At 45.1% G+C, this 1,153,433-nt stretch overlaps 1 protein-coding gene and 1 pseudogene across 1 annotated transcript; one reads left to right on the forward strand and one right to left on the reverse strand.

The window, feature by feature from the left end:
- Window positions 1-304,348: 304,348 nt before the first annotated feature.
- LOC147748830 (carbonyl reductase [NADPH] 1 pseudogene) lies at window positions 304,349-305,137 on the reverse strand (annotated as a pseudogene).
- A 45,194-nt stretch (window positions 305,138-350,331) lies between these two features.
- On the forward strand, window positions 350,332-970,251 carry LOC147748831 (growth/differentiation factor 11-like). Its single transcript, XM_086964000.1, has 3 exons — window positions 350,332-351,067; window positions 924,474-924,847; window positions 964,591-970,251. The coding sequence occupies exons 1-3, from the start codon at window positions 350,668-350,670 to the stop codon at window positions 964,969-964,971; spliced, it is 1,155 nt and encodes a 384-aa protein (XP_086820126.1). The 5' UTR covers window positions 350,332-350,667; the 3' UTR covers window positions 964,972-970,251.
- Window positions 970,252-1,153,433: the final 183,182 nt, after the last annotated feature.

A 1,153,433-nucleotide genomic window follows, 5' to 3' on the forward strand; every position in this document is an offset into this window, starting at 1 on the left:
CATTCTCATTAGTTTCAATTGATGCATGATTCTAACTCTGGAAACAGATTTAACGTGTTGAAATTGTAAATTTGTTAATCCCCACACAACTTCAGATACAACATATGTTTCACTACCTATCCCTGGTTTGGATCCCCTAGAGATCGCAGTCTCTTTATTTAAAATACATGAAAAGGGAATCCTCATATTTGCTTTAGAGTACCTAACCCCTCCCTTTTCATACAAGGGTTTCTCCTTCAAACTTTTTATTCGCCTCCCCCTTCCAGCCTTGCTCCATTAGGTCGGTTTACTTGTGGCTTTTTCTATTGGATTTTTGTCTATCTGCAATTAAGCCATTTTGTATCGAAGTTACTGGGGTCCATGACCTGGGTCTTCCATCTTGGCGGCTTCTATGGATTTTCTGGTCGATGCGTGCCCCTGGACTGTGACTTGTGCCCCCTGACTGACCTTGGTCTTGGAGTTGACCCCCAATTGGGACAGCTACACCCCTCTCATCTTGTATGGTCACTGAGAGGCAACCTTTTCGCCCCCTCCCTCGGACCCGCTCCATGTCCAAGGTGATCCGACGCAGTGAATTAGTTCGACACTAGATGTTGTGATTGCTGATCTCCAGCCGGTTTGTTGACTTTCACTCTGGCGTCTTGGTATTGATCTAGCGCTGCTCTAAACCAAACCTCCAAACCATCACTATATATCCTAGGACCTATCACACTTTACTCGTCGGTGGGGCCCAAAACACCGCAAGTCACTCATTCACACAAATCACCCTGCTCCCAAGATCAGTGAAAACCAGAGGATGGGTCGCTGGAATAGTGGAGTGTCTTACTTCATCTATTTAATCTAAATTCTGTACATTATATACATCTGCAGTTTATTAGATTTTTACCATGGTTTAATTCTCAAGAAAGCATCAAGACACCCCACTGTTGGGTCAACGGATCAGCTAGTAAAATTTAACTAATGGACAACAAGACCAGCTTAATTCTCCATTTATTTAATTTTATTTAAAGATTTAATCTCCTAGCATGACCTTATTTTATTTAACCTTTTAATTTGAATACCATTAAACATTTTATAAATTCACCTAAAGAAAAAGAAGATTACATTTAAACAGTTTACATTTATTAGCAGAATAGTTCAGAAAAATAAGTCAAAGACATATTACTAATCTTCTCGGCAATGAGAATCAGGGTTAAAGCAGAATAGTTCCCAAAAACAGCCTCTCTATTCTTTCTCGATGTGCACCTCCCATCAGGACTCCATCCCCATCAAAAGTTAAAGTCAGGAAAATGTTAAAGTCTTTGCACCAAAGAAAAATCAATCAGTCCGACAGCATGTCGTGGTGCGAAAAATAATTCAAAAGCACTCTTTTTTCTCTCTTCCAAACGACCTCTTTTATACCCCTTTTTCCTAACTATCTATCTAAAATATGAAACTTTTATGGTCCACATTCAGTTCTCATTGGTCCGTTCAAGGGGTGGATGAGGATAACCTCATCCCCTCATTGTCCATATTTCTGCCAAGCCATTGCTCCATACACAATAAGGTTCCGGTTGTTCATTATTACAATCCTTCACCCTTTTCCTTCAGCTTGTCACTTTCATATAATTTCCTAGACTCATGACACGGACATCTTTAACTTGGCACCATTCTGCTTTTCAGACCACTCTGACCTTGACACGAGCTGCACAGGCACAGGCTGCTTGCACATCTCTCAAGCACAGTCGCACCTGCGTGGAAGGACACTCATTTGGAGTCTCACAAACCCACCATGTTTTACTAGGCCGCATGGGCCATAACGGGAACTATTATAGAAACAAACACAATTAAACGTTACCCTTTCATTAAATTATAGCATTTCCGCACTATATTAGTAAGACGATTTCACATAATTAATGGATTATGGTTTGCAACATAAGCATATTTGTTTCAAACGTGTATTGGTGTGTGTGCTTTTTATTCTACGTTTGTTAATTTTAAAACCACACGATTAATACATATTACAGTTATGGGAAGGCAACTTCACGAGGGGTATACAAAAAAAAATTGTTTTCACCCTCGCTCCATCAACTCCCCCCTTTGGTGATTTATCACCAAATAACACAAAAAATGTTCATAAAATTTTCAAAACATGTTTCAAATTCTTTCAATTAGTATGGGTTATACTCTAGTATCTTCTATTTTCTTTCTGTCTTGAAAAGGTTTCTCTTTGAATTCTTCCTTTTCTATGTCCCCCTTTTCACGTTCTCTTTCTTGCCTTTCTTCAAATTCTTTTTTCATAGACCTTTTAAGGTTTCTTCTTTTTCTAAGTTTACAACCTTATTTTAAGACTAAGAATATCACTATTATCAGGATTACTGGAATGAATACTTTTAAAACCACTTCTTAACAGCTGAAAAACCTCTACCAAGTTTCTCAAGAACACCATCAACCTCCAGTAGAATAATTTCTTTATGCAATTCTGTAAAGTTTGTAATATATCTTTCAATGTTTTGACTTTTATCAGGAATATAGGTACAACAGTGCTGTACCTTCAAAATTCCACAGACTCCTCCCTCCTTTGCCAAAATTATATCAAGAGCAAGTCGATTTTGCATCACCATAGCTCTCATAGCCACCATTTCTGTGTTTACCATTAAAAATCCCCCTGCAGTATTTGTTGATAAACGATCTACTATCGTTGATAACTTCCAAATTCTGTTTGCATTAAAAGATATACCCACTGCTGGTATCAATGCTGCAAAAAATTCACCTATTATTTCTATCACACTTTCCCTTCTTCTACGACTTAAATGTTTACCTATTTCATGAATTCCATTAGTTCCTTTATCTACATGGAAAGTTTTAGGAAAGACCAGGCCTACAAAATACAGCACCCATACCAGTGATCAGGCAATCTATTATAAGCTTTGTTCCTGCACAAAAAGTATATCCCAGGGAAAACTGGATCATTACCACCTTTAAATCCCTAACCCCATTTTATAATATATGTATCTTCACATTGACTCGCTCCCACAAAATAATTATCATACACAGTGTTGTCTCTTCGAATACATAGTTTTCCTAATAGTGGTGTATCTATATTTATAACCACATTCACATTATGTCCCTCTATATTATCATCCTCAAATGTCCACATTGTAGATTTATATTTCCTTGCTTTTTCTTTTCTGTTATATTGTTTTCTGCTTTCCTCTACCATGTCCAAAAAGGCTTTCTCCTCATTTCTCATTTTACAAGTCAAATTATGTTTAAATGCATAGTCATGGGTCAGTTCTTGTGTTTCCCAAAAATATTCTCCAAAAACTTTTGCAGGTTTGATTTGATTCAATTCAGCAACAACTTTCAATTTTGCAAAAACATCATCAGAATTTGAATAATAATACTCTAATTTACCTGTTTTATAAAACAAACTAGCTAACACACTACATGTAACCCCACATGTTAATGGAAGGTGGTGGTATGTTACACCCTCTGATACAGATGCTGGTAATTTCACACAGACATAACAGTCACTGGCGTCCATAGCTCTCACATATTCAGATAATAACTTTGAAAATGTATTCTTGGAATAATCGCTTTGACTCATAGGCCTTTTCTCTCATACTCTCATTTGCCTTTGCTTTTTCAAAATCAGGCCTAAAAGGAATCACAATAGCTAATATCAACAATACCAACATTAATAACCCTGTACATATTAACCACATTCTACACCATTTTCTAAGAATAGTACATTTCGATCTTGTTATATCATTAGTAGCTATTTTTTTTTCACACCACATTTTTCACAATCTATTCTGTCCTTATATTGTCTCTTTCAAATCTTTTTGCACTTAAAAGTTTCCTTATCATCAATATAAATCAACAATCTTGTTCCTTCACCCCCCTCTCTTTGGTTTCCCAGTTTAGGTACTCCTTTTACTCTCTTTTGAGTTGCAGTTCACTCACTTTCTTTTTCTCCACTTTGATAATTCAAATTTTCTTGACTGCTATTTACTTCCCTTATTGGAGGCAAAGCTATGTATGATCATTCAGGTGACTTTTATTTTTGATTTGGTGTTCTTACTCTTTTTGGGCTTTGCACAATCTCTATCTTTTCTCTCAACAATTCCTTTTGACTGGTTATTTCATTTACTTGATCTTCTTGGATGTTAGCTTTGTTAACCAATTTGAATCTCAGTCCATCATTTCCCTTAGGCCAATTATCTCCTTTACATGGTCTTTTGTTTTCAGGTTCGACAGTGCTATGTTCCACTCTCCAAGCTCTCTTTCTTGAGCTTCTCCTCAATTGAGTTTCATCCTCACTGTCATCGGACTCAGTTTCAGATTTCTCATCAGCTTCCTTTATGGTGAACTTTATAATGTCTGTCTTTTTCACTGAATCTGTTTTCTCTTTGGTCAGTTCTTTCACTCTGTTAGGAACCTCTCCATAGCTGGTACTTGGAAGCTCATTCTTATCGTGAGTTATTTCCTTTTCACCAGTTTCAAGATTTCTGTTCCTGCTTTCAGAGCTTTCAGACTGTCCTTCAGTACTTATCTGACTACCAGTTTTGTCTTCACTTTGATCAGTGTCCACACTGGTATCGGACCTTACCAAATCTCGACTTTCAGGTCGATCTTCAGAATTTGGTATTTTGATGACTTCCCTTTCTCCTTCAGATGCAGAGCTTGCATCTGATATTTCCAGATGTCGACGAACAGGTCGAGCTTGAGTATCTGGATTTTTATCTGGTTCACCTTCGGAATCTGAGTCAGTTGTGCTTTCTGCTTCGTCCTGTGGATTTTGTTGCTCAGGCACACGGATGGTGTGGCTGGCATGCACCCATCTCTTTACACCAGCACACTTCACTGCAGTTGTGCTTACCAGAATGACTTGTCTTGGCTTCTGCTACTGAGGAACTAGGCAGTTTCTTCTCCTGTGTACCTTTATCCGAACCCAATCGCCAGGGACTAGATCATGAGCTGGATGTTTCTCTTTCAAGTTTGCCTCAGTTCCCACCTGATGGAACACAGAAGTTATCACGTCAGACAGGTTTTTGCAGTAATCCAGTATGATATCATCATTAATAGTCAATAGTTTATCAACTGGTACAAATGCTTGTCTCACCACTCTTCCCATTAGAATCTCATGTGGACTCAATCCTGTCTTTTTATAAGGTATGCTCCTTAGGGTCATCAGAACAAGTGGCAAAGCATCAGGCCATTTCAGTCCAGTGGCCAAACACATTTTTGCAATTCTGTTCTTTATGGTTTACTTGCTCAACTACCCCAGAAGCCTCTGGTCTGTAAGCACAATGTAATTTCTGACGAATGTCCAGTGCTCCACAAATCATCTGCATTAACTCATTATGAAAATGAGTTCCACGGTCAGTCTCAATTGTTACTGGGAAACCAAAGCGTGGAATGATTTCTCTTAACAATAGTTTTGCAACAGTCACTCCATCATTCCATCTGGTAAGGAAGGCCTCCACCGACCGGGAAAATAGACAAATGTTCACAAGTACATATCGAAGCCGATTACAGGGTGGCAACTCGACAAAGTCTAATTGCATTCGTGTAAATGGACCTCCCTCCCGTCCTATGGTTCCCAAACTCACAACTGTTTTTCTTCTTGGGTTTATCTGCTGGCAAACAAGACATCGCTGACAAAGGCTCTCAGCGATCATCCTGTACTTGGGATTGTACCATGTCTGTCTAAACATCCTGATTATTGCATCCCTCCCAAAATAAGCTTGACCATGGTACATTTGGGCCATATTAGAGATCATGCTATCAGGCATTACTGGTCTTTCATATTTGTAAACCCAAATTTCATCCTCTTCTCTTTGTCTACATCCTGATTTTAACCAAATGTCCTTTTCTTCCTCACTTGCTTCCTTCTGCATCTGTTTTACCTCCTGCCAAGTCTCAACTACTGTGGTTAGCATTAAAGGACTTGAAACATGTTCAGCTTTTCTGTCCCAATTTATAGATGCAAGATTTTTAGGACAGTACTTAGCAAAAGAGTCAACAAAGCAGTTGCCTCTGGTGACATAATCATCTCCTTTCTTGTGAGCTGCACATTTTACAACAGCAATTTTCTCAGGTAACTAGATTGCATCAATCAACATTTTCAAAAGCTCAGCATTTCTGATGAGGGATCCTGCAGAAGTTAAATAACCTCTTTGGAACCACAGTTGACGATAATCATGGACAACCCCAAAACCATACTGACTATCAGTCACTATGGTGACTTCTATTTCTTTTCCCAGGTCACATGCTTGAATCAAAGCAATCAGCTCCGCTATTTGAGCAGAACGAATTCCTTTCAGACAAGATGCTTCCAGGACATCTGCCACTGTACATACAGCATATGCAACACTCTCCTCTGTTCTCAGGCATGAACCATCTACAAACATTACATAATCAGATTCAGGCAATGGCTCATCCTTAATGTCAGGTCTTGGTTTGGTACAATACTCAAGAACATCCAGACACTTATGATCAACTTCATTTCTCACCTCCACATCCATGGCATCAGGTAACAAAGTAGATGGATTTACATTTACACATCGCGCTATTGTCACATTATCTGCACCCAGAATTACTTTTTCATAGTTTGTCATCCTGTTATTGGTAAGGAACTGTGTTTTGGTCCTAGTGAGGAGAATTTCCACTGAATGAGGAACATATACCTTCAACAGCTATCCCATCACTATACCTTCACTCTGTTCCAAACTCACACTTGTAGCAGCTACTGCTTTCAAACATCCTGGCAATGCTTTAGCAACTGGATCCAATACAGCTGAGAAATATGCAATGGGCTCTCTCAATTTCCCATGTCTCTGAATTAGAACTGATAATGCGCATCCCTCTCGTTCACTGCAATACAGTTCAAACTCTTTCTCATAATCAGCATACCCAATGCTGGTGCTTCACACAGACTGGTTTTTAGTTGTTCAAAGGCCTCCATTTCTGCCTTGTTTAGCACTATGGGGTCTCTTCATCTGCTCTTGTCAATCTCTGCAATGGCTTTGCTATCAGAGAAAATCCACTGATCCATTGTTGACAGTAACCTACCATTCCTAGGAACATTCTCACCTGTTTCTGAGTTTTAGGAGATTTTACTCCCGGTATCATTCTGATTCTTTCTATGGTAATTTGTCTGATTCCTTGGGCAATCTTGTGACCTAGATACTGTACTTCATTCTGACAAAACTGTAACTTTGATGGTGACACCTTATGTCCTCCTTCTGCCAAACGATTCAGTAATGCAGTGGTATCTGAAACACATGCATCCTTGGTTCTTGATGCTACCAACAGGTCATCAATATATTGAACCAATACTGAATTTCCAGGCATGTTCAAACTCTCCAATGACTTCTTTAACAGCTGATTAAAGATGGAGGGACTCTCAGTATACCCCTGAGGAATTCGGCACCATGCCAAAATACAGTCTCCAAACCGGAAAGCAAATATTGGCTAGCTCTCAGGGTGCAATGGAACTGCAAAGAACGCATTACATAGGTCAATGACTGTATACCATTCTGCATCATGTAGAATTTGGTACAGGATCACTTCTGGATTTGGCACAACAGGACAGCATGGGACAACAATTTTCTTAACTCTTCGTAAATCCTGCACTATCCTAAATGTTCCATTCGGCTTTTTCAATCCCATTATAGGTGAATTACATGGACTGCTTATTATTTCTCTCAAAATTCCCTGTTCAATCATTTTGTTTATCACCGGAGTTATTCCTTCAATTATTTCTGCTGTCAATTTATATTGAGGAATATTTGGGTAGCTCACTCCTTCTTTTACAGAAACTTTCACAGGATCCACACCTTTCATTAATCCAATATCCTCTCCTGTGAAATCCCACACCTTTTCCTTGACTGTCTCTTTTAACTCACCAGGTATGTTTTCTTTGTCAAATACAGGAAACATGCTGTTTTGTTCTGAATCTATCAGTGACATGGTTATTTTATACAATCTGTCTTCATCTGGAGTTTTGAGTTCAATGCCATCTGGTGAACAGTAAATGGCACAGTTCATTTTGCACAGTATGTCCCTTCCAAGAAGGTTAACAGGACGACTGTCACACACTGCAAATCGATGCATATCTTTGAAATTTCCAATTTCCACTTCAACTGGTTCTGTCAGGGATGTTTTAATCTGTCTATTCGCTACGCCTACTACTTGGATGCTGTCTCCTGAGAGAGGAAGATTTTGAACTTCTACTGATCTAACAGTAGAACGGGTAGCGCCAGTGTCCACTAAGAAAGTCACATTTGTATCATTCACCTTTCCATTCACAAAAGGACCAGATTGATCTACCTCTAGAGTAGCGCCAGGTACACACTCTTCTCCCTCTCTTAGGCACTGTCAGTAGCTTTCATCGGACTCATTCCCATCTTCCTTCGGCCAATACTGTGGACTCACAATTACTCTAGGTGATCTTGTTACCTGTTCTCCTCCGAAGAATCCTGTCTCTTTACTGAATTTCTGTAGGTTTACACTGTGTGGAAGTGGTGTTTGTGGCACCTGACTCTGTAGGGTAACTACCTGTTGTGTGGCGATGACTGCTGAATTACCTCATTCTGCACCTGTGGAGTCAATGATGTATTTACAGGATTAACTCTTGGTGGCAACTCACACTCGTTCTTCCAATGCCCTAACATGCAGCAATTGTGACATGGAAACTTTTTCTTTGCCTGTTCCAAATTACCCATTCCTTTTCCTTTATTTAGGTTTCCTTTCATTTTCACCTGACCTCCTTCATGATTTTTGTTCTCAAATTGAGCTACTTGATGATCAGCCACTTTCACTTGTGCCCACATAGCTTTCGCTTTAAGCTTTCTCTGCTTAACCTCAATCTCATCACTGCAATATTTTGCATGACTCAACACTTCGTCGATAGAACATGACTGCCAACCCACCAAGTTATGTTTGAGCATATCCCCTATCTCTGGTCTTAATCCAAAGCCAAAACGATACACAAAATGAATCATGTCCTTTTCACTCAATTCCTCATTTACACTGTACTGCTTAAACACTAACAACAATCTTTCATAAAATGAATGTACTGATTCTTTAGGTTCTTGCAATGTCCTGCCAATCTTTACCCAATCTGTTTCTTTCAGAGGGATTTTATTCTTCCAGGATATTATTACCTGTTCATATTTCCGCTTTACCTCGGGTCCAGGAGCACCTGTTTTAGTATCTCTTGGATACTCTGCTTTTGGCCAGTCTACAGTAATCTTACATTCAGACCTTAAGTCTGCTGGTACTACTATGTCAAACAACCCATCCAAATCTTCCCATAGCACTTTTGAGACTTTTACAAATCGATCCACTTGTCGGTACCATTCCACTGGTTTCTCTCGCAACCTGGGGAAATCATTTGTAAATGACAATATTTCTTGTCTAGTCCAAGGAACATGCACATACCCTCCTCCTGGTATTTCTCTCATAGGAAATTAATTTGCTACAGGCTCTTTTTCTCTAACTGGAAACGCTAATGATGTTTTATCATTGCTTTCATCCCTTTTCTTTGTCCATTTACTCTTCCACCGTTCCACATATCCCTACTAACACAATTAATTATTTTATCTCGGTTAATCTTCCGGCAGTATTCATATTGTCAATATCCTTTCCAGTAAAATCTACTCTGTAAGACTTTTGTAATATTTTAGTCTTTGCAAAGTCTATATTGAGTTCATTTGCCAATCCTTCTAGTCGATCATGCATATTTTTAGCTCTCCATGTAATGCTTTTACACATGAACATTAATTCATCATCTTGGTATGCTTTTAACCTATCTGTTCCAATTGTTCCAATTATTAGAATCATATCTCAATTTCTCCCTCTCAGTACTGTCTTTAATTTTAGAAAATCGTCTTGGTGTACCAGTAAATCTGGTCTCCATTGTCGGAGTATTTGGAGTCACTATCACAGGACTCGGTTGATATGGAGGGGGTCTTCTATTTAATATCTCCTCCAACACTTCATCCTCTGTCTCACAATCCCCATAACTCTTTCTTTCTGGTTCCACACTATTTCTCTTTTCCGTACACTTCGGTCCTATCATTTCATCAACTGTTCTTACCGGATACATTCCATCACACAAATCAGCATTTCTTCATCTCCGCATTCTACTCTCATGCGTCATTCCCCATAAACCTTGCACACTACTCGTAGGTCCTCTGAACTCCTCAAACCTTTCTCGCTCCAATTCATGCATCTCATCTTTACACTCGGTCAATGCCTCAAATTGAGTTGGTCTAGGTCTTGGTTCAAGCTTACTAGTTTTTTTCTCTCAAATTTCGTAGTACAGCAGTACTAAAAGAACCTACTTCTGGAAATGCTAATACTCCATCCTTCTTAGTGTATCTAGCCCAATTTTCTAACCATATACAGGCATGATAGCCATATTTTGTCATCATGTACGATGCAGGCGTTTGAGGTGGAGGAAGCAATTTTCCCTCTCTTGTCACTATTTCCTTGTCCTTTTTAAACACATTCTTTCTTTCTTCTCCATAATAAAACTCCATATTTTCGATTGTTTCCTGACTTTCTAACAATTGCGCACTCTTTCACAAACTGCTTCGCTACACCAACCTACCACAGTGCAGTTCACACTAACTCACCAATCATAATAGAATATGCTCCAAACCCTCTCAACCAATGCTTACACAGCTTTTGCTAGTGTACCAATCAGTGCTCACTCCGTTCTAGTCACGTGGACCAATCCCAGCGCCGCACCTCTTACGTCAGCCCTGCTCCGGCTTCCGCAGCTTCAGCTAACCCCTCCTTTACAAAATGTATCGGCACACTGTATTTACACCTTTATACAACTAAAACCAGTTAGTAACCACATAAAACATTTCCATTTGTCTGTTTCACTAAAACCAAAGTGATAGTTTCTCAAACTCACAAGTATTCTGTTTTTCCAGTAGACAGCGCTTACCTCTTCATCACCACAGAATTTTAGTTTTGCTGATAAAGTAGCACTTCCCTCTACCTTACCCTTCTCCTAAGCTCTGGTAACAACTCTGTTACTCTTTTAGGGCTAAGTTTTATTCGGAGTACATTTGACTCCTGTGCTTAGAGCCAAGATTTTACAGGTGCCCTTCCCTATGCATTCACCACTTTTACACGTAAAATGTCCCTAACTTGTAACACACGACGATGTTACCACTTTGAAACAGACTATGTAATGTGCAACTAATTTGCCACACTTTACTCTTCCTAGGCAGAGTAACCAGCTTCCTACTTCCCAGAAGCCTCACAATTCAAAATACACATAACGTAATACAGACTCAACATATAATGTTAGTCATAATTTCTGTACATCAAAGCTCTTTATACATTACCGTACTAAGTCTATACATTACCTGTCCAAGTTAACCTATAGCAACCAGACTCCTACTACCAAGAAAAACCGATCCAGCACTGCTCTAAACCAAACCTCCAAACCATCACTTTATATCCTAGGAGCTATCACACTTTACTCGTCGGTGGGGCCATAACACTGCGAGTCACTCATTCACACAAATCACCCTGCTCCCAAGATCAGTGAAAACCAGAGGATGGGTTGCTGGAATAGCGGAGTGTCCCACGTCATCTATTTAATCTAAATTCTGTACATTATATACATCTGCAGTTTATTAGATTTTTACCATGGTTTAATTCTCAAGAAAGCATCAAGACACCCCACTGTTTGGTCAACGGATCAGCTAGTAAAAGTTAACTAATGGACAACAAGACCAGCTTAATTCTCAATTTCTTTAATTTTATTTAAAAATGTAATCTCCTAGCATGACCTTATTTTATTTAACCTTTTAATATGAATACCAAATTCAAATTTCAAAAGGTTTATTCGACAGAAAGTCATAAAAGCAACACACATTACATCACAACACAAGACACTATAAATAGTACATGACAATACACATGTTAAAAAGTTATTAAATTCCTTAGCTACTGTCGTTTACAAAGCACATTTTAAAAATCATTTAAGATCAGATAACAATTACTACCTAAAATAAAACCAACTTTGGGGACAATATAATTTGCTAGCTAGCATCAAGTAACTGGAAAATGTGAGTGTGTATGATTCAAGCCCACCTTAAAAATGTGGCTACAGCAACCGCTATACAAGGTGTACAGTCTGACTCTAATATCCTTAGGGCTTCAATATGCCTCCGGGTACCCAAGTTAAGGCAAATGGGTTTTGGGAATACCAATAAACATTTTATAAATTCAACTAAAGAAAAAGAAGATAACATTTAAACAGTTAAATTTATCAGCAGAATAGTTCAGAAAAATAAGTCAAAGACATATTACCAATCTTCTCGGCAATGAGGATCAGGGTTAAAGCAGAATAGTTCCCAAAACAGCCTCTCTATTCTTTCTTGATGTTCACTTCCCATCAGGACTCCGTCCCCATCAAAAGTTAAAGTCAGGAAAATGTCAACGTCTTTGCACCAAAGAAAAATCAATCAGTCCGACAGCATGTCGTGGTGTGAAAAATAATTCAAAGCACGCTTTTTTGTCTCTTCCAAACGACCTCTTTTATACCCCTTTTCCCTAACTATCTAAAATTTGAAACTTTTAGGGTCCACATTCAATTCTCATTGGTCCGTTCAAGGGGTGGATGAGGATAACCTCATCCCCTCATTGTCCATATTTCCGCCTAGTCATTGCTCCATACACAATAAGGTTCCAATTGTTCATAATTACACTCCTTCACCCTTGTCCTTTAACTTGTCACTTTCATATAATTTCTCAGGCTCATGACATGGACATCTTTAACTTGGCACCATTCTGTTCTTCAGGCCACGCTGACCTTGACACCAGCCGCATAGACACAGGCTGCTTGCACATCTCTGGAGGACAGTCGCGCATGCGTGGAAGGACACTCATTTGGAGTCTCGCCAACCCTTCATGTTTTACTTGGCCGCATGGGCCATATGGGGAACTATTATAGAAACAAACACAATTAAACGTTAGATTTTTGAAGTGAAACCCTTCTGTTTACCTCCCCTCATTCTATGTTCACCCTGTTAGTGGTTACCTAGCAGTCAAGCCACAATTATGCATTGTTTTCTTACCATTCTCCATCATTTCTGCCACAATTATACATTTAGAAAGGATTCATGCATAGCCTTTCATTAAATTATAGCATTTCCGCACTATATTAGTAAGACAATTTCACATAATTAATGGATTATGGTTTGCAACATAAGCATTTTAGTTTCCCACATGTATTGATGTGTGTGCTTTTTATTCTACGTTAATTTTAAAACCACACGATTAATACATATTACAGTTATGGGAAGGCAACTTCACGAGGGGTATACAAACATTTTTGTTTTCACCCTCGATCCATCAGTATCCCCTGAAGTACTTTACCCCATGCCATTCTGCTTAACCCGATCTGCATTCCAACCCCTTTACTTTCCCCCCCTCTACCTTCTATGTTATGCTATGCTCTAGTAACTCATGTAATTGTGTAACACTGTTTTTTTCTCCTATGTTATGCTATGCTTCAGTAACTGATGTAATTATGTAACAAGCTAACCTCGTGTAAAGCGCTCTGATACCTCCGGGTCTAACCAGCGCTATCTAAAACTCTTCAAATAAATAAATAAATAAAATGAATTCTAGTGGTAAGCATCTAGGCAATGTATGCAAGAGGCTTGGACAATCACCTGATTTTCTATTTCTCTTTCCAATTGGATCAGACTGACCAACTTCTGTCATCTGACATGAGTGTACTAATTGTTTTTCTGCCCCAAGATAGCCAAGCCCTTAAACATTTTCTTTCTATACCATTCACTGTGACAGAACATCCCGGGCAATACTTACCAAACCTTACTTGGTTTGCATGGTAATAGACACGGCTGCATCCCTTGGCACCTTTCGCTTAAAGAGTCTCACTTTTTGCCCCAGTATTGGAACTTTCATAGATTCCCCGTCGTTGGAATGGGAACCTCTGTAAATAGAAAATACCTTAGTAGTAAGCACAAAGTGAAAAAATAGGCCTAGGCCTCATCTCATTTTGTAGCTTATCCACCTCTTTTTGTAAAAGAGACCAAATTCTTGCAGTAGCCAATCAGAGCAGCCTCACGCCATAGAACGTTCCTGAGAGAGCCTCAGAGCCTCAGATTTTCTACCGCACGTTGTGCAAGGGAGTCTCCATTGAGCTCTGCTCAATTTTCTTCACTTCTTAGTATTTTTCTGCAACTTGTGCCTATTTTTTTAGTCATTCTGACAAATAGAAGAAAGCACTTTTCAGAGCCTGTGCTACTTGCTCAAAAAAGAGGTTGTTTGTTGAGGACAAACATGAAGACTGCATATACTGCTTATATCCGGATCATAAGGCCACGGACTGTTAGATTTGCAGAACCTTCTCCACCAAGACCTTGAGGGACAGAGAGGGACGTCTCCTCACTTGGCTACAGAAAATGAAAGACCGCAAGGAACTTATGTCTTCTGACAGTGAGGGCTCCTCTTCGATGGTGTCATCAAGAAGGTCTAAAAAGAGGGGTAGGTCTCCCCCCTACTACATCTGATGAGCCCCATGTCAAGGCCTTGCCTGGGACCTCTGATAGGTCTGATAGGCCTGCTTCCCAAAAATCTCCTCACCACGGTGAAAAGGAGAGGCAGGGAAAGCTTGGGGAGTCACAACCTTCAAAAAAGGCTAAGAAGATCGTCCCTGTGACTTCACCACCCTCTGATAAGGATAGAGGGGTGAAAAAGCCTTCTACTGCGACTCAGGAGGTCGTTTCAGACAAGAAACAGCGTTCGTCGACGGTGAAAACCACAGGTACGCCGACGATTTCTATCAAAAAAGACTTGTCTGTAAAATTAGCCTCGGCTACGACAACGGCACTTGCGCCATCGACGATGTTTAAGACGCCTGATGCCTGTTCGTCGTCGACGAAAATGACTTTCTCCACGTTGACGACGATGACGACGAGGGTCGCTTCGACGGCGACGACGAGGACAACGTCGACGACGACCATGTCGACGACACATGTCACCTTGCTGCTGACGACGAGTTCGTCGACGGTCTCGTCGACGATGACCATCTCCCCGTCGACGACTCAATCCTCGACGACGAGCGCAGTTTCTTCGTCGGTGCCTCCGTCGACGAAACAGTCTCTGAAGATACAACCGTCGACGACGATTCCATCGACGACGTCGTCGCCGACTGGAAAAAAAAAATTTTCACACAGAAAGAGACAAATAACACCAGAAATGACATCTCCACGGCAAGTCCAACGGTTTCCTCCTACCCTATTGCTGGATGAGGATTCTGAAGAAGAGGCTTATAGCGATTTTGGCCAGGCTTATAGCCCTTCTGACTTACAAGTAAAAATACAAGACATCAGTTCTGAGGAAGGGGAAATGGAGTAACAACAATATGTTCCACAGGATTATTATGAACAACAGGAAATGCCAAGCATGCAGGTTCCTTTGCAGAAACCTCCACGTCAATCTCAGCAGGAGATGGTGGCAATGCCATCCACTCTCATCTCGGATCTACAACTAATGTTGCAGGACTATCGGAGGCGATTTCCTACTCCTCAGGAGGTTCAACAGGTACGCCCTCCTACACCTCCACCTCAGTTATCACAGCCTGTGGCAGGACACTCTTTGCCTTCAAGAGGGCGTGACACAGAGCCCGTAGAACATCCACAAGAGGTGGTGCCCATTCGGGATGATACAGATGATGGTAATGCCTCATCGGATGAAGATCAGCAAGTGGATCCTGACCAAGACCAGAATGTAGACTGGAATCAGGATGACCTTCGAGATCCAGACGTCACAGGGCCTGATACCGCAATCTCTCCTCCAGCAGATATCGGAGGCTTTCACAACTTGATGGAACGAGCTTCCAAGAGATTTGGTCTTCCGGTTACCACGGTTCAGTCCGAATGTTTTTTGTACGATTTCAAAGAACCATTCCGGAAATCCATACGTTCAAACCCCATCATTGAACATGTTGGGTCTGAAGGCCTAAAAGCTATGCAGAATCCGGCCACGGTCCTCCCGGTGCTCCCCAGACTGGAGAAAAAATATAAGGCGCCAGAGGGCAGCCCGGCATGTCTACTAGGTCAACCAAAACCGGACTCTGTCATTTCCCAGGCCGCACAGAGTAAATCTAAAAACCCATCCACGCCGCTAACGACGCCACCGGATAAAGGGGGCAGGCGTTTGGACAACGTTAGAAAAAGATTCTCCACAATGGCCAGCCTCCTCGTTAGGGCGGCTAATGCTTTGGCGATTCTGTGGAGATACGATCGCCAGATGTGGTGTGACCTCTCCCCGTTCGTGGAAGAACTTCAGGATGCATCTAAGGACGAGGTCAAAAAGATCTTACTGGAAGGAGAGCGAGCCTCTTCTAAGGTAATCGACTGCGCTATGGATATAGCAACTACGGCCTTCCAAGCGCTAGCCGGCTCAGCAGTTCTGAGACGCCAGGGTTGGTTGAGAGCCACGTGGTTCAGACAGGAGGTGCAAAATAAAATTCTAGATCTGCCATACGATGGGAGATGTTATTTGGCAAACACGTGGATGACGCCCTACACGGCATAAAGAAAGATACGAATACGGCCAAGTCCTTTAGGAACTTTACAATACCGCAAAGTGCCATTCAAAGGAGCAAGAGGAAGAGGATTCTCCTCCTATAAGGCGGCAATCAGCACCGCTACTCTTCCAACTCCCAACCTGGCCAAACCTACAAACCCCAGTATTCACAGAGGGGTTCTTTCTCTCACCCGCTGCCGAGAGGACGACAAGGGCAGCAGAGGAGAGATAATACCAAGAGACAATAGCGGCCAGGTGGCTCTTTCTACTGTTCCTGTGCCCTCATTAACACCAGTGGGTGGCAGGATTGCCCATTGCCTCAACAACTGGATGGTCATAACAACAGACCAGTGGGTCCTAAACATCATCAAGAAAGGACACACGTTGGAGTTCCAAGATCTTCCTCCAACGAGAGCTCCATACGCCTTTACACCCAAACATCTGAAACTCCTTCATCTCGATGCCCACCAACTCTTCACCAAGGGGGCAATAGAACCTGTACCTCTCTCCCAAAAGGGGAAAGGGTTCTATTCCAGGCTCTTCCTGGTTCGGAAGACGAAGGACAAGTGGCGTCTGATCTTAGATCTACGGCAGCTCAACACTTATCTCATCAAGTTGTCCTTCAGGATGGTCACTCTTCAGGACATCCTCCGCCTTCTCAATCCAAGGGACTACATGGCGACCCTAGATTTGGAAGACGCTTACTTCCATGTACCCATTCATCCATCTCACAGGCCATACCTTCGATTTACAGTAGGCAAGAGCCATTTTCAATTCAAAGTACTGCCTTTTGGTCTCCGGTCCGCTCCGCGGATCTTTACAAAAGTACTGGCTCCGGTGGCAGCCTTTCTCAGAAAGCAGTCTTTCGAAGTCTTACCATATCTGGACGATTGGCTGGCTGCTAAAGGCTCCTTCGTTCCAAGATGCGTCCAGGGCAGTCACGAGCTGCAGACAGCTGTTCGAGCAACTGGGCCTTCGGCTCAACAGAGAAAAATCGATTTTGCGCCCCTCCAAAGCAGCGAAATTTTTGGGTGCGATCCTAGACACGGAGTGCTGCCTGGCTTTTCCTTCGTAAGAGCGCCAAACCAAGCTAATTCTTTCAGCTCGCCTTCTACAGACACGGAAGTTTCTGTCAGTTCGCAAATACAAATCGCTTCTTGGATCGATATCATCCTGCATACCATTGGTACCACACTGCAGGCTGCGAATGCGTCCACTGCAGGAACAGTTGGACAAACAATGGCGTCAGGTGACAGGCTCCTTCGACGACAGGATTATCATCACTCCGGAAATGCGGAAAGCAAGCAGCTGGTGGTTGCTAAAAGACAATCTTTCAGTAGGTTTACCATTCCAACTTCCACCATCTCCCATGGTATTGACAACAGATGCTTCCATGGAGGGATGGGGAGCGGTCCTCCAAGACCTAAAGGTCAGTGGTCATTGTAGCACAGTCCAAGTCAAGTTCCACATTAATCTACTGGAACTTATGGCCATTCGTCTAGCCTTACAGGCTTTCCTTCCAAGGATCCGCAACCGTTCAGTGCTGGTTCGTACAGACAACACCACAGCCATGCACTACATAAACAAGCAAGGCGGAACGAGATCTTGCACCCTTTGAGTCGCCAAAAGACTATCAGCCACGAATGGGAACTGGACCAGACCATTCTAGAGGAACTGTTAGCACGTTGGGGGACCCCAACCATCGATCTGTTTGCAACTCCCCGAAACGCCAAATGCCAGTCCTGCGCAAGCAGGGTTCACCATCGGGGATCCTTGGGGAATGCGCTTTTGATTGCCTGGTACGGCGCATTTGTTTACGCCTTTCCTCCTATTCCGCTGATCCTGAGACTGATCCGCAAGCTCAAGGCGGAACCGTGCAGAATGATTCTGATCGCACCAGCATGGCCCAGGCAGTTTTGGTACACAGAGCTTCTTCTCCTCTCCCAAGATCAACCAATTCTCCTGCGTCCTGTTCCATCACTGTTGACAATGGCTCACGGACAGGTTCTGCATCCAGACCTGAAGTCGCTACGATTGACAGCGTGGGTCCTGAGTTCAGAGAGTTCCAGGGTTTAAATCTTTCAGGAGAATGTAAAGACATTTTGGCCCAGGCCCGAGCGCCTAGTACGAATCGGCTAAGTGGAAGAGATTCTGCCTTTGGTGTCGGAGAGAAGGTCTACATCCATATACTTCTGCACCGCACCAACTCTTGCCTTACATCCTTTCTCTTGTGAAATCTGGATTGGCTCCTTCTTCTGTAAAGGTACATCTGGCGGCCCTTTCTAGATTTAGACGATCATCATCAGGTCCTTCCCTTTGGTCTGCAAGGATCATTAAACAATTCCTGAAGGGTTTATTCAGGGTTTTTCCACTAGTCCGGCCTCCACCACCAGCCTGGCATCTTAATTTGGTCCTGTCACATCTAATGAAGGCCCCATTTGAACCTATTCATAGGGCCGACCTGGAGTTTCTCTCATGGAAACTGTCTCTTCTCTTGGCCCTGACATCGGCTAGAAGAGTTAGTGAGCTCCAGGCTTTCACAATTGAGGAACCTTTTCTACAATTCAAAAATGATGTTCTCATCCTAAGGACAAATCCTAAATTTATTCCGAAGGTACCCTCAGAATTTTATCTGAATGAGCCGGTGGTCTTAAAATCCTTTTTCCCGCGGCCCTCCACGCCAGCTGAAAGGGCTTTGCACTCTTTGGACATTCACAGATGTCTCTCAAGTTCTACTTGGAGCGAACAAGACTATTCAGAAAATCTTCCCAGCTTTTTGTTTCATTCAGTGCTCCACGGAAGGGGTGTCCAGTTTCTAAACCCTGCATTTCCCGCTGGATATCCAGTGCAATACACTTTTGCCATCAAGCAGCGGGGAAAGGACTTCAACGAGCAGTTTGTTCTCATTCTACGAGATCAATGGCTTCATCTGTGGCTCTATTCTCAGGTGTCCCGATCAAGGACATATGTAGAGCGGCGACATGGAGCAGTGTCCACACCTTCACTCGCCACTACTGCTTGGATTCTTCTGTGAAAGAGGATGCGGCAGTGGGCCAGGCGGTTTTGAGGAACCTTTTCCAATAAGTTGGTGAGCTTTCCTTACTATCCCGCCTTCCTGTTTGCATATTTTGTATTACTTGTTATTATTCTGCTTTGTGATGCAAATGTGTATCTGTTTTTCTTATCAGGATTATGTATGACATTTACAGGTACACATATTACAAAATATGCTTTTCTCTTTACTGCTAGCTATTCTGATACAAAGCATGGGAATCTATGAAAGTTCCAATACTGGGGCAAGAAAACAAGTTACTTACCTGTAACTTTGGTTCCCCAGTATTGGTAACTTTCATAGATTCCCATGCGCCCACCCTCCTCCCCTGGGAAAGCTCAGCCTTATTGTCCTATGATGTTGCTGTTCACAACGGCTACGAAAATCTGAGGCTCTGAGTCTCTCTCAGGAAGGTTCTATGGGGTGAGGCCACTCTGATTGGCTACTGCAAGAATTTGGTCTCTTTTACAAAAAGAGGTGGATAAGCTACAAAATGAGACGAGTCCTAGGCATATTTTTTCACTTTGTGCTTACTATTAAGGTATTTTCTATTTACCGAGGCTCCCATTCCGACGACGGGGAATGATACAAAGCATGGGAATCTATGAAAGTTACCAATACTGGGGAACCAAAGTTACAGGTAAGTAACTTGTTTTCTTCACAGACGCAAACATCACTCTTTCTCTTCAATCAGGAGAGAGTAACACTGATACCAATCTTTTATATCCTTCCAGTCACAAAGGAAACCCTTTTACCACCGAATAATATATCAGCAGCTGCCTGGGAATACTGTACAGACCAGCCCAAACCTGCTACTCTCATTTCCCTGGGATGAATAAAACGAAAACATCTTTTACTTTAGATGCCCACTGTCGTGAGGCAGGTCTAAGCTACAGTCCTTATTCTGATATCGCCTATCCCCCTATCCCTGCTCCTTCCATTGATGTAAATGTTTCTAGCTAGTTTCCATACCGAGAAAAGATAACTTCACTCAAAAGGGTGCCATGTTGGTCACTTAGGCCATACTCTGGAGTTTCACTAGTGACCAGCATCCCAAGGGGACATCTTTTTCTTCTTTTCCTCTTATTCCCGTTTTTAAAAAAAAGCTTTAAAAATGGACAATGGAGGAATCCATCTTAGGCCTCATGGATGGTTCCTATCTCACACATCCATTGTCGTCTAAATAGCACAGGGTGTACAGTATAGCTGGATTTACAGGACTCCCATTCCCACATCCCCTAGCACTGCAACAGTCTCCAGTTTACTGTATTTGCACCTTTTACCAGTTCCCTATCTTCCCTTTCGGCTTCACACACATTTTTCATTTGCATGATATCAGTCCCACCTATGACCTCGCTTTACGGGCATCCCTTGCTCTCCAACCATGGATGGCATGTTGACAAAGATACAATACAGTTCAAACCATTTGAGATCGCAAACCTTATCCTACCTTATTCCACAAGCAGATCTTGCCTTTCGATGTTCAGCTCTGTCACTGTTCCACACTATGGAACATCACTTCCTATCTCTCAGTACAGCTACTGTACATGGAAAGTTTTTTTGGAGTCCTTTTTTTCCTTAAAACTGTTCCAGGTCAATTCTTCAGCATAGTCGTTGCTAGTGTTTATATCCTTCACAATCAATCTACTCTTTATTTCACATCTCAGAATAATACTGTGCCCAAAAACAAAAAACGATGACACACACAAATACAAACACACAGATAATTTAAGAATGTTATAAACCTCACCCTTGAAGGATAGAAATGCTAGACTAGTGGTCTCAAAACTCTTACTTCTCAGATGCCTTCTCGGACTTCCCCAGTACCTGACTTGAGTATAAATGTGCATGTTTCTCTAGGGAACGGGGCGTACATCTTCGAGTCTTGCAATTTTCGGTAGAGATGTCCTACAATCCAGAAATGTATATACATTTGCACCTGGAAGTTCAAACAAACCTTCCTCACCTAGCAAGTTTTTCTTTTACATCAACAAATAAAATACTTGATCACTCACGCTTTCCCAGGCCCAAGCTAACCTACAACCCAGAGATATCTCCATACCTGAACAGATATCCGACTCAACCAATTCTTCAACACCCACTTTTGGCACTACCAAGAGCAGCTACCTAAAGTGGATACTGGATCCATCAGAACTATACGCATTTGATTTTGCTTGGGTTCCATAACAGCATCCCCACGGCATCCGAAAATATTTAAGCCGCTTCTCTCACAATACATATCTGCTTCCAAAGTCGTAGGTAAAAATGTGCTCAGATAATTCGGGATCTACACATACTTTTGGCTCCCCCTTCTCGCTCATTTAGAAGGCTCCCACCAGAAAAGAGCACAAACCACTGAGGACGTGCCCAGCAGCACAAACTTTCATATCTACTCTTGTTCTCACACTGAAATTTCAGTCAATCCCAGCGATGCCAATCCTTTAACCATGAACAAATGCCATGTCCTACGCGGGAAGCATTCTCCATATCTTCACTTCATCACATAGTTTCAGAGGTCTACCAGTCCAGGATTATACACATTCATTAGAATCGTCCGATTTTGCTTTTGGCTTGCTGCCATTTTGTTGTTTGTTGTTGTGCCTCCCAGCCCAGCTCTCCACCCCGCTCCCGCCTCCCAGCTGCTCCTCCCTCACCCCCGCCCCCTCCGCCATCCACATATGACAGATGCTTTTGCGCGCAGCGTTCACGCGCAGCGGTCGCGCCCCAGGCGCGCAGAAGGTGCGCCAAAGGTAAGCCTGTCTACGCCCGTCCGCGCCTGGACCGCGCCCAGCGCCAGACCCCCTGGCCCCCGCAAAACCCACTCCGCCCGCATAACGTACGACGCCGCATCCCTCTCAGCACTTAACCCCGGCCGACTCCCAAACAGCTACCAAGCCGCCCCAGGACACACCCATGGACCCTTCACCTGCCACTCCTGCAAGTTCGACTGCATCAGGACCCACACCAAATCCACAGACTCCAATAAGAGCTCCGACACTAACCACCTAAAGTGCATCCTGCTCAACACCCGCTCGGTCCACAGACACGCCATTGAACTCTGGAACCTACTCGATACTACATCACCGGATGTCGCCTTTCTTACAGAAACATGGTTGAACGCCTCATCAGCACCCGACATCGCCATAGCCATCCCGGACGGCTACAAGATTATCCGAAAGGACCGCACCAACCAAACAGGAGGAGGCATCGCCATCGTCCATAAAAACACCATCCGCATCACGACCAGTTCCGACGACAACCTCACATCCGCCGAACACCTTCACTTCCAGATCCACACCGACCCCAAGACCACACTCAGAGGCACCCTTATCTACAGACCACCAGGACCCCGCACACAATTCAGCGATGACATCACTGACTTCATCAGCCCACACGCCCTCCCCTCCGAGGACTACATTCTACTGGGAGACCTCAACTACCACCTGGAAAAGAAAAACGACTCCAACACCACCACCCTTCTGGACAACCTGGCCAACCTCGGACTCGAACAACTTGTCAATACCCCCACCCACTATGCCAAACACACGCTCGACCCAATCTTCACCTCCAGCAAGCACATCTCCTTCAATCACACCACAGCTCTCCACTGGACGGACCACAGCTGCGTTCACTTCAACTACAAAAAGATCACGACCCACAACCCCCCACAACCTATTCCCCGAAGAAACTGGAACAAAATTACTACCGACCAGCTCTTCACATCGCTTCACCAAAACCCTCCTGCCAAATCATCGGACCCAAACCAAGCAGCCACCAACCTCACACAATGGATCACCCACAGCGCAGACGAACTAGCACCCTTGAAAAACCATCAAATCCAGCAAGGTAACAAAAAATCCCCCTGGTTCAACGACGAGCTTAAGAAATCCAAGAAGTTATGTCGCACCCTCGAGAAAGCCTGGAGAAAAAACCCAACCACTGACAACCTAACCACCTTCAAGAACGCAACCCGCAAACACCACCAACTGATCCGATCCACCAAGAAATCAGCATTCAAGGATCGACTTGACAACAACGCCCACAACAGCAAGGAACTATTCAACATCGTCAAAGAATTTACCAACCCCACCGCTGGCACCAACGACATCACTCCCTCCCAAGACCTCTGCGACTTCCTAGCCTCTTTCTTCTGCAACAAAATCGCCGACATACATAACAGCTTTGAAAACCAGCCCCGGGACCAGTCCACTCCACCCACCTCCGAACCAACACCCCCCTCTAACAACCTTTTCACCTGGAACCCAATCACCACTGAAGACACCATCCGCCTGATGAACTCCATCCACTAAGGATCGCCAACCGACCCATGTCCCCACCACATCTTCAACAAAGCAGACTCCATCATGGCACCCCATCTCCGAGACGTCATCAACTGCTCCCTCAACTCTGCTACCTTCCCGGAAAGCTGGAAACATGCGGAACTCAGTGCCCTTCTGAAGAAACCCACAGCAGACCCCACTGAACTTAAGAACTACCGCCCCATATCGCTCCTCCCATTCCCTGCCAAAGTGATTGAGAAAGCCGTCAACAGTCAGCTCGCCGCCTTCCTCGAAACCAACAAATCCCTCGACCCCTCACAGTCCGGCTTCTGAGCCAAACACAGCACCGAAACCGCACTCATCGCAGCAACAGACGACATCCGAACTCTACTGGACAACGGAGAAACAGCTGCCCTCATCCTACTTGACCTCTCCGCAGCCTTCGTCACAGTCTGTCATAGCATCCTAATACAACGCCTCAGCAACATCGAATACAAGGAAAAGCATTGGACTGGATCATCTCGTTCCTCGCCGGAAGAACCCAGAGAGTCCGTCTCCCCCCTTTTAGATCAGAGGCCACCGAAGTCATCTGCGGCGTACCACAAGGATCATCACTCAGTCCCACCCTCTTCAACGTATACATGAGTCCCCTCGCATCCATCGCACGCCAACACAACCTCAACATCATCTCCTACGCTGATGACACCCAGCTGATCCTCTCCCTCACCAAAGACCCTAACACCGCCAAAACTAACTTACACGAAGGAATGAAAGAAGTAGCCGAGTGGATGAAGAACATCCGTTTAAAACTGAACTCGGACAAAACGGAAGTCCTCATCTTAGGATCATCCCCCTCCGCCTGGGACGACTCATGGTGGCCACCAGCCCTGGGAACCGCACCCATACCTACGGACCACGCACGTAACCTGGGCTTCATCCTGGACTCCTCCCTCTCGATGACCAAACAAGTCAACGCCGTCTCATCCTCATGCTTCAACATCCTACGCATGCTCAAAAAAAATCTTCAGCTGGATCCCCACCGAAACAAGAAAGACAGTCACCCACGCACTGGTCACAAGCCGACTGGACTACGGAAACACCCTCTACGCCGGAACCACAGCCAAACTACAGAAAAAACTCCAACGTATCCAAAATGCCTCAGCCAAACTCATACTGGACATCCCCCGTCAAGCTCACATTTCCGGTCACCTGAAAGACCTCCACTGGCTCCCCGTCAACAAGAGAATAACGTTCCGTCTCCTCACCCACTCACACAAAGCCCTCTACGACCTAGGACCCAAATGCCTCAACACACGACTGTCCTTCTACACCCCCACCCGCCAACTACGATCATCCAATCAAGCCCTCGCCGCAATTCCGCACATCCATAGATCCACCATGGGGGGAAGAACCTTCTCCTATTTAGCGGCCAAAATCTGGAATTCTCTCCCCACCCACCTCCGCCTTGTACAGAACCACCTCTCCTTCAGAAAGCAACTTAAAACTTGGATATTCGATAAGTAAAGTACCCCCCCCCCCCCAAGCGCCTTGAGGCCCTCTGGGTGAGTAGTGCGCTATACAAATTTCCGAAAATGAACTTGAACTTGAACTTGCCGCATATAGCCTATACAAGGAAAGAGCAGAACTAACAAGAAAAGTGTCCAATTTAATTGGAACCAGTTCTTATAACATCAACAGTGTTACCCTACACCCATTGCAAGTATCTCCACAGAGTACTCTGCTTTATCTTCTGTCTCTCACTAGCTGAGTATCAGGGCACTGGTCTGCCAACGTTTATCTCACAACAATTTCTAGATACAGATATTCATAAATCTCTCTCTGTTCCACAAAATTACATAGCACTCCTGCTGGAGTTATTTGACCTTTAGCTCTATTTCACCTTCTACTGCAGAGGTATATTACTCTTACCCACAATCCTCTAAGGGTACATAAGTTTCATCCAACACTGCTTGCTATTCTGATTCAAGCATGTGAATCTATGAAAGATCCAATACTGGATAAGAAAATAATTTGGTATCTTTCATAGATTCACATGCGACTCACCCTCCTCCCCTAAGAGGCTCCCCTTACAGCTCAGGATTATTTATTTACACTTGTGCTTAAAAAAGCACCAGCCACTGTTGGAAGTGTTCTAAGAGGGTGCTGTCGCCTGATTGGTTATAGTTCAGGTTTGGTCCTTTTTAGGTCTCGTCTACGCAGCGTGCAAGTGCTGCTTTGGAGTGAGCATTTGGAATCACTCAGTACTTTCTTTGAAACTTGTGCATGTACTGCACTGTTTCCACTGAGTACTAATGCATGGACAGTGTTTACCTTGCGGTAGCAAGCAGCGGCGCCATCTATTTGCAATTATCGAGCTCGCACTTTCGAAACAGATGGCGCCCCTGCTGGCTCCTGCAAGGTAAACACTGTGCGAAAGCCATGCCCCATTCCCTACTGTGGCATTTCTGGCCGCAGAGTGAGCGTTGCTTTAACTTTTGCGGCTGCGGGGCCGCGCTTGTCCTTCATCACTTTTTTTCCATTAAGATTATTACAGAGTACATGAAGTGAAGTCCTTCGGGGTGAGCTGCGTCGCCTGCTTCCTCTGATCACAAAGGTTTTGTGGTGCAGGAACCAGGAGTCGTTAGAGCTCACTGTTTAGCAGATAATATCTAATGAACCAGAACTGTTACGGGTGCCAATAAATTACACTGTGGATTTTTCTAATTAGGAATTCCTACCTAATTCTTCAATGACAAGTTAACTGTGGCCGCGGCTCTATGTACTTTGCCTTCATGGTTATGCTAATGTGCTATTATATTTCTTAGGGCACCATTTCACCTCTTCATTATCGGATGCTCCGTTATCTTATCAGTATTACTGATTATGAGAAATAATTAACTTCGCTATCCTTTTCAGTTCACGGTCAAGGAGGCTAAAGGCACATATTCTGTTGCATAAGAGGATTTTTTGTGTGCTTGTTTTCGAATGCTGCAGTAAATGCGCAGCTTTGGGAAGAACATGGTTAATATGTATGCCAAAGTTATTTAGCTCACTAGGAGTTGTCCATCAAAACATTGAAGCGTCAGAGACCCCTGGGAAGCCTTTGTCATTTAAAACCCGTTTTGTGTCCTGGGTTCGCCATAACAGATTATTGGGAAAGGTCCCTTACTAAAACAGAGTGTTAATTGTAAACGCACATCAACACATAAACGGGTGTCCATGTTTAATTTTCGGGATTAAGAACGTTTTTTTTTTTAAGGAGCGAAAATACCATGGTTGCTATACACCAAGGCCTTTTCTTGATTCTATCACATACTTCTTTCTTCCACCCCCTACACTTCGATTTCTGTGTTCTCACTGTTTTCCTTTTCTTCTCTTCCTTCTACTTTCTTCACTATCGGCCTTTCTCTTGTGCAGGGTCAAGCCAGAGGATGAAAAATAATTTGTGTGCCTCAAAACGAGTGCCTTTGCTCAGCACCTGCAATTGCATGCACAAGTTAACCACCGAACTGTGTGGAGTTTGTGTTCCTTTTTACAGTGTTCCTTTTATTGAAGTTGTGTGGTTCTTCCAGTTTACAACTGAGATTGTGATCTATTCCTAAACTGTAGCTACAATCTATTCGAGAACAGTCTGTCAGGTCTACACAATCGGCCAATTCATAAAGCCATTCGCGGTTGTGAGTTCAACCTAATAGGGAGAGGATGTGGCCTAAATGCTATGGCGGTCGACCTCAAATCTGGGGAACCCGGTTAGAGTCTCAACATCCTGTGATTCTGGGCAAATCACTTAATCTCCCTGTGCCTAACAAAACAAGCATTGGCATAGCTAATAGGTCTCGCCTTTGGGACATTATAAGTGTTTAGCCATGCAACAGTTGATGTTGCACCAAGGATATTGTGCTGCATAATTAAATACTTATAAGGTCCCAACGGCGAGACCAATTGGCTATGCTAATGCTTGTTTTAAAAGGAAATAGATAGGCTATTAAAAAGTCTTTGCATTGCCATTATAGCCTCTTATATTATTAGATACTGCTTTACTATAGCACCGTGGGACTCCCACATCGACAACAGAGAATGATTCAAGCAAGTGAAAGATACCAATACTGGATAACTGTAATTATAGGCAAGTAACTTATTTTCTATCTTGCCATAGCTTGTGTTCAAATTTTTGTCGTGAAAAATCTTGGGATTACTATCAAAACTGTGATCTACATCAACCAGCATGTGTAGGAAGCTGGCTCTGTATATACTATACCAAAGTAAAGTATAGTGTGTTCCGAGTCCAGTGGATCTCCAGAGGCTAAAGTAAATACTATTGAATGCTCTCTTTTGTGGTACTATGGTTGAGCCATTAGGCTTATCAGAGGGCTGTGTTAAGCATTTGTTGTACACACTAAGGCAAGGAATGATTACACACACTCAATCACTAAATCCAAGACCAATTCTTTGCAAAATTATTACTTTTTGTATGTTTATTCATCATCATAAAATCTTTATTTCGGTACAGAAAATACCATAAAAGCACAGGTTTAAAAGACATGGAACATCATGTAGTAAAAAGTTATTATGAAAGCACACAATTAATTGTTACAATCACAATAAAATCACATTACATTTTTCTTTTAAAATAGGGGCACATTATGCACTATTCTAGGGGACTAGGGAACTAGGGAAAGCCTCCGTGACAGAATACATTATTTATCCGATAGGGTGCACTTAGCCCTAAATACTTGAGGATCTCCTTATGCGCCACATGGCTGCTAAAAAATGCGAAACTACAAAAAAAATAGGTCCTGAGGTTTCTTTTTGCATAACTCTAAGTGCTTGCGTGCACTGCCGGAAACCAAGATTTTTACAAAGTTGGACAAGTCAATATTTCCATGGTTTGAGGTATGCAGGGCAAAAGAAGAAGACATGTTGCTCTGTTTCACTGTCACATTGACATAAGGGGCACTTTTTCGGTTCAGACATGCTCCAGTTGCATGTGAAGGCCCGTATAGGTAATACACTGTGCCGCCATTGCACATTGTATGTTTATTACTTAGAACCAAAGAAACGATGTTGCAGTAAAATATGTTTGCAATATCACAGTTTTTAGGTTTAGAAAGTTGGCACTGCATTTTTCGAACAAGTCAGTGTTAGCCTATGAGAGGAACACAATCACAAAATATCACAGGTAAGTAATCAACTTACAAATCCAAACTTCAGGGGTTTGGACCAACACTGGGCAAGGGTCAGGTGAGTGTAGAGACTGCACCACCTGTGACAATGGGACGGAGGGTGCAGAGGTCAAATTCGGTCACTGGGCCCAATGTTAGTCAATAGAGACTGGGTCACACAAAGAAGTGCGGCTTGCAGGTAGCTACCCGGGGTTTCAGGACACAGTCCCTAGGGGTTCAAGCAAGCACGAGGGCACAAGGCAGCACCAATCATACACCACCAGCGGCACAGGGGCGGCTGGGTGCAGGTTGCATAGACAGAGATGGGCGCCCAAAGCAAGCTGATGAGGGAACTCAGGTTCACAAAGAGGCTGCAGGCTCAGACCAGAAGGCTGGACGAAGGTGACCAATGACTTGTCAGGTAAGTTGGAATGTCAGTGGATGCCACAGCACCAATATCTGGGCTCCCCACAATCTGGGGCTGAGGATGCAGGGGTGCCTTTAGACAGGGGAACATTTTTACCGGAGCCAGTCGCAGTCAGGGGGACCCTTCATGCTGAGGCTGCAGGCATCTTCGTGGGGTCCAGGAGAGATCAGCCACCAATGGTTTCAAGGTCAGGATCGCTGGGGAGACTTTGCTGTACCAGAGGGCCACTGAGACTTGGGCCATGGGCATCGAGTGCAGAGTGAGCTGTACTTGTGGATCCAAAAGGCAAGGGAGTCCTTGGTTTCTTTGAGGACAGGCCCACTGATCTTGGGAGTTCTTGGTTTTTAGAGAAGGCAGGCAGTCCTGCCAGGGTCTAGAGGTCATTGGCCTGCAGGACAAGTTGCTTCTTTGGGCAGGTTTCTTTGAGCGCTGCAGACAGGCCGATAGGGCTGGGGCCAAGTGAGTTGTTGTCTGGAGTCTTCACTGCTGCACGGCTCTTCTGTCCTTCTTTCTCTTTAGATCACCAGAAATCTGAGGCTCAAGGTTCAGGGGTGCACCTAAATACTAAATTTAGGTGTGCTACAGGTACTGACAGGTAGTAGCCAATGGGCTAATTAACTTTTAGGGCGACTACACCCTTTATATGTCTCCTCCTTTTGGGGAGGGATCATCTCCTAATCCTTTTGGCTAAAATCCTTCCATCTAACATTGAGTATTTTCTAAGGATTATCCTTAGGGATGGTCCTGGCTGAGAAGGGACACTCCTCAAATGCTCACACCTCAAATGCTGGAGAGGCCCTGGCTTGCATAACAAAGGGCAGGAAGCCTTTGAGGCTCACCTCACTGAATGTTGTTTCTGCTTGGGGGTAGGTGAGAAGCAACCGCACTCCAAGCAGGCTTTGTTTATGATCCACGAGAGCACAGAGCTCCCACCTCAGGCGTTCAGAAACATGTCTGAAAGCAGCAGGCTGGTGCAGACCAGGCAGCTGCACACCACAAAATGTGTTGTTTTTCAGGGGGCATCTCTAATATGCCCTCTGAGCGCATTGCACAATAAATCCAACACTGGCATCAGTGTTGGTTTATTATGCTGAATAGTTTGATTTCAAACGTTCTACCATTCAGTAAAGCCATCCTGGAGCTGTGAAGTCACTATTGACAAACTCCCAACCCATGTAATCAATATGGCTTCACTGCACTTATAATGTCAAAGAATGGACTTAGACACTGTAGGGTAATATTGCTCATGCAGCTATTCTCTCACCCCTGGTATAGTGCACCCTGCCTTACGGCTGTAAGGCTTGCTAGAGGTGTGACTTACCTGTGCCACATTCAATGGTATGTAGGCATTTCCACTTTTCAGTTTCAGCTGCACCAAAACACACAGTCTGCATTGGCAATGGGTATGTGTTTGGTAAGGGATCTCTGAAGGTGGCACAATACATGCTACAGTTCCTAGAGACTCTCTGGTCACAAGGCCCTTGGTACCAGTGGTAACTTTTTCAAGGGACTTATATGTGCCAATTGTGAAAACAAAGGTACAGTTTTGGGTAGGAACACATGTACTTGGAATCTAATTAGCAGGGATCAAGTGCACATTCAGTCAAAGTGCATCAGAAATCAAACAAAAAATGGGAGGTAACCATGCAAAAAGAAACACTTTCCTAAAAGCATGTGTGTTGTATTGCCTGCTGCAATTCTGGCATTGTTAACAGCACACTGTGCTACTTTTCCCAAATGTCAACACCTACCGTCATCAACCTTCATTGAGTTTTTAAGGACTTTTTGAGGTTCATAGTATGTACTAACCCCTTAAGAAATCGTTGCAGGCTTCTAAATTCTAACCATTGGCCTATTTTAATTTCACAAGGCCTGGCCCCATGTTTTAACCATAGTATCCCTTGTACTAATCATGCTTTTTTCTGAAGATTGCTGTGCACCTCATCCATTGACCAGTCGACTTTACTAACCAACCTTGGTTACACTTTGATGTAGATTTCCTGCCTCTCATAACTCAAATGTGGAGTAACCAATAGCAGCAACTTTAGTAGTTCTATAAGACCTTAAAGTTTTCATAACCTTTTTGTTCCCAGCTCGATTGTATTTATGTGCAATTTGAATGGCCCCTTTTAAAGCTCTTTTGAAGCACTCCATGATTCCATTTCCTCTTGGATTATATAAAGAAGTGTTCCTATGAGAAATGCCATATTCTATCATGTAATTCTTTGCTTTGATGGACGTTAATTAGATGCCATTGTCATAAAGAATGTATGTTGATAAAACTTGAATTTGAAATTACTCATCCACAAACATTAAAACACAGTGTGTATCCAATTTGTCTCCTAATTTAACATTAGACCACCTTGAAAAAAATCCATTACCACTCCAATCCACTACCACTACCAACATCTAGCGATATCGCTAGATGTTGGAAATCTATTGATATATCTGAATTCACGAACTTCTTGGCTGGATCTACACCCAGCCCGGCCCAGAATGTGGATCTCTCTGATAAACAGATTTCTGATTGGTTAAAAACAGCAAGCGATCACTTTGCCCCCCCCAAAAAAATCAAAATAAACCGGAAAGCGGAAGCTCATAAATGGTTCTCTCCCGAATTAAAGGAGATGAAACTATTACTCCGTCAGAAGGAGAGGAAATGGATAGCCCGCTATGACCCTGGAGACAAGCTCCTTTATAGACAAGAACAGGTAAAATACAACAAAGCTATTAAGGTAGCCAAGATAGAATATTTCTCCTCTAAGATCTTAACGTCCACCAATAAATCGAGAGAGATCTTTTCGATCGTGGATGAACTTTCCAATCCTGACAGAGTATCATCTAAACCAACTCCCACACAGGAACTATGTGACAAACTGAACACATTCGTCCTAGAAAAAATTACAGCAATTAAAGTTAGCATTACATGCTCCCCATCAGCTGTGATCCCGCCTGACTCCTTCAGGAATACCTGCACTATGGATAGTTTCCCTACAATCGATGCAGAAGCGTTCACCTCCTTGATGTCCAAAGTTAAATCTGGATCCCCCCGTGACTGCTGCCCCCCACATATAATGAGGGAAGTTTTCTCCATTATTCCTCAACCCGCCCTATCCCTTTTTAAATTCATCACTCATTCAAGGCTGCATCCCAAAATCATTTAAGGACGCCACTGTGGTCCCTCTGATAAAAAAGGTTGGCGCCGACTTATCAGAACCATCTAATTATCGCCCCATCTCCTTGCTCCCATACTTAGCCAAGGTTTTGAAGGCACATGTTGCAAAATCTATGTCTGCCTTTATAGAACAGTCCGAACATCTGGATCCTCATCAAGCCGGCTTTCGTCCAGGGCATTCGACTGAGATGATTATCTTGGCAGTCCTGGACGAGCTTCGTAGGGAGGCTGACATCGGAACCCCCAGGCTCTGGTTCTCTTGGATTTGTCTGCCGTGTTCGACACAGTGGACCATAAGATCTTGGTGGACCGTGTCGGATGCGCAGGCTTCCAGGGCAGAGCCTTGAGTTGGATCACCTCCTTTCTGGAAGACCGAACACAGGCTGTTCGCCTGGCAAATTTTTGAAAGCCAGGGCTGAATACCACATGTGGGGTTCCCCAGGGTTCCTAGGAAAGTTACAACATTTAACTACGCAGACGATCTGCAGCTTTCCTTCACCATAGACAATTCCACTGAATCTATTACCAACTTTCAGGACACTATGGTGTTCATCCGCAATTGGATGGATCATAACCATCTGAAACTGAACCCTGGAAAGACGGAGGTACTGCTAATAGGAGATAGTTGTATCTCCTGGGGCCCTCACTATTGGCCAGCAGAACTAGGGTCTTTCCCTAAACCCTCCTCTTTCGTAAAAAGTCTGGGGGTGACTATTGATAAAGATCTGTCTCTAAACACTCAAGTAGCTACAGTAGTTTCTAAATGTTTTTTCCAACTGCGAAAGATCCAAAAGATACATCACTTGCTCACCCAGGCAGCACTGATACAAGTTGTGATCGGCCTAGTCTTATCCCATCTAGATTATGCGAATTCAATCTATCTAGGCCTCCCCTCTTATCAGATCAAGAGGCTCCAGCTTGTACAGAACCAGGCAGCAAGACTGATCTATCAGCAGCCTAAGTGGCAATTGGCCGGATCTTTGATAAAAAAGCTGCACTGGCTCCCACTGCTCCAGCGGGCCACCTTCAAAACCGCCTGCCTCACATTTAAATCCCTAAATTGTTATAGCCCAATCTTTATTAACAAATTGATCCTGAGGTATGTTCCAACCTGTGATCTCCGTTCTAAACATCAAAACCTGTTGGTGAGCACAAAATTCAAACGCAAGCGACATGGTGGGTGTCGCTTTGGATATTTGGCACCACAACTATGGAACTCACTCCCATGGGAGATCCGTTCTTGCCCCGATCTGCTTCAATTTAGAAAGCATCTTAAGACATGGCTGTTCATACAGGCACATGAGTAAACCGTCCCTACTGAAGTCATGTCAGAACAGTCAACTCATAACTGCTCAAAATAGCGCCATGAAACCTTGGTCAAAGTGCGCTTTACAAATAGGTTATAACATAACATAACATGATGTGTTTATTCAGATTTATAATGGGTCTCATGAAATTCACTGCAGCACTCTAATAGGAAACCTCAGGTTGAAAGTACTGTGCCATGGGTGGTCTCAATGTTTTCAGAGTTTTATCTTGTTATACTCAAGTGTTGCATTCGCTAAGTACTTTTCAACATCATTATCAATACCAGGCCACCAATAGACATATCTTACAACACCTTTGGTTTTTCAATGCCTAGATGACCTTTCCTTAATGAACTTGGTGGAACAAGTTTACCTTCCCTTGTTAAGGATAAATCATCACTGGACAAATCACTATGAACTTTCCAGTAAGGTCCCACCTGTCCCAATGCCCTCTTATTTGGCAATCCTACTTCCACACAGGTAAGAGTGTCCTGTAAGAGGCAATCTCTCTCACATTCTACTAACCATAATTTCTAATCAAAATCCTGTATACCACTGTCTCAAACTAATGCAACTTTTACATCCTCCTGAAGTACATCTTGATTTCTGATTAATGTTGTTGGCATTCTGGATAAAAAGCCATCCAAGCATTTTTAGGTCTGGCCTAAGTACAGCTTTAGCTGTCTTGCCAGCCTCATGTTCTCCAAAACATATCATTAAAAAAATATTCAAGTATGTAGAGGTTCCCAATCAACACTCTTTCAACATTGATCTGTTGAGATGCCCCTCAAACCATGCTCACTTCCACTACAGCACAAAGTATAACTCAATGGACTAGATCACTTCAGCCATGGGATGCGTTCACTTTGAGTGACTGCAGTTTTCTCTTGCACAAGTAGTCCCCAATGAAAGGAGCGTTTTAGATACTAGTACTTCCGGATGACTGCTAGTCCCTGTGTATGGTAGGGTTTCATCAATTATTTAGGTAACTCTGATTTTTTTTTTTGTAATTTGCAATGTTGATTCCTTTCTAGATACCAGCTTTGGTATATTTATTTATCCTACAGACAATGAACACAGGTTATTATAATAGGTAGAGTATACATATGTAAATTGTCTTTCTAGCCTCATGTTCTCCAAAATATATCTTACAAAAATATTTAAGTATGTAGAGGCTCCCAATCAACACTCTTTCACCGTTGTTGTGTTGGGGTGCCACTCAAACTATGCTCACTCCCACCACAGCACAAAATAGAACTCAATTGACTAAATCACTCCAGCTATAGGATGCTTTCACTGTGAGTGACTGCAGTTTTCCCTTGCATTTGTATACCTATATCTAAAAAAAAAAAATTAGTGCCCAAAGCAAAGAGGCACCTAATGTGGATGTTGGTCGGAAAGCCTCCGACACAAGGTCGAGGCTTTCAGACCGACATCCAAGGTTTCAAATCTGAATGGAGTATTACACTGACGGAGTTTGAATTTGAAACCGGACGGTCATTCCGACTGGCTTCCGATGGGCTGAAGGAGCCCATCTGCCAGTCGGAACTGCAACATAATCCCCCACGGATGGCATTTCTGTAGTCAGGATTTTGATGTCGGTTTCTGACAGACTTTTCATATTGGGCTTTCTGACATAGAAAGTCTGTCGGAAAGTGACTTTGGGGGCCCGTAGCAGGCCCCCCCCTCTCTGCGGCCTCTGATTGGGAGCCGTGTACAGGGTTTTACAGAGACTCCGATTTCTCTATGGGATCTTGTGCTGCAGCCAGGTTTAGACCACCGCACAAAGCTCCCATAGGTAAAGAGGAGTCTGGGAAAGCACCATGTGCGGTCACATCCTAATTGTGGTTTCGGACCACCGATTCCAGGACGATCGGTTCTGAAACTGCAAGGATGTTGGTCGGACGCAACTCGGACCGACATCCAAATTTGGGCCAGAGTGTTTTAGATATTTGTACTTCCCCTGGGACTGCTAATCCCTATGTATGGTAGGGTTTCATCAACTATTTAGATAACTCTGAAAACATTTATTGTAGTTTGCAATGTTGATTCCTCACTACATACCAGCTTTGGTATATTTATTTATCCTACAGACAATCAACAGAAGTTATTATAGTAGCTAGAGTATATATATGCAAATGTATAGGCTGAAGCCACTCCTCCTCAGGTCTGTGATTAATATTTCAAGCACTTGTATCTAACTGTAAAGGGGCGTATAGTAACTACTTGTGGAACTGCAACTTCAGAAAACCATTTCTGCTTTTATTGGTCATCTATACTCAGGCATGTCGGCCTACTGTCTCCTCCTCTTATTAACTTGTGTAGGCAGAGGGAGGCGCTAGGGGGCGCACAGTGGAATGGCTGTGTAAGATCGCAGCTCCGCCGGACGTCCATAATTTGCTAAAATAATCCTTAACTAATCTCGTCCAATCCGTCCCGAACTAACATCGACGAGTGTCGGAGGGCAGTGTGCATCTACTGTGCTGGCATTTGGCTGGATAACGTCGCAGGATATTAGAGATATCGACAACTCTGGCCGCGGATGCGAGCGCTGGTCAAGATGGCGACCACGCTGTGACTCCTAGAGCGTACATCGGAGGCTCCGCTGTAGCACTGGTGAATCCCGCTACTGCCAGGAATTAATCAACGTTGGGGACTCCGGACTGCATATCGTGGAGCTGATTACCATCTGGGCCGCTTTTCCCGTCGCGGCTGGAACTCGCCATCACACCCCCGCATCTCGGACCCTAGAGGCGACAAGATGGCGGCGCATGACTGAGGGGGACTCGGCTAGACCCAGAACTGTACCATAACAAAGTGAGTGGCCAAGCAGTTGTGGGGTAATTGGGGTTGCCGTCGCTGGTTGCTCACCTTCTGCTCGGACGGGGATAGTGATATCAGGCGCTGCCAGAGGTGGGTGATTGCCGCGGCACCAGCGTAAGGGCGCCCTTTTCTTTTTAAATTCAAGAAAGTGCGCGAAACTGACCCCGCTGCTTGGCAGGCCTACTTTACGAAGCCAGAACTGCACGATTCTGCGGCGATACCGTGACGACTGCACACAGTGCCGACAGCGTGGAGCGAGGGGGACACACTGAGAGCACAGCGCTTTATTGCTGTTGCGCCCCGGAACACCGGTACGCTGCAGTACCAATTGTGGACATATCCTGTTCTGGCCCCTCTTTGTGTGTCGCATGGTCTGTTTGGTCTACTCCTGCCCAGCCTTGGTCCGAGTTCGCTAACCGGGTTCCCCGCTGGGCTCCCGCTCTCCCGCTACGCAACTACACATGCGAAACTCGCCATTCACGACCTCAGACGGTGACTGCAGGGGCAGCGAAGGTGCGTTTCTGCATTGCAATATCCCGTACACATTAGTTGGGGCTTCCGGTCCATACCTCTCCCAGCCACGACGGGGTCAATAGCTAGATCAACAAGATCTGCCCGGCAACCTTCTACGAATCGTATCCAGCTCCAAGGTATAATGGTCAGACCTGATAGACAACAGCCGAAATTGAGCTTTGAAAACAAGAAGGCCGCAAAAAACATTGAAGCTATGGCAGAGGGCGGTGGTTCGCCCGAGATATCCTCGAACAATAGCATGGAGAAGATCCTTCTGGCCATCCAATCCAATCTGCAGGATATCAACGGTAAGCTCGATCACCTGACCTGTAGAATGGACGGCATGTCAGATAAAATTGAAAAACACGGCGAGAGGCTTGATGCAGCCGAGGCAAGGATATCGGAGGTGGAGGACGAGTCTCGATCCACTACGACAAAGTGTAATGGCATGGATCGAGTGCTGGAGGTCATTCGCGCAAAGGAGGAGGACTTGGAAGCGCGCTCCAGGCGCAATAATGTGCGTATCACGGGCGTTCCAGAATCGACGAACACGGGGCACATGGAACTCTACGTTGAACAATTATGCAAGGACTTGTTTGGCACGGAGTCCCTATCATCGGTCTTCATAGTTGAGAGAGCCCACAGGTCGCTAGCTCCTCGACCTCCCCCGGGCGCGACACCCAGGCCTATTGTCGCGCGCATTTTGAACTATCGTGGCAGAGACACCATCCTCCACCTGGTGCGTGAAAAGGGGCAAATAACACACCAGGGAAACAAGCTGGAATTCTATCCGGATCACACGATTGCTGTTCAACAAGCGCGTAAAGAATTTGCTACAGCGAAAGCAAAGTTACGCGAATTGAAAATTGATTACTCCATGTTATATCCGGCCAGACTACGGGTGTCATGGGAAGGAAAGGCGATCATTTTATCGAACCCTAAGGCCGCAATGGAGTTTATCAAAAACGTAAAGAAACAGGAGAAGTCGAAAGCCCGAGAGGATCGAAATGAGGACTCAGATTGAGATGGTAATGTACCCTGTCGTTTGAGCCTTGCTAAGCTCACCCAGACTCATTTTACCTATATTGCACCTGCAGCAGGTATGTGTTCATCGACAACATTGATTGACTATTGACTTTTACTCAGTTGAAACGCCGTTGCACCCACGTGCGACGGACATTGTTGCAGAGTTGGTCCTTAGAAGTAACTTTATCCCGAGCTCTGCTTATTCTGATGTACTTTGACAAATGTTCTTGTAGACAGTGTGCCTATAGTTCCACCTGCTCCTCCTTGTGCCTTGTTCTATGCCGACAGGTATACTAATTATGCAAAGTTTCACATGTATGTATAGTGGCAATCAAGCCCTCCACGCTCTCAATGTATTGCTTTCCTCCAGCCACACAGGTGGCGTCTAAGTGCTTGCCAATGTTCTGTTTCCTAATCTCACTGTCTCCCGGCCACCCTTTCATTGATGTGATGCGATGCATGGGCCCAGTCATGCTTTGGTTGCTTTGCTGACTACTACCTGTCTCTACTGCTCCACCCAGCCTCGGCCTAGTCATGCATGAGTTGCTTGGTGTCGGCTGTGTTTATGGCATAGCTGCCCCTTTTGTGTCCTACTGCTGTCTAATACTCATGTGTTTCACCGGGCTATGCGTAAAATACCTATTCGGTGATGTATGACATGGTGGGTGGAGCCCCCCCTACCTGTGACATGGTCTGGTCTGAGCCCCTCTCTACTCTCAGGTGGTTGTGATCCGCTACGTAGCTTCCGGGTTTTCTGACCCCGTGCAGGCGTAATTGTTTAGCTTCAGATCACATGTTTTACCTCTATCTCGATGCATTTGCCTCTATTAACAAGGGGATTATTTAGTACTTGGACTGTGTCGGGAGACGTAAAGTTGGCTTGTAACTTGATTGCCTGCCATGTCGCTTTGTGACTCTGCCCTGATCGCACTTCATAACGGGGTCACTGAGGGGGAGGTGGGTGAGTTTGTGAGTCTACTTTTGGTTGCCGCTCACTGGGATTGGAGGTCGAGCCACATGTGAATTGGTACATACAATATTATTTGTACAAATTTGGATGCCTTAGTGACGTCCACGCCCGTGTCTTCGGGTGTTGAGTTGTGCCCCCTGCGGTCCTCCAAAAGGGTGTTCCCCACAAAGTTACTTGGGATGGGGAGCTCCTTCTGTCCTCGTTGTTAGTGGGGTGATTGTTCCTGGGGTCAATGGCTTCGGCAGGTTTGGGGTGCTGGAGTGGGTGGGGGTGGGTGGGGGGGTGTTTTGTTACTGTTTTGAGACCGATTGCTCTGCAACACACCTATGATGTTATTTTGTCACTTAAGTGCTCCTTGTGCATACACCGACACGTCCCTGGTCTATTGTGCTACACACAATTACGCTGTATGTTCGTGGCAATGTCTGCTATACTGCTAAAGAGTTATGGCTACTGTGAACACTAACAGATACAGAACACAGCTGCGCCTCCTCACTTGGAACGTTAGGGGGTTCACACAACCTAAAAAGATTAGACAGATATTCTCTTACTTGACCAGGTGGGAGGTCGATATCGCTTTACTACAGGAAACCCACATCGCTCCTAACTCACAACGTACCTTAGGCGCTCGCTGGGCCTAATACTCTTACGCTTCACACTACTCATCCTACTCTAGAGGGGTGATTACCCTGATACGGAAAGGCACGAACTTTGAACATTTGGGGACGACTGCTGATCCCGAGGGTAGATTCATCATTGTCAAAGGCATACTGCGTGGCCAAAAAGTTGCGCTATTAAATGTGTATGGTCCTAACGTGGACCAACCCGAATTCATTCGGGATCTGTGGGGTCGACTTCAAGATTTTCGGGGTGCACATATCATCTGTGGGGGGGGACTGGAATATAGCTTTGGATGATGAGCTGGATAGGTCACCAAACTCTCACGAACCACACAAACACGCTAAACTACAGCTACACCACTTAATGCGCGATCTAACTCTTACGGATGTCTGGAGGCATAAGTTCCCGGTCACCGCTGGTGCCACACACATATCAGCGGTACACAACAGTTGGTCACGCCTGGATTACTGGTTCGCCTCGACAGACGTCGCACTTTGGGCCACAGATATACGGGTCCTACCCAGAACACTTTCCAATCACAACCCTGTCCTGCTATCAATAACTATCCCGAACTACTCTCCGCCTCCCTTCCAATGGAGATTTAACTCGAGCTTTGACTGACTCAAAGTATGATCACACTATACACACGGCCATCGTGGACTACTTTCAGCTGAATGAGCCGTCGTCAGACGACCCTTGCCTGCTTTGGGAGGCTTTTAAAGCCACGTTTCGTGGGGTCTGTATCAGCACTACGGTAGGCATATTACGAGATATACGACACCAGATCAGCAGTCGAGAAAAGCGAATGAGGGAACTAGAAAAAGCTTTTGAAGCCTCGCAAGACATCTCCTTATTGAGCGAACTTTGTTTGTTGCACACAGAACATAGCGCTTACGTTGAAGATGAAATTAAGTACTTAGACAAGCGTAACTCTGCTAGAACTTTTGGGGAGGGCGGAAGACCAGGGGGGGTCCTGGCGTCTAAAATTTGCGAGGGTAGGAAGTGAAACACTGTCCTGCGGGTACGGTCCACTGAGGGGGACTGTAAGACACAAGCCGCTGACATACTGACCTGTTTCGTTGACGCATATGGTGCACTCTACACTTCCCGTCCTATAGCATCCCCTGATGAAATCTTCAGCTACCTGGAGGATGTGGCCATCGCCTGGCTATCCGACTCTCAGAGGGAGTATCTGGCTGCCCCCATTACAGTCGAGGAGGTCACAGAAATAATTAAATCTCTACCCAACAATAAATTACCTGGGCCAGACGGCTACACAAATGGGTTTTATAAACGTTATGTGGACATTCTAGTCCCACACTTGGTAGAGATGTTCGGTGCGGCATTCGATCAGGGAGAGCTGCCGCCCACACTTAGGGAAGCGGTGATCATCACGTTGTTGAAACCCCACAAAGACCCCGAACTGTGTGATTCCTACAGGCCGCTATTGCTTATAAATGCCGACTCTAAAATACTAGCCAAAATCCTAGCTGTTAGACTCACTCCCCTAATGACTAATTTAGTGCTTCCTGACCAGTCAGGGTTTATCCCCACACTCGCTCCACAAACCACAATACTAGGACTTTGTTCGCATTATCCCACTACCTACAGCCTTCCACAAGGGCAGTAGCTATCATGCTGGACGCTGCAAAGGCGTTCGATTCAGTTGAATGGAGCTACCTGATAACCATACTCAACAGAATGGGCTTTCCTAAAAGATTTGTGCAATGGGTGCGACTATTCTACACCATCCCTTGCGCTAGAGTGCGAGTGAATGGATAAAAAAACTTACGCTTCAGCTCATATGGGCGGGTAAACAGGCGCGTATCGATCTACAGACATTGACGCTCCCATATATCAAGGGGGGCTTTGGTGTGCCAGATTTTATATTGTATTACCTTTGCGCGCAAGCTCAATTTGCTGCATACTGGTTTCACGAGGTTCCCTACCTCACACATCAGCAGTGCATTGCGGGCGCGTGAGTTATAGTTAGCTGAACTAACTATAAAGGGGGAATTTCAATGGTTTTGTATGAGTGAAATGTCCAGCTAACTATAACATGTGTGAAACCTATAGTGTTTTAGTGAATTTCTAAGGTTTATAAAATTCTAATTCCTAACTATAACGTGCGTGAAACCTATGTTTTTTTCAATATATATACATACATATTTAATTCAATTGCAGATTAGCCCCTTGAAGGCAAGGCACAAGAAATTTTTTCACTCGCATTTATTCTTTTCATCACTTGCCAGCAGACGAACTGGAAGGTACAGATCACATCAAGTCTTGATAATTGCCAGACGCGTTTCAGGATACCAACATCCTTTGTTCAGTGGCTAAGGCAAGGGAAATAAATGCACTCTCGTATTTTGCACTTTTAACTTGTTACCTCAGTGGGTGTGGCTTCTGTGCAAAGCTCTCTGGTCGTTGTAGTGCTTTTAATAATTGTTCCTCTTCTGGGGGAGGCTTTCTGTCCCAATTTCTGCCTATTAAAGTATTTTCCAAGTGGAAAAGTGAAAATGTCTCTCCTGTCATCTGCCCCGCTTTACAGTGATGAAAAAACGAGTTCCAAGCAGCGTCGTTCTGCAGCGCGCGGCTCACCTTCTTTCGAAGCTGCAGGCTGTATTCTAGAGCCTGCATGGACCCGCCTTCAGGCAATGGGCTTGTCCTCGTGGCTGGGCAAAGGCCATAAACATAATTCAATTGCAGATTAGCCCCTTGAAGACAAGCCACAAGAAATTATTTCACTCGCATTTATTCTTTTCATCACTTGCTAGCAGACGAACTGGAAGGTACAGATCACATCAAGTCTTGATAATTGCCAGACGCGTTTCAGGATACCAACAGCCTTTCTTCAGTGGCTCAGGCAAGGGAAATGAATGCACTCTCGTATTTTGCACTTTTAACTTGTTACCTCAGTGGGTGTGGCTTCTGTGCAAAGCTCTCTGGTCGTTGTAGTGATTTTAATAATTGTTCCTCTTGTGGGGGAGGCTTTCTGTCCCAATTTCCGCCTATTACCGTATTTTCCAAGTGGAAAAGTGAAAATGTCTCTCCTGTCATCTGCCCCGCTTTACAGTGATGAAAAAACGAGTTCCAAGCAGCGTCGTTCTGCAGCGCGCGGCTCACCTTCTTTCGAAGCTGCAGGCTGTATTCTAGAGCCTGCATGGACCCGCCTTCAGGCGATGGGCTTGTCCTCGTGGCTGGGCAAACGCCATAAACATAATTCAATTGCAGATTAGCCCCTTGAAGACAAGCCACAAGAAATTATTTCACTCGCATTTATTCTGTTCATCACTTGCCAGCAGACGAACTGGAAGGTACGGATCACATCAAGTCTTGATAATTGCCAGAAGCGTTTCAGGATACCAACATCCTTTCTTCAGTGGCTCAGGCAAGGGAAATGAATGCACTCTCGTATTTTGCACTTTTAACTTGTTACCTCAGTGGGTGTGGCTTCTGTGCAAAGCTCTTTGGTCGTTGTAGTGCTTTTAATAATTGTTCCTCTTGTGGGGGAGGCTTTCTGTCCCATTTTCCGCCTATTAAAGTATTTTCCAAGTGGAAAAGTGAAAATGTCTCTCCTGTCATCTGCCCCGCTTTACAGTGATGAAAAAAACGAGTTCCAAGCAGCGTCGTTCTGCAGCGCGCTGCTCACCTTCTTTCCAAGCTGCAGGCTGTATTCTAGAGCCTGCATGGACCCGCCTTCAGGCGATGGGCTTGTCCTCGTGGCTGGGCAAACGCCATAAACATAATTCAATTGCAGATTAGCCCCTTGAAGACAAGCCACAAGAAATTATGTCACTCACATTTATTCTTTTCATTACTTGCCAGCAGACGAACTGAAAGGTACAGATCACATCAAGTCTTGATAATTGCCAGACACGTTTCAGGATACCTGCAAAAACCACAGTTGATGGACAGAATGCAGAACAATGTCATACATTCACCCCAGTACAGAGATCTGGGCCTAAATCCATCGTTTTTTTGCACTCCACACCACCCCAGTTCAGACATGGGCATATGCAAATCAGGCTGACCCTGTGCCTCATGGGAACAATCCTGCCCGAACTGCCAAGCCATGCCTTCCCTGGACCGGAAACAAGCTTCCGAGGACTGATTTCTGGCATTCCAGCCGTCTTCAGCCCGGCTTGCTTGAATCCAGTGGTGTGGAGTGCATGGGACTCACGTCTGAGCATACCCATCCCACTCGGGGTGACAAATGCAAAAACCACAGTTGATGGACAGAATGCAGAACAATGTCAAGCATTCACCCCAGTACAGAGATCTGGGCCTAAATCCATAGTTTTTTTGCACTCCACACCACCCCAGTTCAGACATGGCCATATGCATATCAGGCTGACCATGTGCCTCATGGGAACAGTCCAGCCCGAACTGCCAAGCCATGCCTTCCCTGGACCGGAAACGAACTTCCGAGGACCGGTTTCTGGCATTCCAGCCGTCTTCAGCCCGGCTTGCTTGAATCCAGTGGTGTGGAGTGCATGGGACTCGCGTCTGAGCATACCCATCCCACTCGGGGTGACAAATGCAAAAACCACAGTTGATGGACAGAATGCAGAACAATGTCATACATTCACCCCAGTACAGAGATCTGGGCCTAAATCCATCGTTTTTTTGCACTCCACACCACCCCAGTTCAGACATAGCCATATGCAAATCAGGCTGACCATGTGCCTCATGGGAACAGTCCAGCCCGAACTGCCAAGCCATGCCTTCCCTGGACCGGAAACAAGCTTCCGGGGACCGGTTTCTGGCATTCCAGCCGTCTTCAGCCCGGCGTGCTTGAATCCAGTGGTGTGGAGTGCATGGGACTCACGTCTGAGCATACCCATCCTACTCGGGGTGACAAATGAAAAAACCACAGTTGATGGACAGAATGCAGAACAATGTCATACATTCACCCCAGTACAGAGATCTGGGTCTAAATCCATAGTTTTTTTGCACTCCACACCACCCCAGTTCAGACATGGCCATATGGAAATCAGGCTGACCCTGTGCCTCATGGGAACAGTCCAGCCCGAACTGCCAAGCCATGCCTTCCCTGGACCGGAAACAAGCTTCCGAGGACCAGTTTCTGGCATTCCAGCCGTCTTCAGCCCGGCTTGCTTGAATCCAGTGGTGTGGAGTGCATGGGACTCACGTCTGAGCATACCCATCCCACTCGGGGTGACAAATGCAAAAACCACAGTTGATGGACAGAATGCAGAACAATGTCATACATTCACCCCAGTACAGAGATCTGGGCCTAAATCCATCGTTTTTTGCACTCCACACCACCCCAGTTCAGAAATGGCCATATGCAAATCAGGCTGACCCTGTGCCTCATGGGAACAGTCCAGCCCGAACTGCCAAGCCATGCCTTCCCTGGACCGGAAACAAGCTTCCGAGGACTGGTTTCTGGCATTCCAGCCAACTTCAGCTCGGCTTGCTTGAATCCAGTGGTGTGGAGTGCATGGGACTCACGCCTGAGCATACCCATCCCACTCGGGGTGACAAATGCAAAAACCACAGTTGATGGACAGAATGCAGAACAATGTCATACATTCACCCCAGTACAGAGATCTGGGCCTAAATCCATCGTTTTTTGCACTCCACACCACCCCAGTTCAGACATGGCCATATGCAAATCAGGCTGACCCTGTGCCTCATGGGAACAGTCCAGCCCGAACTGCCAAGCCATGCCTTCCCTGGACCGGAAACAAGCTTCCGGGGACCGGTTTCTGGCATTCCAGCCGTCTTCAGCCCGGCTTGCTTGAATCCAGTGGTGTGGAGTGCATGGGACTCACGTTTGAGCATACCCATCCCCCTCGGGGTGACAAATGCAAAAACCACAGTTGATGGACAGAATGCAGAACAATGTCATACATTCACCCCAGTACAGAGATCTGGGCCTAAATCCATCGTTTTTTGCACTCCACACCACCCCAGTTCAGACATGGCCATATGCAAATCAGGCTGACCCTGTGCCTCATGGGAACAGTCCAGCCCGAACTGCCAAGCCATGCCTTCCCTGGACCGGAAAAAAGCTTCCGAGGACCGGTTTCTGGCATTCCAGCCGTCTTCAGCCCGGCTTGCTTGAATCCAGTGGTGTGGAGTGCATGGGACTCACGTCTGAGCATACCCATCCCACTCGGGGTGACAAATGCAAAAACCACAGTTGATGGACAGAATGCAGAACAATGTCATACATTCACCCCAGTACAGAGATCTGGGCCTAAATCCATCTTTTTTTTGCACTCCAGACCACCCCAGTTCAGACATAGCCATATGCAAATCAGGCTGACCCTGTGCCTCATGGGAACAGTCCAGCCCGAACTGCCAAGCCATGCCTTCCCTGGACCGGAAACAAGCTTCCGGGGACCGGTTTCTGGCATTCCAGCCGTCTTCAGCCCAGCTTGCTTGAATCCAGTGGTGTGGAGTGCATGGGACTCACGTCTGAGCATACCCATCCCACTCGGGGTGACAAATGCAAAAACCACAGTTGATGGACAGAATGCAGAACAATGTCATACATTCACCCCAGTACAGAGATCTGGGCCTAAATCCATAGTTTTTTTGCACTCCACACCACCCCAGTTCAGACATGGCCATATGCAAATCAGGCTCACCCTGTGCCTCATGGGAACAGTCCAGCCCGAACTGCCAAGCCATGCCTTCCCTGGACCGGAAACAAGCTTCCGAGGACCAGTTTCTGGCATTCCAGCCGTCTTCAGCCCGGCTTGCTTGAATCCAGTGGTGTGTAGTGCATGGGACTCACGTCTGAGCATACCCATCCCACTCGGGGTGACAAATGCAAAAACCACAGTTGATGGACAGAATGCAGAACAATGTCATACATTCACCCCAGTACAGAGATCTGGGCCTAAATCCATCGTTTTTTGCACTCCACACCACCCCAGTTCAGACATGGCCATATGCAAATCAGGCTGACCCTATGCCTCATGGGAACAGTCCAGCCCGAACTGCCAAGCCATGCCTTCCCTGGACCGGAAACAAGCTTCCAAGGACTGGTTTCTGGCATTCCAGCCAACTTCAGCCCGGCTTGCTTGAATCCAGTGGTGTGGAGTGCATGGGACTCACGTCTGAGCATACCCATCCCACTCGGGGTGACAAATGCAAAAACCACAGTTGATGGACAGAATGCAGAACAATGTCATACATTCACCCCAGTACAGAGATCTGGGCCTAAATCCATCGTTTTTTTGCACTCCACACCACCCCTGTTCAGACATGGCCATGCAAATCAGGCTGACCCTGTGCCTCATGGGAACAGTCCAGGCCGAACTGCCAAGCCATGCCTTCCCTGGACCGGAAACAAGCTTCCGGGGACCGGTTTCTGGCATTCCAGTCGTCTTCAGCCCGGCTTGCTTGAATCCAGTGGTGTGGAGTGCATGGGACTCACGTTGGAGCATACCCATCCCACTCGGGGTGACAAATGCAAAAACCACAGTTGATGGACAGAATGCAGAACAATGTCATACATTCACCCCAGTACAGAGATCTGGGCCTAAATCCATTGTTTTTTTTGCACTCCACACCACCCCAGTTCAGACATGGCCATATGCAAATCAGACTGACCCTGTGCCTCATGGGAACAGTCCAGCCCGAACTGCCAAGCCATGCCTTCCCTGGACCGGAAAAAAGCTTCCGAGGACCGGTTTCTGGCATTCCAGCCGTCTTCAGCCCGGCTTGCTTGAATCCAGTGGTGTGGAGTGCATGGGACTCACGTCTGAGCATACCCATCCCACTCAGGGTGACAAATGCAAAAACCACAGTTGATGGACAGAATGCAGAACAATGCCATACATTCACCCCAGTACAGAGATCTGGGCCTAAATCCATCGTTTTTTTGCACTCCACACCACCCCAGTTCAGACATGGCCATATGCAAATCAGGCTGACCCTGTGCCTCATGGGAACAGTCCAGCCCGAACTGCCAAGCCATGCCTTCCCTGGACCGGAAACAAGCTTCCGAGGACCGGTTTCTGGCATTCCAGCCGTCTTCAGCCCAGCTTGCTTGAATCCAGTGGTGTGGAGTGCATGGGACTCACGTCTGAGCATACCCATCCCACTCGGGGCGATGGGCTTGTCCTTGTGGCTGGGCAAACGCCATAAACATAATTCAATTGCAGATTACCCCCTTGAAGACAAGCCACAAGAAATGATTTCACTCACATTTATTCTTTTTATCACTTGCCAGCAGACGAACTGGAAGGTACAGATCACATCAAGTTTGCCCAGCCACGAGGACAAGCCCATCGCCTGAAGACGGGTCCATGCAGGCTCTAGATTACAGCCTGCAGCTTGGAAAGAAGGTGAGCAGCGAGCTGCAGAACGACGCTGCTTGGAACTCGTTTTTTCATCTCTGTAAAGTTGGGCAGATGACAGGAGAGACATTTTCACTTTTCCACTTGGAAAATACTTTAATAGGCGGAAATTGGGACAGAAATCCTCCCCCACAAGAGGAACAATTATTGAAAGCACTACAATGACCAGAGAGCTTTGCACAGAAGCCACACCCACTGAGGTAACAAGTTAAAAGTGCAATATACAAGATTGTATTCATTTCCCTTGCCTGAGCCAGTGAAGAAAGGATGTTGGTATCCTGAAACGCGTCTGGCAATTATCAAGACTTGATTTGATCTGTACCTTCCAGCTCGTCTGCTGGCAAGTGATGAAAAGAATAAATGCAAGTGAAATAATTTCTTGTGGCTTGTCTTCAAGGGGCTAATCTGCAATTGACATAACAACAGATTGAAGGATTTGCAATACACGCTTCTAGGGTCTGTCCCAAACCCCGGACGGGGAGGAGACAGGGAGAAACTCCTAAGACAAAAGGAAACTTATTTTATCCTGTTATTCGATTCTAAGGCACCAAATGGTTTAAATGCCACTGATGAATTACATAATTTCCTGTAATATTGATCTGAATCTTAATCGTTGAGTTTCTGTTTAGGTTACTCATAAGTAAATAAGTAACTCATGAACAAAAGAATAACGAATTTAACTGTTATCTATTATGAATTGTGATGATTTTCTATTACTGTGCTTCAGCTTTAACCGTTAGAAATAATTTATTGTTTTTGATTTTTAAGTTTTTCACTCAAATCATTATGAGCACGTCTTTTATTCGGTTGACATTCTGTGAATCATGTTTGATATTGTTTGGAATATATTTTTCTGAGTTAGACACAATTTTATTGCAACTTGGTTGAAACTTGTTTATTATCTGTTTTTTGGTCAATCCTGAAAATGAATTTATACATTTGTGTAAAATTGATTTGTTTTGATTATATTGGATCGACTGTGATCTATGGGAGATTCCAACGTATGTACTCATAATATTACGTTTGTTTGAATATTCATGCACTATGCATGAATTTGTCGAGTTGTTTCTTTCTGTGTCTTTTAGTTGGTGGGGTCTGATTTAATTTTGGCCCATACAAAGTGAATAACTACTCAGCATCTATTAACTTAAGCACTATGCTTTAATTGTTTAGTTTCCATCAAATGCTCACAATATCTCTATATACAAATGTTTGTTGAAACTTGTTATTTATATTATGCCAATCGATGTCATTATGCACTTTATCTGATTTTTATGGGTGATTGAGCTTGCTCCATACTATTTGCTGTGGGCGCGTCATGTGACCAAGCTCCTTTGTAGGAGCGAAACGCGTCAGGGAAGAGCATCAGCTCTATACTTTTTTGTTTAATAAATATACCACTTTGATAAGACGGTGTGATGGCGTTTTAGCTTTGCGCTAAATTGACTGGTCAGAGAAGAGGTCCACGCCTGCTGTATTGCCGCTTCGCAAGCGGTCAGGAGTGCTCTTGATATATATATGTATATATATGTCTCCACCCAAGTTGGTTCACTTTCGTCCAGCATTTGTGGCGCTCAATCCAGGTGCAGAACCTCCGCGGTTGAACCAAACTGCTCTATACAACTTCAAATCCTTCGCCACAAATGAAACAACGGGTCACACTTTCGCAGAACTTTTGCAGTTTTTTTTCATTTTCTTCAATTGCTTAATCAGGATACAGGCGAACACGTGAGACCTGTTATTTCTTTCGATGACAAAGGATTTGAAGTTTTATATATATATATATTCACTGAGAAAACCATAGGTTATAGACCATATATACTTAGGAATTCGCATTTACAAAACCTTATTTTACTCACACAAAACCATTGAAATTCCATATATAGTTAGTTGCACTAACTATATATCGCGCACCCGCAATCCACTGCTGATGATGTCACATATTACATCATTCATGACATGGTCAGTGACATCACTGATGACATCACTGATGACATCTCAAATGACATCACTGATGACATCTCAAATGATATCACTGATGACATCACTGATGACATCTCATTTGACATTACTGATCACATCACTGATGATATCATTCATGTGATAATACGATGAACCTCTTCAGACTCTAATATAACCTTAGATACAATCAGTGTAAACAGACACTCACAGACTGTCACTCATCCATGGAGTTACTTACACACCTAGTCAGTCATGCAAAGAATTAATCACACCTCCATTTCCTCAACTATACAGTTATACAAACTTTACTTATTCAAACATATACTAACACATATTTACTCTCTTATACAATCCCTGATACAAGTTCACAATGATCCATACAGCCACTCACACATTCACTGGCTCTTATGCACAGTTATTTATATATGTCAACTCTCACATGTACTGTGTTTTACATATGTACTTACTTTGACATGTAGCACTGAGATATCCATTCACTCACCAATACACTCATGCACACAGTCAACCGCCCATACAGCTGTTTCCACATGCACTTTTGAAACCATACATCTAGTGAATCAACTGCTCACACATCTATGCACAGAGTCATACACTTCCCAGCCACCCACACACACACTCAGTCTCCCATACAAATACTTGGGCAACCAATCAATAACCCATATAGTTACTCATATAGCTACTTATCAACACATGCAACAGTTTACAGAACAACAGACATAATGATGCACAAATTAAGACAGTTTAGTCACTAACCCATGCACTCAGTGAGACACATTTAATCACTCACTCATACAGTCAGTCATGCACCTACTAAATCCTTCATCCAGACACTTATACATCCACTCATTCTTCAATATGTAAGACATATTTTAACTTTACAGAAACATACAGTCACTGGATGTTGTCATCAGTGATGTCATTTGAGATGTCATCAGTGATGTCATCAGTGATGTCACTGACCATGTCATGAATGATGTAATATGTGACATCATCAGCAGTGGATTGCGGGTGCGCGATATATAGTTAGTGCAACTAACTATATATGGAATTTCAATGGTTTTGTGTGAGTAAAATAAGGTTTTGTAAATGCGAATTCCTAAGTATATATGGTCTATAACCTATGGTTTTTTCAGTGAATTTTCAAGGTTTTGTAAATGCTAATTCCTAACTATATATGGTCTATAACCTATGGTTTTTTCAGTGAATTTTCAAGGTTTTGTAAATGCTAATTCCTAACTATATATGGTCTATAACCTATGGTTTTTTCAGTGAATATATATATATACATACATATATAAACATATATCATCTGTATATCTATATAAATACCTACATAAATGCATGCATACATATACTTATATGCATACAGATGCATGTTATTTACATGAAAGTTGAAAAAACACTAATAAAAGCAAAGCTAAAAAGCCACCTCATTATAAACAGAATGGCTTTAACTTAAACGAGGGCGAGATCTATTGCATTTTCAATGCTTGTTTACTTTGGTTCCATCAAGAAGGCATTCAGATGTGTCACACATTTGCCATAAATTCTGAATGTTAGCACTCTAGTTGCACATTAGATCACTGTAGTAAAGCTACTGCTCACCAGGGACGTCTGCTGCTGGTATTCAAAGTGCATGTTTCAGTCTGCATGTCAGAATTTTTTTAATGAAATAGAAGAGGATTTGAGAAGTCACTCAAAATGATCCCTAATTTTTCTTTCTGAAGCACTAATCATACTTTCTATGGCAAAATCAACCCCCTCATGTTGTTCCTTTTTAAATTGAGTGTTTTCAGACTTACCACTTCATTCCAATCAAAATGGCTTCTGGTGTGCCATACTTTTGTCATAAGTAAGACTGTTAGCACTCTAGTTGTTATTTAGAACACTCTGGGACATTCTGTCATTGGGCTATACTTGGGGTACATCTGGGTGATATTTGGGCTACATTTAGGCTCTTTTGTCTCTGGTGGCCATCTTGGGAGACTGTATGTCAGAATTTTTTAATGAAATTGAAGAGGGTTTGAGAAGTCACTCAAAATGTGCCCTAATTTTTCTTTCTGCAGCACTAATCATAATTCATATGGCAAAATATACCCCCTCATTTTGTTCCTTTTTAAATTAAATGTTTTAAGAGTTACCACTTTATTCCAATCAAGATGGCTTCAGGTGTGCCATACCTTTGTAATAAGTAGGACTGTTAGCGCTCTAGTTGTTCTTTAGAACACTCTGGGACATTCTGTCATTGGGCTATACTTGGGCTACATCTGGGTGATATTTGGGCTACATTTGGGCTCTTTTGTCTCTGGTGGCCATTTTGGGAGACTGCATGTCAGAATGTTTTAATGAAATAGAAGAGGATTTGAAAAGTCACTCAAAATGTGCCCTAATTTTTCTTTCTGCAGCACTAATAATACCTTCTATTGCATAATATACCCCCTCATTTTGTTCCTTTTTAAATTAAATGTTTTAAGAGTTACCACTTTATTCCCATCACGATGGCTCCAGGTGTGCTATACCTTTGTAATAAGTAGGACTGTTAGCGCTCTAGTTGTTCTTTAGAACACTCTGGGACATTCTGTCATTGGGCTATACTTGGGCTACATCTGGGTGATATTTGGGCTACATTTGGGCTCTTTTGTCTCTGGTGGCCATTTTGGGAGACTGCATGTCAGAATGTTTTAATGAAATAGAAAAGGATTTGAGAAGTCACTCAAAATGTGCCCTAATTTTTCATTCTGCAGCACTAATCATACTTTCTATGGCAAAATATACCCCCTCATGTTGTTTCTTTTTAAATTAAATGTTTTAAGAGTTACCACTTTATTCCAATCAAGATGGCTTCAGGTGTGCCATACCTTTGTAATAAGTAGGACTGTTAGCGCTCTAGTTGTTCTTTAGAACACTCTAGGAGGCTGCAGTAGAACACAAAGGAATCAACTGACAGTCTCTGTCCTTGTTGGATGTACATGTTTTACTGAGAATGTCAGACTTCATTTTCACATGACTGAGAAAGATAATGTGAATTTACAGAAAATATGCTTTCAGTTTAGCTTATAGATCCCCTTCCAAACCACTATGGGAAAATCATGAGATATTAGTTTTCTTTCAAACAATATTCATGATATCACAGCAGAAGGTTTTTTCACATGGTAAAATCACCTTAGAACCCACCACAATTCCTAAAACGATTATGGTACCATCAACAAATGATTTATAATGTAACTAAAGTCCTAAAACCCTCTATTAACTACAATGCTTTTTAATGAGGTGCTATCATGTATATTGGTCCCAAGATGGCTGCCAACACTTCTTGGATGAAGTGCTGACAGCCAATCAGATCAGATGTGTGGTTAGGCTCCGCCCAGATATATATCTGTTTTTTGAACCTAAATTACTCAAAATCCACTGGAGCACATATATTGAGACCTAGCAAAGGCACATCGGGCTAACAGTCCCTACAATTTTGCCAAGTTTCGTGCAAATCCATTCAGCCGTTCGAGCTAAAAGTGAGGCCAACCGCCCTATGGAAATTAACATGGGAAAACGCGTTTTGGGACCCCCCTTTTTTCTCGGCCCCCCCTTGATGAAACCCCCCAAATTGTCAGGGGCTGCTCAGAAACAAAATGTTCCATTTTCCTGAAAATTTCATCCAATTCCGTCCACAAACGCCAAAGTTATTAGACATAGAATTTTCAAAAATCCCATAGAGAAAAAATCCTAACTATATATACCTACTGGCGACCGCCAGTAGGTAATATATATATATATATATCACATGGCTCACTATGAAAGCAGGAAAAGTCAATAAATCAAATGGGGTACTCATCTTGTCTTGACAGGGTGGCAGCAACCCCCAGAGGGGGTAACCGTGAGAAGCAATTGAGAGACCTGGAATCGAAGTATATCATACTCCTTGATACAAGAGCCTGTTTGGGCTGAATGAAGATGAGGAACTGTTTTTCCACAATGGATGAGTACCCCATTTGATTTATTGACTTTTCCTGCTTTCATGGTGATCCATGGTTTCTCTGTATATACTGTCTCTTGGTGAGGGCTCTCTACCTTGACGCACTATCAGCAGGTTGGAAAACTTCACAGGAAGCATAGCCTGCTATAACTCCTATATTAGTGTGGATTCACACTGTTTATTATTTCCTAGTTGTGTAGGTTTTTTGCCTCTGGTCTTTGTAAATTTTCATAAATAGTGACTGATACTTACCCACAGAGACATTGGATATTTTAGGTCACCGCAAATGCTGAGGCCCACTCAACCTGCTCCCCTTTGGCTTTTTTTTGTCTTTGTATGTAATTACCCCAATGTTAAGGGGCTGTAGTGAATTCTTACCTCAAGAACTTGCACAGGAGCAGAAGTCGATATTTCCCAACTCCCTTTTAAATGATCCCTCTGAGCCCGTTATAAACTTGACTCTCCGAGACCTTCCAGGGGCAAGGGGGAGTGGATACAATAAGAAAATAACGGAAGAGACTGCTCTGGAACTCTTCCTCTGCTTCTCTTGCTAAGTCTGTCCCGCAGACTTAAACTTCTGAGAAACCTTAAATTATAGCAAGAAAGAGGTTATCTTACTTCTTACACTACTCTAACTACTTATCTCTACTCTATTCTTGTACTCTATACCTAGCCTTCCAGAGATCTTGCTTCTCTTCTTCTTTTCACCTTTTCTTTTGTTTCTTACTTTTAATTGCAGAGATGAAGACCTGTTTGACAAATTACACTTTTACTTATATAGCTTATCTCAAACTCCTAGTAATTATTTAATTATAACTATTTCTTACCATCTCTATTATCTTGCTCGACTGTAACTCTTTTCAATCTTTTCTTCTTGTGAATTTCCTGAATTTTTTCTAATAACCAAGAACTAATTGTATATATTCCTATACGTAATTCTACACTATTTAAGTTTACTAAATGTTACCTACTCTTTTAGTCTATACCTAACTTACAATGTCTATACTACACTCTAACTGTGTACTATTCACTAATGCATGTATTCTTATTTCTATTTTACAGGACTTTTCAATAGACTCTTGTACAGGCAAGTAATTTCCTTTCAGGTATGACCTTGCTTTCATCAGTATTCAGTTTCTTCAAATAATTGCCACAAGAATATACAACTATCAATTAACTTATCTTCGATTTCTCTTTCTTTCTTTTCCTTCTTGTCGTCTTCTTAGGATTCTCTTCAAACGGTGGAAAGTCGGGTCTCCAGAACAAGTAAGACAAGTACAATAAATTACTAATACTCATGCTTAAGGGAAACTTGCCGGTATCCTTGTATTTTCTCTGACAGCTCGAACTAAATTATACAAGCGGTAACGGCAGGGAAGAGGAAGCAGTATTTCTAGAGCTTGAAAACGCACAACTAGCTCCGGCAATTACTCTGGTGAAGTGTGCAGCAGTTTGGGCTCGCGCGCTTCACCTGAACTCAAACTCCGGTAATCTGTGAAACGACGAGACCGCAAAGCTGCATTTAAAGTCGGTGGCCATATTGAAGTTCCGCTCGCGGTTCACCTGCCTCCAACAGTTGTGTACAGGATTTTTATCTTCGCGGCTCCAGCGTAATTTCCATTTCAAGGCAGAGACTACATGACTGGTGTAATTTGGAGTTCTGACACCCAACCACCACCGTTTTTGTTGTTATCCACCCCTGAAAGGATCCCCCTTCACTTTTGAGTTTTTTATTTTTTATTTTAGGGCAGTTACTTTGGGATGCACCGTGGTCACTTTATTGTTCAGTAAGAATGACCTCTCTTACCACTTTATATAGGACCAAAACTGGTGTTTCTTTTATATTGATTTTCATCTTTAGGAACATGAAAGAGGTTCACTCAACTTGATTAGGCCACTTGGCCCTCACTGATCTGGCATGCTTAATAAATTGGATATATATTGGAACAGTTATTGACTAATGGGACCCTTTTGAGCGTATAGGTAAGCTACTTGGCTTTAACATGGTGACTTAATGTTTGTAAATGTGAAACGTGGAATCAACACGGATCATACGATACTGTGATCTATTTATGAACAGTACTCTCCCGTTTGTACTCTGGTAATTATTTAATTTTTATTTATTGTGACTTCACTGTAAAAATTATTCTGTTTAGATGACAAATGAATTTTTAATCAAATGAAATTAATTTGATAACAGGACGTAAAAATATTTATTTTGGTGCTCAAATACTACATCAGCATTGTAAGCACACGCCAAAAGGAAGCTTTTCATTTATATGCAAACGTGTGTAAACTTCGAATAACAATGTATGAGTCTGTTTTCAGTGTCCATACGGCTAACCCTTAATTTTGTGTAAATACACTTTAAATGGTGGTTTCAAATGGTGAAAGTTTGGCTTTTGAAAAAGAACGTTCCAGTCAAAACGCGTCGCCAATAATACAATTTTGTTGACCCTAGTGTGCGAGTCCTTGGTGTGGAAATAGCTCACAGGATTTCGTGGATTTGTAGCCGGGCTCCAACACCCGGATCTCGCACAGAGAAAACCTTTAATAAAAATTATCGCTATCTATTGTGTTTCTCCACAAACATTGACATTTTGCTTCTTTCTAATACAGCATAGGGCAGTAGCCTATAACATAAGTGACTGGGTATAGCGCGTCACAAAAACCAGTGTGCTAAGAATAAGTTTGAAGCTATTTAAATTCAGTAGTGACTTCTAGTAGTTTATGCTTAAAGCTGACAGCCTGATGTTTTACAAAACAGTAATAAAAATTATTAAGAACTGATGTCAAACATTTGTATCAACCAAATTGCTCAGTTGTTACTCAAATAGTATCCACTCCCGACACTCTACCATAAAATGCATTACCTTTTAAACACTTGATTACACATCCTTTTACACCCACCTAAACCTATAGGGCCATTATTAGTTATTTAAAGGCACGTATATTTACCAGTGAATGATAGTTTCTACATATAGAAGGATGTCATCATTTACTTTGCTAAAAATAAAGAAGTTATTGACAACTGTAATTTTTTGTTTAAAATATTTTATTGAACAAAAGCAGAGAATTTGACAATCAGGAATTGCAGAATTGACATAGAATGCATACATCACAGCGGTGCATCACAAGTACGAGCTCGGGGAGGACCAGTTCTGGTCATCGCCATTTCAGTTGTAGGGGAAGTACATAGTTCACCTCTATAAACATTCTAATGTCCCCATTTCCTATCCCAAGCTCCAGAACACCCCCTGACCTTTCTAGACCGTTTTTTCAGACAACATACATACATCCGTTGCAGTGACCCACTTGATCAAGAGCGGTTTAGTTGGTGAACCCCATTGCATTGCTATCTCTCGCTTTAGTAAGAGGAAGCCCAGAGCCGCCCATTGTCGTTCCATTGCAGTGAGATCTGTGGGATCCCACACATTGAGGGGTTCACTTTTGGGAGTCAAAGGGACGAGTTTTCCTAGTGCATCAGACATCTTGCGAACAGTAATCTCCCACAGGTCTTGAATCACCGGGCATTCCCAGATAATGTGGTAGAAGGTACCAATCTGTCCGCAATTACGGAGACAGAGGTCGGATGCGCGCCTACCAATTTTGGCCAGGAGGGGAGCAGACATGTATGTTCTGTGCAATATCTTCAATTGTATAAGCCTAAATCTGTGGTTGATAGCTGACTCGCGCGGGGACATCAATGCTGCCTGCCATTTGTCATCTTGCATGGCACCAATGTCTCCCTCCCATTTGTCTCTCAGAAGTTGGAAGGTGTTGTGCATGTTATTGCATAGTTTACGGTAGGTATAGGATATCGCCCTGGCCTGAAGGGGTTCTGATGAGAGTCTGTCCTCAAGAGGAAGAGAGATCAGGGACGCTGGCGAGTATGCATGTTTGATTTGGAGGTACCGGAAGGCTTCAGATTGGGCTAAGTCGTATGTCTTCTGGAGCTCTTTGAATGTCAATAGTTTGCCCTTGTGAATCATGTCTCCCAGGGCAGAGATGCCGATCGTGTCCCATTTGTCAAAGCCCTGATAGTGGCAAAGGGAGCCCAACTTATGCGAGGTCCAGAGTGGAGTGGATAAAGTGAGAGTGTCAGCCCAGCCGAGTCGCTTGTTCGCACAATGCCAGATTGTTAGTGTGTGGGACATCGGGCCTATATATCGGGTGCAGGAATGTTTACCGTATAAAGCTTCAAGGTAGCCCCCGCGGCCTGTCGGATATCTCTCAAGGTGGAAAGCAGGGTTTGTTGGTGGACCATACAACCAAGAGTTAGTGGCGGTCAGTTGAGAAGCCCAATAATAGAGTCGAATATTGGGCAAGGCAATACCACCATCGTACCACCCCTGTGTAAGCGAGGGAAGAGCAATGCGGGGAGAGCCGCCGTCCCCAAGAAGGAGGCGGAGGTCTCCTTCAAGCGTGTTAAAATAGGAGTCGGCAATGGGAAATGGGCAATTCTGCAAGGCATACAAAAACGCGGGAGTGCAAGCATTTTAAAGAGGGCTGCTCTGCCCGGGAGAGGCAGAGGGAGTGATCTCCAGTAAGATATGTCCTTATGGAGTCTTTGAAGTGGGCCCTTTAGGTAACGGTCATAGAATATTTTAGGGTCTGGGGTGACAAAGATGCCGAGGTATTTGAATCCGTCTAGGGCCACCTCGATCGAGTATCCCCTCAGGAGAGGAGGGAGTGGGCCATGTAGTCCGTATAGTACCGATTTGGACCAATTGATGGAGAAGCCTGAATTTTTGCCAAAATTAGTGATGACGTGTAGTAGACTGTTGAGAGAGGATTTAGGGGAAGAGACGTAGGCGAGAATGTCGTCTGCGTAAAGTGAGATCTTGTCAATCGTGTCGTCAGTCCACCGGAGGCCACGGATAGAATTGTCAGTTCTAACCAAATGGGCCAGAGGTTCTAGGGTGAGTGCAAACAATAATGGGGACAAAGGACACCCCTGAGAATAGAACAAGGAGAGCAACCCTGCCTTATGATATAGTGGTCCCAAAAATGGGATCCAAACAATATAAACGGGGTGATTTATCTAGGAGCCAGCATTGCACATAACAAGAAACAGGTCAATCCAAATATACTCAAAGAACATTTTTTAGAATATATATATATTTTTTTTATTTTTTTGTCTTCTTTGATTTAATGTAGCAAAAGGTACAAAAATTGATTGCATTGTTTAAATCCACATTATATTTAGAACATCAAAACACACATGATAAAGGGAGAGATAAAAAAGAGGAAAATTCATCCTATGGCATAGCCTACCCAGTAACATACCACACTGCATTCATACTCTCAAGCTTACTTATTCCAATTCACTCAACCTAGTATTCTTTCATTCAACTTTCATTCATTCATATAGTCCTGGTATTTGCAACACAAAGATGGTCAATTTGTTGCATAAATCAGAATGTTATTCCAGGAGGCAGATGACATATAAAGGAGTCCTGATGAATATAGGTCAGTATGCCGTATTCCTGGAAACGCAAGCCGACGCGCGTTTCGGTGACTGGCCAGTGGGGCCACACCTTCGTCAGGGCTAGGGGTTGTTTACTGGGAGGGGAACAGGTATAAAATCTGGAAATAAAAACAGTATCTTAGATTTTTGTTCAATGTACACAATACAAGTTTAGATTATACAAACATGCATTTTCTATTTGTTTAATACATTTTACATTTTTAGTCAAACATTGGTTCTTAGTATGATAACTGTGTGGTTGACTTCTTGTGGCTGTGCAATGCCAAACTACCTAGTGACACTCCCTAAGACAGACTCCCCGTCGGGTGAGGTCTGTTAGAGGCAACTTGATAACCTTAGCTAAGTGAACCATTGAGTACATTTCATGACATCTCTCATATTCAGACTGTTTAAGCTTCCCTCATACATATACACATTCATTCTAGCGCGCATTGACCGAGTTTCCGCAATTGGAACTATGATCCATTAAGTTAGATTTAACTGTTGTTATAGCGATCAGTTATAACAGTCAGGAGTTTATTTTAGGAGACCCAACATCTATTTGGAGAATATTGTTTGCAATCTAGTATTGTACTTACATGATGTGTGTCAGAGCAAGGGGATTACTGGCATAATTCGTTTGGAGGGTAGAGATTTTCAAACTTAACAAGAATAGGCTACACGGAAAAAGAGAACACGATGTATTTAAGCATAACATACTATTCCTCAATCTTAAGAGATGTAACTGGTAAGACGAAAAAGATTGTGTGATATATTACCTATATAGGAATCCTAGTGTTTAGGGAACAGATACTCGTGGCCGGGAGACCTAAGGACAAGGAGGATAACACTCTCTGATTCCATTCATACTGGGTACTGGGTACTGTAGTCCTGTAATCAAGATAAGGTTTAATTCAATTAGAGCCTGATGGATTTGATGTTAATTAGGGCACTGTTTCAAATAAGGAAATCACAAGACGACATGGGGGTTTTTTGTTTTCTTTTTTTTAAAATAAAAAAAATAAATTGTAGTTCAACCTTCCATTTTTACTTTCAGACGCAGTATTTAGATATGGGCTCCAATGTTTAGTTTTGAATACGATCGAAAACGGCCTGAGGTCCTATGATCCTGTGTTGCAGGAAGAAATAACAGTGCAATTAACAAATTACCTCAAGGGTTTTGAGTCTACTCTCCAATGAGAGTGTATGGCTGGTAAGATTCCAAGGGACAAGTATGTGGCTTTCGGTAAGGATTCCTGACAAAAACGAGGAGGGCTGGTTATGGCCATGATCATACTAGTAACACTATCTATCCTGAAACCTGAGAGGCTAAAAACCAAAGGTTCCGTTGCCTAAATGGTAGAACCGCTTACCGGAGAGCAGTTAAGATCGTTCTCCCGGGGCGCTGTGCAGTAGGTACAGCTCCGTAAGCGGCGGGCGAGTGGTTGTGGGTGGGGCGTTGTGCCGTAGTTACAGCTCCGTGAGCGGCGAGCGAGTGGCTGTTGGTGGAAGTTCCTAACGGGGGATAGAAGACTAATTATGTACATATGATTTGACTCGCCATCTACAGGAATTGCGCGTAAGCAGCGGGATATCGGGGTATACATATACCTTTAAGTGGTAGTGGATCGTCCTTCAATGGGATTCCCTCGGCTCCACCTGTCGGCCAACTTGTGCGTGTTTAAATGAGGCACGCACAACCACTCGCCCGCCGCTTACGGAGCTGTACCTACTGCACAGCGCCCCGGGAGAACGATCTTAACTGCTCTCCGGTAAGCGGTTCTACCATTTAGGCAAGAGAACCTTTGGTTTTTAGCCTCTCAGGTTTCAGGATAGATAGTGTTACTAGTATGATCATGGCCATAACCAGCCCTCCTCGTTTTTGTCAGGAATCCTTACCGAAAGCCACATACTTGTCCCTTGGAATCTTACCAGCCATACACTCTCATTGGAGAGTAGACTCAAAACCCTTGAGGTAATTTGTTAATTGCACTGTTATTTCTTCCTGCAACACAGGATCATAGGACCTCAGGCCGTTTTCGATCGTATTCAAAACTAAACATTGGAGCCCATATCTAAATACTGCGTCTGAAAGTAAAAATGGAAGGTTGAACTACAATTTATTTTTTTTATTTTTAAAAAAAGAAAACAAAAAACCCCCATGTCGTCTTGTGATTTCCTTATTTGAAACAGTACCCTAACTAACATCAAATCCATCAGGCTCTAATTGAATTAAACCTTATCTTGATTACAGGACTACAGTACCCAGTACCCAGTATGAATGGAATCAGAGAGCGTTATCCTCCTTGTCCTTAGGTCTTCCGGCCACGAGTATCTGTTCCCTAAACACTAGGATTCCTATATAGGTAATATATCACACAATCTTTTTCGTCTTACCAGTTACATCTCTTAAGATTGAGGAATAGTATGTTATGCTTAAATACATCGTGTTCTCTTTTTCCGTGTAGCCTATTCTTGTTAAGTTTGAAAATCTCTACCCTCCAAACGAATTATGCCAGTAATCCCCTTGCTCTGACACACATCATGTAAGTACAATACTAGATTGTAAACAATATTCTCCAAATAGATGTTGGGTTTCCTAAAATAAACTCCTGACTGTTATAACTGATCGCTATAACAACAGTTAAATCTAACTTAATGGATCATAGTTCCAATTGCGGAAACTCAGTCAATGCGCGCTAGAATGAATGTGTATATGTATGAGGGAAGCTTAAACAGTCTGAATATGAGAGATGTCATGAAATGTACTCAATGGTTCACTTAGCTAAGGTTATCAAGTTGCCTCTAACAGACCTCACCCGACAGGGAGTCTGTCTTAGGGAGTGTCACTAGGTAGTTTGGCATTGCACAGCCACAAGAAGTCAACCACACAGTTAACATACTAAGAACCAATGTTTGACTAAAAATGTAAAATGTATTAAACAAATAGAAAATGCATGTTTGTATAATCTAAACTTGTATTGTGTACATTGAACAAAAATCTAAGATACTGTTTTTATTTCCAGATTTTATACCTGTTCCCCTCCCAGTAAACAACCCCTAGCCCTGACGAAGGTGTGGCCCCACTGGCCAGTCACCGAAACGCGCGTTGGCTTGCGTTTCCAGGAATACGGCATACTGACCTATATTCATCAGGACTCCTTTATATGTCATCTGCCTCCTGGAATAACATTCTGATTTATGCAACAAATTGACCATCTTTGTGTTGCAAATACCAGGACTATATGAATGAATTAAAGTTGAATGAAAGAATACTAGGTTGAGTGAATTGGAATAAGTAAGCTTGAGAGTATGAATGCAGTGTGGTATGTTACTGGGTAGGCTATGCCATAGGATGAATTTTCCTCTTTTGTATCTCTCCCTTTATCATGTGTGTTTTGATGTTCTAAATATAATGTGGATTTAGACAATGCAATCAATTTTTGTACCTTTTGCTACATTAAATCAAAGAAGACAAAAAAATAAAAAATATATATATATTCTAAAAAATCTTCTTTGAGTATATTTGGATTGACCTGTTTCTTGTTATGTGCAATGCTGGCTCCTAGATAAATCACCCCGTTTATATTGTTTGGATCCCATTTTTGGGACCACTATATCATAAGGCAGGGTTGCTCTCCTTGTTCTATTCTCAGTTTCTTCCCCCCTACAGCCTGCCCACATCCTTAAAACACATTGGGGAACCCCCTTCTTTCACAAAGGACACCCCTGTCTAGTACCTTGGTGTAGGGGAAATCGTCTGGATGTATGTCCATTGATATAAACCTGACCCCAGAGATCAGTATAGAGCAGTCGGATCCACTGAATGAATTTGGGACCAAAACCATAGCGGAGTAGGACCTCGAAAAGGTACGACCATTCTATAGAATCAAAGGCAAGCGTAGCGTCAAGGGAGAGGATAGCTGCATCCTCTCGGAGATATGGTATTCTACTCATAACATTGTGGACCCTTCGGAGGTTAAGCGCTGTGTTGCGGCCAGGTAGGAATCATGACTGATCCTCATGGATCAAGGTGGGGAGGACTGTCATGAGTCTGGTAGCGAGGAGTTTTGCCAAGATTTTCACCTCAGAGTTAATGAGGGATATCGGCCTATAGGAGTCGCATTCACTAGCTGGTTTATTTGGTTTATGAATGACAACTATTGATGCCAACCGTTGGTGCAGTGGCAGGTACCCGGTATCCCGGCTCTCCTCGAACTTTGCTTTGAGGTGCGGGAGGATCTCACCCGCCATGCCCTTCAGGAACTCGATAGGGACACCGTTGGGGCCCATAGCTTTTCCTGAGTGTATGGCAAACAAGGCATTGCCAATTTCTTCTGTTATGAGGTCTGCCTCTAATTCCTGCACGTCAGCCTCGGAGAGAGTGGGTAGTCTCATCTCAGCCAGGAGTAATTTAGACTCCTCTGCACTATAGTGTGCTCTGGCTGTATATACTCCCTCTAGTTGGGCAGCGAAGACATCCGCTATTTCCCAAGAGTCTGTGATAGGAGAATGGTGTGGCCTGGCCAATTCTGGGATCCAACGAGAGCCTTGCTCGCGTTTTTCGAGCCAAGCCAGCAGTTTACCTGCTCTGTCCCCCAGTTCATACACTCAGTGGCGAGTCTTCAAGAGTTTGGCCTGTGCTTTCTCCAAGGCTAGCGCTTTATATTCCAGTTGCTTCGTGCAGGAGCGAGTTGCCGTCTCGTCTGAGGGGTTCGCGTTGTGGGTTGATTCCAGGTGGATTAGTTCCATCTCGGTCTGGATTAGGTATTCGCTCTGTTTGTGTATATAGCCAGTTTTAAGAGCTAATGCCTTCCCTTTGAGAACTGCCTTATAGGCCTCCCAGATAGTTATAGCCGATTTCACGGATCCGACATTTTCCGCGAAGTAATATTCCGTGTGTTCTAGTAGGCTGTCTTTTATGTCGGGGATTTTTAGGAGCCAAGGGGTTATAATTATGGGGCCGCGGGATCTCTGGCGGTGGTGTGTAAATTCTACAATGAGTGATGAGTGATCTGAGATTGCCCTAGGGAGCCCCCTAGGGTGGCGGAAAAGCTCTATATCAGTTGTAGGGGAGAACAGATAGTCTATGCGAGAGCTACTATTGTGTGCATTTGAATAGTGTGTGAAGTAAGAAGTGGTCGGGTGAGACGAACACCATAAATCTTCAAGCCCCATCGCCTGTGTGAAATCTAGTAGATCATAGCCCTGTCTATGCGATGTACGTTGGGGGTGTCGATCTTGGGCATCGTTCATTGTCATATTGAAGTCACCCCCAATAAGTAGGGGTCCCTGTGGGAGATCCAGTATTATGCTCTGCAGGGCCTGCAATGCATCCATACCTAAGGTTGGGGGAATGTAGACTGAGATAACATTTAACGGTTTTCCCTCCCAGATGGCCTCTAGTACAGCGAAACGACCAAGTGGGTCAGCCCATGTCTTCATACATGTTAGTGCAACGTTTTTAGGAACAAGGATTCCGGTCCCCCTGGACCCGGAGGTTAAGCCTGCGTGTACGAGCAGTTTGTAACCTCCCCGGTGTAGTGCTTGACATGTGTTACCTATCAAGTGTGTTTTCTGGAGGAGAACCAGGTCCGGAGCGTGATGTTTGAGATATTGCATGACAATCCTTCTTTTTATTCTACTACCTAGGCCATTGACATTCCATGTCATAAAGGAGAGAGACATAGTCAGTGGGGGTGTCATGGTGGTTCAAAGAATCAAATGCGTGTACGGATTATAGGTTTTTGGGGCACAGAGTGTGTATTGTTGGTAATATCGGACCTGATGTGGTCTGTGGCGGAATTTAGGAGAGACCTGGTGTACCCTAACGTTGTGCACGGGATGCCTTGTGAGGGCACGTAGCGCTGCATAGCAAGTTCCATGTCTGAAAGACCTCTGCAACGTGGAAACAGAAAAAAAACCAATATCAACATCATAGTAAACTCCCCAACTATCCACATCCCTCCCATACCCTCCCCCTGCCCTGCCCCCCTACCCCCATTCCCCCCCTACCCCCCTGCCCGCGGACTCAAAACTATCCACTCCCCAACTAGGCAGAGTGCCTGTCGCACTCCCGAACATTAATGGTGTGTGTGGAGAGCCGTGGGTGCCCTCGCTTTAAGTTGACAGGAGTGTATTGCCTAGTGCGGCTAAGAACAACTTGCATCAGTAATATCATTCACATAGTACAGAATTCAATAAATCAGTCTGGATAGTCCATAGTGGTCTGATCTGGAAAGGATATGTGGAGTCAAGGGTCACGGTACCCCCTGGTGAACCCCAGGACGGCATAAAGCAGGAGATCCAGTCAGTACCAGATCTGGCACTGGATAGCGCCCTGCAGTAACAACGAATATAAGTATATGTTAAAGTATACATCCGGACCAGGGTAAAGGAGCTGTCTACTTTTGCACCCTCCAGCCAGGCAGAGTGCTTGTCGCCCTCCCAAGCAGCAGCGGGCCGCTCGGAGAGCCGAAAGTCGCCACTGTAGCGGGTGTCAAAGGTGGACTAGTCTAGTGTATCATAGAGCAATTTGTAACATTCACGTTATACAGAGAAGCATCGAGGTGAGCAGGACATTCAATATTGTTTGGACCAGGAAAAGGATATACGGAGGCCAGGGTACGCATCAGTCAATAATTGGGTCCAATCAGGAGTGAAGGGTCCCAACAGTTCAGGGTTGGGTCTCGGGCAGCGACCTGGAGCAGCGGCTGGAAGGCATAAGGTATTGAAGAGGTCACGTCCAGGGAATCAAGACGAGGCCGCTGCGTGCAGCTTCAGTCCCCATGGACCGTCGCAGTTACACCACAGTGTCATATTAGAACAGTGATTGAGCTGGTCCCTACACAGAGATCAGCAGAGAAATCACATAAGGAGCAGGAATGAATAACAGGCATTCCAGACGTAGATGGTCTGAGGCAAGAATGTTTCAGGTGAAGTGGCAGGTCTGAAGCATGTAAGGCTTTTCATGGGACGATCCATGGGATGAGTACAAAAGAACAAAGGCGTTACTGACCATCTTGGGTATTGTCCGTGAACAGGTCCTGGCTTTCAGATAGCACCTCTGGGCCGGAGTGATCCGCTGACTCTGTGCGACGATTCTGAGTGGGTGCAGATTGACGCCACCCCTCAAGCCAATCTCACACATCAGCAGGGGATTCGAAAAGCCAAGTTTTGCCCTCCGATTCAATGCGACGTTTTGCAGGGAATAGCACAGAATATTTGATGGACTGAGCCCGGAGCGCTTTCTTCAGTTCCAGGAAACTGCGCCGACGAGCCTGCACCTTCACTGTTAAATCAGGGAAGATCGTGATCTGAGCGTTGTCGATGCGCAGTGGTGGCCCCGCTCGAGCCGTCTGGAGGATGACATCCCGGTCACGGAAGTTGAACACACGGGCAACGATGGGCCGAGGGGGAGCGCCCGGTTTTGGTCTGCCCCCGGGAACCCTGTGCGCTCTTTCTATGGAGAAGCAATTGGACAGCTGTTTCGGCTGGAGATGTTGTAAGACCAGTTTCTCTACAAATAGATCAGCTGCTGGCTCCTTAAGGCGTTCCGGAACACCCAGGATGTGGAGGTTGTTGCGTCGCGCGCGCCCCTCATAGTCATCAAGGAGCACCTCCATTTGCTGCTGCTGTTTCTGGAGTTGGGACACCTGTTGCTGAAGAGTGGAGGTATCATCAACAAGTGCTAGGGTCTTGACCTCGATATCTTTTATTTAGTGTCCACTTTACGCAGGTCTGCGCGCAGTAGTGTCACTTCAATGTTCACTGAGTCTATACGGGTCTCCAGTGAAGACCGGACCCCAGCAATCGCCTCCATTACGTCTTACAAGGTGGGGGGCTTCGTCGGTGGAGGAGGAGTAGTCGTTTTAGATAAGGCATCAGGGACAGCGTCCTTAGGTTCTCCCTTTGAGCCCCATGATAATTTGTTGATCTGTCTCTGGTTGGCGGGCCTATTTCCTTTGCCGGAGGCCATCATAAAGCCCAGATTGCGCAGTATGCTCCACTGTCCCAGGATCAAGGGGAGCGCAAGCAGGGAGGGATCCTCCACTAGTCGCAGGAAGGAGCGCAGTCCCCTCACCCTCTGGAAGAGTCGCCCCAGGGGGACCAGAGATCTTGCGGGGTCCGGGGAGGCGAGGACAAGCAAGAGTTTGCGAGAAGGAAGGGGGAGCAGGCGTTCTATTCACAGTTGTGTAGGCCTGAACTCCGGGCTCTCAGCCCATCCGTGGGGGGGGGGGGAGCTCAGTCTCCCTAGTGAGGTCGGATGCGGGGGTGGGAGTCTCTCATGCGGAGCTCTCGGGAACCACAGAAGAACTCGTAGAGGCAAGTCCCCAGCCAGTCTGAAGGTAAGTCGCAACCACCGTCAACCCCAGTGTTCAGCACAGAGTGGCGCGCAGCCTGCACCAGGATGTCTCCCCAGGCCGGAATCACCAACCCAAGGAGGGCCGAACCCCCCTCAGTGGGAGCCCTCCAAGCTCCAGCAACTCACAGAAGGCAAGATGGGCTCAGAGCGCAGTTATCTCGTCCCGGCGGAGGAAGGGCCCAGAGCGATGCGGGGTCATTCACTGAGCGTGTCCCATGTGAGGTGTGAGATTCTTCTCGTTAGCCCCAACCTCGCAATCAGGCAGTAGACGGTAGGATGGTAGGTGGGGCACTGCGTCCATATGGTGCGTGATGAAGCAGGGGACGATCCGGTGCTGATGGCAGTTCTAGGGCGGTCCCCGGCAGTAGGCCCAAAGCCGGGGACTCGCATGATCGTAGTCGCGGGCGGCAGGGAGGGTCCACTGCTGGGCACACTGTGTGTTTCGTGAGGGAGCCAACAATGGGCGATCTGGTGGAATCAACAGGGGATCACCTCCACAAGCTCGACTGGACTGCCCAGGGGGATCAATAGCCACTAGGCGGGCAGGACGGCTCTGGTGCCCACAGCAAATTGTCCAGCGATCGCGGCCGCCATCTTGGGCCAAGAGGGAGCCGAACGTCTGGGCTCAAGCAGCGGTGTCCAGAGGGCTCAGAGATCAGCAGGAGTCAAGCAGGGGAGCCCAAGTGGGTAGCGATGAACTATTTCTTCAAATTCGGGGCAGAATAGAGGCACTAGTACAGGATAGACGCTGAAGTAGCAGCCAGGGCAGAGGAGCCGCCTCAAGGTGCGACCATTCCCGTCGGCTGAAAGCCACGCCTCCCGACAACTGTAATTTTGACTCACTATTACAAACCAGCTTTAGGAAATAAATGTATCCTAGGGGATGCAAGCAGGATCATTTAAATAGCAAAAGTGTGTATGCAACTGTATATGTTAAAGCCACACACCCCTTGGCTTGGTGAATGTCACTTCATGCAGTTGCATGTAACTTCAGGTGGACCTCTACCAATGCCTTGTGGAATTGCAGTTTCATGAAAGCATTTCAGTTCTTTTACATCAGACTCGAGAGGGACGACTTGTAGAACTGCCGGTTCATCAAAGAATTCCAGTGCTTTTGCATCTGACTAGCTCTAGTAATGCTTTGAAGAGCTGCAGTTCTTTTAAACAATTTTGAAGACTTTGTATCTGACTGGGGAGGGACTTCTAGTAACTCCTTGAGGAACTACAGCTCTGGGAATTTTTTTTGAAGAGTTTGCACCTGACTCAAGAGGGGCCTTTAGTAACAACTTGATGGATTGGAGGTTTGTGGATTTATGTATATGAAGGACATTTGAAGCAGTTGCATCTGATTCGAGAGGGACATTTAGAAACACTTGAAGTATTGTAGCTTTCAGACAGACTTATCTGATAGAGGCTTGTAGCTGCAGATTACTTACCTTAGAATATTCCCTAGGGGTGAGACGGGAACCCTCAAATTTTTTAGCAATCTCCTTCTGCACCGGTAGGCAGGATTGTTTTACTCCAGGTGGCTTTGTTGACATTGTCCACGCCAAAAGTGATTTGCACTGTGCCTGTGTAGGTGCCGCCCTCTAATTGTTTTGACTGGCTTGCCTTTTTTCTGTAGCTGTGTGTTCAAGCCTTGTGGTGCCTGTCATACTGTAATGAACCCCCACGTGGTGTGTCTGTGGTGCCTAGAGCGGGCCCATGAGTCCACGGCCAGTGGAGTGCAAAACCATGAACGCCAAGGCCATCTGCCATTGGTCCTCTCCTTGCACGATTCCCTGCCGCTCCAGGTCCAGTTCGCGAGGGAGGTCTTGGGACTCCTCTCGGAGTTGCTGACGTCAATCCTCATTGTGATCCCGAACTTCTTCAGGTAAATCTCACAAGAAAAAGTCCAAGAAGTTGAAGCACTCTTTGACTTCTCTGTGCCACTCACATTCTTCGGATGACACAAGGGAACAATGCCACAGTTGCAGGCCCTGCTAACAAGTTCTTCATGTGGATCCAGCATCTGACACTGGGTTTGCCGGAGCGACCCCTGCGGAACTAAATACATTTTTTGAGCCTCTTTTTTGGGCAACCGAACCCCTCTGGAGCACGGGCCCCAAGGGTCTCCAACTGTGGCTCTGTCAGCAGGTCTGACCTCAGCGCCAGTCAGGCCCTCAGGATTCTTTGGTGAATACAGATCACCCCTGCCGTGACTTTGCAACCTCCTCTGGGGACCATTTCAGTGGTTCTGTTGACGTCCATCGGTGGTGCCAAACCCCTTTTGATTCCCGATTTTTATTCGGAGCTGGACAAGTGACACACAACACTCCCACTGGCGCGAACAATGTCCACATGGCCTGAATTACAGATAGAGGCTATTTTCCTGGTGGGCTCTCTGAGGAACACGAATGGAGGGGATCTGAGGATCCCAATGGCTACTCCGGCCCCCTAGCAGAGTCCATGGCTGATGATACCTGGTACTTGGTCTTAGCTTATGCCAGTGGTCTAAACACCTTACCGGACTCTCTCCTCCCACAGTTGCAATGGAGTTAAGGGGCTTCTTTTGTGATGGTGGCCTGGAGGACAACTGAGATACTGAACCTACAGCTGCCCACGGTTGAGGTCAAGACTTGACAGGTACTTCAGCCCAAGGTATCCTCATCAGAACCCCTACTCCCTTTTAATGATGCCCTCGCAGATGTCCTGCTTGGAACCTGAGCCAGCCCTGAAATGGCACTCCTCGCCACCATTGCCCCTCTTACAGCACCCCACCCCTGAGAGCCTGGTGGACCAGGCCTGAATGTCTATGATTCATCCTGGTTCGCTCCCTACCACACCACCAGACAGGGAATACCAGAGGCCGGATATCTTTGGCAAGAGAATTCTCTTTCACCAGCCTGGCACTGTAATCTGTGAACACTGCATGCTTATTGGGCCTTCATTCTTACATGGTGTGTGTAGGAAAGGGACCTTTTTTATGGTCACCCCAACCCACTTTTTCCCCCAGTGCTGATGGTTATGACTCTGAAAATGCATTGGAGCTGGCTGCCCAGGCCCCAGTGCCAGTTCTTTCCCCCTAAAACTAATATGTGTGAATTGGTAACACCAAAGGGCAAAGGACTTTAACCCCTTATAAGCCCCTAGTATATAGGGCATGGGTGCCCAGGGCATGGGTGTTTGAGGGGTCGCCAGGGCCTGAAGCACCAAGGACAGCCAGGACAACTCTGCACCTGGACATCTCAAGCCAGGTAAAATCAAACCAAGGGCCAGTTATGACTTTGGCACTGTGGTAGCGGGTCACTACACCAGCACCCTGCTGCCACACAGCCAAAGTCGACCTCCAACCACCTGCCAGGTTACAAGTTTTCTTGTGGTCCGGGGGTAGTGCTTTGGCAGTCCCACAGCAGCGCTGGGCTAAGCAGTGCGGTGGGATCACCAAAGCCTGTTCCTGCACGCCGTGGACTGCACCATATCATGCAGTCAATACCATGCAGGAACTGGCGGTGCATTCAGACCAGATGACACAACATGTGCCCCCCTGAATGCTTCCCCAAGCCCTGAGGCAACAGGAGTCCCTGTAGGGCCCCCTAAGTTTCCTCACCACCAGTATTTTCATGGCATGATTAGCGTCATGAGACCGCTGGCGATAAAGAAACTCGTAATATGCTTGGTGGTGCCACAGTGGCACTGCCAACATATTGCACCCTCAGACCTCCGCGCCACTACCAGGGATTGTGGATCTCCAGCGGTTGTGGTGGTTCTATAGTGGTCCGACCGTACTCATAATAAGGCAGCCGGACCACCGGTGCAGCGGTCCCCAACAGCCACTACACCTCCACCATGGGTTTGTCAGCCCATCGACCCTAACTGTTGTGGCTTGGTCCTGGGACCCGCTTCACCTTTACCCTCCTTGGGTTCCATGCAGTTTTGACCTGCAAGTGAACAATTGTCACTAGTGCTTTTAATGTCACTTCTAAAATCCATAACTCTGGTTATATTTACCTGATTCAGTTTGTTTTGGTATCTAAATTTATATACAAAATCTGCTTTATTTTGATAAATCTATATCCAATTACTGTCATTACATGTCAATTACTTATCCATATTGATACTCTGAAATGTGTAACATATGTTCCTCTAGTTACGCCTAACTGCTCTTTGCCACTCTACCAGAACAGAGCTAAGGATTTATCATTGCAAATCCAAGGACCGTCTTTGGGGTTTGTGACAGTATTGCATGGTGAAGCCTAACCAACATCACTGCATAATACTCTACCTTCCTACAGTATGAGATAGAATTGGACAAGTGCAGCCCATGGTTCTGAAGGAACGGGCCATGCTTTCCCAAACTGCTTCTGACAGGAGAGATAAAGCAAAGTTTACTACTGTATGCAGATTGGATACGACTGACTCGCTGGGCAGAGCCATTGTTTTGCTGCGGGGTAACTTTAAACTAAGGAAAAAAAGACAAAACTCCTCTTGACAAGGCAAACACAGCTTTATGCTGTTGTGACAGGGAGAGAAGCCATCCCCATGCTGGCAAAGAGCTGGTCTCAGTTTGCTGCTTTACAGGCAGCCACTTTTATCAGACAATGCTTATTACAAAATATCAAATAATAAGTTACTTAATAGTTACATGTTGGTCACTCCTTTACCTATTACCTATACATTCTTCATTGTTATTTCAACAGTGCTTAACAACCCTTTCATTTCCTTACTTTGAATGCATGCCTATTTGCGTATGTGCTTGATCATTGTGCTCCCAGGCCCTCTTATCAGTTTCTGTGTGCTTTTGACTAATTCAGTCTCTTGCTCCTATTCATCAATCTTGTTTTTAGTTTTACTGAGACAATAGAGTATGTGCTTGTGCTGAAACCATAAATTAATTAAAGCTTACAAAAACTGGTTTTCCTTTAACTGGGGCCTTGCAGGTCATGCACTCTATTTTCAAGTGAATTCTTCACCTCTATGGCATCAGCACGAGATTTTAAGCCTGCATTGCTCTTTCACCATATATAAGTTTATATTGTTTTCAACTGCTGTCTGCAGTAGCATCATTTCTTCATGTTTCGTTTCCTCTATAACGTTCCCCTGCCTAGTAGATATTTCAATGACTGGTTCTAAACGTTGGTCTGCACTTGGTACTTATTGATATGTATTGCCCTGAGAATCCTCTACTCGTGTAGGTATCCTAACTGGAAACATCCCTCCTGCCTTTGTACTGATACTCCTACAACATGCTAAAATTAATTGAATACCACATATATCAAAAATAGGGCCACCAGAGCTGGCAGCCAGGTGCCAAGAGTCCTAACATCCAGGATGGAAGTAAAGAAAACCACCTGTTAAGCCAATTATCTGGGGCACCTCCTTTATCTACCATTTTCTTCTGTAGATTATTCAAAGATTGTACAGGCTCTGACAAAGTTCAGTTGTCCGCATCATTTCCTGGAATATAAGTACAGCACAAAGTTCCTATCTTTGCGCATACCTCTCCTTCCATGGTGGTCATAAGGTAAAGTACATACCGGTGCTGCATTATCATTCTCATGGCACGCAGCTCTTCTCTTATGGCATTAAATCTATCTTTTGTAGTATTATTAGTATTGAGGAGCTCTCATCTAGTTATCTGTAGCCTTCGAGCAGTTGCCTTTGCCTGAACAAATGGCAGAATACTTCCAAAAAACAACTGTGCATCATTAAACAACGCCCTCATGGGTTGTTCATGAAGTATTGATAATTTAACTCCAGGAATTCCCAAAACAGGGACTTGCAATGTGACCATGGTACATAGACCATGCCAGTTCGGTGGTAGCTGAACATACACTAGTTCTCCACACTGCCAATAATAGTCAATGAGACTGGAGGTGCCCCCCCTCCCCTACATGTCAGCATTATTGATTGTGACCGTAAGTTGATGTTACCGCCTTCTTTAACAGTGCAGTTTCCTCTTAATCTTAAAGAAGCAGACGTTGATTTTATGACAATCTGAGTATTTACTGTGCTATCAATCCAAGTGTAACACTCAATATTATCATCTCATATATGAACACATTTTCTTACGGCATTTGGACTAATGTCAGTACCATTCCATAAAGACATAACCCTACAGAAAAATTAAATGTCGGAATGCCATTCATCATGATCATAAACTGATCCAGTAACTCTAAATCCTGGCCTATGAACACAATCTGGGGTTAAAGGATTTACTAAAGAGTCATTACACTCAGTGGGGGGCATATTACTCTTAAGAACCATAGCCCTAAGACCCTTTGTATCCATTCCATAGTGTTAAGATGACCTGTTTCCTTCATTCATGCTATCTCATCCTTAATTGTCCTGTCTATCTATAAGGATGTATTAAAAGTTCTGCTAAGGAGTCATTAACTAAAAACTGTACTACCCTTAACGTGTTGGCTGCATTCCGTCCTTAATTCTAAACAGAGAAAGATGCAAAAGACATAGAGCAGTGCTTGGGGTACTTCTTTAGATGAATGCAGCTTATCTGATCCTGAGGTATGCAGAACTAAAGAATAAATGAAACATGATTCATTGGTGCTTTTTGAACTTTTTTCTGACCTAGGCTGATACCACATATTATTTGATAATCTGGTATGAACACTTTGGGACACATTAACATCAATAGAGAGTTCTCTTTCAGGTGTGTGATGTTGGAGTAAGAAGATACATTATTATAGAAAAGCAACAATAGAAAAGACACAAAAAATAAAATAAAAATACATAACTTTCGTTCCGTTGGTTAAAAAATTGTCCTGAACAGAAAATTGTCCAAAGGCAGAGGTGCAGGGGGGTTATTTTTACAGTTACAATCTTCTTCCCCCCTCTTGTTCCATTATATCGCTGGTGCTTTATGCCGTGATGCTGGGTTTAATTGAACGTCCATCTTATTAAATCAAGGTTTCCTGCCATCTACATGGAAGGCAGAGGGGGTTACCATCATCACGATGAAAGGCCCATCGAACTTGGCCTTTCTCCATCTCCAGACAAAATTTTGTTCAAAAACCTCTTCGCCTATGTACACATTTGGAAGGTCGAACTCAGCGGTAGTGATCTTCTCCTTTGCTTTGGTTACCTATTTAAAAATGAACGTTTGCAGCTTTGGTTAATTCAGAGAGATAAACATGCATATTATCATTTAACCCCTCCCCTGCTGGTGACGGAACCACTCCGTCATCAGCCGCGGTCGCGCTGTGCTGATGACGGAGCGGTTCCGTCACGGCCCGCTCGGAACGCCTGCGCGGTGCGGATTCCGCGCCTGCACTGAACGTTCTATTGAGCGGGCGGGGCCGTGACGGAACCGCTCCGTCATGAGCACAGCGCAACCGTGGCTGGTGACGGAGCGGTTCTGTCACCAGCATGCACCCGCCGCACGGCCGCCCCACCCCCTTAGCATTGCGGCGGAATAGCCGCCACAGTGAAGGGGTTAAGATATCAGCTGTGCTTTCTCCCTGTACATTACTTCTATTGACAGGTATTTGTATGTTCATGGGCCTCCCTGTCACTATTTGTTTGGGTGTCAAATGATGATCAGAATTAGGTGTACTTCTAAGGGAAAAGAGTGTGAATCGTATGCAATACAACCACTTTTATACAACGTGGCACATAGCTTGCTGATCTTACTCTTCAGCAGGCCATTAAGGTGTTCAACAATGCCATTGCTTTGGGGTTGATAAACAGAAGATAGTTTATGTTTTATCCCTAACATTGTCATGAGATGTATGAAGATTACATTAACAAAGTGTGCACTTTTGCCAGATCTTATCCCTTCTGGAATTCCCCAGCAAGGGATCACCTCATGAATCAGAAAAGTAGCAGCTGAGGTAGCCTCACAGTGGACGCAGGGTCTTGCTTCATTCCATTGATAAAAAGAACAAACTACAACTATGAGTTATCGATTTTTGTTGCACCTATCTAATATGGCCACAAAGTCAATATGGAGAACTTTTACACCTTCAGCGCGGCGCAGATTCCTCCGCTGTGCTGAAAGTTCTAATGAGCCAACGGGCTCATGACGGAACGGTTCCGTCAATAGCATCGAAGGGGTTAAAAAGACCTTGTGGAATGGTATAATTTATCACCCTCGGTGTGGGATTGGGAGAGAATTGTTGACAGACAGTACAGTTATGAAGGTACATGGGAAGTATATCATGCAAATTGCGAACAAACCAGTCTTGTTGTATTTGCATAGACAAATCATCTTTTGAATTGTGGGCTGGTAAGCGCAATTGATCAAGTGCTATCATAATTAAAACCCGAGGCATCACTGGTTTACCTGTAGATAGTTGTCTATAAACTGACTCATCCCTTTGACGGGGAGCATCCTCTAGCCTTCCTAAACAGTTTCTCATATGGTAGAGCAACTTTCTGCAACTTTCAAAGATGTAAATGCGCTGTTTCAGCATAATGAGGCATGACATTATCTGTGGTAGAGTTAGATTCAGACTCAGACAGCAAAGCGGTCTGGGCCACCAAAACAGGGACATGTTGTGAGCCTGACGACACAGGCGGGGCGTGCTAGCTGCATCTTTAGCTGTCCGATCTGCTAGTACATTTCCCTGTTACACAAAAGCCTGTCCATTTGTATGTGGTGCACATTTCACAACTGCCATTGCCTATGGCTTCACACATGCCTCTATTAATGCCTCTAACCGATTCCTATGCATAACAAGACTTCCGTCTGATTTAAGGAAACCTCTCCTGCTCCATCTCATAAAGCTAGAATGGACAGTGGTAGTCACATAAGCCGAATATGAATAGATCGTGATGACTTTTCCTATTCCTTGCTTAAAAGCTGCTATGAAGGCTATTAACTCTACTTGTAGTGTAGAATAATGTTCTGGTAGTGTTAACTGCTCTACGTTCCTGAGTGTGAATAGAGAATCCTGCTGTTGTGCTCTGACTACTGCTGCACTTTAATGTTTCACTACACATATCCTGGTCAATAGTAGAAGGATCATCAACAAAATAGACAATGCTACCTTTTTCTCTAAGTGGGATGGGTATGCCCAGACGTGGATCCCTTGCTCACTGTGCCACTGGTTTCAAGCTAGGCTGGTGACATACCCTGAAACCGGTCCCAGGATGCTTGTTTCCGACCAGGGAAGACCTGGCCTGGCAGTTCGGTCTGGACTGTTCCCATGGGGCACAGGGTCAAGACTGATTTGCATATGGCTGGGTCCAAACTGGGGTGGCGTAGTGGGCAAAAGAATGATGGATTTAACCCAGATCTTTTGACTGGGGGAGAATGTTTGCATTGTCAGCATTCCGTCGATCATTTTTTTGCTGCAACACTTTTCGCCCTAAGTGGGATGGGTATGTCCAGACGTGGGTCCCTTGCTCACTGCGCCACTGGATTCAAGCTAACCTTGCTGAAGAATGGTGACATACCCTGAAACCAGTCCCAGGATGCTTGTTTCTCATCCAGGGAGGACCTGGCCTAAAGTTCGGTCTGGACTGTTCCCATGGGGCACAGGGTCAAGACTGGATTGCATATGGCTGGGTCCAAACTGGGGTGGCGTAGTGGGCCAAAGAATGATAGATTTAACCCAGATCTTTTGACTGGGAAAGAATGTTTGCCTTGTCAGCATTCCGTCCATCATGTGTTTGCTGTAACAATAATCAAAGACTCCGTGTCTCACATAATCACAGAGACCAAGAAACGTCTGCATTCCAGTAACAGTTTCCGGCTCAGTTATTTAACGTATAGATGCTGCGCTTTCAGGAGTCACTTGTCGACCAGAAGCTGACAGTAATTGTCCTAGGTAGTGGACCTCCTCCTGACAATACTGAACTTTATCTTTCTCCGTTTTGTATCCTCTCTGTGCAAGAGTAACCATAAGAGATACTGTATCCTTCCTGTACTGCTGTACTGTAGGACTGCAAACCAGTTTGTCGTCAACATGTACTGTCACACTGAAAGTTTGACTGATCATTTATCACTACTCTGTTAAAAATGCTAAGGGACTCACATTACCCTTGAAGTAACTGTGAATACAAATACTGAGTCCCGCGATAGGAGAACCCTGTCAAATAGAGGCTATCAGGGTGTAGAGGGATGTTAAAATCGTAATTTTTGAGATCTATAACAGAAATATTTAACCTCCTGAGGAATATGTGTCAAAATGATGGAAGGGGCGGGAACAATTTGAAATTCTGGTACTACTACATCATTCAGGGGGCACAGGTATTGAACCGTACGCCAAGTATTACCCTTCGATTTCTTAACTGGGTAAATAGGGGTATTACAAGGACACACTCCAGGATAAATCACTTCTTGCTCTAGAAACAACTGTTTAGTAGGGGCGAGGCCCTCATCTGTTTCTTTAGAAAGAGGGTACTGTTTCACCCTAGGTATAACAGCACTTTCCTTCAGTGTAATTCTGAATGGTTTAGCTGTATAAATAAGGCTAACATCATGGTGATCCCAAATTCACAAGGTGCCTGGTACTTAGGGAGGATCTGCATCCCTAACAGAATAAAAGAATCAAAATCTCTACCTGGTGTAGATGTCCTTACTTCCAGTACTGTCCTCAATGGTATGTCATTCTGAAAACCTACAACTGTTTTCTTAGAATCATCAAACAACTGATCATTCAATATTTCACTAACCATGTTACCTGGCTTAATGAATCTAACACATACCCATAAGACACTGGGGATCAGAGCGATATAGGTTGGTGTTTTGTCTAGGGCCTCTATTTACAGAATTAACTCACAGTCAGGTATCAAAGAATCTTGTACTTCTCATTGTAAAATAAACTCTAGGTAACTAGATTTCTGGTCCCAATAACTGTGGTGTTACTGCTATTATTGTATACTCTAATGCAGTGAATGCTTCTATGTCTATGAGTAAAGGTCTGATTTGATCTCCAATTGAAGAATCTACTGTTACAGCCATGATCCTGGAAGGTGGAACTCCAAGGGTAGATCAAATCATAGTTCCATCAGGTTTAAAATGAATAATCATATTTAATTTGGTCATAATATTTCTCTCCAATAGATTAGCGGGGCAGCTGGAGAGAACAGTAAACAGCCATCAGTGTACTTCCCTCCAATATCCATCCCCACTGCATTAGTAAATGGAACCCTCATTACTGCCCCAGGGACTCCTGGTGTGTCCATTAATCTATAAGAAATTGGAAGGTCTCCGTCTCTAATACAAGATCAGGTTGCTCCCGTATCTGAGGAATGCATACCTCTTGTAATTGATAGCTACTGCCACAGTGGGTTCCTCATCTGGAGTGCGTATCATTGACACAACTGGACACATGGAACTGCTCTGTTGGCACTTTCATTGCATATATCCTCCCACATAATTTGGGAAGGATGTCCTCCTCTCACAATCACACCTCCCTGTCAAATTTTAGGTGGAATCTCCATTGGGGGTGCTTGGTAACTTTGCTGTGGCGCCATTTATTGCACCTGAGGCATTGCTGGTTGCTGCACATTTTGTGGTGATGTCTGGGCTACATAAATTATATGCGGTTTGACTGTGGCTACACTACTGTATTTCTTGGCTGATTGTAAACTACTATCCTTCCATTTTGTTCATCCCTTCTTAAAGTCTTGAAATCTCGAAGGAAATGGACATATCTGTTACAGTAATGACAAGTTTGATCCATTATTTGATGACCTGTCCTGCCTCTTCCTATTCCTCCTTGTCCTCCTCTGCTGCTTCCGTGTGCCCTTGCATTATCCTGCTGTTGTGAGTACTGTTGTTGGGTGGTCCCTGGGACCAATCCTACAGACATTGCAGTCATCTGAGTGGCGGCTGCTACCACAGCTCCTCACCTATAATTGTGAGATTGATGGTATGTCCGGTAGCATGATCAAGGTTGTGGTAAAGGAGCCTCCATTGGTGGTGGAATTTGTGCCGGAGGTAGCGGCGGAGGAGCTGATGTAGTTGGTGGTTGTGCCGTAGGTGGACGAGGTGCAGATGAAGATGGTAGTACAATAGGAGAAGGAGAAAATATTATTGAATATTGAGAATCTGAAGATGAGTAAATGTGTCTCCTCTTCTTCTGTCTCTCCTGATGTCTACTCGACATCCTACTATGATGCTTAAATGACGATCTGCTCCTCGACGTCGACCTCCATCGCCATTCATACACTCTTTCCTGACGTCGAAACACTCCTTGATGTCGATCGCGGTCTGCACGTCGATGTTGTATGGGCCTTCGATGTCGACTGTTGGTGTGTCGACGACTGACATCCCTTCCTCAATGTCGATCCAGCCCTTGATAGTGAACAGGTAGGCTCTGTACCTTGCCTCTACTTAGACCGTCTGAAGCCATTTTTGAGCTGGAATCCTCTTTTTGGACCTCTAACGTCCTTCTGCGGTAGATGGCAGAGCCTTGGTGGAAGATTGACCTTCCTATTGCTCTGAAGTCCCACCTTCAGCCTGTGCTTGCTGTCTTCGTCTCTCCTCAGTCCCATAGATGCGAATCTTCTCCCTTTCTTGCAATGTACGTCACAAAAAATTCCTGCAGTGATGACAAGAGTCAGGAACATGAGATGGTGAAATGCAGAAAATGCAGACTTTGTGAGGGTTTTATTTGGCCGTCTTCCTCCCACAAGCAGGGCACTTGTCAAATAAAGAAGGCATTTTATTTGACAAAATACTGTACTTTTCTGTCAGAAAAAAAGTGAAAATGTAAGGGAGAGATAGAAATTGTTGAATAAAAGTGTTGTCCCCAAATTTTACTGGTGCGAAAGAGCCTAAAAAGGCCCAGCTCAATGCTTCAAGATCCTGCCAACAGGAGCCGGAAAAAGAATTGAAGCTACTGTCATATGCAGAGCATGATGAGATACTGGTGGTCTCTGGGTTCTTAAAGGCACGCTCTCTATTTTAACTCATATAAAGACAGCCTATGGGACAACACTGTCCTGTTTCCCTTCTTCTATATACTCTATCAAAAAAAAAAGGTTTGTGAAAGATATGTATGCTGTTTTTCAAAAACATTGTGAAAATATATACATATTTGATTCTACTGGCCTTTTTTAAAGTACAAGATGAAGAATTGAGCCATTGTACCCAGCTCTTATAGGCTACATAATATTTTTCTGTCTTAAGTGGCTCTGCAAGCCTTCCTGAAGAAAGGCGAACATCCACACATAAGAAGATATATTGTGAAAAAGTGCTCCAGGATCCTCCCATTGTGGGTGGGACTATTCGGTGAATATGACTTCAATGGAGATTCCCCTACTAGAGAACTGGAGTTACAGGTAAGAAACTATTCCTTTTCCTTCTACCAAGGTGGTAGATTACCATCAGTCCTTCTAAAATCCTGTGCTCTTCCGTGGGATGCTGGCTATTGCGCCATTCTAACAGCCATCTACATAGTAATTTCATCTAGTGTCATTTGCATCTCTTTGCTATGGGGTAGACATTTGCTTACCCTTCCTGCTGCATCTCTCTTCTGTGATAGATGCAATGTTGCTGATGAAACATGCGACTGATTGACACTGTCTCCTAGACTCCTGGGAGATGCTGGATCTAAATGCAGTGTAAACTGTGCTTCTAATTGCCTGAAAAGGGAGAATCACCCACTCTCACTTGCTGTCAGGGAGTGCTCATGTGTCATGGCTTTGACCTCTGTGGGGCAATAATATGGGATCCCTTTGAGGATTGTGAAGGGGCCTCAAATCAGGATTATCATATCCCACTGCAGCCTCCTGTAACTGTGTTGTTGGGTAAATGCTAGATACACTGGGAGAAGTACTCATAGGGAGGTGGGAGACCGGTCAGGGAGCTAGGAGTATCAATATTTGAGAAGTTCCTACACTTCCCACAATAAACTCACCATAAAGAGAAGGTGGCTTCTCACTTGTGCAATTTAGCTCCTGTATATTTACTCTTAAGGTGTGTAACAATGTTCTCTAATATTTGGTCATCAAATGTCTCTTCCTTTGGCCAGGAATACTTGTGCTTCTGAGTAGCCCTACACCACTCCTGATAATTCTTATACAACCTCTTCTGATCACCTGGAAAGGTCTTTAGCATATGCTCTAAGGGATTCTCCAAAATTCCTCCAGATTTCTAGCAACTTTTGCAATTTTTACTTTTATCTGTCTTCTCAATATTTCTCTGTTGAACTTTATATGTCATAATAACATTATGCAACAACATTATACAACAACATCACTCTGTGGCCACATTTCCATTCACATGCACTCACACACATATTCACCATCAACATATTAAAATATGAACTCTTCAACTACTTCTAAATATGTATCATCATTGTTTTGATTCCAAACAGAAAATCTTTTCATCAGAAGTTAGCGATTTCCCTCTGCACTCAAAAGAGGATAACCCTCAAACCATGCATCTCATAAACCATGGAATGACTTCTGGACATTAGGTCTAGGATTGTAATTCAAGTGTTCAGATCGTACTTGCAGGTACAGGTAAGGTTAAGTGACATCAGCCTTTCAGCTATCCCTCAATGTCAAATATTGGAACACATGTTAGAAACCCAACTTCGAATCACCCACATTGACCAGCTTCATACTGGGAAAAAACTGTCCTGACCTTGCAGCGCCTTAACTTAATATTGTACAACACATCTACACAATCTTGAATGTGATACTCTTATATCCTTATATTTATATTACACCTGCATTTAACATTGCCTGAGGGACAAGTCATACAATGTTAGACCTGACATCATTGGTGTGAGTCTCCCTTCCATTTTTGATGGATTGTCTCCTCTGTTTTGATATGTTTTTGCTGGATTTATGCTTTGGGCACGGTGCCACTGCTAATCAGTGCCACAGTGCAAGTGCTCCCCATGTTAAATTTATATACTGATTGAATTCCATGATTGGGTTATTTGATTTATATGTCAGCCCCTAGTACAGTGCACCATGTGTGCCCAGGGCTTCTATATCAAATGCTGCTGGTGGGCTTGCAGCACTGGTTGTGCCACCCACAGAAGCAGCTTGTAAAGCGTGTCTCAGGCCTGCTATTGCAAGGCCTATGTGCAGTCTAGCACTGCCATGTCGACTTGGCCAAGTGCACCCACTTGCCAGTCCCTAAACCTTCCCTTTGCTACATATTAGACACCCCTATGGTAGGCCCAAGGGCAGGGTGCATTGTAAGTATAAGGTAGGACATGCTCTGATGTGTGTAGCATGTTCTAATAGTGAATTACAGCCATTTTTGTTTTTCACTATTGAAGCCTACCTGTTCTCCATAGGTTAGAATGGGCAGTTAGATTATTACATTCTTATAATCCTAACTTACTCACGGAACACAGTGGAAATTTGAATTTAGTATGCCTGAACTCAGAATAATAAAATACATCTTTTAGTAAAGTTTATTTTAATATTCTGTGTTTGCAAATACCACTTTTATAAAGTAGATATTTGCTTCCTAACCATTTGAGCCTGCCTCTGCTGGGTTGTGTATTCATTGTCTGGGGTTGTGTGTGACAGGGCTGCGGCATTCCAGGAGACAGGCTGGGGCAGCCCAGTGGTGAATAGAGAGATCTGCATCTAGATGGGAGGGAGGAGTTGCACCTGAGACCTGGATAGGGCTGGTTCTTCCCTCTACAATGCTGGCTCCACCTCCTGTGGCTTGTCTGATGTCTCTACCCTGCAATGTGAAAGGAGAGGTGGGATCATGTCAACAGAGTGCTCCAGAGCTGTATCTTCCCTCCCCTGTGCTGGCTCCACCCCCTGTGGGGCGGCTGATGTCTCTGCCCTGCACAGTGAAAGGAAGAGGAGAGTCAGGTAAACAAAGTGCTCAGGAACTGGTTTGGACTAGGCAGAGGCCTCTCTGCCTTCAGAGAGCAAAGGATTTTGGGGTATAAATATTGGGACCCTGATCCCATGAAATTAGATTACTTCTGGAACAAGAAATCTTTCTGCCAAGGAGAAGAACCAAGGAAGCTGCAGGAGTATCGACTGCCCCTCTGCCAGTGTGCTGTTTGCTGGGTTGGCCTGCAGTGGTTGCTTCATTGCCAAGGGAAAGAAGAAGGAACTTTTTAAGGACTTTCATCATCTACAGAATATTCTCCAAGGGCTTGAACTGTGCTTGCCTCCTGCTGAAGTCTCAGGGACAAAAGACTTCACCTCCAGCTCCCTCCTGAATTTCCTTGCTGGGAATTCTGACTCCAGACACTTGCGTGCTGCTGGAAGTGCGACGCATCGAGAAGAAGCGTGTTGCCACCGCAGCTGAAATCATCGCAACGCCGGAGAAGCAAGCCTTCGTCGCATCTCCCTGGAAGCGTGTGTTCATCGAAGCTGTCTGCTGTCGCATCACCGGAAAAGCGTGACGCCATTGTGAGAGTCGCCATCGCATCACCGGAGAAGCGTGTCGCAGGGCCTGTCGCGGCTCCAAAGTACAGAGTCGTTGCAAGGCTGCCAGGGCGTCATCGTATCGTCATTGCATCGCTGCCTCAAGGGCGCCATCTTCTCGCATCGCAACCGGATCATCGCATAGCATCAAGGCGCCATCTTGCGCACCACAACGGGCCCGTAGGCCGAGAATCTACGCATCACCTCCGCACCGGTAAGGCTCACGACGAGTCCCCTACTCTGCACAAGCATTGAGGAAGGACTCAACCGTTCCCCCGGGTCACGGAACCGACGCATCTCCCTTTTGCGAGCCTTTTGTTCACTTTGCGTTACGCATCCAGGTACTTTGTTGAGAACTTTGTCGCATTTACCAACAACTTGAACTAAGAGACTTTAATCATCTTTTAAGTAATCTTACGTGTAGTACGTGTAGTATTGTGGATTTTTGTCGTTTGTGGTCTTGTGTTTAAGTCTATATAAAGAATACTTATTTTTATAAAAATCTGTGTTGTGTCCATCTGTAGTGTTATCACTGTATTACTGTGTATATTCACAAATGCTTAACACACTGCCTCTGAGATAAGCCTGTCTGCTCGTGCCAAGCTACCAAGGGGGTGAGCAGGGGTTATTAAGGAGTGTAATCCCCTTATCCTGACTTAGAAGTAAGGGTCCCAATTTGGTCAAAGGTGATAACCATTGCCAACTAGCGACCCCCAGATCTAACATTGGTGGTCAGCGGTGAGGATTTGGACTTTGCATTTGTGTTTCATATACAGTGATTGGTGTACACTACTAGTGAGTGCAGACCAAACGTGACCACATACTTTTTTTAGAATCCTTTTTTCCTTGGACTGTTAGTTTTTCCTGAAAACTCCCAATTTTTACTACCATGAGTAAACCAGCATCTGTTGCATTTATAGATCTTGATTTTGAGGAAGAGAGGTTGGAAACCTACAATGTGAAACAGCTCCAGTATCTCTGCAGGAAACTGCTACACCAGGCATTTCTAAAAAGGAAGACTACCAAAAGGCGCTGAGGGCCTGGGTAGAAGCCAGAAATGTCCCTGACCTTGTGGTGGAGCCTGTTGGGGATGCAAATGGGCAAATTGATATGCCAGAATTTGCAGCCAGGGGAGGGGTGCCGTCCCCACCTGGCAGCAGCATCTCTTCCAAAGACCTGTCCCCCAGAGAGTTGGAAGACAGGGAGAGAAGTAGGGCACACAAGCTGGAGATGGCTAAGCTTAAGATGGAGAGTCAGAGGGAAACAGAGAATAACAGGTTGTCCTTGGAAAGGGAGAGAATGAGAATGGAGCATGAGAGAATGTTGAGGGAGTTAGAAATCAAGGCCAAGGGCTTAGAAAGCAATCCCTTTGGTGGCAGCGCACCATCTGTGCCTTTAGAAGGTAGGGTACATATTCCCAAGGATGTCATCAAAGATTTTCACAAAGGTGAAGATATTGGTCAGTGGTTTGCAGCCTATGAGATAGCAATGTTGGCCCACCGGGTCCCTGAGAAGGATTGGGGAGCGGGGTTGTGAGGCCGCTTTCTGACTGAGGGGAGGGATACTTTGTTAGACCTACCCAGTGAGCATAGGATGTCTTATCACCACATAAAGGAAGCATTGATGACAAGGTATGGGTTAACTCCAGAGTTCTATAGACAGAGGTTCAGGAATTGTAAGAAACTGGAGGGAACCACTTGGGTAGAATATGTGTCTTTCTTTTGCAGAGCTATGGATGGTTGGGTGAGGGCTAGCAATGTTGATAATTTTCAAGCGCTCTATGATTTGATTGCTAGGGAGCACTTGTCTGCTAATTGTTTTCCAGAGCTATGCCAGCACCTTATTGATAGCAAGTTGACTAATCCTAGAAAGCTTGCAAAGAGGCGGACTGCTTGGTCATTACCAGGGTCCACAAGGGTCTTTTGGGAGACTCCGCCAAGGGTGGGCAGGGTCCCCAGCAGAAGAGTGGGGGGGGGAACAAGTGTAAACAGAGGGAGTTCCAAAAAGGTCCCCAAAGTAATTCCCAAGGGAAACAAGGTAAGGGTTCCCAGCCTCCCCCTGAAAAGAAGTCAGGACCTCCGACAGGCAAACCTGTTCATAGGGGGCCTGTTACCTGCTTTCAGTGTAAGTAGGTGGGACACAGTTGGTATGATCCCCAGTGTCCTCAGAAAGGACAGTATGTGCCACCCTGTGCACCACCCCGTCAGATGGCCAGTGTAGCCCTGGGTGGGGAGGAGATGGGTGCCCAAGGTGGGTGGGGTCCCGTAGAAATGTCCCTTGTCTCATTAGGAGACTTTGAGATGGTCCCTAAAACTCAGCTGCCTGAGAACACTAAAAAATACAGGCAGTGGGTGACCATCAATGGCCATAGAGTGGAGACTCTCAGAGACACAGGAGCAAGTGTGACAGCTGTCAAGTGTCACTTGGTCTGTCAAGAGCAGGTAGTCCCCAATGCATTCTTCCCAGTTGTTTGCGCTGACAACACAGAGAGCCATTACAAAGTGGCTCAAGTTCCTGAGTGTGGGGGGGTCTCTGGTACTCTTCAAGTAGCTGTGAGGCCATCCATGCCTGTTAATTGTCTGTTAGGCAATGATTTAGAAAGCTCCCCTTGGGCTAAGGTGGAGAGGAAGGCGCATTTGGAGATGGAGACTCAGGTCTGCCCGAGTGGGCATGTGTGACCACTCGGTCTATAGCAGCTAAGGGTGTTCAAGAGACCCTGGAGCCTGAAAGTATGGCCCAGGGACCTGCTTTAAAGAGAAGAGGTTATGGGCGCGGGAAACCAGCCCTCATTGGTCCCAACATCCAGGAGGAGGCAGACCTTGAGGGGGATGCCCTGAAACCTACAGGGGAGCAAGTTTCTGAACTGGGGAACCTACCTGAGCTGACCCCTTGGCAGCAAGAAGGGGTCCCTCCAGGGAGGAATTTTGTGAAGAGCAGAAGAAGTGCCCTCTCTTGTGGGTTTGAGGCAACAGGCCACAAACCAGGCAGCAGGTGATCAGTCTGGATCACATTGGATCTACTGGGAGAATGGTCTCTTGTATAGCGAGCCTAAGGTTGCTGAACCTGGGTCAGCCCGTGTGCTGGTGGTACCCCGCCCTTCAGAGCCTTCCTACTGGGTTAGGCTCATGATGTTCCTTTAGATGGTCATCTGGGGCAGAACAAGACCTTTGAAAGGCTTGTCTCCCACTTTTATTGGCCCCAGATGTGAAAGAGTTCAGATAATCACTGTAGGACCTGTCAAACTTGCCAGGCTAGTGGGAAAAGTGGACGGAGGTACAAGGCCCCTCTCCAACCTTCCCATTTAGTCAGTAACCCCTTTGAACAGGTGGAGATTGACATTGTGGGGCCACTGGACCCCAAGACAGTCATGGGCAATAGGTTTATCCTGGTCTTGGTGGACCATGCTACCCGGTACCCGGAAGTCATTCCGCTCAGGACAGTGACGGCTCCCGTGCTGGGACGTGCACTGATGGGGATCTTCTCCCGTGTGGGGTTCTCCAGAGAGGTTGTGAGGTTGTGTCTGACCGAGGTACAAACTTCATTTCCAATTACATGAAGTCTCTGAGGAAGGAGTGTGGTATTATCTACAAGTTCACCACTCCTTACCGCCCACAAGGAAATGGGCTGGTTGAAAGATTCAACTGGACCCTTAAAGGCATGATCATGGGTCTTGAAGAACCAATGAGGCATAAGTGGGACGTCCTCTTGCCATGCCTTCTGTTTGCCTACCATGAAGTGCCACAAAAGTCTCTAGGGTTCAGTCCCTTTGAGCTTTTGTATGGCCACCCGGTAAGAGGACCTTTGAGTCTGGTCAAGGAAGGCTGGGAGGAATCTCCCAGGAAACCTCCCCAGGATGTGTATAGTTACATGCTGGCCTTCAGGAACCAGACTCGGCGTTTCAGGGATCTCGCTCAGGCGAATCTGGAAGCCAGCCAGGAGGAAATGAAGCGGTGGTACGATCAGAATGCCACTCTGATTGAGCTTCAGCCTGGACAGAAAGTTTGGGTCATGGCCCCTGTGGAGCCTTGTGCGCTCCAGGACAGGTGGACCGGTCCATATGAGGTGGTGGAGCGCAAGAGTGATGTCACTTATCTGGTGAACTTGCGGTCTCCCAGGAACCCCTTGCGGGTCCTGCATGTTAACCGCCTAAAGCCCCACTTAGAAAGGTCCGAAGTGGGCATGCTCCTAGCGACAAATGATGGCATGGAGGAGGAGACCGAGCCTCTTCCTTACCTCCTGTCTGCAACAGAGCAAGATGGGTCAGTGGATGGTGTCAGCCTCTCTGCCACACTGACCCCTGATCAGCAGCAAGATTGTCGCCAACTGTTGGGGCAATTCTCTGATCTATTTTCCTTGGTTCCTGGTGTCACATAGTGGTGCATCCATGATGTGGATACTGGCAACAGTCCTCCTGTGAAGCACAAGGAGTACAGAGTGACTGTCAAGGTTAGGGCTTACATTAAGGAGGAAATCTCCAAGATGTTTGCTTTAGGGGTCATTGAGTCCTCAAACAGTCCTTTGGCCAGCCCAGTGGTCTTGGTCCCAAAGGCTGCCTCGCCGGGTGCCACCCCCGAACTCCGGTTCTGTGTGGACTAGAGAGGGCTCAATTCAGTCACCAGGACTGACGCACACCCCATCCCCAGAGCTGATGAGCTCATTGATCGGTTGGGGGCTGCACGGTACCTTAGTACGTTTGATTTGACGTCTGGGTACTGGCAGATCGCCTTGACTGATGGGGCTAAGGAGAGGTCAGCATCATCCACACCAGATCGGCACTACCAATTCCGGGTTATGCCCCTTGGGATGAAGAATGCACTTGCCACCTTTCAGAGGTTGGTCAACCAGGTGTTGGCTGAACTGGAGGATTTCAGTGCCGCCTACCTGGCTAACATTGCAGTGTTCAGCGGCAGTTGGGAAGAACACTTGCAGCACCTCTGGGAAGTGTTGATGGCACTGCGCAAGGCAGGCCTCAAGATCAAGGCAAGTAAGTGTCAGATCGGGCAGGGCTCCGTTGTGTACTTGGGTCACCAGGTAGGAAGCAGCAAGGTTGCACCCCTACAACCCAAGATTGATACCATCCTGGCATGGGAACTCCCAAAGACTCAGACACAGGTGATAGCCTTTTTAGGACTCACGGGGTACTACAGGAGGTTTGTCAAGGGGTATGGCAACATTGTTTCACCCTTGACTGAGCTGACTTCCAGGAAGCAGCCCAAGAAAGTGAACTGGACTGACACCTGTCAGAAGGCTTTTGATGCCCTGAAGACTGCCATGTGCAAAGCACCCGTGCTTCAGGCACCCAACTTCTCAAAAGAGTTAATTGTACAGACAGACGCTTCAGAGCATGGTGTGGGGGATGTTCTATCACAGATTAATGAAGAGGGCCTAGACCAACCTGTAGCCTTCATCAGTAGGAGGTTACTTCCACGGGAACAGAGGTGGAGTGCAATTGAGCGTGAGGCATTTGCTGTAGTCTGGGCACCGAAGAAGTGGAGCCCATACTTGTTTGGGACTCACTTCTGGGTTCAGACTGACCACAGGCCCCTTAGATAGCTGATGCAGATGCTGATGAGGGGTGAGAACCCAAAGTTGTTGAGGTGGTCCATTTCCCTACAGGGTATGGACTTTACAGTGGAACACCGCCCTGGTACAGAACGCGCCAACCCTGATGATCTGTCCAGATTTTTCCGCCTTAGTGAAGAGAACTCCCAAGGGGAAGGGTAGTTCTCCCAACATTTCAGCTGGAGGGGACACGTGTTCGACCTGTCATCATTGGCGTGATTCTCCCTTCCATTTTTGACGGATTGTCTCTTCTGTTTTGATATGTTTTTGCTGGATTTATGCTTTGGGCACTGTGCGACTGCTAATCAGTGCCACGGTGCAAGTGCTCCCCATGTTAAATTGATATACTGATTGGATTCCATGATTGGGTTATTTGATTTATCTGTCAGCCCCTAGTACATTGCACCATGTGTGCCCAGGGCTTGTAAATCAACCTCTGCTGGTGGGCTTACAGCACTGGCTGTGCCACCCACAGAATCAGCTTGTAAAGTGTGTCTCAGGCCTGCCATTGCAAGGCCTGTGTGCAGTCTAGCACTGCCATGTCGACTTGGCCAAGTGCACCCACTTGCCAGTCCCTAAACCTTCCCTTTGCTTCATATTAGACACCCCTATGGTAGGCCCATGGGCAGGGTGCATTGTAAGTATAAGATAGGACATGCTCTGATGTGTGTAGCATGTTCTAATAGTGAATTACAGCCATTTTCGTGTTTCACTATTGAAGGCTACCTGTTCTCTATAGGTTAGAATGGGCAGTTAGATTATTACATTCTTATCATCCTAACTGACTCAGGGAACACAGTAGAAATTTGAATTTAGTATGCCTGAACTCAGAATAATAAAATACATCTTTTCATAAAGTTTATTTTAATATTCTTTGTTTGCAAATACCACATTTAGAAAGTAGGTATTTGCTTGCCTAACCATTTGAACCTGCCTCGGCTGGGTTGTGGATTCCTTGTCTGGGTTTGTGTGTGAAAGGGCTGGGGGATTCCAGGAGACAGACTGGGGCAGCCCAGTGGTGATTAGAGAGATCTGCATCTAGATGGGAGGGAGGAGTTGCACCTGAGACCTGAATAGGGCTAGGCCTTCCCTCTACAATGCTGGCTCAACCTCCTGTGGCGTGTCTGATGTCTCTGCCCTGCACTGTGAAAGGAGAGGAGGAATCATGTCAACAGAGTGCTCCAGAGCTGTATCTTCCCTCCTCTGTGCTGGCTCCACCCCCTGTGGGGCGGCTGATGTCTCTGCCATGCACAGTGAAAGGAAGAGAAGAGTCATGAAAACAAAGTGCTCAGGAACTGGTTTGGACTAGGCAGAGGCCTCTCTGCCTTCAGAGAACAAAGGATTTTGGGGTATAAATATTGGGACCCTGATCCCAAGAAATTAGATCACTTCTGGAACAAGAAACCTTTCTGCCAAGGAGAAGAACCAAGGAAGCTGCAGGAGTTTGGACTGCCCCTCTGCCAGTGTGCTGTTTGCTGGGTTGGCCTGCAGTGGTTGCTTCATTGCCAAGGGAAAGGAGAAGGAACTTTTTAAGGACTTTTATAATCTACAGAATAATCTCCAAGGGCTTGAACTGTGCTTGCCTCCTGTTGAAGTCTCAGGAATAAAAGACTTCACCTCCAGCTCTCTCCTGAATTTCCTTGCTGGTAATTCTGACTCCAGACACTTGCGTGCCGCTGGGAGCTGGAAGCGCGATGCATCGAGAAGCGTGACGCCGCCGCAGCTGAAACCATCGCAATACCGGAGAAGCGAGCCTTCATCACATCTCCCTGGAAGCGTGTGTTCATCGAAGCTGTTTGCTGTCGCATCACGTGAGAAGCGTAATGCCATTGTGAGAGTCGCCATTACATCACCGGAGAAGCGTGTCGCAAGGCCTGCCGCAGCTCCAAAGTACAGAGTCGTCGCGAGGCTGCCAGGGCGTCATCGCATCGTCATCGTATCGCCGCATCAACAGCGCCATCTTCTCGCACAGCAAGCGGATCATCGCTCTCGAGAAGTTAGCCTGGCATATGATGTCCATTAGTTCTAGTGGGCACCTTGCACCAGTCTAATCGACCCTTATTGATGGTGGTTGTAAAGTCAACCTTATATAAAGCTAACCTAGTGGTAGCATGAACCAGCAGTCTTCAGGCTAAGACTTCAGTAGGCGAGTTAAGCAAGTTGTTTTACCATATATAATCCATTGAGTACCAAATGAAAGGACATCACACAAGGTATATATCAAATATATATGTATTTAATCTTAATACAGGTCAAAATACAATACAAGTCACACAGTTAATATATGATAAGTTGCACAGTAGAAATTATGCCCTAGGGGCCTCACAAACCATATACTAAGAAAGTGGTATGAGTACCACGTGAGAGTTAGAAAGCAGGCCTGGGGCCTGTGGAATCGCTGGGGCTACACTAAACAACCAAAGGTTAGGAAGTAGGAGGCCCACGGGAGACGCGTGCAGTGTCTTAACACAGACGCGGGTTACCATTGACTTTCTATGGGAAACGAAGAAGTTACAAATATGCAATTTAAGGACACTTCCGGATGGACTAGGATGGAACCCTTTTAAACTAGGACACTTTGAGAGTCAAGACCCACGGGAGCACCGGAGTACTCGTGTTACCTCACCCAGGGAAGCCGGGCGCATAGGTGTCTTTTTGTGTCGGGTTTCATCGTTGTTCTCTATGAAGAGCTGCAAGGAAGTGCAAAAACAACAATTAATGGACAGAATGCAGAACAATGTCATACATTCACCCCAGTACAGAGATCTGTGCCTAAATCCATCTGTTTTTTGCACTCCACACCACCCCAGCTCAGACATGGCCATATGCAAATCAGCCTTGACCCTGTGCCTCATGGGAACAGTCCAGCCCGAACTGCCAAGCCATGTCTTTCCTGGACCGTAATCAAGCATCCTAGGACCGGTTTCCGGCTATCAGCCGTCTTCAGCCAGGATAGCTTGACTCCTGTGGTGTGGAGAGCATGGGACTCACGTCTGAGCATACCCATCCCACTCGGGGTGACAATGCAAAAACAACAATTGATGGACAGAATGCAGAACAATGTCATACATTCACCCCAGTACAGAGATCTGGGCCTAAATCCATAGTTTTTTTGCACTCTACACCACCCCAGTTCAGACATGGCCTTATGCAAATCAGCTGCAAGGAAGTGCTGCAGGCGACCAGAGGATAAGTGTCCGGGTGGATCCAAGGATGGATCAGAGATGTGAAGAACCTGAAAGCAGAGGAGACAGAGTCTGGGTCACTAGTCAGTGACCAGGAAGGTACCAGGAAGGAACCAGGTGATGTTGGGTGCTTAAAGGTGAAGAAGGTGAGTTTGTCTCTTCAGCCACGAGGTCCAGGAGGCATTGGCGATGACCAGGCGCTGGATTTGAGCTGTCCCACAATTGATCTAGATGAGTGCAGTGTTGATATCCGGATTGGACCCAACAAGCCTTGGCAACTGCAACCCACGCAGGTTGTCGAGGTTGGATCTGTTGCAGACCAGCAAGGTTTGTGGCGCTTCTCCTTTTCAGGGAAGCTGGAGCAAGCCTGGAGCAACCAGAAAAGTAAGTTAAATTGAAGATGGCATCTTCAGGGGAGCTCACTAGCCAACGAGCACGGAACCGGGAAGATGCATCAAGCTCAATGCAAAGGTGGGGCCCACGGGACATTCTCGGAGTGAGGGGGCCTGAGCTTCGGTGCAAATGGTGCTCGGGCTTGGGCTTCCCCTACCCCAATGCACAACTTACTGAGGCTTCAGGAAAGGAGCGCAGGTAGCAAAATGCAGGATGTCCAAGATGTCCGGTCCCACGTCTCATGTCCGCCACGGGTCTCAGCTTTGCTGTGGATGTGGGTCGGGGTCAGCAAAGTCTGGAAGTCTAGTTCTTGTGTCACAGAGTCTTTGGATTCCGAAGGGATCCTTGAAACTGTAGACCAGCAAAGTTGCTGTTGGTGCCTGTTTGCACAGGGTGGTCACTCCTTGACCACAAGGGAGATGTCTTCCGTCTTCCAGTCAGAATGGAATGTTGAAGGTCCAAGATATGTCTTTCAAAGATTCATCCAGGATAATCTAAAGTCCTAGGGACACAGCTCCTATACTTATACTATGAATGGGGGCTGGATTACCTGACTAGGTCCCTCCTATGGGTGGACCTGAGAAGGGGGTCGTTACACCCCTTTCCCTTTGTCCAGTTTTGCACCATAGCTGGTGCTGAGTGCCCCAGCAACTGGTTTGAACCGGGCTATGCATGGAGCACCTTGTGTGCCCCAGGCAGTGTCTAGAAAAGCATCTGCTGATGCAGCCCTCCCTGTCCCAATACACAATACCCTGTCTGGGGAGGTGCTGGCACCTCCCTGGACAGGAAACCTATTGTCCAGGCCTCCCCTGCTGGAGTTTCGTCCAGCAGCAAGAGGGCAGACTCGTGTCTGTGGCAGCAGCATCCATTTTGTGATGCTGAGGCTCTGTTTAACTTTAACAGGGTAAAGCAGTAACTACATGTCTTCTCCCTCTAGAAGGGTGGAATGCTACCCCCGCCGCCAGAACTGGGGGGGAGGTAGTATTCCAAAGTGTTTGACACCTTAAAAAACACGTTTTGATGAAGCCAAACCATAGTTAGCATTAACCGTGAGGATTATAATGCACTTAAGAGTATATGGTATGGCTATATCGTAGAACAGCTATAAGGAGATGGTTCCGAAAGCTGCAGAGGGGCTCAGCTCATGCTAGGGCACCCTCTCACATAAAACCAAGCACTCTGCCTCCAGGATTGTCGAGGCTTACCATAGGAGTGGCTTATAGGTGTCTATATATAAAGGTAGATATAGGGATACTATATCTAATTAAGGGGTGATTACGCCACCTTACCCAGGCAGTGTGAACAGACCTGTGGTGTCAGTTTGGAAGGCAAACCAGGGGTGGCACAATACATGCTGCAGCTCATGGTAGGCCTAAGGTGCACCTATGCCCTGGGTACCTATGGTACACTATACAGGGGCTTACAAGGGTGACCCAGTAACCAATCTGGTATGTACATGGTTTCAATTTATAGAGAGAACAGCTGGGCTGTGGGTCTGATTAGCAGGCCCACAGCCACACTAAAGTCGAAAAACCAGAGAATCACAGCAAAAAGTGGGGGTGACCATAGGAAGCAGACCCTACTCTCCTACAATCGCATTGCATCAAGGCGCCATCTTGCGCACCGCAACGGGCCCGCAGGCTGAGAATCTACGCATCACCTCTGCACCCGTAAGGCTCACGACGAGCCCCCTACTCTGCGCAAGCATTGAGGAAGGACGCAACTGTTCCCTCAGGTCATGGAACCGATGCATCTCCCCTTTTGCAAGCCTTTTGTTCACTTTGCGTTACGCATCCAGGTACTTTGTTGAAAACTTTGTCGCATTTGCCAACAACTTGAACTAAGAGACTTTAATCATCTTTTAAGTAATTTTAAGTGTAGTATTGTGGATTTTTGTCATTTGTGGTCTTGTGTTTAAGTCTATATAAAGAATACTTAATTTTATAAAACCTGTGTTGTGTCCATCTGTAGTGTTATCACTGTATTACTGTGTATATTCACAAATGCTTAACACACTGCCTCTGAGATAAGCCTGTCTGCTCGTGTAAAGCTACCAAGGGGGTGAGCAGGGATTATTAAGGGGTGTAATTCCCTTATCCTGACTTAGAAGTAAGGGTCCCTATTTGGACAAAGGTGATAAACATTGCCAACTAGAGACCCCCAGATCTAGCATACAATATATACAGAACCTGGAACAAAGTCTGCATTGTCCTCCCCTTAACCCCTTGTATGCTCATGACGAGCTGAGCTCGTCATGACACACAGTCGCTGTGTGCTTATGACGAGCTCAGCTCGTCATGAGACCCACCCACGGGGGAAGCTCTGGCGCTCCCCCCGTGGGCGGTCGATCTTAAAATTTGTTACGGGGAAGGCAGGGGAAGACCTACCCCTGCCTCCCGCCGCCCCACCTCCGCATCATCAATGACGTCAGCGCGCGAGGCGCGCTGATGTCATTGGAGGATTCCCTTTTGTTTACCAACGCGCAGGGAGCCATTTGTTTCCTGTGCGTCGGTGATTGCAGAGGTGAGTGGGGGAGGGGGGATTTGAACGAAAGAGGCATTGGGGGAAAGGAAAGGGTTTTCCTTTCCCTCTATGCCTCTTTTGTGCATTCCTGCTGCACGATCGTGCGATCATGCAGCAGGAATGCCCACTAGCGCCAGGGATTTTTTTGTTGTTGTAATTTGGCAGTGTTTGTTGGTTGGAGGAGCGGCCCCTTGAGCAAGGGGGCATTATTAATGGCTTTGGCTGCCCCCCCTGGGGAGGGCAGAATTACATTTTTAAATAAAAAATCGGTCCACTGGGCCAATGTGCTGGGGATTGGCCCCTTGGGCAAGGGTCACTCCCCTTGGGCGCCATTCTAGGAAAGCCACAATGTTTTTTTGCTTTGGGGAGCGATCCCTTAGACAAGGGTCGCTCCCCTTTTGGGGGCCAACATTTTAGCTTCAGATTTAAATTTAAAAAAATGAATTCGGCCCACTGGGTCAATTGAATAATTGTAGTGGGGAGTGGCCCCCTGGGCAAGGGTCACTCCCCTTTTTGGGTCATACATTTTGGCTTTGTCTGCCCCCTGGGGGTGGCAGTTTTAATTTTATTTTAAAAAATCAGCCCACTGGGCTAATCTAATAAATGTACTGGGGAGTGGCCCCTTGGGCAATGGTCACTCCCCTTTGGGTGCCATTTTAGTATGCCCATGATGTTAGGTTTTGGTTGGGGGAGCGGCCCCTTAGGCAAAGGTCGCTCCCCATTTGGGGGCCTACACTTTAATTAAAAGTTCAGACATGGCCATATGCAAATTAGTCTGACCCTGTGCCTCATGGGGACAGTCCTGCCAAGCCATGTCTTCCCTGGCCCGGAAACAACCCTCCTGGGACCGGTTTCTGGCTAATCAGAAGGCATCCGCCAGGCTAGCTTGAGTCCAGTGGCAAAGTGAGCAAGGGACCCACGTCTGGGCATACCCTGCCATCTTAGGGCAATCAAAGCGCACAGGGTCAGACTGATTTGCCTGAACTGGGGTGGTGGAGTGAGCTAAAGAATAATGATGGATTAAACCCAGATCAGTTGACGGGGGTGAGTGTTAGATTTGCTCAAGCGCTCTGTCCATCATCCCCTTTGGTATCACCCGGGGGGCAGGTTGGCTGATTTATTTTTTTGTAGGGCCACTAGGCCACCAGGGTTTTTTTTTAATGTTGGGGAGCCCTCCCTTGGACATGGGTTGCTCCCCTTTATTGGAGGATGATTGTGGCCATTTCTGCTCTCTTTGGGTGGCAGAGTAGCAGTATATTTTTAGGCCCATCTTCCCCCAAGGGGGTAGAAGACACTAGCCACCAGAGTTTTTTTAATTTTTGTTTTGGGGTGGTGGCCTCAAGGTCAAGGGTTTCTCCCCTTTTACGGGGGTGAATATTTAATTTATACTCTTAGGCCCACCTAACCCTTAGCTTGGCAGGTGGACTGGTGCATTATTTGCATATGTGATTGTAATGTTTTTTCTCCTTTTTATTCTAGTGTAAAGCTTTTGATTCCTGTTTGCAATTTCGACAGTGGTTGTTCTGCAGTTTTGCGTACTTGCAGTTTTTTGGTAAGAAAAACATTTTTGTTGCATTTCCTCTAAATGAGTAATATTGTACTGTAGGAATTAATTTCTTGTAAGTGGTGTCAGAGTGGCAGCATATTTAGTGTTTTGAGCATGAAAATCATTGTGATGTGTCTTGCATTGTCTTTTGTGTAATTTTCTTTTCTCTTTCTTTTTTAGTGGGATATTGTTGATCCATACTGTGTCTGTGCAGAGTACGTGGTGGTGAGTTTAGCTGCTTCTGGCAAGTGAGTTGTATTGCTTTGGAGTGTATAGGTATTTTTGATAAAGGTGAATTTTGTTTGTTGTTGTTGACTTGTTTGACAAGTTACCTTTATTATTAATCATTATGGCTAGCCGTAGAATAACTGCTCTGCAGGTGTTTGGTATGCTTCTTGAATCTTCCTCTGAGCCTGATTATGAGACTGACAGTGCGTCTGAGGGAGAGGAGGGAGGGGAAGATTCTGGCAGTGAGTTTTCTCTCCACATGGAATCATCGGATGATGAAGGTTCTCTCAGTGCAGATGAAGTGCCTGTTTTAGAGGAGGATACTGCTATGCCGATGGTGCGAGAGGCATCTGCATTGCAGCCTGAGGCTGCTTGGCTTCCTATTGGAAGTGCTGGACTCTGGGTTGATCCAAACATGGTGCAGCCGGCGTTACCTGCCTTTAGCGGTGATGCAGGGTGTAGAGTGGATTGTGATTTTTTTGGCCTATACAGTATTTTCAGTTATTTATGGATGCTGTATTTTTGGGTGAGATTGTGGGGCAGACTAATTTGTATGCTGAACAGTTTTTGAGGGACAACAGTGACAAACTGCAGTTATGACTCGTGATCGGTATTTACTTTTGCTACGTATGCTGCATTTTGTTGATAATTCTTTGGCGTTGCCACATATTCAACCTGACTGTGACCGTCTTTTTAAGATTCGGCCTGTTCTTGATCACTTTGTAGATTGATTTTCAGAGATCTGTATTCCAGGGAAAGAAATATCTATTGATGAGTCTTTGGTTTTGTTCAATGGTTGTTTGGTTTTTAGGCATTACATCCCTAGCAAGAGGGCACGATATGGAATTAAGTTGTATATGTTGTCTGAGAGTAAGACAGGATATGTTTTTAATTTTCGTGTGTACACTGGTGGAGATTCCACTATTGACCCCCCAGGTTGTCCGTCCACTTTTGGAGTTTCAGAGAAAATTGTGTGGGATCTTGCTAGAAGGCTGTTTAACAGTGTTTTTGTGTGGGAAAGTGTGGCATCACCGTGCTCACACAAATTTCCTACCACCCAGCATTTCCCCAGGTCTCCCGATAAAAATGGTGCCTTACTCTTGTGGGAGACCTAAGTACCCGCGACAGGCAAGGGCCCAAACTGCAGTGAGGCGACATCAAAATTGCCTATCTCAAAACCACGTGGTTTTGCAAGGGGGGTCACTTGGGCTTTTGGCTCTGTGCTCGGCGGCCCTCTAGGGAAACCTACCAAGCCCACACATTTCTGAAAACTAGACACCCGGGGGCTTCCAAGAAGGTATGGCTTGCGTGGACCCCCCAACGTTTCCTTACCCAGAATCCTTTGCAAACCTCAATTTTTGCTGAAAAAATCAGTTCTTTCACACATTTTTGTGTGGAAAAGTGTGGTATCACCGGGGTCACACAAATTTCCTACATATATACCTATAAGTCACTCCTATTGCAGGCCTTGACAATCCTGAAGGCAGAGTGTTTGGTTTTATGTGAGAGGGTGCTCTAGCATGAGCTGAGCCGTTCTGCAGCTTTTGGAACAGTGTCCTTATAGCTGTTCTATGATATAGCCACACCATATACTCTTAAGTGCATTATAATCCTTGCGGTTAAAGCTAACTTTGGTTTGGCTTCATCAAAACATGTTGTGTAAGGTGTCAAACACTTTGGAATACTACCCCCCCCCCCGCCAGTCCTGGCGGCGGGGGTAGCATTCCACCCTTCCAGAGGGAGAAGACATGTTGTTCCTACTATTCCCGGTTAAAGTTAACCAGAGCCTCCGCATCACAAAATGGATGCTGCTGCCACAGACACAAGTCTGACCTCCTGCTGCTGGGAGTCCTTCCAGCGAGGGAGGCTTGGACAATAGGTTTCCTGCCTTGGGAGGTGCTAGCACCACCCCAGACAGGGATTTTGTGTATTGGGACAGGGAGGGCTGAAAGGAATGAGACACTGCCTGGGGCACACAAGGTGTCCCATGCATAGTCCAGTTCAACCGGTGCTGGGGCACTCCAGCCCCAGCTCTGGCACGAAACTGGACTAAGGGAAAGGGGTGTAACCACCCCCTTCCCTGGTCCCACCCATAGGAGGGACCTAGCAGGTAATCCAGCCCCTAAATGTGGTATATAGGTAGGAGCTGAGTCCCAAGACTTTAGATTAATCCTGATTGAAACTCTGAAACGAAACTCTGGACCTTCGACAATCTACTTGAAGAAGACGACTGAAGAATCTCCCTTGTGGTCAAGGAGTGACCACCCTGCACAAGAAGGCACCATCCAGCGATTAACGGCTTGCTTTGTGGCCGCCTCCTGCCGAAGCCCGAGCACAGAGCCTGACATGAACCAGATTTCCAGACATCCAAAAGCCCGATCCACAGTCCCTACAAAGCTGAGACCCGTGGAGGCGACGAGAGACGTGGGACCGGCCATCTTGAAAAGTCTGCGACCTGCTAACTGTGCAGCCCCCGAGGCCTCCTCGAAGCTGTGCATTAGGGATTGAGAAGCCCTAGCCCTGAGCAGTGTCTGCGCCAAAGAACAGCCCTATACCCTCCACGAGTTCTGTGTGGGGCCCTTTTGCATTTTCCTGCTCGACGCGTCTGCCCGGTCACTTGCCCGTTGGCTAGTGGCCATCTTGGCGACGATCCTTTGAATTTACACTGCTGGTCTGGTTGCTCCAGACTGGCCCTTGCTTCCCTCAAAAGAAGCAGCCCCTCAGACCTTGCTGATCTGAGTAAGAAGCCTACTTCATATCCTGCGTGGGTTGCCTTTGCCAAGGCTTGTTGACTCCAATCCTGAAGCCAACACCGCCGACAGCGAGAGTCTTCGTGGGACAGTCCGTGCTTGACTCCTGGTTGTCGTCGGAACCTCCTGGTCCACGTGGCTGCAGAGACAAGCTTCCCATCAGCACCTGATTGCTTCGCGACATCGCCTGGTTCCTTCCTGGTCACCGGCTTGTGACCCTGACTCTGTCCCCTCTGCTTTCAGGTCCTCTTCAACTTCGATCCACCCTTGGATCCACCCAGACACTTCTGTCCTGGCCGCCTGCAGCATCTTTTCTCCAAGGCTCCATAGAACTCCACAACAAAACCCGACACACTTTGGGACCTGTGCACCCTCTTCCTGTGGGTGAGGTAACGCGAGTACTGCGGTGCTCCTGTGACGAGTAACTCTCCTAATGTCCTAGTTTCAAGTGGTTAGGTTCTAGCATATGGTAAAACAGCTGGCTTCACATGCCCTCTTGAGTTTAGCCTAAGACTGCTTTGTCCATGCTACCCCTAGGATAGCTGGTCTATAAGGTTGACTTTACAACCATCACCATAAGGGTTGTTAGGACTGGTGCAAGGTACTCACTAGAATAGTGAACATCATATACCAGGCCAACTTCTCACACATTTGTTGTAAAAATAAGTATGCTGGCCGGCATTGTCACCAGGAACCCTGCTTTGGATACTGTCTAATCCACCTTCCACGTTCGCTCTCATAATATTTACAAAATAAAACCACGTGAAATGTGGATTGCAGTGATAAATTATCACATGGGCAAAGCCCCAAATTTCTTGACCAGTTATTTTTAGCTGGAAATGTTACCAGGCGAAGGAATATTTCAAATCTAAACCTGGTCGAAATAAATCGATAAAATCCCTTTATGCATTGTAGGAGGTAAGGTTGGATCGTGTAACAGACCAAGGTCATCTGATGTTGAATTACTGATATTTTGGTTGTTTTGCCCGATAATCTAAGCAGTTCAAAATGGTTCATACATAACATTTTGAGTTCCTTTCTTGATATTGTTCAGATTAATTCAGGGTTATCATAGAGTTCAGGTCTATGCAGATCAATCAGCGTTTTTCTAACATACTCTAGCCATGGAATATATTTTGAGTTGTCCAAAGCCATAACGTCCTTGATGATTTCCCGATGAAGGCCTAACGCTTCTTCAGACCATACTCTCTGCCAGAGTTAGATTGGTTGCAATTTTATGAGGTCTGAGATAAACTCCATACCTAATTCCGCATGGCAATTAAAAACTGACGTGCCCTGAGGAAGTGCTAAAATATATCTTAAAAAGCAATTTTCTGCAATTTGAATAGACGCTACATTTTGAAAACCCCAGATGCCCCATAAAGTGCTATGCTTCTACATTTAGCTGTATATATTTTTAGAAGAATCTCAGGAGGTCTTTTTCCTAATTTTTGGGCAAAGTTCATTAATGCCATGATTGAGCATTTAAACAATAGGGTCCTGCTCTTAACCACCGGCCTCCATGACCCCGAGCCGTCAAGGAACACCCATAAGTAGGAGAAAGTTTTGGTGTGTTCAATAGAAACACCACCCACCTGGATATTTTTACCTTTAGCCCGACCTTTCCCACACGTCATCACAAATGACTTCTTGGCATTTAATTTAAGGCCCCTTTTATCCATGAACTCGATATATTTGGAAAGTGCCTTCTGGGCACCTATCTTAGTTCTGGCCATTAACACCGCATCGTCCGCGTAGAGAAGGGAGACAACCTGCTTATTTCGAAATCTTGGAGAGTCTACTACATCGGCCTCCAATTCCTCCTCCAATGCGTTTGTATAAATGGAGAAGAGGAATGGGGCCAGGACGCAGCCCTGTCTGACTCCCTTCTCTATTGGTACACTCTCCCTTTATGCCGTTGCTCCTGTATATAAGTGTCAAACAAATTGCACAATTGCAGGTTCCGCCCCTAAGTCTTCCAAAACTCCCCAAAGTTTATTATGGTCTACACAGTCGAAAGCGGCCGTGAGATCGACAAATATGGCATATAAACATCCTGTCTTTGCCTGGGTGTATTTCCCCTGTAACATCACAAAATTTAGGACCTGCTCTACTGTGCCCATCCCCTCCCTGAACCCATACTGTACAGGGCTCAGAATATTATTATTATCTGCCCAGGTTTGTAGTTTATTTAAAACCACCCTTCCTGCATCTTCATGAGTGAATCCAGGAGTGATATAGGTCTATAATTTGCTTGATTCTCTCTGTCCCCTTTTTTATAGATCGGTATTATTAGAGATTCGGACCAGGTCTTTATGAATCCTTTGGCACAACAGGCCGTTAGGACACGTCTCAGGAGTGGGGCCCAAAGTTTGGTGGTCATTTTAAAAATATCATTAGGAATCCCATCGGGACCCGGGGCTTTCTTTCCTTACTGTTATTTATTGCCAGTAGAACTTCCTCATGTAAGAACTCTATAGGTATCGGGGAATGTTCCTGAACTTGGCCATCCAGCTCGTTTTTCTCTGACGGCCAAACAGAATTTCCGTCCTCTTTTTTATATACCTTTGAGAAGAAATCAATCCAGGTACTTTCATCTATGGCGACTTCTATTCTGGGGGTATCTTTTTTAGAAAAATAGGGGGCATTCACTGCCTGCCAAAACAATTTGGAATCTCTAAGTTGGGCAGCCTCACACAAATTTTGCCAAGCCTGTTCTTTTATTTCTTTTTTCCGTTGGTTCCGAGCTGAGTTATATGCCTTTCTACAAGCTCTGATTAGTTTGTAATCCCTTATTTGTGTACTAAGTGCAGCCTTAAGGAGAGAATATGTTTTTGTGCACTTGGAATCAAACCATCCATTACTCTTGTTTTGTTTCTTTTTATTTGGCCTAGAGAGGAAATTCTGGATAGCTATAGAGACCTGCCCAAAGGCATCCAGAGTCTCAACATAAGTGGACTCTTCATCTAGACATACCAGGATAGGTGTTAGTGCCTTTGCTATAATATCAGCATTCATTTTATTGGGTCTTTTTTACCCCACTTTAGTGCAAAACCATTTTGGCGAGCCAACACGATTTCTTGTGACCATGCCAAACACTCAATAGTAGAGGAAACAGTACAGTTTGGTAATTTTAGGTGCAGACTAAGGGGCAGATGGTCACTGAGGCCATTTGGGAGAATCTTAAATTTTTCCACCCAGTTAGAATATCGACTAGGTAGGATAATGAAATCGATCACTGATTTGAAACCTCGGCCTATGAAAGTTGGGCTAAAGTTTACCTTTGAGGAGGACATCATGTTAACAAAGCCAAGATCGAAAGTGGCCATAATATCATTAATTTTTTCCCTTCTTTCTGTATGAACAAAGTGATTCTGTCCACCATTTTCTTCCCGTTCATCTTCCCCGAAGCCGCACGCATTTGATTTACATACACTTGTATTGAAGTCCCCTACCCATAACAAAATTGCATCTCTTCCTTTTGCAGTCGTTAGGAAATCTAAATTTTCTAGGCAAGCTTTCATCACAGCCGTGAAATTTGCATTTTCAATATTATTATAAAAGTTTACCACTAGCAACTCTATGGATGAGTGTAGGTAAATGGATACCATTTGATAATAAGGGGTACTCTTTAGCATTTTTATACCCTGCACCCTCAGCATGCTTGATACATATACACAGATTCCCCCTTTGTTTCTTCTGTGTATCGACCGCACCGCAGGAATGTGGAATGTTTTATAACCATCCAAATGTTTTCCATTTATGAGCCAGGTTTCTTGGAGGCACAGTATGTCAAAATTCGAGATAAAATCTCCCCAAACATTGTTATTGATTTTACTTTGAAGGCCACAGACATTCCAAGAGGCCATCCTTACCAGCCCATGGGTTATGGGAGAACTAGCTATTAAAATACAATCATCATCAGCATTGTGGGGCTTTGATGCTCCCACCTTCACAGCAACATCCACTTGTTCTCCCTCCTTCGGAACCACTTGGCTCTCTACTTCAGGGCTAGCTTGTACATTACCTAGAATTGTTAGACTTAAACATTGATCTATATTACTATCAAAATCCGTGGCCTCATTTAGAGACACAGTTCTGTCATGCAGAGAGGCTACATCCAGAACCAAGTTAGACTCGCTCCTGGCCTCTGGTGGGATCTTATTTAAATAATGTACTGACTGTATATTCTCTATCTGGGCTGAACTACACCTTTTATGGATACCATCATGAAGTCAGTCAGCTGTCTTAATGGTTCGAATTTATTATATGTCGGGACTTTATAGGTCGGATTATCGTCGTTTAAACCCTAGCTCAACTTAAAATGTCCCTCCTTAATGGTGGAGGGTGCTAGAAGAAGCCCAGTGGGAGGACTTTTATTCCTTCAGTTCATAAGTCAGCTTGCCCCACTCGTTTTAGGATTTCGTAGCCGGAGAACTCAGGGTCAAAACCACACAATCGCCTAACCAAATCTTTCTCTCCTGTCCCACCCAGGAAACACGTCTCACCATTTTAAAAGCCTCAAACATATCCTTAGCTAGACCTGTCTTTAGCCCCAGGTGATGAATGGACCTATTCCGCAGTGTAGCCCAGGATTCATTGACACAATCGTTTATCCGTGGAACATTTGCCAGTACCAGGATATACGGGGCTGTTGCTGGAGGAAGGTTGAGGGTAATGGGTTCTTGACACAATGGTTGGCTAGATGGTATATGTGGCTTTTCCTGTGGATGAGTGTCAGTGTGTGGTATCCTCCCATTGTTTCCATTTTCTATACCACCTGCCCCCTTTTTGCCGTCCTGCTTGGTTTTGTTATGCCTATGTATAACACTTTCTCTAGCAGTTATTTCCAAGTTAGTCGGAGTATGGGCTCCCTGTCTTAAAGTAAAGGAGGGCTGCTTACGTGAGCATTCATCCTCCCCATTTGATGACTTAGGCGTGCATTCCGTTAATTTATTTAGTTTACTCAGGATAGTGGCTTGCCCTGCTTCTAGGTGGGCTAATCTTTCCTCTAGCGGGTCAATGCGTTTTTGGATAGCAGATAACAGATCTGCAAAGAGGGACTTAGGATCAGATATGTGGCTGTTGATTAGCGATCTAGTGTTACTCTTTACCTGAGTAGCCCGTTTTTTCCTCTATTTGTCCCTGTATTAGGCTTAGTTTTTGTCATGATTGTACCTGTGGACTTATTAGTTTGTGTCTCAGTTCGTGTCTCAGTAATGTGTATCACAGGAGGTAGACTAACCGGGGGTGCTTTCTTTTCCTTTATACAGGTTCTCTTTGGTGGGGGCAGTGTGAGAGCATCCTGAAGAATTTTGTTCCCTCCACTAAAAATGCAGCCATTTACTAACTCATCTACAATGTTACTGCTATTTTGAGTACCCTGGGTCTTTGTTCCTTGATTACTAACATTGTTACACAGCACCTCTGTAATCAGGCCTTCTTTCTCTTTAGGCAACACCGGGATCTGTGGTGGTGGTCAAAGGGCCAAAAAGCGCTTCCCGCGCTGCGTGGGGCCTTGCGAGATTTTATGCGCCTCCTGCCGCTGAATAGTGACTCGTAATCCCCACGCCGCCGGGGATTCTTGGGTTTGTAGTTCCCTCCGTTCTTCCAGCCGGTGCAGAGACCTTGGGCAGGTAGTTGGGTGCCTGTGGCTGCAAGCAGGCAGCGACGGACCCCGCAGGGCAGCAGGAGACCCAGAAGACAAAGCAGGCAACACCGGGATCTGTGGTGGTGGGTCAAAGGGCCAAAAAGCACGTCCCATTGTGAAAATATGGTGTGTTCACGTTGGGTTTTGAGCCCTTTCCGGTCGTGGACACTATGCCTACCCACACAAGTGAGGTACCATTTTTATCGGGAGACTTAGGGTAATTCAGATGTCTAAAGCAACTGTTATTACCTATTGATTTTTTATGCATTTCTACCTTCCAAATGAAAGACATTGTGTACAAAGACCTCCGTCTCGCCAGCATGCATCTGTCTAGTTCTTTTGCCCACAAGGGCGTGGAGGGTGGACTGACCACCTCCCAACCCTTCACCAATTCCCTCATAACCAGTGTGTAGCCCAGTGTTACCATCTATCGTTCTGTATCAGTAAGATCAGTTGCGGCCCAAATTTTCAGTAACCCCAGTTGTGGTGTCAGGGTCAATTCCTTCCCTAATGCTAGCTGCATGTGATTCGTGGCTTCTTCCCAGAGGTGGCGTATGGCAGGGCAACTCCAGACAGTATGAAATAAGGTGGCTTGTTGTTGGCAGCCCCTCAGGCAGAGGTCGTCAGGTCTGACTCCTAGTTTTGCCATTAGTTTCCCGGTTATATACAATATATGGAGAATCCTAAGCTGTATCAGCCTATACATTTGTGTGATGGCCGCTTTCCTTGGGGACATAAGAGCCATTTGCCAGTCCTCGTCATCAATCTTACCCAGGTCTACTGCCACTGCTCCCTAAGTTTACTAAACGCATCTGGGAGGCTGTTACATCGTTTTTTTTATGTCAAAGATATATCTTTGGAGAGTAGTAACCTGTCCAGCAGGCGGTCATCCAGAGGTGATGAGTCCGGTATGTCTTCTTAGTTTAAAAGGGCCGATTGCAATGCATGTCGTATTTGCAGGTACCTGAAGACCTCTCCCTGATTCAGTTGGTAGCATTTCTGGATTTCCCCAAATGTGAGAATTGAGCACTTATTAACAAGATCGTCGACCACTGAAATACCAATCATGTCCCACTTGTCGAATCCAGGTTGGAAACACAGCATGTCAAGTTTCTGGGCGAACCACAAGGGCGTCACTTTGGTGAGATTAGCCGCCCAGCCCAGGCGACAGTTAGCCTTGTGCCAGATTTCTAGTGTGTTAGAGGTGGGCCCAAAATATTTATTTTTCCTGACTCTTGTATATAGGGCCCCCAAATACCCCAGGCGGTCCATTTGGTACCTGTCTAGAGCAGATGCCGGTTCAGTTTGGGGGGGGGGGGGGTGATTCACCCAGTGATTTATGGCCACCAGCTTTCCTGCCCAATAGTAGAGCTGCAGGTCCAGCAGTGCTATATCTTTATCGTACCAGCCTTTTGTTAGTTCCCTAAGTGTCACCGTAGGGGCCTTACCATCCCGTAGCAATGATCGTACCACACTTTCCACTTCTTTAAAGTAGGAATCTGGGACTCTCTGCGGACTATTCTGGAGAATATAAAAAAACCTTGGGAGAGCCAACATTTTGAAAAGAGCAGCACGTCCAACTAGGGATAGCACCAAAGACCTCCAGTGTTTCACATCCCTTCGTAGCCTGATAAGCGGGGGAGCCAGGTTAGAATTATGAAAAAGAACCTGGTCCAAGGTGACAAAGACACCCAAATACTTGAAGCCTTCCTACGCTACTGATAACTTACAGTTTACTGGGAGTCGCGGTACCTGGCCCGGCAGTACAAATAATACTGACTTACTCCAGTTTATCGCATATCCAGAGTATTTCCCAAAGTTAGTAAATATGTTGAGCACTGCGTGTATTGACTTGTATGGGGAGGCCAGGTATAATAGTATGTCATCAGCATACAAGGATATGCGATCCTCCAAGTCCTCTGCCCATTGCAGCCTCCTCACCATCACATCCTGACGCACCCACGCCACCCCACCAGAGGCTCCAGTATGAGGAAAAATATTAGTGGAGATAGAGGACAACCCTGTCTGGTACCCCTTTTCAGCCTGAACGCCCGGGACGTATAGTTATTCACTCTCCCTTGTCCCTGTACGTTGGTATATAATAATTGAACCCATCCTATAAATGTGGGCCCCAATCCCACCCTTTCAAGGACTGCAAATAAGTATGGCCATTCTATTGAGTCAAATGCCATAGAGGCATCCAAGGATAATACCACTGCGTCCTCCTCCAGAAATTCCCTACGCGCCATCACATTGTGTATACGGCGTATATTAAGGGTCGTATTTCTCCCTGGCATAAAGCCAGATTGGTCAGGGTGGACCAGGGAAGAAATAACTGCCACCAGTCGATTGGCAAGGACTTTCGCCAGGACTTTAGCTTCCGAGTTGATCAGCAAAAGAGGCCTATACGAGCAACAGCTATCTGCCGGTTCCCAGACTTATGGATCACCACAATTGTGGCCAGGCATTGATCTGCCGGCAGCCGTCCCCTCTCGTAATTTTCTTCATACATTGCCCGTAGATGTGGCACTATCTAAGAGGCCATGACCTTAAGAAAGTCAATGGGGGTTCCATTTGACCCCATCGCTTTCCCTGAGTTTACCTGACCTATGGCATTACTAATTTCCTCGTCAGAGAGGTCTCCCTCCAGGGTGTCCCTATTGGAATCAGAGAGGATCGGCATATTACTATTGATTAGGAGCTAGTGCGAATTTTCCTCTGTGTAGTTGGTAGAAGGGGTGTATATCATTTCAAAATGATCCGCAAAGGCCTCTGCTATGTCCCTAGGATGGATAAGTATCTCACCTCCTGGTACTGTCAGACTGGGTACCCATCTCGACCCCATCTCTTGTCTTCCTGCCACGCCAGGTTTCTGCCCGCCCTGTCTCCCAATTCATATAGTCTATGTTGAGTACTTCGATATTTGGCCAGCAAATGTTCCCTAGTCTTGATTCGGTATTCGTCCTGTTTTAGTGTAAGTCTATATTGGGTGTCTTCTGAAGGAGCATCTGCGTGTTTCTGTTCCAGCCCTTGGAGTTCCTCTTCTGCCTCGACCAGAAGCCTGTGCTTATTTTTAATGTACCCGGTTTTGAGGGACAGAGCTTGCCCTTTCAAAACCACTTTGTATGCCTCCCATATGGTGTGTGCGGAGTCAACCGAGCCCAGGTTTTCTCAAAAGTAGTTCCCAGTTTGTGAGCAGAGTTCTTTCTTTCTTTCAGGTATTGTTAGGAGCCACTGGGTAAGGACGATGGTGGTGCGTGGCTGTCTCTCCCAATGTGTGAATTCAACCCGAACTGGGGAGTGATCAGATATGCCTTTAGGCAGGACCTTGGGATGCCTAAAATTCCCTATTGAGGCCGTGTGTGTCCGAAAATAGTTGATACGAGATAGGTTTTTATGCACATTGGAGAAATATGTATGTGATATGTCCGTTGGTTGAAGCGCTCGTCCCACGTCAGTCCCATTGCCGTAGTGAATTCTGACATAAGCCCATTTAGCTTCCACCTGGCCGCACCGGGTGTCGATCGGTTGTATCGTTCATCGTCATGTTATAATCTCCCCCCATGATTAAAGAACCTACTGGGAGTCCTGTCAATATGTTACCTAGGTCTGGCAGTGATATCCTGCCCAGTGCTGGTGGTAGGTAAACTGAAACAACGTTAAGTGTACTTCCCTTCCACTGGGCCTCCACCACTGCGAATCGCCCCCGGGTCAGCCCACATCCTGTGCAATATAAGGGGAGAACTCTCTCTTACCAGGATACCAGTCTCCCTCGATCCCATGGTGTAGTCTGCGTGTACAAGACGTTTATACCCCCATCTAGTGAGGGCCTTACTTTTCTGACCAACCAAATGCGTTTCTTGTAGTAGTACAAGGTCTGGGGACTGTCTCTTCAGGAAATAGTGCACTATCCCCCTCATGAGTGTGTCTCCAATTCCGTTAACATTCCAGTTCATGACAGAAAGTGTTCAATCTCTTTCACCCCCATCACATTCCCTGTCAAAATTCGCAACCCTGCAGATCATTGTAAACGGATATCTGTAGTAGAACATCTGACTCATCTGAGTTCTACTTCTCATCAAGTGGACCCTAGTACATGTCAGCATCAAACTGCCACCCTTCACAGCAACAAAACTGTTGAAAATTGAACAGCCCTCATCCCACCACCCTATCCCCCCTCCCTGCCCCCCTGCCTGTGGATACAAAACTACCCACTTCTCAACTAGCCAAAGTGCCTCTCTCCCCCCAAAATGCTGAAAAAGCTTGGGCGTATGTAGTACCCATCCCTGCTATTGTCTTGTTACATTTGCCTATTGCTGTCCATCCTGAATTTGTTTCTGCTACTGTCCCAATTAGACCAACCTCATAAGGGCACGCATTTAGTTAGCAGGCCACCTCCAACAATCGGCCCCATACATGTTATAGTCTAAGGAGCTGTATCTCATCCCCCCTTACTTGCACTTCCAGTGGTCTGCTGGCTGTCTGATGCTCATCAAAGTCCATTCCGGTTCCATCCTCACGTCTCCTCAATCTGCCGATCCACCACCGGAGGCTTCTGCCAACGTACCCCTCTGCTGCCTGGGCCTGCCTCGGCGATCCCTTCTTTGGCTCCCCACTCTGCTCCCCACTCTGCGCCACCCCTCCATCCAGTCCCAAGCTTCCTCCGGTGACGTAAAGAACCCAACTTTCCCATCTGATTCCACTATTAGCTTTGCCGGGAATAACATTGCATATTTTATTTCCTGATCTCGGAGCTCCTTTTTCACTGCTTGAAAACTACGACGCTGTGCCTGAACTTTAGCCTTGAAGTCCTGGAAGAATGTAATTTCACTATTATCGATCTTTAACGGGGCTTGGACCTTGCCGTCTGGAGTATGATGGCTCTATCATGAGCTATGAGGGGTCTCGGGGGGGCCCCAGGTTTCGGCCTACCTCCCGGTAGTCTATGGGTCTCCTCGATCGTTAAGTATCTGTACAAGGTCATGGGCTGGAGATGTGTAGTAAGACGTTTATTAGTAGCATAGAGCAGTACACAATGCGGAGCCTACAACCCTGGGGGCCGGCTGCAACACTTCAATGCATAGAAGAAAATTAGAATGAGGTACTGAAAAAAGGAAAAAAGGAACAAAGCAGTGAGTGCACATATCCCATCTGATCATATCGCCTGGTTGATTGTCAGTTATAGCATTGTGTGTTTCTTGCTTGCTCACAGTCCAATTACACATTCAAATGACGTCTCATTTTGTCTTTTTTATAACTAAAGAAGTTAACTCTGTATACTCAACAGTTCTTATCCGTGTGTCCCTGAAAGTTTGCTATATCATCAGGGTGACGTACTGGTATCTGCTGTACGGATATTCATAGTTGTCGTGGACAGACCCTGTGAGTGTGTCATGTGGATAGAATTTGTTAATGTATGAGTTCTCTCTATCCGTTCAGTGATGCATATCGCCTACATGGAACGGTGGGCGTCTACTGATTATCAACGCGGTGGGTAAATTGTAGCTTTTTATAAATATTATAGCCTAAGTGCACACTGAGGAGATTTGACTTACATCAGGATTTATAGCATTTAGGCTTGAGCAGTTGTGTTCCGCGGTGATGTAGTATTGTGTTGGTCTTTTGAATCCCCGTTCGTAGGTTTACATGTTCTCAGGAGATTGTGTTTTGGCGTCCTATGGGAGGTGGCATGTAAGCGTGTCTCTTACGTGTGTCCACCTTGTGTCTAACTGACATAGCGTGGTATCATTCAGCATGTCGCTTTGTCCAGGGTTTCGGGCAGGGTATACGTCACAAAATTCTACCCTGATTAGGGACACTACCACCGTGACCGAGTCCAGCGAGGTGCGCACCCCATTGATAGCTGCCATTACGTCGTGCAGCGTTGGCTCCGATCCCTGCTTGGGGGTAGCACTGTCTTCTCCTGCTTTATTCCAAGCAAATTTGGCCAGTTTATTCTGGGTGTTAGCCTTGGGTCCTCTGCCAATTGCCATGTGTGTAATATTTCCTTTCGTGGACCCCTGAAAAAGTCTGGGACTGTCTCAGGTAATTCCTGCCGCCTGCCCAGCGAGTGTAGTTGTCTCACCGTCGGTCTGTCGGGTTTTCCCCGGGACTGCCTCTCAGACCCCCTGTGGCATCCGATCACTCCTCTGTCTTTTCTCGCCCTCATTGCAGTCCGTGTGCAGTCTATTCCGCTCTATGCTCTATGCTCAGCAGGCCTTCCAGACAGGGGGCCGGATTACCACGAGCCACCGCAGCACGCCCTCGGTCCTATTTCCACTTTGCGACTGCCGAGCGCTACACGGGGCCAACCGCCACAGTGTGTTCCACTTTCACTCAGCCCCGGGCGGATTCCGGTGTCTTCGGGCCAGTCTGTTCTCCCCCTTCTTATGTTATGCACTCTGCACTGCCCGAGTCCAATCTGGCCTCGTTTGGGCCTAGCAAATTTGCCAAGCCGGGGCCTTAATTTGGGGTTGTGGCTGCAGGACTCTCACCTCTCCAGCCCCCGGCCTCTGCCGCTGCGCTGCCCACCTTTCTCACTGTGTTGTAGAGGCCTGATATATTGTCCCTTCGTCCCGGCGGACCCGCTCACTGCACTGCAGCTGGTCGCTGCAGACATTTCAGGACTTCCTCTCTCACGGGGCTCCGGGCTCCGGACCGCAGAATGCCGCCATTACAGTTCCGCCTTCCCCCCTGCCGGGCTCAAAGACTCCTTGCCAGGGCTCCATTCTCCCCCTAAGCCACACCGCAGGTAAGAGATGTCTTTAAACACAGTTGTAGCCGGTTTGCTGATTTTGATGGCTCAGGATAGTGCAGGATTTTAAGCGGGGATGGAGGAGCACACTCAGGTTGCGGCCATACACTTCGGCTGCTAGCCAAGCCCCTGATACTGAGGTTTTTTTTTAAGGAACTCTTTCAAATGCTGGTCTTCTGTCTCTGTTACGGCATATATTCTGCTTCAGGGGAAATTTGAACTGGGTTCCAATTCAATTTTACAATCGAATTCTCGATGTGATGGAAGCTTCTCTACCTCGGTCTCACTAAAAAGTCTTGGAACTCAGCGTATTCTGGAGTCAGTTCTGTGGCTTGGATCCCGCAAATTGTGGCTCCCCTTTCTACACAGATGAAACGCAGGTGTTTCAATTCGCATCTTCTTGTCATGGTTATAACAATTCTCTTTACAAAACTCAGAGTCCAACACAATTGACAGGGCACTCCAGTCGATTGTTGGATTATGCTCTTTAAGCCATGGCAGTCCCAAGATTAGTTGAAATTGAGGAGCATCTACTAAATTAAATTGCAGCATTTCACAATGTTCCTCCTCGGACTCCATTTCAACTATTTTGGTGTGGCTCACAATGGGTCCCGTTGAGAGATTTGTCCCATCCACTGCGTGTACCGGTTCACTTTTTTCTTTTCTTATTGCCTTTAACCGAATCCTTTCAGCAAACTTTAGATCACAAAAGTTGCCTGTGGCTCCTAAATCCACCATTACAGTGATTTTCTTCAAGGTGATTTCTCGGAACCGAAGGGTCATGAACATGATGAGGTGTGGTGAAGATGACTGTAAAGTATTAGCCAGTGAATGACCTCTTGGAGTTGTTTCTAATTCGGCAACCACCAGTCTAACTCCCTTTCCTGATGGTGCTGACCATTTTCTGGCGGTGTCTGTTTTGGTTTTCTCTGACAATTTTAAACAAAATGACCACTGCCTCCACAATACAGGCACTGTTTATTCACTTGCTGTCTTTCCTTCTCTTCCTTAGATAGAGGCCCACATATCGTTCCTATCTGCAGGGGTTGACATCATGTGATTCATTTCCCTTTGCATTCTCTGCTCTTGCTCGATCCAATCTAGGTGCACTTGAGCATACATCTCTTCTCTTCTCTCCTCTTCTTTCATTCTGTCGTAACTCGATTTCCAGAACTAAATCAATTAGAGCTGAGATATCTCTGGGTCTGTTGGGAACTTGGGCTAAGGCATCCTTTAATTTATCCTTAAACCCATGATAGAACACCACTGCTCGTTTATTCTCTGGCCATTCAGTTTCCACTATTGATATGTTGAACTGAGCCAAGTATGCGATTAGATCCCGATTGCCCTATTTAATCTCCAACAGTTCGTTATCTGTGGCTTGCGAAGCGTTTCGCTTATCAAAGAGCCTGAGAAATTCTTTTTTGAATTCATATATATCATATAGAATTGGATCATTTCTGATCACTAATGGCATAGACCAGGATGCCGCATCGCCACTAAGATAAGATAGTATCAATGCCACTTGCGACTGTGCGTCAGGAAAAAACGCAGGATGGCACATGAAATGTAAGGTGTATTGAGTCAAAAACACTTGTGCCTTTTGAGGATCTCCATGAAACCGCTCTGAGAGGCCAAAGGAATAACTGAGGACAAGGAATGAATAACCTGGATTGTAACCTTAGGCGTAGGGGCGGTTGCGTCACTAGAATATTCCTCATGTGAAGATGAAATCTTGAAACTTGTCTCGGATACCAAACTAATCACTTTAATTGTTAAGTCAGTAGTCTCTCTCCGAGATGTTATCCTGTCTAAGTTCTCTATTTTCTTCCCTAACTGCTATTAATTCCTTTTGTATCCCTTCCAAAACTTCTTCTACCTTCAGTGAAGTAGTGTGGCTCACTGGTTAGAGGCGGCAGACCTGAGAGCAGAGGACGGCCTGGGACCAGGGTTCGATTCCCGGCGCGGCAGGTTTCTGGACCAGGGTCAGCGGACTCGATAATTCTCTCGCCTCGGTGCCCACTCTGATCAGCGATCACACTCGGCAACTCTGGGCATTAGCTTGCCTCATCTTCACTAACGGCCCCACCAGACCGCCGGGGATGCCTGGTCTCACCCTGGAGATACCCATTAAGGGACCATCTCTCAGGGAAGCCAGGAAGGGTTTCGCAGCGGTCGAAGCGCCTTGGGACCCTAAGGGTAAGTTGTGCGCTATATAAATGCCTATACATACATTGGATCTATACCTTCGGCCGCTCTGCTCAGGTGCAAATACAGCATGGGCACTTCACTCTGTCAGGAAGGCTATTGCCCTAGATGCACAGAAGCAGAACAGGGTCAGTTCCCAATGCCCCCACTACAGTTTCCCAGCCTACCACGTGAATAACTGAGGAACGCACAAGGGAGGAAGGGGAATGGGGCAGAGAAGAGACAGCCACACTACTTCACTCTGGTTCCTCTTCTGGATTTCCGCTATCTTCTTTTCTTGCAAGATTTCGTTATCAACATTGGAACTGCAACAAAATGTTTTATTACAACTAAACTTTATTCACTTAACTTATATCATACTTCAAACTTATTTTACTTTATTAAACTAGCCTAATTGCACCTACCCGAGTTTCTGGGGACCAATGCCTCTCTTCTTTCTTCTTTTATTATTTTTAGTACCTTTTTCTGTAACTGTAATTGCAACACGTATTTTAATTAGTATTTGTACTGTGTTCTATGTTTTAATTATACCTTTTTTTCTTTCAGACTCTCACCCCTTCCTGTTCAGATGGTACCTTAAAATGAAGTTCTTATGTTATCTCTAGGAAGTATCTCTTCTTTCTTTCTTTTCTTTTAATAATGTTAGAAGTCTTAATGGATACACCTTTTAATTGTTGTGAATTTTATCACTTAATACATCTTTTTCTCAGTAAATATGTGGTAAGAACCATTCAGGAACTATCTTAACTAACCTTTAAATTGAAGATTATTTTGAGAAGAAATAAGAAACTCTCTGCAAATTCTTTTTTTATTACCCGACTAGGTAATCTGCTATTCTTGTGCTGACGCTGCCCAGTACTTAATCAAATGCTTCGTGAAATAATTCAACAAACTCTGCTGTGTATGCGAGCCTGTGGTCTCTGACGGCAACCTCAAACGTAAATCCTCCTAAAGCACTCTCAATTCAAATTATACTTTTGCAAACACTTGTTCTGACTCTGCTTACAGCAAAACACTATTCTCCCCAAGTTTCTGTAAAAATAACACTTGGGAGAGCATGCGCAATGCCGTATTACCCGACTAACTCCTCTCAAACTCATAAGCCTTCTAAAGGAGTGAACACCAAAACCAAGGGCTTACTGTTTTGCGCATACCGCCAACGCTACTCCTCATGACAGAAACTCGGGAACACGACGGGAGAAACGTGTAGAGTAGACGCAACGAGTTTTCCCTGACTAACTCTTGCGCCGCAATCTTCTGGAGCTTCTTCCTACTCAAACTCCTGAGGTGAAGTGTGCACTTCAGTGGGAGCTTCACCTGGACATTCCAAATTGCCACCAGGTGCTGGAACACTAGCCTGCTGACCCAATGGTTGCTCCTTGACGGCCATCTTGGGATTCCCTCTGTACTCTAATTTTATGTACGTAGTATCCACAGCTGTATTATGTGGGACCTCTTAACTTTTTTTTAAACATATTTTATTGGTTTTTAAGTACCGTATACAGTTATGCATAGTGATCATATAAGGTGGATAGCATTTCTTTCACATAATCATTGGTGCATTTTCCACAGACAGGACACATATCTATCATCTTATTACGGATAATCTTACAAATCTCCCTTATAACTCCCCACTCCCCGCCTGATACATGTACACCCCCAACAACCTCTTTATCCAACATGGTAAGGCATAATACAACTTTGCAGTACATTATCTAACAAGGTATGGACAATTGATGGTAGTAGTGTCCACCCAGACCTGGATACTTTTAAATTGACATATCAACCTCTGTGGCCTTAAGTTCCTCCAACATAGCCTCCCATTCCAGCGCTATTGGCGTTTTTCGTAGTCCTCGCGCCTCTTCTCTTCGTAGCGCTGCGACCTCTGCACTACCCCACTTTAACATTTCCGTATGTCATCTGTGTACTTCAAGAGACCTACTAGACTTACAACGCATCGGGATATTCCTAAGAGCTAGGAGCAGTGCCAGGTCTATGAATCAGTATTGTACCTTGTGCTTGGACCTGTGTTTGTGTAGTCCTAGCAGGCATTCCTTCACCGTATCTCGCACCGCAAGATGAGCTGCCATTCCTGTGGCCTCTCTGATCCTGACCCAATAATCCAGCAGTTTAGGGCATGTCCATAATATATGCAGGAGTCCCACCCTCGCTGTGTGGCATCTAGAGCAGGAGTGTTGTGTCTGTGGGAACATTTTATCCAGCTTTTCTGGAGTCAGATATGCATGGTGTAGTATCATGGTTTGAATAAATTTGAATCTCGAGTTCCGGGACACCTTCCTGGGGTGTTCCAGGATCACTACCCATTCTTTATCCGACAGTTCCCGGCCTATCTCCTCCACCCATATCTCACGCAGGGGATCTGAGGGTAGCCTAGTATGTGTGCTGATCCCATGGTATATCCAGTGGATTAGGTGTCTCTCCCCCCCCTCCATATAGTGTACCATCTTTACCACCTCATGTTGGTCGGGTTCCTGTCCATGGGGCGCCCAATGTTTCTTAATGTATTGCAGCAGTGCAGCATGTGTCATGAATAAGTGTTGGGGGGCACCCATCTCATGTATAAACGTGTCATGGTCCAATAGGATCTTATGGCTAAAGAGGTCCGCCACTGTGGTGACACCAGCCTCAGCCCAGGGTGTTATCCTGCGTTTATTGAGTATACCAGCTGTGAGCGGGATGCTCAGCAATGGTCCGTTGCTCGCATACGTGGAGGTCGCCTTGGCATATTTGAGCGCTGCCTTCCAGCACGTAAGCGCGGTATCTAACAGTGTAGGCAAATCTCTTGGTGCTTTGTGTCCTGGCAGTAAGAGAGCGTGCAGAGCCCCGTTGTTCATGTCCGTATCCGTGTATCCTATTTCGTGTAGGTTACGCCCTGCCACCCAGTATGATAACCATTGTAGCTGGCAGGCGTAGTAATACGCCCGGAAGTCTGGGACTCCCAGCCCCCCCTTGTTAGTTCCTATTTGAAGTTTTTCAGGCTAATGTGTCTTCGTCCCGTACCCCATATTAGATCCACAATCATCGTGTTCAGTGTTCTAAAAGTGGATAGCGGCACTGCTATGGGCAAGTTCGTAAAATAATAAAGCAGTCGTGGTAGAATTACCATCTTTGTTATTGCAACCCTTCCCATAATGGATAAGGGCAGTGAGGTCCAGAAAACAACGCTGGATCGCAGTGATCGTATCGTTCTATCGAGGTTGTCCTCCAGCATGTCGACTTGGGTTCTATATACTTGAATACCTACGTTTTTAAATGTGGTTGGAGCGACCTGTAGGGTAGTATCCCCAAACTCTACTTCCGTGTCATTATCGCCATCCACAAAGAAGAATGCATGTGATTTGGTAATATTAACAGCTAGGCCGGACATGGTCTCAAATCACCTAAACAAATCATAAATTGGGGCTAAGGGTTGGCGCAAATCACGAAGATAGACAATAATATCGTCTGCGTATGCCGAAAAAAGCTGAGTGGTGCGTCTGAGTGTTATTCCCATATGTGGGAGGGTCTGCCTCATTGCTTTCGCCAGGGGTTCTAGTGTCAGTATAAAAATCATGGGCGATAATGGGCAGCCCTGTCGCGTCCCTCTGTGTATCATGTATTTGCTCGAGATGTGTCTGCCCGTCCTTGCCCTGGCTGTCGGAGCCGTGTATAGTAGTCTCAGCCATTTCATAAACCCCTCAGGTATCCCAAAGTGTAGTAATGCCCTGAGCATATATTCCCAGTGGAGCGAATCGAATGCCTGCTTGAAGTCTAGGGAGAGACATCCCGCGTGAGGGAATTGCTTTGGCGCTTCTGACATCAGATGATGTAGTTTCCTAATATTCAGGTAGGTACTACATGCTGGCAGGAACCCTGTTCGGTCCACGTGTATCAAGTGCGAGAAGAATGGTTGTAGCCTGTTGGCTAGCACCTTGCTTAGTATTTTATACTCGGTGGGTAGCAATGATAGCGGGCGATAGTTGGCCATGTCCGTGTGGTCTCTACCTGGCTTAGGCAGTGATATGACTAGTGCCTGTGTGGTAGTGAGAGGCAGTGCGTCCGTATCCCAAATTGTCTTATATAAATCGATTAATTTGGCGACCAGTGTTTCCGCATAAGTGGCATAAAATTTGATGGGGAGGCCGTCCATACCAGGGGTCTTATTACGAGGAAGTCACTTCATAGCAGTCCTGATTTCTTGTGGGGTGATGGGCCCTGTTAGGTCTTTTTGAGCTGGAGGCGGCAGCATGGGAAAGGTCAGTTTGGATAGGAAAGCATCCGTTTGTGCAGTGGGTACCCTCTCAGGTGCACTGTATAGAGAAGCATAGTATGCCTCGAAGGCCTCATTGATCTCTCCCTGCGCGCAAACTCTCGTGCCATCTTCCTTCCTGATTTCATTAATTATGATTGTGGGAGGAGCATCTTGAAGCAATCTAGCTAGCAAAGTGCCTGCTTTATCTGCTTCTACATGTGTCTTACGAGTGTATGCCTGGTAATCGGTAATTCTAAGGGATTCTAAGGGATTCCAACAGTTCGGCGTGTTTAATCCTCATTTCCTGGAGCTCTCCTGAGTGTGTGTCATCAGTCGCCGCCATCTGTTCTAACCTACCCATTTGCGCTTCAGTGTCTACCAGCGATCTGTTAAGCTCCTGCCGTGCACCGACCGTTGCCCTAATCGCCCTGCCTCGCAATACCACCTTAAATGCGTCCCACTCTATTAATCTACTCGATGCTGTGTTGCTATTTTCCGTAAAATATCGGTCTATTGTGTGCCGAATATCTCTTCCAATAGTTGCGGCCAGAGGCGCCACGTGGGAACCGGTGAGGGGATCCTACCCCACGTAATATTAATCTCCTGTGGATTATGGTCGGAGAATGTCTTGGGTAAGTATGTAGAGTGGAGTACCTGTACTGCGATGTCATCAGAGCATAGAATCCTATCTATTCTAGTATGTAAGGCATGTACTGCCGAATAAAATGAATATTCCCGGTGGGTTTGGTGTTGCATCCTCCATACATCACAGAGTCTCCACCCCGTCATCCAGCGGTACAGAGCCACAGCTTGTTTAAATACCTCCGTACCACGTATTGGCAGGTGCGATCTATCTAAGGATACATCTAACACAGCATTATAGTCCCCTCCCAGTATCCATGGGCATGTATCCCACCCTGCAAGCGCTCCACTAAACAAATCCCAGTACTTGTCTTGATCGAAATTAGGGGCGTATACTGAGCCCAATTCCACTAGTTTTCCGTCCAGCGACCCCCTCACAAAAACATATCTGCCTTCTTTGTCGATTTTTTGATTATGTGCTACAAAGGGCACTCCATGTCGTACCCATATCGTGGATCCCCTGGCATAACCTGAGTAAGAGATGGAAAAAACTTGTCCCCTCCATTTCTTTCTAAGTTTTACTACTTCACTGTCCACCATATGTGATTCCTGCAGGCAGGCTATCTGTACCTTGCGGCGTCGCAAGTATGCGTGTATTCTATGTCTTTTATGGGTGGTGCCCATACCCCGTACATTCCAGGTAATTATGGTATAGTTACCCAACCCATGCATTGCGAAAATCTGGACATCCTGTGGGGTGTAAACATGTTGCATGAAAGATCAACTATAGTGGCAGCTACTTTACGAAGGTGACCAAACCCCCCCCCAACATACCCAATACACGGTCTGGGACCGGAACCATACCAGACCACAACATAATATTGCAACAAGCAAATTAAAACTTTCAAACCAAGGGCCTTCGCCATATGGGGGGCGGCGCCTGCACCTCGCATGAGTTTGTGTAGTACCAATACTTAGCATTCTAGAGCTACAACGGTACCCGGGCCCACCCATATCTATCAGCAATTAACAATGTACAGCAAGGATCTAGTATCAACAGTGTACACCAGTTACACGTTGGAAACAAAGGCACAATATATACTTGCGTGGGTGCATCAACCAAATAAGTCCGTAATTAGTTGCGGTGTAGCCGAGGGGAACAGGGCCACACTGCCCTCAAAGTCCGATCCGTGTGACGTCTCTCCTTCTGTAGAGGATTTCGTTTCAATTCCATTACGTGGTGCATTGGTGAAAGTTGCTGTCGCTATGATCGCTTGTTGTTTAGATTGTTGCAGCTGCTGTCTTGTGATACGTTTAGTCATGTAGGTTCTTCGGGAGCGACCACTCCTACGACTCAGGGGGGCAGTCTGCGGAGGTCCTCTCTCAGAGTCTCTGTGATTGGAGGTGTCCACGGCGCCAGTCAGTTCCATCACCTCAATCCAGTCCTCAACGTCACCAGGACTCTCGGGTTTTTTGTTCACGTAGGATCTTTAGGCGTGCCGGAAATAGCAGGGCGTACTTGACATTAAAATCCCGCAATCGACGCTTCACCGCCATAAAGGAGGAGCGTTGCCGTTGCACCGTCACCGTAAAGTCCGGATACAGGGAGACCCTTGTGTTCTCAAAGGTAATCCGAGCCATCTCTCTAGCCTTCTGCAATAGTGTATCCCTGTCTCTGAAATTTAGGAATTAAGAGGCCTCGAATGGGCACCAGGCTTCGGCCTCCCAGCAGGTCTTCGGTGTGCCCGTTCGATGCAATATTGCGAAGAGAGACCCTCTAACGTGACGTGGTCTCTAAACCACTGCTCCATGGAGCTAGTTGCGTCAGTCCCCTCACTTTTCTCCGGCAGGCCAATCACCCGGACGTTATTGCGCCTCGCTCTCCCTTCCGCATCTTCCACTCGATCCATTAAGGCAGCTACTTGCGTTTGCAGGAGCTTCACCTCGGTGTCCGTCTGTTTCTGTTGTGGGAGCACCTCCGCTAGTGTCGCTGCGTGCTCTTTCACTTTTCTGCTACTTTCGCATGATCTGCCCTCAGCAGGTTCAGTCCCGTAGTCAGAGAACCTATCTGAGATTCGATGACCTTCCTGGAGTCCCGCACCTCATGTAGAATGAGGTCCAACTTATCCATCTGCGCACGCACCATCGTGGGGGGGACACAATCGGACCCTGGCGTACTATCCACACTGTCCATTGTGTCTTGTGATGGGTCGTCGCCAGGTATAATCAGAGGCACAGCTATGGGTCGGGCAGGTGTCGTGTCTGTGAGGCGGAAGGAGGGGGCTGCACAGCCTGTTTGAACCCCTCCCGTCGCGTGGGACACCGTAGTGTGTTGTAGTTCTCCTGCTGTGTATACGAGTGGGGGATGTGGGAGGGGAGATCACCAAGTATCCACACAGCGGGGGGGGGGCTCTTTCACTCGACTCTCAGGTGTGCCTTCCTGTGTGTCTGGGCAATATTCAAGTGAGTGTTGGTAGGCCTGACAAAGCTCAACCCCAGGCAGGTCCACACCTCTCGGCCCTGGTCTTTATTTTGCACATCATAAGGGCACCAACATACTTGTGAGGTTAGGGCCATCAACTGCCGGGGCTTGTATAGGTCACTTCCAGCTCCAGCCGCATCACAGCTCCGCCTCCTCCCTTGTAGGCCGCACAGCCCCAGGCTCGCGTAGGAGCGTCTCCCGTCTTCAGCGATCCCAGTATTCTCCACACTACGATGTGCTCCGCTCCGCAGCTCCCGTCGCCCCCACCGGTGTCCGCCGCTATCGCGCTGAGCTACAGTTAGTAACGGACACGCTCCATGTTCATTCTGTGTTGGTTAGGGCAGCCTTTCCCAGCCGATAGGCCCACGCAGTTGATTTTCCAGCCGGACGGCTGATAGCATTCACGGCGGGGAGCCCCTCAATCCGCGGATCGGTGCTCTTCACAGGCAGTGCCGAGCGTTCGTGGGCCCCTCGTCCACCAAAGACTACGTTCTGGGGCACCCCCACAGCACAGCAATTGGGTAAGGTCAGGATTTTGCGGGCCCGGGTCCGGAGCTCCCTTAACACACGACCCCCATGTTCAGCGGCTGGCCACGCCTCCGGAACCTCTTAACTTAATGACACTAATAGAGTAACCTATTGGTTTAGAGGGCAGGGTGGTTCTGACACGGTGCCCGACCTGGAAGGCATCTTTCCACGTAGAAATGACCTTGCAAGGCCAGTGAGATACAGGCCTTGAGTAGGAACCTTGTATGTTATGCCACAAGAACAAAGTAGTTATGAGGATGCATCCCAGTTTTCTCCCCAAAGTAGTCGCAAATTTTCATGAGGCATTCAAAATATCTATTTGTCAATTGTAGGGCTATGTCAACAGGTCAATTTGCTGATGATTGAATAGCTTCTTTTATGTGTGTGCAGAAGTGAGCCTGTGTCCTTGCCCAATTAGTCCTGGCAACATTTCAGTTTCCTTTCAATCTTAAGCAGAGAAGGAAGGATATGAAATTTCGATTGGCTAAAACAGTCTGACAAACTTTCTCACAATAGGGTGTCTGAGACAGTTCACCTAGACGGTCACATGAGATGGCTTTTTGAGAGACGTGGTGCTCTAACTTTACAACATTCTATTTGCTCTCGACTTTATTTCACACGGTTAACCATATCATTCCGGCTGCCAGGCTCCTCAAGTTGGGAACCAAGGATTATGTCCTGTAATAAGTTCATATTTCATAACCTGTTGTACTCCAGCTGTGGTCGTGCCACCTTTTTAATCCGCCTTTATGAACATGGCATGTGGTTTATTGTCTCTCAATCCCATCCAGTTGATTAAATGTGACTCAGCTGGTGGCCTTTATACACTCATATTTGGCTACTCAGTTTTTTTCTCTGCTATTGATTTGGAGATTATTCTCTAGCTCAATGGACCTAGACAACATTTGTCACTTGTTTTCATGCCCATAGGCCTTTCATTTCCACTGGGATAAAGAACTGACGTAAAGCCCCTGAGGTCTGACTCCATGTTATGTAGTCCCCGACTCTGTCTTGGCTAATGAAAGTCGCCATCTTCTCACTCTTAAACAATGGAAGTTGCCATCTTTCCCTATTTATGCAATAGTGAATGCTACGGGGCAGTAGTGTGCGGCGGGTGGGGGCTCGGGGGGTGTAAAATGTTTATATTGAAAAAAATAAAAGGAAAAAAAATAAACGTACCTGCCGGCCGCCGCTTCTCCTCCGTCCTCTTCCGTCCAGTAAAAAAAAGAAGCACCTAGGTTTCCAGACTCCCCTAGCCAATCACAACACTGCTGATTGCAGCATCATGAATTGTCTGAATGCTGGGGTTCGACTCTCATATGGGGACAAGGAGCTTGGCAATGTTCTCCATCCAGGCTGATGAAGAACATGCCAAGTGCGCATGAGGGTTTGGCCAACCAAAGATGGCTGGCCAAACAGTCATGTGCACTTAGAGTGTCAACCACTCCTCCCTCTGCTATGTGGGCAGCCCGTCCGCCCCTACAGAGGGGTACTGAAAAATGGAATGATAATAACATGCTGTTATTATCTTTTTATTTTTCCTATGCGCAATGCTCCTCTGCAGTGGAGGCGCCCCAGGATTTATGCAGAACTATTGTATTGTTTTCTATTTCATGCAGATGACATCTGGCCTTATCTTTCCAAGAGCTGTGATAGCGTCAAGTCATTAGACTAATGAAATAGATGCAACACTTGATGCCACATTCGTCTGATTCAAATGTCTACTGTTCACCATATCTGAAAGAAACACATAGTGATAGATTCCTTACCTTAGAATTACCCCCAGGTGTCAGACTGGATCCGGAAAGTTTTTATCAGCAGTATCATCAGCAGTACCCCTGCACGCCGGAAGGTGGCGTTGTGCGACTCTGCGTCCGTTGTTGGCGTTGTGGTCGCCGAGATGACATAATGGCAGCTACTTAGATGCTGCCCTTGCGCGCTGATGTCAGTTCTTTCTTTTTCCGCGCCAGCAAGAGCAGGTCCGGAGAGAGTAATACCCCAAGTCATTTTTTTACTGTGTTTTTGTGACTTTTTGTCCCTCGACCTCCCACAGGATCGGGACCTTGAACGCCGCAAAGCCGAATGCCGGACCTGCAGCAACTTTCAGAACCACTCCCGCAAAGTCTTCGGCGCCATGGCCTGGCAGTCGACGCCGATTCCGATGCCCATGGGGCCTTTCTACCCCTTTGATCAGCCTCCTTACTATTATGGCCGGTACATCAGCCTGAGGAGGAAGGGGAGGACTTGGAGGGGTCTGAGGACCCTCTCACAGCTCAGTGTTAGTATGACCCGGACTGGGCAGAGGAACTGGGGGATGCCAGTGGTCTTGACACCTCACCTGACCTTGGCATGCTCACTCCTCCCACCGTTGCTACGGAGGAGGGTGCTAGTTATGTAGTGGTGTTGTGTAGGGTGGCGGAGGCCCTCAACCTCCAACTCCCTACCGTGGCTGTCAGGACTAACATCCTGACAGAAGTGCTTCAGCCGGCGGCTACCTCTGCAGAGCCACTACTGCCCTTTAATGAGGCACTTTCTGACGTTCTTTTGGACACGTGGTCCAGGCCCAAGTTTGGGGTCCTGTGGATAGGAAAGTGGCCCAACGCCATCGCCCAGCCCCGGCAACCCCATTTTCCTCTCCCAACATCCTACCCCTGAGAGCTTGGTTGTCCAAGCCTCAACGTACCAGAGCACATTCCCTACCGCACCCCCGGATAGGGAATCCAAGAGACTTGAACAATTGTAATAGATTTTTTCTTCCGCCAGTTCAGGGCTGCGGTCTGTGAACACTGCATGCCTTTTGGGCCGTTATTCCCACTCTGTGTGGGATACGGTAGCACAAGTGCTGCCTCAGTGTCTGGAGGAGGCGCGGACAGTGCTCTTGAAGGCTATCGCTGAAGGGAGAGATGCAGCCAAGTTCACAATACGATGTGGCCTTGACACCACCGACTCGCTGGGCAGAGCGATTTCCATGATAGTGGCGGTCTGCCGCCACACCTGGCTGAGGACTACTGACTTCTCCAGGGATGTTCAGAACACCCTGATGGACATGCCCTTTGATGGCATTCACCTTTTTGACATCAAGGCAGATAGTGCGTTGGAGCGTTTTAAGGACTCACAGGCTATGGTCAAGTACTTGGCCTGTCGGCCCCTCGCCCTCCTCCACCTTCTGCTTTTCTCTCCTTTTGAGGCAACGGGACGGGCGCCCCAGCACGTTCGCTTCAGAGCCACAGGCCGCAGCAGCAACAGTCTCAGCGTGGCCACAGACGTGGGAACCGCAGAGGCGGTTCAGGGGTCCAGCGGGCGGGTCAGTCCACTTACACCCCGCCCACTACTGCCCCATAACCTTCCTAGTCCAGTCTTTCAGGCCCATCAAATGCCAGTGGGCTGCAGGATTCGCCATCACCTCACTCCCTGGCGCACCATCACTTTGGACAGGTGGGTTTTACAAATAGTGCGAGGGGCTACTCCCTCCCCTTCAAGACTACCCCTCCAGCCATGCCACCCCAGTACCATCACAGGTCGGGGATCACTTGGCACTTTTTCAACAGGAAGTCGCTGCCCTCTTGGCCAAGGGGGCCATCCAGCATGTTCCTGAGCCAGAAGTAGGACGTGGTTGTTATTTCCACTACTTTCTGGTGCCCAAGAAAGACAAGGGCCTGCGTCCTATCTTGGACCTTAGGGACGTCAATCGCTTCCTCCGGAAGGAGAAGTTCAAGATGCTAACTCTGGCTCAGGTCTTGTCTGCTCTCGACCCTGGAGACTGGATGGTAGTTTTGGACTTGCATAACGCATATTTCCACATTCCCGTCCTGCCGGCCCACCGGTGTTACCTGCGGTTCACAGTAGGCCACAAGCATTTCCAGTTTACTGTGCTCCTCTTTGGCCTTACCAGTGCCAGAGTCGGGTGTTCAGGAAGGTGATGGCGGTGGTCGCAGCTCATCTGCGCAGATCAGGGGTTCCAGTCTTCCCCTATCTCGACAATTGGCTGGTAAAGGCGGGCTCGCCCCAGACAATTGCCTCCCACCTCCAGACTACGGCCGACCTCCTGTATTTGCTGGGGTTCTATATCAATGTGCCGAATTCGCACCTGAGTGCCTCTCAGAAGCTCCTCTTCATTGGAGCGGTTCTGGATACAATGCAGTTTCGGGCCCATCCTCCCGAACGGCGAGTCCAGAATATTCAGGCTATGATTCCGATCTTTTAGATTCTATTCTGGGTTTCGGCCAGGATGACCCTGAGGCTGCTGGGCCTCATGGCCTCCTGCATCCTGCTGGTCACTCATGCCAGATGGCATATGCAGGCTCTGCAGTGGGACCTGAAGTTCCAGTGGCACAGCGTCTAGGGAACCTGTCCGATTACGTCCAGATCTCAGAGAGCACTGCACAGCAGCTGCAGTGGTGGCTCATGAACTGACATTGGGTCCAGGGCAGATCCCTCTCCCTTCCCCAACCAGAGCACTCAGTGGTGATGGGCGTGTCCCTCCTGGGATGGGGGGGCACATGGGAGAGGCGGAGATCAGAGGCCTCTGGTCTCCGGCGCAGTCCAAGCTCCATATCAACCTTCTGGAGCTTCGGGCGATCCGACTTACACTGAAGGCATTCCTTCCCTATGTTAAAGGGAAAGTGGTGCAGGTGTTCACAGACAACACCACTGCCATGTGGTAGTGCAACAAACAGGGGGGGGGGGTCGTGGAACCTATGTCAGGAGGCTCTGCACCTCTGGACATGGCTGGAACAGCAGGGCAGTTCCCTGGTGGTTCAACACCTGACAGGTTCACTGAACGTCGGGTGGACAAACTCAGCCGCAGGGGCCTGATGGATCACGAATGGCGTCTTCAATCAGATGTGACGCAAGGTCTCTTTGAACAGTGGAGAGAGCCTCGGTTAGATCTATTCACCACCGAAGAGAACACGCAATGTCAGTAGTTCTGCGCAATGGAATTTCCAAGGCAGAACTCGCTCGGCGATGCTTTTCGTTGCGAGTGGAGTTGCAGTCTGTTGTACCTTTTCTGCCTATACCACTTCTGCCCAGAGTGCTGAAGAAGATCAGGCACGACCCAGCACAAGTCAATCTTGTGGCACCAGACTGGGCTTGAAAGAGTTTGGTATCCCGAGCTATTCAGTATGACAATCGATGCCCCGATCCGACTGCCTCTTCAGGAGGATCTTCTGTCGCAGTAGCAGGGGACGGTCCTCCACCCGAACCTGTCCAGCTCCACCTCTTTGCGTGGAGATTGAGCGGCTGCAGTTGATTCCCTTTGACTTGCCTCCTGAAGTCTGTAATGTCATTCTGGCAGCCAGGCGTCCCTCCACTAAGTTGGTATATGCCTGCAGGTGGAACAAATTTGTGGCATGGTGCACAGCAAAGGCTATGGATCCCCTTTCTGCCCCTCTTTCAGAAGTTCTTCTGTTTCTTCTTTCCTTGGCCCAGCAGGGCTCTGCTCTGGGCACTATCAAGGGCTACATTTCTGCTATTTTGGCCTTTTTCAGGCTCCCTGCTCAGCCCTCTCTTTTCAAGTCCCCTGTTGTAAATAGATTTCTCAAAAGCATTACTCATCTTTTCCCTCCTATTCCACAGTGTTACTTGAATCTGCTTCTTACATATCTAATGTGCGCTCCCTGTGAGCCTCTGCACAATTGAATTTTTCATCTGCTCACCTTGAAGACTGCTTTCCTGGTTGCCATCACCTCTGCTAGGAGAGTGAGTGAGCTCTAGGCTCTTTCTTGTAAATCTCCTTTTTCATCTGTCCATCCGGACAAGGTTGTGCTCAGGACACGTCCATCCTTTCTGCAAAAGGTTCTCACTGCCTTTCACATTGGGCAGACCATCACTTTGACCACCTTCTTTCCGCCTCCTTCTAGAGAGGAAGAGAGGCTCCACCCACTGGACCCAAAATGTGTGCTCTCGTTTTATTTGAACCGCACACAACAGTTCCGGGTGGATGACCAGCTCTTTGTTGGCTACGTTGGCACCAAAAAAGGTCCGGCAGTACACAAGTGGACTGTCTCCCGATGGGTTGTCTTGTGTATTAAAGCCTGCTATTCTCCGGCTAAGATGGAAGCTCCGTTACGGCTGCGCACCCATTCCACCAGGGCGACTGCAGCCACTACAGCATTGGGACGTGGTGTCCCCCTGCAAGAAATCTGTCAGGCAGCTATGTGGGCCTCGCTGCACACTTTTACTAAGCACTACTGCCTGGACAGCCAAGTCCGGAGAGACGGCTTTGGCCGTTCTGTTCTCCCAGACTTCCTGGTGTGATCTTGGTTCGCAGACCCGCCAGATGAACAAGCTTCTTACCTTCGGTAACGATATATCTGTAAGAAACATTAATAGTGATAGATTCTTTCCCGCCTCACCCATCCTCCCCGTTCTGCGAACTGATTTCCAGGGTTAAGGTCATCCCTTCAAGGGCCCGAGTTTAAAGGCACCAGTGGTCAGTATCTTGCATGTCTCTGCCTTTTCTGGCGCGGAAAGTCATGTACAGAACTGACGTCAGCGCGCAAGGGCGGTGTCTAATTAGCTGCCGCAACGTCATCTCAGCGACCACCATGCCAACAACGGACACGGTGCCGCACAACGCCACCTTCCGATGCGCAGGGGTACTGCTGATGAAAACTTTCCGAATCCAGACTGACGCCTGGGGGTAATTCTAAGGTAAGGATTCTATCACTACTAAGCTTTCTTACAGATATATCGTTACCAAAGGTAAGTAACTTGTTTGTCAAGGTTAACTAAAAACACATACAGACATTTAGTCTAAATAATGTAGACTGAATTGATGTCCTTTTACCCTATGTGTTCATAAGGAAATGTCTGGGATGCACACCTTCATGCACATAATCTATGTCAGACATTCCTAACTTAAGTCAGAAACTCCAATTTTGATAAGATTTTGTATATGAGAACTACCATTTGTCAGGAGTGGTCGTCTGTCCAGATTATCACATGAGATTCTGCTATAGACTGGCTCGCCTATTGCCAGCACAATTCCCACTTCGCAGATGCTACATCTCACCTGAAGCCAATAAAGCTGGGTCCCTAGAGGAAGACTGCAGCATGTAATTGCCCTTTGCGGGACCACTGTCTTCATACCTCCTCTGATAAAGACGGCCGCTCCTGTCAATAAGATATACAATGTGTCTCTTCTCCCTACAAAACTATAGACTGAGTTGCTTTGCCTTCCATGTGCTCCTAATACAGTGAATATAAGTCGGTGTTAAGGTATTAGTTTCTAGATTATATTTTAACCATGGTAGAAATGTTTGCTTTATTCTTGTTATTTATAACATGTCTGATTGCTATTTTTATAATATTCTGTGTAGTTGTTTTAGACCAGCTGAGAAATAGATTATCCATGTAGTAAAAAATACTTTTTGCTTAAAAGTGTTCATTCTACTTAGTACAGTGTGTGTGATACTGTAAATAACCAAATAAGGTATGTTACTGTTACCCCGGTGCCCCTAATTCCTTCATAGGGATTGTTAGTAAGCCAAAAGAAATACTTCTAAGTCAATTTCATATTGAATAGTGCTTTGGCTAGACTATAGTGGCCTGTTTTTCACATTGGCCACTGATGCATTGAGTAAAGTTCACCTGTGTCACCCGTGGGTGTGAAAGAACACCTTATAGAACTACTCCATATTTGCTGCCCAACATGGGGCACCATATCTTACGGTTACGCTATGGGTAGTTATTTCTCATTTCATACAAATCTGAACCATTATTATAACATTACTGAGACGTCAGTAGAAGTCATGGTTACCGCCTACTTGGGATAAGGATTTTAAAAAGACAGTGGTTTCTGTGGAACGATACTTATTATTTATTGATGATGCAAATAGCGAAAATCGCATATATAAGCAGGGATGGAGTGGGATGTCAGATAGAAAGAGACTCAAATGCACTTGTTTGGGTTGTACAATGAATATATTAAAAAAAAAATCAGAAAAAAATGTCAAGAACTATTTACAGTCGTGGATTGTGTCCCAAGTGAAATTATGAACCAAAGCATATGAAAACATTTGTGAAACAATTTGTGCAACGTTTCAGATAAACTTTTTTACATACAAAAAGCGACACATTTCTTTTTCCAAATACATAACATCTATAGAATGTTTGAATTCCAGTTCTATTGGTTTGCTTTTCTCAATTGTCGACGGCGTTTCGACCCTAACATGGATATCGGGTCTCTTCAGGATGGGGGACATCTGGGAAAATAGAAATGTGTATCTAGAATCTAAGACCAAACTGTAGTTTAAGACGTTGTCTTAGAGAATTGTGGGCTGGAATTTACCTGGTGTTCGAGTTGCTCAATGTTGGTGAAGTGCGTGGGAACCATGTGCAAGTGAAAATAAAATGAAAGATACTCACTAAGAAACCCTGCCAGGTTCTATAAGAAACAAAGTTTTAACAAAAGAGAGAAGACCCCACTTGTTCCAGGGAACAGGGTACTACAGACAATCAAAGTCAACGGGAATTTCCCTGGACTAACTTTATGGAGAATAATTTTATATCCTAAATATCATTTAGCTATGACACAAACACATTATTCGAAAAGAATTTTTAGCCACCAACTAAAATGTAACGTATATACGTTTTCTTTATTAAAAAATCTTATCCTGTTGTTGTTGATGACCCCAATTATTTGTTGTCCTGAGGAAGGTGTAACCATATTCAAGGCTAAACAGCGAAACGCGTCGACGCACTATGTTTTTAGAATCCAAGTAAAGCCAAGTGGTTTCCATAAATACGCCAATCTTGGACATTGGAAGGCTCACACGTATGATAATAAGGCTATTGGATCTGAGTATCTGGGACTAACATCTGTTGTTCCGCTTAAAAGAAGGGGTTCTTGTCTGTTGTTGTAATCAAGTTATATGTATTTATTTGTGATATTTGTTTTTTAAGTATACTGTAATAGCTTTTCTTTATTGATGTATGTTTTATGAAATTTTTTATTGTGTTAAGAAATGTGCATATGAATTGTTTTTCAGAAAAAATTGGTTTCTCTGAAATTTTAATTTGTCTGTGGGTTCCTTATGTTAAGGAGAATACCCTGTCAAGTGAGGATAAGATTTTTTTAATAAAGAAAACGTATATATGTTACATTTTAGTGGGTGACTAAGAATTATTTTCGAATAATGTGTTTGTGTCATAGCTAAATGATATTTAGGATATAAAATTATTCTCCATAAAGTTAGTCCAGGGAAATTCCTGTTGACTTTGATTTTCTATAAGAAACAAAAACTGTTGGAAAAATTGGATAAAACAATTGAGAGCTTCAATTGTTTCGAATTAAAAAAGAAGGCAGATAAGGTAACAAAGGACATAAAAAGTTTTTCAAAAGAAAAAGCATACCCTTACCTTAGAGAAGATTATTATAGTACATTGGGCAACCAAAATAGACAAAACACCTGGGGCAGGTACAGAAATAATAAACCAATAACCTTCTCAGAATCCTCTGGAGGCTCTAGTGTTTCAGACGCACAACCTGGGCCAAGTCGCATAGAAAATCATCCGACAGCCTTTTTTAGACAGGGATGGAAAGGCAAAAAGGAAAACATGGTACCAATACCCGGGGGAGAAGCAAACAAGGAACAAATATTACCAGTGGGGTCCACAACCTTACTAACACAAAATGAATCACTGACGCAATTTCGACCTCCAAAATATCGACCTACAGGAATATCGAGTCAAAAATATCGAGGGCAAGAATATCGACATCCTATCTACAACATGGTAAGTACAAAAATATCGAAAAAATAATATAGATGTTAAAAATATCGATGTTAAAAATATCGTTTTTTTTTACATATAAATGTAAAATAAAGTAACACTAATAAATAAATTCTACATAGTTAAAAGTATCTAATAATGTTTAAAATTAATAAATAATACATATATAATAATAATAAAACATTATTTAAATATATACAGTAAATATATAATATATATGTACTGAACAATAAGTTGTAATAATTATTTTACTAATTTATAAATTAATAAAATATATTCTAAATTACAAATACATTTACAAACATAAAACAATAACATAAATAAAATGTAAAAAACGTACAAAATTAAATATACTTTTAATATTTTTACAATTAATTATATAAAACGTTGGATTACGTAAGGGTAAAAATTACTATTCCCATTCCAGAGAGTGCAACAGTAGGGAAAGCGTTGGATAGCGTAGGGGTAAAAATTACTATTCCCACTCCAGAGAGTGCAACAGTAGGGAAAGCTTTGGATAGCGTAGGGGTTAAAATTACTATTCCCACTCCAGAGAGTGCAACAGTAGGGAAAGCGTTGGATAGCGTATGAGTAAAAATTACTATTCCCACTCCAGAGAGTGCAACAGTAGGGAAAGCGTTGGATAGCGTAGGAGTAAAAATTACTATTCCCACTCCAGAGAGTGCAACAGTAGGGAAAGCGTTGGATAGCATAGGAGTATAAATTACTATTCCCACTCCACAGAGTGCAACAGTAGGGAAAGCGTTGGATAGCGTAGGAGTATAAATTACTATTCCCACTCCACAGAGTGCAACAGTAGGGAAAGCGTTGGACAGCGTTGGAGTATAAATTACTATTCCCACTCCAGAGAGTGCAACAGTAGGTAAAGCGTTGGATAGCATAGGGGTACAATTTACTATTCCCACTCCAGAGAGTGCAACAGTAGGGAAAGCGTTGGAAAGCGTAGGGGTAACAATTACTATTCCAACTCCAGAGAGTGCAACAGTAGGGAAAGCGTTGGATAGCGTAGGAGTAAAAATTACTATTCCCACTCCAGAGAGTGCAACAGTAGGGAAAGCGTTGGATAGCGTATTTAATGACCAATTAATAATTAATTATCAATTATATTATTAACAAAACAATTAATTTAAATACATTATTACTTATTTACATTTAAATTACTTCCCACCATATTCCCCTATTAACCCACTACCCGCAACAGAAAACATTTATCTATTTATGAATAAATGAAAATTATTTACCAATTAATTAAAATTATTAACCACTTAATTAAAATTAATTAACAATTATTTCAAATTAATTTATAATTCCAACTAATTAATAAATAATTAAACATAATTAAATTACTTCCCACTCTATTCCCCTATAAACCCACAACCCGCTACAAAACATATTTATCAATTTATGAATTGATTATATTTTATTTCCAATTAATAAAAATTATGTAGCTATTAATGAAAATTAATGTATAACTCCAACTAATTAATAATTAATTAAACATAATTAAATTACTTCCCACCCTATTCCCCTATAAACCCACAACCCGCTACAGAACATATTTATCAATTAATTAAAAATAATTTCCAAATAATTAAAATTAATTAGCAATTAATTAAAATTAATTTATAACTCCTAATAATTAATAATTAATTAAAAATAATTAAATTGCTTCCCACCCTATTCCCCTATAAACCCACAACCCGCTACAAAACATATTTATCAATTAATCAATTAATTAAAATTAATTTCCAATTAATTAAAATTAATTACCAATTAATGAAAATTAACTTATAACTCCTACTAATTAATAATTATTTAAACATAATTAAATTACTTCCCACCCTATTCCCCTATAAACCCACAACCCGCTACAGAACATATTTATCAATTAAATAAAATTAATTTCCAAATAATTAAAATTAATTATCAATTATTTAAAATTATTTTATAACTCCTACTAATTAATAATTCATTAAACATAATTAAATTACTTTCCACCCTATTCCCCTATAAACCCACTACCCGCTCCGGTACTAAAAAATATAATTTGCTTATAAATACATTTATTAAAATATAAAATTAATACACATATATTATTTATTTTAAATACTTAAGTAACACATATAACACATACATAATAAAAAACAAAAAAATCATACAAATATCGATATTAGTGTCATCGAAATTAGTGACATCGATATATATGCTATCGATATTTTAACCTGTCCCAACATATACTATCGTCTCCTGAGACATCACTTTTGACTAAAGGCCTATCCTATGTCATATCGGAGAAAACAGACTTATTTTCCCTAAAGGCAGAATTATTCCAATTTTTTAGAAGAATGTGCTTGAAAAATTTTTTTCAAAGACAAAGAGAACCTCGCACAGGGCTCTGTGACAGGTCTCAGAACACCCTCCACATTCTATCCCACGAATGGTATGATGCCCCATGTATTGCTAACTTTTGAAAAATTGATTCTGACAGGTGTGGACAAGCTTAAGAACACCCAAAGGTTTATACCATATAACCTCACACTACAGGAAAGATATGATTTGAACTCCCCAAAAAATTACAAAGGCATAATACTGAAACCCGCAGATAAGAGAGGGGGGGTTGTCATTCAAGATTGCAAAGACTATGACAATGAATTAAATAAACAGATCAGAGAGGTGAAACACTACAAGAAACTACAGAGAAATCCTCTATTAGAAATCAAAAAAGAGATATTAGGAACAACCATGAAAGGTTTAAGTGAAGGTTATATTATTGACAAAAAGGAGTTTGATTTTCTTAATAATAAAAAGGACACTGGTATTGTACACATTACCAAAGATCCACAAGGACCCCACCAATCCCCCAAGCAGACCATTTTGTCAGGATGTGGTTCTATATTAGAACCTATTGGACAGTATATTGATTTTTGTATAAAGGACTTTGTGCCCACTCAAGAAAGTCATGTAAAGGATACCATGCACATGATAAACCTGGTCGAAGGGAAACACTTTGATGACTCCACAGACTGGTTAGCAACAGTTGACATCCCATCACTGTACACAAACATCCACATGAGGACAGTATTATTGCTATAGAGAGACTTCTGAACTCGAGACCCAGACCCTAACAAGTCCCCACCTCTTATCATTTCACTGGTATGCATCGCTTTACAGTGCAACTATTTTGTTTTGTATCAGGAGGAGAGTATTATCAACAATGCTCGGGCACGGGGGAGGAGCTACGACACCAACCAAGATGGCCGCATGGTCTCCCGGCTCCGCTGACCTCCGTCCTTTGCTCTATCATCCTGTTGCTTATACTGATTAACTGCACCGGATCTGTGTGTGTGATCCGACTCGCACTCCAGTGGTGCAATCCCGGAGTTTCACCGCCGTTGTGGAGCGGAGCTACGTCGATGGTCGCATTGAGGCCTAACCCAGCAGAGAAGCCGGGGTCTTGAGTGCTGGCTCTGCCGGGTCCGAGTTGAATAACAACGGACTGCTGAAGGTGGTTGGGTCCGGTCTCTGGAACACTCTGACTCTTTTGCTTGTTTTGTTACCATCAGCTGCCTGGTGCCCTACAGAAGGTGAGGTGACGAGTGACGCACGGTGCTCACATCCCCGTTCCCCCGGGTCGGTGCCTCGCTGCGTACTACTGCTCGCTAACCGTCAGTTCCTCATGGCTTACTCCTGCTCCGCCTAATTTTGCCCCGGAGAAGGCGCCTCTCCGTGGGGTCCGCCATGTTGGAGGATGGAACGAGTCTAGCGGAACAGGCTCGAAATGGCCTCGTCACTGCGTACGGGGCTGGAGGCACTCATGGCACTTAAGGGAACTATTGAAGTCCAGACTTGCAGTTTGTTGTCTGCGACGGATGGATTCACAGGCATGAGACCGGATCCTGACTCGACGCCCGCGACCCGGCAGCCAGCCCGCTTTTCAATAGATGTCTCGGAGGTGTATTTTGACCCGGCGCTGGAAGCAGTGTTTGCCCCTATTGAAGTGGCTCCACCTGACTGTACTGTGCCTGGTCACCCCACGGAACCGTTGGAACCCCCGATTGTGTATCCCCCGGAACATTTACATGTCATCCCCATTTTGGAACCTTCTACTTTCTATCCTTTTGTGTTTCGGACCGTGTCGACTCCCCTCCCCTGTCGGTCTTTCAAGATGGCGATGGGGTAAAGTTTGGCTTCGGAGGCAGGGAGGGTCGACATTGGTACCAGCCATCTACATCGGGACCTGATGTTCTTTTCTCATCTGTGTACTCCTGTTCGGTAAACTTTGGCAGTACTTTGTGGGAAGTGCTTTCCTTAATTGATGACTTCAGCGCATTTGATCGACGGGGCCAGGGTTGAGATTTTTCTCCGAGTCTCTCATTGTGACACTATGTTTAACGGGATTGTTTTTTATTGACCTAACGGAGTCCGGGGCGGGGCTGGCTATGACGGGGAAGGAGAACGGGAGCCCGTAGAACTATGCCCTCCTCCGATTTCCCTCATTATGTGGGGTTCTTTGCCTTTTCCTTTCTTTCCCTTTCTACTATATTTCGGGTTCTGGTTACTGGGCGACAGGCACGCTGCGAGGGGGGTGGCCGTAGTCATCAGCAGGGGTGCAGGGTGGGGGGGGTGCGGGGGTGGGTGTTTCGTTTTTATTTTTGTTCTATGGCCTCTTTTCTTCCTTCTCTTTCCTCGCCTTTTCTTCCTTTTCCTTTTCCGGGTTAGTGTAGTGGGTTTGGCTTTCCTTACATCCTTGTTTCAACATCTATACCTTGACTTTTCTGAGGTTTTGGTGCTGTGGGGCGGACAATAATGATGGCGTAGACGAATAATAATGTGCTACTTATCCTGATGTCGTATGTCTTAGCGCCGCTGACCTACATGATAGCGAACTTATTTGGGGCACGTTGTTCTTTTGCTCGCCCCCTTTTGTGATCCGAGACACTGTAGGACACCTGATCCTTTCAACTTATTATATACAAAATGAAAACCTCTTATCCTGTCTCCGAATTGAACTGCCTTTGCAACTGATGTGCTTTGTGGATGGAGTTCCTATGCTCCCCAGGGAGGCTGGGTCTGAAGTTGGATTGTAATAACGTACTGAAATGCTTAGCGGCCAGCCCTGGGGGTTGTAGGCCCGTGTCTGTATTTGATTGCAAATGTTAAATAAAGGTTTTCGAAAAAAAAAAAAAAAAAAACAATGCTCGGGCACGAGTATGGGAGCTATTTTTCCACCGAATTTGGCAAATATATATATGGACTACATAGAGCAGACGTTTGTCCTAAATGCTACCAACCCCCAACATGGAAATATTAAATGCTGGCATAGGTATTTGGATGACATTTTCCTGATCTGGAGGGGCGGTGAGACTGACTTTCATAATGTTGTACTATACCTCAACACAGTACAACGACACCTGACCTTTACATCCACTCTTCATAGATCTAGTATAGCTTTCCTGGACTTGAACATTAGACACAGTGAAAACCAAATCTATACCACCTTACATAGGAAACTCACGGAGCGTAACACGTTGTTATCCTATAGAAGTCATCATCCCAGAGCTCTCAGAGATGGATTACCCTTCGGGCAATTTCTGCGCATTCGTAGAAACTGTTCACTTAAGGAGGACTACATGCATGAAGCTGAAATCCTGAAAACCAAGGTACTGTGAATGAATGAATAAATGAAAATACACTTGGTATAGCGCATGGCTACCCTAGGGCATCCCAGCGCTTTGACCCAGGTAACATCATCATCACTCATCGGAATAGAAAGGTTTTTAGTTGTTTCCGGAACATGAGATGGTTCGGTAGGAGTCGAATGCTCTCAGGAAGGTTATTCCAGAATTTGGCCGCTTGCAAGGAAAACCGCCGACCCCCCGTACGGGATCTCTTGATCCTAGGGACTGTCAGAAGATTGAGTTCACTGGACCTAAGGGTTCAGGAGGGTCGGTAAGGGCAGAAGAGAGGGCAAAGAATATCTGGACCGTTGTTTGTGATGGATTTATGGACCATACACATGGCCTTAAAACCTATCCTCTCTTGAATCGGAAGCCAGTGAAGAGCACGCAGAGCAGGCTTAACCGAGCTGTGTCTGGGGACTTTGACCAGAAGTCGAGCAGCACAGTTCTGGACTGACTGCAGAATTTTGATAGTGCCCAACGGTGCGCCAAGATAAAGTGCATTGGAGTAATCCAATCTAGAGATGATCAAGGACTGCACCAGGAGCCGTCTGGAATCAGAAGGAAGGAGGTTGAGAACCTTCCTTAATGTCCTAATCAAGCCAAAGCATGTTGCAGCTACCTTCTTTGCCTGCACTTGAAAGCCGAGAGAGGGATCAAGCCAGACTCCCAAACTCTTGATTTGTTTCTTTGGGGTCGGAGGGGGACCCAGGCAGCTAGGCCACCATGGATTAAGGTTCAGAGGAGCCTTGTAACCCAAGATCATGATCTCGGTTTTAGTCCCATTTAGTTTAAAAAATGATGCTTCCATCCATTCACAGACCTTAGTGAGACAGGGGGACAGATTGTTTGGTCCAGAGGTCCCGTCTTCAGAGCTAGTGAGTGAGACCACCAACTGGGTGTCATCGGCATATGTAACCACTTTTATTCCCCAGGGAAGCACCACCTCAGCCAAGGGCCTCATATAGATATTAAATAATGTGGGGCTTAATGAGCATCCCTGGGGAACGCCGTAGTGAAGGGGGAACTGTCTTGAGGTATACTCCCCTTCAAAGACAGAGAATGATCTTTCTGCTAGGAAGGATTGAAGCCATTTAAGGGCAACCCCGGAAACGCCAGCCTCGCCGAGGCGGCTGATCAACAGGGAGTGGTTGACCGTATCGAAGGCTGCGCTGAGGTCCAAAAGGACCACCGCAGCGCAGCCTCCGGCATCTACAATCTTCCTCGCTTCCTTCACTACCACCACCAGGGCGGTCTCAGTGCCCTGTTTTGTTCTAAAGCCAGTTTGAGTAGGGTGAAGTACAGCCTTGTTCTCGATAAAGGCGGATAAAGCAAGATTGACATGCTTTTCTGTGATTTTACTAATCCCTGGCAACAGGGAGATAGGGCGGTAGTTTGACCAGTCATCAGGGTCGAGATTGGCTTTTTTTAAAAGAGCTTTAACTCTGGCCTGTTTCCACAGTGGGGGAACCACTCCAGTGGAAAGGGAGGAGTTGATTACATCCTTTATAATAGGTACTACCACCTCAGAAACTTGTTTTAGGGCAGAGGGCGGGGCAATGTCCGCAGGAGAGCCTGATTTCAGATTCTGCAGAAGTTTTTCTACTGTGGAATGATCTATCAAGGGCAGAACATCCAGAGTAGGTGAGGAGATCAATCGAGTGGTGAGCTCAATGGAGTGTCCAAGATCATTTGTAGCTTCCTTCGCACAGAAGGAGGAGTAGATGGTAGCAACCTTTGAGCTAAAAAAATTGGCTAACTCCTCGCACCGTTTTAGGGGATCGGCCGCTTCATTCAAGGGACAAGGCGGAGTTACCAGAGACTTGAAGATTTTGTACATTTCCCTAGGGGAGTTAGCGCTTTTAGATATCTCAAGCTGGTAATAAGAGGCTTGGGCTAATTTTAGTTGGGTCTTATAGTTCCTAAGAGTAGCTCTGTATTCCGCTTTATCCTCTGGGGTGAAGTTCTTTCTCCACTTCCTCTCTAGCCTCTTACAGTTCCGTTTGAGACATTTCAGTTCTGCAGTATACCAGTGCATTTTGTTGGAACCTCCACGGTGCACTATTTTGTGTTTAGGGAGAGTGAGGTCAAGAGAGGACTCTAGCCACTTATTAAAGGAACTGTAAGCTTCAATCGGATTATCCTTCTTAATTAACGGAATGGAGTCTTTTAAAACAGTTGTTAACTTTGACACAGGCAGTTTTGACCAAGTCCGACCAGTCTTGGCTGTAGTTGTAAAAGGATGGACAGCATCCATGGGCGTCCATGCAAATGATAGAAGTGCGTGGTCTGACCACTGTGTAAAGGATATCCAAATAGAGTAGTCAAGAAATCATTGAAATGAGCATGGTACTGCCTCAGGGAGGAACTTTTGAAACCCAAACAAAAGAAACAACAAGAGAAACTTGTATGTGTGACCACTTTTGGCGTGCACACAAATGAAGTAAGGAAACTAATCACAAAGAACTGGGGCATAATTGAGAGCTACGCCCCAGAAATGACAACTCCACTTTTTGGATACAAAAGAGGCAAAAATGTAAAAGACCACCTGATCAGATCTTCTACTGAGATAACTAGACCAAAGGTAAAATCATTGGAATCAACATGGGCCCAACCAGAGGTTAAAGGCCATCACAAATGTGGGAACTGTGTGGTATGTTCCTTTACCACCAATACACAGACTTTCGAACTTGGGTCATGGAAGCATACTTTGAATTTCTTTTCAAATTGCAATACCTTGAATGTGATCTACTGTAGATGGTGTCCGTGTGATTTACCATATATCGGATAAACTCAGCAGCCCATTAAAGCCCGCATTGGACAACACCGGAGTCGCATACGACGTTCGGTGGAAAATGCCCCCCTAGTGGCCCACTACAAAGACAAAAAACATTCAGCGGAGGACATCAGGTGGCAGGTTATTGACATTGGCTTGGTACCGGAAAGAGGGTGTGATATCGCACAAATCCTACAGAGACATGAATGCCATTGGATAGACCGTATTCATTCTATTAATCAGGGTCTAAATACTGCTGAAGAATGGCAGTGTTTTGTGGCAACGCTGGTCGGACTCACTTTACATGTAACAGGGTATCGCTTATATATAAGTCCTAATTGATCCATAATACCATGTATAATGCAGTAGAATTTCTTCAAATGTCACACAATCACTTGTGTAGAAGTTCCATTGCATTCATAACACTATATATATCCCACAGTTGGACTCCTATTATATAACCTTGTACTGTATAATAATTGTGTGACCCGACTAATTGCATTAATCTAGATAAGATAAGTTCTATACACTGTGTATGTATAAGGCGTTTAGAACTTAAAATATGCAGCCATTAGGTCACTCTTTCCTTTTTTCAGGATTAATAATTCAACTACTGTACCTCTACCACACCCTTTTGACGTAGAGCAGAGATTACAACCATGTAGATTGGATACCCACACATTGAACAGGTATCGAACCAACTACGCCACCCTACCTAATGATATAGACATACCGCAAACCAGAATCGATTACACATAGACTCACACTCCATATACTAGATACCTTGCCCTGAATTTGAACTTATAAACATGCACAAACATGTTCCACCAGTCGGGTAACCGTGTTGCCCCACCTTACAGGCCTACAGACATACCATCAAATATTATAATTAGAGGGGAGCGTGGCTAGCAGCCGAAGAGCATGGCCGCAGCCTAGAGAGGCTCCGGACTCCCAATATAGGACCCAGTCAATCCGTTTATTTATCCTCGACCTCCTTAGCCCCAAAACTCACAGGAAACAGCGGAAGGTGAGCGGTACCGTCCAAGGCCGATAACAGTGGCCCACAATCTTCCCAGTGGCCGAGGCGGAGAGCGGAGATCTGTGGCCTAAGGGCGAGCAGCAGCCGGGGCCCACAGTGGTGAAAGTACCCAGTTACGGAAGCCTGAGTGCCGGATCGGAGGAGTGCGGAAGTGCCGGTGGTCAGGGAGCTCCCCCCTAACTATCCTCGTGGGAGTGGTGAGTGAGGCAACATACAACGGGCCCAGAGCCCAGCGCAGATCCCGGTAAAGTGCCCCTGGTGGGGTTAACAGGTGAATAGTTTAGCGGTCGAGGCAAGGACTGAGAAGGACCCCCTCCCGCCATTATGAGATCGAGAGCGATATAGACCGCGCGCTTTCCACTGCTGCATTGCAGCTGGCTTTGAGGTGGTGGGAGACGCGCCGAGGATCAGACCTGGCAGGAACGGCGGTGCCAGAGGGCAGAGTGCTCCCCCCCCCCTCTTCGTCTTAGAGGTGGCGGTGGGAGGTAAACTATTGAGGAGCGACCTGGCTGGCAAGGATAAGCACTGGTGACATTTTGACAACGGGGTCAGAGCAGGAACTGTAATTGACTGGAGTGACGACCTGATGGACTCCCCCGACCACCATTTTGTGACAGTGAGCGATCGCCCCCAGGCCTGAACAGGACGCTTGCTTTGGTGGGGGTGCCCAAGGAAGGTTAGGTAGAGCCGTTAAAGCCTCCCACACGCTCTCGCAGCGCGAACTAACAGCGCAAAGTGCAATCATCGCGGAGCTGCCATTTTGCTCCCTTGGGGCGCTACTTCATTCTGAAGGTTCATTCATCATACCTACCTGACCCAGGGACACGTACTGCTTTAAATGACCTGCCCTCTCGACCGGACACCCACCTGACCCACTGCGGGGTCGCAACTTTGCGGACCCCCCGACTCCCTAAGACATTTACAATCTCCCCCTCCACTGGATTAGGGCATACTCGTGTTTACTGATTTGAAGGAATACAGTGAACTATCCTGTGGTCACCAGTTGTTGGGGTCCTGCTCAACGTGTAATCCTCCCTTCTGCCGCCACCGTGAGCGGCAGGAACTCAAAGGGGGGCCAAGCAGGTAAAGCTGGACAAATTTGCATTCACCAAGTTGCGCTGAGAAGCCACTCTAAGGTATTTTTTTTCTTTTTGCTAAGTTTTGTGGGGATGTCCTGCCGAGCTGCTGTCTAAAGACATTTAAAAGACTATTCCTTTTAAGTTCTCTCTAGTGACATTCGACAAGGGCTTTGGGTCACTGACAATGTTGGAGTAAAGGGCTTTGTGGTGGCAGGAGCAGTTTTCTCTCTCCCCCATCATTGAAGAGTGGGAATGGGTACTAAGCACTCTGCTTTGTTGGGGTGGGGGGGTCATTGTAATTCCGTCAAGCAGGGATGCAGGGTGGGTGGTGGGTGGGGTAGGGTGTTTTCTGCGAATTGTTCAAACGTTTAATGTTTTATGTTCCGGGCAAAGATTGAAGGACAATGTGCATGGCATTATTGGAAGAGTGTGCTGCATTGGGGTTGGTTTTGAAACAATATACTACTCATGGCGGTAGATACAGTGTCGGCATGCTCTAGAATTGGTACTGAAGTCCCCACTTCGACCCCGGTGTCTCCCTTGACGTTGCTTACCTGGAATGTGCATGGTCTGGGGAATGATCAAAAGAGCTGCAATACCTGAGGCATAGCGTGCCGGCGATAGCATTATTACAGGAAACACACCTGCTGGGTTCAACATGTAAAGCTATGGATCTTTGGGGATACAAAATGGTAGCGAATTCTGAGCGCTCTCGGGCTCTACAGGGCTGGGCATTCTGGTTCATAGGCAATTTCCACTGATCATACATCACACTTGGACGGATACTCAGGGGCGGTTTGCGGCCATATCATGCCAATGGGAAGGGAAGCGGTTTAATATTGTGTCGATATACATCCCCCCTGCCCTCCACTCTGTGGCCTTTCCGGCGCCTAGCACATTCCTACTGGGCCTACGGGAGGGAGAACTACTTATGGGGGGTGACTTTAATACTGGTATAGATGGCACCAGGGACCGCTGCCCATGTCGGACAATAGGTGTGGTGGTTCCCGTATGACTGGGTTCCTTGACGCTTTGGGTCTCGTAGATGCTTGGAGATATAGACACCCCATGGAGCAACCCTACACTTTTCAATCAGGAGTACATAATAGCCTCTCCCGTATAGACTACTTTCTCCTCTCTGTAGACAGCCTGCCCCACTTGACTGATGTTGAGATACGTCCTTGCGGCATATCTGACCACTCGCCCGTTTCCCTGACCTATACAATGCACATTAAGGCGAGAAAGCAAATTTTCCCTATCACTCCAGCTTACCTGCAGGTCCCAAAGATCTGCAAGGATATAGTTACGGCTACAAAGCACTATTTTCTGGAGAATGTGAATTCTGTACAGTCCCCTGGTGTCTTGTGGGAAGCAAACAAGGCTGTGGTTAGAGGACAGGCAATCGCCTCAATAAGGGGCCATAGGCGAGCGGCAAGAGGCGAGTTGGATATACTTGAGGCTGAACTGGCCGAGCTTCAGGCACAACATGAACAGAACCCCTCTCAGGAGACGGCGCAACGCCTACGTCTTAAACAGTGCACACTTAGAGAATACCAAGGTGAACAGGTTAAATTGCGGCTCCAGGCTACCCAGCATACTGTATATGAGGTAGGAGACAAGGCGGGCAGGCTCTTGGGGTGGTTAGACAGGAGGGAAAGAGCTCAGAGAACAATAGCACAACTCCTCACCTCGACTTCCACAATCGTTACCGCCCCTGAAGAGATAGTAGACACTTTGGCTGAATATTTTGAACAGGTTTACACTTCTAACTCTCACATGACAACGGAGGAGGCGTATCCAAATGCCGGCTCTGTCAGATGGTGCGGCCCTATCTCTAGAGGCTGACTTCACGACAGATGAAATCCTGTCTGCCATCCACGCTCTGCAGTCTGGAAAAGCTGTGGGGCCCAATGTTATCCCCATTGAACTTTATAAACGCGCATCTGACTTAACAGCCCCACATCTCCTGATAATGTTTCTAAATAGCTTGGAGGCCGGGGAACTGCAGCGTGACTAACGAATGGCTACTATAGTTGCAGTTCCCAAACCGGGCAAACCCCCAGATGAGTGTTCGTCATACCGTCCAATATCCTTGCTCAACGCCGAACCTAAGAGTTCGAGGCATGTGGGTTGCTGAATTCATATCTGTGCATAGATCGCCGCCTAGTGTTGGGTCCGGATGATTGCATATTGTTGTCCTGGAAGAGTCTTCGAAGTTTCACGAGATAGGTGGCTCCCCCCTCGGACTACAGTGCGCATGGGCATCCTCTCCATCCTCAGATTGTTTTTTCCGCCATTGGGTTCGGATGTACTTTCCTTTACTCGAAGTTCAGAATCGAAAAAAGTTATTCTAAAAGGCCAAAAGGCCTTAGAGTTCGTCGGTATTGTTTCGATCGGTCTAGAGAAACTTTGTTTAGAGTTATCCAGCTCCGGACGTTGAATCGGGCCGCAGGGCCTTCTCGACGTTACGTGGACCGGTCGTCGATGGAACGGACTCCTTTTAAAAGATGCCCTCAATGTAACGCTAAATTCCCACATACAGAAAAACACCCTGTATGTAACACATGTCTATCCCCAGATCATAACGAAGACGACTGCCTAGCCTGTGCCCAGTTTCGATCCGAAAAGACGATCCGGAATCGAAGGGCCGCTAGGTTAATAATGCAGCAATCAGTGCCGGAGCCAGAAAATATGTTCGACAAGAACTTGTCGAAGCCGAAGAATCGGAGGGACAGTCCGATCAAGACTCCGAGCATGAATCCAATTACTACGGCGACGACGAAGAAGACATCGTCGAGGTAGGAGACGACGATCAAGGGATTGGAGCTGTCGAGGACGACTCCAGTGACGAAGCGGGGCGAATCGTGAGTACACCGCACCACAAAAACATTACCTCGGTTCCAATGGCTCAGGTCGCAGCATCGCTGGAAGGCCTTAGCCAAGATCTCGATACCGATTCTATAGCCCCGCACTCCAGCTCGGCTAAGAATAGTCAAAAAGAGCCATCTCATAAACATCCTCAAAAATTGGTATCGAAACCAAAAACAGTGGAACCAAAACCAAAACCAAAACTGATAGACAATACAGTCTTCGGACCGAACTACGAGACCCATCGGAGTTGAACAGAAAGGTCGAAGGCCAACGTGCCTATACAAACTCCGAAACCGAAGGCCGTCGACCCGTTAAAATCGGCTCCAACTGCAAATAAAACAAAAGGGGTTCTTCGAGAAGGCCTCGATCCCAAAACGGTCGTCGAACCGAAACAGAAAGTCGACAAGCCAAAAGTAGTTCCATCTAAAACTATTGAGCCAAAGCGAATCAATCCAAAGAGGGGCATCGAGCCGAAAACTCAAGGCATCGTTCCGAAACAACAGCTTTCGAAGACGCCTCAAGTTCAAAAGGAGTCGATCGAGCAGACTAGAAACGTCGAACCGATCAAAACATCAGCTCCAAAGAAACCAGCACAACCAAAAAACACGGTTGGACTGCCGAAGCCTTTGGGACCAATTAAATTTGGACTTCCAACTCTCCTTGACAAAACGCAAAAAAACTCTTGTAACGTCAAGACTGGTCGACCCAAAGAGCAGTGTCGGACCGAAACAATTAAAGACAAAAACTGCTGAAGAGGAGATCTTATACCCAGACCCCTCAGCAGAAGAACAGTCAAAACTCTGTATTGACCCTAATACAGGCAAAGTTACTCTCTACAAAAGGAAAGCCAGGCCAGTATCCAGTAAAGACTCCTATACTATCCCACTAAAGAAGAAAAGGGACTGTGCTACTTCCCCTATTCTATTTGAGCCTACCCATCCAGCTACGCCTAACCCATACACAGATTCACCCACACACTCAGAGGAAGAGGTGATTGATGAGGATAATGAGGATTACATTTACCCAGTAGACCCTGACCCAGACACCCAGCCACAACCATGGGCGGACTCAGTGGACCCTTATAGCTCTACACCCATTCCAGATACACCTGCATACCCTACTAAGCCTTCCCCTACAGAGGATACGGCTGCATTTAATGCACTAATAGACAGAGCAGCCCTCCATCACAATGTAGAGATGCATGCAGACCCCATTGAGGAGGATTTCCTTTTTGACACTTTTGCTACATCAGAAAGGTCTGTAAAAACATTACCTATGTTGAAAGGGGTACTTAAACATGCAGGAGACATATTTAAGGAAACAACTAGGGCAAGGGTAATTAACCCTAGGATCGTGAAAAACTACAGGCCAGCACCATTAGACCCCACATATATTAAGGGGCAACTGTGTCTAGATTCATTGGTTGTATCCAATGCCCGTAAACGTGCAAACTCTCAAACAACAGGAGAAGCTCCTCCTCCAGACAAAGAGTCGAAAATTCTTGAGGCTTCAGGCAAAAGGGTTGCTGCCCAAGCAGCAAACACATGGCGTATTGCAAATACGCAAGCCCTGCTAGCTAGGTACGACAGGGCACACTATGACACCTTAGAGACACTACTCCAGCATTTACCTGAACCTTACAAGGAACAAGCTGAGGAACTAGTACAGGAGGGAAAGTTAATAACTAATGCCTCCATTAAATGTGCCTTAGAAGTTGCAGACACAGCTGCCAGGTCAATTAACACCAGTGTCATGCTCAGAAGACATGCGTGGCTTCGCATCTCAGGTTTTTAAAAATGAAGTTCAGTCCACTATATTAAATCAGCCAGTAAATCCAGATTTCTTGTTTGGTCCAGCTGTAGATAACATTCTGGACAAAATGAAGAAAGACACTGAGACTGCTAAGTCGATGGGAGCCTTGCAATCCCAACAACATAGGGGCTCTTTTCGTCGCTCCAATTACAGAGGAGCTGCAAGAGGTACCTTGTCACAGCACAGCTAAAACTACAAGGGGAACACGCAAACCACCTACAACAGAAACAATAATAGAGGTGGTTACCGAGGCAATAGCAACAAGGGCAGAGGGAGAGGAGGTAATACCACCAGATCCTCTACCAACACCAAGCAGTGACTTCTTGTCGCTACCCCCAGACCATACAACACCGGTCGGGGGACGACTACAGCAGTTCCTACCTGCCTGGCAAAGCATCACCACGGACAGGTGGGTAATACAAATGATCCAAAATGGCTATTGCCTAGAGCTTATCTCCACACCGCCCAACATACCACCCGTACACCATTCTATGTCCACAGAACATCTCAACCTATTGCAGCAAGAGGTTATCAGTATGCTGCAAAAAGGAGCCATAGAACCAGTACCTATACAACATCAGGGTACAGGGGTATACTCTCTATACTTCCTAATCCCCCAAAAAGACGGGTCTCTCAGACCAATATTGGACCTCAGGCCCCTAAATCAATACATTCTATCAGAGCATTTCCATATGCTCACTCTACAACATGTCTTACCACTGCTGCAGCAAGGAGACTTTGTTGCAACTTTAGACCTCAAAGATGCATACTTCCATATACCTATACACCCGGCTCACAGGAAGTTTCTCAGATTCACAATACAAGGTCAACACTACCAATTCAAATTCCTTCCTTTTGGTGTGACAACAGCCCCTTGGGTTCACAAAATGCCTAGCGACAGTAGCTGCACATCTAAGAAGACAGCATATTCATGTCTACCCGTACCTGGACGACTGGCTAATACAAGCAAAGTCGGCCCAGCAATGTGCCAGCCACATGTCTCGCACCATACATCTCCTACACAGTCTAGGCTTCTCGCTGAACTACCCAAAATCTCACCTACAACATCCCATGTACAACAGTACCTGGGAGCAACAGTAGATACTCTAGCAGCAAAAGCATACCCAAGCACAGCAAGGATCAACAGTATGCAACTGCTCATCCAAAAGTTCAAGCCACAACACTCGCTCTCTGCACGAGTGTTTATGCAGCTCATAGGCATGATGGCTTCGTGCATATCCATAGTCCCTCACACACGACTACACATGCGTCCGCTACAACAGTGCCTAGCACAACAATGGAACCGGGCTCAAGGACAATTGAAAGACCTAGTGTTGGTGTTATGCTTTGTGTCCTCGGGTCGGTTTGCACACAGTGTACCTGTAACAATAGCAAGCCTATTCCATCATGAAGTAACCACATACACGTTATGGTGAATGTAGCAGTGCTAGTTTATTTTGTCACTAGTGCACACGAAAAGATACAATAAAGAATAGATAAGGAAAATGTCAACGATACCCTTGCCTTCCAGCAATCCAACACGGAACCCCCTCGGCCGACAATGCCGAGCGAACCACGGGACCAACCGTCCTCCGCAAGAACCACCTTCCTGGTGACCCGCCAACGGAGGGCACTGTGCTAAACAGCGGCCGACAATGCCGCTCGAGTTCCGTTTTGCCGAGGCAGGGCTAGCTACTGGCCGCAGAAGGCACAAGTGTTACAGACGCAGCTCCGTTGTCTTGGGGGTTGCCTAGCAAGACACTGTTCAAACTTCCCCTACAACGAGCTGGTTTCCGAAGTCAAAATCACGAAAGAGGACAGGCTTGCTTCCCCTACGATGCACGGCTCAATAGTCAAAAGGTAATCCTCAGCGAGACAACACGCCGGCTGCTCGCTACTCCCATCCGGTACTATTGCTGCTAGGGTTCAGCAATATCTGACGCCGTTTCTGGTTCCCGGTAGCCATTTAAACTCTCTGTGTTTGCGCATGTCAGCACAAAGCCTGCTGGTGCTTGTAGTCCCTTGCGTCATGTGACGCGTCTTTCTGGCTATACACCGCTGGCTGAGGCAGTCACATACTGCGGCTGCCTTGGCTCTGGCGGCGATATTGCATTGCCTCTCGCTCTGGACAAAGTACTTGAACCCGTTGTCTGTTCGTGGAGCGTTTCTTGCGGGCGTGCGGGTGTATGTCACCGCGATCCTGACAGTACATCCCCCTCCCAATACGGGCCCACCACTGGACCGGCCTTCGCCGGATGTTTCCTGTGGAATGAACTCACAAGCCTTGGAGCGTGCACTCCTGACGCTAGATCCCACGACTGCTCCTCAGGGCCGAAGCCTTTCCACGCCACCAGATACCACAACTTGCCTCTGCACCACTTGGAGTCCCTTATCCCTTCCACCTCGTACTCCACTTCCGAATTCACCAGCACCGGACACTGTTTCGGCCTTCTGATGTTTGCTGCCGGTTTGAGGAGTGAGATGTGGAACACTGGATGTATGCGCATGTGTGAAGGCAGGCTCAGTCGTACATTCACCGGACTGATTATCTTATTGACCCGGTAGGGTCCAACGTACCGTGGGTGGAAGATGATGTGTTTGCGGAAGTGTAGATTCCTTGTTGATACCCACACTTCGTCTCCAACTTGATACACCGGTCCCTTCCTCCGATGTTTATCCGCCGACCTTTTGTACGCCTCTTTGGCACGGTAGAGGTTTCTCTTCAACTGTATTAGCGTTCCTTTAATGAGCGCCGTCCTCCGTGTAGTTTCCGTTGGCCCTGGAGTTTGTGCCGGGTGTATGAAGGGGAGGAACCTGGGATGATGTCCGTAGTTGCCGTAGAACAGGGATACCTGCGTAGAGCAGTGTGTGGCATTGTTATATGCGACCTCAGCAAGCCACAATTGTTCCACCCACTTCTCCTTACCTTGTTCAATGTAACCCCTCAAGTATTGTTTGAGTGACTGGTTGAGCAGCTCTGGTTGACCGTCCGTCTGAGGATGGTAGCTCTTGGACAGGGCTGAACGAACATGAAGGGCAGAACACCATGCCTTCCAGAACTGGGCAGTGAACTGCGAACCCCTGTCCGATACGATCACCGTTGGCAAGCCGTGTAATCTCACAAATGTTTCAATAGAAGGACGGCCAGTTGACCTGCCGATGGCACCTGTTTACAGGCCACAAAATGCCCCATCTTGGTGAGATAGTCCACTACGACTAGGATTGCGGAGCATCCTTGATCTCGCGGTAGCCCTACTATGAAGTCCAGCGATATTCTCTCCCATGGTCTCGAGGGCGTGGGAAGGGGTTGCAGCATTCCCTGTGGGCTGCGATGGTCTGATTTCATGGTAGCACAAGTGTCGCATTCCCCGACCCACTTCTTGACATCCGGTTGTATGGACGGCCACCAGAATTGACGGGAAAGATATTCTCTTGTTTTCTCATTTCCCGAATGACCAGCACTAGTCGAATGGTGGCACCACCTAAAAGCTTGTTTCCGTAACCCCAGGGTGGGGACCAACATCTGTTTCCCTCTTACGGGAATTCCATCTCTCACCTGCCACTCCCTGTGGCTACGCAGCCAGGTCTTCCACTCAAAGGACTGAACACCCCGCCGTATTCCTCGAAGAAAAGCTTCTGGTTGGACCGCTCCAATTATCGTGGTCAGGGGGATAATGGGTCCGATCGTCGAGGATGTCTGTGGAGCCACCTCGATTTGACGAGAAAGAGCGTCCGCCTTCCGATTCTCCGCACCAGGCCTGTACTTAATCTTGAAATGAAACTCAGAGAAGAAGAGCATCCATCTCAATTGGCGGGGAGAGAGGTGTCTGGCTTCTGTCATGTACTGGAGGTTCCGATGGTCTGTGAACACCGTCACCACATGTCTGGCCCCCATCAACAGATGTCTCCAATCAGTGAACGCCTCCTTTATGGCAAGTAGCTCCTTTTCAGCGATATGATAGTTTCTCTCCGCATCGTTCAGTTTCCGCGACATGAAAGCGACTGGATGGAGTATTCCTGATCCGGCCTGTCTCTGCGATAACACTGCCCCTATAGCCACCGACGAAGCGTCCGCTTCAACGATGTACTCCTGGTTCAGGTCTGGATGTGCTAGGACCGGAGCAGTGATGAAGGCTTGCTTCATCTTTAGGAACGCCTCCTGGGCTTCGTCCGACCAAAAAAACGGATGTGATTTCCTTAACAGCTGTGTGATCGGTGCGACAAGACCAGAGAGGCCATCTATGAATCTCCTGTAGAAATTTGCAAAGCCAATGAAGCAGTGTACATCCCTGACGCTTTGCGGAGCAGGCCAGTCTTCCACTGCCTTTACCTTTCTTTCTGCCATTTCTTGTCCTTCCCGGCTTAGCATCACTCCCAGGAATTAAACGGTATGCACGTGGAAGTCACATTTGCTGAGTTTGCAAAACAATTTGTTGCTTCTGGGGATTTCCAGGACATGTGACACGTGTTCGACGTGGGCTTCTTCAGTGTCGGAGTATATCAAAATGTCGTCTATGTAGACCACCACATAGACATCCAATATCTCTCTGAGTACATCGTTTACGAAGTACTGGAACGCAGCAGGGGCGTTGCAGAGCCCGAATGGCATCACTGAATACTCAAAGAGGCCAAATCTTGTCTTGAACGCTGTTTTCCACTCGTCCCCACTCCTCATGCGAACTAGGTGATACGCTCCCTTTAGATCGAGTTTGGTGTATATTCTGGCTGATTTCACCTGTTCGAGCAGTACGTTGATGAGTGGCAAGGGGAAACGGTTCTTGACGGTAATGGCATTGAGCTCTCGAAAGTCTACACAGGCCCGTTTCTCCCCGTTGGCCTTCGGTATGAAGAAGAGAGGAGACGCCGCCGGTGACGTGGAAGGCCTTATGAAACCTAAGCTCAACATATTGTCAAGGTATGAGCGCAGGTGTAGATTCTCTGGTTCCGTTAACGCGTACAAACGCCCACTTGGCACACAAGCCCCTGGCGCCAGGTCTATCTGGCAATCGTATTGCCGATGGGGAGGTAGAACTTCCGCTTGGACCTCATCGAATACATCCCCGTACTTGTGGTACACCTCCGGTAGTCTCACATCCTTTTCCGCTGCCATGGCTATCACTCGCGACCTTGCTGTCAATGGTCTTTCATCGTTCCGCTTCTGAATACACCGCAGCAGACAATACGGTGAATCCATGGTAACCGTCTTGGTATCCCAACTGATCGACGGGTTGTGTTTTCTGGAGCCAGGGCAACCCCAGTATGATTCCGTACTGCGGAGCCTTGATGATGTTGAAATCTATTGATTCCTGGTGGTTTTCCTTGTACCGGGCCTGCACCTCTCCTGTGTGTTGTGCTATGGTCCCAGAGATGAGTAGACGCCCGTCCAAGGCGTACACGTCCTCTGGTTGTTCCTTGTGTAACAGCTGCAGGCCCATCCTGTGGGCTTCACCCGCATCCATAAATAATCCAATGGCCCCTGAGTCGACCATGGCTCTTGCGGTAATCCAAACTCCCTGAACGTATATCTTCAAGGCAATAAACAGATGTCCCTGTTGCAACTGTGCAATGTTCTGCAGTGAAGGGATGAAACTGTGACTCCGAGAAACCCCTTCTGTAATCCTGGAGTCCTTCAGTTTTCCGCCCCTGGGTCTGCGACTGCTGCAGTGACCATCCTATTGGAACAAAAACGACTGGTCTTTGGCTCAGCTGGACACTCACGCACGTAGTGCCCCTTTTTCCCGCAATACAGGCACAGTCCCTGTTTGCGTCGAGCCTCTTTTTCGTTTGTGGTAAGGCTGGCTCTAATGGCTCCGATTTCCATTTGTTCCGGCCCCAGAGACGGAGCTGTGTCAGACGTACCCAACTGGCTTCCCACCAGTGGTGACTTGTCTATCTTTTTGTGGTCGCCTCGCCGCTCTCCCATCCTATGTTCCAGCGGCAGGGCCAGGCCAATCAGACCTTCACATGTGTCTGGCTGTGGATCTATCTGAGCGATGACGTCTTTCAATTCATCGCTCAGTCGTTGATGAAAGATCGCTGATTTCTTGGATTCAGGCCACTTAGTTTCAGACACCAGGCGTCGGAACGCGTTTAGGTAATATAGCAGACCTTTGCTCCCCTGACGCAGTTCCAAGAGTTCTCTGTCCGCGGTGTAGCAGTCCGCTCTGTGATCGAACACCTTCATGAATTCCTCTCTGAAGGCTTCCCAATCGTGTAGTAGGGCGTCATCTCTGCTCACGAAAGGCACCGCCCATTGTGCTGAGTCTCCTGCCAAGTACGAGATCATGAACGCCACCGTGGCTTGATTGGTGGGGAATGACCGGGGTTTGCACGCGAAATGCAAAGATACCTGCGCCAGGAAGACCTGAACTTTATTTGCCTCCCCATTGTATCTCTCCGGTGTTACTAGGGGTATTGAAACCGGCAGATCTACTACAACAGAGGACTGCGGGGGGGGGGGGTGCCGCCCCTGCACCAAACGGGTTCCTTTGACCCCCGTCTAGTCGTGCCTTGAGGTCCAGGGTTTCCTGCCTGGAAACGTCCAGTTACGCCTTAAGCACAGCAAAGGCCTCCAGAATATCTTCCATGGTAGCCATCTTTCCTTACACCGACCAGGAAGACTTTTAGTTGTAGGGGGTCAGATATTTTGTTATGCTTTGTGTCCTCGGGGTCGGGTTGCACACAGTGTACCTGTAACAATAGCAAGTCTATTCCATCATGAAGTAACCACATACACGTTATGGTGAATGTAGCAGTGCTAGTTTATTTCGTCACTAGTGCACACGAAAATATACAATAAAGAATTGATAAGGAAAATGTCAACGATACCCTTGCCTTCCAGCAATCCAACACGGAACCCCCTCGGCCGACAATGCCGAGCGAACCACGGGACCAACCGTCCACCGCAAGAACCACCTTCCTGGTGACCCGCCAACGGAGGGCACTGTGCTAAACAGTGGCCGACAATGCCGCTCGAGTTCCGTTTTGCTGAGGCAGGGCTAGCTACTGGCCGCAGAAGGCACAAGTGTTACAGACGCAGCTCCGTTGTCTTGGGGGTTGCCTAGCAAGACACTGCTCAAACTCCTCCTACAATGAGCCGGTTTCCGAAGTCAAACTCACGAAAGAGGACAGGCTTGCTTCCCCTACGATGCGCGGCTCAATAGTCAAAAGGTAATCCTCAGCGAGACAACATGCCAGCTGCTCGCTACTCCCATCCGGTACTAGCGCTGCTAGGGTTCGGCAATATCTGACACCTTTCTGGTTCCCGGCAGCCATTTAAACTCTCTGTGTCTGCGCGTGTCAGCGCAAAGCCTGCTGGTGCTTGTAGTCCCTTGCGTCATGTGATGCGTCTTTCTGGCTATACACCGCTGGCTGAGGCAGTCACATACTGCGGCTGCCTTGGCTCTGGCTGCGATATTGCGTTGCCTCTCGCTCTGGACAAAGTACTTGAACCCGTTGTCTGTTTGCGGAGCGTTTCTTGCGGGCGTGCGGATGTATGTCACCGCGATCCTGACAGTTGGTAACCAGTCATGCATACAACTCTCTGCATTGGTGGAATCCACAAAACCTTTGCAAAGGTCGACTGTTCCAAGAGCCTGTACCTCAGATAGTCATGACGGCGGACGCATCCCTGTTAGGATGGGGAGCCCATGTCCTTCAGTACACAGTGCAAAGCCTATGGACAACACAACAAAAGAAAATGCACATCAACTTACTAGAACTGATGGCAGTTTTTCTGGCACTGAAAGCATTCAAAATACATTTGTGCAACAAGACTGTGTTGATCTGGACGGACAACATGACAGCAATGTATTACATATAGAAGCAGGGAGGAACACACTCTCCACAACTATCACACCTAGCTCAAAGCATGTGGAAGTGGGCCATTCAAAGAAACATTTTTCTCATGGCGGAACACCTCCCAGGCAAGGACAATCAAATAGCGGATCTGCTCAGCAGACACAGCCAACAGATGCACGAGTGGGAGATTCATCCCAAAGTGCTACAACCATACTTCCAACAGTGGGGACAACCAGACATAGACCTGTTCGCCACAAAGGAAAACGCAAAATGCCAGTACTTTGCCGCCAGGGTACCAAATCCGCAGTCGCAGGGGAATGCGATATGGATGAACTGGTCAGGCAAATTTGCGTACGCTTTTCCCCCAGCACCACTAATACCGCTGGTGGCACGCAAACTACGCCAGCATCCAATGACACTAATCCTAGTTGCTCCAACAAAGGCTAGGCAAACGTTGTACACAACATTTCTAGAACTCTCTGTGGTGCCTCATCAAAGACTGCATCTAACACCTGTTCTTCTAACGCAGAGCCATGGAGACATACAGCACCCAGATCCGCAACAGCTGAAGCTTGCAATCTGGCTCCTGAAGTCCTAGAGTTTGGGTACCTAAACATACCTCCAGACTGCATGAATATTATCAAAGAGGCAAGAAAACCTGCTACCAGAGCATGTTACGCTTCAAAGTGGAAGCGTTTTATCATTTATTGTAATAATAATGACATAAACCCATAGATGCTTCAACACAAAACATAATTTGCTATCTTTTGCACTTACATCGTTGCAATTTAGCTTATTCATCTATACGAATACACTTAGCTGCCATAGCAGCTTATCTTCAAAACAGACAGCATCTTTCGCTGTTTCTAGTGCCAGCGATTAAAGCATTCATGGAGGGACTCAAACGAATCATTCCTCCAAAACACCCACCTTCACCAGTCTGGAACCTAAACATTGTTTTAACCAGACTGATGGGACCACCATTTGAGCCGTTACATTCATGTGAATTACAATTTCTAACATGGAAGGTGGCTTTTCTGGTAGCGATTACTTTGCTTAGAAGAGTTAGCGAGATGCAAGCCCTAACTATTCAAGAGCCATTTATCCAAATACATGCAAATAGGGTGGTGCTTAGAACAAACCCTAAATTCATGCCAAAGGTGGTATCCCACTTTCATATCAATCAGACAATAGAACTGCCAGTGTTCTTTCCAAATCCACAACCAGTACCTGAAAGAGCACTACATACACTAGATGTCAAAAGAGCTCTTCTTTACTACATTGACAGAATTAAGGATTTTAGGAAAACTAAATAATTGTTTGTTGCCTTTTCACCACAACACAAAGGCAACCCAATTTCAAAATCCGGGTTAGCCAGATGTATCGTTAAGTGCATTGAAATATGTTATCAAAAAGCAAAACGCACCTTAACAGTTCCCCCAAGAGCGCATTCTACACGCAAACTAGGGGCATCTATGGCTTTCCTGGGAAACATTCCTCTAGAGGAAATATGTAGAGCAGGTGGACCATACATACCTGCATGGTCTACCATACATAACTTCACAAAACACTACTGTGTAGATGTACATTCCAAACAGCAAGCTGCTGTAGGACAGGCTGTTCTAAAAACTCTTTTTCAAACTGCTGCAGCTGGCACAGGTAGCCACCGCTAAGGGTGAGACTGCTATACATTCTATGCACAGATATGAATTCAGAAGCCCACATGCCTCGAACGGAATATGCTACTTACCAGTATGCATCTGTTCTTGGCATGTGGGACTGCTGACATTCATATCACCCACCCTTTTCCCCGGTGCCTGTCGCACCTGTAGCATTCATTCTTTCTTGCATGGACATCTCCTACTTTACTATACTCCATCTCTGCCACAATGGCGAAAAACAATCTGAGGATGGAGAGGATGCCCATGCGCACTGAAGTCCGAGGGAGGAGCCACCTATCTCGTGATACTTCGAAGACTCTTTCAGGACAACAATATGCAATCATCCGGACCCAACACTAGGCGGCGATCTATGCACAGATATGAATGTCAGCAGCCCTACATGCCAAGAACAGATGCATACTGGTAAGTAGCATGTAAATGTAAATGTAAAGGACATTTCTACCACGCAGCTTACACTCCAAGGAGTATCTTGGCGCTCACACAACTCAGGTGGAGGAGTTGGAAGGGAAAGGGGTGTCCTAAATTCTACACAAACATTACACCAAGGTCCTACAAGTAGCGTCAGGCAAAGAGAAAATCCACGTTTTTAATGCCTTCCTGAAGGGGGCTTCTTGAGAAAAAGATCGCAAAAAAAGAGGAAGCTTGTTCCAGGCCTTAGTGCCCAGTACAAAAAGGGATTTGCCACCCTTTGAGGCCAGCTTGAAAGGAGGGAGGGTAAGTAGGTTCTGGCTTGCAGATCTCAGACAACGCGTTGGATGATATCTTTTAAACCCGTTGCGTAGATAGGTTGGGCCTCGTTGGTGAAATGCCCTAAAAGTGATTAGAAGAAGTTTAAACAAGATTCTTTTACCTATTGGCAGCCAATGGAGAGTGTTTAGTGCCGCTGAGGCTGATGATTTATGAGGCAGACGCAGTACAAGGCGGGCTGCCGCATTTTGGACCATTTGTAATTTGTGGAGAACAGTTTTATTAGCTCCAACGTATAGTCCATTACAATAGTCCAGCCTAGAACTTATTAAGGCCACTGCGACTGTTTTCCTCGCCGATAGTGGAAGTAGATCGAAAAACTTCCTTAGTGCTTTTATGATCTGAAAGCACATGCCTGCTACTGCTACAGCCTGGGGTTTGAAAGAGAGTTGGTTGTCGAATTTGATGAGCAGATTACGGGCGGATGCAATTGTATTGGGGGGCGCTTCGGCTTCCGCTGGCCAGCACATTGTTGGGGAGAAAAGATTGCGATTCCCTATGGGTAGAATTTCGTTTTTTCCGGCGTTGCACTTTAAATGGTTGTTCGTCATCCATTTAAAAGTTGCTGCAAGACAGTCCTTAAGATTTTCCTCGGCACCTGGCCGCTCCCTATCCAACACCAATATAAGTTGGGTGTTGTCAGCGTATGAAATGGAACTGATCTTGAATGACGCGATCAGTTTCATCAGGGGTACCATATATAGGTTAAAAAGAACAGGGCTCAAGCTAGAGCCCTGAGGAACCCCTGAGTTGACGTCTTTGGCCTCAGACTGATATGGGCCTAGCACTGTTACTTGGCGTCTGTTGGTAAGGAAGTTCCTACACCATGCCAGAACCTGTCCTCCTACCCCTGCGGCAGCCAACCGGTCCACTAAGATGTTATGTGAAACCGTATCGAAGGCTGCCGACAGGTCAAGTAGGATAAGGACAGCCTTCTTTCCTTGATCCATTGCTGCCTTTAATGCTTCTGTGGTGAAGAGTAATGCTGATTCGGTAGAATGTTCTGACCGGAATCCTGACTGATTAGGATGGACAACGTTATTCTTCTCCAAAAAGTTAGTCGGTTGACTATTGACAAACTTTTCAGTCAGTTTGAATAGAATGGGTAACAAGGAAATTGGGCGCAGGTGGGAGAGGGTGGTAGGATCGGCAAGGGCCTTTTTTTGGAGAGGCTTAACAGCTGCAAGTTTCCAGTCATTAGGGATGCTTGCCGTAGTTAGAGAGGAATTAATAATCCTGTTGATCACTGGATTAACCATCTCTATTAACAGATGCAACACCGGAGGGGGACAGGGATCGAAAGGAGATCCCGATTTGCTGGCCAAAATCGCTTTAGCAGTTTCCTCCAAGGATACTGGGGCGAAATCATCAAAGCAGGGGGAAGATATCGTCTCCACTATCTCTTCAGCATCCATCGTCGCAGTTGCTCCTGATGGAAAGGTCTTCGTGATAGCCAGGATCTTATTATCAAAGTAGTCAGATATCGCGTTACAGAGATCCTGCGATGGAGGAATCTCTTGCGATAGAGCTGAAGGATTCATAAAATCCTTGACAATCTTAAAAATGGCTTTTTGTTCCTGGCCTGCCATAGATATGGCCTGTAGAGAGTGTGTTTTTTTTGCGGATTTTATTCCTGCATGATACTTCCGTCTTGCTGCTATATAGATGTTACGTGCAGCGGTGTCGTAATTTCGACGCCACCTCCGTTCCAGTGTTTTAACTTCACCTAGTTCAAGCTTTAAGGTTGTTGAAAACCAAGGGGCGCTCTTTTTAGTCTTCCTGGCTTTAGAGTTCTCATTTCTGGATGGTTTTAGCAGAGTTCCCGCTCCAGCAATCCAGTCACAAAAAGTCTGATTGTCTGTCGAGGTAAGATCGACTAGGACTGGCATACTGTCTTTAAGTTTCTCAATAACGTCAGGTCTGCTGGCTAGTGATTTCCAATCTGGGATAGTTTTAATTTTGGGTTTGTTGTTATCCTTCGATGGATTTATAGTGGGTTTCAAAATCCCAGCTATGTTAAAAGGGATAAAAAAAATGGTCTGTCCATACCTGAGGGCAAGGGGATTTAGCTGTCAGGTTAGGGTAATTGGAACAGATGCAGTCTAATAGATGCCCCGCCTGGTGGGTGGGTTCCCGGTTCACAAGGGTAAGGCCTAGCACTTCGATTGTATCCATAAAGCAACTAACCCCAGAATCATTTGGGGACTCCAGGTGCAGGTTAAGGTCACCCAGTACAGAAAAATTGGAGAATCTGAGTGCTAAGTCACTCAGCGCATCGCCTACTGTGTCCAAGAACTTCGAGGGAGGGCCCGGGGGACGATAGATAAGGACCCCAGAGAAAACAAAAGTATCATGGATTTCCAAGGAGAATGCTAGTGCTTCTGCCTCTTTTATATCCGTCAGTTCTTGAGTGGAACATTTATAGGTGTTTCGATAAATAATTGCAAGACCTCCTCCCCGTTGTCCATGTCTATCCAAACGCTGGATGAGGAAGTTATGAGGAAGGGCTATGGCTAGGGCAGGATTACACCACGGCTTTAGCCACGTTTCTGTGACCAAAAGCCAGTCCAAACGTGATTCAGTGATGAGATCATAAATGTTCTGAGCATTTTTCGCTAAGGAGCGTGCGTTGATTAAACCACCCCGCACTAAAATAGAGTCAGAAGGTGTCTCTATTGGGGGTTCAGGAATTATTGACGTGTGACAATGGGCACAGCAGACAGGGCCATGCCAACTTTGAGGGAGTATAGCACAATTACAAGGGGCATGGGGCCCTTGAAAAGATAACAAAAAGTCACGTGACATACCTGAATCTAAGAGTTACGAGTAGGCAGTAAAAAATTGCTCAGAATCTCCCACCTCTCACGCCTCCTCAGCGCTGACGGGCGCAGACGGGCAGACTCTGGCTTGACTCAGGCGTGAGTCAGGCGCTTCCGCTGCGCTTCAACGCAGCGCGGGAGGGGTGAGCATTAAGTAGAGGCTCACCTGATCTCCTGGCTGAGCACTAGAGCGCTCAGGCAAGTGGCACGCTGAAGGTCCCAAACACCCCCAAGATGGCGGCAAGGCGCCACGAGTAGGTAATGAAAAAACGATTTACTCCGCTCTACAAAGCTGTGGGGGCACAATTATAATGCAGGTATGTGGGCGCGATGATGGTTTTTAAAATCAGGGGCTAATAACATAAAATACAACAAAGATGAAAAAAGCGGTATTTTTTAAAAATAGAAATCGCGCTGCACGCTTTGTTAAACGCTAGCAATAACACGCATTAAGAATAAGAGGTACACCTTTCCCAAAGGTCGAGCTCCTCAGGGTGTTCGCCTTAAGTAGAGGCTCACCTGATCTCCTGGCTGAGCACTAGAGCGCTCAGGCAAGTGGCACGCTGAAGGTCCCAAACACCCCCAAGATGGCGGCAAGGCGCCACGAGTAGATAATGAAAAAACGATTTACTCCGCTCTACAAAGCGGTGGGGGCACAATTATAATGCAGGTATGTGGGCGCGATGATGGTTTTTAAAATCAGGGGCTAAGAACATAAAATACAACAAAGATGAAAAAAGCGGTATTTTTTAAAAATAGAAATCGCGCTGCACGCTTTGTTAAACGCTAGCAATAACACGCATTAAGAATAAGAGGTACACCTTTCCCAAAGGTCGAGCTGCTCAGGGTGCTCGCCTTAAGTAGAGGCTCACCTGATCTCCTGGCTGAGCACTAGAGCGCTCAGGCAAGTGGCACGCTGAAGGTCCCAAACACCCCCAAGATGGTGGCAAGGCGCCACGAGTAGGTAATGAAAAAACGATTTACTCCGCTCTACAAAGCGGTGGGGGCACAATTATAATGCAGGTATGTGGGCGCGATGATGGCTTTTAAAATCAGGGGCTAAGAACATAAAATACAACAAAGATGAAAAAAGCGGTATTTTTTAAAAATAGAAATCGCGCTGCACGCTTTGTTAAACGCTAGCAATAACACGCATTAAGAATAAGAGGTACACCTTTCTCAAAGGTCGAGCTGCTCAGGGTGCTCGCCTTAAGTAGAGGCTCACCTGATCTCCTGGCTGAGCACTAGAGCGCTCAGGCAAGTGGCACGCTGAAGGTCCCAAACACCCCCAAGATGGCGGCAAGGCGCCACGAGTAGGTAATGAAAAAACGATTTACTCCGCGTTACAAAGCGGTGGGGGCATATTCCTTCTGGCTAAAATGATTACCGTCCGACTAACCCAACATCTCGAGACTCTTATCCACCCGGACCAGTCCGGGTTTATTCCCAATAGGAACACCACACTTAATCTGCGGAGGGTACATGTAGTAATGGCGCGCATGCCGTGTCTTCAGGATCCCGCAGTCATCCTTTCTTTAGATGCTCGAATGGCATTTGTTATGGTGGAATGGCCCTATTTGTTCGCGGTCCTCAGGCAACTAGGCTATAGTCCCAAATTTTGTGCATGGGTGAAATTGCTCTACTCACATCCCCTGGCACATGTAGTAGCCAATGGCCATATTTCTAGGGACTTCTCGTTGAGTCGTGGCACGTGCCAGGGCTGCCCGCTGTCTCCTTTGCTCTTTGCAATGGCATTGGAGCCATTGGCGACCTGGATTCGATGGGACCCCATGTTCTGACCGACTTTTTCGGCCCATCCTTGAGGGAAGGTGATTGGAGGTGACTTCAGTCTACTATCATTCTAGTGGAAGGATTAGAACCGTAAATAGAGCCTATTCACAAGGCATGCCGATTAATTCCGTACCCTTTTCCTTAGATCAGGGCTTATAAACTTATATTAGGGGATTCATTAGTACTAGTGATAATCCGTCCTTTTGTAAGAGTGTTAGTATACCTTCGTTGGAGTTATGCTTATTTCGGGCCTTGTAGGCCTCAAACGGGAGAGACTCCATCTTTCTTTCTGCCCCGGCAGCTTGAGATGCTTCTAGGTCAAATGTAATGTTTTAGTTATGAGGTGTTGTTCGCCTGGAGAGAACCGGCTCAGGCTGGCCCTTATCGAAAGACTGTATTTTTCTCCATTCCGAAGACACAACATCAGGCCGGCCGGCTGGGAACGTGTCCTTGGTACGGGGAGGTACAAGAATTTGATGGACGGCAGGTTACTGGCCGTAACTTTCCATGAAGGGACAAGCTTCCATATTAGTGAAAGCATGAGGCAGTGAATTAGTCAGTCTGTAGGCGGCAGCCAGCCGTTAGCATCAATGCCATTAATTATTTCAGGGCAGACAGTCGCCATTTTAAAGTCCGAGACAGATCGAGAAGCTGATACTCTCTTAGAAAGATTGAAGTTATTTTAGCTGGAGCAGCTGGCGAGCTTTGACCTTTAAGATCAGAGCATTCAGAGTGAAGCAGTTAGTTAAGAGAACGAATACCAGAGTGGTTGAAACTAAGTTATAAGATTGAAACTGAGAAGTGAAGATGGTCCGTGATTGAGAGGAGAGAGGAGTAGTGCAGAACAGCTAGAGAGAAAGCTGTCAGGTTTACTCCGCGGGATCCAGCCGATGCAAAGATGGTTCCACCTCCAAATGTCACCAACACCCTGAAGTATAAACACAGGGTGTTCGAGTCATTAGGTGAGGGAGAAAAATAACAAACTAAAATAAAAAATTTGTGGGGTGGGTAAAGGTAGGGTCAGCAGGGAAAGGACGCCTGAAACAGAAGACAAGACAGATTTCAGTCAAGTGCTTATTAGCATGAGCTACTACTCTCATATGGTCTCACTAAGAAAACATGCACATGAATAAGTACCTGGGCTGAAAGAAAACCCGACCTTGGTTAGAAAACATCTACAATCCTTCTGCCATAATCTGTGAGGAAGGCCTAAGGAACACATAGATATAAGGTAAATGAACACAGTCCTATGTTAACATACACATACACACCTTACTGAGACACTAACCCAACACTCACAACATACCACAGAATATGTCAGCGGACTCAATGTACAAGGGGGGTCCAAAGCATCCACTAGAAGTAAAGATCTCCACCAAAAGTAAATCAGGATACGGTAGTGTGTAGGAAGCAAGAACTACAACACTCCGCTCTCAATAGAACAACTCAAAAAAGAAGTACATGGAAAATGCAAACAGTAACACGTAGTTGCGACCACCACAGTATTCTGTCACACAATAACCCCACTGGAAGCCAGTACACAAGACCAGGGAACATTTGTAGTTTCCTCACTACACACCCTGATCCTTGTTTCCACAGAGATTTGCAGTATAAAACGGAACGCGTGGTTTCCTCACCAAAGCGCCCCGCTAGTGCAGTTTCAGTAATAATGCCGAGTGGACGGTAACACGTGGTTTCGACCGCCACTGTGTTCCGCCACTTCTAAATGCCCATATCAGTTTACAGAGCCAAGAAAGACCCAACGGTACAGTACCCAGGCTCCGAGCCCCAGGAGACAGGCTACCGAACAGCTGACCGCAGGAGCGGTCGGTGCAAAGGACAACAGTACCTGCTGGCGGGCGCGGACTCCGTCTCAAGCCAGGACAGGATACTGGCGGAGTCCCTACGGGCCCACGGGAAACAAGGAGCCCACAGGAATCAGGAAGTAGCTGGAGAGGCACGGGAAGGATGGCGTGCAGAGCGTCCGCTCTCACGCCGAAGGCAGCAAACGATCAGAATAACGCGCAACAGGAAGCGCATCAGGACCGGTGATATGCTTCCTGTGAAACCCCACCTGCTCATGGGAAATGTAGTTCTCCCATTGTGGTAGGCGCGCTGCGCTCGCGGAACCTGACAGTACATCCCCCCTCCCCTAGCGCCTCCTAGGACCAGGTCGCAGGGGGAATCGACGATGAAATGTACGCACAGCCGCCGGTGCATGAATGTTCCCCTCAGGCTCCCAGGAATCGTCCTCTACAGAGTAGCCCTTCCAAGACACCAGATACCAGAGGATGCCTCTGCACAGTTTGGAGTCCTTGATACTCCTCACCTCGTATTCCGCCCCAGCATCTCCAACCACCGGAGGCGTAGCCCTCCGTCTTGCCGAATGAGCCGGTTTTAACAAGTGACAATGGAACACAGGATGAATACGCAGAGTACCCGGCAGTTTCAACTTGAAGGCAACAGGGTTGATACGTTTCACAATGGTATAAGGCCCAATGTATCGTGGATGAAACACACTACGCAGTTTGAACCGAATGTTGCGAGTCGATAACCAGACCTTATCCCCAACCTGGAACGAGGGGCCCTCCTTACGGTGTGTGTCCTCCCATTTCTTGTACCCTGCTTTAGCCCTCTCCAGATGCTCTCTGACCTTCTTGTGCAGTACATGAAGCTTCCGTACTTGCCCTAAGACCGTAGGCTGTTGAGACACTTCCTCTGGGATGTGCACAGGAAGGATGCGTGCATCAAATCCATAGGTAGCATGGAAAGGCGAGATCCCCACAGAACAGTGCCAAGCGTTATTATAGGCTATTTCAGCCATCCATAATAGGGAAACCCAGGACTCCTGAGCCTCTTCAGCAAAACACCGCAGATATTTTTTCAGGGTTTGGTTCAACCGTTCTGTTTGCCCATCCGTCTGAGGATGGAAACTGGTCGAGAGGGAAGACTGTATGTGCAATGCCTGACACCACGCCTTCCAGAACCTTGCAATGAACTGGGGGCCCCTGTCAGATACTATGACCTCTGGAACTCCGTGCAAGCGTATGACATTGGTTAGCAACAATTGAGCCGTCTGCCCTGCTGTTGGCAAATTGCCACATGGTATGAAGTGGCCTAACTTAGTGAGGCTGTCCACAACTACCAACACCGCTGATTTGCCCTGATCAGGAGGGAGTCCTGTGACGAAATCCAAACTAATGGTCTGCCAAGGTTTCCTAGGGGAAGGTAAAGGCATCAACAACCCCTTTTTCTGTCCGGTTGTGTTTTTAGCCCTGGCACAGGTCTCACATTGCCCTATCCATACAGAGACATCTGTGTTAATTGAGTCCCACCAGAAATGCCGTTTCATGAGCCGCCTGGTTTTTTGCACTCCCTGATGTCCTGCTAACGGGGACTCATGACACCACATGAAAGCCTTTTTGCGCAATGCTACAGAAGGAAGAAACAATCTATTGTCTTGAAAAGGCAACCCCTTTACCAGCGTGCGATTCCCCCCACATGTGACCCAACTGACCCAGGCGTCATGAGTCTTGGCTTGTCGAACGAGGTCCAAAAAGGTATTGGCCTGTATCACACAAATCACCTTCTCGGGACTGACTATTGACGCTTTAGCGTCTCCTTTATCCTTCTCCTCTGACTGATCTCGCCGGGATAGGGAATCGGCTTTCAGGTTGTCTGTCCCTGGTCTGAAGGTAATGGTGAAATCGTATTCCGCAAAGAAGAGCATCCACCTCATCTGTCTCTGTGTGAGGTGCTTTGCGGTCTTCATGTACTGGAGGTTGCGATGGTCGGTGTATACAGTGACAGGGAATCTGGCCCCCCAAAGGTACTGTCTCCATTCCTGAAACGCTCGCTTAATGGCGAGCAGTTCCTTCTCGGAGATGGTATAATTCTGTTCAGGAGGGCTTAGTTTTTTGGACAGATATGCCACAGGGTGGAGCTGACCGGTGTCCTTGTCCCTTTGAGACAGCACTGCTCCTATCGCTTCGTCGGAGGCATCAGCTTCAACAACGTACGGATGTTCTGGTCTAGGATGTGCCAGGATGGGAGCCGTTGTGAAAGCCTCTTTCAGATACTGGAATGCTGCTGTGGCTTCGGGTGACCATTCGAATTGCACGCCTTTACGCAACAGTCTCGTCAAGGGAACTGCCACTTGGGAGAACCCCGCTATAAATCGGCGGTAATAATTGGCGAAGCCTAAGAATCTTTGCACGTCCTTCACACAGGTAGGGGTAGACCACTCCTGTACCGCCTTTACCTTTCTATCGGACATTTGCAGTCCCTCGTGGCTTAGCATGACTCCCAGGAATTCAACCTTGTCCACACTGAACTCGCACTTGCTCAGCTTGCAGTACAAATGGTTTTCTCTCAGTCTATGGAGTACCTCAGTTACATGTTGCGTATGGTCCTTGACGTTTTCCGAGTAAATCAGGATGTCGTCAATGTAAACCACAGCACTGATATCCACCACCTCCTTCAACACATCATTCAAAAAGTATTGAAATGCCGCTGGGGCGTTACACAGCCCGAACGGCATCACGGTGTATTCATACAATCCGTATCTCGTTTTGAAGGCGGTTTTCCATTCGTCCCCCTCGCGGACCCGGACCAAGTGATACGCCCCCCTTAGGTCCAATCGGGTAAAAACCTTGGCATACCGTACTTGGTCTAACAAAACAGAGATAAGTGGCAGTGGGTATCGATTTCGGATGGTGTTTTTATTAAGCATACGATAATCCACACAGGCCCTTAAATCTCCGTTGGCCTTTTTGATGAAAAAGAGGGGCGAGGCTGCAGGGGACCGGGATGGGCGTATAAAGCCGATATCCACATAATGGTCTAAGTACTCCTTCAGATGAGCGGTCTCAGGGTCCGACAAGGCATAAACCCTACAGGATGGTATGGTGGCTCCCTCCACTAGATCAATCCTACAATCATATGGCCTATGAGGAGGGAGGTTCTCAGCCTGACTTTCACTAAAGACATCCCTGTAAGCCCTATATTCCAGGGGTAGACACACGTCTTTCTCAGCAGCTGTTGCGACCACCAAAGGAAGAACAGACGGAGAGAACCCAACACCCTCTTCCATATGCTTTTTACATTCCTCAGACAAGAAACTTATCGACTTCTCCTTCCAGTCGATTGAGGGATTATGGTGACTAAACCAAGGCATACCGAGAATAATCTCGTATTGAGGGGCTTCGATGATGTTAAGCACCAGTTCTTCCCTATGCCTGCCGTCATTTACATCAACTGAAAGAGTTACCCTCTCTGTCTGTTCCGTTATGAGACCGGAAATTAATGGTTTCCCATCAACTGCCAATACTTCCTCCGGGGTGTCCCTAGGTACCCTGTCTATGGACAAGGAGGTCACAAGCCCGCTATTAATGAAATTCCCTGTGGCCCCCGAGTCTATCATAACCATGACATTGTAAACCTGCAACTGACACTCCAGCCTCATGGGCAGCAGTATGTGAGATTCGGATTCACGTAGGGTGACCACAGTTAACGATGGCACCTTCCAGGGCTGCGGTTCCTTCCGATCTCTTTCCCCCTGAGCACCAGCTTCTTCTGGAGCGTTGCCAGCTGCTATGGCTACACTTTTATTGCGAGACCATGAACCAGTGTTTCTGGATTTGGAAGGGCAGTTCCTTACGTAATGTCCCTTTTTGCCGCAGTACAAGCAAAGACCTGCAACGCGACGGCTCTCTTTTTCTTCCCTGGTTAGTGGGGACCGGACTGCACCGATTTCCATCGGTTCAGATTGAGCATCTGCAGAAGGCAAAGACCTACGTGGACTCCATTCGGACCGGAGGGGCCCCCTGTCCCATCGTCTCCTATCCCCTCCTCTGTCTGCCATTCTACCCTCTAATCTTAGAGTCAAGTTTACCATGTCTACACAAGTGGTTGGTTGGGGATCTATCTGAGCAATGACGTCTTTAAGACCGTCCCTCAATCCCTGGTAGAATAAGGACATCCTCTTTTCCTCTGGCCATGAAGTTTCAGCCACCAGTCGGTTAAATTTGGTGAGATACGTAATTATATCCGACCTCCCTTGCCTTAGTTCCAGGAGTTCCCTATCTGCACTAAGGGTGGTTGCCCTTCTATCGAACACCTTCTCGAATTCAGTCCGAAAAGTGGCCCAATCTGAGAGCATGGGGTCGTCATTCCGAACCAAGGGTACAGCCCAATTGGCTGCATCCCCTGTCAGAAATGAAAGCGCAAAAGCCACCCTAGAATGGTTGTTAGGGAACGAGGCTGGCTTACACGAAAAGTGCAACATGACTTGCGTTATAAACGCCTGAGTCTTGGAAGGATCCCCGGAGTACCTCTCTGGACTAGCTAGAGGAATAGGGGGGGGTACCGTTACTTGTACCTGAGGTACAGACGTAGAAAAGGGGTTCCTAGATAGCTTATCTACTTTTTCTCTGAGTGCGGCTGCCTCTGCTTTAGAGGAGGCCAGCTCCTGCTGCACTACTAGCAGAGCCTGCAGTACATCATCCATGGTGGCCATTTTGCAACAACTGGACCGGGCAGAGCAACGTTCGTGGGCGCGTTATTCTGTCAGGTTTACTCCGCGGGATCCAGCCGATGCAAAGATGGTTCCACCTCCAAATGTCACCAACACCCTGAAGTATAAACACAGGGTGTTCGAGTCATTAGGTGAGGGAGAAAAATAACAAACTAAAATAAAAAATTTGTGGGGTGGGTAAAGGTAGGGTCAGCAGGGAAAGGACGCCTGAAACAGAAGACAAGACAGATTTCAGTCAAGTGCTTATTAGCATGAGCTACTACTCTCATATGGTCTCACTAAGAAAACATGCACATGAATAAGTACCTGGGCTGAAAGAAAACCCGACCTTGGTTAGAAAACATCTACAATCCTTCTGCCATAATCTGTGAGGAAGGCCTAAGGAACACATAGATATAAGGTAAATGAACACAGTCCTATGTTAACATACACATACACACCTTACTGAGACACTAACCCAACACTCACAACATACCACAGAATATGTCAGCGGACTCAATGTACAAGGGGGGTCCAAAGCATCCACTAGAAGTAAAGATCTCCACCAAAAGTAAATCAGGATACGGTAGTGTGTAGGAAGCAAGAACTACAACACTCCGCTCTCAATAGAACAACTCAAAAAAGAAGTACATGGAAAATGCAAACAGTAACACGTAGTTGCGACCACCACAGTATTCTGTCACACAATAACCCCACTGGAAGCCAGTACACAAGACCAGGGAACATTTGTAGTTTCCTCACTACACACCCTGATCCTTGTTTCCACAGAGATTTGCAGTATAAAACGGAACGCGTGGTTTCCTCACCAAAGCGCCCCGCTAGTGCAGTTTCAGTAATAATGCCGAGTGGACGGTAACACGTGGTTTCGACCGCCACTGTGTTCCGCCACTTCTAAATGCCCATATCAGTTTACAGAGCCAAGAAAGACCCAACGGTACAGTACCCAGGCTCCGAGCCCCAGGAGACAGGCTACCGAACAGCTGACCGCAGGAGCGGTCGGTGCAAAGGACAACAGTACCTGCTGGCGGGCGCGGACTCCGTCTCAAGCCAGGACAGGATACTGGCGGAGTCCCTACGGGCCCACGGGAAACAAGGAGCCCACAGGAATCAGGAAGTAGCTGGAGAGGCACGGGAAGGATGGCGTGCAGAGCGTCCGCTCTCACGCCGAAGGCAGCAAACGATCAGAATAACGCGCAACAGGAAGCGCATCAGGACCGGTGATATGCTTCCTGTGAAACCCCACCTGCTCATGGGAAATGTAGTTCTCCCATTGTGGTAGGCGCGCTGCGCTCGCGGAACCTGACAAAAGCAGCTGATGAGAGGAAGGTTCCAGTGACTTGGAGGGAGGCGAAGGAGACAGAGCATAGCGGTGCAGACGTGTATCCGTGACTGCAGAGGTGTGACCCTAAAGACGAGCCAAGACACAGACGAGAAGGGAACCCAGATGACTGCTGAGTCCAGACTTCATATTACTAAGGTGACGTCGACCCTTTCTTTGTAACGTGCACATTCTAACCTTTCATTTTCCTTTGCAGGCTATATGTTATAGTATATTGTTATATTGATATTGTTGTTATGCTAAATAAAGTACCCCATTTCTTAGTGAACCGTCATGTGTCCCTTTTCTTATATGAAAAGGTAACCTGTTCTTCTAGTCAGTTACTATTACGCGAATGGACTCAACTCCCGATCAGGTAAGCAGTGACCGAATAATGAGGGAGAGAGGAGCCCTTGAAGTAGAGGATAAGTCACATATCATCTAATTTGGTTATCGTTGTGACTCATAATATCGTAGTATTCTACCCTTAGTAAATAGCAAGAAATTCCCCAATATGGAGAGCTAATGGTATTCATAGGAAAGTGATCGTCGTTGGGATGCGGCGTTATACCCACAGGATTGTGGCTTGTTTAGCGAGCACCAGGGAGGGTACAGGTGTTTATACCCACAGGATTGTGGCTTGTTAAGCGAGTACCAGGAAGGATACTGGTATATATGCCTACCGGATTGTGGCTTGAGAGAGCACTGGTTGTGGCCAGTGTGCAATGGTATATAATCAGGACTGCCCCAGGGTTGAATGGTCTGGGCCTGAGTTGCCGCGAGACTAATTGGTATGAGTGTGATATCGTAGAAAACTTAGGCATGTGCATTGCTAATTCCCCATCCTTGGGTAGGAGACATAGATACCTGTTGTAAATAGGTCCTAAGGAGGGAGGTGATTACGTTCCGGCTGGGTTGGTGGTGCTCTGATGAGCTGATTCTATCTGGTCCGAGAATCCAGTCGTTACATCTGGCGTCACAAACTGTTTACGAAGCATGTGTGCGCTGTATTGTTTTTATCTTGTTGGTTTGCGCTCGGCTCGTACGTGATTTCTTTTGTATATTATTTGTTATTAGTTGTATATATCTTTTTGGTTTGTTAAAATGTTTTTACGGAGATCGAAATCTACTTTCAAATTGCCTGTTGAAATTCCCGGCTGGGAATCAATGCCTTACGAGGCCTTGGCCCGTGAGTGGGCCGATTCTACTGGTTTGAGTGAGAATTGGAGTTCTTGTTTGGAGCTGGCGGAGCCGGCTACTGTGATTTCTTGTTTGCAGAAAGCGCCAGTAGTGAAGGGTGAGGAGCTTCCTATTTTAGGACGCAGAGGTTGGATTGTTTTAACTGCGTACAGGATTGTACATGAGAAGCTTTTGAAATTGCAGAAGCAATATGTGGATATGGAAGAAAAGTTTGTTGAAGTGCAGAATGCTCATACTCTTTTGCGATGTCAAAATAAATTGCTTGCCGACAAACTTGAAACTTATCAGACGATAGCTGAAAGGGCTGCGGTTCGAATTGCGAAATACAAATATAAGAATCGTCGTGGTCGTGTTTCTAAACGGAAGGTGCGTCTAGGCGTGGCGAAAGCCGGACTGGACTGGAACCCTGATGAATGGGATGGCAATAACTGGGACTCGAATGATTCTGGTTCCTCGGCTGAGGAATCTGATAGGCGCGAGTCTTCTCGCTCCGGACGTGACTGTAAGTCTACTTCTTGTGCTAAACATGATGATCCCGGCGACCATGGTCGCTCTTCCCGTTCTGATGACGTTTTACATTCTGATTCTTCTTTTAAATCTATGGATCGGGCTTCTTCGGATGCTCGTCCGGAGGTTTCTGCGCATCCGGTCTTTCGACGTAAATTACAACAGACTTCTGCTAATCCAAATGGTATTGCTATGGATAGCTTGGAGGATTTTACACAACAGGAAGTGAGTGACATTTTGCAACGATTTTGACAACGGCCTGGTGAGGCCTTGCTTACGTGGATGGTGCGCCTTTATGAGCTGGGCGCTGCAGGTATCATGTTAGATGCAGGAGATGCTTTGAAATTTTGCTCTTTGAGTTCCGATTCTACTGTACAGGATCATTTTCGGAATTATAATGTTGGTGGCCAAATTAGTCTGCTCCAGTTAGCGACTGATGGCTGTAATCACAAGTACCCTACTGAATCTGATTGGCCTGTGAATGACAAGCCGTGGTACACCTTGCGCGATGCGGCGCAGCGGCTGAAAGAGGAGGTGATGAAAACTGCGATTTTTCTAAGTACAGCTGATAGGCTGTTGGATGGTTTGTTAACTTCTTCTGTGCGTAATCGCATCATCCGTTCTTCCCCTGTTGCTTATAAACAGGTTATGATGACTTTGTTGATCAATCAAACTGGCAATGCTTTGTCTATGGTGCTTGAATCTGTTCGTCAGCTTGGTGAGTTGGGTGACTGGTTTAAACCTGAGGCAGTCTAGACCCGAGGTTCGTACTCCTGGTGAGCATAAATTCTCTAGACTTGATATGTTTCTTGCACTGTTGGCTGATGGTGTGAAACAGGAAGACATTGATGGTGAGCCTAATAATCGCTTGTGGGACTTGTTTCGCAAGCGTGGTTTGGATCGGAAGGAGGGCGCCCGACGTGTGCGTAAGAATGATTGTGATCGTGGATATTCTGATGACAGTGGGGATGAAAGACATTGTGATGATTCTGATCGTCGTGGTGACCGACGACGTGAGCGTGATGTGTCCCCTCGCCGTGAAAAAGACCGAGGGGGAAAGAGAAAGGGGGAGAGATGATCGTGTTAACAGCAGATATAGAGAGGAAAAGGATCAGTCCCCTGAGTTGAGGAGAAGGGAGGATCGACGCAGACTTTCCGCTCGAAATTTACAATATCATACAGATGACAGGAATCCATTTCGTAATGGAGATGGATATGAACATGATGTTTTGACACCCAAGAAATATGAGAGTATTTATCCTGATTTGTCCTGGTTGACAGAACGCGGTAAAAATGACTAGGAAATAGGTCAAGCTCCAGTACGCAGGTGGGCTCACAAAGACAATGGACCCTATGTAGATATTGAAATTTTTCTGGAAATATCATAATATCCAAAGGGCCCGAGCATTGGTAGATACGGGAGCGGAGGCCACTCTTATTCATGGAAAATCAAAGAAATTTAAAGGCCAATTTTTCACAATTACTGGTTTAGGTGGAAAGGAAACCCCCGCAGTGCAAACTGCACTTGAAAAGAGAATAGGCAGAATTCCCCGAAAAGAATATTCTGTATTAGTTGTGCCACTTTTGGAATACATAATTGGAATTGACATTTTAAAAGGAATGACTTTGCATTTAGATGACGGCTGTTATCAATTTGGAACTAAACATTATATATCGTCCAGACCTGTACGGGTTGGTCCTTTAAGAATGCCCCCCATAAAAATTCCCCAGGCTACAAAAATTGTTTCTCAGAAACAGTACCGTATTCCAGGTGGTCATGAAGAAATTAGTGCTACAATTCAAGATTTGGTGGATGCAGGAGTTATAACTCCGGTCACTTCTGCTTGGAATAATCCTGTTTGGCCCGTACGCAAGAGTGATAATTCTTGGCCCATGACTGTTGATTACCGCGAATTGAACAAACATACACCCCCTCTGACTGTTGCAGTACCAGACATCATTACTTTAATTGAACGAATTCAAAAACATTCAGGTACATGGTATGCGTCCATTGATATTGCCAATGCTTTCTTTTCAATTCCGATTGCCCCTGAGTGTCAGGAACAATTCAGTTTTACATGGAATGGACGTCAAATGACGTTTAGAAGTCTTCCCCAAGGCTATGCACACAGTCCTACGATCTGTCACCGGCTGGTGGCGGAACATTTGTCCGAAGTGCCTGTACACCCACAAATTCAGATATGTCATTATATTGATGACATTTTAATCCAAGGTGAGACACAAGATCAAGTTCAGACCCAGTTAGATCAAATTATTGATTGTTTGCGTGAAAAAGGTTGGGAAATCAATCCCGACAAATTGCAAGGTCCATCTCAAAATGTGAAATTTTTAGGCATTAACTGGCATGAGGGTCACAGAGAAGTGATTCCAGAAGTGAAACAGAAAATTCTTGATTTTGCAGTCCCAAGAAACAGGAAAGAAGCCCAAAGTTTCATTGGCTTATTTGGCTTTTGGCGTCAGCATATTCCACATTTGAGTCAGATATTGGCCCCTTTATATCGAGTCACTCGCAAAAAGAATGTATTTGAATGGGGTAAACTACAACAAGATGCATTTAATTTGGCAAAAGAAGCGATCCAGTATGCTTTGGATTTATGGCCTGTGTGCGAGGGTATTGTGGATTTGAATGTGTCCATGCAAGGTCCTTATGCGAATTGGAGTTTGCGGCAAAAACAGGGCAAATGTAAAGTACCATTAGGTTTCTGGACTAAAAAGTTACCCGATGCTGGTGAGCGTTATACACCTTTTGAGAAACAGTTGCTTGCATGTTATTGGGCTCTGGTGGATACGGAGCAATTGACTTTGTGACATGATGTGATTTTGAGACCTGAAATTCCTATTATGCAATGGGTTTTGAGTTCGCCGAAAACTCATCGAATTGGACTTGCTCTAGAGGCGAGTGTGATTAAGTGGAAGTGGTACATACAAGACAGGGCACGTGTGGGACCGAAAGGTGTAGCATCCTTACATGAGCAAGTGGCGCGGGCGCCATCGACTGAGACTGGGAGTGATTGCTCCGTACTTGTAGTACAGGAATCTCCTGTTAAATGGGGTAAGCCATTTGATGATTTGTCCGCGGAGGACAGAAACCATGTGTGGTTTACGGATGGTTCAGCGAGGTACATAGGAGAGAAACGGCATTGGAAGGCAGTGTCCTATAATCCCATCACACAAAAATTGCTGAGTACAACTGGTGAGGGAAAGAGTAGTCAATTTGCTGAATTATATGCTGTTTATCAAGTTCTGAAACAAGAGTTACCTGGCACATGTCATATTTTTACTGATTCCTGGTCCACTGCTAATGGACTGGCGGTCTGGTTACCGACTTGGCATTCTCATAATTGGGAATTGCATTCAAAAGAACTGTGGGGAAAAGAATTATGGCAAGAAATTTGGGAAATGCTCCCACAAAGTACTGTCACAATCTTTCATGTGGATGCTCATACCCCGATAGACTCCCTTGGCAAATTCTTTCATAACATTGCAGATGAGAAATCTAAAATTGCTGAGGCAGTGGTGGACATGCAAGATTCTGATTTGGCAGGATTGGCGAAGTGGGCCCACCAGAAAGCAGGACATTTTGGAGAGAGAGCCACTAGTAGGTGGGCCGCCGATCGAGGAATTTATATTCCTTTAAATTTGTTCAAAGATACCATTTTGCATTGTCCTATTTGTCAACATTCCAGGCAACGAAAAGTGCCTCAAATTGTTAAAGGTCATTTACATCGAGGAAAATTGCCCGCTCAAATTTGGCAGATTGATTATATTGGTCCACTCCCAATGAGTAAAAACTGCCAATACGTTTGTACAATTGTCGATACATACAGTGGCCTTTTAGTGGCCTTTCCCTGTAAACGAGCCACCCAAGTGAATACCATTAAAACATTAGAATTGATTATGCTCTATTATGGTGCTCCATTTCAAATTCAATCTGATAATGCATCCCACTTTCGTGGAAGATTGGTGCAGGAATTTTGTGTGGAAAATAACATCGAATGGGTGTTTCATATACCATATTATCCACAGGCATCAGGCCTGATTGAAAGAATGAATGGTTTGCTGAAAGATCAATTGTGAAAATTAACTGACAATAAATATAAGAATTGGAGAGATTATTTGTTTCAGGCACTATTAATTTTAAATAATCGTCCCTTTTTAAATGCTGAATCTCCTTTAATGCGTTTATTTCCTCCAGCTGTTGATGCGAAACCTAATACTGTTGGCAATACTGTAATGTACTGGGAAATTTCCCCCGGAGCACTGGCTCCATGTAGAGCAACCCCAGGTTCCGCAGGCTTGGACCTGCATGCCATGCATGACACCACCATCAAAAGCAGAGATCGAGTTATCATTGAAACTGGTGTTGGTGTCTGTATACCAACTGGAAATTTTGGACTGATTGCCCCTAGATCGGGCCTGGCCTTAAAAGGCATTCAAGTACTCGGAGGAGTCATTGACAGTGATTATCAGGGAGAGATTAAGGTGCTCCTGCTGAATAGCAGTGAGGCTGACTTATCGATTCACAAAACAGACCGAATTGCTCAGTTGCTAATTATGCCTGTTTTCAGTGGTGAGATTCAGAAAGGCACTGCCCCAACGTTGCTAACTGTACGAGGACAAAAAGGTTTTGGCTCTTCGGATAACCCGGGAGCTAGAGTATGGGTGCAATCGCCTAAAAATCCCCCTGAACAAGCTGAAATTATTGCAACCGGTCATGATAACACACTTCTTGTAATGAGACCAGGGAAAGATAGCTGGGAAGTTGTCCCGGCTGACAAATGTTACTTACGAGAATGAATAATGCCTGTATTTGATTTTCTTTCAGATCACTCTCTGGGACTGTTGCTGCAGGATGTCGGCGCTGGACTCCTTTTGGCCTGCTACGTCAGGAAAGGAGGGAACCCACAGACTTTGGTTGATTCGATAACCCGAGTACCGCGTTTCTTTGCTGCGTGGGATTCATCATCTAATTTTTGGACTACTTTAGCTAAACGAGTTACCAATTCTCCACATTTTTGCTTGACACCGATGCGTTCGGTGACTGACATTCTAGCGACCTGTTTGGTTGCTGTCCCTGCTTCGTTGGAGACTTTAATCCATATCTTTAATGTATCAAATGCCCGTCCCAACATTATCCTTGGTGACTTTGCGACCCACGAATATTGTCCTTTATGTACCGTACTTTTAGATCCAATTCCACTGATTTATTCCCAAATAACCACCTATAATATTACTGAAGGTGATTTATGTTTCTTTCTTACATGCGATCCTAATGCAATTACTGAATGTCTGCATTTGAAACTCAAAGCAGCCACTTCTTTTTCAACTCATGAATGAACTTTGTGCTCCCGAAGACCTCCGAAATCATGTACTTCTGTTAAAAATAATATGACCTGTAAAAGTTTAGTAGTTGCCCCTAGCCATTATCGTACAATGTTGTTACCTTCTGGATGGCTTTTCTCTTGTGGTAATACCTCCTGGCCCTACATTCCTGCAAACATTTCCGGAGGCCCGTGTGCCATCACTAGACTAAGCTTATTGATGTTTTCTTCACATCCTAATACATATTCCCGTGTTGTTCGTGATGCTATGATGTTACATGAGGACTGTGATTCTTCCCTACATCTATACTCCAAATTTGAATACCTTAGTTTAGCTATTTCAATCATTGGTGTCCCAGCCTTGGCTGTCTACAATGCTAAGTCCATCGGAAAGATGACCTGTTGGATGGTTAAGTCCATTAATCATACTTCTACAATTTTATCTGACATGTTACTAGATGCCCAGGGTGAACGCAGAGCTATTTTGCAAAACCGGGCTGCCATTGATTATCTTTTACTCAAACATGGACATGACTGTTCTGACTTTGAGGGCCTTTGCTGTTTTAATTTATCGGACCATACTAGATCCATTCAGGCTCATATTGACAAACTTCATGACTTGACTGAAGAGGTTAGAAAACACATTGACCAGGGCTGGTTTGACTGGCTCTTCAATTGGTTACCTGACTTACATTCTCTACAACAGATATTAGGGGGTATTATGATTACTATTAGCGTTTTAGTAGCTATTTGTTGCTTTATTCAGTGCATTCCTTCCTTATTCCAGTACTGTCGATTTGTTACGAGACATAGATCAGTTAGTTTTGTTACAAATTATTCCTCTACAGATGTTAGTTCCATTTAGCGAATGATTACTAGCCTAAAGTCAAGGGTGAAATGTTCTGACCGACTTTTTCGGCCCTTCCTTGAGGGAAGGTGATTGGAGGTGACTTCAGTCTACTATCATTCTAGTGGAAGGATTAGAACCGTAAATAGAGCCTATTCACAAGGCATGCCGATTAATTCTGTACCCTTTTCCTTAGATCAGGGCTTATAAACTTATATTAGGGGATAGATTCATTACTACTAGTGATAATCCGTCCTTTTGTAAGAGTGTTAGTATACCTTCGATGGAGTTATGCTTATTTCGGGCCTTGTAGGCCTCAAACGGGAGAGACTCCATCTTTCTTTCTGCCCCGGCAGCTTGAGATGCTTCTAGGTCAAATGTAATGTTTTAGTTATGAGGTGTTGTTCGCTTGAAGAGAACCGGCTCAGGCTGGCCCTTATCGAAAGACTGTATTTTTCTCCATTCTGAAGACACAACATCAGGCCGGCCGGCTGGGAACGTGTCCTTGGTCCGGGGAGGTACAAGAATTTGGTGGGCAGCAGGTTACTGGCTGTAACTTTCCATGAAGGGACAAGCTTCCATATTAGTGAAAGCATAAGGCAGTGAATTAGTCAGTCTGTAGGCGGCAGCCAGCCGTTAGCATCAATGCCATTAATTATTTCAGGGCAGACAGTCGCCATTTTAAAGTCCGAGACAGATCGAGAAGCTGATACTCTCTTAGAAAGATTGAAGTTATTTTAGCTGGAGCAGCTGGCGAGCTTTAACCTTTAAGATCAGAGCATTCAGAGTGAAGCAGTTAGTTAAGAGAACGAATACCAGAGTGGTTGAAACTGAGTTATAAGATTGAAGCTGAGAAGTGAAGATCGTCCGTGATTGAGAGGAGAGAGGAGTAGTGCAGAACAGCTAGATAGAAAGCAGCTGATGAGAGGAAGGTTCCAGTGACTTGGAGGGAGGCGAAGGAGACAGAGCATAGCGGTGCAGACGTGTATCCGTGACTGCAGAGGTGTGACCCTAAAGACGAGCCAAGACACAGACGAGAAGGGAACCCAGATGACTGCTGAGTCCAGACTTCATATTACTAAGGTGACGTCGACCCTTTCTTTGTAACGTGCACATTCTAACCTTTCATTTTCCTTTGCAGGCTGTATGTTATAGTATAGTGTTATATTGATATTGTTGTTATGCTAAATAAAGTACCCCAGTTCTTAGTGAACCGGCATGTGTCTCTTATTCTTATATGAAAAGGTGACCTGTTCTTCTAGTCAGTTACTATTACGCGAACTGACGCAACTCCCGATCAGGTAAGCAGTGACCGAATAATGAGGGAGAGAGGAGCCCTTGAAGTAGAGGATAAGTCGCATATCATCTAATTTGGTTATCGTTGTGACTCATAATATTGTAGTATTCTACCCTTAGTAAATAGCAAGAAATTCCCCAATATGGAGAGCTAATGGTATTCATAGGAAAGTGATCGTCGTTGGGATGCGGCGTTATACCCACAGGATTGTGGCTTGTTTAGCGAGCACCAGGGAGGATACTGGTGTTTATACCCACAGGATTGTGGCTTGTTAAGCGAGTACCAGGGAGGATACTGGTATATATACCCACCAGATTGTGGCTTGAGAGAGCACTGGTTGTGGCCAGTGTGTAATGGTATATAATCAGGACTGCCCCAGGGTTGAATGGTCTGGGCCTGAGTTGCCGCGAGACTAATTGGTATGAGTGTGATATCGTAGAAAACTTAGGCTTGTACATTGCTAATTCCCCATCCTTGGGTAGGAGACATAGATACCTGTTGTAAATAGGTCCTAAGGAGGGAGGTGATTACGTTCCGGCTGGGTTGGGGGTGCTCTGATGAGCTGATTCTATCTGGTCCGAGAATCCAGTCGTTACACCCCATGATTAGGGGACTAAACTGGACTGCAACATGGAGGACCGCATCTCTCTATATGCGGACGATGTACTTTTATATTTGACCTCCCCCAGACGGTCTATCATAGTGCTTTTGAATATTTGCGAAATTTTTGGACGGGCATCCGGCTATAACATCAATTGGTCCAAATCTGTCTTATTCGTTCTTAAAGGCCTGCCCCTGCTGCTCCCAGCAGATTGCCCCCTAAAGGTTACGGAAGAGTCCTTTAAATATCTGGGTGTGTGGCTGATGCCCAATCCGAGTGCCTTCCTCCTTAAAAATTTAGAGCCCCCCCTTGAGCGGTTGCAGAAGGATGTGAAACACTGGCATAACCTGCCCCTGACCCTTCTGGGCAAGACGGCCGTTTATAAAATGATGACACTTCCTCAACTGTTGTATGCATTGAAAAATACTCAATTTCCGGTCCCTATAAAGTATTTTAAAATTATAGATGTGTTAGTCTCGGGCCTACTCCGGTGTAATAAGCCAGTGTGTATATCGCATGGCAAGTTAATTAGGGGCTGGTATGACAGGGTGTTGCTCTTCCGGATATCCAGTTATATTATTGGGCCGCCCACTTAAAAATAATAAATCAATGGTTACACACGCCCCAAACAGAACCAGCATTCCAAGCGGACAAGTATGAGTTGGGGGAGGCAGGAATTCTATCCACACTGTATGATTAAAGGGGCTCTTCATCCCTCCTGGGCCCAACAGCACACACAGTGGGCATTTGGTATGAAGCGCAGACCCGTCTTCAATGCAAGGACACTATTACCCAAATGACTCCACTTTGGTCCACACGACGGCTGGGCAGACTTCGCAATAGCAAGGGTTTCAGAGCATGGGACCTGATCGGTTTCTCCACTGTGGGTGACCTATGGAAGGGAGGTGCTGTAATATCATTTGACCAGCTTCAGATCCAGTATGATTTAGCGCCCACCGAGAAATTCAGGTATTTGCAGATTAGTCATGCCCTGGGGTCGGTTATCCCACCAGGCACTGATGTGCCAGAAGCCACCCAATTGGAGGACAGTTTACTTACTGAACACATGCCCAAAAAAGCGACTTCCCTCACATATCGCAAACTAGTCAATAACTTGCCGGACCCAACACTGAAACTGAAACACAGTTGGTCTACTGATTTGGGGGAATTTGATGAGGCGGACTGGCAAACAGCACTGTCTTCCCCGCGGGAGGTGGCCCTCTAGACTCCGTCTGGTACAGCTGAAGATACTTCATCAAGTGTATTACACTGGGGTCACCTTGCACACCATAGGGAGGGCCACGCACCGCTTTTGCCTGAGAGGTTGCGGGGAGGAGGGAACATTCTTTCACACCATATGGCAATGCTCCCAGATAACAGAGTATTGGGCTAAGATTATGAGAACAATGTCACAGGTGGTGGGGGAATCTGTGGTCCCGGAGCCGAGGCGCTGTCTGTTGAACATATGGGAGCCAAACGATCTTACCCACCCTGCTCAGGATTGGGTAACACTAGGTGTAATGTACGCCAAACGAAATATAGGTAAATATTGGGGATCCGGGGAGGTACCTGTACCTGTTGACTGGTGTACAGATCTTGATGCAGCAATGTTGGCGGAGAGAGTGGTGTACCTTCACCGGGGGTGCCCGCGGAAATGGGATAAAATTTGGGGTGCCTGGAATGAATATAGAGGTTATCTGTGCGATCCACCAATGCCAGATGGAGAGAGTGACTCTGATTAGAGGACGGGAGGGAGTAGGGCAATGTGGAGATGTACCAATGGAGATGGAATTATGTCATTTTAATATCTTGAAGAATGAACCGACACTGTTATTTATAATGCCCTGCCATATCCAATGTATGTACCTTTTATCTGGCATATGCCCTGCTAATGTTATCAATAAAAATATTCACAAAAAAATATATATATCATAGTTAGAGACCTATGGGTCCCACATACGATTATGCCTTATAACCACAACTTGCCTTGCACGCAACGATATTGACCATATGACACACACAGGAACACACATGTGAAAAAATCAGACACACACTCAACCGACATAATGACCACATTGGTACAGTTCTGTTTTTAATATTAGTTTTTTTTTAGTTTTCACCTTCTTAAAACTTTATCGTTAGTTATTACTATATATTTTTTTTATTATTATTTCTCTTCCGCTCCGTGGGCATACACATGGGCAACTATAACGAGATAGAGGGTTTTCCCCTTCTCTTCCCTAAGACCGGGATGCGTGACACGTCATAAGTGCCACTCTGTGTACGGCGATGCGCGGCCGCCGCCGTGCACGCCTTGGAGAAACCGGAAAATTCTGGTAATTTAATACGGCTTAAATAGTTTCCGAGTACACTCGGTCGCCGTTATCACAACCACGGAGGACTGACAGATGCGGATCCTCTGCGCAGACCCTTGACTATACAAAACAGGTACGTTCGCGTTACGACCCTGTTCTTTAAAACACGCAGACATTAGATAGCGCTGGCACAAACAGAAAGACTGCAAATGATATAACCCTCTTTAACACTTGAAATTACTACTCTGATAGGACCTTAACAAGCAACACGATAGGACGACAGAATGTATACAATGGGTTAGGGAAAACGGCATACAACTACTTGACTTGAAAGGATGGTATATTGCAGTGATGATACGATCACTCAAAAGCAGCCCATTATGTATTATAAAGCGGTTTAAAAGGGTTACAGTCATAATAACTTGGCACCTGATTGGAACCACTAATGGAATAAACCCTGGGCTTTCACTCATTTCTTTTCAACTTGAAAATCGTAGCACTTTAGACACAACTGAATCTAGACACTGTAGTAGTTGTGGCGCTATATAGGGACACAGCGAGCAATCATGAAGGGGTCAGTACTCCTAATGCATCCTTACCTAATTCATCATCAAAACATCTTTATTCGATTCATAGAATCATAAAAGAACAAACAATACTGTACTATAATTACATCCTTTCAGTCCAGTGCAATAATCCCTGGAAAAGTAGGTTGCAAATTTTAAAAATCATTACATTTGTGCAAATACACGGTTCCAGAATAAAGTACAATCAGAATAACAGTGCAAAAAAGCATGACCATTACATTCTCAGTGCAATAGCCAGTTAGAGTTATAAAGTGCAGTGCATATGTATCATAATGGTATTCCCCGGGGATGCTTATGCCCCTTGTTGCAAGGTCAATTAATTTAAAAAAGTTGCTAAAAGCAGAATTCATTATAAAATATTAAATAATATATACAATAAAAAGAAATCGACAACTTGGTCCTACAATACACAATTAATGAGCTTTTGTCCACTATTGTAGGATCCTAATTAACATTTCAAACCCTTCTTTATTCTTATATATTTAACAGCCAATAGAAATCTGGAAACTCCAAAAACAATAAGCTGGGTGTTATCTGTTTTTAAAATGCGTAGCATATCATTATATCTCCTCACACCCAGTTTCCTACCCAATGGTACAATCCATTTCCGTCTGGCTCTCATATAAATGGGGCAAAATAACAGAACATGTGCTATATTTTCCTGCATGGCCAGCTGGCACATTTTGCACTCACTGTCTTCCACCCAGTTACAGGACTTTTCCCATTTGGTTGTAAAGGACTTAACACGGAGGGTCCCGTACCTGAATTTCAAATACAATATTTTGGCAAGTTGAGGTTAGATTTGATCTAAAATACCTCAGAACGGGGTGTGGGTTTTACCATCAAAAATTAATTTGTGAGTGAGCCAGCTCCACTGTTTTGTAGAACTTTGTGCACAATTGAATTCCAATAAACCCTTTTGAGTTCCCTTTTTGAATCTGGAGTCAACCTTTCTGGGTGGTGCCAGAACTCACTAAGTCCCAAGTCCAGGAGCCATCTACGTATGTTGATCAACCATGGGAAAGTGACATGGGTGTCAAGTGCAATAAGTTCACTTAGTGCCTGCCTATAAATGTGGAGTTCATAAGTAACCCATAACCTAATCCAATATGACAAGGTCATCAATGCGTTTTAACCCCAAGTCATACATGTAGGGGATCACCGGTGTATTTTGGGGGAGGGGGACCATAGCTCTTAAAACCCTATTTTCTTCTACAGTTAAGGTGGATGTTTGCTCCCCGCCCCACAACTCGGAGCCATAAAGAGCAGCAGTTTGGGCCCTGGATTTGTATACCTCCAAAGCTGGAGTGATAGACTTAGTATAGGTAGCATGGAGTTTTTTCAGGATGGGCACAGAATTTTGCATTAAGTTCGTCCCAGATTTTCTGATATGCGTGCACCATGAGAGCTTAGAATCTAGGGTCACCCCTAGATAAACAAAAGTGTGGACCCTCTCAATTACTGCACCATTCAGTATTATGTTCTTCTTAAAGCTTTTATGTGGCCTAATGGACATGTATTTTGTTTTTGATGGGTTTATTTCCAATCGTTTTTCTTTTCAGTACACAACAATCTTATTCAGGAGATTTTGAAATCCCCTTGGGGTCTGTGAAAGCAGGATGGTGTCATCCCCAAATGTCACAGCACATACATGAGAGCCACCTAGCTTTGGAGAATCATGGTTTGTATCCAGTAAGATGTCCACCATATCGTTAACGTAGAGGAGAAACAGGGTAGGCGCCAGGGTGCAGCCCTGGCGCACCTCTCTCCTCGCTGGTATCTCCTCTGTTAATTCCCCAACCAAGCCCCAGCGCACTTTCGCAACGTTATCTTCGTGTAATTTTATGAGTTGTACCAGTATATTTTTTGGGACCCCTTGTTTTAGCAAATTTACCCACAGCAGATCTCTTGGAATTGAATAAAAAGCGGCCTTTAAGTCAATAAAGGCCACATACAAATTGCCGGATCTTAGTTTGGTGTATTTCCAGGCAATGGTTAACAGCCTAAAAACCTGATCTATGGTGCTGGTTCTTTTTCTGAACCCTGCCTGGTACGGGGACAGTATATCATTATCAATTAGCCAGTCGTTTAACTTGTCCAGTATCTGCTTTGAGTAGACCTTTTGGGTGATATCTACTAAAGCTGATAGGTCTATAATTGGCGGGATTGTCCCTACTACCCTTCTTATATATAGGGACGATCTCCGCACACTTCCATGATGCAGGGATGGGCTGCCCACTGCTTACTGCATTACACAGTAAGTTAATATACGGTGCCCATACCTCTGGATCATCTCTAAAGAGGTCCCCCGGAATATTATCTGGGCCAGGCGCTTTGAACAACTTAATGGCGGCTATAGCCTGCTTGGTGTCTAAGATGCTAACGTGTAGTGGATCGATCTCATTAGACATTGTCAACTCATTGATTATACGTAGATTCTCACTTGATGGGGAACCCAGACATTCATATAAATGTGCGAAGTGGTTGAACCATGTTTTAGGATCTAAGTAGTAATCCTGGGCTGGCTTGCTAGACTTGTTGCCATTTGCGATAATCCGCCAAAAAAGTGAATGATCTCTGCAGCTAACAAATCTTCCCAGCCTGCATCGCCCCAATTTTTGCATGCTAGTTTTAATATCTGATTATAGTTTTTCCTCTCTTGCCTGATTTTAATTGGTTCTTTCAGCCGCAAGGCCTTGATTAGATTCTTCTTAGCTTCTCTGCAAATTTCATTAAACCAGGGATTGGCTGAAATCAACTTATCCTTAGAAGAGGTTTTGCCCATCACTGCTCTAGTGAGATGGGGTTCGATTCTTTCCACTAGTTTTACATGGATTTGAGTAATCGGTGTATGGTTCAAATCCTCGTTGGAAAGAAAAGAAGATAAAAGGTTGCTAAAAATATTATAAATGGAAGTAAGGTGTTCAGGTTTCCCTAGGATAATTGGCCATCTAACTGCCTGTCTATTGTTACACAGCATAGGCTGTGGTACCTGCTGACCTGGTCTAGATTGATACTGGAAATATTTGGCTTCTAATTCTAGGCATAGGGGGAGGTGGTCGCTTTCCCTCCTAGCCTCTACTCTAAAATCAGTCACGTAAGCCCAATGTACGGCACTTATCATAATGTAGTCTATAACTGAGGACGACTAACCCCTTGAAAAAGTGTTTGTCCGCTCAGTGTCAGAGGGGCACCTCCCATTGCAAGCCTGTAGCCCTATTTCTACAGTGAGATTAAAAATCTGCAGGGCTGAGACGGTACACCTCATAGGTCTTTCAGTGCTTAATAATGGGATGCCCAATGCTAGATCCTCTTCCTCCAATATGGTTTCCAAGCCCCTTAGTGGTTCATAACAACAGGTGAAATCACCACCAATTACAATGGGGCCAATATTTGTGATTGAATCAATCATCCCTCCTATTTGAGTAATTAGTGGGGATTCCTTGGAGTGGTCTTGTGGTCTTATGTATGTATTAAGGAATGAGATCATAGATTTGTTGGGGAACTTTAAATGTACTCCCTGGATATCATCTGAGTTGGTCGGTATGATGTCTATTTCAGCATTTACTTGATTCTTAACCAATATTAAAAGCCAACCAGAGGGTCTGCCTTTTTTTGATTGAATTGCCTCAATACTGAATGTTCTATTCCCCACCTTGTATAGGGGTTCCAGCGCCCAGGTCTCTTGGAAAAGGCATATGTGTTATTTATCTATATAGTCTTGCCAATCAGGTTCCAGAAGTTTTTTTGTAAGACCAGCTATGTTCCAGGACAATAGTTTAATGGCACTTGTTTTAGAGACTGTATTCTTTGCTATAGTTGGCCCACTGTCCCTAGGTGTATTAGGTTTAAGGTTAAGATTAGGAATAGGTTCACTCTCAGGATCATCATAAGCGGTTTGCTCAGCCGAGCTTGCTTCCCCTCGAGTCCCCCAGAGGAGGTACTGTGTCCCTAACCTTATCGGTATCGGGTCAGTAGATGAACTTAGTCAATCTACTGCTCGAAGACCACTTTGGGGCATCGGAGTAATACCAGGGGCACCAGGATTAATTTTGGTCATAGTAGAGTTTGAAGAAGACCCACAGTTCAATATAACTGTTTTATTTTGCCTGATGGAAATGTTTGAATCAAATAATGTGTGAGTCCTTAAGTTCAGAGTTAATAAATTGTCAGCTAATACTTTTGAATACAAGGTTACCCTGATATCATCTAGGCCCCCTCCTTTTTGCTGCAACCGTTCAGCCCTCTTTATGTCAGATTTGATTACAGAAAGGCAGTGGCGTTTCCTATCCTGGATATCCTAGGTCTGGTCGTAAGCTACTGGTATGGCCTGTGCTATGCCACCCATAAGGGTTTTACATTTGTACATTTTCTGCTCCTTCATTTTGATTCTTGGACCTGTCCGTTCCAGTACTAATATTTTCCAACCTAATCTGTACAGATTTGATCGTATCAGATGTAGGAGATGGACCCTTCTCACTTGTACACAAACTGCTGGTAAGAGTTTCTATCATTTTTTTAATTACTCTGACCTCTTCCTCAACTATACTCAGTTTATTGGTCAACGCTATCACCAAACTGTGTGTGTCAGCAACGTGTGTTTGCACCTGGGCATGTGATGAGGATGGTTTGGATAGACTCCTGCTAGGTGGTTGATCCCACCCCCCAAATGAGGACCTATAGTTGTTTCTGGGTTTTCTGCTAACACTGGATATCTGTTAGAACATTCGATTGTTATAATTTCATCATGGGGATCAACATCAGTATCTAAGTTGACTACTGTTTCATTACTTGTAATATTAGTGTTACTTATGTTAGTCCCTTCTTATTGGGGGTTAGGAGCTAATGTTACAAGAGGGCAATCATTACCTATTCCCTGGTGGACTGTAACTATATGGCTGCTGGCGTTTCCACTTGATGTTTTATCCTTTTTTCTGTAGTATGATGACATTTTATTACTGCCTTAAGAATTAGACTCCTTACCATTAGCCAACATGTTCTCCACCTCTTCAATAAGAGTATCGATGGCGGCTAGCGTGCAGTTCTCAGCTGCAGATTTTGGCACCTTCTGTGTCCTTGGGATTTTTTCCCTGCCTGTGGTTGCTTCCACCGCTTTCCTTTTCCCCATTATTATTATACACCTAGCACTGTAAGCCGATCTGCGCAATGAATGAGGGGGTGCTAGACATACGCAGTAAGCTCTCAAAAGCTAATATTAACTATCCTATACAATACGAAATTCCTAAACACCGAGTGTAAATCTAGCAATGAATGAATCAGTCAATCCGAGCACTTGTAAAGTGTGCTTCTTGCCTGTGAGGGTCTCAAGGTGCTGGGGGGGAGGAGCTGCTACTGTTCGAAGAGCCAGGTCTTGAGTCTTCTGAATGAGAGTAGGTCTTGGGTCTGTCGTATGTGGGTAGGGAGGGCGTTCCAGGCCTTTGCGGCGAGGTAGGAGAAGGATCCGCCTCCGGAGGTAGTACGATGGATGCAGGGGACAGCAGCGATGGCGAGGCTGGAGGATAGGAGCTGGCGGGTGGGGGTGTGGAAGCTGAGTCTGCTGTTCAAGTAGGCTGGTCTGGCATTGTGGAGTTCTTTGTGTGCGTGCGAGTGGAGCTTGAAGGTGATCCTCTTGTCGACGGGGAGCCAGTGTAGGTTTCTCAGCTAGGGGTTGATGTGGTTGCAGCGGGGGACGTTGACGATCAGTCGGGCGGAGGCGTTTTGGATGCGTTGTAGTCGGCGTAGATGCTTGGATGGGATTCCTGCGTAGAGTGTGTTGCCTTAGTCCAGTCTGCTGCTGACGAGGGCATGTGTAACTGTTCTTCTTGTTTCGGTTGGGATCCACTTGTAGATCATGCGGAGGGTGTTGTAGCAGGAGGAGGAGACGGCGTTGACTTGTTTCGACATGGAGAGGGAGGAGTTGAGGATGAAGCCTAGGTTGCATGCATGGTCGGTGGGTGTTGGTGCTGTTCCCATTGTGGTCGGCCACCAGGAGTCGTCCCAGGCTGAGGGGGTGGGTCCGAGGATGAGGACCTCCGTCTTGTCTGAGTTCAGCTTCAGCCGGCTGTTCCTCATCCAGTCGGCGACGGCCTTCATTCCGTTGTGGAGGTTGGTTTTGGCAGTGAGTGGGTCCTTGGTGAGGGAGAGGATGAGTTGGGTGTCGTCGGCATAGGAGATGATGTTGAGGTTGTGATGGCGGGCCACTTGTGCGAGAGGGGCCATGTACATGTTGAACAGCGTCGGGCTGATGGATGAACCCTGGGGGACGCCCCAGATGATGTTGGTGGCTTCGGAACGGAAGGGTGGGAGGCGGACTCTCTGGGTTCTGCCAGAGAGGAAGGACGTGGTCCATTCCAGGGCATCCTCTTGGATTCCGGCTTCTAGGAGGCGTGTTTTTAGAGTGCGATGGCAGACCATGTCGAAGGCGGCCGACAGGTCCAGGAGGATGAGGGCTGATGTTTCGCCGTTGTCTAGTTGGCATCTGATGTCGTCTGTGGCGGCGATGAGGGCTGTCTCGGTGCTGTGGATGCATCTGAATCCGGATTGGGATGGGTCTAAGATGTTGTCATCTTCCAGGTGGCGGGTCAGTTGCATGTTGACGATTTTCTCTATGACCTTTGCCGGGAATGGGAGCAGGGAGATGGGCAGGAGTTCTTGAGGTCCTTGGGGTCCGCTCTGGGCTTCTTGAGGAGGGAATTGATTTCGACGTGCTTCCAGCTTTCCGGGAATGTCGCTGTTTTGAAGGAGATGTTGATGATCTTCCTTAGTTGGGGTGTGATGGCTGTGTCTGCTTTGTTGAACACGTGGTGTGGGCAAGGGTCTGACGGGGATCCTCAGTGGATGGAGTTCATGACCTTGCATGTCTCGTCGTCATTGACTTTGGCCCAGGAGGTCAGGCGGTTGGCGCTGGTGGTGTTCGCAGGGGAGGTGGCGGCTGGCATGGTGGGTCAGTCGTGGTGTTGAAGCTTTCGTGGATGTCAGCGATCTTGCGGTGGAAGAAGATGGCTAGTGAGTCGCACAGTTCTTGTGAGGGATGGATGTCGTTGGCCCTGGGGTTGGAGAGTTCCTTTACAATGCTGAAGAGCTCTTTGCTGTTGTGTACGTTGTTGTCTAGGTGGTTTTTGAAGGAGGAACTCTTTGCTAGTCTGATGAGGTGGTGATGTCTGCGGTGGCGTCCTTGTGGGCTGCTTAGTTGTCCGGTGTGCGATTTTGTAGCCATGTATTCTCCAGTTTCCGGCATGTGCGTTTGGAGGTCTGGAGCTCGTCGGTGAACCAGGTGGCTTTTTTGCGTGTGTGGTTTCTTGAGCGGGCGAGGGTGTTTGCGCAGTCTTCGATCCACTGTCTGAGGTGGCAGGCTGCGGTGTCTGCGTTGGTAGGGTCGGTGGGGGGGTTCTGGACGAGGGTGGTGTTCAGCTGGTCATCGGTGACTTTGCTCCAGCAGCGGCGAGGTGGCTTTTGGGTGCGGTGATGTGTGGTTGGTTTCTTGAAAGTAAAGTGAATGCAGCCGTGGACGGTCCAGTGGAGTTCGGTGGGGTGGTCGAAGGTGACGTGGGAGCCTGTTGAGAAGACGGGGTCCAGCATGTGGCCGGCGGCGTGGGTGGGTGCAGTGACGAGTTGTCTGAGGCCGAGGTTGACTAGGTTGTCGATGAGGGTTGGAGTTTGCATCGTTGTTGTTCTCGAGGTGGAAGTTGAGGTCCCTGAGGAGGATGTAGTCCATTAAGTCGAGTGTGTGGGTGCTGGCGAGGTCGGCGATGGAGTCGCTGAACTGGGCCCGGGGTCCAGGGGGTCTGTAGATGAGTATTCCTATGAGGGTGGTGTTGGGGTCGGTGTGGATCCAGAAGTGCAGGTGTTCGGTGGCGTTGAGGGTGTCATTTGTGTGGGTGGGGACCTTGAGGGCAGATTTGTGGGCGATGGCTATTCCTCCTCTGATTCCATTGGCGCGGGACCTGTTGGTGATCTTGTAGCCGTCCGGGATGGCTATGGTGATGTCGGGTGCTGAGGAGTCGTTCCACCAGGTCTCGGTCAAGAAGGGCACGTCTGGGGCAGAGGTGTCGAGCAGATCCCAGAGCTCGATGGTGGGTTTGCGTGTGGAGCGGGTGTTGAGGAGTATGCAGCGGTGGTGGTTGGGTCCAGTCCTGGGGAGTATGGAGGTTCTGTCGCAGGTGAAGCTGCAGATGCGGCAGGTAAAGGGTCCGTGGGTCCGTTTCGGGACTGCCTGGAAGCAGTTGGGGTTTCGGTCGGCATTGAGTGCTTGGAGGCTGCTGGCGTCGTAGTGCGTTCTGGTGTTGTGGCGTTCACAGGATCCAGGGGTTCTGGCGTTGTGCGCGGTCCAGGCACGGACGGGCGCAGACGGGCTTGCGTTTGGCGCGCCTTTGGCACGCCAGCGGCGCACCCGCTGCGCACGGTCACGCAGCGGCCGCCATTTAAAGCGGGGAGGGAGGGCTAAGCAGCTGGGAGGCGGGGGCGCGAGGGGGCAGGCCGCAGGGAGCAGTGGCGGGAAAACATGGGAAGCAAGAGCACGAGGAGGGGTGGGGGGACAATAGAAGGGCTGGGGCCGAGAAGGGAGAACAAAAAACCCCCCAAAAAACAGGGAGTAGGACACCAAGGAAGGACGCAAGGGGCAGCGGAGGTCAGGGCAGTCCGGGCACAGAAGGCTCGAACTCACGCTCCGAGCGGTGTGGAGCAGTAGCAGTCAGACAAGTGGAGCTGTTGGCAGTAGGGTGGGGCGACCTGGCCTGCATGCAGAGTCAGGGGTCACTCCTAGTGACCAGCAGCGTCCCCCATTTAAGGCGGGGAGGGAGGGCGGAGCAGCTGGGAGGCGGGAGCAGGGTGGCGAGGAGGTGGGGCCGCAGAGGGTAGCGGCGGGAAAACGGGGGAAGAAAGAGCACGAGGGGGGGTGTGGGGGGGACAATAGAAGGGCTGGGGCCGAGAAGGGAGAACAACAAAACCCAAACAAAACAGGGAGGAGGACACCAAGGAAGGACGCAAGGCGCAGCAGCAGTCAGGGCAGTCCGGGCACAGAAGGCTCGAACTTGCGCTCTGAGCGGCGTGGAGCAGTAGCAGTCAGACAGATGGAGCTGTTGGCAGTAGGGGGCGACCTGGCCTGAACGCAGGGTCAGGGGTCGCTCCTACTGACCAGCAGCAGCCGCCATTTAAAGCGGGGAGGGAGGGCGGAGCAGCTGGGTGGCGGTAGCAGGGCGGCAAGGGGGCGGGCCGCAGGGGGCAGAGGCGGGAAAACGGTGGAAGCAAGAGCACGAGGGAGGGTGGGGGTGACAATAGAAGGGCTCGGGCCGAGAATGGAGAAAAAAAAAAGGGAGGAGGACACCAAGGAAGGACACAAGGCGCAGCGGCGGTCAGGGCATTCCAGGCACAGAAGGCTCGTACTCGCGCTCCGAACGGCGTGGAGCAGTAGCAGTCAGACAGGTGGAGCTGTTGGCAGTTGGGGGGCGACCTGGCCTGCACGCTGCAGGAGGGCTGCGGCGGTTTTAAGCGCCTCCTGGCGCTTGGGCAGTGACGCTGATGACTTGCGCCCCCGGGGACTCTAGGAAATGGAGTCCCGGCACGTATTTCCGGCGTTGCAGTCCCCCACAGATTTGTTGATAGCAGCAGGGCAGAGCGGCAGGCTTGCAGCAAGCAGCAGGCAAGATTGGGGGCCCGCGCTACGGAAGGGCTGCTGCGGTTTTAAGCGCCTCCTGGCGCTTGGGCAGTGACGCTGATGACTGCGCCCCCGGAGACTCTGGGAAATGGTGTCCCGGCGCGTAGTTCTGGCGTTGTAGTCCCCACGGACTGGTTGATGGCAGCAGGGCAGAGCGGCAGGCTTGCGGCAAGCAGCAGGCAAGATTGGGGACCCGTGCTGCTGCGGTTTTAAGTGCCTCCTGACGCTTGGGCAGAGACGCTGATTACTTGTGCCCCCGGGGACTCTGGGAAATGGAGTCCCGCAACGTAGTTTCGGCGTTGCAGTCCCCCACGGACTGGTTGATGGCAGCAGGGCAGAGCGGCAGGCTTGCGGCAAGCAGCAGGCAAGATTGGGGACCCGTGCTGCTGCGGTTTTAAGTGCCTCCTGGCGCTTGGGCAGAGACGCTGATTACTTGTGCCCCCGGGGACTCTGGGAAATGGAGTCCCGGCACGTAGTTTTGTCATTGCAGTCCCCCACGGACTGGTTGATGGCAGCAGGGCAGAGCGGCAGGCTTGCAGCAAGCAGCAGGCAAGACTGGGGACCCTTACCCAATTAGTTTAATTAACATCCTGGAATTGTAAAGTTGGACACAGCCAATTTCTGATAACTAATTTAATTCTTGAATACAGAATCTCCTCCAGACTGCGGTGACTGCTACGCAGCGCCCGCAGAAACAAGGACAGTGACTTTAAACCTTGAAGCAGAAAGGACAGCCATTGATCTTGACAATTGGAATTGCGTAAGCCACATATTCACTAGGGGTAAGTTACTATAAACCACCTGCCCACAGAGACTACCAGTGTATGCCTCTTTATATTTTCCCTATGTATCCTCTCTTTTCTTTAATATGGACTATTTGATTTTGTTTCTTATAGAACCCGGCTGGGTTTCTTAGTGAGTATTTTTTACACTTGCACATGGTTCCCACGCACTTCACCAACATTGAGCAACTCCAACACCAGGTAAATTCCAGCCCACAATTCACTAAGACAACATCTTAAACTACAGTTTGGTGTTAGATTCTGAATACACATTTCTATTTTCCCAGATGTCCCCCACATCATAGATCCTGATCAGGAGCGACCCTTGACCCTGCTTGCTGACAGGTCGCCCCCACACCGTCACTCGCCACCTGCTGCTGTATTTACTACTGCTTGCACCCCGTTCTGCCGCCGTCATCGCCCCCACCTCCCCCTACCCGGCTTTTCCCGCCGCTGCCTCCCTGCGGCCCGCCCCCCAGCACACCCATTGGCCTCCCCGCTCCCACCTCCCAGTTGCTCCTTCCTTCCAGGCATCCTCTAAAAGTGGCTGAGTGACGGTGATCAGGAGCGACCTCGGACCCTGCTTGCAGGCAGGTCGCCCCCACACCGCCACTCGCCACCTGCTGCTGCATTTACCGCTGCATGCGCCCCGTTCTGCCTCCGTCTTCCCCCCGCCCCCCACCGCTCCCTACCCGGCTTTCCTCGCCTCTGCCTCCCTGTGGCCCCGCCCACCAGCACACCCATTGGCCTCCCCGCTCCGGCCTTCCATCTGCTCCTCCCTCCCAAACCTCCTCATATGTCGACCGAGAAGCGGATGCGCGCAGCGGACACCCCGCTGGCGCGCCGAAGGCACGCCCAAGGCAAGCCCGTCTGCGCCCGTCCACGCCTGGACCGCGCCCAGAGCCAGAACCCTTGGATCCCACGACACCAGACTCCACTACGATGTCAGCAGCCTCCACGCACTCTACACCGGCCGAAACCACACCTGGTTTTTGGCCGCCCCGAAACTGACCCACGGACCCTTCTCCTGCCGCACCTGCAGCTTCACCTGCGACAGAAACACCAAACCTCCAAGGACTGGACCCTACCACCTCCGCTGCATACTCCTCAACACCCGCTCCGCACGAAAACACGCCATCGAGCTCTGGGATCTGCTCGAAACCTCCGCCCCAGATGTGGCCTTCCTGACCGAGACCTGGTGGAACGACTCCTCGGCGCCCGACATCGCCATAGCCATCCCAGACGGCTACAAGATCACCCGCAAGGATCGTGCCAACGGAATCGGAGGAGGAATAGCCATCATTCACAAGTCAACCCTCAAAGTCGCCAACCACTCAGATGAAACATTTAACACCGCCGAGCACCTGCACTTCCGGATACACACCGACCCCAACATCACCCTCAGAGGAACACTCATCTACAGACCACCCAGACCCCGGGCTCAGTTCAGCGACTCCATCACCAACCTCGCCAGCACCCACGCACTCGCCTCCATGGACTACATTCTCCTCGGGTCCCGAACTTCCACCTCGAGAACAACAAAGACGCCCACTCCACCACCCTGATCGACAACCTCGCCAACCTCGGCCTCAGACAACATGTCACCACACCCACCCACGCCGCAGGCCACACGCTTGACCCCATCTTCTCCACAGGCTCCAACATCGCCTTCAATCACACCACCGAACTCCACTGGACCGACCACCACTGCATCCACTTCACATTCAAGAAACCAACCATGCACCATCGCCCACAACAGCTGCCTGGCCTCTGCTGGAGCAAAGTCACCGAAAACCAGCTACTCACCTCTCTCGCCAACAACCTACCCAACGACCCCACCAACTCTGACACCGCAGCCCTCAACCTCAGACAGTGGATCGACAACTGCGCCAACACCCTCACCCGGCTCAAGAAACCCTCCAACAGCCACACCAGCAAGAGAGCCACATGGTTCACCAACGAGCTCCAGGCCTCCAAACGCGCATGCTGAAAACTGGAGAAGACATGGCTCCACGAACGCACACCAGACAACCATGCAGCCCACAAGGACGCTACCCGCAGACAACACCACCTCATCAGATTAGCCAAGAGATCCTCCTTCAAAGCTCGCTTGGATAACAACGCACACGACAGCAAAGAGCTCTTCAGCATCGTAAAGGAACTCTCCAACCCCAGCGCCAATGCCAACGACATCCCGCCCTCACAAGAACTGTGCGACTCACTGGCCATTTTCTTCCACCGCAAGATTGCTGACATTCACAACCGCTTCAACACCACGACTGCTCCGAATACGCCAGACTCCACCTCCCCTGTGAACACCACAAGCGCCAACCGCCTGACCTCCTGGTCCAACGACGACGAGACACGGAAGGTCATGAACTCCATCCACTCAGGATCTCCGTGTGACCCGTGCCCACTCCACGTATTCAACAAAGCAGACGCAGCCATCGCACCCCAACTACGGAAGGTCATCAACATCTCCTTCGAAACAGCAACATTCCCGGAAAGCTGAAAACACGTCAAAATCAACGCCCTCCTCAAGAAGCCCAAAGCAGACCCTAAGGAACTCAAGAACTTCCGGCACATCTCTCTGCTCCCATGCCCGGCCAGGGTCATCGAGAAAATCGTCAACATGCAACTAACCTGCCACTCGAAGACAACAACATCCTGGACCCATCCCAGTCTGGATTCAGACAAAACCACAGCACCAAGACAGCCCTCATCGCCGCCACAGACGACATCAAACGCCAACTAGACAACGGCGAAACATCAGCCCTCATCCTCCTGGACCTGTCAGCCACCTTCGACACGGTCTGCCATCGCACTCTAAAATTGCACCTCCTAGAAGCCGGAATCCAAGAGAAGGCCCTTGATTGGACCTCGTCCTTCCTCACCGGCAGAACCCAGAGCGTCCACCCCCCACCCATCCGATCTGAAGCCACCGACATCATCTGCTGCGTCCCCCAGGGCTCATCCCTCAGATCGATGCTGTTCAACGTCTATATCACGACCTTAACATCATCTCCTACGCCGACGACACCTGGCTCATCCTCTCCCTCACCAAGGACCCACACACTGCCAAAACCAACCTCCACGAAGGAATGAAGGTAGTCGCCGACTGGATGAGGAGCAGCCGTCTGAAGCTGATCTCGGACAAGACGGAGGTCCTCATCCTCGGATCCACCACCTCAGCCTGGGATGGCTCCTGGTGGCCGACCACACCGCAAACAGCACCAACACCCACCGACCACACACGCAATCTAGGATTCATGCTCGACTCCTCCCTCTCCATGTCTAAGCAGGTCAACGCTGTCTCCTCCTCCTGCTACAACAGCCTCCACATCCTCCGTGGATCCTGACCGAAACAAGAAGAACGGTGACACGGGCCCTCGTCAGCAGCAAACTGGACTACGGAAACGCACTCTACGCAGGAATCCCAGCCAAACACCTACGACGACTACAACGCATCCAAAACACCTCCGCCCGACTGATCGTCAACATCCCCTGCCGCAGCCATATCACCCCCCACCTGAGAAACCTACACTGGCTCCCCGCCGACAAGAGGATCACATTCAAGCTCCTCACCCACGCACACAAAGCACTTCACAACACCGGACCAGCCTACCTGAACAGCAGACTTAGCTTCCACATCCCAACCCGCCAGCTCTGCTCCGCCAGCCTCACCCTCGCCACTGTCCCCCGCATCCAACGAACAACCTCCGGCGGCAGATCCTTCTCCTACCTCGCCGCCAAGACCTGGAACACCCTCCCCACCCACATACGGCAGACCCAAGACCTATTCACCTTCAGAAGACTCCTCAAGACCTGGCTCTTCGAGCTGTAGCAACACACTCCCCCCTCCCTTCAGCGCCTTGGGACCCTCACGGGTAAGTAGCGTGCTTTACAAGTACATTGATTGATTGATTGATTGATTGATTGAAGAGACTCGATATCCATGTTAGGGTCGAAACGCCGTTGACAATTGAGTATCGCGAACCAATAGAACTGACATTCTATCATTCTATAGATGTTATGTATTTGGAAAAAGAAATTGGTCGCTTTTTGTATATAACAAAGTTTATCTGAAACTTTGCACAAATTATTTCACAAATGTTTTCCTATGCTTTGGTTCATAATTTAACTTGGGACACAATCCAAGACTGTAAATAATTATTGGAAAAAAAAATTGGAATTAATTTTCGTCTTATTTAACATAATGATTGTACAACTCAAACCAGTGCATTTGAGTCTCTTTCTATCTGACATCCCACTTAATCCCTGCTTATATATGCGATTTTCGCTATTTGCATTATCAATAAATAATAAGTATCGTTCCACAGGAACCACTGTCTTTTTAAAATACTTAAATCCCCCTGGTTCCGTTGTGAGTAGAGTTTCCTTGTTTTTCCTTTTCGACTACTTGGGATAAGGAAGCACCTATTTCCATAGGTTTGTCAATCTTGACACATAAAAGGTTATTTCCTATTCTGTGTTTTTTTTAATTCTTTGATTCAAATTTTCAATTGACTCCATTGATTATGGCTGCACATATTGTGATAAGGGGCCAGTTAAAGGTAAGCAATCATTCAACATCTCCAATGGGGAGGGGGGTAGTTACTTATGTAATAGCTGCTATTCCAGCATATATATGCCTTTGAGACATTTTACTCATGGGTGGAATTCAGGACTATTGACGCTGCTTCAGGGCAGTTTACAAAGATTTGGAAATCCCTTTAACTTACTAGGAACACCCAAATTGATTTGCTGGTCAATTGCCACATATGCTGAAAAATGTCTGCTTGGGATATCTGAGCAATGAAGGGGCTACATGACCAGTTTTGGTAAGCTACACTTCTCTGTAACTTCCCTGACAACTTAACAGAAGCTGGGGTGTTAGGATTGTTAAACTACACTGTCACCTTATACAGGAGACTTTTACAGTTCGTACAACTTACTTTGAGCTCCAGTCCTGCTTGCAGCAGAACCTGTCACTCCTGTACAGGTATAAACCATTAGTCCACAGACTATTAACGCTATCATGGGAAAAACACTCACGAAGCGTGATGAAATGACTTTCTTGATTGCTTGCATTACCAACCAATTGGAAGCAGTGTATCCATACACTACCCGCAAGGACAAACAGAGAATAGTTAGCACATTATCCATGACTCTTACATTGGCTATGTACTCTGCTTGAATGGTAAAAGGCAGGTTCAATGTGAGCAGACAGTTCTCAGGAAAGTTCATGTTAAGTTCAAGAAGTATCAACAAATTTAGAGTCACAAAAACAGCACAATAAAATTACCAAATCCATTAAAAAAATAGAGAGAACTTTAATGATCAAAGGGACACTGTGACTGTTAAAATGGATTATATAGGTACAATTTGCATTGCCCTTATATAGGCATGGAAATCCAGTCCTTATTTCGGCATAGCCCATGCTATCCAAATACAGGCATGGCTACTTACATCCGTTCATCTACGCCACAACGATTTCTTGGAAAACCAGACTTTTAAGCCGTTAGGGACTTCCCCTTGCCTGGATATTGATTTCTCCAAGAAACTCATTATTATGCATGAACGTCTATTCCTTAGAGGTTCATTCATAATGTTCATATGCCCAACTCTTACGTCAATACTGGCATTCCTAAAAACCTTTAAGGTATAAATATACCTTCACTTGCTATGGCAAAGCACGGTGTGGTTCGTGCAGTTTGACCACCTACTTGCACGACGCAGCTCGCCACAGCAAGTACCGAAGGAAGCCAACTCCCCAGCTGACGCACTGACCAGAAGCTGTCATCCTCCTGCCAAGAATCCAGCTCCAGTGTTTCTGACTCCCCTTGCGGGGTGTTGGGAAATCGAGTCCCGAGAAAGACATACCAACCTCTCTCATTCTAAGGTATGGAGCTGATTAGAACCTAGAGAAACCTTTGGCAATTCTTGGCAAAACTAAAGCCTATGCTAAACCAGCACCTACTTCTTCCCTCGTACCAGACCTAGGTTAGGTACACTGGGGTAGGTGTATTTTAGAAGCACCAGTTGAGTATTTTAGCCTGTGTTATTTATGTATGTATTTGTATATATGTCATAGCAACAGACCATGCTATTACAGAATTATTTTATATTACTGTTTACGCTGTACGCATTATACTTCGCATTCTGTCTTACGATTTCAGCAGTTCATATCTCTTACATGAGAAATAAGACTGTTCAATAAACCCTTTTTATTGAAACGCACGTCTCTCTATTTTAGTGCAACTCTGTAGAAACGAAGCATGCACGATTGACTGAGTGAAATAGTTATCTATTGTTTCCACGAGTCTGAAGATATTGTTCCGACTCTAAAGGAAACAAAGTTTTCATGTTTATGCGGTTGTCATAGACTAATCCCTTCTTGTTCATTCAAGAAAGTTTATAGTGACCTCTGAGTTAGCTGGCACACATAATTAAGTTTATTGTACTCGATAGAGACATACTGACCTCAGTCTTATGTCAAATCTATAGTGTATATTATTCCAATGCAGAGAGCCTATTAGGGATATAGGAACTGCACTACATGGCCCCCAACGTTTGGTAAGGCACTAATTTAACGCTAGATAGTGAAGTAATTCAGACGTGCTTTTCTCAGAGACCCCCTACTCATAATACTCCAATAGACGCCTTGAGTGGGTAAGGGATAATATCCGCCATAGCTGAGTAGAACGAAAAATCCTATGTATTAGCTTTTTGGTTTGTTAAACGTTAAAGGATGCAGTGTCCCAAAATATTGTGCACCATATTTTTTTTTCCTTGAAACTTGCTTCAACTTTCATTAAAATGGCTGATGAGGATAACTCCTCGACTGCAGCTACAGGTGACAAAGCCGAAAGAGTTTTAAACCTTACAGGTTTTACTGAAACCGACGTGAATGCTGTAATAATTCCACCAAATTTAAGGAAAGCCATCACTATAAAACTAATAATGCATGGCCTAACATCAAGAGGTGGAGGGACGTTTTTGTGATAGAGGCACATGAATATCACCAGACAGAGGTATTCTATTCATGGATAGTCTTTCCTGAAGCAAATCCAGTAACACATGTGTTTCACTTCTACAAATAAGATGATCCACCAGAGGAATATATCCCTTTCAAGGCTATTGAAATTCCACTCACATACCAGGAGCATGAGCTCTGGTTTAATGGTGCCCTAAAGCATTTAAATCACATTACCAGGCTTGGTCCACTAGGTAGACCAGGAGCAACATGATCAGCCTTAGCCGGCTACACACCTGACCCTGACATTGAAGCAATGTTGGATGATGAAATACTTAGATATATACAAAGATTAGTAGAATTATACAGTGAAACCACAACTGTCCGAAAGTCCTGAAAAGGTCTTTTCTAAAAACACTCCTACTTCTTTTAAAAAGAAGGGGGAAAATAGCAAACAAACTTCAAAAGAGAAGCATTCTCATTCCCGTGGTAGGTCTCCTCAAAAGAAGCCCTCAGGAATAGGGATAATTTGAGAAAACCTGATAGATATCAAGATACTGATACACGATCCTCTCGTAACTTTCAGACTTTGTCACAGAAATCCAAAAGAAGAGGACGGTCAGAAAACAAGAAAGAACACGTGAAGTCCAAAGACGATCAACACGTTCAGAAAAACAAGAAACCTAAATTCACCAAAAAGAACGTAGCAGGTCTAAAAATCAGACATGCCGAGGATCTTGAGGACACAACTCAAGATCGGAGAATGGGCTCAGACCATGTTGGACAGCACAGCCGAAGTAACAATAGCTCGCCAGAACCTGAAGGGACTTCTGGAGACAGTGGACTTGGATGAGGATATTGAAGTTGTAACTGCAGATACCAGGGTTAGTTCTCCACATAGGTTATATGAAATAACACTCCGGATGGAGGGAGACATACCAAGAAAAGTGAAAGTACTCTTTTGGGAGCGACTTTCTAAAGGCTATGATTTACTTCTAGCTGGGCAAGACTGGCCACCAGAATTTGTCAGGGAGTGCCCACATGGAGAAGACATCATTATGCCAGCCTTCTCTAAACATATTCCAGTACATTTAAAATATACTTATGCCAGGAAATGAGCAGTTGCCCAAGCCCCAGCATTATACAAAAATCATGTAGGATGGGATGAGGATTCTCCTCACCATATAATCCAGTTGAAAAATCAACCAACTGCGCAAAGGCATTGCCCAGTTAAGCAAGAAGCTAAAAAACAGGTCAGGGAGATCTTAGATCAACTTGATTATCAAGGGGTGATTGAAACTTGCACCTCATCAATGAACAATCGTTTGTTTCCTGTCTCCAAACCAGACAATACGTATTGTCTAGTATTGGATTACAGACATCTAAACTCTTGTTGCAAAACATTTGCAGGGCAAAATGCACACAGTACAGCATTAATGAATAACATTGTGCGTAAAAAATATAAAACCAAATTAGACATATCAAATGGTTAAAACCTTGCAGAAGAAAGTAGGTATTTGACCACTTTCTCAATAATGGGGACACAGCATCACTTCTGTTGTCTCCCTCAATGATTCAAGAATAGTCCTGAGTTATTTTCAGCAAGGGTAACAGAGTTAGTACAAACTTATGATGATGAGGCATTGTCATATGTCGATGATATATATCTGACAGACAATGACCTGGATAGGCACTTAAACAGGGTGAAAACCATTATACTTGGCATCGCCTCTGAAGGGTATAAATTCAATTTTAAAAAAATCTGAGAATTGCCCATCTCAACATCCTCTTTCTAGGATATGAATTATCAAGTGAAGGCAAAAGCCTGGCAGGCAACTTTTTAGAAAGGTGTGCGCTGCTCCAACCTTCAAAAACGCAGAAAAACTTAAAGTTGATTCTAGGTTTCCTGAATTTTGGAAGATGTTACATTCTGAACTACGGAGAAAGGGTTAAACCTCTCTACGAATTATTCAAACCTGATTTCAAAACCATTCATTGGAAAAAGGAACACACAGAAATTTTGCGTTCACTCCAAACAGACATGTTAGCAACCAAACATTTAAAAGCACTCGTAAATGTACGCAGTCTAGTGATCCGAACCATTCTGGGTCAATGCGGATTCACCTACTTAACTTTTAATGAAGGTGAAAAAGTACCAATAGCATACAAATCCCATTTCTACACACAAGCGGAAATAAAATTCACTTCTACAGAAAAAATTCTGACAGCTGTTCAAACCGCTGTAGCAAAAGAAAGAGCTCTAGCACAAGGGAAACGCATTATAGTCGTAACTCCCATACCTGCCTTAGAGGCAGTGACAAAAGCAAGCATTCCAAATGTTAAAGCTTTACATCCGAAATGGATACAATGGGTTAATTCTCTTACTGCAACTGATGTTGAATACGCTTTTGATCCATATTTGAAAACACAAGCATTTCTACAATACGAACAAGAATGTCATCTGCCTACTGAAATTCTGCCTCTAGACCAGTATGAATGTATAATTTATATTGACGGATCAGCACAACTCGCTCAAGGGGGGAAACAAGCTTATAGTGCTGCATGCGTGATCGTTAAAGGTTGTATGGGCGATGGCAAATTCAGACCTATGGTCACAAAAACGCAATCTCTAGAAGATTGTACAGCTCAGCGAGCTGAACTACAAGCACTCAAAATGGCACTTGAAAATACGGATCGCCAATTTCCCACTGAGGAAACAGAAATTTTTAGGTAGTCAGTGTGTCCCCCCCTCGCACCCTATCCATGTACCTATGCCCCATGTATGTCCCTGTTATCATGTAATTCCCTTCCCGTGCCTGTTTTATTAATGCCCCTGCATTTCCGTCTAATGTTAGCATGCCAGGTATTAGGCCTTCCATGTATGTAATGTTAATTCCGCACTGAGGCCTACGTTTCCAATGCATTTACATGGTGCACTTATAAATATCGCGAAGCACACGTTTTTGTGGCTCAGCCGAGCCAGGCCCTGAATTCAGGTTCCGAGCCTCTTCTGTCTCTGTAAGCTGCAGTTTAGGTATGCATCCCTGACCTCTACCTTACTCCCTGCCCAGCCGAGCGGTGCCCGGCCTGGCCTGCCTGCCAAGACGGTATTTTGCCTACAGTTATCTGTTCAGCCTCCGCAAAAACACATTCCAGTCTAGTGAAATAGGTAAACATATTTCCGCCTGCAGAGCATAGGGCCCAGCCTTCCTGTCTCCATGCAAGTGATTTACTGAACCCGTTACCATAGTATGCCCATGGCCCCGCGCATTGCACGAAGAAATATATGCACCCACTAGCATTCAGTGATGAGCGGCCTCTGCTCGAGAGACCTTTACTTCAGACAATACATCCTCCAAACATAAGATATCAGATATGCCAAAGGCGCAGGTCGTTCTGACATCCCAGATTCCAGACTTCTCTACTAGTGCTAAAGTCAAACCCCCAGCTCTCCCCAGTTACACATCAATCTCACGTCATGTTCAGTTGCGCGCACATGTAGGGTAAAGGTTTCTGCTGACCCTGCAGATTTTCTCTATGCATCCACCCACCTATGACACTTCTATGACTCATCAAGTGCACACCTACGTGTACGCCCCCTTACACGCCTTTTTTTACGCCCATATGTTCTTATCTCTCTCTCTCTGTACTTGTTACGCCTACTGAATTCATTTCAATTGTACGGTTTTACTATATATAATGTGTGATGTTAATAAAACGTTAGATATCCCTTCCTGAACCTGAGTGGTGATGGAACCCGATTCTCAGTGACTCGAGTCATCTTAATTAAAGCCCGTATGACTCAGATACCACGGACTCTGCCTCTCATTTTATGAGCTATTCTTATTGTTATTAATGTATTGAAAAATAGTCCCGGTAATTTTATTTACCACATAATCTGGCGCCTGAATGGGGACGAGTCCCCTTCCCCACGCGCCGGCAATGTAACGCAGCCCCCTGACCCCTTCTACAGCCGTGACGGACCCCTTTCTGTGCACATTCGCGGGTTTTCCTGCTAACTCCCTCAGGCCCACGGAGGAGACGGAGACTGCGACCAGGCATCCACACGAGGCGGTGAGGAATGCGGACTGTCCCGACCAGAGCCCAAGCCGAGAGAGCAAGGTCCGAGGTATCCGGAGGCGCACCTGTTTCGAGGCGCATGCGTAGCAGCCAGAAGCCGTAGCAGTCCAGTCCAGTGTCGAGTTTCCGAGGCCTTCAGTTCTGCTTCCCGGTGAGTACCGTTGTTGGGAACGCATATAGACGGGTTCATTTATTTGAGCCCGGTCAAGACGGGTCTGGGTACACAGACCCGGTATAGACGTGTCCATTTAGGTGGATGCGGTATGACGTGTCTCTTTAGGAGACCGGTATGACTGTACTGTTCTAGCAGTGCATCCAGTATTATAGTGTTGCATTTCGAGATTTTCAGGATTGTGTTATTTTATGTACCAGGTAGTATCTGTTCGCAATGTTTTAATGTCGTGGTATGCATGATTGTTTGCAGTTTATTATTGTGCTTAATGTGTTTTCGTTCAAGTCAGTTCAAACATGCCGCTGTTTTTGAAATTACGTCAGATAGGAACCAGGAAAGGGATACTCGAAGAGGCAGTTCCCGTCCCGCCTAGGGACACTCCCGGACATTTTATGTACCACAAGCATGGCTTAGATGCCATACTGTACTTAGATTTATGGGTGGATTATACTAAAGACCTGGAAGAGAAATATAGATGGCCTGTCTCAGGGACATGGGATGCTGATTGCATCATGAGAGTAGAAGAAGCACTGTGGAAAAAGAAAGCCAGACAATCCCAGAAAGATGCCATTAAATTGTGGCGTAAAGAAGCGCATAGAAGAACAGAGAAAGAAATTAAGAAAGCAGAGAGAAGTAGAGAAGCATCAGAAAAAGCCTAAGAAAAAGAATTGTTAGAAGAAGGTGAACGAGTTAGAGCAGAACAATTAGACCGACAAAGAAATGCCCTTATTAAAGGCATGTATCCCCTTCTCGCCGAGGGCCTACCTAAAGTGACCCCGGAAGTACCCAGTAACTTGCCGCAACCACTGATCCCGACTAAACTCCGTAGCCATAAACAGACCGCAGCGGACATTTTTCTTTCTTCCTATTTAGATGACGCTGCTCCAGAGTATGTAAACGTACGTGTAACTCCTACTAATCCTCCCAACCCTGTTAATAACACGACTCCCCCCACTGTTCCTCCTGCCACCGGTCCTACCAATCCTTTTCATACAACACCCGTAACCCAAGATCAACCTGCATTACCAGCGACAGCACAGCCAGTAAAAGCCGATGCAAGCCTAGGCGATCCCAGTTTGGGAGCAACGGGAAGGGGCCCCTCCACCCCACCTCAGTTAAAACGATCATCACTACGAGAACTAGCATTACAGCGCACGCCAAAAGCAGCTACATACGCATCCCTTAAACCGTACCTTACTGATTGTATTTATGATCCAGTACCTGGGGAGGGTTCAATGATTATATATTCAGTACGATTAAGACGCGTTACAAATTACTTGCTTATTCTACCAGACATAAAGGAACATTTAGACAAAATATACCACTTCGTTAGAACGGGTGAGGGACCAGAAAGTATTCACGAGGCCATGGCACATAGAAAAGTGGAGCTTCAACGTATGATCTTACAGTTTTTGATTAATTGTTTGATAAGGGAACAAGACCAGCCAAGTAAAAATAAAGAAGTAACTAAAGTCCTGACAAACTGAAGTGACAACATAGCTGCTGGTAAACATGATAAACAGAGTTGTGTAGAAGCCATGTACCGGAAAATTCGTAAAGAAATTGTTGAAATACACGAGAGAGAAAAGGCGGAAAAGGAAGCCGAGAAAGAGGATGACGAAGTCTCAGAGGATGATGACTTAGCAATCGAGGACACTAGTAGAATAAATTACGTAGGTAGGGCGAGACCTTTTGATAGACCCATACGACTAGAATACAAGAAACGTTCTCTTTCTCCCATACAGAACAGTATTCCCTTGAACACATATTCCAAACCACTGACCAAGCATTGAAAAGACGAGTAGGGAGTAGCGAACTTAGTACCATGCATGAACAGGAACTAGCCCGGTCAGCAGTACAATGGGCCGGCAATTCTAACATATATAAGGATGACATAGTAGCACAAACATTTTTGAGTCTTCCTCCGGAAGAACAGCGATTAGCTGGTATGTACATGATTCAACATCTCATCACATTGTACGAGAATCAGCATTCTGATCCAGGTCCTCTATATAATTTATTGGACGATTTACTCCTAGCAAGATGGAGAGGTCTAGGTACCGAATTAATTAATGTCATTCTAGAACAACGACATAAATACAGGACTTTTCTGACTCCACATTTTGTTCCTGTTCCACACCAAGAAAGGAAGACCTTTTACATAGACAGACAGAATCCCTTACGTGAGGTTCATCCCGGCAGAACTAACGCGGGTGTGCTTCAACGAGTATTTGTTTACACACCCTTGACGAAAATGGAATTATTGGAAATGAAAAAATTACTGCCCTGTCATGACAAAGATCCAGCAGGGTTCCACCGTGAATTAAAAGCCATGCTCCGCATGGGAGAGTATACATATGCTGATACAATTAAAATGTTGAAAGTTCTGTTACCTGCAGGCATTTACGAAAAACTCAAAGAAAAAGAGTGGGAGGTGGGAGTGAAAAAGATTAACTGGACAGAATTAGAAGACGAAGATAAAGCAAGAGCCCCTGGTACTTGTCTCGGGGATAGAGCTAAAGAATTACCCGAGCTATTGATACAGGTTTTGCCGAGATTATTGATTACCAAAAAGGAAGATTGGGGTGCTATTTCAGCCTGCAAACAGAAACAAGATGAAGACACTAGTGACTTCTATTCTAGATTTGAAAAATGTTTCATTATTAATAGCGGCCTAAAGACAAGTAGTGAATCGTATCCACATCTTTTTGGGACCAAATTAGTAGAGAATTCCTTACCCCAGATTAAAAATAGAGTTCTGAAGGTTGAAAGTACCTGGCAAGCTAATAGCCCTTCCCAAATGTTACAAATGTTACAGTACCACCAGAACCGAATTAGAGAAGAACAGGAACACGAAAAGAGACGTATGAATGACACTAAAATGAAAGTACTAGTTGCACAATCAGTTCCAGCCGCCGATGGTCAAAGAAAGAGCGCGGCACCTGTAAAAGGGAACTGCAACTACTGCAAGCAGCCAGGTCACTATATAAATGAATGTACTGTCCTGAAACACAATATAGCTACAGGCAAGACGAAAGAAAGACCGCGTCCTCCTAGACAGGAACACATCCCGCAGAACACGCAACCTCCACAGAACGCACAACAGACAGTAGCTGTACCCCAACCCATAGCTGCCACTCAACATGTCACGCAACAAATGTACCAGTATGCACAGTCTGAATACCCAGATTATCAACAGTATTCATGAAACAGCCTAGAGAGGGAGGTCGGCTTGCCCCTTATCGAGGTTCCTGTAGATCAAGAGGGTCCCTATGTGCATAGTCATGTATTAGGGAAAGACAGAAAATTTTTGATTGACACAGGGGCGAGCAGAACTACCATCAGTCATGACGAGGTTCCAGGGGCACCCCTCTCAGGCACACAAAATATTTCCCTGGGATTTTCAGGAAAGCCTATTGTTAACGAAGTGTCAAAGCCAGTTTCCCTAGAAGTTGGTCCATTGTCCCGCACTACAGACTTGTTGCTTACGAAATCATGTCCAGAGAACTTGCTTGGTATAAAAACGTTGAAAGAACTAGGAGCAGTGATTTGTTGTTCTCCGGAAGGAGTGAGATTGTTTTTACGTGATTTTAAAGGACATTATGTATTGAGAGATTTTGATCCAAGACTTCAGAATGTACCACAGCATTTATGGGTGCAAGGCCAGACTGAAGTAGGTTACATGCACATTACACCATACCGTGTCACTCTCAAACAAGGAGTTGTACTGCCACGAATCCGACAATACAAATTACCACCTGAGGCTCTAGTGGCCTTACTAAAAATTGTTGACGAACTCATTGCACAAGGAGTGGTTGTAGAAACTGACTCCAATGTATGTAATTCTCCTATCATTCCGATTCTTAAACGTACTGACCCGAATGCACCACCGGTCTACAGACTGGTGATTGACCTCCGAGAATAAAACAAATGCATAATACCCCAGTACCCAGTGGTCCCAGACATTTCTTCATTACTGACTGCAATTGATTCCGAAGCAGCGTTCTTTACTGTAATTGATCTCAAGAACGCCTTCTTTAGTGTCCCGATCCATCCGGAAAGCCAGTATCTTTTCGGATTCTGTTTAAATGGCCGAAGCTTCAAATTTGCAAGGGCTCCTCAAGGGTTCACAGAGCCCTAGTATTTACAGTCAAGCTCTGAAACGACAACTAGACAGTATTCACATGCCTACTGACACTGCCCTGCTCCAATACGTTGATGATCTTTTGATCACAGCGCGGACAGAACGAGACTGCGAACGTGCATCACTGACAGTCTTATATTACATAGCAGAAAAGGGGCATAAAGTGTCCCCTTCAAAGTTACAATTCTGTGCCCAGCAAGTGGTATACCTTGGACACTTGCTGTCCAAGAGGGGTAGACAGTTAACACCTGACCGCATTCAGTTAATTGCACATCTTCCACAGCCCAAGACACAAAAGGAAGTACGGGCCTTCATTGGCCTCACTTCTTACTGCAGACAATGGATTCCTCAGTATGCATATCTAGCCAAACCACTTATACAGTTGACAAAACAGGAGGCAGCGACTTCTACTGTCCTCCCTTGGACTCAGGAACATACACTTGCTTTTGATGAACTGAAGAAAGCCCTATGTCAAGCACCTGTTTTAGCGACACCATGTTACAGCAAACCTTTTACACTTTTTGTCACTGAACGCGATGGCACAGCATTATCTGTTCTTACACAAGATCAAGCAGGAAAACACAAGCCTTGTGCTTACTTTTCTAGTACATTGGATCCAGTGGCCCAGGCTCTGCCTGCGTGCCTAAAATCAGTTGCAGCAACAGCTCTAGCAATCAGACAAAGCGACTCCATAGTATTAGGACATCCCCTGACAGTACAGGTTCCACACTCCGTGGAAGTTCTCTTAAACAGGACACAGACACAACACCTGACCATAGCAAGATTGACAGGATATGAATTGACACTGTTCCAGCCACACATAGAGATCAGGCGTTGTAACATATTAAACCCTGCTACACTTTTACCCTCAATCACAGCAGACCCTACACCACATGACTGTGTGGAAGTCATTAACACAGTGACGAAGCCAAGACAAGACTTGACAGACATCGCATTACCCGACCCAGACCTGACACTTTATGTGGATGGTTCATGTATGAGAACAAGCACAGGAGAATTGGTGGCCGCATATGCAGTGACCACCGATACTGAAGTTATGGAAACACATCGTATTGACACCCTGTCTGCCCAAGCGGCAGAGCTCATCGCTCTGACCCAAGCCTGTATACGAGCCAAGAACCTGAAAGTAAACATATACACAGATTCACAGTACTCATTCGGAGTCGTTCACGACTTTGGTGTTCTCTGGCAGGAGAGAGGTTTTTTGACCTCTCATGGAACCAAGATACAGCATGGTCCCCTCATTCAGGCTCTGTTAGATGCAATACACTTGCCTACAGCCATAGCCATCATGAAGTGCAAAGCACATACGAAACTCACTGACACTATTTCCCAGGGTAACGACCTGGCAGATCGAACAGCCAAACTTACAGCACAGACTCATACAGACATTCCAACTGACACGACAAAGACTGAAGTACTATCACTGACGAATTGTATGACAGTCAGGGATCCCTCACAAGATGTACTCGACATACAGACACATGCCACTCCAGACGAAATCAAGAAATGGACTGAACAAGGAGGGGTCCAAACCGATCAGGGATGGATGACAAAGGGAAAAGCCACATGGTTTCTCCCCGACTCTATGGTTCAAGCTATCATAAATACAGCACATAGTCCAGCACACTTAGGAGAAAAGGCCATGTTAGACAGTATACAGAAGATCTGGTTCAACAAGCATTTACGTGCAGCAGCGAAACAGAAAGTGCGTACCTGCATGATCTGTTGTCAGTTCAATCCAGGCAAAGGCATTCCCGTGGAACAAGGTGGATTTCATCCTCCTGATCACCCTTTTGAAGTCCTCCAGATGGATTATATCCAGATGGACAGATGTCGAGGATTCAAGTATGTCCTCGTAGTTGTATGTGCCCTATCCAGATGGACAGAAGCGTACCCAGTCCCAGATTACACTGCCGTGACCACTGCCAAACAGTTGGTCCGTGAATTTTTTCCGCGATACGGCTTGCCCCGTGTCGTGTACTCAGATAATGGACAGCCATTCTCTTCTGAATTAATGAAACAAGTATCTCTTCTGTTAGGGTACCAGTGGAAGTTCCATTGCGTACGACATCCTGAGGCAGCTGGTCTCGTCGAGAGACACAATCAGACTCTAAAAACACGACTAGCAAAGGTCTGTGCAGAAAAAGGCGTGGATTGGATGGTAGCCCTGCCGGTTGCCCTCTTTTACATGCGTATGGTAGCTCATTCCAGAACCGGACTATCTCCTTATGAGGTAGTTTTCGGTAGACCGCCAAATATGTGGGGTACGCCTATACCTAGAAAAATCACAGATGTTGACAGTAATATGCTGACAGATTACCTGGCTTCCTTGATGTCTGCACTACTCTCTTGTCGTTCACAGGTTGCCGCCGCTTTCCCAGACAACACCCAGGTTAAGGATCACGTCATCGTCCCTGGTGATCTCGTCCTCGTGAGAAATTTTGACCGGTCAAGCCCCTTGGAGCCGCGTTGGAAGTCACCGAAGCTTGTGCTACTGACGACGAGGACGGCTATTAAAGTGGAAGGACGAAAGGGCTGGATCCATGCCCACCACGTGAAGCGATTTCATGAACTTGGCTCGGGAAAGGATTCCAAAGACTGTTTCGCGAAGGTTTCTGATGACACTAAACTCCCTTTGCTAGAAAAAACTCCGCAACAGGGGTATCGTTCTAAGCTACGGTCTAGTAAGTCAGACAGCGTTTAATTGTTTAAGTCCCTCTCGGGTGAAGCGGTTAGACAGGTTCCTGACATGTATAAGACTGTAGACCCAAATAGTGAGATAGATAGACAGAGACAAATGAGAGATAAATATTGCAAAAATCTACGCAGTCGATGCATAGTTACTTTAACTATCATGTTTTTCTTAAGTATTTCGATTATATGTGTAAGCTTGACGCTACATGTTTTCTTTCCTCCTTCACATGTACATTCTTCTTTCAATGACACTGTAGAGCACACATTCAGTGGCCTGCCACCTCACGAACTATCTTATCGACTAGCACTGCGCAACAACACTTTTATCCGTATGTTACACCATTCTCACCAGACCAGCAATGTCACGAATTGCTGGGTATGTGGCCGACTCCCACCCTACCAGAAAATGAAGGGAGCTCTGCCTCTCTTTCCTTATCCGTTTTCGCACAATGGTTCGTGCGGAGCATGGTTTGCTTTAATGTCCTCATTAGACAGTAAGTCCACAGTTTCCCAGGGCGATTGGATATGGGGAGACCTGAATACAGTTATGAATAAAGCATGTTTCCCAGACAAGGACGGTCTTCCCCGAAGGACAGGAACCGATCTAGGAAATGAAGTGTACGAATTAGGAAATTTTTCCCTTAACCTCATGATTCTGAACGTCCAGTCTGAGACCAATTCAGATTTGCCGTTTATAACCGTCTTACCCGTGAAAGGTGAATTATGCGTAAGAAAAAATGGCTCAGTACACTTAGGACACAGTGATTGTAATACTGTGGTCGAATTCAGTGATAAAGGAAAGTCTACTTTCCTATTTTATTTGTCGTCAGACAGCTTATGTACGTCTGCCCTTAGATTGGGGTGGAACATGTTATATTGCATTCTTACTGCCACCAGTTTTTCTAGCCCCATCCGATTATCATCGAGATTCCCGACTCGTACATGTAAGACACAAGAGGGAGATCGAGTCCCCAATTGTCGATCAGACTGAGACAACATTGGAGCAATATACAGATTTCAATAAAGGATTCTTTTTCTTCATAGGTCCCATTCAAAATAGTAAATTAATACGTAGATTAACCAGAACTTTGGAAGCAGTAGTGAATGAGACTACTTCTAAGTATGGGCGAATTTTGCGAATCTCGCGTTCGCGAATTTTGCAGATTTGCGAATTCACAATCCGCGAATTCTCGCGAATTTGCGGATTTTTTTTTTTTGTGTTCGCAAGTGTTTCTACCAGTTCGCGAGGATTTGGTACTAGTTCGCAATTGCGAACTTACTTGTCGGCTCGCAACGGTCGCGACTATGTTGTTTCTACGTCTGGTTCATCATCACAGCCTCCCAGCACCCTCTGTTTCACCACTGGCACCCTCTCTTTGACCCATGCCACTCTCTGTTACATCAATGCCACCCTCTGGTTCATCATCACTGTAGAAGATGGGGGGGAAAAGCAAGCCCACCTGCCCTGCTTGAACTGACATGAATTAATTTGGGGTTAGTTTATTAACAACACCTGCCCTGCCCCAACTGACAATAATGAATTAGGGGCTAATTAATGTGTCACTGAAAGAATTTCAAGTTCCAGCCTGGCACCTGCTTGTCTGCTCCTTTAGCTGTAAATCAGGACCTTTGTGGCATACAGTTAAGGTCAGAGCAGGGTCACACAATAGTTGCAAGCAGGCAACCGAATTCTGGAGGGCCCCCTCAGGAAGCACTACAGAGAATCTTTACAAATCATGAGGTTGACCTTTTGCACCTGCTCATTGCTTTTGCTAAAATCGTTTTTCGGTTTTTTCGCGCTATTCGCGGGGCGCGGCGTCGTGCGAAACCGACCGCGGAAGCCGCCAATTCGTGCGAATGAGCATTTTATTTTTTTGCGGCTTGTTGTTTCGCGAGTTTTTTTGCAGTATTCGCGAGCCGCTTGCAGCGCAACACGCAAATTTACCCCAAGGTCGAGTACGGGCGTGGCCATTTTGTTTGCGTGACGTATTTCCGTTTCCGCCCGCTATGTATAATCTCACGCAGTAAGCGCATTGCGAGTAGAGGTTCGCACGAGATCGCGCGGGAAATCTAGAGGTTCGCACGAGATCGCGAGGAAAATCTCGCGCGAACTTACTTTCGCGCTCGTGAACGGGCGCCGGCCATCTTGTTTTTCATTCATTTCCTGTGTCTGGGCATGGTGTTTAATCCTCTTGGTATCTTTGCCATCCTTTGCTTGTTTTCAGTTTTTTTTTTACGATTTTGCTTCTTATCTATCCCTCTCTTTTCCTAGCTGTATATTTTTGTCTTTTCTGCTATTTTTCTTTACTTTTAAACTACTTTTTTAAACTCTTTTCTTTTCTTCTTCCCTATCCTATTCTTTCTTAATTTTCTACTTCTTCCTACCTTACCTGCCCAGACCATGGTCAAGCCAGGCGCCGTGAAGCTGCCCAGGCACTTGAGGGCCGCAGCGGCGGCGGGGAGTAGTGCTGGACCCAGTGCCAGGACAGCATGCGGGAGATTGAGGGGGGAGCAGGTGACGCGACGGAAGATATTCCGCCCGGAGGAAGTGGGCGCGCTGGTCTACTTCGTCCAGCGCCTCCTGCCCAGGACCATCGCGGGAGGCGGCAGGATCGCGGCCGGCGGCTACAACATGCGGGAGCGCCGGAAGCGGTGGGAGAAGGTGTGCTGGGCCATATCCCACCTCTACGGGGTCCAGCGCACCTACAGCCAGGTCACCCATCGCTGGACGGACCTCCTGGACCGCGAGCGCGACCTGCTGGACCAGCTCGGCTTGGAGATCCCCGGGCTTGGTGAGTAGTAGTAGCCATTTAATCACTCACTACTATGATGTTTTCTCCTGCTCTGTGTTGTTGTATTGCAAATATTTGTTTTTTACATGGAGCAAGCCAATAATGCCGCTGATGACGATTACATTGTAGTTAAATTATATTTCAAAATCTTCTGTGCATTTCAGGTGCACTGCTCTCCTTCTCAGTGGCGTTGCTACTATGCTTATTTGTTTTCTATTTCGTGGTCTCATTGGCCTGAGTAACTATTATGTATGAGTGTACTTTACAGAACTGCGTAATGCTAGACACTAGGGGGCAGATTACATTTACAAGCCCCTTGCGCCACGTTTACGTTGCCTTGCGTGACGCAACAGCGGCGTAAACGTGCCGCATCCCTGCGAGTCATTTACAGCATGAGGCATCTAGGGAGATGCGTCACGTTATAAAGCCATGGGCCTGCACCACAATGGGTGCGTTCCTAGTACGCAGGGTGGGCGGTCCGGCGGCTGTGCGCCTCGCAAAATTGCCTGCGTGAAATCTACAAGATTTAACGCAGGCACTTCTGCGACGCTGCTACGTCAATTCAATTCCTTATGTCTGCTCGAAGCAGGCGAAAGGACTGACACAGCATGTTAAGTATTGGGTGGCCCTGAGCATTACTGGAGTTGCATTGCGTTGGCGACGTGACTCCAGCGATGCGCCGCTCTTACGTGACGAGATGCGTCACGCAAGTGCCTACCCTTGCGCCAGGGCGTGCCGCATTGTAAATGAGGCGCATCTACCGTGTCGCAAGGGTAGTTTTGCGTGACGCATTTGATCTGGCGCATCTCTGGAGATGCGCCAGAACGCGTAAGTAAGTATGCCCCTAAGGGGCAGAATTGCAATTACCGTCGCATCCCTGCAAAGTAGCAGGGATGCGCCATTAATTGTGCAGCCCGCTACCTCCACCAAACATGGTGCGCCGTATTTGCAATGCGGCGCACCATGGGCCCAAAACGTCACCGAAGCTTTACTGCTGGAGTTGCGTCGCAACGATGGCGCAGCTCCAGCAATGCTCTGGGGTACCCTATCTCCCCAATGCTGGGTCAAGCCGTACGTCTGCTTCAAGCAGGTGCAGGGTTTGTGTGACGCATCATTGTCCTAAAGGTGACTGATTGAAATTTTGTAGATTTCCCTCAGCCACTTTTAGGATGTGTTCCAGCGCAGGAATGCCCTCCCTTGCGCCGGAACGCCCCCTGATGGCGCAGGGCTTTATAACGGGATGCATCTCCCAAATGCGTCACGTTGTTATAATATTATACGCCGCACCATGGCGCCCTTTTTTGTTTAGCTGCTGCGTCACAAAAGTCACGCAAGAACGGCGCAAAAGAGCCGCAAGGGGCTTAAATCTGCCCCTTCCTTTGTACCCCTGACAATAAGAAAAATAGTGGCGGTGGATTGATAGTTTGACTATTTAAATGACTGGTAATGTAGCAGGCAACTGTTAGTGTTGTCACTGATCTGACTGAAATCACAATGGAGTTTGTCTGTCACTTTGCGTCTTGCCTGCGGACTGCTGCCTGCCAGTCCTAGGTGAACGTTTCAGTACTTTGTTTAGTGAGTTACGTGACTTTCGAAGTCACAGGTCCGCAAATAAATGAAAACTAACCCTAATCAATATAATTTCGTGGAAATATTTTGTTATTGTTCTTTTGAAATGTTTGATTTGGTTGACATTGACAAGCAACAATCATCCATGTTTTCTGTTCTTTCTTTCATGTTGTACGTCAGCTCCCCCCAGGGGCGAGAGGAGGACACAGGAGCAGCAGGCGGCGAATGCTGTTCAACAGGGCCAGGATCGGGCAGGCGAGGGCTCCTCTGCTGGCCCCAGTAAGTTTTCATTTTAGACTAGTACCTATTTTTCCTAGCGTTCCTCATTTGACTTTTTTCAAAATTGTCTTTGCTCTTCTTGTAGACTGTATCTAAATTCTTATCCAGCCTCTACTATGACTCCCTGTGGTATTACTAGATTATTCTTATTAGTCTGTCTGTGTAGCTAACTAAGATTGCACGGTTGGCGAAACTCCCATGATTCTAGTCAGCAATAGCTCTATCAACTTAGTGCAGTCCATCGGATTGTCCATAATGTCTTTTGAAGTGTTCTATCTGGACTCATGCTTGCAAAAATTGCAAAACCTTTCGCTCAGTCACTCTAGTCTGGACCAAAAAACACAGATTGTATTTAAGTTTAAAAGCTTTATTAAAAGTAAACACATTTATTAAAATGAAGTCATAATAAAACTAAACGTTTAACTGATAATGGAAAAGTGGTTAGTGCTGACGATTAATTGAAGACATTTCTTGTGGTCGAGCCGAGCTCTCACCTGGTTTCAACTTGATCTTGTTGTTAGAAGTCCATCTTCTGTCTGTGTGGAGAAAAATGGTGCGTGTTAAAAAAACAGCCTTCATCAGTTGTGCCAAAAAGTGCAGCAAGACAACCTTCCCTGGAAAAAGGGACATTTTTTTTTAACTATAACGTAGACAGTCACAAATTACATTGTTTTCACATGTCTTCATTCCTAGACCAAAGACTAGTGAGTGCTTTATTCTAACATTCTTAAATGTACTTTGTAGGTGGAACATCTGGTGGCGGGGCCAGTGTGGAGGTGGTGGTGCTCGACACGGAGGCGGAGGGCGATTCTTCAGGGGAGGAGGCGGCGGCTGTGAGAGTTGAGACGGTGGTGGTGGCGGCCAGAGGTAAGCTCTTATATATTCCTTACTTATTGAGATTGAAGACTAGCTGGGAAGGCAAGAATATGAGATGCATGGCTGGGTGAATGATGAAGCAATGATGGGTGGAAGGACAACAGCCTGGGTGGGTGACACAGAAACTGTATGTGTCCATATACCTGGATCATGCTACTATCTGACTCTTAGATAGCATATGTGTATCTAGAGCAGGGGTACTCATAGTACGGCCCGCGGGCCGGTGGTGGCCCGGCAAGCCTTCCTTGGCGGTGCGCAGACCTTGCAGACAATCACTGCTCCCCCGGCCCCCACAGAGCAGAGGCTTTTTTGTATTTCACCTGTTAGCGCCCCTGCATCTCCACTCTGACAATCACTGCTCCCCCGGCGCCCACAGAGCAGAGTGGAGATGCAAGGGCACAAAGAGGTGAAATAGAACAAAGCCTCTGCTCTGTGGGGCCGGGCAAGCAGTGATTGTCAGGGTGGAGAAGCAGGGGCGCTACAACAAACAAAGCCTCAATAATATGTTAATGGTCTTTTAAAGACCTGTTAAGTACTTTGGTGTTGTTGTCTGTGTGTGCGCGTTGAGGAAGCGGTCTCAACCCGGGCTGAAGGCTGACACAGATAGACACACACACAGTGAGATGACAGAGGGGGAGGTAGAGGGAGGGCAGGAGGGAGAGAGAGATGGAGAGGGAGGGCAGGAGGGAGAGCAGGAGGGAGAGAGATGTATGTAAATGCTGGGTCTGGTGGCTCAGTGGATGAGGGCATCTGCGGCAGGGACCTGTGTGCAACCTCATGGTCACAAGTTATCGTTTTGCTTTAGCCCCGCCCCCTCTGACTCCGCCCCCACCAGTGCGGCCCTCGGCCCCAAACTACACTGTAAATGTAGCCCCTGAGAGAAAGTTTGTGAGTACCCATGATCTAGAGAGAGTAGACGGTCAGTGGATGAACTAAGTGTAACTTTGAAGAGCATGTAACACTGCACCCGCACGTCCGTTCCAGTGTAGGAAAGGCAAGGAAAAGAAGTTTTAATTTTGTCCAAATACTACCATCAATAGTAGCAGTAGTTTGTATTGCAAGCACTGCATAGATCCGGTTATTACGGTGGCCACTCCCTACCTCTCTTAATAAGTTTAGTAGTACTCAGTCATTCATGTGTGGATGTATCACTGGTCACTCAATAAAAAGCAAAGCACCTAAAGTCATCCCATATATAAGCAAAAACATCCCATGTGAAGTGATAGATAATCAGATTATTTATCTTCTTCAATTTTCCATTTCTAGTACTCATTTCCACTGTAGGGTGAAAGTTAAATTAATTAAGCAGTAGCCCTTGAGTTGTAACAGAGTATTCTCAGTGCCACCCGTAATAGAAAAGTAAGAGCTTCACCACCTGCATGTACTGGACGGGTACAGTAACGCAACGCAAGTCTAGGTCACTCCTCATGGCGTGCGTCTCTTTTTCTCGGGTGCAAGTTTACTGCGCTGGCATTATGCCGGCTTGCAGAAGATAACGTACCAATTTTCCAAAACAAGAGACAAGAAGAAGAATAAGACTGGTGTACTTTCATAGTCGACTCCAATGGAAGTCCATAGTGCTCGTAGAATTTGTTCCTTAAACTCCCACTAATGTTAGAGCAAGGATGAAGAAGTGTGAGGTTAGATAGATACTGGCCTCAATAGTTATGTAATGCGTTTGCAAGTTGCTAGTTGTAGTGCAACACAAATTTCTGCTGAATGATTGAGTTAATCTTAAAGCGCATTGGTTACAGACTATGTCTTTCTTTCTTCATATAGGTTCTCCTTCCAAACGAACAAGGAGGAAGGAGCTGGCTAGAGTGGCCCGGCAACGGAGGATCGATGCCACTGTGGCCGAATATCGGCGGCTGGTGGCCCTGGAGGACGAAGAAAGTGTGCAGTCGACCACAACAACTACGTCGTCTGCATCGGCCTCCGTTCCCCCACGGGCTGCCAGTGCCACCCAGCACAGTGGTCCACCCAGACTGAGCCGGGCTGCCAAAGCCAAACGCCACCGCCGAGTAGCAAGGACAACAGCTACAGCTTCCTCTCACAGCCGTTGCACCTACAAGGCATTGAAGGCACGCCTGCGCCGCAGTACCCTGATGGTGTCCCGCCTCCAGCAGGAGCTCCACCACTTTTCAAAGGAGTTGGAGGGGCTCCGCGTAGAGCACGCCTTGCTCCACCAGGAGCATGATGCCCTGGCCCAAAAAGTTGACAGCATCCACCCATAGTGTCCCTTGCCCCTTTTTTAGAGACTTTTGGGGGGTGGGAATTGGGAGTTGGGTTTTTGGGGACTTTTGAAGGACAATCGTTGGGGTTAGGGAGGGTCTTGCGGGAGATTATTTTGTTAGGGATATAAATATACTTTTTCAAACTTTATCTGAGCATACCCGTTTCTTACTGCTTGCCTGGTGGGTGGGGGTTTAACAGTGACTTTGTTTTCCTGAAAGTTTAGTTCCATTTTCTTCCTTTAAGTGTAAATGCCCAAATGTTTTCAACACTAAGTGCCTCTCACAGACTAATTGAAGTGAATCCAAGAGTCCTAGGACTTTAGTAGTACTACCTTCAGTCTCTCGTCTCTCCTACTAATACTCCATTATACCCCCAAACCACCAAACGCTTATCTTACCTGTAATTTGTGTTTGAAAGTAGGGCTAGACCCAGGGCTGGCTCCACGGGAAACAGCGAATAAGGTTGGCAATCTTGGTCCGATAAAATTTCCTCATAGCGGTGGTACTAGTGGTGTGACACAGTGGCAGTTGCATGCCTATGAAAAAAAAGAAAATGAAATCTGGTTTGTCCTCCTGACCAATTCAACGGTACAACTGAGAATATAGCAGGTGACAGAAGTACAGTAGAACAGTGCCACATTGTAGCCTAACAAATGGTAAAGTATAACTACTAATTCGGTTGAAGTTCTTTCACATTAGCAATGGTTCTTTGTCAAGCAGAGTAAGAATATATCCTGGGATTTCTTCACCAGCCTGTTGCTATCACCTTATCCTCCCCAGCAAGTGTGTGGATTTATTGCTGTAATTTAGTCACACATCAATCAAAACCACACAGCCCGGGGGAAGAGGGTTAGGGTTTGAAAAATGGATGGGTACGGGGGTTTTTGGGAAAGGTTTTGGGAGACAAGAAAAAATAGCACAGCATAGACAAACAATTGTGAACATAAACAAATCTTTGGGTACAAACCTATCCATCAATCTTTGAAAGTGCATGCACTACTGCATGCATGTCAGTGAAAAGTAAGTAGTACTTTCGACAACTGTGGAAGAAAGAATGCGACAGTACAGGGCCTGTGTGGAATTATTGATAACGATATTCAACATAAGGTCTCTGTAGCCAAATACCCGAGAGCCTTGCTGGTCACTATAAATCCATTCACAACAACACTCAGTGGGGTTGGTCTGGAAGGTATAGTAGATAGAAAAGGAGAAATTGCTTTTTTTCTAGGTGTCCCCTCACTCACCAGGGTTGCCCCTTGGTGACATGCTTCATCATTGGGGCCATCCCAGTCCTCTACGGCCTGGGGCGTGCTGCGACTTGCGAATTACGTAGGAGCACTTACAAATGACTATGTGTGGTGCAGATGTGATAGTGGAGTGGACTAAGTGATGTGTTAAGGGATCAATTTAGAAGCAGAGAGAGATCCAAGAAATGCAGTCACAGTCAGAGAAAAAGGCAAGGGATACTGTATCTATGTGGTTGTAGTGGTCCTGTTGGAAGTGGTAAGTAAGTTGCCTGCAGAAAAAAAATCCTCCTATTAGCGCCACTCCTCCATTGCAGCCGACGCTTCGTCCATCGATGTTGGTCACCAGAAGACACCCTGTAAAAAAAAGCACAGCATAGACAAACAATTGAACATAAACAATTCTTTGGGTACAAACCTATCCATCAATCTTTGAAAGTGCATGCACTACTGCATGCATGTCAGTGAAAAGTAAGTAGTACTTTCGACAACTGTGGAAGAAAGAATGCGACAGTACAGGGCCTGTGTGGAATTATTGATAACGATATTCAACATAAGGTCTCTGTAGCCAGATACCCGAGAGCCTTGCTGGTCACTATAAATCCATTCACAACAACACTCAGTGGGGTTGGTCTGGAAGGTATAGTAGATAGAAAAGGAGAAATTGCTTTTTTTCTAGGTGTCCCCTCACTCACCAGGGTTGCCCCTTGGTGACATGCTTCATCATTGGGGCCATCCCAGTCCTCTACGGCCTGGGGCGTGCTGCGACTTGCGAATTACGTAGGAGCACTTACAAATGACTGTGTGGTGCAGATGTGATAGTGGAGTGGACTAAGTGATGTGTTAAGGGATCAATTTAGAAGCAGAGAGAGATCCAAGAAATGCAGTCACAGTCAGAGAAAAAGGCAAGGGATACTGTATCTATGTGGTTGTAGTGGTCCTGTTGGAAGTGGTAAGTAAGTTGCCTGCAGAAAAAAAATCCTCCTATTAGCGCCACTCCTCCATTGCAGCCGACGCTTCGTCCATCGATGTTGGTCACCAGAAGACACCCTGTAAAAAAAAGCACAGCATAGACAAACAATTGAACATAAACAATTCTTTGGGTACAAACCTATCCATCAATCTTTGAAAGTGCATGCACTACTGCATGCATGTCAGTGAAAAGTAAGTAGTACTTTCGACAACTGTGGAAGAAAGAATGCGACAGTACAGGGCCTGTGTGGAATTATTGATAACGATATTCAACATAAGGTCTCTGTAGCCAGATACCCGAGAGCCTTGCTGGTCACTATAAATCCATTCACAACAACACTCAATGGGGTTGGTCTGGAAGGTATAGTAGATAGAAAAGGAGAAATTGCTTTTTTTCTAGGTGTCCCCTCACTCACCAGGGTTGCCCCTTGGTGACATGCTTCATCATTGGGGCCATCCCAGCCCTCTACGGCCTGGGGCGTGCTGCGACTTGCGAATTACGTAGGAGCACTTACAAATGACTATGTGTGGTGCAGATGTGATAGTGGAGTGGACTAAGTGATGTGTTAAGGGATCAATTTAGAAGCAGAGAGAGATCCAAGAAATGCAGTCACAGTCAGAGAAAAAGGCAAGGGATACTGTATCTATGTGGTTGTAGTGGTCCTGTTGGAAGTGGTAAGTAAGTTGCCTGCAGAAAAAAAATCCTCTTATTAGCGGCACTCCTCCATTGCAGCCGACGCTTCGTCCATCGCTGTTGGTCACCAGAAGACACCCTGTCCACTGCCTGCCTGATGCTGAATTGTGGCTCGCTACTGTGAAGCCTGACTCCATCCTTTTTTCCCCATTGCAGAGACTGAAACCCGGCCTGTAATTATTCAACGAAAAACAGGAAGTGATATAATATTACAACACCACTGATAAATAAATATAAGGTATGTAGGCTGTGGAGTGCAAAAAGTCACAATTTGATTTTCCTAGTAGACAGTACAATATTTTTGAAAGTGCGTACTCTGTCTGAGTCACCTTTTGAAGGATAAATAAGTATGGGCAAATTAATGTAGCGGATCTTTCCCCTCAAGCTAGGTGTACTGTAAACTGTGTTTTAGAACAAAATTAGATCTTCCTAGCAGTGCTCCCACCCAGACCCTTACTAAAGCCAGTCACAAAAATGTAGAAGACCCCCAATCAAATCTCAAAAAACGAGGCCTAGCAGAAAACTGGTGACAAAACTTACTTTGAAAGTAAAAGTAGGCCGAAGTACCCCCTTCCTAATTACCCCTTACCCACCGTGGATTGCATTCAAACCACTTGCAAGCAACCAAGCAAAATTAGCCATAGCCAGCATCGCTCCAAGACTCGAAATCCCCCCCACTCAAACACATGCAATAGAAATACTGCTAACCCTAACGAACCCTAAGTTAAGAATAGTGGCAAAGGCTTTCTTTAACTATGCCAAATCCCCCCTTTCCCACCATGGATTTTCTTCAAATGACTTGCAACCAAAATTACACATTCTCACGAGTGCTCTAAGAGAGAACACCCCGAAACACATGCAATCCTGCTGCTAGGGCTAACCCTAACGAACCCTAAGTTACAAAAAGTGCCAAAAGGCTTTTCCGCGAGGATTTTGTCCCAACCACTTCTACCCGGTATTAGACCTTCCCAGGAATGCCCCAAGACCCGCCAACCCAACCCACCCGCCAAGAAGCATAACACCCCCAAACAGGCCAAAAGCAAAATCTCATACTTGCAATATTTCTCGGCCTTCGGTCCAAACGCGCTGCGTAGCTAGGCCATAAGTCGGGGTTGCCACGACGGATTTCCTGAAAAGCAAATGCAATCAAGATTAGAGTGTCCCAGCAGTGCTCCCAGACCACGAAACTCACCCACAAACAGACGGAACCCCCCCTAAGAGCACCTCAAAGGCAAGCAAGTCATCAAAAACACAAAAAAAATTCCGCCTGGGATTTGGTCCAAAACACTTTTATCCGGTATTAGAGCTTCCCAGCAATGGCCCCAGAGCCGTCAACCCAGGAGAAAACGAGTAGAAGACCCCCAAACAGCCAAAGAGCAAAAGTACAAAAATGGGGACTTAGTCAATTTTTCACAAATTTCCCAAATCACTCCGCGCGCGCTCTGCAGCTAGGCCCTAACTCCCCTCTGCCACCATGGATTTGCTTCAAACCTCTTGCAAAGTAAAGTATATATAGCCAGCAGTGCGCCCAGACCCCGAAACCCACCCACAAACACCAGGAAGCCCCCCAAACAGGCCCCCGAAAACGCTACATTGAGCAAAATGTCAGAAATAGCCCAAAAAAAATCGGCCTGGATTTTGTCCCAACCACTTCTACCCGGTATTAGACCTTCCCAGGAATGCCCCAAGACACGCCAACCCACCCGCCAAGAAGCATAACACCCCCAAACAGGCCAAAAGCAAAATCTCATACTTGCAATATTTCTCGGCCTTCGGTCCAAACGCGCTGCGTAGCTAGGCCATAAGTCGGGGTTGCCACGACGGATTTCCTGAAAAGCAAATGCAATCAAGATAAGAGGGTCCCAGCAGTGCTCCCAGACCACGAAACTCACCCACAAACACCAGGAAGCCCCCCAAACAGGCCCCTGAAAACGCTACATTGAGCAAAATGTCAGAAATAGCCCAAAAAAAATCGGCCTGGATTTTGTCCCAACCACTTCTACCCGGTATTAGACCTTCCCAGGAATGCCCCAAGACACGCCAACCCACCCGCCAAGAAGCATAACACCCCCAAACAGGCCAAAAGCAAAATCTCATACTTGCAATATTTCTCGGCCTTCGGTCCAAACGCGCTGCGTAGCTAGGCCATAAGTCGGGGTTGCCACGACGGATTTCCTGAAAAGCAAATGCAATCAAGATTAGAGTGTCCCAGCAGTGCTCCCAGACCACGAAACTCACCCACAAACAGACGGAACCCCCCCTAAGAGCACCTCAAAGGCAAGCAAGTCATCAAAAACACAAAAAAAATTCCGCCTGGGATTTGGTCCAAAACACTTTTATCCGGTATTAGAGCTTCCCAGCAATGGCCCCAGAGCCGTCAACCCAGGAGAAAACGAGTAGAAGACCCCCAAACAGCCAAAGAGCAAAAGTACAAAAATGGGGACTTAGTCAATTTTTCACAAATTTCCCAAATCACTCCGCGCGCGCTCTGCAGCTAGGCCCTAACTCCCCTCTGCCACCATGGATTTGCTTCAAACCTCTTGCAAAGTAAAGTATATATAGCCAGCAGTGCGCCCAGACCCCGAAACCCACCCACAAACACCAGGAAGCCCCCCAAACAGGCCCCCGAAAACGCTACATTGAACAAAATGTCAGAAATAGCCCCAAAAAAATCGGCCTGGATTTTGTCCCAACTACTTCTACCCGGTATTAGACCTTCCCAGGAATGCCCCAAGACACGCCAACCCACCCGCCAAGAAGCATAACACCCCCAAACAGGCCAAAAGCAAAATCTCATACTTGCAATATTTCTCGGCCTTCGGTCCAAACGCGCTGCGTAGCTAGGCCATAAGTCGGGGTTGCCACGACGGATTTCCTGAAAAGCAAATGCAATCAAGATTAGAGTGTCCCAGCAGTGCTCCCAGACCACGAAACTCACCCACAAACACCAGGAAGCCCCCCAAACAGGCCCTCCCAACCACTTCTACCCGGTATTAGACCTTCCCAGGAATGCCCCAAGACACGCCAACCCACCCGCCAAGAAGCATAACACCCCCAAACAGGCCAAAAGCAAAATCTCATACTTGCAATATTTCTCGGCCTTCGGTCCAAACGCGCTGCGTAGCTAGGCCATAAGTCGGGGTTGCCACGACGGATTTCCTGAAAAGCAAATGCAATCAAGATTAGAGTGTCCCAGCAGTGCTCCCAGACCACGAAACTCACCCACAAACACCAGGAAGCCCCCCGAACAGGCCCCCGAAAACGCTACATTGAGCAAAATGTCAGAAATAGCCAAAAAAAAATCGGCCTGGATTTTGTCCCAACCACTTCTACCCGGTATTAGACCTTCCCAGGAATGCCCCAAGACACGCCAACCCACCCGCCAAGAAGCATAACACCCCCAAACAGGCCAAAAGCAAAATCTCATACTTGCAATATTTCTCGGCCTTCGGTCCAAACGCGCTGCGTAGCTAGGCCATAAGTCGGGGTTGCCACGACGGATTTCCTGAAAAGCAAATGCAATCAAGATTAGAGTGTCCCAGCAGTGCTCCCAGACCACGAAACTCACCCACAAACAGACGGAACCCCCCCTAAGAGCACCTCAAAGGCAAGCAAGTCATCAAAAACACAAAAAATGTTCCGCCTGGGATTTGGTCCAAAACACTTTTATCAGGTATTAGAGCTTCCCCGCAATGGCCCCAGAGCCGTCAACCCAGGAGAAAACGAGTAGAAGACCCCCAAACAGCCAAAGAGCAAAAGTACAAAAATGGGGACTTAGTCAATTTTTCACAAATTTCCCAAATCACTCCGCGCGCGCTCTGCAGCTAGGCCCTAACTCCCCTCTGCCACCATGGATTTGCTTCAAACCTCTTGCAAAGTAAAGTATATATAGCCAGCAGTGCGCCCAGACCCCGAAACCCACCCACAAACACCAGGAAGCCCCCCAAACAGGCCCCCGAAAACGCTACATTGAGCAAAATGTCAGAAATAGCAAAAAAAAAATCGGCCTGGATTTTGTCCCAACCACTTCTACCCGGTATTAGACCTTCCCAGGAATGCCCCAAGACCCGCCAACCCACCCGCCAAGAAGCATAACACCCCCAAACAGGCCAAAAGCAAAATCTCATACTTGCAATATTTCTCGGCCTTCGGTCCAAACGCGCTGCGTAGCTAGGCCATAAGTTGGGGTTGCCACCACGGATTTCCTGAAAAGCAAATGCAATCAAGATTAGAGTGTCCCAGCAATGCTCTCAGACCACGAAACTCACCCACAAACAGACGGAACCTTCCCTAAGAGCACCTAAAAGGCAAGCAAGTCATCAAAAACACAAAAAAATTTCTTCCTGGGATTTGGTCCAAACCACTTTTATCCGGTATTAGAGCTTCCCAACAATGGTCCCAGAGCCGTCAACTCACCTGCAAAGAGGTACAACAACACCCCCACAAGTGCTGAGTCTTTCTTCATTGGGCGTAAACCAGCCCTCTGGTTTGATGGAAATAAGAGTCTGGAGGAGGAGGATAGAGGAGCATGTTCTTCTGAACTTGTGAACCTGAGGAATGCAGACTGCGGCAACTTCAAATCAATTAGCAAACCAGTGAAGACAGTTCTGCTGATGGGCTTGATTTTGTGATTATCTGATTAAAGTTTGAAATATATTAACTGTGCACAACAAAGAAAGACAGACACACAGGAATAAAAGTGAATAGGGACGAAAAAGAAAGTTATTGATTCGTTGTCTCATTTTCAGGGCTCGGTATCACGGTCCAGGAATAAGAATAAGGCTTCGTCATCATACTCTGCGAATTCAGGCAGGGTGAGCTCAGTGTCACCTGACAGAGTAGAAATTCCCTCATCTATGTTGCTGGCCACCTCCTCTTCATCCGGCACGCTCTCTCGTACTCTGAAATCTGGTGGTATGAGGTGCTGGTTCATCTTGATCATTGTTAACCTCTCCACATTTTTGGGCGAGAGGCGGCTCCGTTTGGGAGTTACAATGCCACCAGCAGCACTGAAAACCCGTTCAGAAGACACGCTTGCGAGTGGGCAAGACAAGTAGTTTAAAGCCAGGTTGGTGAGCTGTGGCCACAATTCTTTTTTCCCATGCCAATACGCCAATGGGTCAGAATTAACATAGACCTCTGTTGAGTCATTCAGATAGTCCTTCACCATCGACTCAAGGTCCTCATCCAAGGTTCCTCCACTTTGCTTAGCTCTTGCTGTGCCTCTGACCTTTTGGGAACCAAACCCACGCAGAGCTAGCCAATCTTCTTCAGCCTCCAATGTTTCTGTTGTGTTTCGTGCAGATGATCCGGTTGCCGGTGTCTTTAACGGCTGAGAGGTCACTTGTGCCACAGCCACAGGTGCAGAAGTGGATTGTTGTGACTGGGGATGGCCTGCTGATGTACTGCCATTTCCTTCAATTTCCAGCCGTTCTCTTTCAAACCTCTTGGCTGACAAGGCTAGCCAACGTTTGTACTTTGGAACATGTTCATCATCAAAAGGAAAGAATGCTTGGCCTGCCAGTGCCTTTTTGTAGCGTGGATCCAGAATAGTAGCACAAATGTAATGCTCTTCTGAGTGGATCTTTTTAAGACGTTCATCACCTTGTAGGAGCTCTAATAATTTCTCAGCCAGAAGCAAAGAGTCTTGGTTTTTGTCATCGTCTGCAAACACAGAACACACCTCCTTCAGTTGGTCCTCCAGCATGTACAACAATGGGATAGCTTTTCCCAAATTAGAGTCCTCCTTGCTGACTGCACGCGTGAAGAACTCAAAAGGACGAAGCATGCGTGTCAGGCTTTGAACTATGTTCCATTGCGCCGCTCCCATCCTCAGCTCCTCTGTACCCTCTGTAAGGAAATATTGATCGAGTTCCTTATACTGCTCATACAGACGCTCAAGCATGTAGAAGGTTGAGTTCCAACGTGTTACCACCTCCTGGATGAGTGCTTTCACTGGCATTTGATGTTGATATAGCAGGCTCCTCAGCTGCTTCCGGGCCTTAAAAGAATGGCTGAAATGCTTGCACATTTTTCGGCAGGTGTCCAATACACTGTACGCTGCACTGCCTTTATTACCCAAGAATTTTTGGACAACCAGGTTTATACAGTGCGCCAAACACGGCACTCTGAAATAGTCACCCAGCCTCATGGCCTTAACTATATTGGCGCCATTGTCCGTGGAAACATAACCAACCTGGCGTTTTAGTGGGGACAGCCACTTAAGGACCTTTGTCTTAAAGACATCCAAAATGTTTTCTGCTGTGTGACGTTTCTCCAAACCAAACATGGCTAGTGTTGCATGTTTCCGAGCAGCTTTAAAAACAATGTCCGTGTCAACACCTGTGTTTAGCTTTGCTTTAGCCCCTGAAAAAGAGACCCAGTGTGCAGTGATGCACATGTAATCAGCGCCTGCGCCACTGGTCCACATGTCTGTTGTCAGATGTATAGTGTGAACAGCACTCTTCTGCAAAGCTGCCCCAATCACCTTCAGAACATCTTCATGTAGTGCTGGAACCGCAACTCGGGCAAAATAGAACCGGCTAGGAACCTTCCATTTAGGGCAGAGCGCTGCCACTAATTCTAGAAAACCAACCCCTTCTACAAAAGAAAAAGGGAGAAGGTCCAGAGCAAGCATTTTAGCCAGCTTAGTGTTATACAGACGCGTCAGTGGGTGGTTGCGTTCATATTGCGCTTCTGTAAACAACATCTTTTTAATGTTGCCCTGGACCAAGGATTTACGGGATGATGATGATATCTTCGACCCAGTTACGCTCGCTGATGAACTTTTCCGCATTGATGTCTCACTCTCTCCCACACTCTTAGTGTGCCTCACATGGGGTGTGCTGCTGACAGGGGTACTGGTTGTAAGTGAAGTGTTTGAATCGTCTTCTTCATCCTCGTCATCATCAGATGAAAAATCAACGTTTTCATTACGTGCAATTCTGGCTTGCTTAGACGCCTCTAGGTGCGGATACCATTGGACAGCGTGCGCTCTCTCATGATGACCTCTCTGGCCTCCGGTACCATAGTTAGAACCAAGCTTACCACAACCAACTCGAACCTTACAAATGCTACAAATGGCTACGTTTTCCATTTTTGGGCAAACACTAAAGAAGTCCCAAACTGGAGACTTGAAATGTTTTTGGGGGCCGGAGGAGGCGGCGATACTGGTGGTGGTGGTCCTGCTGCTAATGCCAGATGAAGTGGAGGATGTGGATTGCCGAACTTCAGTATGTTTTGCACTTTCACCACCACGAATTGAGGTCGAGGACGAGGTGGGTACCTTCTTGCGAGGAAGAAATATGGAAGCGGTAGGTTTTGGTGTACTACTTAACTCCAAATCTAATGATTCCATTTCCATTGCCTCCTCGCCGACATCATCATCACGCTCAGCAGCTTCTCGGGATAGGGTCAAAATGTCTCTTTGCTGCATGCCCGGTGGGGCTGCAGTGACCTTTGTGATGACTGGCTCGTCGTCATCGTGAGAGGCTTCATCACCAGCAGTATCTGTCACTTCTTGTTGAGCCTCATCACACTCCATAGGTATGAGTTTTTCGGCGACCTTCCTTTTACGCTTAGGTACCTGTGTCAGATCATGGTGTGCCTCACTGTCAGACCGCAGTTGTGGTTCCCAAGACAGATCACTTGCATCAGAACGAGGTGGGCTTGAAGAAGATGTAGACACCCCCCTTGATCTTTTCCTTGCTAGGGATGTGGAAGACAATGAATGATCATCAGGAGGAGTGGCTTCCAATGATACCTCGGCTTCATTGTCGATTTCCTGATGTGCCCCTACTTCGGGAGGAACAACTATTGTGGGCACTTGTGAACCTCCATGCACCTTTGCTTGCGCATCTCCTTTTGCTGCCTCTCCTTCCACATGTACTTGGGCGTGTACTTGCACATGGTGTTGTTGTTGCGGCTGTGGTTGTTCAACACTTGTCAGATGAGTTACAACAACCTGTGTTGATTCAGGGACATTGCTGCTACTTTCTTGCGATGAGCCAACATCACTGGTCGATGGTGATTGGAGAAGTACACTGACTGCCTCTGAAGCACTCAAGGGCTTTGACTTAAGTTGGCGTGGTGGTGGAGGCACTGAACCCAATGGAGCAGGGGTGCTGCTCCCAGCTTGGTCCGCAGCAGATCCTGCTGCTGCAGGCGTACTTTTTTTTTTTCTCCCAAAAAACGTGGCGGGTGGCACATCAGCCTCCTTGGTAACTTGCTTCTTCTGCTCCTTACTAGCAACTTTCTTGCTAGAGGAGCTACGGAGACCTTTTTTTGGGGCCATCTTCTTCAGAGCAGGTCAGACAGCAGGCCGCAGTTGCACGAATTGTAGAGTTGTCTGAGGCCAGACGTGACGTCGCGTGACGTTATGCTGCACACACACACCGCTGCAGGACTTCTTCCTGGCACTGGTGGTTCTCTTGAGTCTTGTGCACCTAAAAACAATGGAAGACAGAGGAACATCAGTTCAGTTATACAGCACAAAAAAATCGAAAAACACTGCAAAATCAGCACAATCCCAATCCATCCATGCCCTCCATAATGTTTAAATTCAAGACAACCCACAGAAAGACTAGGCCCATGCAAGACTCACTACCCCTGGGCATAAATAAAGGTTGAAAAGTAGGCAAAATGGTTGCAGGCCTAACAACAAAGCCTGCATTCAAAATGGCCACTTGCCTGCCAGCACATGGCCAGTGCCTGTAGCTGCACTCAAAATGGCCACCAGCCACATGGCCTGTCCCTCCCCATGAATGAACACCCCCAAAAATCGAAAAACACTGCAAAATCAGCACAATCCCATTCCATCCATGCCCTCCATGATGTTTAAGTTCAAGACAGCCCACAGAAAGACTAGGCCCATGCTAGACTCAAATACCCCTGGTGAAAAGGCCACAAGTACAGGCCCAAAAAACGAAAATCACTGAAAAATCAGCACAATCCCATTCCATCCATGGCCTCCATGATGTTTAAATTCAAGACAACCCACAGAAAGACTAGGCCCATGCAAGACTCACTACCCCTGGGCATAAATAAAGGTTGAAAAGTAGGCAAAATGGTTGCAGGCCTAACAACAAAGCCTGCATTCAAAATGGCCACTTGCCTGCCAGCACATGGCCAGTGCCTGTAGCTGCACTCAAAATGGCCACCAGCCACATGGCCTGTCCCTCCCCATGAATGAACACCCCCAAAAATCGAAAAACACTGCAAAATCAGCACAATCCCATTCCATCCATGCCCTCCATGATGTTTAAGTTCAAGACAGCCCACAGAAAGACTAGGCCCATGCTAGACTCAAATACCCCTGGTGAAAAGGCCACAAGTACAGGCCCAAAAAACGAAAATCACTGAAAAATCAGCACAATCCCATTCCATCCATGGCCTCCATGATGTTTAAATTCAAGACAACCCACAGAAAGACTAGGCCCATGCAAGACTCACTACCCCTGGGCATAAATAAAGGTTGAAAAGTAGGCAAAATGGTTGCAGGCCTAACAACAAAGCCTGCATTCAAAATGGCCACTTGCCTGCCAGCACATGGCCAGTGCCTGTAGCTGCACTCAAAATGGCCACCAGCCACATGGCCTGTCCCTCCCCATGAATGAACACCCCCAAAAATCGAAAAACACTGCAAAATCAGCACAATCCCATTCCATCCATGCCCTCCATGATGTTTAAGTTCAAGACAGCCCACAGAAAGACTAGGCCCATGCTAGACTCAAATACCCCTGGTGAAAAGGCCACAAGTACAGGCCCAAAAAACGAAAATCACTGAAAAATCAGCACAATCCCATTCCATCCATGGCCTCCATGATGTTTAAATTCAAGACAACCCACAGAAAGACTAGGCCCATGCAAGACTCACTACCCCTGGGCATAAATAAAGGTTGAAAAGTAGGCAAAATGGTTGCAGGCCTAACAACAAAGCCTGCATTCAAAATGGCCACTTGCCTGCCAGCACATGGCCAGTGCCTGTAGCTGCACTCAAAATGGCCACCAGCCACATGGCCTGTCCCTCCCCATGAATGAACACCCCCAAAAATCGAAAAACACTGCAAAATCAGCACAATCCCATTCCATCCATGCCCTCCATGATGTTTAAGTTCAAGACAGCCCACAGAAAGACTAGGCCCATGCTAGACTCAAATACCCCTGGTGAAAAGGCCATAAGTACAGGCCAAAAAACGAAAATCACTGAAAAATCAGCACAATCCCATTCCATCCATGGCCTCCATGATGTTTAAATTCAAGACAACCCACAGAAAGACTAGGCCCATGCAAGACTCACTACCCCTGGGCATAAATAAAGGTTGAAAAGTAGGCAAAATGGTTGCAGGCCTAACAACAAAGCCTGCATTCAAAATGGCCACTTGCCTGCCAGCACATGGCCAGTGCCTGTAGCTGCACTCAAAATGGCCACCAGCCACATGGCCTGTCCCTCCCCATGAACACCCCCAAAAATCGAAAAACACTGCAAAATCAGCACAATCCCATTCCATCCATGCCCTCCATGATGTTTAAGTTCAAGACAGCCCACAGAAAGACTAGGCCCATGCTAGACTCAAATACCCCTGGTGAAAAGGCCACAAGTACAGGCCCAAAAAACGAAAATCACTGAAAAATCAGCACAATCCCATTCCATCCATGGCCTCCATGATGTTTAAATTCAAGACAACCCACAGAAAGACTAGGCCCATGCAAGACTCACTACCCCTGGGCATAAATAAAGGTTGAAAAGTAGGCAAAATGGTTGCAGGCCTAACAACAAAGCCTGCATTCAAAATGGCCACTTGCCTGCCAGCACATGGCCAGTGCCTGTAGCTGCACTCAAAATGGCCACCAGCCACATGGCCTGTCCCTCCCCATGAACACCCCCAAAAATCGAAAAACACTGCAAAATCAGCACAATCCCATTCCATCCATGCCCTCCATGATGTTTAAGTTCAAGACAGCCCACAGAAAGACTAGGCCCATGCTAGACTCAAATACCCCTGGTGAAAAGGCCACAAGTACAGGCCCAAAAAACGAAAATCACTGAAAAATCAGCACAATCCCATTCCATCCATGGCCTCCATGATGTTTAAGTTCAAGACAGCCCACAGAAAGACTAGGCCCATGCTAGACTCAAATACCCCTGGTGAAAAGGCCACAAGTACAGCCCCAAAAAACGAAAATCACTGAAAAATCAGCACAATCCCATTCCATCCATGGCCTCCATGATGTTTAAATTCAAGACAACCCACAGAAAGACTAGGCCCATGCAAGACTCACTACCCCTGGGCATAAATAAAGGTTGAAAAGTAGGCAAAATGGTTGCAGGCCTAACAACAAAGCCTGCATTCAAAATGGCCACTTGCCTGCCAGCACATGGCCAGTGCCTGTAGCTGCACTCAAAATGGCCACCAGCCACATGGCCTGTCCCTCCCCATGAACACCCCCAAAAATCGAAAAACACTGCAAAATCAGCACAATCCCATTCCATCCATGCCCTCCATGATGTTTAAGTTCAAGACAGCCCACAGAAAGACTAGGCCCATGCTAGACTCAAATACCCCTGGTGAAAAGGCCACAAGTACAGCCCCAAAAAACGAAAATCACTGAAAAATCAGCACAATCCCAATCCATCCATGCCCTCCATGATGTTTAAGTTCAAGACAACCCACAGAAAGACTCAGTCTACCCACCACTGAGTACCCCTGGGCAAAAGGCCCCAAAACAGCCCAAAAATCGAAAATTCCAAAATTTTAGTTGCAGCAACTGTAATGCCCCAAACAAACTTACTTGTAAAATTTCTAATCCAACAGTGATCCAAAGAAAGTCAAAAAGGCCTCAAATCCAAAGATCCAGCAGCATCACCAAAAAGTAATCCTTCCAGCTCCAGATCCAAATGAAAAGTGACCAGGAGATGGACAAAGCACTGGGAGGAGCCTGCTGAACAGGAACAGGAAGTTGAAGACTGTGGGGCACTTCCTTCCTCCCACCCCCCTCCCCCCCTCCCCAAAATGGACTCCTCGCTAAAAAAGTGCAGGCAAATGTCAACCTAAGGAGTTATTCAGATGAAAATCATCATTTCAAGAAGGTTTATGCTGCTTGCTGGTGGATTTCTTGTGCAGAATTGCAAATTTTATATTTTCGCTTGTGCGAGATTCTTGCTGCTCGCCGCATCTCAAATCTCGCAATTGCGAAGTACCGCGAGACGTGATCTCGCCGTACTCGCGTTGACAAACTATCGCTGGCAAGCCGCGATGACGTAATCGCGCTCGCCAATTCCCGAGGGATCACACAGCAAGATCCAAAATGGCGCAGCACTCGCAAACTATCGAGAAAAACAACTCGGCAAACGATGATAAACGCCGCGCGCCGCAAAAATTGTATCACCAATGCCGCGCGCCGCAAAAAAAATCCGCTGCATGCGAATTTGCGGATTTTGCGGGAAATTCGCAAATCTCGCGGATTGCGAATTTCCCAAAAATCCGCAAAATCCGCGAGCGAAACGGATTTTCCGCCCATGCTTACCTACTTCTGCCTTAGGAAACTTAACGGAAGAGCAGTCTTCTCTGAGACTTGTTGTTCTTCAGAACCGCCTTGTTCTTGACGTCATTCTGGCCGATAGGGGCGGAGCTTGTAGAGTGATCAGCTCCAGTTGTTGTGTGTTTATTCCTAATAACGCACCATCAGCATATGCAGCAATAACAAGGCTCCATAAAATAGCTCACCAGATACACCAGAATCCTGGCACCTGGACTTGGTCCGGTTGGCTCTGGAGCGTGATCTCAGCTTGGGGATGGAAAGTATTGTCATTCCTGGGTATGATATTGCTCATACTATTCAGTTGCTGTCTCTGTCTGCAATGTGGCCCAGCGATTTGCGGCTTGTGTGCCACTGCTTGTATTCCCCGTCCACGTTCACGTTCCCGTGCTCGAATAAAAAAAGACGAGCAAATGATGTTATATGAACAAATAGATGGTCTCATGAAAATAGATATATCCTAAAGGGCGTAGTAGGGGACAAGGAGGGAATGAGGAAACAGAAATTTTTAGGTAGTCAGTGTGTCCCCCCCTCGCACCCTATCCATGTACCTATGCCCCATGTATGTCCCTGTTATCATGTAATTCCCTTCCTGTGCCTGTTTTAATAATGCCCCTCCATTTCCGTCTAATGTTAGCATGCCAGGTATTAGGCCTTCCATGTATGTAATGTTAATTCCGCACTGAGGCCTACGTTTCCAATGCATTTACATGGTGCACTTTTAAATATCGCGAAGCACACGTTTTTGTGGCTCAGCCGAGCCAGGCCCTGAATTCAGGCTCCGAGCCTCTTCTGTCTCTGTAAGCTGCAGTTTAGGTATGCATCCCTGACCTCTACCTTACTCCCTGCCCAGCCGAGCGGTGCCCGGCCTGGCCTGCCTGCCAAGACGGTATTTTGCCTACAGTTATCTGTTCAGCCTCCGCAAAAACACATTCCAGTCTAGTGAAATAGGTAAACATATTTCCGCCTGCAGAGCATAGGGCCCAGCCTTCCTGTCTCCATGCAAGTGATTTACTGAACCCGTTACCATAGTATGCCCATGGCCCCGCGCATTGCACGAAGAAATATATGCACCCACTAGCATTCAGTGATGAGCGGCCTCTGCTCGAGAGACCTTTACTTCAGACAATACATCCTCCAAACATAAGATATCAGATATGCCAAAGGCGCAGGTCGTTCTGACATCCCAGATTCCAGACTTCTCTACTAGTGCTAAAGTCAAACCCCCAGCTCTCCCCAGTTACACGTCAATCTCACGTCATGTTCAGTTGCGCGCACATGTAGGGTAAGTGTTTCTGCTGACCCTGCAGATTTTCTCTATGCATCCACCCACCTATGACACTTCTATGACTCATCAAGTGCACACCTACGTGTACGCCCCCTTACACGCCTTTTTTTACGCCCATATGTTCTTATCTCTCTCTCTGTACTTGTTACGCCTACTGTATTCATTGCAATTGTACGGTTTTACTATATATAATGTGTGATGTTAATAAAACGTTAGATATCCCTTCCTGAACCTTAGTGGTGATGGAACCCGATTCTCAGTGACTCGAGTCATCTTAATTAAAGCCCGTATGACTCAGATACCACGGACTCTGCCTCTCATTTTATGAGCTATTCTTATTGTTATTAATGTATTGAAAAATAGTCCCGGTAATTTAATTTACCACACCACACTCATAGTGTGCGATTCTTTCTATTGTGTCCAATCTTACAATGAATATTTACAGAATTGGCTTCAACGCGATTTCAAAGATGCAAAAGGTGGCACAATCAAGCATAAAACGCTTTGGGAACAAGTAGTTCAGTTACGAGAAGGACTACAAAACACTCATGTGATGCACATGCTGAGTCGTCAAAGTGATGGCGTTCATGCTGAAGGGAATTCATTGACTGATGAAGCCGCAAAGGCAGCTGTGCAAACGGCTTTCGTAGCTGCAATCACTTGTTCAAAAACAAAAATAGACAGTGAAATAATGCTGGCTGTCAATGCTACAAGCAAAGGAAGCGGTGCAGCGTTACCTAAAGGGGTGCCACTCAAATACTCATATATAACTGATATAAACAATGTTATGTTTGCTCGAATCCCTGGAGTGGGGGATAGGGTAACTCCAAACATGGAACATAGATTAGGACTAATCCTTGCAGCACATGAAGGGCTTGCCTCTGCTCATGCAGGTGTTTCCGCCACAGTATCATTATTAAAACAAAGGTACTGGTGGCCAGGCATTAGGAAACAAACACAGAACTATGTTTTGGATTGTGAAATATGTCAAAAGATGAAAGTCTCTTCTGTGAAACGTCCTGCGCAGACGCCCCTGTTAATCTCAGACAAACCATTAGCGTGTGTTTACCTGGAGCACTGCGGTCCCTTACAAAGGGATGGTAACTATAAATATATCATGGTCGCAGTGGATTCGTGTTCAAGGTTCCTTTGGATTTGGCCTCAGTGCTCGGCTGACGCACAAACTGTTATAAAAGATTTGCGAATCTTTATCGGCACATACGCATCAGCACGCTACATTCTGACCAAGGTCCTGCGTTTAGCTCTTGAGCTTACAAAGAGGCCATGGCCAGTTTGGGCGTTGCATTGCGGTATTCTGGCCCATTCCATCCTGAGGGAAATTTGGTTGTGGAGAGAAAAACCGGGACATAAAGCAATCTATAATAGCTAGGGTATTAGTAGTAGTAGTAGTAAAGCTTTTTATTCGACAATTTGTCATTAAGCCATCACATAAAAAATACATTCATAGTCATATATTAAAAATCTGAACAAGACATTCACAATACAGATAGGAGCAAAAAAAAAAGTGCAATGTGTGCAGGACCCAGAGCATCATCACAAATCAATTACAGTTTTTGGGGCAGTACATCACTTATTCAAATGCAATCAACCTTTCTTCCATATAATACAAGACCAATTGTTAAAAACAAGTTAATATAGTTATAAATAATCAAGAATTAAAAAAAGCCAGTTTATAAAAACACTAAAATTCTAAGTTTTTATTCCTAATTTCTTTCTAATCAAGCAGACGCTAAGAAGGTACCTGCTCACTCCGAATATTATAAGCCTAGTGGTTGAGGATCTAAGTATCCTTTCTGCCTCTTTATACGAGCGTGAACCCAAATTATTGCATAGGGGTCTAATCCATTTCATACGCTGTAATTTATACAACGGGCAGAAAAAAAGGATGTGGGCCTCGTCTTCTTTTTGATTTAAGTCACACAATTTACAGAGAGGGTCGGTACTTCTAGAGTTTCCCCATCGACAAGTATTTGCGTTTATCTGTAAAACCCCATATCGGTAGTGTAGGTATGCGGTTTTAGCCAAGGGTGGTTCGACATCATCCATAAATTGTTCAAATAGAGGGGTATCCTTAAATTGCAAAAACTTGTGGGTTAAGGACCCAGTAGCACGTTTGTATACATTAATATTCACATAATTCCAATAGGCAGATTTTACTAATTCTTTGCAGGTAACTAACGAGGTAATTGACATAGTCGGGGTGTTCCAGAAGTTTGATAGGCCTATTTTTGTGAACCAAGTAGATATATGCTTTAACCACTTGATTGAATTAAAAGTGTCCAGTTCCCTGATTTCCAGCAGGCCTGCTCTATAGTCAACGAGTTCAGGGGTAGACCATATTCTTACCCAATAGATCAATGGCCTCAACCAACACAAGTAGTCTGTGCGTTTTAAATTAATGTCTATATAGACAGGGACAAGAGGCGTTCTTACTGATAGTTTTAATAGGCGTCTAAAGAACGCGTTCTCCTCAGTGGAAAATTTTTGATTTGAATAGGGCCCCCAAATCTCTGCCCCGTATAGGCCACTTTATTGCTTTCCTATTATTAGAGACGGCAACATCGGCCACATCCCTGTTAGGTTCGGGCTCATCACTTGGTATAGAATATAGTTCTGGTGACATCCCCAGTTGTAAGGGAAAATGATCACTCTCTGGTCTGATCCCAACCTTAAAGTCTGACAACAGATACCATAGGTTGATTGTAATCAACATGAAATCAATCAATGATTTAGATGACCCCTTGCTGTATGTAAAATTTGCTGGCTTGTCAGAAGCTAATCGCCCATTACATGCCCTTAGGTTATTAGATACAGTTAGTTCGTAGATCTGCATGGCTGCTACTGTACTTTTGACAGATTTTACGCTGTCTAAGGGAGGGATGTCATTAGCCCTGTCTTCGTTTTCTAACAGTTTTTCCAGCCCACATACGGGCTCGAATTGACAGTTGAAGTCCCCACCTATGATTATTTTAGAATCAGGCTCTAAATTACACAGGTATGAACTAAGCTGCTCTACAACCATTGACTCCTTATTTCGAGGATTTGGTCTATTATAAATATTTATCAAGTAAACATCTCCCATGTCTTTCGTGGTTATCTTTACCCCAAGCAAATCATTAGAAGCAAAATACAAAGGAGAAACCACAACGTTCAGGGATATCTTTATCCAAATTAGTAGACCACCTGACGGTCGACCCCTTACTGATGCTATTGCCCCACAGTGAAACACCTTATAACCAAGCCTATGTACCATATTGATTGCCCAAGTTTCTTGAAGGAGGATGATGTCATGCTCCTCCAAGAAAGAACTCCAATTCCTGTCACAGAGATTCCTTGACAACCCCGCAACGTTCCATGACAGGATTTTAGTATCTCGTTTAGGGTTACATTGTACTCGGTTACCAGGGTCATTGATGCATAAATTTGGGGTTACCCCTTCATTAGAAGCTTCCAAGGGCTCATTCCCACTTGCCAAATCTAGGGCCTCATTATTTGATGTTAACAACATATCTTGATCCTGAATGGTACAAGGAACAACTGGGTCCCTCCCTTGGTAATCGACCAAGATGTTGTTTGGTGATTTCTCAACCCGTGTCAATTCTGATGTCTTAGTTGCCAAGGGCGTTACACAGGTCCATGCGTTCAATGTTGCATATAATTCCAGTGAATGCACTCTGGAAATAGGGGAAAGTGTTCCACTTAGTCCATAGTCGTTTTTTTGTCAATGGCCCCACCATGACCAGTTTTTATCCATGTCCATGTTATGTGGAATTGTTAAGTCAACAGGAGTTGGGGGATCAAAGAATGAGAATCTATTATCATTCATGAACCCTAGCCTTGATGGTACTCTGTTGTCTTGAATCCGTTGCATTGGATAGAAATAACTTAGATCGCAAGTTCCGATTCTTAGATTACCTCTTCTTGGTTGTTGGCTGTATACAAGCTGTGCAATTGAGGGGTCTTTGAAATTCACTAGAATGCAATCCCCTTCAATGTCTTTCGGCCTAGTACCCAACCAACTGACTCTTCGCACTTGGATGACCTGACAGTTGACAGTATATGGTAAGGGTCTGTTTTCTCTCAACCAGTATAAGGTCTTATTTTTTAGTTCATCATACGATTCTCTTCTATTAGGTTTTAGAGGGGGAACGCCGGTGAGCACTACCACATATGGTTGGCACCCTGGTGGAAGATGAGCATTGGGGGCCTTCTTCGGCACAGGATTGGCTATGATGTGGTCAGATGATTGGATGATGTTATTATTGCCACTGGTAGAAGTAAGAGCTAAAGTGCTTGTTCCATCCGTGGGTTTTGGGGGTGCTGCGTTTTGGGGGGTGATCATATTGGTTACCTGGTTAATTTTTCGAGGTGCAGGCTTAGGAGGAGCAACCAGTTGATTTCCTCCACTGTTTAAATGCGCTTCAATGAGTTCCACCCGTGGTCCTCCCAATATAGCATTGGGCCTACTTTGATCTATTGTTTTATCTTTCCTAGGTGGACGAGTTTGTTGCACTGGTTTAGAGGTCGTATTGCTTGATTCCGTTATTACAGTGTCTGTTCCAATCTTGGAGTGGAGTTTGACCAGTGATTTGAGAGCAAAAAAGTTATCTAAAGAAGTTTGCTCAAATTTGTCCAGGCGCTTCATGAGCACTTCCAGTTTTTCGACTACCGGTTGTAATAAGGTAGTCATAAGATGTTGGATCTGGTCAGTCAATGGATTAACTGCTGGTGGATCTTTGTAACTGTTTACTAGATCAATGACTGGGGCAGAGCTATCCAGAGTTGGAAGTAATAGGTCACCCTCTCGTTGCACTCTTGGTTCAGTCCCAGTATTCACGGGATCGGTAACTTGGGATTTATAATGCATTCCTCCATTCATGTAATTTTTTCGGATTCTCTTTAAGGCCTTTAATCTATAGGCTTTTCGTGGGGTAACAATCCTTTTCCTTTTTACAGCAACCCTACTAGATTTCGGAGGTGGGGATTGTATGGCATCTGCTGATGGAGTATCATGTATCATTATTAAAGGCAAAGCCAGTGGAGCGGGCACTATGGTTGGAAGGCAATGTCTGCTGTTAGTGTCACCTGCGGTTTTATTTATGGGTACTGGGTCAGGGATGATCTCAAGGCTGTCACTATGTAATCTCTGGTCAACGACACAAGGTTGCAGATTAAGGGGGATTAAATTAGTTTGGTTTCCCAGTGGAATAATGTTCGTTGGGGATTTAGCCTGCGCCAGTGACCCCAAGGAAGAACGCTTATGAGCCAGATATTCTCGTGATAGCCTGCGTTCTACCAGGATGATTTCCTTCTCTACAACAGAGACGGCGCGTGTTATAAAATTATCCATAGTCCCTAGCGTACTATTTCCCCCTTTCCTTGAACATCTACCTGAACGGGTAGCCATTGGGGAATATCCAGGCATGGAAATATTTATCACAAAAAAAGTTCTAATGATATGGCCCAAATACACAGTCCTCGGTTGTACCTGTAGTGTTAGAGGGGTGGCCCGTCCCGGCCCCTGCTGGCCCCGGACAGCCACAGACGGCCCGCCCTTTGCCCGGGCTTCGCTCGGCGTCCCGCTTGCGTCCCGCAAGACGGGCTCTCTCTTGATGTTATAGGCAAGGCGGTACTGGGCGGGGCACTCAGGGGGGCGCTGACCAGATGACACGTGGTCAAGCAGGGACTCCTGGGAGAGTGAGTCCCTGCCGCGCTACCCCTGCAGCCTCCTCAGATGTTCCTCCCAATCGGCAGTCACGGCAATCAGGCGGGGGCAGTCAGCGTTCTTTAGTTGGTGGGACCACCCACGAGGCGAAGCGACTCCCGCGCAGCGGGAGCGGCGAGCTGCTGGATTCGTAATCTGAGGAACGGCAATCTCCCACAGCGTTTCTGGGCACAGCAGAAGGGACGGCAATCTCCCACAGCGTTTCCTGGGCTCAGCAAAGGGGACACACAAGGCAAGTGTTTCTGCTTCCTTTTACCGGTCTGCCGGCGCTGGGCGGGGCACTCAGGGGGGCGCTGACCAGATGACACGTGGTCAAGCAGGGACTCCTGGGAGAGTGAGTCCCTGCCGCGCTACCCCTGCAGCCTCCTCAGGTGTTCCTCCCAATCGGCAGTCACGGCAATCAGGCGGGGGCAGTCAGCGTTCTTTAGTTGGTGGGACCACCCACGAGGCGAAGCGGCTCCTGCGCAGCGGGAGCGGCGAGCTGCTGGATTCGTAATCTGAGGGACGGCAATCTCCCACAGCGTTTCTGGGCACAGCAGAAGGGACGGCAATCTCCCACAGTGTTTCCTGGGCTCAGCAAAGGGTATTAGGTTCTGGTGACGGGTGGGTCAAACATCGAATAAGTGTCCAACGTAGTCTTTACAACTTGACAGGAAGTTCTCTAGGGGGTATCACTCCGTATGAGGTCCTTTTGGGACAAGAATGTTGGTCTCGGACCTTGATTGTCACACATCAGTGGTGGAACAAAAGAAATTTGATATCAAAGATCGTTTGGCTGTTTTACAGGACTTAAATGAACTGAAGCAAAGCAACGTGTTCCTGAAGCCAACCACCACTGGGGAAAAAACAACCGTCCCAGCAAGGCCTGTCTGGATCCCAAAGCTTGGTGATCTAGTCAGAGAAAAGATTGCGGACAAGAAGGAATTTGGTCCTTCTTACAGACAACCAGTACCTGTCCTAGCAATCCACGGATCAAGAACAGTTTTGCTGCCACCCCTTGCTGGTAAAAAGGAGAACAGGTTTGTGTCTATCGACCTAATCAAACCACACTATGTGGCCAATACTAAGCAGTAGGCCATGTGGACTCCAACCAAGTAGCTGACGCACTCCTCTAGCTACAATCCAAGAGGTTCAAACTGAGAGACTCATCACCATTGAAGAATATGCAGTGAGAAAAGAAGGACTAAGCAATAAAGCTATGGAACTCGTTCCTCTTGAGACCCAAATAGTAGTTCATCATGAAACACCTGTCTACAACGAAGTAACAAGTGATCAAGTGGTTCCAGTGATTTCAACAAATCCGGATGCTATCCCAACTATTGACAGAACTGCCTTTGGCTATTTCATTAACTTTGATATGTTTTCTGAGGATCCCAGCGAACCTGAAACTACGCCAGCGAGAAGAACTTTCAAAGAACAAGCAACAGAACTTTTTCATCACCTGGAAAAGACATATTTGGTTTCACCATGGATTGAACTTTGGATTGTGTTGGGAACATTTTTCTTCTACTTTGGTTGACTCTAGTAATAACTCTGGGTATGTTAATAAATGGAAGATATGTCAAAATGGACACCGCAAGTAAGAACGTCAACTTACTCCTCAAGCCACACAAATCATCCCATTGTGAACAAAGAGACTTGTCAGCAGTTAACATCACAGCCGTTCCTATACCTGATAGTATAGCCTGGGACGAAACAGAATATGACATTTTTGGCCCGTTGGAGCCGTTGAAGATTCCACACTTATTCAGGATTTCATTGAGTGACTTTGTTTCATATAGTACCTTTTCTGATGATTGGGACTTCGAGACTGTTAATAATATGATGTCAGATTTAGAAATGTCTGCAGTATTCACAAATCATGAATATTTAGAAGGTTCTTCAGACTATGAACAAATGTATTGTTATAACCATTATGGTCATAATTTCTTGCACAAATCTGCACGTCCTAGAAATGTATTAATGTATACCCAATGGGAACATTGTCCTATGCCACAAAAGGGTAGCTCAAAAAACATTTGCTATGAAATTTCCATACTTTTCAGGGTTCAATGTATCCAATCCAGAAACATTTTACTTTAGAAATGTGGACAAAACAGGAAGGAAAACTATGTTGACAAACACCAAACAGATTTATTCTGCAGCCTTTTTTGCCCAACTGTCTAGACTAGGTTTCGACTTTTGGAAAGACAACAACAACATTGAGACAAAAACTGTCTGGGGTACAAAAGATTGGCAGTTACAGGGTGTTGAAGTTATGTTTAGAGCCTGCATCATCCCTGAGCAAATTATGTTTTTGAATGACACTGTCCAACAGATGTCCTGCCTTGGGTTATCAAAGATCAAAGACATGAACAATCCATCCATACCTACACCTGAGAGTGATAACACTTCAGAGGGGAAGGTCGACGTACATACTATTTTGCATCACAACAGAACATATCCAGATTGGAATAAATGGTTGATTTGGCCCACAGACACAAACAATTGTCAAGATAGATTCCTGAACAAAACACAAGGGTTTAAAATCAATAGGCCAGACCCAAGATATGTCCAAAGACAGCATCCTGGAATAGTAACAACATATAGTGTAGGGAAGCTCTGCCTTGATTGGCTACAAAGATCCACACTTAAGGATGTAAAGCAACACTTATCTTTACTTAAAGAATGCGCAGACCTTAGAGAATTCTTGCTAGGACCAAGAAAACTGCATCAGAAACGTTTCATATATGCTGGTATATATGTTGCATATAACGAAGATTATGCAAGCAGAGACTAAAGAACGAATACGAGAAATTGATTGAATTAATTTAGAAAAATCTCTCTCTGTAGTTGACAATGCGTTACCAACTCTGTCGTCCAGGATATATTTATTGGACAGCATAGTGTCTTCTGCCATAGACATCATGGAACAGGACTTGGTCATGTTGCAACATGGTCAGTCGCTACTACGTTCTATCATGCTATTAGGCTGGACGTTACAACCCCTTTGTTCAAGCTATGTGCCTTGGCGTTTAATCAATACTACGTCACTGCTTTCAGAATTCAGTCTCACTGATAAACAGATCAAATTGGCACAAAGGGGAGCAGACTATACGGTGCTGAGCATTGAAAAACTGGAAGGATTACCATTTACAGTGGCAGAAAAAACAGCTACTGAATGGATTATATATGGAACAACCACTCTGCTTGTTACAATTTTCCATTTTCAGTATTGCCTAAAACACATACCAGCAGGCAGATATGAAAAGTTGGGTAAAGAATACATCAAGACATCCTGGGATTTACCATACACACAGATGTTGGAGTGGGGGGCGTGAGGTGTTTCTTAGCGGTTTCGAACTGTGAAAATGCACTAAGCTAGTCTCTCCTTTGTCAGGGTATTAATTTACACGGGCCTGTGATGGTTCCTCCAACAACTTATCCTGTCACCTGCAAGGTTTACCAGCTGCAGTGATTGATCCAATTTTTGGACAACTTTTGAATGGGAGTTACCTCATGTTGAAAGATCACAGCTGCTGTGGCAGGTTGCCAGGTATACCATATCTAGTAACTATGTCATCTAGGGTCACTTGCTGTATGCAAGTATTGTTTCCAAAAACCAAGACAGTCAGGGAGTCGCCTCTATGGCCTTCACTGAACATCTCTTCTATCCGAATTGATATTCTAAGTAGAATGAAATCCATTCTTTTGCAAAAAACTGTGCCACTGACCTTGGCCAAAGAAACCTATGATCTACAAGTCGCAAGGACTTCTGCTGAGATACATGCCCTTTTGAATACAAGCTGCCCTATACATTTCTCAGAAATGTTAAGTCGTATCTTGAACATGTCTGATACAAGCCTTATTGTACATCTATTTAAGAACGTATTTTACGGACTGTTAGCACCTTTTCAAGCAGTCCTCAGAATATTTCCAAACTTCGTGCACTCTGTGTTTGGTGGACAGTCCCTCCTTTTGGGACTCGCTGCAGGGATACTATTTTTGTTCCTACTGCTGCGATATGGCAAGCCAAATCACCAGCGACATCCAGTTCTCCATGGAGACAACTCTATTGGCGATGAAGTGTTGTGAGCGCATCGTTCAAATTCTGGGTTTACCTCGTATACGAGAATTACATACCACATGGTTTCTGTCATTCGGACCAATCTGGCAAGATTGCATCTTACCTGTTCTACGCTGCCTGCTATGCGGAGAAGAATGTGTGCTAGACACCTGTCTGACACTCCCATCAGTCATGCCTACGGATATCGATACTCTGCTTGAACCGGTAACGGCCCATACTCTGTGTTATCCCCAGCGGCTACCAATTCTGATGACGGCATTCATTGAGATCTCACAGACGCAAAATGCTGATGCACGAGAGGAAAAAATAGGCACGCAGGTACCATCCAATTTGAATATTGCTGATGCAACCAATGCTGAAGGCGATGCTTCACATCTATGTGCGGTTAATCTTCTAAACGAGGTAATCCAACTTTCGCCTACAATGGTAGATTACTTTTTGTCTAAATACATAGAAGATTTCATGTTTTCTCCAGGCCCTAACACTAACTTTTGATTTTGGCACACAGTGTTCGGAGAGACTTTGAATTTGACCTTCATTTTTTACAAAACAAAGAACTTTTTCCTATGATTAATTTTATTTCTTCAAATTTGTATTTCTCTTTTTTGGCACAAAGTAATCTGCTTATAGTAGAACTATTCATAGAGAACAAGAATTCTTTGAATACTTCCAGAGACAATATATGACCTTGTCCACAAACAAACAGTTTTATGTAAGATGACATGAAATGGTTTCAGCCCTTTTTCTTCTGTATTTATGAGCCATTTCATAAATGTATATTTTTATGATTCATTTATGTTTGCATTTCAAAATGTCGAAAATATGCTATGAATGAATACTCGCTTTAATGTGTACAGCACCAATGCAATAGTTTTAATACATTATTTACAATGTGTTTGTAACATGCTTTACGCACTTCATTTGTAGATACATTTTTAGATATGTTATTATGTTTAGAATTTAGTAACTTAGTACATACGAAAGTGGAGTGGGTGTTGTGTATGGATTTAGATTCCGTATGAATTTCCTGATTCATGCCCTTATATATAGGTACAATTCACATTGCCCATATATAAGCATAGAAATCCAGTCCTTATTTAGGCATAGCCCATGCTACCCAAATACAGGCATGGCTACTTACATCCGTTCATCTACGTCATAACGATTTCTTGGAAAACCAGACTTTTAAGCCGTTAGGGGCTTCCCGTTGCCTGGATATTGATTTCTCCAAGAAACTCATTATTATGCATGAACATCTATTCCTTAAAGGTTCATTAATGACATTCATATGCCCGACTCTTACGTCAATACTGGCATTCCTAAACGCCTTCAAGGTATAAATATACCTTCACTTGCTATGGCAAAGCACGGTGTGGTTCGGTGCAGTTCGACTACCTACTTGCACGATATACTTCGCATTCTGTCTTACGATTGTAGTAGTTCCTATCGCTTGCATGAGAAATAAGACTGTTCAATAAACCTTTTTATTGAAACGCCCGTCTCTCTATTTCTATGCAACTCTGTAGAAACGAAGCATGCACGATTGACTGAGTGAAATAGTTATCTATTGTTTCCACGACTCTGAAGATATTGTTCTGACTCTAAGGGTAACAAAGGTGTCATATTTATGCGGATGTCAGAGACTAATCCCTTCTTGTTCATTCAAGAAAGTTTCTAGTAACCTCTGAGTTAGCTGGCACACACAATTAAGTTTAATTTACTAGATAGAGACATACTGACCTCAGTCCTATGTCAAATCTATAGTGTATATTATTCCAATATGCAGAGCCTATTAGGGATATAGGAACTACACTTCAGACCCATAAGTATGAAGGAAAAAGTAAAGCACCACTGAAATAACATTTTGCAGAGGACCAAGACCAAGGTGCTATTTCAGGCCGACCATGATGAGGTGGAGATCTGGTACACAAAGCGGTCGCTCCATTGGAAGGTTTTACCTCAGGGCACTAAGTCTCTCCAGCCAGATCTCCAGCAGAGTCCAGCCCTCTTGGAGTCAGGAGCCCATCTGCTTTTTGTGTCCCAGAAGCATGTTAGACAGGAGTCCCTTGTGAGGAGACGCGGAATCCCAACATGGCTGACAGCCTATACTGCGTCTCAACCACAGAGAACGCTCCTGCCTTCTCTAAGTTGGGCTTGGGAGAGCCTCCACACCCTTGGGTGAGACAAAACAAAGGGCACGAGAATGGGAATGGAGGAGGAAAGAACCAGGAAGTGAGGATGGACGAACCGAGCGTGGAAGACGGTGAGAAGGCGGACAACGGAAAACCGGAAAAGAAGACCGTGGTTTTCGAGGAAGGTTTACCTGCTACAGTCCACGGAGCTGAGGACCGAGCTCAGGGAGTACCCGTGAGTCCTAGAGACGCCGGAGCAGAGGGGACTAAAGACAGACAGCTGTGTTGCACAGTAGAGGGCCCCAGCACCTTGAGACACGAGACGAACATCCTTGCTGTCCACATCACAGCCCAGGAGATGGGTCATGGTTCAAGGCAAGTGATAAAAAACTCCTGGGGCTTCTGGTGGAGCTGGTGGGGTGCTGGGCTGCAGCTGGCACTTGGGGGATAGAGAACTGTGCATGAGGGACTGCATGTGAGCGGAAAAAGGGGGGTAGAGAGAGAGAGAGAATCTCCTCATGACAAGCGTTATGGCACAGCTTCCCTCGCTGCACACTTTTTTGCCTGGTGAAGGTGGCTCTCTGTTGAAATTCTTAGAAAGAGTGACCCGTTTTTCTAATCCCCTGTTTCTTTGGGTTCTTTTTTTTTTGTTTACTCAACTTGGGAGTCCTGGACGACCTGAAGGAAGTGAAGCTTCCTGAAGGAAAAAGAAGTCCAATCACCAACAGCTAAACCCACTGAGAGACTGAATGGAACGTACTCCCTTTGTACCACGTTTCTTTCCTTTCTATTGAGTCCAATAAATTATGTGAAACAAACCAGTACAGTGTGTCCTGTTGATTCCTCCACTACTACACCCTCCACGTGACTCTTGTAGAGCAGGTCAAGTTCAGGAGTTCTTGAGTAACTCCTCCTCTTCTAATAAGATTCAGGTGTCTTCTTCAAGCATGGCATCCTTCTTCAGGTGGCGTCTTCTCAAGTCTAGGATTGTTCTGAGGGAGTGGTGGCTTTGGTGCCATGTTTATGCTGTGCAATAGCTAGTGAATGAAGAAAGTCTACATTTCACTTTTGTGTTTTGCAGCCTCTTCATCTCCTTTTGTATCATTTCTTCTTTGCCCTACTATACATTTACTCAGCAGACCCTGTTTCAAGATGGCAGAACCCAGATGCCTACCATAATCAAGGAGAGAGGAAAGAAAGATCATCAAACAGCCTCCCTACTGTGATCACCTAACACAAAAAGGTTGATGAATGTATTACTAGGTTTTCCATCATTAAACAGGATCCCTACTTTATTTTTTTTAAAAAGGCCTCACCCGGGGGCGTGGCCAAGATGGCGGGGTGAGCGGACGCTTCTTCCCGCAGCTCCTCCAGCCCGGCTAGGCTCGAGCCCTTTTTCTTCAGCTTTTCTCCCCCCGCTGATGTTCAGCGGCTGAGAGGAGTGTGGCGGAGAACCTGGTGCACGCATTGATGCCGCTTTGGCCCTGATCGCTCCGGTGGAAGCATTTCAAAAGACCGATTGAAGATCGAGAAACGACGGAGCGCCCGGGAGGCGGAGCGTATCGGAGTGCTGTCCATGCGCCTCGGCTGGGCCTAGTGCTGAAAGTTGGCGATCTGGGTGGAGACCGTCCCGGCGCTCGACGGAGGTCGAAGGAGGGCTACCGGCTGGGGGCACGCTACGCGGGGGACTCTGAGTGCGTGCCCTGGTGCTTGGACTTGAGGCGGTGGCCTCCTGCATGGCAAGGGCCCCGGTCCCGGGGTTGGAGGACGATCGACTTGAGACCGGGGCCAGATCTGCCAACTCTTCTAAGTAACCGAGCGGCCCCGGTTGCGGAACTTTCCGGATTGCCTGGTTTCTGGAGTGGCCCGATGGTGTCGCCGGGCTCGGGCGATCTGCTTGGCCCCACCCAGTCGCCATTTTGTCCTCGAGGGGTCGGTGTCGTTGGCCTCCTCCGGAGTCCCTTGAAGGCAGTTTCCTGCACCCTCCGCCTCTGCACAGCTATCTCCCTGTGGCGGAGCGTACTGGCCGGGGTCCCCCCAGTGTAGGTTCCGGCAGCCATCTCGACTGGGCGCCCATGACTTGTTGTGCCTGGACCGACCCGCCATTTTGTCGTCTGTGGCGCAGGTCCCCGGTCTTGCCGGGAGCTCCCCATAGCGAGTACTTGCTGGTGGTTGGACATTCCCCGGAGCGGTCGGGCCTGTGACCGCTCTTCACTTGAGGCGCTTGGAATGTCTGGAAGAGGTGGTTCGAGGAAGGGGGACCGCACCCTGCGGGATATGCTTGGCAGGGCCCAACAGCAACGGGACAGAGCACAGCCGTCGCCGGGGTCTTCCCGGGCCTCGGCGGACGCGCCCGGGGGAGAACCCCCTGTCACGAGATCTTTCATGGAAGAGCTGTTCAGTTCCCTTAAGGAGGACTTCCAGACGCTGAAGCGGGAAGTGGCTAGTGAGGTCCGTGAGGTCCGCAAAGAGGTGGAGGGCCTCGGTGAACGGGTTGAGACGGTGGAGACGGCGGCCCAACGCCGGGACGACGAGATTGTCCACTTACAACAGGACGTTCTCCGTCTCCGGGAGCAATGCGTTGAGCTCCAGGCCCACTCCGAGGACCTTGAGAACAGGTCAAGGAGAAATAACATCCGAGTGCGTGGTGTGCAGTCTGCGGACGAAGGGACTGACCTGGTGGGCTATTTGCAGGACTTGTTCCGGGAGATCCTGGGGGAGGCCGCGGACTTTCCTATCCGCATTGATAGAGCTCACAGAGTTGGACGACAGCGCCAGTCATCGGCGCCCCCGCCGGACATCTTAGCTTTCCTGCCCGACTTCCCGTTGAAGGAGCGCATCATGTCTGAAGCCCGTAGGAAACAGCCACTGACTTTCCGGGAGCGGCCTGTGGCGCTCTATCAGGACCTGTCCGCCATCACGCTGCAGAAGCGCAGGTCCTTCAGGATTGCCACCGACTTCTTGCGCGAACATGAGACGCCGTACTCCTGGGGGCACCCCTTTCGCTTGATCTTTCGCTGGAACGGAGTGCTACATCAGCTACGCTCCTTGCAAGACGTTTGCGGTGTCCTGGGGCTCACGGCTACAGAGGAGGATGGAGCCACGCCGTCCTGGAGGCGATCAGAGAGAGGGGGCCGACGGAGGTCAGCGAGGAGACGATCGACGGCGAGCGCTGGGCGTCCTGATTCCCCTACCATCAGGGCGGACATGGCCAGTGCCTTGAGGGCGGCGGCCAGGGACTCGGCCGACTCCAACGGCGTGGCCTTGATGGCCTAGACTCACTCCGGGGGAAGATGAACATAGCTTCTTCGTTGCCAGGTTTGGGGCTGGGGGGGGGTCGGGGGGGAGCGGGTGGAGGTGAGTGGCCGGACGTCCACTTTTCTATTTTCTACGGACTTGCCCATTTTGGGGCTTGACTGAGTCAATGGGTTGTTTGCGTTGGCATTTGGCTAGTTGCCATGGGTGTGTTTGGGGTGGGGTTAGGTATTGTTCTAGAGTTGGGGAAGTCCCATCCGATGTTGTCCATGCCCACGCTTGGCCTGCTCTGGCCTGTCCCGCGCGGTTGCCCCGCGCCCCCCCCCCCTCTGGTTCCTTGCCCACAGCATAGCGTTCCTGGTCCCTGGGAGACATGTCGTCCCTGAAGGTGGTGACCCTTAATGTTAAGGGACTGAATAATCCTGTTAAGCACAGGGCGATTTTGTCTCTGCTTGAGGGGACGCAGGCTGACATCTGCCTTTTGCAGGAGACCCACTTATTGTCCCGTGACTGCCATAGATTGCGCTCTGCTAAGTTCCCCACCCAGTTTTTCTCCTCTGCAGCGACCAAAACCGCGGGGGTGGCCATTCTCATAGCGAGCTCCTTCAGGGGGGAGGTGCTATATAAATATGCTGAGCAGAAGGGGAGGCTTCTGGCATATCGCCTCCGCCTGGGAGGTATAGCGTTTACAGTTGGCTCTGTCTATAGCCCGAATGACCACCAGGAACGCTTCTTGGACTCGGTACTGGTGGATGTCACTGCCTCTCTTGACCGACATGTTATTCTAGGGGGGGACCTTAATATCGTCTTTGATTCAATATTGGATAGATCAGCGCAGCGGTTTCCACAGACTGGAGAACTTTCCCAGGCTGTGAAGGCCCGGATTGCGGACATGGATTTACACGACCTTTGGCGCTCCATGCACCCCACGGATAGGGACTACTCCTATTTTTCACATGCGCGCCGAACCTACGCACGGTTGGACTATCTTTTGGTTAGTGGGCCGATGCGCGCCGCTGCTACGGCGGCGGACGTTGGGGTCCTGACCCTGTCTGACCATGCGCCGGTTACTGGCGCGTTTGCGTGGCCGGCGGCCTCCCCCTCTCGGGGGGGTGTGGCGCCTTAGGGACACCCTTTTGCACAAGAAGACGGTGGTGAAACGTATTGAAGAGGTCATACAGGACTATCAGACACACAATAGTAATACAGACACTTCACTAGCGACACAGTGGGCTGCATTGAAGGCGGTTCTTGGGGGGGAGTTCATCTCCATCTCCTTGGCGGAAAATAGGGAGCGGCAACGGAAGAGGGATGAACTGACTACTCAGGTTCGGGAGCTTGAGCAGGTCCACCGCCGTACGGGTGCTCCGAGGGTTTGGAGGCAGCTGAAGGCGGCAAGGAAGCTCCTGTCGGCGCTGGACCTGGATAGAGCGGAATACGCTGCCTTGCGCTTGAAACATGCCTACTACACAGGGGGGGACAGGTGCGGCAAGCTCCTGGCGCATCGGCTTCGGGTCGCGCAACAGCGTAACGTGGTGAAGGAACTCTTGAGTACAGACGGAGTGGCCGTTTCCGGAGACGCGGAGGTGGCGGAAACCTTCTGCAGTTTCTATGAGGCGCTGTACGCTGGGGAGCCCTCCTCGCCGCGGGACACCGAGGATTATCTAGAGTCGGTGCCCCTTCCGGCGCTGGATCCCGTTCAGGCGGAATATCTGGAGCGGGATATTCACGTTGAGGAGGTGATTTCCGCTATAGCTAGGTTGAAGCACGGGAAGGCCCCGGGCCCGGACGGTTACACGTCCCTGTTTTATAAGACCTTTTGCCCGGTTGTGGCCCCTGTCTTAACTCGGCTATTTAACTCCTTCTCCGACCCGGGAGCCATCCCACCGGATCTCCTGAGTGCGACGGTCTCGGTGATTCCGAAACCCGGGAAGGACCGGGCTTTATGCGGCTTGTATAGGCCCATCTCGCTCCTAAATGTCGACCTCAAGCTGTACACGGGGATTCTGGCGTCCAGGCTGGCCCTGCACCTCCCCGGTTTGGTTGAGGCGGACCAAGCTGGCTTTGTGCCCGGCAGGCAGACGGTCGACAATACCAAGCGGGTGACACACGTTTTAGAGAAGGCTTCGCGGATCCGGGGGGAGCGGATGTTGCTGGCAGTGGACGCTGAGAAGGCCTTTGATAGAGTTCATTGGCCGTATCTCGAGCTGGTCCTCAGGAAACTGGGAATTGGTGATAAATTCCGCACAATGGTCTTCAACTGCTATAAGTATCCTTCAGCGTCGGTGCGAGTCAACGGGTGCAGCTCCCGTGGTTTTGCAATCGAGCGCGGGACGAGGCAGGGCTGCCCCCTCTCTCCACTCCTCTTTGCTCTCTACATGGAGCCATTCGCCCAGAGGATCCGCCACAATCCGGATGCTATTGGGATCAGGATGGGCCAGTATGTCCACACGGTCAGCCTCTATGCGGACGATGTCCTGCTGACCCTGGACGACCCTAGGAGGTCCTTACCCGCCTGCATCCACGAGTTGGATGCCTTTTCACGTGTGGCCGGCTTTAAAATGAACATGAGCAGGTCGGTGGCTTTAGATGTGTCTTTGGCTGCGGACACTAGGAGGGACCTTCAGCGACTCTTCCCTATGCAGTGGTCATCGTCCCTTGTACCATACTTAGGGATCCTACTGGCACCCACGTTGCCAGTGATGGTGACGGCCAATTACACTTCTCTCAGTAAAAAGATCAGGGAGGAGCTCGGCCGCTGGAGTAAGGGCCTACTATCCTGGCTGGGAAGGATCGCGGCGGTTAAGATGACGGTATTGCCCCAGATACTATATCTTTTCCGAGCCCTACCTCTCCAGCCTCCAGTGGGCTGGATTAGACAAACGCAGGCCGACATCTCCCGCTTTGTCTGGCAAGGCCACAAGCCGCGGATGAAGAGGGTTCTCTCCACGCTTGCCCCGGAAGCGGGGGGCCTTGGTATTCCGGACCTCCGTAAGTACTTTCAGGCGGCGCAGCTACGATACCTTGTGGAGTGGAGCAGGTGGGAGTCCGATAACCATTGGCTTTTTCAGGACCAGGCGGTGGCGGGCCGCACCCTACAGGAGGTTCCATTCTTGCGCCGTGCTCACCGCCCCCCCAACCTTTACGCTTCTTTCATTACGCGGGTTCCCTTGAGGGTGTGGGACGCAGTCTGCGAGGCCCGGGACCTTACCACTTTCCCTTCACCATTTACACGCATAGTGGATAATCCTGACTTCTCCCCGGGGATGGAGCCGGGCGCTTTCTCCCATTGGAGGACTGCGGGCTGCCGGGCGCTCTTTCAGGTCTATGGGCCGGAAGGCGTGGTTCCCTTTCAGCAGCTTCAGCAGGAGTTCGGCCTGACGGAGCTGGATAGACTACGTTACATGCAGGTCCGACATTGGGCCCTCCAGCCCCAGGTGCGGGACACCGCTGATCGTCAAATTACACCGTATGAGCCGTGGCTGGTGACCCGAACCTCTGATGCTAAATTGATTACTGATCTTTATAAGCATCTACAGCCCCCACCGTTCCACTATTATAACCCGGGGAGGGAACGATGGCACAGGGAACTGGGCAGGGCACTCAGCCACAAGGAATGGGACCAGATCGCACACCGGGCAAGACACTCTGCGTACCATACCGGCCTTACGGAGACATTTACCAAGGTGTCCACGTACTGGTACTACACCCCAGAGAGACTGTATGAGATGAATAGGCACATTGATAAGGGGTGCTGGAGAGGTTGCGGGCAGGTGGGGACCCTCTCACATATTCTTTGGGATTGTCCCTTGCTGGCCGCCTACTGGAAGGAGGTTCTGGATGAGGTAGATAAGCACTTTGAAATTGAGCTCCCGCGCTTTCCGGCGTATGTATTGCTGGGCCTCCCTAATGGCCTAATGTATCCGCTGAAGTCCCGCAGGGGCAGGCAGATCGCAATCGCGCTGGGGTCTGCGGTCCAGAATATCCTCATCCATTGGCGCACTACCACTGTCCCCTCCATCACGGGTTGGTTACATAGACTCTGGCACGTGTTGGGAATGGAGAAACTGTCGCTCACGGTGGCGGGGGAGATAGATCAATTTGATGAGCTGTGGCAACCCTTCCTTGCGCTGTTAACCACCGAATTCAGGGAGCTCACCTGCCCGAGGTACCTCAGGCTTCTGAGGCTGACGCCGCCGGCGACTCCGGCAGACTAGAATGAGTGGGGGGCGGGTTCTTAGTGAGGCGGGGTGTGGCTCTGGGGCGGGTAGTACTGGTAATGGGCCATTGGACGGGGGTTGGGGGGAGTTGGGGAGTTGGTTTTTTTCTTTGGGGCGGGGGTTCTAGAGGGGGATGGGCTGTGCTTTTTTGTGTCAATTTCATTGCCTTCTTTGATCAGATTTGGGGTGCTGGATATGCGCAGAGTGGAGATATAAATTGCATTTCATTTTTTCATCTGCTATTGCTTCTCCTCTGGCCTAACGAACTGTTCCACGAGCACGCTCCTGATACTACGATTTTTCTCTTATTGTACTGTATGTAACCCTAACCTCCTGTTCCCTCTCCCCGTGTTCTTTTGTCTTAATAAAATGCTTTAAACCTAAAAAGGCCTCACCCAATTTATAGTGGCATGCTTCATTATTGAGCAGCAGCAACACCTCTGTACCCCATGTATACATGGTGAAACTATTTTTATGGATCAGGCGAAAGAGATTTACAACTGCCTAAAAATTGTATCTAATCAAGTTGATTTATTCTAAGGTTACTTTTGGCAGGATTAAAAGCACATAGAGATAGTCAATAGGTCATTATTACCCATAGTGTTTATTCAACATGAGCACAACAGTTGCATTTTGAATAATTTGTACATTCAAAAAAAAACATTTTCTGATGAAAATCAATGACCATGGACCTTAAGAACTTTCTCACAAGGGTCAATAATCGTGATTTTTCGAATGTTTAATCTTTTGACTTTTTGATGTGAATCATCATTTGTGGATCAAAAATAAGTGTTTTTATAGCCAATTTCATGAAATGAAATGAAATGAAATGAAAGGAGTCTTGTCGTGTGCAAACTTAGCCCAGTGGGCGTCAAGGCGCCTATTCATGCTCGAAATTGGGTGAAATACAAGCTTCTGAGTAGGAAGAATAGTCTATACAAATGGCGTAGTGCTTACATAGTGGGTGCATGATATTTTGTGGGTATGGGGATATTGGGCTCTGAATTCTGACAGCCTTGCTCTTGTGTGCAATTCATGTCATTCCTATGGCATGAGGGAAGGCATTATGTCAAGCGGATTCCGTGTTTTCCCTTTGCAGATGGAGATAGTTGGTAGTGGCTTGCGACTTTACAGCCCCATTTAATTTCCGTTGTTCCCCTGTTTGTGTGAGGGCATGAAGCATGGCACTATACCACAAAGGCCCTCCACTGTGTGCTGGGCTTGGGGTTAGCATGTCCATGCCCTGCATGCAGACCTCTGTCCCCTTTGCTGGTAGATCAATGAGTGCCCCCAAACCTTTTTCCTGTTGTGTAAACTTATCTTGGGCTTCCCCATTTGCTCCTTGCAGGGGTCAGTGCTTGTAGGATGTGTCCCATGCATTCCTGTCCCATGGTTGTTAATCCTGTCTCTCTGCAGGGCTATGTGTAACTGTATGGTACTGGTTCTGATGTTTGGTTTGCCTTTTGCTGGCTCCCCACTGGCCTTGAGACTGGGAGCTTTGCGATGCCATGTGTCTGTCTCTGTCCACTGCAAGATCTGCTTCCCTGGTGTTTCAGGCTGGGCTGTTCTCTTTTTTCCCCGCCTATTTCTGTTTTATTTCTTGGTCTACAAACCATTTACAGTACAAAAAATGGTGTGATTTTTGCGTAAACTATAAACAAAATTTGATTTCAATCCTGTTGCAACTAGCACATTTTGGAAGCACAGCGCATCAATCGATCTAATAAGGTAATACACAGACAGATAAGGCATAACATTTTTGAGATCATGTCAATAGTTAGAAGAAATTCACATTTTATTTGCAGCTTAATAAGCCACAGGCACACATCACTTGCATAGTTTCATAAAATCCACAAAACGTTAAATGCACTTGTGGTCAGGAACTTGGGTTTGAGGGACATGACAATGAGACACAAATGTAAAATGTTGGTTATATATTTCTTCACAATATAAAACAAAGAACAATTTAGGATTATGAGGTCACCGTATGTGACTAGCTACAAATGGTGTTTAAAAGTCATGAATAGCATTTTGTGGTCTCTTTGTCATAGTGATAATAATAGGTACTATGGAAAATGTATTCAGGGAACACCAAAGGTAGTTCCACCACTTTCCCACTTTTTTTGACTAACAAATTGACCAAGAGGCCCCTCAGCATCACTGGGTAAGAGCTAGATAAACCGGCGTTTCAGCTTCCTGGTCTGGAGTTTTTGGGGCCTTGTCCACTGCCTTATCTGTGATGGAGCAAGGCTGTGACAACAATTTGTGTATACCCCTCGTGAAGTTAGTTTCTCATAACTATTTTATGTATTAATCGATTGGATTTTAGAACTAACCAACAGAAAAAAAGAAAACACGCACAGAAAAGTACACGTGGGATACTAATTTGCTTGTGTTGCAAATCGTAATACATTAATCATATGAATTTGTCATGCTAGTATAGTGCAATAACGCTTCTAATTTAACAAAGCTATGCATGAATGCTTATTATAAGTATTTATTGTGGCAAGGAGAATGGTAAGAAAACAACACCTCTTTGTGGCTTAAGGCTAGGTAACCACTAACAGGGTAAACTTAGAATGGTGGAAGGTAAACAGAAGGGCTTTACTTCAAAATCTAATGTTTAATTGTGTTTGTTTCTATAATAGTGCACACAGAAGAATACAAAGTTCCCCGGGGAGGGTATTAATGTGTGGAGAAGAGAGTGATTAGAAGTCAAGAAGTTGGAAGGGTTCCCTTATCGGAACTAGAGAGCCTCACACACCCAGAGCGTTAGGTGTGAAACACACCCTGACTGAAGGATGTCCAGTGTCATCATCGGCTCACTGCCCCTCGTCAGACCGGCGCTGCAATGTCTGACGGAGTGCCCAAAGGCACTCTTTTGGCGGAGTTCTTTTGTTCCTTGCCGATGGTGAGTGTGAGTGAGGATGAAAGAGAGTGTAGTCGGTGCGAAAGTGAGTGAGGATTAAAAAGAGTAGTCAGTCCACACTGAGTTTTATTAACGTGGCTGATTCCCTGGTTAAAAGGGGTGGGAGGGGAGCTAGAAGCTGTGAGGGTGTACAGCAAACTAACTCAACCCCCTGAAAAAAAAAATGTTTCTATAATAGTTCCTGTTATGGCCCATGCGGCCTAACAAATCATGGAGGGTTTGCTAGACTCAGAGAAAGTGTAATTCTACGCATGCGCGACTGTGCTCGAGAGATGTACGAGCATCCTGTACCTGGGCTACTGATGTCAAGGCCAGCGTGGCCTGAACAGCAGAATGGTGCTAAAAGGGAATGCTCGAGTTGTGAGCCTGGGAAAATTTACCGAAGTGTCGATGTAAGGACAGAATGAAAATGTTGCAAACATGAACAATTATGACCGTATGAGAATTATGAAAGTGACTTTGCAAAATTCGGACAATGAGGAGATGAGGTGATCTTCACCACCCCTCAAATGGACCAATGAGGAATGAGTGTAGACCGTAAAGTTTTACATTTTAATTAGATAGTTAGGGGAAAAGGGTATAAAAGAGGCCATTTGGAAGAGAGAAAAAAGCTTGCTTTTGAATTATTTTCGCACCACAGCACTCTGTCGGGCTGATCCATTTCTGGGTGCAAAGTCTTTGAAATTTTTCCTGACTTTAACTTTTGATGGGGTCGGAGTCTTGATGGGAGGTGAACATGTTTTTTTATATCCAAAGATATGGTTGTTTTATTTTTAGAACCAACAGACATAAAAATATACTTTGCTAGATATGAAAACTCTCATGTAATTACTTTGCAAGGAAGCAATAAAGTTGGTGAACACAATAGGTACAGGAGTTGCTGAAGGCAACTCAAGTCTAGACACACTTTAGCACTGAGCTCAATGAATTGTTACCTTAAAAGTACAGTTGATTACAGTACAGATTACTTTAGTAGTTCCAGGACTAGATCCTAGATTCAGTCCTCGGGTCTAAGCTGAAACCAGATTAGCAAAAACGTTTTAGTTACTGTGGTGAATTTTCATGAATATAAAGCTGTTTTAAAAGTCCACACTTCAAAACTTTTCAATGACAATATGCAATGTTATTTAATGGGAGAAAATTCAGGTTGCAGGTAAGGTATGATCGCGTTACTTTTGTAATCCAGTACTGGGCTTCTAGGGCCTGCACTGGGGTCTGAACTTAAAACAGGTAGGTAATTGCGTTTCAGTATTTCGTATGATTTTTTTTTTTTTTGGAAACCTTTTTATTGATTTTCATCAACAACAATCAAACACAAACTTTGGCAATTATGACAGTGTTTACATCATGATATCGTGGGAAGTATATGTTCGTACAAGTTCTTAGACATACTGACTGTACCAGAGGCAGCAAAACACTTCTTTAGCCTGAACCGTGGCTCATGTTCGGCACCCTCAGTTATATTTTCTACTTGATCCGACTCATTCATCCTCACCCTCTTCATCCGAACTGGTGTTGTCGTCTTCAGGTAGTGGGTCATACAAATCTCCCCTATACACATTCCAAGGCATCCAAATCTTATTCCATTTACATGGACTAGTCCTAATCGTATATACTGCCCTCTCTGTCATCATCAGCATATCCATATTCCTACACCAGTGCGCCAGTGTAGGTGTATCTGCCGCCCCCCATTTCTGTGCAATATCCCTCTTAGCAACCGTAATGCCTAACGTGCACCAGGTTTGCACGTGCCGTGAGAGATCATTAGGATCCCATATATTCAGAAGACATTTACGAGGTTCTGGTGGAATAGAGACCTCTAGGGTTTGTGAAATAGTATGCATTACCTGTCTCCAGTAATCTGTTGTACTCGGGCATTCCCATACGGTGTGTAGAAATGTACCTTCCTCCCCACACCTGCGGAGACAGTAGGGATGCTGTGCCCTGTGGATCTTGTGTAAGGTGGCTCTAGTGTAGTAAATCCGGTGCAGAATTTTGAGCTGCACTAGACGAAACCTAGCCGCAATTCCTATCTCCTTCTGGGACGCCAGTGCCTCATTCAATTCTGAATCGTCCATGTCTCCCACTTCGTCTACCCATCTCTCCCGCAGTCTGGACGTGGGGTCAGGTAAATTGTTGATAATTTACGATATATGAGTGATGTGTCACTGTGTTGCATATAGTCTGTAAGTAGCCGATCCTCCAGCGGGGAGGCTTCAGGTATCTCGGTGCCTGCCGGTATGGCAGCCAACAATGCGTGTTTAATTTGTACATATCTGTAGGTTTCGTTTGGGCCTAGGTCATACTGTTGCTGGAGTTGGGGGAATGGAATCACTGCACCATTGTTCTACAAGTCTCCCACTGTCGATATACCGATGTTGTCCCATTGAGTAAAGCCCTTGCTACGTCTTAGATGACCCAGTGCTTTAGCGTCCCACAACGGGGTGAGTTTAGTGATCACTCCTTTCCATTTGAGCTTCGCCTGCGCTGCGTACCATATTGTTAATGAGTGCTGCGTGGGTCCCATGAGATTTGCTGCTAACCCCTTGTGGTACAGCACCACCAATAAACTGTGAGTACCTAACTGCGCCCTATTGGCCCTGTACGCAGGATCATCCTGGGGCGCATGTATCCATTGGTTGATGGTCTTAAGTTGAGTCGCCCAGTAGTATATTTGCAAATTCGGCAGGGCAATTCCCCCCTCATACCAGCTTCTATTCAGTTTGTTATGTGCTATGCGTGCGGGGCGGCCACCCCACAACAGGTTGGCGACCATGGCCATCACTTGTTGAAAATAGCGCGGCGCCACCCGATATGGTGTGTTCTCAAGCGCATATAGGAATCTCGGCAGTGCCATCATTTTATACAGTGCTGCCCTCCCCAGCAGTGTCAGGGGTAGAGTTGCTCAATGTTTCACATCGCGCCTCAAGCGGTCCAATGGTGGCTTCAGATTTCTGTCAAAGAACTCTGACGAGTTCCTAGTGATATGAACGCCAAGATATTTAAAGGGATCCACTGCTACCACCAACTGGCATTCGGAGGCAAGAACCGGTCTCGGCCCCTGTAGCACGTAAATCACCGACTTCGCCCAGTTGATTGTGTAGCCTGATGCTTGCCCATGGGTGTCGCATAGAGCAAGAAGCTCTGGTATGCCACGCTCTGGTTCCATGAGGTAGACTAACATGTCATCAGCGTACAGGGAGACACGATCTTCCCATCCCTCCCGCCAGCTGATTCCTTTCAATAACGGGGTTGCTCTAATCAAGGTCGCTAGTGGTTCCAATACCAGTGAGAACAACAAAGGGGACAGGGGGCACCCGTGTCGTGTCCCTCTCGCCAGTTGAATCGCGTGAGAGATGTGGCCGTTTGCTGCGACATGCGCCACTGGGTGAGTATATAAGAGTTGTACCCATGCTATAAATTTAGGGCCAAACCCCATACGCGCCAGCATAGCGAAGAGATATTGCCACTCCACCATATCGAACGCCATTTTAGCGTCCAATGACAGTATCACCGCCGGCGTTGATAGCTGTGATGCCCGCGCCAGTACACCATGGACTGCCCTAAGGTTCATAGCGGTGTTTCTGTTAGGCATAAAACCCGACTGACCTGGGTGGATCAGCTGCGGGAGATGGACATTAATCTATTTGCCAGAAGTATCGCTAGGATATTTGCTTCCACATTCAGGGGCGAAATCTGGCGGTGCGAAGTACAGGCAGTCGGTGGTTTTCCGGGTTTCGGAATTGCCACAATTGTCGCAGTACGTTGGTCTAGGGCAGTGGTCTTCCAACTTTTTGATGTCGAGACCCCCTTGTCAAACCTTTTTAGACGTAAGGACCCCCTCTGACAACATTTTCTAGAAACTGGTTCTCCTCATCATAAGCATCTATTGACAACCATAAATGCTCCTGTTAGACCTGACATCCTTTGGCACGTTTCCCGTGTTTTTTTCCTTTCTGACCTTCTTATGAAATATGGTGATTCCGGTCTTTTTCCCTTCACAAGTTGCAGCCGAGCACCAGCGTAGCAATGGGAAGAGGCACCTTCCTTCACCAAAACAATCCTGAGGGGCGTTTCCCTCTTTCTATGTGTGCTGCAGAATGCAGCACACATGGAAAGAGGAAAAACGAGGAGAAATGAAAACATTTCTCCTCGTTACGCCTCCACTGGAGAGGTTTTTTGAGAGTAAACAAGGGGAACCCAGTTAATGGCTCGGGACCATGGGTATCAAGTATTTTGAGGGGAACAAGTGGTCCTTAGCATATAGGGATACAAATAGGCAAAAGATAATATATAAACCACAATGGGCTAATATATAGTTCTCATTCCCTTGTCCAGCCGGACAGGGAATATTTATTTCTTGAATAAGTTAGTACAGTGTAGGAATAGAACAAGTAACCAAAAACAGTAGAGGTTAACAAGAGGCACAGTCCTGTGCCGTACGTGAGAAAAGAGTGAGGAAGACAGTAAGTGCAAGAGATATCAGGCAAACATAGAGAGCTTACAGATCACTGACATGAATTTAAATAAACAGTGTATCCTAGAGTGAGTCAGCCATACAGTACTATATTGAGTTAATAAGTATGGGTCACTCTTAGTGGAGTGGACGTTTCGATCCCAAGCTCGGTTTAGGGGATCATCTTCAGGACTATCAAAATTTACTTTTGCCTGAATAAACCCTTTATCATGCAAATGCCTGTTTTAGAAAAGCAAAAAAAGGGGGGAAAAGAGGATACAATTACAGTCAATATTTAAATAGTTAAAGCAATGTACAGCACTAGCTAGTCAATTACAGCATTCGGAATCGCGGTGATAGGTGCAGCCACAGAGGCGTGGGCATTCCATGCAATTCTGTGAAAAACATTTGTGAGCATTTTCCTTTACTTACAGGTGTTTCTAAAGTTTTGTGCGCTGCAAGTGGCCAGGGACTATAGTGTTATTGGCGTGAATACATGTGAAGGGGCGATGTTCTTAGAATGGTTTCTGAGGGATAGGTATAGGTGGTGAGTGATAGTTAGCATTAGGAAGTGCATTAAATGGGCAGCGTATTTGTTTTGGTGGGACCTACCGAGACGTGGTCTGTAATAGAGGTTTAATCTTAGTGGAATCTCTCACTGTCTGGAATGCCTCCCGTTGCCCTCTTAGAAAAGGTGAATCAGTATTTTAACATGGAGTTGGGGTATTGCCCATAACAAATTAGGGAATGAAATTCTTTTCAAATTTACCATTTTAAGGTTTGTCTTAGATATGGAGGCTTGTATCCTACGTAACAGGGATCAGGCTCGCGTCAAGTTTGGCACAATGTTAATTGCAGTCGTGACTTTTCTGCAGAAACAAGAGTAAATTAAATGAAACGGGCGTCTTTAATTCATTTGATTGTAAAAAGATGCCAGGTATCAGAGGGTTTTTTTTACCATTCAGTTTGCACGTGTCATATGGAAAGATATCCTTAGTTGGCACGTTTTCAATGGAGCTTGCGCTGGGAACTTCAATGGGATTAGGTTTATCGGGCATCTGGTTCATACACAGCTACAAGGAGGGAAAGAATAGTGATAAGCTGGGTTGGCTTTGGGCGGAATGTCTGCCGGTATTATAAGTCACGGGCTGTATTCCCGTTCGATCTCTTGTTACCGTTAAGTCTCGAAATCCGAGTCTATGTTTAAGTACGTTGGCCGTCTCGGTCGCAGACAGGATAAAGGAGTTTAATGCTAAGGGGGTGAAAGAGAAACTTCATTAGGGTGATGCTACAACCACAGTTTTAGGGGATACGCGAGAGTCAGAAATACTTAACCACCAATTTGGAGGGATTCGATTGCAGTGTTGGCAATTGTTCGGATAATCTTTATAAGCGCCAGAGGATGACTGGTCCGCTAGAGTGAAAAATCACAAGGGTATTAGGATAGATCTATTTGGGCAAGTACTTGGCATTCTAAGGGCAAAAGTTGGCCGCGGGCTTACCTCGAGGTTGCCGGCTGTTGATAAGCCGATGTCGCGTCGCAGTATGATGGATCGCTTCCGTGTTAAGAAACAGGAGGCTGCTTATTGGGCATTGAGTAGTCACGTGTCTAGGGGTTAACGCTGCCCATGATGGCTTCAGGTTCATATATGGCCGCCATTTTGAAGTGGTTAAAGCGTGCCACGTAAGGAAATTGTTTTGTATAGTGGAATGGTTAGAGACCTGTTTAGTATAATGTCTATTTATACAAATTTGAATGGCCGCTATTTTGGAGTGGTTAAAGCGTGCCACGGTGGTGAAAAGATTAAGAACTTGCTTTGTATAATATCTGCTTATACAAATTTAGATGAGCTAGAACCATGTAGGCATGGGCAGTTATTGGGCTTAGTGTTGTCACTTGGGCACCAAATTACAGCGGTCATCGTGTGCAGAGTTTAAAGGGGTGTTGGTGAATTGTTTAAGTGCAAGAAAAAACAGTGACATTTGGGTTTTGGAACCCCAATTCACAAATAAATATCAGCAGCTTGCACAACATATAAAAAACATCGCTATCACGTTACGAATTTTCAGGTTATAGCAGTTATGTTTGGGTCACAGTGTTGTTTCGTGACTTCACAGTAGGAATTAATTCAATTCATTGTTTGTTCTTTCTGAGGGCTAAAGGAGGGCCGTCCAGTCCTCACTCCTGTTCAAACCTGTGTGGATAGTGTCAAATTGAATAATAGTCTTAAGTTCCTCGCGGTTGAGAAGTTGAGCCAAATTGCCGCCCCTTTGTGGGAGTTTGATTGTCTTAAGGATTGTCCATTTGATATCATCCGCGGAGTGTTTCAGTTCAGCAAAATGGTCGACGAGGGGCGCATTCAGGGTTCCACATCGGATACGACTGCGATGTTGGCATATGCGGGTCTTCGCCTTCTGGGTGGGCTGTCCAACGTACATTTTTGGGCAAGGACAGAGAATCGCATAGATGACATTGTGGCTATTGCAATTGGTGAAGCTTTTCATTGATACTGTCACTCCATTATGACTGAAAGTCCTTGACTCAATCGTGAACTCGCATACTGTGCAGCATCCACACTTAACGTGCCCTAGAATTGGTGGAAGACCCCAGTTAGCTTCAATTGTAGTGGAGGTCGCAGTGGAAGGGAGGGCAGCTCTGACCAGATGGTCTCTTAGGTTCTTGCTTTTCTTAAATGCAAAAATTGGCCTTTCTACATGTATTGGGCCTGCGTTTAGTGTGGACCAGTGTCTGAGAATGGATTTGCGGATTTTATTGGATATGGGCGAAAAGGTAGTCACACATGCTATTCTTTCAGTTTTGTCCCTTGTCTTTGGTGTTAAGAGGGCTTCTCGAGGGCAATACCAAGCCCTTTTGGATGCCGTTTTAATTAGTCTTCTAGGATAACCTCGTGCTTGGAGTTTATTAGCAAGGGTACCAGCTTCCCTGAAGTAATCTGCTTTTGTTGAGCAATTCCATCTAATTCTCAAGAATTGGGAGTATGGTAATGAATCTTTTAGGGCTTTGGGATGATTACTGTCATAACTCAGGAGGGTGTTACGTTCCGTCGGTTTCCTATAGAGACGGGTTAATAGTTCATTATCATGATGGAAAATTGTCAAATCTAGGAAGGCTATTTGCTGTTTGTCAAAGACAAGAGTGAAGTTAAGATCAGCACAATTATTGTTTAGCCAGTGATTGAATGAGTGCAGTTCTGGGATGCCAAGATTCCAAATGAGAAAAATGTTGTCAATGTAACGACGCCATAGAACAATGCCTGCGTGGAAGGGGTTGGTCTCTGCTAGGATGACCCCAGTTTCAAGGGCATCCATGAACAGTACTGCCAGGTTGGGGGCAAAAATGGCCCCCATGGATGTGCCCTTTATTTGTTGGTAATAAATGTTATCAAACAAAAAGTAATTGCGAGTGAGGCACAGTTCCAAGAGCTGGAGGATGAAAATAGTAGGGACCCTGTGTGGACGTGGCCGTGAGTCTAAAATTTTTTGGATGACCAGAAGAGCCGCTGTTTGGGGGATGTTAGTATAAAGCGACTCTACGTCCATAGTGCATAGGGTGTGAGATGACGGGTCAAATGGGAAATGTTCTACTAAGTTGATCATTTCCATACTGTCCCTCACGTAGCAGGATGTAGATGGTACGAATTCCTTTATAAAGATATCTACATATGCTCCCAAAGGTTCGAGAATGGACCCACAGGCAGAGACTATTGGTCTGCCTGGGGGGGGTGTCAATGTTTTTGTGGACCTTAGGGAGGGTATAGATTACTGGCTGGCGTGGGCTTTTAACATTGAGGAATAAATGTTCCTTTTTGCTCAGAAAGCCTTCTGAGACAGCATTTGTTGTAATTTTAAATATAGTCTCTTGGATGCTTTTGGTAGGGTTACCAGGTAATCTTTGGTAGTGATTAGTATTTCCCAGTTGTCGTTTAAGTTCTGTTTTGTACGACTCAACATCCTGGAGAACAATTCCTCCGCCTTTGTCGGCACTTTTTATAACCAGTCCTGGATTGTTTTTAAGGGAATTTATGGCGTCTTTCTCAACTCTCGAGATGTTATAGGGAACATAAAGTTTTTTCTTTTCTAGAGCACAGAGGTCTTTGTGTACTAGTTTTTCAAAAGTTCTTACTTCTGAAGGGACCATGTTGGCCGATGGAAGGAATGTTGATGGGGGTCGGAAGGGGGTGTTGGCCAAGGAAATGGTGGAAGGATGGAGTTGAAACAAGGCTTTGAGACGAATTAGTCTGAAGAACCTGAGTAATTCTGTTTGTAACTCCATAAAATTTGGGCGAATGGTAGGTACAAAAGAGAGGCCTTTCTTTAAAAGGGCTATCTCTGGGTCCTGTAATAGATGTCGGGATAGATTGAAGATGGGTATCAACTCAGAGGAACTATTTGAGGGAGAGGGGTCAGGCAAAGGTGCAGTTATATCAGGGTGATCTACCACTGGAGAGGTGTCAGTTTTTGGAGCTGCCCCAGGTTTACGTGATTTTGTAAATGGGGGCAGCATCAGAATCCATGGGCTTTTTGTGGGAACGCCACGCAAAGCCCATGGAACACCTCCTTGATCAGACCCCCCAGGATATTACAGCATAGATTTGAAAAATGTGCGGCACAAAAATACAAATTTTGCGGCAGGATAATTGAAATTTTGCGGCATTCTTGTGCCACTTTATTTTACTTGCAATCATTCCTTTCCAGCCTTAAATCATTGAAACTGTTTTAGCAGAGCATTCCAATTTGAAATAGACATGTTTAAAGTGTGTGAGAGTGTTTGTTTGCCTTGTTCTCCTTTGTGGTAACATTCTGGATCATAGGTTAAGCCAAGCACAATAGCCCAGGGTTGCTAGTCCTCCTGTTTTCTGACTTGGGGCTAGCGGTTCCAAGCCCCAAAGTGAAAGAGGTGGCCTGTGGTCGCTTGGTCGTGTAGAGCATGTCTGCAGACTCCTCGGGGGGAAGCCTGGCTTCGGACCTATGTGACTGAGGGTGTAAGTGGTGCAGATGGAAGGGACCCTTGTCTTGGGAATGAAGGGCCGGCCTATGGACGACTGGAACATGCAGAGCACTTCTAAATTCCCCTCAGAGGGCAGCCTGGCATCGGGTGAGTGATTGAAGGTGGAAGTGGGACAGATGGAAGGGATCTTTGACTTGTGAATGAAGGGCCTATCAATGTCTGGTGCCCGCAGAGCATCTCTACAGACTCCTCAGAGCATGTCTAGAGACTCCTTGGAGGGCAGCCTGGCAAAGGGCATGGGCTGTTGATGGTGAGTGTAGGGGGTAGGTGGTACTGTCACTGGAAAGGAAGGGCCCTTGACTTATAATTGCATTGATATAGTGCTTACTACCCTGACAAGGCGTCAAGGCGCTTTTCGGTGAGCACACGCTATTCTGGAACCCAAAAAGGATTAGTGGTGAATTAGAATAGGGAAATACTAAATGAATATGAGCTGTGGACGCGTGAGTCTGTTAATTGGATTGAAAAGGATAGTGGAGGAATAGAAGAGGGAAGGGTCTAAAAAGTGTGTCTTTGGAGATCATAACATTCGGAGGTTTGGGATGAGTAAAGAAGAGATGGAGGAGCAAGAGTCTAGAAGTGGATTAGGGAGAAAGAGGAGGTATTGCATGAGTCTAGGGGGGATACATGAGGGAAGGGTGTAGAAAGGCTTGTATTTATGGAATTATGTGTATAGCAGGGTTTAAAAATAAGCTCAGCACAACACAGTACCAGGAGAGTTTGAAATACATTTGTTTTATTTTGGTGAAAGACACAGGCACGCTCCTAACAACTTTTACCCATGTAACTCATCTTGCAAATGTGCCATCCTTAACTGGTCATATTTTGCCTTTACAAACTCCTGCAACAAGAGCGAATTTGCGGCAAATAAGCATCATTCCCCTGAATATCACATGGCATCCTGCAAGGACGCGCAAGATCCACAGCTCTCATTTAAAAACGGGACGCCCAAAAACAAACACAATAGAACGTCCAAAAAAGATTGGCAGCCACCTTTGGAAAAGGTCTAATAACCCCATTGAACAGGATTAATATTACAATTTGAGCAAATGTTACCCTTCTAACAGCTACTTACAAACTGCTAATTTATCTCACACAAACCAGCACATCAACAGAATAAATAGAACTATGGCAAGCAAAAGAATGGAACCACCGTAGGCAACCTTAAATTGTAGCAAAATTACAATTACTGTGCTGGTCTGTACACAATTGAAGTGGCCATGCACTCGCACAAATGAGAAACGCAAATATTGTCCTGGGAAACGCAAACTTTTAACATTCCAAAATAGAAAGATGGATTTCCAGGCCGATAAGTCCTACGCAGGAAAGAAATAAACCACTTTCACTGGCAAAAATGTTATTTTGACTAAAGCCTTGCTGGCTCCTTACTAAAATCATGGAACACAACTCTCCCTCTTCTGCCCGAAAATCTCCCACCTAAATGCGTACCCATCCATCCTTCAGTCCCACAGCTTCTTCTCTAGTTGACCTACAGGTCTCAGCTAAAATGACTCGTAAAGTTACTAACGAATTTTAGTGCTAGCTTTAGGTCTGCCCATATCAACCAATTGAAACTGAATTGTATTATCGACCTTGAAAGGATGAAAGAGTGAGTTGTAACAGCTCACAGTAGAATCTTGCCACATACAGACCTGTTTTTCCTGTACTGGCTGATCCTGCGACCTACTCAGCCCCAATATAGACATCAGATGTCAAGAGCAAGGTCAGGCTGCCTCGATCTTAGAGGACGCAGTTTCAACTATACTCTGTTTTACACATTTGTAGGGATGTTTGTGCCGCCTTTGAATACATGTTGTGCGTGCAGAAGAGAATCTTTCTTGGATGCGTGGTTTGGATTGTTGGTGTGATGCATTTGTTTTAGCTATGCTGGCTGTGCGGTATTTTTAACAGCTATTATGGCATGTCAGGAGAGAGATGGACGCCCCAAAGTGTAGAAATACTGACAGATTACTGGAGCACGAGGATCTCATTGAAAGCAGAGTGAGTGGAGTCACAAGCGATTCTCGCTTTGCACAGAAGAGAGATCTGTCTGCCTTTCATTCAGGCGAGCAGCTGATAACGATCTCAATTAGTTAGGCCAGCTGTCTTTTTGCAGGGACAAGTAAAGCTGGGGATCTGCGACCCCCTTCCTAGAACTCCACGACCCCCCAGGGGGTCGCGCCCCACAGTTTGAAGACGTCTGGTCTAGGGGGAGTTCAGCAATCTCCAAACTTTCTGTGTACTTTGCCAGAAGTGGTGCACTGAGCGTATCCGACCTTAACTTATACCATTCAATGGGGATCCCGTTGGGGCCTAACGCCTTCCCGGATTGCACCGCACTAATGGCCAATTGTATTTCGTCAGCCGTGAGGTCTGCCTCCAGCTCCTCGGCCGCCTCCGGTGTTAACGTCCGGGTGACTATATGACTGAGGGAGTCCACCGCTACCTCCTGTGTCACCGTTCTGTCTGGGGTATTTACCTTCCCGAAATAATCTGCTAGAGTGTTGACTATATCTTCCGGGCGCGACCGCAGTGTCCCATCTGATGCACGGAGCTGTAGTATACCCCTGGCGCCTACCCCCTTTTTGTCTAGCCAGGCTTACATTTTCCCTGCCTTATCTCCCACATCGTATATTCTATGGGCGGTGTATGTGATATTGTCGACGGTCCACCGTTTCAGATGAGCCTCATAGCGCTGCTGACATCACTGCAATGTGTGTAGTGATTCCGTCGTGAGATCTGCCATGTGTGCCGCGTTAGCTGTACGCAGCTCCAGTTCTAAATTTGACAATTCTTGCTGTCTCGCTCGTTTGTGTCCCGTGATGGATGTTATGGCTTGTCCTCGCAATACCGTCTTGTATGCTTCCCAGAGGATCGTGGGAGAGGCCACTGACGCTGCGTTTTCTTGAAAGTAATACTGTGTCGCCTTCATCAGTTCTTTCCGAATTTTGGGGATCTTGAGATACCCGGGGTATATTGGGTATATCCTTTTTCGTGTCTTTTCCTGACAGGAGAGAGTGAGGAGCACAGGGGGTGGTCAGAGATCCCCCTGGGTTGAATATCTACACTGTCAATGGTGAGTGACCCATTTCTGAGCATCATGAAATAGTCGATCCACGAAAGACTATTGTGTGTCGAGGAGTAGTAAGTGTATTGCTGCATGGTGGTGTGCGTACATCTCCACACGCCTGTCAGTCCCAAAGCCTCTAGGAATCCGTGGAACCGAGAGGGCCCAGGTGCGTGGGGCTGGGCAGGGAATCTGTCTACTGATCCTTCTGCTGCTGTGTTGAAGTCCCCCCCTATGATAAGGTTCCCTGCTGGCAGATCTAAAAGGAACTTTCCTAGTGCAGGTATAGCTACTGACTGGAGTGCTGGCGGTATGTAGACTGACACTATAGTTAACGGCTTGCCTTCCCACTGCCCCTGGACAGCTGCGAAACGACCCTGATCATCTATTTTCGTGTGTAGAGCTATGAAGAGGAATGTCTTCCGCACTAAAATGCCCGTCCCCCTGGAGCCCAATGTGAATTCGGAGTGCACTGTCATCTTGTATTCCCGCCTATCTAATGCCTGATGCGCTCTACCTGTGAGATGAGTTTCCTGTAATAGGACCAATGCAGGGCTTAATCTCTTTATGGCCTGTAATACCAGTCCCCTTTTGATTTTGTCCCCTAGTCCTCGCACATTCCACGTAAGGATCCGCAGGGGTACTACTGGTATTACCCGTGTCTCCCCTCCAGGAGTGTCAGGTGGTGAGTTGTGTGCCATGCATAAATCGGTGAGTGTCGTTAAATAGTATCCAGAATATTAGTGTACAGTGCCTGCCCCTTAGTGGCGTTGCCAGTGAGTTTTTCCCTTCGCATCCTGCCTCAATGCTTAATGCCAAAGTAACAAAAACCGGTGCCCCCGCCCCTCCCCCCTCTCTGCTTAACGGACATTAATCCGCCTGCCTCCCCAACTTAGCAGAGTGCTCGCCCCCGTTTAAACCCATAGCACTTGCTTGCCGGGGTAAAGTTCTCGTGGAGGCATCAGCCCTTCATGCCCTCCTTGGCTTGCCCAAGCCAGTGTCCAATAACAGCCTGACCTGCATTGTTCGTTGCGGTTGGTGGTCCCTTGGCAATTGATTTTCCATGCGCCCCAGTCAGTGTTCATTGTCCATCGATCCCGCTCCCGGCGATCGTTTCATCGTTGTACGTCTTGATGCTTGAGATCCAGTGAGCTCCCCCTGCAGATGGTTCCGATTGTTCCTATTTGTGCGGCGGGGTGCTTCTGCCTGTCTCCAACCCTCCGGCCAATCATGCCCCATTTCCGGTATGTCGAAAAACCAAGTCTTGTTGTCCGCCACCACTCTCAATCTCGCCGGGAATAACATAGAATATGGTATCTCCCTCGCTCTCAGTGTCTTTTTGACTTCCAAGAAGCATTTCCGTCTGCGGGCGACCTCTGCAGTGTAGTCCGGAAAAAAGGCAAGCGTGGAGTTATGCACACGGATTGGTGGTGCGATTCTTGCAGCTTGGAGGATCGCGTCCCTGTCTCTAAAGTTAAATAACCTGGCCAGGACTGGCCTGGGGGCCGCCCCCGGTTTCGGTTTGCCGCCAGGAACTCTGTGTGCCCTTTCTACTGAGAAGAAGTGGGACAAACCTTTGGGCTGCAGCCTGGTCGTAATCAGTTCCTCCACATAGAGATCCATCGTTGGCGAGGCTTCAGACTCCGGAATCCTTAAAATTCTCACATTATTCCTTCTGGAGCGCTCTTCCTGATTGTCCAGCTTCTCCTTAATCAGTGTGTTTTCCGTCTCGAGGCGAGCTATCGCCGGTTGCAATTCTGAGGTGTCCTCCACAAGAGATTTCGTGACTATCTCGACCCCCTTCATCCGCTCCGTCATTTTGTGAAAGTCCGCCCGCAGCAGGGTGATATCAGTAGAAATCGTTCCAACTGTGGTCTGCACTTGCGTTAGGGCCTTCATCACATCTTCAAGTGTTATTTTCTTGGCCCCGTCTCCCTCCTGTGGTTTCCCCGTGGGCGTACGCCCCTCCGTCGCTGGTGGGTTGCTTTTCTCATAGGCGTATTTATCCAATTTTAGCTGCGCCGATTGAGGTTTTGGCCCTCTGCCTGCCATTGTGTCGCTTCATAGAGTTCCTTATAGCTGGAATTAGCCACCCACGCCGATAAGCTGCTCCCGGGACCCTGTAGGTGTGGGTATGATCCTGCAGTACCGTTCTGATCTGTGCGTGAAGTCCAGTGTGGGGACTACCCCTGCCCCAATTGTATGAAGAGCACCCACCTCGGTTTCAGGTAGTATTACGCCGCTACTACTGCGCCAATATATCTTGCTCACTGTGAGGATCCCTTTTAGTTGTAAAGATGAGCTATGATGGGGTCCTGTGCTGGTTCTGGGTATCTCCAGTCTGTGGTTTCTTAGGCTCCCTTGTGGATCCTGGGCCAGACGCGTGTGTGGAGGTCTGTGTTATCACCCGGTTTCTCCTGACGCTCTCCCTCCGGTGTGCACCCCTCGTGGTCACTTTCTACCACTGCTGCCAGCCAGACACCGCCTCTCTTGTCCTCCCCGGTGCCCAAGTGGTATGCACCGCTATAACTGCAGGAGTCCGGCGTGCTTGAACCCTATAATTGCCGCTGAGGTTCACGTGCAGTCTCACACACTCCTGGGTGCCCACGTCGTGTGGCCTGCCAATAGCCAATGGGGGGGGGGGTGCTGTATCGGGCCCCCTCTGCTCCACCTCTGCCGCAGGATCGCGTGGGGGGAGTCCTCACAATGGGGCACTGCCGTACCTGCGCCGTTATCGACTACCAATATCTCCGCACACCGGTGAGTTCTGTGCTCTCGGCGGGGGGCTGATGTAATGCCCCGATCGTCCGCACCTCCGTTAGTTACTGTGAGTCTGCTGTGGTGCCCAGAATCTTCGGAGTTCCGGACCCGGGGACGGCAGGGCGAACTTCCTGTTTGTCCCTACCGTCCTGCTCCTACTTCCGGTCGGGCTCCCGCACCACTACAGGCCGGTGTCAGGGTCCTGTTGTAGGCCGCTGGATGCTGGCATCGATTACCTCCGGTTCCCATTCGGGTATCGGTACCGGATCTTCACAGGGCAAAGCTGTATGGTCCTGCACTCCGGTCACAGCCTCTGGAGTCTGCAGTCGTCGCGGATCGGTTGAAGGGCCGCTTTATCCACGGAGCCTTCTCACTACGCAGCCATCGTAGTCGGCTGCTAGCCACGCCCCCCCTGACTTTACCTTTTGATGGGGTCGGAGTCTTGATGGGAGGTGAACATCGAGGAAGATAGAGAGGCTGTTTTTGGGAACTTTGTCGTTTAATCCTGTTCTTTCCTCTATGACCAAGAAGATGGGTAATATGTCTTTGAATTTTCTCATTTCTGAACTATTCTGCTAATAAATGTAAACTAATTGAACTTATTTTATCCTTTACTGGAAGTGATAAGAGAAATGTTTAAACTAATTTTTCTGAAAAAAGATTAAAATTTTAAGCAAAAGGTCATGCTAGAAGACTTAAAGAGAAAATAAAAATTAAATAAATGGAGAATTAGGCGGGTCTTGTTGTCCATAAACTAACTTCTACTAGCTGATCCATTGACCAAAACAGTGGGGTGCCCTAAATGCTGTTTATGAGACTTAAATACCATGGCAGTGGCGGCGCGTCCATTAAGGGCGCTGGGGCGTTGCCCACCAGCCGTTCGTGCCCGCAGCTCCCTCAGCTTTTGTGAACTTAAGTAAACTGAACTCTCAGTCAGTTTACTTAAGTTCAGTCTGAGATGCCTATGGAGAAGAACTGAACTGACAATGCCTGTCAGTTAGCATGATGCTGGGCCGCCCACCCCCTTCAGAGTCTGAAGGGGGTGGGCGGCCCGACGTCATGCTAACTGACAGGCATTCACATTGTTAGACCAGGGGCAGCAGCACAAGTGCGCATGAGTAGGGATGGAGGTCGAATTTTTCCTCCGTACCCACTCATGCGCACTAGTGCCTGCTGTGGCTGGCGCATGCCCATTAGAAGAGCGAGTGTTGAGCAAAGGCTCAAGCCTCTGTCTTCTAATGGGCTTGGCGGGCAGAGAGTAACTGTGCCCTAAGGCGCCAGGATTGGCTGTGAGGGATCGGCGGATGTTCCTGTAGGCGGCTAGGCGGCAACAGCAATGGGACCTGGACCCCATGGCACAGACGGCGAGGACCTGGTAAGTTTAAAAAAATATATTTTAACCCCCGAGCCTGCACGACATGACCCATGACCCCCACGGCACGACTGCGAGTATTGCAAGAGCTGGGGAAGACGGTTCCCAGATGTTCACTTTCACCCTTACAGAAATGAAATCAAAATGAAGCGTGCCTACCACACAAACGGACTTAGAGTGGGTCAATATTTGCTGTAGGTGAAAAGCATTTGCGTGTGTAAGATGCGAATTAACCTCTCTTTACACATCTGCAAAGGGCTTCTAGTAACACAGCACACCCAGAGAGGAGAGAGAAAGTTGGAGGGGGGAGAGGGCGAGTCAGGGGAATACCAGATGAAAATAAAGCATATTTAGATTTTAGCCCATTACTACCTTTAGGAGACAAGTTTATGGGGAGCCAGGAAACTTATTTGCGTATACAAGATATGAGTAGGCCTGCCTGCATCGAGGCCGGCACGTGCTCTTTCACAAGAACGTGTGCGTTTCAGCAAGGGAGAAGCCTTGACCATTGTGTTCATGAATCATAATTATAAATATGTTTTTTGTAAATCACTAAAAAACGTCTGATGACTTCATGTGTACGAAGGAGAAAAGCGAGCTTCCTTCGTGCTGCTAATCTTACGGCCAATGAGTGAAAGTTGAGTTGCTTTTTTGCATTTCCTATTGAATAACAATAACAAAGCTGTAGTGCCTCCAGGCACTACCTGTCAGACTCGAGCGCTTTTGACGTGCCTGCTGCTGTCTGCGTGCTAGTCAGGGGGCATTTAAACCGCTGCACAACATTAGGCGAGCAGCATGTTGCATGCAGCAAGAGGTGTGTGCAAGCAGTGGCACAGAAGTATAGAGGGCATCATTCTGTTATAATTGCGCGTTGTTGATTGGTTTAACGAGTCTGCGGTGCATGTATAATAATCATTGGTGTGTCTGAGGGGCACAGAAGACAGTGAGCCCTGAAATCTAATCAGAATTGAATATAAACTCTGAGAGAAACTGGGAACATCAGGGAACAAATATTAATCGTTTGCCACTTTAATGTAGGTTATCATTTTTAATTATTAAGGAATATGCCGATGGAGCATAGATTGTTGGAAGGGGTGGGATATGCGCAGTTTAGAAACACGTCATTTAAACTGCATGTCGTTTTGAGCGTTCCCCTGGGTAATTTATATAGATGAATATTGATCTTCTTGAAGCAAATCTAATTTTAGCTGATCGCTTTTCAATTTAAAAAATGTCATTCTGTCGATGTTTGTTTTGGTTTTCCTGGCTCTAACTGATGGTGGTTGAATGATGTCAGTCCTCGGGGCGCACACACGGCTGGGGGCAATTGCTGAACGTCTTCGCATGCAGTGACTAACAGCCTACAATAACGCCAGTGTCTGTAGGGAGGTTGCTTGCATTCTCGGGTCTGTGCTAAGCACCCCCACCTGCTCAGAGGCCCCAGCAGACGTGGTGTTATCTACTGTAGTCTTTCACCAAGCAATGTCAGACCTAGACAGGCTGTAATAAAGGAAACCTATTGAGTGCAGTGCAGTGAAGGGTGAGTGATGTCTGTGTGGGTGCAGGTTGAGCAGTGTGCCTGTGTGAGTGCAGGTTGAGCAGTGTGCCTGTGTGAGTGCAGGTTGAGCAGTGTGCCTGTGTGAGTCCAGGGTGAGTGATGCCTGTGTGAGTGCAGGGTGAGTGATGTCTGTGTGAGACTGTGAGTGCAGGGTGAGCAGTGTGCCTGTGTGAGTCCAGGGTGAGTGATGCCTGTGTGAGTACAGGGTGAGTGATGTCTTTGTGAGTGCAGGTTGAGCAGTGTGCCTGTGTGAGTCCAAGGTGAGTGATGTCTGTGTGAGTGCAGGGTGAGCAGTGTGCCTGTGTGAGTCCAGAGTGAGTGATGTCTGTGTGAGTGCAGGGTGAGCAGTGTGCCTGTGTGAGTCCAGGGTGAGTGATGTCTGTGTGAGTGCAGGTTGAGCAGTGTACCTGTGTGAGTCCAGAGTGAGTGATGTGGATGGGTGAATGCTGGCTTAGTAAGTGTCAGGGAGGGTTGAGTAATGGGTCTATGACTATGAGTGCAGGGTGACTGTGCCTATGTGAATGCAGGGAGAGAGATGTATCTGTGCAAGTGCAAAGAGACTTGTCTGGCTACTCCCAGAGATGTATTCGCCAAGCCACCTCTTTCTCAAATGTGCTTGCGAATGCACCATTTGCCCACTCTTTTTTCAAAATGTTCTCGTGTGAGAACCCCCCGAACCCCCCATAGGTGGTTCGGCCTTGCTTGCTGCACTCGCTCGCCACAGTGCAGTATTTACGCCCACCACTTTCAAATGTCACCAGCCGCCACTGTACCATGGTGATATCAATAAAATGCATATGTATATAATGTAAAGAATTTACCTTTTAGATGAAGTAGGGTACTCCGCTATCCAGCCGCTCGTCCAAGCACTTCACTGATCTTGGGAGCAGTGTGGTTTGTGGGAATGAGTGACTTGCAGTGCTATGGGCCCCACCGGCGAGTGAAGTGTGATCGCTCCTGGGGATTTTGATGATGGTTTTGAGGGTTGTTTGATAGCAGCGCTGGATCCGTTTTTTTTGGTAGCAGGAGTCTGGTTGCTATAGGTTAGTTTGGATAAGCAATGTATAGATTTGATAAGGTTAATGTATATAGAGTTTTGATGTACAGAAAATTATGACTAACATTATATGTTGAGTTTGTATTACGTTATGTGTAGTCGGAATTTTGAGGCTTCTGGGAAGTAGGAAGCTGGTTACTCTATCTGCAGGCAGAGAGGAACATGTGGCAAGTGAAGTCGCACATTACATAGTCTGTTTCAAAGTAGTAACATCGGTGTGTATTACAAGTTAGGGACATTTTACATGTGAAAGTGGTGAATGTATAGCGAAGGCAACCTATAAAATCTTGGGCTTAAGCACAGGAATCGATTGAGTATTCTGATTAAAACTTATCCCTGAGAAAGTAATAGAGTTTTCCCCTAAGCTTGAGAGAAGGGTAAGGTAGAGGGAAGTGCTACTTTATCGGCAAAACTAAAATTTTGTGGTAGAGAAGAGGTAAGCTCTGTCTACTGGAAATACAGAATTCTTGTGAGTTTGAGTAAACTATCACTTTTGTTTTAGCGAAACAGACAAATGGAAATGTTTCATGTGGTTACTAACTGGGTTTAGTTGAATAAAAGTGTAAATACAGTGTGCCGATAAATTTTGTAAAGGAGGGGTCAGCAGAAGCTGCAGAAGCCGGAGTAGAGCTGACGTCAAAAGTGTCGCGCTGGGATAGGTCCACGTGACTAAAACTTTTTGAACCCTGATTGGTGCATTTGCAAGAGCTGTACAAGCATAGGTCGACGCAATAGTGACGTGTTCTGATTGGTGCGTTAGTGTGAATCGCGCTGTGATAGGTTGGTGCAGCGAAGCAATCCAAGAAAGAGCGTACGATTATTTGAAATAAGAAATAGGCAGGAGAATGGAGTTTTATTACGGAAAAGAAAGAGAGAAACCTACATGGTTTACCAAACTTAAGAACATGTTTAAATAGGACAAGGAAATAGTTACCAGAGAGGAAAAATTGCTTCCTCCGCCTAAAACGCCTGCATCATACATGATGACAAAATATGGCTATCACAGCTGTTTTTGGTTAGAGAAATGGGCAAGATATATTAAGAATGATGGAGTATTGGCATTTCCAGAAGTAGGTTCATTTAGTACTGCGATGTTGCAAAATTTGAGAGAGAAGATGACAAAGCTTGAACCAAAACCTAGACCGACTCAATTTGAGGCATTGCTTGAATGGGAAGACGAGATGCATGAATTGGAGCGGGAAAGATTTGAAGAGTTCAGAGAACCAAGGTGTAGGCTGAGAGGTTTATGGGGATTGACGCATGAGAGTAGAATGAGAAGGTGGAGAAATGCTGATATGTGGGATGGAATGTATCCGGTGAGAACAATTGATGACATGGTGAGACGGAAATGTACGGAAAAGAGGAATAATGTGGAGCAGGAGAGAAAGAGTTATGGGATCAGTGATACAGAGGTCTAGGTGTTGGAGGAGATTTTAAATAGAAGACCCCCTCCATATCAACTGAGTTCTGTAATAGTGACCCCAAATGCACCACCAATGGAGACTAGATTTACTGGTACTCCAAGACGATTTTCTGAAATTAGGAGTAGTTCTAATAAAGAAGAGCAGAAACCTGAAGAAAATCCAAGTACCTCTGAAATTATGCGATCTACAAATGAATTGACTGAAAAGATACTGGAACTCACTAAAAACATAGCAGCTGTAACTTTGCCTGTAACAATAGGCCCTGTAATTCCTGTGTTTGAAAATCAAAGGATAAAAGAACCATCGTTAACAATCCCTTTGAACCAAAATTTACAAAAAGTAAGGGAAAAGGTCTACCCAGATTTGTTTGAAGTTAGGAATACTAGTTGTATGACACCACTCGAATTAACCATAAATCAAAGTCTTCCGTACAAGTCTCCAATGGGTGCGGAATCGGAATCAGTAACATCCGGAAGGAGTATAGATAAAAGTGATTTAATAAAAACACAGTAGGACCAACTGTTGAAGAGTAAAGTGATTGGGTTAAAACATTGCAATCAGGAACCTAAAATGTTAATTGGGTCAGATTAAAAATAGACATGGAAGAATTAATCATTGGAACTGAAAGGCTAAAAACCTACCAAGATGATGAACTAATGTTTATGTGCAAAAGTATTACATGGAGGGCTAAAAATCTGCATGACCATTAGAAGAAACAGCAAATGAACTTGGAATAGAATTTACAAAAATTAAAATGCTGCAAAAGCCTTATAGAGTGGATTTTACTGAAAAGGATATAGACAATTTGAATACTGCAGGAAGGTTAACTCAGATAAAATAATTGATTGTATTGCTGAGAAAGTGGGGAGATGTGGAACGATGGAGAAGCAAATGGGTAAAGAAAAGGGAAGAAAGCAGTGATAAGACATCATTAGCATTTCCAGTTAAAGAAAAAGAACCTGTAGTGAATTAATTCCCTATGAGAGAAATACCAGGAGGATGTTATGTGCCATGGACTATGCAGGATATATTGTCATTTAGAAATGATTTCCCCAGATTACAAGAAAAACCAGTAGAATGGTACAGACAAGTAGATCAATTTGTGAAAGTCTCAAAAGTATTGTGGGAAGGTTTGGATGGATTGTTTGACATAGTGGTACCAGCGGATTTGTGGTCTGAATGTAAAATAACAGTGGCCTGGCCAAAAACAGAGTATCCGAGGGATACTAAAACAGGTGCTTCAGTACCTGAGGTAATGCGCAAATATGATCAAGTAATAACGTTTTTGAAGAATAAAATGCCTCCAAGAGAAAAAGATTGGGTAAAGATTGACAGGACATTGCAGAAATCTAAAGAATCAGTGCATTCATATTATGAGAGACTGCTCTTAAACAGTATAGTGGGTATGAAGAACTGAGCGAAAAAGATATGAGCCATTTTGTATATCGAATTGTCTTCGGTTTAAGACCGGAGATAGGTGATATGATAAAGCACAACCTGATGTGCTGGCAGTTCTGCTCAGTGGACGAAGTTTTGAGGTATGCAAAATATTGTAGTGATGAGCTTGAGGCTAAACAAAGAAAGCTTAAAGAAAAAGCTATGTGGGCACAAGTGAAAGTGGCAGAACAACAAGTCACTCGGTTACGGAACCAAAGTAATGATGGAAGTCAGGCCACAATGAAAAGTACCTCAAATAAAGGAAAGGGACTGGGGGGCGTGACTAGATGGCGGCCTGAACAGACGTGGCGGTGCGAGGCTCCTCCGGCCCGAACCCTGATACAGCGTCCACAGCCGCATGTGAGCCCCGACAAGCACAGGCATCCACAGCTGCTGATCAGTGGAGACATCGGGCTGCTTTCTGTGGAGATCCGACGACCCTGAGTGCCCCGCAGAGCGACGTTTAGCCCGGGGCTTGGGCTCCCACCTCAAGCCAGCGGCATTTCGCCGGCGGCGCGACGGGGGGGCTGTGCTGAGGCTCCGGTACCGAGCTGAAAGTGGCACAGCGGGTGAGTGGAACTCTAGGCAGACGAGGAGAACCCTGTAACTGACTGGAGGCTGTGCGCACGCCAGTTGCTACATCGAGGAGAGCGGCAGCCCGCATGCATCTCGCGGGCGCCGCGAAAGTCGAGGCCCCGGTCTGGGGCCCACTGGAGGTGATCCTGAGCGCCTCGCAGAGTGGCGTCCCACCCAGGGCCTGTGCTCCGACTTCAGGTCGTGGCGTTCCACCGGCAGCGTGACAGAGGGGCCGCGCTGAGACCCCGGAGCAGACCAGGAGTGCGACAGCGGGCGAGCGGAGGCCAGGACAGGCGAGGAGGACCCCGCAATCGCCTAGGAGGGGTGTCGGCGGGAGGACCCCCACTACCCAGAACGCTACAGTAAGGAGAGCGGCGGCCCACGCGCATCTCGCGGGCGCCGCGAAAATCGAGGCCCCGGTCTGAGGCCTACGGGCATCACCGAGTCGTGCCCCCCTAAGACGTTGGAGAGCGAAGAGAGACTCCTGAGAAGGGCACAGGCCGCCGGTTTAACAGTCAAGCGCCGACATAAACCCAGCAGTTAGAGAGCCCCGTGGGGGACTGCCGGTGGAGGCCTGGTCGAGCGAGGAAATAGGGACTCAGCATTGGGGCTCACAGCCTAAACAGACACCTGGAGAGCCGGGGCACGCCCGGATACCCGGGGCCCACACGATCAGGAGCTGCCGGGGCCTAGACCAGCCCTCAGGAGGCGACGGCACACAGGAGGTGAGGAGGGGCACAGCAGTGGCTGGAGGTGCCCATTGCATCGTGGGGGGCGGCAGGATCAGCCAGTCGTCAAGGCCTCACCCAAGGGTTCCCCCTGTGCAGCAGTACACCCGCTGTGTAGCGCTGAATCCGAAGGAGCATGAACGGGTTGCGCGGTCCCGAGCACTGCAGGACTCGCCTTGATATTCCAGACGCCCGCGGCCTCGATGATCAGAAGGTGGGGGCGACATGGCTAACGCTGGGCGCAGAGGAGGCCTCACGATCATGGACATGCTCTCCAAAAGAGCCCCCAAAGGAGACAAAAGCCCACCCTCGCCGGCGGCGACTGGTTCCTCCGGGCAAGATGTCGGAGGGGCCCCAATCACCAAGGCCTTTCTAGAGTCCCTCCTGGCTTTTCTCCCGTACTTCCCTCTAAAGGAACGGATACTGAAAGAGGCCCGGTCAAAGCAACCCTTCCACTTTCGGGGCTACCCGGTGGCCTTGTTTCAGGACCTTTCTGCCATAACCCTGCAAAAACAGAAGGCATTCCGGGTGGCCACCACGTTCCTCCGGGACAACGGGGTCAACTACACCTGGGGACATCCCTTTCGTCTCATCTTTAAATGGAAAGGTTCACGACACCAATTTCGCTCCCTCAAGGACACATGCTCCCTGCTGGAAATAGACAATAAGCAAGATGGCAGCACCTCTCCACGACAACAGCAGGAGGAAATCAAGCACCACTACCAGGGCGAATGGCAACGCGTGGGGCGCCAGCGCTCCCATAGATTAAACCTTAAACCGGACGCAACCACCATGGTCCAGGAGCAAGCAGCGGCCATACATGAAGTAGCCAAGGACACTGCAACGGTTCACTGATCAAGCATGACTGCGGGATTTGCATCCTTTGCCTCATGCCTGTGAGGGTATGGGGACGAGCCCAGGGGCCGACTAGGTCACCACTGCCACATCACCCTCCTCAAGACTTCCCACAGACCTGAACTGGTTACTGGACCTGGGACTATGGTTTGCTCTCTTTGGTTATTGGTTGGGGCTGGGGAGGGAAGGGAGGGGGGAGCAGAGGGGGGGTGTTGGGGGTGGGGGTTCAGGGGCTGGGGGTTTGGAGTTTTGGGAGTTGGGGCTGGGGGGGGCCAGGGGGGTCCTCCTTGTCCACGTATCTTTGAGTTCCTTTTTTCCTCCACGCGCTGGGTTTGGAGCTACGCAGTTCCTGCTAACCATTTATGATGTCTTCCCCATTGAATATTCTCTCTCTTATTTGTGAGGGGACTTAACAACCCGATAAAACGCCGGGCGGTACTCTCCCTCCTGGAGCATTCCACAGCGGATATTTGCCTCCTACAGGAGACACATTTGCTGCCGAAGGATCATCATCGCCTTAAGTCCCGGGCCTTCCCCTTGCAATACTTCTCGTCCGCTTCTAAGAAGGTGGCGGGAGAAGCAATTCTGGTGTCTAGGTCCTTTAGTGGGCAGGTTCTACAGAGGGAGGCGGAGATCAAGGGCAGGTTGTTGATACACCGCTTTCCTATAGCGGGTCAGACAATTTTAGTGGGCACCATATATGTGCCTAATGAGGGTCAGGAAAAATTCCTGCACACAGCTCTGGGGGCGGCCACAGCTAACACACAACCACACTTGCTACTGGGGGGCGACCTTAATGTAGTGTTTCATAACACGGTGGACCGTTCCGGCCAACATTTTGGGCAGGTGGAATCACTCTCCAAGGCGGGTCACGTACATCTCTCAGACCTTGGCATCGTTGATCTGTGGAGGCATATTCACCCACACTCCACGGCCGACATCCATTACTCGGCAGCCCACAAATCCTACGCTAGACTTGACTATTTCCTGTGCTCCTCACAGTTGGTGCTCCGAGCAACAGATGTTGACATCCTCCCGGCCTCCCTGTCCGACCACTCCCCGGTAATGGCCTCTTTCCTCTTTCCTAACGCACCTGGCCCGCCTCTGTACTGGCGCCTTCGGGATGCCTTGCTCCAGGGCTCTACAATAGTAGAGCGGATTAAAGCCGCCATCACCCAGTTTCTAACTCACAATGCCAACACTGATACCACTAAGGCCACACAATGGGCTGCGCTCAAGGCGGTCCTGCGAGGGGAGTTCATCTCGATAGCCGCAGCCAACAACAGAGAGCGCGTTCAGAAGAGAGCGGAGATAGCCCAACGGGTAGCGGAGTTGGAGCAGATGCACCAACGCATGGGGGCGGCCCGGGCGTGGCGTCAACTACGCACAGAGAGAAAGATGTTGGCTGCCCTGGACCAGGATGTGGCAGAGTATGCTGCCCTCCGGCATGCGTATTATAGTGGGGGTGATCGTTGCTGGAAGCTACTGGAGAATAAGCTGAGAGAGCAACACCAAAGACCGGGCATACGAACCATCCAGACCGGTCGGGGAGAGCTCACCGCCGACAATGCTGACATTGCCGCAGCTTTTGGGGACTTTTACGAAACTTTATACAAGGCTGACTCGCTTGACCTACAGGCAGGACGTACATACTTGGGAGGCGCGCTCCTCCCGTCCCTGAACGAGGCGCAAGCGAAGTTCCTCGATCGGCCCATTGGTCTGGAGGAATTGATTTCGGCGATATCGCGCCTCAAATTGGGGAAATCACCTGGCCCGGATGGCTACTCGGCGGCCTTTTATAAAACGTTTTGTCAGCAAGTGACCCCACTGTTACAAGACCTCTTTAATACCTTCGACCAGCCCGGCGGACCTGTTGGAAGCAGCGATAACGGTTATACCTAAACCCGGCCGGGACCCCAGACGGTGTAGTTCTTACAGGCCGATATCTCTTATAAACGTAGATCTCAAGCTCTACACGGGCGTCCTTGTGAGCAGACTTGCACCGTATATGCAGCAGCTGGTGGAGCCGGATCAAGCAGGTTTCATTCCGCAACGGCAGACCAGCGATAATACTAAACGATTCCTCCATCTCATTGAGGCAGGGTCACGGACGAGGCCAGATTGTATGCTCCTTACCATCGACGCCGAAAAGGCATTCGATAGGGTGCACTGGCCTTATCTGGAACTGGTGTTGCAGCGCTTCAGGGCGGGAGAGATTCTCCGCAATCGTGGCCTAACGCCACGATCTGGGTCAATGGGCACACCTCCCCGTGCATTCCAATTGGCAGGGGCACCAGACAGGGGTGCCCGCTCTCCCCTATCCTTTTTGCTCTATATATGGAGCCATTAGCTCAGCGGGTCCGACAACACACCCTTATTAAGGGCATCCCCTTCGGTGGCGACGTACATAAGATCAGTCTCTATGCTGACGATGTCCTACTCTCCCTTACAGAGCCGATGCAATCTCTCCAAGCGCTTTTTATCGAACTCCATACCTTCGCGCTGGCGTCGGGGTTCAAGATCAGTGTGGAGAAATCAGAGGCCCTGAACATCTCCCTTTCGCCAGAGACCCTCTCGGAGGCACAAAGCGAATTTGATGTGCAATGGTCAGATACCACAATCCCCTATTTAGGAGTTCAGCTGGCCCCAACCGTCCGGGCCACTGCTGAAGCGAACTACGCCAGGCTCTGCTCGCGCCTTAGCAAGGAACTCCGGAGATGGAAGCATCACTCGCTCTCCTTGCTCGGGCGAATTGCAGACACTAAGATGACCCTGCTACCGCAGATCCTCTATGTGTTCCAGACCCTTCCTCTACGCCCTCCAGGGGGTTGGCTTCATCGGATACAGTCCGACCTGGCATGCTTTATCTGGAATGGTCGCTGTCCGCGCTTCAAACATGCGATTGCCATACTTCCTCCCGCTCACGGCGGGGTTGGGGTGTGGGACCTCCTTTTATACTACCAGGCGACACAACTCCGCACCCTGGTGGAGGGGCACCAGCTGGAGTCAGGCAAGAAATGGCTCTTTCAGGACCAGGCTGTTGCGGGCAGGCCCCTACAGGGGGTTCCCTTCCTTCCAAGGTGCCACCGCCCCCCAACCTCTATGCATCACAGATCACGAGCACCGTTCTAGATGTGTGGGACCGAGTGGCGGTCCGACACAAACTCACTTCATTTCCCTACCCGATGACTCCACTATTCGATAACCCCGACTATTCCCCGGGATTGGACCTCAGGGCGTTTGCGACCTGGAGACGTTCACCCTGCAGAGTGCTGGGACGTCTGTTCGACCTAAATGGTATCCTTCCCTTTCAGAAGGTGAAAGAGGACTATGGTATACCAGAGTCCGACCGTCTACCCTATCTGCAAGTCCGACACTGGGCTTTGCATCTGGAGATCAGGCCCGGCGCGCAGCGCCTCCTCACCCCATATGAAAAGTGGTTGGTTACGCGCTCCTCTGATAAGAAACTGATTTTCGACCTGTACCAACACCTCCTCCTCACAAACATATACACATACAACGCGGGTAGGACCAGGTGGGAGCGTGACCCGGGAAGGCAAATCACGCACAAGGAATGGAGCGGCATATACCATAGGGCCAGACACTTGGCTTATTACATGGGCCTCACTGAAACCTTGACCAAAGTGGCTACCTATTGGTACCATACACCGGAACGCCTACATCACTGGGATCCCCGCACTAGTACCGTTGCTGGAGGGGGTGTGGGGAACTTAGGACACTTGAGCACTTACTCTGGAGCTGCGACTGTCTGCAACCCTGCTAGAGTTCGATTTTAGATGAAATAGACTCACATTTGGATACCCAGCTTCCCAGATTCCCCGCTTACAATCCGTTAGGACTCCCTAATGCTCTGATGTATCCCTTGAAGTCTAGGAGAGGAAGGCTCATAGCGATTGTACTGGAGGCGGCCATTCAGAACATCCTGGCACATTGGAGGACCGTGCAGCCCCCCCGCACACTGGTTGGCTTCACAGGTTGTGGATGATACTGGGTATGAAGAAGCTGTCATTGGCAAGGGCAGGGAGGGGAGAGGAGTTTGCAGCACTCTGGAGGCCATTTTTAACTCTGCTCACAGGGGAGTTTAGGGAACTGAGCTGCCCTCGCTACTTACGCTTGCTGCGACTAGCAGATACCCCAATCGAGGAACCAAAGGCCCGAGGTGCAGGCGCAGGATGCGGGACTAAGGACCAGCTTCTGGCCTTCCTTTGGTGGCGTGATGATTCCCCTTTCCCCTTTTCTTTTGCTTTGTGTACGGGGAGGGGGCGTGGGGGGTATCGGACTATGTTTCCCCTTTGCAGAGACTCTACATATTTGGCATCGTCAGTATCTTTACAACCGCACTCTTATGTTTGGGTCACACGAGCAGAGCTGGGCATTGTTCCATCTGATGGGGATATGTGGTCTGTCTGTTCTATCCTGTTTTGAAAACTCAATAAAAGATTTAAACAATAAAGGAAAGGGACTAGCAAATTTAGAAGAGGCATAGAAAAAGTGGCCATGTCACAACTGCGGCAAGTTAGGGCATTGGAAGAATGAGTGTAAGTTACCTCCAAAGGTTAACCACAAAAATACATCATTGAATCCACAGGTGCAGCATGAGATAAATCAACAATTATCGCCACAGCATCAGGTAGTTAATCAGCAGAGTCAGGTGTCACAACCACCACTCCCACACAGTGTAAATCTGCAGAAATACAGTGCAGAGAAAGGATTCTACGGCGGAGAACAGGTAACAAGGCCACCTCGTGTGAATGCGATTCCACAGTATTGGCTGAGGTCAGATGGAAATGAATCAGATGAAAGTTGTTGACAGTGCCTAGGAGAGGAAGAGGAGTGCGTGCTTGGTGCAACTCTAGAGGTAGATCAATCTGGTCCTTTTGTGAATGGAAAGGTGAATGGTGTAAATGTTACCTTCCTAGTGGACACGGGTGCTACCTGTTCTACCGTTAGATCAGTAGAAGTTCAGAACCTTCCTCTCTCTGGTGAGTTTATCCAGGTAGTAGGAGTAGTGAATAGGCAGATTAAAACAACCCTTACTGAACCAGTTGAAGTTGAAATTGGCAATTTTAGGGATATGCATAGATTTGTGGTCTGTGACAGTAGTCCTGTTAACCTACTTGGAAGGGACATACTGTGCAAGATGAACTGTGCCATTTATTGTTCACCAGATGGCATTGGATTCCAAACTTGCAGATGAAGATAGATTTATAAAATGACCATGTTGATGATAGATTCAGAGCAAAATGGAGTGTTTCCTATGTTTGACAAAGAAAAGATACCTGGTGAACTGAAGGAAACAGTCAGAGAAGAGGTGTGGGACTTTACAGGAGATGAGATTGGATTAATGAGAGGTGTGAGTCCTGTGAAGATTTCTGTAAAAGAAGGAGTAAATTATCCAAATACAACCCAGTATAAATTGACAACAGAAATAATTGAAGGAATAACCCGTTATTGATAAAATGCGTGAGCAAGGACTTTTGAGAGAAAAAATGAGTAGTCCATGTATTTCACCTATAATGGGACTGAAAAAGCCAAACAGAACTTTCAGAATAGTACAGGATTTGCGAAAGGTAAACAAAATTGCTGTCCCATGTTGTCCCATTGTTCCAAACTCAGCAGTAATCTTATACCAAACTCCACATGATGCAGAATGGTATACAGTCATTGACTTATGTAATGCGTTCTTTACAGTTCCTTTACACCCTGACAGCCAACCGATATTTGCATTCCGGTTTGGAGATCGAATTTTGGCATGGTGCTGAATTCCTCAGGGGTATACTGAGAGTCTGTGACGGGGCGGGTCGTTCCTGTGAGGGACAAGACGATACACGAGACTGGTGGTCAGCTGTCCCCTTGACACCCATTTGTTTCCCCTCTCAACAGCATGACCCTCCTTATCTACATGAAGAATGGCAACCAAAGGACGGACAACTTTGAGAATACGAGGACGGAAAGGAACAGGGCGCCTTTAATTCCGCGCTCCTACCCGACGAGACTCCTCCCCTCTGGAACGTCATTGAGTCAGCTGAGACAAAAGGAGGAGGAACCCGGAAAGGGACGGACGGCGTTTCCCTGGAGGACGAAAGGTGTTGCTGAGAGGAGAAGGAGTGTGCTGTCGAGGTACCTTAAGCAAGTAGCGGTGTCCGACCAGTGACCCGGTGGCAGTGGGTTGATTGGTCGGTTGCTTGGCGAGTTGCTGCTTCCCTAATCTTTCACCCCGCTGATTGCGAGCGGAGGCGATACCTTGGCTAAAATTGTATTTTAATTGTTATTAACTCACCTTAAACTTATGCAGGTACCGACATCTTTGGGCTCTCAGGGGTGAGCTGCCGGCTGGGGCTGATCGTGTCTTTCGCGGGCTCCCAGCGGCAGCGGGCGCCATCTTGGCTTGGGCTTAGCTTTCCACCACAGCCCTGCCACTCCCCCGCCGCTCCGCCCCTATTTAAACACGCAATATGAGGCAGCGCAGCGGACGAGCGCAGCGGGCGCGACGAAGGCGCGCCGGAGTTGCGCCTGAGTTAAGCCCGTCTGCGCCCGTCCGCGGCCGACTGGGGCTAGGGGCACGAGATGCTGCTAGTTTTATCTCCTATTCTCCGTCTCAGCTATGCATTTATTGGGCCCCCGGCAGTATTAACCCCTCTACTTCTACCTTTCTACAACACCTTGGCCTATATAGCTCCCCTCCACACTCCCCCCCTGGGTTAGTATTTTATCTAGCCTCATCAGCCCCCACGCCCCCACCTGTCCACCCTTCATCCCCAGCTCCCTCTGCCCAGTTGTTTACTACCTCGGCTACCCTCCTAAACACTAGGTCTGCTGTAAACCATCAATACGAGCTATTTGATTATATCGATTCAAACGAACCAGATCTCCTTTTTTTAACCGAGACCTGGTTCAAGACCGACTCCCTGCCCAATGTGCTTGCCGCCTTACCATCGACATATTCCGCCATTCGTGCGGACCGTCCCGAGGGCAAGCGGGGTGGTGGAGTGGCTTTAATAGCTCGTACTGATTTCATTTTTCAAATCCTTCCCTCCCCTCCTATCACCGATGTCGATCTCCTTGTAGCTCGTTCTACTTCCCACCAAACTCCCCTCACTTTTGTTCTTATTTATCGCCCTCCACAGCCTACCCCTTCGTTTCTCTCCGATATCCAGACCCTCTTGGCCACTCTGGTAGTTAACAATTCTTCTGTATTAGTTTTAGGGGATCTCAATTACTGGCCCAATGACCCTGCCGAAAGCCCCCAATCTAAGGAATTCACCTGCCTTATGAAAAGTTTGAATTTTGTACCGCTCATCCACAGTCCCACCCACCTACATGGCCACATGCTAGATCAAATCTGGACACTGAATGTTCCATCCACACCTCCTACTATATCCCCTTGCCCATGGTCAGATCACTCCACCATCACGCTCTCCCTTGCCCTAGCACCCCCGGTCAAACCCCCCCTTCCCAAAAATACCTGGGTTCGGAAATGGGGTAAGGTAGACATGCCCTCCTTCTGCTCAGCCCTGGCCAAGACCTGTCCTGATTTAAAGGGCCTGACAGCCGCCCCACAGTTGGCCGCAATTAACAACTGGCTCACGGCGGCAGGTGATGAATTTGCCGCCCTCAAGCGGCTTTCAGTTAAACGGGCCCACGCAGCCAATCGTTGGTTTACTTCCGACCTTAAAGAAAAAAAACTAGCTGCAAGAAGGGCCGAACGAGTCTGGAGAAGAACTTACGACCCTGCCCTAAAAACCATCTACTTGGCCGTTCTGCAAACCTATAAAAAGAGCATCCTGGAAGCAAAAGCCGAATATTACACCAACAGGATAATGGTTGCAGAGTCACAATCGAAGGAAATCTTCTCCACTGTCCATGAACTTGCCTCATCCACCAGAGCCACGGCAACCATCCCCCCGTCCCAATCCCTCTGTGACTCGCTCAACGAGTTTTTTATAGACAAAGTTGTTAAAATTAAACACAACATCCCCCCGCCCTCCTCCACCTTTGTTGATCCTTCCCCTCCCCCCACCACCGTTAAACTGACTAACTTTCCACTTCTAACTGCTGACACCCTTTTCCCTTTGCTCCAACGGGTCAAATCAGGCTCTCCCCTGGATTTTGCTCCTGCTTGTACTCTCAGGGAAGTCTACTCAGCCTGCCCTACCCCCCCTTTAACCCTTCTTAACGACTCACTCATTCACGGTCACGTTCCCAGTTCACACAAATCGGCAGTTGTCATCCCAATCTTAAAAAAATTGGACGCCGATCCCTCCACTCCCTCCAATTACCGCCCCATCTCACTCCTCCCTTACCTTGTAAAAGTCCTGGAAACTCACATCACTTCTACTCTGAGCACTCACATTGAGGCGAATCATTGCTTCTCCCCCCGCCAAGCTGGTTTCCGTCCCCTGCATTCTACAGAAAAATTGGTCATCTCAGTCATGGACAAGCTGAGTGAAGGTATCGACATCAACCTTCCGCAAGCCCTGATTCTCCTAGATTTATCCGCCGCTTTTGACACGGTGGACCATACCATCCTCCTTAACCGTGTCAGGGCGGCGGGCATAGAAGGCTTAGCCTTTTCTTGGCTGGAGTCTTTCCTTGCTGGGAGAACACAGGGAGTCCGCTTGACTGGCTTTGCGGCGGCCTCTCGCAAGGTAGAATGCGGGGTCCCTCAGGGTTCATCACTTTCCCCTCTTTTGTTCAACCTTTACATTTTTCCCCTCATTTTTATGTTACAGCAACTGGAGGTCACCGTGTTTAATTACGCGGATGACCTCCAGTTAATCTTCAATCTGCCCCATTCCTCTTCATCTGCTCTGAACGTCCAAACAACCATGACTCTCATTCAAGATTGGATGAACTGCAGCCACCTCAAACTCAACCCGGACAAGACCGAGCTGGTCTTGACCGGAGGTGGCTGCAGTCCCTGGTCCCCTTCCTTTTGGCCCCCCTCCCTTGGTGCCCCACCACTTCCTGTGTCCAAAGTGAAAACCTTGGGAATCCTTCTTAATCCCCAGCTCACTGTTCACCCGCAAGTCAGCTCCGTAGTTTCTTCATGTTTCTTTTCCCTTAGAGTAATCAGGAAAGTCTCTCGTTTCTTTTCCCCCTCAGCTTTGAAAATTATCATGTTGGCCATGGTACTCTCCCGTATAGACTATGGAAACATAGTCTATAATGGAGCCCCTGCATACATGATCCATCGACTACAACTGGTGCAGAACCAGGCGGCCCGCCTGATCCATGGCCTACCCAGATATCATCGGGTCACTCCATTACTCAAAACTCTGCATTGGCTCCCTGTGAGAGAACGCGCCCAGTTTAAACTCGGCTGCCTCACGTATCAGGCCAGATCGGGCACTGCTCCCGAGTTCATCCGTTCTCTCATTAAGCCATACTGCCCAGGCAGAGAACTTCGCTCGGCCCATTTGGCCCTCCTCACCATCCCCCGCTTCAAAAAGCAGAGGGCGGGCGGAGCGAGATTCGCTGTCCTGGCTCCAACATTTTGGAACTCCCTCCCGGTTACCCTACGCATCTCACCTTCTTATCTTTTGTTCCGGAAAAATCTTAAAACCTTTCTGTTTACACAAGCTTACCCTTAATCTCCCTGTTGCTGCCACCCACTGATCACCACTAGCGCCATGAAACCGCTGGGTATGCGAGCGCTGTACAAATGTTTTAAATTCAAATTCAAATTCAAGAAGAGGACGAAACGAGCCCAGGTGTTTTCATCAAGCCAGGAGGCCAACGTCCCCACGAGCCGCCCGCCACGCTCCCGTGGGAGAAGTGTGGCTATCACAGGTACGGGGCAAAGTAGCGGGTTGGGTGGGACGGCGAGTTCAGCCTGCCGAGTAGAAACCTGCCTGTAAACGTGTATATAAGTGTACAGTCTTCCGATTCCCTTCCCCCGCACGAGCACTCGAGCACTATAGTTCTACTGTACAAAACACCCGTGCACTTGGTTTCCCTCACTCCTGGCCCCGCTTAAACATATCCCGGACATCCCAGTAACTCCCCTTTCTTTCTCCTTTGTTTCTTGGTTTTGGATCACCGGTCTACATGGAGAAGCAGACTTGTCCGGCGTATACATACTGGAGCCCCTCAAGAACGTAAAAACGGACGCTGCCGAGTTTGCAAGAGAAAGACTGACAAGCAGGAGGAGGAAAGCTTATATAAAAATAAAGCCTTCTTTGAAATCGTTAATCAAGGTCTCCGACTCTGTCACTCCCTCCCCACCTGCCCCATTACAGAGTCCTTCTATTTTTAATCAGTTGCTAAAAAGGTCACTAGAGAGTCTAGACATGCCAGGAAAATCTGTACTGGTTCAATACATTGATGACCTACTGGTTGCATCAAGACCCAAAGATGCATGTGCTTCAGATACAATCGCTTTGATGAATCATTGGCAGAAGGAGGACATAAGGTATCTCCATCAAAATGACAATTCTGTCAGAAGGAGGTGCAGTACTTAGGTCACAAGATTTCAAAGGAAATAAGACAAGTTACCATAGAAAGAATCAGATTAATTCAAGGAATGAAGCCCCCCAAAACGCAGAAACAAGTGAGGATGTTCCTAGGGATCGTAGGGTACTGTTGACAATGGATCAGTGGATTTCCACTGATTGCAAAGCCTTTACAAAGACTGACTATAGCAGATGTGAGAGACCCTATAGTGCTGAACAAAACGGAAATGGAAGCCTTTGAACAATAAGAGACCAGTTTATGTGAAGCACCAGCACTAGGTATGCCTGATTATGAGAAAGAATTTGAACTGTATTGCAAGGAACGAGCGGGATGTGCATTGTCAGTTTTGATTCAGATACATGGAAAAATGAGAAAGACCATTGCATATTTTTCAGCAGTGTTGGATCCAGTTGCTAAGGCATTGACAGGATGTCTGAAAGCAGCAGCTGCTACGAGTGTGAGTTTGGAGCAGAGTGAAGATATAGTGATGGGATATCCAGTGAAGGTATATGTACCACACTCGGTGGAAATTCTCCTTACTAGGACACACTTGTACATTGAAGAATCTTACTGGAGCCGCTGGTGTAGAAATGACCTGTTAAACAACAGGATGACTAAATATGAGAAGGTAATCCTGGGTGCAGATAAAGTGACCGTGATAAGATGTGTAATTGTGAATCCTTCTACATTGTTACCTGACACTTTGGATTAGAAGTGAAAGATGAAGTTGATCACAAGTGTCTGGATGTACTTGAGTATTGTACCAAGCCGAGACCTGACATTAAGGATGAACCACTACCTGCATCTGACTATGTGATGTTTGTGGATGGTTCATGTTTGAGAACTGATGAAGGTGTTCTGAGTGCTGCATATGCTGTATGTACAGTGGCAGATGTCTTAGAAGCATCTTGTATGAAAGGAATTTGTCCTGCTCAGGTGGCGGAGCTGATTGCTTTAATTTGAGCATGTGAACTGGGAAAGGAAATTCGAGTAACCATAGTGACTGACAGTCAATTTGGCTTTGGGATTGTCCATGACTATGGCCAACTGTGGTCCCAAAGATGTTATTTAACTTCCACAGGATCTCCCATTAGAAATGCTGAATTTGTGAAAATGCTGATTCATGCAATTCAGTTGCCCGAGAAAATTGCTGTTGTAAAGTGTGCAGCTCACAAGAAAGGAGATGACTACATTACTGGAGGCAATCGTTTTGTTGACTCCATTGCTAAATATTGTGCTAAAGATTTTGCATCTATAAATCGTGACAGGGAAAAAGAACATGTTTCAAGTCCTATCATGCTAACAACAGTGGTTGAAACTTGGCAGGAAGTAAAACAAATGCAGGAAAAATCGATTGAGGAAGAAAAAGACATCTGTTTGAAGGCAGGTTGTAGACAAAGAGAGGAGGATGACATTTGGGTTTACAAAGATGAAAGACCAGTAATGCCTGATAGCATGATCTCTAACATGGCTCAAATGTATCATGGTCAAGCACACATAGGTAGGGATGCCATGATTAGAATGTTTAGACAAACCTGGTACAACCCCAAGTTTAGGATGATTGCTGAAAGCCTTTGTCAGTGATGTTTGGTGTGCCAACAGCTAAACCCAAGAAGAAAAACGGTTTTGAGTTTGGGAACCATAGGACGGGAGGGAGGTCCTTTTACAAGAATGTAATTAGACCTCATAGAGTTGCCACCCTGCAACCGACTTCGATATGTACTTGTAATCATGTGTTTGTTCTCAAGGTGGGTGGAGGCCTTCCCTACCAGGCAGAATGATGGAGCGACTGTTGCAAAACTCTTGTCAAGAGAAATCATTCCACATTTCGGTTTCCCAGTACCATTGAGTCATATCGTGGTACACATTTCCAGAATTAACTTGTTCAAATGATTTGTGAAGCACTGGACATTCGTCAGAGATTATATTGTGCTTACAGACGAGAGGCTTCTGGGGTAGTTGAACAAGTAAGTGGAACAATAAAGAACCAAATTGCAAAAATGTGTCTGGCCACTGGATTGAAATGGCCTGATGCTTTGCAACTTGTTTTGATGACCCTGAGGAGTACACCTGATAGAAAGACAGGATTAAGTCCTCATGAAATACTAATCGGAAGAGTAATGAGACAAGCATTTATTCCAGTTGATAAACTGTTGGCTACAAATGATGATATCATACTGGATTACTGCAAGAACCTGTCTGATGTGGTGACTTCTGTATTCCATCAGGTGGGAATTGATGCTAACACTAAAGAAAAATATCTAGCTCATGATCTAGTCCCTGGAGATTGGGTTCGGATAAAAGTGCACAGGAGAAGAAACTGTCTAGTTCCTCGCTGGGAGAAGCTGAGGCAGGTTATTCTGGTTAGCACCACTGCAGTCAAGTGTGCTGGTGTAAAGAGTTGGGTGCACGTCAGCCACACGATTCGCGTGCCTGAACCCGAAAATCCACAAACAGAAGAAGCTGAAACCACTACTGACTCTGATTCTAAAGGTGAACCAGATCAAAACCCAGAGACTGAAGCGCAACCTGTTCGTCACCATCTGGAAATATCAGATACTAGTTCAGCATCTGAAGGAGAGAGTGAAGTACCAGATTCTGTAGATCGACCTGAAAGTCGGGATGTGGTATGGCATAGTACCAGTTTGGACACTGATCAAAGCAAAGAAGAAACTGGTAGCCAAATAAGTTCTGAAGGACAGTTTGAAAACTCTGGAAGCAGGAACGGAAATTTTGAAACTGGTGAGAAGGAAAAGACTCACGATGAGGATGAGCTTCCAAGTACCAGCTATGGAGGAGTTCCTAACAGAGTAACTGAATTGACAAAAGAAAACACAGATTCAGTGAATGAAACAGACAATATAAAGTTCAAAATAAGAGGAAGTGACGAGAAATCTGAAACTGAGTCTGATGACAGTGATGATGAGACACAATTAAGGAGGAGCTCAAGAAAAAGAGCTTGAAGATTGGTACGTGGTATTGTTGAACCTGAAAGTAAGAGACCACATAAAGGAGACAATTGGCTGAAAGGAAATGATGGTCTAAAAATTAAACTGATTAACAAAGCCAAAAGTCGAGAAGAACAAGTAAATGAGATAACAAGTCAAAAGGAGTTGTTTGAAGAAAGGAAAGAGGTTTTGCAAAGGCCAAAAAGAGTAAGGAGACCAAATCAAAAGTACAAGTCACCTGAATGGACCAATGTTGCACTGCCTCCAGTAGAGGAAATCAATAGCAGCCAAGAAAATCTGAATTGCCAAAGTGAGTAAAAAAGAAATAAAGAGACAAAGGATTACATAAACTGGGAAACAAAAGAGAAAGATAAAAGAAAAGAGACAAGATTAAACTGGAATTTGACTTTAGAGACACTACCGCAAGTGTAAAAGGAGTTGAAAGGACACTATAAAGGTGAAAAAGACTGTGAATAAATTGGTGTGGTAAAAAAAAATGGTTACTAATGATGTACAAAAATCGAAGTGTGCTATTTTTAGAAAATGGTGTAGAATGTGGTTAATATGTACAGGATTATTAATGGTATGGTTAATATTAGCAATTGTGATTCCTTTTAAACCTGAATTTAATAATACAAAGGTAAATGAAAGTGCAAAAGAGAAGGCTTACGAGTCGAAGAGTGATGTGAAACATGTATATAATCCTGATTTGCATAAGTATAATTCTATAAGTGATTTTTCGAAAAATACTTTTTCCAAACTATTGTCTGAATATATGAAAACGATGGAGGCAAGCGACTGCTACGTATGTATGAAGTTTCCTGCATCTATGTCAGAGGGCGTGACTTATCAGCACCTCCCTTTGACATATGGAGTTACTTGTAGTGTGTTATCTAGTTTGTTTTACAAAACAGGTAAATTGGAGTATTATTATTCTAATTCTGATGACACCTTTGCAACTTTGAAAGTCGTACCTGAATTGAACAAAATGAAACCTAGCAAAGTATTTAGTGAATATTTTTTAGAAACGCAAGAACTGACTTTTGTTTATGCGTTCAAACATAATTTCACTTGTAAAATGCGCAATGAAGAGAAAGCCTTTTTGGATATGATAGAGGAAAGGAGAGTCCAATACAAAAGAAAAACAACTGCAAAGAAAGCCAAATCAACAATGTGGACCTTTGAGGATGAAAATATTGAGGGAAATAATGTGAATGTGGCAACAAGTATATATACACCACAATTAGGGAAATGATGTATTCGGAGAGATAACACATTGTATGATAATTATTTTGTGGGTCCAAGTCAATGTGAAGATACCTATGACTTCGTTAGAAGTGGTCGCTCCCTGCTGCCCTTGCTGACTCCTGCCTAATTGGGACTGGTATCGTTTGCATTGCGCTGTGGATCTCATTAACGCGCTGCTGACCCTTTTAGCGCTTGAAAGTGCCTGTAGCATTACCCTATTGTGTCCATTAACTGTATTTTCATTATTTTCGGCGTGCCTACCTGCTAGCTCGATTGTGCCTGCATCTGCTCATTTAATCAGTGTGCCTGTGCTGCCTAGCCCGCATTGCTGCTTCGTTGGTCTAATAACTGAAATTGACAGAATCACTCTCTGCCAACCCGGTCTGCACTCGCGTTTTCAGCCGCCATTATCCGTGTTGTTGTTGTTTTGCCTATAGCCCGCCCCCTCCACCACGCACCCGCCTCCCTGCTGCTCCTCCCTCCCACTAAGAGACTAGGTTTCTCCCGACCACCTAAGCGCTGTGACCGCCCTGACTTCGTTAGAAGTGGTCGCTCCCTGCTGCCCTTGCTGACTCCTGCCTAATTGGGACTGGTATCGTTTGCATTGCGCTGTGGATCTCATTAACGCGCTGCTGACCCTTTTAGCGCTTGAAAGTGCCTTTAGCATTACCCTATTGTGTCCATTAACTGTATTTTCATTATTTTCGGCGTGCCTACCTGCTAGCTCGATTGTGCCTGCATCTGCTCATTTAATCGGTGTGCCTGTGCTGCCTAGCCCGCATTGCTGCTTCGTTGGTCTAATAACTGAAATTGACAGAATCACTCTCTGCCAACCCGGTCTGCACTCGCGTTTTTAGCCGCCATTATCCGTGTTGTTGTTGTTTTGCCTATAGCCCGCCCCCTCCACCACGCACCCGCCTCCCTGCTGCTCCTCCCTCGCCCCTCCCCTCCACTATCCGCATATGATAGATGTACTCTAGCGCAGCGGTCTCGCGCAGCGGTCTCGCCGAAGGTGCGCCAAAGGTAAGCCCGTCTACGCCCGTCCGCGCCTGGACCGCGCCCAGCGCCATACCCCCTGGCCCTCGCATTGCCCAGCCCTCCCGCATTACCTACGATCCCGCCACCCTCCTAGCCCTTAACCCCGGTCGCGCCCCCAACTGCGTCCAAGCCGCCCCTGGACAAACCCATGGACCTTTCTCCTGCTACTCCTGCAAATTCAGCGGCACCGACAACATCTCCGCTACGACCACACCACAGATTCCCGACCCCAACCACCTACAATGCATCCTTCTCAACACCCGATCAGTCCACAGGCACGCCATTGACCTATGGAATCTACTAGACACCATTTCTCCAGACATCGCCTTCCTAACGGAAACATGGATGAATGCTTCCTCCGCACCAGACATCACCATTGCCATCCCTGAAGACTATAAGATCACTCGCAAAGACCGTACCAGCCACACAGGAGGAGGAATCGCTATCGTCCATAAGAAATCAATCCGCATCTCAACCAGCTCTGACGCCAACCTCGCCAACTCCGAACACCTTCACTTCCAGATCCACATTGACCCCAAAACCACACTCAGAGGCACCCTCCTCTACAGACCACCAGGACCCCGCGCAAAATTCAGTGAATACATCACGGACTTCATCACTCCACACGCGCTCCCCTCCAAAGAATACATCCTTCTGGGAGACCTCAACTTTCACCTTGAAAAGATCAACGACCACAACACCACCACCCTCCTGGACAACCTCGCCAACCTCGGACTTAAACAACTGGTCACTTCCCCCACCCACATCGCAGGTCACACACTCGACCCCATCTTCACCTCCAGCAATCATGTCTCCTTCAGCCACACTACGGATCTCCTCTGGACTGACCACAGCTGCGTTCACTTCACCTACAACAAGCCCAAACCCACCAACCACCTCCAACCAACTCTGCAAAGAAACTGGAACAAAATCACCACCGACCAGATCTCCTCATCGCTCCTTCTAAACACCCCAGTCCACTCCTCGGACCCAAACCTAACCGCCGCCAACTTCACCCTATGGTTATCCAACACCGCCGACACCTTAGCACCACTGAAAAAACGTCAAAGCAAACCTGGCAACAAGAAGGCCTCATGGTTCAACGATGATCTTAAGAAGTCCAAGAAACTCTGCCGCACCCTTGAAAAAGCGTGGAAAAAAGACCCAACCACCAGCACCAAGGACGCCTTCAAAAACGCCACCCGCACTCACCACCAACTAATCCGAAAGGCCAAGAAAACAGCATTCAAGGATCGACTTGACAACAACGCCCACAACAGCAAGGAACTTTTCAACATCGTCAAGGAGTTTTCCAATCCCTCGGCCAACTCCAACGACATCACCCCCTCTCAAGCCCTCTGCGACTCCCTAGCCTCATTCTTCCACAACAAGATTGCAGACATCCACAACAGCTTCGACAACCAACCCGGAGCCCAACCCACCCAACCACTTGCTGAACACTCTCCCCCCGCGAACACCCTTAACGACTGGAACCCAATCTCCACTGAGGACACCATCCGCCTGATGAACTCCATCCACTCAGGATCCCCCACAGACCCATGCCCTCATCACATCTTCAACAAAGCAGACTCCGTCATAGCACCGCATCTCCGAGACGTCATCAACTGCTCCTTCAACTCCGCCACCTTCCCGGAAAGCTGGAAACACGCTGAACTCACCGCCCTTCTGAAAAAACCCACAGCGGACCCCACCGAACTCAAAAATTACCGCCCCATCTCGCTCCTTCCATTCCCGGCCAAAGTAATCGAGAAAGCTGTCAACAACCAGCTCGCCGCTTTCCTCGAAGCCAACAAATCCCTCGACTCCTCACAATCTGGCTTCCGAGCAAAACACAGCACTGAGACCGCCCTCATCGCAGCAACAGACGACATTCGAACTCTACTGGACAATGGAGACACAGTCGCCCTCATCCTGCTCGACCTCTCTGCAGCATTCGACACAGTCTGCCACAGCACCCTTTTACAACGCCTCAGCAACATCGGAATACATGGAAAAGCACTTGAATGGATCACCTCGTTCCTCACCGGAAGAACCCAGAGAGTCCGCCTTCCACCATTCAAGTCCGAGGCCACCGAAGTCATCTGTGGCGTACCACAAGGATCCTCTCTCAGCCCCACCCTCTTCAACGTATACATGAGCCCCCTCGCGGCCATCGCCCGCCAACACAACCTCAACATCATCTCTTACGCGGATGACACTCAACTGATCCTTTCTCTCACCAAGGACCCCAGCACCGCCAAAACTAACCTACACGAAGGAATGAAAGAAGTTGCTGAATGGATGAAACACAGCCGTCTGAAACTGAACTCAGATAAAACAGAAGTCCTCATCCTAGGTACATCCCCCTCTGCATGGGACGACTCTTGGTGGCCGGAAGCCCTTGGAAAAGCACCCATCCCGACAGACCACGCACGGAACCTAGGCGTTATCCTGGATTCTTCACTTTCAATGAACAGACAAGTCAGCGCCGTATCCTCATCCTGCTTCAACATTCTTCGCATGCTCAAAAAAACATTTCGCTGGATCCCCACCGAAACCAGGAAAACAGTCACCCATGCTCTGGTCACGAGCCGACTGGACTACGGAAACACCCTCTACGCAGGCACTACCGCTAAACTCCAAAAGAAACTCCAACGAATCCAAAACGCCTCAGCCAGAATCATATTAGACATCCCACGCAACGAACACATCTCTGGTCACCTGAAAGACCTCCACTGGCTACCCGTCAATAAGAGAATCACTTTCCGATTGCTAACCCACGCACACAAATCACTCTACGACATCGGACCAGAATGCCTCAACTCAAGACTGTCCTTCTACACCCCCTCCCGCCAACTACGCTCCTCCAGCCAAGCCCTCGCCACTGTACCTCGCATCAACAAGACCACCATGGGAGGCAGATCCTTCTCTTACCTGGCTGCTAAAACATGGAACTCACTCCCCACTCACCTTCGCCTTACCCAGAACCACCTAGCTTTCAGAAAGCAACTTAAAACGTGGATATTTGACAAGTAATCCTCCTCCCCCTCCTTAGCGCCTTGAGACCCTCTGGGTATGTAGTGCGCTATATAAATTCTCTGACTTGACTTGACTATAAAAGGGAATGGGATTTAAAGGTGGTGATACTGTTTTTCCTGGAATTTATTTTTTGTGCGGTAACAAGGCGTACTATAGATTACCGGACCATTGGTATGGATCCTGTTATGTAGGTTTTGTCTTTCCTAAAATATTTCATGTAGATAGAGGAACTAATGGAATTCATGAAATTGGTAAACCATTAACCCATAGGAGAAGGGACAGTGTATTAGAAATAATAGGTGATGTTTTTGGAGCATTGATACCAGCAGTGGCCATATCTTTTAATGCAAACAAAATTCGAAAGTTGTCAACAATAGTAGATCGTTTATCAACAGATACTGCAGGAGGATTTTTAATGGTAAATACTGAAATGGTTGCTATGAGAGCTATGGTGATGCAAAATCGACTTGCTCTTGGTATAAGATTGGCAAAAAAAGGAGGAGTCTGTGGAATTTTGAAGGTACAACACTGTTGTACCTATATTCCGGACAAAAGTCAAAATATTCAAAGGTATATTACAAATATTACAGAATTGCATAAAGAAGTTGCTCCACTAGAGGTTGATGGTGTTCTTGAGAAACTTGGTAACAGTTTTTCAGCTGTAAAGAAATGCTTTTTTGAAATAGGTAGGTCAATAATAGGGAAAGTATTAATTCCACTGACTGTAAAGATAGTAATGATATTAATCCTAAGATTCGCTTGTAAACTTAGAAAAAGGAGAAACATTAAAAAGTCCATAAAAAGGACAGTTGAGGAAAGTAAAGAAAGAGAACATGAGAAAGGGGAAATAGAGTTGGAAGAGTTTAGAGAAAGACTTTACCATAATAGAAAGAAAATGGAAGATACAAGAGTTAAAGTCATACTAACTGAAAAGAACCTGAAACATATTTTTGAAAAATTCTACAAACATTTTTGGTGTTATTTGGTGATAAGATCACCAAGGGGGGGAATTGATGGAGCGAGGCTGTGATAAAAAATGTTGTATACCCCTCGTGAAGTTAGTTTTTCGTAACTATAATATGTATTAATCGAGTGGATTTTAGAACTAACCAACAGAAAAAAAGAAAACACACACAGAAAAGTACACGTGAGATACTAATTTGCTTGTGTTGCAAATTGTAATACAAATAATCATGTGAATTTGTCATGCTAATATAGTGCAATAACGCTTCTAATTTAACAAAGCTATGCATGTATGCTTATTATAAGTATTTATTGTGGCAAAAACGAAGAAGAATGGTAAGAAAACAACGCCTCTTTGTGGCTTAAGGCTAGGTAATCACTAACAGGGTAAACTTAGAATGGTGGGAGGTGAACAGAAGGGTTTTACTTCAAAATCTAACGTTTAATTGTGTTTGTTTCTATAATAGTTCCCGTTATGGCCCATGCAGCCTAACAAAACATGGAGGGTTTGCAAGACTCAGAGAAAATGTAATTCTACGCATGCGCGACTGTGCTCGAGAGATGTACGAGCAGCCTGTGCCTGGGCTACTGATGTCAAGGTCAGCGTGGCCTGAACAGCAGAATGGTGCTAAAAGAGAATGCTCAAGTTGTGAGCCTGGGAAAATTTACCGAAGTGTCGAAGTAAGGACATGATGAAAATGTTGCAAACATGAACAATTATGACCGTATGAGAATTATGGAAGTGACTTTGCAAAATTCGGACAATGAGGAGATGAGGTGATCTTCACCAACCCTTGAATGGACCAATGAGGAATGAGTGTGGATTCTAAAGTTTCAAATTTTAGTTAGATAGGTAAAAAAGGGTATAAAAGAGGCCGTTTGGAAGAGAGAAAAAAGCTTGCTTTTGAATTATTTTCACACCACGACACTCTGTCGGACTGATCCATTTTTGGGTGCAAAGACTTTGAAATTTTTTCCTGACTTTAACTTTTGATGGGGTCGGAGTCTTGATGGGAGGTGAACATCGAGGAAGATAGAGCGGCTGTTTTTGGGAACTTTGTCGTTTAATCCTGTTCTTTCCTCTATGACCAAGAAGATGGGTAATATGTCTTTGATTTTTCTCACTTCTGAACTATTCTGATAATAAATGTAAACTAATTGAACTTATTTTATCCTTTACTTGAAGTAATCAGAGAAATGTTTAAACTAATTTTTCTGAATTAAGATTAACATTTTAAGCAAAATGTCATGCTAGAAGACTTAAGGAGAAAATAAAAATTAAATAAATGGAGAATTAAGCAGGTCTTTTTTGTCCATAAACCAACTTCTACTAGCTGATCCATTGACCAAAACAGTGGGGTGCCTTAAATGCTGTTTATGAGATTTAAATACCATGGTGATATCAATAAAATGCATATGTATATAATGTATAGAATTTAACTTTTAGATGAAGTAGGGTACTTCGCTATCCAGCCGCTCCCTCTCTGGCCTCACTGATCTTGGGAGCAGTGTGATCTGTGTGAATGAGTGACTCGCGGTGCTATGGGCCCCACCCACAAGTGAAGTGTGATAGCTCCTGGGGATTTTGGTGATGGTTTTGAGGGTTGTTTGAGAGCAGCGCTGGATCATTTGTCTTTACCCACCCAGGACAGCATGCATTAAGAAGTATTCCATCTGCTCCACTTTCTTTAGTCAGCGTCCTAGCTTGAATCAAGGATAGGACAGTTACTCCAATTTTCGACACCCCATAGGCTGTGTTGGGCCAGCCCTCCTGGCTGTAATTTTCATTCTTGGTGTCTTCAACAAACTTTTCCATGAGTGCTACCAGCTCATCTTCTGTGATGGACTCACTGCAAAACTTCTCTTTGAGATCTTTGCTGCATTTGGCTAAAGCATGCTGACTAGACATGCTGGACACCTTTACAACTCTTCTGTGTGGCTTTATGATTGGTAACAACTCTGTGCAGACTTCCCTGGTAGCAAAGAAAGTTGGTTTTCAAAGTAACTTCCCCTTGAATATGAAATGGTGTAGTATCAGCGACTTTGAAAGCAATTCCTGCATTATTGATCAGAACATCTATTCAACCATATTATTTCTTCATGAAGTCCTTCAGTGTTCGGATGCTCTGCATGTCTGTGATGTCCAGCTGGAGGAGAAGAGATGTCAAACCCTCCTCCTCTTGCAGCTTTTTCACAGATGCTTCCCCCAGTTAGGGGTCTCGGGCAGTCAGGTACACGTCTCCTTGTACTGCTTGCAGAGAGCCCGCACAATTGCCAATCCGAAGCCTTTATTACCTCCGGTCACCACTACCACTCTGGTGCTAGGCATATTGGGCAACAAAGCACTGTTAGCAGAGGCGCACGCGTCTGAATTATGCAGAAGTAAACAGAATGCGAGCGGTTACAAGGGAGGGTTGAGTTTTTGCCTCTAGTCCTTCAGGCTGGACTGTTGTCATGGGTATACAGTAGGGTCCATATTTATGAAGCCTTATCATTGTTCTTGTGTCAAGCAAGATGACGCGAGTACAACGCAAAAGCTTCAGTAACATTTATAAAGCCTCATTTGAGTGCCCTTGTGTGACTTTGTAAGTAAATGTCATGCAAAGCAGCCACTTGTGCTGCGTTACATTACATTTCAACTAGGGAGACATTCCATGGGTGCAATTTCGGCGTTCCCATCCACCCACCCATTGATTTTGGAACATTCCCAGATTTACAAAGACTTGTAAACCTGGGAATGCATCAAAATGCTAAGCCTTCCTAAGTGAGGCGTAACAAGGAGAAAACTCTTTATTTCTTCTATGTATTTCCTCTTTCCACATTTGCTGCAGAATGCAGCACACACAGAAAGAGGGAAAGGTTTGTTTTTGTGCAGTAAGGTGTCACTTCCTGCAAACACCCATGCACTATGGTGCAAAGGTGCCTACGTTGGAGCTAGGCTGCACACAGTACGCCTGCACAAGGAGACAGCAGAAATATTAAATACAGAACATTTCTGTCTTCTTCCTCACACACAACGCAACACACCAACTTTGCCTGCTGCCATACGTTGCGTGAAAGTTTAGTAAATGTGCACCCGGTCTTTTCTGTTCTTAGGTTCTATTATTGCTGCCCATGTGCTCTTACAGGCTATTCCTGAATGCTTCATTATAGCGCCTCTGTGTCAGGCTTCATTGTTGGAGAGATTGCAGCTGCTGCCTTCTGGCTGAGTGATCTCATGCACTGCATGGTACAGCAGTGTCCTTCCGATCAGGGTTTGCATTCCTCGGTTGAAGTTATCCCCGCCACTCTCTCTGCCTAGCCCTTATCCAGGTCCTATACAGGTTGGTTTAGCAGACCTCTTGGGTTGGTGACGATAGATAAGAAAGGGGAGGAGGAGATAATCAGATTACTTAAGTAATCAAAAGCTGCTATTGGCTGGCCAAGAAGCTTCCTCCAGAAGGCTTATGCACTCACTCTACGAGAGCAGAGGCTGCTACTACTGCTCTGGTACATCATGTGCAAGTTCTGGACATTTGCAGGCTGGTATGTGGGTGTCCCTACGCATCTTCACAAAGCATTATTACCTGGACAGCTAGGCCAGCGGGGCGGGCACTTTGTTCAGTGGCATAGCAAGGGGGTGTGGCTTCCCCCCTACATGCGAGTAGTCGACAGCACCCTCGCTCTGTTTGCTACCCCACTGCAAACTCAGAATTTCCAGTAAAGGTCTGACCCAATCCACAGCTCCACCACCAGGGGAGGTACTGTTTGGCATCTATTCACAGGATGAGCAATCTGTGGTTAGCCTTTTCTGTGAGAGATTCCATCTTACCACAAATTCCACTGCAAGCCACCTATTTCCCCGTTGTGCAGAATGGACTCATTTAGTTTACTAATAAGATCCCAGTTTTGAAGTCTGCAAATTACTATATTCCTTTCTAAACTTCAGATTGTTTATTTGGAAACAAGTCCCATAAACCGCATTAAAGTCAAATCGATACGGTACAGTATGAAACAGTAAAATAAGGGTACAAAAAGGTTACATAAGTTAAAACAATGTGGTTTGTCTCAATCCCTTACAGCCTAAGGATAGTCCATTGTAGAGCAAAGAATCAATAAGAATTCATAGGATTTCATTACATTGGACTTTTAAGCATTACTGTGCATGTGCTGTGAACATTATGAACTACTAATGCTCCTGAGGCTTCTAAGTCAGATGACTATTGCTTAGTTATGACATTTAGGAATTAGATGTTCAGACACATATATGTCACAAGGTTACATTTATATCATCCATATGTCTCTTATATACATATATGCTAGGCCTAGATTCATGGTTTAATCTCCCAAAACATTCCAAGATTTTCCTACTGTCTTTCTTCATCAGGGCTTACTTTACTTCACCCCAAAGTTTATTTTGTGTTACCTTCTTTTTGACTTTTATAAGTGCTTTATTTTCCATTGTACTGTTTTGTAGGGCTTCATCTCCTCACACGCACTCATGACTCTGCCTTAGCAGCCCAACCAGCTCATTTTTTATGCTTCAGATTATTATGACTATGCCTTTTTCAGGTTTTCTGTGATGGATCTGCTTGTTTGCTATTTCAAAATGTAAGGAAATGATTCCCATAGTTCTTTCAAAGACTTTAATGGTTTCAGAACCCTGTTCAGAAGTCCACAAGGCAAGTAGGAGCCTCTGGGCCTAACTGTGGGGGTTGAGGCCTTTTACTCCTAATATCTCAGGACCCGGCCTACTATGGATCCTTAGTAACTGGCCCAAGTACCACTTCAGCACTTGACTCTCAATGGTAGAGCAGGTAGAAAAAAACAAGGTTTCCTGTGAAGGGGGAGGTAGACACAGGGAGGTGAATACAGGCGCACAGCTCAAAATATGTTCAATGGCAGCAATAAATGATTGTCCGGTCAAATACATTCTTTTAGGGCAACAAGAGTATTTATATAAGACCTCAAAGTAAAATACGCCATACATAGACAATACACACAGCCCACAAAAGTTAGGGCTCTTGTGTTTAATGCAGTAGCTGCTCCTTCGCTATGGCGGAGGAGCGTCGCCCACTGCTTTTGGGCAGTGTAAAGGAAAGGAAATTTAAAATGCTAATAACTTTTAGTTGTTATAATTTCATGTTTCCTTTGCAGGCGGGGCTGCTCTGCTCACGGAGCAGGGCAGGGGAGGAGTGGTTTGCCCACTCCTAAGTGCGCAAGGACTGTTTGGTTGGCCTCCTCGGGCCGCCCATATCAGACATGCGCACTTTACCCATTTTACATGCAGGCTGCATTACAGCCTGCGTGGAGAACAAGCCCAGGCCCCCATTCCTTGGTTGAGCGTCAAACCAGGACGCTCAAAACCAATCACAACGCTGCATTGCAGAGTTGTGATTGGTCAGGGGAGCCTGACTGTTCTTCCTGGCTTCCTGGCCCACGAGCAGAGCAGGAGCAAGAAGCAGAGACACGGGACCCGGCGGCTAGGTAAGTACATAAATATGTTTTCCCATTGAGTAACCCCTCGCCCTCCTCGTGCCACCCCTCACTCTGTTTGATAAGTCAAATAATTCCCAGCACTGAAGCGTTACCTTCGCTCAGTCTTAACCACACCAACCACGCCAGCAGTAATTGTCCAACTGGAGTCTCGGAGACTCTACAACAGTGGCTGCCTCTGGTGAGTAGCACACATTTGCCGCTGCAGGGGGATTTTGACGGCTTCTGGTTCTGATCCTGAATCAAGATTCTGGCCCACATGGGTCACCTTGCCGACATCTTAGCCAGCATCCACTAGGCTACAATTCTTGTCTTCCTCCGATGGCTGGCCTAAGCCTCTAGGTCCCGTCACCTGCCAAGGCAGAGGTCTTGCCTTAGTTTCCTCTCATCGCACAGCCTATCTAGCTGCTTGACAGTTTAAAGTTTTGGGGGCCTTGAGCTCCTCTTATAGTCCATTTCCAGACATCAAGTATGATATAGGGTCTGAGTCTTTGAAGTTAGCTTTGGGGGTCTGCTACCTTTGAAGTACCCTCTCCTCTGCCCTGTCCTTCCTCCAGAAAGTCTGTCACAGCAGCAATGACTCCAAATTTGGCTGAACCGCAAATCAGGCCATGGGAATGACTAGAGGTTCACACCTGGTTGTCAGCCATAGTGATATGTCTATCAAAAGGTTGCCCCAGGGCCCATGCTTTGTGATTCTCTTATCAGCCCCATCACCTTCCTGAGATGTGCCCAGGGACCTTCTCAGCGACCCCTCTTTAAATTAAAAGAGCACCCTTTGAAGTATGCTGTAGATCCTGGTTCTTCTTATCCACACAGCTCTCTGCACAGCCCTGGGTCTCCCAGAATGGAATAAAAATATTCCATGTATTGTACCATTCAGAGGCACACATACATCAAGCACATGCATACAACACACACACTGCACATCACTATATACTACCTTGATGTATGCCCAAGGTGAATTAAGCACACAACAGTGGAACTTTACACGAGTGAGCCTCACTCCAGTGACACATATAAAAAGGGGCTGTTCACTTCTACTGATCACTGCACGGTATGCTGCCACCACCATGCTCATGCTGCTTAACGCTTGACAAAGGCAGGAGCGTTTCATCACTGTGAAGGTAGTGCTTTGGGCCAACAAGACTGCAATCCGTGAGACAGGCCTATGTCATGGAGCACAGGCATGATCCGTGTTGGCCCATGACAACAAAAGTCAGCAACAGTAATCCAGACATCTTTGCAGCTGAGGCACTCAGAGCAGGGGTGCACGTCCGTCACCACGCAGGGGACTTTTCAGATGGTTTCATGGCATGCCTGGGTCTCTAACCTAAGAATTTCCTTAAAGTGATGTATTTGTAGCTGGCTGGCTGATATGCAGTGCAATGGTATCTTGCATTTCTGGTCACCATCACAGAGTCTTCTATATGAATTTTAGGGTCAGATTCGCATTAGCTAACCAGTATTTAAATTCTGGAGCTAGTTTCCTTATGTCATCTTGTAATGAATGTGCTTTTCGCTAAAAGAACGCACCCTAACCCAACGCCCCCAACAGGCAAGGCAAGACTCAGCACTTCCTTAAGGTGGGGTAAGAAAACACACCCAAATGTAGGTAAAACAACATATACACCTTTATTAATGCAATTGAAATAGAATGCAATATGTACACAGCTAGCAAAGAATAGAAAATATATATATATATATATATATATATATATATATATATATATATATAAGAGAGAGTGAAAGAGAGAGTGTGGTTAGGAACACCTCACCAATTGAATTTGCATCATCCTTGCCAGCTCAAGCTGTAGGAAGTCCGTCAACAGCCCAGGAAGGAGTTTCAATCAGGACTCAAGTTCCATCAACAAGCCACAGCAATACGTCTATTCTGTGGTGTACTTCCACCTGAGCCACTAAAGCTTCCAGCTTTAATACCATTATTCAACGTGGGACGAAGCTTCTAGAAAACCCAGCTCCTTTCTCATTGGAAAAAATCGAGCTGGCTGGTACCAGTCTGTGTCAAGGCCCAGACAGTGGCTGGCCAAGCCTCTATATTTTGACTTCGAGGATGAGTTGCCCATTCTACAGATAATATTCAGTTCACTCTGGTCGGTGAGGAGCGAAAAACAAGTGAGGAGTAGAAAAACATGCCCTCCCCACTTTGCAGCTACGTGCGAGCTCAGAACAAGGCATCAGTTATGAAAATTCGGTCAGTTATGCAAACGCTGCCATGCACACAGAGAAGCTTAAAGCAAGGTAGAATCTAATAGAGACTACTAGCCGCAGATTCCTTAACGTACAATTATCCCCAGGCGCGACACTAGATCCGGAAAAAATTTTGCCACAGCATCCCTGCGCGCTGGGGGGATGGCATCACGTGTCTCCGGCCAGGCGTTGTCCGCGTATTTAACATCAGCGAGGTCACATAAGTCCCATCCCGGCGCACCGACGTCAGTTTTTTCCTTTTCGTGCCTGTTTAGGCCTTTCACGTGCTCGTCTTGTGAGCACCAGATGTCGACGACGGACTCACCCCATCTGCATGTGGTGTTTGGGGGAACACCACGACTCCACTGATTGTGAGGCGTGCCAGCAGATGAAACTGAAGTCCCGGCGGGAGTGCCAGATGAAACTTCTCTCAGCTCGCATGTCCAGGTCGGCATCGTCACCACGCCTGGCCCCTGCGGAGGGTTTTTGAAACCGTCGCCACCGTCTTAGACATCGTCCCTCTCCCAAGCAGCAAAAGCGTCGCTAACCTGTCGGTAAGTGTCGCAATTTGTCCCTCAGGGCTGGTTCTCGGCCTGTTGGGGGCGCGCGCTCTCTGCGGGTGGTGCGGCCCCGCGTGTCATCCCCCCACTGTGGGGGTGACTAGAGCCCAGATGGTATGCAGCGGCTTTGCAGGCCTTGCTGGCTTCTACTCCTCTTTCTTCCCCTACTGGGACGTCAGCGGATCCCTTGCAGTGTGCGGGGCCCTCCGCTGCATTGCCGGCGGCTCCGGCCCGGCGCCGGAAGGCCGGATCCAGCTTCGGAGGATGTGGTGCCTTTGGGGTGAGGCCCTTCGGGGGTCCCCCCTTCGGCCCACAGCGCCTCTGCTTCGCCGCAAACTCCAGCTGGAGTCCCTGTGGTGTCGCCGGAGGTCGCCGGGACTCGGGTCACACCCAGAGCCCCACTCGGTCCTAGGGGTAGGCGGTGGCCTCGTCCAAGGCCGAGGTGATGCCGCTTCGCCTCCGGCGGCTGCTGGCCCTGGCGGCGCCACAGGGGCTGGCGGAGGGCCCTTCTCATCCAGTAACGGGCCGAGGTTGGCGGGGGACCCCTCGTTCTTCCCCAGGTCCCTCATGCCCCTCCACGCAGGCGGCTGCCTCGTCTGAGGTCGTGTCAATGCCTTTCCGGCGCCGCTCCCTCGCTGCCCTGGTGCCGGAGACGGCCGACGTGTTGTGGCTTTTTCCACGACGTCGTCTAAGGACTGCTCCTCACCGTCGCTGCGGCCGTGGTCTTCTCCGGAGACACCGCAGATCCCCCACTCTTCGGTCCCTTTTCCTCCTTTCCGGACCTGGCCCTTCCTTCCTCTGGTGGACTTGGGGGACGGCTACCTTAGCTTGCAGCCGTCACCTACTGAGGAACTGCTTCCCCCACCGAGGTGGGTGGTGCAGCCTTCGCTCGCACTGTTTCCACGTCTGTGGGAATTTTGCACATGGGTGATCCAGCTGCCCATTTCCCTGCGGATCATCTTCTGTAGGTTCTCCATCAGGGCTCTGGTGGTAGGGAGCTGCTGCTTCTCTTCAAAGCTTCGCTCCATTCTTCTTTTTTGGGGACTTGGGGCCGTCCCGCCACGGTGGACCCAGTGCCCCAAAACCTACTTCACCGCCACCATCCGGCGCTGCGTGATCCGGTGTGTCTTTCCCTCCACTCCTCTACCAGAGGCCCTCTTTTGCAGAATGCCTTTCCCTCTCTGCCGCTGCTGTTGTCTCCCCCGTCACGGGAGGCCCGCTGGCTGGACTCCTGGGGGCGCAATATATTTGCCTCAACCAGTGCGGCTCTGCGGGCTTTTAACACGCTGTGTGTTTTGGCTAGGGCCACTTCTTGCTTATGGGACTTGGTGGAGTCCATTATGTCTGCAGCTTCTCAGGAGAGTGCCTGTGTTGATTTGAGGCACCATGTGTTGGATGGCCGGGAGCTGGTGGCGCTTATTCTTCGCTCTGCTCTGGACATCTTGGAGGTGCTTGGTCGTGCCATGGCTTCTTCGGCTGCACTTCATCGCCATGCCTGGCTTTGGGACAGTGTGTTGCTGGAGAACATTCGGGAACGGCTGGTGGACCTTCCTTTGGATGGCGCTCTTTTGTTCCAGGACCCTGTGGACTCAGCCATTCAGAGGTTCTTGGCGGGGCTTAGTCCTGCTCCTCCTCCTCCTCCTCCCCCTCCTTCTCCCCCTCAGTGACCTGTGAGTTGATCTGGTTTTTGGGAGGTGTTCTTCCGTTGGGGCGGGTCGCCCCAGTTGTGTGGTCTGTGTGCTTCATGTGCATTCGAGTCCTCCTTGTCGGGACTGTGGTTCTGTTGGCAGCTAGCCGGCCCTTCTTGACTGTGTGTTTTTGTTTTCGGGTTTCTACTCCATGATGGCCCTGAGACTAGGCCTTCTGTTTTTTCTCTTTGGCTCCTTGACAAGCCTTCTGCAGATTTTTCCGCAGGTATTTCTGTTGTCCTCTGCAGCGGACGTTTTTCCTAAAAGGTTCTCATGTCTTGGGACGTAACATGCCCTATGTGGGGCTGTGGTAGCTGTTATATAGCTCTGTCATGCTTCCCTTGTCTTGGGACGTAACATGCCCTATGTGGGGCAGGGGTAGCTGTTATATAGCTCTGTCATGCTCTAGGGAGCTGTGGTCGCCTTTGGGCCTCTGCTTTCCGTGGTGTTACAGTATGTTGCGGATGCAATCCTCTTGTTGGAATGGCTTGAGTTGCGCCTCAGGGTGTCCTTCTCCGGAGTCACTGCGCTGTTCGCCTAGTGTGGCCTACTGTCTGTGGCCTGGCGTTTTGGCTCTGTCTGGTTCCACTTCTTTTTGGGCTGTGTGTGCGGACTCCTCCCTGGAGCGTGTCCGGACTCTTCTTCACCTTCTTGCTCTCTGTTTCCGGCTGACGTCTGGCTTGCCCTGAGTGCATCCTTCCATGGTGCTCTCGGCGTCTGGCTGTGCTTGCCGGTTCCGACAAACTGTCTTTCTGCACCATTGTGCCTTTTTGGCCTTTTAGTGGGACAGTCATCCTTGCTTTGTCCGCTTCTTCCAGTGGCCCCTGCATTCAGGTCTACCTCTCCTCCCTGGGGATGAGATGGCTCTTGTGTTCTTGTCCCCCTTTCGGGCACAGTCTGTCCCTGCGGAGCATTGGATGATTCTTCCTGGGTGACCTTGGGCTCCCTGTCTGCTTCCGCCTGCTTATTGCTGGCGGCGCCTTCTGTCTGGTCTATTGCCTTCTGGCTGTGATAGGCTCGGCTGCCTTCTTCACTGGGTGTGTTCCCGGTGGGGGGGCTTGCCTTTGCTCTTCCTCTTCTCCTTGGAGTCTCTAGGTTACTCTTCACCCTCGGTGTTCCTCTTATAGTCTTGGCCTTGGGTGGAGGTTCTGTTGCCTCGTATGGGGTTGGGTACTTTGGCCTTCTTTCACATTGCCCTCTTTTCTTCTGCTGAGTGAGGACGGGCTGCCTCTTTTCTTGTCTTCTCGCATCCCCTCTGGGGTCGGTGGTCCTCTAAGTGTAGGGGTTCCCCTTGCCTGGGGGGGCGGGGCTTTTCGGCCTGTACGCTTGAACCATCCCCTGTGGGACTCTCTGTTATGTCCAGGCGGGTGGGTTCCTCTTGCATACCCTCCGCCCCTCTGGGCATGGCTAGGGTATCTATTCTACGTTAAGGAATCTGCGGCTAGTAGTCTCTATCAGATGTACAAGTTACTTACCTTCAGTAACGATGTATCTGGTAGAGATGATTCTAGCCGCAGAATCCTTCAGGCCCCGCCCTTCATCCCTGTTCTCCAACGGCTTTTGGCTTGGTCTTCTGCACTCGCCTCCCTGTGGGCGGCTGTGACTTCTAAGAGTCCATTCTTTCCCTCTTTCTGACAGGATTTTCGTCCTGTTTATTTGTTCCCTTTCCTCCCCTTTTGGCATATTGGAGGATAGGTTTATAGGTACTGCGGTGCCCTTATGCTCTGGTAGCTCCAGGTTGGGGCCTACTTTCCGCCGCCCCCCCCCCTCTCCTTCCCCCTCCTTCCCCTTTATTACTAGGGCTCTGGGCCCTCTGCTATCCTCTAGGTTGGGGTCTTTTGGCTGTGCCTCTGCCCTTTGTTCCTTCTGAGGATTGTCACACTCTGTGATGGGGCTGCCTTGGAGTTTTGCCGTTCCTGGTTTGTCCCAGGACTGGTTCTTCTTCATTGTTTTTGGTTGGGGTTGTAGTCCTGCTACATGTTCTCATGACATTTTTACATATGCTCTTGTCTCCAAGGGGGGCTATCTCCGTACTGGCAGGGTTGCTGCTCAGGGCTGGGCTCTGTTCTTTATTCTGTTCCCTGCCTTTGGGTACTGCAGTGCTTGGCACTGCTGTTTATGGTGTTGTTCCTCACCCTCCTTTTTCCACTTTTTCTGCTCTTTCGCACACTGTTCCTACACTCTCACAGTTTTGCCTGCTGGCTCCGTGTTGTGGCGCGTAAAAGTTCTCCGAAGAAAACTGACGTAGGCACGCCGGGTGGAACTTATGTAACCTTGCTGACATCACATACACGGACAACGCCTGGGCGGAGGCCCCGTGATGCCGTCCCCCCGGCGCGCAGGGATGCTGTGGAAAAAGTTTTCCAGATCCAGTCTCACGCCTGGGGATAATTCTACGTTCAGGAATCTGCGGCTAGAATCGTCTCTACCAGATACATCGTTACCGAAGGTAAGTAACTCGTACGTTAGGAAGCAAGATGACATAAGGCCATGTCAAAGCAAATAGTAAGCACTGCCGTAAAGCGAAATAGTCAAAGAGCAATATGACATGTTGGGCGTGGCTAAGGAAGCCATCATGGCGGACGCAGCTTAGCAGAGCTCCGTCCCGCCGCTGAGATATCCGCCTAATTATCCTTCCTCCCCCGCACCCGACGAAATCCCGGTGTGGTGGAGTGTAGCGGAAGGTGCCCAGCAGACGTGGCGCAAGTTTGAGCCGTGTTGCAACATCGGAAGACGCTACACGACACTCGAGACCAGCGCGGCCTCCTGCGGCGAGCGGCGCCGGGGACCTCGAATTTGGGGACGCCCGGCAGAGAAGACGGCTGACGGTGGCTGTGCGGGCGTTGGGCCGGCGGTCCTGACGGATACTTTGGCGCCGTAGTAGTAAATCTGGATGAGTCCAGGGCTACTGTAGGCACAGGGCATTAGCGGACCATTACCTGGCGGTGGAGACAGACAGCTGGAGGGGCCTCCGGACCCCCGGTGCCCGCGGTCTGCCGATAACAAACCCAGGGAGACACTGCGACGATCGAGTGCGGGACCCGGGGCGGACGAGCTGCCACTGCTTTCTTGGCGACTGCGACGGCCCATAGATAGCGAACACCACACTGGCAAATCCGTGTCATCTGGTAGCGGAGACGGCGAGCCCCTGGGACGGCCATCTTGAGGCTGCAGAGGCCGCAAGGGACACCCACCTTGTGGCACAATCAGTCTGCCTTCCCTCACAGTCACGGGTGAACGTATCCGAGTCCTGCTTGCCTGAAACTGGAGGGCCCCTCGGCGAATCAACGTGTACAGCGAACTGTGGTGAATTTGAAGGGAAGACGCCGGAGACGGACATTGTAAGTCGTGGCTGGCGGCCGAGACCTGGGCTGCCGGCTACCTACTGTCTGGGCCCGTGGCGCCGGAGGTGCGAGGCCACCGGGTCTTGGAGGAAGCCTCCTTGGAGAAGTGCGAGCGAGGGGGGGGGGCCCCGGTGGCGTGGAGCAAGGCACACGAGAGGCGCAGGAAAGATCTGGACGGCTGTCCTAACCAACACTGACCATGACCAGAGGCGGGAGCGGCGTCGGAACCTCGAAACAGGGGCTCATAGATAAATTTACTGGCCCCAGTGGACACTCTGGAGCTTCGGGGGGCACCCAGGCTCAGGGGCCAGACAATGCAGCGCTCCTAGCAGCGATCACCCAACCTAGGGACACATTGGACGCCAAGATAGGGGCCGTTGGGGCGGTTGTTACTTTGCTACGCCAAGACTTGCGAAATGCGGTGGCCCGCATTACCGAAGCAGAAACCCGGATCACCGGGGTGGAGGATGATGTGGTGATCTTAAAGAGGAAAGTGACCCACATGGAAGGCATACAGAAGGGCCTGGCGCTCCGGGCTGAGGACGCTGAAGGAAGGGCTCCGCGCAATAATCTACACTTTGTCGGCTTTCCAGAAGACTGCGAAAAGGGCAACATGGAGGCCTTCCTCACCGAATGGCTAGAGAGCTGGCTCCCGCCGGAGTCTCTCTCCCGCTGCTTCGTTACTGAACGGGCCCACAGAGCGCTAACTCAAAAGCCGCCGGCTGGCGAACGCCCACGGCCAGTCATTGCCAAGCTGCTCAATTATCATGATCGGGACACCATCCTGAAAGAAGCTCGATTGAAAGAACCTCTCCAGTGGAATAATCAGAGGATCTTGATATTCCCGGACTATACAAGGCTGGTGCAGCAGCAGCGACAGTCCTTCACGGCAGCTAAAGCTCGTCTGCGGGGCCTTAAAATTCAATATGCCCTGCTTTATCCAGCACCTCTACGGTGGTCTATCAGTCCTGCACGCTGTTTTTCAATTCGCCTGAGGAGGTGTTCACCTGGACAGATGAGACAGTACGGGTTAGACCACATACTCCACCGGCTAGAGACTCGGATTCATCCTCCTCAGCAATGCCACCTCGAACGCCCCGACGTTCACGAAGCAGAAGTAACTGGAGATCTCGCTCATCGAAACGCTCCCCTGTTAAAAGAGGGAGCACAGAAGAAACGAACCCTCCAGACTCTCCAAAAGTAGATCCATGAGGAACGATGGGACACAGGTTATTCGTCGCATGGTGGTGCCATGTTATGGATAGAGTGGTGGTTGCTGAAGGCCTATCTGGAGAAGATATTAGCGTACAATAACACTGGTGCTAGCAGACAAGTATAAACTTATTGAAACGGGATGTGGGTTGGGTGGGGAGGGACGGACTTAAAAGGCGGACACATGCCTCAGTTTGGGGAGGTTAGCGCCTCTAACGAGGCAGTTGGGACGTTCTGGGGCTGTTGGTGGGGATCCATTGGCATAGAGGGTCTCGAGTCTCCTGTTGGGGGCTGGAGATGTCTTATACCGCGACAGGTACTTCGACGTTGCTGAGGTATGGGGAGGGGGGAGTTGGGGAAGGTTTGCGGGGATGCCAGTTGAACGGGGATATGGAGGGAGGGAGGGAAGGGGACTGGGGGGGGGAGATTCGGGGAGGAGGGATGCGGGAAGGGAGTTGTTTTGCACACGATTGTCTCAAAAGATACTGTTGGGGTGTTTCGGCCAGATGTACCCATTGCTACAGACACAATTGCAACTACGCTTAGATGGGGGCTGATAACGTTGAGCCAAAACGTACCAGAGCTCAAATGAAAGTGCTGAGTTTGAATGTACGGTACATGCTTGACAAGATTAAGAGGGGTGCGGTGTTGAGACTGGGGAAGAGAGAAAAAGTGGATGTCCTACTGTTACAGGAAACACACTTACTGGGTAACACAATGTTGAGCCTACAGAGATACGGCTATGACCAGGTCTGCCATGCCGGTTTCGTAAGGGGGTCTCGGGGGTGGCGGTCCTGGTGCATCGCAGACTGGCCTACACTCACTCGAAACAGTGGATAGATCCACAAGGCCGTTATGTTTTTATACAAGGGATGGTAGGTACCGAGCCAATAATAATCGGGAGTGTATACGCCCCGCCCCCACTACAGTGGGCACTGATTGAAAAATTATTCACCATATGGGCTGATCGGGGGAGACTGGAACGATGTCATGCAATGTCAGCTCGACCGTCTTAGACCCGGGGGCGACCCTATAGCAGATACCCCCACTAAACTACATGATATGGTGCGAGGCATGGACTGGGTAGACACTTGGCGTTATCTCCACACACATGAACGTAAATACACCTATGTCTCGGCGGTTCACCACTCGTTTTCGAGGTTAGACTATATATTTGTCCCAACCGCGGTAGTGAACAGGGTTGTTTCGGCGTCCATTCTGCCGCGCGGATTGTCAGATCACTCCCCAGTAGAGATAGAAATCACCCTAGACAAGGGGAGACAACCATTTCGGTGGCGCCTCTCCACCTGGAACCTGCAGCAAGAAGCCTACCAACAGCATATGGAGGTAGCCATTGCTCGATACTGGGAAGAGAACTTGGGTACAGTGTCAGATGTACGGACGGCCTGGGAGGCCCTGAAGCCCACACTTTGTGGAGTAGATATAGCTTGGTGTACGGCGGCGCGCCGTAAACGGAAGGAAGAGCTAGTGCAGGCGGCGGCGACACTAGAACGACTGGAGACTCAATGCGAGGTCGCGGGCCACCACGAGGGAGTAGGGCAGCTGTTATTAGCGCAACAAACATACGCGTCCCTGCTGTTAGACGAAGCTCGGCAAGTCTGGCTGGCGACGAGAAGCAGAATATATCAATGGGGCGACAAATCTAGCACAATGCTCCACAGACTATGTCAGAGGGTATTTCGGGCACAGGAGTTGCCGGGTCTCAAAGATGATACTGGAACCTCCATTTCAGCCCCTAAAGAGCTAGCGAATAACTTCGCTGGCTACCTTGCGGCCCAATATGCCCCACAAGATGTCCTTCCGGCGCTAGACGTCGATAAATCTATAGCTGACCTTCCACCCCATGCACTCCCAGACGATGTACGAGAACGCCTCGAGGCCCCGCTATCGGCTGAGGAATTGGGTACGGCTCTGGGGGAGCCTAATACCGACAAGGCTCCAGGGCCCAATGGCTTTCCAAGTGAGTTTTTCAAACGTTATCATCTTCAGTTGGGGCCTCATTACAAAGCAGGCCTGGAGGCAGCGAGAAAAGAGGGCCTTCTACCAGCTGACTGGAGACATGCAGAAATAGTAGTGTTCTGCAAACCGGGTCGACCTCCGGACAGACATGAGTCCTATCGACCGATTTCCCTTTTAAACATTGAAGCCAAAATACTAGCCAAGGCGCTTGCAAACCGACTACTTCCACATATCACAGAACTCATTATCCCGGACCAGGCCGGGTTTATGCCCCACAGGGCGACAAGGCACAACATTAGACGCGCGCACGTTGCAATAGAGGCGATGAGTAAGACTGGAGACCAAGCAGCACTTCTACTGGCAGATATTGACCGGGCCTTTGACTCCCTGAGCTGGACCTATCTGTTCGCACTCCTTCCACGTCTCAACATAGGGCCGTAATTTATGTCCTATATTCGGCTATTGTACACCGACCTAACGGCCTCGGTGAGGGTGGCCGGGGAGTCTTCGGCGACCTTTCCAATAGGGCGAGGTACCAGCCAGGGGTGCCCCCTCTCGCCGTACCTATTTGCCCTAGCAATGGAACCGTTAGCGGCTTGGGTCCGGATGGGGTTTTGAATGGGTGGCAGGACCCTCGGACAGAATCGCACTTTACGCGGATGATGTCCTTTTCTTTCTTACAAATGTGAATCGGTCCGGCCCACGGGTCCTAGAGATAATGAGAATCGTTGGAGAAGTTTCAGGACTGTACCTTAACCCGCGGAAGTCCACACTTTGGACTCTGGGAGACCACTTTGAGATTGGGCCATGGGCCACGATGCTGCAGAGGGCGGCGGGGGGCCTTAAGTACTTGGGGGTGTTTTTGACGACCTCGCCGGCTATTGCTTGGGAGCGTAACATGGTTCCGGTGTGGGATAAGGTGCAACAAGAGATGAAATGCTGGTCCCGTATGCCCCTTAATATATATGGTAGATCTGCAATATTTAAGATGGTTGCTCTTCCCCGCATGCTGTCCCAACTGCAGAATCACATGTACCCAATCCCATTGCAGTGGTTTCGACAAATTAACTCTGCTCTGAGTCAGTTTCTATGGGCCGGAGGTGCGTCGCGAGTAGCCCTACAAACCTGCTTCCTGTCCACATATTGTGGGGCACTAGCGACATCCGATATGCTATCATATTACCAAGCCTCACATCTGGTGGTCCTCAATGACTGGTGGTACGGCGATAGAGGGGACCCGGCGTACGCCCTTGAAAGGTACTTCATAGAACCAGATACCCTTCACACTGTCCTTTACTCGGCACGACTGCGAAAAAGACTACCGAACGCAACACAGGTTGTTTTTCTGATCTGGCAACAGTCGCTACGCCGTATGGGATGGTGGGGGAAACTAACAAGGGAGACCCCACTCTGGCACAATGGGCAGCTGCCGTCACTAATGTCGGGGACTCAATAGGCATTTCAGCACTAGGCCACGTTATGAAGGGCACCACACTTAAATCCTTTCAATACCTTAGTACCGAATTTGACATGCCCCGCACACAGTTCTTCCGATATCTGCAGTTGCCCTTACACCCACACTTACAGGCTTAGACACCTTACCTGAATTCAGCCCAATAGAGGAAAAGGTATTCATGGGGGACCTAGAAGAAAAGAAAATATCCCGTATATACCAGACACTAGTTACACATTGCTCTTCAGACCTGCAGCCACTCAGAGACCGTTGGGTGAGAGACGTAGGAGAGCTTGTTGAGGAGGATTGGCGGGAGGCTCTCGAATACCCTAGGGGGGCGGCTATAGCTGTACGCCTACGCCAATACAATTCAAATACTTACTCCGTGCTTATTATACAAGGGAGAGGCTATGGAAGGCAGGTCTAATTGAGTCCCCGGCGTGCCTGCGTTGTGGTCATGAAATAGGTGACCTCCTACACAGGGTGTGGGACTGTGGTGGTCTGGTGAGATTTTAGACTGGTGTGTGGGATTGTTTATCAGAGGTGCTGGGATGGGACCTCCCCCATACCTCGAAATTGGGATTATTGCATGTGTTGGAAGGGGTGGGGGGCAACATCTATAAAAGGCATCTGCTCCTACTAGGCCTTACACTAGCAAAAAGAGATGTTGCACAGGCCTGGAAGGATCTCAGGGCTCCCAAAGTGATTGTGTAGAAAAAGACCTTGACTTTTGCATGGGACTGGAGAGACCGGTGTTCGTGGCCAGACGCTGTCCCAAAAAACATTATAAAATATGGAAACGGTGGACGGATTACAGGGGCCTGTGGCTGGAGCCTCCACCACCAACGAGAGATATAGAGGAACAGGTGTGATGGGTATGTTAGTGGCATAATGTATACTTTAATGCATTCACGCTTAACCTGTACAGTATTGATGAGACGTTGTGCAAAGGGAGGGAGGGGGAGGGAAGGGTTAGGGAAGTTGGGGAACGGGGCAGGGGTTGAAGGGGGGGAATTTTCTAAATAACTGAATGAATCTCTACTTATATTGTACTGCAATGGTTAGAGCTCCTCCGGAGTACGGAGTGCTGTGTTTTCTATGCGATTTCTCAATAAAAACAGTTTTGAAAAAAAAAAGAGCAATATGACATGAGGCCATGTCAAAGCCAATAGTAAGAACTCATAATATAATGTACTGTTCTACTCCGTGACGGCTCCCACTGATACAAGGCCATCCTATATTAAGTCTAGGGTAAAATAACACACTAAAGTCAGTCTAAGATGGCGGTAGTCGAGGGTCATCATGGGGTGCTCAACCACAAGAGTGGCTCTTTTACTACACATCTATAAACAGTTGGACTAGAAGAGGATTGTGATAGTTTTCGATCTTTTGCACTACACACCAGTTATGCACTGCATGCCAGCCTTCTACATGTTTTAAAGCATGGTCAATTAAACTCATTTAAGTTCCTGAATGATATGCATTTTTTTTTAGGGTGTTTGATTTAGTTCACCATTAAACATACGATGGGCTAGATTGCCACTAAAGTAACTAGTAGGTCTGACTTCCCTTCTGGTGTGTTTGCTCATTTGCACATGCAATGCCAGTGTACCCTATGAGTTTACTTCCTCTTTGTGTTCATTTTTGAATCCATTCTTCCATCTGGGCTCTTTAGATCACCACAAACAAATATAGCCTGATTAGACTTGGATTTTTGTTTGTCACTTATATTAGCCAGTAATGCCTCCCTTTTTTACATGACTATGCAGCTGATTTAATATTTGGAGGACGGATTGTACTCTGTCTGGGCAATAGAGTAAACTACCCCTTCACCCAGATGAAGTACCTGCCTACCAAATTTAGAAATATCTGTCAGACTGGTGGTCCCGATCCCGAAACAATGGCGGTCGGACACTGGTACGACTGCCATCGTAAACAGCCCCAATGTTCTGAACGTGTCTTCCCAGCTCCTGGCTTCTTTCTGCATAAGCAGCTAAGGAAACTGAAATCCAAGTGAGTTGACACCATTAGGCCTGCCTTTCTTTGACTGTTCTGCTGGTACTTGGAATGTTAGAAAGCCATTCATAGGAATCTCTTCGATGTTCAGACAGAAATATTAAGTCTAAAATATCATCACACAGAAATATTGGATACCAGAATGGCGTTGTAAAGAATATCGATTTTAAGTTAAGTAATATCGATTTTAACAATATCTAAATCTTGAATATAGTTTACAAAAATATTGAAATCATTACTGTAGTTTACTAAAATATTGTTGTAGGAATATCGTTCTTTAAATATTTTCATGTATTTTAGTATGTATTTTAATTTATAAAATGTTTGTTTAATTGTTGTTAATGTTTTTTATTATCGTTTTTTAATTGTTAGAAGTTTTGAAATGTAATGTTATACATTTTTTCATTTTTAGCACCATAGCGGGTTATGAGGTTCATAGGGGTACAGCATGGGAAACAAATTAATAATAATAATGAATTAATAATTATTTATATTAATATTTTTTAATTAATTGATCATTCTTTATATTGTCTTTATTTTTTATAAGTTTGAGGTGCGGGGTGCAGATTTTGTTGAGATATGGGATGGGAAGTAAACTAATTGTATTTAATTCATAAATAATTTTTTATTAATATTAATTATTTAAATGATAAGTGTGTTAATTGTATGAAAATAATTATGTTTCCAGTGCGGGTAGTGTGTTTTGTAGGGGTATGGGGTGGGAAGTAAATTTATTATAATTAATTGATAATTAATTGTTAATTATTTAATTGATAATTAAGTAAGAATATTGTGTAATACAATACATCTTTTTTATGTGTTTTTGTATGGGTAAAAGGTGTGTATGAAATTATTTACAATAATTAATTAATGTTAATTTAGAATAATTATTGAAATGATAAATAATTATGTAAAATGTGTAAGTGAGATATTCCCCTTGTTATATATTAAGCGTGAGTTGTGGCATTTGTAGGAGTAAAGGGTGGGAAGTTAATTAAATATTATTACATTTGTTATAGTTATTTATTTTTTTTAAATGTCACTGAGAGTTAATTATGGAAATTATACAAATAATATATTTTTATATATATATTAGGTGTGGGTCATTTGTCTTGTTTGGATAAATGTTGAGGAGGTATTTTTGTAATAGTTAATTATTGATATTTTAGTTAATATTTAGTTATGTAATATCAATTAAATAATTAATTTTAGATATGCGATGAGTACTTTATAGAAATATAGGGTAGACAGTTATTTAAGTAATAATACATTTAAAAATATTTAATGTTTTATAAGTATCTTATTTATTATTGTACGTGTTAATTGTGTGGTGCTTCTTAAATGTAAAAAACATTGTATTTATTGATTAATAATATTCTGGGAATATAGTTTTATATTTTAATTATAATAATATTGTAGTAGTTTATGATATTTATTGAACATTGCAATACATATTTAATGTGTTTAATTTTATTAAAACTATTTATAAAGATTTATAATATTTTTATATTTATATTAATGTCATACTGACAGGAGTGGGAACAGTAAATTTAACCCCTACACTATCCAACACTGTTCCTACTGTTGCACTGACTGGAGTGAGAATAGTAAATGTTACCCCTTCACTATCCAACTTTCCCTACTGTTGCACTGACGTGAGTGGAAATAGTAAATTTTACCCCTCTGCATCCAACACTTACTCTACTGTTGCACTGACTGAAGCGGGAATAGTTAATTTTATCCCTACACAATCCAACACATTCCCTACTGTTGCACTGACTGGAGTGGGAATAGTAAATGTTAACCCTCCGCTCTCCAACTTTCCTTGCTGTTGCACTGACTGAAGTGGGAATAGCTCATTTTATCCCTACACAATCCAACATTTTCCCTAATGTACACAATCCATCATTTTCCCTAATGTTGCACTGACTTGAGTGGGAATAGTAAATATTACCCCTTTGCAATCCAACACTTACCCTACTGTTGCACTGAGTGAAGTGGGAATAGTACATTTTATCCCTACACAATCCAACACTTTCCCTACTGTTGCACTGACAGGAGTGGGAATAGTAAATGTTACCTCTCTGCAATCAAACAATTTCCCTACTGTTGCACTGTGTGGAGTGGGGCTGGTAAATTTGACCCTTTCTGAGTCCAACACTTGGGGCCTTATTATGGCTTTGGCAGTGCATGGAGCGCCATAATTAGACCGCCCACTGGATTCCGATTGTAATCCAGGTTGGACCGTCCTGCGGCAGCTGGCCATGGCGGTGCCTGTTTAAAAGCTCATAGGAGAGCCGTAACAAGCACCGCCATGGGAATGCCATTGCAGATTCCTGTAGGGCCTGGACTGTCAAGTCCGTACCCTGCAGGAGTGCATGCAGACAGAGGGGCATACCATGTGTCCCCCTGCATGCATCCCCTGGCGCAGAGGGAACAGGGGTCTTGTTTCCTTTCTGCCACACTTTTCATCGCTCATCGCCATGAAAACCCGCAGCTGAGAGGAAAATCGTAATATGCTTGACTGGCACTGCCAAGCAAATTGCATCCTCAAGACCGCCACAACGCTTCCAGGGATCTATGATCGCTGGCGGTTGCAGTGGTGCCAATGCAGTCCGACTGCCCAATCAGTAATGAACGGTCTGAGTGCTGGTGCGGCAGTACCCGCGCCGCCACAGTGGCTACGGCGGTCTGATGAACCGCCATAGTCATAATAAGGCCCTATGCCTATCCCTGTATAAGTTGTAGTGAGTATAGTATATGTATTAATTATCAAATGTATAGTTTACTTTATATTGTTAAAATTTATAGTATCATGTTTTTATTTAAAATTATATTTATCATTATTAATGTTTTGAATATGTAATATATTTCTAATAAATGTAATATTTTTTGTAATTAAATTGGTTTGTTTAAAAAAAATATTGGCTACATATGTGTGTGTGTATATATATATCTGATATAATTACATTTAAAAAATGAATTATAATATAAATTACAATTATTAGTTTAATATTTGTAAATAGATATATGTAATATATATAGTAATATATATATGTGTTACTTTACAGAAATAATTATATTTGTTATATTTTTTTACTATTTAAATGTATATATATATTACACAAAAGGATATTTCAGACAACGATATTAGTGACAATATGTTTTTAGATACTTTTGTAATTTACATAAGTATAGCATGACGATATTTAAGTCACAATATTTTTGTATGCTGATATTTTGAGTGTCGATATTTTATCAGTGACCAATCTCTGAATCTGCCCGGGTTTTTTATGGCAACAAATATCATGTTGTAATAAAGGGGGGCCTCTAGCTGTCTTTTTAAGCCTGCTATGTACCAGGAAACAATTGTACATAGCGTACTTATATTTGATGCAGTGTCATTCCCCTTTTCATCTGGATTGTTGCTTGTAGGACATGCATATCTCATAATTTTCTATGCTTGCTTAGAGTGCCGACTAGCGAACGTTTCTGATACCCAAGACCAGTCCTCCCTTTCAGGGCTTATCGCTTTATTATCTTGCAATATTACCTCGTTTGTACCTCTTTTTATTAGATGCTTTACTTTAAGAGTCACCATTTCTTCTGTTGCACTCTCTTGCACATTTGAGTCGTACAGGAATCTGATAGCTACTTTATTTGGTTTAACATTTAATTACGGTGTCTTTTCTGGAGTTATAAAAATTGTTGGCTCTGGTATATTTTTATATTCAGATTAAGGAAGGTTGATTCGTAAGCTAGCATTATGTCTACCAGGCCCCCTCAGGAATATAACGTTTCAAATGGTTTTACTTGATCCTGCCACTCTTAGCTAATGTTCTAACTGAAAGTATATCTTGGGAGGTTATTGATCTAGGCCTAGTATTGCTTTGACTAATTTTAAAATGATTCCTCTAATGAGGATGTTATGTGTCCCACGTGGTTCAAACACAGGAGAAAAGACTAGTATTTGACTGTGGTCCATTCTATGGAAAGTGGTTCTATCAATATTGTTGTCCGAGTACTCCTTACTAATGGGTGTTGCCATACAACAGGCTTCTGAATGGAGTTTAATATTTATTCCCATTGATGAGCTGATTGCTTTTCTCTATCATGGCAAATTTTGGATAAAAGGCTTGGGCTTCTGGCCCTAGGCTATAGTTGTGAATTTCTTCTCCAATTTTATAGGAGGGGCGCTTGTTAGTTCCATAGCCCGTTTTGTAGCCCGTCTTATCTGTGTTTGGTCACTGTTGGACCAGTCAGATCCAGTTCTCGCGGATCCAGTTCTTGCGAATAGCGATCCGATCCAGTTCTTGCGGATCCAGTTCTTGCCTAAAGCCGCGAACAACCGTTAACTGCCTGTGAGAGGTACAGCTCCCGAGAAACGCTGCCGCCGCTGTCGCTCCGAGAGAAACGCTGCTGAGCAGCTTGTGTTTTCCTCTTCGCTCCCTCCGCAGGCCCGCAGGGCAAGTAGCAACGGAGGTTGAGCGAATACGAGTGGAACTCGGTGCGCAGAGCTGCTGCAGTGCGGCGGCTCTGCGAGGAGGACCCGCGAGGGGAGAGTGGCTCGCGGTGAGCCTGGCCAGAACTACCATGCCAGCTACCGCACCGCCACCCCCCTGAGCAGCAGGAGGAGCTCTGCTGTCTGCCTTTGCTGCCAGGAGCAGGAACTAAGGAACCTCTGAAGAACCAGAAGAACAATAAAGGTAGGAGCGAGAGAGCACCTATTAACAAACAGCAAAGAGCGGGTGAAGAGCGACTGCTGATAGCCTGACAGCTTGCAGCCTGGGCTTTGAGGTCAGCGGTGAGTGGCACTGGAAGTTACCCCACCCCCCTAATAAAATAAGGGAAGGTCACGGTGGACGTGAATGGGGGGTGGCCGCGAACTGACTGAGAACTGACTGATGCCAATGCCACGCCTGGTTCAGAGAGCAGAGACCACTGGACCGCTGGTCTGTGGTTGGTCTATTAAAAACAGCCAGAACAGCCCTCAACCACGACAGCAGGCACCCCTCCCTCTCCCCTTCTGGTTTCCTTACTTTGAAGCTCTTGGTAAGAACTGCGCATAGAGCTTCCAGCCCCGATCAAACTCTGGTTAAGAAGGGCCACACTGGCCCATAGGAGGACACAAGTGAGGACACAAGTGAGCGCCCGCCACCCCCAGCCGTGAGCGCCGCCACACCCCAAGCCGCCGCTGGCTTGTCTGTCCACCTGCCTGTCCACCCGTCTGCTCGCTGCCGGATCACCTGCCGGACCACCTCCAATCCCCCCTTCAACTTAATGAAATCAGCCAACACGCTGCAACAGCAGGGAAGCCATTGAGAGCGGCTTTGGAAGAGGAACCACACAGAGCTGGAAACTGATCTACAAATTAAAGTACAAATTCCCTTACAAACTAGGGGTCAGGGCAGCGAAAGGCAAATACAACCCCAGGCATAATCATCCTCACTCACAGCAAGAGAGGCACAGGAGAAAGAACAAACCAAACACGAACATGAGCAAACTCACCAAAGGTACCAGCTCAGGTAATAGAACAAAACTGGCAACAAGGAAGCAAACACTCAACCAATCTAAGCCCCAAAATTAATACCAAGTCAATCTGCAAATATTTCATCCCAATAACGCCTCGACAGGACAGACTGGAAAAAAAATAAGTTATACAGCAACGCACTAATACACAATGTTACAAGCCAAAAGGCGCAAGTCAGAGTCAGAGTCATGGCCAGGAAATGACCCAGGAAACGACTCAGGAAATAAGAAGCCAGGGCAGCGAGAGACCTACAGATGCAACCCTACACCCCGCCGAGAACACCAACACAGACTCGAACTCACACTGGGAGAAGGTGGAAAAAGGGCTTGGGCACGGAGACATGGAAATGTTTGAAACCTCAACTCCACCCTCGTACCCAGCACCCCAGGAGGAGATGCAAGTCGTATCAGGCCAGACTCAGCGCAATGAAAAAACCCAAGACTCACAATTGCAAGGAGTCCTAGAAGTCCTTGAAATCTCCTCAGCATTAGAGCACTCGGAAACCCAGGGAAAGAGGCTCAAAGTATCAGGCCTGAGAACCTTGGAAATCTTAGAAATATCTTCCACGCAAGAGTCAATAAACAAAGGTAAAGATTACCATCATACGTTCGGGGATCTCACGACGGACCCACAGGCAGAAAGCAGAAACATCCTGCATGTTCTGTCTCCGTCCCCTCCCCACGTACGGAGCCTATCAGCAATCAAAATCTTCACCTTCAACCAAAGCCTACCCCCGATGGAAGAAGAACGGAGAGAAAACAGCTTCTCAGGAGAACAGAACCTTCTCCACTCCACTGCCGAAACCAAGTGCACACCCCAGATGGGATGTTACAATCAAAACTCTCTACTGTCTTCAATCATCTCCACTTTAACAACGGCTATCAACGCGCTCACCTGGCAAAATCAAAAATTGGAAATACAATTGGATACCATGCAGGCAATTGCGATGGCCATGATCAACATAGAAGCTAAAATCGACACTCCTAACTGGAAAACTAGACCTGTTGAGAACACTACCCCCCACCAGGTGTACGTGTCTACCTATAGTGGAGAAGCTTAGCTCACTTTCAGAGGTCTTAACATCTATTATTACAGAACTTAAGCAAAGACATCGGACCACTACAGCCCAGTCCCAACAAAGAACTCCCAAAAGAACATTGAAGGATGCAAATGGAATTAATGACCCAGCGAGTGTAGCAAGCGTCGCTAATGTTCCAAAACAAACAGCAATGAGTAATATGAACCTCTGCATGGGCAATATATGCCCAGTAGAAAAGCTCACCGAGCAGAACAAAAATCAAGTTGGCACACCCACCCCGTGCAGGGACACTCCTCCGTCATCTTCACAACTAGCAGCAGTGATGCATCAAAGCACACCTAAACATGAGAAATCCGGCACAGGTGATACTTTACACAGTAACGTCAGTGGGACAACCAACCTGGAACTCACCATAGAACCCTGCAAAACACTATCACGGAGAGCAAAGAAATGCTTGAAAAAACAAGCTAAAACCAACAAACAACAGAGCTGAATAAAGGAAACACAGCTGGGTCTGAGAGAACCAGCTAGCCCAATAGCCAAAAAACACATGTAAAAAAGGCTTTTGTAACAAAGAACGTGGAGCCACAGAAACTCTACCCGATTTTCCAAAAGGAAAACTGTGGCTGTTAACCTGGCGGCCATTCCAGGCTTTACAGAATTTCAACAGCCAGCAAAAAAGCATAACATATTCGGAAGACCGTCGGGGGGGACTATCTATATACACACGAACCAGCTGTAACATAAAAGCTACACCCCCTACTTAACACAGGCATGGCCCAAGCTATTTTTTTGCAAGGCTTCCAATTGAATGGCTGCCCATTAAAGATTTTACTTGTGAACATCTACTTTAACAGTAAGGTATCATCAAGACCCAGTGCCATGAGGGCCCTATTGGATGCACTGGAAGAGCTACTAAGCAGCCAGCCAAATTGCGGGATTATAATCGTCGGTGATTTTAATACTCGCAACCTAGGGACTGCATCCAACAATGCCCTGCCAATGGACTCAGCAGGAAAGCTAATGAATACATTTTTAAATGTATATAGATTAAAAGCAACACAAATCCTCAACCACCCCAAGACGGCTTCAAACACAGAACTACTGTGAAAAATCAAAACCACAATCGACCATATCTTCGTGTGTAAATGCTTGTATGGACATGTGTCAGAAACTCACAAACCCGTGCTCCAGACGAGCGATCATCTCCCACTGGCCATAATCTTTGCATTACAAATGGCCATGCAACTGCTCGTTGCCATAGTGGGTTCCACTAAGGGGGAGGAAATTCACACCTTACTGAGGAGAATAAAATGGAACACAATAGATATAACAGCATTATGCAGGTGGAAAACGATGTGGCCCAGTCTTGCTCACAAATTTACAGCAGGCAACGTGTGAGAAAATTGGATCAAACTGGCGACAGAGGTGTATGAGCTTTTGCAATTCAGACAAATAAACCACAGACGAACATCTGGAAAAGGAATCTGTTGCCAACAACAACCCTGGTGCGCAAAAGTGCGGCAAAGCTAGCGGGCCTTGAGATCAGCCATTCGCATCCATAAACGAGAGGGAAAGGCCAAAACATTCCAAAATCAACTCCTAGCTAGGAAAATACACAGGAAAAACATATGGGACAGCATAAGAAAACAGCAAGAGTCCCAATGGTTGCAAATCCACAGCCTGCTGACCCCAAATAAACAGGCAGTATTGTTGTAACACATCAATAGGCTCTCTGCGCACGGCCACGATAGGCGCAACATGGTTTCCAGCTATTCATGGATTGCCCACGTGGCTGCATTGTATTATTGTGTGCCAAGTCAGGCTCAGCCTCATCAGCCTCATTAGCTACATCTACATATCATCAATGATTTGCGAAATAACCTCGCTCCAATCATCGAAGATTCAGCAGTACAGCCAGTAACGGGGAAACCCACGAATTGCAAAGAAACATCAGCTCACCATGTTGAAGCGAACTGTATCACACTAAACCTAAAGAACATCAGAAGGGATGGAGCACGGGGTCTCAATGGTTTACCAGGACATCTCTTCAAAGAAGACTGCAATTTCTGGGGTATCATACTTACACCACTCTACCATTATTGACTGCCCAATTCAACATTCCCAGAGACCTGGAAAGGTTCCCTGCTGCAACCCATTCATAAAAAAGGAGTCACTGGGGACCCAATCAACTATAGGCTGATTGCTCTCCTGGACATCAAGGCAAAGGGATATGCAAGCCTCCCCCTGCAAGATTTACAGGAATGGGCCGACATCAATGAAATCCTTCCAGCCTACCAATCCGGTTATAGGCCTGGAGCATGAATGATGGATAATATTTTAGCTCTCGCTTACCTAGCAGAACAGTACACTCAGAAAAAGCACCTGCCACTTTTTGCATGTTTCGTGGACTGCTCTGCTGCATTTTATGGTGTTAACCGGAGCCTGTTGTGGCTGAAATTGCAAAACTGGGGGTTACCTCTGATACTGCTAAAAGCAATAATCAGCCTTTACACCGGAACATGGATACAGGTGAAACTCATGACAAATGCAGCCAGTCAGTCAAAATACTTTATTCGATTTCATTAAAATCATAAAAAGATATAAAACATTTATGTACATATAAAAATATATATTACACTTACATCAGTACATTGGGTTATAATCAATACATTGGGTCAAAAGTTAAGCTACATGAGGTGTGCAATTAATGATAACTTCTTACAATACACTCAGTGGTGCTTTACGTGATCTAATTCTAGATGCCGCCACTAGATAATTTGCAATGTAAAATATGATACAAGTGTTGCACAATGACTGGAGGTAAAGTAATGCTGGCCTCACTTGAAGGAAGCCGGCTTCCCTTAAAATTGGCAACAAATATTTTTTCTGTATCTCTAAAAACAAGCCGCAAAACATAACAAAATGCATGGTGTCTTGGTTTGAAAAATTATCACAGGTGCAAGGTGAGGCTATTTCTGGTTTGACCCATGACTGATAACTACCCAGGTAAAAATGAATCAAATTAAATCTGAACTTGATCAGTAAAAACCTGTGAAAAGGCCTGGTAACAATACTGAGGTAAGGCTCAAGCGAGGTGGAATTAAGTAAAAGGTAATGCAATTCCCTTTCCTCGCGGCCTAGTCTTGCCCTCATCATGAAGTGCTTTTTAGTCAAGTCTACATCCTCCTTCCTAATGCACGATGGACATGTGAAAAGTTCAGGATGGCCCAATTGTTCAAAAGACTTCCTCAAATAATCCAGCCATGGAACTTTTTTAGAATGATCTGGGGACATGACATCATTCATTATTGCATGGTTAAGAGTTAATTCCTTGGTGAGCCATGTCTTTAGCCAGAATATTAAGGGTGCCAGATTGAGCTTATCCGTAACATGAACCAGACCCACCTCCTCATGGATTGAAAAAGTTGGGGTGGACTGGGGGACGGACAATAGGGAGCGTAGAAACCTGTTTTCCGCCCTCAGGATTGGTTCGAGATGTACATAGCCCCATAGGGGTGAACCATACATTGCTAGTGGAATGCATTTGGTGTTAAAAACTTTCAGCAGGGCCTCCATCGGTCTAGCCCTCAACCTTTTTGAGAAACCCAAGAGGGCCGCAGAAGACCTGGCCTCAGATAGACTTTTTGCCCTAACCTGGGGACCCCACGAGCCCCTCTCGTCGAAGAGCGCCCCCAGGTAGGGAAAGACTGCCACTCTAGAACCCACTTCGCCCTTACACTTGAAGGTTTTTAGTTTGCCCTTGCTTCTATGGTATCCGACCACCATCGTGTGTGATTTGTTCACGTTTACCTTTAAATCCAGTTGGTCCATGAAAGCTCTGAACGCATCCAACAGACGCTGGAGACCGATACCAGTACGGGCTATGAGGACTGAGTTGTCCGCGTATAGGAGAGCAGGGATCTTTAAGTCTCCTACATGCGGTACGTCCCCTTCCACCTCTTCCAGGTGCCTGCCCAGTCCGTTAATATAGATAGTGAAGAGGAGGGGGGCCAGAATACAGCCCTGCCGCACCCCATGCATAGATTTAAAACGATTCGTGCACCTTCCCTTGTTAGTAACTCTAACTGCAGCGAACAGCTCCTGGTGGAGAGACACCATGAACTTGACCAGTGCCCCATCTATCCCGATCTTTAAAAGGATGGCCCACAGTTTAGCCCTGTTCACCAAGTCGAAAGCTGAGGAGAGGTCCATGAATGCCAAAAATAATGACCGTTCCTTAGCTATCGTGTATTTAGAGATCAGCAGGTGTAAGTTGGAGCACTGCTCCAAAGTGCCTCTCTTCTCTCTAAATCCATACTGGATATTGGATAACCCACCACAGCTCTCAATACTATCCCTCAATTTATCCAAGAGGACTCTGCCTAAGATCTTAATTGCAGAGTCCAGAAGGGATATGGGCCTGTAGCACCCTGGGTCATCACGCTGGCCCTTCTTAAAGATTGGAACTATGATAGAAGTGGGCCAAGTGGTAGGCCGTGAGTTACCATTTGCAGCGTTGAAAACATTAGCTAGAACCCTAGCCCAGTGCTTGGGCGAATGTTTATAAAAATCTGCAGGGACCCCATCTGGGCCTGGGGCTTTGTTCTTCGTTGTGGCTAAGATGGCTTTCTCCACCTCACTCTGGTTAAAGTATATAGGACCAGCCTCAGGGGCTAACATTGGATTCACATAGCTATCTGTAGCCGTGTCTCCATACACTGCTCTAAAGTGGCCCAGCCATCTGTTATCCGAGATGACACAATCCATATCAGTGTTGGCCGAGTCAGAAAAAAAAGGCTGATTAATTATGGCCCAAAATTGTCTTCTTTCCCGCAGGACGTCCGAGCAAAGTAGTTTCTCCCAAGTGGCTTTCTTGATGTCATCTTTCCTTTGAGTGCTTGCTTATACTCCTTCCTTAAGACGGTAATGACGCCTTGTCCCTCGGTGTATGTTTTAGGGCTAATATCAGTGCTCTATGCGCCTTGGAGCAGTTCGAGTCGAACCAGCGACAATGGTTTTTGGTTCCCTGCCTTATTCTCGTCGTCAAGTTGTGCGAGATTTGACTACAAATTGCTTCAAAGGCCCCTAGTATGTCGTAATCTGGGGCCATGGTGTCCTGACAGATCGAAATATGGCCTGCTATTTTTGGGAGGAGCTCATCATAAAAATTTTCGGGTACCACATTTGCCCACTTTAGCTTTCTCCCCTGATCCGCCAAGCGTAAAACAGGCCTTGACTTAGCCTGGCAAGGCATAGGTCCCATGAAGTCCCCCCAGGGCACCTCAAGTGCAACAGGGTTATGGTCACTGTATGAAGAGGCAATTGTTCTGTAGGAGGTAACCCTGCTTAAAATGCCTGGGGACAAGAGTATATAGTCAATGATGGTACCGGGTTCCGAGCCCTTGTAAGTAATTGTTCTAGTCCCCCCTTCCGAAGAAGTTGGCTCAAATAGATTACAATTGGCCAACAAATCTTCTAGCTCCTCTCCAGCTTTAGTGTGCTCAAAGTGGGGAGCCTCTGACCCAGCCGACCCCTCATATTTACTAATGCCACACAGGTCACTACAGGCATGAATATTAAAATCGCCCAAAAGGACGAGCTCAGAATTGGTATGATTATTTTGACTAACAGTAAATAAAAAGGATTCCAGGGTAGCAATATTATTGTTGCCATTCTCCCTGTTCCATGAGTTATAAAAATTTATGAAAATGGTTCTCCGGGTAGGAGTGATTTCCCTTTCCACTATTAAAATGTTTGGTGAGGCAGTTTTAACCATTCTTAAAGTCCCTTTAAGTTTTAATGAAAAGAGAAATATGAGGCCTCCCCTAGGTCTGCCAGCAAGACTGGGGGCTGCAGGGACATCAAAGCTTGTGAAACCATCTAACCAAAAACTAGGTGTGGTATCCCATGTTTCCTGGAGTGCAATGACTTTGTGGCGGGTAACAAAGCCAACCCATTCTTCATCTTCTCTTTTGGCTCTGATACCAGCCACGTTCCAGCTAAGGATTTTCCAAGCTGCGTCCTCTTCAGGGTCAAGAGTCCCGTCCGTAGGGGGCAGCATCGGGTCTAGTGGTCAATCGATTTCCTCAAGTCCTGACAGGGGGGCGAAACGATTACTCAGAATCGGTCCACGGCCTTCTGTCAATCTCTGAGCTACCCGGGGGTATAGTGCCTGGGGAGCAATCTCAGGCCTCGGAGGGTGTGGGAATGTAAACCCACGAGAGCTACCACCTCCCTGAGCTGGGCTCAAAGCCCGGTCTCACACTGGATATCGATGTTTCCCATGGCTCCACACTTTGGGAAGATAAAAGTACCCCAGGGGAACCGGTCTCAGCTGATCTCTCGGTGATATGGCAGAACCATCCCAGAATAGTCTAACTGCCAGGTCTGCCCTATCAAAATTAATTACTACACAATCCCCCTGGGTGTGCTTTGGCTGCTTCCCGATCCAACCCACCCTCCTAGCAAAAATGATCTTATTTGAGATGTTCTCCCCACAGCAGGCTTCAGCACACCAGGTCTTAGCTTTAACCATAAGGTCAGCAGCAGATTCCCGCTCTCCCTCTTTGAGTGGGGGGACCCCAATGAAAACTGCGACGAGTGGGGCAGCCTCCGGGGGTAGGTCTAAATGAGATTTACTGGCCACCGCCCTCCTGTGGGTAGGTGTACTATGCTGGTTCCCGGCACATACCAAGTCTATAGGGTTAGGAGCGAATGCCTCCCGACTCAGGAGAGGGGCTCTAGGGACCCGCTGTCCATCTTCAACAAGCACCGCCTCACTTGATGATGGATCCGCTCCCCTGGGACTAACCACCTCCCTGCAACCATCTCCCTGTGTTGCTCTGCCTATGTTAGGGACCTCTGGGGGCGGGATATGGACATTTGCGAGTCTATCTATCAAAGAACATTTCTTTAAGAGACCTTCCAAGCAAGTGTTCAATGTGTCCACAATGTCTTTAGCGATGCCCAAAAGCAGAGGCTCGATCCTGGCAACTAAGAGAGCCTCCAGCTTTTCTCCGAGTGCATCCGATGGTAAGATGGATGTGCCTGATGCATTATTATTTTTCCCCCATTTCCGCTTCGGTGGAGGTGGACCATTAAACTGGGTACTCGTGGTGTATGCGGTATTGGAATATTGTCTTGTGTTGAACCAAAACCTGTTGTGGTAGTGGGGGTAGGATTAGAAATAATAACCACTGGGTCCAAGGGAATAGGGGGGACATCAGCGGCAACGGTTAACAGAATCTCCTGGGGATTCGTTACATTGGAAAGAGAAGGGGATATCAGTCCCAGTTCGTGTTCTGCGTTTGCACTCTCTTTGGTTAGTGTCCCCACAGCAGATGAAAGATACGACATGATGGTGTTTGAATGTCTTGGCACCTTAGCTTTACTCCCCCTCTCTTCAGCATTAGCAAATTTCTTGCACTTACCCATTCGTAGGTGTAAAGGGTCTGGCCCTGCCCTGCCTCCTCCTTCCCCGGACGGCCACAGACAACCCGCCCTTTGCCCGGGCTTAGCCCGCCGCCGCCCGCGCGCGTCCCGCGATGCGGGGGCTCTTGCTGTTCTTGAGTACACCTCCGGGGGCGGGACAAGGCGTGCACGCCTTCCTGGCACAAGGGCTGCTGGAGAGTGTAGTCCCCGGTCCGACGCCACGCCGCGGTGTTCAGGGACAGCAGGCAGCAGTAAAACAGAAAGGCCAGTGTCAACAGCAGGAGCAGCGCAGAGGCTGCGGTGATCCTCGGCACCCCCAACAGCAAACTCCCAGGTCGGTGTCACAATGTCCCCCCCTCCCCCGGGGCTCGCGCTGTTCTTGAGGGCACCTCCGGGGGCGGGACAGGACGTGCACGCCTTCCTGACGCAAGGGCCGCTGGGGAGTGTAGTCCCCGGTCCGCCGCCGCGCCGCGGTGTTCAGGGGCAGCAGGCAGCAGGAAAACAGAAAGGCCGGTGTCAACAGCAGGAGCAGCGCAATCAATCAATCAATCAATGACATTTATAGAGCACGCTACATACCCGTAGGGTCTCAAGGCGCTGGGGGTGGGGGGGTGCCGCTACTGCTCGAACAGCCAGGTCTTCAGCTTCTTCCTGAAGGAGAGGTGGTCTTGGGTCAAGCGCAGGTCGGTTGGGAGGGAGTTCCAGAGGCTGTGGTGATCCTCGACACCCCCAACAGCAACGCCCAGGTCGGTGTCACAATGTCCCCCCTAAAAAGATCCCAACAGATCGAGGGTTGAAACAAGGCTGCATACTGGCACCCCTCCTTTTTAGCTTATATACGGCAGACCTTGGCAATGCATTATTCAAGGCTAACCTTTTGTCTCCTAAAATTGGCTCGACTAGATTATTATTAATGCAGTATGCCGACGATATGGTGTTATTGGACCACACCAAATCAGGCATGCAACTACTATTGGAAGCTCTAACCAAGTACAACAACAAGTCAAGTCAAGCCAAAATTTGTATAGCGCACTACTCACCCAGAGGGTCTCAAGGCGCCTGAGGGAAGGGGTGTACGTTATTTATCGAATATCCAAGTTTTTAGTTGTTTTCTGAAGGAGAGGTGGTTCTGTGTGAGGCGGAGGTGGGTGGGGAGAGAATTCCAGGTTTTGGCCGCTAAGTAGGAGAAGGATCTTCCCCCCATGGTGGATCTTTGGATGCGAGGAATCGCGGTGAGGGCTTGATTGTACGATCGTAGTTGGCGGGAGGGGGTGTAAAAGTTCAGGCGCGTGTTGAGGTATTCGGCTCCTAGGTCGTAAAGGGATTTGTGTGCATGGGTGAGGAGACGGAACGTTATTCTCTTGTTGACGGGGAGCCAGTGGAGGTCTTTCAGGTGGCCGGAAATGTGAGCTTGGCGGTGGGTCTCTAGGATGAGTCTGGCTGAGGCGTTCTGAATGCGTTGGAGTTTTTTCTGTAGTTTGGCTGTGGTTCCGGCGTAAAGGGTGTTTCTGTAGTCCAGTCGGCTAGTGACCAGTGCATGGGTGACCGTCTTTCTTGTTTCGGTGGGGATCCAGCGGAAGATTTTTTTGAGCATACGTAGGATGTTGAAGCATGATGATGAGACGGCGTTGACTTGTTTGGTCATCGAGAGGGAGGAGTCCAGGATGAAGCCCAGGTTACGTGCGTGGTCCATTGGTTTCGGTGTGTTTCCTAGGGCCGGTGGCCACCATGAGTCGTCCCAAGCGGACGGGGATGATCCTAAGATGAGGACTTCCGTTTTGTCCGAGTTCAGTTTTAAACGGCTGTTCTTCATCCACTCGGCCACTCCTTTCATCCCATCGTGTAGGTTGGTTTTGGCGGAGTTTGGGTCTTTGGTGAGGGAGAGGATCAGCTGGGTGTCATCTGCGTAGGAGATGATGTTGAGGTTGTGTTGGCGCGCGATGGATGCGAGGGGACTAATGTATACGTTGAAGAGGGTGGGACTGAGTGATGATCCTTGTGGAACGCCGCAGATGACTTCAGTGGCTTCCGATTTGAAAGGGGGGAGGTGGACTCTCTGGGTTCTTCCGGCGAGGAACGAAAGGATCCAGTTCAATGCTTTTCCTTGTATTCGACGTTGCTGAGGCGTTGTATAAGGGTGCTATGACAGACTGTGTCAAAGGCTGCGGAGAGGTCAAGTAGGATGAGGGCAGCTGTTTCTCCTTTGTCCAGTAGAGTTCAAATGTCATCTGTTGCTGCGATGAGGGCTCTCTCGGTGCTGTGTTTGCCTCGGAAGCCGGACTGTGATGGATCGAGGGAGCCGTTGGATTCGAGGAAGGCGGCGAGCTGACTGTTGACGGTTTTCTCAATGACTTTGGCAGGGAATGGGAGAAGCGAAATGGGGCAGTAGCTCTTAAGTTCAGTGGGGTCTGCTGTGGGTTTCTTCTGGAGGGCGCTGAGTTCGGCATGTTTCCAGCTTTCCGGGAAGGTAGAGGAATTGAGGGAGCAGTTGATGACATCTCGGAGATGGGGTGCGATAATGGAGTCTGCTTTGTTGAACATGTGGTGGGGACATGGGTCGGTTGGCGATCCTGAGTGGATGGAGTTCATCTAGCGGATGGTGTCTTCAGTGGTGATTGGGTTCCAGGCGCAAAGGTTGTTGGAGGGGGTGTTTGGTTCGGAGGCGGGTGGGGTGGACTGGTCGCCAAAGCTGTTATGTATGTCAGCAATTTTGTTGTGGAAGAACGAGGCTAGAGAGTCGCAGAGGTCTTGAGAGGGAGTGATGTCGTTGGTGCCGGCGGAGGGGTTGGTAAACTCTTTGACGATCTTGAATAGTTCCTTGCTGTTGTGGGCGTTGTTGTCGAGTCGATCCTTGAATGCTGATTTCTTGGTGGATCGGATTAGTTGGTGGTGTTTGCGGGTGGCGTTCTTGAAGGTGGCCAAGTTGTCAGTGGTTGGGTTTTTTCGCCAGGCTTTCTCGAGGGTGCGACCGATCTTCTTGGATTTCTTAAGGTCATCATTGAACCAGGGGGCTTTTTTGCTACCTTGCTTGATTTGATGGTTTTTCAAGGGTGCTAATTCGTCGGCGCTGTGGGTGATCCATTGTGTGAGGTTAATGGCTGCTTGGTTTGGGTCCAATGATTTGGCAGGAGGGTTTTGGTGAAGCGATGTGAAGAGCTGGTCGGTGGTAATTTTGTTCCAGTTTCTGTGGGGAATTGGTTGTGGGTGGTTGTGGGTGGTGGTCTTTTTGTAGTTGAAGTGAACGCAGCTGTGGTCCGTCCAATGGAGTCCTGTGGCGTGGTTGAAGGAGATGTGCTTGCTGGAGGAGAAGATTGGGTCGAGCGTGTGCCCGGCATAGTGGGTGGGGGTGTCTACAAGTTGTTTGAGTCCAAGATTGGCGAGGTTGTCCAGTAGAGTGGTGGTGTTGCTGTCGTTGTTTTTTTCCAGGTGGAAGTTGAGGTCTCCCAGTAGAATGTAGTCCTCGGAGGGGAGGGCGTGTGGGCTGATGAAGTCAGTGATGTCTTTGCTGAATTATGTGCGGGGTCCTGGTGGCCTGTAGATGAGGGTGCCTCTGAGTGTGGTCTTGGGGTCGGTATGTATCTGGAAGTGAAGGTGTTCGGCGGCTGCGAGGGTATCGTCGGAACTGGTCGTGATGTGGATGGTTTTCTTATAGACGATAGCGATGCCTCCTCCTGTTTGGTTGATGCGGTCCTTTCGGATGATCTTGTAGCCGTCCGGGATGGCTATGGCGATGTCGGGCGCTGATGAGGCGTTCATCCAGGTTTCTGTAAAAAAGGCGACGTCCGGCGATGTGGTGTCTAGTAGGTTCCATAGTTCAGTTGCGTGTTTGTGAACCGAGCGGGTGTTGAGCAGGATACACTTCAGGTGGTTAGTTACGTAGCTCTGTTTGGAGTTTGTGGGTTTGGTGTGGTTCCTGATGCAGTCGAACTTGCAGGAGTGGCAGGTGAAGGGTCCATGGGTATGTCCTGGGGCGGCTAGGTAGCAGTCTGGGAGACGTCCGGGGTTGAGTGCTGAGAGGGTTGCGGCGTCATATGTTATGCGGGTGGAGTGGATTTTGCAGGGACCAAGGGGTTTGGCGCTGGGCGCGGTCCAGGCGCGAACGGGCGTAGACGAGCGGGTGTTGAGCAGGATACACTTCAGGTGGTTAGTTACGTAGCTCTGTTTGGAGTTTGTGGGTTTGGTGTGGTTCCTGATGCAGTCGAACTTGCAGGAGTGGCAGGTGAAGGGTCCATGGGTATGTCCTGGGGCGGCTAGGTAGCAGTCTGGGAGACGTCCGGGGTTGAGTGCTGAGAGGGTTGCGGCGTCATATGTTATGCGGGTGGAGTGGATTTTGCAGGGGCCAAGGGGTTTGGCGCTGGGCGCGGTCCAGGCGCGGACGGGCGTAGACGAGCTTACCTTTGGCGCCCCTTCAGCGCGTATGGGGCACGTCCGCTGCGTGCAAATGTCTTCGTCATATGTGGATAGTGGAGGGGGGCGGAGCGAGGGAGGAGCAGCTGGGAGGCGGGAGCGGGGTGGAGAGACAGGCTATGAGGCACAACAACAACAAAATGGCAGCAAAAACAAAAGCGAAACAGGGCGAGACCGGGGCACAGTCTGTGGTGTCTCCAAGATATGGGCAGTGCAATACAATGTAGCTCCACGATACCAGGCAGCTCCAAATGACAATGCAGGCAATGAGAGCAAATGCAAAAGCAATACAGCGCTACGATATCACAAACAATCACAAAAAATATCACAAATATTAACCCCTTAAGTGCTGCTGACGGCCAACGGTCGTCAGCAGCACTACCTTCCCAGTGCTGCGCACGACCATTGGACGTCCATTCAGCACTAATTCCAATGGACAGCGCAGCACTGGGAAGGGATGTTTTCACGCATCTAAGGGGTTAATGCCAGCAATGCGAGCGATGCGCAAATCAACTATCAGCAGCAGTGATCAGAATGAGCGTAATATCGCTACGATACCAAGAGCCAGGGAGCGTGGGGAGCGACCGCTTCTGAGCGAGTCAGGAGGGTCACAGCGCAGGAACAGACGGGACGATCTAAAGCTATCTGTGGGAGGGAGGAGCTGCTGGGGGGCGGGAGCGGGGTGGAGAGACGGGCTATGAGGCACAGCAACAACAAGATGGCAGAAAAACAAAAGCGAAACAGGGCGAGACTGGGGCACAGTCTGTGGTGTCTCCAAGATATGGGCAGAGGCACAATCGGGCACAAATGACTTAAAAAGCAATGCGAGCAGTGCAATACAATGTAGCTCCACGATACCAGGCAGCTCCAAATGACAATGCAGGCAATGAGAGCAAATGCAAAAGCAATACAGCGCTACGATATCACAAACAATCACAAAAAATATCACAAATATTAATGCCAGCAATGCGAGCGATGCGCAAATCAACTCTCAGCAGCAGTGATCAGAATGAGCGTAATAGCGCTACGATACCAAGAGCCAGGGAGCGTGGGGAGCGACCGCTTCTGAGCGAGTCAGGAGGGTCACAACAACGACCTATGGGCAAATGCAGGGAAGACGAAGGTGGTAATATTTGGGAAGTATGCCAATAAACTTAGACAACACTGGAGACTAGGCATCTTGAATATTGCAACAACGACCAAATATAACTACCTGGGGGTCTGGCTCATGAGCAATGCGGAACCCACGGCACACACCGCTTCCATGGAAACAAAAGCTAAGATGGTGTTGTATGCCCTATGCATGCTGAATTCTAAATTAAGTGGTCCAGCCACCAAATCTATCAGAAAGGTCACAAAGGCTAAGTTGTTACCCTCTCTTACATATGGCCAACTAGCATTCCCAGCAGCTTATAGTAACATCTTGGAACAAGCCAATTGTCGAGCTTTTAAGCAAATCTTTCAAATACCAACATATGCCCGGAATGCTCTTCTCTGATTGGAATTCGGGCTGAACAAACAGAGCTACGAGCATTGGCCTCCATTGTGCGGTTCTATCTAGGGGTATGTGCGGCTCCCCCGCACTCAATGAACGCAATCTTAAAAACTATTTTTGAGGAAGAAAATAACTCGTGGTCGAACAGCCTGCAAACCGCCTATACTGAATTGCATCATGACATGTCCAACTGGCAGATTTTTTATCCATCAGCCCGGTATCCTAAAATCGATTTTAAGAAAACAAGTTAGATTACTCTCTAAGGAAGAGGATATGAAGGAACTGAGGCACTCCAGTAGTAACATTAGGATTCTTGCCACCTCCTATGAGGACCGCCTTAAGCAGCCTTACCTTGATGCCGCCTTAAATAAGTCAATCTTAAAGTGAATCTTAGCAGTGAGACTTATGGTGCTGCCGATAAAAGACATTAACATGCGCTGGAAATCATTAGAGGTGGTCAGTAGTTGCCGACTGTGCCAACAGTATGAGGAAACCATAGCTCACTTGGTTTGCATATGCCACTGTTTAGCACAGGCACGCCGCACTTTACTAAAACCATTGTTTCTAAAATATGGAACACGTACATGTCAAGATGCGATGGAAGTTCTCTCTAGATTGGACATTCAAACGGAACTGGCAAGATTTGCAAAATTTGCACACAAGGTGAAAGAACTGTTAGGTAATGCCTCGCACATTGCACTTTAATTGAATTCCTCTCGGCTAAAGCACCGAATACGTACCGGCACAGTCGCAATGGAAACTTTTCTAGGTCCCACAAAAATGAGCGAAAGTTTGCACTACAATGAAAAAACTCTAAATCATCGCCTAATCAGGGATTGTAACTAATTCAAGGCATTGACATCGACTATTTGCACTGTTTTACTTATTTTAGTGTCATATGTAACATTTTAAATCTATTTTATTCATGTGGTATTTATTATTTGTTGAATAGATACAGACCATAACTGAATTAATTAAGCGCTGGAACATCTCCGCTGGTTCTCCATTGTAACAATTTTCATTATTTGAAACGATAAAATGTATATCATATCAGTCAGTTGTCAAATGTTTATTTTCTTCTTCTTTGGCGACATTTCATTTTTATTTTGTGTTTTGCCCAGTAATTTAGATGCTCTGAATAAATGAACGTTACATTTCTTCTTTTGCCATGAGTTTAATACTGCTCTCTGCCTGGTTCGTTCAATATTCTTTCGTAATTGTTTTGATATGTGTGTGGTGTTTGTAATATGTGATACATAGCAAATCAGTGCTGTTGCAAAAAGTGAAGATAGAATTAGTATCTCCTTTTTAGTGGTAAGGTCAGGTTTAGAAATGGCATCTCTAATTTTCTTTCTTTTATCGTTCCGTACAATGTATTTTGTAATCTATTAAATGAAGGCTTTTCTGTATTTTCTACAGTGATATAGGAGATTACATTTTTCCTAAAGCTGGGGCCTTATCCTTTTTTGTATTTTCATCTTTCTTGTGAGTTTTGGCCAGTTTGTTCCCATCTTTATCGGACTGGGTTTCTTTTTCAGCCACAACAAAGGGACTACCACCAAAGCATTCTGCCCCTTTAGGCCTTACGGTTTGCCATAGTTGTTTGCAACTAATCTAATGTGTGGAAAACGGCACAGGCCTGTCCTTGACATGAATGGGGTCCTGGACCAGCCTTGTGAGCTGCAGAGGCATGCTGTTACTGAACCAACAATGGACTCCTGTCCATGTCATGGTTTTAGCACATAGGTGGTGGTGACATCTTACCATGTTTTGTGAATCCATAGTTTTGACTAGACCTTTTTATACGTTGTTCTTCAGTGGAGACCAACAGACCCATTGGTGTAAAGTCCCTCTCCTGTGCACTTCCATAGATCCTAGCACTAACTTCTCAAGTGTATTCGTTTAGTGTATTTGATCTGCCTGGTACATGATTTTTGTTTGTAAGTGAGCCAGAATAATGGTGGAGTGAGGAATCTTTTTTGGATGATCCAAGCCTTATTTGTTGCACAGAATAGAGGTGAGGTTGTTTTTCAAGACAGTGAACGTGTATTTCTGACATTCCTGAAGCTACCGGGAAGAGACCAGACACTCAAGTAAGCGAACAGAGACAAGGCTCCTTCAAATATTCAATTAGATCTTTTACTGAGCAAAGAGCTGCTTGTTAGCCATCCTGCAGTACTGCCATTTGATAAATGGTGGGTATGAATGGTGGGACTGCACTTTGTCAGCAAGGGGAAGGGGACCCCTTAGGTGAGGACCAGCTTTTTATCTTTCTCATGATCATATTCTTGTTTCGATAATGGCAGCAAGATGCAGAAACCTCACACCTGTTTGTGTTTCTGTTGTGGTTGCTCATGGCTTAAAATAACCCTGCTGTGAAAAGTGTCACACAATGGCTGAGTATAGAGCAGCCTAGCAAGGACTCTTGAAAGGAGAACCACCTCAATCAGTTCTGAAAGTGCTGACAGTGAATTCACATCTCCTATATATTTTTATTGTATAACATGGGGACCCACAGACCCACTTGTTTTTCCAGTTTCAACTTCTCCATAACCAAATAATGGAGTGCTCCACAGAGGACAGAGCTGCAGTCTAACTGATAGCCAGCTTCCCAAGTGTGAGGGTTCAACACCAGAGACTGCCCTTTGCTCTAAATGCTGCTCACCTGTCTTGGAGTTCCTAGAAGCCACCCTGACTTCTGAGAGAGAAAAGGAACCCTCCAACCCGGCTGGAGGAGTGAGGTGCAGCATGACCCTGATGTAGTGGGAGTCTACCAAAAGAGGAAAAGAGAAAGACTCTGGAGTGATCGATGTGCTTTTGGTGTCAACAAGTAGCAGTCTCTCCGCCCGCAGTTCCTGGTGGGAACAGTGTGGCGCGGCTGAGGATCACTGTATCCAGTCGGGGCTGGGACCCTTGGCAGATGACCTGAGCCGCTGCCCCAATTGACAAAATGGCAGTATGACCTGAGCTGTATTCACCAGAGAATGAGACCTGTGTTAATCCCGGCTTAAAGCTATGGTGATCATTAGGATAGGTTTACAAATGTTGTTCTTTTTTTCATTCACTTGTGTTGCTATTGCTTGTTTTTGATGGATAACCATTGTGATTCTTCACTGGGGAGGAAGGGGTGGGCAGTTGGGATCTGTTTATATTGTTGTTGCTAGGATAGGTCAAAAGGGGGGCTTGAGATTATTGATAGCAATTAATAGACGGTTACTGTATATGATATGGAAGCATAAGCCTGACGAATACTATGCTTGTATGCCATGACATCACATGACAATGCTAACACCATTTGACCTATTGGAAAATATTAATAAAAACTGTTTTAAAAAAGCAAGTAACCTGACCATTTAATCGCCGATGACAATATTTACCCTGTCACATGGAAATAGGTCTAATGGCCTTAGACTTTACTCCCTACCCAGTTCTTAAACCTCACTTGCAGCACAACTCTGTGCAATCTACACCCACCTCATCATTTGTTTGATGATCCTCGAGGTTATAGCGGTATGGGTTCAACCAAATATTTATCCATTAAGAAAACCTAGCTCTCAGAATTACATCTGTGCTGTATTTAAAGCCAAATTCTCTCATGTGATCTTCCTGGGATACTTCAGCCTTCACTGAGGCACCCCAGAAGACTCTACAGTTAACCAATTCGCCTCTGCTCTCCTCAACAATGACTTGATCCAACATAACCTTAAGCCAACACACACTAAAGGCTCCATACTAGACCTAATAATCTCCACAGATGACACTCTCTTTGACGGATCCAATCCCAGTAGACTGTTCCAATCACTCCCCCATTCCATTCACCCTATGACTCTCTCACACTGTGGTAATGGGACAACCGAAACAAGTAACTACCTGGTTTTGAGACACCAGAAACAGACATCACTACTCTTAGCAACACTGTTCAGAAGATACATCCCACAATTGGCCCTACCACAAATGTGAATGACGCTACCTCTCACAGCTGTGCATGCCTCTCTAATGTACTTGACGTTGTAGGTAGCTCCAATCTAACACAAAAAGATACGTCCTAAACCATCAGCGCCATGGTTCAATAAGGCCCTTTACAAGGAAAGGAAAGCATAAATAATCTCCCTCCACCACCAACCTTACTGCCTCAGAAATGCCAGGTCCTAATACAAAACACATTCTGGGAGAAATCCGTCCACTTTAGGTCCCTGTTGTCTCAGTCAAGAACGGACCGAAGCAACTCTTCGACCTGCTCAAAACCGCCAAGCACTCATCCACGTTCAGCAAATTTGAAGATCCACAATCAGGAGCAGAAGAGTATCTACAGTTCTTTGACTTCAAAGTTCAGCGGCTACTATAGCATGATGTCCACCCTACCTCTCTGCAATGCATGCATATCCAGAGAGACTTGTAACTATTCAATTCCATTACAGAGGAAGACTTACCTATGATAATCATAAAAGAAAAACCTTTGAACCACTTTGTAGACCAAATCCCTGGTCACATTGCAAAAGACCTTTATGCTCATGCTTCCCCTCTAGGCAAAACTGGTGAATCTCTCTCAGCCAAGGAACATTTCCTGACTGCTTCAAAACTGTACAATGTAGCATGCAACATATCAACAGATATTATTTAGTTGACAGTTTTACTTATAAAGCAACGTGCAAGGGAGGGGGGAAAGAGACAGAAAAACAAAAAGCTAAGATCAATAAATGCAAAAATTATTTTCATGTATTTGGTCAAAAGACAAGACTACAGCACTCTGTTACATTAAATGTCATGTAACCTGTACAAAACTGTGCACAACTGCTCGTGAAAAGGGTAAACGGCGCAAGTGACAAGTGAAGGATTATATAGAGTAGGAAACGGGGCAAAAAAAAGAACCATGAGGATGCCGCCATAGTTCGCACAAAATTAATTGTACTCATTAATATATGGGAGACAATAAGAGTTCACTGTATATATTGTTGTTCTTTTTTTGCTCCGTTTCCCACTGTATATAATCCTTCATTTGTCACTTGAGCCATTTACCTTTTTCACGAGCACTTGTGCACAGTTTTGTACAGGTTACATGACATTTAATGTAACAGAGTGCTGATGTCTTGTCTTTTGACCAAATACATGAAAACAATTTTTGCATTTATTGACCTTTAGTTTTTTGTCTCCCTGTCTCTTTATTCCCCATCCGATGCAACTTGATATGTGCAGGCTTCTTTATAAGTAAAACTGTCAACTAAATAATACCTGTTGAGACATTGTTGCACGCTACATACTATTCGCCCAGGTCTCAACTGGGTTTATGGGTATCCTCCTGTGGTTTGTTACTCAAAACTGTACAAGTCACCCCTATCTAACAAAAAAACCTCTTCTTACACCAATGACCTCAATAACTATTGTCCGATCTCCAACCTGCCTTTCCTCTCAAAAATCATTGAAAGATGTGTAGCAAAGCAACTTATCCAGCATTTCAAAAACTATGACTTCCTTGAAGAATTCCAATCTGGATTGAATCGGGGCTTCAGCACAGAAACCGCTCTATTACAGGTGGTTGACGATGCTCTTCTTATTCTAGACACAGACAGCCCTTGCCTCCTGATACTGCTTGACCTATCAACAGCCTTCGACATGGTCAAACACCACACGCTCCTAAACACACTCAAAAATTGAATGGGCATTAATAGTATGGTCCTGAAATGGTTTGCTTCATTCCTCCTGGGCAGGTCGCAGTAAGTAAAAATTGATAACTCTCTCTCCTCACTGATTGCGGTGGCCAGTATGTACCCCAGGGGTCCATCTTTGCCCCAGTCCTATTCAACCTATACATCAAGCCACTGGGAGTCCTTAAGAAGTCATGGATCATCACACACAGCTGTATTTATAGTTCTCCTCACAAATCGATATCTCGCTCGCCACCACCATAAACTGCTCATGACTGGATGACCTCTCATACCTTGCAGCTAAACCCTTCTAAAACTGAATTCCTTTCATCTTTCCTCCAAAATTAACACCTCTGTGCATTCCTAGTTGAACACACACAACATCCTAACTGAAGCCAACAGACCCTTCAACATTAAATGCATTAAAGTGGTTGGTGCGCTACTCCCCTGACTAGGTTTGATGGCTCCACAGGGAACCACAGTACACGGTTTGGGAACCACTGTCCTAAACATTAAATCCTGCATGGTTGACTGTGCCAAGTCTCTAGGAGTCATCCTAAACAAAAGACTCAACCTACATTATCTGATAAGCACCAGGGCCAAAATCGCTTGCTATCAACTATGTCTTCAGTGGGCAATCTAACATATCCTAGAAGAAGATCATAAATCTCTTGCTCATACACTGGTGCTCTCCAGAATAGACTATTGTAACTCTCTCCTGACTGGTCTCCCCAAAATCTATCTCCCCTTCCTGAAAACGATTCTACACTCGAAACAATGGTTCGTCTACAGGGCCAAAAGAAATTACCACATTACTCCTATACTGATCACTCTCTAATGGCTGCCATTGAAGCAAGGGCTATCTGCTAGTCTGCCTGCATCACCCATAAAGCCCTGCACAGATCCACCTATTACCTGACTGACAAGCTCAAGCTATCAGGCGGCTCCAGACCATCGCAAAACGGCAAAGCAATGCTTCTTGACACCCTCCTTTGAAAGGGGCAGACTGATGGCACAATCCTTTTCAGGTAGGGCAACTACAATCTGGAACTCACTACCTCCAAATCTGCACACAACTACTTTTCTGATGACTTTCAAAACGGACCTGCAAGCCTTTCTCTTCCAAGGGTATTTTAGCTGAAACATTGTAATCAACTCTTGACACAGACCTCTATACTACCTCAACCTTTATACAGCCATGTATACCTTTTGTACACTCTGTATACTACCTCGACCTTTTTGACTTTTCTGCATTCTGTTTTACGTAATGATCTACCTTGTTGTAGTACTTTCAACCTTTGTAATTATTTATAGCTGTAATGTCTATCTTAAACAATCTGCAACTTCCATGTAATTAAATTTTCTCATGTAAAGCGCCCTAACACCTTTGGTTAATAACAGCGCTATATAAATATGCATAAATAGATAGATTATGCATGTATCGCATACTTGTTGTATGCCCTTAACATAAACCTTACTGAAGAATGTACTGCAAAATAGAATTCTAAGTACCACAAGACAACTTGCAGCGTTCTTACAAAACTCTTTAATAAATAAATGTGTGACTCTTTTTTGCCCAGTGTTTTATCTGGGGAAAATGTGAGTTCAATTGGGTCTGTCTATTTGTGACACACGCTCTGAACTAAGACAATTCACTTTTTCAGGTATTCACGTCAGCCGTCGTCAGCGCCGTGCCTCAGTGGCACTAAGGTGAGAGGTAAACTATTCGCATATTTTTGTAATGAATTTGATTGTGTCTGAAAATATGGAAAATGTTTGCAAATGAGACAGGTTAAACACGTTTACTACAATAAGACGTGCATTTATCCGCGTGTTTTCTTGATAAGCGTGTGCTGCAGATAGCAGATGCATAATTAAAGAAAGGACATTTCAGCTACAAAAAGAGAAGGGGTGTGCGCACTGGCCAGTCCGGCTGGGGAAAAGGGACTTTGTGTCTTTAAGAGCTGCGAGATACCCCCACCCCTCCCCTCCGCCCCCGAGCTCCTTGTTCAAAAGTAAGTGCCCACATTTAAAACTGACACAGAGAAACTGAAGCTGGAATGTGATACACGAAACTCTCGGCGTGCTCCCCTTTCCCTCTCTCGCTCCCTCTTTTTTTTTTTTAACTTGGTGACAGGGCCTTCCAGGACTCTTTTGTTACCTTCTCCACCAATCAAGGCTTTTTACAACAGAGATCACTTGGGATATAAAAAGGGGGAGAGTCCATTTGCTTGTACATCCCCCATAGTATTCTTCCAACTTCACCCCTGAGCCCCGCATGCCCAGAGCGCATTGGATGCTCGTCACTCGCACCGGCACACGTTTGGATCTGTAACGCAGGCAGTGAGGTGCGGGTGGCGCCGCAGCTGGGCAATGTTGGTGCAACGGTCCCCCTTCTTCCTCTGCGCCTTGGTGCTGTCTATGGAGTTCTCCAGGGGAGGGGACGAACCCATACTGGACAAAGGGGCCCCTCTGGAAGAGAAGTCCCAAGCCGAAAGAGAGGACCAGGGCTGCCCGGTGTGCAAGTGGAGGAAGCACAGCAAAGAGATGCGGCTTGAGAGCATCAAGTCGCAGATCCTGAGCAAGCTCAGGATGAAGGAAGCTCCAAACATCAGCCGGGAGGTGGTGAACCAGCTGCTGCCCAAGGCGCCCCCCCTTCAGCAGATCCTGGACCTGCACGACTTCCAGGGGGACTCCTTCCCACAGGACGACTTCCTGGAGGAGGACGAGTACCATGCCACCACGGAGACAGTCATCAGCATGTCTCAAGAAAGTAAGTTCCTCCGCAGGTCATCCATAGCTCTCATGCAGCTCGTGTGATTACTGGCGGGGTTTACAGTGACTTTCTCAGCGCTGTCATTAGATATAACTTTTGCTGTATGATATAGGCGGATGAAAGGCTGAGCGAAGGCATAACATGCTCAGGTGACACCCTGATTAGTGGGGCGGTTCAACAAAGGCAGTGCGCTGTTTCTCTGAGCTGCTGTGCATGTTGTGATGTATACCAGCACGTCGGTTTGGCTGTTACACGAGTGTCCACTAACGTGGTGTGAAAACTAGCCTTGGCGCAGTAGAGAATGCTATGCTCTTGTTGTAGAGTACCGAAACGGATGCAGACGTGGTTAGTGAGTTCGCAGGGAGTTCTTCTGTTGCCTGCACAGAGTCAGAGAACATGCTAAGTTAAAATGTCAATAAATTGTGTATTCTCACTGAAATCGATGATCCTGTGGGTGAAGCTCGGAGGCAATGCAACTCTCATTGTCTGTTGTCCGTATTAGAGGATGAGCTATTGTTTCGTACAATATAACTGCAATGCCTTCGAGAATGCAACTATAGAAAGGGTTTTGATTGGCACGGAGAGAGCCCGTGCAGGCTGTCAATGTGTTCTGAGAGTGTGTTTAAATGTTCGTCCGTGCTCCTGCTTTGGACCTTTCTGTGCCATCTCGTGAGTTCCCTCTGCTTTTGGACTGGTCACTCCTTTCATCCTCAATATTTCGGCATCGGGTTGACTTTTCTGGAGGTCACATCTGTTACTGTGGCGAATGTTTCGCCGGGCGTCTCACCGCAACAAGGGTTTAAGATGAAACTGCGGTCAGCCCCACTGGAGGGGGCGTTGACGTTCAATGAAGACAGATGGATGGCGTAGCCCGGGGCCTGTCCCTCAACAGTGTTAGCCAGGCAGAGTCCTAGTCGGGCTTCTTGGGTGTTGTACATGGACAGCACCCCTTCACATTTTGTTACCAGATCCTTTTGGTGATCTTGCCGTTTGATGTGATTGGTAGAGAGCAGTGAAAGTGCAGTCGAGATAAGGCGCTTTAAATGTTTGTTTCTCCGTTGGATGGCTTTTTTGGGGGGTTGGGGGCGGCGGGGGGGGGGGGGGGGGGTCTCGCGCTGGATATACCTGTCAAACAAAAGAGCGCCTAAATGGTGCTAGGCGTCAGAACGCTTAAAAAAGCCCCAGTACCTGCTCGCTCAAGCTTGGTAAAGAAATCTCGCGTTTTGCAGACGCTTTGTAGTTAAGTCGGGGGGGGGGGGGGGGGGGGGGGGGGGGGGGGGATTGCACTCCCACGGTCACCCAGAGTTCAGAACAGCACGCCGATTGACTGGGCAGAGATGGCAGATGCGCTTCCGCTTCCATAAAGTTTACTTTGCAGAATACGAGCCATAAACACACCCTAACACTGGCATTCTTGGGCTGTCAAATGTGGTAGCTGCGGGCACGTGGTGCGAGTCAGAGGGCATTGCTGTCACAGAAAACATGTATGGTAATACGGTTATGGGCTTGACTTGTGACTCAGCCAGTCAGGCTCTAAATCTGAACTTCCAAGCACACCCATGTATCCACGCCCCTTTCCACTTTATCATGCGGATCAGCTGTCTTCAATATTGACACTCACTTCAGAATTCAGTCATACACACTCATTTGTGTGCCATTTCCCCCTTGTCTTCATCTCAAATTTCTCTTTTTTTCGCCTTTTTTTTCTCTGCCCGCTAGCCCCAAGTCAGAAGCAGCAGCGCTCTCCTTTACATGGTGACCGGCTCCCGGCTACTGTGCGATTTGGCAGCGCTTGCCCCTTCTTCCGCACGATTGGTAGTCCGGTCCTGCCTTTCATGCTCTCAGGAGCCTCTTTAGTGACTGCTTGCTGCAGACTATTTCCCTTCTTTCTTTGTTGATGGGCAGAGGCGCATTCTGCCTGGTGAAGGGTCGCGACATGTATTTGACGGTTAAAGACAGTTCGCTTGACGTTCCTCTGCTGGCTGCTATGCAGGCTCTGCGGACAGGCGCCGAGCACCCCACCCCTTCCTTCCGTTCAATGGTGCCCGCTGCACCTCCTGCGCGCTTACAGGCTCCGCTGACAGCTGAGGGAAGAGAGCCCTCCCGCAATGCCTTTCCCTGCATCTCTGCTCTGTAGGTGCAGGCTGCAGGTTTTACCCAATGCTTTGCTGAAAGGTAAAAAAGCCTTCAGTGTGTGGTTGCAGGCTGAAAATATACTCTCACACCACCCGCTGGCCGCTGCATGCTGTAGAGTTCATTGTACGATGTGGTGGCAGGTGACCATGACCTTGCATGGATGTAATGCTACACCCTTGCTCTTTTGACAGGCCAGGAGAGGAGTCTCATGTCATCCTTCACTAGCAGTGTCTGTTTGTGCTGCATGCTCGACCCCAGTCACTGCTGACAAAATGGGTACAGTGGCATTGCTTCGGTACTCTACCTGCTTGGTGAAATGCATGGTAATACATGCTTTCAGTCCTCTCTGTGTAGCGGAAGGAGCAGCCTCAGTTCCTTGTTTGGATACATGCCCTAAACTCCTCTGCATATTGTGCGACTCATGCCACCACTGTTCCCAATGTTGATGCATGCCTTGAACCTTCTCTGCATTTTCTGATAGGAGCCAGGCCCCAAACTTTTTATTATGGTGCATTCCCTACACCCAAGCGACATATTCTGATGACAGAAGCTATCGTTATCACTACGAAGACGTTTGTTATAAACCACTTGTGTGAGTTTGTGGACAGTAGTCAGCCTTCATCGCTATGAAGATGAATGGATTGGACCACCTCTGTATGTTCTGATGATAGGAACCGTTCCTCTTCCCTATGAAAATGCATTGACTTTTCTGTCATATTGTTTGTCGTTGATCCGATAATAACAGGCATAGAGGGTAGAGGGGATTGGGAGGATAGAATCTCCCTGTATGCGGACGATGGTCTCCTATATTTGGTGAACCCATATAGATCAGTCCATTGGGTTCTGCATAATTTCCAGTTGTTTGGCAGTTACTCGGGATATATGATAAATTAGGAGAAATCCCTGATTTTCCCCTTGAAAGGAGATATCCCGCAGAGGCTGAGGGACACGATGCCGCTAGTGCTCAAACAGAATTTTACCTACCTGGGTATTAATATATCCACAATACAAGAGGGTTTCCTGGCTGATAATCTATATCCTCAAATATAGCGCCTGAGGAGTGATGTAGAATGCTGGAGAAGGCTGCCGCTATCATTGATGGGAAGGGCGGTTCTTTTCAAGATGATGTCCCTACCCAGACTGGTCTACATCATGCAAAATACCGCATATAAAATACCCCAAAAAGTGTTCCAGAATATTGACAGCGAACTACGCAAACTCCTATGGGATGGAGGCTGTGCTAGGATAGCGTTATGTAAGCTACAAACGTGGGGTGGCTGGCAATCCCAGATATCCGGAAATATTACTAGGCTTCACAATTAATAGTGGTAAACGACTGGGCATTCGCGGATCGCAATGACCCGGCATTCCATGGAGACCACTAGGTGATGGGGGAGAGGGATTATCCTGTGCCACTGTACTGTAGAAGCAAGGAAAGAGTACTCCCACCGCATATGCAGACGGTGGTGTGGGCTTGGCGAGAGGCCGCCAAACACTTAGGATGGGAGGGCAAGTTGACAGAGAAGACTCCGTTGTGGGACAGGGACCAGCTGCGGGAGGTGGGAGGGCTAACAGGATTTCAAAAATGGAAATTACTTGGGATTGAGAGCTTGGGAGATATTTGGAGAGGGCAGGCCCTGAAGACATTTGAAAACCTACAAACCGAATACGACTGGCTGACACAGAGCGATATAGATATTTGAAGTTGAGTCACGCATTGCGTAAACATATTAAAGAAGGGGAGCCATTAGCTGAATATGCCCCACTGGAAGACAGATTGTTAGTAGACCATATGGTAACTAAAGCCACCTCGTTAACATATAGGAAACTTGTATATAACTCACCAAATCCGATTCAATCGCTGAGACAGGTCTGGGAATTAGATTTGGGACTGTTGGAGGATGACGACTGGGAGGAGGCATTGCAGAGTTTGCGAGAAGTGGCAGTGAGAGCCAGGTTCCGTCTTATTCAGCTGCAAATCCTCCACAGGTCCTATGTTGCCAGGACATTAGTACACAGGTGGGGCCAGGGTGCCTCTCCATACTGCGCAAGAGGGTGTGGGAAAATGGGCTCCTTCTTTCACATTCTGTGGGAGTGCAGGTAAATTTATAATTACTGGAAGGAAGTAACACAAATTATAGCAGAGGTCTCTGAAGAGGGGATCCCACTGGAACCTCAGTGGCTAATACTGTGTCTGACAGGTGAAATAAGGTGGCCCAAATATATAGTGATATGCTTAAAATCACAGCAATAGTGGCGAAAAGGAATATAGCCAGCGGGTGGGGAGAAACCAGACCGCCAGACTTCCGGGAATGGGAGGAAGATTTAGACGGCTGCTCAGGGGCAGAAAAGGTAAATACGAGGCCAGAGGTTGCCTGCGGAAGTGCGAAGAGATATAGGGACGATGGAATTTATACAGAGGAATATTAATGAAGAGATAATTGTATGGAGGAAGTACCCTGGTGGTTGAATGTATAAATAAAGGGAAGATGGTTATTCGGTAAGTGGGTAACAACATCATAAGATATTGAGAGTGCATATACGAACATAATGGTATGTTAGGCGTTCTTTTTCCATTTATTTTAATTTTTCCGCAAAATGTGTTGAATCCATTGTAATTTGGATATGTGAACAATGTACTGAGCGGATTTAATAAAATTGAAAGATGTTTAAAAAAAAATATATATATATATATATATATATATATATATATTGTTTGTCTGGCGTGTTCCAATGTAAAATTTACAAAGAAATGTATGCTATCTACTATTATTGTTTTTGCATGATCAAGACTTCATCAATTTAAAAGCAAGTACCTTACCCGACAGAACCATCTGTAACTCTTTTCATGATTATTCATGCTCTGAACTCCTGCTGCAGGTTCTGATGACGAAGGCTACATCTCTTTTCATGAGTATGCATGGTCCGAACTCCCTTGCATGTTCTGATAACAAGAGCTACGCCTCTTTTCATGAGTATGCATGGTCTGAACTCTAGCTTCTGAACTCTCTCTGCAGTCTGGTGACAGAGGCCACCGGTCTTCTATGAGGATGCATTCCCTGAACCTTCTCTTAATTCTCTGATGACAAGAGCAACCACTATTCCGTATGCAGTGGCGTGCCCAGAGCTCTCTCCATGCTCTGATGACTAGTTTTGCGCCCCCACCATGTGACTGCAGTCTGCTTTATGTTGAGTCATCGTGCCTCACAGGTTCCAAGTTTCCCTTTCAGTCAGTTTGCAAAAAACCTTCATTTCATTTCACATATTTTGTTTCTCTCACTCTCCAGTCTTATTTGCCTGTCACTTTTCACATTTCGTTTCACGGTTTTTGCTAAGGATTTATGAGGTGGAGATTCCTAGATGACAGACCATTAAATTGCGTACTGGCTTTGATGTTGTAGGTCCATTTGGTTCAGTACTAGACTGGCCTATAGGGCAATCAGGCAGTGCCTGAAGGGCTGGTCTGATAGGTCAGTATAAGGGCCGTTTTTTGGCTGTTTTATGGCCAGGTTGGCCAGTGTTTACTGCTGATTTCACTGATATTACCACAAGAGGCATTACCTATGTAGTCTCCCATACCTTGTGAAACACCTAGAAGTGTCTTTTTACAAGCTAAAACCTGCCCCGATTTGTAAATGTGGGCCAATCTTTTAGTTATCTAGTTCGCTACTGGGGACCTCTTTTATTTTCTTGTTCTGGCCTCTTTTTTTGTCCCAGGCCAGCCCTGATTTGGTTGGTGGGGTAGTGCATGTAGGCTGGGCATGACCACTGACAGGGACTAAATACTAGACCACTAGTGACAATGAAGTGGGATGTTAAAGGGGAAGTTTGTTGTATAATGTCTGGATGGGTGCATGGCCAACTACATGGGTGGGAAGGGAAGAGCAGTGGTCAATTACAGCTACATAAAAAGGTTCAGTTGAAGTTATGCTTGCAGAATGATTGTGGCCCTCCAACCAGGGATGAACATTACTAAAGATTACCAGGTTCAAGCTGTCACAGACAATGAGGAGCAGAAGTCAAGTACGGGTTGCTTGAAGGAAGAGGCCTGGCACAGGGCTAGTAAAACAAGACACATAATTGTGGCAGTTGTAGACCAGGAGTAGGGCACAAGAAGGTGTTTGAACCAATGGTTATATAACATGGCTAACAGAGGTAAGAGGATACAATTATGGCTAAATTTGGCTGCTCTGTGTTGTGCTTACTGTTGATATTAATGCAGGATTCCTGTGAAAAGATGTAGTCGATTTTCAGGGCAAGAGCACTGGGGACCCAGATTTCATTGACACAGAAAGAATAGCGAGTTTCTGCCAGGAGAACCCTAAGCTCATAGATTGCTGTTTATGTGTTTTGTGTAGTGCTAGCTTGCGACAAGAAAGAACTTTACAGCACTATTGTGTTTATAGAAACTCAGTTCACCTAGTGGGCTCCTTCCCGGTGTGTTGTTCGGCTGGAGAAATACCTGAGAGACGACTAACTATGTCTCCTCACCAGACTTCGATGCTGCTTGTGAACAGTGTTCAATAAGGACTCTGTTATGGCGCCACTGAGCTCCAGATGGGGAGGAGGTCTGTCAGGGCCATGGCAGGGTGGTTGGTTGCGAGGTTAGTGCTAGTTCTCATTTGACGGGTTTCATGTTGTTGTTGGCAATGATGCAGGGGCATTGCCTAAATCTGGGATTCAGACTGCATTTTAGCCTCATACAGGACTGCAGTTACCAAACCAATACTGAACAGGGGGCCGTCGGCTCTTTTGCAAAGGCTTTTCAAAAGCAATACCAAACATACCCTTCCTACAGATGTATAATTATTCTAGCAACTATCATAACAACTTTCACAACCAGTGAGGCTGGACTTGCCTTTAAAATATAACAACAAAACAGATGCAGAGATATCTTCCTTCAGCATCCCTTGAGAATCAAAACCTAGAGAAAGCCCCATGCCTGCATGCACTTCTGCATGGCGAATGTCTGTCTGGTCAACTACAAGATTGTCTTCATCATGAAGAAAGACAAATCAAAGGCACTCCCGTTAAAATGTTTCCTATATAACAATGTATACCGGGGTGTAGCTACCATTGGTGCAACAGGTAGAGTGGCACTGTGGCCAGAGACCTGAAGGGTCCACTGAACCCTGATTATTGCTGTATTTTATAATTCCTATAGCGAAGGGGGGCATTTTTCTTCCTTGCACTAGGACCCATGACACATTGGCTACACTACTGAATGTGTAATGTATTTATATGTGTAAAACATGATTGGGGCTTTGAAAAATTTTGTAGGATATGAAAATCAATATTGAACTTTAGGTGAGATCATTCTGCCTTTTCGCTTTAGCTGAGTCTTGTTTGGTGTTGAACTGCCGCTGTTGTGCCCATGCATACTAAAGAGAGAGCTGAGGAATGTTTATAGAGGCTTTTCGAGGTCTGGTGGTACTCTGCTAGGCTTTATGCAAGGTGCTAGTGTTGAGTAGGAATAGGGACAATGTGTGGATGAATAGTTTTCTAGAGAGCATCAGTTCCAGCAATGGTTTGCATATATGCTGCGGTTACAATTTGATCCTCTTAAGTTTTTTGATGAGTGTATTTATTGATTATTGTATGTTTAATTGATTAACAATGTAACACATCCCATTCTCTTCCTTTTTTAATCCCTGCTCAGCCTCAATGAACAGTCTCCTCTTTGCTTCCTTTCCCCTCACTTCTGTGGCATCACTTAGGTGTCATATCCTTAAAAATGACACCTCCACAAATCTCTTCTCTTCCCACATATGTCAGTGCCCCTTTCAAACTTCTCCAATCCCCACGGCATCTTTCACTGCCTCTTCAAATAACTCATTTGTTTCTCCTTCACCCACCATTACACGTTCACTTTTTATTTGTAAGTGGAAAATCATTTTTTTATAGTGTGCAATACATATATTAGCTCTTTTTCTTCGCTGCTCCCTTTTCTGCTACAATACCCCGTTTTGCCTGTGTTTTGTTTTCATCGGCATCTTCTCCCGATTAGCGATACCCCCAGAGCTCCAGGGCAAACGAAAGGCACCCTAATTAAAACAAAAACATCGTCTGCTTCCTTTCCTCTCTGCGCTTTATTTTATTGAGACAGGAGCACGGAGAAAAAGGGTTTGGGTCACCTCACGTCTATTGCTCCACCTTCCTCCATTCTGGGTATTTTTGTTTCATTCGGAGCCTTTATTGGTGTTTTGTTTTATTGCATTTTTTAAATGTTTCCCATGTTCTGAAACAGCACACCAAGCCCCCTATGGATAGCCCTCCAAAGGCTTCTGAGCTCTGCACTTAGTAATAGCCTCATGAGGAGACGGGCCGGATCCATTTGGCAGGGCAGAAGAATGCATCTGAAAGCATTTCTAATCGGATAACCCCTGTGTCGATTCTGGCACCTTCCATGCACGGAATGAAAGGAAGTCATGCCAGAATCCCCCTCCGCAGCTTGGGCCCTTCACCTTTTTGATCCTCTTCTGGTTTACCTTCTGTTAGGGGTATGCATGGTGGCTCTAAGCGGCGGGGGCGGGTGACCTAAATATGAAGATTTCAACAAAGCAGTTCAAGGTATAGCGCACGTTCAGACATGATTTTCCTTAATATATTTTACTCTGCAGTTTTATACCACTTGCATTTTCTTTTTCATGCTTTTAAAGATGCTTCACTTAAAATATCTTAATTCATTCCCTATATACAGGAACATTAAGCCATCCCTGTACTTATAATTGATATTTTTATTTTATTTGCGCATAACCCCTAATTTATCGGCAGGTAGTCATAGCATGCTAATGTTTCTCTGTCTTGATATGCATTGATTGCAGACAGCTGTGATGGCTGAGAGAGGGATCTTTTACAACTTCACTGCGAGCCAATATGTTATGGAAGCTGCGCTCTTTTAGTGCCGCCCCTCAGTCACATTGCTCGGTTGTGATGGAGTAGAGTTTCAGATCTTGTACTCATTTTAATTATGCGAGTCGTGTTTTCTGTGTACTTTTCACTATCCTAATTTAATTCTGGGAGAGCGGTGAAATGTGTTCGCCAAGGCATATTTTTATGCATTTCTGTGGTTAATGTGTTATATAATACAAAGTGGACATGTTCATGATGATACGTTGATACGTGATGCCACTTTCTTGTGCTAGTTTGATTTTGAGTGGTGCTAATTTGTGATGTTTTCTTTCCCACTACACTGTTTTCAGCTGTACCCAGGTGATGTCATTTTTTCCTTGCCCTAGCAGTCTTGTGTGTGGCAGGTGATCTGTAGTCATCACGGAGGGTCTAAGTATTCTGGAAAGGACTCGTAGTAACCTACAGTGCTTGCCTAGTCGGATCAAATATGGCAAGTTATCTGATCACTTCTCTAGATTGGTGGGTTCTTTTTAGGTGTCACTAGCCAGTGATGTTCTTCTTAGCACATTTTGTTGCGCAGGGATGTGGTTGGATTATCTGTATAATTCAGATGTGCAGTGCTTTGAGGTGGGAGGCACAGGGGTATAAGATAATTGCACTAGTAATTCTGAAGTATACTGTTTTGGAGACTATTTCGCCATTGGACGTAAATGTATCTCTGTGATTCATTAACCATTGTTAAAATTGTGAACGCTTAGAAATGCTTTTTATCTGTAGTAAGTTCTATATAAAAACTGGACATTTACCTAATGATAATTGATTACAGTTATTACCCCAGGTACCTGTCCCATTCCTTACTTATGGAGATAACCATCTCTCTGACAGAAAAAAGAAGTGAGGAGTGCTGGGACCCCTACCCCACCCCTCTCCCACTTGGAGTACTTAACCAGTACTTACCCAGCATTCCGCCTGCCCCCGAGTGTGCTGGGTGCTGCTCCTGATGCAGGTCTTCTGTTGGGTTTCTTCACACACTGAAGTGGCTCGATCTAAATAAGAGTGTGGAACTTGAAATTTCAGCGATGACTCATATGGTATTTTCGAAGACAGTATTAGGAATTTACAAATTAAACAATTCCAATATATCACAGGAAGGGAGGGCCCACATTCTTCTACTAGACATACATTAGGAAGCCCCCCTACGAGCAATCAGAGTTTTGGAGGGAGGATTTTCACTGTTAAAGGCACAGTGTTATGAAAGGCTCTCCCTTGACCCTTAACTGGCATAAATATGTTACTGGTATTTAGGAGAGAGACGTTCCAATACACCTTTTCAATTTTGTGTACCTGGTTTATTAGTTATTTTTGGTTTCCCTTCTTGTTTTGCAGCTTGTTCAGCTGAGTTCCCAAGTCAACCTCATGCTGTGTGTGGCACTTTACAGCTCCATATTAACAGAATAGAGCTGAGTATATATACTGTTCGTGATCAGTGAGCTTGTGTGTTCTATAATCATTAGAATGCCCCCAGAACCCTTACTTGCTATCCTTTCTGCTTATCTCATAATGGATTCGAGCGAAACTAGCAATGTCAGGTATGGGAACACAAGGATAATAGGGCAATGCTAGTAAACTCTTAATACGCCCTACCACTAAAGATTAATTCAAAAGCTCAATGGATCATTTATCCACGCATCAAAACACGCAGGGCTGCTCTGACTCAGTTGTTCAAGCGTCTGATAATAGGTTCCTATGGAATAATATCAGTTTGATTGAAGTAGAGCAAAGCTGCCCTAGATGTAGGTTCTGATCCAAAGTGTGCACTATCTCAGCAAAGTTGGGAGTACTGGCGATACTTTTGGTCCCGACATAGCTCCAGGGAACAGACCTTCTAGGAGAATATGCATCAAAGAAGGCCAGTTCTTGCAAAAGCAAAACAAAAAACACAAGACTTCCTGGAACACTTTTGTAGTTTCCTGTGCGAAAGCATTTGGATTCAGCTGTGTGAATTCTGCACAAGCCTCGTCTACCAGGATTGTTTCCAGCGTAGATAAACGGAACTGTTCAGAGGTACACTCAAATAAGAGGCCGACTAAAGAGGAGATAACGAAAAGGACTCCAGCGTTGAACAGTTTGCCATTTATTAAAATGAGAAAAAACGGTTTCCTTTCTAGTCCTTTCTTTGTGTTCATATCCCCAGATCTGTACTGGAGCTAACATCACACTGTCCTTCCCAAACACCTTCACTTCATCAATCCCAACACCAACTACTTCATGTATATGAGAAAACATGCTCCCCTAACGGTCCACTTCCTTCCTCAGTGGAGTCCACATTATTTTATTGTCTGAAATTTTTTGGTATTACTTTTTTGTCGGTCATGGAAGGCTGTCATGTACCCTTACGATTTGTTTGTTGAGTATATTTTAATTGTATTTATATAGCTCTTACTACCCCTGAGAAGGTGTCGAAATGCTTTTTGGTGAGTAGCACACTACTCCGGAACCCAAAAAGGATTAGTGGTGGATTAGTATAGGAAAATATGTTTTAATTCGAGTGGGGACATGCAAGTCTGTTAGTTGGATTGAATAGGATAATGGAGGGATAGAAGAGAGAAGAGTCTAGCAAGTGTTTTTGGGAAGATCATAGTAGTAAGATGAGGCTTGGGATGAGTAAATGGAGAAATGGAGGCGGGAAGAGTCTCTAGAAAGGGTTTAGGGAAATCAGAGTAGGTTTGGGATGAGACAAAGGTGGTTAATATGAGGGAAGAATTTAGAAAGGTTTGCTTGGGAGACCATAGTAGGTTTTGTGTGAGCCTAGGAGCGATGGAAGGGAAGAGTCTCGGAAGGTTTATTTTGGAGACCATAGTAGTAGAATGAGGTTTGGCATGAGTCAGAGAGTGAAAGTAGACGATATATTGAGAGAGGTATCGCGTGAAACAAAGTAGTGTATTGGAGAGAGTTCTTTTTTTTCCAATTGTTCAGTAGGAATAAAGTAGTAAAGTAATAAGCATACAGATACATAGCTACATAAAAGGGTATACATGTATATATATATATATTTCTTTTACAGTAGGAGTAAAGTAATAAACATATAAACACATAATTACATAGAAAGGGTATACATGTATAAGGAAGATAATATATCTAGATTTAAAGTTGTATTATACAAGCTCAGACTTTCAAGTTTTGCTGTACTTTAAGCCAATTTTCTTTTTTATAACCATTTTTTGTAAATTGCATCTTTTCCTCAATACTTCAGTAGCGAAGCACTTGCAGATAAAATAGTTATGATAATATTTACATATTGTGATAGATGAATAAAACAGGGACCCGTAAGCATCTAATCCAAACTATGCAGTGATCTTTAAACATGTAATGCTTAGATTAATATATATAATTAACTATAAGTTATATATACATTTCTTAGCAGACCTAAAGAATATATATTTAAAAACCATAGTTATTATACATGTTTATACAAAAAAATACACATAGCTGGATTCATACATATAATCAAATTATAAATGTTTACATGCACAGGGATATGCTATACATTAAGTTGAGTATAGTGGTTATGTAGGAAAGAGCCAACTCTTGTGTAGTCTACTGAAGGTAAGATAGTTATCTGTGAATCTTATGTTTAGGGGTAATGAATTCCATAGTGTGGCTGCTTGAACAGAGAAAGATATACCACCTATGTTTTTTTTCTTGGTCCTGGTGCATGTACTGGTTAGTGGGTGATACAAACAGACCCCCCTCCCCCAGGATTTTGCGGCTCTGGGTGGCAAATTTCACTGCCAAGAAAAGCAGCATTTGCAGCCCAAAATCTCATAATTCATGGTATTTTTGCGTTGGGCAAAAAAATGTTGCCTGCCACAAAAATACAGAAGGCCTGTGCTCTGTCACTGCTGGAGACTGTGGTATGTCATAGTCTGTAACATCTCCAGCAGCACTGTGCCTGGAATCGGAGGGTGTCTGATGCCAAAGAGCGCAGATTACAATATGAAACCTGGTTTATTTGACATCGGATAACTTATGCAGCAGCGGCGGAGGGGGGTTGACGTCGTAGAAGGTTTAGGTTGGTAAACAACAATTAGGAGACATGGGGAGGTTAGGGGTTAACGAGAGACAATGGGGAGCCCAGGGATAGAAGTGCCTTGAAGGGTGGGGAACAGGACAGCCTTTCAGTGGCCTGCAGGGTACACACGAGGCACACAAATGTATGAGGCAGCCTGCAGGCTAATTGTTCAGGAGGGAACTAGCTGCATTTCAAATTCAGGCAGCACAGGAATTTAACACATCTGCTGCCTGTAGACCTGTTGCCACCCTCTCTTTACTAGCTCAGTGGCAGCACAGAGCCAGTACAGAGAGGGTAAACTGCAGTTTTTTTCAGTCATATTTTGTGGGCACTTCTGTAAAGATAGCCGCATTTTTACAAAAGTGCCGATATCACACATTTTTCCCAAATCGTGAAATCTTGGGGGGGTCTGTACAAAGTAGCTTGAAGGTGGAACTTCTGGCAACAGGCAACCAATGTAGGTCCCTTGAGGCAGGGGAGATGGGGGCTTGTGGCTTTACTTGCAGGAGTAGTCTGGCAGTAGAGTTTTGACTCTAATGCTGTCTTTTCATGGTTGATAATGATTAAGGCTCCCTGTTTTCTGTTGTTGCTGATTTTTACAGATAAATACAGACAGAAAACCATTTATTTTCTGGTCTGTATTCCTTTTTAAATGTGGATAAAAACAGAAATTCAGTGCCTTTTGAGCGATTCTAAATACACTTTGCCATCACTGCCAGGCCAATAACTGTGTGGAGTGATAGGTAAAGGGGTTAAAAAAGAAAGTAATTTTAGTAAAGAGGCTTAAACAGCAGTAGCTATGCACAAGGCTGATACTGAAATGTGCATATTTTCATAAAAGTGCATTGATTTATCTTCTGCTAGTGTTCATATCACTGAAACCTGGCAGGCATTCAAGCATTACTATTTATTGGTTAAATAAATGTGGAAATATACCAGTTTCAGCTTTACTTTTTTCACAAAACCCATAATCAGTATGGATAAATACAGATATAGTTGACAAAAAAGAAATATGGATAAATACAGAAATGACAAAAAAATAAATACCATAAAACAGGAGCCCTAATAATGATAACTATGGTAGAGGCCATTGGCATACTCAAGTTTAGACAGTACAAGAGAAATAGTAGCCTGGAACTTGTGTGGAAATCCCAGGTGGGGGAAGTTGCATCACATAGTTTTCATGATAATGAAGCTTCATCTTGCTTATTTGTCCACTTGGGCATTCACAGATACATTGAAGCCCATAGTAATTACAAGGTTTCTTACTTCTCTAGATACTTTAGGAAGTGGCCCCAGGTCGTCAGGCCAGGCACAGAGTGGGTCATAATGTTCCCAATTGTCACATGTGAGTATTAACGTTTTGGAAGCATTTAATTTCAGGTGTCTCCATATTGTCCACTGATTAACGGCTCTGAGACAACTGAAGATTTGTGAGTTTCCAATGTAATTGGGGCTCTTCAGTTTAAGGAGCATTTGTGTCATCTGCATAGTTGGGGAGGAATGTTGCCTTAATGCTAGAGCGGTCAACCTCAATGCTGGCGAAACGGGTTTGAGTCTTGGAAGGGACGCTCAACAGCTTGTGATTCTGGGTAAATCACGTAATCTCCCCATGCCTAACGAAAAAAAAATGAATGCGTCTGTCTGAAACACAACAGGTGCTCATGTAAAGCGCTCTGATACTTTTGGTTCAAGTTTGCGCTCTATAAAACTCCGTAAACAAAAATTGTTATAACATGTGAGGTGAAACTGGTTGATCATTGCTGGGAATGACGTCATGTAGATTTTGAAAACAATGGGTGAGATGATAGAGCCTTGAGGGACACCTGCTTATGTGAACTAATACAGCTTTCTGACTTTTTTGTTTGATGGGATGTTTAATATGTGAAGACTTCTTTCTATTTAAGTACAACTTATTCTGACACTAGAAAATCTCTGATGTCTTCGCAGTGCTTAAATCTGCCATCTTCAGTTTAGAAGGAAATACTTTTTCATGTCTTCCAGAGAAGCTTACTCACATTTCTTCCCTCACACCAACTGGGAGTATATACATCCTGCACTTGTCAAGCTGACAAAACAATGTAGGAGGTGGATCTTAATAATCAAATCCTAATTACCACGAGGATTTAGGAGTGAATGATGGACTAATTTTGGGGATGAAATGCTTAAACCTCCATAAGAAATATAATTCTCCTTTTTAGGGCTTTTGCAGCAAGCCGTAAAAGAGTTAAAAGTCAATATCTGGGATACACCCGTCCATGATACATTTTTCTCAAGGATGTGTGGAATTCCTCTTCTAGGAAGGCCGCTAGTTGTAGTGGTAGCTATCGTAGAGACTGCAATAGCTGTACTTTTTTAGCCCAGCCTTTGTCAATTGCGGCTTTATTTTGTTGGTGAAGTAGAAGCCATTAAATTGCATTCTAGTGATTGTGTTTACTGCCCGACATTAGACTCACTCCCTTGGATTTAATTCTGCGCTCTTCATTTTTGTAGAATATGTTTCTTGACCTTGTGTAGCAGAAGTAGGTGTTTATCGTACACTGAAGTTAAGGGCTATACTACTGGGAGAATATATCTTGTTGGCCAAAACATTAGCAAGCTTCAGAAGATTCGTTCTGATAAGCAAATGTATCAGGGGTCACCAACAAGAAAGGACTTAAAACTGATCTCTCAAACAGAATTCATTTGCTGACTGCTGTTGCTGATTAGGCCACTAGGCCTAAATCCCTTGGTATCTCTTTTAAAAGGAAGCTTTCTAAGCTTGGGAAAAAAAATGCTGTAGAGTATGATGGATCAATTATTTTTACATTTGTCACTGTTTAAAGCCAAAGTTCTACATTGGAAGTAGATTTTAGAAACAAATAATGACACCATTCGCAACATTGCTTTGGAATGGAATCCTGCCAATAGGGGTTATTTTACTTAGAAGCCTCGTTTGTAGAAAGATCGCCCCTTGTGATTGTAACACCTAGCATCCACATTAGAAGTAATGGCTCAAAGAAAGTATTCTGTTCTGCGAGTGACTGCTTTGTCTGGCAGCCGCAGAAATACATCCTTTTTTAAAGTCAGATATATTTTTTTGAGTAGTTTTAGAGTAAACGCCTGCAGTAAGGACAGTGGTACTCTGGAGAAGACTATGGTTGTAGTGATTCAATTAAATTAAAATGCATAATTTAGAAACAATAAGGCTCTTAGGAACTTGGACTGTACAAAGTTCAATAACACAATGTGGCTCTGGTGACCTATGCAGATGAAAGGAGGAACACAAGGGAATTAAAGGGTCCTTATTTATCCTTTGTTTTTAGAAATACATTTTGAACTTTGCAGAGTGGGAAGAAGGGATTATAGAGATTTCCAACTGGATGAGAGCAGTAGAGGCTCAAAAAACAAAATACGGGTTAACAACATTGAAAAGTGAATTTACTTCCCTACTGAATGAGGATGTCGTTTGTGAAAATGTGAAGACATTTTACGGGTCCTGTGAGTACCATAAATATATCAGTTTGAAAATAGCATTGCAATTTCTTGTCACATCACAAACATTATGAGTCAAGTCATATTTTCACCTTTGCCCATTAACATGGGTAATACATATTGGGTTGACAAGTGACTTGAGAACAATGACACCACCCCATTCTAACATCAATTCCTCGCAAAATGAAGAAAATGTTCAGAAAAGCAAACGTATTTTTTTTTTGTTGTAAAAATTATATTTGGAAAAAAGAAATGGGACAAAGAAGATGAGATGAAAGCAAATGTGGAAGAATAACATCACCTCAAATAGAGATAAAGATGAGACACCCTGGGCCTGGTGTTTACGAACATGCCATCCTTGAGTACGACGAACCCTTGCCAGGTGGTATGGTCAGACCACTACTTGATCCTTTTTTCAATCTGCCTGTACAAAGAAAGGCAGCAGGCTGGCTCACACATGGTCCTAAAAAGGAACTGGAAAAAGCTTGCATCAGAAAATTTAGGACCGACATTACAGGAGAGCCAACCTATATTCACACTTGACCCCAATGCAGATTGCTCTGGCATTTCACAACTGTATCTGTACGGCAGTAGATACTGCGGCTCCGCCCAGATTCACTAAATCACGGAGGCAACTGCCATTGGCCCCGTGGTTCTCTGAAGCCCTTAAACTGGACAAAAGTAGATGTAAACGCCTAGAACACCAGTGGCGTGCTAACTACGGCAAGACAGCTAAATCTACATTTAAGAAGCCCTTAAAGAGCTACACAAAAGTATAAAAATGGCCAGAAGAGACTACATAGCAAAGAGTAATAAGACAGCAGAGAACTCAAGCAGGGAATTATTTAAGGTTGTGAATGTCTTCCTTAAGCCTCAAGAAATATAAACTGAAGCCCAATCCTCTACCTCACTATGTGAGAATATCGCCAATTTCTTTGACAATAAAATTCGGACCATCCACAACTCCTTCACGGATTTTGCTCCAACGACTAAAACTGATACTATTGAGAGTAACCATCCACAAGCCTTGCTTAGCAAATTCTCCCCGATTACGTTGCAATATGGAATGGCGCTGATTCTTAACTGTAAATCTGGACCAGAGGACCCCTGTCCACCGAAACTCTGGAAGGTCGTGGCACATTCCACAATAAAGATGTTGATCCATATTTGGAACACTTCCTTAACAACGGGCTCTTTACCTGAGTCATGGAAACAGGACATTGATACTGCTGATAGACTCAAGGATATCGGCGTGGGGGGCTGGTTTTAAGATGGATGTAATCGTTTCTCTCCAACCGGACACAACAGATTGCCCAGCAAGCACTCAAATCCAAACACAAGCAGATCTGGTGTGGAGTCCCTTAGGAGTCAGCCCTCAGCCCCCTCCTTTTTAATATTTATCTGGCCCGCTGTTTTCTCTCATAGCCAATTGGGGTGTGAAGGCAATATCTTCCGCCGACGACACCCAGCTGATGTTTTTTTTTAAAGGACAAGCGGACTATGCCTTTGAGAATTTTAAGGGCTGCCTGACAGATATCTCCCTATGGATGAACAATAACAAATTGAAGCTTAATGCCGTGAAAACAAGAGGTACTATTTTTTGGAAATACCCTCCTGCCACCCGCGGACCACTGGTGGCCGCAAGGAAATGGGCCCTTCTCCCATCCTGGCAAACTCTGCTAAAAACCTGGGGGTAAAATGGGAGACAGATCTCTCGCTCTCAGCTCAGATCATGCAGGTGCCTTCCACCTGTTTTGGCAAACTGAAAAGTTTACGAAAATTCATCCATCTACTGCCTGAGGACTGTCGCCGAGCCGTAATACATGCCACGGTGATATCTAGATTGGACTACGCGAACAGTCTTTATGTAGGTTTACCTCCATATATGATTAAAAGACTACAAATGGTCTGAAATGCGGCTGCGAGAATGATTAGGCGAGTACCTTACCACCATCATATCTCTCCGCACATTAAGAAGCTCCACTGGTTGCCCATGGTCAGGAGAATTGAATTTAAAGCTCTGACATTTGCTTTCCGCCCCTTACATGGTAAATGCCCGAGCTATTTGAAACTGCTCTTATGCAGCTATAAACAGAATAGGCTCCCGAGATCGAACTCCCGAACCGACTGTGTGTTCCGAGATTCAAGAAAGCACAAATTGGAAGCAGATCCTTCACGGTTAAGGCTGCTAAGCTTTGGAATACCTTGCCAAACTTCCCGCGACAGATAGAATCTGAGCCACTTTTCAGGAAAGCACTGAAAACTTGTTTTTTTAGCCTAGAACTGAAGGACTACTAGCCTATCGGTAAGAGTTATTGCTGCACGCACTTCTGTCTCACTTTAGCGCCGGGATACCTCTGTTTGAGGTAGCTGTTTGTGCTTTACAAATGTTGTTATTATTATTATTAATTAATTAAAAAAGAGAGACAGCTTTAAATCTAGTAGTGCTATTTCTAACACAAAAGAGCATACCCTGATCCACGCCTTCTCAAGTTTTGCATCAAGAGTCTCATACTTGCTTTCCTTTATCTGTGCATGACTGCTTTTCAGTTATTTCCATATTTGATTCCCCCACTGGATCAACATTTGGTTAAAAGTAATAATGTGGACTCAATATCACAATATTAATATATCCATAATTAATGTATTCTTAGTTTTACAACCCTAGAACACTTACCTAAGACACAGAATTTCCTGTAAAGGAAGACCAAGTCAACCCATTTTAGCATTTAGTTTAATCATGTGAAAATGATGATGCCATCTTTGCTGTCACCTCTTTGTAAAAGCATTAACCTCCTTAGTCCATCAAACTAAGGATGTGCCTAACATTAAAAACATGATTTGCTTTGGCTTCCATACTACATCCTGGTGAAGCTTGATGGATTGAAATGTATACCATTGCAGTTCACCTAGAAGGTTAGGTGCTTTAGTAGATGACTTGGCCTCCTCTCTTTACCCAAAATGCATAGCAGAATAACACATTTTGTTCTAGAGAATAATTTGTTTGTATTGAATGGAGAATTAGATCTACAGATCCATGAAATAACTGTGGGCTCTTCTGTTATCCCATCCTATGCTATCTTGTGCTGAGGCACCGAGAAAAAACAGAAATGTTTGAAGAAACCATGGAAAAATATATTGGTGTGTGGTACTTTGATAGTCATGTCGTTATTTGGAATGAGAGATCCTAATTATTGAAACAATAGATTTTAATCCTGAATGGCAAAACTTGTATTTAACCTATTGATGTAACACAAGGACTCATAAAACTGTTGCCTGCCTTTTTGAAATTTGATGAAAATTGACCCACATAAGAGTTATTTACACACATAAGATTAATTATAATACATAAATCCATTAATGAATATAAAGCTTTGCACAGAATAAATCAGTGACCTTGTATAACTTCGACAATTTTAAATTCTGCTAGAAACAAAGAATACAAGAAAGTGAGGGAACAATCCAAGAGAAAAAGAACGTCATGATAACCTTCGTGTGAATTGATTGATTCATTTTATCACTGCATACTGCAATACACTCCAAAGCAAACAGATATGCAATACACATTGGCACATCCTTATGGCTGTCAGAGATTTGGGAGAGTGTGTAAGAGAGAGACTTACCCTTGTGTTTTAAAGACCACTGACTGAAAAATAGGATCGTAATGTCTCTGTTCAACCTCTCTAAAACAAACTGTGCGCTGAAAACAGTTAAGTACAAAGGGATGCATGTATGTGATTTTTGATATATATGTAGTTAGTTTGCATTTGCTCTATCAAGCACAGTATGTGCGATTTGTACACTTGCTAATTTACTGTACCCTAATGGACCTGTCTGTTTTAAAATGGCTTTGCAAAACAATGGCAAGAAGGTGATGGATGTAATGCTTGAATTAATCTCCTCAGTTTGGACCCAGCCATATGCAAATCATTCTTGACCCTGCTCCAATGGTAACAGTCCAGCCCGAACTGACAAGCCTAGGTTGCTTGTATTCCAGTCCATCACCTTATTGTTGTTTGAGTCCTGTGCTCACTTTGCCACTGGAATCGAGCTATGCTTGGCTGAAGAGACCAGAATAAGGGAGTACCTAGTCATAGGTTGTGTGTATTTTGGTTCAAGGAGGACCTGGCTTGGCCAGGGTCAGACTGAGAACAAAAACCGGCCCTGGCAAAGTGCTCGGCCACCCCTCCTCCCCCCGCGGGCGGTTGGGGGTGCCACCGAGCTCTTTGTCAGGGCCGGTTTTCTGCCGATTTTGTTACAGGGACGATTTTGTAGCTATGCTGCAAAAACGGCCCTGTAACAAAAACGGCCCCCAGGGGCCCAAAACCGCCCTCACCCATGCAGCGCACCGGGGGATTGCCTGGTGCCCACTACGGCCAGTCTGGCCCTGGGCTTGGCAGTTCGGGCAGCACTGTTCCCATTGGAGCGGGATCTAGACTGATTTGCTTATGGCTGGGTCCAAACTGAGGTGTCATGATGGGTACAAAAGGATGGTTTGGGATGTGGCCTGAGCAATTATCAGTGGTTGAGATTAATTTAGATATTCCATCCATCACCTTGTTGTTATTGCACTTGCTAAATAATAGGCACAATCAAGAATGATTATCCAGGTTTAACTGGTTGCCGTGTATTTTCAACGTGATTTGTTGGAGTATTTTGGCTTTGGTAAATCATCAAGAAATACCAACCAAGGTAACAGAAAACTGGGCCTTAGTAGAGCTGAATTAAGAATTTGTGAAATCTTCAAAGACGAAGGGCAACACTTGTTTAATTATATATTCCAGTGTCAGTCTTTCAGTAATATACTCTTGCCTGTCATACCATTCAGCAACAATATTTGGACATTGCATATTCAGTCCTCTAATACCTCCTTTTGCCAATTCTAAGTGAGTTATCGGTTAACTGAAGTAATCACATTGATTGGAATATATATATTTTTACCGGTGGTTGCTTTGGAAAGATGCTAAATCTGACCATTGGGTCCTTTACATAATTAGCCTGATGGATGTTTTCTTAGTGAATAGCGCATTTCGACCATGTCATCTGTTGCTTTATTGACATTCATTGTAACAAAAGTTAAGAAAAATAGTTTGGACAATGGCCAGCGTTTTAATGCGAGTTTTAGTAAGATTACACATCTAATTAGATTCTGAGTGTGATCTCTAGGCCCAAATTAATTAATTGCCAGGCCAAACCTACTCCGTCCACCGAATTGATAAATAATCGCCTAGCAGGCGTTCATATATAAATGCATTGTCATGGAACGTCGCCGCCCTGTAACAAACAGTAATCCTTTTTTTCTCACAAAGTAATGCTCCCCTCGCCATGAGAGACTTCTCCCATGGTGAGGTGGGGAGGGAGCTTTAATGTTCCTTACCGCTAGGTTTTGCTTGGCGGTGAGAAACAGTAAAAAAATGACTACATGTCCACCCATCCAAATTAAGGGGTCGATTAGGATGGCGGACGGACTTCCTGTCGTAGCATGGGACCGTCCGCCATAATGGCAGAGGTCCCATGCACCGAATTAGGATGCACCCGCCACAGTGGCGGGTGCATCCCGCATTTTTAACATTGCGGCGGGCGGTGCTGAAAGCACCGACCGCTGCAATGCTAAAAATGAATGTTGTGCGTTTCAAAGCACAACATGACAGGCACCGCGCGGTGCCTGCCATGTTGTACTTTGAAACGCAGGGGGGTACCATAGTTACCCCCCATGTGCACCCCCCACCCCCCTTCACCCTTGGGGCCCGCAACGGGCCCCCAAAGCAAAGACTGTATGCCTTTCCGTGGCGGCATTGCCGCCTCGGAAATGCATTCCCCAAAGCCCATCCTAATATGGCTGGCGGTGTCTGATAGACACCCCCACCATATTAGACCTTTCCCGCCACGGTCGGAAGGCGACTGCGGCGGAAAAGCGGCGGACGGTCTTCCCGTCCGCCGCTGACCCCCCCACCATCCTAAAGTGGCAGGGGGTCTTTTCAGGGAGGATGGCGGAAGGATTGCCCCCGCCGGGCCGGCGGGGGCAATCCGTCCGCCATCATAATCGACCCCTTACTGGGGTGGGTGGAAATGTCGTCAATTCTCTGACGGCCCTTGCTCTCCTAGGCTGTCGGAGGAGGGTTCATCATGGCGGTAACAGAGTAGTAGTGTCTGCCATAATTAACCGGAAGGGGGGGGCGGAGCACATTCTAAGCAGGGATGATACTCTGTCGCTGCTGCGGTGGAGTATCCTTGTCGCCAAGAATTCCTGACCATTTCATATCAAATTAAAGACAGAGACAGACAAATATTTTTTTTAGATGTGTTACAGAAATAATTATTAGGTTTAATTATGATGCTGTCTTCTGTATACTTTTCTGTTGTTTTTTATGGCTACTCTTGCAGATTGATTTTGGAGTATACTATTTACCATTTCACTACTGTATTGATTCGTACTAACATTGAATGATATGGTGACATAGGATGAAACGTATGGACGATTTACTACATTCATGATTGTCGTATTCACCCACACGAATAAATACACCAAGTCGGAGGCTATGGATTAACGTGTTGCTTTATTCCCTGCCAGCCTCGCACTGGCTTACAGGCTAATTCCCTTTCCTGTTTCCCACTTCCTGTTCCTTCTTCCTGCTCGCCTGTCCTGTCCTAAAGTGGAGTCAGGCGAGACGACGTGGCATCTCCCCTGTTTCACAGAGTCTTGCTTCTACTACATTTCTTCCACCAGTCGTCGAGGTTTCCTGATGAGACGTTGGGGACGTTTCTCTCGCTTTGACGTTTGACTCTGGTGGCTTGTGACTTCCGTTGTCCTTGCCGGACTGCAAGGGCCTTGGTCACTGCTGTCACTTTGGTTGTGAGATTCACTTGAGGTTTGACTCGACGATGTTTCTCGCCGGGTGTTCCGATTGCATTTTTTGAAGTGTGAGATATTCCTCGTTATCTGTTTGTGGTCTGCTTTGGCCGTGATCATGGTTCCTTTCTTTTTGATGACTTGGAAAGGAATGTCGAGATATCGGCTGTCTGCCTTGGCACGCCGATCACTTCGGACAATCACCCAGTCTCCTTCTTGGATGTTAGTGTCTTTGGCATGCCTACGCTGATCCGCGTATGTCTTCATTCTGTGTTTATTTCTGTGGTCTATCTCAACTAGTGTGTTGTGATCAACGGTGACGTGCCGTTGTTGAGGTGTGGAGTCCACCATAGGTATTCGGGTTCGAGGTGTCCTTCCTAGCATCACAGTGGCTGGGCACTGGTTGGTGGTGCTGTGTGGTGTGTTTCGATATGCTCTTAGCACTTCGTTTAGTGTCTGTTGAACATCTCTGTGAGTCAGTTCGGTCTGTTGGATCGCCTTTTTGAGTGTTCCCATAAATCGTTCCACCATGCCATTTGCCTGTGGCCATAATGGGGTGATTTTCTTATGTTTGAAGTTGAGATGGGTTGCGAAATTTGCAAATTCATGTCCTTTGAATGGCGGTCCATTGTCTGTTTTTACGCGCAACGGAATGCCCCATGCTGCGAAGGTTTCATCCAACACCGGGATTACTGTCGTTGCTCGAGTGGATGGTATTAGATGTGCAAAGGGGAATCATGAGTATTCATCCATGATGACAATGATGTATTGTCCCGATTGCAGTGGTCCGAAGAAATCAACTGCTACTTGCTGCCATACTCCTTCCGGGAGGTCTGACATTTGTAATGGTGCTGGGAGCTCTTCCCGACTGACCACCTGGCAAGTCATACAGTCTTTCAGGGTTGTTTCTACCATGTGATCAAGTGTGGGGAACCACACGCGTTCTCTCAAGGCTTTCTTGGTTGCGTTGATGCCTCTGTGGCCCTCATGTGCCAAGTTGATGACTCCTTGACGCAGGTTGAGTGGAATCACGATCCTCCCCCCTCGCAAGAGAAGACCGTTGTCGCTGATGGAAAGTTTGTCACGCACTCGTTGGAACGCGGCAAGATCTTGGCGCAAGTGGTCAGAGTCTTGCGGCGAGTGTTTCGCATCCCTCCAGGAGTTCGTGCGGATGCGAGCCATGACAGCTTGTATGAGTGGGTCAAGCGTGGATGCTTCTTGGATTGCAGCAATGGGGACTGTGGGTGGACAGGCCGCGTCAACGACGAAGTGAAGTTATTCGTCGGCCACAGATGGTGCAGTCCGAGCCCCGGCCAGGGGATGGCGCGACATGAAATCAGCTGGGTTTTCAGCTTTTCCGGGTTTGTGTATGATTGTGAAAATGTAGTCTTGCAGGCGCAGGCCCCACCGTTCGATGCGCGGTGGCATCTTTGCGTTAGGATTTCCGAAGACGGTGATGAGGGCCTGATGGTCCGTGATGATCGTGAAGTGCTTGCCATAGACGAACAGGTGGAAGTGTTCGCACGCCCACACCACAGCCAGGCTTTCTTTCTCCGGTTGGGAGTAGGCTTTTTCAGTGTCCGTGAGGCTGCGGCTTGCGTACGCAATGATGTGGCGTTGATCCGAGTCTTCACGGTATTGGGCCAGGATGGCGCCCAGGCCCACTGGGCTGGCGTCGACTGTGATTTCTGTCTTTTTCTTAGTGTCAAAGTATGCCAGATTTGTGGCGGACCCAACAGCTTGTTTGATGGTGGTAAACGCTTGTTGGCACGAGTCAGTCCAATCAAATGGTTGACCCTGGCGAGTGAGTTCACGTAGGGGATAGCTGATCGTGGCGTAGTCGCGAATGTAGCGCGCGCAGTAGCTTGCCATACCGAGGAAAGAGCGAAGGTCGCTCACATCTCGAGGTGTTGGGGTGTCTGCAAGTGCCACTACCTTCTCGGGATCCGGTCGCATCCCCTCTTTGGAAAAGATGTGTCCATAGAACTTCAGGGTGTCTCTGTGGAATTCACATTTGCTGGCGTTGAGGGTCAGGTTTGCGGTCAACAGCGCGTGGCAGACCATGTCCAGCGCAGTGTCATGTTCAGTTTGGTCTTTGCCGAACACTAGCAGGTCGTCACTATAATTGAAGGCGTTGGGGATGCCTTGTATGACCCGTCTGATGGCCTCCTGGAAGATCTCGGCGGCCGAGGAGATGCCGAAGTTCAGGCGTTTATAACGGAACAGGCCTTGGTGCGTAGTGAACGTTGTGATGTATCTCGATTTGTCATGGAGCTCCAATTGGTGGTAACCTTTATTGAGGTCGAGTTTGGAGAATACAGTGGCGCCATTCAATTTCGTGATCATGTCACTGATGTGCGGCCCAGGATGGCGCTCCCGCTCAATGGCAGTGTTGGGCGCGCGCATGTCGACACACAGGCGGACTTTGTTGTCTTGTCCTCTCTTGGGGACCACCACGACTGGTGACACCCATGGCGTGGGTCCTGACGTACGTTCAATGATGTCAGTCTGGAGTAGGTCTTGCAACTCATCATCAACGGCCTGTTGGAGGTGGAACGGCACCTTTCTGTGGTGTTGGGCGATAGGTGTCACCTTCTCGTTGATATGAAGTTTTACTTTGAAGTGGTTCAGTTTCCCGAGGCCCTTGAAGAGGTTCGGGAATTTTGCTACGATGTCAGGAGCATCTTCCGTCATGTAGAGGAGTTCTACCAGCTTGAGTCTTTCTGCCGTGGGTAGGCTGAGGAGGCAGTCTGCTACATCTGGTCCCTCTACCACATGGATGTACGCATCGACCGTCCGGTCTTTGAAGGTAAGGGTAGTGTGAAATCGGCCTAGGCATGGTAGGGGTTTGCGTGACATCCACGTGAAGATGCGGACGGCGGCAGGTGTTAGTTTGGGTCTCTGTTTCATGTTGTAATATTCAAGGGCGCAGATGTAATTTAGCAAAGCCCCTGAGTCCAGGACGAATTTTGCAGGATGTTCTCCTATCAGGATGTCCAGCTTCGGGTATCGTTTTAGGCGGTCAGGATCTGATACCATGCAGATGTATTCATCGCTATCTTGAGATGTTGGGGTGCGTGATGAAGAAGACTCACTGGATGTGTCCCTGCGTGACCGGTATGAGTCGGTTGTACGGTGCCTGGTCCGATGAATGCTCTCAGAGCGACTTCTTGACTGACTAGAGTAGGCTGACTGGACGCTGGAGTTTGATGAGCTGGAGGAGTGACTTTCCCTCCCTTTAATGGCTCTCGCATGGTGGCGAGTGTCACGATGGCGAGTGTCACGGCCTCTGGTCGATGATGTGTGAGTTGACTGCTTGGCTTGACATGCTACCTCAAAGTGATTGTCTCTCCCGCAGCGATGGCACCGCTGGCCAATTGCTGGACACTGTCCTGAGTGTGGGTAATCTTGACCACATCTGTAGCAGGTGGGCGCTGACTTGGCGGACCTGGAGTGTCGTGAGCTTCCTTTGGACGGCGTTTTCCGGGAGGTATGAGATTTGTGGGAGCTTGACGTCGGTCTGGATGGCTTAGATGATCTGTGTGTCTGGACACGTAGTGCGTGGTCCTTCTGGTCAGATTTGTGCGTACCCATTCGTTTAGCATAATCTTCTGCTTGATCGTTTATCCGGGTTAGCTCCTCGATTTCCTCCAAGGAATATGGTTTCTTTAGAAGTCGTCGACGGAGGGTCTCAGAATGACATCCACCAATGATGCGGAGTCTCAAGGCATCTTCTGTCTTGAAGTTGTCAAAATCACAATATTGTGCTAGTCTTCTGATGCGCATGATGAAGTCACTCATGCACTCATCTTTTTCTTGAGTGGCTAGATGAAAGGTGTGTCTTTCGTAATCCACATTGCGTTTGTGGAGGAATCGTCTGTCAAGAGCGAGTTTTACTTCATCATAGGTAGCGGTCGCTACGTTAGGTAATTCTTTGATGATCTGCGCAATGTCTGGACCTATCAGGTTCCTCAGCGCCACTATCTTTTGCTTGGAGTCCTCCACCCGGGAGCCTATCATATAGTCCTCAAAAATGTAGGCTCCTGAGAAAGTTTCCAGGCTTTCCTGCGTCTCTGTGCGTGTTCCCTGTTGCGACTGGCAGGTTTGTTCTGTTGTACCTTGACTGCAGGCTTCTGAGGAGGTTTCCAGGCCTTTCTGCGTCTTTGCGCGACTTTCGCGCTATTTTACCCTGGCTGAGAATTCTGCTTAATGCATGGCGCCTGACTTTAAAATGGCCGTCATCGTGAGTTCGTGGTTTTGGTATGCGCCGGCGCCTGACTTTAAAATGGCCGCCGCGCGGGACGTCTTGTTCCTTACTTGATGTTGTTGCCGTGTATATTTGGACCTTTGCCGGGTCTCGCGTCACAGGGAAGGCTGCCGGGTGTGACTCACCCTTACTCCTTCGTCGCGGATGCGGGCAGTTCCTTCCTCGCGCTGCACGGGCGCCTCGTACCTTTCTGGCTGCTCGTGGCTGGGACCGCTTGGGGGCAGCGCTCTGGCATATGCGCTCCTGCTCCTAGCTGGCGGTGTCGGGGTCCATGTATCGCTGGGTTTCTTTGGTGAGTGCGTAAGAGGACAGCTCCGGCAGCTCCGGCGCTGAGTTGATTTTGGCAGCTCCGGCTCTAATTTGATTTTTGCGCTCTTCCGCGCTGGCTTGGTTTTCGCGCTCTTCCGCGCCGCCGGTGAGACAGGCTGCTGGACTTGGTGATCGGCCACTCTGGTTGGCTGGGTGATGTTGCTGTTGGTGGGTTTTAATGACATCCCACCCTCGTCGCCATTGTCGTATTCACCCACACGAATAAATACACCAAGTCGGAGGCTATGGATTAACGTGTTGCTTTATTCCCTGCCAGCCTCGCACTGGCTTACAGGCTAATTCCCTTTCCTGTTTCCCACTTCCTGTTCCTTCTTCCTGCTCGCCTGTCCTGTCCTAAAGTGGAGTCAGGCGAGACGACGTGACATCGATGAGGATACTATACTTATTATTTTCTTCGTAAATGAGATGAAATACTGATTATAGTTACCAGAAATAATAGTCATGTAAAGGAACATAAGCAATTGCTTCAGCTGCTTAGATGATTACTTAATTAGTAGTGTATGGCATGTATTCACTTGTGCAATAGGAAACGGATGATGAATGTGTTTTTCTTTTTGAAACCAAGATGCTTCTGGTTCAACCTGTATGGGTCAGGTTTGGTCAATTGTTACCAAGGTAGTTGTTTCTATGTATTGACTTATTTATTTGGATTTTGTTTATAAAGAGCTGTATGCCGCCAGACTACAGCATCGAAGCATTTGCGCTTGAAATGAGTCACCCTGTGGCATGCCAGTCCACCTTGGTCAAATCTTCCTGCAGTGGTCGAGGATTTGCTGGCCCTGTTTCCAGTTGAGCTTTGTTGTGTACTTAGGGACGCAACAGTAGTTACCCATTGTTCATGGGAAAGGTGTGTACCCTCTACTTGCGCACACGATTTGAATGCAAATAGCTAGAACTACTCTCAAGCGTTAGACTGGTCAATATGTAGGGGAGAGACACTGTAGTATGTTGTAAAGATGAGTCATGGAGTGTTACTAAGTGAAGATTTTGAAAGCAGTGCGTAACAAAAAGTGGGTATTTAAACTTCTTCAGAAATGCAGGAAGTGTTTTTTTCAAGTCTCTGAGCGTGCGATAGGGATCTCAAGAAGGAACAGTTTTCTACTTGTTGCAAACAGTATCTGATCCTTTTGTGCCTGATGCAGTAGAAATACAGGAGGGACGAATCGAAAGCACCTGGTTAGTGTGCATGGCCTGAATATCTCAGTTGTTGGTTACACTGCAAGTGGTTCTCTTAATAGGACAGGTGCCATGGAGATAATTTTCCGGTAGAATGTTTGTTTTTAATGTGCAGTAGGAACTTGCAAGTACAGATAAACGTTTTAGAAGGCACATTTTACACCTCTCTTCTATCTTATTCCTGAGATTACGAAAAGAAACTAATTTCTCAGAACAGAGACAGCGAAGACGATAACTTTTCACATTTTAAAGTTAGTGCATTTTTCCAAGGAAACTTATGCACGATGTACCATCGAGAATTTACTTTTTAGCAGTATGCACTAAGTTAATGTAACGGTTCCTTGCTCAGTTTGTAGTCAGGGCAATGCATTGATTTCGATTCTGCATAATTTTTTAGACGTCCTACCGAGCTCCATTTCCACAAATAATTTTTTGATATCATCTGACAGATTTTAACCATTAATTTAAGGGATTCACATTTTGACTACGAGCAAGAAATGTTTTGTGTCAGCATGTTTACATGTGGAATTTGACGTTGATGAAATCCATGTGTAAAATGCTATGCTAGTCGTCTTTTCTCCATCTGATAGCCTCCTGTATATGTTCAGTCCAAAATGCATGTTTCCAAAGGTATCATTTTCATGAATGTCTATGTGATCAAAAGCTCAAAGGCTCTGAAATTTGTATTAACTTCACCGTAAAGTACAGCGCTCTTATTCTTGTAGACTCAGAGAAAATGTTTTTCAGAGAGACATATTGATGGCACAGGCTTCTTTGTATTGGGATGCCCAACATGAATACCAATTGCATGAACACAATGCACTGTGTAGTATTTAGTACAACTGTGTGATTGAAAGTACTTTCATTGAAAAGATGAGCACTGGGCTGAACATTAGAGAAATTGTGTCTGTTAGTTGATTCATGAGTGCTAAGTTCGAGCACCCCACGGTTCCCTTGTGAGGAACCTGTGACTGCATGACCTCACAACACTCATATTCAGGTGCCTAGGGGTTTGTATTTGGCCCAGTTTACAGAGTCATATTAGTAAAGGCCTCATGACACCAGTAGCACACAACCCAAACCCCATGGTTGAGGTCCAGTACTCCCTGTCGCCGCTCGACCAAGGTCTAACATCCTGCCTTGTGTGTACCCCAAAATGTCTGCCTCAATCCATTTGTATGCAGTGACACTTGCCTGGGGGCCTTGGATATTTTTCGGTATGAAATCGGTTGCTGAGCCCATTTTGGTATCCACTCATATGAGAAGAGACAGGGGTTGTTTCGATACATATGACTTTTCTAACAGGAACCATGGTATGGAACCTTCCCAGTGTGCAAGGTCAGTTTTCTTGGTTGCCTTTATGAGAACATGTGTCCATGCAGGACATGTTTTTGAGCAGTGGTCATGTAAATACGTTGTTTAATAAATAAGTTAGTCAGTAAGATTGCATGTCAGTGCAGATGGCCTTCTGTAAAAGGATTTTTTGAAGTCAACAGCAAGGGGAATTTAACTAGAGGGTGTTTGACGATATTAAACTTGCTAAACTTCTCTATGCTTACAACAACTAAACGGATAGAAAATCTTTGCTAAACTGGTTTTACAGTAGAACACATGTTAAAAAACATTTATTTGAAAAAGCATCTTGCAAAAAAATATTGCAAGAAAATCTCTCACCACAACATTTGACTGCATCCCACAGTCAAAGCTCGGCAACTCCGCAAACTTCCCAAAGTTGGCCAGTTTCTCAGTTCTTGACTCTTACTCTGTTTTGTGCAACGTCAATAACATAGATAGCTTCAGGTGGTTTGAAGTGAACCTATTAATCCACTGAAGATTAAAGAATTTCAGTTTCTGGCTTCCCTCTCTCAGAAGCCTGTGGTGGCTTCTTGTACACAAGGATTGCGTTCACGGTATTATGCTCGACTTTTAAGTGCTTGGTTTTCATATCTCATTGCACGATTTTAAATAAGATACTTCACAGGCGTACATCGTGTTTCTCTCAAATGCAATCAGCTCTCTCAAAACATGCATATTGAATTTAACATTAACAAACTGATCTGCATTCATTAGTGCGGTGTTACCGAGCCGTCTTGCTCAACAGAATTGAGAATACTTAAAAGCAAAGTATTCTCCTGCGGTCTAAACATACTTTGAGGCTTAAACGACACCTACAATGCGATTGTGGATAACAATCATTCTTTGGAAAGCGACTAGGATATGTGGTCGTTTTTTTCTGTACAGAAGTATTTTCTCAGGAATATATTGGTCAAGCGGTCTGATATTGCGTCTTTTGTGTCAGCGTGTTGTGCTCTGAGGCATTGCAGTTCGAGGTCATATTGCTTCGTTGACGTCATGTTGTATCAGCATTCATTGCACGTCTGTTGTGATGGGTACTACGGAAAGGTCAGGGGGAGTTTGTCGATGCATATTTTTTTAACTTGTACACGTTTCTAAATGATGGATTCCCCTAGACATGGCTAGGTGGTTATAAAAGTACCATGAATAAATCAGTTTACAGAAATACGCCATGCGCATTGCAGCTCTACCAAGTACCAACATACGAAATGATCAACATTCGTATGCGATTTCCACGAAGAACAGCCCCTGCTCTACATTCCATCTGGCGTACGTAGTACGTAACTCTAGACCATAAGCCTTAGCCTCCCTGTTCCTCTTTGTAACCTGTTGCTTCTGTACAACCACCTGTCCGTCAAGTCGTATTTTAGCAGAACTACCTATTCGTACCAGCAGGTGTCGTAAGAAGAGCGTTGCTTGACTTTTCATCACCGTTTCATCCAAAAGACTAGCATGCGTAGAATATTACGCGAATTATGTTTTTCATTAATATAGTACCAGGGTTGTCGTGATTACGTTCTTTTGCCTTACATTGTGTTATATTCCCGTCTCCTTTTACATGATTTCCGAGTGACAGCCGACATTGTACTGATGCATGCACAAAAAAACACATCAGCTTTGAAAACAACACAGAATCCCTTTTCAGATGTGAACGTTTTCTAACAAAAGCAGGAGTTTTAATTAACTTAAATGCGCATTCTGTGGTCAGAAGGTTGATTTACATTTTAAAAGCGCCGCGTTCAGAATTCTGAGCTAACAGAAGGCCTCAAAATCACTGCAGAGCAGTGTGGGATAACACGAGGGAGCGCAACTTGCAGAAAATGCTACAGTGCTCCGCGCCGGCTGCCTGATCAGACTGTGGCCATCCTGTTTTCTACAAACTAATATTCCAATGAAATTATCTCAATACTTCTCCTCCATAGTAGATACAAATACCTCTGAATTCCTATGGAATATAAATGGGCTAGAATGTTTTTTGAAAAATTAAGATTAGATTTTAAATTTCGGAACCAGTTGTACCATTTTGCAATTGGTACAACGACCTAACCACCTTCCTGGCGAGACAAAGCTCACATTGGGACATGGACAACCAAGACCGAGTTTTTCGGCTAATAAACTAATTTTGTTGCTAAATGGCATATATAAAGAGAATCGACCACCTATGTTCACAGAATTCCAAACCACGTGCTTTTTTCTCTGACATAGACTTTTACTGTTTTCTTAATGTTAAAACCAAATCTCGAAATAAGCCCCCCCCCCCCCCAAGCCCACTGATTTCCCTATCTTGCTCCACAGCCTGAATACATCAGGCCATGTAGCATACAAGATCGCTAAAACCATTAACACATATAATATTAAAATTCCCTTACCACTTAAATGGATATGGGAATAAACCATGCAGGGATCCTTTCTCACAGAGAACTCAGGACACTCACTATATGTGAAAATAGTACATGTATACATTGATCTCAGCCCTGAGCCAATGCAGATTGTACTCACTTCTCCATGTCTTCTGGAGCCCGGACGGACTTGCCAAATTGTGTCGAATGGAATCTAGGATTAGGTTGGAATTGTAGAGACTCTGGAAGTGCTCCACCCAATCATACACTGAGTGCGCGCACCATGAGGGCAGCCCTCTTAAGGGGAGAAAGGGTGTGCTACGGGCCCAAGAGATATCCCCCGCAGGTGGGTGCAGTCACTCACTGCACCTAACTGCAGGGAATCTCTGTTCCCTCTTTAAAGTGTAGGTGGGAGCCTCCTGGACAGAGAAAGACGGAGCAGCTGCTACAGTCAGCTGCTCCGTATTTCATTAAATGTGCTGCCCCCAGGGTAGACAACGTTTACCACAAAACTTTTTCCCCGCAGGGAATCACAACGCAGTCATTACAACAACTGCGTTGTGATTCCGCATACCATTACTCCGCAAGTCGGAACAAAGTCTTGCGGAGGGGGGTGGGGGGGGGGGGGGTAGGTTGGGTTTAAAATCCAACACCTTCCCTAGTGTCTGCACAGACTGGAGTTGGAATAGTAAATAATACAATTCCAACATCCAGCGCCCCCCTCTGCAAGTCGTTGTTCCGACTTGTGGAGTAATGGTATGCGGAATCACAACGTTGTGATTCCCTGCGGGGAAAACAAATGCGGGATAACGTCATACATTCTGCCCCCAGGGTACCTGGAATTGGCAGCAGCCCTGAGAGCAGCTTGTAATTTGTAATAGGGTGCACTATCACTGTTCGCCCCCGGTGCACTTATTTAATGGTTGTTGCCTTCCTTTTCCTTCTTTTTCTTCCCCAGTTATACTCCATAGTTTCTTCTAGATACTTCTGCTCTCAACTGGACTGCAACAAATTACCAAGTTAATCTACAATTGCAACAAGAATTGGTTTGACCAACCTTGCGTCTTCAGTACTTGTCCCTAATATTGTGAAACACAACTATGTAATGATATTCCCCACCAAGAAACACAAATTCATATAATCTTGTCTTCCAACCCCTTACAACATTATGGTAGACCATTTATTTAAATATATATGTATGTTCTCCTTGAAATATGTATACATCAGCACTTCACCTGTTTGATTTGAACTGTATATTCTTTAATACATTTCTTTTTGCTCAGTAGTTTTTGTCTCTTAAATAGCTTATTAAAATGTTTTGAAATAAAAAAAGAGCCTTACATTTTTCGTTTTGGAAATGTACATTTATAACACCTGTATACGTTTATGTTTATGTTTTGGGTATTTGTAAAGCGCATGGCTGCCCGAGGGATTCCCGGCGCTGCAGAGAGGAGGCAATGTGATACGCACGTGGGAGCAAATGTATGATTGATTATCTTTATGGATTGGGCTTGTTGAGTTTGATATTTTTCAAACTTGTCAAGACTCATCAAATATTCTGATAATATAATGGAAGGCCATTCCTCCTTAAATATTTTCCAATTTCTCTGATGACAGCACTTAATCTAGTTTTTGTGAAATTTGCATCCAAAGCTAATTTTACTTCATAATTAATTTTATGGTCGTCCCTACCCCTGCTCTGGTAGACTCCAGAACCATCATTTGAAATTCCTTGCAAACAATCAGAGGCTGAAGGCTCATGGTCATGGAAGAGGATGAATAACTTGTGAGTCCCAAGTAGAAACCTCTCCCAAAATGACTACTGTCCGAGTGTGCTTTCTTGATACATCATCATCTTGTTTCGACATGAAGCATCCATTTACTAATTTTAAGTCATAAAACCATGTTAACAGCACAGATCATTTGATAAGATTATGAAAGAGAATAAGCTTCATTTTAAGGGAGTTTCATCAAACTAACTGCTTTGTCTCTTTAGAATCAAGTTCACTGGCAATCACTAGTGAATTTAAACCCTTGATCTGTATCCCGAAGATATAAAGGGCCCTTTTAGTTTTTCGTAAAAAGTCCTTTGGTTCTCAAATGAACACACCAAGAAACTCCCAATATGAATGCAGTCGGCAGTATAGAATCATCATAGCAGAAGTGGCCTTCTTCAGACCCTTTCCATTTTACAGGGCTCAAGTTAGGATCTCAGGTATCCTAGTAATTCTCTGAAAATCACATGAACCCCACGTTTTGCAAAGGCCCCTTAGTCGCTGCTCTACTTTGCATGTGCAATGGGAAAGAAAACAAACTTCATGCTATCTTCAAAAAATGTAGCCTTTTCATAAAGTGTTCCACAAAGTCTAACCGGTACAGTGCTTCACAGTTCTTCATCGCAGTTCAGATTCGATGGCTGCTATCTTTTCTATGTTAGCTCTACTCATTGTGGTGTACTAAACACCAGCCATGCATCACACTAGCCACCATTTTGGCACTTCCTGTGTCCTCAGCATCCCAGTGTCTTCCAGAAGGGGGCACCAGTGGAGCATTTCCCATATGCTGTAGACAGCGCCTCCACGCCTCTGATAATACCTCGGGAACAAACATCATCTCTATTGGCAGAAGTGCCATATCACATACCCCTCTCCACGGACCCATATCCACTCCACTGTCTCAGATTTTTAGTCCTTGGTAAAGGGGACTGCCTAGTGGTATAAATAACTTGTCTGCCTATTAGGTCTTGGTCCCCCAAACAATGCTAAACTCTAATCACCTACATTTTTCAAGCAGTTCATTGTTTCTTAGAACCTCATATTTTTTCAAAAATCAAGCGCTAATGCACTACATCTCCACCTGCTATACTTTTCCTGTGTCACCATCACTAAGTACATATTGACAACTAGAGATTTAGAGAAGACAAAGGACTGACGAGCGCGAAGCAGATACGTATTAACATTTTTAAAAATAAAAAAATGGTACCACCCTCTGACCAGCCTGCCTTCCCCTGAATGTTTCCCATGCCTATAAAGGGCAGCTTTATCCTGCATGGTTGCTACGAACATCTTTTTCAACCTCTTGTCTCCCGGAGGTATGGAAACAGGCAATAGTGCTACCCATTAAGAAAAAGCCCAACATCAGTCTGGACGTAATGGATAATTTAAGACCTATATCCCTGCTACCGTATGTGGCCAAGTTGGCAGAGAAAATCGCTAACACCCAACTGATGGAACATCTTGAGACCCACAATGTTCTCCATAAATCCCAGTCAGGTTTTAGATCAGGTTTCTCTACGGAGACAGCTCTCCTGAGAGCCACAGAAACCCTACGTGAGGGAGCAGATGAGGGAAAGACAATGGCCCTCATCATGCTTGATCTCAGTGCCGCTTTCGACACTGTAGCACACTCCATCTTGCTACAGTGTCTAAACAAAGCGGGAGTCACCAATAAGGCACTGGGATGGCTGAAAGCTTTTCTGCTTAACAGAAGCTTTCAAGTCCAAAGGGGGAGCTCTCTCTCCGATAGGGTGAGGCTTGAGCAGGGGGTGCCTCAGGGCTCTGCCCTGAGTCCCACCCTGTTCAATCTATATATGGCCCCACTGGCAGAGGTAGTGCAGTCGTTCGGCGTGGAGCTTGTCTCCTACGCCGACGACACGCAACTCCTCATATCTTTGACCCAAGCCCCTTCCAAGGAAGCCGATAATTTTAATGCCTGCATGACTAAACTGGCCACATGGATGAATGACCACTGTCTGAAACTTAACGGAACTAAGACAGAGGTCCTCATCATAGGAGGCAATGAAGCTAAATGGACGACTGAGTGGTGGCCCAGTTGCCTTGGTCCTTTGCCCTCCCCCTCTCGAGAGGCGAAGAATCTGGGTGTGTGGGTGGACAATAAATTGTCCTTTGATAGCCACATTAGGAAAACTGTGGGTAAATGTTTTGGGGTGATGAAAACTTTGAACCGCACCCTTGACCTGTTACCCATCAATTCCAGGCGCACCATGACGCAAGCACTGATAACGTCCCGTATTGATTACGGAAACGTGCTGCTCATGGGTACATCTGAGAAAAATATTAAAAAGCTGCAGGTGCTACAGAATTCGGCAGCTCGCCTGGTCCTAAGGCTCCCTCGCCGAGCACCATCACGCCCTTCTCTCGTAGCCCTCCACTGGCTTCCTATCAGGAGGAGGATTGATTTTAAAGCTATGCTTTGGTGCCATAAAATAATTCATCTTAGAGCACCGGCCTACATGTCGGATTTGGCTTCTGTTTACGAACCTAGCAGGTCGCTTAGATCTAAAGGTATGGGCCTGCTTAGAACTTCATGCCCCAAAAAAGCGAGAATGGGAGGCAGATCTTTCCGGACTTTAGCGGCCAGGAAATGGAACCTTCTTCCTTTGGATATCAGGATGGAGAATAATGAAATCCTGTTTAGGAAGAAATTGAAAACGTGCCTTTTTACTGGGTGATGGGTTTCTCCTCCACACCTCTTCACACTCTCTCCACAGCGCGGGGACACGCCGGGAGGCGTCACCAGGCGCTCTACAAGCTCCTTTAAATTAAATTAAATTAAATTAAATTAAATGGTTACAAAATCAAAAAGATTACGTTCTCACTCAATCCCACCTTGAGCAGTCTGCCCCACCAGGCATCCTGGGTCAAGCAGCATCAATTGTTGCAATGGATGTCAAAACTTAATTCCAGAACTACTAATACAACATATATATGTGAGCGATCCTTTGCAGGGTTTAAAGTACCACATTTTGCATCCTTCACCAAATGAGGACTTTTTATTCGTAACAGTGCCCAAAAGCGTCTGCCTGATATATGATAGCTTAATAAGGCTGCAGACACATTGTTGGAAAACCAGTAGGAGAACCCCTAAACTTTCAACCAATTTACCATAAAAGCAATTATAGTCAAATCTTTGTTTCAAAGATTGTATTAATTATGGCGAGATTAGGCCTTGGTTTACAAAAAGGTTGAAAAATGTTGAGGCCAGAAAACTCCTATAAGCATCAGTACAAGATGTCGTATTTAATCTCAATATCAGGTAACGTTTGGAAGTTCATTTTTAATTGTGTTTCCTTTTAATGGCAAGGATAACCCTTTTGTCATGAAAGATTTAATCCTTAAACACCAGGACCCTAATGATAGTAATTAGGCCATGCCTCAAGTCAGGAAGAGGGAGACAGTTGAGTTTAATTTATACACTATTAAATCTGTAGATAAACAAAGATACTGTTTGTTTTACATTGTAAGTAATATGAAGGTGCTAGTTTCAGGCTACTGATTATCAAGTGTGTATGTTCTCCTGTTTGGAAGAGTAAATGACGCAAAATGAGCACAGAATTACTTTATGACAGAGGATGACGCTTTTATAAGTGATTCTTCAGTGTGAAGGTAAGATTGCAGTGTGTTGACTTCCGTTGTGGAGCTGTGATGGCAATGTCTTGGGAGACTACATAGCTCCTTTACAAAATAAGCATTGGTAAAGCCAATAGGTCTAGCCTAAGCAAGAGCTATTGCCAATATGTTTTAGCCATATTGTACACCAGCGTGGCTGCAGTTCAGCATGGCTAAATGTTAAGGGGGTAAAGGGAAGTGGAGTGTTATGGAGTGGTTTAGAAACTAGTGAAGTAGCAAGGAGTGGCGTAGAGTGTGTGTGGAGTAGAGTTCAGTGGTGTGGAATGACATAGAGTGAAGTGGTGTAGAGTGTTGTGGAATGTCATGGAGGGAACAGAGTGTCATAGAGTTGAAGTGCATAGAGTGGAGTAGAGCTGAGTGGCGTAGAGTGAAGGAGAGTGTTGTAGTGTGGCGGGGCATAGAGTGTTGTGAAGTGGTGTGACGGGTGTCATGTCAAGTGGAGTGGAGTGACATGGAGCAGAGTAGATTGTTGTAGAGTGGAGTGGCATAGAGTGGAGTAGTGTAGGAGAGTGGAATGGCATAGAGTGGAGTAGAATATTGAAGAGTAGAGTGGAGTGGCATAGAGTGTCAGAGTGAAGTGACTTTGAGTGGAACAGTGTAGTAGGGTGTTGTAGAATAGAGTGGAGTATAGTGGTGTAGAGCAAGTTGCGTAGAGCGTAGTAGAGTGGAGTAGTGTCATAGAGTGGCATAAAGTGTTAAGAGCGGAGTAAAGTGTCATAGAATAGAGTGGAGCTTGATGGAGTAGAACGTCTTAGAGTGGAGTATTGTGGGGTGTAGTGTCGTAGAGTGGACGAGAGTGAAATGACTTAAGTACAGTGGTGCAGAGTATATAGGCGTAGAGTGCATTGACTTTGAGTAAAGTGGTGTAGAGTCCATTGGCGTACAGTGCAGTGGCATAGAGTGGAATGGTGCAGGAGAGAGGGAAGAGGTGCAGAGTGCAGCGCTGTAGCGTAGAGTGGTGTAGAATGGAGTGGTGCAAGGTAGATTACAGTGGTATAGAATGGAGTGGCATAGAGTGGCTTAGAGTAAAATGTTTCAGAGTTAAGTGAAGTGACTTAGAGTGCAGTGGACAAGAGTAGAGTGTTATAGAGTGAAGTGCCGTAAATTGCATTGGTGAAGTAGATTACAGTGAATTGGCGTAGAGTGCAGTGGTGAAGAATGCAGTTATGCATAGTTGAGTAGTATGGAGTAGAGTGCATTGGCATAGAGTAGAGGGGTGTAGAGTACAGAAGTGTCGAGTGAAGTGGCGTAGAGGTGCAGAGTAGAGTGCAGTGACGCAGTCTAGAGTGGACCAGCATAGTGTGGAGTGGTGTAGAGTATAGTGCAGTGACACAGAGTGGCGTAGTGTGAAGTGGTACAGAGTAGAGTGCATTGTTGTGGAGTGGTGCAGAGTAGAGTCGGGTAAAGTGGACTATGCATGGTGTGTTAGCACACTGCCATTAATGATAACATATCTTCATTTGAAATTACCATTACAGTTGAACAGACATACAGTTTTACTGATAAAAGTATACAGCACATAAATGTATGGAAATGTAATCACCTAGTGTATTGATTTGTTTGGATTGTGTTAAAATATTTTTTTCACCACACTTCAAAATTACCCAAAAATGTACATCATTTGTGATTTCCATTTTCTGAAATATGTGCACAGTTCATTTACAGGCATGTAACTTTTGTTTTGTGATAGAAAACAAAATCACATCGTACAGCACTCCCTGAGTAGCCAGCATGATTGTCATATAAATACTCTCACTTTGAAGTCAGAGAAAAAAAAGTAAACACCAAACTCCCTGGAAGACAGAGACTGACATTTGACCTCTGTCTTTGATTGCACAGCAAATGGGACAAGGTAAGAACAAGATTTAAAGGCCTGTTTGCAGAAATCGAGCACTGGTGGAAGAATACAGTAAATAGGGTTTGGGCAACGGAAGGGACAAACTCAAGCTGGACAACCTAAAACAAATAGAGTCAGCAAATAGAAAGTAAGCAAATGTGATTTACAAACCACAAAGCCAATGGTGACCAATGGGTGGAATGGATTTCCAGAGAAACTTTCCGAATGTCCCCAACATTTCTTTAGCAAACCAGACAGCTGCGCTGTCTGATGGGCTTCAACTTAAAAAGACCTGTTTAACTGAAAACAAAAAAGTCGCAGTAAAATTCATCTATTAGGGTCAGTGTATTAGTGATTCCTCAGTTGGCTATGGCCATACTATAAAGAGCTCACTGAGCATGTGAGCTCCTGAAACTCTAAGCATTATGATGCACCTCTTTTCTAAGGAAAATAAAAGGAAATAGTAAATCGGTCTATCAATCAATCAGGGTTTATAAAGCATGGCTACTCACCCGTGAGGGTCTCCACTCGCTTGGAGGGGGTGGAAAAGGTTCCTGCTGATCCATCTTAGCACTGGGGTTCAGTCAAATAACCAGGCCTTGAGGTCCTTCTGGAATTGGGTCAGTGACGGCGAATGTCTGAGGTGCAGAAGCAGGGTGTTCCAGTAGTTGGCGGTGAGGTGGGAGAAGGATTTTCCTCCGGATGTAGTCTTGTGGATCCGAGGGACAGTGGCTAGAGTCAGCTGTGCGGAGCGGAGGCGTCTGGTGAGTACGTGGAATGAGAGGCGTTGTGTCAGGTATGCTGGTCCTGTGTCATGAAGGGCTTTGAAGATATTCGTGAGGAGCTTGAAAGTGATTCTTGTGTTGACTGGGAGCCAGTGGAATTCTTGGAGGTGTTCGGTGATATGGCTGCAGCGGGGGATGTCGAGAACCAGTCTGGCTGTGGTATTTTGAATGTTCTGTAGTTTCCTAAGGAGTTTCCGGGTGACACCAGCTTAGAGTGTGTTGCCATAGTCGAGTCTGCTGCTGATGAGTGCCTGGGTGACTGTTTTTCTGGATTCAATGGTGATCCATCTGAATGCCTTTCGAAGTAGGCGGAGCGTGTTGAAGCATGATGAGGAGACGGCGTTGATCTGACGGTTCATTGTGAGTTAGGAGTCCAGTATGATGCAGAGGTTTTGTGCCTGGTCCTTGGTGGTGGGCGGGGTTCCCAGTGCGTAGGGCCACCAGGAGTCGTCCCAAGCTGAGGGGGTGGGTTCCAGGATGAGGACTTTGTTCTTGTCCAAGTTCAGTTTGAGTCAACTGATTTTCATCCAGGTGGCGGCGGCCTTTATCCCGCTGTGGAAGTTGTTGCTGGCAGTCATGAGTTCGTTGGAGAGGGAGAGGATCAGTTGGGTGTCACCATGCAAAATGTTTGCAACTCAGAATGTACCTTCTTCTGAGTTGGTCCTATAATTGGAGTCCTGTTGGAGTTTTGTGGGATAATTTTCTGTGAAGACTGGAAATCTTTTGCTGAAGACATATAAAGTTATCGTTACTCGTTAGGGCCAGCTCAATGGGCTTTGATTGGCTGGAGAAGACAAGGCATTTAAGTTTAATATAACTACTTGAAACAATGAAAGTTATTCCATTTCTTGACCATAGAAAGTGAATTGTCCTGCAAGTGTAGTGTTGTGATTCAAACTTGGTAGTTGAGTGTTTTTCGTATATCATTGCACTGTTGCAGGGGAAGGCTTTACAAGCAAGTATTGGGACCCCTAACTCACTAGGGAAGTACCTCTAGCCGGTAGTTTGCTTGGCCGAGGGAACTACTTAGGATTGTTGGGTGCTCCATTATCTTCCATGTTCGTCCAGCATCTAACACCAGGTAAAATCATATAACTTTTCTAGGTCTTGTTCACAAATTACTAACCTTCAATTTACAATCTATGTTGATAAAACAGATGAGATTTGGTCCTTTTCGAATTTTTAACCTGTACAATTGCAGAATTTCACAAGTTTCTTCCATTCCTGAAATTGGAAGGTAAAGGCAAAATTGTTGTGTTATAGCACATGGGTCTGGAGCCCTACCATATGAATTTATCTTTTCCTTAGGGGAGAATCTATTCATCAGTAGCAGTGTCTAAGAGAATAAGCAATATGCATCTCGGAAGTAAGTAAGAAGCTTGGAGCAAAGAACAAAATCGGCATTCACTACGATAGTTACAAAAAGAGATGGGTTTCAGATTTTTTTCTAAGCAATGAATAAGAGCAAATGTTTTTTTAATAACAGTAGGTTACAACAGTGATGAGCCAGCATTGAGAAAGGTTTCCCATCATACAAAATGTATTCTAGCAGTGCAGTATAAGAAGTTTGGTAGAAGTTGATCACAAGGTAGATTTGGGAAAATATCTAGAGATCTTAGTTTTTAGAAATTCTGTGGCATTTCCATGCCCACACTTGTGAATCAAGGTTGTATTTTACTGTGTATTATGCTATGAACTGCCAAATTATACAGGTTCACCCAAATGGCTTTAGTTGAAGTAAAATGTGGCGCTGAGGCAGCTAGCCTTGCTGCTGGTTTTTTAATGAAGTCAGTGCAAGAGTTAGTTAGATATACTGAGATCTAAAGATTTAAAATAGTTTTGCCTGGAAGCAATTATTTTAGTTATAGCGGATTATCAGCCGTTCTGAGAAAGAAAGGATAGGGTAGATCTAATCTTGTGCTTGTTCATGGTGCTGGAGGATACCACAGCCGAGACCTGGGAGTTCATTTTCTGAAAATCCTGACTTAAGATGGAGATGTTTCTTTTGATGTGCCATATACAAAATGTATTGGATTTTTGCTTACAATCTAGACAACTTTGGCTCATAACTGGATGTATGTAATGGCTTTGAAATGTAATTTTTTTTATTGCCTGTAGTATAACCTGCATGTTAATTTAGTATGATGTTATATTGTTGTCTAGTCATTGGTGTTGAAAGACAGTTATTTGTCATTCAAGGACACATGACATTTTTTAAAATTCTTTTGTGTTATTCTCAAAGCTATTCACCTAAGCCTTAAAGGACACCCAAGACATAGTCTGTGAAGTGATTTATGGGTGATTTTAGTTCCTGGGGATAAGAAGAAAACTGTTATTAGAGTGAGATTGATTTGGGAAGGGAGAATGTGAAATATTACACTGTACAAAACCTCAAGCTATATGAATATTGCAGCTTGTTATTTTGAGAAAAGTCTTACAGTGCTATGAAAGTATTGAAGTACCTATGTCTAGCGTGGGACCATCTGTTCAATAGTAAATCTAGAATGTGGTTAAAGATCACAAAAGATTAGGACATAATTGGTAATAATGCCCTATCTCACTACACCCGGCAATAGTGGTTTGTTGTACTTAGTTGATAAACACATGTTAACAAAGTTATATTTCTCAACAAATATGAAACTTGTGTAAACATCATTTCAGTCAATCTTGTGGGACGGAATAGTGACATTAAAGGCCTTCTTCCTGAGAATAACGTCAATAATCTTTGCTAGGAACAAATGACTAAAGCCACTCATATCTTAAGAGTGTGTATGTGCGTGTGTCCTTTAGTTGAGGTGATCCTTGAATGAGAACTCTCAGTATCTGTTGTATTCTGTTTTTAAACAATCTTTATTGGCATTTTCATTATGTGGGATAAAAAAACATCAACAACGAAAAGGTCAAAAACAATGTTCTGTGTGACTTTAATCATATGTCTAATATCTAATTAACCGCATCGCTGCTAGAGAGTTTCCCCTGCTGTGCTGGACAGCAATAAAAACGGGTGTGGTCATGACGAGCTCAGCTCATCATGAGCACACGATCACTGTGTTGCATGATGAGCTGAGCTCGTCATGAGCATGGAAGGGGTTAACACTTAGTGCTTTATTACAAGTCTGTCCACAGACCGCCAGACTCGCGGAGGCGTGGTGGGCGCTCGGTGTTCCTACTGCCCCATTAGAACCAGGGTGGTCGGGCTGCCCTGGGACAACTCCAAGGGATCAAAGATACCTGGCTGTGGTGCAGTGGTATTGAGGCTGCAATATGCTTTGGTGGGGTCTCTGTGGCCCCCGCCAAGCACGTTACGAATTTCCTCACCGCCACACTTTTCAAGGCCGTGCGACCACCTTTAAAATTTCATGTCGATGAGGGAAAAAAGTGGCCCCTACAGGGCCTCCTTGTGCCTCAAGCAATGCGGATGCACACAGAGAGGCACAACATGTATTTTGCAGTATTTACTCGCCAGGCTTCACATTACACGTTTTCAATACATTTGTAGGAAATTTAGAGGGTCTTTGTTAGTTGAAGGTTGAATGTTGATTGGTACACAACGAGTGGACTTTAATTTCTTAAGATGAGGGTAATAACTTGCCAATCTGCTACACAGTTAGTACCAGTGAAGCAGGGCGCCATGTCAGAATCAGTATGACATTGGTCTCTAAAGATGAAGTTAAGGTATGCTGCCCCAGCCAACTTAACACGTAATGAAAGACGAATCATCGGGACCAGGTTGTCTGGTAGATTTATGTACTATGTTCATCTCTGAAAACTCTAATTTAGGTCGAGTGGCATGGGCAGTTTTTTCCCATTTAAATGCTCAGAAATGCTATAGAATAACATGCAGTTTGCATTAAACAACGTTTTTTGCACATATGAAAAATATTTCTGAAGAAAAATGATCGACCCTAGGTAATCTAGGTGCATTATTTCTTTACGGATGCCCATCATGTTTTTGCAAATAATAAGAGAACGTGACTCCAAATGAAACGCTGACTTGATTTAACCGAGGGTATTACCTGGTTAAAATGTATTATTGTACCTGTCAAGCAATGTCGTCTTAGCTTTACCCTCTGAGAACATAACATAACATGTTCTGCTAGGGGAAAATACAAGAACTCAAGACTAGTCGAAATGCTTTGAAATATTAAAATTGCAACGACACAGTGATGTTACACTGAAGTTCATTCAATTGTATTCTGTTAAGCTTGTAAGACATTTAAAATAATCATGATTGTTCTTTGAGTTTGACCGCTTAGTATATTTTTATTTTTCATGCCCATTAACTGTTTCTTCCTCAATCTCTTTACAGTTACCCTCCTCCCCCTCCCCTTCTCTGATATTTTAATGCACTGCAAGCATTTTATTTGAGACAAGAGGGGACAGTTACATCTAATGAAATATAAGCCCTTATGTGGGCAGCACCCCCTGTTATAGCAGTCATTTGTAGGCCTCCATATTATAATGAGAGGGCCACTGCCTTACAATAGTGTCACCCCTGTTTATTTGTATCTTTGTACATTTAAAAACGATCTTTCTGTTTTTACCTATCATGTATACCTGTGCAAAGACGCTTATGAAACGGGGGCATGTGTCGTTTTATGTTGTTTTATGCTGAATCAAAGAAGTTGATGTTGATCACATGGTGGTAAGTTCCACCCTTTTACGATTGTAACAAATCAAATAAAAGTATTTCTGCAGTGTTTCATCGAATCCACTGCAAACACGCTGAACAGCTGTGTTCTTCTACTCCTGACACCTGCTCAGCTAGAATACTACTCTGACAAACCCTTCATTTCCCTTCCCAAGCAGAACAGACAAAGGCATTAGACTAGTGTCTCCCATGACATGGGGATGCTGTAAGACAAATAGTGGGGTAAAACAGATCAGATCGTCTACTCACAAGGCTGGAAACAAACTGTGGTAGAATTTCCAGCTCTCCTAGTAGGATAAAGTGTCTTCACCATGTGACATTGGCAATTCCGTGTAGCACACAGTCGATCATGTGAATTGGTTGGTGTGAATAAAGACTTCGACCCTCCAAATGAGTTTAATTTGTGAACTATGACTACCTAGTAGTATGGGCGTAATAGGAAGATCTTGGATCTGTCTATGCAGTAGGGCCTAGCACTAAGAACGTATTGTACATTGCACAGCTGGTATACTCATTGACTCTTGCCTGAGTGTAGGAAGCTTCTTCATCGGGTAGGTGGAACAATACATCCAATGTGGAAAGTACAGCTGGAACATTGGAACGGAATAAATGCATGTAGGCTCATATTTTGGTGGATGCCTCTCCTTTGTATTTTCTTGAATGAGCAAGTAATACAGGTGATGTGTTGGTAGTTGTAATTGCAGTTAGCGTGTTTTATTTTCATTCACGCCTACTCACCAAAAGGCCAAAGGATTTGAAACTTAGACCTGCACCTGAAAGTACTCGTGCAGAATGCTAGATAGCATAAAAGCGTAACGTAGCATGAAGTGTAAATGCATCATGAGGGGAATTTTTTTTTCTCCCTATGGAGATAGTTATCCCACCTACTCCTCAAGCAAAGCTGGAAGTGATCCATTCTCATCACTATGCTTCAATTTCTGACAGGCTTAAAAAAAAGTGAGTTCGGACTTAAACATATGTTTTCTGCTTAAAATACCATTGTTCATAGGGCCCACAGTTCCATCTGTTCCGTAAGGAAAAGACTAAGATTCAGACTAAACTAGCTGGATATCCAGAAGAAACAATATCGAAATCTAATTTCTAGTTGTGATCTAACTTTTCTTTGGCTAATCTAAAAATGATAACTCATGTATTTTCCAACTCACCATCCTAGCGTCCAAAGGACTGATGGTGTACGCCCTATTCTGTGATAACAGCAATATAACTGGCCATGAGATACTACCTTTTGCATGGGACCCAGCAACAGAGGTCAGTGGAGAGAAGGGTTAGACCCCAGGAACCTCCACGGCTGTAGTCAAGGCTGATGAATTTTAAGATGATCATAGCATTGATGGCAGCACCAACAACCACAGTGCACACTTGCAGGCAGAAATCTCCACACTGCTTTACTAAGGGATCCCAGATTTTGTCGGCAGATCACCTTGCCACCAGACCTGTAGCCTCTTCCCACCCTGTAGACTGAATCATCCGAATGCCAGGAACAACTTGGAACATGGAACATCAAGTTGGCATCTGTAGTTTGACGTGTGAGCCCTGGGGCTTTTTGTTGCCTCCTGCCCATAATAGGGAGGTAAGAGCTATGAAATAGTTAGAGTAAAATACGTGAGTAATAGTCATGGTGGGCCATGGTTTTAGCACTTCACAAAGCATAAACACCAAGGTAGGGTGCAAACGGGTGCATTTTAGCACTCCTGTTGTTCAGCTGCCTTAAAAAACAATATTGGTGCAGCATTAGCTCTGCTCAGGGCCAGATCATTTCCATCAACAATTTTGGATCAATGGCTACAAATCCTTCAATATGCTGATGATATTGTTATACTACATCAGACTTGCATTGGACTGCAGAAATACATACATATAACCTAGGTAACAAGTTGGAAGAAAATCAGAATAATTCAGAGGTCATGATTTTTGGTAAATATACACACACATCTAAGAAATGAAAGAGCTTGGGTCCCACCTACCTATGCTATGTCTCTGCATGCAATTGTCTGGGAACCTGGTTAACAGATAGATGCACACCAAAGTACCACCTTTCAGCCATAAAGCAGAGACGCCACTCTAGCATTTGCGCTGTGCAGACTCAAAGTTAAATTCCAGAGCCTAGCAGGTAGTGTGATTTTATAAGTGTCAAGAGCATCCTTATCAGCGACCTGATTTATAACCATCAAGCGTTTCCTGAGTACTTACCTCCAACGTTGAAGCAGATACAGTGCAATACTTTCAGGAAACATGTTCATTTACCTCAGAGTTTGTTCAGATCCCAGAAATTACTGGAATTGTTTGTAATGACAAGACCAAGCAAGTAAAGCATATTTCCTGAAATACTAGGAGCTTATAATAAATGCAAAGCAGGACTCTCTGAGTCATGTTTTAAGGCCAATTTAAAGGATAGTGGCTACAATGACACCCCATGGTCTAAGTATGTATTTTCTTCCATCAAGCAACTTGGAGTAGGCACCATCTAGAAGAACAAGCATTGGCATAGCCAATAGGTCTCGCCTTTGGGACCTTATAAGTGTTTAGTTATCCAGCACAATATCCTTGGTGCAACAACATCAAGGGGTCGATTCCGATTCGGGAAAAACCGCTCTGAATAGCCGTATGGAGCATTTTTTCCATACGAATCGTACCCTGCTGCGTCCCCCGTACGTACGGCGAAGTATGATTCGTACCAGGAGCTGGACTCCGTACGAATCGTACAGAGACCGTACAAATCAAATCCCCATACAAATCTCCCTCGGAACCCGCTGTACGCGACATCCGTACGGTTCGCAGCTGCTTTTTCCGACCCGGCAAGTACGATTTGTGTGGGGTACGCACCGTACACCGCTTTTTCTACGGGAGCCGAAAACATCTGGAGAAGCAGAGTTCGCCTCGAAACAGGTACGGAACGCCCCCCCCCCCGGGTACGGTGCATACACCCCATGGTCGCAGGGGTACGCACCATACCCCTGCGATCATGGGGTGTACGCACCGTACCCCGCGATCATGGGGTGTACGCACCGTACCCCATGTTCGCTGGGTGTACAGTTCGTACACCCTGCAATCGCGGGGTACGGTGTGTACACCCCATGGTCGCTGGGGTATGCACCGTACCCCTGCGATCATGGGGTGTACGCACCGTACGGTGTGTATGTGATTGTGTGCTTTTCCGTACGAATCGCCCTTACCTGACGTGGACTGTACGAATCGCGTCCTCATACCCCAGTCCGATTCGTACTCGTCGGGTCATACGGCATGTGTACGAATCGTACGGTTCACGGTTTCGGCCTTGCAATACGTACGGATCGCGACGATTCGGACGGATTGACGAAATACGGATCATACTACGCGACTCGGACGGACGGGTACGATTCGTACGGAGAGGGCTCCGGATACAAATCGTACAGACGTTTTTTTTCCAGGATCGGAATCGGCCCCCAAGTGTTGTATTGCTAAACACTTATAAGGTCCCAAAGGCGAGACCTTTTGGCTACGCCAATGCTTGTTTTATATGTTATTTGCAGGCTGTTGGACTTGCAGGGGTATAGGGGGGGAATGAATTAATGAATAAATAACAAATAATTAAAAATTATTTAATTGATTTTGAATTATTTAATGTATGGAATACTTATTAATTTAACTTAGATTTTAGGTGCAGGCTGCTATGAGTGTAGGGGTGTAAGGTGTGAAGTTAAGTGATAATGAATAATTTATTATTAATCGTTAATTATGTGATTGATTTTTAATTATGTAAACTATAAATTACTGATTTATTTTACTTATATTTTATTTTGCACGATGCTAGGATTGAAGAGGTATAGGGTGGGGAGTTAATAATTAAATAACTATTAAATATATTTATACATTAATTATTTAATTGCATTTTAAATATGTAAATTGTGGCATACTTATTATTTTCATTTATTTTAGTTGCAGGATGCTAAGTTTGTTGGGGTCTAGGATGGGAAGTTAAGTAATAATTAACAATTAATTATTAATTGTTAATTATTTAGTTTATTTTAATGTAAGTTTTGGAAGAGTTATTTTTTTAGTTATAATTTAGGTGCGGGCTGCTTGGTTTGTAGGGGTACTGGGTGGGATGCTACTTAATAACTGAATAACATTTATTAGTTGATACTGATTTTTTTAATTATAATATTAACCTTTTCAGAGTTCGGCACTTTCCCTACTGTTGCTCTGTTTAGAGTGGGAATAGTAAATTTCACCCCTCCAAAATCCAATGCTTTACCTAGTGTTACACCGATTGGAGTGGGAATAGTAAATTTTACCCCTCCAAAGTCCAAAAACATTTTCTTCTGTTGCACTGAGTGGAGTGGGAATAGTACATTTTACCTCTCCAAAGTCCAATTTTTTCCCTACTGCTGCATAAACTTGAGTGGGGATAGTATATTTAATATTTTATACCTAATAGTTTTCATAATATTGGTTAAATAGATTTTGTAGCATTAATTATGTTGTATTTGTCTCAAGTCAAAGCCTACAAAGCTAATGCACATCCACATTTGAGTTTTACTAGCACTGACTACATGAAGGTCCATACTACTTTGCCAAAACATTTTCTGGGTCCAGTGCTGTAGCAGCCGTGGGGCTATCTATATGTACTTAGCTTTTTTAAAAATGTTGCAAAGCATACAGGTGTTATAACCAAGAGACCTTTCCTCTACATAATCCCAGTCTAAGATGGGTTTATCAATTGAGATTAATTGGGGATATTGGTCTACAGTCCTTTGGGTGTTTGTTTTTTAGCTTTGTTGTGTATTATGGCTGTAGTGATGTCTGTAACAGAACCCTTGACTGTTCCCAAAGTTGTGAAATGTTAGAATAGGTTCGAGAAGGCGGAATCAGTGCGTCTGCATGTCTTATAGAAAGTAACAGGGCAACCTATCGGCCAGCACATGTTGGGCATGGCCAAAATCTACTTAGTAATTTCCCGGATTCCTGTAGGCTTATAATCTTGTTGTCTAACGTCTTCTAATAATGATTAAAAAACTAGTGTTATCCACATATTTAGTACAGAGATCTACATTGATATTACATTCTGGTGAATACAAAGTGCATAGTAGTTTCTGGAAAATTGTTGCTGTTTTGCCATTTTTCATGTGCAATGTACCATTTTTAGATGTAATGGGAGGGATACATGTTTTTGTCTTTTTATATTTAAGAAAGTTTTCCAGAATTTGACCCAGTGTTCTTAGTTCTCAAGTGATTTTTAGGTCGAGAGACCGTAGGCCAAGCCGGAAGTCCAGAGAATTACTGTTACTTAGCGTGGCTGCTTTATCCCGCCTCTCTTTTCGTCTCTCCTCCATTGGCTGGCTTCCTAAGCGGAGGCCAGCCATTGGAGGAGAGAGCCGTCCCTCCAAAGAAGCTCCGTCTTTTTCGTATTCGGGGGCATACATTTTGCTGTTCTTTCGCCAGTGACGTCATCCGCCACTCAAAACAACAAATACACGGCCCCGAATCCGAAAATGGTCGGAAGCTTGTGGCCGCCATTTTGCTGGTCGAGCAGCGTCTACCAGGACATGAGGTAAGCCTCTGCTCCCCTGTTTGTGCCGTTATCAGCATTGTTGAAACTGATTAGAATCGGAACCTGGAGCTTTTTTAAATGCGTCCCGCTGCTTTGTTTACCTTCTTTTATTGAATTGATGTCTGAATTGCAGAGTTCGGCGAGTTAAAAGGCGGAGCGGCTCTCAGATCTCCAGGAGCACGGGGACACCCAGTGCTCTGGTCTGGCAGTGGCAGAGAGAGGGGGTGGGGGCGAGCAGTGAGGACAATAATGGCAATCTGTTAGCGGCTGCGGAGGGCACAGCAGCTCGGCCGGCCCATTGTCATGGCGGGTTTGTTCTCTCCGTGGTCCGGAGGTATTTGTAATCCTGCGCATCACAATGCTTGCGCGTGCCCCCAGGGGCCGACAGATGTTCCCTGGCAGACATCGGCACACGACTGACCTCCACACTAGCAGGAATAATAAATGGGCCTTCAGCCAGACACACTCACAATGTATATCTATGCATATACACAGACACGTAAGCCACTCGTGCTGCCCGACGCTGTTTTGGGCTCGTCTGGTCTCGCGTCGGGTTTTCTTCGACGGGTCACACGGTGAGTGATGGTTTGTTTACCGAGGCCATCTGCATGCGTCTTTGCTGTGTGTGCAGCCTTGGTGGACGGTGTTGGGGAAACTCGTGGTGGGGAGGGAGGAGGGAGGGGGGGGGGGCTGAGGCATCTGGTTTTGCTGGGAGCAGAGCCTGGTATATTCTGGGACCCTCCCTCGAGGTCAGGCGGGTAGCGGGCTGCCCCAGCTTCGGTCCGGTTGGTGGTGGAGGAGGAAAGTTCGCGGGTGTTCTATTTGAGTCTGTCGACGTGCTTGGAGGAATTCAGGGACAAATACCTCCTAAATGGGGTTTTCAGATGCAGCTCTCCACCCTCCACTTTCGGCACCTCCCCCCGGGACGGGACTTTGCTGCTGAGACCCGAGCGGCTCGCTGTGCCCGATTCCTCCTGGCCGCGTGATGTGTCACGATTGGTTCATTCCCCACAGTATTTATTTTATTTATTCATAGTGTCATTGAACATGTTGTCCATGGGCCCGGGTGGTTTGAGTCATTGGGGCTCTGGATCGGGATCGAGTCCACATTTCCGTGCCTATTGGACTTAGCCACATGTGTTTGTAATGTTATACGTGCAAGGTTTAGTTAGCCTTTTCACTGCTGAGATGGGGGTCGTTGCCATCAGCAGCAGTGGATCCTCTTGACTGCCGTCTGCCCTGTGTCAGCGGGTCGATGCTTGGAGGTGACCCGGTTCTCCATCGCGGTCGGAGCCAGGTCATTGTTTGCACAGGTCATGGGCTGCCGCCGGGACCTCTCTGCACACTTGCATACACTCATGCCTCAGTTGTATGCTCCGTCACTGGAGGTTGAGAGGTCTGCACAATTGGTATGGGCGACATATATAAGACCTTATCTGAACTCCGGGCAGATGAACATACTGGGGGCACTGGTGCTGGGGCATTGAGAAGAGACTTTTAGGGTGCTGGGGAAGAGAAAGGGGGCGAGCAAGTTATGTTTCTGTGTGGCATGTTGTGTCAGTAAGAGAAGATCGGTCAAAAGCGCGATGGTGCTGCTTGTTGACAGTGACAAGTCAGGTAAAATGCAGCTGAAGCGGAGTTATCGACAGTGCAGCTGGTGTAGTAGCACAGGGCCCTGTTGGGCTTTCTACGGATCCATTGAACTCCATTTTTGACTGTATTTTCAGTTCAGCCAAAATAAAGGCGATGGGGCATTTCCTGTACCAGGGCCCATAGCACCCTTGAGAAAAGGTACAGTGAACTCTGGGCTATTAAGAAGAAGGCAGATAATAAAATGGTTAGCGGGCTCTGGGAGTGCTGAGAATGAGATCTGACAAGGTCATGATAACTGGGGTCAAGGGGAAGGGACTGGGGGTGAGCAAAGAAAACCGATGCACGTGACGAGGGACCCGAATCACAAGGCGAATAGGCGAGTAAGAATGGGCCAGGAAGCTATGAGGGAAGATGTGAGTGATCAGGGGCTGAGGTACAGCGAGAAGGGATTGGCCAATTTGGGCTGGGTTAACTTATCTGCCAGCTCACACGGTGCCACTGTGTGATATGTGCTCCCATCACAGGGTCTCCAGACGAGGAGGCAATATCACATGGTGGCAGGAAAACCGAGATGATCGCCACTGCAAATAGTGGTCAAGTCAAGTATTGTGTGTGCCTCTGTGTGTGTGTGTAGCTCTGTCTATGTGTGTGGCTCTGTCTGTGTGTGTGACTGTATGTGTGAATGTGTGCCTCTGTGTAGGTATGTAACTCTGTGTAAATAGCTTTTTTGTAGGTGACACTATGTGTAAGTGCCAATGTCTGTGTGAGGGTGGCTCTGTGTAAGTGGCTCTATGTGTGTGTAGGTGACTGTGAACAACTCTATCTGGGTGGCTCTGTATGTGTGTGTGGCTATGTATGTGTACATTCAATAGGTTATGCATATGCAAAAGATTAAGCTATTAGCATTGTAAATGACAATGCCATTTATTTAACGATTAAGCTATTGCAAATTAAAAAGACAATGCTATTTATTTATGATTTAGAAAAAAACTTAAAAAACAATAAACAATACCATTAGCTCTACCTTTAATAATGCAGAGACCATTGCATTGTAAATGCTTGTTGTTTCTTTAATGTGAAGCTAAATTCCAGCTTCCGTGCCTAATGTGAGGTTGTACTTAGGAAATTTAAAAACTGGTTCAGCAGCACTTTTTGGTTTGAATGTTGCTGTTGAATGTATTTTTTCCAAGGTTTTGTTTATTTTATTATGTGCCTTCATTTTGATCATTACGCCTTGCAGTGTGGTTTTCAGGTAGTGTATCAAATTATAAGCAGGTGAGCAAATACTTCTATTTTTCATTAAAAGTGATCCTATTGATTGTAGGAATGCTACGTCATTCAGAAGGTTCTCATTAGCCACCAGATTGTTCCCTTAGACTGAGAATCACCAAAGGTATAAAATTGTAAAACAAAGGTTTGATCTAAAACCTTCTTAGGTTATAACATTGCTTCTTCTGTTAAAGATAAATGGCTCCGTCCGCTATCATGAAATCTACTCTGGTATGGAAAGAATAAAAGTGAGCTCTTGACCTGAATAGTTGTATATGCTCCTGGTCTTACAATTGCAGGTAAGAACATATTGCCTGATTATGATGGTGGTAGGGCCGCCACTATCAGCCCGTCGGTGGCGGTCCTTCCGCCATCGGACCGTGGAGGTCCGCTCGCCACATTACAATGGCGTGCGGTGTTTGGCGGTCGGAGAGACCGACCGCCAAAGATCCGACGGGCTCAAGGAGCCCGTTGGACGGAGTGTAATGCCTACAATGGTGGCGGTGCCCGCTCAGACACCGACGTAGGCATTACAATGTCAGTTTCCGCCAGACGTTTCATGGTGGTTTACCCACCATGAAAAGGCAGACAGAAAGGGACACTGGGGGGCTGTAACGGGTCCCCCTAACCCCCGTCCCTCCGATATGGGCCCTTGACATATCCTTGCACTATGTGGCAGGCACCGCATGGTACCTGCCACATAGTGCAGGGATATGCAAAATGTGTATTTTTTGTACTGCGGCATTGTCTTGTAGCCCCCAGCAATCGCCACAATACAAAACATACACAAGGCGGTCGCATCGTAATCCCTCTGGCTGGACCACCAACAGCTAGTTGGGCTGTCCCATTCCCGATAGGATGCTCCATCATAATCAGGCCCTTAGTTCCTAATTGTTTGTCAAGGAGCACATCCATAGGGTCTACCACAACAACACTTCCTGCAAAATATCATGCTCCAATACAATTGCAGGCATTATATAGAAGGCACTAAAACATTGGAAATCATAACATCATATGCATTTATATTGTGAGGGAAGTATTAAGGTACATATTAGGTGACGTTTTTAGTGTACAGAAGTATGAAAACCTCTGAGAATCCGATGCATTGGCACATGCAGGTAAGCAACCATAATCCTACAGAGAAGCAGGGAAACCTAATGACATGACTAGAGGTAAGCAACCATCTGCCCTTAAAATTGATGACACTTTACTCCATTCTACCCATGGGCATGTCAGTAGGTTTCCTTGCTTCCCTGTAAGATTATGGTTGTTTGCCTCCAGTCATGTGAGTCAAGGACCATGGGTTTCTTCTCAGTCTGCTAATTCACATGTGGTTTCCTTCTTAGGATCTTCAATTAATTGGTGCAGTGTTCAATATGGACGGGGTTCAGGTGATCCTCCATTCTAAAAAAAAAGCATGGTTTCCCATCAGTTTTCCCTTTTTGAATGAACCAAAGCAATAGCTCAAGACTGGTTGAGTATGGAGGGTATCATTGCTCCTTATCTTCTGGTTATCCCTTGGGCTCACCTCCAACTTTGACCACATGTCCAACAACGTCTGTGTCTTTGGAGTCCCATCTCAGAAAACTACTAAGCACTGGGTCCTACAGAACCACTTATCCACCAGTCCTTACTATGGTAGTTTGTACCAAGAGATCTGGTGATCATGATGACGGTTGCCAGTGGAATAGGCTGGGGAGCAAGCCTGTGAGAAGATTATGATCAGGGCTTCTAGGATCTAGTGGATAGAACAACTCTTCCAATTGGAGGGAACTAGCAGCTGTCCAAAATGTTTAGTTGCATTTTTCTCCTTTCATGCATAATTCAATCTGTTTGTATCTGGGCGGACAACCAGATTGTACGAGTATTATTCAACTGATTAGTGATAGATAATCGGATTCCGAAATTTACGGTCCTGATTCATACCATTTGTCTTTGGAAGAAGCAAATGTCCATATCTTGACAGTTGTTCATGTTCCTGGGAGGGAGATTGCACCTGCGGCGGATCACATGAAAAAGATCTTTTATTCCTCAGTAGTCCTTCATCTGAATCCTGGTTTGTTTCAGGGGATATTGGACTGGTTAGGCCGCTGCTGGTTAGACCTTTTTGCCTCAGCAGCGAATGTAGCACTCTTTTTTGTTTTGCTCACTTCTTCCCGCCCTAACCTCATGCGGTTCAATGCATTGTCTGTCCCTTGGCCTCAAAGTCTACTAAATGCATTTCCCCCATTTCAATTGATATACAGAATCATCTGAATGGTTTTGGATGATCATGCAGAGTTTATTTTAGTGGCTGAATATTGGCCTCATCGAAGCTGTTACCATTTACACCTTCAGCAATTTGGATGTTTACAACATTTCATCCCCTCTCTGGTTTCTCCCTCTTTTTTGCACCACCTGGGGTTCTGGAGCTTTAAACAATAAATTTGCAGGCTGAAGTTGTTCTAGTGATGTGGCTCTTTCTAACTAGTCTGCACATAATTCTGAAGGGTGGTGTTCCTGTACAGGATTTAAAGCTGCTGCTGTGATCATGTGAAGGTATTAGATTCCTCCAGACAGATTTCTTGTCTACCTTGAGAACTCAACAGGCTGCTATTCAGGCTTTTAAGGGTTCAGAACTTCTGACAGCATCTGAATTGGTTTACCATCATCTTCTGAATTTTGTCCTACACCATACTGTGATACATTGCTCAGCACTGCCTTGGGATCTTTCTCTGGTTGCTCAAAATCTTTTCAGGTGTCTCTTTTTGAGCCACTTGATTCTGTGGATTTACAACTCCTTGTGTTGAAGGGCTTTTTTTTAACAACAATCTGTTCAGAACGTTACACTGGAGAACTTGATGCCTGATTTTGAATCACCTCCTTCTTGACAGATTTTATTTATTTCATAACATTTCTTCTAATTTTTACTGCCAACAGAAATGTGTCTTGCCTGTCTTTTTCCCCTCTCCTGCTTTGGCCGAGGAAATAGGACCTAATTCCTTAGATATTCAAAGGGTTCTTCCCATGTACTTTACTCCCACTACTTCTTTCTGCAACTTTGATTCCCTGTTAGTCACTAATAGTGTAACAGGACAAGAATATCACGTTCCTACTCCAACAATCAATTGTTGTATTTGTCTAGCTGTTTTAGTTTATTATATGACTGGAGTTAATATGCCGGGCCCTCTACAGGGTCGAACCACAAAGATGGTGGCCATCTCTTTTTTTTTAAAGTTTTGATTTGCCATTAGGTACATTTCCAAGCAACCTAGCAATTTATACAACAGATTCCAAAAACAGATCATAAATATAGACATTAGTACTAATCATACATACATTTTAGAAAGAGCAGAAGTATAGGGCACAGATATGCTGAAGAGATTATACAAGCCAAAATACATCCTTACAGCATTGCGTCCCCAAAATCATACTATTCTTTATGTTAACCTATATCTCAATTAATCATAGGGGGAAGGATCACTTGTCCTGCACAACCAGGGTATGCAGGAGGTATGTGGGGTGTCTCAGGTAAAAAACCCTCATGCACGTGATGGGAAGATCTTGGTAGCGGTATATGTTGATTCTCCTCTCTTCATTCACGTGTGTGCATAATCATCGGGTCAGTATGGTTATGCAGCCTCCACCTGGAGGTTCTTACCCATGGTTAAAACAGTAGTGATCAAGGGATGTGGACAGTGCTCAAATTCGTTAAAATACCCGGACAGCCAGATGTTTCGCTTTATTGGGTCTGGATTCGGGTAGCCCGTCAAAGGGTATTGAAAATCGTGCGTTCCGCGAATGTATTAGGGATTCTAACGCACTCAAAGTTAGTGATTAAAAATGGCTGCCATGTTTCAGCCCAAGTTGCCTAGATAGGTCTTATGGGCTTTCTTCAGGACCGAGAGTGAAAGGTGAAAACGTGGATGTTTATAACAGAAAAATGCCTTATTATAAACAGTGTAAGAAAAGGAAAATTTTAACCTGTTTCTTTGCAATACGGGAGGTCACAGTGTACCGGCAAAATATAAAGACAATATGTATACAGATGGGGGTAAGGGTGGAGGGATGGGGGTAGGAGACACACAAGGTACATACATTACAAAATCAAGGTTGATTTTGTCGCAACTAGAAAATGGCAAAACTTTACAGACCCCACAGTCCTTGGCAATGTCAACTCTCTCATTGTCTGACTATAGTGGCATGCACTTGATCTTCAGTTTATTTGTGATTTTCCAATATCGTCTATGTCTTTAGAGAGCATGCAGTGGAATTGCTATACTTAGCATGCTGGCACAATTACTGGTGGTGGGCGTGTGGGTATACACCTGTTACAATGGTCGCGTTGTAACAGTAGGTAGTTGTAACGGTATGCGTTGTAACATGGTACATCCGGGCGTGTGTAAGGGTGACTACTGTGCACCGTTGGCCGTTTATGAGTTACTGTGAGGGTTGCCTAAATTGGCGCTATGGTACGCATCCATTCAGTGAGCATGTATCGGGTGAACAGAGACCGATGTCTCTTCTTTTTGGGTGCTTTTAAGACGTACCTCAAGTGTGACTGCGATATACTTTATCCATTAGCGTTATTACCCGTAGATTTTCCTGTTTCCTGACTAGGTTTTTTATACATCCCCTCATTTGGATATATTTAAAATATGTTCTAATACCAATCTCAAATTTCTGAGCCAGTTCTGTAAATGACTGCATATCAAAATTTTCGTTAAATAGATCCCCAACAGTCTGTATACCCTCCTGCGCCCACTCTCTAGCCATGCTATCCAAAAATTCAGCTGGAAAGATCGATGTTCCCCATACTGGGGTATATCGGTTACATTTTGGAATTCCCATAATGTTACATACTTTTCTCCAAACCGATCTAGCTGCTTCCAGACATTTAGAATGGGATTTTTTTTATAGTAGCTAGGTTCTAACTGTCTGAGGAGGAGCCCTGATACTTCTCTCCCTACAGCTAATTGGCAGATTGATGGCACACTATTCTCACTCACATATTCATCTTCTCCCAATAGATCTCCCATTTCTAACCCAAAATTTGCCAAGTAATAATAGTTTAGATTTGGAGCAGCCCAACCCCCTCTCTCTCTTGGCAAAGTTAATGTCCTCAAGGCTTGCCTAGTTTTTTGATAGCTCCAAATACAGTTAGAGAAAATTTAATTTATTTTCTGAAATGAGCAGGGCGGCAGTTCTTGGGGGATCGCTTGAAATTTTTGGGAAAATCTTCATTTTTAAGACATTGATCCTGCCCACTAACGTTAAATGTAAATTATCCAACCATTGTAGCTCGGTGGATATCTCCTGTAGCACTGGGTCAAAAAATATTTGCCCATAATGTGTCCATATCCGCCCCATCTTTACTCCCAAATAGGATGCACTATCTGTCTGACGCTGATCTTGAAAATGTCCCCGTCCGGTGCAGACTATCTGTGTCTTTCCTTTATTCAGACAGTAGCCTGACCTACTGTCGAATTCCTCTGCCATTCTCTCAACTTCTACTATTGTTGTTTCTGGGTTTGATGTAATTACCGCAATATCGTCCGTGTAGGCAAGTATTTTTGTCTCATATCCATTGATCACATAAGGTTCAATCGCTAAGTTCTCAGTTATCTGTCTAATAAATGGATCCAGATATATGGCGAACAAGATAGGGGAGAAAGGGCAAACCTGCCGAGTGCCCCTTGCTACCTCTATCGGATCTGATGCAACTAACATCATTTGTAGTCTAGCAGATGGTTTGTGATACATTGCCTTAATTGCTGTTATCATTTTTGGACCCATCCCTCGCTCCGCTAACACCTCCCACAGATACTGCCACTGCACTCTATCAAAGGCCTTCTCGGCATCCAAGAGAATCACAGCCAGCCCACCCCCCCTTGCTCCAGCTAGATCTAGCAGAGATATTACTCGCCAAGTGTGATCCGTTGCTCCCCTTCCTGGCACAAATCCATGCTGCCAGGGTGAGACCAAGCTGGCTATGATTCTCTGGATCCGAGTCGCTAAATTTTTTTAATATACCTTTGTATCTGAATTTATCAGGGAGATGGGTCGGTATGACCCAGGTGCTGACGGACGTTTCCCCTTTTTATAAAATACAATTATATCTGTTTCCTTCCAGGAATTAGGCGGAATCCCCCGGTATTGAACATCCAAGGAAAGATCCTGAAGGAGTATAGCCAAATCACCTTGAAGTAATTTATATAGCTCCACTGGGATTTTATCTGGGCCGGCGGCCTTCCCTGAGGAGAATGAATTTAATGCTGAAACCGTTTCCTCCAATGTAATCTTGCCTTCTAATTCTGCGCGTATATCCGGATCTAATCTACTAAGCAGAGAGCCTTCCTTTTCTATTACTGGTGAATTATCACAGGGATCCTGCTGGTATAGATTACTGTAATACTGCTTAAAAACCTATAATATCTTAACAGTAGATGTTTCCATTTGTCCCTCTGAGTTTTTAATTTCAGTTATATTATTTCTGCAAGTCTTTTGTCTGCTCCTGAGGGCCAAAAGTCTACCCGTCTTTTCTCCATATTCGTACATCACTTTTCGGTACGCTTGGTATGCCTGGGCTACTTGTGTTTGAAACAAGTTGTTAATCTCTGCTTTGACAATTATTATCTGGTTCCCAACTGTCATTGATCTATTGCCCTCCCCCTGGGATACTTCTTTGGTGTGTTCTGTTTCTAACTGTGCTATCCTGGTCATTAAGGAGGTGACCTGCCTTTTCTGCATTTTACACTGCTGACCCACATAGCTTATTATTTCCCCCTTAGGCGCCCCTTAAATGTATCCCACACAGTTAAACGCGAGGCACTGTACCGATTTATTTCAAAGAATCCTCTAGTCCATTCTTTAATGTGTTTAATAAATGTCTCGTCCGCCTATAATTTTCTATCAAATGACCAAAGCCGGGGTTCTTTTTTCAGATCCTGGTCTGCTAACTTAAGTATAAGGGGATTATGATCCGAAAAGATTAATGGCAATTTTTTAAGCTCTGCTCCCCCCCAATAAATTAGCAGAGACCAAAAAATAATCGAATCGAAAATATTTTTGGTGCGGGTATGAGAAATAATTATATCCGGGATCTAGATTCATCTTATCTGCCCACACATCTACCAGGCCATGGCTGGACTTAAAATTATTAATAGCCTGATTGACCCTTGGTTTTCTTCCCTTATATTTCTGCCCTGCTACTATACAGCTTTCCAAATGCATATTAAAATCGCCACATACTATTACTGGGGTCGGCCATGTAGCAAGCTCTAGCTCTAACTCTTCCCATAGCTCTGGATCATCTTGATTTGATGCATACACAATCACTATAGTTACCCCGATACTTAGTGATGCAATGGCCCACCTACCCCATTTATCAGCCTTGGTCTGTTTACAGCTGCCTGCTTGACGTTTGACAAATATTGCTACCCCTCTAATCATCGAGGTCTGTAAAGAGAAGATGGTGGCCATCTCTTTGTCAGCTTTCAAGAGGGCTTCACTGAAGGGCGTATACAAACCCGCCAACTGGACATCTCCTCACACCATCCTAACTCATTTCTGTTGCAAATGTGTGGGGGAGAGGTTTAAGAACTTGTTTGACATTCATACATCTGTAAGTTCTGTACATCCTTGATGTTTTTTGTTTCTTATTAAACTATGTAGGGTGTTGCAGTATTCATTTCTTCTAAGTATATTTTTCCTACTTTCCTACTTTTTTGCTCCAGTACATCCTCATTATGCTACGACCAGGACAAGGAGTTAATTGGCTGGTCACTGACCTGAAGTCTTCATTACTCCAAGTCCTCATCCTCTTTGTCAGAATGTTGTATTGAAGCACCACCCCATGGGGAATGATGTGTCTATTAAAACTTAGTATACTAAAGATTAACGTTAATTAACTTGGCAGTGAGCCTTCTCAACAAGGATTCTATGAGACTCAGTAAATTTGCGCACTTTCATTGAAACAATGGCATACTACCATCAAAACGAAGAAAGCAATAACCATGCATCAATAAGACACAGCCAGTACAGCCATGTAGAAAATATTGCCAAACTATCACCTAGACTGAAATGCCTAGGCTTACTGTTAGGTACAAGCTAAACAAATTGAAAATATAAGACTAATACAATATATGTCTCTAAAAAAGAAACTCATTCTGACATAAAACCCATTAAATAAAATACCCAGTGCCCTCATCATCAAGAAAACGCCAACAAATATGAATATGTTCTGTTTGGTATTAGGATGTCACAATTGCATTATTGGTCACTTTTTTCTTTTGTGCTCTACATTTCACTAATGGTGAAGGTTCAGTGTTTCCACAATGTTTTAAATATAAACACGTATAACATTGAATTTAATTAATGAGTAATGTATTTGCCTAAAATGTTTTTGGTTGTTGATTTACTCATAAAAACACACTCTCTATGCCTTCAGCTTAAAAAGGACCTATGGTTTATCATGTGGATGCCACAACTAACTTCACAGTCATCTAATTAAATCTTTAAATTGTTGGGGAATCTAGCACATATTACTCAAATATATCCCGTAAAAGATGAGAACTGTTTTTTATTTAAGGCAATGTGAAATCTGAAGGATACATTGAGAATGTTGCTGTTAAACATTGGCTCTAAATTCACTTATCCCTAAGGAGCTAACTGGCAGCATGGACTTCCTCCTCCAGCCCTTGGTCCAATTGGGTGCAACCTCAGCCTGACCTGGTGCTGGAAGTAAGAACAGTAACCAATAGCTAAAGACAGTGTAGCATGATTGCCGTAGTTTTTGTCTCATGCATACCCCATCTTGAAAGTTGGACAACAGTGTCCAGCTCCATGGTTACTAGTGGCTCAGTGTATTGTGGTTTGACATCTGGATCTAGTGGCTTTTGTTAATACTACTTTCCTCGTCGTAGAGAACGAATCTTTCAATGAAACAAAGCTGGATTCATTTGAAGGCTCCACAGTGCTTACTGACGGTATGCCCGATGCCAGTAGCTGTTTATAGCAGCTAATGTCGTCCTAGGTAATCATACAGAATTGCCAAAAAACGGCATGGACACATGCTCAAACTGACTCTGTAAAAGTCGCAAATACGCATTGGCAAAGGTACAACTGAACTTTTTGCATTTTTCAGCAGGTTGCATTTGCTGTCATCTGTTTTACTTTTCATAAAATAGGAGGAGATGCTTTGATTTACCATTCGCCACAGCATTATATTTAATGACTTGTAATTCAAAACGCTCTTTTAAAATGCTAGCTGTTTGGATTAGCCTGTCATTTACTCTGTCAAGATTAAAAGAGATGTCATCGGCTAAACCGTTTTTTTCTGGGGTTGATTTTGCTACAGCAGGTACTCTGCGTCCGAGTTAATTGATCTTGTTGCTGGTATTCAAATGAATATTTAGGTAATAGGGAACTGTTCATGATGCCAATGGAGTTTTTATTCAAAACAATAACACCCGCACTGCGCCCATTCCGGGAACCGTACCATACTTGTGTATCTGCATATGAACACAGCCAACAGTCATTGTATTTTGTGGTGGTTGTTGGCCGCAGTTTTATTACTCACTACATACGTCATATTTATACCCTCCCCTGGACACCTTCTGGTGGCGGGGTTATAAATCAATTATCATACATGATCACAAGTTGGTTATCACTCGCTGTCATTGTACATCATAAATCATGGGTCATAAATCACCGGGTGTCATAAATCATTCTGCCACAACTGGCTATTATTTTGTTGTCATAAATCAGTCTGCCTGGTCAACATAAATCAGAAGCCATAAATCATGGTCATAAATCATCGGGCTGTCATAAATCATTCTGTCGCAAATCTGTCATCATTCTGTTGTCATAAATCATTCTGCATGGGCATCATAAATCATCGTCTGGCCATAAATCACTGGTTTGTCTCTTGCTCATTTGCATCTCGCATGGTCGTAAATCACCCTGACAGCTCGTAGATTGTTCTTTGTTGTTTTCCACACCCCTTTGCGTGTGGGGGTAGCGTTTCCCCGGAGTTAGCCCTAACTCGCTACATTACTAGTCTCTTTTGTGCCCTGCCATCTGGCGGGGGCTGGGCTGCGAGTGCCGTCTCCGTTTGCTTCCCTATTTTTGTCAGGCATACTCACCCAGCCGTGAGGCATCCCAAAGTGAGTGGCCCTCCTTCTACACCCCCCCCCTGTCGGTGGGTTTCCGTAACCAAACAAATACACCTTTGTTTCCGCCACGCCGCCAGTGAGGCGTCCGTCTTCCTGCGGCTGCCCCATCCCTATGTCGTCCTATGCACCTGCTGCTACTCTCTGTGCAGCCTGCCCTTGCCGTTGCCCCATTCAAGCTCTAGGCTACCGACCTCTAGCTGTGTTTCGGGGAGGCAGACGTTCGGTAGGCTCTGACGGCAATCTTCCCACAAAATGACATGTAATTCAAAACGCTCTTTTAAAATGCTAGCTGTTTGAATTAGCCTGTCATTTACTCTGTCAAGATTAAAAGTGATGTCATTGGCTAAACCGTTTTTTTCTGGGGTTGGTTTTGCGTCCGAGTTAATTGATCTTGTTGCTGGTATTCAAATGAATATTTAAGTAATAGGGAACTGTTCATGATGCCAATAGAGTTTTTATTCAAAACAATACTCGATTCAATGTTTAAGCTTAAGAAAGCAGGCCCATTTTTTAAATGATGTGACAAACGCTAGGTGTGTACATCTTCTCTGCTACTGCTTACTTTTTGTTCTATTAGCTTTACTTATATATGATTGAATGACCTTGATGTTTTTGTGCCAAGCGAATTTAGAAGCCACCAGGGCAGCCCTAATAAATGGCTCAGTGGATTATGACAATATCTTTGAAGTTGACTCTATCATGAAAAGGCTGCAAGTGGAGTTGCCTTAAGATATGCGACGTATGATCTGACCTAAATATGCCGCAAATTAAGTGAGTTGCTGCGTTTTATATCAACTCTAACCTTTTCATTTTTTTGCAAAGCAGCCAGATAGATAGCATAACCATAGACAGTTCAAGATTGGACTAAGGCATTCATCACAGGAACGTCAATTGTTTTTTTTTTATTTTTTTAAGTAAAAGTGAAAATAGAGTCAAGAAAGTGCAATTGGAAGAAACATGAACAAGCAACCTTTGCTACCTGGGTGTTCACTGCCAGATTAGAGTCAACATTCATACGTACCTAGATTTCAAGGAACAGTAGGTGGAATAGGAGGGATGTAGTGGACTTCTAGTGTTGGCTTTCTGGGGCAATGGAATCCCTATGGGTAACGAAAAGCTCAGTTTTGGTGTGGGTTCAGTTTCGTAAAATGTTCTCACATCCACCATCGAGCCTCAGATAGACTTTCTGCCTAGTGCAAAGAAATTCTGAAAAATGCGGTACAATTCAAAGATCAATTGGTTGTTATCAACATACATGTAAACTGGCTCCAAAATAATTGAGCAGATGAGGCAGAGGACGCATATAGATGTTGAACAAATGGAGGTTAGTGTCGACCCCTGGCGACACCTGAATTGAGAGCTTTGGGTTTAGTCTCGAAATAAGGATTGGAATTGCATACTATGCCATTAATTGTAATATAAGTGACTGGCCTGTTTAGAATAGTAGCCCGGTTGTGATGCAGATTGCGGTATAAAAAGCTTTGCTAATAAGTCAAGCGTGGAAGCATCTGGTGTTTTGGTCATGTTGGCACAAAGTAATAATTGAGCAGCTGTATTTTTTAGTAAGGACTTACTTATACAGCAGGGTGAATCAGATTTAAAAAACTTCTGCATAGCCGGACGTGGAAGGGTGCAAAAGGAGTTGCCTTTGGTTGCTGTTGGTGCGTCTGCACCACGGCCACATTTAAATAGGTAGATCGACTCATGAGGTAATTGTTTCAAGACCACCGACTAGTAAATCCCCAGAAGCCTGAGCAAGATGGCGGAGATGTAAAAAATGTAAAAAGGCTATGAGGAACAAGGGCTCTGAAAACTATGGAAAGGTTGGAGGAACAATGCCAGCTCATTTCTAAACAGTTTAAAATAAAGCGAAAGTGCAACAATCCCATAGTAGATAAAATGTGCAATCTGAAATAAAATCAGTAAGGTGTTAAGCCAACATTGTTAAAATGCTAAAACTTATATAATTGAACAAGATACCAACTCTTTAAAAATGGGTACAGCAGTAAGTGAGGCACCATCAAAGCATTTAAATTAATTTAATTGAATTTGAAAGTTTTATAGAGCGTGAACCAGACCCTTGCGGATATCAGAGCGCTTTATAGTAAATACAATTCTTTTGACATCAATAACAGGCTAGTTAAAACACGTATACAAACAGTTTGTAAAGGCACAGTGGTAAAATATTTTACAGTAAATACAGTTCTCTTGACATGAATAGCAGGCTAGTTAAAACACGTATACAAACAATTTGTAAAGGCACAGTGGTAAGGTATAGCTAGAAATTATCCCCTTGTGTCGGATAAAAGGAATATAAAATGTCTAGATTGCTTAGAAGGTCCTTGTCATCGTGAGGTAATAGTGAGGGTACATTAGGTCGCGATATATCTTTGACCTTAACTCAGGTGAATTTGGCAATGAGAATAGATTTTACCTCCTTTTTAAAGGAAGCAGTCAAGGGGTTCAGTCTGGCTTCTGAGGGTAAAGCATTCGAAAATCAGGGTGCCAGCCCTGAAAAAGTTTGGTTATATGTTTTCTTCTTCTTGAATCTTTGTGGTTTCAGTAATAGCCTTTCCGCACTTCTTGAAGATCTGATCCCACCAGAGATCGTCAGTTTCTGTGCTAGCTGGGAGCTTTGTGATGCAGGGCTTTATGCATCATACATGCTATTATCCAATGGATTCTGGCTTCCAGAGGTAGCCAATTCAAGGATTTTAGGGCCGGTGTTTAAGTAGGTAGGTTGAGATTTGAGGAAAATGTGTTTAGCTGGCCAACTGGTAAATCTCCAAAAGGCTGAGCATGATGGCGGAGATGTAAAGATAAAAAACAGACTTCACGAGGGACCTAGAGGTCTAATAAAGGAAGTTTAGATGAACAATGACAGCTAATTTCCAAATCATTTGGAATAAGTTTTAAAAAATAGCAAAAATACAAACCATCATTAGATAAAATGAACAAACTAAAATAAAATCAGTATGGTTCTAAGTGGACATAACTAAAATGCTAAAACTGCCACAACTAAACAAGAACTAACAAGAATCGGTACAGCAGTCATCAAGGCAGGATCAATATGATTAAATGGTTGTTGAACCATGTATGGCTAGTGTTGGACCTAGGGAACCCCAAGTCACATAGGGTAGCTTGGCACTAAGTGGGCAGGCCTAACTCCAAGGTACATGTGCTAAGTTTGCGTCACACCCTTCAGTAACATAACGTCCATCCACTCAAAAAGAAGGACACTACTCCACTTTTGGAAAAATACGAGTTGTTTTATAAAAGTTCTCTTTAAATCTCCGTGGTTACTTAGCAGTCTTTAGTCACAGCACATAAATTAGCTTTGCATAAAAGAAATCAGCAACTAGACAGTTTTTACAGAAGAAAAATCATTACTGGCATTTCCTGACGTTCCTTTACCCTGAAAGAAGAGTTCTTTAACAACTCCTGCACCTTAAACAAATAAGACATGCATCGTAAGCTCAGAAGTTAGCAAGCATTGATATTTCCTACACCCAGAATGAGCTATTCATTCAATTCTGATAGTAGTAAGCCAGCATGAGGTAGTTCAGTATTCACATATAAATAGGTTTAGTACAATGCCTGCTCAGTTCTACCTATAGCACTCTTAAAGAGATACAGTGATATCCCTTCTCAGTTATAACCTATAGCACTCTTAAATAGATTCAGGGAAATTGCTTAGGCAATTGTCACGATGGAGTTCACAGATCTTGATGGGGATTAACCACCTTTCACACTTTCTGCACTGTCACCTATTTGCTGAAGTACTGCCTAACGTGTACCCCAGTCTGGTTTACAGTCGATCCCAGCGATCTGCTTTGGTCTCTATTCCATGTCGGTAGCCGGTGGTGACTCAGACTCTTCTTCACGAGGCTCAGTCAGGCACCATCGGCATCCGCTAGACTCAGCGCTTCCTCCCTCTCGCTCTTACAGGGAGTTTCACCTCAGTCCAGCCCCGCAGCTCCGCTACCTCCGCTCACCTCAACGACGTTGTTCCGAGGAGCCCTCTGACCTGGCGCTGACAGCTTCGGCGGTAGGCAAGACCGGAATCTCCCCGCACTTCCTCCTTCCGCGTCGTTGATTCTTCAGCGCTCCGCCCTCCCCTTAGGCGTCGAGAAGGGTGGAAACAGACGCCGGGCAACCTCCTCGGGCTCCCGCCCCCTTCTTCCGCGTCACTGGTTCTTCAACTCCGACTTCCGCGAAGCCAGCCTCTTACACGGGTTCTTTTAGCGGCTCTCCCCGCTGGCCCTCCTGAACGACCCGGTGTGGATGCAACAGCCGTTTCGAGGCAGGAACAACGCAGCTGGCCCTCACACGGTAGGGTTCTTCCTTTTGCCTTTCGGGCACTCAGGACCTCGGGTGGACCGTCGGAATACTGCTTCCACTCACGCTTCAAGGCGACAGTCCAGTTCAGTTCCTGAAGGGGCAGACAGGCTGAAATTAACCCCCTACAGATGGGAGCCTCTTTGGGTGATTTCTCAGCCAGTCAGCCGCTTATCCTGGAAAGTCCAACCAAATTACTCTCCAGGCACTGGTCAATAGTTGGAGCTAGGGATGTGATATCGGTGCTAGGGCTTAGTCTGTAGAAAGGGGAACAGACCAGCACAGTAGAGCAGCCGGCCCGTGGGTCGATCTAACCCCTCACAGTGCGCTTTCCTCCCTTAACTACTGCTTCACTCCTCACCAACTATCACTCAACCTCCTCTGGACACTCTCCACTAACTCTAAAATGGCCGCCCTGGTTCTGGCCTTATATAGGTTGGCTCTGGCTTTCAGAACCCTCCAGGGGGTTCTAGTACCTTCTTAATGTTATCCAATGGTCCCTTCTCTAGAAGTGTCAGTTATGACAGTTACTGACGACCATTTTGTGGGTGTAGTAAATCTAGTCAGGAAGGCACCTAGGCCTTAAAAGAAAACTATGAGGGCCAAGAGCACCTAACCCCTAGGTCAACATCTCAAAAATCCAGTGGACATAAAAAGATAAAAAGGTTTGAGGGGCAAAAAGGGGACAAAATAAATAATTAATTAGAAGGGACTACCCAAAGGCAGACAGGTCTAACACGCATCCCCCCCAGCTGAAAGTGGGGAGAGCTACCCAACCCCTTGGGAGTCCTCATCACTAAGGCGGAAATACCTAGAGAGACCATCTGCATTGGCGTGGTCCTCCCCAGGCCGATGTTCCACCCGGAAGTCCATTCCCTGAAGGGAGATGGACCATCTCAACAACTTGGGATTTTTCCCCTTCATTTGCATCAGCCAACGGAGGGGTGGGTGGTCAGTCTGAACCAGGAAGTGCGAGCCAAACAGGTATGGCCGCAACTTCTTCAGAGCCCACACCACTGCAAAAGCTTCCCGCTCAATTGCACTCCACTTCTGTTCCCGGGGAAGTAGTCTCCTGGATAGGAAGACTACAGGCTGATCCAGACCCTCTTCATTGAGTTGCGATAACACTGCCCCAATGCCATGTTCTGATGCGTCTGTCTGGACAATGAACTCCTTGGAGAAGTCTGGGGCCCTCAGGACCGGTGCTGCACACATTGCCTGTTTCAATTTCTCAAAGGCTTGCTGACAAGCCTCTGTCCAGACTACCCGTCGAGGTTGTTTCTTAGATGTGAGCTCTGTGAGGGGCGCTACAATAGTGCCATACCCCTTCACAAAGCGACGGTAGTAACCTGTGAGGCCCAGGAAAGCTCGGACCTCAGTCTGGGTCTTGGGGGGTTCCCAGGCCATGATTGCCTCAATCTTTGCCTGGAGGGGCTGCACTGTTTCCCTACCCACCAAGTGGCCTAGGTACACAACCGACCCCTGCCCAATCTGACATTTGCTGGCCTTGATTGTCAAGCCAGCTTGTTTCAGGGCCTGGAGAACTGCTTGCAAGTGATGCAAATGGTCCTCCCAACTGCTGCTGAAGACGGCAATGTCATCCAGGTAAGCAGCGGAGAAAGCCTCCATTCCGGAGAGGACCTGGTTCACCAGCCGCTGAAAAGTGGCAGGGGCATTCTTGAGCCATAAGGGCATCACGCAGAACTGGAAGTGTCCCTCAGGCGTGGAGAAAGCTGACCTTTCTTTTGCTCCATCTGTAAGGGAGATCTGCCAGTACCCTGAAGTGAGGTCAAAGGTACTCAGATATTGGGCAGCTCCCAGCCGGTCAATCAATTCATCCGCCCTAGGGATCGGATGAGCATCAGTCTTGGTTACTGAGTTCAGTCCCCGGTAATCCACACAGAACCTCAGTTCTGGAGAGGTGCCCGGTGGAGCAGCTTTTGGCACTAGAACCACCGGACTGGACCAGGGGCTGCTGGAAGGTTCAATAACTCCTAGCTCCAGCATCTTCGTAACCTCACTGTGGATGCTGGCCTTCACCTTGTCTGACAGCCGGTAGGTCTTTGACTTCACTGGTAGGCTGTCTCCTGTGTCCACATCATGGGTACACAGGTGGGTCCTTCCCGGGACAAGGGAGAACAACGAAGAGTACTGCTCCAATATCTGGCGGCAGTCCTCCCGCTGTTCAGGAGTTAGGGATGGGGAGAGAATCACTCCCTCCACCGACCCATCCTTTTCCTGAGACGAGAACAAGTCCGGGAGAGGCTCGCTTTCCGCTTCCTCTCCTCCATCAGTCACCATCATCAAGATGACCTCGGGCCTCTCATGGTGGGGTTTGAGGCGATTAGCATGCAGCACCCGTAGGGGCTGTCGAGGGGTCTTAAGGTCCACCAGGTACGTGGCCTTACCCTTCTTCTCTAACACCTCAAAGGGGCCTGTCCAACGATCCTGGAGTGCACTTAGCTCTCCAGGCTCCATCACCCACACTTTCTGACCAGGCTCCAACTCCACCGGGTGAGCGTTGTGGTCATACCACTCCTTCATTACTGCTTGGCTGGCTTCCAAGTTGTCAGAAGCTTGCTTCCACAACTTTGCCATTTGGCTCCGGAAGGCCAGCATGTAGCTCACCACATCCTGGGAGGCTTTCTGGGAGACTTTTCCCATCCACCCTTCACCAGGCTGAGAGGTCCACGTACAGGGTGCCCATACAGAAGCTCAAAGGGGCTGAAGCCCAGTCCCTTCTGTGGCACTTCCCTGTAGGAGAATAGCAAACAGGGCAGGAGGACGTCCCATTTCCTCCGCAGGCTCTCAGGCAGACTTCTGATCATGCCTTTCAAGGTCTTGTTGAACCTCTCTACCAGTCCATTTGACTGGGGGTGGTAGGGGGTGGTGAACCGGAAGGTCACTCCACACTCCTTCCACATTGCCCGCATTTAGGCTGACATGAAGTTGGTCCCCCTGTCAGACACAACTTCCTTGGGGAAACCCACTCGGGTAAAGATCCCCATCAGGACCCTAGTCACAACAGGTGCAGTGACAGTCCTCAGAGGAATTGCCTCTGGGTGCTGCGTGGCGTGATCCACCAGAACCAGGATAAACCTGTGACCAGCTGTAGTTGGTGGATCCAATGGCCCCACAATGTCGATGACCACTCTTTCAAAGGGGGTGCTAACGACAGGTAGTGGTTCCAGGGGAGCTTTTAGCTTCACCCCTGTTTTCCCACTGGCTTGACAGGAAACACATGTCCGACAGTAGGTGTCAGACGCCACTTTCATCTGAGGCCAGTAAAAGTGGGGGACAAGCCGGGCAAAGGTCTTGTCCTGACCTAAGTCTCCTGCCAAGGGTATTTCATGAGCCAATTCTAACAGAAAGGCTCGGTATCGTTGAGGGACTACCAAGGCCCTAGATGAACTGGGTAAAGGTACCTTGGGTTCACTGTAGAGGAGTCCGTCCTCCCAGTAAATGTGGTAGTGCCCTGCAACGTTCCCTGCTGCCTGGGCTTCGGCCTGTCGCCTCAGTCCCTCAAGGGTAGGGCACTCCCTCTGGCCCTTACAGAACTCCTCCCTGGTAGGCCCTCCCTCCACATGCCACTCAGCAGGGATGGGTAGGTCCTCCAGGGAGACTATCTCCCCCTCCACAGACTCCTGGCTCACCACCGCCGGTGGCCGATCTGTCACATGGGGCGTGGAAACCGAAGCAGGCTTCTTCTGTCTTCGGGTCTGTCCCTTCTTGGCAGCGGGCTGGGCCATTGTTCCAGGCTCCAACCCAGGCGAACTCCCTCTCTGGGCAGTCGCAGACCTTGTGCTTACACAGGCCCAGTCAGGTGTACCCAGCATCTCCGAATGAGTCCGATATTCCACCTCTCTCCAAGCGTTGTGCTCCATGTCATTCCCCAGCAGACAATCGACTGGCACGGCAGGGCTTACGGCAACTCGAAGTGAACCTGCAACCCCTTCCCACTCAAAGGGAACCTCGGCCACAGGGTAGTGGCCCATTCTGCCGTCAGCCATCGCGGCAGGGTGGAGTACATTGGAAATCACCTGCTCTGGAGACACCAGTTGACTCCTCACCATAGTCATACTGGCTCCTGTATCTCTCAGAGCCTCCCCTCTCTGGCCATTGATGGTGATCCATTGCCCATACTTGGTAGTATTTGGGGGCACTTGGATCTTAAGAACCATCTCCCGATCTCCCAGGGACATTAAGGTGACACCCGCCCACTCACCCCCCTTATCTAAGGGCAACTCCTCCCCAAGTGCTACACTGGCTACTCCCGGGGCTTTTCCTCCGGTGGGAGGGGGTGGTCTCTTTGGGCATTTGACATCTCCCTTATAATGTCCAACACCACCACACTCAAAGCAGTGGATAACCCTTGGCTGCTGGCTTTGGCCAGGATGAGGGTTTCTGGGCGGGTTAGCCTTAGGGGTGAATCCTGTCCCCTTTCCCAGGAAACTGTTTTGGGGACCTTTCGAGAACTCCCGCTTTTTATCTCCCCCCTCCTTCTTCTGGGGGGTGCCCTGTCCGGCCCTTTGGGAATCCCCTCCAGTCCCCTTTGAGGGCACCCGGGTACTTGCCCAGATGTCCGCCTCCTCTGCAAGCTTCTGGGGGTTGGTCAGCTTGCTGTCCACCAGGTGTTGACGCAGCTCGGGAAAACATTTCTCGAGTAGGTGCTCTTTGAGAAAAAGGTCGTACAACCCCTCATAGTCCCTCACCTCGCTGCCTTGTATCCAGCCCTCCAATGCCTTTCTTGCATAGTCCAGGAAATCCACCCAGTTTTGGGTGCTTAATTTGTGACTTCCCCTGAACTTTTGACGATACTTCTCGGGGGTCAGCCCAAACTTTTTAACTAGCGCCACTTTCATGGTGGGGTAGTGGGTCTGCTCTTCCTGTTCCAGGCCCAATAATGTGTCCCGACCTGTAGGAGGCATATACTTGTATAAACCACCCCCCCAGTGTTTTTCCTGGATCCCATGGGCTCTTAAGGAGACCTCATAGGCGGCCAGCCACTTGGCGATATCATCCCCTGGGCTGTAGCTGGCAACTATGTCTTTGGGTAAGTAGGGTCTGGATTCCCTGGTGAGTTCTTTGGTTTCGCTGCCACCATTTGGAGAAGTGGAGGGTCCTAACTGTAGGGCCTTGAGCTCTAGCTCCCTAAGTTTTAACTCATGAGCCATCCTCTGTTCCTCCCTCTCCGGTTCCAACCTGGCTAACTCCCACTTCAGCTGCCTTTTTTCCCTCCTGTCCGTTAGTTCAGCTTCGGTCAAGCTTCCTCCGGAGACACTACTGCCCCTCCTTGAGTAGGTCATCGGTCCTGGAAGTAGGTTTCCCATCTCAGGATGGAACAATCCCTCTACCCCTATGACTGTGTCCCGGTCCGTCCCCTCTTCCTCCTCCTTCCCTTCTCCATGTGCTGCCACCCAAGCCCTCAAACTGGTCTGGAGTTCCCCCTTCTTGGCACCACGCTTAGAAAACACTCCCATCTTTTGGCAAAAGTCTCTAAGCTGGGCTGCAGGATAAGTTTCCAGTTCTTCCAGAGAAAATTCCATTTTGCTAAAGAGCAATGTAGGGACAACCACACAGAAAGAATGGATTCAAAAGGGGCAATTTAAAGCGACCTCCACCCACCACCAGGAGTAAATTTAGAAAAAGCAAAAGAAGTAATTGGGAAGTCCGCCAGGAGAAAACTCCAGGTGTAGTCCTGTGAAGTACTCTTCGTTACTTCAGAGTAGACGCAAACACAGTTTAGATCCCACCGCTAGACACCAAATATGTTGGACCTAGGGAACCCCAAGTCACATAGGGTAGCTTGGCACTAAGTGGGCAGGCCTAACTCCAAGGTACATGTGCTAAGTTTGTGTCACACCCTTCAGTAACATAACGTCCATCCACTCAAAAAGAAGGACACTACACCACTTTTGGAAAAATACGAGTTGTTTTATAAAAGTTCTCTTTAAATCTCCGTGGTTACTTAGCAGTCTTTAGTCACAGCACATAAATTAGCTTTGCATAAAAGAAATCAGCAACTAGACAGTTTTTACAGAAGAAAAATCATTACTGGCATTTCCTGACGTTCCTTTACCCTGAAAGAAGAGTTATTTAACAACTCCTGCACCTTAAACAAATAAGACATGCGTCATAAGCTCAGAAGTTAGCAAGCATTGATATTTCCTACACCCAGAATGAGCTATTCATTCAATTCTGATAGTAGTAACCCAGCATGAGGTAGTTCAGTCTTCACATATAAATAGGTTTAGTACTATGCCTTCTCAGTTCTAACCTATAGCACTCTTAAATAGATTCAGGGAAATTGCTTAGGCAATTGTCACGATGGAGTTCACAGATCTTGATGGGGATTAACCACCTTTCACCCTTTCTGCACTGTCACCTATTTGCTGAAGTACTGCCTAACGTGTACCCCAGTCTGGTTTACAGTCGATCCCAGCGATCTGCTTTGGTCTCTATTCCACGTCGGTAGCCGGTGGTGACTCAGACTCTTCTTCACGAGGCTCAGTCAGGCACCATCGGCATCCGCTAGACTCAGCGCTTCCTGCCCCTCGCTCTTACCGGGAGTTTCACCTCAGTCCAGCCCCGCAGCTCCGCTACCTCCGCTCACCTCAGCGACGTTGTTCCGAGGAGCCCTCTGACCTGGCGCTGACAGCTTCGGCGGTAGACAAGACCGGAATCTCCCCGCACTTCCTCCTTCCGCGTCGTTGATTCTTCAGCGCTCCGCCATCCCCTCAGGCGTCGAGAAGGGTGGAAACAGACGCCGGCCAACCTCCTCGGGCTCCCGCCCCCTTCTTCCGCGTCACTGGTTCTTCAACTCCGACTTCTGCGAAGCCAGCCTCTTAGACGGGTTCTTTTAGCGGCTCTCCCCGCTGGCCCTCCTGAACGACCCGGTGTGGATGCAATAGCCGTTTTGAGGCAGGGACAACGCAGCAGGCCCTTACACGGTAGGGTTCTTCCCTTTGCCTTTCGGGCACTCAGAACTTCGGGTGGACCGTCGGAATACTGCTTCCACTCACGCTTCAAGGCGACAGTCCAGTTCAGTTCCTGAAGGGGCGGACAGGCAGAAATTAACCCCCTACAGATGGGAGCCTCTTTGGGTGATTTCTCAGCCAGTCAGCCGCTTATCCCGGAAAGGCCAACCAACTTACTCTCCAGGCACGGGTCAATAGTTGGAGCTAGGGATGTGATATCGGTGCTAGGGCTTAGTCTGTAGAAAGGGGAACAGACCAGCACAGTAGAGCAGCCGGCCCGTGGGTCGATCTAACCCCTCACAGTGCGCTTTCCTCCCTTAACTACTGCTTTACTCCTCACCAACTATCACTCAACCTCCTCTGGACACTCTCCACTAACTCTAAAATGGCCACCCTGGTTCTGGCCATATATAGGTTGGCTCTGGCTTTCACAACCCTCCAGGAGGTTCTAGTACCTTCTTAATGTTATCCAATGGTCCCTTCTCTAGAAGTGTGAGTTATGACAGTTACTGACGACCATTTTGTGGGTCTAGTAAATCTAGTCAGGAAGGCACCTAGGCCTTAAAAGAAAACTATGAGGGCCAAGTAACCCCTAGGTCAACATATCAAAAATCCAGTGGACATAAAAAGATAAAAAGGTTTGAGGGGCAAAAAGGGGACAAAATAAATAATTAATTAGGCGGGACTACCCAAAGGCAGACAGGTCTAACAGCTAGGTTACACTAAGGAACATTTATCAACGTCTGACATATTTAGTCTTTCTTCCAGAACCTCTTTTAAAGAAAAATAAATCACTCTTCTCATCAATTCAGTGTACTGTCCCCAAGGGTGCCACTGATGAACCCAACTTTCCATGCAGTGAAGCATACATGCTAGAAAAATGCTTTAGTCAATCACCCCATCAGGGGAAAAGTCTAGCCTAGGGACAGGATCCTTTGGTAATCTGAGACCAAAACTTTTTTACGGTTTTCTGTAGCCATGCCTATTATCAGCTCATACCAGGCCCGATAACCATCTTCAGTTTTCTTGTGCAGAATCTGATGCTTCTTCATATTTTCACAGGGACTTATAAAGCAATCTTTTTAGTCTGACGACCTTACATTGTCAAACCAAATTATGGAAATGCAGGACAAGTAATGATAGGTTATTTCAAATGGGCATTAATGACAGTTGTACGGCAGCTGGCAGACAAAAATACTAGCTTCCTATCAAGTCTAACCTTACAGAGAGACTATCTATCAGGATTCAGGATATAGTCCCAGCGGCAGAAACCAAGGGTTGGGTGACATAGAACGAAGCAGATTTCTTCATCAGCCTTTCGCCTTAAACCCCTTATTTATATATCTTACCCAAGATACATAAGAGGATCCTTCCTCCACATGGGAGACCAATTGTGTCAGGCATTTGTTCTCCTTTGGAAGCCTTGAGTACATTTTGTGATCACTTCTTACAGCCCCTGGTGGAAAAAAACCCATCCTTCCTGAAGAACACCAGAGAAATTTTAAATCCAATCGAAGATGCCAATCTCCAGTACGAGATTGATCTACTGGTTACTCTCGAGGCCCTTTATACGAATATCCCTCAGGATGCAACCATTGCAGTGACAGAGACCAGCCTACAGTCATAGACCTGGACCTTAGCGACACCAGTCAGTTTTATCATCGAGTGCGCAAGAATCTTATTCAAGGACAACTTCTTTCAGTTCAAAGATTAACTCTACCACCAAATAAAGGGTACTTCAGTGGGAAATACATTCACTCCCATCCTCACCTGTTTGTATATGACTTACTTTGAAAGACAATACATCTTCTCGGATACAAATGCTTATAACATAAATATTTCACTCTGGTGATGCTATATAGATGATATAATCATCTTTTGGCATGGGAACATCGATACCTGTCATGACTTCCATGTTTGGATCAACTAACTCAATCCATATCTGAGATTCACTGAAACTATCTCAGATAAGCGACTCTCATTTCTGGATCTCCTTATCTCACTTGACAGAGAAAAATTGTCCACTACCACTTCAAAAAAACTACATATTGCAACAGCCTTCTCTTGTACAATAGCTATTATACTAAGGCACTTTGAGATAACTTACCTTACAGGCAGTTCCCCTGCCATCGACACAACTGTAGCAACCTGGGAGACTACGACACTCAAGTGAGAGAACTCAGAAACAACCTTGGAGCTCGCAACTATCCTGCTTAGATAGTTACTCAGGCACACAAAAGGGCAAGGAACAATCACTGGGAAGCCTTGTTAGAACCTCGGTGAGACCCGTTGATGACATCTTTATGTGCATGACCACCTTCACTTCCAATTCAAACTGAATACTGATAATCATAGGAAAACACTGGGCAGTCTTGCATTCACATTCTCGTAACTTCTGATGTCCACGTTTTGTGTACAGACACACGCAGAACTTGAAAGATGTTCTGGACCATATCAGACCCCGGATGGGGATTCAATCATGGCAAATCACACTTTAAGACCTTTCCCCAGCAGCATGACACTTTCCTTGTGGGTCCTCTGGAGTGTGTCATCTAACAAAAGCAACCAAAGAGATTAACCTGGATCACACACATACATGGACACAGAGGGGCAACACTAATTGTAATACTAGGAACTGTGTTTACCTCATCACTTGTCCTTGTGACCTCAGATATGTGGACATGGCAACAAGACCAGTCAAAACTAGGATAATGGAGCACTACCAAAATGTCTGCACACTTCCAGTCCAACAAGTATAGACCACTTGACATAAAATCTACAGTACTACTGGTGTGTGATCGTTGGCATCACCAGTCACTTTGTTTTTTGCGTATACACTCACATCAAAGGGCTCAACAATTATTTAATGTGAAGTGAATTCAACACATGAAAATAGAACCCATTTCTGTATTCGACCTCACTAACTTTCAATCCTAAATCAGGACATTCCCAGACTCCCACCACACCTCCCTCTCATACTGTATATGAGGACTTCAGCCATAAGTACCCTTAGAGAACCTATCAGGCTGGATCTCATGTGTTTTCCAATCTAGTTCCAGGGGCGGTTCCTCTGCAATGACGGAGGAACGTCTCCCCACTGGCTCAGAGCCAGCAGGTGAATAATAAAACAATATCCTACATTGTTTCACTTTTCATTTGTTAGCTCTGAGTCAGTGTATCAGGGAGGGGCGGTCTGGGGCCATGGGAGGGGGAGGAGGACTGGTTTGTGCACTTGTGTGTGTATTTGGCTGACCGTTTCAGGCCTGCCAAACACACATGCATACTTAGGTTTCTCTAACCAGACTGTATTGAGCAGCCGGGTTTGAGAAATAGCACAGACTCTCTGTCCTGAGCAGAGCATGAGCGCAGTGGGGGATTGCACTGGGAGTTTCTGCTGCTGTCCCAATGTCTGCTGTGACCACGAAGCAGCAAAACACCGAGGAGCGATGTGGTCGGCACTTCAGGTAAGTGCTTATTTTTTTCATTTTTATTATTAACCCCCTCTGCGCCCCTTCCACCCACCACACCACCTCTTGATTGATTCAGCCACCACTGCATAGTTGTAGTACATCAGTGCTTTCTCTGTAACACGTAAATCAACCTCATGATCACACTCCTCTCAATGTGATTCATAATAGAGACATTTACTTTATTATGGCACTTTTTCCTCTGTTCTTTGGTTGCACCACAGAATAAGGATTAATGTTTATTAACATTTTTAATGTTTCCTTTACATAGTCCCCTTCGCGTTCCATCTTTCTAATACCAACAGGTCATTAGATATGGCACATCTTACATTATTATTTTAATTAACTGCTCCGACACGTGTGTAGCCTCTCTTTTGTACCTCTTTGATCTCTTCTTTGCGGATGAACCTGTATGTAGGCTTCACGCCAGACTTGTTTAACCCTCAATATGGCGGTTGCACTTTGCAGTCTAGCCATACCGAGAGCCCCGTTCCTGAACTAAATTGAAAACACATTTGTGCGTTTGCTTGGCCGGGCTCTCCTCTCACACATTCTATGCAGGATTAGGTCACTTTCCTCGGTCGAGCCTTGAAGAGAGCCCTGCACCTGGGATAACTTGTAGCACATTGGCAAATCTATGCTACATTTCCAATATGGCGGCACTGCAGTACCACTCAGTCTAGTATTGCAGCGAGCCCCGCAGCTGATGCGATTTGCCCTGCAGCTGTGCTCAAATTGGCAACCCCTTTAACGCCCTCTCTGTGCCTTCATCCTTCACTTCCAGCCGGCCAGAGAGGGGCAGGTTATGGGCGCAACTTTGCGTGGGACCACGTGAGTACTATCACAGCATCTGCATTATTCTTGCCGTTTTTGGGAAATTTCTTTTTACCTGTTTAATGGTTATACATTTGTTTTCAGTTTTATCGCGCAACTCAAAATGGCCGTTTATGCTACGTGATGACATAGCGTGAACACTAGAACGCCAACACTACATATCTCCCCCTTTTTGTATCACATGAATAAGCAGTCTTGGGGATTATTGTCCATCACACATCTCAAAGTCCCGGAACCTGGAAGGTTTCACAATCACTCGCCCCCCTCTCGTGCATCTTACCGGGGGGGACATCGCTTCTCTTCCACTGGTCATCACGGACCCCTTTTCTCTACCTTCTTACGTATCCGGACTCTCTCTGCACATCAGCTCTCTCCTCTCTCGCCTCTGTGTCTCTGCTCTGGGTGTTTCACCGCCTTCTTGCTCCAACACCGGGTCCGCACTTTCCATGTCTCCTTCCAGGGTGATGTTCTCATTCTCTGTTGTACTCTGATCTGTCTCTCCTTGTTCCCGATCTTCGGGAGCCCATTGTAAGATCTTGTTGCATCGAGCCATGCGATCCTGGGACCACACATTGCCATCGCTCAACATTGCTGCTCGATCGTAAACCTCTTTGACTTGGAGGGTCCTGCTGTATTTGCTGTCTCCCTTTTTCTGCAACACTGCCAGCTTGACCCTCACCCATTCTCCTTCTTCCAATGACGTGTCCTTTACATTCTTCCTTTTGTTATAATGTTCTGTATATATGGTTTGAGCTTTTTCCAAGTTCCTTTGTACTACAGCCGGAGACCATTTGCTAGTAACAGTCTTTTCCTTCCACGCCAAATTGTCTTTAGTAAAGGGATCTCTGCTTCTGAGAATCTGGAAGGGGCTGCACCCCGTACTTGTGAGCATGATGCGGTAGGCCCAAATCATGTGTAGAATCTCCTTCTCCCAGTCATTCCCTATCATGATAGCTGCTTGGATGGACCCCATTAGTACTCTATTGAATCATTCCACTTGTCCATCCCCTGCTGGATGATATATGGACGTATGTTTGGAGATGATCCCATTCCTCTCCATGTATTTAAGCCACTTTTCTGAAGTGAAATGTGGACCATTATCGCTCAATATGGACTTGGGAATGCCTTCCCTGAGGAAAGTTGCAGTGAGGAACTTAAGTATGGTTTCCGTATCCATCTCCTCTTGGACCTGTACTTCAGGCCACTTAGAGTATCTGTCTACTAGGACACATAGGTATTTTGGAGTTCCTTGTTCGTCCAGTATTGGTTCCAGTATATCAATGGAGAGTTCCTCCCAAGGATTCTTCGGGGCAGCGAATTTTCCTAAGGCCGGCCTCAATGGTGTCATGGTTTTGTCAGCACGCTGGCATTGGTCACACTCTCTCACATGGCGTTCAGTCTGTATGTCCATGCCAGGCCACCAGTATCCTTGTTTGGCCCTCAGTTTGGTTTTTCCAATACCTAGATGGCCTTTGTGCAGTATCGCCAGTAGCCTCGGGATTAACCCCTCCGGGGGTACCACCTTATCCCCTCGGTATACAAACACACCTTTGTCGTCCAGGGACAGTTCCTCTCTCACTTCATAATACTTCCTCAGGTTCCCATTTAGATGCTTCTTTTCGGGCCAATCTCCAACTATGTGTTCTATCACCTCTTGGATGTTTCTGTCTGCCTGGTACGCATTCTTCCACTCTTGATTACTTATTACCTTCTCCGGGTCTTCCATCAATGCCGCCATCTCTTCACTCACTTCCTTCTCTTCATCGGCGTTTTCCATTGCTGCAGCCCTGCTCAGATAGTCAGCCACCCCTTGTTCCTGCTGCCCGGGATGTATTTCCACATCATAGCGATATTCCAATAATTTGAGGGTCATTTTTGCAATTCTGGGCTTTGCGCTTCATATCCGTTAGACGTGAGAACTCTCACCAAGGGTTTATGGTTCGTTTTAAGTTGGAACCTCGTGCCCCACAAGAACTGACGAAATCTGCCCATGGCCCACACTACTGCAAGCATTTCTTTTTCGATGACACTGAACTTCTTTTCCGTGTCTGTCAGGGCTCTGGATGCGAAGCTTAATGTCTCCATCGTTCCTCCGCCCCTGTCTTGCATAAGGACTGCTCCCAGCCCCTTGTCGCTGGCATCCGTTGTCAGCACCGTATGACCCTGAAGATCATACCCCTGGAGGGGTATGGCCTGGACAACATCCCTTTTGATACATTCAAACTCCTTCTGTGTCTCATCCGTCCATGCAAATGCCGTTTTCTCTCTCGTAAGCTGCCTCATGTGGCGGGTCTTGGTGGCAAAATGTTGTACGAACTTGCTGTAATATTCAGCCATCCCTAGGAAGGACCTTACTTCTTCCTTGCTGGAGGGGGGTGGAGCATCACATATTGCTCTCACGTTCTCCTTCTTTGGTGTGATACCCTGTTCACTGATTTCATGTCCTAGATAGGTGACAGATGCCATCCCTAGACGACACTTCTCCCACTCTGGGGTCAGTCCTTTATCCTCTAGCACATTCAGTACCCTGGCCAACTTGGTGTCGTGGTCTCGTTGGTCCTTGCCCATCACGAGGATATCATCTTGGAAGTATTGGATCCCTTCCATGTCTTTGAAGAGGCGGTGCATGAGTTTCTGGAAGACGGCCGCCGCGGATGCGAGGCCAAACAGCATTCTGCAGAATTGGTAACACCCGAAGGAAGTTATGAATGACGTCAGCTTCCTACTCTCCGGGTGTAACGCTATCTGGTGGTACGCCGACGTTAGATCAATGGTGGAGTAACATTTTTTTTCTTTCGTTTTTGCCATAATTTCCTCGATGCGGGGTAACGGGAACTTTTCCACCACTATGCATTTGTTTAGCTCACGCAGGTCCACGCACAACCGGACCTTGCCATTAGGCTTCATGACTGCCACTAGAGGTGCAAGCCACTCCGCACACATGATGGGTTCTATTATCCCGTTCCTCTCCAGTTCACATAGTTCCTGTTACACAGCTTCCCTCACTGCGATCGGCACATTCCTCACTTTGTGTGATACCGGTGTGACATCCATCTTGAGGACGATCTTGTGAGAGAATTTTTCCAATTTCCCAACCTTTCCGCCAAACACCTTCGGGAAGTCTCTTTTCCATTTTTCTAGGTCTGGCCATTGTTCCGGCGCCGTCATCAACACCTGTACCGCTCCTCCGGGGTCCAGCTTAATGCCCAGGTCTCCCTGGTCCATCCATCCTAGAACCGATGGGCCCTTTTCCGCTACGTATAATTTACAAGCAGCATTGCGTCCCCTGAACTCAAATTTCAATGGTCGATACCCCACTATTGGGATGCGGTCTCCGAGGTACGTGACTGGTCTGATGCCCGGCGGTTCCAACTGCGGACCCAAATGAGGCGTGAATTTCTCAGCCCATACTGCTCTCTGGACTATCGTGTATGGTGATCCTGAGTCCGCCACAATGCTTATCATCACTCCACCTATTAGCATGTCCAATATTGGTTTGTTCGACCTCCTGGCGCCTACGCTTAGAACTTGATCCTCTATGCATAGTACCTCTTCCTCTTCCTCTTGACATCTTCCTTCCGTGCCTTCTTGGTCTTGGTCTACATAATTCACTGTGTTGCGGCCTGCTTTCCTTCGGCATACCTTTTCGTAATGCCCCATTATGCCACAGAACATGCACTTGGCGTGGAACGCTGGGCATCTCTTGTCATGTGCTTCATGAGCCAAACTGCCACAACGGTAGCAGGGATTCTTGACTCCTTTCGTCTGCTTCCCTTGTGGTCCTGGCCTCCCCGGCCACTTATTGGGTCCTCTGTACGTCACACCCATGTTCTTGTTTCCTCCCTTGGGTTCCTCTTCTTCTCTCTTATTTACCATTTGCCTTGTTGCTGGTTCTCTTTTAGCTGCGTCTGCGCATCTCCGTGTCAACTCCGCCTTCTTCATTATCGCGATCACTTCTTTCAGTGAGGCATCTCCGCTCGCCTATAGTTTGTCCTGCACCGATTTATTTGTTGTGTGCATCACAATTTGGTCCTTGATGAACTCATCATGGAGTGCGCCGTATTTACATGTCGTTGCTAACTTTTTCAACGCCGCCAAATACTCGTCAATTGATTCTCCAGTTTCTTGTTTCCGCTGCTGAAAGTTGTAGCGGTCTATCGACACGCACACTGCCGGCCGGTAGTGCTCGTTGAGTTCTTCAATCGCATGGGCGAAGACATCATCGTCTGTGTGTTGCTGGGGTTTGGGTACTAAGTTCTTGAATACTCTGATCCCTTCCGGGCCTAGGTTGTGCAGCAAAATTCTTCTTTTCCTTTTGCTCGTGAACGCCTCCTCATTTTCATCTTCCAGGACCTCTATGTAATTTAAGAAGTACTCTCTCCAGTCATCCCACTGCATTATGGGGTTCACCCGGTTTGGGTAGAAATGGTATTGGGGCCGTCGCCGAAGTCGCCTGCGCGCACATGGTATCGCCCTTATCCGGCACCGTATTCTGGCTCCTGGGACTGCCTGGCGCACTGTTCTCCTCTCCCTGTTCCGGTCGGAGGTGGGGGCTCTCTACATCACCTTCCTCACTGCCCCTTGATTCCGCCAGTGCTTCTGCTCAGTTGGGGCACCCTTCGTACCTTGTAGCGCCCCTGCGTGCTCTGCTGGGCGTGCGGTGGCCGTGGACAGCTATCTTCCTGCCCCCTTCACACTTCTTGGTTCGGGTGGTTCTACCCCTATTGCTCCGGGGTGAGCATTGCCCCTGTACCTGGTTCCTTGCTTTTTTCCTTTGGCTCTGGTGGTTTCCTGCGCTTCTGCTGCGCTCTCCGTGATCCTCTGGCCTCTCAGTGTGGGGCCTGCCTGTGTGCTTCTGTGTGGCTGTCCTGCCCTGTTGCTCCTGTGGGTTGCTTCCTGTGGTTGACTGTCCCTCAGGTCCCAGCCTTCGTCGCCACTGTGGAAGTGAGGTTCCTCATATTAAAGACAGGACACTCCGAGCTGCGCAACGTTATATTTATTAATATATTTCTTCTCCTCACAGAGAAGGCCGAGCTTGCTGCCACTCAGCCCCGCTCCGGCGCCCGATATGGCGCCCTTCGCGCGCGACTCAAAATGGCCGCCGTTGTAGTGTGAACACTAGAAAGCCAACACTACAAGTACTCTGCCTAGATCTAAGGGGCAATACTGAATTAGTAAACAGGGTAAGATCCCTACTCTAACCTTCTGGGATACATTATCCACAAATGCTCCGATTGTGTTGTTTGTTTTGTGTGCAGTGTTTGTCACTTCTTAGTCACCTGCCTGGCTTGCTGTGTCATTCGCGCACCATTCACATGGGGTCGACCTTTGCGCGCCTGGTATGCTGTGTCTACTTACTGAGATATTTACATAAATGGCATACTGTTAATGCTGTAGGGAGTGTCAAACTATATGCCTAAAGGTGACATGCCTCATACATTTGTACATTTTATTTTTTTTCTTTCTAGGTTGGAACATACCCCCTTTTTTTCTGCATGCGAGCAGGTATAGCAGACATCAGTCTGTTTGGGAATACCTATTTTTTGTCATATATTCCATCTAGGTACAGGGCAGTGATTTTCTCAGTTCTTAAGAAATGTCCTGGATCCATTCTGGACCATTAAGGCGTGAAAAATGTTGACCCTACAACACTCACTGTGAGGCTGATAAGGTCCATAGATCCTCCTAACTGACAGCACTCTCTTATTCTTTTTATCTCTGTCAAGGTGAGCACTTTATTAAAATTGGATAGGTACCCTTTAGGCAGTTTTAATTCATTCAGCACTCCACCTATCATGCCACCCGACACTCACTATTTACTCAGTTATCATATGGCAAAAGAAGAAAGTCTCCGACAAATAGCTCCCCTGCGGGGCTCGTTGGGCATTGCAACACCGCCCCAGCGAGGAGCAAGCCCAATGATGAAGCATAACACCCATTTGGACGTATTAGGGCTTTATCTTCTGATCATTAGGATCCTCCTTCGTCTGTAGGGTTTCAACCTTTATTTTGTATCCTTATCTTTCTATAGCAACAGCCCCCTCTTCATTAATGACAATGATTAGAGACCTATACTCATGAACCGATAAGCTTGTATTATCTACAGACAAAAGGATCAACCGTATCATCCTATATTTGTAACATAGGTTATATAGACCTCCATACTACTCTAATTTATGACTTGCTAGTCAAATCACTCAGATGAGGATAATTTAATAGGGTACACAAAGAAAAAGATAGAGCTCTACATGACAGAATTCATACTAGCAATTCCTCCTAACAATTTTTCGGCTGCAAGGTGATCAGCACATTTTGGAAAGCTTTCTAAGCTGTGCACAGATATTCAGGAGAACCAGCTGTAGAAGCTTTGGTTCCACCTCTGCTTTGAAAGTATATCCCCTTAACTAAGCCTGCACACCGACTATTGTGAAGAAGACCAGACCATAACATCTCTAATAGTCAGGGCTCTAGTCGGGGAACTACGCGGGTGGACGGCATCCCCCACTTATTTTACCGGGAGCTCGATAACTGGAGCAAATGGAGCCACACATTCACTCTTTGGCCTCTCTGGGGCGAGATTGGAGCCCATTCAGAACGCTGCTCACACGCTGGCTTCTCTGATGCAATCTCATCTAAGGGGTGAGCGAGGGGAGGCAATTAGTCTGATGGGGCAAGCCACCTTTTGTGATGTCACTTCCTGTCGTGACATCAGCGTCCCCCCACTTCTTTTTTTAGGACTTGTGCCCAGCTAGTAGCATCAGACTCAATATAACCTGGACAAGTATGATGAGGGCCTACTTGCTCTCTCACAGCAGACTATGTGACAACAGACAATGATTTGTACAATTGTCGATCTTGGAGAAGTTACAGGTGTGTATAGAACTAATTAAAGGCCCAGCAATAGTAGTGATCATAGTAAATGAGGAATTTGGGACTGTACAAACGGCATCAGTTCAACCATAAAGAATAATCAAATAGATGCAGCAGTACTTTTGACCCTATCACATAACTTGCCCCAAATTCAAAGGAACTGAACAAAGCAGATGTTCCACGAGTTAGTGAGCACCCTTTGCTCTTAGAAAGGATCTAACCCAGGGATATACATAGGTTATTACATGGTACAATGAGAAAGCTGGTAAATCATTTACCTCAGCCTATTTTAGGAAACTGTAACGTTGCACCAGAAATCTAAAAATGATTCATGAAAACCATTTTAGAGTCTTCTAAATACAGCAGGTCTATGCAGTGAATATGTTCAGTAACCAACAGAACCAGGCTATTGCTGGGTTCTCATAAATAATGTTCAAATGCAGAAGCATGTCCAAAAGGAAGAAACTTCACAAAATCATAACTTTTTATACTGCATGAGATATACATGCTAAAGGTTGAAAATCTACAGAGTATCTAAACATTGCAATATTTATTAGAGCCCTGGATCTCCTACACCCTGGAGGGTTGGCATAGGGATTTTCAGTACGTACTTTAAAGGGCGCAACAGTTGCTTCAAATAGCTGACTTTTTACATGGTTCCTTGTTCAGGCCAAGAGCCACTCAACAGCCATTTTGGAGTTTTTACCCTCTTTTAAAATATAAATATAGCTTCATCAAGCCAAACTATTGTATCATTTTTCTGATTATTGGATTACATCATGGTTCCAAAGAGAAGCCCCAAAGAAGTGGCCCTAGCAAGGATACAGATAAATAATTCTTTATTTCTTTATTTGGATTGCTAACCCAGGTGCAAGTGGTAAGTTTCTGTTCATGTTGATTGACTAAATGATTAAACAAGTAAGAACGGATTGAACCACAGACAAAGATAGTAGCTGCAACCCTATTCATGATTCTCTAAGCTCTAACTATGTTTTAATCAAATTGTCGTGACAGCAAATCCAACCTCTTTATCCAAAATGCGCAGAGTCGTCAAGGCTTGACAGATAGGATTTTATGGATCACCAACAACTAGGATTATGTTTACTAGCTATGATGTTCTCTACCATCAACAGTTGGGCCCTGTACACATCCACGAAGAGGCTCAAAAAACATTATTATGAGCTATCCATTTATGAGCACACTTTTGCGCAAATTAATCATTATTTATTTATGTATTTGAAATGGTGGCTATCTTGCTCCAGGAAGCAGCAGGATAACACTCTACCGATAACATTTTTGTAGCACAGCATAGTGGACACGCTGTGCTGTACTGCGATCTGTATGGTACTCATACTCCTATTGAGTCTGGATTGTTGAAATAATCCTGTGAAGGAGTGTTTTGGGCGGGGGTGGAAACTCACCAAATGCATGCGACTACTAACTGCTGATCATGCGTTCATGTTTCCAGTCCTGGTGGATGTGCGCTGCAGGTGATTGGACTGCTTTGGGGATGATCCTTTTAATTTAAAGTTCTGCCACCAGCTGCGGCTCCTCCGTATGGCGGAGGAGCGTCGCCCTACCTGCCAGCAGCCAAACAGTTCTTTAAATAAAACAATAATAACCCCTTGGTTATTATCGTTTTATGATTGCTCTCGGAGCTGAGGGAGGGTGGGGGGTGGGGCCAGGGTGATGACAGGCTGGTGGAGAAGTGAGAAACTGGTGTGGGAGCACACTGCTTCACCTCCCAGCAGAGTCGCCCTTAGGCATCATGGTAGATGCAGTTTAGTTCGCCAAGCGAGTACACTTGGAAAGTCTCTTGAGTGTTTCACCAGGTGGGTGCAGATTAGTGCTGGCCATCTCTGGACACGTTTTTCTGGATTATTATCCGTCATCAGCAGAGATTAGGCAAAATTATTTGGGGTTGCTGAGCAGGCTGCTGTATTCTTGGATCGCAGTATCTCTCCAGGCGCGCAGGTGCCTCTCCACGAGCTTGTCAGCTCAAAGCGGCTCGAGGGAGCCTTTAAACAAGAAACTGGTGTGGGAGCACATTGCTTCACCTCCCAGCAGAGTCGCCCCTAGGCATCATGGTAGATGTAGTTCAGTTCGCCAAGCGAGTACACTTGGAAAGTCTCTTGAGTGTTTCACCAGGTGGGTACAGATTAGTGCTGCCCATCTCTGGACACGTGATTCTGGATTATTATCCGTTCTCAGCAGAGATTAGGAAAAATTATTTGGGGTTGCTGAGCAGGCTGCCGTATTCTTGGATCGCAGTATCTCTCCAGGCGCGCAGGTGCCTCTCCACAGGTAGAGTGCTCCCACACCAGTTTTTGGTGGAGGAGTGGTTGCGCTGCTATTCAGTGTCTCAGGCCGGCCAAACTGTCATGCGCACTGAAGCTCTCTCCAACCCGATCCGGTTGCCGGATTGGAGAGAGCAGGCACAGAGACCCAGTCTAACTGGGAGCGCATATCATCTGCACTCAGGCCAATCCCAATGCTGTTTTCAGCGGCATGAAATCAGTGTCAGGATTGGTAGCAGTGGCCTCTAAGAGCCTGTGCCTGCACTGGAGAGGAGCTTGATGTGGTGAAGCTGTAGGTAAGTGTTTATTTTTTTTTATTTGACTCATCATCCATCCGTCCCCTTCCCCCACACCACTCTATAGACACACCGACACCTACTGTCTGCCAGTGCTATCTTAGTATATGGAATGTCTGCATCCAAGATGCCTTTGCCGTAACATAAGCATTTTTCAGCAGTCACCAACGAAAGATAATCTCTTCTGAGTACTCTGTAGCAGGAGACACTATGCCATCCTGCTGCCACATTACAACCGCCCCTGAAGCACCTATCAAACCTTTTGCCATTCCAGCTGTCTGTATTTCCAGCAACAGTGGAGTTCAATGTATGCATTTACATTAAAAGATAAGTCAAACAAACCAACCATTCATCCACTACACACTCGAGGCTTTTCCAGCTGGTGCGCACACCGTCCGCTTGGTTTTACAAAAGGCAGCAACGTGATGTCTCCCTTCAAGATGGATGTACGTTGTTACAATGCATGCTTTTACAACGCATGCCTTTACGACGCAACTTTTACAACGCAAGTCGTTACAACGACTTGCTTTGGGGGGCCCTGGATAGTGAATAGTTTAATTTACTATTCCAACTCGAGTCCCCGTGGATAGTAGGGAAGGTGTTGGATAGTAAATTAAAACTATTCCCTATCCAAGAGCGCCCCTCAGCGCAAGTCGTTGTAATGACTTGCGTTGTAATGGTTGCGTCATAAAGGTACTGTGTTGTAAAAGTTGCGTTGTAAACGCGGTTCCCCCTTCAAGATAGGTACTGAAAGAAAAAAAATCTAAAAAAACACTCTTCCTTTGACTGCAACACTCGTTCTGGCTTCAAAACAATGCCAAACACTGAATCAATCCTACTTCCCTTCTCTGCAAACTGTTGCACTGAAACGAACAAATGTACACTACTTTTTTTTAGTTTTCGTGTATATAAAGAGGTGCACAATTAGAGTTGCACACTTGGGAGTAAATGTATCACAAAATACGTGGACGTTGTATTATAAAATTCTTTTTTTAAATACACCTTTATGAAAAGGTGGGCAAGCTAAGCCAATGGTCTGGCTTCGATCTTATAGAGCCCGTGCACGAACCAAGCCATGGAAATGTTTCCAATCTAAATGATAGACCAAACATCATGTAAAATATGATAAACTGTCTTCAAAATTCAAAAAGCTAATTTCTTTAGTGCGTGGAAGCCTTGACATTAACACGTCACATGATAGCTACACTGAGAATTATGTTTTTAAAAGTAAGTACCCTTTACCTTACACAAGGTCACTATTCATTGTTTATAGGGATAAGGAAATTAATTGATTTGCTCAGAATCACAGCTTGTTGAGCCTCCCAGGTCCAGTCGACAGCTCTGGCCTTAACACCACATCCAGGGTAGGGGAGGGCAGCAGGCAGAAGCCACATGAAAGCCCAGCTCGCTATGGGCTCCAGGTTCCACCAGGACCTCGAGCTGAGCCAGTGGTAGGCTTCAGGCTTGAGCTTTCATTGGGTTGCCCACAGAGCCTGCTTTGCTCAGATAGCGCCCGGCGCGGAAAGAAATGTGTAGCTGTTGATAAACAAAATGAGGCAGCAGGGGGGTCCTTTTCACAGCCTAGTCCCTGGCTGGCTAGTACGCTGATTTGCCTCTGAACCCATTCCCCACTGATGTGAATCACCCACATCTTAGTTCCAGCAGGCTGGTGCCCAGTTATTTGTTGGGGTGGGCAGGGGAAGTTGGTGCGTGGCTGCAGGGTGCAGCGGTAGATGGGCGGGACTGATAAGATGCTAACTGCGGTAGGTTAAAAATTAACAGCAGTGCTTGAAACAGAATCATTGGAACAGGGTCCTCACGGAGGCCTCCCTCAGTCCCCACGTGCAGGGGGGCCCTCAGGGTTCCTTGTTTTCGAGAGGGCCCCTCTCACCCACTAAGCCATGCCTTTGCATGCTTTGCAGAATGCTTGCCATGGCATGGAATAAGCCTATTTCCAGGGTAAGCCCCCTGCAGTGTAGACGGGCCCCCATTGAACCCAAGACCAATGAATATGTGTAAGATTTGGGAGCCGCCAGAGTCCCTCATTGTATTCTGCAGGGGGCATTATTTACCTCACGCCATTGCACTGGATGCATGGTAAAGGGACAGCTGTCTGCAGGACTTTAATGCAGAGAGCTCTAAAGATTTGTGTAATCGGCCTGGGCCCTGCTCGCCCAAGCCAAAAGATGGCCCTGCTTGCCACCCTCTACCGGTATCATCACTCAGTACTTTGGAAGGAGAATGTTGCTTGTATGACTGTGCAGATCATTTAGGTCTCAGCGAAACGTGAGAGGTGTTGTAAAACCCTAGGTTTCCCACATCACTTAAAGTCAGTGGAACTACCATGTTACTGATTCCGGAGGTTCAGCTGGCCTTACCGTCGGAATTAACCCTTTAGCAGCCATGCTCCCAGAGGACTACCAGTTACTGAGCTTTGGAAGGCTCACCCTATTCAGAGTGAGATGTCTGATCTTTGTCCTGTCTGCGGCTGCCCTGCCTGCAGGAAAGTATGGCGCTGGCCCTAAAATGCTGGGAGAAAACACCCTGTACATCTGTCCATTGTGTTTTTTACTTTTCTGGAACAAAACTCCAGATTAGAAAAATGTCAACCTGCTGCCATGACATGGTGGCAGACCAGTATAACAGTTTTGATGAAAGTGCTCCCTCTATATCAAAATAATCATAGATGCACCAGCAGGGATCCCTCAGAATGGGGGTGCAAGACCCCTGCCATACCAGATAACTAGCAGGCTAACAGGAAAACCTAAAATGAGCCCCTGCGTGTTTCAAGTCAATCCCTGACTGCTTCCACCTGCCACCTTAAACTATCCTTCCCTTGTATGGTTGTTAAAAGGCCTGGTTCTTTAGTAAGCAGATACATTTGCTTAATTTCATCCTAATATATTTATTTCATTGTTTTAAGTGCCAAAATGTTCCTACTGGGGTAGCCATTTGCAAATCTTTAAAACTTCCCATTACACCCATTCCATTTTTCAAACCTAGATGGTTTGGTTTTTGTGCTGGGTCCTGAAACCAAGTGTTTGCACATAGTCTGTCTGTGGGAGACGGTACGGAAATCCTGTAAGAGCCTGGTGATCATGTTTAAATGTACCTTTAAAGGCTGGCAGGTTGGCTGCACAGGCAGAATGTTTAGATACTTTTTTGGTTACTTGTTCAGGTAGCTCTGTCTTTCTTATGCTTACATGTGACATGGCTCTGTGCCGATCTTGGATCCCAGCCTATAGATGTTATTAGTGATAGTTCATATCCTACCCTAGTACCAAACTGCTAATTCAGAGCTTTGTGCACTAGCGCTGCACACTCAAGTGTGAGTCATCCATTTTCCCACCCCTCTCTTAAGGATTCTTGCATCAGTTTTTCTTTTTTCTCTGATTGGTGGGAATCAGAAACTGATTTTCTTGCACGCAGCAATTTCTCAAGAGACACTTTATCAAACGTTTTCATATTTTTTGCGTTTTTCCCTTGCACCTCTTCTTCAGTTCAAGTAGCTTATTATGTATTGCTCCTGTTTTAATGGATACGCACCTTGTAACTGACCATTAACATTGAACCTTTTTGTGTGGAACAGTAATTTCATGCACACCTATGGTCTGTGTGCTACAATCAGTAATAAGTTCCTTCATGGCCTTCTGATTTATGTGCCGAGTAATGGTGCACAAATCCCATAGATGACATTTGATTTCCTCATTAGAAGAGTTAGGAGGAGTACATGGTCTTGCCCACTGGGCATGGTCCCAGCAAAGCCTTGCTACCGCTAAGGTAGGGAGGCACCCTACTGAGGGACCTTTGTGCTCCTGTGTTGAGGTCTCAATCACCTACTTGACATACTTGATGCAAATAACTCCTGGGAAGGTGAAATAACTGGATCACTTCACCAGCTTTCCCCCCTAACACACACCTGTGGTTTTTATCTGGATCCACTTGTTACAATCCAGGGAAGAAGGGACAAAGGCTTGGGAGCCAGGCCTCTCTGGGGATCAAGCTCTTGTTAGTTCTGAAATCTTTCTTGTGCTTTCAGATTGAGTCAATCTCAATGCCAGGCGTCACAATACCAAGCCGCTGTTAGACAATAAAATCAAACTGGTTGCTCCTTCTGCGAGTGGTGCTACAGGATTTGTAGAAATCAAAAATCCACTTCTCAGGGGTCTCACTAATACAAAGAAGTTGACACAGAAGCTGGAATATAAAATAACATCTTTATTACACTCAAATGAGTGAGACTACGTCACACAGAAGCCTTAGCAACTGAATGAGGCAGTCTGCTAAAATGGTCTTACTTCAAGTCTTATATACTCTTTATCCTGCCCCAGGCATGTAAGGGAGTTGTACCAATTACATTCCTAAAGAAATGGAAAATCTGGAGGGTCAGCAGGTGAGTAGCCTTTGGGGTTTTAGCTGGATATCGGCAAAACATTATAATTACATAGTTCACAAAGGTTACTCTGATTTAGATGGCACTGCAGGGCATGGCATGATTACATGTACAGTATCCCAACCCAAAAGTTAATCATTAAGAATGTCCCAAATTCAACCTCCAAAAGCCGGACAAACCTATAATTGAAAGCATAACCCATGTAATGAAGAAACATAAAAAGAAACAGTAGCAGATGATGAACAAGATAAGGCATGTGCAAGGAAACTAAAAGTTAACGATGTCCTGAACATTGATTGGCAATCTCAGACAAAGATCCATCAGGGAAATTGGCTTTGCGAGGTCAGTTTCAGGTGAAGAGGTCAGTTTTTTACAGTTCATTTCAGAGTCAAAAAGAAACCTTAGTTAATGTATACATGAACAAAGAAGGCCAGGCCACTTTATTCACCAGGCTACCTTCACAGGCCTACGTGAAGGCAACACAAAATGGTGGCACAGAACAAAATGGAGTCAGACTCGAGAATTACAGAACCTCGAACCCTCCTTTTGCCATTACGTAGGCAATAACCTAAGACTCATGTTAATCTGAATCTAGGTCTATATCGATATTCATTAGGTTATCAAGGTGTTGCTGTAACATCATCTTATTATTCTCTACTTCTCTCAGGACAGGTCTCCGAACACACATAGTAGCACAAAGACTCACTTCTGGTGGACCATTTTTGGATGCTAGAGGTTGAGCCACTTCCTCTTCCATGGCAATTCAGTCAAATGAGAACTTAATTAACATTTACTTTATACAATTGCACTGGAATCGCTTGTGCAACTGTGCCCAAAGTCCGTTCAAAGCCTCTCTGGCAGGCTTCTATCGTCCATCAAATCTGCTTCCATTGTCTTCTTCCGCATTGGGCCTCTCGATTCAGGCCTCTTCATGAAAATAGTACTGCTTAGTTGGAGTGCCCTCCTGGCAAACACTCACAGCTCACTCGAAAGTCTCAATGTCTCAAGGCAGTGCACCAGTGTCTCTCCTCTGCGGCAGACACTACAAATAATGTGCTCTTCATCGGTCATGGGCACAGATCATCTCATGCAGACCCGGGTCTACATTCTCAGGCTCCAACACTCATTATTCAGTGTCAGAGGACGCTCAGGCTGCTCTTTCATGGGCACCATAATGTAGTGCCTTTTGCCAATCTTGGATCCTCCGGTGCACTGCCCTTCCGTTGGAGCAAAATAAAAGGGGGTGTGTGGCCAAAACTCAGGCCTAGGGGCTCAAGGGACTGCACACTGTCAGAGGTTACCAGCACATGACAGGTAGAAAACTCAAGCATCAGACTAACCCTGCCATCAATAACAGGAATCCTTCTCTTTCGCTCTTTTGCACTGAACCAGCTCCTCCTTCTTTTCTGATGTTCAACGCCTTCTGATGAAGCAAGCACAATACTTTCGGAGATACCATTGATGGCGCGCTGTCGATCACTGTCCAGCCTTGCTAGTTTTCTGGGTGCTGGGACTGTAGGGCCAAGACGTCTGCCATTCATCTGTAGCTGTCACTGATGGGAATTAGGCTTAAAAAAGTGTTCTGCAGGTCATGACTCGATCCTGCAGAACCTAGTGACGTAGGAAATGTGACACAGTTGTTAGTTTCCTTCAATTCAGTACAAAAACAGTTCATTGTATTTAACAAGGGGACTGCAAGCAGGTGGCCTGCAATCTGCGAGGAAGTGGCCATACGCCATGGGAATTCTATCTAAATCGATGTCCTCACACTGTGGCATTGTCTAATGGGGTAAACATTTTTCTCTCAATGATTACGTCTAGGTGTTCCTAAATTCCTTATCTAGAACATCTCAAAAGAGAAATCACATGATACAGACCATCAGGGACATGTAGAAACCTCCCTTTAATAACTGTGCATCAGGTGCACTATGCAATACACAGGCTAATGATCAAATGTGGAAACAAAAGACAAGAACTAGAGAGTCCTGGTATTTCCATGATTAGAACACATCTGATCCCATCGAAAATTAAAGCAGCAGGAACAAAAGGGTAAAAAAACAAATTAAAATAGCCATTGAAAATTTGTCATGTTCATAAAAATAAATGTAAGGTATCTCCTATTGAGGTGGAAAACTTGTCTTACTATAGTATTGAGTCAGTTAACGAGTCCATCACCATCCTGTCAGACTTTAAAAAAACATCCAAGTGGGCATGAAGTAAAATTCTTGAAAAACCCATCTGGTCATACAAAAGGGAATTATACATAATATGGGGGTCCCTGGTACATCACTGCAGTCTGGAAGTGTGAACCTGAACAATACACCAACAATAATAAATGGGCTAACTGGTGAAAGGAATACGGAAAAGGGAAATGGGACTAGGACACAATTAAAATCCCCAATAGCTAGGCACAATGTGACATCGGTCAGGGGAGAAGCGACAAAAGAAAAATCTATAGGAAGAACAAGAAATTACTTGGGTGATAGTCAGGCATGTGACACAACACCAAGAGTACGGGTGATACACAAAAATCAAAATAGTTCACAAATGTTATCTCTACCGCTGGCCGCTACACCATATACGGTAATCTCAGCTAATGTTCCAGTTCCTTCTTCAGGGAAAAATGAAACCTGGTTTCCTTTAAGGAACAAAGCCATACACTACTTAGGAAGCAGAACAAAACTGACTAATGTAATATAGAAATTAGGTCACCTTGTACAAGAGTCACAGATCTATAATTTATCCTTACGTCCAATCAGGATACATAAATCTAGGGCTGCCTGTTCCTTGAGGGAAGGGGCAGTAACGTGACTAACAGCAGGTGACACACTTTGATCCTGTATAACTCTTTTAATTTTCCTTCAATACCATTATAGCCAAATAGACATGCACTGGTGAAGTGTTGTCTGTCTTGTTCACAGTATGAAAATATCATATCTGTGAAATTTAGTATCAGAGAAAGTTCAACCAACTGTTGCTCAAAGATGTACATTGTCATAACATCCCCTCACAACACAGGGAAACTTGTAATAGTATCAGAAGCAACAACATAAAACAAAAACATACATAAAATAAAAAAAACTCACATGTCAAGCCATCAGATATACGTGCTGTATACCAAGCACAAAAAGCATAGACAAATTAAAATAGCACATGTAAATAAGCGGTGACACACAACACCATTGCATGTATTTCATGCACTGTGAACCTGCAGCCCAAAACCCAATATTCTGGCCTGCTTAATTTGTCAGGCTTAAAATCGAAATTACACCAAAATTACTTTCTTTTACTTTCCGCACCCTCTTTTTGACAACTGGTCACCAGTTAGTGGTGATCAGCTGTCAAATACAACTTACTGTGTCGCTTCTGACACACAGGACCAGCAGGAACAATTCATAGAAGGACAAAATGCAAAAACGTGAAAAACACACGAACATTTTTTCTTCAAAGGAGTCATACAAAAACTCATCTTGTTTCAACATACTGCTAACCCCCACCTTACTGACCTCAAGGTCAAAATCTGCCTCTCCTCAGCCCTCTCTCACTTCACCCTGAAGCTGTCAAAGACAAAAAGCCTTCCTAACTCTTTCTAACTTGCAATAACCAACCCTATCCGAAACCACATACCATATATATTACTCCCTTTAGGGGTCACACTCCACTCCTATTCCCAGACTCAAAAACATCTACTGTGAATAATTCACAGAACACAACAACACAACATACCAGCTTTAGAACAAATGCTTGTTACCACCCTATGCAATGGTACTCATTTCATCAACCTTAAATGGATGAACGTCTCAGTAGACCCAGCTAGAGTTAAAACCTTCAACCCTGATATTAAACGCAAACCTCTGCACCGGGCACATTGGCTCACTGAGCCATTAAAAGAAACCCCACATGAGAACAACCTGCAAATTTGTATTATACCTAACTGTATGCATTTACTGAAGCCTAAGGTACTTTAAAAGCTACTCTAAATGAAAAAAAATGCTGCCTAAATAGTGCCCTCACCCAATTTCGACTTTGCCACCTGGGGCACTTAAAAATAAATATCCTATAATTGTGCTACATATTAATCATCCTCAGAAAATGAGTTTTTACGCCTGCGCCAAGTAAAATTCCATATGGAAATGTTCTCATTTTTGCGATTCAACACAACTTAAATTACATTTTAATGCTAGGAGGTCATAGTATGAGTATTAAGCTTTATAAATATTAAAAAACGAATTTAGAAGCACTTATTTTTAATAATTATCTTTCATAATTATTAATTATTTTTAATAAACTCAATCATTTTTGATAATTCCACATATAAAAGCAAGCTGCATCTCTTGCCTATCAGTTTAGACGATTTCATTCACAAGCCTAAGCAAACTAAAACTAAGACATTTCAAGTTTCAAAATGCGTGTGTAATACAGCAAAATCCAATGCATTCAGATGATGTGTTTGCCTGTTAATATCTAATACAATGTATCTAAGGAAAATGCTGTGAGTTTATTTTTTGTAAAACACACAATTTCGTTTTTGAGGGCTTTTTTATTCCTAGTGAATGTGAATTTAAATTTTATTTTTTTTAAGCATTTAACAGTTTTTACATGTGTATAATTGCTTACTCTATAAATTATATAGCAACATATAGCTATTTTAGCATATCACATGGTTCATTTCAGGATTTGTATTTAATTTCTAATTAATATTAATTAACTAACATTTTGCATAACAGACTGAAGACAACAAGAAAGACCACAAACACATATTGAGCTCATTTCAGACATAAACAGAAAGGGGTCAAACACTCAGGACACACAATACGGCGCACTTTAGCCATTAATTTCATAAATAGCGCCATCGCTATTTACTTACAGACGTTGAACTAATGGGAAAACCACATAAACATTTAAACACACATTTAACCCACAGATCAACACTTAGGACTGAAACAAAGGACAGCCCACAGACTGTACTGAAACCAAACCATTTGTAAATACTAGTTGTAAGTCATATTTACAAGAAACGCTTCTCAATAGTTTTCCAAAAGACTGCAAAAACAGCCCAACAGACTGTTTCATTTCCAAGAAGCCAAAATACACTCAATTCACTAGCTTTGTCTGGCAGAACACCAAAAAAATCGCTCTGCATATCTCCATTCATAAAATTGCGCAGGAAAAGGATCCTTGCATTGTTGTTTTGTCATATTTGAATTCCCTGGGGATACAGAATCACCAAGGAAGAAATATGTTTTTATACCTAAACCTATTTAGATATTCCCTCAAGGGAGCCGGCTTATTTAATTCACATCTCACTATGGTACCTCCAAAAAAAGCAACACATTCTTCAATGTGAGCTTTGAAAACAGGCATGCCAAAAATACTGCGGAATATGCAATATTATACCCAAAGTAGTGCTTAAAGTACTCTTCGTACGTGCACCGTTCAATAAAATCAGATAGAGAAAAATCTCCTCATTACCTGCCTACTCAAATTGCAATTCGCATATACAAACCTATACAAATCCAAAGTTAGCCAACACAAATTCCAAAATTCCAAAGCTATACCAAACAAATGGTTGTCCAAATTCTAACTGCCAAGTTCTAAATGACCTAACGGTCTTTTTTTTAAATACTCACGCCAAAAAGGTTCTCAGTAAGGAGTGACATCATGTGGAGGATCAAAATCAGGAAGATCAGAAATATACTGGGCTGCAGAGACAAAGAATCCCCAGAACCTCCGTGCACAGAGTACCTCCTTAGTAGAGTCCTGTCCTGTCCTCCTCAGTAGATGTCTGTCTTCTGACAAGATCACTCCTTCAGATAGCCACTTCTCTGATGAGGTCCGCGTTGGCTGCGCCATTTGTAGAAATCAAAAATCCACTTCTCAGGGGTCTCACTAATACAAAGAAGTTGACACAGAAGCTGGAATATAAAATAACATCTTTATTAAACTCAAATGAGTGAGACTACGTCACACAGAAGCCTTAGCAACTGAATGAGGCAGTCTGCTAAAATGGTCTTACTTCAAGTCTTATATACTCTTTATCCTGCCCCAGGCATGTAAGGGAGTTGTACCAATTACATTCCTAAACAAATGGAAAATCTGGAGGGTCAGCAAGTGAGTAGCCTTTGGGGTTTTAGCAGGATATCGGCAAAACATTATAATTACATAGTTCACAAAGGTTAATCTGATTTAGATGGCACTGCAGGGCATGGCTTGATTACATGTACAGTATCCCAACCCAAAAGTTAATCATTAAGAATGTCCCAAATTCAACCTCCAAAAGCCGGACAAACCTATAATTGAAAGCATAACCCTGTAATGAAGAAACATAAAAAGAAACAGTAGCAGATGATGAACAAGATAAGGCATGTGCAAGGAAACTAAAAGTTAACGATGTCCTGAACATTGATTGCCAATCGCAGACAAAGATCGATCAGGGAAATTGGCTGTGCGAGGTCAGTTTCAGGTGAAGAGGTCAGTTTCTTACAGTTCATTTCAGAGTCAAAAAGAAACCTTAGTTAATGTATACATGAACAAAGAAGGCCAGGCCACTTTATTCGCCAGGCTACCTTCACAGGCCTACGTGAGGGCAACACAAAATGGTGGCACAGAACAAAATGGAGTCAGACTCGAGAATTACAGAACCTCAGATTGCTACACTGAAAAGTTGAGCTAGTGTGTCACTCCGGGTGCATTTCAGAGGACCAAACCTGAGTTTGCTCTGATACCTCCTAAGACTTAAATCAATAAGTAAAGCTGAGTTCCCTTTTCAGGCTACCCCCGTCACAGTCCACATATGACCTGGTAGGCCCGTCTTCTTACTTCCTCACTGCCCTCACAGTTATGTACAGCTTTTGCACTGTGCCGAGGTAATTGAGAGGAAAATAACTATCAAGTCAGAGAGATGAGACTCTCCTGCCCAACAACGAAAAGTGCAGAAGGCCTTTCTCTGACAGTGTTCACGCACACATCTACCACCAATCACCCAAAAGCACAAGAAGCACAATAAGAAGTGGATACATAGTGGGCCACTGCCTCGGGCTGAGGACGTTTTTTGGCCAGTCATTTGCAAGAGACTTTTGGAAAGTCACCCAGAGAACAACCCATCAAAACCCAAATACTACCCAGCAGAACCCAAATACAACCCAGCAGAACCCCAATGCAAACTAGAGATCTGGAAGAGGTGCTAGATCCGTTCATGTCTTTCCCTCTGGCCAAAAACATAATGTCTTCAGTAAAAGTCGGTGTGCAATGTGCTACAACTTTTCGCGAAACGGTTCTTTCTATATCTGGCCCTAAGGAAATGACTCCTTGTCTCAAAGACATATTTTTGTGCCAGTATTTCCTTGCAAAATTAGCATGTTGTCTAGGCAGCATTTACTCACTTAGAGAACTATGGAGATGGTTGTATTATGCTTCCTTTTTTTATCTGAGACATCACTGCTCCAGCTGCAACTGAGGAGCCAATTCTCACCAAAAAAGATGGCATTTGTCAGTTATTGCAACACTGTTGCACAGAATGATTTTGCTGAAAGCCTGGAATACTGTTTATATCCCCTTTCCTCTCAAAAGATGCAGTTGTCTTGCTCTGGCATATCGAGGGTGGCAGCAAACACAACATATTACTTTATAAACCGGTGATAAGATGGTAAACCCAATCAAAATCTGAAACTTCTAAAATTTCTAGAAAGCATTTAGGTTTTTGAGTTCTGCCCAGTATAAAAGCACTTGCATTTTTGAGTGATCGTTGCCAGTTCCACCAGGTAAAATAATACACAAGAATTCAACATGCTCAAAATAAGATTACCATTTCTCCCAATTCAGCATTTAACTAATTTGGCGTGTATCCATTCGTAACCTTCATAGTTTATAAGTGAATTGCCAATACTGAGGAAACTTGACTTAGCAAACATTACATCTTTTTTTTCCGAGAAATATTATTTCAGCCTTGAAGAGGGTGATAGTTTCATGTTTTTGTCACATGTATATCAATGCCACAGCAGTACAACTTGCTAAAAAGTACTTTTTATACATTTTCATTCAAATACAATTTGTTCTGGAGATCTTGGGCCACATAATGAGAACAACTAATTTTTTCACGGAAAACCAGTGAATTCCAACACATGCACTAAAGAAAGGAGTGAACTATTAAGAAGTTGCTATCTTTAGCAACGAAAAGCTGTTGGATATAGCGAATTTGCTAATATTGAATTGCTTCCACTTTCAAAGTGTCATGAGTCTTGCGGCGATGATTAATGAAATTACAGACCAAACGAACTCGCAAATACAGCAAGAAGAAGATTGCACAGCTCTAGAGGCATGCAGTGGCAAGCTGGATTTGCAGAAGTTCTAAACCACATTATTTGAGTCACAGCCAGGCTGAGTGGACCTGAAACATCAGACCAAAGGAAGGAGAGAAAAAATACATCACAAAGAAACAATTGAAAGTTCTCTTCCAATAAACCGCACCCAACTTTTAACAAAACAGTATAGGAGGTCGAAGGAAATGTTAAATGGAGCATATGGTCTGGTTGCTAGAGAAAGGCACATATTTAACTCACTTATGCAGGCACACACAGAGGGTGTGCAAGCCACACCCTCTCAATCAACCCCGTTGTCTTGCTTCCATGCATGTGGCACAACTGACGTGTGCATGGCATGTAGTAACACTGTAGTATGTGATGATACCTTTGTGCAACAGTGGCACTAAAGTCAAGCCATATACCTCTGATGTGCTTATGTATTGTACATCTTCCATGTGGTGGAAGAATGTTGTCCTGTTCTGTGCGTGCTGTTCATGTTCAGTGTAGTGCAGGCACTGTCCCATCATCGCTGATGACATGTACACCACTGACTAGTCCCTAATCCTATTCTCCCTCCTTTGTTTACAGATGACATATCTGAGGAAGCTGCTCCACCCTATGAGCCAGAAGAGACAGTCATTCTGGCAATACAGGACCTCAGCCCAGCAACACATGCACCGTGTCCGATGACACCACAGGCAGCTTTGGAGGAGGAAGGATCATACTCCAGCACTATAGCATCCCTTTCCAGGCGCCCAGGTGCCGCAGCTCCCAGACTGTTCCAACGGCACAGAAATGCACACCAACCCTGGACCAGTGTAGAGTGCTAGACCGGGTATGCAGTGGAAACAACCGTGTACCCTCAATGTCCTATGGAAAACATTAGGATACATGGGCAACAATGTAGCTGGGACATGTGGGGCCACTCATGACACTCTTCAAAACATTGGGGTGGCTTTAAACAGCGTGGCCCAAGTTAGGGAAAGTTTGTTAACAGACGGACTGTGAATCCAGTATGGCCTCGGCAGCAATACGAATATCAGTCGGCAGTTCAGTCAGCAGTGTCAGTGTTCAGTAGGTGCACTGTCACCGTGCATGAGGCCGACGGAGCACAGACATGGCCAGGCATTTCGCACTCGTACAGGCTCATAATTTGCCACAAGCGGCTCCGGCGGAGGTAGAAGGAACAATCGTCAAAGAGCAAAGAAGAAATGCAAACAGTTTAAGTGCGTCGTTTGTTTCTTCATTTATCTAGCACCATGTTTCAGTTGGATGCGTTCTCAGAAAATCCGACCTTAGCTTTGGTTCAACAATGTTGGCATGTGAAGAAAAACACGAAACACCTTGTAAGAGTGTATTCACTGAGGCTTGTCTCTTACCCCCGAAAGAGTTCTAAAGGCATTTTCTTCCTCATATCCATTTTCCGTGCTTACTCTGTCCTCAAGTGGACACGCGATGAAAAGTCCTCTTAATGTGAGCCTTCCTTTCCCACTTTTAAATATGGTTCTCTCTGAAATGCAGCGTTAATCGATATTTTACATGCAACTGTTACTTAGCTGCAGGTTACTCGGTCTTATTGTAAGGCCTTTGTGAATTGTCAACTCAAAGTAAGTTTCAGTGGACCACACTTGATTGACGTTGTCAAACGATGCACAGAGTTGTGTGCAGCCTTGCTGAACTGGGATTCAAGAAAGGGGTCTGGTCTGCCCTAAAATGCGATCTGCACTGTTACCTGCACAGAAATAAAACAGCTGATTAAATATGTCTGGCTTTATTGAACGTCTGTCTGCATGTTGGAATGATGTAGTTTACAATGACCGAGGAACCGTTCTTTAAATTGCTCGTCGTTGGACATACCACTTTCTATGGCAGTTTGTCTAAACGTGTAAGACTCGGCATTATCAACATAATTTTATTTCTGAATTATCAAGCCAACACAAACAATATTACGCATAATACATACCTATTTTATGTGTTAAAATGCAATACATATTCAATTGTAACTTGAAATGGACATAATAATCACATTAAACCCGAGTAAAACACAACATTGAAAATAGGTGCTGGGACAGCATGCAATAAGAATCAGGTATGCTGCTAGTGAGTCAAGAGACAGCATTTGCGATTATGTCATTTTCATTTGCCACAAAATGCATATTCAGGTAGGTTAGCACTTTTAGTTACAGTAAATGGTGTTTGTGCTCCTAGGATTGGTACATTATCTAGGATCTATCACTGGCACCAGTAACTTAATAGCTTTTTAATATACTGCAGTTCTACAAATCATTTGGAATCCCAGGTAAGCCATTGAGAATTGGTGTAAGGGCCCTTTGACTTCACTTTGGGGCACCCCTCCTGCCATGGCTAAAGCTTACTAATTCGTTTTCTAGTCCACAGGGGTGATTAACACATCATCTTGCTAAATTTGGGGAGAAAATAGAAATATAGGGGGTGATGAAAGGGAATTCGGTCCAGCATAGGCCCTCCCAAGCAATTATCGACAAAAAAAGTTGTGCAGGTTCACAAAGTAGGTCCACTTGCACATGGCCAAATTCTGGTCACATGAGCTGTTCATGCAAACAGGAGCATCCTATATAAGATACATGGACCCTCACTCACCAAGGTGGCATGCTTCATCATCATGTCATTCTTTTCGTTGGGCGATTACTGCAATGGCCAACGGACACCAGAAGGGGTCCTTATCTGGAGATTCTTTCTCTGTCTAGTGATGGAGAGGCTTCGTGATCACAGACAGTTGTCCATTTGTTCTGTGAGGGCAACCCAGAAACGTAGATTGGATTGAGAATTGTTGATTTAAAATTAACTAGGAGGCACCTGAATCACTTTTATTCTGGGTGTCCCTGTTGAATTTTTAAAACGGGTACCTCGTGTGGCGGTATTGGTCCTGATCTTTTTTGGGGGTCTAAAATAACCATTCTGACTCTCCCTCGGTGTCTAGGAGTGGCAAATCAGGATGTTTTCCCTCAGATACAAAAAATTGAATATTTCTTTCTTCAAGGGCATTTTGTTACTCACAAGTACTCTAAGAACCAGCAAAAGTGAAATGCTTTCTCGAAAATGTTCTATCAGCTACCACTGGGAGTTTCCCTATACTCAAGCTCAGTACAACTTTTTTAGGAAAACCCATGCAGTAATATTGCCCCCACAATTACAAATATTGTGGAATTTGATAATAACTTATGGTGTATCCACAGCCTTAGTTTTCACTCTGTGGAATTTTCTTGGAAATTGGTGTTTGAGAATCAATTTTTTTAACGTTTATACCTCTTCTTGGGTATTCTCTCCCAGATATATTCTACTTGCCTTTATAAAAAAAATGTGTCTGTGTAAAAACCAGAACGTGCACGCTCTATTGCAATTCTTCTAGTAACTCCAGTTCCTGGCCCAATTGGGATCTACAGTCACCTGTGAAACTACATAGGGTGCAAAATATATTTTCGCCAGATTAACCATGACCCAACTTCTAAGTTGCTCCATACTCTGTTGTGCGACATTGCCACCCTACGGATAGCTCTGACGAAACTATAACGATCTGTGTATAATGGGGGACTGGCACTCCCGGATATTGGGGCCTGTCACAGGACAGCAGAACTTTCCATCCTCAAAGAATGGGTCACTGCCTGCATATTGATCCAGCATACTGGTTTCACTGTGTGGTTATGGAGGGGCAGACCATTCTACATTATGTCCATGGGAAGAGGGACCGGCAGCACCTGTGAGCAGGCCACAAATTGGGCGACCATGTCAAGGTAGCGATCCATCTAATAGTGGAGGAAACAAAATCCATGCTTAAAAAAATACGCAAACCCGGCTCGCCTGGACCTAATGGTCTATCTAGAACGATCTTTTGGGATGGCATAGACTTCAAGGTGCAATGAATTCACAAACTCTTTCAAGCCTGTATCCTATCATCTAATATTCCAGCATCATGAGGGTCTCCCTTCTGCATCCAATCCATGAAAAAGGTGATAGCTCAAAACCAGAAAGCTATAGACTAATAGCCCTATTTGACGTTGAGAGGAAAGCTTTCCCAAACATCCTCCTGTACAAACTGTAGGACTGGGTAGCAGAAAATAACATCATGCCCTACTACCAGACAGGGATTCGGTCCAAGGTGTCCACCATGGACACTGTAATAGCTATGTCCTTCCTGGCAAGTAAAGCAGTAAAAAAAAAAAGGTCATGCCCATTATACGCATGCTTTGTAGATTACAGCACATCATTTCATGGCATAAACCGTAACATCATTCGGAAAAGCTTGCAGAGTGGGGATACCGAATAGCTTCCTCAATGCAATAATTGCCTTATACACAAATATTTGGGTCCAAATCAAACTGACACTAACCCATGCCTCTCCAAAACTAAATACAAATAAAGGTATAAAACAAGGCTGTGTTAAAGCACTCATTCTCTTCATCCTCTATACTGCTGATCTAGGGCTGGAACTATTCAAAGGGAACTTCTCTCTAAAAATCGGGTCATTAAAACGAATGGTTGTACAAGATGCAGTTGATCTTGTCATCCTGGACCACATTTGCATTGGGATGCAGAGGACTTTAAGCATACTGTTTTCTTATAACACCAAGACCTATCTAACAGCTAACGCCACAAAAACCAAGGTCCTGATCTTTGGGCAGCCTATATTAAAACATCAACAGAGATGGAACCCTGGGCTGCCTAATATAATAACAAGTAAATGTAATTACATGGGTGTATGGCTGTCTCACATAAGTGAAGCATTCTTACAGCCCAGGGCAATAAAGGAAAAAGCAGCAAAAACAGCCTTTGCATTGGTAACACTTAATCGAAACCTACATAGTCCTACTACAGTAGGAATTTGCAAAGCCATCCAGGCTAAAGTGCTATCGACTATAAAGTATGAGCATCTTGCCTTTCCCCAAGATGTTTCTACCTGTCCTTGAGCAGTGCCAATCCACAGCTTATAGGAAAGGTGTTGGCCTACCGAAGCACACACAACACACCCAGCTTCGATTGGAGTTTGGCCTGGTACACCAAGAAATCAAGTGTAAAAAACGGCTATTGTAAAATATTGCCATCAGATCACCTCTGCCAAAGAAGGTTCAATTCAATGTGCACTGCAGACGGAGTCAAATCTCTGCACTTTAAGCTATCCCAACGGCCACACATTTTTCAATAGTTCCATAGAAATGCCAAACTATCTGTTTCTAAAGGTCTTCCCATGAATGCTGCTTAAAACGATGGACATTATTGCAAAATGTATCTTTGCATGACCCCTCTATGCAGTATAAACTTGTGGCTCTGTTCATATCTTGCACTTATCCTTTCCTTGTTTGTACCACAGCCTTATGGAATTAATTAATGGTGTTGATCATACTCTCGCAAATTAGTTTATATATTGCACTATACAACTTGCCTTGTGGGCTACATGAGCAATTATGTACGCATATCTGGCCATCGTACATGTTTGGTGGAAGCGATGGGCACTACATCAACTTCCGCGAATAAATTGTGTTACCTCTTTTCTCTTAAGTTTTAACCTCACCATAGTTTTAAGGTATTATTACATTGTAATGTTTCTTTTTATTATTGTGAAGTTTTTTTATTAATCATACAATAAAGTATTTAGCTACATGTCCGAACCAACTAGTACCACTCTGAAGGCCTGGGATGATGTCACCAATGCTATGGGTTGGAAGGGCATGGTTACCCTAGTTTCCCCACTTTGGAGGGGTATGATGTTGCCGGAGACCAGGAGGCTAGCTTTTTCAGCCACTGGGAACGCATTGGGATCGAGAACCTACTACATGTACTGGGGGGGGGGGGGAGGTTAAGTCCTTAGCTGCCCTGCAGAAGGAACATGCTCTAGCCGAGACCCAAATGGTTTAAATACCTGTAACTTGCACACGCCCTCAGGGGAGACCGTGTCCTGCGTCTGGACCTCCCCACGTCTTTCCCGCCTGAAGACAGGGTGTTGGGGGAGGCGCTGGTCCACAAGGCGGTTTCCCATCTCTATCGCATTATACTCAATGGAGCACCGGACCACCTGGGGAGGACTGCGAAAGGATTGGGACGTTGGGGCCTTGGTGTATGTAGACTGAGAGGCGGTGTTGATGTACCCCAGATAAGTGTCCATTAGAGCCATTCTGCCTTTAGTACAGTTCAAAATTCTCCCCAGGGTATACTATAACAGATCCTGGCTTTATAAAAGGGGAAGAACAAGCACCCCAATGTGCCTATGTTGCTGTACGGTCGATGGTTCATTCCATCACACACTCTGAGAAGGCAGGGGGATTTCGGAATACTGGGAAGGGATAATTGGTGAACTGAAATCAGTTTTGGGAGCTTCCAATCCTAGATCACCACAATTAATTATTCTAGGCATACCCATTGATGTGGATCGCTCTAGGAAGCAATCACCTTCTGCATGTTGGGATTTGTTGCAGCCAAATGAGATCTAACCAGGGGTTAGGAGGAGCTGTCGCACGCACTAGGACCATGTGGTGGGAGTGGTTGAATCAATGAATAAAGGCGGAGAGAGTGGTGTACGAAAGATGGGGAGGCTCTAAGAAATTTGAGAAGGTATGGGGGCAATTGAGGGCATACCACAGCCTCAAGGAGGACTTTGAGGATGCCCCAGGGGTGGGGACCTCAGCATAGCAGACAACGGTTGCAATGAGGAGGATGGATGGTTGATGCCCGGAGCACACCCTAGAACACAATACTGAAACACAACTGTGGGTGTGTTGTTGGATTTTTGCATGTATGTTTCTTTTTGTGTTATTTTGCAAAACAATAAATTATATTTTAAAAAATGTTCCAACTTCAAGTGCAGCTACTTAAGTCTCTTCCTAGAGAGTTTTTAATCTTTCATTTCTCTTGCTTAGTATGTCATTTCCAAGTTAGTAGATTTTAGAATACCTGTGATCATGAGAATTTCCCAAGGTCTTAATGAATGCCAGAAAATAATTCAGAAACACCCTAGTGGTAAGAAAGCAATTTTAATCTGTTTTCTACATGCCTGCAGAGATTGGGAAAATAAGCACAATGGCTGCTGTGTGTAATGGTGTCACTTTGAAATGGGAGAACATTAAATGGAAGTGTTAACTTTATGTGTATATGGATTCCATAAAACTCATCATTTATATTTTCTCCCATATCAACGTGTTCCATTTAGAAACAGCAGGCATCTTGCTCCCAGCAGCGTGTAGACACAGTGCCATATTTACAACAGAAAAATAAAGCCATGAAAAGCCTGGCGGAGAGGGTGCCTACAGGGCCCCCTTTGCCTCATGCATATGCGGATGCACACAGGGGCAGCATAAGATGTACTCTCCTGTGTGCATGCACATAGGTTTCTGCACGGCATGGACTTACGAGTCCATGCCTTGCAGGAACCTCTTGGTAGGTTCCCATTGCAGTGCCTTTTTAAAAGGCACCGCCACTTTTTAATGGGCACTGCGGAGGAACCGCCATGCTGCCCACCCGCCAGACCACAGGAAGGTTGTAATCTGGCGGGTGGGGGCCACAAGTTTTATCGGAGCAGTGCCACTGCGGTGCAAACTGCTGCACCACCGCTCCTACAAAGTTTGTAATCGGGCCCTAAGGGCCTTTTTACAAGTATGGTGGTCCTCAGGACCTTCGAACTCGCAGTGGCAGTCCAACCAATGCCACCACTGTGGGTCCGCTAGCAGTATTCTGAGTGTGGTGGTCGGACAGAAAGGAGACCAGCAGCTCTATCAGGATCAAGGATCCCACTGAGCCAGAGGTCTGTAACCTGCCTTAATATGCTGGAGGTGCCAATGTCAGCACCGCCGAGCATATTACGAGTTGGTTTTCCACCGCCCATTTAATGGCAGTGAGTTCAACATGAAAAGGGTGGCGTAGAGGTAACTACCAATGCTTCTGGGCATGGGGGTGCATGTGGGGGGGAACATGTTGTGCCACCCCGGAATTGTACCCCCATTCCTGCACGGTGTGGCTTGCATGCCACACCGTGCAGGAACGTGCTGCAGGTGCTGTCACTGCGGCTGGACTGTTAAAGCTCCCCTATGAGCTTTACGCAGTCGCGTCCTTGAGACCTCCGCAGTACCACCCGGCTGCCCTGGACTACACTCGTAATCCAGCGGCGGGCTCATGATGAGCTTGGCGGTCCTCCTGTTGGCGCAGCAGTGCCGGGACCACAGGAGGACTGCCAAACTCATAATAAGGCTCTAAGGCTTAATGTTTCAAAGAAGTATTTTTCTTCACTTTAAATTTCTCCCATTTGAAAAATATTGACTGTATTTTTTAGTTATAAATATGGCACAGTGTTTAATTGACCACTGGGAATAAGAAGCCTTCTGTTTGTAAATGTGACACTTTGACATGGGAGAAAATTAAAATGAAGAGTTAACTTAATAATTAAAGTACCTCTTCATTTGAATTTTCTCCCATTTAAAAGTATTCAGAAACATCATTTTGTTCTCACACTCCAAAATTGAGTTGATAAGAAATAATATTTAAAAGGTAATTACCTCATTACTTCAGTTCTTCACCTCTGTTCCCCATCCTCAGTCATAAATCTGACTGATCACTGCTCATTATCAGGCCCTGGGAATCTCGGCCTGATTATAATTAGGTAAGGTAAAATAAAAACAGCCTTCCCTTTACTTTAAAAGAAAATGTCACTCTGTGCTTATGTATAATTTAACTCAAGGCTGTGAGCTACTCTGAAGGTATCTGCAAGCTACTGGTAGCTCACGATCGACTGGTTAGAGAGACCTGGTCTAGGGGAAGGCCAAACAAAAGAAGAGGAAGGCAGGCCATTTAATAAGAATCAAAAAAATGAGACTGACAAGAAAGAAGGAATTAAAATCTACAGATGTAAACCTTATTTCAATTTCTCTTTTTTCCATAATATATTCACTTTTTGTAAATTCAGCAATTAGTACCTTTGGAAAAACCTTTACTACACACTACACGTTGAATTGTGGAGAGTTGTCTAGCTTTCAGAAGTGTGTAGGTAACTGGGTTTATCTTGGTGTTTCACACCAATCTCACCCATCAATTAAAAAATCGGATACATTGACAACCACTAACAAAAGTACAAAAAGTGTCAAATTATTTTCTAGCTCTGCCTGTTTTGGAGAATCTGAAAAGAGAGGGATATTAGCACAACAAATGTTTTAAGTCATCCTCGTTCTCAATTATTATCTTTATTTCCACGTTTGCAGATTAAGCAGCACAATAGTGGACAGATTGCAGCAAATGCTTCTTCGGGGCAGCAATGCAAACTTACACAGATAAAATTGCAATTGTAATTAATAAAAGCCACAAATGTGCATGAAAAATACAATAATTGTAATAAGCACAATCAATACATGTCAAATCCAGAGCAAATATGATTGCATGATAGAATATCGAGAATAATAGCATGACACAAGATATTGTGTCAAAAATATTGTGTATAAAATATTGAGGGTTACGTATTTGATATGGAAACTGCCAAATTATTATGCAAAAATATTGTGGAACAGAATATCACAAAAAAAGTAAGAATATCGAAACGTTAATAGATGTAGCATTATAATTAATGTATCTAAAATATTTAACTAGGAAATAATTGAATGAAACTTAAATAGTTTAAACAAGTAATGTAAATAAAAATAAATACAAATACTTTAAAAATATAAAACCATAATTTAAAATACATTTAATTAAACCCCCACTCTGCATACCTTGCCCTGCCACATATCGCACGCATTTGCCGCTATAGTATCGGAGGTCACTCCTTCTCCCATCTCACCTGGAACACCCTACCCCTCCACCACAGAACCTCGCCCTCACTGACAGACTTCAGGAAGGGGCTCAAGATCTGTCTTTTCGACTCAGACATTCAGCCAGCACCTGAATAGCCTCTTGGGTGACAAGCAGCACTTTACAAATACATCTTGATTGATGGATGTATAATTTATTATGATAGATTTTTATTATCATTCTAAATTAAATATATTGACCGTAGCTTAAAAGTAAAAAGTGAATAAAATATACATTACCAAAACATAAATGTACTGTAATTTAAAAACTATTAGAAACAAAATAGTTACATTAATAGTGTACACACACATATATATATATATATATATATATATATATATAAATATATATATATATATATATAAATATATATATATATATCTATATATATGCACAAAAGTAGCTAAACTGCAACTCCAGTTCCCAGGAATGGTACAGACGACCAAACGAATCCAATATAAGGCAAGAAAGATTTTATTGAGGCAAACTTAGCAGCAAAGCGAACTGACGCGTTTCGGGCAGATGCCCTTGTTCACAGTCAAATGTTTACCCACAATGCCTGGATTTTAAAATGCTAGTGCACTCCATGTGATTAAATTCGACATAGAAGAAATACTACTATGTTTGTGTGGCACACCGGAGTACAGAGGTAAATCATAACTATATCCAATGTTAAAATCACACGGATACAAATTCTCAACTGAATAAATTCATAGGTTATGGCAAGATTGTTTCTGCATAAATGCTTCAACACGGTCAAAACAGTATAATACTATCGATGTATATCATGTGCAAATCATCGCAATATGTAAACATTACACTCAGTGCATAAAGGCAATTTAGTTTAAAAGTATAATATAAATACTTGAAAACATTTTAAATACAAAAATAAATTGTTATTGAAAAAACTGTCCTTTAACGATGTGCAAACCTACGCAATGTAAACTTGACACTCTGTGCAAGAAATGCTAATAAATACTGTACTGTTAAGACCATGAACACTATTTACAATCCTGCGGGGACATCTAAAATTGATTGCAGCCCCTTCTGCTAATAATCATGCTTCGGGAACATCTACTAATGATGGCAGCCCCTCTGTTCTCAGATATCGCACCTACATCTAGTAAATATCTACTTTTAAACTATTTGTGCCCCTAACACCTATAATAACAAGTGCAAAACTAATATTGTAGACTGGTTTATTAATCCATATCTAAATTCTCAACAGGTCAAAGAAAAATAAAAGTGAAGGACGAAAATTTTCTTTTAAGATGAACAGCAAAGGAAATAACATATGGGCAATATGAAAAGATATTACAATGTGAGAGCGGCCTCTTAGGTAAATGATGTTTCCATTGAATAGTTGAGGGCTAGTGTGCATGTTTTTACTGACCATAATTAATTGATCAACCCTATAAAAAGTGATACAAGTCTTCTGTGGTGTTGAGCCCGTTCGGCACCTTGGTATCCAGTTCAAGTATCATTTTGGACTCCAGTTGACGTAGCATCTTGTCTCTGTCCCCTCCCCTGCGCGGTTGAGGGACAGACGTCAACACAAAGTAGCTGAGACACTCCAAGTTGTTGTTATGCACACTCCTGAAGTGCCTCGCCACTGGATACGCGTTGTCATTGTTTACAAACGCCCGAAGATGCTGTAGTATCCTGGCGTGCACTGCAAGCCGAGTACTCCCAACGTATCTCAGGCCGCATGTGCATGCCAGGACATAGACAGCATATTCTGTCCTGCAATTGTAATTGCCCTTAATCTGCAATGGCACCGGACTAAATGGGGTCATGTAGGTGCTGGTGTTAACACCAAATTTACACGCCCGGCAACTTGAGCACTTAAAGAACCCAAGTCGCGGTGGAAACCAGGATTTTATCTTTAGTAATTCGGGAAATGAATTGGAGACATGACTACGTAAGGAGGGTCCCCTCCTAAACGTGATTTTGGGATTATCAGGTAGTTCAGCAGCCAAAACACCATCAGTTTGGAGAATAGGCCAACTTTTTGTCAGAATGGACCTAATCTTCCTGTCTTGGCAGCTGAACGATGTTATAAACCTGATAGCCGAGTTCTCAGGGTCTTCGGTGTACCTAGTGGTCTCACTAGTTTGCTCTAACAGTGAGTCCCTGGATCTTTGCTTCATTTTGCTAACTTCCCTTTTGAGAGTTTGATCATTATACCCTCTAGCTTTAAATCTGTTAAGGGCTTCTTCTGTACACTTCTCCAGTTCTTCTACACTGCTGCAAATTCTACTCAAACAATGAAACAAATGAACAATTAAAAAAACATGACCATCATAGTATTAACAATAATTTCCATTTAAATTTACAAACATAATATAAGTTACATATATCACAATTAATAAAGCAAATACAATTTATATTTAAAGAAAGCTAAACAAACAATTACATATTTCTTTAAATAATATAAACATTGTAAAATACACGATAATAAATAACACGCAGAAATTATCAATACTGGTGAAACTTCTAAGGAGTTATATTATGTAATCTAACTTGTTTAAGCAAATATAGGAAAACTGTTAGAATTCAGAGTGGTTAGATTTGTTATTTCTACTCCAACGTAAGCAAAAGCAGGGAACGTGTTGGAATTTGGAGTGGTAACATTTACTTTTCCCACTCTCGTTTAAACAAAAACATGGAAAGTGTTACAGATAGCATTCCAAAACCTAATAATTTTTAAGCAACCATTTAAATATATAGCAACATAAAATTGTTAAATCTTAAAACAATATTTACTAAATGAAAAATCTAATAAAATGAGTATGATATATAATATGAAACATATAATAGCGCTTCAGGAGACCTGGTCACGAGACATCTCTCCCTATCAGTTGGATGGCTATAAATGCTTCTCTGTGCCTGCGCAGGAAGGTAGATCAGGCAGGGCGAAGGGAGGGCTAGCCTTATATGTTGACTTGGACTTAAAAGGCATATGGACGCAACCCCCTTGGGCATCAGACACTCTACAGGCAGCGGCATTCCAAGGACAAGGTCAGAGGTTCCTAATATTACATTTTTATAACTCAGGGCCGATTGATGGGAACTACCCAGTAATACAGGAACTAGAGAGTAGATTAAATGAAGAAACTGAGTAAAGGAAGGAGGACCCAGAACCAATTATTTTGTTCATGGGCGACTTTAATTGTCACCTGTGCCCAAAACTCCTCCCCGTGAGCCCTGACTGGTCCTCTTGCCCTGTAGAAAGTGGACCACATTTTGAACATAATAAAGAGGGAATACTGCTTATGAAGCTACTTGACAGGTTTGCTCTTACACACACTATTGATCTGTTGGCTTTGAGTTCAGGAGACACTCTCACACCAACATTTAAGGGCAGAGACTGCTCATCCATTATAGATTTCATTACAATATCCACCTTTGCAAAAGAGCAGGTTAAAGAGGTGAGAACTGACTGGAGCCCCTTCAGTGACCATAATCCCCTAACTCTCGAAATTCTATATAATGGGCTGAAATCAAGGAATGCCTTTACAGACACTGAGAAGCGCCCAACGGATCAAGGGAGGCGCTAAAGATGGGCAAAGATCAATGCTCAAGAATTTTACAGCACCTTAATGGAAAGAGGGAAAGAACAAATAGAGGCCTGCCTAGAACTCACAATAGAGGGCAGAGATGGGGTCCTGGCATTTGAGTCTCTAACTAAGGTGGTAGATGGATTACTAAAAACCAAACGCTCTTTAAAGGACTCAGCACTTCCACGATGGTTTGACTCTAATTGCTCGCGGGCACTGAGGGAGCTAAAACTGGGCCTTAAGACGCTCCCGAGAGACAAGCATAAAGTGCCCTGTGTAGGCGTAATTATAAAACGCAGGTCAAACAGAGAAAGATCACACTCCAAAAGGAAGTTTGGGCAGACCTGAGGGAAGCAGGGGAAAATAGGGACTATACCCAATTTTGGAAAATCATCAATAGTCCCTGTTTTCAAGACTCCAGTTCCCCTGTTATCAGCACCAATATACTCCCCGAACAATGGGTCACCCATTTTGAGAGTCTATATAATCACCAGGGTGAGACAGGTAGGGTTGAATCTTGGGAGGGGGCGCGATCCACGGAATTATAATTCTCTCTACAGGAAATTACTAAGGCAATTAAAGGTCTGACCCGAAATAAGGCACCAGGCCCGGACAGCACTCCCCCCAGATCTTTATCTAAGTAATATTGAATTATGGGCGCCCATCATGACTAGAGTATTAAATGCAGCGATAAAATCTGGGCTCCCGCGATCTTCGGCTACAGCATTGATTGTCCCTATCTATAAGAAAGGTAGTAGGGATAATCCGCAATGCTATAGACCAATATCGCTGATAGACGTGCCAGCTAAATTATTAGGAAGGGCAGTCTTAAACCGCCTTACTGAGTGGACAGAAGAGCACCACACCCTAGCAGATACCCAATAGGGACTCAGAATGGGCAAATCAACTAGCGATCAATGTCTTAATCTCTACCTCCTAGTTGCTAAATACACAAAAGCCAGCAACGGAACGGTGTATATGGGGTTTATGGACCTGGCGGTGGCCTTTGATAACGTAAATAGAAATAAACTTTGGGCTTTGATGTTCAAATTGGGTATTGACCCGGAACTCATAAACATTTTTAAAGAATTGCACTGGAACACCACTGCCAAGGTTCGCTATAGTGCGGGGGGGTGAGTACCGATCCCTTCCCCTGCACTAGCGGAGTGAGGCAGGGGTGTATCCTGGCCCCTTTCTTATTCTCTCTCTACATAAATGACCTAGAAAGCACATTGATGGCTTCGGAGACTGACTGCCCCAAAGCAGGATCGCGCCATATACCAGTACTGTTGTACGCGGATGACGCGGTCCTGCTTGCACGAACAGCATTGAGTCTGCAACATTTTGTCAATGGATTTGTAAAGTTCATGGAGAACCTAGATCTTTCCGTGAACCTGACCAAATCCTTTATAATGGTGGCAGGGGAAAAACCCCCTAAGAAATATGTATTCAAAATAGGAACTCATGTGCTAGAAACTGTTAACACATTCTCATATTTGGGTCTTCTGTTTGATGGAGAGATTAGGTTTGCCTCCTTACTTGAGGAAAGGTGTAGGAAATTGGTCTCAGCAAACAGTGCTATTTTAAACTTTGCACGTAGGCTGGGCCGCTGGTCACCAGAGCATATAAGGACGTTGTATAGAGCTGTTAGCACCGCCAAGGCCACGTATGGGGCAGAGGTTTGGGGCTTTAGGGATGTACATCAGTTACAACTAGAGGAAGATAAGTTTCTACGCAAGATTCTGAAGACACCACAGAGCATCCCAGCAGCAATTGCACACACAGAGCTTGGTATTCCATATATTACCGACCAGATAAAAGTGAGACCCATCCTGACCTGGCTGCGAATCTGGGTAAGCCCAGAAGCAGAGCTAAGTAGGCAAATAGTCAAAGACTGCCTACAGAAAGACAAGTGCCTTCAAATCCCCTAGCTAAAATACGTTAAAGATACTTTAGAGAGCATAGATCACCAGAAACTGTTCAGCGATCTATCTTTGATTGACACTTCTTGTAAATATCGGACCCAAAAGCTGTTATTAGGAAAATATGATCTGGGAAGGAAACAGCTTGACTCTACAAAAACATCTGTAGTTGCACATCGTTCAGTAAGCAACGGAGAGGGTATGGAATCGTATTTATTCTTAATGTATAATCAGCAAGATATATTTTTAATGTGTCGTTTTAGGCTCAACTTGTTACCTAATATTTTAGCTTACCCATCTGGTTTTACCTTAACAATTGAGCAGAAGGGTGCCTGCGGCTGCGACAATAGGTCTCCGCAGGACACCCTCCACTTTGTACTTTTATGTTCTTTTTATCGAACCCCTCGCCGCAGATTTCTTGTAGATATTTTAAAAGAGTTAACATTTTGTCATGCTAAAACTGCTCTACTTTTTCTGCAAAGAGCTACTGACATGCGTACCTTATGCTCTATCATGAGTTTTTTAAAAGTTGCTGTTAACCTAAGAAATACGAGAGGTTGACTTAGGACGTATATAATTTTATATGTTTTTATAACTGCATTAATTCTGTTTTTAATATCGTATGGTTTAGAAATGTAACTGGTGATTTTGTATTATGTATTTTTATGATGTTTTTTAATCATCGAAATAAAAATTTACTGAACTGAACTGAACATTTAAATAACTTCCTACCCAACTACACTACAAACTCCACAACCTGCGACTAAATTACAGATAACTAATTCAATTTAAAACAGTTGTCATTAGAAATAAAAAATTGTAAACTATATTAAAAGGAAAAACACCTACATAAAAAATGTGCACACTTAAAATTTATACATACATATATATATAAATATAAATATATATATATATATATATATATATTATATATATATATATATATACAACCATATGGCTCCCTTTCCTCTCCCGGTAGGCGCTGCAAACCGTGGCCTCGTTACTCCTGCGGTTGAGCCCAACCACTACACCTCACACCTCATAACAATGATTCCTCAAGGTAGAGGAAACTTGGAGTCGCAGTTAATTAATCGCAGACCACACAGAACAGTGTTCTTGTTAATTTATTCTTCAATCCATTGGGGTATAAAACAAAGCAATAACCAACGCGTTTCGACAGCCTCCGCTGTCTTGTTCACGGTCAGTTTGCAAAGTGCATTTCCACAACTTATAAGAAATCAATAAAGATGCATACAAAGCCACTCCCCCAAAAGGGGCATTACCAACACCTCAACGTTTTTTTGTTGTTTGTGTATACCACGCCCCCAAGGAATTATGGGCCTTGTAGTCACTCCGTAATTTTGCAGAGTGCTCTATTTTGTCATCGAATACAAAGTAACATATTATTACATCACATAATAATTTTAAATGACCATATTGGTCCTGTGTCTTTACAAACTATCAGCCTGATTCATCATAGACCCGTTTTGCGAGTCTATAATAGCGATTCATAAGGAATCGCTATTACAGACTCGCAAAACGGGATTCATGTAGGAATCGCAAAAAGATTTGCGATTCCTACACGATCCTTATTTGAGATTAGCAAATTGCTAATCGCAAATAAGGAATAACTCCCCATTCATTCCTATGGGCCAAAAGGCCCATAGGAATGAATGGGGATTATTCCTTATTCCTTACTACTTATTAGCAATTGGCTAATCGCAAATAAGATAGCGATTTAAAGGGTGCCAGGGGTGTCCAAAGGACACCCTGTAGCACCCCTTAAATGAAAATTGAAACAGGTGTTGCGCACACACATGTCCAAAGGACATGTGTGTGTGCAACATGCAACTTAGAAAAATGCTTTTAAAAGCATTTTTCTAAGTTTTCGCTATTTACCACGAGGTTTGACCTCGTGGTAAATAGCGGGCCGAAATTGCGAATTCGCAATTTTTTAATGGATGATGAATTGCCTTTAAGGAATCTCAAATAGAGATTCCTTAAATGTAATTCTTCGCAAAATTGCGGCATCGCTATTACCGATTTTTGCATTTGGGATGATGAATCCCAAATGCAAAAATAGAGCTCGCAAAGGGCCAGATTCTCAGAATCTGGCCCTTTGCGAGCCGATTTCGGCTTGATGAATCAGGCTGTATATGAGGAATGTGATATATATCTTTTTATTCCGTGTTTAGCTACATGGTCTTTTCGTGATTGCGTGATGTTTCAGTGTATGTGTTACCGCCCTCCAGTGGGCAAAGTTGTATTGCAACAATCAGTAGATGACAAACGTTTCCCCTTTAATGGGTCTGAGTGAAATACGATTGTGTGTATAAATGTCAATGATGGGGGATTGGTTGATGTTGGCGGTAATCCCCAAACTATGGGTAAGTTGATGTAGCACTGTGGGGGAATTGTGAGTTGTGTAAGGTTGTGTATGTAAACGGGATTCTGTATAGGAACTTTATGGAAGTTATAATGTCCTCATAACATTACAAATGTATGTACAGTTCTTCAGATTGGTTAAGACCAAAAGGGGTCATTGTCCTGAAGTGGAGGATATGTCTGGATTCTTTTTGCCGCAGAAGTTTTTCCTTGTGACCTCCCCTGTCAGACAAAGTCATTATTTCTATGCCCCAAAATCGCAGCATTTTCCAATCCCCTTTGTGATGGGCCTCCATATGTTTTGCAACAGCGTTGCTCCTGTCCTTATGTACTGTTGCACAAATGTGTTCTAAGAAACGTTTTTTAAGTTCGCAGATAGTGCTCCCAATGTATCTTAGTTTGCAGGGGCATTCGATCATATAAATTGTGTATTGGCTGCTGCATGTTATGCATTCCCTGATTTGCCACATTTTCTTGTTGGGCATTGTTATTTCCGTAGTTGGCTTGGCAATTTCACACGCTTTACAGTTGTAACATTTGACAAAGCCCTTGGTTTTTAACCACAGTTTTTTCCTAGTTGTTTTTTTGAAGTGGCTATGGATCAGTTGATCTTGTAAGTTCTTTGCCCTTCTATAGGTAATGACTGGATGGTTGCCCATTCTTTTGCCGATTATTGGATCTAGCTGCAACATTTTCCAGTTCTTTTTTAGGATTTGGTTTATCCTACTAGATTCCTGGCTATAACTCAGAATCAGTCTGATTGGTTCTTCCTCTGTTTTGGCCTGATCTGTTTTCTTTTTCATGCAATCCACTCTTGATTTTTGGTTTGCTCTTTCCCAGCATTTTTGGACCACTTTCTTGTTGTATTTTCTTTTTTGGAAACGTCTGATGGTGTTTGTACTCTGTTTATTCCATTCCTTTTCCTCGCTACAGATTCTCCTGAGGCGGAGGAATTCTCCGTACGGTATGCTGGATATTAATGATTGTTGATGGAAGCTTGTAGCTTCGAGGGTCGCATTGGTAGCTGTGCTTTTTCGGTGAAGTGTTGTTTCTATATGATTGTTACTTATGTACACTTCCGTATCCAAGAAGATTGCTTTTGTTTTATTCATTGTGTATGTGAATTTTAGACACGGGGTGCTAGTGTTCAGTATTGCAAAATATTCCTGAAACTTTTCTTCACTCCCATCCCACACTATAAACAGGTCGTCTATAAACCTTTTCCATGTCACAATGTGTTGGGTGTATTCTTGATGTTTTTGGTTCCATGCTGTTGTCTCTTCCCACCAGCCCATAGCTATGCAAGCATAGCTTGGGCTGAAGGAAAAGCCCATTGCGGCTCCGTTCTTTTGTCGGAACATCAATTCTCCAAACATAAAAATGTTGTTTGTAAGTAACTTGTGGATCATTTCCATCAACATGTCATTGTGATTGTCGCGTTCTAATCTAGGACCCCGATCAATACTGTGATCTTAAGCCCCTAAACGGATATAATCCATTCATACCCCTATAATGGCATAAACGATCAAGAGCGATATTTCAGAAACTCGTCTCTGGCCTAACACGATCAGAGCCACATTTCAGAATCTCTTCCTCTGCAGCTCATTAGAGCAGATGACACAGCAGAAGCCACTATCTAAGATTCCTAGATTACACTCCGAGTTCTTCAACAAGATAAAGCTCAGCAACCTGGGAAAGCCCCGCTTGCTATGTTTTGATTAGTAATAGAACTCTAATGAGCACTTAGAGATAATCACTTCCTAGTGACATCTTTATTGACGTCTTATGTCCAAAAACTTACGTCAAACAAGGCACCTTTCAGGTATAAATATTACCAACGTTGCCTTAAGCAAACGCTGCCTCAACGACATCGATGATAGCGATGGTGTGGTGAATACAGGAGCAGAACAGCTGTCCCCTGCAGAGCCCAGCAGATGCAAGCTGCCCACGGACGCTGCCCCTCCTCCTCCTTGATGCGTTGAGAGAGACGCTGTCTTTTGTCCTGCCGAGAAAATCCAGCTCCGGCGTTTCCAGCCCACTCTTTCGAGTGACTGGGATATCGAGTCCTGGAAGGAGATACAAGACCCCCAACATTCTATTTCAGAGGTATGGTGTTGACTAAACCCTTAGAGAGAATTCTTGAAGCAAACCTTGGCAAAACCAACTTAACTAAAACTGCTACTTACTTACTCCCTCCCACGTATTAGGCTTAGGTCAGGTACACTGGGGTAGGCGTAGTTAGAAGCACCAGTTGATTACGTTAGCTAAAATGTATATATGAATGTATATATTTTATTCATTTTAACCATTGTATGGATAAGAAACCATATCAATGCTTTTACAGTATTATTTGGCAATCCTCATTTTACTGTACACACTTTTTATAATAACTAGTCTTGCAATTGTGGCAATTCATTTCTCTTGAATGAGAAGAAAGACTGTTCAATAAATAATACCTTTTTATTGAAAACGCCCGTCTCTCTATTTCTCGGCATCTTGGAGAAAGTAATCTGCACAACTGACTGAGTAAAATAACTGTCTATTGTTTCACACGACTCTAGAGATTGACTCTTATTCTAAGGAGCAAAGTTGTCATGTTTATGCGGTTGTTGGAAAACTGAATCCCTTCTTGTCTGTGCCAGGGAAGCTGATCACTTCCTATTCATTCAAGAAAGTTTCCAGTGACCTCTGAGCTAGTTGGTAACAAACCCAATTAAGTTTAGCATAGTCAGTAGAGACCTAGAAGACCGCACTTCTACGTCTATACTACTGTTTATGTTATTCCAATGCGCAGGGCCTATAGGGAAAATAGGAACTACACTACATGATCTCTGTAATGAATGTTGCGTTCCTTTAGATAGTATCTACATGCGTTTAGACCCAGTTCATTGTCAATATTGGTATATAACGCCGTCACATCCATAGTGATCATTAGAAAGTTTGGTTGCCAGGTCAGTTCCTTTAGGACACATAAGAAGTCCGTAGTGTCTTTTATGTAAGATTTTAGTTGTTTTACGTAGGGGTTTAGGTAATAGTCGATGAAGTTGGCTAGGGGTTCAAACAATGATCCCTTGGCAGACACGATAGGTCTCCCTAGTGGTTTGGTGGGATCTTTATGTATTTTGGGCAAAAAATATAGTGTTGCCGTTCTTGGGAAATCGACTGTCAAATATTTTTTTTTGTCAAAGTCCATTAGGCCTTTTGTTTCCCATTGACTTAATTTTTGATCTAGTATTGGGAGTTATTCAGTTGTTCCATGGCCTCCGTGGTGTATAGGTCCCTGTCCCACAACACCACGTTCCCCCCTTTGTCCACTATTTTTATCTCAAAACTCCGATCATTACTTAAAGATCTTAGTGCTTCTCTTTCTTTTGAGGATAGGTTGTCACTGCATTTCATTTTTGGAATTTTGTACAAGTCATGGGTAACTGCTTCCTGAAACATATCTATCTTGTTTCCTGGTGTCAGTTGTGGATAGAATCTTGATTTGGCTTTCAGGTTGCTAGTTCCAGCTCCCAATTGTGGTATTACTGTATTTAAGAGGATTTCTTTTCCCTCTTCCGCATTTATATTGATGAGAGCCAGGTATGTATCCGCCTCCTTGGCCGATAATGTAGATGTTAACTCTGGTCGAGTTTTCATGATTTTGGGTTTGTTTTCTCTTTCCATACTGATTTTATTTTTCTAAAGTATAGATACATGTCAATCCTGGTTTGAGCCATATCCATTCGTTGAGTTGGACATTAGTTTTTCCTTTTTTCAGGAGGGAGGTTTCTGCTTGTGTAATTTCCCTTTGTGAAAGGTTTATTATTTGTAATTCCTCGTTTATTTGCCCTTCTTCTGTTTCATTCCCCGGGTCTCCGTACCTACTTTTTCGTTTGTAACGGTTTCTCCTCCGACTTCTCCTTGTTGGGATTTTGCGGATCTGGATTGCCATGATCTCCCCCTTTCTCTTCCTCTGCCTTGTGTGTATCTCTGCGCCCCCTGATTCTGTTCCCATTGGCGTTGTTTGAGAACGAGGCGCATATCCCCTAAAAAAGCCCTTTGGGCTATGTCTAAAGTGGAATCATCATCACTTTGTTCCATTGATGTGAGGGAGGATAGGCTGGAGGATGATATGGTTGTGCTTCCAGTTTGTTGTTTATAAGGGTCATATTTGCGGGCGAATGTAAAAATTCGCCCTTGTGTATAGTCATGGGCATCTCTCACAAATTTGGTCCGTTTCCTTAATCTCACCACTTCCTCATGTTTTTCTATTTGTTTGTTTAGATCTTCCTTAAATTTTGTCATTTCTGGATTAAGTTTCAAGGTTTCGATTTCTTTTTCCAATGTTCTTAACTGTTCTTTTATTTTGTCCAGAGCGATTTCTATATGTTTGACCAGTATTTTGATTAATCCCAATGAGGAGTTTAAAGTATGTTCCCCCCATATATATATATAGCGGGCCAAAGTGTATTAGTATCGGCACTCTTAATTATCAGTGGTGTGATCAACCGGTAGGACAGGCTATCACATTCTCTTCACAAATATTACTTCTTGTAACATTACGAGTCGCACATTAACGAGTGGCGATTGTACAAGGTTTTATTGAAAGATTTTTTTTCCATAAAGGAATTGTCAGTTGAACCCAACACGTTTTGGTCCCACTGGACCTTGTTCACTGGTTATTGATTTAGTCCTTTTTCAGTGTTTTTATCCCATAACTTTATTCTCCTCATTCCCATTTTAATCTCACATGCATTGGGAGTTGTAGTTCATAAACTTTAAAAAAGTGTGAAACAGTGCAACAAAGTGCAAAAATTATCTAAAAAGTGACAGTAGTGCTACAGTGATTACAATTATTTTTTTAAAGATAACAAAAGAAAGAAAATGGAGGGAATATTTAAAAAAGAATGATGCTTCTTATTCATCAGGTAGCTATTCTTGTTTGGATTGCTTGCTTGCATGCGCTTATATTCACTAGTGATTATTGTTTTCAATCCCTAAGAGTATCCATCACTCATGACATTTTACCCTTTTCTTATGGCCCATGCTTCATTAATTACTCTTTTTAACAAACGCAGTACCAAATGTTTGAGTGCCTTTCTGCCATTCACCTCCAAGTTGTTCACAATGAACTCTGGTGGTTATAGTTCCCTGTTTATGACAAACAGTTCCTGATGCATAGTTTTTTCTTTTATTATGAAAAACACTGTTTTGTGGTGTGCATGATTGGTTTCATGGTGTTCTCATAGGGACATGGGCATTACCCATTTCACAAACCCTTGGTTATTTCCCTTTCTCTTTTCTTCCCGTCTCTTTCTCTTTTTTTCTATGTGGATCTTAAAAAGGTGCCATTTTAAAATAAAAATTATTATCATTTTGATGATTTCCTATTGTAGCCCCTCCCCCCCCCAATCCCCCCCCCCCCCCCCCCCCAGCGGGCTGATTGCTCATTCCACATTTGGTTTACTGCTTTATGTTCTATTCTCCATATATTATTCATATTGTAATCTCTTCCATCATAACACTCCAATCGGTATTTGTTGAAGTGGTTTGTGTGTTTTTTCACATTTTCTAATTGGTATCAGTTTTTTAAGCCAATTTATTAGATGATAGACTCTTGTGACAACATTTTTGTCTCACCATTCCCATGGGCTTGTATTCATTCTCTCAATCTATTTAGTTTTTATTTTATTAACTTAACCTTTTCCATTTATTTATATGTATTCATCCCCATCAAAGGTTCACATATACTTCTTCATCTTGATTCATTCCTTAAGGTGTTAAGTGCGAAGTAGCATGATACATCATGATTCTTTTTGCCACAGAGTTCTTTTCCTGTTTCCACAGCTTTCAAATTTTTCCCCCTGGTCATTTTAATAGAATCCTATTTGTTCCCAATTACTTTTTTTGATTTTACAGGTTGTGCTCACAATATATTTTAGTTTCCCTGGACATTCTACCACATATATTGCAAATTTTCAGATGACAAATTCCTGCTTATTTATAGAAATTTTGAACGCTTTGCACTGTTTACAGTTTCAGAAGCCAGGACGATTCATCCAATTCTCTTTCTTCAGGCTGAAGTGGCTGTGTACCAAATTATCCTTTAGATTGTGAGTTCTTCTAAATGTTATGCATGGATGGTTTCCTATCATGCTCGCAATCCCTGGATCCAATTTTAGTCATCCCCAAAGCTTCCTCAATATTTTTTGCAGTTTGTTCGCTTCCGCTGAAAATGTGTTTGTGTATAAATACACACACACACACACACACACACACACGCACACACACACACACACACACACATTAATTTAAAACAATATTAAATAAAAACAAATTAAATTAAATAATGTTATGTACAGTAATAATTTTAAAATGATATAAACAAAAAGAAATCTTTTTACCTTCTAGATTTTGTCGCTCAATTTTCTTTGTAATGACAACATATTTGACACAATATTGATGTCACACAATATTTTGGAGTCAACATTTTTGTCATTCACTACAAATATATGTCTTTGAGGGACCATTTGCTGAATGATGTCCCCAATACTTCTCAAAATCCAAACAGACATCATCAAAGAAAATAAAATGATATGGACTGCCTTTTATTGGTAATTGTTGTCAGTGCAGGTCTAGGTATAGAGACCTGTTTTCTTTTCTTAACTGGATAGCTCCTTTCAAAATCCATTGACAGACCCTGTTAAGTTACAGAAAAGTAGATTATGACATTCTCTCCTACTAATGTACTAGAACGACGGGCTGAGGTTGCAAAAGGGCGCAATCGAAGAAATAATGTGAGAGTGCTCGCTCTGCCGGAAGGCATGGAAGGAACGGACAGTGTTCATTACCTGGAGAAATGGTTGCGAGACGTCGTGGCGCCGGAAGGTTCACAATTCTACATGCTGGAACGTGCACATCGGGTGCCGGCTACGCAACCCGCGCCAGGGCGACGACCTCGTGCCGTGGTGGCTAGATTGCTCCACTTCCGGGACAGGGATCTGCTATTGAAAAAAGTTCGAACTGATGGACCCTACCTGGTGGAAAATCATAAAGTGTCCTTGTTTCCAGACTACACAATGAAAGTGCAGCGGCGCCACACTTCCTTCCTGGAGGTGAAACGTGCCCTGCATGATGAGGGGATCCAAAATGCACTGATGTTTCCATCTCGACTTAAAATAATGCTAGATGGGAAAACACATTTCTGCGAAGCCCCGAAGGCGGCCTGGGAATGGGTTGAGGCCTACAAAACAGAGGGTGCTCCTAAATCGCGCAATGGCCACCAGTCGGCAGTATGCACCCAAGAGAAACGACTGCGGAGGGGACAGCGGCGGTAGACAAGGATGACACCGAGCCCTTCTCAGACAGCGCTAGAGAGAGTGGAAGCACTGAAAGCTGTGTCAGCCATGATGCGCAGCAGGGAAGCCTCGCTGGACAGGGTCTCGGAGCATAAGTATGGAACTGAGAACTCTGAGACAGATACCTCCCGAGCGGATAGCAGTTCCGTACCTGTGGTGACTCTTAGATTTGCTGATGACCTCCTGGATAAGTGACATTTCATTTTCTGGTACTTTGTGTTGTGGCAATTTTGGGGAAATTCTGGATGGGCTCCCCTGGGCGGGGCTGGAACGGCCTGTTAGGCTGTGAGGCCATTTTGGATTGGTAATTGTTGGCTAAGCTCTCGTGGACCACGCTCCCCTGTAGGCACTAGTGCGTGTAGGCTTGTGCCTTGACGGTTTGTTGTGAGTAACTGTTATGCAGTATTGCTTTAAGTTTAGGCAACTGACAGTTGTCAGACCACTCTTGGGTTGAGGAGTTACACAGTTGGGATTTATGTTTTACACCAGATGGTCTGCAATGCTTGTGCGGGGGGGCAAGGATGGGGGGAGGGGCAGAGTGCGTATGTCAGAACAGACAGATGGCAGTACACACTGATCGGGCTGAGGAATATTAATTCCTGACGTGAAATATCAGGGCCATGGGTTCACCCTCCAAACGTTACAGTATCCTGAATTACATTAAATGCAGGGGGCCCCACATTGCATTGTTACAAGAGACTCATCTCTCTGAGTTAGATGTCACCAGATGGCAAGGGCAATTGTATGCGACTGCTTATTCGGCTTATGCGCAGGGAACACTGATATGGATTAGCCCAGGTGTCCCCTTCTCCCTCATTCGGAAACTCATAGATGCAGAGGGGAGGTTTGTATTCATCTCCGGCGTGTTACATGGAAAGGAGATAACAGTGGTTAGTGTGTATGCCCCTAATCGGGACCAGCTTCCCTTTTTGGACCTTCTATCATGTAAGTTAGCAGGGATATCTTGTGACAGCCTGATAGTGGGAGGGGATTTCAATTTTGTGTGGGACTTGGGTTGGGATAGATCCACCCCTCCTCTCAGGGGTACCTTGGCCACCAGTACTGCAAAGGGACTTAGGAGTTGGGCTACTGGGTGGGAACTGCTGAATGGTATACAACGTTTAGCACGCATTTTTTACCACGCACTACCATTACAACGCAGGCATTACCACGCATACCATTACAACGCATTGCGCTGGGGGGCGCTCTAGGATAGGGAATAAGTTTAATTTTATATCCAACACCTTCCCTAGTGTCCACGGGGACTGGAGTTGGAATATAAAATTATACTTACCACTATCCAGCACCTCAAAGCGCTATGCGTTGTAACGGTATTCGCTGTAAATACCGCGTTGTAAAGGTATGCGTGGTAATAGTATGCGTGCTAACGTCATACATCCCTGCTGAATGTATGGAGACTACAAAATACGCAGCGCAGAGAATACTCTTACTATTCACATTTGTATGACTTACACACTAGATTGGATATGTTCCTCTGCTCTGCTGTACTGTCAAATACGATGTCAGGGGCTGAATACCTGGGTCGATCGCTGTCGGATCATAGCCCCCTGCTACTGCGAATCACCACCTCCCCAGAAAAGACACCGATACCTTAATGGAGGCTGGACCCAGTGTTGTTGCTGGATGATGGTTTCTGCTGGCTTCTTTCAATGACACTGGAGCATTATTTTGCAGAAAACCATGGTACGGACAGTTCTTCCTTAGTTGAATGGGAGGCGATGAAGGTGGTGACCCGAGTGCACTGCCTGGGGCAGAAGACTGGACTCAGGAAGGTACTATACTGACTCTTGACAGGGAAATAGAAGCAGGGTCTAGATCGCACAATAAATTGGCAGAAATGAAGAGCCTCCATAACTCTACCTGGGATGGATTGAGAGCTTTGGATTTTAAAACATATCAAACGAGACAACACACGGAGGGAGGTAAGGCTGGACGATTACTGGCCTGGTTAATTAAACCAGAGAGCAGAGGTACACCTATTCCCAGTATAACTGATGAGCTAGACCAGATACTTTCCTCTCCAAGGGCTATTAATTCGGCTTTTCGAGATTATTACGAGATGCTTTATGGCTTACCAGGAGTGCTTCGGGATGGCAACCTACTGTCATACCCAGATGGTCTGCAGCTTCCACGTTTAGAACGTGATTCGGAAACTTCGTTAGCATCGCCAGTCACAGTGGGTGAAATCAGGCAGGCAATTAGGGAGATGGCTAGGGGGAAGACGTCGGGTCCGGATGGCCTGCCGACCGAATTCTATGCTGCATGTGAGAAGTTGGCCTGATATATGATGTCCACAATTCTGTGGGCACCTTGTATCAGTCCAAACAATCCCTTATGGTGGTGGTTGTAAGTCAACCTTATAGACAAGCTATCCTAGGGGTAGCATGGACTAAGCAGCCTTCAGGCTAAACTCAAGAGGGCATGTGAAGCCAGCTGTTTTACCAAATACAATCCTGTAATATCAAATGAAAAGACACCACACAAGTTATATATTATAAAAAATATATGTATTTATTCTCAGAATAATCCTCTATACTCTTTATGAGTCTAGAAGCACAAGCGTTTAAACAAAAGCACAGTTAAACATATAAAAGTTGCACAATTGTGGATGAGGCCGGTGGCCACTCAAACCATATATTAAAAAAGTGGTATAAGTATCACTAATCAAACAGTGGTAAGGCCTGGGGCCTTGGGAATCGCTGGGGCTATTCGGGACTAGCAGTGGTGAAGTTGGGAAAAGCCCGCGGGACTCGGGTGCAGCGCTTAAAGCACAAGCATGCACCAATGCAAAGTCAATGGTGCGTAAAAGTTATCGAGTTACTGTTTTAAGAGTCTTCCGACTGGACTAGAACTACCAAACTTTAGACTTAGACACTAGAGGTGTATACCAATACAGGAGCACCGGCGTTCATGAGTTACCTCACCCACAGGAAGCGGGTGCATAGGTGGCAAAGTTTGTCGTGTTTCGTCACGCAGTTCGATGGTGCCTGGAGATGAAGATGCTGCAGGCGTCCAGGAGAGAAGAGTCCGGTTGGATCCAAGGGTGGATCGAAGATGTAGAGTATCTGAAAGCAGTGGGGACAGAGTCTGGGTCACTCAGCAGTGACCAGGGTGGAACCAGGAAGGAACCAGGCAATGTCGGGCGCAATCAGGTGGTTGTTGTGAAGTTTGTCTCCGCTGCCACGTGGACTCTGGGGCACCGAGGATGTCCAAAAGTGGACCACGAGCTGTCCCACAAAGGCTCTCGCTGTCGGCGGTGTCGGCTTCCGGATCGGAGCAAACAGGCCTTGGCAAACGCAACCCACGCAGGATTCGAAGATCGCTTCTTACTCGGACCAGCAAGGTCAGAGTGGGTGCTCCTTTTCAGGGGAGCGAGGGCCAGTCTGGAGCAACCAGACTAGCAGTGTAAATTCAAAGGTTCATCAGTACTGGGGCCACTAGCCAACGGGCAAGCGACTGGACCAACGCGTCGAGCAGAAAAATGCAGAAGGGCCCCACGCAGCACTCGGTGAGTGTGGAGGGGTGAGCTTTGGCGCAAAATCTGCTCGGGCTGGGGCTTCTCAAACCCCAATGCACAGCGTCGAGGGAGCCTCTGGAGCTGCACGGTCAGCACTTCGTGGTTTTTTCAAGATGGCCGGCCCCACGCTTCAGGTCGCCTCCACGGGTCTCAGATTCGCTGGAACTGTGGATCGGCCTGTTGGAAGGCAGGAAAGCTGGGTCTTGTTGATCTCTGTTGCTTGAGTTCCGGCGGGAACTGCAACAAAGCAAATGGTGACGCGCTGGATGGTGCCTGTTTGCACAGGGTGGTCACTCCTTGACCACAAGGGAGATTCTTCAGTCTTCCACGCCGAGTGGGATGTCGAAGGGTACAGGGTTCTGTATCAAAGTTTCAGTCAGGATAATCTGCTGTCCGCTGGCACTGCTCCCACCTTTATTCCAAATCTGTGGGCTGGATCACCTGCTAGGTCCCTCCTATGGGTGGGACCCAGGAAGGGGGTGGTTACACCCCTTTCCCTTTGTCCAGTTTCGCGCCAGGACTGGGGCTGGAGTGCCCCAGAACCGGTTTGACTGGATTATGCATGGTAAACCTTGTGCTCCTCAGGCAGTGTGTAGGTACTTTCAGGCCACCCTGGCCCAATCCACTATCTCCTGTCTGGGGAGGTGTAACACCTCCCTGCAACAGGAAACCTTTTGTCCAGGCCTCCCCTGCCAAGTTTCGGTCAGCAGTAGGAGGTCAGACTTGTGTCTGTGGCAGCAGCATCCATTTTGTGATGCTGAGGCTCTGGCTAGGATTTACTGCGTTTTAGCAAAGTAACATGTCTTCTCCCTCTAGAGGGGTGAAATGCTACCCCCGTCACCAGGACTGGCGAGGGGGTAGTACTCCAAAGCGTATGACACCTTACACGACATGTTTTGATAAAGCCAAACCAAAGTTAGCAAGTAACCGCGAGGATTATAATGCACTTAAGAGTATATGGTATGGCAATATCCCGGAACAGCTAAGGGAGTTGGTCCCGACAGCTGCAGACAGGCTCAGCTCATGCTAGAGCACCATCTCACATAAAACCAAGCACTCTGCCTCCAGGATTGTTAAGGCCTGCCATAGGAGTGACTTATAGGTATATATGTGTCCAGATATAGGTTTAGATATAGGTATACTATATCTAAGCAAGGGGTGATTACACCACCTTGCCCCAGCTGAGTGATCAGCCAGTTGTGTCAATTTAAGTACCAGCCAGGGGTGGCAAAAGATATGCTGCAGCCCCTGGTAGGCCTTGGATGCACCTATGCCCTGGGCACCTATAGTGCACTGTACATGGGCTGATAAGGTGTCCAGCACCAATTTGGTTATGCACCTAGGGTGCATGGAGTCCATTTTACAGAGAGAGCAGACAGCCTGGGACTCTGATTAGCAGGATCCCAGGCCAACTAAGTTGAAAACCAGCTAAAAACAAGGCAAAACATCTGAGGTAACCATAGTCAGCTATCCACCCTCCTACACCGCATATATGGATATGTTAGCCCCAGAGCTGGAAAAGATGTATGCAGTTGCGCTAAACGACCAACAACTGCCACCCTGTCGCAGAGAGGCGCTGGTGATTTCCCTGCCAAAAGCCAAACATGCTCATTCCCGCTTGACGGAGTTTAGACCATTGTCCATGGTAAATATGGATTTTAAAATATTGAGCAAGGCACTGGCAAACTGGCTTTTGCCTCATATGACACCTGGTTCATGTGGACCAAAATGGCTTTATTCCAGCAGTTCTACGTCCATAAATCTTAGGAGATTGTTCCATGTGATGTTCCTTCCGGGGATAGGCGAATTCCCAGATGCTGTGGTGGTGGCGATCGACTTAGAGAAAGCCTTTGATTCCCTAAGCTGGGATTTTCTGTCAGCAGTTATGGAGAGGATGCGGATGGCTGGCTAAAATGGGTTCGCCTTTTGCATACGCAGCCGCACATACTGGTCCTGTGATATTAACACCGTACCCTATCCACAGGGGCCCCAGGCAAGGCTGCCCCATCTCGCCATTGCTTTTTGCACTGGCGAAGGAACCCCTGGCGGTGCGATTTCCACAAGAAGAGGGTAGATTGGGGATACCTCTTGATGGAACCTCCCATATTATTTCACTCTATGCCGATGATGTGTTATACTTAAGAGATGGCCACAGAGGGATCCATACAGTGTTACGCATATTTGAGGAATTTGCAGAACTTTCTGGCTTACGTCTGAACCCCAAAAAAACTTTTGTGTTCCCGCTTCATTCTACTCCCCTTAAGCGGCCAGCTTTCCCACCCCACCTCATTTTGGCATCGGTCTCCTTTAAATACTTGGGGATACAAATTTATCGTACGCAAGCCGACCTCTCTGATGGTAACCTGTGGGCGTTCTGAGAGGGCTTTGAGCGAATGTAGCCTTTTGGCCCTCCCTTAAACTCCCATTCATGGCTAGAGTAGTGTTGTCTAAAATGGTGATATTGCCGCGACTTTTATATTACTTTGTCAACCTACCGGTAATAATTCCCAAACACTGGTTTAGAACTCTGGATGAGATACTCCGGGAGCTGATATGGGATGGGGGTCGTCACAGAGTATCGCTGGAGACTATAAAACTTCCCTTAATGAGTGGGGGACTGGAGGCCCCAGACTTCAAGGCCTAGTGCCTGCTGGCCCAACTCCAATGGCTTGCTAGGTGGATAGACGGGAGGGACGTGACTACATTATCGCTTGCACCTGGAGCATTACACATGCGTCTACTCCCCTGATTACTTAACCGTTGGCAGAAGATTGATCGAATGGGGGTGCTGCTTTCCGTGGCAGTGGCTTGCTGGGACTGATGCATAGCACGCTCTAAAGGAACCCTGCTTTACGCACCAAGTATTCCGCTTACAGGCATCCCACAGGAGGAAATGGGTCCACCCCTCACTGGGCAAAAATTGGTGGGTTGGGAAGAGGCGGGAATATGGTCATCAGTGACTGTTATAGAGATGGGGAATTGCTCCCATTAACCAAGTTTTTGGAATACCACGATCTCCTACCAGGTCAATTTTTAAACTACCATAAACTTAGAGAGGCAATGACAGAATTATAAGGCATAGCCGGGAATGAACCGGGTACCCATCCCTCCTTACAGGCATTGTTGACTTTGGGTTTGGCAGGACATTTGATAAAATGGTTATATTTGGCAATACGGGAATTAGCACCGCACTCTTTGCCCAGACTGTTAGAGAGATGGGAGAATGCGTTAAATAGAAAACTGACTGAGAAGGAATGGGAGAAAGCCCTTAGTGGACCAAAAAAGGTATCGCGGAACGCTGCTTTTAAATTCATACATTTTAACATTCTACACAGAACCTACCTTACTCCACACAGGTTAAATGTAATCTATGGGAGGGAAGATCAGGCTTGTCCCAGGTGCTCACAACTGGATGCAGACTTTCACCATATGATATGGTCTTGTGACAGACTGGCGGATTTCTAGCGTAGGATTGTAGATACGCTTAATAATGTCTTGGCCAGGACTCTAGAGTGTTCTCTGGAAATATGCCTATTGGGATTGTTGCAGAGACCCAAAGCACGCAATATTGGAAATAAGTTTATTGACCTGGCTCTTGTCCTGGCCAATAGAAGGTTAGCATTGGCCTGGAAGTCAAGGTATGGCTGGTGGTGGCCTGGGAGGAGGATGTCACTTGCTGTTTTAGGGCAGAAGAACAAGCTTTACTCTGGAAGGACAGGATTACTCAGAGACGTACGCCGTTGGCTGAGCCCTGGGCAGATGCAGTAAAGAAATAGGAGGCACGACACGCACCAAACCAGAACCCGATTTCAACTCCAACGGATTCCAAGGGCTAGCGAGAGACACCAGCTCAGATGTCTTGGTTCCTCTTTTTGCACTCATTCGCTTTAGAGCCTCTCCCCCCCCCCCTCTCGCCTACTCCCCTGTCATAGACAGTTAGTGTTTTTTTCAGCCAGACTGTGGCTCGTAAAACGTGCGGACCTCTGGTGGGGTAGATTTCGTTATAGTTGAATGTTTGTATTATTGTGTTTCTTTTTATGGGTGGCATTTTTTTTATTGACTTAGTACTAACAGAGATTACTAGACTGAAGTCAGGTTGAAGTTCATAATGACATGTAGGCGTTTAAACAGCCACAGGAGTAGATGTTAAACTCCTCCCCACTGAACTGAAGTTACTAATTTGAATTTCTTGCAGTGAGGACCTGCCTCCAATGTGACTACTTATTTTGTGTGTAATTGAACGTATATATGATATTACAGCTCTGTAGGACCTTATTTTCTTGCTTTGCAGGATCTCATGTGTGTTCTTAGTTTGGATGTAAATGATAATTGTTGCCATATGAAAGATGGGATACTATCTCAAATACGATGTTGATTATTACGTATACATATCTATGTAAACGCCAATAAAAAGACATTGGAAAACAATGACATTCTCTATTACTAGCACAAACAAGCTACGTAACGTCCAGTCTTAGTTGTAAGGGAGATCAAAGCAACTGCGTAATTTATAGTGCCCAATAGATAGAGTTGTGTCAGAATAAACAGTCATAAATGGACACATTCACCTCCAAAACCCTTATATATATACAATAAGTGAAGCAAAATGTTGTACTCAACATAATTAACCTAACAGTGCTAAAGGAATCAGTCAAACTTCAATAATAAAAACAATTCATCTCATGTAGCAGTGTCTAAAATATATGACATAGACACACAAAAGAAACATGCTGTATCCCAATTAGCCATCAAAGAATATGGACTAATTGTGGTAAAATCAGATGTTACTTCCATCAAAAGGGCCTCTAATAAAACAACGCAATAAGCTCAGAAACTTTAAAACTCAAAGCGAGTTTAAAAAGTCTGTAAATATCAAACATTTTGTGCACGCAATTGTTTTAATAAAAACATATTCTTTCTTGTACAATACATTTTTGTATTTTTCAGAATAAAACCAAAACTGACAATACAATTACAATAAATCTGGCAACTGGCTATACCCAATATGTGTGAGAACAAGCATTTACAATGCAATAGGCCTTGCTATTGCGAGAGTTAGAATTATTGGTGTTGTAAATGACAATGTCTTCTACCATTGTGATTTGGTTTGGAGTGAATGTATGTGGTGTGGAGTGGAATTATGTGGGTTGGATTGGAATTGTTAATTGTGGAATTGAGTGGGGTGGAATTTTGTGGTGTGTAGTGTATTTGTACAGTGGAAATATGTGGCATGAAGACTGCTATATGCGTTTTACTGTAAAGAAACACTGCGTTTAGATATATATGGATTACTGTGCTCTTGTTCTCTTCAACAATAAACTGTTTCTGTAGAAAATAAATAAATGTGAATTTCTGTACAGTGATCTGATGCCCATGAGGCCTGGCACATGCTACTTTTGAGGGATAACATTATAAACCCGCACAGAGAGTGTGGGACGAGCATTTGATGAGGACATGGCCCAATCTATTTTCCTGACATCTAGCCTCCTAGATTCGACACTGACAACAATCACGAATCAGACTGAAGAATGGAATAAACTTTCCAATATAAGGAAACAACAACTAAGATCTGCGATGCATGCAGCTATCATGCATGCAGCTATCCATACAAAATACTTGAGAGGCAATATAGCACTGCAAGGCCTCATTGTTACCAACTCTCCCCGTCTATTCCTTGATAACAAGATCTTCAAGAAGAAATGGTCACTGATGTTGTGGAAATGTACACAAGACTGGCTGATCCTCCTATCAACACAGCAAAGGAGGTCACAGACCAATTGTTGATTGAAAATGTTCACCACTCCTGTGTGCATCTCATTGCTAAGGGCAAGTAATAAGTAATAGGAAGTTAATTAGACTGTGAGTGATGGCAAAAGCCATAATATAAAATGCCAGCAAAAAGACAACATTGAGAACGTTCCTGAATGAATGGTTATTCTGGAGACTACAGACATGAAAGAGAAGATTTTTCCATAATTCGGACCTTGACATCTTAAGGAACACCTTCAAGCATGCTAGAGTTTCTACTGTGGAAAAGTGGTACAAAAGAAGGCAGCTGACTACAGGAGATGTGCAATGCTGAACATGAAGAATCCGCTTTTAAGGCAAGAATTGTGTTTTCATAGGAGCCCATGTGCATTAGGTACAAGTCCATGAGATATACCGTTTGCTTTGCGTAAATCAATAAAGGTATCTCTTATCAGCGGATATGTGCTCAGAATTCCTCAGACTTTCCCCCTTTCTTACCGCAAGTTCTGGATCTGCTAGAGTTTAGATATGGCATAGTCGCAAAGGTAAAGACTATTACAATACTCTGTTACCATGTAACAGACGTAGCTTCCCCAGCATTTTGTAACAAATGTAAACAAAACAATGTTGTAAAGTTGATCTATGCTTTCAGCGGTCATTAAACAGTACTCCTAAAGATTTAAACTCAGCTGCTGCCTTGATCCATCTAAAGTGTAGCAATCTCCTAAAGCCAGATCATCCTATGGCAAGACAGCTTTAATTTCTCTGGGGTCACTGGCATAGAACTGGTTCCACATGTTCATTTATTATGTCTCATCAAGTAGCCTTGTCTCTTCAGTAGTGGTGCTCATTGAAGATTCACATGTGGTGTACATTTTCATCAGGCTGTTCCACCTCAGTCAGTTGTTAAAGATGCCTCCCCAATTGACTGGGGTCTTCAAAGAGCACCACAATTGAATTGTAAAGTATGCTGTTCTGTACAACATCTTCTGCGACTTGGGTTTTCCTCAGACCTCTTTGCTAATGCAGAAAAAAACAAAACGCCCATCTCTCAGGGCACTACCATATGGGAAAGCTGTATGGTGACTGAGCAAGGAGGGCTTTTTTCCAATTTCCCTAATAGCGGCAGTCATTGTCAATCTCTTGTAGTGAAGGGCCAGGATAAGCCTAACAGCACCAGGGTAGTCTGTCAATGGTGGTTGACCAACTTTCTGCAACTGTTGAGGGGGTCATTACAGGTGGCTGCCATGAAGACCAGATCACCTTCACAAGTTTAAGATGCCGGGGCCTTTATCCCATTTTTGCACCATTGAATTTGGTAGTCTGGCTCCTGCACTCATCCAATATGGGCATTTGAACTTTCCTTAGTAGTGTAAGGGCATTCTAAACATATATCTATGAGATCTTCATATGCTTTCAAATGGGAGAGAAATTGCATTTGGTGTGTACAGAAGAATCAGCTCCAGGCAATATGACCACCAGGTCGGAGCTCAGCCTTTGAGCTCCCGGGTCGGGGATAACCATAATCGGTAAATATCCCCCATTAACCAAGCCATTCAGCCCGCATTATCATTCAACTCTGTCAGGCGGCTCACCACGACTACTGACTTTGTACTGCGGAGCCGCTCACCTGCAGTGGGGATCCCTTGAAAGGCGTTTCAGTCTCGACAGTCGCCATTTCGGCCTTGGCGCCCTTGGAGGGGTGTGATAGTGAAGTGGCTGCAGGACGCCCCAGCGAGGAATCGTCCTTTTCCACCTCGATGACCATGGTGGATAGGCTAGCTGCTCCAGACTCGACACACTTGCCCGTTCTGCCTTGGCACCCACAGAGGGGTGCGATTGCAAAATGGTGGCAGGGCGCCCCTGCGAAGAATCGACCTCTTCCGACTCGACTACGCTGGATATGGTCGGTCGGTGCTTCCGCCTGGGCCCTCAGACTGGCTGGGCCAACGTGAGTTTGTAAGGCGCCCCAGGGGGAATTGGCCAGTCTTAGGCTGGGTCCAGCCTGTGCTTCCGGGATCGGATGTCTGGAGCTTCGGGCTTCTGACTTTCTTTGCTGAATTAGGGCATGGCGTATCTCCCCCGGCCGCCGACCTCACTGCTGCCATGAGGTGCTTCTGCCGGTTACTGCAGCCCTTATTGCAGATCTCTTCTCTGTCTTGAATGCTTCTGCTTTTTACCACGGCCCGGAATTCCAACCTCTTTGCTACACCTTTGGCATGTTCCGCAACCCGGTTGGAGGTTTGAGTGTCGGGTAGATAATGACGACCTTCGTCTGTGTGACCTGCTGAGTGTGCATAGCTCATGCTCCCGTGCGCTCCACTTTGGGATACATGAGGGGTTTAACTGTTTGTTTCCCAATCTGCCTGAAGAGTTTGCGCGCTTCCGTGATTGGAGGGCTTGTCGCGCTGACCTGATACATTGTGGCAGCTACCCTTTGCAGAGAGAAAAGTCCCTGGCAGGCTCTTTCTGCTCTGAATTGCCTGCCGCTGATGCCTTGACTTTGACTGAAGAAGAAAGGCGTTTCTCTGCCTTACTCCTTACTAGTTGCCTTTTGTCTGGGTGCAGAGGAGTGAAGCCTCCACCCGGTGTTCGCCCCGGACTGGGTTTGTGTTTTTACGTTAACCTTCCCTGCAACAATGGCGGCTCAATTTGAGCTTTGGGCCGTGAGGTATCTGCCTCCCTTAGACTGTGGTGGCTTACTACGAACTTCAAAATGGGGCCTCTCATGTCTGTCATTCATTCTCAGGCCCCTACTTCAAAATGGCCACTACTCAAAATGGTCTTGAAGATTGCCTGAGCCTTGACTTTTTCAACACCTGAGCTAGGTTCTCTCGGGCTCGTTGTAAATGACTCGAGCAGGATATAATCGAAATTAGTGAAATAATACCTTGCTCGTCTGATACACCATTGTACCTGCAAGCAGGGACTCGTCCTCCTAGTTCTCTCCTTACGTAGGCACAGCTTCTGATTCTGTCTCTTCTCGACCCTCTTGCATCGCCAAGGCTACTATACTCACCTTTTGATGGGCAATTTTATTACATATCTGGAAGTCCTCAGTCAGCTCTAGGGTCCTCGCCTTTTTGGGCCCATATCCTACTTTTTCTTTTCTACTTGTCTTTTAACTAGGTTACTAGGACACTCTTTGGATGACTCACTGAAAAACTAGGTCATTGACTACTCTTCCTACGCTACCCAGTACGCCCCCTTTGGGGTATTACTCTCCTCAGCTTTACTCTCCCATTGCTTAATGTGCTCCCCATACCCAGTCTACCGCTCCTCAGCTTACTATTTCACCCCTGCAGTTGTATTATCAATAAGAAATAGCTAAGCTAACTATCCCCTTCCTCTTACCAGAGCCACCTGCTAATTGGGTCTACCTTTCCTCTCCCACTCTCGTATATCTACATCCTGAACCTTTTTGTTCCCTCAACCGCTTCCTCCTGCGCATCACATTCACCATGGCACAAAATACTTATCATGCCTCTAACCCTTTTGTTCAATCAGGCGTGAACTCTTTTAAGATCATCTCCCCCCCCCAGTCTATCGATAAATGCGAAGAAGACCTTTAAAAACAATCTCCTCAAACATTGCCCCAAAACACTTATATCGGACACATGTATCTCCAGTAAGGGTGCTACAGTGACAGACCTCATCTTCTACACCAACAGAAGAGTGGAGCAGTGGAGAAAGGCCCTAACTTCTGTTCTTCGTTCCAAACAGCTGACCAAAACTCTGCATGGTTTTCGTTTAACCACGCTTCCATCCCCTGCCCTTAAGGCTGAACTGACTATCTCCCTTTACTATAATGGTAATGTCCTTATTCAAGCCTCGGACCTGAAGCTCCACCAATTTAACTCTGCCTTCTTGAGGATTAAGAACACACTAACTAACTCTAACCCTCCCACTCGGCGCCAGACTGGGCCACCCACATTTTCTGCTCCCGAGGTGATAGATGGTCCCTCCTCCCCTTTTCCTGCGCTCCAATCTGTAAACAAGCACCCCACAGATCTACCCAACTTAACAGACGTTATTTTTACTCCCCACACCACGAACCCGAACAACTCGGTTCTGTCTCACACAGGTGAGGGTTTAACTGACCTGAGTACCACACACCTTGCGGCTGTCCCCACCACTGTTCTGCCTTTACCATGCCTTCCCTCTTATCCTCAGTACCCTGCGTCACCAACGGGTCGCCCCAACAACCGGGATGATGGACACCCTTCCAACTCTTAACAGCCATGTAGGCTCGGATATTCTTCCCTTAGGCCCTCGATCTTCCAACTGCAGGGCCTGGAACCCACCTGCCGGCAGCACCGCCTCCAACGTGAGCACGACTTTGGCTTTTATCTTTGTTTCTTTTCACCCTTTCTGGAAAGATCGCCATCAGAAGTCAGCGCCTTGTTCTGTACTGTATGCACCAATACCCCTGATCCTTCCCTTCTGAGCTGCATCCAGAAGGTAGCTCTAGAACCTCTGGATCGGTTCCTAGACGCCCAACAGGATTGTGCTATATCCTGCCATGCTGAGTCACCCATGGGGAATGTGTGCGCCTTTTTCTTTTTCTCCCTTTATTATATCCGACAATAACTTTAACTTGAGTCTAGTTCCTACATCATTTAATTCCCCTCTTATAGTCTCCCCCTCACTTTTGTCTTGCAGACCATCCACTCATTCCTACTGTCTTTGAGGCTATCCTGCAGAAGCTGTCTGTATTCCTCGCGTGATCCCGCCCTATCTGACATCCCTCCTAGTACCTTCCTTTGGGTCCCAGCACACCAGGGGTGGTGTATTCCCCTTCCCTTTCCCTTTGGGACCAATCGCCCATACTGTCATCGTCGGTGTCAAGGACTGGTCCAGAGGTGAGAGGGGAGGCTCTCTTCCCTCCTGCGGTACCTGTTGGTCAGGTGAGTGGGGGTTGTAACACTCTGAGAGACTCTGGAGAAACACGCCCTCCACCACAAATCTCATTCAACTTATAAAAGTGAGAAGCTATTACAACAAACACATCCGCCTGGCGAAAACAGACCACTTCAGAACTCAATTGGATGGAGCCAAAAATAGATCCAAAAAACTCTTTAAAATCATTAAGGAACAATCTAAAGAGTCTTCCAACCAGATCTCCACTCTCACATCCCTGCTCCCTAGTGGTGATGATTTCACAGCTCACTTCTCTGAAAAAACAAGGACAATAGAGTTGCAACTATTACCTGTCACCCCAACTTTGTTACCTAAGAAACCTCCCGCAGGATCAGTGGAGCTGGCAGAATCCTCGACAATATCCTTGCCTTTTGGTTGCTCTCTCAAAAACAACACCTCTTGGAAAAGATTTCTCCTACCAGATTGTACTGAGCTCCTTCACAACATGGCATGCCTTAAACCCTTCAACCGTTTTGGTGATCCTTTACCCATTAAGCTCTATAAAGATTTAAACTCAGCCATTCCCCCTCTTTGGTCCAGGATCATTCATGAATCCCTCTTACAGTGAAAGATTCCGGACTGACTAAAGGTTGGGAAAGTTACTCCCACTCCTAAGAAGCCCAATGCGGACCTATCAGATCCAAACAACTTCCGATCTATAACCAACAGTGTGACTCTAGCTAAATTGCTAGAAAAATGCATTCATTCGCAGATCTGCACCCACATTGAGAAATATCAACTCCTTGACTCTCATCAGTCAGGTGTCAGATCAGGGCATAGTACTGAAACGGCACTAACGCACATTGTTGATGACGGCTTGAGAGCCCTTGACCAAAATGTTCCTTGTCCCCTGATCCTTCTGGCCTTGTACTCAGCATTCAATACCATCAAACATGAAAACCTGATTGATCTTCTTCAACATAGGATGGGTTTCTCAGGCACGGTCCTAAATTGGTTTGCCTCCTTCCTGCACAACTGCATGCAAAGGATCAAAGTTAAACACTCCCTTGCTTCCAGTACCCCTGTCATGATTGGAGTCCCGCAGGGATCCGCTCTCTCACCCACCCTCTTCAACCTTTTTATGGACCCACTTGCTGTCATTCTGAACCAAGCAAACATTCAATACCACATGTATGTGGATGACACGTGACTGTACCTGAAGATCTCCTCGCCAGAGGACATAAAAACATTAAATGCTGCACTTGCACCAACCCAACAATGATTAGCTCAAAACCATCTCCTACTAAATACTCTCAAAACTGAATTTCTTTTGATCTCCCCACCCAATCACTCGGCTCCTACCATTGACTGTATTAAACACCTCACTGCGTTGAACTGCACCCATCACGTTGTAGACTCTGCCAAATCTCTAGGTATCACTTTGGATAAACACTTAAACATGCAAGCGCACATCAGTGCTACTACTTGGGGAGGCAATTTCCAACTTAATACACTTAAAGTCACACCTTTCCTCCCCCCGAAGATCTCAGGCCTGCGGTTCAATCCCTGATTATCTCTAGATTGGAATATGGGCTGGGGACCCTTGCTGGACTTCCCAAGGCTAGCTTGGCCCCACTCAGAGCTACCCTGAACGCATCGGCTAGACTTATAACGGGCTTGAGAAAATATGACCATATTTCCCTCAACCTTCTGCAGCTAAATTGGCTATCTATTGAAGCCAGAATCCGATTCAAGATAGCTTGCCTTACTCATAAAGCCATACGCTACAACACCCCGTACTACCTACCAAATAAGCAAATAAGCTTGAACTATCAGGCGCCAGCCGGAACCTCAGAAGCATGTCCCCCCTTCTCTTGAAACCTCCCAGATTCACAAAGAAAAGATCTTACAACCGTGCTTGCACTGGTCTGGCTCAGAGAATCTGGAACTCCTTGCCTTCCGAGATCAGATCAAACCCTTCCACTACTTCTTTTAAAAAATGGGTCCTCCTGAACAAACGTTAACACCCTCATCTCTTGATCATTCTTTTGTCTTTATTAATCCCCTTATTCTTGTTGTACTACACTGATGCGTTATTGTATGCTTTTACGTTATTCTGATCTAGTGCTCGACGGCTCCTTAATTGCATTAACTGGTGATCTCGCACTTGTTCTTGTTAAAATTCCCTGATTCGTATTGCACTTCTTTGGTGCGTTTTATTTTGTGATGTTTTACTCTTCATTTTCAACAGCACTGTTGATACCCCTTACTCTTAACCTGAATGTTTTCCCCTATGTTGTAACTTCACCTACTTTGACATTGTGTTTGTATCCCTTCTTGCGCCAACTCTGTACAGTGCTCTGATACCCCTGTGGGTCTTGTTTGCGCTTTATAAAACTATTCAAATAAATAAATAAATACATCTAAATTCCTCTACCTGTCAGTAATAGTTGCAATTCTTTTCTGTAAAGATGCATTTCTCATCTTTACTGCTTACAGAAAATGTCCTTCACAAACCTCATTTTTAAGGGTCCTGTTTATTAAGGACGTCTTGAATGGAAATGAAATTGTTTGTTCTTCAGTCAGGAGACTTTCCTGTCTTTGGAAGTTGAATATTGTTCTGCCAAGGCTCATAATTCCTCCATCTGAGCTGATTCACAAAGCTTTTCATTTTATATGAAAAACATCTTTCCTTTTATCTATCCCCTCTAAATGAAGGGATCAGCTAAATTCAATCTTTATGTTCCATAAAACATCTGCAGTGTTCCACAAGAACAAAGTGGTTATGTGGACACACCCAAAGTTTATTGCTAAAAGTTATCTCTGATTTTAATGTTGAACTATTGCTTTACTTAATATCTTACATAATCCAGCTTCTCCATCTGAAATATTTTGCCATACATCAGATCTCAAGAGAAAACTAAAATTTTATTTAGACAAAACCGAGGATGTATGGAAAACCAAACATTTGTTTGCCAGCTATGACCCCTTACTTGCAAGTTGGTTACTTTAAAGTAGTATATCTGTTCATGGATATTCTTTTGTATTTTATTATGTCCTGAAAAACTAATAAGATTTGCCTGTTAGAACAAAAGCTTTGTCTACTAGGAGTAAAGCTACATCTACTGCAGTATTGAGGACTATTCTCCTTGTGAATATTTGTAAACAGGTACATTTACAAAGCACTACTGTCTTGATTCTTATTCTAGAGTGGATGCCCAAGTTGGGGAGTCCTCCCTGAGAACATGTAGGCTTAGTTAATAATTTTTCCTTTTTTTCTTTTCCACTTCTCTTAACAGGATGATTTGCTAGTCTACAATGTAATAAATAATGTCCTGCCTGGAAGTTACTTTAGTAGACGGAAAATTGACTCACCTTTTAGTTGTGCTCAACAAGAGTCGCGCATGAGTCATGGAGATGCTATATTCGCTAAATGCCCAGTTATGATAAATGGATAAAATAAATTATACAATCTCTTAAAATGCATTTGATAAATCACAGTCAATAGATAGAAAGCGCATGCATTTATATATTTTCTAGCAGCCCGCCCCGGCTTTGCCCGGGGCAGAAGGGGGCTGGGGGCAGCATGTTAAGCCTCTGTGCACCCCCCCCCCGACATTGCCCAGTCCGCATCCCTCCCGCCTCCCGCCCCGACATTGGCCATACTGCCTCCCGCCTCCCGCCTTGAGCCTTGTGCCTTGAGCCTCCCGCCCGCCGCTCCCCGCCCCGACATTAGGCATAGCGTTTACCGCATCCCGCCTCGTGCCTTGAGCCTCCCGCCCGCCTCCCGCCCCGGCTTTGTAACCCCCCCAGGTCCCGACTTACCTCATCCGCCGCTCCTCCCTACGCTGGAGTGTTTACCTCTCCACTGCTTGACCGCTTGTCAGCTACCTCATCCGCTGCTCCTCCCCGCGCTGCCACTGCTCCTCCACTTCTCGCCTCTTCCTTTTGCTGGTGAACTCCGCTCCTCCCCTCACGCAGACGCTCCTCCCGGCGCTCATGTCCTCGCTCTTCCCGTTGCTCGGTTAAACGACGCTACTCCCCTCACGCATACGTCGCGGCCGGCGCTACTTGCAAGGGACTACTTTATTTTTATTTCTAAATATTTTAAACAACGTTTATTTTTTATTTTTATGTAGCCTATGCTGCTTGCCCTGAGGTTTTCTAAGATGTCTTGGGTGTTCAGATTGGTGGTGTAGTTTTCGAGTTTACCTGGCTTAAAGGTGCAAGTTCTCTCTTTATAATAGTAGTATAGATTGTAAGTATATTTCTTTTGATTAAAAACGCTAAATAATCACAGCACAATGATTTGGGCAGTTAGTGAAAACAATGCCAAGAACAAAACAAATATGTCAAAGTATCTGATCCCACACGTCCATACATACCACATTCATACCTCAAGTCATTTTCACACACTAAAAACAGAAATTAAGTGAATCTGGAGAAACCATCCCTCAGATATATTCAGAGGAATGCCTACAATGTGTAGTCCATTTAAACAATTAATCATTGGCCTCAAAGTCTTTGAGTAGTATACATATCAACAAGATTTTTTTTTTAAAAACATAATATTTTTAGAGTATCATAATATAGTTCGATGAATATTATACATAGGTACAGTTCTCCGGAGTGTTAGTTTGGTTACTACTGCGAATATACTGATTCTGTCCTGTTGGTGGTCAGCACATTGTGGAAAATTAATACAAACTTGGTGAACATTATCGGCGCCATCTTGCCCCCTTTTCGAGCCCATTCGTGCGCGTAAGCGGCAGCCATTTTGAGCACCATGGCCTCCCTGCCCCTCGCTGATAGCCAGCGCGTCTCTCTCTCTCTCTTAACCTCGCAAGCATCCCCCCGCACACTGACAACCCCCGCTCTCTCATGCCCTGGGTCATAAACCCCTCTTCAGCGCAGCTTCACCACGGAATCCCATCCTGTTCCCAGCGCGACACCTCCCCTCATTCCTTTCATGGCCTCAAAATCCTTTTGATGCAAACCCCCTTTTCCTGTGTCCCCGTTTGTCCTCCTTGTTCCCAGGCCGCCACCTGACCCTGCGGATGCTGTTTATTACCCCATACAGTAGGAAGCTTCCCCTCCCCATCAAGAGACCCTCGAGCCGATCAAAGCCCCCACCCTATGAGATCCGATCAAACTCATGCATTCCGTGAATCGGCGGAATGCCCTGCTGTGCGACAACCATCACCTGTTGTGACCGGGGTGGGGAATCCAACTGTAAATGTATGTGGGAACGAGTCCGAAGGGGAGATTCCGAGGATGTTCTTTCAAGTACCAAAGTGTTACGAGAATGTGTTATGTGCAATAAAGATCATAAACCCTAGTATAAGAGGCCAGGCCTCAGAGATGTGGTTAGAGCACCTCGTGACGATACTTGCTGTCTGAATTGATGTGTTCTCCTCCGGAGAGAATAAAATCCTCGTTTCCTGCCTTCCAGTCTCCAGCGCCTGCTTCTTCATTGATTAACATTGGTGGGTCATAGAGGCGATACCGCCGGGCAACAAAAAGGGTCTTTGGTTACTGGTTGTCTTTGGAACCCCTTTTTAACAACATAATGTGCTGATGCGCTTTTCGGTGATGACCTATAGTTCAGGTCATACCTTCATCCGGGCCCTGAAAGCAGGGGGTAATCAGTAATACTTGGTGTCTGAACAAATTCTGGAAGAAATGAAACAATTGGAAATATTTTTTCCTTAATGGGCGGGAAAACTGGGCTCATGAAACATAAATACTGGCTGTACAACAACACAAAGGATAGAAATAGTGTAGAAGATAACTCATGTGAAAGTTACTAGAATAAGACATGGAACAGAATCTGGGCCAAACACAAGTAGCATGAGAGGAAACAAAAAGAAGAAAGAGCCCCAACTTGCCCGTGAGTCATGTTAAAGAGCAATAGGGTGACCCTAATAGGGATACAAAGTACCCTTCTCGAGGTCCCAGGAGCAAAAGGGGTGACGGCTAGATGGCATAGGGGCCCAACACCTTTGATGCCATCTGATTCAGAGAATCTAGGGCTCCAGGTACTTACCTGTCCATCTGGGTGGACTAAAAAATGAAGAGATACAAGGGCATTCTCTGTAAAAAATAAGTAATTCAGGGATGCCCTAAACTAGCCGTTTTCCTAGGGCAATTCTGACAGAGTAGACAAAGATAGACATATTTGATACTTGCAGTGAGAAAGAGGCAAATATATATCTATTCTGGATGGAGGGTTCTGCCCATCATACCTTGAAGGTAATTCCTAAGGTCAGTGTCGGCTCTGCAGGCATGAGGATGCGGTATTCAATATGAAATGGAATCAGGGATCAGGTCCTCAAGAAGGGAGAGAGAAAATCTCTTGGTCTATCCCACAATGCTGGGTGGGAAAGGTACAGTACAGCATATATGAAGGCACAGTTTACGAAATAGAAGATATAAATCTCACCAAAACTCTAATTTGAAAAAGAGAAACAGAAGCTAGCAGTTGAAGAACAATAGTTGGTCCCACTAGCCCGGGCGGGTTCTTGTGATGCACATGTGGACAGGGATGCTAAAGGGAAAGTGCTAGTTAGAAATGTCCCATTTCCTGCAAAGTAGCTAACTAAAAAACACAGTCGTACCCAATTAAAAAACGAGCTAAGCGTGGTTAGGGTGGGTAGTTACCGTCTGTATCGGCAAAATGAACATGAATGCAGCTCCTGCCATATGTAGTGCATTGCAGCCAGAAGGAAATGCTCCCGACGCACAGTGGGGTGTCCGACCGCCATCTAAACAGAAATAGTACACAAAATGATTGGAATGCGGACCTGCGAATGTCTCGAGTCCGTTGACCTAAGTCCAGCGCCATATTGGAAAACAAAGCTTCCTTCTTTTAAGTGTTTTCGTCCATAACGAAAGAATGGAATCACAAGAAAGATCAAAGGACTCCATGCAAATAGATAATAGAATCAGAAAAAAGGAAACAAAATATAACAATGAAAAAGACTTTTAAGCAAGAAAATAAGATATAATAAAATAAGAAATAAAAAATCGGAGATTAAAAGTAAAAGATAGAAAATAATGAAAAATAATATTTAAAAAAATGATAATGGAAGAATGAAGAGAATGGGTCCAAGCCTAATATTAAGAAACTTAATTGGAAAAGGAAATGTCAGGTGGGCCAAAACCGGACCAAGGCCAGCATCAAAGTATAGATCACAAGGTTGGTCCGATGGTCGACATGATGGTCTAAAAACAGGGGGATCCACTAAGAGGACTGGAGTCTTTATAGAGAGCATTCCCAAGGGGTTGTTTCGTTTAATCCTCCCTTTTCTGTATTGAGGAAAAAAATCCAGAAAACCTCTCTTTTTTGCGGTGTATTTTGTTGTCCCTTCCTTTCACTGGATGTATTTTCTCCAAGATGGTCCAATGGAGTTCTCTGTCAAGATGTTTATGTAAGAGCAGGTGCTGGACCAGGGGGGCAGTAATTTTTTGGTTGCGAATGTTGGACTTGGGTTCACCCATTCGTATTCTACATTTGTGTTCTGTTTCCCCCACATACCCAGTACGCAGGGGCATATATTAAGATGTACAATGTCTGCAGTTGGTCATGTATTCAAGTTTGATGGTCTTTACTCCTAGTGTAATAATATCAAACGCAATGGCATTTTCACATGTGTGTTAAGCCACATTTGTGGTTACCCTTGATAGGCTGTGTCCCATACAAAGATTTTTGCATAAAAGGTTTTTCCTCCTTAGTTTTGGCACTGACTAGTAAGTTGCGTACGTTTTAATTATGCTTAAAAGCAAAGGTAGGTTGAGGGAGTTTATCCTCACCGTTGTTGATATTCAAGAGATGTCATTTAGAATTGCTGACTTGTCTCACCTTAAGGGAAAAATGTGAATGTCTGGTAACGCAGACAAATTAGTCCTTATTCTGCCTCAGTTTGGGCTCAAACATACTGTCTCAATTATAGTATCTAGCTCTTTTGTAAGCATATTTGACTAGGTTTTCCGGATAGCCTCTATCCAATAGTTTTGTTTTAAATGTTTCAGCTTGGGAGATAAACTGTTTGATGTTCGTACGGTTTCTCTGTAAACAGAAAAATTGGCTGAAAGGAATCCCCTGTTTCTGACAAAGAGGGGGAAGCTGTTAAAATGGAGGATAGTATTCCTAGCCGTCGGTTTAGTGAACAGTGACACCTGGAGTTGTAAATTCTGGTGCTCGATCCATAGGTTGAGAAACTCAATTTTCATACAAATTGCAGGCTAGGGTCACAGAGATTGAGCCAAAGGCTAAATTCTTTGAGATTTTCTTCATTGCCATGCCATATGAAGAAGATGTCGTCTATATATTGGGACCAATTAGAGATGTTTTCAAAGAAAGGAACACACTCATTGTAGATGTGCTTGTCCTCAAAATCTCCCATATAGAGGTTGGCCCCACTGGGAGCAGAGGCGCCCCCATGCTGACCTCTTTCGTTTGCTGGTAGCATTCCCCATTGAATTCGAAGAAGTTATATGAGAGGACTAGTTCCAGACATTGCAAGATGAAGTTAGAGTTGGGCAGTGTTTCTTCTTTGCTCAGAATGCCACCAATCATTCGAAGGGCTCCCTTCTGAGGGACATTCGTATAAAGCGCTTCTATGTCCATAACCTCCAACAGATCTCTTTTGGGGTTGAAAGGAAGACCCTCTGTCTTGGAGATGAAATGTCCTGTGTCCTTAATATATGATGTGAGTTTGCTCACTAAAGGTTTTAAAAATGTATCAATATATTTTACAAAGGTTCTGTAGCTGATCCAATCATAGAAACAATCAGACATAGAGGAGGGTAGTGAGTGTCTTTGTGCGTTTTAGGGACACCACAGGTGACAGGCAGTCCGGGGTGAATAGGCGTGAGGTACTCTGCTTCTTTTTGACAGATGGTACCCTCTTGATGGGTCTTCTCTACCAAGTTCAATAATGTTTGTTCAAGTTTGCTCTCAGGATCCCCTCTAGAGTGAACATAGTGTTCTGGGACAGCTAGCATACGTCTCATTCATTCTTTATAGTCTGATGTGCTAAAGATGACAATGCCACCTCCATTGTCACATGGTTTAATAGTGAGATTGCGGGTATCCTTAAGATGGCGAAGGGCCATCGTTTCATTGTGAGCTAAATTCGATTCAGGTCTGGGCACTAATTTGGTAACTTTAGTTATTTTAGATATTACTGCCTTTAAAAAAAAATCTACTTCCGGTCCTAGTTGCTCTAAAGTAGGGAGGAAGCTAAACGGCGGTTTAAGTCCAGAGGAATTGCTGTCATCATTCTTCTCACGTTCTATGAAGAATCTTTTTTGTCTTATGCGTCTGATAAATGCATGAAGAGATCTTCAAATTTGTTCATGAATATAGAAGGAACAAATGATAGTCCCTTAGAGAGAAGATTTTCCATAGTCCTATCCTTATTCTCAGTAGACAAATTGAAAACTGGTATAGAATCTTATTTCTTCAGTATTGATGGCTTCTGGTTTGTAAATATCTCTGAAGAGGGTCCTGGTTCTGGGTATAGTTCCTGGTTTGGTTCCGATATCTGGGGCGGAAGTTGCCCCGTCTGTTCCCTAAAAAACTATTGTCAGGGGTGGACTGATTTGAAGAGGTCTCTCCTTCTGAATCCGTGGTATCCGAAAAAGTGATGATTTTTTTACTAGTCCAATTGTGTTGTTCAAATTGCGAGGGATCTTCTCTAGGTGTAGTATAAAAATTCTCAGTAAGGAACGGATATACCTGTTCTTGTAAGAAAAAACGATGTCCTTCCTGAGTTTGTCAGTCCATTCTGTGCTAATGATTATTAGTGGAGATCCCTGAAAAGGAGTAATAGTTAGTTACTCTTAATCCTAGTTCACCTTGAGGGGATCTTCATTGACATGCTAAGAAATCCCTTCTCCCCAGGTAAAGAATAATAATTGTAATGGTTTCAGTAAGGATTTTGATGGTAAAAAGGAATTGGAGCCACTGTCATTGATAGGGAATCATGAGACACTGGAAAATTAGGATTTCCTAAAGTGGCAGTGTAATTGATCCATGTTACTTACTGCAGCCTATATGGTTACTTTGCCCTACTTTTTCCTTACATTTGTGGAAAAGTTATTTCGTTACAACTGATTTATTTGGTGTCTTTTGCATGTTTAACGTGGTTTGCTTGTGAAAATATAGTCTTTTTTTACTAGGAGACTGAATTGCTTTCAGTGAGAAAAATATTTGTCATTGTCTAAGTGCCCCCGGATGCTCAGCTTGGGTAGGACAATTCAGTGCTTCTAATTTCAATAGAGATTCTTCTGTAGGAGAACTAGGATGCATGCCATTTGCCATTGTTTTTTATAATTCAGTTTGAAAATAACTAAAAACATTTTGTTATACACTGTTGGATAATTGATGTGCACACATTCAGGTCTAGTAGAGAACCTGGAGTGCTCTGATGCACAATCAACTGTACATCATATAGGCGTATATCAATAAAGAACCGCCAGAATGTCTAATCAGCTCTGTAATGACCTTTCGTACACATTAAAGAGCACAGGTGAAAGTGGAGAACTCTGTAAACCCTACATTGGACATTAAAGCGTCCTTTGGACTTGCCACTGGCATATTGATTAGACTTTTCTCGGTGGGTCACAAACTTTGCAGTACTTACCTTCCTTTTATTTTACTAGGTTCTATAGCTTAGATTTGGTTGGGCAAGGTTTTCTTACATAGAGTTTTGATTAGGATTTTCAATTAATTGCTCCTACAATTGTACATATCTCACAGAGGTAAGCGTGTTTTGTGGACATTATTTTGTGTCTATCTCTTTTTGGCATCTTTCTTACCACAGGCCTGTTGTGATTCTTTATTTCAGCACTGCTTAAAAATAGGAGCCCAGACTACATGACATAAATGCATACTCACATTATTTTCTCTCTTATTCTACACTGTAGACTTTGTAGACATCATGCTTTTTAAGTATCATGTTGTAATGTGCTTATTACTAATGCGGTCTCTCCACTGTGGTTCTCTCTCTGCGACTAAAAATTGTTGCTAAGACTCTTCATTTTTTTATGGCTATTTCGTTATATTCACTGGTTTTTTACTTCGTTTTGACTTAGACCCGACCAAACTTTCTTTATCTTGTTCATTCACCATAGTACCTACTGATTAGTGTCCTACCAAACACTCCTTATTGAACCCAGCACATTTGGATTTCCCCACAATTTTGCTGGACCTCTGTTTACTACATTCGTTTTCATTGACGCTGGCTGCATTGTGTTTAGCACCTCTGTCTTGACGTCCATTCTCAGTCACACAGCTGCTGTGTTTTTTGTGTAATTGTTAGTAGTATCAAGAAGTGTGAAGGAACTGTAGCAGACATGTTGCAGATGTGTGTTAGATCCAAATCTGCCATTCAGTATTGAGCCGCTGCATTTCCTTTCAATTAAGGACATCTGCAAGCATAGGACCCTCATTTTCTACAACGGAGACATGACACCCTTTCCCTGTCCCTTGTTCTACAGAGATTCCAGAGGGAATGACAATTGCAAAGGTTTCTTCATCGTTAGAAGCATGTATGCTTTGATGAAAACATAGATAAGTATCCAAGTTCTGGCACCCATCATAGCATCACTTGCTACAGCTGCTTCTTTGTTGTTGACCTGCCAGAAGTATGACATTGAAAAGTGAAGCAGGCAAGGCAGATCTTTCGCCACCAAATGTAAGGCAGCCCTTAATGATCTGTGGAGCCTTTCATAAAAAATGACAGCTGCAGATTCACCGCCCAATAGATTACCAACATCAGTTGTTAAGAATGGGCAAAGTAGAACCCCAGGTCTTCTGAAGAATGACTCGTATTCAACAATCCATTGTGAGATGCTTGTCCTATGTGTCTTCTTTCAAAAGCAGCTTTGAACTTAGTGATCACAGTTGTTAAAGCATAGTCTTTCTTTGGGGAATTGGCCCATGGCAAGGCATCCTTAATCATAAAGGGCAAAATAAGCATTACTAGTACCCTTTTTAATCAAAACCTACATGCATAGGCAATTTCGATTCCATAATTGCGATTCCTTAATAATCGCAATTAAGGAATCGCAATTGCCTACCTTGATGCATGTGCCACATAGACACCAAAGTAAGCAAACGCACACGCCCAACAGGACAGTGACCTTCCAGGTTCCTCCTCTAGTCAGTCCACCTTATACAGCAAATTGACCTCATCTACACAATCCTTTTTCAAACCCCAACAGGCTGATTCAGATCCAGTCAATACACACAAAAGGTAAGTATGATGTCCAATGAAACAGATAATCTACATAGCATTGATAGAACCAAATGGATTCAGGCCTGCAGATGCCTCCAACTAAGCCCAAAAATGATTTTATTCAACTTCCACCAAAATACTCCCTTTATATGTTAATTCCGAAGAATGTCCCAACTATATCTACTACACAGAAGGAGGATTTTCTTCTTTCAAAAATAAAACTGTGTACTGGTTATCATCCAATGCAAGGTGGCCTCATGATTTAGCACCAGAAGTTCTGTCAGTTAGAAGAACTCCATGGTTGGGCATACATGGAAAAGAATCCTAAGAAGACTGTGTAATTGTTAACTTGAATAATCCCAGTATTGTCAGATCTCTTCTACTATGTTTATATGGAATGAATTTTTCACACAGCTCAATTAAAGCTCTACCACTGAGATATTTTTATTGACCTCTTACTGTAACAAATGTAATTTCTCCCAGTGCTCAGAGGATTTATATAATCGAGACAAGCGACTGCTTTGAAGTTTTATCTTCTTCTGACAGCCAGGATTGACTTGAACCAAATATTACATAACAGTCATATGAAGATCAATGTCCAAAGTGAAATATAGGGGAGGCGATCGCTCACCAAACTGCGGTGAAGCTTACCATGGAAGGGCTGATTTCCAACACACCCACAATAAATCATTGTATCAATATGCCATCCTGGAATGCTGATGGCATTCCCTCAAAATGTTCCAATCCGGATTGGCTAGCAGCTATACAAGACTATATGCCTAATTACAACTTTGGCGGTGTGGAGCGGGCTGTCATGCCACCGCCCCACTCCCACACCGCCAAGGTTGACTGTGGACTGCCCGATAGATTAGGAGTTTTCTTCTGGTCTGGTGTGCGTTCCTTTGGCGGTCCCAGGTGGTGACCCTTAGAAAGGCACAACAGTGGTAACTCAAAAGCACATTTCAGACACGGGAGCACACCCTGGTCCCTCTTGCATGCATCCTCTGGCCCTTAGCACCCTGAAACCTTAGTTTCTTCACGCCACACTTTTTGTGGCAGGCTGACTGCCATGAAAACTGTGATTGTGATGAAACTCGGAATATGCTTGGGGGACCGCAGTGGCACCACCACTATATTGCAGGTTTCACACCAATGTGCCACAGCTGAGGGATCACAGATCCTTGGCGAACCAATGGCGGTCCAACTGCCAAAGATGGAATGTGGCAGTCAGTAAGCCAGTGCGGCGCTTGCCGCACTGCCCCCATGGGTTTTGTGGTCCATTGGACGGCAAAACTTATAATCAGGCCCTATGATATAATATGTATCCAGGAAACTGTGATGCAAATTTAATTTAGCATTAACTGTTTTTACTGTGTGCATAGTCCAGTTACTCCATCTAGAGCAGGCTGAGCTAGAGTGGGTCTAGCAACCCTAGTTTCTGCCACACTTACCAAATTTACTTTGAAAGAACTTCATATTACCACATTGTATCAAATGCTTTAAGGATTCCATATTCTTTTGATATTCTGCTAATTAATTACTATTGTAATCTTTTTGAGGTTAGTTCTACTAAGTTTATAGATGATGTAGATGAGGATATAGCAGATTTTCTTGAAGGACCCAGTAAGGAGGTCCTATTCCTATGGGTGGAGGATTTCAACCTTCGTCTGTGTACATTAGGGAACATTTCTCTGTGTGGTCTAAGAGATCTAGATGGAGAACAGACCTTTTTTAAGCACAATCCATATGGGGAGTCCTAAATGGGATTATAACTCATAGGAATCTAGCAAGCAACTACAGGTCTAATCATGCACCTTGCCCCTTCCTTACAAAGGAAATAAAGATTTAGTGATATTGATTGCATTATTCTTTCCTCTGATCTGATGCACCTGCTGAAGGGTTACAAGGTTGTTGTGAGTTCTATCAGTGACCACAGCCCACTCACTGCTACTTTGTGTTTGAATTTAACTGATAATCCTAATAGTGCTGTGAGTCAGATGTTAGTATATAAAGAAAATAAAAGAATTAGAAGTAAATGGGAAAAGGTTGATAAAGAACACTTGTTGGAAGATCTGGCCAGGGACAACCAGCTTGACTTCCGACGACTGAGCACCTCAGAATATCATAGAAGCCTTTAATCAGGTCTGTACTACTATCTCCTCGAGGCTGCTCCAAATACATTTAGTTAAATGTAAAGGCAAGCATGGTTGGTTTAATCGTGCATTCACAGTAGCTCTTACACAATAAAAACAGCTCTCCAAAATAAAATCTATGTTCAAGGGATGAAATAATTTTGGCTACAATATTATCTTAGATACCAGGAAATCTGAGATTAGAGCCAAATCCTGGGAAGATTTCGAGAAAGCAGGCAATTTAAGTGACAGTGCAGCATTCTGGAAAGTTGTTTCCCACCCTCTATTTGCTGGCTATCAAAAACCTGTGATTAAATCCCTCATTCCATTTCAGCCTTGGGTTCACCATTTTACAATTTTTTTTATGCCAGTCAGACCTAAATCGAATTTGCCTAGTACTGTTGTAATATCTTGTGATCAAGGGGCCTTACTATTATTGAGTCAGTCTATAGATCTAAAAGATGTCATTCATGAAATTAAGACTAGCTCAGCAGGAAAAGCACCAGGCCCGGATGGAGTCCCAGTGGATATTTATAAGGAAAACATGTCTTTCTGGGCCCAGTTGTGTACAAATGTTATAAGAGCAGCGCTCGAAGAGCACTTAGGGCCTTCATGGAGATAGGCAGTAGTTGTCCTGAACTTTAAAAAAGAGAATAAGAATTTCCCTAGCTGCAACCACCCTATTTCTCTGTTAGATGGCTCCTTAAAGATCTTAAGTAAAATTTTAGTTTCCAAATTAAAAACGTGCGTGGAGAATAATAAGATTCTTTCCAGGGTACAGTTTGGTTTTTGCCCGGTGCTGGAACAGTGGAACAGACCCTTAATCTTCACTAAATCCTAAGGAAGAATGTGAAGGCCAGGTAAGGTTCAATACATTTAGCTCTGAAACTCTGGGCTATTCGGCAGGCGAAAAGGTTGGATCTAGCTATCATAGACTTGCTTTGCAGGATGCACCGCGTCATTGCAGTTACAGCTCGATTTGCAGTAGGTGGTGAACTTTCCCCTAAAGTAAGATCCACATTAGGAGTCTGTCAGGGGTGTGTGTTGTCCCTATTCCTCTTTTTGCTATATATAAATGGCCTGAATAAGCATCTTTCCTGTTTTGGGAAAGAAATGTTACAACTGGGGAGCCAGCCAATCCCGGTCTTGCTTTCTGCGGACAACACAGTACTTATATCAAGAACCGCAAATAGCCTCCAAATCTTTTGAAATGCTTTTAATTGGTTTATGAATAACTTGGATCTTAAGACGAATTTATCAAAATCAGTTATTATGAAACTGGGCCAGAAAACAGAAAAACAAGCACATGGGAGGGGTAGAGATAGCCAAGGTTTAAAATTTCACATATTTGTGTATCACCCTAAACTCCCAAAGGAAGTAGGGATCGTTATTAAAATTAAGGAATTTACAACTTCTGCAGTGAATTTTACTAGAAAACTGGTGTCAAAAACCAGTGAAGGAATTTATACATTTACAAAAGCAAGTGCGAGGCAATAGGGAGTTATGGGGCAGGGGTATAGGGAAACAAAGGAGTGGAGTTGCTTCAATGTGTGGAAAATAAGTTTTAATTTAGGCTACTGGAGGTCCGAACATCCACTCCATCCTTTATGAACCACTCTGAAACAGGGCTGGATTCTTTTGCAGATATTATCGGAATAAGGACTATGTTGCTGTGGTTTAGGGTTTGGTATACTCCTGAAGCAAGTTTTACTAAGGATATTTTATTAGAGTATCTGTCATTGGATGAAGTCTCAGCTGTCCCCTGGCTTAACTACGTAAAATCTGTTATTAATACCCTAGAAATCTCTGAGTTCATTTCAAACCCTGAGAGCATAAAATCAAATGCAAAAAGTTTGACAATAACATTATTATTTTCTTTATTTTGGTCAATAACATTATTTTTTAATCGCTCCTTAGGGCTATCCAGGTTTTTACAAGCTAGTGTTAGCTATTCTCTTCTAAAAACAGCTTCAGGCCCTGTGATATATACGTCATATTCTTAGTACAGAGTATAGATTCTTATTGACTAGATTCCGCTTCTGTATCTTCCACTTCCTGATGGCATTCCCAGAGCAGGAATCTTGGTTGCAGTCACTGCTGATAATTCCTCCATACAAAGTACATTGTAATTTACACTTTTTTTGTCCACTATATGGTTATCCACCAAAGCTTTTCTTACTCCCAATTTTGCAGAAATCCAATATTATTTTTTTAAACACACTTTATTGATTTCCAAGTACCATCAATCAGCGAGCAGCAAGAATAAACACATGAACATTGATATCATATACAAGCCCATCCATATGAAAGCATCTATAATATTTTAGGACTCCCCACTCCATAATACTCACTCCCCTCTCCTAGTCGGGAATTCAATATTATACAGCATAAGTTAGCTTTTACATTCCTGCAAAAACTTGCCTCAAGGCGTATCACTCAAGCTGTTATCAACTTTTTAAGAGGCTCTTTGGATTATTAGAAAGGGATATGGTTTCTTAGCTGGAAACGAATGTATGACGAAATTCCGCATACAATCATCCCGCATACCATCATCCCGCATTTTTCATCCCGCATATACTATAAGGCCGCAAACTAAAAGAACTAAAACTTTTAGAACGAATATGCCTTTAGCACGCATGCCTTAACAACGTAAAAGCATGCATGTTAAAGGTATACTCATTGTAAAAGTTTTAAAGGTAAATGAAAGTACACAACCCTACCATACACTACCAAACACTACCCTACACTACCCTACACTACAGTCCTTTTACTACATTTACACTACTTAGCACGACCCCCCAACACTACCATTAAGCACTTTACTTCCCTACACAAACACTACAACAGTACCTTAATACACTACCCCCAGCATGACCCTACACAACACTACACTACTACACTAAACCACTACACCCCAGCATTACCCTACACTACACAAACACTACACCACTACCCTAAACCCTAAAACACAACCCCCAGCATGACCCTACACTACACAAACACTACAACACTACCCTACACCCTAAAACACTACCCCCAGCATGACCCTACACTATGCAAACACTACAACACTACCCTAAACCCTAAAACACTACCCCAGCATGACCCTACACTACGCAAACACTACAACACAACCCTAAAACACTACCCCCAGCATGACCCTACACTACGCAAACACTACAACACTACCCTAAACCCTAAAACACTACCCCCAACATGACCCTACATTACGCAAACACTACAACACAACCCTAAACCCTAAAACACTACCCCCAGCATGACCCTACACTACGCAACCACTACAACACAACTCTAAACCCTAAAACACTACCCCCAGCATGACCCTACACTACGCAAACACTACAACACTACCCTAAACCCTAAAACACTACCCCCAGCATGACCCTACATTACGCAAACACTACAACTCTACCCTAAACCCTAAAACACTACCCCCAGCATGACTTTACACTACGCAAACACTACAACACTACCCTAAACCCTAAAACACTACCCCCAGCATGACCCTACACTACGCAAACACTACAACACTACCCTACCCCCTAAAACACTACCCCCAACCCCTATTACACTTTCCCCAGCACGACCCTACACTAAACAACCACCACAACTCAACACTACACTAACACAACACTACACTACACAATCACTACCCCAGCACGACCCCCACCCTTAAAAATTAACCCAAACCCACTTACCTCTCTCATCGTCGTGGTTTACAACGCAAATACATTTACCATACATGCCTTTACAACGTAATTCGTTGTAAAGGCAAGCGTGATAAAAGCACATGCGTTATAAAAAAATGTGGTATAATGATATGCGGGCTGAAAGCAATTGCAGGATTATAGTATGTGGGCTAATGGTATGCGGGATAAAAAATGCGGGATAAGGGTTGATTACCGCTGGAAACATTACGTTTGTTGTTTTTATTCCCATTGTTTTAACGTATGGAGGATATTGGGACCTATTTTATACACAAAGCACATTGCACTTTAGGTTTTTTCTGCCATTTGTGTGTTTATATTGATATTTGATCTTTTCATTAAGTTCCTATTGTTAATATTGTATTAGGATTTGTCTAGATTCCTCTTTTTAATGATATGTTGGATGTGTGTTTTCTTTTTCGTTCTGTTTTTATGGCTATACATAGCCGAAGAAAGATTGACTTGACTTACATTGTTACTAGACACCTCAAAAAGGATAGTGATACTTAGAAATGTAAACATCTGATAAGCGTGGCTCAAATCCACCCGAGTGACTTACCGCACTCACCTATAGTAATTATATAGGAAGTCAGCCGGACAGTGGAGAAGAATAAACAAAGTCTTTATTAGGCCAAACAACACTCATATGAGAGGGCCCTGTCCGACCTCACTCCTGGGAGTGCGAACGAGAGGACTGACTCTCTGCATCACAGCAATACATTATAATGCAATACAGTTCATTAGGGTACGCCCCTTCTGGAAAAGTACTGAAACCCAGACCAGCGAACAATGCCATCATACAGCAGGCATCTGCACCTGCAAGAGATACATCGTTATCTTTACTCAAGGCCATGGAGCTAGGCTTCAGCGTCTCTGGTGCATGAGAACATTACTGATAAAGAGACTTGTTAGTTTCGGCCACAGTAAGCCGAGAAACGAAAACTGCTGTCTTAGGGAAATTCTCTATTCCTGCAGGAGGGGTAGATGAGCGAGTAAAGCTCGCGGTCACAAAGGAATACACAAAATGGTGGCACACAGGCTAAGCTAAGGAACTAATATGGTCACACGTACATTTGAATAATAAAGTAGCAAGCAGAATAATTCAACACAGGTGCATATACGAACTTCATTAGTTAGCCATATGATGCTAACTTACATATGAGAAGGGGCAGTTGGGGCATCGAAAAGTGAATTCTATCAGACCCTCCTTTTAGCATCATTGGCTAACTGCGGCCACATTTATTTGCCAAAAGGTAGTGCCGGCATATCCATTCTAGGGGCAGAACACATTAAAATTTTTTATCTCCTTTAGTCTAAAACATCCTCTGAAATAAACATCAACCAACTTGCATCAGCAGGAATTTCAGTAATCATTGAAGTAGCATATTGACCCGACACCTTCTTTTGTGGACGCAAATTCGTAGCACACATTGAGCAACATGGAGGGAGGCAATATACACAAAGGCAACATGTCAGTATGACGCTCACCACGCCCACCAAACCCATCAATATTTTCCAACCCCAGGAGGAGAAGGCCCCCCAGAGCCACCCCTGTAAGGACCATGTCCCGTTATCTTGATGTAGTTCAGTCGCTAATCTATGTAATTTCTGTACTGCCAAGTTAACAGTCGGAGCTGAGTCAGGAATATACACACAGCAAGACGTCCCGATGACGCGACAGGCCCCGCCCCTATCTGCCAGGATGACGTCAAGCACCATCCTATTTTGAATCGTAAATAATCTCATAGCCTGAATCTCAACGGACATGTTAGTCGCAATGTCAGCTTCAGTAAGGACTACCTTTTCCATTACCCTGGACAGTCGTCGAATGGCTCTACTGTTAAATATCGGACCCCAGAAAGGTAGCAGGCCCTTAGAAAAATCAGTCCATTGCTGGTACGAAGTGTCTGTCTGGTCAACGTCATCTACCTGAAGCTCCCTCCTTTTACGCTGCTCTTGTGGACTAGGAAATCTACGATGAGTTCTGTGGTAATCAGAAGGGGCCACATATACAGGAGGAATCATATAGGCTAAATAGCACACCCCACCCCAACCCTCGGGCAACCATAAGTATCCATTATCTCCACACACAAAATAGATACTGGGGGGTGCAACCAAAGAGGGGCTAAGGGGCAAACGTATCAATGCAGTCACATTACAGGAGCTGTTAACAACCTTTATTGGGCCCCTTCCCTCTATACAGAAAAATGGTGAAGGACCCACCACAGCCAGGGGTATCAGAGACTTGACACTGCTATTTCCCTTTGGGGGGTGTCTGTAAGACAGTGAGGAATTCAATTTCAGGAAACTTTCTCTAACCTTGTCAGTATCATTGGGTATCAGAAACCGGCCCAACTTTTTCTCACACGTCTCTATAAATGTCTGGTCAAAACGCCCGTCAGTATATACACGTCCAAGGGAAGATGGAGGCAGAGGTCGCACTCGCATTGTCATAGTTGACCCCCTATTCTGCAGTCTAGGAGTCAGGAAATCTGGCTGCTGAAAATATTTAACAGGACCTATGAGAGTATACCACCCCACACAACTATTCACAGGAGTCAAAGGAAGTGCTAGGAACCTATCTTTCTTGTAGGCAGCAGAAGGGAGAAGCCCACAGACCCAGCAGTCAGTTAAATTGGTGGTGGCATGTGCATGGTGCAAAGTCTTAATAAAAACATTTTCTTTGTAACCCTTCCTCAACATTCGTTCACCATAATCCACAGTAATCATGTTATGTTCAGGAACAGCAGTAGGTGTGGGTGCAAACACATGAACGGGGTAGGCTTTATCCAGGAAAAACAATATACCAAGAGTCACTATAAAAGCAATTAAAACAACAATGATGACCACTATTTTTCCTTTCCGGGAAAGGGCCAACCAAGGGGAATCAGGCACGGGTCTCGGAGGAGCCGCAAAGGGCTGCTCCTCATCAGGGATGGGGCGGCCAAAAGGGTACATTCTCAAGAGCGTTCAAAAATATATCAAAAATGTAAAAAGAAAAAAACACTTCTACTAAAAAAATAGTCCCAGACAGTCCGCAAAACCGGGCAGAGGGGTTCTTCAACCCTAAAAAGGGATCTTCTCCCTGTGTCCTTCAAAGCCTCACAGGCAGGCTTTTACCGTCCATACCTTATTCCAACGTCGCTTAACACACAACAGGGGAGCACTTAATCCGGGCCCCACACCACTCTATAGTCTCATAGAACACAATCTTCGGCTAAACACCAGGGCTCTTACAAGTCCATCCCTACCACTAAATCTTCGTATTCAGAAAGTCCACTAAGCCCTTCTTCCAGTGTTTAGTCCATTACATTTGTCACTCTTATTTATTTTCTTCAGGGCCGCAGATAATAGCGAGTGCTCCCTGGCACTTTGGGATCAATGAACAAACCAGGTGTATCAATGGCAGATGCTGGACTCTCTGATGTCTCTTCACTAGTAGCAACGGGAGTAGTAGAGCTCACTGAATTCTCAATTCCGCTTTGCTCTTCTCCAATCAGTGAAGCATCCGAGAAGGGAACATATCTGGGTATTTGCTCGTGTTCCTCGTCAGCAATGCCTTCCTTTACCCATTGATCATAGGGTAGCGGCAGCGGGACCTTCTTCATGTGCGAGGCATGGGTCCACGCCTTCCTTCCTTCCACCCGAAGCGCCGTACGCGTCGTGAGGAGCACCCGGCGCGGCTCCAACCACCTGGGCTCCAGACAGGACTTCCGTTGATATCTTCGGACGACGACCCAATCGCCTGGGTTGATGGAGTGTCCGGGCCCCTCCGGCAACGGCTTCAGGGTGTCTGCTACCTGCTGATGAATAGAACGAAGATCTTTAGTCAAAGCATACAAGTAGTCTGTCAACAAAGGGTACTGAATTTCGGAGAAGCACTTAGGCCTGGGCACTCCCCAGATATTGGCCGGGCGGCCAAATATCACTTCATAGGGGGAGACGCCCGTTTTCAAATTCACTGTTACTCTCGTAGAAAGCAAGGCTAAAGGAAGGGCATCTGGCCAGCGGAGACCTGTACTCTCCTGTATTTTGGCCATTTTCAGTTTGAGCGTTCCATTAAACCGCTCCACAAGACCCGCTGCCTGAGGGTGTAGGGCTGAGTGGAATTTTTGGGAAATCTGTAAGCCTTTACATATTTGTTTGACTAATTCTGCATTAAAGGACGTACCGTTATCACTCCAGATCACCCTAGGTAATCCAAAGCGAGAAAAATACTCCTTTATCAACATTTTTGCAGTAGAAATGGCCGTGCAGTCTTTAGTTGGAAAAGCCTCCACCCACCTGCTAAAAGCACATACAACCACAAGAACATATTTTAAGTTGTTGACCCTCTCCATTTCAATATAGTCCATCTGAATCACCTCAAAAGGGAAAGAGGGAGGTGCAAAATTTCCAGCTGGGACAGGGGTACCCTTCCCAGGATTGTGCCTCAAACACACCATGCACTGTCGGACCAGGTGGGTCGCCACTTTGGAGATATTTTTATTGCTCCACACTGGGTCCAACAATTTGCATATGCCTTTCGCGCTAATATGTGCAGGCCCGTGAGCCATCGTCACTACTGGGAGGACATATGCATTTGGGAGTAACCATCGTCTCTTATCGGTCACATCTGTCCAACATTCATCCGCATCCAATCGCCCCTGCCCATCCTTCCATGCCCTCAATTCATCTTCTGTCACTTTTTCTTGTATATTTTTTACACTCTGTACAGTATCTGAGAACATATTAACATCTGGGACCCATCTAGCTGGTCCTGCCACAAACATCCGTGGTAATTTTGTCCGAGCAGTCTCTTTTGCAGTTTCGTCTGCAAAGGCATTGCCTCGCCCTACATCATCCACTATTGTCTTGTGTGCACTACACTTTATCACAGCCAATCTTTTGGGTAACGTCAGTGCCGCTAACAGTCGTAGTATCAGTGGGCCATGTTGTATGCGTTGGCCGTGTGAAGTCAGAAATCCCCGTTCCGCCCAGAGTCGCCCATAATTATGAGCCACGCCAAAGGCGTATTGGCTGTCAGTGTAAATATTCACGTCCAGTTTCTCACTCAATTCACATGCTCTCAATAAGGCAATTATCTCAGCAGCTTGGGCCGAATTGTAAGGAATCCTAGATGTCTCTACTACTGTCTGTAGCGTTGTTATTGCATATGCTGCTGTCGATGTACCATCTGGCAATTTGAAACAAGACCCATCCACATACAACTCCCCGTCCGGTTCGTCTAAGGGCTTGTCTGTCAGATCCACCCTCCCCTTTGTCTCTTCTTCTGTCCTAAACAGACAGTCATGTATGTCATTGTCCTTTATATCTGTGGGAATGGGTAACAATGTGGCAGGATTCAATGTAGCACACCTTTTGATCGTCACATGAGGTGCAAAGAGAGTCATCTCATAACCGGTAAGACGAGCACTAGTTAAGTGCTGCGTCTGTGTTCTGTTTAGCAAAATGTCCACAGCATGCGGTACCATTACTGTGAGATCTGACCCCAATATGAGCCCTGCCGATTGTCTTATAGAGACCGCAGCAGCCGCCGTGGCTCTCAGACAACTCGGCAGTGCTCTTGCCACATTGTCAAGCATTGCGGAAAAATAAGCGCAGGGTCTCTGTTTCCCCCCAAAACACTGAGTTAGAACAGACAACGCGCAACCTTCCGCCTCATGTACGTAAAGAACAAAAGGCTTCTGGTAATCAGGTGTTCCAAGAACGGGCGCAGAACATAAAGCATCTTTTAGTAAATCAAACGCTTCTTGACATCCAGGGGTCCAGGGTAGGGGTTCGCGCACTTCTTTGGTAGTCAGATACAGTAGGGGTTTCGTTAGTAACGCATAGTTAGGTATCCACTGGCGACAGTACGATGTTATGCCCAGAAACGCGCGCACCTCTCGCTGCGTGTTAGGTACCTTCATGTTAGTCATAGCTTTTATGCGTTCTGGCGTCAATCTCCTCCCCACTTTCGAAAGGAGGTGACCGAGGTAGGTGACCTCCGTTCAACAGTATTGAAACTTTGGAAGGGACACTTTATGCCCCCTTTTTGCCAAATGGTGCAGTAATTTAACAGTAGCATCTCGACAACCCGTCTCGTCGTCCGACGCTATCAGGATATCATCCACATACTGCAACATGACGTTGCCAGGTGGAAGTTCCAGTTCATCTAATTGTGCCTTCAGAGCCTGACTATATATACTCGGACTTTCAGTGTACCCTTGGGGAATTTTCTTAAACCTGAAGCTTCGGCCAGCCAATGAGAATCCGAATAGATAACGGCTGTCCTCGTGGACTGGAATACTGAAGAAAGCATTCTTCAGATCCAGAACAGAGAAATATTTGGCAGAAGGGGGAATCATCGTCAATATCGTAGTGATGTCTGAGACCACCGGGTATTGTGGCTCCACTACTCTATTCACGTGACGCAAATCAATCACGAACCTATATACATCAGGAGTATTATCTGTAGCATCTGGCGATCGTCTTTTAAGGATAGGTAGAATAGGGCTGTTACATATGTTCGAATCCGTCTCTTCCACTACACCAGACCGAATCAAATCTTGTATTATTTGTAACAGGGCCTTTTCTCCCTCCCTAGGAATCCTGTACTGTGGAACCCGGGGCAATTTCGCTCCCACCTTTACTCTTATTGTCACTGGGGCTATATCCATTTTGCCTACATCTGTGTCGTTTACAGCCCAGAGACTGTCGGGTATTCCTTGGAATTCAGGTGGTAATGGGTCATCTTTGGAAAAACACTGTAGTGGGCGAGCGACATTTGGGCCTAACGTAAGATACACACCATCCGGGGAACAATAGATAGTGGCGTGCAACCTCTTCAAAAGATCTAAGCCCAACAAATTTTCTCCACAATTCGAAGTCAATAGGAACGGTGAATCAACAGTAAAAGGACCAATCGTTAACGTGAGGGGTTTAGAAATGGGGCTAATCACCGGGGTACCTGCAAAACCCACAGAGATGTTATTCTTGCCAGACAGAGCCGACCCAGGGACCCGAGAATGAGCCACTGAACTTTTCATTGCACCCGTATCAACTAGAAATTTTTGTTGAGACCCCAATAAGTCTGCCTCGACATAGGGTCCCCTTTGATCAACTTCCACAGGCACTGGTCCCTCGCTCTGTCCTACGCTGTCCTAGTTGTGGGAGAACCCTGTCAGATCGTCTACTGAGTAATCATCATTGTAGTACTGACCGTCGCCCCTCTGCAACTGTTGTCTGCCCGCACTGTTGTCAAAGTAATTGCCTCCCGGTCTCCCGCCTCCTTCTGACCGTGCAGCCTGTCTCCCAAAATCACCACTACCTCTTCCTCGTCCTCGCCCTGGACCGGCATTCGACTGAATCAGTGGGCAATCCCTCCACCAATGCCCCTCCTGCTTGCACTTCGCGCACTGATTCGGTCCCAGCCTTTCCCTACTCTCACCTCTCCCAAAACCGCCACCACGACTCGGCGCCGCACCTCTTCCTCTGCCTCTAGCCACTTGCTGCAACAAAACCCTTGTCTTCAAATCCTTAGCCTTCTTTTCCTGCTTGTCCTTACTCTCATTTTCTCTGTGCTCATAATACTGTGCCATACTGAGGATACCTGAAGGAGAGGACGTTGTCCACGTGCTCTCCGACGCTTGCAATCTCGCTGAAATTTCGGGCAATAAGTTCATGACAAACCTATTGACAAAAAGCCGCAACCCTCCATCCTGTGACACATCCTGCCCACTAAAATCCATAAACGTTTCTTCAAACCTCGTAAAGAAGTCCGAGACTGCCTCATCCTTTTTCTGCTTACAAGCCGTCAACTTGTCCCAATCTACCTTCTTCGGGGGAATGAGAGAATGCATGTATTTTATTATGCGCCCCGGCAAGGCCAGAATCTCAGCTTTCGGCTTTTCTCCTGGCTTACGTTCCTTATCCCAGTCCTGTAATTCCTGCCACGTACCTCCTAACTCTTCCGAATGATCTGTACCTTTTACCTGCTGCCACACATCAACTGGGACCAAAAGCCCAAAGAACAATTCAACATCTGCCAAAGTCATTACAGTGGAAGACGCAGCTTCCGTTAGCTCTTTGTAGTAGGCAGTCGGATTCTTCCTAGAATCTGGGAGCTGAGCCTTCAATGATAATACCTCACTTCTCTTCCATGGCGTATACACCCATTGTTCTTGGAAGTGTGCATCTATCCTGTCCCTGGTGACAGCCTTCGTAACGGGATCTACCATTTCTGGGATCTCGGGATGAAAAATAGGGTGCACTTCACGCATTGGGTGTATACCTGGAAAATGGGGCGTACCTGCAAAGGGCAATTCATTTCTATACTGTAGTAGAGCCTTTAAACTACGCATCACCTCCTTCACCCCAGTATTCGTTCTGAAAGCTCCACTCTGTATGTCTCGCAAAGTCGCCGGAGCCACACCTCCATACCCCTGTTCCCATAGCGGTATCAATACATTCGACATATGCCACAGAGCGTGTTGTTGCATCAAGGGCTCAAAATCTTTCATTGTGGACCAAATATCTTCAAACGAGTAAATATTATTCCTCGCCCACTGGCATGCCTGATTAGCCACTATACTCTTCTCATCTAAACCAACTGTAGAACGCGTAAGCAACTTCCGTACCTGTGTGAGTAGTCCGCTCCCCGCGCCTCGGCTCGGCGTTAACATCTCCTGACTGGGGGTGGTACTAGCTGAAACAGTAGGGAGTGCTAAAGAGAATTGGGAGGGTGCAGGTGAAGTGGTCTGGAGCAAAGAAACAAGAGGTGTCGGGGCGAGGAAACTGCGCTAAGTTGAGGGGCACTCGCTGATGGACCTGGGACCCCACTTGTGGGGGCCGGAGCTGGCAAGGAGGGATACAAAGACTGCGGGGCGTAAGGGGGAGGTGGTCGGGTATTCAAAATGTCTTCCATCTCATCTGGGTCATCCTCTCGTACTACATAACTTTTATTTTCTTTCAACCTGCAAAGCCTATCTGCGCGCTCTAAACGCAGCGCGTTCTCATTCCCAACCTGTTCTCTCGCTTTCTGTGCCATAGTCTGCGTGGACTTTTTAAAAGCCTCTTTCTCGTCTCTCAACTTTCGCTTCCTGGCTTCTTTCTGCCACACCCTTAAAGAATCAAACATGCTTTGACGGCTACGCCTAGCAAACAATTTGTCCTGTAAATAATCCAACTTAGCTTCATCAAAAGAATCCGTCAAGGGCCATTGTAAATCCACATTGTCAGCGGTGTACCGGTGCCACAAAGTACCAAACAAAAGCGGGACCAATCCATGCTTTTCGTACATATCAAAGCTTGGAGTGCCCTCAGGGGGTGCAGGTTGGCTCTCGGCCAGTCTAGTATCTGAGGGTCGACAACAACATCCAAAACATCGTAACTTGCTAAAACACGGCATTTTTAAAACACTTCTCTGTCAACAAACTTCGTTACCTTGAATCACTTAGCTCGAGCTCGTTCACACACACATGCAATTATGCATTTGGAAATCACACACACACATATACTATACCTCCAAACACGTGTTACCAAATGGGACAAGGCCCGTCGACCAAGTCCTGGGGAACCTGGACCCTACCGCAGACCGAACAGTACACTAACTGTTCTGAGGATGGGGAAACAAATCCGCTCCCCGCGCGGCACTATGGATCACTGCGCACTTTACCACGGGAGACCCAGGTCTCACCTCCACTGAACCACCACTCTAGGAGTTCAGGGTAAGCACCGGAGTCCACCCGCAATGAGCCATGCCTTCACCACAGTACCACCCGGTCGGATCACTACAAACAATATATCTAGACGTTCCCCCAACCTCGTCAAGTCTGTCAGAGTGCCTGCTCGCACTCTGAGTTCCCCGGAGCACACTAGCCCCAGGAGCACACCGGCTCCTCAAACCACTGGAGACACCCTAGTCTCCCGGAACACTCCAGTTCCTTAAACAATCACAGGTGGACCACTCACCTTCCGTAGGCGGCACCGACCTCTACCGTTCTCCACCTCCGGCCGCCAGGACCAACACGGTCAGCTTCGAGTTCCGCCTTCTGGACCCCGGCGTAAGATCCGAACCGGGACCTCTCCCGATCAGCAGGGTGGGGCAGCGCTGCGAGAACCAAGCTCGGCATCAGATGGGTACCCGGGCCCACCGTGCCGACCAGCGGGTCCCCGGTCTTCTGCTACCCCCTTACGGGTGAGAAAGATCTTTATCGCGGGGTACCTGTTCGGGCGCCATCTGATAAGCGTGGCTCAAATCCACCCGAGTGACTTACCGCACTCACCTATAGTAATTATATAGGAAGTCAGCCGGACAGTGGAGAAGAATAAACAAAGTCTTTATTAGGCCAAACAACACTCATATGAGAGGGCCCTGTCCGACCTCACTCCTGGGAGTGCGAACGAGAGGACTGACTCTCTGCATCACAGCAATACATTATAATGCAATACAGTTCATTAGGGTACGCCCCTTCTGGAAAAGTACTGAAACCCAGACCAGCGAACAATGCCATCATACAGCAGGCATCTGCACCTGCAAGAGATACATCGTTATCTTTACTCAAGGCCATGGAGCTAGGCTTCAGCGTCTCTGGTGCATGAGAACATTACTGATAAAGAGACTTGTTAGTTTCGGCCACAGTAAGCCGAGAAACGAAAACTGCTGTCTTAGGGAAATTCTCTATTCCTGCGGGAGGGGTAGATGAGCGAGTAAAGCTCGCGGTCACAAAGGAATACACAAAATGGTGGCGCACAGGCTAAGCTAAGGAACTAATATGGTCACACGTACATTTGAATAATAAAGTAGCAAGCAGAATAATTCAACACAGGTGCATATACGAACTTCATTAGTTAGCCATATGATGCTAACTTACATATGAGAAGGGGCAGTTGGGGCATCGAAAAGTGAATTCTATCACATCTCCAGTAACGGCTGTAGAGGAAACAACACACTGCCGCAAATCTGCAAAAGGAAAACCTCAATGTAAAAAGATCTAAGATTTGGTAAGGAGAGTAAAACACCAGAACCCAGATGGTGCTCCCAATCTATGTCTTCTATCAGGGCATATTATTGTGGAAAATATGAATTGATGCATGTCCTGGCTATTTTTCAGATGACTGCCTTCTAGTGAAGCTCTGCGGCCCACACCTGGGATCGCCAACTAATTCTGTATACATGCCCTAATTTATCAAAAGACAAATAACAAAGGTGTCTGAATAAGGATGTGGGTGTTGACTGGACAACTTCAACGAACTAACCCCAACTGTTGCCAGGAATCAAGTCACAATGTACGGTACTGCTCAGGCTGATTCTGGTATTGTAGTTTTCTTTAAAAAGAGTTCCATCTTTGAAGTCTGAACTAGAGCAAGGAGCAGTTGATGTAGAAAGTGAGAAGTGATTTTGTGCTTCTTGACTGAATCTTTCAGTCATCTATATGAAGTGCCTTGAACTATAAATTGCCTAACTTTTTAGTTTTAATAGACAAGCCTTTGTTACAGTTAAACTTAGCCCCATTACAAGTCTTCTGTTTTTCTTGAAATTAGTTTTTTATTTTTAAAAATCTTGAAATATACAGTTTTCAGTAATGTAACATTTCTGAAAAGTGAGCGCACCATTAAGAGTATGGAGTGAGGAATTAGTTTGTACAGTCAGAAGTGCAGAGCCAGGAATTTGTGTTGTGATTGTATGGGGTGGCCATCAACCTTGCTTTCCTTGTATGTGTTGAGTGTGTGAATTGTGTGTATCAGGAGTTTATTATCCATTTTGTGTGCATGCATAGAAGTTTGAGTGTATATCACTAAGTGTATATAAAGTCAGAATTCAAAAGTGTGTTTTTGTGAAGCATGCATAAAAAGACGAGATTGGGTGCTGTTATGGAAAAAATTGGTGGATCGTGGCATCTCGAGGAAATAGTTGAATGCTATCATTCTTTTGTATACCAATACCTGGGTCCAAGTCAAGTTGGGTGATGGCAACTCCTTATCAAGGAAAATAAGAACATATAATGGTCTAAAGCAGGGATGTGTTCTTGCCCCGTCTATTTAATTTGTTTTTATCAGATCACTCCCAATATTTGGATGTGAAAAAAGGCCATGTTCCTAGGATGGGGGGAGAACATTAGTTATGTTCAGTATGCCGATGATACTATTCTTGTGAGTCATACCCCTATTGGCTCACAAAGACTTATTACCGCCTTTGATGACTACTTCCAACAGAATGGTCTGGAATTGAATGTCAAAAAAACTAAAGTAAGGAAAGTTGGTGTAGCAAAGCCGAAATTGAATTCCTGGAAGGTAAGAGCAGGTACAATTGATACTGTTACAACATATAGATACCTAGGGGTGGTGTTTGACAACCGTGTGACTTTTAAATTTAATCTTAAGGATCTAAGGGCTAAGGCTGTTACTCTGATCCATGCTTTTAAATGTCTTAAAAAGTCATTGAACTGCCAAGCATATGATTTTTTCTTAAAGTAATCAAAGCTAAATTACAACCAGCTCTCATATATGGTTCTCCTATTACTAGAGGGAAAGACTTAAAAATACTTGACCTATTGGTGGTTAAGGTTTTTAAAGCAACCGTTGGGATTGCTAAATCAGTGTGTCAAGCAGGAATAAGAATGGAGTTTGGTCTCCAGAGACAGAACCTGGTATCAAAAGGAGCATTTTTAAAATGCATGGCAACATTGTCTGCATCAGATCCATCTTCCTTAGGGAAAATTTGCTGACAAGAAATAGAAAGGTCTGTTTATGCGGTTCAATGGAGATCTTATATTTTAACCTCCCTGAGAGACATCGACCTGCAAGACCTGAAAATGCCCAATTATAAGTTAATTTTTAAAAACGTATTAAAACTGAATCGTTTAAACTAGATAAAATTGATTTAGCAGAGATAAAGTATGCATGGTATGTGATTAATTCATACCAATCACTACGTATTCAGCCATATTTGAATGTTTTTTTCTCAGCAAAGTTTAAAAATATGTTTTTAAGACTGCGTATGGGATTAAACCCAGCAAAGGAGGGCACACAATCATGGATTAAGCAGTGGCCGGACTCTTATTGTAGACTTTGTGGTTGGCCACAGGACACTCTAGTCCATATAGTGTGTGTGTGCCCTAAGTTGATCAAGCTTCAACGTATAGTTTTGAGACCTTATTTTTTGAAGAGCGGGGTTAGATCTGCTCGTCAGGCATTAATTATGTCTTTACCTGGGGAATCGATTCCGTTGTTGTGTCATTTAGCAAAATTTTTAATGGCGGTTGAAAATATGTTTGATACAATAAGGTAGACCTCCAGTACTGTCTGGTACACAGGTATTATCACTTAATAATAATGCTATAAGAGATCCTAAAAACAGACGTGCCACTACTATTGTAAATTGACAAACTTTATGTTTGACTTAATGTGATGGTTAGTGCAAAAATTGCATATTAGCACTTTATAGTAAAATTATGCACTTTACTATGACCGTAGATGGTTAAGGCAATAAATGTACATTAGAGCGTTGAAAAGTAATTTATGCATGAAATGTACCTGAGAAAATTATGGTCTCACAGATTTTTTGTGATATGTATATTATCTTGAAATTACTGATGCTATGTGAATGGATCTTAACCTTTTGATAAGTTTTAAAATTATATATATCGGATAGTTTTTATAATATCTGCTGGGAATATGTTTTTGTAAAGGAATTTTTTAATGATTAATCTAGTTATTAGGATTGCAATGTGAAGTTGTTGTGATTGCAATGATTTTAAGTAATCAAGCAATAAAGATGTATTAGTAGACGTGTTAGGTGTTTGTGGTTTGGGAGTGGAATCAGGAATGTGTGTTATAAGTTTCAGTATGCATATATGGTTCTGAGTATGTTTTTTGTTGATTGGCCATTGTGAAGTGTGTGTATACTTTATGTGTGTGTGAAGGTGTATGTACATTTTCATGTATTTGCAGTCACAAATCATTGTGTTTTATGAGTATTATGTAGAAAATGAGAGATGTGTGTTTCAAGAGTGTGTACAGTGAAGTGTATGTATTTAGAACTAGAATGTACATTTTGTATGGACTGTGTGTGTTGTGTGTGCGCTGAGCGACTATATCAGTTTGTGTGGATATGGAGTTGTGTGTGTGTGTGTTAGATGTGTGTGCTTGAAAGGTCAGGAGTATGTGACTTATTAGTGTCCTGAAACAATTATATTACGTGGAGTATGTGTGTGTGTTGAGTGCTTGAATTGCTTTTTGAGTGGTGTCTAGTGTTTCTATGTGTTATATGTGTTGGGCCTGTGTACAGCTTATAGTTTGTCTGTGTTCGGCATCTTCAAATGAGTCAGAGTGTATCACACAGGTGTGTCAGGTGTTTGTTTATGTGTGAATAATATGTGTCCCAGTGTTCTGTGTATGTTAAGTAAATTTAATGTTAAAAAGTTTGCAAAATATTTCAAAGTTCGCAAATCTCTCAGGTGTACAGATTTCAGAAGAGGTTTACAAACTTTTGAAACCTTAAAAAACATGATGCAAGCTTCTGTGACTATATTTTAGCAATCAATCGCACTGGATTCTTGCATTTTGCCTTATGTTTCTGATGAATGGATTTTCACTAAACCAAAAATAGGCCCCAAAAGAAAGTTTTGCCATAAAAATTTGGCGAGCTTCTGTTTGACATTTCTAAGATATGCATGCAGAACATTGTCCTATGGAAATCCCATCTTATTGTGAGACCGAAAAACGAGTTTGTATTCCCTGTTAGAACTTTTGATATGGTTGACTAATCTGCAAGAATTTGACTCTCTCACAAGCCTTCAGCGTGGAATTTTTCCTCCTGAATCGGATCCTATATTTGGGTGTGATCCTGTGTGCATAGATAGATACTATCCGCGCATGTATAGATAAGGTTGAATAGTTGGAAAAACACATTTTTGTATCATTAATAACTTTGCCTCCTTGCCAGTTTGCACCCAACCTCGGAAATACATAGTACACGATTCAGACTTTCATCCCTCCAAATGTTGTGCAGATTAGTGAACAAGAGGCAGACATCAGTCGGGAAATGGTCTGAAAATATTTGTATTTTTCCACTTCATATCAGTCTCTCCATATGCAAATTCAGATATGAATAACAGAAAAAAATCAGAATGAAAGAACTCCTGATTTGTAGAGCATGCGGTACTTGCCTCTCTATTCAGTGCCTTATGTTGGTTCGGTACAGTTTTGTTCAGACGTTTTTAAGTTACAAGCATAGAACAACGTGACCATTTAGCATGCACTAGTTTTCTTATATTTCCGTCAATGTTCACAAACATCAGGAAAAACAAAAAATACATTCTGAGTGGCTGAATTTTTCCACTGTTGGCCATAATCACGGAAGGTGACTGTCTGGATCCCCATTTAAACATTTTCGGAAGGCAGCCATCTTCTTTCTCTTCCATTTCCTTGGGAGCATTAATATTTTAAAGTGAGTAGGGTGCAGATGACACCTCGAATAATGGCTATAATATCCTTAATTCTGAAGCATATAGTTTAGGAAAACAGATTCAAGAGGAGAGTGTTCTGTTTTTCAGTCGATCAGCTTGAATATGTGTAAGTAATCATCACATTTTAACAACAACAAATCTTAGTGTTGCTTATTTTAAAGCCAAGGCTTTGAGCAAAAATATAGTGTATACTTGGAGAAAATAATTAATAAGCGTGTTTTAGATAAGTTACCTTGTGTGAGAAATCATGGTACTGTACAAGCTTGAACAGTGCAAGTAAAAATGTTAACATGAAAGTGTTTGTACCAGCATACCTATTGTTTCACACGTATTGCACTTTAATGTGTTGGAGCAGCACACAGTTCCTTATGATTGCAGACTTGGTGAGAGTGATCCTCCAGTACTGGGGTGTCTTTCATAGATTCGCATGCCTGAATAATTCCCTGTCGTCGGAGCGGGAGTCCCACGTACATAAAAAAGCAATAATTATGCCCATAATAACCAAAAAACCTTGGTAACATAAACCAGGACGTAATGTAGCCCTAAGCGACAAGGAAAAAACGTCCACACCTATGACTATCATAGTCATTATATACAGTCCAAACTGCAGCTAATCAGGTGACAGCACTCGCCAGAATTGTCTCCTCAGAGGTTCAGTGTGAGAAGTTGGCCCGATATGCAGTGTTCACTATTCTAGCGACCACTATGCATCGGTCCAAACGACCCTTATGGTGATTGGTTGTAAGTCAACCTTAGACCAGCTATCCTAGTAGCGTGGATACGAGCAGTCTTCGGGCTAAACTCTAGAGGGCGTGTTAAGCCAGCTGTTATACCATCACATACCCCTTGAACACCAAGTGAAAGGACACCACACAAGTGTTATGAAAATAAACTGTATATTTATTAGAATCACAACAGCCCTGTACTCTTTATGAGGACAGGGTACTAAGCACAGAACAAAACTCTTAGGAAAATACTTCAAGTTCACAATCAATACAAGTGCCCGAGGGCACAGAAAGTTTAGTGGTCTCGGGCGGACCCGATAAGGCAAGTCGGAAGCGAGGGACTCGGGACCCTTAAGTAAGGAGGCTATGCGGGCACCGAAATGCCGGAGTTACCTAGCCACAAGGGCTGCGGCTGCACAAGTCTTACAGGCGTCGGGGGTCTTCGCTGACGAGCCAGGAGCCGGAAGGAAGGAGTTGCTGGCCGGCGACCAGTGAAGAATAGTTCGTAGAGATCCAAGCCTGGATCAGAGATCGATGATACCTGAAAGCAGAGGGGACCAAGTTCGTACTACTAGCCAGTAGTCAGAGGGTACCAGGAGGGTACCGGATGGCCGTCACCTCGACTAGGTGAGTGGGCGACGCTAGGCTCTGCAGTCTCACGGACCAGGAGGCGTTGTCAGCGACCAGGATGGAGGTGCGAGCTGTCCCACGAAGGTTGATGCTGTCGGCGTCGCTGGGCCCAGGATTGGGGCAACAAGCCTTGGCAGATTTCAGGGCCACGTGGTGGGCCTAAAATGGCGTCTTGAGTGGACCAGGAGGGTCCGGGGTGCTCCTCTCGTAAAAGGGAGCAAAGGCCGGTCTGGTGCAACCAGACCAACAGCGTTGGTTGTCAGATGTCGTCAAAGGAGGTCACAAGCCAGCGGCTAGTAACCAGACAACGGGCTGAGCGGCAAAGCAGAAGGGCCCCACGCAGATCGTGGAGATGCTGGGAGACTGCACTTCGATGCTGGAGCTGCTCAGGGTCGGGGCTTCTCGGACCCCAGAGCACTCACCAGAGGATTCCTTCGGTGATCGTGCTGGTTTAAGAAAGCGTGCAGGTTTTGATGATGGCCGGTCCCTCGAGGTCTCGTCGCACCCACAGATCTCAGCTGAGCTGACGATGTGGGTAGATGTCAGAGGTGCCAGGGAAGCCGGTTGAAGCCGGTTCTCGTCGAGCTGGGTCGTCGGATTCCTGAGGAAGGACTTGCAGCAAACCGCAGAGTTCTTAGATGGTGCCTGCGGGTGCAGGGTGACTACTCCTTAGCCACAAGGGAGAAATCTTGAAAAGAGTCTAGAATGTCCTTTCGTAGAAAGTAGTTCTTGATTCAAAGATGATCTAATTTGGAAGGGTCCCCGCTCCAGCCTTTATCCTAAAGAAAGGGGTGGGTACATGACTAGGTCCTGCCCTAGGGGTGGGACCAGGAAGGGGGTAGTTACACCCCTCTCCCCTGCCGGACTTTCCCCAGGTCAGGGGCTGCGCGCCCCTGGAACTGGTTCTAGCCGGCAGATGCGTAGTGAGCACCGGGGTGCCACTCCGCAGTCACCTTCTTGCAAAGCCCTACCTACCCAGAATACACAAAACCCTGTCTGGGATGGTGCGAACACCGCCCCTGACAGGAAACCCTTTGTCCAAGCTCTCCTCGCTGGAAGGACTCCCAGCAGCAGGAGGTCAGACTCGTGTCTGTGGTGGCAGCGTCCGTTTTGTGGAGCTGAGGCTTCAGTTAACTTTAACTGGGGTTCACAGTTACGTACATGTAGTGTCCCTCTAGAAGGGCGGAATGCTAACCTCGTCGCCAGAATTGGTGAGGGGGCAGCATCCCGATTCGTATGACACCTTACTCGACATGTCTTGATAACGCTATACCGAAGTTACCGATATGATACGCGTTATCATGGAACAGCCATTGGGTCTTGGTTCCGCAAGCTGCAACCGGGCTCGGCTCGTGCCAGAGCCCAATTCACACGGTTCCATGCACTCTGCCTTCAGGATTGTCAAGGCCTGCCATAGGAGTGACTGATAGGAACTCGGGTGTCCATTTTAAGGTTAGATATAGGGATACTATACCTACAGCAACGGGCGAGTACGCCACGTTGCCCCAGCTGTCGTGCAGCCAGTTGTGTCAGATTTAGATGGCCATCCAGGGGTGGCATAATACATGCTTCAGCTCCTGGTAGGCCCTGGGTACACCTATGCCCTGAGTTACAGGGTCTGACAAGGTGGCCCAGTTCCAATTGGGTCATGCACCTAAGGTACACACATCAATTTAGTGAGAGAACAGCTAAGCGGTGGGTCTGATTGGCAGGCCCACAGCCCGAGAAAGTCGTAAACCAGTGAAACAAAAGCAAAAAGTCCGGGTGATCATAGGATTGCAGACCTTACTCTCCTACATGACCCCCCCCCCCCAAACGTTGGGACAATAAACTAACCTTGACCAGGTGAGTCTTCTTGTTCTAAGTGGAAATACCTGGAGAGCCCATCTGCATTGCCATGATCAGTGCCAGGTCTATGCTCCACTGTGAAGTCCATCCCCTGTAGGGAAATGGACCACCTAAGCAGTTTGGGGTTTTCACCCTTCATCTGATTTAGCCATAGGAGGGGCTTATGGTCGGTCTGAATCTTGAAATGAGTGCCAAACAAGTATGGCCTCAGTTTCTTCAGGGCCCACACCACAGCGAAGGCCTCCCTCTCTATAGCTGACCAATTTTTCTCTCTGGGGGTCAGCCATCTGCTTATAAAAGCAATGGGCTGGTCATTACCATCAAAATTCAGTTGAGATAGAACATCTCCCACACCCAACTCAGAAGCGTCTGTTTGGACAATGAATGGCTTGGAGTAGTCTGGACTCTTGAGGATAGGTGCCGTGCACATGGCCTGTTTTAGGCCATCGAATGCTTTTTGACAGCTCGCTGTCCACTGAACCTTTTTTGGCATTTTCTTACTCGTCAGCTCATTGAGCGGAGTCACAATCGATCCGTAATTTCTGACGAACTTTCGGTAGTAACCAGTCAGGCCCAAGAAAGCTCGAACCTGAGTCTGGGTGGTTGGAGGAGCCCAGTCCCTGATTGACTGTATCTTGCTCTCCAGTGGTTGAACTTGGCCTCCACCGACAAGGTGGCCCAAGTATACAACCTGTGTCTGCCCTATCTGGCACTTGGTAGCCTTGATAGTGAGACCTGCTGCTTGCAGAGCCTCTAACACTTTCCGCAGGTGGACCAGGTGATCCTCCCAGGTGGAGCTAAAGACAGCGATATCGTCAAGATACGCCGCACAGAAGTCATCCAGCCCAGTGAGAACGTGATTCACCAACCGTTGGAAGGTGGCAGGTGCATTTTTCAAACCAAAGGGCATCACCACGAACTGATAATGCCCACCAGGGGTAGAAAATGCGGTCTTAGGCTTGGCGTCCTCAGCTAACCTGATTTGCCAATACCCAGCTGTCAGGTCAAACGTACTTAAGAAGTTGGCCGAAGCCAATCTATCGATAAGCTCGTCTGCCCTTGGTATTGGGTGGGCATCAGTCTTAGTGACTGCATTGAGACCCCTGTAGTCTACGCAGAACCTCATCTCTTTCTTAAAGCCCGGGGTGTGAGGCTTCGGCACTAGAACTACGGGACTAGCCCAAGGGCTATCCGAGGGTTCAATGACTCCCAGCTCCAACATTTTCGGTACTTCACTTTTGATGCAGTCTCTAACGTGATCGGGCTGCCTGTAGATTTTACTCTTGACGGGCAAGCTGTCACCAGTGTCAACCTCATGGGTACACCAATTGGTCTGACTGGGTGTTAGAGAGAACATATGCCGGAAGGATTGAAGAACCTGTTTACAATCCTCCTGTTGATGTTCGGAGAGGCTGCCACAAAAGACAACACCGTCTACCGATCCATCGTCAGGATTCTGAGTGAGCAGGTCGGGGAGAGGGTCACTCTCCTCCTCCTGTCCCTCATCTATGGCCATGAACAAACTCATGTCCTTCCTGTCGACATATGCTTTGAGCCTGTTGACATGGAGCACCCTGTGGGGGCTCCGGGGAGTTCCAAGGTCCACCAGGTAGGTGACCTCTCCCTTTTTCTCCAGGATGGTGTAGGGCCCGGACCATTTGTCCTTGAGTGCTTCTGGGGCCACTGGCTCCAACACCCACACCTTCTGCCCGGGCTGATAAACAGTCAAGACAGCCTTTTGGTCATGCCAAGCTTTTTGGAGTTCTTGGCTGGCCTTAAGGTTTTCGGATGCCTTCTTCATGTACTCAGCCATCCGCGAGCGGAGACCAAGCACATAGTCCACTATGCTGGTTGCAGGCTTTTTGAGAGGTCTCTCCCATCCTTCCTTCACCAAACACAGGGGTCCTCTTACAGGATGCCCGTACAAAAGTTCAAAAGGGCTGTAGCCAACCCCCTTCTGTGGGACCTCTCTGTAAGCGAATAAAAGGCAGGGAATCAGGACGTCCCATCTACGCCGGAGCTTTTCAGGTAGTCCATGAATCATCCCTTTCAGGGTCCTGTTGAATCGCTCAACAAGCCCATTGCATTGTGGATGATAGGGTGTAGTGAACTTGTAGTTGACACCACATTCCTTCCACATAGCAGTTAAGTAGCTCGACATGAAGTTTGCACCTCTGTCGGAGACGACCTCCTTAGGGAAGCCCACTCTGGAGAATACTCCAACTAGGGCTCTTGCCACCACAGGGGCTGTAGTGGTCCTAAGAGGAATAGCTTCAGGATACCTGGTGGCATGATCCACTACCACCAGTATAAACTTGTGCCCTGATGCTGTTGGGGGTTCCATTGGACCGACAATGTCAATCCCCACACGTTCAAAGGGCACCCCCTCCACAGGCATTGGTATAAGGGGGGCCTTTGTCGTGCCACCTGACTTACCACTGGCTTGGCAAGTGACACAGGAGCGACAAAACTCCTTGGTATCTTCGTTCATGTGAGGCCAGTGAAAGTGTGAGACAAGCCTGTCCCACGTCTTCGTCTGGCCTAAGTGTCCTGCTAAGGGAATCTCGTGGGCCAAGGTAAGGAGGAAACCACGCTGAGACAAGGGTATAACCAGCCTCCTGGTCATGCCAGGCTTGGGGTCTCTTGCCTCAGTGTACAGGAGTCCATCTTCCCAGTATACCTTGTGGGTACCTGTGGCGTTCCCAGCAGCCTCAGCAGCAGCCTGCTGTCTGAGGGGTTCAAGGGAAGGGCAGTCTAACTGGTCCCTCCCCAGGTCGTCTCGTGTGGGTCCCCCTGAGCCCAGAAACTCAACTTGATCAAGTTCGAGTTCTTTAGGTTCAGTTTCCCGCAATTCCTGGAGGTCAGCCTCCTCTGAGACTTGATCCTCGACCTGGGGCAAGGGGGAAGGCGCTGCCTTAACCCGACTGCTCTTCTTCTTGGGAGGTGTCTGGTCCGTTGTTCCAGGATCCAGCACCTGTTCAGTGGGGCATCGTCTGACCTGTGACCTGGTCACAGCAAACACATGTGCTGGCAAGCCTAACATCTCCATGTGAGTCCGGTGCTCCACTTCTGACCATTGCGATGACTCCAAATCATTGCCCAACAAACAATCCACTGGGAGGTCTGAACTAACAACAACCTTTTTCTGGCCATTTACCCCTCCCCAGGAGAAAGCAACAATCGCCAAACTATGACTGGTAGTGACGTTGCTGGCATTGGTCACCAGGAAATCTGTACCTGGCATGATCTGTCCAGGGTCCACAAAGTTAGGCGTCACCATGGTGACGCTGGCACCCGTGTCCCTATAGGCCTGAGCCATTCTTCCATTAATTAAAGGCGTCTGTCGGTATTTGCCCAAAGTATTGGGACTGACATCAGGGGATATATCCACATCCCCCGTACAGACAAGGACAGCCTGAGTGAGCGTACCAACTAAGTTGTCACACCCCTCAGAACCCAAGGTTAACCCAACTAGTCCCTTGGGAGGCGCACTACTACTGCTGGCTGTACTAGGGGACACAGGTGCCTTAGGGGCTGCAGTAGCAGGAGTCTGCCCTCCTTTCTTGGTGCACTCACTAAACCAGTGAGTTTTACTTTTACAGTATTGGCACCACCTTTTCGATTGGCCTTCTTGATTCTTCTTTTTCTGGGAAGCCTGACCCCCCCCTCTTTGGGTTGTTGGGGACCTGTCGAAGACTTCTGGTCAGTTTGTACCCCTTTCAAATCTTTACCCTTCTGGTCTGCTTTCTTCTGATCACCCTGGTGCTGGCCCTGGTTTTGCTTAACCCTTGTTCTGACCCATCTGTCTGCCTTCTTTCCCAATTCTTGGGGAGAGGTCAGATCCGAGTCGACAAGGTGCTGATGCAACAACTGGTTCTGACAATTGTTTAAAATCTGTTCTCGCATGATCAAATTATACAATCCTGTGTAATCAGTAATCTTACTGCCCAGCAACCAGCCCTCCAAAGCCTTAGTGGCACAATCAACGAAATCAGACCAGTCCTGAGACTGAGTTTTCTGGGTATCCCTGAACAGCAACCTGTACTGCTCAGTGGGTAGGCCGAACCCATCAATCAGTGTGTTCTTCAGGACCTGGTAATTGTTAGCATCCTCGACTCTAGTAGTGAGGAGCTTATCTCTACCTTTACCTTCAAAGGAGAGCCACAAGATAGCTGCCCACTGACTCTGGGGGACGCACTGTACAGTGCAGGCCCGCTCCAAAGCAGTAATCCATTTGTGGATGTCGTCCCCTTGCTTAAAGGGGGGCCCTATCTTATTCAGGTGCTTAGTGTCTAAACTCCTGGGTTCCCGTGGGGGAATGCTGCCACCAGTGGGAATTGTCCCACTCAATTCTTGCTCTCTAGCAAAGGCGAGTCTCTCTTTGGCTAGGGCAAGTTCTTCCCTTTCGATCCGCAGATTGACTTCCCGCTCCTTCGCTTCGTACACTCTCCTCTGAGGGGATGTCATCCCTCTTCGAGCAGAGCCTTGAGAGCCATTGGTTCGAACGGATCTATTAGAGCCTCTCGACAGAGACCTAACTCGTCCATTCCCAATGTTAAGCTGGCCTGAGAGATGCCCCAGGAGTCTCCTGGTGCCATTCTCGTGCCGGCTTAAGTTGTCCTGGGTTAGCTGGCTAACTATGACTGGACCTTTGTCTGCCTCGTCCCCAGATGTCTCTGGCTCCTCGTCCTCCTCTTCACCTTCTGCGGAGAGATGGATAAGGTCAGGGTCACCTCGGGTTCCCTCGAGGGGGGGGCATATCCACTTCTGGATGAGAAGGGTCGGTGTTACCCGCCCTCCTTGCATCATAAGTCTCCAAGAGACCAATCAGAAACGGAATGGTAGGGTTTGCACCCTGTTTTAGCTTCCGAGATGTACAGATCTGTCGCATCTCTTGGAAGCTAAGTGCAGCATATCTGGAGGTGACCTGTGGAAGGTCGAATGACACAAGGGGAGACTCAGAGTTTCCTCCTTTGTCTGACATGCTGCTTCTAGTGTGGTGTAAGTGATGCACCTACCTACACTATGTGTTTACCTACTGATCCCTTGCTAAGAGTTGTAGCCAAGGTGTGCTAAGCCTTGAGGAGCTACAACAGCTGGTTCAGTAGAACTCAGAGTATTCTAAGCTAAGTTATATGTACCTGAAGTACTTATGTGATCTTTCACAAGATATTCTTAGGATACGCGTGGTAGAACAACAGCAAGCTCAAATCCCAACCGCTGCTCACCAATGTGAGAAGTTGGCCCGATATGCAGTGTTCACTATTCTAGCGACCACTATGCATCGGTCCAAACGACCCTTATGGTGATTGGTTGTAAGTCAACCTTAGACCAGCTATCCTAGTAGCGTGGATACGAGCAGTCTTCGGGCTAAACTCTAGAGGGCGTGTTAAGCCAGCTGTTATACCATCACATACCCCTTGAACACCAAGTGAAAGGACACCACACAAGTGTTATGAAAATAAACAGTATATTTATTAGAATCACAACAGCCCTGTACTCTTTATGAGGACAGGGTACTAAGCACAGAACAAAACTCTTAGGAAAATACTTCAAGTGCACAATCAATACAAGTGCCCGAGGGCACAGAAAGTTTAGTGGTCTCGGGCGGACCCGATAAGGCAAGTCGGAAGCGAGGGACTCGGGACCCTTAAGTAAGGAGGCTATGCGGGCACCGAAATGCTGGAGTTACCTAGCCACAAGGGCTGCGGCTGCACAAGTCTTACAGGCGTCGGGGGTCTTTGCTGACGAGCCAGGAGCCGGAAGGAAGGAGTTGCTGGCCGGCGACCAGTGAGGAATAGTTCGTAGAGATCCAAGCCTGGATCAGAGATCGATGATACCTGAAAGCAGAGGGGACCAAGTTCGTACTACTAGCCAGTAGTCAGAGGGTACCAGGAGGGTACCGGATGGCCGTCACCTCGACTAGGTGAGTGGGCGACGCTAGGCTCTGCAGTCTCACGGACCAGGAGGCGTTGTCGGCGACCAGGATGGAGGTGCGAGCTGTCCCACGAAGGTTGATGCTGTCGGCGTCGCTGGGCCCAGGATTGGGGCAACAAGCCTTGGAAGATTTCAGGGCCACCTGGTGGGCCTAAAATGGCGTCTTGAGTGGACCAGGAGGGTCCGGGTTGCTCCTCTCGTAAAAGGGAGCAAAGGCCGGTCTGGTGCAACCAGACCAACAGCGTTGGTTGTCGGATGTCGTCAAAGGAGGTCACAAGCCAGCGGCTAGTAACCAGACAACGGGCTGAGCGGCAAAGCAGAAGGGCCCCACGCAGATCGTGGAGATGCTGGGAGACTGCACTTCGATGCTGGAGCTGCTCAGGGTCGGGGCTTCTTGGACCCCAGAGCACTCACCAGAGGATTCCTTCGGTGATCGTGCTGGTTTAAGAAAGCGTGCAGGTTTTGATGATGGCCGGTCCCTCGAGGTCTCTTCGTACCCACAGATCTCAGCTGAGCTGACGATGTGGGTAGAGGTCAGAGGTGCCAGGGAAGCCGTTTCTCGTCGAGCTGGGTCGTCGGATTCCTGAGGAAGGACTTGCAGCAAACCGCAGAGTTCTTAGATGGTGCCTGCGGGTGCAGGGTGACTACTCCTTAGCCACAAGGGAGAAATCTTGAAAAGAGCCTCGAATGTCCTTTCGTAGAAAGTAGTTCTTGATTCAAAGATGATCTAATTTGGAAGGGTCCCCGCTCCGGCCTTTATCCTAAAGAAAGGGGTGGGTACATGACTAGGTCCTGCCCTAGGGGTGGGACCAGGAAGGGGGGTAGTTACACCCCTCTCCCCTGCCGGACTTTCCCCAGGTCAGGGGCTGCGCGCCCCTGGAACTGGTTCTAGCCGGCAGATGCGTAGTGAGCACCGGGGTGCCACTCCGCAGTCACCTTCTTGCAAAGCCCTACCTACCCAGAATACACAAAACCCTGTCTGGGATGGTGCGAACACCGCCCCTGACAGGAAACCCTTTGTCCAAGCTCTCCTCGCTGGAAGGACTCCCAGCAGCAGGAGGTCAGACTCATGTATGTGGTGGCAGCGTCCATTTTGTGGAGCTGAGGCTTCAGTTAACTTTAACCGGGGTTCACAGTTATGTACATGTCGTGTCCCTCTAGAAGGGCGGAATGCTAACCTCGTCGCCAGAATTGGTGAGGGGCCAGCATCCCGATTCGTATGACACCTTACTCGGCATGTCTTGATAACGCTATACCGAAGTTACCGATATGATACGCGTTATCATGGAACAGCCATTGGGTCTTGGTTCCGCAAGCTGCAACCGGGCTCGGCTCGTGCCAGAGCCCAATTCACACGGTTCCATGCACTCTGCCTTTAGGATTGTCAAGGCCTGCCATAGGAGTGACTGATAGGAACTCGGGTGTCCATTTTAAGGTTAGATATAGGGATACTATACCTACAGCAACGGGCGAGTACGCCACGTTGCCCCAGCTGTCGTGCAGCCAGTTGTGTCAGATTTAGATGGCCATCCAGGGGTGGCATAATACATGCTTCAGCTCCTGGTAGGCCCTGGGTACACCTATGCCCTGAGTTACAGGGTCTGACAAGGTGGCCCAGTTCCAATTGGGTCATGCACCTAAGGTACACACATCAATTTAGTGAGAGAACAGCTAGGCGGTGGGTCTGAGTGGCAGGCCCACAGCCCGAGAAAGTCGTAAACCAGTGAAACAAAAGCAAAAAGTCCGGGTGATCATAGGATTGCAGACCCTACTCTCCTACACTCAGGCTCTTAGATTTTCTACCGCATGTCGTGTGAAGGGCGTCTCCCTGAGCTCTGCTCACTACTTCACTTTTCTTCTGGAATTTCTTCACTTCAGAATGTCATCTTCAAAGAAATCTCTCTTTAGACCTTGTGAATCTTGTGGGAAGCTCCGGCTGTTTTCTGAAGATCCCCACAAGAAGTGCATTTATTGCCTTTATCCGGATTATGAGGTGAGAGATTGTAAGATTTGCAGGACCTTCCCTCAGAAGACCCTCAGAGATAGAGAAGGGCGCCTACTTCTGTGGCTACAGAAGATTAAAGACCATGATAACCCTTTATCCGAGGTGGAAAGTGTTGCTTCTGGTTCATCTAAATCCTCTAGGAAGAGGATGGCTGTTCTCCTGGCGCTAAGGTTGAGAGAAAAGTTCAACCCTCTAAGAGTTCTGATTTGCCTTCTTCCTCAAAAAAGGCTCCTCCACCTTCAAAGTCTAAGGCTCTGCCTAAGCCAATTATGGAAAAAGAGAGAATACTCTCACTAGCAAACACAAGGTTAATGACTGCCCATTTGATTATTTAGTATCAAAGCGACTTCCTTCAATTAATAACCAATTCAAAACCATGTATAACATTTCAAAATCTTTGTTTTTGTTTTTATTTTATATATTCTTTTTCATATAAATATATATATATTTTTTTAAACCTTTATTGTGCAAGCAGAAGTGTACAAATACGGGCCTACAACCAATCAGGCCGGCCACAACACATTATGGGCGCACAAAATCAGGATAGAAAGTCTCCAGCAGTTCCTCAGCATTCTATGAACAATCAGTAAACATTAAAAGGCCCAAAATAACCGCTAGGAGTAGGATAAGAGAAGGTTAATTTTATAATATAGTAGGAAGTATAGCAGGAACAATTGCAACTGTTAATTTCCGAATTCCTATGGCGGGCAGTTGGTAAAGCAGCAGTACAAAGGAGCAGTGAGAATCAGAAATAATAGCAACAGTTGGCAAAGGCAACGCGTAGTTCCCCCGTTTCAAATCAGTTCCCCCCGCTGCCCACCGTCCACCCGTCACCACTTGAATATGTGCTGGTACCAATCAAAGGAGTCAGAACAGCAACACAAAGATAGCCATCCGCTATACTAACCCAAAGAAGGGGAAAAAGGAGAGGAAGGGTAAAAGAAGGAATGTGAAAAACAATGAAGAAAGAACGCGGCGCCGCAGTACGCGCCCCATGGCGAATAAGGCACACAATACTCAAGACCCACAATCGGGGTCGAGGCAAGTAGGACGTGTAAGTGTGCTATCATTATCATTAACGCGAAGGAGTCATGTCCTACACTGCCAGCGAACACCCCATGGAGTATGCGTGCGGACACAGCGTCCCGATAAAGGGATACAAAAGAGCCATAGAACTAAGAAAAAAAAAAACAATATACAGACCCCATCCCACCAAAACCACCCTGCACCCCTGCAGAAGGCTACGGCCTACCCCCCCGGCAGCGTGCCTGTCGCCCTAAGTAGAACCCGAAATACAGAAGAATCAGAAAGTAAGAGAAAGAACACTACAGACAAAAATAGGAAGGAAAGGGGGAAGAAAAAACCAGTGGGAGAGGAGATATGCAATCGAACCTTCAGCTCCCACCTCCCGCCATAACACAATTAGAACCTGCATCGAAATGAGATCGACACAAACTCAAACATCAGGAACATGAAGAGGAATTGGTCATACTGTTACAGCTGCGAGCAGTCCTCATCTCCACACATTAATTAGCAGTCCGCCGAGGCGAGTACATCTCACCCCTGTCCTCTCCTGATCACTACTTTAGTACACAGTAAAGGAGAATACAGCAAGCAGTTAGGCACGGAGTGTACATAGTATCGGAATAAGGCAGGCCAAGGGTACAGAACAGGGGATCCAAGTCTCGAGCAGCAATACAAACAATGGCGGCCGCGGACCAAGCTGGCGAAGAGCAACGTCAGGAGCAGCAGGCAGCGTGGGTGCAGTCCCGCCGACCAAAGGGGGGAGGTGTCCCCCACGGAACAACCATGGGACCCCCTCAAATCAATTCGAGTCAAAAAGCCGCCGGGTACCCCAGCAACACTGACCTGGACGGACCCCGGCGTGGGTCCCCTCCCACGTCCACCTCAAGCAAAACCTCCTGAAGACTCGAGGCAACAGACATATGAACTCCCAGATGAACGGCGGTCGCCTTCCCTTCAACAGCCGGGAGAGACAAATCAGCACATTCCCTCGGTCGGGCCGCATACATAGGGGGCGGCCCAGCAGGCCCGGCGGCAGAACCGTTATCTTGCACAGCTGCGGCAAAGGCCATGGTCGCGCGCCAGGAACACATGGCGGCGAAGACATCGCCAATCGTGGGCTCACTCCCCCACTCTTCAGCCAACGTGCAGTTCGACAGACCAGTTTCGCCGCCCCCAACAGGTCCGAGACCCAGGGCGCCGACCGCCATTTTGTCGGCGCAACAAGGCCGCTCCGTTCCTCAACCCCAGTCCGGGCCGTCAAACAAGGCCCAGCGGAGTCTCGCCGGGTCCCGCTAATGGCAATCTTGGTGCAGAAAGATGGGTCGCCAAGACACAGGGGGTGGCCGGCGCCACCGTCTCGTGGGCGCCGCCCGCCGATTCCGGGCGTGGGGCTTCAAGATGGCCGGACAGGAGAACAAAGGGGGGACAAGCCTCCTGTACGGTCAACCCCCGTCCGAGGGAGGCCGCACCCCGCAGCTGGGCCCCTGGGCCACCAGACCGGGCCCGGTCAGTCGCCACCGGTCCAACCGCACAATGGCCTCCTCAGCGACTCCTCTCCTCCACCAGGGGTTGGCGTCGATACCCTGCTCCGGCCGACCGACGCAGGCGAGTCCCCGGCCTGCACGCCACGGAGGCTCCGGATCAAACAAGGGCACAGCTCAAGATCCGCGGCACCCAGGAGCTCCCGGGACAAACGGTGAGTGCAAGCAGCCTTTCATATTCCCATATTCCGTCGAATGTGTCTCCTTGGGGCAGGATAAAGTACAGGATTTACGGTTCAGGCAGGAAGGTTGACGGAGCCGAGCTACAGTGCGGCCATCACGGTCGCGAGCTTGGCTCCTCCCCCTCATATAAATATTTTGATTCTTTTTTTCATTTTATTTTACATACTTTTTGTAGACATTAACATATTACAAACATAAATACGTATACAAAACAAAGAAATGTGAAAATACAAATTTCGGTCGATGTAACAATGAAGTAGGCAAAGCGGTGGAAAAGAACTACGCGCGTTTCGGCCAGTGGCCTTCGTCAGGTGACCGTCATTCGCAACTAACAAAACATGACATTGTGCAACATAGATTATCCGGATACATGAGTTGATATTTCACTTTTCTAACTTCTAGTTTTGTTATACCCTCAGTTTGAATAGGTTCCAACAGGGGCACTAGACTTTTTGGTATTACTCGATCTAGAAACGGCGTTATTGGCTTTTTATGTCCTGTTGAAGAATTATTTGAAGTTGTTTGCAAGAACAGTACAAGGGAAATGAAGATCAAAGCCTTAAGGAGTAAATATGCCTTGCTGAGCAATTTGTTATACGAAGAGGATAGCCCAGTACTTTATGGTCATCAAGTCTTTATCCAGACGTTTTCAATACTGCCTATACGGATTCGGTCTTTTCCTTTTTGTTTAAGCGAGGTATAGGGCCATCCGGTTTCTTTTAGTAACTGTATAAATACATCTTTGCTCCAATATGGCCTCTCATATACAACGATATTCTTCTGTTTCACGCCGAGTATCCGCAACGATATGAACCTAAGCCCCCAGGAAAGACTGGAAAGTCTCTGGCATCAAAAATACTTTGTGAGAAAGATTTACCTCAGAGAAAAACTCAGTCGTCGACGGCTCCTCCGTCGATGATCATGTCATCAGCTTCATCTCCGTCGACACTAGTCTCTGTCTCTGTTAAGCCCATCTCGTTGACGAAGGAGAGTACATCTATCGCCGGCGCTCCGTCGACAGCGAAAGTTAAGAAGATCTCGTTGGCGGTTGCATCGTCGACAACTGCTTCGTCGACAAAGACTGCCTTGTCGACTGTTGCCTCTTCGTCAACGACCTCCTCGTCGACGAAGACTGACTCGCCACCAACAAGGTAGTCATCGACGAAAATTGCCTCATCGTCGACGACCTCCTCGTTGACGAAGATTGTCTCGTGGACGAAGACAGCTGACTCATCGTCGGTTACTTTCTTGACACCAGCACCATCGACAACGATACTGTCGACTGCCCACTCGTCGACGCCTCTTTTATCATCCTGCACGGAGTTGCAAGTTTGGTCTGCTACAACGGCCACTGCCTCCTCTGCACCGCCTACGACAACGGCTCCTTTGCTACAAAGACGTGGCTCTTCTTTGGAAGCCCTCTCTCCCTTACATATCTCCCCGCATAAGGTACATCTTGAGTTGCCTGAGCAATTGCTGGACTCTGGGGAGGATGAAGACGAGTCCGAAAAGGACGACAGATTCCGCACTGCCAGAAGCTCTTCGGAATTGCTTATTAAGTATCAGGAGGAGGACCAGGATGAAGACCCTTTCCCTACCTGTAGCTCCAGCTCCTGACACGGTTCCCACAGTACAGATGCCTTTAGCCTTGCTGAATAATCTGCAATATATGTTGGATGATTATTATCTGCAGAGTCTATTCCATCAACGCTCATGCCTCAAGCTTCTACTTATTCTTTAAGGTCTCCTAGACCACCTCCTCTAGCATCGTCTCATCATTCCCATAATGTTAACACCACTGACGATGAAAGGGAGGAAGGAGTAGTGGATGATAGGTCTATTCTTACGGAGTGGGACGATTATCAAATTCAAACTCCGTTGCCTTCAAATCCAGCTCCCATTGACTCTCCACCGGTGGATATTGGAGGCTTTCTTCTCCTTATGGAGAGTGCGACGCAAAGGTTTCTCATACCAATGGAGACAAAGAAGGATGACTGCTTTCTTTATGATTTTAAGGACCAGCCACGCAAACAGATACAGACCATTCCTATTATAGGTTTTATCTGGAAGGAAGGTTTGAAGGTCATGGCAGCACCTGCTTCACTTCTTGCGGTCTTACCTCGATTAGAGAAAAAATATAAGACACCAAACAACTCACCTGCATGCCTTATAGGCCAGCCGAAAGCTAACTCTGTCATCGCCCAAGTGTTGCAGAGACTTGCCAGGAACCCCTCCTCGCCAGATAGGGATGGCAGACGGCTGGATTCTATTGGGAAGAAAGTTTCCACCATGGCAGCGACGACCATCCGTGCTGCTAATTCCCTAGCCATATTAGGGAGTTATGACAAGCAGATGTGGTTGGACATCACCCCCTACATTAACATGCTGCTGGAACCATCTAAGTCTGAGGCCTTGAAGATTTTACAAGAAAGGGAGCGTACTTCTGAGGAGATAATAGATGCAGAGTGGATGTCACATCCACAGGATTTAGACAGCTAGCGGGTGCGGCAGTACTAAGGAGGCAAGGTTGGCTGAAGTCAACATATTTTCCCCAAGAGGTTCGAGCAAAAATACTTGACATGCCGTTTGATGGGGAATCACTATTTGGCCAGCATGTTGATGAGGCCCTTCGGGGTATTAAAAAAGACACTGAAACAGCAAGGTCTCTTGGTAGCCTTCAATTTCGCAAAACAGCCTTTTCGGGGTGCCAAAGGACGTGCATCCTTCTCCAATAGAGGAGGTTACAACCAACAGAGCTCATACCAATCCGCTCAGGGTAATCAAAGATATCCGTCCTACAGGCAGCAGTCATACGGACAGTGAAATACCTCCTACTTGCAAACAAAAAGGAATCCCTCCTACCGTGGACGGGATTCAGATAAAAAACAATGAGATTCACCACCTGCCACCTTTTCTGCAGTCCCTCCCGTTAAAAGTTGGGGGAAGAATATCCCTATTTTAATTGAAATAGTCCGATATCACATCAGACAAGTGGGTCCTGGACATAGTGGCAGAGGCCATGTTTTGGAATTCGTAAAGATTCCTCTGAACTCGTCTCCCAAAGGCCCACCTCTTGCTCATCTCAAGGAGCTTTTTTCCCAAATAAATGTGATGATTTGAAAAGGAGCGATCGAAAAGGCCCCTCATTTACAAAGAGGAACAGGATTTTATTCGAGATTTTTCCTGATAATGAAAAAGGCGGTAGAATGGCGCCCCATTCTTGACCTTCACGCCCTCAACAAATACCTGAAAAAATTATCCTTCCGAATGTTAACACTTCAACAAATCCTTCAACTCCTTTCGGCAGGGGATCACATGACCACCCTCGACCTCGAGACGCTTATTTTCATGTGCTGATCCTACCCAGACACAGAAAATTCTTACGGTTCAGAGTGGCTGGCAGGGACTTTCAATTCAGAGTCCTTCCTTTTGGACTACGGTCAGCACCCCATGTGTTCACAAAGGCCCTAGCACCGGTGGCAGCACACCTTCGTCTGGAAGGCATTCAAATCTTCCCATACTTGGACGACTGCCTTATCAAGGCGAATTCCTTTCTAAACGGCCCTGAAGTCCTTTAGAAGTGTCATTCTGGAAGCTTCAGTACTAATTCGAACTGATAGCACTACGAGTATGAATTACTTGAACAAGCAGGGAGGGACGAAGTCGGCCCTACTCTCTCAACAAGCCCAAGAGATCTGGGACTGTGCGATACGTCACCAGATCAACCTTTCAGCTATTCATGTTCCGGGGATCTCCAATGTCCTAGCGGACTCCCTCAGCAGATCAATAATATCCAATCACGAGTGGGAGCTGCATCAACCAACATTGAATCAAATCTTTCGGGAGTGGGGCCATCCCGATCTGGACCTGTTTACGACCAGTCAGAACCGCAAATGCCCATCCTTTGCAAGTTGGCTTCCCCACAACGACTCATGCCGGAATGCGTTTTCGATGAATTGGTCACAGATATATGCCTACGCCTTTCCTCCGATTCCGTTGGTTGCCAGAGTTCTCTGCAAGATGAAGGAACAACCTTGCCGCCTGATTCTCATTGTTCCTAGATGGCCTCGCCAATTCTGGTTCACCGAACTTCTCCTCCTCTCAGAGTGCAATCCCATTCAGTTTCAACCAATACCGAACCTTCTGTCCATCGAGAACGGACAGATCTGTCACCTGGACCTAGCATCTTTGAGATTAGCAGCCTGGCTCCTGAACACCTTGAATTCGGACACCTAAATATTCCTGCGGACTGTCAGGAAGTTTAAGCTAATGCTCGAGCGCCTGCTACGATTAAGACATACAAGCTCAAATGGAATTGATTTTGCATGTGGTGCCAGTCCGTCAATATACATCCGATTCATGCAAAACCAGAACAGATCTTACCTTTCTTTCTTCACTCGGGTTTATCCCATTCCACTATGAAGGTGTTCTCAGCAGCTATTTCAAGGTTCCGGCAGGATGGATCCAATTCTCTTTCTTCGACTAGAGTCATTCAGCAGTTCTTCAAGGGATTATTTTGAATGTTTCCCCCTATTCGGTGTCCACCTCCATCCTGGCATCTTAATGTGGTGCTTGCACAACTTATGCGGCACCCCTTTGAGCCTATTCATAAAGTGGATTTAAAGTTCCTTTCGTGGAAAGTATATTTGCTATTGGCTCTAACATCAGCAAGGAGAGTCAGTGACATTCAAGCATTCATTATTAAGCCGACTTTTATTCAATTGACCTCAAATTCAGTAGTGCTACGCACCAATCCCAGTTTCATGCCAAAAGTACCTGTGGACTTTCACCTTAATGAGCCAATAATTTTGAAAACATTCTTTCCAAATCCTCTAACACCTGCGGAAAGACCCTTACATTCCCTTGACATCAGAAGATGTCTCAAGTTCTATTTACAACGGACTGCAACAATTCGTAAATCAGACCAACTGTTTGTGGCCTATGGGAGGTTACATCAGGGATATTCTGTATCTAAACAGACAATAGCTTGTTGGATTTCCGCTGCGATTTGTCTTTGCCATCAACAGGCGGGAAGACCTTTGCGGCAACCCCAAGAGCGCATTCTACGAGAGCAATCTCCTCATCTACCGCTCTCTTTGCCGGTGTGCCTCTTCATCAAATCTGCAAAGCGGCAACTTGGTCCAGCAGACACACTTTTACCAAACACTACTGTTTGGAAGCTTCAAGTGATGCAGATACGTCAGTGGGACAAGCTGTTCTCCGCAATCTTTTTAAATAAGGTGAGCCTCTGTTCTCTCTCCTCCACTATGCTCTTTCTTAGACACTTATTAACATACTTTTTCTCTGTTTTTAAAATTGTTCTGCATATATTAAACAGAAATGTATCTATGCAGGATTATGACATTATTGGTTTTTGTTTTTGCAAAATGTATGTATTTATATATCTTTACATATATGTAGATACTATGGTACAAAGAGCGTCTCATGACCATTATATTGCTGTACTGCTATCTACTCTGATTCAGGCATGTGACTCTATGAAAGACACCCCAATACTGGAGAAGAACAATAGTTACTTACCAGTAATCTGTGGTTCTCCAGTATTGGTGTCTTTCATAGATTCACATGCAACCCGCCCACCTTCCATAAGAGGCTAGTTTATACTCTTATCTCCTGGTTCACCCTTGTGTGAGAAAATCTGAGAGCCTGAGCCTCTGAGGAGAACATTCTAGTGGGTGCTGTCAGCTGATTGGCTGCAGTTTGGACTGTATATAATAACTATGATAGTCTTAGGTGTGGAAGTTTTTCCTTGTAGTTTAGGGCTACATTACTTCCTAGTTTATGTTACCAAGGTTTTTTGGTTATTATGGGCATAATTATTGCTTTTTTATGTACCGTGGGACTTCCACTCCGACGACGGGGAATTATTCAGGCATGTGAATCTATGAAAAACGCAATACTGGAGAACCACAGATTACAGGGAAGGAACTATTGTTTATACTAAGGTCTGCTACAAGTCGTGCATTTCAACCGTATCACACTTGTGTTTCAGACAACAAAAAAAAGGGGCTGCATAGTCATCTGGACACATAGTGGTATACCTTAGTGGATAACATAAAAAGAAGAAATATGTTACAAAGAGTGCATTTAAAGTACCTCTCTGTTGATATATGGAAATACTAGCATTGGTAAGTTAATTATCAGCGACAAACGCCAGCTTGCATGATCAATATTGGCAGTCAATACATCAAATTAGAAACAGTCCCACTTTAGAAATGTAAGTATGCATATGCACATGGAGTTGGAGGTGTAATAGTATAACTATATAGTTCATGTTGTCTGTTTGCGGTAGTTCAGTTGCGGTCTGCTTTGGTTGTTTCTCGTTCTGTTTGTATGGGGTGAATGTGGACTTTATAAGTCTTAATGCTAGTTTTTGGAACATTCAAGCGTACCTGTGTCTATTATGGCATGGCAGTCGAGGGGCTTCCTGACTGGCCATTTGAGAGCCTAGTTCATGATTTATTGGCAGGTGCAATTGCTGCTGCTAGTCAGACACTATGACGTGCACTTACCATCAGATAGTGTAGGAGAAATTAATTCTTATGTATTGTCAAGTGTAATTGTTATTGCCAATCGCACTATGCCGAGCACTTAGCATCAGATGGCGTTAAGAGAAGTTTATTTGCCATTTAGGGGCGCCTACAATCTTGATTTGGAAATTGTTCATGCGCTTTGGAGACTCAAAAAGTTATAGTTGCTCTCAAATCACATACATGGCATCTTGGTATGAAGTAAAAAGTCTCGCCTCAGAGAGTGTACAAGTATAAGTAACAACATCTTGTGCAAGGGTAGTGATGTAAAAAATAATCTTTAAGTGATGGAATAAAAGAAACATCCAGCTTAAGTTAGTTTGTGTTATAGAAATGTTAACAAGAAGATAAAAGAAGGGAGCTAACTGGAGAAAACACACAAAAAAAAAATGAAATAATCCTGGATTTTTTGTTAATAAAAGAACAATCCGTAAAATGGAAAGTCATGGGACAGGAGAAACTCTAAAGTAGAATACCCTTCAACATTGACGTAAAATATATCATCACAAATACCAGTAAATGTAAACGCAAGCTAATCGTTGGTGAAGGAACTTCTTTGGTCTAACACAAACTAATAGAACTGCTGTATTGGCTAATTGCAGGTGCATTTGCCAGTAATACATTTCCACATCTTTGTTTAGTAAATGCTTAACTGTATCCAGTCTAGTAGCCTCCTTCATATTTCATCTGATGTATCTTTTCAACAGCATGGAACATAAAATATCTCTTATGCTCCAGGCAGCTGATGCAAAGTTCTTCTAGAGGGAATTTGAGTCAGATGTTTCAATATTACGATAATGTTCCTGCATCCTGGTTTTGATAGCCCGAGTGGTGCTCCCAATCTATGCCTTCTTTCAGGGGCATGTTATTGTGTTAAGTATGAAGGATGCATGTCCTGCCTACTTTGGAGTTGGCTGCCTTCTAGTGAAGCTTTGTGGCCCACACTTGGGATCGTCAACTTATCCTTTATACATGTCCTCATTTAACCCATTTGAAGACAAGAAATGTTCCTGTGAATTGAACAACCATCTTGCTGGCTGCCAGTGCCTGTAATGAACTGTTGCTGCCCTGGGGGGCATAATGTGTGGGAAAGGGCTGGGATCGTATGCTGGTCAGACTTCCTCTCCCCCTCCCAACGAAACCCAAGAGCAGTAAAGATCCTCACGGACCAGCGGAAGGGGCCACCTGCGTGTCTTTGAGATGCTGCCTGAAAGGAAGAAACATCCCTGAAATCCCGAAATAATTGCTGGCTGCACAAAAATAGAGCTCCTTACGGCTGGACAGTCTCTGTGAATGGGGGAGGAGCCCAGGAAGCGGTAGGTAAGAGCCTTGGATGGTGGGCTATTTTAGTTGTGGGCTGCTGAGCTACTTTGAAGCCTGCTAGAGGATTGGATTTTATTAGTGGAACATCCCACATGGGGCGGGAACGAGTGGACCTACAAGAAACATGAGCAGATGGCCTTGGAATTTTGAAATATTGCCATAATAAATAGTACAATGAGGCATATTTATAACTTTCAGGAATTCACAAGAGCTTACTGAAGTATGTTTGCAAATGGTACTCCTGGCAAACATTTGTGCATTGCATTTTTGCATGAGAAAATATACACACATATATTTGCTCATGCGACAATTAGCGGAATGATTGCATATTCTATTTCACTACACACCCTTTTACCCTACACTGAGACAGATTTATTACTCTTGTGCTTGTTAGAAGAACATTTCCGATCTTTCCCATGGTGGGAAGAGATTAGAGAGAAGCCGGCGAATACCCTTACGCATATAAGTTTCTGGGAGTCTAAAGATTCACTGGGGATTCCAACCTTAAAACTACTGATTCCTGCTTTCCAAGCCCTGCATGTGGATTTGCAGAAAGGTGGCAAAATCCCAGCCCTGTTAGAATACCAATCCTGATATATGCCCTCAGTATAACCTGGGAGACTGTTATTGACTGGTACCAAAAGGGACTAGTGGATAGTGGATTTATTTTACATGACTAGTATATGTCTGAAGCATTTCAGCCCATGGATGATTATATAATATATTTATATAATATATAAAATTCCACATCCTGGCATGTGACCTAGGCCTGTGATTGTGACCCAATGGTTCTGCATTTGCATCACTCCAGAAGGGCCTAGTGAGTAACATAAAACAGAAACAAAATAAGTTGGAAAAATACTGACTGCGCGATACACTTCCAGATGGTTTGTCGGATGGTACTATCCACAACCATTGTAGAACCCACAATAATGGAAATGTTCCAGGCCCTAAGAAATCTGAAATCCACTCTGGAAAACAAAGTAGACACAATTAATAAATTCACATATATATACTCCTGCTCACAGCAGAATTTCAGAAGATAAATGACAGAGTGGGGAATGAAAGAGGTTAAACAGATGAAAGCAGAAATGCTTAGGGCCCTATTATGAGTTTGGCGGTGTGGGAGCGAGCCGCCACACTACCGCCCACAAACACAGCCCGCCAGTTTATCAGTATTATCGTGGTCTGGTGGGCGGTGTGGTGGTCACGCAGTGGTGCAGTTTAAAGGCTCATATATGAGCCTTAAATTGCACTGCCACGGTACCGCCAGTGTACATTCCTGCACGGCATGGACTCATCGCCAGCAGTTTCATGGAGTAAGAACCTCCATGAGACCGCTGACGGTGAGGAAAGTTGTAATATGCTTGGCTGTGGTGCAGGGCACCATCAACCATATTTTGACCCTCTGACCGCAGCACCACCCCGAGGGATCTCTGATCCCTGGCAGTTTCTGCGGTCCTCAGACTGCCAAACTCATAATTAGGCCCTTAATCTCCAGCCTCAAGGAAAAATTGTGCAGGACCGCATTGAGGACGTGGTGGGAAGTCTAGAAGAAATAACATAAGAACTGATGGGATGCTGGAGGCAGCAGAGGGACATAATTTTGCCCCATTTCTTGAATAATCAATTACAACAACACTCCAACCAAAGGGCCTATCTGTAACCCGGAATCGATGCCCAAACTGACGAAGGAGAATACAAATGCGCTGTTTAGGTTTAATCAAATTTGAAGTTATTTTGTCCTCTGTGGTAACATTGGTAGTCAGCAGGCTGCAAACTCACAAGTTTGACTAAAGTTACATTTTGGTTTAAGGGTTTAGAGGGTGAATAGTATTGACCACCTGCAAGTTAGAGCAAGCAATTTAACTCAGAAGTGTGCCAAGTTAGTGTTGGAAGTCTGAGGATTACACAGAGACCCCAGTACTCATATTTCTTGGTGTAGCTAAGGCAAAGTTTACTTGTCGTCTTGGTTCGGCTTATGAAGCTGCTGTGAAGGCTCCAAAAGACAAAAATCAAGATTTTAGTGTTTTTTGAATTACTTTGTTCTGCTGGTGCCAAATTATCACATTGAGCTGTTTTAGTATGTGTAGAAGCATTTTAGTTTTTTAGCAAGAATGTTATGGTTAATGCGTTGATCCATAAACTATAATGTCTGTAATATTTATCTTATATTGCAATCCCTCTTGAAAGCTACTGACGTGTTAGACAGCAGGACGTGTGACAGTGGTGGTTTGTTTTTAATGAGGTGATGGCAATTCTTTTCAACAGCCATGCTGCTTGGTATCAAACCTCTTGAAACCTAGGGGCAGATTTATAAGCCCCTATCGCCAACACAATGGCACTTTTTCTGACATTGTGTGGCGATAGGGGCACGCTTTTTAAAAAAGGCGATGCTAAGCCACTTAACATGGTTTAACGCTGTCTTGTAAATAAGGCACCCTTTTACACTATACTTAGCGTGAAAGGGGCTGTCAAGGGGTGTTGTGGTGGGCGTTCCACCGCAACACCCATTAATTTTGACGCTGCCTAATATTACAAGGGTGGTGTAAATATGGAGCAGTGCCAAAATTAAAACCAGGGAAAACATGGTCTTACCCTGGTGCAAAGAGGAGAAATGTTTAATTTCTCCTCGTTTTTGCTGTTTCCATGTGTGCTGTGTTGTGCAACAGCACAAAGCCATTGATTGTTTATGTCCAGGAAGGTGTCCCATCCTGCACATAAACAATCATAAAAAAAGATGCTGTGCAACTTCTATGTGTGCTGCATTAAGCAACACACATAGAAGTTACAAAACGGCATTTCAGATTGTATATTTGCATAAAGGGACACCTTCCTGCACATAAACAATCTTCCCCTGCAACGCAGGCACCCTTGCGCTATGGTACAAGGGTGTCTGCGTTGGGCCTAGGAGGCTAAATTAGCACTAGCGCAGGAGGAAACTCTGGGCGGCACCGTATCCTTGTACATATGGTGCAGGCCTGCATTTCAGAAGTGGCCGAGCACAGCGCTAAGCCAAAGAGGCTAATGCTGCGCTCCGCCACTTCCTCGTAAATATGCCCCAGTCTAATATGGCTTTTTTTGTTCTCTTTCCTTTTGTGGTAATAAATATTTGTTTTCTTTTTTTTCTGCACTGTTGTTGAACTTGTATTCCTGTATCCAAAATATTTTTTAATGGGTAGCCCTGCTCTCAAAATCTGATAGTTGGTTACTTTTGCTTCAAATACTTTTGTTTCTCTAGGATTAATTTTGATACATAATAAATTCCCTTCAGGCATTCTCTGTATTTTGGTGTTTTAGTTGACAATTTATAAAGTGTAGAAATCAGTGGATTCCTTATGCACATCGATTTGACTGGATATAGATTAGTGCATCCGAGAACTTCATTTGTTAAGTGAAAATGTATGTTAGCTAATATTAAAATGATTATGATTCATTTTGCTAACCTTAATCTTGGAATAGATTTTTCAGGCTTTTCCAAGTCCAGAGAATATCACCTGCGTAGCATCCTCAGTGTATTGTATGGGGTGTGCAGCCAGTGAAGTTCCCATTCCATAGCCAGGATTTTTCCATATGATACATAAATAGATTGTCGTATGTTGCAGCACACGGTGCTCCCATCACTGTTTCATAGTGTTGCAGGTAGGTGGTATGCAGACAGAAATCGAGTTGGAAATGTTGACCTACACAAATATTGAGTTGGAAATATCGTGAAACAGAAATATCGACAGCAAGAATATTGTGGTTAAGAATATCGAATTTAAGGTAAGAAATATCGTTTTCAAAAATATAGAAGTCATTAATGTGGTTTGCAAAAATATAGTTGTTTAAAATACCGATTTTTAAATTAGTGATATGAATTTTAGTTTATATGTTAAATGTTTGTTTTTTCGTTTAAGTATTGTTTATGTTTTTTAATATATGTGTTACTTTTATACTACTTATTGATTTTCACTTTCATTAAATTTTGCGTTTTCTAGTTCCGTAGCAGGTTATGGGTTAATAGGGGAATGGGGTGGGAAGTAATTTAATTATAATAAATTAATGATTTTTTTATTTATTAATATTTATTTAATTGAGATTTGTTTAAATAATGTATTTGTAATTAACTATTAATTGGTTGAGCATTGATAATTAATTGGTAATTAATCATGGTAATTGTGTAATTTTTAAGGTGCGGGTTGTGGAGTTAATGGGGTAAAGTGTGGGAAATAATTTGTGGCTAAATAATAACTAGTTGTTAATTTATATTAATTCATTTATTGAAAATTAATTATAGAAATTGTGTAATTAATTTTAGATGCAGGTTGTGGGGTTTATAGGGGTAAAGGGTGGGAATTAAATTATGTTTAATTAATTAATAATTAGTTGATCATTTATATTAATTAATTGATTGTAAATTTAGTATGGAAATTGTGTAATTAATTTTAGGTGCAGGTTTTGGGGTTTATAGGGGTAAAGGGTGGGAAATAATTTATTTGTAATTAATTAATAATTCGCTGTTAATTAATATTATTTAATTAATTAATTGACTATTAAATATGGAAATTGCATAATTCTGTTTAGGTGCGGGTTGTGGGGTTTATGGGGTAAAGGGTGGGAAATAATTTGTGACTAATTAATCATTAGTTGTTAATTTATATTAATACATTTATTGAAAATTAATTATGGCAATTGTGTAATTTTTTTAGGCGTGGGTTGTGGGGTTTATAGGGGTAAAGGGTGGGAAGTAATTTATGTTTATTCAGTTAATAATTAGTTGATCATTATTAATGAATTAATTAAAATGTAATCAGGGTATTTGTTTATATTTTTTGTGTGGGAGTTTTACTTTTATAGGGAGAAAGGGAGGGGGTAAATGAATTTTACTTTACAATTAGTTCTTAAATTCTATTACTTTTTTAATTGAAAATACGTTTTCATTTTGTAGTTAATTGTTTTTTACACTTTTAGTTCAGCTGCTCATTGTGGGGATTATATGGGTAAAGTGTGGGAAGTTAGTTAATTTTTATGAGTTTTACTTTGTTTTTTAATTAATAATATTTCTTTAATTGGTCATTAATTATGTTAATTATGGAAATACATTTTTTTAAATGTTGATGTGGTTTGTGAATTGTGTGGTGTTCTAGGGTAGGAAATACAAAAAGTAAGTTTATCTAATAATTAATATTTTGTTTCTAAATAATTTGTAATCTAACATTATAATGTTTTTTTTTATTTTTGATCAAATATTAAATATATAATTTTTAACATATTTGTACATTTTTTTCTTTATTTTGTTTTTTAAATATTTTTGTTGTTAATATTTTGTTTGTTTTTCATTTTGAACTAATTGTAATGAGACTATTAATTGTTACCCCTCTGTAATCCAACACTTTCCCTACTGTTTCACTCATTGGAGTGGGAATAATAAATGTTATCCTATCACTATCCAATACTTTCCCTACTGTTGCACTCACTGGACTGGGAATAGTCATTTTTACCCCTCAGCTATCCCACACTTTCCGTCCTGTTGCACTCATTGGACTGGGAATAGTTATTTTTACCTCTCCGATATCCAACGCTTCCCCTATTTTTGAACTCACTGGAGTAGGAATAGTAATCACTTTCCCTACTGTTACACTCACTGGAGTGGGAATAGTAATTTTTACCCCTCCGCTATCCAACATTTTCCCTACTGTTGCACTCACTGGAGTGGGAATAGTAATTTTTACCTCTCCGATATCCAACACTTCCCCTACTGTTGCACTCACTGGAGTAGGAATAGTAATCAGTTTCCTTACTGTTACACTCACTGGAGTGGGAATAGTAATTTTTTCCGACCGAGCTGGAGTCCTGCAATCCGACTGAGCGAGTACGATGCAGCAGTATGCTGTCGGACTCGTTTCGGTAGGACTCCCATAGAAGTCAAGGGAGCCGGCCGAACGACACGTACATGGAAACCATTGACTGAATGGGTACGTCGCGGACAAGGGTGCCCACTACAGTGGGTACATGTCGGTGCCATCCGCACCGTACATGCCTGTGTTCGGGAGACCCATCGGTCTCCCCTGTGTCCGAGTCGTAGAGCTGCGGGTGACAGGGAGTCTGACGCGGACCCCCAAAGGCAACATCCTGTACTTTTTGCGAGCCCGACACTCCGGCTTGCACAGGCTGTCAGACGCCTGCATCGTACTGGCTCAGGCATAAATCGCATCCATTGCACGCCACGGTCAGCTTACGGCGGAGACGTACGGAGCGGGTCGGACCCGGAAACGACTCGGTCGGTGAATATCACGTCGCTCGCATCAAACTTGCTCGCTCGTACAGCTGTACGAGTCGGCCAGAAAACAAGCGTTCGGCTCGTAGTTTTTCCAGCCGGATCGCGTTCGGTGCCATTCCGACCCAGATCAGAATCGGCCCCATAGTTGTAAATTTGTATATCATTTTAAAATGATAAAATACATTTCAATTAATCGTTTATTAATTGGAATGCATCACGTGTTGTGTTTGGCGAAAGGCATTGTGTTAATAAACAGCAGTTTATTTGACTTGTCGTTGGATCTGTTGTTCCTGAGAGCGGGCGGATTGTAAAAGTTACGAGGAAGTATTGTATTTGCTGGTTATTTCCGCCAGCGTGTGCGCCACTCTCCGTGGCTCCCTGGGAGTCCAGAAGGATTTTTTTTGCTGGTGATATATATATATATATCTATACTACTATTATAAAGAGAGAACTTGCACCTTTAAGCCAGGTAAACTCGAAAACTACACCACCAATCTGAACACCCAAGACATCTTAGAAAACCTCAGGGCTTAGAGACCCCTGTGGTTATAACGCGCCATATAAATTAAATAAATAAATAAATAAGGGCAAGCAGAAGGACATAGGCTACATAAAAATAAAAAATAAACGTTGTTTAAAATATTTAGAAATAAAAATAAAGTAGTCCCTTGCAAGTAGCGCCGGCCGCGACGTATGCGTGAGGGGAGTAGCGTCGTTTAACCGAGCAACAGGAAGAGCGAGGACATGAGTGCCGGGAGGAGCGTCTGCGTGAGGGGAGGAGCGGAGTTCACCAGCAACAGGAAGAGGGGAGAACATGAGCGCCGGGAGGAGCTGCGGAGCGGCGAGAAGCGGAGGAGCAGTGGCAGTGCGGGGAGGAGCAGCGGATGAGGTAGCTGACAAGCGGTCAAGCAGTGGAGAGGTAAACACTCCAGCGTAGGGAGGAGCGGCGGATGAGGTAAGTCGGGACCTGGGGGGGGTTACAAAGCCGGGGCGGGAGGCGGGCGGGAGGCTCAAGGCGCAAGGCGGGAGGCGGTAGGCGCTATGCCTAATGTCGGGGCAGGGAGCGGCGGGCGGGAGGCTCAAGGCACAAGGCTCAAGGCGGGAGGCGGTATGGCCAATGTCGGGGCGGGAGGCGGGAGGGATGCGGACTGGGCAATGTCGGGGGGGGGGGTGCACAGAGGCTTAACATGCTGCCCCCAGCCCCCTTCTGCCCCGGGCAAAGCCGGGGCGGGCTGCTAGTATATATATATATATATATATATATATATATATATATATATATATATATCGCCAAGAGTGCCGCTTCGCTGCGCCAGCTATCAGTATTCAGCTAACCCCAACAAGGACACAGGAAGACCCAGAGTGCAGGTGAGTTTTTATTTCTTCGCACACCACGCCAAGATAACGTTTCGCCCTACACAGAGGGCTTGGTCACATGGCGCCATGAAAGAAGTTGCGTAAATTTAAAGTGCCGGTGCAGACTCAACGTCAAATCTGATTGGTCATTATTTAAACAATCACAATTGAAAACACCTTTGCAGACATTTTTTCAAATACATGTGCCAAATCACAACGCAGGGTATGAAAAGATAAAGTGCAATTGCTGACATAATTCCTGTATAAATACATTTTCAGTATCCGACATCATTTAATCAAAGGCTTTAAAAATCAAATAAATAAAGCGAACAATTCTTATTATGCACTGCTACGCAAATGGTAGTCAATCAAAGTTGTCTGTGAGACATAATTCATATATATACAAATAAGTGCAAATAGGCATTAATCTATGTGTACGCTGTTTGGCTACCGCTCATCACTGCATGAATGCAAAAAGCCAAAATTATGTCCAAAACCTTAAAATATATACACATTAGTTCATATATATACATCTATATACAACGAGTATACTATACACGTTTGTCACTGATTACCATAGAGGTTTTAAAATGGTAATATATGCCGGATAGACAGGTAAGGCCTAATGAATAGACATACCTTTGTCAGAAAACATTCATACCCTGCTAAGGGTGTTAGGTCAGTATTACCCTGAGACGTTGAAATACTGTGCACCAAATAAACCAGTGAAAGTTAAAAAGCAATGATGTTCTAATATTGCTGAATCAAGTTATCTAAATTACAGTCAAAACTTAGCTACAGAGCAGAAAATACAGCGAACAGCAAATAAAAGGCACATGAGAATTGACCCAGACATGACAAAAAAATAAATAAACGTGGTAAGCAGCACAAATCATGGGGATGGGAATATATGGAACTATAGACAAGTGTAAAAATCCTCAGTGGAGTTAAGCCCATTGGGGCTTTTACTGTCCATTTCCAGAATGTACCTGGTCTCGAGAGCCCTCAAGATCCCTTCCCTATTCCCTCCCCTTCTCAGTGGGCCAATGGCGTCAATGGCATAGTATCTTAGGAGCCCACTGTTGTTGTTGTGGAACTCCTTGAAATGCCTGGCCACTGGGTATGTGGCGTCGCTGGTGTTGATAGCACGGATGTGCTGGAGTACCCTCTTGTGAACCTGCAGTTTGGTACTACCAATGTACTGCAGGCCACACGGGCACTCCAGCACATACACCACATATTCAGATTTACATGTCAGCTGCTTATTGATTTTACGTGGCACTGTAGAAAAGGCTGTTAGGAACTCGGTCTTATTGAGTCCCTGAGTGCAGGCCTTACAACTGGAACACTTTCTGAATCCACGGCTTGCCGCCAACCAGTTTTTAGGAGGGATCACTTCAGGGCTGGATTTGACCAGGGCATTTTGCATTGCAAATGCTTTCCTGTAAGTGATGGCAGGCTTGTTACACATATGGTCTCCTATAACTGGATCCAGTTTAATCAGATTCCAGTTCTGATTGACAATTTTCCTGAGTGCTCCATGCTGACTGTTATAAGCCCAAATAAGTCTGACTGGCTGCTCACAATCAATTGCATTGGGTTTCTGATGTTTTCTATGGGTCAATGCAACCGTGCGGGAAAGGGCATTAGCTTTATTGATTGCTGAATCAATAAGATGTTCCTTATAGCCTCTGGCCAGAAACCTAAGTTTGCTAGCTGTTTGTGCCTCCCTACAGTGAGATTCAGTACTGCAAACACGCCTAATTCTAAGCATCTCCCCGTAGGGGATGCTTCGAATTAAATGTGGGGGATGGTGACTTTCTGCATGCAATATAGTATTGCCCGCAGTAGGCTTTCTAAACAACTTGGTCTCTAGTTTGCCCTGGTTGACCACTAGTGTCACATCTAGAAAATGTGCTACATCCTGACTAATGTGTGATGTAAATGAAAGATTGTACGAATTGCAATTCAAGGTCTCAATGAAACAGGTGACTTGCTCCAATGTACCCCGCCAAATCATGAGAATGTCATCGATGTATCGATACCATCGAATGACATGGCGAGTGCAGGTGTCTTGATGAATGCCCATGAGGACCTGTCTCTCCCAGTACCCCATGTGGAGACAGGCGTAACTGGGAGAGAAACACGCCCCCATGGCGACTCCTCGCGTTTGTTGGTAATAGCGGTTAAGGAACATAAAATAGTTGTGATGTAAACAAAAATTCATCATAGCAAGCAACATTTTGTTATGTTCCAACATCTCTATTGGTCGCTTGCCTAGAAAGAATTCTGTGGCCCTGAGTCCATCTTTGTGCACAATGCTGGTATATAAGGAAGCCACATCTAGGGTTACCAGCCAATAGTCATCCTGCCACTCAAAATCCATCAACTTCCTCATTAAGTCGCTGGAGTCCTGGATGTATGAAGGTAATGCCAGCACATGTTCCTGAAGGAACAAGTCAATGTAGGAAGTAGTTTTCTCGAGTAACCCCCCACACGCCGAATATATATATTCAACAATATTCCTGTTTCACCAATCCGCGGTGAAAATAAACCAGGTAAGGACCTCTTAGCGTGACTTCCTTTTCAAATTTGGCAAAAAGAGGCAGCAACGATGTTTTTCAGTGAAAAGTGAGTTTTTATTTTACACAGTGAAATAAAGAGACATGGTGTCGTCCATGGCGCGTTTCGCTCCTAAAAGGAGCTTGTTCACATAAAGCACCCCGGGGAGTAACCACAATGTATATTAAGTGCACAGGTGATTTGATTTAGACAAATAAGTGCAAGGGTAAAAATAAAAGAGGGACCAAAGTGAGCGCCATGTTGCAAGAGTCAAAGTATCATAATGCCTAAACAACACACCTTAACGGACTCAAAGAGTGCTGTACAATAGTCTGATTAACATCGAAAGACATTTTGTAAAGTCATGTTGATCAATATATATACAATATGTACAATAAAAAAAAATCATATCACACATAAATGTGAAAAATGATCGACAAGTCTCTTAATCTATATACATTAAAGAATCAAATATGGAGAATGGGTCAAAATTTGACAAACGTCTAAATCTTATCCATAGTTGGAAATGTCCATCCTCACAAAATTTCATTTATGCATAAATATGTACAATTTATATGGATCAAATTCATGTCTCATATCGATGTGAAAAGTTAATGAAAAGAATGATCGACAAGTGTCTTAATCAAAATACATCATAATAAAGTGCATTCAATGGACAAAAACTCAATTAATATTTAAGTCTTATCCACATTAGAGGATGCCCATTATCAACAATTTTCATTAAAATTCAAAGTTCATTGTAGTCCTAAGGCAATTTTTCTTTCTAAAGTTGGTGTTGTAGTTTGGCAGTAGAAAATCATGTTGCAAAATATGGCCTAAAATTAAACAAGAAATGCATGTATAAAAAATAGAGACGTGATTTAACCGTGCTAAATCATAAAAAAACAGTGTATTATTAAAAACAATTATCGAAAATAGCGGCAGAGAAACTTTGAAAACAAAACCTACATGTTGTTAATTTGTAGGTTTAACAATAAATTGCAAAATGCTGAATACTGTGAAAGGGAGTACAGCTCAATGCGTCAAAAACAGTTCAACTTTCAGAATGTAAGTAGATTTGAGTACCCAATATGAAACTGCAACACACAAATGTCTATAATAGCTTTGAAGTCATAAATAGACAACTTAATACGGTTAATAAATAGATGATTGTACACAGATTTAAATTGGATGCCCATGAATTACAGTCTAAGATGAATTATAGGAAGACATGTAAATCTTCTTTAAGATTCAGACCATTGGGAGCTCTGGTATCGAGTAAAAGAATGAAATGTGATTCTTTCTGTCTTAATAGACGCTCACGATCACCGCCCCGGCCGGGGACTGGTACTGAGCATAAGACAGTATACTCTAGGTCTTTTAACTGGTTATTATGAACAGCTTTAAAATGTCTTGCGACAGGATAGTCACTATTGCTGTTCACAATTGCACGTATGTGCTGTAAAATACGTCTATGCACAGGGAGTTTCGTACTCCCAATATATTCCAAATTGCAGGTACATTTGAGTTTATAGACTGCAAAATCTGATCTACAAGTCAGGTGTTCTTTTATAGGAATTTTAATGTCGCTAAAAGCCGATGTATAATGTGTTGAATTACGGGCAAAGGTACATGCGCGACAAGAAGTGCATTTGAAAAAACCAGTTTTATGTAACCAAAATTTTTTTTTTAGGCAGAACATCCGGCATTGGTCTATCTAGAGCATCTCGCATAGAAGGTGCTCGTCTAAATGTAATAGATGGCAATTCTGGAAGAATAGGACTCAAGATGTTATCAGTAAGAACAATTGGCCTTTCAGAACAAATTATACGACGGATCGCTCTCTCTTCAGAACTGAAGGTGGTAATTAGTCTACCAGAGCAATCCGTTTGATGGTTTGAATTGATGGGCTTAGGTTCTAGCAGAGTATTTCTGTCAAGGGACTTTGCTTTAGCAAGAACCTGCTTCAGTATTTTCATGGAATAACCCCTCCTGAGAAATCTCTCTGCAGAAGAGTCTAAACATCAATATCCAATTTAGTTTTTTGGATTAGGTCAGTTTTGCCAGTTGCTTCCAAAAGAGTGTTAACTTTGTCAATTTCCACCAAAATTGCATCACGATCGATCTCCGCATATTTAATTAATATGTGGATCATATTCATTGAGCTTTGTAAGTTGTTAACTGCCCATTCTTGCAACATTTGGGGATTCGAATTTTCATATGTTGGTACAATAAGAACCCTTAGACCTCGTGGAACCCTGTTGGCATCACGGTATTTTTCGAGTGACTTTTTCTCCCACCACTTCAGTACGCAGGAGCTTCTCCAACGTTTTTAAAAGTGATTTAACATCTTTGTTGGTGTTGGTAACAGTATTCATAGTCGGTTCATTAGTGGCATTAGGTAAATTTTCAAAGCGTGCCTCTACCGCACTTTCGCTGTTCCGGAGCGCATCGCTGGATATCATCATGTGTGTAATATATATATATATATAGATAGATAGATATATTTTTATGAAGAATAAGGGTGGTGGCACTTTTTATCATTCACTAAGTACTTTATATTTTGACATGGTGATATATTTGATTGCCCACTTGGGCTATATTTTTGTGCAATATATGGGTGCCAAAATATTGACAATCATATGTAACACTATGATTACCTGATGCTAAATTGATACCGATGAATTATTAACTTTTTATTGGTTTTAATTTTTACATTTGATCGATTGGTTTAAAAACTACATTTTTTTAACTTCTGATCAATGTTACGTTTAACCATATTTATATGATTATATATAATGTTGGATATTTTACGTGGAGAGCCCTTACAGCAAATATATGCAAAGAATGAGATGTTTAGTAGATAGGGATAGCAAGTATTAGAATGTTCAAAACTGATCCCTGGAACTCACAATGGCAACCAGTATTAATTGAAGTACTAATTTGTATCATGTGTTTATCAGTATGAAATTACGGCTTCTTTTGCACACTCATTTGCATTTATGCACTTTATTCTCATTACACGTTGTGTATAATGAACAGTTATGGAGTATGTCTTCCATGTCTATTTATAGTAATGTTGCACTGTCACTTTAAAAAGGTGGAAAATGCCAAGCAGCGTGTCATGTGATCAAGGTCCGTTGAGGACCGAAACACGTAATGGCGGCGGTGCTGGGATACAATAAAATACAATAATAAGCACTGAAATAATGGGTACGCTTCGTCTATTTTCCTGAAAGGTGGAGTGTTGGGCGTATTCGAGATATAGATATATATATATATCAATATTTTGTACAACTATATTTTTACATCAATATTTTGTTTCTCGATATTTTTGTACTTACCATTATAAATATAGGATGTCTATATTTGGCATTGATATTAAAAACTTGATATTGTGGTATGGGGATATTTTAGAGGTCGATATTCTGTCAGTGAACTGCTAAAGCCTGGTTATAGTTGAAAGTTTGTATTATCCCGGATTTCCTTATGCCAGACCAAATGAAATGAATTCCTGAGATTATGGGTTTACCTCGGTTAGAAAGCTTCCTTTGTGAACTTTTGGAAGGAGACAGAGGGTGGCCGTAGATCAATGTAGAAGGCCTTTTTTGTCTCTGGTGATCAAGCAAAGTTGTTCCCAAAGATTTAGTTGGGTTTTTAGCCATTTCATAGTCATAGTCCTGCTGATCCCCTGCCTCCCCAGATCTCTAGAAAAGTAGCCTCATGGCTGACACCGAGGTTAACTGAGATTTTTAACATGTCTCTGGAAAATGCTGTTGTACCAAGGAATTGGAAAATAGCGCAAGTCAGACCCATCCTAAAGAAGCCCACTTTAGATGCTAGTGAACCAGGCAATTACCGCCCCATTTCATTGCTGCCCTATTTCGGGAAAGTCCTCGAGGCCCTGGTAAATAAACAACTAACAAGTTATCTAGAAAGCTATAAGCTTCTTGATTCTTTGCAATCAGGGTTTCGAGCGGCACACAGTACTGAAACAGCGGTAGTTGAAATGGTGGATAATATCAGGCTGGCCTTGGATGTAAGAGAATCAGCTATGCTGGTTCTTTTAGACCTGTCGGCCGCTTTCGACACCATCTCCCATGACATCCTGCTAGAGCAGCTCTGGGAGCTGGGCGTCCGAGGGAAGGTCTTGGACTGGTTTAATAGTTATCTTAAGGATCTCTTTACCACAGTTCATCTTGGTCCACTGGCTGCATGCAGCAGACCAGTATGTATTTGAGTCCCCTAGGGATCTATCTTGAGCCTTATGGGGCCGATTACGATGGCGGGCCGTTGCTGCAAAAGGGACCGCCCGCCATAGGTGCGGCGGTCCCGCAAAACGAATCATGATGCGCCCGCCCCACTGGCGGGCGCAACTGTATGTTTACATTGCGGCGGGTGTCAGCACCCGCCACAATGTAAAAATACAAGTTTTGCATGTGTATGTACAACGTGGCAGGCACCGTGCGGTGCCTGCCACCTTGTACATGCACATGCAGGGGGGTACCATAGGTACCCCCATGTGCATCACCCGACCCCCAGGGGCCCGCAACGGGCCCCCGAAGGCATTCTCCGCCGCAAAAGACAGGCATCATAATGCCCACGGCGGAGCCTGCACGGCACCGCCTCCATTACCCCATGCTACCTGGTCCCGCAAGGCAGGCGGAAAAGGCCTTGCGGGACCACGGCAGACTGTCTTTCCGTCCGCCGCGGTACCTTTCCTATTCCCACCGCCATCCTAATTTGGCAGTGGGAATATTCAGGGTGATGGCGGGAAATCCACCACCGCCGGGCGGCAGTCCTCACCGCCGGCCCTGCGGTGGTAGACTTCCCACCATCGTAATCGGCCCCTATGCTTTTTAATTTGTATGTCACCCCACTGGCCAAGATAATTAAATCCTATAGGTTTGAGGCTGTCTCATTTGCAGATGACATCCAGCTGCTGATCACTTTTGGCCCTGATCCTGCTGACACTAGGATCCTGTTTCAAAACTGTATGACCCACATTGACAGCTGGATGGGCCAAAATAAATTACAGTGAAACAACAGTAAAACCGAGATGATTCTGTTCAGCAGGGCCGAAGATTATTAGTCAAGCAGCTGGTGGCCCCAGTCACTCGGCCCCTGTCCATCTCCAAAACAAACCATCTGCAATTTGGGAATTACCATCGACAATAAGCTTTCCATGAAAGCCCATGTGAACCGAGTATTGGGCACCTGCTACGCCACTCTACGGAAACTACGGAAAATCTTTAAGTGGCTACCAATTGAAACCCGTAAGCCACTGGTGCAGGTCCTTATCGTAAGTCGCATGGACTATGGAAATGCCTTATTGTCCTCTTTAAATGAAGATCTTTTCTCCAAACTACAGATCTTGCAGAATGCTGCAGCCAGATTAATCCTGGACCTGCCCCCTAGATCACCATCTGGTCCCAATCTGAAACTCCTTCATTGGCTTCCAATTAGGAAGAGAGGGCTGTATAAAATCTTATGCCTAACACATAAAAGCTTCTACGGCAATGGCCCTGGCTATCTTGAAAAAAAATTGAAAAAATACCAGCCTGCCAGAACCTTGAGGTCTAGCTCAAAACCTCTCTTAATTGCTCTGTGGATCCGCACTGTGCGCAATGGAGGCCGTTCTTTTTCTTATCTTGCTCCCCACCTTTGGAACAAGCTTTCGGCCCACCTTATATCCATCTCCGACAACCTCTGCTTTCGTATAGAATTAAAAGCATGGCTGTTCTCTAATTAAATGAAATAGGATCCAGGAAGTGGAATTGTCTTCAAGCGCCTTGAGACCTAACGGTGATTTGTGCGCTATATAAGACTTTTTGACTTTGACTTTGATCAGTGTGGGGAATTATTTAAGTTTCTTTTTTTTCATAAAAAGTGAAATCTGTCATTGTGCCGGTGCCTTGGGGTTTACCCACACATTGTTCACACCCTTATTTGCTTCTTTTATTATTTTCTATGAATTATGTTGAGTTGTATTGTTGTCAATTTCTCTTCCGGAGTAATGTTCTAAAATAGGGACCTATGATGGCATACTGCTTTGGATCTAGAGCCTTTACGACAATTGTAAGGACCTGGTCTATTGTGTTACCAGCTGGTGAAAACTTTAGTAAATTTCGATTTGGATTTCCTAGTGGTTTCATCTGAGTAATAGGTTCAATGTGTTGTTTAAGAGCTAATTCTTTCATAGTGAGGACGTTTAGCAAATTGATTTCAGATTGGGAAATAATACTGTTCATTTCTCCCAGGTGTTTTCCGTAATCTGTTTATATAATTACTAGCAGCCCGCCCCGGCTTTGCCCGGGGCAGAAGGGGGCTGGGGGCAGCATGTTAAGCCTCTGTGCACCCCCCCCCCGACATTGCCCAGTCCGCATCCCTCCCGCCTCCCGCCCCGACATTGGCCATACCGCCTCCCGCCTTGAGCCTTGTGCCTTGAGCCTCCCGCCCGCCGCTCCCTGCCCCGACATTAGGCATAGCGCCTACCGCCTCCCGCCTCGCGCCTTGCGCCTTGAGCCTCCCGCCCGCCTCCCGCCCCGGCTTTGTAACCCCCCCCAGGTCCCGACTTACCTCATCCGCCGCTCCTCCCTACGCTGGAGTGTTTACCTCTCCACTGCTTGACCGCTTGTCAGCTACCTCATCCGCTGCTCCTCCCCGCACTGCCACTGCTCCTCCGCTTCTCGCCGCTCCGCAGCTCCTCCCGGCGCTCATGTTCTCCCCTCTTCCTGTTGCTGGTGAACTCCGCTCCTCCCCTCACGCAGACGCTCCTCCCGGCGCTCATGTCCTCGCTCTTCCTGTTGCTCGGTTAAACGACGCTACTCCCCTCACGCATACGTCGCGGCCGGCGCTACTTGCAAGGGACTACTTTATTTTTATTTCTAAATATTTTAAACAACGTTTATTTTTTATTTTTATGTAGCCTATGTCCTTCTGCTTGCCCTGAGGTTTTCTAAGATGTCTTGGGTGTTCAGATTGGTGGTGTAGTTTTCGAGTTTACCTGGCTTAAAGGTGCAAGTTCTCTCTTTATAATAGTAGTATAGATAGGGGTTGTCTGCTGTTGAAGAAAGGATGTTGTTTCATGTTTTTTTTCTAGCAAAGCAAAATATCTATTATTGTCTCTAATAGATCCCAAGAGGTTGGGGGGGGAAACAGATAACCCAATCGTATACACTAGTATTTCTTTTTAGGTAAGTTATGTTGCGAAGAGAATAATTGATAATGATTTCAATTTAGGCCTTATACTGTTCTTATTGCTGTTGAAGTGATATTCCATGGAGTGCTTGAGGTGTATCTGAATCTCTTCTGTAATTCGGGTGTAATTAAGACTTGTATGTTTTTTCTGTTTCTTTTTGTTGTAATTGATATGGTGCCTAGGAAGAACTTTTTGTCTTCTTCTAAAATGTGTACCTCAATTTTGCAGTCTTCTTCGTGGCACTTCTTCTTGATTGTATGTCAAGTGAGGAGTGGTTGGCCATTGGCTGTTTCGGTTTTGTTTATGTTGTATGTCGTATTTTTGTGAACTTGTACAGTGTGCGTTGGGGGTAATCAAGGTGGGTGTCAGAAAAACATGAAAAAGGGGGAGTTCCCAATCATAAGGGAGGAATAATTCCAAACTAAGCAGGAAGAGCCCAGAGGAAAGCTGAATGTGAAAATATTTATTTTTATTAGCATAGAAAAATATTTTGGTTCTGAAAATTAATACATAGTTAACTTCTTTTTCATAATTTTTTTCCTTTTTCGGATTTATTTTTTAAAAAAAGCACATACATAGAGATAAATAGTAACAGCCTAAGGACACAAAGGGGCATTAAAAAATTGACACAAATTTCATTCACTCTTCCAGTCAAACCCAAACCTATCTACACGATCCACACGATCACAGTCACACAACAACCAAGAACAAGGTGGGACCTGTAACATTTTCATTGTTTTCTTCTAGTGATGCCCTCTTTTTATTATGTGATGTGCGCCAAGCAGGATACCCTCCCGGGAGATAGTGTGCTGTACAAATCGGATTAACATAATATAACATAGCTTGACACTATTTGGAGCTTCATAATTCTTTTACTGAGATCAGGGGAGCTGGCGCTGGTAACAGTCCCCAGAGTTAAGAAAGCACGCTGGGGCGGCAGGAGTTTTTCCCTCGGTGCGGCAGAGGCATGGAATAAACTGCCACTCAACCTCAGACAATCCTCGGACCTTATGGCTTTTAGGAGAGAGCTTAAGACCTGGCTCTTTACGCATTAAAGCTCTCTGACACCCACACACACTGGTCCAATCACGCTAGCGCCAGGACACCTCTGGGTAACAGAGCGCTTTACAAATGTGATAAATAAATAAATAAATAAATAAATAAATTCCCCAGTTGCTCAACGCCATCTGTTTGGTAACGGCATCAGGATGTACAGGTGCCAGTGCTTAATTTGTGCCGGTGCTTTCCGATGCTAAGCACCTACACTTAATTATCAGGGCTGGGTCTATACGAATCTGCTGCATGTCACATATTGCCTTGATTATATAGCCTGCCAATTGAAAGTAACTCTTAAAAGACGTGCTGCAGATTTTCACTTCGAGGGCTGCAGTATTTGGCTCCAGTGTTTCCAAGCACAGTAACCCCAGTAACAGTTTAGGAGAGGCTACGTCAGGGAAGTCCGGCCTGTGGCGTAAAGCAAAATAATGTCCCCCGCAGTATTTTTTATTGTTGGAAGTTTTATGTAGCGTGTACTCGACCTGAAGGTTATAATCGGACCGCTTTACATAAGCACCAGCTGAATTGCAGACGGACACATTTATTATTAGGCACATGGAAAATAAGTAAATTGCCCAGGAATCACAGAATGTTTGAGCCTGCCACCGAGACTCGAACCCGGTTCCTTAGCTTCAAAGTCGCCACTCTAGCCCCTAAGTCGTGTAACTCACAGCTATTCATTGCCCCTCCCAACCCGTTACAGCCGTAAGGCTGATGTCTCTCAAAAACTGTATCATAGTGCAAGCGTGAAATCCTGTTTGGCTTCGCCCTTCTGCAACCATATCTACCTGCAAGAGGAGAGTGGGGAGGCAGGGACAGGTGAGCAGCTGATGGTCACGGCCCCCACTGCCCCTCAACAACTACGTCATAACTCTTAGCGATAAGTGCAGGGGGGCTCTTGGTACGATTATCTTTTCTATCTAGCTGTGAGACTGAACCTGAGCCAAGAGGCGATTCATAGGCAGTTGTACTGTTCATATGCTATGTTGATAGCGGCCCTTAGTTCAGTTTTGCCGTGGGTGGGACACTGATTGGGCTGCATTTTGGTTCTGCCGGGGTAAGGGGTTGTTCGGCAGCGTGCCCAGATTTTTTAAGATTGCCACGCCCTAGCACACCCACACCCTATGAGTCATTTAAGTCAGCTCACGGCGTTGAGGGCAGGCAGCTGCAGCACCAGGCCCAGGCCTAATTAGTTATTAAACGCTACAAAAAAACTGGGGTTATGCCCAAATCATCCTCCTATACGTGAGCAAGGGACATCAAACGATGTGTATAAACAAGAAATAGTACAGAGGGATCAATTCACCATTTATTTACATACAAGGTATAACTAATTACCCTGATGTTCAATATAATATTTTAAGGTCATTTATATTCACAAATCACAACAACATATATACGTGTCAAGTGACAAGGTGGGGCACAGAAAAAAATTAATAATATAAAAAAGTAATACATATATACTAAGGACTATACAACAATGAAACACCCTAGCTTGCATTCATCTCCATATACAATACAATATACAAAATATATACATCACATGTACAATATATACAATAAATACACAAAACATATATACCCTAAGAAAACACAAGAAATTCTCACGGTGTACACTCTTAAATCAAAGTGATACACATCCAGGAAGTCCTAAAAGCGCCAGAGGTATAGCACCCCTAACTAATTATTTATCAAGGCGCTTATATTGGAATTAGTTTTTAAAGGCAGGCAGAGCAGTGTCCCAGCCGCCCGGCACACCACGAGTAACGGACGGTAGACAAGTACTAAGTAGTAGCAGTCGCACGTAGCCGTGCCATGCCCATTGCCAAACCAAAGCTGCTTTTTGGGGGGGAGCGTAACAGGCTCCAAGGGATACTCTCGGCTTCTGATAGAATTTTAAAATAGTTAGTTTCTACGGGTTGACACTTGGCGGTTTCTTGCTTTAATGCTTCCTCAAAGGCGATGTAGGAATGTCAAATGTGAAATGTAAGTGTTGCAAGTGGATTTCTCCACTGTATTAAATACTGAGTTAGCTCTTTCCAATACTATTGATTTGGTTGCCTTTCTCAAGGTTGCAGTTGCTGGTTTGCTTCTTTCCCTGCCTTTCCTGTGGATCAGGGAGGGTCACCTCCTAGCACCAAAAGGAGGCAGGGGTTATTTATTATACTTTTTACTGCAAGGCATTAATGTCATTTTCAATAGCACAACACATACAGGACTAATCTACTTTGCAAAAGTGCTTTTAAACTCTCCTGCTGTTAGCAACCATGAGAAGAAATTTAACAAAATAACAAACACCCCGTATTGAATTGTTTCAAACTCTTACAGCTGTAAGAGAGAAAGACCCAAAGCACATTTACATTTCGTTTTTTAACTTAACATTTTTTGAAGGTCTAAGCGGATGCCAAACGCTGCAGCCAAGTTAATAAGACTACTTTTGTCTATTGCCGACCTCCTTTGCCCTCAAACAAATGAGGTTGAAGAGACCTGAGACTTAACAGCAACCCTGGTACCCTTGTCATAGTTGCAAATAGAGCCCCATACTTTCTGCCATCTCCGATGAGATGAGTGGCAAGTGGTCGGAAGCCTTGAACGCAGTTACGAAGAGGGCACACAGTAGAAATCACCTGTCCAGCTAATTTCTTTAGATCTTCCCTAGGCAGCGTTTACGCTGTCTCTTTGAGACATGCTTTGTTCAGGATATGGGCTTCAAGCTCTGCCCATTGCCCGCCCATGTTTTCAATTGACTCTTGATACTATCCTTTGTAAATGCTTCATTGTGTTTGTTTACTTTGCTTAGTAGTCCCTCCTTTTCTACTCTTGTAACCTCCCATAAGAACACCCCCTGTTACATGGTTGTTTCTCAGTATGTTTAATTTACACTTTGTGAGCACTCTTTTATTAAAAACTTCTTCGGCATGGCTGCCGTTGTAGGCACAACATCAAAGTACTGCTCCCTGACATGTTTTTTGTTCTTCTAATTGTTTATTGTAATTTTGGGTGTGTTTTTCAAACGTTTCTGTTGCTATAGCGTGCATAATAAAACATATTTCCCCCCTATTGTGTGCGGAACAGCTAAATTTTTAAAGCAGTTTTGGCTTATTCGATGTAAGAGACTGTCAGTAGCTGTTTAATTCTCTTTTTAGTTAATTTATTAACGGTCTTTTACGTCCTTTTATCTCTTTTAATATTTTATACTGACTTCTTGTGGCAATGATTTTTTTTGTACATTGTATTGATTGTATTATAAATGTGCTTATAAGATATCTTGCATATCGAATAAAAGCTTATGACTGACTGATAAAACATATTTTTCCCCCAGCGCAGAACTCTGACCATGATCTTTAACAATGGTGGGTGCATGTCTTTTCTTTTCTAGTGCACGGCTCGCCCAACAACTTTTTTTGGGGGGAGCCCAACAATGTATTTAAAAACTTTTGGGAGCGCAGCATGCCGCTCTTTAGCTTTACCAATGGCAGCCAGCGAGAGGACACCAGCATCCCGGGCAGGGTCTTATTTTAGCTGACCGTGCAGAGGCAACGCTTCTGAAAATACTGCGTCTATTTCTTAAGCAGATTGACAAAAGTAATTGCTCTAACTTTCAACAATGCAAGCCTTATCACATTACTAATGCTTGTTCTCTTATCCTGTTGTGGTTGAAGAAGGAAAGGGACACCTGATACCCTGCCTCTAGATCTTAGTTTTATTTTAAATGGCATACATACACATCCTTTCCTTCTTAGTTGGGCTAGATAGTAAGGGGAAGTAAAGACCAATGCCCCTGGCCTTGGATTCTGTAAAATTGGTGTCATGCATTTAGGTCTCAAAGGTATTTTATTCTAGCTTCCTATGTTAGTTTGTCATTTTAAGTTTTTGTAGTGAGTTGTTCTGATGATCTTTTATGATAGTTTTTAAATATAATTGAGACAGTCAAGGCAGCACAAAACATATGCCACTCACCAATGTTCCTTCCTGCTAACTCCCTGGAGATGGTGATGTCCGAGAAGCAACGGAAGACGCTTACTGTCACATATATGTAAGTGCTGGGTAGTCATCTCTATATCTCAACTAGCACCATTATTGGCCAACCTGGGTGTTGACTGGAAACGGGAGAGTCTTGTGGCAATTGTAATTGAAGGAGAGGAATAGTAGGCTCAAGACATGCATGAGATATTTCTGGGGATGTTGAACATGCACTTCTGACATAGAGTTAATGTAGACACAAGTTTTCATTGGGAGTTTAGAGAAATGTAGAATGGTGATCAGTTACTTGCTGCATTCATACAGTGTCAGTCACATATACATTTTGAGTATTTACTTATTTGCCCTTGGTTAAGTGGTCGAATACACCAATAATCACAGAGTTCAGAATAAGTTACTGGGCAAAAACTGGAAGTAGAGGAATAGCTTGGGTACCGGGGAGTTATTGAAGCCATTACATTTCTTGAGTTGTTGGCCTCTGCATTGTTAGCAACCAAACATGGAGGGTACATCTGCATGTGTGTATAGACTGGCACGACTTAAATCAGAATACTTACGTAGACATGCAAATGTCACCCAATATTATCAAACATTTAGCTGTATTCGAGGAGGCTAATATCTTCATTGTGTTTGATTTATCGTCAGTGTACCGTAAAATACATTTCCATGCAGCTCCATCACTTCACATCGTTTGTCATGTTTTGGGGGCATTTTTGCCTAGCATCAGCAGCATCTGGTTTTCAGTGTTTGCTGTCACAGGTTTAGGCAGAAATGAGAAATCTCATCCTTCCCAATATTCTTTGACTGGCAGTAATGAAGATAGAATGTGAAAGAATATTTTGTGACGTTCTGCAGAGATTGGGAAAGCATGGAATGTCAATTAATTGTGAGAAGTGTCTGTTGAGATAGATATATGTAACGTATTTAGCTGATATGTGGTGAGGGTATGAAACCAAAAATGGGTTTTATGGATGTGTGCAGGACAGTGTTTGAATACCTACTTGTGGCATTAATAAGCGTCTAGTTGTAAATCAACTCTAAGAGCTAAAGAATAGTGAGATGATGAAAGTGGAAATGTGTTCCCCTAGAGGAAGATGGAACTTTAAGTGAAACTGAATGAAGAGAAGTTATTTTGTAGAATCAGATGCTTGTTCAGTTGTTGTAGGTATTGCAGGGATGGCGGTAAAGGGAGGAGTCAATCATAACCTATTTGGGGGTTGGTGTGGGCGGGGGGAGGGAGGGAAAGGTTAATGTTTCTAATTGTTTGTTGCAGAACATACTATTTCTCTGGCTGCCTGATTCATATCCAAGTCAGCCCACTCCCGGTAGACTCCAATTGTGCGGTAATGTGTTCACACCAGAGAGTTGAAGGTTCCCAAGCTCACTTCATTTCCACTGAAAAACAATTTGACATGTTTTGTATATAACTGTCTAAGTTAAATTGTATTACTTGGAATGTAAGAGGCCTGACCAAGGAATTTTACTGTGATTTATAAATTGTGCTTTTATGGTTATTTCTTGTATAATAACCGAATAAAGTTCTTTTGAATTGAATTTGAATTGAAGAGGTCTGAATGACCCATAGAAAATCATGATTGGTTGTTAGCGGACTTGCAATACTGATTCAACACTGGGGGGTGGTGGCTCCATCGGATCGACCAACTCCCCCCAAAACCCTCCACCTGCAGTACTTGTGATTGGATACAACTGGCTCATCCCTACCTGTGCATGTTGTTCATATACAGCAGAGATATAGTCTATTTTGACTGTCAGTGGGAGACTGCCACCTTTGTATGTGCTGCAACATAGACTGAACACAGAGCCTAAAAGATCATATTGTGGCGAGCGCTCCCGAGGAGGGGATCAAACATGGAGCCTTGGGTGCCATATCCTCTCCCCTCAATAACAAGCTTGATAAGATGATGGTGGTGATTGATCCTTCTGGGAAGGGACTGGAGGGCAAGACGACTCTACAGTGGTTGAATTGGGCCTCCTTCAAGAGGATTTGAAAAAGGTGGTGGCACAGGTGTCTACCCTTGAGGCCTTCCTTCAGAACCTAATACCAGAATCAGCGAACATGGATTGCTGCCTTACCAACTTGGAGATGCACTCTCTCTGACTTGAGGCCAGGATTGAAGACCAGCGGGGGAGGGAACTTCATAACTCATCAGGGTTGTCGGCCTCCCCGAAAAGGTTGGTACCTGGAGAACTGGCGACAGGAGGCTGTGGCCCTGAAGGTTTTAACCTGGTTCTATGCGCTGGATAGTGCACATAGGACAGACCACCCCTGCCGGGGGCGCCTCCAAGCCCAGTGATAGCCCGGCTGCTGGGACTGAGACTTCCTTTATACAGCATGCACGAAGCTGTGGCCCTTTTGCCCTGGAAAAACACCACGGTCTCTCTTTACCCTGATTTCACCCTGCAGATACTAAACCGAAGGGCATCCTTTACTGCCATGAAGATAAGGCTCTGATAGCTAGGGTTGATTCATGCACTGTTGCTTCCTGCCCTCTTGAGGGTGCAGGCTGAAGGTAAAACTTACTTCTTCTCTGACCCCGCGGCATCCTGGGACTGGTTGGAACCTTTCAATGACATGTCGGCCCGACTGCCTTACCCCCCTCAAACACTCCCCAAACCCCCCCACCCCCCTCCACCCAGAGCACCTAAGGTCTCAGCGTCTGAAGCAACAGTGGTCCAGCAGGGGATGTAAGTGGAGTCCTCATAGGGGTCTGGAGATATATATACTCAAACTTTAGCTCACAATGATTTGGCTAATTGGAACATTGGGGTGCCGAATATAATATTGGAACAGGTCAAAGCAACCATTTGCACTCACTTCGCAATAATGCTATCACGTAGCTAGGGGGGGGGGCGGTCCGCCCCAGGCGGCCCTGTTTTTGGGGCGGCGGCCGCGCGGCACTGGTGGCCCGCTGCGGCGGCCTAACGGGCCACCAGTGCCGCGCGGGCTGTCCTGTTTAAATTACAAGCGCATGCGCACTGTCACCTGCTGCTGTTAATTACTGCCTGCAGCGTGCAGCGCAAGCGCGCCACCACCACCCTAGCATAGGCCTTTGACGCAGCACGAGTTTCTGCGCGCCAGGCGGAGGCGTCAGGTGGTGGCAGGTCGACGGAGCTGCAGGCAGAGAGACACAATATATGCAGAGTTGACGTGGGAGGAGGCCGAGGAACTTATCGCTTACACTTTTGAATGGAAACGAGACTACCCCGGCTTGAAGATGCACGTTTTCCTCTTCGGATTCCGCTTGGGACTCTACATTAGCTTTGCCTCATGTTGGCATTATCAGTTCAGTCTCGTCTGTGTTGAAAGCATTTATCCCATCCTGCTTCAGGTAACACCAAATGATTTGTTCGCCAGACGTTTCATGAATGTGTTTCGTTGCCAAGAGCACATTAGGGAGAGTTTATTTTTTCGTTGTTTGTTATGTAGCGCGTGACTGGACAAAAGCATGCTTAGATAAGTTAGCTGACAGTATAGAACCCTGGCGGTTTTATCAGGAAAATAATCGTTCTCCTTGTACCGCGTAGTATCAGGTAAAACTTCTGCACAGCGAGAACTGACTGTCAGTGGAGTGTCGCCAAACAGCTAGGGAATGGTGGTACAATACGATGTGTGTCAAAAATCCAGACACATCCATGCTTCCTCATCCCCACTCTCTTCCACCTGCCTACTACCAGGAGGTTTGAAGATGGAGGATATACTAGCAGTAGGGGAGAGTAGTTTTAATTATGCTCGTGTAGTAAATAACTAGACGTGCTCCAAAAGCGTCCAAAACCACCTTAGTTTCACTTCATCTGTACCTGAAACCGTCCGCCCCCACTAACACGGCAGGAACACAGGGGTCACCCGAGGTCGACTCGCAGCTGTGACCATGACACTGCCTTTGCGACCCCTGGCTTCCGAGGTAGCAAAATCAGTGCCAGGCACACAGTGGCAACTCATCCATACAGACGTCCATTGGGTTTCCACGCTCTTTCTTTACTCTCAGCTTTTTAATTACACTAATAGTGAATATTTATTCACTATTAGTGTAAAAAGAAAAGGGAATACAATTAGATGGAATATGACATTTCTTGCCAGCTAAGGTGAGTAAAAAATGATGTTAAATGTACGTTGGTTGCATGCTAGCGGGTTTATGTTCACATGAGAGAGAGTCTGTAAGTGTGAACTCGTGTGTATGTGTAAGCATGTGAGTGTGAGTGAAATTGAAGGTCAAAAGGCATGTGATGTCACTTCTGGTACCCCAGGCATTTTGGTGAATTGACGTTCATGTAGGGACATCAAGGGTGTTTCTTTTCCATCACATAAGTGGCAGCACTGAAACAAAAGGTTTACTGCTCAGTCATGACTTCTCCACCCCTGCTGACAGATATCCTTAATTTGGCTCCACTATTGGATCTATCATGCAACACAGGTTACCTGACCAAAAAACTTTTCATGGATCAGCTGCCATATCTAGAGTGAACTGTTCGTTCAGTGGCATCAACACTTTGAAATACCAAAAGGAGTAGCCGTCTTGTGGTGCATGTGCATCCCAATGTGCCTTATACACTGGGAAAATACCAGCATGTCAGGCACACTTTATATAAGAGGACAGTTCCGCGCCTGCGCTGAGCGTTCTATTGAGCGGGCGGGTCCGTGACGGAACCGCTCCGTCATAAGCACAGCGCAACCGCGGCTGGTGACGGAGCGGTTCCGTCACCAGCATGGGCGCGCCGCGCGGCCCCCCGCCCCCTTAGCACTGCGGCGGAATAGCCGCCGCAGTGAAGGGGTTAAGAACAGTGCAGTCTAAGGGTATCCTGCCACTGCTGTAGCTGGGTTAGTGTAATGTAAACAGACTCCTGAAGGGCCCTTTGGTAGCAGTTGATCGCCATGGAACTCCTTCCTTTCTTGTCATTTTACGGGATGTGCTGCAAAATTGTGCGTGCCCCAAAAAGCAGAGCTTCGAGAGGTTTGAATAAAACAGACTTCTTTACACACTGTAAACACTGCCTGGGATGAATCTAATACCACATAGCTTTAGAGTTGTGCATTCCCGTATTGTCTTACCCTCAACCTTAATTTATTTGTATATTTATTTACTGATTACAGTGCTTTTATCCAAATCATTTGACAAACTACTTTAACGATACACATGAAAGGAGAGGTGCATAAAGCGGTGAAATAGGATTAATTCTTAACGTTTTTTTTAAAAAAACGTGATCATACAGAAAAGTGGAAGCTCTTTTCATAAATTGGAGCAAAATGTGCATAAGAACAGAAATGACACATGCATAAAGGATATGGCGCAGTGAGAAGACAAAGTGGCAGAAAGCATAAAAGCACGCGGCAAGACAGCAACAAGGAGATGAGTAAGCAGCATGGAAGGGCTAGAGATGCACACAGTGAGAAAGCACTGGGAGAAGGTTTGGGGGGTGAGCACAGAAGCAGACGGCAAGACAGAACAACCTGAAGACCGGAGTCGATGGCAAAGAAGCACAGACAGAGCAGCACAGAGAAGGGAGTAAAGAAGCACACAGTGAGACGGAGTAAAGCGGAGATGGATGGGAGAAGCACATGAAGAGGCAGCGCACGCACGCCAACACCACCCTAGCATAGGCCCGTGACGTCGCACGAGCTTCTGTGCGCCGGGCATAGGCGTCAGTTGGTGGCAGGACGACGGAGCTGCAGACAGAGAGACACAATACAAATCTGCGAGACTGGGTAAAGCAATGATGTCCCGCCCTAGGCTCGAAGCAGTTAATTGATCGGGGACGTGGAATACAGGCAGGGCAGAGCAGGGCAGGGCAGAAGAGCCCAGAGGAAGGGTCCACAGCACTTTCTGAGAACGCCAGGCACAAGAAGTAAGTGATGTCAAAGTACACAAGTTTTGTGGGTTCTGCTACAGGCACAGTTGTTCCAATGTGCTTCCGCATTCTCACTCCACTGAGTGGGGGTGAAGGAGGGTGTGTTTGTGGTATGTTTATAGCTTCTTTATTTTCTGGAATTAAACTTGCCGTGGGTTTATGGTGAACCTGTGTGTCAGTGTTGAGCTGTGATATCTAGCAACCATACAGCATGACCTTACACATTCTGCAGTAAACATGTGGTAGGGGCATACCATCTTGAAATTGTTTTTAACATGTGCTGCACTGGACAGTCCATGAACTGATTGGCTACAGACCTCCACTGTTTCACAGCCTAGCTAATGCATGCAGTAGATGACCCGAGGCCTGGTGATTGCGTGGGAGTTAGGAGGTGATTGTGTGCGAGCAGGTGATTGCTTGGAAATGATATCACAGAGAGCCATCATTGGGTCCGATCTGTGGAGTTCTGCATGCTTTCACAGATACCCAGCACCAAGGGACAATGGCTGTCTCTTCAAAGCACCAGACATAGTCTGTGCCTACCTGCTGCACAGGGTTGTATGTGATTTCATAGAAAAACGATTAAATGCCACATAAACTGTCTGTTGGAAACTTTCGGGATGAATTGCATTTACCATTTCATAGAAACCGATGAATTAGCATGCTTATTGTTTAAGGTGTAAATCAAACCCTTCAGGACGTCATGACTGCAAAAAAAAAATTAAAATATCAGCACTTTTGTAAAAATGCCTCGCATTTTACAAAAGTGCCTGTGAAATTTGGATAATGCTTAAACGTTTGCCCTCCCCACCGCCCGCTCGTGAGGTTGGAACACTGCATTTCTAAAATGTTTTAGTGGCGCAGGCCCTGCGTCTTCTGCAGCACAGCAACTCTTTCTTTCCTCTTCGGCACGAATATCCAAAACCATTATAGATTGGAGTTGGAATCTCTGACTAACACCGGGTGGCACCTTACCCAAGCTAATTTAGCAGCAAAAATAGGCTCCAGCCCCTGAAGGTGGGGCCAATCTGTGCGTTCTCTCTCTTTGGTAATATAAAAGCTGCATGACTGTGAAACTGAATAGCTCCTCCACACTTCTTTCTGGACCGATTGGTTATGTTTCAAAATGTGCACACTCTGCACTACGATGCAGGAGTGGGTGGAGGAGTGGTAATACGTCAGCAGCCAGCAAGATGGCCCAGCAAGTTAAGACCTCTAGTTTGACCTGCAGGTCAGAAGTTTGAATTGCAGTAAAGTGGATCTTAGCTAATCATCCTTTCAAGGCCGATAACCAGAGCACTCTGTTAGTAATTATAGAATGTGTTATTTAAATTGCAAAGAAGCCTATTCACTGTTACTGTAGTCATGCTTCAGGTTCCAATAACTCTTATTTATTTGAAGTCTTTGAAAAGTGCTCTTACAATTGTCCTTTCTCACATTCTCCATGTATCCAAGGATGACAGTCAGTTCTCCAGTGTGCAGCATTGAAGTAACAATTACCATGCAGCACTGTACCCTGCCTTCTCATCACACCTCATGTCACACGTGGTTTTTCTGAGTCCGCAGATAGATCATGCAGTCTGTGTGTTCTCCTTAGTACTGCCGGTCACCGGTGTATTCAACTGCGAAGCCTTGGACCGTGAAATGTATGTGCATGTAACTTGCATGATCGAGGTCACTATTAGCGGCTATACTACGTGTCTCTTGGACCTCTTTCAAGTGTGTGCTGTCCTTTTTCCCCAGCATTCCTCCCCCCGCCCCCAGGGGCAGCAATCTGAGGGATAGCCCCAGGCGCCATAAGCTCTACCTACGCCACTGCAATAATGTTTTAATCAGTGAATGTGTGCGCATGCACTACTGCACAGCAATCCACGTGCACACACACATGTGCATGCACAGTGCTTTGCAAATATTACAGAACCATTGTTGGTAAGACTGCGTCCCTTCCGTGCCTGTGTCTTCGCCTCGCCGTCTATGGGAGTCCTCAATAAAGCATCAAAGGCCTCAGCACTGTGACTGCTCTCTGTCTCCCTTGTTTAGCCCCTCAGAGGAGGGTGACGGCTGGTACTGTAATGTATTCGTGCAGACCAGGCAAGCGGGCTGGTGCCTGCTGCTCACCTTCTCCCAGACCCTCTAATGTTGCATGACTCACGTAGCTCGGCAGTTAGGATGTGTTAGCTGTTAGACGCTGCAGTGCAGCACATACCACGGATAGGCAGACTGATCTGACTGGAATTGGTGGTGGGTCACTGACACAAGGATGAGGGTAGAATATGGCCAGCCAGCTTTATTTCTGGGCAGCAAGGCATGGACAATTACTTTCCTCTTCACGTGTAGTGCCTTGGCAGAAAACTTCGTCCTGCTCCAGCGCAGCCTTAGCCTGCCTCTGCCCAGCTCAGCCACGGGAGCTGGGGGCAAGCCTGAGACCCAATTATCCAATCTGCATCCGCAAAATATGAGAAAACATGACAGACACCGTGTTGACATCTCTAACGTGATGATGTATGATCATCATGATGCCTGGACCAGGGTGGCCATGCCTGTGAAGACACACCAGGCAACCAACCTGAAGGACAAGTTCATTTATTTATATTAATTATTTGGACCCCACCACTGATAGAAGAAAAATGTTCGTGGCCCGGCCATGTGAAATAAGTGATGGTGCTGAGGACCGGAAACCACTGGCACAAATGAAGCATTGCACACAGCATATCTCACCCCATGGAAAGTTCACACTATATTCCCGGAGTGTCCTCAACTAGCTCCCTCTGTGCCTCAGAGGACGCAGTATTCTACCATATGGTGTGGACCTGTCCGGTGATTGGCCTCTACTGGGACACAGTTCTGCAGGTCAACTGTGATGTTATGGACGGACCTTTTTACCTTACCCCCAATTGTGGCTGCTGGGCATTCATAAAGGTAGCACTGGACATAAGGTTACCAATTGCTTTACAGATTTGGCACTGATCCTTGCTCGCAGACAGTTGACAATGTGCTGGAAATTGGCTGGGGTTCTAGATTTGCACAGGTTGCGGAAGTAGGTGATTAAGTTGGTGGACTGCGAGAGGGGTGTAATTAGAATGGAGGAGGCTAGAGGGGGTACGTAAGATGCCCATACTACTGACCTGCGGTTTTGCTGGACTGTCCTAAGCTGGACCCCCAGGAGAGGAGCAGTAAATTGGAAAGGGATCCTCCGGGAAGTCTCTAAAGGAAGGGTCCACGCCCCCAATACACCATGACAACACATGGACCCCCGAACTAGGGTAGCTTCCGCTAGTGGGTTGTTATTGAGTATACTGAGGATGTGTATGAGGATCTGGATGCATTGCAGAACTTTGGTCTAGTAGGGTCTTGTATAAACCAACAAGTAGAAGTCAGTTTGTTGATGTGAGTCTTGAAGGAGAGATTACATCTAGCTTTCTTGGGCTGGTGACCTGAGAAATGCAAGGAACTATTTCTGTCAGCCTCCAGTCAAGGGACCAGCAAATATCTAAACTCTTTTTGATTGATATTGATATATAGGTACAACCTGAGAATACCCTGTGTGTTTTTAGCATATGCATAAAAATGAAAGCCAAAGGAGGCGATTAGTTCAGCCAGAGGGGCAATCTAGAGATTAAAAAGCGTAGGAATCAACTCAGAGCTCTGTGGCATTCCACAGGATAGACCCTTGAAAACAGAACAGAAATAAGATAATCGAACAGCCTGTGGTCTGGAGGTAAGAAAATAAGAGAACCAGGCTAGGACAGAACATCTAGTCCCAGCTGTGGACAGTCCGTTCAGAAGGATTTGATGGGGGACTGTCAAAGGCCATCGAAAAGTCGAGGAGGATCAAAGCCGAAGCGCCACCAGCATTTAGTTTTATGTGCATATGATTGACGGCGGCAATCTCAGTGCTTTTCCCAAGGCAAAAGCACAACTGAAAGTCATTCAGCAGATTTCAACATAGTGCAACAGCTGAGGTTATCTCAGCTCTCTAAGACTTAGGAGACAAATAGCAAAAGAGAAATTGGCCAGTAGCTGGCTCCAGGCTCCAGACTGTGACTGTTGTGCTAAAGAGCAGCCTTCCGAATATGTTGTCTGATAGAGACTTCTAGACGCAGAATAGAATATTTCTCAGGTGCCAGACTGGATCCGGCAATTTTCAAGTAGTACCCCTGCATGACGGTAGGTGGAGTTGTTTAGCTCAGCAGCGTCCACGCTGGAAATTACATGCGAAGATCCTCTATTGACGCCACCCATGAATGCTGACATCAGATTTTCTTTCCATGCCAGTCAGTGTAGATCCAGAGAGAAATACCCCAGTCATTTTTTGACTGACCCTTTTAAAACTTTTTGTCAAAGATATTTTTGAGAATTTATTCTCCTGGTGTGCTACGGTTGTCCCCTAAGAAACCTACAGGTTTCAAGCCATGTGGTGGCTGTCACAGGCAGATGTCTGTAACAGATCAATCAATCAATAAATCAGGGAGTTTTAAGCGTGCTACTCACCCGTGTGGGTCTCAAGGCGCTGGCGGGGGGAGGTAGTTCCGGTCAGTCGAAGAGCCAGGTCTTAGAGGTTTTCCTGAAGATGTGCAGGGTGGGGGCGTATCTGATGTCTATCGTGAGCTCGTTCCAGGTCTTGGCCGCAATATAGGAGAAGGATCGTCCACCCATTCTTGCTCTGGGGATGTGTGGGTTTTCGGCAAGGGCGAGGTTGGGGGATTGTAGGTTCCTCTTGGGTATGTGGAAGGAGATTCTGTCATTGAGATACTGGGGTTCGGTGTTGTGTAGGCATTCGTAGGCTTGAGTGAGTGTCTTGAAAGTTACTCTCTTTACGACGGGGAGCCGGTGGAGGCTGCACAGGTGTTTGCTGATGTGTTTGTGTTGAGGGATGCCGAGGACGAATCTGGCTGCGGTGTTCTGTATGGTCTCGGGTTTGTGGAGCAGAGACTTGTTGATCTCAGCGGTGTAGGGGGCGTTTCTGTAGTCCAGTCTGCTGGTTATTAGTGCGTGGTTGATGGTCTTTCATGATTCGGTCGGGATCCATTTGAAATCTTATGGAGGATACGGAGGGTGTCGAAGCAAGTGGAGGCAACGGTGTTGACCTGTCAGGTCATGGAGTGGTAGGAGTTGAGTACGATGCCTAGGTTTTGAGCGTGGTCATTGGGGGCTGCCGACGGCAGAGAGCCACCAGGTGTTGTCCCATGAGGAGGTGGAGGGTCCGAGGAGGAGGACCTCTGTCTTCTCTGAGTTTAGCTTCAGGCAGCTGCTGCTCATCCAGGATGCAACGTTCTTCATTCCTTCCTTGAAGTTGAGCCTGGTTGTGAGGGGGTCCTTGGTGAGGGAGAGGATGAGTTGGGTGTCGTCGGCATAGGATACCCTAGCTTTGGTAGCAAGGTTTTCTCTTCTGCCAGCCTAGCACTGCGGTCCGTGAACTCTGAATGCCTTCTGGGCCGATACCCCCACACTGTGTGGGAACCAGTTGTGCAAATGCTGCTTATTGTCTTAGAGGAGGCCCGAGCCATATTTCCTCAAGCAGTTACTGATGAATGAGATGCAGCAAAATTTGTTAGCAGATGTCGGCTGGACGCAACTGCCATGCTAGGTAGAGCAACCATGTTGCCATTGACACTCAGACACCAAGCCTAGTTGAGAGCCACTGGCTTTTAGGTGGATGTCCAAACTTCTCTTAGAGCCATACCCATAGACGGCTCCCCCTTTTTTTTGGAAAAGCCCTCAGGGCTGGATTGCTTTAAAGACAGCAGAGCTACATCCAGATCTTTGGGTCTGTCCATGGCCCCTGCCATCCTCAGTTTGCAATTAGTCCCTTCTGTGGCTATGGTAATTCCATCCTAGCCTTTTCGTAGCAGCGAGTGTGGTTTCCACAGGCCACGTGAAGCAACCAGCCAGAGATTGGGCCAGTCCACCACCCCACCCCACCCCACCTCTTGGCAGCCACATCCTCAAAACTCCTTTAATTTGCCCTCATACCAGCATATAAATCAATTTAAAACACTTCCTATTCTGTCCCCACACATGAGAGAACTCCAATTAATGGTGCGAAAAGTCACAACACTGATTGTCTTATACGATAGACCACTTGCAACAAATGAAATGTGGGTAGAATTTATCTGAGGAAAATCATAACTTTCCAAGATTAAATAATAAAGCCCAGGACATGTACACACAAATGAACAATCTGGGTTTTACACAATGGTGAAAGCACAAGATAGGTAAGTACAGTGAAGTTATATACACAAATCACAATACATTTTATACATAAACAATAATACACATATAACATAGGCAATCAGCTGTGCGTTGTTTTAACCATGAGAAACCCTAACTCTACCTAGCATCTATTCTCATGAATATAAGGTCTAGTTGGGCAGTAACGCTTGATTTTGTATACGTCAACTTTTCCAACCCTAGAAGCTGTGTGTGTATCAAAACACATCACCATGGGGTCTTTATCAGGACTACGAACAGCATTAGTGTGTTGCCTGTGTGGAAAGAAGATTGAATGTTCTTTAGAGATCAATGTGTGACAAAAAATTCTTATTTTAGTCTAGGACAAATGCAAAAGTACAAGCGTATTGCTCTTCGTCTAAAGTTGTCCCAGTGAATTGCCAAAAATATATGTAAACCTCACCGGCAGTACAAGGTAACCAATATATCCCTGAGAGGTTAGCCCAAGTGTGGCAATCCTGACAGAAGTCAATCAGATAGGGAAATTAGGGGCAGAGCATGCTCCCTTACGGTCTAAAAATGAGAAAAGCATCCATCCATTGGTATTTCATTAAATAAATTGCACACTTGTGAAAGGATCGACGTATACAAAATCAAGCATTACTGCCCAAATAGACCTTATATTCATGAGAATAGATGCTAGGCCGAGTTAGGGTTTCTCATAGTTTAAACAACGCTGAGCTGATTGATTATGTTATATGCGTATTATTGTTTATGCATAAAATGTATTGTGATTTATGTATATAACTTCACCGTACTCAGCTATCTTGTGCTTTCAACATTGTGTAAAACCCAGATTGCTCGTTTGTATGTACATGTTCTGGGCTTTATTATTTAATCCTGGAAAGTTATGATTTTCCTCAAATAAATTCTGCCCACATTTAATTTGTTGCCAGTGGTCTATAGTATAAGAGAATCAGTGTTGTGACATTTCGCACTATTAATTGGAGTTCTCCCATTTGTGATAACAGAATAAGAAGTGTTTAAATTGATTTTCGTGGCAGAAACTCTGTTTGCATAACTTAATTATCCCCAGGGTCTGTGTGTTACTGGGTTACCCCATTGGTATTAACGACTCATACCAGCACAGGCAGGGAAAGTCATAACCTGTTCCACTGACAGTCCATACCATCAGACAAGTGGATTTAGCAAGTCGTCCAGAGGAGCTACTACATCCACTTCCTGGAATCCTCTCTATCCACGTCACTCACTTCTGACCGGCTGATGGAAGACCAGCTCTCCTTGCTCAGGAAGTGGTCGCCTTTGTGGCCAAAGGGGCCATCAAGAGGGTGGCCCCTTTAGATAGTGCTCTGCATAAAAATGTGCTACACATTGGCAAAAAGCAACCCGCTGAGGGCTTGTGTGCTCATTCCACAAGATCTAAGGTTGTGACCACTGCCTTAGCTCGCAGAGTCCCTGTCTTAGACATTTGTCAGACAGCAAAGTGGGTGATATTCCACACATTCACCAAATATTACTATCTGGACAGTCAGGTCCGTCATGACAGGCATTTTACCCGTTCTGAGCTAGTGGACATTTTGGTCTAAACTACTTACAGACCCACCTACGAGGAGGTATTGCTTGAGTATCTATTCTAAGGTAAGGAATATGTGGCTAGAAGTATGTATCAGATAAACGAGTTATTTACCTTAATTAACTTCTTTTCTGGTAGAGACTCTATCTAGCTTCATATTCCTTGCTGACCCTCCCATCCTATCCGCACTGCAAACTGATTTCTCTATAGGGTTACCCTTCTGAGGCCCTTAGCACTACACACCAGTGCATTGGCATTCTTTGTGGCTCCAAGCTTCTGGCAAGGAACGTCACCAAAAGAAACTGATGTCAGTTGACTGGGGTGATGCCTGTTTAGCCACCACGCACAACACTTCTGGTGTGGATGACGAGGACATGAAGCTGAATGGCGCCACCTACCAGCACGTAGGAATGCTGCTTGGAAATTTCTGATCCAGTCTGATGCCTTGGGAATATTTAGGTAAGGAAGCTGCAGCTAGATAGAGTCTCTACCAGATAAGACCTTGCCTAATGTAACTAACTTGTTCTGTACTCCCGAATCCAAAGCCCTTTGTTGCTTTTACTTACATCTAAAAGATTCACTCATTTTTTTAACTTTCTAAAGACCAAGGAAAGGATGCAGCAAAAGTCTAGATTTATAGGCTGAGACAATACATTTTCAAAATTTGTGCTTGGCGACTGACAGAGAAAACGGCGCATCATATGGTGAAATGAAAACCTGTTACATATGTAGCTCATTATAGTGCATATGTAGTTCCTCACAATTCAGTAAGAGCTGTGTATGCTTATATGGTGTTTACAGTGCTACAGCTTTATGGCTCGGAGAAGTGGGATAGGGTCATATTGAAGATTTCTTATGAACTAACATTTCAACATATATGAAAAGATAACTACATGCACTACTGCTGTGGTACCTATTTTCTGTAAATAGGAAAGTACTTAACTGTACATTTTGGTATCATTACTGTAAATCTATGGTTGCATCGAAACACCAACTGTGGTAAACAGCTGTGGTCACTTTCTTTTAAAAAGTACAAGTACGTGATTTTTAAAAATATGGTCTTGCTGAGACAAAGTAAAAGACAGGAAGGGCTAGAAAGAATCAGAGTTAGTCCTATTTGCGACATTCAACACTGTGACACTTCCATGCCTGGCTTCCAGAGCACCAGCCTGTTGTGAAAGGGTTCACCTTTCTACAATCTCGTATTTATGCCCAAAAATAATTGAGCTGCATTTGGGCTGTTAAACCCCCTTCATTTCCTAGTCGGCTCGGTTGTGTCCTTACCTTTCCAGTGAACTTTGGTAACGGGTCCCTCACCTCACTTTCAAAAGTGGCCACATTACATTTCACCAAGTAGAATTGTTGATGAAATCAATCTACGGATACTCTCTTTTGCTGTTGGATAGGATCTCTGTATCTGACCGTGGCATGTTATTATCTTATGGAGTCGAGCATCTCTCTTATATATTTTAGAGGTCAGTCAATAAATTATGTTTACCATCTGAGAAAGTTGTCTTCTTCTCCATCTATGTGTGTTCCTCTCCTCTTCTGCTCTTTTCATTGGTGTTGGACAGATGCCCTAATGAGAACTTCTGCCAAAATTCTATAAGTTCCCATCCTGTTTGTTGAGCCCTCACGTTTTCTATAGGCAGGTGAGAAGTCCAGAGCCCCTTCTTAATTTGCCATGCATGGTCTCAGGAAATTCTTACTAAAGTAGCACCCTTGCTCACTATTTTATGTAGCACTCAATGATATATGTCTGTGCCCCACTGAAAAATTCACATGGAGCTTTGCACTTTGCCAATCTGTATCGCAATCTGATGCAAGTCAGAGCTGGACCTCCATCAGCGCATCTAGGGCCATATGTATCAACAAACCCTTTTGCGATTCCTAAATAGCGATTTTTAAGGAATCGCTATTTAGGAATCGCAAAATGGTATGTATGAAGAAATTCGCTTTTTTTTAGCGATTCCTTAATCTTCCTTATTTGCGAATTCGCATTTTGCGAATTCGCAATTAAGGAATAATTTCCAATGCATTCCTATGGGCCAGGAGGCCCATAGGAATGATTGCGAAATAATTCTCAAATTGCAAATTCGCAATTTGCTAATCGCAATTTGAGAATTATTTCAAGGGTGCAGGGGTGTCTCAAAGACACCCTGCTGCACCCCTGAAATGTACATGAGTGTGCATATGGCGCACATACATGCCCTATGGCAGAGGTCTTCAATCTGTGGGGCGCGACCCCCAGGGGGGTCGTGGAGTCCTTTGAAGGGGGTCGCAGATTCTGGTCTTGGCTTGAGCTGATCGAGGGTGCTCAGGCGAGGCCTAATTCACACCGAGGTGTGAAAAACATCAAAGCCTCATTAACAAGTAAAAGGTCTTTTAAAGACCTGTCAAGTACTCGGGTGTGGCTGTGTGTGTGTCCCTGAAGCCATTTCGAGCTGGGGGAGGAGGGGAAGTGGGGGAGGGGGGCTGGGGGAGCAGGCTGTAGTGTAGCCTGCCCTTTGAGGTCAATGGATATTGCGCGCCTGGAGCTGTGGGTCCCGTGACACATCCCCCGCCCCCAGCAGGGAGGCACAGAGATGCCCTCCCATGATCAGGAAAGAAGGAAAAACACGCAGAAAGATACTGACCCCCGCTCCACCCACCCCCCCATGAGAGAGGCACAGAAAAGGTGGGTGAATGAATGATGGGTGGATGGATGGATGTAAGGATGAAGGATGGATGGATGTGTGAAAAGGTAGGTGGATGAATGATGAATGGATGGATGAAAGGGTGGATGGATGGAAGGATGAAAGGGTAGCTGGATGAAGGATGTATGGATGGATAAAAGGTTGCATGGATGAATGATGGATGGATGGATGTGTGAAAAGATGGGTGGATGAATGATGGGTGAATGGATGGATGAAAGGGTGGATGGATGTATGGATGGATAAAAGATTGCATGGATGAATGATGCATGGATGGATGTGTGAAAAGGTGGGGGGATGAATGATGGGTGGATGGATGGATGAAAGGGTGGGTGGATGGGTGGATAGATGAAAGGGTGGATGGATAATGGATCGATGTATGGATGGATAAAAGGTTGCATGAATGATGGGTGGATGGATGGATGAAAGGATGGGTGAAAGGGTGGATGTATGGATGTATGGATGGATAAAAGGTTGCATGGATGAATGATAGATGGATGTGTGAAAATGTGGGTGGATGAATGATGGGTGGATGGATGGAAGGGTGGATGGGTAAAGGATGGATGTATGAATGGAAGGATGAAAGGGTGGATGGATGAAGGATGGATGTAAGGATGAAAGGGTGGATGGGTGAAGGATAGATGGATGAAGGATAGATGTATGGATGTAAGGATGAAAGGGTGGACCGATGGATGGATGTATGGATGGATAAAAGGTTGCATGGATGAATGATGCATGGATGGATGTGTGAAAAGGTGGGGGGATGAATGATGGGTGGGTGGATGGATGAAAGGGTGGGTGGATGGATGTATGGATGAAAGGGTAGATGGATTAAGGATGCTTGTATGGATGGATGGGAGGATGAAAGGGTGGATGGATGTATGGATGGATAAAAGGTTGCATGGATGAATGATGGATGGATGTGTGAAAAGGTGGGTGGATGAATGATGGGTGGATGGATGGAAGGGTGGATGGGTAAAGGATGGATGGAAAGATGAAAGGGTGGATGGATGAAGGATGGATGGATGGAAGGATGAAAGGATGGATGGATGTATGAAAGTGTGGGTGGATGAATGATGGATGGATGTGATGAGGTCTAACAGGCGCATTTATGATTGTCAAAAGATGATGATGAGTACCAGTTTCTAGAAACTTTTGTCAGAAGGGGGTCCTTACCCCTAAAAAGGTTTTACAAGGGGGTCTCGGCATCAAAAAGTTTGAAGACCTCTGCTCTATGGGCATGTGTGTGCATCACATGCCACCTTCAGAAATGCCAAATGATTCATTTTTTGAAGAATTCGCAAGTTACCATCAACTACAAGTTGGTGGTAATTTGCGAATTCTTAACCATAATTCGCAGCCCAAAAATGCTACATACATAGCATTTAAGGAACCGCAAAATTGCGATTCCTTAAATGCTATGGCAAAATAAGGAATCGCACATCTTTGCTATTCCTTATTTTGCGAATATTTCATACATACCAAAACATGCAAAACGGCCTTTTGCGATTCGCAAAGGCCGAAATTCAGCGAATTTCGGCCTTTGCGAATCAAAAAAGGCTTGGTACATATGGCCCATAGTTCTCAGTGTCATTGCTATTCCAATCATGCAGCAATGTATCACCTCTTCAAATTTCTCCCAGCAAGGCACTTACCATCCTTTGGTACAGTGACTCGTCAGTGCAGGGTCACTACCGTAATCCCACGGTGCTGGAGTCTTTGACGAATGTTTAACTACAAGACGGCACCTCCCTCCTGAACAGCATGTCCCTTGAAAAATAATACCATTTGAAAATCTACTGAAGACAGAACCAAGACAGGTGAGCACATTAGGCCTCACGCTTGTGCATGGTGTGCATGCACAATAAAGAAGGAGGGCCAAAACAATAAAATATAGCCCTGACGAAGGCCCCAGACCCCTGTGGGCCTCTAGCGAGGGCCGAAACATGTTGGCACAGTAACAGGGGTATAACTGAACGATTGAATTCAGTAAAACCTCAGAATTCACAATTTACCCATACCCCAGGTACCCTCCAAATAATGCATAGCATTTGGGTATATCTTGAGATATTTTTAACATAGCACTCATCTGGATCCTTGTTTATACAGTACTGCTTTATCTAAGAACTCCCATTATATCTATGGTTGAGTCCGCCCGGGTAGTATCATCCTACCAGGGTGTGAATAGGCGCCAATGATGAAGCATGTCACAATAAGTGAGTGATGCGTCTATCTACTACAATATCTTTGGATTCTCCAGGGTAGGGCAGAGGGAGAACACAACATCATGACTGAGTAAGAAGCCCAGAGTTCCTCAGGATAACTTTTAAGGCAGCAGTTGCTTCTATGTAATAGCACAATGACTTCCACACTCTTCAGTCCTCGCCCTGCGGGAGGAAATTTCCAACTTAAACTGGCAATTCTGCCCGAAGAGTGGAGCCAATGGACCCCGACGAAGGCCGAGTGGGAGTCCAACCCTGTTTGGTCCATGAGAACCATGTAGTCTACAAATCCTGTGGCTGCAATCGTAAATTTGAAAATGTCTGGGGCCCCTGGAAACACATGGGAGAAGACGGGGAAATAGAAGGGGCTAATCGTATAGCCGCCCAGGTCGGGCTGCTGTGGGGAAATCCGAGATGTAACTGTCAGGACAATGAGGGAATGCTAAAAGAGGCCTAATGTTTGGTATACTGTATTAAGGGTAGACATGAATGAGAGCTTGGCTATTGAAATGTAAACTGCGGGTCTAGAGGTTACAGTTGGTAAACTGTTATTTTTTTGTTTGTACACAGCTGTTTTGTTGTGAAACTAATAATAAGAGCTTTTTAAAAAATAAGTGTGGAGCCACTGGTGGGGAAAGTGGTATACATGTTTTCCTGCATGTCTTTCTGGTTCAGCATTGGTGAATAGATTTCAAAGAGGGGCAAAAAGACGAATTTTCCCAAACCTGCTCATGTTAGTTAATTTATTCAGCAACATGTTTTGGTTAATTTAGTGAAAAACAATAACACCACTTTTGTCTTGTACTTTTTCAAATAGAAGGTGGTGTGAGTAGAAGTGACAAGATGGGTCAGAGAATTGTTTCAGAAGATGATGCACTAATAGAGGAGGGTTTCAGAAAAGGGGTGAAAGAGGATGAGCACAGAAAGAAGATGGTGAGAGAGTATATAGGGTGAGTAGGAATCAGGTGAGATTAGCTGAGTGACATAATGAAGTAATAGGATTAAATGAAAAAAAAATGAAAGTAACTGGCAGAATGATGGGATAAGAGTATAGAGGGAGTGAAGAAGAGGGAGAGGATAGGCTTCTAAAAGACTGGGAAGCAAGGTGAAGTGATCATGAGTCAGTGGCAAGAGGAAGATGGAGCAAGAAAGATGGGTGAAAAGATGTAGAGAAAAGGGTTAGCCTGAAAGAGGGGTGGTGGTGAGAGAGGATCGTTGCGATAAATTCTGAAAAAAGATTGTGTGTAAGGATGGGGTTGGAGAATTTAGAGAAATAAGTGAAATTGAATTGGAGAGAATGGGTTGTGAGAGTGTGTGTGTGAAGTAACCGAAGAAGAATTGTGGTGAGAGGATGGTATTGAAAGACAGGAGTGATAAGACAAGAAGGGTGATACATTGGATGTTTTGAGAAAGGATGGAATAAAAGAGGGTAGGTTGCGAGAGAGGTATGAGGGAAGAGAGGTGAGTGATAAGGGGTGAAAACTGAATAAGACAGGTGTGTGTGTGAGATAGGATTGGCTGGAATGACATGCGAGAACTGAGGATTGAGAAGATGGGATTAGATGAACAACGAGATAGAGGAAGGGTAAGATGCAGTGAGAGATGGTGCAAAGTTGGGATGCCTGGTTTCAAGCCATGTGAAGATTGCGACCGACTGATGTCGGTCACGGATCCTCACCGTCGGTGTCTCCACTGTCTCGGCGTCGACCACGACGACAAGACCTGCCTCGACTGCCAGGCCCTCACTTCGAAAGCTAGACGGGAGCGGTCCCGTAAGCGACTCGAACTCCGGCAGTCGGCCCCGCGCCGAGAGAGGTCCCGGTCCGGACGGAGGTCAAGGGACCGGTCGTGGGAGCATAGCCATCATAGCTCCGGGAGTCGACATCACTCCTCTGGGTCGAAGTCGTCAGGTAAGCACAAGAAGTCAAAGAGACGTCATCGCTCTTCCGACTCCCCCCGACGCTCGCGTGACGCGGCCGGGGGTTCAGGTGGCACCGCCCACACGGCTCCGTCAGGCTTCATACTCTCCGGTCCCTGGACCTAACGCGACGCCGGGGGAGATCGAGCGGTTCCTCATGGCCATGAGGTCCCTCTCTCCCCCGACGGGTTCCGCGGCGCCTTCGGGCCCAGCGGCCCCGTCTGGGGGTCCTAGCGGGTCGGGGGCTTCGGCCCCAACGCCGTCGGGTGCTTCGGCTCCGACGCCGCCGACGCCTTCAGGCCCGGCGCCGCAGGGCCCCACTGGATCCGGTTCCGGATCCGGGTTGTCGCCGGTGGACTTAACGACCTCCCCGGCGCCGACCCCACAGGTGTCACCCCCGGCGCTGTCCTCAGGCGCCGCCGTCCCCGACGCCCCCCTCAACCAGGTTCCAGCGCTGCTCGGCGCCGATTCAGACGCCGTTTGGTGAGTTCACTTTCCATGAACAGGCCCCATCCTTTACTGACCCTGAGTACCAGGTGATGGGTGTTGAGGAGGATTGGGAGGGGTCTGAGGACCCTCTGACACGTGAGTGCCAGTCTTATGAGGACTGGGCAGGTGAATTCGGGGAAGCCAGTGGTTTAGACACTTCGCCTGACACTGGTTTTGTCTCCCCTCCTAGCGTGGCTACGGAGGAGGGGGCAACCTATAGTGTGGTGTTGATGAGGGCAGCCAAGGCCTTGGGCCTTGAGCTCCCCGTCGCGGCAGTGAGGACTAACCTCCTCACCGAGGTCCTTAAGCCGTAGTCATGCTCAGCCGAGCCTCTGCTGCCGTTTAACGAGGCCTTAACTGATGTTCTTTTGGGCACTTGGTCCAAACCCGCTACGGGTTCGCCCGTAGATAGGAACGTGGCCAGACGCCACCGCCCGGCCCCGGGTGACCCATCTTTCCTGTCCACCCACCCCACCCCTGAGAGCCTGGTCATCCAGGCCTCCAATTCCCAGACCACATTCCTGTCGGCTCCGCCGGACAGGGAATCCAAGAGGTATGAGCAGTATGGCAAAAAGATCTTCTCCTTCCTTAGTCTGGGACTGTGGTCTTCCAACACCGCATGCCTCTTGGGCCGCTACACCCACTCTCTGTGGGAAACGGTCGCGGAAGTGCTGCCTGAGTGTCCGTTGGAGGTACGGGCCAAACTCGGCCAAGCCCTTGTGGAAGGTCGAGATGCAGCCAGATATTCTATCCGGTGTGGACTGGATACCACCGACTCACTGGGTAGAGCGATGGCAACGACGGTGGCGGTCAGATGCCACGCCTGGTTGAGGTCAGCCAATTTCTCGGCCGATGTCCAGAACACACTGATGGACATGCCGTTCGATGGCCGTCGCCTTTTTGGCGACAAGGCAGACCATGCGCTTGAGCGTTTTAAGGACTCCAGGGCTACGGCCAAGTCCTTGGGCCTCTCGGCCCCACACCAGCAATCGGCTGCCTTTCACTCCTTTCGTGGCCACGGAAGGGGTGTACCCACACGTGCTGCCAGCCACGCTCCGCAGGGTAATATCCAACGCGGTGGCGGCCGTGGAAACCGCTGTGGCGGAGGTAGGGGACAACGGCGAGGTCAGTCCACACCTTCCCCCGCAGCATCCGCCTCAAAACCCTCCTAGTCCGTGCTTTCAGGCCCATGTGACACCAGTGGGTGGCAGGGTTCGCCATCACCTCCTCCACTGGCGCACTGTCACGTCGGACAGGTGGGTGCTGCAGATCGTCCGAAGGGGCTACTCCCTCCCCTTCAAGGCGACTCCTCCAGCCATGCCACTGCAAAACCACAGGGTATCGGGGGATCATTTGTGACTTCTGCAGGAGGAAGTTATGGCCCTCTTGGCCAAGGGGGCCATCGAGCGCGTTCCTGGGCCAGAAGTAGGGTGTGGTTGCTACTCCCACTACTTCTGGTGCCCAAGAAGGGCAAAGGGGGCCTACGCCCTATCTTGGACTTACGGAACGTCAACGGCTTCCTCCGGAAGGAGAAGTTCAAGATGCTGACACTGGCTCAGGTCTTAGCTGCCCTGGACCCAGGAGACTGGATGGTAGCGTTGGACTTGCAGGGTGCTTATTTACACATCCCCGTCCTGCCGGCCCACCAGCGCTACCTGCGGTTCACTGTTGGCCACGAGCACTTTCAGTACACCGTGCTCCCCTTCGGCCTTACCAGCGCCCCACGGGTGTTCACAAAGGTGATGGCGGTGGTCGCAGCTCATCTGCGCAGGTTAAGGGTTTCAGTCTTCCCCTACCTCGGCGACTGGTTGTTGAAGGTGGGCTCGCCCCAGACAGTCGTCAACCACCTCCAGACGACGGCAGACCTCCTGCACCAGCTGGGGTTCCCATCAATGTGCCAAAGTCACACCTGTGCCCCTCTCAGAAGCTCCTCTTCATCGGAGCGGTTCTAGACTCGGCGTGGTTTCGGGTTTATCCGCCCGAACAGCGGGTCCGGGATATTCAGGCTCTGATTCCCATCTTTCAGCCGTTATCCCGGATCTCGGTCAGGTTGACGCTGCGGCTTCTGGGGCTGTTGGCCTCCTGCATCCTACTGGTGCATCACGCCAGGTGGCGGATGCGGGCTCTGCAGTGGGACCTGAAGTTTCAGTGGGCCCAGCATCAGGGCAACCTGTCCGACCACGTCCTGATCTCGGAGGGCACTGCGAGACAGCTGCAGTGGTGGCTCACGGACCGCGATTGGGTCAGCGGCAGATCTCTCTCCCTTCCCCAACCGGAGCACTTAGTTGTGACGGACACGTCCCTCCAGGGCTGGGGAGGCCACATGGGAGAGGCGGAGATCAGAGGCCTATGGTCTCCGGCGGAGTCCCGGCTCCATATCAACCTTTTGGAGCTGCGGGCGATTCGTCTAGCACTGAAGGCATTCCTCCCCTCTGTCCGAGGGAGTGTTGTGCAGGTATTAACGGACAACACCACCGCCATGTGGTACTGCAACAAACAGGGCGGGGTGGGGTCGTGGACCCTCTGCCAGGAGGCTCTGCACCTCTGGCAATGGCTGGAACATCAGGGCGTGACCCTGGTGGTTCAACACTTGTCAGGTTCTCTGAACGCCAGGGCGGACAAACTCAGCCGCCGGTGCCTGATGGATCACGAATGGCGTCTGAACTCGGACGTGGCGCAAGGTCTCTTTCGGCAGTGGGGAGAGCCTTGGTTAGATCTATTCGCCACCGAAGAGCACGCGCAATGTCATCAGTTCTGCGCGTTGGAATTTCCAAGGCGGCACTCGCTCTGGGACGCTTTTCGTCGCAAGTGGAGTTGCGGTCTGTTGTACGCCTTTCCGCCTATACCACTTCTGCCCAGAGTGCTGAAGAAGATCAAGCGCGACCGAGCCCAAGTCATCCTTGTGGCTCCGGACTGGGCATGAAGGTACTGGTATCCCGAGCTACTCAGTATGTCAGTCGATCCCCCGGTTGGTCTGCCTCTTCAGGAGGACTTTCTGTCGCAGCAGCAGGGGACGGTCCTCCACCCGAACCTGTCCAGTCTCCACCTCCATGCTTGGAGATTGAGCCGCGACAGTTGAGGCCATTTGACTTGCCTCCTGAAGTCTGTAACATCATTCTGGCAGCCAGGCGTCCCTCTACAAAGTCGGTATACGCCTGCAGGTGGAACAGATTTGTGGCATGGTGCACAGCAAAGGCTGTGGATCCTCTCTCTGCCCCTCTTTCTGAGGTTCTTCTCTTCCTTCTTTCTCTTGCCCAGCAGGGCTCTGCTCTCGGTACTATCAAGGGCTATCTTTCTGCCCTTTCAGCCTTCTTGAGGCTGCCTGATCAACCATCTTTGTTCAAGTCCCCTATTGTAAATCGATTCCTAAAAGGCATCACACACACATTTCCACCTGTTCCGTTTGTGATGCCTCAGTGGGACTTGAACCTTGTACTTACATTTCTGATGTGCGCTCCCTTTGAGCCACTTCATAACTGACCTCTCCGCCTTCTTACACTGAAGACTGCTTTCCAGGTTGCCATCACCTCTGCCAGGAGAGTGAGTGAGCTCCAGGCCCTCTCTTGTACTCCTCCTTTCCTTTCTGTCCATCCAGACAAGGTTGTGTTGCGTACTTAGCCATCTTTCCTGCCCAAGGTTGTTACAGCCTTCCACATCGGGCAGTCCATCACCTTGCCAACCTTCTTTCAGCCACCGCACCCCTCTAAAGAGGAAGAGCGGCTCCACCGTCTGGACCCAAAACGTGCGCTCTCATTCTACTTGGATCGCACACGCCAGTTCCGGGTGGATGACCAACTCTTTGTTGTCTACGTGGGCACTAAGAAGGGGAAGGCTGTACACAAGAGGACCATCTCCTGATGGATCATCTTGTGTATCTAGGCATACTACTCCTTGGCTAGAAAGGAGCCCCCTGTTGGATTGCGGGCTCACTCCACCCAGCCACGGCGACAACAACTGCCCTGGGCCAGGGAGTGCCCTTGCAGGACATTTGCCAGGCAGCTACGTGGGCCTCGCTGCACACGTTTGCAAGACACTATTGCCTGGACAGTCAAGTCCGGAGGGATGGCTTCTTTGGCCGCTCCGTCCTCCAGGACTTTCTGGTGTGATTATTGGTTCGCAGACCCACTACCGGGGTTGGTATTGCTGGGGTATCTATTCTAAGGTAAGGAATCTATCACTAACGTGTCTCTTTCAGATGCACAAGTTACTACTTGTGTAACGATATATCTGTAAGAGACAGTAGTTAGTGATGGATTGCTTACTGACCCACCCATCCTCCCCGTTCTGCGAACCGATATCTAGGGTTAAGGTCATCCCCTTTCACGGCCCTGGTTTCAATGGCATCAGTGTTGGTTTTTAACATGGCTCAGCGCTTCTGGCACGGAAAAGCTGTCTAAGAACTGACGTCAGCACGCGGAGACGACGTCATTTCGGCGCCGACGACGGACGCGGAGCCGCAGACGACGCCTACCGACGCGCAAGGGTACTGCTACACAAAAAATTTCCGGATCCAGTCTGACGCCTGGGGATATTCTAAGGTAAGGAATCTATCACTAACTAATGTCTTTTACAGATATATTGTTACACAAGTAGTAACTTGTGCTTTTGAGATAAACCTTGATAATATCAATGTATCTCAGTGGTAAAAATCGTCGGAGCGCAGCGATATACTTTTAGCCACTAACCATGCATAGCGATAATTATCGCTATTGCTTGGTAATATGCCCCGTAGTCTATTGGAGAGTGATGGGATTTTGCGCAGGGGCTGTAATCTACAGGAGAAAACGCAGTCAGTTAGAGAAATGGTCATACGAAGAGACATGTTCCTGTGGAAGATATTTGGCTAGTGGCAGCTCCTTCGCTAAGGTGGAGAAGCGTTGCCCCACTGCACAAAAAATAAAAATAAAATGACAATAAGGTATTGTTTTTGTCATTCTATTTTTCCTGTTGCATGCAGTCAGTGGCCTGTGTGCAGTGTAGGGCAGGGCTGGCCAGAGCAGGGGAGTAGTGGTTTGTACTCCCAAAGTGCGCATGAACTGTTTGTCCGGCCCTGTTGGGCCGACCAAACAGTTCATGAGCAATGTGCATGTTCCTACCTGGCTGCATACACAGCCTGGTAAGGACATGCACACGCTCCCTGTTCGAGTCTGAGTAGCGATCCAAGGCGTTCAGATCAATTGTAGCATTGTGATTGGCTCAGGGGAGCCTGTGTGCCTTGTGCTTCCTGCTTCCGGCTGGACTGCTGAAAGGAAGAGGACGCAGGGGAGGCGTCAGCTGGCCGTTCGCAGGTAGTTTTTATTTTTTAGTTAACCCACCCCCTCCCTCGCCTCTCCCTCCCAGTCTGGTAGCAGCTGCTACTACATCTGGCCTACATGATGCATCATAGTCTAAGGTAGCAGATGTGTCTTTGGAAGATTTGGAGTAGTGTGAATATGGCTTAATGGAGGGGGTGTGGCCTATTAGATGCAATGCAATATGTGGTCCATTTGATAAGAGGAGGTTCAAATGCTAGGTGAATTGGTGATTTTAAAATTCCAACCTGAGTTGCACTTCCGGTTTCTTCACTTTACTAAATTGTGTGAACTTCAACAAATCCCTTTACTTCCCTGTTCTTTGTCTATCAAGCTGGCAATAGCCTTTTCTTATTCACTTTATATGTAACTGTACATAGTATATTAAAGCACTTCTGTCCAGCTGCCCCTCAGGATGCAAAATCAACTGAACCCAGTGGAGTAGCAAGTGGGGGCGGAGAGTGCGGCAAACGCAGAATTCATCACCAGCACCCCGCCCTTCAGCACGGCTGAGGGCGGCAAAGGCAGGGACTGTCACGGCGACAGAGTGCCTAGCTATGCCACTGACTGAGCCTCTTCCTCTGCAGTATGAGGTAAGTCTTGGCTGTTTGGTTCCACCCGTCTTCTTCCTCGGTAGAGCCTGGAAGACGAAACCTTCTGAACTCTAGCTGCGAGCCAGGCACTTTTTAGGCAGTGCTTCAAGTAGAAGAAAAAGGTCGCTCAGAAAGCTTGAGCAGTGGAAGGACGCAAGTACTTGGTTATGCTACAGGCAAGGGTCAAAGAGATGAAGTGAAAGTGGAGACAATACACGCTAACCAAATAAAAGAAAGCAAATTGCACTGACAATAAAAGCAACCAATTATAAGCATTGGGGGACTCTAAGCACCATGTACGCTAAAAAAAATGTCTCGCAAGGGACAGTGCATGCACTGTCTCAGGCGAGACCTAAAAATCTTTCAGGCTGCTGATTACACCATCTTTCAGACTGCTCGATTAAACCATTGTTGGAGGTTATATATATATTTAAATTTATACATTGTTAAAGTATGGCTTAGACTATTCCTGTTGCTGAAGTTGACATTCAGTTGAAAATGTGTTTACATAGTCAAGCTTTACTGTTAGATGGGGATTTTGTAAGCTTTTGGTTCCTATCAATGGCTGCAGAATAGTTAATATATATTATGTCAGGAGTTTCAGTAGGGTAGCCTTTAAACAAGACAATCATTGGCAACTACATTTAATGTGGCCTTGGATATGCTGAGAATGTGCGGTTTTACACTTAAAGGGCCCGATTCACAAAGGTAAACTTAGCTCAAAAGTCTAAGTTTGCTACTTTCGATATTCACAAAGGTAAGTTACGAGTAGTATCTTTTCGGCCGCACTCAGGGCAGAATCTCCGCAATCGGGTGGAATGTAACCCCCCTCCCCCGAGTGCGGAGATTCTACTCTGCACTCTGAGTGTAATCTCTACCTCCGACTGAGTGTGGAGACTCCAATCCGGGTGCGGAGTCTCCCCCCACCCAAGTGCGTAAATTCTACTCTGCACTCGGATTGGAATCTCCACCTCTGACCAGTGTGGAGACTACACATTTGGGGCGGAGATTCCACCTCGAGTGCAGAAATGCCACTCCGAGTGCTGACATAAAGATACTACTCGTAACTTACCTTTGTGAGTACCGAAAGTTGTAAACTTGGACTTTTGGCCTAAGTTTACCTTTGTGAATACCGAAAGTCGTAAACTTAAACTTTTGGTCTAAGTTTACAGTAGTAAATCGGACACTAAATCTTTAAAACCTCCTAACTGCAGTAGATTAAGCCCATGTCTTTTGTTATTGATCTGGTTACATTGGAAAGTCAGATGCATATTGATGAGTATGGTTTGTTGGGCATACTTATTATAAAGATTAATCACAGCCCTATTCACTAAATAGAATAGTTTAGCAGCTTAAAATTGATTGAATGGGCTATGCTTCAGATTTTTTGATCCTGAGTGAATTATTATAGTCTTCGAAACATAACTGGCTTAGTTCACATTGTATATTGAACCACTTCTTTATGTATTTGTTTATTTTTTAAACTCTTTTTATTGAACATAACAGCAAAGACATAGCCGACTTGTTATTGGCAGGCCAATGACGGGTTACAACATTAGTATTCCAAATATTAAATTTCACACCTTGAACCACTTCCAATCGTATGGGCTTATCCCAATGCATTCAACTGGCTAGTCAACCTCCCTGGCTCTCTCCTGTTTAGTTCAGCCGCTGGGGACAAACATATATCACCTCTGTATACGTTCCATGCTGCCCACTTTTGATCCAATTTTTTGGGGAAACCCCCTATTTTTGAAGACGTATACTTCTCCGCTTTCATATCCTTATCCATGTCCGCCATCCAACTTTTCACTAATGGTGGGTCTCTGATTCCCCATTTTTGCGCTATATTCTGTTTTGCAAGAGCCTGTTGAGCTGTTTCCCCCAGCACTTTCCATTTTTGAAGTGCTTGCTGCCCAATATGTTTGAATAATTGGGCATTCTCAATTCGTGTGGAAGAAGGTTCCCTCTTGGGAGCAATTTCGTATGCAGTGTGTGTCAGCTCTCTTCTCAATTTTAGCCAGTACTATAGCCGAAAGTAGACTGTGTAGGATTTTAAGTTTAATTAGTCTGAGTCTCATGGGGATTGCAACTTCTCGGGGTGAGACGAGTGCATCTCGCCAGTCACCGTCCTCAAGGTCACTCAGGTCTGTCTCCCATTGCTATTGTAAGCGTGTCAGTTGGTCTGGTCTATTATTGAGCAGCTTTTTATATTTTAGGGAAATGCCTTTCTTAGGGATAGGATCTAACAGTAATCTGTCTTCAAGGGGGGAGGCCTCGGGTAACGGTCCGCCCTCGCGTATTGCTGTTTTGAGGGCATGACTGATTTGTAAGTACCTAAAAGTTTCGGCCTGTGCCAGCTGGTATTTTTTCTGCAGTGTGGCTAAGGTTACAACTCCGTTTTTAGTCCACATGTTTTCACTTCCGAACTACCTACAAGAACCTTTTTATCAAATCCGGGGCAAGTGCTCAGGCAGCCGAGCCACTCGGTCTCCCAAAGCGGGGTTACTTCTGTGACCTTCTTGTGCCACCCGAGTTTTTTTGTGACTAAATGCCAAATTTCGACAGTGCGAGCCATTGGACCAGTGAGTTGTAGGTTTTTGGGGTTGGTATACAGTACTCTTTGGTATCCTCCCTGTCCCATTAACCATCTATCCATACTAAGGCACAGGTCTGTTTGCGGTCCGTGTATCCATCTGTTAATTACTGTCATTTGGGATGCCAGGCAGTGCGATCCCGCTGTCATACCAACCCATGGTTAATTTCGACATGGCGATCCGCGGAGCCCTCCCATCCCATAGTAATATGGGCACTTCACCTTCGATATTCGCAAATTAGGAATCTGGCACCTTGAATGGAGTGCTTTGTAATGCATATAAAAACCAGGGTAGAGCCAGCATCTTATGAAGCGCTGCTCGCCCCAGTAGCGTCAGTGGCAGGGTGCGCTAGTGCCTGACGTTGGCTTGTAGTTGGCTTAAAGGACCTTGCAAATTGGTGTCATATAACCGTATGGGGTCAGCGGTGACATAGATTCCTAGGTATTGGAACCTGTCTGTTGCCACGGGGATGCCGTATTTTTGTATTAACCTAGGTTTTTCCCTATATAATATGAAGAGGAGGGATTTAGACCAATTTATTGTATAGCCTGAGTGGCTGTCAAAAATTCTAAATATATGCAGTATACGGTGGATGGACGGCAACGCCATGTATAGGAGTATGTTGTCTGCATAGAGGAAAATCTTGTCTTTATGTTCCTCTGTCCATTTCAGTCCCCGTATCCAGGGGTCACCCCTAACCCATGTCGCTAGCGGTTCCAGTACTAGAGCAAAAATTAACAGTGATAGAGGGCACCCCTGTCTGGTACCTCTCTCCAAGTGAATTTGTCGTGATGTACGCTTGTTTACTATGATCTGCTCTTGCGGTTCTGTATACAGGAGCTTGATCCATCTGATAAAGTTAGGGCTGAAAACCATGCGTTCCAGTACCACGAATAGGAAAGACCATTTGATGGTATTAAAAGCCATCTTGCCGTTCAGCGATAGCAGGGCTGCGTTTTCGTAGATCTTGTAAATTCTACCCATCACCCCGTGAAGGCGGCGTAGATTTTAGGCAGTGTTAAGGCCTGGCATGAATCATGATCGATCAGGGTGTACCAAATTAGTAATTAAGGGGATGAGTCTGTTAGCCTGTACTTTGTACGATAGGATTTACAATCCTCTGCTGGTTTACCTTTTTTATGTATGACCACTATCTTGGCAAGCTGTATCTCCACTGACAAATGACCTTTATTGTAGCTATCTAGATACATATGGCATAAATGGGACTTCACTTTCGTTGTCGCCATCTTGAATTCAATAGGAAGCCCGTTAGTGCGCATGACCTTGGTAAACAACGTTTACCACAAATCTTTCTCTCCGCAGGGAATCACAACACGGTTGTTAGAATGACCGCGTTGTGATTCCGCACACCATTACTCCTCAAGTCGGAACAACGGCTTGGGGAGGTGTTGGAATTAAAATCCAACACCTTTCTATTGTCCGCACAGACTGGAGTTGGAATAGTAAATTATACTATTCCAACATCCAGCGCCCCCCTCCGCAAGTTGTTCCGATTTGCGGAGTAATGTTATGCGGAATCACAACGCTGTCGTGGTAACGACCATGTTGTAATTCCCTGCGGGGAGAAATACAGCGGAATAATGTCACACATTCCATGGCCTTACCCGACCGTCTGTCTTGGATGGCTATCTGGATTTCCTCAGGCGTGAGGTCCTCCTCGAGTGAGTCCCGCTCAGCCGAGGAGAGACCATTGACCGGAATCGTGGCAAGGAGGTTACGGGCATCGAGGGATGTGGTTTCCGCAACTGATGTGTTCAAAATAGTCAGCAAAGGTTTCCGCTATTTCCTGTGGGTCATTTATTTCTGCTCCCTCATCTGTCCTCAATTGGCGGACCCACCTCTGTTCCTGCTCTCTTTTTTTGAGCCAAGCTAACAATTTACACATTTGTTCCCCAAGTTGGTATATTTTGTGGCACAAGTCTTTTGCCTAGTCCTCGCTGCCTCAGTGAGAAGTTGCCTATAGTCTAGCTTTTTGGCCTCTAGTGTCTGCTCAAAGGAATCGTACTCCGCTTGAGCAAATTTATTTTCGCCCGTCAGGATTTCGTCGTTGAGTTGTTCAAGTCGTTTTGTGAGTTCCTTTTTGTGCCCCACCATTAAGTCCAGAGCTTTGCCCCTGATAACAGCCCCATATGTTCCCCAAATCGTTTGTGGTGAGGTCTTGGAACCAATGTTTTTGTTAAAATAGGAGTCTGTTTCTTTTAGCAGCTCTGCACTGATATGGGGTATTTTTAGTGCCCATGGATTAATCGTTAAAGTTTTGCAGTTTGGTTGGGTACCTATTTCCATTCTTGAAAACACTGGAGAGTGATCGGAGATTCCCCTCGCCAGAAATTGAGACTCAGTGAAGTCGGGAAGATCCTCCGTGTGGGTGAGTAGGTAGTCTATACAAGATTGGCTACCATGGGCCCCGAGTGAAAGGTAAATTGTGAAGCATTGGGGTTGGATTGTCTCCCGATATTGACCAGGTTGAGCGTCAAGAGGAAATCTGCTAGTTTGGACCCCGTTGTTGGGCCACTGTGGGGGGGTTGCCAGTCTACCAGCCCAGCCATAGTTAAATTAAAGTCCCCTCCAATAACTATTGTCCTCACCAGAAGATCAATGATGAGTTTACTAAGGTCATTTAATGTGGCTTGCTGGAGTGCTGGGGGGGCATACACTGAAACTAGATTGAGGGGTCTCCCTTCCCACGCACCTGCAGTTGCTGCAAATCTACCCTGCCCGTCAGTCCATGTGTCATTGACCAAATAGGGGCAGCTTTTGCGGAAAGGATAACCGTCTCCCGGAAATAATTGGTGAAGCCTGCATGTGTAATAAGTTTGAGGCCTCGGCCATTAAGGGCTTTGCACGAATTGCCAAATAGGTGAGTCTTCTGTAGGAAGACTATGTCGGGTGCCTGGCATTGTAGGTACTGGAGGACTATGCCTCTCTATAGTTTGTCACCCAACCCATTCACGTTCCACGTGAGGAACTTTAGATCTTTACTTCCAGTACCAATCACAACTGCATCTGTGTATTGCCAGACATCATTTCGACAAGGGACCTGTGTTTGGTCCTCTTTGTCCCAGGCATATGTGTCTAAAGATATGATTGTGAGCTTTAGTATAGGGTTTTATTGTCAGTGCGCCTAAAGCTTCAGCAGACTAGTTAGTTGGGCTATTTTTGTGACATGTTCCCCTTGTGGCCACCCGCTCATTTACTCTTGGAGTCTGTGGCTGTGTGTTTAACCCTGCCCTTCGCATTAGTAAAGCTGCTCTTTGTTGTGCAAAAACCAAAATGAACACATAAACAATTTGAACATTCCCCCCCCCCATGCCCCCCTCCCTGCCTCCCTGCATGACGGTGTCCGGTGGCCCGCCTCCCCAACAGTGCAGAGTGCCCATCGCTCACCGAGCCCTATATCACAGGTGTCGTGGTATCAACCCTTCTCATCCCTCCCCCTGCCATATACAATCAAAAAGTATGCCGCAGGAGACAGTTTATAAGGTTAGTCTATACTCATCCGCTCCTCTTGTCTGTCGCCACAGTCCGGTACACCACAGTGCCGACCGCATACTGTCCCAGATGGTTTGCCCTAGGTAATGCGCACTGAAAGAACACTGTTCTGGAGCAGTACGTCGAAACTTGTGTGTAGGAATCCCAATCTCTCACTTCTCTCAGGGTATGTCTTCAACCCAACATTGCAGCCTTGAATCCATTGGAAACAGTTCATGAGCCACCTTTGGTGTGTTGATTATGATCTCCATGCGTGGGGTCTTGTTGTTTCTGCATTGTCTCTGGTCATCGATCCTCTAGGTCTGAGTGTCCCTTATCTTCAACTCGTCACCATCCATCCAGCCAGCCATGGGCCTCCCCTGGTTCCGAAAAGAACCAGTTCTTCCCACCATCTTCAACTCTCAGTTTCGCTGGAAAGAGCATCGCATATCTTTTTTCCCGTTCTTGAAGTGCCTTTTTGACTTCCAGAAAACCTTGGTTGCCTTTGTACCTTTGCGGTAAAGTCTGGGAAGAAAGAGATAGTATTGTTCTCATACTTGAGTGGCCGTGCACCTGTAGCTGTTTGGAGGATGATGTCCTGGTCTCGAAAGTTGAACCTCCATGCCATGATTGGTCGGGGGCGACCTCGGTTTAGGCCCCCCCCCCCCCAGCACGCAGTGAGCTCGCTCGATTGAGTTGGAGAGGTTCTTGGGTTGCAGGTGAGTAGTTATGAGTACTTCTCTAAAGAGATCCTTTCTGGACCTTTGGCCTTCCTGGCACACCTAAAATGTGGACATTGTTATGCCTCAAGCTTCCCTCATAGTCGTAAAGTTGCTCCGTCAGGGACTTAGTTTGAGATTGTAGGTCAGAGATTTGTTTCTTGAGTGTCGACGCATCTGTCTCCAACACTCGGGTGACAACTTCCACCTCTTTGACCCTAGAGACCATTTTCCGGACGTCTGCCCTTGGTAGCGACATGTCCAAGGAAACAGCATCAATGCGACCCTCCAGTGTTGTGTGCACTTCAATGATCGCCGCCATTACATCGCGCAATGTGGGGGAATCTTGGTCTGCTTGTTTCATTTATTTTTTATTTTTAAAAGACCTTTATTGTTCAAAGAAAAAAACACATTTGCATATGGCACATAGCCTGCAATCCGCAGCGGCTGGCATCAGAGAAGAACATACAAAAGAAATACTGGTAAGTTAACACAGCCAATTAGCCGGCAAACCTGGGGTCCGGCGGTGTAGCTAAGGAAAAACACGGAAACATTGTTCAATACACAGCACAATAACAATCAGGCCTGTAGATTTTGATTTTTTTTTCGTCGGTTTAAACACATCATTGCATTTCTGGCATCTGAACCATATGAGCTGTAGTCCAAGTCCACAATGCAAACAAAAGGCGGCAACAACTACCGGGTAGTGTGTGGACTGGGAATAGAGGTACCGAAGACCTTGTGCTTGTGATGCCACCATGCTGTGGACAGGTGTATAGTGGTATAGCTCACTAATGCAAAGTATTAGTCGCATATAGTCGACGACGCCATGTTACGGTCGCCACAGCGGAATCCCAGGCGTCTGTTGGCCTGGTGTAAATTGAACCCTCCAGTGCCTGCGACATATGTATGGATGCCAGAGGTGGGGGTCCGTGTGCAGGTTCATTCGCCCGGTGTCAGAGGGCAATTATCCTGGGTATGGCCCGCATCCCGTGTGTGTGGTATGTTGTGGCATGCAATGGCAACGGAGGTGCAATGTGTCTACAGGTACATGTCATTCCGCGACATTGTCACGGCGTGTAGGGTGTCTCCGTCAGCAACAATAAAGGGCTTGGTCAGGGAACGTGACCAGTAAATAAATAAGGACCGGAACCAACACAGTGGTGAAAGAACTAGGGAAGGGAGGGGAAAGAACAAGGGTGTCCATTGGCGCGTTAGGGGGGGGGGGGTTAGTTGCAGCTTTGGCGAGGTGTGGCGGGACGGTTACTGGGGTGTGGGGGGGTCCGAGTGGAGGCGCACGCGCGATGTTTCCAGAGTGCAGCTATCGGAGGGATCCTTCTCCGAGGGATATGGTCAGAATCTATCGTGTGGGAGACGCCATGTGGCGCGTCAGATACGCCGGTCCGTCGTCTGCGGCAGGGCGTGTGCTGTAAGCGGGTAGGAGTGAGTGTATGAGTGCGGGGTTGGCGCTGTGTAAGCATGTGTTATGTGGAACAAGGGGTAGAAGCTTCAGCAGCCGCTGGGGCAGTGTGTTGGTAAGGGGGTGGAAAAGGGGGCGAGTGTGGTGGCCCTCCGCAATGCCCCTCGTCGCTGCGGTGGAATAGGGTGATGTCAGCTCAAGTTATCCCTTGTTCCTGACAGGCTTGCTGGAAGTACGCAAGGAGATCGTCCCAGAGGGGAATTTCCGAAGTCCTGCTGTTTCCTCTCAGAGGAGCACCGTACCATCTGCCCATGCCCAATTGATGAAGGATGTGTGCCAATGTCGGGTGTGGGGGGGGGTATTGGCCTTCCAATGTTTGGTAAGTTGGTAAGTAAGCGCTTAGCAGTGATTAGACTCATATCCCAGAATCTCGCCTGTACCTTGTTGGGCTTCGTGCGCTTGTAAAGCCCTAAAATACAGGCTTCCCACGTCCCCGGTACATGTTCATCAGTGCACTGCGTGAGTAATGTCGTGACCTCATCCCAGTATGTTTGTATGGCAGGGCAGCGCCAGAGCATGTGCAGGAGATCCGCCCCTATCAAAGAACATCGTTGGCAGGCAGTGTCAGTGGCCGAGAAGTATCTGTTTATTTTGTCGGGCGTGAGGTAGGCTCGGTGTAAAATATAGAATTGGATACGTTTGAAACGGGGGTTGCGTGGGATATTAGTCGGCCCAATAGTATCATCGCCCACTCTTTGTCAGTCCAATCCCTCCCTCTGTCGATCGCCCACTTCTCTCTGAGTGGCAGTGTGGAAGGTTGCGTGTGTAGCAGTAGGGCCTGTGCTAGCCAATGTATGATATGTGAGCCGTTGCCCATGACATGCAGATACTGCATAAAATAGTGCATCGGCAGTTCCTCCAATATATCGCCTCAGGAGGCTGTTAGTGTGTGGATAAGGGATGCGTGTAATAGAAACTGTCCAGCAGGGAGATCCGTGCTGGTGGCGAGATCCGCAAAAGAAAGCAGCGCGCCATCCGCATAAAGGTCGCCCAGTGTTTCCACCCCAGCACGTGTCCAGCTGGCCAAGAGGGCCTCTGTCAGTGTTCCCGCCGTTCCGGGAGTACCCAGGAGTGGGAGTATCGGGGCATATGGCTTCGTCGCACGGGTAAGCCGTAGGCATCGCAGAAAGCATCTGCGTGCCACCACTAGGTGTAATTGTGAGGGACAGGGGGAGCGGGTCATAGGATGGAACAGTGTGTAAACTTGCATCTGGGTCCAAACAGTAGTATCCGAGGCAGTGTCCCCCAGGTTCTTGCCGCGGAGCCATCCTGACACCCATTGCAACTGCGCCGCTAGGTAGTATAGCTCCATGTTGGGAACCGCCAGGCCTCCCGATTCAGTGGTCATGTACAGTTTAGTCAGGGCCACTCGGGGTCGGCCCGCATTCCAGACAAGGCCACGATGCAGGACCTCCAGTTCCCGAAACACTTTGTTGGGTACGTACGTCGGAATGTTGGCAAAGTAGTACAGTAGCCTTGGCAGGACTATCATCTTGGTCAGCGCCACACGACTAGGCACATTCAGGGGCAGGGTCTTCCAGAAGCCAATTTGGGCACGGATGGAGGCAATCGTCCGTAGCAGGTTCCCCTCTAGGACGTCTGCCGGGGCCCGGTAAACATGGATTCCCAGATAACGGAACGTGGTGGGGTACCATTGCAGCCTCTCTCCACCGATGCGGATGTCACTTTCAGGCGTATCCGAACTGAAGGAATAGGCTCCCGACTTGGACCAATTGACCCGCAGTCCCGACATGTCTTCGAAGGTCCTGAAAATATCCGTCAGAGATTCCGGGACACTGGCCAGATCTTTGACATATAATAGCAGGTCGTCTGCGTATAGCGAGATCACATGGAGTCCATCTGCCATTGGGATTCCCCACTCCTGTCCCTGGGCCCTGAGGATCGTGGCCAGGGGCTCCATGGCCAATGAGAACAGCAGGGGTGACAGGGGGCGGCCCTGCCTGGTACCCCTCCATACGCTGATGGTGTCAGATAGTAATTGACCGGTGCGGACTCGGACCGTAGGCCGGCAGTACAGCAGATTGACCATAGTCTCATAGCCGTCTCCCAATTTGTATTTCTCCATTACCGCCTTCAGATACGGCCACCCAACAGAATCGAACGCCTTTTCGAGGTCCAACACCAGGCACCCCGCTCGTGGCCAGTGTCGAACAGCATATTCCTGCAACCGGAACAAGCGACGGATATTATAAGAAGTGTGGCGCGCCAGAACAAAGCCGTTCTGATCATGGTGCACCAGGAGGGGAACCAGGGGGGCCAGTCTCCAAGCCAGAGTGGAGGCCAGTATTTTATAATCTGTATTCAGGAGGGCTAGGGGGCGATAAGAGCCCGCCCGTGTGGCATCCCTGACGGGCTTAGGGATGGAGATCAGATTGGCTTTGTTTAGTGTGGGAGGGAGAGAGGAGTCTTCCGCAGCCGCAGTGTACACTTTTAGAAGTTCCGGAATAAGGATGTCCGAACCAGCCTTGTAAAATTTGGCTGGTAGCCCATCAGGGCCAGGAGATTTACCGTTGGATAGGTTAAATATGGCTTCACGTAGCTCCTCAGGCGCGAGCAAGGCCCCCAGGTCGTCCTGCTGTGCAACGGTAAGTTGCGGCATCTGGACGGGGGAGAGGTATTCCATTACGTCGGGGCGGGGATCGCGAAGCCGGGAGCGATAGAGGGCGTCGTAGTGGGACGATAACGCCTCATGGATGTGGCTCTGGGAGTATATTAATCCCTTTCCGACAACATGCAACGCCGCCACCGAAGCCGATCGGTCTTCTTGCGGAATCAACCAGGCCAATAATTTGCCGGGCCTATCGCTTAAGTGGTATGTTCGCGCCGAGCGCGCAGCATAGATGAGGTTGCGCAGCCGCTCTAGGAGGCGCACATGTTCCGCGTGGGCCTCGGTCAGCAGGTCAGCAGTGCCATCAACCGCTTCCCGTTCCCGATCAAGCAGGTCAGTCTCCAGTCGCGTTAAGTCGCCCTCCAGCTGACGCCTCATGTGTCCCTGTGTTTCCAAACAGTGGCCCCGAATCACGACTTTAAAGGCGTCCCACTCAACCTGGGGAGAGGATGCCGTGCCAGAGTTCTCCTCAAAGTATTGGGCCGTTTGCGCGAGAAGGGAGTCGCAGAAAGCCGCATCTAGTAGTAGCACCGGCTGGAGCCGCCAGGTGGGAATGGGTAGGTGTGGGCGCTCCCAGGTAATAGTCAGGAAGTGTGGGTTGTGGTCTGAGTGTGCGCGCCCCATGTATCGCGTGTCTGTAACAAGTGGGAGAAGCTCGGCAGACACCATGAATCTGTCCAAACGTACGTGTAAGTTGTGCGCGGCCGAGTAATAGGAGTACACTCGCATTGCAGGGTTGTGCGATCGCCAAGCGCCATGGAGATCCCACTGTGCGGCCCATCCAAGCAGTGCCTTCATGGCACCATGTGTTGGTGCGCCAGTTGGGGGTGGGGAGGAGCGGTCTAGTGTCGTGTCTAATACGCAATTGTGATCACCCCCCAGTATCCACGGGGTTGCATGCCAGGTCGCCATAGTCGCAGAGAGGCGCGGGAAACCACCCTGATCAGTGTTTGGGGAATAGAGGGAGACCAATACCACCTGCTGCCCATCCTACCTACCCTGCGCCACCACGAATCTGCCTTAAGGGTCTATATGCGTGTCTGTGATTGCCCAGGGGGTCCCAGGACGGATCCATATTAGGGTGCCGCGTGCATATGAAGAGTAGTCTGTGGCATAGAGCTGCCCACGCCACCTGCGATGCAGCGCTCGCACCTCCATCCTGTTCAGATGTGTCTCTTGGAGCAGCGCTACATTTATCCTATGGCGTTTTAAATAAGAGTAGATCTGATACCGCCTAGTGGGTGTGTGCATGCCCCTGACATTCCAGGTACATATCCGGATTTCAGCCATAGTCACTGCTCATGGAAGTCCCACACATGTCTGCCAGGTCCTGTCCTTCAGGCCTGGCTCCCCGCCAGCCCCTCAATCCCATCCCAGCCCTCAGACCATTTCTAGCTGCTAGCACATTATGCAATGACCGCCCTTGGTGCAAAAGGGTAGGAGAGAAAGGGAACACAAAAAGCCAAAAAAAGGCAACATGATAGATAATACCAAAAGGTCGGCTGCACAACATGCCGCCGTCCAAACACTCAAATGAGCTTAAGTAAACTATACAGTTCTAGGGGGTGGTAAGTGGCTTATACAACAAGAGTCCGTGTGTCAGCGTTGTTGATGAGAGAAGTGCCACCTCTCCTGGGCCAGCAAGGAGTGGCCGTGTCTGTCTGGCAGGCCCACAAGTCCACCTGCCCTGTGTGCTTCAAATAAGGTCCTCCGATGCCAGAGAATGGGGGAAGGGCTCCCATAGGGTCCCCGTCTCCGGAGAGGCCAGTACAGAGGTCCTTGGTAGGTGTATGGTTGCAGCTAAGGTGTCGGGCCTGTCAAGGTGGCAGACAGGGTCATGCGTATATGAGAAAATGTTACTCACTGCATCCTGATAGTTCTCGACTCCTCAGGGCAGGGGAATCCCCGCACCAGACAGTTCTGCAGTTCGCTCACCTCAGGGCAAGTCAGGGTGACAGCTGCGTAGCCATACCAGTCCTGCATCGCGGGGGAGAAAGTCCCTCGGGTCCCTCTCAGCCGAGAAGGTCCACTGTCTGTGGTGTGACATCAGGGAGGTCCGCAGAGTGCTGGGAATCCGGCAGGTCGTAGATCGCCTCATTGTCACCCGGGAATGTGGTCGGGCTGGCATTCGGGGCAGAGGATGGAGCCGGAGAATTGCTGATCTCTGTAACCCTGCGAAGCGCATCCTGTTGTTCCTGCAGGATCAGGTCCGTAGGTGGAGAGCGGTGCGGCATTTCCTGGGCGCGGGTGGGTGTAGATGTTCTGCGCCTGCGGCGTCGCCTCGATCCGCGTGTGCGCGAGGTCGTAGTGGTTCCATGCGCCTTCCTAGGCGCCTCAGTTACTCCTCCGTCAAGCCAGGCCTCCACCTCCTCAGGGCTGGTGAAAAAGTGCATTTTGTCCTGTGCCACCACCCTCAGCTTTGCGGGGAAGAGCAGCGAGTATTTGAGGTCCGCCTGCCGCAGTCGTCTTTTCACTGCCAGGAAGGAATGGCGTTGTCTCTGTACCTGCACGGTGTAGTCCGGGAAAAACATCACTGTGGCGTTTTCTATCTGGATGTCACCAAGCTTCCTGGCTTCCCGCAGGATCGTGTCGCGGTCTCTGTAGTTCAGAACACGAAAGATGAGAGGTCTGGGGTTGGAGCCAGGGGGGAGGGGCCTTGTGGGCACCCGGTGAGCACGTTCCACCACAAAGTGAGGAGACAGTGTGTCCTCAGGCAGCAGGTCGCATAGCCAGTCTTCTACCCGCCGAGTGGGGTCCATCCCTTCCCATTTCTCCGGGATGCCTACAAGCCGGATGTTGTTTCTCCGTGCCCGTCCTTCCACGTCCTCTGCACGCTCTTCTAAAAATTCCACTCTGTTGAGCAGATCTTGGATGTGTTTGTCCGCTTGGTTCACCGTGGGTTCCAGCGCCGCCACCACCCCCTCCAAGGTTGTAGTGCGATCTTGAAGTTTCTTGTGATCAGCTTTGAGGTGAGTCAGGTCGATCGCCACACTGTCTATCTTAGTCTCAAGAGAGGTGCGAGTCTGCTGCATGGATTCTTCCAGCCGCTCCATGACGGCTAACACATTGTCCAGCTTGGACGTCACCAGCTCTGCATCCATCTTGGACGCCGCCTTGGAAAGTTTCCCCTTCGGTATCGTGCCTCCGGTTCCGGTCCGTGTCTTCACCCCTCCAGACATGGGCCAGGCGTGGCAACTATGCTCGGCATGCACGCCAGTGGGAGAGCCCAAAGCCTTGCTCCAAGTGGTAGGTACGCAGTTTACCGGGAAGCCAGCGGTCTCCAATACAGTCCAAACTGAAAGAGGGGGCCGCGGCAGTGGCACTTCTCAGCTTGTGTAGTACCGCGGCTGCGAAGTCGTCGCAAGCATCAGCAGGCACCCGTAGATGGTCAGGCGAGTAGGGTAGGTGACAAGGGTGTCCTGTAATGGCCGTTAGGGGACGTCTCAGAGCGGAGCCCCAACGTTCAGATGCTCAAACGTGTGGTGGGTCAGAGGTCATAGATATGGGCCGGGTGTACAAGGGCGTTTGTGCACCGGCGTCAGGCAGCGTCCAGGCAGCAGGTCCAGCAACAAAAGTTACAACAGGGCGCACAGCCAGGCAGAGTAGACGACGAGGGACACCCCCCAGATGCGTGTGCAAGTGTAGGCTTGTGCAGGAGTTAGTTCGAGCAGCCCCTCTTGCAGCACTCATAGAGCAAATGTCCGGGCAGTGCGGGGCAGGTGCATTCGCGCGTGGCGGTCGCTTCGTTACTGCAACTCTCAGGGCTGTTGCAAAAGTTAAGGAGCTAGGTTGCAGAGGGGTGCCTGCCTTCAGGGGGGGTCCTCAGGTTGCCTCTAAAAGTTCCCACTAGTCAGTTATCAAGTCTTCTCCCCCCTGGGCATCTCACGGTGTAGCGTTGTCGCAGGCGTGGGGGCAATGAGGGTGTCAGCTCCCCGCGACGCTATTCAATGATGGCGGATGGTGGGCAGGATCACCCTCCTCAACCACGGCCCCTCCTGCGTTTTGGGTCACTGCGTCGTGTGCCGCATGTCTCCCTGTACCCTCGTGTTGGCCCGGGTGGGGAGAAAGGGGCCCGTGGTACCGTCCCTCTGATGTAGCGTGTTCCGGGCGGCTCTCAACCTCAGGGGCCCACTGGTCTTCTCTAGCGCTGCCGCGTGGCGGCCGTAGTCAAGGTGTAGCACCCACACCGTGTCCCAGGAGGGAGTTGCCGCGGCTGTTGGGGGTCAGCAGAGAGGGGGGGTATCACACAGTCTCGGCCCCCAGGTCGTGTAAGGCCCAACGAGGATGCGAGTAGGCTGCGTTCCCAGGCCCAGCGCCCCAGTCGACAGGTCCCAGGTGGTAATATATGCGGGGGGACCGCCGCCCGTGTTCAGGCCGTGCTCCCCCGCAGTCACTCACCGGCGACGTCTGGGCAGTGTCTCAGTGTAGTCAGGCGTCGCCTCCAGGGGGCCGCCGCGCTGGTCTTTGCCTCTCACGCCACCACACCGCCCAGCTCTCCAAGCGGCGGCTCTGCCCGGGGTCCCAGCTCCCCGCGGCTCTCCACCACAGTCGTCGGCGGGGGCTGCAGGCAGGGAGGGCTCAGTGACGTGTCAGGGTCCGGCCAGCAGCGCAGTTGGCCCCGTAGTCTCCACTCACAGGCCTTACAAGGTCCGGCCAGGCAGCGCATAGGCCGCAAAGTCAGGCACAGTCACAGCGCTAGAGCCCCGGCCTCGCGTGGTTGAGGACCCCAGGGGCGTCGCGACAATGTAGGTCACCGCTTCCCAGTGTGTGCCAGTGCGGGCCCCGGTGTCCGATCTGCCTCGCAGTCGGTCAGTGGATGGGCGGGGGTCTGATGCGGGTCCGCCAGCAGTTTGCGGCTGAAACAGGAGAACTGTGTCGGAGAAGCGGCCCGGGAGAGGGGAGCTCAAGCAGGAGCTCTATCCGAGCACGTCTTCCTCCATCGCGCTCCAAGCCACGCCCCCTTGGTCTGCTCGTTTTATGTGGGGCTTCTTGCATTGCACCATGCCCTGCCGCCCCTCTTCTTGCGATTTATGCCAGGAAAATGTATAAATTTTTTGTTTGTGTGAGCCGCGACCGCCCCTTAATCATTGTCATTGTTGCGCTGAGCAGTTCCTTCCTGCTGCCTGGAGTATTCACCGCCTACCAGTGTAGTATGGCTAGTTGTGGTGCCCTCTGCGCCCCAAGATCGTGTTTACCGTGGCATCTACCTCGCCGGTTCAAATCTCTACGACAGTTCTATGCCAGTTCAGGGCTTATGGGTGAGTGTGCCACTGGCCCTGAGTTGTGCCGCTCACTCTCTCTTGGATAGGTGTGTGGCCGTGGATTTGCCGTCAAGGGGTCACAGAGTGTTCGCGGCACGGTGCTTGTCCCCTTAAGCCGGAGGTCTGTCACCCTGTGTCTAATCGACCATGCACCAACTTTTGCTGGGTATTTGAAGTGATCCGGAGTCTTTTAGGGCCGTTTCTCCTTGTTTCAGCCAGTGTGTGAGCCTGGTCTGTCCAGGCCCTGAGGTGCTCAGGCTGATGTTCCCCCTTTGATGTGGCGATCAGAGGTAGCGGTAGTGATGTAAATTACACACTTGCTTCTTCTGTTGGTGGTCACGTCTGTTCTGGTGTCCTGCATGGAGCGCCAGGAAAAGCAACTCAGGTGCAGGCGCATCCGCGTGGTCCGGTTGCTCTATTCTTCAGGACCTGTACTCACGCGGGTCCGCGGCTGCTGTATGCGCCGCAGGCCGCGATGCCGCTGGCACCGGATTCTCTCTCCGGTCGCGATCGGGATTTCGAGGACGGGTTCTCCCGCTACCCACACAGTTCCTGTTGTGTGCATGCCTCGTGCAGCCGGATAATTGTACAGATATTTGGCTTTTGGGGTCGGATGAAGCCAGAGCTGCGCTAGCGTGCGGCCATTCTTCTCAGCAGTTGGCCACGCCCCCCTGATTCACTTCTTTAGCAACAGAAGGTCAGCACATAGGTTAAGTCTTGAGACCTTTAAGGATACAGCATTGACCTTTTTTAGTGGAGAGAATGATTTATTGTTAAACTGATTTACTAAACTCATGAGATTAATTATGTTGTAGAATGGTAAATCTACCTATAAGAAGTTAGATAGTTTCATTGCTAACAACTGCATAACATTTATCCTTTATATAGCACAGTCGAGGGTTTGTTCATTTTAAAACTTTAAGTGTATTTTAGAATTGTTTGGTTTCTGTACTGATATGGGTTTAATTAATTGTCAGTCATGATTTAGTCATTCTTATTTCCTCTCGCCTCTTAAGACGTAGGATTCAGAACCATACCGGGTTTTCTCTGTATTTTTCCTCACTTAAGGATTTGGGGCCATATGTACGACCAAGTAAATTGCGCCTCACAAATTGCGCCTCTTTTGCCAGGCACAATTTGCGAGGCGCAGTTTACTATGTACAACAGTGGTTTTCTCACTGTTAGTGATTCCCAATGGGGTCGCACATAGAGAGGCTCATGAATATTAATGAGCCCCTCGCAATTTGCGACCCCATTGGGAATGGCAGGCCCTCCCAGATATAGTGGCCTGCTGGGCTCAGTGGATCACCATGTCTCGGACTGCTTTTAAATAGAGCATTTTTTTTTCAAATGCAGCCCGCTTTCCTTAACCACATGCGTGCGGGGGTTATTTTTGCGCTACGCTGCTTTTTTCCAAAAGCCACGTAACATGACGAGCTCAGCTCGTCATCAGCACACGACCACCGTGGCTGATGACGAGCTGAGCTCGTCATCAGCATCGAAGGGGTTAAAGGAAAATGGGATGCATTTAAAAAAAAAAAATAATATTTTCGTTTAATTTTTTAAGGGCAGGCAGAGGTCCCTGGGACCACTGCCTAACCTTAAAAAATATTTTCCCCTGTGTTTGCAAAGGGGAAGGGGTTCCAGACCTTCCTTTTTGCGACGCCATTACCACCCTCTTGAAGAGGGTGGTAATTTGCGAATGTTTTGTGCCCGCAATTACAGACACAAATCATCTATACATAGGGTTGTGCACGCTATTAGGAAGGGAACACCTCTTCCTAATACTACTACTGTTGTCTTTGGATGTCGATTACATACAGATATAAGTCCTCTGTACTTTATTGTACTGGGTGTACCATTTCTGTGACCGTGTATGACTTGATGTTTCAGTTTAAAAACATAAAATGAATAAACTTTAAGGACAAAAAACTGTACGACAGGGGCCAGAAACAGATACAGTAGGAAGACCCCCACATGTGTTGGGCCTGGTCAATTGCAGTTGAACAAGGCTTCAGTATCTGACGTTTGAACTTGATGCATGCAAAAGTAATTGGGAAGAGAACGTCTAAAGCCGTTGATGCCTCTCTGAAGAAGTCAAAGATTCCATTGAAATCATTAAACTTCCAAGGCTACTCTCCTGAACATCATGACAAGGAATGAAAGACGCAGCACCCTCTTTCCTCCTCTCACAAGGAGAAAACGAAATACCAAATGTCCAAAAATCCACATGCAGGTTGAACAACTCTGATATAACCTGTCCAACGCCGTTGTAGTGTAGCCAGTTATTTGGACTCTCCGATCAAATTGACAGTCCCTTTGTTTCTCCTCTGAGCCTGAAGTTTTGGACCTTTCTCAGTACCATCTTCAAAGGACCCATTTTGCCAGCCATGGCCTCAGATAATAAATATGACAATACATACTTCATAGGTTGGTGAGCTCATCTGGGAACATTGGTCTAAATATGCTATAGTCTAATTAGGAGACTCTATGCTACACATTTAGTAGCTCGAATTGAGAGCCGATTGCTTACTTCTGAAAACGCATCTTTTGATTCTGCAAAAGAAGCAGGTGCATGGGCAAAACAACTGTTTTGTTTGTTTATGTGAACAAGCAGGGAAGAGTTGGTGCCAAAGCTTTGTGCAAATAGGCCATTTCCTTTTGTCCGTGGCCAACGACAGAGGAAATGGTCTGTCAGTTGCTCCTCTAACAGGGATTTAGAATGGAAGGTAGACTGTTTAAGCAGGTTCCTCTCATTCAACTATGAATGGCGGCTAGATTCTCTCTTTCAGATGGAGGGATCCCTAGCTTAGAACTTTTTCAAGCCCATATAACAAAAATGTCACAGACACAGTTCCATAGAATACCAGGTTCCCAGATTGAGAGGAGATTGGATGGATTTGGAATTATCTGTGAAATTAGGCCTCACAAAGCCCATGGGTCTTATTGACCTGGGTAGGTGAGGTGTCGGTTATATCCAAATGTTCCTAGTCTGAGTTGCCAGCCTCTCTTTCCTGAATGGGGACTGTGGCATCATAATTCTATTTCCAGAGAAAATTGAGTAGTCTGAAGTTTGAAAGCATGGCCGTATCATCCTACCACATCCTGAAAAGGGTAATCAATATTCGTTTGTGTGCTAGACAGTTGCTAAACAGTGTAGTCTGCTCCTGTCAATGGTCCTTCTTTGCTTCGTGATGCAGAGATAACAAGAAAACTCCTGCCCATAGGTCTATAACATACATTTCAGTTTATATTTTTGCTAGTGGGGAAACAGCTTGAAACTGACTGAGCTGTCTGATTGAAATTTCTGCATGTATTTTCTCTCTGGATTAGGGCTCTCTCTTCAAGATTCCTCTGGTAACTAGATTCCTCAAAGACCCCCAAAAGAAGTACCTCAAATCCTATGATTCACTAGGTGGATTAGAACTTGTTCGTGGTCTTTTAAAGTAGTTCTGCTTTTGAGCCCATGCATTCCTGATTTCTGAAATTATTGACCAGAAAGATGGTCTTCGACATAGCTTTTATTTTAGACCGATGCGATGGGGAGCTTCAGGCTCTCCGCTGTTTGCCATCTTTTGTAAGCCTAAAATTATGACCAAGGTGAAACCATTTCATGTGTCAAGGTGGGCTCTTGAGTTTAATTTGACTAGGACAATATACTTTATGTTCTTTTATCATCAACCTCTACCCTTTTAGGATTAGTAGAGGCTTCATAGATTGGAACATTAACAAGAGCTCAATCACTCCTTGCACATACCACTCGGATCAGGTTAAATGATAATCATTTTCTGCTTTTATTGCTGTTACAGACAGGTCAATCGAGACAAACATCTCCAGATTGACCTCCCCCTCTTCAAGCAATCCCACAAATTGGCAGGTAGATATCTTGAGAAGGCTTTGGTGCCCATTCAGTAAGAGGTAAAGCAATTGCCTCTGTTCTTCTGTGGAGTGTTCTGATATAGTCCATGTGCCAAGCAATGAGCTGGGCCTCTGCCACCATGATGGACTATGACAGCCGGTGTTTCCTTTCAATGTACAAGTGTTTTGTGGACAGCCGACACAGTGTGTGACTGTTAGGAAATACTTGCCAACTGACAGAAAACAAACACACTTGTTGATCAAACTTTTCCAGATTTTTGTTTTTCAGAAATGAATTCCCAAAGCGGTAGTTTGTTTCTGAAAACCAAAACTAATTTCCCTCACACTATAGTAGTTTTCTCCCATGGTGTGGGGTATATTGTTTTCTTTTGTCACTCCCCAGGTTTTTTCCTGACAGACCGAAAAAAAAAGACATTGCACCGTCACCCAACATAAGTGGGTATGTACATTTCTACCTCGGAGCCCCATTCTTTCCGGCTGTCGGGGGAAACTTTTCTTTGATGGAGCGAGGAGTTTCTCCATGCATGGAAAACATAAGGTACACCCATCTCTAAATGAGGTGGGTGGACCAAGGGTTTGGCAGACAAGGTACTCTCATCAGCCAAACGTTTAACAGGTCCCTAGTCTAGCACCTGCATAGAGGTTCATATAAGGGATATGCAAGAGCTGCCAAACATCAGAAAAACAACTTAGGTATTAAATTGTTTTTCTTTGATGCCCCCTGGATGTTCTTTGCAACAAGTTATATATGAATGGCATTTAAGATTTCAGAAAAGTAGATTTCCACATGCCATTATTCCTTATTATTTTAATTTTTTGATGTTAAGTCTAGACTATCATTTTGCCCTTTTTACATTTTTTAACAGATTTGTTATTTTCGTCTGCCAGACCTGTGTGTGTGAATGATCTTTTACAACAAACCGTATTGCTGGCCCTTCTATTTTCTGTAGTGTCTGTGCCATCCATAATGGTGCAAATTAGGCCTATGCAATGCTTGGTAGGCTGTTTTGCGGAACTGTCTATTTAAGTATCCTTCATGTAAATTATTGGGGAGGCTAGCTCCACCAGAGTATTTAGGATTGATAGGTAGATTTTGATTTTTTTTGCTGTTTAGAACAAAAGCACAGGCGCACCACACAGCAAAATTCAATCAATATGGACAGTTATAAAGTCCACATCCAGAGAAGAAAGTTCTTCATTTTTTTTTATTCCATTTTCATTTTAGGTAGATAAAATATAGAGTCCAGTTCTAATGACTCAACACACAGTACAGCCGACGCTTTTCATCCTGATGTAGGACTTCTTCAGGGCACTAGATGATGGTGGAGTCAAATACTTCCATGAACTGAAAAGGCATAGGAATTTTTGCTAGTAAGCTGTTTCCCTTCCGGTAAGTTATTATATCAAGGATTTTGGTGCAGTCTGTATAAAGGCCATGACCTAGTAATAATAATAAAACACGGCCCACAATGGCGAATTTCAACACCGACAGATAGAATTTGGGATGATGTTCAGAATAGATCCTGCAAGAATTTATCTTCAGATTATCACGCGAAAAGATAAGCGAGATGACACCACTTGACAAGAGATAAAATCATACAAAAAAGGGGACACGCCTAGACCTATAATACATCCAAGCAGGGCGGACGTCCCATCGCCAAACAACTCTTGGATGGCAAACCAAAGGGGCAGGAGAACAACAACCGTAATACGATAGTTGCGGTCAACAGAGCGCTGGAAAACGTAGCAGCAGAAGAAAACCAAGGCTTTTGTCAGTCTGAGCAGGAACAATAAATCTACTTCAGTAGTAGTCCTGAACGACTTACAGGTGTCTAACGATGCTAATTCAGACTAGTTTGATTGCAAGATTTTACTAAAACAAATGCTTAGAGATCCATCTATTGCGCACAGGGAATTGACGAAGCAACGTTAATAAATATAACAAGTTAAAAGCATAGAAAGAAAATAAGTAATGGATCAAGCGTAGTGATAAGAAACTTTTCTGTCAGTAAAGGAAAATAGACTGAAGGAAATTAATTATTTTCAATGGCCAGCCTCATTATAGAATCTTTACTGGTGTTTATATATGGAAATTTTATTTCAGTTTTATATGGTATGTGATGCTTATTGTGGAAATAAGATATTTTCTTGTAAGAATTATGAGCTCCTAGTCTAATGAGTTAAATGTTACGGGTTTTGGCTCATATGCTTTCTATTAGGTTCCTTCACTGAGCATTTTATTTGAAAGTCATTGGATCCCATATTGTACATTCCTGTAAGGGATCATGTTCAACCCTTAGAGCAAAGAGGGTTCTAACTCTGTGTCAAGAATCTTCTGGGTGCTTGCCTTGTTGGGCTTTAGCGGTTGGATTTGTGCAGAAAGTCTTGTTTAGTTGTTCCTGGCTAGGCAAATGTTAACAATTGAATCTCTTCTTCTCAATCCGTGTTTTTGAAATCTTTCATAGTGGCGTGATTTATGTGAATCGTGTGAATTCATGCTGTCATTAATGGCATTTTGTGGGAGTTCTCTTTTATCATGCAATATACCTCTTCCAACCCCTATAGAGCAGGAGGAATGGGGCACTTATATTGATGATATTTTTTCATCTTGGGTATGAAAGCATCTATGGCGACTGGGCCCAATAGAATTTCCATCTCCATAAGTAATAGAGAGTCCTCGTTATGTGCTAGCTTTCTCAAATCTGTTTTTGCACATTGTTACGAATATGGAACAATCCCTCAATCTTGGTCAGGAAGTCTTTTAATTCCCCTGCATGAAAAAGGTTCCAGGAATCTTCCTTCCAATTACCTGCAAATTGCTTTACTTTAAAAAAAAAAAAAACTTTATTTTTTGTTATAATCACAATATTCTGCAGGTACAGACCGTCATATGGCATTCACAGTACATTTAATGACATACATGGAGTGAAGTGACATACATGGAGAAGCGTGGCTCAATGGTTAGAGCGGTGGACCCTGATGCAGAGGTCTGGCCCGGGACCAGCGTTCAATTCCTGCCTCGGCGGCTCTTGGACTCAATCACCCCGGACCTGATAATTCTCGCCTCGGTGCCTAGTCTAATCATGGGTCCCACTCTGTGACTCTGGGCAATAGCTTGCTTAATCTCCACAACGGCCCCAGAAGTGCTTGGATGCCTGGCTTCACCTTGGGGGTGCCCAGGAGTGGACATCTCACTGGAAAGCCAGGAAGTGTTCCACAGCGGTATGAATACAGCGCTACGAGACCTCTGGGTAGAAGGCACTATATAAATACAAACACATTTACATTTACATGTTTACATGTTACTTCATTCTTATACTGGTGAAACCCAGCCTCCGTTCTGTGGACGGCGGTGTATCTAACAGACAAACGTTTTCATACACCTCGAGTCTGTACTTTGATTCATGTGCACTCAAGGGAGTTACTTATGCTCATCTGTCAAGATATACTTTATTAATAATTGAACTAACTATACATAATCAACTTTCACAATCGTTTTTGGTGGTGTGTCTCCTTATGTCTTCCCAAGCCCTGGGGCAATCTCTTGTGTGTATCTCAGGGGGTATAGGGTTTGTCTGGTGTGAAATTCCAAGTTTAGTGAGGGAGTGCATGTTGCGCCTAGGGGGGGATGGGGGTCACCCCGAACAGGGGATCTCGATTCAGGCATGGCCTCCTCTATACTACTTACTCATTCGTGGGCTCTGATTGACTCTGTCGACCCAGATCTATCCTCCAGATGATCCTTTACCTCTTCTTCCCCTTCTTCATCATCAGGGACATGTCGTGCCTCCCAATCTCTCAGCACTTATGCCCATAAGTCTGCTAATGGGCGTCTACGAGTACCTTTTGTGTCTTTCCTCTGTAATGCTCTCTGTTCAGCCTTAGCCGAAGTTTCAATGCCATTCTCCCATGTCTCTATCCGGGGATTAGTGCTTGAATCTATTACCTATTGTTCTGGCTTTCGGTGCAGGGAACAATTCAAGAACGCAGACTTCAACCGTGTTCGGGAGAGCACGATCTAGGGTTTTCTTGATCATGTGTTGCACCTTCTCCCAAAATTCTCTCAAATGTACACATTCCCAGGTCATGTGAGCAAATCCTGCATCCTCCAATCCACATCTTGGGCACCACTGTGTCAGGTCCCCATTTATGATATTAAGGGCCAGATGTACGACCCTATTTCGCATGCGCAAACGGAGTTGCGACCCGTTTGTGCATGCAAAATCTAATAGGGACATGTACAATTCCTATTTAGCGAGTCACAATTTTTTTGCGACTCGCTAAATAGGAATTGAGAGTCGCTATTAGGAAGGGGCGTTACAAGGGCGTCCCTTCCTAATAGCGAGTCAGAGGCCTATGTAAGAATGTTTTGCGACCGCAATTGCGGTTGCGGAACACTTGCAATTTACCGTCCTCTTCAAGAGAATGGTAAAGCACTCACAAATGGGAAAGGGTCCCCATGAGCCCCTTCCCATTTTGTGAATGCAGGGGAAAATATTTTTTAGGGGCAGGCAGTGGTACCATTGACCACTACTAGCCCTTAAAAAATGAAACGAAAACGTTTAATTTTTCTTTTTTTAAATGCATCCCGTTGTCCTTTAAGGAAAACAGGCTGCATTTAAAAACAAAAAACTGCTTTATTTAAAAGCAGTCCCAGACATGGAGGTCTGCCGAGCCGAGCAGGCCATCATTCCTGGGAGGGCCAGCCATTCCTAATGGGGGTCGCAAATTGAGAGTGCCTCATTAATATGCATGAGGCATGCAATTTGCGACCCCATTAGGAATCGCTAACAGTGTCTCAGACACTGTTGTACATGGCATTTAGCGACTCGCAAATTGCGACTCGCAATTGATCGCAATTTGCGAGTCACTAAATTGCATGATTGTACATCTGGTCCTAAGTCTATGTGGCGGTAAATATACCATGTGTACATGATTGAACTGGATCGCTTTAAAGTTGGAATTTCTGGAGACCTGTTTAGGGCTCCCCAATACTCTGTACCATTCTTTGTCTGTCAACTCTATCCCTATAATCTCATCCCACTTTCCACGAGTGCGGTCCAGCGGTTTTTTACTGAGTCAAGTAGTGACCTATAGAACCATTTAATCAAGTGTTTGGCCACCACTGAGGTTATTAGTGTCCGGAGAACATTATGTGTTTGTGGTTCTTTTGTGTTACTGTGCAATAGGTTCCCAAATGTCAGAGTGAGAGAGTAATAGGTCAGGAATTGCCCGTGTGGGAGATCAGATTGCAACATTAGGTCATCTATAGAAATATGGAAGCAGTCCCCCACTATAATGATCCCTGCTGCTGTCCATTCAGTTAGTTGGGGTCTTGTGTATAAATTAATAAGGTCCTCAAATCGTATCCCAACTAGTGGTATCTGGGGCGCATAGGGATCAACCACATATGTACGTCTGCGAAATCCCTTCCAACAGTATAGTGCTGCTTGTAAGAGAACATTCAGTTTGGGTACAGGTACCGCCAGATGCGAAAACTTGGTCAGCAGCTGGCTTTGGCTGTTTCGCCATCCTTCTTCCTCCAGCACTTCCAGGTTTCTACCATCTAGCCACTGAGCGATCCATTGGAGTGAGACTGCTAGGTAATATAATTCAAAATCGGGGGCGTCTAGTCCCCCCTTATCCGGTGCCAACTGTAGTACCTCTAGAGATACCACCATCCCATATTAATTCACGGAGGGTCTGATTTAGATCTGTAAACCACGAGGTCTAACACTATGGCTGCTAAGGCAATTCCCCTCCTGTGCTGCAGGCCCCCTCTTTCCCATTGTTTCATGACGAGCTCAGCTCGTCATGAGCACAGCTCCAGGCTGGATCACTGAAATATTATCGACGGACACATTATCGACTTACCAAAATATCGTAGAAAAATTATCGACGACAAAAATATCGACTTTCTATACTTATTACACAAACTACAAAAATATCGAGTACTAACTATATCGAATACATAAATATCGCTTAAATAAATATCGACTACAAATATATCGTTGGACATGAAATTAGCCCTAACACTACAAAAATATCGACTACAAAAATATAGACTACCAAAATATCGTAAAAAAAAAAATATCGAGTTCATGTTTGTACACTTTTATTTCTAAAATACCATCTTTATCATCAATAAAAGTCATTTCTCAATAAAAAAAACATTTCACATATAATACCTGTTACTTACATTAAATTACTATTAATCCACATTTGCTATACATTCTATTACATGCATTTTATCATTTTCTACATATTCTTTGCATTTAACTAACATTTTCATTACTTATTTTCACATATAAATATATTTCATTTAAACACGAACCTGCTTTAATGCGGGAATAACTACATACCACCATTCTCACATCAACAAACACTCCAATTAACTAAAAAAAATTCAAACTAGCCTATACTATGCTTCCTTACATCCTACAACCAATCAAATCAAAGCACACATAACACATATACTATAAAAGGGATACATGCATTCTACCATTTGTTGCTGCTACCTCTCTGGAAAGTAGATGCCAACACTCTGAAGATTTTGTTGCAGAATAAACATCTTTAAAGATCCAGCTCACTAGCTAATTAATCAAGTAAGTAACACAGCATTTTTGTAGAAAACAAAATTAGAAGTGCACTATTTTCCTTACATCTCCTAAGTCTTACACTTATTTTATTTTCATCTCTTCCTACTTTTCTGATAGAAACTACTCCAACACAATTCCTATTACATGGTCATATTTCTTCACGTGCAAAATCAGATAGTAAGTATATAATAATTCTCTGTTATACACCAACTGCTGTTTTTAAACACTAATTTACAAGAGTATTTAATTTTTAAAAACATTATATTTACAGATATACTGAAATTGTGCTATTTCTACAGCAAAAAAGATAAAACTACACTAATTACACATGTAAGTATAGATGTGTTTGTTATAAAACTGCCAATTTCATTAATGCACATTTCGAAACAACATATCTTGCTTTTTACATCTTCCCTATAGATCATTTGAAAGATCCAACATCAACTATACCAAAACACAAGAGTACCCTTCTGAAAAATGTAAGTATAATTGTAATGTGGCAAAAAGTGGGCACAAAAAACGCTAACTATATTCTTAACACCATGTTATATATTTTGAATTGCCTCTACAGATATTCAGAAAACATCATACATCTATTCTACATATCATATGAAAACATCCTACACAAAATATACCAATATACAAGAATAGCCTTGTAAAAAATGTAAGTATACTTGTCATTTCTCAAAAACTGCCGAAAATAACACAGACTATGTTCTTAACAAAATGTTATCTATTTTATATTTCCTCTACAGATATTCTGAATACATCATACAGCTATTCTACCTACAACAAAGAAAACGACATATTTAGAAGTTAGTATACGTTTAAATCTGTTACATTTCCAAACGGTTCAATATTAAAATTATAATATTTTGCTTTTATTTCTTCTATCTACTCTACAGATCAGACCTGTACTAACTTGATGTACTCCAGCAATTACTACTATTCTACTATTTAAACAAGTAAGTATATGTAATGTTTACATCAAATGCACTAGTAAGCAAAAATGACAACTGTTTTTGAGTAGGAAATACGTTTGTTATGTGTAAACATTAACGTTGCTTTTCTATATTTTCATACCAACAGCAAATAAAGACATACATACAAGAACATCATTTAAAAGACATTTCTGCTTCTGTGACTACGACTTTGATTAACTGTAAGTATAAATGCATCAATAATGATGTTAGCACCACAAAAGTAAAAAAATGTGTTCTGATTTTGTTTCTTTCTACTCTTTCCTAGAACAAGTAAATCAAAATGACTGAAGGTGCAGAATTTGTCATGTCTCAGAAAAATAAATTACTATTATGCTACATGGGTTATGTGTATAATCAGGAGAGACAAAGTGGTAGAAAGGTTTTTTGGAAGTGTACCAAATATTACTCCAACAAATGTTATGGGAGGGCCACTACTGAGGAAACTAATGTGCTATTTACTAGAGAACATAATCATCCCCCAAATGTCACAGAAATTGAAATTAGAGATGCTTTAGAAAGTATTAAAAGTGCTAGCACACGGGGGGAGGAGCCAAGATGGCGACGGGAGCGGACGTGTAGTCCCTCGGCTCCTCGGTCCTTCGTCCCTCGCGACGATATCCTGAACTCTATCCTGCCTCTGTGTGCTAGCGAGAGGACGGCAAGCGAGCGCGGCACTGGCTGGTGCTTCCACCGATGTCCCTGCCTGCCTGGATCCCGGTATATTACCGAGTGTTTGGCGGAGTCCGTCCCTACCCCCGTGACCGAGACCAAGGATGGGATGCAGATATGGCGGCCGCCGGAGCTACGAGGGGTTGCTGATGCAGAGCGAACCTGGCGTTCTGACTGGCGCTTCTGTTTGTTAATGTATGCGCCTACCCTCACCCCGTTCACTGAGTGCAAGCCGACCGGGAGTCCTCGCGGAGGCCGCTCCTTTTGAGATCCACAGGTGAGGTGCGCGGCGCTACCCCTGTAATGGCGGACATCCGAACACCGTAGCCTCCCTATAAGCCTGCTAACGCTCCGGCTTGATTCATGTGAGCTATATCATTGATCGCCCACTGCTTGAAGATCTGCTCTGAGACGGCGACCTGAGTCCCTTTTGCTATGCGCTATTCCCCCAATGAGGCTGCTACGATGGCTGGACCGGCTGCGCTGACTACCAGCACCGCTTTTGATACGCACTGGACTGATCTGTGTGGCCCCGGGCACTATACTGACTTTGGAGCTGTGCCTGAGCTCGTGGAGAAGATGAATCCCCCGGCCGCTCTCACTTACAACTCTATCCTCGGTGCACTATACAACTTGCGGGCGGACATGCGTGAAGGCTTTCTGTCGCTGGGCAAGAGAATTGATGCCGTCACGCCCGGGGTGGATTTTACACCATTGGTCTTATTTCCTCGCCGAGATGCTCTGCTGGTGCTGAGCCCAGACCGGGCTACAATGTTACCTCACGAGTGCCCTATATCCTGGCGCCTTGACAGTGCTGGCGCAAGCGTTCTAATACCTGCTTTTTCCATCAGCGCTACACTGTATCCATCTCTTTCGGAACTCGTAAACTCTGCCTTGACTTTACTACCGCTGGGAATAGCGCCGCAGACGCAGAATCTGGTTGCTTTGATTGCTCACGCTCTGCTGGCCTTTCTTCAGACTTTTCTTATTTTGCTACACCGGTTGGCACCACTTCGGGACTTTTATGGATCTGGTCGGGAATGGACCCATCCATTTTGTCTTGTAATAACAGCTCCCTGCCAGGAGCGGCCATCTTGTTCCTTTGTTCTCCTAGTGGAGGTTGCCCCACGAGGGCACTGGCGGGGGAGGCATGAACGGTCTGGCCAGGGTTAGCGGACTGCACTTGGTAGATTATGCATTCCTGGCTAACGATATCTCGGACTGCAGCGTTCCTATAAAGTGTACGAATGTGTCTCTATATGGTCTATATGACGCTCGTAGCCCACTGCTTTCGCTGATATACGTGTGGGGAAGTGACGGACTGGGTTTGATTGGCGGGTGGGGACTCGGGACGGGCCACCTACTCAGTGCGTCCTGTTGCGATATAGGTGGTCTCTCCCTACTTTATTCAATGCTGTATTGTTATTCCTCTTATTGTGTATAGGGTAGTAGATGTGGTATGGCTGGGGTGTCCGGGGGACTTAGTACTTGGTGGGCTCCTCCCCTCCTTTTTCTTCTTTCTTGGGAGTTTCCCTTCTGTGGGTCACTTGGGGCGACAGGCACGTTAGTGGGGAGGGAGGGCCGTAGTCTCTCAACGTGCAGGGTGGGGGGGTGGGGTCTTTATTTTTCTTTCCCTTTTTCTGTTCCTATGGCCCTTTTTTCTCTTTCTATCTCTTACTTCTTTTTTCCTTCTTGTCTATCTTGGGTCAGATGGGGGGTTGGGTTTGGTTCTGTCCGGGGCGATTCTTGCGCTTTGCGTCTAGGTCTTACTATATGGTTTATTGTTTCTCCGACCAAGATATTGATTTGTATGCATAGCCACTGAATAATTACATCTTTTGCTCTTACTTCCCTTCAATGCGATTGTTTGAGGGCGCTTTTCCTCCCACGAATTCTCCCATGTAATAATGTACTTATTATGTGTCATCGTATCCTTTTATTGCTGCTATACAATGTTCCCTCTAATATCCTATTATACCGTGGACAACTTAGAATGTAACTCCTGAGGTGATATACTGACTGGGCGGGCGCCAATTGGGGCGACATGTATTTTTGCGCTTGTGTATCCTTACTGTAATGATTCACGTCAGTATTTTTATAATGATGGTTCATTTCTGGTTATCCCTTTCTGTGGTTCGCCCACCCAGCTACCCGACCTGACCTTAGGGCGATTCGTCAAAATTAGAAAATGAAACCTCTCTATCCTTTTCCTTTGGTCCCTCGCCAGTCCATTGTAGTGTCGCTATTTTTGTCATCTAATTTAGCACGGGGTACCTTGGAAGATTGTATATTGTCATGGCGGCCGGCCCGCAGTGGTTGTAGGCAGACGCTGTGTACTGTGCTTGCGATAAATAAAGGTTTTCAAAAAAAAAAAAAAAAAAAAAAAAAAAAGTGCTAGCACACAAAGTGACAAACCAACCACACAAATCCTTAAAGAAGAACTAGTAAAAATCCCAGCCCATGCTTCAGGTCAACTACCCTCTATTGACTCCCTGAAACGCACAATTGCACGCACTAAACGACTCACTAGCACAACCCAACCCAACCCAACTTGTTTTGAGGAAATTATTATTTCACCCGAAATGGCCATCACACACAATAAAGATAAATTTATTCTTTTTGATAATGAAAGCAGTACAAACAGAATAATTATGTTTGCAACTGCAAGTAATTTACGAAAAATCCAACAGTGTCCCCAATGGATGATGGATGGAACATTTAAACCCTGCCCAAAACCTTTTTATCAACTGTATTCCATCCACGGTTTATACCATCATTCTAACATACCTTTCATTTACTGTTTGCTACCCAACAAACAGCAAACAACTTACACCGAAATTTTAAATGTTCTCAAAACGGAAATCAATAATTATTTTCCCGAAAAAATAATTATTGATTTCGAATTAGCTATGATTAATAGCATTTTGAGAACATTTCCCCACACAGCAATCCAGGGTTGCTATTATCATTTTAATCAGAGTATATGGAGGCATCTCCAAAAATCTACTTTAAGTATACTATACTCTACAGATAGCACCTTTGCCTATCAAGTTAAAAAGTTAATAGCCCTGGCCTACGTCCCTGTTACAGATGTTGCTGAACATTACAATTTATTAATTGACAGCGCATATTACAAGAGGAATGAGGATAAACTAACACCATTGCTAGACTATTTTGAAGACACTTGGGTGGGAAGGTTGCACAGATCTGGACATCGACGCCAGCCCAAATTCCAAATACCTTGGTGGAATGTCTATCTTAGTACTTTAAACCAAGAGGCTAAAACCAACAACAGTGTGGAAGGGTGGCATAATGCTTTCCAAGCAACTACAAACAGAGGCAAACCCACATTCCATAACCTTCTAGAAGCTTTGAAAAAAGAACAAAGCTATCAGGAACTAAGAATGGAACAATCAGTGTCACAAATAGGTCCAAAACTCACTAAACAAACCAAACAAATGTTCCGACTACTTCAAAGTCAAGTCACACTATACCCTACAACTAGAGGATTAGAATACCTGGCAATAATAGCAAAACGTATACTATAAAAATGTAAACTAAATATACGAATGTCTTCTTACAATAATAGTAAAAATTACATGTCATAAACATATATAATGAATTATAAATAAAACATATTTGTTTGACAAACTTATGAAATTTATGTAAAAAAATTTGTAACAAATATGCAATGTTTATAATTTTTTAACACATACACATAACATTAAAAATCGACATTTCCCACCCAATCAAAATTGTAAAATAAATACTTACAATTTTTGGACATGAGAGACGCAATCAAGGAAAAAGCAATCCATACAATCCAATCCAATATCTTCCTATTCCAATATGGGAAACCCTCAAAAACCCGAAAATAAAATGTCAAACGTAAAAAAACGCTCCAGGAAATCCCGAAAACAGTAGTGTGGACACTTTAGGATTTAAAGTTATATACACACAATTTAAAAAAAACGGTCACGCATATCAATGTATCAATCCGAATCGAAACCCTCAAAAAAACCCGAAAAAGGTTTAAAAAGTGTTAAAACCGCTCCTGGCAAACACGAAAAATAGGAGATAAATGTCAAAATATAAGCATAATAACTTAAACATTTGTTTCTCCGTTAAAAAACACGCTTCCTTCCATGTAGTTTTCATGCGAGGAACCGAAACCTGTAAAAGAACATACATAACGAAACCCACCCACAAATACCCCCTTCACATTTGTAAATATACTAACAATGAACATTAACCATGTAAGAAGACATTTCCGAACACTTCAAATAAGACTTGAAGGAAAAAAAGCACGACACATCTATCACGGAGACTTTTCACCCAAACGCTACTTAAACTATTAATACATACACCAAAAAACACTACAAAGTTTGATTATACCCTCAAACATGACGACTTACTTATAATTTGTAGTTAAAAATAACCTTACCTCTCTCCACGCGAAGCAACTCCCAACCGCGAGCTTCTCCAGTCCTGAATGGAGCGCAATAACCTTACGCGGTAAAAAAGTAGTCCCCTTAACCCATTTGTGTAAAAGGATAATAGAATAAACAATGTAATATGTAAAATATATAATACATACACATGTATAATGTAACAAATTAATACACTATACTCATGACAATTTCCCTTTATTAAGAAAAATAAATATATTTAATATAAATTAATATATAATATTTATTATATATTAATAATATTAAATAATAATGTAAGACTTTGAATAAAAGATGTAAATATTTTGTTATTGTGTATATTTATATGAATAATTTTGTGTTTAATTTTAATTAAACATTATAAATGTTTATGGTAATAATTAATAATGATAAATAATATAACTTATTTATTGTTATTAATATAACAATTAGAACCATTTACTATATAAAGAATGGCCTGAAAATAAGTATCTATTTTATCTGTGAATTTATATATTTTTGAAAATAATAAATGAATGTTTATGTTTATTAATTAATAATAATAATAATTAATAAAATAATTATTATTGTTATTGATTATTATAAAAAGTTTTATAATAATTTCTAACTATAACAAAAGTATATAATTGCTTTACTAATATTTGGTCAATACCAGATATTATAATTCAACATATTGTTTCCCTATACAATTATAAACTTTACAACCAAATCGATTTTTATGTTTAATGTAAAAACAACATTTTCTGAAATATACACCAAGAAATTTTTTTTTTTGTATTTCAATTTATCCTAACAAATGTAATAATAGTCATGTTACTTGTTAAAATTAAAAATGTATTATATATATTTTATTATATTAATATTTAATATTAACATTATTAAATATTAATGTAAGAAATGTATAACAAATCATTGTTTTATGTATTTCTATATAACTACTTTAAACTGTAAGTGACTGATGGGAATATGTAAAATTTACTGAAAGAATGTTGTAAACAAATTTTTTTTTTACATTGACAACATGTATATAAATGTAAAGATGTTAATCTGTGAATACTAAAAGTCAAAAAAATGTGATGTTATATTTGTTTGTGATTGTATTGTAGTACACAATAAAAAATAAAAAAATTGTTTAATAGTTATTTGAAAACATCCATGTTGCATTATTTTTTAATATTAAAATACAGTAATGAACAAATGTATACAAATGTGCTGCACACTGACCAATTTTATATGTATTATTACTACTCCAGTCAATCTAATATCATAGAAGCTGCAGGACACTAGCAAAAAATTATTTACTATTCCTACTACACTCAAGCTAATACCATAAAATGTGGTGGAGACTGACCAATGTTTATTTATTAATCCAACTCCAGTGTAGGTAATATTACTGATGGTGCTGGACACCAACCAATTAATAATTAGAATTCCAACTCCACTCTAGCTACTGTCTAGAAACATGCTAATACATATATTGTTTTGATCAAAATAAAACGTACTAATGTAAAGTTATAATATTGTCTATTTTCGTGTAATAGATTTAATGTATCAGTGTTTTATGTTACACTATACATCAGCACTCTAAAATACCCAAAACTGTCCCAAAACACTAAAAATACCCCTTCACCCTAAAGGCCAAAACTGACCCAGAACCCTACAAATACCCCTTTATCAACAAACTTAAAACTGACCCAGAACCCTACAAATACCCCTTACCCACAAACTGAAAACTGACCCTGAAACCTACAAATACCCCTTTACCCACAAACTGAAAACTGACCCTGAACCCTACAAATACCCCTTTACCCACAAACTGAAAACTGACCCTGAACCCTACAAATACCCCTTTACCCACAAACTGAAAACTGACCCTGAACCCTACAAATACCCCTTAACATACAAACTGAAAACTGACCCTGAACCCTACAAATACCCCTTTACCCACAAACTGAAAACTGACCCTGAACCCTACAAATACCCCTTTACCCACAAACTGAAAACTGACCCTGAACCCTACAAATACCCCTTTACCCACAAACTGAAAACTGACCCTGAACCCTACAAATACCCCTTTACCCACAAACTGAAAACTGACCCTGATCCCTACAAATACCCCTTTACCCACAAACTGAAAACTGACCCTGAACCCTACAAATACCCCTTTACCCACAAACTGAAAACTGACCCTGAACCCTACAAATACCCCTTTACCCACAAACTGAAAACTGACCCTGAACCCTACAAATACCCCTTTACCCACAAACTGAAAACTGACCCTGATCCCTACAAATACCCCTTTACCCACAAACTGAAAACTGACCCTGAACCCTACAAATACCCCTTTACCCACAAACTGAAAACTGACCCTGAACCCTATAAATACCCCTTTACCCACAAACTGAAAACTGACCCTGAACCCTACAAATACCCCTTTACCCACAAACTGAAAACTGACCCTGAACCCTAAAAAATTAACCTATACCAAAAACTATTAAACTGAGCCTGAACAATATAAATAATAATGAACACAACATTAAAGATTAATATATAATTAACAAAAAAAAAATATTTTACAAAAACAAAAATAAAATATATTATCACATTAGCTATAATAATAAAATTGATTAATTAATATTGTTTAATTCCAATTAATTAATTAACATCAACATAAATTTAAACATTACATTTAAATGTATCCAATTAATGTAATTAAGTCATTATTATAAATTAATTACCAATTAATTATTTTAAATAATATGCAATATATTAATTAGATCATTAACTAATTATAATTAATGTGTTACCAATTTATAAATGTAAATAATATGCTAATTCTTAATAAAATACATCACTAATTATTAATAATTAATAACCAATGTATCAATTAAAATAATATACAAATCAATTTATAAAAACAATAATTAATAATAATTAATTAATCAATTAATCAATTAAATTATATGCAAAATACTTAATTAAACAATTAACTAATTAATATTAATTAATTACCAATTAAAATCTAATTAAAACAATTACCAAACATATATTAAATAATTGATTATTATTAAATTACTTCCCACCCTATTCCCCTATAAACCCACAACCCGCTCCTAAACATTAAGTACTATTTATTTATATATTATATATATATATATTTTTTTTATCATTTTTTTTCAACATTTTCGCGATATTTTTTACTTTCACTATATTTCGATATTTTGTCTGGTCGATATTTTTGAGTCGATATTTTTGTATTCGATATTTTTGGGTCATTTTTACAGTCGATATTTTGTCCAACGATATTCCTATAGTCGATATTTAGTTAATGTCGATATTTTTCCGTCGATATTTTGTCCATTCGATATTATGTAGTCGATATTATGTCCAGTTACCCTCCAGGCTACCTCATGACGAGCTGAGCTCGTCATGAGCATGGAAGGGGCTAATTATGACAGGTAAGTTCACAAAGTGGTATAATAATCTGGAAAGCATGATCATTTTAGAGAAAGCTATACATGCCCTTAGGTTAAGCGAACGCCAAAACTGTACGCAGGTTTTCAATGACCTTAGGGCCGGATTCAAGTTGCCTTCCTTTAGATCTATTCGTTTGTGGAATATTTGAATACTGAGGTACCTGAAGGATCGGAGGGACCATGTCGGATCCACAGGAAGGTCCGTTGGGGAAGTGCTCTAATTATTTAGCGGGAAAGCGTATATCTTGGCCTTGTTAAGTTTAAGTCCCGACAGATTTGCACATGAATCTAGCATATCCAGTGCCTGTTCCGCCCTGTGGCCTCCATCTTTTAGATATTATAAGTCATCCGCATAAAGGGAGATTATATGTGAACCATTGCCCATCTGTATATCAAAGGTCTGGCTTTGTGGCTGAAAAGCTATCCTAAGCGGCTCTATTGCAATCGCAAATAGTAATGGGGATAGTGGGCAGCCCTGTTTGGTACCCCTATATATGTTATACGCCTCCGAGGTCACGTGGTTTGTTTTAACCCGTGCAGTTGGGTGTGTATATAACATTCTCACCCATTTAGGGCCCGATGTAGGTAAATCCCATTTACCGATTTAGAAATACCGAATCTTACCGATTCGGTATTTCAAAATCGGTAAATGGGATGTAGGTCCCAACATCTGGATTCGTTACTGAATCCTTAACAATTCTTTAATTACCGATTCGGTAAATACCGAATCGGTAATGCCCATTCATTCCTATGGGCTTTGAAGCCCATAGGAATGATTAGGCATTACCGATTCGGTATTTACCGAATCAGTAATTAAAGAATTCACAAGGGTGCAGGGGGTGTCACTTTGACACCCTCTAGCACCCCCAAAACGGGCATGTGTGCAATGTGGCACACAGACATGCCCTAAGGGCACGTCTGTCTGTCACATGGCACATGTGTACATGCACAGATGTGCATGTACACAGGAATCGGTATTTTACCATGGATTTGTATTCCATGGTAAAATACCGATTCTGTAAGCCATGTGCCAAAGGTAAATTTTCTACCTACATTGCTTTTTCGGTAATTTTAACGAATTGGTAAATATTACCGAATCTGTAATTATTTTACCGATTCGGTACATATTGCCGAATCGGTAAATATACCGATTCGGTAATGATACCGATTCGGTAAAATTACCGAAAATGTGCCCCTACATCTCGGTAGCCCTTTACCGATCGGAAACGGCCGAAAATCGGTATTTTCGGCCGATTCGGATCGGTAAAGGGCTACCTACATCGGGCCCTTAGTCTTTTCACCTAGCACCATCTGTACAATTGTAGCTTTTAAGAAGTCCCATCTCATCAAATCAAAAGTTTTTTCCAGATCTTCAGACAGGATAAAGGCCACTTGGTATTGTGTTCGTTCGGGGTGTTGCATGATATGAAAAAAGCCTCCGTAGATTCCCAGAGGTGGATCTAGTTGGTACAAACCCGTTTTGGTCATTGTGAATCAACCTAGTCATAAAGGGTAGAAACTAAGCGGCCAGGATTTTACTCAAAATTTTAAAGTCGACATTTAACATGGATAGAGGTTGGAAGTCTGACGTACACAGGTCCCCCTTTTTTGCCTTTGGGAGTGGTATAACTAACGCATCTCTGGTTGAGGAGGGTAGCTCCCCTCTCTCCCATGCTTCCGCCTACATCGCCTCCAGCTTTGGAGCCAATGTTTGTGCATATCACAAGTAGAATTCCACCAGTATATCATGTGGACCAGGGGTCTTCCCTTTAGCCATCTCTTTAAGCGCAGCACAGATTTCCGTCACAGTTACTGGTCCTCCCAAGTTCTCCTGTCTATCCGGCTTAAATGTTTTCAGAGGTAGGGATGCTAAATATTCCGTTAAGGACTCCCGCCTCTGCAGTTTCGGTTCCCTATATAGTGTGAAATAATAAACTTTTAATGATGCGTTTATTTCTTTGGGATCGTATATTATCTGATCATCTCCCAATTGTATCCGGGAAATGGGTGATCCCCTGTTCTCAGGACACACCAGCCATGCAAGCAGGCAACCTGCTCTGTCCCCTTCCACATGAACTCTCCCCTGATATTCGCGCATATCTAGGCATCGCAATCTCTCAAGTGTGTCATCATACTCCTTTTTCTTTTCCATTAATCCATGCCACGCTTCGGCATCTGCCTGCAGATTGGATTCTCTGTTGTGCAGTTGGGCTTCTAGATTTGTGAGCTTACCTAGCAGTTGTTTCTGCATTTCCACTTTTTGGCCCATACAGTGCCCTCTCACTACTAGTTTTTAAATTCTTCCCACACCAAAGCCCTGGAGCTGACAGTGCCCTGATTAACCTGAAAGTATTCCACTACCGCTGTCTGCAGCGATGTGCAAAAAGGAACAACTTCCAAGAGGGTGGGGTCTAGCCCCCAGGTGGGAGTTAGGGTGGGTTCTGGTATGGGGCGTATGCAAAGCAATAATGGGTTGTGGTTGGATGAAGTGTGACCAAGGTATTCCATATGTGTAATAGCGGCACCCAGTGGGCCGAACAGGTAAACATGTCCAGTCTAGTGTGCAATCTATACATATGAGAATAATAAGAGTAGTCTTTTAAGTGTTGTGTCCTTCAGATGTCTACCATGTTTCAACCCTCCAAACATGTCCTAAATCCCTTAGTCAATTTAGCTATAGGAGTACCATGGAGGAGTGAGTTAGACCTGTTGAGTGCTACATCTGCCACACAATTAATGCCTCCACCTAGCAGGACATGGGACATGTCAAGTGCGGCCAGCTGTGTAGATCATTTTGATAAGTATTGGATTTGGTCTTGATTTGGGGCATAAATGCTCCCTACTGTGATCCCTCTCTCCGACATTCTACCTTGGAGCAAAACACACCTGCCCTCTGAATCAATTATAGATCTGTCTACTTCTAGTGGAGTACTCGCTCTAATCCATACTAGTACTCCCCTTGAAAATGCAGCTTATGTGGTGGCATATATTTGGCCATTCCATTTACATCGCAATTGTGTACTATCTTCCAGTGTGAGGTGTGTCTCCTGTAGCATTGCAACATGTATTCCTCTACTCATGCGATAACTATGAATTTGGTGTCTTTTGGCTATCGATCCCAGCCATCTCACATTCCAAGTCAACATTTTCATTTTGTGAAACAATATCGCCATATTAGAAATTGACCATTCCTGCTTGACTCTGTCTCTCTCCCCCCCACCCTGATCCCCCTCCCCTCCCCCATTTTGACCCATGTTGAAGACAACCACCCGGAGACCACCAAATATCCCAAACAAGTAACTCCCTCACCCCAGGGCAGCTTTGCAGCGGCTGGCTGCCCAAACCTGCTAAAACTGTAAAACATGAATCTAAGATTGTCCTCTCTACCCACCCAGAGAGGGCTATCTAGTCGGGGGTGTGCAAGGAAATAATCACCTAGTGCTCCTTTGCGGGTGGCCCAATTGAACAATACCAAGGCCTCAGACCCTCCGGTGGGGTGTGCCACCTCCCTCACCAGTCCCCCCACTCAAAGACCACATCCTCAACATTCAGTTCCCTGCATACTTGTAAATGACACTTTTCAAGTCCAGCCAGGCAGACAGCCCTTTCTTTCATACCTTCTTAATTTCCAAGATTTTCACTCCCGGGTTATTGTCCTATTATGGTATCCACCGTCTGCGGGATTACCCCCGGGAGCTCTGGCTCGCTTCTGGCCGAGTCCCCCGATTCTGATTCTGCTGCACTGTGTTCCGATGTTTTCCCTGAACTATCCTTCTCCGTCTGTAGTGTTATCACCTTTGCCACCGCCTGAAGTGCCGCCTTTCTGTCTTGTGCTGTCTGTGAAGCTGAGGGTTTCCATACCTGGAACTGTCTAGATGAATGCCTGAGTCTCTTCCATTGTGGCTTGGATTTAGTTGGAGTATCTTTACCCATTTGGTGCATCGGAGCCCCAATCCAGTATGTCTCTATCCAGGACCACAGTTCCTCCGGAGAATCGAAGAAGTGCGTCTCACCATCAAGGAATACTCACAGCTAACCTGGAAATAATAAAGTTTACGTGATGCCCTCAGATCTCAATGCTTTCTTGGCTTTGAGAAAGGAAGTTCGTTGAGCTTGCACTTTCGCTGTGTAGTCTGGGAAAATGGTTACTTCGCTATTTGCAATCATGTAAGACCCATTATTCTGGGCATTCTGTATGAGGGCATCTCAGTCTTTGTAATGCAAGAGGTGCGCCCCCACATGTTGGGGAGGTTGGCCCGGTGCCAGCGGGCGCGAGGGCACCCTGTGGGCTCTCTCCAATGCGAAAAAACTTGTAAGCATCCCGGGAGCCACCGTATTCTGCAGCCATCTCTCCAGGTATGTTACCATGTCTGTACCTTCTGTCCCTTCGGGAATTCCCACGGCTCATATGTTGTTACGCCTATTGCGCCCTTCTGTGTCTTCGGCTCGCCTTTCCATATCAGTGACTCTGGTGTTTAGGTCATCTAGTTTGCGTAATGTGGCAAATTGTTCTGGTTGTAGCGTTCAACAACAACACTACGGTAGGGTAGGACCCGGGGGAATATTTAAAGACCAAACTCTGGGAACAGCCCCCACAGATACAGAACAACAAACGAGTACCAGAGGGTCTAGAAGAAAAGGTGGGGTTATAGTGTGCGAAAAACAGACAAACAACAAACGACCCCTATGCTGACCTATAAAAAATGGTATTCAATGGCAACCTGATAGATGGTCAGAGATACCCATCAGTCACCACTCGGAACAGCCCTTCATCATCTGGGATTTTTCCAAAACCATCTATACAGATGTGTTTTTTTCAGACAGAAAGAGACCAAGATGTTAATAGATCTCTTCCACTGAAAAAAACAATAGTATGGTATACCACTCCTCGAGACTGGTGAGTGGTAGAGTGCGGTGTGACTGGGGGAGTGCAGTGCAGAAAAACTTGTCCATTTTCTGTTCAACTTCTTTCATCCTGTCCACTAGTTTGTGGTGTTCCGCTTACAGTGAACCTAGATCCACTGACACCACTCCAATGTCTTGCTGTAGTGTTGCTTTCGTGTCTACTAATGCGGCGAGTATCCTATCTAGATGCACATGCAGAGCCTGGTCTAAGGCCCCTTGATCTTCTAGTCCTTGATCGCTTGGTGCCTGCAGTGTCTCCCCTGTTTAGGTTGAGTTGTACCCATGTTTCTAGGCTTTGGAATCGCCAGTTCTATTCTCACTCGTCTATGGTAGGGCTGCCCCCTCACTAGCTAGACACCCCTCGAAAGCCCAGTCCTCAAGTTCCTTTATAGGCTATATATTTAGTAGATATGGCTGTCTGGGTCTTAGTGGTTGTCCGCACTGCATCACTGGCAGCTGCTCACTCTGCTGGGGCCCTTGCCGGTCACGGGGCCTGCCTCTTAACCACAGGATGTAAACGTGTTGCTCTGATGCCACTCCCTCATCTTCATGTAGTAATCAGAATGTGCCTCTCTGTTCTGCGCTTCTGCTGCAGAGAGCCCGGATGCGCCACCAATACCAGCCCGCTGCTCTTCAAAGACAACGCAGCACTGGGCAGCCCCGCATCTGTTATCACTGTGTCACTGCTACGCAGTTGCGCCACCGAGTTCCTGCGCCGGGAGGGGGCACACGGCCACCAGGCACCCGCCAGCAGGCCGTTATAGCAGGGTTATGTTTTAGCCGACATGGAGCTTCTCGCTCACACGTCCGCCATCGCAGCTGCAAAAGGGACCTCCTGCCATAGGGGCGGCGGTTCCGCTATACGAATTAGGATGCACCCGCCACACTGGCGGGCGCATCCTGTATTTTTACTTTGGGGCGGGCTTCAGCACCCACCGCGATGTAAAAATACATGTTGTGCATTTGAATGTACAAGACAACAGGCACCGTGCGGTGCCTGCCACCTTGTATATACAAAAGCAGTGGGGTACCATAGGTACCCCCCATGTGCCGCACCTCCCCCACCCCCAGGGGGCCCGCAACAGGCCCCCTAAGGCATTCTCTGCCTGTCTTTTTTTCGGCTGGATCTCCGCCGAAAAAGACAGGCATTGTAATGCCCACAGCGGTGCCTGCACGGCACAGCTACCATTGCCCTATTGTACCGTGTCCCACAAGGCGGGCGGAAAAGGACCGCCTTGCGGGACCACGGCGGATGGTCTTTCCGTCTGCCACGGTACCATTCCCATTCCCACCGCCATCCTGCTGTGGCAGTCGGAATATTCAGGTTGATGGTGGGTGGTCCGCTGGCCCGGCGGTCCTCACCGCCGGCCCTGCGGTGGCCGGCCTCCCGCCATCGTAATCAGCCCCTAAGAGAGGATGGAAGATCACATTTTGCAGAAATTGTGTCATTTTAACTTGTCAGTCCCTGTTCCAACTCCAAGATTTGAATTTGGCTTAATACTTTGTGATGTGCAAGGCTTGGCCAGTGTGATCCTATGGGCCACCAGCTAAAGAAGGGTAAGGGGGATACATTGAGGGGCTTTTTGTGCTTAAAAATACTTGGCTCAGAATTAGGGAAATGTTTGTATTTTTTAGAGATTTTAAATATCTATAAATCAGTTTGATCTAAAGCAGGAAATACTGGACTCCCTGTCTTATACCCAAATTAAAAGTTTTTCAAAGCATTCATCGGGAGTAATAAGTTAAAGGTTGGACATAAAACATTGTGAATAAAAGGGTAAATGTTAGGTGATAATCGCGTCCTGCCAGTTACAGAAAGCTCAAAAATATCTGCGGTGGAACCTAGATCATGGAATCCATTGCTTTCGAACATTACTGCGAATGAACGTACTTCCTTTAAATGTTCTGCTTGCAAAATGGAATAACACTAAATATAAAGATATGGCGAAAATGTGCAATTTATATAATGCGGGTATCCAGTATTTTAATCATGTATTATTATTTATTTGCTCTGCATTGCACATTGCCCATCAACTCATTTTAAGCTATCTCTTCTCCCTATTAATGTTATATTTTTGATGTATTTTACACATATTTGACTTAGGCATGTAAAAGAAGGTCTTGATTATTTAACCCCTTCGATACTGATGACGAGCTCAGCTCGTCATCAGCCACGGGTGACGTGTGCGGGGATTGTTAAACCATCAAGGCCTACTTGCATTAATGCACATTGGTGGGAAGTTAATTATGAGTTTTGGACTAGACTTTATTGATTCCTGGCATGGCAGATCGTATATGCCCATGATACTTAGATTGTCTAGATTACTCAAGATGAGTCTACTGATATTCAAGGAAGCAAACTCTTCTTTTGTGACTTGATGCAGGTCACCAATTGTTGGCAATGTCTTTAAACTCATTAGCTGAGATGTTATTAACCCTAGATTCAGGACAGCATTAAAGAGAGAAAGGAGCCACAACCAATTCAGAGGTTTGGTTTTGATAACATTAGGGAAGAGGTCGATAAACTCATAATGATACATAAAAGGGTTACTAACAATGCCAGGCAGAAGAACCGCTTTATCTACCATACCAGTCGCCTTGTACCTTGTAGCTGACACCCACCCTAGTTTCTGAGGTGTGTCTTTTGAATTTTTTTGTTTGTGTAATGTATCATAATCTTTTAGGTCAGGGTAATCAAAGGTATAATCGTTACCTGTCATCATTAAATCTGCCTCCTTATTTGGGTTCAAGCCAACACCATCTGCATTAGTATTTTGCCTTATAACTAACATGTTTTTCATTCTCTTCTAAGGCTGTAGTTATCTATACAGTTTGCACCTCCTGTTTTTCTTCAGCAGCTTCACACTAGATAATTAGCTCATTGTCTTCACCGATTGCAGGTTATCACCCAAGTCATTCTCAATATATTTAGTTAAAAGGACTGGTAAGTTTGGTAAATTATTGAATGATTGACTTTATTTAGTAGTCAAAACAATTTATCAACATCAAAAATATTTAGGGCATAATTCAGAGTTTGGTGGATGGGATACTCCAACACAAACGTGACAGATATTCCGTCTGAGGTATTACAAGTGTCATTGAATATAATTAAGGCTCCCTGTTTTCTATTTTTACTGAGAAATGCAGATAGAAAATTATTTATTTCCCTGTCTGTATTTATATTTAAATGTGGATAAAACAGAAATTGGGTTACCTTTTGAGTGATTCTAAATGCTCTCTGCCATGACTACCATGCCAATATCTGTGTGGATTGATTGATAAGGGGTTAAAAAAGAAAGGAATTTTAGAGGCTTGAATGGCAGTCGATCTACACAAGATTGATACCGAAATTTGCATATTTTTATTTCAGTGCATTGATTTATCTTCTGCAGGTGTTCATATCACTGAACCCTGGCAGGCATTCAAGCATGAGTGCATATTTATTGGTTAAATATATGTGCAAGTATACTAGTTTCAGCTTAATTTTTTCACAAAACCCAAAATAAATATAGATAAAATTAGCAAAAAAGAAATATAGGTAAATACAGACAGAAATGTCAAAAAACACAAATGCCATAAAAACGTAAACCCTAAATTTAATACAATCGTAATGCGGTGAACATGATATCCATCACGTTTCCGCGAACTCAAAAGCGGTCCCATAGTCTTTTGGGTGGGGACACCTTCTCGCCTTCACTCCTTCTCACCAAGAACTAATCAACCTCAATGAAGCACATTACCCAGCCCCTCTAATCCAATCAAGCATTCTAGAACTGGGGATTTCCTTGGTTGTGGGTGCAATAAACCCAGGCACACCCTGGGACCCCCACTGCAATTTTCCAACCCAACCTCCAATTACCCTAGCGTCAGCCAACAGCAGCCAACTCCACCACTGGCCATAGATGTACAGAATATCGATTTTATATATATATATATATATATATATATAGATATATATAGATATATATATATATATATATATATATATATATATATATATATATATATATATATATATATAAAACACAGAATGTTAAATATATTAAATAATAAAATTAACTTTAAAAAAATGTATTTGGATTTAATATACATTTTAACCAATATAAGAAATACATTTAATTAAAAAAAATGTAAACATACATATATAACATGTGATATATATATATATTTACTTTAAAACAATTAATAAACTATGAAGTTTCATTTATTTTTATGTTATAAATATATAAAAAATGTACAAATATATATATATATATATATATATATATATATATATATATATATATATATATATAGATATATACATACACCTATAACATAAAATCTAATATAAAATTATATATTATGAATGAAAACATCAAAATATTTAATAGTTTTTAAACCTAAAGTTTGGTTTCTACAGAGTGCAACAGTAGGGAAAGTGTTGGATAGCAAAGGGGTAAAAATAACTATTCCCCCTCCAGTGAGTGTTTCAGTTTCAGTTTCATAAGTCTTTATTTCGATTATCAATCATAAAAGACAAAAATATCAAAGACGGGATAGGAAGAAAATTTGATAAAAACAATCATCATTACAGTCATCATTTAAAATGTATTAAACAGTATAATAAAGACTATAAATATGATACCACATAAAACATTTTCCAAATTAAAATACATTTGGGTTCCTAGTTCGAATAACCCATGCCCACCCAAGGAATTTTGCAACACCAACCACTACCAGCTCAGAAGTGTTAGTACGAAAAATCTTCATGGCTTCGGTGCTCCCTTTAATTTCTAGCCTACAGCAAATAGGCCTGATCCATTTCAATCTTGGGGCATGATATGCAGGGCAGGCAAATAGAAAATGGCCCACACTCTCCGGATGGTCTAAGCAGAAAGGGCAGATATCATTTGAGTTGGCAGACCACTTTTTTGTAAAAGAGTTAATGGGTAGTGACCCAACTCGGAACTGGTGGTATAATTTCCGGTCGAGAGTCTTAGTGATCACATCCCAGTAACTCTCTAGGGAAGGGGTCACTTTATGGGCCAGAAAAAGACCTGTTAGGCTAGTGGCATCAGACTGAGCAACAGCTGAATACTCGACAGAAGCCCAATACAGATCTTTAAAATCCTGTTTAGACGGGAACGTGGAAGTCCCCGTGGAGGCCCAAAGCTAGTTTAGACCCATCTCTTCCAGCACCTGTTTCACTTCCCTTAGCCATGCAATGTTTTAAGCGCCCCATAATGATTTTACCTTGGCTAGTTCGTTGGCAAAGAGGCTAAGCTCAGGAGAAGTCCAGAGCCGTCGCCACAATGCCACCAAACGATACCGAGCCAACTCATTAATGGGCTTACAGCCCAAGTCTAACAACAAAGGTTTAATGGGAGTAGATTGTGGGAGGCCTGCCAGATTCCACAAGAATTTATTTTGGGCTTTGACCAAAGAGGTTAGATCTTTAAATCCCCAAAGGTCGGCACCATACAGAGTGGCTGCATTTATTTTTGCTTCGTAGATCTTAAGTACTGGAGCAATACGTTTGGTGAAGGACTTCTTATGCTCCTGGATTAAACAACCCGTGAGGCGTGCAAATTTAAGGTGTAATGCCTCAACCTGAGGTTTCCTGCAAAGGCGATAGTCTAATGTCACGCCCAAATACGTCATTATCTCCACTTGTTCAATGCAGGCACAATTTAGACTAACCGAGCTTTTAATGGTACGGTTTTTACTAAAGACCATAAATTTGGTCTTACCAACATTAATTTGCAGATCGTTTGCCTTGCAAAACTCATCAAACCTGTTGAGTGCTGTCTGTAGCCCCCTCCGGGTTTTTGAGAGAAGCAAGGTATCGTCCGCAAAAATTAACATCGGGTACTTTACCCCGCCCAAAGATGGGACATCAGTCGGGGTGTCAGCAAAAAACGTAACCACCTGATTGATAAACAAAAGCAAAAGGGTAGGGGCCAGCACACACCCCTGACGGACGCCGCGTGTTACTGGAAAGCTATCCGTCACCTGCCCTTGTTTTCCCCATCTCACCCTGGCAAAGTTATCCTTGTGTAGCCTAACCACCATGTCCAGGAGTTCTGGCGGCAGGCCCATAGATCTAAAAGCAGCCCACATTTTCTCCCTTGGCACAAGGTCGAAAGCCGACTTGAGATCCACAAAGACGGCATAGATTGCTCCTCCTCCCAACAGAACAACCTTCCAGTACAACATGGTTAGTCTGAAAACCTGATCTATTGTACTGGTGCCTGATCTAAATCCGGCTTGCATTCGGGAGAGAATGTTATCCTGTTCCATCCACCCCTGGATTCTAGCAAGGACCATCCTAGCAGCTATTTTCTGGATTGAGTCGATTAAATTTATCGGGCGGTAATTTCCCGGGGACGATCGGTTCACCTTTTTTAAAGATTGGTAAAATTTCCGCCCCTTTCCAAGAATCCGGGATCCTTGCCCCTTTAGCAATGGCATTAACAAGCATGGTGATGTAGGGAACCCAAATGTGTGTGTTGATTTTAAAAAGGTCTGCCGGTATTGCATCCATCCCTGGAGCTTTCCCTGATTGTACTATACTAAGGGCATTCTCTGTATCGGATGTGGTAAAAACGAGCGTGAGGCTAAAGTTAGAAGGCGTGTGTACTCCCTTCATCTGCTCTGTATGTTGATAATCAATATTTAAAGCCCTGAACTGAGATGAGAAAAAGGCCACCCAGTCATCAGGAGAAACATGATTAACTGGAATTCGGGAGTCTGAGTTCATACCCCACTTTACAATTTCCCAGAACTTAGTTTGGTTGGAAGATTGACATGCCGAGAGAAGCTCGGTCCAGTGGTGTTCACCCCACTCTTTCTTCGCGGCCCATTGGGCTTTTTTATATCTTTGCCGTGCCATTTTAATGTCACCAGTGACTCGAGTTTTTATCGCCCTGATTAGACTGCTGTGCTCCCCTACAACTCTTGTTATACCATTTATTTTGCGAGCCTGGTGCCTTTCCTTTTCTTGGGATTGATGGTTGCGTTAAAAGGGTTTTAAGTTTCGAAAAGAATTGGTCATGCAGATCACTAATCTGAGGGATAACCTCCGAGAGGGATGGGAGAGCTTTCATGGCAATCAATGTTGCCGAGACTTCCTTCTCTATGTCATTTATTAAGGAAGGATCTTCGATTACCCTGGCCCATCTAACCCTTCTTCCGTCATTTGTCAAAATAGCCTCGGACGTTAGACTGGGGTTTTTGGGAGGCCCGCCACTATCACCTTGAAGCTTCAAACCTAGCGAGAGGGGGTTGTGATCGCTCTCTGGGCGAACCACAACCTCCATATCAATCACCAGAGACCAAAATTCTATTTTAACTAAGATGTAGTCTATACAATTCAATTCAATTCAATTCAAATGATTTATATAGCGCGCTACATACCCAGAGGGTCTCAAGGCTCTTGGAGAAGGGTGGGGAATTACTTGTCGAATATCCAGGTTTTAAGTTGCTTTCTGAATGCTAGGTGGTTCTGAGTGAGGCGAAGGTGAGTGGGAAGTGAGTTCCAGGTTTTGGCTGCCAGGTAGGAGAAGGATCTTCCTCCCATGGTGGTTTTGTTGATGCGAGGTACAGCAGCAAGGGCTTGGTGGGAGGAGCGTAGCTGGCGGGAGGGAGTGTAGAAGGAAAGTCGTGTGTTGAGGCATTCGGGTCCAAGTTCGTAAAGTGCTTTGTGTGCGTGGGTTAGGAGGCGGAATGTTATCCTCTTATTGACGGGGAGCCAGTGGAGGTTTTTCAGGTGACCAGAAATGTGGTCTTTACGCAGAATGTCTAGTATGAGTCTGGCTGATGCGTTCTGAATGCGTTGGAGTTTTTTCTGAAGTTTTGCGGTGGTACCGGCGTATAGGGAGTTTCCGTAGTCCAAGCGGCTTGTAACCAGTGCGTGGGTGACCGTTTTTCTAGTGTCGGTGGGGATCCAGCGAAATGTTTTTTTGAGCATGCGAAGGATGTTGAAGCAAGATGATGAAACGGCGTTGACCTGTCTGGTCAACGAGAGTGAGGAGTCCAGAATGACGCCCAGGTTCCGTGCGTGGTCCGTCGGGATGGGTGCTTTTCCAAGGGACTCTGGCCACCACGAGTCGTCCCAGGCGGAGGGGGAGGTACCTAGGATAAGGACTTCTGTTTTGTCGGAATTCAGTTTCAGCCGGCTGAGCTTCATCCACTTGGCTACTTCTCTCATTCCTTTATGTAAGTTTGTTTTGGCGGTGTTAGGGTCTTTGGTGAGTGAGAGGATCAGTTGAGTGTCATCAGCGTAGGAGATGATGTTGAGGTTGTGTTGGCGTGCGATGGCCGCGAGGGGGCTCATGTACACGTTGAAGAGGGTGGGGCTGAGTGAAGATCCTTGTGGCACGCCACAGATGACTTCAGTGGCCTCTGACTTGAATGGTGGGAGGCGGACTCTCTGGGTTCTTCCGGCAAGGAACGAGGTGATCCATTCCAGTGCTTTTCCTTGGATTCCTATGTTTCTGAGGCGTTGTAACAGGGTGCTATGACAGACTGTGTCGAAGGCTGCGGAGAGGTCGAGGAGGATGAGGGCGACTGTGTCTCCATTGTCCAGTAGAGTTCGAATGTCGTCTGTTGCTGCGATGAGTGCGGTCTCAGTGCTGTGTTTGGCTCGGAAGCCAGACTGTGAGGAGTCTAGGGATTTGTTGGTTTCGAGGAAGGCGGCGAGCTGGTTGTTGACAGCTTTCTCGATGACTTTGGCCGGGAATGGAAGGAGCGAGATGGGGCGGTGGTTTTTGAGTTCGGTGGGGTCAGCTGTGGGTTTTTTCAGAAGGGCGCTGAGTTTTTTTTTTTTTTATTTGTTTTTATTGCAGAGTTAGAAACCATTGCATATAATAAATCAACCAGCACACTCATGGTGTCCCCACGCATGGATAAAATAAACCATAGATCGTACACAGCCATTCAGCCCGTATCCCGGAGGCCGGGCGGCGTGGTAATCCATACTTCCAGCAAGAACATCATAGTGAGCATCCCTGAGGGATAATTGGTCATTAACAGCTTTGTATATCTGCGTTTTACCCCCCTAAACTCCTAACCCTCCCCAACACCATCCAGCAGTCACTAGCATTCCAGTTATGCAAGCGATACCCGTAATCCTGGACCCCAGTCCATCCAATGGTGGGCCCCTATCATGTCAGTCTCATGTGTCCCTGTCCCTTCCCCACTGCCTATCTGGGCCCTCCTGTCACGCTGGGGACACGTCCAACCCCGGAAATAACTGCTGCCTCTCGACCTGGGCCTCGGTACCTAACCCCACCCCCAACAACCCCCTCCCCCCCCCCCCCTGCAACCGCTAACGATGTGGGCCATGTTCCTATCTCTACAATGGGTCTCGCTACAGATCGATTGATACCGTTATACTCATAAGCCTCATGGAGCCCGTATACACAAATAGCTCAGTCTTCGTCCTTCACCATGGAATCACGCAACGCCTGGACTATCATCTCCCACGCTCTCGCCATTTCTAGGCTCTTTTCATTGTCAATCTTGACTGCCTGTCTCATACGGAGCACACTCTCACATTCAGACCATCTCAACAGTTCATTCACCCATCTCCTCACTGACGGTCCCTCCCTGGACTTCCAATGCCAAGTGATTTCCCTATGCGCCAGTATAAGCCCCAGATCAATGAATTTACTCGTCACCTTTGTATTCTTCGTGTGTGGGAACCAGAGCAACAAACATGCCGCCATGTCAAAATCCACCTCCCGATCGGTCACTGCATTTAGGAGTTCCCCAACCTCTACCCAGTAAGTCCCCAGCTTTGGACAGCCCCACAACAAGTGATCTATATCAACCTCCAGTGCCAGGCACCTCGGGCATCGTGCCTCCTGCACCCGGAAATACCGTTTAATCTTCTCCGGGGTCAGGTAAGCCCTATGCAGGACGTAAAAGTGTACCTGTTGAAAGCGTGCATTCCTTGTTCCCTTCCATGTGCGCTTCAGGATATGTCCCCACACCGTATCCGGAATGGGACCAACCTATGCTAAGTTCCCATTTCGATTTGAGGCCTAGGAGCGGATCCAACCCCTCATGCAACATCCTATTATGGAGGCAGGTCACCGCTTTAAAAGTACCTGCGGCCATCACGACATACTGACAAGCCATAGTCGTTTCCGGTTCAAGGAGCCCCCCTTTCCAGTGTTTTTGCATTGCCGCCACCACTGCCGCATGCAAGAGGAAGCTCCCCTCCGGCAGCCCAAACTGTTCCTGCAGCGTCTGGAAGGGGACCAACGTTCCATCGATATACAGATCACCCACCATCTGCAATCCCAGCTCCTCCCATTCCAGCAGCAGAGACCAATTGCCACCATGCGGCAGCGCGGTCAACATTCCCAACGGTATCTCCGGTGCATAAGGTCGGGACGCCTTCGCTCTCCTCAAACTCCTATGCCAACACAACCTGAGCGTCTTTTCCTCCATAGTGAGGCCTCGTAACTCTAGTTTCTGCTGCATGATAATGTAAGCCAGGACATGACGTTGTATACCATTCCCTCGTTCGTGTTCCGGCCCTCTGAATACCCTAGCTACGAGCTGCGTGAGAACCTGAAGCTGCGCAGCCAAATAGTACAACTCAAAATCGGGGACTGCCATCCCCCCCTCAAGCTTGGGTCGAAGCAAGGTGTTCAATGCTACTCTACATCGTCCGTGCCCCCAGAGGAAGTCGATTATCATCGTCCGCAGGTCCTTAAAGATCCTCTGAGGAATCCAAATGGGTAGCGTGCGGAAATAATAAAGTAATCTTGGGAGCGCCACCATCTTCAATAGAGCTACTCTACCCAATACCGACAAGGGGAGGGAGGCCCAAAAGGATATACAGCCTCTCAGTGCTCTTATACATCGCCCAATATTACCCTCCAACAGATTCGCGACCTCATGGTATTTGCGGACTCCTAAATAAGTGAAGCAAGATGGCTCCCAGACCACCCCTATAGCACGAGGTGGGCACGGTGTGTCCGCCCTAAGCGGAAAGATGCAAGTCTTTGTCCAATTAACCATGAGGCCCGACAACCGACCAAACTCGGATAACATATCCATCGCCCCCTCCAGAGCCTGCTCTGCATCCGCCATATACAGCAGCAAGTCGTCTGCATATAAAGATATATAGTGCGATTGCTCACCTCTTTCGATCCCCGCGTACATGACTCCTGACCTGGCTCGTGCTGCTAATGGTTCCATCGCTAGTGCAAACAGCAATGGGGATAGCGAACACCCCTGTCTCGTCCCTCTACAAACTGGATAATCCGCGGATACAAGAGTGCCTAGGCGTACCCTCGCTGTGGCCGAAGAATACAACACCTTCGTCCATCTACGAAACCCCTCGCCAAGGCCAAACTTCACCAGGACTTTTTCTAAGTAGACCCATTCCAGGCTATCAAAGGCTTTCTCAATATCCACAGATAACACTACCGGGTCACCGTCTGCGTCCGCCGTGCCGTCCAATATCCCAATTAGAAGACGAATATTAAGCGTTGTGTTCCTCGTAGGGATAAACCCTGCTTGGTCCCTGTGCACCAACCTGGTCATATGTGGAGCCAACCTGGTGGCTAGAATACGGCTCAATATCTTGTAGTCCACCGTCAACATGGACAACGGCCTATATGACCTTACATCTGATGCCTCTCTGCCGGGTTTCAGCAATGGTACTATCAACGCTTCCTTCATCGATCTGGGCAGACACCCCAACCTGCTAGCTTCCCCGTACACCACCAGTAATCTAGGCGCCAAATTATCTACATACTTCTGATAAAATTCAATCGGCAAGCCATCCACCCCGGGCGTTTTGTTCCTCGCCATATGTTTAATGGCCGCCCTGATCTCGGCGAGCGTGATAGGCCCTCCCAAGTCCTTCGCATCGTCGCCATCCAGCACCGGAAGCTGCATCGATTCCAAGTAATCACTGATCTCCCGGGCCTCCACCCCCAGTTGGCACTCATACAACTCCGCATAATAGGTCCGAAAACACTCCATCACCGCTGTCTGCGAATAAACCATCTCCCCCGATGCAGTTTTTATGCTCAAGATTGGGCAGCCTCTGATTTCAGGATTAGCAAGCCTGGCCAGGAGCGTGCCTACCTTATCCCTTTCAGCATGTGCTTTGATGGCATATTGCCTATAATCATAGCTCCGTAGCCGTTTCGTTTCAGTCGCCACTACCTCCTTGGCTTCCAATAACCGGGCTTGTAAGTCCGGTTGGTCCGGTCTACGCTGTTCCAGACCCCTCAACTTCTCTTCCGCTTTGGCAAGCGCATTCAACACCGAAGTTCGGGCATTCGAGAACCTACCCATACACACTCCTCTCACCACCACTTTCATCGCATCCCATTCAGTGGACCTACTATTAGCTGTACCCTCATTTTCCCCAAAGTATTGGTCGATGCCTTGTTGGACCGCGTCACTAAACACCGAATCTTCCAAGGCGTCGGCCGAAGCCGCCATGTTGGAATCGCGGATCTCGCACGTTGCCATTGTACGTGCACCAACAAAGGATTATGATCCGAGATGGTCCTGGTCAGGTACTCCGTATGGGTGACCATTGCAGCCAGGGAACCACTGCACAGGACCGAATCGATCCTGACGTGTAGAGCATGGAGGGCCGAGAAAAAGGAATAATCCCTACTATCCTGATGTTGCTCCCGCCATACATCCAGCAGTCCCCACCTTTCCTGCCAATCCTTCCTGTGTGCAGCTAGTCTACGTACTGGGGAATCAGCCAGTGGTGGGTGCGACCTATCCAATGCCACATCAGTGATTGAGTTAAAATCCCCTCCCAGAATCACAGGACCCGCCAAGAAAGAGGCCAGTGAGCACGATAGGCCATCAAAGAAGCGAGCCTGGTCAGCATTCGGGGCATATACACAGCACAAAACCACATCCCGGCCATATAACCTCCCCTCCACCGCCACATATCTACCCTCAGGATCCACCAGCTGGTTCAACATCTGGAACGGTACACCCGCTCGAACCCATATCAGGACCCCTCTAGCGAACGCGGAATAAGTGGTACCAAAGACCTGACCTCGCCATCTCTTCTGTAACGCAGTGCATTCCTGTTTAGTTAAATGAGTCTCCTGTAACATTGCAATCTGAACACCCCGCCTCACCAAATAAGCATGCACTTTGTGGCGTTTGATCATGGTTCACAGTCCTCGGACATTCCATGTTAGGCATTTCAAGTTAGGTAACGTCCCCATGATAATCCATAACGATCCAGTTCAGGTGCAGCCAGTCATTACCCACATCGCAGCAGTTGCTACCCCCCAAAAGAATTGTAGAAAAAACTCCCCAAACCCCACTCCCCAGGACAGAGCCTAATAACCGAGTTTCAGCCCTGATCCAAACCTTAAACTTAACACACATCAGACTAATCAATGGTCGCCACCACAGAAGGCCTTAAGGGCCCCAAGGGGGTGAATTATCGCCGACCCAGGGCAGGCGGAGCCCGCGCCCCGCGCCGTCCATCCCGCACTGCTAATGCCACACCCTACCTGCCAGCCCTTCTAGTACCAACTGAATATTTCTCTGCGAGAAGTACAGTGTCATAAGTCCCATATACGAGTCATCCATTAAAGATCCCGTCAGACGTCTGTGGGGTGACCGCCGGGCCCTTCGAGCTCTCCGCCTCCGATAGTTCTTCTCCGGTCCTGCCTCCGTCCTCACCAGAGTCCGATACAACCAGGTCGCTCTCCTGTTGCGACCGCGTGATGCTCGCCGTCGCTGCCAGCGCACCTCTTTTGTCTGCAGCCATTTGAGCTTCCCCTTTCGCTCTCTGAAGCTTGTTACGTGAGCGGATTCGTTGGGATTTCCGGACCTGAAGCGGTTTAGGCCTCTCTCGCTGACTTTTACCAGTCCTGTCCGTGCCGGCACGATACAATTCTAGCCACGACCACGCTTCATCAGGAGTCTGGAAAAATTGAGTGTTCCCATCCAGGATTACTCGCAGCTTAGCCGGGAAGAGCAATGAGTACTGGATGCCCTCCTCCCTCAGCTCCTTTTTCACTGCCAGGAAGGATGCCCTGTTCTTTTGAACTTCTTGCGTATAGTCCGGGAAGATCGTGACTCGGCTATTTTCCACCTCAAATGGGCCCAATGCTCGAGCCCTCTGGATCAACAGGTCCCGATCTTTATAGTGTAGGAGCTTCACTACCATCGGTCTAGGAGGGCGACCGAGTGCCGGCGGGCGAGCTGGCACCCTATGTGCCCGTTCCAGCGAGAAGAAGGATGAGAGGCCCTCCGGTGCCACCACCGTCCGAAACCAGTTCTCCATGTAAGCCACTGCATCATCCCCTTCGATTTTCTCCGGCAGGCCTACGGACCCGTACGTTGTTCCGTCGATTACAGCTTTCGGCATCCTCCCACGTCTCTCCAACGTGTCCAAACGGCTGAGGATGTCCGTAATTTTATGTTCCGCGGTCACTACCGCCGGTTTCAGGTCTAGAAGCAGCTGCTCATGGTCCTTTACTTTGTCCGCCAGCTTAGCATGATCCGCCCTCAGGAGACCCAGCCCCATGGCGACCTGCGCAATGTCCTGTTGCAATGCCTCCTTAGTCGAGGTTATGGCCTCTAAATTAGTATCCAGGCGCTGGTTCAACCGCTGCTCCTGCTCCATCATCAGCGGGGAAGCTCGGGCCTCACCTACATGAGATAGCGCGGTTAAGTCCTCCCGGCCCTGCTCCGTAATGGCTGCCCCGCCTGCAGCCGCCATCTTAGGTGCCTCTGGCGTCGTCACATGGACACTCCCGGTCTTCTCCAAATCCCGATATCCTCTGCCCGGGGAACGTGCGCACCAACTGTTATCGTGGGGGAGCACCTCCGCTGTGCCGGACTCCAATAACCAGGAGTGCCAGGGCCGCCCGCTTCACTGTCGCCAGGGCCGGGACGAGGGGGGAAGGGGGGAGGTATAAGCGGGTGCGTACAAACTGTACACCAGTCCAACACTGGCCTCCAGACCCCCAGCTTCACCCCACAGGTCCGTGCGGGTGCGCCCCCGTAACACCAATCTCGCCGAAGGCGGTTCACCCCGCAGTCCGGTGCCAGTCCACCTCGGCTTCGGCTCAGAGACCACCGTCCCTCTCCGCCGCCATTTTCTTCTCTCTTCGGACAGCACCTCCGACTTCTTTTTTAGGGTCTCGGCGGTATATTCAGTCTCCCAAGAGCTCTCGGCTGCTCTCCGATGATTCACCAATACTTCACAGACAAGTTACGCCGATCGGGGATCTCCCCGGGTGTAGTTTTCAGGAGAAATAGCGGGACCTTGCGCGGAGCTGCAAGCTCACGCCACCATCCCGATCGGCGTCCAAGCCACGCCCCCAGAAGGGCGCTGAGTTTGGCGTGTTTCCAGCTTTCCGGGAAGGTGGCGGAGTTAAGGGAGTAGTTGATGACATCTCGGAGGTGGGGTGCGATGACGGAGTCAGCTTTGTTGAAGATGTGGTGAGGACATGGGTCTGTGGGGGATCCTGAGTGGATGGAGTTCATCAGGCGGATGGTGTCCTCAGTGGAGATTGGGTTCCAGTCATTAAGGATGTTCAAGGGGGGTGGGGGTACGGCAAAAGGTAGGGTGGGTTGGTCTCCAGGATGGTTGTCAAAGCTGTTGTGGATGTCTGCTATTTTGTCAAGGAAGAACGAAGCTAGGGAGTCGCAAAGGGCTTGAGAGGGAGTGATGTCGTTTGAGTTGGCAGTGGGGTTGGTAAACTCTTTGACGATGTTGAATAATTCCTTGCTGTTGTGGGCGTTGTTATCAAGTCGGTCTTTGAAAGAGGCTTTCTCGGCGGTTTCGGAGCAGTTGGTGGTGTATGCGGATGGCGTTTTTGAACGCGTCCCTGGTGCTGGTGTTTGGGTCTTTTTTCCATGTCTTCTCAAGGGAGCGACAGAGTTTCTTGGATTTCTTAAGATCATCGTTGAACCAGGGGGCGTTTTTGCTGCCTAGTTTGATTTGACGTTTTTTCAGGGGTGCTAGGCTGTCGGCGCTGTTGGTTAGCCATTGAGTGAAGTTAATGGCTGCTTGGTTGGGGTTCGAAGAGTGGGCAGGGGGGTTTTGAAGAAGCGATGAGGAGATCTGGTCGATGGTGATTTTGTTCCAGTTTCTTCGCAGAGTAGGTTGAGGATGGTTGTGGGTTGAGGTCTTTTTGTAGATAAAGTGAACGCAGCTGTGGTCCGTCCAATGGAGAGCTGTGGTGTGACTGAAGGAGATATGTTTGCTGGAGGTGAAGATAGGGTCGAGAGTGTGACCTGCGTGGTGAGTGGGGGTATTAACAAGTTGTTTGAGTCCGAGGTTGGCGAGATTGTCCAGCAGGGTAGTGGTGTTGCTGTCGTTGCTTTTTTCCAGGTGAAAATTGAGGTCTCCCAATAGAATGTAATCCTCGGAGGGGAGGGCGTGTGGGGTGATAAAGTCAGTGATGTCTTCACTGAATTGTGCACGGGGTCCTGGTGGCCTGTAGAGGAGGGTGCCTCTGAGTGTGGTCTTGGGGTCGGTGTGGATCTGGAAGTGAAGGTGCTCGGCGCTAGCGAGGTTGACGTCTGAGATGGTTGAGATGCGGATGGAGTTCTTATGGACTCATACTGACCCGATTGTTGAAGGTGGGATGCCCTGCCTTGTCAGAGGTCGTGCGCCCATTTACTGCTCGCAGACCCCACTCCAAACACAGCCCTAGCCAGAGGAGTGCCGCTTCAGTAGCCTTTACTCCCTTGTTTATAGATAAGGGTGGGATATTCCAAACAGCGTCTTCTGCTGTCCCCAGATCCTTACCCACACTAAATAGGGGTTCAAACGAGCAATTTAGATCCCCGGCTACGAGGATAAATTTGTCATTACCTATTGCCTCGAGAAGCTGATCTAGATCGTCCATGATGACCGGCCTACGACCACCTGGACGTCCACAGGCATAGATGTTTATGACTACAATGTCCTGTTCATTAGCCCTACTAAACTTAATTCCTAGTAGATCAGGGTTAGCTACTAGAATGTTTGTCAGTCTGTACCCAGTGGACTTCCTCACCCAAACCACTAGACCTCCTGAGGCTCTGCCCTTAGGGCCCTGGATCGCTGGCTTGAAAAAATTAAGATACCCTGCCCGATATATGGGGTCAGGGGCCCAGCTCTCCTGAAGGATGACAATGTCAAAGGTGTCGATAAAACCTGCCCATTCTTCAGAATCAATTTGACCCTTTAATCCCGCAATATTCCAGGAAACGACCTTGAGCGGCCCTACCTGACTAAAAGATGTGTTAGACTCTAATACACACAAATCCTCCTCTGTTGTTACAACCATTCCAGGAAGGGAGCTAGATGTCTGGTTAGAAGCTATTGGGCTTACAATATCACTTTCTTTCCCTATAGGACCCTCATTAAAACACTGTTCTGGGTTGTATGCCAACAAGTGGTACCTTCAGCTTCTATACAAATATTTTCTAACCCTTTGTCTGATTCCTGTCAGTCAATACCCTCTAGGCCGGACAGTGATTCGAACCGGTTTGACAGACAGGGATAGAAAGGGGAGTGGGGTATCCTCTCTATCATGTTCCTCCTTACAGGTCTATGCATTGGGAAACAATTAAGGCGAGGTGCACCAAGTCTTTTGGGATAAAAATAATTCAAACCAAAGGATTGCACATCTCCCAACCTCTCAAACTTGGCCTCCCTACGAATATGATCTACCACCCAAGGGTCCCAAAAGTTTATAAGAATGCAGTCGCCTTCTAAATCCTTCGTACAATAACCCACCCAATCAACTCTACGAACAGTCAGAATCTTGGTTGAAGAGGAGGGTGGGAGGGGGCGATTTTTATTTAACCAAAAAGCGCCCTTATTCATAAGATCGCCATGGGATTCAGAATGACCCTCCCTTAGGGGTGCAACACCTGTAAGGACAATGGTATAAGGCGTAGCATCAATTGGTAGATCCGCTGGCGGGGGTCCCCTTTTAATGGTTTTCTTTGAGAGTTGAGTAGTATTAGCCATTACACGCCCAGCAGCAACACCGGGGTTTCCTGTGGGCTGAGAGGGAGGTTTAGGCTCGCCCTTCTTAGAGGACGGGGCCTGCATATTAGTTGCTTGTTTAGAGGTGCTTGGCTGAGGCTGGCCGCTGGATTTAGAGCTAGCCTTCTTATGTATTGGAGCATGGGCTACGGTGGACGAAGATGAATTGGGGGCAGTATTAGGTCCCAACCCATTGGAATTAGTATGGGACTGCCTGACAGATGGGGGAGCTTGAGCAGGAATATGATTTTTTCCCTGGGGCTTAGTATTACCGGAGATGGCAGGAACCAACGGTCCTGCGTGGTCGTTCACCAATTTTTTAAGTAAGCAGGAATTAGCAGTTACCAAGTTCTCAAGACCATCTAATTTTAAATTCACCAATCTGGTTCTTTCTAACACCGGCAACAAGAGTGTCTTAAATAGGACTTCCATTTTTGCAAGTATGTCAATATCACTACTACTCATGCTTATTGGGCAAAGATTTGGGACCCCTGATGGAGCAATGGGAGAAGTGGCATGAGCACTAGGAAGTAGAAGGTACTGAGAGCCACTCGTTATATCGTGATTATTAACGAGCAGAGATTGGCAAGCCGTTTTTGGTATATTAGACACACCTCCTCTCTGCCGTCCCTTATTTCGCTTCCTTTTGCCAGGAAGATTACTATTCGGAGAGTCCCCTTCGGAGGACGAGACTATCAATGAAGGACTGTTTGACAGCACACTACCCTCCACCCTACTCCCTATAGTATCGACGTTATCAGAGTCGATACTACAGTGCAACAAGGAAGGGCCTTCAGCTTCACAGTGAACATCCACTAAAACAGGAACCCTGGTGGGATTTGGAGAAGGTAATGGAGGGGGTAACGGGCTGGTTGCAGAAGCAATAGGCCCCAGAGACGAACGTTTACCATTAACAAGGTCTAGTGATAGCCTTTTCTCTACAAAGGCTATCTCCTTCTCCAAAATTCCCGTGGCCTTGATAATAAAAGCATCCAAGGGACCCGAAACCGCCCCCTTAGAGGTCTGCAGGGTAACAGAGCGGTCCTTACCCGAGCGTAGAGGCATACCTAGGGCGGGTCAGGCTATACAGGCAGAGAATAACACAGCATATATAGCAGGGTGAGTAAAACAACAGAATAAGTAAACCAGCAGCCCACTGTACCTAATGACAAATAAAATGAAGGGAGATAAAATCCCAAGTCCGAGGTCCAGAGGGGGAGGCCCAACCCAACCACGACCGACTCCAGAGGGGGAGGCCTAACCCAACCACGACCGACCACGGACGGCCACAGACGGGCCGCCCTTGTCCCGGGCTTCTCCCGGTCGCTCCCGCACAGCGGGAGTAGCGTAATATTTTATAGGGACTGTGTAGGAGGGGAGGAGCAGGCAGGGAGAGCGGACCAGGTGCAGTCAATACGGGCTGGCGGGCGCTCCTGGGAATTAAAGTCCCAGTCCCGCAGCTCGCTCGCAGCCCTGCTCGTTGTGTTGACCCCACAGTCGTTTTACACTTCTCCAAGACAATGACCTCCAATGGTGATGTTAAATCCCCCACGAAGCGGGACCCGCAAAGCCGGTTCCGCGAGAAGTAGCCGGATTATCAGCGAGGGTTCCAAGTGTGCTGAGTCCCAACAATGGCAAGTTTCTGGCAGCAAAGCGTCCCGATGAGATCCCCGAAGCTGGGGCTTAAGTGCGCGTTGGTGGGGAGGAGCAGGCAGGGAGAGCGGCCCAGGTGCAGTCAATACGGGCTGGCGGGCGCTCCTGGGAATTAAAGTCCCAGTCCCGCAGCTCGCTCGCAGCCCTGCTCGCTGTGTTGACTCCCACAGTCGTTTTACACTTCTCCAAGACAATGACCTCCAATGGTGATGTTAAAGCCCCCACGAGAAGTAGCCGGATTATCAGCGAGGGTTCCAAGTGTGCAGAGTCCCAACAATGGCAAGTTTCTGGCATCAAAGCTTCCCGATGAGATCCGCGAAGCTGGGGCTTAAGTGCGCGTTGGTTGGGAGGAGCAGGCAGGGAGAGCGGCCCAGGTGCAGTCAATACGGGCTGGCGAGCGCTCCTGGGAATTAAAGTCCCAGTCCCGCAGCTCGCTCGCAGCCCTGCTCGCTGTGTTGACACCCACAGTCGTTTTACACTACTCCAAGACAATGACCTCCAATGGTGATGTTAAAGCCCCCACGAAGGAGAAGTAGCCGGATTATCAGCGAGGGTTCCAAGTGTTCAGAGTCCCAACAATGGCAAGTTTCTGGCAGGAAAGCCTCCAGTGAGTGCAATAGTAGGGTAAATGTTGGATAGCAAAAGGGTAAAAAATACTATTCCCAGTCCACCGAGTGCAATAGTAGGGAAAGTGTTGGATAGCGGAGGTGTCAAAATGACTATTCCCACTCCAGTGAGTGCAGTATTAGGGAAAGTGTTGGATAGCAGAGGGGGTAAAAATTGCTATTCCCACTCCAGTGAGTGCAACAGTAGGGAAAGTGTTGGATAGCGGACGGGTAAAATTTGCTATTCCCACTCCAGTGAGTGCAACAGTAGGGAAAGTAAAAATTAATATTCCCATTGTAGTCAGTTCAAAATTAAAAACAAACAAAATATCAACTAGAACACAAAAGATTTAAAAAAGCAAAAAAAGCAAACATATATAAAAATTTACAAAAGATAGAAACATATAATATTATAAAAATCTAACAAATAACTAGAAAGATTTTTTATTTAAAAATAATTTACAAAGAACTATTTTTAATAGAAAATATGTATAATCAAAAACATTAATTATTACATACATTTAATCTTTTTTATTTCCTACCCTAAAACACCACACAATTCACTACAGATATCTAAATAAAAGAATACCGGCGGTGGCGATCCGCCCGCCAAAAATACCCCGCCGGACATCCTTTTACCCCCGCCACATTAGCATGGCGGGGGTACCGCGACAGACGGAAAGACCATCCGCCGGTAGGCAATGGTCACGATTGCCTGCTGGGCGGAAAGGGCCTGCAATATGGTGGCGGTTCCTTGCAGGCACCGCCATCCATATTATGATGTTGGCGGTTTAATGCCTTTCCATGGCGGAGACTCTGCTATGGAAAGGCATGCAGTGTGTAATTTGGGAGTCTGTTGCGGGCCCCCAGAGGGGTGGGGGGATGCACTCACCCCCCCAACATTGGCATGCACAAGGTGGTAGGCACCGCGCGGTGCCTGTCACGTTGTGCATGCCAATGCACAACATGTATATATTGCATTGTGGCGGGTGCTGCTTACAGCACCGCCCGCCACAATGCAATATATGCGGGATGCCACCGCCACTGTCGCGGTGGCATCCTGATTACCGTGTCGGGACCGCAGCACCTCTGGCGGTCGGACCCCTGTATCGTTACGGTGGCGGGTAATGGACCCCTTAGTGATCATTTTTCCTTTGACAAAGTTTGCCATGTTTTACCAGACATTAAATGGGATGCCTATCAATTGCCCTCCTCCCTTTTTCTCAAAATGGAAAATTGATCTATGTGTTATGATTTTATATTTTTCCCTTTTTAAGGTCTGTGTTAAATCTTTAGCAGAAATATTATCCGTCATTGTTCATCATTGCGATATTGATACTAGTAGTTAAACACAGACTATAGGTCTGTCAAACACCACGGTTTGATTTAACAAACAGGGATTAGCACACTTCTTTGTTATGTGCTATCTAATACATGAACATTTTCCAGTTTATGTGCGCTTGAACTTGCTACCATTTTTCAAAATGAAAACTAACATTTGTCATCATTTGTGGTCTATCATACACAGCCTTTTTTCTTTCTCTTCTTCTCGATTATTGAATTCTACAGCTAATTCAATCTGCTATTTCCCATTCCCTTTTACTACAAAACATTCTAATATTTTGAACCATACAAATGACTTTATGTGGTCACAGTTTTGGCAGGTTCCATTCCCATGCTTTTAATCGGGAGGGGTGTGCCAGTGTGTGACATTTATGATTATTTTTTATCATTATGTGTCAGCAACTAAAACATGTCCTTCATCACAATCTTGTGATGTTGTGGGTAAATATGGATGATTCCAATCCCTAAATGCAGATTCTTGTATATTTTAATAAATGCAGGGTTTTTACTTAACCATTTTATTTATATCAAGCAAAGAATGGAGGGTACACGTTTAAAAATATTTTCAAACCATTGTTCATTTGCCGACACTGGGGTTGCATGTTTTTCGGTAAACTATATAAGTTATACGTTTGTGTTACTGAAAGAAACTGGCGTACGTAGCAATTAGTTACTTTCACAGTCAGACTGTAATAGAAAATAATTATATAAACTGTGTCACTAATTTCTCTTTTTTATAATTTATATTCAGAATGTATGGATTTAAGGAGCATCTTGTTTGGGGAAACAACCTATTTACATAGATGGCTCTCGAGTTGAATTGTGAAGCTGGTCTAGTTTTCAGAAATGTATAGCTCTCTAAGGGGCATATGTGCAAGGGAAGTGGCGAAGTGAGGCGTTAGCCTTCCTGGTTAACTCCTCACTCCACCACTTCAGTAACGCAGGCTGCACCATATTTACAAGGATATGGTGCAGCCCTGTGCTTCCCCCTGCGCTTGCACCATAGTGCAAGGGTGTCTGCGTGCAGGGGAAGAATGATTATTTGCAGGAAAGTCCCTATTCCTTCACATAAACAATATTTAAATGCCATTGTGTAACTTCTATGTGTACTGCTTAATGCAGCACACACAGAAGTTGCAAAACTGCATTTTTTTAAAAAACAGTTGTTTATGTGCAGGAAGGGGACCTTCCTGTACATAAACAATCATTGGCCTTTTGCTGATTTCATGTTTGCTGCTCAATGCACAACATATAGATACAGCAAAAACGAGGATAAATGAAACATTTCTCCTGGTTGCGCCAGAGTAAGACCAGGTCATACCTGGTCTTAATTCTGGTGCTGTCTCCTATTTACGCCTCCCTTGTAAATAGGGGGCAGTGTCAGAATCAATGGGTGTTGCGGTGGAAACACCACCGCAACAACCATTGACCTCCCCTTTCACTCTAAGCATAGGGTAAAAGGGGGCCTTTTTTTATAAGGCAGCATTAAGCCGCGTTAAGTGGCTTAACGCTGCCTTGTAAATAAAGCGAAGCCCCTCGTGCCACAGGAACGTCTGAAAAAGTGACATTCCCGTGGCGATAAGGGCATGTAAATATGCCCTAAATTTACTAATGATTATCCATATTGCCATATACACAACAAGGATTTAGAAAGCACAAACATATGGACTGCCACTTAGAAAAATGCAAAAATAAAGGTATAAATACTACTCTCAACCTGTTTAGAATTGTGGAAAAATGGTGAGTTAGCTCAGCAAGCCTTTTGTGTAGGTTCCTATTTTAAATTAAAATATTTACTGTATCCATCATGTGGACAAAAGAGTGCATGGTTACCCTGGGCATCATTTGTCGATAAAAAGTGGCAAATGTCAAAAAAGTATTGACAAAGCCAATAGGTCCCGCCATTATAATGCAAGTACCGAGCTGTTACCTTTGCCAAAGTTTTCATGTAAAGCATTGTTTATGAAAAGTGAGAAAAAACATTTCAAAATACTGGAGGAAAAGCAAACACAATTCTCATATCTAATGATATCACTGAACTGTTTATTTAATACAATGTTTTCAACATTAATTAATGGCATGGCTGATTTTTCAAATATGTTTTACTCTGAAAACTCTGACAGAAATTAAAAAGTGTGAAGAAGTTTCAGAATGTAAAGGGAAATGCTTAACAAGACCTAAATTATTTTCCACAGGGTTCAGCCATTTTGCTCTTCTGCACTAGCCCAAGGAGAAGATGTATGGATCTCTAGGAATAGTGGCATGCTTCTGCCTCAGATGCCAGTTGAATGAGCTAGTTTGTTAAATATGGGCAATCAAAGATACAAGTCAGCCAATCAAAAGCAATGGACGAACTGTAAACCCATTGTAAGAGCGCAATAGATCTTTCGCAAGCAGAAAGCATATGCTGTATGGTAGGCTCGACCTAAAAAACGCTTAATACTGATATAAGAAACCTTTAGTAATTAAAGTCAATCATTATCAGAAACCTTCACTCCTGAGGCACAGCCGGGAGCGTCCTTCGTAAAAATTTCTTGTATTTCACTTGCGAGTCACAATTTAGTCCTGTGTTGATTTTAAAACACTCACTTTGTTGTTTGACGGTCGTTGGCACACCGCGCTGTGGATTTTAACACAGCTGCGGCCCCTCGACAAACTCCCCTCAGCTGCCGCCATCACTGGCGTGCAACCGGTCACGCCCCCAGCGAGGCCACGCCCCCGAACTATAAATAGCGCTGACTTTCTAGCGCTCAGACAGAAACCTTCACTCCTGAGGCACAGCCGGGAGCGTCCTTTGTAACAATTTGTGTGATATTTTTAAAAATTTCTTGTATTTCACTTGCGAGTCACAATTTAGTCCTGTGTTGATTTTAAAACACTCACTTTGTTGTTTGACGGTCGTTGGCACACCGCGCTGTGGATTTTAACACAGCTGCGGCCCCTCGACAAACTCCCCTCAGCTGCCGCCATCACCGGCGTGCAACCGGTCACGCCCCCAGCGAGGCCACGCCCCCCGAACTATAAATAGCGCTGACTTTCTAGCGCTCAGACAGAAACCTTCACTCCTGAGGCACAGCCGGGAGCGTCCTTTGTAACAATTTGTGTGATATTTGTAAAAATTTCTTGTATTTCACTTGCGAGTCACAATTTAGTCCTGTGTTGATTTTAAAACACTCATTTTGTTGTTTGACGGTCGTTGGCACACCGCGCTGTGGATTTTAACACAGCTGCGGCCCCTCGACAAACTCCCCTCAGCTGCCGCCATCACCGGCGTGCAAACGGTCACGCCCCCAGCGAGGCCACGCCCCCCGAACTATAAATAGCGCTGACTTTCTAGCGCTCAGACAGAAACCTTCACTCCTGAGGCACAGCCGGGAGCGTCCTTTGTAACAATTTGTGTGATATTTGTAAAAATGTCTTGTATTTCACTTGCAAGTCACAATTTAGTCCTGTGTTGATTTTAAAACACTCACTTTGTTGTTTGACGGTCGTTGGTACACCGCGCTGTGGATTTTAACACAGCTGCGGCCCCTCGACAAACTCCCCTCAGCTGCCGCCATCACCGGCGTGCAACCGGTCACGCCCCCAGCGAGGCCACAGCCCCCCTCTTGCCCTTTCCCGCCTATAAATTATGTGTATGTGGAGGGAGCGCAGCGGACGAGCGCAGCGGGCGCGACGAATGCGTGCCGAAGGCGCGCATAAGGCAAGCTCGTCTGCGCTCGTCCGCGCCGAGTCCGGGCCTAGGGCCACCCCCCCTACACCCCTGACTACGAAACCCAGGCAGTACAGCTCCGAAAAACTCTTAGAGCTAAGACTCCTACAAAAGAACTGCAACCAGCACCCTTACCACGTTGAATGTCTCCCGTACACATGCAACCTCTGCAAATCCACCCTCAAGCCCCCACCACCCTCGGACCAGCGCCACGAGTACCGCATGTTCTTGCTTAACTGTCGGTCTCTGCCCAAGCATAAGAACGAATTTGCACTCCTGATGGAGGAGCACAAACCCGATATCGTTTTCCTAACGGAAACCTGGCTCACCGAAGACTCAGACCCAGCCTTGGTTACAGCCATTCCCCCTGGCTTTCAAATCTCCCGCCAAGACCGCCCAAAAGGCAGAGGAGGAGGATTAGCAATTGTTCACAAAGAGCAGTTCCTCTGCCGAATCATTGCAGAAAGCATTCCAGACTGTGAAAGCCTAGCGTTTAGTCTGGAGCTTTCGCCGAACAACTGCTTCTCAGGCACCCTCATATACAGACCTCCCGGCCCTCCAAAACAATTCCACATCCAACTAGCACGGATTGTGGCAGACCGCGTCAGCAGTACCGCCAATTTCACTTTGTTGGGTGACCTTAACTTTCATTTCGAGTCCAATGCAAATCATACGGCAGCTCTTCTTACTGACGACCTGGCTGCGTTACAATTACACCAACTGGTCAGCTCCCCTACCCACGATCAAGGGCACTTGCTTGACCCGGTCTTCAGTAATTGTACTAATTTGACAACTAGTCTACCTCTCCCCCTCCCCTGGACTGACCATCTACTGGTCCCGTTTTTATGGCACACCCCCAAACCCCCAGCCTCCAAACCCACTATAAGAATAGCCAGACCGTGGTCCCGCCTCCCTACCGAGACATGGATCAAAAAACTGTCCAGCAACCTACCACCGCTTAACGATGACCCATGCATCGCAAACCTTTCTTATGAGGACTGGATTACCAAGTCACTCGATCTTTCTCAACCTAAACGGAAAACCACCACTAAACGCTGTCACAAATCAGCTCCGTGGTACTCTGAAACCCTCAGAACTATGAAACGTCAGTGTAGACAAGCGGAAAGGAAATGGCGCTTGGACTCTCTGCCAGACAACAAAATTCAATACCAAAAACTACTCAAAATGTACAAAGAACAAATCAAGGCCAGCAAAACAGCCTATTTCGCCAACGAAATTATCTTAGCGAAATCTAAACCCAGGGAAATTTTCCGTATTGTGAAAAGCCTCACCAAATTACCACCCAGTCTAGATGAGACCAAGACCGCAGAACACTGCAATAACATGGCAGATTTTTTCCGGCAAAAAATCACCACCATTTATGAATCATTCCCTGCCCCACCCAGCACCCCCTCCACTCCAAGCAATTCTGACCTGAACTCCTCCCCCACTCTCGACCACTTTGCCCTTCTTAATCTCTCGACTCTCGAGTCCTTGGCAAAAAAAGTCAAATCCGGGTCTCCGGGGGACCCAGCCCCGCCAGACATCATTATGTCAGCCTCGGCTATCACCCTGCCCGTCATAATGGACCTCCTCAACGCTTCCATCTCTACTGGCGTAGTCCCGCTACAATGGAAACAAGCCATGGTCCGAGCACTATTAAAGAAGCCCAAGCTGGATCCATCGAACTTCAGCAACTACCGGCCAATCTCTCTCCTTCCCTGGCTTAGTAAAATCCTAGAGAGACACATCAATAGCCAGCTGATCAAATATCTCGAAAACCACCAGCTTCTTGATCCTACTCAAACGGGCTTCAGACCAAGACATGGCACCGAAACCGCGCTCCTCATGGTCACCGAGGAATCCAGAACCATCCTGGATCAGGGAGGATCAGTGGCAGTGATCATTCTTGACTCAAGCGCGGCCTTCGACACGGTCAGCCATGACATACTGCTGGACCGCATGGCAAACATTGGTATAAAAGACAAAGCTTTGTCTTGGTTTGAATCCTTTTTACAGGACAGATCCTTTCGGGTATTTGACGGAACATCCTCCTCTACCAGCAGACCTTTAAAATGTGGAGTCCCGCAGGGCTCCTCATTGAGCCCGGCGCTCTTCAACATATATATGAGGCCACTGGCTGAAGTTGTTCGTCAGTATGGAATTAAGATATTTCATATGCTGACGACACTCAGCTAGTGGTCTCACTGGCACAGGAGGCTAACCAGACCTCGAAAGGAGGGCTCAAGAAATGCCTCGAGGAAGTCAAGGATTGGATGTCCTCCTCCTCATTAAAAATGAATGGGGATAAGACAGAGCTTATGCTCCTGGGCCCTGCCAACCCCAACTCCCTCGGCACTATATGGCCACCCTGCCTGGGTACCCCCCCGGCCCCAAAGGACAGTATCAAGAGCCTTGGGGTGTGGCTAGACAGATCTTTGTCCTTCGGCACCCAATCCACCAAACTAGCAGCCACCTGCTTTGGCCTGCTCAGAGTGCTAAGGAAGGTACTCCATCTTCTACCGATGGAGGCAAAACAAGTAGCCATCCAGGGCCTTATCCAGTCACGACTGGATTATAACAACGCCCTTTACCTCGCCGCCCCAGAGTACACAATACGGAGACTACAAACGGTGCAGAACTGCGCCGCGCGCACTTTGCTTCAGATCCCTCGATGTCAATCTGTCAAAAACGGACTGAAAAAACTGCATTGGCTACCCATTCCCCAAAGAATACAATTCAAAGCCTTATGCATTGCACACCAGGCGTTCTGGAAAACGGGTCCCCTCATCACCCGTAACCTTGTGTCACACTATCAACCCACTAGGAATCTGCTTCCAACCAGACCTTCACGGCCACAATCCCCAAAATAAAAAAATCCAGAACTGGCGGTAGGACTTTCACCTACAATGCTTCCAAGCTATGGAACACCCTACCCCTCCACCTAAGGAAAAACCCCAATCTTACCTCATTTAGGAAACAGTTAAAAACATTCCTCTTCACTGCCGTCTGATAACGCCCTGGCTTCCTCCTCCTGTTCTGTTGGTTTTTAGCGCTTGGACGCCCCCGGGCAGCAATCGCGCTCTACAAATCGACATACAAATACATATACAAATACATTTGGCAATGAAACTTTAACATAACCTAACCGAGAAATGTTCATAAAGCTAGGCATGGTTTGACTTTTGTGAAGCACAAGAATACCTTTATAGGGGGGTTTGGTAGTCATGCACATGAAAGAGAGGAAGAAATCGTTATCTCCTAATCATTGCCTTGATAGTTGAGGAGAAAGAAGCGCCATTTGATATGATTTTCTCTTACACTGATGTTTGGATGTAGGTCTTAAAGAAAGAGATATGGTGTCCCTCGTTCTGGGGGTCTGGCGTCATCAAGGCCTTAAGCATGCCTGCTGCACTTTAAAGTGAGCACTGCTCAGAAAAGACACGTTGAAGGATTGCAAGGAATATCTTGGGACGTTGCGCCTGATCGTGTTTTTTAAAAACTAACGGGACTGACTGAATAGAGATTTTTTTGGGTGCAAAGGATTTCAAACACGATCCTAAAGGTAATTATAAGTCAACAAAGAGCACAAAGAAAAAGAGAGGCATAGTAAAAGCTGCTGCCACTGGCAGCTCACATGCTGGCACTTTCGACAGTACATGGAGGTGAGGACCACAACTTCCATGTACCGTGCATTACAATAGTCCAGCATGAATCCCACCAATGTGGAATGTAACACACAAGCTGAGGTTATTTGCCAAGACAGAATGTGGCTTAGAGCCTGTGTTGGAAAAAGCAGGTTGAAGATACGTCAGACAACCAAGTGACTAAGAGCAAGTCTGTTTGGCTTAACCTCCTTTATATTAGACTACCTTCACCAAGAGGGGGAGGGGGGCAGGCATCCAGTGCTAAGAAGCAGAAGATGGGTCCCTAGAGGCCCATTGTACCACAGCCAACCATGATTTTTGTTGTGTCTGTTTTCAGCTTGAGGTTACAGCCCAACATCCAGCATCGTACGTCATCAATACATTAATTGAATTGTACAGTTCTGACCTCCTACTCCCTGTGCGGACAGAGAAGAAACTGAATGTGATCGGCATACTGTACATTTAAGAATGAAAGCCATGGGGCTGAATGTTACAGGCAAGTGGCTTGACATACACAATGAACGCGCTTGACGATAGAGCATGACCTGACAAAATACATGTCAAACTCCTAGGCTCAGTGGAGTAAGGGCGTTCAAGCTGACCTGAAATCAATTACTAACAAAAGACTGAACCACCCAAGGAGCAAGCAACTTAAAAACAAGGCTGCCAGGTATCCTCCAAGTATGGTGTGTTCATGGGTACGAAATGCTATTCTTAAATCTAAAAAGATTGGCAAGTTGCTGCCCTAGGCATCTGTCAGTATTGCGAGATTGTCTAGAGGAGCCATTAGGGTGGATGGACACTGTGCAACTTCCTCTTGAAAGGAAAGGTCGTCAGAAAGAGTTGTGCTTACTGAAAAGTCTCTGAGCTTGACAGATACAAGCTTCAAGAATTTTACTAGCAAGCAGGAGGCGAGAGATAATACAGAAATTATCAGGATCAAGGAATCAGTGGTACTTTTGTTTCAGTAGTGAGGCAGCCACTGCACACTTGAACTTAGTAGGCACAGTTCCTGAAGAAAGAGATATTTTGAGGATTGGGGTTAACGTATTAGCAATTAGACAGTTAAGAGAATCAAGGAAATGAACAGGACTGCAGCTTGAGTTACCCAGATCGAAGCCTGGCAAAAGAAGAAACTATTAGTTGCTTTTTACTCTAATACATTAAGTCTTTTAACAGTGAGATGGACATGTTTAAGACAAAGATTAGGAATGTGTTTCAAACATTATACTCTAAGGACATTATATCGAATTTATGAGATATTTTACAATACATTTATGTATAAATTAATAGCACAAGATATTGACTTGACCTTTAGAGGTTTATGATGATCTTAGTACCTCAGGGCCTGATTCAGTGCTAGGCATTAACAAGGTGTCTGATAGAAAGTGGCCATTCCTCCGTCTGCCAGTTTCATGGTTCACTGTCTCATTTGGAGGCAGAGGAAGAAATATGATTATGACAGCAAAGCCACAGCCAGGTTGGCCATTGAAAGCACTATGTGCCCAGTGGAAATGATGTCTGTGTTTATTTCAGAAAGACTGCTCTGTTTAGTGCAGGCCTTTTAGTGCATTTTCTGTGACCCGTATGCTGTACATGCCAGTACATTACAGGAAAAATATGTTGTGGTGTTCTTCGATGTGAGGTGATGGCGCATCCGGAGTTTGAGTAGTTTGAGTTGTGGACCAATTAGCCTGTGCAAAAAGGTGAGGGAAAACACCCTGAGCCCTCTGAGTGGACCCCAAAACTGTCTAAATAAAATAGTCACACTGTCCTATGCACACGCTGTTCCTATGCCTACTTATCATAAGTAGGCATAGGAACAGCGTGTGCATAGGACAGTGTAACTAGGAAAAATATGTTTTCCACATACTGGAGAAAAATTCCAAAAGAGTCGAGAGCATTGCTTTTTTTGGCATTGTGGTGAGAGCATCTGACCTGCACAGAAACCTCCCTAATGGTTATGAGAAAGGTGAAGCAGATCCGGATATCACCCATTACCCGAGCCAGTCTAGAGCAATTAGAATCATCGCCATGTTGCAATTACAACCTCTTTTGGAAGCAGGACAGTCAGAGAAAAAGATCAGTTGAATATCCAGGGCTAGTGCATCAAAAGAGCATTTGCCCTTAGATCAGGTCTGGATGCAAAGTCACAGCATTTGGTTCTGCATCAGTGAACAAGACAACATGTGGAGTTTCTCTGGCTTTGAAAAGGTCAACTTGCAGCATTCATTCGTGTCATTCCATGAGCGTCTTGCATAGCGCATCTATCTCCCAGTTCTATAGGGCTGGAAGATGCACTACTGTTGGATAGTTGTTCCTTGCCATAGATTGGTTTTTCCTTCCCTGATGAGACCCTGGACCTGGAGTTCTCTCTCTGAAGAATAATTGATTTTGCCAAATTTGGAAGGATTTGAGAAATATGTAGAGTGCCCTCAGGTCCAACATTGTTGATGCGATATCTCTTAAATAAAGGTGACCTCTGCCCCAGAGCTAAGAGGTCATCCAAGTGAGCTCCCAATACTTCCATTCCTGCATCTGTCACAATGGATTGTTTTGAGGGAGATTTTTTTAAATGAGGCCCATGACTATGTTCAATCTCTGTAACCTCCATGAAAGAAAGTAAATATCACATGAATCCTTTCTTTCCAATCTCCAGTCGTCTTAGACCAGGGAAGAAAATTCACAAAGCCAAAATGATGCTTCCAGGTTCTCAGAGCTTGATCGTGGGGAAAGCTTTATCAATGGATTGGCCAAATAATTATTTATAAAAATTCCCTCGTATTTCACTATCCCATGAAGAGATTAGTAAACTGTAAAGCAATGCAAAGCAAAGATGATACTTGTACTTTCAGAATTACCCTGGGTGTTGTGATACAGTTCGAATGGAGTCAAACTAGGTAGAGGCACAATGGACGCTTACAAATTGAAGACATTTGTCAATAGAAAACAAGGATTTGAAAACTGGAGAAATTGCTCCCTACCTTCACTTGACGGGATACCGATTAAATTGATTGATTTTCAGGTAAGTAAAATTAAATAATAGACTCTTATTTTAAAGTTGTCATTTTCCTCTTGCCCACTGCTTTGTGAAATCGAATCTTGAATGTATAAATGCACTATGGCAGTTGATTTATTAGAACAAAGTTACACTTTGCAAGCATGACACAAAAGTGATAAACTGTGTTGAGTATTGCAGAATAACTATTTATAATCAGCAGCTCGAAGAATGCCTTTGTATCCGACCTCAGAAAAGAGATTTGAGACCGGAAGTACGTCAGAAGAATTTTTTGGGTCTGAATTTGAAAAAATACTGAACTGTTCATTGTGCATTGAAAACCTCCATGTATTAACTTAAGGCTCTCTCAAATAGTGTATCAGTAATAAATTGAATCGCAAAATACAGACTCTGTAATTACGAATTGTATGGAGTTTCAAATTGCAAATGTCACTCTAGAAATAACTAATGGCTGTACAAACAAGAAGTATAACACCAGATGCGCAGTGCTGGCTGGAGAACACACAAGAGAGGACCAATTTGACTCTGAATCTAAAGACATCAATGCAAACTAGGGCCCATGGGCGAAAGAAAATTGAAGCACAATCAGGAGACGATTAATGTCATGGGTGTAACCGGTCATACCGTTGATGAGAATGGTAAAAGGTCGTATGACCTGTGTTCATGAACAAAATAGAAAATGGGAAGATAAAGGAGCAAGGATAGAGGCACAGGAGGAATGCCTGGACCAGCATCTACACTCAAACATAGATTAATCAAATCCACTTGAGGCAACATTGATATTTCTGCACCAGTACAACAGACACTGGTAAGTGAATGTCATACAAGAAGAGGGGGCTGTTCCTAAGAAGGTAGATAAAATGAAGGTTAGAACCCTACACAAAGGGAGAGCTTCCTAATGATCAGAAGGCGGAGCCCTCACACACCGAATGGGGGTCATGCTTCATCATTGGGCTTGCTCCTGTAGGATTTATTTTCAATTTCTCATAGTATTTCGTATCTCATAGTTAACGATGTGCTTCTACTACGTAAGCAGTCTTATTCCAAATTACTACGTTGCTCCCTTTATCGGCTATTTTATTTCGATTTGGTCATCTGATGTCAAGTTTTTTAGTGCCTCCCTTTCCACCAACCTTCTTCCCCCTTCCCTGCCCTCCTTTAAACTTCAATGCCAACCCCTAAATTATTCTATTCTCTTTAATCTTGACCCAGTATTTCACAGAACCTTTATCAGCTTTATGTAAGACCTTGTGTTGCTGGTATTGTTAACATGTAAAAGGCATCTATACCTTGGGTAAGGAAGTGCTATAGAAATCTGAAACATAAATAGTAAAATAAATAATGGCTCTTGGTAGAAACTTTACTAGTACCCACAGTGCAAAATCATGGCATAATAATATTACTGTTTCAGTTTATAGGAAGGAAACATTCATAGTTTGTCCTTTTATTGCTGGATCAAATGTATCATTCATTGAAGTGGGGGAGGATGCAACCATAACTTCTGACCCTCGAGCATGGTATAGTTCGGTAGCACCAATGTTCAAGTGTTTATCTAATGTTTCTAATGGTAAAATGGTTTGCCATTGAAAAGCAAAGATTGTTTGTTTTTCTTTATGGATATGCATCCAGACTTCAACACTATTATTAGATCTAAACTCTGGTTGACTCCTTTGGAGCTGAAAGTTGATCCTTTATTTGCGAGCCCTATTACAGAATTGTATTCTGTTAACAAAGCTATGGCCAAATATGAAGAAAAGAGACCTCTCAGAACATTATTTTACACCGATTTGTTCTGGACTCCAGCTATGCAAACTGCGTGATTTTTTGTTAGGGAAATGTGTTACTTTTACACCTGATGCACCTGTGGTTGAGGGTTAGACCTATGTTAATGTTTATAGATGACCTACTAATATTTGCAGAGACTGAAAACAGTTTACATCTGCTTGTACGTACCTTTCTTGAATTGTGTATATCTACAAATGTTAACAGTTTCAAAATGCAGTGTAATGATAATGAGACAGTAGTCTGTGATTTAACAACTGTTTTGTTTACAAGAAGAAAAGCTTAAGATAGCCGAGTCACACTGGCCACCTCAGCATGTCTTTCACTCAGCGGCTAAATCTGACAAGCATTTGCAATGCAATAGGTCTTGCATTTGCAAGAGTTTAAGCTTGCCTTTTATTTATGTGTTTTGAAAACCAACACCATATAAAAGGCATTGTCATTTAAAATGCCAATAGCTCAAACTCTCGCAAATGTGAGACCACTTTAAAGGTGGCCATGCCCCTTTCCTTAGACGCTACTCACCATATTCAGGTTACAGCGAGCCACGTCTAAAGAAAGGGGTGTGGTCGCCATTAAAGTGAAAGCACAGCATGGGGCGCTTTCACCCAAAACAAAAAACAACGGTTCCATAGCGTGGCTACTAAAGTTAAAGCGAACCGCTGTGACAAATAAGATAAATAAAGAAGCGTGGCCGCCATAGTTAAAGCGGACCGCACTGACAAATTAAATAAAAAAGCACGTCCGATATATTAAAAGCGGACCGCACTGGCATATTAAATAAATAAAGAAGCACGTCCGCTATAGTTAAAGAGGACCAGCGCCATTGCTAATAAAAATATAAAAGCGGGGCGTGCTGCATTGTTGGAAAGTACTTTGTGAGTGGAATTAGGGAAAATCATTAAAGAAAATAGTGCTCACAGACTAGATAAAGAGGGCCGTGCAACAACACAAGTAAAAAGTTCAGTCTTTATGGTAGTCTACAAATGCAGACAAGGCGGTACCAATGAGGGACTACTAAACCTATTCATGAATCAAAAGCAACAATTTTGAAAGGACAGTAACAGGAGCCAATTGAAAAGATGGGAGGGAAATGAGCGGACCTTAAAGTCCATACCTGAATACAGCAAGCCTCGCAGAGCAGGCAATGCGCTGCCCAGGCTCGACCTAAAAAGACATATTAGCAAAAGCACAATAGTTCTGTCACAAAATGCCCAATCCGTTTTCTTATTTATTAGGAAGTGCAGGAAAGAGCAGTTAGTCATACACTTAGGGCTTACAGAGCAGTGACTGTCCAGTCATCACAGTTTAGTGCCAAAGGTTGGGGCGAAGTGAGTCATAACTAAGCATCTAAAGATTTATTTATGAAGCAGTTCTTAAAAATGCCTGCTGCAACGCGTAATGAAATTACAAATACTGAACTAGGTCTGATTTCCATAAGGTAATACTTTTCACAAGCACCTAAACCCAGCTGGATTAAAATAAGGAGAGGGCTACCAGGGCCATTATGAGAGCTTTGTTTCTCAGGTGCTGATTACATCTGTTTAGAAAACTCTGTTGGGACTCAAGGCTTCATGCATTCAGTTGAAAGCTTTTTGCTGTCTACTGAAGTTCTCTAGTGGAGCCTAGGTTTTAACCGTTCAGAGGACTATACTGTTGATGCCATTGTACCTCTGATTCTGATATCAACAGATTCCTCTCTCAGTATAGCAGGGAAATACATTGCTTGCACTATTTTAATCACACAATTTGAACCTTTCAGGAGAAACTAAGTTATAGTAACGCTCTGGACCTCAAAGTCATTCTTTGGCGCCTCAGACCTTTCCTTAGTTTAACTTTGTAGAAAGTTGTCCTGATACTGTCAAAAAAACTCCATACCAATGTGTCACCTACACTAACAAGGAGGACCATGCTTTCAATCTCTTAACAAGTTAGTTTTACAAATTGTGGATGGTGTGGACAGTTTCTAGAACATTTCCTCACCTGATCCTCCATACACCCCACATGTTCAGGAAGTTAAAGCATTCCAAAATGACTTTGACTCTATTTTGGCCTCTTCATTTTTGGTTTTGTAACTGTTGTTCCTCCCAGGCAACATTTATTAGATTCTTTCAAGGGGCTTGATGTTTGAAACACTAGTCACAAAAATCTAGTCGTAATAGCGACCAGCATTTTTGTGACTAGTATTGAATTTTACAAATTGACCTATGCACTGATAGGTCAGTTTGCAAATTTCGAGCCAGAGCGTGCGACTCCCGACCTACCTCATGATTATTAATAAAGTAAGTGGCAAATTTGGATTTACTGGGATTGGATGGCATCACACATATGGTGGCTTGCTGAGGTCAGCAGACCACAATGTCTGTGATTGCATTTAAATAAAGTAAGCTGTTTTCTTTTTATAAATGCAGCCTGGTTGGGGCCACATTTAAAAAAAAAGTTTACTTTTTTTAAAACTTCGTTTGAGAGTTGATAGTGGTCCTTTAGACCACTGCCTCCTCTCAAACAAACTTTTTTTTTAATTGACAAAGGGGAAGTAGTCTCTTTGGGATTCCTTCCGTTTTGCAAATCCATTACCACCCCAACATGGGAGTCAGTAATTAATACATCAAATATTGTTCGCAGTTTGGAAGGGATGCCTGCAACACTCCCATTTTAAATTGCAAATTGGAGTCCATTTGCAATCCGATTATAGGAGTCGGTAAAAGTTTTCCGACTCCTCAATGGGTTTAGTGCATACAAAAAAACAATTTTTCTGTTTCAAGCACACCAATTTTGCAATTGCAGCATTGTGAATGCAGATTAGGTTTGCACATTAGGCACTAGATCCTTGAACCCAGAGCAGTGGTGTGCTAGTTCGCCCTTCTCTACCATTGCTGAATCAAAGTGAGGGAGGTTCAGCACCTCACAGAGGAGGGACAGTTTTTGGGGGTGGTTTCTAGCCCAAACAAAGATCCCTTCCAGGATACAGGTAATGGTAATAGGCAGTCTAAAACCCTGAACCCCGACTTTGCAGGTCTTAATGATTCTACTGGCCTTAATACCTTGCTGCAATGTAAGCTATAATCCCAGCTGGAGAACCTCCACCTGAAGTCACTACTTACCACTCAGTCATCAAGAAGGCAGTAGAAGTGTTGGACCTCCAACTCACTTTAGCTGAAAATAAGGCCAACGTATTAACAGAAGTACTTCCCACTACCTCCCATGCTGCGGAGCCTCTGCTTCCTTCTAACTAGGCTATTACTGAGCCCATCCTCGCTGTGTGGGAGAAACGTACATTGTCTATGGCTTTACACAGAGTGAAAGCAAGAAGGGTCAGACCAGGCCAGGTGACCCAGTCTTTCTGTCATCTCACCTTACACCAGAACGCCTTGTGTTTCAGGCTTTCTGTTTGCCTAAGCTGTCACTTCCTGTTTTTCTAAGCTATCACCAGGTGCATTCCCTACCAATCCACTGGACAGGAAATCTAAGAAAATGGAACAGCTAAAAAAAGACTTCTGTGGGCAGCGTGGTCCCAAAATCCTCCTTTACTCAAATGCCCTTTGGGACATTTGGGAAACTTCACGCCGGCTCAAGGCGCTTCACCTTTCCAGGCAGACAACAGCACACCTCACAACAACTACAGCAGACTAGTCCACTCTATAAACAATACTGAGGCCATGGCAATGGAAGAAGATGTGCCTTATCCCTCCCTCTTCCCTCCTCACTCTTCCTCAACCTCCTTCACTGCCACCACAAGCGAGCAACCCTAGTTCCCTCGCAGAGAGTCAGAGTACACGGCACCAGCTGGAGGACAGGTATCCTTTTTTCCACAGGCTTGGACGGCCATAAAGTAAGACTAATTGGTCCTGCAAATTGTGAAAAGGGATATTCCCTGCCATTTCAGTGGGTCCCTCTGCCCCTTAATCCCTCTGCGTGCCTCCTTTCACCCCACCACTTGTAGATTTTTCAACAGGAGGTGAAGCTTCTACTGAAGAAGAAAAGCAGTCGAGATGGAGCCAGTGTTGGAATGGGCCCAAGGGTGCTACTCAGTACTTCCTGGTCCCAAAGAAGTACAGCGGTCTTCATCTGATCCTAGACTTCAGGGTTCTGACTGGTTCCTAAAAAAGAAAGAAGTTGAAGGTGTTACTTGTGCTGGAAATGCAAGACTGGATGGTGTCTGTCAACTTGCAGAATGCTTATTTTTTCGTATCCTAATTCTGCAGTCGCACTGAAAGTACCTTAGCTTCACCGTAGGATTTGTCTACTACCAGTGTCGGTCTTCCATTTGGCCTTATGTCTGCACCACGACTCTTCGCAAAGGTGATGGCAGTGGTCACAGTCCATTTCTGATGACAGTCTCAAGGCCAACTCTCCAGCAATGGTGTGGTACGACCTGTAGACAAGAGCTTTGATGCTGTTCGAACAGAGTTTTTCTATCATAATACTAAAATATTTCCTATTGCCCTCTTGGCACATCAATCCTAACAAAAAAATGATTTTTGACTTTTTGTTGACCACTTTTTTGTCGGTGTGTCACTTGTCATGTCCTCTATGAACACTTCGGTGTGCACACCGTGCAACGCCTGTCGCCGCGCCATGTCGATGATGAACCTGCATTTGGTTCGCTTGTGGTGTCTGGAGCATGACCATGACTCAAAGTCATGCTCCGACTGCTAGGCCATGGCTTCGAAGGCTTTGGAGGAGTGGTGTCTTAAGCTGCTTGTGGCCTGGCAGGCGACACCACACCCAACACTCAGACGTCTAGTCCTGGTCGAGAAGAAGGTCCCTGAGCCACTTTAGGATTCCCAAGTCCTCTTCGTCCCACACACGATCCTTGGAACACTCAGGTAAGAGGCTGTATTGATTTGCCCTCCCAAATAATAGAAAATCCTGCCCTCCCACACAGAGGCTCAAACACGACAAAGCAATAAAAATAACACACCACTAGCAAATGGATTTCACTTTTACAAAAACTGTTTCCAGAATAGGCATAGGGTTTTATTTGTGGAACATTCTGTAACAAATAGGCTTTCCCAGATGTCAAATGAACCACAATCATATGTGTGTGTATATATATATATATATATATATATATATATATATATATATATATATATATATAAGCAATAATATCACACTTATAAGTAGGCAAATGCAACTGTTAAATGCATGGAATAAAATAAGTGGAATGCAAAATGCAAGCAGATTATTATGGACGTACACTGCAAGAAATCAGAAAGATATATACACTAAATACATCCGATGATTGCAACTACTGAAAACTTGGATGTGCACAGAGACACTCACACATCACAATAACAATTATAGCCACTGGAGACTTGAATGTGCACATAGACACCCTCACATCACAACGTCAATAATCATAAATAAAACACCTCACCGATCGTTCACTCAACATCCTTGCCAACTCAAGCTGGAGGAGCCCTTTGACAGCCCAGGCAGAATTCTCGATCGGTACCCAAGTTCCCTTGTGACAACACGTCTGCCTCACACGCAAGTTCCCATCAGGGTGCCATGATCCCCCGCCTTTAATACCTTTACTCAGCCTGAGGCAAGGTTTAACCTGAAGCGAAGGTTCTCGAAACCTCACCCCTTTTCATCTGTTACAAAAAACGGAGCTGACTGTACTGCTCTGTGTCAAGGTGAAGACAGAAGCTGGCCAGGCCCCTGTATTTTGACTCTGAGACAAAGCTGTATATTCCACACATTTCTCTGGCAACAACAATCTCTGCTCTGAAAGTTACCAAGCACACTTCCCTCACATTATCCCAGCAAAGCTTACGAAAGTCTTCACCAGAACAGAAAACAAATTAACCTTGAACGTGAATAGCCTAAACAACTTGAGTATTCTGGGGCCTGCCTGTGCATGCAAAAGCTCAAGCTAGCTGACAGAATTCAAGATGGCATGAGAGCATGTCAAAGCCAATAGTAAGAACTTCATAATATTTCCCAATGTACAACACAATGCACATTTGTGCATCACTGCTAATAGCACTACACACTTCATCTCCCAATGTATGACATATTGCACATTTAAGCACCACTGCTTATAACACTGGACTCCGAGACCAAGAAGTACATTCCACACCTCTCTCTCACTCTCATGCTTTGAAATGCACATCCCACACATTCTCTTCCTGGCAAGGCTGTTCTACGCTGTAAAAGCACAGCTACAGCTAGAAGGAGACACAACAGAAATCTTCAAAGAAAACAGTCACATGCAGCGTACATTCAAGCTAGGATAAAGTAAAACACCAAAAGTCAATTAAAATAGTGGTAGTCAAAGGTCACTATACATGGGAGTGCTCTAGCACTACAGAGGCACAAGAAGTTGAAGCGTGCTTGAATTCTCCCTGTCCGTCAGCTGATCTGAAGGGGTAGCCTCAGCGTTCGAGACCTCCAGAACCTACTCCAGGGTTGGCTCAGTGCCTCCCCATTTTCCTGGAGCCAAAGCGATCCTCTCTCAAGTGAAAGAATTTTATGAGCCATTGGGCCTCATTTTTGAGTGGCCTGACCCCTTTGGCACGCCTTCTGGGGTCAGAGGGGGCTTCATTGGATTCCGCACCGGTGGCACTGGCCCCTGTGCCGTTGCCTCCCCCTGGGTCCAGCCATGGATCTGGATTAGCACCGAATTTACCATTGCGGCCTTCCCTGGTGCCAGCCCTATTCAGATTCCAGATGACATGAAGCCGGTAACGCGATGACCGACACTGATTCTATCGCTGACAGTGCCCATTTGCCCTATATCGTCCCCTGAGCCTTATTTGGAAAGGATATGATTGGGTGACAAATGGGAGAAATCCCTGGACCATTTAGAATACAAGCTGTATGATCAGGAAATGGACTGGTAGGAGGAATCAGGGGAGGCCAATGGACTGGATACATCCACAAATACTGGCATGCTTTCTTCTCCTAGTGTGGCATCTTATGCAGTGGTGGTGTGCAGGGCAGCTGAGGTCCTTGACCTTCAGGTCCCCACAGTCGCGGCCAAGACTAACATCTTGACTGAAGTGATACAGCAGGGAGCTTCCTCTTTGGAATCCTTGCTCCCATTCTGCATAGCCCTCATAGATACCCTCCTGGGAACATGGTCCAAGTCCAGCACAAGGGATACTGTGAACAAGACAATCACCATCCGCCACTGCCCTGGATGACCCAAACTTCCTCACTACCGTCCCACCCCAGAGAGCTTGGTGGTCCAAGGCTCTACTTCCCTCTGCGCATGTCCTGCCGCTCCCCCGTACAGGGAATCTAGAGGCTGGACAGATGGGGCAAGAAAATGTATTCTTCTCCCAGCCTTGCATTGCGGTCGGTGAACACTGCATGCTTATTGCGATGTTATTTCCACTCTCGGCAGTAAATGTTTGTGCACTTGTTGCCACAGGTCCCGGAAGAGGCCCCGGCCATTCTCTCCCAAGCAGTATCAGATTGGAGAGATGCAGCAAAATTCTCCATCCAATGTGGTTTAGACATGACTGACTTGCTGGGCTGATCGATTTCCACAACTGTGGTTACTAGACGCCACACCTGGCTGAGAACATCTGTTTTTTTTTTGCAGATGACCAGGCCTTGCACATGGACATGCTCCTTGATGGCACCCATCTCTTTGGAGACAAGGCAGAAATGATGCTGGAGTGCTTTAATGACTCATGGGCTACGGCCAAGTCCTTGGGCCTCTCAGCTGCCACCCCCTCAGTTCCCAGTCTGCCTTTCGCTCATTTTGTGACTACGGAAGGGGCTTTCAACCGCACCAGCTATATCCCAGCCACTGATTTGCGCAAGTTCCACAACTTCTGCACGGATGAGGGATGCAGTTCATTCCGACCACAATGGTCTGGAAGCCAGAGTCACCACCTGTCAGAAGCTTCAGCCCCCAAGACCTACTAGTCTTACCCTTCCAGATCATGGGCTTCCAGTTGGTTAGCCCCAATGGACGCTTTGAGACATGATATGGGTTTTAGGTCTATTGAGCAGTGTGCAGCACTACCCACCCTCCAATATTGAGTAAGAATATGGACAAAACCGGAGTTGATGATTTATTTGTACATTATGCAGGAAGTCTGGTCCCAAGCCAAGCTATAAAACGACCCTTGTACAATGACATGGCAACTACTCTGATAGCTACTGGCTGTGCTGAATGTTTGTTTGAACCAGCAAGGATAACCACGGAAAGCGGCAAAATTGTAAAGGAAAGGTTTTGGCTTCATATCTTCAACAATGGGATAGGGAAAAAGATAGCCCAGCTCCAGATTATCAAACCAATTCCTCCTTTTGAACCATACCTGGACATGCTTTTTCCAGCTCCTAGAACATCTCTATGTATCAGATTTAGATGAGGCATCCTACAGGTGAAACTGTATACTAGTCCCTGGAAAAAAGGAGGAAGTAGCTCTTCTATCTGCGGATGTGAATTTGGGGGGATAGAATCTGTAAATGCATTTTATGTTCTGCACCTTTTCCCTGAAGGTTAGAAGAGACTACCTTTGTCTGCATCTTATTGCTCATGGTAAAATACACTGTAAGGATGCCTGATCCTATGCATGCTCACAGACTCTGAATTCATCTTTAAACAAGTCTCCTTCTATATAAGTGGATTGAAGAACTAGATAATTTCATTAGACACTGTTATTTTGTGAAACCCAGGGTCTTTAAAAAAATAAATTGAGTTTTATATAGCACGAACTAGACCCGAGACATTGGGTATCAGAGTGCTTTACATAGCACCAGTTTCATTACTGAAGGACACATTCATTTTTGGTAGGCACGGGTAGATTATGTAACCCTTTCGCTGCTAATGACGGAACGGTTCCGTCATGAGCATCAGTCGAGCTGTGCTCATGACGGAACCGTTCCGTCATGACCACACCCATTTGCATGGGGGCCCAGCACCGGAGGGAAAAATCCATCGCAAGGATGTGGGTAATTTGCCCAAAATCAAAGATGTTGAACGTCGTTGCCGAGACTCGGACCCGGTTCCCCCGCTTCGAGGTCGACCGGCTAGCCATAAGGCTACAAAAGTTCTACCTTAACTGTGCTTGCATTACCTAAAATTCACAAACATAGTCATTGACATTTGTTTTCGCCAGGAAATGGGGATTTGTGTATACTTGGAGCACTTCATCGGCATTTCAAAAATTTCTGGAACCTTTGCAAAAGGAGTCACAAAAAATCTGTATACGATTGAGCGCTTAAATACTCATTTATGGATGATTTTTATAGAGCATTTTCATTGCAGCGTTTCTTATAATTAATTAAATGGCACTTCGGCCAGTTGCCGTCAATGCATTTATCATAAACTAGCAGCCCGCCCCGGCTTTGCCCGGGGCAGAAGGGGGCTGGGGGCAGCATGTTAAGCCTCTGTGCACCCTCCCCCCCGACATTGCCCAGTCCGCATCCCTCCCGCCTCCCGCCCCGACATTAGGCATAGCGCCTACCGCCTCCCGCCTTGCGCCTTGCGCCTTGAGCCTCCCGCCCGCCTCCCGCCCCGGCTTTGTAACCCCCCCCAGGTCCCGACTTACCTCATCCGCCGCTCCTCCCTACGCTGGAGTGTTTACCTCTCCACTGCTTGACCGCTTGTCAGCTACCTCATCCGCTGCTCCTCCCCGCGCTGCCACTGCTCCCCCGCTTCTCGCCGCTCCGCAGCTCCTCCCGGCGCTCATGTTCTTCCCTCTTCCTGTTGCTGGTGAACTCCACTCCTCCCCTCACGCAGACGCTCCTCCCGGCGCTCATGTCCTCGCTCTTCCTGTTGCTCGGTTAAACGACGCTACTTCCCTCACGCATACGTCGCGGCCGGCGCTACTTGCAAGGGACTACTTTATTTTTATTTCTAAATATTTTAAACAACGTTTATTTTTTATTTTTATGTAGCCTATGTCCTTCTGCTTGCCCTGAGGTTTTCTAAGATGTCTTGGCTGTTTAGATTGGTGGTGTAGTTTTCGAGTTTACCTGGCTTAAAGGTGCAAGTTCTCTCTTTATAATAGTAGTATAGATATTAACATTTTCCATTCACTAGCACTTTGTCACTGGCCGGCTCTTAAATTATGAATGGACTCTTCTGGCAGTGGGGTTCTTTTTAAGTTTATAAAAAAAAATGTTTTTAGCATGTAATTATTTCAATTGTGTTATTAAATGCTTAATGGCTGTTGACTACGTATTGTATATTGTGTGGCTTCTTTTGTCAGGCTGACACAATAAAGTATTTGAATTCAATTCAGTTCAGTAGAAAGGGCACTAACGGGCACATGCATCATTGTCATTTGCATTCGCAAACGTTGCGAATCGCAAATTTTGGCCGTTTGCGAATGCAATTGACAAAATTGGGATGCATCATGTTTTCGCAATTTTAGAAATCGCAATCATGTTGCGATTTCTAAAACTGCAATTGCATTTAAGAAATCGTAATTTGCGATTTCTTAAATGCAATGCAAGAACATTTTAAATTTGCGAATTCGCAAATAGGTAGAGGTAAATTACCATGAAGTTAACCTTCATGGTAATTTGCGAAAACTTTCAAAAATGCACAAAACTGCATTTTTTAAAGTTTGTTTTTACACACACACATGCCCTAGGGGCATGTGTGTGTGAAAAATGCACTTAAAGTTATATTTCAGGGGTGCAGGGGGGGTCCTTTGGACCCCCCCCCTGCACCCTTGAAATTGCATTCTCAATTTGCGATTCGCAAATTGCAAATTGAGAATGACTTCCCATATAGGAATCAATGGGAAGGGATTCCTTAATTGCGATTCGCAAATTGTGAATCACAATTAAGGAATTTTAAGAAATTGCAAAAAAAATTGTGATTTCTTGGTGCATAACCATTTGCGATTTCTTAATTGTGATTCCTTAATTTTCGCAATTAAGAAATCGCAAACGGCAACAATGATGCATGTGGCCGTTAGCCACTAAACACCCACACTCCTGGTCGGGGCAGGAGCAAATAAAGACACGCCCTGGGGGACACGTTGGAGGTGAGAAGTAGGCCTTCAAAAAGCGTATCACCTTTCCTTTGGAAATAACTAAACACACCTGCCATGTGACAGTGCAGCGGTCGAGGAAAACAACATTCTACCACTGCCCTTAAACAAGGTATGTGGATTAAACTTAACCTTCCAGTTATCCTCTGCACAGAAGTAAACATTGCATTGGGCTGGGTGTCAGCTGACCTAATCTTCTTTTGCAGACAGATTTGTGCAGTACAGAAAGACCTGGGAAAGATTACATCTACCCCATAGTACTGTTTGCAGTTGTGAATTGGACCTCTCTAAGTAATGTCCTTTCCTTTTATGTAAATGTACAGGAATTTATATAACGCAAATCACCAACCGGTCTCTAAGCGCTTGCTTAGGGAACCCGTCCTGGTATTCTCCTGTGAGATAACTCCGGCAGGGTATCCACAAGGTGAAAGCCAGGCATCCCGCCGCGAGGGGCCGGTGTGGAGATTAAGCAAGCTATTGCCCAGAGTCACAGAGTGTGAACCCGTGAATCGAGTAGGCACCGGAGCGAGAATTGTCGAGTCCATGGACATTTCAGGACTCAAGACCCCGCCGAGTCGGGAATTGAACCCTGGTCCCGGGCTGACCTCTTCCAGGTCTGCCTCCTCTAACCAGTGAGCCACACTTCTCCACTTTTACCCTAGAAACAATGATAATGAGTGAGACCCAGGACAACAGACAGATGATGCCACTCTCTTCATCCTCAGAATTAGAAGAGCTGTGCATTTAAAAAATAATTACATTCCACGAAATAACTAACGTTAAAAAGGAGTTATTGTTGATGGGACTGTAACAGTGGTAATATCACAAGACCTATAACCATACATTTAAATCCTATCTCAACAATCCTCACTCATCCTTAACTCTTCCCCCATCAAACATATTTCAAAACACTCTATCAACCTTAATTCCTACAACACTCTCTTTCAAATTTTCTTCCCACCTCCCACATGTGATGGGTTGGGAGCTGTGCTTAATTTGAGATGGTGGTTCCCAGTGGGGGCCACCAGCACTCAGCTCTGGTGACCAACACTTATTTTTCCTCATCAGACATTTCCTGAGAGCAAGAGAGGAAAATACACACAAAGGGGCAGGAAAAAGAGAGAGAAAGACTGAAACCCCATCACAAAGGGAGACAGCAGGAACCTAAAAGATTGAGATAAAGGGACAAAGTGTCTAGTTGCCGATTAAAGAGGCATGAGATGGATTCCAGACTACTCAACCTTAGTAATTGGTGCACCGACAAGCAATAGTGCTGCAGCAGGCTACTGAGCAGAGCTGTGGGCACCAGTACTCATTCTTTTACAAATTAAGCACTGGTTGGGTGTTATCCTTAACCTTAACTAACACCTCTGTCATCCTCCATCCTCTGCTACCCCGACTTAACCTTGACACCCACCATTGCTGTTGAAAATGTGTTGGTCTCTTATCAAGCAAATAGGACATGGGCACTAGCTCTGCCTACTACTACCAAGTCTAACTTTGTTATAAATTTCTCTTATACTCATTGGCATATTTCTTCTGTCCCAACAGTACCAGTAATTTCAGTACATGCAGTGCACTGAATTGCCCTTTGTGCTTTGTTTCCTACCATTGAAGTAGTGCAAATTACAGAAACATGATACAATAGAAACTTGTGATGTGGTATTTTCTTCAAAAGTAAGTTTTATGATGTACAAAGGTTAATTTTTTTCCACAAGCGGCCCAATTTGCGGAATTGTGCCATTTACGAGCGAAAAAAGGTCTTTTTCAATGTACGGAGGCCCAATTTGCGATTCAGTAACCTAATACTGAATCACAAATAGCCTTTGCGATTCGGTATTAGGCAGGGGCATGTTTAGGGCGTCCCTTCCTAATACTGAATCTCAGTAGTATGTGTGAATGTTTTTCGACTGCATTACTGTCAAACACACCACTGAGACTCCTTCCCCTTTGTGAATACTTGTTTAAACATATTTAAGAATGGGCAGTGGTCCCACAGACTGCCTACTCTTAAAATTGAAATGAAAACTTTTCATTCTTCTTTTTGAAATGCATCCAGTTTTCCTTTGTGGAAAACGGGCTGCATAAAAAAACAAAAAGAAGTGCTTTATTGAAGGAAAATCAGACGTGGTGGTCTGCTGATCCCAGCAAGCCACCATCCCCGTGATGGCAGCAAACCGTAGTGGGTAATTTATGCGATTCCAAATGGGTCGCAAACCAAGACCTATCTCATAAATATTAATCAGATATGTCTATTTGCGATCCACTGGGAATTGCAAAATGTGTTAAACACACATTTGTATATTGGTGTTTGGAAGTACCAAATAGTGAATTGCAAATATTTGCTATTTGGTCATCGCAAACCATACACTACATACATCTGACCCCATGATCACATTCTTCTCACAGGTGCGCCCATTAAGCTCATGCTGATCAGTAATTCTTAGCCTACCTATAAGACCATAATTTGCATCTGAAGTGCCAGGACCAGAGAAAAGCACACTATGGGGTGCATGGATAGGAGCACAGAGACTTTATACATAGTAATACGTTTAATGCCTTCTGAAATTGGATAAGAGTAGGGAACTCCCTAATCTCCACTGGCAAAGCATTTTAGAGTTTGGTTGCACCGGTGGACAATCTGTGATCTCTGCTTTTACACATGTAATTCGGTAGGGATCTTGTGAATAAAGGGTGTACACAAAGAGCGATTATATCCCTCAGTTATGTTGGCACCAAGTCAAGATCATATGTAGCAGTCTGATCTCATATCTTGGATCATCTAGTGTAGGCTTTTTAATTAGGTGCAGCGAGGCTCCTCTTGGCTTTGCAGTTATTGCATTGACAACAAAATTCTTAGCTGCCAGTAACCGCGAGATCCGGTTTGCTTTAATGTCCTAGTAGACCACATTAGGTAGACTAGGTACCAAATATTTGAACTGTCATAACTCTTTTGTGATGTTCGCTAGTATGAAAAGCAAATGTTGGGACAAGGATGTCCCCTCCATGGCTTGGAAAATGTGCATCCCTGTTCAGAGTTATCCAACTTCAAGTCTCTGCAGAATGTTGGCATTATTGTGGCCCAGTGTGATATTCATTCATATGTGCTGGGACTTAGGTTTAGTAAATGGTATTGAAGATCCACAATCAGACTCAGTGGTCTGAAGGGACACACCAAGCATACCTTCCTCAGTCACAGGACCACTGTCCTGAAGTCAGCTGACATAAGCTTGATAGTGGTGGCAGTGTAGTTTTAAATCATGGATGCAGGAAAGGCTTGGTGATGCTCTCCCTCAATGTTCGAGCATGATAATATGTGCCCTCTTAATCACACATGACTGCGGTCATCTTGCCAGTCTGTAGGGAGCTGACAGTAGTGGCAACAATAGCTGTTTATCAATGGTGCTGGTCATTTTGAAATTGATGGGACGCAATGCTGCTCAAAATTGGAATAAGTGAGCAAGCAACCCCTACGTACTTGATGGGTTCCCTCAACCCTCTGCCAAGAAAAAAATAAAAACTTCAAATACTGCATTACAGAACATTTGAAAGGATATACAGCTATGATAAAAAACTCAACAAATATTTCTGTACTTCCAAAATGTGCCAGCTAAATCTACCCCTCACCAGGATTGTGGAAGCATGACCTTCACTAAGAAAAGTTTGAGAAAATTACATTTTGCATTTTTCAGCACAATTGCATTAACAGTTTAAAAAATACAACATTAATAATGATGAATATAGACATTTAGGGGCTGATTACGGTGGCGGTCTGACGAGCTTCCGACGGTCTTCTTTGCGAGAACAGGACCAACCGAGAGGTAGTCAGTGGTCCGGCCCGCCAAATTAGGATCCAACTACCATGGAGGCAGTCGGAAACATGCCTCTTTGCATTGAGGTTTGTAGTGTATCCCGGAAAAGGAGCCCTAATGCAACGAGGCATGTTTACGAACATCCCTGCATGCTGTGACAGGCACCATGCGATGTCTACCACACGATGCAAGGATGTTTTGGGGTGTTGGGGTGTTGTGTAGTTCCGATAACTCTATATAAAATCTGCGTGTTTAGACAAATTAAACTGTGGGATTGGTGTCCAGACTGATTCCAGACACCTCCACCGAATATGTTCGCCTGTATACCAGCTAGCTGACAGTGCCACTGTAAACTCTTCTTATCAAGGAGAGAATAGTTCCTGGCAACTATTGAACATGACAACTCTTTCCCATCAGGGATCATGGAAACAGTACAGTACTTTTCCCTCAGTCACTTATGCTCACTTTGTCTCGGAGAGATACACATAATAAATGGTGGGGGCGTTTTCAATAAGTATTTATTGAGCAAGTGTCATTCTGGTGTAAAATTGGTGTGCTGAAACAACCATAAGACAGAAACAGCTAAAAATGATTATAAACACCAACCGAGTAAATGGATGCTAGATTTCTACCATAGTGCTAAGACAATGAATATATGCAAGCATATAAATACATGACAGTAATAATGCGTACTCCTATGATGCAACCCTAACTAGATGTACTTAAGTGTACCTAGCATGTATGTAGGTGTAGAGCCAAGAATCCCCCTAGGATGAGGCCAACCCATTACCTGGTGCAAGTGAATGAAGGACCCCGCCTTGGTCTTGAGACGGACACCTCGCAAGGAATATCAGACCACTGCGTGCTGGAGTGTCTGCGTGCAGTAACCTCAGCGTCTCACGTCAGTGTGTCAGCATGGAAGTCTTTCTCCTATGCCTGCCCTGGCAAAGATATGGTGTATATATACCCTAAAGGTACCCTCAGGGCATTCTACCTAGCTGTGTCATGTCGGCCGAGGATGACCGACAGGTTGACCCTTATACATAGTTACTATGCAGAAGATTGTAATTCTGCTGTGATTCTGAGAAGACTCATGCATAATTAATGAGGATAGTTTTCGGTGAAAACCAGACGACATTTATGCAGCGCTTAACTAGATAATAGGTCAATACCAAAATCAGTTATGTAGTGCAAAGGTACGGTAAATGTAGGTGAAGTATTAGAAGACTACTCAAGCTTATATTGGGGTACCAAAAGAAACATAATAGGAGGGGCACCACAGTTGCCCCCAGGGCCCGTAGCGGAGGGCCACGGGGGACAAGAGCCCTACTAAGGACTCCAAAAAAGCCTTTCCGGCAGGCTTTTCACGTCAGAAGAATCGATGTGAAATGGCTGGCGGAAAGGTCTACCATAATCCCCACCGCAGTGCCTGAGAAGGCACCGTCCCAATTGTGGGGAATGCGATCCAACCGACCACCTGACGGGCTCCTTGAGCTTCGTAATTCTCCCCAATGATTAGCAATGAATAAACGTGTTCAAAAGGGACAATCAATATTCCTAATTATAATGTACTTATACCATTCGTTGCAATTGTTATAATATACATTCATGATCACACTAATAATAGAATAATGAAAGCTAGCTTTCCATACACTAAAGGTATAGGGAGGGCCAGCTCTATTAGGGAGAATATAACATGTTATTTCATTCCCTGTAGTAAGGCGCAGCTGTACACTAACAGTGATGCAACCTAAGAAGCATTGGGAAAGCCAATCAGTCTTGCCTAAGCAAGAGTTATTGGCTTTGCCAATGTGTTTTAGCCATGTTGTACACCAGTGTGGCTTCTGTTTAGCATGGCTAAACATTAGTGGCATAGAAAAGAATGCCTTGGAGTGTCGTAGAGATGAATAGCGAAGAGTGGAGTAGAGGGGAGTGGCAGAGAATGTCGCGTATTGAAGTCTCATTGACTGCAGTCCTGTAGAGTGGTGTACAGTGGAGTGGTAAGAGTAGAGTGGACTCGTGTTGATTTCATTGGCATAGAGTGTTGCAAAGTACAGTGAAGTAGACAGACCCCCCAGGATTTTATTGCTTTGTTTGGCAAAATTCGCAGCAAAGAAAAGCAGCATTTGCGGCCCAAAACCTCAAAATGTGTGGTATTTTTGCAGTGGGCAAAGGATGCGCCCGCCGAAAAAATACTGAAGGCTTGTGCTCTGTCACTGCTGGACTGTGCTATGTCACAGCCTGTAACTTTGCCGAGTCTCCAGCAGCGCATAGTTTGGAACCGGAGGGTGTCTGATACCAAAGAGAGTAGATTACAATATGAAACCTGCTCTTTTTGGCATAAGACAACTGATGCGTGCAGGGCAGCAGGGGTCAAGGGCTGGGATGGGTGGGGGTGGTCGCAGAGATGGTTGAGGGTAGGTAAAAAAAAAAATAGGAGATATGGGAGGTTAGGGGTTAGTCCGCAGGGAGCAGACAAACGTGTGAGGTGGCATGGTAATTGCTCAGGAGCGGGCTAGCTGCATTTCAAAGGCAGGTAGCAGAAGCATATAACACCTCTGCTGCCTGCTGGCTTGTTACTCACCCTTTCTTTACTGGCTCAGTGGCAGCACAGAACCAGTAAAAAGAGAGTGAACTGCAGTTTTTTTTTTTTTACATATTTTGCGGGCACTTTTGTAAAAAGGCAACATTTTTACAAAAGTGCTGATTAATCTTTTTTTTGCAATTCGCGAAATCCCTAAATCCTGGGGGTCTGCGTAGAGTGCAGTGATGTAGAGTGCAGCTGAATAGTATTCAGCTGCATAAATGCAGCATTATAGAATGCAATGGCATACAGAAGAGTGTGGCATAGTAGGGTGCAGTGACGAAGAGTGGAGTGGTGTAGAGTACAGCGGCGTAGAGTGCAGTGGTGCAGAGTTGAGTGGTACAGTGTGCGTTGGCATAGAGTGGTGCAGAGTAGAGTGATGCAGAGTAGAGTATTGCGTAGTAAAATATAGAACCATAGAATGCAGTGGTCTGGAGTGCTGCAGAGTGTAGTGGCATAGAGTGGAGTAATTCAGAGTAGAGTGGAGTAGAGTGCATTGGCATAGAATGTAGTGTTTCAGAATAGAGTGTCATAGCGTGCAGTGGTATAGAGTGCATAGGTATGCAATTCATTAGCATAGAGTGCAGTGGCGTACAGTAGAGTAGTGTTGAGTAGAGTGGCGTAGAGTGCAGTGGTGCTGAGTACAGTGGTATAGAGTAGAGTGCAGTGGCGTGGAGTGGCAAAGAGTAGAGTGGACTGGTTTAGAGTGCATTGGTATAGACTGTTGCAGAGGATAGTGATGTAGAGTGCAGCACAGCAGCATAGAATTGAGCGGTTTATAATGCAGCATCGTAGAATGCAGTGGCATAGATTAAAGTGGTGCATAGTAAGGTACAATGCTTCAGAGTGGAGTGGTGCAGAGTAGAGTACAGTGGTGCAAAGAAGAGTGGCATAGAGTCTCGTGGTGTACAGTGGAGTGATGCGCATTGCAGTGGCGTTGAGTGCAGTGATCCAAAGTAGAGAGGTGTAGAGTGCATTGGCATAGAGTGCAGTATTGCAGAGTATAGTGGCATAGAGTGCAGTGGCATAAAGAGCAGTGGTGCAGAGTAGAGTATAGTGGCGTAGAGTGCAGTTGTGTAAAGTGCATTGGCGTTGAGTGGAGTAGAGTGGCAATGGTTTCAGAGCATTGGCATAGAGTTTTACAGATTACAGTGACGTAGAATGCAGGGCGTTGAGCGCAGCGACATAGAATTCAGCGGCATACAACACAGCGTCGAGAAATGCAGTGGCACAGAGTAGATTAGAGTGGATTGGCGTAGAGTGTAGGAGCGTGGAGTTGAGTGTTACAGAGTAAAGTGCATTGGTGTAGAGTGTATTGGCATTGAGTGCAGTGTTGCAGAGTGGCGTAGAGAGGAGTTGTGACGAGAACATTGGAGTTGCCTAGACTGGAGAGGCATAGAGTTAAGTGGTGTAAAGTATAGTGGCGTACAGTATAGTGCTGCAGAGTGGAGTAGAGTGCAGTAGCGCAGGGTGCAGTGACATGGAGTGGTGCAGAGTAGATTGGAGTATGCATGGTGTGGTAGCACACTCCAATTACAGACAACAGCTTTTCAATTGAAATGACTATTACATTTGCACAAACATGCAGTTTTACTAATAAAACAATACAGAGCACAAACGATAAAGTGGGGAAATGGCATGACCTAATGTAGTGATTTGTTTTTCTCATATTAAAGTATTTCTTTCCAACCCACTTCAGAATTAACACAAACTGTGCTTCATTTGTGTCCTTCTAATTCGGAAATGCTTACATATTTCAATTCAGTGTTGTGTGCTGTAAAAAAAACCTTTCCTAGCCCCAGTATTCAGCAAGGTTGTCACATAAATCCTCTCACTTTGAAGTCATGGAAAGAAAAGTAAACACCAAGCTCCCTCAAAAGTCATGGCCTGTCATTTGACCTTCATTCTTTGAATGCACAGCAAATGTGACAAGATAAGAATTAGATTTACAGGGCTGTTTACAGAAAGGAGCACTTGTTGAAGAATACAAGGGGAATTGGTGTGAAAAGGCTTTACTCCTTGGGAGGGACAAACTCACCCTGGACAATCTAAAGCAAATAAAGTAATAGGGGCGTGGCCAAGATTGCAGCACGGTAAGACGCTTTCTACCGTCTCCCCCACCTGCTGACAACCGACAGCATTAATGTAGCTACGATCGACCTACGAAAGTGGCTAAAAAGCACTGGCCCATGTCGGGGAAGTCTGATACACCTACCTGAGATGACGAGAGGCACGGAGACAGAGTGCAGGACCTTGTGCGGCTCGTGGATCATGGCCGTGGAGGGAAGCCCACGGCGTGTGGTTATCGTCTGGAACCTGAATAGAAGTGGAGGCGACCGGTGTGAGGCGGATAAAGGGCAAGCAAGGGCCACGAAGTGGACCCGTGGTCTGAGGTGGGACGGCAGATCCCGGAAGGTAGCAGCTGAGAACGATTGACTAACAGAGGTGTGGCCATAGCAGGCGTGTGCAGCCCACTGGGAGCGAGCGCCCCTAGACTGGTGTGACAGTCGACTCAAGCGGACTAGAAGTGAGAAGAACCTCAATTGGCAACCAGCTGCCCCTGGTAGACACAGGGGGTTGGCCACACCGCAGAAGCGGTGGGCCTCCTCGGAGAGACGAGCTCCTGGGACAATGGGCGCTGTATAAACCGGCCAGATGCATAGCTCGGAATCGGGTGGCAGCCACAAGAGCCTGAGATGGAGTCCTAGGAGCGGCAGACGGCTCGCCGGAGTGGTAGCAGTGCATCACCTCCTGCAAGGGGAAGAGACCGGGCCTGCCTTGCAGACCGTGCCGTTTGCGTCAGCCGGCTAGTGGAGTGGGAGCCCTAGATCGCGGTTGGATACGAAAGAGATGAGATCACCGAGTGATGCCCTTGGGCCCTGGTGGACTGCAAGAGAGAGGCTGGGGAAAGCGTAGCATATACGAGAGAGTCCGCTTGGGCCCCCCTGATTGATTGAGGCCCCCCAACCGGGGGCCTCACACCCGCCTTGTGTGGAGGAGTTGGATCAGATGCAGTGGGTGTGCAGGCCCCCGGGACTCACCCACCTCGGCACGCGGGAGCCCACTTGTGCTAGCCTCTGACTACAAGAGTGAAAGTGAAACAGGGGCTTTCTCCAGATCACCCCCCAGTGTCTGCCTGAGTTTTGGGTTCCCACCACAAGCCTGGGATCCAGCGTAGAACACTCCTTTTCCCATACAGGAACTGTGTCACTTCAGAACTAATGGCATCTGCTAGGGTGAAAAAAGGGCTCTATTAAAGACATGCTCATAAAAACCAGGAGCTTCCAGGAGGGAGAGAACAAGAGAGGCCCGAGCAGGACGACCTACCCAACAGTAGAGGACTCTGAGGCACTTGTTACATGTCCATATCTGGAGGCCTTGTTCTCAGGCCTGAGAGAAGACCTCCGAGCCGTTTAAAGGGATCTTACAAACTAGCTTCAGGCAGTCCTGAAGGAAGTGACAGACATTGGAGACAGGGTGGATGCGCTAGAAGAGAGGGACACTTCCCGAGGCAAAGAAGTAGAACAAATGCAACAGGAAATGATCCGCCTCTCAGAGCAAAAACTGGACCTTCAGGTACACGCAGAGGATTTGGAAAATCGTTCAAGACAGAACAACATTTGAATACACGGAATGCCTAGAGATAAAGAAGGAAAAAGCATTGAAACTTATGTGGATGACCAAGCACATCCTTAGCGACACATCAACTGAAGTCATTCATCTGGACAGGACTCATAGAGTGGGCAACTGGGGCCCAGGGAAAAGACCCACCCATTAGATATCTTAACCTGCATCCATAGCTTCACCCTAAAGGAACAGATCCTTAAAAAGCTGCGTGAATCACAGTCAAAAGAGTTCTGGGCCAATCCGTCTGCTTGTTTCAGGATCTCGTTGCTTCCATGCTCCAAAAAAGGCAAGAGTTTTGACCACTCACAATGTTCCTGCGAGACAAGAAAGTGACTTATTTATTGGGTCACCCATTTCGATTGGTGTTTCAGTGGCAGGGACAACTTCGCCATTTCTGGTCCCTGTCAGAGGCATGTGAATTGCTCCAGATAGAGCATCCAGAGGAACCTCGATTGAACACACAAACCAGCAGACAAAAGCAAGAAGGCAGGTGGAGGTGGCAGAGAGTCCCCAATGGCCACAGGGGCCCTGGCCCAAATCAAGAGGCCACAGCCGCTGAATGGAAGGCTCTTCTGGGTAAGCTGGCTGAGGACACTACATCTGGTGCACTTGCCTGAGGCTACATGGCAAAGAATGAGGAAGCGGGGAGGGGCGCGCAGCCAAGAGATGGAACAGATCATCCAGGATCTGTCCAGGAACTTCACAGCTGGTAACGAGATGGCTTGTTTTTCCCCAACTCTAAACCAGGGACTATGTTTTTTTATTGTCATTGTTTTGGGTTTGTTCACGGGTTCCTTTTAAAGAGTCAGCTTATTCTTTCACTCCTAGATAGCGTTGAGACATATGGGGATCTGGAGGGAGTAGACAGAAGGGGCCTGTAGGAGTAACTATGAGAAGCCCTGGACCTCTGACATGACATTGTCAACAAAGAACCTAAGGGTACTGACCCTCAACAGCAAAGGCCTAAAATAACCTGGTCAAGAAGAAAGCAATACTGTCTTATCTTGAGCATTCCCGGGCGGATGTATACCTTTTACAGTAAACACGTCTTCTATGCAGGGATTGGAAAAGGCTCGAGTCTCAAGCCTTTCCACAGCAGTTCTTTTCCTCCATGACACAAAAGATGGCGGGAGTAGCGATGTTGTTATCACGCTCCTTCCAAGGGAATGGGGGGATAAAGGTGGCGGAGATTAGTGGTCACCTTTTGGGGTACCAAATACACTTTGGCCCACACTCCATACTCCTAGGTTCTATATACGCCCCAATTGAGAAGCAGGAGCAGTTTTTACAGGATGCAATAAGAGACATAATGGTTACACAGGATAAGTGGGTATCCTAGGGGGCGATTTAAACCTGGTGTTTCATAACAACTTGGACCGCTCCACCCAATGACAGGGGCAGCAGGGGCAATTAGTGCCAGGGGTACTCGCTGAATACAGGAACTGGATTTGAGAGACTTGTGACGTGACCAACATCCGGCTTTGCGAGATCATACCTTTTATTCTCATGCACACAGATCCTACGCAAGGCTTGATTACTTTCTGGGCTCCAGAGAGGTGCAGGAGGCATTGAACCCCAGGCCCTCGCCAACCACTCAGCAGTGCAGCTAGACCTCGCCCATCCGCCCCAAAGCCGAAAACCCTGAATTTGGAGATTGAGGGAAACACCACACGCTGGAGAAGTGAGGCTCAATTGTTAGAGCGGCAGACCCTAATGAAGAGGTAGGTCTAGCCCGGGATCAGGGTTCAATTCCCCGCCTCGGCGGGTCTTGGGCTCAAAAATTTCACGGACTTGATAATTCTCGCCTCGGTGCCAATTCCAATCATGGAGTCCCACTCTGCAACTCTGGGCAATAGCTTGCTTAATCTCCACAACGGCCCCCGCAACGCTAAGGATGCCTGGCCTCCAACTTGGGGGTGCCCAGGAGTGGCCGCCTCAAAGGGAAAGCCAGGATGGGTTCCACAGCGGTATTCGTACAAGCGCCTTGAGACCCTTGCGGGTGAGTAGTGCGCTATACAAGTATCAATTTACATTTACATTTACGCAGCCCAGAAACTGTCAAACGGGTAGAAAAGACCATTAGGGACTACCTAGAAGTAAACCAACCACCCCAAATCCTCAACCGCGATGGTACTGGACGCCCTGAAGGTGGTAATCAGAGGGGTATTGATTGCCATATCAGCAGCAGCAGTAAAGCGAGGCGCGATAAATGAGCACAACTCCAGCAACAGGTCCGGGAACTAGAGCGTATTCACTACCATACAGGGGTCCTAAGGGTTGGGAGGCAATTAGAGCCAGCCAGGAAACAATTGGCTGGTCTTTACCTCAACCATGCGGAACACTCGATTTTACGTCTTAAACACGCATTCTACATGGGAGAGAATAGGAGCAGGAGGATGCTGGCGAACAAACAGAAAGGGTAACGACCGGCTAACACCATAGAGGCTCTGACTTCAGACACAGGGGAGGAGATAGCAGGAGATGAGGCTGTAGCAACTAGGTTCGGTGCATTCTATACGGAGCTGTACACAGTGCAGGACCTCCCTTCCATATCTGAATCGAGGAGGTCATATCCGCAATTGCTAGGTTAAAGCCTAACAAATCTCCTGTCCTGACAGCTTTTTGGTCGCCTTCTATAAAACATACTGTAGACTGTTGGCTCCCTTCCTCACATAGGTATTCAATGCAATCACTGACTCATCAACACTCCCCCCATGAATGTTGGAGGCCTCTATCACTGTAATCGTGAAAAAGGGCAAGGACAAGAAATTATGTGGCTCCTGTCAACCAATATCGCTCCTAAATGTAGATGCAAAACTGTTCACAGGGATACTTGCGGCACGCTTGCCCCATTCCTGGCTGGGCTGGTCGGCGCTGATCAGTCAGGCTTTATCCCTAATAGACAATGCCTAGACAACACCAAGTGACTTCACCACCTTATGGGTAAGGCATCCTGCTCCCAGTGAGAGATGATCCTCTTCTCAATAGATGCGGAGAACGCATTTGATAGGGTACACTGGCCCTATCTAGCAGAGGTTCTGAGACCTTTTGGACTAGGAGACAGGTTTCGCTCGTGGGTGCTTAGAGGCTACGAGAGACCCCGAGCCTCAGTCAGAGTGAACGGCAGAAACTCCAAAAGCTTCCCAATCTGCAGTGGCACACGACGTGCCTGCCCTCTCTCCCCTCTCTTGTTGACGCTCTACATGGAGCCTTTTGCGCAGAGAGTGTGGGACGCTCCAGAGGTGGGGGTGGGGGGGTGATTTTGGGGCAAGGAACATTTGATCACACTTTACGCAGACAATGTTATAGTCTCTCTCAATAACCCCTGGACGTCACTCCTGAGCTTCCTACAGGAGGTCAAGAGGTTTGAAGCAGTGTCGGGCCTCCGAATTAATATCACCACATCGCAGGCTCTGAGCCTGATGGTTTCTCAGAATACGCAGGAACACCTCAAGCGGGCATTCTCGATCAGCTGGAGACCTTATATTCGATACATGGGTATCCAACTCATCCCGACTATTCAGGAGACCGCAACACTCAATTACCAAGAACTGGTGGACAAAGTGAAGTCGGACCTGGGCCGCTGGCAACCATATTCATTGTCATGGCTGGGGCGCATCACTGCACTAAAAATGACAGTCCTCCCTAGAATACTATACCTATTCCTGACTTTGCCCTCTGTCCCCCACTGGAAGCCCTCCAATCTTTACAGAAGGCCTTCCAGACCTTAATTTGGGCGAATTGGCGTCCTCGGATGAGGTGGGATTTGAGTTAGCGGCCCCCGAGGGAGGGAGGCTTAGACGTCCCACCCATATTGTGCTACTACCAGGCCACACAGCTCGGATATATGGTGGAGTGGCCATGCTCAAAATCTGAAAAATATTGGTTGTTTATGGACAGGACGCTGGTGGGAAATTCGCTGTGGAAGATCGCTTTCTTTAAAAACATGTACACCGTCCTCCCAATCACTGCACCTACGCTTAGAGTATGAAATGCAGTAAGGACAAGGAGAAGCCAAGCATAATTCACCAATCCCTTCATCCTAGTGAAAGAAGCCATCCTACAGAAGAGGAAGCCACATTTTACATTTCACAAGGCTGGCTGCTCTTCTGCTACTTACTGCCACAGAGGAGTCGCGCTCCGCCCTGCCCCCACCCCACCCAGCAGCACTTCCTGGGCCATACCTGGTGATGATCATGAACGAAGAAACAGCAGTGGCAGTGCTTACATTTTAAGCTCGACGTGTAGTGGTGGGCGAGAGCAGTGATGAAAAAGGCGGGTCTGGGAGCCACGTCACGTGAGTGATGTTTCAAACGTCATCGAAGTCCGGACGCGCGCTGACGTCGTAGCCTAATTGGACAATAATCCTGGTCAGTGGCCGGGTAAGGTTCGACAGACAGAATTGCATTTTGGTGTCACCCTATGTGATGGTGTCACCCTGTGCGGTCCACACACCCCTAGTGACGCCACTGCAAGTGCTCCCAAACCCGATAACCTACCCACTCCAATCTAAACGAGGCAGGAACATTACGCCAATCAATACTGGGTTTATGGGGTATGGAAAAGGTCCAATCTAGACTGTCCTGTCTGCACTGCATTTGGGATTTGCTGGGGATGGAGAGGCTCGTATCGACACTTAATCCTGAAGGAGACATATTCCGAGAGATATGGCGCCCATTTATAACACTTCTCTCCCACTAATTCACCAAGCTCACTTGCCCTAGATACCTTAGGTTGCTGCACTTGACGGAGCCACCCCCACATACTAAACTAAACTAAATTATCCTCATGATCTAAAGACTGGGGATATACTTCTAACAATGCAGGAACCGGGGGAAGGGGAGGGACGAAGGGAGGGGGAGGATTTCATGTTTCATGTTAAAAGGTGCATAAGTTCTGAGAGTAGCTGAATGTTGACGCTAGCTCAGCAGAGAAACGCTTACTTTACCATGCTTTTCCAGCAACAATAAACACATTTAAACATAAAACAAATAAAGCCAGCAAATAAAAAGCCAGAAAGTGTGAGTTACAATCCACAAATCCAATGGTAAGCAATGGGTGGAAGTGCATACACAGGGAAGCTTTCTGAATGTCACAAGATGTCTTTAGCAAACCGCTTCGACCTAAAAAGGTGTGCTTTGACCATTTAATTGCAAATCAACTCAGCAACATATAAGCCCACCAATGCTGCATTAACGCACACAATCAATTATTTGTGCTTAAAACCCCCATGCGGAAATTCTTACACAGAACAGCATTAAAGCAGACTGCCCTAATTTCAGTACTAATCAGTATCAATATATCTGCATATGCACAAATGTACAAACATATCTTTTGTAATTTGACCCAATCAATATATTATGGCTGTGTTATCCTGTAGTGTGCAAATCAAAAAGAACATTATTGTCAGGCAGGCCAAGCCTCCCTGAAGTGGGGGGATTCTCCCACTGTACAACATATTCCCAGCCATTTCCTCGAATTTTAGATTGTAGAGCTGCATGGGGGGTGCCAGGCCATGAATTACCACCAATATGCCAGGGTCATCCCACTAAAACTCACATAATCTCATTCTGTCACTCACTGGTCCGAGTGTAAACCACTTTCTCTTTCTTAGGTCGAGTTTGAGCAGTTTTGCCTCAAAAAGTAGCTTATGGAACCTCAAAAATGCAGGTATAGTGGTATCAATAACTGTAATACCTTTCCCCGCCTCCCCTCCAAAATATAGAGACAGTAAAATCTAGTATAGTTGTGTATATTTTTCACTGTCTTTGTGTATAGTTAGTTGCTGCTCTGCCTAGTTCCCCATGAGCTGATGTACAGAGTATAGGTTGCACACTTGGCACTCTTAGAAGGGTCAGATGACTGAGTGTTGCTCCTGGATTATATTTACTGACTTGAGCTCAGCTAATGGATAGATATGGGCAGCCTTCAAAAGCTCACAGTGCTGTAGCAGAGTGAAGGTCCATTCGGCAGCCGGTGGGTAATTATAAAGACTGTGCAGCACAAATCATTGATACTAAGATTGCAAGTGCAATAAATACACACAAGTGGCCAGAAGAGATTCATTCTGCAGTGAGCACTTCAAAACAATCGTGTGCTTCTATATCTCTCTCATTGTCACGCAGGTATACACACACTCTCATGCAGGCACACACATGCACATTGCATACACGTATGTCCTCACACCTGCATTCACAAAACATTTGAAACTCGTTTTTAACGTACGTTGGTTCTGTTACTCTAAAGGTCTCCTGCCATGCCGTCTACTAGTCACTCTCCATGGTGTGCAATTCAAGAAACCTCGTGCCGAGTTAAAGTGCACGTACAGTACAGGGTAACCGGATAGAAAAGCAGGGGTGGAGTTAAGAAAAGGAAGGCACTCCTCAAGCCCTCTCTTACATTCTGATAGGGCTGAATGTTCCAAGACTATCAAAAGCCAGGACAGAACTTGGGATCCAGCCTCTGCTATTCTCGTCGGATTTCAAAGGGTCACAGGGACCTGCTGATGAGCGCCCTGAAGAATCAAATTAGCTGGTGTCAGGCAATGCTAAAGGCATGCGCCGTACGTCTACTAAATAACATGGATTGTGACTGTATAAGGGGGGTCGGGACGTAGCTGAATTATGCTCCTCACATGCACAATTCAAACATTGCAGCAGGTTGAACCCTGAGCCCACATCCTCTTGTCAGATCATTGGGCAAAGAAGCGTCCATTCGGCTTGCAATGAAAACAAGACCATGTTTTCATACAGACTGGCTCAGGAGCAGCATTCGGTGCAGTGAGTATGTATGGTGCCTGTGTGGCAGGGCTCACAACAGGTGGTAAATCACCGCCCGAAAGTCCCTGTACACCAGCCACCATTGCCATTTATACTAGCAATTCAGGCCTTTTCAACTGTCGACGCATGGGGAGACTTGGTTACCTGCTGGCACCTTTCACCTATTTCCTTAGTGGTCCGCCAGTCCCCTTCAACTGGATCCTTTATCCATCCTTGTAGCACGCTGATGTCATACGTGTCTTCTGTTTCGAATGTGTAGAAGATGCTTGCACGGAGTATGTATGATTCAAGTGGCCATTGCCATCCTTGGGCTCCATTTTGTATTTGCTATAAGTGGCAGCGCAGATAAAAGGCTGTAGAGCCCAGGCAGCAAATGTGAAGTTGCAGGGCTCCCCTCACGATGTTCCAGTGATCCTTTGTAGGTCAGACTGAGATGTGCTAAAGAGAGCTATCAGAGTGCACCTTTGAAGCTAGGGAGTTTTCCCCTGGACTTTCCTGAACCACTGTTTTCTGGAAGGGTCACCTCCATAGGGTAGTGGGTAGCAACGTGGGGCAGCCTCTTCTGCTTGGTGCCCTTGTTTCGGGTTTCACCTGCATGGAGACTCCAAACTCCACACCATCGTCCTTCTCATACCTAGTGACAATGAACTTGGTTGGATTAGTCTTAGAATAAACAAAAGGTCATAACTGCCCAGAACTTGTCTCAGAACTGACCTACTTAAATATACTGCTCATGTTTGCCACTATTGTATAAAGATGGGTCAAAGACTTCCAGCCGGCCCTCCAAGGTCTCTCCACTAGGAATCCAGGGTATCCACTCCAGTGGCAATAAGAAAGTCTCTGTGTTCCACGATGGAGTAACCACCACCAATGCCCCATGCCAGGTTCAGGACTAGTAACCTGTGACCTTTTAGCAAGGCCACCAAGAGAGAATGCCTGAACTGCGCTTCAGGAAGAGAGCTGACTGACTAGCTGTTTGGGTGATGGATTTTGTGTCTGGGTTGGAGAAAAATCCCTGGCTAGAAGATTAATTGATTCTAAACTGGGCAGTTCCTGTTTAGAGGACACAGATTTTGACGTGCCTCCAGTATCACTATTACAAGCAGAACTGATAGTACTCCTTTCCGAATTACTTACTGACTGTCCGTCTTAAAGTAATTACCTTTTGATTTATTTCACAACTTTGACGAGTAGAATACCTAGTGCATTTCTGTTCCTGGATCAATTTTAATATTAATCTTTTCATTGATGTGCTCGGTCTTTACCACTTAATGTCCTCACAATGACCCTAGAAATGCGAATGACTACAAAACGCCATCAACGACATTGGCGATTAAGATTATAATATTACTATTTTAATATATTTAATAGAGGATGTTCCTTTTACAGAATGGATGACTCCTTCAGACTGACAGTCACTGTTTGATATGCAATCCTTATTTTGTATGGTTATTTCTACCTCTAGATTCCTCACCTTTTGACTACCCCAGGCATCAGTCTTGACCTGGAAATTTTTCAATACCCCTCCCATGTCGGTAGAGGGGTCCAGCTCCAACACAAAATCGCACATGGCACTGTGCGAAATCACTGTAGTCGTAAAGCTCCCTCATGGAATGCTGACATCAGTTCTCTTTTTTCCGACTACCATGTCAAGACCTGCGACGCCTGTAAAACAGTACATCCCAAGGTGCTCAAGAAACAAGAAGCTTAGATGTGTATGGCCAGGGCATGGGTTGAATGTTGGGGACGTTGAAAATCTTGTCCAAGATCATAATCTTCATCACTTTATTCTTCAGTCATTGAAGAGAAAACATAAGAAAAAGAGACAACATGATACCAGTCATTCTTCAAGAAGCAAACCGCCAGGGCCTCCAACGTCTCCCCTTCCGGTGTTGGACCAAGAGCAACATGCTGAAGATGATCCGGCTCCCAGCTCTAAATTGACACCAGCAACCTCAGTGGGCTCGGTGCCAGTGGTTCCATCTGACCTGGTGCCGGTTCCAGCCAGTGTTACACCTATGGAGCCAATTCCTAGGCCCCTATCTGAACACACCTATCCAGTGGTTCCAATACCTGGGACTGATCTATCACTACTCCTGAACTCCATCTTCTGTATATTCATTGGGGCTATGTCCCCCACCCCCTGGGTGCACCAGCTGGCCCCATGAGACAGATGGCATACTCTGGGAGGTTTTCCGGCACCCTACCAGCCAGTGCCCTTCAAGCTCTCCCTGTCGTTGCCTTAAGTGTTCTGGGAAGGGAAGCACAGAGGGTTGTATATAAAGATATAGATCTATACAGGGTCTGCATTTCCCCAGTCTAGAAATGCCTTGCTATGGAGACTGGCCGCTTCTGGTGACTGGGCACCGTGGAAGCTGACGCGGAAGTGGGGAGGACTGTAGGACAGGAGGAGCAGGTGGCCTGGGCCCCCACCAATGAGAACTGGACCACCAATATAGTGTTGTGGTACAGGTACATTGACAACCTTTTTTTGGTGTGGAGAGACTCGGTAAGTCAGGCAGAGGAGTATGTGGCACATCTAAACAACAATTAGGTCAATCTACGATTCACAGGAGAGATTAGCTTGATGGTAGCAAGCTATTTGGACCTGAGAATAGAGATTCAGGATGGGAAAGTTACTACTGCCTTATTCGGGAAACCAACTGCTGGAAATAGTGCGCTACATGTGTCAAGCAGTCATCCGCAAAAACTGAAAAACAGTATCCCCTACGGGGAATTTCTTAGACTGAACCGGAATTGCTCTAGAAAGTGTGACTTTGATTTGGCAGCCAGAGATAGCATCGAGCAATTTACAGCAAGGGGATATAATCTAGGCCTCTTAGAGAGCACCCTTAAAAGAGTAGAACTGTTATCTAGAGATAATTTACAGTAACAGAAGACACAAAGAGGAGAAAATGGTACGTTTCGGCTGACAACAACCTTTTCTCAAGATGCTGACACATTGAGGAACATAATGCGAAATAATTGGCATGTGTTGAAAACATATACTATTATCGGTGCCAATATTCCGGCCGCCCCCTTGACCACCTTCAGAAAGGCTCGCTCATTGAAAGATAGCTTAGTACACAGCCACTTGGACACCATCTCAGTAAGACAGGGAACATTGCAAGAAATGAAAGGATTCTACCCCTGTGGAAGGTGCAAGGCGTGTACCTTCAGCAGGAGGGTATTATCCTATGAAGTGAAGGGCATGAAGGAAGGCAAGAACATCAATAAATTTATGACCTGCCAAACAACATATGCAGTCTACTGTCTTAAGTGACTCTGTGGACTTAGATACATAGGGAGCACCATCAATTGTGTTAAACTGAGGATATTGGAACATATGCATGCCATTGTGAAAAAGGATTTTAATTATCCAGTGGCATGCCATTTTTCAGGGACCTGCTGCAGTATTTTTGTGTAGAATGTGTACCCTTGAGTATGAGAGGAGGTGAAAGAGTATTAAGACTGAGGAGGCTAGAGTCCCGATATATTGTCGATCTGCAAACCAAGTCACCGAATGGACTAAATAGTGGGGAAGAATTGGCAGTACACTTGGGTAGCTAAGCCTCTATAAATATTTTAAATGACAAGTTTCAGGATGGTATGATTGTCTGTTGAATTGATTTAATTTGTTTTTCTTAAGTAAATTTACATTGCTATAAGGCCGATACACAGCGGTATTCAACATGGCACATTGGTTGGGCGAGCAACCTCATGACAGAGGTTGCCACTGTCGATCCACGGCGAGAATAATACAATATTACCACAGTAGAAATTAAATGTATAATCTGTAAAATCTAATATCGGTTTTGATATTAATGCGAAAATAAGTCTTGTTTTTAACTGTGGCATATTTGATAAAAGAAGTTTTGGGAAGTATATACTTCCAAGATGGCGCGCCATGCGGCGTTCAGGCCAGCCCTTGTTTGTTTCCATGATGTAATGTATGACACTTTAAAATGGCACGGCGCAGCGCATTATTTGTTGACACTGACGAAGGAATTGCTTCCGAAACGCGTCTGTCTACAGAAAGATTAAATCACCGCTGAGTTGAAGTCCCATGAGTGCTGTCTTCCTTTTTGCATTAAAAGGATTGTGAAGCGTTTATGTGTATGCGGGGCACCACATGCAGTACGGCACCCGCCCGCTAAGTGACTCTCGTCTTTGGGTGCAACAGGAGCAGGATATATATATATATATATATATATATATATATATATATATATATATATATATATATATATATATATATATATATATATATATATATATATATATATATATATATATATATATATATATATATATACCTTCCGTAAAAGGTGCTGAGTACATAATGATAGACCCTTACTTTGAAGGCTTGATGGATGCAAGTGGCCTCAACACTTCTCCAGTGTGGGGGTTGCTCTCCACAACAGTTCTGAGATGACATCATATCACTCAGTAGTGAGAAATACACAGAAATACTTGACTTGCAACTTCTATCACTTCTTCCTTTTAACCAAGCTCTGACTGAGCCTATCTTGTCTTTTTAACCGCATCGCTGCTGCGGTGATTTTTGCGCTGTGCGGCTGTTTTCGATTAACCGCGATACATGACGAGCTCAGCTCGTCATCTGCACACGTCACCCGTGGCTGATGACGAGCTGAGCTCGTCATCAGCATCGAAGGGGTTAATAGAAGGATACATCTACAGTTGAATCCAGGCAGATCGCCTGTTGTTACAAACCTGCCCAACTTCTTGTGAGCCTTTCCATCCCCAGAAAGCCTGGTAATAGAAGCTTCTTGTTTTTCAAAATTGACTCCCAAATCGTTTCCATGCTCATCATCTGACCGGGAGTCATAGAAGATGTGACAGTACGCAAAAAGGTATTTACGTCTGGAAGTGTGGCTCTCAAGTCTATAAATGCCATTTTCCCTATGGGAAGATATGTGCATGCCTTATGGACTCTGCTCATGCTGTCACCCCCAACCTGTCAAATGAGCTTCATGCCTACTTCAAAGAGCTCGTAAACTACAGTCAGGCCACTGCAAAGCAGGCCATACAGTCCGTCCTTGACACTGCAGACTCAGTGGTTAGAGCTATGGGAATATGGGGACTTAATTCTCCCAGCAAGGACATGCCTGGTTGTGGAATGCAGGCTTCTATCAGAACACCCAAACAACACTTGTGGACTTACCACTTGATGGTGCTAATGGGACTGAGGATTTGAAAGATTCAAAGACTGCAAAGGCACAGCTAGATCCTTTGGTCTGAAAACACAATTTAGGGATTATCAACTAATTAAGAAATTTCAGAGGTTTAGTAGAGGATTTTTCTTTCGAGGATACCAGTAATATACTGCTCAACAACATCATCAGCATGCAAACACCCTATATAGGCATTACACAGGGCATGGCAGAGGAAAACAACGTGCACCATCTATTCCTCCTTCCTTTTCTTCATCATTCTCATCCCCAGCCAGTGTAAGGAGCAGCCTTAAGTTTTCCTTATTGGAGCACATACCATCTGTTGGTGGACGGGTATCCTTCTTTACACAAGCATGGAGGGCTATCATGTCAGACCTTTGGATCTTGCGATTTGTGGAAAGGAGGTATGACCTAACCTTCCCACAATCACCCCCTCCCATCAGTCCCTGATTTTTGCAGATGCAAAAGTAGACATAGTACCCTTGGGTCTATCTGTGCTGCCCTGTGCAACCGTTATAATATGTAATACCCCTGTCCACACACAATCCAAATTGTAAGTTTGTTGAAAACAGGCAGACCATATGGCGAAATTACACCGGGATAGGTGACAACATGGTCCCTCCTGGGTACACTGATACAGGATCAGCGCTCTGCGAGGTGCAGCCAGCAGGTACTGCATCAGACATAACCAGAGCGTGAGAGGTCCCAGGAATAACAGTAAGGGAACAGCTTTGTGACACAAGCCCTAGCTAAATGCTCCCAATGCCAGCAAATAGAGAGACCCATTGACCTTGGCCTTGCAGAACTGCCACTAGTGGATGATGGAGCATGTGGCATACTGACCCCATGCAAGCCAAAGAGAGGTGCTGGACACCTGGTCTTACGGCAGAGAGCACAATAACAGGCAGGGTCAGGTTGGAATCACAATTCGTCCCAGCTCACCCCCAAAAAAGTTGCACATGTTTCCGGATCACGCCCGTTCATGAAACAGCAATTGGCTAGTCTCATTGAACTAATTTTTAGAGAAATGTTTGATAAATTATGTATTTGAAAGCTCATAAAGCCGGAAAGATTGATGAAAACTAGAAGCACTACATTTTGGCTGGGCGGGCTAGGTGAAATAAAGTGACCCAAAGGTCACAACTCTTGATCTGGCTATGTTTCCCACCTGGCATCTTTTATCCGGCTTTACTGGTATTTTAATGTCCTGGCCACTACAACATTGAATAAAATTACCGAAAGTTGGCAATATCTCCTCTAATCAATATGTATTTTAAACAGTAAAATGCAACAGCACCCCGTCCATATGCACTGAGGGTCCATGCCCCCCACCTTTTTCCAGCAAAAAGAGTGTATGTCAGGCTGAACAAAGGTCTCAAACACTCTTCTTGTTCAGGTCAGGCAGGAGCTAGACATGCACTAAATGTGCAGGTTCCCTGAAGCCTGAGCTGAACTTTGCCTGGTTGGGGATTTCACAGGCCTTTGGAGGTGACCTCTTCAGCTTCACAAAAGTGCCTTGAGGCCCTCCCCCTTGTGACGAGAGGAAGCGTCACTGATTGCTTCTGACCTGGGTGCTTAATTTTAAGCCCTTAAGTGCCCAGGGACGGGTGCCAATTAGGGACACCTAATTACAGAGTTGGGTGTTGTCAGCATCTCACTGACCCTATTCCACTCTGTGACGAGTGTGGGATTGCAGCCTTCTCCCATTGACTGACCTTAGGTCAGCGAGTGAGGGAGAGCAGCAGTCCAAACCTCGTCAGAAAGTGGGATGGGGCCAGTGAAACTTAGGTAAGCCAATAAGGGATGGCAGCAGTCCCACCCCTCCTGGGACCTCCGAGGCTTCCCTCTCTGAGAGCTGCAGTTAAGGTACGTTTTACGTGTTTTTTTATGTTTGGTGCATGCATGTATTAATGTATGAGCATTTGCTAGTGAATAGGTGGGTGGGAGTGAGGTGTATGTGTGCGTGTGTGCCCACCCCCTCCCTGGGAAAGTTACTGGCTGCCACTGGTAAAACATAAGGTGAAAGCACTTTAAAATGTGGGCTAAAGCTGCCTTAATGATCCATGACTGATAGTTAAAAACTAAACAGTGGCAGAAAAGCCATGTTAAGAAGAAATACATACGTTCTTATTATTATATGAAGTAGCCCCTTTCATTATTTTATTCTAGCCTTTGCAGACTAAAAAATGAGCAAACAGAAGGTTATTTTCTTTCATTAGAGGTTTATGCAGGGTGAAATCTGCCCAAGGGCAGCAATTATATGAGCCCTGGTCACATTACAGAAGATCACATTCATTTTTAATTTAGGCCTTGGGCAATGGAGTAATTTTTCCAGAATCACAGGATGTTGTTCTGACCTGGGACTCAAATCTATGTCCATAGTTCCAAATTTAACAGCTCTGATCCTAACATTACATCCTTCCAATTTTCCTCACTGGGAAAGGTGTCTCACAGCGAGGCCTATGCAGACATACACCCCCTCCAAGACGGCCTGAAAGACACTGGAGTTGAGGTGTTAACAACAGGCCCTCAGTAAGGTCGCTTCAATTACTCTCCCCCTCCCCAGCCAAATATGCCCTCAAGGCGATGGCCTGGCAGGGGAGGGGTGAAGAAAAGCACATAGCTGCTGCTGCTCCAGGGGAGCTTAGGTGAGGATAGTCCAACTGCCGCATTACCTGCCCCCAACCAGGTTGCTGCACTCTCAACACCCCCTCTCAGTTTAACAGCATGGCAGTGGAGTGGGACCCTGCTTCTGGGTGTCTGCACCGGCCCCACTGGGGCCAAGCTAAAGTCTGAACTGCTCCACCAAACCAGACAGGACATAGACATGTAATCCCATAACAATTTGTCTTGACTGGGTAGAACTGCAGTGGTAAAAATTAATCCTGTCCCTAAATTTGTCTTTCTAATTCTCCCCCTGCAATTGTCACCCCATTTTAAAGCCTATCCAATCAAGCAAAAAACAAGTACATCTACGTGGCCATGGCTGGTGGCCACACTTGGTTTGGTTTGAGGAGGGAACGACAGCCTAGTTCCACATGGGCTGCTGTATGGGGATCCATTGGAGGGGGTGGCACTTGGCTCCCAGTTGGGGCCGAGACCACACCCCGACCACGACAGGTGCTTCCATGTTTGGGAGGTGCGGGGTGGGGGGGAGGGGTCGTTGGGGGTTGGTTTTGTTCCAAATGGGGGGTGGGCTCACGCGGAATATGCTGCTTGCGATCTGTTGTAGGACCTGCCAATGCTGCTCTCGTAGGGCAGGGCCGTAATCTGTGCTACTGCATAAATGTCTCTTGATAGTGAGGGTGTACGGCAAGGCCCTGGTGGGACACGTATAATGAGCTGGAATGTGAGGGGGATGTTGGATAAGGTAAAGTGGGGAGCCGTGTTTGCATGGGCCAGGAGAAGGGGAACTGACATACTTTTGTTGTAAGAAACGCACTTGATGGGCACCAAAGCACTCTGCCTTCAGCGCAATGGCTTCATCCATACCTACCACTCCGGGTTCACAAGGGGATCACGAGGGGTGGCAGTTCTCGTACATCGTAGGGTTCCCTTTGCTCATAGACGCACATGGACGGATGCGCAGGGTAGGTTTGTGTTTGTGCAGGGAGAGATTGGGGGTGAAGCAGTGGTCATAGGCAGCGTATACGCACCACTCCCCTTGCAGTGGGCCCTAGTAGAGAGGCTGATGTCTTTATGGGTGGACATGCCCGCTGCCCTGTCCATTGTGGGAAGGCACTGGAACGAAGTCATGGAGGTCTCATACAACAGATGGCGAAGTACTGCTGGCGTTCATGATGCGGTGGGGAAGGAAGGGCCGGCCACCAGATTAAGAGCCATGGTCACGGGTCTAGATTGGGTTGATACCTGGAGGTACAAGCATGGGTCGCGTAGGGACTTCACGTACTTCTCCTCAGCGAGGGACTCCTTCTCAAGGCTAAACTACGTGTTTGTTCCGAGAGCGATGGCTAACAGGGTCTTGTCTGCAGAGATACTACCACAGGCGCTGTCCGATCATTCGCCGGTCTATGTTGTTGTCGACACTGGTTGCACTCGGCAGCCGTTTCGGTGGCGCATGTCGCCATGGCAATTGATGCAGGACTCATACCGTACTCACATGACCTTTTAATCAGCAAGTATACAGTGGCTAAGGAGGGGTCACTATACATGGGGTTCATGGACCTCTCCTCCGCGTTTGACCTTGTAAATAGGTCAAAGCTCTGGAATATACTTTTAGACATGGGAATTGATGCACCCTTGGTTGGATGCACCCTTGGTTGGAATTGATGCACCCGTCCTTCATTCTGACCTCTCGGCAAAAATTTGAGTCAACACTGAGGGGCGATGCACAAGACACTTTAGCTCAGATAGGGGGGTCAGACAGGGGTGTATTCTGGCTCCCCTGCTGTTTACATTATATATAAACGACCGGGGTAGGTCTTCAGAAGCTGTTGGACGCTTTTGGAAGTTTTATGCAGAGCCTGGATTTAAAAATAAAAGCAAAACAATCTCATGTTCTGATTGCTGGGAGGGCAAAGCGGAACAACAGAATAAAGACTTTCTTCTGTAGTGGGGAAGAGGTCTGTAGGGTACCCACTTTCCCCTATTTGGGGGTTGTATTCGACGAAAAGGGAACCTGGCAGTCACAAAATAATAGCCGCAGTGTGGCGTTTGCAAGGACTATATCAGGACTTACAGGGTTTACTAAAAAGCTGGGGGCTAGACCTGTAGAAGCAATCTTAATGGTTTATAAAGCCAAATGCTGGCCAGTTGCAACATATGGTTGTGAAATTTGGGGTTACACAGCCCAGAGCAAAATCCAGTTAACAGAATAAATTCCTGAGAGGGGTTCTCTCTGTTCCTCAGTCTACCCCTACCTTTTCTACTCATACTGAACTGGGAGTTGGATTTGTTACTGGCCATATCAAAATTGCACCTTTGATATATTGGTTAAAGATCTGGCTAAATGAGGAAATTTCACTTAACCATATTATACTGAAAAACTGTTTGGCGTTGGACAAAGCCAATAAAATCCCATGGTTGGCATATATAAAATCTGGTTTTCAAAAAATAAAGCGCGCGGTCCTTTTCTCCTCACCTGAAACTATAACTAAAAAGGACTTCGCACTGACAAAAATTGCTATGTTAGACCTGTTATCACTAGAGCGAGAGGAGATCGAACTGGTGAAAACAATGGCGAGAGCCAACTATGCCCTGATTAGTTGTCCAGGCCCTGAACCCTATCTGTTTACAGTGAACATCCCATACCATCGGTACCTCTTGATCAGATTTCGGTTCAACCTGATACACTACTCTTTGGGTTCCTTTCGAACTTGGTGTTCCCCAGAACAGGCAGACCCCTGCAAATGCTATAATTTCTCAAACCAGGATACATTACACTTTTTTATGTTTTGCGACTACTTTCATGAATGTAGAAGGAAGTTTTTATTCCCAATACTGAGGGAGGCTGGATTTACACAAGTTAGGCCAGCACTTGTGTACCTACAGCAACTAAATTCACCCCGAATAATGTTCCATGTCGCAAATTTCCTGGTTGCTGCTATTCGCATTAGGAAAAAGTACAATATTCCAGCACTGACCTTAAGTGTCCCTGATTAGAATACTTTATTTACTTGGGTAAATTGGTTTTATGGTCAAACACAATCTTATGGTAGTCTCTTTTTAAATGTTTTAATACTATATTTATGCATGTGTCAAAATTATGCTAAATTGTATAAAATGAAATGGTTAATATGTATTTTATATATATAATCAAGTCTTTTTAATTGAGTATTTAATTGTTATTTTTTGATTGTACCATGTCTTTTTTTATAAGTTATCGATTAAAGGAATTTTGACTGACTGACACATGACCTGTGAACTTGCGCATTTCCTATCCACTAACGTGGGTACGGTAGACTCTCCTGCGATGCTATGGGAGGCAATGAAGCCCACGCTATCTCGTGGTGCGTGGCGGCGCGTAGGGAGAAGCATAAGGAACTAGTGCGGCGCGAGGCAGAGTTGGAGGATCTGGAGCGTAGGGGGCGTGAGGATGCTGGTAGACAGGCGAGGCGGCAGTTGATATTGGCGCAACAACAATATGCTGCGGTGCTGCTGGATGAAGCCTGACAGGCCTGGCTAGCTTCACGCAGTCGCATATACCAATGGGGCGACAAGTCCTGCAAGATGCTTCATCGCCTGTGTCAGGGCATTATGCATGCCCAGCCCCTGCCCCGCATAGTGACCCCAGATGGGGAGCCACTTTTGGAACCTGATGTAATAGCCGGTAGCTTTGCTTCGTCCTATGAGACTTTGTACGCGCCCCGGGAGTGCTTAGAGGCAGAGGTAGTGCAGCGGTTTATAGATGACCTCCCTCCGAGGGCCGTCACGGATGACGTTCGCGATGATCTAGACCGTCCTTTGACGGACGACGAGTTGGCCACGGCACTGGGCGAGTTGAACCCGGGTAAGGCGCCAGGTCCCAATGGGTTCCCTAGCGAGTTTTTTCGGCAATTCGCAACGCAGTTGACTCCTCATTTCCGTCCAGTCATTGAAGAAGCGTGCGAGAGTGGCACGCTGCCCCCGGATTGGAGACATGCGGAGGTAGTTGTGTTCCTGAAGCCGGGGCGACCTCCGGAGAAACACGAGTCATACCGTCCAATCTCCTTGCTTAACACTGAGGCCAAGATACTGGCAAAAGCCCTCGCCAATAGACTTACGCCCCATATCACGGACCTGGTTCACCCAGACCAGGCCGGCTATATGCCACAACGTGCCACTCGCCATAATATCATACGGGCTCAGGTCGCGATTTCGGCGTGGCGGGAATTGGGAGAACAGGCAGCGCTGTTGTTGCCGGACATGGACAGGGCGTTTGACTCCCTGAGCTGGACGTACCTGTTTGCCCTACTGGGACGCCTGAACCTGGGCCCTCGCTTTCTGGCATACGTGCGGTTATTATACACGGACCTCACGGCCGCGGTGCGGGTGGGAGGGGGGTATCCCGCTCCTTTCGCATTCAGCGGGGGACGAGACAGGGCTGCCCCCTATCCCCATATCTCTTTGCACTTGCAATGGAACCCCTCGCGGCGCGGGTGCAAATCGACGCTCTCCTGAAGGGATTTCGGTGGTCGGCCGACGTAACCGATAGAATAGCCCTTTACGCAGACAACGTGCTGTTTTTCCTCACAGACTTGGAGCGATCGGGGCCTCGCCTTATGCGAATCCTACAAATCTTTGGTGAAACCTCGGGCCTCTACATGAACCCTGGGAAATCTACTCTCTGGATCCTGGGAGGTCCGCAGCCGGTTGGGGAATGGGCAGAGGGGCTCCAGATGGCCACTGATGGCGTGAAGTATCTGGGAGTGTTTCTTACTGATGATGCGACCGTGGCCCGGGAGCGAAACATTGCCCCGGTCTGGGAGCGCACTCGGGAAGATTTGAAGGTGTGGGCTAGAATGCCGCTCTCCATTCTTGGTAGATCTACCATCCTTAAGATGGTGGCGCTCCCGTGCCTGATATACCAATTACAAAACCATCCGGTGTTGGTCCCACTAGGCTGGTTTCGCCGCCTTAACACGGCACTGAGCGGATTCCTGTGGGAGGAGGTTGTCGTGCGTGTTGCCTTGCGAACTTGCTTTCGGTCAACGTATGCAGACAGGAGGGACCCCGCTTATGCTGTGGAGCGGGCCTTGATGGGCACTGTGTCTGTTCACACGCTGCTGTACTCTGCACCCTTCAGAAGGTCCCTGCTGTCCACTATGCAGGTGGTCTTCCAGATATGGCGACAGGCTCTGCGTAGGATGGGATGGTGGAATGTCCTTACTCAAGAAACCCCATTGTGGCGAAATGGTAGGCTGCCTCAGCTGGCTACCCTGGTGGGCTTCCGGGGCTGGGATGCGATTGGCATCTCTACCCTAGGAGACGTTATGTCGGGGTGTGTACTTAAATCCTTTGATACTTTGCGGGAAGAATTTGAAATGCCACGTACCCAATTCTATAAACATCTCCAATTTCGGCATGCTCTCACGCCATCATTTGTGGGGGTGGAGGATCTGTCTGAGTTCAGCCCCCTTGAGGCTAAAGTTTTCATGGGGGAGTTGCCCGATAAGAAATTGTCCTGCATCTACCAAACACTGGTGCGGCACTGCTCCACTGACCTGCAACGACTTAGGACCACATGGGAGAAGGATGTTGGGGAGCTAGATGAGGAGGACTAGGTGGAGGCACTAGAGGGACCCAGGGGAGCAGCCATTTCCACGTGCCTGCGACTCATCCAATTTAGATATCTTCATCGTACATACTACACCAGACAGCGCCTGTGGAGGGCAGGCTTGATTGCATCCCCAGATTGCCTTAGGTGTGGGTCGGAGGAGGGCACGCTCATGCATACAGTGTGCGACTGCAGGGTCTTAAGGAAGTTCTGGAATGGGGTGTTCCGGTGCCTAGATGAGGTCCGGGCCTGGGTGCTTCAGAGGGATCCTAAGCTAGCACTCCTCCACGTTATGGCTGGGGTAGGGGGCAATAGGTATAACGCCACTTATTGTTACTGGGGCTAACGTTGGCTAAGAGAGACATTGCACGATCATGGAAGGCGCCCCAGGCCCCGTCGCTCGTAGCCTGGAAAAATGGGATGGACTTTTGTATGGGGCTGGAGCAGCCCATTTACGTAGCCAGGGGCTGGCCTCGAAAGCACTACAAGATATGGAAGAGGTGGGCAGACTATCGGGGCCTAGAGTTGGATCCGCCACCTGAGGACAATGATATCCAACCCCCTTGACAGCTCAACAGCCAAGACAGTGATACAGACACTCTGGCGCACATGGCAGGCGCTATACTAGGCAAGCATGATACAGGCGGAGCAGGCAGCGGCGCGCGCGGGGGGGAAGGGGGGAGGGGTCGTGGGTGGACAGTGGTTCCTCAGTTTCACTGTTTTTCTTTTACTTGTATGGTTGCCCCTTGACAGAAACTGCACACATTCGTAATTGATAACTTGATACTGGTGATTCTCTGGATATCAGAGAATTACATAATATGTATTTACTGTGCAATCAATAAAATCTGTTTTAAAAAAAATACAAAAAACAAGTACATCTTTGGGGGGGGGGGAGGACCACTTATACATCACACTCAGGCATACTGTCATCTAAGAGAGGGTGAGCTGGGGCTTCCTAATATAATTCAATATTACCAAGAGGCTCAATTCGGCTATATGTTGACTGCTTTCTATATCAATACATTGCAGGTCTTCTTCACAAATGGAAAGAACCTTGGTAACACAGTCAAAATAGACCAAGTGAGTCAAAACTCTCCAGCCTTGATTTTACCCCGGCAGCCCAGGGATCCAGCTAAATGTCCTGGCAAGAAGCTTGTTGCAAGATGACAGGTCTACTGTTTGAAACTTCAGGGAATTATTCTATTCGAACCGCTTAAAAAAGTGTATAACCTTGCCGAAAATGAGCGACTGCATTACAACCAGTTGCACCACCGGGTGTTGGGCCGAACAATGCAGTCCCACGCGAGTAGACAGCCAAAGAAACTCGAAAAATGGTTGCTCTCCAAACCTGATGATAAGCATTTCTTCTCTGATGTATACAAGATGCTAATCCGAGCTCCCACTGGTGAGAGCAGCAGGGCAGCAGAGATGGGAGGGAGAATTTAGGCACCCACTCTCAGATAAAGAATGGGAGTATATACTTCAGAGGGTCCGTAGCACAGCTTGCAAGGTCGCAGGGAGAGAAACAAGGATAACAATCACTTAATATTAGTATCTAACTCCTGCCCGACTACACACATGGGCCCCGAAAAAGTCAGGACATTGCTAGGGAGGCAGCCAAAATACTGGGTCCTTTGTACCCTTGCTCTGGAACTGTCCTAAATTGTCTAGCTACCGTAAACAATTTCTTGACGTCCCAGATTCTCTAGATACTGAGACCAAGTTCTGGATGTCATAGATGCCATGTTTGACACATCTTACATGTCTCCCATTGTACATTTGTTGAGGGTTCCTAACAAATCAGCACATACACTACATTCAGTGAGGGGTAGACAAATACTCTTAGCATTGTTTGCAGCACATCAATCTATTCTCACTCACTCGGGCACAGACATAATCTGAGAACACAGCGACTGGCTTCACAGAATCCGGAATTTACTGGAGATGCAGAAACTAAGAAAATCGGCTACAAAAAAGTATTTAGAGAGGTATCAGCACCTTTCCTACAGTGCTTATCCTCAGAATTTAAAGAACTGTCATGCCCAGACTACTTAAATAATATAAGCTTAACAGGGCATAGAATTTATTAAAATATCTACCTGTCCATGGGACAAGTTGCTTCATAACTCTGTAAAAAAAAATCCACTTGCCGCTTCGATACCACAAATTATGCCATCAATCTCATTATGAAGTACTCTGATAATATCCTCTCCGATTATGCCAGTGCTCATACTATATTAGGGTTTGAATACTAGCAATTTCCTTATTTTGCCACCTTTCCCCGGATCTGCATACTGGGGCTGGAGTTAGTGGTAAGCAATAGTTCCAGGTGTTGCAATGCTCTTTTGAGCCTCTGCAAACCTACTACTTTGCATGTTTTGGGGTTGTTAACAGGTTTTCTACTATCTTTCCCTATACTGAAAAAGGTTGGAAATGTATTTCTGGCCCAGACAGAAGTTAAAGCTCTCCCAGGGTTGGGTAAAAGTTGTTGAAGAGAAAGTGACCTTGTAAAAGCTCTACAGGTTTTCGCATGAGAAAATCTACACATGCATATTTGCCTTGGCAAAAATATTTTCTATGAGTATGATTTCCTGGCCTACTTATGTAAATTCTTGTGAATTCATGAAAGCCTTAAATCTGCACTAATGCAAGGACATACACCATGGGTGCACTTTTGAGACTTTCTGTAAGAATTTGGCCCTAATTAGGTCTGGGGTTAGCCAAGAACTTTTGTTTTTATTAAAATGTTATCTCTCTCTCTCTCTCTCTCTCTCTCTCTCTCTCTCTCTCTCTCTCTATCAGCTGGCTTCATGTTGAGTGACAGCATTTTGCTCTTTCTCAATGAGCATTTCAGTACACAAAGTGGTTTTGTTTAGTGTTGGGGACTATTGTGGCTGTGTGTGTTTTTTGAGGCCAAAATTTTTTTTTGTTTTTTACCAATATTAATTATAATGGCGAGGTCCTGGCAGCTCCCACATCAAGACAGTTTTACGAAGACCAAGTCTAAAAAATACATTCATTGACAAAATCAAAAGGCTGACCACCAATGTCCAACCTATTGGCTTTTCCAGTGCTTGTTTATTTTCATGTTTCCCATAATCTTGTTAAAACTGATTGTGGCCCTGGGGGCACTGAACATTCCTGAATCATGTGGCAAGCACACAGATTACTTCCCACCCTATACCCTATAAATAGGTCCGGCTCTAGGGCGGTGCGATCGGTGCCACCGCACCGGGCGCTGACTTGAGGTGGGGGTGTCATGTCTATTGTTTTAAAAGCACCTGATGCCATCTTGCTTATCCCAGCAATTTTCAAGCATCAATAAAAATGTCAAGATAACTCTGGTGATTAATGTTTTTCCTGGAGAGAGAATGGAGCTTTGTTTGGTAGGGGAAGTTTTGACTCATCCTAGTGCAGAGGGTTAAAATGGCTGCTTCAAAGAACGTGTCCCAATCAGATCAAAGAGTGTATATACTATAACAGCTACATGTTTTTTTGACCAATTTTTCCTTATCCTAATATTGCAAAAAGAGCTTCATGCAAACTGCAAGGAATATATTACAGCTACATGTTTTTTTGCCCAGTCTTTCCTTATCCTAATATTTCAAAAAGGGTTCATTTAGGTAGAAATCCATTCTTATTATTAAGGGAAACCCCTAACAGTGGTGTTAAACATGGATGACATGTGACTCCTATACCTTGTAGGCATGTGTTTTATGTAACATTGCCTATACACTGATTTACACACCTATGATTGTCTCTGTGCAATGTATGTGTCATGTAAAGTGTTCTGTCACCTTAAACTGGAACACTGGCGCTATAAAACCAAACAAATCTAAGAGACGGGAGTTATGGAGACTTTGGGGGGCATTGTCAAATGGTGGTAGTGAGGGAATCCATGGCGAGGTTGTCATGGGGGAGGCGCCAACAAACATTGTCGCACAGGGTGCCACATGTACTGAAGCTGGCCCTGCTTATAAATCCCACAACCCACACATAAAATGTAACCATTTTTTTTATTTCACTATTAACATAATTAATTAATAATTAACCAAATGATATTAATTACAAATTAATCATTCATTTATTATAATTAATTAATTCCAACCTTGTAGCCCTAAAAACGCACAACCTGCTACAGTACCAAAATTAACAAAAATTAATTTAATTTAATTTAATAACTACAACATTTTTTACAAATACATAAAAAAACATAAACAATATTTATACATTTTTACATCATATACATTTAAAATATATACCAACATACATAACAATAATTAAAAGACAAAATTAAAATCCACTATATTTTTATAAACTATATTGACAATTTGATATTGATAACTTACATTAAAATCGATAATATTGACAACGATATTCTTGCTGACGATGTTTCCATGCCTTGATTTTTTTACCACAATATTTTGTCTCGGCACCAGTTGGTTTTACAGATGCCTTTGTTTTTTTGTTATATTCCAGCTTTTGTTATTTCCTGCTTGTTAGCGTGGCTTCATTAATTGGCTGTCACTGAGTTCAACGTGTTACCTCATGGCATTTTTCTCTTGTGACCAGAATCCCAAAATTTAGATATGAAAGATGATTTGAAGTCCTGTTGCTCAGAGGGTAGCTACCACTGATTTGAGTAGTTTGTTAAAACTCTGCAGACATGGCGTGATAGACTGAAAGGGAAGATTGGTCAGCGTAGATTTGATTTTTTCATTGCTATTTTTCTGAGCTAGAGTCACAACCCCAGAACTTTCCATGCCAGTAAGAAAGTCCTTGAAGTGAGATTTTTGTCTTGTACCTATGTGCAGTGAAATTTGATCTTGAACTACTGCATTGTTTGGACGTTCACAGTTCTTTCATTATTTTCTTCCATCTGCATATATGTTCGGCCAGCCCTCCTCAGCTAGTCTTTTAACCAAAAAGTACTAACTTTCTCTGTTGCATGAACTGAACTAATGACATTGCATAGACTCCATCCTGATGGGAACAAAGAATATGAGCTCCTATGATCTTGTTAGTTACCTATCATTCTTTTTGCTGCACCGTGAAAGTTCCATCCTTTGGAACTCACTCCCCGTGTGTCTGGGCAGTTAGCAACATTAGATCTTTCCGAAATCAGCTGAGTAGCCCCCACTTCCTCCAAGCATTTGATCCTGAATTACTTTAACCTCTTGCTGTCTCCACTCCAAATGTTTGCTCCTGAATGACGTTTTCCAGCCACCTATTGTTTCTCTTCCACCTCTCTGTGGAATCCTTTAGCCATGTGTGCATTATGAAAAGTTTTAAATAAAATAAAAAATCTTCTGTGAAACTTGTAGGAAACGTGATATTGAGATAGCTGATGTAGCTGTCCACTCCATGATGGCCCTATTGAAAATCCTAGACATAAAGGGAATATTTATCATTCATCACGCAAAGCTGTGTTAAGCAGCATTGCACTCGAATGCATTGTTCTTGCAGAATCCTGCACCACGGATAAGTCGTATTTACCATATGGCACACCATGATGCTGGGCCCAGAAATGCGTCACGCAGTGTGACGCACATGTAACATTTTGTCGCAACTTCACCTTGCCCCAGTATTGGAACTTTCATAGATTCCCATGCTTTGTATCATTCCCCGTCGTCGGAATGGGAGCCTCGGTAAATAGAAAATACCATAGTAGTAAGCACAAAGTGAAAAAATAGGCCTAGGCCTCATCTCATTTTGTAGCTTATCCACCTCTTTTTGTAAAAGAGACCAAAATTCTGCAGTAGCCAATCAGAGCAGCCTCACCCCATAGAACCTTCCTGAGAGAAGCTCAGAGCCTCAGATTTTCTACCGCACGTTGTGCAAGGGAGTCTCCATTGAGCTCTGCTCAGTTTTCTTCAGTTTTTTCTTGTTATTTCTTCAACTACTTGGATATTTTTTCATCATGTCTGAGAAGAAAGCCCTTTTTAGAGCCTGTGCCACCTGCTCCAAAAAAAGGTTGTTTGTCGAGGACAAACACGAGGATTGTATCTACTGCTTGTATCCGGACCATAAACCAACAGGCTGTCCGATTTGCAGATCCTTCTCAGCAAAGACCTTGAGGGACAGGGAAGGACGTCTCCTCACATGGCTTCAAAAGATGAAGGACCGGAAGGATATTATCTCTTCGGACAGTGAGGGCTCCTCGTCGATGGTGTCATCCAGGAAGTCTCTGAAGAGGGGTAGGTCCCCCCTTTCTGCTTCAGACGAGTCCCGTCACAAGGCCTTACCAGGGACCTCTGATAGGTCTGACAGGCCTGCTGCCCAAAAATCTCCTCACCACGGAGAAAAGGAGAGGCAGGGTAAGCCTGAGGAACAACAGTCCTCAAAAAAGGTGAAAAAGTCTTCAACAATCTCTTCTCCTCCCTCGGAGAAAGATCGAGGGGTCAAGAAGCCTTCAACTCCTGTTCAGGAGGTCGCTTCCGACAAGAGGCAGAAGTCGTCGACGATTAAACTGTCAGGTACGTCGTCGACGAGTGTTAAAAAGGACAACTCTGCCAAGGTTGCCTCGTCGACGGGCTCGTCGACGACGGCTGTGTCGACGACGCCTACACCGTCGACGGTTTTCAAGGCTCCGGATTCCTGTTCGTCGTCGACGAGAGTGACCATCTCCACATCGACGACAATGACTGCAAAGCTGGCGTCGACGGCGGTGTCGACGACGAGGACGACTTCGACGACGACGATGTCGACGACGACGGTTACCATGTTGCTGACGACGAGCTCGTCGACGATCCCGTCGACGATACCATCATCGTCGACGATGAGTTTCACCTCGTCGACGACGCAATCTCCGACGACGAGGACAGTGTCTACGTCTGCACTTCCACCGTCGACGCAGACCCATAAAAGCTTGCCGTCGACGACGACCTCGTCGACGACAGAATTTTCTGAAAAACATGTTTTTTCGCGTAAAAGGAGGCAAATAACGCCAGAGATGACGTCTCCTCGTCAGGTTCAGAGATTACCACCTAGCCTACTGTTAGAAGAGGACTCTGATGAAGAGACTTTTAGTGAATTTGGGCAAGCCTATAGCCCATCTGACCTCCAGGTTAAGGTTCAGGATGTTAGCTCTGAGGAAGAGCAGATGGAACGACAGCACTATGTTCCAGAACATTATTATGCGGAGGAGCGCACTACTACCAGGCACATGCCTTCACAGCAGCCTACGCGTCAGGTACCTGAAGGGATGGTGGCAATACCATCCACTTTAGTTGCGGATTTACAACTTATGTTGCAGGACTACCGACAACGTTTCCCTGCTCCTCCAGAAGCCCAACAAGTGCGTCCCCCAACACCTCCGCCTCAGACATTACAACCTGTGGCAGACCATTCTTTGCCTCCAAGAGAGCGTGCCACTGCGCCGGAAGTGCGCCCACAAGAGGTGGTGCAGGTGCAGGATACTGATGATGACGCTGCTTCTTCAGATGCAGACCAACAAGCGGATCCTGATCAAGATCAACAATACTACTGACCCTATGGATCCGGACAACACAGATCCAGATAACAATACTTCGCCTCCAGCGGACGTTGGAGGGTTTCACAACCTAATGGACAGGGCATCCAAAAGATTTGGTCTCCCAGTGACCACGGTTCAATCGGATTGCTTCTTATATGACTTTAAGGAACCATTCAGAAAATCAGTAAGGTCCATACCGATCATTGAGCATGTCTGGTCTGAGGGCTTGAAGGCTATGCATAATCCGGCCACAGTCCTGCCGGTGCTACCAAGACTAGAAAAGAAGTACAAGGCACCTGATGGCAGTCCGGCATGTTTGCTTGGCCAACCGAAACCGGACTCGGTCATTTCTCAGGCCGCCCAGAGCAAATCTAAGAATCCTTCTACGCCGCTGACTACACCGCCGGATAAGGAGGGCAGGCGCCTAGACAATGTAGGCAAAAGATTTTCAGCTATGGCCAGTCTCCTGGTTAGAGCAGCCAATGCTTTAGCGATTCTGGGACGCTATGATCGGCAAATGTGGTGCGACCTTGCTCCATTTGTAGAAGAACTGCAGGATTCTTCTAAAGAGGAGGTGAAGAAGATTTTGCTCGAAGGGGAGCGAGCCTCTTCGGAGGTCATTGATGTGGCAATGGATATAGCGACCACCGCATTCCGAGCACTTGCCGGCTCGGCGGTTCTGCGACGCCAAGGGTGGTTGAAGGCCACATGGTTCAGGCAAGAGGTGCAGAATAAGATCTTGGATCTACCATACGACGGTGAGATGCTGTTTGGCAAGCACGTCGATGAGGCCCTGCAAGGCATCAAAAAGGACACGGATACAGCTAAGTCCTTAGGTACATTGCAGTATCGTAAAGTGCCTTTCAGGGGGGCTAGAGGTAGAGGTTTTTCTTCTTATCGTGGAGGACATCAAAATCGCTACTCTTCTGGATCACAGTCCAGCCAGACGTATAAGCCTCAATACTCTCAAAGGGGTTCTTTCTCTCGCCAGCAGCCTAAAGGACGTCAGGGGCAGCAAAGGAGAGACAACACCAGGAAACAATAGCGGCCAGGTGGCTCTTTCCACTGTTCCTGTTCCCTCATTCACATCAGTGGGGGGCAGGATTGCCCATTGCCTAAACAACTGGATGATCATTACATCGGATCAGTGGGTCCTACAGATTGTCAGAGAAGGACACACGGAGTTTCAAGACCTTCCTCCAACGAGAGCGCCGGATGCCTTCCCTCCCAAACATCTCAGGCTCCTTCATCTCGAAGCCCACCAACTTTTCACCAAGGGGGCGGTAGAGCCTGTACCCCTTTCGCAGAAGGGGAAAGGGTTCTATTCCAGGTTCTTCCTGGTTCGGAAGACAAAGGACAAGTGGCGTCCAATTTTAGATCTACGGCAGCTCAACACTTATCTCATGAAGTTGTCCTTCAGGATGGTCACTCTTCAGGACGACCCTAGATTTGGAAGACGCCTACTTCCACGTTCCAATTCATCCAGCTCACAGGCAATATCTTCGATTTACAGTGGGCAAGAGCCACTTTCAATTCAAAGTACTGCCATTTGGTCTCCGGTCCGCTCCGCGGATCTTCACAAAGATTCTGGCTCCGGTGGCAGCTTTTCTCAGGAAGCAAGCTATTCAAGTGTTTCCATACCTGGACGATTGGCTGCTAAAGGCTCCATCTGTTCTAGAAGCGTCCAATGCAGTCCGGAAATGCAAAGATCTGTTCGAGCGACTAGGTCTTCGACTCAACAGGGAAAAATCGGTTCTATGCCCATCCAAGTCAGCGAGGTTCCTAGGGGCCATCCTGAACACAGACAGTTGCTTAGCCCTTCCATCGGAAGAACGCCAGAACAAACTAATGTGTTCAGCTCGTCTTCTCCAATCTCGAAAGACACTGACAGTTCGCAGGTACAAATCGCTTCTCGGATCGATTTCATCTTGCATACCTTTAGTTCCGCACTGCAGGCTCAGGATGCGTCCACTACAAGAGCAATTGGACAGACAGTGGCGGCAGGTCACAGGATCCTTCGACGACAGGATTGTCGTTACCCAGGAAATGAGAAAAGCAGGCAGCTGGTGGTTGCTAAAAGACAATCTTTCCAAGGGATTATCGTTCCGACTTCCACCATCTCCCCTTATTTTAACAACAGATGCTTCCATGGAAGGATGGGGAGCGGTCCTCCAAGAGCTAAAGGTCAGCGGTCATTGGAGTCCAGTACAGAGCAAGTTCCATATCAACCTCCTGGAACTTCTCGCTATCCGTTTGGCTCTGCAAGCTTTTCTTCCGAGGATTCACAACCGTGCAGTGCTGGTTCGTACGGACAACACCACAGCCATGCACTACATAAACAAACAGGGTGGAACAAGATCCTCCACCCTCTCCAAGGAAGCCCAGACGCTGTGGAATTGGTTAATCCAGAACAATGTCTCCCTCTCAGCGGAACATCTAGCGGGGACACTCAATGTCAGGGCAGACGCTTTGAGTCGCCAGAGAACAGTCTCTCACGAGTGGGAACTGGATCAAACCGTTCTGGAGGAGCTCTTAGCACGATGGGGGACACCATCCATCGACCTGTTTGCGACTCCCCAGAACGCCAAATGCCTGTACTTCGCAAGCAGGGTTCACCATCGGGAATCCTTGGGGAATGCGCTTTTGATTGCCTGGTCAGGCGCCTTTGTTTACGCCTTTCCTCCCATTCCACTGATTCCGAGGTTGATCAGCAAACTCAAGGTGGAACCGTGCAGGATGATTCTGATCGCTCCAGCATGGCCCAGACAATTTTGGTACTCGGAACTTCTTCTCCTCTCCCAGGACCAGCCAGTTCTCCTGCATCCTGTTCCAACTTTGCTAACAATGTCTCACGGACAGGTTCTACATCCGGACTTGAAGTCACTGCGATTGACAGCGTGGCTCCTGAGTTCAGAGAGTTCCAGGGTTTAGATCTCTCAGGGGAATGTAGAGACATTCTGGCTCAGGCTCGAGCCCCTAGTACCAACAAGACCTATCGTGCTAAATGGAAGAGATTCTGTGTTTGGTGCCGGAAGGAAGGTTTACACCCATATACTTCTTCTCCGCACAAACTCTTGCCTTACATACTTTCACTGGCGAAATCTGGATTGGCTCCATCTTCTGTAAAAGTCCATCTGGCAGCCATCTCTAGATTCAGACGTTCATCTTCAGGTCCTTCCCTATGGTCAGCGAGGATTATCAAACAATTCCTGAAGGGTTTATTCAGGGTCTTTCCTCCAGTCCGGCCGCCACCACCGGCCTGGCATTTGAATCTAGTTTTGTCATCTCTCATGAAAGCCCCTTTTGAGCCTGTTCATAAGTCTGACCTTAAGTTTCTTTCCTGGAAACTGGCTCTTCTCTTGGCCCTGACATCGGCTCGAAGAGTAAGTGAGCTCCAAGCTTTCACGATTGAGGAACCATTTCTCCAGTTTAAGAATAATGTTCTGATTCTACGGACGAATCCTAAGTTTATCTCGAAGGTACCTTCGGAATTCCACCTAAATGAGCCGGTAGTCTTGAAACCATTCTTTCCACAGCCTTCTACACCCGCGGAAAGAACTTTGCACTCTCTGGACATTCACAGATGCCTGAAATTCTACCTGGAACGAACGAAACATTTCAGAAAATCTTCACAGCTTTTTGTTTCCTTCAGTGCTCCACGCAAAGGATGTCCAGTTTCTAAAGCTTGTATTTCCCGTTGGATTTCCAGTGCTATACAATTTTGCCACCAGGCGGCTGGGAAACCTCTGCAGCGAGCAGTTCGTGCTCACTCTACCAGATCAATGGCTTCATCTGCGGCTCTATTCGCAGGAGTCCCTATCAAGGACATTTGCAGAGCAGCAACGTGGAGCAGTGTCCACACCTTCACCCGCCACTACTGTTTGGATTCTTCTGTGAAGGAGGATGCGGCAGTGGGCCAAGCAGTTCTGAGGAATCTTTTCCAATAAGTCGGTGAGCTTTCCTTTCTATCCCGCCTTCCTATTCGCATATTTTGTATTGCTGTGTTCTTGTCGTATTTTATGATCCTAATGTGTTTCTGCTTTTCTGATCAGAGATGTATCACATTTTCAGGTTCATATGTTGCAAAATATGCTTTTTCTGTTTACTGCTGGTTACTCTGATACAAAGCATGGGAATCTATGAAAGTTCCAATACTGGGGCAAGAAAACAAGTTACTTACCTGTAACTTTGGTTCCCCAGTATTGGTAACTTTCATAGATTCCCATGCGCCCACCCACCTCCCCTGGGAAAGCTCAGTTTTCTGGTCTTGGTGAATAGCTGTTCACAACGGCTACGAAAATCTGAGGCTCTGAGCTTCTCTCAGGAAGGTTCTATGGGGTGAGGCTGCTCTGATTGGCTACTGCAGAATTTTGGTCTCTTTTACAAAAAGAGGTGGATAAGCTACAAAATGAGATGAGGCCTAGGCCTATTTTTTCACTTTGTGCTTACTACTATGGTATTTTCTATTTACCGAGGCTCCCATTCCGACGACGGGGAATGATACAAAGCATGGGAATCTATGAAAGTTACCAATACTGGGGAACCAAAGTTACAGGTAAGTAACTTGTTTTCTTATGTGACACAAAGTAAAATTGCATGCCGTAAGAGACCTTTACATGCCGCAAGTCAACATTACTTACACAAGAGTGCAATGCGTCACGGAAAGCGCGTGACACAATTCTCTGTAGAACAACATCTGCTCATGTACATTTTGCATCAAGGAAAGAGCAACAGGAGATCACCCATCCACAAGTAGCACCAAAAGTATGTCGGAAAAGGAAGAGAATGTCCAACTTCACTAAAGAAGAAAGTGAAATATTCATAAGTGAGGTTTCCAAAAATGACCACTTATTAATTGTCACTGCGAAATTCCCGTTAGCAAATAAAGGATGCTTTATGCCAATCAAAGTTGACAAGGTCAACTATGTGGCACCAACAAGAAGGGCTGTTGTGGAATGTAAAAAGCATTGGAATGACCAGAAATGCACGACCAGTTAAAAACTGGCCAGGAACCTTAAGGCTGCAATGAGGACCAGAAGGAGGATCGGATGACCAGGAGGAGTTAAATCCATTGGAGTAACAGATGACTTCCGGCATTCCAAGGGAGTTGTTTGCTTGAGTCGAGGGCCAGGAGAGTGCTGTCATAGAGGACCAACAAGATGTACAGGGTGAGTCTGAACTGATTACGTGTCATCACATTTTTTGATTACAGCATATGACAAATATTGGGGTGTATAGATAAAAATGTAACACAAGTACCCCTTTTGAAAAGAGTTAGAGACCTGTGGCAAACACTCTGGTATTTTTAACATAACCAGTCAGGCCTGAATTAGAGACAATCGAGTAGTATAAAAGTAGTAATCCAAACGTTTTTTAAATCAAAACACAGCACAATAGAAATAACAATAAAACAGCAATGTTGGCAAAAATAGTGCAGTCAGACAATTACTAGTGTACCAAAGTTGTAGATAACCAATCTTGATAACCACAGACATGTAACTTAAATGTTTCTTCCACAAAAAGTGGGAATTAGCAAAACCAATAACTGTGGTTATTTCTGCAGGATTATGACCAAACAAAAATATGGTACAAGTGAAATGAGTGTTGTCCCAATCCAGTAAAAAATTGAGGCCTGCACAACTGTTAAGTATGAAGTTAAATCTTGGTTTGCTGAGTATAGGGAGTTCCTGTGTTGGGTATGTGGTGTCCTGCAGTGTTCCAGATATGGCTGTGAGGAGATGTGTGTAGTAGAGTAGGTTCTGCTGCACAGGACCATAGGTGGGCTGGCAGATGCCAATTTCAAAAGACCAGGATTTTGGCTGCACTACTTGGGGGGCTATCACTCACAGCAGACACAGGTCATGGCGTTTGGAGAAATGTGCTTTGAGGCATTCCTGTCCCTGAGGCCCTGATTAAGAGACAAACCAACTAACCCCTGAGGATAATCTGTTGGTTCAGGGTTGAAAAACTATGTCCTCTACTTTCAATCTGGCAGCAGGTTGGCAGGGCAACAGAGTAGGAGTCTTTTCAGCAGATACCCATGGCAGTGTTTCTGAGTCTTCCACAACTCCAGCGATTGAATGAACAGTAGCTACCTATATAATTTCCCTGGTGCTCAAGCAATAACTGGATAAGGTACTTGACTTGTTACCCACCCCCCTGAGGTGCTGTGGTTATTGTGCCTGGCTGTCCGGGGCAGAGTATGTCTGTGCTGAAAAAATACTAATCTCCAATACTTGGTGACTCATCTCAGGCTAGGTGATGTTCAAGTGTGTTAGGTGACACCTCCTCCCACTTATGAAGTCTGAACTGGTCCATCATGCCAACATATATGGGGCTTTGTCTCACTTTCTGTGTACAATGCACAAAGACAAACACAAGGCTACACATGGTCATGTGACCAAGATACAGACAACAGTCACCAAGTGCTCAGGTTAAGGACATTGTTCCATTTTAAAAAGGTGAAAAGTACAGATTTCCTACTTCAAAACCAAGTTGTCCATTGAATAGTGTGCTATCATACAGTTCATTACACAACCAAGTATTCCTCCCTATTTGTTCACAGTAAATAATTTCCACTTGTGATATGTCATCAGGCAAGCCAATTCCATCCTTTGGGAGATGTAGACCTCACAGTGTTGACAAACTGCACATATCATTTAATCATAACCAAGACATATCTAATTGCCAAGTACATATGCAAATAAGCGAAACAACACTGCACCCTGCCTAGTCTGTTTTGGTCCTACCTTGGGTGAAATATATGCCGTACAAAATGTGTTCTTGGCCTGACAAGAGGTATATCACAGCTAGTCCAAATTGCCGTGTATCCACTGGCTGTGCTGGCAGGCCATAGTCATGTGTAAATGCCAGCATGTGTGCCACAATGAGTGGTGGATGGACTCCAGTTGCATGTAACTTAATATCCCTGGGTACATGTAGTACTGCTTTACTAGGGATTTAGACGCTAACATTAAATTGTAATTTAGGTGTAAGCCTATGTAAGCACGTTGAAAGGGAGAGCACATCAGCATTGCTTCGCATTGGTAAAGTAAGATGGGTCCTAAGGGTATTAAAAACAAGGCCCATAATTGACAAGTTTTTGTGTCACACTAGCTGCACACAAGGGTACTCAAGAGCAGTGCAGGTCAATATTAGAAGCAACAGAATAAGAACTTTCATGGCCCTGTGCGGCTTGAGAAATCTATAGTGATGGTGCAAGAGTGCCTGCGTTGGAGCTTGCCATTAATTTGTGAGCCGGCCCTGGCGGAGAGCAGGTATGTGCCATTTAATGGTAAAAATGGATTATTCCTGCACTCTCTTCCTGCTTTGCAGTGTGTGTAATTTTGGAAAATATGGGCTGAAGTCTGCAAAATCAGGAGGCAGTAAGTGAAGATCTTTGTATAAGAAAACAGCAAGGATATCAGTTCCCACAATCGTAATGCTACACATTGATATTGATGGTGTGATTAAAGTTCACTTGGGTAATAAATAGCGTACACTACAATTTGGACATATTGATATGCTTTCATATATTTAAGATAAAGTGACTGTCTAGGGCAAATTGTAATGTTAGTCTATCATAAATTATGTCTGTTCAATTAAATGACAATCAGTAAATGAAGAATGCTAACATTTATCTCATCATTTCACAGAGGAAATTACATCATCTCCTGTACAGCTGTTTGTCGAGAATGATCTGCCTGACCTTGCCTCCTCCCTGGCCTCTATGGATAAAGACACCTACAATCAACTCCTACACACTATACACAATCTTCCTATGGTCTTGGCAAGGGAAGAGGACTTTGTTGGGTTTCTAAATGAACCATCCCAGACTGTCTATCATCCACCTAGCCACCATACTGGCAGCATGGACTCTGATGACCACCAGGTCTTGTTTCAAAGGAGAGTGGTAGGAGTCCAGCACTGTATGGTGGAAACTGTCATGCTGGGGATGGAGGATATAGTGGGTTGGAATGGGCTGTAAGAGCCACCCATTCTTGGTTCCCTGGAATAGATGCCTCCTTAACAGTCTTTGTTGGTGTGATGATGGTGGGGACAAAGACCAAAATCCTCATACCAGTGATGTACAATACCAGATATGGGACATCAATTACTCAATCCAGTCCTTCGAACAAGGACTGGTGGCCTTGCGGAAATAACGGGAAGCCAAGATGGACTCCTACATATCAATTACTAGTGCCCTCAACTGCAACATCCTTGCTGTGTTGCAAAACCCGCAAGCCCTTGCCAAGGATTACCATAAAACCTTACTGGCATTCACTGATGGCATAGGGAAAATGAGCTGTACTTCATCATCTCATGTCAGTGGTGTGGAAACAACAACCATCACTCCTCACCCTCCTACTCCACCACCACAATAACAAAAGGAGGGTGAACACTCATCAGGGGAAGAAGAGGTACAGTTTCCTATAGTATGACAATGATTTTCCCTGTGAACATTGGTGAGTGTATTCTGGCCAATTAATTCTATTGATAGGTGTTTATCAGAATGCCACCTTATTATAAAGCCACAGCAGGCTTCAGCTGGTGACATGCAGTTGTTCTTGGTCGTCTGTTCTGTCATTAAGCATCCTTCTTAACTAATACTAGTCTGATGGAGAGTGGCAATATGGAGCACCTTGTTTTGGATTTGTGTGATATGTCTACCGTCATTTCTCCTTTAAATTAATGTATTTATCTCATCATCTACCGCAAACATTTCCTTTTAGAATGTACAATTCAAAAAATTTGTGTGCAATCTTTGAATTTTGTAAATAAATTTCAGATACAACAAATATCTCATTCCATGTGTATATACCATGTTATAAACTGTAGAACATCAGAGCTCATGTCATGCTGTGGTGATGTGTCTGCAGATTTGAGTGTAAAATTATCAGTTATCACAGATCAATGTCTACATCCTTAGAAATAGTGTTCCTTTCCATCAATGGAATACTTATATCATTTTTCCTTGTAGAAACATATGATATTTTTATTATTATTATTATTATTATTAAAAAAGATTTGGTACCGCGCACGTACACCAATTGGTTTCTTGGCGCTCTAGACCAGGTGGGAGAAGAACATTCAGGAACAAGGCCGCTAGCCGTGCGCCAGACGGAACAGGTAGGTTTTCAAAGAATTGCGGATACTAAAACCTAATCAAATCTATGTTGTCCTATAACTACAGCTATGCAAATCTAACTTAACTATCTAAGACCCGAGGCACATTAAACATCAGCCTCTACCCCCTAACAATACCTGAATAGACACAAGACCTACATACACTATGGGGTCGATTACGATGTCGGACGGAAAGCCTCCGCTAACATCGATTTGGAATCGGGTCCGACTAACTTGTGGTCGGCGGTTCCGACTGCTTTATTAATATGAAACCGAACACTGTTCAGTTGTAGTCACATTGTTCCCTATGGGAGCACATGTTCCGCCCGACAACCGGCCATAACACAGTCTCCTATGGGGAAAAGGGGTGTTTGTGGAAAACCCTGTACCCTGTTGCAGGCACCCCATGTTACCTGACACACAGTGCAGGGTTTTACAGCGGGTTCCTTAGGTACCCCGTCGGCCATCCTCCATAGCCCGCGCAGGCTAGGGGGCCCTGCCAGGGGCCCACATAGTCAGTCAGTTTCCGACAACCTTTCTGTGTCAGACAGGCCGACTTGGAAAGGCTGCTGGAAATCAGCATCGTAATCCTGAAGGCGGAAACGCTGTCCATAATCGCCCCCCTGTGTCTTACACATATACTACCTTAACACATGAATCGTAACAAATATATATTTATTAATTAAAAAGCAAAAACATCTAAAACATGTAACATCATCCCCCTCCCACAAATGAACTTCTCTACGGAGCGTGGCGTGCTACTAATCAACGGATACACGGGAGCACTTGATGTAACCACTATGTGTAGGGTGTGAGTGGTAGGGTCAGCAGTGATTAGTGAATGAATGTTAAAAAATACCTGGCAAATGGGGACTAGAAAGATTTTTATTAAACCCCCTTGATGGTATTCTTAAAAACAGTGAGATGGAGGTTTAATGTATTAATGTACACCTCCTGTGTGTCTGTGTCAACATGTTTTGAAGCCAAATGATTCTTCTTCAGGACGGGTACACAGATCCCTACCCTACACACAAAGGACAGTGAAATACTGTCAAGAACATTGGCAATACTATATACAAATGATATGTATAGTGTGCCTATTATGCTCAATTGGTTTGGCGATAAAGTAATATCTCTATCTTCTCCTGAAAAGGAAAACAAAAGTATTAAGGTACATTAGGTTGGATAAATATTCGACGTGAAGATCGTGACCTATAAAAGTGATACATACAGTGTCTATAAAAATCCAGAAAAACTATATAGTGTAAGCTCAGTTTTCCTGTAAAAAAAGTGGACAAGGACTGGACATACACAACATGAAACATAGACCTCACACAATATGTAGGACTGGTCCTGTAATCCATTGGAATTGGTAATAAATTGTTTTTATAAAAAAGGAGAAGGAGGAAATAATGTGAACTGCTGGAAACAGATGGCCTACTTGCTTTCTAGAAGTCCAAGGCCTCATGAGCCTTCTGAGAAAACGCAGGGGACTCTGTGCTAATGAGCACTCAGTGAGAAAAAGAATTGGCATTTAGCAGAGTACTCAACACTTACTTTGTAAGAGCAATGGTGGTCTCTTCGAAGTGGCTGTGCCGTACTTAAATGCGGCAGGATACTACCTCACCTGACCGTTCTTTTCTACGCCACCGCAAGGTACACCACTCCACTCTACATCAATCCACTGAACCCAACTCCATTCTCCACCACCCCACTGCACATTACTCCACTTTATGCTATTCCACTTTATGCAACTCCACTCTTCTACACTCCACTGTACAGTATTCCACTGTATGCTATTCCACTGTATGCTACTCAACTTAATTGTAATTTACTTTACGCCAGTCCAGTGTATGCCACACCACTCTACGCCGCTCCACTGTATGACACTCTCCTCCACTCTATATAAGTCTACCTCACTTTATGGCATCCTAAAACATTCTACGCCACTCTATCTCAATATACTCTACTATACAATAGTATACTCCACTCTATGCCCGCGAACTCAATTGTGCAGCTCTCTATTCTACTATTTGACACTTTTCTATATGCCATAGCCTGTATTTTTGCATTTCATTGCCGTCAGACAAATCTCAACAGCTGAGTGGGGACTCCATTCCCCAGCACCACAAGTGCATGGGGAGGCGCCAGCGGCCTGTTTGGAGACGCACAAAAGCGTCCAGGACTTCCGGCAGGGCGAGACGCGCGTGGGCGTGCCCGGACCAAGTGCGGGCCTGTCCACGCCTGTTGGAACCTGGAAGAGGCTGGGTTGGGCCCCCCTCTGACATCTGATACCCGATTACCAGCAAAAGAGAATCTTACTCAACTCTCAGGTACTGTTGCGCTCACCCTTATTCCAGTTATTAGACTGCATAATGTCATACTTGGTTCTGCCCAATATAATCTTCATCATGAGCAAGCGCCAAGGAGTAGAAGGGACCCCAGATGCATTTATCATGAGAGCTGAACTCCTTTTAGACCCCAGCACACTACATAGTTGCTTGTCTTTAGGCATTTCTCAATTCGGGTTGGCAGTCCTCAATTACTTCTTCCTTCAATGCCTCCAATTTTGTCTCAGAATTTCCCCCTGGTAAGCCCGGATGCAGTACCCATGGCAACCCCTAATGGACCTAGCATAAACACTAGAGGATTGGTTGCTAAACCCCTTGATGAGTCTAAGGCGAGAACACCTCCAGTCAAACGGAAGCGGGGTGTTGCCACCCTAAAATCCAAAAGCATAAAAGGCCGTAGACCTGCCAACCTTGCGACCCATGCAGCGAACCATGTTATGTCATCAACTAACCCAGCTAGTACACAGACCGATGCCGTCTTACCAGAAACAATGAAAGATATTTCTGGGGATGTCGTATTTGCTACTGCTGTTTAGGGCATTTTGAAGAAAGTATTGGGAAAAGCATTAGCCCACTTTAAAGAACTGCTTGATAGGAATCTAACCCCCCTTTGGGAAAAGGTAGAACATCTGGTCACTGCCATGGTCATTTTAAATAGCTGTGGTATCAATGAGACCCGAAAACCGGATGATATTGCGGGGGCGGGCTTTCCAACTTCGGTAGACGCCAACTCCAGATCCAATTCGTCAACTTCAAACATGCATGAAGTACTCACATCTGCCAACCATCGCACTATCTGCCACAAACCCAAAGTACCCCTCATGGTGAAATTTAGCACTGAGCATGGAAACTTACAGGACCCACATAGGGAGCCTATTATGAGAACTCTGGGCCTATGCAGCATTCAGTCTGAACGTTCAGCTTCTGGCAACATACCATCTACATCACATGTCCTAAGTCGGAACATAACAGACAGCACGAGGAGCAAATGCCTTAGACCCAACGCAGACGTTTTAAACGTACCCCAGCTACTTGCCCTTACGTATTGGTTTTGGACGGTGTTCCTGTTCTATCAGAGGGTCAGAGGGAATCTTGGGCTGATATCCGTAACAAGACTGTAGACTGGCTAATTAATCACAAAGGGTTCCAACCATCACGCATGAACGAGATCCTTATGGTCCGCCAAGTTGGGTGGGTTGGTCAATCTCCCAATAATATAGATGGGGACTGTATTGTGATCAACTTCCACAGGCCTCATTTGGTTCGTTGTATTTTAAGCTTTTGTGAACAAATATTCATTCAAAGTTCAATAATTTGTGCGTTCCCTTTGTGTTATTTTTACAAACCACAATTTAGGCCCAAAGACCATGGGCCAGATGTAGGTAAATCCGATTTACCGATTCATAAATACCGAATTTTACCGAATCGGTATTTATGAATTGGTAAATCAGATGTAGGTAAAAAATCGGTATTTTTTACCGAATCGGTAAAATTCGGTATCGGACTTTCGGTATTTACCAATTCGGAATTTACCGAATCGGTATTTACCGATTCAGTATTTCCCATTCATTCCTATGGGCCAAAAGGCCCATAGGAATGAATGGGAAATACCGAATTGGTAAATACCGATTCGGTAAATACCGATTCGGTAAATTCCGAATCGGAAAGCAAGAAAAAGTGAAACTTAATAAAACAGCCAATCAGGTGCTACCACCCTCCCCCTCCCTACCAGGAAGTGGCTACACAGGCAGCTGCAACTAATTAGAAGGTTCTGGAGAGGCAGTCTGAGCTGAGCAGAGTCACAGAGCAGCAGGGAGAGTTTTTGGAAGTTTACCAACAGAAAAATGGCAAGCAGGAGTGAAAGCCAGAAGGCAGAAAGAAAGAGGAAAATAAAGTTCAGCAGCATGGAGCTGCAGGTACTTGTGGAGGAGTCAGTGAGGGTGCACAACAAACTTTTTGGCAGGCACTCCCTCACTGTTCCCGAGTCTGCCAAAAGGAAAATGTGGCTGGCCATTGCAGAAAAAGTGAATGCTGTGAGAGTCACAAACAGGAATACTGAGGATCTCAAAAAACGATTCCATGACCTCAGGAGCCTCACCAAGAAAAAAATGCCAGATATCCGCAAGCAAGCAGGCCTAACCGGTGGAGGCAGGAACACAGCGCCCCCCCCTGACTGACCTGGAGGAGTTGGTGGCCTCAACCATTGAGGCAGACAGCGTCTGCGGACTGGGAGATCTGGACAGCTCAGCCAGAGCTGCAACAAAAAAAGGTAAGACGCATGCGCTGCACAACACCCCATACCAACCTGCTTCCCTATACCCTTTGTGAACAAGCAAACCCCAGTCCAGTACTGCTATCACTATACAGCAGCAAAGTATTATGGGAAATGTAGTCAGCAAATGTAAGACCATGTGCAACAGCGCAGACAGCAGCAAGTTAGTGAAGTGAATGCAGATAAAAGAAAATGAAATGTGTAAAGAATTTATTGTAGTGACTGTGACACAGTAGCAATCAGTTGATATATGCTTATTTATACCTAGGGGCCAAAGCAGGCAGTCGACCCACTGACTCAGAAGAGACTGCACCAGCGAGGGAGGAGAGTGAGGAAGCAGGTCCAAGCCAAGTGCAAGCCTCGCAGGAGGAAGGTGACATGACTGGCATCTCCCATGAAGATGACAATGTACAGACCCCAGAGTTGCTGCACTCCCCACAGATTTCCCAATCCCCTCCCTTAGTTTTCTCACCAGAAAATTCACCATCACTGCTCCAGTCCACTCTTGTAAGCCCAGCAGCCAGGAGGCGTGCCGTGGCCCCACTACCATTAATGGGGCAGCAGAGGATGAGGGTGAGGCTCAAGTCACCGTAAATGTGAGTACTGCAACACTGCAGGCCACAAATGAGACAGTCACTGCTCGCAGAAGACAACGCAGACCCAGCAGTGCAGGTGGACGTGGTGAGGGCACTGTGTTCCGTGGGCTGGAGGGGAGCATGGTGCGCATTCAAAGGATACAGGGCAAATCCATCCAAGCCTGCCAACGCCAACTCCGAGCCCTGAATGTGCAAATAGGAGACATGGGGAAGGGCATGAGAGACATTGTGGAGTCAAATAAAGAGGTTGCCAAAACTAATACGGACATGGCAGCAGGAATGCAGCAGATGAGCAACTCAATTACGCAGCTATGCTTCAAACTTGAAAGTCAGTCTCACACAAGCCACAGGGATGCCCGTGCCCACAATACTGCCATCAATCGATTGACCACTGCCACATCCCTGCTATGCAGGAGGGGCATAAATATGCAGGAGGCCTTGACACAAAATACAGCAGAGGTCACCAGGGGCATGGCCAGAATTACGAGTGCACTAGAGGCACTGTTGATTTCCCAAACTGCACAGAATCCTGCCCTGGACGTGGCAGAGGCTGAGGACACTAGTAGCCGGAGCAGCATGGCTAGCACTGTTGGGGAGCCACGGAGGAGTACCAGGCGCCAAGCTGAGGCTACAGGGCACACTGAACCAAGCGACCAACACCCTAGTGGCTCTGGGAAGCGCGGGCGCAAGTGACATTACCGGTCATGGGTGAAGTAACCCGGGACATACAGTCCCCACGTGTATGATGTTTATTTTGTTGCACTGAAGTGCTTGAACGTTGTGGCAACATTAAAATACGTTGTTCCCATACACAACCTGTCTGTGTCTCATTACTCACTCAGAAATAGTTGCGTGTAATCTCCTCACGTCTGTATCTGCTATCACTTGGTGTTGACACTCCAGCAGGTTGTGTTTCAGGCACAGCAGTCTCGTCGTCAGGATACTCAAAGTCTGACAACTCCACCTCTGTGCCCTTCTTCACAGCAAGGTTGTGCAACATAGCACAGGCAGCAATGATTTTGCAGCAGGTCAGGGGGGTAGACTGCCGGGCACCTCCACTCTTGTGCAGGCACCTGAACCTGCTCTTCCACATGCCAAAGGTACGCTCCACAACATTTCTTGTGCCCTTGTGGGCCCTGTTATATCTCCTTTGGCTGGGTGTTGAGGGGTTGAGGTAGGGGGTGAGGATCAAGGAGCGTAGGGCATATGCACTGTCCCCTAAAAGAAAATGGGAATACATTACTCTCATTCATACATATACTTCTTACTGCAATTGGTGTTAATGGGGTCGCACAATGTGTCTTACCTAGGAGGTATCCTTCGCCAAATTCCCCTGCTGTCAGCCGTGCATAGATGCAGCTGTTTTGGAATATGTAGGAGTCATGGGTACTCCCAGGAAATTTGGCCACCAGGTCAGTGATGACGCACTTGGCATTGCAGATCACCTGCACATTGATGGTGTGGGTGGACTTACGATTGCGATATATGTATTCGGTGGCAGCAGGGGGACAAATGGGAATGTGGGTGCCATCAATGCAGCCAATTATATTGGGGAAATGCGCCATCTGGTAAAAGTCAATTTTAGTTTGGAGCAGTTCGCCATGGGTTGCAGGGAAAGATATATAATGGTCCATCTTCTGTAACATGGCGTCAAGGAATTTTTGGAAAAAGCGGGACAGGCTGCTCTGGGTCACCCCACCTACCGCAGCAACCACACTCTGGTAGCTCCCTGACGTAAGCAGGTGTAGGCTGCACAGCACCTGCACGTCGGGTGGAATGGCATGTGCCCTTGGGGTAGTGTGCTCCAACAGTGGTTGGAGGTCCCTGATGAGGTCCAAGATGGTGTCTGGCTCCAACCTGTACCTCTGGAGAATCTCTGCCTCTGTCAGCATGAACAAGGTGATCCTCTGCCTGTAGACCTGCTCCTGTCTCTGCCATTCCCTCTCTCCTTCCTCCTGTAGCCGTAGCCGTCTCGCAATGACATAGAATGCCGCCATTGTGCAAACAGTATTGCATTTTGGGTCGTTTCCTATAGTCTGCACCTGGTTACCACCTGATTACAATCCATGGTAAATACCGACTCCTAAATACCGAATTTCAGGCAAATTCGGTATTTAAGAGCTTACCTACATCTCGATTTTCATTTTTGCCACTTCTTATTTACCGATTCGGTATTTTACCTATTCGGAATATTTACCGATTCGGTAAATATACCGATTCGGTAATTTTACTGAATCGCAAACCGTTGCGATTCGGTAAATTTACCGATTCGGTAAATATACCGATTCGGAAAGTTTACCGATTTGGTAAATTTACCGATTCGGCATATTTACCGAATCGGACGGTTTTCTGTCCCCTACATCTCAAATACCAAATACCGGTCGGTAACGGCCGAAAATACCGATTTTCGGCCGCCATTGTGCAAACAGTATTGCATTTTGGGTCGTTTCTTATAGTCTGCACCTGGTTACCACCTGATTACAATCCATGGTAAATACCGACTCCTAAATACCGAATTTCAGGCAAATTCGGTATTTAAGAGCTTACCTACATCTCGATTTTCATTTTTGCCACTTCTTATTTACCGATTCGGTATTTTACCGATTCGGTATATTTACCGATTCGGTAAATATACCGATTCGGTAATTTTACTGAATCGCAAACCGTTGCGATTCGGTAAATGTACTGATTCGGTAAATATACCGATTCGGAAAGTTTACCGATTCGGTAAATTTACCGATTCGGTATATTTACCGAATCGGACGGTTTTCTGTCCCCTACATCTCAAATACCAAATACCGGTCGGTAACGGCCGAAAATACCGATTTTCGGCCGCTACCGACCGGTATTTGGTTACCTACATCTGGCCCCATGTGTTTAATTCAATTCCTGTATACACACAGGATTGACATATATCCCTAGTGGAATATTGTCCTGCCCCTTGAAAAATCTTCAGGATTTTTCCCCCTCCCCTCCTATTGATATGCAAGACAATCAGTCAACTACACTTAAAGTTAAGGCCGATACAGACTTAAGCATTTTGAGCTGGAACGTAGCCCGCCTTCAGCAGAGGCTTGGTGACACGGACAAGCTACGCCTGATAAAGGATCAGGACATAGTCATGTTTCAGGAGAACTGGGCTATCCAAGATCTTTACATTAATGAGTTTCACTGTCCCAATATTTTAGCCCCCAGTTCCAAATGTGGTCGTCCCTCGGGGGGGGGGCTTATTTATTGGGATCAACATTGCTGCTGGGGGCAGCATCAAGGTCCTTCCTACTAATAGTCACAACTTTCAATTTATATTATATAAAATAAGAGTATCTTTTTACTTGATTATTTTTATAACAATAATTTTAACTCTTATTCCCTAATGGGAATTTTATTATGCAATTCCCACCTTGATTCCCAGCAAGAATCAGCAATTCAATTCATAAGTCTTTATTTCGATTTTTGGATCATAAAAGACATTTACAGCAACTAGACATGTTCAAATACTTAGAATTTAAAATTACCCTCCGTTAACAGCTAATAACGACCATTATACGCCGCATCAATTGTTGGCCATCCAACAGAAATTTAACACATAGATTAGATACATATAGACAAATATTAGTTAAATCTAGTTAAAAAGATTATTATGCAATTCATTTCATTATACAAATGTTATTTTTTTAAAACCATTTCTGTAGTTAAAAACATTTTTTAAAACGTATAAATTGATCATTAAACACATTCTATAATTTCAGGTGAGGTTAGCCCTTGAAAAGGCGTTAAAAAAAGAAAATTCCACTAAAATGTCACTGTAGGCTCATTTTACGGGACCGGATGATCCACATCCAGTGGAGGAACTTAGACACAGCTATAACCACAGCCTGGGAATTATCAGTTCGAAGGATCCTGACGGACTCACAACCTGTTTTGAGACCTAACTGAACACAAATGAGTTTTAGCCAGGATATCCTAGGGGCCTTATATTCAGGGAAGGCAAATAAGATGTGCCCAAAGCCTTCCCGCTGGGTGGGGCAGAAGGGGCAGACAAAGCCTTGACCCCCGCGCCACCTCGCAGTGAAGGCATTGAGTGGTAGTGTCCCCACCCGGAACTGATGGTATTTCTTCCTGATGGTAATCCAATCCCAATAACCCTCGAGGGCTGGAGAGTGTTTCAGTCCTAGAAATGCAGCCGTAAATGATGGTTCAATACAACGGCCACATCTGTTTACCTCAAGCATGTTCCAGTACAGGTCTCTAAATGTTTTTCTAGGTGGAAAGGTATTCCCTGTTGGGTCATCCCACAATGGGGATAGGCCCATGACCGTATATGTTGCTTTTACCTCCCTCAACCATAATATTTTGTGAGCCCTATCGGCATCTCTAACCTCGAGAAAGGCTCGAGCATACTGGGAGAGTTCCGGAGTAACCCATAATCTCCTCCAGTAGGCAGCTGATCTGTATCTGGCCATGTCTTCGAGGCAATAAATTCCCAGGTCGTAACGGAGAGGAATCAGCGGGGTAGAAGCCGGGAGGCCTGTAATATTGCGCAGGAATTTACTTTGCGCAGCCGTCAACTTCTTTCAGTTACTAAGTCCCCACAGTTCCGCTCCATAGAGGACTGACGCTCCCACTTTGGTATCATAAACCTTTAAAACCGGAGTAATTGGCCTAGTATGTGACAAAGAAAATTCCTTGGTAAGTGCTCCTGACAGTTGTGCGTGCTTCGTGACCAGCTGGTTAGAATCATGAAAAATGACCGGTATTCATTTGGAGGGGTGATTTTAATGCAAATCTAATGGAGAGACCAAACAGCTCAGGGTCTTACAACTCTAGCTCTACCTGTCGCAGGGGCGCTGAGTTGGCCACGTTTTTGAGCTTACATAATTTTACTGATGTCATGGACATCGTTGGAGCAAATCACGAAAATAACCACCCTGTGCCAACATTTAGAGGAAGGGGGTGATCTTCCACAATAGATTTTTTCTTTATATCTCCCCACCTCGCCGACCATCTAATGGAAGCTGAAGTTATTGCCACGAGCCAGGGGGACCACAATCCCATTCAAGTCTAGCCCTACGGCCCATGTTCACTTCTGAATGCGGGGCCAGGAATATAATACCTTCCACCAATAGTTTGAGATTAATATGGAGGGTCGTAGATCATAATGATCTGTTCCAGATGGTGGTAAAGGAAAACATGCATCTGATAAACTAATGTTTATCAGCACAAGACACACTCCCTGATGCTGGTCAATAAACTTTGCTCAGCCATAAAAATTATTTTTGTCAAAACCCACTTCTCGTGTGAAGCATGATCCTAGATGGTTTGCTCACGATTGCTCTGAGGCCAACAAACATTTGTGCAGAGCCTTATCATCTGATCCAAGGTGTATTACGAAAGTGAAATCGGCTAGGCAGAGGTTCAAAACTGCAATCTCCATTCGGAAAAAGGACATTTAAAAAAAACCACTGGGAGGCATTAGTTATAACTGCAAACACCAAAAAAGGTGATATATTTAGGTCAGCTGTCAGCTGTGAGGGATTTGCGATCATGGGGCAGCTTCTTACCCCCATCAGCTGTACCATTGCGAGTGAGTCCTGGGACAAGCACTTCACAGAAATGTATGCTGCACCCGGATAAGAGGCAGATAATTTTGAGCCGAGGGCACTAACCAGAATACAGATGACCCTATCTGAGGTGGAAGAAGTGATCCATCAGAGTGTGGCTAATAAAGCCCCGGGACTAGATGGTCTACCCATTGATCTCAATAAATATAAGCCAGACTTCTGGACTCCCCTATTTTTAAAAGTTTTCAATAATCTAATGTATGCTCATCTAGCCAGCTCCTGGTCACAAGTATCATCGTCCCGATTTTTAAAAAAGGGGATCGTTCCCAACCTAATTGTTATAGGCCAAACTTCCTAATTTATAACACTTTAAAAATTTTAGGTAGAGTCCTATATAATAAGATTTTAGAGTGGTCCGAGGAAAATTGAATTTTAGACCCCTGTCAACTGGGCTTCCGAAGTAAGGTGGGCACCAACGAACAATGTCTTATTCTTAATTTAATTATGGGCAAATAGACCATTGCGCATACCTCCCCAATATGGATTTAACCTCCGCTTTTGAACTTGTTATTAGGTCAAAGCTCTGGTCTATCCTTTTGACGTATGGATTGGATGAGAACCTGGTGTATTTCTTGGCACACCAGCACAAAGATCTCAAAGCCCGTGTGAGGATTGGTTGTGGGGCAAGGTTACCAAAGCCATCGATGTGGACAGGGGGGTCAGGCAGGGTTGCGTTCTGGCCACCTTCTCTTCATTTTCTACATTAATGGACTGAATAAAACCTTAAAATCACTAACCCAAGACGTTCTAAAAATCAATGGCAACCCACTGCCTGTACTACCCTACGCGGATGACGCGGTCCTAATGGCCTGCACTCCGAATTCCCTACATACGCTACTGCAGGTCTTTGTTAACTATATGGGCAGCTTAGACCTATGCACTAATTTAAAAAAAATATTTTATAGTGTCATGTGGTCCAAAGAAACGCCAACTTAGCTCTATATCTGTGGACAACCAGAAGCTGATGAGCACCAGTACCTTCCCTTATCTTGGGGTGGTCTTTGCTGCGAACGGCTCCTGGAGTGAGCACATGGCTCCAGGAGCAAGTTCTCAAAGGCCTCCAACACAATTCTTAGCCTCCCACGGCCAAAGAAAACAGGTGCCATTTTAGCCATTTAAAAATGTTCTAAGTACCAATGTGTGCTAATAACTACGTACCCAACTACGGTTTGGGGCTTCGCCAATAGCACCTGCATCCAACAGGAAGAGAATAGATTTTGCAGGAAGTTATTAGGAGACCCTATCTCGACACCCCAATACACCTGTCATAAGGAACTTAAACTACATTTTATTGCAGATTTTATTAGGGCCCGCCCTGCCTTTTTCTGGTTATCGATCTTGAAACACATTGCTGCATCCCTAACACGAGATCATTAGTGATTGTATAGGATGTGCGAAAGGGAAAGATATACCATGGCTCTCAGGGGTGTATCGGAGCCTTTTTAGCATTAATAAGGGAAGAATCTATTCAGATCCTACTACAGCTATAGCCACAAACAAAAGCAAGCTTATGAGTGCGGTCTATTCTTTATATAGAGCAGAAAGGTTCGAAAAGGAATCTAAAAAATTCTTTGTTCATAGCTACATGGCCACCGAAAATCCTCCACACCCGCTGGCTAATTATATCACCCTGGCAATAAGCCACTGTGAGAAGAGCCTTCTGTTTCGTCTAAGGGCTGGCACGATTAAATTTGTATTGTATTACATTTTCCCCTTGGTTACCACCCTGACCTTGCTTGTACTCAATCTATTTTGCAACATTTTTTTTTTGCAAATACTATCTAAAGTATATTAAGTGGCTTTTAACTCTGTATTTTAAAAAGCATATTCCCATTAGCTTGGAAAACGCTTATTTACAATTACTTACGCAAGACAATGAAGAGTTTGTCTTTCGGATTGGCATTTTTTTGAGAACTGCAGTTCGAGCACGTCAAATGATGTCTAACCCTTGAGCGTTTTACATCTACTAATTCGTTTTTATGAATTTAACGAATACTGTATATTGTATGCTGCTATGGTTTTATCATGACTCTCTAATTTGTACATTTTTAACTTGTCTGTTGTTGTGTTTTTGTGCATTTATGGATACAATGTTATTCGAATAAAGGCCCACATGCATCACCATTGCCATTTGTGATTCCTTATTAGCGAAAAATAAGGAATCGCTAATAAGGAATCGCAAATGGCTATGCATGAAGAAATTGCTAAATAAATTGCGATTTCTTATTATTCCTTAATTGCGACTCGCAAATTTCGAATCGCAATTAAGGAATACCTCCCCATTCATTCCTATGGGCCTAGAGGCCCATAGGAATGAATGGGAAGAAATTCTCAATTTGCAATTAGCAATTAGCGAATCGCAAATTGAGAATGCGATTTCAAGGATGCAGGGGTGTCCAAAGGACACCCTGTTGCCCCCTGAAATCAATCTGTGCACATATGTTGTGCACACACACACATGCCCTAAGGGCATGTGTGTGCACAACATGAAACTTTTAAAAATGCACAAAAGTGCATTTTTCTAAGTTTTCGCAAATTACCATGAGGTTCAACCTCATGGTAATTTGCACCCCCTAAGTGCGAATTCACAATTTTTTTAAATTTCATGCATTGCATTTAAGAAATCGCAAAATGCGATTCCTTAAATGCAATCGCAATTTGAGAATTCGCAAATATTTGCAAATTCTCAAATTGCGAGGGCCTTCACCCTTCATGCATCCCAAAAATTCAAATTGCATTCGCAAACGGCCGATTTTTGCGAATCTCACCATTTGCGAATGCAATTTGCAATGATGCATGTGCCCCAAAGTGTCCTTGAACCTTGAACCATACACCACAGCATTGTACTCTACTGTAGTAGACCTCACTCCAATGTATAAAGTTTACTACCCACGCTATACCACTACATTCCATGCCACTCTACTCTATGACACACCAGTTCACTCTATTGTAGTTTACTCCACATTATGTTACGCCACTCCACTATACAAGATTTTACCTCACTCTACGCTACTATACAATAATCCACTCTACTCAGCTCCACTGTTTGACACACTACTGTACTCTTTTCATCTCCACTCTACAACACTCTACGAAACTTTACTCATGTCTATACCTCTACACACCCCTGTATAATACTGTACTAAACTGTATGCCACTGTAATTCACTCTGTGCTGCTCCACGATATTGTAGGCCACTATGCACCACTGTACGCAACCCTTTGTATGCCACTGCACCCCACTTTACTCCACTCTATTCTGACACAGTAATCTATTCTACTCCACTGTACGCCACTCCACACTACGCCACTTAATTCCGTTGTACTGTACAGCACTCTATGCCAATCCTCTCTACCACTATCTGCAACACTGTGCTGTACAGTACACCGCTCCACTCAACTAGACTGAATGCCACTCTACTCTACTGTAGTCTGCACCACTTTCCAATACTGGACGACACTACACTACACTGTACTGTACAACATGGTAGTCCAATTTATAACACTTTACTCAACTGTATGCTACACCACTCTATTCTGCTGCACGCCACTATAGTCTACGACATGCCACTCTACTCCACTCAACACTTCCTCACTCCAGTGTACTCCACTCCATAAACTGTACTCTACTACACTTTATCCCACTCTAAACCAAAACCTACAAATTTAAAAGAGATAAAGGAGATTATGAAAACAGTCAGATATTTACATTTTCAAGAAAATACAACTCACTGAGAAATGCTAGGACCAGTAAACAAACACACATGGCACATCAGAAAGATTATAACCAAAGCCATGCCAATTTTAAATCGGCCTCTGATCTCAGTTCGGCGTTGGAAAGCGAATCAGAACCTGAAACAAACATCGCAAGATCTGGTCACAATGCAATGAAATTATCATTAGGTGAGGAACTAGATTTTTTAAGACAAAGCAGGAGAGATACTCTCCTCCCGAGGAACAGCAGGCCCGCAAAAAGCGGAACAACAAAAGGAGACAGGAGCGTAGAAACGCCTGCCGAAAGCGGAGCAAGCAAGAAGCCAGCTCGAGGGTGAGGTTACTGGAAATGCAGGTAGTGGAAGATCAACAACATTCTAGTACAAACCATAGCGCCAATACTATACCTAATATAGCGCAGGTGGACCACACTGCAGCCGAACATCAAGTACTCTCTTTGGGATTGTCCTACTTTCCTGAGAGCAACTTCAATTATACGCAAACACGAATAAATGTTTTCAAATTTATAAGAAAATTGAACTTAAAGAAACATCATATACTCCAAAAGCCCACTAAGAATGTTAACATCGATGCAATAAATACAACATCACAAGATACATCGAATTTAAGAGGATATCTAGCCCTGCTTCATGACCTTCAAGATCTGCAAAGGGAAAATATAATCTTACATAGTGGGGAAGATGTTAGTGACCAACAACAAAGGACTGACTTTCCTGCTATAACAACATATGAAGTCTCTGCCAAACCCAATACCTCTTTCAAACCCAAATCCAAATTTACCCCAATGATGCCTCTGGACTCCTTGGACATTTTTAATGAACATTAACTTGCATAAGAAAAAGAACGAACTTACAAATCATGAAAGAAAGTACTATCAACTACTCGAGAAACTTCAAAAAGAAAAACAAGTGCTCATCAGAAATTCTGACAAAGGAGGTAACATTGTCCTATGGCCACTTAATAATTATATGGAAGAAGCATTATCACAGCTTAATGACGTTGAATGCTATAAGAAAAGTTCACTTCAAAAACGAAAAGTACCCAAGATGATTTTTATGCAAAACTACTAGCATGGAAAAGTTTGGACCTTTTAAGCATGGAGGAATATCATTTTTTGTAAAAAGAACATCTGAAAATGCTGGTTATTTATTTGATTCCTAAAGTCCACAAGAACATACAAAAGCCACCAGGCAGGCCCATCATAGCTGCATGTGATGGTCCCTCGGAAAACATGTCTAGATATACATACTTTTTTCTACAAGAGCTTGTGAAAAGCCTCCAATCATATGTACAAGATACAAGTGACCTTTTATGAAAAATTCAAAATATACAATGGCAATCAGGGTATATGCTTATTGGTCTCGAAGTCACATAGTTCTATTTGAGTATTAGGCACAAGGATGGTATTAGAGCGGTGGAGCACTTTCTTAATAATCGTTCTCTAAAATTTGCACAGCATAGCTGAAAGTTGATCAGCATGCTTCTCTTCTGCCTTGAAAATAATGTATTCATGTTTAAAAATCAGATATACCAACAGGTTTGAGGTGTGGCAATGGGGGCTAGCTTCTCTCCCACCTATGCTTGTTTGCATATGAGGTGGTGGAAGGAGCTGGTCCTCAAACAATAATATGGCCACATACCCAAGGACAAAATAATAACCTGGCTTAGGTTTATCAATGATTTATTTATAATCTGGAACAGAACAGAGCAATGTGCGTTGGACTTAATTTCACAAATCAATGTAAATAATATGAATTTAAATTTTACTGCCACCATTAGCTCAGAGAAGGTAACTTTTTTAGATGTGCAGATCAGATTAAAACATATTTGCATCGTAAACAAACTGCAGGTAATACGGTTTTACACGCTACTAGTTCACATCCTGCACACCTTATGCAAAGTATCCCTTTCGGAGAAATGTTAAGGATTAGGAGGCTATGCAGTGATGAGGACATGAATCAGCAGGAAAGCAAGGAGAGATTCCTCACAATGGGATATAAAATAGAAATTATAGAAGCAGCCATAAGGAAATCTAGACTGCGGTCCAAGTCTGACCTCCTACAATGTAGCACAAACTAAAGACGCACAGATGAGATGATGCAGAGTACACTAATGAATGAACCTACAAGATTGATTCTAACGTATGCCAAGCAGGAAAAACAACTCAGGGGTATCATTAAACGGAACTGGCCTATTGTATTAAATGACCCAGTGAAAGGTCATTTGTTACCTAAAACACCTTCCATCTCGTATAGCCATCATCACCATCATCAAATCACTTTATTCGATTAATTAAAATCAAAAAAGTAGCCACTTTATTAGGTGTCCTCGATCTAAACTGATATAATCTTTTAAAATACGGTGGTTTAATGTTAGCTCTGGTTTAAGCCAAGTTTTGATCCAGCAAATAAGAGGGGCCAAACCAATCAAATCACCAAAAAACCCCATCCCCAGCTCCTGGTGGACAGCAAATGTTGGCGTAGACTGAGGGTATTGATAAGAGACACCGAAACAGTTTGTTTTCAGCCCTTTTCACATCATCCATCGGGATGTAACCCCATATCACGGCACCATAAAGTGTCAATGCAAGACATTTGGCTTTATAAATTGCCAACAATGCATCAAATGGTCTCCCCCTGAGGCGGTGTGTCAAATTTAAAAAGGCTGATCCTGCTCGTGCCAGATCATTCTTTTTCTCTAGCCTCTGGGGGATCCAGCTACAGCTATTGTCAAACAGTACCCCCAGATATGTGAAAACTCTTACTCCTTGGACCTCTACCCCTCTGCAATAAAATGTTTTTGGTTTACTCCTTCGGGGCCCATGGCCATGACATGGGACTTGGCGGAATTAACCACCAAATCCAGCGAGGCCATGAATTCCCCGAAGGAGTTCAGCAGCCTCTGTAGTCCTATCGGGGTGCGTGCTAGTAGTACAGCGTCATCCGCGTATAGGAGGACTTGGATGGTACTGCCTCCTATACGCGGGACATCCAGGGTAGCGGATTCGCAGGCTTTTCTCTAGGGCATTAATATATAGTGTAAAAAGGAGAGGGGCCAGGATGCACCCTTGCCTGACCCCACTCCCTGATTTAAAGTGCCTAGTGCAGATACCATCTTGAGTCATCCTGACAGTAGTATATAAATCCCGGTGAAGATCTGCCATAAAACAAACCAAACTGGGATCAATCTACAAGTCCAGTAAAATTGTCCACAGCTTCGACCTATTGACTAGATCGAAGGCTGTGGACAAGTCCATAAAACCCAAGTAGACAGACCCCCTACTGGCCACTGTGTATTTATTAATTAATAAATACAGGTTAAGACACTGATCCACAGTGCTTCTGCCCAGCCTAAATCCATTTTGAGATTCTATAAGGATGTTTTTCTGTGTAACCCATTCAGACACTTTAGACAAAATAACTTTACCTAAAATTTTTTTACAGAGGAGTCCATAAGGGAAATGGGCCTGTAACATCTCGGTCCCCTCTCTGTCCTTTTTAAAAAATGGTAATATTAGTGTAAAGGGCCCATGATGCAGGGAAGCCATGAGTAACAGTAGAATTAAAAACTTTTGTTAAAATTGCAGCCCAAAATTTAACAGTTCCCTTGTATAGATCTGCAGGGACACTGTCTGGGCCTGGGGCCATATTTGCAGCAGTATTAATTATTGCCTTTTCCACGTCCCCCTCTATAAACAGTAGGTTAGATGTGGGTGAGATACCAGCAGGTGGAGTAAAGATATCAAATACTTCATTACTGGCATAAAGTAATTCAAAATGTGACACCCAATTTTCCTCCGAGATGTTTGTTTCAGGCTTTTCATTTTTCTCTCCTTGTAGCAACGGACTGTTAACAATAGCCCAAAACTTGGAGCTATCCTTTAGGACTGATTCAGACATAAGGCTCTCCCATGCCTCTGACTTAATTTCATTTTTGCGTGTTTGGGTACATAATTTGTATTCCTTTCTGCAGTTAGCTATCCGAATTTTATCTCTAGGTAAAACCTTCAATGATTCCATTAAAATACGATGGGCCCTAGAGCATTTAGTGTCAAACCATCTTTTTGCTTTTTTTCTTATTGGTCTAGCAGGAGCAGTTAGATCAGTAGCAATTTGCTTACAAATTGCTTCAAAACCTACAATGCTCGCCCCGGCCGGTGTGGCACCATCTGCACATTTTCCAAACTCAACGCTCATCTTTTCGCGGAGGATGTCTAAGAATTGGCCCGGTACTATTTTTGCACATTTCAACCTTCTCCCTTGATCGCTACTGTTCACACTTACTTGGCATCTGGCACTGTTAGCGTTAACAGAGTGGGAAAAACCTGCTTTCAGCACCAGTTTGACCGGGTTATGGTCGCTAAAAGGAGAACTGACTGCGTTGTAGAAAATTACATGACCCATCAAGGCAAGAGTTAAAAATATTTAATCAATGATCGACTCACTTTCCCTAGATTTAAAGGTTACTACCCTCTCGCGACTATCAAAGAACGATGGCTCGTAAAGATCGACACTCGATAAAAGATCTCCAAGAGCCATTCCCCTCTGAGAGTGTTCAAAATGTGGGGGTGGCGCAAATTTAAGTTGATAGTTAAAATTACAAAAGTGAATATTAAAATCTCCCAAAAGGATAATATTGACTAAAGTGGTTTGTTTCGCTTTATAGTTTACAATAAACTGTTCTAAAAAACACAAGTGTTCATAACGATAATCAGTCTCCCCTGAGTTATAAAAATGTATTAACAGGGTTTTCCTATCAATCTCATAGGAGATTTCAATGATCAAACAATTGGGTGAAACAGAGTCTATATTCTTGACTACTCCTTTTAGTTTAACTGAGAGCAGTAACAATAGTCCTCCCCTGGCTCTCCCTGAAACAGATGGACGTGCTGGTTGGAAAAAGGATGTAAAGCCATCTACCCAAAAATTATTTTGCAGCTCCCATGTCTCTTGAAAAGCTACCACATCATTGGCTTTAATAAAACTCAGCCAGGATAGATCCTTCCGTTTTGTCCTTAACCCAGCGATATTCCAGCTAAGTATCCTAAAATTGGAGTCAGCCGTTGTGATAGGGTCAGATTCATGAGAGTGTTGTGATATGGGTATGGCAGATGACCCTAGTCAATCAATCTTATTTAGGTGTGATAGTGGAGAGAACCTGTGTGTTAGAATGAGACTACCCTTCGCCTTGTATCCCAGACATTATGAGGGCTGTTTAAACTGGTGGCTACTGGCGTGTTTCTTGTTATTGAAGGGGCTATTGTAAGGCCACTACAAGACTGCCATCCATGTCCTGCTTTAGGGTATTGTGGGGGGTAAGAGATTTTTTGTTTGAAGGCCAACTCAGCCAGGATAGATCCTTCCGTTTTTTCCTTAACCCAGCGATATTCCAGCTAAGTATCCTAAAATTGGAGTCAGCCGTTGTGATAGGGTCAGATTCATGAGAGTGTTGTGATATGGGTATGGCAGATGACCCTAGTCAATCAATCTTATTTAGGTGTGATAGTGGAGAGAACCTGTGTGTTAGAATGAGACTACCCTTCGCCTTGTATCCCAGACATTATGAGGGCTGTTTAAACTGGTGGCTACTGGCGTGTTTCTTGTTATTGAAGGGGCTATTGTAAGGCCACTACAAGACTGCCATCCATGTCCTGCTTTAGGGTATTGTGGGGGGGTAAGAGATTTTTTGTTTGAAGGCCTGGGAACAGATAGAAAAATCCCTGGGGATCTGCCCTGATGTTACCGTCCTCATTTATCCTTTCCGAGCCATCCCATAACATCCGGGAGGCAGTAAGGGGGTTGTCAAAATTAACAATAACACAATCCCCTTTAATACTTTTGTAGTTCTCCCAAGCCACCCCACAGGCCTTACCATAATAATATTCTGTGAGATATTACTACATCCAGAACAATTGGAATCACACCATTTCTTTGTGGTAGTCATAAGAGCCTCTGGTGTTTCCTTCTCTCCCAACTTTACGGGTGGCACCCCAACTAGTACAGTCACCAGCGGAGCGGCCTCAGGAGGGAGATTAATATTTGGTTGAACTAGTATTTTACCTCCAGGGCGATCTCTACTTTCTAACCCCCTTTGGGTATTAGAGGCCGGGATATTTTGGGGCTCAGGATAACTTGATGAGCTAGAATAAAATTCCCTGCCCTCATTAGTATTTCGCTGGTCCCTGAGTTTATCAGTATGAAGAAGTGAGGGTTTAACCAACAACTGGGCTTCTATCAGTGACCTATGATCTACTAAAACATTTTCTTTTGTGCACACCACTGGAGTTTTGGCTAATTGAGTAGGCGATCCTACTTGTCTATCAATACACTCGTGTTGGGATAAAAACGTGTTAATACGGTCACACTTCCCCAACAGATCAGAAACACACAAGTTCATAGTGTAAATGATGTCCTTAGCGATGTTAGTCAGCACTTTCTCTAGTCTGTCAGAAAATAGTTCTTCTATCAAGTCCCGGATGTTCTGATCTTTTAAGTTCGTTAACATTAACTCGACATTAGATGCAGTTTTTTTATTATCCTTAGCATGCTTCTGATTTTCCTTGGGCAATTTCTTTAAGGCTGGGCTAGGTTTATTAGATGGTTTATTAGAAGCCCCTTTAACTTTCGGGGGCGGTCTTGTAAGTTGACTTGTGGTTTGGGGAGCGTTCACCTCTTGTCTGGTACAACTTTCTGGCTGTGTCACTTTGGGGCGGTTGACAATTATCTCAGGCTCCAAAGGAATGTGGGGTTTCTGAACAACTGGATCTTGAATAGGGCCACCCTCAGTATTTCGTGTCAGACCCAGTTCTTTCTCAGCAGATTCAATTTCTGTGGATAGAGCTCCTACTGCTGATGTCAAGTAGGAAATGATGGATGCCGATTTTCTAGGTTTTTTCGCCTCTCCTCCCCCTTGCTCTTGGGAAGTATATAATTTTCGCTTACCCATGATTCAGGAATCAGTGGTCAGGGGGGTGGCCCGGCCCGGCCTCCTCTGGCCCCTGATGGCCACAGATGGCCCGCCGATGCCCGCACGCGTCCCGCGACTCGGGGGGAAGTGCTGGTGTTTATGCGCCTGCGTCCGGAAGTGTTTCCTGTCCGGCGGCGTGCCTGTCAGGCAGGGGACGGTGGGAAGTGTAGTCCTCGCCTTGCCTCAGCCCCTCTCAGCGGCCGCGTGTGTGCTGCTGCGGCGGGGGCAAATAGCGCGGATCGTGGGCCTCCTGTGGGTTGCTGCGCCTTAGTGCCGTGACCCCCAAGACAGGTATTGTCTCTCCCGCTCTGCCGGGGGAAGCGCTGGCGTTTATGCGCCTGCGTCCGGAAGTGTCTCCTGTCCGGCGGCGTCCCCGTCAGGCAGGGGATGCTTGGAAGTGTAGTCCTCGCCTTGCCCCAGCTCCTCTCAGCGGCCGCTTGTGTGCTGCGGCGGCGGGGGCGAACAGCGCGGATCATGGGCCTCCTGTGGGTTGCTGCGCCTCAGTGCCGTGACCCCCAAGACAGGTATTGACTCTGGTATAGAAAGACAGCTTCCATGGGGAATGCCCTAGTAAAAAGAAGCCTAGAGGATATACGAACAGACTCTTGGTTTACTGCAAAAAGGCTTTTTTAAGTGTGCGACCTGCAAAGCCTTCAATTATGGTTTTAATAAAACCACATACCAGACAGCTTTTAGTAGTAAAATGCAGGCGATCAGTAAACACCTTACATGTAAAACAGATCATGTGGTCTACGATCTGGAATGCAGCTGTGGCCTCCAGTATGTAGGCAGCACTAAATTGCAGGCACATAAAAGGATTTTACTGCACACTAGGGCCATAGTCAATAAAGATCCCAGTTACCCGGTGGCAAGACATTTTAGAGAAGTTCATGATAGCAATCGTAAGCATTTTAAATATTTTACAATTGATGCTGTCTTGGCCCAAAAAAGAGGAGGTAATCTGGAGGAGAAGCTGAAAAGGTTGGAGACAAGGCACATCTTGGAGTTAGATACAAAGTTACCAGCAGGGCTACATACAAGTGAGGACCTTTATACATATCTGTGAATTAGATAATTCATGACAAAGTGAGATGCAAGGAAGAATGATTTGGGGGAGATTGCTCTGTGATGTAAAAATACCCTGAAGGAATGTGCATGTATATATATCTTTTAAGGTTTTTAGGGGTTTACTAATGTGTTATTTGTACTGTGATTTTAAAACATCTTGTATAATAACTTTTTGAATGGTTTAATTTTATCCTCCACAAATATGCACTTTAGCTACCAGGAAACCTGAATATGAATTTACTCCATGCTCCTTAAACTGCTCGATAAAGGAACCTATGAATTATTGATTTATATATATGTTACTGATTGTAATGTACGTATATAATATGCAGCTGCAGCTATTTGATGCAATTTTCACAAATTAAGCACTTTAAGTATTATGCACTTTAAAAGAATCATGCCTGGGAAATATTTTTATGTGAAGGCACATACACACTTTAGAATTTTGCACATAATCATTACCGAGGTATGGTATATATGGCAATGTATGATAATTGCTATATATGTATTTGACTGATTACAAGAGATATCCTATATCAGCCAAATGTAGGAAAATATATAGAGAAAATATATTGAAGCCAAAATCCATAATGGGAGAAGACAAAAAATATTTATACAAGTATTATGATCTATCAAATGTATTAGTTCACCATATCCGGTAGTTAGCTAGCACTTGTCACTTTAAAGGAATAGACTAGAGAACAAATACTGGCTGGGAATGATTTTGGTAAAATATAGTAAATATGTTCACTTATTTCAGTTGCACATATGGTTAATGATATGTGAGTAAATGCAGCATTATTGGAATTGCACTGTGTCAGGCAGTGATAAAATGTGAATGACCAATGGAAATATTTACACTGCATTGATTCCAATATGGGTATGGAAATATCAATGTGAAGCAATCAAATGCAGATTTATCCCTATATTATGCCTTATTTGCACGGTAGTAAAGACTTTCAACCATGTCTATTGACCACATGTGGAGCACTTGTCACTTCAAAAGAGCTGATCGCCATTTGTAGCGTTGTCATGTGATCAAGGCCGGTAACAGCAGAAAAGCGTCATGGCAGATGTAACTCAATAAACGCCAAATAATATGATTTGCCCCTATTTGTGGTCTGCACTCGTTCTTCTGGTGAAGGATATGCGATGAGAGTTGTAGATGTATATATATATTTCAACAAAGTTTGTCCAAGGGGGGAAGTTGCACTTCCAGTTTCAGGGCCTGAAGAGCAAAGCGTGATAACTAGAAAACTCAGCCTCTTGCCTTACGCGTTTCAGACTATTGCAGTCCTTGATCACAGGCAGCCAAACACAGAATGCACAGGGAAACAACTTGCGCTTAACACAGTCCTTTTAATTTATCTCAGGTGAGTGAATTTTCTCAAGGCATCATGGTACATGTAGTATTAAGCAGTTACAGTCTTACCCAAGTGGGTGCTGTGCATCCCGGAAATTGTTTTCGTGAACAAACCGCTTCACTCAAAAACAACGTATAACTGCCCCACAACTTTCCGTACTCGTGCTTGAAAGTTTAGAGGGCCCATGGACCTGCTTATTTTTCTGAGCGGTGGTGCGGCCACAGTGGATTGGACCACCACATTAACATTTCAACAAAGTTTGTCCAAGGGACAAAGTCGCACTCCCTGTCTCAGGGGTTGCTTTCATTTATTTCAGGGATCAGGGATTGCTTTTATTCATTGCAGGTTGGCTTGAATGGTATTTTACCAATCCAAAGCTGTAATACTGTTCCTGGAATGGTAAAAGGCTTTGGCCATTTTACAGCTCGGCATCGATAGGACTGTGCTAATCCTATGCTTAAAGAATTTGCTGTGGAAAATGTAAAATACTTTTCCCCTCTCTATCTTGATGTGGATGGCACTGTGCTAATCTTACACTTAAAGACTTTGATAGAAAAGCAGACATTTGAGGCGAGCAAATTTAGAGTGTCGCTGGTGTTGAGAGTGCTCTATACAGGAACTGCTTTCCACCTAAACCTGAGAACTACCCAGAGTTCTCTGCTTCTTTTTTTGCATAATTTATGCATCACTCTATGCCTGAAAGGGTGAAGATGGTAGTGTACTCTGTGCTGGGAATGTCAAGTGTTGTGCATGTACCCTGTATATTAACCAATTGGGACTATAGATTTGTGGATGCACGGTCACATTGTGAGATGTATCTGGCTTTCAATAAGGGCCGGTATGGCCGTAAATGACAGAGAGTATATTTACCCTTTATAGTGGGTTGGGCTTGCATGACCCTTGAGAACCTTAGAATGTGTATTGTGTGGTCAATATGGACACACCATCGGTCATTGGTCCACTGACGTCAGTGGCATCGATGTACTTTTCTGACCCTTGTTCTATCATTTAGAGGGTAAAATTGCGCTGTCAATATAACTTTATTGACCCGCGTGAGTGCACTAGGACTCTGTTGAGGGTAGTGATACTCGGCATACTCATCATTTATCCCGGCGCATATCGCACCACACTTGTGCATCTTCGTACTAGTGGCTTGGGGCTTCACTTCTTGCACTATTTATTTTAGGCTGACATCAGTGTCATCATTATGACTGCGTTTACATTTGTGTTTAAACAGCAATTATGATTCAGATTGGTATTATTCTATCACTTATAACGTAACATTATTTAGCTTACTTTGTTATTCAGTCCCCATGGAGCCTTACTCTGTAGCTTTATTATATATTTAGACTCCAGGGTGCGTAAACGTTTCACTCTGTCTCCACCTCTTTCTCCTCTCTCTACCTGAATAATAAGGAAGAAATGTGGGTCCACATAGGCTAGCGGTGTCTTGGTCTGAAGTCAAGTGATGGTGTAATTGGTAATAAGATCTGCCCAATTGTAAGTTTGTGCTACCCGACTGTAAATAACTGGATGAGAAATCCTTTGAAAATTTCTTTTGATTACATATTCGTTTTGACTATTTTAATTTTCCTGTTTTGAAGTTCATTGGCATAAGCATTGTATCAAAATGTTTTAACGAGGCAACCTATGGATGGACAGTGCCCATTCAGGGCAGAATGAGTTCATGCTTCAAAAATAAGTTCACGCAATGTAATGTCTAATTGAGAAGAGTGTTGCAAGCCCATGCAGGGCACAATAAGTTTATCACGAATAACAACGACAAACTACATGATTGAGAGTTACCTTTATCAATTTTTGCGATAAAACGCAATGCAGAAAAAGTACACTGTTTGAGATGCACAAAGCAGCATTATTGGTAAAATGATTTATCATCAATTGGCATCTCTTCAAATTTGTAAATATGTAAATAAGTCATTGAGAAAAGTGTTTAACATGATGAAAGTGGTAATCCGAGATGCCTGCCCATTTTAAGTGAATTCATGTTCAATGCGAGGACCCTTTTAAATGTCACTGTTCTTTTTGATTTGGTTTGAGAAATGTAACATTATTTAAACACATGAAATGTATTGAGCAACTGACACTGAGGAATGCGGAAACGCAGACACGCGTGTATCAGTCTGCCACCGGATTAAACAAAAAAATATAATTATTGGCTCCAGTGTGCACTCGATTTTGGCAACTTTGGCATTGTTAAGTTGCAGCTAAGGCATATATATATATATGTATATATATATATATATATATATATATATATATATATATATATATATATATATACTAGCAGCCCGCCCCAACGTTGTCCGTGGGTCCCCCGGAGCCTTCCTCCATATATTGCAGTATTATACATCTATGTTTACTTTGTATGCTTTTGTAACCTGCACACGTAACTTTTTCCTCCTGTAATGCACCGTTTGGCTCACTTTTTTAATGCTCCGTTTGCTTCCTCTTGCTACCTGCACACGTCACTTTTTCCTCCTATACCTCTATGTTTACTTTGTACGCTTTTGTAACCTGCACACGTAACTTTTTCCTCCTGTAATGCACCGTTTGGCTCACTTTTATAATGATCCGTTTGCTTCCTCTTGCTACCTGCACACTTCACTTTTTCCTCCTATACCTCTATGTTTACTTTCTACGCTTTTGTAACCTGCACACGTAACTTTTTCCTCTTGTAATGCACCGTTTGGCTCACTTTTGTAATGCTCCGTTTGCTTCCTCTTGCTCAAGATGTACGCTTTTGTAACCTGCACACGTAACTTTTTCCTCCTGTAATGCACTGTTTGGCTCACTTTTGTAATGCTCCGTTTGCTTCCTCTTGCTCACGATTTTTATTTTTGCTTCATTTTTCCGCCGCTCACCGCTCCTAAATAAATAAATAAATAACCTACCTCATCCGCCGCTCACCGCTCCTCCCCGCCTGTCTGCGGCTCCTCACCGCGTGTCCGCCGCTCCTCACCGCGCTCCTGGATGCCGCTCCTCCCTGCGCTCCTCACGTCGGGCACGCACGTCGGAGCCGGCACTTCTTCAAAGGGACTACTTTTTTTCGGTAAATTTAAAAAAAAACGTATATTTATTACGTTTATATAGCCTATGTCCATCTGCACACCCTGACGATTACAACGATGTATCGGGTGTGTGGATTGGCGCTGTGGTTCCCGAGTTTACCCGCCTCAAAGGTTCAAAGTTCTTCCTTTATAATAGTAGTATAGATATATTCACAGAAAAAAACATAGGTTTTAGGGGTGTTATACTTAGCTGGACATTTCACTCGTGAACAACCATAGAAATTCCTCCGTTATAGTTAGTTCTGCTAACTATAACTCGAGCACCCGCATTGCACTGCTGATGATGTCACATATTACATCATTATGACATGGTCAGTGACATCACTGATGACATCTCAAATTACATCACTGATGACATCATCCAGTGAATGTGGTTTAGTTTGAAATTTAAATTTGTATTATATATATACCAATCTGTATTGAAGATTGAGTGGATATATAACTGTCTAGATGGTGGATTTAGTAGCTGTCTGACTGTCTGTTTAAGTGAGTAATTAAAAGTGTCTCACTTAATACATAGATTAGTAACTAAACTATGTGAATGTGTGCATCACTGTCTCTGTTGTTGTATAACATGCTGCATCAGTTGGTCACTAACTACATTAGTGTGTATATTAGTTATTGATTAGATGGGTGAGTTTGTATGTGACACTGAGTTTGTGTTTGGTTGGATGGGGTGTGTGTACCTCTATGCATAGATGTGTGAATGGTTGATTGACTAGGTGTATAGGTTAAAGAGTGAATGTGGAAACAGTTGTTTGGGTGACTGAGTGTATTGATTTGTGTGGTGGTGAGCGAATATGTGTTTTAGCTGTACATCTTCAACAAAGTAAAAAAATAAAAGGCATTGTATGTGAGAGTTGGTGTATATAAATAAGTATATGTAAGAGTCAGTGATTGTGAGAGTAACTATATGAATGAGTGTATAATTGTAATGGTGATTTAACATATTAATAGGCTGTGAGGTTTTAGGTTTAAACCTATAATAACTGATAAAACCCCACTGAAAGAGAAATAGCCCTCCCCAGTGAAAACATATAAACACTGAAAAAACACCTGCACATCCACAAACTAAATGCCATTGAAAGAAAGGAAAAAGAGAGTGAAAGAGTCATTTTGTTTCTTTCTGAAGGGGCCAATACAATTTAACTTTGCTATACAAGCTAGCTGTAAGAAAGACTGGGCTAATATTATTCTGCTTGAGTTTTGACGTTTAGGAATGCCACTAAAATATTGTTTCTTCAGCCTTTTTCTTTTTTCAGTTTTGAGATCTTTGGTCTAAAGATACACAGTTTAGAAGCCTGTTTTAGGTCTTGTTTAATTATTTTATAAACTGTAGAGAATCAGGAAATATCAAAATCATATTTGATATGTTGGCTGTGTTTGATTCTTTCACTGATAGGTAAAATGGCCGGTTTCATAAGAATCTTTCCTAATATGTGTCATCACATTTACCCACAGAGAATGGGTAAAACACTTAATACATCAGCCCCCAGTTTATAGTGGGTCAGTATTGATAGTAGGTGAATTGCCAACGCCTCAGGCTATAACACATGCAATGCAGGTATAGTGACAAGTAAATGTAAAAAGAGCGCTATCACCAAGCATCTAGGATAGTGGTGAAAAAAAAGACACCAGACTTTTGGAAAACATGGAATGTAGTGTTACTTTGAATGCTTTGCAAAAACGTTCCTTCCAAGTTCAACAAAGATTGGAGTGATATTGTTTGTATTTGCAGTGATTCAGCTACATATATGAAAAAGTTGTGTAATGACCTGTCAAAATTGATACTTGAGCTGGAGTGATTCCCTGTAAGAGATCCTTGCCACTTGTTAGATAGTATGGTGAAAGCATCTTTACAATCATCAGCGTAATGAGGGATGCTATTGACTTTTTAGTCCATTCTGGTGCACCTTTTTTGTTATGCACATGAACTAAAATGCAAATATTTGTCATTTCGTAATTTGTGTGGCATCAAAGAAAGAGTCATCCTAACTGTGTTCCTTAGCTGATGATACTCAGTGCAAGGGGCTATGAATGCTATATTATCCATGTGGCACTGGCAACCAATTACAGAATTTTTGCTGAGTGATGATGCCACAGGCAAGAAATGTGAGGATATTTGGTTGCATATTGATAGTGATGTGAAAAAAGTACACTCTACTGCATTCTTATATTTATGCAGGAATACATAACTGCTGTAGTGGACATAATAAAAAACACTAGAGTCTGAAAAAACCCTTGTCTGCCAAGTGTTCAGCATAATTGGTGTAGATGTGAAACATCTCCTTGAGAGTAGGCTGGGCAACACCTTTAGTGACTTTGGCATGTTCCATGTTAGAGTGTGTGCCACTTGGTAAGCAAAGCAATGTTGAAGGGCAATTCAGGAACGTTTATTTTACAACGTATGAGAAATGGCCTGCATTGATGCATAGAAATGTCCATTCACCATCAATGGCATTTGAAGTCAATGAAGCCTCACTGTGGTACTCTGTACAAGTTCTAGATCCCTTCAGTAAATGGGAATTTCCTCCGTAGTTTCAAAAGTGCAGCTTACTTTTTGACCGCCTCAATAATTCTGAGGGCATAAGCGCCCAGCTCAACTCAAATGTTGCAGAACCTGCCCTGAGAATTGCAATCCTCAAGTGCACCATTATTGTCATAGAAAGAAATGCCAGTGGCCAGAGTTAACAAATTGTGCACTGACTGTTTTTGCGTTGCCCGTCCCAAGTGTCAATGTTGAGAGGTCCTTTTTACAGAAGTTTATATGGGAAAGAAAGAGCAAGCGCAAATGCCCAAAGACTCACTGAAGAAGTATTGTATGGTGTACCACAGGAAGTTTATTTTGCAAAAATCTATTTGGACCGCATATACACTATATGTACACTGTATATATACCATGTGCTATCAGTGCAGAAAGCAAGCAATGATAAAAGCAAAATGTTCCATAATAATCGGAAAAACACTTTTTCTGTTGTTTTTAGTGGCGCGAAAATGTGTAACCACTGATAACAACTGTTTTTTTTAAGGTATTGAAATCACTTGAAAACACTGAAAAAACCCCACCAGAATTTACCAAAAATAGAAACTGAAAACAGGAAAGCCTACATATTAACTATGAGTTACTATGTGTTTGAATAAATGAGGTGTTGTGTGTATAATTGTGTAAGTGGTAAATGTAAGTGTGATTAATTTTTTTCATGAGTGAGTAGGATGACTGCATAACCCACTAAGATGACTGCTTATGTGTCAATGTCTATATATGTGTATGAGTGCATTTGATAGTGTTCTATTAATTAGTGTCTGCATGTATAAGTGATTCTGTTGTTTAATGGGTAGTTGCGTGTGTAGACTTAGGAATCAGTGAGTGGGTATGTAGTAACTGGTATTGGTGTGTTAATGGTTTCAAATATGGTACTCTGTATTTTACAGTGAGTGATGAAAGGTTATACTAGTGTATGATATCAATCAATCAATCAATCAAGGCATTTATAAAGCGCACTGCTCACCCAGAGGGTCTCATGGCGCTTGGGGGGGGGGCCGCTACTGCTCGAACTTCCTCAAGGAGAGGTGGTCTTGGGTCAGGCGAAGGTCGGTAGGGAGGGTGTTCCAGGTCTTGGCGGCCAGGTAGGAGAAGGACCTACCTCCTGTTGTTGCTCTTCGGATGCGGGGGACGGCGGCGAGGGCGTGGTTGGTCGATCGGAGGTGGCGTTTGGGAGGGTAGAAGTTGAGGCGGTTGTTGAGGTAGCTCGGGCCTTGGTCGTGTAGGGCTTTGTGTGCGTGGGCGAGTAGACGGAAGGTGATTCTCTTGTTGACGGGGAGCCAGTGCAGGTCTCTCAGATGTCCGGAGATGTGGCTGCGTCTGGGGACGTCGAGGATGAGTCTGGCTGAGGCGTTCTGGATTCACTGGAGTCTCTTCTGGAGCTTGGCGGTGGTTCCAGCGTAGAGGGCGTTGCCGTAGTCCAGTCGGCTGGTGACGAGGGCCTGGGTGACCGTCTTCCTGATCTCGGTGGGGATCCACCGGAAGATCTTCCGTAGCATGCGCAGGATGTTGAAACAGGACGAGGAGACGGCGTTGACTTGTCTGGTCATGGAGAGGGAGGAGTCCAGGATGAAGCCCAGGTTGCGTGCGTGGTCTGTCGGTTTGGGTGTGGTGCCCAGGGCGGGGGGCCACCAGGAGTCGTCCCAGGCGGAGGGCGAGGAACCCAGGATGAGGACTTCCGTCTTGTCTGAGTTCAGTTTCAGGCGGCTGGTCGTCATCCACTCGGCTACTTCTTTCATCCCTTCGTGGAGGTTGGTTCTGGCGGCGGCGGGGTCGTTGGTCAGGGAGAGGATCAGCTGGGTGTCGTCGGCATAGGAGACGATGTTGAGGTTGTGTTGGCGTGCGATGGCCGCAAGGGGGCTCATGTAGACGTTGAAGAGGGTGGGGCTGAGCGAGGAGCCCTGAGGAACGCCGCAGATGACTTTCGTGGCTGCAGATCTGAACGGTGGAAGGCGGACTCTCTGTGTCCTTCCAGCGAGGAAGGAGATGATCCACTCTAGTGCCTTCTCCTGGATTCCGATGTCGCTTAGGCGCTGCACTAGGGTGCGGTGGCAGACAGTGTTGAACGCCGCGGAGAGGTCTAGGAGGATGAGGGCCGCTGTTTCTCTGTTGTCCAGCAGGGCTTGGATGTCATCGGTGGCAGCGATGAGGGCGGTCTTGGTGCTGTGGTTGGCTCGGAAGCCAGACTGTGAGGGGTCGAGGGATCCATTTGTCTCGAGGAAGGCGGCCAGCTGCTTGTTGACGATCTTCTCGATGACCTTGGCTGGAAACGGGAGAAGCGAAATAGGGCGGTAATTCTTGAGTTCGGTGGAGACCGCTGTTGGTTTCTTTAGCAGGGCGCTAAGTTCGGCGTGCTTCCAGCTCTCAGGGAAGGTGGCGGTGTCGAAGGAGGTGTTGTTGATGTCCCGCAGGTGGGGTGCGATGACAGCGTCGGCCTTGTTGAAGACGTGGTGGGGGCAGGGGTCGGTCGGAGATCCGGAGTGGATAGAGTTCATCGTGCGGATGGTGTCTTCTGTGTTGATCTGGGTCCAGGCGCTAAGGGTGGTGGTGGGGGGCGTTGGTGTGGTCGTGGGGAGCGTGGTTTGTGGGCTGAAGCTGTTGTGTATGTCAGCAATCTTGTTGTGGAAGTAAGAGGCGAGGGAGTTGCAGAGGTCTTGCAACGGGGTGATGTCGTTGTTTCCGGCGTTGGGGTTGGAGAGCTCTTTTACGATGTTGAAGAGTTCCTTGCAGTTGTGTGCGTTGTTGTCCAGCCGGTCCTTGAATGCTGTTTTCTTGGTGGCGCGGATCAGTTGATGGTGCTTCCGGGTGGCGAGCTTGAGGGTGGTCATGTTGTCCGGTGTTGGCTCCCTTCTCCAGGCTTTCTCGAGGGCTCGGCAGTTCTTCTTGGAGCTCTTGAGTTCGTCGGTGAACCATGGGGCCTTCTTGCTGCCGGGTCTGCTAGGCGGGTGTATCAGGTGTATCAGATTGTCACGTGGATGATGTCATCAGTGATTTCATTTGAGATGTCATCAGTGATGTCACTGACCATGTCATGAATGATGCAATATGTGACATCATTAGCAGTGCATTGCGGGTGAGCGAGTTATAGTTATTATAGTTAGCAAAACTAACTATAACGGAGGAATTTCTATGGTTTTGTACGAGTGAAATGTCCAGCTAACTGTAACACCCCTGGAACCTATGTTTTTTTCTGTGAATTACTAAGGTTTTTTAAATGCTAATTTCTAACTATAACGTCTCAGAAACCTATGGTTTTTTCAGTGAATTTCAAAGCTTTTTTAAATGCTAATTTCTAACTATAACTTCTCTGAAACCTATGGTTTTTTCAGTGAATTTCAAAGGTTTTTTAAATGCTAATTTTTAAGTGTAATAGTAGTTATACCTATTTTTTTGGACTGATTTTCTACAGTTTTTTAACTGTTTATTTATAAATAGTTTATTCATTAAGTAATATTATATATTTTTCTGAAAATTGCAAAAACAACATAAAAAAATTCCAACTGAAATATTGTTTAGTTTTTTTTGTTAGATTTTTTATTTGAATATATTTATATTATTTTCTTTTTTTCCCCCAAAAAATTCAGAGTCGTGCACCCAAAGCGTACACATCACGGTGGGTGTGCGGATTCTAGCCGCCATTTTGGAAAAGTCGTGAAGGATCCATGTACAGTGTACAACGGCTGCGTGTTTTTCAGTTACATCATATACATTTAATAATACGTGATGTGCGCAATTGGTATGCGATCAGTCCACGACTCCTGCTCCCGTGCATTCGCAACACATACGCATTATGGTATGCGATGCTTGTGCGGTGGCGAGTCCCGCGTGACGTCATGTACCTGCTGGGGCGCGCTGGGTGCGTGATTCCCGCCAAAAAAATTTATGTTCTAAAATGATATGTATGTGTCTTTAAAATACATATTGGGGCAAGAGATTATCTAAGATATTCATAAAAATAATATATTTGTACTTATAATAAACTTATATTATTTTTAAATACATTTTCTATAAATTGCGTCGGGTGCGTGCTTCATGAGCGCAGAGTGCGCAAATCCATATGACCTCAAAAAAAAGATTTCATTGGTTCATAACATTTCCCACTGTACCAATTGAAGGACCTCACCCATTTTAATCATTCTTATTGGAGCATCTTTAGAGAGACATCTCTTTTCCTACAAGAACTCTTTTTTGCTTGTTTTTTTGGTGTTTTTCAAAAAATATCAAACAAAATGGCATCTGGAAAGCAGCAGCAGCAGAAGGAAGTATCTTCCGAAGAAGAATTCTTGCAGGAGGCACCACGTCCACAGAGGCCGGAATCTGTTGTGTGGAAATACTTCACCTTTCCACCTGGAGAGAAGAAAGTAAATGCGAGAAAGGTGACGTGCAGAATTTGTAACCGAGTCCTGTCAAGAGGCAGTGAAAAAAATACTCTTGTAGCACTGCTTCTATCTACAAGCATCTCTGGACTAGACATCCTCTCAATCTTGCCCGGGAGGAAATGAAGTGCGCTGCTTTGAACCCCTCACCTGCTGTGGCAAGTATGTCTGGACTGGAGTGTCCTCAGGAACACCTGCAATGGACATTCGACCAGAATTCGCCTTTCTCGAGCAACACTGCGTGAAGTGTAAGAAATGTATATGCTTCGGTGAGCAGTCGGTGGATGCAGTCTGTGCTGCGCAATGCAACCATTGTTGTTAATTTTTTTTTTTTTTAGAATGATATGTCATTCCAAAAGTTATTCGTTCTTTTTTATTTATTTTTTGAAAAAACACCAAAAAAAATACAAAATTGTTCATAAAAATAAAAAAAATACAAAAGAAAAAAAAGTTCTTATCAGAACTACCTTATCTGGTTAAAGAAAGAACTATAATTGCAAGGTAATGTGTGAAAGCTTGGTTGAATATATGTATACAGCATGATTGACTGAAAGAATGCATTAGTAGTGTATGGTGAATTTATAGGTGAAGATTTATGAGGAAGTACTGCAGCGTGACGCTGCAAGTCCTTTAGCTGCACTGCACTGTGGCACTTCCGAAGCACAGGGATGTGACTTATGTACATGAATATGTTGTAACTTAGTGCTTCCCTCTGCACTGCTGCACAAACTGCAGCCATGTGGTGACACAGGCACCCTTGCACCATGGTGCAAGAATGTCTGTGTCGTGCGGAGATTGTTTTTGTGCAGAAAGGGACACCTTCCTGCACAAAAACAATCAGTAAAGGCATTTTCCTCTTTCAATGTATGCTATGGAATGCAGCATACATTGAAAGAGGAAAAAATGAGAAATGAAAACAATTCTCCTTGTTGCACCATGCTACACCACTCTAGGATGGCGCAGCATTCACACACATCTCCAGATTTACGATTTCTCATAAATCTGGAGATGTGTCTTGTTTTATGGATGTTGCGTGGGAACACCCACAGCAACCTATCTTAAGTGAACCAAAACACTTAACCTCCGTGCACTGTTGCTGGAGTGGTTCTATCTCTAGAACAACACTTACATTTATACAGTCTCACAAAATAAACACACTGATCACATGATTACTACATGTATTTTTCATAGATTTTTCAATTTTCAAGATGGTGTATGTTTCAAAACATTTCTATTAGCGAAAAAGCTTAACAAACATCTGCAAAATTACAAAATTAAAGTGGTATACAATCTTGAAGAACAAACAATCTTGTTGGCTTCATGGAAGATACTTATTTGTGCCCGATGCATTTCGAGCTCTAAGAGCTCTTTCTCAGGGGCCTAAAAACTAAACATGTAAATGAATTACTTTTAAGCCTTTGCTCAATGTTCAGGACATTCATAAAGTTCACTCTGTGTAAAGCTTTACTTATTAATTGGTCATATGTCGTGGAAGTTAAAAGAAAAAACAGAAAGCCCCTCTCCACACCACTGTGTTTGTGCTCAATGAAATGAAAATCACTGCTAACATATATGTTTATGTTTATGTTTATAAAAACTTTTATAGCGCGCTCTATTACCACGGGGTATCCTGGCGCGGTGAGTACATTGACAACAGGAGTGATAGATCAAAACCAGAACGATCTGTTAAAGAGGGGCATTGAACAGATGAGTCTTAAGTTTCTTCTTAAAAACAGTAATGGTTGGCGAGGCTCTAAGGAACAAGGGGAGGGCATTCCAAGCAGAAGCTGCCTTAACTGAGATTGATTGGCCTCCCAAACGGGCGTATTTGTATTTGGGAATGGCCAATAAGCATTGATTGGCCGATCGTAGGGCACGGTTAGGGGCATAGAATGAGAACCGTTTCTGCAAATACATCGGTCCCTGGCCATGAGCTGCTCTGATTGCCAACACAAGAATTTTGAACAAGATTCGATGTGGTTCTGGTAGCCAATGCAAACTTCGTAGGTGGCTCCGCACGCTCGACCTCCTAGGGAGAGAGAAAAGCAGACGTACTGCAGCGTTTTGTATCACCTGAAGGCGATGAACCATGTACGCAGGTAGGCCACTAAATAAGGCATTAGCATAGTCGAGCCGAGATAAAATTAGGGCTCGAAGAACAGTCTCCTTAGCTGCCCTGGGCAGAAGAGGGAAAAATCTTCTCAGGGCTCGCAAGGTACCAAAGCAGATGCCGGTCAATTTTTTTATGTGATCCGAGAACTTCAGATCCTGACCGAACCAGACCCCCAAGTTCTTAGCTGGGCCTCCCGTCGAACTGGGGCAGGGCAGGTCCGGGGGCCAAATCTGATCCTTGAAGTTATCAGGAAAAGAGCCGAAGAATAAGACCTCGGACTTGTCTTCGTTGCACTTAAGTTGGGCATGTGCAAGCCACCGAAATACTTCAGACAAACAATGCTGGACTGCTGATGGATCAGACACACCCTTAGGCCAGGTGAATAACAGCTGTGTGTCGTCTGCGTAAGCTATTATCTTGGCTCCCAGCTGTTCCGCCAGATATAGTAAAGGGGTCATGTAGACGTTAAACAATAAAGGGCTTAACGTGGAACCCTGCGGAACTCCAGTTGTCAGTCTCTTCGGGGCCGAAGAGTAGGGAGGCATCCAGACCTGCTGAGATCTATTGCTCAGAAACGATGACAACCAGTCAAGGGCCAACCCTGAAATGCCGACGGCTCGCAGTCTAGCAATAAGCAAGGCATGGGGCACCGTTTCGAAGGCGGCAGAGAGGTCCAATAAAATCAGGACCGCTCTGCCACCCCCGTCCAAGCACTCTCGAACTGCCTCCGAGACCTCGACTAGAGCTGTCTCGGTACTGTAAGCCGTTCTGAACCCTGACTGGGCAGGGTGTAGGGCGTGGGAGGACTCGATGAAGCTGTCCAGCTGTTTGAAAGCCACCTTCTCGCACACCTTCGCCAGAGCTGGCAACAGTGAGATGGGCCGATAGCTCGATGGCATAGCTGGGTCTAGACCAGCCTTTTTTAGCAGAGGGAGCAGCTTTGCGAATCAAGGCCATGGAAAGGGAGAGGTTAATGATATGCGTCACCTCTTGATTAATAATATCTGCTATCCCTCCCAAAATCCTGGCTGGGCAGGGGTCTGAAGGAGATCCGGACTTTAACACCGCCAGGATTTGCCGTATGTCCGGTTCCGAGGCCGTGAGGAAAGCAACAAACTGATCCTCTAAACATCGTCGATCCGATACTAAAAGGACAGGAGGGGTCATAGAGGACTTTTGAGCCACTTCTAAGTCCAATTGGATTTTTGCAATTTTGTCCGTAAAGTAACAAGACAATTCTTCACACCATTGAGTGGAAGAAGGGAGTCGGGGTTGGGCAGCACTTGGAGATAGAAAATGTTGGACGATTGAGAAGATCTCTTTACTGTTGTTATCCGCCTTCTCGATTCTGTCCGAATAGTACCTGCTTTTAGCTGTCTTAATCGCAGCGTAATAGTCCTTTTGGGCTGCACGTAAGGACTTCTTTTCAGCTGGCAGGTAAGCTTGTCTCCAGACTCGCTCTAATTTCTTACAGACCAACTTCTGTTCGCGCAGAGCATGCGTGAACCATGGTTGTGAGGGTCTCGATCGCATCCGACGGACACCCCCCACATTAGTGGAGGCAGCAACACCATTCGCTATCCACAGATTGAATGCGTCAACAGTCGCTTCCAGCTCCCCCATTGGAACCGGACGGGTGTCGGAAAGGGACTCAGATAGGGACATCAAATTAATCCGTGGGCGGTGTACCAAAGTAGGAATTTTCCTCAGATCCTCATCTAACTGCCAAGCAAACTTAATCAGGCAGTGGTCGGACCACAACATAGGCATCGGGGGGGACAGACTGATGTCAAAGTTGGTACATACCAAGTCAAGAACATGACCTCCCACATGAGTGGGGGCATCAACCCATTGAGAGAAGTGAGCCATGCTAAAAGTCTCACTGAGGCGAGTAGCTTCAGTGGTATTCTCAGAATCCACATGAATGTTAAAATCGCCCCGCAGAAGATAACGGGAGAACCGTAAAGCTCGAGGGACGATAACCTCCTCCAGAGATCCAATACTCACTTGCCTTTTAAAGAAATCTTCAAAACACCTGTTTGGAAAAAAACGGGTTCAGCACAATTGTCTAATGAACTATACACTATAATCACTGTGAAGACCAGCCTTCTAAGCTGTTTTACCTTATTGTGGATTAAACCAAGACTCGCTGTTCGTAGTTTCGTCAAAACCCGATTTTGTACTGGTCCTGTAACCTGACAGCGGTAGAAATAACGTGTTCACCAAACCCATTTCCGCTGAACGCTGAGATACAACACTGTGTTACAACTCCCTTAGAGAGCACACAATGCTCCCGATTATCACTATACATCCCTTACTCATACCTGCTCCTCCAGTATTTCCTTGGCGATTTAACACTCTCCAACTTTCCGCCACAACCGGTACTCAACAACGAAGTGCAACCATTGCCGCTTGAGCTTAACCTTCTACTCGGATTATTCAAGAAACCGAAAATGGATTACCTGATCCAATGTTACGGGCGCCATCTTGGAATGGGGCTCGTCACTATACTCCACTGAGCTAAACTGAACCAAGTCTAAATGATGTATCCCCCGGGTTTCAACATAACGTGTGAGAAATTAACATGAAAAAGAGTGATTTGAGGTAATAAAGAAATAACACAAACATTCAAAAAATTCAAAATATCAAAATCACGACATTTAAGTGACAGCATGATGATAACATAGAAATTAACTTACCTAAATGCACAAATTTATAGAAGCAAGCATCATTCCTTTGCATTCAATTGCATTACATTATGATGGAGACTGCAATTCCAATAATCTGATTTATTACATAAAATGCCCATTTGGCAACATTTATGTAGGGAAGACTGAAAGGAAACTAAAAATTTGAGTTTCAGAACACAAAAGCACTATTAGAAACCAAAATATGAAAAGCAACTTAGCCAAACACTGGATTGAAAATCATCACAACATATCCCAGATCAGGTTTTCAATACTGGAGAAAGTTAGAACTTATGAGGGGGTGGATCTGACCAGATCCCTCCTCCAAAGAAAGATCTATTGGATTAGGAAATTGGAAACGCAGGAGCCAAGGGGGCTCAATGAAAAAGTTGATCTGATTTGTTTCCTATGAAGTCTACATATGAATTAGCCATCTTTTACTCTGTAACTGTAGGAATGATGCTTGCTTCTATAGATTTGTGCATTTAGGTAACCAAGTTAATTTCTATGTTATCATCATGCTGTCACTTATATGTCGTGATTTTGATATTTTGAATTTTTTGAATGTTTGTGTTATTTCTTCATTACCTCAAATCACTCTTTTTCATGTTCATTTCTCACACGTTATGTTGAAACCCGGGGGATACATCATTTAGACTTGGTTCAGTTTAGCTCAGTGGAGTATAGTGACGAGCCCCATTTCAAGATGCCGCCCGTAACAATGGATCAGGTAGTCCATTTTTGGTTTCTTAAATAATCCGAGTAGAAGGTGAAGCTCAAAGCGGCAATGGTTGCACTTCGTTGTTGAGTACCTGTTGTGGCGGAAAGTTGGAGAGTGTTAAATCGCCAAGGAAATACTGGAGGAGCATGTATGAGTAAGGGATGTATAGTGATAATCGGGAGCGTTGTGTGATCTCTAAGGGAGTTGTAACACAGTGTTGTATCTCGGCGTTCAGCGGAAACGAGTTTGGTGAACACGTTATTTCTACCGCTTTCAGGTTACAGGACCAGTACAAAATCGGGTTTGACGAAACTAGGAACAGCGAGTCTTGGTTTAATCCACAATAAGGTAAGACAGCTTAGAAGGCTGGTCTTCACAGTGATTATAGTGTATAGTTCATTAGACGGTTGTGCTGAACCCGTTTTTTCGCAAACAGGTGTTTTGAAGATTTCTTTACAAGGCAAGTGAGTATAGGAGCAGTGATTTTCATTTCATTGAGCACAAACACAGTGGTGTGGAGAGGGGCTTTCTGTTTTTTCTTTTAACTTCCACGACATATGACCAATTAATAAGTAAAGCTTTGCACAGAGTGAACTTTATGAATGTCCTGAACATTGAGCAAAGGCTTAAAAGTAATTCATTTACATGTTTAGTTTCTAGGCCCCTGAGGAAGAGCTCTTAGAGCTCGAAATGCATCGGGCACAAAGAAGTATCTTCCATGAAGCCAACAAGATTGTATGTTCTTCAAGATTGTATACCACTTTAATTTTGTAATTTTGCAGATGTTTGTTAAGCTTTTTCGCAAATAGAAATATTTTGAAACATACACCATCTTGAAAATTGAAAAATATATGAAAATACATGTAGTAATCATGTGATCAGTGTGTTTATTTTGTGAGACTGTATAAGTTTAAGTGTTGTTCTAGAGATAGAACCACTCCAGCAACAGTGCATGGAGGTTAAGTGTTTTGGTTCACTTAAGATAGGAGGTTTAAGTAGTGGCACGGTTGGGACAAATGTGCTACCGCCGTAGCACGCTTAGTCTAAAAATAAGTTAAAAAACTGAAGTTTTCTTAGTAGCAGAAAAAACAGGAGTGCTTCTCCAATCTCCAAACAACACCCACAGCAACACAAAGTTCTGTGTATGAAGGGGTCGTATTTACAAGGAGAGGAAAAACCATGCAGGGTGGCTTTTCCTCTCCTTGTAAATATGAAGGAGTGCCTGGCGCCATCACTATGTTACGAAAAGTGACGTACTAGTGGCGCAGGGTGATTGTAAATCTGCCCCATAAGTGCCTAGGTATTGGCAGACTGATACAATAAGAACATAGTGCTGGATGGGTGATTGAAGAATTGCATGAGACTGACAGGAAGTATCCTACGCTGCATGGGTACTAGTTCAGTATTTAATGGAGCGGACCAATAGTATGTATCTGCTTAGAGATTTGTAGGGATTTTGCACAGAATATTTTATGTGTACTTGTGATGGTGCCTAGGTCATTTTATAAGAATACCACTAGTAACTGGAATGATGACAGTGCTGCAAACAGAGTGAACACTTAATTTATAAGTGCTTACGTATTGTTGGAGTGATAGGATAAGTAGATAGTGGTAGATAAGTGATTAAAGAAGTGCATGGGACAGACTGGACGATTCCTACACTGCATGAGTACTAACTCGGTATTTAGAAGAGTGTATCAATAGTATGTAGCTAGTTAGAGGTCGGCTTGGATAGTACACAAAATATTATAGCTGTACTTGTGTTAGTAGCTAGGCCATTCCATAAGTTCATGACTAGTAACTAGAATAATTACAGTATTACAAACAGAGTGTATAGTGAATTTATAAGTGCTTAGGTATTGGTGGAGTAATAGGATAAGTAGATAGTACTGGATGGGTGATTGGAGAAATGCATGGGACAGACAGGAGGATTCCTACACTGCATAGGTCCTAACTGGGTATTTAGAAGAGCGTATCAATAGTTTGTAGCTGGTTAGTGGTGTGCATGCATATTGTACAAAATATTGTACCTGCACTTGTGTTAGTGACTACCATTCCTTAAGTATACGACTAATAACTGGCATAATTTCAGTGTTGCAAAGAAAGTGCGTGCTGATTTTATAAGTGCTTAGGTATTGGTGGAGTGATAGGATACGTAGATAGTGCTGGATGGGTGAATGGAGAAGTGCATGCGACAGACAGAAGGATTCCTAGACTGCATAGGTACTAACTGGGTATTTAGAAGAGTGTATCAATAGTATGTAGCTGGTTAGAGGTCTGCATGCATAGTGCACAGAATATTGTAACTGTACTAGTATTGGTGTGTCTATGGTTTTGTGAATGGTAGTCTGTATTTTAGGGTCTGAGGAGGTGCATCAGATGATCACGTGGATGATGTCGTCAGTGATGTCATTTGAGTTGTCATCAGTGATGTCACTGACCATGTCATGAGTGATGTAATATGTGACGTCATCAGCAGTGCATTGCGGGGCGCGAGTTATAGTTAGCACAACTAACTATAACGGCTGAATTTCTCTTGTTTTGTACGAGTGAAATGTCCAACTAACTATGACGTCAATGAAACCTGTGGTTTTTTCAGTGAATTTCCGAGGTTTTTTAAATGCTTATTTCTAACTATAATGTCCCTGAAACTTGTGTTTTTTTCAGTGAATTTTATATATATGTATTTAAACTCCTCTCACTCTCACTAGGAAGGAATCAGCACTCGGGTGGTAGTTTGAAAGTATTTAATCTGCAAAGGACATGATCCACGCGTTTCGGCTCGTCCGAACCTTGATAACGATACAAGACATCATCATAGCATCCTTATTTAAATGTACAAATGCCTAAAGTTGCCAACATTAACAAGGGACTACATATTACTTTAATCCAAAAAGCTGGCGGCCGTATTGGCCTAGTCACAATGTGAAAATTCATGTATTGATACAATAAAGAAAAGAAAACAAGTGTTAATATGAAGAACCGGGTTTTAGAACCCAGCGGCGCCAGGGGCACGCCCAATGTCTTCGGGTTCACCTGTCTTAGAACACAGAGACACAGGATACTTCTCGGTGACGTCAAAGATCAAATTTATTGGCTGCAACCAGGAACAGAAGTATACGAAGCACGACACGGGTGGTTCGCTAGAGACTGCACACTTTTCGTATTGTGAGACATCGTCTTTTATGCCAAAAATCACATTCCTGACAAACAACAATTATTTACAAACTAGCCAATCAAATGTGACATTGCAAAAGGTATCGCATAACGACAAGCCCACTTTTCAGTTGTCCAGCCCATCATCAATTACACAGGAAAACCCAACATTCTTGCTCAGACAGGCCGGACGGACCCATAATAAAAAGACCTCAACCCAAACCATAAATAGGCCATAAAAGAAGGAACAGAAACAGATGAGAAGCAAGATAGAAGGGTGTGTGCGTGTACCATAAACTCAGCAATGTCCTGCTCTTTGACTCTATCTTGACCAGCTGCTGAACAAGGAACTGGCTCAACAAGGTTAGCTTCGGGCAATAGAGTCAGCTCGCCCAGGTCACACAGAAGTCAGCTAAAGGTGTACATGTCCCAAAGACTCGTTCGGCCGTAGTCATCGGCCTATGTGAGGGCAACCACAAAATGGCTGCCGTACACCAAATGGAACCCGAAGGTTCAGAACGAAATCCCTGAATATACAGTGAATCCATCAATCGAACATGACGAAAACACTCGTACATACCGCACTCTTCATTTGCGGTTCGTTGTTACCAAAATCGCCACGATACGACGACCTTTATGAAACGTATTCAGAATCACGGAACCTCAAATATGCACACAATGTCATTTCAGCATATCTTGCCCCGTGACCGCCATACCTGTATGTTCGTCAATGTGACTTATTCATAATAAACATACTTAGGATTGCAGACATCAACATAAACAATGGACTACACATTACTTTAAAGTGAAAGGCTATCGGCCAAATTAATCTGGGCATGTTGCTTATTATAATGGTTCTTACACGAAAGAAAAGAAAAAAAAGGGTTGTTAATATACACACGCTATCCCTAAATAAAGTTCTAGCGATTATACTTCCATTCCACTCACAGCTCATTTGAGATGGCATGAGTGATGTAACTCACCATGTCATGAATGACGTAATGTCTGAAGTCATTAGCAGTACATTGCGGGGGCGTAAGTTATAGTTAGCTCAGTTAACTATAACTGCAGAATTTCACTGGTTGTGTATGAGTGAAATCTGAGTCTAACTATACCTTCTCTGTAATCTTTGTTTTTTTCAGCAAATTTCTAGTTTTTTTTTAACGTTAAGTAAGATGCATATCACAATGGATGGTGGGGGCTTGGAAGCAGGGCCTGGCATTGTGCTGCCCCCACCCAAGCTTGCTGCTCCTGACTTCCCTCCTCCTAGCCATCTATTGTCCAAGTCCATGTCCCTGCTCCCTTATTACAGCCCTTTGTGGCCGTTGTTCTGCCACTGGCCTTCACGCCTTCTCTGAACAGTTAGCTTGCTGCTCCATCCACCTCCTCCCTGCCCTCTGTTGTCTGAATGTGCTGCCACTGACCTCAATTTAGCATGATGTACCAGTCCACTCCTCCTGCCCTCCATTGCCCAATTCTATTCCCCACCATTGACCTCCTGCTTAGCCTCTGTGCTTAGCTTGCTGCCCCTATTCTCCGTCAACCTGCCCTCTGATGTCTGTGTGCATGCCCCTGCTCTATCCTTTTTGCCCACCATGTTCTATGGACCTGCCACTCCTATCTACTCTGAGTGTTATGTTGAACTGCCACTCCCCTCCCACCAGCCTAGCATTGTCAGATGACTGTAACCTGTCCCTGCCACCTCCACCCTGCCTGTCCACATTCCAAGCCTCTATCCCCTTCCTCCTGTCCCCCATGGTCCATTTTACTGCCACACCCTTCTGCGCTCCCTGGTCTGTTGTGCTGCAACTGCTCCTCCTGCCTGCCCCATGTGGTCTGTTGTGAGGCCCCTTCCCCTGAACTCTCTTGTCTGTGCTCAGGTCCTGACCTTCTATCCTCCATGGTCCTTTGTACATGCCCATGCACCCTCCTTCTTGCCCATCATAGCCATTGTGCTGCCACTAACCCTCCCGCTTGCCATGGATGGTCTTCTGTGCTGCCATGGCCCCTCTCACCTTCCCTGTGTGATCAGCTAGCTGCCCCGGACCCCCTCCCACCTTCCCTCCATGGTCTGTGTGTATGCCATTATAGTATTACTGTTGCTCTCCATGGTGTGTCTTGCTTTTAGTGCCCATCCTGCCTAACCTCCATGGTCATCTTTCTGCTCCTGCCCTGCCCCCTTGCCCCAGCCCTCTGTTTCCATGTGCAGACCCCTATTCCCTCCCTCCTGGCTTGTCTGTTCCATTGTAATGCCCCTGATCCATCTCTCCTGCCCTTTATGGCCTGTTATACTGCAGCTTTCTCTCCTGTCTGTCCATTATGGTCAACTAGCTACCATTGCCTCTTTCCCCTCTGTTCTCTGCTGCCCATGTACATGGTCCTGTCCCCTCCCTATTGCTTTCTATGGATTGTTGTGCTGCACTCTCGTCCCGCATGCCCTGTGTGGTGTATTGTGCTGCTGCAAACCCTGATTCTTGCCCTATTGGGTCAGTTTGGTGCACTTCTCCATGTCCCTCATGTCCTCTGTTATCCAAGTCCATGCCCCTACTCCAATTCCTCCTGCCTTCCATAATCCAATGTACCATACTTGCTAACATTTTGAACTTGGTAAGAGGGAGATTTTGAAAAAAAATTGGGTATTGATTTTCCCTTTGACTTACATTGAAAAAGAGGAGACTAGACAGGAGACAGATCAAATTAAGCCCATTTGGGCTTAAAAACATTGGACGTTTCCTGGCTGAATCGGGTCTGTTGGCATGTATGGTTGTACTACCACGGCCTCTTCCTTCTGCCCACAATGGTCTATTATATTGCCACAGCCTCTCTTGCCCGTCCTGTATTATTGGTGTTTTGCCTCTGCCCCCCTTTCCACTGCCCTCTATAGTCTGTTGTGCTGCCACTGCCCTTCCTGCCTGCCCAGTGTGGTCAAATTGTTGCCTCTGCACCCTCCTATCTGCCTTCAATTTTCAGTGTGTGCCCCTTGCCTCTGCCTCTCAACAGTATTCCAATGAACAACTAGATTGCTAACATTCTATATTTATTACAAAAATGTGGAACGCCTGATGTCATCTTGATGTAATCAAAACTGTAATACCTAGAGCATTTCCTTTAGGAATTATATATATGAGAGGTCTTATTTGCATCAAAATTATGGTTAGTGCTCTAAAAAACTAAAATGAGGACATAGTTTCTGGGTTTTCAAATAGCGACAAAGCACTTTTAAATTATTTGTTATCTTTATGTTTTTTATCCAGTTGACCACTTGATTAAATGTTTCACTTAGGGGAGAGGAAGTGGTGTTACTTTCAGAGCTGCAGACTTTGCAACTGGGGAAACAGGTTGGAGTTTCTGCTTCAGCTCGACATTCTGTGATTCTGATCAAATCACTTAATCTCCCCATGTCTAAAACCAAAATGAATTTGTTCTTGTGTGATGTAACCAATGCTCATGTAAAGCACTCCAATACCTGACAAGTCTGAACTATATGAAACTACAAAAACACAAACAAATAAAACGTGTTTTGCACACTTCTGTCATTGGGCTACATCTGGGTGATATTTGTGCTACATTTGGGTTCTTTTGTCTCTGGTGGCCATTTTAGGAGATTTATTTGTAATAAAGTTTCCTAATTTCCTCATTTACTGCAGCCTCCTCAGTAGGAAATGCTTTCAGTTTTTTACTTTGATTTCATCTATAAGGTATTCAGATATGTCACACATTTGCCATGAATTCTGAATGTTAGCACTCTAGTTGTTCATTAGATCACTGTAGTAAAGCTAGTGCTCACCAGGGAAGTCTGCTGCTGGTATTCAAAGTGCATGTTTCAGTCTGCATGTCAGAATTTTTTAATGAAATAGAAGAGGATTTGAGAAGTCATTCAAAATGTGCCCTATTTTTTCTTTCTTCAGCACTAATCATAATTGCTATGGCAAAATGAACCCCCTAATTGTGTTCCTTTGCAAATTGAATGTTTTAAGTGTTACCACTTTATTCCAATCAAGATGGCTTCAGCTGTGCCATACTTTTGTCATAAGTAAGATTGTTAGCGCTCTAGTTGTTCTTTCAAACACTCTGGGACATTCTGTCATTGGGCTATACTTGGACTACATCTGGGTGATATTTGTGCTACATTTGGGCTCTTTTGTCTCTGGTGGCCATCTCAGGAGACTTATTTCTTATGAGGTTTCCTAATTTCCTCATTTATTACAGCCTCCTCAGTAGGAAATACTTTCAGTTTTTTACTTTGATTCCATCAAGAAGGCATTCAGGTGTGTCACACATTTGCCATACATTCAGAATGTTAGCACTCTAGTTGCTTATTAGATCACTGTAGTAAAGCTACTGCTCACCAGGGAAGTCTGCTGCTGTTATTGAAAGTGCATTTTTTTTTGTTGTTGGTTGAAAGCTTTATTCGATATGCAAAGACATCTTACAAGCATAACATACATTAAAAAAACAACATTTACAAAAAAATACAGGTATGTCATACGTTTTAAAAAAGGTAAAATTTTAGGGATCACCCTAGAATAAATTAGCTAAAAAGGAAGTAAACCGAAATAGACAATCTATTGCAACGAATCAACCAAGAACGTTTTAAAAATTTAGAGACACCACAAACTGTAAGAGGGGAGGTATCAGTCAATAAAATTCGGAGAGCCACCGAATGCATGCGTGTTCCCAGGCGTTTGAAGAGGGGTTTCAACCAGTATCTCCTTGGATGGATATAGTCTGGGCACTCAAAAAGTACATGTGCCACCGTCTCAGGCCTGGCTGGGCAGCAAGCACAAAAGGGGGATAAATGAGCATAGGACTTCCACTTAGATACAGTTGCTCTTAGCGGAAGGGTGCCAACTCTAAACTTGAAGTAAAGGGCCCTGTCCGCTGGCATAGTGATTAGGTCCATGTAGGGTTCGTATAATACCACATCCTTTATTTTAAGGAACGCTGCAGTCGAATTGCAGTGATGTGGATTCCCAATTAGTTGGCAAGAGACCCAGTCCCAATATAGCTTTTTGAGGACTGCCTTAGGAGGAGAAGATCTTGTGGTTCAGCAGTCTCCTAGGCCCAGTTCCCCCAGAAGAGTTTTTGTGTCCCTCAGCCACTTGATCTTATTCCAGCCCCCCATGTTCAATACTTCTGATAAACCGTCGGCATAGGATTTTAATTCCGGGACCCTCCATATCCGGGACCATAAAAGCAATGGCGAAGACAGGCCTGGTCTTTGATGCTTTTGCAGCCCAAGTCCAAGAGCACTGGAACTGTGGGGGTGCTCAAGGGAAGAGCTAGGAGGTTCTTCAGGAACTTATTTTCAGTCTTGGATAGGGAATCCAAATTGCAGTAGCCCCATAGCTCCGCGCCATACAGGGCAGAAGTAACCCCCCTTGCCTTGTAGATCTCAATTGCAGGCGCCACTGAGGATCTGGGGGATGCATGGTATTCCTTAAGTAAAGCACCCCCTACCCTTTTGTGACAGAGGACCATCTTGTCGATGTGAGAAGACCAGCTCATTTTATCATTCAGACGTAGACCCAAGTAATCAAATTCGGTCACTTTCTCCAGAGGGACCGAGTTCAAAGTGGGAGGGCGACCTAGTTTCCTTGGTGGACGTAGTATCAAATATTTCGTTTTTTCTACGTTTATCACCAGCCCTCTGGTTACACAAAAGTCCTGAAAACGGGTCAACAACTTCTGGAGCCCCTGGGGGGTCTTTGAGATAAGGAGAGTGTCATCCGCGAACAATAATGTTGGGATCCGCACACCCCCCAGACAGGGCGCGTCCGCAGGTTCCTGTAGCAGATGCTCCACCACACCATTTACATATAGGGAGAAGAGTGTGGGAGATAATACGCAACCCTGTCTAACACCCCTACAGACCGGGAACCTATCTGTTGTTTCGCCATTTCTCCCCCAGCGAACCTGGGCGAAATTGTTCATATGGAGTTTCATGAGAAGAAACAGAATGTACGGGGGCAGGCCCAATCGGTGGAGAACCCTCCAAAGTTCTTCCCTGGGAACTAGGTCAAAGGCAGTCTTCAAGTCGATGAAGGCCAAATAGAGACTGCCCTTGCCTAGTTCCACCACCTTCCAGTGCAAAAGTGTTAGCCTAAAGACCTGCTCAATTGTGCCTGTTCCTGAGCGAAAGCCTGCTTGGAAGTCCGATAGAACTTGATTCTCATCCACCCATTGAAGGATTCTCCCCAGGATGACTTTTCCGGCTACTTTTTGTGTAGAGTCAATCAGGCTTATTGGCCTATAATTCCCTGGGATGTCTCTACTTCCCTTTTTGTAAATGGGGACTACCACTGCCCCTCTCCACGAGTCAGGGATCGGGCCGCCCTCCAGGATGGCATTTAAGAGGGCCGAGATCATTAGGCCCCATTCAGATGGGTAGGCCCGCAGAAAATCCCCTGGGAGCCCATCCGGGCCAGCAGCTTTCAATGGGACCATGGTCTTAATGGCATTCTCTACCTCCCGCGGTGTGAACAAGCCAAAAGTACTAGCCTCCATCGAAAAGGGGAATACAGCTGGCTCATTTAGGGGCCCTTCTATCGCTGAATATAAGGCCCCGAAATGATGAAACCAGTCCTGGGGTGGAATGATACAAGTTCTCAGGGTGTCATCGGGTCTACTACGGGAGCCTATCAATTTCCAGAACCCCCTAGCGTCTTTATCTTTGCTAGCAGCCAGCAAGTCCACCCAGAATTTCTCCTCCCATTCCTTCTTTGCTATCTGAATCGACTTGGAGTAGACCTTCCTAGCCTCCCTTGTCCTGACTTGGGATTTTGCTTTGACTGCCTCAACTAGATTTTTTTTCGCCTCCCTGCAGTTATGGGTATACCAGCCGTCTCTTTTATTGGCCCTTTCTTTCGCCCCACTATGCCTCTGGAGCACAGTAAACAGATTTGTCAAGGCCCCAGTTAGGTCGCAAAATACTTCACATACCTCCCCCAGGCCCCCTTCAACTGTGCCTAAATTGTGATGGGCTAGGGCCAGAAGTTGGGACACAGCCTCAAGTTTTCCGGCAGACAAGAGAAGTTTTGACCACTTCAGGCGTCTACCGCAAAGGGATACCTCCGACTCGCCTAGGTCAACTGTGGAGCTAGGTACAGGAACCCCACTACTAACAGACCACCATGGGGCTAGAGTGAGGGACAACAGATTGTGATCACTTTCAACTGAAGGTACTATTACCATATCCCTCACTGAGCTCCATAAGCACACATCAAGCAGGATGTAATCGATTCTTGATGTGTGATTGGGCCTATTATATGTATGGGCACCCCCCTTGTCCGAGCTTGTCCTTCCATTTAGAGCCCTCAGACCATACTCTATACTAAGGGCATTTAGCTGCAGTGCCACCTCTGACCATTTTTTGATCGGGGGCAGCTCTAGGACTGGTATCCCCCTCCTACCATCCTCCTCATCCTGATCCTGGGTAACGTCCGAGCCCAAGGGCTCGAACGTACAGTTGACATCACCTGCAACCAGGCTGCAGGCTTTATATGGCGTTGCCCCTAACAAGTCCTCCAACAGTGCAATTGTGGGAGACTGCCTCCCCCCCTTAGTGCCACGGGCATAAACATTGAATATGTTCAAAACAACACGACCCCTGGTGTCCTTCAATGTGATGTTAAGCAAATCTGGGCTATTAGTCTTGGTATCCACCACCCTACAATTAAGGGATGAAGCTACCCAAATAAGAAGTCCCCCCGAAGGCCGTCCTCTGCCCGAATCTGGGCAAACAGCTGGGATGGCATAAGCAGAGTACCCCACCCTGTGTACTGGCTCCCTACTCCATGTCTCCTGGAAAATGCATATGGAATACTCTTCCCCTAATGCATTCCAGTCGGGCAGTGCCAGTTTTCTTGTTATTCCAGCAACGTTCCAGCTGAGGACCTTTAGAACTTGGTCCGTCACAGCAGGAGCGCAACGGGAAACTATCTCTTGACATGGAGCCACCCTATCCGAACGTGGCAATACTCCCCAATGACCACTAGAAACTGGGTCCCCCAAAGGGTCCAAAGTAACCGGTGGTGTAGTTTGGGTTTCATTAAGGGAGGGAGAGGTAGGTGTCATTACAGTTCCGTATGGGGACTCGCCCAATTCCCCCCTGTCTAGGCCTCAAGTCAGTGGCTCCTGGGGCCACAATTTTGACCAAGCCACCCAGTCTGTGGATAGGGAAGGGGCTCAAACATACTGTGTATTCCACCAATAGCACCCTTGCTCGTTTCCCCCAACACAGGCCTAAAGATGGCGTGGTTTACAGGCCTCGGGTAGAAATAAGTCAGGTCCACTGCACTAACTCCAGTGCCCCCCACCGTTTGATCTTGACTGCAGATCAGTCTGGCCACTCTATTATCCTGGAAGTTGATAATGACACAGTCCCCCTCCAGCTGCTTCTTGCTCTTGCCAACCCAGCTCACCCTGCGGACACCGAGGATTAGTCCATCTACGCCCGCAGGGAGTGGTCTATTTGTTTTTAGCCAGCGGAGGCATTTATTTTTTAAGGCCTGGTGGGTCTCTAGTTGGTTATCTTTCAAGAGTGGGACCTTCACCAGTACAACAACATAGGGGTGGCAATCCGGGGGAGGTCAGCATAGGGAATGCGAGGCAATTTCTTCAAGGCGGGTGCAGCTGAAGCAGGTACTGCCGAATGGGATTCGACAGGGTTAACTGACGGAGCTGCCCCGTCTCTCTTGGTCTTGGCACTGTTTAAGGGTAATTGCTTAAGTTTAGAATTAGGATTGCGCCCACCCATTGGAGCCTTTGGTTGCGTTGCTATCTTATGCACTTTAGGGACGTTAGTGGGGTTCCCTTGCGGTGGATTAGAATGTGGGGCAGGACCTGGTTTGGACATAGATGGTGCAATATTAGTAAGAGTTGGTGCCACACTTGGTGCTATTGGAGACACCATTTTTTGCGTGACTGAATCCTGTAGCGGAGCAGCTGCAACAGCTGCTCCTTTTCCCAACTTGCCACATGTGGGGTCCTGACTATTCCTAGTCTAGTGTTTGATCAGAGTTTTGAGTGAAAAGAAGTTGTCAAGAGTCGACTGCTCAAGACTGTTTACTCTGGCCTCCACCCTCTTAATTTGGTCTATGAGCGGTGTCAAAGAGCGATTGAGTGCGTTGATGAATTGGTCCAGGCAAACTGGGACTTGAATTGGGGGTAGCTTGTCATTAGTATCGAGTCCCGTTTCCTGGGACAGGGGCTCTCCCAACCCTTCCAAGTGCTCTGGGCTCTGGCCATTACCTAATTTTGCACCCGTGGCCCTTAACCCTTGTTTCCTGAAGCGCTTATAAAGTATGGGGTGGCTACCTTTACGTGTGCTCACAACTCTTTTCCTCTTGGCACGTTTCGAAGCACCCTGAAACACGCAAGGCACTGAAATACCCACAGGTGGAGCAGGGTCTGGCAACGGGGAGTTTTGGCTAGTAACAGGAGAAAATAAGGGTAAGACGCACCCTCCCGTAGTCTCATCACTGGCAACACCTGGTGTTAACTGTACTTCTAAATTCTCTAACCTATCAATACTTTCGCCTATTTCGGACAACCGGGAATGCTCAGGCACTTCTACAATAAGTGGGGGTGGAACCATAACTGTGGGAGGTGACGAGACTTTGGCCGCAGAGCCAAGAGAGGATCGTCTGGCTGGTAAAAGATCCCCGGAGAGGCGACGTTCCGTCATCGCAATCTCCTTCTCTATGACTGCCGCTACTCTGGTTATAAACCTATCCATAGTACCTATCATTGGATTCCCCCCAACACCTTCTCCTCCAGCTCTGAGCGGTTTCCCAGATCGAGTAGACATGATTGGTGTTTTACCCTCTGACAGTGTCCCGGTACCTTTCAGGGCCAGTATAGAAGATATTATGGACCTGGCCCAGCCCAGCCTCTGTCAGCCCCTGACTGCCACAGACTGCCCGCCATTTGCCCGGGCTTTGCTCGGCGTCCCGCACGCGTCCCGCTGTGCGCCAGGCAGCATGTTAAGTAGTGGCCATTGTGGGCGGGGGCGTGTCTCACTGGGGGCGCGGCCGTGCGCACCTGAGCGGCGCAGGGACTCCTGGTCTTTCGAGTCCCTGCTTGTACACGCCCTCCTCCTTGCCGCCTCCTCTGTCAGCCAACAGCCTTTCAACCTGGCCCCTCGCTGCAACCCGCGAAGCGGCGCCCGCGAAGCGGGTGCGGCGAGTGGTAGCGGGAGCAGCGGTATCCAAGAGGATAAAGGGCAACAGGCCAGCTCCAAGGGTCAGTGAGTCCTTCTCCTCTCCTCTCCCGGGTAACAAACAGCAGATAAGGTGCCCCGCAGGCAAGAGGAAGCACACGCCTTTTAGTTCTTGGTTGGGCGGGGGGCGTGTCTCACTGGGGGCGCGGCCGTGCGCACCTGAGCGGCGCAGGGACTCCTGGTCTTTCGGGTCCCTGCTTGTACACGCCCTCCTCCTTGCCGCCTCCTCTGTCAGCCAACAGCCTTTCAACCTGGCCCCTCGCTGCAACCCGCGAGGCAGCGGTATCCAAGAGGATAAAGGGCAGGTCAGCTCCGAGGGTCCGTGAGTCCTTCTCCTCTCCTCTCCAGGGTGACAAACAGCAGATAAGTGCATTTTTTAGTCTACATGTCAGAATTTTTTAATGAAATAAAAGAGGATTTGAGAAGTCATTCAAAATGTGCCCTCATTTTTCTTTCTGCAGCACTAATCATCCTTTCTATGGCAAAATTAACCCCCTCATTTTGTTCCTTTTTAAAATAGATGTTTTAAGAGTTACCACTTTATTCCAATCAAGATGGCTTCATGTGTGCAATATGTTTGTCATAAGTAGGACTGTTAGCGCTCTAGTTGTTCTTTAGAACACTCTGGGAAGCTGCAGTAGAACACAAAGGAATCAACTGACAGTCTCTGCCCTTGTTGGGTGTACATGTTTTACTGAGAATGTCAGACTTCATTTTCACATGACTGAGAAAGATAATGTGAATTTACAGAAAAATATACTCTCAGTTTAGCTTATAGATCACCATCCAAACCTCTGTGGGAAAAGCATGAGAAAATAGTTTTCTCTCAAACATGATTCATGATATCCCAGCAGAATGCTTTTTCACATGCTAAAATCACCTTAGAACACACCACAATTCCTAAAATGAGTATGGTACCATCAACAAATTATTTATAATGTAACTAAAATCTGAAAAACTTCTATTAACTGCATAGTTTTTTAATGAGGTGCTATCATGTATATTGGTCCCAAGATGGCTGTCAACACTTCTTGGATGAAGTGCTGACAGCCAATCAGATCTCACGATGAGATGTGTGATTAGGTTCCGGCCAGATATATATATTTATTTTTCCAATAATATTTTAAAAAACTACTGAACAAATGTACACCATTTAACAAAAAGGGCTCTTTCTGAACCAAGGCCTACCTTTTTGCCAAATTTGGTGTAATTCCGTTCAGCAGTTTGGGCTGTAGCCGTGTTTAAAGTTTCCTATGGAAAATTGCATGGAGAAAACACATTTTGGGACCCCTCCTTTTTCTCGGCCCCCACTTGCCGAATCACTCCGAAGCTTTCAAGATAGGAGCAGATCGACGGTGCCATAGGTTTTGAAAATTTCGAGAAGATTCGTTAATCGGTGCCATAGTTATTGGGAATAGAATGTTGCAATTTTCCTATGGTAACTAGGTCCTAACTAATTATAACTACCTACTGGTGACCGCCAGTGGGAAGCTGGCCTGGTATATGATGTCCACTAATGTAAGTGTTACAAAAAGGGGGGTTGAACCCATGCAGACACGGGGACCTGGGCGCTATGTGGTACATATGTAAAAGGGGTCCCCGCAAGGAAGGTGTATTGCAAAATACATACACTGGAATTATTTTAAGACAAACAATAGGGCGAAGAAATATAATAAAGCAATTTTTCGATTGGTATTGTGATTTATTACCAAACAGTACGTGATTGCCAGTGGCAGTATATGATCACATAAATTATAATTGCAAGCCCCAAAGGGGGGGAGAGAGGGAAGGGAGGGAAAGTAGTGCTCAAAGGAGTGTTAGGACAAGGAAAAGTAACACAGTATCAAAAAGGTAACAAGTGTATTACAAAATTGGAGACATTATAAAAACAATTATAATACAAATGCCCAAGTACAAGGCGAAATTTGAAGCATGTTCACTAAATAACATTCAACGGTCACATCTGAATATTAGATGAATCGGGGGTGTGCCGGAATTTCAACGAAAAGGAAAATAGTCGACGTTTCGACCCCTATCTGCAGGCTAATTAAAGTCCTTTCACGGGGTCTTCATCAGGACGTCACACAGGGAGAGGGGGATGGGGCAAATCTGTGTGAGGAAATGTAAAATAATTCAACTTAAGTACATGGTAGGGACGAAGATTATCATCCTATCTAACAATTAGACAAAGGGATTAATTAGAGACAAAATTACCATGGAGTACGGCCCAGCCGGGCTCTGTACATGGAAAGGAACGCCACGCTAGGAAGTCGTGGTCAATCAGATAAGGTGGAGGCCTCAACTGGAGAGGTGACAAACAATCGGTAAGATTCAGAAGAATCAAAAGGCTTTACATACTAATGTGACTCAACTTACACCCTACGGAGGTAGAGGCAATTGGTTTAAGGATCAGACACAATGCTGGCCAAACATGGTTACCAACAATAAGAAACTACGCTTGGAAAATTAGGCAAAACAATGTTAATCGAGAATTTCGCCATATGGGGATTGCAAACTATACCTCTGGGTTGTTGAAAATCGAACCTTCAAGGCATCCACGGGTCTGGCAAAATGCAGGAAAACAAATTATCTGCTTTTGTAAATAATCTCCTGTGGTGGACCAAAGGGAGGAGAATTGTTTACCAAATATGCGTGAATCTCATAGTATGAGATACTCGCTGCGGGCTGACAGATACTTACGGACAAAGCCATCAACGTAGGTCATACAGTCAAACTCCGTAACGTTGAGAGCGCGGAGTGAGAGGTTCAAAGATCTGGCTCGAGGCGGGAAATGAATTTTATTTTCTTGTGTGAAGGTAGTCCCAGATCAGAAACTCAAAACTTATGAGTCTGCGCTTTTAAACAAAACTCTTGGAGATATTTTACATCAATGTAATATGTTAGTGTTTACTGAAACCCGATTGTGAATAATTGCAGAACAGTTTGATTGATCACATGTGTCCACATTGATTTACAAAGCTTATAGTATGTTATAACAGCTAATTCAGCATTGATTGATTTTATCATCTATTGCGACATCCATGGTATCGGTTCATTCAAACCCTCTTTGTCGCTATTAAGTTTGTAAACCCACTTTTGTTCCTTCTTGAATAAAAATTTGCTCACGTCAGGGCAGTGGTCCGGAATCGTGGGTTGTTCCAATACAGTCCAGGTAAAATCATTAGGACCATGGCCTGCTTCTAAGAACTGCGATGTTAGGCGAGTTGCTTGCTTACGACACCGCACTGTACTCTTATGTTCACAAATACGGGTTTTTACTTTTCTTGTCGTCATGCCTACATACCTTTTGAGGCATGGGCATGTGATGAGATAGATGGTATTTTCGCTGTTACAATTCATGAACTTCCGCTGTTGCCATGGTCTGCTTGTCCCAATATCTATGGTGGTGGACTTGGTTGTTTGAGGACAGACGGAACAGTTACCACAAGGATGATGACCTTCTACCGGGGGAAGATCCCACATTGTGCCAACTTGTCTGCTGATTTTGTTTTTGGGTCTAGTATGTACAAGCTGGTCTTTTATATTCTGCCCTCTTTTGAAGGCAAAAAGCGGCATTGGCAAGTTGTCATCACCGGTGTTCAGAATAGACCAATGCTTTCTCACAATCTTTTGAACCTGATTTGACTTAGTGTGGAAGGTGTTGACAAATGTTATCCTTTCAGTCTTCTCTTTTGGTACTGTTAATTCAAGGAGGGCGTCACAGTTGTTGTTGGACGCCCTTTTCTTGGACTGGCGTATAATCTTGTTAGGATACTTCTTCTCACGCAGTTGTTCAGACAGTTTCGCAGAATGCACCTCAAATGCCTCTTTCGTAGAGCAATTCCTTTTGACCCTTGAACACTAACCAAAGGGCAAGTTGTTCCTAAGTGCTCTAGGGTGGCAACTTTCATAATTGACATGACGACGTCTTAGATTGTGGTGGAGTATTCAACCTGAAATGCAGGTGATATAATCCCCTTTTATATATATTTTTCCCCTTATTCAACAGCAGTAGCAACATCTAGATCCTGATGAATGCATTGGCACTATCCATCTATGCAGAAACATGTCGACCACTATTTGCTGAACAGATATTTTGTTAAATCTGTTTGTTTCAATTGTTTTTAGTCCTGGAGAGCTGAGAGAAACCATTAAAAATTACACTTCTACTCAGCCTGATCCAATTTTATTCTATCACTACTTACACTTTTGCACTGCCTTTTCTCAGTTGTCCCCTCACATTGATTCTTTGATCTGCACCGCCAACCTTGTAGATACAAGGGTCTTTTGGCTCTCGCAGTCTTTTCTACATCTTCTGGACTGTGATTGCACTGACTCCTGGGTAAGGAGAACCCACATGATGTAAAAAGTGGCGGAATAGATCGACAACTGATGGGAAAAGTTTCACCTACCCTTGGGTTTGTTTTTCCCAGTCGGTTTTGATCATGTGCATTTTTATCACATTTCATACAATATATCACATGGTGTTATTTAAAATATAAAAAACCCTTTCTGTTTTGTCATGGGTCTTTGATGAATTGAGCTTCCCCCCTTTTTCTTTCCCCTTTCATTTTTTGACTCCTAGATACTTTGTATTTATAGTTGAGTAAATAGGGACCCCACGGAGGTCGTGTGCTGTGTGTGAACACAATCGCATGCTCCATACAAGTGCAAGTCGCAGTTGGAATCTTAAAGATTAGGGACCCTTCCCAGTGGACCCTGAAGAAACCCATGGAAGACAAATGGTTGGAGAGACGCTCCACCCGTGGATACTGTGGTACCTAAGTTACCTATCCCAGGCAAGCCGGGTGCATAGGTGTGAAGTGGCGTCAGAAACCACAGTCGAACCAAATGGAGGACTTCAGGAAAGTGCAGCAGCTAGAAGAGAAGAAATGTCCGGAGGAATCCAAACGTGGATTCTTGACAAGGAGTACCTGAAAGCAGAGGGGACAGAGTCTATGTCACTCAGGAGTGACCAGGAGACTTGGAAGATGGATGCCCTCGGATGTCGGGTGCTTCAGGAAGAATGACGGTGCCCTTGACCCTGCAGCTGCGAGGACCAGGCAATGCTGGGGATAACCAGAACCCAGATACGAGCTGCCCCACAAAGGATGTCGAGTGCTGCGGGAGCACCAACAAGCTTTGGGAAATGCAACCCACAGGAAGTCAAGAAGGTGCACGGTTGGGACCAGCAAGGTCCAGGAAACTCACCACAAGCAGGGAAGTCAGGGCAGGCCCGGAGCAATCAGAGGACCCCAAGGAAAATCAAAGGTGACCTTCAAATGGACCCACAGGCCAAAGGCACAGGAGTCGTGAGAGGACTTCAAGCAGCTCAACAAAAGATGCAGGCCACAATGCATACGATGCTGTATGGCCAAAGGGACTTGGTACCTAGGGGTTTGGTTATTGTGACCCCCACAAGGACTACTGGCTTCAAACTTGGTGAGAGGGTAGAGCAGGCTTCAGGAGCTGAAGAAAACCACCACCTGTGTTGCAGAGCCCATGCAGTCTGGAGGAGCTAGGGATCTGCAGACTGGTCGTCTTCGTTGTGATGCCTGTGAATGCAGGGGAGTGACTACTTCACTCCAAGGGAGATTACTTCAGTTGTCCTTGGTGCTTCACAGTCCTTAGTTGGTTCCTGTATGATGCACATGAACAGACGATGCAGCAGACTGGAAGGGAGACAAAGTAAGGCCTAACCGAAATCCATGCAAGTCCAGAGTGCCCAGACGGTAGAAGTGCAGTGGTTTCAGTTCTGAATCTTATCCCACGATGAATCTAGGGACGTACACCCAGGTAAGCCCTTAAGTGCCTAAAGAAAAGGGTTGGGAAGATTTCAGGGGACCCACCCAGGGGAGGGTCTGGGAAGGGGGAATATTACTACCATGTCCTTTGTCCAGTTTCATGCCAGAGCGAGAACCAATGGCTCCCAGGACTGGTTTGAACTGGACTATGCACAGGGGCACCATATGTGCCCCTCATGCAGACTTTCAGGCGCTGGCAAGCACACCCACCCACCCTAATACACTAAATCCTGTCTGGGAGGTAGTCACACCTCCCTGTGACAGGATGCCTATTGTTCTGCCTTCCCCTGCTCGAGCTCGGCTCAGCAGCAGGAGTGCAGAAATGTGTCTCTGGTCGGCAGTAACTATTTTTTGCTGTCCGGGACTAGTAGGCTGGTACTGGGAACACTTACAATCTCATTGAGGGCTCTCCCAGTGCTCGGAATCATACCTCCCACACCGTATAAGGTGTGGGGATATGATTTCAACATGTATGATACCAAACAGGATAGGATTCGTCGCAGCCGTTTTCATGATTGTCATTGCGCTATGCCCCTCAATATAGTATATGGCTGCTTCACTGACAACCCGGGAGAAGGATCTCCATAGGCTGAAGGGGTGTCCTCCCACTTAAAACAAAACAGCCTGCCCTCAGGATTGTAAAGGCCTGCTATAGGGGTGACTTATACTTTTTAAGTGCTGTGACCCTTAGATATAGTAAATCTATGTCTGTAGTAAGTGGTACATGCACCAACTTACACAGGCTGCAATGGCAGGCCTGTAGTTCCATTTTGAATGGTCTCTCATGGGTGGCATAATACATGCTTCAGCCCACGGGAGACCTCAGGGGTACCTATGCCCTGGGTACATGGGTACCATATACTAGGGACTGACAAGGGTACCACATATCAGATCTGGGATGTACCTAGGTACTGAAAACAACAGTTTAGGGAGAAAGCAGATAGACTGGTGTCCTTATTAGCAGAATCCTAGTCAGACTAGTCAAAAACAGCAAAACATCAAGCAAAAAGTAGGGTTAACCCTTAGAAGCTGATCTTACTCTCCTACCCCCCCCCCCCCCCCCCATGGAAGGAGATTAGACTAATCTTACCCAGTTGAGTCTTCAATTTCTAAGTGGAAATATCTGGAGAGTCCATCTACCTTGCCACGGTTACTCCCAGGTCTATGTTCCACTGTATTGTCCATCCCCTGTAGGGAAATGAACCACCTCAAAACTTTGGGGTTTCCACCCTTCGTCTGTGTTAGCAATAAGAGGAGCTTATTGTCTATCTGAACAATGAACTGAGTGCCAAACAAGTATGGCCTCAGCTTCCTCAGGGCCCAAACCACAGCAAAGGCTTCTATCTCTACAGCTGACCAACGTTTCTCTCTGGGGGGTCAACAGTCTGCCAATAATAGCTACTGGTTGATCCTGACCCTCTGCATTAAGTTGTGACAATACAGTCCCTACCCCCAACTCAGATGCATCTGTTTGGACAATAAATTGCTTGGAGTAGTCAGGACTCTCCAGAATAGGAGCAGTACACCTAGGTTGCTTGAGATCAACAAATGCCTTCTGACAGCTAGCTGTCCACTGGACTTTCTTGGGCATTTTCATGGAGGTGAGATCATTCAAGGGAGTCAATGTGGACCCATATCCTTTTACAAATCTCCTGTAATACCCAGTCAAGCCCAAGAAAGCTCTGAGTGTGGGTAGTTGGAGCAACCCAGTCCATTATGGTCTAGATTTTGCTCTGAAGTGGTTGAACCTGGCTTCCACCTACAAGGTGGCCCGAATACACAACCTTACCCTGCCTTTTCTGGCACTTAGTAGCCTTGATAGTGAGGCCTGCTTTATGCAGAGCCTCCAAAACATTCTTCAGGTGGACCAGGTGATCCTCCCAGGTGGAGCTAAAGACAGCTATATCATCAAAATATTCTGAACTTTATGCTTACAGACCTGTGAGAACTTTGCTTACCAGCCTTTAGAATGTGGCAGGTGCATTCTTCAAACTAAAGGGCATCACAATAAATTAATAATGCCCACTAGGGGTTGAGAATGCTGTTTTGGGTTTAGCATCCTCATCTAGTCTGATTTACCAATAGCCAGCAGTTACGTCAAATGTGAGGCCAAAGTGTCAATGAGCTCATTTTCCCTAGAAAATGGATGACCATCAGTCCTAGTGAATGCATTGAGTCCCCTGTAGTCAACTCAAAACCTCATCTCTCTCTTACCAACGTTTGTGTGAAGGTTTGGTACCAAGACCACTGGACTAGCCCAAGGGCTATCTGAGGGCTCAATTACTCCCAACTCCAGCATCTTTTGGACCTTTGTCCTGATTCAATCTCTGACATGGCCAGGCTGCCTGTTGATTTGACAGTTAGACTGTCACCTGTGTCGACTTCATGGGTATGCCAGATAGTTTGACTGGGTGTCAAAGAAAACATATACCTATATTGATTGATGACCTTCCTGCAATAAATCTGCTGTTGGTCAGTGAGGCTGCCTACCAAGGCTACACCATCAACTGACCCATCATCAGGGTTTTGTGAGAAGATATCAGGGAGTGGGTCACTCTTTTTCTCCTGCGCCTCAGCAATTTCCATGAGCAAGTCCATGTCAGCCTTGTCTACAAAAGGTTTGAGCCTGTTCACATAGAGCAGCGTGTGAGGGCTCCTGGGAGTACCTAGATCTACCAGATAGGTGACCTCACCTTTTTTCTCAACGATAGTGTGTGGTCCACTCCATTTATCTTGGAGAGCCATAAGGACAACAGGTTCCAACACCCACACTTTCTGGCCTGGCTGATAAACAGTCAGGACAGCCTTTTGGTCATGCCAAGCTTTTTGCAATTCTTGACTGGCCTCCAGGTTTTTATTTGCCATCTTCATGTACTCAGCCACCATGGAGCGGAGACCAGGTACATAGTCCAATAGGCCCTGTTTGAGAGATAAATCCCATCCCTTCATCACCAAACACAAGGGACTCCTAACTGGATGCCCAAACAGAAGCTCAAAAGGGCTGTAGCAAATCCCCGTCTGCAGGTCCACTCTGTAGGCACAGAGAAGGCAGAACAGAAGAACATCCTATTTTCGCCTAAGCTTTTCTGGGAGGCGCATGATCATGCCCTTGAGGGTTTTGTTGAATCTCTGAAATAACCCATTGCATTGAGGATGGTAGGGGGCGGTGAATTTATAATTTATACCACACTCCTTTCACATTGCAGTGATATATCTTGACATGAAGTTTGTACCTCTGTCAGTTAAAACCTCCTTAGGGAAGGCCACCCTGGAAACAATTCCCAAGAGGGCCCTAGCCACCACAGGAGCTGTAGTGGTCCTAATGGAAAAGGATTCTGGGTACCTAGTGGCATGGTCCACCACCACAACGAATATAACTGTGCCAGGATGCTGTAGGGGAGTTCATGGGACCAATTGTGTCAATCCCAACCTTCACAAAGGCAACCCCACCACTTGAAGGAGGCCTTTGTGGTGCCACCTGTCTTACTGCTGGCTTGGCAAGTGGCACAGTAGCGACAAAACTCGTTGGTGTCTTCAGACATGTGGGGTCAGTGGAAGTGAGGGACAAGCCTGTCCCAAGTCTTACTTCGGTCTTGGTGTCCTGCCAGTGGAATGTCATGTGCTAGGGTGAGAAGCAAACCATTAAACTTCAGAGGTATAACCAACCTCCTGGTAGCACCAGGCGTGTGGTCTCTATCCTCTAAATAAAGGAGTCCCTCATCCCAGTAGATCCTGTGGGACCCACTGACATTCCCAGCAGCCTCAGCACAAGCCTGCTGTCTGATGGGTTCAAGAGAGGGGCAGGTTTGCTGCTCCAAACTCATCTGCCCTGGAAGAGCCCCCTGTCCCCAAGAACGTAACCTGAACAGGCTCAAGCTCATCTGGGACAGTTCCTTCACAGGATTGAGATAATCTCCCTCAAGAGACTGATCCTCACTCTGAGTCTGGGGGGAAGACACAGCCTTACCCCTCCCACTCCTTCTCTTGGAAGGCACCTGTTCTGTTGTTTCAGGGTCCAGGGCCTGTTCAGTGGATGTCTGTTTGGCTTGTGACCTAGTCACAGGAAACACACCTGCAGCGATTCCCAATATTGCCGCATGAGTCCTAAATTCAACCTCAGCCCAGGCTGAAGGTTCCAAATCATTGCCCAACAAACAATCTACTGATAGGTCCGAACTTACCACAACCTTCTTAGGTCCAGTTACCCAGCCCAAGCTGAAATGAACAACTATTAAGGAATAGTCAGTCCTGATATTGTTTGCATTTGTCACTTTGTACATTTCACCAAGTATGATCTATCCAGGAGACCCAGGTTTTTCTGTCACCACGGTGACACTGGCCCTTGTGTCAGGGTAGGCCATTGCCTCTGTTCCATTGATCTAAGGCTATTGTCTTTACTTGCCCAGGTTACTGGGACTGACAAGTAAGGTGGTAATATCTATACCACCATCACAGACTAAAACAGCCTGAGCTGGAGTTCTGACTAAGCCAGAGCCCAGCTCAGATCCCAAGATTAACCCCACTAATTACTTTTTCCCTGTACCACCACTTACACTTGGGGAACAGTTGCCTTAGGGCCAGTGGTGGTAGGAGTAGTTTCTTTGGCTTTTGGACAATCAACATCTTTCGTCCAATGGGTTTTTGTCTTACATAAGTAACTCCGAGATTTCTTTTTGCCTTTTCCTTTGTTAGGTTGTGACACCCCCCAGATGCAGGTTTTTGGGGCCTTGATAAGACCCTTTGTCTTTACCCTTGTCCCCACCCTTATCTTGAGCTTTTGAAGAATCTTGCTTCTGCTTGTCACCACTATTGTTCTGGGTTTTCTGCTTCACCCTGGTCCTGACCCACTTATCTGCCTTCTTTCCCAATTCATGGGGAGGAGTCAGACCGGAGTCCACCAGGATTACGGTTTGCCCCGTAAAATAAGACCTTAGAGAGGTGGGTCATCTTTACACGGTGAACCGTTTCTGCTCCTTTCTGTCTAATATCTTTTTAGCTTCTGCGTTCCCCTAGCTGTTTATGAGACCTGTTGAGGAGGTCAGCGGGGCAGGAATGTCTTGAAGGGGTAGTGTTAAAGGTTCCTGGACTGCTACTTCAGGGTTTTTAAGATGTATTTGTTCCTCAAAGCTTACCTATTTGTCTGACCCTCTAAGGTAGTTTGGTCCACATTGAGCTCCCTTACCTCAGTACAAGGTTTCCCTTTACCTGATGTTTTACCTACAGCCGCAGACCTGGTGGCGACCCCTGGGATTCTCCTTCCACCTCACTTCCTCCTTACTGAATACACATGTGACTTGCCATCTCCTCCATTTCCCCGAATGTGGTTTATCTAGGCTGCTTCTCCATGCTGGAAGGGTTACAGGCTTCTAACCGAGGCTCCCTCAGCCAGCTCCTGGACTACTGAATAAGCCCCGGAAGCAAATTCTAAACCAGGCTCCCCAGTCTCTGGAGAGCCACGAGGCAGCCTCCGCCTATACGCCAACTCAGCAACGATCTAGGAAACCTGCAGCTGCCCCGGCTTCCCTCCGAAGCTGCAGGTATTGCATGTGTCTGTCCCAGCCAGATCAGGAAAGAAACTGGATCCTCAATCCAAGCTCCCTCGTCACTCCCCGAAGGCGGAAACCCAAAGCTTGTTGTCATGCACACTCGTGCAGCAAGACAAAATCACTGGAGAGGTAAGAAAGCTCCTGACCCGCCTAACTGCTGGCTACCATATGACTATTTTTATACAATGGATCCTTTCATTCAATTTCACTCAAAATCTGGTCTATATTAAAGCTGATAATGATTGGTCACAATATTATTTGTTATTTCCTAGGATAATTAAGTGTCATTACTGTCACAGAACATTACTGCTTATTACTCCCTAGGCTATTCACACTAGTTAATCTATTGGGCAACTTTAAAACTACATAGAAGCTCATTTAATACAAACTGTAATTAAGGATTGATTAAGGTTGGTGGGGCCTCAAAAGACATGAAACAGACCACAAAGAGTAGTACAAGTGCCTCAAGAAATTGTCTCTAACCCCAAAAAATCTTGTAACACTGTCTACTGACAGATCTATACATCCATTGGCCCATTGCTTTTCAGTCCCAGAATCTGGCACTGAAACTCACTTGTACCTCATGGTATGATTTGTTCCTGCTTTATACTTGCTTCCTCCTTTTTTTGTTTAGTTCAAAAGCAATTGGACAGTCAGTGATGCAAAGTAGCAAATTCATTTAACCCCTTCCGTGCTCATGACGAGCTCAGCTCGTCATGAGGCACGGTGCTCGTGTGCTCATGACAAGCTGAGCTCATCATGACCACACCCATTTATAATATGGCCCAGCACAGCAGAAGAATAACCCTAGCAGCGATAGTGTTAAGGCATCATCATGATTGCGCCACACCTCAAGAAAGCTTTACAGTTTTGGAAGAGTTCCATCACCTTACTGTGGGCCAATCTATCAGAGGACCTCAAACACAATTTACACTAACAGTCAAAAGTTCTATTGATGGTCCACTTACAAGACCTGTCCTCAGTGGCATCTCCAAATATGATATGAAGGGTGGCAGGGGAGGTGCCCGCAGGCACACAAGGAACTACAAACAAAATAGGCCATAGTAATATTTAATTGACAGCCTGCTTATAAAGTTTGAATTACTTAGTGTAATCTTCACTTCACAGTCTGCTTAAAACATCTAAATTGTACTTCACATATATATATATGAGAACACACACACACCCACACACACATTTTCCAAACATACATACATATATATATATATATATATATATATATATATATATATATATATATACATATGTATACATATATATATACATATGTATATGTATATATATATATATATATATATATATATATATATATATATATATATATATATATATATATATATATATATATATATATATATATATATATATATATATATATATATATATATATATATATATATATATATATGTGTGTGTGTTTGGAAATTCCACAGGCAGTTTTGCTCATAGAAAAAGACTCGCACACCAGGGTTCGTGTTTCAAGTAGTTTTTGTTATTGGCGACGCATTTTGAGCAGACGCTCTTCTTCACAAGCCAAATTTGCAAGTTACAAACCCACCATTTAAAGGTGTATTTACTGGAAATAGAAAAAGGACCATAGTGCTCCCGAACATCTATGGAGCTAGAAAACAGACTTTCGTCAGTTATGTACATAAATAATTTTTTTTGCATATATTCAAATCAAATCATTGCGCCAATTTTTTTGCAGTGATATTTAATTGTAAATGTATCTGTTGGTGTTTAAAACCGCAATATGTTTCATCACATAATAGCGGATTAATGATCACACACTTAAAGCTCATACCTCGCTCTGGCCAAGTGGTCCCCACAAGTTATCATATATATATATTCTACATACAAACATACAAAGTAATTTGTAATAATTCTCATAGTCCCAGTTTTTTGATGAGACCTTGTTGGTTCATCAACTTCGTTGATGTCTTCTCCAGACCACTGATCACTTTTATAAACCAGGTCTTCTGATCAAGTGAGGAGGGCTAGCTCTGTGCAATAAGAGGATGTGACAGAATTTCACAGCTTGACCTCTGAGCATTTAGACAAGGGGAATACAACCTTTTCTGTACTGAGAAAAGTATGTTCAATGAAACGCATCGAGAGCTTCTAATATTATTAGTGTAGAATATTTTTTTTTAAAAAGTATAATAATTCAAACAAGAAAAAGCTTTCTAATTTAATAAGCTGGGCTGCACACAGGTGAGCTACTCAGAGGTAGCTGGAGATCTACAGTAGCTCATTAGCTACTGGTTGAAGACCCCTGATTTAGGCATTCCACTAGAATGCCGACAGTTGTAGTATCTTTATGAGTGCAGGAGTCTCCACACATAAAAAGACCTATCTTTTTTTGTGCGGGGATTCCACACTCGTAAAGATACTACTCATAAATCCCTTGGTGAAAGCAAACAATCGTAAACTTATACCAAAGTGTAAGTTTACATTTGTGAATCAGGCAGTTGCTGTTTAAGGAGAAATGCTTCTGCTTTAGGTGCACTCAACTAGATCTTCATAAACTATCCTTTCAACCTCACCATTTGTTTTCATTCTTATTGCATCTAGCAAATTCAGACCTTAAATACAACCCTATATGAGTTCATCTGTTAGTGGTTTGAGGTTACAGTAAGCTTCTAGCTCTTTTTCTGTTCTTATAGCCCAACTTCAAAGAATCCAAGTGGGGGTTGTGCATGACAAAATGGAAGGAAGAGACGTCAACAAAACACTTCTCCAAAGAGAAACATCTTGGATTTACAGACTTCAAGCTATGAAGCCCCATGGCCTCAATGACCGTTTGGAATTAAGTTGTTATTTATAGCACCTTCTCGGTACATGTTATGCACATCGCTGCCTGTAATGGTCTGCCATGCTTGTATATCACACATTCCCCCACTAACCCATCACCATCCTTCCACCACCCTGTTCACGTCTTTCACCCTACTCCACTCTGAGATGGCCGCCCATATGGCGACCGACTCCCTAGTCTGTTTTTTATGTTTATGGCCACCCTCCCCATCCAATCTGAGCTCACCGAGCACTCCGCTTGTGAGCCTCACGGAGTTTCACGAACTCTGCCAGCCCAGCAGTACGCCCAGTGAAGACTCCGCATTGAGACGCCGACCGGACCTGTAAGTTCCACATTCTCCCTGTAGCAACCCGCGAATGCGCTATCGCATTTCAGCCACCTTTGTAATTTTTTATTCCTGCTCTTTGATTTCAGACTCCCCGACTGCGGGAATGCAACTTTAAATTGTAAGTCTCGCTTGGACGAGGCATTTTTTCAAACCTTTCTTGATCCCCCCCTTAAAGCACGTCGTATTAACGCCCCCAACACAACCCTCGAGCACGTTTTCACTTTTTGACGTTTTTCACTTTAGGAACTAATTTTTCCCATTGAGAACTTGACGCTCGAAACTTAACCCACAACCCACGCGCTTCCTAATTCCACTCAATTTTTCCCCCGTGATGACCATCACCCCCGATCCCCCACCCCACTTAGCCTGTACACAACCCACCCCTTCACCCCGTTTCCTTAAGCATGTTACACCGCACCACCCGATAAGCATGCACCAAAAGTGTCACCATGTTATACTATGTTATTGAGTTGCCGTATTTTCACATATTGATGAGAACGTTATTTTGCATTCTTTTGTAGCGCTCCTTGACAAAGAGCCAACCGGCTCGAAATGCATCAGAGCTCGTATGGTTAACCTTGGTTTCATCACTGATTATGAACTTTGAAAATGTTTGGACATTGAAAACTGAGAATGTATCAGTTTAAAGCCTTCAAGTAAACTTTGGATCTTTTGAAATCAAATGAACACTTATTGGCTATATTTATTGGAGTCGATTGTTTTATTACAACGAACCACAACAGAGTGCCCACATGCAGGGATGCATTTACACTAGAGGTAATGCACTCACCCTTTCTTTCTAAGGTGCCACCCTCCATTTACCTGGGAATTAAACACTGTTGGGTTAACTCATGGCCCTTCCATTAACAGATACGTACAAGGCTAAAGTATTTGTCATTGAAAACCTCATAGTTATAAACCCTGAAGTTTATGAGATACATTCAGGCCTTATGGTCAGTAAACCACCTCTTCACTTCTCTGGAGGCAAGGGCACACTGCACATGAATCCAAAATACATACCTTAAATTCCTTATGGCTCTCCTCCTGTTAGGGCCTTTAATATTGCACTCTTTCTTTCTCAAACTCTTTCATCCTACTGGAAAGGTCTCTTCTTTCCATGGATTTATGTAGCTCAAATCTAACCTGCATATAATCAAATGCTTCCGTCTATACATCCCACTACACTTGCATTGCCATATGCCACCAAAAAAACACAACTAAGTTCTTAACAGAAATATGACAGTGTATTCCACAGGAAGTGTGCAGTCCACAATGGCTTTATACACAAGTGGCTCTCTGCAGGACGTTTGTACAGCGCACTTAGAACAGTCATCACACATTAATTGAGGTCTACTGCCACACCATGAATGTGGCTCGTGAAACAGCAATGGGAACAGCAGCTTCTCATTACCAGTTATGAGGTAAGCAGTCTTTTTCATTTTCCCATGATAGTTCAATATGTGTACATTTTAACTGCTTGTTATTCTTAATTCAGGCATGTGCATCGATGAAGCTCCAGTGCTGTAGAAAAAAAGTTACTCACCTTTAACTACAGCTTTCCAGTCTTTCATGGTCACTTGCACTCATCTTTTCTCCCCTTCTTAAGACCCCATTGAATGTTCTTATCTATTCCACGTGTGCAGTGAAAGTTCAGGAATGCTTTCCTGAAGGAAGAGTGAAGTGTCCAGCTCGTTCAACTGATTGGCTAATGTTTGGGCAGTTACCAATGAGCTAATGGTACTACTAAAGGAGCACTGTTGTATGTTGCATTAGGGATATGTTAATACGCTTAACTAGTAGGCATAATTTTAGTGAGCACTCCAAGCTTAATAATTGCAATGTGAGTCGGTCAGTCATAATCACTTTGGGGCCCGTAAGGATGGCGGGCGGATTGCCCCCGCTAGGCTGGCGGTAGCCACCACCAGCCTGGCAAGGGGCAACCCGCCCGCCATCCGCACCTAAATTCCCCCCGCCATATTAGGATGGCGGGGGACTGCGGCAGACGGAAAGACCGTCCGCCGCTTTTCCGCCCCGGTCGCCTTGCGGCCGGGGCGGAAAAGGTTTAATATGGTGGCGGTGTCTAGTAGACATTGCCAGCCATATTAGCATGGCCCAAAGCAGATACCTTTCCGTGGCTGAGACATGCGGTCTTCACTTTGGGGGCCCCCTGCGGGCCCCCAGAGTGAAGGACAGGTGGAGGGTGCTCACGGGGGGATACCTGTGGTACCCCCCTGCATTTGCATTAACAAAGCGGCAGGCACCGCGTGGTGCCTGCCGCTTTGTTAATGCAAATGCATATATGCATTTTTAGCATTGCGGCAGGCGGTGCTGAGAGCACCGCCCGCCACAATGCTAAAAATGCAGTATGCGCCCGCCACAGTGGCGGGCGCATCCTAATCTCCCCCACAGGACCCCCGCCCTTATGGCGGCCGGTCCCAAACTCCGATAGGATGGCAGGCGGACAAAGTCCTCCCGCCATCCTAATGACCCCCTAAATTCGGTTGATTAAAACCATAAAAGTACACTACAAATAATTTTAAAATCACAATATCACAAAGACAAAATTAATTTCATATCTTCTTATATACCACAAAATTTAAGAATAAAAAAACCCATCTTTATAATATAGAAAAAGAATCTTGGGCCAATTCATACCGAAATTGATCCTATACACTAAGAGCATCCAATTAAGCATTCTTTCCTTATAGTTGTAAAATATTTTTTTTAAATCATATCTTGAGGCCCCATTTTTTTCTTTTCTCTAACCGCCGCAACTAAAAAACTGGCAATATTAAAAGTTTCCCATACTTTCTTCAATGTCTGTAATTATATTAAAAAAACAGGCCTTACCTGCACAAAACCTGTTCTTTTTAAAATAGGTTTTAAAAAACGTTTGTGGATATGCAGATAGTGGTCACAAAACATGATAAGGTGCAACGTATCTTGGGTGGAAACATTATCACAGGAGCAGGAACCCAAATCTTGCACCCTTCACCACCCCTGTGGTTCTGCCAGTAAAAAATGCAAATGATTGAATCTAAATCTTATTAAAAGAAAACGGTGGTAGGGCTTTGTTACCTTCAATTAAATAGGGTTCTATTGCAAGGTTTGTTTTCAGGAATGAATGGGCTCGTACCGTTAGTTCCATCAACTCTCTGACTTCTTTTTCAGCTTGTATCATACAGAAGAAGTGTTTCTTGACCCAAGATAAATGCTCCTTTGATAGCTTATTTGGCCAATCAAACATCTCTGGGCACCCTAATTTCAGTGTGAACTTCTTAACATAACATAGCCATTAAATACTGCTGGCTCTATCCAGGGATAAACAGTCTAGAACATTCTCACGATTCATCTCTAATTCGGGATTGGTATAGATCATTATCCATTTGAGTAGGGGAGCCATACCAATCCGATCTGACACAAAACCAATACCCAATTCCTGATGAATAATATAAGAAGGTATTGATTGTGGGACTGATTACAAATTTCTAAGAAATTTATTCTCTACTATTTGGAGTTCCTCCGCCTCCATATATCCCCATATATCCCCATATTTCAGACCCATAGTTAGAGATAGCAATACATTTTGCTCTGTATATATTTAACATAGCTTGAACCAGCTTAGCTCCTAACCTGCATGGAAAATCAAGAACCGCTACTGTTGATCTTACCATAGAGTTTCTTTTGGCTTTCTTTTGCGGTGCCCATCTACCCCTTTCCTCAAACAAAACCATAAGTACGAAAAAGTAGTCACTCTAAATATTTTGTTTACTTCACAATAATGCGTTTTTGATTTTTTCGTTCTGGAGCCCATAATCATAGTGTGAGATTTAGTAAAATTAACGCTTAAGTCCAGCGAACTCATAAAAACTGCAAAGGAACTTAGGAGAGACTGGAGCCCAGTCACTGTGCGCGCTAATAGAAAAGCATCATCTGCATATTAAAGAGCTGGGATTAACCGCTCCCCCACACAAGGAATATCTTTACAGGCTATACACAACAGTCTAGATTATTAATGTATTGAGTAAACAATAAAGGAGCTGAAATGCATTCCTGTCCGTCTCTGTGTATGATTACCCTTTTGGTCGTATCTCACCTTAGTAGTGAGGTCTCTATGCAGATCGGACAAAAAGTTCACAATGTTCTGGTCCATTCCCATTTCAAGTAGCAAAACCCATAGTTTGGATCTGTTTAGTAGGTCAAAAGCTGAGGACAGATCCAGAAAGCCCAGGTGTAGTGTCCCCTTTTTGGCGATGGTATATTTCCCTGATAGCAAATGCAAGTTTAGGCACTGATGCATGGTGCCCCTACCTTTCCTAAAACCGTACATTGCACACTTCCTGCCACTCTGTTAATTTACTGAGGATCACTCTCCCTAGTACTTTGACTGCTGAATCAAACAGCTGTATTGGCCGATAACATTGTGGGTCTCCTCTCTGCTCCTTCTTCAAAACAGGTATGATGGTAGACTAGGACCAGGATCTCGGCAGACCATACAGACTGGCCGAATTGAATACATGAGTTAATATTTTAGACCACAGTGATACATTTACCTTAAAAAGTTCGGCCGGGACACCATCCGGTCACGGGGCTTTATTACTTGTCATTTGTGTTATTGCTGGTAAAAACCATACTATATACATTCACAACCGCATCCAGAGGCTGACACCAATGCTTCCCTCGTCATCCCGGTAGCCATATATACGTTTAAAATTACTTAGCCACTGCACCTCCGGTATGTTACAGTCTAGTGAACAGTTACTGACACCAGAGAAGAACGGTTTATTAACAATTTCCCAGAACCTGTCACTCTTCTTAAGAACAACCACTGACAACAGATCATTCCATGCACCTTGTTTAATTACTGCTTTGCGAGTTCCCACAACATGCTTGTACGTTTTCCTAAATTCAACTATTAAAACTTTATCTTGGGGTTTTTTGCTTTAGGGCAAAGAGTAGGTTTTGATGGGCAACAGTGCAACTATGGTCAAACCACCTGTCTCCTCCTATCCTAGTTTCCCTTATTTGCTATGAGAGAGCTCTAACCACCTGTTTACAAATCCTTTCATAGGCTATGAGGGCTTCTACCTCCTTTTTTGTACTCTCTAGACAGAGTTCAAACTCTTCTTCCACTGATTCAGTTAGATCACTTATAACATTTTCCGGGACTACCATTCTTCATTTAAGTCTACAGCCCTGATCCTTTACCTTTACATATGGGCCAATAGTGGCCTCCCCCAATTTAGGGATTACATTGGTACCCCCATCTAGTATAAAATGTATGGGATTATGATCGCTAAAATGCGACCCTTGGACAGCATAGGATACAACCTGAGATAGCAAGGCTGTGGTAATAAAAATGTAATCGATTATAGAATTTGATCTCCTTCCCTTAAAAGAGGGGATACCAGCTTCACCTCTATTGATATTTGGATATGATGAGCCAAGATCGGCAAAAATATCTTCTGAAAACCATCCTTGCTGTCTATGTTCAAAATGCAAATTTGAGCAGTTTTCGGGGCCAACATTATCAGTGACATGACAATTTGTTGTACACAAATGTATATTAAAATTAGGGCTCTGTCGCCCCTGTGTGTGAGAGGGTATCAGGGGGAGGGATCCTTTTTTCATATACTTTGGGATTGCCCATTGGACCAAAGTAGCACACACAATGGCGACAGTAGTGGGATCGCCGGTCCCGGTGCACCCCAGGTTGCTATTGCTGATCATTAAAGGACCCATGGAATGGCCCAGGTATGACGAGATCTGGTTGGCTACAGCAGTCGGGGTGGCGAAGCGGAATATAGCCAGCTGCTGGGGTGTGCAGGCTCCCCCACAATGGGACCAGTGGCTACGAGATTTGGATTGGTACCAGAGGGTGGAGGAAACAATCTACAAGGCCAGGGTATGTGCTATGAAATGGAGGAGGGTCTGGGGTCCTTGGTCGAGGTATAGAGCCATGAGGGGAGGGGATGGACAGGAGAGATAACTGTTACCGGTCCATTATGCTACCTTGTATGCCTTCGAATGTACAATTTATTGTTGTTCCTTTATATACTGCCTGAACACTGCTCTGTAATGTATGAGTCCTTGAGCAAAGTTAATAAAAAATTTAATAAAAAGATTTTTAAAAAAAAATAAAGCTCCCTGTTTTCCGTTTTTACTGATTTTTACAGATAAATACAGACAGAAAACATTCATTTTCTTGTCTGTATTTATTTTTAAATGTGGATAAAAAAGCGGAAAATGGGTTGCCTTTTGAGTAATTCTAAATACTGTCTGCCATAACTGCCAGGCCAATCGATCTGTGGATTGATAGATAAGCGGGTTAAAAAATAAATGAATTTTAGTAAAGAGGCTTTAACAGCAGCAAAAATGCACAAGGCTGAAATTTGCATCTTTTCATATAAGTGCACTGACTTTTCTTCTGCGGGTGCCCACAGCACTGAAACCTGGCAGACCTTCAAGCATGAGTGCATATTTATCGGTTAAATAAATGTGGAAATATGCACATTTTAGCTTACATTTTCCACAAAATCCAAAATAAATATGGATAAATACAGATAAAATTAGCAAAAAATAAATATGGATAAATACAGACGGAAATGGCAGAAAAATAAATACCATAAAACCGGGAGCCCTAATCAAAATCCCCTAAAATAATCACTGAATAAACAGTAGTTTGTTTCTCCTTATAAGATTCTAAAAAACAATATAGAATGCATATATGGTCATTCACAGAATTTCTTTCAAAAGAGTTATAGAAATTCACAATAAGTAATTTCGGAACATTTGTGGGCCTAATTTGAACAACTAGGCAATTACTACAGCCAGAATCCAACTTACAGTGGGTGCCTAAAACATTAGGAGAGGTTAGGGTTATTAAACCACCCTTTGCTCTACCAGCTAGGTAAGGCCATGGAGGTTCATAGTAGGTTGTGTATCCATCCACACAGAGAGTATTAACAGTTTCCCAGGTCTCTAGTAAGCCGGCCACGTCATACTCTCTTAGCATATCAGACCACCTTAAATCATCTCTCGTCTCTTAAACCTACTATATTCCAGCTTAGGGTTTTTGTTCATTCTATCTTCCTCCCCTTTTCACTTCTTATCAACATGCCATACTTTTGTCCTATGCATGTACCTTTGGACTTTTGAGATCTCTCCCTTTCCCAGAATTTAGCACATATGTAAAGGGGTGGGGGTATACATGAGTGTGTGTACATAGCTTTTGTTTTAATCATACTGCTATCTCATATTACTTTTTTTAGTCTATCCCTGTGGATTATATTGGAGTTGTAAAATTCAAATTCAAAAAGCTTTATTCAGTACATTATACATGACCATAAAGCATTCTAATAACAAATATAAAAAAGACATATTATGATTAATATATAACAACACGGGAATTAGAGGGTCTAAGGGGCGTTCATAGACCTGCCCAGGTTATCATCCCCTATTGAGCCAAAATGAAAAACCAAGTAAACCAGGGGGTCTGTCACAGAGTAAAGTGTACTCAAAACCAATAAGACTCAAAAGCCAAATAGTTGAGTGCCCGGTAACAATACCTTGGAGTCTACAGAGATGTAGTCAAACCCAACACACAGACAACCACCAGTAATGGTAGGTGAGACCCAATGTCCAGAGATGGATTCCCATCAAAGTCTTGTTAGTGATCAATATTATCATATGGTAATCCAAAAGTTGGAATAGTGCATCTCTAGATCATTGAGACAATTTCCATAACCAACATTTAGGACAGGGTTTCGACCCGCATTCACTAGTAGACCATACATGTGATCACTAAATGGGATATGTGCAGTGCAAAAAGTAAGTGTGGTGGTGATATTAAAAATAGAATAGAGGACAAACAGCAAACAAACTTTAATGGCCGTTAGTCTCTTTCTGATTAAAACCAAGAACAGCGCAAAAAACAGTTCTAACAAATAACTGCGTAGGGGCCGACATGTTTCTGCCAAAAAGGGAACAATCTCCTAAGGCTTTCTTCAGGGCCTCTGTTCTAAATCGTTTTTGCCACTGCTAGTAAGTGCAACATATAGACCATACATAATACTGTGAATTAATCAAACCATAAAGGATATGTGTTACTATTCCTCCATGTCAAATGGTATATTGTTCACCTACAACCTCTCTCATACTGCAGCTCCATCTCAGGATCACCCACGAGCCCTCTAAACTATCAATTACCCATCTCTAGTTATATCAAAGAAGTTTCATTAAAAACAGTAGGTATGTGCATCCCCTTCCTGTCAATGGACCTAGTAGTTACTGTTGTTTGTAAACCAACCATAGTCTCAATGTGTCACACCCTTCCTCACCTCCCCGTCGTTGAGACTATGGTTGGTTTACAAACAACAGTAACTACTAGGTCCATTGACAGGAAGGGGATGCACAGACCTACTGTTTTTAATGAAACTTCTTGATAGTTTAGAGGGTTCGTGGTTGAGCCTGAGATGGAGCTGCAGTATGAGAGAGGGAGGTAGTGGGGTTAACTACAGGTGTTACTTAGATACAGAAAGGTGTTGCATTAGGTATTCTCCCTTTTTATCAAGTACCCTATCCCTTGCCTCCACAGTGCGTGGCCTCCTCTATCCTGAGCCTGGTCCAGGTGAGGTGAGGTCCTATCCCCTGTCATTATGGGTGAGTAAAGAACTCTGAGAGTTTTTGTTTAATGTTTAATTCAGTAGAATGTTTATACCCAATGCACTTACACCATTTTTATTTGTTGTAGGTGAACAATATACCATTTGACATGGAGGAATAGTAACACATATCCTTAATGGTTTGATTGATTCACAGTATTATGTATGGTTTATGTGTTGCACTTACTAGCAGTGGCAAAAACTATTTAGAACAGAGGCCCTGAAGAAAGCCTTAGGAGATTGTTCCCGTTTTGGCAGAAACATGTCGGCCCCTACGCAGTTATTTGTTAGAACTGTTTTTTTGCGCTGTTCTTGGTTTTAATCAGAAAGAGACTAACGGCCATTAAAGTTTGTATGCTGTTTGTCCTCTATTCTATTTTTAATATCACCACCACACTTACTTTTTGCACTGCACATATCCCATTTAGTGATCACATGTATGGTCTACTAGTGAATGCGGGTCGAAACCCTGTCCTAAATGTTGGTTATGGAAATTGTCTCAATGATCTAGAGACGCACTATTCCAACTTTTGGATTACCATATGATAATATTGATCACTAACAAGACTTTGATGGGAATCCATCTCTGGACATTGGGTCTCACCTACCATTCCTGGTGGTTGTGTGTGTGTTGGGTTTGAGTACTTCTCTGTAGACTCCAAGGTATTGTTACCTGGCTCTTAACTATTTTGCTTTTGAGTCTTATTGGTTTTGAGTACACTTTACTCTGTGACAGACCCCCTGGTTTAATTGGTTTTTCATATTATGTTTAATAAAAAAGCCATTAATTCTTGTACATCTTCAAAGTTGTGTGCATATATACAGTCCATTTTTCGATTAATAATCCAAAGAATTTAGCCTATAAAAAGTACATTAAAATCGGTTAAAAGTAATTAATTTATAAAACTTATCAAGAGTTCATACAGTACATTCGATTCAAGATAGCCACATGCTTTTAGGATAGAGGGCATTATAACTCAACTTTAATCATCATAGTGTTCATAAGTTAATGCCTCTAGATAGGAGTAAGCCTTTCTTCTCTTAATGGACATTTGTATAAAATTACTAGAAGCAATCATAATTTTGTCAATTTCCAACCTACAGATAAAATTAAAAGCTTGCTTATAATGATAACATTAATTAGCTAAACAAAGAGGTTTCAAAATGAGTTTGTGAATGTCCCTGTAAAAATTACAGAATAATAGGAAATGCAGAGTGGACTGAGTTGATTTTCCGTCGCATGGGCCGTTTGGTGATATATGGTACATTTTTCTGGACTTGGGAAATGCGACTAAACAATGTAGGGTGCTAAGCCGTAGTCTTGCTAAAAAAAACCTATGTTGGGTATTTCTTACTTTAATCAGATACGGTTGAATGCCAATAAAAGGTGGACGCTCATGGTAGGAAATGATACTTTGTTTCGAGCTTTATTCAGCATCCCTTACCAAATCCATTGCAGCATAAAACCTTATTTTCAACTCTTTTTTTACTATATCCTTGTATAGACATAGGTTCTTTATGCTCTAGGGTTAATTTACAGCTTTTTAATACGGATTGAATACATTTAAGCCAAGGTATTTTTCTACTATTGTCAAGAGCTAAACAGTCCAGTATTATATCCTTAGTAAACCTTGTTTCCTCTTTCGTCCATATTTCATGCCATAGAGTAAGTCCATCTGTTCTTATAAAGTCACTAATATAAGGGATAGACAATTTGGTGTGGAACTTGGAACTGCTAACAAGCGTTTTAAAAACGTATTCTCTTGTAGTTGGAGGGTTGCAATATTAGACCTTTCCCACAAAGCTGCGCCATAACATGCAGTTGTACTAGATGTACTTCTATATAATGTATTTGGTTTATTTCCTATTTTTGTTGAAAATCTAAATATACCCTCGATTGTTCGCGTAAATTGTAAGTTGGATAAGTTAATATGCGTACCCCATGTGCCATACTCATTGAACAATAAGCCCAAGTACATAAAACTTGAGACTCTGTCAATTACGGTGCCACCCACATGGTGCTTTTTTAATCCCTGTTCTATTCTTGCCACAAATCATGGTGAAAGTTTTGGTCAAATTAAGCTTTAAATCCTTTTTCATTAATGAAGTGAGCACATTTTTCTATCTGACATTGCAGACCATTTGCCGTCCTTGAAATAAGGATTCCTTAATGTTCAAATAATCGACAAACCAGTCGAAAGTTCATGTGTTCCAATGAAATTATTTACTTCATAAGTCATCAGAATCAATTTAAATTCATCATATTAATTTCATGTCCATCAACATAATTTCATCCGTCCAATGCATTTCGGGCGGTGCCCTTCATCGGGGACAGTAGGCTGAAACAAGGTATAATCACGATATAATCAAAATACAAGCGAGTGTTACACATAGCATAAAAAACGTAAGAACAAACAATAATAATTCATGCTGGGTGACTCAGTGAAAAAAAAACAAAGTGACTGTGTGCCATGATATGAAAAAAAAAAGAAAACAACTGCCACCGGGCACTCACATGGATCAAAAGTGACGATGGATATCTCATCAAATAATCGTTTGACACAATAGTTCAAACGGAAACAAAAACAACGTAAATATAATCAGATCAATCTGTATACAAGCATCATGTCGGAAAGCTCCTTGTTTCGGCATTGAAACACTTACTAGTGGGACGCGCAGCGTCTCTACGGCGAACTCATAACGAGAAGCTGGGTCTCTGAGATGGTATCAAGCAGTCACACTAGACCGCCAATAGATGTATTCAAGTCAAAAAGGATACAGACAAATTCAGTTACTCGTGTGTGGATTGGTCCGGTTCCCGATCATGTGATCGGGAATCAGCTAATCCTGACTTCAATAGAAAAAATACAAATAGCAGTGTCTAAAGTTCGAGAATGTGTAGCAGTAAAGTTGTGCATTGAAATAAACAGGATAAAAGTGTATAGAATTGAAACAAAGTAAAATAAAATAAAATGAAATAAAATAATATGTGTGAATAGAGATAAAAAACCACACATACTACATTCTAGGTACAAGGCTGAAGTCGAGAAAAACAACGATTAAAGATAACAAGTAAATTCTGTCCGGTCATTAAGACCAAATGGTATGTGAGAATTAAGCAAATACATCCAATTATTCTCCCTTTGTAGCAAAAAGGAGTTATTATCTCGCCACTATCTAACTAGATGCTGTGCGCTTTAACCTCAAACTTCACGTCCTTGAAATAAGGACAGTATCATCCACATAAAGGAGTACTAGGGTGGGACGAGCACTTACCTTTGGGGCATCAACCTTGACATTCTGAGAAAAGAGTCAACATTATTTATATATAATGAAAATAGAAGGGGAGCTACGACACACCCCTGTCTTATTCCCTGGGTTACCCTAAAATCCAGCGTACATTCACCCTTTAAGCCAAAATGAACTCTGGATAATAGAAAGGTATACATCTGGGACAGATAGATATTGGAGTTGTCATTAAATATGCTCTCAAGGGGTCCAATATGTCTTTCCTCCTAGAGGATAGTGAAGTAGTTCTGCATACGTAATGGACTGCTCTTGCCAGAATATGGGATCTTGAATCTATTTGTTAAACTTTGGCACGCTTCCCCTACCCCAACTGCAGACAATTCTATGTTTAGCTATCAGTAACAGAGGTGGGCTTAACTTGAGTGATTCCATGTAGTGTAATCAGGCAGAATTACCTAAGAATTTCACAAGATTATGCAAGAAGAGGAACTCTGCGTTTAGCATTTTTTGGTGCAAAATGCTCCCTCTGGTCCAATATTGGCACATGGATGCATTATGTATTAAGAAATAGCGCTAAATGCAACAGAACAGAAAAGCAAGCACAAGGTGCTGCTTGCGCTCACTAAATGTGCTCTTGAGATCGGATATTCGTAAGCAATATTTTCTTAGCTCAAAAATACCCCCTCATGTCCAAAATGGATGTGAGGAAGCATTTTGTGCTAAGAAACAGCGCTAAGTGCAGCAGATGTATAGCGAGCGTGAGCAGCCGCTCGTGCATGCTGAATGTGCTCTTGGAGTTGAATTTTTACCCCCCCCCAAGTTTTTCTTAATTAAGCGAGAAGGAGTTATCACAGAATTATCAGTAATTCTATGTCAAAGAATAATGTGGAATTACTGAAATTACTCAGATTACTCTGGAGTAATCGAAATTTTGCCCAGGCCTAATCAAAACCCTTCTCAACCTATCTAGGTTCATACCTATGTCCTCTAACAGACACCAAGCAGAATGGCTGATGGTGTGAAACAGAGCTGTATAAAATTGTCACTGATGTAGTTACGTATGTCATTGGTTTCGCTTATTACTAATTTGCTCACTTCAGCTCATTGTAAATCACATGGTTCTAGATTATTGTGGCCTGCACGTTGTCAGACAAAAATATAGTGTCCTAAATATTGTTTACAAAAATATCGCCCTATTCCAGTTAATAATAGAACATCTAAACCTGATCGAAGCGATACTTTGTTAACAGTGTTAGGCCACAATATAATTTCCAGACAGTAAATGTTGCTATCGGTATTTTGGAATCCAGCCTCAACAGCACATTAAGCTTGATGTCAAAACACAATTTCTTCCCCCTCCTAATCATTTTGTTTGTCATGTTACCTATATTAATTACAAAGAACCAAGTAATCACAAGGTCTGATATCTATTAAATGATATGTTATAAAAAAAAAATGTGTGTTAGGATTTTGAAAGAATCTATCAACTTGTTATATAACGTTTCATTTAAGGCCCAAAAAAACTTTAAAAAAAGAAAGAATTGCGAGATTACTAAGCATCAGAAATACAACCTATCCCAAGAGAACTCGGAAACAACTACATAGAGGGAGAAAAATTAGATAAGAAATTGAGGGAATCCATCTATCAACTCTAATCATAGCGCTCAATAAAGTTATACCAGATTTCATCATATTTGTCTTTCATGTGCAATTCCTTAGCACCAAGTATCGCCGAGGTGTAAGCACACTGCTGTGTCAGAGCGTTTCTCAAACTATAGGTGTTAGGTTGTTCACCCATACAAGCTATATGTTATTTTCTGCACTTTTAGGTCTATAGGTTACGCCAGCCTCTGCATCCATATTTCATTGTACCCTGAAATTATAATAAAAAATTTGGATATTTATTTAATTTTTGTATCAAATTTGTTTACTCATTTTTTGCATTTCTCAAATGGGCAAACTTTGATTTTGAAACACTAAACAAAGAAATATTGGCCAGAATATTTGAATTTTGGGAGCGTTAAACATGTGAAATTTCCTAGGGGATGGGGTCTGAACATCCAGTAATGAAATATTTGTGCAGACCACTGAATTGTGGCAGGATCACTGTTTAATGTTGCACTTTGCATTTGGTTAAGTACGACAAACCTATGACTATATAGAACGCACAACAACAATATACTTTCTAACTCTTTGCAATTTAAGGTATCAGCTGATGCCAGCCACCTGCCTCACCCTGATTGACCTGCCGGGAGGACACGTTCACCATGGCCTTTGTCAAATTTTCAGCAGTTTGTCCACAAAACATGGTAATTATCTCTAGGCTTCCTCACGCAAGAACCTCGTGCTGCCACGGTTTTACCTACATCCATTTTCCCATGTATGTGTTTTAGTTTTGGGGTGAAAATTTGAAAACAAAACATCCAAAATGCCAGTGTACTGTACTTTTCTTTTGGTCACAGGTATCATCTGTGGGTCATATGAAAACCTATCACAATCATACACGTTCAACCTCTAAACATACTAAAGTTTCTTTTGCCTGGAGCCAGACCTCTCTTGCCCAGGTTGATGGCCTAGAGGACGTATTGAACATATTTGTCCGTTTTTCATCATTTATTTCTTCAAAACAGTAATTTCTCAAGTTGTTCTCACACATGTATGTATCCTTGCAGAGGCTTCATCCACATCTGTATTCCCCTGTATCTCTTGGATGTGGTTTGAGTCATTCTCTCCTCCTGTGTGTATTGCTAATTACTTGTTACAGCCGGATCAGGGACATAGTCAGAGTTCACTCTGGTGATACTGAGGCTCTACTCTTGTGTAGCACCTACATCCTACCTTGAACACCCTCAGTCACAGTCCCTGTCAACAAGGGTTGACTAACATCCTCAGTGCAGGGGACTGCTGAAAGGAAAGCTAGCAGGCCTCCTAATTACAAACTCATTCCCAGATTCGTGGAATGCAAAGCTGAAGGCCAGGGAGACACGTCTGGCAATTCTACCCCAAGTTTCAGTGCTTACTATGTAGCCCCCAGTATCTTGTTGCAACTCCCCCCGGCACCACCTCTCCTGGCTCTTCTGGATACACTAGGCACCAGACATCTGCCCCCAATTATCCACTATAGGTTGCTTCAGCAGGACCTTAGGGATTGGGTGAGGCTCCAGTGGAGACATCCTCCCGCCCTGCTCCCCGAAGTTACCATTCTTGGGTGATCCCGGGTATAGACATCAGAATCGGTGAAGACAAGGACTGCTGTGTATCATATAGTACTCCTCTTTGATAGCCAGTGCCATTGATACCCTCGCCGCGGATACACATTGGCTCCTGCCTTGGAATAAGAGCATTTATATGCTGGTGACTGCATTGGTTCCCTGTGAGAGACAGCTCTTGCCATCAAGCCCTTAACCAGTCTCATGCTGTTTGAAAGAGGCAACTATTTGAGGAAGCTGTCTTCAGTTCTTTGGGCAACAAATGTGAGGTGCCATGGACAGGCCTATATTTATGGAAATCTCCCGCCTTAGTCTTTGATAGCGATGGTCCTTCACTGAAGAGCAAAGCTTTTTAATCCCACATGGGTCAGCTGGCAACATTCTAGAGTCCAAATGAATGCACATAGTGGCTTTGGTTTCGGGGCCTTTCATCCTAAAAGACTGATACTAATGCCATCATAGCATGCTAGTAACTACAACTCTGGCGCACATCCAGTCTTTTTATCTCTTTGCTTCCAGCCAGCGTGCACTCACTCTGAATATATATATATATATATATATATATATATATATATATATATATATATATATATATAGATATATATAGATATATATATATATATATATATATATATATATATATATATATATATATATATATATATATATATATATATGTATATATTACCTACTGGCGATAGCCAGTAGGTATATATAGTTAGGATTGGCTACCATAGGAAATCCGCAACATTCTATTGGGAATAACTTTAGCGCCGGTTGAGGGATCTGCCTGTAATTTTCCTTAAAATGGTCTCGCTGCGCTCCGCTCCTTCCCTGAAAGTTTCAGGGGGATTCGTGAAGTGGGGGCTGAGAAAAAAGGGGGGGTCCCAAAACGTGTTTTCCCCATGTTAATTTCCAGAGTACGGTCTGACAAGTCTACAGCCCGAACCGCTGAACGGAATAACGCCAAACTTTGCAAAATTGTAGGGACTGGTACGCAGATGTGCCTTTGGTATGTTTGGTGAAAATTGCTCCAGTGGTTTTTATGAAAATTAGGTTAAAAAACACATATATATCTATATGAGCTTACGGGTCCGCGCACCGTACACGTACCGTACGCGTACGTGCCCGTACCCTTACGTGCGCGAGCGCGATCCTGATTGGCTGGCAGTCGACTGTCAACATTCCAAACTGTCCAAACCAGGAAGAGTTGGCCGCCATCTTGTTTCTCAGGAGGACTGAGGCAGAAGAGAGCCCAAAACAAGAGTGGAAAACTCGAAAAGGGGGCAGGGTAGAGACCCCCCAACCCCCTAGCCCTTCTCAGGGGGTCTCAGAAGGACCCCCAAGGGCAAAAAAAAAAAAATCGAAAAATCGCGGGGTACGCGCACGGTACGCGTATAGGCGCGCATATGTACGCGTACCGTGCGCGTATCCCGCGATTTTATAAAAAAAATAATAATAATAATTTTGCCCTTGGGGGTCCTTCTGGGACAACCTGAGAAGGGCTAGGGGGTCAGGGAGTCTCTACCCAGCCCCCTTTTTGCGTTTTCCACTCTTGTTTTGTGCTCTCTTGTGCCTCAGTTCTACTGAGAAATGAGATGGCTGCTCAGGTGGTACCAGAAGGATATTAACATATAAAAACGTTATTCGCTAATAGAATTTGCATTTACAAAACCTTTGAAGTTTTTTGAAAAAAATATAGGTTTCACGCCAGATATAGTTAGGAATTAGCATTTAAAAAACATTGCAAATTCACTGAAAAAACCATAGGTTTCAGGCCATATATAGTTAGGAATTAGCATTTAAAAAACCTTGCAAATTCACTTAAAAAACCATAGGTTTCAGGCCTTATATAGTTAGAAAGTAGCATTTAAAAAACCTTGCAAATTCACTTAAAAAACCATAGGTTTCAGGCCTTATATAGTTAGGAATTAGCATTTAAAAAACCTTGCAAATTCACTTAAAAAACCATAGGTTTCAGGCCTTATATAGTTAGGAATTAGCATTTAAAAAACCTTTGAAATTCACTGAAAAAAACATAGGTTTCAGGCCTTATATAGTTAGGAATTAGCTTTAAAAAAAACTTTGAAATTCACTCCCAAAAAGTTTTAGGGGTGTTATAGTTTGCTGGACATTTCACTCATACAAAACCATTGAAATTGCTCCTATATAGTTAGTTGGACTAACTATATTTCACGCACCCGCAATGCACTGCTGATGATGTCACATATTAGATCATTCATGACATGGTCAGTGACATCACTGATGACATCTCAGTAGAAAGCAACCTGTCCAGTGGTATATTGGAATATTGAGGTACAAGAATTTTCGTTGTAGAGTATCAACTTCTGCAACATTGTGAAGGTCAAGGTAAACATATGTAGCTGAGTATAGATTTAGTATTCTTAATGCCACAAAGACGTACCTTGAAATAGATATATGATCTGGCTATGTGGATCTATAGATAAGAATCGTAAAAGTGTGCTTACCTTCATGATACAGTTAGTTAATAAAGAAAAAACAAAGGTCCTCTGTAGCTTGTTTCCGGTCCATGGAAGGCATGGCTTGGCAGTTCGGGCTGGACTATTACCATGAGGCACAGGGTCAGACTGATTTGCATATGGCCATGTCTGAACTGGGGTGGCAGAGTGGATTAAAGAATGGTGCTGGATTAAACCCAGATCAGTTGACTGGGGGTGAGTGCTTGTATTGTCAATGCTCCGTCCATCATTTCCTTTGGTTTTTCTTTGTTCGCCATAAGTTGGCAGGGTATGCTCAGACGTGAGTCCCTTGCTCCCTTTGCCACTGGATTCAAGCATGCCGGGCTGAAGACGGCTGGAATGCCAGAAACTGGTCTTCGGTAGCTTGTTTCCGGTCCAGGTAAGGCATGGCTTGGCAGTTCATGCTGGACTGTTCCCATGAGGCACAGGGTCAGACTGATTTGCATATGGCCATGTCTGAACTGGGGTGGCAGAGTGGGCTAAAGAATGGTGATGGATTAAACCCAGATCAGTTGACTGGGGGTGAGTGCTTGTATTGTCAATGCTCCGTCCATTATTTCCTTCGGTTTTTCTACAGATAGTTAATATACATGAGTCCATTTTTTGATAGGTAGATGTGAAAATTTTTATATTCTGGTAGTGCACTTCCTAACGTGCTTTTTAAATCCAAAATTAAAATGAACCATCACGAAGGAACATTATTAAGAAATACCATGACTCTAAAGAAACTCGCACCTGTAGAGGTAATTAGGCTAGAAGGTTTCAGTGTGGTAGATGTTAGGCAGTGGGTACTAATGAGAGGCCCATTTGCAGCTATATAAGTATAAATACATTTAGCTTATGTAGCACACATCTACATTTCAATCAATGGAGTGCTGTACATACCAGTAGAGGAAGATACATTACAATTCAGGCAACCAGGGGCTCATCTTTCCATTGGGTACTGGGGCTGGGAGGAGCTTGAGGTTCCTGATTTATTGTTGCTAAAGTGCACCTTGAAGAGATTCCTTTTCAGGTAATTGTTATAGTGGTAAGGTCGAGAAATAGATTGATCTTTGGAAAAATCTTTTGTAGGGTTGGTAAAAGTCGAAAATACTTGTTTTCTGTTTTTTTCGTTCTGGCACTTTTGAATGATTGGTAATGCCATGACTTTTACCTTTTTAAAAAAAAAAGTATTTTTATTGATTTTTTCTTAACAACAACATAACGATTGCACATGTCCAAGACATTTGTCCATTCTGGTTCTCACATACACATTTTTCAGTATGTCTTTACAATCACGTATTCCTCTTCCCACCCTCTGTCTTCGTTGGTCCCTTTAATCCCCCCTCCCCATTCATGGAGGCTAAATCACATTCTCGTTTGCTTCTTGTGGGAGTTCATCCATATAATCTTGAAGTAATGATGGCCCTTAATACAGTGTCTAGTGGTAGAGCCCCAGGCTTAGACGGGGTGACGGTGGACTATTTATTAATGATAAAGAGCGCTGGAGCAAGTACATCCTCTTCTTGCCAATGCAGTTGCCCAGGGCGCACCTGTACCGACATCTTGGCAAGGTGCAGTCATAATACCTGTATTCAAGAAAGGAGATCGATCCCAACCAGGGAATTGTAGGCCCATAAGCCTAATTGACACCATCCAAAAGGTGGTTGGGAGAATGGTTGTCAATAGGCTTCTGGACTGGGCAGAGGAGAACAACGCTTTGTCTCCATTCCAAGCAAGGTTTCGAAAATCTACCAGTACGGTGGACCAGGTTTTCCGTTTTACTTTATTGCAGTGGAGGACTGTGTTGCTGGGCAAGGGCAGCCTGTATGCGGCTTTTGTCGATTTGCGGACTGCCTTTGACCTAGTCCCTAGGTCCAAGCTGTGGTTGGTATTGAAGAACTTGGGTCTACCAGAAGAACTATTGTCAATGTTAATGAGGCTACATGAAGCAAATTTTCCTAAGAAACCCGGGGGGGGCAGGGAATGGTCACTGCGGACTTCCCGGTGGAACGGGGAGTTCGGCAGGGGTGTTCGATGGCTCCTACGCTCTTCACTTTGTATATTAATGGTGTTGTGACTCGTATGTTATCTGCTAACGTCGATGCTCCTTCATTAGCTGGTACTAAGATACCGATTTTAATGTTTGCAGATGACACTTTGATTTTATCTAAGACTCCGAGTGGCTTACAGCAAGCACTATCTATTTTTGACCAATTCTGCTTGGCTTAGAAGTTAACGTGGCTAAAACTAAGCTTATGGTTTTTAATCCCCACCGAAGTTTTTGATCTACATTAGTCATGAATGGCCGGCCCTTAGAGGTAGTTAATGCCTTTACGTATCTGGGTATCCATGTATCAAAAGATCTTAGATGGTCCCAGCATATAGATATTACAGTATTAAGGCACAGACAATTGGCTGGTGCTCTTGGTTTGGAGCATAGAAAATCCATGACCAAACCAATAAAACCAGTACTGCAGGTGCATGAGGCCAAGGCCCTCGGCTCTGCACTTTATGGTGCTGAGCTGTGGGGCTTTGAGAAGCTCCAGTCACTTCAATTATCAGAAAATAAGTTCTTCCGGACTATTACTGGCCTCCCTAAAAGTACTCCATTGCTGCCACTTAGGTACGATCTGGGCAGGAAGGCTGTAGTAGATCTGGCCAGGCTTCGTCCAATTTTATATTGGCGGAGGCTCTGGACTACACCTGAGCTTTTACACTATGCCGAGGGGTTTCTAGACATCATTAAAGCGGATGTGTTCCACAAAATTGGCTGGCTGAATGTACTTAGAGCAACGCTGGGCGACCTCGGTCTTTGTATGCTCTGGGAAAACCAGTGGGAGCCTCATTCCCAACTAAAAAAGTCCTAAAAGAAATCTATTGGGAGAAGGTGGCCGCTCGGAACTGGAGTGGTAATAGTGCAGCCTCTATGGCTGGAGTATTCCTAGAAGTTAAGCTGAATCCCAGCCTTGAACTCTATTGGGACCCTATAACCTCACCAAGGGACAGGAAGCTCCTTTTCCAAATTAGAGCAGGTGCCCTTCCCCTTAGGTCTCTGACAGGCAGGTGGGGAGGTTCATCTACCAGCAACTGTCCAGCTTGCGGATCACACAAGGAAACAATTGGCCACTTCCTATTTGCTTGTATGTTCTATGCAGAACCCAGGCGCATCTGGCTTACACCAATGTGCAAGAACTTAGGTACCACTAGCAGTGCTGTAGCTCTAAGAATTATACGCACTAGCACTTTACTGCCTTTGGTAATAGCTACCGCCAAATTTTTAGGATGGGCATGGTCTATTAGACAGAGGTCTTTAGGCAACTGATTGTCTTTTTTTATTGCATTACAAGTCTGTTTGCTTTTTTACCTGTAAAATTTAATTTTGTAAACTTTTATCCTGTACTGAAATCTATGTTTTTAACTTATTTGTTTGTCAATTAAGTCTTACTTTTAACTGACATGTTTTTTAAAAATGTTTTTATTGTAAGTGCTTTTATGAGTGAATCTCGAATAAAGCGACTTTGACTTGACTTGACTTGTTATAGTGGTAAGGTAGAGAAATAGATTGATCTTTGGAAAAATCTTTTGTAGGGTTGATTAAAGTCGAAAATACTTGTTTTCTGTTTTTTTCGTTCTGGCACTTTTGAATGATTGGTAATGCCATGACTTTTACCTTATTTTTTTAAATAAAGTATTTTTATTGATTTTTTCTTAACAACAACATAACCATTGTACATGTCCGAGACATTTGTCCATTCTGGTTCTCAGTTCGGTCCCCGCACATACACATTTTTCAGTATGTCTTTACAATCACGTATTCCTCTTCCCACCCTCTGTCTACATTGGTCCCTTTAATCCCCCCTCCCCATTCATGGAGGCTAAATCACATTATTGTTTGCTTCTTGTGGGAGTTCATCCATATAATCTAGTCCGAAGTGTTTCATCCAGTGTCCCCATATTTTACAGGACTTGCCTGGGCACCCCCTACTTTTACACGTTGCCCTCTCCGCTGTCATACATTGGTCCGTCCCTATTCTCCATTCCTGTAATGTTGGTGTATCCTGCACTCCCCAGTGTCGTGCTATATCTCTTTTTGCCACCACTAATCCCAGGGCGCTGATTAGTAATTGCGGTCCTGATATGTCCACTTCACTGTTTATTCCTCATATAAGAAATGTTGGGTCTATAGGGAGGGATACTTGAAGCACCTCATCAAGTTCTTTAATAATCGTGCCCCAGTATGCCTGTATTTTGGGACATGACCACAGTGTGAGTGTGTGGTAGAAATATCCCTTATCTCCCTGACACATCAGGCAATTTGGGTTTCCAGCTCCTCTTCCTATTTTATGGACCTTGGCCCTTTCATAGTATACCCTATGTAGTATTTTATATTGTATAAGTCGGAATCGTGCACTGATCACCACCTCTCTGGGGTGCATAAGAGCAGCTTCCCAGTCCATATTCTCCATTTCCCCCCATCTCCTCCTCCCAAGTGGTTCTTAGTGTGACTAGGTGCTCCGGCATGTTGTTGTTTAGCGTTTTGTATGAAAGCGCAGCTGCTTTGTGAGTAAGGACCTCTTGCAAGAGTTGACCTTCTAGTGGCGCACATTCCGGGAGGTTTCCTACTTTCAGGGATTCCACAGCCCAGGCATATCGTATCTGTGCATATTTGAAGAGTTGGGTGATCTGAAGTTGGTATTCAGTGTGCAGGGTAGGAAAGGATTTTAGTGTCCCCTTCTCTACAATATCTCCCACTGTCCAAATCGTTTCAGTTTTCCTAATTCCAGTTCACTTTCCAGAGTTACATTACCCTGGTCACCCTATGGTCCCATCCCAGGGTCCTCGTAGCCCTTTCCCATGTTTCCAGCATAGTTTGTGTGGCCGGGAGGAGTTTGTGTTTCCCTGCTCCCCCATACAGGTAGTCGGTGAAAGTGCGATGTGTCAGTGTTTCTTTTTCTAGTCAATATGTGGGGTGGTCCCCTGCTGTATGTATCCAGTCATGTATGCGTACTAGGTGTTCGGACCAATATTACGCCTCTATGTCAGGTACTACTAGGCACCATTACAGGGGTTTATCTGTAAAGTATGTAGCTCTATTTGTGGGTGTTTTCCCAGCCAAAGCATCAGCCTCGATATCTCTGAACACTGTCTTCTTAAGGGGATGGTATGTGTTCTGTAAGGCGTATAGGAACTGGGGCAATGAAATCATTTTGAACATTGCAGCCGGCCCCATTTTCGTGAGTGGGAATATTTTACATCTTTTTAAATTTGCGCACTATATGCAGTACGTTATATTCATAGCAGAGGTTCTTGCTTGTAAGAAAAAAACCAAGTATTTAAAACCCTCTTGTACTGTCTTTTAAGTTCCCCGGTAGGTATAAGGCCAGTGTTTCAGGGGTTTGGGGCAGTCTGCCAATGATTTGTGCCATTTTACCTTGTAGCCAGAGTATTTACCATACTCTTCAATGGTCTGGAAGACTGTGTGTATTGATCTATCGAGCCTCGTTACGTATAGCAAAATGTAGTCAGTGTATAAGGATATTTTTTCTTCACTAGTGTCCTCTTCTGTGATTCTGAAACCCTGGATTCTAGAGTGCTGTCTAATTTGACACGCCAGTGTCTCAATCGTTAGTGCAAATAGCAGATGGGACAGGGGGCACACCTGCCTGGTACCCCTGCCAATTGGGAATTCCTTTGAAGTCCTGCTGTTTACCCTCACTGCTGCTCTTGGAGAGTTATATAGTAGTGCCACCCCCTTTCTGAACTTCGGTCCAAGGCCAAATCTGGCCAGGGCGGCCTCCCAGTTGTCTGTGTGTGTGTGTATCCTCCTGAGGCGGAAGTCGGGAGGTTGTGCATGTTGTAGCTACGATTTTAATTGAAAAACGAACGCATTTTAAAAATTGATGTACGATTTGTAAAACCTATTCTCAAGGGCTCAGGCTTGACTGCAAAGCATTTTTCTCCCCTTACTTTCCTTCCTGCTGACCGGGCCACTCGCAGCCGAGTGTTGACGCTGTCGAGGTGGTCCCGGCCAGGATTAGCGCGGCAGACATCTTGGGTGTGCTGGAGTGCTCGTGACGCGCTCTAGTCACGTAGTTAAGGGTCCCCCCTTGAGTCTAGCACCTGATAGTTGTCTGTGTGTGTGTGTGTGTATCCTCCTGAGGCGGAAGCCGGGAGGTTGTGCATGTTGTAGCTACGATTTTAATTGAAAAACAAACGCATTTTAAAAATTGATGTACGATTTGTAAAACCTATTCCCAAGGGCTCAGGCTTGACTGCAAAGCCTTTTTCTCCCCTTACTTTCCTTCCTGCTGACCGGGCCACTCGCAGCCGAGTGTTGACGCTGTCGAGGTGGTCCCGGCCAGGATTAGCATGGCAGACATCTTGGGTGTGCTGGAGTGCTCGTGACGCGCTCTAGTCGTGTACTTAAGGGTCCCCCCTTGAGTCTAGCACCTGATAGTTGTCTGTGTGTGTGTGTATCCCCCTGAGGCGGAAGCCGGGAGGTTGTGCATGTTGTAGCTACAATTTTAATTGAAAAACGAACGCATTTTAAAAATTGATGTACGATTTGTAAAACCTATTCTCAAGGGCTCAGGCTTGACTGCAAAGCCTTTTTCTCCCCTTACTTTCCTTCCTGCTGACGGGGCCACTCGCAGCCGAGTGTTGACGCTCTCGAGGTGGTCCCGGCCAGGATTAGCACGGCAGACATCTTGGGTGTGCTGGAGTGCTCGTGACGCGCTCTAGTCGCGTACTTAAGGGGGCGGGCATGCCTCCGCGCAGCGGACGCGACCGGCGGACGTGCCGGACCTGTGCCGGAGTCGTGCCAGAGTCCTGCCAGTCTGCGCCCGTCAGCGCCGGAAGCCGGTGACGTTGCAGAGCCTGTTCCCCCCACCTCTGGTAAATGCATCTACTCACTACATACTCTGCTCTCTTTTAAACCCTGCCATCATTTGGTCCCCCCAGAAGGCTTCGTTGAAGCATTTACCTGTTCATGTTCGGGAAAGGAAACTAGCCATCGCCCACATCTCCCTCAAAATAAACAACAGATATTGGGAAGGCACAAGCCTCCTCAGCCCTCTAATGAGACAGGGTTCCTTATGAAGCTTCGTTGAAGCATTTACCTGTTCATGTTCGGGAAAGGAAACTAGCCATCGCCCACATCTCCCCCGAAATAAACAACAGATATTGGGAAGGCACAAGCCTCCTCAGCCCTCTAATGAGACAGGGTTCCTTATGAACACCAGATCCCTCATCAAAAATAATCACGCCCTTAGAGACTTTTCCTCCAATAAAAGTCCTCCCTGGGTCTTTATTACGGAGACCTGGGCTGCAGACCATTCTGGACCCGAAATTCTGGATGCTATCCCGGAGGGTTATTCCCTCTCCAGAATGGATAGAGTCGGGCGAATTGGTGGAGGATTGCCCATTTTACACAGATCTTCCATAAGATGCAGAACTGAGCCCCTCTCCCTGCCATCCGATCCCTTTCAGGCTCTTTATTTTGTACTCAATCCTTCCCCATCAATTTCCTTTGCAGGGATTTTGATATATAGGCCTCCTGGCCCTCGGCCTCCGTTCATTCAGAAGCTTCTCAAGCTGCTTGAACCTTACATAGATAGACCTAATTTCACCATTCTTGGAGATTTTAACTTTCACTTAGATACAGAGGACTCTACTGACACTGTCTCCTTGATGGACTCTCTGTCATCCCTCGGTCTTAACCAGATCGTAAAAGGCCCCACACACTCAGCTGGCCACACCCTGGACGGGGTCTTCACTAACGACCCCAGGGTAGAGTCCGGGACCCCCCTCCCTCTGTCCTGGTCAGACCATATGGCTATTCCCCTGGATTTCACACATCCCAACCTCTCTCTACCCCCACCAGGTCTGTGCAAGTGGGAACTCAAAAGAAACTTTAGAGCAATAAATAGTATCCTATTAGCCCCCTTTTTGCCCACCCAACCCCAATCCCTTACAAATGACATTGACTCTGCGGCCTCTGATCTGCATAACGCTATCTCAAAAGCGGTGGATAAACTTGCTCCCATTAAACAGACCTACTCCGCTAGGAAACGCCCCTCGGCCCCTTGGTACTCCGATTCTCTCAGATCTCTGAGGCAGGGTTGTAGGAGACAAGAGAGGCTCTGGAGAGACAATCTAGACCCGGTTGAAAGGATCAAACACAAACTCCTACTTAAAGACTATAAAGCGGCGGTGCTCGCTGAAAAAAAATCACATTTCTCTAAACTGACTACTTCCCTCACCTCTCCCAGGGAACTATTCAAAATCGTTGACTCCCTGTCAGTTCTGCAAGCCCCCAGTCCGGTAACAGAATCTCAGGAGCTTTGGGATCAGATATCAGCCTTCTTTTATTCAAAGATAGCTGATATTCACTCCAACTTAGAAGCCTGCAACCAAGCGTTAGGATCCTCCCTTGTCCCTCCTTCCCACCCTCATACCGAAGACCCTGCAGAGTCACCACAGGGTTGTTCCCTTACTTTTCCCCCGATCACATTAGAGCAACTCAACTGGTACTTGGATAGGCTTAAATTAGGTTCCCCTCTTGATCCCTGCCCTCTGGAGGTCTTCAAAGAGTGTAGAGTTGTATTACTCCCTGCGTTCCTGGAAATCACCAATCTAGCCATCCACCAAGGTGTTTTCCCGACCCTCTGGAAAATGGCCATAGTTAAGCCCCTCCTTAAAAAGGCCTCACTTGATCCTAGGATCCTTAAAAACTTTCGGCCTATTTCACTTCTTCCAGCACCTGCAAAAATGCTAGAGGCCCATTTAAACCACCATATGAGTGCCTTCCTGGAGAGCTCCAGCCTTCTCGATCCCTCTCAGCACGGCTTTCGCAGGTCCCATAGCACTGAGTCCGCCCTGACTGTCGTCCCTAATAACATCCGTGCTAAGGTCGACAGTGGCCAGGCTACTCTTCTGGTCCTGCTCGAAATTACTGCCGCTTTCGACACTCTATCTCCCTCCATCTTAGTCGAACGGCTCAAGGAGATAGGAGTGGACGGTCCTGCACTCAGTCTTTTAAAATCTTTCCTGGATGGCCGTGCACAGAAGGTCAAGCTGGGTGACTTTTTTTCCCCAGCCAAGCCTGTGCAGTGCGGTGTGCCTCAGGGTTCGTCCCTGAGCCCCATGCTCTTTAACATTTATGTTACACCTCTTGCCAGGCTTGTTAGATCATTTGGGATGGAAGTTCTCTCCTACGCTGACGACACTCAGATCACGGTCTCCCTTTCACAAACGGTTGAAACTATATCCCGTAATTTCAGGAACTACATGGAATTGGTTGCAAACTGAATGGTGAGGAACTCCCTTAAATTGAATGGGGAAAAATGGAGGTGTTGATTTTCGGAGGCAAAGAGGAGATTTGGTCAATGGATTGGTGGCCTTCTTCTTTAGGAACCTATCCACTGCCTTCTCAATCTGCCCGGAACCTAGGTGTCATTTTTGATACCAAACTCTCCTTTCAAAAACAAGTTAGCAGAACGACTTCCACCTGCTGTGGTGTTCTTAGAACCTTGAGGAGATTAGTTCACTATCTAGCCACCGATGCCCGTAAACTGGTTACGACGGCCTTAATCTTCTCAAGGTTAGACTATTGTAATTCACTGTACCTGGGAATTAATAAATCCCAGATACAGTGTTTGCAAATAGTTCAAAATGCAGCAGCCCGTTTTGTCACTGATGCCCCAAAACTCGCCTCAGCCACTGCTATTAGGAAGGACCTCCATTGGCTCCCTGTCCAGGCCAGAATAGAGTTCAAGGTCTTATGTCTCACCCACCGTGCCTTGCACGGGCTTGGCTCTGAAGACATTAAACCCCTGGTAACTCCATATGTCCCCGGCAGGGCACTTCGGTCAGCCAATAAACATCTTTTGCTTGTCCCTAAAACCAGCAAAGCCAGATGGGGTGACAGAGCCTTCAGCTCTTGTGCTCCAAAAATTTGGAACACTCTTCCGGCTGAGATCAAGGAACTTACCTCCTACCCCCTCTTCCGAAAGTCTCTGAAGACCTGGCTTTTCAGGGAGGCCTACAACTGATCTTCCCTCCTGTCTTCCACCACACAGCTCTTTATTCCATCTTTAGCGCCTTGACGCCCTTGGGCTAAGTAGCGCTCTATAAATCATCTCTCAACTCAACTCAGTACACTGTGTCAAGCGCTTTCTCTGTGTATAATGATAGAAATATGTGTGGGGTGTCCCGCTTACTAGTCTCTGCTATTCAATTATGTGTTCTTCTGAGATTCCACCTTGCCGCCCTTCCGGGAATGAAGCCCGATTGTTCCCAGTGTATCAATGATGTTATTACATTTCTTAGTCTTGTGGCCAGAATAGTCGCAAGCGCTTTCACCTCCACGTTTAGGAGGGAGATTGGGCGATATGATTCACATCTATTCCTTTCCTTGCCCTCTTTATGTATGGTCACAATCGTGGCCAGTAAGAGGTCAGGGGGAGTATCCCTTCTTCGAAGGTGTCTGTAAAGAGGTTGAGCAGGTGGGTGCTCAGGAGGTCCGAGCATCTCTAATATAATTCCACAGGCAGGCCATTCGGCCCGGGGGTTTTCCCTGTGTGAGGTTTAATTATTGCTTCCTTCACCTCCTCCATACACAAGTCCTCGTCTAGTACTTTCCTGTCTGTCTCTTTCAAAGATGGGATCTCTATGTCTGTCAAGCAGGTCAGGATTTCGGAGGTGTGAGCTAAGGGTTGCTCCTTATAGAAGTCTTTGTAATATGTGGCAAATGTTTCCCCGATCTATTTGTCTATGTTGTTTTCCTGTCCCTGGCCATCTACTATGGATTGAACACACCTGCTTTACCTCTCTTTTTTTCCTAGCCAGGCCAGAAGTTTCCCAGCTTTGTCTCCTGCATTGTATAGTCGATGAAGAGTGACTAAATGTTGGTCTCTAGCCGCATTGTGTGCTAGGTCTTTATATTCCTGTCTGAGTGTTTTCATTTGCTGGGTAGTGTGTGGATGTGGTTGTGTGAATGTCTGCTCTTCTAGCATCAGGAGTTGGTGTTGTATGCCTTCTATCTGTTCCACTTCTTTACTTCGTTCCTACGCTACACAATTTTGCTCCCTATCTCTTAGCACTGTTTTGTAGGCTTCCCATAGTGTGACCCCCGATTCCACTGTTCCTTTGTTTTCTTTAAAAAAGAGCTCAGTGTCAGCCCTGAGACCATGGATAATGGATTTGTTTTTGAGATCCCAGGCCATGAGCCTCCATTGTGGTGTCAGTTTCTGTCTCCTATTCCCTAGCTTAATGCGCAGTGGCGAGTGGTCAGACAACCCTCTGGCTAGGTATTCCGCTTCTTGGATCTCTCCCATTTCCCCTTTTGGGATAAGGATATAATCCAGTCTTGAATACACCTTATGAGCTCCTGAGAAGGAGTATTGTTGAGCCTGCGGTTTCTGCGTCTTTCACTGCTGTATGTAGGGTCTGCTGTATTCTGTCTCCAGTGCGTTCTAGAGATATATCCATCAATTCATTGAAGTCCCCTCCTATTATATGTATTGAGGCCGGGGCTTCCACAAGAATGTCTGTGGTTTTGTGCAGTGTGCATGTCTGTAGTCACAGAGGGGCGTAAACACAGATTAGGGTAATTCTCTGCCTGCCCCAAATGCCTGTCACTCATGCGTATGTTCCATTTAGGCTGCCCCCATTGGTGTCGGATCAAAAGGGAATGTTTTCCTTATCATGATCAATACCCCCGTGATCCTGTGGTGTAGCCCTTGTGTGCCAAACCCTGTATGTTCCTCTCCCTAGGAACCTGCATCTGGTACCCTGTAGATGAGTCTCCTGTAGCATCACCACATCTGGATGAAGGCGTGTAATATGTCTTAGCACCAGTGCCCTTATAATTCTGTCTCCAAGGCCATTCACATTTCATGGAAAAACAACTGTCAAAAGGAGGGTCTAGGGGACTATGTTTACCGACCTATCAAGCTAATACCCCTTACAAACTATGCTATGACAACGAAAACTTGAAGGTCTAGAAGGCTGAGCAAGAAAAACACCAAAAGAGAGATACACAAACAACAGTTCCAACTTACGGTGAAGGACCATCAGATGTAAATAAGTCCTATCAGCCCACCCATATGGCGGAGCGTCGTCATCTAGGACCTTTCGAACAGGTTCTGTTTGACCAAGCCCAGGAGTAGTGGCTTAGTATCAGTAGACCTTTGTTCAAAGGAAAGATGTATCCTCACCGCAAGTGGTGCTGATAAAGTGCAGTGCTCAAAAAAAGAAATGTATGGTGGTGATTAAGATGACGGTCAGGGTAAAAAAATATGTTTATTGGTATCTACCTTGACGTCAGGTTTAAAAACAGTGTAACGACAGTGTGAGAATATCACTGTACAGTATGCTTTTGGAATTTTAAACCCGACGTCAAGTCCTAGATGACGACGATCCGCCACATGGGTGGGCTGATAGGACTTATTTACATCTGATGGTCCTTCAAATTAAGTTGGAACTGTTGTTGGTGTATCTCTCTTTTGGTGTTTTTCTTGCTCAGCCTTCTAGACCTTCAAGTTTTCGTTGTCATAGCATTCACATTTCATGTCACGCATGTGAGGGTTGGGCTATCTATGGTGGCCGACATATGTGATGTTTATTTTTTGTCTCTCTTATTCGCCTTTGCGTCCTGTACTTAGAATGTTTCTTTTGACATCTACACCAGTGCCTCATCCAGACTGTGCAATAAAACTGCTTATTAACATGTGGGACCTTCTGTTCCCAACCCTCCCAACTAACCACCCTTCCTTATCCCCAGTGCCCTCTCACAATACTTGATCCCCCAACCATCAAGTACTTGTATGCAAGAGAGGAAGAAGAGGTCTGTTGCCCTCCCCCTGAAACTGAACTTGTTTGCTACGAGTTCAAACTATCGCAGCCTAGGATTGAAACAATGTGCTTTGTCGAAAACATATGTACGTTGCCACTTGGGATTCGAGGCGTCTTTGTCCAATGAGTAGGGTCTGTAGACATAATGTCTCGTGGTGCAGTTCTTCAGCTTTTTGTGCAGGAGCGTCCTTTTCTTTCATTCTCCTGACTTTGGCGGGTCCGTGTTTTCCTCCTGTGCCGCTGAATATTTTATATCCGGATTTTGTTCCATATTTCTGATCTCATCAACCAACAAGTGTGTGGTTTCATTACCTGAGGATGCATCTTGGTGTTCAAATTTCGACGTGGATTCTCTTACACTGGAGTCGTCTGTCCCTTTGGATACCCTTAGGTGCCCCTCTGTTTCCAGGATCGCTGCCGGTTCTTGTTACTCCTCTCGACGGGTATGGGCCTGGCTTTTGCGGTGTTCGAATTTGCGTTTGCGGGTGTCTTTCCAGGTGTTCCGGCATGCGTCGCATTTAGTGGACGTGATTCAGTTCGTTTTTCCTTCACTGGGTGCAAGACTGGTCTTTACTCCACCCACTCCCATGCCTCCTCTGGGGACTGGAAAAAGTATGTCTTGCCCATGAAGATGACTATAAGTTTTGCAGGAAACATTAGCATATATTGTATATTGTGAGTTCGTAGTTTAGCCTTTACTGTGTCAAAGGTCCGCCTTTGGCATTGCACTTCTTGGCTATAGTCTGGGAAAACCATTATTTTTTAATTATCTTGGCGCACTTAACCCAGTCTCCTTGCTTCCCTCAGGATCATATCCGTATCCAGAAAGTTTAAAAACCTTGCTATTATTGGTCTCAGAGGCGCACCCGGTGGGGGTAATGCGCTCTGTGCCCTTTGTGCACTTTCAATCGCAAAACAGGGAGAGAATTTTTCAGCCTTGATAATATTTTTCAGCCATGTAGACAGGAAGTTTGTCATATTTGCTTGTTCGACCCCCTCGGGGTAGCCCACATAATCTAAGATTGTTCCTCCGGGCCCTGTTTTCTGCATCATCGATGCGCCAGAGTGCATTCTTGCTAGCCTCTCGGAATACTGCCATTCCTGTTCTTATTTCCTTCAACGCCTCCTCAGTTTCCGCAATGCGTTTTCCGTCCGTGGCTACTCTTTAATACACCTTCCGTAGGTCTTGGCGCAATAGCGATACTATTTTAGTTTCCAGCACCTATCTGGAGGCTTGTATGGCCTAGAGTAACATGGCCGTGTCTGATAGTGGGGGTTGCTCCGCTGCAGGAAGGGTGACCGGTTTCGTGTAACGATCCATTTTCCCCTGTCAGACGGGTTTTGGTTCTTTATCTCTCCCCATCTCTGACTGCATTTACGTGAAGGGGTGGTGGGCATGTCCCTTTGTGTGGTGTTGTCTCGTACTAGCTTCCCCTCGACTTTGATGGTGTGTCTCTTGGGGAGTTCTTTTCTGGGGTTGTAGGGCCGACGACCCACGCCTGGTGACCCTGCCGGGTATGGTGGCTCAGTGGACTAATGCATCTACTGCAGGGGCCTGTGTTCGACCTCATGGTCACAGGTTCAAATCCCGTCGGGTCCACTCAGCTTTTCATCCATCTGAGGTCAATAAAATGAGTACCATTGAGTTGGGTAACAATAAACATCTGTTATTCAGCGCCAAGAGACCTACGGGTGAACGTGCGTTTTACAAATAAACATGTTATGTTATATTATGTGGCCACTTTTCCCTCGTCTTTTGTGCCTCCTTGTAGTCAGTGGGCCTTAACACCCTTGTTGCCTATGCTCTGCGGGGACTCCTTCCTTGAGGTACATGTCCTTGTCTGGTCACCCTGTCTTTCCCTGCCAGCTTGGTGTGTGGCCTAGTTTTCACAGATCCTTAGGCCCACTGCCTACCACCCAGTGGGGGATATCTTCGGGCCCCACAGGGGTGATACTCACATCTGCTGCTGCTTCCTTTCTAGCCCCCCCTCACTGGGCCAGGATCCTATCCTCGATGGGTTCCTCGATGGGTTTATGGGTCTGGGTCCCCTGCGTCCCCCTCGTATATTGTTTTGTATATTTAGAACCCACTGATTCTTCCTGGGGGGCATGGTTGTTCTGTTCTAATGCAGAGGAGGGTGGGGGTCAGGGGGGCATTGAGTCCCAGGCAGGTAAGAGCAGGTTTTCCTGCCGGCTTAGATGATGACTCCCATGGCTCCGTCTCCCTCATGCGGGTGGAGCGCGCAGGCCCCGGCCCCTAGTACTTGCATTCGGGGCCCGATGTGCCCCCGCAGTTGCCCTCTCTCCCCTATCCGGCTAGCAGTCCTCGATTCACCGTCTCTTGCGCCAGTGGGGTCCCTCGTTTCTCCTTCGCACTCGGGCCGCTTGACCCATGGCCCTTGTTACCACTACTGGGGCCCGACCCGGCCTCCACTATCGCGGCCTGCTCTGTGCCTCTCCGCATGGCCACCACTCTCACTAGCAGACACTGACAAGGGGTCGCTTGATCGTCCAGATTCCACGCTCGGAGTCCTGGGTGCTGCTTGGCAATTTCTCTTTTTCCCTTGTTACTCTGAGCAAGGAGTGGGCGGTGGTTTCTCTCAGCGGCGTTGCTCCTCCTTCAGGCCTCAGGGCTCCACTGTTTCTAGGGCCTTTCCCTGTTCTTTGGATTCTTTCTGCCTTGAGTCGAGTAAAGGACACAATTCCAGCTCTCACGTGTTTCTCTTCGCATTAATGTTGTCTCCTCATCTTTTTGAGACGTCAGGTAGCATTTGATTCGGATATAGGCTTTTAGGTATAGACAATAATACTCTTTTTTTGTTCAAATTTATTTTATTGATTTTTAGAAAAGAAAAAATACATTGCATCACTTGTAGCGGTCCGCAAAGGTACGTTGAAGGCAGACTGTGACATTTGTATAACATTCATCTGAAAATTGAAATCGGGAGCCCTCAGATATGGTAAGTGGTCTCGTAGTTCACCACAAGGCCGACTGGCGCCCCTGGACTTAAGGATTTTGTAAGAACAAACAATGGAAACAAAACCCTCCCCCCTTTCCAACCCCCCCCCCCCTCCCCCCCCCCCCACCCCAACCAGTGTGCCGTCTTGTGTATCTACCTATGGCCCTGCGACTGGGAGTCTCAGGGTGTCTGCTGTCTGGACTCAGCATCAGCGTGTTGCGTCTCAGTAAGACGTAGAAGGCAAAGGTATTTAGGGCATGTTATTTCATTGAATTCCATTGAGAGGAGGGATAACATCGGCTGCCAGACTGTGTGGAAAGAAGCCATGGATTGTGTAAGTGTGGCTTGGATGCGTTCCATGCCCAGTGTGTACCAGAGTCTGTGTAACCAACCCGTGTGTGTGGGCCGAGTGTTTGTTCCCCACAAGGACAGGATGTGCGGAGTGGCTGCCTGCATTGCTAGACCCATTTGCCGTCCTCTGAGGGATTTCAGCGGGAAAGTGAGCGTGTTCGGGAGCCCCCGGACAGTGAATGCGGGGAAACGTGGGATTTCTGTGTCAAAGTGAGTGTCTATGTCGTTGAGGACCAAATTCCAGTAGGCCGTGACCTCCCTACAGTCCCACAGAAGGTGCATCAGGGTACCGTCCTCACCACACCCTCTCCAACAAGACGACCTGCGGGATGGGTTGCCTCTATGTAATCTAACTGGGGTCAAGTACTAGTAAGTTGCCAGTTTCACTGCTGTCTCTCTTCCCGTTGTGTTTCTAGCTGTGTGATTAGCCCTGAAATATATAGATTTCCATTCCCGGGTCGGAAGCGTCCGTCCCAGTTCCTCCTCCCAACGCCGCTGTCCGGCCGAGTGTTGTGTAACCCTGGGCATAGTACTACGCTACACTAACGGAGCATACATAGTTTGTACTAATTCGCAAATTGCACGTAGCACAATAAAAAAATTGTGCTTAAACACGTATCGTAGCAGTTAAATCAACAACATCCTCAGATGCTTTGATAAAGCAATTTTACATGCTAAAAAGCATATAACCAATTCACACAAGTGAACTTTTTCAATGAAAATATTGGGCAATGAGAGAGGTGATGATTTTGGGGTACCCCCTAACCTAGGGGGAGGACCAAGCAGATGTCTTGAACAGAAAGAGCATAAACAAAAAGCACATCTTGTTGAACTTCGGTGGGGGTCCCATCCTCTTAGGACCAACTCAAGCACAGTTATTGGCAAATAAACTATCCCTAGCAAACCAAAGCCCTGCAAAGCATTATGGGATGAGATTAGCAGTGGGAAGTGAATATTATAGTATCCAATATCAAAATAATTCTACAAAGAGCTGCAGTTCAACTAGTCGTTCCTAGATGTCCCTCACGAGTCAAATGCAAATGCTTGATGGTTTTGCATTTGGCTCGTGAAGCTACGTGTAGTGCTGCTACGCAAATTACGCACAGGGTTAGTGTTGTGTCTCAGAAGGCGGGGAAAGCATCTTGTAAATTTCTGTGATTAATTTGTGATCTGATTCTTTAGTAACTAGACATTTTTCGAAACCCGTCATTGTCCTACCAACCAGGGGGCTAATATCGGGATGCGTTAACCAGTGTCGTAATTGAAAGTATTGAAAACGCTGTGGAGCGACAATGTCATAAAGCTGTGGGAGTGACGAGAGCGGTATGAAGCCCTCTAGGTCAAAAAAATGACCCGCCGATCTACAACGTGTGCCCCGCCATTGTGGGAACATGTGCGGGTCTGTACCTGGCGGGAAGTCAGAGTTGTCAAGCAAGGACGTTAGCGGTGACAAGAACGTTGTGAGCCCCTCTTTGGTTGCCACCGAATCCCATACATTCAGCACCGTACAGGTTATAGGTGATTTTTGAAGGTATCGAGGCCTGTGTGCCCGAAGGAGGAAGGGTATTGACCAGAGCGAGGTCTGAGCCATTGCCCTGTCTTGGAAGAGCCATTTCTTCTCTGACTCAGGTCTGAACCATTCCACCAAATACCTCAGTTGTGCCGCTTGGAAGTACTGCTGCAAGTTGGGGATCCCCAGGCCACCCTCGTCCGTCCCTCAAAAGGCCAAGGTCTTACGCATTTGCTGTCTCTTCCCTGCCCAAACGAAGTATTGTATCGCCTCTTGCAGAATCTTGATAATCCCTGTGGGGGTCAACACCGGAATAGTTTGGAAGATGTAAAGTATTTTGGTGGGTGCTGACATTTTTACTGCTGCAATGCGCCCTAGCAGCGACAGCGGTTGTTTCCATGAACGCCCGAAATCTCCTTGGAGTTGTGAAGTGTCTTTAGAGTAGTTTAGGGCCACCGTCTCCTCAGTTGATGGGGTAAGGACAATACCCAAATATGGAAGTTGCATCTGGACCAATAGTCCCCCGGAATACAAGGATGACTCGTGTGCGGTGCGGGCATTGCTGTTGAGTGGTAACAGCATCGGCTTACCTTTGTTCATCTTGAGGCCCGACACCCGGCTAAAGGCCTCCACCTCATCTAAGAAGGCTGGCACCGATAACACAGGGTTGTCAAGCGCTGCCAAAATGTCATCGCCGTAGAGGCTAATTGAGTGCGTCTCCCCACCGAAAGTGGTGCCAGTTATGTTCGGATTGTCACGCACCCTCTGAGCCAGCGTTTTGACATAGAGAGCAAAGAAGAGGGCGAGAGCGGGCACCCTTATCTAGTGCCGCGTTGGATTTCAAATGGGCTGGAGCCTAGACTATTAGTCCGAATCCGAGCCTGTGGGCTGTGGTAGCAGCTTGCGACCCATGCTCTGAAGTGTTCCCCAATGCCAAAGTGCACCAGGATCTTCTTGAGGAAGCCCCAATCCACTCTATCGAACGCTTTCTCAGTGTCTATGGATAGGAGCACCGAATCCGACTGTCTGTAGTGGGTCTTATCTATTAAGTGGAGAATACGTTTAGTATTGTCACTACATTGCCTACCGGGAATGAAGCCGGATTGGTCTGGATCTATAATACTCGGAAGACACGGTCCAAGCCTTGAGGCGAGCACCCCAGTGAAGAGTTTGAGGTTGAGATTAAGTAGGGAGATTGGCTGGTAGGCAGCGCATTGGGTGGGGTAGCACTATGATGTCGTCCTCCAACATTTCAGGAGGGATGGAACATGGACCCTGGAATGAATTAAAAAGTTTGGTAAGAATCGGCACGACCAAGGGGCAAAAAACGTTGTAAAAACCTGCGGATAAACCGTCCGGGCCGGAGATTTCAGGGGCTTGAGGCGGGCTATTGTGCTCATCACTTTTTCAATTCTAATAGGTGCATCAAGTGGGGTTGCACCTTCCGCGTTGAGAGCCGTGGTGGCTGCGCCTTGTAGGTAGGCCTCCGCATTGTTGTCGATCAGAGGATCCGCACTATAGAGAGATGCATAGTACTCCCTGAATACCTCAGCGATCTGTGTCTCGTTGTGTATCTTCGCCCCGTGCCTATCGTGTAAGGCTGTAATTTTGGAGCGTTGGACCTTGGCTCGGAGCGCGCTTGTCGGGAGTCGCCCGGTTTTGTTCCCACCCACATAATATGTGTGACGAAGCCTAAGGGCTGCATATTCGGCCCTATCTGTATCTAGGCCTGCCAACTGGGCCTTAGCGATCTTCAGCTGTTTCCATATTCTGGGAGCCCCTGTGCGACTATGTACCCTCTCCAGCTCCGTCACCCTGGCAGTCAATAATTCATGTTTGTCTTTGCGCTCTTTAACCTCAGTTCTCTTCTTACCACTCCTTTCAACACCCCCCAAATGGCTGTCACAGGAGTGTCCGGCCTATCATTAAGCTCTAATATAGTCAGTGATGCATTTGTGTAACTGCTGGACTATATCTTTACGGTGTAAGAGGGTTTCCCTCAGTCTCCAGCTGCTTTGCGGTACCTTAGTGGGCGGGACCCTGATCAATATCTCCACTGCGTCGTGATCTGAAATGGTGGCCGAGATTATGTCCACCTCCCCCACATTAGACACCAACTCTGCGGAACCTAAGAAGTGGTCTAGTCTAGCGTAGGTGTGGTGCACGTGGGAGTAGAATGTGTAGTGTGAAGTTTCAGGGTGTTTAGCCGGCCACAGGTCCAGCAACCCCCTCCCTGTCAACTAGTCTCTCCTGTTTGTTGAGAGGGCCCCTGTGCTGCCGAAGCGGTGACCAGACCTGTCTTTCTCCTTGTCCATGACTAGATTGAGGTCCCCCCCTATGAGTAGGAAGTGTTCCTGTGAGCGCAAGGTCTCCGACAGTGCGTTTGTAAGAAAGGGCTCCTGACCTGTGTTGGGGGCATACAGGGATCCCACTGTCATGGGTCTATCACCCTTCCTTATGTTGTAGGCGAGGAGTCTGCCTTTGATCTCCCTGACCTTGTCCCGACCTGTCTGTGGAAGTGTTTGGCAAAAAGGATCGCAACTCCCGCTTTTTTGACGGCAGTGGAAGAGAGAACTGCTGGGGACCTCATCCTATGCCAATCTTTTGTGAGGTGAGTATCTTGAAGTAAACATATAGCGGCACCTGAGTTTTCTAGATATAAGAGGACCGCCCTCCTTTTGATAGGGTTGTTGAGCCCTTTTACATTTAGACTGATGACGGTAGTGTGGCCCCTGTCAGATCGCCGGTGGAGTGTGGTAACTGCTAATGCTATCAAGAGCCGCCACCCTTCGGGTGTCTCCCACGAGCCATGGACCTTGTCGACACACTGGTTCCCTCCCACTCTCCACAACCTCCTACTCAGTCAATGCAAATGTTGAAATCTGTGGGGTCCCCCAAGATCTCTCGAAACACGTCCTGCAGGTACGCAGTGATGTTCGCTCCTTCTTCCTTAGATGGCTCGCCTCGGATTCGGATGTTATTGCGGCAAGATCTGTTCTCAAGATCTTCTGCGTGCGCTTGGAGGTCTACTTGCTGGTCCCAGAAGCAAAGGAGCTCCTGTTGAAGTTGTTCAATTTCCTCACTCCTGGTCTGGTCCGAGTCTTCTATGGCCGCCACACGCTCGCCCAAGCCGCCCACCTCTCGCCTTATCTCTCGGACCTCCCCATCTACTTCCTGTTTCAGCATAAGGAAGTCTTCCCTCAGGGAGTTAAACAGGGATTCCAGAAAATACCTAGTTATGGGTACCTCTCCGTCCCCCGGGGCAGTGGTGTGCTTTGACACCCCCGGGGAACAGGGTCCTCTGTCGCATTTGAGTGGGCCCTTAAGAAGCATATTGGTGAGCATGCGTTCTCCCTTCTTCCGTGTGCTGGCCAAGTTCCGTCGCCTCCGACAGCACCAGCTGCCCCCGTATAGTTCTAGGCTTCAAAGGTTTCGCTTCCTGAGGTGATCCCTCAGGAGTTGCTTGGGGCTGGCGATAGGTTCCTCTCCTTCCCGGTGGTCGGGGATCAGTCCAGGGCGGGAGAATAAAAGGCCTCCGATAGTCCCACGTCGTCCCAGACCGGTCCGCCCCGTCGCTGTCACAATATCTCCCCCGTGTTGTTTCAGCACCGTCACCCACGCGTGTGCTAGTGTCCCAATGCTAGCCACCGGCTCGTGGGGGCCTGATATTCACCTACAGGACCGCTGCTGTGAGACCTGTGGACTGAGGAGGGTGCAGGCCACGGCAATCCCTAGGAAAGGACTCTGAGGACCTACGCCGCTATTGTTGCCAGACAGTCACTACAGTAGTGCGGCAAGCCCCTTCAGGCAAATGGGGCACATGTGGAGCACATAGAGGGCACTGATGGCGCTTGGATGAAGAGTCACGCCGATAGTCTCTGTGATAATGATCAGGTGGCTAGTTGAAAATCCCCCTGCCACCTCCTACGCCAGCGGGGGCACGTGTCTATTGATTATACCCAGGGGGCCACCTCCACATCACCTGGCCGCCAAGTGCGTCCCCGCGGCAACAAAATGGCGCCGATGTCAACCTCAAGGCCTGGCCTCCTCCGCGCCGCAGCCCCCTGCCTTCTCATCTCCGTGGAATGCTGATGTGACCCGCCTGCGCCGCGGTTGACAGGCGCCAGCAGGGAGCCTCTGAAGGAGAGCGTCAGATGTCGCTGCAAGGCGCCGTGAGAGGCAGGGCCTGCCCACACCTGGCAGGGCCTCGGATCCCAGTCCTCGATTTTCGCACCTCCGCGCGCACGCGCGCGTCAACTCTCCCGCTGTGCTCCGGCCGCCGGACTGCCTCTGGTTGCGTGCCCTCAGTTCGGGCTATGCTGGCGTACCTAGGCAAGTTGCGGGGGACTCGGTATACCGCCGGTGAGTAGGCTGGGGCCCCGGAATCACAGGGGCACACCTACAAGCCGCTGGCTCTCTCGCTGCTGCGCCCCAGACGTTAGGGTGCCATGACACTACCAGCGGCGGCGGGCACTCAAATAGCTCTTCCGAGGACACTCGAGCCACCGGAATGCTCCCAACACCTGCTCCTCGCTTTCCCTCAGCTCCCCCGCCAACAGCGGTGCTTTGTGGGGGGAATTTTATGGCACTTTGGGACCGCGGGGAGGGTCCGACCCCGGTAGCCTGCGGGATCTGCTGCCTACCAGGTCGCCATCTTGGCCATGCCCCCAATAATACTTTTTTCAGTGTCAAGGTGATGTGGTTGTATTTCGTTAGGCTTTTGATGAGTGGGTGGTGTGGTCCAGAGCGCTCATCACTGGGTCAGGTGGATATCGAAGACACTACATGTAAGGTGTTGCCACTGTTGGTTGTGAGAATGACAACATTTTAATTTTAGTTCTACAGATGGCTTTGGGGATGTATGGCCTGATTCGTCACATACTCATCGTAGATACCAGGCTGGTTGCAGCTTCTTGGCAATATGAACTTCATTTTTGGGGGCGAGATGGAGAAGAATCCTCCCAACCATTTAAAAGAGCCAGGCCTGGGCCATCGCTTGCTTGGAGTTATTAGTGAAAATTACCTTAGTAGCAAGTTTTTGTTTCTTTAAATTCGTCTGATGCCTTTATAAAATTGCAATCAATTTGCAAAAGGTTAACTCTGACAGCTGTATATTAAAGATTGCCACAATATAGTACAACATCCTAAATGTTGGTACCTCTCTATTGATATGGAAGGAATGTATTGTGTGGTTTCTTTTCTTTTGAAAGGCCAAAAAGGTGATCTTGCCTCTTATGATCACATTTCCCATCTGGACTGTTCAGTTAATACTATTTTTTTAAATGTTGGCACTGACTTACTTAAGACTAATAATTGATACTGTTAAAATAGGCAGGATGTAGGTCAATACAATCTAGAACTAGTCAGTGTTTCATATGAGATCATCCACCTTAAGAGTCTACAAGGCCGGGGCAATATGCTGTTGAGTTGCTTTATGACTTTCAGCTCTGCATTCAACCTAGTTGACAGAGTCACAATGTGAACAAAAGAAGGGGGTTCCCCGTGGGTAACTTCGAGATATAGGCAGGTCATAGGGGGAAAAAACAATTTTGAATAGAACAAAGGAGGACACCCTGCCTAGGGATATACTGGCCCTAACTAGAGGGTCCAACAGGTATATAAGAAGGGGTGATTAGCCTAGAAGTTGACACTGCACACAGCAACCACAAGGTCAATCCAAGTAGACTCTACAAAACATATTAGAAATATATATGTTTTTATTTCTTTTGGGATAACAAAGATATAAAAAGTGAATAGTACTTTAGTATCACATAATACATTTAGTGCATAAAAAAGACATACATTTATATAGGGACAACAACGGAGGGGAAGATAGGACTACATTAAGACCTACCCAGTACCAGCCACACTTCAAACACACTATCTCACTTACTTCTATCTCTTCTCACTATACCTCATATTCTACCATTCACCTTTCATTCTTCCATTCATACTTCTAATCCTGGCGTGTGCAACACATAGGTGGTTAATGTGTTGCAAGGATCGGGATGTTAATCCAGGCAGATGACTTTTACTACGGGTCCTGATGTAATTAGGACAATGACCGTATTCCTGGAGACACAAGCCGACGCGCGTTTCGGTGACAGGCCAATGAAGCCACACCTTCGTCAGGGCTAGGGGCAGTATACTGGGAGGGGCACAAGTGTAAAATCTGAAAAATAGAAAGCAAACAGGTCTCATTTTTCTTTTCTATATACATATAATGTTAATTAAACAGTTATGCATGGCCAACATATATCTATCATAGTTCTAGTCCATTATAACATTTTAAATATACATAGAATATTAATACGATTCCGATGTAACATCTTAACCATACATTGGATATTGGAACGATACAATGTGAAACAAACATTGGGAAAGCCAATAGGTCTCGGCAAAGACCGAGCTATTGACATTGTCAATCTGAATGTCATTTAGCCATGTTGTCTAGTAGCACATCTGCTGTTCAGCATTGATGAAAGTCACTGAAAGACCAGAATCACACAATATTGAGCTGACGCTGAGTCTCTTCGCCCCCCCATGTTGAATTTATTTCCTGCCCCTTTTACGCTGCCCGCAACATTTCACTTTTTTCAGTGAATAGATGGAACAAGCACTCCAATACCATCGGATAGTGAAAAAAAAAATAACACATGGTGTTCCTGTTTTAACAACTTATTAAGAGTTGCATTTGTTTATCTACACACGCATGCATTTTAGTGGTATGTGTGTATGTGCACAAGAGAGACGGCCTGAAAACAGAAGTACTCAGATGGAGCACTTTAAAACAAAGAAAAAATAGCTGCCCAAACTGGGAGCAGTGTAAGGAGACATGTACTTGGTATGTACGCTATGGCAGGGCCATACACTAGAAGGGGGCATGACGTCCGTATGCCATGACAAATGGCATCAAAGAAAATGAGAGCAATGTTGAAGAGCGTGGAGACATATTAGGTAGTATAACCAGGCGCTTTAGAAACTAATTTATTATTATTATTACCAATGGTAGGAGATGGGTGGCCTGTAACAACATGTCTCTTTGAGACAGTGCATGTGCTGTCTAGCCAAAACCTAAAAACAATAGATTTTGCACATGTAAAACTACTGGCTTTGCCACTGCTTGTTGTGTTTAGAAACAGGCGGATTGAGTGACTTACCATAATCACAAAATGTGGAACTGTGGCCAATGCTAGGTAAATGATACAGCGTCCTTTCGGGCGAGGATGTGGCGTAAGGACCAGAGTTGCCAACTATGGAGCTTGTAAACCGGGTTTGACTTAAGGTGTTGGCCTAACATCCTTGATTTTGGGCAGATCACTTAATCTCGCCGTGCCTACACAAATAAATGTGTCCTTATGTAAAGTAACTGGTGCTGATGTAAATGATTCCAATACCTTAGGGTGGTGTTGGTGCTATATGAAACTGCACAAAAAAAGAACTGGTGCTAATGTAAGGCACTCCAAAACCTTTGGGTGTTGTTGGCGATACATAAAACTGTACACAAAGAACAAATGTGAAAAGCTGAGTCGGGGGAGGAGGGGCTCGGGGGAAGAGGGGATCTGTCCAACAGGATTTCAGCGTGGGCAAGCAGTTCTAGGAAGCTTGTCACAGGTGCAGAGTCTCATGCCTTTGCTTTGTGAAGGCCCTGTTGTCGCAGAAACAGGTCTCTTCTTTGTCCTTTGCTGCAAGTCAGATCAGAACTGAGTTTCTGGTGTCAGATGTAGCCCTTAAATCCTAGATTTAGAGGTGTTAGGAGTGTGGGTGCAAGTGTCCAATGGGCTACTAACCCGAGCAGCTAATCCTCATACTGTTAGAAATGGGACAAGGAGAACTACATAATGAAGATTACCGGTAAGTAAATAAATCATTATAAGCTCACACCATGTAGATTTACTACAATATGTGACATAATAATCATCATCATCATCATTCCCCAGAGGAAGTACTGTTCATGACTTTCAAAGTTCATGAGCTCGTGCCTGGATGCCTGGGCCATTGGCACCTTTCTAATGCTCTAGGTAGAGGTTATGGCTTTCTTGCTTTTCTCTCTTTTCAGAAGTCCTCCTCAATGTGAAGAGGACCCAAACACACCATTCTGGCTTTATCAACATGGAACCGGCAAACCTACTTCCCTACTGTCCTTGAAAATACCAGTGGACTTTCCTTGCTTCCTTCCCCCGAGTACAGAGGGACTTCTTTACAATCTGTTTCTGCTCATCAAGTTTAAGCAGGTCTCCAGGGATTGGCCTAATGGCAATATCTTTTGAAGCTTGCCACAGTACTCCGCTATGAATCTTGGGCTTCAAGGACCAAGTTCACCTATATAATGGCCAGTGTAATTGCTGTAGATCTCTTTCCTGTCCCTCTGTTCTGCCTTGCAAATTTTCTTCTTGACACTTTGTCCAAATGGTTGTCCTAAACTACCCTAAATGGTTTACGACATGCACTCATTTCTTACCTTCCCCTTTGAAATTCCAACTCTAAAGGGCACTCCCATGGTGCAACTTTGCATGAGGGAATGCAAGTGCTGGAGGACATAATGGACTTGTAGCAAGGCGGATGGAATATCAGCCACGTTTTTGTGAAGAAGTAATCTTTCTGCCAAATTCTAAATCAGGCACTAGAGCCTGATTTAAAGTTTAGCAGATGGAGTAGTGTCTATCCGGATGGCAGAGGACATTACCTCCTCCATCTGGTGGTACTCCATCCATCAAATTTTGAGATGACCACTGATCCTGTAGTAAACAAAAAGGCATTACATCGACCACAGGCACTGGGTGTGCATGGCAGTGGGTTGAGCACCCATACAAAGTCAGGTCAGGCCCGGTGCCCAACCCCCACTGCAAAAGGGTGCAGGCCAGGATCTGTGACCAACCCCAAATCTTTGCTGGGACGGCAGGTGGTTAGGTGCCTGCGGGGTTGGGTGCAGGGCATGGATTTAGGTCAGGCCCTGTGGCCAAGACCATGCCATGCACAGCAATAAACATCTTAATTCACTTTAAAAAAACATTGAAATTCACTGAAAAAACTAAGCTAAAGCGACGTTATAGTTAGAAATTGTAATAATATTCTACTGTACAATACAAAAAAATCTTAGAAATTCGCTAGAAAAAACAAAGGTTAAAGGGACATTATACTTGGGAGAAAATGTCAGTTAAAACATAGAGTTTTAAGTGAACAAAAGACTGAAATTCACTGGTTATAGTTATGCCACGTATCTATAACTCATGCCCTAAATTTATTATAATTTGGGCCCATGGTGTGCTAACCCTATGATGATTATATGTATGCTGTTTTCTTACATACAACCTACAATGTTGTAGAAAAACTCCCTCAAATATGGAGAATACCAATACACCCGGAATGCTCACTGGTCACCCCCTGCTCAAAAAAGCAGTCACTGCACTGACCCTGCTGACTCGAACAATTACTAACCCATTCCCGGATCCCAAGGATTTCAAGAGTCCTAGAAATTATGGAGATGGTCCAACTTAAAGCTCACTATTCAAAGAACAGCTGTCTGGACTCCCAATTGGGTTTCAGTCCCAAGCATGTCAATGAGTCCCCCTTCTCACTAGGATGACATCAAAGAAATAGAAGACCTGGATTCCTTCAGCAGGCATATTCTTCTTAACCTGATGGGGTTAGCAAATCATTATCTATAAAGCACAACCAGTGGCTAGTGTCTTTAAGAGCAGTTTCAAATGGTTCATCTTCTTTATTTTCAGCCAGCCAATCATATGAGGGGCTCCCAAGGGCCTCTCTGTTCCCTTTCTATTCAGTGTCTGCTTAGTATCCCCTAGGGTATACCTGGTGCTGAACAAGTCTCTATCAAACCCGACTCAGAGCATAGACAAATCTACCTAGTGTGTTAAGGAATCTGACCAATTCAAAGCCATATTAAATGTGCTTCTATGTTATTGCTCATATTTTTTTATTGACATGTAATTAAAAACAAAAACAGAATAAGAATGCAAAAAAACACAGTACAGTAAATTAGGTGCCATAGGCATTTATGGCAGCTCATGCAATTCTGTATATAAAGCTTTAAATATAATTGATCAGACAAAATAGCTAACATTACATCATGTATCATGTCAGCAATTAAAATACTTGTTATGGCTCTGTCGATACGACAGGCAGCCTGTCAGACCCGATGCTGTACATCTTTCAAAGAGAGAAAATTACAAAAAACAATTTGATGGACAGAAGGTAGATCAATGTCTTACATTCACCCCAGTACAAGGATCTGGGCCTAAATCCATCGTTTTTTGCACTCCACACCACCCTGGGTTAGATAATGGCTTTATGCAAATCAGCTCTGACCCTGTGCCCCATGGGAACAGTCCAGTCCGAACTACAACAGCCATATCTTTCCCAGACCGGAATCAAGCATCCGAGGACCGGACCGGTTTCGAGGTAACACCTCTCATCAGCCCGTCTAGCTTGACTCCAGTGGTGTGGAGGCTCTGGGACCCACGTCTGAGCTACCCCAGTACACTCAGGGAGAAAATTACAAAAACAATTTGATGGACAGAATGTAGATCAATGTAAAAAAAAACGATGGATTTTGGCCCAGATCTTTTGACTGGGGGAGTGTGTGACATTGATCCACATTCAGTCCATCACTTGTTGTTTTTGCAATTGCCGCCCTAAGTGCGCTGGGGATGCCCAGACGTGGGTCCCAGGCACTCCACACCACTTGGAGTCAAGCTAGCCGGGCTGATGAGAGGTGTTACCTCGAAATCGGTCCGGTCCTCGGATGCTTGATTTCGTTCTGGGAAGGACATGGCTTTTGTAGTTCGGACTGGACTGTTCCCATGGGGCAACAGGGTCAGAGCTGATTTGCATATCGCCATTGTCTAACCCAGGATGGTGTGGAGTGCAAAAAAACGATGGATTTTGGCCCAGATCTTTTGACTGGGGGAGTGTGTGACATTGATCCACATTCAGTCCATCACTTGTTGTGTTTGTACATCTTTCAAAGGCAGCCTTTAAAAGAGGCACCGCAATGGGAATGTCACACAGGATTCCTGCATGGCATGTACTTGAAAGTCCATGCGATGCAGGAACCTGGGTGCATGCACACAAGGAGGAACATGTTGTGCCTCCCTGCATCCATCCCCAGGCTGAGGGGGCACAGGGGCCATGTAGGGCCCCCGTTGCCTCAGCACCACTAGCCTTTTCATGGAGGAAAGACCTCCCTGAAACCGCTGGTGGTCCTGAAACTTGTAATATGCATGGCAGTGCCACAACAGCACCACCTGCATATTACATAGCCCCTGACCACCATGCCACCGCCAGGAAATGGCGGTTCTCTGGCGGAGCCAGCAGTCCAATTACGCTTAACTGCCCAAGTTGTATTAGGGTGGTCGGACCGCCAGTGCGGCAGTGGCTAGATCGCCACCGCTGCGCCACATGGATCTGGTTGTCCTCGGACCGCCAGACTCGTAATTAGGCCCTGCGTTCTCTTTACTTATAATTCAATCTGCGTCCACTTTACCATATCTATGGTTAAAACGAGCTTTGGAGGAGACCTTGAATTTCTCCAATGCATTGATATTATCCTTTTGTCAAGAGCCAACCCAGTGCAATAAGTCTGTTTACATTTCCCATGGGAATATATCCTAGTGAATAAATCTTAGTGTCAGTGTGATATGCCAGTCTTTTAACATTTTAAAACTGTTCACTCCTGCCACATTTGAATGCATGCAGATAATCAGTATATCACTTTTACTGTTATCTGTTTTATGTAGTAATTATGGGGTCATATTTGTCTGGTATATACATTTATAAAGTATTACTTTGCTCTTGGCCTTACAAGTAACTGTTCTACATCTTCTATATTTCCAGTGCCATTCCTGTGGCCCCACGTCTTCACCAATATCTGAAACTCATTGGTCTTCCAGGCCAGTCAGGAGAAAGGATTTGGTGGGCATACATGCTCTGTATCCCTCAGTAAGGAACCTACCACCATCCTGGCCAGAATCTCTGTTGCCTTCACTCCAATGGACGTCAGTTCATCAATATACCTAGGCTAGTGAAAGTGACAGCACACACTCTTAGAGCTTTATGACAATCACAGGCAAGGACATCATATGACTTCTGACTCGTCCCAGGAATTGATATCATCTGGTTTCAACCCTGATGACATCAGTAATTGACATTGCACATTGACATTGCAAAAATTCCCTTTTAATTACATGAACACAAGAAAGTGTGCGTTACTCAGCTGAATGTATTTATTTCGCAACACCTAAAGAGTCCTGTGCTGTCCCAGTAGAAGGTGCAGAAAGTCCAGAATGCTCATCACTACTGTTTACCGTCTGTTCTTTCTTTGATAGCTGCTGCTGTTTAAAAGTAATAAGGCCTAATAATTTTCCTGAAATAAAGCAAATGAGTGAAGTCTGTGAACCTAACCTCATCTAGGGAGGGAGGGTTAGAGGGCTCTACCCCTGAGAAACTTCTGAAAAAATGGGGTCCAATTTTCACATACATTTGCTAAAACTCCATGGTCTCTGAAAGCGCACAAATTAAATATTCAAGTCCTGTCAAGGTTTGCTAAGTTTCAAGTTTCAAGTTTATTTATTTATGGTAACGGAACTCAATTGAGGTCCACATAATAATTCAGTAAAAAACAACCAGATGTTTTAAAAAATTACATGATATTAAACTATCAATATAACGGTAAAAAACTTTTAAAGAAATGAAACAATTTAAAGCAAAGCATTTCATTCGGAGGATTAAGCATTGCTTCAATAAAATCAGAGGCAGTAAGGATACCCATTTGAAGACACATAGGTCTTAACCATTTACGTCTAAATCCCATAAGTACCGGACAGACAAAAATGACATGATACATATCCTGGGAATTGGAATTACAAAAATCACAAATGTCGGAACAACCGTACCATTTGGACAAGAGACAGTTCAAAGGGAGTAAATTATGCCTTAACAAAAGGGTAAATCGCCTAACTCCATGAGGGAGATTCCAGAATATGTATGGCTGAGGTTTTTTTATTTGACAAAAGTTACCGGTAGAGAACATTCCTCTCTTCACTTTACTTGTCCCTCTATCTACTCTATAACCCAACTCCCAGGAAGCAGACTTTAAAACTAACTTTAATTGGGCCGCAGATAATGAAAAAAGATCTTGTTCATCTAACTGCAATAATGTAACAGCCTGTCGGAAATTCCTTACAATTGAAGAATAAGCATTAAAGGTACCCAACAGCTCATTTTTTATGAGATGCCTCAGCGTACCCGGCATTCCTCCAGCAATGTTAAAAACCCAACGCACCACACTCGCAACTGCCTGAGCCCAGGAACTACGCAAACCGAATTCCTGTCTCAGAGAAGACGTAGAATTCGCAGTATTTACAGAGGTAAGGTTGCGTAATATTTTTCCTTCAGTGGAATCCCAAAAATTCCAACATGTTATATCTACTATTTCTAGTCCATAAATAAGGGATGCAGGAATTTTTGCATGGAATACCTCGAGCAATATGGAGAAATGCCTTCTACCTGTCGCCTTGTAAAGAGAAATAAGACTCTTCCCTTGAGCAAGAGCTTTCCTGCTATTATTCTCAGTATGAGCTTTGTCACTTAGACTACTCGTGACAATCTTTCCAAGGAAAGGATAGGATTTGACTACTTCTAGTCTTTCGCCCCCAACAGACCAGTGGTAATTGTCATATTTGGATTTTTTCCTTCCCCGGAAGCACATTATTTTGCTTTTTAAAATATTTATTTTTTAAAAATGGGCCTCAGCGTAGGAGTTCAGTGCGTGTAGGCGGCCATTCAAACCTTTTGGGGTAAGGTCCAAAATTAAAATATCATCCGCGTACATTAGGCACACTAATGGGGTTCCCCCTAGAACTGGAGCAATACCATTACTAGATGATAATAAAGCCTGAGGGAGGTCAGCTATGTATAAAGAGAACAACAGAGGAGCCAATAAGCAGCCCTGTTTAAGTCCATTAATCGTGGGTATAACCCTAGATAGTCCTCTCTCGCCACCCATTATTACTCTGCACCAAGTGTCTGTGTGCAGTGCAATAACTAACCTTAATAAACTAGAGGGCATCCCTAGATTAGCTAACTTACTCCACAACAAAGATCTGTCCACCTTATTGAAAGCCGTAGAGAAGTCAATAAAAGCACCATATACACCTCCTCTACGAACTATGACATATTTTTCTGTCAAAACTTGAAGAGCAGTAAGATTGTCTAGGGTACCATGTTGTTTCCTAAAGCCAGTCTGCTCTAACGGTAATATTGCTGTCGCAGATACCCAGTCATTAAAAAAATTAAGTAAACATTTAGCAAAAACTTTACCAATGGCATCTAAGAGGGCAATTTGTCTGTAATTTTGAGGTAAATCTCTAGCCCCCTTTTTAAAGAGAGGAATCAATAAACTCCCTTTCCAGGAATGCGGAACAATGCCTCTGGTAAAGCAAGTTTTAAAGACTGGATATAAAATTTTTCCCCATAAAATACTATGTGATTTTAACACAGAAATAGGAATTTCATCTGGGCCCAATGCACCAGAAGTACGCAGAGCTTTAATTGCAGCAACAATTTCCAATTCAGACGGAGGACCATAGGGTAACAAATCCTCCTGTAGCTTACCGGAATCAAACTTCACATCATTACCGCTATATAGATGCTGGATAAAATCAACCCATGACTGCTCATTAATAGATATCGGAAAGGGTCTGGATCTTACCGCGCATTCTTCTCCAATTAGTGACCAAAAGGTCTTTGCCTGCCCACTCCTAGTTGCCTCACAGAGTTTAACCCATAGGGCATCTTCTGTCTCCCGTTTTAATCTAGCCTTTATCCTATTTCTCCTTCTTCTCAAAAGAGTTATCCTTTGTTTACGTTCGGGAATAAAGGAGAGATACTGATCCCTAACCAATTTATTTATTTGTGTATTTAGGTGACGGAGGTCAGTGGGGATTTTTGGAATTATCTTTCCAGAGGGAGGCTTTTTTACTTTAGATTTTAAGGTATGTAAAAAGGACGTAAAACATATTAGCTCTATCCCTTCCCATAAGAGTAGGTTCTCAGCTGTATATTCTAATATATTGGCCAAGCTTTTAATAGACCCTGGGTTCCAATAGCATTTCCCTTTTTTAATATTAAAATTCAATAAGTCATCCCCGATATTCCATGCATCCCTTTGAAATGGTGTTACATTCAATATAACAGACAAAACATTATGATCTCTGAGATCAGTAATAAGTACAGACAAATCCATCAGAGAACTAAAGAAGGAGCTATCTACTATCATATAATCAAGGATCGAACCACCATTCCCTGATTTATGTGTACAATGAGCGGGACTATCCGAAGGGAGCCTTCCATTAATTATAATACAATCTACTTCGGCTAAACTCTCCAAGATTAGTTTCCCTCTTTTGTTTGTTTTAATGTTCTCTGGAAATATGGCTTTAGGTATCTGGAATGTTTCCTCCTTTAACTTATTCCTGAATAACTCCAGGGCACTATTGGATATTTTGCCATTTAAGTCTCCTAATAATAGAATATGAGGGGGAAACATAGATTCCTGAAGATTCAGTATAAAAGAACAAATTGTCTTAATACCAGGGTTATAATTTATATCTGGCGGTATGTAGGCATTTATTATCACGAGTGAGTTCTGAGGGGCATCCATAGCTAAATTTGTTAAAGTTATTGCCTGAAATAATTTGTCCGGTTTGCTAAGTTGATTAAACCTGATGCACCTAATGATTTGACTTTTTTCAAAATGCTCCCACTATGCCAATACCTGTATTTTGCCATTGATGCCTTCGGTGTGCCTGGGCCAACTCAAGCATAACAATATATTCTCACTCATGCTCACTTACATTCACTCCCTCACAATCATTCTCACTCACATTCACTAATTTCCCTTTCATTGGCACTTATTCATTCTCACTCCTGCACTCTCACTCAATTTCAGTCATTCACACTTACACTGACTCACTCATGCATTTTCACCCACACTCAGTTGTACGCACTTTTACTCTTACTCACTGTTTCTGACTTACCTCACACACTGACTCATTCTCACTAACTTATTCACATGCATTCACCTTAATTCACATTCACTCTTGCTCATGTTTTCTCATTCCCTCAATCTGCCTCACTTTCACTTACACACACATGCTCTTACATACTGTCACACACACCCCGTTTCACACAAACATACTCTCACCGGCATGCACACAGCATATATTTGACAGCGTTTTAGTTTACTTTTCCAGCTTCTGGTGTTCCATTTTTATTACACTAATATTGAATATTCACTATTAGTATAATACAAGGGTGAGCAGCCCTTGTGTTCTTGGCACTGATTTTGTCACCTCTGAGGCGAGGGGTTGCAGAGGCAGTACCAGGGGTCCGAAGGGGCAAGCTATGCCTGGCAACATGCAAATATATCACTGTTAAATCCACTGGCTGTGTCGTCGCAGGTCATAACTTCTCGAGACAGACGATCGTGCGGAGACTGGTGCATTCACTCACCATTACACGTATATTATTGAGGTTTTTGGAGTGGCACAATATCACTGTCTAGCAATATTTACTTTGAATTCATTGACTCAAGGTATTAGCAATGGAGTTTTGAAAACACATAAAGCATACATTGTGAGCCCTGAAGAAGTCTGTTGTGCACGAAACGCGTTGGCAGTTGCAAAAATAATGCTTTTTAAAGAAAACTGAATAAAGGATGAAGTATAATTTGACAAGACCACTTCGACTCTTTCTTGGGAAAACAGTTGTGTCCTGAATTTATGTTATTGTGTTTTTCACATCTGTGATATTTATAAGTGTGCTGGGCAGTCTTCTTTGTTGTATGGTATTGGGGAGACCAGGTAGTTTTCTTCTGACCTCTCCATATTGGGACCTAGGGGATTGTGTCCCAAGCCCTTTGCACCTTTTGCTTGTATTTTAACATAGGCATGGTAAGATTTGTGCGAGCATTCATTCTTTGATCCCCATTCTGTATAATATACAGCATATATTTTACAGCATTTTAGTTTACTTGTATCAAGTGCCAGCGAAGATCCTTTTCCAGCTTCTGGTGTTCCATTTGTATTACACTAATATTGAATAATGTGCGATTATTCACTATTAGTATAATATGAGGGTGAGCAGCCCTTGTGTTCTTGGCATGGATTTTGTCACCTCTGAGGCGAGGGGTTGCAGAGGCAGTGCCAGGGGTCTGAAGGGGCAAGATAGGTGTCTGCTCAGTTGGCCATATGTGTTCTGTCACTCTGCAGCCTCAAACCTAGTCGATCTAAACTTGCAATTCTTGGCCTAAGCGAAAAACACTTCCTTCAGAAACTGAACTCAGTATACTTCTCTCCTACCTTTTTCATTTTTTTAAATGTTGTTTATTCCTCATATGACCTCCATAGCTTGAGCAACCTCTCGATATGATCCACCCCTGCTGCTCTTTGCTTAGGGGTTCAGTCTCAGCTGATGTTCTTGCGAGAACCACCCGCACAACACACCATGAGCTGACCAAGAGGTATAATCAGTGGACACTATATAGTAAACTAATGTCAAGTCAAGTCAAGTCAATAAATTTATATAGCGCGCTACATACCCAGAGGGTCTCAAGGCGCTTGAAGAGGGGTGGGGAATTACTTCTCGAATATCCAGGTTTTAAGTTGCTTTCTGAATGCTAGGTGGTTTTGAGTGAGGCGGAGGTGCGTGGGAAGTGAGTTCCAGGTTTTGGCCGCTAGGTAGGAGAATGATCTTCCTCCCATGGTGGTTTTGTTGACGCGGGGAACAGCAGCGAGGGCTTGGTTGGAAGAGCGCAGCTGGCGGGAGGGGGTGTAGAAGGAAAGACGTGTGTTGAGACATTCGGGTCCAAGTTCGTAAAGAGCTTTGTGTGCGTGGGTGAGGAGGCGGAAAGTTATCCTCTTATTGACGGGGAGCCAGTGGAGGTTTTTCAGGTGACCAGAAATGTGATCTTTACGCGGGATGTCTAATATGAGTCTGGCTGATGCGTTCTGGATGCGTTTAAGTTTTTTCTGAAGTTTTGCGGTGGTACCGGCGTAAAGGGTGTTTCCGTAGTCCAGGCGGCTTGTAACCAGTGCGTGGGTGACCGTTTTTCTGGTTTCGGTGGGGATCCAGCGAAATGTTTTTTTGAGCATGCAAAGTATGTTGAAACAAGATGAAGAGACGGCGTTGACTTGTCTGGTCATCGAGAGTGAGGAATCTAGGATGACGCCTAGGTTCCGTGCGTGATCCGTCGGGATGGGTGCTTTTCCAAGGGCCCCTGGCCACCAAGAGTCGTCCCAGGCGGAGGGGGAGGTACCTAAGATAAGGACTTCTGTTTTGTCTGAATTCAGTTTCAGACGGCTATGCTTCATCCATTCGGCTACCTCTTTCATTCCTTCATGTAGGTTGGTTTTGGCGATGTTTGGGTCTTTGTTGAGTGAGAGGATCAGTTGAGTGTCATCAGCGTAGGAGATGATGTTGAGGTTGTGTTGGCGTGCGATGGACGCGAGGGGGCTCATGTATACGTTGAAGAGGGTGGGGCTGAGTGAAGATCCTTGTGGCACGCCGCAGATGACTTCAGTGGCCTCTGACTTGAATGGTGGGAGGCGTACTCTCTGAGTTCTTCCGGCAAGGAATGAGGTGATCCATTCCAGTGCTTTTCCTTGGATTCCGATGTTTCTGAGTCGTTGTAACAGGGTGTTATGACAGACTGTGTCGAAGGCTGCGGAGAGGTCGAGGAGGATGAGGGCGACTGTGTCTCCATTGTCCAGTAGAGTTCGGATGTCGTCTGTTGCTGCGATGAGTGCGGTCTCAGTACTGTGTTTGGCTCGGAAGCCGGACTGTGAGGAGTCGAGGGATTTGTTGGCTTCGAGGAAGGCGGCGAGCTGGTTGTTGACAGCTTTCTCGATGATTTTGGCCGGGAATGGAAGGAGCGAGATGGGGCGGTAGTTTTTGAGTTCGGTGGGGTCAGCTGTGGGTTTTTTCAGAAGGGCGCTGAGTTCGGCGTGTTTCCAGCTTTCTAGGAAGGTGCCGGAGTTGAGGGAGCAGTTGATGACGTCTCGGAGGTGTGGTGCTATGATGGAGTCTGCTTTGTTGAAGATGTGGTGAGGGCATGGGTCTGTTGGGGATCCTGAGTGGATGGAGTTCATCAGGCGGATGGTGTCCTCAGTGGAGATTGGGTTCCAGTCATTAAGGATGTTCAAGGGGGGTGAAGGTACGGCAGAGGGTTGGGTGGGTTGGTCTTCGGGTTGGTTGTCGAAGCTGTTGTGGATGTCTGCGATTTTGTCGTGGAAGAACGAAGCTAGGGAGTCGCAAAGGGTTTGAGAGGGGGTGATGTCGTTGGAGTTGGCAGTGGGGTTGGTAAACTCTTTGACGATGTTGAATAATTCCTTGCTGTTGTGGGCGTTTTTGTCTAGTCGGTCTTTGAATGCGGTTTTCTTGGCAGTCCGGATCAATTGGTGGTGTATGCGGGTGGCGTTTTTGAAGGCGTCCCTGGTGTTGGTGTTTGGGTCTTTTTTCCAGGCCTTCTCAAGGGAGCTTCTTGGATTTCTTAAGATCATCGTTGAACCAGGGGGCGTTTTTGCTGCCTAGTTTGATTTGACGTTTTTTCAAAGGTGCTAGGTTGTCGGCGGTGTTGGTTAGCCATTGAGTGAGGTTAATGGCTGCTTGGTTGGGGTTCGATGAGTGGGCAGGGGGGTTTTGAAGAAGCGATGAGGAGATCTGGTCGATGGTGATTTTGTTCCAGTTTCTTCGTAGGGTAGGTTGAGGATGGTTGTGGGTTGTGGTCTTATTGTAAACAAAGTGAACGCAGCTGTGGTCCGTCCATTGGAGAACTGTGGTGTGACTGAAGGAAATATGTTTGCTGGAGGTGAAGATAGGGTCGAGTGTGTGTCCTGCGTGGTGTGTGGGGGTATTAACAAGTTGTTTGAGTCCGAGGTTGGCGAGATTGTCCAGAAGAGTGGTGGTGTTGTTGTCGTTGCTCTTTTCCAGGTGAAAATTGAGGTCTCCCAATAGAATGTAGTCCTCGGAGGGGAGGGCGTGTGGGGTAATGAAATCAGGGATGTCTTCAGTGAATTGTGCACGGGGTCCTGGTGGCCTGTAGAGGAGGGTGCCTCTGAGTGTGGTCTTGGGGTCGGTGTGGATCTGGAAGTGAAGGTGTTCGGCGCAAGAGAGGTTGACGTCCGAGCTGGTTGAGATGCGGAAGGAGTTCTTATGGACGATGGCGATGCCTCCTCCTGTTTGTTTGATGCGATCTTTTCGGATGATCTTGTTGCCTTCCCGGATGGCTATGGTGATGTCTGGGGCTGAAGAGGCGTTCATCCAAGTTTCTGTTAAGAAGGCGACGTCTGGAGAGATGGTGTCTAGTAGATTCCAAAGGTTGATGGCGTGGCTGTGGACCGATCGGGTGTTGAGTAGGATGCATTTTAGGTGGTTGGCGTCAGATCTATGTTTGGTGTTAGTGGATGAGGGATTGGTTTTTGTGCAGTCAAACTTGCAGGAGTTGCATGTGAAGGGTCCATGGGTGTGTCCAGGTGCGGCTTGGGCGCAGTTGGGGAGTCGGCCGGGGTTTAGTGCAAGGAGGGAGGAGGAATCGTATGTAATGCGGGTGGGCTGGGACTTAAGGGAACCAGGGGGTCTGGCGCTGGGCGCGGTCCAGGCGCGGACGGGCGTAGACGGGCTTACCTTTGGCGCACCTTCGGCGCGGCCGCAGCGCGTGGACGCTGCGCGTTGGGACATCTGACATAAATGGAGAGTGGAGGGGGGCGGAGCGTGGGCGGGTCAGCTGGGAGGCGGTAGCGGGGAGGGTAGGCGGGCCAAAGGAAGGCAAAACAAACACGACAAAATGGATCCTGGGAAAGTGAAACTGGGGCTGAGGAAGATGCAATTCACAACAAAGCATACAAAGCAGCACGAATGTTAAATGCTAATGGCGGCGGTAGCTTCAATAAATCAAAGTTCAAAGCAGCACACAATGCACAATGCTAAAGGCGGCAGTAGCTTCAATTAAGGTAAAGTTGCGCTTCAAAGCAAATCGAAATCGTAATGCGAGGTTCGGCGCTATAATGCGCTATGTTGAATTTCAGCCTACGATACCACAGTGACTATCAGACAGCTCTTGAGGCCAGGGAGCGTGGGAACAGGTTCCAGAAGAACCCGAATTCAGTTCTTTCTTTCTAAAAATTAACCTTCTGGTCTAAGTCTCTAAAGTATCTCACAGAGTTCCACCAGGCTCTCCAAGTGGGGGGAGCCGCCTGGCGCCATAACTTACAAATCTCTTTCCTAGCCAGAAGGATCAAATAAAACACCAGTTTATTCTTTATCCCCGAAAGACCTAATGCCCCATCGGGCGTCGATATAGTGCCAAACATAAGAACAAAAGAGCTTACCTCCACCTCCATACCCAGGGCGCCCGACAGAGTCTTACCCACATTGCCCTAGTACTCCTGGATCAAAGGGCAGGAAGTGAACACATGGATATCATCCGCCTTCTGGGCACTACATCTCATGCATTTTGCTTCTCCAATGCCCTTAATTTTGGCAAGTTTAAGTGGGGACCAGTATAACCTGTGGAGCGTAAAAAAGTGTTAATTATAATCTCCCAGTTTTGCTTTTACTCTCAATAAAAGCAGAATTCATACTTATGTCGTTAGAATGCAGACACCTTATCAGAGCTTGCCTACATGTCCTTATTCCTCGCGTATTAAAACATGTTTTAAGTATAGTTTTTCTTTTGATCTGAAGTTCAGGACAAATACATAGGAAATGGGCAATGTTCTCCTCGCCGGTTTTGCACAATCTGCATATTGTAGGCCCCTCCATTTTCATCCAAGGGGGAAGATGACTAAGTTCAGGGAGTACACCAAATCCTCATTTCAGCAATCAGTTGTGTATTGAACAAGATACAAAAAAGAGAGCAAAAGTAAAGAAAATATATACATCAACATATCCGATTAGAGTGTGCAGTAACATAAAAGATGCCAGATAGTGGCAATATTAGGAAGAGCAAGAAGACAAAACAGAGTCAAATTCATTTTGAAATAAAAGCCCATACATTTTGCCCGAATATTTTTTTTTGTCCTTTGGATCTATAAATCGCCATTTCTAATTGGTATATAGAAAGTAATTTCGATTGCCAATGATTAAATACTGGGGCTCAGAATCTAGCCAACGAGAAGTGATACAGAAACGGTAAATTGACATACAAATAAATAAAAATCCTTCTTCTGCTGCTGACCTTTTTCCAAATAGATTCGTTTGGAGGCCAAAAATAATCATTTCAGCAGTCAATCGTATATCAATCCCCAGACTATTATTTACGAAAAATTCAACATCCGTAATGAATTGAGAACGTTTCGGGCAATTAAAAAACATATGTATAGAATCAGCAGCTACGTAATCACATCGCTTACACTTATCACCGTTTCTAACTTTCCATTTTGCCAACTGAGCAGGAGAATAATATAAATCAAAAATAGCCATAAAGTGTTGGCTTTGTAGCGAGCCATTAAATAGCATTCTAATTGATAATTCAATTGCTCTGGATACATCAACAATATCTAATTCAAATTTCCTCTGCCATTTGCTCTCAACCAAACACAAATCATCTTCAATTTGATTTATAATCATTTGATATACTATACTAATTTTTTTTACCCTTCTACTAGTTTCCAGAATGTTAATTGTAGTTATTGATGAATTATCAAGGAGACCCTTAGATTCCAGGGAGCTTCGTACTTGAAGATATTTAAAGAAATCATTTCTAGGTAAATTATATTTCTGTTGTAAAAAAGAAAAAGAAGCAGCCTGACTACCTTGGTAAAGGTCTCCTAGTGACCGAATCCCAGCTGAATGCCATCTACTCTTGACTTGATCTTTAAAAAATCTCAGGTAGCATACGGTTATTCAGAACCGGAGAGTAGTAATTTAAATCACCACATCGAAGAATTTTCTTTTTAATCTGCTTCCAGATTACCGAAGCCATTATCATAATTTTAAATTTCGTCTTTTTATAATAACTAGGCTCTAATATCTTTACTAAGCATTGATGAGCTTCCTCCCCTAATAACTTTCGTAAATCGATGGGGTAACCAACTCTTCCAATCTAATGTCTGGAAAAATTAGTATGCCCATAGCCCAATAGTATAACTGAAAATTGGGAATCCCCCAGCCGCCCTTCATTCTTGGGAGCGTACACCATTTCAGGGCCCTTCTGGATCGATGGTATCCCCAGAGAAACCTGGACGACATTCTATCAATTTTAGAAAAATAAAAAGATGAAAACAGAAGAGGTATAGTGCGGAATAAATACAAACATTTAGGAAAGATTTTTAATATATTAGTACGGCCATAAAGTGAAAAATGTAAATTATTTAGCCTTTCCAAAGTTCTACTTGCAGATTTTAACACCGGCTCTATATTAAGACGCACTATATCATCCACTTTGGGAGATAATATAATCCCAAGATAGTGTGCCTCTGGAGCAAAGACTATATCATTAGGCCGGCCCTTTTCTGAATGGATTAGCTGCGTTTTTGTGATGTTTAACTTATATCCTGAAAGACCTCCAAATTCATTAGCTAAATCAATTATTTTGGGTAGAGCCCGCCTGATGTCCGAGGTGGTAATGGCGACATCATCAGCGTACAAGAATACTTTAAATTCGTTTTGTAGCATAGAAACCGGGATAATATCAACCTCCTTTTCCAATTTATTAAGGTAAGGTTCTATATACAGAGCAAACAACAAGGGGGAGCAAGGACAACCTTGCCTTGTCCCCCTTGTTATCATAAAATTCTCAGATAATGTGTCTGTTAACTGAATAGCGACCTTCGGGTGAAGATAGAGTGCTTTTATTGCCTCGATGTATTCCTTAGGAAATCCCTTCCAGACCATTACAGACCACAAGAACCCCCAGGCGACCCTGTCGAACGCTTTTTCAGCATTCAACAGGGCCACCGCAACCTGGGATTCCGTGGCTTACGCCCAGTCCAGAAGTGCTATAATTTTCTTAACATGGTCTGTAGTATCTTGTTTCAAGATAAATCCTTGTTGTCCCACTGAGACAAGAGTCGGCATAAAATCATTCAGTCTATTTGCGAGAATTTTGGAAAAAATCTTGCTATCGGCGATGTAATAAGAGAAATGGGTCTGTATGACCCTAACTCATCATCAGCCTTCTCTTTCTTTTTCAAAATAACTATGGTGGCTAACGACCATGAGTCGGGGGATTACCTAAAAAAGCTTGCTGGAATACTTTAAGCATTTCCGACTTAAGAACGCTCCGAAATACATGATAAAATTCTAAGGGCACATTGTCTGGTCCCATTGCCTTCCCGGCGGCAAGGCCCAGAATTGCTACCTCAATTTCCTCCCATGCAATAGGAGCAGACAATGTACTTTTCTGCTCTTCTGATAATCCAGCATTATCCATACTTTCCAAATATCGTGACGTCTTTATTCCTATATCCACAACATCGTCAGGCTGATGGTATAAAGACTGATAAAACTCACTAAATGCTTCTAGTATCTCCCCTTTAGAAGTCCTGATAATCCCATTTACATCTCGGATTTTTAAAATTTCATTGAGTGCTGCCTTTTGCCGTAATCTCTGGGCTAATATTTTACCCGTTTGTTCACGTAATTCGTAACTTTCTGTCTTATATTGTCTAAACTTACACGCAACCTGGTCCGCTATATGGGAGTAGACTATGCTGCGTTTGATGGACAGATCTAGTTGGGCTTCTTGAATATGTCGACTGGATTTAATATTTTCTGCTAGTTTTATCTCAGCCTTCAAAACAGTGTCACAATCACTTTTAAACTTATTTAGTTTGTTTTTTTTGCTGGGAATTCGAATAAAAAAGTAAGAGTTTCCCCCTGATTATAGATTAAATGTATCCCAGACAATTGGAACAGAAGCAGTATTGTTATTAGTCTGAAAGAACTCTTGGATAATTTTAGTCATATACTGAAAATAATCATCCTCGAATAATTGGTTCCTTTGAAACGACTATTTCATTTTAGAACCTTCTATAACCGAAGATAGTCGACTATCTAATAACAGTGGGTTATGGTCTGACAACAGTTTGGGGAGAATTTCGACCTCTATTTTATCAATGAAATATTGGGAAACAAAAAAGTAATCAAGACGAACAAGTTTCCGATGGGGGGCAGAAACAAAACTATATCCAGGATCCTCAGGGCATAAGGTATGCCAAACATCCATGAGCCCGTTATCCAACACTAAGTTACGAAGAGCTTCATAAATCCGAGGTTTATACCCCAAATATTCCTTGCTTTGCCTAATATCACACCTTCAATGTGAATATTTAAATCCCCGCAAAGAATAATAGGTTGGCTCCATAAAGCAAGCTCTAGATTCAAAAAGTTCAACAGCCCAGAATCGTCTAAATTTGGATCGTATATTGTGCAGATCGTAAACTTATTTTGAGATATCTGAAGTTCTACCAATCCCCATCGCCTCATTTATGTGCTGAAGTTTTGAGACATAAGCCCTAAACCTCGCCGCATAAAAATAGCAACTCCCCTTTTAATCCCTGTTTGTTTGGAACATATTAACAAATCAAGCCCCAGATTTTTTAAGCAGTCCCCTTTTTCCCAGGCGACATGTGTTTCCTGTAAACAAAGAATGTCTATTTGCAACAATCATATCATTTTAGCCAAGATTCCTTTTTTCTTTTCCAGCGTTAAGGCCGTTGACATTCAGCGTGCAAACCTTGTAAAAAAATTGTAAATTGATACTTTTACAGTGCACTACTCACCCGCAAGGGTCTCAAGGCGCTTGAACGAATACCGCTGTGGAACCCATCCTGGCTTTCCCTGTGAGGCGTCCACTCCTGAGCACCCCCAAGGTGGAGGCCAGGCATCCTTAGCGTTGTGGGGGCCATTGTGGAGATTAAGCAAGCTATTGCCCAGAGTTGCAGAGTGGGACTCCATGATTGGAATAGGCACGGAGGCGAGAATTATCAGGTCCTCCTTGGAATTTTGAGCCCAAGACCTGCCGAGGTAGGGAATTGAACCCTGGTCCCGGGCTAGACCTCTGCAACAGGGTCTGCCGCTCTAATCATTGAGCCACACTTCTCCAACCTTCACTTTCCTATCCATTTTGTAAATCAAAAATTCACAAGAACAGCATTGCGCCTTTCTTTTTCATTTTCATACCGTATCTAGTGGAAAAATTTGAATTCAAAACAAATTAAAGCGAGCCCATGCTCAATAACAACTTTTGCTGATTTACACCCTGTCTACCACCACCGCCCCCCTACGGCCCCCTCTTCGCCAGCTCTCCACCCTCATTCCTTCCCCTCCTCGCTCCCCAACCCACCGTATGAGGCACAAGGACTATCAGTCCCTGGGAGCACAGAGTACCCTCCCCCCCTCCTTTCCAAGGTCAAAAAAAAAAAAGGAGATCTACGACAGTGAACCGTCTTAACCTAGCCATCACTAACGAACTAGTATTACTGATAATTACATATAATACATGGAGATACAGGAAAAAATCATCTTTTAAATTCATCATTTTTTTCATAATGTGGTTAGGTATTCTTTTACCGCAATTTCAGAGAGAAAAAATGTCGTTTGACCCTTCACAATAACTTTTAGTTTAGCCGGATTTTGCAGATATACTACAGCACCCTTTTCCTGAAATCCAGCAATCAGCGGCCTAAGATGCCACCGTTTAGATACAGTTGGCTGGCAAAAATTAGGCCTGAAAAAAAATTTACACCCCTTGGCAGTTCGCTTCTTGTCTGGTCTTGCCAGACCAAAGACAGCTTCCCTGGCCAAAAATTTGTTGAATCTAACTAATATTGCTCTTGGATGATCACCTTCTTTTTTCCTAGCTTTATTGATTGAGAATGGGAAACGATGCGTTCGCTCGATTACTACAGCCCAGTCCCATGATGTAAGTTCTGGGAATGCCTCGGAAAACAGTTCACAGACAAAATTCCGTATATCAGATACCCCTAGATTTTCCGGGATCCCCAAGACCCGGAGATTGTTTCTCCGAGATTGATTTTCTAGCTCTGTGAGATTAAGACTAATGTCATCCCGTTGCACTTTAACAGAAGAGAGTTCTAATTTTTGTGCAGCAAATTCCTCCTCGAGAGTAGATATTCTTGTCTCGGCCTCAGAGACCCTTGTAGAAATGTTAGTACATATTTTTGTAATACGCCTAACAGCGTTCTGTACCTTACGACAGGTAGCTTGAGTATGAGCAATCTCGGTCTTTGTCTCAGATCTATGTGAGATCATCGTCTGATAGATCATAGTTAATGTCACTTCCTGATCGGACTCCTCACGTTGTGCATGCTCTCCTAAAGAGCTGGGCTGACACCCTGTCTCGAATAAAGGATCACTAGGATCACTGGATTTATTTCTCACACCCTGTGATTTTCTGGCTCTGTGTTTTTTGACCGTGATAGCTGACCCTGGAGAAATCCCACTAAACCTCGATTCCTCATCCAAGCTGCTATCACCTAGATAATCAGCCCAGTCTCTATCAGTGCTTTCATCTGACGTATGTTCCGACATTGAAAAAACTGTATCAGTAATTTCTTGTGCGTCAGTAAAGTCTTGACCAGGGAGTTTAATTACCTATGTCACAGAGATTGCTCCTGATGTGATAGACATTTTACCCAAACTACCATTAGTTACACCAGAAAGTACTCTGGAGACTACAGTTCCCATAAGGCCATTTACTGCAATTTCGGACTCAGGTTCGGGCTCAGGCATTTGCACTACTTCAGATGTTTCAGGTGGATTAATCAAAGCCTCTTGAGAGAATTCCTTGTGGATTGTGGTGATCACAGTGCTATGACCATTAATTACTGAGTACAGGTCTGCCTCAGAGGCTACAATTACAGTTTCAGCACGCTGAATCCGCGCATTTTTAATTGACTGCTTCTCAAACAGAGCTGGTACAGTTTGAGATAACATATTATTTTTATTAACACGCTCACCACCTCTTTTATGGCTCAATGACTGTTGCATTGTAACTGCTATCTGAGTGTTCTGCACGGAGCCAGCAGCTTCTGAATCCATAACACCCTCAGCCATCACCAGAGTCTTCGTTTTTACACTCCTAGTAACGGGTGGTTTCAGAGGATTTGGAAGCTTTGGAGGCATATTACACCAACTGCCCGAAGTAGCGCCCCGTGAAGATCTACGCCGAAGGAAGAAGAAACGCCAAGCCTGAAACGGTCCACGTAGCGTTCCGGAGATTAGCAGTCACAGATGCACCATCGGGAGGCGGGTCCTCGAAACGCCGATACTGAAACGCCAGCACTGGCACCAGAAAGAACGCGCTCACTCAACTCGGCTTGCGGCAAAATTCCTTTGTAGTTTAATGTTCAACAGTAGAGAGCATGAGGAGCATTCATCCGAATCATAAGATATTTGGCACAGGGTGACTCTTTTATTTTTCCTTCCTTTTCTGACCGGGAGTGGAGGGACCGGCAACTCACACCGCCGACTCAGTGGCCGCCATCTAGGAGTACACCAAATCTTGCTTTAATAAAAACGTGCTTGTTTTTTACTGACCATGGTATTTCTAAATAGGCTTGAACCTGCTTTTTTGTAAACCCATTAATATTTGGCCATGCATGTTTTCTTTTTGCCAACATGTCTTTATCTTGTACGAGCGACAGTTGATTTGTTGTTCTGTTAATTACATTTTTGAATGATGCAGTGTTTATTGTATTGTTCCAAATTGGCATGTCAGCAAATTCTTCTAACACCATTTTAAGATAATTCCAGGCTTGTGATTTCATATTGTTATTTATTTCTTGCCATAATAACTGAGACAGCTGATTATCATGGTCATTTTTTATCCTATTCCATGTCTTAATAAATTGACCCTTTCTTGCGTACAGCTGGTTATTTAGGCCGAACTCCAATCTTATTTGTGCAGGCGATGCATTATTTGGTAGGTATAAAAGGGATTTAACCACATCAGCGCGGTGCAGATTCCTGCGCTGTGCTGAACGTTCTAATGAGCCAACGGGCTCATGACGGAACGGTTCCATCATGAGCACAGGCCAACCGACGCTCATGACGGAATCGTTCTGTCATGAGCATCGAAGGGGTTAAAAGCTTTTGAGACTGCATCATTTATTGTTGCAGGATCTTTCCCGGTTAGTGCCTCACTACCGTATGTAAGAGTGGGGAGGAGTTTTGCCGCTATAACCTTTAAAAGGGGACGATAAGTGAGATTTCCAAATGATTTCTGCAGTATCCTGAATGCTGCTGTCACAGCAGTTGCCTTCCTTTGTATGTCCAATTTTTGTGGGTGATAGTTTCCTTTTTCATCGAATAATACTCCCAAATACCGGTATACTTCAACTTGTTCTAGTTGGCTATCCTCCATATACCACTTGTGTTTATGTGTTAATCTTAAATTTTTTGTGACAACTATCATTTTAGTCTTGGTTTAATTTATCACCATTCCAAGGTAAGATATACATTAAACCTTTTAAAAATGTTTCTTACAGGAAAGATCAAAATAAAACTTCACACCAAATCAAAATGCATCTTCTTGTTTTTTGTCTAAAAGCTGTCCTCAAAGTAATTTGCCCCTGTGAATACAGAAGCATCTCAGGTGTACTCAGCATGTGTGTATGTTTCATTGCTTCCAGTCTTATTGGCTTCCCAGTAGCCCATAGAAAGGGATTTGCATGTTAGTCTATTCAATGTTTATGAATATAAATAAAGATCCCTTGACAGAGAAGAAAAAGTTACTTACCTGTACCATTAGTTATCAGAACCCTGATTTGGGCTTCATGGTAGCCAGTGGTTGTTGGGCCACAACAGATGTGGTTGAGGGTTTTTACCAGTGATGGCACTGATCCATTGTGTAGGACTGATTTTATCAAAAAATGGCCTAACCTACTATGGTTACTAAAAATAGAACAACAAGTACAGTCTTTCAGGGTAGTGAGCCAAGCAATCCAAGACTTCTCAGCGAGATAATGTAGTTGTAGAAACTCAGCAAATCAACACAATAGAACACAATAATGACTTCAGAGCCCAATACTTTAATACTCGCTGGGGCATGGCGGTGCCAGTTCAGCCATCACCGCACTGGTGGTCCGACCGCCCAGTTCAACTTTGACTGTCAGCCCGCCAATGCAGCGCCGCAAAGGCCAGGGAACCACCAATTCCTAGTAGTGGTGCGGCAGTCAGGGGCACAGCAATATGCTGGTGGTGCCGCTGCAGCACCGCCATGCATATTACGAGTTTCAGGACCGCCAGCGGTTTCATGGTGGTCTTTAATCCATAAAAAACATGGCGGTCCTAAAACAAAAGGGGGCTCTACAGGGCCCCTGTTGCCCATGTGCATGGAGGTACAACGTGCCCAGGGTGTGCATTCACCCCAGTTCCTGCATGCATGGACTTTACAGTCCATGCTGTGCAGGAACTGTTTTTGGAGTTCCCATTGCGGTGCCCATTTTCAGAGACACGCCCGTGGGACCACCGAAAAAAGCCCGCCAGACACAAGAAAACTCATACTCTGCCAGGCAGTGTGCACACGGGTTGTGGCAGTGTGGGAGCAGGATGACAGCATGGCAGTCCTCTTCCGCACCGCCAAACTCATAATCAGGCCTTTATTGTTTAACTTCTCTAGTGCAGTGGAACTCTGGCGAGAGGTCCTTGCAGGATGCTCTGCATGTAGCCCCACCTTCTTTCTCGGCGTTGTCAATAAAGGTGCGGGAGCCACGGACACTCAGCATGGGTAGATTCAATCTCTGGTGAAGCAATTCATGCACAAACACAAACTTCCATCTAAATGTTGATGGGAGCCCAATAACTCTGGGCAGCGGGGGCCACTATCAAAACGATTCAGGGGACATGCCTGTCCCACCACCAGTTCTCTGTCCCGGGTATCCCCTATTTTCCTCCATTGCTCTTTATTAAATTTTCTATTTGGAATTCAAATATTGCATTCAGTTTACGACACATCGCACATTGTCCCATTTCAGTAAAGTTATCACCAATGTATAATAAGCATCAACCGACTCTCTGGATTATTTCCTGTTAAGTATGTCTTTAGACGCATTTAATTAAATGGCGAGGGCTCCCATTGACCTTGGATTTATCCATTCCTATACCTAGCACTAGGCACAACAACTCAAGTGGGGCAACGTTTGTATCAGCACATACAAGGTAACGCTGGATGGTAGGAGTAATTTAAGGAAAATGTGTGATTTCAGGCAAAGTTAGAAGTTTCAGGGCATTTTAGGTTAGAATACCATGCGGGATCCATGCAAGGAACACCACCTTGGAATTCCTTTGTTCTCTAGTTTTCCAGAAAGTCTGTGGTTCATAGCGTAGGTTTGCATGGGTGGCACCAGAGCAGGGCACCAAATACCACAGCTACCCCTATTGCTTATCTCTCCATGGAGTGCTTGAGGGCTTTTTGTGTCGTGTCTCTTGGCTCACTCACACAAGTGGGGTACTGTTCCTATTGGGAGGAATGAAGGAACTCAGGGTGGTAGGAAATGTGTGGCTCCCCACAGAATCAAGAACTTTATGTCTTAGAAATGTTTGGAAAATGTATGTTTTTTTTCCACCAAAGTTTGACATTTCAAATGGTTTCTGAGTAAAATTAACCAGTGAGAGCCAACCAAGTCACGCACCCCTAGTTGTCTAGTTTTAAAAAATGTGCGGGTATGGTAGGTTTGTCTGGGTGACGGCCCAAACAAGTCCTAAAATCCACAGCTCTCCACATTGGGAAAGCAGAGTGGTTTTCTGTGAAAAAAATTTAATGTGTCTATTTTGCATTTTTAACACTTTCCAGTCATGGGCTCTATGGCCACCCACAAAAAGTGGGTTCCATTTTGATGTGGAGATGTGGAAATGCTGGGTGGTTGTGCAATTTGTGGATCACAACATAATTCAGAAATACCCATCACAAAATGTAATAAAGGAGTGATCATAGCCATTTACGCAAACCTTCAAGTTTTACAGGACATTGTGGGAAAGTGGGTGGGATCAATACATGTGATACAACTCTGGACACCTGCGGGTGTTCAATGTTCCAAAAAATAAGGGATTGTTACTAAACTTATGAAATAAAACCATGACTCATACAGTTTAATTTTGGCACCTCCAGAAATGATCATTTCAAAGAACAAATACCAATCAGAATATTGAAACCAAACCCACTGAAGGTGAGCTATAAAGCCTTGACAAGGCACCAACCACTTTATAGGCCATTCACACACCATTCATGCACCACACACAAGACTTTCAGATCTCCAGCCACAGGCTCAATCCAACAGATCAGTGCATCCACATACTGGTGAAATTCAAGGGCCCATCCCATTCATACACAGGGCTCGACAAATCCACTCGCCCGCTCGCATTTGCGAGGGAGAATGGATCAGGACGAGCTATTTTTAGGTCCTACTCGCCCTTTCTGGCGAGTAGGAAGTCAAACTAACTTTTGTCCTCTGTCTTTGAAAACAGAGCAAAAGTGACAAGATAACATGATTTAAAGGCACTTTTATTGCCCCTAAAGGGAATGAGCAATAAAGATGCCTTTAAATCTTGTTATCTTGTCACTTTTGCTCCGTTTTCAGAGACGGAGGTCAAGTGGGTTGCAGTAAGGTCGAGGGGATTTTCCATGGTACTAGACCTGCAGGACTAGTACCATTTTTCGGATTTGTCGAGCCCTGATACACCACAGGATACAGGATGGAATCTTTCATCAAACCTGCTCTAGTCAACCAACTTGCATACAAACACACACCACAAGCACATATCCACACACAGGTGGCCAGACAAGTTACTGGTTGGTGTGTCAACAACCTTCACAAATACAAAAAAAAAAAGTTTGACTAAGTTTTTACTACCTGTCAAGTATCCACCTCTGTTGACATTCTGAGCAGTACCAAACACAGGTCATGACAACCGCATGAGGAAGATGTGTCTTTCATGCGTCATTAGCGTATTCACTGTGTTAAATTGAATTCCTTCCAGTTTGTGGATGCAAGTTGGGGGTGTCAGAGAATGCCATGCAAGGCACACAGTCCTTGAACTGACTGAGCATATCTACCTTTGAAACTAAGGCACACTTACTGGGGAAGTCTGAATAAGTTCCCTACGCACTTCAAAAACTGGCCAAGAATTTATGGTTTTGCCACACAAGGTACTCTGTGCCTACGTGGGTTATGTTCCGTCCACAATTATGTGCAGTGTAGGGACTATAATGCACTATTCATTCGGCAAAAAGAATACCTACCACTTTCTTACGGTATATAAATAATGTGTTGAGCAGTCCATAACCAAGTCCATGATTTCCACAAGTAGAGGAAATACAATTCTAAGGCTGCTTGTCTAGTGAAGTAGTGGCCCATGGAAGGTAGGTATCCATGCACAACCATTGGAAGGGTTATTTTACGACAGCTCCAACTCCTAATACATCACTTTTGTATGGAACAACATAAAGCAAGTAGGAAAACATAGGCCTGGCTGAGAAGGACACTAGATACAGTAAACACGACTCACCTGCTTCTTTCCTTGCTGAAAACAGACTCTACAACAATGACATGGATGATTCTTTTTAGCTGTTTCAGGAATGTGATTGGCAAAGTGTCAGTCCTGTAGCTGTGCCACATCCTCCAGAGCAAATGAAGAGGAGGCTCTGTTTATGTAGCAGTAAAACTTTCAATGATAGTCAACTGAAAGTCATGGAAAGACATAAGTCTACCTGTGGTTGTCTGACAATAACATATGCACTGTATGTTGCAATCTGTATCACGTGAGTAAACAGCTTCTCATACCAAGTCCGAGTTTTATGACTTACATTGTACGGCTGAAGAACCTGGTCATTCTTATCCACTCCGTCTATAAACTTCTTGTTATAAAGTATACAGATGGGCTTGTGAACTTCGGCCATCTGAACCCAAACCATGACACAGGAAGTGCTCTCTTCATGAATTGTAGTGAGCATGTACACATCACTTCTATCAGTGAACTTTACTGTGAGCAGTTTGTTGGAATGCAAACCTGTGCTCTGGGGTTTTTTAAGCTTCTTCCAAGCAAGCTCCTGCAGGAATCCTTTGCAGAGACACCGAACTGCACTGAATGCCACAGTGCCAGCTTTGTACAACTCACTAAACAATTCAATTCCTGTATAGAAGTTGTCCACATAAAGGTTACAAACTTTTTGACGGAGTGGCTAGACAAGCTTCCATGCAATCTTTCCTGTGACTGCTATTGTGGGAGGGAAACCTACAAGGTTTAGAATGGAGTCTTTCCCTGTATTCACTCTCAAGCTGTATACATAGTCAGTGAGCTCTCACACCACATTTACATCGTGATGCCATAACAAGCTATTTTGCTTGCAACGTATTGCCTGAACAGCAGCCGCCCTTTGCTCAGGATCAAGAAATCATCAATGGCTATTATATTTCCAGGAGTATAGGTCTCTGGAAATCGGGCAGACAAATGTTCCACAACAGGCTGAATTATGACCAACCCTCCATGGTCTGGATGGCAATGCAGCAGAATTATCATTGAAATGCTACAAACGTTGCAATAGCAAAAAACGATCTCTACTTATGTACTGTACGAAGATGGGTGTTATCCAAATGGTGCGAGTAGACCAGAAGGACTGCAAGCTTAGATGGTTCACTAACCCCGTTTTGAGTGTAAAGTCCAAAAATCTTAACTCCTCAAGGGAAGTTGGAGTCTATCAGTATGTCCTAGAATGAGGCCCTAGAGTACCTCCATGCCCCCTCAGAAATTTTTGACAAACAGATTTCTTTGCTTTACAATTTTCACAAAGTAGTTAACATCCAAAAAGAGATGGATGTAGTTAATCGCCCAAAAATTGGTCGCATTTACTTTACATCCAGTATAGCTAGTGAACGCCACAATTTAAAGCTGAACAAAATTGGGTGGATGCCAAGACAGTACTCCACCTGTTCTTACTGCAACAGGTCTTTCTGTTACAGGTACCTTACCTTATTGAGCAGCCCCACGAGAACAGACTGCGGGGCCCATTAGGGATACTCCTAAGGTAAGGACTAGCCCCTGCAATCTCTACCTTATGACATCGTTTCCCCCCAATTTTAAGTGTTTTTGCATTGCCATACTACTTAGATATGGCCATGGATATCTAACTTCGAGATGCCAATCCAATGAATTTCCAAATAATTTCCTGGTTTTTAATTTATGTCTGTATGTGTGTACCACGGAGAACTGTGGTGAACTGTGGAGATCTATTGTTGATGAGATATCGCCACTTTGTAAACTGCCTGGCTTATTTCTACGCATTTTTTCTAGGTCTCCCCGTTAGAGCAGGACCACTAGGCCTGCCTTCTTACTGACCCAGTGAGGTTGTATGTTTCACCTTTTTGTTGTCTTTCACTGTGTAGTACTGAGCACTCGAGGTCCTGAAGAATTGCCAGTTAGGCAAGAAACATGTCGACCTATTTAGAGGGTTGAGTTAGTCACCTGTACCCCTTACAGTCCCTACCTCCCCTCCCACCCTTTTAACCAAGGGAGCCAGCCACGTGAATAAAGACGCTTGTGGACTGACCCACCTTCTTTTAATATCACCACCCTTTTCACGACTACACCTTGACTCAGACCCCTTACACGCACTCAAGCATTGGCTGGAACAAAAGAACTCCAACAAAGAGCGCCTTTGGCGCCCGTCGGACATTGCAGCGCCAGTCTGACGAGGAGCAGGAGACCAATGATGAAGCATGACACCTAGCTGTCTGGGTGTGTGAGGTCTTCTAGTTCCAATAAGGGAACATCTTGTCCCCTGCCTTGGTTCTCCTCCCTAGCACACACATACTTTTTATCGCTCCTCTGGGGAACTTTGTACCTTTTTGTGATTTGGTGGACTGTACATGTACACTGGACCCCTTTAAATATTGTCCATAAGTGGTTCCCACTTTTTTACTTACTTACTGCAGCTTGTGCCTGCTCTCTGTGTTGGTCTAAAGTGCTATTGTTGCTCTGCTGCACATACTGTGCTTGCAATGGGCAGTTCAACTGCCATCATCATGTCTCTCAGCATTAGGGTCGGACTGGGAACCAAAACTGGCCCTGGCAAAGTGCTCGGCTGCGCCCCCAGGGGGTTGGAGGTGCGGCTGAGCTGTTTGCCAGGGCCGGTTTCGGCTGATTGTGTTACAGGGCCAATTGCAGCTAAGCTGCAAAAACAGCCCTGTAAAAAAAAAACAGCCCCCCCAGAAGTCCAAAACCGTCCCCCACCCTGACAGCCCACCTGGGAAATGCCCGGTGCCCGCTATGGCCAATCCGTCCCTGCTCAGCATCACTGGAACACTAGTCCAAAGGGAACTCTACCGCCTGAAAAATCACTTCCAGATTCTTCTCCATTTTCCTCTACCTCAAACTCTGTCTCAGTCTTTGCTATCTCAGTGTCTGAATTTCCCTCAGAGTTGTCCTCCATAAATCGAGGTAGGGCCAGGTCAGCAGTAATCCACCGATACGCCTTCTCTGCTTAGTGGCTAAGACCTTCCTTCTAAAACCCTGTCCTACGCAAAAGACAGAATTATTGTTCTAAATGAATCAGTGGGTGTGTGCATCTGTGAGATGGGTGCAACAATAAATAAACAATAAAAGACTTATCTTACCCGATGGAGCTGCAGGTTCTCCAATGACTCTAAAAAAGACTAAAAAAGACACAGTATTACTTCGTATTACTTCACCTTGCCACATACCCAATACCACAGCATACCTTTGTCATGGCTCATGCAAAACCTTATTGTTGGGGGAGCTGCTGGGCCACTTCCAATATGAAAATAATTTACTTCTACCAAAAATCTACCTTTGTTCTCAAGAAAGGCAAATTCATGTTGACCCTGTAACTTAGTGCTGAACGCAGGTGCACTACATTTGCAACAGGGTTGGCTAATTATGCAGCAAGAAAAGGCAAATTATGAATCAGAATGCATCACTTCTTTTGACAGTATTACTTAATTTTTTTTGTGATTTGAAAATATGACAATTCTGCCTGGGCAAAGATTTCATCTCAATAGCACCAGTATAGCAACCACATACATAAATAAGCAACTGAATGATGACCAGTCAACTTTTGCAAACGGCCTTCCACTGCTTGAGTACATATCACCATCTCTGTAGTTACTTTAGACCCATTTGAGCTCGAAAACTTTTTTTCTGCTGATTATTCAGGGATTATAAAATATGTTTTTTTGGGGTTTTTTTATAAATGTGTGTTCTTTTCCCCTGGAGACACAATGGCTCCCCCAGGGAAAAAAATATTTATAAAAAAAAAGGTGACAATCTATCAATTCTGCATAACCTTTATTTTTTAATTAAATGTTTGTAGCTTAAACGGGTCAGACGTAACCAGAATGTGCCCCATAGGGTCTGAAACCACCCCCTGCCTCTTATTTTATTTTTAGGAAATGTGTTACCCTATGGTGGCGATGATCACCCCCTTCCTCCCAGGGAAAAAAAACACACATTTACTAAAAACAATTAGGGCCCACAGGGAATAAGCCTGTACAGCAGGAGGACGACCCCCCTGAAGCAAAATGTTTTTACTTTCCCTGGGGGACCAATTGCGCCCCCAGGGGAAAACCATCTTTTAGGGGGAAAAACGTTATGTGCCCCCATTGCCACAAGGGCCCCACCATCAAACAAGGTCCCTGGTGGTCTAGTGGTTTTCTGCGATCCACAGCCAGGAAAACCATGTCAGGAAGGCATTGTTGGAAAGGGAGACTCTCCCCTTTTCTAAAGATGTTTCCCTGAAACTTGAGGAAGCATGGCACCTCCCAAAACACCACCAGACAGCAGAAGAAGAACTCCCCTATTGTCTTCTCCGCCGTTGGTGGGATTCTGTGAAGTCAGCATACCGTCACAGATGGGCAAGAGAGGGGGCGGGCTGATGTGGAAGAGATTCCATGTCGCCCTTGCCCTTTGGTGAAAAAAAAGTAAAATTTCCAGTACGAGCCCTGAAGAATCCTTTGTAGCCCTCCCCAGTTTTGGCGTATGAGCGATAGATGCACTGGGGAGGAGGTAGGCGTGTCAGAGGTTGGCCGACACTCGCACAGTAGGGGTTAAAGGTTCAGCTGCAATTTATGTAAATACTCCTGGTCCCAATTAGGCGGTCTCTCTGGTACATCATCATACAGTCACTTATGATAATCCACAAATATTGCGTTATTCTCAATTTGGGTTTTGCACACGAATTCTGGAATATTCTGAGATTAGAAGCCATGCCAGCATCCTGCCTGCTCTGTGTCTTTGCACAGGACACTTCACTGTGTATTCTTTGTGGTTGATATTGGTTAGCCTCGCAGTCTGTTCCAAGAATTTATTTTATGGGTCAACTAGTTTGTGGGCATTGTGCATGTGGGTCGGCATTGAGTTTTCAAGGGTGCGGAATAGTGTTTCTGCCTGCAATTCATAATGAAAGATTCCACTTTGAATTCAAATACACATTATCCAAATTCAGTGATACTAACTACCATCAATATGTAATGTGCATCAGCTGCTCACTTCCTGTCATGTATTTCAATAGCTACATTTAATTTAAACTTTCTAGATAAATCAAGAATGAGAGGCACATCCCAGTACAAATTACATAAATCTCCAGCCCTTATTGTCTTGAATTTTCATGCAGTGTACTATTGCTGTAGGTGCAGGCTAGTGTTCCTGTCACAACCATTCCGTTAGGAGGGAGCCTAAACAGCTCCTGCGGGGAGAACCTAGGTGAAATACGGACAAAGGAGGGAGAAAGTGGAAAGTAAGAGTACTTCATCATCTGTGACCATTGTGGCATCTCACATATAGTTGTGCCTCTTGGCTTCTCCGTTTATGATGTTGACAGCATCTCATCACTGTATAGTGTCATCATGCCAGCTCAGGTGGGCGCTCGTCAGATCAGCTTCCATTAGTCAATCCCATTCTTCCTGCCCCTGTAGAACTCTGGTTGCTTTCTAAAATGTCTCAAGGTGTTGGCGTTTGCTGTTGCCCATCATTTAACATTTTTATATCATACATTCAAACTCAGCATGATGGTTGCTTTCCAAGGCGTCACTGTTGATCTCCTCGCTAGCACCAGCATCAACTCCACAAAGCTCTAAACATATTTTGAATGATCAAATCTTGGCATACAGCCCAAAAGGCACACCAGTGGGATCAGTGTGAGTTGTTTCTTTGGGGTCTATTAGGATGGCGGTCAGAAGATCAGTCCAACCGCCATGGTAGCGGGAAAAGACCGCCCGCTAGGACCGCGCCATAACCGCCGGTCTGATTAGCATGCTCCGCAGTCAAAATTTGACCACGGCGGTACGATCGCAGGCATTAACGTTGGGGCAGTTGCTGCTGCCAGCAGCACCGCCGCAATGTGAAAAGGAGCATGTCATGCATATCACTGCACTGCGTGGCAGGCACTGCACAGTGCCTGCCACCTGGTACAGGGACATGTAGGGGGTACCATGGGTACCCCCCTTGTGCACCCACACACCCCCCAACACATTGGGGGCCCGCAATGAGGCCCCAGAAACATTCTCCGCATGCCTTTCCATGGCGGAAAGGCTGGCTACCGCCAGCATCATAATCAAGGTGGCGGATCCTGGCCCTGCACCAGCACCATTGTGGCGGTCCAATTCCTCCCGCTAGGCAGGCGTGCGGACTGGTACCAGCGGAAAAGTGGCGGGTGGAAAATCTCACTGCCGTGGTCGTCACCGTCATGCTTATAAGACCGGCGTTTTTCTGGGTTGCAATCGCGGGCGGATGTCCGCCACCGGTCTGGCAGTTGCCACCTGTGGCGGCCATCCGTCCGCCATCCTAATAGACCCCTTTATAATTTAAAAAATGACTTCCGTTACATTGGACCAGTCAATAAACATACCCACATCATATGATAAATGTTTGAGTCAGCCTGTGCCCATCTCGGATAGCTCAAACAGGGTTCAGCACAGTTACATCCTATTCGTCTAGGTGGGAGACATATCTGGGTATACTGAAATCTAGGATTCCGGAAGACTGTTTTTGTGTATTGTTGGCACTAAATTGCTCATATGTTTATCCTCAGAAATATATGTGGTGAAAATCACACCATACAGTGATGTTACCACTTTCCTAGCCCTCAGTGTTTCAGGAGGAGGTGTAAGGCCTTTGTTCCCATATTGGTTCAGATTGCGCTGTACTCCATGTGCATGATATTTCTCCTAGCAAGGCTCTATGTGTGCAAAAATTACTCCTCCCCCCCTGCAATTGATGAGACTCACAAAATTCAGCGTATGTAAATAACTTGGGGTGGGAGGTAAACTCCGCTTCTCTGGCCGAGTTCGGTGATTTTTGCCCACTTCTTGATCCATGGTGGAGTTCTTCTGGAGCACAGTTCCCCTACGTTAAGTTGGCAAGCATGAAAATCTAGCACTAGACTGCCTCGCTACGAGATTTCTCAATGCGGGCAGTTGCAGCGGGTTGCTAACTCTCTCAGTGAGAAAGCTGCAGCTCACGTAGAGAATGCTGCCACTCAAATAGAAAATCTACTTGAGTGGCAGTAAGAAGCAGCGCCCTCTGGCGCGCAGCATGATGCAATTTGCACTCATTTTACAGCACAGGACAAGCTCCTGGTGCTAAACATTTGTGTGAGCAGCACGCCGTACCAAATTCTGGCACTCGCAGGATTCCACGGAATCTCGCAGAGGTTTTAGGTAAATCCACGGAATTCTACAAAGTGGAACTCTGTGAGTTCCACCCGCTCCTATACATAACACTACCTGACCTTATAAATCTAATTTCATGATACCCGTCTCCGTCTATTATCTTTTAGTGTGTACTTGTGTCTATTTTTAAAATACTGGCTGGCACCACAATGGTATCCCAATGGAGTATGGTGTTATTATTGTCGCTTGTTTCTAGTACATCTGCCAACATATTTTTCCACACACAATAGTAATGGAGCGGAAACAGGGGTCTATCAGGGCACAACATCAATTCTTAGACATCACCAGGGGTAAGTGCAGCCTGTACATATTCAGATGCCAATGTTGGAGCTGTAACATCAAACCTTCTGAATACCAATTGTAAATTTCAAGCTTAGTAATAGGCTTCATTGTTATGTGCATCTAGATCTCCACATAGCTTGGGCAACTGTGTCTTATTGATTGCCACTCAGTGTCTGCCCAGTCCCCAGGTTAGGCTTGACAGCATTCCATGCATGTCCCTGTAGAATGCTGTTCTCAGTATTTTCTGAAGTGCTTCAAAATTGTATGATGGTCTAGGGAGTGCTAACATTTTGGCCCCTGGCACTCTGCCCATTGGATATAATAGGAGAATGACCCAGATCAGTATTGATCCCTTGGTTGCCATCACAACTCTGCCCAGGTTGCCATCTATAAGTTATTCCTCTTCTGGTATAACGGGTAAGGGGAAAAGGCAAGACTCTGATCAGTTGACCTTAAGGACAAATATTGCTACAAACTTATATAATTGAACCATGTAAGGGGCCAGCTCGGGATCAGTACCTCTCAGGTACCACAACGAGTCATTGGCGTATAAAGGTATCACCTTCCATCAGCCATCAATGCTGGTTCTCCATTGCGATCACTTTTCACTCAGTATATGGGCCAGCAGTTCCATATCTATTGGAAATATTGGGAAGAACCCTGCCTAATTCCAGGCTTCATCTCTTCCATGGTGCTGATACCACTTGACCTATTACACAGTATTCAGACAAAATATCGAAAAAATATCCCTATACAAAAATATTCAGTCTAAAATATTGTGACATGGAACTATCGTCAGCAAGAATATTGATGTCAAGAATATCGATTTTTAAAATATCGAAGTCATTAATATCGTCTGCAAAAATATATTGTCTACATATTTGTTTTAAAATTATTGTCATGTATTTTTGTATTTATTTTAAAAGTATAGGATGTAATTATTGTTTATGTCTTTTAATATGTGTTAAATATTTAGGGCCCGATTCCGATCATGCTCGGAAGGGCACCGAACGCGATCCGGCCGGAAAAAGTATGAGCCGTACGCGTGTTTTCCGCCCGACTCGTACAGCTGTACGAGCGAGCAAGTACGATGCGAGCAACGCGAAATTCACCGGGCGAATCGTTTCCGGGTCTGAACCGCTCTGTACGTCTCATCCGTAAGCAAACCGTGCCGTGCAATGGATGCGATTTACGACCGAGCCAGTACGATGCACGCCTCGGACAGCCGGTTCGAGCCGAAGTTGCCGGCTTGCAAAACGTCCGGGACATTGCCTTTGGGGGTCCGTCTCGGATCCCCTGTCACCTGCAGCCTTAGGATTCGGACACAGGGAGAGACCCAAGGGTCTCCCCAATACAGGCATGTACGGTGTTGATGGCACGGACGCGTACCCACTTTAGGGGGCCCCTTTGTGTGAGACGTACCCATTCAGTCAATGGGAGCCCATGTACGTGTCGTACGACCGGCTCCCATTGACTTCTATGGGAGTACGACCGAACCGAGTCCGGCAGCATGCGGCCGCATCGTACTTGCCGGGTCGGACTGCAGGCTCGGTCGGAAAACACTCCGGCTCCGGCTCGGTCGGAGAGCTTTCCGATCAAGATCAGAATCGGGCCCTTAGTAGTTATTAAAGTAAATGTAATTAAATTTGTGTTTTTTAGTTCTGTAGCAAGTTGTGGGTTTATAGGGGTATAGGGTGGGATGTAATTTAATTATAATTAATGAATTATTATTTTTTATTTATTATTTATTTAATTTACATTTTATTGTGTTAATTGTGCTTTTTATTTCTTTTCAGTAATGTTAGGTGCGGGTTGTGGGGTTTATAGGACTAAAGGGTGTGAAGTAATTTATTTTTAATAATTAATGAATACATTTTTGTTAATATTAATTAATAATTATTATTATATTAATTGTATCATTTATTTTTAGGTGCGGGTTGTGGGGTCATAGGGGTAAAGGGTGGGAAGTAATTTATATTTAATGAATTATTAATTAGTTGTTAAGTAATAATAATGAATTAATTGATAATTCCTTGTGTTTTTTGTTTAATACATTTTTATTTCTAGGTGCTAATTCTGAGGTTTATAGGAGTAAATGTTGAGGAGTAATTTATTTTTAATTGATCAATTGATCATTAATTATGTTAACTGTTTAAATAAATGTATTTTAGGTGCGGGCTGTGGGTTTATAGGGGTAAAGGGTGGGAAGTAAATTCATTTTAATCAATTTATAATTAGTTGTTAAATACTATTAGTTATTTAATTGAAAAATAATTATTTTAATTGTGTGATTAATTTGTTTTTTAATTTTGATTTATGAGCGGGTTGCGTGGCTTATAGGGGTAAAGGGTGGGGAGTAAATTAATTTTAATCAATTTATAATTATTTGTTAAATACTATTAGTTATTTAATTGAAAAATAATTATTTTAATTGTGTGATTAATTTGTTTTTTAATTTTGTTTTAGGAGTGGGTTGCGTGGTTTATAGGGGTAAAGTGTAGGACGTTAATTAATTTTAATGAACTAATATTTAGTTTTTAATTAATAATACGTTTCATTGATAATTCTTTTAACTGTGCAATTATTTTTTTTCTCGAGTTTAGATGTGGGTTGTGGGCTTTGTATAGGTTTGGAGTGGGAAGTAAATACATTTTAAGCAATTAATAATTATTTTTTAATTCGTATCAATTATTAATTTAATAATTAAATATGTTAATTGTGTAACTAATTTTTTGTTAAATGAGTTGTGTGTTTTGTGGGGGTATATTGTGGGAAGTACATTAATTATAATCAATTAATATTTAATTAATTATAATTAATTTGTTGATACATATTTATATTACTACTGTAAATAGTTTTTGTTTTACATGTTTTAGGTGCAGGTGGTGATGTTATAGAGTAAGAATTAGTTAAATTAAATTTATGTAATAAATAATGCTTTTGGTAATAAATAATTTCTAAATACAAATATTTATTTGTATGAAAATTATTTTTGTATTTTAATTATATTAATATTTGTAGGTTTTTGTGATATGTATTTAACATTTTAATATGTTTTTATTTTTTAAATTGTTAATATTCAAAATATTAGCATTTTATTTTTCAACATATTTATATTTTTGTAATTTACTTTGTTTATAAAATAATTTTATTTTGTTAAAAATATGTTGTTTGTTTTTGATGTTGAACTGGCTGGAGTGGGAATAGTACATTTTACCCCTCCGCATCCGACACTTTCCCTACTGTTGTACTGATTGGAATGGAAGTAGTAAATTTTACACCTCCAGAATCAAATACTTGCCCTACTTTTGTACTGACTGGAATGGGAATAGTACATTTTACTCCTCCACTATCCAACACTTTCCCTACTGTTGTACTGACTGGAGTGGGAATAGTAAATTTTACCCCTCCGCAATCAACACTCTCCCTACTATTGTAGGGATTGGAGGGAAAATAGTAAATTTTACCCTTCCGCACTCCAACAGTTTTCCTACTGTTGTACTACGTAGAATGGTTATAGTAAATATTACCTATTCGCAATCCAACGCTTTTACTACTGTTGCATTTATTGGAGGGAGATTTTACCCAGTTTTATTATTTTTCCGTTGCGTGAAGTGGAAGTAGTATATTTTCTATATATTTATTTTAATAGTTTGCATCGTTTTCTATAAATGTAGTGGGAATAATATATATATATAAAATGTTATATTTTATAATTTATGTCCATGGGGAGATTTCAAAAGCAGTATAATCATGTGACCTTGTTATAAATTGCATTTTACTGCAGTCATTTAAGCAAAATGTCTATAGCAACGTTTTTATTTAATCTTTCAGTGGACCCCCGAGGAAGGATTTCGAAAAGTCCGAAATGCATTGGGTGACATGATCACTGTATATTAAGGATGTTATATGTTTGACGCGTGCCCGGAAAAAGGCCTGTTGTGGCATATCCGTGGTATGAGAAGTGTTAAAAAACATTGGCCAATCATGTGTGGATAGCACATTGGAATTAAAGAACTAATACAATTCTAAATATGGAGTAACATGGATTTATTAGTAAAATGAACAGATAAAATGGGTATAAGTAAGTTACATTTGTGCAACTGCTGTGCGTCTGGATTTGGGGGTGCAGTGGCGCCCCATTTGCTTTGTTGTATTCCATGATGCCTGCCACACAGTACAGGGTTTTACAGAGGGGGTCCCTTAGATACCCCCTCGGACCCTAACTGGAGACCTCAGGATGAAGTGGGCCCTGTTAGGTCTGCCAAAGTCACCTTCCAACAGCCTTTTCATGACAGACAGGCCGACTCGGAAAGGCTGTTGGAAATCTGCATCGTAATCGGTCAGCCAGAAACAATGTCCATAGGGGTGGATGATGCGGTTCCGACCGACACAAATTCTCTGAGAGCCAGTCGTAACCGATTTGGAAAGACTGCTGAGTTTACAATTCGACCGCAAACATCGTAATCAGTCGGGCGGATTGTAAACCGATGAGTCGGTCGGAAGGGTTCCAACATGGTCAAGGAGATTCCGACTGTCAGGAGGAGACTTTTATGCCCGACATCATAATGAGGCCCTAAATGAGGAGGCTGTCCTCTACCTTAGTGCACATTGTAAGCAATCTACCACTTTCCGTGCATGCCTGGGAGTCCCCCCCCCCCCCCCCCCCCACCCGCCTAAGATTCATGGAAAATGATTGCACAAAAGGTTTAGTCTAAAGTTAATTCCCTCCTTTGTGCATCCATTTTCTACTGCAAATTACTACCACCATTTTCCTTTACATGGCTGACTCTTTTTGTAGAACTCAGCTCACCTTTGCAATGATCACTGTCTGGTAAAAATTCTTTCTTCGTTCTTCCCTTATTGTCCTATCCATCATTCATTCGGTCCTTATGTGTATAATCCCTCTTCCATGCTTCAAATATGTTTTGCTTGAAATAGCCACTAAAATGCAGCGTTTGTCTCAAATAGTCAGTCTGGAATAGTCAGTAAATTACTAATTGTTTAATATTTATCAGCTACAATGCTTAATTTGAGACTGTGGTTTCCAGTGCTCAGCACCGACACTTAATCATCAGCACTGGAGCTTTTCAAGAGCGCCAGTTAAGGATACATTCATTTATGGCATGGGGAGATTAAGTGATTTGCCACAGGATGTTGAGCCAACGCCAGACTCGAATCTGGTTGCCCAGCTCCAAAGCCAGAGGCTCTGGCCATTACGCCACATCCTCTCCCCACTTTCATGGTTAGTATTTGGGCCTGTTTCAGGCACGCTAACCAGAGAAATGTGCTGGTGCAAGCTGCCCCCTGACGAGAAGCCCGGCAAGTATTGTTTTACAAATTAACCACTAATCAGCTTTAAATCTTCAGCACAATTGTTGTGTATTTTACATAGCCTCCAACATGTCTGTTTGCATCATTTAATAAGATATTTATTATTGTTATAAAGATGATGGTTATTACTATTGTTGCTAATATTACTGTTATTATATTTTATTTGTGTTTTTTTGTTTACGTACAAAAAATAAACAATATTCATAACAAACATTGGAATACAATTGTTGAAAAGATTCATCACAGATTGTACACTTTACTTATTACCACATATATTGACTTAATTTCGAGTCTTTGCCACATCTTTGTCAAGTATAAAAGATCTATTAAAACATCTTGTGTAGATGAATCAATTCCTTACATGTAACAAAACATGAATACAACTATCAATCACCAAGCCACAAAAATGACATTTTCCATACCTGAATTATTTCTTAAATGCGTTGGTGACCTATTCTAAGTCAGATAAAAGAGCCTTTAGCAGAAGAATCACAGATTATCACAAACATTTAATTGTTAAAGTCTCTTTATTGTTGTTTTTGATGTGAATTACAGATTTCTCATCTACGTCCACTGGCCTGTGAGCGACTACATTATTTCCTATACAACTAATGTTCCTTTCGGTATCTTTAAACAACTCATAGAGAATAAAGGAAAACTGCATACCTGTCCCTTCCCTCCTTTCACCCAGAAGTTTTAATGACTACATCTTAGCCAATTATTCTTGTTCTCTGAACCCCCCTGAAGGTGTGTAGACTGTTTCCATATCTTTTGTTCTCTTTTGAGGCATCTTGCCCTGCTCTCATTGTCACTTGAAACATATCCTCTGTGATGCTGCATAGAACCCATAAATACTTAGGTCATGTCAATTTCTGAATTCATGAGAGAGATACCATAAAAATAATATTCACAACACATTAAACTCTTTATTATTTTATTCCCTACAGTTTGGATTACCAAAATTAACTCAGTAGATAGTGGATTGGATACCATTGAGGAGTGACGGAGCTTTGTGCCACTATCCCGAGATTAAGGACCTGATTTAGATCTTGACGGATGGGTTACTCCATCACAACGGTGACGGATTTCCCGTCTGCTGATATATAAATCCCAAAGGATATAATGGGATGTATATTTCGGAGTACAAGATATCCCTTACCATTGTGACGGAGAAACCTGTGACTCTTGAGATATACGTGCAGGGAAAGGGTTTGTTCTTTTGCCACACTGAATTGTTATGAAAAGACATACTGGTAGTTTCTAATCACTAATATAACCTTGATTGAGAGAAATAAAGTATATGGAATTATTTTGTATATGTTTATGTTAAACTTTCATATATTATTACAAGCACATTTTGCAAAGTCTTTAATGGTATATTCACTTCTTGATGTAAACAAGATTTTGTAATTGCTTCAGTACTTCAACACCCACAGGTCGCTTTCCCCTGTAGGGCATTCACCGCTGCAAACTCAGGTTTGCGGTCTATTCTTATGATGAAACACATGGATTGCCGTGGACAGTGGCGATCACGCTGACTAAAATGTATGCTGCCAAGCCTCGTTTCTGAGGCTGCTGTTATATCATGCGCATCTGCACGTCGCATGCTGTATATGTCCAAATCAGTGAGAGGTATCCTTACTGCACTGCTAGTGCGCCAGCGGATGACTGTTCATTGTACCCATTGACTAGTTATAGGACTAGCACCACCTCCACCTGGCTCTGATAGCATCCATTGTGATGTTTGCATGGAAATAACCTACTCTCCTCAGAGGGGTGAGTATTTACTAGTGCTAGTGGACTGATGATATTTGATAACTGTCTATGTAATTACTCTGGATATTATTTTCTTCTTTATTCGCCTAAATCTAGGGTGCAAATTACCTATCATGAGTGAGTGTGCCAATGTTATTATCAGCACAGATGAGCACTACCACGTTTCACCCTAGTCTTTGTCCAATTACTATAATAAATCTATCTATATATATAAAAACGAAAGTATGTCGGTTTGCCCTTTATGCATTACTACACCATTCATCCGATCGACATGAAACTTTGGGAAGTTGTTGAGTACACTCCCGCAAAGGTTTCTGGCAAACAAAAATAATAATAATAATAATTAAACAAAAATAAAAAAAAATGTTAAAAGTTGTTGAGTACACTCCTGCGAAGGTTTCTGGCCACAACAAAAAAAGGTAAATATCGGCCCCCCCCGCCAACCCAGGGCCCTCATAATCTTTACAATACTGAACGTTTACAGTTTCCGGTGCGACTCGCTTTTGCAATGACCATCAACAAAGTACAAGGACAATCGCTGCAAGTGTGTGGGCTAGATTTGGAGAATCTGTGCTTCTCACATGGACAACTGTATGTGGCCAGCTCACGCGTCGGAAAACCTTCTGATTTATTTGTGTACGCACCAGACGGAAAAACAAAAAATACTGTGTATCCACAAGCACTCGAATAAATAAACAGAATTAAAACAACACTTTAAAATGAATAAGTTTCAATAAAAATGACACAATGTAAATTGAATGTTATCATAACAAGTTTCCTTAAATTTAATTTCTTCTGAGATCGCAGCAACGCGCGACGGGTAGGCTAGTACATCATAAAAACTGGCCATTGTATGTATCCATAAGTTTCATATTCTTCAGCGCACGTAATTGACCAGATCACACACTTCCTGATTTGTTTATTTACTAATTCATACTGATGTCCCCAAGTCAGTTATGTCCGGCTCAGACCCCTGTATCATGCTGAGTCAAAACATTGTTGACAATATAGGATATCAAGCAAACAACATTATACCGTAGTACTATAGTTTTACCATGAACTGTTGTCCATCTTAAGCACACAAAAGTCTCAATTACAGTCAGTTCTTTTTGGCCACTTTTGGCTGTAGTTTTTCGTTCACTGAAGACACATTGCACTTACATTGTTGCATCCATGTCTAGACACTGACTATTGGATGTCTTTGAATAAAGGTCTCTTTTTTGTAAAATGGGAAGTGTGTTGGCAGTATGTTTTGCTTATTTTTTGACATTCATTGCATACAGGTATTTCTGCTGAACATTGAAATTGTGTATCAATGTATCATTGATAAACAACGAGAACCACTGTTCATGAATATATTTTCCTTCCTGGCATTTTATTATGTATATCTCGGATATCAGTTTCTATAAAAATAATTGCCATTAGCCAATGCTCATAGAGTTTAATGTGTCTGATAGCTTGCAGCTTAATTGAAGAGCCCAGTGTCTTATATGTTGATATTTAAATATACATTTCTGCCAGGCCATTTTCATGTTTCATACCTTCAAATGTTTTAATACCCCCTTCTGTTACTAGCTCTCCTATAACACATTTTCTAAATGAAGGGCCTAATATTGCAGGAGAAACGTCAGGGTTACCCAGTATTTGTGTTAATGGGGATAACAAATGTAATCAGCCCATTGGCCCCAGCCACTTTATACCATATAGACAGTGCTTTATGTGTTTTTGGAGAGGAGTACAGGCCCCATCCTCTGTGCTTTGTATGTAACCAGGGGGCTTCCATATGGCACTGCCCTCTATTATTTTTTTATTTGAATCTGTTTATTTAAAATAAGTTTCATGATCAAAATCTCTTTACCATTCACAACCAATTTTCTTAAGTTTTCAATATTAGAAACACATAAGAATCCAACATCATAGTACACCATGTGAGACATAGGGGTCTATTACGAAGGCGGGCCGACATGTACCGATAAACGGGACTGACTGCCAGAGGTGTGGCGGTCCCGCAATGGCAGTTAGGATGCATCCCACATATTCAACATTGTGGCAGGCGGTGCTGTAAGCAGCACCTGCCACAATGCTGAATATGCATGCTGTGCATTGGCATGCACAACGTGTTAGGCACCGCACGGTGCCTGCCACCTTGTTTATGCCAATGTAGGGGGGTACCATAGGTACCCCCAAGTGCAGCCCCCATCCCCCCACCCCCAGGGGCCCGCTATGCCCCCCAAAGTGAACTCTGCATGCCTTTCCATGGCGGAGTCTCCACCATGGAAAGGCATTCTACTGCACACATCATAATGGATGGCGGTGCCATATTATGGGCCTTTCCTGCCCGGCAGGCAATCGTGACGATTGAAATATCGGGGTGTAGGAGATTTCCATCTCTTTGTAATGAGGTGTTTGGCCACTATAAATCCCAGATCCAGGAAACGAGAAGTCACTTTGTGACTTATGGACCTGTGGTAAAGGCCCAATTCATATCTTTCAATGTTGGAGATCTCTGCGCTCTGTACAAGTGGATATTGCTAATATGATGACATGCTATTTAGAGGCCCATTAGCATGGCGGTAGGGTTCGCCACCGGTGGCGATCTATCCGCCAAAACACCCCGCCAGACGGCCTTTTAAATCCCCGCCACATTAACATGGTGGGGGGTACCGCGGCAGACGAAAAGACCGTCGGCCACCTTTCCAGCGGTGGGCAATCATCAAGATTGCCTACCAGGCAGAAAAGGCCTATAATATGGTGGCGGTGCCCATATCATGATGTGGGCGGTGTTATGCCTTTCCATGGCGGTGACTCCTCCATGAAAAGGCATGCAGGAATCGCTTTGGGGGCCCGTTTGGGCCCCCAAGGGGGGGTGGGGGCTGCACTTGGGGGCCTACATTGGCATACACAAGGTGGCAGGCACCTCGCGGTGCCTGTCACGTAGTGCATGAGAATGCACACCATGCATTTTTACATTCTCAAAGCCACTCGAAGGCTTCTCATCCAGGGACTTATCATCTCGCGGCTGGATTTCAGCAATGCGCTCTTCCTGGGTGCACCTGAATCTACCCTGAACAGACTGCAGCAAGTGCAGAACGCGGCTGCCAGGCTTTTGACGGGTCTCCCTAGGCGGCAATCTGCCCGCCCGGCGTTGAGGGCACTGCACTGGCTCCCTGTGAAGGACCGGGTGAAATTCAAGTCACTCTGCATCGCCCACCAAGTCCTGCACGGGGTGGGTCCACCTATTCTTGAGGAGATGGTCCAGCCCTATAAGGCCTCTCGTTCCCTCCGCTCTGTCCACCAACATCTCCTTCAGGTTGGCAGGGTGAAAAAGGCAAGAACTGGGGGCAGAAGGTTTTCAATAAATGTGGCCTCCTTGTGGATCTCACTGCCCTTACAACTGCGCTCCGAAGCCAGTCTCTTCAGGTTTCGTAAACTTTTAAAAACTTTTTTGTTTTCTGTTTAATCCTTGCATTCTTGTAGCTGTGTTATTTTCTGATAAGCGCGGGGATGCCTATTGGTAACCAGGCGCTATAGAAAACTCGGAATAATAATAATAATAATAATTTGCCATTAGACTGCTTAAATAATACATTTACTGTTGGTTTCTCTAGATTTATACAAGAGGATTCCTGCTTGACACAAAGAGCCACACGGCGGACTCTCTGTTCTAGGCACTTTCATCTGCATCCAGACCATAGCCACACATTTTTTTAGAGAACAAAAGCCATGGATGCATAAGGTCAAACCTTTGGCAGAAGGCCTCTATGCGGCCCAAAGCAATGCAAGTAGTGGTGAAGGCAACATAGGCCTATCAAAGATGTTGCGCATGAATTTAACTAGTTTGGTCAAATATTTAGTTACTTTTGGACATCCCAATGCCATATGGCTAAATGATGTGTTTATAAGCCTGCATTCCTTACATTCTATTGTGCCATTTCAGGCAAAATTGGCCATTCTGTTTGGTGTGTAGTAGTATCAGTGTAGACATTTGAAATGTATAAGTTTATGTTTAAAATTTAATGCAGCCTCTTTCCCCTGAGCACAACAGAAGGCCCAATATTTAGCAAATATCTGTTGCCCTATGTCCTCTTACCATCTATTCCTGGCCCTCAACAAGCAGTTGTATGTGTGGGCAACTGCCCCGAGTATAAGAAGGAGATAGATTCATCTAGTTCAGATCTTCAGATGTATGTGGACAACAGTGACACCTTGGAGCGGGAAGCCAGCAGTGATTCTAAATGACACTTTAGCTGTAGAGCTCAGCCTGTTATAAAGTAAAATCTCCAATGCACATGTTCTGCCTTTAGATTTATAATCCTATAGGCTCAGGAATGATCCCTTCAAATGAATCTCCCAATGTTACTATTCCCAGTGAGTTGAGTGTTTTCACAATAGGTGTCTCAATTATGGATGGTACTATTGGGTTATTGATTATTGGCAGGAGTGGGGATTGCGGCCTTTCATATCCCAGGTGGTGCGCCAGGTCCCACGATGTACGACAGGTGGAACCAACCACATCCACATTGTCTACTGCAACTTGTGGTTGCGCACAGATGCTAACCAAAAGTGCCTTAGAGCAAATTACTGCACACACAATCATGTGCAGTGCTAATGGCTAAGCAGTGTTCCAATATTTCAAGTAGTGTGTGTCGGCAACTGAATAATATACATAAACATCTGGCACAGACAGCCCCTGTCTTGCATAGGCCGTGTGACCACCTCCTATCATGTCATAGGCTGACCACCTTTCCAAATTAGCTGAAGAAGCACCTGTTGCAGCTGCTGAAAACAATCTAGGGGAACACGTTCAGGAATATGGCAAATAGGTATAGAAGTGTAGGCAATAAAATTAAGTGAGTCCAGTGCTATGCTGAAATTATGCTTAACAAGTTCAGCTCTGTTTCAAGTGCCAAATCCACCCAAGTATTTAACGTCCTCAGTGCCCCGTTTTACGAACTATTCAATTACAAAACTCATCTGGGTATTCAGTCAGCGCAAACTTAGCACTCGGAATTTTATTAAGGAAGTCTGTGGTGTCTTTAGTATAGGAGGATAACATGCATACGTATTCTCTGAGGAAGTGATCAATGTATTTCGATAGATTTTCATTGATACTTCCAATGGAGGATACTATGGGTCTACCTGGGGGTTCAAAAGGGTCCTTGTGGACCTTTGGCAATAGGTAGAAAATAGGTAGTTTGGGGTACCCATTTTTCAGAAATCTCAATTCATGCCATGTTATTAGACCTTCATTCCTCCATTCAGTAAGTTTTTCCCAAGTTTCCATGATACTTTCATTGTAGGTATTGATGTGACTTCTACAGTAGAAAGCATTTTCATCCAGTTGTCTTAGCGCTTCTTTAACATACATATCCCTTCCCCATAGAACAATGTTACCCCCCTTATCCGAGGGTCTTAGGATAACATTGCTACCCTCTGCTAATGAAAGGATGAACTCTCTTTGTTCCTGAGATAGGTTCAATTTCCTTTGTGGGTGTTTGTGATATGTGTGTTTAAATGTAATCAATTCTTTGGTTACCACCTCTTGAAAAGTATCAATGGAATCATGTGGCATGATAGGACAAAAGACAGATTTCGGTCTAAATGGTGTATTGGCAGCTTTATCAGTTCTAGTCTCATTAATTTCAAAGCCTTGGTTATCGTCTTCCCCCATAGATGCAATACCACCCAGTGAGTACACCGTTTCTAGCATACTAACATCTTCTATTCTTAATTCAGGTGGTTCACTTATCATATTATTTTCACTCCATTGATTATTCATTTTACTATTACCTAGGGTATGCCATTTTGAAAGTTTCAGCTTGCGAATGAATTTAAAAATGTATACCCTTGTATCGGCATAATCAAATAGTTTCGTGGGGCAAAAAGTCAAGCCTAGACATAGAGTTTGTTTTTCTTTGAATGTTAGATTTCTTGAAGAAAGGTTAATGATAGTCTTATTTACCATTTGTGCATCCATAATTACTTCCTTTTCTGGTAACCCCTTCTTTTGTTTCCCACTGGTTTTTTCTTCTTTTCTTCTCCTCTGCTTGAGCTTGAGTCTTCTCTGGCGTGATCTGCCTTGCCTCTTGCTCTTCCCCTTGGTCGGCCTCTTGTTGTATTCTTTTGAAATGAGGATTGTTGAATCTGATCTGCTTCTTTCTTGCGTCGGGTTCTTAGCACTCGGAATTCGTCTAAAAAAGACGCCTGTTTTTTGGTAACTATGATATCTTCGACATCTGTTGAGGTACTCGCTGTTTGTCGGGAGCATCAGTATCTGAATCACTTGTGACTGATGGAGTCATTGGGGCTGATCCATTTATGATTATTTCCGGGGTCTTATTTTCTGCTCCTTGTTGGTTGTAGAGATAATCATATTTTGGGATGTACGTAAGAATGCGCCCACTCTCGTAGTCCCCGCAATCTCTATGTAATTTCCTCTGTTTACGATACTTGATGTCATTACATATTTTTTGAGTCTAGACTTTAGTTCAACCTTGAATTTTGTAATCGTCTCTTGTTCCGGGCTCTTTAGAAAGTCTTCTTCTAAATCTTTCAGTTCTTTGAGAATCTCATCCCTCTCCTCCCATGCATATTGGATTAGAATGCACAACATATTTTTTGAGCTAGTCGCCGAGTTCTTTGCCCAGTCTTCTAGCATCTTTGGATTGGGTGATTCATGGGAAGGGGTAATGTATATTCTTAGGCCCCGTGGTACCATTTCTTTTTCTACATAGTCCTGTAGAGATGTTGCTTCCCACCATAGGGAACTTTCTTGTTTTTTTAATTTTTCATATTTACGAAGTTTGGTATTCAATGGACTTGTTTCTACTTTGTCCATGACTGCAGCTTTTGTAATGCCTTTTCCAGGTGCTCATCTATCCTGTGATCGACAGAATCTTCTCCTGCACTTGTCACCAAAAATGGGTCACTGTATTTATTAGAAATCGAAGTCTCTGGGAATACTACCAGTAACTGTTTACCGTTATGTAGAATGTATTTTTACTTTATCAGTTCTGTCTCCCCGCCCCTCTGGGCAGTTCCTGATGCCACTCGGGTTTCTCCGGAAAAGCCAATGCAGACAGGAAGTACTGGTAGCTTGAATATGGTATTTCTGATCAAATGTCCAAAATTACTACTAATCCTGTTTCGCACCTCCCCATCGGCTTCACCCAGTTCCCAAAAGTCAGCGCCGTCAATTCCAGATACACTCGCGCATTCCTGCACCAGCGGTCCTGTTCATGACAGCAACCAAAAAATTAAATGCGGGCTTACCGAATGGGTTCAGGTCACTGCACGATCCGGTTTGTATTGTACGTTCCGAGTATTGCTCCGGTGGCCGGCACTTGATCTCTCCGTGAAATGTTCAAAATAATTAGGGTCCTTCCGAGACCATTCCTCCCATCGTCAGGTGGCGTATTACTCCGGCGAACCCAAAGCCGGTAATTATTTTTAATTTCCCAAGTTGCTAAGTCCAGCAAATACGCACTCAGAGACAGATATCTGAAAAAAAGGGGGTGTTTATTCCCAAATTACGCTACGCGTTTCAACACAATGCTGTGTCTTGCTCACACGAATTGCTTCGATGTTTAATGCATATTTAAACGAGACCAACAACATAGACAAAGGCATGTTTGTATGTGAAGATCACATGATCACACGTGTGAATGGGTCCGCCATTTCTAAGTGGTATACACATAAGTGAACTGCATATCTGATTACAACAACTCATATAAATATGCATTATTTAGAAGATATGAAGTCCTTCAATGTAGCATATATATTGAAACAATAATCAATAAATGTACAGTTTGTATCAAAGCATGTTACGACTCTCATAATTAATTATTTTCTTAATTATTTCCAGCAACCAGGAGTATAGACCTCATATCACATAATTTTACATTTTCCGTAAAACACATTTCATTCGGTATAGTACCTGTGAATACGGTGGGATCTTCCCCAGAGTTTGTAAAGGAACGAAAACATGTATAAGCATGTGTGGAATACTTCCAATTGTGATTATACCAATATTGTCTAAGGCAACCCTCCTTATGTTTCTATGTTGTGCCTCAGATGCCGAATTCTTCCCGAAGACTAGTGCTTGAAAAAGTGCAGAATTTAAACTTACAAGGAGTGTCTTCAATCCCCATAGATTTAAAAGAAGAAGAGAGAATTCAAAAAAATAGGAAAAACCAGTGTTGTGCTCAGGGTAGTGATTAGGAAGACCCTCTCGTGTCCTAAAAAAAACACAATAATACAATATAATGTTAAAATCTTATTGCACTAAAAGTCTACAGTGATCACATTTAGAAAAATAGAATAGCAGGATACATCAACATATCAATCACATTGTAATTTGTTATCATAATGTACACCCACACCTTTATATGTACACATTTGTATTTCATTTTATTCATTATGTTACCCTGTCCTTCCTGATTTATTCATGTAAGTGGGTTGCCAGTTCCTCGTCGAGGTTGTGGCCTCCCGGAAAACTAGTCTCGAGGTCTAAGATCCACCTGGATTCCCATTTCCTGAGTGCCAGTAATCGATTCCCCCCTCTTTTCCCGATGTCTACTACAAAATATCTCAACAGGGAGTTATTCAATTGATGGCAATCTTGCAATGGGATATCGGACATCTGCATGGGTAAACGCTCTAAGGTGTTCTTGTACTCTTTTCTTTGCCATACAGATTGTGCTTCCCACATATTTCTTGTGGCAAGGACATCATTCCAAGACATACACGACGTATGTTGAATTGCAGGTCAGAAACTGTTTAATCTCTCTCGGTTTTGGATTTCCTGGTATTTCCACTTGTTTGACCATGACACTAGCTTTACAGGCTCGACAATGTCCGCATGGATAAAATCCTTTCAGACCTTGTATGTGTTGTTTTTTATTTTCCGTGATATCTCCTTTGACCAGGATATCCCGTAGGTTGCGCCCTCTCCTATATGTAATGCGTGGTCTTGCTCCAATTTGTGGGCCTATGATGTTGTCTGACTTAAGGATGGGCCAACTGTCTGTTAGTATTTTGCGAATTTTATCAGATCCCTGATTAAATGTGGTTATTATCCTGGTACTCACTTCCTCGTCCCCTTCGCTGTTTTGCACCTTGGGTTTAAGGGTGTCTGCTCTTTCGATTTCAGAAACTTTGGAGACTGCTTTTTTCAGAACCCATTCCGGGTATCCTCTCTCACGGAATCTCAATAGCATGGTAGTTTGTTCTGAAATGAAGCCTTGTGGATTGCTATAATTTCTTCTTGCCCTGAGAAGTTCACCAAATGGAATATTCCATTTTAGCGGTTCAGGGTGAGCACTGAGGGCATGCAATAAACTATTGCCGGCCGTCTCCTTTCTTTGAAGCCTTGAGACCAGGGTCCCCTGAACAATAGTTATTTCAGTGTCAAGGAATTCCACCTTTTCGCTACTGATTTTGTGAGTGAGATGTATATTGTATCCATTGATGTTGAGTTTTTGGATAAAATTCTCAGCTTCAATGTGGGTGCCATGCCATACAATAAACAGATCGTCTATATATCTGATCCAGGTGCCTACTTTTGAAAAATACTCCTTAAGATTGTCGTCCTTCTTATTTCTTCCTCCCACTTGCCTAAGAAGAGGTTGGCAAAGCTAGGAGCAAAGGCGGAACCCATAGCCATGCACCGGATTTGTTTGAATATGTCCCCATCAAACATAAAATAATTGTTCCTGAGGCACATTTTCATCATTTCCATAAGCATGCTAATGTGGTCAAGGTAACATATGTTTCTGGTTTTTAAATAATGATAACTGGCTTCCATTCCTTGGACGTGGTCAATGATAGTATAAAGAGCACTAACGTCCAAGGTAATGAGCAGAGAGCCCTCTGTCCATTGTAAGGTATTAATTTTATTAAGGAAGTCTGTGGTGTCTTTAGTATAGGAGGGTAACATGCAATTAAATAAAAAAAGTTACCCGCCGAAACGCGTAGGGTTTTCTGTAGGCTTATGGTTTGATAATAAACTACGAATTTGACTACACAGACGGAGTTACCTCTTCATTTTCTGTGCGGAGTGCGTGGTACTGCAAAGTACGTGGAGCCTAATATATATATATATATATATATATATATATATATATATATATATATATATATATATATATATATATAAATACACATATATACAAACATATATTTAATGTTTTAATAATGTACTTTTACAATGTATATGACTTCACCACACATGCATTTGCGTTATAATGGCATGCTTGATAAAGTCATATGCGTTGTAAAAGTTTTAGAAATTATGTCTTTGCGGAGTAATAGTCCCGCGTTATAAAAATTGCGGAGTGATGGTATGCGGGATGTTGCTTTGCGGAATATCATCACATATTCCCAGGGGAGGATAGTCCCTTTCTTGCTATTTCCGTGGAGGCGGGCCTTGTTTCCGGATGTGCATGGCGCAAGGCCTGTGCGCAACAGAAGTGGAAAATCTCCCGTGTCCGCTTCAGGCGTCACCGGAAGTTAAGGCGAGATTACATTTCCTGCACAATGGCCCCTGTTCGCGCTCCTGCCGGCCCTTGGGAATAGCGCCATGCCTGACCTCCATACAGTAAAGCAGTTGCACCTCACTGGGAGCGCGGGGCAAGCACACCCTGAGCTGGAATGTACAAAACTTGGGAAGAAAAAACAATGAAATATTGGGCTCAACGCTCGCTTTTTTTTTTGTAATCCCGCGCCCTGCACACACCCACGCCCACAGCACACAATATGAGACATGGCATGAAGGGCGGAACGTACCACACGCCCCCAGCATTTGTCACGCCCACAGCACCACGCAGACACGCCCACAAGGGACTATTTTGCTGGAATGGTTCTTTTACCTTTTAAATGTATATGGTGGGCGTCTGCATAGCCTATGTCCTTCTGCTGCAACTGCCCTTTCCAACGCTGTATTGGGTGTTATGATTGGTGCTGTGGTTCCTGAGATTACCCGCCTCAAAGGTTTGGGCTCTCTCTTTATTATATTAGTATAGATTTGTTGAGCAAACCTTTGAAAAAAGGACGCCGCACTCTCTCTGGAGATTTTCAAGCAGTCAATTTTATTGACCCAGCATTTTCATGACCTTCCTACGCGTTTCGGACATCAACAGTCCCTGTTCACAGTAGTTTTACAAGTCCCTTGTTTATTTCTTGTTATTTATACTATGTCACCACTGTTGCCATTAAGAAGCATTGTGGGCATGGTAGTTTGAAAAAGGAGTTTATACTTTTATCGAGGATGTCATCAGTATTTTAGACATTTTTCAACCGCAAGGTTACCAATATTGATTGGTATGAAGTATTTATAGCACAATTTTGCTCAAGGAAACTTCTTCTGAAATAAAAGGATTTCGGATTTCAGACGTTAGTTGTATAGCTGAATGCCAATAAAGAATCACCACTTGATTGTTAAGTCATTCAAGAGCGATTGGTATAGTTTAAGCTAAGTGCTTTTATAGTTGATACTTGCGGATTGCGCTCAATGTCTATTATTACTGATGGCATACCTAGATACAAAATGATACTACTGAAAAACACATTACATTTACTAAATCCTACATTGGGTTCTAAATTATAAAGTGGTGACTATTGAAATATGTTTAGTACAGAAAAATCACATTAGGGTCATAGGTCCAAAGTTCTTATTTTCTTTTCTCATTCTTTTTCTCTCTCAGTCCTTCATTTTGAGGAATTTCTTTGCTTACAAGATTTTCTTCAATCTTAACTGTAACGGCATCATAGAGTTTGAGATTTGACACAGGTGTTAATGGCTCTCACATACATCATTTCTGGTTTCTGGTTGTTGTTGATAAATACTCGTTGAATCTCACTAATATTTATTAAAGATGTACATACATTTCTTCATCCCCATTGAGGCCTTGTGGGATTTTTGTTTTGAAGCGAATAATCAGTTTAGATTCTAGACGTCTACGTTTTTGTAGATGATTCCCTCCTCTTTCATGTTCCACTATTGTTGCCAGACCCGAATATTTCATATTTTGCCATGTTTTGTTCTTATGAGTCATCAGATGTTTAGCTATGGCATAGGTTGTATCCTTGTTCTGGATGGCTCCGATGTGTTCAAGAATTCTTTTTTGCACAGATAGTTGAGCCAATGTAGCGTTTGCCACAATCACATTCAAGGAGATACACTACAAAGTGTGATTCACATGTTATTTTTGATGTTACTTCAAAAGTTTGTCCCCTTGCCTCATTTAATGATTTTAAAATTCCTTCCAACTTTGCATGCCTGATTGGTGATCACCCCCTGATCTCTTATAGAAAAGCACCCTCCATCCAAGACACTCTGGTAAACAGCCACTTTATGGTTAAAAAAACAGAAACATGGTTACAAAAGAGGCAACATGGATTCACCAAATGCATATCATACAACCTATGCCGTAGCTAAACATCTGATGACTCATAAGAACAAAACATGGCAAAATATGAAATATTCGGGTCTGGCAACAATAGTGGAACATGAAAGAGGAGGGAATTGTCTACAAAAACTTAGACGTCTAGAATCTAAACTGATTATTCGCTTCAAAACAAAAATCCCACAAGGCCTCAATGGGGATGAAGAAATCTTCACATACGAGTTAGAGAATACAATACCTGAACCGCGAACCACGAAGACTTGTAAGAACTCAACCCAGTCTCGAGCGGGCCGGGTCGGAATTATCACCGGCACTGCGACCTGTGGTTCTACATCCATTACCTACAGCCCTGAGGAGTCGCGGAAATAGTGTTTTTTTCTTGCGACGAAACACGTGTCGGCTGGCTATGAAGGCTGGCTATGACTGAACAATAAAAGAGGAGCCGAAATACTGGTGATCCCCTTCTTCATCTATGGAAATTTGAACTTTTATGTCCATTGAGACATCTCATTTGCTTGTACTTTTCTGTATGTAGTGTGCAGCAGGTTTTGTTCACAATGTCTCATATTGTGTGCTGTGTGCTGGGGCGTGGGCGTGTGCAGGGCGTGGGATTACAAAAAAAAAAAAGCGAGCGTTGTGCCCAATATTTCATTGTTTTTTCTTCCCAGGTTCTGTACATTCCAGCTCCGGGTGTGCTTGTCCCGCGCTCCCAGTGACGTGCACCTGCTTTACTGTATGGAGGTCAGGCATGGTGCTATTCCCAAGAGCCAGAAGGAGCGCAAACAGGGGCCATTGTGCAGGAAATGTAATCTCGCCTTAACTTCCGGTGACGCCTGAAGCGGACACTGGAGATTTTCCACTTCTGTTGCACACAGGCCTCGCGCCATGCACATCCGAACACAAGGCCTGCCTCCACGGAAATAGCAAGAAAGGGACTATCCCTCAACCCGGGAATATGTGATGATATTCCGCAAAGCAACATCCCGCATACCATCACTCCGCAATTTTTATAACGCGGGACTATTACTCCGCAAAGAGATAATTTCTAAAACTTTTACAACGCATATGACTTTATCACGCATGCCATTATAACGCAAATGCATGTGTGGTAAAGTCATATACATTGTAAAAGTACATTATTAAAACATCAAATATATGTTTGTATATATGTGTATTTATATATTTTTTTTTTTTTTTTGAGGAAACGAAACGCGTTTGTCTTTGATGGGGTGACGGGGGTCTGTCAATAAACCACCTAAACTACAGCTTCGAGTGCCGTCTGCTCTTTCTTGAACACGAGCGAGCGTGCAGCAATATATATATATATATACATACTTTTTTTATTTAATTAAAACATGTATTCTTATTTATATTATTTTTATTTATTATTTTATTTTTATTACCCTTTACACCCTAAAAACTACTCCCACCCTGCTCACTTTAAATACCCCTGCACCCCATAATCATAACCCACCCTTACTCCTTAAAATACCCCAACACCTTTAAACACTATTCCATGTTAACCCTATAAAAATACCCTGAACCCCAAAACCCAAACCTATCCCTAAATCCTAAAAATACCCCTGTACCCCAAAACCCAAACCTAGCCCTGAACCCTATAAATACCCCTGTACCTCAAAACCCAAACCTACCCCTGAACCCTAAAAATACCCCGTGTACCCCAAAACTCAAACCTAGCCCTGAACCCTAAAAATACCCCTGTACCCCAAAACCCAAACCTACCCCTGAACCCTAAAATACCCATGTACCCCAAAACCCAAACCTAGCCCTGAACCCTAAAAATACCCCTGCACCCCAAAACTACAGCTGAACCCTAAAAATACCACTGTACTCCAAAACCCAAACCTAGCCCTGAACCCTCAAATACCCCTGTACCCCAAATCCCAAACCTATCCCTGAACCCTAAAAATACCCCTGTACCCCAAAACCCAAACCTAGCCCTGAACCCTTAAAATACCCCTGTACCCAAAAACCAAACCTACCCATAAACCCTAAAAATACCCCTATACCCCAAAACCCAAACCTAGCCTTGAACCCTAAAAATACCCCTGTACCCCAAAACCCATACCTATCCCTAAACCTTAAAACTACCCCTGTACCCATAACCCAAAACTATATCTGAACCCTTAAAATACCCAAACACCCCAAAACATATACCTCATTACCCCAAAACATATATCTCTATACCCATACTTACCTTATCCAAAAAAAATTCAAAAACATGCTTTTACCATTCATGCATTTACAACTAATTTCGTTGTAAATGTATGCGTGCTAAAAGCATATAAAATGTAATGCCATGCGTTATAATGGCATTGCGGAGTCATGGTACTTTCGTAATGAAAGTATGCGGAGTGATGGTATGCAGAAAGAAAGTTGCGGAATAATGGGTGTTTACCCTCCCCCGGTAAGTACATTGGTGGCACTGCGGCCCACATCTCCAGCAACATACTCATATTTTTTCACCACCCATTTCAAAAATGCACAGGTCTCTCTCATTGATGGCCAGCACCGACATACACTTTTAGACACACCTCCCGCCACAAGTTCTAGAATTGCAAACTTTAGAGCTGGGGAGCTACGTTCGAATCTCGGCATCAGCTCAACATCCTGTGATTCCAGGCAAATCGCTTTGTCTCCCCGTGCCTACCACAAATGAATGTGTTCTTCTGTAATGTAAATTGTGCTCATGCCATGTTGTCGAGTTCGTGCTATATAATATTGCTAGGGAAACTCGAGTTCACACACTACTGAACGCCACTCTTAAGTGCATCAGCAGCAGTGCACTGTGAATCAGAGCGTTTCACAGGCCTGTCACAGATAAGAAATGCTATCAAAACAAAATCCTACAAAACAATATACTACTGGCCGGCAGCAATTCATAAATTCATACCCGGACAACGTCGCGACGGCTGCTAGTATATATATATATATATATATATATATATATATATATATATATATATATATATATATATATATATATATATATATTCAGCGACGGCTCGTGGGGGGAAGTTACGGTGGGGCAGGAGGGTGGGGAGGGGGAGGGGCAGGGTGGAGGTTGCTAAAAACCGGCATATGGATAATTGCAGGTAAGTAAACAATTTAATTAATAAAACGAATTTCGTAGCTCGCACTGCATTGCATTTTGCGATGCAAGGCGCACTACGAAATTCGTTTTATTAATTAAATTGTTTACTTACCTGCAATTATCCATATGCCGGTTTTTAGCAACCTCCACCCTGCCCCTCCCCCTCCCCACCCTCCTGCCCCACCGTAACTCCCTCCACGAGCCGTCGCTGTATATATTCCAAACGCACGATGTGCCCCAAAGTTGAGAAGCCACAAACAAGCGTGTTTACAAGCCTTCTTTAATGGTGAGTAGCAGGGAAAAACAGCTTTACTCTCACAAAGCAGTTTTCACCAAACATGTTTCGGGCTTCCTAGCCCTTGTTCACTGGTATCGCATGGAGTCACTGTTGCAATCTCACGCCGCGTTTGGCAGCGATTACTTGTAGTCCCGCCCAGTGGGCGTGCCCCGCACGAGCATTATGGTCTTGGTAGTTTGCAAGTTTGTAAAGTCCTTCTTGGAATGCGGTCATGACTTCATATATATCAGCGTGCTTGCCTGTCGATCCCCTTTCTGCTTGAATAAGGCAAGTGCAGACCCAATTCTTTTCAAGTGATTTTCATTTTGTTATCACCTTGTCGCCATGACGCGTTTTGGCCGGAAACAAACAGCCTTGATCACATGACAGCGCATGGGAGGCAATGACTCCTTTTAAAGTGCACAGTGCAAGAGCACAGAGATGGAGGACATACTGCTCGTTTTGAGTGATTGCACCAGGACCCAGGGAGCAAATACCACTGGTGAGCTGCAACCAATTCACTAATTCAAATGACAGATAGCATTGTGGCAGGGTAAAGCAGGTGCAGTGGCACCTGGTTTCAGGAATGGGAAGGGCTTTCTGTAACCCAAATGTATATTTTTTTGCTAGCCAGCAAGAGGATAGGTGACTCATTCACCATGCCAGTATTAGGGCCTACGGGATCCTTGCTGTGCTACTGTAAGTAAGCTAACAAACCATTGCAAGTTAAGGTAATCATAACATGAACGCAAAGTTTCCATATGTCAAAATGGATAGGTTATGTTGTTGAGAGACATATTATCAAATAAGCGCTGCTTACAGACAGAAATGTCTATGCTGCTGATGTTCACAGTGCTGAGAATCGTGTAGCATGCCACCTACACTTGATTTTGCCTAGAAAAAGCTAGTATTGGGGTTGCATTTGTTCATTTTCGCCACGAATAATTCTAGGATGACACACTTTAAATAATTAAATAGATTAGTGAACACTTTAATCATGAGCAATCATGAGCTTTGCAGCAGTTTTAAGGCAGTTTTCAGACTATTGCATTACACAAAAGTGGTTAATATGTGAACTGTGCCTGATTACATGATCACAACTGCACTCACGATACAGTGTCACTCAGCGTGTCACACATGAGATAACAAAATGTCATACCCTTAATAAATGGAATGTCATACATAAACATATCAACGACTTGGCAGCTATGGGTGATGCGACCATATTTTGTAGTGCCTGAAATGAGCACCGCATGAATATATGTCCCTTAATGGCTTTTACAGGGATATAGGAGTGTCTTTGAGTGTCGAGTTGCCATGGTCAATTTTTAAAAGAACCAAGGCCTGAACATCCTGCGAGAAGTCATTGGACTGAAGGAAATGTTTACGTTTCTTTTCCTTTTTTTTTATAAATTAAGGAATACATTCTCAAAACAATTGTTGCATTCTGTCGGATCTTACTTCCAGAACAGTAGCGAACACCAGTATCCTCGGGACCGAAGACAGGGCCCCAACTCTCCCCAGAGGTATAGTCACCTTCAGTAAAGGAAGGATACCAGAATAGTGTCTAATACCCCCTAGGACAGAAGAGACAATCACAGGACCACCGATAACACCACCAGCAGCACCAGCAGATCAAGCTAGTGAGAAGTTGGATAATCGGTCCAATGAACTGTAGCACATGACAATAACAAACAAAGAGAAGAGAGGCAGGAGCAAGTGTTAATCAAAGATGTCTTGAGCGTTATTGAGAGGGATATAGAGTAAAGCAAAAAGAATGCAAGGTGTGTACCGTCTCATACTTCCATATGCTCTAGGGGGAGTTCTGATAAATACAAGGTCTCTTCTGTGAGTGAGTAAAGAAATACCCCAGGGAAAACCATGAGCCAGGTCCCGCTGAAGAGCTTGCGAGGAATCACACTCAAAACAAAGGACTACATCTGCCTATCCTGCAAAAGGCTGCATGTACAGAGCAGTTGGGCATAAAACTCCAATATCCGATTCTCTATATGCAGAATTGTTCAATACATTTTGTTGAAACGAAAAAAAGTCAGTAGCACTGTTCTTCAATCCTCTGTGACTCAGGCAGTGCTCCAATAACAAAACTCATTCACTAAGGCGCTTTGCGCTAGCAGGTTAAAGAGAGTAAATGTTTCCAAGTTCAAGTGATTAGCATCTTGTTACAATGCTTGCAGTACTTGAAATACCTCTCACTGAGAAAGCGGGGGCACTGTTTAGAATCCAGTCTCTGTGTAGGGAAAGCGGCGCGCCTTCGTGCCGCGGGAGATAAGGAGCTCTCAATTGTGTCCGTGAGAAGGAAACTGCCTCACTCACCTGGCTCCGAGTTTACAGGCGTCATGTGATCGCACGTTCAGCGCGTCCAAAAGACAGAGCAGATGGGGTCAAAAAATGCTGTGGGGGAGAGGCGAAACAGAGAGCCTACTCTCGGTGGCGTGTATGCCTGAATCCTAGAAAAGGTTAAGGCGTTCCAGATCCAAGGAAGGGGGTTTCTCCTCAATCCAGGAGGGAGGGATGGTCCAAACCAGGAAGTGTTGGCAGCCATCTTGTGCCTCAGTAGAAATAATACAGTAACTTTTAAGTGACTTGCCTGGAGATCAGCTTAAGGCAGGGAAAGCACTCTCTCCAGAGACATGCAGAAGACTTCCCACCCCAACAAGAATCCTTTTGCTTGAAAGAACTCTCACCCACCAGGGATACCCCTTGGTGGCATGTTTCATCATAAAGTTCTTTCCCTTGCTATTGCAGAACTGGCGTGCTACAACCTGCGAGCTGCATGGGAGCAATTTATTGGCAAAGGAATAGGGTAGTGAATGGGAGTAGGGTTACTCTTTAAAAATACCTGCCTGGTAGCCCTAACATTTTAATCTTGGCACCAGCCGGTACGATTACAAATTGGAAAAGTTAAGCAGTTCTGGGGCTCTTGTTTCCTCTATTTTCTCTTAGAGGGGAACATGTTTCTGCCACTTATGTTCCCAACTCCTCGTGGCTTTTGTCAGGACCAATTATACTACAATCTACATCTATTCCATAATGCTAACGTAACTGGTGAATTTAGCGTATTCATCAAGCACACCTAAACCACCTACTTGGTGTCTGTAAATTGGTATATATTTAATAGAGACTTCTAGCAGCAGATTCCTTACCTTACAATTATCCCCAGGCATCAGATTGAATCCAGAATTTAGGTGGCGTCTTTCTGCTCCATGTAGCATAGTCCTCAACGCAAGTGTTGTGCGCAGTGCCTACATAGGCCCCACCTCAGCGTACTGACATTACTTATTTTCTTTCCGTGCCAGTCAGAACAGATCTGGGAATATATACCCCTTACTCAATTTTTGACTAACTATTGTTAACATTTTATCAAGGTTTTTTGAGGTTTTTTCCTCTTGGTGTGGTAGGAATGTCATAGAAGAAGGCTGGCTTCAAGCCTTGCGGTGCCTGTCACTGCTCGATGTTGGTGACGGTCCCGCACCTTGTTTGCCTTGAGCCCCTCAAGCTCCTAGCATCTCGACTTGGGACACCTCAAAGATACAGATCCTGTTCTAGAGGAAGGGAGCAGTTGCAGAGTCCAAGATCCTTGCCGCACTCAAAGTAGCCAGGCCATTCGGGTAATTCCTGCTCCCACACGAAAAAGAAGTTGAAGCATGCTCCGACTTCACCTTGTCCATCAGCCAAGAAGGCTATGGGGCATCAACACTCGAGGCCTGGCTCCACAGTAGAGCCAGTGCTTGGGCCTACTCCGCACCTCCCTGAGTTTCCGGGAGTTGTAGTGACCCTCGGCCTATTAAAAAAAATTCCCAATGATATGCACCTCATATTTGGGTGACCTGTTCCCTATGGTGTGCCTTCGGGCCCAGAGGTTTTGGGAAGCGCCCTTACTGGATCCATGTTGGCGGCTCTGGCTCCAGTCAGGCCCTAGGGATCCACAGATGGATTCAATTTGGTGCTGGTCATGCTATCTCGACCCTCTCCGACGCCGTCCCCATTTATATCTCCAACATGGAGTCGGAGGGGTGTCGCCCAAGGCTGACTCCGGCTCTGATTGGAGCCATGGCTTCCAGACTGGAGCCTGAACCCTATTCTTATGGGCTAGGACTCGGGCAGGAATCAGAGGGGTCACTGGGCCAGGAAGAATACCAGCCATATGATATCAACATGGACTGAATGAGGATTTTGCAGACACCCGCGGACTGGATACATCTCCAGATACTGGCATTCTTTTTCCCCCTACCATGACTATGTAGAAGGGAGCTTCATTCACAATGGCGATGAGGAGGGTGGCCAAGGTCCTGGACTTTAGCTTGCCCTCAGTGGCAGTCAAGGGTAACACCATGATGGAAGTGCTTCAGCCGGGAGTGTCCCCTTCAGAACCGCTTCTCCCGTTCAATGAAGCACTTTCTGATATCCTGCTTGAGACCTGGTCCAAGCCCAACACAGGGGCTCCTGTTACCAGGACAGTAGCCTGCCACCACCCCCCTCCAGGACACCCCAAATTCCTCACAGAACACACAACCCCATAGAGGTTGGTGTTCCAAACCTCCTCTTCCAACGTAATTCCTGGTGCATTCACAACCGCACCACTGGATCGGGAATCTAAGAGACTGGACAACTCAGGCAAGAAAATGTTATCCTCTACCATCCATGCATTATGGTCTGTGAACAGCTTATTCCTTTCAGACCTCTATTCCCACCCTCTGTGGGATATGGTTGTGTGCGTGCTGCCAACAGTTTTGGGGTAGGCCCTAGCTGTGCTCTCTCATGCTGTTGCAGATGGGAGGGATGCAGCTAAGTTCACCATTAGATGTGGACTGGATAGCACCGACTCACTAGAGTAGACAGTGGCCCTACGGAGCCACACATGGTTGAGGACTACAAGCTTTTCTGAGGATGTCCACACATCACTTATTGACATGCCCTTTGATGGCTCCCGTCTCTTCAGAGTCAAGTTGGATTTTGCGCTGGATCGCTTTAAGGACAGCAGTGCTGTGGCCAGGTCCTTGTGCCTTTCCACGACCCCTAGTCACCCCCAATCCACCTTTCCCTCCTTTCATAACCACGGAAGGGGCTTCCAGCTGGGTTTTTACCCACCCTGCCACCAATGCGTGGAAGCTTCCCGGCCTCTGCATGGCCAAGGACGCAGTACCAAAAAACCTTGTGGGTCGGGCAGTCAGAGCTCAGGCCAGTCGAACACTTTCCCAATAGCCACAGCTTCCAAGACTTTATAGTATGCTCTCTTACCCCTATGGGCACCCAGTATGCAAGGGGAATTAATTCCCAAACTTACAACTCGCCAGGGGCCGCGTTTGCTCAGTGATGAATGCCCCGGGATCCCCCACATCCCGGGACACTAAAGGAGCCGGCCCTGGGGGGTGGAGGTCCCCAGGGCCATCACAGGGCTCCAGGAGGGGGGGGGCTGCGCGGCCCCCCTCCCAAAATTGTTAAAGCCCTGGGGTGGTGGTGGTCCCCGGGGCTCGGGGGTCCGTTACGGACCTCCAAATTTGCATAGTTAGTGCACCGGGGAGGTGGAGGTCCCCGGGGCTTGTGGGGTGGTTCGAGTCCCCCCCACACAGGTTGTGGGGGGCGTGAGCCGCCGCAAATATTTTTGAAAAGCCCCTGGGGTGGTAGTCCCCAGGGCTGGGGGGCCCCTTTGGGACCCCAATACAATATAAACATTGCCCCCGGGATTTGGCCCACCCGGGGGCTAAATAATTACGAAGCACAGGAGCCCGCGCTTTGTTTTTTTACTTCGCGGCATTATCCGCGGATCCACTGCGCATTTCGCCGCTTTAAAAAAATATAAATGCTTTTTTGGGCCCTGGGGGTCCTGGTGGAGGCCTAGGGTGTCAGGGTGTTTCTACCCTGCCCCCTTTTCTCGTTTTGCACTTTTTATTTATTTATTTCTTTTTATTTATTTATTTATTGTTATGATTTCTACTGAGGCACAAGATGGCTGCCAACACTTCCTGGTTTGGAGTGTTGACAGCCAATTTGAATGCAGCTCGTGATGGGCAGGGTGCGCGGATCCAGCGCGCCTCTAAATATCGATATTTTTTCATTTTGATTTTCTCTGCAACTAGTGAATGGATTTACACCATTTAACAAAAAGAGTTATTTCTGAACCAAGGGCTACCTTTTTGCCAAATTTTGTGTAATTCCGTTCTGCAGTTCGGGCTGTAGCCATGTCTAAAATGTCTTTTTTTCTCTGCCCCGCTTGCTGAAACACCCCAAAACCTTTAAAATAGGAGAGAACCAGAGCGCCCCATGAGTTTTGAAAATTTTGCGAAGATTCGTCATTTGGCGCCAAAGTTATTGGGAATAGAATGTTGTGATTATCCTATGGAAACTAGGTCCTTACTACAACTACCTACTGGCGACCGCCAATAGGTAATATATATTCCTGAAAAGTCCTGGCACTGTGACAAAAAGCAGGCACCGACAACAGGAATCCAATCAGAAAATGTTTATTCAGGCATATATATATATATATATATATATATATATATATATATATATATATATATATATATATTATCGCTCCTTCCCTCGAGCCTCGCCAAGGAAAATTCTGCGAGATGCCTTTTTCGATGTTGCCGGCACCACAGAAACGCCATGTTTATCAATGTTTTGACTTACATTAAAACAGTGAAAGGATTACTGGCAACGCTCTTACATTGGCGCCATCTTTAAAAAGTCCAATTCTGAACTACGTGCATATGCATAGTTACAAATCTAAGCTCAGATCGAGGTTACACTTGTCATCCATAACTGTAATCTGTGCATATTAACAAATTTTACATTTATCAACAGTTCTTTGCAAATATATACTGCATGTGTCATACATGACTTGCATAACTCGCATACCTTGTTCTTTATGTTTACTATCGCTGTGTATCGGCTTTCACAGTGCCTTTCATTAATTCACAAGAGATAACTGTCTGTAAACCTATTACGCAATTTTGCAAAGTGCTTCATCCTAACATTAACTTTATATTAGGCGGGTAACTCCAAGCGTTCATCATAAAGCCGTGGATCGGCTAGTATCCTTTCACTGCAATAACAAATCACCTTTGATAGCCAATCTTTACTTGCATTTCTACACGTCCTAATCTATAAAGCCTGCAATAATACTACATATATATCCTCATTTCTCTTGTTTTCAGTTTTATCGTGGTTTCGAGAGTGTCAAACAAATTCATTCTAATTCATTATACTATCTTGTTAGCCAACTAGATAGATATCACTGCTAATTAACATATGTTCATAGCAGAGCTAACAAACAAACAAATATGTGAATCAGCAAAAGAATAAACAAAATACAGACGGCAAAAAGCAAAGAGCAGAGCCAAAGGCAGAAGGCAAGAGTTACTAGATTACTAGTACTAGGCAAACCAATGGTGAAAAGCCGCAATGCAATTATAAAGATACAGTGGACATATAGTTATTGTAACAGTAATGACCTTGTGCTCATGTGCCTATATGTACTGCTAATTCTTCTCCACTGTTTAAGCCTCGTGGGTGTTTCGTGAGTAAATTGATTATGTATCTAGACTCTAGTCCACGTAAAATGCAGACTCTGTCTCCCCCTCTTACATATCCTGGGACAAAGTCTAGGCCAAAGAACTGCAGTTTTTTGCGATCACTATGGTGTTTTTCTGCAAAGTGTCACAGGGTACGTTTGATCTACTTTATCAATAGCCCTCACATGTTCTAGGATCCTGATCTTTAATTGATGGACGGTACTACCTGTATATATATATATATAAATATATATATATATATATATATATATATATATATATATATATATATATATATATATATATATATATATATATATATATATATATGTATATGCACATTTTATTCAGAGTCCAAAATGGACCGCTGGTCCTAATTATTACACAAACATGGAAGAGGCCTTACACCATACAAGAAGTTTCTCAAATTTGCTAAAATCACTGGTAACAATACCAAGATTTTTCAGAAGCCTTGTGATTTTAGTGAGCAAATTCCACAGGTTGGCACCTCACTCTGAAATATGTTACAGCTCCAGAGTCCACTGTAGTTAACCATCTACCTCTTTTGTGGATAGATCAATATCTCAGTCACAGTTCAATATTGAACGCATGGTCAAGGTGGTGATGCTTACAAACATGCTGTTATTACATTAAAAATAACCTCCATGTCAGGTCCATTTAAACTAGGTGGGTTGCAACTGTTTGTTGTTCTAAAAATTCAGTTGTGGTTCTAAAAAGTTTGGGAAACAAGGCTCCTGCCCAAGGAATCAGACCTTCATTTCCAAATGCTGAAAGTTTGCTCCTAAATTATGAAGTAGATATTTTATATCTGTCCTCTTGGTACATTACATTGGCAGGGGTCTTAAAAAGTAGCAGACTCAAAAATGCTCTAATAAATTCTCCAATATTACAATGGATGCTGGTCTTGGGGGCATATGCATCAACATAATGATTTGCGATTCCCAAATTACGAATATTACTGACTCGCAATTTGTGAGTCGCAAATTGAAATGCATCACAATTTGTTTGCGATTTGGTAACATTTGCAATCACAATTTACGATCATGAAATACCGACTGCGCTGTTTGCGAATCGCAAATAGTGATTCCGAGAATTCGATGCATTATGATGATGTCACAATCAGGAAGTGAACCATCCCATGCTTTTACCTATGTGCTGAGAGTGAGGAGGAGGAAGCAGACTGCAGGAGAACAGCATTAGGAAGCATTTCGGGACATCTGAGCCGGTGCAGTTAGCAGCATGGCATCAGAATCACCACAGAAATAGTGTAAAAGACAGCTGAAATTCAGCGAAAAGGACTTGGAAATACTCATCGAGGAGGAGGCATGAAAAACTTTTTGGCAAATAGTCACTGCAGGTCCCAGAGTCAGAAAATCGAAAATTATGGCTGGGAATCCAAACAAAAATCAGCTCAGTGGGGATCATACAGCTCTCCATACCTTTGCGTAAACAGTGGTATGACCTGTAGAGCCGGGTCAAGGAAAGGGTTGCTGCAAGGCTTGCTGAAGCAAAAAAAACTGGAGGAGGACCATCCACACAAACAGAACCCACAGCCTTAGAGGAACTTGTGGAGTCCACCCTTCAGCCCTAGGCTGTCGGAGTGACGTAAATTGATTCATCAGCACTGCTCAGTACCTCCCAAGGCAAGATGCATGCAAATTAACATACAATGTTAGAATTACTAAACATACTTCGTAAGTCAGATCCGGCTTAGTGTAGAAAATAGTATTCCAGACCATGTTTTACTTGTAACACACAAAGGCATTATGGGAATAGCAGTCAGCAAATCAAAATTGGATGGCAAGTGGGTAGCAAACCAGCATAGTTGCAATCAGTTGAGACAAGCAAGTTAATCTCCGCACACAGTGTGATTTGGAATAGCTTTATTTAACAATACAATGTGCAAAACTGAAATCATGTCCAAATAGGCAAACTAAAAATGCACTGTTTTACGTCACAGATGCCACTGAGCAAGAGTCAGATGACAGTGAAGGCCATGCACCCCGGAGAGTGAGTCACAGTCAGGAGAAGACACTGCAGTGTCACTATCACCCACAACACCTCCACCCACAAGACGCAGGATCACAGTGCCACCATTGCCTGCACAAGACACAGAGGATGAGAGCCAACCTGACCTTCCAACAGAACAGCCTGTCGAGACACCCACATCAAGACCACGTGTCCTGCTGCAACGTAGGAATCTCCACATCAGGAGACTCAGGGCAGCTGCACAGATGAGAGCTGACAAATGTGTCAGTTCAACTTCCTTTGCTGGACTGGAAAACACAATTTTGAGCGTACAGCACCTGCAATGTAAACACATGCGTTCAATGCAGGCACACATCTCATCTTCTGCAAGCGACATGGGAGAGATGAGTGTCAGCATCAAACATCTCACAACAGCTGTGTAGGAAGGTCACAGGGAAACAAATCAGTACTTTAGTGAGATGAAACTAGCACTTAGGGACTTATGCAAGGTGATGCAAGAAAGACAAGGTGTCCCATCGCAAAATATACCATCAATTTCTTGGATGCTTGGATAGGTACACGAGGGCCATCAACCTGCTAAGCACAACAACTGCACAACTATCCCAACGTGCTGTATGCATGCAGTTGGAAATGACACATTGCTGGGGTGATATGGCCAGGGGACAAATACAGGTCACCAGTGCAGTGGAGCAAATGTAAAGTAATTATGTTGCTGCCAGTAGTGTCATGGGTGGAGTTGCTAGTGAGGATGCCTCCCGACACAGTAGCATAATGGCACCAGTGATGGAATGCAGGAGACGCAGCACACGGAATACTCCAGCATCAGAGTGCTCAAACAGGGATGTGTCGAGCATCCAGAACGGGCAATGGGAGTGCGTGGATGCTGAAATTACTGTGGACATGTGCACAGGATTGTCTTTTGGTGATGTAACCATTATTTAGATTTGTCTGGACTGATGTAGAAGTACCATGGCAAAGTTTTCCATTTGTGTTCAAATTTACACATTGGACTTTTTCTTCTTGGCATGTGTGCATTAACAGAAACTGAAGTCTTTCTTTTTTAAATAAATCCAAATGGCAAATAAACAATGTAGTGTCTGGTTTATTATTACACACCTCAGAATTAATTCTGCGTTATTGCTGCACGTCGCTGTCTCCCTTCTGCTGCACTCGATGTCCTTGCTGCTTGTAGTGGTTGTGATGTCTCCTCGTCTTCGTCGGGTTCACTATCCAATATTTCCAGGGGTACGCCTCTAGCAATTGCTATGTTATGCAACATGGCACAAGTGGCAACAATTTTACAGCAAGTGTCTGGCCTGTACTGCAATGCTCTGCCGGTTTATGTAGGCAGCGGAAGTGACTTTTTAGTAGGCCAGAGGTCCTCTCAACTACATTGCGCGTTGACCTGTGCGTTGCATTGAACCGCAGTTCACTTGGTGTACTTGGATTCAGGTATGGTGTCAAGTTGAATGAGCGCACAGCATATGTACTATCACCTATGGGGTAAAAGGCAATAGATTAGTCACTGCTATGTCTCACAATGACCAGAGAATCAGCGCAATAGAGTGACACGTGTTTACCAAGCAGGTATTCTTCGCCATATTTACCCCCAAGGAGACGTGTATGTATGCCATTGTGTCTGAAGTTGTAGGAATCATGCGCACTACCTAGGAATCTTGCCACTATGTCTGTGATGATGTGCTTTGCATTGCATATGACTTGTATATTCAGTGAATTATATTACTTCCTATTCCTGTAAATGTAGTCATTCACTGAGGGGGAACATAATGCTACATGGGTCCCATCAATGCAGCCAATGACATGGGGGATGTGGGCTATCTGATAAAAGTCCAATTTTGTTTCCTGCAATTCCTGTTGGGTAGAGGGAAATCTTATGTGGTGATGCATCCTCAGCAACATGGCGTCCAGGAAGGAATTAAAGAAACGCGATGGTGCACTTTGGGAAACCCCTCCTGCTGCAGCTATTACCCTCTGGAAGCTACCTGAGGCTAGGAGGTGCAGTGAGTAAAGTACCTGCACATGGGTGGGGATGGCATGTGTTCTGCAGGTCTGATGCTGCAGTAGTGGATCTAATTTAGCTATCAGATTATAGATCATGGGTGAATTCAACTTATATTTCGCAATAATCTCTTCACTGATCTGTCCCAACAATGTAATGCGCACTCTAAAAATGTGTTCCTGTATCCTCCTTCTTCTCTGTGCTGCTGCTTGTATCCTCATCCTCCTCGCCATGACGTACAGCGCGGCCATTGTGAAACATTATGAGGCATTGTGGGCCTATTTAAATAGTTTTCAGTTGGTTAACACCTGATGTGAATTGGTGCGATTTTGCATGTGTTAAATAGTGAATTCTAGCGTAATCGCAAATTGCGAATATTTTATGAATTGGTTTGTCAATCCATATTTGCGAATTTGCAAATAAGGATTAGTTATTTCATGAATGCAAAATTGAGAATCGCAAAATTAGCGCTTTCACATAAAAATTTGTTATCTTCAATGATGCATTGCATAGAGCTATTTTGCGATTGCGAACAGCTCTCTTTTGCGATTCACACTGTTTGCAATCACAAATTAGCTTGATGCATGTGCCCCTTGGTCTCGGAAAGTTAAGGATTTAGAATGCTTAGATTCCAAATTTTATGTCAATTAAAAAAAAACACATAGATGCTAAGCCGTCGACTGATTAGCTGGATAGAAAAAAACGAAAAGCACGTCTATGCCTTTTCTTGCACACTTCAGTCTAGAGAGGCGGTTCGTGTAAATCAATAAAAAAAACACCTAAAAACTTCATGTGAGTTTAAGAAAGACATCCCACCAAAGGAAAGACACGAACGAAGGACGTTATTTCGACGAAAAAACGACGCCGACCTAAGGAAATTGGTAAACGGGACGCAATGTCCTGTGGGGAATCCTTGGGATTGGAGGAGAATGCGAGGGGGAGTCTTTATTGTTTAGTCCGAGGGGCAGAGCCGGCCTTTGCTTAAATAGCGCTGTGGGCAAAAGAAAATGCTATGCTCTCTCTCACTCGACTTTAATTACCTGTGGCTAAAACTTTTGAGGGGTTAAGGTTAAGAGGATTCACGAGAAGAAAGCCAAACCTAAAGATGACACGGTAAACAGCAGCCTTCCCAAAAAGTATTTAAGCACTTTGGCACTAGGTCTAAGGGAGACTATGGCAGGCAGTTCCTGCGCCCCTCTGAAGGACAGCGCCCTGGGCGTGGGCCTGGCTCGCCCATGAAGTAGACCCAGGAGAGTGGCACTCGGCGAGTGGCAGGAGCTCACCAGTTGGGGGAAGGGTCGAGGGGAGCCTCGTCCGTCATTCTTTCCTATCCCAGGACCTCTTTCTTGTCAAGTTGGTTTATGTTGGGGTGGAGGGGGGGGGGAGTTTATAAATGGACGGCATTTGCGCAGCGGGGCTATGTCATGACCCGACTTGCCCCCCTGGAAGTCTGGTTCTGCACCTGGAAGCTGTAAAGTCCAAGAATCACACTCGTAACTGCCCAGGTCAGTTAGGGCACAATTCAACACAGATGTTAATAGGGGCACTGACCCTCACGTGTGTGTATTTAGGAGACATAATTTGTATCTGTCAGTCACACCTCAGGTCAGAGGTTAGGAAGGTTCGTGCGGGGAAAGGTAAACAATCGCTGCAGACCCTGTTCAAGCGTCGACGGGGTTGCACAGCCCCTGAAAGCAAAGCCTCTAGAATTAAAAATAGTTCTCGGTGGCTAAAATTACACCTTTACTCTATGAATATCTTACTCTATGGTGCCGAACCCTCAGCATTACGAGGGATTATTACAATGTAATGAGCTGCTTTCTCTGCCTTAGTCTAAGTGGAAATGTGTTTTTCAGATGCAGCTAGTTAAATCCATAGGATAACTATAGGGATATTGAGGTCCAGTATGAAAAGTCCATAGCTGCAGATTGGAATATTGAACTATCATGTGATAAAACCACTGCACCATCATGGGAATACTCTACTAAAAGGACGGGTGTTTATATAGCGCTCTTACCCTCATTGGGTCTCAGCATTCAAGTAATGTATATTATAACTTTAGTTACACTGGAAAGGTGCGTTTCAAATCTGCAGCACCACAAAAGGAAGACTTATCTAAAAACGTCAAAGTAACGCATTTCTACAGTAACTCTGTGTCATGTTGACCCTACAAAAAAAACAGTCCAAGATAGTGCCGGACATGGTTGCGAAAGGATGTTTTAAGAATTTTGACTTGACTTAGGCACGAGGGTCCCTCTACTAGCCCTTTCACCGGGCTGTCTCTACCTACATCACCAACCTTTCTACACCCACTACCTGCTGTTTTTCTGACGTGGCCAGGGTGAGGAGTCAGCCAGGTGCAGGCTGCCGCATCATATTGTATTTATTTATTTTTATTTATTTATTTATAAAGTTATATATAGCGCAAACTTGATTCCGAAGGATATCAGAGCGCTTTACAATTTCCCTGAAATAGGAATATCAAGCTGGCTGGATATTCACATAAAATGTTTTTGCAAGTGAAAGATCTAGACCCAAACTCAAAAAGAAATATCTTTATCAATGTTTGTTCAAGCTTCTTTGATAGTACTTGGCTGGTGGACTATAGTCAGCTTGGGCATTTAGATGCTTTTGCCGACCCCGGGTTATGAATGTTTAACATGATTCAGTCTTTTTTGGCATCACAGGGACTTCAATTGAGCCTAAAAGTGGTAATAAATTCAAATGTATTCCAAATAGGGAGCCATAAATATGTATTGCCCGGGGTTCTACGAACCTTAATATCTCAATGAACTGTAAGTTATAGTTTCATAAGCTAGTTTGAACAAGCGTCGCTAACTGAACGCAAAACGGCTGCCTCAAACTCAACACAAAAAAACCAGAAGAAATGATCTTCGGGAACACCGACTCTTGGTGGTTTGCTTTAAATGGGACCCTCACCCACTCCTACAGACTATGCCCGGAACCTCTACATCCTCCTGGACAAACTCACCAAAAAAAACATATTATCATCTAATAACGCACACCACATGGTCGCTCCACATCATCTGATAACGCATACCACATATTCTCTCCACATCAGTTAGACATACTGTAGGAGAGTAGGGTCTGCAATCCTATGATCACCCAGATTTTTTGCTTTTGTCTCACTGGTTTACGACTTTCTCTGGCTGTGGACCTGCCAATCAGACCCACAGCCTAGCTGTTCTCTCACTAAATTGACATGTGTACCTTAGGTGCATTATCCAATTGGGACTGGGCCACCTTATCAGACCCTGTAACTCAGGGCATAGGTGTACCCAGGGCCTACCAGGGGCTGAAGCATGCATTATGCCACCCCTGGATGGCCATCTAAATCTGACACAACTGGCTGCATGACAGCTGGGGCAAGGTGGTGTACTCACCCTTTGCTTTAGATATAGTATACCTATATCTAACCCTAAAAATGGACACACAGATTCCTATCAGTCACTCCTATGGCAGGCCTTGACAATCCTGAAGGCAGAGTGCTTGGAATCGTGTGAAATGGTGCTCTGGCATGAGCTGAGCCCGTTTGCAGCTTGCGGAACCAAGTCCTAATAGCTGTTCCATGATAACGCATACCATATACTCTTAAGTGCATTATAATCCTCGCGGTTAAATGCTATCTTTGGTATCGCTTTATCAAAACATGTCGAGTAAGGTGTCATACGAATTGGAATACTAACCCCTCGCCAATTCAGGCGACGGGGTTAGCATTCCACCCTTCTAGAGGGACACGACATGTATGTAACTGTGAACCCCGCTTAAAGTTACTGAAGCCTCAGCTCCACAAAATGGATGCTGCCACCACAGACACGAGTCTGACCTCCTGCTGCTGGGAGTCCTTCCAGCGAGGAGAGCTTGGACAAAGGGTTTCCTGTCCGGGGCGGTGCTAGCACCATCCCAGACAGGGTTTTGTGTATCCTGGGTAGGCAGGGCTTTACAGGAAGGTGACTGCAGAGTGGCACCCCGGTGCTCACTACGCATCTGCCGGCTAGAACCAGTTCCAGGGGCACACCAGCCCCTGGCCTGGGGAAAGTCCGGCATGGGAGAGGGGTGTAACCACCCCCCTTCCTGGTCCCACCCCTAGGGCAGGACCTAGTCGCGTACCCACCCCTTTCTTTAGGATAAAGGCAGGAGCGGGGACCCTTCCAAATTAGATCATCTTTGAATCAAGAAACTACTTTCTGCGAAAGGAACTCTCAAATTCTTCTCAAGATTTCTCCCTTGTGGCTAAGGAGTAGTCACCCTGCATCCGCAGGCACCATCTAAGAACTCTGCGGTTTGCTGCACGTCCTTCCTCAGGAATCCGACTGACCAGCACGACGAGACCCGGCTTCCCTGGCACCTCTGACCTTTACCTACCTCTACAGCTAAGCTGAGAACCGTAGGTGCGACGAGACCTCGAGGGACCGGCCATCATCAGAACTGCACGACTTCTATCCAGCACGGCCGCCGAGGGATCCTCTGGTGAGTGCTTTGGGGTCCGAGAAGCCCGACCCTGAGCAGCTCCAGCACCGAAGTCCAGCCTCCCAGCATCTCCACGATCTGCGTGGGGCCCTTCTGTTTTTTGCTGCTCACCGCGTTGTTTGGCTACTAGCCCGCTGGCTTGTGGCCTTCCTAACGACGCCCGACGACATCACAGCTGCTGGTCTGGTTGCTCCAGACTGGCCCTTGCTCCCTTCCAAAAGAGGAGCACCCCGGACCCTCCTGGTCCACACCAGACGCCATTTTAGGTCCACCGCGTGGGCTTGAATTTGCCAAGACTCGTTGCCCCAATCCTGGGTCCAGCGACGTCGACAGCATCATCCATCGTGGGACAGCTCGCACCTCCATCCTGGTCGCCGACAACGCCTCCTGGTCCGTGAGACTGCCGAGCCCAGCGTCGCCCACTCACCTAGTCGAGGTGACTACCATCCGGTGCCCTCCTAGTGCCACCTGACTACTGGCTAGTAGTCACGAACTTGGTCCCCTCTGCTTTCAGGTGTCATCCATCTTCGATCCAGGCTTGAATCCATCGAAGAATCTTCACTGGTCGCCTGCCAGCAACTTCTTTTCTTCAGGCTCCTGGTTAGTCTACGAGGATTCCCGACGTCTTTTGAGACATATGCAGCTGCAGTCCCTGGGCTAGGTAACTTCGGCATTTCGGTGCCCCAGCATAGCCTCACTATCCAAGGGTCAGGATCCACTGTCGTTTTCGACCTACCTTATCGGGTTCGCCCGAGAACACTAACTTTGTCTTTACTAGCTCCCATAGACTTTGTCCCGCATCCCGCGTGAGAGTGCACACTCTGCACCCGAGTCCCCTAGGCCTCCTACTAGTAATCTGAAGGTTCAGTAACGTAGTCCTAGCGATTCCAAAGCCTATTAGTACAGTACTTACCTGCTAGTAATTTCGCATTCCACTTTCATAGTATATGGTTTTTCGTGCCCCTCGGGCATTTGTGTAAATTGTGCAACTTAAAGTATTTTCGTAAGAGTTTTGTTGTGTGCTTAGTACCCTGTCCTCCTAAAGAGTACAGGGCTGTTGTGATCTAAATAAATACACTGTTTATTTTCATAACACTTGTGTGGTGTCCTTTCACTTGGTGTTCAAGGGGTATATGTGATGGTATAACAGCTGGCTTAACACGCCCTCTAGAGTTTAGCCCGAAGACTGCTCGTATCCACGCTACTAGGATAGCTGGTCTATAAGGTTGACTTACAACCAATCACCATAAGGGTTGTTTGGACTGATGCATAGTGATCACTAGAATAGTGAGCACTGCATATCAGGCCAACTTCTCACACATACCACATGCTCTCACCACAGCATCTGATAACACACCACATGCTCTCTCCACATCATCTGATAACACACACCACATACTCTCTTCACACCAGTTAGACATATCACATGCTCTCACCACATCATCTGATAACACACACCACATGCTCTCTCCACATCATCTGATAACGCTCACCACATGCTCTCTCCACATCAGTTAGACATACCACATGCTCTCTCCACATCATCTGATAACACACACCACATGCTCTCTCCACATCATCTGATAATGCTCACCACATGCTCTCTCCACATCAGTTAGACATACCACATGCTCTCTCCACATCATCTGATAACGCTCACCACATGCTCTCTCAACATCAGTTAGACATACCACATGCTCTCTCCACATCATCTGATATCCCACACCACATGCTCTCTTCACATCAGTTAGATATACCACATGCTCTCTCCACATCAGTTTGACATACCACATGCTCTCTCCACATCAGTTTGACATGCCACATGCTCTCTCCACCTCATCTGATAACACACACCACATGCTCTCTCCACATCATCTGATAACACACACCACATGCTCTCTCCACATCAGTTAGACACACCACATGCTCTCTCCACATCCTCTGATAACACACATCACATGCTCTCTCCACATCATCTGATAACACACACCACATGCCCTCTCCACATCATCTGGTAACACACGCCCCATGCTCTCTCCACATCAGTTAGATATACCACATGCTCTCTCCACATCATCTGATAACACACACCACATAATCTCTCCACATCATCTGATAACACACACCACATTCTCTTTTCACATAAGTTAGACATGCCACATGCTCTCTCTACATCATCTGATAACACTCACCACATGCTCTCTCCGCATCAGTTAGACATACCACATCCTCTCTCCACATCAGTTAGACATACCACATGCTCTCTCCACATCAGTTAGACATACCACATGCTCTCTCAACATCATCTGATAACACACACCACATGCTCTCTCCACATCAGTTAGACATACCACATGCTCTCTCCACATCAGTTTGACATACCACATGCTCTCTCCACATCAGTTTGACATGCCACATGCTCTCTCCACCTCATCTGATAACACACACCACATGCTCTCTCCACATCATCTGATAACACACACCACATGCTCTCTCCACATCAGTTAGACACACCACATGCTCTCTCCACATCCTCTGATAACACACATCACATGCTCTCTCCACATCATCTGATAACACACACCACATGCCCTCTCCACATCATCTGGTAACACACGCCCCATGCTCTCTCCACATCAGTTAGATATACCACATGCTCTCTCCACATCATCTGATAACACACACCACATAATCTCTCCACATCATCTGATAACACACACCACATTCTCTTTCCACATAAGTTAGACATGCCACAGGCTCTCTCTACATCATCTGATAACACTCACCACATGCTCTCTCCGCATCAGTTAGACATACCACATCCTCTCTCCACATCAGTTAGACATACCACATGCTCTCTCCACATCAGTTAGACATACCACATGCTCTCTCAACATCATCTGATAACACACACCACATGCTCTCACCACATCAGTTAGACATACCACATGCTCTCTCCACATCAGTTAGACATACCACATGCTCTCTCTACATCATCTGATAACCCACACCACATGCTCTCTTCATATCAGTTAGATATACCACATGCTCTCTCCACATCAGTTAGACATACCACATGCTCTCTCCACATCAGTTAGACATGCCACATGCTCTCTCCACCTCATCTGATAACACACACCACATGCTCTCTCCACATCATCTGATAACACACACCACATGCTCTCTCCACATCAGTTAGACACACCACATGCTCTCTCCACATCATCTGATAACACACACCACATGCTCTCTCCACATCATCTGATAACACACGCTTCATGCTCTCTCCACATCAGTTAGATATACCACATGCTCTCTCCACATCAGTTAGACGCACCACATTCTCTCTCCACATCAGTTAGACATACCACATGCTCTCTCCACATCAGTTAGACATACCACATGCTCTCTCCACATCAGTTAGACATACCACATGCTCTCTTCACATCATCTGATAACACACACCACATGCTCTCTCCACATCATCTGATAACGCACATCACATGCTCTCTCCACATCAGTTTGACACACGACTTGCTCTCTCCACATCAGTTTGACACACCACATGCTCTCTCCACATCAGACATACCACATGCTCTCTCCACATTGGTTAGACATACCACACGCTCTCTCCACATCATCTGATAACACACACCACATGCTCTCTTCACATCAGTTAGACATACCACATGCTCTCTCCACATCAGTTAGACATACCACATGCTCTCTCCACATCAGTTAGACATACCACATGCTCTCTCCACATCAGTTAGACATGCCACATGCTCTCTCCACCTCATCTGATAACACACACCACATGGTTTCTCCACATCATCTGATAACACAACCCACATGCTCTCTCCACATCAGTTAGACACACCACATGCTCTCTCCACATCATCTGTAGACACACACCACATGCTCTCTCCACATCATCTGATAACACACACCCCATGCTCTCTCCACATCATCTGATAACCCACGCCACATGCTCTCTCCACATCTGTTAGACATACCACATGCTCTCTCCACATCAGTTAGACACACCACATTCTCTCTCCACATCAGTTAGACATACCACATGCTCTCTCCACATCAGTTAGACATGCCACATGCTCTCTCCACCTCATCTGATAACACACACCACATGGTTTCTCCACATCATCTGATAACACACACCACATGCTCTCTCCACATCAGTTAGACACACCACATTCTCTCTCCACATCATCTGTAGACACACACCACATGCTCTCTCCACATCATCTGATAACACACACCCCATGCTCTCTCCACATCATCTGATAACCCACGCCACATGCTCTCTCCACATCTGTTAGACTTACCACATGCTCTCTCCACATCAGTTAGACACACCACTTGCTTTCTCCACATCAGTCAGAGATACCACATTCTCTCTTCACATCATCTGATAACACAAACCACATGCTCTCTCCACATCATCGGATTACACACACCACATGCTCTCTCCAAAACAATTAGACATACCACATGCTCTCTCCACATCATCTGATAACACAGACCACATGCTCTCTCCACATCATCTGATAACACACACCACATGCTCTCTCCACATCAGTTAGACATACCACATGCTCTCTCCACATTATCTGATAACACACACCACATGCTCTCTCCACATCAGTTAGACATACCACATGCTCTCTCCATATCATCTGATAACACACGCCACATGCTCTCTCCACAGCATCTGATAACAGACACCACATGCTCTCTCCACATCAGTTAGACATACCACATGCTCTCTCCACATCATCTGATAACACACACCACATGCTCTCTCCACATCATCTGATAACACACAGCACATGCTCTCTCTACATCATCTGATAACACACACCACATCCTCTCTTCACATCAGTTAGACACACCACATGCTGTCTCCACATCAGTTAGACACACCATATGCTCTCTCCACATCAGTTAGAGACAACCCTCTTTCTATGTGCTATGCCTTGCTGAATTGCTGTCATCTCTTCCTGATGCTGTGTTCTCCATCATGGGACCGTCACCGATATTCTTGGACACTGATTAAGTCTACCCAGTTTTGGAATTCCAGATCCTTTAACAAAAGAAGGGCGGTTTCTCATTTTTTAAAACTTATATGAATAGTTTAATTTCATTTATTTCTTATACCAGTTAGACCCTTAAATTCAAATAATAAAGACAGCAACCGCTAAAATTTAAAACAAACATAAAAACAATGGGAAAAGGTGGACAGAGATGTCGGCAGGGCTCTAAGTAGGATGAAATACGTGTTGAGGGGAGCTAAAAGGGGTGGGGTCTGAATGACTAAATGTGTGTATTAAGCATAAACACTAAAATGTCCATAGAGTGCCACCATACCCACATATTTGCATAGAATTACAACTGCAGCTGGCATACATGCATGGCCATTGCTCTGTGTGCTTTGCAGAGAGGCCAAGGATTGCATGAGCACGTATTTTGAACACCTTTTTCCCCCTGTTGACGGGCACTGGGAGAAACTCGTACTACCTTTAGCCACAACTCAAATATGCCCCGTTATAAACACCTGGATGTTACTCCATTTAAATTACACACTAGACAAGAGTAATATGCTGCCTAAAAAATGTAACACAACATCCTGGCAAAAGCAAACAAACATAGAGAATTAAAGATTAAGGAAAGCATGTAAAATATAAGCAGGAGCAGCATGGATTACCGTAACGTTTTAAAAAAATCGATCAGTGTTTTTGCATGAAAAGTTAAGGACATGAATATACAGGGTCTGAAAGGGACCCTTTACAATATACATTTTAAATACTATCGGGCCTGAGACTCAAAGGTACCCGGCCCACTTAAAAGCCCTGCAGATAGGTTGTATATCTTTAGAGAAACACTGGCTGCCCCTGCTGGTAGGAGGTTTCTGTGATAGAGGATAACCAACATTTAATTTTAAAGCTTGAATAATGCATTCTTGTTTTAAAAATGCAGTCTGCCTCCTTAAAGAAAAGGAGTTGTGCTTACATTTTTTTTAAAACTTTTTTTTAAAAGTATGTTTAAGAGTTGTCATTAGGCCTCTGGATCACTGCCTGCACACAAATAAACTTTTTCCAACATTCACAAAGGCGAAGGAGTCCCAAGGGGACCAATTCCCCTTTTCAAATGAGTTGTCTAATTCTTTCAGGCGTCTGTAACTTTGCAATGTTCAGAATCATCACCGTAAACCACTGATACGTTGCATACCGAATCACACAATAGAAGGGGGAGCCTAAAGACGTTCCCTAGAAATTGTGATATTTTATTTAATAGAACTGACTCCCCTTAGTTTGGGTTGGATGCTTACTCATAAGTAAATGCTGAATGCGGCAAAAATGGAATCTTATACACATGAAACCGTAAGAAATAAACATAAAATATTTCGAGTTGTTTCGTTAAGATTAGGAGTCCATGAAAGGGGCCTGTATTCCCTACAATCAGGTAGTTGTGACACAAAAGCGAGAGAATTCAGCTTCAGAGCGAGCCTTAGAACTGGAGATTTTACAACTGGTGGCAGGATTTCCTAAGTTTTATGTTTTCTTCTATCATGAATAAGATGTAGAATACTGATTCTTATACTTTTAGCAAAAAACTGCTTCAAGTCTTGGGTGTTGTGGGAGAAGACTGAGCCTTCAGCATTTGGGATCTTATTTAGAGTTTGGCGGATAGGGTTCTCCGTTGCAAATATGATGGAGTGCCCTGTCCGCCAAACCCTCCTCCACCCACCTCATTTATAGACTGGCAGAACTTGCTATTCTGTTGATGGAGCCCATGTTGGCTTCATTTATGGAATACTTCCTCTGATTGCCCGATGGAGTAAGGAAGGGCATTTCATTGTCCGCCATATTTTGGGCAGTCAGTGTAATGTCTTTTTTCCCCTATCCCTTACTGCCAGGTTAAACCTACGATGAGGGACAGAAAAATAAACAATCCCACCCCCTCCCCCTCCCCCACACCATGGTGGAGAACTCTGAAGGAATGAAGCTCATACGTTTTTTTGTTATTCAGAAACAGAATCGCCTTTTGGGAGATTGTTTTTGAAAAACAAAAACATTTGAAAAGTTTGATGTACGTTCATCGAACAAAACGGCGGCTGTACAATAACATGTTTGTACATTGAATGACACTGCCAACACGGTGGTTCCTTCATTGAAAGGAACCGCTGTTATGGTAGTTCCTTTCAATGTACAGAGTTGTCCTTTGGGCCAGTGGGCACCTCTACATTTGGTGGTGTGAGAACTCTCGGGATGGCGGAGGTAATGTCTTTGCAGGCATGCAAAGGTTTGTGCAGCATAAAGACATTGTAGAATTGTAAATCAGCAGCGAGTGAAAGATTGGCATATGGGGTTGTGGCATTGTATCCATTATATTATCCTGGCTGCATGTTTCTGCAACTTGTAAAATGTGTTACTTAAAAGCACGGTCTATATGGCATTGCGCTGCAAGAACTGATGCCATTTTGTATACCTATCTTAGTGAGATGCAGTGTTGGTGGATTGTTTTTCATGACTGTTTACTTACAGACAAAGGAAGGTCGAAGTCACCAATGCTGTACGTGTCATGGCCGGCTTTAGGGCAGTGCGACCGGTACGATTGGGCGCTGATCTTTGGAGGGGGCTCTGACCTCAGGGGGTGCGCTGTGTTTAGCAATAACTTATAATTGGAGAGTTGAGAGGCACTTTTGCCCAGTAGTAGTGAGAGAATCCGAGGAGGAGGTCATGGGAGTGGGGGCACCAAAAATGATTGTCACACTGGATGCCACCAGCGCTAAAGCCAGCCCTGGTACGTTTTGTAATGGAGTGGTTGGGCGTCCCATAATGTCAACTTCAGAAATGTTGACATCGAGTGAAAATTCCTGGTAAAGTGACCTTTTGCAGGGATGTATTTCCGTCAAATTTTTACATTACAAAGAATAACCTTAACAATTCTGCCCACCTATATCGGGAAGAAGCTGTGGTAGATTATGCAGAAGCTTTACATGTCCCCAGTTAGATCATACTCAGTAGTGTGCAAGCTTTCCAAACGTGTGCTCCCGTCCCAAGCTGCCATTTCAACAAGCATTTGCAATGCAATAGGTCTCGCATTTGCGTGAGATTAAGCTATTGGCATTGTAAATGACAATTCCTTTTATTTATGTTTTAAAAACCAACACATAAATAAAAGGCATTGCCATTTACAATGCCAAAAGCTCAAACTCTCTCAACTGCAAGACCTATTGCATTGCAAATGCTTGTTTAAGACGTGTGCCCTGCAGATAAAAGACCATGAGGAAGGGGCTTCTCCCTTTAGTATCTCCTTAAAGACACGCGTGTTCCCAGCCCCTGAGGTACTTCTAGTCTTAAAACTCCTTGAATAGCTCCTGGAGAAGATGCTATTATTAAAAACCACAAAGTAGTAACTTTCCCGGAAAAAACTGTGAGGAAGACAAAAAAAAAACTTTGATGAAGGCTCTTCTCTTAAAGATATCAAGTGTGAGTTTTCGAAGATGGCCTTGCGTTTAAACTGAGGAATGTGGTAGGATTCCGCGCGAAGCGGTTCAAATAAATATGAAATACCTGTATTTGTAAAGGTCACAGCTACCTCAGAAGTGGTGTCCTGGCGCTGGGGACACTCGGGAAGATTAAGCAAGCTATTGCGCAGAGTCACATGGTGCAGGACTGACCTGCCGCTGGTACCGGGGATCGAACTGTGAGCCCCAGATTCCAGTGTCAGTCACCCTGACCGCTGCGCCACACCTCTTCCGAAAAGCCCCCATGGAGAGCGCCCTTGCTAGATGCCCCTTCCCTTCGGCTGGCGCTCTGTGAAAGGCACCCACCAGGTGCATAACCCCCAAGAGATGCCCCCCCTTGCGCTGCAGATTTTAAAATACAGAACACAAAAAAACACAAAGAAGAGAAAAAATATTCAGCAGAATGTGCACCTAACGCCAGACAGAACAACCATCATTACCACGAAACCCAAATGTTTTCTGTGTGTAAAACTGCTTTGTAAAATATTTGCCCCATCTGCTGCGAGGCGCCAAGACAATTTCTGTTGCTAGCTAATAGCCCATTGCGGCAGCTATGCGATTCACTGGCGCTTCCGCCTGCATTAGGCGCAGCCATGCACAATTCTGTATTTATGTGGCATTATGTGTGGGGTCCCGGCAGGGGCGGTGTTGAGCATCTCATTAGGAACTGTAGCCCCCTCGGCCTTGCTCATCACACGCTTTGGCAGCCGGGGCCATCCTTGTAAATGAACCGCATTGAGCAGGCAAGAGAGTAAGCTGGCGACAATTTAGGGCTCTAGGGCTCTGTGTGAAAAGCAGGTAGTGGGGCCTCATTGCAGACACATTCCTCATTTCTACGCGCGTGAAGGGACGAGGGAGGCACAGATGCCAAACAGGTCGACAAAGAGCCACATGCGCGCGTGGTGTCCCCTCCACTCTACCGGACACTTCAGCTCCTGCTGGGCTTGGTTCTGCGCTACAGCCCCCACCACTCTCCAGAGCTGCCGATTTCAACAGATAATGATTAAGCACCGCTCTACACCATTGTTGTTGTGTTTTTTTTGTCAACGCTGCATACATTCTCGATGGGGCCGCCGCAGATGTGGCCCGCTCGCTGTTTTTTGTGCGCATGGGTGTCCATCTCAGGGCTGCGCTCGCACCTTGGCCTACAAATGCGCTAGTTTGCAGTGAATTCTAAAAGCTGGGCCAAACTGGGATTCACTGTTGAGTGCCCCCAGGGACGGAGGGCTACCACTTACTTAGAGTGGCGCAGATGAATGGTACAGGCCCCTGCTCCCACCCTCGCCCTTTCCAAGACATGACATTGAACATAGAAGGCAAAGCAAACCCATGCCTCTCTCCACTAAATCACAGCCAACAGCCCCCATCAAGGCCGACCCCAAAAAATACAATCATCTCTGGGCACACAGGGCCAGGTCTATGAATCTCGAGTTGATCTCACTGATAAAGCTGACATAAAAATGCATTTCATACTTCCCAAAACACCTTTTTTGGAAGCCTTTCACAGGGGGGAGATTTAGACATCCTCCATCCTAAAAATAGTAATAAATACAGGACTCTGTTTAACTAATCAGCCCTTATGAAGAAGAGTCATCTCAGGACAAGATGAAAACAAGCTCGCTCGCTCGAGGACACGCTAATTAGAAACAGATGGCTCTCATAAAGATAACAAATTGATTCACAACAGCCGTGGAGCAGAGAGCTAGTCCGGATGGGCCGGACAAAAAGAGAAAGGGCAGTGGCCAAGAAGCATCATTTTCAATGAGAAGCCAGCGTTTAGCATAAACACTGACGCGACCCAATAAAAATGATGGGCAGGGCTTCGAGCCCCCTTCTAAAATCTATTCTCTTAAAATATCTGTCGCCTAGTGCACCAGCGCTTTGCGCTGCAACGCCAGGCGAGACCTAAAATGGAAGCAGTCTTTCTTTGTTCAAGTAGTTGATGTGCTCATTTTGGAAGTTTAAATGGTTACCCTTCCTCACTGTCCCAGCTTGCGCCCAGGCACACCCTCATTTGGGGCACCCAATGCAACCCACAGCGGAAATATATTTGCTCTCTGCAGTGCAATTGCCTTTAGTTAACCATGGCACTGCCGTAACACGGTCCACAATATAAAAAAACAAACATCCTTTCTCTTTTCATATGGTACTGAAATGTTTGAGAATTGTCTACCTTTTAATCAACAGTTAAAACTCTAGTTTCAAACTGATCCTTGCATTAGGAGGGTTCCCTCTAAAGGTGAACGCAGGAATTCCGGAGGGGCTCTTTTGATTTCAGTGGCATAAAACTAGTGCACTCAGAATTGGGGTGAGGCTGGATCGATAAGTGCTACAAGAGGAAAATGAACAAATGTAATGTACTGGTTCTTTCCCTCACCCTTTCTCTGAATCTATGTATGTCATGGAAATTTGGTGTCGCATTGTGTATATAGTGGTCAAAACACCCCTTTACTGTTTCCTTGTTGACCGCTTTTGAGTATTATAATTCAACCTGGGCGGTATTCTGCTAAATGGAACTCTGCGAAGTGACCCAAAAAACTACGCCGCGCTGTGTGGAGTTCCGTAACCGGTGGAGTGTGATACGCTGTGCTGCTTGCACTGATTTTTAGCGCTGTAAAATCAGTGCATATTGCATCATGCGCAAGAGGGAGCTGCTTCTTTCTGACGCTCGAGTACGTGTTCTACTCGAGTGGCAGCTTCCTCAACGAAAGCAGAAAGTTTCTCAACGTGAGTGGTAGCGGCCAACCACGACCGCCCGTGTTGAGAAATCTCGCTGGGAGGTGGTCTGGAGTAAAATTTTCTTCCCTTGTGTTCGACAACTTAATGTTGGTGAGCCGCAGAAGATGAAAAACTCTGCCGAACTCGGCTCTCTAAGTGGAGCGCAGAGTGGGAAAAACTCCACAAACTCTGTGAGCGTAGTGTAATTTCATGCCCAGGCCTTATTATAATGGAGAAACATTTCAAATGACATCTGTATCTTTTGTCCTTTAAAAGAGACAAATATTGTACCTTTGTCTGAATAATATGGCTTATCTAACCACATAACTCGGCCCTAAAATACAGTATATTTAATTTGTGTGAGAATATATGAACGTAGTTGATGTATCAGGTACGACGACAGCTGAACATTTGGGTGAATCTAAGTACATGCAAACCAACCAAGCTAGATTGACAAAGACTGGGTCTTTCTAAACAGCCAGGGATTAGACATGTAAAATGATAGTTTATGTCTTATTATATGACATGTCCCTTTTACTGTCTAGGGATGACCAATTCCAAATTGTAGCTGCCCCATCGCTTAGCGTTAAATGATTGAGCTAGAGTAGGGAAATACGAGCCACATGTTATCATAAGTGCTGCATGACTGCTTGATTGTACTGCACTAAACCGTGGACCACAGGGTTGTTTGCTTAACATTAAATACATTAAATAAAGTGGTGATAGTATACAGTTGAAATTTATAAGTGAAACTGCTAGTGATGGGGCATCAAATAGGAATACTGCACGGGAATTCCCATATTTTAAAACAAACTCAAAAGCAGATTTCAGATTTTCCTATGAGTTCAAGAAATACCAGCAAGCAGGTAATTTAAAGGTCCCAACGTTTCAAAGAATCTCTGTTATTATAGTAGGTAAAAACCTGTTCTTTTTCCTTTGAGAAGCAGCACATCATATGAGATTTCCACACATGCGACGAAAGAGTAGCTCTGATTGGAAAAGTATAGTGCTGAATATCGGTTGCAGTATACACAAACATTGCAGAATAATGTTTTGGATTGATTCTGGTGTATTTTTCTTATTACATGAGTAATCGCAATAACAGGCAGCTGTTTTTCTTTGACTGGTGGATATTTGTTCAATAATCACTCAAAATATTCCCCTTCCTTCTTTCAACAGCGGATCAAGTTGTCCAAATTGAGGGGAGTCCACACTGCTGCTTCTTTAACTTCAGCCCTAAGATCATGTTCACTAAAGTGCTTAAAGCCCAACTGTGGGTCTACCTACGCCCCATCCAGCATACATCCACTGTCTACCTGCAGATCCTGCGCCTCAAGCCTGTGACTGAGGAGGGTAGCCGACATATTCGCATACGCTCACTCAAGATTGACCTGAACTCTCGGATTGGCCACTGGCAAAGCATTGACTTCAAGCACGTACTGCAGAACTGGTTCAAACAACCGCACAACAACTGGGGCATCGAGATTAATGCATTTGACCCCAATGGCAATGACCTAGCTGTTACCTCGCTTGGTCCAGGCGCTGAAGGACTGGTATGTAAGCTCAAGATTGTGAAGCTGGTGACTAAATTGAAGGAATATGGCCAAAAGGAGGCACCTCCACCTCTCTTGAAGTTTGTTTGTATGATCTTATTGTCATTGAGAGTCACATGTGCCTGAAGGGGTGTTATATTTGTTAAAGACCTGTATATACTGACACCAACAGAAGTCCTTGAAGTACGTATTCTTAGGCAGCCTTCTGCTAACCAGTGTAATATTAGCACTGTAGCATCATATGGCCCTGTTCTTCCTACTGGGCTTTTCAGAACCCTCACACACCATTTTCCACAGCATTCACTTTAGAATGTAACAGTAGGGAATTATTATCATGACCACTGCCTGGAAATGATTCACTTTCTTACAACATCACCCTTAACTAGTCCGAGCAGGTATCCCTGTTGGCCTCTGGAAGACAGCAAATGTTCTGTTACTTGCAAATCAGAAGCTCCCTGTATGACAGGGAGTTTGCTGTCATATAGCTGGTCACAAGGCATGGCAACATCACACAATTTTACTTCTACGTCAAAACAAAGAGGAGATACATTGGATAAAGGCATTGCTATGGCATGGAAACATGTTGTGTTATGCAGATTTGTAGACTCCGCAATCACCTGCGAGGGTATCCTGGCGCTGAGCAGGTGCGAGTCTGAGCACAACTAGGGCCTTGTGAGACTACTTAAAAAGCAAGTCTTCAGCTTCTTGTGGAAGTCAAGAAGTGAGGAGGAGGCTCTTATCTGTACCAGCAGGTTGTTCCATGCTTTAGAAGCAATGTAGGGAGAAGACTTGATTCCTAGATCTGGTTTTCCGTATGCTTGAGATTTGTACCAGTAGGAGTCTGATTGAGTGGAGGTGTCTGGAAGGTTTGTCAAAGCAGATGCGATTGTTGAAGTATACTGGGCCGGTGTTATGTAGTGCCTTGGAAGTGTGGGAGAGGTGTTTGAATTGTACTTGTTAGTGAATTGGGAACTAGTGGAGCTCCTTCAAGTGCGGTGTGGTGTTATGTAAGTGCTGCATGAGAGGTTGAGAGTGATTCTGGCTACTGAGTTCTGAATGGGCAGCCTTCTGGTGAGTTTTTTGTTGATCCCGGCATAGAGGGTCTTCCCATAGTCCAGCTTGCTTATAACCAGGGCATGCAAGATGGTTTTCCGGGTGCTATTTGGGAGAGATTTGAAAATCTTACTCAGCATCTTCAGGGTATGGAAGCATAAGGCGATAAAAGCATTGACTTGGGTGGTCATGTTGAGTTTGTTGTTGATGATGATCCTGAAGTTCTTGGTGTGGGTGGTGGGGTTGAGTGTCGGTCCTAGCTCTGTTGGCCACCAAGTGGAGTCCTCCGGTGATGTGCTTTTCCCAAATATCATGGTTTCAGTCTTGTTGGTTTTCAGCTTTAGATAGATGGTCTTCATCCAGTGAACAATTTCAGTCATGCAGACATTGACCTTCATCTGGTTACTGGGCGTCTTGACCATGAGGGAGAGAATGAGTTACGTGTCATCCGCATAGGAGAGGGCATTAATATTGCGAGAACAAATAATGCTGACCAGGGGGAACATGTATACGTTGAAGATGGTCGGACTAAGGGAGGATCCTCTCGGAACCCTGCAGAGGAGGTCATAGGTGACTGAGGTGTACGGTGCCTGGCTGACTGACCAGGTCTTCCAGTCAGGAAGGAGAAGATTCATCAGAGTGCATGTCCTTAGATTCTGATGTCATGTAGGCATTGGATGAAGATGGGCTGCAGAGAGGTCAAGGGAGATGATGGCTTCTGTTTCTCCTCTGTCCAAAGACCTGCAGATATCATCGGTGGCAGCAGTGAGGGCAGTGTCTGTGCTGTGGTTGGGTTTGAAATGGGACTGAATGGTGTTTAAGAGTTTGTGGTTGATGAGGTATTTAGTGAGGTGTCTGCTGAGGATTTTCTCTAAGATCTTTGCTGGGAATGGTAGCAGGGAGATAGTCTGTAGTTGATGAGCGTTAAAGATTTGGCTGAGGGTTTCTTCAGCATTGGAAGGACAGTTGCATGTTTCCAAGCATCTGGGAAGGTTGTAGCGCTGATGGGTTGCAGTCCTCTAGAGTAGGTGTGGTAGGGGCATAGGTCCGATGGGGTCCCTGAGTAGATGAACTTCTTGATGGTGGCGGTTTCTTCTGGGGTGAAGGGCTACGTGGTTAGCACTGGTTCTTCGGATAAGATCGGGAGGCTTTTGGCGAGGTCTTTCTGGTTCGATTGCAGGCTGAAGTTGATGTTAATGGCGGTTATTTTGTTGTTAAAGAATTGAAAGAGATTGTTGCAGAGGTCCTGCGAGGAGGTGATCGAGTTGAGGCAGCCAATGGTGAGGTGAAATCTTTCACTATGGCAAAGCTTTTTTTGCTTTAGTTGGTGCTGGCATCAATTTCGATCTGCCAGAGCCACGCATTGATATAAACCAGATCATTTGCTGGTATCATTTTAGGGCGGATTTGAACATGCTCCTGTCTGGATTTTTCTGCCTCATTCTCTATCTATGCACCAGTTGTTTGCAGTGACGTTTTATAACTCTAAGTTCTTCCATGTACCAACTGGCCTGGGGTCTGGATCTTGTTGTATTGCTGTGTATGAGGGGTGGGCAGGGTACCTCGCCCTCACGCTGGACTGTGCTTACTTTGCTCTTTTCCTACAGTTTCAGATCACTGTTTTCAGCTTACAGCTCCTGACGATGTATTCTTTCATGGCGAGGGGAGGGAGGATGAGGAGACAAGGAGGAGATCGGCTAAAGGCAGGTGCCGTTCGACAATAAGAGTGAAATATCACTGCAGTGCTATTATGTGCACACTGGCAGTTCTGTTATACCACTGTAGATGTGCTGACTATGAACTTAATTTCTGATATAGGCAGTGATGGTGACTATATTATAGTACAAGTGCCCATACGAGGAAATGTTCATATGGTCGCAATTTGGACAGCCCCTTGTTCTTCATAGTTGGTTATCTTAAAGCTCCCGCTCGATCCATGCACCCTGTTCTGGGAGTGGTTTTAATACAATATTACACACATATATTGATCGATCTAGCTCGGTGCCTCGCCCACAAACAGCCACTTCTAAAGTAATTTAAAAAAATTGGAGCACACCAGCCAAACTGATTGGCAGAGTATGTTATCACAATAGATTCATGTTGAAACTGAGAGTTGTTAACTTAGGCTGTCAGTGCTCTACCTTTGGAATACAATGATACAGAGCAACACCAAGTTAAAATATATTGGGGAGTAGTATGCTACCGGAGTGTAGGCCAGCCTCGACTCCTCAGTATGTGGTTAGCATAGAAAATGAGGATGGTATGTGTATTCATGCCACCGGTGACATTACCAGCTTTTTGATAAGAGAAATGAAAGCATACATTGCTACCATGATTGCAATATTATAACCCCTATACATATTTAGAAGTAATCTGTGTATGGTTTAATCTGAAGAGTGATAGAAAACCCCTCCCTAACCACCATTCCAATTACTGATGAGAGAAATCATGAAAGAATTGAAACAATTGTTCTTTCCATTTAGACCCCCTTTTAAAATACACCATTGTGGTCAAGTGTATTTCCTGCAGCATTATACTTTTCTGTCTTTTAATGCTTGCATATGTGTGGATTCTGTACATGGGATAAAATACACTCTACTTTGTCTGGCAGCAGGCATTGTGACGACGCAAGTCACTTGTAATATCTTGCTACTGTAGAATTGCTATGCAATATTCTTAATGAATGTGCTGTCACAACTAGACTGTAATAAGAAAATTAGAGACGTTTTAGACATTTATTGCATGTTTCCAAGTATTATACCCACAACGGTATGCCCTACATACACTGGATGTTAGAAGGGCCATATTGTACTATATAGAAAGAACACAAACTTTCAGAAAGACAAAACAGCTATTTGTTGCGTTTTCTCCCACACATAAAGGCAATCCCATCTCCAAAGCGGGCATTGCTAGATGGATTGTAAAATGCATTCAAATATGCTACTTAAAGGCAAAGAGAACATTAACTGTTCCTCCTAGAGCTCACTCTACACGTAAACTAGGAGCATCTATGGCATTTCTGGGAAACATTCCACTAGATGACATATGCAAAGCAGCTACCTGGGTTACACCGCACACCTTCACAAAGCACTATTGTGTAGATGTGCACTCAACACAACAAGCTAGAGTGGGACAAGCAGTATTAAAAACATTGTTTCAGACAGTTGCAACAGACACGGGCGACCACCGCTAGGGAGAGAACTGCTGTATAGTCTATTCATAATGTACCATCTGCAGCCCATATGCCTCGAACGGAATATGCTACTTACCAGTATGCATCTGTTCTTGGCATAGAGGGCTGCAGAGTGGTACATGCCCTCCCAGCCTCCCCGGAAACCTGTGTCTGTTCCAACATTATCTTATTTAGATACACTTACATGGGCACTCTTATCTGTATTCTACTATACTACTCCATCTAACCCTACTATGGCAAAACAATCTAAGGATGGAGCCGATGCCCATGCGCACTACCAACTAAGGGAGGAGTCACCAAGATACAAAAGACTCTCCAAGAGAAAAACAAAGTGCAATCATCCGAGCCCAACACCAGATGGCGATCTATTCATAATGTACCACTCTGCAGCCCTCTATGCCAAGAACAGATGCATACTGGTAAGTAGCATATTCCATCCAACACCTTCCCTAGGGTCCACAGGGACTGGAGTTAGAATAGTAAATTATACTTACCACTATCCAGCACCTCAAAGCGCTATGCGTTGTAATGGTCGCGTTGTAACAGTAGGTAGTTGTAATAGTATGCGTTGTAACATGGTACATCCACCCACAACACACCCCGTATATGTTGTGTTAACATTTAATTCATAACTAGGCTTTCCTGTTTTCAGTTTCTATTTTTGGTAAATTTTGATGGGGTTTTTTTCAGTTTCAGGGGTTACACATTTCCTCGCCATTAAAAACAACTGAAACAGTGTTTTTCCAGTGTTTATGGAAATTTGTTTTAATTTTAATTATTGCTTGCTTTCTGCACTCATAGTACATGTGTATAGGTAGCGTGTGCACAGGGTATATGAAGTCCAAATACATTTTTACTGCACCAGAATGAACTACTAAGTCTTTTTTTATTGAGATTTTTTCCCATTTATATGCACAGGGCACAGCAAAAGCAAAACAGAAAAGAAACCAATAATCTTATAACACATATTACATTTACATTTTCCCAAAGGTAGTTCTAATACATATTACAGCATATATATTGAGCAACTCAAATTAAGCTACAAATATCTAAGCATTATGCACCAATCTAAGCACTGTTCTCCTCCTTCCATCTACTTACAGGCTCCCAAATTTGCATACCCAGTTTACTTTCCTTTTTTCCCTTTCTTGCATAGATTGCCTTCTCTAAATTATAAGTCGTTAATAACCTAGCTAGCCATTGATGATATGACGGTGGTAGTGGGTCAAGCCATGCTGAAGCAATCCATAGCCTTAATACTGCCATTGCTACAAAGATAAAGTATCCACCTTCCATCTGTCTATCATCATCATTCACTCCCAGCAGTATTATTGAAGGAGCTAAAGTAATCTGTATTCCTAATGATCTTTGAAGAAACATCTCAATATCTTTTAGTGTTGTGCAGAGGTGAGTGCATGTCGCAAATATGTGCACAATGTTGGCCTCCATACTTCCACATCTTGGACAATTAATTCCCATTGAGCCCCCCCATTGTGTAATTCTTGCAGGTGTATAATACAACCGGTACAGCATTTTATAGTGCTGCGCTTGGAGAGCTGCCGAACACAAGATGTTCTGTCCCATATCTAACAACAAGTTTAAGCACTCCTTTCCCATCCCTAACTTCAGCGCCCATTTATCCCCCCACTTTTCCAAATCATCCTGCTTGCTTTCTATTAATTCAGAATAAAATATTTTAATTGTGCAGTCTACACCTCCCCACCCCCCACCCCCGGACAATCTTCATGATTGAGTTCTTTTCAAATCCCTCTGCCCCCCACTTTATTTGCTATAAAACTTCTCACTTGCAAGTATTTAAAAAATTGTCTTGACTCTAATCCATATTTCATCTGGATCTCCGAGAATTGCATCATTCCCTGTATGCCCATGACATCACCAATCTTTGTAATACCCTTTCTCCCCCACTCTTTAAACACTGAATCAGCAAAGACATCTTGGGGAAATGTAGAATTGTTAATCATTCTCGTACATGCGTTATATTTCCCTAGGCCAAATCTCTTCATAAAAGCCTTCCAGAGATTGTGCGCTGCCATAATCGTCTTGAACCGGGTTCTCTTAAAATAACTTGAATCAGAATGTTTAAGAAGCACATTTTCCGCCTCATCCCTCAGAACCAAAGCATATATTGCTATTGTGCCCAGCTCATCATCCCCTTCTGCCTCTGCTCCCCCTAACAGACCCGTCATGTACTGAAGGGCTGCTGCCCAGTAGTATAGTTTTAGATCCGGGAGCGCCCAACCTCCCCTGTCCCATGGGAGTGCAATAAATCTTAATGCCCTTCTAGCCTTTCCCTTGGCCCACACAAACCTGTTAATCATATACTCTAAGATCTTAAACCATTTAGTTTCAAAGAACAGCGGAACTGCCCTAAAAATATCATCATTTTCATAATATTGGTACAGCCAACTATAGATAGATGTAGATTCTGCAGCCTATCCAAGTCCTTTCTCACTTTAGCAATTATAGGGTTATATTTGCTTCCACCAGATTGTCTAGATCGGAAGTAATCGTGACCCCTAAGTATACTCCCGAATGCACCACCCGCTGCTGAGACAGTCCACTTTTTGGTTCTTTATTATTTGCGTCTTGGAGGTATTTAACGAATAACCTGACACCTTACCAAAGTTCAGAGCCTCCAACTCCACATGTGCTATTGCCTCTGTGGGGTTTGGTGTAAGGACCGCCACATCATCGGCATATGCCAGTATCTTACATTGCCCCTATATGTAGACAATGGAGTGATGTTCTCAGTCGTCTCCATTCCGCGAATCAGTGGGTCCAGATACATAGAGAACAGCAGTGGGGAGCACGGGCACCCTTGCCTTGTTCCCCTCTTTATTTGTAGTGGCAGAGTTGATCCCGCGTTTACCCTAATACAGGCTGCCAGAGCTCTATATAGTGCTTGTATTGCTTTAACAAACCCATCCCCAAAACCAGCTCTCCTTAAAATATACCGCAGATAGTTCCAGGAGACCCGATCAAACGCCTTCTCAGCATCTAACAGCATTACCGCCATCGGGTCCCCTGTGACTTCCGTGGCAAGTGATTACTTTCCGGGTATGGTGGGTAGTGCCTCTCCCTGGAATAAAGCCATGCTGGTTACCACTCACCAATGTGTCTATTATACTAGCGAACCTTATTGCCAGTGCCTTAGAATAAACCTTTGTATCGGCGTTCATTAGAGTGATTGGCCTATATGAACCAGGATCAGTTGGCGGCTTCCCATTCTTTAAAATAGTAATGATGTCTGCCCCTGCCCAAGAACCCGGTATGGATACCCCTGTCTGTGCTTGTTGTATGGTACTTATCATGTCCTGGCCCAATATATTCCAAAACACCTTAAAGAATTCTATTGGAATTTGTTCCGGCCCTGCTGCCTTGCCAGATGGGAGACTCATCATAGCAGCCTTTATCTCTTCTGGCTGCAAAGGGGTAACTAATCTCTCACGTTCTTGTTTCCCTAAAGTTGCCAGCGGTATATCTCGTAGGTATGCTCTTATTTCCTCAGGATCCTTGCCTTGTTGCTCATCATGTAGCATTGCCTAGAATTGCCTAAATACTTCCCGAATCCCTTGCAGATCTGTAATTAGTTTTCCTGACCTGTCCTTAATTTCCCTTACCTCTCCTGTTGCCACCTTTTGTCTAACATGTACCACTAGAGTGCATCCCACTGTTTCACTAAACTTGTGACATCTTTCCCTATTAGCCAGATAAATCTTGGCAGCATTATTTGCTACATCCTCTTCTGCATCCATTTTGGCCTTTGCCACTTTAATAAGAGCCTGATCAAGCGATGTACCTGATAACACACATTTAGTCAACTCGTCCTCTGCCTCCAATACTGCATTATTCAATTCCAGGTTTCTCAACTGCTCTTGTTTTCACTTGTGAGTGTTAAAACTTAAGGTCTCCCCCCGGACTCCCACCTTAAAGGTATCCCAAACAATGCCTGTCGCAGTACTGTCCCTATTTATCTCGAGAAACGTTTCAATCCATTGTGTCATATGTTGCACATAATTATCGTCATTCAGCAGTCCCAACGGTCCCTCTTAGGTAGAACAATAAAGACAGCAGGTCAGCTCCCAGACACACAGCAATGGCAGCACTGTTCCCCAGGTTTTCTTCCGGTGTTCTTCTTCAGCAGGGATCCTCCTCTTGAGTCAAAAGTAGTCTGATTCTATTGTGCACGGATCTTTCCTTTATACAGCAAATTGTCTTTGATGCCTTTGAGGTTTTGTGATTTAGGCACAGGTTGCCCTTGTCCAGATCCTGGTGGTGGGAGTCTCTTGGTCCTGGGGAATCTTTCTCTTTGAAGCAGGGAGGCAGGGACATCCGTCATCCAGCAGACAGGGGAGCCGGTATCGTAAAAGGCAGGGCACAGCCCAGCACCACTCCTCCCCCTAACCTTCAGGGGCAGCCAGCTATCACCCCACTGCTGGGGCTTTCCCAGACCCTGTCACACTCCCTCTAGCTCGCACACCCAGGCAGGCCCACAGACAGACTGGACAAGAAAATAGCCACTTTCTAAAAGTGCTATTTGCAGACACAAAATTTAAAAACCATCTGTGCTAAAAGATGTATTATCAATTTCTGAATCTTGGGAAACCAGGTTTGGATTTTCTATCTTGCTCCTGGGGGAAGATAGACAGGTACACATGGGACCCAGCCCTCCCCCATTCTGTCCTATGGGCACGATAGCCTTGCTGCAGTGAAAAACGAATTTGGCAGTAGTTCACTACTAGAGCATGTCCCCTACATCAGTACAGGCTCTACCTTTCACCCGCACTGCCCCCTGCCCAGGGGGTACCCAGGGCTTTCCCTAGGGGTGACCAATGTGTAAGGAAAGGGCAGTATCCGCCCTGGCAAGTGGGTACATTGGCCAGGCTAATAGGGCAGATTTCAAACTTCACACAGGCACTGCTGTGGCAGGCCTGAGACACCTTTTCAGCGCTACTCCTGTGGGGGCACAATAAGTACTGCAAACCCACTAGTAGAATTTGGATTACCAGCCCTGGCACACTCAGTGCCCTTTACTAGGGACCCACTGGTAAAGCAAATGTGCCAATCATGTATATCCCATTCCTGGGACAATATTAACTAGGGAGCACTTGCACTTTGGCACTGATCAGCAGTGGCAAAGTGCCCGAAGCATCTAAACCAGCAAAACGTAATCCAGCATAGAGTCAAAAACATAGGAGGCAGAGATCAAAAAGTCAGGGGAAACCACTCCAAGGATGCCAGGTCTAACAGGTACCCATTAAAATACATCCGGTGGTTGTCCTAACCAAATAGCCCTGCAGTATTTAGACATGTTTTTCCTTTATTAGATTTCTTGCTTATTTCCCTCCTTCGTACTTCATCACATTGTGTGCTCAGCAATCTTGCTACCCTTCCCAATACCCCCATGTGTTGAATCAATGTGCCGTGCCCTGTACACACTCCCTCCCCTGGGAGCCCCCCTGACGTGCCTCCCCCCTTACTGGCAAATAGGTCAATCTTGACCTATATGTGACAGCTGTGACCCTGGGTTGTCGCTCCCCCCTCCCTCCTTTCACCTCGTTTCTACATCCCTTTTTTAAAACTGGTACTGCTTGCACTGCTTCCTCTAATGCTGAAGTCTCCGACCCAATTACCCATTAAGCTTTTTCCATGCTCCTATTGTTGAGGCTTTCGATTTGTTTGCTTCACAACATCCGTCACGCTGCTCTGACCTAAGTTTTCCTTAATCCAAGTAACATATTCTTGGGCCTTAACTTCTGAGTAAAATATCCTGAACTGCCCATTTCTCACTACTTTGAGGCGGCTAGGGAACATCAAATAGGCCTCACACCCTAAGTTCTGAAATGGTGTTATTAGTTGCCTCATCTGCTATCTTCTTTCCACAGTGGTGTGGCAGAAGTCAGGCCTAGCCAAAAACGTTGTGTCTTTGTAGGTACCCTTAGACTCTGGCTTAGCTTTGCTCATGATTTCTTCTCTTAATAGATAGTTCTCTATGAAAACCAGAATCGCCCTCGGTTTGTCTGTAGTGTTACCCTTTCTCTGAGTCAGAGGAAATCTATGAGCACGCTGGACTTCATTTTCCCAGACCCTCGCGGTTATTTCTGGGAGTGCCCCTCTGAGTAAATCAATAACATAGGCCCGAACATCCTGCCCTTCCTTCCCCTCTGCCACACCCAATAGTCTTATGTTATTTCTTCTTTGTTGATTCTCAAAATCCTCGAGCTTCCATAAAACCTCTGATGTTGTCTTCTCCTGATCCTGTCTGAACTCTTGCCATTTTACGACTTCATCCTCCAACTTCTCAGTTCTATCTTCGACCTTCGTGACCCTGCCCACTAGATCTGAATACAGTTTATTGACTTTTCGCAGCGACCCCTGTATTTTCTTATTTGCCTGTCTAGCTCTGTGGCTCTCTGACCTGGCCTCCCCCTGCATCTGCTTCAGTGTTGTACATACGAGGTCAAGGCTGGAAGTCTGCAGTTGACTCTGAGAGTGTGGCTGTGAGGGGTTAATTCCTGCCCCCTCCTGATACAGCTGGGAAGTAGCAGAGTAGTCCCAGTCCAATCTCTTTGCTACTTCTGGGTGTGAAGGGCTTAATGACTTTTTCGCTCTGTTCCGCAGTCTGTTCTTGCTGGACTTAGTTTTTCGACAAGAGGAGGCCTTGTGTACTGTGTCTCCCTCTACCTCTGAGGTATCTGACTCTAGTTCCGAGGCCTCTGTACAACTCTCTGCCTCTGATGAGAGTGAGCCTATTCCTGATACTTCTTCCTCCTCCTCCTCCTCGCCCTCTTCATCATTGAGAGAAAAAAATCAATCATCGCTGGGTGAGCCAGGAATTAAGGAGGTAGTGCCTAAACCTTCTACAATGGGTCCAGTGTTAACAGGCAGTTTGTTCAGGCTCCCTACCATTGAGGGTCTTGTGGGGCTTTATGCCTGCTCCCCTGTACCCTGATCAGTTCTCTGCACTCGTCCATTCGTATTTAAGTTAGTACTTAAACGCCGGATCTTGCCTCCTGGGCCAGTTTTACACTCTTCTTTAGAGTCATTTCTTTTATAGATTTCAGTTATAGATGGCGGTAGCTGCAAACCTGAACCCGCCACGCTATCTCCCCCTACCTGCCGGTCCTTAGAGATCTCTGGAGCCTGTATTGCTTGGCAGCCCAGTCCATGCAGAGATGCTGTGAGTTCGTGATGCTGCTCTGCCATCTACTGCTGTATGCTGTGTGTCTCTGACCCGGCCTCTGCAGACTCTGCGATCCGACGATCAGTAACTCCCTCAGCGGCCTGCGTCTCCACCAGTCGATCTGCCTCGCCTCGCAGGTACTCGCGCTGCTCAACTCTCGCTGGATGCACGCGCCTCCGGCTGCTATGGCGATGGAAGGCTGTAGATTTGGCGAGCACAGTGTTACCATTGGGGCAAAGGGCTCATACAAGGTAGGATGGCGTAGCGTAGCTTCTTTAATTCCATCCTCATCGTTATTCCGTGGTACCTTATTGCCTCTTTTAACACCATTGCCTTTTTCCTTCTCCTTTTTCTCTTTTCTCTTTTTGTTGCTAGCGATTAACTTAGGCTCATCAACATTCTTTTCGATGGGTCTCCGGGACTGTGTCTTTGTCCTCAAGTTAGCCGCCGGAACAACTGGATCACTAAAGACAGCTTTCTCCTTGTCCTTCTCTCTTTGTTCCTTTTGCTCCCTTGGTGCTTTTTGGGGTTTTGGCGGGATGGCTTGTCTTAGGTTCGCACTCAACTTGGAGCACAGGGGGAAAGAAAGGAAGAGGCTGCCCCCCACTCAAAGCCTATACACACACACAGAGCCTCCTCCTATCGGACACATATTTCAATATAAACGTGACCTGGTGGGGAAACCCACATTTTTCTTGTTTCCTTATTTATAGGAATTTCATTTATTCCTATATGTCACTGTGTCAAATTCATAAAAGATCCACACATCAGCTACCACCTTCAAACCCCACATTCCAAACAGTGAAAAAATGTGAGGAGAGAGAGAGAGCCCCTCACGGAAGAACTGCCACAAGGGGTTACTGGCTGATGATTACCAGTTTTACCCACTTATCATCATCGGTGACTCTCTCTCACTCGTGAAAGGAAGAGGAAAGGAAAGAAAAGAGAGTGAAATCAATAAATAATTTCATTACTAAGGAGACACAAATAATAACTCCCACTTGTGTACACATCCACTGTGGATGTGTACACAAGTGGGAGTTATTATTTGTGTCTCCTTAGTAGTGAAATTATTTATTGATTTCACTGTCTTTTCTTTCCTTTCCTCTTCCTTTCATGAGTGAGAGAGACTCACCGATGATGATAAGTGGGTAAAACTGGTAATCATCAGCCAGTAACCCCTTGTGGCGGTTCTTCCGTGAGGGGCTCTCTCTCTCTCTCCTCACATTTTTTTCACTGTTTGGAATGTGGGGTTTGAAGGTGGTAGCTGATGTGTGGATCTAATATGAATTTGACATAGTGACATATAGGAATAAATGAAATTCCTATAAATAAGGAAACAAGAAAAATTAGGGTTTCCCCACCAGGTCACGTTTATATTGAAATATGTGTCCGATAGGAGGAGGCTCTGTTTGTGTGTATTGTCTTAGGTTCGACCAGCCAAAGCGACAGCACTGCCTAACTGCCCCGCTGATAAGATCAAGGATGCGTGAGCGAGCTTGCCTTATTTCACTCGAGGAAAGCCGCCACGGTAACCGCAGAGTCCAGTTAAATGTCCAGAGCATAGTTCTGTGAAAGCTTCATAAAGAACAGTTGAGCGTGGTACAAGAATAGTCCGCATCATTTCTTGGCAGCAGCCAGCGGTAGCCCGTAACCTCAGGAGAGAGGTGAGAGTGCGACTACTCCCTACTGCCTGTCAGCGGCCATCTTGCCCAAAGTCAATAGCATTCTTCATTAACTCTGAAGATTGTAAAGATGCTTTCAGCATACCATCTAGTAAGTGACAAGGATCTCTTACAGGGAAGAACTTCAGCTCCGGTATCAATTTTGACAGACCATAATACAACAGTTTCACATATGTAGCTGAATTACTGCAAATACAAACTCCAATCTTTATTGAACTTGGTAGGAACTTTTTTTAGCAGCATCCCAAGTGAGAAAGCGTTCCATTTTTACCAAACGTCTGGTGTCATTTTATCACCACTGTCTCAGATGCTTGGTGAGAACATTCTTTTCACATATACCTGTCACTATATCTTGCATTGAATGTTTAAAACTTGGTGTGTTTGACAATTCACTTGCAATCAATATTGACTCACTAGAAAAGGGGGCTGAAGTATCAAAGGATTTCACCTATTCTCTGTCTGTGGGTAAATGTGATGGTACATATTAGGAAAGATTCTTATGAAAGCAGCCATTTTACCTATCAGTTAAATCAAATGTAGTCAAAATATCAAATATGATTTTGATATTTCCCGATTCTCTACAGTTTATAAAATAACTAAATAAGACCTAAAACATGCTTCTAAACACTTCATCTTTAAACCAAAGACTACACAACTGAAAAAAGCAGAAGGAAGACGAGACAATGTTTTAGTGACATCCCTAAACAACAAACTTAAGCAGAATAATGATAGCCCAGTCTTTTTTGATGATACCTTGTATAACAAAGTTACATTGTATTGGCCCCTTCAGGAAGAAATAAAAATGTCTCTTTCACTCATCGTTTTCTTTCTTTGAATAGCATTTAGTTTGTTGTTGCAAAGGTATTTTTTCAGTGTTTATATGTTTACACCGGTGATGGCTATTTTCCTTTTGGTGGGGTTTTATCAGTTATTATTGGGTTTAAACCTGAAACCAGATAGCCTATTCATAACTTATTTTGAGCAATGTGATCGGTGTGTAATTAAAATCTTCCATTCCACCCACTGTGATTAGATTAATGCAGCCACTCGAAGTTCTAACCTGCTCATCACAGAATTAATTCCCCTCCACTCATTTACTCCAACTTGCATTCAATAGTACCCTATGAACCCATAGCTTTGCTAATAGACCTCTCAACCCCACACACCACCTCTTGCTCAAGGGGCACAGCTAGACAGCTCAAAATTATGGCTTAGCATGTTATAAATTGTGACCAGAACGATTACCATCCTTAACCTACCCAATTGGAAATCGAAGTAGGTGCAAATGAAAGGAGGGTTTGTTTAATGTATTTTTGGGTTTGGCTGGCAACATTTCACTGTACGATCTTTGCAATGTGCACAAACTCTTGAAAAATACTGCTATCTAACCAACTTTTTTGCAGTGCCCAATAAATCTGCTATTAAATAGAAATGTTCTTGCATCTAGTGCTTTAGGTACAGATTTAACCCATTTGTATTCTTAGTGAAAGTAAAATCTTAATAGTTACTGCACTGAATTGAATAAGGCCTTCAATGTGACTGCTTGATAGTACACATATTGTCTGTTACGGTGTCCGAGAACTCCTTTGTAAATCTTTGTTTCAATTACTAATCATACCATTAATCCAAAATGGCACCAAGGGTTTTGATTACACATCAGAGACACAGGTAGATTTCAAAATTCTAGGTGCCTAGCTATAGAAATCTTCGACCACTCACCATCGTGGGTAAATCTACTTGCGTTGATAATAAGATCATGTGAGGGTTGGAGACTAGCTATATGGCTCTTGCTAAACTTTGTCCACAGAATAATACTTTGATGAAAGTTCAAGTTCAGAGGGACAGTGTGAAACATTATGGGAGGCCTACAAGACGGCAAGGTATATCTGTGATTGCAGGGAAAAAGGACACAGGAACAACAGACCAGTTGCATTGAGGCATATATTTCCCAAGCAGAGGAACAATATTTACTGACAAAGGAAGAGAGCATAGGCCATTGATTATGTCTGAAAACCCAGGAATATCAGACAGTAATGACCAGAGAGGCACATAACCACTTTCTGACTTCCCAAAGGAGACTCTGTGAAATTGGGAATAAAGCAAGAAAATGAACAGTGTGGCCTGGGAAAAGAGACCAAAGCAAAGGTTGGGTGAACAAACTCATATCCACAGAGGAAAAAAAGGATATAAGGTAATGCCAATATAGCAGGGCCGTGCTGAATGCTTCAGATCCATCCATAAGACATAAAACCACCTGAAAGAGACTGATATCTAAGCATTCTTGAGGAACGTACATATGTCCAAGTTATCTTGTGAAGGAAGGGAAGGCCTGAAAGCTAAAATAAAGGCAAATTAATTTGTAGAGGCAACCAGAGAATTATAGATGGGCAAGGGCCCAGGTCCCAGGGGCTACCCATAGGGCGACACAAAGGAATGGCAAATAAATTGTCCACCCACCTTCCCAAAACGTTCGAAGAAACATGAGCAGAAGGCATACTGCTATATGATCTCCGTATATCAATTACGGAAGTAATAGACAAAAAAAAGGAAACCCACAAATAATTTTGAATCATACAGGCCTATTTTGCTACTGTATATGGAAATAATTTTTCTTTGTATTTATTTATGTAGTCAATAAAAACTATAACACAATCATTCATTCCTTATATTTCATAAAATTTAATTAAAGCGTGGTGGGTTCCCTGACAAGTCTTTTAAAGCGGACCTAAAAACTCCAAATTAAAACAAATATAAAAATGTAATTAATGCAGTTCTTGTGAGGCCTTGACTCAAATGATTGTTCTTTAAAAACTTGCTACTCGGATCGTGACCATTTTCCTCAGGTCTTTGTGCGGTCCCGTTATTTAAAGTGCAAGAGCTAATGTTTAAAGTGCTATTGTGCTGATTTTCATTGAATGACCTTTGGTTCTTTTGCTCAGAGTAATTATTGTTCTTCCTTTGTACGTTATGTAAACCCTGGGTTAAAGTGCTGAATCTTTTTGCGTTATTCATGTGATAATCTTCTAGTTGTGCTTCCCAGTTGTAGTTCTTTGTGGGGGTGCTGGTGCCCTAATTTGATTGTTCTGGTGCTTTCATATTTACTTTTATGAATTTTACTCCCCGGCTTAGGAGCGGTAAAGAGGAGCCACCCAACCAATGGGTTACCCCTTGCCTGCATGTTTGTATTTCTAGCTCTCTAAAAATTCTTTTCAGCATTCTCTTCCTTTCTGTCAGGTGACTCAGGCAAAAGCAGAATATGTGTGCAAGACTTTCTTCCTTATATTTGCATAAGCAACATTTTTTGTTCGATGTCTATTCCTTCTAGGATGGCATTAGATCTTTTGTTTGCCATCTTCCGAAACGGAACTGCATAAACTGGTGTTTTTTTTGTTGAGAAGTGTGCTGTAAAGTAATCCTGGTGCCGTAGTTTTTTTTAGGAATTTATCACCGTCCAGGCGTGACGTCTGAGTGCAAGGCTTGTCTTGTCTGTTAAGTATAAAAGATGCTTGTTTGTGGCTATTATTACTTTATAAAAGATCTGTTTCCCAATACTTTCACTCCAGGTGTCTTGTATTCCAAGTTCCTTGATAGCCTGTTTTAGATATAGCCCCCATTATTTATTTTGCTGAGGTTTGCTCCTCTATTTCCTTCTAGCACATGTGGTTAATTGACCCTCTTTAAGACAAGCGTATTCTCCAGCATAGTTTCACAAAGGCTCCTTTACCGTGATATTTTTGGTTCAGCAGTCCAAACTCTAAACACACCTGTGCTGGAGATGCAGTTTTCGTGATGATTAACACAGATTTATATACTCTTGTTCGGATTTTGTTTAAAATGGCTTCTGCGCGTCCGTTCAGTGTTTCCATACAGTAAGTCACTGTTGGCATTAACTGAGCACACATCACTGTTAAAAGGTGATCAAATGAAGGGCAGCTCTATTTCGTTCTTAAAGTTTTGAAGCCGTAGTTTAAAGATTTGCCTGCATTGTTTCTATGTGTTGTTACCCTTTCATTTGATGATTCACTATGAATCCGAAGTATTTATGTGACTTAACTTCCCTTCCAAGAACCAAGTGTACTTCTTGTTCTTCGAGTCTACCAACCGAGTCACTTTGGATTTCTGCAGGTTTAGCTCTAACCCATTTCTGTCCATGTAAGTGTTTACGGCGTCCATTCTTCGCGCAAGTCCTATTGGGGTTTGGTTCAATAGGACAAGTCATCTGTGTACTGTAGGTATTCTATTTCTTATTGGGTCAGTGTGGGCGGGGGAGCGTTGATGTTCCGTATGGTTTGTGCTAGATCTGCTAGATATATAGTGAACAGGCGTGGAACTAATACGCACCCCTGTTTTAATCCTTTGTTTGTGTATACTTTGTTCGTTACATTCTTACCCTCTCCAATTTTGACCTGGGTCCAAGGTCCTATATATCACTCTTTGATTGCCTTTAATAGGCCATTCAATACGCCCATGCAGCCATTTGTTTCCACAAGTCCTCCCGTGACACTTGATCAAAGGCAGACTTGAGGTCTACAAAGCAGGCACATAGCTGCGTTTTTCTTGTTTTCTCCTTTTTTGATAACTGTGTCAGGGCTGTTAGATTTGTTAAAGTCCCCATTCCAGTCCCTGTTTGTAGTCAGGGTAAAATGTTGTATACTTCTAGCCACGATTTGAGGTGCTGTAGAAGACTGGCTGCATATAGCTTGGCCTCCACATCTGTTAATGCTATAAGTCTATAACTTGTTGGTGTTGAAGGGCTTCCACTTTTATATATGGTTTGGAAAATGCTGCCCTTCCAGGAATCCTGGGTGGAATTTGTGACGTATAGCCCGTTGAATAATGGGGTGAAGTATTCTGCCCAGTAAGGCTAATTTCCTTTTAAAAGATAGTTGGGTATACCATTCGGCCCTGCTGCTCCCTCTGATTTTAGGTTCTTTATTGTTTTTTCCACTTGGTCAATTTCCACGGCCGGTGTGAGATTCTCATAGCTTTTTGTTATATTCGTTTTGTCCCTTTTATCGTTTGATGATGTTACCAAGCTTGTTGATGCTTGGCATGTACTCGTTTTGCTGTCACTCTCCATGTGGTCTTGCGTTCCTTTTGACGTTGTTTCAGCATATATTTCCTGAATAGGTTTTTCCAACGTGGCTGCGTTTATACCTGAGTTTTGGTGTTGTGCGTGCCCTAAAGACAGGCTGTTTATCAATTGCCAGATTTATTTACTGATCCGTTCTCGGCTTGCCAAGAGCAATTTGTTCTACAGATCCTCTTGATATCTTATTTTTGCTTCCCTGCAGTTTTTCTTGTACTGAGTTTTCAGTTGCCGGAGCCTGTTGTTATTACTTCTTTTCCCTTGCTTTGTCTGTTTCATTAGAATTCTGCTTTCTTGTAAAATTTGCATTTTTTCTTTGCACAGCATTTTGCTGTACTATATTTGCTTTTTTGTTCCTTCATTTTGCTTTCTGTTCGGATTGATCCAACATGTCTGTTTTTTTATTGTGAATTTTTATAGTAGTGTGCTTATTAATTGTTCCCATGCTGTTTTTAAATCTCCTTCTTTTGTATTTTCCTTTCCCTCCCTGTTTTGTTTATTTTTTATTGTGTCCGGTGTACCAGCATGCGCATATACCTCCTTCAGTATGTTTTCTATCCCTTTTCCCCTCCATTTCAGGCTTTTTCGATTATATGTTATGGGGTCGAGAGTAGATCGTTAGATGCGTGATACAGCTCTGTCTTATAGTTAATTCTAATGATCTGTGGAAAATGATCACTCTCCATACGGGGAAAAATTTGAAAGTGACATACCTGCTGCATTGCAGCTTCACTTACTAGCGTATGGTCTATGGTTGAGCTCTTATTCCCACTCAGAAATGTAATGGAGGCCAGTGTATCATCTTTTGTGTTTCCATTCAGGAGCCTTAACACCTTAGCTGCTTCGCAAATATCCCTCCCCAGTGCTGCGCTGTCCATTGGAACTAGTGCTGAATGGACGTCCAATGGTCGTGCGCAGCACTGGGGAGGTAGCGCTTGTGATGACCGTTGGCCGTCAGCAGCGCTTAAGAGGTTAATCCCAGCTTCTCCAACTTGTTTTCATACGTGTTCTCTTTCTGGCTCTCGTTCGGTTCTTCATCTTCATATTTTTACTTAGGTTAATGTTAAAGTCGGCTGACATTATGCAGATTGCCTGTTTGTGTTGTCTCTGAATTGTTTTGAATATTTCGTATAGGATATTCATCTGCTCCTCTTTAAGATCTTTTCTGGGGTGGATGTACACATTTATTATTATGATGGCTGGCAGGTCCATTCTCTCGTTCTCTGTTACTATTCTTATTGCCTGCATACAAATTGTCCCTATTTCTAAATGTTCTATTTGCCATTTGAACCTTGTTGAACAGAAGAGTGCTAATCCTCCTTTGGGATGTCCACATTTTGACATTTTCTCTGCCGATACATGATAGCCTGTGTATCTAGTAATGTGTATTGTCTCTAGGCACCATGTTTCCTGCATTAGAATTATGTCATGTCTTTGGAGAAATTCTGTTGTCTCTTGATGCTGTAGGAGAGTCTCAAGCCCATGAACGTTCCAGGAGCAGATGTTTAGCCGGTCTTGTTGCCATGTTGATCTAATAATCCTTTTGCCAGAGCTGAGTTGTTGCTCTCCTCATACACTCCCAGGATCCTTACTGGATTGTTGCCCTAGTGATGTTAGAGTTCTTCTGATCTTTCTGCTTCGCCTGTTCTTTGCTGGAGCACTTTATGATCCTTTAGTTTTCAAAACTGCCCCGATTTGGGCCTGCTCCTGCCGCTCCACTTAGGATTGAAATTCCTCTTTCGATTTTGGGCGGTAATGGTCCTGGGTAGCAGGGGGGTTCGATTGATTGTATCTCTATCCCCCATGCCCTGAAAATACTGTGGTTATTCATGATGTGCACTCTTGTTTGGATATAAGGGCCAGATGTACAAAGCTATTTAGCATTTCTTAATGGACCGAATCGCTATTTCGGCCCATTAAGAAATGCTAAATAGCCTTTTGCTATGTACAAAAGCCGTTTGAGAATTGCAAAATGCGATTTATACCCAGTAGAAATCGCATTTTGCGACACCCAAATAGGAACTCACTAATAGGGATTTCCTATTTGCGATTTTCTATGCTCATGTACGAAGTATTTCCTAAATGTGCATTGGGCATTTCGAAAATGCTAACCGTGTGCAGTTTAAAAAAAGCACTCCAAAATGCTTGTTTTTTAAGTGCAATAAAGTGCATACATGCCACTAGAGCATTTGTGTGCTTTACATGTGCACCATTTTTTTCGGGGTACAGCAAGCGGGGTCTTAGGCTGAACGTCACAGTTGCTTTAACATTTCCTAATTTGCAATTTCCTATTAAATTAGGAAATGCAAAATTATTCATACGTATGGACCTTTAGGACCATAAAAACTAACGCTTTGGTATTACCTGAATAGCGATTTCCTAATAGTAATTCCTACTCTGTAGAAATTGCTAATAGGGAATATCTATTTTTGGCAAACACAAGGAGATGATGGACAGAGTGCTGAAACTTTTCAGACACTTACCCCAGTCACAGATCTGGGTTGAATCCATCATCATTCTTTAGCTCACTTCGCCACCCCAGTTCAGACACAGCTATATGTAAATCAGTCTTGACCCAGTGCCTCATGGGAACTGGCAAGCCCGAACTACCAAGCCATGTCTTCACTGGACCGGAAACAAGCATCCTGGGACCGATTTCTGGGTAACACCCTTCATCAGCCAGGCTACATTGAAAGCAGTGGCAAAGTGAGCAAGGGACCTATGTCTTTTGCATTTGTCACCCGAGTGGGACGGGTATACCCAGACGTGGGTCCGTGCTCTCCATGCCACTGGAGTCAAGCTATCCTGGCTGATGAGGGCTGAAAGTCCGAGACCGGTCCTAGGATGCTTGTTTCCAGTCCAGGGAGGACCTGGCCTGGCAGTTCGGGCTGGACTGTTCTCATTGGGCGCAGGGTCAAGACTGATGTGCATATGGCTGGGTCCAAACTGGAATGGCATGGTGAGCAAAAAAACGATGGATTTAGGCCCAGATCTTTGTACTGGGGTGAATGTATAACATTGTTCTGCATTCTGTCCATCAATTGTTCTTTTTGCAAATATCTGTTTTTGTACATACCATTTTGCATTTCCCAAAGAGCGATTTCTAAGGAGAGCTACTTAGGAAATGCTAAATAAATATTTTGTGCATCTGGCCCTAAGATGCTGACAAAAATACTCCCCTACCACTTGCAGGGGGTAATTAATACCATGGTACACCCGGATGAGCCTAGCTTTATGCCAAAAAGGAGAACCAGACTCAATCTTAGGTAAAGTAATTATATGAGTGTATGAAGTTCACAAATGATTACAGGCACCCAACATTGGTTCTATAGCTTGATGCCACCGAAGCATGTGATACTCTGGAATGGTCTTATATGTTTAAAGTACGAACAAGACTGGGATTCAATTTCATCATGAAGTGCCTTGGACTTGTAGAAGGAACCTATAGCCAGAATAAAAGTGAATGCTACCTTGTAAGGCCCCTTTCAATTTGAGAGGGAATAAAGCAGGAATACCCCTGTTCCCTAATATTTTTGCTTTGGCACTGGATCTCCTGGTAGGCTGTTTCTGCAAATACGCACTTATGATAGACCTGCAGTAGAAAGGCATGTGAGGGAAGAGAATATTGTTATATGCGGTTCTCACCTACATTGCACAACCTGAAACAAAGATAGACAAGTTGTTACAGATCTTTGACATATTTGGGAAATAGGGTACCACATAAACTGGAAAAAGTTGTTCGGTACACACTGACTAGACAGTCCCCACACATCGTATTTGTTGCAGGGTAACTTAAAAATAAAGAAAAAGACAGACTTCTCTTGGCAAGGTAAAACAGCTCTTTACTGTCGCGGCATGGAGAGCGACCATCTTCACACAGGTAAACAGCCGGTCTTAATTGGCTGCTTCACAGGCAGCTACTTTTATACACAGTCAGGCAATACTTGTTACAAAAGATTAAACAAAGACTTACTTATTAATTACATAATATAGCCTTATAGCTCGCCGTAGCTGTCTATCCCGGCTATTAAAGACCCGCTCCAGCATTTCGGCTCGGCCCTTTAATAAGGCAGCAGGACTTTAATAGCCGGTATAGCCCAGCTACGAAGGGCTATAAGGCTATTAGAACATTCTGCCACTAGAAGGCAGAATGTTCTAACAAATAAACAAATGCCTCTCAAAGCCCGAGGGAATTTAAATCCCCTCAGACTCTCAGAGGCCTTTGTGAAAACATTGGAATGTTGCTTTGCGGGCCTTTACCACCCGTAGAAGCACGGAACACTCCATTGTCTTCAATGGAGTGCTCTACATTCCAATGTTCCAATAGTTGTGGAAAAATATCAAGTCACCTGTAACCCTAAGCTTTAAACTAATTCTCTACACATCCTTTATTGCAGTTCTAACAATGCTTAACAAGCTAACTATTCTTCACTCTTGAATGCATGTGTATTTGCATGTGTGCTTTATAATTCTGCTCCCAAGACCTCTTATCAGATGCTGTGCACTCTTGGCTAATTCAATCTTCTACTCTTATTCTTCAATCACATTTTCTACTTTCTGGGACAACAGAATATGTGCCTGTGTGCTAAGACCATAAATTCCTTCAACCTTGCCAAACACAGGTTTTCCTTTTAACTACGACCTTGCAGGTTGTGCACTTTGTTTTAACAGCTAGGGCGGTCGACCGCGGAACTGGGGAACTGGGTTTGAGTATCGACAGGACGCTCAATATCCTGTGATTCTGGGTAAATCACATAATCTTCCCTAGCCTAACAAAAATGAATGTGTCTGTCTGTAACGTAACTGGTGCTCATGTAAAGCGCTCTGATACCTTCAGGTCTAGTTTGCGCTATATAAAACTCTACAACAAAAAAGTGACCTCTTTGCCTCTCTCTCATCATCAGCACAAGATTTTAGGCCTGCACTGCTCTTTCAACCCATACAGCTGTATGACACTCTCTACTGCTGTCTGCTGTTGCGCCACTTCTTCATATTTCATTTCATCTATAACCTTTTCCCCCCTCTAGTTGATATTTTAACTACTGGGTCTAAACCTTGGTGTACACTTGCCGCTAGGTGATATGTATAGCCCTGAGTATCTACTACTTGTGTTGGTGTTTTAACTGGAAACATACCTCTGTACCAATACTTCTACATCATGCTAGAATTAATTGGGTACTTCAATATCTTACTAATAGGGCCACAACAGCTGGCAACAAGGCATCCTAACAGTCCACAATGTTATCACGATTCCTAAGGTTGTACCGCTTTTCAGATGACTTCCATTAGGGAGACCTACCCATTCATCGTAAATCCTTGTCTGAATAATTATTTTTCGAATTTCTGTTTTCCCATTTCTTTTTAGAAGAAGTGGGTGCTTGCTTTGAGTTTGAGTCCTTGTCGGGACTACTCACCACATGTGGCTTCCCGACTTTGGTTCTCAAATTATCTCTACCTAATGCAGCATAGGTTTCTTCGATAATTTTGGGTAAGTCTTTCTCCCTATTGATAGGATCTATTTCCCTTAGGTGGCTGTGTATGGCCACTGCTACTGCCTCACCCTTTATGTTACTCAGCATTATTGCAGAGACTTGGACAAAATTACCCATCAGTTTCATTCCAAATCCAGGGCAGGTCCTGCCCCGTACTCGTTCTGTATTTGTTTCAATACATCTGGAACGTCTGCTAAGGAAGGGGTACCGTGTACTGTGACACTAACTGCAGCAAAGATTGTTCCCCAAATGGTACAATCCTTAATGGAGGAAACTATCCCCATTGGCAAGCAAATGGTTAGCATTCTATGTTTTTCCTGCGGACCCATATAGGGAAATACTGCTTCCAGCGGTGCAATTTTTTGTGCTATCGAGAACAGAATATGCTCCAGTTTGGAAGGAATTGTCCCTATTACTGATTTCAGTATCTGTGGGTTAATTGTAGGTGTGGTCTGATATGGACCAGCTGGAGTATTTCTCGCAGGTTGAACTGTTAATGTTCGCATGACAAACTGGACAAAGTGTCTGTATAGCCTGACTATTTGTATGATGCACGGACTTCATCCACTGATAGCGTATCTATCTGTGGATGTGGAGTATATGTTGCTAAGACCCGCCAGGTCGCTCCTTCTATACTGAGCAGACTGAGTATCACGACAGATGTTGTGTGTGGGAGGGTGCCTTTAAACCAGTTCTGTGTTGCTGGAACATTAACGGCACTTCAATGTCTTCGTATGGAATGTAATCTTTCGGTGGTTCAGCTATAATGTATGTGTGGAACAATTTAGTCACTGGATCTGCAGGTGGGAACTGAACCCAAGAATAGAATACCTCTGATCTAAACACCTCACGTGCCTCAATCACGAAGGTAACACGGCTACCTGTGAAGGGTACGCCGTGTTTTAATAATTTCCTAGTTACTCTATTTCTGCAGTTCTCTGTGATGTTGAGAGCGTTAGGCAATTCTTCTTCCCCCGAGCTTCTCGTGGGGTCAGTCATTTTTAGAAGAGAAGTTAAGAGGTAGGGTTTTATACAATGTGGGGAACCGTTTATCCTTAGAAGCTTGCTAAACCATCAGCCAATACACAGAGTATATCTGCTCAACTGAGGCGGATTCCTCTTCCCACTTCAGACTTCTCTGAAAAGGTGTGAGGAAGGCGTTTCTGAGAGCACGACTGAACTACTCAGATTTTCACTTTTAATGTAAGAACCAAGCCAACGTTGGCGACGCCATGTCGTGTAGTTCCTAGGGGTTACACAGGACCTGCTCATTTGGGATGACCTAAATTGAGGGCTTGGTATCCTAACCACTTCCGGACACCCCCACAGGATATGTCACCCCTTAGACCAGCTAGCTCTGTCTACAATGCCACTACCACCCCCTGTATTCTACAGTGGTGAAGGTAGTCACTAACAACCATTGAATATGACAACCCTAGTTTCTCAGGGATCGTGGAAAACAGTACAGTACTTTTCGCTCAGACACTCGTGCTAACTTTCTCTCAGAAAATACACAGGACGGCAATTAGGACATTTCAGTAAGTATTAATTGGTCCAGTAACAGCCTTGTGTAAAACATATGTGCTGCGACAATCAGGAGACAGAAGCATACGTAAGAGATTGCTAGTACCAATATAGTAAATAGTAGATACATTTCTACCATAGTGCTAATAAGATGAACATAAGCAGTTCAGATAAAAACAGTAGCACTTGCATATTCCTAAAATGCACGCCCAAAGTAATTTGCCTAAATGTACCTAGCCTAGATCTGTATGTGTAGCATGTATATGCGTGCATGTGTATGTAGCCAAGAAACCCCTAAGAATGAACAGGCCCCCTCACCTGATGGTTGGGAATGAAGGAATCCACCTCTGCGTCGAGGCTAACAGCCCGCAAGGGATTTCCGTCCACTGTGTGTCGAAGATTCAGCATGCAGGACCCTCGTCTCAGCTTGGAAGGAATTCTCCTATAATTTGTAGGGGGAGTGAGGGTCTTGTATATTAAAGTGGTCACTCCAGTTTTTTTTTCTAGAATCAATATGTTGTTAAAACAATCATGTATGTTTTGATAACAATTTCCAATGTTTTCTAAACAAGTGTGATCATGCACCGCTGGCTGTTGGCCAAGGTTAATAAAAGTGGTGACCATTATACAGAATAATGCTGCTGTGCCGGAGGACATGTTTATGTATGTCAGGTACAGGGATTATGATAGAGTACCAAGAGCCTGGTGTCGAAGAGACAGGCGCAAGCTACTAGGTAAAAGGTCACCTGTTTAGAATCAGTATTATCGTGTGGATGGGACAATGTATGTACAATGAGGTATGCAGGACAGGACCATCCTAAAGGACATGACACAAGGATGGTAGAAAAGAAAAACACCTGTTTAACCAATTATCTGGGCACCTCCTTTATCTACCATTTTCTTCTATAGATTATGCAAAGTTTCTATATTCTCTGCCAAAGTTCAATTTTCCGCATCCTTTGTTGGAACATAAGTACAGCAGGGAGTTCCTATCTAGCCACATACCCTTGCTTCCATAGCCGTCATTAAGTCAAGTACATATCCGTACTGCATTATCATCATTCTTCTAGAATGCAGCTCTTCATGTATGGCGTTAAATCTATCTTTCATAGTATTGATGCAATTGAGGATTTCCATTGAGTTATCTGTAGCCATTGAGCTGTTGCCTTATTCTGAAAAAACGCCAAAATGCTTCTAAAGAACAGCTGTGCATCATTAAACAACCTGAACTCTTGAGGAATACCATTCCAAGCTGTACTGCCATAATGCTCTGCAGTCCTTCTCCTTTCTATGACTGTAGCAAAGTCATTGGATGACTCAAGGGGTGTTTATAAAGTTTTGACAGATTAATCCAGGAATTGCCAAAACAGGGTTGTGCAGGGTGACCAATCTACAGAGGCCTCCACAGTTTGGTTGTAACTGAGCATACACTAGTTCTCCATGCTGCCAAAAATAGTTCATGAGGCTGGCAGTGCCCCTTGCATGTTGGCGTAATCTATTGTAAGTACAAGGAAACAATGGTCCCTTTCAACAATTTATAAATGAAGCAAATCAGCACAGAAATATAATAATGACTGTGTCAAATACTTGTAAAAGAAAATGCAATTTTTTAATATACCTCATCAAAAACATGGAAGTAATAAAGAAAGTGGGGTAGTGTACATAAATTTGGGAAAAGGAAAGAACTCGGGCATAAACAAAAAACTGTGGCCAGAGCATAATCAAATAGTTAACCCATAAACATAACATGAGCACCATTGCACCAATATAGAATAATTATTATACAACAATTTTGTGTCAAGGTGCTAAAGTCGACAGCGTTTCAATCCCATAGAAAATAATGGGATCATCATCAGGTTTAAAAGGATGTGTAGCCTGAGAAAATCTGAATTTTTGAGTAGTGTTTGAGAAATGTTTGCTTTAGAGGGCAGAAATGGCGACATGTGGTGACCCAAGTAGGACAGGGGTCATACATAAGGCTCAGAGGGCCTGTAGTAGATCAAGTAATGAAGCGATAATTTGTCACATAAACAAACTTCCGGATATGAGAACTCAACAGTGAGGCCGAAGATCTGTATATCAAGGCTGCCTACGCAGCTGCTGATGTGAGGCACTAATGGCATCCTCAGGCAGCCTGTAATGGAGGCACAGTGGATTGCAATAAGGAAGCCGTGGTGCATGAAGGAAGTGGTTACCTAATCAAATTCATGGCAGCAGATGTGAGGTCGAGGACATCGGCAATATGGTGTTGGTCCGACTCCATGTGAGACAAGTACGTCTGGAAAAATTATCTGGTGTTATCTATTGTAGCACTACAGTTAATATTGTATCCTACACTAACGGTGCTGTTTCCCCTGAAACATGAAGAAACAGAAGTTAATCTCATGACAGTCTAAGGACTTACTATACTATTTATCCAAGTATAACTTGCTACATTATCATCCCATATACGTGCACACTGGTTTACTGTATCCTGACTAACAGCAGTACCATTACATAAAAACATGACCCTACAGGAAAATTTGATATCAGAATGCCATTAATCACTGGCAAAAACGGATCCAGTAACTCTAAATCCTTGCCTAAGAACACAATCTGGGGGTAGAGGATTTACTAAATACCTATTACACAGTGGGCTGGCGTGTTACTCCTAAAAACCTCAAATCTAAGAGTCATATTTTGTGGCATTGGCTGGAAAGCATGCTACTTTAACTTGTGTTAGTTGCATTTGGGCCTTAGTCCTACACAAGTGGAGATGCAAAAGATATTGATCTGTGCTTGGGATTGTTTCTTTGTTGAATGTAGCCTGTGCTACATGAGGAATTAGAGAGCAGACAAAATATGATTCATTAATATTTTCTGAGCCTATGTCTGACATATGCTGATACCACATATTATCTGATATTCTAGTATGAGCACTATGGGGCACTTTAGCATGAATAGAGAATTATTTTTGCCGGTGTGTGTGATACTAAAGTTGGAAGATAGGTTGCTATGAAAGAGCACCAATAGAAAAGATAGTGGGCCCAATTCACAAAGGTAAACTTAAACATTTGGTCTAAACTTAGACCAAACTTCTAAGTTTATGACTTTGGGAATTCAGAAAGAGCATTTACAAGTACTATCTTTATATCCACACTTGGGAAGGTGATGCGACTTGAGTGCGGACATAAAGATAGTACTTCAAATAGATAGGTGCTGCAAACAGTTCACCATCCAATATCTCCCTAACCATTTTACCTGGCTCAATGAATATAACACATGCCCATAAAACATGGTTATGAAAAATCCGTATCAGAGCGCCATAGGTTGATGTTACCTCTAAGGTCTCTAGTTACAATATTAATTCAGTGTCAGGTATCCAAGAATCTTACCCTTGTCGCTGGAAAACGAAGTCTTTGGGTGACTGGACCTTTCTTCCCAGTAACTCTGGCGTCTCTGCTATGATTGTATACCCTGCTGTGGTAAATGCTTCCATATCAGCAGGTTGAGCTCTGATTTGATGTTCAGTAGAAAAATCTGCTGTTAGAGCCTTTATCCTAGAAACTCCGGGAGTAGAACAAATCATAGGACCATCAGATTCAAGATGAATGGTTGTATTGAACCTGGCCATAAGATCTCTTGCTAACAGATTAGCTGGGGCAGCTAGAGAAAACAGTAAACAGCCATCAATGCACCTCCCTCCTATTTTCACCCCCACTGGTTTAGTAAATGTAACCCTCATCGCTTCCCCAAAGACTCCTTGTGTGTCCATTGATCTATTAGGAGATTGGAAGATCTCCCTGTCTAATACAAGATCGGGTTGCTCCTGTATCTATGAGAAATGCATACCTCTTATTATTGATAACTGCCATCACAGTGGGTGCCTCATCTGGCCTCTGGGTCACTGACACTACTGAACACTTGGAAACACTCTGTGGGTACATAAATTCCATATATCCTCCCACATAATTTGTCTGAAAATAATTTTCTCCTTTCTCAATTACACCTCCCTGTCCACTTTGAGGAAGAGTCCCCATTGAGGGTGTTGAGTAACTTTGCTGTGGCACCACTTGTTTGGCTTGAGGCATCACTGGTTGCTGCACATTTTGTGGTGGCATCTGAGACACAAATACTATTTGCAGGTTTGATTGTGGCTGCACTACTGTGTTTCCTGGCTGATTGTAGACCCCTGTCCTTCCATTTAGGTCATACCATCTCTTAGTTCTGCAGTCTCTAATATAATTTCCATATCTGTGACAGTAATTACATACTTCCTCCATCCTTTGGGGACCTATCCTGCCTCTTCCTATTCCTCCTCTACTACTTCCTTGTGCCCTTACACTATCCTGCGGATGTGGGTGCTGTTGTTGGGTGGGTGGTCGCAGGCACCAACCCTACAGACATTGCTGAGTGGTGGCTGCTACTACAGCTCCTTCCACTGCTCCTTTCTTTACCAACTTTTGCTGCACTAACTTAGCTGCTGCTTTCTCTGTCGCTTTCCGCTTGTTTTTCTCTTTCTCCTGGTCATTCTTACAAAAAAGGATTATAGGTGCCTGTATCTCTGTCCAGGGCATGGTTTCTAATGCCACTATATCATCAGGATTATCCTGTACATCAGAGGTAGTCCTTTCTTCATTATGTTCTAAAACAACACAACATTTCCTCCTATTACTTCCCGACCCTGATCCACTTCCTGGGCCAATTTTTCTTTCATCCTTCTGATAAACTGAGCGGGGTCCTCATTCAGCTGCAATGGTTATGAGGGACCCAATGTCTAGCCTGTCAGGATATATTTTCCTCCGTTGATTCCAAACTACTGTCCTAACTAAGTTGAATGGAGATCGATCATATCTAGTCTCAGTGAGGGTAACATTTCTCACTCCAACTTTCTGAAAAATAGTGTCTGTTTCATCTCCTAGAAGAGAGCTATGCTAACACTTTATGTCTGCTACTGCCAAGTTGATGCCTGCGGGTTGCTTCTCAAAAGCTCTAATCCATTTCCCTGCTATCTCTGTAAGCTGCGGCAACAATATTTTTTTTCAGATTTTCTTCGCCCATCTGCGTCCAAGTAACACAATGAGGTGCTCCAGGTCCCTTGCATGTTTTTGCCATAAGCGCAAACATTTCCACATGTATGGATAATGCCAGTTTGGATCTCCCTCAACATAAAGATTGCAGCCCTCAGCATTTGACACATCAGGTGGATTACAGGACCCTTCTCGTGGCCATGGACTCATCTGTGGAGCTAAACCTTCCGTCCATTCTCCAAATTATACACATAAGGTACAAAACTGTACCAACTATTTTCTCCTTCAGCAACTATCTCAGGGGTGAGTTGAACAATCATCTGCAGCATTGGTCTATCATGTTGTGTCAAACCTTCCATGGCCTCACAAGATCCCATCCTGGGGTCTGGAAGGCTGTGTTTTCCCTGAAACTGCAACCTCTCAAGATCTGTTGCTCTGGGTTTCCTAGCTTAAGAGAACATATCCTGCTATCCGTCTCTGATATTAGTTTGATTATTCGTATGTTCAAAATAAATAAAGGGCCTTCCTTGATTGCCAATGTCATAAATAGAGTGCCTAGCCTTTGGGGATTGAAGTACTTCACCCATGTCATCTACACGCCTATGTATGGACTCTACTCTGCTCGCCATAAACTTCCCTGTATCTGCCTTGAAAGGTTATCATAATAACTTTTTCTCCTTACTTCTTTCACATCTCTCCTACCCTCAATTTGTAATGGCCATTCCTGAACACTCTTTGGTGAAAACATTAAGCTCCCCTTCTCCTTCTGCCAAGGTGGTAGATTATTTTCAGTCCTATCTCTTTCTTGGGATACTGGTCATCGCGCCATACTAACAGCCCTATCTTCATAGTCATTCCACCTAGCATCATCTGCATCTTTGCACTGTGGGGTAGACATTTGTTCCCTAACTACCCTTTCTGTTGTCTCTTTTTTGTAACAAATATGATATTGCTGATGAAACGTGACTGGTTGTCACTGTCTCCTATCCCCTGCTCTTCACCCTAACCTGCAGGGGAGAGGTTGAACCTAAATGCAGTGTAACCTGCGCTTTTCGTTGTCCTGAAAACAAACTGAGAGTCGCCCACCCTTACTCTCTGTCTGGGAGTACTCTCGTGTCTTGGCTTTGACATTTGTGGGGTGACATTAGGGAGTCATTTTGGGGATTGTGAAGGGGTCTCAACTTCAGGGTTCTCAAATCCCACTGTGACTTTCTGTAGCTGCATCTGTGGATAAATGCCAGGTACCTTGGGAGAAGTACTCGTAGGGGCATATGGATGTGGGGAGTGGATGGAGTACAAGGGGGCATCAACTTTTGAGGTGTCTTTAGACTTCTCACAATAGACTCGCAATGAAGCTAAGGTGGCTTCTTTCTTGGCTATTTAGCTCTGACATGTTTACTTTTAAGATTAGAGTAATGATATGTTCTAATATTGTGTCATAAAATGTTCCTTCTTTGAACCAGGGATAAGCATGTTTCTGAGTGGATTTAAGCCACCACTCGACAACATTTGTGTAATTTTCTCCGATTTCCTGAAAAGATCTTTTGCATATGCTCTAAGGGAGTCTCCATAATTTCTAACAACTTTTACAATTTAACTGATATCTGTCTGGTCAATATTACTTCTTCTTTAAAAATGGTTACACCAGTCCTCATAAACATGAAAATCCATCAATTTGTCTTTTCAAACACATATTAAACATTATACAGCACAATAACATTGTGCAACCTTTTACAACATCACTCTTGTGCCGCATTTCCATTCACATACATGCACACACATTCACCATCAACATATTAAAAATATGAACACTTCCACTACTTCTAAATGTTAATCACCATTGTTCTAACTCTAAATTGTAAATGCAGTCGACAACCATTGGCCACTTTCCTCTGCTCTCAGAGAGTATAACCCTCAAACCATGCGTCTCATAGATCATGGAATGACTTCTGAACATTAAGTCCAGGACGGTAATTTGAGTGTTCAGATCATACTTGAAGTTCAAGTTTAATATCAGCCTGTCAACCATGCCCCTATGTCAAATATTGGAAAACATAATGGAAACCCAACTTCGAATCACCTAGGTTGACCACTTCCAACTTTATATTGGGAAAAAACATGCTACCAACTTTGCAGCACCTTAACTTAATATTGTGGAACACACGTACACAATTGCATGCAACCTTATATCTCTTATATCCTATCTACATCTGTGTTTAGCATTACCAAAGAGACAAGTCATACAATATATGGAAAAACATGGAACCAAGTCAGCAATGTCCTCACCTTAAAGACGGCAATCTCTGTGTTCTCCCCGCCCTGTGAATAGGCAGAACTTTAGGCAACACAATGTCTGCTTACCTCATCAAAGATGTGCAATGATCTATACAGCGAGGGTGGGCAGTGCTCAGTTGGCAGCTGTCGGTTGAGGGCAAAAGGGACTCCTTTTCTGGCTCACCAACTGTTGCAGGGTAACTTAAAAATAAAGAAAAAGACAGACTCATCTTGGCAAGATACAACAGCTCTTTACTGTCGCAGCAAGGAAAGCAGGAAGAGAGACTGTCAAGTAAACTGCCGGTCTCAATTCGCTGCTTTACAGGCTGCTACTTTTATACACAGTCAGACAGTACTTTTTACAAAAGATTAAACACTGACTCACATAGTAGTTACATATTGTTTGTGGGAAACATCAAGCCACCTGTGACCCTAAAATGTAACTAATTCTCCACATATTCTTTATTGCAGTTCTAACAATGTTTCACAAACTATTCTCTACTCTTGAATGCATGTGTATTTGCATGTGTGCTTTATCATTCTGCTCACAAGACCTCTTATCGGATTCTGTGTACTCTTGGCTAATTCAGTCTCCTACTCCTATTCTTCAATCAAATTTTCAATTTACTGGGACAACAGAATATATGCTTGTGTGCTGATGCCATAAATTCCTTCAAGCTTGCCCATCACAGTGTTTTCCTTTTAACTATGACCTTGCAGCTCATTCCCTCTGTTTTCAAGTGAACCCTTCATCTGTAGCTCATCAGCACGAGATTTTAAGCCTGAACTGCTCTTTCACCGCTTATAGCTGTGTGACACTCTCTACTGTTGTCTGCTGTTGTGCCACTTCTTTACATTTAATTTCTTCTATCACATACTTAAGCCCACTAACTGTATGTTCAGATAGCTTTCAGTACTTGTTCATAACCGTCATTCATAGGCAAGATGAATTCTTTCATCATAACCTATTAATCTACTGAACAAGTTCAGAGATGATACAAGACACTGGAGAATGCTGCCACTGGCCCAACCAACTGGGCTATTTTTAAAATGATAGTGCTGCTATCCTCCAACACTCCACTTATTGTGCACTAGACATGCTCTTCAGGAAGCTAAAGGCAGAGGTTGGGCTTTTCCTATGGGATGGGAAACCACTGTAAATAGATAGTCAAAAACTGAGTAGGGGCATATAAGATGGGGGAATTACCCTTCCAGATATACAGAAATCTTGTTGAGTAACCCAACTCGTGGTGGTGGTAAATGAATGGACCTTATCTCACAGGATGTACCCTTCATCCTGATTGACAGGTATGCAATGAGACACTGAGGATAACCTTGAATCTACTCAAGGAAAAAAATAGAAATCAACCCAACTGATATATATACAATCACTATTGAAAGCATGGAGAAAGACAACTTAACACCTAGAGTGGAAGGGGTCACTGACAATAGAAACACCACTGTGGGACAGTGAGTGATGTTGGAAACCTCTAAGGGTTCCAGAAATAGGTTCTTATTTGAATTAGTAATTTGGGGAACGTCTCAGACAACGGTGAAATTATATCCCCAGGTAGTTTTAAGAGGGAATATGTACTGGCAGACACTGAAGTTTATTGGCACATGCAACTCAGACATGCACTCTTAGATTCCGTTTTTTTCAGACATCGCGCTTGCAGCCTGCATTCCAAAGGACGGAAACATAGAAGACTACTCACGATGCAATATTGAGTCTCTAGTTAATAACTTGCCAAATCCATTTAGAAACATATGAAAAAACTGGGCACTGGACGTGGACGCATTAGAAAATTAAGAATGGGTGAAGCTCTCTAATCTCTAAGGAGGTGGTGATAATAGCTGGAGGCCATTGTGCATCTAAGAATACTACACAGATCCAGGTCCACCAGACAAAACGTTAAAAAAATTAGGGAGGGCTAGCTCAGATTTGTGCTCCAGGGGATCTAACCAACTAGATAGCCTTATAAAAAAATATATGGTCGGTCATGCCTTCCACTGGAGCTGTTTTGGAGGATGGTATGCAAGTGATGGACACAAGCTACAGAGATCCCAAAAGTGTCCAAAGTGAAGCTGCTTCTTTTAGACGTGTCGGAAGATGAAACCCACTAAAATACTTGAAAATCTTCTGCAGCCTAGGCCTTAAGGTTGGCTAAAAGAAATATAGGCAGACAGTAGGGACCGAATATCTTTACAACTCCCATCCCCCAATTTTCTGCCCTTCCATCATCCTCCTCCCTTCCCGCCATCCCCCAGGCAATGAAAAGTGGAAAGAAGATATGGACTGTTGGATGGTGGCTGAAAAATATTTCTGTAAAATGCGGGGAAACCCTAAAAAACTGGACAAGATTTGGCAAAAATGGAAGATATTTACAGGTATGCTTTGAGACATTTGTTGCAGAAGTAGATGGCAAGAATATGCTACATGAAAACTATCTCCCCACGCAAAGGCATTAATAGGTGTGTTGATAAAATGTATAGGATCATGCTCTTTGTTGAGATAAACGCTCGCAGTCTGATTGTATGGTTACATTGTTTGAACCATATTAGTCAAGATGTTAGAAATGTTTTTGACTTCAAAAAAGCATTTATTGCTATAATAGCCCATGACTCTGAAGGGGACCACTTTGTGTGTGGATGTTCTTCATGTTAAAAGGTATAATGTCACCACTTACAGTAAAGTTAGCCAGTGGCTTAAGTGGCTGGTCCACTGCACCATGCTGTATGTTGTGGTGTTCTAAATAAAAATGTGACTGGCACAATAACAGGCCGGTGGATGAAGATGACTGGCAGTAAGCCCACACAAGTAACTATATTATACACATAAGTTTAGTATAATCAAAAGGTCTTGGATAACACCAGACCTAAAAATGATCCTCTTTGGTTGCTGGAAAGATGTGTTCAGTATTTCAATTTGACAATTATATAACAACTTGAGAATCACTGCTACAGGTAAATAACTTTTCTTTCTAAGATCTCTAAACCATCCCATTCAAGCCCCTAGCTAGTTAACATCTTTTCAATGCTTTTCATTTTCTTAACCTCCAACCACAACAGTCTACATGTCAGTTACCACCCACTACCGCTTTGAAGCCATCTCTTGTTTAGTATGCATGATGGCTACTTTAACTTCTATCAAAAAGTGGAAATGCATTAAGGCTGTTTATGTCCACCACCACTTTCTTCAGTTCCCTTTGGTAACATGTTAAATTTGTGCTCTAGCAATGTCTCAAATAAAAATAACAAAAAAGCCCAACAAACAATCATAGTCAGAACAAATCAGTTACCAGAGGAACTTGCACACTTAGGGCAGATTTATGTGATGCAGCAATGTGCATTCAGATGCACTGTCAGGGTGCATGCATTGTTGGTGTGCTTTAATAAGCGTAGTTTGTGCAGAAGGGCAGAGCCAACAGCTGAAGTGGTAGTAGCCATCCAGTGATGCTCCCACTGGTCTTGCGTAAACCTCATACTATCTGCCGGAGCCCAGCCTGTTAGGTGGGAATAATGAGCTACCCAGAGATCCAGACGGTGCGAGACTCCTTCCTGTGCTGGTTCCTACTGATCTGCGGCTGTGATCACCTGTGAAAAAGGAATGGGGCCTCCAGCATTCACATGGAGGTGGCCCTACAATGGCAGCCAGCAAGCTCTGAATGCAGCTCCAGCAGGTTTGTCGCCCTGATCTCCACACTTCGGTAACTTATTGATATGCACTAAAAGATGAAGAGAGTTGCAAACACACCTGGTGCTCGGGGTCTGGATAAGGTAAAGTCAATAGAGTGTTCAGGAAGTGCCTGACCCCAACATGGCGGCAGCATGATGATCAGGCCTTGGAAGGATTGATCAGGTGTAGATAAATCTGGGAGAATTTATGAAAACCCACTGTGGCTATGAATCATGGATGAGAGCCTCCCCTTACTCCCCCAGCCTAGATCTGTGCGATTTGTGGGTGGCATTATACCCCTCGAGGACATAGCAGCAGAGACATAATCCTACTGGAAGACAAGAAGGCTAGGCACTTCTTTGTAGACAATAACAAAGACGTTTCTGGACTTTATGCTTGCTGTGCAGCTTCAGAGAGCACTGTTCCTAGCGGTAAAACAGAAACTTTGCAAATCGGACATAAAATATGCTTTAATGTTGCCAGTCAAACTCAAAATAATGGCAGATCAATGTACATACTTCTTCACATACCTAGAGGAGGTGTGCAAATGGATAGAGAAACAGGACAGGGTACCGCCAGGATCACCCAGCCGCAATCCAAGGAACTTAGGTTAACAAAAATGCCATAATATGAAATGCAGCTACCCCTGAAATCTGTTGGATCGAACCGTACCTCAACACATTCTCAGACCCATTCAGAGAAGTTGGCAGCAGCTCTGTCAACAGCACTAAATCTGATGGTCAAAGATGCCCCCACTTCTATTTGTAACCTTAAGATCGGCTGATGAACAAGCCTAACTGCACTGAGTTGCCCAACCTAATTCGTTTTCAACATGGGTAAACTGAAATAGAGGGATGCAATTTTATGATTCATGGTCACAGTGTGTATGCCTCAACTTTTACTTTATTATTTCCAGGTTGTCAACTATCTGACAGGTGTAGGGCCTTGAGCAAGTTACTATTCAATTGTAAAAAATTTGGCCAACCTCCTTTTCGAATCTAAAGGTAACGAAGGTGGGTTGGCTGGGGAAGCTTGGTAGCCCAGATTATAGGTTCCTCATAAACCTGTCTATGTGGCTTCTTTAGATCATTCCCCCACCCACTGCCTATGTTGCATCTTTTCCCTCCCACCCCTCTGCCCAGTCTGGTTCTTCTACCCCCACCAGCCCCTTTTTCAGCTGGCCCTGCCCATCCCTGTCTCAGCTCCCCTGTATCCTCCCCAATACTGTTTCTTCTCCTACCACTACCTGTCCACCTCAATTTTTTCTCCCTCCTCCCAACAGACAAAAGGAAAAACAGCACTGTGGCGCAGCCAGCGCTGCCTGCTTCATAACAATTTTCTTTACTCTCCACTGCACACTCACTCACCCTCTCATTTACCACCCCCACCCACCCCTCATACAGCCAAAGACTATGTTTTGAATAGAGACTAAGGGCACTCTGACGGGGATGCCATGTGTGTCAGTGAAAGCTTGATCCTTGGGAATGTATGAACATATGTGTTTATGAATGGGATATATGTGTATGGGTGAAAGAGTCTGTCATATTTACTTGTGCCACAGGAGCTACCTTTTGCCATATGAGGCACTGTTACATGTATAACACAAACATACAACTATTTTTTTAACGTGAGAAATTTAAAGTGCAGAAATATTTTCTGCAAAAAAAAGTTCATAATATGGAATATTTTTCTGCACTTTAAATTTCTCCCACTTCAAAAAAAGACTGGTTTTCAGTTATAAATATTAGACTGTGTCTACCAGCCACTGGGGGCAAGATGCCTGCTGTGTGTAAATGCCCTGTAGACCTGATGCCATATTTACAACATACAAATACAGCCATTTGTTTAAATAGTAGGAATTTAATGTGAAGAAACATGTTTCATAAAATATTAAGATTCAATTGGCTTAATTGAAAGCGGATAAAAACATTGACTCAATGTTTCATAGAAATATTGTTATCCACTTCAAATGTATACCATTTGAAAAAAATGACTGTATTTTTCAGTTAGAAATGTGGGGTGTATACTGCCCACTGGGAGCAAGAGGCCTGCTGTTTATAATTCAACACATCAAAATGGAATCAAATAAAAATGAAGCGTTAACTTAATCATTAAGTTAACTTCATTTTAATTTTCTCCCATTTTAAAGCATTCAAAAACATCATTTTGTTCTCATGCTCCAATATTAAGTTGAAAATGACTTTTAGTTAAGTTTTAAATAACTTATTAGTTTAGTTCTTCACCTGTGTGGCCTGGGTCATAAATCGAACTCCAGCCCTGTGCTTTATCAGGCCCTGCTATCTGCAGCCTGAAGATAATAATGTAAAGTCAACTCAGTTCCCTTAACTTTGAAAGGAAAATGTGACCCTGTGCTGATTGAGAAATGAACTCGAGGCTGTGAGCTGCTCTGAAGATGTCTGTGAACTACTGGTAGCTCATGGTTGGAGACACCTGCTCTAAGAAACATGGGGCCAGATGTAGGTAAAAAACATTTACCGATTTTAAAATATCGAATTGTACCGATTTGGTATTTCAAAATCGGTAAATGGTATGTAGGTCCCAACATCTGGATTCGTTACCGAATCCTTAACAATTCTTTAATTACTGATTCAGTAAATACCGAATCGGTAATGCCCATTCATTCCTATGGGCTTTGAAGCCCATAGGAATGATTAGGCATTACCGATTCGGTATTTACCGAATCGGTAATTAAAGAATTCACAAGGGTGCAGGGGGTGTCACTTTGACACCCTCTGGCACCCCCAAAACAGGCACAGGTGCCATGTGGCAGGCATACCTGCCCTAAGGGCAGGTCTGCCTGTCACATGACATAGGTGTGCATGCACACATGTGCATGCACACCGGAATCGGTATTTTACCATCAAATTGGTTTTGATGGTAAAATACCGATTCGTTAAGGCTCATGGGACTCTGAAGAGTCCCACCTACATATGGGTGGCTTCAAATCGGTAAATTTACCGATGTTTTATTTTACCGATTCGGTAATTTTACCGATTCGGTAAAATATTGCCCCCTACATGCCAAATCTTGTAAACCGGTCGGTAACGGCCGAAAATACCGATTTTCGGCCGTTACCGACCGACCTACATCTGGCCCATGGACACTTATCTAAACCAGACAGGGGTATGTTGCTGACTTTACAAATATGTATGTTGAGATGCCAAAAATGATACACACACTCTTAACAGATACAACTTGTACCGACCACAGACATTTAGAGATAATTATTCACATTTAGCGTCATACAATGTATGATAAAATAAGTCAAAATGAATAGACTTGCAGTAAGAGATGCTGTGTAGCCGCTCTCCGTTGAGTATTTGCCGAACAATCCTCCGTCTAGTGGTTGACTATCAATGGCACGTCCATCCTGTCCTACATTGACTGTCTGTTTGCCCACTCACTCCTTATTTCCTTTTCTTATTCCTCCAACTTCACTTGGAGTTTCTGTTTTTGCTATGTGGTTTTAGTTGCTCTAATGATTCTGTCTCCCCATCTCTTCTCTCCTGTCATGTGGTTATAGCATCCGTTCATGGAGCTGCGGGTGATGGAGAACAACAAGCGATCGCGGAGAAACCTGGGCCTGGACTGTGACGAGCACTCCACCGAGTCCCGCTGCTGCCGCTACCCACTTACGGTGGACTTCGAAGCCTTCGGCTGGGACTGGATCATCGCGCCCAAGAGATACAAAGCCAACTACTGCTCAGGACAGTGCGAGTACATGTTCATGCAGAAATACCCTCACACGCACCTGGTGCAGCAAGCCAACCCCCAGGGCTCAGCCGGGCCCTGCTGCACCCCTACCAAAATGTCCCCAATCAACATGCTCTACTTTAATGACAAGCAACAGATTATTTATGGGAAAATCCCTGGAATGGTTGTTGACCGATGTGGATGCTCTTAAAATAAGACTTTACTCATTTTTGCCACACTACTTTTCAGCATCTCTCCTACAGCCCCTTCTCCTCACCTAAAAAGACCTTTTGTTTTTTAAAGAGAATTGTGAATAACTGTGAAAATCCTTTAGGAAACAATTAAATTATCCAGTAATGGAAGTAACTTGCACTGTGCAATAAGCAATGTTGAAGGAGAACGGAGAGATTCCGCAATAAAGCTTATTTTCTATCTTCTCCCAGAACCGCTAGAGAATGGTACTTGGTACCCTAATGCGAAGTGGGATAACGGCCTCCCTTACACCCAAACATAAAGCTCTCATCCTTTGACCGAAACGGAAAAGGAATCAGGAAAAAGTATACAAAGGCATGATAGATATCTTGAAGAAAACAAAAAATCTATCTCATGCAGTTGTACTCTTTCGGAACAGAAGACATGAAAAGGCAAGGCATATTGCTGGACTGATTGCCAAACGTTTACAAAATAAGAAAAGGAAAGAAAAAAAAACAATATGAACATTTTCCTTTAAAAATAATTTCCTTATGTGAAAAAAATCTGGTTGAGCTGTAGATTCTGGTTATGATGTATGTTCTTAGAGTAAGAATGAGATCGACAGTGCTCTTCCACCTTCCCCGTGTCTGGTTACGCATTTCATCCTCACTTTTTCTTTTGTAATATTTTGCTTTTACTGTATGTGCAAAAATGATGTCCAAATGATTAAGAAACAATTTTTTTAATGAATGATTGTGGTGAAATGCTCATAGGGGTTAAGGAGAGAAACGTTAATCATGCTTTAAGCGAAAATCAAGTGTGAGTAACTCACCCAGCTCTATCATACAATGTTGTCTGGCTGTTGTAGTCCTCATCCCCCAATAGCAAAAGGTATGGCTGCCCACGGTAAAATGCTCATTTGGGCTGTAAAATTCAAGACAGACTGGTAACATGATGCACTATTTGATGAGGTGCCATTAGTTAATACTCAATTGAATGTTCTTATTGGCTGGTAACTTCACCGGCCACCTTTGTCCGTCTTGCTTGTGTTGGTCGGTCCAGTATACCAATGTTAGGTTTCGCAGCTGAGACATCTTTTGTGCGGCACCTGATGGTCTGAAAAGCTAGAAGATTCATTAAGCAGTTGTTTTTCACACAACCTTCCAATCACTGGACTTCTGAAACCCTTCTCTGCAGTTGTCTAATGGGAATATGTAGGGTACTGTGTGTGACCTTAGCTCATCCATACGTGTCCAAGAACAAACCTAAGCTTTCGTAATTTAATTTCACAGTCCTACAGCTCCATTTTTGTGCACTTTCATTATATTTTTAAGTTGCTATTATTTCCCACTTGTAATGCTTGTATGTTGGCCTTATTTACAGTGATTTCACTTGTGTGCAAAAACGTTTCAAATGTGTAATTATGGGCATGTTCTTAGCTGCATTTGAGACTAATTCGATAGAGGGATGGGAAGCAACCGCTGACATTTTTATTTGGATCCCAAAATTAAGGACGGAAATAAAGTGTGTTTCTGTGCAGTCACTTTAGAGTGTAATTGTGTGCACACAATTGAAATCAACTGTAGTTATCGGTTTCGAAAAAGATTAAAACCTGTTCGTATATCAGTCTGTCATTCATGACCAACTAACTAGAGGTCACTAAATACATTTTGGACATATTTTGTCACTGCATTGCGATAAACTTTGCCTGCAGCATTTTATCATGTTAATATAATTATAACCTCTCCCTGCTAGGCCAATAAAGCCAGAAAGAACAAGGCAGCACCTTGTGGCCTGACGTTGTTTAACCATACACTAACACTCACTTCTTCATTGCCCACTTCATTTGCTGATCCCATAGTCTACAATCTTGGAAATTCCCTTTTTCGTCATTATGTTCTCAATCAGTTAAGTTGGGTCTGTGCACCTCTAGTTTCCTAACGTTCAAATATCCTTCTGCCTTCTTTGCGTCACAGATGTCACTCATAATTACTTCAGCATCAGGCCATTAGACACAGTCCAATCTTTGGTAGTATCATTCAAAATCACTGTGGTATTTATCATTTGCGTTATATTAACAGGACTCTTTTTAAATCCGGGTTGCCTTAAGAAGCTCTACAACAAGATTCCCTTTAGTGACTCAGAATTCTGTTATCGCACAACTGTCTTCCCACCAGTTTTAGGCCCTTCATTATATACGTTTTTACTTTCAACTTTACATTATTTATGATGGTCATTGGGCTCTCTTCAGCTACAGATTCATTTTCTGTTTATTTTGGGAATTCTGTACATTTTAACTAAATGCACGCCATTTAGGTACCTTTAAAAAATGTTATGGTACCAGAACATCATAACCAGAATATTGTCTGACAGACATATTGTGTCGTAATTATGATTTACAGAAATGTAGCCCAATTGAAGGTAATGGTACAAAATCTATACCCAATGTGAGAGTATTTTTGTAACAATATCTAGGACACAATATTTCTATCACATGATATTTTTGCTAATGATATGCTGACATACAACCTAAGAAAGTCCTACCATTCCCAATCCTGCCATGTTCCACATCTTGTTGTTCTTCTTTTCCCCTTAGAATACTAATTAAACATTGACGTAAGAGAAAAATACACTGGCTAAGTTACTCGTGCCTCAAGATTTGGTTCATCTGGTTGCTTTTTCGTCCTCCTGAACCATCATTTATTTGGTGGGCATACATTAATTGTGTCTCACCATTTAATATGATAAGATTATTTACCTTGTTTTTGATTATTCGTAAATGTCATGCCCTTATGAAATTGTTGGAGTAATTTTTGAGATAACTCCTCTCACAATGACAAAACCTTCTTTTTGTAGGTGACATTTTGCAGATGATTTTAAAAGCAGAATTCGTACGAAAGATACTGAAAATTTCACATGTATTAAAATCAAAATTGAAAACGCGGAGTGGATTATACAATGCACGTAGACATTTGAAATCCCTGAGGCAAGAGAAGTTTTTTAAAAAGGTCTTTTTTTCACTCCATTAACTCCTTCCTGAAACATGCCTTGGAATATCTTAGCAGTCATACACAAGGTTATAACTTGTAATATAAGCCTGAAAGTGTTGAACCTCATTGGCAAATTAAAGATGGATATATGTACAGAAAGCCACGATTTGCCAGTTGTATGTCAGAATATCGAGCACAACATTATCCTGTTACAAAAAAATATTTTAGACAGACTATCAAATACCAAAATATTGTGACAGTTTTATATATAGGTAAGTATAGATTTATGATTTTTAATTCCACATCTACGGACTTTTAAGATATATACATATATTCAAGGCCCGTAGAAGAGAAGTTACATTTGTAATTCTCTACTTAGCTTCATGATATTTTTGTATTTGATATTTTGGCTATGATATGTTTGTAACACAATATTTAAAAACCGATATTTTAGTAATATTCAGATTTGCCTGCATTTTAACCATGTTCTCTGGTGTAATAAATCCTTACAATAGTTATAGGAATATTAGAAAGCTCACTTTTTTACAACAATAGTTCTCCATCTAGGGTTCTCTCACCAAATTCAAAGCTCAGAACAAATTCTCATGACAGTGGCAACACAGAAACCTTTATGTCAATTAATATATCTTTGCTAAAAATTTAAAAAACACAATTTCTGTCTGAGGTAAATGCAGTAAAGCTAGAAACCATAGGTGGGATTGTCTGTATTTTCCACACTTTTGAAGGAAATCTGATCTTGCACTATTGTATGATTCTCATAACCAAGGGAGCTACTTTCAGCTTAATTTCCTGCTCATAAGTGTAATGCATACATTGGAAAAAGCAGACTGAAAAAGGCACTTAATCTGTGGGGAATGCCCTCGCTGTTGTTCTCCAGCACGTGGACTTCCCCAGATTGATAAACTTACAATAAACTTTTAGTAGTGATTTGACTGAAGAGTGTGGAAAGGAGTATGCAGCTTAACCTTTCAAGTATGTTCTTCACCTTAGTGTCTACCCTAAGGCGTGAGTCCAGGCAGTAATGAGAAAACAGGTGAGGAAATTGGGCCATGTCTTACAATCTATGGTTCAACATTGTTGAATATTCTATTAGCTAGCTTGGATAAAGAAGGAGGCATTTTTGGAATTAAAACACTTTCTCAAGACTTTTAATCAAGTACGAGTGCTTTCAAGCCTAGATAAATAGAGAGATATCACCCAGGTAGCTCAATTGCTGTATTTTGATAAGGGGAAATTTCTTAACTGAATTGCCATGGCTGTTTTATACCTAGTGGAATGGGCCCTATAGCAGATGTAATACCTCAAAGTTTTCTTCAGCTTAAGTGCAATAGAATACAATTTTGGGAGGAGCAATAGGTTAGGAAAATGCATTAGTTTATTGATGGTCTGCTTCAAATGCAACTTCCGCACTAATTAGGCAAGGAAGAAGGTATTACAGTTTTGTCTGTGTGAAAGATGGCAAAGCCCTTGTTCACTAAAAACACCTGATCACTATTTTCACATTCTTCAATTCACATTTTCTCATAGCCTCCAATGGGGCTCCAATTTATCTAAGTAGCACTGTGTTGGATTTTAATGTAATAGCTGCCTTTCTAACCAAGGACTAATTTTTGTATGATTCCATAAAATGATCTGTACCAGTAACCTGCTAGAAAAAATATGAGGGGACTATTTCTAGAATAATTACTTGAATAAAGAGAAAAGTTAATTAATGGCTATTGCAATTCGATTTCACCAGTCGTTGCTTAAACCCTTCTTGATTTTTAATATGCATGCAACTGTTGCCGAGCACCAGTTGCAACCCTTCTTCCACTTTAAAGAATAGCATTTATTTAATTCTTGCAAATGTATATGTTCATACTGAAGAACGTGCAGAGCCAGGCTGCTAAGTTTAGGGAAGAGTAGATGCAGATAAACAATCTATGTGATGACCTGAACATGAAAGGTAGCACTTTGTACTGGTAATTGTCACTGCTCCCTGTGAAGTAAAGGAACCATCTTTGGTTTTTTTGTATGGGAAAATTAAAGTAGCAATTGCGGAAATCTGCCATGGCCATTTGATCCCATCAACGTGGGTGTTTGCAACGTATTGCAATGTGACCACCTTGAATGGTTTTCCTCATTGAAACATATTTCGCCTTTGTAAGTATATGATCTACCTGCTTTTCTATTTTTGGACAATCTACTTCTAACATATTTGCGAAATGGGCTTCTTTTGGTTCCCTATATAGTAGTACAGTTTGTCTTGCCTCTCTCTGAAAATGAGCGCACTTCTTAAATGTATGTAAATCGCATGGGATTTGTAATATATGGTTAATAAAATTATAGTAAACTTTTTAGGACCTAAAACTGTGGCAAAGAGTATCTCTGTCTAACAGAACAATTATAAAACAATCTTCTTTCAATGCCCTTGTAGTAGTACCTTTTCTCTTGCACCTTTCAGAAAAAGAGTGTTCACTTCTTAGAATATTTAAATGGCCTGGGTGTATATGATTTTTGGTTAATTAAACTATAGTAAGGTTTATAGGACCTAAAACTACATTGGAGAGTACAAATCCAATTATAAAGGTGGAAGGACCAATACGCAGCATTAAAAATGTCTTCCAGCTGCACCCCCAGGGAAAAACCTTTTGATGCAATTGCACCCCTAACAGTGAGCCCCGAAATGGGAGGTATCTATCCCTGCCTCCTGCATCATTCAGTGAACCCTTCTCGCAATCGCAGGGTTTGAGACTTCCCCTTGTGGTTTAGTGAGGGCTATAAACAGTTGTCTGACGCCCGGTGGGCGTATGTCTATTGTCGCCACTTCGTAGGCTTGAGCGCCCTGACCACACATAACTTAGGGACATCAGGAAAAGCAGGATATGACACCGACCTCGAATTGTATTTGGTTCTTCTAGAGATATGAAAGGTAACTTCCTCTGGAGTGAAGACTCGGCCCGTAAGAACCAGGGCCCTAACGTCGGAAACCCTGCGACAGGATATCAAACATCGAAGGGTTTTTAGTTTCGCCGACATTTGTTTCCTGGACAAGTACTTATTGGATTGCCATGATCGGAACAATTCTAAGACTTTGTTAACATCTTAGAGAATGGAGTACCGAGGCTCCGGGGCCTCGGATAGCCTGATACCCCTCATTAGCTTACATACTAACAGATGTTTGCCAATTGGATGACTGTCTACCAGGACATGGCCCGCTGATATCGCCGACCGAAATGTATTGATACACCTATAAGCCAGGCCCTGCTTTGCCAAAGAGGCTAAGAAATTATGGATGTAGACAACATCTACCCCCATCAGATCCACCTGTTGTCAAAGACACCAACTCCCCCATCGGGACCAGGCGGAACAGTAACTGTTTGTTAGCGCTCTCTGCCCAAGATTCTGTGAGCATTGAGGCAGCGTCTGCTGAAATCTGGTGAAGATGTGTTTTATGGGCGTTTGGGCCTTATCCAGAGAGTTGAAAGTATTTACAAATTTACCGAACTCCTTTACAAAGGGGTCTCCAAAGAGATTACCCTCTGCAACTAGACCAGCCTCTGAGGTGGCCAATTCGCCTAACTTAGGGTCTATTTTTATCAGCAGTGATCTGTGATGCTCCATAGAGATTTCTGCATTCGCGTTTCCTAAAAAGATGATCGCTGTCTAAGCCCAGCTAGAGAGGATCTCTGGGGAAATAAGGCTGCCTAATGCTTTGGCATATTCCACCATGTCTAGTATCTTAGCCATTAGGCCTGCTGTGTCCAGGAGCTTATCCTGGCATGCCCTCCAAGAGCGGTCTATGCCTTTCTTAGGATCACAAATTAATCTGGCTAAGAACGTGGCCTTTTTGGAGTCCACCTCCGGCGTGATGGACACTTTCCCATCTAGAGCCGGCCTGGGGCATACCGATTTTAGGCAACTCCTAACCTCCTTGTCGAAAGGTTTACGCCGCCTAGCCGCCATATAGGCTGCTACCTTAGGGGCCTAAACCCATTCCGCTGAACTTAGATGTAAGAGGTCATCAGGGTTCAACATACCGTCATCTACATCAGGATTTGCCACCTGATCTACCTTTGCCGGGGGCCACGGCCTGCTCGACTCACCATCTCCTGGGTCTGGGGGACTCATATGGGTCACCCGTGGGCAAAGAATCAGGGTAACTCGCGGGTTCCCCAGGTCCTCTGAGGGTTTAGTGGGAGTTTAAGGGGGCTGGGCACCCATAAATGCCTTCTTTAGATGCACGAAAGCATCAGTATCTATGCCAGCATCATCGGCGCGCTTTCTTTTGAGAATTATGGTGTTAGTGGAGGCCTGACCTGGAGGTAAGGGGTTCTAGCCCCAGACATGTCTTCCCTCGGTTCGAGGGGTTGGTGGCATTGAGCCTGAAGTTGATTTATTTCTCTCTCCAGGGGCGCAACCACTTGTGAAACCGCCTTGAGGTTAGAGGTGTCCATTACTTGGCAGAAATGATCGGTAGGTAATTTCCTCCTCTTCCTCCTCATAATAGTCCTCAAAGTCCTCCATAACTCCTTTACAGTCATGCACTATGGACAGAAAAAGGGGATTTAAAGTAGTGCAAACCCCTGAATTAATTTGACCTGAAGTTGGTAATATAGGGCTTACCCTGGGACCACTGCTCCCTACTGGTGCTGAGGGTGATTTCCTGCCTGGGCTGGTCCCTTTAAACAATGGCACTAATCTTACCCGGTTCATGGAAGTCAGGCTCCAGGCAGGGGCTCTCCTGTACTGGCCCAAGCGTTTACAATGCTAATTATATTGCTTTTAGTCTTCCCCTGCGTGTTGGCAGATGCACAGCCATGCGAGTCGTAATGGGTCCGATTCACACAACTAATCTGAGATGAAATCCTAAACTTACTACTTGTGGTATTCACAGAAGGCATTTAGTAGTAGTAACGTTACAACTCCTAACTTTACTACTAATAAACTAAGACAAAATCCTAACTTTACGACTTTTGTTATTCACAAAAGGCATTTACTAGTAGTAAAGTTAGGAGTCCTAACTTTACTAATACTAAATGCCTTCTGTGAATAACAAAAGTAGTAAGTATAGGATTTTATCTCAGTTTAGTAGTAGTAAAGTTAGGAGGCCTAACTTTACTACTACTAAATGCCTTCTGTGAATACCAAAAGTAGTAAGTTTAGAATTTTATCTCAGACTAGCAGCCCGCCCCGGCTTTGCCCGGGGCAGAAGGGGGCTGGGGGCAGCATGTTAAGCCTCTGTGCACCCCCCCCCCCCGACATTGCCCAGTCCGCATCCCTCCCGCCTCCCGCCCCGACATTGGCCATACCGCCTCCCGCCTTGAGCCTTGTGCCTTGAGCCTCCCGCCTGCCGCTCCCCGCCCCGACATTAGGCATAGCGCCTACCGCCTCGCGCCTTGCGCCTTGAGCCTCCCGCCCGCCTCCCGCCCCGGCTTTGTAACCCCCCCAGGTCCCGACTTACCTCATCCACCGCTCCTCCCTACGCTGGAGTGTTTACCTCTCCACTGCTTGACCGCTTGTCAGCTACCTCATCCGCTGCTCCTCCCCGCGCTGCCACTGCTCCTCCGCTTCTTGCCGCTCCGCAGCTCCTCCCGGCGCTCATGTTCTCCCCTCTTCCTGTTGCTGGTAAACTCCGCTCCTCCCCTCACGCAGACGCTCCTCCCGGCGCTCATGTCCTCGCTCTTCCTGTTGCTCGGTTAAACAACGCTACTCCCCTCACGCATACGTCGCGGCCGGCGCTACTTGCAAGGGACTACTTTATTTTTATTTCTAAATATTTTAAACAACGTTTATTTTTTATTTTTATGTAGCCTATGTCCTTCTGCTTGCCCTGAGGTTTTCTAAGATTTCTTGGGTGTTCAGATTGGTGGTGTAGTTTTCGAGTTTACCTGGCTTAAAGGTGAAAGTTCTCTCTTTATAATAGTAGTATAGATTAGTTCTGTGAATCGGCCCCTCCGTAACTGACACAGCGGATAAAAGAGACTCGTCGGCCGATGGGGGGTAGAGACGCTTCAAAGTGCCCAAAATTGGGCACACTTTCCCCTTGAGGCAGGAGGGCCACACTGCGCCAAAAGCCTGACAGAAGAAAAGCAGCCCTAACACTGTGAAAAGTTATTGCCGCGCTCGTCGCATAAGTCATACAACAAAGGTATACTTGCTCAAAGGCAATATACACAAAATCAGCACAAGTAGAAGCCAAAACAGAAAATTCACGAAAGGAAGAAAAAAACGAGGCACGTATCTTGATGCTGCTGGAGTAAGAGGAGGGTAGATCGCCCACGGTGGAAGTTATTGGATTCCTGCCTCTGGATTGGACGCTTTCTGTTGGACTTTTTCGCTTTCCATTTCCCTTTGGATCATGTGAAATGTAGTTTATTATTGTTGATGTTCTTAATAAAAGCTGCTGGAGTAAATAAACAGGAGAAAGAAAAGCCTAATCCGAAGCCTCCGGTCCTGCCATAGAATCTGAAAAGTATAAGGTTCTAATTCAAATCTATATCTTCTTTTTAGGATACAAGGCCTAGCCAGTAACATTTATAAGCAGAAGCGGCCCGTGCAGGTAAGGGCGTTGGGGAGGGGTGGGGGAGGACTCGACTGACGACAACAAGGAAAAATTAAATAAATATGACATTTTCCATCATCATCATCTGTCTAGCCATTCCCCCACCCTGCTCCACCGCTCTTACCTGCACGCTCCGCTCCTGCTTCTAAGACCAACCCATGCGCAGTTGTTCTCAAACCCAAGCCATAAACTCCATTAGATTGTTTTATCAGCTAATCCATATCTCCTATCCTTCAGATCTCAATTATTTCTATTCAATTATTGTTCATCTGGGATTTGTGGAGCACGGCTAATCACCCGTGACGGTTTCCAGACGCTGTCCATCGGCATGGGGAGATGAAGTGATTTGCCCAGAATCACATGTTGAGCTGACGCTGAGACTTGAACTAGGATTCCCAGCTCTAAATTAGCCAGCTCTTTCATCAGCTAATCCATATCTCCTATCTTTCAGATCTCAATTATTTCTATTCAATTATTGTTCATCTGGGATTTGTGGAGCACGGCTAATCACCCGTGACGGTTTCCAGGCGCTGTCCATCGGCATGGGGAGATGAAGTGATTTGCCCAGAATCATATGTTGAGCTGACGCTGAGACTTGAACTAGGATTCCCAGCTCTAAATTAGCCAGCTCTGGCCATTAAGCCACATCCTCTCCCTTGAAATAATTATTTACGTTCAAGCATTCTGCGCCAATTAGGACGGCATGAATTGGCAGCATGCTTGGCAGAGGGACCTGTTATATTCATCTGCCATTAGGTTGTTGGATCCCCTAGTGTAGTCTCTTGAATAGAGAACTATCTTGACTGCAGTCAAACCCAAACTATGAATCATAGGCACCGCTGCAAAAAACGAGTGATAGAATTAGGCACCTTATAAATTAATTCTTAAACAGAATGAACTGCTTAAATGAGACTAGCCTTAGAACTGCCCTGTTAATATAAAGCGGTTGCTGCCCTTCATTTATGTGTGGTCCTCTGCTTCCATATTTTATTAATTGGAAATACATTTTTTCCTGGCTTTGGTGTAAACGAAAACCAAATTGTAAAGATCTTCTTTGTATTAGGTCAGAATCAATAGTAGAGATCAATTAAATACGGAAGGAAATAATGATCGTCATCATCCCTAACATCAATTTTGGCATCATACCTATCCCCCCTCCTAGAGTTTCCTGCTCCTTAAAGAAAGGGCATGAATTTCTTTCTTTGTTAAATCATCTTTTGTTAATTTAGTGATGAACTCCTTAATGCTAAATGGCTGGTGCTGCTGGGATGGGTGCTGACACTGGAAGCACTCTCTATGTAACTGAGGGGCATATTTACAAAGAAGTGATGGAGCACGACATTCGATTTTTTGGCTTAACGCCGCGCTCCACCACTTCTGAAAAACAGGGCTGCACCCTATTTGCAACAATCAGGTGCAGCCCTGCATTTCCCCCTACGCTGGTGCTAAATGTATCTGCCTAGCACCAGCGCAGGCACCCTTACACAATAGTGTAAGGGTGTCTGCGTTGGAAGGAATTATTTTTTTATGTGCAGGAACACCTTCCTGCACATACACAATAATGCATGGAATTTTGCTGTTTTTATGTGTGCTGCACAATGCAGCACACATAGAAAACAGCATAAACAAGGTGAAGCATTTCTCCTTGTTGTGCCCTATTAAAACCAGGTTTTCCCTTGACTTAATTTTGGCACTACCTCATATTTACACCACTCTTGGGGGAGCGTCAGAATCAATGGGTGTTGCGATGGAACGCCCACCGCAACACCAACTGCCCACCCCTTTCATGCTAAGCATAGCGAGAAAAGGTGCCTTATTTACAAGGCTTAACACTGCCTTTTAATTTGGGGCAAAGCCCGTATCGCCAACACAACATCAAACAAGTGACTTTCTGGTGGCGATAGGGGCTTGTAAACGCTCCTGAGTGATCCAGAGTATCCAAGGGTGTCTACAGTACTGCATTTGGTCTGCACCCAGCATAACTCTTAACCTCCTGCTACTTGATTAGCTTGCTCTGGGCTGACCACTTGAAGTTTGGAGCAGAAGTAGGGGAGTGATGGCTTCATAAAAGGTAGCAGTAAGGATGTCAGTGATCCTAATTGCCACATTTACAGGGTGTCAAAGCATTGGGCATCTTTAATTAGTCTGGAGATGCCTAGAATTGTACATTGTTCAGATATTTGTACCTTATGGTGTCTTGTGGAGACAATAACCTTGCATTCTCTGATCTTCTGGATTTTATATTCAGACATTGGTGGAAGCCAGCATGTTGTCATCTAATGACAAGTAAAATAGGCCTTTTGATTTGATATTGCAGGACATACAATGTCAGAATAATCTCCAAAAGTGTGAAATAATACCAAAAGCTACAGGAAGCTAACTTGTGTCGAAATAGCCTATATCAGATAAAAAGGAAGTCTCCATTATCAGAAAATCCATGTGAAAAAAAAGGGGGCATATCAACAAAGCCCCGGATAATTATTGCTCAGTGCACTTAGCACAAGTATAATTATCGCCGGCTACCGCTGGATCATATCGCAGAGATAGCGCGTTATCATCAATGCTTATCTCCAATGCGATATAAAACGCAGCAATACTGGTAAAATGTGCGATTATCGCTGGAAATCCAGCAATAATCGCACAGCGATAGGCAAATCCTTGTAGATAGGGCAGGGTAGTCTCATCCTTATAATCCACCACACATAGGCTATAATGGCTTAGTAGGATTCAGAGCAGGCGTAATGAAACCTGCGATAAGCGCATTTAGTGCTACTTTTATCGTCGCTATACAGATTAGGTCAAGTCTGTTAGGGACATATTCCACGTTATTTCGGTCAGTTACGCCCACTTTGCATATCATTAATGTTGCAAAGCTGGGCGTTGAGGAAACGGGCGAAGAGGCATAGAAGCACGCGCTAGAGTGTCTTTGCTGATAGCGCGATAAAATTATCACCGCTTTTCGCCCGAAAACGGACGCTAAAGCGGCGATAATTTTTATCGCGGGTCCTTGATGATATGCCCCAAGGTACTCTTCTAGGGCCTGCTTTACCCAAGCATAATATTGAACTCAAGGTGGCTACATTGATGTTAAGCTTTGTGGTAAGGTGCTCCCCCCTGATGCCCTTGAAAACTTCTGACAAAGTCTCACAGCAGTCTGCACCCAAAGTTCCTTTTTTCTTTTTATTACTTTAAAAAAAAATACAAATATTACTATATATAAACTATAGTAAATAAATAAATTAATACTTTACTATGTGCATCCCCATTGTGGGGTACTATCACAAGCTTCTGACTTTTCAGAATGTCTTTACTGAAAAATAACCTTGTTCTCAGGTTTGTCAATTTATAATGTAGTAGTTCAGTTTTATTTTCATAATTTGTATTCAGCTCAACATCAAGGGATTTGCAAATTAACATGTTAAGGACAAAACCCCACCTTCAATCCCAGAATACAGCTGAGGCTATAAATCACAGTTGATCTTCAAAGGGGATAGTATTTACAGCACTCAGTGAATGCTCATGCCCCAGAATAAGGTATTTACTTCCCAGGGTAAATGCCTCACCTATTAAGTACTGCTTAACTCAGAATTCCTATCCTTGCGCAAACTGTATTTCATGTAGAGTTATAAATTTAACCCATAACTCCTAAGCAGGGCGAAAGTATTGTGCAGCTGATAATTGTACTACATTTTCCCACTTACGTCTGCTGGGGAGAGAGATGAATGTGGCGAAGATGGTCACACTCATTCCTATTCTTTGTTCGTTATTTCTTCGCCTAGAGCTTTATAACCTTCTTCAATCACGGTTGCTCTCCTTCGCCCACACAGTTAGACAGAGAATGCAAGCTGTATTGCACCCACAGTACTTACAACGTATTAAACAGTTATTAAGTTGTGTCTTTTCTCCTACTGTCCTCTGAATTATTTTGAATGCACTGCTCGGTATTGAAATTGTTCCTTAAAACCGGAAAAGCCTTCCTGAACTACTCAGCCTGGCTTGGAACTTTGTGACATTAAAGGCCCATCTTCTGAATTGTTTGTGGTGTTGTTAATCAAATCAGTGGCATCCCTGAAAGAGTCACTTGTTATCCTTGACTCCTAGGCTCCCATCTGAGAACTGTGAGAATCTCACTTTCACTTCTTTTCCATTTTCTTACATGTTGGAGTAATCAATGTTGGTAGCATTTGCGATCAATACACGTTTTTGTAGGATCAGGAGTGAGAACCACCTAGTTTGCTTTAGACACTCCAGAACCAGGTGCTCTTTCAAAAAATAAATACTGTTTGCTTAGTATTAGTAACAGAATAGGTGCACAAAAAATGTAAGCAATATGGGTTTCACTGAAAATATCAAGTCCAGCTTTCAAGTTTATATATGGGAATATGTTATCAGACAATTGTTTGCAGTTACACCAATTTAAATTTAATTACAAATCCAATTAAAGCCAAAACATTTAAAATGACATCTTTTTTCAGCCTTCTATAAACAAAAAGGCATTTTTCACTGTTGAAATATTTTCACTACATTTATTGTTAAAATGATTTAACCGAGGATATTGGAACAGTACTTCAAGCTAAAGTGGAAATTTGAGAATTGCATAGTAAGACTCTAGCTGCAATACAATTAACATTGACAGATGAGTTGTCTTGTGTGAATTGTAGCATGAGTGTTAAAGGAGTCCAATGAACTAAAGTCCAGAAAAACATGATGGGGAAAAAGTTACTTCGTTTCAAAAGTTAAACCATTTCCAATGCCACAGTATATTGTAGAGAATTAATCTCTGTCTGCTCAGTATTCAATGTATTTATTGTATCCCAGGATGATCGGCTCTCATGTCCTTTTGAACTAAATAATATAAAAATGTGTCTATGCAAATAGACTTCACAACTTTCTCTCCTCCATCTTGAAACAAAGTAACTTTTTCCCCATCATGTTCTGTTCACTGACATTCATGTACACTGAATAGCTCCTTTTCTTAACACATACATATTTAAAGGAAATTTACTTATTTTTTTAATTCAACCTTTAGCATGGCACTCTAATGGCATTAGCATGCAAAATACGTGTAATGCTTCACTTTAAAATGGAAACATGTTTGTATAGGTAGCTCAACTTTAAAGAGAGGAACTCTACATTCTGGGTTTAAACAAGGCAGGCTGACCTTCCAATCCCAAAGGGAATTATTATGCCTGTTGAAAAACAATTCTCTGCCCATAGTTCTACTATTTTAGCTGAAATTCAGTCACATTCTCAATATCTTGCACACCATTCAATCTTTTTTATGTGGCTTTCGTCTGGTATTTTATATCTGAGGAAACCTTGCTTCTTGAACATTTTTCTCAAACAAACACTATCCCTTTACTGTTTGTGAAGTGCCTTTTTCATAAAGCAAGGGTACACCTAATAAGAATCCACATGGCTTATGTATCCACCCCATACTGTCCAAAAAAGTCCTTATTTGCCAGAAGATGTCCAGGAGGACTTTGAAAAACAGGGAATACAGCTTAGAGAAACATTTCAGAGGAGCCGTCAGTTTGTTGCTGGTTCTCAGTCTACCAAAAAAACAGAGAAAAGCATCAGTTTCCTGAGTTCCAGTTTACCTGAAACATCGGAAGGCTATTATAGATCACCCCCAAAGTTCATGGTGAACAGTGAGCACTTCTTGTCAAATGTCTTACTGTTCAATGTTCAGTGGTTACTCCAGCACTAATCCACTAATAGTGTATTACCACAGACGGAAAGTAAGCTTTGTCTGCCTATTTCTGGATGCTGGAAGCGCACCTTCAACAATATAGTGGTATTTAAACATTAAACCCTTGAGTCATTTCTGGGTTTGATGATAGCCCTATCTCTACTTAGGGGTGCTCCAGGGCCAACATATCTGCCTGATACACCCCTCTTCACAGCAACCCCTCAGTTCTGACTGAACTGCAACTGCACCTTGATCCAACCTATGTTATTGTGACCACTCAAAGTGGGCTTTCAACTATGGTCACTGCAGTTTCTTCTGTCATTTCTAGGCTTCAGACTTTCATTCAGCAAGGCAGTTCCAAATCAAAAATGCCTGTTGCAACAGACTCCTCTTCAACATAGACTTTACACCTCTCAGCTGCTTCCCATTGGCCCTTGATGACGTGAAGACCAGACCTAATGCCGGTTGTCTTGTGACTCCACATACCTTTTTTAAATCCAATTCTTAGAGAGTGTTCGCCCAAGGTTAATGGGCACAAGGAGGTAAACGCGATTGCTGTGATTGCCCTGTTTGGCCTTGTTTGCGTCATGACACCCTTAGGCTAAACTCTTGTATCTCAAGTACTCTTACTGCCCAACTGGTAAGGCCTTTGATTTACAGTCTATGTTCCACTGCAATGTCCTTGAAGTCTCAGATATGAGTTACATTCAAACTTACTACATTTGAAAGGCCTGTGTTCTTTAAGTAAAGGTTCTGCATTGTGAGTGTTCTGCGTTTGAGAATGGATTTGCAGTTGAATTCCCAGTGTCCCTCTTGCTCCTTAACAAATATCTCACTGTTGTGACCTGTGCTCCTGTATAAATGTTAACACCTATGCCACAGTTTTCTTTCTGTCCCTGTGCACTAGGTTCTCCCTGAGTTACTTGCGCTTCTGCATTATTATATATTTTATAGATTCACATGCCTGAATTTTCCCCGTCATCATGGTGGGAGTCCCACGGTAACATTAATAAAAGCAGTGCTAAATCATTAGCATTAAACTCCAATGAAAAAACAATAGCAGTTAGTAGCCAATTCACATTGATTTAATACTCCCAAACGTCAGCCAGTCAGAGAAGAGACCCTGGAGTACTCATCCCCCTCAGAGCTACCATACCTCAGATTTCTTACCACATGTCGTGTGGGGAGTCTCCTGAGCTCTGCTCAGTCACAGTGTTTCACTATTACCATTTTGACCTACGGTTTCCAGTTCATCTCTTCACCTCTTATCATGATCTGAGGTACAGTTGCGAAGTGTTTGGCTGTGCTTTCTCTCAGAATGTCCTAAGTCAAAAAAATGTTTTTTGTAAGACTTGTGGAAAAGCCAGACTCTTCTCTGGGGATTCACATAAAGAATGTCTGTATTTCCTTTATCCGGATTATACGCCAAGAGAATGCAAGTACTGGTGTGCTTTTTCCACAAAACCCCCCAAAAGATCGGGACAGTAGATTGCTTCTGTGGCTATAGAAAAAGAAGGCTGCGAAGGACTCAGGCTCTGAGTGTGAGGAGAGAGCTCATATCTCCTCTAGAAAAAAGAAAGAGGCAGAACCATCCTCTTCTCACAGAGACACAAGAAAATTTAGGTCTCAGAGCAGAGAAGCTTCTGAGAAAAAAAGATACTGGCAGGCCTTCTTCCTCACCTCAAAGGTCTGGTTCAGCACCTCCATCTGCTCCTCACACCCCTTTCAAGGAGTCCTCTTTAAAAAAAAACTGCCCATTAACGGCCCCTTCGACAAAGCACTCACAATCTACAGCCTCAACGTCTGTAGGATCAGGCGCAACTTTGATGGTCTCGTTGGTGACTTTCACTACGTCAACAACGACGGTAACAATTGCGTTGTCGAAGGAGTAATAATGACACTGTTGACAAAGATTCCTCCTCATGCCACATCACTGGTGTTGCAGCTGATGATGACATTGGCGATCCAGTCGGCAGATCCGTCGGTGGTCCCATTAATTGGGGAGGAAACATGTTGCTCTTCCTCCATCAAAAGGCACCACTCTATCTCTGCTTCAGATTTTTCCTAAATGCTAATGCCCCAAGCACGCCTCCTCGATTTCCAGGAATTTGAGATTGAAGGTCCATTCGGCCCTGTATACAGCCTATCACAATTAAGAGTCAAATGTCAGAGGAAGTTGTGGCGGATGATGATCCGTCAGCTTACCTTAAGGGCGACTACTCCTTCTTTGATAGGGGGTATCCCTCCGCTCAGCACTCGGATATTTTCCAGAAACATTACCGTTATGTAGACCAAGAGGATGAGTACCATCAAATCCAAGAACCTTCCATCAACATTCAATTTCCTTTAGCCACAGACTTAAGTTTGATGCCAAATGATTACTACAAACGCTTCACTGATTCCAACTCCGCTCAGTGGCCTCCACCTATGCAGAAAGTCCCTATTGCCACTCCTGCTCCACAAAGCACGCCTAGACTGCAAAAAAATAAAAATATACTACCCCTATATAAATCGCGGATAATTGGCAGGACAGCGATGACCAACAATTGGAAAAGGATGAGCTTCTAGCAGATCCTGATGCTCATAATGAATGGAATGATTACACCGTGACAATGCCACCCTCTCCTACTCCATGAGTGGACGATTCACCACTTGAGGATATCGGCAGGTATATTGACCTTGAGTGAGCTTCGAAGCTCATTGAACTTCTATGCCAGCTAAGCAAACTGGGTGCTCCCTTTGTGATTTTAAGGCTGGAACACAACACACTACTCGTTCTATCCCTATTGTGGACTTTTTATTGCAGGCAGGCCCCAAATTAATGAAGACATCATCATCTATTCCAGCTGTCGTTCCAAAGCTTGACAAAAAGTACAAAGCGCCTGAGAGTTCCCCACCATGTATCATTGGTCATCCTCGACCTGATTGGGTCATCATGCAGGCTGCACAGAGAAGAGCAAAGCATCCTTTCTCGCCATGCGTGGCCCCACTGGATAAAGAAGGTCGCTGGCTCAACAATATAGGCAAGAGGTTCTCTGCACTGGCAGCAACTTCCATCAGAGCATCAGAACACCATGTCTATCCTGGGGAGATACGCTCGGCAGATATGGTCTGGCATCTCCTCTTGGTTGGAATATCTCCCTGAGGACAAGAAGAAAGAGACTGAGGACATCATGTCAAAAGGTAAAAAAGCCACCTCCGAGATTATTTGTTTGACCATCGATATTTCGTCCACCGCTTTCAGGCAGATGGCTGGAGCGGTGGTGTAGAGACGCCAAGATTGGCTTTAGGAAACTAAATTAAGTCCAGAAATACAAGCCAAAGTTCTGGAAATGCCGTTCATCACAGAATACCTTTTTGGTAAGCACATTGACAATGCACTACAGTCGAGTAGTAGAGGAGGTTTCATCCTTTCAGGGCAGGTGGAGAGGCCAATATCTCTCTCGAGCGCAATTGCAGCAGCGTTTTCAGCCCTATTCCCAACAGGATTTTCAATCGCAATATTCGGCTCAGACTTACTGACCAAACACAGCACTCTCTTATTCTAGAGTATCAGAGCGGTGACGTGCATCAGCAAGAGGGAAGTCTCGGGATGCCAACAGGAGACAATGAAGAATCACAGACCCCTGTCACTGTAGTCCATGTCAGTTTGGTCCCACCTTATACAAATTCTCCAATTAGTGGAGGCTCATGTCTTCTGAAAAATGGGTGTAAGACGTATGCCAGCATGGTCACTCCCTGAAATTTGTTCAACAGCCTCCACATTTCTGCCACGTAAGATATCACATCATCATCTTCCGGTTTTCAAAAAAGACATCCGATTACTCCTCCCCAGGTAAGCAATCGAAGAGGTACCACACAATCCGCACAATTTGGGTTTTCTCCTCCCACTTCCTTCTGCTCAAGAAGAAGACTGGAAAGTGGAGACCTCAGATTATTATACAAAGTCCTAAAAAATCAACCATTCAGGATGCTGTCTCTCCAGGAGATTTTGGTATTTGTGGATGCGTGAGACTATCCTCCCTTGATCTTCTGGATGCATATTTCCACATCCCCATACATCCAGGGCACCAAAGGTTTCTCAGGTTTGAGGTAGCAGAGTGCCATTATCAATTCAAAGTGCTGACCTTCAGGTTGAAGTCAGCACACAGGTCCACACTAAATGCATGGCGCCAGTGGCAACATTACTCCGACAGTACAGTTACCAGGTATTCCCCTACCTGGGCAATTGGTTAATCAAAGATCCATCCTTCCAGGTGGCCAAGAATTCCACAGAAGCCTTTCTACAATTCTTTCAATTCCTAGGATTCAAGCTCAATGGGGAAAATCATCTCTCATTCCATCTAGGTCACTAATGTTTCTAAGAGCAATTCTGGATACAGCGCTTTCTAAGGCTTTTCCCATAGAAACAAGGATTTCACGCTTACTGAAAATAATGCACTTACTGTCTTTAAAAATGTGCATTTCTCTAAGGACACACACATCCATGCTAGGGATGATGTCATCCTGCATCCCGTTAAACCCCAATTGCTGCCATTACATGGGGCCTCTTCAGGAGCAGCTTGATGAACAGTGGGATCAATCATGGGGCTCTTTGATTGCATCATTTTGATAACTTCAGAAATGACCTCAGCAACATCCTAGTGGATGGTCAAAAACAACATCTGTCAGAGTCTCTCCTTTCTCCCTGCAATACTACAAGTAGTATGACATCGGACACCTCCAGGGCAGAATGGGGAGCCCACCTACAGGATTTAGAGAACCACATCAAGTGGTCCAGACAGGAAGCATTGTGTCACATAAATCTTCTAGAATTAAAGGTGGTTTTTCTCAGTCTTAAAGTCTTCCTTCCAAGGTTCCGGGGGTTGTCGGTTCTGGTCAGAACAGACAACATCCCCAGCATGTTTTATCTGCTAAAACAGGATGGGATGAGATCTCAGGCACTCTCACCCCAAGCACAACAAGTATGGGAGTGGCTGATAGGTAACGGAATTTCATTAAGGGTGGAGCATGTACCAGGAGTCCAAAACGAGTGGGCAAACTCCCTCAGCAGGGACACCAAGCAATGCCACAAGTGGGAGCGCAGCCAGAAACAATTATAAAAGGGTTTCAAGTCTTGGGGGTTTCCAACCTTACATCTATTCGCTACATCCTGAAACAAAAAATGCAAACTCTTCGCCCACAGATGTACTTAGCCAGGTTTCTGAGAGAACGCCTACCACTTTTCATGGGAAGGAATGCCTGCTTTTCCGTTCCCTCTGTTTCTTCTCATACCAAAGATTCTACAGAAGCTGAAAAGAGAGTTGTGCAGAATTATCCTCATCACCCCGATGCGAACAAGGCAATACTGGTACACTGAGCCGCATTGCCTATCAGTGTGCGCTCCCATTCAGTTTCGGCCGACAGAGGATCTCCTTTCTATGAATCAGGGCCAAATGGTTCATCCGCAGAATCACACTTTCCATTTATCGACCTGGCTCCTCACCATGCTGAATTCAGAGCTCTGACATTTTCGAACAAATGCAAGTCGATCCTTCAGAAAGCTCGAGCTCCTTCTACACTCAAGTGCCACTCTGCAAAATGGAAAAGGTTCTGTTCATGTCTTTCACAGTGTTGCCATCCTTTCTCTTCGACACCTGAACAGATTCTACCCTATCTTCTGCATCTCCCCACATCAGGCCATACCCATTCATTTATTAAGGTAAACCTAGTGTCAATCTCCATATACAAACAGCGTTCTGGCCATTTGTCCTTGTGGTAGAACAGGCTTGCAAAGGAGTTTATGAAAGGTCTATTTAGAGCTTACCAGCCTATTAAGCCTCCTCTAGTGTACTGGCGGCTGAACACTGTCTTATGGCAATTCATGAGGTCTCCATTTGAGCCTATTCATAAATGTGAAATGAAATTCCTTTCATGAAAGGTATCACTTCTATATGCCATTACATCTGCTTGGCATATTAGTGCGATTCAGGCTTTCAACACAACAGAGCCTTACCTACAGTTCCTTAGGGACACAGTATTCTTACACATGAAGAACCAGGCTTTTAGAACCCAGCGGCGCCAGGGGCACGCCCGAAGTCTTCAGATTCACCTGTCTTAGTTTACAGAGACACGGAATACTTCTGGGAGACGTCAGAGACCAAGTTTATTAGCTACAGCCAGTAACAGTGATCCAAGAAATACAGCATGGAAGTATTTCAGGAGACTGCTCAAATTTGTAGAGCAAGACATCTCCTTTTATACACAATATTCACATTTACAAGCATACACTCCCACTGCGCAAAAATTTAACCAATAGAGTACATTCTCAAACAAAGTATCACATGACGAAAACCTCAATTTGCAATGTCCCAACCCAAAGTTAATCATTGGGAATGTCCCAAATCCAATCTCCACAAGCAGGACAAACCCATAATTGAAAAGCACAATGCATGTAATGAAGAGCATAGAAAAGGAAACAATGTCTGATAGTGAGCAAGATAAGGCATGTGTATGAAGACTAAAAGTTAACGATGTCCTGAACAATGATTGGCAATCTCAGACAACGATCAAACCAGGGAAATTGACTCGGCAGGGTCAGCTCGGAGTCAATAAAGACCCTGTTAATGTATACCAACACATGAAGGCCAGGCCGCTTCATTCATTCGACCATATTCGCCGGCCTGCGTGATGGCAAGACAAAATGGAGACTTAAACAAAATGGAACCCATGTTCGAAACGAAATCTCCAAATACATGGTGTACTCGCTAACTAACTTAACGAATTCACTCCACATTAGCCGCACTCACTAAATACGGTTCGACATCACCAAAATCCTGACGGAACCATAACCTTACGTAACGAGGCCCATTTTCACAGAACCACAGACCTTCCTTTTGTCATTACGTAGGCAATCACCTAAACTCACGTTAATCTGAATCTAGGTCTATCATCATCAGACCATCAAGGTGTTGCTGGAGCATCATCCTATTACTCTCTACTTCTCTCGAGACAGGTCTCCGCACACACGCAGCAGTACAAAGACTACAAACGGCGGGAGCACACTGGATACAAAGACAACAAGAGAAGAGAATAGCTAAAGCCATTCCAAGGAAAATCAGAACTTTCCATCCCCATTTAGACAATAATTCCCAAAACCTTCCAATCAACAACCAGTTTCCTTTGTCTGCATGAATAGACTCAGACACCTTATGCAATCTGGAAATGGCTTGGTACACTGTCGGGGCATTATCCGGTATGTAAATACAGCAACTAGATTGGATCACTTTGATACCCCTCCACGATCAGCAAGAATGACATCCAGCGCGACACGATTCTGCAATGTCATAACACGATCAGCCTGTAGCTCCACGGTAATGTTACTGAGAGCACCTGCAGTTTTATTTATGGTGGCCTCATCCACTCTCGTAAGCTGTCGTATATTCCTGCTATTGGCCATAGGACCCCAAAAGGGTAGGAAACCCTCGAAAAAATCTCCTACTTCCTGTGCTGCGGTATCTTCCTGATCAAAGACACCCCTGCCATATCTTGTTCTGTGGTAATCCATAGCAGCCGTGTACATAGGAGGAAGCAAAAACGCCACATAATATGTGCCTGAAAAATCAGGTGGCAACCATGTATAGGCTCTATCGTGGCATACAAAATATGTACCTTTAGCTGGCACAAACGGAGAAGTCTGGGATGCATAAACGTAGGTTTGAGCACACACACTCTCACCTAATTGAGCTCTCGGATTTTGACCATTACCACGTAAACAAAAGTGACCTCGATGGAGTACGATCCAAATCGGGGGAGACCTCTCTCTCCTTTTCTGTCAAACTAGCACTATACCCAGTGACATTCCAACCAATATATGCCTGCGCTTCATCCTTAGGGATAGCATTGTATGCATCGATATCTCTGATCATATCTACTATTCCCTTTATCAGGGCACTATTGCTCGGGTTGTCTCTCATGGAACGCATAGGGTATACCTCATTTGCATAGATGAACATTGTCTGCAAAGCCCATACAGACCCATTGGAAGAAAAAGGCAAAACCAAATAAGGCATATCTCTATCTGTCGTATGAGGCATAAGACCACATACCCAACAATTTGTAGTATTGACTACCAACTGATGCTGATGCAGGGGCTGTATAAATGAATTGTTTACAAACTCCGATCTTCGTGTCTGTTCATGTTCAGGCAACGTATAGAATTTGTGCAAAGAAACAGTGGTAGAAGAAAGCATAGGTTGGATGGTGGGTGCAGAAATCAACGGTGTAGCATATACAATCCAGCCCACACAAGCCAATGTGATACTTAAAAACACAAAAGAACACAGTATAATAAAACATTTGTTACGTACCAATGTACACAATCTCATTTTAGAATTCATTTTCTCAACAACCCTATCCTTTACAAAATACTCCATCCTCTACCGTGCTGCTCACGGCAATTTTCCCTCTTCACTTAAGTGTGCTTCCAGGCATCCTAGACACTCCCGGAACCGCAGACCTTGTGTCAATACACGGTTCACCTCTTAAGATCTTATACCGTCACCCTGCAGCTGAACCCGGATGGTGGTTCGAAAAAGAAAAAGACAAAAAAAGTCTCTTGTCTGATGGAGTATAGTTCATCCAAAAACACCCAAAAAATGTGCCTTCTTTATTTGTCCTTTTTGCTTCGCAGATTATAACGCTCTTTACCAGACACAGTCTGATCCTGAAACAATGTCTCTGGATTTGTAGTGTCAAGTCTCATTGACGGAGGCACAGCTTCTTGCAAAACTTCATTATCCTCACGTTCCGACTGAGTCCATGTCAAATGCGCATCACGAAAGGGGACAAACTCCACAACTCTCTCGCTTTCTGAATCAGGAATACCATCAGCAATGCTTCGGTCATACGGCAAAGGAAGTGGAAGCTTCTTGGTGTGGGTGGCATGCACCCAATTTTTCTTCCCGGAAACTTTGACGGCTGTTTGAGTAGCCAAAAGGACTTGGAATGGGCCGATCCACCTGGGCTCGAGATTCTTCGTCCTTTGGAAATTCCGGACCAGAACCCAATTTCCAGGTTGAATCGCGTGTCCTGCATCCACGGAAGCTGAAGGTAAGGTATTGTGCACCTGTTGGTGAAGAACACGCAATTTAGCTGTCAAATCATGTAAATAGTCAACCAACATAGGGTACTCGATGTCACTATACTTTTTTGTCCGCGGCACACCCCAAACATTCGCCGGGCGGCCAAACACAAGTCCCATACGAGAATGCACTGTCGTCCTTGTTGACAAAAGTGCCAACGGCAAAGCATCGGGCCATGGTAGGCCAGAGCTCGCTTGTATCTTGGCCAACTTCAGCTTAAGGGTGCCATTGTAGCATTCGACCCAACCAGCTGAGTGGGGGTGATTCGCAGCATGTAACTTCTGCCTTATTCCCAAACCTGCACACACTTTCTTCATAATCTGACCCACAAATTCACTTCCGTTGTCACTCCATACCATTCTCGGCAAACCAAATCTAGTGAAGAACTCCTTCAATAAGACCTTTACTGTAGATAAGGCAGTATTATCCTTGAGAGGGTAAGCCTCTATCCATCTTGAAAAGACGCAAACAACCACAAGGACATACTTTAGATTGTTGCATCTCTCCATATGAATAAAGTTCAACTGTAGAACCTCAAACGGATACGTTGGAGGAGAAAAATGACATGCTGGAGTTGGGGTTCTTATCCCTTTTGCACTGATGTGTGCTATTCCATGTGCCATTGTATACACCGGAAGCACATACGCATCAGGCAACAACCATCGCTGGTGTTATGACAACTCAATCCAACAGCCAGTCGAATCCAACATTCCCGTAATCTCTCTCCACACATTCAATTCTTTCTCAGTAGCTTCAGCCTGAATCGATTTCACACTCTCTATTGTGTCTTCACACATTCCTCATTCCGGAACTCATCTAGCAGGGCCTGCAACATATATTCGACTCGTCACATCTTTCGCTACTTCATCCGCAAACGCATTACCATGACCAACATCATCCGTAACCTTCTTATGTGCACTGCATTTCACAATCGCAACTTGTGTCGGCAAAGTAAGTGACTCAAGAAGTTCATTCACCAACTGTCCATGCTGAATCTTCATACCATGAGAAGTAAGAAATCCTCTTTCTCTCCACAAACGTCCAAAACTATGAGCAACACCAAACGCATATTGGCTATCAGTATACACAGTCACTCTCTTTCCTTTCGACAACACACACGCTCTCGTCAGTGCAATCAACTCTGCTGCTTGAGCTGAATTCTGTGGAATCCGTGCAGCTTCAACAATCGTGTGCAAAGTCGTAACCGCATACGCTGCAGTCGTATCCCCATTCGGAAGCTTAAAGCATGAACTGTCTACCTTTTTTAAAGGTCTTCTTTGCAGGGCAGTCTGTTTTAAACCTGCCATTTAGGCAAAAAAGTCCCTTTTCCCCTAGATAATTGACCAATTCCCAATCCAGATTTGAGGGGTCACATGTTGGAAAACTAGCATAGCTTATTCCATAGGTGTCTAATAATTCTGTGTACCAACGATCGGTCTTCATTAGATATACCTTGTGATTAAAATCCCCTAAAATTAATAATATATCTGAGGAGTACCTTTCAAAAATATCCTCTACATCCTGTTTAAAGTTTCCCATCTCTCTTACGTAGTCACCTACATTGTCCCACTGTGTATATATACATTTATGACAATTAACTTTTCATATGTCTTATCCTGGGAGAGATGGTTTATCCTGCACACCAATAACCATTTACACTTTACTTTTAGCAATGTCACATTTCTTAATATTTTTGTTGAGATAAGCGTCATTATTCCCCCCGAGGGGCGCCCAAGTCTTTGTCTCGTTGCTGGTCGATTTAGCTGGTAGTAGCCCTCGAAGATAGGGGTTTCTCCGCATGCCCATGTCTCTTGTAGGCAGGCAATTGCTACTTCATTTACTCGATTCTTTATCTGTTCCCTTTTTAGGTCGTTGCCTAGCCCATTTACATTCCACGTTAAGAGACTTAGGGCAGGCGGCACCCCTCTCTCCTATTCTATCTCGCTTAATCCCCCAGCTACCCCACTTCCATCCAAATCGCACTCAATTGAGTCACCTAAATAACTGCATTGACTCCAATTGCCCCACCAATCCTCTTTCGCAGTGTTGTTTATCACTACCTTTAGACGGTTACCCCCTTCCTCTTTACACCGATGTAGTCTCACCTGTCTCTTCCTCAGGCCTGCATGGCAATTTAGGAAGTCCCTTCCTGGGAGTACATTTCCCCTTAGGTCTTTTTCAGTGAACACCTTTACTCCCTCTTGGAGAATCTCACTGGCTACCCTCAAAATTGCCTTTTTTACCAGGTCTGAGTATAACAATACTTTTGTTATTTCCCTACCTGGCGTGCTATCTATAAAGCCCACCTGTCTTAGATCTTTTGTATCGATCCCACTCAGGCTTACACATTTAGAGAAGGTCGCCAAAATTTGTGATCTATTTAGGGGTTTTATTTTTCTTGACTTCTTACCCCTTTGGCCTTCTTCAGCTGGTTCTAAGTAGACCCATTTATTGTTCCACTGATCATATCCTTTCTCTGGGGACACTATGGTTATCTGTCTAGGTCCTTTCTTCCCTGTTGCTCCCATTTCTAGCTCGTGCGACTGAGATGTATCTTTCAGGTTACGGTATCTCAGGGGGGTCTGCCTTTGGCTTTTTAGTGAGGTGGTTATTCTCTGACTTATAGGTTTATTCTTTTGTACTATCTCTTTTGGGTCCTTGCCATTCTGCCTCTTTTTCTGTGTACTTTAAGCCTTTCTTATCATTCTGTGTACTTTGAGCCTTTCTTATCACTTCTATTTCCGAAGGTCTGATCGGGACAAAGGTCCGAGCCATGGCATTTCGTGTACCTCCGGTTTCCTTTTTCTTCGTCTTTTCCTTTGGCGCTACCTGTCTGGCCTGCTTTTTGCCTGTCCTACCTTTGGTGTGGGCTCTTACATGATCACATCTCCTTCTTACCAGCATCGGGCGCCTAGAAATATACACATTATCTGAAGGCTCTACCAGATCACTTCCCAAGCTTTGATCAGTAACTTGGGGAGTTTCTATTGGTCTTATCAAGGAAGACATTTGTCCTTTAATTCCAGTCAACTCATCCTCTATCTTCTTTAAGTATTGCTTTTGAGCATTCAGCCATTATTCAGCAGTGAAACTTCGAGGATCCCTTGCAGAGTTTTTTGTAGCATTAATAGAAGGTCCATCATTGAGGTGGTAGGGGCAGCTGAAAGATCGGGATCATGTTGGCTGTTTCTCTCAGGGATTGTTTGATTTCCGGTTTTTCCAGGGTTCTGCATAATTGAGTTATTTCCCCTTTCTTCACTCAGTAGTACTTGGTTGGAGGTTTCCCCCCAAACAAAGCTTGTCTCAAGCTGCCTCTTCTCATATGGTCTTCGTTCCCCAGTGCTTGTAGGGACAACAGTTTTGGGGATGAAAAGAGCCGAGGTACCAACAGATTTGAATTCTGCCTGTGGAGTGATAGATTTATTAACAGAGGATCCTCCATCTCATCTTCCTGTTCTTTTTCTAGTGTTTCTCTCGGGTTTTGGCCCACTTGAAACACATCATCTGTTTCTCTATTTGTTATCTCGGAGCCGTCCTCCTCTTCCGAGTCCACATTAATTGCAGTTGGATTTTGGACTTTATAGTGTTTACCTAGGAAGTCCTTTACAGGGTTAGAGGGCTTGATGGTCTTTTTTTTAGAAGATATTAAGGAGCACCCCTTTTTTGCTTGCGGGCCTTTTTTGATCCTTTTTTACCTTTCCCTTTCTTGCGTCTCCCAACGGAAATGTCCTCCTGGGACTCTCTTGGCTCTCTTCCCTTGACCTGGATCCTACCGGTATTTCGCTCGTCTCCAGGCTGTTATCTTGCGCATCCTTCCGTGATTTCTGTCTTAATTTGGGGCCCATACCCTTTTTTATGGGATTATACTGGGGGATTATTTGCTTTATCCCTACTAGGCTTTCTTTCTTCTTACTTTACTGTGTGAGTAAGTAATCACCAATTAATATCAATATATTCTAGGTTAAAACATACAATCCTCCTCGCTCCTCCACACTGTAGCTCACTTACCTCTGTTGTGCACTGTCCACCAGCCTGCCTTGCCGAGGGTTAATGATATTCTCTTCCTTCTCTTCCTTCTCTGGAAGTCTTTTCCGTCTTTTCCCCCTAAACTGGGGTATCCAAAAGTTTCCAAAAGCTTTAGGCTTCTTAGGAAAGTTCTGCCTTAATGGAACACTCGAGTTACCACTCTACAACGTCCCCCTGGGGTCGCAACTGGCCGTTCCTCACGCCCTTCTCAGTCTCCCGGTCCTTAGTTTCTCCGGCCACGGCTGGGGATGCTTGGGGGCTTTTCCGTGCGGCGCGGGCTTCACCCAGACAGGAGGCGCGGGAATGAGGGTAATGAATCAACCCACCGCCTTTCCGTACCACGCTCCGCAGCACCAGCGGCTTGAGCAGACTGCGGGGGATGTACCTCTCGGCTCGCGCTCCCCTGCCGTACAGGACACGGCGTTTTGGTGTTTGGGGTTAGTGCTCGCTTCCAGGGACAATTAGATCCGCGGCGTTTAACGCGCCGTTTTTTCGGCCGTTTTTAACGGCGTTTTCTCCGTATCCTCCGTGTGGCAATCTGTTTGCTGGGCTATAATCCCTCGGCTCAGCTCCACGCGTCTGCGGCGTTTTCGCGCCGTTTGTTCCGGCGTTTCTACCGTACTCGGCTCGACTCCGAGCGTCTCTCGTGACTCGTCACTCCTCCTCCAGCGTCGACGGCAGAGCTTCAGCAAGGCAAGGCGGGCGTGGCAACAACAGGGCGTCACAGCGAAACTATCATCAGTAACTTGATTCATATCCCACTCCAGAGGGAACACTTAACTCCTGCTAATATGCAAACTCCAACACTCATCAAGCATCTTCATCACAGCCTCCCCAAAATACTGATTGGTGGGCATTTCCAATCTCTCCACAGGCCCTCTACCCATCTTTAGAACACTCTCAGATTACTGAACTGTAAATTCACATGAGCACTCTTAATATATATATGTAAACCCATGTCTCACTTCTCTTTCTATCATACTGACATATGTGCAATCTCTTTTGCTCTGATAAACATACACTCCCTTCACAAGCTTGCCAGTTCAACAGCATGTGCTGGAGTGAATCCTTCAAACGGTGTAAAACCACTACATAAACTGCTGCTTAGCAGTTAGTACTCTCCTTTTCACTGCTTCTTTTTCAGAGGTAGATCGAGACATATTGTTAGCAGTAGCTTCCTTGATTCTGGATCCTGTACAGAAAGCAAAAGCTTTCTAGTTTCTAGGATATCAGAGTTGTAAAACAGTGGCGTAACGCAAAGCACATAGAAGGGGCCCCTCCCTGGCAACCCGGCCCACCACCTGCCACTTTGCCTTACCACCCAGAACTTTAGTATATTTTGATTTGACTTCAGCATGACATGGCCACGTTTTCTATCATGTTCACCTGTCCACCGCGTAGTGTACCTCGTCATTGGCGTCACTGCTTTCAATAAACATTATCTGATTCAAATAGGAATACCAAACTGAAAGCAGCAGATGCAAAGCAAAAAAACACGTTCTCTTGAAGTCTGAGTCACTAATGCAGACCGAGGGAGGGCCCAGGTCAGCTACCATTCCTTACTCTTTGTCGCGTGGATCATTTATTTGTAGTTTTATATAGTGCCTACCAGACCCAGTTGTGACCAAGGCAAGCGCTTTATTTAAAGGACAAATATGTACAAATCTATGTGATGGAATCGGACAAAAGCGTTTTAGACTTGGAATCCTAGGTTTTCAATAGCACAATACACAAAAGAGTACCTAAAGGTCGAAATTACCACTCAACTGTAAATACAGCCCCAACACCATACAAACAACACAGTGGGATCAACAGTGTGAACTAAGTGTGATAATAATCGATTTAGAACTCGAGGGCATAGGGAAAAATTCCCATCAGAAACCACACTGTACCGCCCTCTTTTGCATCACTTGGGTATTCCTTGCCCAGGAGACATAACAGAATAAAAACGAACGGCTAGTTGTTACCTTGGCCGTATTCAAATGTGCATAGAGTATACTTATAAAGGGAGGTAGTGTAAAAGTTTACAGTATTGGTGTGGCTAATGAAAAAGCAGTGTAAGAATAAGTGAAAAAAAGTGAATGGTGCAATACTTAAAATTGGATAGGCTAGGTGGATGTTAATGATTTATTGTTATCCCCCAGGCTTCCAACTCTAAAAACCAAGTGCAGACACAGATTTAACAGAATATCCGTGATCAGTAGTGGTCAACATGTTTCAGCATATCAATGAACATTTTTCATGCCTTCTTCAGGACCCGTTGTAACATAACTACTGCTTTTTGTGAAAGATAAAAATTGTATCACCTGAAATGTCCAGGTTGTGAGTTCAACCACATACTGTTGTCACACCGCGGTAGAGACACGACATCCACAGGAGCGGATATATAAAACACATGACAAAACATTATGTCAGTTACACCAAGATGTTCCCAATTAATGTAATACATCTCTATGATTTGCAATGTATTCAAATCACACGCTTTGAATTCGCATTAGTTCAAAACCACTCACCCATTCGTTGTGGTTGTTGCGCTTTACCCCACCTGGCTACAGCTCAGGTTTAGAGGAGCACCCCTCTAAATTGAAAAGTGAAGGAGTTAAAAACGAAAATGACATTCGTGGCTTCTTATGTTTAACAATTTACATTGCATTTACAAAGTGGGATATGTTTCCAATCACAGAATGTCCCAAATATCCTTAAAAGTGGAATCGCAAGCCATTTATCTCCCAACCATGGGGTTTCTGTCATCAGCAATTCTCCCTTTTTCCACAAGAGCAGTTCAAACATGAATAGAAAAATGTCCTAGTTGCAAATGTTTTCCACATAATTATGGCTCTGCCACATTTGCTACATAATATATCATCTGCTTCATAATCTGACAATTTTAACTAGTAAATTGTTTATAGCTCAAAGATCAAGAGTTCCTAAAAAATGTGACTTGTGCTGCTGTGAAGTGGAGGGCCCTTTGCAAAGGTTGACTGGTCACCTTTCTCATTGCTGCAGTTGTATGTTCAACAGGTACTAATAAGGAAACATCTTTGCAGAGACTGGTAGCATGTGTAAAAATTACAAAATAGTAAAGTATCAGAACATTTGAGGCACCACTAATACCAGTGTAGAGTGTCAGAGCATTTTACATCACACATATTACACATAGGCGATCAATCATATGTGTGTAAATCACTGTATAGGAAATGTTACATAAGAAAAAGGACTACAAGGTGTAGGAGCCATACGACAACCATACTAGAAAGCAGCATAGTTCAATAGTGATTGGTCTGGAGAAACACAGACTCGGAATTTAAAATGTAGTAACATGGTTGGTGGTTCTCTTTAATAATCAGAATTCATTTCTACCCAAAGGAACCCTTTTTCTGCAACATTAGGATAATCAAAGACTTGGGAAAAAACCATAACGCTCTAATTTATACCTTGCAGTTTGCATGCAGCTCTTACATGACAGTTAAGAGATCACTGTTCTATGTTAGGATTTTAATTTATTAACAGCAAGTAACAATAGGGTCTCTCTGACAAAAGCAGTAACCCACTGCCCTATTTACATTATGTGCACTGTGTGATCTGCTTGATACATCTTCTTAGCAGCAGGGACATTAACCCTCTGGGCTTCTTTTCCATGAGTCAAAATGTCCACTAGACAAAACACTATCTCTCTACTAAGAACATTAATCACTGGAGTTATCATGACATTTTTATTGTTTCCAAAAATTGTTGTAGGCCAGGATGGAGGCAGCAAGTGCTTTTAAACCATTTTATACTTGCAAACATGATGCCCCCACCTGAAGTCAGCGCCAGTCGCGGTCCATGCAGGCAACATCGGTGGGGCGGTGGGGATGTGTAACGGGGGATTTCAAGGGATGACGCAGAGGGGAAATTAATTAATTATTTAATTTCCCCTCTGCATCGTCCCTCGAAATCCCCCCTCACCCGGCCCCTCTGCCTCACCACTGTTACCTGCACAGACCGCGGCTGGTCAGCGCCTGGTGCAGTCGCACTGCCTTAGAACCACCCTGCTCAAGGGTCCTCTGACCTAAGTGACAGAGTCACTGTCACTCCAGGCTGTGCTGCTTCATAGACCTGCCTGCAAGACCGGAGGTGAACTTCATTATGAATTGTGGTGGACAGACCTTCAAGGTTAGCCCTGACCTGCCACTGCTAGGGTCCACCTGCCGGTGCTAAGACACCAGGGCTTTAAGATCTTGGGGGGCCTTCTAAGGTATAGCATGGGAATGTGCTCCCTCAGGGGTAGTGGTCTTGTTGACTGGTCATGAAGGCTGAACCTGGTTCCCCAGTTCCAAATTCAGCAGCTCTGACCATAGTGCCATATCCTCTCCCCCACTAAACGCCACAATGCCCCACTGAGAGAAACATGCACTGCACTGACCTATACACACCTAGATGTGACTCAATTCAAATTACGCACTAGACAAGAGCAATATGCTGCCTAATAAAAAATTAACAACATCCTAGAAAAAGCAAACACCTATAGGTAATGCAATATTAAGTAAATCATGTGAAATGTAAGCAGGAATAACATGGTTACCTTTTTCTTTTTACACTCTTTATTCAGAAATGAGTGAATGCTTTTGCCTGAAAAGTTAAGGCCATGTCTACAGGGCCCAGAAGGGACCCGCTTCAATGAACATTGCTTACGCTTGAATCCAGTGGCAAAGTGAGCAAGGGACTCATGTCTGAGCATACCCTGCCAACTTATGGCAAACAAAGCGGTACAAAAGGGGTTGGTGCTGGACGGAGCATATGAACCAATCAAACACTCACACCCAGTCAACAGATCTGGGTTGAAGCCATCACCGTTCTTTAGCCCACTCTGCCACCCCAGTTCAGACATGGCCATATGCAAATCAGTCTGACCCTGTGCCTCATGGGAACAGTCCAACCCGAACTGCCAAGCCGTGCCTTCCCTGGACCGGAAACAAGCTTCCGAGGACCGGTTTCTGGCATTTCAGCCGTCTTCAGCCCGGCTTGCTTGAATCCAGTGGCAAAGTGAGCAAGGGACTCACGTCTGAGCATACCCTGCCAACTTATGGCGAACAAAGCGGTACAAAAGGGGGTGGTGATGGACGGAGCATACAAACCAATCAAACACTCACACCCAGTCAACAGATCTGGGTTTAATCCATCACCGTTCTTTAGCCCACTCTGCCACCCCAGTTCAGACATGGCCATATGCCAATCAGTCTGACCCTGTGCCTCTTGGGAACAGTCCAGCCCGAACTGCCAAGCCGTGCCTTCCCTGGACTGGAAACAAGCTTCGAGGACCGGTTTCTGGCATTTCAGCCGTCTTCAGCCCGGCTTGCTTGAATCCAGTGGCAAAGTGAGCAAGGGACTCACGTCTGAGCATACCCATCCAACTTATGGCAAACAAAGCGGTACAAAAGGGGGTGGTGATGGACGGAGCATCTGAACCAATCTAACACTCACACAGAGTCAACAGATCTGGGTTTAATCAACCACCGTTCTTTAGCCCACTCTACCACCCCAGTTCAGACATGGCCATATGCAAATCAGTCTGACCCTGTGCCTCATGGGAACAGTCCAGCCCCAACTGCCAAGCCGTGCCTTCCCTGGACCGGAAACAAGCTTCCGAGGACCGGTTTCTGGCATTTCAGCCGTCTTCAGCCCGGCTAGCTTGAATCCAGTGGCAAAGTGAGCAAGGGACTCACGTCTGAGCATACCCTGCCAACTTATGGCGAACAAAGCGGTACAAAAGGGGGTGGTGATGGACGGAGCATCTGAACCAATCTAACACTCACACAGAGTCAACAGATCTGGGTTTAAGCCATCACCGTTCTTTAGCCCACTCTGCCACCCCAGTTCAGACATGGCCATATGCAAATCAGTCTGACCCTGTGCCTCATGGGAACAGTCCAGCCCGAACTGCCAAGCTGTGCCTTCCCTGGACCGGAAACAACCTTCTGAGGACCAGTCTCTGGCATTTCAGCCGTCTTCAGCCCGGCTTGCTTGAATCCAGTGGCAAAGTGAGCAAGGGACTCACGTCTGAGCATACCCTACCAACTTATGGCGAACAAAGCGGTACAAAAGGGGGTGGTGATGGACGGAGCATCTGAACCAATCAAACACTCACACCCAGTCAACAGATCTGGGTTTAATCCATCACCGTTCTTTAGCCCACTCTGCCACCCCAGTTCAGACATGGCCATATGCAAATCAGTCCGACCCTGTGCCTCATGGGAACAGTCCAGCCCAAACTGCCAAGCCATGCCTTCCCTGGACCGGAAACAAGCTTCCGAGGACCGGTTTCCGGCATTTCAGCCATCCTCAGCCCGGCTTGCTTGAATCCAGTGGCAAAGTGAGCAAGGGACTCACGTCTGAGCATACCCTACCAACTTATGGTGCACAAAGCGGTACAAAAGGGGGTGGTGATGGACGGAGCATCTGAACCAATCAAACACTCACACCCAGTCAACAGATCTGGGTTTAATCCATCACCGTTCTTTAGCCCACTCTACCACCCCAGTTCAGACATGGCCATATGCAAATCAGTCTGACCCTGTGCCTCATGGGAACAGTCCAGCCCCAACTGCCAAGCCGTGCCTTCCCTGGACCGGAAACAAGCTTCCGAGGACCGGTTTCTGGCATTTCAGCCGTCTTCAGCCCGGCTAGCTTGAATCCAGTGGCAAAGTGAGCAAGGGACTCACGTCTGAGCATACCCTGCCAACTTATGGCGAACAAAGCGGTACAAAAGGGGGTGGTGATGGACGGAGCATCTGAACCAATCAAACACTCACACTCAGTCAACAGATCTGTGTTTAATCCATCACCGTTCTTTAGCCCACTCTGCCACCCCAGTTCAGACATGGCCATATGCAAATCAGTCTTCCCCTGTGCCTCATGGGAACAGTCCAGCCCGAAGTGCCAAGCCGTGCCTTCCCTGGACCGGAAACAAGCTTCCAAGGACCGGTTTCTGGCATTTCAGCCGTCTTCAGCCCGGCTTGCTTGAATCCAGTGTCAAAGTGAGCAAGGGACACACGTCTGAGCATACCCAGCCAACTTATGGCGAACAAAGCGGTACAAAAGGCAATGGTGATGGACGGAGCATCTGAACCAATCAAACACTCACACCCAGTCAACAGATCTGGGTTTAATCCATCACCGTTATTTAGCCCACTCTGCCACCCCAGTTCAAACATGGCCATATGCACATCAGTCTGACCCTGTGTCTCATGGGAACAGTCCAGCCCGAAGTGCCAAGCCGTGCCTTCCCTGGACCGGAAACAAGCTTCCGGGGACCGGTTTCTGGCATTTCAGCCGTCTTCAGCCCGGCTTGCTTGAGTCCATCATCTGTCCATCAACTGTTGTTTAGCATTTTGTTTATTCTGTCAATGACACTCTTCACTGGCATTCTATAACAAACATTACTCTAGGAAACAAATGAAATGAATAAAACCTTAGAAATTCCCTACAAAAGCAAAGGTTACGGGGACATTATAGTCAGGTTCAGATTTTACAGACACAAAACCGTACAAATTCAGCAGTTAATAGTTATCTCAAGTAACTATATCTTGGGCCCTAAGGTAACTACAACTCATACCCCACCTTCCACAGTTTTCCCATCAATAAATTTACTGCAAATGTTACAGCGCTATTATCAATGATGTCACAGAAGATGTCATGAGTAATGTAATACGTGAGGTAATTAACAATGCATGGAGAGGGCGCAAATAACTCTGATTCATCAAAATTTCTTCCAGAACCTAGATCGCTCCATCCTGAGGGATGTTTGTATACAGTGATTCCAGGTCTATTGTCACCAGAAGTTCAGTCTTACAATCAAAAGGCATCTTCTCCACCTTGGAAATGAAGTGGTTTCAAGAACTGGTCAGCATATTTAGATAGAGGCTCGGTGGCCGCCCCAATCGTGGACACAATCGGTCCCATGGGGGGGGTCCCGGATATCCTTATGGACCTTGGGTAGGCCATAAATGATAGGCATTTGAGTATAAGTGGGGGTGAGATATTCTGCTTCCTTAGTGCAGATATGTCCTTCCTCCACAGCAGCATTGACCAAGGCCAGGATACGGTGTTTAAGGGGTTCTTGCTAAAACATCCTTGCCACCCAAATACCCTTACCCACCCTAAAACTACCCTTACCACCCAAATACCCTCACCCATCCCATAAAAATGCCCTTGCCACCCAAATACCCTCACCCACCCTAAACCCTAAAAGCACTCATTGCATCCAATTTCCCCCTATCCACACTAAACCTTAAAAACGCCCTAACCACCCAAATAGCCTTACCAACCCTAAACCCAAAAATGTCCTCACCCACCCTAAATCCTAAAAATCCCCTTACCACCCAAATACCCTTACCCATCCTAAACCCTAAACATCCCATTACCACACATATACCCTCACCCACCCTAAAAATACCCTTACAACCCAAATATTGTTACCTATCCTAAACCCTAAAAATAATCTTGCCACCCAAATACCCTTCCCTGGAATATACTTACATTTTCATTTTAAAGGTATGCATGGTAAAGGAATATGTGTGGTAAAACTTTGTGTGGTAAAGGTATTGCATGGTAACAACTGCGCTGTAAAGATTGTTTCCTCTTTTTGATAGGAATGAACTGATCATATAAATATGCACCACTGCGTCTTACCTCTCAAAACCTCCTCTACATTTGTCCTGTATACAATGCGTATACATGTCTTTGTTGTAGTCTGCTAAATTATGCTAGTGTCATCCTAATACTTGAGTTGTAAAAATGTATTTCCCTAAATTCCACATTGCAGAATGTGTACCAGAATTTACATAATCCAATCTCTGAATTTGTTTTTGTAATTGCATCACATTGCACTTCTTCCTATTTAAAGAGCTGCACTGAGCCTAGTCAGTTCTAGGGTATATTAATGCCACCCATGAATTGCAAAAAAATTAAAATAAAAGTTCACCGCTATGACAAACATTCAATGTCTAGATCTAAACATCAGTTTCGAGAAGACATCAACGGCCAGATTCATCAAAGTAAAATCGGCTCGCAAAGAACCAGATTCGGAGAATCCGGCCCTTTGCGAGCGCTATTTTTGCATTAGGGATTCATCATCCCAAATGCAAAAATCGCAAATACAGAACTCGCTAAATTGCAAAGAATCGCATTTAAGGAATCTCAATTAGAGATTCCTTAATTGCTATTCATGAACCTTTTAAAAATTGCGAATTCCCAATATGGGGCAGCTATTTACCGCGAAGTGTAACTTCGTGGTAAATAGCGAAAACTTAGAAAAATGCACTTTAGTGCATTTTTCTAAGTTGTATGTTACACACACACATGTACTTTGGACATGTGTGTGAGCAACACCTGTGTACATTTGCATTTCAGGGGTGCTACAGGGTGTCCTTTGGACACCCTGGCACCCTTGAAATCGCATCCTTGTTTGCGATTCGCTGATTGCTAATCTCAAATAAGGATTGACTCCCCATTCATTCCTATGGTCCTTTAGGCACATAGGAATGAATGGGAAATCGCATCCTTATTTGCGATTAGCAATTTGCGAATCGCAAATAGGGAAGCAGTAGAAATCGCAAAAAATATTGCGATTTCTACATGCATCCCATTTTGCGAGTCTGTAATAGCGATTCCTTAATAATCGCTAATACAGACTCGCAAAATGGGACTTTGATGAATCTATATGATAGTTCCTTGTGTACAAAGTATTCATTATTCGGCAGCGTTGATTCAAATGAACCAACAATTTATCCTCAAAAGAATTTCATTTTTCAAGGCCTCATTCAGGGTTCATCAAATCGTGACCCTCCTTGGATCGATAAACTCTTGCATTCTCGCACTTCTTTTGCTTTAGTAAATAGCAGAAGAATTGAGTCACTACCTTGAGCACACAAAGGTTCTAAGACACATGGACACTAAGGGTGACACCCTTAGAAAGCACATTGTGGCTTCATATGGGTTCGGAAACCTATTCAAATGTTACTCTACAATACTGGCTTTCATTTTGAGGTTTCCATCTCAGCCCAAAGTATCTGATTCTTCTCTGTTAAGGAAGAATCCTGTTTTGACAAACTTTAGATTAAAGTGATGTGTAACGAGAAGCAGCTTTTATATCACATAAACATGCAGAAGCATAAAGCAGCTCCCCTTGCCTTAAAATCTTTTCAGTCAGCATTGAAAGTAGCCTTAAAATCCCTCTAGTCAACATTGAAATACAGGGGCATATTATCAAGGGGGTTTATCTCCGCTTTTTTGGCTTTAAAAGCCAAGAAAATTATCTCCCTAGTACCTAGCTGTCGCTAACACCAGTTAGCGACAGCTAGTAGGAGATAGCGACCATCTTGGGCCCCGCTTTGCATGTCAGTGATATTTATCACTAATGACATGCAAAGTGGGCGTGCCAAGATGTTAGCGACTGGAAACAGTCGCTAACATCGCTATCTCCTATTACCAACTTTTGGAGATATTTGCGCTAAGCGTGAATATCTCCAAAAGCTAACACCTGCCCCAGACCAGTTCTTAGCCATGTTATCCAATGGTAGGTGGATAACATGGCTAAGAGCATTAGCTCGGTAATGCCTGAATATTGCTGACTTTTCAGCGATATTCATGCATTATTTCCGATTTTTATCGCATTTGCGATAAACCTTGGTAATACCAAGGTTTATCTGCGATAAAAATCGCAGCAGCTCGGCTATAATTTTTTCTCGCTAACCAAGCAATAGCGATAATTATCGATATTGCTTGGTAATATGCCCCTCAATGTGGTAAGAATTCAAACAGGTAAAATAGCAGCATTGAACAAGGTGAACAAGCAGGTAAAAAAGTACATCAAGGAGCTACTAAAGAGAAGCTCAAATCATTTAGATTTGCCATATTTCTTGGAATTCAGCCATCTCAGTAGTCCACCCACCAGCAGTAGAAACTGAACAAACTACCAATTTAAGCAAAATCATCATAGAAAGGTCATCTGAAGTCTTAGTGAGATCTCCCATCACTGTGAGAAACCTCAGATAGACATCTACCTGACACCTAAAAATACAAAATGTCAAAGTTTTTAGACATTTTACATTAAAGGTCTAACTGCAGAAGAGAGGTTCAAGTGCGCTAAGCTCTCTAAAAAACCTATTTAGTTTGTTGCATTTATCTTGCTACCATCCAGTTGTGCACTCTCTTGGTTTTCATTTTTCAGGTGGAAATAGAGATGAGCTTGCAATTCTCATTACTGTGAATGCAAAAGAAAAATGTCTTTCTTGTAATCTCTATTTTCCATCAATGGAATCTTGACTAAACTCATGGACAACACGCCAAATTGTTCAGGAGATGAGAGCGGACGAAAGTTGCCATCTCCTTTAAGATCGCAATGCTAATTTCAAGATGCAAAGTGGATTTTCTGACAGTCTCCAAGCTGGCTGTTTTGAAGCAAAAAATGCAGTGGTTTCTATGAGCAAAGCTCTAGAACCAATTTGTCGACTTTCAAAGGGGGTTTATCTCCGCTTTTTTGGCTTTAAAAGCCAAGAAAGAGGAGATAAAATGATCTCCCTATTACCTAGCTGTCGCTAACACCAGTTAGCGACAGCTAGTAGGAGATAGCGACCATCTTGGGCCCCGCTTTGCATGTCAGTGATATTTATCACTAATGACATGCAAAGTGGGCGTGCCAAGATGTTAGCGACTGGAAACAGCCGCTAACATCGATATCTCCTATTACCAACTTTTGGAGATATTCGCGCTAAGCGCGAATATCTTCAAAAGCTAACCCCTGCCCCTGAGCAGTTCTTAGCCATGTTATCCAATGGTAGGTGGATAACATGGCTAAGAGCATTTGCTCGGTAATGCATGAATATCGCTGACTTTACAGCGATATTCATGCATTTCGGCCGATTTTTATCGCTTAGGAGATAAGCCTTGATAATAGCAAGGCTCCTAAGCGATAAAAATCGCCGCAGCTCGGCGATAAAAATATCGCCGCTAAACCAACATAGCGATAATTATCGCTAGTTGTTGGTAATATGCCCCTGAGTTTTTAATTTTAAAATGGACTCTTAAAATGTTTGAGAAAACCTGTATCTAGAGTGCCATTTAATGATTTTATTGGCTACCATAGTAAGAAAAGGAAATGAGCCTGTAGCTAAAGAAAGAGAAAGCATGTTCTCTTGGAACGTTTACTGAGATCCTGAATAGATGGGGGCATTCAGTGCTCCCGTATTAAATGAAGGCTCCCATGAAGGAGTACCAGGTTTACAAACAAGTAGCTTGCCATCATGCCTTTAAAGAACAACATGCTCTTTCTATGACCCATAACGGTTTAAAAAAGATCATGAATACGCAGTTTCTCTTCAAAGTTTATGTACCTCACTCATCAAAGGAGTGATGTGATGTCTTTACGTCAAAGGGTTTTAAATTGCATATCTTCCTTTCAAACAGGCCGCATGTTCTCTGGAATAGCAAATTGTCCTTACTCTTAGTAAAAGGAATATTATAAGAAAACATATATTTAATTCCTACATACCTACGCTGAAATACAATTGGGTCATCCAAGAAAGGTAGCTCTTTTCTGATGTAGGCCCCTTGAAACAGATAATCTGTATTGTATCTCCTAACAGAGCTCGCCATTGGATTGTTGTCTCCTTGATCACACTAATTGTGCACTCTCCATTTTGAATGCAATAATATATCAAAAATGAGGTGTGTTCGAAACATACGCTTTTTCCTCCAGCATCCGGTTGAAATATAATTTCATCACAGTACTTTGATGAACAATTGGGAATGTGTAATACTAACACGTATTCAGAATTTAATTTTTCCACCAAAATCACGGAGAGAAAATGGTCTCAAACTGAATGACTTCTTGAATCGCTCTTGAAATGGATGACTTGTTTGTAGACTTTGATTAAAGGAAACGAAAGACAGAAGTCGTTTCAGCAAAATCATGCAGAGAAAAAGGAAACTTCTGTAGAAAGACGCAAAGAACGTTGTGGAGGTTGTATAGTCTCTGAAAAAGATAATTTCTGGCACTCACTCGCAGACTGAAAAACTTCCTAGTAGACACAAATGAAAGTTTCAATTCGATTAAGGACTCGGAGGCAATGATTATGCTCTGCTTTCTTTATTTTCCAACACCAGCAATTTTTAACATAAACCGAAAAAAATCTCTTTCACCATGAGACCCAGGGAAAGGTCAGTGCAAAAGTCCAGCCAATCAGGATCCACGCACATCTCCAAGGCCCGGGGACTGCTGGGATACCTCCTCTTTCTTGACTGCGACCATCCAGCCGTTATCGAGTTCCATTAATCCGTGTTTTGAGTTTCCAATCCTGAAAGAAGTGAAAAGGACAACCATATGAATCAGAATTTAAGTACCACAGGAATCACAATGCACACAACAGCTGAAACTTAATATCAGGAAACACAAGACTAATTGAACTGTAAGCCCATGTACATCAATATCCTGTGCATAACAGAAGTAGGACATAAGTACTTGTACCATACGGAGTGCTGATCCATGGAGTAGGGTGGGGAAAAAGAAAGGTGACTGAATCCTCAGGAACTCCAGGAGTGAATAATCCTCGCCTCCAAGTCCTTAATAGAATTGAAACTTCCTTTTGTGTCCACTGGGAAATTTTCATTCTATGGCAGGACCGGAGGCGAGGATTATGCGCGTTCAAAGCTTGTCCACCACCAGGGAAGCCAAATCAACAACTGGCTTAAAATAGAATCTTTTAAATGTTGATTCCCAAGACCAGTCAGCGGCATTGATAATGTCTTTGAGGCGAGCACCAAGGTAAAAGGCTTTGGAGGCCATTGCTCCTCTCACGGAGTGGGCACCGAAGTGTGAAATGTCAATGCCTGCTTCCCGCATGGCCCATCTGATCCATCTTGCAATGGTGAGAGAAGACACAGACTTGAAGGGTTTCCTAAGAGATATCAGCAGCTGGTTCACACCATGAGGTCGATATTCATCCGTCATGCTCTCATAAGCCTTGAGGCAACACACCACGCACAACATAGGGTGTTTGTCAAAAGTCAGGTAGGAGATTACCTTAGAATCCAGCTTAGTGCGGTGGGAAATATGGAAAGTAACCCCCTGACGGGGGCCCTACCGTTGAGATCGAGTGCTCTCACATCAGAAACCCTCCGGAAGGAAATCAAGCAAAGAAGCATGGCTAACTTCGCCGAAAGCTCTTTGCGAGACAAATACCTATTGGAATGCCAGGACTTAAAGAGAGATAACACCTTGTTGACGTCCCACAATTGAGTGTATTTAGGCAAAGGAGGCAGGGATAAGCAAATGCCTCTCATTACCTTACAGACAAAGGGGTGTTCCCCCACCGCAGTTCCCTGTACCAGGACATGTTCCGCAGAAATTGCTGATCTGTAAGAATTATTGGTGCGGTAAGCCAAGCCCTCTGAGGCCAGAGAGGCTTGGGTATTCAAGACCTGGACCACTTCGCATCCCACGGGATCTTGATCTCGGCTAAGGCACCAACCCACTCATCTAGACCAAGCCGAACTGTATCGTTTGTTGGTGCTGTCAGCCCTCGCTACTCCTGAGATGTTCTGAGCATCTGCTGATAAACTGCGGAGTCTCCAACGTTGCCAGAAATCCGCCAAGCCATGAGGGGCATTCGATTCTGCAGGACCAAGGGATGAGGCCCTCCATGGGGATCCCAAAGGATTGTATGACCGCAGGGTAATAAGATTGGAGAATTCCAAGAAAGTTCCAGAAGAACTGGAAACCATACTTGCGACCTCCAATAAGGCATGATCAAAACTACCTTTGCCTGTTGTCGGTGAACCTGCACCGAAAGGCACATGATCATGGCAAACGGGGGAAAGGCATAACCCGTCTCCATCGACCAATCCTGAAGGAAGGCAGCTGTGGCCACAACCAGAGGGTCCGGCTTCCAACTGAAGAATTTTGGAAGTTGGTGATCCAGGCGAGAGGCAAAGAGATCCACGGAGAAGGGGCCCAAAGGGCGTAAAGTATCCAGAAGACTCTGGTATCCAGTTACCAGAGGCTCACATCCGACCATTCTCGGGAGTACCAGTCCGCTTCCACATTGGACGCTCCCGGAAGGTATTCCACCGAAAGGCTGTTCTCCCAGCAAAATGTCCAGAATTCCTTGGCCATGTCCGCTAGCACCTTGGATTTCCTGCCCCCCAGGTGATTTATGTAGCGGACCACCAGCACATTGTCCATCTTGAGAAGGACATGGCAGCTGATTCTGTCCTTCGTCCCACACTTGACCCAGCCAAGAGTTCCAAGCAATTGATGTGTAGCCACTGTTCATCTGCGGACCATTTTCCTCCTGTAAAGGAGTCCCCGCAGCGCGCTCCCCAGCCCGACCTGCTCGCGTCCAACTCTATGACAATGTCTGGAGACGAAGATGGCCCTCCCATTCCAGGACTCCATGTGGTCCAGCCACCCCTACATTTCCAACCTCACCTCGTCTGTGAGGGGAACAAGTTCTGAGTACTGCAAACCCTTCTTGAGGTGAGTGGCTTTCAGCCATTGGAGGGCTCTGTAATGAAGAGACCCAGGAAGATGGCCTGTATGGGGGATATTAGGAGGCCCACCGCCCTGACAACCTGCCAGAGAGAGATGGTGGAGTGGGCCAGGGTGCGTCTGATTTCCCGTCAAATTTTAGAAACCGTCCTGGAGGGGAGATTCAGTGTCCTGTTGACCAAGTCTATGCACGGAACCTAGGCGTTATCCTGGATTCTTCACTTTCAATGAACAGACAAGTCAGCGCCGTATCCTCATCCTGCTTCAACATTCTTCGCATGCTCAAAAAAACATTTCGCTGGATCCCCTCCGAAACCAGGAAAACAGTCACCCATGCTCTGGTCACGAGCCGACTGGACTACGGAAACACCCTCTACGCAGGCACTACCGCTAAATTCCAAAAGAAACTCCAACGAATCCAAAACGCCTCAGCCAGAATCATATTAGACATCCCACGCAACGAACACATCTCTGGTCACCTGAAAGACCTCCACTGGCTACCCGTCAATAAGAGAATCACTTTCCGACTGCTAACCCACGCACACAAATCACTCTACGACATCGGACCAGAATGCCTCAACTCAAGACTGTCCTTCTACACCCCCTCCCGCCAGCTACGCTCCTCCAGCCAAGCCCTCGCCACTGTACCTCGCATCAACAAGACCACAATGGGAGGTAGATCCTTCTCTTACCTGGCTGCTAAAACATGGAACTCACTCCCCACTCACCTTCGCCTTACCCAGAACCACCTAGCTTTCAGAAAGCAACTTAAAACGTGGATATTTGACAAGTAATCCTCCTCCCCCTCCTCAGCGCCTTGAGACCCTCTGGGTATGTAGTGCGCTATATAAATCCTCTGACTTGACTTGACTTGACTTGACTTGACAGATGTACAGCCGTCCGTAGCTGCTCTGTAAGCAAGGCTGGGGATTGAGCCAGCAGGAAAATATCGTCAAGATAAATCAGGAGGCGGAAGTCTTGGGCTCTGAGGTATTCCACTACCGGCTTGAGCACCTTGGTGAAACCCCACGGTGCAGAGGAGAGGCCGAGTGGTGAACTCGTAAGTTTGCCCTCTCTACTGAAACTGAAGGAACCTGCGATGCAGGATAAAAATCGGAACGGACAGATAAGTGTCCTTCAGGTGGTGGCGCACAATCCAGTCGTTTGGATGCAGGAGGTCGCGCAGTAGGTGGATTCCCTCCATTTCGAAATGGCGGTACACCAACCAGCTGTTGAACTCCTTTAGATTGATAACTGGGCATTGGCCTCCATCTGTTTTGTCCACCAAGAAGATGTTGCTCAAGAAACCTTACGGGTGGAGGGAGGAGCCCACTATCGCCCCTTTGCGGAGGAGATCATGAATCTCTTCGTCCACCAGAGCAGTCTGAGCTGACCTGAATACTAGGGGCTGTGGTCTGGCTTCTTGTCTTGTTGTCCTGTAAAACTCCATATGAAACTCTCTGATGGTCTGAAGTACCCAAGAGTCTGAAGTGATGACCTCCAAGTTGTGAGCGAATAAAGCCAGTCTGCCGCCCACTAGCAAATGGGGGTAAAGGGAGAGACTCACCTGATTGGTTTTGGAAATGGCCTCTGCCTCCTCCTCTGGCTCCCCTGCCCCGATTGTCCCTCCGTGATTGAAAGAATTCCTGCTTGAGCTGGTCATTCGCCTTCTTGAAGCCTTTGTTAAGGGCTTAAGTGTAGAAGCAGCCGGTCGAGCGCCCCCGGCCAAGACCGACCTCAACAAAAACCTTAGGTTGAAACACTCTTTTCTCAGAGGCCTGCACCTTGTTCATGGTGGTGACGGTGGAGAAGAACTTTGTGAGCTCCTTCACGAAAGGCTCACCGAAGAGTCCCCCATCCGCCACAGCCCGCCTCCGAGGAGGCCAAGTCCCCTAGCTTCGGGTCCACTTTAAGTAATGGAGAGTGCCTCCTCTCAGCCGAGAGGGCGGAATTCGCATTCCCAGGAATACGATGGCCTGCTGGGCCCAACCAGAGACCAACTCTGGGAAAGCGCGGTGCCAGAGGATTTTGCCTCTTCCGCGAGGTCTAGAATCTTAGTAAGAGGGTCGTAGGTGTGCAGGAGCTTGTCCTGGCAAGCTTTCCAGGACCAATTGATTCCCTTTTTTAGGGTCTTGAATATATTTCTGCAAGAAAGTGGCCATTCTGGCATTAATCTCGGGAGTGATGGCTACCTTGCCTGCCAGGGCGGGGCGAAGGCATTCCGCTCGCAGACAGGCCCTTACCTCCTTTTCGAGGGGCTTCTTCATCCGGCTGGCGACAATTGCGGCACCTTTTCACTCAGGGTCCACATAGAGTACCGAGGGTGTACTAAATCCTCTGAGACAAGCTTATCTGGGGGAGTATCTGCCACCCCCTGAGCAGTGCGCCAGGACCTAGAAGGGCCCGGTTCCTCAAGGGACTCCGTAGGGGAATCATCGCCCTCGTCATCACCTCCCTCAGGGGATAAAGGGATCACCTTGTCTATCGGGTCCGCTTGTGGTACAGCAGGCGTGTCAGGAAGGCCTTTTTAAGGCGTCGCCTCTGGTTTCCTCTTAGGAGGGCGCGGGGGTTGGCGTTCCCCCGAGGCATAGGAGGGGGTCACCTTCATGATACGTTTCTCAAAATGACCCATAGCAGCAGCGACTGCGTGGTGGATGGTCGCTTCTCCTGTGTCGCAAAAATCTTCATGTATAGATAGGACCTGAAAGGTCTCTTCTTCTACATAGTTTCCTTCCATAGCACTAATGGCTAGCAGTTTGCACAGACCCACAGGTCAATACTTTGGTGAACCTAAGGCTCTAAATGCGTTTGGCGGGTATAAACCCTGGATTAGGTCCGCAAAGCATGAAATCAGGGGCAACCAAGCCTGGGGCCTAACACCCACGGAATAAAAGTGTATTTTAAACTTGAAAAATATGTTTTTATCCAGGGCCGGGCCCCTTATGGTAATGACAGCCTTTTTAAAAGATCAGCGTCCTACTGGGAAGTACTACCGACCCTTGCTGGGCGTCAGGCTGCAGTAATTACTGACCCTGGTGTCAAGGCTTCCAGGTGGCGGGCTTGTTGCTCGGCGGGGGACGCACTGACAGGAAATTCCTGACAGAAAACCGCGTTCCTACCGAGCGACGAGTTGCGAGACGCGCTGTATTGGCATCCTCTGCCAGCCATCAACGTCACCGAGAGCCCGCTTTGAAGCCGCAAAAGGAGCGATGGGAAAAGCTCCCACAGCTAGAAAACGAAACAAACACCCAATGCCACCAGCGCTTGTGCTACCTTATAGTAAACAGAGCGCTCACGTTACAAGAATGATCAGGCACAATACAATGCACAATACAATGCGCAATACAGGAAAATCATAGAGAAAAAGGGAAGTCTATATCTGCTGGTGAGCAGGAAAAGAAAGAGGAGGTATCCCAGCAATCCCCGGACCTTGGAGACGTGCATGAATGCTGATTGGCTGGACTTGTGCACTGACCTTTCCCTGGGTCCCATGGGAAAGAGCGTTTTTCTGTTTATGTTAAACACTGCTGGTGTTGGAATGGAAAATAAAGAAAGCAGAGCATAATCCTCACCTCCGGTCCTGCCATAGAATTCTGATTTACAAATTCTCCAACCAATGCCTCAGTAGAAGTCTTATAGATGATTGTTCTGGTGCCAGGATCATGCAGCAGAGGTCACTACAGAGAAGGAAAAAATATTAGATATGAGGTGCAAAAGTATGTCTCAGACATTGGCAGGTGCTATGGAGTGCGTCCCGCCTTTGGCATGATCAGTGCAATGCTGTCAATGTATGCTTTAACATGGGAGGCATAGAAAAGAATGGAACTTTGTGTAGCTGCAATAGTTCTTTATACAAGTGGAGTGTCTGCTTCAAATCTCTTTTCACCCCTCTTATTTTAATCTTGCTCCCCACCTCATTATCTTCTGACAGTCTTTTTTTACCATACTCCTTTATATACATCCCTTGGGTTGGCTCCCGCTGTTTTCATTTAAAAAATCAAGTCCTCTAATTACTGCGATGCATACAATGTGTTCATATTTTAAGGTAACCATGCATAATGAGAGATGTACAGCCAGAGGACGGGTCATGGGTTAGTAAATGCTTGTGTGCGTCAAAAGAATGCAGTTGTGACCTGTCATAAAAATTGTATGCCATTGTGTTGTTATTTGTGTCTAACTGTTCAATAAGTTCTTCAAGAATTATTTTTTGTCTTATGGTAGCTGTGATATATTTCTAGTTCTTTTTAACTGTATGGTTGTGAAACTCTACGTTCGTCAGAAAATGCGAAGATTGTTCTACCTACTTCCCTCCACGCTTCTGAAAGCACTACTCTGTCACCATGCTAAAAACATCATGGTTGGTACTGAATCATGCAAACCAAGATGCGAGAAGCGGAGTACGATGCCAACCAACCAAGTACTCTTCAACTGCATCCTGTCTTTCTTCTGCTTATGTGGGCAGAGCTGAGAGGGGTGGGGGTACATGCACTTTATTTTTTTCATCATAAAAATTGTCTTCCCTGTTTTGGACAAGGCCTGAAAGTATTTTGCCTGTTATTCTCCAGTTTAGCTCTGAGGTAAAAAAAAAAAAAAAGGTGAACATCGTGTTTGGCATTGGCAATCTCAGCGAACTTCTAATAATTGAAAGGATATGGATGCTGGACTCTTCTGACCCCTACTGATCCCGTAGTTCTCCAGAGAAGGATGAAAGTGCATCGGAGCAGGCAGTATTTGTGGCGGGAACTGACCCTCGCCACTGACCGTTCTGTTCCTGTTCTATGAAGACGGCGGGATTTCAGTGTCATGTGATGTCAGTCCAGTCAGCTCGTTTGTAACTTCTTGATTATTCTGAAGATATAAAAAAAAATATGAATTGTATTTTTACCAAAAGGCACTTGAAATTGTCATTTAATGGGACACCTGATATTGTGAACATATGAATGCATTAGAGACAGAGTTGCATTTGTCACAATTACTCTGGTGGGTACTGTTGGTCGCGAAAAGTAGAGCAGTACTCGAAGCTTCTTCTTGCTTATCTCTGGAGTTTCGGGCTTCCAGTTTTATAGAATCAATATGTAGGTTCTACACATTTCTTCTGAACAAACCACTTAGTGACTGATTGAGTAACATCTCTGCATTTTTACAATAAAGCTCAGTTATTCCTGTCATAAGAGACGCTGCTGTATTGCGTTTTCTTAATTATTTTTGCTGTTTGATATGTTATGCCTGTCTTGCCAACTAAATTACGCAATTTAGTTTCACCAATGTAGCCGAGATGATTGCAAGAAATGCAGTAAGAAAAAAAGATTAATTGGAGAGCTACAATGCTAACACCACTCTCACTTTGCCTTTTACCTTTACATTATGATGCTGGTTCGAAGCAGACTCTGGCCATTGGTGATGTAGCGCTACATCGGGATGCTGTTAATGGCTTCCAACACCCTTTGTAGATACCACTGTTTTGGTGCACTCTGGCATTTCACCACTTGATTCTACGGTTTGTGTGCTTCACATACAGGCAGGCATTGAGGATTGTGCATCAGAGGGCTTCTGCCTCAATGCACATCTCAGGGTATACTGAGGACCTTCAGACAACGCTGTAGGAACAGGTGTGTGCAGTAGAGTTCTAGAGGAGGGAACTACAGAAGGAGGATTTGGTTTGGACCTGGAAATCGCTGGAAGAGGAGAAACTGACAGTCTGGCTGAATACATCACACACTGACAATACATGGGAACTCACAATCTCAAGGTGTTAATGTAGAATGATGATTGGTGGTCACAATGGTTTTCATCAAAGTAGAGTATTTGTAACAGCGATTAATGTCCCTCAACAGACAGGAGTCCAGACATGTCCGAATGTATGAAAAATTAGCATTCTCTTTTTCAGAAATTGGTTGTAAGTGGGAAAGAAGATCCAACCTTGAGCAACATCAACCCTGCTCAGTCGGTCTCTCTCTATTGATTGAACGGTCTATCTCAGTGTTGTGACACACATGCCTAGCATTTCATATGATCTAGCAACCTTGATACACAGAGATAGCTATTCACCTCTCTTCCTTATTTGTTTTAAAATAAAGAAAGTGTGAAGAAAAGATACTTGACGAAGGCAATTACCCCATTCACACTAGGACGAACATATTCAGTTTTAGTTCTGCGCCCTTTCCGCAAAAAACACCAAACCACACATGCAATTTATCTTCCGGTCCCAAGAATATAAACGTATATGTATTCACTATTACCCAGGGCAATACCCACACTTATCTAGGCACAGTACATTTCACTCGTTTCCAATGATGTAGTAATACTGATGACAGTTTCTGTCATCTGGCACAAATCATTATGACAAATCCTTTTGTCAATACTAGCCCCACAATAAGAGACATTGTGATATCTTCCATGCGTCTCTCTTCTCTTAACGGTAGTTTACCAATCCTATAGAATGTTTACTTACCGGTGTGATTCAGGTTCCATCAGTGGGCAGCTGATGGTTGATGCTGTCGTAGTAGACCTCAACACCTTGTTGCATTGACCTCGTCTGAATCCGACTTTGATGCTGTTTTTGACGAATCCTTCTGATTCAGACACTGTTCCCCAGCCCTAGACCAGGTAACACATCCTCCATTACATTTCTGGAGCAGATTCAGGTGCGTGTGAGGATGACATTGACCAGTATCAGTATGATAACTGTCATGACGAGCTGCAAGCGGTGAGCAGCCTTGACATCTCACCGGACTTGGTCTTGTTACCCCACCCCGTACCAGCCACTGAAGAGACCTCATTTTTTGCAATGGAGCATGCAGGGCTGCAGATGTGCTGGACCTCTAGGTGCACATGCAGGAAGTCAAAACTAATCTCCCGAATGAGGTGCCATAGCCTGGTGACACTTCAGCTGAGCATCTCCTCTCATTTAATAAGATACTGACGGATGTTTTGTTGGGGACCTGGGCCAAGTCCTGTTCAGGAATGCCTGTCAGTTGCCAAATTACCCATCATCATCTGCTGGCACCAGGAGATCCAATCATTTTGTCTCAACACCTGTTCTCTGAGAGCCTGGTGATGAAGGCCTTCTCCAGCAAAATTAACCCGAATGTGTTCCCCTTTGCTCCCCATGACAGAGTCGAAACACATCAGCCCATTTGGACGTAGATTGTTTTATCGGTAAGTCTGTGCCTCTGATCCGTAAACACCTGTCTTTTGAGATGTTATTTCCATGCCCTATGTCATTTCAGGACCCAAATCCTGTCCATAGTTTTGGAGGAAGCAAGAGCTATTCTGTCTCAGGCCATCCAGAATGGCCGCAATGCAGCTACGTTTTCAGTCTGCTGGGGGCTGGCCACAACGGATTCTTTGTGAAGGGCCAATGGTACCAGTATGGCCCACCGTTGACAATCTAATGTTTGGATGTAGTCCACGAGTTCATCTGGGGATGCTCAATATAGACTTGCCCGTTGATGGCTCCAGATTTTTTGTGAATAAGGGGGGCTCAGCGTTTTAAGTAGAGTAGGGCTACACCCTCATCACTTGGAATAACGGCCTCTCCTTCCCAACCGCAGGGCCAGTTCTGACCCAACAGGGCATTGGGCAGGGATTTCAGCTTTGTTATCTGGTGCCACGGCACAGCAATCACCCCAACCTTATTCGAGGTTGTGGATGGGGATCCCATAAGTCTCATGGGCAACAGAGGCAGCAAGCAAGCCAGTCCACCGTTCCTTCAACTGCCATGCCCCCTGAGCCTCTTTGATGGGTTCTTACTGGCCCACAGCCATCCTTTTGGTGGCAGGATTCGAGGGTGGCAGACTGTTACCTTGGACAAGTGGATGTTACAGATAGTTCTGTAGGGTTATGCTCTCCCCATTCTTGGACACCCTGCTGCCCTTGCCACCTTCCCAAGAACATGGACAAACCTCATATCTGGTATAGACCATCTGAGCACCGCCTACAGAGGGCAATCTGTCTCTTTTGCGTCAGGAAGTTCAGGCTCTATTGACCAAAGGAGGCATAGAGAGTGTGCCTGCGCCAGGTTTAGTGAAAAACAGGAGAGAGTTTTCCCGAATAAACCCAGAAAGGACTGGGAAGTAGTAAAGCTGAAAAAAAGGGGGGTTTCCTTTCTGTGGTTATTTCATTATCATTATATAGTAAATCAGACCAATAGAGCAAGACACCTGTTATAAGACAGATCTTAGTTTCAAATATCCTCAGTAACTCAAGTACCTTCAGACTAGAGATTGTATCAAAAATGTTACATTTATTAAAAAAGAAGAAAAAGCATTTATATTAGAAAATTCAAACAATTTCACATAAGCATTATTACATCAAGATACATGCATATACTATTTCTTCCAAATGTTGCAATATAAAAACAAGTTAAAAAGCCAGTGTTGTCGACGCGTTTCGGTGCTTAGTTGGGTAGAACACCTTCTTCAGGACTATGATTTAAAAACTTCATAAATTCTTTAAAGCATTTTCAATTTGCTATGCCAGTCTTGATCCTGGAGTAGACTATTCCGTGCTTTGTATATTCACCTCAGCTTGACCATCTGAAGAATTTGATAGTGACGTAGTGCTAGATGGAGACTTCTCCGAGCGCCTGCAATTAGTTTAGGTCGCCTCGTGATATTCAGGAACCTTCATACAAGTATAATTGAATTGCTTGTTTCTTTGAAGGAAAATTAGGCGGGCTTCACACTTGAATATAATTCTTTACGCGCGGTCCGCCTGGTCTCCCCGGTCTCCAGGTTCCTGAATATCGCGAGGCGACCTAAACTAATTGCAGGCGCTCGGAGAAGTCTCCATCTAGCACTACGTCACTATCAAATTCTTCAGATGGTCAAGCTGAGGTGAATATACAAAGCACGGAATAGTCTACTCCAGGATCAAGACTGGCATAGCAAATTGAAAATGCTTTAAAGAATTTATGAAGTTTTTAAATCATAGTCCTGAAGAAGGTGTTCTACCCAACTGAGCACCGAAACGCGTTGACAACACTGGCTTTTTAACTTGCTTTTATATTGCAACATTTGGAAGAAATAGTATATGCATGTATCTTGATGTAATAATGCTTATGTGAAATTGTTTGAATTTTCTAATATAAATGCTTTTTCTTCTTTTTTAATAAATGTAACATTTTTGATACAATCTCTAGTCTGAAGGTACTTGAGTTACTGAGGATATTTGAAACTAAGATCTGTCTTATAACAGGTGTCTTGCTCTATTGGTCTGATTTACTATATAATGATAATGAAATAACCACAGAAAGGAAACCCCCCTTTTTTTCAGTGCACCAGGTTTAGATCATTGTTGTTACTTCCACTACTTTTTGTTGCCCAAGAAGGACAGCTGCCTCTAAATACCTTCCTAAGGAAGGCCAAGTTCAAGATGCTCACCTTGGCTCAGATCTTGTCTACTCTCAACCCTGGAGTCTGGAGGTTAGCACTGAACCTGCAGCCTATTTCCACATTCCTGTCCTGTAGGCTCACAGGCATTACTTGTGGTTCTCAGTGAGCCACAAGAATTTTCAATTTGCTGTGCTCCTGCTCAGCCTCACTAGTGCCCCCCGTATGTTCACAAAGGTGATGAATGCAGTGACAGCCCATCTGCAGAAGCTAGAGGTCCCAATCTTCCCCTCCCTCGATGATTGGCTGTTGAAGGCAGCCTTACCCATGGCAGTTGTAGCCTACCTCCAGATTATGGTGAACCTCATGCCATTGTTGGAGTTCACTATCAATGTGCTGATGTCACACCTGACTCCTTTTCAGGCACTCCCTTTCATCACAGCCATTCTGGACACAGTTTGGTTTTTATGCCTTTCCTCTGGAAAAAAGAGTCCAGGATATTCTGGTTATGACTCCAATCTTTCAGCCTCAGTCCTGGATGTCAGTAAGATCGACTCTGAGGTTCCTGGTACTGATAGCATCTTGCATTCTGCTGGTCCAGCACTCCAGGTGGCTTATGCGAGCTCTGCAGTGGGATCAGAAGTCCAAGTGGCAACAACATTGACACTGTCCAACACTGTCCAGGTTTTGGAGGAGACTGTGAAAGACCTGCAGTGGTGTCTACAGGACCTCTATTGGGTCAAAAGCAGACTGCTCTTCCTTCCCCACCCAGAGCTGACAGTGATGAAATATGTGTTGCTTCTGGGATGGGGCAGTCATCAGGGAGAGTAGGAGATCAGAGGTCCCTGGTCTCCGGTGGAGGCTTTGCGCCACATCAATTTGGTGGAGCTCAGAGCCATCAGCTTTGTGTTCCTTCCTCCCATCCATTTTATGAAGGTTGGTTCAGGTGTTCACAAACAACACCACTGCTATGTGGTACTGCAACAAACAGGTCGAGGTGGGGTTTTGGACTCTGGAGCGCTAGGGGATTTTCCTGATAGTACAGCACCTGGCGAGATCAGTTAATGCAAGGTCTGACAAACTCAGCCATCAACACCTAATGGATCACAAATGGTGGTTGCACTCAGATGTGGCATAAGATCTCTTCCATCAATGGCAAGAACTTTGGTTCGATTTTTTTACCAGTGCTGAGAACACGCAGTGCCAACACTTTTGCACGTTTGAGTTTCCAAGGTGGTTCCTGCTAGGAGACTCATTCTGTCTAAAGTTGAACTCGGGACTCTTGTATGCCTTTCCACCAATACCACTTCTGTCCTGAGTTCTCAAGACAATCAGGACAGACCTGTCCCAAGTCATCCTGGTGGACATGGAGAGTACGGTATCCCGAACTCCTGAGCTTGGGCATCTGTCCTCCGACAGGCTGCACCTTCAGGAGGATCTCCTGTCTTAGCAGCAACAGGGTAGGGTCCTGCACCGAACCTGCCCACCTTCCACATTCATGCGTGGAGATTGAGTGGCAGCAGTTGAGCACCTTTGACCTTCCTACCAAATTTGTGGATGTTATATTGGCCACCAGATGTCCCTGTACTAAATCTGTAGACATATGTTGTTGGAACAGTTTTGTGGCTTTCTGTGCCAACAGCCAGGTTGAGCCGCTCCATGCCAAGCTTTCCGACGTTTTAGTTCCTGTTATCTTTATCCCAGGAAGGCCCTGCTTTGGACATAATTTAAGGTTACCCATCGGCTATTTCAACCTTTCTAATGTTGCCGGTCCAGCCTTTACTTTTTAAATTACCAGTTGTGATGCTGTTCCTTAAGGGGCTTTAGCATTTGTATTCCCCCTTCACCTTTCATTATGCCCCAGTGGGAATTGAATTTACTTTTAACCTTTCTTGTGTGTTCTCCATTTTGGCTCATGCATAGCTGTCCTCTTAAATTGGTCTCTCTGAAACCAGTCTTCTTGGTGGCCATAACAATTGGACTGGAGGGTGAGCGAGCTACAGGCTCTCTGTGTGAACCCTTCATGCACTACCATCTATCTGGACAAATTGGTTCCTCGAACTCGAGCCTCCTTTTGGCCTGAGGTGGTGTCACCATTTCTTGTCTGGCATGACATCACCCTTCTGACGTTCTTCTCTCCACCTCACCCCTCTAGGTGGTGGAACAACTTTGTTGCCCAGATCCAAAGAGGGCTCTTTGTTTTTATATTGATTGTACCCGACAGCACCATGTGGACGATCATCCCTCTATTGGGTTCGTGAGACCAAAGAAAGGAAAGCCAATGTAGAAAGAAACCATTTCCTGCTAGATTGGACTATGCATATAAATATCTGCTATACTCTTGCAAAGAAAGAGCCTCCAGAAGGTTTGCAGGCTCCTATTGACCGGAGCCAGTGCTGCTACCACTATATTGGCACACGGAGTGCCTGTTCTGGGCATCTGTCAGGCTGCTACTTGGGCGTGACTCTGTACTTTCATAAAGCACTACTGTCTGGACAGCCAGGTCCAGTATGAAAGGCATTTTGCCTGTTTGGTTTTGCAGAACTTTTTGATTTGAACCAGTTCACAGACCCACCTTCTACTAGGTACTGCTCTGATTTCTATTCTATGATGAGGAATCTGCTGGCAGAAGTACTTGTCAGAAGAACAAGTTACTTACCTTCAGTAACACCTTTTCTGATAGAGACTCTATCTAACCACAGATTTCTCACCACTGCTCCCATCCTCCTCATTCTGTGAAATGGACCCCTTTCCCTAAAAAGATACCAATCTAGGAATCTGCACACTAGTCACAACCAATTTGATTGTTTCTCTGTGTTTGCAGACGCGGAAGAGTCAACAAAGCAACTGATGTCAGAGTGCACAAGTGGCACCTATATGGGCCTGGCAACGTCACATCTCATACAGACAGAGTAGACACAGAGCTGCAAGTCCCACCTCTTGGTGCGCAAGGATACTGTTTGAAGTTTTCCGGTCCAGTCTGATGCCCAGGGAATATTCTAAGGTGCGGAATCTGTGGTTAGATAGAATCGCTACCGGAAAAGGCATTACCAAAGGTAAGTCACTTGATTGTATAAACTAAAAATGCTTCCTTCAACTGTTTATTGACAGACATTGCAATGATTTCTTAATAAAGCCAATGGGCTTGGCTATTGTACTGATGTAGTCACCCCTTGAAAAAGCCAGTTAACTTGCCTTTTGTATACTTGCAGAGACTTACATTAAAAAGGCCTAGAAATTCGCTGGGGAAAAAACAACGGTTAAAGTTACAGTTAGATTTTTTGTGTTTGATCTGCTTTATTGAGTTTTCCATATGTAGAGACAATACAATACTTGAATACAGTAAATCATAGTATAATTGCAAGTGAGTTTGGAAGTGAATCCAGTTTCCCAGTAATGCAAAGGAGCAAACCGATAACAGCACATCCACTTGACACTTAAGGTATTAGGCATAAGCAAACCCATGTATGGTGTAGGAAAGTAAGATCTACTTCTATGATTATCCCCACTTTTCGCCTGTTGCTAAGCTGTATTTTGACTAGTCTGACTGAGATCCTGCTAATCAGGACCCCAGTCTATCTGCTGTCTCCGTAAATTGTTGTGTTGAGTAGTTAGGTACAATCCAGACTGGATGTTGGGTACCATTATCAATCCCTAGTATATGTTACTAAGGTACCCAGGGCATGGGTATCCCACAGGTCTCTCATGGGCTGAAGCATGCATTATGCCACCCAAGGGTAACCATGCAAAATGGATCAACAGGCCTGCCATTGCAGCCTGCGTATGTTGGTGCGTGCACCACTTAAGATATAGGTTTACTATATCTAAGGGTCACTGCACTTAAAACCTATAAGCCACCCCTCTAGCATGCCTTTATAATCTTGAGGGCAGGGTGCTTGGCTCTAAGTGAGAGGGTGCTCCTGCATGAGCAGGGCACCCCTGCAGCCTACGTAGTCCATTCTTCCGGGTTGTCAGTGAAGCAGCCATATTCTATTTAGAGGGGCACCGCATAATTACGCGATGACCATCTCAAAATGGCTGCAACAAATACTATCATGTTTGGTATCAAACATGTTGGAATCATACCTCCCACACTGTAAACGGTGTGGGAGGTATGATTCCAAGCACTGGAAGAGCCCTCCATTAGGCTGTCAGTGTGCCCGGTACCAGTCTTCTTGACCCGGACAACACAAAATGGCGGCTGCCGACCAAAGGCACATTTCTGCCCTCCTGCTGCTGAGCCAAGCTCGAGCAGAGGAAGGTGGAACAATAGGCATCCTGTCACAGGGAGGTGTGACCACCTCCCAGACAGGATTTATTGTTTTGGGACCGGGTGGGTGCGCTTGTCAGCGCCAGAAAATATGCATGAGGTTCACATTTGGTGTCCCCATGCATAGTCCAGTTCAAACCAGTTCTGGGAGTCGTGGGCTCCCGCTCTAGCGCAAACGGGACAGAGAACATGGGAGTAACCTCCCCTGTACAGACCCTCCCTTGGGAGGGTCCCCTGAATCTTCCCAAACCTTTCCCTAGGGTACTTAAGGGCTTACCTGGGTGTAGATCCCTAGATTCATCGTGGGATAAGATTTGGATCAGACACCACTGCACTTCTACCATCTGGGCATTCTGGACTATGCTGGACTTCGTTTGGGCCTGACTTCATCTCTCTTCCAGTCTGCTGCATCGTCAATGTCTATGCATCATACAGGAACCTTCCAAGGCCTTTGAAGCATTAAAGACACCTGAAGTAATCTTCCTTGGAGTGAAGGTGTCTCTCTCCTGCTTTTGCAGGCAACCAAACTACGCTGACCGGTCTGCAGATCCTGAGCTCCTCCAGACGGCATGGGCTCTGCAACCCAGGTGGTGGTTTTCCACAGGTCCTGAGGCCTGTTCTATCCTCTCACCAAGTTTGAGGTCAGTATCCCTCATGGGGGTTTCAATAACTGAACCCTTGTGCAGTGCGTTCTACTTGCATTTGCAAAGGCTTGTTAGCTTCTTTGCAAGAAGATCTTCAAGCTCCACGAAGCCCCAACCTTTAGCACCTCCATTCACCAGAATCTTCAGCCACACCACATTGTGTACATCGTGGCCTGTATCTTTTGGTGAACTGCTTGAGGTCCTCTCGCACCTCTAGTGCCTCTGGCCTGTGGGTCCACTTGAGAGTCACGATTGCTGGGGCCTGCCATGACTCCACTGCTTTTGGTGAATCGCCTGGACCTTGCTGGTCCCGACATTGCTCCTTCTTTGATTCCTGCATGGCTTGCCTTTGCCAAGGCTTGTTGGTGCTCCCCCTGGACATCGACCCCTCAGCACTCGACATTCTTTGTGGGACAGCTCGTATCAGGGCCCTTGTCTTCCTCAGTGTCACATAGTCCTCACAGCTGCAGAGTCATGGTCATCGTCATCTTCCCTAAAGCACCCGACATTGGAGGGCATTCATCTTCCAAGTCTCCTGGCATAGACTCTGTCCCCTCAGTTTTCAGGTACTCCGCTTCCAGAATCCATGTTTGGAGTCCCACAGACACTTTCTCCTCTTCCAGCAGCAGCACTTTCCTGAATTCCTCCATTGGATTCGACAGCAGTTTCTGACAACAGTTCAACCGTATGTACCCGACTTCCCTGGTGTAGGTAATGTGGATACTAGGGTATCCTCGGGTGGGGAAGTCCTCCAACCTTCAGTCTTTCATGGGATTTCTTCAGGGTCCACTGGGAAGGGTCCTTAAACTTTAAAAATCCAACTGCAACCTGCACATAGAGATGTACGGAGCACGGGTCGTGTTTCCACACTGTACATGCTCTCCGTGGGGTCCCTATCTACTCACCTTGGGTGGTTCCTTGGGATCCCAGCACTTCTATGTCCTCTCGACACTGTCTTTACTCAATTCGTGGTTCTTATACCACTTTCTTAGTATGTGGCTTGGTCCCCCCCGGGGCCACTGTGTATTTCGTGCTATTTACTGTTTCTTTGCTAAAGTATTGTGTGCATTGTGTTTATCTCCATTTTGGAGATATTGGAATGTACTAGAGAGTATTATATAATAAATACATTTTTTATAAATACTTGGTGTGGTTCTTTTTCACTTAATCTATTCTATAGGATTGTATTCTGGTAAAACAAGCTGCTTTACACTCCTTCTGGACTAAGCCTGATGGCTGTTCTCCACACTATCACTTACAGAGCTTTCTAAGGTTATCTAACACTTCTTAAATCACCATATGGGTTGTCTGGACTGGTGTAAGGTGCCCACTTACATTAGTGGTCATCATATACCAGGCCAACTTCTCACACATGTGCTCTATGGTTACATTACAGTAATGCATCTAATTTGCTCATGTAGAACATTTTGTTCCTGAACATAAAATTGTATCATAGTGGCATCAAACTAATTCAGTGCATATCAACGTTTGCAACCAGCAACAACAGAAGTTGGTGAGAGAAAGGAAACGTGTTGCAACAACGAACAGTCTCAGTCCATGTCCAGTAACCCACAAGCATTACAAAGTCGCAATCAGAACAGTATACAGCATACAGTACATAGTATTGTAACAAATCACAACATCATGTGGTGCTCCTCTACAAGTGTGTGAGTTGGGTCAGTAGCCACTTACGTCTCCGCCCTCTCTTGTAGAGCAGCTTGGCGGTCAAGCAGCATGGCATCCCAATTAGAAGAAATGGGATATTTGCGAAAACCCAGTTTGTCTTGCCTACTTAGGGATACTCCTTCTTCCCTAGCCCAGATCATGACAAGGCATCCATCGACTATAACGTCACTTTATTCTTCAGTGAACTTATATATATATATATATATATATATATATATATATATATTACCTACTGGCGGTAGCCAGTAGGTATATATAGTTAGGATTGGCTACCATAGGAAATTCCGAACATTCTATTGGGGATAACTTTGGCGCTGATTGAGGGATCTGCCTGTAATTTTCCTTAAAATGGTCTCGCTGCGCTCCGCTTCTTCCCTGAAAGTTTCGGTGGGATTCGTGAAGTGGGGGCTGAGAAAAAAGGGGGGTCCCAAAACGTGTTTTCCCCATGTTAATTTCCATAGGACGGTCTGACAAGTCTACAGCCCGAACCGCTGTACAGAATTACGCCAAACTTGGCAAAATTGTAGGGACTGGTACGCAGATGTGCCTTTGATATGTTTGGTGACATTTGCTCCAGTGGTTTTTATGAAAATTAGGTTCAAAAACACATATATATCTATATGACCTTACGGGTCCGCTCACCGTACGCGTACTGTACGCGTACGTGCGCGTACCCTTACGTGCGCGAGCGCGATCCTGATTGGCTGGCAGTCGACTGTCAACATTCCAAACTGTCCAAACCAGGAAGAGTTGGCCACCATCTTGTTTCTCAGGAGAACTGAGGCACAAGAGAGCCCAAAACAAGAGTGGAAAACACGAAAAGGGGGCAGGGTAGAGACCCCCCAACCCCCTAGCCCTTCTCAGGGGGTACCAGAAGGACCCCCAAGGGCATTAAAAAAAACGAAAAAAAACGCGGGGTGCGCGCACGGTACGCGTACAGGTCCGCGTACGTACGCCTACCGTGCACGTACCCCGTGATTTCATAAAAAAAATGTTTGCCCTTGGAGGTCCTTCTGGGACAGCCTGAGAAGGGCTAGGGGTCAGGGGGTCTCTACCCTGCCCCCTTTTTGCGTTTTCCACTCATGTTTTGTGCTCTCTTGTGCCTCAGTTCTACTGAGAAATGAGATGGCTGCTCAGGTGGTACCAGAAGGATATTAACATATAAAAACGTTATTCGCTAATAGAATTTGCATTTACAAAACCTTTGAAGTTTTTGGAAAAAAAAATAGGTTTCACGCCAGATATAGTTAGGAATTAGCACTTAAAAAACCTTGCAAATTTACTGAAAAAAAACATAGGTTTCAGGCCATATATAGTTAGGAACTAGCATTAAAAAAAACATGCAAATTCAATGAAAAAACCATAGGTTTCAGGCCATATATAGTTAGGAATTAGCATTTAAAAAACCTTGCAAATTCACTTCAAAAACCATAGGTTTCAGGCCTTACGCGATTTTATTAAAAAAAAATAATAATAATTTTGCCCTTGGGGGTCCTTCTAGGACAACCTGAGAAGGGTTAGGGGGTCAGGGGGTCTCTACCCTGCCCCCCTTTCCGCGTTTTCCACTCTTGTTTTGTGCTCTCTTGTGCCTCACTTCTCCTGAGAAACAAGATGGCTGCTCAGGTGGTCCCAGAAGGATAATAACATATATAAACGTTATCCGCTAATAGAATTAGCATTTACAAAACCTTTGAAATTTATTGGAAAAAAATATAGGTTTCACGCCTGATATAGTTAGGAATTAGCATTTAAAAAACCTTGCAAATTCACTGAAAAAAACATAGGTTTCAGGCCTTATATAGTTAGGAATTAGCATTTAAAAAACCTTGCAAATTCACTTAAAAAACCATAGGTTTCAGGGCTTATATAGTTAGGAATTAGCCTTTAAAAAAACTTGCAAATTCACTTAAAAAACCATAGGTTTCAGGCCTTATATAGTTAGGAATTAGCATTTAAAAAACCTTGCAAATTCACTTAAAAAACCATAGGTTTCAGGCCTTATATAGTTAGGAATTAGCATTTAAAAAACCTTTGAAATTCACTGAAAAAAACATTGGTTTCAGGCCTTATATAATTAGGAATTAGCTTTAAAAAAAACGTTGAAATTCACTCAAAAAAAGTTTTAGGGGTGTTATAGTTTGCTGGACATTTCACTCATACAAAACCATTGAAATTGTTCCTATATAGTTAGTTGGACTAACTATATTTCGCGCACCCGCAATGCACTGCTGATGATGTCACATATTAGATCATTCATGACATGGTCAGTGACATCACTGATGACATCTCAAATGACATCACTGATGACATCACTGATGACATCATCCACGTGACAATCACATACACCTTTTCATACACTAGTAAAATCTTTCATCACTCAATGTAAAATACAGAGTATCATATTTGAATCCATTGTCACAGCAATACAAGTATCTAAAAACCCAGTCAGTGATTCATAGATGTATGCACACATCTAATCACTTACCTGTAGATTCACTCATACATGCTGTCAATGAACAATTGAACACTTTAAAAAATACTTATACACCTATATCGACATTAAACAACAGCACACATCCTATTCACATGTGAAGTCATCCTACTCACTTAGGCAAACAATGGATCATACTTACATACTTACTTAACTACACACTTATACAAACACCACTTCATCTATTCCTTTAGATAGTAAGTAATACTTAGTGAATTATAAAATCATTATTACAAGTATATAGTTATCCATACAGTCACTCACACAATCATTGAGTCTTATGGATACTTATTTATATACAACAACTGACACATACACTGCCTGTTTTTTTTCTAGTTTGTTGGACATGTACCATTGAGAAATATATTTGCTCATCACCACACCCTTAAAGAGATTCACTCACCCAAACTGTTAGAAAATGTAATTTTTCATATATCTACTGAATCAACTATTCACACATCTTTGGACAGTCACACACCCCCCAACGAACCACACACACTTTCACTCTCCCATACAAATACTCAGTTATCTAATCAATAACTAATATAGACTTTCACATAGCTAGTAAGCAACTGGAGAACCAGTTTACACAACAACTGACAAAGTGATACAGATATTCGCACAGTTTAGTCCCTATCCACTATATTTAGTGAGATACTATAAATTGGTCAAGTAAACAGTCAATTACACTGCTACTAAATCCTCCATCCAAATATTTATTTATATATATCCACTCATTCTTCAATGCAAATTGCTATATATATAATGCATATTTAAATAAAGAAGCAAACCAAATTCACTGGATGATGTCATCAGTGATGTCATCAGTGATGTCATTTGAGATGTCATCAGTGATGTCACTGACCATGTCTTGAATAATCTAATATGTGACATCATTAGCAGTGCATTGCGGGTGCGTGAAATATAGTTAGTCCAACTAACTATATAGGAGCAATTTCAATGGTTTTGTATGAGTGAAATGTCCAGCAAACTAACACCCCTAAAACTTTTTTTGAGTGAATTTCAAAGTTTTTTTTAAAGCTAATTCCTAACTATATAAGGCCTGAAACCTATGTTTTTTTCAGTGAATTTCAAAGGTTTTTTAAATGCTAATTCCTAACTATATAAGGCCTGAAACCTATGGTTTTTTAAGTGAATTTGCAAGGTTTTTTAAATGCTAATTCCTAACTATACAAGGCCTGAAACCTATGTTTTTTAAGTGAATATATATAACATCAATGCTAAAAACGTTTCTTAGTTTCAATTGTTTTGAAAAACTACATATCCCAAAATGCTTCATTATAAGTTGATGGGTAGTGAATGTATATAAGGTGAAAATAGAAAGTGGACTAGTGGCAACATCAAGACCTGCGGTCGAAACGCGTAGGTGAATGGGGCTCCCGGAGTCTCTTGAATAAAAACCCTATTTTGTGCAATTGGACGTGTGCAGACACTATTTTCAAGTTTGGTGAAGAATATATATATATATATATATATATATATATATATATATATATATATATATATATAGTAGGTAGTTATAGGTAGAACCTAGTTTACATAGGAAGAGCGTTTTTTGATTTGCCAATAACTTTGGCGTTGTTTGGTAAACCCTCGCAAAATTTTCAAAACTAGTTCGACCCTTACTTTAGCTGCTGTCTTGAAAAGTTTGGGGTGATCTGCCGAGTGGGGCCCGAGAAAAAGGAGGGGTCTCACAGTGCTTTTTCTCCATGTTAATTACCATAGGAAACTTTAGACACGGCTACCGCCCGAACTGCTGAACAGAATTACACCAATGTAGGAGGCTGGCTTAGTATATGGTGTAAGTGTAGCACCCTGCACTAATCCAGACAACCCGTCTGGTGATTTTTGTGATCTTAGACAACCTTAGAAAGGTCTCTAAGTGGCAGCTGTGGAGAGCAACCTTCAGGCTTAGTGCAGAAGGAGTGTAAAGCAGCATGCTTTAGCAGTACTTAATCTTCTGGTGTAGGTTAAGTGAAAAAGACCCACACAGTGTAGTTATAAAAATATGTATTTATTATAAACACTCACTAACACATTACAATATCTCCTACCTGGAGATATAACTGCAATACACACAATACTTTACTAAAAGAACATGTAAGTAGCACAAATACACAGTGGTCCCCAGGGGGAGACCAAACCAAATACTAAAATGGCGGAATGCGAACCACGACCTAAGTCGAGAATTGCCCCAGAAGATGTAGAAGAGCCGGAGACCCAATGACCCACCCAAGGTGAGTATCTAGGAACCCCACGGAGGTTGAGTGCAGAATGGGAACACGACTGCATGCTCAATACAAGTCAATGGGTTAAGTTGCGGTTAGTTTTAAAGAAAGAGGACCCTTCTCAGTGGACCCTGAAGACACCCAGTGGAAGATGGAAGGTTTGAGAGTCACCCCACCTGTGTATACCCTGGGAACCAGGATAACTACACCAGGGAAACCGGGTGCATAGGTGAGAAGTGACGTCGGAAACCGCCGTAGACCACAACGGAGGACTTCATGAAGGATGCCGCTGCCAAAGAAGACGAAAGACTCCGGTGGAAACTAAAGGTGTATTCAAGTTGAGAGGTACCTGCAAGCAGAGGGGACAGAGTCTATGCCACTCAGGAGTGACCAGGAGGCATGGAAGACAAATGCCCACCGATGTTGGGGATACAGGAGAGTTGACATGCCCTTGAAGGTGCAGCTGTGCGATACAGGCGATGCTGTGGAAGATCAGGAGCCATTCACGAGCTGTCCCATGTCAGATGTCAAGAGCCAGGGGGTCAGTGTCTGGCAGGGGCTCTAATAAGCACTGGCAACGGCAACCAACGTAGTCGTAGAAAAAGGTGCAGTGTTGGGACCAGCAAGGTCCAAGTGACTCACCATGAGCAGGTATGACAGAGCAGGCCTGAGCAAGCAGGGGGAGCCCTCTGGAGCCAAAGAAAGCTCTCAAGAGAAACTAAAGGCCTGAGAGCACCGGAGTCGCAAGAGGACCTCAAGCAGCTCACCAAAGAATGAAGGCCCACGGCGGCAGGGTCGTGAACCAGGGTCAGCGGACTCGATAATTCTCGCCTCGGTGCCTACTCTAACTAGGGATCACACTCGGCAACTCTGGGCATTAGCTTGCCTCACCTCCACAACGGCCCCCCACAAACGCCGGGGATGCCTGGTTTCACCTTGGAGATACCCAGGAGGGAACATCTCACAGGGAAAGCCAGGACGGGTTCCCCAGCGGTCTATAGCGCCAGGACGCCTCCGGGTAGCAGTGCGCTTTACAAGACACACACATTTACATTTACATTTACAAGGAATGTGGTGCAGGTGAAAATCATGGCTGCAGGAGATGCGTGAGACTGAAGCTTCTTAGAGCCCGAAGATCTCTGGAAGAGAGAGTTAACAAGCCTAGGCAACAGCAAGTCCATGCAGTGCACAGGGGTACTGCTCCAGCGGTTCGGACGAGGGACATTGGCTTCCAACTTACTGTGAAGGCAGTGCACACCATGAGGGAGTTGCAGAACCACCACCTGTGTTGCTGAACCTTTTGGAGTCTGTAGGAGTTCAGGAACAGCAGATCGGTCAGTTTTGTTGCGGTGCCTGCAGATGCAGGGGAGTGACTCCTTCACTCCAAGGTAGATTCCTTCGGGTGTATTGGATGTCCACCGGCCTTGTGAAGAACCTGCATTGAGTACATGCACAGACGTTGCAGAAGACTGGCAGGACGACAAGACCAGGAACAGCAGGAGTCTTCCCAGTTGCAGTCTCGGGTTCCCAAAGCAAAGTCCAGCGAATTCCAAATTGCCCAGACGGTTGAAGATGAAGTGGTTCCGGATCTGAATCTTGTCCCATGACAAATCTAGGGGCCCACCCACAGATAAACCCTTAAATATCCAAAGGAAAGGGTTGGGACGATTCAGGGTTTCTTCCCAGAGGAGGGGCTGGACAGTGGAAAGGATTCTCCCATGTCCTGTTACGCGCCAGTGTGAAAGCCAATGCCTCCCTGAACTGGTTTCAACTGGAGTATGCAATTAGGGCACCAAATGTGCCCTTAAAAGCAGTCGGTGGCACCGGCAAGTGCCCCTCACCCTGTCCCAATACACTAAGTCCTGTCTGGGAGGTGGTCACACCCCCCTTTGACAGGAAACCTATTGTCCTGCCTTCCCCTGCACGAGCTTGGCTCAGCAGCAGGCGGGCGGAATCATGTCTCTGGTTGGCAGCAGTCATAGTTTGCTGTCCGAGTCTAGAAGACTGGTGCTGGGAGCACTAAGGGCCTCCCCGAGGAGCTTTACAGTGCATGGAATCATACCTCCAACACTGTTTACGGTGGTGGAGGTATGGTTCCAACATGTTCTCCAACACCGTTTACGGTGTTGGAGGTATGATTCCAACATGTTTGATAACAAACACAACAAGGTTTGTTACAGCCAGTTTAGAGTTAGCCATTGCGCAATGATGCATGGCCACTCTATGTATCGTAATGGCTGATGCACTTACAACCTAGGAGAATGGACTCCGTGGGTTGTAGGGTGTCCTGCTCATGCAGGGGCATCATCACACTTATAACCGAGTACCTGCCTTCAGGATTGAAAGGCCTACCCTAGGGGTGACTTATAGTTTTTAAGTGCAGTGACCTCAGATATAAGGGAACGTATATCTGTTGTATGTGGTGCTAGCACCAGCGTACACAGGCTGCAATGGCAGGCCTGCAGTGACAATTTAAGTGGTCTCGTATGGGTGGCATAATACATGCTGTATCCCATGGGAGACCCCTAGTGTACCTATGGATACCTTAGTACCATATATTAGCGACTTACAAGGGTACACCAGTAGCCAATCCGAAGTGTACCTAAGTACTCACTATGTCCAATTCAGGGGTGAAGCACAGGACTGGGGTCCTGATTAGCAGGATCCCAGTCAGACTAGTCAGTAAAACATAATGACACCAGCAAAAAGTGGGGGGTTATGAAAGTAGATCCTACTTTCCAACAACTAAATTTGGCCGAAAGGTAACTATTGGTCCAGAAAGCGCCCTTTTTGTTAAATGGTGTAAATCTGTTTAGTAGTTGCAGAGAAATTCAAGGATTTTTAAGGTATACAACTGGAAAGCAGAGGTTCTGTTTCCCCATCTGAGTTCCCTGTGCCGAGATCTGATTGGCTGGCAACACTACAAACCAGGAAGTGTTGGTAGCAATCTTGTCACTCAATTGAATCAAGTCACAGGAACAAATAAATAAAGAAAATGGGGCAGAGTAGAAATGCCCTGATCCCTTAGGCCTCTTGGAGGGGTCCCTCAGAGACTTGGCAGGGCTGAAAAAGCATTTATTTTAAATGTTTTCTACGGGAGTCAAGCTGAATCCGCGAACCCTACCCAAATTTTGGGCAAAGCCAGGTATTTGAGATGTCATCAGTCAAGTCATTGACCATGTCATGAGTGTTGTAATTTGTGAGGTCATAAGCAGTGCATTGTGGGGGCGTAAGTTATAGTTATAGGTCAGGTAACTATAACTGCTGAATTTAATTGGTTTTGTACGAGTGATATCTGAGCCTAACTATAAGATCCCTCTAACCTCTGTTTTTCACAGTGAATATATATATATATATATATATATATATATATATATATATATATATATATATATATATATATATATATATATATATATATATATAGTTGCCGTTGTCGTATTGCCCACCCAGCAGTTTCAATTATGTAGACACAAGAATAGACCTCTTTAAATTCACACGCAAATTGAAACTTAAAAAACACTTTGCCAACAGCAAATCACGTGGTACTGTCAAAAGGCCTGGTACGGAGTCCACTGCTCAAGGTCTGGCAGTGCATGATATCCCTCTGATGCAGGACCTGGCTGTTTTGCGAGCTGAAGCTCCGAACACACAGAATACTCAGGGGGAGGTGAATATTCAAACTGGTGGCCTAAGCAATCTAAAGCCACGTTCTACCTTCACCCCTGTAACTCCATACGACAACATTGACATTTTCCAGGATGCTGTAGTCAAACAAATGAAGGCCCTGCATGTGAAAACGTTGAAATCAAATTATGGCAAACATCATGGTAACAGCGAGTACCAGAAATTGATCAGCAAAATGAAGTCAGATGGAAATATAATTGTCAGACAATCGGAGAAGGGGGGCAACATTGTGCTCTGGCCCAGATCATTATATCTGGAGGAAGCCTACCTCCAGCTCAATGACCCGAACTGCTATAGACATTGTGACCTCAATGCACTTAGGAAGGCACAATCGGACTTCCACTCTCTCCTGATGGGATGGCGATCCAGCGGACTTATCAGCATGGATGAGTTAAAGTGTCTAAAGAATGACCATCCTGTAACCCCCGTGCTGTACCTGATCCCGAAGGTGCACAAGGACGCGACCAAGCCGCCAGGTAGACCCATCATATCGGCGTGCGGTGGTCTGCTGGAAAAAGCCACCATGTACATTGATTTGTTCCTCCAAAGAGCATGTTTTGTCACTTGACTCATATATTCAAGATTCAAGTGACTTGATGAGGAAATTGGATGAGTTTGAGTGGAATGATGACTTTTGGTTGATTACCCTAGATGTGTCATCTTTATACACAAGTATAGTGCATGCAGATGGGTTAAGGGCTGTTGAGTTCTTTTTGGGTAGGCGACCCATAGAATTAGTCGAGCATAACAAAATGTTGCTGGCCATGATCAGTTTCTGTTTGCACCATAATTACTTCATGTTCCTAAATCGATACTACCAACAGGTCAGGGGTGTTGCCATGGGGGCCTGTTTCTCTCCCAGTTACGCCTGTCTCCACATGGGGTACTGGGAGAGACAGGTCCTCAAAGGCACCCACCATGATATCTGTACCCGTCATATCATCCGATGGTACAGATATATCGATGATATTCTGATGGTTTGGCATGGAACATATGAAGAAGCGGTTAACTTCATTGAGGTCTTGAATTCTAACTCATTCAACTTGTCTTTCACGTCTCACATCAGCCAGCAGGTAGCACACTTTCTTGATCTTACATTGGAGGTCAGTCAAGGTAGGCTAGAAACCAAGCTTTATAGGAAGCCTACAGCGGGCAATACCATTTTGCATGCGGGAAGTCATCACCCCCCACACTTGATTAGAAGCATCCCCTATGGGGAGATGCTTAGAATTCGTAGGGTGTGTAGTACGGACTCCCACTGCAAAGCTGCGCAGGCAGCCAGTAAACAAAGGTTCCTTGCCCGGGGGTACAGTGAGCAGCTAATTGATACAGCTATTAGAAAAGCCAATGCCCTGTCCCACAAAGAAGCACTGACCCACAAGAAAACACAGAAAAACTTTAATGCTAGCACTGAGCAACCTGTTAGACTCATTTGGACCTACAGTAGCCAGCATGGGGCACTCAGGAAGATCATCAACCAATACTGGAACCTGATCAAATTGGATCCAGTTATTGGTGAACACATGCCTAATAGACCAGCCATTACTTACAGGAAGGCGTTCTCCTTACAGGACGCACTAGTCAAATCTAGTCCTGAGGTAATACCCCCTAAAAATTGGCTAGCTGCCAGTCGGGGGTTTAGGAAGTGTTCCAGCTGCAAAGCTTGCTCTCAGGGGCTCAATAAGACCGAGTTCCTTACAGCATTCTCTGCAGTGCCTCGTAAGATCAATAAGCAACTCACGTGCAAGTCGGAGTATGTGGTGTTAGTGCTGGAGTGCCCCTGTGGCCTGCAATATATTGGTAGTACCAAATTGCAGGTCCACAAAAGGGTACTCCAGCATATCAGGGCAATCAACACTAATGACGCCACTTACCCTGTCGCACAACATTTTAAGGAGTTCCATGATAACAACAGCAGTCTCCTTAAATACTATGCTATTGACTCGGTGGGCCCTTTGAGGAGAGGTGGTAACCGGGATGGGATCTTAAGGGCACTTGAGACCAGATACATCCTGGAGATGGACAGCAAAAGCCCGAATGGCCTCAATTCCACGGAGGACTTTTACACTTGTTTGTAAGAAACACAACATCTGAGAGCCTCCCATTTCACTCTCACCACCTTCTCTCATAAATAGTGTTGGCTATACGAAGAAATGTTACCTGCCTCAATCATTAGTGTTGGTCCTGTGTTGATCAGATATGACTATGCAAGATAAGAGACACCAGGTCATACGATTAACGTCGATAAAAGTGGTTGCTACATACCTCAGAAACTTTATGTAACTGTTGTTAAGCTTAGTATCTCAGGAAAAAAATTCTGTTTTTAATTGCACTTGTTCTATTTAGCACTTTCAACAGCGATGGTTTTTGGTATGATTTTTTGTAAACACCTAATAGTGGGTTAGGTAGGGGATAGGTCAAAATGTATGCATGTTTGTGCCCTTCTTATCCGATTATTATACTACTACACCACAATTAATTATCTAGATGGTAGTAGTTTGGAGTATGTATGATGTATATAGATGTAAATATATGAAATTTTGTGTATATATTTTATATATGTGGGACTTTTAGGTATTCATTGGTTTTTGCAACATTTAAGGCATTTATGCCGGCAGCTCTCAGACATTTGCTCTCAATGTATTTTGACTTCGTTTGAGGGTTTCTCTTTGCACATTTTGTAATTATATGAAATTTCGTATGAAGTTTGTAAATACCTTGTGTGCCCATGAATTAACTAAAATAACTCCCTTGAATTATCGGATATCATAAATGTATTTAAACAGTTATCAAAGTGAAGGGCAATTGTGTAAATATGTTTGGTTCCCCGCCTTTGCAATTGCAAACAAATCAGTATCAAACACGGTTAAACACTCCCACTGTTTCAAATGTAACCAATCAAATGTTCCCGTCGTTGTTGCATGAGCACTTTAAATTTCTCGCAACTCTCTCAGTGCGTCATGTGACCAAGGCCTCTGTGTAGGCCGAAACGTTATGCTGGCGTGGTGTGCTGAGGAATAAAGAAACTCACCTGCACTCTGGGTCTTCCGTGTTTTTCCTGTCAGATGGCCAAGAATTTAAGTCTGTCGCAGTAAAGGCGCAAGTGCGGAAATAGTTTTATATATATATATATATATATATATATATATATATATATATATATATATATATATATATATATATTCCAACGAAACCCAGTTTTAGGAAAATAAATAAATCCACTGGTGCCGTGGCCACGTTTCATAAACGGTCTTTATTTCAGGCTTTCGGGCAAACCGACGCATTTCGCAGTTACCTCACTGCTTTGTCATTGACGAAAAACTTAAATTATGGGATGCGTTGTGGAAGGCATTAAAGAGAGAGCAAGCTAAGGGTTGGGAAGCAATGGCCCTCCAACAATATGTGGATGTCGGACGAGTACCACGAGAGCTACGTATATATACGATTCCCACCTTTCAGAATCCGGACCCAGATTTAATTGAGGAATGGATGCAAAACAATGAGGAATGCTCCAAAAATATGCTGAAGCTGCTTATCAAATATGCGGAAAAAGAATGCATGAAATTAAATGAAGAAATCGAGGGACTAATGGATAAATTAAAAGGCTTATACACCGCAGATGAGTTTGATGTGGAAATGAGCAAAATCACTAAGAAACTGTTAAAAATTGAGGAAGAAATTAAATTGAAGAAATTATCGAAATTTGAACGAGATGAGGCTGATTATAAAAATGGACAGATCCTAACATTCAGTAAAAAGTTTGATCTTTTGAGAAAAAATACTCAACAGCCAAGCAAACAAGTGATATCATCCCCTCCAAACACAGAAGAAGTACCTACATTGGAAGGGATTAGCAACTCGATGGCAGGGAATACTACACGAGATCCAGCCTCCAATGAGGCATCCACGTCAGAGGGAGTAAAAGAACGTTTTTTAAAAGAAGTTACGCTAATGACAAAAGGAAGAGCCCAGAATCTCCAAGTCAACAGCGAAAGCCCAATAAGAGGACGTGGTCGAGGAGGCAGAGGAGGAAGAGGGAGGAACTACGCTACAAACAGCGCAGGAGGAACCCCAGTGGGAATGGTGACCAGGGGAAGAGAGGCGCTAAAGAAATGAAGAATCAAACTGTGGTAAACCTCTCTAATTATTTATTGACTGATGATGAACTTGATGTGCTAGCAAAAGGACTGTAATTTTGCCCATCTTCCAGATTTAACTATACAGAAACTAGAATTGACCTTTTTAATTTTACTAGAAAGTTGAAGTTAAAAAAATGGTTTGCTAATCACAAAAGTAGGCAAGCAAACAACTCTAACCAAACTCCAATCAATCTGAATGTATCAGACATAGAAACATTACATGTGATACATGAATTGGGTAATGCAGAAAATTTCATTGATGATCCCTTTTTGAACCTTATAAACACAGACATTGACATTGGGATGAGTGGTGGAACTAATTTCAAACCCAAATCCACTTTTATTCCCCAAATTAACAATGATGCGATCAATTGTTTTGAAAGAGGTATGATTGAGGACCTCAGAAACATTGAGAAGAAGGGTTGTAAGAGCAAACAAAATTTGTCGAAAAATCAGAGACACGCAATTAAATCATTGGAAGATCGCAGAGACATAGTAATTAAAAAGGCAGACAAGGGGGGTAACGTGGTTGTCTGGCCCTTACAAATGTATTTGGATGAAGGTTTGAAACAACTATCAGATTGTACCAAATATGTTGTGGCGACTAGAAGTGAGTATCATAAGACCGTCAATGAAGTGTCTGAAAAATTGATGAATTGGAGGGATGATGGTATTTTAGAACAAAACGAATTTTTGTTTTTACAATGCAAAGACCCTAAAATCCCAATTTTGTATCTACTGCCGAAAATCCATAAACATGCCACTATACCACCAGGGAGACCTATAGTATCTTCAAGGGGGAGTGCATTTGAGAATATATCGAAGTAACTAGATTATTTTCTTCAACCGTACGTACAGGGTCTACCGGCATATGTCAAAGATACGGGAGATTTTCTGAAAAAAATTAATGGAATTGAATGGAAAGACAGTTATCTCCTTATGAGTTTGGATGTCTGCAGTCTCTACACCAGCATCCCTCAGGCAGCTGGTGTAGATGCATGTAGATATTTTCTAAGAGAAAGGTCATTATCATTTCTGTTACACACAGATATGGTACTAGAAATGATTGCACTATGCTTGAAGAATAACTTCTTCATTTTCAATAAAGTTTTGTACAAACAGACCCAGGGGACGGCAATGGGAACCTGCTTCGCCCCCAGCTTTGCAGGTCTTTACCTTGGCTGGTGGGAGGAGCAGGTTGCCCGGAAGATCGATCAGTACCAAGATCATGTCGTCCTCTGGGTAAGGTACATTGACGATGTATTCTGTATCTGGGATGGTGATCAACAACAGGCAGAAGAGTTTGTAAGTAAATTGAATCCAAATGAATGTAATTTGCAATTTACTTGTGAAATGAGCAAGAAGAAAATTGAATTCCTTGATTTAGAACTGAATATTGTCAACAATACGATCTGTAGTAAATTATACAGAAAAAAAGACAGCCGGCAATAGTTTATTGCTAGCTCAGAGTTGTCATCCTAAAAACCTTATTAATAGTATTCCCTACGGGGAATTGCTGCGTGCCAAACGCAATTGCAGCTCACCCGGGGATTTTGAAATAGAACAGCAAGTGATGATAACTAGATTTAAGGAGAGGGGATACAGCTGCTCAACTATTCAAACAGCAGTTGACAAAGTTGCCCTAGTGAAAAGAGAGGACTTGCTAGTTCATAAAGATAAGGAACTGTCTAGTGATAATAAGACGAGATTCATCACTACATACCATAACCAGGCATGGGAGGTACGTAGGAGTTTGAGAAAGTTCTGGGAGGTTCTTAGAACCGATGAAGATTTGAAAGAGAACTTGTCTGATCAGCTATCTATAATGTTCAGACGTAATAAATCATTGAAGGATATACTTATGACAAGTGAGATTAGAGAAATCAAGAAAAGAAACCCAGTACAAGGTTTCTTTACATGTTCCAAGTGTAAAGCTTGTCGTTATAGCCAGAACTGTAAAACTATAAAACTGAACAAAGATCTTGTTGCATTTCAAATATTGAAACACCTATCCTGTGATACAGAATTTGCTATTTATGCCCTGAAGTGCCCATGTGACCTATTTTATATAGGCAGCACGATCAAAAAAGCCAAACTGCGCATTTTAGAGCATCTGCGGGCAATCAGTAAAAATGACAAGCAATACCCGGTTGCTCGACACTTTTTTGAAAGACACAACCAAAACCCAAACCTGCTTAAGTTCTGTGTGCTTGACACAATACCCCTGAGAGAAAGAGGAGGGAACTGCACACTAGAATTAAGGAAACTAGAGTCAAAGATAATTATAAAATACAACACCGTGATTCCTTATGGTCTAAATGTGGATAATGAGATTTCTATACACCTAAGATGAATCATGTTCTGTATCCAAAACTCCTGCTTACTGTGTATCTTTAATTGATTTTAAAGTCTTAAGTTTGGTATTTTTTGGACACTCAGGGTTCGAACTAATTTTAAAGTTATTTTTCTGTTTGTTTCTTTGCAGACTAAAGACGTAATTTCCAAAGATGTTTTGCCCAGAGGTTGTGAATATTTGCTCACTAGAGCTACATCACAAAGAGACTATATATTGAAAGCCCATCAGATATAATTTTGAAATGTGGAATCAAATATGATGAAATTGTTTTGATTTATTAATAACAGTGTTAACATTACTAGCCCACTTGGGCTAAAGTAATGTGAAATATTATGGTTAATGAATGACTACAATGCATGTGCTCACTAGAGCTACATTGCAAAGAGACTATATATTGTAAGCTTAACACGTGTAATCGATAGGTTATGAATTTTCTTGATTTATTATCAACAGTGCTAATAACACTAGCCCACTTGGGCTAAATGAATGTGAAATATGAATGGCTATAATGTATTTCAGGGCAACGTGAAAATGAATTTTGTTTACTGTGCTCGAAACTAAAAAACGGAAGTATTTTTTACTATGTTTATTAAGTTGGAACCCTGCACCTTTAAATGTGTGTATTGCACTTTATTGAATCACCCTTGACAAAGCAGTGAGGTAACTGCGAAACGCGTCGGGTTTGCCCGAAACCCTGAAATAAAGACCGTTTATGAAACGTGGCCACGGCACCAGTGGATTTATTTATTTTCCTAAAACTGGGTTTCGTTGGAATCTATGGGAGTGGCATTCCCTGCCGTGTTGCCCGCCGTGATTGCGGCTTGGTTTTCTGCCAAAACTACGTTGGGATATATATATATATATATATATATATATATATATATATATATATATATATATATATATATATATATATTTATATATATATATTTACCAACCATAAGCCACAGTAAGTAACTCACGAACGGCCACTTCAAGCGTGCTGTTTCAGTTTCTTTTAATGGAGACAGCAGAGCAGAGCATTACGCGTTTCGCCTCCACGAGGCTTAATCATATGCAGCATTGCAGGGGATGGGTTCGTTTAGTTTTTTAAAGTAAAACGTAGCTTTAAACATTGAAGAGGGACTAGTGTCCAACAGTTCGAATTTTAAGGGGACAGCAAGGTTTTCATAATTCGTTATGCATCACAATGTCGGTAAGTACCAGCAGTTACATCAGGACAGTTCCATGAAAATGAAGTATTTCCATAATACCTGTGTTTCCGACATTGTGCTTATCTCTAATCATGTTTTACTCTGTGTTGATTAAACCACAGTATCCAGAATGCACCCTTGCCGTGACTCTTTGTCAGTGTAGTCCTTCAATGTAGTCCTTGGCAAAATTATCACTTCAGATCAGCCGACAGCCTTGTACGTCATGCCTTTGATAGGAAAGGTTCCATGTGTGGCTTGTATTTCCCGGCGGCGGCGTTTTCCAAAGTTCATTTCGCTACCATCCACATTTTGTTGTTTTCATTTTCGTCATCCAAAGAACACATTGCTCAGCACGATGGGCTCGGAGACAGTCTCCTTCACCAACCCTGGCTGTGACCGTTTCCGTCTCTCCAGTCGAGGTGGGCCCCTCAGTGAGGCCACTTCCATTCCCCTGTAGTAGATTTCTCACTTCTTCACAGCCGGCGGGCGCTTTTTAAACTGGATACTCTCCAACGTTTCGTATACATATATATATATATATATATTTATAAAAAATTACCTACTGGTGGTCACCAGTAGGTAGTTATAGTTAGGACCAAAGTTTCCATAAGAAAAGTGCTTTTGTTTTGTCAAAAACGTTGGCGCTGCTTGACGAATCTTAATGAAATGTTCACAAAACTTCCCCTTTCTGGTCCAGCCTTTGTGTTGAAAGTTTCAGAGGTGATCCGTCAAGCAGGGGCCGAGAAAAAAGGGTGGTCCTCCATGTTATGTCTAAGGTTTTTTTTCATTTTTTAAACATGACTACAGCCCGAACCGCTGAACTGAATTAGATCAAATTTAGCAGAAAGCTTGACGTTGGTCTAGAAAGCGTGCTTTTTCTGATTTTAGTGTAAATCCATTCTGTAGTTTCTGAGATACTTAAGTTTTAAAAATATAAATATCTGGGAGCCCAACAGCCTACTTAAACCCTACTAAATTTCATTGGGACTCGGTTGAACCGAATCCCAAAAAAATGTTAAACAAACATTTGCAATGCAATAGGTCTTGCATTTATGAGATTTTGAGCTATTGGCATTGTAAATGACAATGCTAGTAGCTTAAACTCTCCCAAATGCGTGACCTATTGCATTGCAAATGCTTGTTTAGGGAAAACGCCCCATGCCGCGCTTTCACGTTAATGGCAGCCATGCCCCTTTCTCTAGGCCCGGCTCTTCTAAAGAAAGGGACGCATCCGCCATTAAAGTTAAAGCATGGTAAAGGCGCTTTTTTTAAAAAAGCATCTGTTTGTCAAACAAATGCTTTTTTTGTGAAAGTGCCCCATGCCACGGTTTCATTTTAGCGGCCCGCACCTTTCTTTAGATGAGCAGTGTCTAAAGAAAGCGGTGTGGCTGACATTAAAGTGAAAGCGGTGTATGGGGCGCTTCTAAACCAAAAACTGAATAGTAAGATAAAAAATAAACATGCAGCTGCGTTCGGACCGCAAACAACAAACTAAAGGCACGGCCACCACTATATCGGCACTAAGGACGGACTACTAAGCCTCTTGACCAATGAAAAGCCACAGGTTACAATGGACAATGACACAAGCCAATAAAAAATATGGGCGAAGAGCGGGCGGAGCTTCAAGTCCATTTCTGAATACAGCATGCATTGCAGAGCAGCGCATGCGCTGCCAAAGATCGACTTAAAAAAAGAAAAGTTGCCAGGGTAGAAATACCCTGACCCCCTAGGCCTCTTGGGGGAAGTCCAACCGGGAATACCAGGGTCAAAAAAAATGATTTTTTGGTAATTTGTGGAAGGATTTGCCTGTCCAGCTTAAAATGTTTAATTAAACGAAGCAAAGGCTCACATGCTTCTTTTTTGGCCATGTTCCCGGGGGCATTGTTTTCATAAGGGGGGAGCATTGCTCTCCCTTCCTAGGGCCTAATATTGCCAGAGGACCACCACCTCCTCTAGGGTTATATTTTTATAAATGGGGGGACTCTTGGACCCCCCCATCCCCGGTGACAACAACCTCCTGCGGCTTTATTTTAATTTGATGCGGGGAGCCACATGGACCCCACGCAGCTCTGTGGGCCTCCCCAGGGCTTTAATGTGGGGGACCGCATGGGCCACCCCTCAGCCCCAGGGACCACCACCTCCCCAGGCCAAATATAAAGAAAGGAGGAGAGCCACGTGGCCCCCTCATGGAGCATTAGATGTCCCCGAGGACCACCAACCCCCATGGCCAGCTCCAGCAATGTCCCAGGGTGCCAATACCAGGGACATTGCTGTTTTCAATTCTTAGCTCCCGCCAAGACATAGCAAACACTGCTCCGCATCGTACAAGCGAGAGCATAGAAAATGCTCTTGCTTGCACAAAGCGGAGCTGAATTGCTTTTGGACAGAGGAAACTGCATGTTAGCAGCTCCCACTGTCCAAAAGCAATACCAGCTCCCACAGGGCGCAAGGATCCGGCAGGGACCGTAGGGGCCTTCAGGCTCCCCTGCAGTCCCCAACGAAAATGACTGGGTGCCTTGAATGGGACCAGGGCACCCAGTAAAGATGCCAAGCCCTGGGGGATGTGGTCCCCGAGGCCAAAATGAGCCCGGTAGAGGGACCCGGCCCCCTCCCTTTTTATTTTTTTAAAGAATAAAAAGGGCAGGCCCCTGGGGATGGAGTCCCTGGGACCAAAATTGGCCTAGGGGGTGAGGGCAATGCTGTCCCTCCCTTTATTTATAATATATATATTTATTTAGGCCAGGCCCCGAAGATGGAGTCCCTGGTCTAAAATTGGCCCGGGATAGGGGCTGCTTGGCCCCTCCCTCTAAACTATAAAAAAAGGCTGGGCTCTAGGGGATGTGGTCCCCGTGGTCGAAATAGGACAGGGAGGGGGGCCTCGCAGCTCCCCTCACCCATTGAAAAAAGGCCTGGCCCTGGCAGATGGGGTCCCAAGGGAGGAAAAGGGTCCAGGGAAGGGGGGCCACGCAGCCCCCTTCCCTTAAAAAAGAAAATAATAATGAAAAAACCTCAGGCGAGTCACCGGAGGCCACACCCCCTTAACAACACTATGCAAGCACGCCTCCTGGTGCACTGCTGGTTGGGGGATTAAGTCTCCTTGTATGCTGCGGGTCCTTGGGATCCAACAAGCCCTCCAGTTACTTCCAGTAAGTTCCACACAGCGGGAATGCTGAGCTGACTTGGAGGCCATGCCCCCTTTCTCCACCACTCTGCAAACGTGCATCTTGGTGCGCTACTGGTTGGGGAATGAATTCCACTTTACTCCTGAAGGCCTCAGGACTAAAGTGGACTTCTTCCCCCAACCAGTAGTGCACCAGGAGACGGTTTGTGGAGTGGTGGTGAAATGGGGAGTGATCTCCGACAACCTTTTAGCAATCCATGTGTGTGGGACTTACTGAATGAAAGATGAAGGGTGGTTGGACCCCAAGGACCCTCAAGAGCCAAGGATACTTCATCGCCTAACTAGTAGTGTGCCAGGAGGCGGTTTGCAGAGTGGTAGAGAAAGGGGGCGTGGTCTCTGACAACCTCTTAGCAATCCAGTTGTGTGGGATTTACTGGAGGTAACAGAAGGGGTAGTTGGTCCCCAAGGACCCTGAAGAGCCGAAGGGACGTCATCTTCCATCTAGTAGTGCACCAGGAGGTGCGTTTGTAGAGTGGTGGAGAAAGGTGACATGGCCACGAAAACCTCTCAGCAATCCCACTGTGTGGGAATTACTGGAGGTAACAGGAGGCATAGTTGGCCCCCAAGGACCCTTAGGATCCAAGGGAACTTCAACCCCCTAATAGTAGTGCACCAGGAGGTGCGTTTTCAGAGTGGTGGAGAAAGGGGGTGTGGCATCTGACAACCTCTCCGCAATCCCACTGTGTGGGTCTTACTGGAGGTAACAGGAAGGGTAGATGGTCCACAATGACGTCCTTTGGGGCAAACTACCCCTCTTGTTACCTCCAGTAAGACCCACACAGCAGGATTGCTAAGAGGTCTTCAGAGGCTATGCCCCCTTTCTCCACCACTCTGCAGACACAGCTCCTGGAACGCTACTGGCTGGGGGATGAAGTCCACTTTACTCCTGAGGGACCTTGGAGCCAAGAAGCCCTCCTAGTACCTCTTGTAAGTCCCACACAGCGGAATTCCTGAGAGCTGGTCAAAGGCACCACCCTCTTTCCCTACTATTCTGCAAACATGACTGCTGCTTAAAAAAACATAGACATTCACTGAAAAAAGCAAAGGTTGCAGGGACGTTATAGTTTGGAATTAGCATTTAATAAGACCTCAGAAATTAATTGAAAAATCCAAAGGTTACAGGGACCTTATAGACAGGCTCATGTTTCACTCATACAAAACCTGTGAAATTCAGCCGTTATATTTAGTGAGCTAACTATAACTCGCACCCCCACAATGCACTGCCTATGGCCTCACATAGTACCTCACTTATGACATGGTCAGTGAAATCACTTATGACATCACTGATCCATTTCAAATGACACAGGCCTGTTCACATTATAGGAATTCAATCAATGCTCATGTCCTATAGTGCAAACCAAATCAAAATAATCTTTATTCGATTCAAAGAGTGGTTTTAAAAGATATAGCATTTGAAAGAAAATCAGAAATGACAAAATACATACAAATATACAGAAAATATTTTTAAAAAACGACTTAAATAACATATTAAATTGGAGAACATCTAAAAGTGCAAGAGTGGGGGCCGGCACCTAGTAAAACCTTAATCTCCTCTCCCACTGGTTCCTTTTCCCCCCTTTTTCTGTTTTGTCTCTTCTCTTACTTTCTAATCTTCCTATATTTCGGGTTCTATTTAGGGCGACAGGCACGCTGCTGGGGGGGTAGGCCGTAGCCTTCTGCAGGGGTGCAGGGTGGGGTGGGAGGGATGAGGTCTCTTTACTGTTCGTTTTTCTTTCAGTTCTATGGCTCTTTTGTATCCCTTTATCGGGACGCTGTGTCTGTGCGTGTCTCCCATGGTGTGATAGCTGGTGGGGAAGGGAATGACTTGCTTGCTTCTACGGTACTGATTGCACATATATCATGACTTGCACGCCCTGACCCCGATAGCGGGTCTCTTAGTCCTGCGCGCTTTTATCGTTGTGGGGCGCGTGCAGTAGCGCGGCATTCTTTCTTTCCCTCTTTCTGATATTCTTTCCTCCCTTCCTCCCTTCTTTTTCTATTTCTTTGGGTTAGTATAGTGGATGCATATAATTACACTGCTGCTCTGGTTCCTCTGTTATGTACTAGCACACATTTAGGTGGTCGACGGGTGCGTGATGGGCCGCGGTGGGGACTGTCTTGATCTGGGGTGTCTATAAGTTGATTCCTGTTAACCGCTGCTGTTACCCGTTTCTATCGATGCCCTTCTGTTTTGATGCTTGAAACGTGGCCCGCCATGGGAACTTAGATGACTAAAAAGTTGCACCTGATCCTGCTATACTTCCTATTATATTATAAAATTAACCTTCTCTAATCCTGCTTCCAGCGGTTATATTCAGCCCTTTAATGTTGGATCGCTTGCTTGTACAACGCTGGGCGACTGCAGGGAAATTTCATTTTTGTCCCATGTGCTTTCATAATGTGTCGTGGCCGGCCTGATTGGTTGTAGGCCCGTATATGTATGCCTCTATCTGCACAATAAAGGTTTTCAACAAAAAAAAAAAACAAAAAAAAAGAAGGGTTAATTATTCCAATCTGCCCCCTGCAGACTGTTGCCCCCTTTGGCTGGTGTGAGGGCATAACCATGCCCATTGTGGACTGCCTCCCTAACCTATATATAAAAGGTATAAGACATTCTCTGGTGTTAAGTAGACTTTCTGTCCATCGGGGGGGCAGATGAGGGGTAATTACCCCTATCTGCCCCCCGAAGGGGGCAGAAAGACTGATCAGTTATGGGGGGGAGATAGCACAAGCCATTGCTCAAGTGGCTGCTCCCCCAAACCCCCTGGTGTCTAGTGGGTAAATCCCTGCTTGTGGATTGCTCTCCTATGGCGACCCCCAAACAGGGATCCACTGGGGAGAGATATCATTGGAAAGGATAGATTCTCATGTTTATAACGATACCTCTCCCATCCCAATCAGTACTCAGGGGATAAGATATGCCTGAAGAGCAAGGATGCAGTGAAAGTAAAATGAAGCCACCAGCTTGCATGCTTGGCTCAGGACATCCAACTTCTCATCAGATATCCAAGCCAACCCACGGACCTCCCTTATGATGGGGTACGCCTGTTTGGAGACAAGGTCGACTCAGCGCTTGAGTGATTCAAAGTTTGCACAGCCAGAGCCAGATCTCTTGTTCTTCAACTCCCACCACCAACAGAGACTAAAGGTCTTTTTGCCGCTATCGTGGCTTCGGAACGGGTTCTTCCTTTTGCCCCCCAGCAGTTTCAACTAGTACTTCAGCAGCAGCCTAACTCCCTCATCTGTCAATACAGGGGCTGTAGTAGAGGAAAGGGCTGCAGACCTGCCATGCAACCTTCCTCCTCCTCCATGTTCTTCTTCCCCACGCTACCAGGAAAGCAGATATAGTTTGCTTCCCTAATCTCATGCGGAACCTGTGGAAGTGTCGGTGCCTCACTTTCTTCCAGCTAGAAAGGACAGCACTTCGGATCAGTGGATCCTTCAAATTATAGAAATGGACTACACCTTTTCCTTCCTTCAGGTCCCCCCGACTCTCCCGCAATCTCACCTACTTTCTCCTCTCCCCCTCCTTACCATTTGGTCACTTTACAGCAGAAGGTGGTAGCTCTCCTCCTCATAGGAGTGGTGGAGTTAGTGCCAGAGGGAAGGCAAAGGGCCAGGGTTGTTATGTGTGTTGCTTCCTTGTGCCCAAGAAAGACTGTGGTCTGCATCATGGACATCATTTGGGGGTGGTCAGGGGTCGCAGCTGTGACCTCTAAGTTGCTAAGGAAGAAATACACAATAAGGATCTGGGGGAGAAGCCCCAGTAGCAGAGCCTCTTACTCCCTGTCTAAGTTCCAACTCACAAAAAGTATGGTCTGTAAAAGAATGTAAGTCTTAGAGACAGCTAGTACATTACAATAAAGTATCTGAAAATGTTGTTCTAGTTGGGGGTAAAGAAAGAGCTTTTTAGTACGAGAACCCTCACTCACCCGAAGGTGACATGCTTCATCATGGGGCTCCGTCCTCACACCCAAGCAGCAAGGTCCCAGGTGTGGGCTACAACTCTTCAGACAAAAATCTGAAGAGGAGCTGAGCTGTTTTGAATAGAGGAGGCCAAAGGAATCGGTGAGTGAGGGGCAGAGCCCAATGAATATAATAAGATAATATTAGAGATTTGGACTAGGCTTTTTTTCTGTGTATGGAGGGGGGGTCTGATTCTCTTTTCCCTTCCCAAAATACGGTCCGCACCTGATTATTTTGTATTTGGGTGTCGGAGTGCCGTCCCATATTGAACTGGCAGTAACTTGTTAGCATTGGGTTTCCAGACCCCCGTAACACTTGACTCTAAGGTTGGTGCAGTTTTTGACAACGGATATTCTTCTTTTGATTAGAGGAATGAATTTAGTTTTTCATGACTTACATGCTAGATAGTGAAAATTACCTTGGTATGGGTTTTCTTAGAGACACCCTTGAATATAAAGTAGGGCTCTCCTTCATTGCTTTTAACTATATATTTCATGTAAGCCACGCAAACCGCTCTGTTTGATTTTTAAATGAACTCCACATGATTGCATTGTTCTACACCACTGCCATGTGTACCTTTGATTTTTTTTTCACTAGCCGAATTTCAAGTGGGGTGCCTTAGGGCTGAAGAGAGGCAATAGCATCCCTCTAATCAGGTGACCACAATGTAATTTAATTTTATATGTGACACACACACACACACACAATTTGTCTTGTGGGGGCTGTTCCTGAATAAAATGTACCCCTAAGCTTCTTTTTCAAGTTATTCTTCGAAACAGCTAGTGTCACATCCAAGATTAACTGGATCTCTATCATCACTCGACCAGAATGAATCTTGCGTTCTAATCCTACTTGACCTATCAGCTGCGTTTGACACAGCTAAACAAGAGACTGTTTTGAACCTCTTGGAATACTGGATAGGTCTCTCCGGTACTGTGTTAAAATGGTTCTCCTCATTCCTCTCAAAGTGTTTTGATCAATCAAGCTCTATCTGATTAGTCCCCAGTCACACTTGGTGTCCCCCAGGATCAAATCTGTTCCCCACTGTTTAACATGTACATGGAGCCCCTGACAAAAATCGTCAAGCTCTCTAACATCTCTTACCACAGGTGCGCTGATGATATTCAACTTTACATGAAAATTGCCTGACCCGAAGACATATGCATCCTCAAGTAACACTCTGACAAAAATACAACATTGGTTAACTCATAACCACATAAAACATGACATACTCAAAACCGGATCGCTGTTAATCTCACCTCCCAATATCACTCCTAACATCAAAGAATGGCTACAACACCATGGAGCCCTGAGACCTCATTGACTCAGCAAAATACCCTAGGAATAATCTTGGATAATATTCTGCAGAAGCACATCAGTGCCTCTACCAGAGGTGGTAATCATCCACTGCAGATCTCAAGACAGCGGTTCAAACACTTGTGATCTCTAAACTAGACTATGGTAGTGCTACCCTTGTGGGCCTACTGAAAATAAAACTAGTTCCTTTGAAGGCTACCTTAAACATGGCAGCTTGGCTTATCACAGGCTCGGAAAAATGTGATCAAATCAACCCTGACTGCCAATCACTGAACTGGCTACCTTATGAGGCCAGGAACCATCTCAAAATTGCTTGCATGGTCCATAAAGCTCTCCACCACAACACTTCTTCCTACCTGGCCCAGAAACTGACCCTATCTGCTGGCAATAGATCTTCTCGAAGCACAAGCTTCTTTCTACTGACGCCCCACAAATTCAACAACAAGAGAACCTACAAGCGAGTTTTCTCCTAAATTGCAATACAAATCTGGAATTCTCTTCCACCTGAGACCAGGTCCAATCCTTCAACATCCCTCTTCAAAAAAGTAGAAGTAAAACTTTTACTATTTAACAGATTACTTTCCTATTTGTGCTGTACCTCACTCATCCTTACCAGAGAGTCTAATTGCTCCAGTTTACTTTTTCATTGTTACTTTCCATGTTTGACATTCTAGCTTTTATTTCTATGACCAGTACCAAATGGGATCTTCGCTGATCTTTTGCAACATAACCACATATATATACACTATTGTACAAAGCCCAGACACCCAAAAGGGTCTTGTTCATGCTATTACTTTCATGAGACTTCGAGCCTGAATTCGATCTTGGCGGACGGGTTTCTTTGTCACAATGGTGATGGATATCCTATTGGCCAGTGGGATATGAATCCTATAGGCTATAATGGGATCTATATTTCAATGGATGGGATATCCGTCATTGCTGTGACGGAGTAACCCATCCTCCAAGATCTAAATCAGGCCCTATCTGTTTCTGTCTCTTTATTCTGTGTTATTTTCCATGTTTTGCCACCGTAACTATTACTTCCATGACCAAAACCATGTATATATATGTTGTTTATCGCTGTATCACAACTACGTATCTACCATTGTACGGCGCTCTGACACATGAAAGGATCTTGTTTGTGCTATATTAAACTATATAAATAAAAAATAAATAAAGGTCTCCTGTTAGAAATAGGGGTCTCTAGTTGCCAGAGGTAGGTACCTTTGTCCAAATAGGGACCCTTGCTTCTAGTCAGGGTAAGGGGGTATTGCACCGTTACATCGCAACTTTTACAACGGGAGGCTATTACAACGCAACTTTTACAACGCTGGTTCCATTACATGGTATGCCATTACAACACAGTACATTACATAGCAGATGCTATTACAACGCATGCCATTACATCGTAAGTATTGGTAAGTATATCATTTTTTTTAATTTTATTTAATATTATTTAATTAATTTAATTAACATTAATTATAAATACATATATTTATTTATGTTTTTTAATATTATAAATTAAATATATTAATTTAAGTAATTTTTAAAATAAGTATGAGTATAGGAGTATATGTTTTGGGGTACTGAGGTATATGTTTTGGGGTGTTTGGGTGTTTTTAGGTTTTAGGGCTGGGTTTGGGTTTTGGGGTACAGGGGTATTTTTAGGTTTTAGGGCTGGGTTTGGGTTTTGGGGTACAGGGGTATTTTTAGGTTTTAAGGCTGGGTTTGGGTTTTGGGGTATAGGGGTATTTTTAGGTTTTAGGGCTGGGTTTTTGGTTTTGGGGTACAGGGGTATTTTTAGGTTTCAGGGCTGGGTTTGGGTTTTGGGGTACAGGGGTATTTTTAGGTTTTGTGGTAAATAAAATTACCGGACTATTTTTCTATACATTAATAACAATAAGAATAGCTCATAAAATGAGAGGCAGAGTCCGTGGTATCTGAGTCATACGGGCTTTAATTAAGATGACTCGAGTCAACGAGAATCGGGTTCCATCACCACTAAGGTTCAGGAAGGGATATCTACTGTTTTATTAACATCACACATTATATATAGTAAAATCGTACAATTGTAATGAATACAATAGGCGTAACAAGTGAAAAGTAGAGAGAGATAAGGACATATGGGCGTAAAAGAAGGCGTGTAAGGAGGCGTACACGGAGGTGTGTACCGGATGAGTCACAGAGGTGTCATAGGTGGGTGGATGCATAAAGAAAATCTGCAGGGTCAGCAGAAACCTTTTCCCTACATGTGCGCGCAACTGAGTATGACGTGAGATTGACGTGTAACTGGGGAGAGCTGGGGGGTTTGACATTAGCACTAGTAGAGGAGACTGGAGTCTGGGATGTCAGAACGACCTGCACCTTTGGCATATCTGATATCTTGTGTTTGGAGGATGTATTATCTGAAGTAAAAGGTCTCTCGGGCAGAGGCCGTTCATCACTGAATGCTAGTGAGTGCATATATTTCTTCGTGCAATGAAAAAGCCATATGCCTACTATGGCAACGGGTTCAGTAAATCACTTGCATGGAGACAGGAAGGCTGGGCCCTATGCTCTGCAGGCGGAAATATGTTTACCTATTTCACTAGACTGGAATGTGTTTTTTCGGAGGCTGAGCAGATAATCGTAGGCAAAATACCGTCTTGGCAGGCAGGCCAGGCCGGGCCGGGCACCGCTTGACTGGGCAAGGGAGTAAGGTAGAGGTTAGGGATGCATTCCTAAACTGCAGCTTTCAGAGACAGAAGAGGCTCGGAGCCTGAATTCAGGGCCTGGCTCGGCTGAGCCAGAAAAACGTGTGCATCTCGATGTTAAAACGTACACCATGTAAATGCATTGGCAACGTAGGCTTTGAGGCTGAATTATCGTTTCGTTCATGGAGGGCCTGGTAGATGACATGTTAACGTTGGACGCAAATGCAATTGCGTCTTCATTTTTGGCGAAAGAGGGAAAAGTGCATGGATGTCATGCATATATACACGTTGGGGTACACGTAGGGGATACATAGATCATAAAAATTCCATTTTCCTCATTCCCTCCTTGTCCCCTACGTTCCCTTCAGGATATATCTATCTTCAAGAGACCGTCTATTTGTTCATACAGCATCATTTGTTCGTCCCTTTTTATTCGAGCACGGGAACGTGAACGTGGACTGGGAATACAGGTAGTGGCGCACAAGCCGCAAATCGCTGGACCACATTGCAGACAGAGGCAGCAACTGAATATTATGAGCAGTATTATTCCTAGGAATGACAATACTTTCCATCCCCAGGCTGATATCACACTCCAGAGCCAACCGGACCAAGTCCAGGTGCCAGGATTCTGGTGTATCTGGTGAGCTATTTTATGGAGCCTTGTTATTGCTGAATACACTGACGGTGCGTTATTAGGAATAAACACACAACAACTGGAGCCGATCACTCTACAAGCTCCGCCCCTATCGGCCAGAATGACGTCAAGAACAAGGCGGTTCTGAAGAACGACAAGTCTCATAGCAGACTGCTCTTCCGTTAAGTTACCTAGGGCAGAAGTAATCTCATTCACTACTGCTTCCAAAGTTCGGGTTAATCTACGTATTAGTTTACTATTCTGAATGGGACCTATGAAGAAAAAAAATCCTTTATTGAAATCTGTATATTGCTCCAATGTTGTCTCAGTCTGATCGACAATTGGGGACTCAATCTCCCTCTTATGTCTTACATGTACTAGTCGGAAATCTCGATGATAATCGGATGGGGCTAGGAAAACTGGTGGCAATAGGAACACAATATAACACGTTCCACCCCAATCCAAGGGCAGACGTACATAAGCTGTCTGACCACAAATAAAATAGGAATGGCGGGAAGCTTTGAAAGTAGATTTTCCTTTATCACTGAATTCAACCACAGTATTGCAATCACTATGTCCTAAGTACACTGAACCATTTTTTCTAATGCATAATTCACCTTTTACTGGTAAGACGGTTATAAACGGCAAATCTGTATTAGTCTCAGACTGGACGTTTAGGATCATGAGGCTAATGGAAAAATTTCCTAATTCGTACACTTCATTTTCTAGATCAGTCCCTGTCCTTTGAGGAAGACCGTCCTTGTCTGGGAAACATGCCTTATTCATAACTGTGTTTAGATCTCCCCATATCCAATCGCCTTGGGAAACTGTGGACTTACTGTCTAATGATGACATTAAAGCAAACCATGCTCCGCACGAACCATTGTGTGAGAACGGATAAGGAAAGAGGGGCAGAGCTCCCTTCATTTTCTGGTAGGTTGGGAGTCGGCCACATACCCAGCAATTCGTGACATTGCTGGTCTGGTGAGAATGATGTAACATACGGATGAAAGTGTTGTTGCGCAGTGCTAATCGATAAGATAGTTCGTGGGGTGGCAGGTCGCTGAATGTGTGCTCTACAGTGTCATTGAAAGAAGAATGTACATGTGCACCAAGGGGAGGAAAGAAAACATGCAGCGTCAAGCTTAAACATATAATTGTAATACTCAGAAAAAACATAATGAGTAAAGTGACTATGCACCGACTGCGTAGATTTTTACAATATTTGACTTTCATTTGTCTCTGTCTATCTCTCTCACTATTTGGGTCTACAGTCTCATACATATCAGGAACCTGTCTAACCGCTTCACCCGAGGGGGACTTAAACAATTAAACGCTGCCTGACTTACTAGACCGTAGCTTGGAACGATACTCCTGCTGCAGAGTTTTTTCTAGAAAAGGGAGTTTAGTGTCAGTATCAGGAATGTTCTCAGAGGCTTTCGCAAAACAGTCTTTGGAATCTGAGCCAAGTCCATGAAATCGCTTTACATGATGGGCATCGATCCAGCCCTTTCTTCCTTCTACTTTAATTGCCGTCCTCGTCGTCAGCAGCACGAACTTCGGTGACTTCCAACGCGGCTCCAAGGGGCTTGACCGGTCGAAATTGCGCACTAGGACGAGATCACCTGGAACAATAGCGTGATCTTTAACCTGGGTGTTGTCTGGAAAAGCGGCGGCAACCTGTGAACGACAAGAGAGTAGTGCAGACATCAAGGAAGCCAGGTAGTCTGTCAGCATATTACTGTCGACATCGGTAATTTTCCTAGGCATAGGCGTACCCCACATGTTTGGCGGTCTACCGAACACAACCTCATAAGGAGATAGTCCGGTTCTGGAATGGGCTACCATACGCATATAAAAGAGGGCAACTGGCAAGGCTACCATCCAATCCACGCCTTTTTCTGCACAGACCTTCCCTAGTCGTGTTTTTAGAGTCTGATTGTGTCTCTCGACGAGGCCTGCTGCCTCGGGGTGTCGTACGCAATGGAACTTCCACTGGTACCCTAACAGGAGAGATACCTGTTTCATAACTTCAGATGATAATGGCTGTCCATTATCTGAGTACACGACACGGGGCAAGCCGTATCGTGGGAAGAATTCACGGACCAACTGTTTGGCAGTGGTCACAGCAGTGTAATCTGGGACTGGGTACGCTTCTGTCCATCTGGATAGGGCACATACAATTACGAGGACATACTTGAATCCTCGACATCGGTCCATCTGGATATAATCCATCTGGAGGACTTCAAAAGGGTGGTCAGGAGGATGAAATCAACCTTGTTCCACGGGAATGCCTTTGCCTGGGTTGAACTGACAACAGATCATACAGGTACGTACTTTCTGTTTCGCTGCTGCACGTAAATGTTTGTTGGGCCAGATGGTCTGTATGCTGTCTAACATGGCTTTTTCTCCTAGGTGAGCTGGACTATGTGCTGTATTAATAATAGCTTGAACCATAGCATCAGGGAGAAACCATGTGGCTTTTCCCTGAGTCATCCATCCCTGATCTGTCTGGACCCCTCCTTGTTCAGTCCATTTCTTAATCTCATCTGAAGTAGCATGTGTCTGTATGTCAAGTACATCTTGTGTGGTATCCTTGACTGTCATGCAATTCGTCAGTGATGGTACTTCTGTCTTTGTCATGTCAGCTGGAATATCTGTATGGGTTTGTGCTGTAAGTTTGGCTGTTCGATCTGCCAGGTCGTTACCCTGGGAAATAGTGTCAGTGACTTTCGTATGTGCTTTGCACTTCATGATGGCTATGGCTGTAGGCAAGTGTATTGCATTTAACAGAGCTTGAATGAGGGGACCTTGCTGTATCTTGGCACCGTGGGAGGTCAAAAAACCTCTCTCTTGCCAGAGGACTCCAAAGTCGTGTACGACTCCGAATGCATACTGTGAGTCTGTGTATATGTTTACTTTCAGGTTCTTGGCTCGTATACAGGCTTGGGTCAGAGCAATGAGCTCTGCTGCTTGGGCAGACAAGGTGTCAATACGATGTGTTTCTATGACTTCAGTGTCGGTGGTCACTGCATATGCGGCCACTAACTCTCCTGTGTTCGTTCTCATACATGAACCGTCCACATAAAGTGTCAGGTCTGGGTCGGGCAATGCGATGTCTGTCAAGTCTTGTCTTGGCTTCGTCACTGTGTTAATGACGTCCACACAGTCATGTGGTGCAGCATCCGATGTACTTGAAGGTAAAAGTGTAGCAGGGTTTAATATGTTACAACGTCTGATCTCTATGTGTGGCTGGAACAGTGTCAATTCATATCCTGTCAGTCTTGCTATGGTCAGGTGTTGTGTCTGTGTCCTGTTCAGGAGAACTTCCACTGAGTGTGGAACCTGTACTGTCAGGGGATGTCCTAACACTATGGAATCGCTTTGTCTGATAGCTAGAGCTGTTGCTGCAACCGATTTCAGGCACGCAGGCAGAGCCTGGGCCACTGGATCCAATGTACTAGAAAAGTAAGCACAAGGCTTGTGTTTTCCTGCTTGATCTTGTGTAAGAACAGATAATGCTGTGCCATCGCGTTCGGGTAACAAAAAGTGTAAAAGGCTTGCTGTAACATGGTGTCGCTAAAACTGGTGCTTGACATAGAGCTTTTTTCAGTTCATCAAAAGCAAGTGTATGTTCCTGAGTCCAAGGGAGGACAGTCGAAGTCGCTGCCTACTGTGTTGTCAATTGTATGAGTGGTTTGGCTAGATATGCGTACTGGGGAATCCATTGTCTACAGTAAGAGGTGAGGCCTATGAAGGCCCGTACTTCTTTTTGCGTCCTGGGCTGTGGAAGATGTGCAATTAACTGAATACGGTCTGGTGTCAGCTGTCTACCCCTCTTGGACAGCAAGTGTCCTAGGTAGACCACTTGCTGGGCACAGAATTGCAGCTTCGAAGGGGACACTTTATGCCCCTTTTCGGCCAGGAAGTATAAGACTGTCAGTGATGCACGTTCACAATCATGTTCTGTCCGCGCTGTGATCAAAAGATCATCAACGTATTGGAGCAGGGCAGTGTCAGTAGGCATGTGAATACTGTCTAGTTGTCGTTTCAGAGCTTGGCTGTAAATACTAGGGCTTTCTGTGAACCCTTGAGGAGCCCTTGCAAATTTGAAGCTTCGGCCATTTAAACAGAATCCGAAAAGGTATTGGCTTTCCGGATGGATGGGAACACTAAAGAAGGCGTTCTTGAGATCAATTACAGTAAAGAACGCAGCTTCAGAATCAATGGCAGTCAATAGAGAGGAAATGTCTGGGACCACTGGGTACTGGGGTATTATACATTTGTTTAATTCTCGAAGGTCAATCACCAGTCTATAGACCGGAGGTGCATTTGGGTCAGTTCGTTTAAGAATCGGTATGATAGGAGAATTACATACATTGGAGTCAGTTTCGACAACCACTCCTTGTGCAATGAGTTTGTCAACAATTTTCAGTAAGGCTACTACAGCCTCAGGTGGTAACTTGTATTGTCGGATTCGAGGCAGTACAACTCCTTGCTTGAGGGTGACACGGTATGGTGTAATGTGCATGTAACCTACATCAGTCGGACTTTGTGCCCATAAATGCTGTGGTACATTCTGTAGTCTTGGATCAAAATCTCTCAACACATAATGTCCCTTAAAATCACGTAAAAACAATCTCACTCCTTCCGGAGAACAACAAATCACTGCTCCTAGTTCTTTCAATGTTTTTATACCAAGCAAGTTTTCTGGACATGATTTCGTAAGTAACAAGTCCGTGGTGCGGGACAATGGACCAACTTCTAGGAAAACTGGCTTTGACACTTCGTTAACAATAGGCTTTCCGGAAAATCCCAGGGAAATATTCTGTGAGCCTGAGAGGGGTGCCCCTGGAACCTCGTCATGACTGATGGTAGTTCTGCTCGCCCCTGTGTCAATCAGAAATTTTCTATCTTTCCCTAATACATGACTATGCACATAGGGACCCTCTTGATCTACAGGAACCTCAATAAGGGGCAAGCCAACCTCCCTCTCTAGGCCGTTTCATGAATACTGTTGATAATCTGGGTAGTCAGACTGCGCATACTGGTACATTTGTTGCGTGACATGTTGTGTGGCAGCTATAGGTTGAGGTACAGCTACTGTCTGTTGTGCGTTCTGTGGAGGTTGCGTGTTCTGCGGGATGTGTTCCTGTCTAGGAGGACGCGGTCTTTCTTTCGTCTTGCCTGTAGCGATATTGTGTTTCAGGACAGTACATTCATTTATATAGTGACCTGGTTGTTTACAGTAGTTGCAGGTCCCTTTTACAGGTGGCACAACCTTTCTCTGACCATCAGCGGCTGGAACTGATTGGGCAACTAGTACTTTCATTTTCGTGTCTTTCATGCGTCTCTTTTCGTGTTCCTGTTCTTCTCTAATTCGGTTCTGGTGGTACTGTAACATTTGTAACATTTGGGAAGGGCTATTGGCTTGCCAGGTACTTTCAACCTTCAGTACTCTATTTTTAATCTGGGGTAAGGAGTTCTCTACTAGTTTGGACACAAACAGATGTGGATACGATTCACTACTTGTTTTTAGGCCGCTATTAATAATAAAACATTTCTCAAATCTAGAATAGAAATCACTAGTGTCTTCATCTTGTTTCTGTTTGCAGGCTGAAATGGCATCCCAATCCTCCTTTTTAGTTGTCAATAATCTCGGCAGAACCTGTATCAATAACTCTGGTAATTCTTTAACTTTATCCCCGAGACCAGTACCTGGAGTTCGTGCATTATCCTCGTCTTCTAATTCTGTCCAATTAATCTTTTTCTCTCCCACCTCCCATTCTTTTTCCTTGAGTTTTTCGTAAATGCCTGCAGGCAACAGGACTTTTAACATTTTAATTGTATCAGCATATGTATACTCTCCCATGCGGAGCATGTCTTTTAATTCACGGTGGAACCCTGCTGGATCTTTATCATGACAGGGTAGTAATTTTTTCATTTCCAATAATTCTATTTTGGTTAAGGGTGTATAAACGTATACTCGTTGAAGCTCACCCCCTGTAGTTCTAACGGGATGAACCTCTCGTAAAGGATTCTGTCTGTCTATGTAAAAGGTCTTCCTTTCTTGGTGTGGAACAGGAACGAAATGTGGAGTCAGGAAAGTCCTGTATTTATGTTGATGTTCTAATATAACATTAATTAATTCCGTACCTAGACCTCTCCATCTTGCTAGGAGTAAATTGTCTAATAATTTATATAGGGGACCTGGATCGGAATGCTGACTCTCGTACAATGTGATGAGATGTTGAATCATGTACATACCAGCTAAACGCTGTTCTTCTGGAGGAAGACTCAAAAATGTTTGCGCTACTACTTCATCCTTATATACGTTAGTATTGCCAGCCCATTGCACTGCTGACCGGGCTAGTTCCTGTTCATGCATGGTACTAAGTTCACTACTCCCTACTCGTCTTTTTAATGCTTGGTCAGTAGCTTGGAATATGTGTTCAAGGGAATATTGTTCTGGTATGGGAGAAAGAGAACGTTTCTTGTATTCTAGTCGTATGGGTCTATCAAAAGGTCTTGCCCTACCTACGTAATTTATTTTACTTGGTTCCTCTATTGCTAAATCATCGTCCTCTGAGACTTCGTCATCTTCTTTCTCGGTTTCTCTCTCGTGTATCACAATGATTTCTTTACGAATCTTTCTGTACATGGCTTCTACACAAGTCTGTTTATCATGTTTACCAGCAGATATGTTGTCACTCCAGTTTGTCAGGACTTTAATCCCATCTCTATTTTTACTTGGCTGGTCTTGTTCCCTGATCAAACAATTAATCAAAAACTGTAAGATCATACGTTGAAGCTCCACTTTTCTGTGTGCCATGGCCTCGTGAATGCTATCTGGTCCCTCCCCCGTTTTGATGAAGTGGTATATTTTGTCTAAATGTTCCTTCATGTCTGGTAAAATAAGCAAATAATCTGCAACACGTCTTAAACGTATTGAGTATATGAGCATAGAACCTTCACCTGGTACTGGATCATATATACAGTCAGTAAGGTACTGTCTAAGGGTTGCGTACGTAGCTGCTTTTGGCGTGCGTTGTAATGCTTGTTCTCGTAATGAAAATGATGATCGTTTTATCTGAGGCGGAGTGGAGGGGCCCCCTCCCGCTGCTCCCAAACTGAGATCGCCTTGGCTTGCATCAGGTGTTACTAACTGTGCTGCTGGTTGCGTAGTTACTGGTAATGCAGGTTGAGCCTGTACTACGGGTGCTGGGAGAAAAGGATTCGGAGGGGGGTTGGTAACAGGAGGAACAGTGGGGGGAGTCGCGTTATTGACAGGGTTGGGAGGAGGATTAGTAGGTGGTACATTTACATACTCTGGAGCAGCGTCATCTAAATAGGAAGAAAGGAAAATGTCCGCTGCGGTCTGTTTATGACTACGGAGTGTAGTCGGGATCAGTGGTGGCGGCAAGTTACTGGGTATTTCCGGGGTCACCCTAGGTAGGCCCTCGGCGAGAAGGGGATACATGCCTTTAATAAGGGCATTTCTCTGTCGGTCTAATTGTTCTGCTCTAACTCGTTCACCTTCTTCTAGTAATTCTTTTTCTTGGGCTTTTTCTGAAGCCTCTCTACTTTTTTCTGCTTTCCTTATTTCTTTCTCTGTTCTTCTATGTGCTTCTTTACGCCACAATTCTGTGGCATCTTTCTGGGATTGTCTGGCTTTCTTTTTCCACAGTGTTTCCTCTACTCTCATGATGCAATCAGCATCCCATGTCCCTGAAACAGGCCATCTATATTTCTCTTCCAGATCCTTAGTGTAGTCCGCCCATAAATCTAAATACAGTATGGCATCTAAGCCATGTTTATGGTACATAAAATGTCCGGGAGTGTCCCTAGGCGGGACGGGAACTGCTTCTTCGAGTTCCTATCTGACGTAATTTCGAAAACAGCGGCATGTTTGAACTGACTCGGACAAAAATACAATGAGCACAATAATAAACTGTAAACAATCATTCATACCACGACATTAAAACATTTCGGACAAATACTACCTGGTACATAAAATAACACAATTCTGAAAATCTCGAGAGACAATACTAGAATACTGGATGCACTGCTAGAACAGTACAGTCATACCGGTCCCATAAAGAGACACGTCATACCGTATCCACCTAAATGGACACGTCTATACCGGATCTGTGTACCCAGACCCGTCTTGACCGGGCTCAAATAATTGAACCCGTCTAGATGCGTTCCCAACAACGGTACTCACCGGGAAGCAAAACTGAAGGCCTCGGAAACTCGTCACTGGACTGGACTGGACTGCTACGGCTTCTGGTTGCTACGCATGCGCCTCTGAAACAGGTGGGCCTCTGGATACCTCGGACCTTGCTCTCTCTCTTCGGGCTCTGGTCGGGACAGTCCGCATTCCTCACCGCCTCGTGTGGATGCCTGGCCGCAGTCTCCGTCTCCTCCGTGGGCCTGAGGGAGTTAGCAGGAAAACTCGCGAATGTGCACAGAAGGGGGGTCCGTCACGGCTGTAGAAGGGGTCAGGGGCCTGCGTTACATCGCCGGCGCGTGGGGAAGGGGACTAGTCCCTGTTCGGGCGCCAGATTATGTGGTAAATAAAATTACCGGACTATTTTTCTATACATTAATAACAATAAGAATAGCTCATAAAATGAGAGGCAGAGTCCGTGGTATCTGAGTCATACGGGCTTTAATTAAGATGACTCGAGTCAACGAGAATCGGGTTCCATCACCACTAAGGTTCAGGAAGGGATATCTACTGTTTTATTAACATCACACATTATATATAGTAAAATCGTACAATTGTAATGAATACAGTAGGCGTAACAAGTGAAAAGTAGAGAGAGATAAGGACATATGGGCGTAAAAGAAGGCGTGTAAGGAGGCGTACACGGAGGTGTGTACCGGATGAGTCACAGAGGTGTCATAGAGGTGTCATAGGTGGGTGGATGCATAAAGAAAATCTGCAGGGTCAGCAGAAACCTTTTCCCTACATGTGCGCGCAACTGAGTATGACGTGAGATTGACGTGTAACTGGGGAGAGCTGGGGGGTTTGACATTAGCACTAGTAGAGGAGACTGGAGTCTGGGATGTCAGAACGACCTGCACCTTTGGCATATCTGATATCTTGTGTTTGGAGGATGTATTATCTGAAGTAAAAGGTCTCTCGGGCAGAGGCCGTTCATCACTGAATGCTAGTGAGTGCATATATTTCTTCGTGCAATGAAAAAGCCATATGCCTACTATGGCAACGGGTTCAGTAAATCACTTGCATGGAGACAGGAAGGCTGGGCCCTATGCTCTGCAGGCGGAAATATGTTTACCTATTTCACTAGACTAGAATGTGTTTTTTCGGAGGCTGAGCAGATAACTGTAGGCAAAATATCGTCTTGGCAGGCAGGCCAGGCCGGGCCGGGCACCGCTTGACTGGGCAAGGGAGTAAGGTAGAGGTTAGGGATGCATTCCTAAACTGCAGCTTTCAGAGACAGAAGAGGCTCGGAGCCTGAATTCAGGGCCTGGCTCGGCTGAGCCAGAAAAACGTGTGCATCTCGATGTTAAAACGTACACCATGTAAATGCATTGGCAACGTAGGCTTTGAGGCTGAATTATCGTTTCGTTCATGGAGGGCCTGGTAGATGACATGTTAACGTTGGACGCAAATGCAATTGCGTCTTCATTTTTGGCGAAAGAGGGAAAAGTGCATGGATGTCATGCATATATACACGTTGGGGTACACGTAGGGGATACATAGATCATAAAAATTCCATTTTCCTCAGTTTTAGGGCTGTGTTTGGGTTTTGAGGTACAGGGGTATTTTTAGGTTTTAGGGCTGGGTTTGGGTTTTGGGGTATAGGGGTATTTTTAGGTTTTAGGGCTGGGTTTGGGTTTTGGGGTACAGGGGTATTTTTAGGTTTCAGGGCTGGGTTTGGGTTTTGGGGTACAGGGGTATTTTTAGGTTTTAGGGCTGGGTTTGGGTTTTGGGGTATAGGGGTATTTTTAGGTTTTAGGGCTGGGTTTGGGTTTTGGGGTACAGGGGTATTTTTAGGTTTTAGGGCTGGGTTTGGGTTTTGGGGTACAGGGGTATTTTTAGGTTTTAGGGCTGGGTTTGGGTTTTGGGGTACAGGGTTATTTTTAGGTTTTAGGGCTGGGTTTGGGTTTTGGGGTACAGGGGTATTTTTAGGTTTTAGGGCTGGATTTGGGTTTTGAGGTACAGGGGTATTTTTAGGTTTTAGGGCTGGGTTTGGGTTTTGGGGTACAGGGGTATTTTTAGGTTTTAGGGCTGGGTTTGGGTTTTGGGGTACAGGGGTATTTTTAGGTTTTAGGGCTGGGTTTGGGTTTTGGGGTATAGGGGTATTTTTAGGTTTTAGCGCTGGGTTTGGGTTTTGGGGTACAGGGGTATTTTTAGGTTTCATGGCTGGGTTTGGGTTTTGGGGTACAGGGGTATTTTTAGGGTTCAGTTTTTTTTAAAATACGACTTTAATTACATTAAATTAATTAAATTAATTAAATTTAATTAAATTTATTAAATTATATTAATTACAATTTTAAGATTAATTCAATTATATTAATTAAATTAAATTAATTAAATTAAAATAATTACAATTATAAAATTTATTAAATTAAATTAATAAAATTATATTAAATTAATTAAATTCCATTTTTAAATGTAATTAAACTAAATTAATTAAATTAAATTAATTACAATTTTTAAATTAATTTCATTATATTAGGTAAATTAAATTAATTAATTTAACTTAATTACATTTTTTTTAAAAAGATATACTTACCTATACTTACGATGTAATGGTATGCGTTGTAATAGCATCTGCTATGTAATGTCCTGCGTTGTAATGGCATACGATGTAATGGAACCTGCGTTGTAAAAATTGCGATGTTACAGTCTGCGTTGTAAAATAACGCGTTGTAACATCATAGATCCAGGTAAGGGGGATACACACTCTAGATAACCCCTGCTTACCCCCTTGGTTGCTTGGCACAAGCAGACAGGATTATCCCAAAGGCAATGTGTAAAGTATTTGTACCAACACTGACAGTAACACAGTGATAACCACCACAAATGGACACCACACCAGTTTAGAAGTTCAGGATACTAAACTTTATTTCCCTACCTTGTTCCCAGGGGCAGTTATGTTTATAAGATGTTATAAACAAACTCCCCATTCTGTCGTATGGGAACAGGTGGCCTTGCAATAGTGAAAAACGAAATTGGCAGTAATTTAATATCAAGACATGCCACACACAACATGTCCTACCTTTTACATACATTGCACTCTGCCCACAGGGGTACCTTGGACCTACTGTTGTGTAGTTCCTGTAGGAGAGTAGGGTCTGCTTTCTATGTTACCCCCACTTTTTGCTGTGATTTTCTGGTTTTTTGACTTAAGTGTGGCTGTGGACCTGCTAATCAGGCCCAGCGCCCAGCTGTTCTCTCTCTAAATCAATACCATGTACTTTAGGTACATACCAGATTGGTTACTGGGTCACCTTTGTGAGCCCCTGTATAGTGTACCATAGGTACCCAGGGCATAGGTGCACCCTAGGCCTACCAGGGGCTGCAGCATGTATTGTGCCACCCCTGGTTTGCCTTCCAAACTGACACCACAGGTCTGTTCACACAGTCTGGGTAAGGTGGTGTAATCCCCCTTTACCTAGATACAGTATACCTATATCTATATACATATATAGACACACATACACCTATAAGCCACTCCTAAGGCAGACCTCAACAATACTGGAGGTAGAGTGCTTGGTTTTATGTGAGAGGGTGCTCTAGCATGAGATGAGCCCCTCTGCAGCTTTTAGAACCATCTCCTTATAGCTGTTCTATGATATATCCATACCATATACTCTTAAATACATTATAATCCTTGCGGTTAATGCTAACTTTGGTTTGGCTTTATCAAAACATGTCGTGTAAGTTGTCAAACACTTTGGAATACTACCCCCCGCCAGTCCTGGCGGCGGGGGTAGCATTCCACCCTTCTAGAGGGAGAAGACATGTAGTTACTGGTTTACCCGGTTAAAGTTCAACAGAGCCTCAGCATCACAAAATGTATGTTGCTGCCCCAGACACAAGTCTGCCCTCCTGCTGCTGGATGAAACTCCGGCAGGGGAGGCCTGGGCAATAGGTTTCCTGTCCAGGGAGGTGCTGGCACCTCCCCAGACAGGCTCTTAGTGTATTGGGGCAGGGAGGGCTGCATTCAGTGAATGTTTTCCAGACACTGCCTGGCGCACACAAGGTGCTCCATGCATTTCCCAGTTCAAACCGGTTGCTGGGGCACTCAGCCCCAGCTCTGGTGCAAAACTGGACAAAGGGGAAGGGGTGTAACCACCCCCACCCCAGGTCCACCCATAGGAGGGACCTTACAGTTAGTCCAACCCCTAAACTTACTATAAGTATAGAACCCCAGTCCCTAGGACTTTAGATTACCCTGTACGAAACTCTGCTACATATATCCTGGACCTTTGACATTCCATTTCGACAAGAAGATGGAAGAAATCTCCCTTGTGGTCAAGGAGTGACCACCCTGTTCAAACAGGCACCAACAGCATCTTTGCTGGTCTGCATTTTCGAGGCTCCTGCCGGATCCTGAAGAATCTGCAACACGGTACATGGACTTCCAGACATCTCTGACCCCGATCTTAACTCACAGCAAAGCTGAGACCCGTGGCGGACAGGAAAGACGTGGAACTGGAACTCCTGGTCATCCTGCATTTTGCTACCTGCACTGACTTCCCGAGGTATCCCGAAGTTGTGCATTGGGCTGCTTGAAGCTCCAGCCCCAAGCACCTTTTGCACTGAAGCTCAGAGGCCCACATTCCACGAGTGTCCTGTGGGCTTGCTTTGTGTATTTGCGCTTGACGTGTCTTTGCGGTTCCTAGTCTGTTGGATAGTGAACCCCCAAGAATACCAACCTTTGTTTTACCTTGCTTTCCTGATTGCTCCAGGCTTGATTCAACTTTCCTGCAAAGGAGAAGTTCCAAAAGCCTTGCTGGTCTGCACCGGAGCCAATCTTGACATCCTGCGTGGGTTGCGTTTGCCAAGGCTTGTTGGGTCTAATCCATATACCAATACCACAGTCAACTAGAGCCTTTGTGGAACAGCTCAAATCCAGCTCCTGGTTGTCATCGACACCTCCTGGACCTTGTGGCTGAAGAGACAAACATCACCCTTTCACCTGAAATCACCCAGCATCTGGTGGCATCTTCCTATCGCCGCCCTGGTCACTGGCTAGTGGCCCAGACTCTGTCTCCTCTGCTTTAAGGTTCTTCACATCTCCGATCTACTCTTGGGTGCACCCGGACACTTTTCCTCTGGTCGCCTGCAGCACTTCTTCGCAGCTCTCCATTGCAATCAACGACGAAACCCGACACAAAAAGAAACCTATGCACCCGGCTTCCCTGGGTGAGGTAACACGAGTACTCCGGTGCTTAGTCTAAAAAGGTTCCATCGCAGTTCACCTCCTTGTACCCTTTTTCTTTAAAATTGTAACCTGTTTGTTCCCCATAGAAAGTCAATGGTAACCCGCGGCTGTGTTTAGACACTGCACGCGTCTCCCGTGGGACTCCTACATCCTAACCTTTAGTTGTCCTGAGTAGCCCCAGTGATTCCACAGGCCCCATGCCTGCTTTCTATTCCTCATGTGGTTCTTTTACCACTATTTTAGTATATGGTTTGTGAGGCCCCTAGGACAAAACGTATACTGTGCAACTTATCGTATGCTAATTAAGTTCCTTGTATTGTACTTTTACCTCTGACCTCATAAAGAGTCCAGAGGGGTTGTGTTTAGAATAAATACATATATATGTGATATATACCTTGTATGGTGTGCTTTCATTTGGTACTCAAGAGATTATAAATGGTAAAACAACTTGCTTAACTTGTCTCCAAGTCTTAGCCTGAAGGCTGCTTTCCACAGCTACCCCTAGGATAGCTTTCTGTAAGGTTGACTTTATAACCTACCATCAATAAATGTCGATTAGACTGGTGCAAGGTGCCCACTAGAACTAGTGGACATCATATACCAGGCTAACTTCTCACAGTTCCTATATACCCATATAGGTTCTGCGCGTCTGGATAACATAAACAGTGGGGCTGGTTGCAGACTGATTTTGTGTACCCCCACCGGGGATGTTAGCCTGTCTGTATCAGCTAGCTCACAGTGCCACTAGAATCTCTTCTTATCGGGAGAGAATAGTTATTGGCAACCTCAGTACATGTATAACACAGAAAACACAGGGGGTCTACCAGCTTAATTATGAGGCTGCACTGTCAAGCCGAGTCACCAGGATCTCGGGGTGTATGTATCACATGAAGACAGCGTATTTCAAAAGAGGGGTGAACACTACATGCATAAGAAAAACCGGCACAGCATAGGTTATTCATACATGGTTGACAAATCCAAAGCAATTAGCAAAGGGTTCTCATCAAATTGACTCAATGATCAGTCCTATCATTTGGCCAAACCCTGGTGCATGTCAGGCTGGTCCCCTGATCATTGGGACATCAAACACCGCACCATTTGTTGCTGGTTAAGGATTTGGTCCACCAACATAAACGAACCGTCCGTGATGGCTGATCTTTGATGGTAAAGTAAACAACAGTGCAACAGGAAATAATAGTGACTTTAAAATAGGATGGAGTGCCCTCCTACTAATAACTTTATTCTACGGACGAGACACGCCTCCTAATTAAAAAACCAGAACAGTGCAAGAGAGACAGTCAACAAATATCTGTCTAGTAACGGGCCAACATGTTTCTGCCTAACGGGTATTTAATCCCTTGGCATTCGTCAGGGCCTCTGTTCTTTCAATAGTTGCACTCCTAGTAGTGAAACAAGGGGAACACCACCATCACCAAAAGAGAAAAGAATAAAATATGATAGAAAATGGTTGAATACAGTACAACCTGTAACAACCGAAGACATTAACCCTCCATATCAATTGGGAAATGTGAAATCTGTGGAGGAAAATGTCTGATCATTAATTGTATATTTGCTGTGTCAGTCACATAGACATTGTGTATCACCAAAAATATTAAGGAAAGTAATATGTTTTATGCTCACCCTTAATGGTAGGGGAATGGACCTCATCTCACCTGGACCGTGCTCAGGTTGTACGAGGCCCCGCACTACATAGATATAGGAAGTGAAACAGAAATAGAGCACCATAAAGCAAAATTATGAAGCTTTTTGTAATGCCCAACATCATTCCTGTGGGAAAATTTCCCTATATCTAGAGGCCAACATGTGAGAAAATGTAACCCTCAAACTCAGTGTGCCCAGCCTCAAAGGATCTCAAAACTACCTTCTAACACCAATCTATTCTGATACAGATTAGTAACCCATTCCTAGTGGGACCTGTAATAGGCTACAAACTCTTTAAGCAGCATTGATAATGGCTAAGATTTACATACTTCTATGCACATGACTCTCACACACTGTGATCCCATGCAGACTCGCCTTTCAGTCGGTACCTCAAGCTAGCTCCCATCTGAGTCTTGGGGGAGGCACCGACTTGTAGATGGTCTCCTCATTCATAGTTTCCCGGGGATGGGCTGGGAGCTTGAGGTACCGACGGATAGGTGAGTCTGCATGGGATCACAGTGTGTGAGAGTAATATGCATAGAAGTATGTAAATCTTAGCCATTATCAATGCTGCTTAAAGAGTTTGTAGCCTATTACAGGTCCCACTAGGAATGGGTTACTAATCTGTATCAGAATAGATTGGTGTTAGAAGGTAGTTTTGAGTTCCTTTGAGGCTGGGCACACTGAGTTTGAGGGTTACATTTTCTCACATGTTGGCCTCTAGATATAGGGGAATTTTCCCACAGGAATGATGTTGGGCATTACAAAAAGCTTCATAATTTTGCTTTATGGTGCTCTATTTCTGTTTCACTTCCTATATCTATGTAGTGCGGGCCTCGTACAACCTGAGCACGGTCCAGGTGAGGTGAGGTCCATTCCCCTACCATTAAGGGTGAGCATAAAACATATTACTTTCCTTAATTATTTTTGGTGATACACAATGTATATGTGACTGACACAGCAAATATACAATTAATGATCAGACTTTTTCCTCCACAGAATTCCCATTTCCCAATTGATATGGAGGGTTAATGTCTTGGGCTGTTACAGGTTGTACCGTATTCAACCATTTTCTATCATATTTTATTCTTTTTTCTTTTGGTGATGGTGTTGTTTCCCTTGTTTCACTACTAGGAGTGCAACTATTGAAAGAACAGAGGCCCTGACGAATGCCAAGGGATTAAATACCCGTTAGGCAGAAACATGTTGGCCCGTTACTAGGCAGATATTTGTTGACTGTCTCTCTTGCACTGTTCTGGTTTTTTAATTAGGAGGCGTGTCTCGTCCGTAGAATAAAGTTATTAGTAGGAGGGCACTCCATCCTATTTTAAAGTCACTATTATTTCCTGTTGCACTGTTGTTTACTTTACCATCAAAGATCAGCCATCATGGACGGTTTGTTTATGTTGGTGGACCAAATCCTTAACCAGCAACAAATGGTGCAGTGTTTGATGTCCCAATGATCAGGGGACCAGCCTGACATGCACCAGGGTTTGGCCAAATGATAGGACTGATCATTGAGTCAATTTGATGGGAACCCTTTGCTAATTGCTTTGGATTTGTCAACCATGTATGAATAACCTATGCTGTGCCGGTTTTTCTTATGCATGTAGTGTTCACCCCTCTTTTGAAATACGCTGTCTTCATGTGATACATACACCCCGAGGTCCTGGTGACTCGGCTTGACAGTGCAGCCTCATAATTAAGCTGGTAGACCCCCTGTGTTTTCTGTGTTATACATTCAGTAGGTGCTGGGGATAAGAATCAGGTATGGGTCTTTAAACTATATATCCCTTGGACCCTCTTTAAACTGTTCTGTTGTTGTTTGTTAACCTCAGGAAATGACAATCCTGATACCTCAGAATCGTGGAAACAATATACTACCTTTCGCTCAGTCACTCGTGCACACTTAGTGTGTCTCAAAGAGATACACAGAATAAACAGGCTGGGCATTTTCAATAAGAATTTATTGAGCAGTTGTTATTCTTGTGTAGAATAGATTTTATTTATTTTCATTTATTTATAAAGTTTTAAAAAGCGCAAACAAGATCCCGAAGGATATCAGAGCCCTTTACAAAAGGATGGAAGGAAGGTAATAAATGCAATATTGACATAAAAAAGCATAATAAACATGAATAATTACAGTACAAAGTGGTCAAAGGAGAAAAATACAAAAAACAACTAATACATATCGGGCTAAGAGGGGGGCAAACGATGAGGTAAAGAAAACTGGCATCAAATGAAGGTTTTGCGAGCGGATGATCATAACCCATTTAAGGTAAGGGGATTCTGCGTACTTCAGGTGGAAGAGAGTTCCAGATCTTCGGGGCAGCGCCGGAGAAGGCTCGTTGGTAGGTTTTCCTTTTGATATAGATTTGTGGTTTCAAGAGGAAAGAGTTCGTACTTCTTGAGGGTCTACCACCCTAGATAGTTCAAGTTTTTGAGCTAAGCAACTGGGTGTTTTGAAATGTAGGGCTTTGTGTACCAGACAAGCCATCTTTAGCTGAATTTGAGCTTCGTAAGGGAACCATTTAAGGGATTTTAGGACTGGGGATATGTGCATGTTTCTTTTGGTACCTGTCACCAGCCTAGCTGCAGCATTCAAAGAAGCCCTTAGAGGAACCAAGGTATATTTGGGGAGTCCACAGAGCGTAGCGCTGCCATAGTCAAGTCTCAGCAACACACGCGCTTGGACCACCTGCTTGAAATCAGATTGTGGAAGGAATGGTTTGATATTTCTGAGTGTCCTAATCAAGTGATTAGCGCCCTTACACACATTGCTGATATGAGTCTTCATGTTCAGATGCTTTTCCATGGTGATTCCAAGAGATTTGGCAGAAAATATAATGAGGGAGGAGCAGTTGAAGGCAGTGAGGTGATTCAACCAAAGGTCTGTCATGGGGATGTGGTTCGGAGGAGAGATGAGAAGGAATTCTGTTTTGGAGGTATTGCGCAGGAGGTGGTTCTTGGTTAACCAGTTTTGAATAGATGTTAGGATAGGGTTGAGTGAGATGATGTGGTCAGGGGAGGAGAGTTTCAAATAGAGTTGTGTATCGTCCACATACATGTGGAAGAGAATGTTCGTGGAATTTAGTGCATTAGCTGAAGGTTAAGTACAGGTTGAATAGTACCGGAGATAGGGTGGACCCTTGGGGGACCCCCATGTGTACTGGAGAGGGCTGGGAGAGTGTGTGGTTCATCTTGTCTCGTTGTGATCTGTGGTGTGGAGGAAAGACGAGAACCATTGTAGCACCTGACCAGAGAATCTCTTTCTGTTCTTCAGAATGGATATGATGTTATTGTGATTGACCATGTTAAAAGCGGAGGAAAGGTCAAGAAGGATTAGGAGGTAGGATTCATTTTGGTCGAGCATTTTTGTGCACTGTGCCAGTGCTCTTTCTCTTACTACCGCAGTTTGTACTGCTGTCTGAATCTTTTCCGTAGATGCCAAGCGCATTTCAGCATTTGTGCACAAATGTGATTTATATGCAATTGGTACCGTTTCACCTTCATTATATGTTAGATAGGTGTAACCAGATTGACCCGCATCTATACGGATCACCAGGTTGCGTATGTTTACGCGTGTCTGTAAATATCTGGAGGCTATCATGTCAGCTTGTAAGGAACAAAGGATATCTGTCTGTTCCTGTGTCCATTGTCTTACTGCAAAAAAAATTTTTTTAAAATCGTAGCAAGGTTTCACTCTTTCTGCGTAATCCAAAATGTATGTCCTACCAAAATTTAGGAATCCCATGAATGATTGTACATTTTTTAATGATTTTGGAGGTTGAAGCAGCGCACATTTTTCTAAAAAATGGGCTGCCAGGCTTTCCCCTTCACTTGAAAGCTCATATCCTAAAAACAAGACACTGAGGTGGGCAATTTTTGATTTTTTTAAGTTCAATTTGTAGCCCTCATATGCAAATCCCAAATTTATGGTATTCACTCTGTCCAAGTGTTCCTCTAGGTCATCGTCCATTAGATAAATATCATTCACATAGGACAATGCCTCTTCATCTAAATTTTGAAGTAATTCAGTTGCTCTGGCTGAAAACAACCCGGCTGTTCCTATACCCCTGGGGGAGTCGACAAAATTGATGGTGTGACCCTAGCCCTGAGAATGCTGTTAGATACCTGCTTTCTGGCGCTATATTTTGGCAGAAAAATCCATTTGAGATATCAAGTGTAGTTTTATATTTTTTCAACACAATGTTATTCATTAATGCGGCACTGTGTGCATTTTGAACTGCTAATGTCTTAGTACAAGTGTTTAAATGTCTATAACCTAAAACTAAACAATGTGAATTGTCCGGTTTCATGACCGGAAACAAAGGATTATTCATTGATGAGGTGCAATTTTCGATCACCCCTTGGTATTCAAGTTGATCTAAGATCTCCTATACCTGTTTTTTTAGCTTCTTGCTTTATAGGATACTGCCTCTATGCAGTTGGAGTATGTTTAACCTCTTCGCCGCTAATGACAAGGGTAACTCGTCATGAACTTTCCATTCATTTCAATGGAAAATTAATGTAAAATGACATCAGTGCCTTAGCAGTAAAGGGGTTAAAAGGAATTATGTGGTGGGTTGAATCCTAATCCCATCCAACATGGTTTTTGTATAATGCAGTGGCTTGGGCAACTGCCCACTCCTGCGCATATGTGTGTTTTAAGCACCTGGGAATATGGTCTGAGGATGCCAGTAAAATTACAGTTTCTCCTTTGGGGCAATCCATGACACATGCTGGCATGCAATCTTGTTCAGATAAGAAAATATCATAGCCAAACGTTAGGTTCTCCCAAAAGAGACATTTAACTGTCCTACATTTGTCCCCTTTCATCTGGAGCATTATTTCATACACCTTATGTGGGACATTTACCCCTGTATCAGGTGTTTCTACACTGATATGATCATTCAAGTCCGCTGTCACTAGAAATTCCATCAGGTTCTGGCAAGCTATTGTTACTTCGGCCGCACTGTCTAGCATCGTCATAGCCCATTCCCCGTTCAGTAGTCGAGTCCTCAGAATTCAGACCATGTCTGATCTTCAGACCTGCAACCTTCTTCTTTTCGAATTGTGGCTTTTGCTTTGGTTTCTCTTCTTTTTTAGAAGTGTAAACTTGAGCGTGCTGCTTGTCTTTGGACTTTGTACGCTCTTCTTGTCAGTCTGACTGTCCTTCCCTCTCTGAGTTTTTCGTTGAACCCTGAAAGGAACGTGTATCAGTATCCTGATACCTGTCAGGTTTCCTAATATTATCCCTATTCCTAAGGTTATATCTCTTCTTGGAGGGCTCCTGTGGCGGAGATCTACCTCTGGATTGGGATCTGTTTCCTTTAAAGGTTTGCTGTTTCTTATTGTCCCACTTCTTTTTTGTTGAAGCAGGTGTCTGCTTGGAAGTGTTATTTTTAGGACTGCCCATCAGTTGTGGGTTTTCCCACCCAAACTGTTCTAAAGGACTGAGCTCCCTTAGGCGTTGGCTAATATTATGGCTGATACCTGGGCATAGTTACCTAGTAACTTCATCCTTAAGTTCAGGGCAGGTTAAGCTCCATATTCGTTTTGTATTTATCTTACTATGCTTGGTACTACTGCTAATGATGGGATACCATGTGTTCTGGTATAAATGGCTGCAAAAACTGTACCCCAAGGGGTACATTTCTCTATTTGTGGTGTTATCCCCATGGGCAAGCAGATTGTTTCTGTTTTTTCATATGGGGTGGTATTCGGAAATACTGCTTCTAACTGTTTTATTTTCTGAGCTACCCAGAATGACATTTGCTCACAGTTTGTGGGCTTTTTACTCATCACTGTGTGTAATGTTTGTGGTGTGATTTTAGTTGTTGTACTCTGAATTTGAGTTGTATTTGTTGTTGCCATTGCTGGCTGGACTGTAAATGTCCTCATGACGTATTGGGTCATGTTTCTGTAAAGTTGTATTGATTCTTTGTGAAATATGAGTAAGTCTGGTCCTGACATGCTTTCAATGTCAGGATGTGGTGAATAAGTTGGCAATATTGGCCATGTTACTCCTTCTCTTCCAAGCGGACCGAGTCTTACTCTTCTTCTTATATGAGGTAGGGCACCTTTAAACCAGTATAAATGTTCCTGGTATGTGAGTGGAACCTCAATGGCCTCAAACGGACAGTAATCTGCTGGTGCATCTCCTTCTATGTAGGAGTGAAATTTTTTTTGTTCTTGCATTTGCTGCTGGGAATGTAAACTATGAATAAAATACCTTTGTTCTATATGATTTGTGTGCCTCAATCACGAAAGCTATGATGCCACCCCTGGCTGTTACACCATGCGCAAGCAGTTTCAGGGTGACTGAATTTCTAAAATTCTCAGCAATCAGAATCGCATCTGCATTTTCTTCTTCACCCAAGAGGTGCAAATTATGCACAACTCCCCACGCGCTATCCGCACCTTCAGTAATTTTTTAGAGGAAGAAGTTTTTTCCAAGGAAACTAAGATAAGGCATTTTTACACAATTTTAGGAACACTGTGTCCTTCAAGCTTGATTACCCAACAGCCAATAAATAGGATGTTTGCCTACTCGGCTGTGGCGGAATTTAGCCTACCCACTCCAGACATGTCTCTGGTGTTTTGTGAATAGGGATTTCTGAGAATAGCACGACTGAACTACTCAGATTCTACTGTTAAATAAGTACCCAACCAACGTTGGGGCACCATGTCATGTAGTTCCTATATACCCATATAGGTTCTGCGCGTTTGGATAACATAAACTGTGGGACTGGTGGCAGACTGATTCCATGCACCCCCACCGGGTATGTTAGCTCAGTCTGTTTCAGCTATCTCACAGTGCCACTAGAATCTCCTCTTATCAGGGGGAGAATAGTTCTTGGCAACCTCAGAACATGACAACCCTGATACCTCAGGATCATGGAAACAATATACTGCCTTTCGCTCAGACACTCATACTCACTTAGTTTGTCTCAGAGAGATACACAGAATAAACAGGCCGGGCGTTTTCAATGAGAATTTATTGAGCAGTTTTTATTCTAGTGTAGAATAGATGAGCTGAAACAACCATTTAACAGTATAAGATATAAATGATTAGAAGCACTATGAAGGTAAAGGGATAGTAGAGTTCTAACATCTTGCAATAATCATGAATACATGCAAGTATATAAAACACATGATAAAAGGTGCGTACTCCTACAATGTCTCCCTAACTAGATGTACCTAAATGTACCTAGCATCTGTGTAGGTGTTATGCCAAGAATCCCTCTAGGAGCTAGTGAACCCCATTACCTGTGAACGAGAGAATATGGGACCCCGTCCTGGTCTCGAGTTGGACACCCCTCGAGGGATGTTAGACCACTGTGAGCTGGAGTGTCTGCATGCAGGAACCTCAGCGTCTCTGGTCAGTGTGTCAGCCGGGAAGTCTCGATCTCCTCTGTCCTTCTAAGCAAGATGTGATGTATACATACCCATAGGTCTCCCCAGGTGTCCTACCTTGCTGTGTTCCTGTGTAGGCCTAAAGGATGATGTCAGGCCTGAACTTTATACAGAGATATTATACAGGAGATATTAGTCCTGCTGTGTTTCCAAGAACCCTCATGCATAATGCATGAAATTCGAACTTGGGGGAAACCTGTGTTCTGAATCCAGTGTTGTATCTAGGTAAAAGGTCAGTCCCCAAGAACCGTTATGTATGTAATGTAGGGAAGAATGTTGGTGAAAGGTTGCAATGTTACCTGCGCCTACATAGGGTACCTATATGGAATATAACATTACCTTAGGGGTGACTGACATGTAAGAAAAGGGAAGGTTAGGGCATGGCAAGTGGGTGCACTTGCCAAGTCGACATGGCAGTTAACAACTGCACCCAGACACTGCAGTGGCAGGTCTGAGTTACCGTTTCAGACCTACTCATGTATGTGGCACAATCAATGCTGCAGAGCCACTAGTAGTATTTGATTTACCAGCCCCGGCACACTCAGTGCACTTTACTAGGGGCAGACCAGCAAATCAAATTTACACAGGGAGCATATGGACTTTAGCACTGATTAGCAGTGGTAAAGTGCACAGAGTCCTAAAAACCAACAAACACAGGTCAGGAAAAAATAGGAGGAAAAAGCAAAAGGTTTGGGAATAACCCTGCAAAAAGGGCCAAGTGCAACATCTCCTATCTTTACACTTTTATAATTTTCCACTGAAGTGGCCAACTAGGCATGGCCAAAAATCTTTCCCAGCAAGTTCTGTTAGCGGGAAGAGATGGAATAGGATCTGGCTCATGACTGTGGCCACTGGACTTTAGAGCCGGGAGCAGTAGCCACTGTGGACCTCATTACGATGTCTGGCGGAAAGCCTCCTCCTGACTCGGAATCGGGTCCGACCAACTTGCGGTTGGAGGAGCCAGATTACGATGCGACCGAACACTGTTTGATCGGAGTCCCATTGTTCCCTATGGGAGCTCGTGTTCCGCCCGACAACCAACCATAACACAGACTCCTATGGGGAAACGGGGTGTTTGCAGAAAACCCTGCATGGTTTTACAGGGGGTTCTCTTAGGTACTCCCTCAGCTATCAACCGTTGGCCACAATGGCAAGGGGGTCCTGCCAGGGGCCCCCAATTCACTTTCAAACAGCATTTCCGGGTCAGAAAGGCTGACGTGGAAAGGCTGATGGAAATCAACTTAGTAATCCCGAGGGCGTAAACGCTGTCAATAGGGGTGTACGATAAGTTTCTGACCGCCACAAATACTCCGCGAGTTGCTCAGAAACAATTCGGAATGACCGCGCAGTTTACATTCCAACTTCGAACATCCTAATCTGGCGCTCGGAATGGAAACTGACTGGTCTGAAGTGCTCTGATGAGTCGGGGAGATTCCGACTGTCTGGAGAAGGCTTTCCACCCAACATGATAATTGGCCCTAGTGTGTGGCCTGATGCTCTTCTCTATGCCAAAAGCTTGGTGGAACAGCTAAATGGTGGATTAAGTGAGCTTTTGGGGCAGGAGATGTGGACACAGCTTAATATAGTCCAGTGGACTTTGATAACACAAACAGTGAGTCCAGGGAGTGGCCAAAAATTATGTTCTGTGCCAGACAATGTACAGCGGGTTGTTACCGGTACTAAGGACAGGGTACTGGACAAAGGGTTTGCCCTTTAGTATGTCCTTGTCCCAATACCAGGCTCCAGCTCAAGCCCAGTTGGCACTGAGGGCAAGTGTATTGATAAATTCCATGCATGTGTTAAAGTATATTGTTACAAATCCCGAAAGAAATAACTGAAAAATATTTCCTTTATTGACGTTAGGGTTGTCTTCTAATATCACCATCTTTATATTAGAAAAACTTTGATAAATCCCTGCATAAAACGTATGTTTGCTATATAAAAATCACTGAAATGTCCCAGATGTAGTCGGCTAGCAACCATGGAACTGTTCCTTAATGCAATGTTCAGGACACCACCCAGGGAAGCACAGATTTCACTAGAGCAGCCAGAAAGGCTAATTTCTGTTGATGTAGCATCACTGGGCCAGTATATTTTTTCTCAACTTGTCTCCTAATACTACACTTCAGGTTCCATTTACTTGATCCTCCGAAGGATATTAAATTTTGCAGAGAGGGTCGCGCGAACTAGACCCGTTAGGGTATCAGACCGCTTTACAGGATTAATAAGAATACTCAATTTGAAATTGCACAATCAATAATAGAAGAATGAAGCATAAAGAGACAGAAAGAGGATTTGGGATGGTTAAGTTTCATCTGTAAATTTTAGGGAGAGTAAACACATCAATATCCGGCATTCAAATTTAGGAGTGCAGAATAATCACATTTATTCTTTCATCAGCCATCAAGTAACAAAGTCCTAGTAGAGTTCAGGAAAAGGCATGAACCATCTCAGCTCAAAGGTTCTCTCCCATTAGGGGAAGAACTCTGGGAATAGCGCATACAGCCTATGCATCAGCCAATAGCGTCTGCAAGTCTGTTAAATGATGTCTCAGTCTGCAAAGAGCAAGATCTCCAAAGATTCCACACTTTTGCTCCGTTACACAGTATATATTAATCCCCAAGTTCCGGGGTGACACCTCCTGGGTCACCTCATCTAGTCAGACCACTCATATAGGGTGACTGTCATGCAGCATAAAGAAGACACATTATATAGCATAAGGGTGGTGACCATCGAACCATCCAGTGTATATGATTTTAACACTTGTTCCTTTGCAGAAGCACATGAATTAATTAAAGAAAACAGTTTCTCACACCAGATGTTCCCAGAGTAACAAACAAAGTTGCAAATAGTCCTACTGTGCATGGGAACACTATGTATGAAACATAGTTTCACTCCACATTGTAAGTCTGCGAAGCCTTTCTATGAGAATAAAATGCAAGCAAGTAGAGAAAATGCATGCCTAAATTGAATTTGGAATGAAATATAGAATATAAAATTATGGAAATATGTATTTCATTCTAGAGTCTTGAGATCCTTGTACATTTCTTTAAACTCATTTCACTCATAGAGCAATTTAGTTGCATTGTAATTAGCATGTGTAACTATGACGTTTTACTACATTTTCAAGGTATCAACATATAAAAATATTTCAAAACACAGAATAGTAATGTAATTTCAAGTAATTCTCATTGGTACATATTGAAGATTATTATCGGAAAGTTTCAAGTCATTTAATTTTCTTATGAACGTGCAGCATCCTTTTCTCTTTCACCACTTGGTGCACATTTTCACATATGCAAAACATGGAGTTTCAGTATGAGACTACTAAAATAAAGACCTAGGGCCTTATTACAATGTAGGTTGGAGTTGCCTCCGACGGACACCGTCACAGAATCTGGACCGACCGACCTCTGGTCTGCAGTCCAGACCGCATGATTACGATTTACGATACAACCGCACAATGTGCGGTTTGGTTGCATACTCCCATTTGTCTATGGGAGCTTGTGCTACTGCCGTAAACTGGCCGTAGCATAAGCTCCCATAGAGAAATGGGAGTTTGGGTAAATTCCTGCAACCTATGGCAAGCTCCTCAACGGGCCTGCCACACGGTGCAGGGATTTAAAGGGGGGCACCATAGACCCAGGCCCAGAACTGTAGGCCACAGAGGCAAGGGGGCCTTCCTAGGGGCCTCCAAAGTCACTTTCTGACTGACTTTCCGTGTCGGATAGGCCGGCACGAAAAGCCTGTCAGAAACTGACATCGTAATCCCGACGGCAGAAACGCCATCCTTTTGGGATTACGAGCCGGTCTCTGACTTGAGCCCGTCAGAAGCCAGCCGGAATGACCAGCCGGTTCCAATTCCAGACGCCTAGATTGTAATTAGGCGGTCAGAATTGAAACTGACAACATCATAAATGGCCCTGTAATGTCATCTAAATTACATTAGTTTCATTAGTTCTTCACACACATTGTTCTTTAATGTATAGGATTTATGTTAATCTTTCTTTTCATGCATGGATCCCTTAGGTATGAGAGAGAATATTTTGTTACTCCATAGATCCTATTTTACAGTTTCCCTAATAGGTTGGCAGTCACAGATCAACTTCATTGTATATGGTTTGTAATGTGTATTCCTTGAAATGGAAAAGAGAAGTGCATGACTTGTTTTACAATATACACTTGTAGTATAGTGTCAGGACACATAGACACATACAGTGGTGTGATCTACTAAAACTGCTGCTGGCATACTCTCAGATAGTATTAAGTGCAGAGATGCACAGTACTGAACTTGCTCTTTAAAAAAACATTGAGTAGGAACTGAAACTGCGAGGCAGTATTTCTGGCATGTATCGGCCCAAATACAGTGGAACTTTTTTCCTGGATTATTTTGGCAGCTCGTTGCAAATTCTACATGGTGTCATTTGGCGGCAGCTAGTCCCAGCAGAGGGGCAGAGATACAGAGTTTCTTCACCCAGCCCCAAAAAGAGGAACTTTTCTTTGTTTACTTAGCAAACATTTACTTGTACATCAGCTATATTTAGTCGCGAAATAGACAGGCATCTCTGACCTCAGTATGATTTTTTAAAATAGCACATCATAACATTTGAGATTTAACTCTACAGATGGATTCCAACCTGGAACTGTTGCTAAGATGGGGCAGTCTAACAGTGCAAGATAGTAGTTTTCATATTTTCTAGTGCTAAGCTTTTTCTAGCGCTGTTTGTTCAGGATATGTCATGGATAGGAACTGCATGGATTGATTTTGGTTGCCTTTTAGGAATTACTCTATTTTACATTTGGAAAATTACAACTTTGGTTGCATGTTACCATACTTGATTTGGCCTCACTGTCCTGCCAGTAACCGTTATTGTCAATCCTGCACGCAGTGAAGCTATTAATATATATATCTATATATGTATATATATATATATCTATATATATATATATATATGAAAAGAGCAGTCCAGGTTCCGAGTAGATATCAGAACCAAAGGTCAGGACCTCCAAACACCTCGTATCCAGCAGTCCACAATAGCCTCGAATAAAAAATACATCCAACAATGGAAAACAGGGAAGACGTTTTAATGTAGGATGACGCGTTTCACTCTGCAAGAGAGCTTGTTCACACAGCGCGCAAGAAACAGGGAAGTGCTTAAATAGTAAACAAAAACAAAGGGCTAAATGAAAACAACCAATGCTACACGCCTTCTCACAGTAATAAACACAGTAGATGGACTACAAAGTGACGAAATGTAGAAACAAAGTAACAAAAAACATATGACGTTAAATGCTGAATATGCACGGTCCCATACATTTACATGTTATTAATCAAGAAAATAGTAGCAAGTAGTAATACTATGTACACGGGGGTTATTTACAAAAGGAAGGAATATTTACAACCAATAGTGAAGGCAAGTGCCTGATATTACCCTCCTAGTTATATATATTATAATCTATATATATATATATATACTAGCAGCCCATCCCGACCTTGTCTGGGAGCAATCAAGCTTCCCCGCCCCGACATTGTCCAGCAGCCCGGGACCCCGCCCGCCCCGACATTGTCCAGCAGCCCGGGCCCCCGTCCGCCCCGTCCACCGCCCGACCCCCGCCTGCCCCGACATTGTCCGTGGGTCCTCCGGAGCCTTACCTCAGCCGCCGCTCCTCAGTTCACCGCTCTGCCGCTCCTTGCCGCCTGTCACCGCTCCTCCCGCCTGTCCGCCGGTCCTCAATGCCTGTCCGCCGCTGGTCACCGCTCCTCCCCCGCGCCATGTCCGCCGCTCCTCCTCGCGCTCCTGGACGCTGCTCCTCCCCGTGCTCCTGACGTCAGCACGCAGGTCGCGGCCGGCGCTACTTCGAAGGGACTACTTTTTTTTTAAGGTACATTTTTTGAATAACGCATATTTTTATAGTTTATATAGCCTATGTCCATCTGCACACCCTGACGATTACAATGATGTATCGGGTGTGTGGATTGGCGCTGTGGTTCCCGAGTTTACCCGCCTCAAAGGTTCAAAGTTCTTGCTTTATAATAGTAGTATAGATGTATATATATATATATATATATATATATATATATATATATATATATATATATATATATATATATATATATATATAAATGGGGGCCAAAATTATAGCGTACGCAGATGATACGCAACTATTATTTACATGGCCTGGTACAGAACTATTTTTGAATCAGGAATGCATTAATTTGCAGTACATTTAATGACTTTGACAAATTTAATATGCACTAATTTGCTACTTGTTGAATAATAGTATCTAAATGTTCACTTTGTCCTCTGTTTAGTTAGATATCATTTATGTGAGTCTAATTGTTGATCAAAATCAATATGGTGTCTATATATGTAATGTAATTTATGTGGTGTTTATATATGCAATGTGGAATGTAATTTGCTTTGAAAATTTATGTTGGAATTGTTGAATGTATTTAAGTGTCTTTTTTGTACCTAAACTTTTTTGAATATAATGAAATAAAAAGCAAAAAGGTATTAAGTAAATATACCAAACAGACCATATAGTAATACTGGTTTGTTTTCCTCAATTGGGAGGTGTCAAGTAAGGTGAAGTTGGCAATTATTTTGTACACTGGTACAGAACTAGGCACTGAGGTTATTCGTTCCTGTCTTTCTTCGGTTTTCAGCTGGTTAGCAGCGGCACAGCTGAAATGTAACGAAGATAAAACAGAAATTCTATTGTATGGCCAATTTCCGCCTAATTTTAGAGAACTCCTGTGGCCTTCGAATTTTCCCCAGCCAAGTTCACTTACCATCCCTGCAAAAAAGTTGGGAGTTTGGTTTGGGGAGGATCTGAGGTTCAAGGCACACATAAAGAAACTTACTGGGGTGTGCTTCGGGTCTCTTAAGGCTATGAGAAAGTTCTTTCCATATCTCCCTTCTTCGGCAAGAGAATCGATCGCGAGGGCCTTAATACTATCACGGCTCGATTATGCCAACTCTCTTCTCAGCGGAACCCCAGCTTTTCTAGTCGCCAGATTACAGATCATTCAAAATGCGACGGCGAGACTTCTCTGTAATGTGCCCAGTAGAGAGAGTGTACGAATTCATCTGAAAGAACTACATTGGCTGCCAGTATCACGAAGGATTACTTTTAAAATCCTGACACTAGCATTTAAAGCAGTCAATGACCTTGGGCCTTCCTATCTGAAGAAAAGATTTAGCCGCTATACCCCCACTCGATCTCTACGTTCTGCTGATCGCAATTTGTTGAGCGTACCTCGCTTTCGGCGAGTGCGCCTTGGAGGCCAGTCAATTGCTGTCCTTGCGGCTTCTGCTTGGAACACTCTGCCATTGTTTTTAAGATCAATCCAGAATTTTGTACCTTTTAAGAAGGCACTGAAAACTCATCTTTTTGGATCTGCTTACTAGATTATTTTTTCTGCTTCTCTTTGGCCACCTGCTTGTTTTCTCCTTCTGCGCCAGGATACTCTGGTAGTAACAGAGCGCGTTATAAAACAGCTTAAAATAAAGAAATTATATATATATATATATATATATATATATATATATATATATATATATATATATATATATCAAGTTCCACAAATGCCCCAGGCTTTTGGGATGCACTCTCCAACAGCAAATAAACTCCAAGGCAGCAGCGCAGAGAGCAATACACAAATACACATGCATCAATCCACTCGCCTTACTCAGTTCCATGACATGAGAAGGAGGCTGTTAGTATTCATTCTAGATATATAGGAAGGCTGCTTCAAGCCGTTTGATTAATATGTTCATGGTAGACAATTCTCTGTGCTTTTCTTTGACCTCATTTCAGCTTCTGGAGTGTTTACAAGGTGAACGGCCATGGCTCTAGCTAACTTTAAAAGAACTGGGACAATACTACATGTAAACTATGGTCATTAATTTATGGTATTGCAAATACACTGTACCACCAAAAATATTTACGGAGTAATTTACTATTTGGCTACCAAGTTACCTAGCTGCCGATATGATATGGAAAATACCTCTGTAATACTGGTGGCAGACCTCAGTCATAGTAAGTGATTAGGTGTCACGTTTACAGGTGATTTTCACCCATGGTGTCTCCCATCATGTGCATGAAAAACTTGGGAAAGAGCTTTCATAAGAGCTGTCATAACCCAAACCCCATGCCATGTGCCACCAAGACAGTGGTGCATTTTGACACACATATATCACCAAACAATGGTGTGGTAGCGCACTGTCATTTACAGGCAGCCCATTTTCCATTGAAATGGCCACTAAATTAGCACAGATATACAATTTAAGTAATAAAAATGTTATTGTATGTTGCTTTCCATTTATAAAGCGCACATAAACCAGCCGGTCTGTTGGAGCTAAGTAGCCAGTGAACTTCAACCCCCCTTAGTATTAAGCCTGTCTAAAAAGCAGTGTTTTCAGGAGTTTCCTAAATGTAGCAAGATCCAAGGAGGACCTTAGGTCCAAAGGCAGGCTAATCCATACACGAGGGGCGATAACGGCAAACCTACGCCCTCCGATCCTTTGTTTTTTCCAGGGCGGAGTTGTCAAGAGGTGCAAATTGCTAGATCTTAAAGCTCTGGTTGGACAGTATTTAGTGATCCTAGACTTCACAAAAGCAGGGTAATTCAGGTTGAGGGACTTCAAAACAATGCAGCATGCTTTAAACACTGATCTCTGTACAACTGGTGTATATCAGCCGAGCAACCTGGTTTTGAATTAGCTGGAGCATGCGCTGGAGGATTTTAGGAAGGTCCAAATAAATTGAGTAATCTAGCCATAACTAGAGCTATGATTACGTGGGTCAAAGCCTCCTTAGTAAGGAATTTTTTTAAATATTTTTTTTGCCATGTAGCTGGCAGAAGCAAGCAGAAGTCACAGCTTGTACCTGCTGCTTAAAAGAGAGTTCTGCATCTATTACGACACCCAAGCTTTTTACAGCTTTTTGGGCGTGGGCGGAGGGCCCATCTCGGTAGGCCAGAATGATGGGCACCAATAGTTCACCTTACATTTTGTGAGAATTATCTCAGTTTTATCGGGTTCAACGTCAGATGATTGCTGTTCATCCAGTCTCAGATGAACCGCATATTATCCTGAAACAAATGGCGAGATGAAGGGCTGTCATTAATCATAAATAATAATTGCATGTCATCTGCTTAATTGAAGATGTTGATTTCTTTGTTTTTTGAGGGCACTAATCAGGGGGGAAATGTAGATGTTAAAAAGAAGGGAAGTGATGAGCCTTGAGGAACCCCACAATTCAGTGGCACCTCTGTAAATATAGGCACAACTGATAATGTGTGGAAACGAGTTTCACTGAATTTTTATCATTGTGCACCAAGTAAAGTGTCTTGATTTGTTTTGATCTTATTAAAATCTTTGTTTCATTCACACTTCAGAATAAAAAAAAATGTGCCTAATTTGTGCTTTCTTTACTGCTGATACATTTTGAAATGTGTTTGTTAGAAACAAAATGGCATCCTACAGCCTTTCCATTTACACTCACTGTACCCCAGCAAGATTGTGATTTAGTTCACGTTACAAAATCCTCTCACTTTGCAGCCAAAGAAAGAAAATCTGCAATTTATTAGAAGACATAGCCTGCCATTTGACCTCTGTCTTTGAACTATTTACAAAGTCGACAAGATATAAATATACTTTAAAGGCATCTCTATTGCTCATTTACCATCTGAACTTCAGCATGGCTCTTTGGGGGTGCTGCAGCACATCCTGTGCCCTACTTCCAGCTTCTATGACGCATCCCCACTGCTCTAAGCTCACACAATGTAGAGCTCTGGAGTAATGTCAAGTGTGACATGCAGTACTCTGAAAACATCTTAATATATATATACTGTGTACACCTTTTTACCACATGTCAAGAATTGTTGATTTCTTCTTGAAGTAATGCAAAGAACATTATGAAGACACTGGGCACATTCACACAGTCTAATGTCCATAGTCCATATTGTTCACCCAAATTTCTCTACAAGCTGCTCTTGTCCATTCCTCGATTGTCCTCACTTCATTTTCTTCCTGTAATCTGGCTTTGGTGCAGAATCCCAGTCCTCGACTATGTCAAGTTCACAAAATACATGCAGGATTCCCGCCTCTATTAAGAACAGGTAAGAAATATAGTGGATGGCATTTACTTTACAAACTGTATGTTTCATAAAATTTGTTTGAATCTAAAACATGTGGCAGAGAGAGGGCGTCCTTTCAGGATGCCCAGGGACAACATTGGCACTCAATGGCATGTAAACATGCCACTCAATGGCAGCTAGTTTGGTAGGTGTTTAGCTTACAATGTCAGGCAGCATGCAGATGTTTCCTCTTTTGTATTCCTGGCCACTCTCAACAGAAGGTCGTAAATTAGGTCACTAGCCATGCATCATTATGAAGTTTACAAATTGCACATATTGAGTTGGTTATGACACCCAATATGTGAGTGCTGTGTTTCAGTATAGCATATGCAGAAATAGCATCTGACATACACATTGGCCCCTATTACGATGTCGGTCAGAGTTGCCTCTGACCAATACAGTCTTGGTGTGGGAACAGACCGACCATAGATCGGGGGTTCCGAACACCGGATTAGATGCAACAGCACATGGTGCCATCGCAAACTCCCATTTCAATATGGGAGCTTGTGCACTGGGCTACGTGCGCCACACTGCCCCACATTACAGCAGGAGGGGCAGTCAATGAATTGGACAGTACTTAAAGCGCACTGACATCCCGCAGTGTGTGATGCTTGTTGCAGCCTTAGGTGCCTCACTGGGCTACGTGTCCAACTCCCCCCATGTTACCAGGAGGAGGGCTTCTCAATTAGTCACTACTTGGAGCTTATTGACATCCCGCAGCTTGGGACATGCCTGGTTGGGCCCAGGCAAAGATCAGGTCTGTCCGAGCCCTTCAGAGCTGGGAAGATGCTGGGCTACCCCTCTTGGGGTTTTGGTCTTGGAAGAGTGAGGCAATTGACTTTTGAAGGGCCACTTATGAGCAAAAGGAAGTGTACATTTATTCAGTCACAACCTCAATCACTAATTTTCTTACTAAAGCAATGGGGTTCTTAAATAATTAAACCAGGCAAAGACAGGCCTGTCAATTCCTGAAAGAAGCTGGCCTGGGCCACCCCTCTTAGTTTTTTGGTCTTTGAACAGTAAAGCAAAATAGTTTTGAAGGGCCAATTATGGGCAATAGAAAGTGCACATCAGTTTCCTGTGGTAAATACCGTTCAACTATGACCAAAATCTCACATTTTCCGATTAAAAGAATGAGGGTCTTAAATAATGAAATTGTCAATGTGAAGGAGAGACTGGGTGCCTTGCAGTGGGCCATATCTGAGGCCTTTAATATTGATTCTCTGTTTCCAGCCTCCGGTGTCATTGTTTGTACAGCATTTATCAAAAAGAGGGAGGAAGGTTGATCTTCTGATCAGTGGACACAGATTACCACCAAGGATGGTGGAAGGTCCAGTCACAGCTTGTGTCCGGTACAGAGGATACAAAGGGGAGGTTGCTGTACTGTTCCTATGTAGAAAGGAGGGAAGGTTTAACTGGCATGACCAAAGGTGTTTGACTAACACCCTGGGGCATCCATTATGTTGGATGTATTTACCTCACACACCCCGAAGGATGTCATGCTTCATCATCGGCGTTTGCTCCTCGTCGGGGAGGTGGTGCAATCCCCGACGGGCTCACCTCAAGAGGGGCTCTTTGGCGGAGATCTTTTATCCAACAGCCTTATGGTGAAGTGGGGGTGTGTGGGCAGGAGGGTATGAAATGATTGGATGATTGCTAAAATGTAGCTAGGGGTACCGGAATTAACTTTATTCTGGGGGTCCCCTGGCTGCAATTAAAACGTGGGACTAGCTTACTAGATGTCAACAAATTAGGTTGAGTGATACTAGAAAAGACTAGGAGTCAAAGTGGTCAACATGTTTCTCGCTAGGGGTCGAGTCACCCGCGATTCATCAGGACCTTTACAAACAGTGAGAAAAGGGGGGGGAACATGCTTGTGTCATGTATGCGGTGCGTGTTACCTCTATGGGGTCTCCTATGCCTAGACATAGAGAAAAGGAACAGCAATGATTAAAACATTTCGCAATAATCACAAAATAAATGTTATGTCAATGCCAGATAGTGGAAAATATGTGGCATGCTGGCGGTATTGTGGATCAATGAGCACAATAATTGCATGCCTCAAAACATTGAGTGAGCAAAGTGTATGTGTACGGCACACTCAACTACTTTGTGAATAGAAGGGATCAAAGTGCATGAAAGTGAGGTTAAAACCAGTGGTAAAAACAGAGATAAAAAGCAGCATTTTCTGAGGGGTGTTGCCCATTCCTATATAGATATATATTTATATATAGTACAAGTGTTGTTACACCTTAATTGGAAACTAAGTACTAAACACCATGTCTTTGGTAACAATCAGATGAAGGGTTGGTCACCAGGTCATAATCACATGCTGATATCTTTCAAACAACGTAAATACAATGTACTGCATTCCCTACTCACCCAGGAGTCAAGGACTAGACACCACATGAGGGTCGGCGGGATTGGATAACAGGGGCGAGCCCATTGGTTGTGGCTAAAGGAAGGTAAATGAAGCGGTGGCGCCGCTGTTAGCAAGCGCTATTCAGCAGGTGTCGTTTCTCTTAGTAATTAGCCTACAAAGTAGATGGTATAGAATCCGCTCGCCTCCTCCCGCTCGCTGCCCACGCTTACCTCTGCAAGCCCGTATCCTGGCCGTGAGACCTACCCGTCGCCGCCGAGCTCGAGTAGATGAATGAGCTCGGCGGGCGGGTTCATTTAAACAAACAAACGCGGCGATTGGCGTGCGCAGCGCGTCATCGTCAGCGTCAGCGTTAAGTCATGTGGTTAACTCCGTGGAGATGGCGGCCATCTTTGAACAGTAAAACGTAATAACGCCGCTTTGGATTATTACTATCTGATGGCACATGAATGTGTTGGTGGTGGTTAAAAGGCCAACGGAGCACCAATTTACAAAGAATCTGAACATTTGGACGCGGCTGATATGCTGAGTCCGAGTAGTCTATTAAGTATATGTATACAAAGGGGGAGTTTGGGTCTTACACTGGGGGCTTGTGGGTCTTATGCTGGGTAGGGTCATGGGGGCCATGATGCAGTAGGCAGTTAACCTTGTATAGACAATCAATGGTTAGTAAAATTGACTGCAGATAGGGTGGAGAGCACAGTATCTCTTAAAAAACGAATTGTTCTACACATAGATGGACCCTGGGGGACGGACCGATTATGATCCAAAGGTGTGTTAGCCCTACGTGATGGTGTCAAATGGGGTTAGTGAAGTTACAATTTGTGGTGCTATTTAGTCAGATACTTGGTTGGGACATATATACATAGTAGCAAGAAGGTTTAGAGTGAGTACCATGGAATATCTTCATTCAAGCCATTTTTGTCAGAGGACAGTCGGTGTACCCATCTCTGCTCTTTACGGAACAGGGCGTTTTTGGGGCAGTTTGGGCTGTGTTCGAGTACCACCCATTTCATAGAGTCTTCATTGTGATTGTTATCCACAAAGTGTTTGCACATTTTAGTATGAGTTTTTTTGCAGCGGAAATTGCTGCGGTGTTCGGTGATGCGGACTTTGATGGCCCGGGTAGTCATACCAATATATTGCAATCCACATGGGCAGGTTATCATATAAATGCAATTAGATGTATTACAGTTGGTGTGATGTCTGAGCTCCCAATTGAAAGACTCAGAGAGTTGGATAGTTTTTAGTGTCAAGGTGTATTTACAGACCCCACACATGCCACAGGGGTAGTGCCCTGTCACGGGAGGTAAATGCCATAGGGTTTGCTGGGTTTCTTTCCTGGCCTTCTTGGGTCTGGTACTGATGAGGATGTCCTTCAAATTCTGGGACCTTTTGAACGCGAATCTCGGTTCTTCTAGTACCATATCACCTGTGTTGAGAATGCCCCAATGCTGTTTGATCGTATTCCTGATCTGGTTGGAGAGTGGGGTAAAGGTGGTCACACAGGTGATAGGTTGATTCTCGGCTGGTACCTTTTCCTTTCGTTCCAGGAGTGCCTCTCGGTTGTTATTCCTGGCCCGTTTTTTAGCCTTAAAGACCTCGCTCTTAGGATAACCCCTATCCAGTAGGTTCCTTGATAGGACTGCGGATTCCTTCTTATAGTCGGTAACAGCACTGCAATTGCGTCTGATTCGTAAGAATTGACCAAAGGGCAGGTTATTGCGTAGGGCCCTTGGGTGGTTGCTTTCGTAGTGCAGAAGGCTGTTCCGGTCAGTGGGTTTTCTATACATTGTTGTGCTGATGGACCCTGCTTCTAGTTTAATTGTTAGGTCAAGGAAGGAGATTTCGTTTGGTGAGGAGGCCATGGTGAAATGTAGGTAAGGGTTCAGTTGATTCACCCAAACAAGAAATGCTTCTTGGGTGGTTGTGGGGCCTTTCCATAGGATTAGGATATCATCAATAAAGCGTTTCCACAGTTTGATGTTGTCCCGAAAGGGGTTTGACTCATGGTGTATATGTGCACCCTCAAAGTCAGCCATGTAAAGGCAGGCTACCGAAGGGGCAAAAGTGCTGCCCATTGAGGTCCCCTGGGTCTGGTGATAGTACTTTCCTCTGTACTCGAAATAATTCTCGGTGAGTGCTAGTGTGGCGCATTCCATGACAAAGGTCTGTGGGGTATTTGAATTCCAGGTTTCCAGGCCTAGTCTTTCCTCTATGACCTCTAGAGTAGCCCTCTGGGGAATATTTGTGTAGAGGGCTTCTACATCGAGGGTCATTAACAGATCTATTTCTCCTATGTCCTGGATGGTATCCAGAAGCCGTAGTACATCCGTGGTGTCTTGGATGTAAGAGGGTATGGTTTTTACAAGAGGTTGTAAAAAATGATCACAAAATTGCGACAGAGGCTCCAGCACGGAGTCAATCCCCGAGACGATAGGTCTCCCTGGTATAGGTCTGGTCGCTTTGTGAATCTTGGGTAGTATATAAAAATACGGTACCCGTGGGTCCTTTTTGATTAGAAACTCTGCTTCCTTTCTGGTTACCCATTGTTCACATTCTGCATTTGTGACCAAGCTTGTAATCGTGGTTTGTAAGCGTTTTGTGGGGTCATTTGGAATCAGTGTGTAATATCTCTGGTCACTCAGTTGTCTGGTGCATTCTAGTTCATAATCCACGGTATTCATTAGAACTGTGGCTCCCCCTTTGTCTGCTTGCTTAATGGTGATCAGAGGGTCTTCTGCTAGAGATCTCACTAATTCCAATTCATTCTTAGAGATATTGGAATAGGGGTTTTTCGCTCCAGTTTGTTGATGTCTTTCAAAACGGCTTGCTCAAAAGTCAACACTTCATTTGGGACCATTCCATTATGGGGTGTGAAGGTGGAAGGATTATGCAACCCCGAATCTTCGGTGGGTTCATAGGGCTTCCCTTCAAAGAAGGTTTTGAGCCGTATTTTCCTGAAGAATGATTTTAGTTCTCTGGTCTGTTGAAACGAATCAATCTTGGGGGTTGGGACAAATCCTAAACCTTTCTGTAGTACTTCCTCCTCTCTCTCTGTGAGGAGCCGGTCAGATAGGTTAACCACCAGGCTTATTTTGGTCCTGATCGGTTGGTGCTCCGTGTGTCCATTCCTTGGGGGCGTGTGTCCTCCCATTGTACCCTCTTCTCTGGCACGTTCCCTCTTTTTCGCCCGCGCCCTCTGCCCCAACCTCTGCCTAAAAAAGGAGGGTGTGTAGGGTTTTGGGGTGGGTTATAGAAAGAAGGGTATTGTTGGACATAGGGTGGCTGAAAGTGGGGGAATTGTGGATATTGCCAAAAAGAGGGGCCAGCCAGTTGTCCCTGATTAGGGTAGGTCTGGAAGTTGTGTTGTCCCCGTCCTCTGCCTCTTTTAGCTCTTGGTGGCATCTGTGCAGGGTTGTTTTCCCCACTACTGTCAGATCCGCTATTGGACCCCCTCCTGGAGGAGGTCGTGCTAGAGTCAGAGTTGTAGCTTGTGCCAGGGGGGGTATAGTCATCCCTTAGATAGGGATAAACTTTTTCCTTAGAAAATTTCTTTATATCTTTCTTCAGTTTTGCTACCTTCTGGTCCATTAAATACTCTTGATGTTCCGCCATTTCTTTGTTTATTTCAGCCAATTTTGTTTTAAAGCCCGGGTTTTGTACTGCGGTCTTCAAGGCAGCCTCTGCTGCTTGGATCTTAACCAGGAGTGCATCTGCCAGTCGTTTGGCTGTATTGACAATGAGGATGAGGAGGTCGTGGGTGCACTTCCATGACACTTGTGACCATTCGATTTTAAATTGTCCATCCTCCCAAAATATTCTGGGGAAGTTTTTCACAATTAAGCCATTTGGTGCAATTTTGGCTTTAAAATATTCTGCCATCATGGTTCCATGTATAGTCACCCTTATCCATTCTCGTTTGAGGTCGGATAGAGATTGCCACTCGGTTGTGTTGCTACCTGTTGCTTGTTCGATGTCAATACCAAACAAGGAGGGTGCCCTCATAATTGCTGCCGCGTCTTCCTCGCCAAAACTCAGGCCTTGACCCTCCATGGTGGTGTGGTCAAGGTGAGTGGTGTAGGCAGGAAGGGTCCTTCACAGAAGGAGGAGAAGGAAAGAAGGAGAGAAGAACACACAGTCCAAACCCAAAGTCGGGTGTGGACACAGTGTAGCCCCACGCAGTGGTATGGGCTATAATAATGGGGGATTTGAACAGACTAACCCGCCGGAGAGGAACTCCCACGGTGTAGCACCGTGCTGAAGTATTTATCAAAAAGAGGGAGGAAGGTTGATCTTCTGATCAGTGGACACAGATTACCACCAAGGATGGTGGAAGGTCCAGTCACAGCTTGTGTCCGGTACAGAGGATACAAAGGGGAGGTTGCTGTACTGTTCCTATGTAGAAAGGAGGGAAAGTTTAACTGGCATGACCAAAGGTGTTTGACTAACACCCTGGGGCATCCATTATGTTGGATGTATTTGCCTCACACACCCCGAAGGATGTCATGCTTCATCATCGGCGTTTGCTCCTCGTCGGGGAGGCGGTGCAATCCCCGACGGGCTCACCTCAAGAGGGGCTCTTTGGCGGAGATCTTTTATCCAACAGCCTTATGGTGAAGTGGGGGTGTGTGGGCAGGAGGGTATGAAATGATTGGATGATTGCTAAAATGTAGCTAGGGGTACCGGAATTAACTTTATTCTGGGGGTCCCCTGGCTGCAATTAAAACGTGGGACTAGCTTACTAGATGTCAACAAATTAGGTTGAGTGATACTAGAAAAGACTAGGAGTCAAAGTGGTCAACATGTTTCTCGCTAGGGGTCGAGTCACCCGCGATTCATCAGGACCTTTACAAACAGTGAGAAAAGGGGGGGGAACATGCTCGTGTCATGTATGCGGTGCGTGTTACCTCTATGGGGTCTCCTATGCCTAGACATAGAGAAAAGGAACAGCAATGATTAAAACATTTCGCAATAATCACAAAATAAATGTTATGTCAATGCCAGATAGTGGAAAATATGTGGCATGCTGGCGGTATTGTGGATCAATGAGCACAATAATTGCATGCCTCAAAACATTGAGTGAGCAAAGTGTATGTGTACGGCACACTCAACTACTTTGTGAATAGAAGGGATCAAAGTGCATGAAAGTGAGGTTAAAACCAGTGGTAAAAACAGAGATAAAAAGCAGCATTTTCTGAGGGGTGTTGCCCATTCCTATATAGATATATATTTATATATAGTACAAGTGTTGTTACACCTTAATTGGAAACTAAGTACTAAACACCATGTCTTTGGTAACAATCAGATGAAGGGTTGGTCACCAGGTCATAATCACATGCTGATATCTTTCAAACAACGTAAATACAATGTACTGCATTCCCTACTCACCCAGGAGTCAAGGACTAGACACCACATGAGGGTCGGCGGGATTGGATAACAGGGGCGAGCCCATTGGTTGTGGCTAAAGGAAGGTAAATGAAGCGGTGGCGCCGCTGTTAGCAAGCGCTATTCAGCAGGTGTTGTTTCTCTTAGTAATTAGCCTACAAAGTAGATGGTATAGAATCCGCTCGCCTCCTCCCGCTCGCTGCCCACGCTTACCTCTGCAAGCCCGTATCCTGGCCGTGAGACCTACCCGTCGCCGCCGAGCTCGAGTAGATGAATGAGCTCGGCGGGCGGGTTCATTTAAACAAACAAACGCGGCGATTGGCGTGCGCAGCGCGTCATCGTCAGCGTCAGCGTTAAGTCATGTGGTTAACTCCGTGGAGATGGCGGCCATCTTTGAACAGTAAAACGTAATAACGCCGCTTTGGATTATTACTATCTGATGGCACATGAATGTGTTGGTGGTGGTTAAAAGGCCAACGGAGCACCAATTTACAAAGAATCTGAACATTTGGACGCGGCTGATATGCTGAGTCCGAGTAGTCTATTAAGTATATGTATACAAAGGGGGAGTTTGGGTCTTACACTGGGGGCTTGTGGGTCTTATGCTGGGTAGGGTCATGGGGGCCATGATGCAGTAGGCAGTTAACCTTGTATAGACAATCAATGGTTAGTAAAATTGACTGCAGATAGGGTGGAGAGCACAGTATCTCTTAAAAAACTAATTGTTCTACACATAGATGGACCCTGGGGGACGGACCGATTATGATCCAAAGGTGTGTTAGCCCTACGTGATGGTGTCAAATGGGGTTAGTGAAGTTACAATTTGTGGTGCTATTTAGTCAGATACTTGGTTGGGACATATATACATAGTAGCAAGAAGGTTTAGAGTGAGTACCATGGAATATCTTCATTCAAGCCATTTGTGTCAGAGGACAGTCGGTGTACCCATCTCTGCTCTTTACGGAACAGGGCGTTTTTGGGGCAGTTTGGGCTGTGTTCGAGTACCACCCATTTCATAGAGTCTTCATTGTGATTGTTATCCACAAAGTGTTTGCACATTTTAGTATGAGTTTTTTTGCAGCGGAAATTGCTGCGGTGTTCGGTGATGCGGACTTTGATGGCCCGGGTAGTCATACCAATATATTGCAATCCACATGGGCAGGTTATCATATAAATGCAATTAGATGTATTACAGTTGGTGTGATGTCTGAGCTCCCAATTGAAAGACTCAGAGAGTTGGATAGTTTTTAGTGTCAAGGTGTATTTACAGACCCCACACATGCCACAGGGGTAGTGCCCTGTCACGGGAGGTAAATGCCATAGGGTTTGCTGGGTTTCTTTCCTGGCCTTCTTGGGTCTGGTACTGATGAGGATGTCCTTCAAATTCTGGGACCTTTTGAACGCGAATCTCGGTTCTTCTAGTACCATATCACCTGTGTTGAGAATGCCCCAATGCTGTTTGATCGTATTCCTGATCTGGTTGGAGAGTGGGGTAAAGGTGGTCACACAGGTGATAGGTTGATTCTCGGCTGGTACCTTTTCCTTTCGTTCCAGGAGTGCCTCTCGGTTGTTATTCCTGGCCCGTTGTTTAGCCTTAAAGACCTCGCTCTTAGGATAACCCCTATCCAGTAGGTTCCTTGATAGGACTGCGGATTCCTTCTTATAGTCGGTAACAGCACTGCAATTGCGTCTGATTCGTAAGAATTGACCAAAGGGCAGGTTATTGCGTAGGGCCCTTGGGTGGTTGCTTTCGTAGTGCAGAAGGCTGTTCCGGTCAGTGGGTTTTCTATACATTGTTGTGCTGATGGACCCTGCTTCTAGTTTAATTGTTAGGTCAAGGAAGGAGATTTCGTTTGGTGAGGAGGCCATGGTGAAATGTAGGTAAGGGTTCAGTTGATTCACCCAAACAAGAAATGCTTCTTGGGTGGTTGTGGGGCCTTTCCATAGGATTAGGATATCATCAATAAAGCGTTTCCACAGTTTGATGTTGTCCCGAAAGGGGTTTGACTCATGGTGTATATGTGCACCCTCAAAGTCAGCCATGTAAAGGCAGGCTACCGAAGGGGCAAAAGTGCTGCCCATTGAGGTCCCCTGGGTCTGGTGATAGTACTTTCCTCTGTACTCGAAATAATTCTCGGTGAGTGCTAGTGTGGCGCATTCCATGACAAAGGTCTGTGGGGTATTTGAATTCCAGGTTTCCAGGCCTAGTCTTTCCTCTATGACCTCTAGAGTAGCCCTCTGGGGAATATTTGTGTAGAGGGCTTCTACATCGAGGGTCATTAACAGATCTATTTCTCCTATGTCCTGGATGGTATCCAGAAGCCGTAGTACATCCGTGGTGTCTTGGATGTAAGAGGGTATGGTTTTTACAAGAGGTTGTAAAAAATGATCACAAAATTGCGACAGAGGCTCCAGCACGGAGTCAATCCCCGAGACGATAGGTCTCCCTGGTATAGGTCTGGTCGCTTTGTGAATCTTGGGTAGTATATAAAAATACGGTACCCGTGGGTCCTTTTTGATTAGAAACTCTGCTTCCTTTCTGGTTACCCATTGTTCACATTCTGCATTTGTGACCAAGCTTGTAATCGTGGTTTGTAAGCGTTTTGTGGGGTCATTTGGAATCAGTGTGTAATATCTCTGGTCACTCAGTTGTCTGGTGCATTCTAGTTCATAATCCACGGTATTCATTAGAACTGTGGCTCCCCCTTTGTCTGCTTGCTTAATGGGGATCAGAGGGTCTTCTGCTAGAGATCTCACTAATTCCAATTCATTCTTAGAGATATTGGAATAGGGGGTTTTACGCTCCAGTTTGTTGATGTCTTTCAAAACGGCTTGCTCAAAAGTCAACACTTCATTTGGGACCATTCCATTATGGGGTGTGAAGGTGGAAGGATTATGCAACCCCGAATCTTCGGTGGGTTCATAGGGCTTCCCTTCAAAGAAGGTTTTGAGCCGTATTTTCCTGAAGAATGAATTTAGTTCTCTGGTCTGTTGAAACGAATCAATCTTGGGGGTTGGGACGAATCCTAAACCTTTCTGTAGTACTTCCTCCTCTCTCTCTGTGAGGAGCCGGTCAGATAGGTTAACCACCAGGCTTATTTTGGTCCTGATCGGTTGGTGCTCCGTGTGTCCATTCCTTGGGGGCGTGTGTCCTCCCATTGTACCCTCTTCTCTGGCACGTTCCCTCTTTTTCGCCCGCGCCCTCTGCCCCAACCTCTGCCTAAAAAAGGAGGGTGTGTAGGGTTTTGGGGTGGGTTATAGAAAGAAGGGTATTGTTGGACATAGGGTGGCTGAAAGTGGGGGAATTGTGGATATTGCCAAAAAGGGGGGCCAGCCAGTTGTCCCTGATTAGGGTAGGTCTGGAAGTTGTGTTGTCCCCGTCCTCTGCCTCTTTTAGCTCTTGGTGGCATCTGTGCAGGGTTGTTTTCCCCACTACTGTCAGATCCGCTATTGGACCCCCTCCTGGAGGAGGTCGTGCTAGAGTCAGAGTTGTAGCTTGTGCCAGGGGGGGTATAGTCATCCCTTAGATAGGTATAAACTTTTTCCTTAGAAAATTTCTTTATATCTTTCTTCAGTTTTGCTACCTTCTGGTCCATTAAATACTCTTGATGTTCCGCCATTTCTTTGTTTATTTCAGCCAATTTTGTTTTAAAGCCCGGGTTTTGTACTGCGGTCTTCAAGGCAGCCTCTGCTGCTTGGATCTTAACCAGGAGTGCATCTGCCAGTCGTTTGGCTGTATTGACAATGAGGATGAGGAGGTCGTGGGTGCACTTCCATGACACTTGTGACCATTCGATTTTAAATTGTCCATCCTCACAAAATATTCTGGGGAAGTTTTTCACAATTAAGCCATTTGGTGCAATTTTGGCTTTAAAATATTCTGCCATCATGGTTCCATGTATAGTCACCCTTATACATTCTCGTTTGAGGTCGGATAGAGATTGCCACTCGGTTGTGTTGCTACCTGTTGCTTGTTCGATGTCAAAAGATGGCCGCCATCTCCACGGAGTTAACCACATGACTTAACGCTGACGATGACGCGCTGCGCACGCCAATCGCCGCGTTTGTTTGTTTAAATGAACCCGCCCGCCGAGCTCATTCATCTACTCGAGCTCGGCGGCGACGGGTAGGTCTCACGGCCAGGATACGGGCTTGCAGAGGTAAGCGTGGGCAGCGAGCGGGAGGAGGCGAGCGGATTCTATACCATCTACTTTGTAGGCTAATTACTAAGAGAAACGACACCTGCTGAATAGCGCTTGCTAACAGCGGCGCCACCGCTTCATTTACCTTCCTTTAGCCACAACCAATGGGCTCGCCCCTGTTATCCAATCCCGCCGACCCTCATGTGGTGTCTAGTCCTTGACTCCTGGGTGAGTAGGGAATGCAGTACATTGTATTTACGTTGTTTGAAAGATATCAGCATGTGATTATGACCTGGTGACCAACCCTTCATCTGATTGTTACCAAAGACATGGTGTTTAGTACTTAGTTTCCAATTAAGGTGTAACAACACTTGTACTATATATAAATATATATCTATATAGGAATGGGCAACACCCCTCAGAAAATGCTGCTTTTTATCTCTGTTTTTACCACTGGTTTTAACCTCACTTTCATGCACTTTGATCCCTTCTATTCACAAAGTAGTTGAGTGTGCCGTACACATACACTTTGCTCACTCAATGTTTTGAGGCATGCAATTATTGTGCTCATTGATCCACAATACCGCCAGCATGCCACATATTTTCCACTATCTGGCATTGACATAACATTTATTTTGTGATTATTGCGAAATGTTTTAATCATTGCTGTTCCTTTTCTCTATGTCTAGGCATAGGAGACCCCATAGAGGTAACACGCACCGCATACATGACACGAGCATGTTCCCCCCCCTTTTCTCACTGTTTGTAAAGGTCCTGATGAATCGCGGGTGACTCGACCCCTAGCGAGAAACATGTTGACCACTTTGACTCCTAGTCTTTTCTAGTATCACTCAACCTAATTTGTTGACATCTAGTAAGCTAGTCCCACGTTTTAATTGCAGCCAGGGGACCCCCAGAATAAAGTTAATTCCGGTACCCCTAGCTACATTTTAGCAATCATCCAATCATTTCATACCCTCCTGCCCACACACCCCCACTTCACCATAAGGCTGTTGGATAAAAGATCTCCGCCAAAGAGCCCCTCTTGAGGTGAGCCCGTCGGGGATTGCACCGCCTCCCCGACGAGGAGCAAACGCCGATGATGAAGCATGACATCCTTCGGGGTGTGTGAGGCAAATACATCCAACATAATGGATGCCCCAGGGTGTTAGTCAAACACCTTTGGTCATGCCAGTTAAACCTTCCCTCCTTTCTACATAGGAACAGTACAGCAACCTCCCCTTTGTATCCTCTGTACCGGACACAAGCTGTGACTGGACCTTCCACCATCCTTGGTGGTAATCTGTGTCCACTGATCAGAAGATCAACCTTCCTCCCTCTTTTTGATAAATACTTCAGCACGGTGCTACACCGTGGGAGTTCCTCTCCGGCGGGTTAGTCTGTTCAAATCCCCCATTATTATAGCCCATACCACTGCGTGGGGCTACACTGTGTCCACACCCGACTTTGGGTTTGGACTGTGTGTTCTTCTCTCCTTCTTTCCTTCTCCTCCTTCTGTGAAGGACCCTTCCTGCCTACACCACTCACCTTGACCACACCACCATGGAGGGTCAAGGCCTGAGTTTTGGCGAGGAAGACGCGGCAGCAATTATGAGGGCACCCTCCTTGTTTGGTATTGACATCGAACAAGCAACAGGTAGCAACACAACCGAGTGGCAATCTCTATCCGACCTCAAACGAGAATGGATAAGGGTGACTATACATGGAACCATGATGGCAGAATATTTTAAAGCCAAAATTGCACCAAATGGCTTAATTGTGAAAAACTTCCCCAGAATATTTTGGGAGGATGGACAATTTAAAATCGAATGGTCACAAGTGTCATGGAAGTGCACCCACGACCTCCTCATCCTCATTGTCAATACAGCCAAACGACTGGCAGATGCACTCCTGGTTAAGATCCAAGCAGCAGAGGCTGCCTTGAAGACCGCAGTACAAAACCCGGGCTTTAAAACAAAATTGGCTGAAATAAACAAAGAAATGGCGGAACATCAAGAGTATTTAATGGACCAGAAGATAGCAAAACTGAAGAAAGATATAAAGAAATTTTCTAAGGAAAAAGTTTATTCCTATCTAAGGGATGACTATACCCCCCCTGGCACAAGCTACAACTCTGACTCTAGCACGACCTCCTCCAGGAGGGGGTCCAATAGCGGATCTGACAGTAGTGGGGAAAACAACCCTGCACAGATGCCACCAAGAGCTAAAAGAGGCAGAGGACGGGGACAACACAACTTCCAGACCTACCCTAATCAGGGACAACTGGCTGGCCCCCCTTTTTGGCAATATCCACAATTCCCCCACTTTCAGCCACCCTATGTCCAACAATACCCTTCTTTCTATAACCCACCCCAAAACCCTACACACCCTCCTTTTTTAGGCAGAGGTTGGGGCAGAGGGCGCGGGCGAAAAAGAGGGAACGTGCCAGAGAAGAGGGTACAATGGGAGGACACACGCCCCCAAGGAATGGACACACGGAGCACCAACCGATCAGGACCAAAATAAGCCTGGTGGTTAACCTATCTGACCGGCTCCTCACAGAGAGAGAGGAGGAAGTACTACAGAAAGGTTTAGGATTTGTCCCAACCCCCAAGATTGATTCGTTTCAACAGACCAGAGAACTAAAATCATTCTTCAGGAAAATACGGCTCAAAACCTTCTTTGAAGGGAAGCCCTATGAACCCACCGAAGATTCGGGGTTGCATAATCCTTCCACCTTCACACCCCATAATGGAATGGTCCCAAATGAAGTGTTGACTTTTGAGCAAGCCGTTTTGAAAGACATCAACAAACTGGAGCGTAAAACCCCCTATTCCAATATCTCTAAGAATGAATTGGAATTAGTGAGATCTCTAGCAGAAGACCCTCTGATCACCATTAAGCAAGCAGACAAAGGGGGAGCCACAGTTCTAATGAATACCGTGGATTATGAACTAGAATGCACCAGACAACTGAGTGACCAGAGATATTACACACTGATTCCAAATGACCCCACAAAACGCTTACAAACCACGATTACAAGCTTGGTCACAAATGCAGAATGTGAACAATGGGTAACCAGAAAGGAAGCAGAGTTTCTAATCAAAAAGGACCCACGGGTACCGTATTTTTATATACTACCCAAGATTCACAAAGCGACCAGACCTATACCAGGGAGACCTATCGTCTCGGGGATTGACTCCGTGCTGGAGCCTCTGTCGCAATTTTGTGATCATTTTTTACAACCTCTTGTAAAAACCATACCCTCTTACATCCAAGACACCACGGATGTACTACGGCTTCTGGATACCATCCAGGACATAGGAGAAATAGATCTGTTAATGACCCTCGATGTAGAAGCCCTCTACACAAATATTCCCCAGAGGGCTACTCTAGAGGTCATAGAGGAAAGACTAGGCCTGGAAACCTGGAATTCAAATACCCCACAGACCTTTGTCATGGAATGCGCCACACTAGCACTCACCGAGAATTATTTCGAGTACAGAGGAAAGTACTATCACCAGACCCAGGGGACCTCAATGGGCAGCACTTTTGCCCCTTCGGTAGCCTGCCTTTACATGGCTGACTTTGAGGGTGCACATATACACCATGAGTCAAACCCCTTTCGGGACAACATCAAACTGTGGAAACGCTTTATTGATGATATCCTAATCCTATGGAAAGGCCCCACAACCACCCAAGAAGCATTTCTTGTTTGGGTGAATCAACTGAACCCTTACCTACATTTCACCATGGCCTCCTCACCAAACGAAATCTCCTTCCTTGACCTAACAATTAAACTAGAAGCAGGGTCCATCAGCACAACAATGTATAGAAAACCCACTGACCGGAACAGCCTTCTGCACTACGAAAGCAACCACCCAAGGGCCCTACGCAATAACCTGCCCTTTGGTCAATTCTTACAAATCAGACGCAATTGCAGTGCTGTTACCGACTATAAGAAGGAATCCGCAGTCCTATCAAGGAACCTACTGGATAGGGGTTATCCTAAGAGCGAGGTCTTTAAGGCTAAAAAACGGGCCAGGAATAACAACCGAGAGGCACTCCTGGAACGAAAGGAAAAGGTACCAGCCGAGAATCAACCTATCACCTGTGTGACCACCTTTACCCCACTCTCCAACCAGATCAGGAATACGATCAAACAGCATTGGGGCATTCTCAACACAGGTGATATGGTACTAGAAGAACCGAGATTCGCGTTCAAAAGGTCCCAGAATTTGAAGGACATCCTCATCAGTACCAGACCCAAGAAGGCCAGGAAAGAAACCCAGCAAACCCTATGGCATTTACCTCCCGTGACAGGGCACTACCCCTGTGGCATGTGTGGGGTCTGTAAATACACCTTGACACTAAAAACTATCCAACTCTCTGAGTCTTTCAATTGGGAGCTCAGACATCACACCAACTGTAATACATCTAATTGCATTTATATGATAACCTGCCCATGTGGATTGCAATATATTGGTATGACTACCCGGGCCATCAAAGTCCGCATCACCGAACACCGCAGCAATTTCCGCTGCAAAAAAACTCATACTAAAATGTGCAAACACTTTGTGGATAACAATCACAATGAAGACTCTATGAAATGGGTGGTACTTGAACACAGCCCAAACTGCCCCAAAAACGCCCTGTTCCGTAAAGAGCAGAGATGGGTACACCGACTGTCCTCTGACAAAAATGGCTTGAATGAAGATATTCCATGGTACTCACTCTAAACCTTCTTGCTACTATGTATATATGTCCCAACCAAGTATCTGACTAAATAGCACCACAAATTGTAACTTCACTAACCCCATTTGACACCATCACGTAGGGCTAACACACCTTTGGATCATAATCGGTCCGTCCCCCAGGGTCCATCTATGTGTAGAACAATTAGTTTTTTAAGAGATACTGTGCTCTCCACCCTATCTGCAGTCAATTTTACTAACCATTGATTGTCTATACAAGGTTAACTGCCTACTGCATCATGGCCCCCATGACCCTACCCAGCATAAGACCCACAAGCCCCCAGTGTAAGACCCAAACTCCCCCTTTGTATACATATACTTAATAGACTACTCGGACTCAGCATATCAGCCGCGTCCAAATGTTCAGATTCTTTGTAAATTGGTGCTCCGTTGGCCTTTTAACCACCACCAACACATTCATGTGCCATCAGATAGTAATAATCCAAAGCGGCGTTATTACGTTTTACTGTTCAAAGATGGCCGCCATCTCCACGGAGTTAACCACATGACTTAACGCTGACGCTGACGATGACGCGCTGCGCACGCCAATCGCCGCGTTTGTTTGTTTAAATGAACCCGCCCGCCGAGCTCATTCATCTACTCGAGCTCGGCGGCGACGGGTAGGTCTCACGGCCAGGATACGGGCTTGCAGAGGTAAGCGTGGGCAGCGAGCGGGAGGAGGCGAGCGGATTCTATACCATCTACTTTGTAGGCTAATTACTAAGAGAAACGACACCTGCTGAATAGCGCTTGCTAACAGCGGCGCCACCGCTTCATTTACCTTCCTTTAGCCACAACCAATGGGCTCGCCCCTGTTATCCAATCCCGCCGACCCTCATGTGGTGTCTAGTCCTTGACTCCTGGGTGAGTAGGGAATGCAGTACATTGTATTTACGTTGTTTGAAAGATATCAGCATGTGATTATGACCTGGTGACCAACCCTTCATCTGATTGTTACCAAAGACATGGTGTTTAGTACTTAGTTTCCAATTAAGGTGTAACAACACTTGTACTATATATAAATATATATCTATATAGGAATGGGCAACACCCCTCAGAAAATGCTGCTTTTTATCTCTGTTTTTACCACTGGTTTTAACCTCACTTTCATGCACTTTGATCCCTTCTATTCACAAAGTAGTTGAGTGTGCCGTACACATACACTTTGCTCACTCAATGTTTTGAGGCATGCAATTATTGTGCTCATTGATCCACAATACCGCCAGCATGCCACATATTTTCCACTATCTGGCATTGACATAACATTCATTTTGTGATTATTGCGAAATGTTTTAATCATTGCTGTTCCTTTTCTCTATGTCTAGGCATAGGAGACCCCATAGAGGTAACACGCACCGCATACATGACACGAGCATGTTCCCCCCCCTTTTCTCACTGTTTGTAAAAGTCCTGATGAATCGCGGGTGACTCGACCCCTAGCGAGAAACATGTTGACCACTTTGACTCCTAGTCTTTTCTAGTATCACTCAACCTAATTTGTTGACATCTAGTAAGCTAGTCCCACGTTTTAATTGCAGCCAGGGGACCCCCAGAATAAAGTTAATTCCGGTACCCCTAGCTACATTTTAGCAATCATCCAATCATTTCATACCCTCCTGCCCACACACCCCCACTTCACCATAAGGCTGTTGGATAAAAGATCTCCGCCAAAGAGCCCCTCTTGAGGTGAGCCCGTCGGGGATTGCACCGCCTCCCCGACGAGGAGCAAACGCCGATGATGAAGCATGACATCCTTCGGGGTGTGTGAGGCAAATACATCCAACATAATGGATGCCCCAGGGTGTTAGTCAAACACCTTTGGTCATGCCAGTTAAACCTTCCCTCCTTTCTACATAGGAACAGTACAGCAACCTCCCCTTTGTATCCATTGTTTGTACAGCCCCACCTGTATCGAATATCTCTATTGGACATACAGTTAACCTATGTGTTTCTCACTTTACACCAAGTATTGGAGTTATTTCCCCTTGCCTCGACTTGGTTTCCCATCTGCAAAGAAGACACCTGCTCATTGTCCTACTTGAAAGTGAGAAGGCACATTGCATTAGAAAACAGTCTCAGTGACGTTTCTGAGGAACATTGTGGACAGAAGATGTTGCCTGGGTTAATATAAACTTTGTTGGAGGTGATGTTTAGCTGTCGAACATCTTTAGAGGGATACATACAAATCGTGATGGATACAATTTGATGTGGCTTCCATGGGCTAGAACCAACCTTTTCAGAGCTGTCGAAGACAGTTAATGATTTTATACGACCCAGTAATTTTGGCATTCCTAATATCTGTGAACCTAGCACCTCTGCACACGTTACACCAGTCAATTAAGTACTTTTGGTTAGGAGTGGAACAAATGGTCCCCCTTAGGTTGGCAACTACAGCCCTTGGTCTTATTATGTCAGGTATTAAGGTTGTTTCCCTCTTCATCTGCAGCCCTACCTACCAAGCCTACACCCTATGTCATAATTTGAAAAGATGTTCCACCTTTAAGGCATTGCCAACCTAAAAATTGGTCGAAACTGAAGAACAAAGTATTGATCTGACTGGGGTAAACATACAGCAACTGAGTCATTACATTGTTATGGAGCGAACAGCCTCAAATCAATGGCGTAGTAAGGAGGCGGCGGCCTCTTCCCGCTCTTACCTGCCATATTTGTGCGGCAATCGCCTCCCACTCTACAATGCGGCCGTCGCTGGGTGACAATCGGCGGTATCTCCCCAGCACCCCCATTCCACTCTTCAATGCGGCCGTGTGCGGCAAACGAAGGGGCCACCATGGGCGGCAAAAGGACTAGCTACGCCACTGCCCCAAATCAAGTGCCCTCTTAGAGTAACTCAAATGTTTTTCTCGGGACAGAGCAATATTGACCATTTCCTCTGGGTTATTTCTCTAGACCAGGTAATTTGGTGCACTTTTCAGGCTTACATCCGGAAAACAGTCCTAATGAGGATTTGGGCACATTTTATAATCTTCCTATCACTAACAGATTTCCCCCCACCCCCTTGATATTGGAAATGATATTGACTGACTAACTGAGATAATGTTTGATTCACAGGTAGGATCTTTTAATGGGGGTCTATAGACTTTTTGTCCTCCTGGAGTAGCAGTATCCCTTCAGAACATAGGTAGCAAGGGTTAGCACATTCCTTCGGTAAAACTAGACCATTCTCAGGAATTAGTGCCAAATTGCATAATGCTGATTGGACTTAATTTATAGAGAATTTAAATCGTTTATGCTTTCGAGAGACTTGAGCAGTTGATCCCTTTCATTTAGATTGTTACCTAACTTACCACTCACTCACCATTCCTTCTAAAGTGGGGAGAGCTAAGGGAGAGCTCACGTTGTTAGTTTTCATCTTATTTCTGGCGAAATTACTCAGGATTGATTGGCGAGACTCCCTGTATTACCAGTTATTTTGGCTGGAACTTATCGGAGGTTCTAACAACATGGTGATAAATTATTATAATAACCTGTTTAAATATTGTTGTGCAGATGTGGTCAATGACATTGAGAAAAAAATGGAGACCTGTATGTTAAACAAGTACAGGCATTGTGGTATAATTTGGGCAGACTTTATTGCCCATGTTTGCCATTTGCCCGAAAAACAGACGAGGGGTTGATTATTTGGGAAAGATCAATCACGCTTTGTTGACAATTATTATGGGGAAAAATTAAATAACTTAGGACCAGATGTAGGTGGCCAAATAGTGAGTGCTAACGCTGAAATTAGAAGAATTTCAGCGTTTGCAATGGCTATTTGGATGCGAGCAATGTAGGTGAGTTTAAACCCACTAGCAAAATAAGGAATCACAAAATTGTGATTCCTTATTTTGCTCTTGCATTTAAGGAATCGGTAATTGCAATTCCTTAAATGCAATGTAAGCACAAAAGAAAGTGCACTTTAGCCTTAAGCAATCGCTAATTACCACCAACTTCAAGTTGGTGGTAATTAACGATTTTCTTTAAAAAAGCACTTTTATGCTTTTTTTAAAGTGCCATGTGGCACACATTCATCCCCTTAGGGCATGTATGTGCGCCACATGTGCACACATGCACATTTCAGGGGCACAACAGGGTGTCCTTTTGACACCCTGGCACCCTTGAAATAGCTCCCGCTATTTGCGATTCTTTAATAGCGAATCGCAAATAGCGAATCTCAATTTGCAATTCGTTATTAAGGAATATTAAGGAACCGCTAATATTTTAGCGATTCCTACCTACATTCAATTTAGCGAGTCCTTAATAACGAATCGGTAAAATTGGCTATTAAGGATTCGCAAATTTGATTTTACCTACATCTGGCCCTTAGTTATCAAATAAAATTTCAGATTTGCACAGGATGTCTGTTCTCTGAATTATTCTGTCTGATTTCCACTTTATTACCATAGTAGAGTTATTTTTAGTACCATTGATTATATTCTATTGACTGATAATCTGCGCAATATTGCTTCCAATTTTAGTATTCTTCCTAATTGGAGTAATGATCACAATTATTTAACTGTCGTAATTATATTGAATTATGATTGGATGCAGCATTTGCCCAGCCAGAAGATATTGAGGTCGCTGGTAAAACTGGTTCCGCATTCAGAAGCTGCGGTATTAATAATGAGTTTTTGATAGGGGCCCTTATTAGTGAGTCTCTTAGGAGGTTGGTGACAGTGCAGAAACTATCAACGAAGAAGTCCACAGGAGATGGTTAGACCAGGCTTGTCTCAAGAAAATAGAAATCTTCGAGAGGCCCTTAATAAAAGTTCTAGAGATATTGTAGAAATCAATCAAGGTAGAAGCAAGTGCAAATAGTTCTAGAAACCAGGAGAGATGCAATTAGAGGGGGGAGGGTGCAGTAGCAGGCTTAATAGCTGCCAGTTATAATAAAGACCCCACCACCTTTTGGAAGGTGATTAAGATATCTTATTTTTCGGAGGCCCCCAGTATTGAGGTTAACATTACTCCTAGCAGATGGACTGACCATTTTCAAGCTATTCTCAGATATCCCCAGATTTGGCTACTATAAAAAAAATGGCACAGCTATTAAGGATATCTCTACCCAGTTAATCTGAGGACATCCTCCTAGCTATCAAGTCGAGCTGCTGCAGCATGCACCTATACCTGTTAGGGTACCACTAGATATGATTAAATATAATAACGAGTTGTGGGTACCCCAACTGACTAATGTTCTAAATGGTTACTCAGGGTCCCCCAAACCTGCGGTCTGGCTCAATTATTGTTTTGATTATTTAAAAGGGCAACAGGGCACATCACTAATGCTACATCCAATATCCCTTTTAGATTCTATGGTAAAGTTGATGAGGTATATTTTTTAGGCAGACTGGAAAACTAGGTGGATGTGATTAATGTTTACATTGATATAAATAATGGGTTCAGGAAGGGCTTAGGCACCATGTGGCAGTTTTTAAATTTCCATCTCCTAATAAGGAGCGATGCGTCCGGCCTTCGTGGATTTGACCAGTGCTTTTGACTGCACTAATGATTCTAAACTATGGTACCATGCTAAGGATAGTGGTGGATGAATCTTTAGTTTTATTTCTGAGGCTATTGTATTTCAATGCATTGGCTAGAGTACGGTTGGTGGGAGTGGCAAATATACCAAATTATTTAGAACAGAACCAGCTGTGGGGCAAAAGTAGGTCGTTCATGAGACGACAGGTTGGGGTAACTAATGAGCCAGAAATGAGCAATGGACTGCCACTGACTGATGCCTGAGTGTGAGGAGCAGGAGGGAGTAGAGCTGTGTGGCGAAAGACTATGGACTAACAGAAAGTGACCTTGTGGTACTCTCTGCGGCAAGCTCTCCTTTTTCTCTCCCATCTCCACAAGGCCTATTGGCAAAGGTTCGCTCAGGAGCTTGAAGCAGCTCTTCTATTAAGGAACTCCAACAGTCCCAGAGATCCATGTCAGTTGTCCATAAACCGCCAGCAGGTGAAGGTGAATCCTCCTAAGCCCATTTCCTGGAGAGGAAGGTGCCGATGGGAATGTACCCGCCACAAGAAATGACATATGACAGCTGATGGCAGCCTTCAGAGAAGAAATGGGTCTTCTGCATCTACATCAATCGTATCCCAGCTTATGTCGGAAATCTGTCATACCCTGGACCTGAGGCATATAAGAACTGCCGTATATCACCCTCAAACGGATGGACTTGTGGAAAGATATAATAGAACAATAAAGACCACTCTGAAAAAGATGTTAGCTGTGGAAGGAAGAGCATGGGACCATTTACTACCCCAGGCCCTTTATGTGCTTCGCTCCCAAGTACAAAGCAGTTTGTGCTGCTCAGGAAAAGTGCTGGAAAGTAAACCATAATAATTTAATATTCTAACTCCAAATATAACATTACTCTGGGAAAGTGCTGGATAGTAAACCATAATAATTTACTATTCTAACTCCAATCCAACATAAATCAGGGAAGGGGCTGGATAGTAAACCATAATCATTTACTATTCTAACTCCAATCCAACATAAGTCTGAGAAAGTGCTGGAATGTAAACCATAACAATTTACTATTCTAACTCCAAATATAACATTACTCAGGGAAAGTGCTGGATAGTAAACCATAATAATTTACTATTCTAACTCCAATCCAACATTAGTCTGAGAAAGTGCTGGACAGTAAACCATAATAATAATGTATGCTAACTCCAATTAAACTTAAGTCTGTAAAATGCTGGACAGTACTAAAACACATTTAGGGTATTCTAATAAAAGAACAACACTTTTAATATATATAAATAACAACTATAATCTATGATAGTACAAAATGAACTATTACTTTCCAACTATACTATATTCTAATTTTTTTATAACAATAAATAATATTAGTGAAAATAATTTATTAAAATTTGGAAATTATATTTTGTTTTTTACATTTAAATTAATGTTTAATTTATCTTTCTATTATTTACATATTTTTTATTAATTCTTATCATATATTAAAACCAAAACACATTAAAAAATACTAAACAAAAAACTTATTTAAATAATAATATTGGTGAAAATTTCGATTTAAATATTTTTTTCGCACAATGTAAAATTTAAAATTTCGAATTTCGCAATTTTTAAATATTGTATTATTTTTTAACATTATATTACATTATCCACACACTATATCAGAAAATTATTACATAATATCTAAAAATGCAATCCAAGAACACAAAAAATTAGTTTTCTAATTTTGATTTTTTTTTTATTTATTTTCATTTTCATATCACTTATTTTAATATACTACCCACCCTTATCCCCTGTATCAACAACAACCCACTTCTAAAAAATGTAAAATTTTTAATTAAATTTTAAAATTTTAATTTCGTTTTAAAATTTGCAATTTCACATTTCAAATTTAAAAATGTATTATAATTCAATATTGTTACTATTCTATACAAATTATTTACACTACATTTTTAAATTACTACCCACCCTTATCCCCTATAATACCAATAACCCGCTCCTAGATTTTTTACTATTATTAATTTTATAACATTTTTTTCAACACATATTAAGACTAATGGACATTTTTTATTAATTATTTAAACATAATACATACTTTTAGACACTTACATAACACATTCTATTATTTTGTCGATATTATATACAATGATATTCTGTTCAACAATATTTTATTTTGACAATATTTTTGTCATTCTAAAAAAACGATATTTACTACAATGATATTTACAACTACGATATTTTTGCAAGTCGATATTCTTACCTCGATATTTATGCTAGTCGATATTATCCCGTCGATATTCCTGCTCTATACCCTGCCATTTTGCCAAGTTTGGTGTAATTCCATTCAGCCGTTCGGGCTGTAGCCGTGTCTAAAGGTCCCTATGGAAATTAACATGGGGAAAACACGTTTTGGGACCCCCCTTTTTTCTCGGCCCCCGCTTGACGAATATCCCCGAAACTTTCAGGGAAGGAGCGGAGCATAGATGAGCAAATTTAAGGAAAATTACACGCATATTCCTCAATTGGCGCCAAAGGTATTCCCAATAGAATGTTGGGGATTTCCTATGGTAACTAGGTCCTAACTATATATACCTACTGGCGACCGCCAGTAGGTAATATATATATATATATATTTATCCAAAGGCCCTTGCACTTGAGAGTGCACTCGATGCTGTTCCGCTCATCGGGTATTGTGTAACCTCGCTGCAGCTCACCACCCTGTCATCCATGATTTGTTCATGCTCGACGTGTTTCGAGGCACCCTGCCTCTTAGTCATGAGCTGGTATACAGAGGCATTTGAAGAACATCACCTGTGTTTTCATTATTGAATTGAACCTCCTTTAGTGGGCTGGCTGCCGTTAATGCTGAGTAGCATGATGGATATCGTAGTCCCACAGGTGAGTACATTGTATTTCCTTAGTAGGTTCCATGCCCCTGTACAATATTCACGCTTATATAAAAATCCTTTTGTAGGGAAGAATTTCAGGGAAGGCGGGCTTCGTGTTGCAGAAAGGAACAACATGCTTCTTGGAATTGAACATTGTCCTCCATGGCCTTCCTGACACGCCAGGAAGGGCAAGGGCCTTTGGATATATATATTCACTGAAAAAAACATAGGTTTCAGGCCTTATATAGTTAGGAATTAGCATTTAAAAAACCTTTGAAATTCACTCAAAAAACTATAAGTTTTAAGGGTGTTATAGTTAGCTGGACATTTCACTCATACAAAACCATTGAAATTGCTCCTATATAGTTAGTTGTACTAACTATATTTTGCGCACCCGCAATCCACTGCTGATGATGTCACATATTAGATCATCCATGACATGGTCAGTGACATCACTGATGACATCTCAAATGACATCACTGATGACATCACTGATGACATCATCCAGTGAATGTGGTTTGCTTCGTTATTTAAATATGCATTATATATATAGCAATTTGCATTGAAGAATGAGTGGATATATATAAATAAATATTTGGATGGAGGATTTAGTAGCAGTGTAATTGACTGTTTACTTGACCAATTTATAGTGTCTCACTAAATATAGTGGATAGTGACTAAACTGTGTGAATATCTGTATCACTTTGTCAGTTGTTGTGTAAACTGGTTCTACAGTTTGTTACTAGCTATGTGAAAGTCTATATTAGTTATTGATTAGTTAACTGAGTATTTGTATGGGAGAGTGAAAGTGTGTGTGGTTCGGTGGGGGGGATGTGACTGTCCAAAGATGTGTGAATAGTTGATTTAGTAGATATATGAAGTTAAAACTACATGTTCTAGCAGTTGTTAGGGTGAGTGAATCTCTTTATGGGTGTGGTGATGAGCAAATATATTTCTCAATGGTACATGTCCAAGAAACTAGAAAAATAAAAGGCAGTGTATGTGTCAATCGTTGTATATAAATAAGTATACATAAGACTCGATGATTGTGTGAGTGACTGTATGGATAACTGTATACTTGTAATAATGATTTTATAATTCACTAAGTATGACTTACTATCTAAATGAATAGATGAAGTGGTGTTTGTATAGGTATGTAGCTAAGTAAATATGTAAGTATGATCCATTGTTTGCATAAGTGAGTAGGACGACTTCATATCTGAATAGGATGTATGTTGGTGTATAATGTCGATATGGGTGTATAAGTACTTTTGATAGTGTTCTATTGTTCATTGACAGCATGTATGAGTGAATCTACAGGTAAGTGATTAGATGTGTGTATACATCTATGAATCACTGAGTGGGTTTTTAGATACTTGTATTGCTGTGACAATGGATTCAAATATGATACTCTGTATTTTACAAAGAGTGATGAAAGATTTTACTAGAGTATGAAAAGGTGTATGTGATTGTCACCTGGATGATGTCATCAGTGATGTCGTCAGTGATGTCATTTGAGATGTCATCAGTGATGTCACTGACCATGTCATGAATTATATAATATGTGACATCATCAGCAGTGGATTACGGGTGCGCAAAATATAGTTAGTACAACTAACTATATAGGAGCAATTTCAATGGTTTTGTATGAGTGAAATGTCCAGCTAACTATAACACCCCTAAAACTTATAGTTTTTTGAGTGAATTTCAAAGGTTTTTTAAATGCTAATTCCTAACTATATAAGGCCTGAAACCTATGGTTTTTTCAGTGAATTTCAAAGGTTTTTTAAATGCTAATTCCTAACTATATAAGGCCTGAAACCTATGGTTTTTTCAGTGAATTTGCAAGGTTTTATAAATGCTAATTCCTAACTGTATAAGGCCTGAAACCTATGGTTTTTTCAGTGAATTTGTAAGGTTTTTTAAATGCTAATTCCTAACTATATAAGGCCTGAAACCTATGGTTTTTTCAGTGAATTTCAAAGGTTTTTTATGTTAATTCCTAACTATATGAGGCCTGAAACCTATGTTTTTTTTAGTGAATTTCAGTGTTTTTTTAAATACTAATTCCTAACTTTATCAGGCCTGAAACCTATGTTTTTTTCATTTAATTTCAAAGGTTTTTTAAATGACAATTTTTAAATGTATTAATTGTTATTTTTTTTATACTGATTTACTACATTTTTGCAGGCAGGTGTTCAGAGGGCACGCCCCCTTTTTGCAACTATCTGCAGCGCAGCTCCATGGCGCTTACTGGAGATACCTGTTGGACTAGTTGCCCTCTAGGGGACCTCTGGATTGAAGAAGAATGAATTCCCCAACTTAAAACACCCCACAGGGAAGTGTAATGAAGCCATGTCCCTTTTTACACCACTCTGCAACGCAGCCCGCTATATGGCAGACAACCAAGATCGCTACTTGAAATGACAATGGAAGCTTGGGAAAAGGAAGAAGAAGAAGAGAACAAAGACGTGCTAGAATATACACAACAATTGAAGTCCAAAATCTGGAAATTAAGAGATCTGGCATACTCCCATTAAGAAAAAAGCCAAGGAAAACAGAAGACCTATTATGACCGAGGGAAGAAGTGGAGACATTTGTCTGTTGGAGATTGGGCCCTGGTACTCCTCCCTTCCTCTTCGAAGAAATTTCAATCAGAGTAGTTAGGCCCCTATAAGGTTGTAAGAGTCATGGGAAAAACCTCATATCAATTAGAAATTTCCCAGTGTCGAACACAAACTTTTCACATAAACATGCTGAAGAAATGGTTAGGGCCCCCACCTAAACCTGCTCATCTAACTCTACCTACTTCGAATACAGAAGACAGCACGCTTAGCCAACTTGTGATCAATGAAGATCTCCCAAAAGGAGTCAAAGCCCAATTACTAGAAAGGTTACAACCATTTTCAGACCTATTTTCGGATCTCCCGGGGAAAACCCATCTTGTGGAACACTGCATACCAACTCCTCCCGGGAAGATCGTGAAACAACAACCCTATCGAATACCAGCAGCAAAAGGAGATCTTTTTTTATTTTTTTATTTTAAGAGTTTTATATAGCGCTGGCTAGACCCGGAGGTATCAGAGCACTTTACATGAGGTTCCACAAAATTACAAGATTACATCAATTCCAATTTACATCAGTTGCTAGACAAACAATTACAAGGTCATAGAAAGCGAAATAAGTGAAGGGTAGAGGGGAAGGGGGGAAGGGTAAAGGGATGGGAGGGAGATACGGCAGAAAGACGAAGGAAAGTCTGCCCAAAGTCCAGCTGGGTAGGTGACGGCCGAGGGGGAAGTCCCAGAACCCATCTCCTCTATAGCTATCAGGTAGCTCCATTGGGCTTTGGCCAAATAGCTGGGTCTCAAGGGAAACATTTAAAGAACATGGAGGGCAAAAAACATGGAGCGTAGAGGGACGGGGACAGGGAAGGTGAGAAAGCGAGGATAGGGGAAGAGACAACAAGGAGAGACGAAATTAAGTCTGTCTAAAGGCCGACTGGGTAGGTGACGACCAAGGAGGGAGTCCACGGCCCATCTCCCCAATAGCTAAACCAGGTAGCTCCATCGGGCATCAGACAAAATAGTTCAGTCTCAATACATTGGGAGAGGAGTGAAGGAGAGACATAAATAGAGGGAGGGTGCGGGAAGAGACGACAGGAGAGACGAAAGGAAGTCTGGCTAAAGACCGACTGGGTAGGTGACGTCCAAGGAGGGAATCCCCGACCTGTCTCCCCTTTAGCTAAGCCAGGTAGCTCCATCGGGCATCAGACAAAATAGTTCAGTTTCAATATATTGGGAGAGGAGAGAAGGAGAGACATAAATAGAGGGAGGGTGCAGGAAGTGACGACAGGAGAGATGAAAAGAAGTCTGGCTAAAGACCGACTGGGTAGGTGACGTCCAAGGAGGCAATCCCCGACCTGTCTCCCCTATAGCTAAGCCAGGTAGCCCCATCGGGCATCAGACAAAATAGCTAGATCTCAAATGACGAGGAAAAATTAACAGGTAAACAGGGTGGGGACTAGGGCCAGGACAGGTGAGGGCAGAGGTCAGTAGTAGAAAAGAGGAGAGGAGTAGAGCGGGGAGGGGTAGGGGGTAGGTAGTTCGGTAACAGTTACATGGTTACAAACAGTTGCTGGAGCATGGTGATGCATACGAAGCAGCTACATTGGCTTCCTGTGATGCAGTCGTCGATGTTTAAGACCGGATGCATGGTCTTTAAGACCTTGTCCAGTTTGTCTGAAATGGACAGGTCTGGTAGAGGTGCTGGCCCAAGCCAAGATGGCCGCTGCAAAAGTTCAATTGTCTGAAATGGACAGGTAGGGTAGAGAGGTGCTGGCCCAAGCCAAGATGGCCGCTGCAAAAGTTCAATTAGTCCTCTTTCTATCTCAATGGTGAGTACCTCTTCTGTCTCACTGGTTCATAGGAAATCAGAAGCCTCAAAATGGCTGGGTAGGAAGAAGCAAGCAAAGGAAGAAAATGGCACCTAAATTAGGCGAACCGATAGTGAAATGTGTCCAAGTGTATCAATTTTGTCAGAATGTGTCCAACAAACAAAATTGGGCAGGGTGTAACGGGGCGTCAGCCTGATAGTTCTTCGGGCCTCTTGCAGTGTGAAGATCTGAAATCCCCCAAAAATGTCTGAAAGGGATTCAACCTACTTCTGTTGTGTGCACTCCCAGGCTCTCTCAGTGTCCACGCTCCACGTCGTCTCTCAGGCAACAGGCATCCCTCCTGTCACAAATCCCGGTCTGACATAGGTCCCTGGATCGTCGCGTAGTCAGCGTCATTTGTGTTGCACTTTCGCTTCAGCACTCCGATATGCACTCTTAACGCTGCCACCAATATCACATAGAGTGCCACCTCATAGCCGCCCAGCATGGGGAGCAGATATAGAATTCCGCGGTCTCTACGAGATCGCCGTCAGTGCCAGCTGCACACTCACTCGCGCAGCGTCTGTCATGGGTTCGATGAAGGTATAATACAGAGCGCCGCCATTTTACAGAAGCTTGTCATATCGCAACACCGGGGCACACATAGAAAGTTTACACCATCTCCTCACTGCTTATTACTTCCCATATACTCAGTGTAACAACCAGAGCAGGACCAGTGCTCTATAAGGGGTAGCATCGCGTTCTGTTTTTGCCATCACAGTGTCTCGGCCGCCATTTTAAGGTCAGGCAGGCTCTATCCCACATACAGCATCGGTTCCTCCGGCCGCAGCTATGATCACCGGTACCTGGGTGGGGGAGGTCAGCACCGCAGCGGACCAAGGTTGGTGATAGCAGGGGAGTACTCTGTTAGTCGAAGCGGAACAGGGCTCCATCCGGGAAGCATCTCTCTCCCCCGTCCGCCATCTTAGAGACGCCACTCATCTCGGCATACTTCATCGTTACTACATGAATTCAGCCTTACAGCATAGAGTCGAGTGCACCATCCGATGCCCCTGCAGCTCCGATCACGGAAGTGAGTCTTTCCGACTCAAACAGCTCTCTGAAACCGCTCAAACGTGCACCGGAGCTGAGTGTGGACCAAAGCCTTGCTCGGATTCTGCTCACGGCACAGGACATGTTAAGGTTGGGAGTAATACGTCCTTTGGTACCCAACTGGTCATCTCCCAAAGTAATGGTACCAAAACCAGATGGATCTACAAGGTTCTGCATGGACTTCCGTGCTTTGAATGCCATGTCATATTTTAACGCATATCCCATCCTTCGAGTCGATGAACTCATCCAAAAATTAGGAGATGCCAAATTCATTACCACGTTGGACCTGACAAAAGGATATTGGCAGGTGCCCTCGAGAGAGGAAGACCGCAAGAAAACAGCATTCGCCACAGCCGAAGGACTTTATGAATTCAATGTCCTGCCGTTTGGATTGCACGGAGCACCTGCTACGTTCCAACGTTTGATGAACACTCTACTCCAAGACTTTCATCCCTTTTATTCAGAGTATTTAGATGATATTGTGATCTTCAGCAGGACATGGGGAGAACATCTTTCGCACCTCCAAACGGTCTTTCAAGCCCTTAAACAAGCCGCTTTACATATCAACTCCCACAAATCACAAGCAGCATTCCAAAAGGTGAAATATCTGGGGTATGTTTTGGGACACGGCATGATAACACCCCAAACAGAAAAGGTACGAGCAATAGCAGAAACCCCGTTTCCCACAAACAAAAAAGACCTCCGTGCCTTCTTGGGATTGCTGGGATACTACCGGCGCTTCATACCCCAATTTTCCGAGATTGCCGCTCCTTTAACTGACATACTTCGCAAAGACGTCAAACCTCAAAAGCTAGAACAACCAACCCGAGAAATGTTAGAAGCTTTCCACACTCTAAAAACTACCCTCATCACAAGTCCGATATTGGCATCACCTGACTTCAATAAGCCTTTTATTTTACACACTGACTCCTCCGGTTATGGCTTAGGGGCCGTGTTATTCCAAAAATCAGATGAGGGAATCGAACATCCCATTCTCTACATAAGTAGGAAGCTCTTCCCAATGGAGGTAAAATACCCAACCATTGAGAAAGAATGCTTAGCAATAAAATGGGCTATAGAAAAACTAGGATATTACTTAGAGGGGAAGCCATTCCTCCTGTACACTGACCATGCACCATTACAATGGATGTATAGAACCAATTCCCAAAACCCAAGAGTTCTTTGTTGGTTCTTGGCTCTTCAACCCTTTGCCTTTGAGATATGCCACCCAAAGGGAAGAGACAATGACAATGCAGATTATCTTTCTCTGGTGTTCCCTCTCCCCAATCGGGAGAGTCCTAGGGGGGTGTGTGTAACAAGGCGGGGCTGAAACCAGAGGAGGACAATAGGTATAAAGACTGGTGGACTACAACCTCCCCTTCTTCCCCTCTTCTCTTCCACTCACAAGATGATTGGAGGATTTGGAAGGCAGCTCCTTTAACTGGGGCTTCTCGGCCGCCGAAACCACGCCCACCGAGGACGTCACGACAGGCTGTCTAATAAGGGGAGACGAGTACAGGAAGGAGGTGTGCAAGTTCACCGAACCGAAGGAAGACGCCGGAAACCGGAGGGTGATTCTCTACGGAACCACGGGAGAATGACCTGCGGGTGCAGTTTCCAAGGAAGAAGACCCAAAGCAGCCAGAAGAACCGGAGTTGCCAGGAGGCCCACATCAACACGAAGAGTCCCGCCACGCTCCAGGAGGAGGGTAGCTCACCAAGGTACAGGAGCGGGTCTTGGGTTGGATCGGGAGGCGGTAGGGACATCTGGATTTTTAACCGGCTCTCTTCTCCACAGCCCTGCCACTCCCCATCCTCGAGCACTTTTCACAGGATTTCACGTCCAATGCCGCCTTACTTTTTATTGCGTGTGGCATAGAGTGTGGTGAATCCCCGCACTTCCCCCTACCTTGAGTGTAGCACCGATTCCCCACATTTCATACCCCTTTCCTTTATTTTTATGACTCTTGAATCACGGCCCTCCCCAGAGGAACATCGAGGTAGAAGACGGGTAGTGGACTCTACGACCACAAGAAGTGGGAGATCAACAACCCCAAAGGGGCTATTTTCCACATCTTCTGAAGCATTGGTCACAAGAAGGAGACGATTGTTGAGATCAATAAAGCCTTTGTTCACAAAGCCCAGTTGTGCTCCGGCTACTTTTTCCCCACCACTGTTTCAAATGCGTAATGCTTACTTTTCCTTCTAAGTTGAAGTTTGCTATCATTAATGTTTACTCCCGCCCTGTAAGTTTGAGCCAAGAATCAAGAACACTTGACGACCTAAACGCCTTTATGCCCACTGTGCCGCCCAACACGAGGTTAATAGTTGGGGGCGATTTTAATTGCCAATTCGAGCCCCTTTCTGGCATTCATGATCTGATTACCAATGAGGAGGACCTCCAGTGGGCTATTCCGGACCCACAAATCCAACCGGTTAAGTCCTGGTCCCCCTGGTACTCCAATTAAATGCAATTTTCTTAAACCACTCGCTGAGAGCATGCAATGGTCGTACAAATTCTGACAGGCCGGGAAAGTCAACATTCAGTAGAATTGGCCAAGCTTCCCTTTTAGATTATATGTTAGTGGAGTCTAGTTCATGGCATAGGGTTTCTGATTTTGTTGTAGTAACACGTCACGGTAGTGACCATAATGCCCTGGCACTGACATTGAACGTTCCAGATTCAGGTATTCTGCCTGTTAGTAATCCCCCATGGAGAACAGGTTATTAATTACTAATAACAGGAGAAGAATTAAGTGGGGGACAATAAAACAAACTCCTGAGAAGCTGAGAGCCCTTTACGAAGCAGTAATACCAGCTTTGCACGAACTTAGCAGCATTTCTGCTGACTCAGATAACCCAGCCCATATTAATCAGGTTGGAGAACTCCACAAGAGTTTGGTTAATAGACTAGCTGATATATTCTAACAGGTAGTACGGACCAAAAAAACAAAAATTGCATCCTAGACGTGGTTTAATGACAACTGTCGCAAGGCTAAACGGACATTGATAGCACCTATTAATGCAAAAAATAAGCTTTTAACCAAAACAAGGAGGGTTTTATATAAAGAGGCTGTCTGCCAGGCAAAGCAGTCCTGGGAAGTGAATAAATGGGAGGACATCAAAACCGCCCTATTCAATCGGGATATGATGGAATTCTTGGCTATAGTTAGAACAGGTAGCAGGGAGGGAACCCCAGCTAATGAACAGAATATTCCAGCAGAAAAGTGGGCTAACCACTTCCGGGCGTTATACACAATGGAAATCAACACCGGTTCCCATTCTAGTAGCGACATCGACCCCCAAGGGGACCTGGATGTACGTACTGGCAGTGGACTCAAATGCGCCTGTACCCAGGCAGGCCAACGAGGTGCCCCTTGGGATAACCCTCCTTGAGTTTACCAAGGCGACTGAGAAACTTCCAGCAGGCAAAGCATCTGGCTTAGACAGGTTACCTGGGGATTTGTTTCGAGAAGAACCTTCTATCTGGGGTCCCTATTTTTGCGTACTCTTCGGGGCTATAATGAATGGTATGCCGATCCCTGATACCTGGGCTGGGGCAGAAATTGTCCCAGTCCTGAAAAAGGGTTCTCCACTACTCCCTGCAAACTATAGACCGATCAGTTTGATTGATGTCACCCAAAAACTGTTTGCACAAGTACTCCTAGACTGAATCCAGGGGTGGAGAAGAACCTACTACCCGGGGTCCCTATTTGTGCGTACTCTTTGGGGCTATAATGAATGGTATGCCGATCCCTGATACCTGGGCTGGGGCAGAAATTGTCCCAGTCCTGAAAAAGGGTTCTCCACTACTCCCTGCAAACTATAGACCGATGATCAGTTTGATTGATGTCACCCAAAAACTGTTTGCACAAGTACTCCTAGATTGAATCCAGGGGTGGATTCAAGAGAATGATGTTTTAAGCCCCTACCAAACCAGATTCAGGAAGAACACTTCCACTGTGGACTAAATATATAGACTCCAACTTATTCTTTGGAAAACGGTGTCAATGGAGGTTGGCAGCCTCTATTTGATTTTCGTGGACCTGAAAACAGCTTTTAATTTAGTGCCCAGAATTAAATTATGGGGGGTACTTATAGAATTGGGGATTCCCTAATACTTGCTAAGCATGCTCATCAAGCTGTATAACGCTAACTATGCACGAGTAAGATGTGGAAAAGGGGAAGAATTTACCACCAGGCTCCCAGTTGACAGAGGAGTGAGGCAGTGTTGTGTGCTTGCACCAATCCTGTTTTGCCTCTTCGTCAACGCTCTTAATGCCCAACTTACAGAGGTTAAGGACAATGATGCCCCTAAACTAGCAAACACAAATGTTCCAGCATTGATGTTTGCGGATGGCACTCTTCTGCTGTCCAAGTCGCCGATGGGAGTCCAGAGGATCCTGGACAGCTTTGTCATCTTTTGCAACAACAGGGGCCTGGAGATTAACACCATGAAAACCAAGTTTATGGTAGTCAATCCAGCCAAGAAAGCACGCGCAAATCCCCACCTAAATGGCATAGCACGGGAAAGTGTTCCTGTGTTTGACTACTTAGGAGTCACCCTCACAGAAAACATGGATTGGGGTCCTCAAATAGCCAAAGCGAAGCTTAAATTAGCACAGACCTCCGGGGGAATAGCCAAATTCCAAAGGGAATCAACCCTCAAACCTATTGGTCCTGCCATTGAAATATATAGGGCTCAAGCAAGGGGAGCCATGCTGTATGGGGCTGAACTCTGGGGCCACTGTTCTCCTACCCTCCTAAGTAAAGTCGAGAACAGTTATCTGAGACGAATTCTTGGCCTTCTGCTCAGCACCCCGCTAACCCCGCTGCAACTGGATTTAGGTATAAGGCTGATTGAAGATGAGGTTGCTCTACGACCCCTAACCTTTTGGCGTAGGATGTGGGTGACCCCGGAACTGGTAGAGTTTCAGGTAGAAACCAAAGAGCTATTAGGTTTCCCAGGGGTGGAAAAAAATTGCCTGGTTTGCACACATAAGGGACGAATGTGCAAGGATAGGCAAGCCAACCCTTTGGACTAATCCTGAAGAAACTTGCTTTGCAGTTTCACAAGCTGAACTGGTGAGTACTTATTGCATCCAAAAATTGGAAGCCATCTATGGAAATCCGAATTTAGGTGTTCTGACAGTAGAATTTCTCACGGGAAAAGATGAGTACAAACTAGAACCCTTTCTGGATGACATTATACGGTTCTTAGCAAGAAAACTAATACCTTCAATTCAGATATAGTACCCTTCCCCTTCGGGCCTTTACTGCTAAATGGTCGGGATTGGCACAACGTGGGTGCCCAGCATGTAACCATCAAGAGGATCCAGAGCTACATGTGCTGGTCTTTTGCCCCGGGTACAAAGTGGCTAGGCGATGGTGGCTTATACAGTTGTGTCGGAATTTGGGGTTCGTGCAATGCCAGGTGACATTTATAGTTCTGACGCACAATACCTCTAAGCTTATTGTCTTTTCGGTTTCCCGGTTTTTAAACGCAATTCGGCCCAGGCGATGGGCACTTTTAGAAAAAGAGAAGAAGAGAGGCACACAACAACAATAATTCAAGTTATTAGTGCATAGATCATGTTACCCTTGTAATTATGGAGATAAGTTAATAATTCCTTTTTTATTATGTCTTTTAGGTTTAAAGTATTTTATTAAGGCACAAAAACACGGGGAGGGGAGCAGGAGGTCAAGCATACATACAATACAAGAAGCGGAACGTTGCAGCGAGTCAGAAGAAAAGCAGGGAGGCAGGAAGCCCCAGAGGGTAACTAGGCAAATACAAAAGGCAATAAGGCATTGTGAACGACCCCCCTGTTGACCCCCACTCCCTAAGCAAGGCCACACCCGAATAGCACCCCGCAACACAGTAAAGGAGAAGCATACCGTACCACCAACCCCCCGACCCCAGAAAGGAAGAAGAAAGGAGAGCAAAGGAGGAAAAGAAAGAAAACAATACCCCAACATCCCCGTCCGAAAGGCAGCAATAGAAGCATATGACCCTTCCCCCCGCCCCCAACCCCCGGCCCCCAATCCGCACATTCACTCCGCCGCAGCTGCCGGCGGCGTCAGCCTAAGGAGGCGCAAATACCGTGGACACGTGAGCTCGTGGAATTCCGTGGACAGCAATGCCAAAAAGGGGTGCCAGAGCTCCTCGAACTGGTCGACATTCCCAGCCACCGTTAGCGACATCTTCTCCATGCCCAGTACCTGCCAGAGTCTATGCAGCCAGCCAGTGATAGAGGGGGCAGTAGGGGTGCGCCAGAGTATCAGTATGTTCTGAACGGCTGAACCTAGCGCAATCGCAATCTGCCTGCCCCTGCGGGATTTCAGCGGGTACATCAAATCATTGGGGAGGCCTAGCAAGACATACGCGGGGAAGCGCGGAAGCTCTATCTCAAAATGCCTATCCACCTCATCTAAGACCTCCTTCCAATAGGCCAACAGCACCGGGCACTCCCAGAGAATGTGCGTGAGGGTGCCCTCCTGTCCGCAGCCGCGCCAGCAACCTTTATCGCCTATTTTGCGCATCTCATAGAGCCGCTCCGGGGTATAGTACCAATAGGTGGACACTTTAGTGAAGGTTTCCGTCAGCCCAGTATGGTACGCAGAGTGCCTCGCCCGATACGCAATCCTGTCCCACTCCTTGTGACTCAGGGTCCTACCCAGTTCCCTGTGCCAGCGCTCCCTCCCTGGGTTATGGTAATGAAACGGCGGGGGTTGGAGAAATTTATACAAATCAGTGATGAGCTTGGCGTCCGAGGTCCGGGTTACCAACCATCGCTCGTAGGGCGTGATTGAACGGGCAGCGACGTCACGCACTGGGGGTTGAAGAGCCCAGTGGCGGACCTGCATGTAACGCAGCCTGTCCCCCTCCGTCAGGCCAAACTCCTGTCGGAGCTGCTGGAAGGGGAGCACGCCCTCCGGTCCGTAGATCTGAAAAAGCGCCCTGCAGCCCGCACTCACCCAGTGGGAAAAAGCTCCCGGCTCCAAACCCGGGGCAAAGTCCGGATTGTCAGCGATGGGAGTGAACGGCGATGGAAAGGTCGTGAGCTCACGCAGCTCGCACACCACGTCCCACACTCTCAGCGGGACCCGGGTGATAAAAGAGGCGTAGAGATTAGGCGGGCGGTGAGCGCGCCGCAGGAACGGGACCTCCTGGAGGGTACGGCCTGCGACTGCCTGGTCCTGAAAGAGCCAGTGTTTATCCGATTCCCACCGGCTCCACTCCACCAGATACCGAAGCTGCGCCGCCTGAAAGTATCTCCGGAGGTCCGGGACTCCGAGACCCCCCGCCTCCGGGGCCAGCATGGAGAGGACCCGCTTCATCCGAGGCTTACGGCCCTGCCACACAAAGCGAGATATGTCCGCCTGCGTCTGCCGTATCCAACCCACGGGGGGCTGGAGGGGCAGAGCGCGGAAGAGATACAGGATCTGAGGCAGTATCGTCATCTTCACCGCCGCGATACGGCCCAACCACGAGAGTAGGCCCTTGTTCCATCGGCCGAGTTCCTCTTTGATCTTTTTGCCCAGAGAGGAGTAGTTAGCTGCAACCATGGCAGGCAGGGAAGGAGCAAGCAAAATGCCTAGGTAAGGCACCGTGGAGGAGGACCACTGCAGAGGATAGAGACTCTGAAGGTCCTGCCTGGTGTCAGCAGAGAGCGACACATCCAGTGCAGCCGACTTAGTCATGTTCATTTTAAAACCCGCCACACGGGCAAAAGCGTCCAGTTCCTGGACGCAGGCAGGGAGCGACCGCTTGGGGTCGTCCAGGGTCAGCAAGACATCGTCCGCGTATAAGCTGACAGTGTGCGTGTATTGCCCCATCTTCACCCCAACAGCGTCCGGGTTATCTCGAATCCTCTGTGCAAACGGCTCCATATAGAGGGCAAAGAGGAGCGGCGAGAGGGGGCAACCCTGTCTCGTGCCGCGCTCAATGGCAAAGCAATTGGAGCTGTGTCCATTGACACGCACTGACGCAGATGGTCTCCTATAGCAGTTAAAGACCATAGTGCGGAACTTCTCGCCGATCCCCAGTTTCCCAAGGACCAGCTCGAGATATGGCCAATGAACCCTATCAAAGGCCTTCTCCGCGTCGATTGATAGCAGCATCCGCTCCCCCGGAATGCGTGAGGCCTTTTCCAGCACGTGCGTCACCCTCTTTGTGTTGTCGACCGTCTGCCTACCGGGTACAAAACCGGCCTGGTCTGCCTCCACCAGACCTGGTAAGTGTAAACCCAATCTGGCCGCCAAGATTCCGGTGTAAAGCTTGAGGTCCACATTTAGGAGCGAGATGGGCCGGTACGAGCCGCACAGGGTCCGGTCCTTCCCCGGCTTGGGGATAACCGACACCGTCGCTGAGAGAAGGTCCGGTGGGATAGCTCCCGGCTCAGAGAAGGAGTTGAACAAGCGAGCCAGTAGAGGCGCGACAGTGGGACAGAAGGTCTTGTAAAACAAGGCCGTATAACCATCCGGGCCCGGGGCTTTGCCGTGTTTTAGCCGTGCAATCGCGGAGATGACCTCCTCCACGTGAATGTCCCTCTCCAGGTGGGCCGCCTGGGAGGGGTCCAGGGCCGGAAGGGTCACGGACTCCAAATAGGCCTCAGCCTCTCCCGGTGGGGAAGGCTCCGCCGCGTACAGTTCCTCGTAAAAGGAACGAAAGGTATCTGCCACCTCCGCGTCACCGGAAACCGGGATCCCGTTCACTCCCACCAGCTCCTTCACCACATTGCGCTGCTGCGCAGCCCTGAGCCTATGGGCCAGGAGTTTACCGCACCTGTCTCCGCCGGTGTAAAAGGCATGCTTCAGGCGCAGCGCAGCATACTCCGCCCGATCCAGATCCAACGCAGAGAGGAGTTTCCGAGCCGCCTTCAGCTGCTTCCAGATACGAGGAGCCCCCGTCCGGCTGTGAACCTGCTCGAGCTCCCGAACCTGCGCTGTCAGTTCCTCCCTCTTGCGTTGGCGTTCCCTGTTTTCCGCCGAGGAAATGGAGATAAACTCCCCTCTGACGACCGCTTTCAAAGCCGCCCACTGCGTCGCCAGGGAGGTGGCAGAGTTGTTATTGTGGGTCAGGTAGTCCTGGATGACCTCCTCCACTCGCTTCACGACCGATTTCTTATGGAGAAGCGTGTCCCGGAGCCGCCACATCCCCCTAGAGGGGGGGGCCGCCGGCCAAGCAAAGATTCCGAAACCGGTGCGTGGTCGGACAGAGACAAAACCCCGATGTCCACTGCCGTGGCGGCCGAGCGAAGCGGTCCACTCACCAAGAGGTAGTCCAACCGCGAATACGTGCGGTGCGCGTGGGAGAAGTAGGAGTAGTCCCTATCGGTGGGGTGCAGGACGCGCCAGAGGTCATGCAGGTCCATTTCCGCAAGCTGGTCCTGCACCGCCCTAGAAAGCTCCCCTGTCTGCGGAAAGCGTTGGGCAGACCTATCCAGGGTGGAGTCGAAGACCATATTCAGGTCTCCCCCCAAGATGATATGGCGATCGGGCGAGGCAGTAACGTCCACCAACACTGATTCCAGGAAACGATCCTGGTGGTCATTCGGGCTATACGCCGAACCAACCGTAAAGGTAACACCTCCCAACCGCATGCGATACACCAGAAGCCTCCCTTTCTGCTCAGCATGTTTATGTAACACCTCCCCCCTGAAGGAGCTAGCTAAAAGAATGGCCACCCCAGCAGTCTTAGTCGTAGCAGAGGAAAAGAATTGCGTGGGGAACTTGGCAGAGCGCAACCTATGGCAATCTTTGGAAAGCAAATGGGTCTCCTGCAGGAGGCAAATATCCGCCTGCGACCCCTCCAACAGGGAAAGGATTGCCCTACGTTTCACGGGGTTATTCAGGCCCTTAACATTAAGGGTCACTACCTTCAGGGGCGGCATCGCCTCCAGGGAAACAACGCGCTATGCAGTGGGCAAGGGATCAGCGGAGGGGGCGCGCGGGGCAGGGGCGCAGGGAAGGCCAGAGGCAACATCGCACATGTTCGGACCACTTCGGACGGGACCCCCCCCACACCAAACCAACAGTTAAACCCCCCCAGAGCCAACCCATGGCAACCAACCAAAGTAAGAAAAAACAGGAAACAACACCCCATAGTCTCAGTCTAGCCCAAATGGGCGAGTCTGTAGAAAAAAGTCAAGTGGACGTCCAGCCACCCCCCCCCCCCCCCACCCCCCCAGCCCCAGCTCAGCACCGTTAAAGCTAAGAACCTCTCCCCCCGGAGAAAAGTTAGGCCGTCAGGGCCACACCAGTAGCTTCAGGCAAGTTCCTGGCCGCACTCCTCAGGGCCTCCGCCATTTCTGCCCTGATGGTGGGCGAGTCCGGACGACTCGCCGGTGCTGACGATGGGCGCCTCCTCGACCTCCGCCGGCCCCGCCGCTCGGGGCGCCGCCATGCAGGTGTAGCCCCCTCCTCCTCTGTAGCAGTAAGGCCCAATACTCCACAGACATCTTGCAGAGAGCGCAGCTGATGCAGCACCCCATTCCATCGAAAGATAAGACGGAAGGGGTGGCCCCAGGAATAGGGTGTCTCATGCTCTCGTAGAAAGTCCGTCGCGATGCGGAAAGACCTGCGCTTCTGCAGTGTGATGGCGGACAGGTCCTGATAGAGTGCCACAGGTCTGTCACGAAAGGTCAGCGGCTGCTTCCTGCGGGCCTCCGTCATGATGCGCTCCTTCAGGGGGAAATCCGGCAGGAAAGCTAGGATATCAGGCGGGGGAGCCGATGACTGGCGCTGGCGGCCCACCCTATGCGCTCTATCAATGCGGATCGGGAAGTCCGCTCCTTCCTCCAAAATGTCGCGGAATAAGTCCTGCAGATAGGCCACCAGGTCCCCACCCTCATCCGCGGATGGAACACCTCGCACCCGAATGTTGTTCCGCCTGGACCTGTTCTCGAGGTCTTCCGAATGGGCCTGGAGCTCAACACACTGCTCCCGGAGGCGGAGGACGTCCTGCTGGAGATGAGTTATCTCTTCATCGCGACGTTGGGCCGTCGTTTCCACAGCATCGACCCGCTCGCCCAGGCCCTCGACCTCCCTGCGCACCTCCCGGACCTCTCCAGCCACCTCGGCCTTAAGAGTTTGAAATTCCTCCTTGAGGGAGCTGAATAAGTCCTCCATGAAGGACCTCGTGACTGGTGGTTCGCTCACGGCTGCGTCCGTCGATGTCCGGGAGGCCCCCGGGGACGGCTGTGTCCTGTCGCGTAGTTGCTGGGACCTGCCGAGCATTTCCGGCAAGGTGCGATCTCCTCGTGCCGCGCCACGTCTCCCAGCCATCTCGGCCCCCGGTGAAGCCTAGGGTCAGTCGCTGTAGGCGAGCGCCACCGCTCGCGGGCACCAAATGTGAGGCCCTCGGTGGGGACAAGGGTAGTGCGTCACAGGCGACAAAATGGCGGCCCGGTCCTGGGCAAGACGACCCCCGGGCCAGCAGGGCAGGCAGCAACGTCCAAAGTGGAGGCCTCCAGGCACGTATTCCCAGGGAGGGCAGTAGATGAGTCGGTGCCAGGACAAATCGGGGCTCTCGTAGAGGCAGGGTGCGGGCAAGGGCCACCGGGCACAGCTACACAAAGACAAGATGGCGGGAGGGTGGGACCCAAGGAGATAGCCCGGGCCGGCAAGTCCATGGGCGACCCCCAAACAGCAACGGGTCCGGAAGGGGCGAAACCGGCGGCCCCCCTCGCCACTAGTTAATTCGCCCGGCACGGGCACAGCTCGAACTCCGCCATCCAGCGTCTCCGGGCGCGGAGTTCGCAAGGCGTCACCCCTCGAAGTCCAAGGCCGGGGGAGGGTCGCCGGCGCAGGGGTGAGGTCCGTCGCCCATCAGCGGTGTTCGCCACCAGGGCACTGGTCAGGCAGCTCCGGCACTCCGCGAAGTCCGCCGATTCCGCTCCCCCGGGATCTCCGGCTTTCAGCTGTTCAGCACTCGGCCTAGCCGAGGCGAGCGGACAGCGCCGCCGTATGCTCCGCCTCCAAGCTCTTCTCCTCGGGACGACCCAGGCTCCGCTCCTCGGAGCGATCTTCGGATAAACTTTTCGGGGACTTCCCCCGGGGCCACGAAAGTCAAAGTGGCATCAAAGTGTGCCCCAGGAATTCCGGCACAGTTCTCTCGCCCGCAGTGCAGCTGCGGGGGGAGAGAAGCGCGGCGATCAGGGCTCGGGCTGAGCCGGGCCGGAGGAGCTACGGGAGGAAGCGTCCGCTCACCCCGCCATCTTGGCCACGCCCCCTTATTATGTCTTTTAATGGTTTTTTAAATCTTTTATTCTTTTAATATGAAATTATGATTTTTAATTGAGGTATATTATGTACAATCCTCTACAGTTTTATGTATTGTATTGATCGTAGTAATTCTGCTTGCACTGCTTGATCTTCCTAATGAATTGATTTGCCAGCTTGCACTTTTGCTTGTGTATTTTTCTCTTTTTTCTTCTGTGCCATTATTGCATTTGCACTTTCATTGAATCAAATGCTAGGATGGTCCGCATAGCCAATTTCCCCTTGTTGACACAGATGTTGCATTCAAACTTTTATACTTGTGTTTGGTTTGCTCTAATCCTATAATGTTATGTTTTGGATTGTAATGTATTTATACTTTCATGGTCTTATAGACCAAAATAAAGGTGTTTGATGATGAATATGCCTCTGAGTTTCAAAGAAAGTAAACGTGAGCATGAGACCATGAGGGTGGAGCTACTGCTGTTTGGCACCGAGATAACCTCAGTCATCAGAGGGCATTGTGGACAAAAATTGTGAACAGGGTAGAGGCTGTGTTCACAATGCGATAAACATATTTTGATATCAAGAAAAGATCAATTAAATTGTGAGGAAGAGTATGGTCCTTGATATCAAATCCCAAAAAGATGACGAAGAGACTCAGCCAGACACTTCAGTTTGTTGCTGTCAGATGAGAAGATGATGCAAATCATGCAGACGGAAGTTGCTTTTGGCAATGAGGAATGGATGCTAGTGTGTACACAAAGGGCTTAATTTGTACACAAAAGCAGTTCCAGAGTGCACAGTGTTACTTAGGAATATGCTGTGGATCCTTCCCAATCGTGCTGTTGGTTCCCATGACACAGCTCAGACGTTATGCCGTGTGCATGCATACCACTTCACATATTTGTTTTGTTTTGTGCACCACCACAAAAGTATCAAAATGAGCAATGCTTTTTACCATCTGTAACGAAAGAGCTGCATTTGATATTCATTCAGGGACTGATCCAGCGGAGTATTCACATAGCATTCTGATATAAGTAAGTCAGCATTATTAGGTGAAAAGATGCAAGTACCACAATCCTGAGAAAACTGCATGACCTCACATGCGAAATGCCTTACATACATTAGCTTGACACCGCCTAATAGGAGTGATTGAGATACCAAATAAATAACTTGCCACAGCAATGGCGCCAGATCACACATCGCTGAATGGTTCAGTGGGAGGCATGCATGAAGTACAATGTAGGTTAGCTCACCCTATTTAAAGTCAGTGAAAGGGACACAAGTCAGTTAATCTTCCCGATTACAGGTGTGATGGGACATTTGGAGAGGTCTCTTGAGCCATGATTAAAAAAACATGCTGATTGTCGCTCTGCAGAGCCTGCACCCTTAGCTAGTTTCTTCTGTTTTTTCCCCTCAGCACTCATAAAAATCATGCATGTGTGATGAGGATTCCTAATGATACAAAATTAAATTCAGAGAGAGACACTGTGGTCTAGAGAGAGAAGCCAAGTTCTCTCTCGACCTTTTTCTAAGCATCTTTAGCTCACCTGGGTGCCGAACAATGACTATCATGGCAGCGTCAGGACAATTCTTTTTACCTTTCGCCTGCCAGGTTAAGTTGCCTACCTGCCTCGCCCGAGTATCAAATTGGTCTGTCAGTCCCTGCAACTCTGTCCTTCACTCCATCCATGTGGGACATGAATGACATGTATGTATAGTATGCATATACATTGGAGTGTTTGTGGAGTGAGTATGCTGCATGTGACGGTGTCAAACCAGGAATCCATTGGGCCAAAAGCGGGGGGGGCAGCACAGATCACAGGCTAGCTTGTTGGTGTGAAAAAGGCAGCTTTATTGGAAACAGGTGCACCTTACAAACAAAATCCCTTGGCCTTTGCCATAATACTATACTTTTTACTATACTTTTTAGTAGCAGAGCGCGTTACAAAAGCCTCTATAATAATACTATAATAATAAAAAACAAAGCCTCACTAAATATTGTCTTCCTACCTTACCCCCACCCCTTCCCCTAAACATGTTCCTACCTGCAACAATTATAAACACAACTTGCCATTCCTAACTTCTCTACACCTACCTACTAGGTAAACTTCTTATGTTCTTTCATAACTGTAACCATACCTCATTATATCTCGAATGACCTAGGGAAATGCCACTTTAAAGTCGTCTCTGACGGCTTTTGATCCCCCTTAGGCATCCTGACGTTCTGGGTACCTGTGCACACCTATTGCCCTGTCCAAAGCCTCCTTCAGCTTCACTATGTACAGTTCCATGCCATATCGGGACAAATGAACCCCATCCTTCCTAAAGAAATATACTGCAGCATAACGCAGCTCCGGGTGTTCCATCCTCCCAAACCCCTCCTTGTTGCAAAATATGCTCATGTCCCTATTGTTCTTCCTACGCGCCCTATCTATAGCCGCCGCTTGGTCGGCCACTCTCCAAGTTCTCCTAGGTATAAATTCAGACCATATTATATGGCAACCTGCCCGCTGCCGCCGAATCTCTAGCAAATCTCACTTCATTTGTTTCAGCAATGCCAAGCCTTTGCTTTGCACCAAAACATTCTTTCCTAAGTGAATGACAAAAACATACAGACAAATACACCCCCTGACCACCTTATTCAATGCCGGAAATAGTTCATGCCACCTCATGCCCCCCTTTCCCCGCCAATGACAATTGAAAAGCCTAGGATCCGATTCTAAATTAAGATTCCTGTTCTTATCCCATTCAGAATGCTCCGCTCGCTTCACAAAAGAATGTCCTAAGAGGAGGTTGGACAATTCTGCCGCATCCGGCCCCACCACCGCACCTAAAAAGACACACATGTAAGACAAGGAAACAGCAAATTAGGCCTCCTCCTCCATCCCGCAACCTTTCAACCTGATGTACGTCTTGTAACAGTCCGATTTCCACCTCCCCAAGCGCATAAGTTCCTCCCTCCCCCACCCCCTCCGTGCTGCATCTGTTGCGGCACCTATGCGAAAAGAGTGCGTCCCAAAAAGGCTGGGATCCTCACCCATAGCGTGCAGGGCATGACGTAGAACCCAAAGCAGCTGAGCCGCAGTCACCTGCCACCCTCCCCCACCACTGCACTCGCCCCTGACGCCAACATCTCCCCCCACATCGCTGGGCACACCGCTCGATCCACCACCGATCCCATGACAACCCACTTCCCCACACCCCGTTGATCAGTATTCGAGCACCGTAACAGAACCGCCACCTCCCTGAACCGCAATTCCACCTCCCCCATCGCAGTCCCTGTTTACCCCTTGGCCCTACTAGCTCCGACACCCGAAAGGCCCCGAAATACATCCACGACACGAGTGTGGAAAACAAAGTGACCTCCTCCCAGTTGCTGCAGATGTTCGGCATGAGCCGTTTCAAGCCGCCAAGAATACCCGCCGTGATGGGAGGGCGCCGAAGGGCCTTGGCACCCCTTTCTTGCACCCATCCTTCCAATATACGTGCACCCAATTCCCCCGCTGACGGTGCATAGCTCCACCACATTTTTCCCATAAATGCTATGGCCGAAAGTTTGCCTGCAATCATCACTTTTGACATCCCCCTGTCCATCATTGACAAAATAAACTGTACCACCTGTTCACCCCTCACCCATTGACTGTCATGTCGCACTGCCCAGCTGTCCAAAAATTTCCGCCATGCCTGCTCGTACGCCTTCCATGTGGAAGCGGCCACTGACCCTCTTACTAGTTGAACAACCCTTTCTCTCCTACTGACCGCAGCCCTACTAGCACCGGCGACTTGCATTCGTCTGCCTCCGTGGCTAACCCATGGAACCTCTGCCACTGTGAACAAGACAAAGCATACGTAATGTCATTGTCCACCCCGGGCAGATGTCGGGCTTATAACGAAATGTCATGTTCCAAACATTCCAGTAAAAAAACCCTCAACAACTTGAGCACCTGTGGATTCCTGGCCGACTGCTGATTGACGACCTGTACCACAGACATGTTATCCACCTTGAAGATCACCTTTTTGTGCGCTAGCTCCTGCGCCCACACCGTCACTGCCACCACCAGGTGGAACAGTTCCAAGTATGCGATACTCCTCCCGCCGTTCTACCAATGTGGCGGCCAGACATCCGCGCACCACCACCCCTGCCAATACAGACTGAAACCGCCTACCCCCGCCGCATCCGAGGAGATGGTCATGTCCCGTTCCCACTCTGCCGGAGGAGCCTTAGGGATACCATTAAAGCGATCCAAAAATGCTCTCCACATGCGCAAGTCCTCCTTCGTACCCATCCGACAAGCGCAGATGATGGTGCAGCAGTGTCAAACCAGACAGGGACAACCCCAGACGCCTGCAAAAAGTGTGTCCTGCCCGCACCACTCGGCACGCAAAGTTCAAATGCCCCAAGAGAACCTACACCTCACACACCGTCAACTTCTGTTTCACCAACATGGTGTCCACCAACAACAGCATGTGCACCTTCTTGTCCCCCGGCAAGCGTGCCTCCATGGCTACCGAGTCTAGCTCTATGCCCAGAAATGACAGCACTGTGCTGGGACCATGTGTCTTCTCTGGCGCCCAGGGCACACCCAGGTAGCCCGTGAGCTCTGTAAAACTGTCTAGCTGTTGCTGGTAGTCCGCCGAACCGGGCAGTTCCACCAGGAAAAAGTAATCCAGGTAGTGAGTCACCGTCTCTTTGCCTGTGCGCCACGAAAAAACCCACTGCAGGAAGGTACTGAAACGTTCAAACAAAGCGCACGAGATTGAACACCCCATGGGCAACGCTTTGTTGACAAAGATGGACCAGTCGAAATGTATCCCCAGCAGTTGGTAATACTCCGGGTGTACTGGTAACAGCCGGAAAGCCGACTTGATGTCACATTTAGCCATTAGGGCACCCGTCCCCACCGTCTCCAGCAAACGCCACGCCACATGCACTGAGGAGTAAGATACCGACGACAGCTTGGCCGCAGTGTAATCATTGACCAACGCCCCCTCCGGCCATGACTGATGCTGAATCAGTTGATACTGACCAAGATCCTTCTTCGGCACCACACCTATGGGAGAGATGATCAGGTTCCGAATAGAAGTCTCTTGAAAGGGGCCTGCCACCCGCCCCTCCAGTACCTCCTTGCCCAGTTTTTCCCAAAGCACTGTCTTATGCATATTGGCAGATTTCAGATTTTCAGCCCACCTGCCAATTCTCGGACCCTCGTACCCTAGCCGGAAACCCTCCCAAAACCCCTGCCGTAGAAGCCGGGCGTCTTCGGTCCGTGGGTAAAACGCCAAGAAGGTTTCGAGCCGCTCCTGTTTAATTAGCGTATGAGCCTTTTCCCAAAGTTCCTTGACCTAGCCTAACTCCCCTGCCCCCTGACTGGTGCCCCATCAGCGCAGACTGCTGACCTGACTACCGCCCCATCCCCCAGCATTGCACCACCGGGTGGCGCCTTGCGCATTTGGTACATTTGTGCCGGAACTTGCCATATTGCCTTGTACAAGCGCCCTTGTTGTAGTCCCAACACGCCCCCACCGTGGTACCAACAATATTCTCTCCCTGTCCCACCCAACCACGGATGGGGGTTGAAAAGGGGCAGGGCGCAAGCAGTAAACCGCTGGCCGTGTATATTGTTTTGTCAAACTTTGCTCCCCCCATTGTCTGCTGATAGAGATCCAAATTAATTTCCCCCATTTTGCCTCCGGTTCCCAGGCCAAACGCGCTCTGAACTCCTCGTCGTAATGCAACTAAGCGTAACCCCTGTACGTGACCTCCGCCCGGCGTATCACGTCCATGTATTTAAAAAGCATGACCGACCTTTCCGGGTAATTGTCGCAGTACACACTGGCAACCCGCCGACCAATTCTCAATGTTCAGGGGCACCCGGGGTCGCCTGCTCAACTCCAGCTCTTCCTCCTTAGACCTCTCTTTCACCGTCAGCTCGTGATGCAGGGGCTTTAAAATGTCCACATACTCCCCTTCCATATCTTTTCCCAAGGGCTTCACAATGCCCATGTATGGCAGCTTGCATACCGGGACATCATGACTCTCCTTACCATCCTTACCTTCCTTGGGTGTGCCCCCATCCGCCTTGTTGCCTAAGGCCCTGCTCCCGTCTTTACCCGCTTCTTCTGGCCCCACCCCTGCGTCCCGCATGTACGTTTGTTTATTCAAACCCACCCCCCTGTCCTCCCCCCTTGCATTCGTGCCTACTGATACCCTGACTTGTAGGGCTATGCCCGACCCGCACCCCGCTCCGTGCCTTACATGACGTCAAGGTCAGCGTCCGCACCGGATCCCGCCGCCAAACCATGTGAGCAGGAGGGGTCGTCACTGTATCCGCCTTGGGTCGTTGGTGCACACCCTGCAAGAGACTAGGAAAAACCTTACTCCGATCCCCCATCCCGATCCTCCCCCCACCTTTGCTCCAGTATTTCCCCTTCCTCCACGCTCTCCTCATCATAGTCTAACGGTGACGGGCCGCCCACTTTGGACTCCAGCCCTGTTGGCCCCATGCGTTCGTGCCATAGGCCACCTCAGCGGGCTCCAGCCTGCTCAGCCCCACCCGTTCCCTACATGTGCGTAGCAGTTCTCCCAAATCCACACAGTCTCTCCTTGCCCTGTGCACCACTCCTCTGGGTCCCGATTCGGACAGACGGACCTCTGCCCCCGTCCCCCAGTGGCCGCATCGACCCGTCGGCATGGGGCCCGGCGGGGACTTACCGCCCCGCCTCCCGTAGGACATGACCATCAGTTCCCTCGTGGGAGCGCGACCGCCCGCATAAGGCAGAGCTGGCCCATCCCCTCGGTGGAGTGGAGCTGCATGCCTGTCTCCCGAGCACCTCGCCATGCATTCCAGAAAGAAGTGGAGTCCAACATGCCAGGGTTAAACCCATACCCTGCGATGACACACCCCACAGCGTCCCGCCGGGATCCTCCCACCCGCCCCCCACACCGCCCCGGACGAATGTCCCCCTGCCGCAATAGTGTAGACCTCCAGGCTTCGGGCCCCCGCCCCTACCCCAGGTGCCTCACCCCCACCCCCTCAACCACATGCACTCTCCTTCCCGTCACACCAAACCAAAAACTCCAGCTCCGGACGGACTGCGCCGCCCACCTGCACCCCCGTATGCCCGACATGCCTGCCCGCTTCCCCCAGGCCCCCTTGGCCAGCCACCGCTCACCTCAACCCGTGGCCGCCCTCCCCTGCCACCCCCCCCCCCACGTCCAGAGCTGGCATTGACCTGCATCGCGGAAAGTCCCAGTCCCCCTCCCCCCAGGACATCCTCCACCCCTTGCCAGTCGTCCCCATCCCCCGATACTCTTGGGCAACCCCCCTCCTCCTTCCTACTTGGCCCCTCCCCCGCAACCAGACTCGGGACCTAGACTGCCCCCCAACTCCCCTGCCACCCCCCTGCAACCTCTAACGCCCCCCGCTCCCTCCCCCTCACCCTCCTCTGCACTATCGATAAGTACAGGTGAGACACCCCCGCTGTCCCCAGCGTGGGCGCATCCCGCTGCTCTGCCCCTGCCCTGGGGATACTTCTCCTCCCTTATGTCCTTGCTTCCTTTTTATCTTGCCATCCCCACTTGTCCGCGTCACCCCCGCGTCCCCTGCACCTTCTTGGGCCGTGCCGCACACTGCCCCCTCTTTGAACTCTAAACTTGGCCTCTTAGCCGTGCCCCGCTTCCCAATACACGGGCATTTTACCGGCGCGGCCGCATGTACTACTTGGCCGCACCCCTCTGCTGTACCTCGCTTCTGCGCCCGCGGCGGAGAGTAGGCGAGCACCGATGCTGAAACGCCACTCACCGCGGGGGCCTCACCTTTACGTTGGGCCGCAGTATTTCAATGTGGCTCGCATCCTCCAACAACCGGACAGCCTCCAACACGCGGGGATCGTCCAAATGCGCCATTTCCGTCCTGTGAAGGGTCCTGTGCAGGCAAGCCCCGATCTCCTCTGGACACCGTGCGCTGCTGCTGCCCAAAGGCTCCCGCTTATACCACACACTGCGACGCCCACAAAACCAGGGAACCACTGAAAACCCCCACAACACTAAGGCCACAAACAAAAGAAAGAAGCCCAGAGACCTCCCAAACCAGCTGTCGTGTCACGACCACCAAAATGGTGGCTCGTGACATGAAACCTAGACTGCCCCCCACTCCCCTGCCACCCCCCTACAACCTCTAACGCCCCCTGCTCTCCCCTCCTCCCCCTCCTCTGCACTATCGATAAGTTCAGGTGAGACACCCCCGCTGGTCCCCAGTGTGGGCACATCCCCGCTGCTCTGCCCCTGCCCTGGGGATACCTCTCCTCCCTTATGTCCTTGCTTCCTTTTTATCTTGCCACCCCTACTCGTCCGCGTCACCCCCGCGTCCCCTGCACCTCCTTGGGCTGTGCCGCACACTTCCCCCTCTTTGAACTCTAAACTTGGCCTCTTAACCGTACCCCGCTTCCCAGTACGCGGGCGTTTTACCCGCGCGGCCGCATGTACTACTCGGCCGCACCCCCCTCAGCTGTAACTCGCTTCTGCGCCCGCGGCGCAGCGTAGGCGTGGCACCGATGCTGTGACGCCACTCACCGAGGGGGTCTCACCTTTACGTTGGGCCGCAGTATTTCAATGCGGCCGGCATCCTCCAACAAGCGGATGGCCTCCAACACGCGGGGATCGTCCAAATGTGCCATTTCCATCCTGTGAAGGGTCCTGTGCAGGCAAGCCCCGATCTCCTCTGGACACCGTGCGCTGCTGCTGCCCAAAGGCTCCCACTGATACCACACACCGCTAAGGCCACAACCGGGGAACCACTGAAAACCCCCACAACGCTAAGGCCACAAACAAAAGAAAGAAGCCCAGAGACCTCCCAAACCGGCTGTCGTGTCACGACCACCACAATGGTGGCTCGTGACATGAAATGGCCAACTATAAACCCCCTGAAGCCCAAAACCAGCCCAGCCCAGCCCAACCAGCCCCAAAACAGCCCAATAGAGCCCAACCAGCCCCCCAGGTCCGGCTGCCCCTTGCCCAAAAACCCCCGGGGGGGCAGGCCTCCCGCTGGTCGGCTGCTCCCCAAGCCCTTTTGTGATCAATGTAACCAAAGACATACATAGGTTGAAGAGAGTGCCAGACACTTGCCTGGCTTTTCGAATGCATTCCCAAGAGGACCAGACTCTAGAGTGGAGAGGAATAGGAAGCAGAGGATTCTTTTAAAGTGTAAGAAAATCCCCCTGCCATTTCCTGCTCCGTTGGTTCTTGGAAGTGTTCCTCACAATAGATTAAGTAGTAGTTACGTGAGGAAGCCTCTCCCTTCTGTGTATATATATATTTACCCTGACAGGAGACTCCCAATTACAAACCACCATTCTGCTGTCACTATAAGACAAAGACTGTAGCTGAATCAGTCCGAGAGAAATACACAAGGGTCAGGAATGGCTCACACCAGATCCCAAAGTGGACATGTGAAATACAAAACCTCTGTCGACAAGCTTAGTATAAGTATGGGCAGAAACTCCCATTGAGTGTGCTACGATCTCTCTACTCAATCCCAGGGTCCTTTACCAGTCACAATCGAGAAATTATTTTGTACTACAGGGCTGGGGACGCTAACAGCAACTCCCCGTTGGCAGGTTCGCAAGCAGGAACCTGGAAATTTCCCAAATATGCAAGGAGGAGCCTTGAGGCAAGGTGCTGACTGACTGCTGAGAAGGGGCACTTGAGGTGCTCTTGCATGAAGAAGACACTGCTTTGAAAAGAAGAGCTGCAGGGAACTGAGGCTAGGATGGAGGGGAATACACTATTTGGCAGCTCAGGGCCAGATGTCCACTACCAGGCTCTGAGGTGAGGCTCCAAGTCCAGGTGGCCTCTCAGACTAGTCAATTTGTTGCGGAACCTAGAACTAATTGCAATACCATTTCTGTGAGAGGATTGTTATTGAAAATTTTCCACAGAAAACGATGGTGAAAAGTCTACCACTCTATCATGACGCGTTAATCCAATATGGCGGATTTTTCAAAATGGCTGCCCATTATTTGCGATATAGGGTATAACTGTTTATATGCCCATGTGTTGTATCATTTTATATGTTTTTAGGGACGGGAAAGTCAAAAATAACATCAAAAATTGTTTCTGATTACCATAATATCAAATAATCGCGGAATATGTCAGATAGACAAAGTTTGTATAATTTTTTCGTTGACTTATATGACAAAGTGTGAAGGAACGTAAATATTACGATTAACTTTTGAAATAAAAAGTTTGCTATTGTTTGTGTTTTGTTTTGTCACTTTGTTGTTATTGTTTGTTTTTTTGTTAATCAAAAAAGTTTCATTTATGTGTTACAGGTTCTTGCGAGTTGCTGTGAGAAACAGTGAAAATGGACGTAGAAAAGTGTTTCATTTGTGATGTGGTGTTTCACGAAGATGACGATGTATCTGTACTCACTGAAAGAGGAGTGACTGGAATTAAAAAAACATGCAAGGAGAGAAAAAAATCTAAGTTTCACGTTTGTGTTGGGCAGAAAGTTCACAAGAAATGTAGAGCGCGTTTTGTTAACTTGAAAACTCCGTTCCAGGAGAAAGAATCAGATCCCACAACTTCTCGTGTTCTACGGTCGTGTGAAACACCGTTTGATTTTAGAAAAAACATTTTTTTCTGTGGTACTGAGTTAAGTTTATACTTCAGGGAGGGGAAAAAATGTGTGGTTTAATGCACAAACAGTTGAATTCAAGTCATCAGTTTTACAAAAATGCAACAAACGCAATGATCAATGGGCAGACAAAGTTAAGAGACGTATCCAAAATGTGTCTGATTTACATGCTGTAGATGCATGCTACCACAAACAGTGTTACGTCAATTTTTATACTGGAAAATTCATTCCCCGGCAGTTCACTGATAACCCTCCAATATCTTCAGGTCGACCAGAGGACTCAGTTTGCCAGGAAACTTTTCTTCAAGTAGTTAAATACATGGAGGAAAATGATGAACAACAAACTACTGTTAAAGAACTTGTTAATAAAATGCGAGAATTACTGCCAGAAGATAGCGAACCATACAGTTCGAAGTATATGAAACAAAAACTCAAAGAGCATTTTAAAGATGAAATCTTCATAGGAACAGTTGCAGGGACTGCTGATGTTGTTACTTTTAAAAGTACAGCTGCTCATGTATTGCAAGAGTACCACAGTCATAGCCATGAAGATGTTGAAGAGCATCAAAACAATCTCCTCATGGCAGCTGCTGAAATAATAAGAAAGGATATTTAAAACATCCCTGTAGAACCAGAAATGTATCCACCCATTGAAAACATGAGTAGTGTTGACTATGATGTGAGCTATATTCTTGATTTGTTAAGGTTCTTATTATCAGTTTTTGTTACTGATAAAACCAACAGAGAGAGAAAAGTAGCTTCTATAGGACAGGCAATTATGCAAGCTGTGCGCCCACGAGTCTTAGTTGTACCATTGCAGTTAGGGCTGGCAGTTCAATTACATGACAACATAAGCTCGAGATTTGTAGTTGAAGCAGTAAATCTTTTTTTTTTTTTTTTATAAATTTTTTATTGAACATAGCAATGGATGATCAATGGTACAACGCATCTTTACAATTTTCTTTTTTTTTCAATAATCATTTCACTGGTTAAACAGACTTAAAAAAAACATTAAAAATAAAAAAATAAATAAAAAAGAAAGAAATCTATATACATATATATATCAGACATGAGAATTAGGAAAAGGGGAAGAGATTCATCAAGCACAAAAAAAGGAATACAAACAACAATTTTATCAAGAAGGGTCTGTGCAAAATCCGCAATTTATAAAGTGGCACTGCAAAAAAGTGCAAAAACCTGCAATAAAGTGCTACTGCATGTGCAAAAAACTATGATAAAGTGATATCTAAAAAAGTGCTAGTGCAGTCAAATGTATTGACCCTTTCTTTATCTTTATCCTTCTTTTGCTGCTCATCCCTCCTTCAGTTGTTCCAAATCCCCAAAATATTTCCAATTCCTTTCAAATCTCCTAATAGAACCTACTCTGCCCGCATATGCTTTTTCAAAGAGACAGGTTCTCCTCATCTTATTAAACCATTTTATAAGTGATGGAATTTCCCTTGATTTCCAGTTTTGTAGTATTAAAGAGCGAGCGACCGCACATGATATAAATATAAATACCTCCTCCGATTTATTGATATTGCTTCTATCCTTGCTTATGCCAAACAAGGCTACTTCTACCGTAGGCGTAAATGATTTTCCAATGGCAAATTCAATTTCCGCGAATATCTCTTTCCAGAAAGACTCCAACATCGGGCAGGCAAAAAAGATATGATACCATCCTCCCTGGCCGTGTGCTAGGCATCTAAAACACTTGTTTTCTGTTCCAGGAAACCTTCTTTCCATAGCCTCAGGCGTATAATAGGCTAGCCAACGAGACAGGAAGGCCATCCTCTTATAGTTGGCAGCACGCAAGGATTTGTTTCCCAGTAAACAGAGAGCCTCCCAATCTTTCAAGGAAAAAAAGCACTGGGTCGAGAGACTTATTTTATTCAGATGTTTAACAATGAGTGGGGATTGACCAGAGCAGTGGAGCAATTTATACCACTGCCCTATCCCGCTGCTCTTCCTACCATAAAGGTTATTTAGTAAGTTATTAGGGGTATTCAACAAATCACTTACTTCCTTTTTAATAAAATGAATAACCTGAAGATATTCAAAAAAGGACGGTCGCCTTAAAATGTTGGTTCTAGTTGTCACCTCTTGCCAACCAATAACCCTATTTTGGACTAACAAGTCTCTCAATTCCCGAAACCCACACAAATCCCATTTTTTAATCTTCGACAAACTTAACGGAAGGCCTATTTTACTACATTCGGACAAACTTAGATATTGGGAACCATCAGAACCATGTTTTTTAAAAAGCAGCAATAAGCGCGTTGTATATTCTTTCAACGTCTTATACCTCGATTTTTTGGGAAGTTTTGCGGTCTTTAAAAAAATTGACATTTGAGAACCTGCTTCTTGAACCATCTTCTCCAAAAACAAATTGTCTCTTGTCTGATACACCCTCAAAAGACCTGCCACTATATCAAAAAAAGCAGCTTCGTAGTATGTTTTTAAGTGGGGTAACACTAACCCTCCTTGATCTATTGAGAGTTGCACCGCCGGGAGCTTAATTCTAGGAGTTTTATTACCCCAGATAATTCCTCTTAACATTGTTTCTAATTCTTTAAAAAAAGACAGATTAACTTTTATCGGTACATTAGTGAACAAAAATATAAGTAAAGGCAAAACTGACATTTTAACCATTGACACCCTACCAATCACTGTCAAAGGTAGCAAGAGCCATTTATCTAACATATGCTTGATTTTATTTTTCATTCTAATGTAATTTAGATCTAAAAGCATATCATACTCTGCAGTTACAAAAATACCCAGATATCTTATTGGGTCTCTTCTCGCAGCTTGAACTTGCAAGAAATTAGGGAGAAATCCTGTATCTGTATTTAAAGCAAGGACTTCAGTTTTTTTAGCATTTATCTTATATCCCCCAATCTTTTCATAGGCTTTACACTCTTTCAGTAAGTTCTCAACTACCTCCTTTTCAGGAGCAAGATAAAGAATAATGTCGTCGGCAAATAGTTTTAGTTTAGACATGCCGATGATGGGGGGCATGATAGCTGCATTATCCCTGATCCTTGCCACCAAGGGCTCAATAAAAAAGGTAAAAAGCAAGGGAGATAAGGGACAGCCCTGCCTAGTGTCCTCCCGGCCTGTTGTGCGTTAATTATTACCTGAGCAGAGGCTCCAGAATATATATTATGTAACATCTTAATTATTTGAACCGGGAATCCAAATTGGCCGAGAGAATAAAATAGGGCGTCACAGTTCACCAAGTCGAATGCCTTTTCGGCATCGACCATTAAAATACAAGCTGGCACCGAATTGGTGTTCAGATAGTCCAATGCCTGAATTAGATATTCCGTATTTGTGGCCATATAACGTCCTGCAATAAACCCGGTCTGGTCATAATGGATTACTTCCTGAGCTGCCAGAACAAATCTTTCTGCCCATATTTTCATACAAATTTTATAATCAGAGTTCAAAAGGCTGATTGGCCTGTATGAATTTACATCATCCTTTTTTTTATCTTTTTTTATAAAGCATATAATTGTCGATTCTTTGAAAACCCCAGGAACGGTACCTCCTAATTTAATATGGTTAAATAATTTTAATAGAGGGTGTTCTAATTCCGCAAGAAATACTTTATCAAATTCTATAGGGTACCCATCCTGGCCACAAGCCTTTGCCCCAGCGGTTGCCTTAACACTTGTACGAATTTCTGAAACAGTTAATTCCCTATCTATTTGTGTCTTCCGAAATTCCGAGATTTTAGGAATCTCTAAATTCGCGAAATACTCGTGAATCTTTTCTTCCTCTACCTGGTAGTTTGTGGAATAGATTCTCTTAAAGTGGTCTAGGAAAATCCCAGAGATCTTCTCATTTTCTACCACTTCGATCCCACTCAGAGGGTCCTGAATTTTCAGTATATGAGAAGACTCCTGTTTTTTTCTTGCAGAGTTGGCTAGTAATTTCCCAACCATCTGACTGTCTTCATAGATTTTTTGCTGGAAAGTTTTTGAGTTATTTATTTCTTCGAGAATAAAAAAATCCCTTAAGCATGCTTTAGCTTGTTCCAAATGGTTTGGTTGAGACTGAAGCTGTAATAAATACTGCTCCTCGACAGTAGATTGTAGTTTAGCTATTTTTAGTTTCCTTTCCTTCGCCTGGGCGCTTGTGAAAGCGATTATCTTGCCCCGTGCTGCTGCTTTAAACCCGCCCCAGACTGAGAAGGGTTCAGCTGAATCTTGGTTTATTTCAAAATATTCCACAATCCATGATCTAAATCCAGATACCCAGGTTTGGTCCTGAAGCAAAGTACGATCTAACTGCCATCTTGGGCGCTCCCTATCGGCCCCTCCCAGAACAAGATCCAATTCGATTCTGCCATGATCGGAGAAAGGATTGCATCCAATCAGATTATTTGAGATCTGCAAAGATCTTGATATCAAGAAAAAATCTATTCTGGATGCAGTCCGGAAACGATGAGAATAGCATGTGAACAGCTCCCTCTCTACATTCTTGGAGCGCCAGGGATCCCGTAGTTGGTATTCAACTACGAATGCTTCGAGAGAGCCTTTAGTTCTGGGCTTCAACTGTTTTTTATTTTTATTTGAAGTGTCCCTTTTCAGGTCTTGGATAAAGTTAAAATCCCCTCCACAAATAATTTGTCCTGGGACACCTCTTAACGCCTCATAAATTTCTTTCAAAGCAGAAACATCATCAAGAATTGGGCCGTAATAGTTCACAAAATTTAGAGCCTTCCCATGAAGTTTAACTGTAACCCAAAGCCCCCTTCCTTTGGAGTCCCTTTTGGTCTGAATAAACTCCCAGGGTAGATTCCTAGAGAAATAAATTGCTACCCCTCTCTGGGCAACCCCTGCAGATGAAAAAACACCTTGACAAAAATATCTCGGAATAAATAAATTAGGGTCGTTCGTTTTCAGATGTGTCTCTTGAAAGTATACTACTTGAGGATTTAGTGAGATTGCCCACTTCAAGAGAGTCCCATACTTTTGTTTGTTCAACATACCATTAGCATTGATTGACAGTATCTTACATATATCATGATTCATCTTGAATGAAGTGTCTTGCCCTTGTTAAGTACCAAATACTGAGAAAATAACTATTACATCCATTGCTTATGTACCTTTTTACTGCATTTCTCTCCCCCGGCGCCCCCCACCCCAGGAATGTGGCAACACCCTGTACTTCCACGCTGACCACATTCCTCCCTCCCTTCCTTCTCAACTGGGTGTCTTCTTCCTACACCCTTAGAGACCCGTCTGACTGGACCCACCCTGTTTTTTACAAAAAAAATGTTTTCCCCTTTTATAGAACGCTAGCTCACCCTATGCCTCTTCCTTCCCCGCAAGATGCCCACAAGATACCAGGAGAAGATGAAGAGAAAAAACCATTGGGCTGAGAGGGGAAAGGGGAAGAAGAAGGTGAACGCACAAAAAAAAAAAAAAAAAGAAAATTCCTCTTGCTCCGTTTCACTCCCTACCCCCTGATATCTCCTTCAAAAGAGACTGCGCCTCATCTAAATCTGAAATAAGAAAAACTTCCCCCTGACCAAAACTTTCAGCTTTGATTGCTGAGCAATCGAGGCTTGAGCACCGTTTGCTTTGAATAACTGCAGAAGTTTTACAAATTCTTTCCTTCTTTTTGCAGCTGCCGCTGTCATATCGGAAAAGATCCTACATTTTGCAGTTTCAGTCACTGCAAATTGGCGTTGCTGATAGGCCTTCGAAAGAATCCTTTCCTTGATCCTGTAATCTGCAAAGTTCAGTAAAATAGTTCTTGGGAATGTTGAGTTTGCGAACCTCTGTGCTGGAACTCGATGGGCCCTAGTTATGGTCAGGTCTCCTTCAAAATCGGGTAGAACTGATTTCTGGATGAAGGAGTTGACCCACTGGACAGTATCAGAGCCTTCTGTTCCTTCCGGAACCCCCACAATCCTTAAATTTGATCTTCGTGAGTGATTTTCGAGCTCCTCCAGCTTGTTCTCCATAGAGATCCTCTTCTTTGCTGCTTCCTTGGCATCCCCCGAGGCTAGATTCATACGATCCTCGAGGACAGAAATCCTCCCCTCTGCCTCTTGAATTCTGCTCGGGAGCACCATGTATAGCTCTTCAAATTTATCCATCCTAGCATGGAGAGCAGCTATCTCGGTTTGCTGGTTGTTCTTTATTTCCCGGATTTCGTCTAGGATCAGGTTTAACATCTCACAGATATCTAACTGATATCTTACTTCCGTGGGTATACTAGAATCTTCTGCCTCTTCTGCTCCTGATGTTTCATTCTGTCGAGTCTCCCCTTCCATGGCTGACTCCTTCATTGCCAAGTGGGTGGTTTGGGGTCCAGATATCGATAGAGCCTCAGAGCTTTGATCCTCCCCCTCCATTAGAACAGAGTCTCTAGGATCAGCAATGTCAATAGAGACAATAGAAGATTGTGGAGGAGGTGGTGGCGCTAGAGATTTCGGGGAAACTTTTTTGGCAAATAGAGGGAAGTGTCTCAGTTCCTTTGCTCCATTATCACTCTTCCTTTTTTCCTCCGTTTTCTGGGATGGCGTTAAGACTGAGACTGAGACCCGGGTAGGGGTAGGAGTGGGGTTCTGTACTTGAACCCCTGCCTCAGGTTGATCCAGAGAACCCAAACTTTTACACCCCTCTACGGCTATTCTCATATGTCCTTCATCCTGGAGGGAGGGAGGGAGGGAGGGAGAGGAGGGAGAAAGTTCATCCTCCGAGGACTCCGGCGTAGTGTCTTCAGCTGAGTTCTCCTCTCTAATCTTATCTTTACCTTTCTCTTCTTCGGCTTCGGCTGCCTTACGTGCCTTACGTGCGGCTTTTTTGGCTTGAGCAAGTCGGGTCCTTGCCTTTGAACGGGCGGCCATTTCGACTTTACTTAATTTTACCACATCCTCTCCCTCTTTCATGGGCTTGCCCATTGTGGTCTCTCCTTTTCTGCAGTTAGGGTTGGCAGTTCAATTACATGACAACATAAGCTCGAGATTTGTAGTTGAAGCAGTAAATCATATGGGATTCTGCAGCTCCTATTCAGCAGTTCTTTGTTTTGAACGTTCAGCTGCAGCAGAAAGAGGAAATACTATACCTGTCCTTGTGGAACCTTCTGAAAGTCCTCTGAAATTCGTTAAATATGCTGCTGATAATATTGATCACAATATTATTACAATAGATGGCCATGGTACTTTTCAAAAGCTTTAGGTAATGACGTCTGCTCTCACATCTTATTTGCTCACGTCGTATTAGGATGTGATACCACCTCCAAACCATTTGGATTAGGAAAGCGTGACTCCATAAAGTTGCTCAGAAAATCAGGCAGCTTCAAAGAAAGTGCTGCTGTATTCCAAACTTCACAAAATTTACAGAAGAAATTGAAAATGCTGGTCTTAACGCTATTATATCGTTGTATGGAGGAATAACAGGAGACAGCACACTACATGATATGAGACTTTGAACTTTCACTTCAAAGGCAACAAAATCAACAATACATGTGAAACCGGAAGTCTTGCCTCCTCCAACAGGATGCCTGCAAATTTCATTCGCTCAGAGTATATCATCAGGTGCAGCAGTGGATGGGTATTCACATGGATCCATTACAGTGGGGATTTGAAGTGAATGATGGAAGATTGGCTCCCAATAGAATGAGTCAAGCACCAGATCATTTATTAAAATTTGTGAAATGTGGCTGTATCAAGAGTCAATGTGTGACTCTGCAATGTATATGCAAAAGACATAGGGTGCACAGATGCGTGCACTGATTGTCAAGGAATAAGCTGTTGCAATTCCATGGAAGTGGACATGGACGATGATTGAAATCATACTATTCTTATACTAAGGAGTGCTGTTTGAAGTTATCTCTGTAGCAATTTTCATTTGTCAGTGTCATATTGAGAAGTGCTATATTATCTAGTTGAAATTTGTTTATCCTTTTCAAATGATGTTAAGAAAATGTTACAAAAAATAATGTCAAAACTATGTTTGGCATATTAACATATAATTATCGTTGTTTATTGTATTAATCCCAATTTGATGTTATAGTCCTCAGAAACAATTTTTGATTTTATTTTTGACTTTCCCGTCCCTAAAAACATATAAAATGATACCACACATGGGCATATAAACAGTTATACCCTATAACTCAAATAATGGGCAGCCATTTTGAAAAATCCGCCATATTGGATTAACGCGTCATGATAGAGTAGTAGACTTTTCACCATTGTTTTCTACAGAAAATTTTCAATAAGAATCCACTCACAGAAATTGTATTGCAATTAGTTCTAGGTTAGCCCATTTTTGAACTAATTTGACTAGACTATCTGGGGAGTGCCTAGAAATGAAGCAGAAAAAAAGGGGAAAGGCTGGGTCCTGTCTCTGACCGGCCTGGACCACTCTTATGAAATAAACAAACCAAGGTGCCGGACAGTATAGATTATTAGAAACAAATGCACACCTAGTACAATGAATTGCTAGGCTAACAAACCATTTGTGTTTAGTCACTTGTTTTTTTATGAAAAGATTGTAAACAATTATTTTGGCATCAAGGGATACACCACCACATTTACAGAGGTTCACAAATGCATTGAAAAAACCATATACAATACATTCAATCAAATCATACACATATAACAATTGTGATAACAATAAATATAGACAACTGTGCAATGCCTCAAAAAATTACGTCGTTGAGGCACCAATCCTGAATAAACAATGAACAAGTGGACTGGCAAGATGACAAACTAGCCTACTTGTTTCCACCACCACTAGATACGCGTTAAATTTGTCATATGGTGCGAAAAATAGGAAGACACAAAGACTATACAACAGTGTAGAATTGTGTGAATTCTATTCCTATTAAGCCCTGCTAGTTCAGTATCTGGGTGGAGCAGGACGCCGACGTGTTTCGAACCCGTTCAATGAGTTAAGGGTTCTCCTCAGGACATGGATTGTGGAGGTCGTTGTCGCTGTGAATTAAGTTAAAAAAAGTGGTATCAATGACGGGCTGACTAACAACTCACTGAAACTCAAACATCGCAAAAAAACGTGCGGGTACCTTATGCTTGGGATGTCAGGATACTCCCTGTGAATGAGATTACATAAGCCCCAGTTATATTCAGTTTTGTGTGAATCCCTATGAGCCACCATATACACAATAAATAAATATCACCACATACCTCGATGTGTAAAACACTAAGAAGTGTTTGGGGTGCCGGTGCGCCTAAAGTCAATTTGTATTTTGATGCGCCTGCGGGAAGTAAACAAACCTTATTGTTACAGTCCCGTACAGAAAATCATCCGGAGTAACTGGCATCTGGTGGAAGAAATCCTACCTGACATCCCAAGCATAAGGTACCCGCACGTTTTTTTGCGATGTTTGAGTTTCAGTGAGTTGTTAGTCAGCCCGTCATTGATACCACTTTTTTTAACTTAATTCACAGCGACAACGACCTCCCCAATCCATGTCCTGAGGAGAACCCTTAACTCATTGAACGGGTTCGAAACGCGTCGGCGTCCTGCTCCACCCAGATACTGAACTAGCAGGGCTTAATAGGAATAGAATTCACACAATTCTACACTGTTGTATAGTCTTTGTGTCTTCCTATTTTTCGCACCATATGACAAATTTAACGCGTATCTAGTGGTGGTGGAAACAAGTAGGCTAGTTTGTCATCTTGCCAGTCCACTTGTTCATTGTTTATTCAGGATTGGTGCCTCAACGACGTAATTTTTTGAGGCATTGCACAGTTGTCTATATTTATTGTTATCACAATTGTTATATGTGTATGATTTGATTGAATGTATTGTATATGGTTTTTTTCAATGCATTTGTGAACCTCTGTAAATGTGGTGGTGTATCCCTTGATGCCAAAATAATTGTTTACAATCTTTTCATAAAAAAACAAGTGACTAAACACAAATGGTTTGTTAGCCTAGCAATTCATTGTACTAGGTGTGCATTTGTTTCTAATAGAAATGAAGCAGAACAGCCAGTGTCAGTGAAACTATTAATTCTTTGTAGACATGATTTTTAGGAAATGAGGACAACCGATACAAGATCTCTTCGCAACACAGCAGACGATAAACAAAAAGCAGATACTTCACAGGCAGGTCTTGGTACACGAGATCAAGGGGGTAATGCATTTTTGATCCCCATTGTCCAAGATATTTCCATACACTTTTCTACCAGTTACCATCATCCCATGGATAAATCAGCGAAGCCAAAAGGAAACCATGTAGAGTCATTCTCCTAGCCCCAGCATGGTCTTACCAATATTGATACACTGACCTTTTCCCCTCGGAGGTCCCGCACTCCTCACTGAGAAGTCAGCAGGATCCTCTATCCAAAGAACAGTGCCAAACTCATCATTACATTCCAGGATCTCTCAATTTGTGGGCTTGGCTCCTGAATACTAGGAGATTTTCAATCACACTGAAGATGCCTCCAGTCAAACTGGAGAGGAAGCATTGCATCAAAAGAAAGCCCCAGCAACAGGCCCTTTCCATCTGTGCATCGATGATCTGAAATGATATCCGCTTATCGATCAGGATTGTTCCAACTTAGGAAAGAGCTGAATAAATACCTCTTTAAAGAACACTACATCATACAGTTTACTTTCACCCTTAGAAAATAGCTAGCCCTTAAATCATACGCTGACGGTGTCTTTGCCTTGAAACCTCTATATCATTCTGCTGCCTTTCAGCTTGGTTTGTTTATGAAGACACCATATACTGTATTTAGATCAGTCTTCGAAATCTGCTCTGTTTTTTGTCTTGGATCCTCCATAAGCTTAAAAGAAATTCAAGCATTCACGATTAAGCAGCTAACTTTGAAGTTTCAAGCAGACAATCATACTTTGGACTAAGCTCAAATGTTTGGCAAAAAGTTCTGCCAGACTTTCATCCAAATTAATGTGTGATAATTTAAGGTTTCTTTCCAACATCCTACACAAGCAACCAACAGCTCTTTTCATTTTCTTGACATCTGATGATGTTTGCAGTTTGACGTCCATCTACTAACATCTTTCAAAATGTCAGATCCACTATAATTGCTCTTTGGCCCCATGAAAAAGGCCAGACACTTTCCAAACAAAGTATAATGAGATGAATTATTTCAGCTATTTCCACTTTAAAGCTGATTTTCCTCTACAAACGTCAGTGTTAGCACATTACGCCAGAAGTGTGGCACTCACAGCGCCATTACATACCAGTGTGTCTTTGCTGGTATGTGCAGGGCTGCAACCTGCAATATCCACCACATTTTAGTGAAACAGTACTGCCTGGATTCAGAAACATTCTGAGATTCAACAGTATGCAATGCAGTGTTTCAATATCTTTTCTGTTAAGGTGAGCCTTTTCACACTAATTACATGTATATTCAAGATGTCAAACTACCATATGATTACACTGCATATATATGTTAATTTTGTGGTTTTGAATAAGTACTGCTTGCTTTTCTGATTCATGCATATGAATATATGAATGATCCAAAGCTAGAGAAGAAAAAAAGTTACTTACCTGTAATTAAAGTTCTCCAGCACTGGTATCTTTCATAAATTCAAGTGCGACCTTCCCTCCTCTCTGGTCGGATGCATACAATTTCTTTCCTTCACTCTGTGCTACTGAAAATTTGAGGTATGGTGGCCTCTGGGGGAGTGGAGTTCAATATTCTCTCACCTCCTTGGTTGGGCTTTGGCCCGTTGCAAATAAATATTTAGGCCATAAAAGTAAGGTTGTTTGTTTATAGTGTATTTCTACAGTAATTTAACTGTACTACTAATGTATAATCATGTGAATCTATGAAAGATGCCAACACTGGAGATCGGTAGTTACAGATAAATAATTGTATTCTTCCTCCACACTACAAATGTCCAATAGATAATTGGGTGCCTCCCTTTTCTTTCCCTCTAATATTTTATGTAGAGAAATTTTTCATGACTTCTGTAAAATATGTTTTAGCAAAGCTGGACTGGGTGGATATTTATTTATTGATTGCTAATACATGTTTTAGTGAGTTTTGAACCTGAACCGCACTCCACCTCCCTGAGCAAGCCTTTGACTGCTCATCTTCACTACACTGAGGACGGAGTGCTTTCAGGTGGCACTTTGTGTTCATTTTTGGGCTCACAACACAAATGCTAAACGTCTCTGATTGTTGCAGTCTGGCCCTGTTATTAACCTGGGGCTTGTAGAAAAGTTCCCACAAGCACTTATGGTATTGGCCCTTTGCTATGATGGCAGTCCCATTCTTAACTGAAATATACTTGTATATCTCTCACAAGTGGCAAGGTTGATAAATTGACAGTGGTTCCTTCATGCAACATGCATAGCTACATGGCCAATGCACTGTCAGGGCAAACATGGATATTATAAGGTTACCATATGTCCCCTGGTTAGTGAAGATCCCATGCACTAGTTGTGAGAAGTTGGCCTGATATGTGATGTCCACTATTCTAGTGGGCACCCTGTGTCAGTCCAAACAACCCTTATGGTGATGGTTGTAAAGTCAATCTTATAGACCAGCTATCATAGTGGTAGCATGGACAAAGCAGTCTTAGGCTAACACTTCATAGAGCATGTGAAGCCAATTGTTTTACCAATAATAACCCCTTGAATACGGCCAACCTACTCGCGATAGCTACCGCCTGGCCCCGGCAGTGTGTCACCAGCACCACCCCTTACACGAGTGCGGTGGTCATTGCCATGGAGACATGGGAAGATAGCGGTTGGCATGCTCAGTCACTCTACTCGCAGTAGCTACCGCCTGGCCCCGATGGTGTGTCACCAGCACCACTCCTTACACAAATGTGGTTGTCATTGGCATGGGAAGATGGCAATTGGCATGTTCCGCCACCCTACTCGCGGTAGCTACCGCCTGGCCCCGGCGGTGTGTCACCAGCACCACCCCTTACACAAGTGCGGTTGTCATTGGTATGGAGACATGGGAAGATGGCGGTTGGCATGCTCCGCCACCCTACTCGCTGTAGCTACCGCCTGGCCCCGGCGGTGTGTCACCAGTACCACCCCTTACACGAGTGCGGTTGTCATTGGCATGGAGACATGGGAAGATGGCGTAACGCATGCTCCGCCACCCTACTCGTGGTAGCTACCGCCTGGCCCCAGCTGTGTGTCACCAGCACCACCCCTTACACAAGTGCGGTTGTCATTGGCACGGAGACATGGGAAGATGGCGGTTGGCATGCTCCGCCACCCTACTCGCGGTAGCTTCCGCCTGGCCCCGGCGGTGTGTCACCAGCACCCCCTTTCACGAATGCAGTTGTCATTGGCATGGAGACATGGGAAAATGGCAGTTGGCATGATCCACCACCCTACTCGCGGTAGTACCGCCAGGCCCCAGCACTGTGTCACCAGCCCCACCCCTACACGACTGCGGTTGTCATTGGCATGGAGACATGGGAAGATGGCGGTTGGCATGCTCCGCCACCCAACTCGCTGTAGCAACCGCCTGGCCACGGCGGTTTGTCACTAGCCCCACCCCTTACACGAGTGCAGTTGTCATTGGCATGGAGACATGGGAAGATGGCAGTTGGCATGCTCCGCCACCCTACTCGCGGTAGCTACCGCCTGGCCCCGGCGGTGTGTCACCGCCATGGGGCATTGCCTATAGCCAATGGAAGCGATGATTGTAGTGACATGATGTAATTTTGAAGATCGCGGTAGGCGTGCTCTACCACCGCGGAGGCTGACATTGGATGCTTTTGAAAGATGCACCATCGCGTTAGCACACCTCGGGCCCCTGTGGTGCAGTTGTCATTGGCATGGAGACATGGGAAAATGGCGGTTGGCATGCTCCACCACCCTACTCGCGGTAGCTACCACCTGGCCCCAGCACTGTGTCACCAGCCCCACCCCTTACACAACTGCGGTTGTCATTGGCATGGAGACATGGGAAGATGGTGGTTGGCATGCTCTGCCACCCTACTCGCGGTAGCTTCCGCCTGGCCCCGGCGGTGTGTCACCAGCACCCCCTTTCACGAATGCAGTTGTCATTGGCATGGAGACATGGGAAAATGGCGGTTGGCATGCTCCACCACCCTACTCGCGGTAGCTACCGCCTGGCCCCAGCACTGTGTCACCAGCACCCCCTTTCACGAATGCAGTTGTCATTGGCATGGAGACATGGGAAAATGGCGGTTGGCATGCTCCACCACCCTACTCGCGGTAGCTACCGCCTGGCCCCAGCACTGTGTCACCAGCCCCACCCCTTACACGACTGCGGTTGTCATTGGCATGGAGACATGGGAAGATGGCAGTTGGCATGCTCCGCCACCCTACTCGCGGTAGCTACCGCCTGGCCCCGGCAGTGTGTCACCGCCATGGGGCATTGCCTATAGCCAATGGAAGCGATGATTGTAGTGACATGATGCAATTTTGAAGATCGCGGTAGGCGTGCTCTGCCACCGCAGAGGCGGACATTGGATGCTTTTGAAAGATGCACCATCACGTTATCACACCTCGGGCCCCTGTGGTGCATCACCACCATGGAGCATTGCCTACAGCCAATGGGAGCGATGATTGCGGTGGCATGAAGGCGTGCTCAGTCATTGGATGCTTTCGAAAGAGGCAGACCTGGACAACCAATTGTTGCAGCTTGGCACCTTAGAAACGACCCCAGGGGGCTATAAATGTGTGGGAGTGAGTCTCACATTTCCAGTGCTCACAGAGCCTGCTGCCTGGGAGC

Source organism: Lissotriton vulgaris, chromosome 1_1 (genome assembly GCF_964263255.1).
Source record: "Lissotriton vulgaris chromosome 1_1, aLisVul1.2, whole genome shotgun sequence".
NCBI classification, from domain to species: Eukaryota; Metazoa; Chordata; class Amphibia; order Caudata; family Salamandridae; genus Lissotriton; species Lissotriton vulgaris.

Excerpts from the sequence above, each read along its gene's own strand:
- LOC147748831 (XM_086964000.1), top strand. The coding sequence starts at position 350,668 with ATGTTGGTGCAACGGTCCCCCTTCTTCCTCTGCGCCTTGGTGCTGTCT. Across the intron at positions 351,068-924,473 it reads CATCAGCATGTCTCAAGAAA|CGGATCAAGTTGTCCAAATT; the intron begins GTAAGTTCCTCC and ends TTCTTTCAACAG. Across the intron at positions 924,848-964,590 it reads GTCCAGGCGCTGAAGGACTG|CATCCGTTCATGGAGCTGCG; the intron begins GTATGTAAGCTC and ends ATGTGGTTATAG.